General features: G+C 42.8%; 22 protein-coding genes, 12 long non-coding RNA genes, 3 other non-coding genes and 9 pseudogenes across 165 annotated transcripts; 19 read left to right on the top strand and 27 right to left on the bottom strand.

The window, feature by feature from the left end:
• Positions 1-21,489: 21,489 nt before the first annotated feature.
• LOC145546233 (uncharacterized) lies at positions 21,490-25,585 on the bottom strand. The gene is made up of 4 exons (XR_014082684.1): positions 25,414-25,585; positions 22,993-23,195; positions 22,178-22,393; positions 21,490-22,050 (listed from the first exon to the last, which is right to left on the bottom strand). It is a non-coding gene; the product is annotated as an uncharacterized LOC145546233 (long non-coding RNA).
• Positions 25,586-25,752: 167 nt separating this feature from the next.
• TMPRSS12 (transmembrane serine protease 12) lies at positions 25,753-52,973 on the top strand. Of its 2 annotated transcripts, none has more exons than XM_081592471.1 (5): positions 25,753-25,979; positions 26,677-26,872; positions 38,015-38,283; positions 46,575-46,717; positions 52,400-52,973. In XM_081592471.1, exons 1-5 carry the CDS (start codon positions 25,772-25,774, stop codon positions 52,649-52,651), a joined length of 1,068 nt encoding a protein of 355 aa, XP_081448597.1. In that variant the 5' UTR covers positions 25,753-25,771; the 3' UTR covers positions 52,652-52,973. The 2 variants fall into 2 exon arrangements, with proteins under 2 accessions (XP_081448597.1, XP_081448596.1); XM_081592470.1 differs by having other exon boundaries at positions 25,753-25,982.
• On the top strand, positions 25,753-103,928 carry LOC145546226 (thiol S-methyltransferase TMT1A). 3 transcript variants are annotated; one of them, XM_081592519.1, is made up of 8 exons: positions 25,753-25,982; positions 26,677-26,872; positions 38,015-38,283; positions 46,575-46,717; positions 52,400-52,561; positions 53,843-53,935; positions 94,500-94,999; positions 102,568-103,928. In XM_081592519.1, the coding sequence occupies exons 6-8, from the start codon at positions 53,869-53,871 to the stop codon at positions 102,802-102,804; spliced, it is 804 nt and encodes a 267-aa protein (XP_081448645.1). In that variant the 5' UTR covers positions 25,753-25,982; positions 26,677-26,872; positions 38,015-38,283; positions 46,575-46,717; positions 52,400-52,561; positions 53,843-53,868; the 3' UTR covers positions 102,805-103,928. The 3 variants fall into 3 exon arrangements, with proteins under 3 accessions (XP_081448645.1, XP_081448644.1, XP_081448646.1); XM_081592518.1 differs by lacking the exons at positions 25,753-25,982; positions 26,677-26,872; positions 38,015-38,283; ... (1 more) ...; positions 52,400-52,561; positions 53,843-53,935 and adding an exon at positions 94,150-94,175; XM_081592520.1 differs by lacking the exons at positions 25,753-25,982; positions 26,677-26,872; positions 38,015-38,283; ... (1 more) ...; positions 52,400-52,561; positions 53,843-53,935 and having other exon boundaries at positions 94,477-95,003; positions 102,572-103,928.
• On the bottom strand, positions 100,867-101,046 carry LOC145546231 (thymosin beta-10 pseudogene; annotated as a pseudogene).
• An 11,372-nt stretch (positions 103,929-115,300) lies between the features above and the next one.
• On the top strand, positions 115,301-129,776 carry HIGD1C (HIG1 hypoxia inducible domain family member 1C). The gene is made up of 4 exons (XM_081592521.1): positions 115,301-115,851; positions 116,579-116,687; positions 121,965-122,099; positions 128,887-129,776. The coding sequence occupies exons 1-4, from the start codon at positions 115,666-115,668 to the stop codon at positions 128,949-128,951; spliced, it is 495 nt and encodes a 164-aa protein (XP_081448647.1). The 5' UTR covers positions 115,301-115,665; the 3' UTR covers positions 128,952-129,776.
• A 2,529-nt stretch (positions 129,777-132,305) lies between these two features.
• LOC145546219 (natural resistance-associated macrophage protein 2-like) lies at positions 132,306-188,904 on the bottom strand. Of its 3 annotated transcripts, XM_081592441.1 has the most exons (18): positions 188,743-188,904; positions 188,117-188,271; positions 169,094-169,165; positions 167,829-167,977; positions 166,993-167,112; positions 158,228-158,347; positions 156,256-156,362; positions 155,430-155,500; positions 155,263-155,330; positions 152,401-152,556; positions 151,601-151,759; positions 150,704-150,790; positions 149,696-149,815; positions 149,395-149,544; positions 148,780-148,853; positions 147,805-147,958; positions 143,544-143,597; positions 139,734-142,043 (listed from the first exon to the last, which is right to left on the bottom strand). In XM_081592441.1, the coding sequence occupies exons 2-18, from the start codon at positions 188,241-188,243 to the stop codon at positions 141,777-141,779; spliced, it is 2,055 nt and encodes a 684-aa protein (XP_081448567.1). In that variant the 5' UTR covers positions 188,244-188,271; positions 188,743-188,904; the 3' UTR covers positions 139,734-141,776. The 3 variants fall into 3 exon arrangements, with proteins under 3 accessions (XP_081448569.1, XP_081448567.1, XP_081448568.1); XM_081592443.1 differs by lacking the exons at positions 139,734-142,043; positions 188,743-188,904 and adding an exon at positions 132,306-132,934; XM_081592442.1 differs by lacking the exons at positions 188,117-188,271; positions 188,743-188,904 and adding an exon at positions 178,420-178,514.
• Positions 187,917-192,907, top strand: LOC145546230 (thiol S-methyltransferase TMT1A pseudogene; annotated as a pseudogene). Of its 2 annotated transcripts, none has more exons than XR_014082681.1 (2): positions 187,917-188,990; positions 189,314-192,907. The product of XR_014082681.1 is annotated as a thiol S-methyltransferase TMT1A pseudogene, transcript variant X2 (transcript). The 2 variants fall into 2 exon arrangements; XR_014082680.1 differs by having other exon boundaries at positions 188,743-188,979; positions 189,298-192,907.
• Positions 192,908-206,121: 13,214 nt separating this feature from the next.
• On the bottom strand, positions 206,122-206,194 carry TRNAC-ACA (transfer RNA cysteine (anticodon ACA)). The gene has a single exon. It is a non-coding gene; the product is annotated as a tRNA-Cys (tRNA).
• Positions 206,195-216,370: 10,176 nt separating this feature from the next.
• Positions 216,371-303,164, bottom strand: LOC145546222 (natural resistance-associated macrophage protein 2-like). 22 transcript variants are annotated; one of them, XR_014082666.1, is made up of 19 exons: positions 246,502-247,263; positions 242,488-242,571; positions 240,474-240,622; positions 239,651-239,770; positions 239,080-239,199; positions 237,528-237,634; positions 236,153-236,223; positions 235,980-236,047; positions 234,768-234,923; positions 233,963-234,121; positions 233,196-233,282; positions 232,172-232,291; positions 231,868-232,017; positions 231,260-231,333; positions 230,235-230,388; positions 228,350-228,405; positions 226,854-226,942; positions 220,438-220,607; positions 216,371-216,610 (listed from the first exon to the last, which is right to left on the bottom strand). XR_014082666.1 is itself a non-coding variant. In XM_081592453.1 (18 exons), exons 2-18 carry the CDS (start codon positions 268,268-268,270, stop codon positions 220,592-220,594), a joined length of 1,752 nt encoding a protein of 583 aa, XP_081448579.1. In that variant the 5' UTR covers positions 268,271-268,281; positions 303,010-303,164; the 3' UTR covers positions 219,356-220,591. The 22 variants fall into 22 exon arrangements, 16 of the variants coding, with proteins under 16 accessions (XP_081448579.1, XP_081448584.1, XP_081448583.1 ...); XR_014082665.1 differs by lacking the exon at positions 216,371-216,610 and having other exon boundaries at positions 219,356-220,607; XR_014082664.1 differs by lacking the exon at positions 216,371-216,610 and having other exon boundaries at positions 219,356-220,607; positions 247,066-247,263.
• LOC145546236 (uncharacterized) lies at positions 262,227-266,222 on the bottom strand. The gene is made up of 3 exons (XR_014082687.1): positions 266,116-266,222; positions 265,281-265,351; positions 262,227-265,181 (listed from the first exon to the last, which is right to left on the bottom strand). It is a non-coding gene; the product is annotated as an uncharacterized LOC145546236 (long non-coding RNA).
• Positions 279,618-286,262, top strand: LOC145546227 (thiol S-methyltransferase TMT1A-like; annotated as a pseudogene). The gene is made up of 2 exons (XR_014082679.1): positions 279,618-280,115; positions 282,952-286,262. The product of XR_014082679.1 is annotated as a thiol S-methyltransferase TMT1A-like (transcript).
• Positions 289,055-304,520, top strand: LOC145546234 (uncharacterized). Its single transcript, XR_014082685.1, has 3 exons — positions 289,055-289,257; positions 291,822-294,041; positions 303,566-304,520. It is a non-coding gene; the product is annotated as an uncharacterized LOC145546234 (long non-coding RNA).
• LOC145546220 (natural resistance-associated macrophage protein 2) lies at positions 298,546-335,917 on the bottom strand. Of its 8 annotated transcripts, none has more exons than XM_081592445.1 (17): positions 335,850-335,917; positions 322,815-322,886; positions 320,963-321,114; positions 320,019-320,144; positions 319,107-319,226; positions 318,072-318,178; positions 317,468-317,538; positions 317,292-317,359; positions 315,882-316,037; positions 315,069-315,227; positions 314,133-314,219; positions 313,128-313,247; positions 312,829-312,978; positions 312,231-312,304; positions 311,250-311,403; positions 309,562-309,615; positions 298,546-303,173 (listed from the first exon to the last, which is right to left on the bottom strand). In XM_081592445.1, exons 1-17 carry the CDS (start codon positions 335,893-335,895, stop codon positions 303,096-303,098), a joined length of 1,794 nt encoding a protein of 597 aa, XP_081448571.1. In that variant the 5' UTR covers positions 335,896-335,917; the 3' UTR covers positions 298,546-303,095. The 8 variants fall into 8 exon arrangements, with proteins under 8 accessions (XP_081448571.1, XP_081448575.1, XP_081448573.1 ...); XM_081592449.1 differs by lacking the exon at positions 335,850-335,917 and adding an exon at positions 333,951-334,596 and having other exon boundaries at positions 320,959-321,114; XM_081592447.1 differs by lacking the exon at positions 335,850-335,917 and adding an exon at positions 333,951-334,596.
• Positions 335,918-344,232: 8,315 nt separating this feature from the next.
• On the bottom strand, positions 344,233-344,315 carry LOC145504156 (U4 spliceosomal RNA; annotated as a pseudogene).
• Positions 344,316-363,678: 19,363 nt separating this feature from the next.
• Positions 363,679-365,859, bottom strand: LOC145546216 (uncharacterized). The gene is made up of 2 exons (XR_014082662.1): positions 365,487-365,859; positions 363,679-365,298 (listed from the first exon to the last, which is right to left on the bottom strand). It is a non-coding gene; the product is annotated as an uncharacterized LOC145546216 (long non-coding RNA).
• Positions 365,860-366,034: 175 nt separating this feature from the next.
• On the top strand, positions 366,035-381,054 carry LETMD1 (LETM1 domain containing 1). 17 transcript variants are annotated; one of them, XM_081592415.1, is made up of 10 exons: positions 366,046-366,176; positions 366,734-366,885; positions 368,500-368,615; positions 369,223-369,305; positions 370,630-370,816; positions 370,940-371,041; positions 371,142-371,294; positions 371,730-371,826; positions 379,128-379,157; positions 379,501-381,054. In XM_081592415.1, the coding sequence occupies exons 1-9, from the start codon at positions 366,055-366,057 to the stop codon at positions 379,154-379,156; spliced, it is 1,041 nt and encodes a 346-aa protein (XP_081448541.1). In that variant the 5' UTR covers positions 366,046-366,054; the 3' UTR covers position 379,157; positions 379,501-381,054. The 17 variants fall into 17 exon arrangements, with proteins under 17 accessions (XP_081448546.1, XP_081448541.1, XP_081448540.1 ...); XM_081592420.1 differs by lacking the exons at positions 379,128-379,157; positions 379,501-381,054 and adding an exon at positions 372,722-373,732 and having other exon boundaries at positions 366,035-366,069; XM_081592414.1 differs by lacking the exons at positions 379,128-379,157; positions 379,501-381,054 and adding an exon at positions 374,338-375,293.
• CSRNP2 (cysteine and serine rich nuclear protein 2) lies at positions 376,684-389,775 on the bottom strand. Of its 5 annotated transcripts, XM_081592389.1 has the most exons (6): positions 389,461-389,717; positions 387,645-387,757; positions 384,237-384,474; positions 382,703-382,962; positions 379,414-379,710; positions 376,684-377,694 (listed from the first exon to the last, which is right to left on the bottom strand). In XM_081592389.1, exons 2-6 carry the CDS (start codon positions 387,723-387,725, stop codon positions 376,771-376,773), a joined length of 1,800 nt encoding a protein of 599 aa, XP_081448515.1. In that variant the 5' UTR covers positions 387,726-387,757; positions 389,461-389,717; the 3' UTR covers positions 376,684-376,770. The 5 variants fall into 5 exon arrangements, with proteins under 5 accessions (XP_081448515.1, XP_081448518.1, XP_081448517.1 ...); XM_081592392.1 differs by lacking the exons at positions 387,645-387,757; positions 389,461-389,717 and adding an exon at positions 389,741-389,775; XM_081592391.1 differs by lacking the exon at positions 387,645-387,757.
• Positions 389,776-396,527: 6,752 nt separating this feature from the next.
• TFCP2 (transcription factor CP2) lies at positions 396,528-441,526 on the bottom strand. 16 transcript variants are annotated; one of them, XM_081592409.1, is made up of 15 exons: positions 441,240-441,526; positions 412,865-413,016; positions 412,224-412,300; positions 411,228-411,333; positions 409,291-409,397; positions 408,120-408,272; positions 407,298-407,408; positions 405,589-405,677; positions 403,702-403,750; positions 403,254-403,347; positions 402,291-402,381; positions 400,649-400,770; positions 400,067-400,209; positions 398,357-398,408; positions 396,528-397,951 (listed from the first exon to the last, which is right to left on the bottom strand). In XM_081592409.1, the coding sequence occupies exons 3-15, from the start codon at positions 412,278-412,280 to the stop codon at positions 397,914-397,916; spliced, it is 1,212 nt and encodes a 403-aa protein (XP_081448535.1). In that variant the 5' UTR covers positions 412,281-412,300; positions 412,865-413,016; positions 441,240-441,526; the 3' UTR covers positions 396,528-397,913. The 16 variants fall into 16 exon arrangements, 15 of the variants coding, with proteins under 15 accessions (XP_081448535.1, XP_081448519.1, XP_081448520.1 ...); XM_081592393.1 differs by lacking the exon at positions 441,240-441,526 and adding an exon at positions 440,343-440,879; XM_081592394.1 differs by lacking the exon at positions 441,240-441,526 and adding an exon at positions 440,343-440,879 and having other exon boundaries at positions 396,528-397,948.
• On the bottom strand, positions 420,144-423,773 carry LOC145546217 (uncharacterized). Its single transcript, XR_014082663.1, has 2 exons — positions 423,017-423,773; positions 420,144-421,095 (listed from the first exon to the last, which is right to left on the bottom strand). It is a non-coding gene; the product is annotated as an uncharacterized LOC145546217 (long non-coding RNA).
• A 6,661-nt stretch (positions 441,527-448,187) lies between the features above and the next one.
• Positions 448,188-476,433, bottom strand: POU6F1 (POU class 6 homeobox 1). Of its 3 annotated transcripts, XM_081592386.1 has the most exons (12): positions 476,180-476,433; positions 470,930-471,398; positions 466,150-466,243; positions 464,380-464,575; positions 459,936-460,057; positions 458,837-459,062; positions 458,058-458,311; positions 457,240-457,368; positions 456,447-456,650; positions 453,431-453,572; positions 452,692-452,860; positions 448,188-451,706 (listed from the first exon to the last, which is right to left on the bottom strand). In XM_081592386.1, the coding sequence occupies exons 3-12, from the start codon at positions 466,195-466,197 to the stop codon at positions 451,361-451,363; spliced, it is 1,836 nt and encodes a 611-aa protein (XP_081448512.1). In that variant the 5' UTR covers positions 466,198-466,243; positions 470,930-471,398; positions 476,180-476,433; the 3' UTR covers positions 448,188-451,360. The 3 variants fall into 3 exon arrangements, with proteins under 3 accessions (XP_081448512.1, XP_081448510.1, XP_081448513.1); XM_081592384.1 differs by lacking the exon at positions 470,930-471,398 and having other exon boundaries at positions 476,180-476,392; XM_081592387.1 differs by lacking the exon at positions 470,930-471,398 and having other exon boundaries at positions 458,058-458,308; positions 476,180-476,391.
• LOC145545649 (swi5-dependent recombination DNA repair protein 1 homolog pseudogene) lies at positions 467,851-468,758 on the top strand (annotated as a pseudogene).
• A 17,919-nt stretch (positions 476,434-494,352) lies between the features above and the next one.
• Positions 494,353-500,370, top strand: DAZAP2 (DAZ associated protein 2). Of its 6 annotated transcripts, XM_081592380.1 has the most exons (5): positions 494,353-494,447; positions 495,441-495,559; positions 495,966-496,024; positions 496,091-496,211; positions 497,132-498,722. In XM_081592380.1, exons 1-5 carry the CDS (start codon positions 494,435-494,437, stop codon positions 497,258-497,260), a joined length of 441 nt encoding a protein of 146 aa, XP_081448506.1. In that variant the 5' UTR covers positions 494,353-494,434; the 3' UTR covers positions 497,261-498,722. The 6 variants fall into 6 exon arrangements, with proteins under 6 accessions (XP_081448506.1, XP_081448508.1, XP_081448507.1 ...); XM_081592382.1 differs by lacking the exon at positions 497,132-498,722 and adding an exon at positions 500,344-500,370 and having other exon boundaries at positions 495,966-496,211; XM_081592381.1 differs by lacking the exon at positions 495,966-496,024 and having other exon boundaries at positions 496,062-496,211.
• On the bottom strand, positions 499,078-516,657 carry SMAGP (small cell adhesion glycoprotein). Of its 13 annotated transcripts, none has more exons than XM_081592367.1 (4): positions 516,035-516,657; positions 515,429-515,516; positions 501,076-501,156; positions 499,078-500,402 (listed from the first exon to the last, which is right to left on the bottom strand). In XM_081592367.1, the coding sequence occupies exons 1-4, from the start codon at positions 516,632-516,634 to the stop codon at positions 500,224-500,226; spliced, it is 948 nt and encodes a 315-aa protein (XP_081448493.1). In that variant the 5' UTR covers positions 516,635-516,657; the 3' UTR covers positions 499,078-500,223. The 13 variants fall into 13 exon arrangements, with proteins under 13 accessions (XP_081448493.1, XP_081448500.1, XP_081448494.1 ...); XM_081592374.1 differs by having other exon boundaries at positions 501,076-501,153; XM_081592368.1 differs by having other exon boundaries at positions 515,429-515,498.
• Positions 516,658-522,825: 6,168 nt separating this feature from the next.
• BIN2 (bridging integrator 2) lies at positions 522,826-558,140 on the bottom strand. 6 transcript variants are annotated; one of them, XM_081592359.1, is made up of 12 exons: positions 558,014-558,140; positions 551,073-551,153; positions 538,397-538,504; positions 538,006-538,100; positions 537,347-537,442; positions 534,552-534,659; positions 534,004-534,089; positions 532,609-532,684; positions 531,496-531,578; positions 527,577-528,270; positions 524,317-524,391; positions 522,826-523,325 (listed from the first exon to the last, which is right to left on the bottom strand). In XM_081592359.1, exons 4-12 carry the CDS (start codon positions 538,096-538,098, stop codon positions 523,296-523,298), a joined length of 1,341 nt encoding a protein of 446 aa, XP_081448485.1. In that variant the 5' UTR covers positions 538,099-538,100; positions 538,397-538,504; positions 551,073-551,153; positions 558,014-558,140; the 3' UTR covers positions 522,826-523,295. The 6 variants fall into 6 exon arrangements, with proteins under 6 accessions (XP_081448485.1, XP_081448486.1, XP_081448480.1 ...); XM_081592360.1 differs by having other exon boundaries at positions 527,577-528,267; XM_081592354.1 differs by having other exon boundaries at positions 538,397-538,451.
• Positions 547,025-549,767, bottom strand: LOC145546204 (protein DBF4 homolog A pseudogene; annotated as a pseudogene). The gene is made up of 3 exons (XR_014082654.1): positions 549,153-549,767; positions 548,544-548,769; positions 547,025-548,428 (listed from the first exon to the last, which is right to left on the bottom strand). The product of XR_014082654.1 is annotated as a protein DBF4 homolog A pseudogene (transcript).
• Positions 549,770-551,155, bottom strand: LOC145544555 (protein DBF4 homolog A pseudogene; annotated as a pseudogene). The gene has a single exon (XR_014081475.1). The product of XR_014081475.1 is annotated as a protein DBF4 homolog A pseudogene (transcript).
• Positions 558,141-561,744: 3,604 nt separating the features above from the next.
• Positions 561,745-580,447, bottom strand: CELA1 (chymotrypsin like elastase 1). The gene is made up of 9 exons (XM_081592362.1): positions 577,616-580,447; positions 576,411-576,552; positions 575,731-575,813; positions 574,660-574,760; positions 573,635-573,760; positions 572,325-572,461; positions 570,993-571,138; positions 562,657-562,806; positions 561,745-561,900 (listed from the first exon to the last, which is right to left on the bottom strand). The coding sequence occupies exons 2-9, from the start codon at positions 576,448-576,450 to the stop codon at positions 561,883-561,885; spliced, it is 801 nt and encodes a 266-aa protein (XP_081448488.1). The 5' UTR covers positions 576,451-576,552; positions 577,616-580,447; the 3' UTR covers positions 561,745-561,882.
• A 2,454-nt stretch (positions 580,448-582,901) lies between these two features.
• On the bottom strand, positions 582,902-622,322 carry GALNT6 (polypeptide N-acetylgalactosaminyltransferase 6). Of its 2 annotated transcripts, XM_081592353.1 has the most exons (13): positions 622,255-622,322; positions 621,169-621,223; positions 613,980-614,205; positions 608,620-609,213; positions 606,232-606,404; positions 595,176-595,325; positions 593,889-594,123; positions 590,443-590,560; positions 588,709-588,909; positions 588,050-588,181; positions 587,339-587,440; positions 585,613-585,765; positions 582,902-584,551 (listed from the first exon to the last, which is right to left on the bottom strand). In XM_081592353.1, exons 4-13 carry the CDS (start codon positions 609,108-609,110, stop codon positions 584,438-584,440), a joined length of 1,869 nt encoding a protein of 622 aa, XP_081448479.1. In that variant the 5' UTR covers positions 609,111-609,213; positions 613,980-614,205; positions 621,169-621,223; positions 622,255-622,322; the 3' UTR covers positions 582,902-584,437. The 2 variants fall into 2 exon arrangements, with proteins under 2 accessions (XP_081448479.1, XP_081448478.1); XM_081592352.1 differs by lacking the exon at positions 621,169-621,223.
• TRNAG-CCC (transfer RNA glycine (anticodon CCC)) lies at positions 596,638-596,710 on the top strand. Its single transcript has one exon. It is a non-coding gene; the product is annotated as a tRNA-Gly (tRNA).
• LOC145545648 (uncharacterized) lies at positions 614,929-637,117 on the top strand. The gene is made up of 5 exons (XM_081590490.1): positions 614,929-614,932; positions 619,886-619,893; positions 622,269-622,756; positions 628,781-628,885; positions 637,009-637,117. Exons 1-5 carry the CDS (start codon positions 614,929-614,931, stop codon positions 637,115-637,117), a joined length of 714 nt encoding a protein of 237 aa, XP_081446616.1.
• A 2,773-nt stretch (positions 637,118-639,890) lies between these two features.
• Positions 639,891-650,624, top strand: LOC145546207 (uncharacterized). Its single transcript, XR_014082659.1, has 3 exons — positions 639,891-640,008; positions 640,491-640,655; positions 646,563-650,624. It is a non-coding gene; the product is annotated as an uncharacterized LOC145546207 (long non-coding RNA).
• Positions 650,625-652,192: 1,568 nt separating this feature from the next.
• On the top strand, positions 652,193-852,452 carry SLC4A8 (solute carrier family 4 member 8). 19 transcript variants are annotated; one of them, XR_014082642.1, is made up of 29 exons: positions 652,193-652,262; positions 668,083-668,164; positions 679,254-679,400; positions 680,246-680,381; positions 681,754-681,914; positions 684,427-684,615; positions 686,134-686,225; positions 687,199-687,356; positions 690,249-690,336; positions 691,263-691,409; positions 692,327-692,427; positions 699,360-699,534; positions 700,137-700,270; positions 701,371-701,616; positions 707,898-708,003; positions 708,612-708,773; positions 715,243-715,356; positions 717,885-718,046; positions 718,945-719,196; positions 721,922-721,990; positions 723,209-723,382; positions 725,660-725,797; positions 727,302-727,393; positions 729,413-729,508; positions 730,638-730,861; positions 736,259-736,352; positions 774,264-774,363; positions 780,327-780,430; positions 851,863-852,435. XR_014082642.1 is itself a non-coding variant. In XM_081592342.1 (27 exons), the coding sequence occupies exons 1-26, from the start codon at positions 652,218-652,220 to the stop codon at positions 747,414-747,416; spliced, it is 3,414 nt and encodes a 1,137-aa protein (XP_081448468.1). In that variant the 5' UTR covers positions 652,193-652,217; the 3' UTR covers positions 747,417-747,446; positions 748,566-750,703. The 19 variants fall into 19 exon arrangements, 7 of the variants coding, with proteins under 7 accessions (XP_081448468.1, XP_081448470.1, XP_081448471.1 ...); XR_014082644.1 differs by lacking the exon at positions 730,638-730,861 and having other exon boundaries at positions 718,806-719,196; positions 780,359-780,430; positions 851,863-852,452; XR_014082646.1 differs by lacking the exon at positions 730,638-730,861 and having other exon boundaries at positions 679,235-679,400; positions 718,806-719,196; positions 780,359-780,430.
• On the bottom strand, positions 729,520-740,547 carry LOC145546206 (uncharacterized). Of its 2 annotated transcripts, XR_014082657.1 has the most exons (4): positions 740,353-740,547; positions 739,591-739,669; positions 738,137-738,217; positions 734,469-735,630 (listed from the first exon to the last, which is right to left on the bottom strand). It is a non-coding gene; the product is annotated as an uncharacterized LOC145546206 (long non-coding RNA). The 2 variants fall into 2 exon arrangements; XR_014082658.1 differs by lacking the exons at positions 739,591-739,669; positions 740,353-740,547 and adding an exon at positions 739,406-739,508 and having other exon boundaries at positions 729,520-735,630; positions 738,011-738,217.
• Positions 762,315-763,183, top strand: LOC145544550 (high mobility group protein B1 pseudogene; annotated as a pseudogene).
• On the top strand, positions 762,813-762,905 carry LOC145504056 (U6 spliceosomal RNA; annotated as a pseudogene).
• Positions 780,654-977,301, top strand: SCN8A (sodium voltage-gated channel alpha subunit 8). 2 transcript variants are annotated; one of them, XM_081592339.1, is made up of 27 exons: positions 780,654-780,764; positions 851,863-852,192; positions 882,047-882,165; positions 884,165-884,254; positions 885,076-885,204; positions 887,016-887,107; positions 897,213-897,434; positions 898,929-898,992; positions 900,083-900,224; positions 901,768-901,974; positions 903,202-903,495; positions 915,133-915,528; positions 927,767-927,899; positions 932,708-932,946; positions 942,240-942,413; positions 944,316-944,672; positions 947,461-947,931; positions 948,679-948,796; positions 949,319-949,473; positions 950,257-950,430; positions 955,775-955,897; positions 961,656-961,940; positions 963,749-963,802; positions 964,307-964,444; positions 965,469-965,573; positions 968,178-968,448; positions 973,796-977,301. In XM_081592339.1, the coding sequence occupies exons 2-27, from the start codon at positions 851,917-851,919 to the stop codon at positions 974,941-974,943; spliced, it is 5,976 nt and encodes a 1,991-aa protein (XP_081448465.1). In that variant the 5' UTR covers positions 780,654-780,764; positions 851,863-851,916; the 3' UTR covers positions 974,944-977,301. The 2 variants fall into 2 exon arrangements, with proteins under 2 accessions (XP_081448465.1, XP_081448466.1); XM_081592340.1 differs by lacking the exon at positions 780,654-780,764 and having other exon boundaries at positions 851,917-852,192; positions 915,133-915,495.
• LOC145546208 (uncharacterized) lies at positions 800,281-809,999 on the bottom strand. The gene is made up of 2 exons (XR_014082660.1): positions 808,379-809,999; positions 800,281-801,241 (listed from the first exon to the last, which is right to left on the bottom strand). It is a non-coding gene; the product is annotated as an uncharacterized LOC145546208 (long non-coding RNA).
• TRNAW-CCA (transfer RNA tryptophan (anticodon CCA)) lies at positions 821,104-821,176 on the top strand. Its single transcript has one exon. It is a non-coding gene; the product is annotated as a tRNA-Trp (tRNA).
• On the bottom strand, positions 920,395-931,044 carry LOC145546205 (uncharacterized). 2 transcript variants are annotated; one of them, XR_014082655.1, is made up of 5 exons: positions 930,937-931,044; positions 930,172-930,382; positions 929,955-930,069; positions 926,420-926,500; positions 920,395-920,491 (listed from the first exon to the last, which is right to left on the bottom strand). It is a non-coding gene; the product is annotated as an uncharacterized LOC145546205 (long non-coding RNA). The 2 variants fall into 2 exon arrangements; XR_014082656.1 differs by lacking the exon at positions 920,395-920,491 and having other exon boundaries at positions 926,298-926,500.
• A 3,788-nt stretch (positions 977,302-981,089) lies between the features above and the next one.
• Positions 981,090-982,115, bottom strand: TMDD1 (transmembrane and death domain 1). Its single transcript, XM_081592361.1, has one exon. The coding sequence runs from the start codon at positions 982,082-982,084 to the stop codon at positions 981,164-981,166; it is 921 nt and encodes a 306-aa protein (XP_081448487.1). The 5' UTR covers positions 982,085-982,115; the 3' UTR covers positions 981,090-981,163.
• Positions 981,090-1,013,675, bottom strand: FIGNL2 (fidgetin like 2). 3 transcript variants are annotated; one of them, XR_014082652.1, is made up of 4 exons: positions 986,452-990,380; positions 983,730-983,796; positions 982,568-982,647; positions 981,090-982,204 (listed from the first exon to the last, which is right to left on the bottom strand). XR_014082652.1 is itself a non-coding variant. In XM_081592351.1 (2 exons), exon 2 carries the CDS (start codon positions 989,533-989,535, stop codon positions 987,565-987,567), a length of 1,971 nt encoding a protein of 656 aa, XP_081448477.1. In that variant the 5' UTR covers positions 989,536-989,546; positions 1,013,432-1,013,675; the 3' UTR covers positions 984,943-987,564. The 3 variants fall into 3 exon arrangements, 1 of the variants encoding a protein (XP_081448477.1); XR_014082653.1 differs by having other exon boundaries at positions 981,090-981,970; XM_081592351.1 differs by lacking the exons at positions 981,090-982,204; positions 982,568-982,647; positions 983,730-983,796 and adding an exon at positions 1,013,432-1,013,675 and having other exon boundaries at positions 984,943-989,546.
• A 7,983-nt stretch (positions 1,013,676-1,021,658) lies between these two features.
• LOC145544375 (uncharacterized) lies at positions 1,021,659-1,036,409 on the bottom strand. The gene is made up of 5 exons (XR_014081363.1): positions 1,036,278-1,036,409; positions 1,036,047-1,036,156; positions 1,035,270-1,035,437; positions 1,021,971-1,022,134; positions 1,021,659-1,021,854 (listed from the first exon to the last, which is right to left on the bottom strand). It is a non-coding gene; the product is annotated as an uncharacterized LOC145544375 (long non-coding RNA).
• Positions 1,036,410-1,036,526: 117 nt separating this feature from the next.
• LOC145544376 (uncharacterized) lies at positions 1,036,527-1,037,015 on the bottom strand. Its single transcript, XR_014081364.1, has 2 exons — positions 1,036,942-1,037,015; positions 1,036,527-1,036,851 (listed from the first exon to the last, which is right to left on the bottom strand). It is a non-coding gene; the product is annotated as an uncharacterized LOC145544376 (long non-coding RNA).
• Positions 1,037,016-1,037,786: 771 nt separating this feature from the next.
• On the bottom strand, positions 1,037,787-1,038,981 carry LOC145544374 (uncharacterized). The gene is made up of 2 exons (XR_014081362.1): positions 1,038,644-1,038,981; positions 1,037,787-1,038,174 (listed from the first exon to the last, which is right to left on the bottom strand). It is a non-coding gene; the product is annotated as an uncharacterized LOC145544374 (long non-coding RNA).
• Positions 1,038,982-1,047,236: 8,255 nt separating this feature from the next.
• Positions 1,047,237-1,050,567, top strand: ANKRD33 (ankyrin repeat domain 33). 3 transcript variants are annotated; one of them, XM_081587256.1, is made up of 5 exons: positions 1,047,237-1,047,355; positions 1,047,689-1,047,940; positions 1,048,150-1,048,279; positions 1,048,457-1,048,597; positions 1,049,695-1,050,567. In XM_081587256.1, the coding sequence occupies exons 2-5, from the start codon at positions 1,047,734-1,047,736 to the stop codon at positions 1,050,408-1,050,410; spliced, it is 1,194 nt and encodes a 397-aa protein (XP_081443382.1). In that variant the 5' UTR covers positions 1,047,237-1,047,355; positions 1,047,689-1,047,733; the 3' UTR covers positions 1,050,411-1,050,567. The 3 variants fall into 3 exon arrangements, with proteins under 3 accessions (XP_081443382.1, XP_081443384.1, XP_081443383.1); XM_081587258.1 differs by having other exon boundaries at positions 1,047,689-1,048,030; XM_081587257.1 differs by lacking the exon at positions 1,047,689-1,047,940.
• An 11,818-nt stretch (positions 1,050,568-1,062,385) lies between these two features.
• Positions 1,062,386-1,076,920, top strand: ACVRL1 (activin A receptor like type 1). 6 transcript variants are annotated; one of them, XM_081587250.1, is made up of 12 exons: positions 1,062,530-1,062,584; positions 1,063,068-1,063,259; positions 1,065,118-1,065,307; positions 1,067,964-1,068,032; positions 1,068,586-1,068,834; positions 1,069,021-1,069,232; positions 1,069,485-1,069,584; positions 1,069,943-1,070,089; positions 1,070,373-1,070,648; positions 1,071,357-1,071,554; positions 1,074,342-1,074,472; positions 1,075,740-1,076,920. In XM_081587250.1, exons 3-12 carry the CDS (start codon positions 1,065,274-1,065,276, stop codon positions 1,075,872-1,075,874), a joined length of 1,551 nt encoding a protein of 516 aa, XP_081443376.1. In that variant the 5' UTR covers positions 1,062,530-1,062,584; positions 1,063,068-1,063,259; positions 1,065,118-1,065,273; the 3' UTR covers positions 1,075,875-1,076,920. The 6 variants fall into 6 exon arrangements, 5 of the variants coding, with proteins under 5 accessions (XP_081443377.1, XP_081443376.1, XP_081443378.1 ...); XM_081587251.1 differs by lacking the exon at positions 1,065,118-1,065,307 and having other exon boundaries at positions 1,062,386-1,062,584; XM_081587252.1 differs by lacking the exons at positions 1,062,530-1,062,584; positions 1,065,118-1,065,307 and having other exon boundaries at positions 1,062,667-1,063,259.
• Positions 1,076,921-1,099,172: the final 22,252 nt, after the last annotated feature.

Genomic DNA, 1,099,172 nt, shown 5'->3' with positions numbered 1-1,099,172 from the left:
TGAAAAGAAAGAAAAGTCTGAACACCAGTGGAATTACTTCTATATATCACTGTCCTAAAGCCTGAGTCTCAAAACAGTGGCCCATCAGGCTAAAGATTAGGAGGTACGGGGTCATTGGGTTATATCGAGTGTTTTAAAAGTTAATTTATTGGGTGGATGTTACATTTGGCACCCGTAGCCTAGCTCTTCTTTTAGAGCCTTAACAACTGGACATACACAAAAATTGTAAACTCTCCACAACCTACACATTTCTGGTGTAGGGTCTTGCTCACTAGTTCACATTATGTAGTTAAGCTATTTGTAACAGGCATGGACAAGCCACTGAGGAGTCCATAAATGCATACCAATTTATGGGGCTTATGACACTTTTTAAAGGTGATTATACTACAAGCCTGAAATTAGATTTCGTAAGTTTGAGAGACCAATGAAATTATTTCCTTAGTTCAATTTACTATTGAATTTACAAATTTATCAACTTCTAATTTGTTACATTGATGGAAATAACATTACTGCCCACAAATGCATCCTTGAGCGTATAAAATTAAAAAAAAAATCCCTTTAATTTTATTGACTAGAGCATGAAGAATGGACATGTGTTAAAGCTTCAGAAATCTTACCATATTTGTTTTTTCATTCAGCAATTACTGTTTTAAAGTTACTGTTTTAAACCTGTGTTTTTCTCCAATTAAAACATATATTATGCCTTGGAATTATAAAGTTGTTTTAACTGCAATTCAGATTCCCAGATGCTGAAATGATACAAACTGAGTGAATTTGACTAAGTTAAAGGAAAAGTCATAGGTTATAGTGAAGCAAAATGTCAAAGTATATCACAGTCTAATTGCAGTAATCATATTATTTACTGTTACTCAAATTTGGTTTTTATTTTTTAATAAATACTGCCTTTTTCCCCCAAACTTTTTCCTATAAAGCAAGTAAAGGAACACTTAAGGTTGTAGAATTCAGAAGCCCACTCTAGGGAGTGTTGTGCAGAAGTATATTTTTTTGGCCATGCCATGCAGCGTGCAAAACAGCATGTGGAATCTTAGTTCCCTGACTAGGGACCAAACCGATGCCCCCTGCAGTGGAAGGGTGGAGTCTTAACCACTGGACCACCAGGGAAGTCCTTGGCAGAAATCTTTGAGTCAGTTGAAGGAGGTTTAGGCCATTTAAAACTTTTTTTTTTTTTTTTTAAGAAATTCTGGTAACAGTCCCCTTTTACTTGTGTACATTTCTTTACAGCAAACACAGACAAGGATTAGAGACCCAAGTCTTTGCCATTTCATGGTTGAGATCCTTTTCCTCAAAATTGATGGATATATGTGATAGTTTGCTGCCTTCAATAAGTATATGTTTTAACTTATATAAATATACATTTATTACAAAATTGAGTTACCTATATATATAACATGTACAGTTTTACCATTTCCTTAACATCTATTTATTAATTACTATGCATAAGAAACTATTAAAGTAGACATTCATTCAGAATATGCTTATTGAAGGCCTTTTATATGCCAAGCATTACAGGAAGAGTGACAAACAAGGCAGAGTTGTATCTTACAGAACTTAGATACTAATGTCATCCCGTGAGACTGGTACTTACCTAACTAAGGTTATATGAGTATTAATAACTAGGGATCTGGGATTTAAACCTAACCTCTAACCATTCAGTATAAAACAGCACACATACCCTTACCCCCAACAACACACACCTTTATTTTAAACTTGAAGGGGAGACTGTATCTTATGCTTTCCTGTACCCCTAGTTTAGGGCAGTGCGTACCTGGCTTAAAGGAGTGCTCTATTGTTGTGTTAGTCACTAAGTCGTGTCCGACTGCGACCCCCAAGGACTGTGAAAGTCACTCAGTTGTGTCTGACTCTGCAACCCCATGGACTATACAGTCCATGGAATTCTCCAGGCCAGAATACTGGAGTGAGTTGCCTTTCCCTTCTCCAGCCTTTACCCTCTCCAACCTAGGGATCGAAGCCAGGTCTACCTGCGAACTCTACCAGCTGAGCCACAAGGTTCCTCTGTCCATGGGATTCTCCAGGCAAGAAGACGAGTGGGTTGCCATTTCCTTCTCCAGGGGATCTTCCTGGCCCAAGGATCGAACCCAGGTCTCCTGCATTGCAGGCAGATTCTATACCTAATGTTACTCTACCCAGGGTTACATGGTAAATAGCAAAACTAGGGTTTGGACCTAAGTTTGATCAACTCCAAAGTCTGTGGTCTTAACCTAGAGTGTACTTTCTTTCTTAACATGTGCTGGAAAGTCTGAAAAGCTTCACTGAATCTCTGCATTCAAATAGCAAAGATTTTTAAAGTTCTATTTAAATATGTCCACTAGATGGCAACCTCCGTTTTAAAAATCACAGAAGTTTTACAAACTAAAAATTATATAGAAAACTACACAGGTTAACATATCAAATCCTTGTACATGCACCATTCAGAATTAATAAATGTTAACATTTTGTTGCCTTCAGCTCATTTTCTGAAGAGGAAAAAATGCACAGATAAACTCATCATTCTTTCCCTAGTCCAGTTTCCCTCCCTGAAGGAAACCACTATCATGAATTCAGTATGGAACTAGTCCATGTTTTTATATTTACTACATGAACCCATAAATAACATATCAGACTGTAGTATCTCTTTTAGAAATTTATAAATGGTACTTTAATCCCCCAAATGAAAGATCGAGCAGACCAAAGAAAATTTAGGATTTTAGCTATGATAAAGTAATACTTTCTTTTGGAAAAAACCTGAATATGAGAGCAATTTTTTTTTCTCAGCTGACAATTCTTAGAGTTTACTATCATCTCTGAAAAAAAAATTTGCCAAGAAAAAAAATTTTTTTAATTCATAAGATGTGCAAGAAAGCTTAGGCTTAGTTGATAAAACAGTAAACAAAAACAGACTTACAGTGAATTAAGGAAAAAAAAAGTAATTTCTTTCCCCACTACCCACTGCCATCATAAATAAGCAATCAAATAAAATTTCGGGCATTAACGGCTCAGTGAAGGATACTAATTAAACATGAAACATGGTCTTTCACAAGCTCAAACCACTTGGGGAAATGACAGAGGACATCGGAAGACCCCTCTACTTTTCACTACATCATTTGCATGTTGTAAGAAATCTAGAAATCTATACCCATTAAAAAAAACCTCATCAATCCAAATGAAACAGGCAGGACAAATTGCCCAAAATAAAATTATAGAAATCTATGCATATTAGTAATCATAATAAATGTAAATGCACTGAGCATTCTAGTTAAATATTAAAGATTGCCATGTTGGATTAGAAAACAAAATTCAGCTATATGTTGTTTATATCCCTAAAATACAAGGGTACAGCAAGGTTGAAAGTAAAAGCATAGAAAAGGTTATATCAGCCAATTATTAGCCAAAAGCAAGCACAAAGCATCAATATAGCACAGCTATATTTATGTTGAACATAAAAAATTATGATGGGACAAAATGGTCACTATAAAAAGATTTTAACTCACTTGGAAGATAAAAATAAATCTAAACTTATACGCACCTAATAATACAGGGCCAAAATGTTAAGCAAAATGCAGAAATAAGAGAAAAATTCATCATCTTAGTAGAATTTAATATACCTCTCTCACAATTGATAGAAAAAGCAGGAAAGTAATCAGTATAGAGACTTGAACAATGAAAAAACTTGACCTAACATACTGAATTTCATCATCTGTAAGCCATCACTAATTACAAGACAAGCTATTAAGTACCACTAAGAAGGAAAGGCCATTGCCAGTTAAACTATACCATGCCATTAATGGCCAGATGCATACTTGATTTCAGAGATGTTTCAATCTGGAAAACATACATCTTTTAATCAATGAAATTTGATGTAGAAAATGCAACTGTAAATAACACATAAGTATTATTTATGAAAGTAGAACCATATAATATGGGCAATAAAGTAAGTCTCAACAAATTGTGAGAGCTTCCCTTGTGGCTCACCTGGAAAAGAATCGCCTGCAATGCAGGAGACCTGGGTTCAATCCCTGGGTTGGGAAGATCCCCTGGAGAAGGGAAAGGCTACCCACTTCAGTATTCTAGCCTGGAGAATTCCATGGACTGTATAGTCCATGGGGTTGCAGAGAGTCAGACACAACTGAGTGACTTTCACTTTCAACAAATTTTCAAAGGGTTGGTTTGATACGGACTATGTTCCATTGGTCTATATGTGTCTATCCTTTCAATAAAACCACTGTCTTGATTACTGTGGCTTTATAATAAGTCTTAAAATCAGGTGGTATGAATTCAAGTTTTATTGGTTTTTTTTCCCCAAAATTATTTTAGCCATTCCAGTTCCTTTGCCTTCTATATGAATTTTAGAATCAGCTTGTTTGTATCTACAAAAGATCCTTCTGGGACTCTGACTGGGGTTGCATTAAAAATACACATAGATCAACTGGGGAAATACTGACAACTGAACAATATTAAGGCATCCAATCCATAAATACAATGTATCTCCACTTAGTGTTCTTTGATTTTTTTTTCTTCACTGTTTTGTACTTTTTGGCAGAGACCATGTACATATTTTGTTAGATTTATACCTAATTACTACTTTTTTTTTCTTATAGGTATTTTAAATGTTTAAATTGTTCTTGGCTAATATATGAAAAGAGAAATTTTGTCCTGGGATCAGACTAAATGCACTTAGTAATTCTAGGAGCTTTTAAAACAGATTTTCTTGGAGGATGGGGGCGGTTTCTATTTAGATAGTGACATTTGTGAATAGAGACAGTTTTATATCTTTCTTTAAAGTATGTCTTTATCTTGCTTTATTGTACTGCCTAGGATTTTTTGTACAGTATTAAATAGAACTGGTAAGAGTGGACTTTTTTTCCCCTTTCGCCATGCTCTGTGGCTTGTGGAATCTTAGTTCCCTTCCCAGGGACTGAATCTGGGCCCCGGCAGTGAAAGCACTGAGTCCTAACCATGGACCTCCAGGGAATTCCCACTAGTTTTCAACATCATACTGTTAAGACCTAATGCAATAAAACAAGAAAAGGAGATAAAAGGTATACAGATTGAGAGGGAAGAAATAAAATTTTCTTTACTCACAGATGATACGATAATCTACATAGAAACTCCTGTAATTAATAAGTGATTACAGCAGGGGTGCAGGATACAAGGTTAATATACAAAAGTCAATTGCTTTCAAATATAACAGCAATGAATAACTGGAATTTGAAATTAAAAACATAATACTATTTACATTAACACCACCCAAAGTGAAATACTTAGGTATAAATCTAACAAGATATGTACAAGATCTATATGAGGAAAACTACAAAACTTTGATAAAAGAAATCAAATAAGAACTAAATAAATGGACAGGTATTCCATGTCAATGGATAGAAAGACAACACTGTCAGGATAGGAGTTCTTCCAAACTTGTTCTACAGGTTCAAAACAAGCCCAATCAAAACCCCAGCAAATTATTTTGTGGATATTAACTGACTCTAAAAGTTATACAGAGAGGATAAAAGACTCAGAATAGACAACATAGTATTGAAGGAAAAGAACGAAGTTGAAGAGCTGCCAGTACCTGACTTAAAGATACACCATAGAGGTACAATAATCAAGATGATATTCACAAAAGGACAGACAAATAGATCAATCGAATAGAACAGAGAGCCCAGAGACAGACTCACATAGGTACAGTCAACTAATCTTCAACAAAGGAGCAAAGGCAATAAAATGGAGCAAAGACAGTATTTTTAATAAATGATGCTGGAACTACTGGAGATCCACATTAAGAAAAAAGTGAATCTAGATATAGACCTTGTATCCTCCACAAGAATTACCTCAAAATGGACCACAGACCTAAATGTAAAACACAAAAGTATAAAACTCTTAGAAGATAACATAGAAGAGGGCTTCCTTGGTGGTCCAAGGGCTAGGACCCCACGCTCCCAATTCAGGAGACCCAGGTTTAATCCCTGGTCAGGGAACTAGATCCCACATACTGCAACTAAGACCCAGCACAGTTAACTAAATAAATATCAAAAAAAAAAAAAAAACGGAGAAAATCTAGATGACCTTGGGTTTGGCAATATAGATAGCCTTGGGTTTAGCAATAATTCCAAAAGTATGATCCATGAAAGAAAGAACTGATAAACTAGACTTTATTAAAAGTAAAAGTTTCTGCTCTGTGAAAGACAATGAAAAGAAAAGCTACAGACAGAGAAAATATCTGCAAAAGACATACTAGAGGACTACATAATAGAGGACTAGGGGCTTCCCAGGTGATGCTAGTGGTAAAGAGCCCACCTGTCAATGCAGGAGACATAAGAGACACAGGTTCAATCCCTGGGTCAGGAAGATCCCCTGGAGGAGGGCATGGAAACCTACTCCAGTATTCTTGCTTAGAGAGTCTCATGGACAGATGAATGTGGTGGGCTACAGTCCATAGTGTGTCAAAGAGTCAGACATGACTGAAGCAACTTAGCACGAATACAGGACTGTTATCAAAAAGAGCTCTTAAAATTCAACAATGAGAACCTGATTGCAAAATGGGCTAAAGACCTTAACAGACATTGTACCAATAAGATACACACATGACAAATAAACATGTGAAAACATGCTCTACTTCATGTCATTGGGGAGATGCAAATTAAAACAATGAAATTCTGGGACTTCCCTGGTGGTCCAGTAGTTAAGAATCCACCTGCCAATGCAGGAGACATGAGTTCGATCACTGGTCCAGGAAGATCCCACATGCCGTAGAGCAACTAAGCCCATGTGCCACAACTACTGAAAACCACACACTTAGAGCCTGCTGCTGCTGCTGCTGCTGCTAAGTCGCTTCAGTCGTGTCCGACTCTGTGCGACCCCATAGATGGCAGCCCACCAGGCTCCCTCGTCCCTGGGATTCTCCAGGCAAGAATACTGGAGTGGGTTGCCATTTCCTTCTCCAGTGCATGAAAGGGAAAAGTGAAAGTCGCTCAGTCATGTCCGACTCTTAGCGACCCCATGGACTGTAGCCTACCAGGCTCCTCTGTCCATGGGATTTTCCAGGCAAGAGTACTGGAGTGGGGTGCCATTGCCTTCTCCCTTAGAGCCTGCACACCACAACAAAAAGTAGCCCCTGTTCTCCACAACTAGAGAAAGGCTACAGGCAGCAAAGAAGACCCACTGCAGCCAAAAACTAATTTTTAAGAAATGAGATTCCACTAACACACTCACTCGTTCAGTCGTTAAGACTCTGTGGCCCCATAGACTGCAGCACACCAGGCTCCTCTGTCCTCTACCATCTCCTGGAATTTGCTCAAACATGTCTATTGACTTGGTAATGCCATCTAACCATCTCATCCTCTGCCACTCCCTTCTCCTTTTGCCTTCAATCTTCCCCAGAATCACAGTCTTTTCCAGTGAGTTGGCTCTTCACATCAAGTGGCCAAAGTACACAATGGAGGTTCAGCATCAATTCCTCCAATGAATATTCAGGGTTAATTTCCTTTAATATTGACTGGCTTGATCGCCATGCTGCCCAAGGGACTCTCAAAAGTCTTCTCCAGCACAATTCAAAAGCATCAGTTCATTGGCACTCAGCCTTCTTTTTGGTCCAATTCTCACATCCGAACATGACTACTGGAAAAACCATAGATTTGACTATATGGACCTTTGTTCACAAAGTAATGGCTCTGCCTCTTTTTAAAAAAATTGTTTAACTGAAGCATAATTGCTTTACAGAATTTCACTGTTTCGTGTCAAACATCAACGTGAATCAGTCATAGGTGTATATATGTCTCCTCCCTCTGGAAACTCTCTCCCATCTCCCTCCCCACCCCACCCCTCAAAGTTGATACAGAGCCCCTGTTTGAGTTCCCTGAGACATATGGCAAATTCCCTTTGGCTATCTATTTTACATATGGTAATGTAAGTTTCCATGTTACTCTCTCCATACATCTCACCCTATCCTCCCCTCTCCCTGTGTCCATAAGTCTGTTCTCTATGTCTGTTTCTCCACTGCTGCCTTGAAAATAAATCCATCAGTACCAGCTTTCTAGATTCCATATATATGCATTAGTATACAATATTTATCTTTCTCTTTCTGACTTACTTCACTCTGTATAATAGGCTCTAGGTTCAGCCACCACATTAGAACTGACTCAAATGTGAATATTCCATTGTGTATATGTACCACAACTTCTTTATCCATTCCTCGGTCGAACATCTAGGTTGCTTCCATGTTCTAGCTGTTGTAAATAGTGCTGCAGTGAACACTGGGGTACATGTGTCTTTTTCAATTTTGGTTTCCTCAGGGTATATGCCTAGGAGTGGGATTGCTGGGTCATATGGTGGTTTTGTCCTTAGTTTTTTAAGGAATCTCCATACCGTCTTCCATAGTGGCTGTATCAACTTATATTCCCACCAACAGTGCAAGAGGGTTCCCTTTTCTCCATACCCTCTCCAGCATTTATTGTTTGTAGACTTTTTGATGATGGCCATTCTGACAGGTGTGAGATGATATCTCATTATAGTTTTGATTTACGTTTCTCTAATGATGAGCAATGTTGAGCATCTTTTCATGTGTTTGTTAGCTATCTGTATGTCTTCTTTGGAGAAATGTATGTTTAGGTCTTTTTCCCACTTTTTGATAGAGCTGTTTCTTTTTCTGGTATTGAGTTGTATGAGCTGTTTGTATATTTTGGAGTTTAATCCTTTGTCAGTTGTTTCATTTGCTATTATTTTCTCCCACTCTTAGAGTTGTCTTTTCACTGTGTTTATAGTTTCCTTTGCTATGCAAAAGTTTTTTAATTTAACTACATCCCACTGGTTTACTTTTGTTTTTATTTCCATTACTCTAGGAGGTGGGTCATAGAGGATCTTGCTTTATGTGATCAAGTGTTCTGCCTATGTTTTCCTCTATGAGTGTGATAGTTTCTGGTCTTATATTTAGGACTTTAATCCATTTTGAGTTTATATTTGTGTATGGTGTTAGGAAGCGTTCTAATTTCATTCTTTTACATGTAGCTGTCCAGTTTTCCTAGCACCACTTACTGAGGAGGCTGTCTTTGCCCCATTGTATATTCTTGCCTCCTTTGTCAAAAATAAGGTACCCATAGGTGCATGGGTTTATTTCTGGGCTTTCTATCTTGTTCTACTGGTCTATATTTCTGTTTCTGTGCCATTACCATACTGTCTTGATGACTGTAGCTTTAGTATAATCTGAAGTTGGAAGGTTAATTCCTCCAGCTCTATTCTTCTTTCTCAAGACTGCTTTGGCTATTCAGAGTCTTTTGTGTTTCTATATGAACTGTAAAATTTTTTGTTCTAGTTCTTTGAAGATGTGATTGGCAATTTGATAGGGATCACATTGAATCTGTAGACTGCATTTGGTGGCTTAGTCATTTTCATAATATGGATTCTTCCTACTCAGGAACGTGGAATATCTCTCCATTTGTTTATGTCATCTTTGATTTCTTTCATCAGTGTCTTATAATTTTCTGTATACAGTTCTTTTGTCTCCTTAGGTAGGTTTATTCCTAGATATTTTATTCTTTCTGTTGCAGTGGTGAGTAGGATTCATTCCTTAATTTCTCTTTCTGATTTTTCATTGTTAGTATATAGGAATGCAAGTGACTTCTGTGTAATGATTTTGTATTCTGCAACTTTGCTAAATTCACTGATTAGCTCTAGTAATTTTCTGATAATATCTTTAGGGTTTTATATGTATAGTATCATGTCATCTGCAAACAGGGAGCACTCTACTTTTCTGATCTGGATTCCTTTTTTTCCTTCTATGATTGCTGTAGTCTAGACTTCCAAAACTATGCTGAATAACAGTGGTGAGAATGGACACCCTTGTCTTGTTCCTGATCTTAGAAGAGATGCTTTCAGTTTTTCACCATTGAAAATAATGTTTGCTGTGGGCTTATCATATATGGCCTTTACTATATTGAGGTAGGTTCCTTCTATGCCCATTTTCTGAAGAATTTTAATCATAAATGGGTGCTGAATTTTGTCAAAGGCTTTTTCTGCATCTATTGAGATTATTATATGGTTTTTAACTTTCAATTTGTTAATATGGTATATCACATTGATTCGTTTGCATATATTGAAGAATCCTTGCATCCCTAGAATAAACTCAACTTGATCATGGTGTATGAGCTTTTTAATGTGTTGGTGAATTCTGTTTGCTAAAATTTTGTTGAGGACTTTTGCATCTTTGTTCATCAGTGATATTGGCCTGCAGTTTTCTTTTTTTGTGTTGTCTTTGCCTTGTTTTGGAATCAGGGAGATAGATGGTGGCCTCGTAGAATGAGTTTGGAAGTGCTCCTTCCTCTGCAATTTTTTGAAAGAGTTTTAGAAGGATATTAGCTCTTCTCTAAATGTTTGATATAATTCACCTGTGAAGCCATCTTGTCCTGGGCTTTTGTTTTCTGGGAGATTTTTTATCACAGTTGTGATATCAGTGCTTGTAATTTGGTTGTTCATAATTTCTATTTCTTCCTGGTTCAGTCTTGGGAGATTGAACTTTTCTAAGAATCTGTCCATTTCTTCCAGGTTATCCATTTTATTTCCATATAGTTCCTCATAATAGTCTCATAATCCTTTGTATTTCTGCATTGTCTGTTGTAACCTCTCCTTTTTCATTTCTAATTTTGTTGATTTGATTCTTCTCTCTTTTTTCCTTGATGAGTTTGGTGAAAGGTTTCTCAATTTTGTTTATTTTCTCAAAGAACCAGCTTCTGGTTTTATTGATCTTTACTATTGTTTCTTTCATTTTTTTTTGCTCTGAGTTTTGTGATTTCTTTCCTTCTGCTAATTTTGGGGGGTGGGGTGGTGGTGGTTGTTCTTCTTTACCCAGTTGTTTTAGGTGTAAAGTAAGCTTGTCTATTTGATGTTTTTCTTGTTTCTTGAGGTAGGATTGTATTGCTATAAACTTCCCTCTTAGAACTGCTTTTGCTGCATCCCACAGGTTTTGAGTTGTCATGTTTTCATTGTCATTTGTTTTTTGATTTCCCCTTTCATTTCTTCAGTAACCTGTTCCTTATTTAGAAATGTATTCTTTAATCTACACATGTTTGTGTTTTCTACAGTTTTTTTCTTGTAATTGATATCTAGTCTCCTACTGTTGTGGTCAGAAGAGATGCTTGATATGATTTCAATTTTCTTAAATTTACTGAGGTTTGATTTGTGACCCAAGATGTGGTCTATCCTGGAGAATGTTCCATGTGCACTTGAGAATAAGGTGGATTCTTCTGCATTTGGATGGAATGTCCTGAAGATATCAATGAAATCCATCTCATCTAATGTATCATTTAAGATTTGTGTTTCCGGATTAATTTTCTGTTTTGATGATCTGTCCACTGGTGTAAATAGGGGATTAAGGTCTCCTGCTATTATTGTTTACTGTCAACTCCTTATATGTTTGTTAGTGTTTGTCTTATGTATTGAGGTGCTCCTATGTTGAGTGCATAGATATTTACAATTGTTATGTCTTCCTCTTGGACTGTTCCCTTGATCATTATGTAGTGTCCTTCCTTATCTCTTGTCAGTTCTGTTCAGTTCAGTCGCTCAGTCATGTCCAACTCTTTGCAGCCCTATGAATTGCAGCATGCCAGGCCTCCCTGTCCATCACCAACTCCCGGAGTTTACCCAAACCCATGTCCATCGAGTCGGTGATGCCATCCAGCCATGTCATCCTCTGTCATCCCCTTCTCCTCCTGCCCCCAATCCTTCCCAGCATCAGGGTCGTTTCCAATGAGTCAACTCTTTGCATGAGGTGGCCAAAGTATTGGAGTTTCAGGTTCAACATCAGTCCTTCCAATGAACACCCAGGACTGATCTCCTTTAGGATGGACTGGTTGGAGCTCCTTGCAGTCAAAGGGACTCTGAAGAGTCTTCTGCAGCACCACAGTTTAAAAGCATCAATTATTCGGCACTCAGCTTTCTTCACAGTCCAACTCTCACATCCATACATGACTACTGGAAAAACCATAGCCTTGACCAGACGGACCTTTGTTGGCAAAGTAATGTCTCTGCTTTTTAATATGCTATCTAAGTTGGTCATACCTTTCTTTCCAAGGAGTAAGCGTTTTTTAATTTCATGGCTGCAATCACCATCTGCAGTGATTTTGGAGCCCCCAAAAATAATGTCTCTCACTGTTTCTACTGTTTCTCCATCCATTTCCCATGAAGTGATGGAACCAGAGGCCATGATCTTAGTTTTCTGAATGTTGAGCTTTAAGCCAACTTTTTCGCTCGCTTCTCTCCCTTTCATCAAGAGGCTTTTTAGTTCCTCTTCACTTTCTGCCATAAGGGTGATGTTATCTGCATATCCTGAGGTTATTGATATTTCTCCCGGCAATCTTGATTCCAGCTTGTGTTTCTTCCAGCCCAGCGTTTCTCATGATGTACTCTGCATAGAAGTTAAATAAGCAGGGTGACAATATACAGCCTTGACGTACTCCTTTTCCTATTTGGAACCAGTCTGTTGTTCCATGTCCTGTTCTAACTGTTGCTTCCTGACCTGAATACAGGTTTCTCAAGAGGCAGGTTAGGTGGTCTGGTATTCCCATCTCTTTCAGAATTTTCCACAGTTTATTGTGATCCACACAGTCAAAGGCTTTGGCATAGTCAATAAAGCAGAAATAGATGTTTTTCTGGAACTCGCTTGCTTTTTCGATGATCCAGCGGATATTGGCAATTTGATCTCTGGTTCCTCTGCCCTTTCTAAAACCAGCTTGAACATCTGCAAGTTCATGGTTCACATATTGATGAAGCCTGGCTTCGAGAATTTTGAGCATTACTTTACTAGAGTGTGAGATGAGTGCAATTGTGTGGTAGTTTGAGCATTCTTTGGCATTGCCTTTCTTTGGGGTTGGGATGAAAACTGACCTTTTCCAGTCCTGTGGCCACTGCTGAGTTTTCCAAATTTGCTGGCATAATGAGTGCAGCACTTTCACAGCATCATCTTTCAGGATTTGAAATAGCTCAACTGGAATTCCATCACCTCCACTAACTTTGTTCGTAGTGATGCTTTCTAAGGCCCACTTGACTTCACATTCCAGGATGTCTGGCTCTAGGTGAGTGATCACACCATTGTGATTAACTGTGTCGTGAAGATCTTTTTTGTACAGTTCTTCTGTATATTCTTGCCACCTCTTCTTAATATCTTCTGCTTCTGTTTATCTCTTGTAATCTTCTTTATTTTAAGGTCTACTTTGTCTGAGGATTGCTACTCCAGCTTTTTTTGGATTTCCATTTGCATGGAATATATTTTTCCGTCCTCTCACTTTCAGTCTATATGTATCTTTAGATCTGAAGTGGGTTTCTTGTAGAGAGCATATATATGGGTCTTGTTTTTGTATCCATTCATCCAGTCCGTGTCTTTTGGTTGGAGCATTTAATCCATTTACATTTAAAGTAATTATTGATATATATGTTTGTATTGCCATTTCCTTAATTGTTTGGGATTTGTTCTTTTAGATCTTTATCATTTCTTGTATTTCCTGACTATATAAGTCCCTTTAACATTTGCTGTAAAGCTGGTTTGGTGGTACTGAATTATCTTAACTTTTGCTTGTCTGTAAAGCTTTATTCTTTAATTCTTCTAGGTCTTTGTTAATTGATTCTTCCATTTTCTCCATTTTCAAGATTTTGGATCATTTTTACTATCATTATTCTGAATTCTTTTTCAGGTAGTTTGCTTATTTCCTCTTCATTTATTTGGACTTGTGTGTTTCTAGTTTGTTCCTTCATTTGTGCAGTATTTCTCTACCTTTTCATTATTTTTTTTAACTCACTGTGTTTGAGGTCTCCTTTTTCCATATTTAAACATTGAATTCTTTCTTTCTTTTGGTTTCTGCCCTTGTAAGTTTGGTGCAGTGGTTTGTATAAGCTTGGTGTAGGGTGTAACTTGTGATTGTGTTCTGGTGAAAGGAGGTGAGCTTTTTTTTTCCTCTGATGGGCACAGCTGAGTGAGGTGGTAATCCTGTCTGCTGATGACTGAGTTTGTGTCTTTGTTTTGTTTGTTGTTTGGATGAGGCATCCTGCATAGGGTGCTACTGATAGTTGGGTGATGCCGGATCTTATATACAAGTGGTTGCCTTTGTAGGAGTTCTCACTATTTAATATTCCCTAGGATGAGGAGTTCTCTGGTAGTCTAGGGTCTTGGAGTCAGTGCTCCCACTCCAAAGGCACAGGGCTTGATCTCTGGCCAGGAACAGAGATTCCACAAGTGGTCTGTTATGGCATTAAATGGGATTAAAATAAATACTCAAAAACGAGAAGCCAAAGACAACCCCAGACAAATGGCAATTACAAAATCAGGCAAATAATAATTAAAATAATGGACTATACACACATACATATACACCCATAAGCAAAATCAAAACAGTCCAACAAAAATAAAGTACAATAGACTGACCCAGTGAACAAAGGAAACCAAAAATGTTACCCACCAGTTAAAAATAAAACTAACTAAAGCACAAACTGGAAAACAAAACTGAAGCAAGGTACCAACTGGGGAATAAAGCAATGAAAGCAAAACTAACAAATATGGTGAGAAAAAGAAAGGAAAGAAAGAAAGAATAGAAATGCAAAGTTAAAGAGAAGTAGATAAAGAATATTTATATATATTAAAGATTAACAGCAAGGGGTAAAGAACAGTAGGAAAAGCAAACAAAGGAATAAATGTAGAAAAAAATAATAAGTTTTAAAAATTTAAATAAAGAGAGAGAAAAAAGGAAAACTCTACAGAACTACAGGCCAACATAGAGACAGAAGTTTATAACAGAAATAAAAAGTGTGATTGAAAAAAAAAAATCTCAAAAGCTTTAAATAGATTTCACAGTGCTAATAAAATCAACAACTACAACAGAGGGGAGGGGAAAAAAACCAAAAATAAACCCAAAGAAACTACAGAACAAGTCAAAATATAAGAATAATAAATGTTTTTCTTGAGCCTCTGCTGTCACCATCCTTTCCCTCACTGGGAGTCACAGTCCACCTCACCTCCCTAGGATACCCTCCAACACTGTGCTGGTCTCTGGACCTGCTGTGGGGGCAGCTCAGACTATAATCTGGTCCTACTCCTATGTGTTCTTGCCTCCAATGTCCACAGCTGTCAGAACTAGTGCATTTTCTTTTGTGGGAGCACTCAATGTCTTTTTATATATTCCATAGACAACAGGGTCTGACTAGCTGATCATGTGGATTTAATCTGCAGCTTGTACAGCTGGTGGTAAGGTTTTGGGTCCTCTTCCTTAGCCACACTGTCCCTGGGTTTCAACTGTGGTTTTATCTCCACCTCTGCACATGGGTCGTCCACTGGGGTTTGCTCCTGATGCTGCCCTGAAGAACTTAGGTCTGCCCCAGTGAGTGCCAGATATTGAGGTGGTGCAGCTGCTTGGGTTGTGGGGACCCTGGTGGCACCAAGTGTGCAGGGACACAGACTGCTTCAGCCGCAGGAGTTAAAGGAGCATGTCAGGCACTTAAAGGGGCACCCTGGGTGGAGTCCTACTCTACTGTTCCCCACATCAGGCATTTGATGGGCCAGCCTCTCTATTGTTCAGCTGCCGGTGCTGTGCAGGGAGAGAGAGGCTACGGTGATGGCTCCACCCCCCTGTGCATGACTCAGCAGCATCCCTTGCTTCCATGGCTGCCTGGCTTTCTTCTATACACACTTCCCACCACAATCTTCTCCCTCACGTCCTCTCAGTCCGTCTCCAAGCAGTCAACAGCAGCCCTTGCCCTGGGATTGTTCCACAATCTCTATGCTCCAGCTCCCAGCTGCTGCACCTTCTAGGGGACCTGTGTCCCTGACCAGGGTACGTTATGTCTGTGGCAAGGATTGTCTGATTCCCATTTCATTTAGGCTGTCACAGATCAGCTGCTTTACTCTCAGCCTCCGATGTTTCTCCTCTGATCCAGACAATTGCCCCGATGTGGGGATCAGATCCCTGCTTCAGTTCCCCCACCCACTGAAGGGAGGTCCAGTCCTACTAACACTCTCTGTTTTTCCCCTAGTTCCTTCATCCTACCGAGTTTTGCGTGGTTCTATATATTCTCTTCCAGTGGTCAGGTACTCCTGCCTGTTCTCAGTAGGTGTACTACAAGCGCTTCTGGGTCTGAAGGTGTAGTCTTGATGTATCCATGGAGAGAGATGTACACCATGTCCACCTACTCCTCTGCCATCTTGTTCTCTCTCGAAAACTTTTCTGCTTTTTAATACACTCTCTAGGTTGATCACAGCTTTTCTTCCAAGGAGCAAGTGTTTTTTAATTTCACGGATGCAGTTACCATCCACAGTGATTTTGGAGCCCAAGAAAATAAACTCTGTCATTGCTTCTACATTGCCCCCTTCTATTTGTCATGAAATGATGGAACTGGATGCCATGATCTTAATTTGTTGAATGTTGAGTTTCAAGTCAGCCTTTTGACTCTCCCCTTTCACCCTCAAGAGGTTCTTTACTTCCTCTTCACTCTGCCATTAGAGTGCTGGTGGAGGTTGTTCAGTCACTAGGTTATGTCCAACTCTTTGTGACCCCATGGACTGAAGCCAGGTTTCCCTGTCCTTCATCATCTCCCAGAGTTTACTCAGATCCATGTCCATTGAGTTGGTGACACTATCTAACTATCTCATCCTCTGCTGCCCTCTTTTCCTTTTGCCTTCAACCTTTCCCAGCATCAGGGTCCTTTCCAATGAGTTGGCTCTTCACATTAGGTGGCCAAAGTATTAGAGCTTCAGCATCAGTCCTTTCAGTGAATATTCAGGGTTGATTTCCTTTAGGATTAGAATGGTATCATCTGCATATCTGAGGCTGTTGGTATTTTTCCCAGCAATCTTGATCCAGCTTACGATTTATCCAGCCCAGCATTTCACAAGATATACTCTGTATATATGTTAAATAAGCAGGGTGACAATATACAGCCTTGACGTACTCTTTTCCCAATTTTGAACCAGTCTGTTGTTCCATATCTGGTTCTAACTGTTGCTTCTTGACCCACATACAGGATTCTCAGGAGACAGGTTAGGTGGTCTGGTATTTCCCTCTCTTTAAGAATTTTCCACAGTTTGTTGTGATCTACAGTCAAAGACTTGAGTGTAGTCAATGAAGCAGATGTTTTTCTAGAATTTCTTGCTTTCTCTATGACCCAATGGATGTTGGCAATTTGATCTCTGGTTCCTCTGCCTTTTCTAAATCCAGTTTGTATATCTTGAAGTTCTCAGTTCACGTACTGCTGCAGCCTAACTTGAAATATTTTGAGTATAACCTTACCAGTATGTGAAATGAGTGCAACTGTGCAGTAGTTTGAACATTCTTTGGCACTGCCCTTCTTTGGGACTGGAATGAAAACTGACCTTTTAGAATAGGCAAATCCAAGTCACCAAATGCTGGTAAGAATGTGGAATAACAGGAGCCTTCACTCGTTGCTAATGGAAATGCAAAAATGGTGCAGCAAGTTTGGAAGACCGTTTGGCCATTTCCTACAAAACTAAACATACTCTTATCATATGATCCAGCAATTGCACTGTTTGATATTTGCCCAAAAGAGCTTAGAACTTATGTTTATACAGAAATCTGCACACAGGTATTTATAGCAAATGTATTCCTAATTGCCAAAACTTGGAAGCAACTAATTTATTCAATAGGTGAATGGATAAACTATGGTATATCCAGATAACAGAATATTATTGACCACTAGAAAAAAATGAGATCTCAAGTCATGAAAAGATATAGAGAAATGTTAAATGCATATTGCTAAGTAAAAGAAACCAATCTGAAAAGGCTACATACTGTACATATGTATTATATGGTACTCTGAAAAAGGCAAAACTGTGGAAACAGTACAAAATGAGTGGCTGCATTAACGAAATCCTTAAGACAAACACATAAAAGACCTAAGCAGGTACTTAATATGACATAATTAATGTCCCTTAAATACATGAAAACATATTCAAATACTCAAATTCATTTAAAGTCAGGAAAATGCAGATTGAAACCATGAGTCCTCAATTCATACCCATAACACTGCTAAATTAAAAAGCAGCAGTAATAATATAAACAATGGGAACTTTTTTTTTTTACTAGTCAAAGCAGCTTCCATTTATTTACAGTTTTGAAACACATTTTTCATGACTTAGCTTCCTAATACAAAGAGCAAAATGGCAATGAAAGATAAACTTCATGAGATACTAAAATTATATAATTTGATCAGGAGAAAAATTAGATACTGGTTAAGTGAATTGACATATGTTTTCCTTTTCACCTTTGAAAGATTTTACTCAAAACCTGAAATAAAGTGGTTTATTTCAGATCACACAATCACGTTTCTTCTCATCCATGGATCTCAGAACTTTTTCATCCTGGTTTTGAGGAGGAGCAACCAGTCTTGAGTTGATGGGACCAGCATGATCCAGAAGGACCCCATGACAGCACAGCCACGCTTTTAGGACCAAATTCCCACAGCAGAGAAGCAGGGAGTACCTAGAGGATACCTCTGCTGCTGCTGCTGCTAAGTCGCTTCAGTTGTGTCTGACTCTGTGCAACCCCATAGACGGCAGCCCACCAGGCTCCCCCATCCCTGGGATTCTGCAGGCAAGAACACTGGAGTGGGTTGCCATTTCCTTCTCTAGTGCATGAAAGTGAAAAGTGAAAGTGAAGTTGCTCAGTCGTGTCCGACTCTTCGCGACCCCATGGACTGCAGCCTACCAGGCTCCTCCATCCATGGGATTTTCCAGGCAAGAGTACTGGAGTGGGGTGCCATTGCCTTCTCCCAATGGGAACTTTTACATGTTGTCATTGGAGAGTATATTGGTACACTTTAGAAAACTATCTGGCATTATTTAGAGAAGGTGATGGGCTTCCCTGGTGCCTCAGTGGTAAAGACTCTGCCTGCAACACAGGAGAGGTGAGCTCAATCCCTGGGTCAGGAAGATCCTCTGAAGGAGGGTATGGCAACCCACTCAAGTATTCTTGTCTGGAGAATCCTATGGACAGAGGAACCTGGAGGGCTACAGTCCATAGGGACTCAAAGAGTCAGACACGACTTAAGTGACAGAGCATACACACATGCAAAGAAGGTGATGGTGTATATTCACAGAAGGTGATGGTGTATATTCACAGAAGGTGATGGTGTATATTCACAGAAGGTGATGGTTGTATATTCACAGAAGGTGACGGGGTATATTCTGTATGACTCAGCAATCCCAATGTAGTGTATAATCCAAAGAAACTCAGAGTCATACTCTTAACAGTATCAGTTAAAAAAACAAAACTCTGGAAACAATTCAAATGTTCATCAATAATAGATTCCAATGTAGGTAAATACATTGTGGCATAGTCACATCATGTGTATGGTAAAAATGATGCTGTGATCACTCTCACCTAGAGACTCCAGAAAGTCTCTAGGTGAATGGTGAGAAAAAAAAAAAAGGTAAATGGTGGGGGAAAAAAAGACAAACAAAACAATATACCTAGAACCAGACATCCTGGAATGCAAAGTCAAGTGGGCTTTAGGAAGCATCACTATGAACAAAGCTAGTGGAGGTGATGGAATTCCAGTTGAGCTATTTCAAATCCTAAAAGATGATGCTGTGAAAGTGTTGCACTCAATATGCCAGCAAATTTGGAAAACTCAGCAGTGGCCATAGGAATAGAAAAGATTAGTTTTCATTCCTACCCCAAAGAAGGGCAATGCGAAATAATGTTCAAACTACCACATGCTAGCAAGGTAATGCTCAAAATCCTTCAGCTATGCTTCAACAGTACATGCACTAAGAACTTCCAGATGTAAAAGCTGTATATAGAAAAAACAGAGGAACCAGAGATCAAACTGCCATCATCTGTTGGATCACAGAAAAAGTAAGAATTCCAGAAAAAAACATTGACTTCTGCTTCACTGACTACACTAAAGCCTTTGACTGTGTGGATCACAATAAACTGTGGAAAATTCTTAGAGATGGGAATACCAGAACACCTTACCTGCCTCCTGAGAAACCTGTATGCAGTTCAAGAAGCAACAGTTAGAACCAGACATGGACCGATGGACTGGTTCAAAATTAGGAAAAGAATACATCAAGGTTCTTTATTGTCACCCTGCTTATTTAACTTATATGCAGAGTACATCATGTGAAATGCTGGGCTGGATGAAGCACAAGCTGGAATCAAGACTGCCCAGAGAAATATCAATAACCTCAGATATGCTGATGACACCACTCTAATGACAGAAAGCAAAAAGGAACTAAAGAGTCTCTTCATTAAAGTGAAAGAGGAGAGTGAAAAAGCTGGCTTAAAACTCAACATTCAAAAAATGAAGATCATGACATCTGGTCCCATCACTTCATGGCAAATAGATGGGGAAACAATGGAAACAGTGACAGACTTTATTTTCTTCGGCTCCAGAATCACGTGTGGACAATGACTGAAGCCACAAAGTTAAAAGATTCTTGCTCCTTGGAAGAAAAGCTATGACAAACCTAGACAGCATATTAAAAAGTAGAGATATTACTTTGCTGATTAAGGTCCATATAGTCAAAGCTATGGCTTTTCCAGTAGTCATGTACGGATGTGAGAGTTGGGCCATAAAGAAACCTAGTGCCAAAGAACTGATGCTTTCGAACTGTGGTGCTGGTGAAGATTCTTGAGAGTCCCTTGGACAGCAATGAGATCCTAGGAAATCAACCCTTAATATTCATTGGAAGGACTGATGTTGAAGCTGAAACTCCAATACTTTGGCCACCTTATGTGAAGAGCCGACTCACTAGAAAAGACCCTGATGCTGGGCAAGATAGAAGGCAGGAGGAGAAGGAGACAACAGAGGACGAGATGGTTGAATGGCATCATCAACTGAATGGACATGAGTTTGAGCAAGCTCCAGGAGATGATGAAGGACAGGGAAGCCTGGTATGCTGCAGTCTATGGTGTCGCAGAGTCAGACATGACTGAGCGACTGAAAGACAACAGTTACAGGTAACTACATGAATGAATGTTTGGAACCTAACACTGAAAGAAACAAAGCTAGCTACAAAAGAAAATGAACTATCTGATTCAATTGCTATAAAGTTTAAAAACATGCAAAACTAAAATTGTTTAGAGCACTGCTGTCCAACAGAACTTTGCAATGATGCAAATATTCTATAACTTGGCTGTTCAGTATGGTAACCACTAGCCACAAGACTAACATGATTGACAAACTGAATTTTAATTTAAATTTAACCTTAAATGGTCACCTGTTGTTAGTTTCTGCCATACTGTACAGTCAGGTATATAAAGAGAATCAATGGAATAGTAAGTATAAAATTTAGAATATTGGTTTTTTTCTAAGGGAAAGAGAAAGGGACAGAATCAGGGATGGGTACACAGGGGATTTCCAAAGTAACAATAATGTTCGTTTTCTTCAATAGGTGGCCTTATATTAATTCTTTAAGCTGTACCATAAATATTCTTTCAAAAGGATTAAATATTTCATAACAAGCAAAAATAGTGAATGAGGTGGTGGGTACACAGAAATTTATTTTGTTATTATTTATAGTCTACATAATAAAATATTCTTATTAAAAAGATTTCTAGCACTAGCTCACGTGGACAAGGGAAAACTAGGAAGAATAAAATCTCCCCTAACTCAAGACCCAGTCAACTCTACCATCCTATATCCCTGCATCCAACCCCAGGCCCAGCATTAATGCCCTCACCCTCTTTCAAAGACAGGAGAAACAAGATGCATTATCTGCTTTACAACAAATTATTCCAAAACTAAGCATCTTAAAACAAAAAATATTTGTTATCTCACAATTTCTGTGGGTCATGAATTTCGTTTCCAGAGTGGCTTAGGGGATGCCTCTGGCTTAAGGTTTCTCATAAGGTTGCATTTATTAGGGTCTTAGCCAGAACTGTAGCTTCATCTGCAGGTTTGATCTGGTAAAGTTCTGCTGCTTAGCTCACGCATGTGGTTTGCTTCTTTGTGGGCTGTTAGACTGACTACTACCAGAGGACACTCCATGGGGCCATAGGGCAGCTCACAACATGGCAGCCAACTTCCCTCAGAGCAAGAGAACTAGAGAAAAAGACAAGCCACAACCTTATTATAATCTAATCTTGGAAGTCATAGCCCATTCCCTCTGTCACTATTTGCTACAAGCGTGTCACTAAATCCAGCCAACTCTAAAGGGGAGGCGACTTACCAAGGGTGTGGACAGAGGCTATTTTTGAAGCTGCCTACCACTCCAGAGGATATTTGTCTGCTGACTGGAGTGATCCCACAAAGAAAGGAAGTAACAATGCAGGAGAAAAGAACCAAGACCTAGAGAAACCAAAGGCATTCCAGGGCTCGAACCTTTGCACGTATTGACTGGTCCACTGTACTTTTCATTGCCAGTTCATGACTTGGCTGCATGCACCTATTTTTGACCAGGATATTGAAAAGAAATCTGTCAAATCTCTATTATTTGCCACAGCAAGACCCATCGTCTTGCCCTGCTCACAATGCCATACCCAATCTGATCACATCTCTTCCCCAGAGAAACATACCCCAACTGTGTTTTCCCACTTTCAGGTATCACCTTCTACCAAACTATTTGAGGAACAGGAAATTTGTTTCCTTTTCTGCTCCTGGGTCGGGTCAGTTTGTGCTGCAATGTGTTTTGCCAATACCGCCTGCCTCCCTCCCAGTGAATTTCAGTTCACCCCTGAACTTCTGTTCTCTTTCCACTTCTTAAACCTGTAAGCCTCAACTAACAGTCTCCTTAGATTTAATGCTGCCAACCATGACAACCTCAGAGGTGACATGAGCTAGGCACTGTCCTTTTGCTGACCCTTACTTCCAATCCCCACCATGTGACTAGCCTCCCAGACTACCACAGCCCACACTGTGCCCTTGTTAACCGAAGTAGCTGGGTTAACAGAGGCAAACTTTAGTACAGTTCAATATAGCAATGATAAAACAATGTAAAACCAAACGTTACACATCATTGTTCATAAAAACCCTGGGTCAACCTACCACAGTGAAACTCTCACAGACATCTTTTTGGCTCAAGCCTGGCCTGCCATGTAGCTGGACAGCTCGCTTCTTTCTTCTCTCTCCTCCAGCTTCCTTTGTACACTGAAAAATTTCTCTTCATTATGCTGAGCATACTTACACCCTTAAGTACAAAGCAGGGTCCAAGGCTACTATTGCATATCCGAAACCAAAGTTTAATTGTTCTGTAAAGGGAAGAAGAGCCATACATGATCCTGAACTCCAAACAAAATCAAATCAAACGCAAAACCAGGAAGAAGCCTTCAACTTTGGTTTTTCTCTTATACACCCTGATTAAAATTTTTAAGACATAGTTTCCCTCTTTAGACTCTGTAAAACAACAGAAAACAGTAAAAAAAAAAAAAAAAGACTAAAGTTACAAACACACACTGTATTATCATTGTTGTTCAGTCACTCTTTGCAACTACATGGACTTCAGCACTCCAGGCTTCCCTGTCCATCATCTCCCAGAGCTTGCTCAAACTCACGTCCATTGAGTTGATGATGCCATTCAACCAGCTCATCCTCTGTCTCCCCCTTCTCATCTGCCCTCAATCTTTCCCAGCATCAAGGTCTTTTCTGATGAGTCAGCTCTTCGCATCAGGTAGCCAAAGTATTGGAGCTTCAGCTTCAGCATCAGTCCTTCCAATGAATATTCAGGACTGATTTCCTTTAGGATTGACTGGTTTCATCTCCTTGCTGTCCAAGGGACTCTCAAGAGTCTTCTCTAGCACCACAGTTCAAAAGCATCAATTCTTCAGCACTCAGCCTTCTTTATGGTCCAACTCCCACATCTGTACATGACTACTGGAAAAACCTTAGCTTTGACTATATGGACCTTTGTCAGCAAAATGATGTCTCTGCTTTTTAATACGCTGTCTAGGTATTATCATTACTGTGGTTAATTTTATGTGTCAATTTGATAGAGCTAAGAGACACCAAAGTCACTGGAAAAATATTATTTCTGGGTGTGTCTATAAGAGAGTTTCTGAAAGAGATTAACATCTGAACTGGTAGACTGAGTAAAAATCTGCCCTCACTAATGTGGATAGCTATCATCCAATCCAATTCATTAAGGGCCCAAACAGAACAAAAAGGTGTGGGAAGGGCAATGTCTACCTCTTTACTCTTGAGTAGGGACATCCATCTCTCCTGCCCTCCCACTTAACAGCTCCTGGTTCTGGTTCTCAGGCCTTTGGCTTGGGGCTGAATTATAATACTGGTTTTCCTAGTTTTCCAGCTTGCAGATGGCATATCATGGGACTTCTCAGCCTCCATGATTGTGTGAACCAATTCCCATAAAAAATCTCTTCTTATATCTCTCTATATATCTATTGGGCTTCCTTGGTGACTCAGTGGTACAGAATCAAATGTGGGTTCCATCCCTGGGTTGGGAAGATCCCCTGGAGAAGGAAATAGCAACCCAGTCCAGTATTCTTTTCTGGGAAATCCCAAGGACAGAGGAGCCTGGCAGGCTACAGTCCATGGAATCACAAAGGGGTCAGACATGACTTAGTGAGTAAAACAACACATCTGTATATCTTATCAGTTCTGTTTCTCTGGAGAAACACATAGATATACATATCCATGCCTTAGTCTGTCTTTACTACATCTCCCTCCTTGATCTTCCCCTTCTAAGTCCAGCTCACATCCTCCTCTTACAGGCAGCCTTCCCAGACTGCCACCACCGACACCAATTCCGTATCTGAATTCATACTAGGCTTGGGTGTCAGGACTTCCTTCTTCATTAACCTCAAGTGAATGACCCCTGATTTTCTCCACTTGACAAGGTATAATGTTCTCCGGTTTGGAGCGCCAGGTCTTAACATACCTCCCTTAATATGATACTTATTTTGGTGTATGGTACAAAATGTGAAGTTAGTATCTACTTGTTCAGTGGATCGATTAACTAAGGCCATTTATCTGCGCTCTCTTTCCATGATGTTGCAACCACAGCGTTTGCAATGTCGGTGTTCCAATGGGGCAAGGAATATTATCTCTCAGGCTGGAGCCTGAAGAGAGAGAGAGAGAGAAAGAGTGTGTGTGTGTTTGGGGTGAGGTACAGTGTGTGTGTGTGTGTGTGTGTGTGTGTGTGTGTGGTGAGGTACAATGATCTCCAGTCAGGCTTTGTCCTCACCTTTGTAGGTCCTTAAATTTGATTCTATCAGCTCACCCTAAGATGACCAGTTTAAGGTAAACTACTACAAAACTATAGTAAGATCAATGTGTACAACTGAAATTGGCCTCGGATCCCAACCTCCGTACTTGTCTGCCTTCTGCTTTACGTCTCCCTTCATCAGGTTACCCGCTTCAGTTTAGATGCTCTTCCTTCTGGAAGCCTTCCTGGCCCTGGAAATCTGAGCTAGCAGCGCCCTCCAGTGGTTCTAGCAGCTCCCTTCTTACCACAACAGTCTTACAGTACCGCCTAAGCGTGTAGATTTGGTTCAGAAAGGTCTCATCAGTTAGCGAATCCCCAGACCCTGGCTGAGGGCGAGATACTGCTTCTGTCCGGGAACTAGAACAAGGGGGAGGCCTGACTCATCCAGGTATCTCGGCAGCCTCCCAGCCCTCACGTATCGCTCCTAGTCTACTTCACGTGCACAGTCCTCCCCCGCCGCCCCGCGCGCCTCGCCACTGCCTTCCGCTCCCCTCTCTCCCACCTCGCAAACCACATTACCTAGGCCGCAGGCCCACGATCTCGCGGCGAGGCGGGAACCGGCAAGAAATGCCTGCCGCCATCTTGCCCACCGGGAGTTCGGACATGGCGCTGGGTCTCCTGAGCGCAGCGCTGTTGTTTCTGGCCAGCGCTCTCATATGCTCAGAACACTACTCGCTCTTCTCTGAAAGGAGTAGGCGCAGCTCCTCGCGGGAACAGGCTGGCGATCTGGGGTGGCCTGAGGCCGTGAGTAGGAGGCCCAGAGTACAGAAGGCGCGCGAGGCCCCGGAACAGGAAGAGTTGGACGCAAAGGGCAGTATCTGTTCTCTTTTTCAGACAGTCGCCCTTTCTTTTGTCCCACTTAAGTAGTGTTTGAATTTGGGGTCCTCCTTTTCTGTTTTTACCAACTGCCTTTACCTAAAAATGTACAGACCCTAGCAGTTCTATTTTAATGATGACTGTAATAGTAGTACTTACGGTAGAAATGCCATACACTTGTGCGTCTGTATATGCACCTTAAAATATTCTGGGGTGTCATTCCCATTTTACAGATTAATAGTTCATTGAAAGGGCTGTTAGGTGACTTTTTCATGCTACAATTGAGAAAAATTAACCCCACAAGTTAAACGGCAGGTATTAGAAATTGTAGCTCTTGGTTCACCAGTCCCAGGAGCTCTCAGTTGCCATTTCAGATAGGGAAAAATGTGTTACCTGACCAGAGAAACTTATCTCAATATTACACTTTTCAGAAGTAAAAGTTTTAAAATTCATGAATTGAGCTTATTTGATGTCTATTTGTAAGCAATCAGACATCAATTGTAAGCAATTAGACATGTTTGTTTTAACTCGCTAAGATTTTTTTGTCAAAATATGGGCATAGCTTAGGTATCCAGCTTGCTCTATCAGTTTTTTAAAATAGGAATTTAAAGATTATATTCATGTATTAAGATTAGAAACTAATACACATAATAATATGTTCAGTTCAAATAATATGTCGTTTTTATTTTTAGATTGTGGAATAGCACCACTTATGCGTATGTTCAAGGGGTCTCGGATTGTAGGGGGCACAGAGGCTCAAACTGGCGCATGGCCATGGCTAGTTAGCCTACAGATTCAGTCTGGCAGATATCTTGCTCATGTATGTGCAGGAAGCTTAGTGAAAAATAGATGGGTCCTCACGGCTGCCCACTGCACTAAGGACGCTAGGTATGTATTCAGACCATTCCTACTTTATTCTTTTAGGGGATATTTTGAAGCTCTTCTCACCTATTAAGTCCTGACATTGCACCTTTACTGGTCTGTTCCTTTGACACAGTGGGGAGACTAACACATTTGGAGAGGGGCAACCTGTATCCTAGTCCTCCTCTACACTTTGTGGTGCAGTGGTTTTAAGTAAGGTTCCAGAACCTACTAGATGTACCAACTTGATCAAATAATATAGCTGTGTTATACTGTCATAGAATCTTAGAGTTCAAAGAAGTATTTTAAGGATTTAGATCCATTCTCTGTCCTATATTTGAATCCTTCTTACAGTACTAAAATAAAGTGTTCTCTAGTCTGAAATAATTATTGCTTTAATGCATTGAGCCAGGCATTTTTTCATACACAGTTTCCACTTCTCCCCACAACCACTCTTTGCTAGAGGGAGACCCTGACTGGAAAGCAACAAAATCAGGGATCAAATCCAGGTGTGTCAGAATGAAAATCCACGCACATAACCATAACTATATCATTTGGCTTTCTACTTAAAATACCTTTTGTGATGATGAACCTTGGAAAGAACCTCATTTAAATTTTGTACAGCTTTAATTCTTAGAAAGCCTTTCCTTACGCTGAATAAGTGTCTTGATTTTCATTCTGCCTTTTGAAGCCATATGTATTAAATCTCATTCCTCTTCCAAGCATTTGAAGATAGTATTAATTTTCCACCTAACAGTTCTCAAGGCTAAATCTTATTGATATTTTTACCTTTTTACTCAACAAAAATTTACTAAATATATGTTATATACTAGGAATTGGGCAAGATGCTGAGGAAGTCAACATTATTGAGATACAGTCTATTTTTTAGGAGTTCCTCCTATTTCAGAAGACTCTGCCACTTCTATTCCTGTTCCCCTTCATTTTCTAAATCTTGCACCATCAGTTGTCCCTTATTCCTTCTTAAAACAACTATTTATCAAAGACCTGCTCTGAGATTTGGTACTATTTAAGGATGTTACATATAATTCTGTATTTAAATAAAATACCCTCCCAGTAGCCCTCTGAGATTGCTGTTATCTCCATTTCACACTAGAGGAATCCAGAGATCAGAGAGATTTGGTAACTTGCCCAAGATCACATTGCTATAAAGTAGCAACCTATTGATTTAAACCTATTCTCAAATCTATGCTGTTTCATTATATCTCACTGTCTCTTTAGTATTTTTCAATATTTTCCTCTTGTTTCTTCCCTACAGCTTTCAAACATGTTTAGGTCAACTCATCATTATTTAACAAACAAAAGAACCCTACCTGTTTCTGTTCTTCCTTTCACTACTAGATTCCTTGAAAAAAAAGACTCCTTTTGCTTCATCTGCATTGACTCATAAAATCCCAGTTGCAATCTGATTTCTGTGGCTAGAATACACTATTAAAGACCCACCTCCATGCCAAATCCAATGAGCTCCACTCAATCCCCATCCTATTTTATCTCTATAACATTTGGCAAAGTTGATTACTGTTCTCTTCTTTCTTTCTGCTGCACCACGTGGCTTGTAGGATCTTAATTCCCCGACCAGGGATCCAGCTCACACCCTCTGCATTGGAAGTGTGGGGTTTAACCACTGGACCACCAGGGAAGTCCTTGTCATCTTTTAAATGGCAGTATTTTCAAGAGTTCCACCTTCTGTCCTCTTGCCTTATCATATGAACTCTTTTGGAGAGATGTCTCATCTCAGAAATGAGATGAGACTCCTGTTTTAGGAGTCATCATGTGCTAGTAACTCCCAAGTCTCTCCAGCTGAGTCATGTTTCCAGCTCCCTCCTATACATATATATCGGAGTCACATTCTCAAGAAGTCTAAACATGAAATTTTAAAATCTTTCTTCTAATTCTTTCTCTTCTCTATTTTCTTAGATAATAGGTTCACCAACAGTTCCATTACCCAGAGAGTTAGTTGACTCTCTCTGTGCAGTATCTCTTAAATGTGTTTCTTTTTGTCCCCCAATACTACCCACTGATTAGAAGCAGATTCAGAATATCAGTCTCCACATCCCTAGTTCATTACTTACACTACTTATACTATTACTGTGGTAAATATTTGAATGAGTGTGAAGTGGTATCTCATTGTGGTTTTCATTCACATTTCTCTAATGATTAGTCATGTTGAGCATATTTCCATGTGCTTTCTGGCCATCATAATTCTTCTTCCTTTTTTTAAGGTTTGTTTTACTTTATTTTTGGCTGCACCATGCAGCATGTTCTGTATGCAGGTGAGGAAGCAACAGTCAGAACTGGACATGGAACAACAGACTGGTTCCAAATAGGAAAAGGAGTACGTCAAGCCTGTATATTGTCACCCTGCTTATTTAACTTATATGCAGAGTACATCATGAGAAATGCTGGGCTGGATGAAACACAAGCTGGAATCAAGATTACTGGGAGAAATACCAACAACCTCAGATATGCAGATGACACCACCCTTATGGCAGAAAGTGAAGAAGAACTAAAGAGCCTCTTGATGAAAGTGACAGAGGAGAGTGAAAAAGTTGGCTTAAAGCTCAACATTCAGAAAACAAAGATCATGGCATCCAGTCCCATCATTTCATGGCAAATAGATGGAGAAACAGTGGAAACAGTGACAGACTTTATTTTCGGGGGCTCCAACATCACTGCAGATGGTGACCGCAGCCATGAAATAAAAAGATGCTTACTCCTTGGAAGAAAAGTTATGACTAACCTAGACAGCATATTAAAAAGCAGAGACATTACTTTGCCAACAAAGGTCCGTCTGGTCAAGGCTATGGTTTTTCCAGTAGTCATGTATGGATGTGCGAGTTGGACTGTAAAGAAACCTGAGCACTGAAGAATTGATGCTTTTGACCTGTGGTGTTGGAGAAGACTCTTGAGAGTCCCTTGGACTGCAAGGAGATCCAACCAGTCCATCCTAAAGGAAATCAGCCCTGAATGTTCATTGGAAGGACTGATGTTGAAGCTGAAACTCCAATAATTTGGCCACCTGATGGGAAGAGCTGACTCATTGGAAAAGGCCCTGATGCTGGGAAAGATTGAGGGCAGGAGGAGATGGGGCTGACAGAGGATGAGACAGTTGGATGGCATCACCAACTCAATCGACATGAGTTTGAGTAAACTCCTGACAGAGGATGAGACAGTTGGATGGCATCACCAGCTCAATCGACATGAGTTTGAGTAAACTCCAGAAGTTGGTGATGGACAGGGAGGACTGGCATGCTGCAGTCCATGGGGTCGCAAAGAGTCGGACATGACTGAGCGACTGAACTGAACTGATGCAGCATGTGGGATCTTAGTTCTCGGACTAGCAATCAAACCTGGAAGCACAAACCACCAAGAAAGTCCTATATTCTTCTTTGGAGAACCATTTATTCAAGTCCTTTGTCCATTTTTGAACTGGGCTGTTTGGTTTTCTGTGGATATTGAGCTGTAGGAATGCTTTATATATTTTTAATATTAACCCCTTATTAAATATATATGATTTGCAAACATTTTCTTAAATTCTGTGAGTTGTCTTTTCACTCTCTTAATAGTGACCTTTGATGCAAAAGTTTTTAACTTTGACCAAATCCAATTTATTTTTTTCTTTGTTATTTATATTTTTGATGTCACATCTGAGAATCACTGCCAAATCCAATATCATGAAGCTTTTCTTCTGTGTTTTCTTCTAAGAGTTATATAGCTTTATTCTTACACTTAGGTCTTTGATCTGTGTTGACTTAACTTTTACATATGCTGAAAAGTAAGGATCCAATTTCATTCTTTTGTATATAGTTATCCAATTTTCCCAGCACCATTGCTGGAAAGTCTTTCCTTTCTCCATTGAATAGTCTTGGCACTCTTGTTGAAAATCAACTGACCACATATGCAAGAGTGTATTTCTGGGCTCTCTAGTCTTTTCATTGCCATATATGTCTGCCCTTATGCTAGTACCACACTGTTTTGATTACTGTAGCTTTTCACTAAGTTTTGAAAACTGGAGGTATGATCCTCCAACTTCATTCTTCTTTTTCAAGTTTATTTTGGCTACTTGGGGTCTTTTGATATTCCCTATGAATTTTAGGATTTTTTTTTAATTTCTGCAAAAACATTGATATTGGTATAGGTATTGCATTGATTCTATGGAGCATTCTGTATAGTACTGTCATTTTTAACAATATTAAGTCTTCCAATACATGAACAAGGGATGCCTTTCCATTTATTTACATCTTCTTTAATTTCTTTTAGCAAAGTTTTGTAGTTTTCAGTGTATATAACTTGCTTTCTTAATCTTATTGTCTGAATATAAATTGAAGTCAGTTCAGTTCAGTCGCTCAGTCATGTCCAACTCTTTGTGACCCCATGGACTGCAGCACTCCAGACTTCCCTGTCCAGCACCAACTCCTGGAGCTTGCTTAAACTCATGTTCACTGAGTTGGTGATGCCATCCAACCATCTCATCCTGTCATCCCCTTCTCCTTCTGCCTTCAATCTTTCCCAGCATCAGGGTCTTTTCCAATGAGTCAGTTGTTAGCATCAGGTGGCCAAAGTATTAGAGCTTCAGCTTCAGCATCAGTACTTCCATGAATATTCAGGACTGATTTCCTTTAGGATTGACTGGTTTGATCTTCTTGCAGTCCAAGGGACTCTCAAGAGTCTTCTCCAACACTACAGGTCAAAAGCATCAATTCTTTGGTGCTCAGCTTTCTTTATAGTCCAACTCTTACATCCATACATGACTACTGGAAAAACCATATCTTTTGACTATACACACCTTTGTTGGCAAAGTAATGTCTCTGTTTTTAATATGCTGTCTATGTTGGTCATAGCTTTTCTTCCAAGGAGCAAGCGTCTTTTAATTTCATGGCTGCAGTCACTATCTGCAATGATTTTAGAGCCCAAGAATATAAAGTCTGTCAACTGTTTCCATTGTTTCCCCATCCATCTGCCATGAAGTGATGGGACCAGACGCCATGATCTTAGTTTTCTGAATGTTGAGTTTTAAGCCAGCTTTTCACTCTCCTCTTTTGCCCTCATCAAGAGGCTCTTTAGTTCCTCTTCACTTTCTGCCATAAGGGTGGTGTCATCTGCATATCTGAAGTTATTGATATTTCTCCCATCAATCTTGATTCTAGCTTGTGCTTCATCCAGCCCAGCATTTTGCATGATGTACTCTGCATATAAGTTAAATAAGCATGGTGACAATATACAGCCTTGATGTACTCCTTTCCCAGTTTTGAACCAGTCAGGTTCCATGTCCAGTTCTAACTGTTGCTTCTTGACCTACATACTGGTTTCTCAGAAGGCAGGTAAAGTGGTCTGGTATTCCTGTCTCTAAGAATTTTCCAGGAAGGGGAACACATGTAAACCCATGGCTGATTCATGTCAATGTATGGCAAAAACTACTACAATATTGTAAAGTAATTAGCCCCCAACTAAAATAAATAAATTTATTTAAAAAAAAAAAAGAATTTTCCAGTTTGTGGTGATCCACGCAGTAAGTAATATAAACTGATTTAGCCATTCTTTGTCATTTGATGGAGGACTTAATCTGTTTACATTTAAAGTAATTATTGATAGGTAAGGACTTACTATTGCCATTTTGTTAATTGTTTTCTGGTTGTTTTCTAGATCCATTATTCCTTGTTTATTAGCCTGCTGTTTTGTGTGTGTGTGTGGTTTGATGTCTTTTGGTATCAGTATGTCTTTACTTCTTTTAAATTTATTTTTAATTGGAGAATAATTGTTTTACAAAGTTGTGCTGCTTTCTGCCATACAACAACGTGAATTAGCCCTAAGTGTACATATGTCCCCACGCTCTTGTCACAGAGCACAGGGTTCGGGTCCCTGTGTTATACAGCAACTTCCCACTATCTGTTTTACATATGCTAATATTGCTTTGACTTCTTTATCATGTCCTTTTGTGTAATTGCTACAGGTTTTTCCCTTGAGATTATCAAGAAGCCTACACAAACTATCTTAAAATTATAACACCATATTTTAAGCTGTTGCAACTTCAATAGAATTCCTAAACGTTACACTTTAGCTTCTCCTCCACCTCACATTTTAGGATACTGCTGTCATGATTTATGTATTTTTGTGTAACTGATGGATAATTATAGTTATGCTTATTTTTACTACATTAATTTAACTTTTAAAATAAAGTTGTAAGTAAATTATGTGCCACTATTACCAAATTACAGAATGTAAGTTTGACTGTATGTTTACCATTACCAATGAGTTTTTGCACTACCTTTTAATGTCTTTATGATGTTAATTAGTGTCCTTTTACTTTCACTCAAATAACTTCCTTTAGCACTTCTTGTAAGGCTGTTGTTGTTCAGTCGATCAGTTCTGTCTGACTCTTTGCAACCCCATGGACTGTAGCACACCAGTCTTCCCAGTCCTTCACCATCTTCCAGAGTTTGCTCAAATTCATGTCCATTGAGTCAGTGATGCCATCCAACCATTTTGTCCTCTGTTATCTCCTTCTCCTCCTGCCTTCAGTCTTTCCTAGTATCAGTAAGTGTGTTTTAGTCACTCGTCATGTCTGACTCTTTGCAATCCCATGGACTGTAGCCTGCCAGGCTCCTCTTTCCATGAAATTCTCCAGGCAAGAATACTGGAGTGAGTTTCCATTTCTTTCCCAGCATAGGGTCTTTTCCAGTAAGTCAGCTCTTCATATCAGGTGGCCAAAGGATTGGCACTTCAGCTTCGGCATCAGTCCTTCCAATGAATATTCAGGGTTGATTTTGTTTAGGATTGACTGGCTTGATCTCCTTGCTGTCCAAGGGACTCTCAAGAGTCTTCTCCAACACCACGATTCAAAAGCATAAATTCTTCAGCACTCAGTCTTCTTTATGGCCCAACTCTCGCATCTATACATGATACTGGAAAATCCACAGCTTTGACTATACAGACCTTCAGCAAAGTAATGTCTCTGCTTTTTAATACACTGTCTAGGTTTGTCATAGCTTTTCTTCCATGGAACTAATGTCTTTTAATTTCGTGGCTGCAGTCACCGTCCACAGTGATTCTGGAGCCCAAGAAAATAAAGTCTGTCACTGTTTCCATTGTTTCTCTATCTATTTGCCATGAAGTGATGGAACCAGATGCCATGATCTTAGTTTTCTGAATGTTGAGTTTTAAGCCAGCTTTTTCACTCTTCTCTTTCACCCCATCAAGAGGCTCTTTAGTTTCTCTTCACTTTCTGCCATTAGGGTGGTTATCATCTACATATCTGAGGTTGTTGATATTTCTCCCAGCAATCTTGATTCCAGCTTGTGATTCATCCAGCCCAGCATTTCACATGATGCACTCTGCATATGTTAAATAAGCAGGGTGACAATATACAGCCTTGATGTACTCTTTTCCCAATTTTGAACCAGTCCATTGTTCCATGTCCAGTTCTAACTGTTGCTTCTTTCCTGCATACAGGTTTCTCAGGAGGCAGGTAAGGTGGTCTGGTATTCCCATCCCTTTAAGTATTTTCCACAGTTTGTTGTGATCCACACAAAGGCTTTAACATAGTCAATGAAGCAAAAGATGTTTTCCTAGAATTCTCTTATAAGGCTAGCCTAGTAGTAATGAACTCCTTCAGCTTTTGTTTGTTCAGGAGGTCTTTATCCAACAATTTGCTGTCAACAAGGAACTCACTTTAGCTTTAAAGGCACACATAGGGGACTTCCCTGATGGTTCAGTGGTTAAGAGTTTGTCTTGCAATGCAGGGGGTGCAGTTTAATTCCAGGGAACTAAGATCTCATATGCCATGGAGCAACTGAGTCTGCATGCCCCAACCAGACAGCACACACATCACAGTGAAAGTTCCCACATGACACTATGAAGATCCCATGTGCAGCAACGAAGATCCGCAGCAGCCAAATAGATAAATTAAAAAAAAATTTTTTTAAAGGCACACATAGACTGAGAGTAAAGGGATGGAAAAAGATACTTCAAGAAATTGGTAACCTCCTAAAAAGCAAGGGTATTTATATTAGACAAAATAGACTTTAAGCATAAAATGGTAAAAGAGACAAGAAAAGATCAGCATACAATGGAAAAGACCCTGATGCTGGGAAAGATTGAAGGGAAAAGAAGAGGGTAGGAGAGGATGAAATGGTTAGATAGAATCACCCACTCAATGCACATGAATCTGTGCAAACTCCAGAAGATGGTGAAGGACAGGGAAGCCTGGCATGCTGTAGTCCATCAAAGAGTTGGACACAACTTAGCGACTGAACAACAACAATAATAAAGGGGTCAAACCAACAAGAATATATAATAACTGTAAATATTTATGCATCCAACATTGGAGCATTTAAATATATAAAGCAAGAACTAACAGAGTTAAAAGGAGAAATAAATAGCAACTCAGTAATAGTTGGGGACTTCAACAATTGACAGATCATCTAGAGAGAGAATCAATAAGGAAACAGCAGATTTAAACAATGCTATAGATCAAGAAGGACTTAACAGACATAGGCAGAACCTTCTAGCCAACAGTAGCAGATTATACATTCTTCTCAAGTACACATGGAACATTTTCTACAACAGACTATATGTTAGGCCACAAAACAAGTCAGCAAATTCAAGGAGACTGAAATCATACCAAGGATCTTCTCTGACCACAATCGCATGAAAGTAGAAATCAGTAAAAAGAGGAAAATTGGAAAATGCATGAATACATGGAAATTAAACAGTACTCTCCTAGGAAACCAATGGATCAAAGAAGAAACTAAAAGAGAAATTTAAAAAGTATTTTGAGACAAAAATGGAAGCACAACTTATACAGCAAAAGCAGTTCTAAGAGAAAAGTTCATGACAATAAATGCATATATTAAGAAGCAAGATGATACCAAATAAACAATCTACCTCTGTACCTGAAGGAACTAGAAAAAGAAGAAACTGAACCTAAAATTAGAAGGAAGGAAATAATAAAGATTGGCACAGTGTTAAATAGATAACCAAAAAATATATAAAACATTAACCAAACTAAGAGTTGGTTCTTTGAAAAGATAAACAGTACGGAGGGTTCTCAAAAAATTAAAAATAGTACTACAACATGATCCAGCAATTCTATCTCTGGGACTATATCCAAAAGGAATGAAATATTAACTTGAAAAGATATCTGCACCCCATGTTCACAGCAGAATTATTTACAACAGCTTCTAAGTGACAAGTGACGGATGAATGGATAAAAAAGTAAAGAAATGTGGTGTGTGTGTGTGTGTGTGTGTGTGTGTGTTTGTGTGTAATTTAGCCATATAATAATGAGGAAATCCTACCATTTGTGACACTGTGGATGGATCTTGGAGGCATCATGCTAAGTGAGATAAGTCTGACAGAAAGACAAATTCATACTGCATGTTCTCAGTTATAAATCGAATCCAAGAAAAACAAAAAATCCCCACCAAATTCAGAGAAAAAGAGATGAGATTTGTGGCTGGTTGCCAGAGGCAGGCTGTGGGGAGAAGGGATATTGGAGGAATGGTAGTCAAAGATACAAACTTCCATCATAAGATAAATAAGAACTAGGAATGTAACATACAACATGATGAGTATAGTTAAGACTGCTGTATGATACACAGGAAAATTGTTAAGAGAATATGTCCTAAGAGTTCTCATCACAAGGAGAATTTTTTTCTTTCCTTTTTATTGCATATAAATGAGATAATGGATGTAATTAAACCTGCTGTGGTAATCATTTTACAATATATGTAAATCAAACCAATATGCAGTACACATTAATCTTATACAATGATGTATGTCGATTATTTCTCAATAAAACTGAAAAAAATTTTAACTCAAGAAAGATAAATTAATTTTATCTTTATCATTAAAAGATAGTTTAATTCAAGAAAGAAAGAAACATTATTTAAAAGTAGCTTAAAGCATTTAAGCTATAATTTCTTTTTAAACACAATAGAACTAGGACTTTAAAATATTTTTACAAAGTTTTTAGAGGTTACCTAGTCCACTTTTAAGATAACTAAATATCTTCTACACCCTTGGAATAAATTCTAGAAAGCTGAATTGCAGTGTCAAATACAACACAGCTTTTATAGGTTACTGGTACATGCTGCCAAAGTACCCATATATTTATATTTTCCCCAATGAATAAGAGTAACTTTGTTCCTCTGACTCTTGTCTGTACTGAGCATAATCATCAAATATGCATACACATGATTTGCCAATTTGAAGGGTGAAAGGAACTTCAGCATTTGTAAACAACAGGATATAAAGTAAACAGTTCCTCCAAACCAAATTCAAATACAGTAACTATTAACCACTTGGGGCTTTAATTGTTGATTTTTGACCTACAAAAGATTTTTTGGTTTATTTTGATTTCTGCTTGCTTTTGCTTTTAAAGACTATCAAGATCCATTAGTTGTTTCTTTTACATTTAGTGTCTTGCTTTATAAAGACCTTTCTCACAGAGATACAGTCCAGTGGAATATATAAAGTCCTTCCCAACATCAAAATTATATATTCATCTATATTTTCTTTCTGGTTTAATTTTTAAACTTTTCATCCTAATTTAATATCTAAATGTTTTATTCAAGGATTTCAAAAATGTTAAAAAGTAAATAGTTTAGTGAATTCCCAATACATATTATGCAGCTTCAGTTCATCAGCTCATGCCTGATCTTATTTCATCTTTATTCTTGCCAACTCCCTGTCCAATTATTTTGAAAGAAATCTCAGATATACCACTTTGTGTATCTGAAAGGTAAGTCTTGATTTAAAAGGTTTGTGTATTTAAATATTTAATCCATTTGGAGTTTATTTTACTGTTTAATATTTTTCAGAGATTTAATTTTATTTCACTTTTCAAACTCATTTGTTATTTCCAATACCATTTATTGACTAATTCATCCATTTGTCCATTGGTAAGAACTGCTACCATATATTAAATTCTCGGGTATTTGAATCCGTTTGAGACTTTCTGTCCCACTGATCTTTTTCTCCTTTCTTACATCACAGTAGTTAGGTTTTTCCTTGATATGACTTTGTCAGATGAAAGTAGCATTAATTTTTTTTGGTTATTAATCTAACATGAGAAAAACAAAAACTAGTGGGAGAAAAAGAATATTTACTTAAATAACCATGCTTATAACAAAAACATTTACTTTCTTTCAGAAATCCTGTAATGTGGAGAGCTGTGATTGGAACTAATAATATACAAGGGAGTGAGCCATACAGCAAGAAGATCAAAGTTAATGCAATCATTATCCATCCAGACTACAACGTGGAATCTTATGATAATGATATTGCACTTTTTCACTTAAAAAAAGCAGTGCGTTATAATAATTACATTCAGCCTATTTGTCTACCTTTTGGTGTTTTCCAAAGACTAAACAAGAACACAACATGTTTTATAAGTGGCTGGGGAAGAACAAAAGAAGACGGTAATTATAATCTGAATTTTGCTGATAGATTTTCCTGATAATTGGCAGAGGGTGAACTCTTTTATGTATGTCTTTATATCTCTTTATATCATGAGTTTAAACAGTAGGTCTTTATAAACCAGTGAAAAGAAAATGTCTTTGAATATTCTATGTTTTTTTCTTCCTTGTGGGAGAGAGAAAGTTATCTTCCAAAGCAGAAATAGAGACTTCTTTTGTTATATATGCCTACATGCCAAGACATTTAAACTTTTAGACTTTCTCAGAGAGAATGATGGCTCCAAGTGTTTCTATAGTTTCTGAGACTCCTAGGTGATAAAGCAAGTTCTGCGGCAGATTTGCTTATCTTAAATAATAAGCTTCTAGCTATAAGGAATCAAATTTAGTATCTGTTTTTTATCTAGTGTACTGTTTAGTATCAAACAGGTTGATTGCCATGTATTTTCTATAGTGCACAAAGGGGCACAAAAAATTGACTATCTGAACTAATGGAAGGAATGAAAAAACATAGAAAACAGTCTCTGCAGACAATATTAAAGAAAAATAGAATTGTATGACAAACATTATAACTTCCCTATGATAGTAGTGAATTTTCACACAACTCTTTTATTATTGGCATATTAAGCAGATGAAAAATTAGTAAAGATTTATAATGTTTGCCTTTCCAGTAAGCGGCCTGAGGTGACCTCTAAAAATGGTGTGCTATTCACTTGACCCAGAAAACCCCACAAAACCATGCAAATCAGGAGGTTCAAATATTTGGGTTCACTTTAAGAACACCTGTGAAACTGCCCAGGCCATAAAGGGTATGCATATCCAAAAAGCCACCAAGTATCTGAAGGATGTCACTTTAAAGAAGCAATGTGTGCCATTCTGTCGTTACAATGGTGGAGCTGGTAGGTGTGCACAGGCCAAACAGTGGGGATGGATGCAGGGTCGGTGGCCCAAAAAGAGTGCTGAATTTTTACTGCACATGCTCAAAAATGCAGAGAGTAATGCTGATCTTAAGGGCTTAGATGTAGATTCTCTGATCACTGAGAACATCCAGGTGAACAAAGCCCCCAAGACGTGGCGCAGGACTTACAGAGCTCACAGTTGGATCAACCCCTACATGAGCTCTCCCTGTCATATTGAGATGATCCTTACTGAAAAAGAACAGATTGTTCCTAAACCAGAAAAGGAGGTTGCACAGAAGAAAAAGATATCCCAGAAGAAACTGAAGAAACAAAAACTTATGGCCAGGGAATAAATGCCACAAAAAATAAATGCAAATAAAAGTAAAAGTGTTGGTTGTAAAAAAAAAAATTATAATTGAATTAGCAAGATTGATTTAATAGCCAAATCAGAAAATTCTGCACCCCAAAATCAGACACTTTCATCTTTTCAAGTACAGGTAGAACCTTTATAAAAACTGACCACTTACTAGGCCATAAAGAAAACCTCCAAGTTTGAAGGACAGGTAATGTACAGACTATATACTCTGATTACAATTAATTTAGAAATAAGAGAGATGGGAATATGATGGAATAAGGAGGTCGGCAAATCCTCATCCCCCAACATAAGCATAAATTGGAAAAAACTCAAAAACTGTCAAAAGCAACCATTTCAGAGACCTGGAAATAAAAATGAACAATAAATTGAGGAGTATTTGTTTATTATAAGCATCTAGAAATTTGGGTAAATAGAAGAACTTGAGGTTTTCTTGCTGTGGCTGCTCCTAACTCCCTTTCAGATCAGTCAGTGTAATAGCTTTACCAAGATCATGAGGATCATGAGGAAAAAGGATCTTGCTACCAGAGGAATGGACTTGATTTCGAGTAGTAGTTGATAATCCAGGTCAGCAGCACTATCAAAAGTAATTAATCCAAAAGACTAAATAAAAATAAAAAAAAATAAATTTTAAAAAGTACTGGACTCAGCAAGAGATGAAGGGGGGAAACACACAGCTCTGCTGGTCTGGGATTGTGATCCAGATGCAGCCAGGAGTGGAAAAGTTCAGAAATTTGACAAGAAGAAGCTCAAAATGAGACAGCTACAGAATGGCTAGATAAGCTCTCCAAACATCCTTGGTTTACTGGGAAACATACATGTATACACATGCGGGGAAAAAAAAATCTGAACGAGCTTAGCATAAAGTGAAAACCAAGGCAGACTTGAAATCTGACTGAACTCTGAACACACTTCCCAAACCATACATAGATTCATCAGCAGAGGATGAAAGCCCAAATCATTAACTGATAAGTAAACTATGCAGACACATGGGTAAGCCCTGTGAAGGCAGGTTAAAAGGTAACACTCAGAATTAAAAAACTGAGCAGAGACATCAACAGTCACACAATGTGGGAGACACAGATTCTACAGTTTAAGTCCAGACAAGTTGTTTTTAAGAAAACACAACATTGTTGAGAAGAGAATCAAAGCCCAGAGTTGTTATAGTACATTAATCTGAAAATGCACAATTTTCAACAGAAATACTGTAAGACATCCAAAAAACTAAGAAAAAAAAAAAAAACCCACAGAAATGTTACCTATACTCAGGGGAGAAAAGTAGTCAATAGAAACTGACTCTGAACAGGTTTAGATGTTGAATACAGCAAAGACTTCAAAGAAGCTCTTTAAATATGTTTGACAAATTAAACAAATTATTGTTCAAAGAATTAAAAGTGTGATGACAATGATTTAACAAATAGGGAATGCCTGTGGAAAAATAATTTAAAAAAGAACCGAATGAAAATTCTAGAGATTTGGTATGGCACAAGAAAGCATCTGTGAACTTAAACTACAGAAACAGAAATAATCTAATCTGGGGAAAACAGAGAAAAAATTCTTGAAGAAAAATAAACACACTCAGAGAGGCCTGTGGCACAACATCAAGTATACCAGCATATGTATAGTGGGATTTCTGGAAAGGAAAGACAAAAAATGGGGACCAAAAAAATAGCTGAAGAAAATAATGGCCCCAAACTACCTGAATTTCATGAAGAAAAACCCCACAGAACTTTAATTTATAATAAAGAAGCTCAACGAATTCCATTTAAGATTTTAAAAAGACCAAATAAATGGAAAGACATACCACATTCATGGATTCAAAGACTCAATATTGTTAATATGGCTATTGTCCTCAGATTGACCCATATATTCAATGCAATCCCTATCAAAATCCCAGCAAGGTTTTTCATACAATTTGACAAGTTGATCCTAAAATGTATATGGAAAGGCAAAGAACCTAGAATAGTCAAAAATTTTTTTTGAAGAACAACGAAACTAAGTTACTCTAACTAATTTAAAAGTATACAAAAAAACTACAGCCATTAAGACAGTATGGTATTGATTTATTTTTTGGTAGCATGTTTAGAATTTTCTATGTATAGTATCATGTCATTTGCAGATAATGACAGTTTTACTTCTTCCTTTCCAATCTGGATTCTTTTTATTTCTTTTTTCCTCTTCAACTGCTGTGACTAGGACTTCCAAAACTATGTTCAATAAAAGTGGCAAGAGTGGGCATCCTTGTCTTGCTCCTCATCTTAGAAGGAATGCTTTTAGCTTTTCACCATTGAGTATGATGTTAGTTATGGCCTTTATTATATTGAGGTATGTTCCCTCTATGCCCGCTTTCTGGAGAGCTCTTATTGTAAACTGATGTTGAATTTTATAAAAATTCTTCTGTATCTATTGAGATGGTCATATTGTTTTTATTTTTCAATTTGTTAATACAGTGTATCACACTGATCAATTTATGGACCTTGGAAAATCCTTGCATCCCTCGGATGAATCCCACTTGGTCATGATATATGATCCTCCTAATGCATTTTTAGATTTTGTTTGCTAGTATTTGTTAAGGATTTTTGCATTTATGTTCATCAGTAATACTGCCCTGTAATTTTCTCCTTTTTGTGATATCTTTGTCTGGTCTTGGTATCAGGTGATGGGGTCTCATAGAATGAGTTTGGAAGTGTTCCCATGCAAGTTTTTGGAATAGTTTCAAAAAGATTTTAACTATTCTTTAAATGTTTGGTAGAATTCCACTGTGAAGCCGTCTGGTCCTGGGTATTTGTTTGTTTGCTGGGGGGTTTTAAATTACTGATTTACTTTCAGTAAGGTTTATTCAAATTTGGTTTCTTTTTGGTTCAGTCTTGAGAGACTGTACCTTTCTAAGAATTTGCCCATGTCTTCTAAGGTATCCATTTTATTGGTGTATATTTGCTTGTAGTAGTCTCTTATAATCCTTTGTATTTCTGCAGTGCTGGTTGGTTAAACATAGCAGAGATCAATGGAACACAATATATAGTCCAAAAAACCCCCCAAACAACCCAACTTATGTTTATGATCAACTGATTTATTTATACAAAATTCCTAGAAAAGGCAAACATAGAGAGACAGAAATTCTATCAGTCATTTCCTGGGTGTGAGGCTGGAGGTGAGAATGACTGCAATTGGGCATGGAGAGGACTCTTTGGAGTGGAAGTATCCTAAAACTGGATGTGGGCCTGGTATGAATTTACCAAAAATCATTGAACTGCTTTCTTACAGTGTGAGATTTGTTAGGTAAATTAAACATAAATAAAGCTTCTTTAAAAATGACCAAAAAAATTTAAGTCACACATTTGAAAAATTTAAAATATACTACTAAATAACTCATAAATCAAAGAAGAAATAATAATAATCTTAAATCCTTATAACTAGATAATAATGTATATCAGTTCATTCAGTCACTCAGTCGTGTCCAACTCTGGAGTCCAGACAGACCCCATAGGGTGCAGCATGCCAGGCTTCCCTATCCATCACCAACTCCTGGAGTTTACTCAAATTCATGTCCATTGAGTTGGTGATACCATCCAACCATCTCATCCTCTGTCATCCCCTTCTCCTCCCACCTTCAGTCTTTCCCAGCATCAGGGTCTGTTCCAGTGAGTCAGCTCTTTGCATCAGGTGGCCAAAGTATTGGCGTTTCAGCTTCAGCATCAGTCCTTCCAATGAATATTCAGGACTGATTTCCTTTAGGATGGACTGGTTGGAGCTCCTTGCAGTCCAAGGGACTCTCAAGAGTCTTCTCCAACACCACAGTTCAAAAGCACCACTTCTTCGGCACTCAGCTTTCTTTATAGTCCAACTCTCACATCCATACATGACTTCTAGAAAAACCATAGCTTTAACTAGATGGACCTTTGTTGGCAAAGTAATTAATGTCTCTGCTTTTTAATATGCTGTCTAGGTTGGTCATAACTTTCTTTCCAAGGAGCAAGCATCTTTTAATTTCATGGCTGTAGTCAGCATCTGCAGTGATTTTGGAGCCCCCCAAAATAAAGTCTCTCACTGTTTCCATTGTTTCCCTATCTTTTGCCATGAAATGTTGGGACCAGATGCCATGATCTTAGTTTTCTGAATGTTGAGCTTTAAGCCAACTTTTTCACTCTCCTCTTTCACTTTCATCAAGAGGCTCTTTAGTTCCTCTTCACTTTCTGCCATAAGGGTGGTGCCATATGCATATCTGAGGTTATTGATATTTCTCCCGGCAATCTTGATTCCAGCTTGTGCTTCCTCCAGCCCAGCGTTTCTCATGATGTACTCTGCATATAAGTTAATAAGCAGAATGACAATATACAGCCTTTCCCGGTTTGGAACCAGTCTGTTGTTCCATGTCCAGTTCCAACTGTTGCTTCCTGACCTGCACACAGATTTCTCAAGAGGTAGGTCAGGTGGTCTAGTATTCCCATCTCTTTCAGAATTTTCCACAGTTTGTTGTGATCCACACAGTCAAAGGCTTTAGTGTAGTCAACAAAGCAGAAATAGATGTTTTTCTGGACTCTCTTGCTTTTTCAATGATCCAGCAGATGTTGGCAATTTGATCTTTGGTTCCACTGCCTTTTCTAAATCCAGCTTGAACATCTGGAAGTTCATGGTTCACGTACTGTTGAAGCCTGGGTTGAGAATTTTGAGCATTACTTTGCTAGTGTGTGAGATGAGTGCAATTATGCGGTAGTTTGAACATTCTTTGGCATTGCCTTTCTTTGGGATTGGAATGAAAACTGACCCTTTCCAGTCCTGTGGCCACTGCTGAGTTTTCCAGATTTGCTGGCATATCGAGTGCAACACTTTCACAGCATCATCTTTTAGGGTTTGAAATAGTTCAACTGGAATTCCATCACCTCCACTAGCTTTGTTCGTAGTGATGCTTTCTAAGGCCCACTTGACTTCACATTCCAAGATGCCTGGCTCTAGGTGAGTGATCACAACATCATGGTTATCTGGGTCATGAAGATCTTTTTTGTATAGTTCTTCTGTATATTCTTGCCACCTCTTCTTAATATCTTCTGCTTCTGTTAGGCCCATACCATTTCTGTCCTTTATTGTGCCCATCTTTGCATGAAATGTTCCCTTGGTATCTCTAATTTTCTTGAAGAGATCTCTAGTCTTTCCTATTTTGTTGTTTTCCTCTATTTCTTTGCATTGATCACTGAGGAAGGCGTTCTTATCTCTCCTTGCTATTCTTTGGAACTCTGCATTCAAATGGGTATATCTTTCCTTTTCTCCTTTGTTTTTTGCTTCTCTTCTTTTCTCAGCTATTTGTAAGGCCTCCTCAAGACAACCATTTTGCCTTCTTGCATGTCTTTTTCTTGGGGATGGTCTTGATCACTGCCTCCTGTACAATGTCAAGAACCTCCATCCATAGTTCTTCAGGCACTCTGTCTATCAGATCTAATCCCTTGAATCTGTTTGTCACTTCTAGCGTATAATCATAAGGGATCTGATTTAGGTCATACCTGAATAGTCTAGTGGTTTTCCCTACTTTCTTCAATATTAGTCTGAATTTGGCAATAAGGTGTTCATGATCTGAGCCGCAGCCAGCTCCCGGTCTTGTTTTTGCTGACTCTTATAGAGTTTCTCCATCTTTGGCTGCAAAGAATATAATCCATCTGATTTCGGTATTGACCATCTGGTGGTATCCATGTGTAGAGTCTTCTCTTGCGTTGTTGAAAGAGGGTGTTTGTAATTGATCAGTATTGTATTTGTGCAAGAATATTCTAAGTGACCAGTGGAACAGAACAGAAAACACAGGCATCTATTTCTGGACTCTCTTTCTCCTATTCACTTCGAAAATCTCTAGTTATTTTGAATAACCACACACCAATACCACACTGGATTAGTATTGTTCATAAATCAGGTGGTAGGTTTACAGATGTTCATTATTATATCTGGTTAACTTCTATGTTACATATATTCTTTTATATACAGCCAGTATTACTTTAATTGTTTGAAAACAAAGGCTAGAAATGCGTCTTTCCTCTAGGAAGCCTTGATCCAGGAATTTGGATGTCATTAGATATACTTTATTTCTATTTCCTATTCTTATTGTCTATGCATGTTGACTTTACTTTCTCATGCTGCCTGTCCTCATAAGTGTGGAACTATGGCTGCAGGCTGATTGAACTTATATTAATAGCTAATCATGTGACTAGAGTGAAACAGATTCTTCTCTGGCAGCTCCAGTTAAAAAATGCTGCATAAGTATTCCAATTGACTAGGCTTATACCAAATATAGTCACCTCTAGACTAATTCCAAGAGAATGGAATTCTGTGAATGGAACAGTTTGGTCATTTCCCCACTGGCAGCAAAGGGGAAAATGTCTATTACTTGAAAAGCTAAGGAAGAATGTGGTGCACATAAAATGTTCAGCTTCCACATGTGACAGCTGCAATTCTGAGACAGCCTGATGGTATCAGATGCTGCTGTTACAGTAGCTTTTCTGTGGATAAATCTTAGAATAGTCTGAAGTGTTATCTTGTATCTTCCTATCTTTTCTGTAGCAAAGAATCATTTTATGTTCAAGAATAAGCAGAGACGTTAGGGGAGTACATGAATTAGAAATCTGATTTATTTTCACGTTCAACATTTTGCAAGACAGCATCATTAGAAAATTTAATTAAAATTATTCACAACTTGACTGACCTCAGCATTTACCTTTTTAGCCCTTGACAATTTTTACAGTTTTACTTTGTAACACTATAGATCCTTTTGTGAGACCTCCAAGAAACACAAGAGAGCAAAGATAAAAGAAAAGTAACCTGAAATTCCTACTATCTAGAGATAACTATCATTACAACTTAGTAGACTCTCTTTCACCTTATCTCCAGGCATACATACATGCATACATATCTGGATACAATTTTACATAATTGTTCAGTCAGTCACTATGGAAAGAAAACCTGTTGAACATGAACATTTTATACTGCTGTCAAAATGTCTGCTCTCCAAAATAATTTAACTGGTATTTTTTTGTTGTTGTTAATAGGTAATGCTACCAAACAGTTACATGAAGCAGAAGTGCATTATATTTCTCGAAGTTTCTGTAATTCTGAGAAGAGCTATGGGGGTATAGTTCCTAACACTTCATTTTGTGCAGGTGATGAAGATGGAATTTTTGATTCTTGCAGGGTAAGACCAAATAATTTTCCTTAGCAGTATTTTCTAAAGACAGAAAGGAACTTGAACAAGTCTTTGATCACTTTCTGGTGAAGTCTTAATTCTCAAGTCTAAATTGTTTTTCTCCTTTTTAACTATTCCAACAATCCAAATCATCATGCTTGCCTGATTCCTTGGTTTCTACAATCATGATCAACCTGAAGAAATATTTGCCTTGAATCTTTTTTTTTCATTACCACCTTTATTGAGATACAATTTACAATTCACCCATTTAAAGTATAAAATTCAGTGGGGGGTTTTATATTTAGAGTAGTGCAACCATTACCATAATCTAATTTTTAGAACACTTTTGTCACCCCCCTCAAAAAAAAGCTCTTCCCATTAAGGCAACCATTAGTCTGTAGAGATTTGCTTATTCTGGAAATCTCCTATTAACAGGATCATTCAATTTGTGGTCTTTTGTGACTGGGTTCTTTTACTTAGAATAATGTTTTCAAGGTTCGTCTCCATTATAGCATGTATTAATACCTTATTTATTTTATTGACAAATAATATACCATGGTTTGGATATGCCACATTTTATTCATCCATCCATTTGTAGATGGACATTTGAGCTATTTCTGCTTTTTTGGCTATTATGAATAACATGGCTATAAATATCTGTGTACATGTTTTTATGTGTATGTTTTTATGTCTTTTGGAAATTCCACCTAGGAATGGAACTGCTGAGTCAATGCTTACCATTTTAAAGAACTGTCACACTGTATTCCAAAGTGCCTACACCATTTTACATTCTTATGCAACAATATGAGAGTTCTTCTGTTTTTTATTGGAATGTAGTTGATTTACAATGTTGTGTTAGTTTCAGGTATAGAGCAAAGTGAATCAGTCACATATATATATGTATATTCACTTTTTCTAGGTTCTTTCCTCATATAGGTCATTACAGAACATTGAATAGAGTTCCCTGTGCTATACAGCAGGTGCTTATTAGTTATCTGCTTTAAATTTAGTCGTGTGTATATGTCAATCCCAATCTCCCAATTTACCCCTCCCCCCTTATCCCCTGTTAACCATAAATTTGTTTTCTACATCTGGGACTCTAATTCTGTTTTGTAACCAAGTTCATTTGTACTCATTTTTTTAGATTTCACATATAAGCAATATCATACACTTGTCTCTCTGTGTCTGACTTACTTCACTCAATATGACAATCTAGGTTCATCCATGTTGCTGCAAATGGCATTAATTTTTTATGGCTGAGTAATATTCCATTGTATATATGTATCACATATTCTTTATCCATTCCTCTGTTGATGAACATTTAGATTGTTTCTGTGTCCTGGCTATTATAAATAGTGATGCAATGAACGCTGCAGTACATGTAATCTTTTTGAAATATAGTTTTCTCTGGGCATATGCCCAGGAGTGGGATTGCTGGGTCATATGGTAGTTCTAGTTTTAGTTTTTAAAGGAACCTCTATACTGTTCTCCACAGTAGCTATACCAATTTACATTTCAACTAACAGTGTAGGACGATTCCCTTTTCTCCACACCTTCTCCAGTATTTACTGTGTGTAGATTTTCTGACGATGGCCATTGTGACTGGTGTGAGGTGATACCTCATTGTAGTTTTGATTTGCATTTCTCTAATACTGATAATTAGTGATGTCGAGCATCTTTTCATGTGCCTTTTGGCCATCTCAGCAATGTATCAGTTCAGTTCAGTCGGTCAGTCATGTCCAACTCTTTGCAACCCCATGGACTGCAGCACGCCAGGCCTCCCTGTCCATCATCAACTCCTGGAGTTTACTCAAATTCATGTCCATTGAGTTGGTGATGCCATCCAACCATCTCATCCTCTGTCGTCTGCTTCTCCTCCCGCCTTCAATCTTTCCCAGCATCAGGGTCTTTTCCAGTGAGTCAGCTCTTCGCATCAGGTGGCCAAAGAATTGGAGTTTCAGCTTCAATATCAGTCCTTCCAATGAATATTCAGGACTGATTTCCTTTAGGATGGACTGGTTGGAGCTCCTTGCAGTCCAAGGGACTCTCAAGAGTCTTCTCCAACACCACAATTCAAAAGCATCAATTCTTTGGCACTCAGCTTTCTTTACAGTCCAACTCTCACATCCATACATGACCACTGGAAAAACCATAGCCTTGACCAGACGGACCTTTGTTGGCAAAGTAATGTCTCTGCTTTTTAATATGCTGTCTAGGTTGGTCATAACTTTCCTTCCAAGGAGTAAGCGTCGTTTAATTTCATGGCTGCAATCATCATCTGTAGTGATTTTGGAGCCCCAAAAAATAAAGTCAGCCACCGTTTCCACTGTTTCCCCATCTATTTGCCATGAAATGATGGGACCAGATGCCATGATCTTAGTTTTCTGAATGTTGAGCTTTAAGCCAACTTCTTCACTCTCCTCTTTCACTTTCATCCAGAGGCTCTTTAGTGCTTCTTCACTTTCTTCCATATGGGTGGTGTCATCTGCATATCTGAGGTTATTGATATTTCTCCTGTCAATCTTGATTCCTGCTTGTGTTTCATCCAGCCCAGCATTTCTCATGATGTACTCTGCATATAAGTTAAATAAGAAGGGTGACAATTTACAGCCTTGACATACTCCTTTCCCTATTTGGAATCAGTCTGTTGTTCCATGTCCAGTTCCAACTGTTGCTTCCTGACCTGCATACAGATTTCTCAACAAGCAGGTCAGGTGGTCTGGTATTCCCACCTCTTTCAGAATTTTCCACAGTTTGTTGTGATCCACACAGTCGAAGGCTTTAGCATAGTCAATAAAGCAGAAATAGATGTTTTTCTGGAACTCTCTTGCTTTTTTGATGATCCATCGGACGTTGGCAATTTGATCTCTGGTTCCTCTGGCTTTTCTAAAACCAGCTTGAACATCTGGAAGTTCACAGTTCATGTATTGCTGAGGCCTGGCTTGGAGAATTTTGAGCATTACTTTACTAGCATGTGAGATGAGTGCAATTGTGCAGTAGTTTGAGCATTCTTTGCCATTGCCTTTCTTTGGGACTGGAAAGAAAACTGACCTTTTCCAGTCCTGTGGCCACTGCTGAGTCTTCCAAATTTGCTGGCATATTGAGTACAGCACTTTCACAGCATCGTCTTTTAGGATTTGAAATAGCTCAACTGGAATTCCATCACCTCCACTAGCTTTGTTCGTAGTGATGCTTCCTAAGGCCCACTTGACTTCACATTTCAGGATGCCTGGCTCTAGGTGAGTGATCAAACCATCGTAATTATCTGGGTTTCTAATTTCTCCACATCCTTGTCAGCACTTGTTATTGTCTCTCTTTTTTTGAATAGAAATACAATTGATTTTCAATATTGTATTAGTTTCAGGTGTACAGCAAATTGATTTAGTTATATGTATACTTTTGCAGATTATTTTCCATTATAGGTTATTACAAGATACTGAATATAGTCCCCTGTTCTATATAGTAAATCCTTGTTGCTTATCTATCTTATGTATAGTAGTTTGTATCTGTTAATCCCATACTTCTAAATAATTTATTCCTCTCTCTATCCCTTCCCCCTCTGGTAACCATAAGTTTATTTGCTATGTCTGTGAGTTTGTTTCTGTTTCATTGAACGATTTTTAAAACCAATTTTATTTATTTTTGGCCGTGCTGGGTCTTCATTGCTACGCAGGCTTTACTCTAGTTGTGGTGAGTAGGAGCTACTCTTTGTTGCAGTGTGCAGGCTTCCCATTGTGGTGGCTTCTCTTGTTGCACAGCAAGAGCTCTAGGCATGCAGGCTTCAGTAGTTGTGGCACACGGGCTCAGCAGTTGCGGCTCCCGGGCTCTAGAGCACAGGCTCAGTAGTTGTGGTACATGGGCTTAGTTGCTCCACAGCATGTGGGATCTTCCCTGACCAGGGATCAACCCGTGTCTCCTGCATTGGCAAGCAGATTCTTTACCACTGGGCCATCAAGGGAAGGACCATCTTTGATTTTTTTTTTTTTTTTTTAATATTTAGTTGGCTGCGCTAGGTCTTCATTGTGGCACTCGGGATCTTCAATCTTCACTGCAGGATCTTTAGTTGTGGCAACTGAACTCTCAGATCTGGGAAGTGGGATCTAGCTCCCTGACCAGGGATTGAACTCAGGCCCCCTGGACTGGGAGTACAGAGTCTAAGCCACTAGACCACCAGGGAAGTCCCATGGTGTTTTTTTATTTTTCTCACTTTTTTTTTTTTTTGGCTGCACTGTGTCTTCTTTCTGCACACGGGCTTTCTCCAGTTGCAGTGAGGGGGCATACTCTGTAGCTGCAGTGCACAGGCTTCCTATTGCAGTGGCTTCTGTTGTCGCTGAGCACTGGCTCTAGAGGGTGCAGGCTTCAGTAGTTGCAGCACGCAGGCTCTAGAGCAGGGGCTCAGCAGTTGTGGCACATGGGCTTAGTTGCCTTGCACCCTGTAATATTTTCCAGAACCAGGGATCAAACCCATGTCCCCTGTATCAGCAGGTGGATTCTCAACCATTGGACCACCAGGGAATTCCCATCTTTGATTTTTTTTTTTACAAAGTCCAATTTATCTGTTTTTTGTTTTGTCCCTTGTGCTTTTAAAATCTTTCTTTATTCCTCTTTTTTCTTCACTGCTTCTAAATCTACCAGCACGTCACTCCCAACCAATGTCCCATGCTCTGATCTTTTCCTACTCATTCTGATTTCTGCTATTCAGGGTTTATCTTTCCTGTATCCTTTTCCTTAAAAATCTTCCTGAGTAGAAGAATTCAATCTAATTTAATTGCATTCATAAGTGAAACATTCTCATCATCAAAAAATAGTTTTTTAATGCTTTCCTTATATAGAGAATTTGAAAACGCCTTAGAAACACAGTCCTTAAACTTTAAGCATTAAAACAGTTATCTCAGTGTCCTTATTGTTTTGAATGATTAATACTCTTCAGTAATGGTGTTTCAGTGTATTAACAGTCTAGTATAAACTATGACAGAGATTTGTCATTTGTAATACCATTAAATGTTAGCTGCTCAGTCATGTCGACTCTGTGACCCCATGAACTGTAACCCACCGGGCTCCTCTGTCCATGGAATTCTCCAGGCAAGAGTACTGGAGTGGGTTGCCATGCCCTTCTCCAGGGGATCTTCCTGACTCAGGGATCGAACCCCGGTCTCCTGCATTGCATGCTTAGCTAGTTATTCCTACGATCCTGCACCAGTCAATGTCAACACTTAGAAAGATGCCGTGTCTGGCAAGATGCCCGTTTACTTCTGTCCTCTAGTTAGCAAACCACACAAACACCTAAATGAATCCAGTATATATCTTAATTCTACCATTCTTACACAGCATTAATAGAAGTATTCTAATAGACAATATTTATAGTATTTTGCACACCTCCTAAATTATACTCCTCCTGAGTAACTACACTAAAAAATCCAAACAATTCAATTTATAGTATTTTGGTTCAAAACTATGCAGGTGGAAAATTTATCCACCAGCTATATGGTTCCTCAAAAATACCAGGCCAGACTTAATACCTGTTTCAGTTGGAATATAAAACTGAAAATCTATGCATCTTTATAAGTTGGAAGTAAGTTAAAAATGTATATTTATATAAATATATGATTAATGTGATTAATTTATTCCAGATTTATTGTTGTTTAAGGACTACTGGAAGTAACTAATACTATTTTGGGACTTCTTTAATAGGGTGATAGTGGTGGACCATTAATGTGCTACCTACCAGAACATAAACGATATTTTGTAATGGGAATTACCAGTTATGGATATGGCTGTGGTCGAAAAAATTTTCCTGGTGTCTATAGTGCACCATCCTTCAACCAAAAGTGGCTGACAGAGCAACTCTACCAGGCAAGCGATAAAGGCATATTTAATATAAATATTTTACTTGGACAGGTCCTTATAGCCTTAGGTTCTGTTGTCTTACTTGCAACTCCATAAAAAAATGCTGAAGAATCTTTATTTTGCATCGTATCCCTTTCCATGTTCTACATAATGAAAATCATTTATTCTTTTGACAAATAATTGTCCATTTTAGAGTTCTCATGTGAACATTTTTTGGAATAAAAGGATTGTGACATATTAGATAAGTGATTACAAATCTGGGACTCAATCACATTCTTCCTTGATGTATCTTGTTATACTTTATAATCATAATTTTGCATTTGGAATATTTTCCTAGAGCTTGTATAAAATATTCAGCTAAATATATACTTTATGCATATAAATGTCAAATAATAAAGAGTTAATAATTAAAAGAAAAGTTTTTGTTAAATTAATCAAAACTTTTAAGTTAGGTTTTATTTTATTCAAAAACATTTGGTTGTATGATAAATATGTTTTGAATTATCATCTTGTTTCTGAATCTCAAAGGATATTTGAAGAAGTAAGTATCTGCCTATTATTCAAATTCTAATTAGAACTATTTAATATTAATACTTCCTTTCCAATGCCAAGAGAGAACTGTGGTGCAAACATCTCCAAATAATTTGCTTTTTATTTAGAAATGTATACTAAGACTTTTTTTTTTTTTGCAATGTTATAACCTACTTTCTGAACATTATTTTCTTGAAGCTCATGCTAAAAGTCTATATTCCTTGGGCCCTTGAATTAACTGTGAGGAGAAGTGACTGAGAAGCCTGCTGGGAAAGGAAGAATACCAAGCTGGGATTAACTTTATGATGACTAATCTATAATATGAATTATTAAAACAAAAAAGACAGGATTAGGACTACTCACATCTCCCTTAAACTCTGGAGAACTCATGCATAAAGGAGAAACAATTATTTTCTCATCCTTCCTTTTAACATTCAACCAGTTAAAACCATGTATTTTTGTTGTTTTGTTTTGCTTAGCTTTAACCTAACTTTAGGATTTAAGTGAAAGTAAGCATGAGTTTTCCATCAATTAATTCCCTTGGGGATCATCAGCAGTTTAATGTTCAAGGGGTAGAAAACTGTTTTTTTATAGACATGTGAGCAACATTCAGGGGATACTGACTCTTCTTTTTTGAAGGAGATCCTAGTTTATCCACTGACTAGGTCTTTATAAGGAATTAGTGGGTGATGCTTCTGTAACATTCAGTATAATACATTAGTCATTTTCTGTTTATTCTACCTGACTATCATTCAGATTCACTTGATAAGCCCTGGATATTAATGTTAAGAAACTCTTCAAAATGTATTGACAGCACTGGAGGGAAAATCCTTGCTTTTCACTTCAAAGGTATGTCCTACTTACTGCTTAGGTCTGCCTATCTAATCAGGCAGCATCTGTCATCTGCAACCTCTTATCTTTTTGTCCAGTTTACTTCACTTATTTCAGCCAACCAGAATTCAGTTATATAACATTTCTCTCCCCCACAAGAGACTATTAGAGGATAGATTTTGGAACCTAAGACAGACTTTGTTTCAAATTTCATTCTGTTAACTTAGTATTTGTAAGAGTTGGGACGATTATTATTGATACCTACTTGGTGCCAGTGTTGTGATGATTAAACAAGTTGATTATACAAAGTTCTTGATATACTGAAGGTGCTCGGTTCCTATTATTATTATCCCAGGAGGCACTAGGGGTAAAGAACCCACCTGCCAATGCAGGAGATAAAAGTGATGCGGGTTTGATCCCTGGGTTGGGAAGATCCCCTGGAGGAGGAAATGGCAACCCACTCTGGTATTCTTGCCTGAAGAATCCTACGGACAGAGGAGCCTGGCAAGCTACTGTCCACATGGTTGCACAGAGTCAGACATGACTGATGCAACTTAGCATGCACATGATTCATACAGTCTTTTCATTATATAGATAGATATATATATATCAGATAGATACCTTATTTCTTTCAAAATCTGAAAAACTTACTAGAACAAAGGACTTGTTATTACTTATAAACTCAAATTTTAAAGTATATTATTTTTAACATAAAAGAAGCAGTCACAGATATCAGTTCAGTTCAGTCGCTCAGTCGTGTCCGACTCTTTGCGACCCCATGAATCACAGCACGCCAGGCCTCCCTGTCCATCACCAACTCTCAGAGTTTACCCAAACCCATGTCCATCAAGTTAGTGACGCCATCCAACCATTTCATCCTCTGTCATCCCCTTCTCCTCCTGCCCCCAATCCTTCCCAGCATCAGGGTCTTTTCCAATGAGTCAACTCTTCGCATGAGGTGGCCAAAGTATTGGAGTTTCAGCTTCAACACCAGTTTGGGTTGGGAACAATATAGAGGTGGGGAGTGGGAGGTACAAACTACTGGGTATAAGATAGGCTCAAGGATGTACTGTACAACTAGGGAATATAGCCAATATTTCATAATGGAAAGTAGAAAGTTACCTTTAAAAACTGTATAAAATAGGGAAATTCCCTGGTTGTTCAGTGGTTAGGACTCACTGCTATTACTGCTGTGGTCTGGATTTAATCCCTATCAGGGATAGGATCCCACAAGCTGTGTGGTGCAGCAAATAAAATATTTTATAAAATTTTAAAACTAAAACATTAAAGTATACTATTATAAATTTTAATTTATTTTTCCAATTCCTGAAATAGTCTATCCTCATATTATACTATCAAAATCTGAAGTACAGAAAATAAGTAGAGAAAAAATCATACATAGGCGTACTATGCAAAGGCAGCTACCATAAGTTCTGCCTATTTCATTTATAAGAAGGATTTTTACAGACTCTTAAGCATTTTATCCCAGCTATTTTCAAAATTTTCAATCTACAGAAAAGGTGAAAGATGAGTACTATTACTGTCTGCCTTTATTCCCCAAACATTAAACTCTTGCCCTGTTTGCACATCATTTTTTTCTCTCTCCACACACACACTTTTTTTTTTTTTTTTTGGTTTAACAATCTGAAAGCAAATACTACAACACATTATCTCCCAAGAACAAGAATCACAATACCATTATCCCACCAATGAAATTTAACAATGATTTATTAATACCATCTAATATAGGGTCTGTATTCCAATCTTCCTGTTTTAAAAATGTTGTTATAGTCTCTGCCCTACTCCAGTATATAATCCAAATTCCACACATTGCAATGTCCTTTAATTTAAAACAGTCTCCTCTGTCCTTAGTTTATATTCTTTTTTGTCTTTCATAACAGTGATAAGAGTCCAAATAAACTATCTTATAGAATCCCCTGCATTTGGGCTCACCACAGGGACGGGGACACTGGCAGCAGCAGTCCTGGAAGATCCCCCTAGGCATAAGCCCTCTTGGAGGTCACCAATAACCTCACCATAGAGCCCACAGACCCCAGGGCTGGGCTGCTTCAGGCCAAACGACAGGAAGGGAGCAAAACCCCAATTCAGTTCAGTTGCTCAGTCATGTCTGACTCTTTGTGTCCTCATGGACTGCAGCACACCAGGCCTCCCTGTCCATCACCAACTTGCAGAGCTTGCTCAAACTCATGTCCATCGACTTAGTGACGCCATCCAGACATCTCTTCCTCTGTCATCCCCTTCTCCTCCTGCCTTCAATCTTTCCCAGCATTGGAGTCTTTTCTAAGGAGTCAGTCCTTCACATCAGGGGGCCAAAGTATTGGAGTTTCAGTCTTTTCAATGAGTATTCAGGACTGATTTCATTTAGGATTGACTCATTTGATCTCCTTGCAGTCCAAGGGACTCTCAAGAGTCTTCTCCAACACCACAGTTCAAAAGCATCAATTCTTTGGCACTCAGCTTTCTTTATAGTCCAACTCTCACATCCATACATGACTACTAGAAAAACTGAGCAAGGCTCTGCCCACCAGAGCAAGACCCAGTTTTTCCTGGTCCTTCCCATTAGGAGGGACTTCCCTAATAGCTCAGTCGGTACAGAATCTACCTGCAATGGAGGAGGCCTGGGTTTGATTCCTGGATCAGGAAGATCCTCTGGAGAGAGAAATGGCAACCCGCTCTAGTATTCTTACTTGGAGAATCCCATGGACAGAGGAGCCTAGCAGGCTACAGTCCATGGGGTTGCAAGAATCGGACAAGACTTAGCAACTAAACCACAAGGTGGTAGTTCTATTGTTTTGTTTTTTTGGGGGGGGGGGTCAGTTGGTAAAGAATCTGTGTACAAAAAAGATCTTCACGACCCAGATAATCACGATGGTGTGATCACTCACCTAGAGCCAGGCATCCTGGAATGTGAAGTCAAGTGGGCCTTAGGAAGCATCACTACGAACAAAGCTAGTGGAGGTGATGGAATTCCAGTTGAGCTATTTCAAACTCTAAAAGATGATGCTGTGAAAATGCAGATGTTCAAGCTAGTTTTAGAAAAGGCAGAGGAACCAGAGATCAAATTGCCAACATACACTGAAAAGCAAGAGAGTTCCAGAAAAACATCTATTTCTGCTTTGTTGACTATGCTAAAGCCTTTGACTGTGTGGATCACAATAAACTGTGGAAAATTCTGAAAGAGATGGGAATACCAGATCACCTTACCTGCTGTCAAGACCAGCTCAACAAGCAGGATTTCCAAAAGTGCAATATGGCAAGAGAATGAGAAACGAGACACAAGAATTCAGAGAAAAGCGAGAATCAGGGGACCAACACCGCTCCAAGGAGAAGGTGCCAAAACTGAATCCAAGCCAGCTTTATTATACTTTCAGCCGTGAATGAAAGAAATGAAAGAATATGCAGGGAGTTAAACGATAACTCATGTGGCCTTCAGGGCCAAAGAACAAAATGATCATTAACCATTGAGCAATTAGGAAACAGTAATCAATAACAAATCAGTAACTAAGACTAACATTCTTATCTATAGATTTTCCACCAGATAAGTAAAACATGTGACTCTGAGACGCCAGTTGAGAAACAGTCTGGGGTCAGTTTTCCGACCCCAGGTTCATATCTTGTTTTCAAGATTATGAACTCTTCCCTCTGGACTTGTTCCAAGAGTCTCATGCCTTATAGCATCCAATTTATCAATAATTATAAATTTCTTTTGCAGCCCTTGCCGGGGCCTGCTTTTCTTTTATTCTTCCTGTCTCCTACAACCTGCCTCTTGAGAAACCTGTATGCAGGTCAGGAAGCAACAGTTAGAACTAGACATGGAACAACAGACTGGTTCCAAATAAGAAAAGGAGTACATCAAGGCTGTATATCGTCACCCTGCTTATTTAACTTATATGTAGAGTACACCATGGGAAATGCTGGGCTGGAGGAAGCACAAGCTGGAATCAAGATTGCTGGGAGGAATATCAATAACCTCAGATATGCAGATGACACCTCCCTTATGGCAGAAAGTGAAGAAGAACTAAAGAGCCTCTTGATGAAAGTGAAAGAGGAAAGTGAAAAAGTTGGCTTAAAGCTCAACATTCAGAAAAATAAGATCATGACATCTGGTCCCATCACTTCGTGGCAAATAGATGGGGAAATAGTGGAAACAGTGGCTGACTTTATTTTTCTGGGCTCCAAAATCACTGCAGATGGTGACTGTAGCCATGAAATTAAAAGACACTCACTCCTTGGAAGGAAAGTTATGATCCACCTAGACAGCATATTTAAAAGCAGAGACATTACTTTGCCCACAAAGGTCAATCTAGTCAAGGCTATGATTTTTCCAGTATTCATGTATGGATGTGAAAGTTGGATTATAAAGAAAGCTGAGCGCCAAAGGATTGATGCTTTTGAACTGTGGTGTTGGAGAAGACTCTTGAGAGTTCCTTGTACTGCAAAAAGATCCAACCAGTCCATCCTAAAGGAAATCAGTTCTGGGTGTTCACTGGTAGGACTGATGTTGAAGCTGAAACTCCAATACTTTGGCCACCTCATGCGAAGAGCTGACTCTTGAAAAGACCCTGATGCTGGGAAAGATTGAAGGTGGGAGGAGAAGGGGTCGACAGAGGATGAGATGGTTGGATGGCATCACTGACTCAATGGACATGAGTTTGGGTAAACTCTAGGAGTTGGTGATGGACAGGGAGGCCTGGTGTGCTGCGGTTCATGGGGTCACAAAGAGTCGGACACAACTGAGTGACTGAACTGAACTGGTAAAGAATCTGCCTTCAGTGAAGGAGACTCCAGTTCAATTCCTGGGTCAGGAGAAGGGATAGGCTACCCACTCCAGTATTTTTGGGCTTCCCTTGTGGCTCAGCTGGTAAAGAATCCATCTGCCATGAAGGAGACCTGGGTTCAATCCCGGGGTTGGGAAGATTCTCTGGAGAAGGGAAAGGCGACCCACTCCAGTATTCTGGCCTGGAGAATTCCATGGACTTTATATAAAGTCTATAGGGTTGCAAAGAGTTGGACATGACTGAGTGACTTTCACTTTCCCATTAGGAAGCTTACACGAGCCTCTTAGCTTCCTCCATCACAGGGCATACAGAAGAAGCAAGAAGAACCACAATGCCACAGCTGCTAGAACAAAAACCACATTACAGAAAGTTAATCAGGAGGAAAAAGCAGAAGTTATGTCCCAGTTGGAAGGACAAGATAAAACCCCAGAAAAACAACTAAATGAAATGGAGATAGACAACCTTCCAGAAAAAGAATTCAGAATAATGATAGTGAAGATGATCCAGGATCTCTAGAAAACAATGGAGAAGAGGCAAGAAATGTTTACCAAAGACCTACAAGAACTAAAGAACAAGCAAAGATGAATAATGCTCTAGAAGGAATCAATAGTAGACTAACTGAGGCAGAAGAACAGATAAATGACCTGGAGGACAGAATGGAGGAAATCACTACCACAGAACAGAATCTAGAAAAAAGAATGAAAAAAAAATGAAGACACCCTAAGAGACCTCTGGGACAACATGAAATGCACCAACATTCACATTATAGAGGTCTCAGAAAGAGAAGAAAGGACCTGAAAAAATATTTGAAGCGATAATAGCTCAAAAATTTCTGAACGTGGGAAAGGAAGTAGTCACCCAAGTCCAGGAAGCGCAGAGTTCCAGGCAAGATAAATCCAAGGAGGAACACACTCAGACACATAGTCATCCAACTGACAAAAATTAAAGACAAAGATAAAATATTAAAAGCAACAAGGGAAAAACAACATACAAGGGAACTCCCATCAAGTTATCAGCTGATTTCTTAACAGAAACTCTACAAGCCAGAAAGGAATGGCATGATATATTTAAAGTGATGAAAGGGAAGAACCTACAACCAAGAATATTCTACCTAGAAAGAGTCTCATTCAGATTTGATGGAGAAATTTAAAGCTTTCCAGATAAGCAAAAGTTAACAGAATTCAGCATCACCAAACCAGCATTACAACAAATGCTAAAGGAACTTCTCTAGGCAGGAAACCCAAGAGAAGGAAAAGATCTACAGAAAATAAACTCAAAACAATTAAGAAAATGGTAACAGGATCATACATATTGAAAATTACCTTAAATTTAATGGATTAAATGCATCAACCAAAAGACATAGGCTAGCTGGGTGGGTGAAAACATGTTCATCTATGCACTTCCACTTACCACATCACTCTGCTTGAACACCCCAAATTGTATGTCATTATTCTATATTGTTAGGTTAATCATGTTCCCATTATGGCTTACAGTTGTAATTATCTTTTATTTCCTGTCTGGCTATTGATTGTGAAAACTGATAAACATCTTTTACTATTCTGATTATGCAACTGTCACTCACTTAATACCATTATATCATGATTTGTCATTGGACAAATAATAGAAGTCTATATGATCAAAACTACCATTTAATAGGAAAATATGTAATCACTTTTTAAAATACAGATGCATATCAGAATTATCTTGGAATTTTTTTGAAAAATACAAATGTCCAGGTATTTTTTTTTCTCCAAAGCTCCAGATATGTTTCCAATGAGCAGCCATGTTTCAAAACAACTAGACTATATGATGACTGTTTATCTAGCTTGTTTCGCTTTTTCTATTTCATATTCAGTGCTCTCGTTTCATTTAGTTTATGTTTTCCAATTTCTCCATCTCTTTTTTTCTTTCTCAAGCCTTTATCAAGCACAGTTTTTGCATACTTGTAAACAGTATGTATATCAGAAAACTTACAAATTTTAGGCTAACTAAAAAATTTATAACATTTTGATTCCACTTGTTTGACTTAATATGAATAGAATGCTAGATTTCTAATAAAAAATAGATATGCAACAAGCAACAAAGGTTTACTGTATAGCACAGGGAACTACAGTCAGTATCTTGTAATAACCTATAATGGAAAATAATTTCAAAAATAATATTTGTGTATATGTATAACTGATCCACTTTGCTGTGAACCTGAAACACTGTAAGTCAACTACACTTCAATAAAATATATATATTAAGAAAAAAAGAATCAAAATAGACTTGAATAAATGAAATGCTTTAGTACTGTGAATTTTAATAAAATACTCTTTTAAACCTTGGACATTATTTAAGGATAATATATGATTTCAAGCATATTAACATTGATTTAAAAAAAAGAATCTTCTGCATTCTGAATTTATCTGCATTGCTCATGATAAGTCAGAGTAAAGGTTTTTTCACAAGTACTGTTGTTGTTGTTCAGTTGCCAAGTTGTGTCTGACTCTTCACCACCCCACACACTGCAGGACACAAGGCTTCCCTGTCTCTCATCATCTCCCAGAGTTTGCCCAAGTTCAAATCCATTGTATCAGGTAATGCCACCCAACAATTTCATCCTATGTCGCCCTCTTCTCCTCCTGCTTTCAATCCTTCCCAGCATTAGGGTCTTTTCCAATGAGTCAGCTGTTCGCATCAGGTTGCCAAAGTGTTGGAGCTTCAGCATCAATCCTTCAAAGAGTATTCAGGGTTGATTTCCTTTAAGGTTGACTAGTTTGAGCTCCTTGCTGTCGAAGAGACTCTCAAGAGTCTTCTCCAGCACCACAATTCTTAAGCATCAATTCTTCGGCACTTTGCCTTCTTAATTGTCCAGCTCTCACATCCATACATGACTACTGGAAAGACCATGGCTTTGACTATATAGACCTTTGTCAGCAAAGTGATGTCAGAATGATCTCTGTTTGTTTCCAAGGCAAACCATTCAGTATCATGGTAATCCAAGCCTATGCCCCAACCAGTAACGCTGAAGAAGCTGAAGTTGAACGGTTCTATGAAGACGTACAAGACCTTTTAGAACTAACACCCAAAAAAGATGTCCTTTTCATTATAGGGGACTGGAATGCAAAAGTAGGAAGTCAAGAAACACCTGGAGTAACAGGCAAATTTGGCCTTGGAGTACAAAATGAAGCAGGGCAAAGGCTAACAGAGTTTTGCCAAGAGAACACACTGGTCATAGCATGAATCCTCTTCCAACAACACAAGAGAAGACTCTACACATCGACATCACCAGATGGTCAATACCGAAATCAGATTGATTATATTCTTTGCAGCCAAAGATGGAGAAGCCCTATACAGTCAGCAAAAACAAGACCAGGAGCTGACTGTGGCTCAGATCATGAACTCCTTATTGCCAAATTCAGACTGAAATTGAAGAAAGCAGGGAAAACCACTAGACCATTCAGGTATGACCTAAATCAAATCCCCTATGATTATACAGTGGAAGTGAGAAATAGATTTAAGGGACTAGATCTGATAGACAGAGTGCCTGATGAACTATGGATGGAGGTTCATGACATTGTACAGGAGACAGGGAGCAAGACCATCCCCATGGAAAAGAAATGCAAAAAAGCAAAATGGCTGTCTGAGGAGGCCTGACAAATAGCTGTGAAAAGAAGGGGAGCGAAAAGCAAAGGAGAAAAGGAAAGATATTCCCATTTGAATGCAGAGTTCCAAAGAATAGCAAGGAGAGATAAGAAAAAAAATTTAAAAAAAAAAAAAAAAGAAGAAGAAAGAAAAAAAAAAAAAAGAAAGCCTTCTTCAGCAATCAATGCAAAGAAATAGAGGAAAACAATAGAATGGGAAAGACTAGAGATCTCTTCAAGAAAATTAGAGATACCAAGGAAACATTTCATGCAAAGATGGGCTCAATAAAGGACAGAAATGGTATGGACCTAACAGAAGCAGAAGATATTAAGAAGAGGTGGCAAGAATACACAGAAGAACTGTACAAAAAAAGATCTTCACGACCCAGATAATCACGATGGTGTGATCACTGACCTAGAGCCAGACATCCTAGAATGTGAAGTCAAGTGGGCCTTAGAACGCATCACTACAAACAAAGCTAGTGGAGGTGATGGAATTCCAGTTGAGCAATTTCAAATCCTCAAAGATGATGCTGTGAAAGTGTTGCACTCGATATGTCAACAAATCTGAAAACTCAGCAGTGGCCACGGGACTGGAAAAGGTCAGTTTTCATTCCAATCCCAAAGAAGGGCAATGCCAAAGAATGCTCAAACTACCACACAATTGCACTCATCTCACACGCTAGTAAAGTAATGCTTAAAATTCTCCAAGCCAGGCTTCAGCAATACGTGAACCGTGAACTTCCAGATGTTCAAGCTGGTTTTAGAAAAGGGAGAGGAACCAGAGATCAAATTGCCAACATCTGTTGGATCATCAAAAAAAGCAAGAGAGTTCCAGAAAAACATCTATTTCTGCTTTATTGACTATGCCAAAGCCTTTGACTGTGTGGATCACAATAAAGTGTGGAAAATTCTGAAAGAGATGGGAATACCAGACCACCTGACCTGCCTCTTGAGAAACCTGTATTCAGGTCAGGAAGCAACAGTTAGAACTGGACATGGAACAACAGACTGGTTCCAAATAGGAAAAGGAGTACGTCAAGGCTGTATATTGTCACCCTGCTTATTTAACTTCTATGCAGAGTACATCATGAGAAACGCTGGGCTGGAAGAAACACAAGCTGGAATCAAGACTGCCAGAAGAAATATCAATGACCTCAGATATGCAGATGACACCACCATTATGGCAGAAAGTGAAGAAGAACTAAAGAGCCTCTTGATGAAAGTGAAAGAGGAGAGTGAAAAAGTTGGTTTAAAGCTCAACGTTCAGAAAACTAAGATCATGGCATCTGGTCCCATCACTTCATGGGAAGTAGATGGGGAAACAGTGGAAACAGTGTCAGACTTTATTTTTGGGGTCCCCAAATCACTGTTGATGTTGATTGCAGCCATGAAATTAAAAGACGCTTACTCCTTGGAAGGAAGGTTATGACCAACCTAGACAGCATATTAAAAAGCAGAAACATTACTTTGCCAACAAAGGTCTGTCTGGTCAAGGCTATGGTTTTTCCAGTGGTCATTTGTGAATGTGAGAGTTGGACTGTGAAGAAAGCTGAGCGCCGAAGAATTGATGCTTTTTTTTGAGTTTATTTTCTAATTTTACAACATTGTATTTGTTCTGCCATACATTGATATGAATCCACCATGGGTATACATGCTTTCCCCCTCCAGAACCCCCCCTTCCACCTTCCTCCCCATCCCATCCCTCCAGGCCATCCCAGTGCACCAGCCCCAAGCACCCTGTATAATGCAGAATTGATGCTTTTGAACTGTGGTGTTGGAGAAGACTCTTGCGAGTCCCTTGGACTGCAAGAAGATCCAACCAGTCCATCCTAAAGGAGATCAGTCCTGGGTGTTCATTGGAAGGACAGATGTTGAAGCTGAAACTCCAATACTTTAGCCACCTCATGCAAAGAGTTGACTCATTGGAAAAGACCCTGATGCTGGGAAGGATTGGGGGCAGTGGGAGAAGGGGCCGACAGAGGATGAGATGGTTGGATGGCATCACCGACTCGATGGACATGGGTTTGGGTAAACTCTGGGAGTTGGTGATGGACAGGGAGGCCTGGCGTGCTGAGATTCATGGGGTCACAAAGAGTCGGACATGACTGAGTGACTGAACTGAACTGAACTGATGAACATTCTTTGGCATTGCCCTTCTTTGGGATTGGAATGAAAACTGACCTTTTCCAGTCCTGTGGCCAATGCTGAGTTTTCCAAATTTGCTGGCATATTGAGTGTAGCACTTTCACAGCATCATCTTTTAGGATTTGAAATAGCTCAGCTGGAATCCCATCACCTCTATTAGCTTTGTTCGTAGTGATGCTTCCTAAGGCTCACTTGACTTTGCACTCCAAGATGTCTAGCTCTAGGTGAGTGATCACACCATCATAGTTATCTTGCCACCACTTAATCTCTTCTGCTTCTGTTTGGTCCTTAGCATTTCTGTCCTTTTTTGCGCCAATCCTTGTGTGAAATGTTCCCTTGATATCTTCAATTTTCTTGAAGAGATCTCTAGTTTTTCCCATTCTGTTGTTTTCCTCTATTTCTTTGCATTGATCACTTAGGACGACTTTCTTATCTCTCCTTGCTATTCTTTGGAACTCTGCATTCAGATGGGTATATCTTTCCTTTTCTCTTTTGCCTTTTGCTTTTCTCAGCTATTTGAAAGGCCTCCTCAGACAACCATTCTGCCTTTTTGCATTTCTTTTTCTTGGTGATGGTTTTGATCACCGCCTCCTGTACGATGTCACAAACCTCCATCCATATTTCTTCAGGCACTCTATCACATCTAATCCTTTGAATCTATTTGTCACTTCCACTGTATAATTGTAAGGGATTTGATTTAGGTCAAACCTGAATGGTTGTAGTGGTTTTCCCTACTTTCTTCAATTTCAGTCTGAATTTGGCAATAAGGAGTTCATGATCTGATCCCCAGTCAGCTCCCAGTCTTGTTTTTGCTCACTGTGTAGAGCTTCTCCATCTTCAGCTGCAAAGAATATAATCCATCTGATTTTGGTATTGACTATCTGGTGACGTCCATGTGTAGAGTCTTCTCTTGTGTTGTTGGAAGAAAGTGCTTGCTATGACCAGTGTGTTGTCTTGGCAAAACTCTGTTAGCCTTTGCCCTGCTTCATTTTGTCCTCCAAGGCCAAACTTGCCTGTTACTCCAAGTATCTCCTGACTTCCTACTTTTGCATTCCAATGCCCAATGATGAATAGGACTTTGTCTTTTTTTTTTTTTTGATGTTAGTTCTAGGAGGTCTTTTAGGTCTTCATAAAACTGATCAACTTTAGTTTTTTCAGCATTGGTGTTTGGGGCACAGACTTGGATTACTACATTTATGACATAAATAATATACTTCTACTGTATTCCATCAAAACATACAATGTCAGTTTGTCCCATTATAGGTGATGCTGTTTGATCATCTTATCACTTTTATCTTGAATAAAGTGGTATTTGCCATATTTTCTTATTGCAAAGATATTCTTTTTTCTTTCATAATTAATTAATAACCTTTGAGAGGATACTTGGAGATCATATGAATATCCTTTTCCTCAAGAAATTTACACTCAATGGTTTTAGTTGAAATTCCTTGCTCAAATCAACTGCTACATTTAGGGTTGCAAAATGCTTATTTCTCATTCTTTTTATATTTATTAGCAAGTATTTTTCTGCAAAAGAACTTTCTTCTTCTCTCTTCTCCTTTTTTTCAACATCATAATGGGTCATAGGGCACTTTTTAAAATTTAGTGTGTAATCCAGTTACCATCGTTATTCTTTTGGTGCCCAAACTGTTGCAGATTTGGCCAATGAAATTCAAGGTGGCTTCTGTGTTCTTTTGACATTCCTCCATTAGCTTTTAAGGACTTCCTTTCTAGCACAACAAGATGTTCTAGGTTAAACTTTTAGTTTTCCTGACTCATATCTAAAACCACTCAATTCTCCAAGGAACCCTAATTTCTTTTAATGGGGAATGGTTTTAAAAACCAAGAATAAGGAATAGTCATTGCTACTGAGTTGTCATTAATTCTAGGTTCAGTGGACAGAAATAAGAAATACATTTTTTAAGGCATGACTTCATCCTGGTTGGACTTCTCTGGTGGCTCAGACGGTAAAGAATCTGCCTGCAATGCAGAAGACCTGGATTCCATCCCTGGGTCGAGAGTATTCTTGCCTGGAGAATCCCATGGACAGAGGAGCCTGGCGGGCTATAATCCATGGGGTTGCAAAGATTTGGACACCATTGAGTGACTAACACTTCATACTGATATTTCCAATTTAAATCCAACACAAAAGTGTTATTCAGTACCTTTCCCCAGTTCATATTTGCACCTCCCTTCTTTTGCAATAATTACCCACAACATAATTTACTAATTTGCTCTGTAACACACACAAAATAGTTTCACAATCACTACACTGAAATCTATACCAGTAGACACTTACTTGGTAAAATGCAAGACTTCACTGTATCTCTTTTTTCATTCTTAGAATATATCCCACTGTGAGGACAGAGTACTATATTGAAAGTTACATGAATTAATTTTCTGTGCAGTAATTTTATCCATTAATAATATTTACTTCCATCTGCATCTGATTTTAGGGTTTATTCTTTCCTTTTAACTTAAGATATAATTTTTATCAACTCGATTGAGATATCCTTTATAAACAAAATGCACACATTTTAAGTGTACAATATGAGTTTTAAAAAATGTATAAACCTAGGTAACCATCCTCATAATCAAGACATAGAATATTTTCCTCAGCTCAAAAAGTTCCCTTGTACCCCTTCCCATTAAATCCCACCTTGATCAGTTTTCTATCATGATATACTGTATTTGTCCTTTCTACAGTTTCATATTAGTGAAGTCATTAGTGCATACTTTTTTGAAGCTGGCTTCTTTCACTTAATATGATGTTTCCAAGACTCTTCCATGTTCTTTCACATTCCAGTAGTTCTTTCCTTTCACTGCTGAATAGAGGCAAATGTGAATATGACACAATTTGTTTTTCCATTTATGTATTGATGGACATTAAGAGGTATTCCTAGTTTGGGACTTTTATATATAAACCTGCTATGAACATTTATATACATCATGTGCACATAATTTTCCTTTCTCTTGTGCAAATACCCAGGAGTGAAATTGCTAAGGGCTAATACAGTTAAGTGTACGTTTAACTTTATTAATAACAGGCAATTTTCCAAAGTTATTATACCATTTACATTCCCACCAGTTAATATATGAGCGTTCCAGTTGCATTGGGTTGGCCAAAAAGTTTGTTTGGGTTTTTCTGTAACATGGGAAAAGTTAATAAATTTTTTTGCCAACCCAATACATTCATGCTAACATTTGGTATTGTTAGTCTTCAAAATTTTAGCCATTCAATTAGGTGTGTGGTGTTATCTATTTGTGGGTTGAATTTGCATTTCCCTGATGATTAATGATGTTGAAGATTATTATTAGCCAAAACAAGTTTGTTATTTAAATCTTCTACTCATTTATATTAGGCTGTCTTGTTACTGAACCAAGAGTTCTTTTTATATATTGAATATAAGTCCTTTCTCAGATATAAAAGATATTTTCTTCCATTCAGTGGCTTGCCTTTTAGTTTTAAGTGTCTTTTCAAAGAGCAGAGGTTTTCAATTTTAATGAAATACAACTCATTATATATGTGATATGCTTAATGTCATTTACATAACACACACATATATATACCCCATATTTATATATAATACACAGCTTATATGTATGATTTGTGCCTTTTATATCTATCCTAAAAATGTTTGCCTAAAAGAAAGTCATATAGATTTTCTAATTTTTTTTTTTAGAAGTTTTAAGTTTTTGCTTTTATATTTAGGTCTATGATCAACTCTGAGTTTTTGTATAAATGAGGTAAAGGTTGCAGTTTATTTTTCTATATAAGGATATTCAGTTGTCCCTGTCATTGTTTAAAAGATTACCCTTTTCTTCATCAAATTACCTTGGCAGTTTTGTCAAAAATCAATTGACCATATATGATGGGTGTAATTCTGGACTCTATTCTATTCATTGATTGATATATTTATATTTACACAAAAAACACACTGTCTTCATAACTGTAACTTTTTTTGTAACATAGTTTAAGTCCTCTAGCTTTATTTTTCTCTTTCAAAATTATTTTTGGCTCTCTAGCTCCTTTGTATTTTAATAGAAATTTTAGAAACAACTCCTAATCTTTACATAAAGCTTGCTGGGATATTTACTGAAGTTGAATTAAAGTTACAGATTAATTTGGGAAGAACTGACATCTTAATCATATTGAATCTTCTGATTCATAAACCTGGTGTATCTTTCCATTTATAGTCTTTAATTTCTCTCAGCAGTCTTTTGTGGTTGTTATTGTACACACATTTTTGCTAAGTTTATCTCCAATTATTTAATGTCTTTGATGCTATTTACATGACAATTTAAATTTAATTTACTTAAATTTCAATTTGCAATTGTTCCAGTTCAGTTCAGTTCAGTTCAGTCACTCAGTGGTGTCTGACTCTTTGCAACCCCATGAATTGCAGCACACCAGGCCTCCCTGTCCATCACCAACTCCCGGAGTTTACCCAAACTCATGTCCATCGAGTCGGTGATGCCATCCAGCCATCTCATCCTCTGTCATCCCCTTCTCCTCCTGCCCTGAATCCTTCCCAGCATCAGGGTCTTTTCCAATGAGTCAACTCTTCGCATGAGGTGGCCAAAGTATTGGAGTTTCAGCTTCAACATCAGTCCTTCCAATGAACACCCAGGACTGATCTCCTTTAGGATTGTTCCAACTGACATTATTAGTCTTACCTGTTTACCATGTATCTCATCACCATGCTAATAAACTCTCTGAATAATTTTAGTAGCCTGTAAATTCCTTAGGATTTTCCACATACACGATCATGTCTGTGAATAACAACTGCTTTACATTTTTCTTTCCATATGACTTTATTTCTTTTTCTTGCTTTTTGTACTGTCTAGGACTTCCAGTACAATGCTGACTAGAAGTGGTGAGGGTGGAGAGCTTTGCCTTATCCCAATCTTAGAAGCAAATACAACTATTTAAAACAATAGCAAGTATTTATTAGGATGTAGACAACCCTTGTGCACTCTTGGTAAAAAATGTAAAATGGTGCAACTGCTATGGAAAACAGTATAATGAAAAATTAAAAATGAATCGCCATATGATTCAGCAGTTCTACTCCTGGGCATATAACAAAAGAATTGGAAGCAGGCTCTCAAAGAAATATTTGAATAATCGTGTAGATGGCAGCATTATTCATAGTAGCCAAAATGTAGAAGCAACCCAAGTGTCCATCAACAGAATGGTATACATGTACAATGGAGCATTATTCAGCCTTAAAAAAGAAAGATATTGTGTCACTTACTACAACATGGATGCACCGTGAGGACACTATATTAACAGAAATAAGCCAGTCTCAAAAGGACAAATATTGTATGATTCCAATTATATGAGGCACTGAGAGTAGTCAAATTCAGAGACAAAAAGAATGGTGGTTATCAGATGCTGGGGAAAGGGGAGAAATGGAGAGTTATTGCTTAATTGGTAGAGTTTTGCATTATGAAAAGAGTCTGTGGATAGAAGGTAGTTAACAGTAGCACAACAATATGCATGTACTTAATGTTGCTGAACTAAATACTTAAAAATGGTTAAGATGGTACATTTCATATTATGTCTATTTTACCACAATTTAATATATTAAAAAAAATTTAAGGCAATAGTTACCAAACTAGGTAAAAAACAAGAACCAAGTGATCTCCAGGCAAGAATACTGGAGTGGGTAGCCAATCCCTTATCCAGGGGATCTTCCCAACCCACAGATCAAACCCGGGTCTCCTGCATTACAGGCAGATTCTTTACCATCTGAGCCACCAGGGAAGCCCAAAGATGTCCGTAAGATGCATTTAAAATATAAAGATACATATAGGTAAAAATTTAAAGTTGGAAAGAGGAAACATAAGAAAGCATAAGGAGTGGCTACATACACATCAGACAAAGTAGACTTTAGAACAAAACAAAGACTAAAAATAAAGAGGGACACTTCATATTCATAAAAAGGAAATATATCAGGCAGCTATGACTATTATATATGCATTTGTGCCTAATAATGGAATCTCAAAATACATGAAGCAAAAACTAAAGTAACTAAAGGGAGAAACAAATTCACAATCATAATTGTAGGGCTTCCCAGGTGGCTCAGTGGTAAAGGATATGCCTGCCAATGCAAGGAGACTCAAGAGACACAGGTTTAATCCCTTGGTCAGGAAGATCCCCTGGAGGAGGAAATGACAACCAATGCATTCCAGTATTCTTGCCTGGAAAACCCCGGAAACAGAGGAGCCTGGTGTACTACAGTCCATGGGGTCACAAAGAGTCAGACACAACTGAGCAACTGAGTACACAATACATCTTTCACTATAACTGATAGAGCAACTGATAGAGCAACAGAAGATCTGAATGACACTTTTAACTACCTTAGGTTAACTGACATTTATAGAACATTACACCTGATGACTTCAGAATACACATTCTTTTCAATGAACCTGGACCATTTTCCACGAAAGAATATATTCTGGGTGATAAAGCAAATTTCAGTAGACTTCAAAAGCCTGAAGCCCACACAGTATGTTCTGTGACAATATAATTATTGATAAATTAGAAATCAATATATGTAGATACCTATGAAAGCCCAAATATTTAAGCAACTTCTAAATAATCCACATGGTTAAAGAAAAAAAAAACACACACACAAGGAAAATTAGAAAATATTTTAAATTGAATGAAAATGAAAAGATGTACATCAAACTTTGTGCATCCACCTAAAATAGTGCTATAATAAAAATTTATAGCTTCAGATACTTATAGGAGAGGAAAAGGGGTTAATATCAATTATCAAGGCTTTCAACTTCAGAATTGAAAGATGATCAAATTAAACTCAATGTAAATAGAAGAAAAAAATACTAAAGTTCAGAAAATAATGAAACAAAAAACAAAGACTAGAGAAAAATTAACAAAACTAAAAGCTAATTTTATGAAAATATCAATAAAAGACATAAACTTTTGGATAAACTGACCAAAAAAAGGACACAGACTATGTTGGAGAAGGTCTTCAAGAGGACATGATCAGTGACTGACTGATGAGCTGGACTTGAGCAATCAGAGGCTCCTCATCCCCTCAACTGTCCCAGGAATGTCCATTTTCCCCTGCTCCCAGTGGAAGCTGTTCCAAAGACACAGCCTCGAGAGAGAAAGGTGCTGCTGAGACCAGCTGGATTGTGGAGGTGACAGATCCCAGTTAAGGGCTCTATTTAAACTTTCATGATTCTGGTGGTGGGTGTGGAGATCTACTCATCTCAGGGCCACCTAAGACAGGGGAGGCATGGTTGAATACCTAGTGATGGAAAACACTCTAAGGGTATATTTGTATGAAATTTCTATAAATCTAATATGTCCTGGTATAATATTATTTCAGTCATAAATTTTAAATGCATGTCACAGAAATAACTAAATTTCCTTGTCAGTTGCACTATATCAATGAACTCTCATCAGATCCTTAACCATGGCCATTTTTTAAGTCTTTTGTCATTTACAGACCATTACCGTTTTACCCTGATGCTTTCAAAAAAGTGTCCCTGCAAAAGTGCTTCATCCTTAAGGAGATTCATGGGGAAGACTTTAATAAGTGCGGGTTTCTGATAACTAAGATCAATCTGCCTTCATGTGGAGGGATAATAACGTACCTTTCAAGTAATTCCCCAAGGCTACGTGCACAGCCCTACAATATGTTGTAGAACTGTAGTGCAAGATTTGTTCCTGTTTCCACATTAGTAAAATGGACCCGTTACGTTGATGATATAATGCTAACATGTGAAGACCTGCCTCTGCTGCAGGGTGAGGAAAAGGAAGGGCGGTGAACCCACAGAAAATTCAAGGCCCAGGCACTGTTTTCAGGAGTTGTCTGGTCAAGAAAGTCATGAGTTGTCCCAGAAGCCGTAATTGATAAGGTGCAAGCCTAGTCAACTCCTACGAATATAAAAGAGGTGTGAGCCTTTGTAGGGATTTGTGGTTTTGGAGCACTCTTTACCCTCACCTGGAACAGTGCCTTGTCAAATAGACAGCAATTGGAAGTTTTGAAGGGAATGATGTGCAAGTCCAGGCAAAAGAACGTGACATTGAATGGAGGCTCCATTTCCCCTATAACCTGTGAGCAGTAGGGTTGGTAAAAAGGAAAAATGGAATATTGGAAGCAGTAGACTAAAGTACTAACAGGAAAAACCACCCTGGCTAAAGTACTGTCCCAAGTTTTAATACATCTGAATGATCAATCAGTAGGGCCAGTCACCCCACATGCAAAAAGGGGGATCCCTGCAAAGATATCCAACACCGTAAAGTCAAAGGAAAGAGCCACTGCCCTGACTTTCACCATGAATCAATGTGCTGTTCTGCTGAAAACACCAAGTCTCATCACACCTGGGAAACATGTTATCTCCTGGAATTTGTAGTAAGACATCCTACCAGGATGGGTGAGTTACCTCGTGCCCCTGGGTGAGTGGCAATCCATCTCCATTGGGATCCTATTTTCTTACTGCAAGTTGGACCTGCTGAAACACTATGCCTGAAATTGAACAAGCCACGTGGAGAAAGAGAAGGTGTGGGTCCTGATCTGGCATATCCCACCACCCAGCCCACCTCCTCACACCTGACAGTGCTGCCTCCCTCAGCCCCATGTATGGTACGCACAACCAGGTCAAGTTCCTAAAGTTGCCAACCTCCTTCTACTCAAGGCCAGGTGAGCACATTCTATTTTCCTCTGGGTTTATCATTTGGCTGCTGTCTTTGTTCCCTCCACTGGCCTGGAAGACAATACAGTTTACATAAAAGTCCTCACTAAATTTACCCAGCAAGCTTTAAATGACAGTCAGAAAAGCCTGTCCTTATCAAACACTGAAATGTCTCTAACAAGAAAAGCTGTCCTTAGACATTATTCCTGCCTCAAAAGGAGGCACTTGTGCCATCATCCTAACAGGATGTTGTGTGTTCATACCTGATGAGTCTGTTAAAGTGTCATCTCTATTAAATCAAATGAAGACACAAATGAATGCCCTCAGTGACCTGACCCCCAGCATAGGGGACTGAATAAATCAGTGGTGTGGATCATGGGGCTTAGTGGAAAAAGTTATTTATTTTGGGAATCACTGTCTTAATCTGTGTTTTCTCTTGCATGTGTCTATACTGTTGCTGTACCATCTGCTTCCAACACAGCTAGACAGTCACCAAATAAGCCACCTGCATGCCAATAAAACCCCTTGCTGACTGCTTCAGGCACACTGTGAAAGGGGGAATGTGTAAGATCATAAAAGTCAGTCACAAGGGGTGAAGTGCTGGAGGAGGTAATTCAGAGGACATCACAGCCAGCTGACCTGTGAGCTGGACCCAGGCAATCAAGCTCCTCACCTCCTCCTCTGTCCATGGAATGTACACTTTGCCTACCATTTCCACACTGAGAGCTGTTCCCAGGACTCATCCTTGAGTGAGTAAGGTGCTGCTGAGGCCATGAGTACACAGATGAATCCAGTTAAAGCCACTAGATAAATTTTTACAATTCTGATGGGCAGGTGTGGAGATGAACTTGTCTTGAGGCTGCCCAAGACAAGCTTTGTAAATAAGTTCCCTTGCTTATTAAAACCACCACCTACCAAGGAATGTAACTTGGTGCAGCCAGTACGGAAAACAGTACAGAGCTTCCACAAAAAAATTAAAAACAGAACTACCATATGATCTGGGTTTCCCAGGTGGTGCAGTGGTTAAAGAATCCGCCTGCCAATGCAGGAGATGTAAGAGATGCAGGTTCAATCTCTGGGTTGGGAAGGTCCCCTGGAGTAGGAAATAGCAACTCAGTCCAGTATTCTTGCCTGGAAAATTCCATGGACAGAGAAGCCTGGCAGCCTACAGTCCATAGGATCACACAGAGTCAGACACGACTGAGCAACTGAGCGATTGACTGACCATGCTGCTGCTGCTGCTGCTAAGTCGCTTCAGTCGTGTCCGACTCTGTGCGACCCCATAGACGGCAGCCCACCAGGCTCCTCTGTCCCTGGGATTCTCCAGGCAAAAATACTGGAGTGGGTTGCCATTTCCTTCTCCAACTGACTGACCATATGATCTAGCAATTCCACTTCTGGACATTTAATCAAAGAAAACAAAAACATTACTTAGAAAAGATATATGCACCTCTACGTTCATTGTAACATTATTCACAATAGTCAAGGTACGCTGCTGCTGCTGCTAAATCGCTTCAGTCGTGTCCGACTCTGTGCGATCCCATAGACGGCAGCCCACCAGGCTCTGCCATCCCTGGGATTCTCCAGGCAAGAATACTGGAGTGGGTTGCCATTTCCTTCTCCAATGCATGAAAGTGAAAAGTGAAAGTGAAGTCGCTCAGTCGTTTCCGTAGAAGTAACCTAAGTGATCGCTGATAGATGAAGGATAAAGAAGCTGTGGTATATATACACAACGGAATATTACTCAGTCATGAAGAAAGAATGACAAGATGATTGGACCAGAGGGAATTATGCTAAGTGGAATACAAATACAGACAGTGAAAGACAAATATCACATGATTTCACTTGTATGTGGAATATAAAAACCAAATAAAAAATATAACAAAACAGAAACAGAGTCATAGACACAGAGAAAAAATCAGTTACAGTCATAGATACAGAGAACAAACAGGCAGATGCCAGAGAAGAGAGGAGTAGGGAGATGAGTGAAATAGGTGAGGGAAATAAAGAGGTACAAACATCCAGCTACAAAATAAATGAGTGACAGGGATTAAATGTACAGTGTGAGAAACAAAGTCAATAATAGTATAATATCTTTGTATGGTAACTAGACTTACCATGGTCTAACATCTGGACTTAACATTTTGCTGTGTATAGATATATCAAATCATTATGTTTCACACCAGGAACCAAACATACTATTACAGATCAACGATACTTCAAAAACAAAACAAACTCATAGACAAAGAGATCAAATTTGAGGTTACCAGAGACGGAGAGTAGAGGGAAGGCGAAATGAATGAAGGTATTCAAAAGGTACAAACTTGCAGTTTTACAATAAATAACTACTAGGGATGTAATGTATAACATGCTTCATAAAATTAACACTGCAGTAAATAATATATGAAAGCTGTTAAGCGGGTAAATCCCAAGAGTTCTTATCAAAAGGAAGAGTTTTTTTTTTCTTTTTCTTTAATTTTGTATCTATATGAAATGATGGATGTTCACTGACTGTATTATAATAATCATTTCATGATGGATGTCAGTCAATTCATTATTGCTGTACACCTTAAACTTATACAGTACTGTATGTAATTATATCTCAATAAAACTGGAAGGCAAAAAATAATAAAAATGAATAAATAAAAGCACTACCTACCAGTCTGGAGTGGTCTGCCTCTTTATTTGATCTCTCCTTGCCTTATGTGTACAGGCACCAGTTTGCAAACTAACAACTATCAGTATCAGTACTGAAGAGAGGACACTTCTACAGTTCCTACAGGGATTAAAAAGAAAAGAGAATAATATGAACAACTCTATGCCAATAAATTCAACTTTGACTTAATAGGTGGCAAATTTTTGAAGCACAAGTTAACAAACAGACACAAGAAAAAATAGAAAATTTGAATATTCCTATATTTACTAAACAAATTAAGTTTATAATTAAAAACTTTCCCACAAAATAACTGTAGGCCTAGATGGCTATACTGGTTATTGAATATTTATTTAAGGAAGAGCTAATAGCAATCCTGCACAAATTCTTTCAGAAATTAGAGGAGGCTACACTTCTCAGCACATTTTTTTTTTGAGGCCAGCATTCCTGGTGGCTCACATGGTAAACTGTCTGCCTATAATGCAGGAGACCCGGGTTCAATCCCTGGGTTGGGAAGATCTCCTGGAGAAGGAAATGGCAACCCACTCCAGTATTCTTGCCTGGAAAATTCCATGGACGGAGGAGCCTGTTAGGCTACAGTCCATGGGGTCGCAAAGAGTCGGACACGACTGAGAGACTTCACTTTCACTTTACCCAGATACCAAAACCAAACCTTTAGAGGAAAACTACAGACCAGTATCTCTCATTAACATAGATGTAAAAATCCTTAACAAAATACCAACAATCAAATCTAACAATATACAGGACTTCCTTGGTGGCACAGTGGGTAAGAATCCACCTGCCAATGCAGGGAACACAGGTTCAATCCCTGGTCCAGGATTCCACATGCCATGGAGCAACTAAGCCCATGTGCCAAAACTACTGAGCCCATGACATAGAGCCTGTGAGCTGCAACTATTGAGCCTGTGTGCCACAACTACTGAAGCCCATATACCCTAGAGCCTGCATGCTGCAACTACTGAAGCCCACACACCTAGAGCCTGCGCTCCACAACTAGAGAAACCACCACAATGAGAAGCCCATGCACTGCAACAAAGAATAGTCCCCACCCGCTGCAACTAGAGAAAGCCCACACAAAGCAATGAAGACTCAGTGCAGCCAAAAAAAAAAAAAAAATTTAACAATATATAAAAAGTATAATACATCATTTGCAAGTAGTTCTATCAAAGGAAATATAGCATTGATTTAATAGTAAAAATTAATCAACTTTGTGAATATATACCACTGTACACTGAATTTTATAGTATGTGAATTTTGTCTTGATTTAAAAATCAATCATTACATTAACAGACTTCAGGGGAAAATTACATGACCATCCTAATACATATGTCTGTGTGTGTCACTCAGTCATGTCCGACTCTGCGACCTCACTGACTGTAGCCTACCAGGCTCCCCTGTCCATAGGATTTTTCAGGCAAGAATACTGCAGTGGGTTGGATGCAGAAAAACTTTAGATAAAATCCAAACACCCATTCACTATACACATTCTAAGAAAATAAGAACAGAAGGAAAATTAGGATAATAAAAAATATCAATCAAGATTGCCAGGAGAAATATCAATAACCTTAGATACGCAGATGACACCACCCTAATGGCAGAAAGCAAAGAGGAACTAAAGAGACTCTTGATGAAGGTGAAAGAGGAGAGTGAAAAAGCTAGCTTAAAACTCAACGTTCAAAAAACTAAGTTCGTGGCATCTGGCCTCATCACTTCATAGATAATCGGGAAATAGATAGGGAAAAAATGGAAACAGTGACAGACTTTATTTTCTTGGACTCCAAAATTACTGCAGATGGTGACTGAAATTAAAAGACACTTGCTCCTTGGAAGAAAATCAATGACAAACCTAGACAGCATGTTAAAAAGCAGCCATCTCTTTGTCACTGAATGTCCATCTAGTCAAAGCTATGGTTTTTCCAGTAATCATGTATGGGTGTGAGAATTGGACCAAAAAGAAGGCTGAGTACTGAAGAACTGATGCTTTTGAACTGTGGTGCTGGAGAAGACTCTTGAGAGTCCCTTGGACAGCAAGGAGATCACACCAATCAATCCTAAAAGAAATCAACCCTGAATATTCACTGGAAGGACTGATGCTGAAGCTGAAACTCCAATACTTTGGCCACCTGATGACAAAAAATGACTCACTGAAAAAGACCCTGATGCTGGGAAAGACTGAAGGCGGGAGAAGGGGACGACAGAGGATGAGAAGGTTGGATGGCATCACCAACTCAATGGACATGAGTTTGAGCAAATTCCAGGAGATAGTGAAGGACAGGGAAGCCTGGTTGTGCTGCAGGCCATTAGTTACAAGGAATCAGACACAACTGAGCAACTGAACAACAACAACAAAGGATGTCACAAAATAATCCTGTTATTATAAGGCAAGGATATCTGCTCTTACCACTTATATTCAACAGTGAACTGGAGGTTCTAACTTCTGCATTAAGGCAAGAAATTAAATTAAAGGTCATAGTAAAACTGTCTTTATTAAAAAAGCCAATATGATCATATGTATAGAAAACTCTGAGGAATCTATTTTAAAAAAACCTACTAGAGTTAATAAATGAATGTAGCAAAATCAAAAGATACAGGGTCAATAGTAAAAAACTATTTTTATGTACTAACAATAAACTAGAAAAATACTTTTAAAATTCCACTTACTATAGCATTTAAAGATATTAACTACTCAGGGATAAAGTTCACAAAATACATGCAAAATCTATGAACTGAAAGCTATAAAAGAAACCTGTAGAACCAGATGGGAGAAACTAAAGACCTAAACAAATGGAAAGATATACCATGTTTATGGACTGAAATACTCAATGTTATTAAGATTTAAGTTCTCTCCATACTGATTTACAGATTCAGTGCAATCCCAAGAAAAATTCTAGTTGGTTTTTTGTAGAGATCAGCTCTTTCTAAAATATATGTTAAAATGCAAAGTTTCTAGAATAATCAAGGCAATTTTGAAAAAGAAGGGTTGGAGGACTTAAATTATCTAATTTCAAGATTTGCTATAAGCTACCATCATCATCACCATGTGTACTGGCATATGTATGGACAATATAGATCAACAGAACAGAATCCTAGAAATAGATTCACATATATATAACCAATATGTGGTTATATTCAATATATATATATATATATATATAATTGACTTTCAACAGAGGTGCCAAGATAATTCTACGAGGAAAATAAAGCCTTTTTGATGAGTTGTGCTGGAATAACTATCGGTGGAAAAACTATCAACTTGCCCTTTTCTTTACCTCATACGCTATATACAAAATAACTTGAATCATAGACCTAAACATAAAAGCTAAAACTATAAAACATGTAGAAAGAAAATATAAAAGAAACTCTTTGCAGCCATGGAGTAGGCAAGGATTACCTAGGCAATCAATCAACCATGAGCTACAAAGTAAAACCATAGACTTCCCTGGTAGCTCAACTGGTGAAGAATATGCCTGCAATGCAGGAGACCCCAGTTCCATTCCTGGGTGAGGAAAATCTGCTGGAGAAAGGATAGGCTACCTAGGCTACCCACTCCAGTATTCTTGGGCTTCCCTGGTGGCTCATCTGGTAAAGAATCCGCTTGCAATGCGGGAGACCTGGGTTTGATCCCTGGGTTGGGAAGAGCCCCTGGAGAAGGGAACAGCCACTCAACTCCAGTATTCTGGCCTGGAGAATTCCACGGACTGTATGGTCCATGGGGTCGCAAGTCAGACACAACTGAGCGACTTTCACTTTCACAAAGTAAAAAAAGTAATAAATTGAAGTTACCAAAATAAAAGACACAGCTAAGAAAATGAAAAGGCATGGATCAGAAGCAAATATCTCACACATATTTATTTTCTTTTATATGCATTCTTTAGTATATTCTGTATGTAAGCCCCCTGTTAGATGACAAAGAAACAGCAGCTGTTTCTGCGCACAGAAAACTGGATTCAAAGTAAGTTATGGCTAACAAGCTGATACCTCAAATCCTTTATATTCACATAGTTTTTTTTTTAAATTTTATTGAAATATAGCTCATTTATAATGTTGTGCTAATTTCTGCTATACAGCAAGGTGATTTGGTTATTCATATATTCTTTTTCATATTCTTTTCCATTATGGTTTATCACAGGATAGTGAATATAGCTCCCTGTGCTATACAACAGACCTTGTGTTTATCCATCTTATATATAATAGTTTGCATCTACTAATCCCAAACTCCTAATCCTTTCCTCCTCCACCTACCCTTGGCAACCAAAAGTCTGTTCTCTATGTCTGTGAGTTTATTTCTATTCATAGATATGTTCATTTGTGTCATACTTTAGATAAGTGAAATCATATGATAACTTGTCTTTCTCTTTTTTAATTGAAGTATAGTTGATTTACAATGTTAATTTCTGCTGTAAAGCAGAGTGATTCAATTTTACATATATATACACATTCTCTTTTATATTCATTTCCATTATGATTTATCCCAAGATATTAAATATAGTTCCCTGTGCTATACAGTACTACTTTGTTGTTTATCCATCCTATACATAATAGTTTTACAACCCCAAACTCCCAGTCCATCCTTCTCCCAGCCTCCCTTTGGCAACCACAAGTCCATTCTTTATGTCTGCGAATCTGTTTCTGTTTCACAAAAACATTTGTATATTCATTTGTGCCATATTTTAGATTCCATATAAAAGTGATATCATATATTTGTCTTTCTCTTTCTGACTGACTTTGCATAGTATGATAATCTCTAGGTCCACCCATGTTGCTGCAAATGGCATTATTTCATCCTTTTTATGTCTGAGTAATATTCCACTGTGTATATATACCACATCTTCCTTATTCATCTGTTGATGGATATTTAGGTTGTTTCCATGTCTTGACTATTGTAAATAGTGCTGCTATGAACACAGGGGCACATGGATCTCTTTAAATTATATTTTGGTATGGGTACATGCCTAGGAGTGGGATTGCTAGATCATATGGAAACTACTACACTACTATACATAATTAAGTAAGTTCAGTTCAGTCACTCAGTCGTGTCCGACTCTTTGCGATCCCATGAATCGCAGCATTCCAGGCCTCCCTGTCCGTCACCAACTCCCGGAGTCTACCCAAACCCATGTCCATCGAGTCGGTGATGCCATCCAGCCATCTCATCCTCTGTCGTCCCCTTCTCCTCCTGCCCTCAATCCTTCCCAGCATTAGGGTCTTTCCCAATGAGTAAACTCTTTGCATGAGGTGGCCAAAGTATTGGAGTTTCAGCTTCAACATCCGTCCTTCCAACGAACAACCAGGACTGATCTCCTTTAGGATGGACTGGTTGGATCTCCTTGCAGTCCAAGGGACTCTCAAGAGTCTTCTCCAACACCACAGTTCAAAAACGTCAATTCTTTGGCGCTCAGGTTTCTTCACAGTCCAACTCTCACATCCATACATGACCACTGGAAAAACCATAGCCTTGACTAGACGGAGCTTTGTTGGCAAAGTAATGTCTCTGCTTTTAAATATGCTATCTAGGTTGGTCATAAATCTCCTTCCAAGGAGTAAGTGTCTTTTAATTTCATGGCTGCAATCACCATCTGCAGTGATTTTGGAGCCCAGAAAAATAAAGTCTGACACTGTTTCCACTGTTTCCCCATCTATTTGCCATGAAGTGATGGGACCGGATGCCATGATCTTAGTTTTCTGAATGTTGAGCTCTAAGCCAACTTTTAAACTTGTGCATAATTAATTCCAGTTAATATATTTTATATTTATTGGTAATTATAGCAAACATTTTTTATGCTCCAAAAGAAATGTCAGTCCAGCAAAAAAGTTGCATTTAATTTTCTTTAAAGACAGATAAGCTTTAAGGAAGAAACAGCCTCCCTTGTTATCTCATTTTCAAATTACTAATTCTTTACCAGAGAAATAACTACATATCTTGTCAAACATTAAATAGTCTACAAAAAAATTTTCAAGATACATCGTTTCAATTTCTAAAAAATAAATAAAGGCTCTCATGGGCCTCCCAGGTGGCGCTAGTGATAAAGAATCTGCTTGCCAATACAGGAGGCATAAGAGATGTGGGTTTGATCCCTGGGTTGGGAAGATCCCCTGAAGAAGGGCATGGCAACCCATTCCAGTATTCTTACCTGGAGAATCTGATGGACAGAGGAGCCTGGTGGGTCATAGGGTCTCACAGAGTTGGACACAAGTGAAGTGACTTAGCACACATCCACCCAAAAGCATTTACATTCATTCCTAAGCTAAGTAAATGTTAAAAAACAAAGTTTAAAATAAGATCTCTCCTCTTTGGATAGTCCACTTAGTTACATAAAGTATTTTCTGTCCAACACTTCGTCAAATTCAACGTGATTATTTCCTAAGAGCATGTTGATAAAGGTTGATAACACAACCATTTAGCTTGTGTTCTGGCAAAACCGCAAAATTTCTTGGCTACCACAAGTCACATTAGTTGACTGTGAAATTTCTCAATCTTTATTTTTTTAAATAGCAGTATATGGATTTTTAGTTGCAGCATACTAACTCCAGTTGTGGCATGTGGGATCTAGTTTCCTGACCAGGATACGAATCTGGGCCCCCTGCACTGGGAGCAGGGAATCTTAGATACTAGACCATCAGGGAAGTCCCTCATCATCTGTTATTTTAAGATACACATTCCCATCAGAATGTCTACACTGAGAACCATATGCACCTTCAGAGGGTTGGCAAGGTTAAGCCTTCTCAACTGCACAGCTGAACTTCTGCCAGGTCTGAAACTGTGGAATTACTTGCCAGGGGGAAAGGGAGAAGGGAAGGAAAAGCTGTGGGATAGGAGATGGTAAACCTGACCCACCAACCTGCCTCCCACAACTACCACAAGATTCAAATCAATGGAGAAATGACAAAGTAAAAGTAAACGATGTTGGGTCAACTGAGGAGCCAGCTGAGAATAAAGACGGATCCATAAGAATCACACAAGAATAACTTCCAAATTGCTGTCAAGGATTTAAATGTAAGAAACAAAACCGCACATTTTCTAGAAAAAGCCCTGAGAGAATTTCTATAGAACTTCAGAGTAGGGAAGGCCTTTCCAACTGTGACATAAAACCCAGGAGCCATAAGAGAGACTGATTCATTCTACTACTGACAGAGAGTCAGTTCCTAGGGTCAGGTTTTGGTGTTTAATAAGCTAGAGGGAGTTGTCCTCCCACAGTGGTAGGAAAGCTCCCAAGTATAGCTGTCACCAGTGTTTATATTCCCAAGGTGAGCTGCAGCCACCACCACCCCCACCTCTCCAGGAGACTTTCCAAGAACAGCAGGTGGGTCTGGCTCAGGTTCCTATCAAATTACTGCCTTTTCCCATATTTGGGTGCTGGCTCTAGTGGTAAAGAATCCACCTACCAATGCAGGTTAGACGTTAAGAGAAGCGGATTCGATTCCTGGGTAAGGAAGATCATGGAGGAAGGCACGGCAACCCCCTCCAGTATTCTTGCCTGGAGAATCCCATGGACAGAGGAGCCTGTCAGGCTGCAGTCCATAGGGTCGCACAGAGTCAGACATGACTGAAGTGACTTAGCATGCATGCACGGTACATTTGAGATTTTGAGTGTGCCCTTTAAGAGTAAGGTATATATTTACCCCCCGTCCTTTTGGACTCCCGAAATTAAGCCCCACTGGTCTTCAAAGCCAACTCTGAGGGCTCCTCTTCCCTTGCAGGATCCCTGGGCTGGGGAGCCCAAGGTGTGATTCAAAACTCTCACTCTTGGAGAACGCTTGCAATATAATTATTCTCCAGTTTGTGGATCTCCCACCTGGGGATACAAGGCTTGATTATATCATAAGTCTGCCTCTCCCAACCATCTTTTTGTGGTTCCTTATGTCTTCAATTGTAGATCTTTTCTGGCAGGTGCCAATCTTTTTCACTGATGGTTGTTCTGAAGATAGTTGTGACTTTGGTGAGCTCATCAGAGAAGGTGAGGTCAGAGTTTTCCTATTCTGTCATCTTGGCCAAACTCTAGAGTTATTTTTAACTCCTATCCTTCTCTCATATTCTACATCCAATACTGGCAAATCCTGTTAAATACATATTTCAAGTGCAACCATTTAAGACTGCTCTACCACACCATTTAGTCCAAGCCACTCGCAACTCTCTCTGAAATATAGTATAATAATAGTCACCTAACTGGTCTCTGATTCCATTCTTGTCTCCTTCAGTCTATTCTCTACATTACCACAGTGATTTATGTATTTAATACATAAATCAGATCATATCTTGATCTGATCCTGCTTGATCAATCTTGATCCTGCTCTCAATCTTCCAATGATTTGCCATCAAATTTAAAATAAAATCCAAGTCCGTATTATGTGATAGCCCTTGGCTATCTATCTCTGTGTCTTACTACTTTCACTCTGACTAACAGTGATAAGTGGTGTGGTGATGTAATGTGTGAGATATTGATAAGAGCAATAAAGAAAACGAAAGCAGAGTCAAGAGACAAAAAGCAATGAGGGTGCTATTTTACATAAGATATACCTTACACCTCCCTAAGGAGGTGACACTTGAGTAGAAGCATGAAAGGATATAAGGGAATGAACCATGCAAATGTCTGCTATAACAAACTTGGTAGCTTAAAACAAAACAAATGTATTATCTTACACTTCCATAGGTCAGAAGTCTGACACAGGTTTCCATCTTCTAAGCCAGCAATCTTACATTTCTCTGACTCTATCTTCACATATTTCTTTATGACAGCAGCTGGGAAAGGTTCTCCACTTTTAAGGATTCAAGTGATTAGATTGAGCCCACTTGGATATTCCAGCATAATTTTTTTATCTCAAAGTTTAGTTAGTTGCTCAGTTGTGTCCAACTCTTTGAGACTCCACCAACTGCAGCATGCCAGGCCTCCCTGTCCATCACCAACTCCCAGAGTTTATTCAAACTCATGTCCATTGAGTCGGTGATGGCATCCAACCATCTCATCCTCCTCTGTCGCCCCCTTCTGATCCCACCTTCAATCTTTCCCAGCACCAGGGTCTTTTCCAATGAGTCAGTTTTTCGCATCAGGTGGCTGAAGTACTGGAGTCTCAACTTCAGCATCAGTCCCTCCAATGAATATTCAGGACTGATTTAGTTTAGGATGGACTGGTTGGATCTTCTTGCAGTCCAAGGGACTCTCAAGAGTCTTCTCCAACACCACAGTTCAAAAGCATCAATTCTTCGGCGCTCAGCTTTCTTTATAGTCCAACTCTCACGTCCATACATGTCCACTGGAAAAACCATAGCCTTGACTAGACGGACCTTTGTGGACAAGTAATGTCTCTGCTTTTTAATATGCTGTCTAGGTTGGTCTAACTTTCTTTCCAAGGAGTAAGCGTCTTTTAACTTCATGGCTGCAATCACCATCTGTAGTGATTTTGGAGCCCAGAAAAATAAAGTCAGCCACTGTTTCCACTGTTTCCCCATCTATTTGCCATGAAGTGATAGGATCAGATGCCATGATCTTTGTTTTCTGAATATTAAGCTTTAAGCCAACTTTTTCACTCTCCTCTTTCACTTTCATCAAGAGGCTCTTTAGATCCTCTTCACTTTCTGCCATAAGGGTGGTGTCATCTGCATATCTGAGGTTATTGATATTCCCCCCAGCAATCTTGATTCCAGCTTGTGCTTCTTCCAGCCCAGTGTTTCCCATTACGTACTCTGCATGTAAGTCAAATAAGCAGGGTAACAATATACAGCCTTGACATACTCCTTTTCCTATTTGGAATCAGTCTGTTGTTCCATGTTCAGTTCCAACTGTTGCTTCCTGACCTGCATACAGATTTCTCAAGAGGCAGGTCAGGTGGTCTGGTATGCCTATCTCTCAGAATTTTCCACAGTTTGTTGTGATCCACACAGTCAAAGGCTTTGGCATAGTCAATAAAGCAGAAGGACATGTTTTTCTGGAACTCTCTTGCTTTTTTTCATGATCCAATGGATGCTGGCAATTTGATCTCTGGTTCCTCTGCCTTTTTTAAAACCAGCTTGAACATCTGGAAGTTCACGGTTCACGTATTGTTGAAGCCTGGCTTGGAAAATTTTGAGCATTACTTTACTAGCGTGTGAGATGAGTGCAACTGTGCAGTAGTTTGAGCACTCTTTGGCATTGCCTTTCTTTGGGATTGGAATGAAAACTGACCTTTTCCTATCCTGTGGCCACTGCTGAGTTTGCCAATTTGCTGGCATATTGAGTGCAGCACTTTCACAGAATCATCTTTGAGGATTTGAAATAGCTCAACTGGAATTCCATCACCTCCACTAGCTTTGTTCGTAGTGATGCTTCCTAAGGCCCACTTGACTTCATATTCCAGGATGTCTGGCTCTTGGTGCATGATCACACCATCGTGATTGTCTGGGTCATGAATATCTTTTTTGTACAGTTCTTTTGTGTATTCTTGCCAGCTCTTCTTAATATCTTCTGCTTTTGTTAGGTCCATACTATTTCTGCCCTTTATTGAGCCCATCTTTGCATGAAATATTCCCTTGGTATCTCTAATTTTCTTGAAGAGATCTCTAGTCTTTCCCAATCTGTTGTTTTCCTCTATTTCTTTGCACTGATCACTGAGGAAGGCTTTCTTATCTCTCCTTGCTATTCTTTGGAACTCTGCATTCAAATGGGTAGATCCTTCCTTTTCTCGTTTGTTTTTTGTTTCTCTTCTTTTCACAGCTATTTGTAAGGCCTCCTCAACAGCCATTTTGCTTTTTTGCATTTCTTTTTCTTGGGGATGGTCTTGCTCCCTGTCTCCTGTACAATGTCTCAAACCTCCATCCATAGTTCATCAGGCCCTCTGTCTATCAGATCTAGTCCCTTAAATCTCAAAGTATGTGCCATTAATCACATCTTTAAAGTCTGTTTTGCTGTGTGAGTTTCCAGTTATTAGAGCCTGGACATCTTTGGAAGCTATCATTTTACCTGCCATACCTGTCTTCTGCCCCAGAAACAGCATTTATTTTTAAGCTTATGCAAGTCTATTTTATATGTCTTAAACTATTTACAATTTTATTCTTGTAAAGGCTCATTTGTCTCAACAACAAGAACTAGTCTTACATATTTTGTTTTTCTTATTATTGCTATAACTGTTTCCATTATCTTTTCTAACTGGTTTTCATATCTATCTACTTTGTTATGAGTTTAACATTAATTCAAGGAGTTCTTCATTCTCCTGGGTTTTATGGTTCTAGAGTAATTGACAAAGATAATTTTGTCTAGTAGTTATACTTTATTTGGTCATACACACTTTATTTGGCTACAACTTCTAGAACTATAATTAAATATTAATGTTGACAGTGACAATTCTTGGAGATAGGCCTCGTAAGAGAAATTATTAAGTATCAACCTAGTATTCAGTGTAAGATATTTTTGTCAAATTACAGAAAAATCATAGTTTTTAAAGGGAACTAATACTAGCTTTTCTGGCATCCTTTTAAGTAATTGTTCATTTGATCACAGTTTCTATAGTTCTTACTGGCTGAAGGTATTCATTTTTTTCAAAAGTAAAGTAATTAAAGCAGGGCTCCACTCTGCCCTACTGAATTTTGAATTTTTTCAAAAACTTTTACATGTAAAATAAACACATACAGAAAAAGAATGCCTAAAGCATATGTATAGCTTAATGAATTTTGAGCATTATATATTATATATATTATAAGGTGACTATACATGTAACTAGTACTGCCTAGGACTAGACCTCTCCCAGAACTCTAGAAGCCTTCTGAGTTACCCTTCTACATCAAAACAACTTCTTTTACCCTGACTAATGGTAGTTATTGCCTTGTTTTTCTATATAATTTTATATTTTTCTAACATTATATTTACAATGTATGAATACTTACACACTATCGTTTCATTTTTTCTGTTTTTGAACTTTATATGAATGAAATCATTAATTATGTACTCTTTAGTTTCTGATTTTCTTCACTCAACACGGGAGGGAGGTTCAAAAAGGAGGGGATATATGTATACCTATGGCTGATTCATGTTGAGGTTTGACAGAAAACAACAAAATTCTATAAAGCAATTATCCTTCAATAAAAAAAAATTAAAAAGAAAAAATATGACATTGTTCACCTTTGTTATTTGTTAGGAGTCAACTCATTAGTCTGAAAATAGATAAAATATAGGGGAAAAAAATCAAGCATTTATCCTTCCTTTCCTGAACAAACTGTAGTTTTCAGAGTAACTAAATTGTTGGTAAGGTAAGTTTTTATTTATATAAGTATTTGGTTAATAAAGAGAATATTATTATTTGCTCTGTAATAAAATAATGGATCTAGACAATAATGACTGGTGACTGGTAAAACCATTAGGTGAAAAGTCAATAGAGAACTTTTTCATGGATAGATCAAGTTGACAATACCAGAACACACTGATCTTAGGATCAAGAAGAAAAGTGACACAACACCTAAATATACAAGGCAAATGTTAACATACCTAAATGAAGAAACAGACAATACCATAATAACAGCAGGACACTTTAACATCCATCTTTCATCAATGGACAGATCATCCAGACAGAAAATCAGTAAATAAACATAAACACATTGAACAAAATGTACTGAAGAAACATATACAGAAGATTCCATCCAAAAGCAACAAAATACCTATTTTTCTCAAAGGCATATGGAATATTCTCCAGGATACATTAAATGTTAGGCCACAAGACAAGTCTTAGTAAATTTAAGAAGACTGAAAGCATATCAAGTATCTTCTCTAGCCACAGTGGTATGAAACTAGATATTAATTTCAAGAAGACTGGAAAATTTGCAAATACATGGAGTTTAAAAAGCATGCTATTAAACAATCAAAAAGTCAATGAAGAAATCAAAAGAGAAATTGAAAGATACCTTGAGACAAAATGGAAATACAACATACTAAAACTTATAGGATGTAGCAAAAGCAATTCTAAGAGGCAAGTTTAAAATGATAGACGCCTGCCTCAAGAAACAAGAAAAATTTCAAATAACTTAATTTTATACCTCAAGAAACTAAAAAAAGAAGTACAAATAAAGATCAAAGTTAGCATAAGGAAGTGTCAGGGGAGTGTAATCTCGTTGGTTCTGTCTCATCTCAAAAAAAATTTGAAGCGACGGATGTTAAAGCCCTCTGCATGTCACAGCTCTCAGACAGACTGTGTTATAGCTCTTGGGTCTTGGACCGACCGTGTTATAGCTCTTAGACAGATCAGTGTTACAGCTCTGTGTTACAGCTCAGTTTTATTTAGAAAATAACAGGAAAATACATCCTCAAGGCCTGAGGGCATGCCGACCCAAAGACGCAAAGAGAAGAGAGGGCCCCGGCCCTTTCGCTCCTCTTTTTATGTTTTTTTCTTCCCCCTGGGCCTGCCCTATGTAAATTGGGCTAGCCAGGAGTGCTGTTTGTTCTACCTGAGGTCCTCACTCTGGTCCTCGGACCATCCTTTGTTCTATTTTCGTGGGCTTTTCCCTTGTCTTTTAGCCACTGCCATTCTGGACTTCTGTTTCCTATTCTAACTACCTAACAGAAGGTCTTTGTAAATAACAAAGATCAGAGTGGAAATAAATAAAACAGAGACTAAAAAGACAATAGAAAAGATCAATGAAACTAAGTACTGTTTTTTTAAAAAAACATTTAATAGACAAAACTTTAGCTACACTCATTAAGAAAAAAGAGAGGACCCAAATAAACAAAATCAGAAATGCAAGAGAAGACTTAACAATTGGTACCATGGAAATACAAAGAACTGTAAGACACTACTTTGAGCCAACAAACTGGTTAATAACCTAGAAATGAATAAATTCCTAGAAACATACCACCTACCAAGACTGAATCATGAAGAAATAGAAAATCTGAACAGATACTTTACTGTTGTTCAGTCGCTAAGTTGTGTCTGATTCTTTGAGACCCCATGACCTGCAGCACGTCAGGCTCCCCTGTCCTTTACTATATCCCAGAGTTTGCTCAAATTCATGTCCATTGAGTTAGTGTTGCTATCTAACCATCTCATCCTCTGCCACGGCCTTCTCCTTTTGCCTTCAATCCTTCCCAGCATCAGGGTCTTTTTCAGTGAGTCAGTTCTTCACATCAGGTGGCCAAAGGATTGGAGCTTCAGCATGAGTCCTTCCACTGAATGCTCAGGGTTGATTTCTTATAGGACTGACTAGTTTGATCCCATTGCAGTCCAAGGAACTTTCAAGAGTCTTCTCCAGCTCCACAATTCATGAGTATCAATTCTTTGGTGCTCAACCCACTTTATAGTCCAACTCTCACATCCATACATGACTACTGGAAAACCATAGCTTTGACTAGATGGATGTTTGGTGACAAAAAGATGTCTCTGCTTTTTAATATGCTGTCTAGGTTTGTCATAGCTTTTCTTTCAAGGAGCAAGCGTCTTTTAATTTCATGGCTGCAGTCACCATGTGCAGTGATTTAGGGGCTCAAGAAAATAAAATCTGTCACTGCTTCCACTTTTTCCCCTTCTATTTGCAACGAGGTGATGGAACCAGAGGCTATGACCTTAGTTTTCTGAATGATGAGTTTTAAGCCAGCTTTTTCACTCTCCTCTTTCACTTTCATCAAGAGGCTCTTTAGCTCCTCTTCACTTTCTGCCATTAGAGTGGTATCATTTGAATATCTGAGGTTATTGATATTTCCCCTGACAAACTTGATTCCAGTTTGTGATTCATCCAACCTGGCATTCTCAAGATGTACTGTGCCTATAAGTTAATAAGCAGAGTGACAATATACAGCCTTGGTGTATATTACTAGAAGGTTATGAGACAGATTACTGTAAGGAGATTAAATCAGTAATCAAAAATTATCCAACAAATAAAAGTGTAGGACTAGAGGACTTCACTACTGAACTCTATCAAATATGTAAAGTATTAATACCAAGAATTCTCAAACTCTCCCAAGAAATAGAAGGGGAAGAAATGTTTCCAAACTCATTTCACAAGGACAGCATTATTCTGATACCAAAACCAGATGAGGACGCCACAAGAAAGAATTTCTGCACTTCTGAAAACATCATTAGAAAGACAAGCTACAGAGTAGGAAAACATTTGCAAATCACATATTTGATACACGGCATGTACATACATATATGATTTGATACAAGAATTCTCAACACATAATAAGAAAATAACCCAATTTTAACATGTTCAGGGGATTCCTTGGCAGTCCAGTGGTTAGGATGCTGCACTTCCACTGCAGGGGGTGTAGCGTCAACCCCTAGCTGGGGAACTAAGATCCTGCATTCCATTCAGCATGGCCAAAAAAACAATAATAAAAAATAAAATGTTCAAAAGATTTGAACAGACACTGCAAATAAGATACACAGATGGCAAATAAGCCCATCAAAAGATGCTTGATGTCATTAATCATCTGGGAGATGCAAATTAAAACTACAATGAGGGACCACTAGATACATTTCAGGATGACTAAAATTAAAAGGACGACCACACCAGGTGTTGGTGAGGATGTGGAGCAACTAAATCTTTCATACACTGTTGGTGGTACAATCAGTTTGGAAAACAGTTTGGCATTTTTCTTTAAGAGGTAAACATATACCTACCATGTGACACTTACATTCTATTAAAGAAATTTATCCATGAGAAATGAAAGCGTATATCCATACAAAGGCTTGTACGCTAATGTTCACAGTAGCTTAATTTTTAAAAAAATATGTGTTTGACCATATTGGGTCTTAGTTGTGGCATGCAGGATCTTTGTTGCATCATTTGGGATCTTTCATTGAGGCACACAGACTCTCTAGCTGTGACTTGTGGGTTCCAGAGCGCTTGGGTTCAGTAGTTGTGGTGTAGGGGTGAGAGGGTAACAGTCAGGAAGGCTAGGGGTCTCCAAACAGAGGAAATAGGCTGCAAGTGTCAGACATTTTTTATCTCTCTCTTAAGCAGCAGGAGGAAACAAACTGTGTTAGATTTTTTTCCCTTTCTCTGGTGGTGGTGGTGGTTTAGTCACTAAGTCGTGTCCGACTCTTGCAACCCCATGGACTATAGCCTGCCAGGCTCCTCTGTCCATGGGATTCTCCAGGCTAGAATACTGGAGTGGGTTCCCATTTCCTTCTCCAGGGGATCTTCCTGACCCTGGAATTGAACTCAGGTCTCCTGCATTGCAAGCAGATGATTTACCAACTGAGCTATGAGGGAAGCCCTCCCCTTCTCTATATAAATTTAAAAAGAGGTTTCTTTTAAGATCTGTGTTGCCATGATGACACCTGGTTCCACCTGAACTTAACTTTTCTCAAACCTTGAGCTAACCAATGCATTTTTCTTATGGAAATATCTGTCTTAAGCTATGTTAATGAACTATGTATTTACCCTAGACTCTGTCTTCAAGTCAGTTCCGCTTAAGATTCAGAACAGACTTTGACAAACCAGTATGTTTTACTCATGCAAATGTTCTCCTAAGCTATGTTAATGAGACTGTATTTGCTTGGAAACCTGCCTTTCTTCAAAATTCATGTCAATCATTTTATGGCCTGGGACATCTCACCTTACGCCAATGTTATCTCAAAATGCATGTTGTGGGTGAGGGGCCTGGTGCCAGTCTCTGAGTTTTGAGACATTTCCTTTCTCTAATTAGCATACTGCTAGTAGCTATATAACATCCAGCTAAAGACTAGCAGGGGGGCACTCTTTCTGCCCCCTTCCGATATCTATGTCAGAAGCTTTCTCTATCTCTTCTATACTTTAATAAAACTTTATTACACAAAAGCTCTGAGCGATCAAGCCTCATCACTGGCCCCAGATTGAATTTCTCTCCTCCAGAGGCCAAGAATCTCATCATCTTTCATGGCTCAGCAACAACCTTTCAGGGGCTTAGATGCTCTGCGGCATGTGGGATCTTAGTTCCCCGACCAGGGATCGAACCTGAGTCCCCTGAATTGCAAGGAGGGTTCTTAACCACTGGACCACTGGAGAAGTCCCCATAGTAGCTTCATTTGTAATAAGCTATGAAAACTGTTAACAACTCAAATATCCATCAAATTCAGGTGAGTAGATAAACAAACTTATAGATCCATACAATGGAATACTACTCAGTGGAAAAACAATGGATACATACAACAGTATGAATGACTCTTAACTATGCTGAATGAAAGAAACCAGACAAAAAAAGTAGATATTGTATGACCCCAATTAACATAAAATTATAGGATGTATGTGCATGTGTATGTGCTTAGTGCGCTCAGTCATGTCCAACTCTTTGCGACCCATGGACTGTAGCCTGCCAGGACCTCTGTCCATGGGGATTCTCCAGGCAAGAATACTGGAGTGGGTTGCTATCCTCCTCCAGGGGATCTTCCCAACCCAGGGATCAAACCCAGGTCTCCCACACTGCAGGCGGATTCTTTACCATCTGAGCCCCTAGGGAAACCCAAGAATACTGGAGTGGGTACTCTATCCTTTCTCCAGAGGATCATCCTGGCCCAGGAATCAACCAGGAATCGAACTGGGGTCTTCTGCATTGCAGGTGGATTCTTATAACCCCAACTATAGGAAAGACAAACTAACCTCCAGTGACAGAAAACAGATCAGTGGTGGCCTGTGAGTGGGGAGGGCAGGAAAGAGGGATCACAAAGGGGCAAGAGGTATTTGGGAGGCGGGGAGTGTGACTGATATGTTCATTACCTTGACTGAAGCAATGATTTCATGTGTGTGTACATGTGCCAGAATTTAACCAAACGATACAGCTTAAATATGTGTAGTTCATTGTATGTTAATTCTACCTCAAGAAAGCTGTTAAGATAGAGCACATATTTATAAAATATGTATTGGGTATAACATATAATGAAACAAAACACTCCCTGTGTCCATCACATGGCTTTAAAATGTAAATATTACCATTATTTTTGATCATTTCTATGTTTCCTGAACACCCTAAGGCCCAGGCTTTCTTGTTAAAAACAGATGGATGTCTGAAAATATTTTCTTAACACTTTAGGTTTCCAAAAGTGAATATTCTGGGAAATATTTTTATGTAAGTTAATTCAGTAATGTAGTAATTTGGCACAGTTTGAAGGTGAAACTTGCCCTTTAAAAGATGGGCGGCCCAAAACAGTGACTTAAAAATAACCTCACTGTGCAGTCATGAACATCTTAAAACCTCTGCCTAGAATGCAAAAGAGAAAACTCTTGCTGTGACCAGACAGGCATGTGCTTTCACTTCTTTTTTTTTTAATGAGGCAGAAGTGGGCGGGATGGAACAGAAGTAGGACGGGCATGGAGTAACAAATGGGGTTTAGCAACAGCCTTCTGGTGTGTTTTAACCAGGCTCCACCCACAGATTCTGTTTTCTTAGGAGAGACTGGAGAACTGACAAGCTGTGAGTACACTCTGTATTTAAAACTGCAGCAGTAGTCTCCAAGCAGGAACAGGGGGTTGTAATCAGCTTTCCTTCTAAGGAAAAGCTGGGAACCTTCTCATTTCACTTCATGAAAAGTAAGCCATGAGGCAATTTCTGCCAAACATCTATTAATTGGATAGAATAGGTCTCTTGTCCGAGATCTGACTTCAGCTGTGTATTTCCAACACAGCCAGTTTTTCTTTCCTCTGCAGCTGATTGGCTCTGGAATGTGGCCAGAAACGTACTTCCCGCAATTAAAGGAGTCAGATCTCTAACCGTTGATCTGTTTTCTTCTCTTCTGAGTGATGGCGCTCACCATTTTTATCCTCCGGCTGGCCCTCTGCATCCTGGCATTTCCCATGTACCTGCTGGACTTTCTGGGCTTGTGGAACTGGATATGCAAACAGTGGTTCCCCTACTTCCTGGCGAGGTTCACTGTGATGTACAACGAACAGATGGCTAGCAAGAAGCAGGAGCTCTTCAGCAACCTGCGGGAGTTCGCGGGCCCCTCTGGGAAGCTCTCTCTGCTGGAGCTGGGCTGTGGCACGGGGGCCAACTTCAAGTTCTACCCCTCTGGATGCCAGGTGACCTGTGTTGATCCTAACCCCAACTTTGAGAAGTTCTTGATCAAGAGCATTGCCCAGAACCGACACCTGCAGTTTGAGCGCTTCATAGTGGCTGCCGGGGAGGACATGAACCAGGTGGCCACAGACTCCATGGATGTGGTGGTCTGCACCCTGGTGCTCTGCTCCGTGAAGAACCAGGAGCAGATCCTCCAGGAGGTGTGCCGAGTGCTGAGGCCGGTGAGTGCGGGCATGAGGAGGGTTGCTTAGTAGCAACCACATCACCAAGGGCAGTCCTCTCAATTTCAGTAGATCAAACACCCTAACATAAAAGTAAAGCTCCAAGAAAAGACACTATTCGATTTTTAAAAAATCTTTGAGTGCAGAAGAAGCTATGAGGGAAAAGATTGATAATACATGAATTAAAAAATTTTAGAACTCCTGCAGGAAAAAGGACTATAAACAAATTTGAAGTACAAAAATATTTTGTAAAAAATATTTGCCAAGGATGATAATGAGTTAACTTCTTTCATAAAGGCATTACAAATCAACAAGATCAACAGGATTCTTAAATAGTTTTTAAAAAGAGGAAAAAAAGCAAAGCACAGGAACAGAAATATGAATAAAAATAGCCAATATATGATTTAAATATCTAGTCTTATAATTAAAGAACAAATGAAAGCATGATATTTTATAGTGGAATATTTAAAATAAAACAAATGAATATAATAAAACAGAAACAAATTCATAGATATACAGAACAAACTAGTGGTTACCAGCTGGGAGAGGGAAAAAGGGAGGAGCAAGAGTGGTATGGGATTAAGAGATACAAACTAGTATGTATAAAATAAATAAGCAACAAGGATATATTCTACAGCACAGGGAAATATAGTCATTATTTTGTAATAACTTTAAATGAAGTATAAATTATAAAAATTTTGAATCACTTTGTTGTACATCTGAAACTAATATTATAATCAACCATATTTTAATTAAAAAGAAACTAAAGCAAGATCCTTTTTATCTACTATTCTGTCAGAGACTTTTAAGTTCAATATGGTATTGGGGTGGGTCTGGGGGTCTGGACACCCAAGCTGGAGGAAGTGTCCTCTTCAGAGGGCAATTTAATAATATCAAATTTTCAAGTAATTTACTTCTTCATCCAACAGGAATTTATCCTATAGCTATCCTGAAAAAATATGCAAAAACTCATTTAAAGGTAAAAATAGTCATTACAGTATTTTTAATATAATAGATTGGAAATAACATCCATCAATTGGAAGCTGTTAAGTAAATTGTCACATAGTATAAAGGATTTCTTTGCAGCTGTTAAAACAAGAAATTTTTACCTATGTCAATGAAAAAAATCCTCAAGAGATAGTGTTAATTTTAAAAGCAATGAAGACAGAATATTATGTAGAGTACTAATCCATTTGTGTGTGTGTGTGTGGGGGAGAATATACCTATATAAGTATTTATGTTAATGGGAATTATAAACATGTAATTATTAACAGTGGTTTCCTATTGGGAAGGGAATTGGATGAGGGGAAAGCATTTCTTTTCATTTTATACCTCTCTGTATAGTTTGAAATTCTTTATACCTGTATGTAATTTTCACATATTACCTTTATTGTTTACTTAAAACTAGTTCTAATAGAAGCTTGGTGTGCTGCAGTCCACAGGGTCGCAAAGAGTCAGACATGACTGAGAAAATGAACAACAATTCTAAACAAAGCTGAACATACATAAAATATGAATATTTTAACATTTGAATTTACTCTTCTAAGGGAAAAAGATGGTCTGTAATCCCCAGTTTTATTTTCTCCCATCCAAGTACTAACCAGGCCCAACCCTGCTTAGCTTCTGAGATCAGATGAGATGGCCATGTTTATGGTGACACAGCCGTAGACCTCAGTTTTATTTTCTAACAGAGGAAGTTCCTCAGGAAGAAAAGGACTTGAAGATAGTGTTTAGAGGCAATAATATACAGTTGTCCCTCAGAGTCCTCAGAGTCACTCCCCGGAATCTTCCAGGCAAGAGTATTGGAGTGGATTGCCATGGTTTCCAAATCTAAGTATCACGCTCAGATCTCTCTTCTAATCCCAAATCTTCACGCCCAGTTGGCTACACAAGTCACCTGAAAGGGTAAGAGGCTCTCTAGCCTAACCTGTGTAACCCAGAGGGCATCAGCAACCTCCTCAGACCTGGGTCTCTTCTCTCCTGTCCTCCTTCATGGAAAAAATTTTTTTCATCAGGAAATTTCAAGTTTTCCATTCCTGAATACATGTCTTGTACTTGCCCACAGAGGGGCAAGTAGAGGGTACTCCCTCTCTAAACTCTGCCTGGACAGCCAAGACTAGGGAAGCTAGAAGAGGCTAAGGAGAATGGGACAGTCATCATGGGTTTTGGAGGTACTCATTGGTCCCTTTCCTCCTTCTCCCCCCAGAGGCAAGTTAGGTAGAAAACTTCTGAAGACTCGTTAATAATGTGTACCCTCTACTGTGTCCAGACTTGATCTATATTTACAGGACAGTCCTAGATGAAACCAGCAGTTACTGCTATTTGACAGTTATTAACATACAGTATCCACTGATTGAAAAAAAATCAAATTACAAAATACTATCAAGAATTCAGTAACACTTTTAGATGGCTCAATATCTCTCTTTTTTAAAAAATATTTTTTAGTTGAAAGATCATTACTTTACAGAATTTTGTTTTCTGTCAAACTTCAACATGAATCAGCCATAGGTATACATATATCTACTTCCTCTTGAACCTCCCTCCCACCTCCCTCCCCATCCCACCCCTCCACATTGATACAGAGCCCCTATCTGAGTTTCCTGAGACATACAGAAAATTCCTATTGGCTATCTATTTTATATGTGGTAATCTAAGTTTCCATATTATTCTCTCCATACATCTCACCCTCTCTTCCTCTCTCTCCATGTCCATAAATTTGCTCTCTATATCTGTTTCTCCATTGCTGCCCTGCAAATAAATTCTTCAGTACCATCTTTCTAGATTCTGTATATATGTGTTAATATATGGTATTTCTCTTTCTGACTTACTTCATTGTATAATAGGCTCTAGGTTCATTCACCTCATTAGAACTCACTCAAATGTGTTCCTTTTTATGGCTGAGTAATATTCCACTGTGTATACGTACCACAACTTCTTTATCCATTCACATGTCGATGGATATCTAGGTTGCTTCCACGTTCTTGCTATTGTAAATAGTGCTGCAATGAACAATGGGGTACATGTGTCTTTTTCAGTTTTGGTTTCCTCAGGGTATATGCCTAGGAGTGGGATTGCTGGGTCATATGGTGGTTTTATTCCCAGTTTTTTAAGGACTCTCCATACTGTCTTCCATAGTGAGTGTATCAACTTACATTCCCACCAACAGTGCAAGAGGATTCCCTTTTCTCCACACCCTCTCCAGCATTTATTGTTTGTAGACTTTTTGATGATGGCCATTCTGACTCATGTGAGGTGGTATCTCATTGTAGTTTGATCTGCATTTTTCTAATAGTGAGTGATGTTGAGCATCTTTTCATGTGTTTTTTAGCCATCTATATGACTTCTTTGTAGAAATGTCTGTTTAGGTCTTTTTGCCACTTTTTGATTGGGTTGTTTGTTTTTCTGGTACTGAGTTGTATGAGCTGCTTGTGTATTTTGGAAATTAACCCTTGTTTCGTTTGCTATTATTTTCTCCAATTCTGAGAGCTGTCTGTTCACCTTGCTTATAGTTTCTTTAGTATGCAAAAGTTTTTTTAAGTTTAACTAGGTCCCACTTGTTTACTCTTGTTTTTATTTCCGTTACTCTAGGAGGTGGGTCATAGAGGATCTTGCTTTATGTCAACAAGTGTTCTGCCTATGTTTTCCTCTAAGAGTTTTACAGTTTCTGGTCTTATATTTAGGTCTTTAATCCATTTTGAGTTTATCTTTGTATACGGTGTTAGAAAGTGTCCTAATTTCATTCTTGTACATGTAGCTGTCCAGTTTTCCTAGCACCACTTACTGAAGAGGCTGTCTTTGCCCCATTGTATATTCTTGCCTCCTTTGTCAAAAATAAGGTTCCCACAGGTGCATGGGTTTATTTCTGGGTTTTCTATCTTGTTCCATTGGTCTTTATTTCTGTTTTTGTGCCAGTACCATACTGTCTTGATGACTGTAGCTTTGTAGTATAATCTGAAGTCAGGAAGGTTGAATCCTCCAGCTCCATTCTTCTTTCTCAAGACTGCTTTGGCTATTCGGGGTCTTTTGTATTTCCATATGAATTGTGAAATTTTTTGTTCTATTTCTATGAAAAATGCCATTGGTAATTTGATAGGGATCACATTGAATTTGTAGATTGCATTTGGTAGTATAGTCATTTTCACAACATGGATTCTTCTCACCCAAAAACACGGAATATCTCTCCATCTGTTTATGTTGTCTTTGATTTCTTTCATCAGTGTCTTATAATTTTCTGTATACAGTTCTTTTGTCTTAAGTAGGTTTATTTCTAAATATTTTATTCTTTTTGTTGCAATGGTGAATGGGACTGATTTCTTAATTTCTCTTTCTGATTTTTCATTGTTAGTATATAGGAATGCAAGTGACTTCTGTGTATTGATTTTGTATCCTGCAACTTTGCTAAATTCATTGATTAGCTCTAGTAATTTTCTGATAATATCTTTAGGATTTCTATGTATAGTATCATGTCATCTGCAAACAGTGAGAAATTTACTTCTTTTCTGATCTGGATTCCTTTTATTTATTTTTCTTCTCTGATTTCTGTAACTAGGACTTCCAAAACTATGTTGAATAATGGTGGTGAGAGTGGATACCCTTGTCTTGTTCCTGATCTTTGGGGGAATGCTTTCAGTTTTTCACCATTGAGAATAATGTTTGCTGTGGGCTTATCATATATGGCCTTTACCATGTTGAGGTAGGTTCCTTCCATGCCCATTTTTTGAACAGTTTAAATTATAAATGGGTGCTGAATTTTGTCAAAGGCTTTTGCTGCATCTATTGAGATTATCATACAGTTTTTATATTTCAATTTGTTAATATGGTATATCACATTGATTTGCATATATTGAAGAATCCTTGCATCCCTGGAGTAAACCCAACTTGATCATGGTGTATGAGTTTTTTAATGTATTGGTGAATTCTGTTTGCTAAAATTTTGTTGAGGACTTTTGCATCTATGTTCATCAGTGATATTGGCCTGTAGTTTTCTTTTTTTGTGTTGTCTTTATCTGGTTTTGGAATCACGGTGATGGTAGCCTCGTAGAATGAGTTTGGAAGTGTTTCTTCCTCTGCAATTTTTTGAAAGAATTTTAGAAGGATGGGTATTAGCTCTTCTCTAAATGTTTGACAGAATTCACCTGTGAAGCCATGGTCCTGGGTTTGTTTCTTGGGAAATTTTTGATCACAGTTTCAATTTCAGTGCTTGTAATTGGGTTGTTCATAATTTCTATATCTTCCTGGTTCAATCTTGGAAGATTGAACTTTTCTAAGAATTTGTCCATTTCTTCCAGGTTATCCATTTTATTGCCATATAGTTGCTCATAAGTCCCTTATAATCCTTTGTATTTCTGCACTGTCTATTGTAACCTCTCCTTTTTCATTTCTTATTTTGTTGATTTGATTCTTCGCTCTTTTTTTCTTGATGAGTCTAGCGAAAGGTTTGTCAATTTTGTTTATCTTCTCAAAGAACCAGCTTTTATTTTTATTAACCTTTACTATTGTTTCTTTCATTTATTTTTCAATTACTTCTGCTCTGATCTTTATGATTTGTTTCCTTCTGCTAATTTTGGGGGGTTTTTGTTCTTCTTTTTCCAGTTGTTTTAGGTATAAAGTTAGGTTGTCTGTTCAATGTTTTTGTTTCTGGAGGTAGGACTGTATTGCTATAAACTCCCCTCTTAGGACTGCTTTTGCTGCATCCCATAGGTTTTGAGTTGTTGTGTTTTCATTGTCATTTGTTTCTAGGAAATTTTTTAATTTCCCTTTTGATTTCTTCAGTAACCTGTTCATAATTTAGAAACATATTGTTTAATCTCACAGTGCAGCTTGTCACTTGTGTACATCTTGCAGGTGGACTTTCTTCCACCTCATGGATAGGGTCTCCAAGATGATGCGGTGGAGAATCCTCCAGGTTCACAGGAAATTTCACTTTGCTTGCTTCTTCTGCTCAATGATCTCTTTGGTCGAAAGGATGTTCTTCTCCTGCATCTCAGTCTTCTTCAGCTTGGCTTTATCAAAGCTGTTGATTTCCCCATGTTGGGCTTGTCTGCCATTTTCTTAAAACAATCGGAGAAGTTCCACTTCATGTCTCCTGTCCCAGTGCTCCCACTCATGTCACTGCTGAAAGAGACCTAGTGTTTCTTCTTTTAATTTCAACAAACCAAAAACTTGTGCTTTTACTTTTTCCCTATTTTTTAAAATTAATTTTTATTAAAGTATAGTTGCTTTACAATGTTGCATTAGTTTCTACCATACAGCAAAATGAATCCCTTTTGGACTTCCTTCCCATTCAGGTCACCACAGTGCATTAAGTAGAGTTCCCTGTGCTGTACAGTATGTTCTCATTTGTTAGATGATTTATTTTTTAAAATTAATCCTATCACTTACATTCTGTGACAATGGTACAAAAGTACAAGACATGGTTATTTAGCCTCAGACAGTGGTTGGTATGGATTCAGACTCCCACAGGCTTGCAAAGCAGAGCCTAAGAACAATTTTCAGATGAATTTAAAGGTTTTTTTTTTTTTAATAAAAAGAGAAGTTAAAAAAATTGTAATTAAAAGGCAAACAACAAGTGGGGTAAACATTTGTAGTGTATGTTGTTTACTTATACTAAAAGCCCTTACTAATCAGTAAGAAAAAAACAACAGCCTATTAGAAAACTGATAATGGACATTAACAGACAAATCAGAAAAATAGAAATCCAAACAGCCAATATTAGTAGTCAAAGTGTTAGTCACTCAGTCGTGTCAGACTCTTTACGACCCCATGGACTGTATAGCCCACCAGGCTCCTCTGTCCATGGAATTCTCTAGGAAAGAATACCAGAGTGGGTTGCCATTCCTTTCTACAGAGTATCTTTCCAACCCATAACATTTAGTAAAAGATGTTACCATTAAAAATACTAAAGATATGCATGTTATAAAAAATACCACATTACACATCAAATAGATTTAAAAAAAATACAGATGAGCATTTATTGAAAATGGGCACTCACATCTATTGCTGGTATGAATACAAACTGCTGCAACTCTTCCAAAGGGCAGTTTGACAACCAGGCTTCCGAGGTGGCTCGGTGGTAAAGAATCCACCTGCCAATGCAGGAGATGCAGGAGATGCAAGAGACATGGGTTCAGTCCCTGGGTTGGGTAAGATCCCTTGGAGGAGGGCATGGCAACCCACTCCAGTATTCTTGTCTAAAGAATCCCATGGACAGAGGAGCCTGGTGGGCTACAGTCCATGGGGTCTCAGAGTTGGAAGTGACTGAGCACGCAAGCACGCATGTGACAGGCATTAAGAATAGGCCCTTGAATGTTTTAAATTGCTTTAAATTTTAGCTATCATTATGTATTACCTTTATGAACAGACAATATAGATTGGCAGCTCTGTATACAATCTGACAGAAGATGACACTACTAATCACGATGGTGTTGTAGTAAGTTTGGATTTCTCCATGTCTTCTCGTGAAGTGGACCTGTGTGGCCACTGAAATCTGACATTTAAACATCTTATCAAATTGCTTGTCCCAAACTAAAATTCTTGGTGTGGTTTTCTTTCCCCCTTTTCTTTCTCAGGGAGGAGCTTTTTATTTCATGGAGCATGTAGCAGATAAGCCTTCAACCTGGAATTACTTCTGGCAACAGGTCCTGGATCCCGTCTGGTACCTTCTGTTTGATGGATGCAACCTGACCAGAGAGAGCTGGAAGGCCCTGGAGCAGGCCCGCTTCTCCAAGCTGAAGCTGCAGCACTTACAGGCCCCTCTGTCCTGGGAGCTAGTGCGCCCTCACATCTACGGATATGCTGTGAAATAGTGGAAGCAGGGAGCTGAGACCCAAAGGGCTCAAATAATTTAAGGTTTTGGCTTCACATTTAAAACAGTAACTGGAAGATGGGAACTCCCTTTTTTGGGTAAATTTGAATTTCATCCCTTAAAGTTTAGGTTATAACCTAGTTAGCCATTTTCTATCATCTCCCAAGAATCAAAAACAAAACAACTTTGAACTCTCTCTTGAAAGAAACAGTGGGCTTCCATAATTAAATTCTACCATTATCCTCAGATCTTACTTTATTCCATAACTTCACAATTTTTCTTATTTTAATTATGACCCAACAGATTTTAATTTCACCCTTTTTATGAGAGGCTGATGCTAATAAGAATTAAATCACACAATAGAAGATTCTGAAAAGGGAGATGGGAAAAGATCTTAATAATTCACAAACTGAATAAAGGGATACTAACTATTTGAAAAATCCAAACCTAAAAGCACAGATTTTTTTTTTTTTTTTTTAAGGAATCTGAATCTACTTGCTTTTCTTACTATCAGTGGGCTGGCTTTCAAAATTAATGTACCAGGACGCCACACCTGGTTCTGCCCAGCTCTGTTATGTTTTTTTATTCCGGTATTCCAACAGAGTTTGTTCTCCTGCATTCCAGTCTTTAATTCTTACAATGAAGATTGTACTTTAGTATATCCATAAAACTACATAAAGCAGAATTCTTGGGTTCACTTTGCCTATTATCTAGCATGTACTTGGCTGAATGTTTTAAACTGCAAGCAAAGAAAATGCCCACTGTAATGAGGGAAACACTGAATTTTGGGTATACTTTGTAAGAGCCCCCTCAAAATAGGCAACCTGTGAGTCTGTAAAGAGGTAGACAAATATTGTTTGTATTATTCTGATCAAATTTCTACTCTGGTCCCAAGATGATTTCTTTGTTCCTTGTAACCACAGAAACCTTGAAAAATCATCACAAGTGCATTGAAAACAAGTTGGTCAGTTAGAAGACTTAGAATTTTCAGCGATAGTTTATATGCATTTTAATAAATTTGGTATGTTTTCTGAGATGATTTTGCAAAAGGACTATTTTAAATATCAAATCAATAAATTCACATATATTTTAGGAATGGAAATAAAATGAATGATTTATATCTTTGCTGGCTTACTTTCATTTTTCTTAGCATCTCTGGGAGGGCTTTCCTTCATGGTGGAAAATTAAGCTATTTGAATGTACAGATTTTTCCTTCTATAGCCAGATAACTAAATATAGCTAGCAGATTTCAGAAAAAGCAATTTTGGGGACTTTCCTGGTTGTCCGATGGTTAAGACTTGCACTTCAAATGATAGAGGATGCTGGTTCAGTCCCTGGTCAGGAAACTAAGATCACATATGCCATGTAGCATGGCCAAAAAATAAAAATAAAAGGCAATTTTGGAAGGATCTGAATGGGTTTTGAAAACTCCAAGTCCAAAACTCCATTTGTGAAATCCATAGAGCAGAAAGAAAGGAAGTTTACTATTCTCTCCTGTGCATGAAAACAGTTACCGTTACGGTGAGGTTAGGACATGAGTCTACGGCCTCCTGAACTATGGAATGTGAATATCCTCCCTCCAGGGTCTCCCAAAAGTAGGGGCGTCCTTATTTGCCCAACTTACTACTGGTTAGGTCAGTCTAGGGATTGAGAAATCTGAAAAGCCACAGGTTGACCTGGTGAAGTATTACTGGCATGCTGGAAGGTGTGTAATACCAAAGTACAAAGTACTAGGCACATTCTTCTCAACTCCCTTTTGTTTAAATGGTGTAGCAAATAGTATCCTTACCCTCTACAGGTGGAGAAAAATAAATAAGTGAAGTTTCTCACATTCCACAAGTTACTGAGCTAGTCTTAGAGCCCTGATTCCTAAAACCACGACACCTGTTTTGACAAGCATTACTGCCGTACTGCCTTCTCAGGCCCAGAAAATACACATTTATGATCATTCCAAAAACCTAAGGACATGACTGAAGCCTATGCAAAATGGAAAAAGAAAAGAGGTAAAACATGTCGATGTTTTTTAGGTTCTGTGTTGGTTAGATTCCCTTGATTGCTGGTGACAGGACTCCCAACCCAAAAAGACTTGAGTAGAAAAAGAACTCTGACTCAAATTAGTGAAAGGTTTAGGAACAGAGAGCCTGAGGCACAGCCTGGACAAGGCTCAGATAATGTTATCAGTGGCCAGACAGTGTTTAGGGCCACATCTGCCCTCCTCTCTTTCAGGTTGTGAAGTCTTTGGAAATAATTCCAGTCTTCATCCTAAAAGAGATCAATCCTGGGTGTTCATTGGAAGGTCTGATGTTGAAGCTGAAGCTCCAATACTTTGGCCACCTCATGCAAAGGGTTGACTCATTGGAAAAGACCCTAATGCTGGGCAGGATTGGGGGCGGGAGGAGAAGGGGACGACAGAGGATGAGATGGTTGGATGGCATCACCGACTCGATGAACATGGGTTTGGGTAGACTCCGGGAGTTGGTGATGGACAGAGAGGCCTGGCGTGCTGCAATTCATGGGGTCGCAGAGAGTCGGACACGACTGAGCGACTGAACTGAACTGAACTGAACATGCTTCTAGGACCCGTGGCCAATTGAAAAGATCAAGACAACTTTTTGGAAACACTCCAGAGTTCTACGTTTGAGTCTCAATTGATTCTTCAATTGACAATACTAGGTCAGAAGTCCATCCCTGAGTCATTCATCCTATTTCAGTGGGATGGGTCATGCTGATGGGCACAGCACTTCATCCCAAGGGCTGAGGACACCCAAACCACAGGGACTGAGACAAGGAGAGCTGTGTATCCTCCAAATGAAAGCAGGACCTGTGATTAGGGAAAGCAGGAATGGATGGCGGGAAGGCACACTACAAATGTCCATTATAAGTACATCACTGCACTCTGATCAGACCCTCTGTTTGTCTTTCTAAGCATAGTGCCATGTTCAGAACACTGGCTTTTCCATGGGATAAGAGCATGCAATGAGAGAAACAAAAAAAGGACACTGGCTTTGCCATCAAAATGACATGAATCAAGTCTGGCTGTGTCATTCGTTGACTATATGACCTGGGGCAAGTTAATTCTCTCGTCCTCTGTTAATGGGGATAATAGCTACCTAAACGGTTACTGTGAGGAGTTAATGAAGTGAGGTACTTAGTGCTTAATAAATGCTGAGCTTCATTCCACATTTACTGCATGCCTACTGTGTATTCTGCTCTTGGTGCTTGGCTTAGAGCCCTGAATAAGCTAGACTTGTTCTCTGCCCTCAGGGATCATACAGTTGTGATCAGTTCTCTCTCTGAGGAAGACGTTCAGGAGAATGGAATCTGACCCTCCCAGGGAGAGGATCAGAGGCTTCCTTGAGGAAGTGACATCTGAGCTGAATTTCAGAGGATGAATAGAGTATTTCAGCCTAATGGAATAGCTTGTGCCATAAACAAACAAACAAAAAAAAGAAAAACAGTATCTTCAAGGAACTGAAAGACAGTAGGCAGGGCTGGGAACCTGAAGGGCAGATTTTGGGATGGCTAGTATTGCCATCAGCTTGTTTCTAATTTTGTTAAGAGGCTGGGTCCATGAGCTCAACACTTATTTTAATGGCTAACAACAACAAACACTTACTAAATTTTATTATATTTATATATTTATTATATCCTGTTTCTAACTGTTCTAATAATCCAGCTGCTTCCCCCGAATTCCTACATATTTCACACTTGAATAGAAAGTGAGGCAAACATTACATAATAGGTCCTTTTGTACTCTTGACCTTAATATAAGCCTTTCTCTTTGGTATTGCTTTAGAAAACACAGAACTTAACATAACTGAAATTCAATTCTTATTTATCTGTTAAGGAGTTCACGGTGTAATGAATCATAGCAGACTAATGTCAACAAAGGCAAAAAATAAAGCAATTCAATAAGTGTCACTTTAAATACCTCAATATTTAAAACCAAAAGCATTCAGGCTACATAAAGAATAACCAGGATTCCCTGAACCATGGCATCACCACAGAACTGAGGCAAATGTCATATTAACTGAAGGCCCAGAAATGAACATAAAGTGGCCAATGTTCCCAATTTCTAGTTCAGTTTTTAAAATAATAATAATAATATGCAGATGATGTATGACATTTATTTTGTTTCTAAAGGAAACTATTTGGGAACCTACAGAGAATTACATGGGAACAAGGAAAATTACCATTCAGAATTAACGTGTTTTTTTTGGCTGAATGGCATATGGAATCTTAGTTCCTTGACCAGAGATCGAACTCACACCCCCTGCATTGGAAGTATAGAGTCTTAACCGCTGGACAGCCAGGGAAGTTCCCAGAATTCACCATTTTTAAAGATAAAAATCTCTCACATCCCATAGTGCAACCCAGGCTGCATCCTTCATGGTCTTTAAAACGTATCTGAAGCTGATATCAACCTTCTCCTTGGAATGATTCATTTATTCCATGACTCTAACAGCAAATAATAAAATTTTTCATTTATTACCCACCTTCTTTATACTAGGGAGTTTTACTGAATTATTTCATATAGTACTCACAACTTCACCAGGCAGGTGTAATTATCTGCATCTGACAAAGAAGAAAGCAGACGAGTGGATGTTCTGTCACCTGCCCAAGGCCACAGAGTGAATGGCCATCCTGGTATTCCCACGTAGTTCAACTGACTCCAAAGCCCAGACTTCCTACAATGCTGCCCTGCCTTTCCAGCTCTTCTGAATTCTAGTCTCTATAACTGTTTGCCCCTTCCTCCACCAGTTCTCTTGAATCATCCCCTAAGACTCATTTGGTCTGTGTTCAGTCCCTTGAGAGTTTCTTATAAACTTAGGTTGTGAACCACCATCTATGTGAAGAAGATTCCTAAACCTCACAATGGCCATGACTTTGATATTTCGGATTTACCACATCAAAAAAGAGTTCACTCTCTTCTTCCCTAAATAAACAACATTTTCCAGCTTCCTCAATATCTGCAATGATTTCCTAAGGAACAGGTAAAGTGATGCCCTAGAAAGCATTTGCTGGCTGTTTCAAGAGGCTGGTTCTTTGAGAAATCTCTTGGCACTCATTAATAACCACCAGTCTCTTCGTCCTTTCTTCTATATGCCCAGTACAGTGTGTACTATATAGCAACTGCTCACTGTGAAGCCACTGGATTCATCATGAAGCCCTGCCTCTTCTAGATATCTCTCAACTGGTCCCTTCTACTGCACTTCCACAGCCACCATCTTAACCTCAGAATTAACGCCTGGATGACCACATGTATAGACTGAATGGGGATGGCTAGAGTGATAAACCATTTACGCTGGAACTTGCCAGGTGTCACCTGATTCAAGGGTATGACAGAGAAGTAGCTCTAAGGTAAGGAGGGGATAATACATCTCGATACAGTAGTAGAAAGACATTCCTTTTACAACTGACTTAACCTTCCTTTTCCTCTTTCACCCAATTCAACCCACAATAAAGTAGAAGTTCAGCAAACAACTTTCCTGGGGTACAAAGAAGTGGCTTCCTAAGGCAGGCACAGATATCTCACCCAAGTCCTGATCCCTCATACCAGAAAATGCTTCAAACAGGTCTCCATGCCTCCACTCCTTCATCGCCCCTTTCTGAGCACGAGCTCATAATTTCCAGAACAATTTAATTTGACCATTCCCACAACTCAAAATTCCAAAGATATCTATTCAACATTAAACCGAATTTAAGCTGCTCAACTCTGTATTTAAGGCCTCTGTCAACTGACACCTCAATGCTTTTCCCAGCATTGTGGTCCAGTGAAAAAAGCTTCCAGAATGTTTGTTTGTTTTTAAATATTTCTTTATTTTGGCTGTGCCAGGTGCAGGATCATTAGTTGCAGTATGTGGGATCTAGTCACCTGCTGCTCAGTTTTGTCCAATTCTCTGTGGCCCCATGGACTCCTGCCAGACTCCTCTGTCCATGGGATTTCCCAAGCAAGAATACTGGGGCAGGTTGCCATTTCCTACTCCAGGGAATCTTCCCAACCCAGTGACTGAACCCACATCTCTCGCGTTTCCTGCGTTGGCAGGCAGACTCTTTAACACTATGGCCACCAGGGAAGCTCCCTCATCTCCTGACCAGGGATCAAACTCAGGCCCCCTGCTTTAGAAGTTCAGAGTCTTAGCCACTGGACCACCAAGGAAGTCCCTGAAGTCAGAATATTTGAATCCAAATCTCACCATGTTTTACTAATATTTCACTCACTTAGCATAAGAGGGTAACAGTACCCATATCTCCTAGAATTTTTATGAGGATGAAACAATATATAAGATGGTTAGTAAGAGCACTGGAACTGCTCCACATGGCCCCTCACTGTGCTCAAGACCCTGCCTCCCTAAGTATTTGTGAGAGGAATAAAGACTATTTTCCTATCAGAAAAGATCCTTCATTTCTATAAATGTCTTAATTATTACACACTATAATGTTTTCTGAAGATTCCGTGTTTTTAAAATCTTTCGTGAGAACTTGGCAAAGCTCTCATTTTCATACCTGACAATAAAAAATTGGCAACTGCATGAAACGCATTTGCTTCAGCTGCTGAAAGTAACTTCTACAGGGAGTACTGTGGATCCTTACAGGATTTTCTTAGTCCCTCCAATATTGGCTTCCATTTCACCTGTTAAGCTAAGCAGGTAGTATTAAGCTTATAAAAGAAACAGCACTCCTTTCAAATTCTATCTCACCTCTCAGGTTGTGGGAACAGATTATTAACTCTGATCCCAGAGGAAGAGCTTTTTTTCCCACTTTATTGTCCACCAAAGCTTAGGAACAAAGAAATCTAAAAACCTTCTTTCTAAAAAACCAAAGGCTTACACAGTAAAGACATACATTTATTTATAAACATAAATGATGCCATATACCAAATTGCATGCCAATTCATACCCCTCATCTGCCCCAATATTAAAAGCGGGAGGAAACATTGGAGAGAACGGACACTATTAATAAATTGCTAACCTGTCAGCTACCTTTTTGCTATTGTGCCTTTATTTTCTTCCCTTCATATTCTGTAGGGCTCTTCTGAGTTAAATTTTATAAAGAAACATTTGCCTTCTGCTCATATAGCAACTGCGTGACAGGTATGTCTGAAAATATGAGAAATAGGTTACAATGGGGCTAATACCAATTCTTAATTTTTATAGGGTCCTAAGATTGCCTTGAGAGTCTGAGGAAAGAGACAGATCCTCTCCTTGGGAAAAAAAATGCTCCTACAAATAAACTTACCATTTCTAGAGGAAAATAGACATACTAAACATCTATCGAAGCACATCATCATCACCTCCAAAATGCCACATATAAAATTTTAAACTCTGAAGTTTCATTCTTGAAACCCAGCCTTCCAGCCTTTTACCTCTCCCACCCATTTTTCAGCTTAGAAACCTCAGATAAGTCTAATATGTCTTGGGCTACCAACCAAGATTGAGTCCCTTCTCTAACCAGGCTGGACTGCAGTATAAATCAATTCATCACCACTCTCCCATTCATGCCTCATTTTCCTATTGCCATAAAATCTGCCAATATCTGACTATGGGTCTCCTTTACCTCTGCTAAGTGCTAAGTCATCTCAGTCGTGTCCCATTCTGTGGGACCCCATAGATGGCAGCCCAGCAGGCTCCACCATCCCTGGGATTCTCCAGGCATCCTTTACCTCTAACCTGCTTCTTATTCTGTATTTGTTTAATCTCAGCAAATAGCAAAATCACTATTTGTCACTGTTATTCAAGCTGGGAACCCAAGACATCATCCTAGCTTTCTCTCTTTCTTCCTACAACCAGACACCAACTCTTCCTTTCTTCTTCCATTGCTTCTGCACACATCACTTCTTACTTCAATTAAGTAAGCCCCACCACAGCCCCACCTCTCCCAAACTGTTCTCTATGATGCTTCTAGAAGCTAAATAAAAAATCACTTCTTGCCTGAAATCCTTTGGTGGCTTCTCATGGCTTTCAGATCAAAGTTAAAAATCCTTAGCTTAAACTGCAAGATTCTGTAGTATAGTCTGAAGTCAGGAAGCCTGATTCCCCCAGCTTCGTTTTTCTATTTAAAGACTGTTTGGCTATTCGGGGTCTTTTGTGTTTCCATACAAATTTAAGACATTTTTGTTCTATTTCTATGACAACTGGTACTGGTAATTTGAGAGGGATTGCACTGAATCTGTAGATTGCCTCGGGTAGTATACTCATTTTTTAAAAATTTTAAATCAGCTTATTGATATATAATTTACGTATAACAAAATCAACCCATTTTAATTGTACAGTTTGATGAATTTTTGACAAACATGTATGATAGTATAGTCATATTGATCTTGGAGAGGCAGCAGTGAGTGGTGGTGTGAAGCAAGACCCTAATTCCCTGCCCAGGAAGTGAACCTGAGTAGCCTGGGCTTCCCTAGTGGCTCAGACGGTAAAGATTCTGCCTTCAATGTGGGAGACCTGGGTTCAGTCCCCAGGTTGGGAAGATCCCCTGGAGAAGGGAATGGCAACCTACTTCAGTATTCCTGCCTGGAAGAATTCCAGGGACAAAGAAGCCTGGCACGTTACAGTCCATGGGGTTGCAAAGCCTCGGACATGACTGAGCGACTAACACTTTCACTTTCACAGCCTGGATGAAAACCAGGAATCCTAGCCATCAGACCAACAAGTGCTAGAGGCTAGAAGCTATTTTTCCCTGGATCTTTGCCCCCAGGGAAAAATGCATTTCTCATGGTGGCAAAAACTGTAAATGCAGATACAAAATTTACTATTAGAGACATAGCACAACAGTAAGTGGGAGAAACCACAGAGACTGTTTAGTTAAGACAGAAGCAAGGCAGAGATGCACACCCAGAGAGAAAGGGTGTGGGCATCGCCCCTAGGGAGGAGGAGCACAGTAAAGAGATGGTTAAGTCGTTTACATAGGACAGTTCTTCTGAGTCTTTGTTTACCTTTAGCCAATTATCTGGTTTCTTTTTCCACACTTGACCTACCATAAGACTCTCCCCAACACACGTATGCAACTTTTTTTCCAAGATGGATTCCATCCCAGAGGCCAATGAGATCACATATTAGCATCACATATCATGGGAGTGGGGTCCCCTCCTTTTTGATCCCTAAGGAGCCTTGCCCCAAGGATGGGAAATATATGACTTCCTGATCCTTTCACTCAAACAAGGTTTAGCCCCTCTCTGCTCCTGCCATGACGGTCATTTTAAGGTATCCTCAGGAGACAAAGCCTGGCTGTTTACCCTGTTTCAGTTGTTACTTCCATGTGGAAGAGTAAACAGGAGGCTGGTTGTAAGTATCTAACCTACAGCTCACCTTTTTCTTGCCCCAAGAAATGTAAACAAGAGTATAGCTGAAATTGCCTAGCCTGGGGCCCAGGTATCTCCTGCCTCAATTTTGACAATACTGATTCTTCCAATCCAAGAACATGGTATTTCTTTGCAACTGTTTGTGTCATCTTTGATTTCTTTCATCAGCACCTTACAGTTTTCTGAGTACAGGTGTGGCACCAGCACAAAAGAAGAAATATAGATCAAAGGAACCGAACTGAAAATCCAGCAATAAATCTACACACCTGTGGTCAATCAATCATTGACAAAAGAAGCAAGAATATACATTGGAAAAGACAGTTTCCTCAATAAGTGATGCCAGGAAAATTGGACAGCTACATGTAAAAGAATGACATTAGAACACTCTCTAGCACTAGACACAAAAATATACTAGAAATGGACTAAAGACCTAAAACTCTTCGAGGAAAACATAGGCAGCACTCTGACATAAATTATAGCAATATCTTTTTTGATCCACCTTCTAGAGTAATGAAAATAAAAACAAAAATAAACAAATAGGACCTAATTAAACTTAAAAGCTTTTGCATAGCAAAAGAAAACATAAACAAAACGAAAAGACATCAACAGAATGAGAGGAAATATTTGCAAACAAAGAGACCAACAAGGTATTAATCACTAAAATATACAAACAGTTCATGCAGCTTGATACCAAAATAACAACCCAATCAAAAATGAGCAGAAGATCCAGAGATACTTCTCCAAAAAAGACAGATGGCCCAAAAGTACATGTAAAGATGCTCAACATCACTAATCATTAGAAAAATGCAATGATGAATCACCTCACACCAGTCAGAATGGCCATCATCAAACAGTCTAAAAACAAAAAATGCTGAAGAGGGTGTGGAGAAAGGGGAACCCTCCTACACGGTTGGTGGGAATTTAAAGTGGTACAACCATTATGGAGAACAATATGGAGGCTCCTTAAAAAACTAAATATCGAACTACCATATGATCCAGCAGTCTCAGTCCTTGGTATATGTTCACAAAAAAACATTATTCAAAAAAATACATGCACCCCAATGTTCATAGCAGCACAATTTACAATAGCCAAGACATAGAAGCAACCGAAATGTCCATCAGCAGATAAACGGATATAGAAAATATGGCACGTGTATACAATGGAATATTACTCAGCCATAAAAAAGAATGAAATAATGCCATTTGCAGCAACATGGATGGACCCAGAGTATTATACTAAGTGAAGTGAGTCAGAGAAAGACAAACATCACATGATATCACTTATATGTGTAATCTAATTTTAAAAATGACACAAGGAACTTATTTACAAATAGTAACAGACTCACCAATCTTGAAATCAAACTTACAATTACCAAAAGGAAAACGTAGGAGTAAGTGATAAATTAGGAGACTGGGATTAACATATACACACTACTATATATAAAATAGGTAACTAACAAAGACTTATACAGCACAGGGAACTCTACTCAATATTCTGTTAACAACTTATATAGGAAAAGAACCTAAAAAAAGAATGGATATTTATTTATGGAGAGAGAGAACTGATTCATTTTGCTACACACCTGAAACTAACACAATATTGTAAATCAACTATACTCCAATAAAAAAATTTTAATAAATAAAATGCAAGGGTCTCATGATCTGGCCCCATTGGTCACATAGCTCCATCCTCTACAAGCCACTCCCACCCAATTCTACACCTTGAACCACTTTTGCTGTTTGCCTCTGTGCCTTTCCACAAGCTGTACCCTTGGCCTGCAACATCCCTACCATCTCTTCACCTAAAATCTATAAGTTTTCTAAAAAAAAAATCCCATAAGTCACTTTCTCTAAGAGAATTCTTTAACTCTCCAGTTTGAATTTTAAGATCCCTTAGCTCCTATAAGCCCATACCTCTTCCTCCCATCATCTCAACAGGTTCTCATGTGACACTGCTTTACTCATCCATCTCCCCAACTTGATTCTAAGCTTCTTGAGGACAGGGCATTTGTCTTAAGACACCTTTCTGTCTACAGCACTCAATTAACCTTTGTTAAACAAACAATTGATCCCAGCCATTTTCTTCCTCTGCTGCTCTCAGGAGAAAGTACAAAATCTGAGTTAGACTTTCATTACTGCTAAGAAATCTCATAATTTGCCCTCAGTTGCCACAAAGGACAAACCTTCACCACACTCATTTCCACAATGTTCCTCTCGGCAGACAGCTTCACTATTCATTTCACAGAAGGGAAAAAAAAAGCCACTGAGTAGGATCAGAAATTTAAGAACCTGCAACTACTAAAGCCCACTGAGCTCTAGAGTTCGTGAGACAAAACTAGCGAGTCCATGGGTCACAATGAAGATCCAGTGCGCCGCAGCTAAGACCCAACACAGCCAAAGAAACAAATAAATATTAAAAAAAAAACCCCAAACCCTATCAGTTCTGTTTCTCTAAAGAATGTTGAGTAATACACCAACTAAGGAAATGTTCCAGATTAAAGGAGTCTAAAAGACACTTGACAACCAAATGTAATATATATGTAAATTTTTTTTTTTTTTTTTTGCTGTTAAGGATTATTGGGACCATTAGTGAAATGTGAATAAAATCTTGAGATTATCGTATTATAGCACTGTTAATTTCCTGATTTTGCTCTTTGTACGATGGTTATGTAAGAAAATGCCCCAAGTGCACACAAAGTATATAGGGGTACAGGCCTATCCGTGTGCAACTTTGTCTCAGGTGGCTCATAGGAAGGAAGAAACCATATCCAGAGGAAAATGATAAAGCAAATGCGACTAAATGTTAACAAAGGGGGATCTAAGTATCAGATATACAGTTTTTTTGTACTATTCTGGGATCTTTTCTGTAAATCTAAAATAATTAAAAACTTCAAACTTCTAAGGTAAAAGCACGGACTCTACCTGGTCCTCTGTCCTCAACCTGAGGCGTTCACGGCTGCAGTTGGGATACCTGAGTCAGAATTTCTCTGAGGCCTCAAGGCTGCACCCTCACAGAAGCAGCGAAGTCAGCGTCCACCATCACCCACAGGGAAAGACAAAGTAGCCTCGCGCAGCGCAGCTCACTCACACCACCTGTCTCCCGCCCCCGGGCCTTCGGATTGGCTGAGGGGGCAGTGATGTCACGTCCTTCCTGGCAGGGCGAGCGTGCAGCTCCCAGCTCCACGTGGAGCTCAGGTGGGAAGGCTTGGTGGTCAGATGAGCTGGGACAGGCTCGCGGCTCCTCAGCCTCAGATCTCCGTCACCGTGGGCGGCCATCTGGCAAGCACACTAAAAGACAATAAGAATCTTGGCCTCATAAGGCTAACCCCACTCCCACCTACAAAACCATTGTTGTAACCCTGCCTCCATTTTCCGTTCAATTTCTGGACTAGGAGTTGGGTAACAGGGACTCAACCACAGAGGAAATTGGGAGCGCCCTTTTGAAGGCAGAAGGAAAGGCCTTTTCTTGAAAAGCTTAATGTTTTCTTGAATGTTATCTTTGAAAACCTAACGTTTGTGGTCCAGGTCCTGCTACTAGTAAGTTTCCAGCTGGAGCTTATGAAATCTTGGCCAATACCAGCCGGCCACTCCCCCTTGCTGGGGCAAGGGTACTGGCTTTCCCATTATCAATTAGTTAGAAATTGCACCCAAACGTGTCGGGTCTTTACAAAGCTTGTTCTTATCCACGGCTTCCTGCTAAGCGAACACCAGAAAACAGGCTGCAGGTGGTGGAGTACGCTAAAGGTATTGTGCTTCTGCCATTTACCAGATTACATTTTCTGATGAAAGCTGATTGATATCAAAGAATGAAGCCATTGTATTTCAGATTTGAGGGTTAAAAATAGAGGGTTGCACGGATAACAAACAGATACTTCCAGATCATGTTGATTGTGGTTATATTTGCTCTTGCTAGCTTCCTCATTCATCCTGCAGACAAGGAAGATTATTTCCATTGACTAGCATAGCACCTGGTACATGGTAGGTGCTTGGTAAAAATCTCAATGACTTTATAGTACCCTACACATTCTGCAGAACTGGAGTGGTCATTCTCCCAGCAACTGTAAATCTGGAGTTATTTTTGCCTATGTTGGCTTTGCCATCATTCTTTAAAACTGTATTTTGTAAAAGAAACTCTGTTCTTACTCTTTGTGGAAGTTCTGAGATTCCCAATGATTACAAATGGCAAGCAGTGAAAGGGGACTGAATAACACTCCTATGATTTATGTTTTTACTCTGTATTCATGTAATCTGATTATTATTACCACTCTGTATATTTCTTTTTCCTCCACCCCTAAACAAAATGAAAGGATTCCACAATGCAGAGGGTGAAGGAAAGATAATTGTTTATTTCAGTTGAGCAGACAGTCATGTCAAGCAAATGAAGCAAATGAAGAACACATAACCAAGAGTATATTGAAGGAGGGAAACAGATTCTTTCTGATCATTCATAGCAACCACATTTATTCCCTAGTTATTAGAGAGAAAAATGTCTTCAGATAACCAGTGGTCAGCAGACGAAGATGAAGGCCAGTTATCCCGACTGATCAGAAAATCTAGAGACTCCCCGTTTGTCCCTGTAGGTAAGTACAAGCCTTGACTAGATACTGTAAAACTGTTTGTAATAACACAATAATACCTCGACCAGTATCTTTGAGTATTGAAATCTTTTATATAATTGAATACTTTCAGATAATTGAAGCTAACCCCTTCTATGCATGTATGAGTTAAACTTTCAGCATGGTTCCTAGTGTATGACAAATACTCAGTAAATGTTAGCTATTATTATTATGAAGCATCAAATTTTTATTCTGTTTAATTCATTTTCATTCACAGTCTATTTAAAAGTACTCATTGCCAAGTACTTCCCTGGCGGTCCACTGGTTAAGATTCTGCACGTCCAGTGCAGGGGGCATGGGTTCAATCCCTGTTTGGGGAACTAAGATACCACATGCCTCTTGGCACAGCCAATAAATAAATATAAAAAATAAAATTACAGCTTTATATAAAAAAAAATTAAAAAAAAAACCAACCTTCCCAACCAGTCTAAATAGAATTGATTGAATGGACTGTAACTTTTCTATAATGATTCAGAATCAGTAGCAGCCAATTCAGTTTATTAGACTGAGTCTGTTAGGAACTACTAAGATGTATACAGAGACTCTGTATACAGAGTTACAACTTTTTGACTTTGAGATGATGAGAAAGCAATGTACATTCAAGTAGAAATCATCCTTTGAATGTTGGTCTTTTCCTGGGCTAACAATATGTGGTACGATACTCTCATGATGGTGCTGGACAGCAGCAGCTCCCAGTCAGCCTCAACATCATGAAGGTAAACAACCAATACCCTTACAACCACTCTGTACCCAACATCCTGTTTTTCACTTTCAGTACAATATTCAATAAATTACATGAGATATATTCAACACTGTATTATAAAATAGGCTTTGTATTCAATGATTTTGCCTAACTACAGGCTAATGTAAGTACTCTGAGGATGTTTAAAGTAGGCTAGGCTAAGTTATGATGTTCAATAGGTGAGGTTGTATTAAATGAATTTTTGACTTACAATATTTTCAACTTATGATGGGTTTATCAAGATGTAATCCTATCACGAGTTAAAGAAGATCTACATATCTCTTTAAGTTCTTGTGTCCAATATTTATAGATTTTTCTCTTTCTTCCATTACTGTTGGGTACCATCAGAAACTTCTGCTTCTAATATTCTGTGTTGCCAGAAGCTGGATACCCAAGCTCAAAAGAACTGTGAGTCAATTCAGAGTTAAGAAGCTCTGAATGGAAGTCTGGGCCTACCTGTATACTTGAGAGCATGAACTTTGGTGTTCATTCTCTGAGGCTTGTTGTTGGCTTCCTGATGTGTTCCAGATGCTAAGATTGATGGTTAAATAAACTCTTGATGCAAGAAGTATCAATATTATTATAATTGTATCTGGAGTCTTGGCCTCTTTATCCTTTCCCAACACATATTTAATGTGTTTACATTTTTATCAAATACTATATATATATGTGGAGTTAAAAAAATCTAAGCACCAGTATTTTGTTTCAAAAGCTAAGCTTTCTCTTCCTTCTCTTTTGGATACTTTAGCTGCCCTAAGCATTATTATTGTATACTTCAGCCATCCCTCTTTCCTTGTGTTTAGTCTGGAAACTATTAAAAAAAAATCATATTTAAATCATACAAATATACAGGTAACTATACTCAATATAGTGTGATTAACTATAGATGGAAAAGAATATGAATAAGAAAATATATAAAACAGAATCACTTTGTTGTACAGCAGAAATTAACACAAGGTTGTATATCAATTATACTTCAATAAAATTTAAATATATATATATATACATCAGACAAACATAAGTTGTGATTAATTCCACAAAAGCTTCTAAATAGGTGTAAGTCATATGTTTCCATTAATGTCACTACAAATCTAGCAACTTTATGTGTCATTCATTATTCACGTATCAAAAAGAATCAAAATTTTACTTTAAAGTAGTATTCTGTGTTTAAAAGTTTCACTTAATTTGATTAAGGCTTGTAATAGCACGAGAAATGGAGGCAAATAATTTTATAGTGATTTATTTATAATCTTTAGCATTTTTAACTAGAAAAAAAATTTGAGAACTCAGTGTCACTTGAACAGATCACTATAATGAACAGATTAATCACTGTGTCTGTTGTAAATTAAATTGTTTTTCCAGAGACATTTAGGGTGATTAAAGTAGAAAGATAAAAGTGTTTCCAGCTAAACTCAATTATATACAAACTACAGAGATGCTGTATGGAAAACAGTAAAGGTTCTGACTTTAATCTATAAAAGAAGCAAAACAAATTTCAGTAAGAACAGAGTCTTGATTTGATAAGGGAAGAGAGCCAAGTTTTTGCTGGAAAACTAAATGATAAAATTTGTATATATATTATTAGTTTGTTTTATTTGTTTTATTAAGAATATCTACTAAGTATTTTCTGCCACAGGATGGAGTATCCTATGCAGATAACTTATAGTACATTTTAATTTCTTATCTTGACTTCTGTCGTTATAATTGATTTATATTATTTAAAATCTTATGGTCACTGCTAAGGTCTAAATAATGACACTTTAAATACATTACATGTATTTAAACTCTGTGTCAATAGATTATTTGTTTTTGCTTGTTTTACTTAACATTTCATAGTAGTATATTATACTATAATGTAAGTATAATTATATTTACAATTTTTTTTATAGCTCTGATAGTTTTTCCTCTGTTTGGGCCATTTGGGTTGTTTTGTTTTTCCTCACACATAGTGTAGCCATAAACATCTTTGTGTCAACTTCTTGACTTTTCTTTTGCTTACTTCCTTGGAATATTTTCCCCAAAGTAGAATTTTCAGGGCATGAAGCATGTTCAGTTTTTTTAAATTTTATTTTTAATTGGAGGGTAATTACTTTACAATATTGTGATGGTTTCTGTCATATTTCAACATGAATCAGTCATAGGTATACATATGTCCCTTCCCTCTTAAACTTCCCATATGTTCGGTTTAATATCAATTATTATATCTTTTTAGATTTCTTTCCAGAACGATTTGGCTAAATCTTTACAGAGCTTTCAGATTGTACCTATTTCTCAGTGTACCTGCCATCATTGTTTTACTGTAATTTGTTTTTTGCTGTTTTTGTTTGTCATTTTTATTTCAATTTCACTTATTGCTAATTAGCATACAAGATATTCATATAAATGTGATTATTTACTCTGATTCTTATTTCCACTTATTAAATGGATCTGAGAGAATAAATATATCCTCACCCACCCATAGAGACAAACACATGCCAACATAGTCAAAACTTGCTATTCTACTTAAGCATCAGTTGCATTTCCATATACTAACAACAAACACATGGAAGCCAAAATTAAAGACACGAGACCATTTACAGTCACTCTAAAGAAAATGAAATGATTAGGGCTTTCCTGGTGGCTCAGACAGTAAAGAATCCGTCTATAGTGCAGGAGACCTGGGTTCAATCCTTGAGTCAGGAAGATTCCCTAGAGAAGGGAATAGCTACCCACTTCAGTACTCTTGCCTGGAGAATTCCATGGACAGGGGACAGGGGAGCCTGGCAGGCTACAGTCCATGATGTTGCAAAGAGTCAGACATGACTGAGCGACTAACACTTTCACTTTCAAGCTTCAGAAAACATGTATAGAATCTGTATGGTGAAAAATACAAAATGCTAATGAAAGAAATCAAAAAAGACCTAAATGAATATAGAGACTGTTGTGTTCATGGATTGTATAACTCAATAAAGATGTCAGTTTTCCCCAAACTCATCTATGGGTTTAGTGTAATTCCTATCAAAATACCAGCAATGTTTTTTTTTTTTTTTTGTAGATATAAACAAGCTTATTCTAAAATTCATATAAGGGAGGTGGGAGGGGGGTCCAGGAAGGGGAACACATGTAAACCCATGGCTGATTCATGTCAATGCATGGCAAAAACTACTACAATATTGTAAAGTAATTAGCCCCCAACTAAAATAAATAAATTTATAAAATAAAAAAAATAAAATTCATATAAAGGCAAAAGTTCTAGAGTGGCTAAAATAATATTTTTTAAATCAATTTATTTTTTATTGAAGGATAATTGCTTTGCTGTAAAGCTCAGGAAATTCAAACAGGGGCTCTGTATCAAACTAGAGGGGTGGGATGGGGAGGGAGATGGGAAGGAGCTTCAAGAGGGGATACATGTATACCTACGGCTGATTCATGTTGAGGTTTGACATAAAGCAAACTTTTTTGACAAAAAGATTAAGCGGGAGGAATCATCCTTACCTGATATTAAGGCTAACTATACAGATATAGTAGTCAAGACAATGTAGTATTGATGAAAGTAGATGCATAAATCAGTAGAAGAGAGATTCCCCCAAAATAGAGCCACACTTTTACCATGCAGAAGTTTCCCTTATTCTGTCATCAAAATACATCATTTTTGTCCTCACTTTAAGTCTACCTTACCCCTTATTTAGATGTCATAAATATTCTGTTCTGTTTTCTTCTAGATTTTCTTGATAAATTTGTTTTTCCATACTTAACTCTAACCCATCCAGAGTTTTTTTTGTAGGGTCTAGTGTGAGATGTAAATTCAAACTAGTTCAGATAGTTATCCCCTTATTTGTTATATGGTTATTTTGATTAACTTCTCACACTGTTTCAAATCACTTACTAGAATTTTCCCTATTCAGTTGATTCCTATTCAATTTTCTGTTTTAGAGTCAACTGCATAGAATCTTGGTTGTCACAGCAGTATATTCAGTTCTTGACATATGTAAGGAATACAAAAATATTTGTATGGGCTTCTGGAATTTTTTAGAATCACAGTTCTTCCTAGAGTCATAGGCTTCTCGTGCAAATATTCATACCTTTTCACCTCTTATTAAAACTCAACATGTCATTTTCACATATTAAAGTTTCTTTCACTTCACTAGATTTACTCCTTATTTAATATTAATAAAAACTAGAGAGGAATAAAGCCAAACACCCAACAGCTATGAATGCTGAGATTTTGGTTGGTTCACTCACTGCTTAAGCAGCTTGCCCCAAATAAAAGTCTTACTGCTTACAAATTTGAAACCATGCCTCAGGAAAACTACTAGACAAGTGTCTACACTATACAATTCAATTTTTTCTGAAAGAGTCAAAACTGCAAATACTGAATTCATTAATGAAGTATTTTTTGGTGCTTTGCCTGCTTATCTTCCACGTACTGATCCCTTGGGCAGCCCTTTATTCAAATCTCTAAGTTCTTGGGAAATTTTAGCCTGCTATTTATATAATCTCTGCTTTTTTTTAATTTACAGGGATAGCAGGCTTTGTGACTGTGGTGTCCTATGGTCTTTACAAGTTAAAATACAGAAGAAATCAGAAAATGTCCATTCATCTTATTCACATGAGAGTTGCTGCCCAAGGATTTGTTGTAGGAGCTGTGACTCTAGGTAACCTACTTAATTTGTATATGATTCAACCATCTTTAAGAGTATTTTTATTACTCATTCATTCAGATTAGAGAGTATTTTTATTTATTCATTCATTCATATTCATTAATGAATATTGGATCAAGATGATTAATGGAGGAGGATTGGAAAGAAAGGCAGTGATCTTCACTTGGTTGAGGTTGCTGTCCAGATATAGGCTTAATGTCTTGGTATTTTAAGCACTGAAAAAAAACTCAGTAGGCAAAGGTACAAAATTCCAGTTATAAAATACATAAATCATGGGGATATAATATATAGCATGGTGACTATAGTTAATAATGCTGTATTGCATATTTGAAGGTTGCTAAGAGAGTAGATCTTAAAAGTTCTCATCAAAAGAAAAAATTCTGTAACTATATTTGGTGATAGATGTTAACTAGGCTTATTGTGATGATCATTTCACAATACATACAAATACAGAATCATTATGTTGTACACCATAATATTGTATGTGAAATATACCTCAATTTTAAAAGGGAAAAACCCAGTAGAGAACAGGGTTATAGTTTGTATTATCCTCTGTAATAAAAGGAGCAGTGAATAGTTTATATCCTATGTAACTCAGCTATTCAGCTTGAGCAACAGGAAATTATTTTTATTAGTCTGTAAATTAAGTGACATTTACACAGTCAAATCCAAAGAATGGTGTAAAATTATCTGGTTTATTCAGGTTTTATCAACAGCTAAATCAGATAGTTCAGATAGACAAAGAATCTACTTTGGGACCTAAATTATCTAAGGTTTTTTTGTCTACATTAATAAGAACAAGTCACAATGTTCTTAGCTCCCCTTCATTCTGTGCAAAGTAGATTCAGCCTGAGTAGATCTAGGATTATGAGGTGATGAGTGTGGGACTTGCAGAGAGGGATTTATATGGTAATTATCTTCTTACTATGAGCTGTGATATGTGATACTTGAACAAAATACAACAGGAAACATTACTACACAGTAATGTGTTCTCATTTTCGTCATTCAGCAAACACTGAGCATGTGCTATGTGCAAGGCACTGTGCTGGTCTAGAGATATAAAAAGTAACTCCCTACCCTCAAACAGTTAAGTCTCCTTAGGGAGAGAGACCAAGAGCAGGAGAAGACAATATAAAGTCAAATGTACTACAACAAAATAACACAGGTTGCTATGGAAGCACAAGCACAAAGGAGGGACATTTAGAGCTGAGAATTCAGGGGAGGCTTCTCTAAGGATGCAAACCATGTGATGAGCCAAGAATGTAGAGGAGATAACTAAGCAGAGAAGGAAGTCGGGACTTAAGGCAGAGGAAAAAGTCATAAAAGTATGGCATGTTAGTGAAACTCTACATAGCTTGGTATGGTAGGTGAGTCAGTCTGTGATTGATGAGACTGTAGAACTACTAGTAGTAATATAAAGTAAGAGATTTGTTATAGGTATTTGGATTTATGTAGTTGTAAGGCTCTTGCTTATGTATCAGGAACTGGGACCTGAAGTGGTCAGAGCAAGCAGTTATTAAGAAATGGTAGATGAAAAATGAGAAAAGCAAGGAAAATCCAGAACCTACAAGGATGACCTATAACACACTGGATATTCTGGAATCCTTGTGGATTTCTCACTATTTCTAAGCCTTCAAAGTAGATGCTGGGAATGACATAGAAAAAGCTGATGCCCCTCATCCTGGAACTAAACACAGACCTGGCCAAGGAGTCAGAGAAAGTGAATGAAGAAATTCAGCAGGAGCCATAGTAGCTGCACTCCTGATTGCTGCCCCATGCCAACAAGGTGGCCCAGCAGATAAGCAAAAACATGCTGCAGCAGTGCTTTGTTGGGTTAAAAGAACTTGGCTTTTGCTTTACTTCTGCCTTTTAGGCTCATGCTAAATGTCTCCTGTGCAGTTTTTCAGGGAATGAAACTGTCGACTTAAAAAAAATGCACAAAGTGACAGTTGCGAGTTGAAGTTTATTTGGGGCAAAATGAAGATTTCAGCCTGAGAGACAGCACCTCAGAAAGCTCTGAGAATCTACTCCAAAGAGGCAGGGGTGGGGTGGAGTGGGGGTAACGTCATTATGTATGTGATTTTGGTGAAGGGGGAATACATGGAGTCAAGCACATATTTTTCCAGAAGGTTTCTGCTAGTCTTGTGAAGCTTTCCGGTAGTCACAAAGAATAGTCATCACCATGAAGGATTTTAGTGCTTTTTCTAGATAGGAGATATAAGAATTGGGCTCATAAAGTCAGCTCCTGAAAATATCTAACTATCTGAAGACCTGTTTTCCCAGTTTTTCCCTGAGCACAGAGTGCCTCATTTCTGCTTTCTACCCTAAACTCCTTTCGGGGGGTGTTGAAAATCAAGAGCTGCAGCAGCAGCACATGATTGAATACTTATCGAGGTAGATGGCAAGTGCCAATTTGTAGTTAACAAAAGGAAAGGAATTCTGGAAAACCTAGTTACATTTTAGCTAAGTTGACACAATACAAATCCATCACCTTCTACTCCTTGTCCACCTGGCATCCATATATACGTCTCTTAATACACTTACCTTCAAGTAAAGACAAATGGCAAAATCAAACATGCCTTGTATAACCGAAAACAAGCTAACTCTCTCCCCAAGAGAATACAAAGTCCCTTTGGGTGATGTTGATTCATTTTTGAGCTGAGTCATGTTCCCTTTTGATATCCTGTGACTTAAATACTGAGATACAAGGTTAACTACTATTAACACTTTTTATGTTAGATGGTAGGTAAATAAAAGTGGCAAACAGTAAAAAAAAAAAAAAAAACAAAACTGGTGAATATACACAAGTGTATTCATATAAAAATAAGGAAGAAATATTCATAACCATCACAGTCTATGTTTCTGCAACTGGTCAGGTAAGCATGGCTCATATTATAACCATGTTTTTCCCCTAGGCATTTTATCCATCCTTTGCCTTCCAAAAGCACTTTGGCTAGTCATAGTTAGTTGACTGGGGTGTTAACCCAAACCTTCATTCTTATATGATGTGGGTCATTAATCATCCTTCCTGTATTGGGTGTAATTTCCACCTTCTTTAATCACGGGACATGGGAGTACTAAGAAATGCCCCAGAAGGTATACATTCCAGACACCCTTCTCCCTAGCCTAACAATATAGTAGCAATTTCCCCTTGATAGATCAGATCAATGTAATGGACTGATGTGATACCCTGTGGAATAGAGATGATCAAGGTCCTACAGACTAGATTGTGTCATAGGGCTGGAAGTTCACACAGTCCTGAGACTCAACACTGAAAATATGCCGCTGGCCCTGCCAGATGAAAGCAAACTGCTTCTGACAGTCTTTACTAAAAGGTATACAAAAAAAAGCAATCCATCAGATTAACAGCTGCAAATCAGATAGCAAAAATTATGTTGATTTGCTATAGCACTGAAACCACACCTGTACGGTAGCTGCAATTAGACTAATCACCTGATTAAGTTTTTATAAATCCATTATCATTCTCTAAGATCTCTCTGCCTTCTGGCAAAAGAGGCAAAATGAATAGAGATGTGGTAGAAATCACCACCTTGGCATCTTTTTTGCTGAGGACACTAAGCTGTACAATCCCCCTGGGAATACAGTATTACTTTGATAATAGATGCATATAGAATGGTTTACACTTAGCTTTCCCTACCATAAGAACCCTTACTCCACAGGTCAGAAGAATCACTGCTCTACCATGGAAGTATACTAAGGAAGTTCTGGTATTTCAGCTTCATTTAGTGGAGACTACTTTTTGGTCCAAGTTTCAGTCTTTCTCAGACAGATATAGAGGACTGTTTCTCCTGGCAAAGGAGTGTCAATAAGATATTGGGGCTCAAGGACCCACTTTCACTGAAATCTGACCGTATGTCCCCATTCCAGGTTTCAGAGTCCCATTCCTTCCAAAGCAATGCCCTAAACTTTAATATAAGAGGTGTTGTGAGGTTGGGAATTCATTTTGTGTTGTGATTAATCACTCACAAGATTAGACTCTGTGGATATTTTTCAAAAATAGCAATCTCATGGCCACAGGAATTGAGTTTCTTTTTGGAAAGTCATAAAGCTTTCAGTTACCTCATGCAAACCTGAGCTAGGAATTAAAAGCTATGAGCCCAGGGACTTCCCTGGAGGTCCAGTGGCTAAGACTCCAAGCTCCCAATTCAGGGGCTTGGGTTTGATCCCTGATTAGGGAATAGATCCCACATGCTGCAACTGAGACCTGGTGCATCTAAATAAAAAAATAAATTGCATCTTAAAAAAAAAAAAGCCATGAGCCCATCGTATAGTTTCCCCAAGTTTTCCAGTACACTTAGAAGTAACCAACTATATTATACTCCTTATTTCCACTAAATGTTCTATGGCAGTATATACTTGATCACCTAAAGCCTTGCTTTCTATAGGCACCTGATTAAGGGTATCTGCAAGGCGATAATTTTTTAAATATTTTGCTAATGTATGCCATGGACTGCCAGCATATTCTTAGCCACTGGAAGGGGGGAGAAAGGCCATTAATACCTTTCTATCTAATCAGATTAGAGAACCAACTCCAAATAACCCAGAATTAATTCACAGAACCAATCCTCTGGGTTATGTTATGTTATGTTATGTTATGTTATGTTGTTATGTTATGTTATGTTATGTTATGTTATGTTATGTTATGGTTATGTTCCTCTGGGAGCTTATAATACCAAATTCTGTATCATTCTGTTCAATTAGATAAGCAAAACTACTAGTTGTTTTTGTTGTTTAGTCACTAAGTCATGGACTGTAGCCAGACTCTTTCACAACCTCATGGACTGTAGCCAGGCTCCTCTCTCCATGGAATTTCCCAGGTAAGAATACTGGAGTGGGTTGCCATTTCCTTCTAAAAGTTCTAGTAGTGATACAGAAAAAGGGATTTATTATAGAGATATGACCTTAAGCAATTTGGGTAGCTGGTTAAACAGTCCATGTTAAGCTGTTGGTTATATTTCTAATCCTGGCACCTGAACAAGGCAGCAGTTGGGAAGGAAAAAGAAACTAGGATCTGCAAGGATGAACTGGAACCCACAAAGACAAGTGGAAACTTGAGTCATAATCTTGTTGACTCCAACCTAGATGGCATGACCTTTAAGAAAAGCTGGCACCCTCTATTATCCACATCTGGCCCAGGAGCCAGAAAAGCTAATAGAGGAGATTCACAAGGAACTGAAAGACCTGTGGGCCTGACTGCTGCCCACCGCAGTAGCAAAGAGAGCCAGCAGATAAACAACAACACACACAAACTATAATAGCACCTGGTCCTCTGTACCAAGCCTGACAAGTGCAAAAAGTATTTGGCAGCTGCTGCTTCACCTTCACCTTCAAATCTCAAGTAAAATATCGCTCATGGCCAAGCTAACTCAGAACTATGCAGAGAAGGAGGCTTCCCTGGTAGCTCAGTTGGTAAAGAATCTGCCTGCAGTGCAGGAGACCCGGGTTCGATCCCTGGGTTGGGGAAGATTCTCTGGAGAAGGAAATGGCAAACCACTCCAGTATTCTTGCCTAGAAAATCCCATGAACAGAGGATCCTAAAGGGGCTACAGTCCGTGGGATCGCAAGAATCAGACACAACTTAGTGACTAAACTACCACCACCACCATCCAGAGAAGGGAATCCTGGAAAACATAGTAACAGCTTAGCTAAATTGATATAAAACAGATTCCCCCTATAGATTTTCCTGGTTGCTAGTTGAGGAGTAACAAGATGAAGTAAACCAGTGAAGGGTTTAAGCAAGGGAGTAACATAGAATAACAGTTTAGAACAATGCCTGCGGGGGGACTTCCCTGGCAGTTCAGTAATTAAGACTCCACACTCCCAATTCAGGGGGCATGGGTCCTATTCCTGATGGAGGAATTAAGATCCTGCATGCCTTACTGGGCTTGCCGGGTGGTGCTAGTAGTAAAGAACTTGCCTGCCAATGCAAGAGATGTGGGTTCGATCCCTGGTTCAGGAAGATCCCCTGGAGGAGGGCATGGCAACCCACGCCAGTGTTCTTGCCTGGAGAATCCCATGGACAGAGGAGCCCAGTGCACTACAGTCCATAAGATCGTAAAGAGTCAGACACAGCCGAGATGATTTTGCACCCAAGCACACATGCCACACTGTGCAGCCAAAGCCAAAAACAAAACGAAAAAGATTTATCAGTATATTGACTGACTATAGTACATTTGTTTATAAATGCACATTTTGAGAGGCATGCTCAACATATTTGCTTATATACAAGTTTTGGAGACCATCTACATATGGGATGTAGAAATGTCACATTTAATATAGTCTATATATGGGTCTCACTCTCAGAAGAGAGATCTATTTGCTTACAAGTGAAACAACAGGTGTGAATGAGGTGAGAAAAGCATTGGGATCAGAACTCCTGGAAACACCTATCTTTAAGAGGTAGTGTGAAAAAAAAAAAAAGAGATAGTGTGCATGTGTGCTCATTAGCATCCAATTCTTTGTGACCCCACAGACTGTATAGTCCACCAGGCTTCTCTGTCTATGGGATTTTCTGGGCAAGAATACTGGGTTGGTTCAAGTGTGTTGCTATTTCCTACTCCGGGGATCTTCCCAACTCAGGGATCGAAGTTGAGTTTTGTTTTGTTTTTTCCTGGAGCCACTTGTATGATCTAAACCAAAAACTAATAAGATAGAGGGTGTTTGTTTTTAATTGTAGGTTAGTTTTAGAAAAAATACAAGTGAAGAAATGCAGTGTTTGTTTCCCATGAATACTCTATTGACATATGTATTTTGTTTCTAGGTGTTCTCTACTCTATGTACAAGGATTACATTAGACCTCGATTCTTCAATAGGTACAAAAAATGAAGTTACACACAAGAAAAATAAGAAGCCTTCTGAAAAGTACTTACGAAGAATGAATTTTCAATATGTAGCAAATTATACTGCAGAAGTTTCAGCCAGAATTCTCATAGCCTTCAGTTGTTTAAGATGTTGACTTCCAAATCAACAATCATAAATAGTCAACTCAAAAATGTATTTGTTGATGTCTTTTAGAACCTAGGACATGATTTTCTGACTTTTAAAATTTTTATTTTCTAGTTAGTGGCAGAAAATAATCCGCTGCTGCTGCTGCTGCTAAATCACTTCAGTCGTGTCCAAGTCTGTGCAACCCCATAGACAGCAGCCCACCAGGCTCCCCTGTCCCTGGGATTCTCCAGGCAAGAATACTGGAGTGGGTTGCCATTTCCTTCTCCAATGCATGAAAGTGAAAAGTGAAAGTGAAGTCACTCAGTAGTCTCTGACTCTTAGCGACCCCATGGACTGCAGCCCACCAGGCTCCTCCGTCCATGGGATTTTCCAGGCAAGAGTACTGGAGTGGAGTGCCATTGCCTTCTCCGAGAAAATAATCTATATTATGCCAAATCAATCTGAAAACTAGGAGTTATATAATGGCTACAGAAAAATTTTCTCCATATTAAATGTGATGCTGTATTCATCGCTTAATTCTCTCCAGACAGAGCAAGGTAATTAAGGCTTTCATAAAGTCCTTTTTAGAACAGGCAAAAATTACATCAGAGGCAAATGAATGGCCATGTTGTTATTTAAATTTGGTTCTGCCCTGAGGGCCCCTGTGGAGCAGCAGGGCTGTGCACTGCAAGGGGGGTGCGCAGTGAAATTAAAAAAAAAAAATTTGGTTTACCACTCTACACCTCACTCTCATATAGAAACTTGACTTATTTACCACAAACATAAATGTCTAACATGAAATACTTGTGTATTCATCTTTACACTTCTTGAAAGTATTTCTGGGAGTACAAAGGTAAATTGCTAAAACAATCCCTTTTCCGCTCAAATGGCAGTATTGTGGGAGTGGAAAGATTTAGTCCATTTAGTCCATTAGCTACTGCTAATCTGGTATGACATTGCAGAAAACACAAGAAACAAAGAAGATAATAAATGTGAAGTATACCTGAGGCCTCAAGCTCCTCTATAAGTCCTAGGGTTCTAAAAACTAGTTCCATCTTGTTGAAGTCATAACTGCTATGCCTCAGATTTATTCTGACTCCAGGCCTGGGAAAGAAAACCAAAGTGGGGGGGGGGAAAGTACCCACTGAGATAAAATCAAGAATGCACAGTAAAAAAACAAAAAATGCACTAAAATGCATGTAATATGATCTGTGGTGATGATTTCCTCTTCCTTGATATTTTCTGTAGTAGAGAAATACTCTGACTGGAAGATGAAGTCTAGCATTTGGGGAAGGGAAAAATGCAGGAATGTTTGAAAGTCTATCTGCAGTCTAGACACTAACTCACTGTTCTGTGTATTATATACACTTTTCTCTATTGGCTCAGGGTAATTATCTTTAAAGTTGCCATCTGTACCTACTATGAGGCTCTTCAAGTGCCACCAACAAACATACATGTTTCAGTCAACACTGTCCTCTTTAGAAAACAGGCGAGGAAAGAATCCAACTACTCTATTCACTAGAATAAACATTCCAGCAGTTGGCTCTAATATGTTCCATGAAATCAGGAAAATTTAAGACCTCTGGCATAGAAATGTCATCCTTCATGTTGATTACACAATGAACAGATACTTCTAATCAGGCTACCAGAAAGATCCCCCTCTCCCAAAACATGCTCAGCATTAAAAATAGATGAACTGAAGTATTTACTCAGAAATGGGCTCTTCTAACAAACTGATTCATCTAGAGTTGCTGTCGCTGTATAAAGAAACCAAAACACTGTAACTCATTTTTTGAGTTTCTTTTTCAAGTAAAAGCTGATAAATGGTGTTAACTCAGTTTTACTTTTAAGATGTCAATGTATGGCAAAAACCACTACAATATTGTAAAATAATTAGCCCCCAACTAAAATAAATAAATTTATTAAAAAAAAAAAAATCAGAAGGTCTATAACCTGTGTGGCAAGGCTGTTGCTCTTATGAGAAGTTTCAAGGGCCACAAAGTAGAAATGAGGGCATTTTAAAGAATCATCTTGGTAAAAAATCCCTGCCACTTAGAGAATCTAATTATAAATGAACAAAGGCAATATCTGGAAGGTGCCAAATTTTAAAATAAGGCAGTAAGGTTTATGCTGAAGGAGGAAAATGATGCTCAAACATACAAAGGCTGCAGGGTTTGTAAACTCAATGCCTTTAGTGCTAAAAGGAAATGAGAGAAGGCATGGAGTATATTCCATTAAAAAACGGATAGCTGCCATTCAGTGTAAGCCAACTACACTTCCATGAAGGGGTGTGAGTCTGGTGTTGAAAATCTTCTGACTTTTCGATCAGATCAATATGCAGAAACTTTCAAGTATAAGTGCTAAACGTTTTTTAATACAAATTTTATGGAGGCTGCTATGGGTGCCAATGTTCCTGCAGTGAGCCACTGCCAACCCATGCCACCATGGGAGAGTCTCCAACACTAGCAGACATGGGGTATTTTTTTTTGGTGGGTTCCAGCATCCTCCTGTCGATGGTTGTTCAACAGCTAGTTGCGATATTTTGCTCTCAAAGGAGGAGATGGGTGCGCATGTCCTTCTAATCCGCCATCTTGAACCTACACTGACTTTTAAAACACCAGCTGTTTAATTGTGTTGTCAAGTAAACAGTTTTGACTCCCTTCAAAAAAAAAAAAAGTTATGGAATAAAAAAAATTCTAGTTAAGAAGGAGCGTCAAAAAAAAGCTATAACCCACAGGCAGGCAGACAGTTTGTGACCTGTGGACTAATCTTCCAAGCCCCAGTCTAGTTCTAATCTCATATCACTTGCTATAAATAACTTAAAATGCTTAACATTCCCTAGGAGAGTCAGCATTAGAAATACTAGCCACTACAGAAATAGACTTTGACCTAGAAATTGTGTTTGGAGTATTAATGGGAAAAGTGGGAAGAAAAGACATGGTGAGACTATACATACATTAGGAAGAAAATTATCATTATCTTCTGTTGGGCCTTACAAAGTTCAATGTTAGAATTCTTTTTATACCTAAAATGCTAGAATGGGCTGAGTTACAATGTAGTATGGAAAACTGGTCACTGGTTAAAGTATAATTTCTGGATCCTGTTCCTAGGTATTAAGCTCTTTGAAAAATACCATCATATCTCAAAAAAATTCAAGAAAAACAAATAGAGAAACTAACAATCACCGAGCATGCTGACAACCAGGATGAAATATAATTGCCCAATAAAGAAAAGTCTTCTTTGAAAATGATGTGCCATTAGTTACCAAGGGTTGTTTAATTAAATCCAAGTCAAGTTTAACTGGCCATAGTCAAGTATCACTTTAAAAATAAGTCAATTTGACCAATTCATTCTGAAAAAGAACAGTGCTCTTTTTCCTTTGTCACTTGTGATTCAGACAAAATAAATATATGATTTATCTGAGCAACATTTGTTTTAAAAAATACAACATATGTATCACTTTTACATAAAACTCTACCCAAACTGATATGTTCAGGTTTACATAAACATACACACATATATTTTTAAAATTCCAGAAATCCAGCACAAGCCCATAGGGGTGTGTGGCCATCATAGGCTAATCATTTAACTCTGGCAGTTGTAGGACTATTGTGAGGTGGGTGGGTCTCTGACCTACACTTAACAGCTATCAGCCTTTCACACCCTTCCTATGAGGAAATCTTTACCTTTTGTTCAAAATGTTTGAACAAAACTCACCACCGAACAAACAGAGGTATGTTAACAGGACACTTGGCACAAAAGGACCAAGAGAAAGTGGGTCTTACAGCCCCTTAGGCTGTCAGTCATCTAGACACAAGTGAGTCGGCATCCACGGTGCTCAGAAGGTAGAGTTCCGGTTGAACTGTCAATTCCAGGTGGTACTGAGGGCAAAAAAATGGAAAAGGGTTAGACTGATTTGCTAGTATTTAAAATTGGAATTTAAGTACCTATAATCAGCATATAAAAGTAGCTCTTATTTCAGTTCTGCTATATTGATTTTCTTTCAGAAAATAGATGGCTTACAGACACACAAATGGTTTATTGTATGTAAAATCATCTGTATGAGCTAAAATCAAGATTGAGGTAATACCAAATGCAAAATTTTCACTTTAACTATTCTTATGACACTACCTCAGGATGGGTGTTTCTGATCAGGATCTTAAGAGCAAATGTACTGCGAGCTTTTATACTTTAATACCAGGTGTGTTAGAAATAAAATTTCAGGGAATTCTCTGGCAGTCCAGTAGTTAGGACTCTGAACTTTCCCTGCTGAGGGTTAGAGTCCAATCCCTGGTTAGGGAACTAAGATCCCATAAGCTGTACAGCAAGGCCAAAAAAGAGAAAAGAAGTTCACTTTCAAATGGTCTAAATCCTGAGCCCTATTATCTGGGCCTTAATATCCTTTGGCACCTGAGCAGAGAAAAGCCTTTCATTAAAAATAATAATAAAATGGCATGTGCTAAGAGAAAAGGAGATGACCAATGGTCCCAAATGTTTATCAGATTGAATAAGAATTACTTTAGCTGCTTTTAAAACACATTGCCAGAACTTCCTTGTGGTCTAATGGTTAAAAACCTTGCCAGGCAAGAGATATAGGTTTGAGCCCTGGTCTGAGAAGTATGATTCCACATGCCTGGAGGCAACTAAGCAAGCTCTGGCTCTGGAGCCCACAAGCAGTAACTAGAGAGAAGTCTGTGCACAGCAATGAAAGATCCTGAGAGACGCAACCAAGACCCAGTGTGGACAAAAAATAAATCTGAAAACAAAGCAAAAAAATATATTGCCAGACTCACTCCTAGAGACCTAATCCCAATGGTTTATACTGGCATTTGTGAAGTTGTATCTTACTCTTTTTCTCTCCTCTGCTTTCACCATGGGACAATCACTGAGTCTCCTTTTAGCCCACTGGTATTACCTGGGGTTTTAGGAATGTTGTTGCCGCTAGGTACCAACAGCCTCTTTTTGGCCTTTCAGTTACTTCATCTGTATAGAGGCTAATTCTTTAGTTGCAAGAATTAAAATGAGATCATATGAGTGCTCAGGACACCAAATGCACACTGTAAAATCATAGAAAACATTTCTAGTATAGTATAGTGGAAAATGAGATACCAAGATGGCAGAGTAGAAGAATGTGTGCCCATCATCTCCTGCAAGAACACCCAAAACGCAACTAGCTGCTGAGCAACCTTCGACAGGAGGATGTTGGAACCCATGAAGAAAGATTCCCCGTGTCTAAGGACCAAGGAGTAGCCACAGCAAGATGGGTAGGAGGGGTGCAATCACGTTTAAGTCAAATCCCATACTGGCCAGGTGGGCAACCCACAAACTGGAGAGCAGTAATACCAAAGTGTTGTAGCCATGCATTCCGGGAAACAAACTCACTCAGGAGGACAATGCAGGTAGTGGAGTGCAGTTTATCACACCGGCGGGCCCAAGGCAGAGTTTTCTCTTAGTCAAGGACCCCGACCAGCATTTGTGAAAATCTTTTATACCTCACGTGTACGTGTCTGAACCCACCACCCCAAATTCCTTGAGACTTACATAAACAAAGGAAGGGTAAATACAATCACAATAATCCCATCATTCATGTGTTATAAGACTAGGTAAACAGTGGACATTTATCAGTAGGCCTGTAGTCATATCCTGATAAACATAATGAAATTTATGACTTTGTTCTGTTACAGAGATAATTAGCATATTATTTTAGGCAAAGGAGAGTCCAAGTACAAGGACGTTTTACCGGAGCGGGGGGCGGGGGAGGTCTGGTTTTCCATTGGTATGCCATTTCTATAGACACCGGGCACAGAGTTCAGAGTCCATTAGGAGGGTGACCGTGCGTGTAGCCTAATGTTCGCAGCCTGGCCTAAGATGGAGTCCAGCTCCGTCTGTTTCCTCCTTCAAAAGATCTCTCATTATTGTGAAGGTTCTAGGCCCAACATCAGACTTTCCAACCTGGGGGTCCAGCAAAGGAACTGGGAATCCCCAGGGAATGTGACTTTGAAGGGCAGCGGGATTTGATTACAGAACTTCCACAGGACTTGGGGAAGCAGAAACTCTTGGAGGGAGCACAAACAAAACCTTGTGTGGACCAGGACCCAGGGAAAGGAGCAGTGACCCCGCAAGAGACTAAGCTAGACCTGTGACTGAGCGTCTCCTGTGAGGCACTGATCAGCAGTAGCCTGCCACAGGGACAGGGGCACTGGCAGCAGCAGTCCTGGGAGGCACCTATTGGCGTAAGTCCTTTTAAAGTTCACCTTTTTGCCCTACAATAGAGCCTGTAGACTCCAGGACTAGGCCTCCTCAGGCCAAACAACTAACAGGGAGGGAGCACAGGCCCACCCATCAGCAGAAAATTGGATTCAAGATTTACTGAGCATGGCCTCGCCTACCAGAGCAATACCAAGTTTACCCCACAGCCAGTCCCTCCCATCAAGAAGCTTGCACAAGCCTCTTATCCTCATCCATCAGAGGGCAGAAAGAAGAAGCAAGAACTACAATCCCACAGCCTCCAGGACAAAAATCACAATCACAGAGCTAACCAAAATGAACATATGGATTACAGCCTCGTGCAACCCAATGAAACTATGAGCCATGTTGTGCAGGGGCACCCAACGCAGACGGGTTGTGGTGGAGAGTTCTGACAAAATGTGGTCTACTGGAAAAGGGAATGCAAACCACTTCACACTGGTCATAGCAAACACTCTCTTCCAAAAACACAAAACTCTATGCATGAACATCACCAGATGGTCAATACGGAAATCAAATTGATTATATTCTTTGTAGCCAAAGATGGAGAAGCTCTATACAGTCACCAAAAACAAGACCTGGAGCTGACTGTGGCTCAGATCAGGAGCTCCTTATTACAAAACTCAGATTTAAATTGAAGATAGTAGGAGAAACCACTGGACCATTCAGGTATGACCTAAATCAAATCCCTTATGATTAGACAGTGGAAGTGATGAATAGATGCAAGGGACTAGATCTGGTAGACAGAGTGCTTAAAGAATTATGGACAGAGGTTTGTAACACTCTTCAGGAGGTGGTGACCAAAACCATCCCAAAGAAAAAGAAATGCAAGAAGGCAAAGTGGTTGCTTTAGGAGGCCTTACCAATAGCTGAGAAAAGAAGAGAAGCGAAAGGCAAAGGAGAAAAGGAAAGACATTTCCAACTGAATGCAGAGTTCCAGAACAGCAAGGAGAGGTAAGAAAGCCTTCTTAAGTGAACAGTGTGAAGAAATAGAAGAAAACAATAGAATGGGAAAGACTAGAGATCTCTTCAAGAAAATTGAAGATACCAAGGGAACATTTCACACAAGGATGGGCACGATAAAGGACAGAAATGGTAAGGACCAAACAGAAGCAGAAGAGATTAAGAAGAGGTGACAAGAACACACAGAAGAACTATACAAAAGAGTTCTTAATGACCCAGATAACCACAATGGTGTGGTCACTCACCTAGAGCCATACATCCTGCAGTGTGAAGTCAAATAGCTCAGCTGGAATTCTGTCACCTCCGCTAGCTTTGCTGGTAGTGATGCTTCCTAAGACCCACTTAACTTCACACTGCAGGATGTCCAGCTCTAGGTGAGTGACAACATCTTCGTGTTTATCTGGATCATTAAGACCTTTTTTGTATAATTCTTCTGTGTATTCTTGCCACTTCTTAATATCTTCTGCTTCTATTTGATATTTACCATTTCTGTCATTTACTGTGCCCATATTTGGATGAAATTCCTTTGATATTTCTAAATAAATATCAATAGATTGATATTTATATCAAATATCAATAACTGATAGATTCTTGAACAGATCTCTAGTCTTACCCTTTCTGTGGTTTTCCTCTATTTCTTTGTATTGTTCACTGAACAAAGTCTTCTTGTCTCTCCTTACTCATCTCTGGAACTCTGCATTTAGTTGGGTGTACCTTTCCTTTTCTCCCTCGCTTTCAATTCTCTTCTTTCCTCAGCTATTTGTAAGGCCTCCTAAGATAATCACTTTGCCTTCTTGCATTTCTTTTTCTTTGGGATAGTTTTGGCCACTGCCTCCTGTACAATGTTACAAAGCTCTGTCCATAGTTCTTCAGGCACTCTGTCTACCAGATCTAGTCCTGTGAATCTATTTATCACCTCCACTGTCTAATCATAAGGGATTTGATTTAGGTCATACATGAATGGCCTAGTGTTTTTCTCTGAAAGTGAAAGTGTTAGTTGCTCAGTTCAGTTCAGTTCATTCACTCAGTCGTGTCCGACTCTTTGCAACCCCATGAATTGCAGCACGCCAGGCCTCTCTGTCCATCACCAACTCCCGGAGTATACCCAAGCCCATGTCCATTGAGTCAATGATGCCATCCAACCATCTCATCCTCTGTCGTCCCCTTCTCTTCCTGCCCCAAATCCTACCCAGCATTAGGGTCTTTTCCAATGAGTCAACTCTTTGCATGAGGTGGCCAAAGTATTGGAGTTTCAGCTTCAACATCAGTCCTTCCAATGAACACCCAGGATTGATCTCCTTTAGGATGGATTGATTGGATCTCCTTGCAATCCAAGGGACTCTCAAGAGTCTTCTCCAACATCACAGTTCAAAAGCATCAAATCCTGTCTAATTCTTTGCGTCCCCATGAACTGTAGCCTGCCAAGTTCCTCTGTCCATGGAATTCTCTAGGGAAGAATACTGGAGTGGGTAGCCATACCCTTCTCCAGGGGATCTTCTTGACCCAGGGATTGAAGCCAGGACTTCTGCATTGCAGGCAATTCTTTACCATCTGAGTCACCAGGGAAGCCCCAGTGGTTTTCTCTACTTTCTTCATTTAAGCCTGAATTTTGCAATAAGGAGCTCATGATCTGAGCCACAGTCAGCTCCAGGTCTTGTTTTTGCTGACTGTATAGAGCTTCTCCATCTTCTGCTGCAAAGAATATAACAATCTGATTTCAGTGTTGACCATCTGATTTTAGTAACCAAGAGCAATTGTCAGATACATTGACAATTCACTGCAGCCTTTTCTCAAGTGAGCTAAGGTGGTGGGGTGGGCATGTAGTAAACAAGGGCTGCTTTTTTAGTCCCATGATCTCCAGGTTGTATCATTTGATGACTTATTAGAGAGAACTCCTTCATTGGAGAACTTTGCTGTATTTCTCACTGAGAAATGGGGCTAAATGGTAGAGGAATTGGCTAAAACTTTCAAAGGCAGAGCTGTGCTGTGCTTAGTTGCTCAGTTGTATCTGATTCTTTGCAACCCCATGGACTATAGCCCACCAGGCTCCTCTGTCTATGGGGACTCTCCAGGCAAGAATACTGGGGTGACCATGACCTCCTCCAGGGGATCTTCCCAACCCAGGGATTGAACCCAGGTCTCCTGCATTGCAGGAGGATTCTTTACTGTCTGAGCCACCAGAAAATGAATAAGCTATCAGTTCTTACTTATTGCTGGGATAGGATCATACAGGACCCTGCCATTTTCCAAATCTACCTGAAAAAGCATTCAGATACTTTGGAAAATGTAGGATAGTCCAAACAAAATTAGCCTATCAATTGGCAGCTTTTAACCTAAAACATATTTTAACCCTAATCAGAGTATTAAGCGAAGTATCTTCGATATGGTGCTGTTCTTGGTGCTGCTAAACACCAAAGTTTGGTGTCTTAAAGTATATACTATGAAGTATATACTATATATTGTATAGAATGATTGGTAATGGTAACATGGGCTCTGGAATTTAGCTAATCAGATTCAAATGCCAACTACACAGTTGTTAGCGATGTGTTATTCTACTTTTAGCCCTTCAGTTGCCTTATTTTTGTCCTTTTGTTGTAAGAATTACAAGAGATCTTATGAGTGTTAAGGGCTTCCCCAGTGGTGCAGTGGTAAAGAATCCTCCTGTCAATACAGGAGGCCCAAAGACATGGGTTTGATCCCTGGGTCAGGAAAATACCCTGGAGTAGGAAATGGCAACACACTCCAGTATTCTTGCCTGGAAAATTGCATGGACAGAGGAGCCTGGCGGGCTATAGTCCATGGAGTCACAAGGAGTTAGACATGACTGAGTGACTGAGCATACAAACACACACACGAGTGCTTAGACCCCAACTAGCATAGTAATGTGTGGTCATTTTTAACATTCCAAAGCTAAGATGTCAAAAGAAGGTGACACATCTGGACTCACTGGTCCTGTCCAAGGAAGGAACAGAAAGCACTGCAGAGGGCAGAGCTAAAGCTAAATCACGATCTTCAAATTGTTATGCATCCTATTTTAGTTCTGAAATTAAATCCAAATAAGGAGTTCCCTATGGCTTAATGGTTACAATTCCAGACTGTCACTGCCATTAGTCTGGGTTCAATCCCTGGGCAGGGAGCTAAGATCACATAAACCACATGGCACAGCCAAAAAAAAGATTAAAAGAAAAAAAGAGCTAAATGAGAAAGGACAACGTGGAGAACAAAATTCTCATAACTTCTATGGTGTTACTTACAGTATTCAGTTCTTGTTAAGACAGACAGGGGAAGCTTGCAACACAGAAAGGGAAAATGAAGTTCTAGTGACACTTCTGGAAGAAATTAAGCGCTGACTTAGCTTTTCCTGCCCCGTGTTTGGTGACAATCCTAGTAGTTTACTGTTTCTGAGCTTTGTTCTTGTATTTACATCTGGTCTCCCAAAATGCTTTCATTTCTAAGCTAAACAATTTTGGCTTTTCTTTTCAAATACACATACTTTTTATTGGCAGCATATACAGAATATAAAAGCCTATGTCAATGGTGAAATAAGACTACAGACAGAAAAATGTTCAGCTTAGAGTGGAGAAAGGCAGAAGGACAATTATCTTTCAACTTTAAATATGGTAATGATATAATCTTTAGCAATGGCAAAACTAACTAAATTGGTGATACAGATTAGTGTTTGGTGTCAACAATTCATCAAGTCTTCTGGGAACTAAACCTATGTTGAGCCTTGAACAACATGAATTTGAACTCTGTGAGTCTCCTCATACAGGGATTTTTTTCAATGGTAAACATGACAGAAATACATGATCCCAGACAGGGTGAGTCTCAGAATGCGGAACCACAGATTTGGATGAACACTGGACATGGAAGGCCGAGTATAAACATGAAGAGCTGACTATAAATTACATGCAGATTTTTTATTCACGGAAGGTCGGCACCCCTAACCCCTGCATGTCCAGATATCAACTGTATTCCTCTACACCTTCTAAAGAGAAAATCGCTAACAGTATGAGTCTAATGTATCAATCCAGGTGGTAATTGATGTTTCAGTATTTCAAAGTTGGTGTGTGTGTGTGTGCTCACTCAGTCGTGTCCAACTCTTTGTGACCCTTTGGACTGTAGCCCAGCAGGCTCCTCTGTCCATGGGCTTTTCCCAGCAAGAATACTGAAGTAGGTTGCCTTGCCCTCCTCCAGGAGATCTTCTCGACCAGGGATTAAACCCGAGTCTTCTGCGTCTCCTATGTTGCAGGAGGATTTTTTACTGCTGGGCCACCAGGTGAAAGTAGCTCGGTTGTGTCTGATTCTTTGTGACCCTGCCAGGCTCCTCTGTTCATGGAATTCTCCAGGCAAGAATACTGGAGTGGGTTGCCAGTTCCTTCTCCAGGGGATCTTCCTGACCCAGAGATCGAACCTGGGTCTCCCTCATTGCAGGCAGATTCTTTACCACCTGAGCCACCAGGGAATTCCCACAAACTGAGTTTACATATTATTAAATGTCACTAAAAGTTCGTTGTAACCACTCCTAAAACCACTAGCAGGACCTCACAGGAACCAAAATACAGCTCTTCCCCATCCCTGTTAATTCCCAGTACACTGTAGCAGCACAGTTATTTCATGACATATTTATGGAGAACAAGGACCAACTTACATAAAGTACAATTGTATATCCTTAAACATTTCACACAGACAGTGCACATGCTGGCACTGGAAGATTCCTGTTCTAAACATGGTTTACTGTACCCAAAGTAGTGGCTGAATAGAAAGTACACTTTCCATGTGAGAGCATCTGATGGAATATAGTATGGGAGTGTTGTTAACACTGTAAAATACTACACACATAGTGATATAAACTGCCATTTAACTGGGAAGAAATTTTCACCATCACAAGTCATATATATAACTTATAAAAGAAAACTAGCAGCTTTTACCTGGGCTTCTAAATATTGGTGAATCTGAGACTAACTGGACCCACTCAAACTCCCAGCAAAGGTAAATGTTAGTGTACTGCCTTTACAAAGAATTTTGTCAACATGGCCCTCACCTACTGAGGCCAGACGAGAGCTTAAGAGGTCAGTCCCCGATAGCTCCAGAGTGCCCTGACCAGTCTAGGGAACGATGGGAGGGGAGAGGGAGGGATGTGAGGAGGAATGGTTGGGGAATTTGTCTCCCATGATTCTGTGCTATGTCACTGGAGGGGCTGAGGTAAAAGTATGGTCAGTAGAACACAGAAGTTTACCCTTAAAGCCATGTAAAAGACAGTCCATTCAGTCTGTGCTTTAGACTGTGTACAAAGTATTGGAAACAATGTCTTTAGGAGCTCAGGCGAACAGAGAACATCAATCAACAGGCACTCCAGAAGGAAGACACCAAAAATGAAAAGTCCTTCATTTGCATTCCCATTACTGTTCTCAACAAGTCAGTGGCTATAAAAGACCTGATTATTTATCTCCACCGGACAATGTGATTTGGTTTGAGATAATCACATGGTGTCAGGCTCCACATGTAAAAATGTCAGAAGTGGCTGAAGAGCAGCAGCTCCATGCTGAAGGGACCCATTTCCTCTGACTCCAGAGCTCCACCATCTGGTCTCAAAGTTTTTCCCTCTGAGGGAATGGCTGAAGAGAGGTAGCCCAGTGCAAACCTGCAGAGAGAACTTGGCAACCATAGTGACACCAAAGGTCTCACTGAGAAGAAGTGAGCTTTGCAACGCTTACATCCAGAGCTCCTGAGATTGCCTGGCAAGTCGTCTTGGGTATGCTTCAGAAAAACATGACGATTCTGGAAGAAGTTGTATTTTAGGAATAAAACAGATGGTTCCTCTTCTTTCAAGTTTTTTCTCCTCACCCCAAAGTCTCTTGAGAACATCAATTCATAAATGCTACATCTTTTTCTATCACTACCCTCCTAGAGAAGGAAGGGGAAGGTTTCCCAACTCTAAGTGCTCAAGAATACCATCAGGAGAGCTCTATACTAACATGAGAGTTATTAAAATCGGGACTCCCAAGAACATTTCAGTAAGCTCTCAATCTCTGAGGGAAATCATCAGAGTGATTTTCAGAAGAGATTAGTATTAGTCACCATGACCACAAGTGAGTTTTACCATCTGTCCATTTATCATTTTCATGCTTTCTCACCCCTCTTAACTTCCACTGAGAAATTTAAAGTGAAAATAAGTTAAAAAGATCCTGAACCTGATAGATGAAGATTATCTCATAATTAAATATAATATGAATCAAACTATTCTAGTTGAGATTTTATTTTTTTATAATAAAAATAATTCAAAGGATATGTATAAGGAAAGTATTTCTCGGTCTTTTATTTTTTTGCTGTATACTTTTTACTTTTTTCAAACTTTAAACTTTTGGTTTTGTATTGGAATATAGCTGATTAACAATGTTGTGGTGTTTCAGGTGAACAGTGAAGGGACTCAGCCATACATATACATGTGTCCATTCTCCCCCAAGTCTCCCTCCCCACCAGGCTGGCACATAACATTGAGTAGAGTTCCATGTGCTATACAATAGATCCTTGTTGGGTATCCATTTTGAATATAGCAGTGTGTACATGACCATCCTAAACTCCCTAACAATCCCTTCCCCCCAGCAACCATAAATTTGGTTTCTAAACCTGTAAGTCTCTTTCTGTTTTGTAAGCAATACATTTGTATTAGTTCTTTTTAGATTCCACTTATAAGGGATATCATACAATATTTCTCCTTCTCTGTCTGACTTACTTCACTCGGTATGACACCCTCCACGTCGATCCATGTTGCTGCAGATGGCATTATTTCATTCTTTTTAATGGCTTCTCAGCCTTTTAAATCCATTATCTTTATCTTTATATAAACAAAACTTGCATACCTATTTTGTAAATTGTATTATGAAAAATGTATTGTATTTTCCAAATATGTTTTTTTAACATGTAGTCAGTCTTGTTAAGAATCAGGCATAGAGGATTATCTCTCATAAAGATAAAACAAGTTGACCCTGGGACAGTGAAAGTGTTCAGCATCGTTTGAGAACAGCATGTCAAGTTGTCAGAGATCCTACCTAATCCAATTCCCACGTTAGAAGCTTAGGAAGAAAAATAATGCTATCTTTCAAAAAATATATGAAACAAAGTCTTTCCCAACAAACAGCTGAATCCTAAATGTAGCCTTTGGCTATGTTCACACAGTAAACCATAGAAACACTGGCTCTGATGGCTACCTGTGAATAGCGTTTACTTAGTATAGCCACTCGTGGTTTCTCTGGTCAGCAGGACTTTAGAGACGCTTACCGTGTGCCCACAGTCCAGGAAGGACATGCCCAGTGCAATGAAACATTGCCAACCCTGGAAGAGAAAATACAGTTGGTCATCATTCACTGACCCCTCTGGAGAGCCCTCTTACACCCCTCACTGCCCACACTGCACTGCTCAGATGCAAAACTCTTTGTTGTACTAATTTCAATACTCAGCTCCCTCTGTTCCTACTGGTTTGCGTTTGTTTCTTTTATCTGATGGGGAGAGGTCCCTGAAGACCACTTTTTTTTCAGTCCTACACCATTCTTCACAATATGGGTAATGACTGACTGGCTAAGAACAACTGTGATAGACTTCTGAACAAAAGAGTAGGATAGTAATTCATTCTAGAATCAGTCCTCAGCCTTAAAACTGGATCTTCAACAATTTCTATAGCCTCAGGCTGACTGAGAACAACTGAGCACCTTCATAACCAATTTGCATACAGGAAGGATCCCCTTAACTTCTACAGAAACTTCTTTTTGGCCATGCTGCCTAGCTTGTAGGATAGGATCTTGGTTCCCTGACTAGGGACTGAACCTAGGACTTTGAAGCAAAAGTCCAAAATCCTAACCACTAACCCACCAGGAGATGTCCTACAGCAAACTGTTAAAACAATTTCTGTCAAGGCCATACTCAGTTATTTGAGTTTCATAGATTGAGGGCAGGAGGAGAAGGGGGTGACAGAGGATGAGATGGTTGGATGGTATCTTCAACTCAATGGACATGAATTTGATCAAACTCCAGGAGATAGCAAAGGACAGGGAAGCCTGGCATGCTGCAGTCCATGGGGTTGCAAAGAATAGGACACAACTTAGCAACCGAACAATAACAGTTCAGTTCAGTTCAGTCGCTCAGTCGTGTCCAACTCTCTGCGACCCCATGAACTGCAGCACGCCAGGCCTCTCTGTCCATCACCAACTCCCGGAGTCTACCCAAACCCATGTTCATCGAGTCGGTGATGCCATCCAACCATCTCATCCTCTGTCGTCCCCTTTCACCTTTGAGGATTTGAAATAGCTCAACTGGAATTCCATCACCTCCACTAGCTTTGTTCGTAGTGATGCTTTCTAAGGCCCACTTGATTTCACATTCCAGGATGTCTGGCTCTAGGTGAGTGATCACACCATCGTGATTATCTGGGTCGTGAAGATCTTTTTTGTACAGTTCTTCTGTGTATTCTTGCCACCTCTTCTTAATATCTTCTGCTTCTGTTAGGTCCATACCATTTCTGTCCTTTATCGAGCCTATCTTTGCATGAAATGTTCCTTTGGTATCTCTAATTTTCTTGAAGAGGTCTCTAGTCTTTCCCAATCTGTTGTTTTCCTATATTTGTTTGCACTGATCGCTGAGGAAGGCTTTCTTATCTCTCCTTGCTATTCTTTGGAACTCTGCATTCAGATGGTAATACCTTTCCTTTTCTCCTTTGCTTTTCGCTTCTCTTCTCTTCCCAGCTATCTGTAAGGCCTCCTCAGACAGCCATTTTGCTTTTTTGCATTTCTTTTCCATGGGGATTTTCTTGATCCCTGTTTCCTGTACAATGTCACGAACCTCTGTCCATAGTTCATCAGGCACTCTGTCTATCAGGTCTAGTCCCTTAAATCTATTTGTCACTTCCACTGTATACTCATAAGGGATCTGATCTAGGTCATACCTGAATGGGCTAGTGGTTTTCCCTACTTTCTTCAATTTAAGTCTGAATTTGGCAATAAGCAGTTCGTGATCCGAGCCACAGTCTGCTCCCGGTTTTGTTTTTGCTGACTGTATAGAGCTTCTCCATCTTTGGCTGCAAAGAATATAATCAATCTGATTTCGGTGTTGACCATCTGGTGATGTCCACGTGTAGAGTCTTCTCTTGTGTTGTTGGAATAAGGTGTTTGCTATTACCAGTGCGTTCTCGTGGCAAAACTCTATTAGCCTTTGCCCTGCTTCATTCTGTACTCCAAGGCCAAATTTGCCTGTTACGCCAGGTGTTTCTTGACTTCCTACTTTTGCATTCCACTCCCCTATAATGAAAAGGACGTCTTTTTTGAGTGTTAGTTCTAGAAGGTCTTGTAGGTCTTCATAGAACCGTTCAACTTCAGCTTCTTCGGCGTTATTGGTCGGGGCATAGACTTGGATTACCGTGATATTGAATGGTTTGCTTTGGAAACGAACAGAGATCATTCTGTCGTTTTTGAGATTGCATCCAAGTTCTGCATTTCGGACTCTTTTGTTGACCATGATGGCTACTCCATTTCTTCTAAGGGATTCTTGCCCACAGTAGTAGATATAATGGTCATCTGAGTTAAATTCACCCATTCCAGTCCATCTTAGTTCGCTGATTCCTAGAATGTCAACGTTCACTCTTGCCATCTCCTGTTTGACCACTTCCAGTTTGCCTTGATTCATGGACCTAACATTCCAGGTTCCTATGCAATATTGCTCTTTACAGCATCAGACTTTGCTTCTATCACCAGTCACATCCACAGTTGGGTATCGTTTTTGCTTTGGCTCCATCCCATCATTCTTTCTGGATTTATTTCTCCACTGATCTCCATTAGCATATTGGGCACCTACTGACCTGGGGAGTTCATCTTTCAGTGTCCTATCCTTTTGCCTTTTCATACTGTTCATGGGGTTCTCAAGGCAAGAATACTGAAGTGGTTTGCCATGCCCTTCTCCAGTGGACCACAATCTGTCAGACCTCTCCACCATGACCCATCCGTCTTGGGTGGCCCCACACGGCATGGCTTAGTTTCATTGAGATAGACAAGGCTGTGGTCCGTGTGATCAGATTAGCTAGTTTTCTGAAGCGAGGCGGCTGCGACGGCTCGGCGCAGAAGCGTGGCCGAGAGTAGCTAGGCCGGGCCGGGGGCCGGGGGCCGGGGGCCGGGGGCGGCAACCGAGAGGGGCTAGGCCGGGCCGGGGGCCGGGGGCCGGGGGCGGCGGCCGACAAGGGCTAGGCCGGGCCGGGGGCCGGGGGCCGGGGGCCGGGAGCCGGGGGCGGCAACTGAGAGGGGCTAGGCCGGGCCGGGGGCCGGGGGCGGCGGCCGAGAGGGACTAGGCCGGGCCGGGGGCCGGGAGCTGGGGGCGGCGGCCGACAGGGCCTAGGCCGGGCCGGGGGCCGAGAGCCGGGGGCCGGGGGCGGCAGCCGAGAGGGGCTAGGCCAGGCCGGGGGCTGGGGCTGGCGGCGGCGGTGGCGGCGGCAAGAGGAATTACCCAAGGCCCAAGGTAAGAGAAACCCAAGTAAGACAGTAAAGACGGTAAGTGTTGCGAGAGGGCATCAGAGGGCAGACACACTAAAATTAAAACTACAGAACAATAACAACTGTCCCTATATTATAGGGTCAGCTTGATCTAAGTGAACCCATGGTTTACTGGGCAAGAAAAAAGAAGAGATATATCTAAGACATAATTTCTCAATATTCACTAAAATGTTTTCCCAATCAAGACATTGTCTATGGCAGACAATGACATGGGGACTAGGTATGTGTTATAAAGATGAGCAGGGCATTTCCACCCTACTGCCTTGCCATTCTTTGTAGTAGTCCCTAATCCTCAACTCTGTGTTTTGTTAGAGAAACCTGCATAGAACAGGGAGGTGGATGTGTTGTTGCTATAGCTATTTTTCATTGATATAAATAATATTACAGAAGAATTGGAAAATAGAGAAAAGAATATTTCCATAATCCCACCATCAAAGGCAACTACTATTACTATTTTTATATAATTTACTCTAGACTTCTGATAATTTTTTTATTATCTAGGTATACATAATTCTCCATTCTTTTTCTATGGAGCACTATGTTTTACAACCACCATTTTTAATAATTCAGTGAGAGAGTATCACTATTTACTTGTGTCATCATTGGACAGCTATTAAGTAGTAGAGCTGGGCAGGGCTGTGAACCGACATGTGCTGCCCTCTGAAGATTTGAAATCACAAGACACAGCTCCATTCTCCAACCCCATCTTGTACCACTCTCTACTTTTACATGGCTGCTCTTCTTCGAGTTCTTCAACACATACTACACTCTCTGGTTAGGAATTATTAGAATGAAAATCAGACAGAGTGACAGAAATAGAAAAATGACAGCTCTTAGGAATCAGGGAAAATTTATGGCTAAAAATATTCTTCAGTCACAGCTGATTTAACAATTTCATGTAAATTGTGTCAATAACCTGAAGATAGATTGGTAAGTGTTCTTTGGGATCCTTTTTCTTCTGAGTGTTAGCCCCACCTCAACCACCCCAGCCTCCTCCCAACTGGACTTACCAAGTAAAACACAAAGCTCAGATAAGCTACGCTGACCACTGCAGCCACCACGTACAATGCCACATGCCCTAGATCCTGCACATAAACCACGACAAAGTACATGTTGATGGAACAGACGACAAGGACCACAATACCGCCTATGATCCTCCAGCCTCTGTCAAAAGAATCAGCACAATTATTGGTGGAATAGTCAAACCTATTCACAAACAGAAAAGGACACTGTGTCTTTTGAGGTCACAAGACAGGAGTAAGTGGCATTTCAAAATAAACTGAAAAGCACTTCTTTTGTCCCAGATTATATTAAACGAGCAAAAATTACACAATGATAGGGAGAAAGAGAAAAAAACAATACTATCAAATAATCCATATCATATAAGTCCCAAAAAAATGCAACAAGCCCTACAACTGAAAAGGTCATGAGTCCCTAGAGATACAACAAGTCATTTCAAATACCCCATGTCCTTTAGACATGTATATAAAAGGTATTAGCTTATGCTTCTCTCATCAACATCATTTTACATGGATTTAAGATGCTTTAACCTTCAGTGGCTGAAGTTAAAGAGTTAAAGCACTAAAAGCTGAAAAACTTCCCCGAGAAATAAAAAATGTGCTTGCCCTCCTTTGTTACATTTACCATCTCTATTTTCTTTAATTTTTTAAAACTGAAGTACAGTTGATTTACAATGTTGTGTTCATTTATTTTTAATTTTTGGCCACACCCTGTGGCATGTAGGACCTTAGTTCCTTGACCTGGGATCAAAACCTCACCCCCTGCACAGGAAGGCAGAGTCTCAACCACTGGACCATCAGGGAAGTCCCCAGCAGTCTCTCTTTTTTCAGTCAGAGATTGAGGGGACAGCTCTAGCAGCCACCTCTTAAAGCACATAGTCCCCTATGACTTATTTCCTAACTGGCCTGTTTGATGAAGATATCCTTATCCCACACATCCTGGGGAACAAAAAGAAGTACACTCACAATCCATTGGCAAATTCGCTCATCACAGGCCGCAAGCTCGTAAACGTGAGGATGGGTATGAGAGCAAAGGGAAGCTGCAAAAGAAAAAACTAAGATTAGATAGGGATACAGGGGGTCCTTGTAACACCCCAGAGAGCAGCACTGTTAGCAAAAGGGAACCACAGACCCTGCCTCATCTATTCTGTGAGAAATTATTCCTGTCATCAAAACATGCTGGAGAGTTATGCGGAAATCTGTAGCATGAACCCAGCACCAATTATGATCACAGTGTCTTTACAAAATTTGTATCTGCCTTGTCTTCTTTATGGAGAGAAAGCCCACAGTGTCCTATACATTATTTAATGTTTGTTTGGATTAACGAACAATAATTGTATTCTATGTGTAATTACTGTTTATAATTCCCATTCAACAGGCTTAAAAATAAAGCCATTTCTAAAAGCCTTTTAGATGCCAGAGATTTCATATGCTTTCACCATAGACCAAGACTGTGCCTCTTTCTTCCTCTGAATTTTCCCCACAACCACACTAGGCTTGTTATCTAAAGGCAATACAGAATAAACGTACAGAATCCCTCCTGACTTAGTGGGATGTGAGTTTCCCCAGCTCCCTTCTCACTTGTAAGCTCTGAAGAACATTCAGGATGTCATTCATCCCTGTTAGATGCTCCACATCTTGGAAGACGGCAATAAGCAGAGCGGGGATGATGGCAATAGAGCGGGTCAGACTCACTCGGGCAAAGCGTGACCACTTTAGGTTCAGGAATCCCTGGAAGAAAACACAGAAACAGGATGAATGTCTGGAAGGAAATAGAAAAAGGGTTGGGAGGTTTGGGAAGACCATAGAGGCATGGGATTAAGAGCGAACAAAAGGGCAATGTCCTCTTCCTCTCGTCTATCCCAGTCACAACAGCACGTACCTCCATGACAAACTGGCCGGAATAAGTCCCTGTCATGGTGGAGCTCTGTCCTGCAGCCAGGATCCCCACCGCCCAGATGTAGAGAGCGGCAGGCCCGAAGTAACACCCCAGCACAACACCCTGGAGAGGCAAGGGAGAAAAATCACCTGAGACAACACCCCAAAGTACTCCTCTGTGTCACCTCTCCGTCTTCCTGGCCACACACCCACCTCTACCAAGCACTGTGCTGGCACTGTCCCAGAAGCTAGACTTGGGTCCTGACCTCGTACTAGAGGCTTTCAACCTGAATTCTGCTGGATGGGCCCCCCTTCCTCCTCAGTCTAGTCCCTTCTCTTCTCTAGGCTCCTAAAGCCTTTATCCTCAACTTATATGTTAACTATTAAAAAAAAAGTCTACAACACATTTCCCAAATTGTATTCCTTAACACAGTATTCTGGAAAATGGTAATAGGAATGAAGAGAAAGAACAAATGAATTTTGGAGATGCTACGTATTCTACTCTTGGAAGTTCATAATGTAACCAGCATAAAGGGACAGACAGGCCCCAATAAAGATGACTTTACAGGGACTACCCTGGTATTCCATTGGTTTAAGACCCTGTACTCCCAATGCAGGGGGTATGGGTTCAATTGCTGGTTAGAGAACTAGGACCCACATGCCACACAGCACAGCCTAAATAAATATAGTCTCCAGCCACTGGGGCTAGGTAGGGAACAAGTCTAAAAAATAAATCACTTTTTACTAAGAACACTTTCTCTAGTCACCCCAATTAATGCCTACAGCAGCACAAGTTTGGGAATTGCTGATTCAATTAATTCATCTTTTCAGCAGATCTTCTATTCCCTTCTGCGTAATCCAAAAGTCTTACCTGGTAGCTGGACCTCTGGAGAAAAAAAAAAACACTTCAGAGAAAATATGCTGAGCTCTGAAGTGAACCCACGGAAAAGACCAGATATTATGCTGAGAATATTGATTCAGGAGCAAAGATCAGAAATCTGAACAGGTTTACCCCTTTGTAGATGTCCACAGTCAGTGTTGAGTTATCATTAGGGAAAAGGTGAGTATGGGCACTGCTGCTGTTTTTACAGACTGCAACCTGGAACCAAAGCAGTTTAGAAACAATTTTTAATTTTGAGTCCAGGACTCAGATAAGAAGACCTCTCCTATAGATCACACACAGGTCATCTAAGAGATGGATGCTGAAGGCAAGACACTGGACATGGATTGATGACAGCAGAGACTGGCAGCAGTGGCCTTGAGGTCTTCGTTGATAATTTTTCTACACTCCCAGGTAATCAAAAACTTTTCCTGAGTTATAGTATGCATGGTAATACATGAATGTTAGGTCAATTTAAATGGTGACATGAAGTGAGGGCCCTTAGAAGGCTTCAAATATGAGAAGACACCCAGAATAGAGAGTCCTTATTCCAAGCAGAGCCAGGAATCAGAGGTCTTATGATGGGAAACAAAGGAGTGATCAAAACTAGATTGGCAATTAGGAGTCAAGAGGACAGAGAATTCAGTGTCATAAAACAGTCTGTCTAGCCACAGATTCTATTTTCTGTGTGTTGACTCCTCCCAACCTGTCATCACCAAATGGCAGGACTGGAAAGCAGTCAGTAGTTGGAAGCAAAAGGGGATGAGAAAGAGAAAATAGACATGAAGCCATTAACCACAGCATGAGGCTGTCTTTATCTGAGGAATGCTGCCTTCCCAGTCCAAAGCTGAGAATGATGGGTCTGGACTTGGCCACAACCCTAGACTATAAACCTGACTAGTGCAGTGACTTAGGGGCAGCACTGAGATCTATTTCCCCTGAGCTCTAAGTCACTGTCATGTTTTCCTGCCCAATTAGCCTCCTCCTTACCCTCACATTCACTACTACCCAGGTCTCTGGCTTACTTACCACCTGCTCGTTGGTTTTCTCAAAAAATGCTTCGGCAAACACTGAGATGACAAAGATGTTGATGATAAAGGAAACAAAGAGAGCAATGCAGGAATCAATGAAGAAGTACTTATTGGCTTCTTGAACTTCCTGCTTATTGGCTCGGTCTACCTGTCTGGACTAGAGAGATAATAGCAACAGCCATTTTTTGACAAGTTGGAACAAATTTCCTTGTAATATTTCATGAGTTGGAGTCAGCTGAAAGGCCTAGAGGGCAAACAACTGACCACATGAAATGTGAGAGACCCCACATACCTCTTGATTCATTAAGAAATCATGACCCTTTGATGACATCACACACACCCAAACAGGGAAAAGTGACTGAGTGACTGATAAGCCCTCAGTTACTGTGGCTTGAAGAAGCGCTGACCTACAAAAACAACCTGATTTTAGACCTAACAGGGAGTTAGCCTTAATTACAAAGTTCTCTGAAATCTTCCAGCAAAAAATTGTGTTGGACTGACTGGTAAAAGCTAGGTTGGGCTACTTCCTCCTGACCTCCATGAGGCCATTGAGGCTTCTGAGATTTAAAGACAAGAGACACAGTGCCCCTTCAGATCTTTTAGGACTTTAGTCCCTTCTCTATGGGGTCAGTCATCTCTGGTCACCTTGGTGATACAAGAGTGTGGTGTCCAACTGTGGAAAAACACCGAGCTCCTTCAGGGCTCCAACAATTGTAAACTAAGTATGTAGTCCTTGCAATGAAAGAAAAAGATGCCATGAACTACATAAGTCACTGAGATAAGATAGGTCTTGCTCACCTTGACTAAGGCAGAATGCAGGTATATGTTGTGCGGTGTGATAACGGCGCCCACGATGGCCACAGCCTGCATGATCTGTGGGATATGACAACCTGAACAGGATGGTAGGAACATGCCTTGGAGGACCTGGGTCTGGCTGGGTTTCACTGTAACATACTACACACAAACAGAACAGCTATGAGCCTTTTCTGGAACTTGATACTAGGAGAGTAACGTGGTACTAGATAACATTGCATCCTTTACTCCTTAAACCCCTTCATCAACACTATTTAGGAAATGAGGAACATAGAACCATCCAAAAAAAAACCAAGCAGCTCAAGGTTAGAGAATTTATGACTGGGGTATCCAAACATTTCATATTGTATTTTATATATACTAAATAGATGTGTAAAGAATATAATTAATATTCTAAAGAAATAACATGGCTGCTAAGGGCTTTATTGATATTAGTGTCACCGTAACTACTGTGAGACACACCTTAGAGTACAGTCAATTCTTGATTACCCACACTAATCATGCTTCTGTGCCCAGTTCAGTTCAGTGGCTCAGTCATGTCTGACTCTTTGTGAACCCACGGACTGCAGCATGTCAGGCTTCCCTGTCCATCACCAACTCCAGGAGCTTACTCAAACTCATGTCCAATCAGTTGATGATGCCATTCAACCATCTTGTCCTCTGTTGTCCCCTTCTCTTCCTGCTTTCAATCTTTCCCAGCATCAGGGTCTTTTCCAATGAGTCAGTTCTTCGCACCAGGTAGCCAATGTATTGGCGATTCAGCTTCAGCATCAGTCCTTCCAGTGAATATTCAGGACTGATTTCCTTTAGGATGGACTGGTTGGATCTCCTTGCAGTCCAAGGCACTCTCAAGAGTTCTCCAACGCCACAGTTCAAAAGCATCAATTCTTCAGAGCTCAGCTTTCTTTATAGTCCAACTATCACATCCATACATGACTTCTGCGAAAACCATAGCTTTGACTAGATGGACCTTTGTCAGCAAAGTAATGTCTCTGCTTTTTAATGTACTGTCTAGGTTGGTCATAGCTTTTCTTCCAAGGACTAAGTGTCTTTTAATTTCATGGCTGTAGTCACCATCTGCAGTGATTTTGGAGCCCAAAAAAATAAAGTCTGTCACTGTTTCCTGCCAGGCTGTCCTGTGGATGCTTTCACTTGCCTTTTTCCTCCTCCTCTCCCAGCACACTATTTGGGAGATTTTACTATTTATTCAGACTCCTGGTTATTTATTGCAGATTGGCAAGTGTTTGTTTTGGGGATGAAGGGTAGGGCTCGGGAAGTGGAAATATGGTCTTCCTGACCTTTCAGGTCCACCAGCATCCTCTTGGAGAAGGCAATGGCACCCCACTCCAGTACTCTTGCCTGGAGAATCCCATGGATGGAGGAGCCTGGTAGGCTACAGTCCATGGGGTCGCTAACAGTTGGACACGACTGAGCGACTTCACTTTCACTTTTCCCTTTCATGCACTGGAGAAGGAAATGGCAACCCACTCCAGTATTCTTGCCTGGAGAATCCCAGGGACTGCGGAGCCCGGTGGGCTGCCGTCTATGGGGTCGCACAGAGTCGGACACAACTGAAGCGACTTAGCAGTAGCAGTAGCAGTCACTGTTTCCATTGTTTCCCCATCTATTTGCCAAGAAGTGATGGGACCAGATGCATGATCTTAGTTTTTTGAATGTTGAGTTTTAAACCTACTTTTTCACTCCCCTCTTTCACTTTCATCAAGAGACTCTTTAATTCTTCTTCGCTTTCTGCCATAAGGGTGGTGTCATCTGCATATCTGGGGTTATTGATATTTCTCTCAGAAATCTTGATTCCAGCTTGTGCCTCATCCAGCCTGCCATTTCACATGATGTACTCTGCATGTAAGTTAAATAAGCAGGGTGACAATGTACAGGCTTAATGTATTCCTTTCCCAATTTGGAACCAGTCTGTTGTTCCATGTCCAGTTCTAACTGTTGCTTCTTGACCTGCATACAGATTTCTCAGGAGGCAGGTAAGGTGGTCTGGTATGCCCATTTCTTTAAGAATTTTCCACAGTTTGCTGTGATCCAAAGTCAAAAGCTTTGGCTTAGTCAATAAAGCAGAAGTAGATGCTTTTCTGGAACTCTCTTGTTTTTTTGATGATCCAACATCTGTACTCACATATGTATATAAAAATCGCTTATGCTTGCCACTAGCATCTGCTAAGACTTACTCAGAAACACTTCTCATACATTCTTTTTCCTGGTTCAGCATTTCTCTTGGAAGCCTTAGATCAAGCTGTATCATCTACTCACAGAGTAGACATATTTTCAAAAGCTTAGCTAGTCCAATAAACAGAAATCAGTTTATAATAATTGGACATAGAAATGTGCTAGGTTTCACTTCACTGCATATAATGATAAGGTTAGGGTTAACTCAACACAGTGTTGGGGCTGGGGCACAAAACAGGGAACATGCACTGTATCCCCTATAGTTCATTAACTGTTACAATACAGAGAAAGTCCAAGCTGGAATTACTGTCAACCAGGATGAGCAAAAACAGAACCCTTAACAACCAAGAATAACCCTGCAACTCCTCTCCTAATACTCGCCAAAGCTGTTCTGTTGTTGAGATGGCTAACTGGGGACCAGGGAGTCTAGTCTGGAAAGTCCTAGAAATTCTAGTCATTTTTGACCTAGGAGTCCCTGCAGAACTTCCTGGACACTAGTCTTTCCTACATTCTTATCCCTTTAAAATTGGCCCAGTGCTGAATTTGGGTTTTGTTAACACACACTATCTTTTACAATAAAAGGACAGAAATTTTGTTTAAAAAGCTAATGAAAAAAAGACAAACAACAGCTAATGATCAGCCTGTAATACTTGCCTCATAGCCAAAGGTGAGGGCCATAATAGTGATGAGAAAACCAAAAAATGCTTCTAGCTTTCGCAAACCTGAAGGGGAAAATGTAGCAGTGAGTTCACAGAAGGCAGATTTCCCCATAAGCCACATGATGGAACTTTCAGTGACCCCTCTGTTCCCACTGTCCTTACCATATGTGTCCAAAAAGAGAAATATAAGGGTATCTGCAATGGTGATGAGAACTCCACCCCATAGAGGAATCCTAGGTCAGAGATTTAAAAAGGAGATTAAAGAAAAGAAAAGAAACATTAAGAAAAAGACTCTCTTCCCAATGACTCTCTAGATATATGACCCTTGGAGAACCAAGGACCTGGGGAAAAGGGAACAGTGGTAAGGAGGCCAGGCCTTGGGTGTTTTAGGATCACAGCACTAAGTAAAGTAATACATTCATTGAAACTTTATCTACTATTACAGACATTCAGGACACAAAGCTGTAAAGTATGGGTCTTATCTCTCAAGGAGTTCACTTGACAAGTGGGGTAAACTGACATACAAATTAATTATAATATACATTGCTGTACACTGGATAACACAGATATGCATGACCAAACATGAGAACATGGGCGATAAAGAGCCTACATCTGCCAGAAGAGAAGGTCGTTCCAGAGTGGTTACACAGAAAAAATAATACTTGAGTTGAATTTTGAAAGTTGAAAATGACTTGGGTTTTGTTTTTATGTTGTTGTTGTTTCATTGCTAGGTCATGTCCAACTCTTTTGCAACCCCCATGGACTATAGCCCACCAGGCTCCTCTGTCCATAGGATTCCCCAAGCAAGAATACAGGAGTGGGTTGCAATTTCCATCTCCAGGAGATTGTCCTGACCCAGGGATGAAATGTGCATCAAGTGCTTGGCAGGCAGACTCTACCACTGAGCCACCTGGGAAGGATTTTTGTTTTTATACTTGCTTTGAAATCCCACAAAACATCGATTACTTTCTAGAGAAAAACCCCTCACCTTCCTACAGACAGGAGATTGATGGCAATAGCTGAGCCAATAACTTCTTGCATATCTACACCAATGATAGCCAACTCCACCATCAGCCACAGAAGGATTCGTGGAACCTAAACACCAAACAGCAGAAAGACATGGTTCTAATTAATCATTTCTAAGAACTTCCCCCATAGTTTGGAATTCACATTTTGGCAGTGATCCAATAACAGTCCTTTATTAAGCCTTAGGTCTAGAGATGAAGGACCAGAACTCAGCTGCACTCAGCCCCGTGCAGGAGAGGGCCAGGCTGCTATTTGTGGCAGAGCCTGTGAGTCAGGGTCAGGTCAGCAGCTGATGTTAATTTCTTCTCCTTACGTTTCACTTGACAGAAGAATGGAATTTCCATTCATTATTTCCACTTAATTTTTGATCTAAAAACAATCCTGAAAGTTTTAGAGGAAAATGAGAATGCTAGGATGGTCAAAATATTGTTCAGGAGAGAATAAAAATACTACAGAAGAAAATGTCTATCCTGACCATAGCTGAAGAGACAAAACAAACATGAAAAAGTTGGAGTCATTCTTAGTGTAATAATGCACATGCAAGTAAAAAAGATGTGGAAAGGGACTCGGACTCGGGGCAAAGTGTTGGAATTGGGTGTCTTATAATAAAATCTGGAAACTAATCTGGTCAAATAATCAAACAGAAAGAAATTTAGTAGGGCTAGCTCACTGAGGCCAGGAAAAAAAACCTCCAAGTATCTGTCAGGGAATGTTTAACAGGAGGATTCCTGTGTGCTGTTTTCTGTCTCTCATAAATCCTCTATTCCTTATTAGTTCCTGGTAACAGGAATGAGTGGAGCAGCATGCTGCTCCCAGGACTGAGATAATGAGATGAATTGCACGCATGGATTTCCTTCAGTAAACTCTCTCCCTTTGGTAAATCTGCCTAGTTATGACCCTCCCTCTTGAGATATGGTTTGTCTTCTGACCTTATGACCATTGTTAATTCCTTGTTAAACAGTTACTATGCGTTTGGTTTTCTGATTTTATCATTGTCGAAAGAAATTCCTTAACAGCCTATATATGCCCACACAAAGATCATTAAAGCACCCTTGTTCCATCAGATCTTGGGTCCCCATGTCTTTCTTTCTCCCTCTCTATCTCTCTTTCCGTCAGGCTAATTCTCTGGAGCATGGAAACCTGCTGAGCTCACTTTCTTGCCCGGGCTTTTAAGACCTCCTCGAGAGGATGCCCTGTGCCTTTGTGAGTGGTACAAGCCCTGTGTCAAGAGCTTTATTGGTTCTCTGCATAAACCAGGGAATATCAGCCTCTTTTTCTCTTTTACTTTCTTATCATCGACTCTGGACCACCAGGTTCTGGTCCATTAAACGACTGCAACAGGTATCTACTACCTAAAAAATATGTCACAAAAAAACAACCACTAAGATACATGAAGAAAGAGAAGATAAAACAAACTATAAATTCCCAAGTTGTTTTTTTTTTTTAAGAGGCATATAAGATAAAAAGCAGGTAAGGATTCTCTCACAGCCAGGAAAGGAGATTGAACATTTAAGACAAATTGGAGGTAGATTAGTACTTATCTAAACATCAAGTCAGTTTAAACCTGTCTTCCAGACATTGTTGCTGTTGTTCAGTCGCTCAGTGGTGTCCGACTCTTTGTGGCCCCGTGGACTGCAGCATGCCAGGCTTCCCTGTCCTTCACCATTTCCTGGAGTTTGCTCAAACTCATGTCCATCGAGTCAGTGATGCCATCCAACCATGTCATCCTCTGTTGTCCCCTTCTCCTCCTGCCTTCAATCTTTCCCAGCATCAGGGAAACATGGTTTAGCAGCAAGAGGAGCTATAGAGTTTCCCTTGGGATCCCCAGCCCTCAGGGCCACGATCCCCACATCCTCCACTATTTTAGTATACTGGGGGCTAGCACAGATTGCCAGACACATAGTTACCTATGATATGAGACAAACATTGCTTACCTTGGGATACTGGTGGTAACACACTTCAGCAAGATGCAGCCCAGTGACCACTCCCAGTCGAGCTGCAAGGGTCTGCAGCAGGAGTCCCATGATGGTGGAAAACAGAACAACCCAGAGTAGCTAGAGAAAAACAAAATCCAACCATTGCACTCTTGAGATAACTGGGAGTTTTGGTTTGGTTTTTTGGCAGTGGGAATGGGAATCAGTACACTCAGGAAAGAGCCCCATTCAGGAATCCAATGACCTGAGTTCTGTATCACATTCTGCACAGAACTTGCAAGGTCACATTGCACCTTTCCGAGTTTTAGTTTTTCCCATCTGCTGTTTCACTTTTGTTCAAGGAAACTACCTTGGTAAATAAAATAAAACTAAAAATCAACTACGTGATAAAATAAAATTTAAAAACAGAGGGGAAAGTATTTTTCATTGAAGTGTCAGAGCCAATGAAGAATCAGCATGTAGCCACCAAGGTTCATATCCAACAGGCAGAGGAGAGGAAAAGGCTGTGGTGTGTTGTGTGTGTTTAAAAAGGAAAGAAGAAGATGGCAGAGGAATAGGAAGGGGAGACCTCTTTCTCCCCCACAAATTCATCAAAAGAACATTTGGACACCAAGCAAATTCCACAAAACAACTTCTGAATGCGGGCAGAGGACATCAGGCACCCAGAAAGGCAGCCCATTGTCTTTGAAAGGAGGTAGGACAAAAATATAAAAGTTAAAAAGAGAGCAAAAGAGGTAGGGATGGAGATCCGTCCCAGGAAGGGAGTCTTAAAAAGAGAGAAGTTTCCAAACACCAGGAAACACTCTCTCCGGCAGGTCTGTGGTGAGTCTTGAAATCTCAGAGGGCAAAATAACTGGGAAGAAAAATAAATAAATAATTAAAACCCACAGATCACGTACCTAACAGCAACTCCCAGCGGAGCAGCAGCCCAGACGCGCACAGTCCCCACTGGCAAGTGGGGGCTGGCCAGGGAGGGGTGGGCTGCATTGCTTTGGGTAAGGACTAGGTCTGAATGCCCCGAGGGCAATCTGAGGGAACTAGCTTGAGACAGCAACCCAGACTGTGGGATAGCTATCACGGGAAAAGCCTTAACCTAAGACACTGCCAGGCCTGCTCACAGAACAATGGAGTGAGCAGAGCTAGCTGGCTGTGCATCGGCCCATCCCCCACCAGAGAAGGGCAGGCGAGGGCAGCCAGAGGCTGAAGGGTGAAATCGTGGCCCCAGAGAGGCATCCTATACCAAACTGCAAGCAGACCTCGTTGCTAACCAAGACTTCTAGGGATTCTGGAAGGTCAACTCCCACCGGGAGGGTCGCAGCCAGAGATCAGCTTCCCCAGAAGAGGCACACAGCACACCCGAGAAGGCGCGCCCGTTGTACACCCAGAAAATCGAGCAGCTGGGACAGGGAGGGGGAAAGTCGCAGCCCCTGACTGCACTCCCAAACACCTGGTCACCTGAGCTGCTCGGACCTGGGAAGGGCACAAAACCCAGGCTCAACCAAGTCTGTGCCTTTGCAGAGCACCTGGGAACCTGAACCTGAGCAACTTAGACCTGGGAAGTACAGGCAACCCAGGGGCCCACCTCAGACAGTTCCCGGCAGAGCAACCTAGAGCCTAAGCAGTGTGGACCGGGAAAGCACACATGCCATGAGCGAGGGCAAACCCAATGTGGCTGAATCACTGTGAGCACACGCCAGTGATATTTGTTTGCAGGGTTCCTCCCTCCCCACAGCACGACTGAACAAGTGAGACTAAAAAAAGTGACCACCACGGCCCCCCTTGTGTCAGGGCGGAAATTAGACACTGAAGAGACCAGCAAACAGAAGAAGCTAAAATAAACAGAAGGAACCACTTTGGAAGTGACAGGTGCAATAGGTTAAAATCCTGTAGTTAGCACCGACTACATAGTAAGGGGCCTATAGACCTTGAGAAGTACAAGTCGGACCAAGGAACTATCTGAAAATGAACTGACCCCACACTGTCCGCAACAGCTCCAGAGAAAATCCTAGATATATTTTTACTATTATCATTTTTTAAATTTTTAAAACTTTTTATTATTATCATTTTTTTACTTTTTTTAATTTTAAGTCCCCTATTACTCCTTCAATTTTCATTTTTATTACCTACTATTACCTTGCAAAAAAAAAAGTTCTTATTTTTATAGCAAACTTCATATTTATATATTTTATAATTTTTGTGACTCAGGTTTGTTTGTTTGTTTTTTCTTTTTCTCTTTTTTTCCTTTTTCTCTTTTTCTTTTCTTTCTTTCTTTCTTTATTTTTTTTAATATTGTATTTTTGAGAATCTAACCTCTACTCTAGGTTTTAGATCTTTGCTTTTTGGTATTTGTTATCAACTTTGTATCTTTAAGAACCCAATCTTCAGTGCACATTTTTACTGGGGAGTGAGATCATTGGCTTGATTGCTCTCTCCCCCTTTTGACTCTCCTTTTTCTCCAGCAGGTCACCTCTATCTCCCCTGTCCCCCTTTTCTTCCCCACCCAACTCTGTGAATCTCTTTGTGTGTTCTGGCCTGTGGAGAACACTTAGGGAACTGATTACTGGCTGTATCTTTCTATCCCCTTTTGATTCCCTCTTTTCTCCTCCTGGCCACCTCTGTCTCCTTCCTCCCTCTTCTCTTCTCTATGTAACTCCGTGAACATCTCTGAGGGGTCTAGACTGTGGAGAGCACATAGGGAAGTGACTACTGGTTAGCTTGCTCTCTCCCCTTTTGATTTTCCTCTTCTCCTCCTGGTCATCTCTATCTCCCTCCTCCCTCTTCTCTTCTCCATGTAACTCTGTGTACCTCTCCAGGAGGAAAAACTTTTCATCATTAACCTAGATGTTTTATCATCAGTGCTGTATAGATGGAGAAGTCTTGAGCCTACTCTAAGAAGAAGACTGAAAACCAGAGGCAGGAGGCTTAAGTCCAAATCCTGAGAACACCAGAGAACTCCTGAATCCAGGAAGCACTAATCGATAGGAGCTCATCAAACACCTCCATACCTACACTGAAACCAAGCACCATCCAAGGGCCAACAAGTTCCAGAGTAAGATATACCATGCAAATTCTCCAGCAACACAGGAACATAGCCCTGAGCTTCAATATACAGGCTGCCCAAAGTCACACCAAACCCAATGACATCTCAAAACTCATTACTGGACACTTTATTGGACTCCAGAGAGAAGGAATCCAGCTCCACCCACCAGAACACCGACACAAGCTACCCCAACCAGGAAACCTTGACAAGCCACCCACCCAACCCCACCCACAGCGAGGAACCTCCACAATAAAGAGGAACCACAAACTGCCAAAATACAGAAAGACCACCCCAAACACAGCAATATAAACAAGACGAAATGGCAGAGAAATACCCAGCAGGTAAAGGAACAGGATAAATGCCCTCCAAACCAAACAAAAGAGGAAGAGATAGGGAATCTACCCAATAAAGAACTCCAAATAATGATAGTGAAAATGATCCAAAATCTTGAAAACAAATTGGAGTTACAGATAAATAACCTGGAGACAAGGATCGAGAAGATGCAAGAAAGGTTTCACAAGGACTTAGAAGAAATAAAAAAAGAGTCAATATATAATGAATAATGCAATAAATGAGATCAAAAACACTCTGGAGGGAACCAACAGTAGAATAACGGAGGCAGAAGATAGGATAAGTGAGGTAGAAGATAGAATGATAGAAATAAATGAAACAGAGAGGAAAGAAGAAAAAAGAATTAAAAGAAATGAGGACAACCTCAGAGACCTCTGGGACAATGTTAAACATACCAACATTCGAATCATAGGAGTCCCAGAAGAAGAAGACAAAAAGAAAGACCATGAGAAAATACTCAAGGAGATAATAGTTGAAAACCTCCCTAAAATGGGGAAGGAAATAATCACCCAAGTCCAAGAAACCCAGAGAGTCCAAAACAGGATAAACCCAAGGCGAAACACCCCAAGACACATAGTAATCAAATTAACAAAGATCAAACACAAAGAACAAATATTAAAAGCAGCAAGGGAAAAACAACAAATAACACACAAGGGGATTCCCATAAGGATAACAGCTGATCTTTAAATAGAAACTCTTCAGGCCAGAAGGGAATGGCAGGACATACTTAAAGTGATGAAAGAAAATAATCTACAGCCCAGATTACTGTACCCAGAATGGATCTCATTCAAACATGAAGGAGAAATCAAAAGCTTTACAGACAAGCAAAAGCTGAGAGAATTCAGCACCACCAAACCAGCTCTCCAACAAATGCTAAAGGATCTTCTCTAGACAGAAAACACAGAAAGAATGTATAATCTCGAACCCAAAACAATAAAGTAAATGGCAACGGGATCATACTTATCAATAATTACCTTAAATGTAAATGGGTTGAATGCCCCAACCAAAAGACAAAGACTGGCTGAATGGTTACAAAAACGAGACCTCTATATATGTTGTCTACAAGAGACCCACCTCGAAACAAGGGACACATACAGACTGAAAGTAAAGGGCTGAAAAAAGATATTCCATGCAAATAGAGACCAAAAGAAAGCAGGAGTCGCAATACTCATATCAGATAAAATAGACTTTAAAACAAAGGCTGTGAAAAGAGACAAAGATGGACACTACATAATGATCAAAGGATCAATCCAAGAAGAAGATATAACAATTATAAATATATATGCACCCAACATAGGAGCACCGCAATATGTAAGGCAATTGCTAACAAGCATGAAAGGGGAAATTAACAATAACACAATAATAGTGGGAGACTTTAATATCCCACTCACACCTATGGATAGATCAACTAAACAGAAAATTAACAAGGAAACACAAACTTTAAATGATACAATAGACCAGTTAGACCTAACTGATATCTATAGGACATTACACCCCAAAACAATGAATTTCACCTTTTTCTCAAGCACACACGGAACCTTCTCCAGAATAGATCACATCCTGGGCCATAAATCAAGCCTTGATAAATTCAAAAAAAATGAAATCATTCCAAGTATCTTATCTGACCACAATGCAGTAAGATTAGATGTCAATTACAGGAGAAAAACTATTAAAAATTCCAACATATGGAGGCTGAACAACACGCTGCTGAATAACTAACAAATCACAGAAGAAACCAAAAAAGAAATCAAAATATGCATAGAAACGAATGAAAATGAAAACACAACAACCCAAAACCTATGGGACACTGTAAAAGCAGTGCTAAGGGGAAGATTCATAGCAATACACACTCACCTCAAGAAACAAGAAAAAAGTCAAATAAATAACCTAACTCTACACCTAAAGCAACTAGAAAAGGAAAAAATGAAGAACCCCAGGGTTAGTAGAAGGACAGAAATCTTAAAAATTAGGACAGAAATAAATGCAAAAGAAACAAAAGAGACCATAGCAAAAATCAACAAAACTAAAAGCTGGTTCTTGAGAAGATATATAAAATTGACAAGCCATTAGCCAGACTTATCAAGAAACAAAGGGAGAAAAATCAAATCAACAAAATTAGAAATGAAAATGGAGAGATCACAACAGACTACACAGAAATACAAAGGATCATAAGAGACTACTACCAACAGCTATATGCCAATAAAATGGACAACTTGGAAGAAATGGACAAATTCTTAGAAGAGTATAACTTTCCAAAACTGAACCAGAAAGAAATAGAAGATCTTAACAGACCCATCACAAGCACAGAAATTGAAATTGTAATCAGAAATCTTCCAGCAAACAAAAGCCCAGGACCAGATGGCTTCACAGCTGAATTCTACCAAAAATTTAGAGAAGAGCTAACACCTATCTTACTCAAACTCTTCCAGAAAATTGCAGAAGGTAAACTTCCAAACTCATTCTATGAGGCCACCATCACCCTAATTCCAAAACCAGACAAAGATGCCACAAAAAAAGAAAACTACAGGCCAATATCACTGATAAACATAGATGCAAAAATCCTTAATAAAATTCTAGCAAACAGAATCCAACAACATATTAAAAAGATCATACATCATGACCAAGTGGGCTTTATCCCAGGAATGCAAGGATTCTTTAATATCCACAAATCAATCAATGTAATACACCACATTAACAAATTGAAAGATAAAAAACATATGATTATCTCAATAGATGCAGAAAAAGCCTTTGACAAAATTCAACATCCATTTATGATAAAAACCCTCCAGAAAGCAGGAATAGAAGGAACATACCTCAACATAATAAAAGCTATATATGACAAACCCACAGCAAACATTATCCTCAATGGTGAAAAATTGAAAGCATTTCCCCTAATGTTGGGAACAAGGCAAGGGTGCCCACTCTCACCACTACTATTCAACATAGTTTTGGAAGCTTTGGCCACAGCACTCAGAGCAGAAAAAGAAATAAAAGGAATCCAGATAGGAAAAGAAGAAGTAAAACTCTCACTGTTTGCAGATGACATGATCCTCTACATAGAAAACCCTAAAGATTCTACCAGAAAATTACTAGAGCTAATCAATGAATATAGTAAAGTTGCAGGATATAAAATCAACACACAGAAATCCCTTGCATTCCTATACACTAACAAGGAGAAAACAGAAAGAGAAATTAAGGAAACAATACCATTCACCATTGCAACAAAAAGAATAAAATACTTAGGAATATATCTACCTAAAGAAACAAAAGACCTATATATAGAAAACTATAAAACACTGATGAAAGAAATCAAAGAGGACACAAACAGATGGAGAAATATACCGTGTTCATGGATTGGAAGAATCAATATAGTGAAAATCAGTATATTAGCCAAAGCAATCTATAGATTCAATGCAATCCCTATCAAGCTACCAACGGTATTTTTCACAGAACTAGAACAAATCATTTCACAATTTGTATGGAAATACAAAAAACCTCGAATAGCCAAAGCAATCTTGAGAAAGAAGAATGGAACTGGAGGAATCAACCTGCCTGACTTCAGGCTCTACTACAAAGCCACAGTCATCAAGACAGTATGGTACTGGCACAAAGACAGAAATATAGATCAATGGAACAAAATAGAAAGCCCAGAGATAAATCCACGCACCTATGGACACCTTATGTTTGACAAAGGAGGCAAGAATATACAATGGAGAAAAGATAATCTTTTTAAGTGGTGCTGGGAAAACTGGTCAACCACTTGTAAAAGAATGAAACTAGAACACTTTCTAACACCATACACAAAAATAAACTCAAAATGGGTTAAAGATCTAAACATAAGACCAGAAACTATAAAACTCCTAGAGGAAAGCATAGGCAAAACACTCTCTGACATAAATCACAGCAGGATCCTCTATGACCCACCTCCCAGAATATTGGAAATAAAAGCAAAAATAAACGAATGGGACCTAATTAAAATTAAAAGCTTCTGCACAACGAAGGAAACTATAAGCAAGGTGAAAAGACAGCCTTCAGAATGGGAGAGAATAATAGCAAATGAAGCAACAGACAAACAATTAATCTCAAAAATATACAAGCAACACCTGCAACTCAATTCCAGAAAAATAAACGACCCAGTCAAAAAATGGGCCAAAGAACTAAACAGACATTTCTCCAAAGAAGACATACAGATGGCTAACAAACACATGAAAAGATGCTCAACATCACTCATTATTAGAGAAATGCAAATCAAAACCACAATGAGGTACCATTTCACGCCAGTCAGAATGGCTGCTATCCAAAAGTCTACAAGCAATAAATGCTGGAGAGGGTGTGGAGAAAAGGGAACCCTCTTACACTGTTGGTGGGAATGCAAACTAGTACAGCCACTATGGAGAACAATGTGGAGATTCCTCAAAAAACTGGGAACAGAACTGCCATATGACCCAGCAATCCCACTGCTGGGCATACACACCGAGGAAACCAGAATTGAAAGAGACACGTGTACCCCAATGTTCATCGCAGCACTGTTTATAATAGCCAGGACATGGAAGCAACCTAGATGTCCATCATCAGACGAATGGATAAGGAAGCTGTGGTACATACACACAATGGAATATTACTCAGCCATTAAAAAGAATACATTTGAATCAGTTCTAATGAGGTGGATGAAACTGGAGCCTATTATACAGAGTGAAGTAAGCCAGAAAGAAAAACACCAGTACAGTATATTAACGCATATATATGGAATTTAGCAAATCGATAAAGATAACCCTGAATGCGAGACAGCAAAAGAGACACAGATGTATAGAACAGTCTTTTGGACTCTGTGGGAGAGGGCGAGGGTGAGATGATTTGGGAGAATGGCATTGAAGCATGTAAATTATCATTTGTGAAATGAATCGCCAGTCCAGGTTCGATGCATGATACAGGGTGCTTGGGGCTGGTGCACCGGGAAGACCCAGAGGGATGGGATGGGGAGGGAGGCGGGAGGGGGGTTCAGGATGGGGAACACATGTACACCCATGGCAGATTCATGTCAATGTATGGCAAAACCAATACAATATTGTAAAGTAAAAAATAGATAAATAAATTAATTAATTTAAAAAAATAAAATGAAAAGGAAAGAAAAAGTCAAAGTGTTAGTCACTAAGTCTTGTCCGACTCTTTGCCACCCCATGGACTGTAGCCTGCCAGGCTCCGCTGTCCTGGGATTTCCTAGGCAAGGATAATGGAGTGGGTTCCCATTCCTTTCTCCAGGGGAACTTCCTGACCGAGGGATCAAACCCGTGTCTCCCGCATTGCAGGCAGATTCTTTACTATCTGAGCCACCAAGTAAACAAAAAAAAGGGATGAGGGAGGACTCTACGTTCACCTTAAATCCAGCCAGTGCTCCAGACTGCAAATCACATTCAATGTTTCCTGGATCCACAATGCTCATAAGAAATCCTGGTCCCGTGAAAGCCCAGAGTTTGCGAAAGCTAAAACAAGAGTGCTGTACAAGAGAGGAAAGCAGAGCAAAATGATTATCACCTCCAGGGGGAGAATAGATACATGCCTAGGTATGGCTGACTCCTTTTGCTGTCCACCTGAAACTAGCACAATATTGTTAATTGACTATACTCCAATATAGAAGAAAAAGTTTTAAAAAATAATAATAATAAAAGTGTCTCGGAGAAAAAAAAAGATTATCACCTCCAAACTGCTGATCTAATTTACCTATTATTTTATCACACAAAAAGCAACAATATCAGTTTCATAAGAACAAAGAGTTCGGAAGTTGGACATGGGTGGATCCAAGTTTCTCCTCCATCTTATCCATTCTTTATCAATAACCTGGTTAGCTTTCTGTACAAATAAGAGCCCTTCTCTTATCTGCCCCTCCAACGGCCTTTCAGTCTAAAACCCCAGTAATAATAGCAGTACCTCTGTGCTCAAACACTACCCAAATGGGACAAAAGGCATCATACAAAAGGGAACATGAAATTTCCCTTTCTGGGTCAAAAAATGCTCACTAGTACAAGTTGGCAATGGTTTTTCAAGGGCCTTAGTTTCCTTAAAAGTTTCTGTTTACTCTGACTACAAAAATTCAGTCTTCAGAGATTGCTTGCCAGAATTGACTCTGAGGTTGCTGATCTTGAGTTATCCAGTAGACATTATACATAGGTTTTCCCTAGATAATAACATTTTCTCCAAGGACCAGTCACTAACCTCCTCAGGAACGGCAATATTCTCATCAAAGTAGGTGGTAAAGAGCTCCTCTGTGTGTGCCCCAGGAGACTGCAGAATTGAGGAGTTTCTGGAGGCAGGGTTGATGGCACCAAGACTGACAGAGACCCCATGGTCTCCAGAAGCATTTTCTGAATTAACAGATTTGAGAAGAAATGAGTTAAAATTAACAAAATACACTAATATTAATAATCATCTTAGAAATACTGAAATTAAACCTTTTTAATACCTAAATGCACAAGATCAACCTGACTCTATATCAATTTCTGGTACTTTATTTTTATTTATATTTATAATAAATTAATTTTTGAATAGGCAACACATTCACATGGCTGAAAATTTGAGAAATACAAAATTGCTTATGGTAATAAAGCTCCCTCTCAACCTTCTTCCCCAGTCACTAAGCTCTACATCAGTTTGCAACACTAATCTCACAAATGGTCTCCCCCTACTTTCACACTTCTATTGTATTGCACTGTGAAAGTCACTCAGTCGTGTCTAACTCTTTGTGGTCCCATGGACTATACAGTCCATGGATTTTCCAGGCCAGAATACTGGAGTGGATAGCCATTCCCTTCTCCAGGGGATCTTTCCAACCCAGGGATCAAACCCAGGTCTCCCACATTGCCGGCAGATTCTTTACCAGATGAGCCACTGGGGAAGCCCTCACCCTTCTACAGCCACTTGCCAATTTTTAGAATCATTTTCTTCTAAAATCACTGATGTCTAGGCCTTAATGTATAATATCCCTAGACTAGCCGCACTGATAACCTAAAATCTTAACTTTTAGAAGGAAATTGTCAGGCTAATGGGACACTCCTCTCTCCACCCCTCACCTGTCTTTTAGTAGGATTTACTCAAAGCATCATCCTTGGACATTGTATCTCCATCAGGCTTCCCCAAAAATGGGTAACTGGCAAAATCTTGCCACATTTCAGGCTAAAATCTGAAGTTTCAGGGAAACCGCCAAACAGGAACCTTTTGCCACCTCACTAAGACCTGCAGTGAAGAGCTTGGGGAGGGGGAGGTGTCACCCTCCTGACAGGAGGGCTCATCACCAACTAATCACCAGTGTTTCCCTTGTCTGAATGGAGCAGGTCTCCATGATATTGATGGCTGGGGGACAGGAGATGGAGACAATTTTTGATGAAACAGAGGACAAGAAGGACAATATGGTAAATTTCTGTTACTGGCTTAAGCCTAATTCCAAACAAAAATGAGTCAATAACACAAAAGCTGTAAATTACCATCTGGCATCTTCTGTTCAGGACCCAACACCGTGGTGGATACCTGAGTGCCTGAGTTCATATAATAGGATTCTGGAAAGGAGAGAAGAGAGGGAGAGGAATTAGCAAGAACAAATTACAACAAGTTTCACAGTCAGCATTCTGTGACTCTATGACTGAACCCCTACTATGTGAAAAGAATAATTGTTCTACTGAATTAGATAACCTTGGAAATAATCACCATTTTCAGACTATGATTAAGAGATATTTAATAGAAAAAATATAAAAGTCTTAATCATATTTTTGCTGGCAAGACTTCAAGACAAAATTGAAGTAAAGGGTATTTCAGGAAAGTGGGCAAGTAGTTTTTAATAAGCATCCACAGAAAATAGTGAGGGACAGGGACACCTGGCGTGCTGCAGTCCATGGGGTCACAAAGAGTCAGACATGGATTAGTGACTGAACAAGACAACAAAAGCATCCACAGAATGGCTTCGAGGCAATCACCCAGTCTCTGCCTTTGCCTCCAGATTAACCCAAATATTTAAAAGACTGACTTCCCACCATTCTGATGGGTTTCTAAGGACAGAGATCTTTAACTCTCTTTGATCTAACAATTGAAGCTCATATTTCAAGATTCTGGGTAGGGGGAAGCAGCTCATGAGCACACTGGTAGAAGAGGGCCACTGTTTCACAGCCTCACCTTTCCCTGAACAGAGACTTCGGCTATAAGGTCTCATTCAGGTCTCATTTCCCAACACTTCAACAATTGAGAGAAAAATGAATGACCAGCCCCCCCTCCCCGCCCCCCCCCCCCCGAGGCACCAGGAGGACGAGGCACAGTCCACAGTCCACCTGCACTTCTCTCCATCGGCAACAAGCAGCCTGGGGAGGGAGAGCGTGAGGACGACTGGGGAAAGTTTAACTGGGGGTTAGAGCGAGGATATTGGTAAGTCCATTGGGTCACAGACCTATGGCCTATTCTCCAGTCAACCCCACCAATAAGGCTAATTTTTTCTTTTTTAATTTTGGTCTACTGATTAAGGAATCTACTTCTCAGTTACGTCCAAAATTTGAAAGGGAAAGGTAGGTAATATTGTTAACCACCTCCCCTTGAACCCCAATAACTCTCCTACTAAAAAACTGAGGAAGCCTCCCCTTCTCTATCCTTTAGTAGTCTTTTTCCACTCATGCACCATTATTGCTCCTGTGTGAACAGTGCTCTACTTTCTTTTTTAGATATTCCAGCGACATATTCTGGGGCTTCCCTAGTGGCTTAGCCGAAAAGAATTCTTTTGCCAACGCAAGAGACTTGGGTTTGAGCCCTGGTCGGGAAGATCCCCTGGAGAGGGAAATGGCAACCCACTCCAGTATTCTTGACTGGGAAATCCCATGGACAGAGGAGCCTGGTGGGCTACAGTCCATAGGGTCTCAAAAGAGTCGGACATGACTTAGTGACTAAAACAACAACAACATATTGACATATTCTATACCTATTTTGCAGAATTAAGACCTGAAAGGGGTGTTAGATTTCATCTATATTCTGGAGTGTAAAACATACCACCTCTTGCCAAGTTAGAAAACACAACCTTTCATCTCTATAGTCACCAATATCAAGAACTTTGTATAATTAACAATATCCATGTCCTTCCTATCAGAGTTTGAGATACCAGATGGTTTCGCCAGCAGACCTCAATACTGCTGACTAAAACTCACCCCTCTCTCAGCCAGCACCTCACCTAAATGGGACTTACACATCTGACCACTCAGTAGCAGTACCACTTGTATTCCAAACACAGCACAGCTCCTAGACCCCACTTAGAGCCTTTTTACTTTTATTTTACATTAATTCTAAGAAGCCAGGATAACACACAAGAAACTGGAAACCACAAATCCGATCTGGGACTGTGGCTCTTACACGGAAAATCGTGGGCTATTGATATGAGACAACTTCCCCGTATACTTCGATCACTCAGAAAGATTATTATGAAGATTATTGGGAATTCCCTGGTGGTCCAGAGGTTAGGACTCCACGCTTTCACTGCCAAGGGTGTGAATTTGTTCACTGGTCAGGCAACTAAGATCCCACAAGTCACACAAGACAGGCCCCCTCCAACCTACCTCCCAAAGAAGAATATTATTATGGGAGTTCCCTGGTGGCCTAGTGGTTAGGATTCTAGCCTTTCACTGCTGTGGCCCAGGTTCAATCCCTGGCTGGGAACTGAGATCTTGAAGCCATGCAGCATAGGCAAAAAATAAACTAAATAAATAAATAAAATAAAATAGAAAGAAGTCCCAAAATGTCTTGAATGATTTTTTTTAAGATTAGTATTATTAATATTATACTAGTAAGAATAACTAAGTTTCTAATTGCTTCTCTAATCAGGAAGGACCAATTCAATTAGATTACTTTTGTCTTGATGATTGATACCTGGTTTCAGAAGACACAGAAGTATTCAGTACATTTGGGGAAGATTCCTATTCAAAATAGGCCTTTAAAGGTTATATTTAAAAAGCAAACAATTGAGACAGTAGTGTGTTTTTCCCCAGGTATCATTTGTGAAAGAGTGATAGTTAAATAATTTTAAAAAGAAATGTCTCATCAAAAAATTGAATAATTGCAATTAGTATTCTAAGTGATTATTCCCATAATTACTTACAGAACTTTTAAACACAAGAGTCTGATCTTTTTTCCAAAATCTCTCTTCAAGAAAGAAAATGGATTCTAGATTTCAACTTCTTGCTTTTTTATTTTTTTTGCTGCACTGTGCAGCTTGTAGGATCTTAGTTTCCAGAACAAGGATGGAACCTGGGCCTGAAAGCAAAAACCCTGAGTTCCAACCACTGGACCATCAGGGTATGCCCTAGATTCCAACTTTCTCATCAAAACATTGAGTCAACAACTGTAACTTTCATTGTTTGCAGTGTCTAGAGAACATAACTAGGGCAAGGAATGGAGAGTCAATACACTCTGGGTGCTGCCCAGTGTTTAGGTCTCCACAAAAATTCAACACCCATATAGAAGCAGTAAGTTAATAATAAGACCACTTTGCTCTCTAGGACCATACCACCAGGTCATTTCAGTCATTAAATTATGTTAATAAAAAGATCAAGTGGAGATACAAGCAACAACAATCAACCCTGCAGTACTTGGAAAATTACGATTAACAATGTGCCTTGACATTCTAGGTCACCCCCAACCACTAAGTGTCACCTTCTCTTAAAGCCAGTAAGTTGCCTCCTATAAAATAGCCATCGACAGCAGGGGGAAAAAAAGGCACTCATGGGTCAATGTAATATAACTATTTTATCCCATTCCTTATCAAAAATGTTTTAAGTCTGTTTTACAAGATAATAATGCTAATTACATTTTCTATCTAAATGTCAAAAGTCTACATATCCTTTGACCCAGCAATTCCATTTCTAAGAATGCATATTAAAGAAACACTTGTATAGGAAGTATCAATATGTGCAAGAATATTTCCCACAGCACTGTTTGTAGTGTCAAAAGACAAAAACAACCTAGGACATTCATAGAATGGAATACCATAAACAAGGCAAATCTAAACAGATTGACAGGAAACAATCTCCAAGATACAGTGTGAAGTTAAAGATACTATAGAACAGTATGCTATCATTTATGTAGCGAAAGAAAGACACAGAATATACAATACACATACAAACGAAATCCAAAAGACATGCCAAAAACTGGTATTGCCATCTCCAAGAGGAAGGAGTGGAGGAGCACAAATGAGGTCAGGCAAAAGGACCTCTCATGAATATACACTGTATAACGTTTTGGAATTTTAAAAAATTTTGCCAAGTAAACGTATTGCTTATTTTTTAAAAACATAAGGAGCATGCAGATTTACTCAGTTTCCCAACAAACACCTCAGGAACCTTCCGTTTCTCAATGAACACTTCGGGGATATATCAGTTCTCTCTGATAAAGCTTCTGCAGTGGATAACCAGAGATCTGAAGCTGCCAGTGGGCAGGGATATGTGGCCTTAAGCTTAACTTACTGCTACTTTGACTTAGTGCGCAAACAGTCATGCTCTGAAATTGTGATTTGGGAGTTTCTCCTGTGTCAGGATACATTTAACAGGAGGCTTCCTGTGTGCTGTTTTCAGTCTTGCACGAATTCTGTGTTCCTTAACAGCACCTGAATACAGGTGCCAGAGAGCTGGCAAGCCGGCTTTCGGGGATAATAGAAATTCATGTATCTCATTCGTATGGAAATTCCATACGGTGAACAGCAGCCATTTACAACTCTCCTCCTTTCTGATATGTAAAGTAACTTTTACAACCCTCTCTCTTGAGAATCATTCTAGCCTCTGGCTTTCTAGATGACTTGTTAGATTTTTGATCCCTATCTCTGCTAAAAAGGGATATCTTGTAAGAGAGTATATATAAGCCCACAATATGTTAAATAAACGCATTTGTTCCATCAGAGCACTGGTCCTCGTGTCTTTCTCTCTCTCTCTCTCTCTCTCTCTCCTCTGTCCCCTTCATGCAGCTCAGCCTCTTTTTTTCCTTCTTTCACTTTCTTATCGGTCGACTCTGTACCTCCAAGTTCCAGTCCATTAAAGGACCACAACACTCCTGAATCCAAAGAAATAAAAAAATCTTCCTCAGCAAAGTGTTTCCTCCCTCCCTAACCTGGGTTAAATGGCCCTCTTTCATGTTCCCCCAAGGCATCTGCAGCTTACCATTATCACATCATGTTACCCTGAAAGCTTTCATTCCCTGATACTACTCTTGCAACTTTTCTGCAAGTTTTAAATTATATCAACATAAAAAGTTATATCCCCCAACACTTACTAGCTATCATAAATTCTGAATATTTAATTGACAATACTTGCAAGTGTTTTCTTAGCATTTACAAGAACTCTGAAGAGCAATTTGGATAGCCCAAACCTGGTTTAAAACTTGCCAAAAAGAAAGTGTGAAATACTGAGTATTAAAGTACATACAATTTCAACTTTTCCCCCCTATGGTTAAAAAAAATTGAATTTAAACTAATATTTATCTTATTAAACTCTCTTATAAAGAGCAAAGTCACCCAAAACCATTTCATTGATTTTAGAGCTGTGTTCAATGTTGCAAAGATCTCCCTAAAATTAATCTTAGTTTTGGAGAGGAATGATTTTTGAACAGTCTTCTAATTCTTCTCTTCTTCTTTCACTCCTTTATATGGATAAAACCTGAGACAGCATTAAGTAGGAAAAGAAGTTTCATAGGGGCAACCAGAAAAGTGTGCATGGAATCAGTTGATTAGATAAGTGTGAACAGGAATATTCAAGGCTGACTGGCAAAGCCACCTCTTCTCCCTCTTGATGTTTCCTCAGCCAATGTTCAGTGTTCAACATGCTGGTGACAAAATGGAAACTGCTGAAACAGGCCTTAAAAGTCATACCCAAGTTGTTTATTAGAGAATAAAAAGGAGTTGTGATTTAAAAAAAAAAAAAACACAGAATTCCATTTGTTTTGAAGAAAATGTAAAGATTTCCAGATCCTTCTAAAATTCCTTTTCCTCTCTAAAGGTCTACTTTAAGGCTAAAATACTTGATAATCCTACTAAACCATTATTTTTAGTATAGCTTTTATATTATATAAGATGCTCTTCATGAAAGTGAGTTCCTGCCCCTGTATGATTAGGAGTCAACAAACTGAAATATTCTGTGTTTCAAACAGAGCTAACTGCTGTCTGAACTTACGGATTTTAATAAGAAATATTACTGGCCATTTTTTAGAATGAGAAATGATAGCTTCCTCTGTTTTTCCATTCCAGACCAATAAAGAAGCATCAGTTTCTGAGTCTTTCCATTAGGATATTTATCTAATTGATTCTGAAACTCAATCTGCCCCCACTAGGGGTGATGAGAGAGAAACCATGTGAATTTCTAAATTATAATTGAGGATGGGAAGTTTGGAATTATTTTTTAAATTTGAATACAAAATAATCCCATTTTTCTTTCATAAAAATGATATTGGTATAAAATGACATAATAAAAAAAAAAAGGTTGGAGACAGATTACATCTACTTCCTGACAAGCTTCCCTGGTGGCTCAGATGATAAAGAATCTGTCTGCAATGCAGGAGACCTGGGTTTGATCCCTGGATCAGTAAGATCCCCTGGATAAGGGACTGGTTACCCACTCCAGTGTTCTTGCCTGGAGAATACAGGCAGAGGAGCCTGGTGGACTACAGGGGGTCTCAAAGAGTCAGAAACGACTGAGCAACTAACACTTTCAATGTTTTTCACCTGACAGAAGAACAAAGTGAAAAGCCCCTCTAGTGTTAGTTTAAGAAAAAAGCCTTGATGGAGCCCATTATACAGAGTGAAGTAAGCCAGAAAGAAAAACACCAATACAGTATACTAATGCATATATATGGAATTTGAAAGATGGTAACAATAACCCTATAAGCGAGACAGAATAAGAGACACAGATGCATAGAACAGTCTTATGGATTCTGAGGGAGAAGGTGAGGGTGGGACGTTCTGGGAGAATAGCATTGAAACATGTATATTATCATATGTGAAACAGAACACCATTCCATGTTCGATGCATGAGACAAGGGCTCAGGTCCAGGGCAATGGGATGACCCAGAGGGATGGGATGGGGAGGGAGGTGGGAGGGGGGTCCAGGAAGGGGAACACATGTAAACCCATGGCTGATTCATGTCAATGCATGGCAAAAACTACTACAATATTGTAAAGTAATTAGCCCCCAACTAAAATAAATAAATTTATTTAAAAAAAGAAAAAAGAAAAAGAAAAAAGCCTTGAAACTCTAACTTTCTCTACCCTAGTGGTTAATATTTCAGTAAGCTGAACGTCACACAAGCACGCCCAGTTCCTAAAGTACAGTGCTGCTACTGTACAACATGCTTAACTTGCTTCAGAGACTCTCTCTTACTCTCTCTCTCTCTCTCTCTCTGACATAATGGCCATTGAGAGGGACCATGTCACTGACTTGTTATGCCATGGTAATAATCTCAAAATTGGAGACATCTCAATTAGTCAATCGGAGAACCACAATTTCAACTCAGCACCAAGTTTGCTCTTTCCACTTGACTTAGACTTTTGAAAATCTGTTTTAAGGTTGAAAGGAAAATCTGACAGGCAGACTATCTAATGATTAAGAAAAAAGAGAAAGAGAAAATGTTAGGCAGCAAGAAGAGGAGAGAGGGGGTAAGACACAAGGAGGAAGAATACAGTTGAAAATAACATCAGCTGCCTTGGTGTCAAAGGCTGTAACAATGGGGAGAAATGTGGCCAGGCTGTCAAGAAGTACTGAGTTTTTAGACAAAATATCACTCATCAACCAGAGACTTCAGAACTAGAATGGCCCAATTAATACCTATTAAATAGGGCTCTTCACTTTCTCTGCTCAGCCCTCTGAGGCTTTGCCAGCTTCCAAACCTCCTTGCCTGCTTATATGTCAGGGCCACTAATACCTTACTTTCAGAAATTATAGCTTGGTCTTTGTTCCTCCCAACTCACACTGTAAGCTTCTCCTGATTTGCTCCCAACCCGAAGTTCACAGCAGTGTATTTCCCTTTGACAGGTCAACCTGGCCTCCTGTCCTGATACAACTATCTCAGAACACAACTCCAAACTCTGTAAAAATTTCAAAGGCTCCTTTACCCTAAGTAAGAAAGTCTATTAAACCAGTCTGTACCCACTTCTTACCTCAGAAAAAAATGTTTTGCCCTTATACTTAGTAGCTTTTCTCTCGCAAATGTGAGGAATGATTACCATTAGGTTACATTCAACTTACTTATTCCAGTGACAGATACTGGCTGCCCCCAGTGTAGACTGACCTTAACAATTTTTAGTACACATGTTCCTCAAAGTTTCTTTGCTTAAAGCAAAGAAAAATTGTCTGTAATGACAGACTATATATATATATATATATAAGATTCTCTAGTGTGTGTGCAAGCATGCTAAGTCACTTCAGTCGTGTCCAACTCTTTGCCACCCCATGGACTGTAGCCTGCCAGGCTCCTCTGTCCATGGAATTCTCCATGCACGAATACTGGAGGGGGTTTCCATGCCTTTCTCTAGGAGACCCTCCTAACCTAGGGAGCAAATCTGTATCTCCTGCATTTCAGGTGGATTCTTTACCATCTGAGCCACCAGGGAATCAAGACTCATACATTCCTCCTTCTACACTTTGGAATCTGCTGAAATTTCAATAGTTAACTTTCAGCCTCCTTTCATTACCTAGGAATTTTATAGACACTCTATTATTAGTGACAGATGGAACAAAAGAAAACAAAAATAACCCATACAAGATGACCTACTAGCAATAAGAACAAAGACAAGACTGAGAACCCTAATTTCCCAGTGTGAGTCTTTATTGGGAACTGATCCTTAAATTAGTTAAAAAATGTAAGTTACTCTGACCTTAAATTAAAAATGGAAGAGAAATTAGACAATAAATATATTTTTATTATTGGCCAACTCTTTTATATTCCATTCTGATGGTATTACAGTTTATAATTCATATTTATTGTTTTACTATGTCCATGATATTCCCGATGATACCTGTAGGGCTCTTCCTGTGTCTCCAGGGGCCAATAAATGTTAATTGTTCAATACATTCTTGTTAAATTATCAAAGACTAAACGGTATTGGATGGCTGAGACAGCAAGGGTCTAGTTCTTCTGACTCCTTATATTCTGCACATTCAAATGCTCCCTAACCAGAGAGACTCCCATGATAAAGATGATGACAATAATTAGGCATATAGCTTCCCTTTCTGCCTCAAACACTCCACTCTTTAAAGATGTCACTCCCTGTCTCTTCCTTATATAAACAGGATTCATAAAGACAATGTCCTCCACTCAAACCAAGCCAGTATCCAACTTTCAACACTATGCAAGTACTAAACTGTCTTTATCCAAAGCTAAATAACTAAGCTTATACTATGTGTGTGTACTCAAAGTCGCTCGGTCATGTCCAACTCTTTACGACCCCATGGACTGTAGCCCACCAGGCTCCTCTGTCCATGGAATTTTTCAGGCAAGAATACTGGAGTGGATTGCCATTTCCTCCTCCAGGGGATCTTCCAACCCAAAGATGGAACCTGAGTCTGCAGCGTCTCCTACATTGGCAGGTAGGTTCTTTACCACAAATTAGTTCTGAGAATCTCTCTGCAACATATATGGGGTATTTCAGAAAGGCTTGACGAAGTCCCTCCAGACCAAAACCTTTCCTTTGGGAACTTCTATTGCAACTAGAAAATAAAAATGCTGGAGCCTCCTTTTCGCATTCCAGGTCTGCTCCTTGGTGGATAGATTCCCTGGGCTGTTATATACTTACTTGCTGGCTACTTACTTAGCTCACAATGTGGGGCTGCCTCCTCCTTAAGCTGTCTCTTCATTGTGCACGCTCAGTCAGACTTTTCCCAGTGCCGCTCCTGTCTCTTGACTCTATATATGGATACGAGTGCACCTCCCCTTAATTAGACAAGGCCACTTACCCTGCTCTGGGCAACACATTGTTAAAGACACCACAGGGAATTTCAAGAAGCAAACCACACCCTTCAAAGCATAATCAAACTTCATCTTTGACCTGTTGTGAAAAGGAAAGCATCATATATCTGCGGGAGCTTCCAAGGAGGCTCATAGTAAAGAATCTGCCTATCAGTGCAGAAGACAGGAGATTTGGTTCGATCCCTGGGTTGGGAAGATCCCCTGGAGGAGAAAATGGCAAACCACTCCAGTATTCTTGCCTGGAGAATTCCACAGACAGTGGATCCTGGTGGGCTACCGTCCATATGGTTGCAAAGAGTTAGACAGGACTGAGCAACTGAGCGTGCCCATGTATATTTGCCACTCCTGGATATTAGCAAACAGTTAATTACATTGAAAAACTTTTATTCTAAAATTTCATCTCTGTCTCATTTTGCAGGAGCTAGACGCCACTTTGCAGCAGCAGCAGCAGAGGCCCAGAACAGCTGTAGCACCACAAGATGAAGAAGATCCCTTCATTTCAGAACTACAAGCCATCTCATTACAATTGACCTATCTCTTTGTCCTTGTTCTACAACAGACAAATTCCCTAAGGCAAAACTGCCTTAGCTTGGGTTGGGCTCAATTTGCCCCCCCTCATGGGAAATTAAAAGAAGAAATATGAAATCACCTAAGAACTAACCTGTTGCAGGAAAAGTCCCTGTTGTGGTTTAGGATTCCCAAAATAGGAATGCACTTTACAAGGAGACTCTATCATAGTATTCCTGTGGCCTTTACTCAGGAACTGCTCCCAACATACATGCTCCAATCCTGCCTGCTAGATCCCCAATGCGCTTACAGTAACTGACAACATTAATGGAATCCTTATTATGTATCAAATACCATATTTAGGACATTATAAACAAGAATTACTCTTCACAATAAATTTGTGAGGCAAGGACTATAATCTTTATTTTGCATATTAGGAACCTGAGTTTGAGGAAGGTTAAGTAATTAGTTCGGAGAAGGCAATGGCACCCCACTCCAGTACTCTTGCCTGGAAAATCCCATGGACAGAGGAGCCTGGTAGGCTACAGTCCATGGGGTCGCTAAGAGTCGGACACGACTGAGTGAATTCACTTCCACTTTTCCCTTTCATGCACTGGAGAAGGAAATGGCAACCTACTCCAGTGTTCTTGCCTGGAGAATCCCAGGGATGGCAGAGCCTGGTGGGCTGCCGTCTATGGGGTCGCACAGAGTCGGACACGACTGAAGCGACTTAGCAGCAAGTAATTAGTTACTTAAGGAGGTAAATTAATTAAAGTTAATTAATTTAACAGCATGTTAGTGGTAGAGTCAGGCTTTGAATAAAAATTTGTTAGATCAAAAGCCAGCACCCCAACTACCGTATCACAGTGCCTCATCTTACATACCTAAAACAGTTTCCTTCTATTCAAGTCTCTAGCTCAGAAATAATTTCTCTTATAAAATCCTATTCATGTAAATTCACTGAACATTTCACATTATCATAATAGCCAACTGATTTCTGTATAGACATTAATATGTATCTGTATCATGTGTGGTTTTATTTAAATAGGAGACTTTTTCTTCCATGCTCACTTCCCATCCACTCTCCCAATATTCTTTCTCACACTTTTTTTTCCCTGAACAACTGCTTGAAATTAACTCCTCCATGCATGCCTACTCAGAAGTTCAGTACTATCTGACTCTTTGCAACCCCATGGACTATAGCAGGCCAGACTCCTTGGTCCATGGGATTTTCCAGGCAAGAATATTGGACTGGGTTGCCATTTCGTCCTCCAGGCGATCTTCAAGACACAGGGATCAAACTCAAGATCCCAAGACCCCAAGATTGAACAAGAACCACATCTCCTGTGTCTCCTGCATTGACAGGCAGATTCTTTACCACTGAGTCACCCAGGAAGCGCCCCCCCATCAAGTCCTCCCACCCCTCCCTTTTCGTTGGAGGACAGAGGGAACAAAACGTACCCATCAAACTGAGATGGCATCTTGAGACAGGAAAGCAAGACAGGCAGTTCCATATAACCATGTTTCCGTTTATTATATGGTAACTTACTCACAGGATGGCTTTGGGTGAACAATGATCCAGAAGACTTTGAAACTACATTCCACATCAGTGTCCATTGGGACAATTTTATTGTTAAACTAGGGTATGAGAGTAGGTGCTCAAAACAAGACCTGTATTCCTAAGTCAAGATTTATGAATGGGTAACTAGTCTCACGGGAATACATCAGCAAAGGTTGTCATTGTTTGAGGATCAACAGCGCATAGGGGCCACCTGATCCTAATGATTATTAAACTATACCTATTAACTACAAAGCACTTGACAACAGAGAAGTGAGTCACAGCACAGTACAGTGCTGGGTTGGGTCAGGGTAAAGACAAGAGGAACTTGGGCATGATGGCATCAGTTATGCTAATAGTTATACACATTTCTTACCTGGAAAAAAAAAACTCGTTATTATTGTTGTTGTTTTTATTGTCATTATTATTAGTTCCATTAAAACACCCTCCTCTATAGAAGCATTTGCTGACTCCCTCCTCCAGGCAGCATTAGGTCTATATCCTGTCTGCTACACAAGCACTTCTTACTCAACTCTAACACCAACTCATTCTGGATACAGTCATTGAAAATCAATTACCTACCAGGCAGAAGATGGGTGGAACAGCACAATACAAATAACATAAGCACAGCCCCTTAGTAGGTTAATGTTTTTATGCTTTCTTCTCCCACAAAAATATAAACTTCTCAAAAGGGGAAATTATCTTTGTACACCCAGTGTTAACAAAGTCCAGATATATAAGAGGTGTTCCATAAATATGTATCATCCTGTTGTCTTAATATGTTATGGATCAAGCAATGAAGACTAATAATTAGGTTATATGTTTATATTTATGTATCTATTTCCAAAATTGAGTCTTTGTATGTGTGTTCAGTTGCCAGGTCACATCAGATTCTCTGTAACCCGATGGACTGTAGCCCACCAGACTCCTCTGTCCATGAATTTCCCAGGAAAGAATACTGGAATAGGTTGCCATTTCCTCCTCCAGGGAATCTTCCCAACCCAGGGACTGAAACCGAGTCTTGTGATATCTTTATCTATCCTAAAAGTATTCTGCCTTGGGATAATGCTGGAATGCACTAGAAGAATCCCCTGTGAGAATGAAGTACTTATTACCCCTGTTTCGAGTGGGAATACTGTTGGCCTCAGGCATGACCTCTTATGCCTCTCTCAGGCAGCCCACATCAAATAACTGTCCCAACCAGGAGCTCTGATGGTCGGCTCAACCTGTATCCTACATCACAGCTCAACTCCTGTGCAGACTGCTTCCTTCCCTTCCTTTAGTGTCTATCTTAAGATCACCTCCAAATAACTGACTGCCTCCATCTTGAAGTTGGTTTCCCTTTTTACTACTTCCTGCATCCAGAAATTAATGTATCTGAAAAAGTTATCTGCACTCCTCTCAACACTCTTTTCCATCCTTTTGTGATCCCCTCTAGAAATTACGTTCTCATTAGCTAAATGAGATCATCGCCAACTACAGTCAGAAAACCCACTCACTCTTCAACTTTCTCCATCTTTGAAATGTGATACCATTCCTCTTAGAACGCTTTCCTCGGCTTCCATCACGCTGTGCTGTTTGAGTCGTGGCTTCCATCACGCTGTGCTGTTTGAGTCGTTCTGTTTGAATTGTCTTTCTCTCCTCCCTCACTGGCACTTTCTTCCTCCTACTCCTCACATGCAGGCATTCCTTAGGCTCACTCCTTCGTCCTCTTCTAATTTTAAACATCCTGTCTGCAATTTCAGTGTAGTAATACTGAAGACCCAATCAGCATTAGAGACATTCGTGGGGCAGTGAGAGTAAAAACAGCCTCTTAAGGGTAAAACAGACGTGGACTCCAGGTCAAGCCAACTGAGAAACTGTGGGTAAATTATCAAATCTTTGTTTCGTTTCTTTATCTGAACTGAGTGTGATACCAGCCTCACAAGGATGCTTCCTATATTTTTTGCTCCCCAAATGCACCGATGTTCTCTTTTACCTCCCTGTCTTTTCGCATACTGTGCCTATGCTGCAGCATTCTGGCTCTGCCCATCCTCCATCTAGCTAATTCCTACTTACCACTGATGTCTCACTTTGCTTTTTAAAAAATAATTTTATTTATTTATTTTATTTTTGGCTGTGCTGCATATTCTTTGCTGCACAGGCTTTTCTCTAATTGCCGAGTTCGGGGACTGCTCTCCAGTTGCTATGTGCAGGCTTCTTATTAAGGTGGCTTCTCTTGCTGCAGAGCATGGGCTCTAGTGGACATGGGCTTCATTAGTTGCAGCACGTGGACTCTGTAGTTGCAGCTCCCCAGATCTAGAGTACAGGCTCAATAGTTGTGGTTTATGGACTTAGTTACTCAATGGCATGTGGGATCTATCCGGATCAGGGATCAAACCCGTGTTCCCTGCATTGGCAGGCGGATTCTTATCCACTGGATCACCACGGAAGTCCCTGATGTCTCACTTTAGATGTTCCTTCCTCTAGGGAGGACGTCCCTGGTGGTCCAGTGGCTGGACTCTGTGCTCCCAATGCAGGGGTCCTGGGTTGGATCCCTGGTTAGGAACTAGTTCCCACATGCCACAACAAGAAATCCTGCATGCTGCAGCTTAGACCTGGTGCAGACAAATAAATAAATAAATAGATGTGCTGTCCTCCAAAAAGCCCTTTGCGATTCCAGTCTCTGAGTAAGATGTCTTCTATGTCACCCTATACTGTATTCTTTCCTTTCCCATAGCAGGATCCCATGGAATTGCTTTGGCTGTTTCTTTGTCTACAATCCTCTTTCAGGACCAGGACTTTGTCCTGTGTGCTCTCATTGCCTCAAGGAGGATTCCAAGGCTGGCAGCATTTCTTCAAAGCCCTGGAAGCATTTCACCTTCCTGAGGATGATTCCTGAAGGCTACTCTCTGTAGCCTCTTCCCCCAAGCTACAACCACCTCTTTGTCTCTCTCCCTGGACATCCAATATGCTACTGGGAAAGAGTGGAGAAATACCTCCAGAAAGTGATCTGAGCTAAAGTGGAAACAACACTAAGTTGTAGATGTGTCTGGTGGTGAAAGTAAAGTCCGATGCTAAAAAACACAATACTGCATAGGAACCTGGAATGTTAGGTCCATGAATCCAGGTAAATTGGACATGATCAAGAAAGAGATGTTAAAAAGCTTCTCAGGAGGCACTAATGGTAAAGAACCTGACAGCCAGTGCAGGAGACATAAGAGACGCAGGTTCGATCCCTGGGTTAGAAAGATCCTCTAACTAGGAAATGGTCACGCACTTCAGATCCAAGCAAGTATTCTTGATCCATTCAGTATTCTTGCTTAGAAAATTCCATGGACAGAGAAGCCTGGCAGGCTACAGTCCATGGAATCCCAAAGTGTCAGACAAGACTAAAGCAACTTAGCAGGCATGCAAGCAGAAGACAACAGTGAACATCAACATTTTAGGAATCAGTGAACTAAAATGGACAGGAATGGGCAAATTTAATTCAGATGACCATTATATCTACTATTGTGGACAAGAATCCCTTAGAATAAATGGAGTAACCCTCATAGTCAACAAGAGTCTGAAATGCAGTACTTGGGTGCAATCTCAAAAATGACAGAACGCTCTTGATTCATTTCCAAGGCAAACCATTCAATATCATAGTAATCTAAGTCTATGCTCCAACCACTAATGCTGAAGAAGCTGAAGGTGAAAGGTTCTATAAAGACCTTCTAAAAATAACACCAAAAAAAGATGTCCTAACCAAGCATCCCACCCAGGCCCCAGGGCCCTAGTAGTGATAGCAGTGAGTGTTAACCACTGGACCACCAGGAAATTCCTTTGTTTTGGTTTTTGATTACCTGTGATAGAAACCCAATTCAGACTATACTCAAAGGGAAGTGAATCACACATATAACACAATGGTACAGTGAGTTTGGACAGGGCTTTATCTGGGAACTCAGATAATATCAACCAAGCCACTGTCCACTTATCTCTTTCTTTCCAACTCCCTCTTGCTCTAGGCTCTACTTCAGTCCCAGTGTGGTTTACTCTGAGACAGGTTCTGCCTGCATGGTGGGACGGCAGCCACCACCTGTTCTGGGCTGTTGGAATCCACACCACTAGCAGATAGACTATCTTTTCCCTTATTGTTCCAGCAAAAATCTCAGGGAGGGCTCTGTCTGACACCTAGCTTGGGTTATGAGTCAAGTCCCAAACCAAAAATAGTGGTCAGGGGTGCCTAGGACAAAAGCTGACCATTGGAGTTAGAGGGTGAGTCACCCGGAGTAAAAAGAGGTTGTGGAGGAGTCTTCTCAAGAGGTAGGGTCAGAGATTCAGAATGACCAAGTTTCCGAAGATGAATAGGTTTAGTTTAGAAAGACATCTCAGTCTCTTCTATTTAATGTCACCAACAACATTACAATGAGGACACACAAACACACATTTGTTCCATTTCATTTCATTCATATAATATAGCATTGAAGATCTACTCTGTGCCAGATACTATTTCAGACACTAGAAAATAGCAGTGGTTAAGACATATAGGGACTTCCCTGGCATTCCAGTGGTTAAGACTTCGTCTTCCAATACAGGCTGTGTGGGTTCAATCCCTGGTTGAGGAGCTAAGATCTCACATGCCGTATGGCCAAAAAACACAAAACATAAAATAGAAGCAAAAGGAGAAAACTGAAAGTATATCAAATATCTTCTTCAGCCACAGTGGTATGAAACTAGATATTAATTCAAGAAGACTGGAAAATTTACAGATATATGGTGGTTAAAAAAACATGCTGTTGAACAATCAAAGAGTCAATTAAGAAATCAAAAAAGAAATTGAAAGATACCTCGAGAAAAATAAAAATGGAAATACTACATACCAAAACTTACGGGATGCAGCAAAGACAATACTAAGAGGCAAGTTCGAAAAGATAGATGCCTGCCACAGGAGCAAGAAAAATTTCAAATAACCTAATTTTATACCTCAGTATTAAAAAGCAGAGACATTACTTTGTCAACAAAGGTCCGTCTAGTCAAGGCTATGGTTTTTCCAGTGGTCATGTATGGATGTGAGAGTTGGACTATAAAGAAAGCTGAGCACCGAAGAATTGATGCTTTTGAACTGTGGTGTTGGAGAAGACTCTTGAGAGTTCCTTGGACTGCAAGGAGATCCAACCAGTCCATCCTAAAGGAGATCAGTCCTGGGTGTTCATTGGAAGGACTGATGTTGAAGCTGAAACTCCAATACTTTGGCCACCTGATGGGAAGAGCTGACTCATTTGAAAAGACCCTGATGCTGGGAAAGATTGAGGGCAGGAGGAGAAGAGGGTGACAGAGGATGAGATGGTTGGATGGCATCACCAACTCAATGGACATGGGTTTGGGTGGACTCGGGGAGTTGGTGATGGACAGGGAGGCCTGGCGTGCTGAGATTCATGGGGTCTCAAAGAGTCGGACATGACTGAGTGACTGAACTGAACTGATACCTCAAGAAACTAAAAAAAAGAACAAATAAAGCCCAAGATTAGTAGAAGGAAGGAAATAACAAAGATCAGAGTGGCAATAAATAAAACAGAGCCTAAAAAGACAATAGAAAAGATCAGTGCAACTTAATATTGGCTTTTTACAAACATTTAATAGACAAATCTTTAGCTAGGCTCATCAAGAAAAAAAGAGATGACTCAAATAAATAAAATCAGAAATGGAGAGAGGAGACTTTACAGTTGATACCACAGAAATACAAAGAATCATAAGTGACTACTATGAGCCAACAAATTGGTTAACCTAGAAGAAATGAATAAATTCCTAGAAACATACCACTTACAAATACTGAATCATGAATGGAAAATCTGAAGAGATAGATTACTAGTAAGGAGACTAAATCAGTAATGGACAATCTCCCAACAAAGAAAAGTCTAGGACTAGAGGATTTCACTAGTGAATTCTATAAAATATGTAAAGTATTAGTACCAATCATTCTCAAACTCTTCCAAGAAACAGAAGAGAAAGAAACACTTCAGAATCCATTTTACAAGGACAGCATTATTCTGATACCAAAACCAGACAGAGATGCCCCAAGGATTTCTGCATTTCTTAGCATACCATTAAAAAGACAAGCCATGGAGTAGGAAAACATATTTGCAAATCACATATTTGATAATGACTTGCAAAGAATTTTCCACACTCAATAAGAAAATAACCTGATTTTAACATGTTCAGGGAAGGCCCTGGCAACCCAGTGGTTAGGGCTGCACTTCCACTTCAGGGGGCGCACATTCAGTCCTTAGTGGGGAAACTAAGATCCTGCACGCCACGCAGCACAGCCAAAAACAATAATAATAATAACTAATACAGTGTTCAAAAGATTTGAACAGACACTGCCAATAAGATACACAGATGGCAAATAAGCCCATTAAAAGATGCTTGATATCATTAATCATCTGGGAGATGCAGATTAAAACTACAATGAGGGACCACTAGACATTTTTTAGGATGGCTAAGATTAGAAGGATGACCACACCAGCTGTAGCTGAGGATGTGGAACAACTCAATCTCTCATACACTGCTGGTGGTACAACCACTTTGGGAAACAGTTTGTCATTTTCTTTAAAAGATAAACATGTACCTACCATGTGATTTACACATTCTACTCATAGGAATTTATCCAGAAGAAAGCATATGTACATATATAAGACTTGTACACTAATGTTCATAGTAGCTTAATTTTCTAAAAGTATATTTATTTATTTGACTGCATTGGGTCTTAATGAGGCACACAGGATCTTTGTTGTGTCATGCAGGATCTTTTGTTGCAACACAGTAGATCTTTCCTTGAGGTTCACGGATTCTTCAGTTTTGACTTGTGGGTTCCAGGCTCAGTAGTTGTGGCATGGGGGCTTAGTTGCTCCCCAGAACCTTAGTTCCTTGACCAAAGATCAAACTTGATTCCACTGCATTGCACAGTGGATTCTTAACCACTGGACCACCAGGGAAGTCCCCATAGTAGCGCCATTTGTAATAGCCAAAAACTGTTAACAACCAACCAACAGGTGGGTGGTTAAACCAATTGTTATAGATCCATACAAAGGAATACTACTCAGCAGGAAAATCAACGGATGCATGCAACAATATGGATGACTCTCAATTATGCTAAATGAAAGAAGCCAGAGGAAAAAAAGGAGATATTGTATGATTCCATTAACATTAAATTATAGGAAATGCAAACTAATCTCTAGCAACAGAAAACAGATCAGTAGTGGCCCAGGAGCAGGGAGGACAGGAAAGAGGGATCACAAAGGGACAAGAGGTATTTGGGGGAGGTGATAGGTATGTTCATTACTTTGACTGAAGCAATGATTTCATGGATGTGTACCTGCGTGAAAACTTAACCAAACTAGACAGTTTAAATGTGTGTAGCTTATTGTATGCCAATTCTACCTCAAGAAAGCTGTTAAGATGGAATATATATTTATAAAATATGTGTAGGGTATAATAAATAATAATGGCTTACCTGGTGGCTCGGTCTGTGAAGAATCTGCCTGCAAAGCTGGAGGCCCTGGTTCCATCCCAGGGTGGGGAAGATCCTCTGGAGAAGGAAATGGCAACCCACTGCAGTATTCTTGCTTGCTAAATCCCATGGACAAAGGAGCCTAGTGGACTACAGTCCTTGGGGTTGAAAGAATCAGACACAAATTAGCAACTAAACTATGGTAACAAGTAACGAAACAACAGAACATTCTTTGTATCCATCACCTGGTTTAAAAAAGCAAACATTATTTTTGAAAATTTCTATGTTCCCCAACCACCCTAAAACCCAGGCTTTCTTATTTAAAACAGATGGATGTCTGGAAACATTTTTTGATGTAAATAAGCTCAGTAATGTAGTACATGCATGGATGTGTGCTAAGTTGCTTCAGTAGTGTCCTACTCTTTGTGACTCTGTGGACTGTAGACCGCCAGGCTTCTCTGCCCACGAGATTCTCCAGGCAAGAATACTGGAATGGGATCTTCCTGACTCTGGGTTAGACCCCACATCTCTTACCTCTATCATTGTACTGCAAGCAGGTTCTTTACCCCTAGAGACCTGGGAAGCCCCAGTAATGAAGTAGTTTGGCACAGTTTGAAGGTGAAACTTACCCTTTAAAAGATGGGCGGCCAAAAATAGTGATTTAAAAATAATCTCATTTTCGGATTATAATAATAATAATAATAATCTCGGCAGAGAGCCTCTGACGAGAATGCAAAAGGGAAAAGTCTTGCTAACTGTGACCAGACAGGCATGTGCTTTCACTTCTTTTTTAAAAAACCGAGGCAGAGGGTGGAGAGATGGAACGGAAGTAGGAGGGGGCACGTAGTAATAGCTGGGCTTTGGCACTGGCTTGCTGGTGTGGGTTTTAGCCAGGCTCCACCCACAGATCGTTTTCTTAGGAGAGGTCACTCACAGACAAGCTGTGAGTACACACACTAGCATTTAAAACTGCGGCAGTAGTCTCCAGGCAGGAATAGGGGGTTGTAATCAGCTTTCCTTCTAAGGAAAAGCTGAGAACCTTCTCATTTCACTTCATGAAAAATAAGCATGAGGCAACTTCTGCCAAACATCTATTAATTGGTTGAAACAGGTCTCTTGCCCGAGATTTGTCTTCAGCTGTGTATTTCAGCACAGCCAGTTCTTTTCCTCTGCAGCTGATTGGCTCTGGAATGTGGCCAGAAACCTACTTCCCGCAATTAAAGGAGTCAGATCTCTAACCGTTGATCTGTTTTCTTCTCTTCTGAGTGATGGCGCTCACCATTTTTATCCTCCGGCTGGCCCTCTGCATCCTGGCATTTCCCATGTACCTGCTGGACTTTCTGGGTTTGGGAACTGGATAGGCAAACAGTGGTTCCCCTACTTCCTGGCGAGGTTCACTGTGATGTACAATGAACAGTTGGCGAGCAAGAAGCAGGAGCTCTTCAGCAACCTGCGGGAGTTCGCCGGCCCCTCTGGGAAGCTCTCCCTGCTGAAGCTGGGCTGTGGCACGGGGGCCAACTTCAAGTTCTACCCCTCTGGATGCCAGGTGACTTGTGTTGATCCCAACCCAAACTTTGAGAAGTTCTTGATCAAGAGCATTGCCCAGAACCGACACCTGCAGTTTGAGCGCTTCATAGTGGCTGCCGGGGAGGATATGCACCAGGTGGCCACAGACTCCATGGATGTGGTCGTCTGCACCCTGGTGCTCTGCTCGGTGAAGAACCAGGAGCAGATCGCCCAGGAGGTGCGCCGAGTGCTGAGGCCGGTGAGTGCCGGCTGAGAAGCGCTGCTTAGTAGCAACCACCATCACCAAGGGCAGCCCTCTCAATTTCACTAGATCAAACACCCTAACATAAAAGTAAAGCTACTAGAAAAAATACTGTTGAATTTTTTAAGAAAAAATCTTAGAGTGCAGAAGAAGGTTTAAAGAAATAGACTGACAATACATAAATAAATAAAATTTTTAGAACTCCTGCAGGGAAAAGAAATGGACTACAAGCAAACTTAAAGTACAAAAAAAATTGTAAAAATATTTGCCAAGGATGATAGACAACGGGTTAACTTCCTTCATTTAAAAGACATTACAAATCAACAATAGGATTCTTAAATCAATTGTTTTTAAAAAGAGAAAAAGAAGCAAAAAATAAGCAAATTACTGGAACAGAAATATGAAGATAGCCAATATGTGGTTTAAATGTTTAGTCATGCAATTAAAGGACAAATTAAAGCAAGATATTTTATAATGGAATCCTAAAAATAAAACTAACAAATGAATATAACAGAACAGAAACAAATTCACAGATATAGAGAACAAACTAGTGATTACCAGTTGGGAGAGGGTAGAGGGGAGGAGCAGGACAAGGGTATGGGATTAAGAGATACAAGCTACTATGTACAAAATAAATAAGCAACAAGGATATATCCTACAGCACAGGTAAATATAGCCATTATTTTGTAATAACTTTAAATGGAGTATGTTGTCGTTCAGTTGCTCTGCTGCTAAGTCACTTCAGTCGTGTCCGACTCTGTGCGACCCCATAGACGGCAGCCCACCAGGCTCCACCATCCCTGGGATTCTCCAGGCAAGAATACTGGAGTGGTTGCCATTTCCTTCTCCAGTGCATGAATGGGAAAACTGAAAGTGAAGTCGCTCAGTCATGTCCGACTCTTAGCGACCCCATGGACTGTAGCCTACCAGGCTCCTCCGTCCATGGGATTTTCCAGGCAAGAGTACTGGAGTGGGGTGCCATTGCCTTCTAAATAGGGCCCAAATCTTTGCAACCCCATGGGCTGCAACACGCCAGGCTTCCCTGTCTTTCACCATCTCCCAGAGCTTGCTCAAGCTCATGTCCATTGAGTCAGTGATACCATCCAACCATCTCATCCTCTGTTGTTCCCTTCTCCTTCAATCTTTCCCAGCATCAGGGTCTTTACTATTAAGTCAGCTCTTCACATCAGTTGGGTAAAGTTTTGGACTTTCAGCTTCAGCATAAATCCTTCCAATGTATATTCAGGGTTGATTTCCTTTAGGATTAACTGGTTTGATCACCTAGCAGTCCAAGGGACTCTCAAGAGTCTTCTCCCACACCACATTTCAAAACCATCAATTCTTTGGCATTCAGCCTTCTTTATGGTCCAACTCTCACATCCATACATGACTACTGGAAAAATTATAGCTTTGACTAGACAGACTTTTTTTTGGCAAAGTAATGTCTCTGCTTTTCAATATGCGGTCTAGGTTGGCCATAGCTTTTCTTCCAAGGAGCAACCATCTTTTAATTTTGTGGCTGTAGTCACCATCTGCAGTGATTTTGGAGTCCAAGAGAATAAAGTCTGTTACTGTTTTCATTGTTTCCCCACCTATTTGCCATGAAGTGATGGGACTAGATGCCATGATCTTAGTTTTCTGAAGGTTGAGTTTTAAGCCAGCTTTTTCACTCTCCTCTTTCACCTTCATCAAGAGGCTCTTTAGTTCCTCTTTGCTTTCTGCCATAACAGTGGTGTCATCTGCATATCTGAGGTTATTGGTATTTCTCCTGGCAATCTTGATTCCAGCTTGTGCTTTATCCACCTGGTATTTCTCATGATGTAATCTGCATATAAGTTAAATAAGCAGGGTGACAATATACAGCCTTGACGTACACCTTTCACAATTTTGAACCAGTCCGTTCTTCCATGCCTGGTTCTGTTGCTTCTTGACCTGCATACAGGTGTCTCAAGAGGCAGGTAAGGTGGTTCTGGTACTCCCATCTCTGTAAGAATTATCCACAGTTTGTTGTGATCCACACAGTCAAAGGCTTTAGCATAGTCAATGAAGCAGAAGTTTTTCTGGAATTTGCTTGCTTTTTCCACAGTGCAATAGATGTTGGCAATTTAATCTCGAGTTCCTCTGCCTTTTCTAAATCCAACTTAACATCTAGAAGTTCTTGGTTAATGTACTATTGAAGCCTCGCTTGGAGAATTTTCAGCATTACTTTGCTAGCATGTGAAATAAGTGCAATTGTTCAGTAGTTTGAATATTCTTTGGCATTGCCCTTCTTTGGGATTGGAATGAAAACTGACCTTTTCCAGTCCTGTGGCCACTGCTGAGTTTTCCAAATTTGCTGGCATATTGAGTGCAGTACTTTCACAGCATCATCTTTTAGGATTTGAAATAGCTCAACTGGAATTCTATCACCTCCATTAGCTTTGTTTGTAGTGATGCTTCCTAAGGCCCACTTGACTTTGCACTCCAAGATGTCTGGCTCTAGGTGAGTGATCACACCATCGTGGTTATCTGTGTCATTAAGATCTTTTTTGTATAGTTCTTCTGTGTATTCTTCCCACTTCTTCTCAATATCCTTTGCTTCTGTTAGGTCCATACCATTTCTGTCCTCTATTGTGCCCATCTTTGCATGAAATGTTCCCTTCATATCTCTAATTTTCTTGAAGATGAGAGAGTTAATTCTTAGGTAGGTTGATGAGGAGTCCAGGGCCCTTAAGGAGGAGAAAGGGACAAAGTTTTTTGTCTATATTCCTTCATCTTAGTCACATAAGACTTTTTTTTCTTTAAGCATACAGCTAATGATTACACAACAAAACAACTTATCTTGCTCAAGGGCTTGTTTTTCCTTAAACTCTGTTAGGTCAGTTCAGTTCAGTTGCTCAGTCGTGTCCGACTCTTTGCGACTCCATGAATCGCAGCATGCCAGGCCTCCCCGTCCATCACCAACTCCTGGAATTTACTCAAACTCATGTCCATCGAGTCAGTGATGCCATCCAGCCAACTCACCCTCTGTCACCCCCTTCTCCTCCTGCCCCCAATCTTTCCCAGCATCAGGGTCTTTTCCAATGAGTCAACTCTTCACATGAGATGGCCAAAGTATTGGAGTTTCAGCTTCAAAATCAGTCCTTCCAATGAACACCCAGGACTGATCTCCTTTAGGATGGACTGGTTGGATCTCCTTGCAGTCCAAGGAATTCTCAAGAATCTTCTCCAACACCACAGTTCAAAAGCATCAGTTCTTTGGTGCTCAGCTTTCTTTATAGGCCAACTCTAACATCCATACATGACTACTTGAAAAACCATAGCCTTGACTAGACGGACCTTTGTTGGCAAAGTAATGTCTCTGCTTTTTAATATGCTGTCCAGGTTGGTCATAACTTTCTTTCCAAGGACTAAGCGTCTTTGAATTTCATGGCTGCAATCACCATCTGCAGTGACCTTGGAGACTCTCCATGTGTAGAGTCTTCTCTTGTGTTGTTGGAAGAGGGTGTGTACTATGACCAGTGTGTTCTCTTGGCAAAACTCTGTTAGCCTTTGCTCTGCTTCATTTTGTCCTTCAAGGCCAAACTTGCCTGTTACTCCACGTATCTCTTGACTTCCTACTTTTGCATTCCAGTCCCCTATTATGAAAAGGACATCTTTTTTTGGTGTTCGTTCTAGCTAGAAGGTCTTGTAGGTTTTCCTAGAACTGTTCAACTTCACCTTCTTTGGCATTAGTGGTTGGGGCATAGACTTGGATTATTGTGATATTGAATGGTTTGCCTTGGAAACAGAGATCATTCTGTTGTTTTGAGATTGGACCCAAATACTGCATTTTGGACTCTTTCGTTGACTATGAGGGCTACTCCTTTTCTTCTAAGGGATTCTTGCCCACAGTAGTAGATATAATGGTTACCTGAATTAAATTCGCCCATTCCTGTGCATTTTAGTTCACTGATTCCTAAAATGTCGATGTTCACTCTTGCCATCTCCTGTTTGACCACTTCCAATTTACCTTGATTCATGGACCTAAGATTCCAGGTTCCTATGCAATATTGTTCTTTACAGCATCAGACTTTACTTTTACCACCAGACACACCCACAACTGGGCATCGTTTCCACTTTGGCTCAGCCTCTTCATTCCTTCTCGAGCTCTTTTTCCACTCTTCTCCAGTAGTATATTGGGTGCCTACCAACCTGGGGAGTTCATCTTTCAATGTTATATCTTTTTGACTTTTCATTCTGTTCATGGGGTTCTCAAGGCAAGAATGCTGAAGTAGGTTTGCCATTCTACTGAAGAAGGGTAGAGGCACAAGACAGGAGTGTGGGATGAAGATACAAACTACTATGTATAAAATAAATAAACAATAAGGATATATTCTACAGCACAGGGAAATATATTTTGTTATTACATTATTTTGTAATAACTTTAAATGGAGTATGCTGCTGCTGCTGCTGCTAAGTCACGTCAGTCATGTCCTACTATGTGCGACCCCATAGACGGCAGCCCACCAGGCTCCACCGTCCCTGGGATTCTCCAGACAAGAACACTGGAGTGGGTTGCCATTTCCTTCTACAATGCATGAAAGTGAAGAGTGAAAGTGAAGTCACTCAGTCATGTCCGACTCTTCGAGACCCCATGGACTGCAGCCTACCAGGCTCCTCCATCCATGGGATTTTCCAGGCAAGAGTACTGGAGTGGGCTGCCATTGTCTTCTCCATAAATGGAGTATAATCTATAAAAATTCTGAATCACTATGTTGTATACCTGAAACTAATATTATAAATCAACTATACTTTAATTAAAAGAAAGTAAAGCAAGATGCTATTTTACCTACTATTCTGTCAGAGACTTTCAAGTTCAATATAGTGTTGGGGTGGGTTTGGAGGACTGGATACCCCAGTTGGAAGAAGCGTCCTCTTTGGAGGGCAATTTAATAATATTAAATTTTCAAGTACACTTACTCCTTCATCCAATAGGAATTTATCCTATAGCTATACTGTATAAATGTGCAAAAACTCATTTATATGTGAAAATATTCATTACAGTATTTGCTGCTGCTGCTGCTGCTAAGTCGCTTCCAGTCATGTCCTACCCTGTGGGACCCCATAGATGGCAGCCCACCAGGAACAGTATTTGCAACACCACAAATTGAAAATAATTTAAATATCCATCAGTCACAGGCTGTTAAGTAAATTTTCACATAGTATAAAGATTTTCTGTGCATCTGTTAAAAAGAACAAGGAAGAGTTACCTATGTTGATATGAAAAAAATCTTCGACTTAGTGTTAATTTAAAAGGCAATGAAAACGGAATATTATGTAGAGTACAAGTCCATTTGTGTGGGGGGGGCAGGGACAATATACCTATATAAGTATTCATGTTAATGGGAATGATACACAAGAAACTATTAACAGTTAACTCTTGGGAAGGGAATTGGATGAGAGGAAAGAATTACCTTTCATTTTATACCTCTCTGTATAGTTTGAAATCTTTATACCTATATCTAATTTTCACATATTACCTTTATTGTTTATTTACAAATTAGTTTTACAGTATTTTCTAAATATAGGTGAACATACATTAAGTATGAATATCTTAACATTTGAATTTACTATTCTAGGGGAAAAGGATGTTCTGTAATCCCCAGTTTTATTTTCTAACAGAGGAAGTTCCTCAGGAAGAAAAGGACTTGAAGAAGGTGTTTTGAGACAATAATATACAGTCAAATCTAGTATCCCTGGGGTCCCCACAGATAACAAAATCTATACAAGTTCAAGTCACTTATATAAAATGGTGTACAATCTGCATATAAGTTATGCACATCCTCCTACATACTTTAAATCATCCCTAGATTACTTAGCATACCTAATATAATGTAAATAGTTGTAAATAGTTGCCAGCATGTGGCAAATTTAAGTTTGGCTTTTTTGTAACTTTCTGGATTTTTTCCAATATTTTCAATCTGTGGCTGCTTACATCTGAGGATACAGAACCTATGGATAGGTTTGTTGGGCTTAGTCGTTCAGTTGTGTCCTATTCTTTGCGACCCTATGCACTGTAGACCGCCAGTCTCCTCTGTCCATAGGGATTCTCCAGGCAAGAATACTGGAGTGGGTTGCCATGACCTCCTCCAATGTATCTTCCCAACCCAGGGATCAAACTCAGGTCTCCCACATTGCAGGCAGATTCTTTACTATTTGAGCCACCAGGGAAGCCCAAGAATACTGGAGTGGGAAGCCTATCCCTTCTCCAGGGGAACTTCCCAACATAGGAATCAAATAGGTGTCTCCTGAATTGCAGGTGGATTCTTTACCAGCTGAGCTCCCAGGGAAGCCCAAGGGCTGAGGGCCAACTGTAATTCTGTCTTTGGCTCAAGGATAGGCCAACATCAAAATAGTATCTGAAAAATGTCTGATTCTGATACTCACATCCTGGATCCTTATGTCCTAAGATTGGGCGTTAACTGGCACAGTTAGGAGACATTTTGCTTATAGTGTTACTAATCTCACAACGCCTCTGCAAAGCAAATAATGATCATCTCAGGTTTAAGCACTGATAATGCTCTTGCTGCTGTTGCTGCTAAGTCACTTTAGTCGTGTCCGACTCTGTGCGACCCCATAGACGGCAGCCCACCAGGCTCCGCCGTCCCTGGGATTCTCCAGGCAAGAATACTGGAGTGGGTTGCCATTTCCTTCTCCAGTGCATGAAAGGAAAAAAGTGAAAGTGAAGTTGCTCAGTCGTGTCTGACACTTAGTGACCCCATGGACTGTGGCCTACCAGGCTCCTCCATCCATGGGATTTTCCAGGCAAGAGTACTGGAGTGGAGTGCCATTGCCTTCTCCGGATAATGCTCTTAGGGGATCATATTCTTCCTTTAGCTCCTACAAAGCACCCACTCACTGCTGAATAGAACCAGAGGCTTTCCTGCATTCTCATTCACCCCATCACACAGTCCTTAACACAGGGACTATCTTCATGTTGGGTTGGGGAAACAGACCTAGAGAAGTTAAGAAACTTGCCCAACATTATACAGCCAGCAGATCTGACTCTAATGCACATATTCTTATCACTGCACCACAGTGCTTATCACTGGGGCTTTGTATTGCTCCAACTTCAACATTTCTACCACTTTTGCTAGCTATTCTTCCTCTGCCCATCCCCTAAACACTGGAGTTTCTATTTTGGCTCTAATTTTGCTTATATACACTCCTTTGCAATCTCGTGCCCCCCAAAGTTTTCAATTATCATGCACATAGATGGTTTCCAAATCTAAGTATCAAGCTCAGATCTCTCTTCTAACTCCAAATGTTCAAGTCCAGCTGTCTACACAGCAGTCACCTGAATGGGTAACAGGCATCTCTAGCTTAACCTGTATAACCCATAGCGCATCAGTAACCTCTCCAGGCACAGGTCTCCTCTTCTCTTCTTGCCTCTTCTATGCAGAAATTATTTTCCACCAGGAAATTTCAAGTTTTCCATTCCTAAACACAGGTCTCATACTTGCCCACAGAATTAGGGGAAACTCCCTCTCTAAACTCTGCCTCGGACAGTCAAGACTAGGGAAGCTAGAAGAGGCTAAGGAGAATGGGACAGTCACCATGGGTTTTAGAGGTACTCATTGGTCCCTTTCCTCCTTCTCCCCGCAAGATGTAGATAAGTAGAAAACTTCTGAAGACTCCTTAATAATGTGTAGCTACTACTGTGTCCAGACTTGACCTGGACTGTGCCAGATGAAAGCAGTAATTGCTGTTATATGCCAGTTATTTACACACAACATCCACAGATTGAATAAAATACCTAATGACAAAATATTATCATGAACTGCTTGTAAACAGCCAGTGGGAATTTGCTGTATGATGCAGGGAGCTCAGCCTGGTGCTCTGTGACAACCTAGAGAGGTGGGATGAGGTAGGAGATGGGAGGGAAGTTTCAGAGGGAGGTGACATACGTATACCTATGGCTGATTTATGTTGATGTATGGCAGAAACCAACACAATATTGTAAAGCAATTATTCTCCAGTTAAATAAATCAAAAGAAGAAAAATGTTGTCATGAATTCAGTAAGACTTTTAGATGGCTCCATATTTTTAAAAAAATTTCAACAAACCAAAAATTTATGCTTTTATTTTTAAATTTTTTCCCTATTTTTTAAATTAATTTGTATTGAACTATCGTTGCTTTACAATGTTGTATTAGTTTCTACTGTACAGCAAATTGAATGTCTTTTGGATTTCAGTCCCATTCAGATCACCACAGTACACTAAGTAGTGCTGTATGATATGTTCTCATGTGTTAGGTGATTCACTTTTTTTAATTACTCCTATCACTTACATTCTGTGACAATGGTACAAAATATAAAACATGGTTATTTAGCATCAGGCAGTACTTGGCGTGGATTCAGATCCCCACAGGTTTGCAAAGCAGAGCCTAAGAACAATTTTCAGATAAATTAAAAGTTTTTTAAAAAATGTAATTAAAAGGCAAACAACAAATGGGGAGAAAACAATACAATCATCTCCATAAATGCAGAAAAAGCTTTTGACAAAATTCAGCACCCATTTATGATAAAAACTCTCCAGAAAGTGGGCATAGAGTATACATACCTCAATGTTATAAAGGCCATATATGACAAAACTACAGCTAGCATCATACTCAATGATGAAAAGCTGAAAGCATTCCCTCTAAGATCAGGAATAAGACAAGGATGTCCACTCTCATCACTTTCATTCAACATAGTCTTGGAAGTCCTAGGTACAAAAATCAGGAAAGAAAAAGAAGTTAAAGGAAATCTAAATTGGAAAAGATGAAGTTAAACTATCACTATTTGCAGATAATATGATACTATACATACATACAAGATCCTAAAGATAGTACCAGAAAACTAGTAGAACTCATCAATGAATTTGGTAAAGTTGTAGGTTAAAAAATTAATACACAGAAATCTGTTGCATTTATATACACTAACAATTAAAGATCAGAAAAAGAAATTCAAGAAGCAATTCCACTTATCATCACATCAAAAAGAACAAAATACCTAGGAATAAACTTACCTAAGGACACAAAAGACCTATACTCTGAAAATGATAAGATGCTGATGAAAGAAATCAAAGACATAAACAGATGGAAAGATACACCATGTTTGTGGATTGGAAGAATCAATATTGTCAAAATGACTATACTGCCCAAGGCAGCAATCTACAGATTCAGTGCAATCCCTATCAAATTACCAATGGCATTTTTCATAGAACCAGAACAAAAAATCACAAAGTTTGTATAGAGACAGAAAAGACCCTGAATGGTCACGGCAATCTTGAAAAAGAAAAATGGAGCTGGAGGAATCAGGCTCCCTGACTTCAGACTATACTACAAAACTATAGTCATAAAAACAGTATGGTTCTGGCACAAAATTAGAAATAGAGATTAAAGGAACAGTGTAGAAAACTCAGCAATAAACCCATGCACTTATGGTCAATTAATCTATGACAAAGGAGGCAAGACTACACAATGCTGGAAAGACAGTCCCTTCAACAAATGGTGCTGGGAAACCTGGACATCCACATGTAAAAAGAAAAAATGTAGAAATCATCCTTTGAATGTTGATCTTTTCCTGGGCTAGCAATATTTGGTATGGGATGATGGACAGCAGCAGCTCCCAGTCAGCCTCGCCATCATGAAGGTAGACAACCAAAATACTTACAACCACTCTGTGTACCCAGCCATTCTGTTTTTCACTTTCAGTACAATATTCAATAAATTACATGAGATATTCAACACTGTATTATAAAATAGACTTTGTGTTCGATGATTTTGCCTATCTGCAAGCTATTGTAAGTATTCCAAGCATGTTTAAAGTGGCTAGGCTAAGCTGTAATAATCAATAGGTGCATGGGTGCATACTCAGTCATTTCATTTCTGTCCAACTCTTTGTGACCCTATGGACTGTAGCCAGGCAAGAATACTGAAGTGGGCTGCCATCCCCTTCTCCAGGGGACCTTTCTGACCCTGGCATGGAACCCGCATCTCCTGCATTTCCTGCATTGCAGGTGGATTCTTTACCACTGAGTCACTGGAGATGCCCGTTCAGTAAGTGAGGTAGTATTGAATGAATTTTTGACTTAAAGTATTTTCAACTTATGATGGGTTTATCAAGATGTAACCCAATCATGAGTTAAGGAAGATATACATGTCTCTTTGTCATCTAATCAACTCCAACGTTTAAGTTCTTGTGTCTGATGTTTATAGATTTTTTCTGTTTCTTCCATCACTGGGTATCGTCAGAAACTTCTGCTTCTAATATTGTGTGCTGACAGAAGCTAGATACCCAAGCTAAAAGAACTGTTGAGTCAATCCAGAGTTAAAAAGCTCTGAATGAAAGCCTGGGCCTACCTATATATTTGAGAGCATGAACTTTGTGGTGTTCATGCTCTGTGGCTTGCTGCTGGCTTCTTGATGTGTTCCAGATGCTAACATTGATGGTTAAGTAAACTCTAGGTTCAAGAAGTATCAATATTATTATAATTGTATCTGGAGTCTTGGCTTCTACATCCTTTCTCAACATATATTTAATACATTTACACTTTTAACAAATACTATATATATGTGAGCTTAAAAACACACACACATACAAAATCTAAGCACCAGTAATTTGTTTTAAAAGCTAAGCTTTCTCTTCCTTCTCTTTTAGATACTTTAGCTGCTCTAAGCATTATGATTGTATACTTCAGCCATGCCTCTTTCCTTGTGTGTATTTTGTCTGGGAACTATTAAAATAACTTATTTACCTCTGGGAGGCCAATTCTTTTCCTGCTAGAGAGGAAGAGGGGCACAGCTGGGATGGGGAGGACCTGATCCTACTCCCCTGCCCCTGGATAATTTATTATTATTATTTGGGGGTCTCTTTTGTAAATTAAATATAAAACAACTGCTAAAAAATAAAATAATTAATTCAGATAAATATATACAGGGAACTATACTCAATATCACAGAAGCGAGGCGGCTGCAACCATCCGCACAGAAGCGTGGCCGAGAGGAGCTAGGCTGGGCCAGGGGCTGAGGGCGGCTGAGGGGAGCTAGGCCGGGCCGGGGGCCGGGGGCCGGGGGTGGCGGCCAAGAGGAGCTAGGCCGGGCCGGGGGCAGCAGCCGAGAGGAGTTATCCCAGGCCCAAGGAGCAGCAGCTGCGTGGGCACAGGAGGGCCGAGAGGAGTTACTCCACATTCAAGGTCAGGAGGGGCCATCATGAGTAGATATCCCTTGTCCAAGGTAAGGAGCAACGGCTGCACTTTGCTGGAGCAGCCGTGAAGAAATACGCCACGTCCAAGGTAAGAGAAACCCAAGTAAGATTGTAGGTGTTGCGAGAGGGCATCAGAGGGCAGACACACTGAAACTAAAATTACAGAAAACTAGCTAATCTGATCACACTGATCACAGCCTTGTCTATCTCAATGAAACTAAGCCATGACGTGTGGGGCCACCCAAGACGGATGGGTCATGGTGGAGAGGTCTGACAGAATGTGGTCCACTGGAGAAGGGCATGGCAAACCACTTCAGTATTCTTGCCTTGAGAACCCCATAAACAGTATGAAAAGGCAAAAAGATAGGACACTGAAAGATGAACTCCCCAGGTCAGTAAGTGCCCAATATTCTACTGGAGATCAGTGGAGAAATAACTCCAGAAAAAATGATGGGATGGAGCCAAAGCAAAAACGATACCCAGCTGTGGATGTGACTGGTGATAGAGCAAAGTCCGATGCTATAAAGAGCAATATTGCATAGGAACCTGGAATGTTAGGTCCATGAATCAAGGCAATTTGGAAGTGGTCAAACAGGAGATGGCAAGAGTGAACATCGAAATTCTAGGAATCAGTGAACTAAGATGGACTAGAATGGGTGAATTTAACTCAGATGACCATTATATCTACTACTGTGGGCAAGATTCCCTTAGAAGAAATGGAGTAGCCATCATGGTCAACAAAAGAGTCTGAAATGCAGTACTTGGACGCAATCTCAAAAACGATAGAATGATCTCTGTTCGTTTCCAAGGCAAACCATTCAATATCACAGTAATCAAAGTCTATGCCCCGACCAGTAATGCCAAAGAAGCTGAAGGTGAACGGTTCTATGAAGACCTACAAGACCTTCTAGAACTAACACCCAAAAAAGATGCCCTTTTCATTATAGGGGACTGGAATGCAAAGGTAGGAAGTCAGGAAACACCTGGAATAACAGGCAAATTTGGCCTTGGAGTACAGAATGAAGCAGGGCAAAGGCTAATAGAGATTTGCCAAGAGAACGCACTGGTCATAGCAAACACCCTCTTCCAACAACACCAGAGAAGACTCTACACGTGGACATCACCAGATGGTCAACACTGAAATCAGATTGATTATATTCTTTGCAGCCAAAGATGGAGAAGCTCTATACAGTCAACAAAAACAAGCCTGGGAGCAGACTGTGGCTCAGATCATGAACTGCTTATTGCCAAATTCAGACTTAAATTGAAGAAAGTAGGGAAAACTACTAGCCCATTCAGGTATGACCTAGATCAAATCCCTTATGAGTATACAGTGGAAGTGACAAATAGATTTAAGGGACTAGATCTGATAGACAGAGTGCCTGATGAACTATGGGCAGAGGTTCGTGATATTGTACAGGAGACAGGGATCAAGACCATCCCCATGGAAAAGAAATGCAAAAAAGCAAAATGGCTGTCTGAGGAGGCCTTACAGATAGCTGGGAAGAGAAGAGAAGCGAAAAGCAAAGGAGAAAAGGAAAGGTATTACCATCTGAATGCAGAGTTCCAAAGAATAGCAAGGAGAGATAAGAAAGCCTTCCTCAGTGATCAGTGCAAAGAAATAGAGGAAAACAACAGATTAGGAAAGACTAGAGATCTCTTCAAGAAAATTAGAGATACCAAGGGAACATTTCATGCAAAGATGGGCTCGATAAAGGACAGAAATGGTATGGACCTAACAGAAGCAGAAGATATTAAGAAGAGGTGGCAAGAATACACAGAAGAACTGTACAAAAAAGATCTACATGACCCAGATAATCACGATGGTGTGATCACTCACCTAGAGCCAGACATCCTGGAATGTGAAGTCAAGTGGGCCTTAGAAAGCATCACTACGAACAAAGCTAGTGGAGGTGATGGAATTCCAGTGGAGCTATTTCAAATCCTAAAAGATGATGCTGTGAAAGTGCTTCACTCGATATGCCAGCAAATCTGGAAAACTCAGCAGTGGCCACAGGACTGGAAAAGGTCAGTTTTCATTCCAATCCCAAAGAAAGGCAATGCCAAAGAATGCTCAAACTACCGCACAATTGCACTCATCTCACATGCTAGTAAAGTAATGCTCAAAATTCTCCAAGCCAGGCTTCAGCAATACATGAACCGTGAACTTCCAGATGTTCAAGCTGGTTTTAGAAAAGGCAGAGGAACCAGAGATAAAATTGCCAATATCCACTGGATCATCGAAAAAGCAAGAGAGTTCCAGAAAAACATCTATTTCTGCTTTATTGACTATGCCAAAGCCTTTGACTGTGTGGATCACAATAAACTGGAAAATTCTGAAAGAGATGGGAATACCAGACCATCTGATTTGTCTCTTGAGAAACCTGTATGCAGGTCAGGAAGCAACAGTTAGAACTGGACAGCCTGTTAAGACTTAACTGGACAGCCTGGCGTGCTGCAGTTCATGGGGTCTCAAAGAGTCGGACATGACTGAGCGACTGAAGTGAAGTGAAGAAGTGAAGGAGGAGTATGTCTGGAATATATACCTTCTGGGGTATTTCTTAGTACTCCCATGTCCTGTGATTAAAGAAGGTAAAAAAGTACACCCAATTCAGGAAAGATGATTAATGACCCAGATCATTTAAGAATGAATGTTTGGGTTAACACCACAGTCAAATAAGCATGAATAGCCAAGATGCTTTCTGAAGGCAAAGATAGATAAAATGGCTAGTGGAAAAACATAGTTATAATACAAGTCATGATCATCTGACCAATTTCAGAAACAAAGACTGTGATAGTTATGATTATTTCTTCCTTATTTTGATATAAATACACTTGTGTATACATCTACCATTTTTTTTCTGTTTGCCACTTCCGTTTAGCTACCATCTAATATAACAAGTGTTAATAGTAGTTAACCTCATATCTCAGGATTTAAGTCATAGGATGTCAAAGGGGAACACGACTCAGCTCAACGATAAATCAACATCACCCAAAGATGGACAAAAGGACTTGTATCCCCCTTTGGGACAAAAACTTGTAACATGTTTTTGGTTATAAAAGGAAAGGGTGATTTTGCCATTGTCTTTGTTTAAAGTGAAAGTGAAGTCGCTCAGTCGTGTCCGACTCTTTGCTACCCCTTGGACTGTAGCCCACAGGGCTCCTTCGTCCATGGGATTTTCCAGGCAAGAATACTGGAGTGGGTTGCTATTTCCTTCTCCAAGAGATCTTCCCAACCCAGGGACTGAGCCCGGGTCTCCCGCATTGTAGGCAGATGCGTTACCATCTGAGCCACCAGCGACCCCAAAAGAGGTACATATGGATGCCAGGTCCACAAGGGGTAGAGAGTGACGGATTTGTACTGCATCAACTTAGCTAAACTGTAACTAGGTTTTCCAGAATTCGTCTCCTTTTGTCAACTACAGATTGGCACTTGCCATCTACCTCTACAGGAATTAAATCATGTGCTACTAGTTTTCATCACCCCCTGAAAGGAGTTTAGGGTGCAGAGCAGAAATGAGGCACTCTGTGCTTGGGGAAATACTGGCAAGACAGGTCTTCAGATTTTTCAGAAGCGGATTTTATGAGTCTAATTCTTGTATCTCCTCATCTAGAAAAGTACTAAAATCCTTTATGGTGACGACTGTTCCTTGTGACTAGCAGAAAGCTCATGAGACTAGCAGAAACCTTCTGGAAAAATATGTGTTGACTGCAGGTATTCCCCCTTCACCCAAATCAAATATATACCACCCTTCCCTCACCACGGGCTTCCCTTGTGGCTCAGCTGGTAAAGAATCCACCTGCAATGCGGGAGACCTGGGTTTAATCCCTGGGTTGGGAAGATCCCCTGGAGAAGGGAAAAGCTACCCACTCCAGTATTCTGGCCTGGAGAATTCCATGGACTATATAGTCCATGGGGTTGCAAAGAGTTGGACACGACTGAGCGACTTTCACTTCACTTCACTTCACTTCCCCCACCTCACCTGCAACCTCTCTGGAGCAGTTTCTCAAAGCTATCTAATGTGCTGTTTCCCAGTCTGCAGTCCTCATTTTGCCCCAAATAAACCTCAACTCTCATCTCTCACGTTGTGCGTTTTTTTAAGATCGACAGTTTCATTCCCTGAAAATCTGCATAGGTGACATTCTGCATGAGACTAGAAGGCAGAAGTAAAGCAGCAGCCAAGTTCTTTGAACCTGGGAAGACACTCTCACAGCCTGTTTTTGCTTATGTGCTGGCCCACCTTGTTGGAACGGGGCAGCAATCAGGACTGCAGCTACTATGGCTTCTGCTGAATTTCCTCTTTCACTTTCTCTGACTCCTTGTTCAGGTCCATGTTTAAGCTTCAGGATTAGGGAGGAGCATTAGCTTTTTCTATGTCACTCCCAGCATCTAATTTGGATGCTTACAGATGGTGAGAAATCCACAACGATTCCAATGTGTTCTAGTCACCCTTGTAGGTCCAGATTTTTCTTGCTGCTCTCACTTTTCATCTAGGATTTCTTTCTAACTGCTTGCTCTGACCACTTCAGGTCCCAGCTCCTAATACACAATAAGCAAGATCTTCACAATTACATAAATCCAAATATGTACAATATTTGTGCAATAGCTCTCTTACTCTATGTTGCTAATAATAGTTCTATAGTCTCATCAAACAGTGATTGATTTACCTACCATACCAAGCTATGTAGCATTCCACTAACATGCCATGCCTCTATGCCTTTGTTTTCTCTTCTACTGAGAGTCTTGACTTCCTTCTCTGCTTAGTTAATTCCTCTATATTCTTGGCGTATCACATGGTTCACATCCTTAGAGAAGCCTTCCCTGGATTCTCAGCCCTAGTTAAATGCCCCTCCTTTGTACTTGTGCTTCCATAGCAACCTGTGTTATCTTGTAGTGAAGTGAAGTGAAGTCGCTCAGTCGTGTCCGACTCTTCACGACCCCATGGACTGTAGCCTACCAGGCTCCTCCGTCCATGGGATTTTCCAGGCAAGAGTACTGGAGTGGGTTGCCATTTCCTTCTCCAGGGATCTTCCCCACCCAGGGATCGAACCCGGGTCTCCCGCGTTGTAGGCAGACGCTTTTACCATCTGAGCCACCAGGGAAGCTAGTATCTTGTGAGTTCAGTCGCTCAGTCGTGTCCGATTCTTTGCGACCCCATGAATTGCAGCACACCAGGCCTCCCTGTCCATCACCAACTCCCGGAGTCTACCCAAACCCATGTCCATCGAGTCAGTGATGCTATCCAGCCATCTCATTCTCTGTCGTCCCCTTCTCCTCCTGCCCTCAACCCTTCCCAGCATTAGGGTCTTTTCCAATGAGTCAACTCTTCGCATGAGGTGGCCAAAGTATTGGAGTTTCAGCTTCAACATCAGTCCTTCCAATGAACACCCAGGATGGATCTCCTTTAGAATGGACTGGTTGGATCTCCTTGAAGTCCAAGGGACTCTCAAGAGTCTTCTCCAACACCACAGTTCAAAAGCATCAATTCTGTGGCGCTCAGCTTTCTTCACCGTCCAACTCTCACATCCATACATGACCACTGGAAAAACCATAGCCTTGACTAGATGGACTTTTGTTGGCAAAGTAATGTCTCTGCTTTTAAATATGCTATCTAGGTTGGCCATAACCTTCCTTCCAAGGAGTAAGCATCTGTTAATTTCATGGCTGCAATCAACATCTGCAGTGATTTTGGAGCCCAGAAAAATAAAGTCTGACACTGTTTCCACTGTTTCCCCATCTATTTCCCATGAAGTGATGAGATCAGATGCCATGATCTTAGTTTTCTGAACGTTGAGCTTTAAGCCAACTTTTTCACTCTCCATTTTCACTTTCATCAAGAGGCTCTTTAGGTCTTCTTCACTTTCTGCCATAAGGGTGGTGTCATCTGCATATCTGAGGTTATTGATATTTCTCCCGGCAATCTTGATTCCAGCTTGTGTTTCTTCCAGCCCAGCATTTCTTATGATGTACTCTGCATATAAGTTAAATAAGCAGGGTGACAATATACAGCCTTGACGTACTCCTTTTCCTACTTGGAACCAGTCTGTTGTTCCATGTCCAGTTCTAACTGTTGCTTCCTGACCTGCATACAGGTTTCTCATGAGGCAGATCAGGTGGTCTGGTATGCCCATCTCTTTCAGAATTTTCCAAAATTATCTCAATAATTGTGTCTAATAACGACAGAAATGAGTCCTATAGTACTCTCTGAAACAGAGAATGTTATTTCCATAGATACCACAATGATGCAAGTTTAAACATTTTTTGGCTTGAATTTTATGCATCTTTGATAGTTACAGTACCATTTCATTAGAAAATTATGCAGATATCTGCCTCATTTTTCTATCTGATTGGGATGAGAAAATGAACTTACTGACCCTTTAGGCTCTGTTCACTCAGAAGGTATTAACAGAAAGGGTCATACATAAAGCAAAAGGAAAATGAAGTAAATGTTAAGTTTAGACAATCTACTAGATAGATGATGCCTTGACAACTGTTATGGAATGTAGTTTAAATCTGCCACTCCCTATCTTGCTTTGGGTATGAACATTTGCTGACGTCCCTGGAATTCACAGAATCAGCTCTTCCTCAGGCTATTCTCCCAGGCCCTTCCCCCTTTCTGCAGGGCTCTAGGACCTCATCCTTGGGGAAGATGTACACCTGTCTCATGTGTCTAAAGACAGCTAATTTATCCACTCAACAGTAAATTCCTAGAATCAGGGAATATGATCCATTCACCTTCTTTTTTATCAAAATACTGAATACAATACTGAGTACAGTACTGAATATAGAATACTGGGTACAATACTGAATATATGTCTTCTAAGTGCCTATTTTTTAAATCTCAAGATCTAGCCAATCTTCCCACTTTCCCTTCTCACCACTATTTTAAAATTCAAACTTCACAGTGGCACAGTAATATCATAAATTCAGATTTATACTGATCCTAAAGGGCTCTTAGATGTTGCGGTTTTTTTCCTCTAGAGTCACTTGTATGATCCAAGCCAAAAATTAATAAGATAAAGAGTGTTTGTTTTCAATTGTAGGTTAGTTTTAGAAAAAATACAAGTGATGAAATTCAGTGTTTGTTTCTTATGGATACTCTATTGATATAAATCTTTTTGTTTCTAGGTGTTCTCTACTCTATAAGGATTACCAAAAACTGAAGTTACACACAAGAAAAATAAGAAGCCTTCTGAAAAGTCCTTATGAAGAATGAATTTTCAATATGTAGCAAATTATACTGCAGAAGTTCCCGTCAGAATTCTCATAGCCTTCAATTGTTTAAGACATTGATTTCCAAATCAATAATCATAGTCAACTCAAAAATACCTTTGTTGATGTCTTTTAGAACCTAGGACATGATGTTCTCACTTTAAAAATTTTTATTTTCTAGTTAGTGGCAGAAAACAATCTATATTATGCCAAATCAATCTGAAAATTAGGAGTTATATAATGGCTACAGAAAAGTTTTCACTATCCATATTAAACGTGATGCTCTATTCATCACTTAATTCTCTCCAAACAGGGCAAGGTAATTAAGGCTTTCATAAGCTCCTTTTTAGAATGGGCAAAAATTACATCAGAGGAGAATGAATGGCCATGTTTTTATTTAAATTTGGTTCAGCCCAGAGGCCGCTAGTAGGAGTGCACATGGCTAGCACAGGACCTTGTGCTGGATAGCATCCTGTCCAGGGCTTGGTGCAATTAAAAAAAAAAAAACTTGGTTCACCACTGTGCACCTCACTCTTATGAAGAAACTTGACTCATTTAGCACAAACATAAATGTCTAAGATTTAAATATTTGTGTATTCATCCTTATACTTCTTGAAAGTATTTTGGGGAGTACTGTGGTCTTCTAGGGAGACTGAGACCAGGTGGACCAGAGTCGATGATAAGAAAGAGAGAGAGAGAAAGAAGGACGCGGGGGACCCAGGTCTCTAGTGGAGCAAGGGTATTTTATTAGCAGAAAGGCAGGCTTATATATCTTTGGTGAAATGATTACATGGGATGAAGTGCCGTTGACTGCAACAAAAATGGATGGTCTAATACATACAAGGTCGCTGATGCTGAAAGAAATCAAGGAAGGGAGTGACTGAAAGGAATCCAAGTAGATACCCTTTCTCATGATCTCAGTCCTGAGAGCTGCGTGCAGTTCTTCTCGTTCCTAATAAGGAACAGAGAATCCTTGAGAAATGGCACACAAAGGAAGAAAACTGCAACATATTGGATTCCTTAAAGCTAAACATCCCCCGACAATTCCCCGTTTTTTATTATTTTTGGGGGGTGACTGTTGATATTTTAGTGAAAAAGGCCCTGACCAAATGAGTTTGTTTAGTTTGATTAATCTTAGTTGAAAGGCATCGGTAAAGCACATATATAACAATTAGGACTATTATTAATGTTACAATTCTGGATCCAATACTATGCATAATACTCTGCAACCATCCTTGAGGGTCTAGCCCGGACAGTTGATCAGCTAGTTGTTCAGCTAGAGTTTCTAAATTATAAGAAGACGGTAAATTTTTAGAGAAGGCTTCAAAGATTTCTTTTTGTAATAAATGTACATTTAAGGAAGCATTATCATGTAAGTCTTGCAAATGAAATTTGATTTGTTTCCAATTATAGGCAGTATAGTTAAACCTGACAGGGGTGATACAAAATTGAGTAGAATTCCAAGCACATTTTAGCAACGTCTGTTTTTGTAAATCTATTAATTGATCCCCAATCCATTGAAGGACCATTTTCATATCCTGTATTTCATCTTGAATTTCTGAGCCTGAGTGGTCCACATAGTATGAGCATCTTTAGTCCAATTTTGGATAAAACTGTGTGTTTGAATTGAGGTTTGTAAAGCAATGCTGGCAACAGCAGCAGTCGTACAAATGGCTATTAATCCCAAAATGTTAAAAATTAGCCATCCAATGAATCATTTAGATCATCGAAGTAATATGGCAAGTAACTGGAAAGCTAGTCTGGCCATGGGACCTTCTTCCCAGGGTCGTTGGAGATCTATTGGTAACCATAGGTTACGTTGGGATCGAAGAATCAGAAGGGATTCAATTTTTATAGACATAGAGGAGTTAAGACAGGTATATAGTTTGCAGTTAACATAAGTTACAGAACGTAAAGTCTTATTAAATTGTTAAGTTTCCTATAGCTACAACAAAAGGAAGGGGAAGATAAGCTTGTATGAAATACGAATGATTATAATGAAAGGAATAATGACTAGAACCATGACTAGTCTCTGTGAAATATCCATTCCAAGTTATAAGTTCTTCAGTGCTCGCGGCAAGCTTCCAAATGTCCCATTGTTTAGGCCCAGTTAGTTTGCTGAAAATGATTCGAGGGCGAGAGGGTGCCATTCCACCATCATGCCAGCCAAGAAGTCCTTTGTCATGGTAATGTCCCATTGTAATACTGGTAGTCTTCCATGTTACTTGAGTAGCATAATTGCATTTAGTGCTGTTAATATCATCTGAACAGTCAGATAACCACATACCATGGGGTCCCCAATCGACAATGGTGTAATTGGCCACCAATATTAACTTTCCTGATTTGGCTTGACATCTGTCCCAATGAACAGGAATATATTCAAAGTTCTTATAAGTACACCCTTTGTATAATGTTTCTTGTCTTTTTCTTAGAGTTTCAGTAGTGTTGACATGTTTCTTATAAAAAGAAAGGGCAGTAAATAATCCAAGCAATGTCCAGAAAGTCCTTTTTTGGAGGCAGGACAAAAGCCCAGGTTTGTTGGCTAACGTTTATGCATAATTCTGCTGGGCCCATGCATAAAGGAAGGATTTCATAACCTAGAGAAATATTAATTAGTTTCTCTTCTTCCTCAGGGTGTGAGGGCCCCTCCAGGTTCCAAGGAGGAGGCATATGTATCGAGTCATTGGTAGATACGATTAGTCCTTTTTCTGTCCATTCTACAACCTGTAGTAAACGGGGATTATGTATATAAGCCCAGTAAGTGTGATTCATTAATTCAGCTTGAGCAGGGGAAGCACAAGCAAACAAAGCAAGCATAGCGACAAAAAGATTTTCTGGATTCCGAGGCATTTCCTGTTGAGAAACCAGATTTTCAGCTTGATTAGTGAGGGTTTTTATCTGTCCCCAAGTAGGGAGATCACAAGGTCGATGACGTCGAGGGTGGCATTTCCTGGAAATTTTTAAAGCCGCCATGGCTTGTATTGGAATCTCTTCCTCCTGAGGATTTTGTTCTTTTTTATCTTGAATGCCAGTGGCTCCCAGGGAGTAGATCTTCTGAAGAGGGAGCCAACTGATTGTAGCCAACTGATTGTAGCCGTCTGGAGAAATATAAGCACACCTTTTTTCCTGTAATATTAATTTTCTAGATTTCCATTGTTTAGTCACCCATCTTGATACCAAATGGGCAGAGGAAAAGTGTCTTTCAGTTACTTGAAATGTTTTTCTGTTTTTGTCAAAATATCTATTTGTTAAGTTTAAAAAATGTAAAACAAATAAAGCCGTATTAACAATAGTTATAGGATTAAAGAATATATTGCATTGGAATTTAGTAAAGTTTGCTCTGGATAAGGAAGATAGAAGTGTTCCTATGTATACCCCCCCCTTTTTTTTTGTAGTTTTAGTGTGTGATGTGTTTGGTTGATTATATCTTGTGTTTGTGGATTATAAGGAATATTTGTAATATGTGTAAGAGAAAATGATTGTAAAAATTGTTTGAAATGTTTAGAAATATAGGCAGGGTTATTGTTTGTGTTTATAGAACTAGGAGTTTCTATAGCAGAAAAACAAGCTAATAGATAAGTTATAATGTGTTGTGTAGTTTTATGTCGAAAAGGTGTGGCCTAGATAAAAGAAGAGTTTGTGTCATAGTAGACATGTAAAGAAGATGGAGAAAGTTTAGGGCAATGAGTCATATTTACTTGTCATAATTTATCAGGTTGTAATTTTTGAGGATTGGTACCTGTGTAACGGGTTGAAGGTGTAAGGGTTTATAAGTAGAGTATTTATTAATAATTTCTTTAGCTTGGTGGTATGGGATTTTCTATATTTGGTGAAGGAGCCAGCATTATTATGTAACAAGGCATGTTGTTTTTCAGGAGTAGCAAAAGAAATGAGTTTATCACCTTGTTTATTATCATAAGTAATAGGGTCAGGAAGTTATGAATGTGTTTGAATATGAGTCATCTATATAATGAACAACAAGAAAATTAGGAATTGTTTTCTTATAGGTTCTAGGGTTTTAGTTATATAATATTGACATATGGTGGGAGAATTCATCCTATCTCGAGGCAATATAGTCTATTGGTATCATTTATGAGGCCCAGTGTGATTAAGATAAGGAAGAGAGAAAGCAAATCTTTCTTGGTCTAGAGGATGTAAAGGTATATTAAAAAAGCAATCCTGTAAGTTGATAATAATAATATGTCAGTTTTGAGGGAAAACAGTAGGTGTTGGGATTTCTGGTTATGAGATACCCATAGGTTTCATGGATGCATTAATTTTTTTAAGATCTGTCAAGAGATGTCATTTGCTAGATTTCTTTTTTTATAAATGGGAGAGTTCCAGGGGGAATGAGATTCTTCAATATGTTTTAATTCTAATTGTGTGTTTATAAGTTCTTTAGCAGTTTGTAATTTCTCTTTTGTAAGGGGCCACTGCTCTGTCCAAATAGGCTTATCAGTATTCGAAGTTATTTTAATAGTTGTTTTGTTTGTTAAATGAGCAGTGGCCCCTAAGAAAAATATGGAATATGTATTTGAGTTTGCCATTGCATAAGTAAATCTCTTCATATTAAATTAAGGGGTGCATCTATTATATAAGGTTGTAATGTAGCAGGTTGGCCTTCTGGTCCTTCATGAGGATAAATTTGAATACTTTGATAAACTTCTTGTATGTTGGTTTGAGAAATTCCTGGAATTTGGCAAGAAATTTTTTGTATAGGCCAGGATTTGGGCCATAAGTGTTTGGAAATAATAGTGATGTCAGATCCAGTATCGAGGAGACTAGAAAATTTTTTATCATTAATTTTTATATTTGGTTGGGCATATTTAGATATCAATGATATCTGTAAGGATTGTTTTTGATTTGTATATCTTGATTTATTTGTCTATATATCATTAGAGGAGTTAATAGAAATACAAGGTAAAAGAAGTAATTGGGTAATTTTATTTCCCTTTTTAAATTGCCATAGTATCAGAGATGATATCATAATCTGAATATTTTTCTTTTATAATTTGAATCAATTATTTCAGGGTGAACAGTAATTCCCTTAGAAGTCAGGTTAGATTGGCCAAATAAAAGGCCAAAAGTTTGTGGAGGTAGGGGTTCAAAAAGTCTAGTAGGTACTTTAGAAGGGATTACTTGAGGGAAAAGATGTAGTTTGTCCCTGGTTTTTGTTCAAGGGGACCCGAGAAGTCTCCTTTTTGAAGTTTTCCGAAATAAGTTTTCCTTCAACATCACACTTAGAAAAGCAATCTTTAGCCCAATGTATCCCTTTATGGCAGGGAGAGCAAAGTTTTGGAGATTTTTATTAACCTTTTCTGCGTGTTTTTTAGGGCAATCTTTTTTCATATGGGTGTTCTCCCCATATGTAAAATATCTGTCATATCCTTTTTTAAAAGTAGTAGCCATTGTTTCAACTAATAGTTGCCTTCTCTGTGTTTCAGACCCAAGATTGTGGCAAGTCTTCAAATAATCAATAATAGTCTTAGTCTCATGAATTGAAGTGATAGCTCTTTGATATTTTCGATTTTCCTAAGACATATATTTTGAAATAACTTAGGCACAAGATTAGCCGGGGAGAACAGGTTCCAGATAATGTCTCTGGGTAAGATATATTGTTGGGGTGTAATCAGGGGTACAAGTCTTGAGATACAAGTTCCCAGGCAAGATTTGTTACAATTATAATCATTAACATCAGTTCAGTTCAGTCGCTCAGTCGTGTCCGACTCTTTGCGACCCCATGAATCGCAGCACGCCAGGCCTCCCTATCCATCACCAATTCCCGGAGTTGACCCAAAACCATGTCCATCGAGTCGGTGATGCCATCCAGCCATCTCATCCTCTGTCATCCCCTTCTCCTCCTGCCCACAATCCTTCCCAGCATTAGGGTCTTTTCCAATGAGTCAACTCTTCGCATGAGGTGGCCAAAGTATTGGAGTTTCAGCTTCAACATCAGTCCTTTCAATGAACACCCAGGATGGATCTCCTTTAGGATGGACTGGTTGGATCTTCTTGCAGTCCAAGGGACTCTCAAGAGTCTTCTCCAACACCACAGTTCAAAAGCATCAATTCTTCGGCACTCAGCTTTCTTCACCGTCCAACTCTCACATCCATACATGACCACTGGAAAAACCATAGCCTTGAGTAGACGGACCTTTGTTGGCAAAGTTATGTCTCTGCTTTTAAATATGCTATCTAGGTTGGTCATAACTTTCCTTCCAAAGTGTAAGCATCTTTTAATTTCATGGCTGCAATCACCATCTGCAGTGATTTTGGAGCCCCCAAAAATAGTCTGACACTGTTTCCCCATCTATTTCCCATGAAGTGGTGGGACCAGATGCCATGATCTTAGTTTTCTGAATGTGGAGCTTTAAGCCAACTTTTTCACTGTCCTCTTTCACTTTCATCAAGAGGCTCTTTAGTTCTTCGCTTTCTGCCATAAGGGTGGTGTCATCTGCATATCTGAGGTTATTGATATTTCTCCTGGCAATCTTGATTCCAGCTTGTATTTCTTCCACCCCAGCGTTTCTCATGATAGAGCCTAAGAAAAGCATTCCTATGAGTAAGACATTGTGTTGTGTAATCATTAGTTCTGGACTTAAAGAAAGGTCAGTTCTTTGGTAAGATACATTGTTGCATAAGGCTTAAGGAAAGCATGAGCGAGAATGTTTGTTTTCTCTTTACAGGGTTTTGTATTGTCTGTTAAATTTTTAACTCTTTCATTTCTTACTGCAGAATATAATTGCTAGGGAAAGGGGTGGAGAAGTCATTCTGTAACTTTTTCCTGTTGGAAAGGGGTATAGACCCTAACTTGTTGAGGCAATATATTTTCTTTATCTTCATATCAAGGATCTCTGACCTAGGAGCCCCAAGCAATAGCCGGAAGAGTCTGTGGCAATCATCAATCATAGGAGCTTGAATAATCATTTGTAACTTAAATGCCTCAAACCTCTTAGATAGAAAATTTATTATATAGTTATAGATATAAAAAAGCAAATAGCAAGAATAAGATGACTACAATATTACAGTCAAGAGAAGGCCGTACATAGTTATAGCCTTTTTCATTTGTTGCATATAAGAAAAATCAATGCCTACATATTGAGGTATTATTTGCCCCTGTGTGTTAGCATTTCTTAATACTGGAAAAGCAGAAAAATCATCTGTCTCAGAGACTCGAGATTGCAAAGCCAGCAATTCAGAGAGTCTTCGTTGTGAAGGAGAATGAGTAGATAGTTTTTTCTCATAAATGTGAGTACCAGCTGAAGGCTTATCCTTGTCATCCAAAAATAGTATTATTAGCTTTAATGGCAAAAAGGGCCTCAGAAGAGTCACCATTAGAGTTATTTTTTTTTCAAAATTGAAGGGATCTTTGGCTTCACATCTATTCCAAGAGGAGGAGCACTTAGAGTAATTGGAACAGGGTTAGAAGGAAAGTTCTGAAATATTTTATGTTGTTCTAATTGGGCCTTTTGAAAAGTTTCATCATCTAATTCATATTCATGTAATAAGTGTTCTGCTTGTTGTTGAATATTAGAAGGGCTAGGATTACTTTGAAATGGTAGAATTACAGCTTTAATGAGAGCCCACAGGGGCCAGAAATCTATTGGAACATTGTTTCCTTGTTTAGTGACTTGTTCAATATTCCTTTTAACCTGGTTCCAAATTTCTGTATCAAAAGTGCCCTCATCAGGGAACCAGGGATTATGTTCAACTACTGTGTGAAGGCATGCCTCTGTGCACTGACGCGAAACCGAAAGTCCCTGAACCTTAAATAAATGATAAAGTAAAGTAGAAAAATGGTGAGGCTTTCCAGCCTTTTGTCCCATAATCTTGCACAGTTATTTGACCTGAGTGGGTCTTAGGCTTTTCCAGCTTTTTGTCCGATAACCCCGCACTTACCTGACCTCTAGTGAATCAGAGTCACTCCATCCTGAAACACACCTTGAATTCCTGAGTCCCTGTATTCGGGTGCCACTTGTGGCCTTCTAGGGAGACTGAGACCAGGTGGACCGGAGTCGATGATAAGAAAGAGAGAGAGAGAAAGAAGGACGTGGGGGACCCAGGTCTCTAGTGGAGCAAGGGTATTTTATTAGCAGAAAGGCAGGCTTATATATCTTTGGTGAAATGATTACACAGGATGAAGTGCCGTTGACTGCAACAAAAAATGGATGGTCTAATACATACAAAGTCGCTGATGCTGAAAGAAATCAAGGAAGGGAGTGACTGGAAGGAATCCAAGTAGATACCCTTTCTCATGATCTCAGTCCTGAGAGCTGCCTGCAGTTCTTCTCCTTCCTGATAAGGAACTAATAAGGAACAGAGAATCCTTGAGAAATGGCACACAAAGGAAGAAAACTGCAACATATTGGATTCTTAAAAGCTAAACAAGTACAAAGGAAAATTGCTTAAAAAATCCCTTTTCCCTCATAGGGCAGTATTGTGGGAGATGTGGTATGACATTGCAGAAAACACAAGAAACAAAGATAATAAATGTTAAGTATACCTGAGGCCTCAAGCTCCTCTGTAAGCCTTAGGGTTCTAAAAACTAGCTCAATCTTGCTAAAGTCATAACTGCTATGCCTAAGACTTCTTCCAACTCCAGGCCTGGGGAAGAAAACCAAAGGGGAAAAAAAAAAGTACCCACTGAGGTAAAAACAAGAATGCACTATTAAAAAAAAAAGGCAGTATAATATGATCTGCGGTGCTGATTTCCTCTTCCTTGATGTTTTCTGTACTGGAGAAATTATTCTGACTGGAAAGTGAAGTCTAGTGTTTGGGGAAGCGAAAGATGCAGGAATACTGGATACTATATCTACATTCTAGACAACATTAACTCACTGTTCTGTGTATTATATACACTTTTCTCTATGGCACAGGGTAATTATTTTTAAAGTTGCCATCTGTACTCACCATGAAGCTCTTCAAGTGCCATCAACAGATATACATGTTTCAGTCAACACTGTCCTCTTTAGAAAACAGGCAAGGAAAGAATCCAGCTACTCTATTTCCCTAGAGTAACCATTCCAGCAGTTGGCTCCAAGGTGTTCCGTGAAAGTCAGGAAAATTTAAGACTGAGGGCCTAGAAATGTCACCCTTCATACTGATTACACAATGAAAAGATACTTCTAATCAGGCTACCACAAAGATCCCCTCTCCCAAAATATGCTCAGCATTAAAAATAGATGAACTGTTTAATCAAAAATAGGCTCTTCTCACAAAACCCAAGACTCCAGAATTTTGCAATAATCTTACTCTGGATATATTAAAGTAATGTAATTCTTGCTTGAAAAAAGCAGTGAAAAATATTAAGAGTAGTTATACATAAGAGCTCACCAATTATGCTTAAATTAAAATGTAAAATCAGGGGAGGGAGGTGGAAGGGGGGTTCTGGAAGGGGAAAACATGTACACCCATGGTGGACTCATGTCAATGTATGGCAAAAAAAATACAATATTGTAAAGCTAAAAAACAGAAAATAAAGTAATTTTAAAAAATGTAAAATCATTTATGGAGAAAAGCTAAGTATGCAGAATGCCCATTTACCCACATTAGCTTGGGCAAAGAGGGGAGGTCATGGAGAGAAGATATAAATAGATACAAACCTGAATGTGCACAATACTTCTGGGGCAAATGCTTGGTGCTTAATATCACAATGTTTAAAACTTGAGAAGGCTATTTTCATTGGCTGCTTTAACCTCTGATACCTCACTGACTAGTTAAACTATTGGGTATGCTCTGAATGCCTTTTTTATTAGGCCAGCACACAGTTATATAGCAGCAGCTGCTCAATTCAATACTGAGCAACTGCTCAGTATTGAATTGCATTTTTCTGAAACTGTGGGAATACACTGTCAGAGCATCCTTTTACAAATTGACTCCACAGTGTTAAACCTTAGGAATTGAGTGAGTATATACATCTAGGTTAATCTTAAGACTGAATATATTGGTTCCTCCCCTGTGATTAAGACTCTACTTTCACTGGAGGTGGACATCAGTTTGATTCCAGGTGGGGAATCCCATATGCCTCCCAGTAGGGTCAAAAGGGGGGAGATTGATTATATTATTGTCTATATAAGCACATATCATAGAAATCTATATTTGTAAATCATAAAGAATGATTAAATGCTCTTAACTTAGCAAAAATGTTTACCCACGACTCACTCTTTAAACATCAGTCTCCTCTACTGCTTTTGGCATGATCTGGTTTTTGCTTTATATCAAGTTTTCTGATTACAGGAGTTGTATGACCTGAGGGGTATACTTATAAATTTCTGCAAACTCCAGTCTGTTCCTAGTAACATATAATTAAAGAATGGAGATAAACTACAGAAATGCCCCCAAGAACTTAATCTCTGTTTAATCAACCACCTTATCTTTTTCATGAGTTGTATAACAGGATTCTTTTTGCTTGTTTTCTTTCCCCAAACATTCTCTGGTAATGCAACTACTGAGAAATGAACATCTGGACACTTGCCCAGGGAGGGAAGAAAAATCCAACAAACTGATTCATCTAGAGTTGCTGTCTCTGTATAAAGAAACCAAAACACTGAAATTCATTTTTTAAGTCTCTTTTTCAAATAAGAGCTGATAAATGATGTTAATTCAGTTTTACTTTTAAGATCACAAGCTCTCTAACCTGGGAAACAAGGCTGTTGCTCTTATCAGAAATTTCAAAGGCCATGAAGTAGAAACGAGGGAATTTTAAAGAATCATCTTGGAAAAAAAATCCCTGTCACTCAGAGGATCATTATAAATGAACAATGTCTGGATTTTTTTTTTTAAGTCTTACTGAAAGGTCCTAAGTTTTAAAATAAGGCAGCAAGGTTTATGCTGAAAGAGGAAAATGATGCTCAAACATACAAAGGCTGCAGGGCTTGCAAACTCAATGTCTTTGGGGCTAGAAGGAAAGGAGAGAAGGCACCGATCTTATTCCATTAAAAATGGATAGCTGCCACTCAGTGTAAGCCAACTGCAGTTCCATGAAGGGGTACGAGTCTGGTGCTGAAAATCTTCTGACTTTTCGAACAGATCAATATGCAGAAACTTTCAAGTTTTAAGTACAAAATAATTTATTATAAAAATTTTATGGAAAAAAAATCCTGGATAGGATGAGGAGTCAAAAAAAATCTATAATCCACATGTGGGCAGGCAGTTTGTGACATGCAGACTTATCTTCCAAGTCCCAGTCTAGTTCTAGTCTCATACTACTTGGTATAAATAACTTTAAATGCTTACCATTCCCTAGGAGAGTCAGTATTAGAAATATTAGCCACTCCAGGAAATAAGACTTTGGCCTAGAAATGGTATTTGAGTATTAACAGAAAAAGTGGGAAGAAAAGATGGGACTATACACACATTAGAAAGAAAACTAATACCCCCATTATCTTCTGTTGGGCCTTATAAAGTTCAATGTTAGAATTCTTTTTATACCTAAAGTGCTAGAATGGGCTGAGTTACAATGCAGCATGGAAAACTGATCATTGGTTAAAGAATGATTTCTGGATATTGTTATTAGGTGTTAAGCTCTTTGGAAAATACCATCATATATCTGAAGAAAAATTCAAGAAAAACAACAAGAAAGAAAATAATCACAGAGCATGCCAGCAACCAGGATGAAATACAACTGCCGAATAAAAGAAATGTTTTCTTTGAATTGATGTGCTAGTATCAGTAGTTACCAAGGATAGGTCAATTAAATCCAAGTCAAGTTTAACTGGCCATAGTCAAGTATCACTTTAAAAGTAAGTCAATTTAACCAGTTCATTCTGAAAAAGAACAGTGTTCTTATTCCTTTGTCACTTGTGATTCAGACAAAATATCTAGTTTATCTGAACAACATTCTTTAAAAAAAAAATACAAAATATCATTTTTATATAAAATTCTACCCAAACTAGTATGTTCAGGTTTACATAAACATACACACATATATACTTTTAAAATTCCAGAAGTCCAGACACAAGCCCATAGGGGTGTGTGGCCATCATAGGCTAATCATTTAACTCAGTTGTAGGACTATTGTGAGGTGGGTGGGTCTCTGACCTACACTTAACAACTGCCAGTTTCAACACTGTGAGGAAATCTACCCTATGAGGAAATCTTTACCTTTTGTTCAAAATATCTTAACAAAACTCACCACTGAACAAACAGAGATATGTTAACAGGACACTTGGCACAAAAGGACTAAGAGAAAGTGGGTCTCATAGCCCCTCAGGCTGTCAGTCATCTAGACACAAGTGAGTCGGCATCCACATCCACGGTGCTCAGCAAGTAGAGTTCTGGTTGAACTGTCAATCCCAGATGGTACTGAGGACAAAAAAGATGGAAAAGGATTAGACTGATTTATAAGTATTTAAAATTGGCATTTAGGTACCTATAATCAGCATATAAAAGTAGCTCTTATTTCAGTTCTGCTATACTGATTTTCTTTCAGAAAATAAATGGCTTACAGATATATGAATGGTTTACTGTATATAAAATAATTGATAGGAGTTGAAATAGTTAAGGATTTGCTAATGCCAAATACAAAATTTGCACTTTAACTATTCTTGTGACATACTCTACCTCAGGATGGGTGTTTCTGATCAGGATATTAAGAGCAAATGTACTGTGAGCTTTTATACCTTAATATCAAGTGTGTTAGAAATCAGATTTCAGGGAATTCCCTGGCGGTCCAGTGATTAAGGATGCTGTGCTTTCCCTGCTGAAGGTTCGGGTTCAATCCCAGGTCAGGGAACTAAGATCCCACAAGCTGCACAGTGCAGCCAAAAGAGAGAAAAGAAATCAAATTTGAAATAGTCTAAATCCCAAGCCCTATTATCTGGGCTCTATTCTCCTTTGGCACCTGAGCAGAGAAAAGTCTTCCATTTAAAAAAAGAAAGAAACATAAAATGGCATGTGCTAACAGAAAAGGAAACAATCTATGGGTCCCAAACATTTATCAGACCAAATAAGAATTACTTCAGCTGCTTTTACAACACATTGCCAGGGACCTCCCTGGTGGCCCAGGGGTTAAGAATTTGCCTTGCAAGGCAGAAGACGCAGTTTGATCCTTGGTCTGGGAACTGTGATCCCACATGCCTGGGAGCAACTAAGCAAGCTCTGGCTCTGGAGTCCACAAGCAGCAACTAGAGAGAAGCCTGCGCACGGCGACAAAAGATCCCTTGAGACACAACCAAGACCCAGTGCAGATCAAAAACAAATATGAAAACAAAGCAAAAAACATATTGCCAGACCCACTCCTGGAGACTTAATCCAGAAGGTTTATACTGGCATTTGTGAAGATGTAGCTTACTCTTTTTTTCTTCTCTACATTCATCATGGGACAATCACTGAGTATCCTTTTAGCCCTAATGGTATTACGTGAGGTTTTAGGAATGTTGTTGCCCCTTGGTAACAGCCTCTTTCGGCCCTTTCAGTTACCTCATCTGTAATTTAGAGGCTGATTTTTTGTTATAAGAATTAAATGAGACTATATGAATAGGCAGGATGCTGAATGCACACAATAGATTCACGGTATGCATGCGTGCTAAGTCACTTCAGTCGTGTCTGACTCTGTGACCCTATGGACTAGTACAGTATAGTGGAAAAGGCACTGGGGCTGGAATCAAGCTCCAACTCTGCCACCTCCTATGACCTTGAGCAAGTCATGTATCCTTCTGGAGCCTTATCCTACTCATTTGTAAAACCAGAAAAAATGGTACATTTGAAAATGCCAAGGACATTAATAAGCTATCACATTTTGTGTGTGTGTGTGTCTGTGCTCAGTCATGTCTGACTCTTTGTGACCCCATGGACTATAGCCCACCAGGCTCTTCTGTCCATGAGATTTTTCCAGGCAAGAATACTGGAATGGGTTGCCATTTCCTACTGTAGGGGATCTTCCCCAATCCAGGGATCGAACCCGCATCTCTTGTCTCTCCTACACTGGCAGGCAGATTCTTTACCACTGCACCACCTGGGAAGCCTAACTCATTTAGGTCTTCGATATTTTTTTAGACATTAAAAATGCCCATCAGAGGATTGTGATGACTATTAAGAAGATGAGACAAAATGGAGCCCATGACAAAAACTATTCTCAACTACCAGGCTAGGAATTACTGAAACACACTGGCCTTAGGGCAGAATAACAGCACTTCACCTTTCACATACACTTTAGGGTCTTAAGACTTAAGGTTGTAATAAACAAGAGCAATTATCAGATACCGGACAATTCACTGCAGCCTATTCTCAAGTGAGCTAAGGTGGTGGGGTGGGCTTGTAGCAAGCAAGGGCTGCATTTTTAGTCCTATGATCTCCAGATTGTATCACTTGATGACTTAGTAGAGAAAACTCCTTTGTTGGAGAAGTTTGTGGTATTGCTTGGGGACACTGAGAAATGGGGCTTAATGGCAGAGGAATTGGCTAAACCTTTCAAGGGCACAGGGGTATGGAAATGAATCAACTATCAGTTCTTAGCTATTGCTGGCCCTGCCCATTTTCTACACCTACCAGAAAAAGCATTCAGGTACTTGTGAAAATTTAGCACAGGCCAACAAAATTAGCCTATCAATTGTCAACTTTTGACCTAAAATGTATTATAGCACTCATCAGAGCATTAAGAAAAGTATCTTTGATATGGTGCTGTTCTGGGCGCTGCTAGACACCAAAGCTTGGTGTCTTAAAGTGTATACTACAAAGTGTATACTGTATATTGTATAGGATGATTGGTAATGATAACATGGGCTCTGGAATTAAGCTAGTCAGGTTCAAATGGCAACTGCCCACTTACTGGTGATATGTTGTTTTAACTTTTGGTCCTTCAGTTGCCCTATCTATATCCTCTTGTTATAAGAATTACATGAGATCATGTGAGTGCTTGGGATTCCTAGGTGGTGCAATGGTAAAGAATCCTCCTGCCAATGCAGGAGGTGCAAGAGACTCAAGTCTGATCCCTGGGTCCAGAAGAACCCTGGAGGAAGGCATGGCAACCTGCTTCAGTATTCCTGCCTGGAAAATCTCATGGACAGAGGAGCCTGGCGGACTATAGTCCATGGGGTCACAAAGAGTCAGACACGACTGAGCCCCGCCACCCCCCCCACACACAAACGTGAGTGCTTAGACACCCAACTAGCATGCATTAGTCATTTTTAACATTCCAAAGCTAAGATGTCAAAAGAAGGTGACACATCTGGACTAACTGGTCCTGTCCATGGAAGAAACAGAAAGCACTGCAGAGGGCAGAGCTAAAGGAAATGTCTCAAATCAGGACCTTCAAAGTGTTATGCATCTTATTTTAGTTCTGAAATTAAACCCCAATAAGGAGTTCCCCGGTGGCTTAGTGGTTATGATTCCAGACTGTCACTGCCACAGGCCCAGGTACAATCCCTGGTCAGGAAGCTAAGATTCTGTAAGCCACATGGCACAGTAAAAAAAAAAAACAAAACAAAGGAAGAAGGGAGGAAGGACAACATGTAGAACAAAATTCTGAGATAATTTCTATGGTGTATTCAATTCCTGAAAGACAGACAGGGGAAGAAGCTTGCAACAGAGAAAGGGAAAATGAAGTTCTAGTGACACTCCTGGGACAAATTAAGTGCTGACTTAGGTCTTCCTGCTGTGTGTTTGGTGACAAGCCTAGTAGTTTACTGGGTCTGAGCTTTGTCTTTGTATTTATATCTAGTCTGCCAAAATGCTTTCATATCTAAGCTAAACAATTTTCATTTCTCTTTTCAAATACACATAGTTTTTATTGGCAGCATATACAGAACATAAAAGCCTACCTCAATGGTGAAACAAGACAACAGACAGAAAAATATTCAGCTTAGAGCAGAGAAAGGCAAAATGACCATTCTTCTCAACTTTAAATATGGTAATGATGTAATCTTTAGCAACAGCAAAACTAAATTGGTAGTAGAAATTAGTGTTCAGTGTCTACAATTCACCAAGTCTTCCTGGAATTAAAAGTATGTTGAGGCTTGAACGATATAAATTTGAACCTCGAGGGTCTGCTCCCACACAGATTTTTTTTTTCAATATTAAATGCCACAGAAATACATGATCCCAAGTCGGGTGAATTTGAGAATGCAGAATCATAGATTCAGAGGAACACCGGACATGAACGGCTGAGTATAAACACGAAGAGCTGACTATAGATTACAGGCCAATATTTTTTATTCCACAGAGGGTCAGCATCCCTGGATATCCAGGTGTAAATTGTATTTCTCTAACTCTTATAAAGAGAAAAATCACTAACAGCGTGGGTCTAGTATGTTCTCCAGGTGGTAGTTAATGTTTCAGTATTTCAAAGTTGTTGAGACCCATTAACAGAGTATTTTCAAGGTTAAAAAAATACCTAGGAAACCTAACTGAAAAAAGAAAAAAAAACTTTAAAATTACAAACTAAGTGTACATATTGTTAAATGTCACTAAAAGCTTGTTTTAACAACTCCTAAAACCACTAACAGGACCTCACAGGAGCCAAACTGCAGCTCTTCCCCATCCCTGTTAATTCCCAGTATGCTGTAGCAGCATTATTTTATTCCACACAGAGTGCATATGCTGGCACTGTAAGATTTCAATTTTAAATGTTGTTTACTGTACCCAAAGTACTGGCTGAACAGAAAGTACACTTTACATGTGAGAGCATCTGATGGAATATAGCATGGGAGTGTTAACACTGTAAAATACTACACACATAGTGATATAAACTGCGGCTTAACTGGGAAGAAATTTTCCATCATTGCAAGTCATATATATAACTTTTAAAAGAAAACTACCAGCTTTTACCTGGGTTTTTAAACATTTGTAAACCTGAGACTGACCGGACCTACCCAGACCCTGGGAAAGGTAAATGTTAATGTACTGTCTTTACAAAGAACTTTGTCAACATGGCCCTCACCTACTGAGGCCAGACAAGAACTTAAGATGTCAGTCCCCAGTTATTTTCAGAGTGCCCTTGTGACCAGTTTAGGGAATGATATTAGGGAGAGAAAGGGATGTGAGAAATAATGGCTAAGGAATTTTCCTCTCATGATTTTGTTATGTCACTGGAGGGGTTGAGGTAAAGGTATGGTCAGTGGAACACATTAGTTTACCCTTAGTTAGTGAGTTAGTGTTAATCACTCAGTCGTGTCCAACTCTTTGCGACCCCAAGGAATGTAGCCCGCCAGGCTCCTCTAACCATGGGATTCTCCAGGCAAGAATACTGGAGTAGGTTGCCATTCCTTTCTCCAGGAGATCTTCCCAATCCTGGGATCAAACCTGGGTCTCTTGCACTGCAGATGGATTTTTCACGATCTGAGCCACCGGAGAAGCCCCCAGTTTACCCTTAATGAGATATAAAACAGTCCATTCAGTCTGTGCTTTAGACTGTGTACAAAGTATTGGAAACAATGCCTTTAGGGGTTCAGGTGAACAGAGCACACCAATCAACAGGCACTCCAGAAGGAAGACACCAAAAATGAAAAGTCCTTCAATTACATTCCCATTACTGTTCTCACCAAGTCAGTGGCTATAAAAGACCTGATTATTTATCTCCACCGGACAATGTGATTTGGTTTGAGATAATCACATGGTGTCAGGCTCCACATGTAAAAATGTCAGAAGTGGCTGAAGAGCAGCAGCTCCATGCTGAAGGGACCCATTTCCTCTGACTCCAGAGCTCCACCATCTGGTCTCAAAGTTTTTCCCTCTGAGGGAATGGCTGAAGAGAGGTAGCCCAGTGCAACCCTGCAGAGAGAACTTGGCAACCATAGTGACACCAAAGGACTCGCTGAGAGGCAGTGAGCTTTGCAACGCTTACATCCAGAGCTCCTGAGATTGCCTGGCAAGTCGTCTTGGGCATGCTTCTGAAAAACATGACGATTCTGGAAGAAGTTGTATTTTAGGAATAAAACAGATGGTTCCTCTTCTTTCAAGTTTTTTCTCCTCACCCCAATGTCTCTTGAGAACATCAGTTCATAAATACTACCATCTTTTTCTATCACTACCCTCCTAGAGGAGGAAGGGGGAGGCTTCCCAACTCTAGTGCTCAAGAAGAAATACCATCAGGAGAGCTCTGTACTAATATGAGAGTTATTAAAATCAGGACTCCAAAGAAAATTTTGATAAACTCTTTAATCTCTGCAGAAAATTGTTGAAGTGATTTTCTAACAGATTAGTTACCACCACCTACAAGTTAGTTTTACCATCTGTCTATTTATCATCTTTTTTATGCTTTCTTGTCCCTCTTAACTGCCACTGAGAAATTTAAAGTGAAAATAAAAGAATCCTGAACTTAATAGGGGTAGATTATCTCACGATTTTATATCAATATGGATCAAGCCACCCTAGTTGAGATTTAATCATTTACAATTAAAAATTTATAATTTTATAATTAAAATAATCCAGAGGACTGCTGGTGCCCATGCCCCAGTCCCTGCAGGGAGCCACTGCTGACCCACGCCTCTAGAGGAGACCCTCCAACACTAGCAGATTTCAACACTAAACCTGCACAATGGCTTTGAAACCAAGAGTAGTGGATTTTGATGTATCCTGAAACAAACCCTTTACAACAATCAAAGTTGTAGTCACTTTGGAGTACGGAGAGAGAGCAACGTGGAACAATCGCTTCTCGTATCCTTCAATGGCACTGACACCTCCATCCGAGACAGGTTCATAAGCTTGTTGAAAAATGAGAACAAGTTTAAGGTTTTCTAAGTGGAAGAACAGTCCAGTGTGACACTGTTCAAACATTTCTAAGTTCATTGCCCACATGTAGCAGTCAAAAATCTTTGCTAACCTTTTATGCAATAAACACTTTACTGAGCACTTAATATATCTCAGGCACTACTTAATTAAAACTAAATTGAAAATAAAATCAAATTTTATTATAATTTAAATAAATTAAATTAAATTGAAAATAAACTTGAAATTAAAAGACGCTTGCTCCTTGGAAGAAAAGCTATGACAAACCTAGACAGCATATTAAAAAGCAGAGACATTACTTTGCCAACAAAGGTCCATATAGTCAAAGCTAGGGTTTTTCTAGTACTTATTATGGATGTGAGAGTTGGACCATAAAAAGAACCGAGCACTGAAAGATTGATGCTTTTGAACTGTGATGTTGGAGAAGCCTCTTGAGAGCCCCTTGGACTGCAAAGAAATCAAACCAATCAATCCTAAAGGAAATCAACCCTGAATATTTATTGGAAGGACTGATGCTGAAGCTGAAACTCCAATACTTTGGCCACCTGATGCGAAGAGCTGACTCATTTGAAAAGACCTTGATGCTGGGAAAGATTGAAGGCAAGAGGAGAAGGGATGGGATGGTTGGATGGCATCACCAACTCGATGGACATGAGTTTGAATAAGCTCCAGGAGTTGGTGATGGACAAGGAAACCTGGTGTGCTGCAGTCCATGGGGTCGCAAAGAGTTGGACACGAACGAGCAACTGAACTGAACTGAACTAAGACACTACTTTAGGTTTTGGGAGTATTGCTACGAACAACACAAACTGCTTTCCCTTGATTCTACTAAAGGAGATAAGACATTAAATAGATGTAAAGAAAAAACAATTATTCAAAGAGTATGCATAAGGAAAGTATTTCTCAGCCTTTTAAATGCACTGTCATTTGATAAACTAAACTTGCACACGTATTCTGTACTTAGTATTATAAACAATTTATTGAATTATCTAAATATGCTTTTTTAACATACAGTCAAGTCTTTCTCAGAATCTTACACAGAGGATTATGCCTCAAAAAGATAAAAGAAGCTGGCCCTTGGGCAGCAAAAGAGTTCCGTGTTGTTTGAGAGAAGCAGATGTCAAATTGTTAAGGATCCTACCTAATCCAGTTCCCAGGTTAGAGTTCAGAAAGAAAAATAATGCCATCTTTCAAACATATGAAACAAAGTCTTTTCCAACAAACAGTTGAGTCCTAAATGCAGTCTGTGCAACACATATGTCTGGCTATGTTCACACAGTAAACCACAGAAACACATTGGCTCTGATGGTACCTGCAGACAGTGTTTACTTAGTGTAGCCATGGATAGCATCTTTGGTCAGCAGGACTTCAGAGATGCTTACCGTGTGTGTCCAGAGTCCAGGAAGGACATGCCCAGTGCAATGAAACACTGCCAACCCTGAAAGAGAAAATACAGTCATCATTCACCAAACTTGTGGAGAGCCCTTACCCCCCGCACCGCCCACACTGCTGCTCAGATGCAAACTTCTTTGTTGGACTAATTTCAATCCTCAGCTCCCTTTGTTCCTACTGCTTTGTGTTGGCTTCTTTTATCTGATTGGGAGAGTTCTGTGAATACCACTCTTTTTCAGGCTTATCACATTCCTTACAATACGGGGAATGACTGACTAATAAAATCGCGATAGTCTCCTGACTAAACAGTAGTACTTCACTCTAGAATCAGTGCTCGGCCTTAAAAGTAGGTCTTCAACAATTTCTATAGCATCAGGCTGACTGAGAACAATTCAGCACATCTGCATGAAGGAAAGATCCCCTTAACTTCAACAGCATTTTCTTTGGGCGGGTGTGTGTGTGTGTGTGTGTGTGTGTGTGTGTGTGTGTTTGTCTGGGACTTTGAAGTGTGTGTGTGTGTGTCTGGGACTTTGAAGTGTGTGTGTGTGTGTCTGGGACTTTGAAGTGTGTGTGTGTGTGTCTGGGACTTTGAAGTGTGTGTGTGTGTGTGTGTGTGTGTGTGTGTGTGTGTCTGGGACTTTGAAGTGTGTGTGTGTGTGTGTGTCTGGGACTTTGAAGTGTGTGTGTGTGTGTGTCTGGGACTTTGAAGTGTGTGTGTGTGTGTGTCTGGGACTTTGAAGTGTGTGTGTGGGGGGGGGGACTTTGGTGTGTGTGTGTGTCTGTCTGTCTGTCTGTCTGGGACTTTGAAGTGAAAGCCCGAAATCCTAATGACTATACCACCAGGGAATGCTTTGCTGTGAATTTTTAAAACAATTTCTGTCAAGACCATACTCAGTCAACTTGGGTTTCCTTGGAGTAAGTCCCTATAGGCTCTTCATAATCTTAAGTGTGCCCATGGTTCACTGAGGAGGAAAAAAGAAGAGATATATCTACTCAAGTCATAATTTTTCAATATTTACTAAAATGCTTTCCCAATCAAGTACCTACCCTGTGGCAGATACTGGCATGGGAACTAGGTCAGTGTTAGAAAGATGAGCAGGGGGTTTCCACCCTCCAGCCTTGCCATCCTCTGTAGCAGATATGGTATAAATTCTGCTATCCCTATTCCTGAACCCTGTGTTTTTTAGAGAAACCTGTGTAGAACAGGGAGGTGGATGTGTTGTAGCTATCACTGCTTTTCACTGATATAAGTAACATTATAGATCTGGAAAATAGAGAAAGAATATATCCATAATCCCACCATCCTAAGGCAACTACTCTTACCATTTTTACATAATTTACTCTAGGCTTTTGATAATTTTTTGATTATCTAGGTATACATAATTCTGCATTCCCTTTTTACAGAGCTATGTTTCATAACCATCATTTTTAGTAATTCAAAGAGAGACTTTCACTATTTACTAATTTCAACACTGGACAGCTATTAATTAGTAGAGCTGGGCAGGGCTGTGAACCCACATGTGCTGCCCTCCAAAGATCTGAAATCACATGACACAGCTCCCTTCTCCAGCCCCATCTTTTACCACTCTCTACTTTCTACACAGCTGATCTTCTTTGAGTTTTTCAAACATACTACACTCTCTTGTTAGGAATTATTAGGAATGGAAACCAGATGGAGTGACAGAAAAATGACAGCACTTAGGAACCAAGGGAAAATGTATGGCTAAACATATTCTTTAGTCACAGCTGGATTAATGATATCATGTAAATTGTGTCAATAACCTGAAGATAGATTGCTATGTGCTCTTTTGGGTTCTTCCTCTTCTGAGTGTTAGCCCCCCTTGACCACCCCTGCCCCCTCCCAACTGGACTTACCAAGTAAAACACAAAGCTCAGATAAGCTACGCTGACCACTGCAGCCACCACATACAATACCATATGTCCTACATCCTGGACATAAACCATGACAAAGTACATGTTGATGGAACAGATAATAAGGACCACGATACCGCCCACGATCCTCAAGCCTCTGTAAAAAGAATCAGCACAATTATTGGTGGAATAGTCCACCCTGTCCACAGATGAAAAAAGACACTGGATCTCCTTAGGCAGGAATAAAGAGCATTTCAAAATAAACTTAAAAGTAGATCTTATGTCCCAGATTAGGTTAAAAGGGTCAAAGTTACACAATGTTAGGGAGAAAGAAAGGCTTCCCTGGTGGTTCAGACAGCTAAGAATCTGCCTGCAATGCAGGAGGCCTGGGCTTGATCCCCGGGTCAGGAAGATCCCATGAAGAAGGGAATGGCTACCCACTCCAGTATTCTTGCCTGGAGAAGAGCTCCATGGTCACAAATTACAATGGGTCACAAAGAATCAGACATGACTGAGTGGCTGACACACACACAAACACACACACACACAGAAAGAGGAAAAAACAACACTATCAAATAATCCCTATTATTTAATTCCCTAAAAATGGAACAAGCCCTAAAACTGCAAAAAGTCACAAGTCCCTAGAGATGAAACAAGTCATTTCAAATACCGCATGTCCTTTACAGATGTATAGAAAAGTTATTAGAACAAAAAATGTGCTTTCCCTCCTTTGTTACATGCACGATTTCTATCTTCATTTTTTTTTACTTTTTTTAAAATTGAAGTAGAGTCAATATACAATGTTGTGCTTATTTTTTTTTTAAATTTTTGGCCATTCTCTGTGGTATGTGAGACCTTAGTTTCAGGGAAGTCCCCAATAGTCTCCATTTTCTAAGTCATTAAAGGGGCAGTTCTAGCAATCACGTCTTAAAGCATATAGCTCCCCTATAACCGATTTTCTGACTGGCCTATTTGATGAAGATACCCTTTCCCCACACATCTTTGGGAACTAAAAGAAATACACTCACAGTCCATTGGCAAATTCGCTCATGACCGGTCGCAAGCTCGTGTATGTTAGGATGGGTATGAGAGCAAAGGGAAGCTAGAAAAGAGAAAACTAAGATCAGACAAGGCTATGGAGGGTTCCTGTAACACCCTCAGAGAGCAGCACTCTTAGCAAAACAGAACCACAGACTCTGCCTTATCTACTGTGAGAAAGTATTCCTGTCATCACAACATGCTGGAGGGTTATGTGGAAATGTGTAGGATGAACTTGGCACCAATTAGGCTCATAGTGTCTTAACAAAATTTGTATCTGCTGAATTTTCTTAATCTCCATAAAACCAAGGAGTGTCTTATACATTATTTAATGTTTGCTTGTATTAACAAACAATAACGTTGCGTTCTTTGTGTAATTACAGCTTATAATTCCCATTCAACAGGCTTAGAAAAAAAAACAAGTCATTTCTAAAAGCCTTTGAGATGCCAGAGATCTCATATGCATTCACTGTAGACCAAGAATGTGTCTCTTTCTTCCTCTGAGTTTTCCCCACACCCACACTAGGCTTGGTACTAAGGGCAATACAGAATGCCTCCTGACTCAATGGGATGTGAGTTTCCCCAGCTCCCTTCTCACTTGTAAGCTCTGAAGAACATTCAAGATGTCATTCAACTCTGTTAGATGCTCCATGTCTTGGAAGACGGCAATAAGCAGAGCGGGGATGATGGCAATAGAGCGGGTCAGACTCACTCGGGCAAAGCGTGACCACTTTAGGTTCAGGAATCCCTGGAAGAAATCACAGAAGCAGGATGAATGTCTGGAAGAGGAAACAGAAAAAGGTCTGGGGAGGTACAGGGAGATCTTAGAGGCACGGAATTAAGAAAGGACAAAAGGGCAATGTCCTCTTCCTCTCGTCTATCCCAGTCACAACAGCACGTACCTCCATGACAAACTGGCCGGAATAGGTCCCTGTCATGGTGGAGCTCTGTCCTGCAGCCAGGATCCCCACCGCCCAGATGTAGAGAGCGGCAGGCCCAAAGTAACACCCCAGCACAACACCCTGGAGAGGCAAGGGAGAAAAGTCACCTGAGACAACACCCCATAGTGCTCCTCTGTGTCACCTCTCTCTCTTCCTGGCCACACACCCACCTATACCAAGCGCTGTGTTGGCACTGTCCCAGAAGCTGGACTCGGGTCCTGACCTCGTACTAGAGGCTTTCAACCTGAATTCTGCTGGATGGGCCCCCACTCCTCCTCAGCCTAGTCCCTTCTCTTCTCTAGGCTCCTAAAGCTTTTATCCCCAACTTATATGTCAACTATTAAAAAAAAGTCTACAACACATTTCCCAAATTATATTTCTTAACGCGGTATTCTGGAAGATGGTAATAGGAATGGAGAGAAAACGCAAATGAATTCTGGAGATGCTACATACTATTTATTCTACTCTTGGAGGTTCACAATGTAACTGGCATAAAAGAGACAGGTCCCAATAAAGACCACTTTCCTGGGACTTTCCTGGTAGTGCAGTGGTTAAGACTTCATGCTCCCAATGCAGGAGGCATGGGATGATCCCTGGTCAGGGAACTAGATCCCACATGCCACACAGCGTGGCCTAAATAAATAAAGTCTCTAGCCACAAGGGTGAGGGGTTGGGGAGGAGAACAAATTTACAAAAAAAAAGACCACTTTACTAAGAACACCTTCTTTGATGCCAATTAACGCCTATAGCACAAAATGCTATCAACACAAGTTTAAGAATCACGGATACAATTCATCTTTCCAGCTGATCTTATATTTCTTTCCACATAATTCAAAAGGCTTGTCTGGTATGGGACCTCTGAATAACAACACTCAACAATCCAGAGAAGATATGCTGAGCTCTGAGGTGAACCCTCAGAAAAGACCAGATACTATGCTAAGAATCTTGATTCAGGGGCAAAAATCAGAAATCTGAACAGGTTTACCCCTTTGTAGATGTCCACAGCCAATGTTGAGTTATCATCAGGGAAAAGGTGAGTATGGGGACTGCTGCTGTTTTTACAGACTGCAACCTGGAACCAAAGCAGTTTAGGAACAGCTTTTAATTTTGAGTCGAGGACTCAGAGAAGAAGACCTCTCCTACAGCTCACACACAGGTCATCTAAGAGACAGATGCTGAAGGCAAGAAACTGGACATAGATTCTGATGAGAGCAGAGACTAGCCACAAATATGAAAGGACACCCAGAATAGGGAGCCCTTAGTCAAAGCAGAGACAGGAGTCAGAAGTCCTATAATGGTAAACAAAGGAGTCATCAAAACTGACTGGCAATCAGGAGTCAAGAGGACAGAGAATTCAAAGTGACAAAACAGCCTGTCTAGCCACAGATCCTGTTTTCTGTGTGTTGATTCCTCCCAACCTGTCATTGCCAAATGGCAGGACTGGCAAGCAGCTGGTAGTTGGTAAACAGGAAGGGAAAGGGGATGAGAAAGAGCAAACAGACGTGAAGCCACTAACAACACCAAGAGGCAATCTCTGTCCGAGGAAAACTCCCTTCCCAGTCAAAAGCTGGGAAGGATGGGCTGAGCTTTACCACAGCCCCAGAGCGTAAACCACGACTGGAGCAATGATTTAGTGGGCAGCACTAAGATCTATTTCCCCTGAGCTCTAAGTCACTGTCATGTTTTCCTGCCCCAATCAGCTTTTCTCTTTACCCTCACATTCACTACTACCCAGGTCCCTGGCTTACTCACCACCTGCTCGTTGGTTTTCTCAAAAAATGCTTCGGCAAACACTGAGATGACACAGGTGTTGATGATAAAGGAAACAAAGAGAGCAATGCAGCAGTCAATGAAGAAGTACTTATTGGCTTCTCGAACTTCCTGCCTTTTGGCTCGGTCTATATGTCTGGACTAGAGAGGTAACAGCAAAAGTCATTTTTTTAAAACTGTTGGAACAAGTTACTTGCAATATTTCATGAGTATGGAGTCCAATGAAAGTCCTCGATGGCAAACAACTGATCACATGAAATGTGTGAGATTCCACTTACATCCTGGTTCGCTGAGTAAGAAGTCATGACCCTGTGATGATACCATACATCCCCAAATTGGAAAAAGTGACCAAGTGACTTCTGAGCCCTCAGTTACTGTGGCTGGAAGAACCGCTGACCTACAAAAACAACTTGATTTCAGACCTAAGCGGGAGACAACCTTAATTACAAAAGTCTCTGAAATCTCCCAGCTAATGATGGTGTTGGACTGACTGGTAAAAGCCAGGTTGGGCTTTTTTTCCCTGACCACTAGGAGGCCATTCAGGCTTCTGAGATTTAAAGATGGGAAACATGGTACACCTTCAGTATTTTTAAGAGGGACTTTAGTCTCTTCTCTATGGGGTCTGTTATGTCTGGTCACCTTTGTGATAAAAATGAGTCCAACTGTGGAAAAATAACGTGCTCCTTCAGGGCTCTAACAGTTGTAAACTAAATGTGTGTCCCTTGCAATTAAAGGAAAAGGTCCCATGAACTACACAGGCCACTGAGATAAGAAAGGTTTTGCTCACCTTGACTAAGGCAGAATGCAAGTAAATGTTGTGTGGCATGATAATGGCGCCCACAATGGCCACAGCCTGCATGATCTGTGGGGTATGACAGTCTGAACAGGATGGTAGGAACATGCCTTGGAGGACCTGGGTCTGGCTGGGTTTCACTGTAACATACTACACACAAACAGAACAGCTATTAGCCTTTACTGGAACATAAGACTGGGGAGTAACACAGTACTAGAGACACTGCATCCTTTACTCCTTAAGCCTCTTCATCAACAACTACATAGGAAAGGAGGAACACAGAACCATCCAAAAGAACCAAGCAGCACAGTTCAGAGAATTTAGCACTGGAATGTCCAGACATTTTCATACTGTATTTATGGATGTGTAAAGAATGTAATTAATATTCTTAAGAAATAAAACAGCTGCTAAGGGCCTTATTGATATTAGTTGTCACAATAACTCCTGTCAGACACACCTTAGAATAGTCAATTCTTGATTACCCACACTAACCATGCTTCTGTGCCCACCATGTATACAAAAATCACTTATGCTTGCCACTAGCATCTGCTGAAACTCACTCAGAAACACTTCTCATACACACTTTTTTCCTGGTTCAGCATTTCCCTTGGAAGCCTTAGACCAAGGTGCATCATCTACTCAGAGCAGATGCATTGTTAAAACCTTATTAGCTAGGGCAATAAATAGCAATCAGTTTATAATTGGACATAGAAAGGTGCTGGGTTTCAGTTCACTACATGTAATGGTAGAGTTAGCTTTAACCCAATGGAGTGTTGGGGCTGGGGCACAAACCAGGAAATATGCACCGTATCCCCTATAGTTCATTGCTACAATACAGAGACAGTCCAAGCTGCAATTACTGTCAACCAGGATGAGGAAAACCAGAATCTGTTTAGGTAGCAGCCAAGAATAACCCTGCAACCCCTTTCCTAACCCTCTCCAAGGCTGCTCTGTTATTGAGATGGCCAACCTGGGACCTAGGAGATTAGTTTGGAAAGTTCCAGAAATTCTAATCAATTGAACTAAGAGTCCCTACAGGCCTTCCTGGACACTAGTCTTTGCTACAATTCATTCCTTTAAAATTGGCATAAGGTTGAATTTGGCTTTTTGTTAAAACCTACTGTCTCTTATAATAAAAGAACAAAAATCTCGTTTTAAAAAGCTAATTAAAAAAAATAATGTTAATGAACAGCCTGTAATACTCACCTCATAGCCAAATGTGAGGGCCATAACAGTGATGATAAAACCAAAAAATGCTTCTAGCTTTTGTAAACCTGAAGAGGAAAATGTAGCAGTGAGTTCACAGAAGGCAGATTTCCCTGTAAATAACGATGGAAAGCAGCTCCTCTGACTGACCCCTCCATTCCCATGCTCCTTACCATAGTTGTCCAAAAAGAGAAATGCAAATGTATCTGCAATGGTGATGAGAACTCCACCCCATAGTGGAATCCTAGGTCAGAGATGAAAAACAGAGATTTAAGGGAAGGAAAGAAACATTGAGAATGACCCTCTTCCCAACAGTTCTCCAGATATGACACTTGGAGGAACAAGGACTTGGGAAAATGAATCCATGGTAAGCAGGCCAGGCCTTGGGTAGTTTAGGATCACAGCACTAAATGAAACAATTTGTTGTTGCTGTTCAGTCATCAAGTCGTATTCAACTCTTTGAGATCCCATGGACTGCAGCACGCCAGGCTTCCCTGTGCCTCACCATCTCATCTCCCAGAGTTTGCCCAAGTTCACGCCTATTGAATCAGTGATGCCATCCAACCACGTCGTCCTCTGTCGCCCTCTTCTCCTTCTGCCATAAATCTTTCCCAGCATCAGGGTCTTTTACCAATGAGTCTAGCTATTTGCATCAGGTGGCCAAAGTATTAGAGCTCAGCCTCACCATCAGTCTTTCCAATGAGTCTTCAGGGTTGATTTCTTTAAGATTGGCTAGTTTGATCTCCTTGCTGTCTAAGGGACTCAAGAGTCTTCTCCAGCACCACAGTTAAAAAGCAGCAATTCTTCGGTGCTCAGCCTTCTTTTGGGTCCAGCTCTCACATCCGTACGTGACTACTGGAAAGACCATAGCCTTGACTATAGGGACCTCTGTCACTAAAGTAATGTCTTTGTTTTTTAACACACTGTCTAGGTTTGTCAAAGTGAAACAATACATTCATTCAAACTTTGTCCAGTATTTCAGACATTCAAGACACAAAACTGAAAAGCATTGGTCTTATCTCTCAATGACCTCACTTGGGATAAACTGACATACAAATTAATTATAATACACACTGCCACATACTGGATAACACAGGTATGTAATACCCAACATGAGAACATGAAAGATATAGAGCCTACGTCTGCCAGGAGAAAGGAAGGTAGTTTCAGAAAGGTTCTACAGAAAAAATAATACTTGAGTATATTGGAAATTGAATGATAATACTTGAGTATATTGGAAATTGAAAATTACTTGTGTTTTTCTTTTTATGTTGCTGCTTAGTCTCTAAGTCGTGTGCAACTCTTTTTCGACCCCATGGATTGAGGTCCACCAGACTCCTCTATCCATAGGCTATCCCAAGCAAGAATACTGGAGTGGGGTGCAATTTCCTTCAGCAGGAAATCTTCCCAATTGAGCGATCAAACTTGTACCTACTGCTTCACAGGCTGATTCTTTTCCACTAAGCCACCTGGGAAGGACTTTTGTTTTTATATTTGCTTTGAAATCTCACAAAACATTGATTACTTTCTAGAAGAAAAACCTCTCACCTTCCTGAAGACAAGAGATTGATGGCAATAGCTGAGCCAATAACTTCTTGCATATCTACACCAATGATAGCCAACTCCACCATCAGCCACAGAAGGATTCGTGGAACCTAAACATCAAACAGCAGAAAGATATGGTTCTAATTAATCATTTCTAAGAACTTCCCCCATAGTTTAGAATTCACATTTTGGCAGTGATCCATAAACAGTCCTTTATTAAACCTTAGGTCTAGAGATGAAGGACCAGAACTCAGCTTTGGCCCCTTGCTGGAGAGGGCCAGGCTGCTCTTTGTGGCAGAGCCTGTGAGTCAGGTCAGGGAAGCAGCTGATGCCAATTTCTTCTCCTTCTGTTTCACTTGACAGAAGAATGGAATTTCCATTCATTATTTCCACTTAAATTTTTTTGCCTAAAAACAATCCTAAAATTCTTAGGGGGAAATGAGGACGCTAAGATGGTCAAAATATTGTTCAGGAGAGAACAGAAATACTATAGAAAAAATATCTATCCTGACTATAGCTGAAGAGACAAAACAAACATGAAAAGGTTGGAGTCATCCTTAATATAATAATGCACAAGCAAGTTAAAAAAGATAGATACGCAAAAGGGACTCAGAGCAAAGTGTTGGAATTGGGTGTCCAATAACAAAATCTGCAAGATAATCTTATCAAATAATTAAACAGAAAGAAATTTAGTAGTGCCAGCTCACTGAGGCGGCGCGGGGAGGGGGGCGCAGGGAAACCACTTCCGCATACCTACTACTGAAAAAAGTCACAAAAAAACAACAGCTAAGATACATGAAGAAAGAGAAGCTAAACTAACTATAAATTACCAAGTTTTTTCTTTTTTTTGAGATGCATATAAAGACAAACAAAAAAAAGGCAGGTAAAGATACTCTCTCATAGCCAGGAAAGGAGATTAAACTTTAAGAAAAAACTGGAGGTAGATCCTTATCTGAAGATCAAGTCAGTTTAAAGCAATCTTCCAGACCCTGCGTCTATCCATTCCTGACTTAAGCAGGAACAAGAAAGATCCTAATATACAGAAAGAAACTATGGAGGACAGTGTAAACTCCAGGGTCAAGGTAAAATGAAAAATCATCATTAACAAATTCAAAGATCCTGCAACACATGCCTGTAGTAAAAGAAAAAAACTCACTTCAGATTGACAGAAAAGACAAACAAAAAAGAAAATATGAATAATGCAAAGTAATGGAGTAATATGGATAAATGAAAAAAAAGCTTTAGAGAACAACCCCTGCTTTGTGAACTGGGCCCTGCTTGGTGCCAAAAGCCATAGTAAAAGGTAAGTGTTTACTCACACAGAATTTTTCTATGGAAACTTTCTGGTAAATGTGATCACGTTAGATTTTGAAGGAGTGCAGAAACATGGTTTAGCAGCAAGAGAAGCTACAGAATTTCCCTTGGGACTGCCAGTCCTCAGGGCCACAGATCCCCTCTTCCTCCACTATTTCAGTATGGGGTGGGGGACAGGTGGCGGACAGCACAGGTTGCCAGACACACAGCTACCTATGAGTAACAGACAAACACTGCTTACCCTAGGATACTGACGGTAACACACTTCAGCAAGATGAAGCCCAGTGACCACTCCCAGCCTAGCTGCAAGCGTTTGGAGCAGGACCCCGATGATGGTGGCCAACAGAAGAACCCAGAGCAGCTAGAGAAGAACAAAATCCCACCATTACACTCATGAGATAACTGGAAGTTATGGTTTGGTTGGTTGGCAATGGGAATGGGAAACAGTACACTCAGGAAAGAGCCCCGTTTAGCAATCAAATGACCTGAGTTCTGTATCACATTCTGCACAGAACTTGCTAGGTCACCTTGCACCTTTCTGAGTCTTATTTTTTCCCATCTGCTGTTTCACTTTTGTTCAAGGAAACTACCTGGGTAAATAAAATTAAAAACCAACCAGATGACAAAATAAAATTTAAAAACAGATGGAAAAGTACTTTTCACCTAAGTGTCAGAGCCAATGAAGTATCAGCAGAGCCAATGAAGTATCAGCAGGTAGCCACCAAGGCTGATATCTAGCAGGCAGAGGAGAGGAAAAGGCTGTGGTGTGCTGTGTGTGTTTAAAAAGGAAAGAGGAAGGACTCCATGTTCACCTTAAATCCAGCCAGTGCTCCAGACTGCAAATCACATTCAATGTTTCCTGGATCCACAATGCTTGTAAGAAGTCCTGGTCCTGTGAAGACCCAGAGTTTACGAAAGCTAAAACAAGAGTACTGTACGAGAGAGGAAAACAAAGCAAAATGATTATCACCTTCAGGGGGAGAATGGATGTACACGCATATGTATGGCTGACTCCCTTTGCTGTCCACCTGAAACTATCACAACATTGTTAATTGACTATAGTCCAATACAGAATAAAAAGTGAAAAAAAAATAATAATAATAATGAAGTGTCTCTTGGAGAAATAAATTATCACCTCCAAACTCCAAAAATAATTTATTTTATCACATACGCAGCAGCAATATCAGTTTCATAAACAAAGGATTTTGGAAGTTGGACATGAGTGTGTCCAAGTTTAACTGCCATCTTATCTCCTGCTTATCAATAAGCTGGTCAACTCTCTGTCCAAATAAAGAGTCCAACCCTTCTCTTACTTGCCCTTTCCAACAGCCTTTCATTCTAAAACCCCAGCAATAATATCAGTACTATCCAAATGGGACAAAAGGCACGGTAAAAAAGGGAACCTGAAATTCATGATTTCTGGGTCAAACAATACTTACTAGTACAACTTAGTAACTGTTTTTCAAGGACCTTAGTTTCCTTAACAGTTTCTGTTTACTCTGACTACAAAAATTCAGTCTTCAGAGATTGCCTGCTAGAACTGACTTTGAGGTTGTTGATTTTGAGTTGTCCAGCAGACTTTGAATTCATAGGTTTTCCCCAGATAATGTTTGCCTCCAAGGACCTGTCACTAACCTCCTCAGGAACGGCATGATTCTCATCCAGGTAGGTGGTGCAGGGCTCCTCTGAGAGCCCCCCGGGGTACTGCGGAATTGAGGAGTTACTGTAGGCAGGGTTGATGGCACCAAGACTGGCAGAGTCCCCATGGTCTCCAAAAGCATTTTCTGAATTAACAGATTTGAGAAGAAATGAGTTAAAATTAACAAAGTACTCTAATAATCATCTTACAAATACTGAAATTAAATCTTTTAATACCTAAACATGTAAGACTGATCGGACTCTATCTCAATTTATTTTTATTTATATTGTTAATAAATTAAGTTTTGAATACGCAATACATTCACATGGCTGAAAATTTGAGAAACAGAAAAATGGTTATGGTGATACAGCTCCCTCTCAGCCCTCTTCCCCGGTCACTCAGCTCTACATCAGTTTTCAATATTAATCTCACAAATAGTTTCCCCCTACACTTTATTGCCATTTGCCAATTTTTAGAATCATCTCATTTTCTTCTAAAATCACTGATGTCTAGGGCTCAATATATAACATCCCCAGACTAGCCTCACTGATAACCTAAAATCTTACCTTTTAGAGGGAAATAGTCAGGCTATTGGGACACTCCCCTCTCCACCCCCCATCGTTATTGGTAGGATTTACTCAAAGAATTTTCTCAAAGGATTACTCAAAATCCTTGGACATTACATCTCCATCAGGCTTCCCCCAAAATTGGTAACTTGCAAAATCCTGCCACATTTTGGGCTAAAATCTGAAGCTGCAGGGAAACCAGCAAGCAGGAACCCTTTGCCATCTCACTAAGACTTGCAGTGAAAAGCTTGGAGAGGGGGAAGTATCATCCTCGTGACAGAAGAACGGCTCATCGCAGACTAATCATCAGTGTTTCCCTTCCTCCTGCATTCTGCTGCTAATTTTAAATGCAGGGAGACAGAGGGTCTGGGAGAAAAGGGCTAACCAACAAGAAAGTTAGGAAACTCAGTGTGTGTAGCCATCAAATGGTTATTTTTAACCACAAAGCTCTAATCTCAGGGTTTCCAAGATACCTTTGCAGCTTGCTTTCTATAGGGAACTGACCCACTTCACCTTAAGTGTTACTGAACTGAGGAGGAAATTTACAGAAAAGGAATGGAAATTCTAAAGGAGAAATTTAGAAATCAGGAAGGATTAGTCAAAGCACAGTCTCATTAAATACTCTATAAGGCGTTAGTTCAGTATTTTCCTGCTGCATTCTCATCTGAAGCAGCCTAAGCACCCTAGAGGTTTTTATGCCAGGCTGCAAGTTAGACTGCCTTTACAAGTACTGAAAATGTTAGTCACTCAGTCGTGTCTGACTTTCTGTGACCCCATGGACTGTAGCATGCCAGGCTCCTCTGCCCATGGAACTCTCCAAGCAAGAATGCTGGAGTGGGCTGCCATTTCCTTCTCCAGGGGATCTTCCCAAGCCAGGGATCGAACCCAGGTCTCCCATACTGCAGGCAGATTCTTTACCATCTGAGCCACCAGGGAAGCCCTAGCTAAGCACTACTGCTATAAGAAACCAGACTTGAAGCTAATCTTAGCTCATCTCAGAACTGGAAATAAATTATGAGGGAGGTCTCTGTGATTATAAATCCATTTCATTTACAGCCTGTCACCAGGTGGTGACCCCTGAATGGAGCAGGTCTCCATATTGTTGGTTGGGGGACAATGGTGCTTTAGTCCGACTCTTGCAACCCCATGGAGCCCACCAGGCTCCTCTGTCCATGGATTTCCCAGGAAAGAATACTAGAGTGGGTTGCCATTTCCTTCTCCAGGGCATCTTCCCAACCCAGGAATCGAACCTGGGTCTCCTGCGTTGCAGGCGGACTCCTGCACTGCGGATTCTTTACCAACTGAGCTACAGGGAAGTCCTGGGGGACAGGAAATGCACACAATTTTTGATGGAACAGAGGACAAGGACAATATGGTAAATTTGTTACTGGCTTAAGCCTAATTCCAAACAAAAATGAGTCAATAGCACAAAGCAGTAAATTACCATCTGGAACAGGTATCTGAAGAGAAGATGCACGACCCAATACTATGGAGGATGCCTGAGTGTCTGAGTTCATAGAATAGGATTCTGGAAAGGAGAGAAGAGAGGGAGAGGAATTAGCAAGAACAAATAAAAACAAGTTCAAAACAAGCATTCTGTGACTCTGTATGACTGAATCCTTACTATATGAAATGAATAATTGTTCTACTGAATTAGATAACCTTGAAAATAATCGCAGTTTTCAGAATATGATTAAGAGATGTTTAATAGAAAAAATGTAAAAGTCTCAATCATGTTTTTGGTAGCAAGAATTCAAAACCAAACTGAAGTAAAAAGTATTTCAGGGAAGTGGGCAAACAGGTTTTAATCAGCATCCACAGAGAGGCCCGCAGGCAATCACTCAGTCTCTGCCTTTGCCTCCAGATTGATCCAAATATTTAAAAGACTGACTTCCCCTCATTTTGATGGGTTTTTAAGGATAGAATCTAGAACTCTTTTTGATCCAACAAACAACTCAAGTGAGCTCAAGTTTCAATTTTCTCAGAAGCTGGTGGTGGGGGTAGGGGTGTGGCGAGGTATCTTCTGGAGTGTAAAACATAGCACCTCATGCTAATTTAGAAAACATAGGAACTTCCCTGCCAAAAAATAAATTAATTAAATAAAATAAAATAGAAGTGTCCAAAAGTGTTAAGAGCAGTTATTTTTAAAAGATTATTATTAATATTGTTATTATTATTAAAAGCTTCTAATTTCTGACCTACTCATTAGGAACCAATTCAATTAACAGATTATTTTTGTTGTGATGACTGATATCCTGTTTCAGAAGGCACAGAAGTCTTCAATACAATTGAGGAAAATTCTTCTTCACGACAGGTCTTTAAAGCTTACCTTTAAAAAGTAAACCATTGAGATAGTAGTGTGCTTTTTCTCCAAGTATGGAGTGTGAAAAGGTGCTTGTAAAATAATTTTAAACAAAAGTATCTCAAGACAAAATTTTTAATAAATTAAAATTTAAATAAATTACTTACGGAGCTAATAAAACACAGTAAGTCTGATCTTTTCTGTGAAATCTCTGTCCAAGAGAGAAAATGGATTCTAGATTCCAATTTCTTTTTTTTTGCTACACCATGCAGCTTGTAGGATCTTAGTTCCCAGAACAAGGATGGAACCCCCGCCTGACAGTGAAAGCACTGAATCTTAACCACTGGGCCAACAGGGAACTCCCTAGATTCCAACTTTCTCATCAGAACATTGAGTCAGATTTCACAAAATTATATGCGTGTCCATTATTTGTTTTTATACCTTATTCAAGATTCCACACTGTATTTAACTGCCTTGAGCAGCTTCAGCTTCATGCAACAAATCTTGGCAAACAGTTTTTTTCATTTTTATTCTATTACAAATATTTTCTAATTTTCCTTGTTAAGGCTTCTCAGGTACACCCATCATTTAAAAGTGGATGTTTAATTTCCAAATACATGGGATTCTGTTTAAAGTATCTTTAATATTAATTTTTTATTTCGATACTAATTTCTCATTTAAATGTTTTTTTCTCTGCGATTACCTCCTCTGTTTTTTTCAGTCTAACTTTATTGAGACTTCCAATGGCTAAGTCGAAGATCTCTCTTGGTAAATGTCACACTGCACTTGAAAATATGTGGATTATTTGCAAATATCTTTCGATATTGATTTCTAACATGATTCCACAGTGATAAGAGAACAGACTCTGTATGATTTTAATACCTTTAGATCATGAAATTTTTGCACATTGCTTTATGTTCCTGGATATGTTTCAATGTCTTCTAGTTTACAGTCTATGGGAACATGAATAGAATTTGTATCCTACTGTTGTGCGAAAATTATATAAATCTTAATTATCTTGAATTGCTTTACAGTGCTTTTCAGGTCTACTGTATCCTTCTACTTTTCTATATATTCATTCTATTAATTGGGAGACTTTGATATTGAAACTCCAGCAAAAAATCTTAATTCATCTAGTAAAAAAAAATAATTGAATTTACACCACATGTACTTCAGTCAAATCAGGCCAGCATATTATGCACTAAACGATGTTCTTTTTTGTAAACTCAAAGTTTCTCATTTTGCGATTAGGTCCCAATTCTGCTACCTATATAAACAGCAGCTTTTTGGAAAGAGAGAACCTCAAGACAGAAGTCTTTCATTAGAGCCTTCCAGATAGTAGCAAGAGAACCTGAGAGAAACTTTTGAAAGTGAAAGTGAAGTCGCTCAGTCGTGTCCGACTCTTTGAGACCCCATGGACTGTTGCCCACTCAGGCTCCTCAGTCCATGAAATTTTCCAAGCAAGAGTACTGGAGTGGGTTGCCATTTCCTTCTCCAGGGATCCTCCCAACCCAGGGATTGAACCCGGGTCTCCCGCACTCCATCAGGGAAGCCCTAAAACTTTTAAGCTCACATAAAGAGCCTAAGTCTGTCAACAGACATTTCTGTTTACATACACAATAAGGAAATAGGGATAAAGGTATCTTTGATTTCACAGCTCCCACCCAAGCTCTTAGCATTAAAAGTCAAATATTACAAAAGATGCTGCTGTGTAACCTCTTAACCGTCACTTCACTGAGTCAAAACTGAACCAAGGACTTCCCTGATGGTCCAGTGGTTTGAAGAGTCCACTTTCCAACACAGGGGATGCAGGTTTGATCCCCAGTTGGGGAACTAAGATCCCACATGCAGAGAGGCAACTACTGAGCCAGCACCACAGAGACAAGCCAGGGCATCACAGCAGAGACTCGAAGCAGTCAAATAAATAAACAAAATAAGTAAACGTTTAAATAGAAAAAAATCAACCAAAGCTGCTTAGTATCTCTGTGTACATTCCAAGGGGTCACTGCTGATTTTCTAACGGTAGAGTAAGATTTACGTACAGCTTCCCCATTAACTAACAAGAAGTGCAGCCAGGCAGCCCAAAAATTCTCCACCCAAGCCACCCCGAAAACCGGAGGAACCAAGTATGCTGCAATCATGGTCATTTGGGCATTGACTTAAAAAAAAAAAAAAACTGGCTTAGGCCAAGACTATAAATGAAATATTATCCAATAAAAAACTAAACAGTCAAAGAAGTTTTCATTTACCCAACATAGCTATCATGGACAGACCCAGTACTGCATAGCTATAGTTTCCCATCTCAATGATAAAATAAACTCTGGCAGAAAGTCTTTTGTCGCAGGTAATCATACAATACCCTCAGGTAATGAATGACAAGGATGAAAAACAGGCCTAACGGTTTACGGGCAATAGGTTCAGGGGATCAGAATTCCTTTATTGTGGAATCTTTTAGGGGAAAGAAGGCACTCACAGGTAATAATAACAAAAATTCCTACATGCTAGGAAATGTTCTGAGCACTTTGCGTATTAATTCAATACTATCAGCTCTTTAAGACTGATATTCTCAATCCCTATTTTAAGTATGTGGAAAGAAAGAAACAAAGAGGCTAAGAATTTTGCTCAAAGGTTTACAGAGCCAAGACTAGTTGGGGTTCAGATTCCACAGGAATCAAGGGAGAAACACAAGGTCCCCTAGTTGCAGCAATATTCACTAGAACTATGGCTAGCAAAAGTTTCTGGAAACCTGTCTCCTCTTGCCTCGCATTCCATAGAATTTTTGCTTTTGATTTTCACTTTAAAGAGGTGTCACATTCCCTTAACTTCATAACAGTTCTTTTGAAAGCAGTCGACGGTATGAGAATATCTTTATACACAGGAAAACTCAAGTCCAGGTTACTCAACATCTCCTTCAATGATGCTCTTTGAAATAGTCTGATATATGAAGAGAATTGGGGGAAACCAATTGAAAACAAACAAGCAAAAAACAAAAGCAGAATATCCAAAAGTAAACATAGCTGTAACAGCAGGGACCTACGAAACCGAGCAGATGTCGAGCAGCCAGCCACCCTTCTCACACACGGAGTGCGACAACGCCGCTACAAAAGTTCCTGAGCCTGGAGGCAGCACAAACAGCCCTAAAACCGATCTACACACCAGGACTCAGCGGTCTGCCCAGGCCATTCACACGAAGAGGCGCTTCTTGGATGTCGCCTGTAGCAAAATGAATTCTTTTGCTGAAGTGCGGCGGCGGGAGACCCAGGGAGCGGACGGGGCACCAGGGCTCCGAAGATAAGGAGGAGGCCGAGGGGACCTTGCTCCGCGTCCGTCGGCCTCTCCCGTGGCGTGAAGCGGGGTTAGCAGACCTTCGACCACGGGTCCCCGGAGAGCGGCAGGTCCGCGCAGGGGTTCAGCCATTTTCTCTTTAGGTCTCTTCAGGCCGCGGCGGGGAAGGGGCGAGGCCCCTGCGACCTCTGGCCTTCGCTTCCCGCCCCCCGCTCCCGGCGCCGTCCTCTCGCTCTTCCTTTGAAGAATTCGGCTCCATTTGGAGCCCGCGTCCAGGCCCTCCCGGCCCGCGCCGCCCCTCGCAGCCCCGCCCGGCGCCCCGCCCGCCAAATACTGGCCGCGGCGCCTGCTCCCAGGCTGGCCCTCCAGCCGCCCGGAGCCCGGGGAAAGCGCGGCGCCCGCGTGACCTCTGACCTGGCCCGCTCCCCACCTTACCAGCTCCGCAACCACCTGACAATCGGTCCCCGCGCCAGCGGCTCCATATCCCTGGAGCCAGCGCCACGCTAGCCTACCCCCTACACGGCCTGCGGCTGACCCACAGGGTCGCAGCCGCACATTCCTATGGGCTGGACTCTCCATATTCGCCGTAGCGGCCAAGGCGCGTGGCAGGCTGACTTTGGATCCCGAGTCTCCGCCCACCCCTGGGCTCACTGGGGGCGGGGCCACGGAGGCCTGGGCGGGGGCTGTCTGCGGCTGAGCTAGTGCTGGAGCTGGACCAGCCCACACTGTGTTGTGGAGTCTCCCACCCCGCTAGCAACCTGCAGACGAGTAAGTTTCCTGCTGTAGTTCGCAGTGGCCTCGTTAGGCCCCGGAAGACAAGATCATTTCTTCTAAGACACGGCTCTGTGAGAGTTCCAGCTCCACCCTGCAAAGGGTAGCCACCTCTCGCCCTCAGAGCCACATCACAGTATCTGCTGCCCCACCAAGAGCGCCCCACACCTGGGAGAAACCGCGACGCGTCAGCTAGCACAGCCAGTTCGACTGCCTCAGGTGCCCTACTCCCGAGTCTCGGCAATGAATTGTCTTCCTCTCTCCTACTCGGCTGCCTCGCTTCTTCTCCCAAACTATTTTCCACCTACCCAAAAGCAGTCCCGCTCCATTCCCAGTTTCAATCGCACATCCCAGAATCTTTCTCTGAAGATAACGACCAGGCTAGTGGTGCTTCAGAAGGGAGAAAATAGTCTGACTAGCCACCCTAATTTTCTACAATGTCGTTTACAGCGACCAGAAACATTCTTAGACCCCTCTCTCTCCCGGCCCCCACATCGCTCCATAACCGCTTTCCTTAAAGGTAACCAAGCTTATCTAACCAAGTCATAGGGCTAGAGAAGAAAAGTATAAAACCCTCCAACATCTTTCTTCGTGTAAAAACTGCAAGGAGAAATTTTTATTAGTTGATAAAGGAGCCCAAGAGAAGAGGAAAGGAGAGTAAACTGCAAAAAGCAAAATCCAAATAAAATACAAAGTACAAGCAAATTCAGGGACCCAAAAAACTGGGCTGAGCATCATCAATCATCTGATACAAGCGGGTTTCTATACAGAATTTCTCCTAGAGAGAAAAGAAAATGCACAAATTAGTTCTGAGAATCTCTCTGCAACACATATGGGGAGTTTCAGAAAGGCTTAATGAAGTCCCTCCAGAACAGAACCTTTCCTTTGGGAACTTCTACTGCAACTAGAAAATAAAATGGCTGGAGCCATCCTTGTCATATTCCAGGTCTGCTCTGGTGGGTAGAGTCCCTGGGCTGTTATATATTTACTTGCTGGCTACTTACTTAGCTCACACTGTTGGGCTGCCTCCTTCTTACTCTGCTTCTTCATTGTGCAGGCTGGGTCTGACTTTCTCCAGTGCTGCTCCTGTTTCTTGCCTCTATATATGCAGAGGAGTGCACCTTCTCTTAGTTAGACAATGCCTCTTACGCTTCTCTGGGCAACACATTGTTAAAGATACCAGAGGAAATTTCAAGAAGCAAATAAATAACACTCTTAGAAGCATAATCAAATCTCATCTTTGACCTGCCCTGAAAAGAAAAATTTCATTTATCTGCCATTCCTGGATATTAATGAACAATTAATTGCATTTGAAAACTTTTATTCAAGATTTCATCTATGTCTCATTTCGCAGGAGCTAGAGTCACAGAACAGCATAGCATCACAAGACAAAGACGTCTTTATTCCAGGACTAGAAGTCATCCCACTACAACTGACCTATCTCTTTTCTCCTTGCTCTACAGCAGACAAGTTTCCTAAGGCAAAGCTGCCTTAGATTGGGTTGGGCTCAATGTATCTGCCTTCATGGGAAAATAGAAGAAAAAAAGAAATATGAAATCACCCAAGAACAAACCTGTTTAAGGAAAAGGCCCTGTTTTGGTTTGCTGCTGCTACTGCTGCTAAGTTGTTTCAGTCGTGTCCGACTCTGTGCGACCCCACACAGAGTGCCCCCCACAGACGGCAGCCCACCAGGCTCCCCCGTCCCTGGGATTCTCCAGGCAAGAACACTGGAGTGGGACGCCATTGCCTTCTCCAATGCATGAAAGTGAAAAGTGAAAGTGAAGTCACTCAGTAGTCTCCGACTCTTAGCGACTCCATGGACTGCAGCCCACCAGGCTCCTCCGTCCATGGGATTTTCCAGGCAAGAGTACTGGAGTGGGTTGCCGTTGCCTTCTCTGTATTTTAGTTTAGAACTCCCAAAATAGGAATGCATTTTACAAGGAGACTCTACCATAGCACCCCTGTCGCATTTACTCAGGAATTGCTCCCAATATACACACTCCAGTCTTGCCTACTGGGTCCCTACTATTCATTTATAGTAACTGACAACATTAATGGAATTCTTATTATGTATCAAACACTATATGTAAAATGTTATAAACAGGAATTAATCCTCACAATAAACTTGTGAGGCAAGAACTATGATCTTAATTTTGTATATCAGGAACCTAGGTCTGAGGGAGATTAAGTACTTTGCCTAAAGACCCACAACAAGTTAGTGATAGAGCCAGGCTTTGAATAAAGATTTGTTAGATCCAAGAACCAGCACCCCACTACCCTACCATAGTGCCTCCATCTAAAACAATTTCCTTCCATTCAAATCTCCAGCTTCAAAATGATCCTCTTTTATAAAATCCTATTCATGTAAATTCACTGAACATTTCACATTACCACAATAGCCAACTGATTTCTGTATAGATGCTAATATGTATCTGTATTGTATGTACTTTTTATTTGAATAGGAGACTTTTCCTTCCATGCTCACCTCCCATCCACTCTCTCAGTATTCTTTTTCAAGCTCTTGTTTTCCCTGAACTGCCTGAAATTAACTCCTCCTGTTTGTATCTGCTCAGAAGCTCAGTCCTGTCTGACTTTTTGCAAACCCATGGACTATATATAGCCCACGAAGCTCCACTGGTCTATGGGATTTACCAGACAAGAATACAAAGAGGTTTGCTATTTTATCCTCCAAGGGATCTTCCCGACCTAGGGATCTAACCTGCATCTCCTATGTCTCCTGCATTGGCAGGCGGATTCTTTACCAAGGAGCCACCTGGGAAGCTCCCCTAACTTCTCCCACCCCTCCCTTTTTGTTGGAGAACAGAAGAAACAAAAAGTGCCCATCAAAATGAAATGGCATCTTGAGACGGAAAAGAAAGACAGGCAGCTCCATATAATCATGTTTCAGTTTACTGTCAGCATTACTATGAACAAAGCTAGTGGAGGTGATAGAATTCCACCTGAGCTATTTCAAATCCTAAAAGTTGATGCTGTTAAACTTCGGCACTCAATATACCAGCAAATTTGGAAAACTCAGCAGTGGCCACAGGATGGGAAAAGGCCAGTTTTTATTCCAGTCCCAAAGAAGGGCAATGCCAAAGAGTGTTCAAACTGCCGCACAATTGCGTGCATTTCACATGCTAGCAAGATAATGCTCAAAATCTGTCAAGCTAGGCTTCAACAGTATGTGAATGAAAACTTCCAGATGTACAAGCTGGATTTAGAAAAGGCAGAGGAACCAGAAATTAAATTGCCAACATCCATTGATCATAGAGAAAGCAAGAGAACTCCAGAAAAAAAACTACTTCTGCTTCATTGACTATGATAAAGCCTTTGATTGTGCGGATCACAACAAACTGTGGAAAATTCTTCAAGTGATGGGAATACCAGACCACCTTTCCTGCCTCCTTCGAAATCTGTATGCAGGTCAAGAAGCAATAGTTAGAACCGGACATGGAACAACAGACTAGTTCCAAACTGGGAAAGGAGTACATCAAGGCTGTATATTGTCACCCTGCTTCTTTAACGTATATGCAGGCTATATCATGCAAAATGCCCAGCAGATGAAGCTCAAGCTGGAATCAAAATTTCCAGGAGAAGTATCAATAACCTCAAATGTGTAGATGACACCACCCTAATGGCAGAAAGTGAAGAGAAACAAAAGAGCCTCTTGATGAAGCTGAAAGAGGACAGCTATTAAAACTGGACATTAAAACAGCTACTAAAACAGCTAGTAAAAAGGACAGCTGGCTTAAAACTCAACATTCAAAAAACTAACATCATGACATCCTGTCCCATCATTTTATGGCACACAGATGGGGGAAATGTGGAAACAATGACAGAGTTTACTTTCCTGGGCTCCAAATTCACTATGAACAGTGACTGCAGCCATGAAATTAAAAGATGCTTGCTCCTTGGAAGAAAAGCTATGATGAACCAAGACAGTGTATTAAAAAGCACAGACATCACTTTGCTGACAAAAATCCATATGGTCAAAGCTACGGTTTTTCCAGTAGTCATGTATGGATGTGAGAGCTGGACCATAAAAAAGGGTGAGAGCCTAACAATTGATGCTTTAGAACTGTGGTGCTGTAGAGTCCCTTGGACAACAAGATCAAAGCAGTCAATCCTAAAGGAAATCAACCCTGAATATTCACTGGAAGGACTGATGCTGAAGCTGAAGCTCCAATACTGTGGCCACCTGATGGGAACAGCCGACTTACTGGAAAAGACTCTGATGCTGGGAAAGATTGAGGGCAGGAGGAGAAGGGAACAAGGGAGGATAAAATGGTTAGACATGAGTTTGAGCAAATTCCAGGAGATAATGAAAGACAAGGAAGCCTGGCATGTTGCAATTCATGGGGTTGCAAAGAATTAGACACTACTGAGTGGCTGAAAAACAACTTACAGAGTGAGATTGGACAATGGTCCAGAAGTATGGGTGACTGAATTCCACACCATCCAGGAGCCATTGGGACAATTATATTGTTAAAGCAGGGTATTAGATTAGGTGCTCAAAATAAGACCTGTGTTCCTAAGTCTAGATTTATGAGGAGTAACTACTTTCCTGGAATATGTCAGCAAAAGGGTGTCATTGTTTGAGGATCAGCAGAGCATGGGGGCTATAAGACCTTAAGGATTATTAAATGATACTTATTAACTACAAAGCTCTTGGTAACAGAGAAGTGATTCAACAGACAGTACAGTCCTGGGTCAGGTCAATGGAAAAACAAGAGGACCCATAGGGGCCCAAGATAGCATCAGTTATGCTAACAGTCATACACCTTCCTTACCTGAGAAACTCATTATTGTTGTTGTTTTTATTGTTACAACTACTAGTTTCATTACAATATCCATCTCTGTTGAAGCATTCCGGGACTCCTTCCTCCAGGCGGCATTATACATTCTGCCTGCTACCCAAATACTTCTTACTCTACCCTAGCACTAAATCATTCTGAATATACTTATTGAAAATCAACTACATACCAGACAGAAGATGGGTGGTATAGATACAACACAAATAAGATAAGCAGAATCCTTTCGTGGGTTAATGTTTTTGTGCTTTCTTCTTCCACTAAAAATGTGAGCTTCTCAATAGTGGCAGGTATCTTTGTATACCTGTAAAACAGAGCAGGAGCCTTACGTCCTTGATCCCTACCTCCTACCCAATGTCTTCTGCCTGCCTTTTGTCTGCAGAGAACTTTAGTCAAAGAATAAGTTTAATCCCAGAAGTGAGAAATGCAAAAACAACGGAAAACAGTCAAAGGACGCCTAATAATAATAATGTAGTCATTAAGCATAGTGAAGGACTTTTAATTCCTTCTCAAGGACTGTAGATAGTATTCTGAGCCATATCCTGTGAGCTGTCTTATAGATACTGAAACTCCAGGTGGAGAAGTTAACTACATGACGACCAGGTTGTACCCACAACATGAGCTGTGACAATTCCGAGAACTAGCCTTAAAGAAATGGGAACAAACAGACCTCGGAACTGAAGATTAACTATACCTAAAACAATCAAGAGACGCTGGTCAGACTACCAAATGACCAATTTGAAGATGACTGTCAGAGTGAACTGTGCTGTTTCTGTATGTAGTCCCCTCTTTCTGTCTATAAAATCTCTTACCTATTGGGATAGGGGGGGTCAACCTTTGGACAGACGAATACCCCTCAACTCCCAGTTGCCAGCATCTGAAATAAAGCATGCTTTTCTTTCCACCAACCTGGCTTGTTTATTGGCTTTGAGTTGTGAGCAGCCAGACCCCATGTCCTTCGGGAACACCTTGGGCTAACAAAGGCCAGATATATAGGAGGTGTTCCATAAATATATCATCCCATTTTTTAAATCTGTTGTGGCTGTCAGGCAATGAAGACTAATAATTAGACTATGTATGTTTATATTTATGTATATATTTCTAAAATTGAGTCTTTGTGTGTGTGCTCAGTCACTAAGTCATATCCGACTCTGTGTGACCCCATGGACTGTAGCCCACCAGCCTCCTCTGTCCATAGAATTTCCCAGGCAAGAATATTGGAGTGGATAGCCATTCCCTTCTCCAGGGGATCTTCCCATCCCAAGGGTCAAACCCACCTCTCCTATGTCTCTTGCATTGGCAAGTGGACTCTTTACCACTAAGCCAACTGGGAAGCCCCCTAACTCTTCCCTCCCCTCCCTCTTTGTTGGAGGACAGAGGGAACAAGAAGTGCCCATCAAACTGAGATGACATCTTGAGACAGGAAAGCAAGACAGGCAGCTCCATATAATCATGCTTCAGTTTATTATTAATACATGGTACTTACTCACAGGGTGGGATTGGGAGAAAAATAATCCAGAAGCTTGTACAACTGTACTCCACACAGCCAAGGGGCCAATGGGACAATTTTATTGTTAAACTAGGATATGGGGTAGGTGCTCAAAACAGGACATGCATTCCTAAGTCAAGATTTATTAATGGGTTACTAATATCATGGGCCAAGTGATTATCAAACAATACCTATGAACTACAAAGTACTTGGCAACAGAGAAGTGATTCAATGGACTGTACAGTCCTGGGTTGGGTCTGTGGAAAAACAAGAGGACCCCTAGGGGCCCAAGATAGTATCAGTTATGCTAACAGTCATACACCTTCCCTACCTGAGAAACTCATTATTGTTGTTGTTTTTATTGTTACTACTATTAGTTCCATTAAAATATCCCCCTCTGTTGAAGCATTCTGGGACCTCTTCCTCCAGGGAGCATTAGCCCTACATTCTGCCTGCTACCTGAATACTTCTTACTCTACCCTAGCACTAAATCATTCTGAATATACTTATTGAAAATCAACTACATACCAGGCAGAACCAACTTAGCGACTAAACTACCACTACCACCACCAGTCAGAAGATGGGTGGTACAGATACAACACAAATAAGATAAGCAGAATCCTTTAGTGGGTTAATGTTTTTGTGTTTTCTTCTCCCACTAAAATGTGAGCTTCTCATTAGGGGCAATTATCTTTGTACACCTGGTGCTAAAAAAGACCCAGTATATAGGAGGTGTTCCATAAACGTATCATCTCATTTTTAAAATGGCCGTCAGGCAATGAAGACTATTCATTAGAATATGTTTATATTAGCGACTGAACAACAACAACTGTTTATGTATATATTTCCAAAATTGAGTCTTTGGGTGTGTGCTCAGTTGCTAAGTCCTACCTGACTCTTTGCAAACCCATGGACTGTAGCCTGCCAGGCTCCTCTGTCCATGGGATTCTCCAGGTAAGAATACTGGAGTGGGTTGCCGTTTTCTCCTCTAGGGGTTATGACCCAGGGATCTTGACCCAGGGATCCAATCAGTGTCTCGGTCTTCTTTCCATCTCATCTGTTACCTCCCCACCATAGAAATCCTTCATTCCAGTTGAATTTCATATTCTCTTCATCCTAAACACATGCTGGGCTTGCCAGACCCTGCACCTTGGCTCCTACTGTTACTTCCACCTGCACTTCCAGTATTGAAATCCTGTCCATTTTTCAAGACGTAACTCAATGTCACACACCCCATAAACCCTTTTGTGATTCTCCCGGGATGTGAACATTAGCTTGGATGTGACTTTATATATTGTAGAGGACAGAGTAGCCTGGTGTGCTACAGTCCATTGGGTCTTCAAGAGTTGGACACAAAGACTTAACAAAACAGAAGCCATATTATAACAAATTCAATAAAGACTTTAAAATAGTCCACATCAAAAGAAATCTTTAAACAAACAACAAAAAATACAAAGTTCCTGCTCTCAGGGAACTTCTGTTGTGGGGGTGGGTGAAAATAATAAACAAATCACTAAGTATATATCAGGCAGTGATAAATTCTATTTTGGAAATAAACTTAAAGAGCACGGTAAGAAGCAGCTAGAGCCAGAGGAAGGAGATAAGGACTATTTTAGAGGGGCTGGTTAGGAAAGACCTCACTTTGAAGGATAAACCTGACTGAAGCGAGAGAGCAAGTCACAGGAATAGCTACCTAGACTAAAACTTCCAGGCAGAGAGAAAAGCAAGTGCAAGGACCCTGAGACACAGCCAATGCCTTCCTCCTGAGCAATGCATGTCCATTTAGTAACATATATATTCACATGTGTATGTGAACATATTAATCCTTTATTTTCTTACATTAGAATATTTGATAGTGATATTCTGAGAGAGAGATTAAACTGTAGAATGATTTAATATTGATTCAGCTAATTGAGACACTGATCAATCTTGCTGAACGTGCAGATATGCCTAGACTGAGAATACCCTGAAGCAGGGGCTTCCTTTTTTCTACAGAAATTGAATGCAGGAGAAGCTCAGTGAATGGGACAGGTGGAGTAATGAGCCACATGCCACAATGAATACTAAGGTCGATGGCAGAGATCCCAGGTGATCCTGCCAAAGCTGGGCGTGGAGACCTTCCCTCCAGGAGTGTCCTTACCTCTGTCCATTTGCTCTAATTGCTGTGGAAGAGTCTGGGAGCACAAAGTGGCTCCTGAGGGTGGTTTCTACCGATGCTGAGTAAAGGTCTCCTTATTCAGACCATTCACACCATCATGGTTATCCCAGTCTGTAACATCTTTTTGTACAGTTCTTCTGTGTATTCTTGCCACCTCTTAATATCCTCTTCTTTTGTTAGATCCATACCGTTTCTGTCCTTCATTGTGCCCATCTTTGCATGAAATGTTCCCTTGGTATCATTTATCTCCTATTCTTATATTTAATATGGATCAAAACCCCATAATTGAGATTAAGCAGAAGATATTAAGAAGAGGTGGCAAGAATACACGGAAAAGCTATAAAAAAAAAGATCTTAAATATCCGGATAACCGCAATGGTGTGGTCACTTACCTAGAGCCACACATCCTGAAGTGTGAAGTCAACTGGGCATTACTGCAAACAACACTAGTTGAGGTGATGGAATTTCAGCTGAACTATTTCAAATCATAAAAGATGATGCTGTTAAAGTGCTGCATTCAATATGCCAGCAAATTTGGAGTGCCCACAGGACTGGAAAACATCAGTTTTCAATCTCATCCCCCAAAAGAGCAATGCCAAAGAATATTCAAACCACCACACAACTGCACTCATTTCACATGCTAGCAAGGTAACGCTCAAAATCCTTCAAGCCAGGCCTCACAGTATGTGAATCAAGAACTTCCAGATGTACAAACTGGATTTATAAAATGCAGAGGAACCAGAGATCAAATTGCCAACATCAGCTGCATCATAGAAAAAGCAAGGGAATTCCAGAAAAACATCTATTTTTCTTCATTAACTATGCTGAAGCCTTTGACTGTGTGGACCACAACAAATCGGAAAATTCTTGAAGAGACGATAAAACCAGACCACCTTACCTGCTTCCTGAGAAACCTGTATGCAACATGCACCAGTTAGAACTACCCATGGAACAACAGACTGGTTCAAAATTGGGAAAGCAGTACCTCAAGGCTATATATTGTTACCTTGCTTATTTAACTTCCATGTAGAAAACATCACGTGAAATGCCAGGCTGAATGAATCACTGGAATTGAGCTAGAATTGAGACTGCTGGGAGAAATATCAATAACAAAGCTAGTGGAAGTGATGGAGTTCCAGTTGAGCTATTTAAAATCCTAAAAGATGATGCTGTGAAAGTGCTACACTCAATATGCCAGCAAATATGGAAAACTCAGCAGTGGCCACAAGACTGGAAAAGGTCAGTTTTCATTCCAATCCCAAAGAAAGGCAATGCCAAAGAATGCTCAAACTACTGCACAATTGCACTCATCTCACACGCTAGTAAAGTAATGCTTAAAATTCTCCAAAAGTCAGGCTTCAGCAATACGTGAACCGTGAACTTCCAGATGTTCAAGCTGGTTTTAGAAAAGGCAAAGGAAACAGAGATCAAATTGCCAACATCCGATGGATCATCAAAAAAGCAAGAGAGTACCAGAAAAACATCTATCTCTGCTTCATTGACTATGCCAAAGCCTTTGACTGTGTGGATCACAATAAACTGTGGGAAATTCTGAAGGAGATGGGAATACCAGACCATCTCACCTGTCTCTTGAGAAACCTGTATGCAGGTCAGGAAGCAACAGTTAGAACTGGACATGGAACAACAGACTGGTCCCAAACAGTAAAAGGAGTACGTCAAGGCTGTATATTGTCATCCTGCTTATTTAACTTATATGCAGAGTACATCACGAGAAACGCTGGGCTGGAGGAAGCACAAGCTGGAATCAAGATTGCCGGGAGAAATATCAACAACCTCAGATATGCAGATGACACCACCCTTATGGCAGAAAGTGAAGAACTAAAGAGCCTCTTGATGAAAGTGAAAGTGGAGAGTGAAAAAGCTGACTTAAAACTCAACATTCAAAAAACTAAGATTATGGGGTCCAGTCCCATCACTTCATGGCAAATAGATAGGGAAAACATGGAAACCACGACAGACTTTATTTCCTGGGCTCCAAAATCACTGTGGATGGTGACTGCAGTGATGAAATTAAAAGATGCTTGCTCCTTGAAGACAGCATATTAAAAAGCAGACACTTCACTTTGCCTACATAGGTCCGTATAGGCAAAGTATGCATTTTCCAGTAGTCATGTCTGGGTGTGAGAGTTGGACCATAAAGAAGGCTGAGCACCAAAGAATTGATGCTTTCGTACTCTGGTGCTAGAGAAGACTCTTGAGAGTCCCTTGGACTGCAAGGAGATCAAACCAGTCAATCCTAAAGGAAATCAACCCTGAATACTCACTGGAAGTGCTTATGCTGAAGTTGAAGCTCCAATACTTTGGCCACCTGATTCAAAGAGCCGACTCTTTGTAAAAGATCCTGATCTGCAAAAGACTGAGGGCAGGAGGAGAAGGTGGCAACAGAGGATGAGATTGTTGAATGGCATCATTGACTCAATGGACATGAGTTTGAGCAAACTTAGGAAGATAGTTAAGGACAGGAAAGCCTGGCATGCTGCAGTACAGGTTGCAAAGAGTCGGACATGACTGAGCAACTGAACAACAACAATTTAAATAATTCAAAGAATATGCATAAGTATTTCGCAGCCTTTTATTTATTTTTTGATGTATATTTTTATTTTATTTTTCAAACTTTAAACTTCTAATTTTGTATCAGGGTTTAGCCAATTAACAATGTTGTGGCATTTTCAGTTGAACAGTGAGGGGGCTCAGCCATACGTATATATGTATCCATTCTCCCCCAAACCCCTGTCTCATCCAGGCTGCCACGTAACATTGAGCAGGGTTCCATATGCTATACAGTAGGTCCTTGTCACTTATTAATTTTGAATAGAGCAGTGTGTACATCGGAGAAGGTAATGGCACCCCACTCCAGTACTCTTGCCTGGAAAATCCCATGGACGGAGGAGCCTGGTAGGCTACAGTCCATGGGGTCGCTGAGAGTCGGACATGACTGAGCGACTTCACTTTCACTTTTCCCTTTCATGCACTGGAGAAGGAAATGGCAACCCACTCCAGTATTCTTGCCTGGAGAATCCTGGGGACAGCAGAGCCTGCCGGGCTGCCGTCTATGGGGTCTCACAGAGTCGGACACAACTGAAGCGACTTAGCAGCAGCAGCAGCAGCAGCAGCAGCAGCAGCAGTAGTGTGTACACGGACCTTCCCAAACTCCCTTACTATCCCTTCCCCTGGCAATGACAGTTTTCTAAGTCTGTGAGTCTCTTTCTGTTTTGTAACTAAGTTCATTTGTATCATTTCTTTTTAGATTCCATATATAAGGGATGTCATAGATAGTCTCCTTCTCTGTCTGAAACTTACTTCACTCAGTATGACACTCTCTAGGTCCATCCATGTCTGCAAATGGAATTATCTCATTCTTTTTAATGGCTTTCTCAGCCTTTTAAATCCATTATCTTTTGATAAACAAAATTTACATACCTACTCTGTAAGTTGTATTATGAAACATTAATTGCATTTTCCAAATACTTTTAACCTGTAGTCAGTCTTGTTAAGAATCATGCATGAGGATTATCTCTACTAAAGATAAAACAAGCTGACCCTGGGACAGTGAAAGAGTTCAGTGTTGTTTGAGAGCAGCAGATGTCAAGTTATCAAAGATCCTACTTAAACCAGTTCCCAGGTTAGAAGTTTAGGAAGAAAAATAATGCCATCTTTCAAACAAATATGAAACAAAGTCTTTCCCAACAAACACCTGAGTGCTAAATGCAGCCTGTGCAATAGCACATATCTTTGGCTATGTTCACATAGTAAACCATAGAAACACACTGGCCTTGATGGCTACCTGTGGACAGTGTTGACTTAGTATAGCCATGGGTAGCTTCTTTGGTCTCCAGGACTTTGGAGCTGTTTACCATGCGCCCAGAGTCCAGGAAGGACACGCCCAGTGCAATGAAACATTATCAACCGTGAAAGAGAAAATACGGTCATCATTCACCAACCTCTCTTGAGAGTCCTCTTACCTCCCTCATCGCCCACGCTGCACTGCTCAGATGCAAACCTCTTTGTCGTATTAATTTCAATACTCAGCTCCCTCTGCTCCTACTGCTTTGTGTTTGTATCTTTTATCTGACTGGGGGAGGGCCTTGAAGACCACTTTTTTTCAGTCTTACACCATTCCTCACAATACGGGGAATGACTGACTGGCTATGACAACTGTGATAGTCTTCTGAACTAAAGAGTAGTAATTCATTCTAGAATCAGTCCTGGGCCTTAAAAATGGGTCTTCAACAAATTCTATGGCCTCAGGCTGACTGAGAACAACTCAGCACCTTCATAACCAATTTGCGTAAAGGAAGGGTCCCCTTAACTTCTACAGCAATTTTTTTTTTTTTGGCCATCCCACCTAACTTGTAGGATTTCAGTTCCCTGACCATGGACTGAACCTGGGACTTTGAAGCAAAAGTCTGAAATCCTAACCACTAGGCCACCAGAAGATGTCCTACAGAAAATTGTTAAAACAATTTCTGTCAAGGCCATACTCAGTTACTTGGGTTTCCTAAATTGAAGGCAGGAAGAGAAGGGGGTGACACAGGATGAGATGGTTGGATGGCATCATCAACTCAATGGACATGAGTCTGAGCAAACTCCAGGAGATAGCGAGGGCAGGGAAGACTGGCATGCTGCAGTCCATGGGATTCCAAAGAGCTGGACACAACCTAGCAAATGAACAACAGCAACTGTCTCTATATTATAGGGTCGGCTTAATCTAAGTGTACCCATGGTTTACTGGGCAAAAGAAAAGAAGAGATATATCTATCCAAGACATAATTTCTCAATATTCACTAAAATGTTTTCCCAATAAGTATCTACCCTGTGTCAGACACCGACATGGGGACTAGGTAAGTGTTATAAAGATGAGAAGGGGATTTCCACCCTCCAGCCTTGCCATTCTCTGTAGCAGATACAGTATAAATTCTGCTGTCCCTAATCCTTAACCCTATGTTTTTTAGAGAAACCTGTGTAGAATAGGGAGGTGGATGTGTTGTTGCTATCACTGCTCTTCACTGATACAAGTAATGTTACAGAACATCTGGAAAATAGAGAAAAGAATATCCACAATCCCACCATCAAAGGCAACTACTATTAATATTTTTACATAATTTACTCTAGACTTTTGATTATCTAGGTATACATAATTCTGTATTCCTTTTCTATGTAGCTTGTTTTATAACCATCATTCTTTAATAATTTTAGAATAATTCAACAAGAGATTATCACTATTTGCTTATGTCTTCTTTGGACAGCTATTAAGTAGTAAAGTTGGGCAGGGCTGTGAACCCACATGGGCTGCCCTCCAAAGATTTGAAATCACAAGACACAGCTCCATTCTCCAACCCCATCTCATAACACTCTCTACTTTTGACATGCTGATCTTCTTTGAGTTCTTCAAACATACTACACTCTCTTGTTAGGAATTATTAGGAATGGAAACCAGACAAAGCGACAGAAATAGAAAACTGACAGCTCTTGGGAACCAAGGGAAAATTTATGGCTGAAAATATTCTTTAGTCACAGCTGGTTTAACGATTTCATGTAAACTGTGTCAATAACCTGAAGATAGATTGCTATGTGCTCTTATGGGTCCTTTCTCTTCTGAGCATTAGCCCCACCTCACCACCCCTGTCCTCTCCCAACTGGACTTAACAAGTAAAACACAAAGCTCAGATAAGCTACGCTGACCACTGCAGCCACCACATACAATGCCACATGCCCTAGATCCTGGACATAAACCACGACAAAGTACATGCTGATGGAACAGATGATAAGGACCATAATACCACCTACAATTCTCAAGCCTCTGTCAAAGAATCAGCACAATTATTGGTGGACTAGTCTAACCTGTCCACAAACAGAAAAAGATACTGTGTCACTTGGGGTCACAGGACAGGAGTAAGCAGCATTTCAAAATAAAATGAAAAGTGCTTCTTATGTCCCAGATTAGATTAAGTGAGCAAAAATTACACAATGATAGGGAGAAAGAAGAAGAAGAAAAAAAAAAAAATCAAATAATCTGTATTATTTAAGTCCCTAAAAATGCAACAAGCCCTACAAGTGAAAAAATCATGAGTCCCTAGAGATGCAACAAGTCATTTCAAATACCCCATGTCCTTTAGAGATGTATATTGAAAGTATTGGCTTATGCCTCTCTCATCAAGATCATTTAACATGGATTTAAGATGCTTTAACCTTCAGTGGCTGAAGTTGAAGAGTTAAAGCACTAAAAGTTGAAAAAGTTTCCCCAGAAACAAAAAATGTGCTTGCCCTCCTTTGTTATACTCACCATCTCTATTTTTTTCTTTAATTTTTTAAAATTGACATATAGTTGATTTACAGTGTTGTGTTTATTTATTTTTAATTTTTGGTCACACCCTGTTGGTCCCTGTGGGACCTTAGTTCCCTGACCTGGGATTGAACCGGCACCCTCTGCACAGGAAGGCAGAGTCTCAACCACTGGACACCAGGGAAGTCCCCAGCAGTCTCTATATTCTAAGTCAGAGATTGAGGGGGCAGCTCTAGCAGTCACCTCCTAAAGCACATCGCTGTCCTATGACTTATTTTCTGACAGGCCTGTTTGTTGCAGACACCATTGCCCTACACTGTTGCAGACTGGCAGAGCAGAGACCAGAACCTGCCCCATGACTTGAGGGTTCGGCAAACTGCGCCCTCGTGACTGTCCTAAAAAGCACACGTAACAGACATACTTGGGGCTAGACTTGTTCTCTGTTCTGCTTCACTGCCTGCCCCTGTGTCCGTCCCCACAGAAACAAAACAAGATGTTCCTGATAAACAGCAGAGTCTTAACTTTACTCCCTCTTTATCAAATTCCCCAGTATAGCTATTCCTTAATGATCTCAATGATATTAAGAATGATCTTGATGATATTAAGAAGAGGTGGCAAGAATACACAGAAGAACTGTACAAAAAAGATCTTCATGACCCAGATAATCACGATGGTGTGAACACTCACCTAGAGCCAGACATCCTGGAACGTGAAGTCAAGTGGGCCTTAGGAACCATCACTACGAACAAAACTAGTGGAGGTGATGGAATTCCAGTTGCGCTATTTCAAATCCTAAAAGATGATTCTATGAAAGTGCTGCAGTCAATATGCCAGCAAATTTGGAAAACTCAGCAGTGGCCACAGGACTGGAAAAGGTCAGTTTTCATTCCAATCCCAAAGAAAGGCAATGCCAAAGAATGCTCAAACCACCGCACGGTTGCACTCACACGCTAGTAAAGTAATGCTCAAAATTCTCCAAGCCAGGCTTCAGCAGTACGTGAACCGTGAACTGCCTGACGTTCAAACTGGATTTAGAAAAGGCAGAGGAAGCAGAGATCAAATTGCCAATATCCGCTGGATCATCGAAAAAGCAAGAGAGTTCCAGAAAAACATCTATTTCTGCTTTATTGACTATGCCAAAGCCTTTGACTGTGTGGATCACAATAAACTGTGGAAAATTCTGAAAGAGATGGGAATACCAGACCATCTGACCTGTCTTTTGAGAAACCTGTATGCAGGTCAGGAAGCAACAGTTAGAACTGGACATGGAACAACAGACTGGTTCCAAATAGAACAAGGAGTACGTCAAGGCTGTATATTGTCATCCTGCTTATTTAACTTATATGCAGAGTACATCATGAGAAATGCTGGGCTGGAAGATGCACAAGCTGGAATCAAGATTGCTGGGAGAAATATCAATAACCTCAGATATGCAGATGATACCACCTTTATGGCAGAAAGTGAAGAAGAACTAAAGAGCCTCTTGATGAAAGTAAAAGAGGAGAGTGAAAAAGTTGGCTTAAAGCTCAACATTCAGAAAACTAAGATCATGGCATCTGGTCCCATTACTTCATGGGAAATAGATAGGGAAACAATGGAAACAATGACAGACTTTATTTTGGGGGGTTCCAAAATCACTGCAGATGGTGACTGCAGCCATGAAATTAAAAGACACTTGCTCCTTGGAAGAAAAGTTATGACCAACCTAGGCAGCATATTAAAAAGCAGAGACATTACTTTGCCAACAAAGGTCAGTCTAGTCAAAGCTATGGTTTTTCCAGTGGTCATGTATGGATGTGAGAGTTGGACTATAAAGAAAGCTGAGCGCTGAAGAATTGATGCTTTTGAACTGTGGTGTTGGAGAAGACTCTTGAGGGTCCCTTGGGCTGCAAGGAGATCCAACCAGTCCATCCTAAAGGAAATCAGTCCTGAATATTCATCGGAAGGACTGATGCTGAAGCTGAAACTCCAATATTTTGGCCACCTAATGCGAAGAACTGACTCATTTGAAAAGACCCTGATGCTGGGAAAGATTGAAGGCAGGAGGAGAAGGTGACAACAGAGGATGAGATGGTTGGATGGCACACATGGACATGTGTTTGAGTAAACTCCGGGAGTTGGTGATGTACAGGGAGGCCTGGCGTGCTGCAGTCCATGGGGTTGCAAAGAGTTGGGCACGATGAAGCAACTGAACTGAACAGAACTGAATGATCTCATGTGACTTCTGCCAATCAAAGTGCGGGCTGAAAGGAGCCATTTTGTCTTCCTGCCATGGAGAGCAGGAGGGCCCCCTGACTCCCAGCTTGCCAAATTATATGTGTCCCTCTTTTCATTATGCACTTGTCCCTGTTTCAGGTCTTTATCCCCAACTGTGCTGGACTCGGCACCACACATCTTAAGAAGTACACTCACAATCCATTGGCAAATTCGCTCATCACCAGCTGCAAGCTCGCAAACGTGAGGTCGGTTATGAGAGCAAGTGGAAGGGGCAAAAGAAAAAACTAAGATCAATTGGGCTATGGGGAATCCTTGTAACACCCCAGCGAGCAGGACTGTTAGCAAAAGGAAACCAGGGACCCTGCCTCATCTACTCTGTTGATGATAAAGGAAACAAAGAGAGCAATGCAGGATTCATCTGTTTTTACAGACTGCAACTCCTCTCCTAACCCTCACCAAGGCTGTTCTGTTGTTCTGATGGCCAACTTGGGACCAGGGAGTCTAGTCTGGAAAGTCCTAGAAAATCTAGTCACTTTTGAGCTAGGAATCCCTGCAGAACTTCCTTGGACACTAGTCTTTCCTACATCCTTATTTCTTTAAAATTGGCTCAGTACTGAATTTGGGTTTTGTAAACACACACTGTCTTTTATAAAAAAGGGACAAAAATTTTGTTTAAAACGCTAATGAAAAAAAGACAAACAGCTAATGATCAGCCTGTTGTAATACTTGCCTCTTGGCCAAACCTGAGGGCTGTAATAGTGATGAGAAAACCAAAAAATGCTTCTAGCTTCTGCAAACCTAAAGGGAAGAATGTAGCAGTGAGTTCACAGAAAGCAGATTTCCCTGTAAGTCACATGATGGAACTTTCAGTGACCCCTCCGTTCCCACTGTCCTTACCATATTTGTCCAAAGAGAGAAATATAAGGGTGTCTGCAATGGTGATAAGAACTCCATCTCATAGAGGATTTCTAGGTCAGAGATTAAAAAGGGAGAGTAAAGAAAAGAAAAGAAACATTAAGAAAAAGACTCTCTTCCCAACAGCTCTCTAGATATATGACCTTTGGAGGAGCAAGGACCTGAGGAAAAGGGAACAGTGGTAAGGAGGCCAGGCCTTGGGTGTTTTAGGATCACAGCAGTAAGTAAAGTAATAACATTCATTGAAACTTTATCTACTATTACAGACATTCAGGACACAAAGCTGAAAAGTATGTGTCGTATCTCTCAAGGAGTTCACTTGACAAGTGGGATAAACTGACATACAAATTAATTATAATATACATTGCTGTACACTGGATAACACAGATATGCATGACCAAACATGAGAACATGGGAGATAAAGAGCCTACGTCTGCCAGAAGGGAAGAAGGTGGCTCCAGAAAGGTTCCACAGAAAAAATAATACTTGAGTTGAATTTTGAAAATTGAAAATGACTTGGGTTTTTGTTTTTATGTTGTTGTTGTTGTTAGTTGCTAAGTCATGTCCAACTCTTTGGTGACCCAATGGACTAAAGCCCACCAGGCTCCTCTGTCCATAGGATTTTCCAGGCAGGAATACTGGAGTGGGTTGCAATTTCCATCTCCAGGAGATTGTCCTGACTCAGGGACTGAACCTGTATCTCCTGCTTGGCAGGCAGATTCTTTACCACTGAGCCAGCTGGGAAGGACTTTTGTTTTTATACTTGCTTTGAAATCTCGCAAAACACTGATTACTTTCTAGAGAAAAAGACCCTCACCTTCCTAAAGACAGGAGATTGATGGCAATAGCTGAGCCAATAACTTCTTGTATATCTACACCAATGATAGCCAGCTCCACCATCAGCCACAGAAGGATTCGTGGAACCTAAACATCCAACAGCAGAAAGACATGGTTCTAGTTAGTCATTTCTAAGAACTTCCCCCATAGCTTGGAATTCACATTTTGGCAGTGATCCAATCACAGTCTTTTATTAAGCCTTAGGTCTAGACATAAAGGACCAGAACTCAGCTGCACTTGGCCCCCTGCAGGACAGGGCAAGGCTGGTATTTGTGGCAGAGCCTGTGAGTCAGGGTCAGGGCACCAGCTGATGCCAATTTCTTCTCCTTCTGTTTTACTTGACAGAAGAATGTAATTTCCATTCATTATTTCCACTTAGTTTTTGGTCTGAAAACAATCCTGAAAGTGTTAGGGGAAAATGAGGATGCTAAGATGGTCAAAATATTGCTCAGGAGAGAATAAAAATACTACAGAAGAAAATATCTATCCTGACTATAGGTGAAGAGACAAAACAAACATGAAAAGGTTGGAGTCATCCTTAATGTAGTAATGCATAAGTAAGTAAAAAAAGACAGATATGCAAAGGGACTCGGGGCAAAGTGTTGGAATTGGGTGTCCTATAATAAAATCTGGGAACTAATCTGGTCAAATAATCGAACAGAAAGAAATTTAGTAGTGCTTGCTCACTGAGGCCAGGGGAGAAAAAAAAACAACCTTCAATTATCTACTACCCAAAAAATATATCACAAAAAACAACCACTAAGCTACATGAAGAAAGAGAAGATAAAACAAACTATAAATTACCAAGTTTTTTTGTTTTTAGAGGCATATAAGAAGAAAAGCAGGTAAGGATACTCTCTCTCACAGCCAGGAAAAGAGATTGAACATTTAGGACAAACTGGAGGTAGTTTAGTACCTATCTAAAGATTAAGTCAGTTTAAATCTGTCTTCCAGGCATTGTTGTCGTTGTTCAGCCCCTCAGTGGTGTCTGACTCTTTTGCGGCCCCATGGACTGCAGCACACCAGGCTTCCCTGTTCTTTACCAACTCCTGGAGCGTGCTCAAACTCATGTCCATCGAGTTGGTGATGCCATCCAACCATGTCATCCTCTGTCATCCCCTTCTTCTCCTGCCTTCAATCTTTCCCAGCATCGGGGAAACATGGTTTAGCAGCAAGAGGAGCTATAGAATTTCCCTTGGGATTCCCAGCCCTCAAGGCCATGATCCCCAGTCACTAAGCTCTACATCAGGTTTCAACACTAATCTCACAAATGGTCTCCCCCTACTTTCACGCTTCTATTGTATTGCCCTGTGAAAGTCACTCAGTCGTGTCTGACTCTTTGCGATCCCATGGACTATACAGTCCATGGAATTTTCCAGGCCAGAATACTGGAGTGGATAGCCGTTCCCTTCTCCAGGGGATCTTCCCAACCCAAGGATCAAACTCAGGACTCCCACATTGCCGGCAGATTCTTTACCAGATGAACCACCAGGGAAGCCCTCACACTTCTATTGCCACTTGCCAATTTTTAGAATCATCTTCTTCTAAAATTACTGGTGTCTACGGCTTAATATATAACATCCCTAGACTAGCCGGACTGATAACCTAAAATCTTAACTTTTAGAAGGAAATTGTCAGGCTAATGGGACACTCCTCTCTCCACCCCCCACCCATTATTTGTAGGATTTATGCAAAAGATCAACCTTGGATGTTATATCTCAATCAGATTCCCCTAAAAATGGGTAACTTGCAAAATCCTGCCATATTTCAGGCTAAAATCTGAAGTTTCAGGGAAACCACCAAACAGGAACCTTTTGCCACCTAAGACCTGCAGTGAAGAGCTTGGGGAGGGCGAGGTGTCATCTTCAAGACAGGAGGGCTCATCGCAGACTAATCACCAGTGTTTCCCTTGTCTGAATGGAGCAGGTCTCCATGGTATTGATGCTGGGAGACAGGAGATGGCGACAATTTTTGATGGAACAGAGGACAAGAAGGACAATATGGTAAATTTCTGTTACTGGCTTAAGCCTAATTCCAAACAAAAATGAGTCAATAACACAAAGCTGTAAATTACCATCTGGCATCTTCTGTTCAGGACCCAACACCATGGTGGATACCTGAGTGCCTGAGTTCATAGAATAGGATTCTGGAAAGGAGAGAAGAGAGGGAGAGGAATTAGCAAGAACAAATTAAAACAAGTTTCACAGTCAGCATTCTATGACTCTATGACTGAACCCCTACTATGTGAAAAGAATAATTGTTCTACTGAATTAGATAACCTTGGAAATAATCACAGTTTTCAGACTATGATTAGGAGATGTTTAAGAGAAAAAATATAAAAGTCTTAATCATATTTTTGCTGGCAAGACTTCAAAACAAAACTGAAATAAAAGGTATTTCAGGGAAGTGGGCAAGTAGTTTTTAATAAGCGTCGACGGGAGACAGTGAGGGCCAGTGACACCTGGCGTGCTGCAGTGCATGGGGTCACAAAGAGTCAGACATGGATTAGCAAGTGAACAACACAACAAAAGCATCCACACAGTGGCTTCGAGGCAATCCCCCAGTCTCTGCCTTTGCCTCCAGATTAACCCAAATATTTAAAAGACTGACTTCCCACCATTCTGATGGGTTTCTAAGGACAGAGATCTTTAACTCTCTTTGATCTAACAATTGAAGCTCATATTTCAAGATTCTGGGTGGGGGGGAAGCAGCTCATGAGCACACTGGTAGAAGAGGGCCACTGTTTCGCAGCCTCACCTTTCCCTGAACAGAGACTTCGGCTATAAGGTCTCATTCAGGTCTCATTTCCCAACACTTCAACAATTGAGAGAAAAATGAATGACCAGCCCCCCCTCCCCGCCCTCCCCCCCCCCCCCCGAGGCACCAGGAGGACGAGGCACAGTCCACAGTCCACCTGCACTTCTCTCCATCGGCAACAAGCAGCCTGGGGAGGGAGAGCGTGAGGACGACTGGGGAAAGTTTAACTGGGGGTTAGAGCGGGGATATTGGTAAGTCCATTGGGTCACAGACCTATGGCCTATTCTCCAGTCAACCCCACCAATAAGGCTAATTTTTTCTTTTTTAATTTTGGTCTACTGATTAAGGAATCTACTTCTCAGTTAAGTCCAAAATTTGAAGGGGAAAGGTAGGAATATTGTTAACCACCTCCCCTTGAACCCCAATAACTCTCCTACTAAAAAACTGAGGAAGCCTCCCCTTCTCTATCCTTTAGTAGTCTTTTTCCACTCATGCACCATTATTGCTCCTGTGTGAACAGTGCTCTACTTTCTTTTTTAGATATTCCAGCGACATATTCTGGGGCTTCCCTGGTGGCTTAGCCGAAAAGAATCCTTTTGTCAACGCAAGAGACTTGGGTTTGAGTCCTGGTCGGGAAGATCCCCTGGAGAGGGAAATGGCAACCCACTCCAGTATTCTTGACTGGGAAATCCCATGGACAGAGGAGTCTGGCAGGAAACAGTCCATGGGGTCTCAACTTGGACATGACTTAATGACTAAAACAACAACAACAAATTGACATATTTTATACCTATTTCCCATCACTCCATGGGAAATAGATGGGGAAACAGTGGAAACAGTGTCAGACTTTACTTTTTTGGGCTCCAGAATCACTGCTGATGGTGACTGCAGCCATGAAATTAAAAGACGCTTACTCCTTGGAAGGAAGGTTATGGCCAACCTAGATAGCATGTTTAAAAGCAGAGACATTACTTTGCCAACAAAAGTCCGTCTAGTCAAGGCTATGGTTTTTCCAGTGGTCATGTATGGATGTGAGAGTTGGACGGTGAAGAAAGCTGAGTGCCGCAGAATTGATGCTTTTGAACTGTGGTGTTGGAGAAGACTCTTGAGAGTCCCTTGGACTGCAAGGAGATCCAATCAATCCATCCTAAAAGAGATCAATCCTGGGTGTTCATTGGAAGGTCTGATGTTGAAGCTGAAACTCCAATACTTTGGCCACCTCATGCGAAGGGTTGACTCATTGGAAAAGACCCTAATGCTGGGTAGGATTGGGGGCGGGAGGAGAAGGGGACGACAGAGGATGAGATGGTTGGATGGCATCACCGACTCGATGAACATGGGTTTGGGTAGACTCCGGGAGTTGGTGATGGACAGAGAGGCCTGGCGTGCTGCAATTCATGGGGTCGCAGAGAGTCGGACATGACTGAGCGATTGAACTGAACTGATACCTATTTTGCAAAATTACAGAATTAAGACCTGAAGGGGGTGTTAGATTTCATCTATATTCTGGAGTGTAAAACATACCACCTCTTGCTAATTTAGAAAACATAACCTTTCATCTCTATACTCACCAATATCAAGAACTTTGTTATAATTAACAGTATCCATGTCCTTCCTATCAGAGTTTGAGCTACCAGATGGTTTCGCCAGCAGACCTCAATACTGCTGATTAAATCCCACCCCTCTCTCAGCCAGCACCTCACCTAAATGGGACTTACACATCTGACCACTCAGTAGCAGTACCACTTGGATTCCACTCACAGCACAGCTTCTAGACCCCACTCAGAACGTTTTTACTTTTATTTTACATTAATTCTAAGAAGCCAGGATAACACACAAGAAACTAGAAACCACAAATCCAATCTGGGACTACGGCTCTTTCACGGAAAATTGGGGGCTATTGATATGAGACAATTTCCGCATACTTTAATCACTCTGAAACATTATTATGAAGATTATCGGGAATTCCCTGGTGGCCCTGTGGTTAGGACACCACGCTTTCACTACCAAGGGTGTGAGTTTGATCTCTGGTCAGGCAACTAAGAGCCCACAAGTCACACAGCACAGGCTCCCTCCAATCCACCTCCCAAAGAAGAATATTATTATTGAGAGTTCCCTGGTGGCATGGTGGTCAAGATTCTAGCCTTTCACTGCTGTGGCCCAGGTTCAATCCCTGGCTGGGGAACTGAGATCCTGCAAGCCACGCAGCATAGCCAAAAAATAAACTAATTAAATAAATAAAATAAAATAGAAAGAAGTGCCAAAATGTGTTTAATGGTTATTTTTTTAAGACTAGTATTCAGTTCAGTTCAGTTGCTCAGTCATGTCTGACTCTTTGAGACCCCATGAACCGTAGCACACCAGGCCTCCCTGTCCATCACCAACTCCCCGAGTCCACCCAAACCCATGTCCATCGACTCGATGATGCCATCCAACCATCTCATCCTCTGTCGTCCCCTTCTCCTCCTGCCCTCAATCTTTCCCAGCATCAGGGTCTTTTCCAATGAGTCAGCTCTTTGCATGAGGTGGCCAAAGTATTGGAGTTTCAGCTTCAACATCAGTCCTTCCAATGAACACCCAGGACTGATCTCCTTTAGGATGGACTGGTTGGATCTCCTTGCAGTCCAAGGGACTCTCAAGAGTCTTCTCCATCACCACAGTTCAAAAGCATCAATTCTTCGGTGCTCAGCTTTCTTTATAGTCCAACTCTCACATCCATACATGACCACTGGAAAAACCATAGCCTTGACTAGACGGACCTTTGTTGACAAAGTAATGTCTCTGCTTTTTAATATGCTGTCTAGGTTGGTCATAACTTTCCTTCCAAGGAGTAAACGTCTTTTAATTTCATGGCTGCAGTCACCGTCTGCAGTGATTCTGGAACCCAGAAAAATAAAGCCAGCCACTGTTTCTACTGTTTCCCCATCTATTTGCCATGAAGTGATGGGACCGGATGCCATGATCTTAGTTTTCTGAATGCTGAGCTTTAAGCCAACTTTTTCACTCTCCTCTTTTACTTTCATCAAGAGGCTCTTTAGTTCTTCCTCACTTTCTGCCATAAGGGTGGTGTCATGTGCATATATGAGATTATTGATATTTCTCCCAGCAATCTTGATTCCAGCTTGTGAGTCATCCAGGCCAGCATTTCCCATGATGTACTCTGCATATAAGTTAAATAAGCAGGGTGACAATATACAGTCTTGATGTACTCCTTTTTCTATTTGGAACCAGTCTGTTGTTCCATGTCCAGTTCTAACTGTTGCTTCCTGACCTGCATACAGGTTTCTCAAGAGGCAGGTCAGGTGGTCTGGTATTCCCATCTCTTTCAGAATTTTCCACAGTTTATTGTGATCCACACAATCAAAGGCTTTGGCATAGTCAATAAAGCAAAAATAGATGTTTTTCTGGAACTCTCTTGCTTTTTTGTTATTAATATTATATTAGTAAGAATAACTCAAGTTTCTAATTGCTGCTCTACTCAGGAAGGACCAATTCAATTAGATTACTTTTGTCTTGATGATTGACATCTGGTTTCAGAAGGCACAGAAGTATTCAATACATTTGAGGAATATTCTTATTCAAAACAGGCCTTTAAAGGCTGTATCTAAAAAGCAAACAATTGAGACAGTAGTGTGTTTTTCCCAAGTATCATTTGTGAAAGGGTGATAGTTAAATAATTTTAAAAAGAAATGTCTCACCAAAAAATCAAATTATTGCAATTATTGCAACTCTAAGTGATTATTCCTATAATTACTTACAGAACTTTAAAACACAAGAGTCTGATCTTCTTTCTGAAATCTCTCTCCAAGAAAGAAAATGAATTCTAGATTTCAACTTCTTGCTTTTTTTTTTTTTTTTCTGCGCTGTGCAACTTGTAGGATCTTAGTTTTCAGACCAAGGATGGAACCTGGGCCTGGTAGCAAAAACCCCGAGTTCCAACCACTGGACCATCAGGGAATTCCCTAGATTCCAACTTTCTCATCAAAACATTGAGTCAACAACTGTAACTTTCATTGTTTGCAGTGTCTAGAGAACATAACTAGGGCAAGGAATGGAGAGTCAACACGCTCTGGGTGCTGCCCAGTGTTTAGGTCTCCACAAAAATTCAACACCCATATAGAAGCAGTAAGTTAATAATAAGACCACTTTGCTTTCTAGGACCATACCACCAGGTCATTTCAGTCATTAAATTATGTTAAGAAAAAGATCAAGTGGAGATACAAGCAACAACAATCAACCCTGCAGTACTTGGAAAATTATGATTAACAATGTGCCTTGACATTCTAGGTCACCCTCAACCACTAAGTGTCACCTTCTCTTAAAGCCAGTAAGTTTCCTCCTATCAAACAGCCATCAACAGCAAGGGAAAAAAAGGCAATGATGGGTCAATGTAATATAACTATTTTATCCCATTCCTTATCAAAAAAGTTGTGAGACTGTTTTACAAGAATGCTAATTAATTTTCTACCTAAATGTCAAAAGTCTACATAGTCTTTGACCTAGCAATTTCGTTTCTAAGAATGTATACTAAAGAAACACTTGTACAGGAAGTATTAGTATGTGCAAGAATATTTGCCACAGCACTGTTTGTAGTGTCAAAAGACTAAAACAACCTAGGATGTTCATAGAATGGAATACCATAAATAAGGCAGATCTAAACGGATTGATAGGAAACAATCTCCAAGTTACACTGTGAAGTTAAAGATACAGTTTATAGAACAGTATGCTATCATTTATGCAGCAAAAGAGAGAGAGAATATACATGTACAAACGAAATCCAAAGTACGTCCAAAACTGGTAATGCTGACTCCAAGAGGACAGAGTGGAGGAGCACAGACAAGGTCAAGCAAAAGAGGACCTCTCATGAATATACACTGTATATGGTTTTGCAATTTAAAATAATTTTGCCAAGTAAACGTATTGTTTATCTTTTAAAAACATAAAGTTCATGCAGATTTACTCAGATGCCCAACAAACACCTCAGGCACCTTCCATTTCTCAATGAACACTTTAGGGATATATCAGTTCTCTCTGATATAGCTTCTGCAGTGGATAACCAGAGGTCTGAAGCTGTCGGTGGGCAGGCATATGTGGCCTTAAGTTTAACTTACTACTATTTTGACCGAATACTGGAGTGGGTTGCCATGCCCTTCTCTAGGAGACCCTCTCAACCCAGGGATTGAAACTGGGACTCCTGCGTTTCAGGTGGATTCTTCACCATCTGAGCCAGCAGGGAATCAAACTCATACATTCCTCCTTCTACCCTTTGGAACCTGCTGAAATTTCAATAGTTAACTTTCAGCCTCCCTTCATTACCTAGGAATTTTATAGACACTCTTAGTGACAGATGAAACAAAAGAAAACAAAAATAACCCACACAAGCAATAAGAACAAAGACAGGATTGAGAACCCTAATTTCCCACTGTAGGTCTTTATTGGGAACTGATTCTTATGCTAAAAAATGTAAGTTACTCTGACCTTAAATTAAAAATGGAAGAGGAATTAGACAACAAATATATTTTTATCATTGGCCAACTCTTTTATATTCCATTCTGATGGTATTACAGTTTATAATTCATATTTGTTTTACTATGTCCATGATATTCCTGATGATACCTGGAGTACTCTTCATGTGTCTCCAGGGGCCAATAAATGTTAATTGTTTAATACATGCTTGTTAAATTATCAAAAGACTAAGTGGCATTGGATGGCTGAGACAACAAAGGTCTAGGTCTTCTAACTCCTTATATTCTGCACATTCAAATGCTCCCTAACCAGAGAGACTCCCATGATAAAGATGACAATAAGGCAAAAGGCTTCCCTTTCTGCCTCAAACACTCCACTCTTGAAAGATGTCACTCCCTGTCTTCCTTATAAACAGGATTCATGTCCTCCACTCAAACCAAGCCAGCATCCAACTTTCAACTCTATGCAAGTACTAAATTGTCTTTATCCAAAGCTAAATAACTAAGCTTATACCATGTGTGTGTGTACTCAAAGCTGCTCAGTCATGTCCAACTCTTTGCGACCCCATGGACTGTAGCCCACCAGGCTCCTCTGTCCATGGAATTTTTCAGGCAAGAATACTGGAATAGGTTGCCATTTCCTCCTCCTGGGCACATTCCCAACCCAGGGATTTAACCAGAGGCTCCAGCATTGGCAGCTGGATTCTTTACCACTGAGCCACTTGGGAAGATAAATATTATCTTCAGCTATTCTAAGAACATTCCTCCTTGTGATATCTTTATCTATCCTAAAAGTATTTCTCCTTGTGATAATGCTGGAATGCACTAGAAGTATCCCCTGTGAGAATGAAGGACTTATTACCCCTGTTTCGAGTGGGAATGCTGTTGGCCTCAGGCATGAACTCTTACCACTTTCTCAGGCAGCCCACATCAAATAACTGATCTAGGCAGGAAGGTGAAGTTTCACCCCTCTTACCTCAACTGAGGACAGCTCTGATGGTCAGCTCAGCCTGTATCCTACATCACAGCTCAACTTCTCCTGTGCAGACTGCTTCCTTCCCCTTCTTTAGTGTTTATCTCAAGATCACCTCCTAATAAGACTGCCTCCATCTCAAAGTTGGTTTCCCTTTTTACCCTTTCCTGCATCCAGTAATTAACATATCTGAAAAAGTGATCTGCACTCCTCTACTTACTACTCATTTTTTTTCATCCTTTTGTGATCCCCCCTAGAAATTACGTTCTCATTAGCTAAATGAGATCATCGCCAAGTAGAGACAGAAAACCCACTAACTCTTCAACTTTCTCCATCTTTGAAATGTGATACCATTCCTCTTAGAACGCTTTCCTCGGCTTCCATCATGCTGTGCTGTTTGAGTCGTTCTGTTTGAATTGTCTTTCTCTCCTACCTTCACTGGCACCTTCTTCCTCCTACTCCTCACATGCAGGCATTCCTTAGGGTCACTCCTCCGTCCTCTTCTAACTTTAAACAACCTGTCTGCAGTTTCAGCGTAGTAATACTGAGGACCTAATCAGCATTAGAGACATTCGTGGGGCAGTGAGAGTAAAAACAGCCTCTTAAGGGTAAAACAGACCTGGATTCCAGGTCAAGCCAACTGAGAAACTGTGGGTAAATTATCTAATCTTTGTTTCGTTTCTTTATCTGAACTGAGTATGATACCAGCCTCACAAGGATGCTCCCTATATTTTTTGTTCCCCAAATGCACCGATGTTCTCTTTTACCTCCCTGTCTTTTCATATGTTGTGCCTATGCTGCAGCATTCTGGCTCCGCCCATCCTCCATCTAGCTAACTCCTACTTACCACTGATGTCTCACTTTGCTTTTTTAAAAAATAATTTTATTTATTTATTTTATTTTTGGCTGTGCTGGGTCTTCTTTGCTGCACAGGCTTTTCTCTAGTTGCAGAGTTCGGGGACTACTCTCCAGTTGCAGTGTGCAGGCTTCTTATTGCGATGGCTTCTCTTGTTGCAGAGCACAGGCTCTAGTGCACACGGGCTTCAACAGTTGCAGCACATGGGCTCTGTAGTTGCAGCTCCCCAGATCTAGAGCACAGGCTCAATAGTTGTAGCTTATGGGCTTAGTTGCTTCATGGCACGTGGGATCTACCCAGATCAGGGGTCAAACCCATGTCCCCTGCATTGGCAGGCGGATTCTTATCCACTGTACCACCAGGGAAGTCCCTGATGTCTCACTTTGGATATTCCTTCCTCTAGGGGGGACTTCCTAGAGGAAGTCCAGAAGGCTGGATTCTGTGCTCCCAATGCAGGGGGCCCAGGTTGGATCCCTGGTCAGGAACTGGTTCCCACATGCCACAACTCAAAATCCTGCATGCTGCAACTAAGACCTGGTGCAGACAAATAAATAAATAGATGTTCCTTCCTCCAAAAAGCCCTTTGTGATTCCAGTCTCTGAGTGAGATGTGTCTTCTAAGACATCTATACTCTATACTATATTCTTCCCTTTCCCATAGCATGATCCCAAGGAATTCTGATACCAAAACCAGACAAAGACGACACAAGAATTTCTGCACTTTTTAGCATGCCATTAAAAAGACAAGCCATGGAGTAGGAAAACATATTTGCAAATCACATATTTAATAATGACTTGCAAAGAATTCTCCACACTCAATAAGAAAATAACCCAATTTTAACATGTTCACGGAAGGCCCTGGCAGCCGAGTAACCAGTGGGTGGTTACTGCACTTCCACTCCAGGGGGCGCATGTTCAGTCCTTGGTGGGGGAACTAAGATCCTGCATGCCACGCAACACAGCCAAAAACAATAATAATAATAATTAACACAATGTTCAAAAGATTTGAACAGACACTGCAAATAAGATACACAGATGGCAAATAAGCCCATTAAAAGATGCTTGATATCATTAATCATCTGGGAGATGCAGATTAAAACTACAATGAGGGACCACTAGACATTCTTTAGGATGGCTAGAATTAACAGGCTGACCACACCAAGTGTAGCTGAGGATGCAGAGCCACTAAATCTTTCAAACACTGCTGGTGGTACAACCACTTTGGAAAACAGTTTGGCGGTTTCTTTAAAAGGTAAACATATACCTACCATGTGACTTATACATTCTACTCATAGGAATTTATCCAGAAGAAAGCATATGTCCATACATAGATTTGTACACTAATGTTCACAGTAGCTTAATTTTTAAAAAACATATTTATTTTTTTGACTGCATTGGGTCTTAGCGTGGTGCGCAGGATCTTTGTTGCAGCACACTGGATCTTTCCTTGCGGTTCACGGACTCTAGTTGTGGTTTGTGGGTTCCAGGCTCAGTAGTTGTGGCATGGGGGCTTAGTTGCTCTGCAGCACATGGGATCTTAGTTCCCTGACCAAAGATCGAACCTGATTCCACTGCATTGCAAGGTGAATTCTTAACCACTGGACCACCAGGAAAGTTCCCAGAGTAGCATCATTTGTAATAGCCAAAAATTGTTAACAACCCAAATGTCCATCAACAGGTGAGTGGATAAACAAACTGTTTTAGATCCGTACAATGGAATACTACTCAGGAGGAAAATCAATGGATGCATGCAACTATATGGATGACTCTCAATTATGCTAAATGAAAGAAGCCAGAGGAAAAAAAAAGTAGATATTGTATGATTCCGTTAACATTAAATTATGGGAAATGCAAACTAATCTCTAGTGACAGAAAACAGATCAGTGGTGGCCCAGAAGCAGGGAGGACAGGAAACGGGATTACAAAGGGGCAAGAGGTATTTGGGGGAGGTGATAGGTATGTTCATTACCTTGACTGAAGCAATGATTTCATGGGTGTGTACCTGCATGAAAACTTAACCAAACTAAGACAGTTTAAGTGAGTACAGTTAATTGTATGTCAGTTCTACCTCAAGAAAGCTGTTAAGATGGAATATATATTTATAATATATGTATAGGGTATAACAAATAATAATGGCTTACCTGGTGGCTCAGTCTGAAAAGAATGCCTGTAAAGCTGGAGACCTTGGCTCCATCCCTGGGTGGGGAAGATCCTCTGGAGAAGGAAATGGCAACCCACTGCAGTATTCTTGCTTGCTAAATCCCATGGAGAGAGGAGCCTGGAAGGCTACAGTCCATGGGGTTGCAAGAGTCAGACACAGCTTAGCAACTAAACCATGGTAACAAATAATAAAACAACAGAATATTCTCTGTATCCATCACCTGGTTTAAAAAAGTAAATATCATTATTTTTGAAAATTTCTATGTTCCATGACCACCCAAAAACTCAGGCTTTCTTGTTTAAAATAGAAGGGTATCTGGAAACATTTTCTAAATACTCTAGGTTCCCAAAGGTGATTATTCTGGGGATTATTTTTTATGTAAATAAGCTCAGTAATGTAGTACAATGCATGTATGCGTGCTAAGTCACTTCAGTAGTGTCCTTCTCTTTGTGACCCTATGGACTGTAGCCTGCCAAGTTTCTCTGCCCACGGGATTCTCCAGGCAAGAATACAGTAATGGGATCTACCTGACCCAGGGATCAAACCCTCGTCTCTTAAGTCTATCTTGCATTAGCAGGCGGGTTCTTTACCACTAGCGCCACCTGGGGAGCCCCTGGACTGAAGCAGTTTGGCACAGTTTGAAGGTGAAACTTGCCCTTTAAAAGATAGGCGGCCCCAAACAGTGATTTAAAAATAACCCCATTGTGGAGTTATGGACATCTGAGAGCCTCTGCCAAGAATGCAAAAGGGAAAAGTCTTACCAACTGCGACCAGACGGGCAAGTGCTTTCACTTAAAAAAAAAAAACCGAGGCAGAGGGGGGCCGGATGGAATGGAAGTAGGAGGGGGGCATGTAGTAATAACTGAGCCTTGGCATGGGCTTGCTGGTATGGGTTTTAGCCAGGCTCCACCCACAGATCGTTTTCTTAGGAGAGGTCACTCACAGACAAGCTGTGAGCACACACACTCAGCATTTAAAACTGCAGCAGCAGTCTCTAAGCAGGAATAGGGGGTTGTAATCAGCTTTCCTTCTAAGGAAAAGCTGGAAACTTCTCATTTCACTTCATGAAAAATAAGCCATGAGGCAACTTCTGCCAAACATCTATTAATTGGATGAAACAGGTCTCTTGCCCGAGATTTGACTTCAGCTGTGTATTTCCAGCACAACCAGTTCTTCTTTCCTCTGCAGCTGATTGGCTCTGAAATGTGGCCAGATACCTACTTCCCCCAATTAAAGCAGTCAGATCTCCAACCATCGATCTGTTCTGAGTGATGGCGCTCACCATTTTTATCCTCCGGCTGGCCGTCTGCCTCCTGGCATTTTCCCATGTCCCTGCTGGGCTTTCTGGGCTTGTGGAACTGGATAGGCAAACAGTGGTTCCCTTACTTCCTTGCAAGGTTCACTGTGATGTGCAACGAACAGATGGCTAGCAAGAAGCGGGAGCTCTTCAGCAACCTGCGGGAGTTCGCGGGCCCCTCTGGGAAGCTCTCCCTGCTGGAGATGGGCTGTGGCACGGGGGTCAACTTCAAGTTCTACCTCCCCTGGATGCCAGATGACCTGTGTTGATGCCAACCCCAACTTTGAGAAGTTCTTGATCAAGAGCATTGCCCAGGCAAACACCTGCAGTTTGAGCCCTTATAGTGGCTGCTGGGGTGGACATGCAACAGGTAGCCGCAGGCTCCATAGATGTGGTGGTCTGCACCCTGGTGCTCTGCTCCCTGAAGAACCAGGAGCAGATCCTCCAGGAAGTGTGCAGAGTGCTCAGGCCAGTGAATGTGGGTTGAGGAGGGCTGCTTAGTAGCAATCTCTATCACCAAGGGCAGCCCTCCCAATTTCAGTAGATCAAACACCCTAACATAAAAGTAAAGCTTCTGGAAAAGATATTGTTGAGTTTTTCAAAAAAGTCTTAGCGTGCAGAAGAAGCTATAAAGGAAAAGGCTGATAATACATATATAAATACATAAATAAATAAAATTTTATAACTATAAACAAACTTAAAGTACAAAAATTTGTAAAAATATTTTCCAAGGATGATAGATAATGGGTTAACTTTCTTCATATTAAGACATTACAAATCAACAAGATCAACGGGATTCTTAAATCAATTGTTTTTAAAAAGAGAAAAAGAAGCAAATTACTTGAACAGAAATACAAATAAAGATAGCTAATATCTGATTTAAATGTTTACTCTTGCCATTAAAGAACAAATTAAAGCAAGATATTTTAAGGAATGAATATAACAAAACAGAAACATATTCACAGATACAGAAGACAAACTATTGGTTACCAGTTGGGAGAGGGTAGAGGGGCAAGACAGGAGGGTGGGATTAAGAGATACAAACTACTATGTACAGAATAAATAAGCAACTTTTCCAAAGGGCAGTTTGACAACTGGGTCTCCCAGGTGGCTCAGTGATCAAGACTCTGCCTGCCAATGCAGGAGACGTAGGAGACACCGATTGGATCCCTGGGTTGGGAAGATCCCTTGGAGAGGAAATGGCAACCCATTCCAGCATTCTTGCCTGTAAACCCCATAGACAGAGGAGCCTGGCGGGCTATCGTCCATGGGTTGGATGTGACTGGGCAACTGAGCACACACGCAATTTGACAACCTGTATCAACAGCTTTAAAAAGGCACATTTTCGGTTCAGCAATTCCACTTTTTAGCAAGTTATTTATTTGGAAACAATTTAGATGGTCACGAACACTTATGGATAAGGATGTTCACTGTAACCGTATTTACAGTAGTGAAAAACTGGAAATAGTCTAAATGAGAATGGTTAAATAGGAGATGGTAACTTTAGTGGTGTGAAATACTGTGTAGGGATTTTTTTGTTTGTTTGTTTGTTTGTTTGTTTGCGTGTGTGTGTGTGTAGGGATTTTTTCTTTTTTTGTGTAAAGATTTTTTAAACCATGTTTTAGAATAATACTCAAAATCATAAATAAAAGATTATAAAATAGAATGTATATTCCAATCCTAGTATTAGGGGGAAAATACACTTTTATATGGGCTTCCCTTGTAGCTCAGTTGCTAAAGAACCTGCCTACAATGCAGGAGACCCAGGTTTGATTCCTGGTTTGGGAAGATCCCCTGGAGGAGGAAATGGCAACCCACTCCAGTATTCCTGCCTGGAGAATCCCATGGACAGAGGAGCCTGGCAGGCTATATAGTCCATGGGGTTACAAGAGTCTGACAGGACTTAGCAAGTGAGCGGGTAACAAGCAGGAAGGCCAGAGGTCTCCAAATGGAGGAAATAGGCTGCAAGTGTCAGACATTCTCTCTCTTAAGCGGCAGGAGGACACAAACTAGTGTTATATTTTTTTCCCTTCCCTATACAAATTTAAAAAGGGGGTTTTCTTAAAATTCTGTGTTGCCATAATGAATGATATCTGGTTCCACTTGAACTTAACTTTTCTCAAACCTTGAGCTAACCAATGCATTTTTCTTATGGAAATGTTTGGCTATGTTAATATACTATGCATTTATCCTAAACTCTATCTTCAAGTTGGTTCCGCCTAAAGGCTCAGATTTAGGCTCAGAACCACTTAACAAACCAGTATGTTACACTCATACATCGTTCTCCTAACCTATGTTAATGAAACTATACATTTGTATGGAAATCTGCCTTTCTTCAAGATTCATGTCTATGGTTTTATGGCCTGGGATGACTCACCTGGTGCCAATGTTATCTCAAAATGCAAGTTGTGGGTGAGGGGCCTGGTGCCAGTCTCTGAGTTTTGAGACATTTCCATTCTTTAATTAGCAGACTGCTAGTAGCTATATAACATCTAGCTAAAGACTAGCAGAGGGGTACTCTTTCTGCCCCTTTCTGATGTCTATGTCAGAAGATTTCTCTATCTCTTTTATACTTTAATAAAACTTTATTACACAAAAGCTCTGAGGGATCAAGCCTCCTCTCTGGCCCTGGATTGAATTCTTCTCTGGACGCCAAGAATCCCGGCGTCTTTTGTAGTTTAGCAACAACCTTTCACAAGTAAACGACCACCACCACATTTTCATAAAAAAGTACACACAAAATCTTAACAGTAGTTATCTTGAGGTAATGACTATTTTTCTTTGTAAACTTTTTCTCTATTTTCTAAGTTTTCCAAAATAAACATACTGGTGGGACAGTATTACAAACCTCTGGAGTCAGACAACCCAAGTTAAAAACCTGATTCTGACATTTATAGGTTGTATGATGTTGGGCAAGTTGTTTACTTTCTATGTGACTCTGTTTCCTCATCTGTAAAAAATAGGAATGATAATAATATTTACCAAATAAGTGTATTGTGAGGATTAAGTGGGTTAACATGTGATAGACAGGCATTAAGGATAGGACCTTGAATACTTTAAATTGCTTTAAATTTTAGCTATTATTAGCCATTACTCTATGAACAGAAAATATGGATTGGCAGCTCTGTATACAATCTGACAGAAGATGACACTATTAACCACAATGTTATGGTAGTAAGTTTGGATTTCTCCACGTCTTCTCATGAAGTTGGCCTCTGGGGCCACTGAAATCTGACATTTAATCATCTTATCAATTTGTTTTTCTCAAACTAAAATCCTTGGTTTGTTTTTTTTCTTTTCTTTCTCAGGGAGAAGCTTTTTATTTCATGGAGCATGTATTAGTAAAAGTAATTTGGAGCAAAAGTAATTGTGGTTTTCCATTTTTGAAATTTGCCATTAGATACTGGAATACGTTCTTAAATAAATGTGGTTATGTTACACATCATTTTAATGTGCATTTCTCACTTTATGTTTTTTTGCTAATAATTTTTTTTCCAAACTTTAAATTTTTTATTTTGTATTGAGGTATAGCCAATAACAATGTTGTGGTGTTTCAGGTGAACAGTGAAGGGACTCAGCCATACATATACATGTATCCATTCTCCTCCAACCCCACTCCCATCCAGACTGGCACATAACATTAAGTAGAGTTCCACGTGCTATACAATATGTCCTAGTTGGTTATCCATTTTGAATATAGCAGTGTGTACATGACCTTCCCAAACTCCCTAACTACCCCTTCCTCCTAACAACTGTAAGTTCATTTTCTAAGTCTGTGAGTCTCTGTTTTGTAAGGAAATTCATGTGTATAATTTCTTTTTAGATTCCACTGTATAAGGGATGTCGTGCAGTATTTCTTCTTCTGTGTCTGACTTACTTCATTCAATATGACACCCTCTAGGTCCATCCATGTTGCTACAAATGGCATTATTTCATTCTTTTAAATGGCTGAGTAATATTCCATTGTATATACATACCATGTACCATCTGTTCCTCTCAGTGGACATTTAGGTTGCTTTTATGTCTTGGCTGTTGTAAACAGTGCTGCAGTGGACACAGCATGCATGTGACCTTTCAGATGTTTTCCTCCAGATATAGGCCCAGGAATGGGACTGCAGGGTCATATGGTAGCTCTACTTTTAGTTTTTTAAGGAATCTCCATACTGTTCTCCATTGTGGCTGTACCAATTTACATTACCACCAACAGTGTAAGGGGCTTTCCCAGTGGGTCAGAAGTAAAGAATCCACCTGCAATGCAGGAGATGCAGGTTTGATCCCTGGGTCAATAAGATCCCCTGGAGGAGAGCATGGCAACCCACTCCAGTATTCTTGACTGGAGAATCCCATGGAGAGAGAAGCCTGGTGGGCTACTATCCATATGTCATAAACAGTCAGACATGACTGAAGCGACTGAGCACACAACAGTGTTAAGAGGGTTCCCTTCTCTCCACACCCTTTCCAGCATTTGTTGTTTATGGATTTTCTGAAGATGCCCATTCTGAACAGTGTGAAATGATATCTCATTGTAGTTTTGATTAATAACTAGCTATGCTGAACATCTTTTCATATGTCTGTTGGCCATCTGTATGGCCTCTTTGAAGAAATGTCTATTCAGGTCTTCTGCTCACTTTTGCAGTGGGCTGTTTTGAAGCTGATAAGCATCATAAGCTGTTTGCAAATTTTGGAGACTAATCCCTTATCGGTCACTTCATTTGTAAATATTTTCTCTCAGTCTGTGGGTTGTCCTTTTGTTATATTGTTTCCTTTGCTATGCAAAAGCTTTTGAGTTTAAGTCGATTCCAGTTGTTTATTTTTGTTTTTATTTCCATTATTCTGGGAGATGGGCCAAAAAAGATGCTGTGATTTATTTCAGAGAGTGTTCTGCCTATGTTTTCCTCTAGGAGTTTGGTAGTGTCCGGTCTCACATTTAGGTCTTTATTCCATTTTGAGCTTATTTTTGTGTATAAAGTTAAAGAATACCATGATCAAATGGGATTCATCTCAGGGATGCAAGGACATTTCAACATTCACAAATCAATCAATGTGATAGACCACATCAACAAACTTAAGAATAAAAACCATATGATCATCTCAATAAATGCAGAAAAAGCTTTTAATAAAATTCAGAACCCATTTATGATAAAAACTATCCAGGAAGTGGACATAGAAGGCACAAACCTCAATATTATAAAGGCCATATACGACAAACCTACAGGTAGCATCAAACTCAACAGTGAAAAGCTGAAACCATTCCCTCTAAGATGAGCAATAAAGACAAGGATGTCCACTACCGTCACTTCTATTCAACATAGTTTTGGAAGTCCTAGGTACAGCAATCAGAGAAGAAAAAGAAGTAAAGGAAATCTAAATTGGAAAAGAAGTTAAACTGTCACTGTTTGTAGATGACATGATACTATACATACAAGATCCAAAAGATAATACCAGAAAACTACTAGAACTCATCAATGAATTTGGAAAAGTTTCAGGTTAAAAAATTAATACACAGAAATCTGTTGCATTTATATATACTAACAATGAAAGATCAGAAAGAGAAATGCAAGAAGCAATTCCATTTACCATCACATCAAAAAGAACAAAATACCTAGGAATAAACCTATGTAAGGACACAAAAGACCTATACTCTAAAAACAATAAAATGCTGATGAAAGAAATCAAAGACATAAAGAGATGGAAAGATATACCATGTTTGTGGATTGGAACAATTAACATTGTCAAAATAACTATGCTGCCCAAGAAAATCTACAGATTCAGTGCAATCCCTATCAAATTACCAATGGCATTTTTCACAGAACTAGAACAATCTCAAAATTTGTATAGAGACACAAAAGATCCTGAAATAGCCACAGTAATCTTGAAAAAGAAAAACGGGAGCTGGAAGAATCAAGCTTCCTGATTTCAGATTATACTACAAAGCTATAGTCATCAAAACAATATGGTTCAGGCACAAAAACAAAAATAGAGATCAACGGAAGAGGACAGAAAACCTATAAATAAGCCCATGCATCTCTGGTCAATTAATCTATGACAAAGGAGGCAAGACTACACAATGCTGGAAAGACAGACTCTTTAACAAATGGTGCTGGGAAAATTGTGGACAGCCACATGTTAAAAAAAAGAAAAACCAGAAATCATCCTTTGAATGTTGTTCTTTTCCTGGGCTGATGATATGTGGTACGATATTCTCATGATGATGGTAGACAGCAGCAGCTCCCAGTCAGCCTCACCATCATGAAGGTAAACAACCAATACGGTTACAACCACTTTGTACCCAACCATCCTGTTTTTCACTTTCAGTACAATATTCAATAAATTACATAAGCTATTCAACACTGCATTATAAAATGGGCTTTGTGTTTGATGAGTTTGCCTAATTACAGGCTAAGTATTCTGAGCACGTTTAAAACAGGCTAGTCTAATCTGTGATGTTCAATAGGTGTGTGGGAGTGTGCTCACTCTCTTCAGTTGTGTCCAACTCTTTGCTACCCTATGGACTATAGCCCGCCAAGCTCCTCTGTACATGGGATTCTCCAGGCAAGAATACTGGATTGGGTTGCCATGCCCTACTCCAGGAGATCTTCCTGATCCAGGGATTGAACCGGTATCTCCTGCATCTCCTGCATAGGATTCTTTACCATTAAGCCACCAAAAAAAAGCCCATTTAATAGATGAGGTTGTGTTAAATGAATTTTGACTTACAGTATTTTCAGCTTATGATGGGTCTATCAAGATGTAACCCCATCATGAGTTAAAGTAATGTTTCTTCGTCCTCTAATCAACTCCTTTAAGTTTTTGTGTCTGATGTTTATAGATTTTTCAGTTTCTTCCATTATTGTTGGGTATCACCAGAAACTTCTAATATTTTGTGCTGCCAGAAGCTAGATACCCAAGCTCAAAAGAACTGAGTTATTTAAGAGTTAAAGAGCTCTGAATGAAACCATCAGTTCAGTTCAGTCACTCAGTCGTGTCCAACTCTTTGCGATCCCATGAATCGCAGCATGCCAGGCCTCCCTGTCCATCAACAACTCCCGGAGTCTACCCAAACCCATGTCCATCGAGTCGGTGATGCCATCCAGCCATCTCATCCTCTGTCATCCCCTTCTCCTCCTGCCCACAATCCTTCCAGCATTAGGGTCTTTTCCAATGAGTCAACTGTTCACATGAGGTGGCCAAAGTATTGGAGTTTCAGCTTCAACATCAGTCCTTCCAATGAACACCCGGGACTGATCTCCTTTAGGATGGACTAGTTGGATCTTCTTGCAGTCCCAGGGACTCTCAAGAGTCTTCTCCAACACCACAGTTCAAAAGCATCAATTCTTCAGCGCTCAGCTTTCTTCACATCCAACTCTCACAACCATACATGACTACCGGAAAAAATGAAACCATGGGCTTACCTATATACTTGAGAGCATGAACTTTGCGGTGTTTATGCTCTGTGACCAGTTGCTGGCCTCCTGATGTGTTCCAGATGCTAACAATGATGGTTAAATAAACTCCAGTTCAAGAAGTATCAATATTATTATAGTTGTATCTGGAGTCTTGGCCTCTTTATCCTTTCCCAATAGATATTTAATACATTTATATTTTAACAAATACTGTAAGTATGTGGACTTAAAAAAAAACAAACCACAAAATCTAAACACCAGTATTTTGTTTCAAAAGCTAAGTTTTCTCTTCCTTCTCTTTTGGATACTTTAGCTGCCCTAAGAATTATTATTGTATACCTAAGCCATGCCTCTTTCCTTGTGTATATTTTGTCTGGAAACTATTAAAATAACTTATTTGAATCAGACATATATACAGGGAACTATACTCAACATCCTGTGATAAACTATAATGGAAAAGAATATGAAAAAGATATATATATAACAGAATCACTTTGCTGTATAGGAGAAATTAACACAAAATTGTAAATCAACTATACTTCAATAAAATTTAAATATATATATATATATAAATCAGATATACATAAATCTGTGATTAATTCCACAAAACCTTCTAAATAGGTATGCCATGTTTCCATTAAATGTCACTACAAATCTAGCAATTTCATAGGTGTCATTATTCACATATCAAAAAGAATCAAAATTTTATTTTATAGTAATATTCCATGTTTAAATGTTTCACTTAATTTTTTTAAATTTATTTTTTATTGAAGGATAATTGCTTTACAGAATTTTGCTGTTTTCTGTCAAACCTCAACATGAATCAGCCATAGGTATACATATTATCCCCTCCCTTTTGAACCTCACTCCCATCTCCTTCCCCATCCCACCCCAAATGTTCCACTTAACTTGATTCAGGCTTGGAATAGCAAGAAATGGTGGCAAACAATTTTATAGTGATTTCTTCATCTTCTTTAGCATTTTTAACTAGAAAAACAATTCAAGAACTCAGTGTCACTTGAACAGATCACTATAATGAACAGAGATTAATCACTGTGTCTGTTGTAAATTATACTGTTTTTCCAGAGACATTTAGGGTGACTAAAGTATAAAGATAGAAGTATTTCCAGCTAAACTCAATTATATACAAATTACAGAGAGGCTGTATGGAAAGCAATAAAGGTTCTGACTTTAATCTCAAAAAGAAAGAAAACAAATTTCAGTAAGAACAGAGTCTTGATTTGATAAGGGAAGAGAGCTAACTAAGCTTTTGCTAGAAAAATAAATGATAAAATTTATATATATATATTATTAAATAGTTTGTTTCACTTGTTTTATTAAGAATATCTACTTAGTATTTTCTGCTGCAGGATGGAGTAGCCTCTGCAGATAATTTACAGAATATATTTCTTATCTTAACTTGTCGTTATAATTGATTTATATTGTTTAAAATCTTATGATCACTGCTAAGATCTATGTGTACATTACATGTATTTAAACTCTGTGGCAATAGATTATTTGTTTTTGCTTCTTTCTCAACATTTGCTATACTTACAATTTTTTTTAAGGCTATGGTAGTTTTTCTTCTGTTTGGGCCATTTGGGTTGTTTTGTTTTACCTCATACATTATTGATGTTGTTCAGTCACTCAGTCGTGTCTGACTGTTTGTGACCCCATGGACTGCAGCATGCAAGGCTTCCCTGTCCTTCACTACCTCCTGGAGTTTGCTCAAATTCACTGAGTCGATGATGCCATTCAACCCTCTCATTCTCTTGTTGCGCCCTTCTCCTCATACATAGTGTAGCCATAAACATCTTTGTGTTAAGTTCTTGACTTTTCCTTTGCTTAGTTCCTTGGAGTATATTCTCCAAAGTAAAATTTCCAGGGCAGGAAGCATATTCAGCTTAGTATCACTTATTATATTCCTTCCAAAAAGATCTGGCTAAACTTACAGAGCTTTCAGCATTGTACCTGTTTCTCAGGTACAATGTACCTGCCATCATCATTTTACTGTTATTTATTTTTTGCTGTTTTTGTCATTTTTATTTCAATTTCATTTACTGAAGCTGTGATATGTGAAGGAAGTGAAAGTGTTAGTCTCTCAGTCATGTCCAACTCTGCAAACCCATGGACTACAGCCTGCCATACTCCTCTATCCATGGAATTCTCCAGACAAGAATACTGGAGTGGGTTGCCATTCCCTTCTCCAGGGTATCTTCCCAACCCAGGGATCAAACTCGCCTCTCCTGCACTGCAGGCTGTTTCCTGCACTGCAGGCTGTCTTTACCATCTGAGACACCAGGTCTTAAACAAAATACACCAAGAAACTACTGCAAAGTAATATGTTCTCATTTTTGTCATTCAGCAAATTCTTATTGAGCATGTGCTATGTGCAAGGCACTGTGCTGGTCTAGAGATATAAAGATAAAAGTAACTCCCTACCCTCATTGACTATGCCAAAGCCTTTGACCGTGTGGATCACTATAAACTGTGGAAAATTCTGAAAGAGATGGGAATACCAGACCACCTGACCTGCCTCTTGAGAAACCTGTATGCAGGTCAGGAAGCAACAGTTAGATCTGGACATGGAAAAACAGACTGGTTCCAAATAGGAAAAGGAACACGTCAAGGCTGTATATTGTCACCCTGCTTATTTAACTTATACGCAGAGTACATCATGAGAAACGCTGGGCTGGATGAAGCACAAGCTGGAATCAAGATTGCCAGCAGAAACATCAATAACCTCAGATATGCAGATGACACCCCTTTATGGCAGAAAGTGAAGAAGAACTAAAGAGCCTCTTGATGAAAGTGAAACAGAAAAGTGAAAAAATTGGCTTAAAAGCTCAACATTCAGAAAACTAAGATCATGCCATCCGGTCCCATCACTTCATGGCAAATAGATGGGGAAACAATGGAAACAATGGCTGACTTTATTTTGGGGGCTCCAAAATCACTGCAGATGGTGATTGCAGCCATGAAATTAAAAGACGCTTACTCCTTGGAAGGAAAGTTATGACCAACCTAGATAGCATATTAAAAAGCAGAGACGTTACTTTGTCAACAAAGGTCCGTCTAGTCAAGGCTATGGTTTTTCCAGTGGTCACGTATGGATGTGAGAGTTGGACTATAGAGAAAGCTGAGCGCCAAAGAATTGATGCTTTTGAACTGTGGTATTGGAGAAGACTCTTGAGAGTTCCTTGGACTGCAAGGAGATCCAACCAGTCCATCCCAAGAGATCAGTCCTGGGTGTTCATTGGAAGGACTGATGTTGAAGCTGAAACTCCAATACTCTGGCCACCTGATGCGAAAAGCTGACTCATTGGAAAGGACCCTGATGCTGGGAAAGATTGAGGGCAGGAGGAGAAGGGGACGACAGAGGATGAGATGGTTGGATGGTGTCACCAACTCAATGGACATGAGTTTGGGTGGACTCCGAGAGTCGGTGATGGACAGGGAGGCCTGGCGTACTGCAGTCCATGGAGTCGCAGTCGGACACAACTGAGCGACTAAACTGAACTGAACTGAACATAGCTTGGTATGAGAGGTGAATCAGTGTTTGATGAGACTATAGAACTACTAGTAATAACATAGAGTAAGAAGTTTGTTACAGGTATTTGGATTTATGTAATTGTAAGGCTGTTACTTATGTTTTAGGAGCTGGGACCTGAATTGGTCAGCGCAAGCAGTTAGAAAGAAGCGGTAGATGAAAAATGAGAGACGCAAGGAAAATCTGGAATCTACACGGATAACCTAGGACACACAGTACAGTCTGGAATGCTTGTGGATTTCTTACCATTTCTAAGCCTCCAAAGCAGATGCTGGGAGTGACATAGAAAAAGCTTATGCCCCTCATCCTGGAGCTAAACATGGACCTGGCCAAGGAATCAGAGAAGGTGAAAGAGGAAATTCAGCAGGAGCCATGGTAGCTGCACTCCTGATTGCTGCCCTATGCCAACAAGGTGGGACAACAGATAGGAAAAACATGCTGCACCGTGCCTTCCCAGGTTAAAAGAACTTGGCGGCTACTTTCCTTCTGCCTTCTAAATCTCATGCAAAAGCCCTATGTGCAGTTTTTCAGAGAATGAAAGAGTTGACTTAAAATGCTCAATGTGAGAGTGGCAAGTTGAGTTCTATTTGGGGCATAAGGAGGACTGCAGCCCAGAAGACAGCACCTCAGATAGCTATGAGAAACTGCTCCAAAGAGGTGGTGAGGGGCAAGGGGAGGGCAGCATATTGTTTTTGGTGAAGAGGGAATGCATGCAGTCAACACATATTTTTCCAGAAGGTTTCTGCTAGTCTCTTGAAGCTTTCTACTAGTCACAAGGAACAGTTACCACCATCAAGTATTTTATTGCTTTTCTAGATATAAGAATTGGACTCAGAAAGTCAGTTCCTGAAAATATCTAACTATCCGAAGACCTGTCTTGCCAGGATTTCCCCAAGCACAGTGTCTCATTTCTGCTCTCCACCCTAAACTCCTTTCATGGGGTACTGAAAATCAGCAGCTGCAGCAGTACATGCTTTAGGGTGCTACAGCACCTTGTAGAGGTAGATGGCAAGTGTCAATTTGTAGTTGACAAAAGGAAAGGAATTCTGGAAAACCTAGTTACAGTTTAGCTAAGCTGACACAATATAGATCCATCACTGTCTACCTCTTGTCGACCTGGTCTCCATATATACCTCTCTTAATACACTTACCTTCAAATAAACACAATGGGAAAATCAACCATTCCTTGTATAATCAAAAACAGGCTAACTCTCTCCCAAAAGAGGATACAAGTTCCCTTTGTACATCTTTGGATGATGTCGATTCATCTCGGAGCTGTCGTGTTCCCCTTTGCTATCTTGTAACTTAAATCCTGAGATATGAGGTTAACTACTATTAACACTTTTTATATTAGGTGGTAGGTAAATGGAGGTGGCAAACAGAAAAAAACTACTGGTGAATGTATACACAAGTATATTCATATCAAAATAAGGAAGAAATATACGTAACTATCAGTCTTGTTTCTGCAACTGGTCAGATGATCACGGCTTGTATTATAAATACATTTTTCCACTAGCTATTTAATCCATCCTTTGCCTTCTGAAAGCACAATGTTTATTTGACTGGGGTGTTGACCCAAACCTGGGTCCTTAATCATCCTGTTTTGAGTGTAATTTTCCACCTTCTTTAATCACAGGACATGGGAGTACTAAGAAATGCCCCAGAAGGTATATACATTCCAGACAAGCTCCTCCTTATTCTAACAATATAGCAGCAATTTCCCCTTGATAGATCAGATCAGTGTAATGGACTGATGTGATATCCTGTAGAATAGAGAGATGATCAAGGTCTTACAGACTCAATTGTGGCACAGGGCCGGAGAGTTCACACAGTCCTGAGACTGAACACTGAAAGTATACTGCTGGCCCTGCCAGATGAAAGCAAACTGCTTCTGACAGTCTTTACTAAAAGGTGTACAGAAAAAAAACAATCCATCAGATTAACAGCTGCAAACCAAATACCAAAAATTGTGTTGATTTGCTACAGGAATGAAACCACACCTGTACAGCAGTTCCAATTAGATTGATCACCTGATTACTTTTATAGAAATCCACTCTCACTCTGTAAGATCTATCTGCCTTCTGGCCAGAGGCAAAATGAATAAAGATGTTGTGGAAATCACCACCCTGGCATCTTGATAGTTATTGCTGATGACACTAAGCTCTACAGTCCCTCTGGGAATATAATATTGCTTTGGTAACAAAAGCATTTAGAATGGTTTATACTTCGCATTCCCTTCCGTAAGAGCCTTTACTCCACAGGTCAGAGAAGCAATATGAAGATTCTGATAGTTACTGATTATGTCTGTTCAAATACACATTCCATCGAAATAACATAAGGTAGGTTCAGGGACCCACCAGACCAACTGTAAAATAGACCCACAGCACACCTCCACTGATCTAACCATAAACTCCTAGTTTGCCTGGTAGAACACACTAGTTCTCCAGGCATTAGTGTCAATTCAGAGCCAGTATTTAACAGTGTCCCACAAATAGGATTATTCCCCTCTTCCCCTTACACAAGCACAGGTTCCTTGGGGAAGACTAGAAGGAGGACATGTAGTATTAGCAATTTGGGGCTGTGAAACAGGGTCTGTCCTTAAGATCTGACCTCTTTACTGCAGCAGCTTTGGGTCTGTGAGTTGGCTCAAATTTGGGAATTGGTTGAGGGGCCATGGCTCTCTACTGTGATGATTCAAGTCAAACTTTTGCTCACCAAACCTAGAGCTTTTCCACTTACATGCTGCTCACCATTTGCAACTCTAAGTACATGATAATGAATCAGCCAATATCAAAGATCATTTTGGCTTAGATTATGCTGATTATTGCCTAGGCTTTGCTGCCCATTACAGTAATCATACTTTCTTTGTCTTTGCCAAATAAATGCTGCCGCTTGACCCCTGCCAATCTACAATCTCATCATTCCCACTGAATTCAGGAAGCCCTGAAATTGCTACTGTCATTTCTGGCTTACAGAAAATCATTACCATAGATCTCTTCAAGGAGGCCAGGGCTCACTTCACAAATGTATTTCTCACAGCTTTGCAGAAGGAAGGAGGTATATTTATCAGGTGGATGAGCAGGATAAAGGTGGCTCTGGGGTAAAGAATCTGCCTGCCATTGCAGGAGACCCAGGTTTGATCCCTGGAGGAGGAAATGGCAGCCCACTCCACTATTATTGCCTGGGAAATCTCTTAAGACAGAGGACCCCAGCAGGTTATGTCTATAGGGTTGCAAAGAGTCGGTCACAACTGAGCACAAATGCACAGCACACATGAGCAGGATAAGTCAAATTTAACATTCCAATCTCCCTAAAGCTTTGGATACCTTCTTTTATGGCAAAGTTTCTCAATCTCAACACTATGACATTTTGGACTGGATTGTTTGTTTGGACTTCCCTGGTGGCTCAGAGGTTAAAGCGTCTGCCTCCAATGCGGGAAACCTGGGTTCGATCCCTGGATCGGGAAGATCCCCTGGAGAAGGAAATGGCAAACCACTCCAGTGTTCTTGCCTGAAGAATCCCATGGACGGAGGAGCCTGGCAGGCTACAGTCCACAGGGTCGCAAAGAGTCAGACACGACTGAGCGACTTTCCTTCCTTATTGTTTGTTGTGGAGGACTGTCTGTCCTGTGCATTTTAGTAAGTTCAGCAGTATCCCTGGCCTCTTCCCACTAGATTCCAATGGTACCCACCCCTGCCACTGTGATAATCAAATTATCTCCAGACACTGCCAGATTCCCCTGGGCAACAGAATGACGCCAGTAAAGAAGAATCACTGCTCTACCATGGAAGTATACTAAGTAAGTTCTGGTATTTCAGCTTCCTTAAGTGGAGACTACTTTTTGGTCCAAGTTGCAGTCATTATCAGGCAGAGATCAAAGGACTGTTTCTCCTGGCAAAGGAGTGTCTGTAAGATATTGGGGCTCAAGGATCCATTTTCACTGAAATCTGCCCATTTGTCCCCATCTCAATTTTCAGAGTATTACTCCTTCCAAAGCAATGCCCTAAACTTTAACACAAGAGGTTGTGAGGTTGGGAATTTAATTTGTGTTGTAATTAATCACTTACAAGATGAGCCTCTGTGTATATTTTTCAAAAATATCAATCTCATGGCTAAGGAGTTAATAGTTTCTTTTTGGAAAGTCATAAAACTTTCAGGTCCCTCACACAAACTTAAGCTAGGAATTAAGAGCCATGAACCCAGGGACTTCCTTGGTGGTCCAGTGGCTAAGACTCTGAGCTTCCAATGAAGGGGGCCTGGGTTTGATACCTGGTCAGGGAATTAGATCCCACATGGTACAACTAAGACCTTGTGCACCTTAATAAAGAAATAAAATTGTTTCTCAAAAACAAAAAAACAACCCATGAACCCATCACATAGTTTTCCCAAGGTCTGCAGCACACTTAGAAGTAACCAACTGTAGTATACTCCTTATTTCCACTAAATGTTCTATGGCAGTAAAAACTTGATCACCCGAAACCTTGCTTTCTATAGGCACTTGATTAAGGGTGTCTGCAAAGTGATAATTTTTTTAATGTTTTGCTAATGCATGCCATGGACTGCCAGCATACTCTTTGCCACTGGAGTGGGGGGAAAGGCCATTAACACCTTATATCAGATCAAGAGAACCAACCCCAAGTAACTCAGAACTGATCCTTGGAGTTATGTTCCTCTGGAACCTTCTAATACCAAATTCTGTTTCAGTCTGTTCAATCGGATAAGCAAAGCTACTAGTTGTTTTGGTTGTTGTTTAGTTGTTAAGTTGTATCCAATTCTTTTGCAGTCTCATGGGCTCCTCTCTTCATGGGATTTCCCAGGCAAGAATACTGAAGTGGGTTGCCATTTCCTTCTAAAACTACTAGTTCAGTTCAGTTCAGTTCAGTCGCTCAGTCGTGTCCAACTCTTTGAGACCCCATGAATCGCAGCACGCCAGGCCTCCCTGTCCATCACCAACTCCTGGAGTTTAACCAAACTCATGTCCATCAAGTCGGTGATGCCATCCACCCATCTCATCCTCTGTCATCCCCTTCTCCTCCTGCCCCCAATCCTTCCCAGCATCAGGGTCTTCCCCAATGAGTCAACTCTTCGCATGAGGTGGCCAAAGTATTGGAGTTTCAGCTTCAACATCAGTCCCTCCAATGAATACCCAGGACTGATCTCCTTTAGGATGGACTGGTTGGATCTCCTTTGCAGTCCAAGGGACTCTCAAGAGTCTTCTCCAACTCCACAGTTCAGCAGCATCAATTCTTCGGTGCTCAGCTTTCTTTATAGTCCAATTCAGTGATATATAAAAAGAGATTTATTATAAAGACATGACCTCAAGCAATTTGGGGAGCTGGTTAAACATTCCGTATTAGGCTGTTGGTTATATTTCTAATCCTAGCACCCGAAGTTAACAAGGCAGCAATTGAGAAGGAAAAAGAAACTAGACTCTGCAAAGAAGAACTAGAACCTACAAAGACAGGTGGAATCTTGAGTCAGTCTTGCTGACTCTAACCTTGATAGCATGACCTTTAGGAAAAGCTGGCAGCCTCTGTCATGGAGCTAATTCACAGCTGGCCCACGAGCCAGACAAGCTGGCTTGTGGAAGAGATCCACAAGCACCTGAAGGATCTGCGGGCCTGACTGCTGCCCAACAACAGCGAGGTGAGCCAGCAGATAAACAACACACTAAACTGTAATAGCACCGCTCCGTACCAAGCCTTCCAAGGGCAAAGACTTTGGTGGCTGCTGCTTCACCTTTCACCTTCAAATCTCAAGCAAAATGCCAAGCTAACCCATAACTCTGCAGAGAAGGCAATTCTGGAAAACATCGTAACAGGTTAGCTAAACTGATATAAAACAAATCCCCCAATAGATTAGCATGGTTGCTAGTTGAGGAGTAACAAGATGAAGTAAGCCACTGAAGGGTTTAAACAGGGGAGTGAAATAGAATAGCAGTTGAGAAAGATGCCTACTGGGGGATTTCCCTGGCAGTTCAGTGGTTAAACTCCCAATACAGGGGGCATGGGTTCAATCCCTGGTCAGTGGGAATTAAGATCCTGCATACCCCACTGCAGAGCCAAAACCAAATCTAAAAAGCTTTACCCGTAATAGACTGACTATAGTACATTTACGTGGTTTATAACTGCACATTCTGAGGGGCATGCTCAACACATTTATTTATTATTTATTTTTTAAATTTTAATTGGAGGCTAATTACTTTACAATATTGTGGTCGGTTTTGCCATACATTCACAAGAATCAGCCAGGGGTGTACATGTGTTCCCCATCCTGAACCTCCCTCCCACCTCCCATCCCTCAGGGTCATCCCAGTGCACCAGCCCTGAGCACCCTGTCTCATGCATCAAACCTGGACTGGCGATCTATTTCACATATGATAATATACATGTTTCAATGCTATTCTCTCAAATCATCCCACCCTCGCCTTCTCCCACAGAGTCCAAAAGTCTGTTCTTTACATTTGTGTCTCTTTTGCTGTCTCGCATATAGGGTCATAGTAACCATCTTTCTAAATTCCATATATATGAGTTGATATGCTGTATTGGTGTTTTTCTTTCTGACTTACTTCACTCTGTATAATAGGCTCCAGTTTCATCCACCTCATTAGAACTGATTCAAATGCATTCTTTTTAATAACTGAGTAATATTCCATTGTGTATATGTACCACAGCTTTCTTATCCATTTGTCTGTCGATGGACACCTAGGTTGCTTCCATGTTCTGGCTATTGTAAACAGCCAACACACTTATTTATATACACCTACTTATGGGAGGCAGAAGCGTCACATATAATATAATCCATATATAGGTCTCACACTCAGAAGACAGATCTAACTTGCTTACCAGTGAAGCAACAGGTGTGAACGAGGTGAGAAAAGGGTTGGGATCAGAGCTCTGGGGAACACCTACATTTAAGAAGTAGTGTGGCTGTGGAGTCAGTCGTGTCCAACTTTTTGCAACCCCTTGGACTATAGTCCACCAGTTTTCTGTCTGTGGAATTTTCCAGGCAAGAATACTGGGTTGGTCCAAGTGGGTTGCCATTTCCTCCTCCAGGGGATCTTCCCGAATTAGGGATTGAACCTGAGTCTCCTGTATCTCCTGCATTGGCAGGCAGATTCTTTACCACTGCACCACCTATAAAGCCTTAAGAGGTAGGCAAAAGGTTAATAACTATGTCTAATAAGCACAGGGAAACGGTTCATATAATTCTCTTTGAATCTGAGAATGTTATTTCCATAGATACCACAATGATTCAAGTTTAAACATTTTTTGGCTTGAATTTTATGCATCTTTGATAGTTACCGTACTGTTTCATTAGAAAATGATGCAGACATCTGCTTCATTTTGCTATCTGATTGGGATGAGAACAATGAACTTACTGACACTTTAGACTCTGTGTACTCTGTAGTTATTAACAAGAAGTGTTATAAATAAAGCAGAAGGAGAATGAAGCAAAGGTTTAGTTTAGACAACCTAAGATAGCTGATGCCTTGACAACCATTATGGAATGTAGTTTAAATCTGCTGCTCCCTACCTTGCTTTGGGTATGAACATTTGCTGACTTCCCTGGAATTCACTGAATCAGCTCTTCTTCATGCTATCTTTCCAGGCCCTTCCCCCCTTCTGCAGGGCCCTAGGACCTCATCCTTGGGGAAGATGTACACCTGTCTCATATGCCTAAACACAGCTAATTCATCCACTCAATCAATGGTAAATTCCCAGAAGCAGGGATTACAATCCATTCACTTTCCTTTTTATCAGAATACTTAGTACAATACTGAGAACAATACTGAATAGATGTTTGCTAAGTAGAAGTGCTTACTGTTTTCATCTCAAGATCTTGCCAAATCTTCCCACTTTCCCTTCTAATATTTTAAAATTCAAACTTTAGGGTGGCAGAGTAACATCATAAACTCAAATTTATATTTACCCTAAAGGACTCTTAGATTTTTCTTTTTTTTTCTCAGTTCTGGAGTCAGCTGTATGACCCAAGTCAAAAAATAATAGGACAGAGGGTGTTTGCTTTCAATTGTTTTAGAAAAAATACAAGTGATGAAATTCAGTGTTTGTTTCCTATCGATACTCTATTGATATACAACTTTTTGTTTACAGGTGTTCTCTACTCCATAAGGATTACAAAAAATGAAGCCACATACGAGAAAAATAAGAAGTCTTCTGAAAAGTACTTAGAAAAAATGAATTTTCAATATGTAGCAAATTATACTGCAGAAATTTCAGTCAGAATTCTCACAGCCTTCAATTTTTTAAGACGTTGATTTCCAAATCAACTATCATAAATAGTCAACTCAAAAATACCTTTGTTGATGTCCTTTAGAACCCAGGACATGATTTTCTGACTTTTAAAATTTTTATTTTCTAGTTAGTGGCAGAAAATAATCTATATTATGCCAAATCAATCTGAAAATTAGCAGTTATATAATGGCTACAGAAAAATTTTCACTATCCATATTAGACAGGATGCTCTATTCATCACTTAATTCTCTCCAAACAAGGCAAGGTAATTAAGGCTTTCATAAACTCCTTTTTAGAATGGGCAAAAATCACATCAGAGGCAAATGAATGGCCATGTTGTTATTTAAATTTGGTTCAGCCGGGAGGCCACGTGTGGGAGTGTACCAGACAAGCACAGGGACAAACGCAGGTTAGCACAGGTTAGCGTGCTGCCAGGGGCTCAAAAAAAATGGTTCACCACTGTGCACCTCACTCTTATACAGAAACCTGACTAATTTACCACAAACATAAATGTCCAACATTTAAATATTTGTGTATTCATCTTGATACTTCTCGAAAGTATTTCTGGGAGTACAAAGGTAAATTCCAAAAAACAAATCCCTTTTCCCTCAAATGGCAGTATTGTGGGAATGGAAAGATTTAGTCCATTTGTGCTACTGCTAATCTGGTATGATATTTCAGAAAACACAAGAAACAAAGAAGATAATAAATGTAAAGTATACCTGAGGCCTCAAGCTCCTCTGTAAGCCTAGGGTTCTAAAAACTAGTTCCACACTAGTTGTTGAAGTCACAACTGCTATGCCTCAGATTTATTCTGACTCCAGGCCTGGGAAAGAAATGTGCTTAGTCACTCAGTCGTGTTCAACTTGTTGCGACCCCATGGACTGTATAGCCTGCCAGGAACTTCTGGGAAAGAAAACCAAGGAAAAAAAAGTACCCACTGAGATAAAATCAAGAATGCCAGGTAAAAAAATAAAAAGTGCACTAAAATGTATGTAATATGATCTGTGGTGATGATTTCCTCTTCTTTATGTTTTCTGTAGTGGAGAAATGCTCTTGACTGGAAGGTCAAGTCTAGTATTTGGGGAAGGGATCAAGATGCAACAATATTGAAAACATATCTGCATTCTAGACATTAACTCATTGTTCTGTCTATTATATACACTATTCTCTACTGGCTCAGGGTAATTATTTTTAAAGTTGCCATCTGTACCTACTATGAGGCTCTTCAAGTGCCACCAACAAACAGACATGTTTCAGTCAACACTGTCCTCTTTAGAAAACAGGCAAGGAAAGAATCCAACTACTCTACTTCACTAGAGTAAACATTCCAGCAGTTGGCTCTAATATGTTCCATGAAATCAGGAAAATTTAAGACCTCTGGCATAGAAATGTCATCCTTCATGTTGATTACACAATGAAGACAATTCTAATCAGGCTACCAGAAAGATCCCCTTCTCCCAAAACATGCTCAGCATTAAAAATAGATAAACTGAAGTGTTAACTCAGAAATGGGCTCTTCTCAAAACCCAAAAGATTCCAGAATTTTGTGATAATCTTACTGTGAAAGTACTAATGCATTTATTGCTCGAAAAAAGCAAAGAAAAATATTAAAACTATACATAAGAGCTCAAAAATTGCTTAAATTAAAATGTAAAATCATTTATGGAGAAAAGTTAAGTATGCAGGAAGCCCATTTACCCACATTAGCTTGGACAAAGAGGGGAGGTCATTGAGGGAAGACCCTATAAACATATACAAACCTGAATTTGCACAATATTTCCGGGGCAAAGGCTTGGTGCTTAATATCATAATGTTTAAAATTGAGAAGGCTATTTTTATCGGCTGCTATAACCTCTGATGCCTCCCTGACTATTGGGTATGCTCCAATTACTTTTTTATTAGGCCAGCACAGTTATATAGCAGCAGCCATTCAGTAACAACTATTTAATTGCATTTTTCTGACATCCTGGATATATACTATCAGAGCATCCTTTTACAAATTGACTCCACAATGTTAAACCTCAGAAACTGAGTGAGTATATGAATCTAGGTTAATCTTAAGATTGAATATATTGGGACTTCCCCTTGTGGTCCAGTGGTTAAGACTCTGCACTTCCACTGCAGGGGGGTATGAGTTCAATCCCTGATGGGAATCCCACATTCCACACAGTGGGGTCAAAAAAAGGGGGGAGACTGATTATATTATTTTCTATATAAGCATGTATCATGAAATGCAGACTGTAAATCATAAGGAATGATTAAATATTATTAACTTAGGAAAAAGTTTGTCCAAGACTTACTGTTAGACATCAGTCTCCTCCACTGGTTTTAGCATGATTCAGCTTGCTTTATTATAAAGTTTTCTGATTACAGGAGTTGTATGACCTGAGAGGTATACTTATAAATTTTTGCTGTAAACTCTCGTCTGTTCCTAATAAGATACAATTTAAGAATGGAGAAAAGCTACAGAAACCCCTCGGGTACTTAATCTCTATTTAACCAACCACCTTATATTTTTATGAGTTGTAAAACAGAATTCTTTTCTGCTTTTTTTTTTCTTTTCCCAAACTTTCTCTGGTAATGAAACCACTGAGAAATGACACTGCCCAGGGAAAGAGAAAAATGCAACAAACTGATTCATATAGAGTTGCTGTCTCTGTATAAGGAAACCAAAACACTGAAACTCATTTTTTAAGTCTCTTTTTCAAATAAAAGCTGATAAACGATGTTAATTCAGTTTTACTTTTAAGATCAGAAGGTCTCTAACCTGGGTTGCAAGGCTATTGCTCTTATCAGAAGTTTCAAGGGTCACGAATTAGAAATGAGGGAATTTTAAGAATCATCTTAGAAAAAAATCCCTGCCACTTACATACAAGGGTGCAGGGTTTGCAAACTCAAAGCCTTTGGGGCTGGAAGGAAATGAGAGAAGGCACAGACTATATTCCATTAAAAATGGATAGCTGCCACTCAGTGTAAGTCAACTGCACTTTCATGAAGGGGTGTGAGCCTGGTGTTGAAAATGTTCTGACTTTTCAATCAGATCAATATGCAGAAACTTTCTGCAGAGAGTCTTAAGTATTAAATGTTTTATTATAAAAATGTTATGGAAAAAAATTCTGGTTAGGAAGAAGAGTCAAAAAAATCTATAACCCATAGGTGGGCAGGCAGTTTATGACATGTGGACCAATCTTCCAAGTCCCATTGTAGGTCTAATCTCATACTACTTGGTATAAATAAACTTAAAATGCATAGCATTCCGTAGGAGAGTCAGCATTAGAAACATCAGCCACTCTAGGAAATAAGACTTTGGCCTAGAAGTGGTATCTGGAGTATTAATGGGAAAAGTGGGATGACAAGACATGGTGGGACTATACACACATTAGAAAGAAAACTAATACCTCCATTATCTTATGTTGGGCTTTATAAAGTTCAATGTTAGAATTCTTTTTATACCTAAAATGCTAGAATGGGCTGACTTACAATGCAGCATGGAAAACTGATTATTGGTTAATTTCTGGATATTGTTACTAGTAGTAAGCTCTTTGGAAAATACCATCATATCTCTGAAAAAAAAATTCAAGAAAAACAACAATAGAGAAAAATAATCATCATAGAGCACACTGACAACCAGGATAGGAAATAAGAAATAAGACTGCCAAATAAAAGAAATGTCTTCTTTTGGAAATGATGTGCTAGTACCAGTAGTTGCCAAGGGTTGGTTGATTAAATCCAAGTCAAGTTTAACTGGCCACAGTCAAGTATCACTTTAAAAGTCAGTCTATTTGACCAGTTCATTCTGAAAAAGAGTAGTGCTCTTTTTCCTTTGTTACATGTGATTTAGACAAAATAAATATGATTTATCTGAACAAATTTGTTTAAAATATATAAAATATCATTTTTATATAAAACTCTACCCAAACCAGTAAGTTCAGGTTTACATAAACATACACACATATATATTTTTAAAAGTCCAGAAGTCCAGACACAAGCCCATAGGGGTGTGTGGCCAACGTAGGCTAATCATTTAACTCTGGCAGTTGTAGGACTGTTGTGAGGTGGGTGGGTCTCTGACCTACACGTAACAGCTGTCAGCTTTAACACCCTTCCCATGAGGAAATCTTTACCTTTTGTTCAAAACGTTTGAACAAAACTCACCACCGAACAAACAGAGATATGTTAACAGGACACTTGGCACAAAAGGACTAAGAGAAAGTGGGTCTTATAGCCCCTCAGGCTGTCAGTCATCTAGACACAAGTGAGTCGGCATCCACGGTGCTCAGAAGGTAGAGTTCCGGTTGAACTGTCAATCCCAGATGGTACTGAGGGCAAAAAAATGGAAAAGGATTAGACTGATTTATAAGTATTTAAAATTGGCATTTAGGTACCTACAATCAGCATATAAAAGTAGCTCTTATTTCAGTTCTGCTATACTGGTTTTCTTTCAGAAAATAAATGGCTTCCAGATATATGAATGGCTTACTGTATATAAAATAATTGATAGGAGTTGAAATAGTTAAGGATTTGTTAATGCCAAATACAAAATTTGCACTTTAACTATTCTTGTGACATACTCTACCACAGGATGGGTGTTTCTGATCAGGATATTAAGAGTAAATGTACTGCGAGCTTTTATACCTAAATACTAAGTGTGTTAGAAATCAGATTTCAGGGAATTCCCTGGTGGTCCAGTGGTTAGACCTCTGTGCTTCAGGTTCAATCCCTGGTCAGCAAACTAAGATCCCACAGGCTGCACAGCGCGGTCAAAAAAAAAAAAAAGAAATCAAATTTCAAATAGTCTAAATTCTGGGCCCTAATTATCCTTTGGCACCTGAGCAGAGACAAGCCTTTCATTAAACAAAAAAAAGAAACATAAAATGGCATGTGCTAAAAGAAAAGGAGATGACCTACGGATCCCAGGCGTTTATCAGACTTTGTAAGAATTGCTTGAGCTGCCTTTAAAACACATTGCCAGGAACTTCCCTGGTGTTCCAGTGGTTAAGAATCCGCCTTGCCAGGCAGTAGAAGGTTTGACCCCTGGTCAGGGACCTATGATGGCACGTTCCTGGAGGCAACTAAGCAAGCTCTGGCTCTGCAGCCCACAAGCAGCAACTAGAGAGAAGCCAGTGCACAGCAATGAAAGATCCAACGAGACCCAACCAAGACCCAAGGTGGACAAAAAATAAATACGAAAACAAAGCAAAAAAATATATTCCCAGACTCACTCCAGGAGGCCTAATCCAGATGATTTGTATCAGCATTTGTGAAGTTGTAGCTTACTCTTTTTCTCTCCTTTGCATTCACTGTGGGACAATCACTGAGTCTCCTTCTAGCCCTACTGGTATCACCTGGGGTTTTAGGAATGTTGTTGCCCCTTGGTACCAACAACCTCTTCTGGGCCTTTCAATCGTCTCATCTGTATAGAGACTGAATCTTCTGTTGTAAGAATCAAATGAGATCATATGAGTGCTCAGGATGCCAAATGCACACTATAAATTTATAGAAATATTTCTAGTAGAATATAGTGCAAAAGGCACTGGGGCTGGGATCAAGCTCCAACTCTGCCATTTCCTATGACCTTGAACAAGTTATGTATCCTTCTTGAGCCTTATCCAACTCATTTGTAAAACAGGAATAAATGCTGCACTTTAAAATGCCAAGGACATTAATAAACCATCTCATTTTGTGTGTGTGTGATGTCATGTCTGACTCTGTGATCCCATGGACTATAGCCTGCTAGGCTCTTCTGTCCATGGAATTTTCCAGGCAATACTGGAATGGGTTGCCATTTCCTAGTCCAGGGAATTTTCATGACCCAGGGATCACACCACGTCTCTTGTGTCTCCTGCAGTGGCAGGCTGCTTCTTGACCACTGTGCCACCTGGGAAACCTATCTCATTTTAGTTTTCAATAATTTAGACATTAAAAATGCCCATCAGAGGTTTATGATGACTGTATGGAGATGAGACAAAATGGGGCCCATGATAAAACTATTCTCAACTAGAAGGCTAGGAATTACTGAGTCACACTGACCTTAGGGCAGAATAACAGTACTTCAAATTTCAGCCTTTATACTCACTTCAGGGTTTTATGACTCAGGTTTTAGTAACCAAGACCAATTGTCAGAAACACTGACAATCCACTGCGGCCTTTTCTTAAGCGAACTAAGGTGGTGGGGTGGGCATGTAGTAAGCAAGGGCTGCATTTTTAGCCCCATGACCTCCAGGCTGTATCACTTGATGGCTTAGTAGAGAAAACTCCTTCATTGGAAAAGTTTGTTGTATTGCTCAGGGACACCGAGAAATGGAGCTGAATAGCAGAGGAACTGGCTAAACCTTTCAAGGGCAGAGAGGTACGCAAATGAATAAACTATCAGTTCTTACTTATTGCTGGCCCTGCCCATTTTCCACACCCACCAGAAAAAGCATTCAGGTACTTATGAAAATTAAGCACAGTACTTATGAAAATTTAGCACACACCAAACAAAATTAGTCTATGAATTGGCAACTTTTGACCTAAAACATATTCTAGCACTCATCAGAGTATTAAGAGAAGTATCTTTGATATGGTACTTGTTCTTGGTGCTGCTAAACAACAAAGCTTGGTCTCTAAAGTGTATTATTAAGTGTATACTGTGTATTGTATAGGATGATTAGTAAAAATAACATGGGTTCTGGAATTAAGCTAGTCAGGCACAAATGCCAAATGCCCACTGATTAGTGATGTGTTATTTTAGTTTCTGGCCCTTGTCACCTTATATATATATCCTTTTGCTGTAAGAATTGCATGAGATCATGCGAGTGCTGAGGGCTTCCCAGGTGGCTCAGAGGTAACAATTCTGCCTGTCGATGCAGGAGGTCCAAGAGATGTGGGTCCGATTCCTGGGTTGGGAAGATCTCCTGGAGTAGGAAATAGCAACCCACTTGCATATTCTTGCCTGTAAAATCTCATGGACATAGGAGCCTGGCGAGATATAGTTTATGGAGTTGAAAAGAGTCAGACACGACTAAACCTGCACACACACACACACATACACAGACACAGAGTGCTTAGATCCCAACTACCATAACGTGTTATTTTTAATGTTCCAAAGCTAAGGTGTCAAAAGAAGGTGACACATCTGGATTCACTGGTCCTTTCCAAGGAAGGAACACAAAGTACTGCAGAGGGGCAGAGCTAAAGGAAGTCTCAAATCAGGATCTTCAAATTGTGATGCATCCTATTTTAGCTATGAAATTACACCCAAATAAAGAGCTGCCTGGTGTCTTAGTGGTTAGAATTCTAAGCTTTTATGCCATGAGCCCAATCCCTGCCATGGGTTCAATCCCTGGGCAGGAGCTAAGATCCCAGAAGGCATATGGCAGAGCCAAAAAAAGATTTAAAAAAACAAAACAAAACAAAGGTAAGAAAGGTGAGTTAAATGAGGAAGGACAACATGGAAAAGAAAATTCTCAGATAACTTCTATGGTGTTATTTACAGTATTTAGTTCCTGTTAAGACAGAAAGGGAAAGCTTACAACAGAGAAAAGGAAAATGAAGTTCTAGTGACAATCTTGGAACAAATTAAGGGTTGACTTAGTTTTTCATGCCATGTGTTTGGTGACAAGCCTAGTAGTTTACTGTGTCTGAGTTTTGTATTTATATCCAGTCTTTGTATTTATATGCTTTTATTTCTAAGTTAAACAATTTTCCTTTCACCTTCCAAATACTCATACTTTTTATTGGCAGCATATACAGAATATAAACGCCTATCTCAATGGTGAAACAAGACTACAGACAGAAAAATGTTCAGCTTAGAGCAGAAAAAGGCAGAATGACAATTTTTTTCTCAATTTTAAATATTGTAATGATGTAACCTTTGGCAATGGCAAAACTAATTAAATCGGTGATAGAAATTAGTGCTTAGTGTCTATAATTCATCAAGTCTTCTGGAAACTAAACCTATGTTGAGCCTTGAACAAATTGAATTTGAACCTCAAGAGTCTCTTCATATACATTTTTTTTTTCAAAGGTAAATACAACAGAAATACATGATCCCAGGAAGGATGAATCTGAGAACATGAAACCACACATTCAGAGGAACACTGGGCATGAGAGGCTGAGTATAAACATGAAGAGCTGACTATAAATTACACGCAGAATTTTTATTCCATGGAGGGTCAGCACCCCTAACACCTAGATGTCCAGGGAGGTCAACTGTATTCCTCTATCCCTTCTAAAGAGAAAAATCACAAATAGTGTGAATCTAGTATGTCAATCCAGGTGGTAGTTGATGTTTCAGTATTTCAAAGTTGTTGAGATCCCACTCATAGAGTATTTTCAAGGTTTAAAAAAAAATATCCAGGAAACCAAATTGGAAAAAGGAAAAAAAAACTTTTTAATTATAAACCAAGTTTACATATTGTTAAATGGTCACTAAAAGCTCATTGTAACCACTCCTAAAACCACTAGCAGGACCTCACAGGAGCCAAACTGCAGTTCTTCCCCATTGCTGATAATTCCCAGTATGCTATAGCCGCAGTTATTTCATGTCACATTTATAAAGAACAAGGACCAATTTACATAAAGTACAATTGTATATCCTTAAACATTTCACACAGACAGTGCACATGCTGGCACTGGAAGATTCCTGTTCTAAACATTGTTTACTGTACCCAAAGTAGTGGCTGAATAGAAAGTACACTTTCTATCTGAAAGCATTAAGTGGAATACAGTATGGGAGTGTTTTTAACGCTGTAAGATACTACACACATAGTGACATAAACTGACATTTAACTGGGAAAAAAATTTTCATCATTGCAAGACATATATATGACTTTGAAAAGAAAACCAGCAGCTTTTACCTGGGCTTCTAAATATTTGTGAATCTGAGACTGACTGGACCCAGCGAGACTCCAGGCAAAGGTAAATGACGTTAGTGTATCATCTTTTACAAAGAATTTTGTCAACACGGCTCTCACCTACTGAGGCCAGAGAGCTTAAGAGGTCAGTCCCCGGTATCTACAGAGTGCCCTTGTAAACAGTTTTAGGGGATGATGGTAGGGGAGAGGGAGGGATGTGAGGAGGAATGGTTGGGGAATCTGTCTCTCATGATTCTGTGCTATGTCACTGGAGGGGCTGAGGTAAAGGTATGGTCAGTGGAACACAGCAGTTTACCCTTAAAGCCATGTAAAAGACAGTCCAGTCCATTCAGTCTGTGCTTTAGACTGTGTACAAAGTATTGGAAACAATGCCTTTAGGGGTTCAGGCGAACAGAGAACATCAATCAATAGGCACTCCAGAAGGAAGACACCAAAAATGCAGTCCTTCATTTGCATTCCCATTACTGTTCTCAACAAGTCAGTGGCTATAAAAGAATCGATTATTTATCACCGGACAATGTGATTTGGTTTGAGATGATCACATGGTGTCAGGCTCCACATGTAAAAATGTCAGAAGTGGCTGAAGAGCAGCAGCTCCATGCTGAAGGGACCCATTTCCTCTGACTCCAGAGCTCCACCATCTGGTCTCAAAGTTTTTCCCTCTGAGGGAATGGCTGAAGAGAGGTAGCCCAGTGCAACCCTGCAGAGAGAACTTGGCAACCATAGTGACACCAAAGGACTCACTGAGAGGCAGTGAGCTTTGCAACGCTTACATCCAGAGCTCCTGAGATTGCCTGGCAAGTCGTCTTGGTTGCTTCAGAAAAACATGATGATTCTGGTCGAAGGTGATTTTTAGGAATCAAACAGATGGTTCCTCTTCTTTCAAGTTTTTTCACCTCACCCCAAAGTCTCTTGAGAACATCAGTTCATAAATGCTACCATCTTTTTCTATCACTACCCTCCTGGAGGAGGAAGGGGAAGGTTTCTCAACTCTAAGTGCTCAAGAAGAAATACCATATGAGAACTCTGTACTAACATGAGAGTTTATATTAAAATTGGGACTTCCAAGAACATTTCAGTAAGCTCTCAATCTCTAAGGGAAATCATCAGAGTGATTTTCGGAAGAGATTAATATTAGTCACCATGACCACACGTGAGTTTTACCATCTGTCCTTTTATCATCTTCTTTACTGCTTTCTCACCCCTCTTAATTTACAATGAAATTAAAGTGAAAATAAGTTAAAAGAATCCTGAACCTGATGGAGGTAGATTATCTCATAATTTTATATTTAATATGAATCAACACGCTAATTGAGATTTTATTTTTTATAATTAATTCAAAGGGTATGCATAAGAAAAATATTTCTCAGACTTTTAAATCCATTATCTTTTGATAAATAAAACCTGCATACCTATTCTGTAATTTGTATTATGAAAAATGTATTGCATTTTCCAAATATGTTTTTTTTAACGTATAGTCAGTCTTGTTTAGAATCATGCATTGAGGACTATCTCACATAAACATAAAACAAGCTGACCCTGGGACAGTGAAAGAGTTCAGTGCTGTTTGAGAGCAGGTATCAAGCTGTCAAAGATCCTAGTTAATCCAGTTACCAGGTTAGGAGTTCAGGAGGAAAAATAATGCTATCTTTCAAACAAATATGCAACAATGTGTTTCCCAACAAACAGCTGAGTCCTAAATGCAGTCTGTGCAACAGCACATACCTTTGGCTATGTTCACACAGTAAACCATAGAAACACACTGGCTCTGATGGCTACCTGTGAACAGTGTTTACTTAGTATAGCCAGTGGTGGCTTCTTCGGTCAGCAGGACTTTAGAGATGCTTACCGTGTGCCCACAGTCCAGGAAGGACAGGCCCAGTGCAATCAAACATTGCCAACCCTAAAAGAGAAAATATGGTCATCATTTGCTGACCCCTCTGGAGAGCCCACTTACCCCTCTCACCGCCCACAATGCACTGCTCAGATGCAAACCTCTTTGCTATACTAATTTCAATACTCTGTTCCCTCTGTTCCTACTGCTTTGTATTTGTGGTGTGTTTCTTTTATCTGACTCTCAGGGAGAGTCTTCCTTGAAGACCACTACCCCATTTCAGTCCTACTGCATTCCTCACAATGCAGGGCAATGACTGACTGGCTAATACAACTGCCATAGTCTCCTGAACTAAATAGTAGTAATTCATCTAGATCAGTCCTCAGCCTTGAAAATGGGTCTTCAACATTTTCTATAGCCTCAGGGTGACTAAGAACGACTTGGCACTGTCATAACTGATCTGCATGAAGGAAAGATCCCTTTAAGTTCTACAGCACTCTTTTTTTTTGCGGGGGGGGGGGGGTCAGGTAGGGGGCATGCTTGCAGAGCTCAGTTCCCTGACCAGGGACTGAACCTGGGATTTTGAAGCGAAAGCCAGAAATCATAAACTATGTCACCAAGGGTCACCCTACAGTGAACTGTTAAAACAATTTCTGTCAAGGCCATACTGAGTTACTTGGGTTTCCTGGAGGTAAGTCCTTATATTGTAGGGTCAGCATAATCTTAGTGTGCCCATGGTTAACTGAGGAGGAAAAAAGCAGAGATATATCTATCCAAGACATAATTTCTCAACATTCATTAAAATGATTTTCCCAATCAAGTATCTATCCTCTGGCAGACACTGACATGGGGACTAGGTAAGTGTTATAAGATGAGCAGGGGCTTTCTATTATCCAGTCTTCCCATTCTCTGTAGCAGACATGGTATAAATTCGGCTGTCCCTAATCCTCAGCCCCTGTGATTTTTAGAGAAACCTGTGTAGAATAATGAGGGAGATGTGTTGTTGGCATAGCTGCTTTTCATTGATATAAGTAATGTTACAGAAGAAGTTGAAAACAGAGAAAAGAATATATCCATAATCCCACCATCCAAAGGCAATTACTATTACCATTTTACATAATTTACTCTAGACTCTTGACAGTTTTTTTTATTATCAAGGTATTTATAATTCTGCATTCCTTTTCTTTTATTATTTATTTTGCATTCCTTTTCTATGTAGCTTGTTTTATAACCATCATTCTTTAATAATTTTAGAATAATTCAACGAGAGATTATCACTATTTACTCGAGTTGTCATTGGACAGCTATTAAGTAGGAGAGCTGGGCAGGGCTGTGAACCCACGTGTGTTGCCCTCCAAAGATTTGAAATCACAAGACACAGCTCCATTCTCCAACCCCATCTCATACCACTCTACTTTCTACATGGCTGATCTTCTTTGAGTTCTTCAAACATACCACATTCTCTTGTTAGGAATTATTAGGAATGGAAACCAAACAGAGTGACAGATTTAGAAAAAGGATAGCTCTTAGGAACAGAGGGAAAATTTATGGCTAAAAATATTCTTTAGTCACAGCTGGTTTAATGATTTCACGTAAATTCTGTCAATAACCTGAAGAGAGATAACCATGTGCTCTTTTTGGTCCTTTCTCTTCTGAGTGTTAGCCCCCCTTGACCACCCCTGCCCCCTCCCAACTGGACTTACCAAGTAAAACACAAAGCTCAGATAAGCTACGCTGACCACTGCAGCCACCACGTACAATGCCACATGCCCTAGATCCTGCACATAAACCACGACAAAGTACATGTTGATGGAACAGACGATAAAGACCAAGATACCGCCTGCAATCCTCCAGCCTCTGTCAAAAGAAACAGCACAATTATTGGTAGAATAATCCAACCTGTCCGCAAACAGAAAAAGACACTAGTGTCTTTTGGGGTCATAGGAAAGGAGTAAGTGGCATTCCAAAATAAACCAAAAAGTGCTTATGTCCCAGATTAGGTTAAATGAGCCAAAGTTACACAATGATAAGGAGAAAGAGGAAGAAGAAAAAAAAACACTATCAAATAATCCCTATTACTTAAGCCCCTAAAAATGCAACAAGCCTTACAAGTGAAAAAGTCTTGAGTCCCTAGAAATGCAACAAGTCATTTAAATACCCCATGTACTTTAGAGATGTATATAAAAGGTATTAGCTTATGCCTCCCTCATTAAGATCATTTAACATGGATTTAAGATGCTTTAACCTTCAGTGGCTGAAGTTGAAGAGTTAAAGCCCTGAAAGCTAAAAAATTTCACCCCAGAAACAAAAAATGTGCTTGCCCTCCGTTGTTAAATTCATAGTCTCCATTTTCTTTAATTTTTTTTTAAATTGAAGTATAGTTGATTCACAATGTTGTGTTTATTTATTTTTAATTTTTGGCCACACCCTGTGGCATGTAGGACCTTAGTTCCCTGACGTGGGATGGAAATCCCACCTCCTACACTGGAAGGCAGAGTCTCAACCACTGGACCACCAGGGACGTCCCCAGCAGTCTCTATTTTCTAAGTCAGAGATTGAGGGGGCAGCTCTAGCAATCATGTCTTAAAGCACATAGTCCCCCTATGACTTAATTTCTGACTGGTCAGTTTAATGAAGATACCCTTCCCCCCCACATCTTGGGGAACTAACAGAAGTACACTCACAATCCATTGGCAAATTCGTTCATCACAGGCCGCAAGCTTGTAAACGTGAGGATGGGTATGAGAGCAAAAGGAAGCTGCAAAAGAAAAAAATATCAGATGGGGCTACGGGGGTTCCTATAACACACCAGAGAGCAGCACTGTTAGCAAAAGGGAACCACAGACCCCGCCTCACCTACTCTGTGAGAAATTATTCCTGTCATCACAACATGCTGGAGGGTTAGGTGGAAATCTGTAGCATGAACCTAGCATCAGTTATGCTCATAGTGTCTACAAAATTTGTATCTGCCTTGTCTTCTTAATCTCCATAATACTCAACAGTCTCCTTTACATTATTTAATGTTGCTTGGGTTAATGAATAATTTTGTGTTCTATGTGTAATTACAGCTTATAATTTCCATTCAACAGGCTTAGAAAAAAACAAGCCACTTCTAAAAATCTTTTAGATTCCAGAGATTTCATATTCATTCACCATAGACCAAGACTGTGCCTCTTTCTTCCTCTGAATTTTCCCCACACCCACACTAGGCTTGGTACCTAAGGGCAATACAGAATGCCTCCTGACTCAATGGGATGTGAGTTTCCCCAGCTCCCTCCTCACTTGTAAGCTCTGAAGAACGTTCAGGAAGTCATTCATTCCTGTTAGATGCTCCACGTCTTGGAAGACGGCCACAAGCAGAGTGGGGATGATGGCAATAGAGCGGGTCAGAATCACTCGGGCAAAGCGTGACCATTTTAGGTTCAGGAATCCCTGGAAGAAAACACAGAAGGAGGATGACATGTCTGGAAGAAGAAACAGAAAAAGGTCTGGGGAGGTTCGGGAAAACCGTAGAGGCACGGAATTAAGAAGAGACAAAAGGGCAATGTCCTCTAGTCTATCCCAGTCACAGCAGCACGTACCTCCATGACAAACTGGCCGGAATAGGTCCCTGTCATGGTGGAGCTCTGTCCTGCAGCCAGGATCCCCACCGCCCAGATGTAGAGAGCGGCAGCCCCGAAGTAACACCCCAGCACAACACCCTGGAGAGGCAAGGGAGAAAAATCACCTGAGACAACACCCCAAAGTACTCCTCTGTGTCACCTCTCCGTCTTCCTGGCCACACACCCGCCTCTACCAAGCGCTGTGCTGGCACTGTCCCAGAAGCTGGACTCAGGTCCTGACCTCGTACTAGAGGCTTTCAACCTAAATTCTGCTGGATGGGCCCCCATTCCTCCTCAGCCTAGTCCCTTCTCTTCTCTAGGCTCCTAAAGCTTTTATCCTCAACTCACATGTTAAGTATCAAAAAGAAAAATGTCTGTAACACACTTCCCAAATTATATTCCTGAACACACTATTCTGGAAGATGGTAATAGGAATGGAGAGAAACCTCCAATAAATTTCGAAAATATTAAATACTAGGTATTGTGTACTGCTGGAGGTTCACAATGTAATCAGCGTAAAAGGGACAGAGAGGCCCCAGTAAAGACCACTTTACTGGAACTTTCCTTGTAGTCCAGTAGTTAAGACTCTGTGATCCCATGAAGGGGCAGAAATTTCACCCCTGGTCCGGGAACTAAGATCCCGCATACCACACAGCGCAATCTAAATAAATAAACAGTCTTCAGCCATACACACAAAAAAGACCACTTTACCAGGGGTACTTCTTTAGTCTCCCCATTAACACCTAGAGAACAATATGCTATCAACGTAAGTTTGGGAATTGCTGATACAATTAAATCATTTTGTCAGCTGATCTCCTATTCCCTTCCGCGTAATCCAAAAGGCTTGTCTGACATCTGGCCCTCTGGAAAAAAGACACTCCACAGAAGATATGCTGAGCTCTGAAGTGAACCCACTGAAAACACCAGACACTATGCTGAGAATGTTGATTCAGGAGCAGAGATCAGAAATCCAAACATGTTTACCCCTTTGTAGATGTCCACAGCCAGTGTTGAGTTATCCTCAGGGAAAAGGTGAGTATGGGGACTGCTGCTGTTTCTACAGACTGCAACCTGAAACCAAAGCAATTTAGGAACAACTTTTAATTTTAAGTCCAGAACTCAGATAAGAAGACCTCTCCAACAGCTCACACAGATGGATCATCTAAGAAACGAATCCTGAAGGCGAGACACTGGACACAGATTGATGACAGAAGAGACTGGCGGCAATGTCCTTGAGGTTTTCCTCCTTCCTTTTTCTACACCCCCAGGTCACCAAAAACTTTTCCCTGAGTTCGAGTGTGCATGGTAATACATGAATGCTGGGTCATTTTAAATGATAATAGGAGGTGAAGGCCCCTAAGTAGACTTCAAATATGAGAGGACACCCAGAACAGGGTGGCCTTATTCAAAGCAGAGCCAGGAGTCAGAGGTTCTAGAGATGGGAAACAAAGGAGTGATCAAAACTAGATTGGCAAAAAAAAAAAAAAAACTAGATTGGCAATCAGGAGTTAAGAGGACAGAGAATTCAGTGTGATAAAATAGCCTGTCTAGCCACAGCTTCTACTTTCTGTTGGTTGACTCCTCCCACCTATAATCACCAAACGGCAGGACTGGCAAGCAGCCAGTAGTCGGTAAACAGGAAGCAAAAGGAGATGAGAAAGAGCCAAACAGACATGAAGCCACCAACAACAGCATGAGGCAACCTTGGTCTAAGGCACGCTTCCTTACCAGTTTAAAGCTATGAAGAAGGGTCTGGGCTTGGTCACAGCCCCAGACTGTAAACCTGAATAGTGCCATGACTTAGGGACAGCACTGAGATCTATTTCCCCTGAGCTTGAAGTCATTGTCACATTTTCCTACCCCAACGTGGCCTCCTCTTTACCCTGACATTTCTACTACCCAGGACCCGGGCTTACTTACCACCTGCTCGTTGGTTTTCCCAAAAAATGCTTCAGCAAACACTGAGACAACAAAGACGTTGATGATAAAGGAAACAAAGAGAGCAATGCAGGATTCAATGAAGAAGTACTTATTGGCTTCTCGAACTTCCTGCTTATTGGCTCGGTTTACCTGTCTGGACTAGAGAGATAACAGCAACAGTCACTTTTTGACAAGTTGGAACAAGTTTCCTTGTGATATTTCATAAGTCTATAGTCAGCTGAAAGGCCTAGAGGGCAAACAACTGACCACATGAAATGTGAGACTCCACTTACATCCTGGTTCACTGAGTGAGTAAGAAGTCATGACCCTTTGATGACATCACACATCCCAAAGAGGAAAAAGTGAACAAGTGACTGCTGAGCCCTCAGTTATATGGCTGGAAGAACTGCTGACCTACGAGAACAATCTGATTTCAGACCTAACGGGGACACAATCTTAATTACAAAGGTCTCTGAAATCTTCCAACAAACTATTGTGATGAATTAACTAGTAAAAGCCAGATTAGGCTCTTTCCTCCTGACCTCCATGAGGCCATTCAGGCTTTTGAGATTTAAAGACAAGAGACACGGTGCCCCTTCAGATCTTTTAAGAAGGACTCTAGTCCCTTCTCTATGTCATCTTGGTCCTATCTCTGGTCACCCAGTGATACAAGATTGTGGTGTCCAACTGTGGAAAAACACTGTGCTCCTTCAGGGCTCCAACAGTTGTGAACTAAGCGTGTGTCCCTTGCAACGAAAGGAAAAGATGCCATGAAACTACACAAGCCATTGAGATAAGAAAGGTCTTGCTCACCTTAACTAAGGCAGAATGCAGGTACATGTTGTGTGGCATGATAACAGCGCCCACGATGCCCACAGCCTGCTCAATCTGTGGGGTACGACAGCCTGAACAGGATGGTAGGAACATGCCTTTGAGGACCTGGGTCTGGCTGGGTTTCACTGTAACATACTACATACAAACAGAACAGCTGTTAGTCTTTTCTGGAACATGAGACTAGGGAGTAACACAGTACTAGAAAACACTGCATCCTTTACTCCTTGAAACTCCTTCATCAACAACTACATAGGAAATGAGGAACATAGAACCATCCAAAAAAATCCAGCAGCACAAGGTCAGTGAATTTAGGAATGGGGTATCCAGACATTTCACATTGTATTTTAGATATACGAAATCAATGTGTAGTACTGTTGTTCAGTCATGTCCGACTCTTTGCAATCCCCTGGACTGTAGCCCGCCAGGCTCCTCTGCCCATGGAATTTCCCAGGCAAGAATACTGTAGTGGGGTGCCATTTCCTCCTCCAGGGGATCTTCCCCACTCAAAGACAGAATCCAAGTCTCCTGTGTCTCCTGCATTGGCAGGCAGATTCTTTACCACCAGCACCACCTGGGAAGCCTGGATGTGTTGAGAATCTAATTACTATTCTAAAGAAATAAAACAGCTGCTAAGGGCCTTATTGATATTATTGTCACAATAACTCCTGAGAGACACACCTTAGAACAGTCAATTCTTGATTATCCACACTAATCATGCTTCCATGTTCACCTATGTATAGAAAAATCACTAACGCTTGCCACTAGCATCGGCTGAGACTCACTCAGGAACACTTTTTCCTGGTTCAGCACTTCTCTTGGAAGCCTTAGACCAAGCTCTATCATCTACTCATAGAGTAGACACATTTTCAAAAGCTTAGCTAGGTCAATAAGCAGAAATCAGTTTATAATAACTGGACACAGACAGGGGCATTACTGAATATAACGGTAGGGTTAGGGTTACTTTTAACCCAATGGAATGTCCATATTGGGGCACAAACTGGGAAACATGTACTGTATCCCCTATAGTTCCTTAACTGTTACAATACAGAGAAAATCCAAGCTGCAACTACTGTCAACTAGGATGAGCAAAAACAAAACCCCTCTAATGTTAACAGCCAAGAATTACCCTGTAACCCCTTTCCTAACCCTCTCCAACGCTGTTCTGTTGCTGAGAATAACTTGGGACCAGAAATTCTAGTACAGTTTTAAACTAGGAGTCCCTGCAGGTCTTCCTGGACACTAATCTCTGCCACATCCTTAAAACTGGCCAGTGCTGAATTTGGGTTTTTGTTAGCATGTACTGTCTTTCATAATAAAAGGACAAAAGCCTTGTTTTAAAAAGCTAATAATAATAATAATAAAACTAATGAATAAGCCTGTAATACTTGCCTCATAGCCAAATGTGAGGGCCATAATAGTGATGAGAAAACCAAAAAATGCTTCCAGCTTCCTCAGGCCTAAAGGGGAAAAATGCAGGAATGAGTTCACAGAAGGCAGATTACCCTGTAAATCACATGATGGAAAGCAGTTCCTTTGAGTGACCCCTCAATTCCCACTGTCCTTACCATATTTGTCCAAAAAGAGAAATACAAAAGTATCTGCAATGGTGATGAGAACTCCACCCCATAGAGGAATCCTAGGTCAGAGATTAAAAAGGGAGATTAAAGGAAAGAAACATTGAGAAAGACCCGTCTCCCAGTTTCCCAATAGCTCTCCAGATACATGACACTTGGAGGACTAAGAACTTGGGAAAAGGGAACAGCAGCAAGGAGGCCAGACCTTGGGTAGTTTAGGATCTCAGTACTAAGTGAAGTAATACATTCATTCAAACTTTGTCTACAATTTCAGACATTCAGGACACAAAGCTGAAAAGTATGGGTCTTATCTCTCAAGGGACTCACTTATCAAGTGGGATAAACTGAGATACAAATTAATTATAACACACACTGCCACACACTGGATAACAACAGGTGTGCATAACCTGACATGAGAACATGGAAGACAGCCTACATCTGGCAGGAGAGAAGAAGGTGGTTCCAGAAAGGTTCCAGAGAAAAAACAATACTTGAGCTGAATCTTGAAAATTAAAAATGACTTGGGATTTTCTTTTTACACTTACTTTGAAATCTGGCAAAACAATGATTATTTGCTAGAGGAAAAACCCCTCACCTTCCTAAAGACAGGAGATTGATAGCAATAGCTGAGCCAATAACTTCCTGCATGTCTGAGCCAATGATAGCCAACTCCACCATCAGCCACAGGATGATTCGCGGAACCTAAACATCAAACAGCAGAAAGATGTGGTTCTAATTAATCATTTCTAAGAACTTCCCCCATAGTTTGGAATTCATATTTTGGCAGTGATCCAACAACAGTCCTTTATTAAGCCTTAGGTCTAGAGATGAAGGACCAGAACTCAAACTTTACTTGGTCCCTTGCTGGAGAGGGCCAGGTTGCTCTTTGTGGCAGAGCCTGAGTCAAGGTTAGGGCAGCAGCTGATGCCAATTTCTTCTCCTTCTGTTTTACTTGACAGAAGAATGGAGTTTCCATTCATTATTTCCACTTAATTTTTTGCCTAAAAACAATCCTGAAAGTGTTAGGGGGAAATGAGGATGCTAAGATGGTCAAAATACTGTTCAGGAGAGAATAAAAATACTACAGAAGAAAATATCTATCCTGACCACAGCTGCAGAGACAAAACAAACATGAAAAGGTTGGAGTCATCCTTAATATAATAATGCACAAACAAGTAAAAAAAAGATAGATATACAAAGGGACTGGGGCAAAGTCTTGAAATTGGGTGTTCTATAAAATCTGGGAACTAATTTGGTCAAATAATCGAACAGAAAGAAATTTAGTAGTGCTAGCTCACTGAGGCCAGGAAAAAAAAACAAAATGCTAAGAAACATGAAGTGTAAGAAATGTAAGAAGAAAGAGAAGCTAAAACAAACTGCAAGTTACCAATTTTTTTTTTTGAGAAGCATATAAGAAAAAAAAGCAGGTAAGGATCCTCTCTCACAGCCAGGAAAGGAGATTAAACATTTAGGATGAGCCAGAGGTAGATTAGTATTTACTAAAAATCAAGTCAGTTTAAAGCTATCCTCCAGACACTGGGTCTCCCATTCCTGCCTTAAGCAGCAACAAGAAAGGCCCAAATGTCTAGACACACAGTTATCTATGATATGAGAAACCAACACTGCTTACCCTGGGATACTGGCGGTGACACACTTCAGCCAGATGCAGCCCAGTGACCACTCCCAGTCGAGCTGCAAGGCGCTGGAGCAGGAGCCCCACGATGGTGGCCAACAGAAGAACCCAGAGCAACTAGAGAAGAACAAAACCCCACCATTACACTCATGAGATAACTGGTGGTTTAAGTTTGGTTGTTTGGCAATGTCAGTGGGAAACAGTACACTCAGGAAAGAGCCCCACTCAGGAATCCAATGACCTGAGTTCTGTATCACATCCTGCACAGAACTTGCTAGGTCACCTTGCACCTTTCTGAGCCTTAGTTTTTCCCATCTGCAGTTGTGCTTTTGTTCAAGGAAACTACCTGGGTAAAACAAAACTAAAAACCAACTACATGATAAAATTTAAAAAACAGATGGAAAGGGCTTCCCTGGTGGCTCAGTGGTAAAAAATTCATCTGCTGATGCAGGAGAATGGGTTCAGTCTCTCATCCAGGAAAATCCCACATGCCACGGAGCGACTAAGCCCGCATGCCACAGCTCCTGGGCCTGTCCTCTGGAGCTTGGGAAACACAACTGTTGAAGCCTGCACATCTAGAGCCTCCGCTCTGTGACAAGAGAAGCCACTGCAATGGGAAGTCCATGCACCCCAATTAGAGAGTAGCCCCCACTCTCGCTGCAACTAGAGAAAAGCCTGCGCAAAGCAACAAAGACCCAGCACAGCCAAGAATAAATAAATAAGTAAATAAATAAATAAATTCTCATTCCTAGTTGGGATTAAAAAAAAAAAGATGGAAAAGCACTTTTCATCTAAGTGTGAGAGCCAATATAGAATCAGCACATAGCCCCCAAGGTTGATATCCAACAGGCAGAGCAGAGAAGTATGCTGAGTGTTTAAAAAGGAAAGGGGGGAAGACTCCATGTTCACCTTAAATCCAGCCACTGCTCCAGACTGCAAATCAGACTCTATGTTTCCTGGATCCAGGTAAGCAATGCTCATAAGAAATCCTGGTCCCGTGAAGGCCCAGAGTTTACGAAAGCTAAAACAAGAGTACTGTACAAGAGAGGAATACAGAACAAAATGATTATCACTTCCAGCGGAAGAATGGATACATGCATATGTATGGCTGACTCCCTTCACTATCCGCCTGAAACTAGCACAATATTGTTAACTGGCTGTACTCCAGAATAAAAAATTTAAAAAATAATAATAAAAAAATAAAATATATCTTGGAGAAAAAAAATAATTACCACCTCCAAACTGCTGGTCTAACTTATGTATTATTTTATCACATAAAAAGCAACAATATCAGCTTCTTAAGAACAAAGGATTTCAGAAGTTGGACATGGGTGTGTCCAAGTTTCTTTTCCATCTTAACCATTCCTTATCAGTAACCTGGTTAACTCTCTGTCCAAATAAGAGCCCTTCTCTTACCTGCCCTTCCAAACAGCCTTTCATTCTAAAACCCCAGCAATAGCAGCTGTACCTCTGTGCTCAGTTCAGTCGCTCAGTCGTGTCCGACTCTTTGCAACCCCATGAACCACAGCACGCCAGGCCTCCCTGTCCATCACCAACTCCCAGAGTCCACCCAAACCCACGTCCAAACACTACCCAAATGGGACAAAAGGCACCGTAAAAAAGGGAACATGAAAATCATGCTTTCTGGATCAAAAAATGCTCACCAGTAAAACTTGGCAATGGTTTTTCAAGGACCTTAATTTCTTTAACAGTTTCTCTGACTACAAAAATTCAGTCTTCAGAGATTGCTTGCCAGAATTGACTCTGAGGTTGCTGATCTTCAGTTGTCTAGCAGACACTGTACATAGGTTTTCCTAGATAATAATATTTTCCTCCAAGGACCTGTCACTAACCTCCTCCTCAGGAATGGCAATCTTCTCATCAAAGTAGGTGGTGAAGGGCTCCTCTGAGCCCGCCCCGGGGGACTGTGGAACTGAGGAGTTACTGTATGCAGGGTTGATGGCACCAAGACTGGCAGAGTCTCCATGGTCTCCAGAAGCATCTTCTGAGTTAAAAGAATTGAGAAGAAATGAATTAAAATGAACAAAATACACTAATATTAAGGTGCTCAGTCATGTCCGAGTCTTTGCAACCCCATGGACTGTAGTCTGCCAGGCTCCTCTGTCCATGGAATTTTCCAGGCAAAAATACTGGAGCAGGTTGCCATTTCCTACTCCAGGTGATCTTCCTGACCCAGGGATTGAACCCGCATCTCCTGTGTCTCCTGCACTGACAGGAAGATTCTTCACCACTGCACCACCTGGGAAGCCCAATGCAGTTGGTAATATCAATAATCATCCTTAGAAGTACTAAAATTAAATCTTTTTAATACCTAAATAAATGCACAAGATCTACCTAACTCCATCTCAATTTCCAGTACTATATTTTTAAATTAATTTTTGAATAGGCAATACATTCAAATGGCTGAAAATTTGAGAAACACAAAAATGCTTACAGTAAAAAAGCTCCCTCTCAACCCTCTTCTCCAGTCACTAAGCTCTATATCGGTTTTCAACACTAATGTCACAAATGGTCTCCCCCTAGTTTCACACTTCTATTGTCACTTGCCAATTTTTAGAATCATTTCATTTTCTTCCAAAATCACTGATGTCTAGGGCTCAATATGTAACATCCCCAGACTAGCCTCACTGATAACCTAAATCTCAACTTTTAGAAGGAAATAGGCTAACGGGACACTCCTCTCTCCACCCCCCACCCATTATTTGGTAGGATTTACTCAAAGGATCATCCTTGGACATTATATCTCCATCAGGCTTCTCCAGAAATGGCTAACTTACAAAACACTATCATATTTCAGGCTAAAATCTGAAGCTGCAGGGAAACAACCAAACAGGAACCCTTTGCCACCTAAGGCCTGCAGTGAAGAGCCTGGGGAGGGGGAGGTGCCACCCTTGTGACAGGAGGGCTCACCGCAGACTAATCACCAGTGTGATTAGTCTTCCTCCTGCATTTTGCTGCTAATTTTAAATCTGGCGGGGGGGGGCGGCCCAGAGGGTCTGGTAGAAAAGGGCTAATTCACCAGAAAGTTAGGAAACCCAGTCTGCTGAGACCATCAAATGGCTATTTTTAACCACAAAGCTCTAATCTCAGGGTTTCCAAGAACCCTTTGCAACCGCCAATTAGAAAAACAAAAGCTTTCTTTTTATAGGGAACTGATTCACTTCATCTTAAGTGACACTGAATTGAGGAGTAAATTTACAGAAAAGGAATGGAAATTCTAAAGGAGAAATTTAGAATCAGGAAGGATTAGTCAAAGCATAAAGTCTCATGAAATACTCTATAAGGTGCTAGCTCAGTATTTTCCTGTTCCACTCTTATCTGAAGTGCCTTCAGCAGCCAAAGCACCCCCAGAGGTTTTTACACCGGGTCTGTAAGTTAGACTGCCTTTACAAGCACTACTGCTATAGAAACCAGACTTGTAGCTAATCTTGGCTCATCTCAGAACTGGAAATAAAATTGAGGCAGGTCTCTGTAGTTATAAATCCATTTTCATTTACAGCCTAAGTCACCAGGTCACCTAAGTCACCTCCGAATGGAGCAGGTCTCCATACTGTTGGCTAGGGGACAGGAGATGGTGACAATTTTTGATGGAACAGAGGACAAGGACAATATGGTAAATTTCTGTTACTGGCTCAAGCCTAATTCGAAACAAAAATGAGTCAACAATACAAAGCTGTAAATTACCATCTGGTATCTTCTGTTCAGGACCCAACACCATGGTGGATACCTGAGTGCCAGAGTTCTTAGGAAAGGATTCTGGAAAGGAGAGAAGAAAGGGAGAGGAATTAGCAAGAACAAATTAAAACAAGTTCACAACCAGTATTCTGTGACGCTGTATGACTGAACCCTTACTATGCGAAAAGAATAATTGTTCTACTGAATTAGATAACCTTGGAAATAATCACAGTTTTCAGAATATGATTAAGATATATTTAAGGGAAAAAATGTAATACTGGCAACACTTCATAACCAAAGTGAAGCAAAAGGTATTTCAGGCAAGTGGGCAAGTAGTTTTTAATAAGTATCCACGGGAGATAGTGAAGGACAGGGAAACCTGCCGTGCTGCAGTCCAAGGGGTCACAAAGAATCGGACATGACTTAGCGGCTGAACAACACAAAAAAAGCATCCATACAGAGGCTTCCAGGCAATCAATCACCCAGTCTCCCACCCTTTACCTCCAATTAACCCAAATATTTAGAAGACTGACTTCCCACCATTTTGATGAGCTTTTAAGGACAAATATCTACAACTCTTTTTGATCTAACTAACAATTTAAGCTCATGTTTCAAGTTTCTGGAGGGCAGGGAGGAAGGGGGAAAGACCACACCAGCACACTGGTAGGAGAGGGCCACTATTTCCCAGTCTCACCTTTCCCTGAGAGAGACTTCGGCTTTAAGGTTTCAAGTTTCATTCCCCAACACTTCAACAACTGAGAGAAGAATGAATGACCATGCTCCCCTCAAGGAGAGTTGAGGCACCAGGAGAAAAAGGCACAGACAGCAGCCCGCCTGCCCTTCTCTCCATCAGCAATAAATAACCTTCGAGGCGGGGCGAGGAGTGAGGGAGACTGGGGGTGAAAGGGGGTGTGGTAGTGAGTGGGTATCCCAGATGTCCAGCCTCCTACTGGGTTAAGTTTAACTGGGCTAAGTTTAACAGCGGGTAGAGGGTATATTAGTTAAGCCCATTGGCCCACAGATCTATGGCATATTCTCCTTTAAAAATTTTGATCTACTGATTAAGGAATCTACTTCTCAGTTAATTCTAAACTTACAAATAATGGGAAAGGTAAATAATATTGTTAACCACCTCCCCTTGAATCCCAATAACAACTATCCTACTGAAAAACTGAGGAAGCCTCCCTTATCTATCCTTTACTAGTCTTTTTCTACTCTTGTACCATTATTGCTCTTATATGAACAGTGCTCTACTTTCTTTTTTAGATAATCTATCGACATATTCTAGGGCTTCCCTGGTAGCTCAGCAGTAAAAAATCCTCACGCCAATGCAGGAGACTTGGGTTCAAGCCCTGGTAGGGAAGATCCCCTGGAAAGAGAAATGGCAACCTACTCCAGTATCTTGCATGGAAAATCCCATGGACAGTGGAGCTTGATAGTCCATGCGGGTCGCACGAGTTGCACATGATTTAGCGACTAAAACAACAACAAATCGACATATTCTATACCTGTTTTGCCAAAGTACAGAATTAAGACCTGAAAGGGGTATTAGATTTCATCTATTTTCTGGAGTATAAAACAGCAACGTCTAAATCTTGCTAATTTAGAAAGTATAAACTTTCAACTCTTTAGTCACCAATAAGGAGACTCTGGTTATAATAAACAGTAGCCATGTCCTTCCTATTAGTTTGAGCTACCAGATGGTTTCGCCAGCAGACCTCAATACTGCTGACTAAATCCCACCCCTCTCTCAGCCAGCACCTCACCTAAACGGGACTTACACATCTGACCACTCAGCAGCGGTACCACTTGGATTCCAATCACAGCACAGCTCCTAGACCCCACTCAGAGCGTTTTTCCTTTTACTTAATTCTAAGAAGCCAGGATAACACACAATAAACTAGAAACCACAAATCCAATCTGAGACTACGGCTCTTACACGGGAAATCGTGGGCTATTTATATGAGACAACTTCCTTATACTTCAATCAGCTCTGAGAACATTATTATTAAGATTATCGGAAATTTCCTGGTGGTCCAGTGGTTAGGACTCCACGCTTTCCCAGCAAAGGGCAAGTTTAATCACTGGTCAGGGAACCAAGATCCCACAAGCCACACAGCACAGATCCCTTACCCCACTCCCCCAAAAAGAGTATTATTATTGGGAGTTCCCTGGTGGCATAGTGGTGAGGATTCTAGCCTTTCATTGCTATGGCCCGAGATTTAGTTCAATCCCTGAATGGGGAACTGAGATCCTGCAAGCTACACAGCACAGCCAAAAAATAAATCAAATAAATAAAATGGAAAGAAGTGCCAAAAAGTGTTGAGTGGTTATTTTTTAAAGAATATTATTATTAATATTATATTATTAAGAATAACTCAAGTTTCTAATTGCTGCCCTATTCATAAAGAATCCATAAAATTCGATTACTTTTGTATGATAACTGATACTCGGTTTCAGAAGGCACAGAAGTGTTCAGTACATTTGAGGAAGATTCCTATCCAAAAGAGGCCTTTAAATCTTGTATCTTTAAAAAGCAACCAGTTGAGATAGTAGTGTTTTTTCCCAATATGAAGTGTGAAAAGGTGACAGTTAAATAATTTTAAACAGAAATATCTCAAGATAAAAATTTTAATAATTACTGTTAGTATTCTAAGTGATTGCTCCCATAATTACTTACAGAACTTGTAAAACACAAGAAGTCTGATATTCTCTGTGAAATCTCTCTCCAAGAAAGAAAATAGATTCTAGATTCCAACCTGTTTGCTGGTTGTTGTTGTTGTTGTTTTTTCTGCACCATGCAGCTTGTAGGATCTTAGTTCCTGGACCAGGGATCAAACTGGGCCCCAGCAGTGAAAGCACTGAGTCCTAACCAGTGGACCATCAGGGAATTCCCTATTCCAAATTTCTCATCAAAACACTGAGTCAACAAACTATAAGCTCCATTGCTTGCAGTGTCTAGAGAACATAACCAGGGCAAGGGATGGAGAGTCAGTATGCCTGGTGTGCTGCCCAGTGTTTAGGTCTCCGTGAAAATCCAACACCCACATAGAAGCAGTAAGTTGATAATAAGACCACTTTGCTCTCTAGAACCATACCACCATGTCATCAGTCATTAAATTACACTAAGAAAAAGATCCAGTGGCGATACAAGCAACAAGAATCAACCCTGCAGTACTCTGATATTTATGATTAACAATGTGCCTTGACATTCTAGCTCACCCCCAACCACTAAGTGTCACCTTCTCTTAAAGCCAGTAAGTTTCCTCCTATCAAACAGCCATCAACAGCAGGGGGAAAAAAAGGCACTCACGGGTCAATGTATTATAACTATTTTATCCCATTCCTTATCAAAAAAGTTGAAAGACTGTTTTATAAAATAAGAATGCTAATTACATTTTCTGTCTAAATGTCAAAAGTCTACATAGCCTTTGACCCAGTAGTTCCATTTATAAGAATGCATACTAAAGAAACATTTGTACAGGAAGTATCGGTATATGCAAGAATATTTCCCACAGCACTGTCTGTAGTGTCAAAAGACTAAAACAACCTAGGACACTCATAGAATGGAATACCATAAATAAGGCAGATCTAAACGAATTGACAGGAAACAATCTCCAAGATACACTGTGAAGTTAAAGATAGAATTTATAGAACACTATGCTATCATTTATGTAACCAAAGAGAGAGATTGAGAAAATACATGTACGGAGGAAATCCAAAGGACATGCCAAAAACTGGTTATCCCGACTCCAAGAGGAAGGAGTGGAGGAGCACAAAGGAGGTCAAGCAAAAGGACCTCTCATGAATATACACTGCATGCAGTTTTGCAATTTAAAACAAAATTTTGCCAAGTAAATGTATCGTTTATTTTTTAAAAACATAAAGATCATACAGATTTACTCAGTTTCCCAACAAATACCTCAAGGCACCTTCCGAGTCTCAATGAACACTTCAGGGATCAATTCTCTCTGATTAAGCTTCTGCAGTGGATAACCAGAGATCTGAAGCCTCAAGCTTAACTTACTACTACTTGGACTTAGTGCACAAACAGCCATGCTCTGAAATTATGATTTGGAAGTTTCTCTTGAATCCAAAGAAATAAAAAAAAATCCTCCTCAGCAAAGTGTTTCTTCACTCCCTAATATGGGTTAAATGGCCCTCTTTCATGTTCCCCAAGGCATCTGCTGCTTACTACTATCATATCATGTTATTCTGAAAGCACTTATTCCCTGATACTACTCTTGCAACTTCTCTGCAAGTTTGAAATTACATCAAAATAAAAAGTCATATCCTCCAACACTTACTAGTTATAATAACTTATGAAAATTTAATTCACAGTAATTCCAGATGTTCTCTTGGCATTTACAAGAACTCTAGAAGAACAATTTGAATAGTCCAAAACTGGTTTAAAACTTCCCACCAAGGAAGTGTGAAATACTGAGTATTAAATATGTACAACTTCAACTTTTCCCCCCACGGCTAAAAAAATGCTTGAATTTAAACAATATTTTTCTTAGAAAAGTCTCTTATAGAGAGCAAGGGTACCCAAAACCATTTCATTGATCTTAGGAGCTGTTGCAAAAGTCTCCCTAAAATTAATTTTAGGTTTTGGAGAGGTATGTTTTTTGAACAGTCTTCTAATCTTCTCCCCTTCTTTCCCCCATTATATAAAAAAGATCAGAGACAGCATTAAGTAGGAAAAGAAGTTTCACAGAGGCAACCAGAAAAGTGTGCATGGAATCAGCTGATTAGATAAATATGAACAGGAATGTTTAAAGCTGCCTGGCAAAGCCACCTCTTCTCCCTCTTGATGTTTCCTCAGCCAATACCCAGTGTTCAACATGCTGGTGACAAAGTGGAAACTGCCAGAAACAGGGGTTAAAAGTCATACTCAAGTTGTTTATTAGAGAATAAAAAGGAGTTGTGATTAAAAAAAAATTTTTTAAGCCAAAGCAATCTTGAGGAAGAAGAATGGAACTGGAGGAATCAACCTGCCTGACTTCAGGCTCTACTACAAAGCCACAGTCATCAAGACAGTATGGTACTGGCACAAAGATAGAAATATAGATCAATGGAACAAAATAGAAAGCCCAGAGATAAACCCACGCACATATGGACACCTTATCTTCGACAAAGGAGGCAAGAGTATACAATGGAGAAAAGACAATCTCTTTAACAAGTGGTGCTGGGAAAACTGGTCAACCACTTGTAAAAGAATGAAACTAGAACACTTCCTAACACCGTACACAAAAATAAACTCAAAATGGATTAAAGATCTAAACGTAAGACCAGAAACTATAAAACTCCTAGAGGAAAACATAGGCAAAACACTCTCCGACATAAATCACAGCAGGATCCTCCATGACCCACCTCCCAGGATATTGGAAATAAAAGCAAAAATAAACAAATGGGACCTAATTAAAATTACAAGCTTTTGCACAACAAAGGAAACTATAAGCAAGGTGAAAAGACAGCCTTCAGAATGGGAGAAAATAATAGCAAATGAAGCAACAGACAAACAATTAATCTCAAAAATATACAAGCAACTTCTGCAGCTGAATTCCAGAAAAATAAACGACCCAATCAAAAAATGGGCCAAAGAACTAAACAGACATTTCTCCAAAGAAGACATACAGATGGCTAACAAACACATGAAAAGATGCTCAACATCACTCATTATTAGAGAAATGCAAATCAAAACCTCAATGAGGTATCATTTCACACCAGTCAGAATGGCTGCTATCCAAAAGTCTACAAGCAATAAATGCTGGAGAGGGTGTGGAGAAAAGGGAACCCTCTTACACTGTTGGTGGGAATGCAAACTAGTACAGCCACTATGGAGAACAGTGTGGAGATTCCTTAAAAAACTGGGACTAGAACTGCCATATGACCCAGCAATCCCACTGCTGGGCATATACACCGAGGAAACCAGAATTGAAAGAGACACGTGTACCCCAATGTTCATCGCAGCACTGTTTACAATAGCCAGGACATGGAAGCAACCAAGATGTCCATCAGCAGACGAGTGGATAAGGAAGCTGTGGTACATATACACAATGGAATATTACTCAGCCATTAAAAAAATACATTTGAATCGGTTCTACTGAGATGGATGAAACTAGAGCCCATTATACAGAGTGAAGTAAGCCAGAAAGAAAAACAACAATACATTATACTAATGCATATATATGGAATTTGAAAGATGGTAACGATAACCCTATATGCGAGTCAGAATAAGAGACACAGATGCATGGAACAATTTTATGGACTCTGAGGGAGAAGGTGAGGGTGGGACGTTCTGGGAGAATAGCATTGAAACATGTATATTATCGTATGTGAAACAGAACACCTTTCCATGTTTGATGCATGAGACAAGGGCTCAGGGCCGGGGCAATGGGATGACCCAGAGGGATGGGATGGGGAGGGAGGTGGGTGGGGGGTCCAGGAAGGGGAACACATGTAAACCCATGGCTGATTCATGTCAATGTATGGCAAAAACTATTACAATATTGTAAAGTAATTAGCCCCCAACTAAAATAAATAAATTTATTTTTAAAAAATAAATAAATAAATAAATAAATATACAAATCATAAATAAACAATGGACTTAATCAATAAAAAAAAAAAAAGAATTCATTTGCTTGAAGAAAACATAAAGATCTCTAGATCCTTCTACAATTTCCTTTTCTCTAAAGGTCTACTTTAAGGCTAAAGTACTTGATAATCTTACTAAACCATTATTATTAATCTAGCTTTTATATTATATAAGATGTTCTTCATGAAGGTGAGCTCCTGCCCCCATATGATTGGGAGTCAACAAAACTGAAATATTTTGTGGTTCAAACAGAGCTCACTGCTGTCTGAACCTATCTTTTTTTAAAAATATCTATTTACTTATTTGGCTGCTTTGGGTCTTAATTGAGGTGCAAGGGATCTTTAGTTGTGGCATGTGGCATCTAGTCCCCTGACCAGGGATCAAACCCTGCCCCCTGTATTGGGAGCACAGAGCCTTTGCCACTGGACCACCAAGGAAGTCCCTGAACCTATGGATTTTAATAAGGAATACTACTGGCCATTTTTCAAAATGAGAAATGGTAACTTCCTCTGTTTTTCCACTCCAGGTCAATAAAGCACCCATTTCTCAGTCTTTCCATCAGGATATCCATCTAATTGATTCCAAAAGTCTGCCCCCACAGTGGGGGATGGGAGAGAAAACAGCTTAGAAAAGTCATGTGAATTTCTAAATTATAATTGAGGATGTGAAGTTTGGAATTGCTTTTTAAATTTCGATAAAAAGTAATCCTATCTTTCTCTCATAAAAATGAACTTGATATAAAATCGGCATATTGAAAAAAAAGACAGGTTGGAAAGAGATTACATCTACTTCCTGACAGAATAACAAAGCGAAAAGCCCTCTGGTGTTAGCTTAACAAAAAGACCTTGAAACTCTAATCCTCTCTACCCTGGTGGGTAATATTTCAGTAAGCTCTAAGTCACACAAGCACACCCAGTTCATAAAGTACAAACAGTGCTTCACTTACATCAGAGCCTCTCTCTCTGGCACAAGGTCCACAGACTGTGTTATTTTTTTTTTCCCATGTTACTGACTTTTTATGTCATAGTAATGATCTGAAAATTGGACACATCTCATTCAGTCTATCAGAGGACCACAATTTCAACTCACCAAGTTTGCTGTTGCCACCTGACTTAAGACTTTTGAAAATCTGTTTTATGGTTGAAAGGAAAACCTAACATGGAGAACATCTAATGATTAAGAAAGAAGAGAAAGGTTAGGCAGCAAGAAGAGGAGAGAGGCGGTGAGATAGGGGGAGGAAGAGTACAGTTGATAACAACATCAGCTGCCTGGGTGTCAAAGGCGATAACAGAGGGGAGAAATGTGGCCAGGCTGTCAAGTACTGAGCTTTTAGACAAGAATATCACTCATCAACCAGAGACTTCAGAATTAGAAGGGCCCAATTAGTATCTGTTAAATAGGGCTCTTCACTTTCTCTGCTCAGCCCTCTGAGGCTTAGCCAGCTTCCAAACCTCCTCGCCTACTTACATGACAGGGCCACTAATATCTTACTTCCAGAAAACTACAGCTTGGTCTTTGTTCCTCCCAACTCTCGCTGTAAGCTTCCCCTGATTTCCTCCTGATCGACCGAAGTTTACAGCAGTATTTCCTTTTGACAGCCCAACCTGGCCTTCTGGGCCTGACACAACTATCTCAGAACACAACTCCAAGCACTAAAAATTTCAGAGACAGCTTTACCCTTAAGTAAGAAAGTCTATTAAACTAATCCATACCAACTTCTTGCCTCAAGAGAAAAAAAAAAAGTTTTGCCCTTATACTTAAGGTAGCTTTTCTCTGGCAAATGTGAGGAATGGTTACCATTAGATTACATTCAACTTATTTATTCCAATGAAAGATACCGGCTCCCTTGATGCACACTGACCTTAACAATATTGAGTACATATTTTCCTCAAAGTTTCTTTGCTTAAAGCAAAGAAAAATTATCTGTAAAAACAGACAATATATATAAGATTCTCCAGGCCTCCTTCTACTCTTTGGAACCTGCTGAAATTTCAATAGTTAACTTGCAGCCTCCTTTCATTACCTAGGAATTTTATAGACATCTATTATTAGAAATAAATGGAACCAAAGCAAACAAAAATACCCACACAGGATAACCTACTAGCAATAAGAACAAAGACAAGACTGAGAACCCTAATTTCCCAATCTAAGTTTTTACTGGGAACTGATCCTTACGTTAAAAAATGTAACTTAGTCTGATCTTAAATGTGGAAGAGGAATTAGACAATAAATATATTTTTATCATTCCTGGCCAACTCTTTTATGTTGCATTCTGATATTAGTTTATAATTCATATTTATTGTTTTACTATATCCATGATATTGCTGATGATACCTGGAGGGCTCTTCATGTGTCTCCAGGGGCCAAAAAATGTTAATTGTTCAATATACGTTTGTTAAATGGCACTGGATGGCTGACACAACGAGGATCTCAGTCTCCTAACTCCTCATATTCTACACATTCAAATGCTCCTGTCCTGTTTTCCAAAATATTTATTCAAACCAGACTCACATGATAAAGATGACAACAATATTAAAGAAAATGGCTTCCCTCTCTGCCTCAAGCACTCAACTCTTTAAAGATATCACTCCCTGTCCTCCTCATTAAAGCACAAAGGTTTCACAATGTTCTCCACTTGCACAAAGCCAACATCAAACTTTCAACACTATACAAATACTAAATTGCCTTAATACAAAGCTAAATAATTAAATTTACACCATGTGTACTTCAGTCAAATCAGGCTAGCATACAGGCCAGCATACTTTATGCAATAAGCCATGTTCTTTTTTGTAAACCCAGAGTTTCTCATTTAGCAATTAGTTCCCAATTCTGCAACCTATGTAAACAGTTTTCTTGGAAGCGGAGAACTGCAAGACAGAAATGTCTTCTATTAGAGCCTTCCAGATAGTATCAAGAGAACCTCAGAGAAACTTTTAAACTCACAGAAAGAGCCTAAGTCTGTCAGCAGACATTTCTACCTACATACACAATAAGAAGATAGGGGCTAAAGATGTCTTTGATTTCACAGCACTCACCCAAGTTCTTAGAACTAAAAGTCAATTATTAATAGAAAAGATGCTGCTTTGTAAATACCAGTGTGTAACCTCTAACCATCACTTCATTGAGTGGAAGCTGAACCAAGGACTTCCTGGGTGGTCCAGTGGTTAAGAGTTCACCCTCCAATGCAGGGAGTGTGGGTTTGATCCCTGGTTGGGTAACTAAGATCCCAAGTGCAGCGGGGCAACTACTGAGCCCCTGCCGCAGAGAGAAGTCAGCGCATCTCAGCTGAGACCCGATGTAGCCAAATAAATAATAAACAAAAGAAATAAATATATATTTAAAAAAATGAACCAAAGCTGCTTAGCTCTGTGGCGTATTCCAAGGGATCACCGCTGATTTCCTAACAGTACAGTAAGACTTGCGTCAAGCTTCTTCATTCACTAACAAGAAGTGCAGCCAGGCTGCTCAGAAATTCCCCGCCCAAGTCCCATAGCCATCCCGGAAACTTGAGGAACCAAATGTGCTGCAATCATGGCCTTTTTGGTATTGGGTCCAAAAAAAAGTCTGTAGGCCAAGACTGTAAATGAAATATTACTCAGCGAAAAACTAAACAGCCAAAGAAGTTTTCATTTACCCAACACAGCTATCATGGACAGACAGCACTGCATAGCTGGAGTTTCCAACCTTACTTAATGATGAACACCCAGCAGAGTCTACAGTCACAAAACGTGAATGGAAAACAGGCCTAAGGGTTCACTGGCAATAGGCTCAGGGGATTCTAAACAAAGAATAAGTAATAAGGTCAGAATTCTTTTAGTGTGGAATCTTTGAGGGGAAAGAAGGCACTTACAGGTAATATTAATAATATTAATAACGAAAGCTCCTACATGCTAGGAACTGCTCTAAGCACTTTATTAATTCATTTAGTACTCACCACCAACTCTTTAAGATACTATCAATTCCCATTTTAAGTATGTGGAAACAAAACAAAGAGGCTAAGAATCCTGTTCAAAGGTTTACAGAACCAAGAAGTGCTGCAAACTAGTTGGGGTTCAGATTCCACAAGAGTCAAGGGAGAAACACAAAGTGCCCTAGTTGCAGCAATATTCATTAGAACTATGGCCAGCAAAAGTTTCTGGAAACCTGTCTCCTCTTGCCTCGCATTCCACAGAATTTTTGCTTTTCGCTTTAAAGAGGTGTCACATTCCCTTAACTTCCTAACACTTCTTTTGAAAGCAGTGGACGGTTTGAGAATATCTTCACTTTACACACAGGAAAACTCAAGTTCAAGTTACTCAACTTCTTCAATGATGCTCTTTGAAATAGTCTGATATACGAAAAGAATTGGGGGAAACCAATTGAAAACAAAACAAACAAACAAAAGCAGAATATCCAAAAGTAAACATAGCTGTAACAGCAGGGACCTACGAAACGGAGCAGATGTCGAGCAGCCAGCCACCCTTCTCACACACGGAGTGCGACAACGCCGCTACAAAAGTTCCTGAGCCTGGAGGCCGCACAAACAGCCCTAAAACCGATCTACACACCAGGACTCAGCGGTCTGCCCAAGCCATTCACACGAAGAGGCGCTTCTTGGATGTTGCCTGTAGCAAAATGAATTCTTTTGCTGAAGTGCGGCGGCGGGAGGCCCAGGAAGCGGACGGGGCACCAGGGCTCCGAAGATAAGGAGGAGGCCGAGGGGACCTTGCCCCGCGTCCGTCGGCCTCTCCCGCGGCGTGAAGCGGGGTTAGCAGACCTTCGACCACGGGTCCCCGGACAGCGGCAGGTCCGCGTAGGGATTCAGCCATTTTCTCTTTAGGTCTCTTTAGGCCGCGGCGGGGAAGGGGCGAGGCCCCTGCGACCTCTGGCCTTCGCTTCCCGCCCCCCGCTCCCGGCACCCGGCGCCCTCCTCTAGCTCTTCCTTTGAAGAATGCGGCTGCATCTGGAACCCGCGTCCAGGGCCTCCCGGCCCGCACCGCCCCTCGCAGCCCCGCCCGGCGCCCCGCCCGCCAAATACTGGCCGCGGCGCCTGCTCCCAGGCTGGCCCTCCAGCCGCCCGGAGCCCGGGGAAAGCGGGGCGCCCGCGTGACCCCTGACCTGGCCCGCTCCCCACCTTACCAGCTCCGCAACCACCTGACAATCGGTCCCCGCGCCAGCGGCTCCATATCCCTGGAGCCAGCGCCACGCCAGCCTACCCCCTACACGGCCCGCGATTGGCCGACAGGATCGCAGCTGCACGTTCCTATTGGCTGGACTCTCCATATTCGCCGTAGCGGCCTAGGCGCGTGGCAGGCTGACTTTGGATCCCGAGTCTCCGCCCACCCCTGGGCTCACTGGGGGCGGGGCCACGGAGGCCTGGGCGGGGGCTGTCTGCGGCTGAGCTAGTGCTGGAGCTGGACCAGCCCACACTGTGTTGTGGGGTCTCCCATCCCGCTAGCAACCTGCAGACGAGTAAGTTTCCTGCTGTAGTTCGCAGTGGCCTCGTTAGGCCCCGGAAGACAAGATCATTTCTTCTAAGACACGGCTCTGTGAGAGTTCCAGCTCCACCCTGCAAAGGGTAGCCACCTCTCGCCCTCAGAGCCACATCACAGTATCTGCTGCCCCACCAAGAGCGCCCCACACCTGGGAGGAACCGCGACGCGTCAGCTAGCGCAGCCAGTTCGACTGCATCAGGTGCCCTACTCCCGAGTCTCGGCAATGAATTGTCTTCTCTCTCCTACTCGGCTGCCTCGCTTCTTCTCCCAAACTATTTTCCACCTACCCAAAAGCAGTCCCGCTCCATTCCCAGTTTCAATCGCATATCCCAGAGACTTTCTCTGAAGATGACGACCAGGCTAGTGGTGCTTCAGAAGGGAGAAAATAGTCTGACTAGCCACCCTGATTTTCTACAATGTCGTTTACAGAGACCAGAAACATTCTTAGACCCCTCTCTCTCCCGGCCCCCACATCGCCCCCATAACTGCTTTCCTTAAAGGTAACCAAGCTTATCAAGTCATAGGGCTAGAGAAGAAAAGCATAAAACCCTCCAACATCTTTCTTCGTGTAAAAACTGCTAGGAGAAATTTTTATTAGTTGATTAAAGAGTCCAAGAGAAGAGGAAACGAGAGTAAACTGCAAAAAGGAAAATCCAAGTAAAGTACAAACAAATTCAGGGACCCAAAAAACTGGGCTGGGCATCATCAATGATCCGATACAGGCTGGTTTCCATACAGAATTTCTCCTAGAGAGAAAAGAAAATGCACAAATTAGTTCTGAGAATCTCTCTGCAACACATATGGGGTGTGTTTCAGAAAGGCTTGATGAAGTCCCTCCAGACCAGAACCTTTCCTTTGGGAATTTCTACTGCAACTAGAAAATAAAATGTCTAGAGCCTCCTTATCGCGTTCCAGGTCTGCTCTGGTGGGTAGAGTCCCTGGGCTGTTATATACTTACTGCTGGCTACTTACTTAGCTCACACTGTGGGGCTGCCTCCTTCTTAAGCTGTTTCCTCATTGTGCAGGCTCGGTCTGACTTTCCCAGTGCCGCTCCTATTTCTTGCCTCTATATATAGAGACAAGTGCGCCTCCCCGTGGTTAGACAAGGCCCCTTACCCTGCTCTGGGCTAAACATTGTTAAAGACACCGCAGGGAATTTCAAGAAGCAAATCACACCCTTCAAAGCATAATCAAATTTCATCTTTGACCTGCCATGAAAAGGAAAGCATCATATATCTGCCACTCCTGGATATTAGGGAACAATTAATTGCATTTGAAAACTTTAATTCTAAGATTTCATCTCTGTCTTATTTCGCGGGGGCTGGAGGCAAGCCTGTGTGTGCCAGTGGCGGAAAGGGGCGGAGTAAGAGGAATTGCTTTCCTTCCCAGATGCCGCCCCCACTTGGAATGAAGCTGGTTTGGGCACTTGAACCAAGGTTGCATGTGCACTAGGACTCTGCACCCCTGAGACGTAAACTGAAACCACTTAACCCCAAGCCTGACAGTCTATGAGTATTTTCCACATAGGTACGTGCAGTACCAGTGTAATTATAGGGAGTCTCAGAGTATGGTTGAAAACGCCACCCAGTCCATCCCTTAAGATCTGAAGAACCCGCTGGCATCAGCCTGGTCAATCAGTGATAAACAGGTGGACAACAAAGCCACACAAACCTGAGACTCAGTGTCTGATGTCAAAGAAAAACAAAACAAAAAACACCTGAGGCTGCTAGATGTATGTGTGTGTGTGTGTATATATATATCCAGAGAAAGCCAGGATTGCTCAATCTGGGGGGAAAAAAAGGTGGAGGAACTTGCCTCGAGCAAATGTAGATTAGTCACCCAGCCGGAGGTAAAGCTGGAAAGGAGAGGCATTGGAAGGGAGTGAGGAGAATAAGGGGGTTACTGGAAGGAAGAACTGGCTGCCTTCAGGAAGTTTTCTGGCAGTTTTCTGGGAAATCTGCTTAGTACCATAAAAACATGCAATAAGTGTAAAAGATATAATTTTCCATAGAATGGAGAAGAAAGAAAAGAGCAATCAATTCATATCCATCTTCCAGCAAGAGGCTCTAGTTCCTACACAGAATAGCCATAGCCTCACAAGATGAAGATCCCTTCATTCCAGGACTAGAAGTCATCTCATTACAATTTGACCTATCTCTTTGTTCCTGTTTTACAGCAGACAAGTTTCCTAAGGCAAAACTACCTTGGGTAGTTTTGGGTTGGGCTCAATTTATCCCCCTTCATGGGAAAATAGAAGAAAAAAAGAAGAAATATGAAATCACCCAAGAACTAATATGTTGTAAGAAAAGACCCTGTTTTGGTTCAGAACTTCCAAAATAGGAATACATTTTACAAGGAGATTCTACCAGAGTCCTCCTGTGGCTCTTACTCAGGAAACTGCTCCCAATATACACACTCCAGTCTTGCCTGCTAGGTCCCCAATGCACTTATAGTAACTGACAACATTACGGAATTTTTACTCTGTCTCAAACAATATATTTGATATGCTATAAACAGGAATCAATCTTCACAATAAATTTGTGAGGCAAGAACTATATTTTATTTTGTGTATTAGGAACCTGAGTCAGGGAGGTAGAATAATTTGTTAGTTAAGGAGGTTAACTAATTAAAGTTAATTAAGCAATCAGGAGGTGGCAATAGAAGTAACACATTCCAAAACAAAGGGTAGAAGCAGAGTTTTAATAAAGAATTTGGACAGTAATTTGAAGTAGAGGATTTATTTGGCAAAAACAGAATATGTTCAGCAACATGGAACTGAACATTATTTTTCATACAAAGTTAAAAGCACATTATATTTCCTTCCTGACTACTTGCCAGTCCCCATCTCTTCTAGAGAGATAAGCTTCATCTAAATTATTTCATCTTATTGATGATTGTCATTTATAACTTTATCGCTACCTCTGTCTCCAGTATTCCTTTGGAAAAGGTGTATGGATTCACTACATGTTCTAATGTATTGTCTATAGATTATACGATAAAGTCAAGCATATATTTGCTGATAATAATTTGCTTAAGTTAACCTGTCTTTATACTTAGAAATGTGTCTTAATAGTAGGCTTCCCTGGTGGCTTAGATGGTAAAGAATCTGCCTGCAATATAGGAGACCTGTGTTTGATCCCTGGGTGTCAGGAAGATTCCCTGGAGAAGGAAATGGCAACCTACTCCAGTATACTTGCCTGGAGAATTCCATGGATAGAAGAGTGTGAAAGGCTACAGTCCATGGGGTTGCAAAGAGCCGGACAGGACTGAGTGACTGTAACTCACTCAATTTAACTTTAACAGCAAGTTAGTGGTAGATCCGGAGAAGGCAATGGCAACTCACTCCAGTACTGTTGCCTGGAAAATCCCATGGACGGAGGAGACTGGTAGGCTACAGTCCACTGGGTCTTGAAGAGTCGGACACGACTGAGCGACTTCACTTTCACGCATTGGAGAAGGAAATGGCAACCCACTCCAGTATTCTTGCCTGGAGAATCCCAGGGACGGCGGAGCCTGTTGGGCTGCCGTCTATGGGGTCGCACAGAGTCGAACACGACTGACGTGACTTAGCAGCAGCAGCAGCAGTGGTAGATCCAGGCTTTGAGTAAAAATTTGTTAGATCCAAGAGCCAGCATCCCAACTACCATACCATAATCCCTCCATCTTACACACCTAAAACAATTTCCTTCCATTCAAATCTCAATCTCAGAAATGATATCTTTTGTAAAATCCTATTCATGTAAATAGGAGAAGGCAATGGCACCCCACTCCAGTACTCTTGCCTAGAAAATCCCATGGATGGAGGAGCCTGGTAGGCTACAGTCCGTGGGGTCGCTACGAGTCGGACACGACTGAGCAACTTCACTTTCACTTTTCCCTTTCATGCACTGGAGAAGGAAATGGCAACCCACTCCAGTATTCTTGCCTGGAGAATCCTAGGGACGGCGGAGCCTGGTGAGCTGCCGTCCATGGGGTCGCACAGAGTCGGACACGACTGAAGCGACTTAGCAGCATTCACATAAATACATTGAACAATTCACATTACCACAATAGCCAACTGATTTCTGTGTAGATGTTAATCTGTATCCGTATCATGTGTGCTTTTTATTTGAATAGGAGACTTTTCCTTACATGCTCACCTCCCATCCACTCTCCCACTATTCTTTTTCATGCTTTTGTAGTCCCTGAACAACTGCCCGATATTAACTCCTCCCTTGCGTATTTGCTCAGTTGCCTAGTTGTGTCTGACTGTTTGGGACCCTGTGGACTATAGCCTGCCAAGCTTTTCTGTCCATGGAATTTTCCAGGCAAGAATATTGGAGTGGGTTGCCATTTCCTCCTCTCTCCGACCCAGGGATCGAACCCACATCTCCTGTGTCTCTTGCATTGACAGGCAGGTTCTTTACCACTGAGCTACCCACCCAGAAAGCCCCCTCCTAAGTCCTCCCACACCTCCCTTTTCATTGGAGGACAGAGGGAACAAAAAGCACCCATCAAACTAAGATGGCATCTTGAGACAGGAAAGCAAGACAGGCAACTCCATATAATCATGTTTCAGTTTATTATTAATATATGGTACTTATTAACAGGGTGGGATTGGTAAACAATGATCCAGAAGCCTTTAAAACTACATTCCACACCACAGTGTCCATAGGGACAATTATACCGTTAAACTAGAGCATGGGGGTAGGTGCTCAAACAGGACCTGCATTCCTAAGGCAAGATTTATGAATGGGTAACTAGTCTCATGGGAATACCTCAGCAAAGGTTGCATTGTTTGAGGATCAACAGAGCATAGGGGCCACCTGATCCTAACAATTATTAAACAGTACCTATTAACTACAAAACACTTGACAACAGAGAAGTGATTCACAGCACAGTACTGTCCTGGTTTGGGTCAGTGAAAGACAAAAGGAACTGATGCCATCTTGGGCATGATGGCGTCAGTTACGTTAACAGTCATACACCTTCCTTACCTAGAAAACTCATTATTGCTGTTGTTGTTTTTATTGTTACTATTATCGTGTATGTGTTAGGTCGCTTCAGTCGTGTCCAACTCTTTGTGACCCTATAGAGTGTAGCTTGCCAGTCTCCTCTGTCCATGGGATTTTCCAGGCAAGAATACTGGAGTGGACTGCCATGCCCTCCTCCAGGAGATCTTCCTAATCCAGGGATGGAACCAACGTCCCTTCTGTCTCCTGCATTGGCAGGTGGGTTCTTTACAACTAGTACCACCTGGGAAGCCCATTACTATTATTCCGTTAAAGATATCCCCCTCTGTTGAAGCATTCCCTGATGCCCTCCTCCAGGCAGCATTAGTCCTATATTCTGTCTGCTACCCAAACACTTCTTACTCTACTCTAGCACTAACTCATTCTGAATATATCTATTGAAAATAAACTATATATCAGGCAGAATATGGGTGGTAGAGATACAGTACAAATAAGATAAGCATAGCTCCTTATGGATTAATGTTTTTGTGCTTTCTTCTCCCACTAAAATGTAAGCTTCTCAATAGGGGCAATTATTTTATCTTGTACACCTGGTGCTAACAAAGGCCCGATATATAGGAGGTGTTCCATAAATGTATCATCCCATTGTTTTAATATGTTATGGCTGTCCGGCAATGAAGATGAATAATCATACTATATCTGTTTATATTTATGTTCAGTTCAGTTGCTCAGTTGTGTCCAATCTTTGTGACCCCATGAATCTCAGCACACCAGGCCTCCCTGTCCATCACCAACTCCTGGAGTTTATCCAAACTCATGTCCATCAAGTCAGTGATGCCATCCAGCCATCTCATCCTCTGTCGGCCCCTTCTCCTCCTGCCCCCAATCCTTCCCAGCATCAGGGTCTTTTCAAATGAGTCAACTCTTCGCATGAGGTGGCCAAAGGATTAGAGTTTCAGCTTCAACATCAGTCCTTCCAATGAACGCCCAGGACTGATCTTTAGGATGGACTGGTTGGATCTCCTTACAGTCCAAGGGACTCTCAAGAGTCTTCTCCAACACCACAGTTCAAAAGCATCAATTCTTTGGCACTCAGCTTTCTTCACAGTCCAACTCTCACATCCATACATGACTACTGGAAAAACCATAGCCTTGACTAGATGGACTTTTGTTGGCAAAGCAATGTCTCTGCTTTTTAATATGCTATCTAGGTTGGTCATAACTTTCCTTCCAAGGAGTAAGCATCTTTTAATTTCATGGCTGCAGTCACCATCTGCAGTGATTTTGGAGCCCAAAAAAATAAAGTCTGACACTGTTTCCACTGTTTCCCCATCTATTTGCCTTGAAGTGATGGGACCAGATGCCATGATCTTAATTTTCTGAATGTTGATCTTTAAGCCAACTTTTTCACTCTTCTCTCTTTCATCAAGAGGCTTTTTAGTTCCTCTTCACTTTCTGCTATAAAAGGTGGTGTCATCTGCATATCTGAGGTTATTGATATTTCTCCCAGCAATCTCGATTCCAGCTTGTGTTTCTTCCAGCACAGCATTTCTCATGATGTACAAGTTAAATAAGCAGGGTGACAATATACAGTCTTGACGTACTCCTTTTCCTATTTGGAACCAGTCTGTTGTTCCATGTCCAGTTCTAACTGTTGCTTCCTGACCTGCATACAGGTTTCTCAAAAGGCAGGTCAGGTGGTCTGGTATTCCCATCTCTTTCAGAATTTTCCACAGTTTATTGTGATCCACACAGTCAAAGGCTTTGGCATAGTCAATAAAGCAGAAATAGATGTTCTTCTGGAACTCTCTTGCTTTTTCAATGATCCAGCAGATTATCTGGTGAAGATCTTTTTTGTACAGTTCTTCTGTGTATTCTTGCCATCTCTTTTTAATATCTTCTGCTTCTGTTAGGTCCATACCATTTCTGTCCTTTATTGAGCCCATCTTTGCATGAAATGTTCCCTTGGTGCCTCTGATTTTCTTGAACAGATCTCTAGTCTTTCCCATTCTATTGTTTTCCTCTATTTCTTTGCACTGATCACTGAGGAAGGCTTTCTTATCTCTCCTTGCTATTCTGAGGAACTCTGCATTCAAATGGGAATATCTTTCCTTTTCTCCTTTGCCTTTCGCTTCTCTTCTTTTCACAGCTATTTGTAAGGCCTCCTCAGACAGCCATTTTGCTTTTTTGCATTTCTTTTCCATGGGGATGGTCTTGATCCCTTCTCCTGTACAATGTCATGAACCTCTGTCCATAGTTCATCAGGCACTCTGTCTATCAGATCTAGTCCCTTAAATCTATCTCTCACTTCCACTGTATAATCATAAGGAATTTGATTTAGGTCATACCTGAATGGTCTAGTGGTTTTCCCTACTTTCTTCAATTTAAGTCTGAATTTGGCAATAAGGAGTTCCTGATCCAAGCCACAGTCAGCTCCCGGTCTTGTTTTTGCTGACTGTATAGAGCTTCGCCATCTTTGGCTGCAAAGAATATAATCAGTCTGATTTCGGTGTTGACCATCTGGTGATGTCCATGTGTAGAGTCTTCTCTGGTGTTGTTGGAAGAGGGTGTTTGCTATGACCAGTGCATTCTCTTGGCAAAACTCTATTAGCCTTTGCCCTGCTTCATTCTATACTCCAAGGCCAAATTTGCCTGTTACTCCAGGTGTTTCTTGACTTCCTACTTTTGCATTCCAGTCTCCTATAATGAAAAGGACATCTTTTTTGTGTGTTAGTTCTAAAAGATCTGAGCTTCCCTGGTGGCTCAGAGGTTAAAGCGTCTGCCTCCAATGTGGGAGACCTGGGTTCAATCCCTGGGTCGGGAAGATCTCCTGGAGAAGGAAATGGCAACCCACTCCAGTATTCTTGCCTGGAGAATCCCATGGATGGAGGAGCCTGGTGGGCTACAGTCCATGGGGTCGCAAAGAGTCGGACATGACTGAGCAACTTCACTTCACTTCACTTCACTTCTAAAAGATCTTGTAGGTCTTCATAGAGCTGTTCAACTTCAGCTTCTTCAGCATTACTGCTTGGGGCATAGGCTTGGATTACTGTGATATTGAATGGTTTGCCTTGGAAACTAACAGAGATCATTCTGTCGTTTTTGAGATTGCATCCAAGTACTGCATTTAGGACTTTTTTGTTGACCATGATGGCTACTCCATTTCTTCTAAGGGATTTCTGCCCACAGTAATAGATATAATGGTCATCTGAGTTAAATTCACCCATTCCAGTCCATTTTAGTTCGCTGATTCCTAGAATGTCAACGTTCACTCTTGCCATCTCCTGGTTGACCACTTCCAAATTGCCTTGATTCATGGACCTAACATTCCAGGATCCTATACAATATTGCTCTTTACAGCATCAAACCTTGCTTCTATCACCAGTCACAATCACAACTGGGTATTGTTTTTGCTTTGGCTCCATCCCTTCATTCTTTCTGGAGTTATTTCTCCACTGATCTCTAGTAGCATATTGGGCACCTACCGACCTGGGGAGTTCCTCTTTCAGTATCCTATCATTTTGCCTTTTCATACTGTTCATGGGGTTCCAAGGCAAGAATACTGAAGTGATTTGCCATTCCCTTCTCCAGTGGACCACATTCTGTCAGACCTCTCCACCATGACCTGTCCATCTTGGGTGGCCCCACACGGCATGGCTTAGTTTCATAGAGTTAAACAAGGCTGTGGTCCGTGTGATCAGATTGGCTAGTTTTCTGTGATTGTGGTTTCAGTGTGTCTGCCCTCTTGTGCCCTCTCGAAACACCTACCGTCTTACTTGGGTTTCTCTCTTATGTTTATGTATCTATTTCCAAAATTGAGTTTTTGTGTGTATGCTCAATTGCTAAATCATGTCCAACTCTTTGAGATCCTGTAGACTGCAGCCTGCCAGGTTCCTCTGTCCATGGGATTTTCCAAGCAAGAATACTACAGTGGGTTGCCATTTCCTCCTCCAGGGGATCTTTCCAACCCAGGGATTGAACCTTTATCTCCTGCATTGGCTGGCAGATTCTTTACCACTGAGCCACCTGGGAAGAGAGATAAAATGAAGTCTTTATCCTAAAAATATTTCTCCTTGTGATGACACTGGAATGCACAGAAAGTGTCCACTTTGAGAATGAAGGGCTTAACACTTCTGTTTGGAATGAGAATGCTACTGGCCTCGGGAGTCACGTCTTACCCCTTTCTCAGGCAGCCCACATCAAATGACTGATCTATGTGGGAAGGTGAAGATTCACCCCTCTCACCCCAACCAGGGACAGCTCTGATGATCTACTCAGCCTTTATCCTACATCACAGCTCAACTTCTTCTGTGCAGACTGCTTCCTTCCCTTCCCTTAGTGTCTATCCCAAGATCACTTCCTAATAACAGACTGCCTCTATCTCGAAGTTGGCTTCCCTTCTTTTTAGTTATTTATTTTCTTCAATTAGTGATAATTGTGCCTCGGATCAACCTCATTGGCTACAATACTGCCACTGCAAAAAGCTTGGCTGTGCTTCTTAGGACTTCCTGTATCCAGAAATTAATGTATCTGCAAAAGTGGTCTGCACTCCTCTACTTCCTTAACACTCATTTTTTCCATCCTTTTGTAATTCCCCCCTAGAAATTATGTGCTCATTAGCTAAATGAGATCATTGCCAAGTAGGGTCAGAAACCACTAATTCTACAACTCTCTCCATCTTTGAAATGTGATACCATTCCTCTTAGAACGCTTTCCTCGGCTTCCATCACGCTGTGCTGTTTGAGTCGTGGCTTCCATCACGCTGTGCTGTTTGAGTCGTTCTGTTTGAATTGTCTTTCTCTCCTCCCTCACTGGCACTTTCTTCCTCCTACTCCTCACATGCAGGCATTCCTTAGGCTCACTCCTTCGTCCTCTTCTAATTTTAAACATCCTGTCTGCAATTTCAGTGTAGTAATACTGAAGACCCAATCAGCATTAGAGACATTCGTGGGGCAGTGAGAGTAAAAACAGCCTCTTAAGGGTGAAACAGACCTGGATTCCAGGTCAAGCCAACTGAGAAACTGTGGGTAAATTATCAAATCTTTGTTTTGTTTCTTTATCTGAACTGAGTGTGATACCATCCTCACAAGGATGCTCCCTATATTTTTTGCTTCCCAAATGCATCGATGTTCTCTTTTACCTCCCTGTCTTTTCACATACTGTGCCTATGCTACAGCATTCTGGCTCTGCCCATCCTCTGGCTAACTCCTACTCACCATTCATGTCTCATTTTACTTTTTAAAAAAATATTTTTATCTTTCTATTTGTTTTATTTTTAGCTGTGCTGGGTCTTCGGTCCTACACGGCCCTTTCTCTAGCTGTGGAGAGTTGGGGCTACCCTCTAGCTGCGGTGCACAGGCTTCTCATTGCTGTGGCTTCTCTTGTTGTAGAGCACAGTCTCTAGGGTTTGCGGCTCCTGGGATCCAGAGCTCAATAGTTGTGGCACACGGCCTTAGTTGCTCCATGGCATGTGGGATCTCCCCGGACCAGGGATCAAACCCATGCCTCCTGCATTGGCAGGCAGATTCTTTACCACTGAGCCACCAGGAAAGCCCATTTACTCTTTTTGTGTGTTTGTTTGCATGGATCTTCTTTACTGTGCATGGGCTTTCTCTAGCTGCGTTGAGCAGAGGCTACTCTTCATTGCAGTGCATAGGTTTCTTCTCATTGTGGTAACTTCTTTTGTTGCGGAGCACAGACTATAGGCCCACAGACTTCAGTAGTTGCATCACATGGGCTCAGTAGTTGTGGCTCTCTGGCTCTAGAGCTCGGTCTCAGTAGTTGTGCTACACGGACTTAGTTGCTCAGCAGCATGTAGAATCTTCCTGGACCAGGGCTCGAACCTGTGTCCCCTGCATTGACAGGTGGATTATTATTCACTGTACCACTAGGAAAGTTCCTGATGTCTCACATTAGATATTCCTTCCTCTAGCGGGGATTTCCCTGGTGGTCCAGTGGCTGGGCCTCTGTGCTGTCAATGCAGGGAACCCAGGTTCCATCTCTGGTCAGGGAACTAGTTTCCACATGCCACAGCTAAAGATCCCACATGCTGCAACTAAGACTTGGCACAGCCAAATAAATAAATAGATGTTCCTTCCTCCAAAACATCCTCTGTAATTTCAGTCTCTGAGTGAGGTGTGTCTTCTATGTCACCCTATACTGTATTCTTCCCTTTCCCATAGCATTAGCCCATGGAGTTGCTTTGGCTATTTCTTTATCTATAATCCTCTTTCAGGGCCAGGACTTTGTCCTGGACACTCTCATTGCCTTAGGGAAGACTCTAAGGCTGGCAGCATTGCTTCAAAGCCCCAGAAACATTTCACCTTCCTAAGGATGACTCCCGAGGGTTAGTCTCTGCAGCCTCCTCCCCCAAGCTACAGCCACCTCTGTCTCTTTCCCTGGAGATCCAGTGGAAAGTCAACGTTGCTGCATCCCAAGCTATCCTCCTCTCTCCTCACATCATCCAACAATTTCCCTGTATTTGCAGCTTCTGGAATTTTGACAATGAAAAGCTCTCTTGATTCCTCATCCTCTCTCTCATCACATGATGCTCATGACTATAGCGTATCTGCCCAAGTCAGGTGTTCCTGTCTTTCTATTTCAGCTGTCACCTTCCTGCTTAGGCCTCCACTGCTCTGACCTCAACGATCTCATATCCTCGTGGTCAATCTGATCATTTCTCTTCCCCACTTAGAAACTACTAAAGGCTCCCTACTGCCTACAGAGTAAAGGAGAAGGAAGGGGAAGGGAGCACAGATTGACTGAGTGCCTTGTGGAAGATGTTTTGCCCACATTATCAAATTTAAATAAAGAATAGACTTTTCATCTGACATTCAAGGTTTCCCATGCCATGGTTCCAGCCTTCTTTCCACCTCATCTCTCACCTCTCCATTGTGCAAACCTTTCATTCCAGTTGAATATCATATTCTGTCCACCCCGAACACACCCTGAGCTTGCCTGACCCTGCACCTTGGCGCCTGTTGTTACTTCTACCTGTGCTTCTAGTAGTGAAATCTTGTCCATTTTTCAAGATGTGACTCAAATACCACCCACCCTCTAAACCCTTTCCTGACTCTTACGGGATGTGAACTTTAGCTTGGATTTGACTTTACACGTATGTGACCTATAACAATGCTTTTCAAACTCAGTCTCAATACATTATTGGATTATGAAATCAATTTAGTGTGTCACAATTAGAATTTGTAAAAAAAAAATGGAATAGGAAATATCAGAGAATGTCACAAGCACTAAAGTAGGTATTATTTTGTGAAGCTTTATTTTAGTAATATGTGTGTGTGTACTGGGTTGATGTAAAATATTTTTCTTACTGTAGCAGTCAAAAAAAGTGGAAAAACACTACCGTGATCCATATGCATTATTTCAGCAGCCGATTACAAACTCTTTGATGAGAGAACAGACCTAGCAAACTCTACTCTTGCATTCAGTGAGAGAGAACCCTCCACTCTAAGCCCCACTCATTCCAGAGAGCTGCCCTAGGGATTATAAGACTCAAGGTGAAGAGCAAGGTCCTATCTCTAAGAGAGCTTCTCTTCTATTAAGAGAGACAAAAAAAAGGGGGATGTTCCCTGGTGGTCCATTGGTTAGGACTTGGGGCTTTCACTGCCACAGGTGTGGATTCAGTCCTTGGTTGGGGAGCTAAGATCCCACAAGCCATGCAATGTGGTTAAAAAAAAATTTTTTTTAATTTTTCAAAATAGAGAAACAAAAAAGAAATTCAGCAAGAAAGTCTACAGCTACTTAAGTAGCTGAGGAGCCATAGAATAGGCCTTGGATTTAGAGCCAAAGACCTACTTAGAGTTCTTGCTCTGACATTTATTAGCTGTTTGTTATTGGGTAAATTGCTTGATTTCTCTGAGCTTCAGTCTAGCCAACAAAAAGAATAATCTATACCCAACCTCACATACTTGTGGTAAAATTAAGTGATATATCTATACAAGATTACTTTGTAAGCTATAGAAATGTTCGAAAGTTTTAGGTAAAAACCTGCATGTACCATTTAGTAAACAAGTGAAAACTGATGTAATATAAATTATAGAGCTAAATGGGCATTAGATTTTTTTTTTTTTGGCTGCACCTCGAGTTTTGCAGAAATCTTAGTGTCCCGACCTGGCCCCAGTAGTGACAACACTGAGTCCTAACCACTGCACCACCGGGAAATTCCTTTGTTTTGGTTTCTGCTTACTCATGATAGAAACCCAGTTCAGACCATGCTCAAGGAGAAGTGAATCACACACATAACCCAATGGTACAGTGAATTTGGACAGGGCTTCATCTGGGGACTCAGGTAATATCAACCAAGCCACCATCTACTAGTCTCTTTCTTTCTAACTCCCTCTCACTCTGGGCTCTACTTCAGTCCCAGCATGGTTTATTTTCAGACAGTTTCTGCCTGCATGGTGGAAGGGCAGCCACCATTTGCTCTGGGCTGATGGAATCCTCACCACTAGCAGACAGATATCTTTTCCCTTATCGTTCCACCAAAAATCTCAGGGAGGGCTCTGTCTGACACCTAACTTGGGTTATGAGCCAAATCTCAAACCAAAAATAGTGGTCAGGGGTACCTAGGATATAAGCCGACCCTTGGAATTAGAGGGTGAGTCCCCTGTACTAAAAAGAGGTTGGGGAGGAGTCTTCTCAAGAGGTAGGGTCAGAGGTTCAGAATGACCAAGTTTCCAAAGCTGAATAGGATTAGTTTAGAAAGACATCTCAGTCCCTTCTATTTAATGTCACCAAACAACATTAGAATAAGGACACACAAACACATGTTTGTTCTATTTCATTTCATTCATATAATACAGCATTGAGGATCTATTCTGTGCCAGATACTGTTCTGGACACTGTAAAATAGCAGCAGTTAAGACATACAGGGACTTCCCTGGTGGTTCAGTGGTTAAGACTTTGTCTTCCAATGCAGGCTATGTGAATTCAATCCCTGGTCGAGGAGCTAAGATCCCACATGCCATATGGCCAAAAAAAACAAAACATAAAACAGAAGCAGAAGGAAAAGAGGGCATCAGAGGATGAAATGGTTAGATAGCATCACTGGACATGAATTTGAGCAAACTCTGGGAGATACTGGAGGACAGAGGAGCCTGGTGTGCTACCAGGCTCGCAAAGAGTTGGACAGGACTTAGTGACTGAACAGCAACAACAACAAAAACAGAAGCCATATTGTAACAAATTCAATAAAGACTTTAAAAATGGTCCACATCAAAAAAAATCTTTAGACAAACAAAAAAGACATACAAAATTCCTGCTCTCGGGGAACTTACATTCTGGGACAAGGGTGAAGATAATAAGTCAGTAAGTGTATATCAGGCAGTGATAAATTCTATTTCAGAAATAAATTGAAAGAGCACAGTAAGAAGCAGTAAGAACCAGAGGTGGGAGATAAGGACTATTTTAGAGGGACTGGTTAGGGAAGACCTCACTTTGAAGGATAAACCTGACTGAAGTGAAAGAGCAAGTCACAGGAATAACTATCTGGAGGAGAACTTCCAGGCAGAGGGAAAAGAAAGTGTGAAGACCCTGAGACAGAGCCAATGACTTCTGCCTGAGCAATGCATGTACATTTAATAACATGTATATTTGCACGTATATGTGAACATATTAGTCCTTTATTTTCCTACATTAGAACATTTGACAATGATATTCTTGAGTGATATTAAACTGCGAAATCCTTGGAGTCTTTCTAATATTGATTCAGCTACGTGAGACATTTACGAATCTTGCTGAATGTGCAGAGGTGCCTGCCCTGCGAGTACCTTGAAACAAGGGCTTCCATTTTCCCACAGAAACTGAAGGTAGGAGAAGCTCAGTGAATGGGGCAGGTGGAGTAATGAGCCATGTGCCATGGTGAATATCAAGGCCGATAGTAGAGATCCCAGGTGATCCTGCCAAAGCTGGGTGGGGAGACTTTCCCTCCAGGAGTGTCCTTACCTATGTCCTTTTGCTCTAATTGCTGTGGACGTGCCAGGGAGCACAAAGTGGCTCCTGAGGGTGGTTCCTACTGATGCTGGGTAAAGGTCCCTAATTCAGAATCAAAGACTAACACAAAGTAAAACTTCCTCTGATCTTGAGCCTTGGCAAGGGTTATGTTGCCTAGAATAGGAAAAGTTTGGGGGTGGGGCATGTGTGTGATGGGTAGAAGGGAGTGGAAGAAGTCAGAAGGCAAGAGACCTGCCCTCCCTAATTGTTCGGTAGTAGTTTCTTTGAACTTGAACTCCCATCACCTACCAGGCTCTGCTCTTCTCCCAGAAAGGTTCTTTTCCTTGAATTGCAGTGACTTCTGACATGCTTGATTTTAATACTTTACTGTCCATTGGTCCACCTCCTTTTTATTGTCATATAGATATGTCCTTTGCTTATCTGCTTATATTAATTTTCATAGAGTGTGAATTCTTAGACTGTGTTCATGAGCAATACGTTCTAAATTTATTTCAGTGTCTACCTTAATTGCTCATTGCAAGGAGGCCCCAATAAAGGCTTTTTGATGATTTTGACTGCCAAGATTACACTAGAAAACAGAGGTTACTTCTTGTAACTTTGGGATACTGCTCCTCTCTTACAAGTCTTCTCTTACAACTTGGTTTCAAGCTTGGCTTGCCTGAAACCTTCTAGTTTGATGATAGAAGACCTGGCTCTTCCTTAAATTCATTAAAAACTTCTATGTGACTCTATATGCTTCACTTTCACAGTCTTCTCAGTTCAGTTCAGTCGCTCAGTCGTGTCCCACTCTGCGACCCCATGAATCGCAGCATGCCAGGCCTCCCTGTCCATCACCAACTCCCGGAGTTTACCCAAACCCATGTCCATCGAGTCAGTGATGCCATCCAACCATCTCATCCTCTGTCGGCCCCTTCTTCTCCTGCCCCCAATCCTTCCCAGCAATTAGGGTCTTTTCCAATGAGTCACCTCTTCTCATGAGGTGGCCAAAGGATTGAAGTTTCAGCTTCAACATCAGTCCTTCCAATGAACGCCCAGGACTGATCTCCTTTAGGATGGACTGGTTGGATCTCCTTGCAGTCCAAGGGACTCTCAAGAGTCTTCTCCAACACCACAGTTCAAAAGCATCAGTTCTTCGGTGCCCAGCTTTCTTCACCGTCCAACTCTCACATCCATACATGACTACTGGAAAAACCATACAGTCTTCTAGTCCAAGTCAAAAAAACATCCCACAGGGTTTGAAGGTAGGGGAGAGAGATAAAATAAGAAAGTAGATGTAGAAGGACTTTAAAAGTAGGACATAACTGGAGGAGAATGGATATATATATATATATCTGAGTCCCTTTGTTGTTCACCTAAAACTATCACAACACTGTTAATCGGCTATGTGAAAGTCTCTCAATCCTGTCTGACTCTGCGACCCCATGGACTATACAGTCCATGGAATTCTCCAAGCCAGAATACTGGAGTGGGTAGCCTTTCCCTTCTCCAGGGGATCTTCCCAAACCAGAGAGAGAACCCAGGTCTCCCGCATTGCAAGCAGATTCTTTACCAGCTGAGCCACATGGAAAGCCTTTATTGGCTATATCCCAATACAAAACAAAAAGTTTTTTAAACAAATCATAGGACATAGGATCTTGTCTCAAGTATTCACATCCTTTCTTTCAGGGCCCACCCTCTGAAACACTTCTTTCTCCCCACAAGCATAATTCTTCTTCCAGGAATCTTGGATTCCTAGTCCTGGTGTGAAGGACGCAGAAGCTGCCCCCCAATGTAAGTCAGTGTATCATCTTTTGCAGAGATGCCTCTTGATGTCTCCTTTTACCTCAGCTTTGCCACTTCTTCTTTACAGGCTTTAAAAGAGCTAGTTTTCTAAACCTGGATCATACTTATGTTCCCATTCTGTTGTTTCTAAGAGAAAGACTCAGAGGGAGGAGGTAAGATGCCTAGAGTGTCAGAGACTTCACACTAGAGAGAAATGTGGTGAAGAATCAAATGGTGAGTGCTAAAAGTTTCAGAAGACAGAAAAATCACAGGCAAAATAAACTCTAGGTGAGTGAAAGACCTAAAGTTGTAAAACAAAACCATCAAAATTATCTGAAAAAAAAAGAATATCCTCATGATCTAATTTCTTAAATCAAATTATGAAAAATGGACAGTTTTGATAAAATTTATTATAACAAATTTAAAACCTCATACATAAAGGACATTTTAAGGTTAAAATATAAGTGACAGGGAAATGGAGAGAAGTTATCTGCAACATTCAAGTATATTAGAAAAAGATGGATATATGTAAAGGATTTCTACAAACCAGCAACAACAACAATAATAAAGATGATAAACAACTCAATAGAAAAATGGACAAAGGTATGAATAGATAATTTCCAGAAGAAGAATTCCAAATAACCAATAATATATATAAGAACCTACTCTACCTCTCTAGTAATCGGGAAAATGCAAAATCAACAGTGAGATTCATTTCACATCTATTGGATTCACAATAACCTAAAAGTCTGACCATTTTAAGTGTTGGTGATGATGTGAAGAAACTAGGAGTCTCATATTCTGTAAAACAGGCACATCACTTTGGAGAGAAATTTGACAATACACATTTACTGAAGTTGAAAATGCACATATCTTTGGAACCAGAAAATCTGCTGCCTTACAGCAGTATTTTTCAATCCATTAAAAGGTCATGAATAAATTTATTGGATACAGTCAGCATTTTACAAAAAAGGAATAGAACAGAAAATAGAGTGCATGTAGCAAAAGTAGGTATCATCTTATTAAACATTTTATTTCATACATGAGCAGGGTCTTGATATAAAAGATGTTTCTCACTATGAGTTACAGTTAAATAGAAAAACATTCTGAAAACACTGTTTAAGAGAAACTCTCATTAATAAAAACAAGAAGACATGTTAGAGCTTATTCCCTGTAATGTAGAGTTTGTAATAATGAAACATTGAAAATGAAGTACATGTCTATCAGCAGCAAATAAACAAACTGGAGTGTATTCATGTGATGGAACACCACACAGCAGCTACAATTAATGAACTTGGTCTATGTGGATGAATTTTGAAAACAGAACTGAGGGAAACAAAACAAAAATGTCACACTAACCAAATTATATGAATTTTACAAACATTTAAAAATACTATATAGTATATATCCACAAGTGTATATATATATATATATTATACACACACACACACACATACACCACAAGTAGTATATAGTACATGTATTTTTTTTTAAAGCATTAGAAGTAGACTGATATAAAAGAGATACCTAAAGGAAGGAAAAGAAGTGGGACTTGGGAGGAAAAAATAGATATGATACCATTTATTCATTTTGGGTGGTGGATATATTGATGAATATTATAATATTCTTTGTTCTTTTCCTTCAAAAATTTTTAACATATAAGAAAAAATAAATGGAATTATCAAGTTTTTAATCTTGCTCTGAGTATCATAAAGTTGCATTAACCACTGGTTATTAAAATTCTTTCATCCTGAGATTCTTTTTTCCAGTGCCTGAAGAAGAACAATCTGCCCCACATCAGCCTGTCTAACTCAATAAATTAGTATCTAGAGGCAGCAAATCACTGTGTCTATTATCTGTACTAGTGTTGCCAAAATATTGTCCCCTTGTCCACTGATGCTGAATAGAAATACAGAGGCAGAGTTTGGAGTTTGGAGACAGTGCCCCCTTCTCTTGGTAATAGGGAGAGGTTTTTTTATCCTCATGAAGGTCTTGCTTCTTCTTTTTTTTTTGGCAAAGTTTCAAAATGGCCACAGCTGGCATCCAGCAACTCAGCAGCTGGGGTCTGGTGTCACTAAAGCTACCAGCTCATGATCTTTTTTGAAATGTAGAATGCTACAAGAGGGGATAGGGGAGAGAAGAAAGCCAGGTGCAGAGTACAACTCATAGGTAGTCAAGAGAGCAATTAGCTTTGTTTAGCTTTTTAAAGGATAAGTCCAACTACAAGTGTTTGTTAGTAGTAATAGCTCAAAAATAACCAAGATTGCTTAACTCTTGCAGGCCACTTGGGCTGGTATTATGGAGTCCCATACCAGAGTCACACCAAGGGCACAGAAGCAAAGCCCAGTACTAAGGTCCCCGGAACTGACTGAGTCCCATTGTAACCATTGCCAAAAGTCCCCTTGCTTCTTACAGGTCAGCTTCCTGATCTCAAATTAGGCAAAAATACCCACCCCTGTACTCACCCTATAGCCCCCTAGCCAATCACCTAATGCTACCCTTCCTGCAGGAATTTTCTCTGTCTTGAAACTATAAAAATTGGCTACTAACCCACAAAAAGTGTCTGCTCTCCCTTGAGCTGGCCTGCTGTTCTAACAGTATCTCCCAGAAATGAACTCTGTTCTCCCTTGGGTCAGCTCTCCCTTGAGCTGACCCTCTGTTCTAACAGCATGCCATCGGCTCTTCCTGGCCTGTCAGGAGGTTGGCCTGCAGTGCTTGCAGCGGCCACATTATCTCTGCTCTTTGTTCTTAATAAACTCAGTCCTTTCTGCAATACTCTATGTCTGGAAATTCTTTTCCAACCCGAGTTTGGACTGCCACAACAGGTATGTGGTGCCAAAGGCCACTCATTCATTTCTGAGTGAGGCCACTCACTCATTCATTTTGTTGTAACACTAGCAAAAGAGATTTTTCTTTCCCTGAAGCTTCGGTCTTTGGTCTTCACACAATCTATTCCCTCTTCTCAGAAAGTCCTTCCTCCATTGTCTGCCAGTCAATCTCCAATCCTCCACTATGTAGTTCAAATCTTACTCTCTTCATGGTGAGACCAGAGAACAAGACCTATCTTTGGCTGTTGATGTCAGACCACACCACACACCTTCCCAGGCCTCTCCTGGATACTCTCAGAGTCCCCCAGGCCCCCAATCCCCAAGGCAGGAAAGTCTGAGTTGGGCACTGTATTGGATATCTTTGTGCAACAGGAGTTAAGCATTTTGGGACGTGGAGATTAACAGCTAGAATGGAAGGGGTGGGTCAGAGGCTAATGGTATTCACTATATATAGTTTGCAAAACTATTCTATAAATATATATGGTGGTGGTTTAGTTGCTAAGTCATGTCTGATTATTGCAACTCCATGGACTGTATCCTGCCAGGCTCATCTGTCCATGGGATTTCCCAGGCAGGAATGCTGGAATGGGTTGCCATTTCCTTCTCCAGGGGATCTTCCCAACCCAGGGATTGAACCTGGGTCTCCTGCTTGGCAGGCGGATTTTTTACCAACTGAGCCACCAGGGAAGTCCCATAAATACACATATACATATAAAATTTAGTAGATGCCTTTCTTTTCTCTTCTTCCCTTCATCAACCCCTGGGAATGAACTTCTCTTGTTCCCCAAAAAAGATAGTCTTCATGGATGACCTTGTCACCACCAGAATTTAGCAATTTACTACTCCTTCCTTTAATTTTCATTGTACCTTGACGTTTCTCTGTTACAGCATCTATTACATGAGATCATAATCATTTTTGAATGTCAATCATCTCTACTAATCCTGAGCTTTCTTACAAAAATTTTATTTATTCTTTTTTTTTTGGCTGGGTCTTTGTTGCTTTGCATGAGTTTTCTCTAGTTGCGGTAAATGGGGGTTTCTCTCTAGTTACAGTGCTTGGGCTTCTCACTGAAGTGGCTTCTCTTATTTGCAGAGCATGGGCTCTAGGGCACGTGGACTCAGTAGTTGCAACTTGCAGGCTTGAGGGCTTAGTTTCCCCATGGCATGTGGAATCTTCCCGGACCAGAGATTGAATGCATGTACTCTACATTGCCAAGTGGATTCTCAACCACTGGTCCAAAAGGGAAGTCCTGTTGCTTTTATTTCTTTCTGTTGTTTTCAAAGACTTACTAGCAACATCTAAAACTTTCAAACTGTGAGATCCTAACCCCAGGATTATTCATTAAATCTGTGTTAAATTTTTTGGCCTTTTTTTTTTTTTTTTTTTGGTCATACTGCCCCACTTGCAGCTTGCAGGAGTCTTAGTTCCCTGATTAGGAAACTGAACCCAGGCCACAGCAGTGAAAGTGCCACGTCCTAACCACTGGACCACCAGGGAACTCCCGCTCCTGTCTTTTTAAGTGATTCCATCCAATGACCTTTATAAGCTTGTAGAACTAGCACTGACTGAGGTTGTATCAGGCTGCATCCTCCCAAGCAATATTTTGATTCAAAACAAAATATCATATATATATATAAATTGGACATCATGGATCTATAATAGGACACTTTGTAAAAACAAAAAATACAAGGAAACTTCCTTTCAGAGGAATTATTATATTTTAAATTATTTATTTGTTTACATTTTTTACTACGCTGGGTCTGTGGACATGGAACAACAGACTGGTTCCAAATTGGGAAAGGAGTATGTCAAGGCTGTATATTGTCACCATGCTTATTCAACTTTTATGCAGAGTACATCATGCGAAATGCCAAGCTAGATGAAGCACAAGCTGGAATCAAGATTGCTGGGAGAAATATCAATAACCTCAGATATGCAGATGACACCACCCTTATGGAAGAAAGTGAAGAGGAACTAAAGAGCCTCTTGATGAAAGTGAAAGATGAGAGTGAAAAAGCTGGCTTAAAATTCAACATTCAGAAAACTAGGATCGAGGCATCTGGTCCCATCACTCCATGGAAAGTAGATGGAGAAACAATGGAAACCGTGACAAATTTTATTTTCTTGTGCTCCAAAATCACTGCAGATGATGACTACAGACATGAAATTAAAAGACATTTGCTCCTTGGGAAAAAAGGAGAGACATTACTTTGCTGACAAAGGTCCATCTAGTCAAAGCTATGTTTTTTCCAGTAGTCATGTGTGGATGTTCGAGTTGGAATATAAGGAAAGCTGAGCTCCAAAGAATTGATACTTTTGAACTGCAGTGTTGGAGAAGACTCTTGAGAGTCCCGTGGACTGCAAGGAGATCCAACCAGTCCATGCTAAAGGAAGTCAGTCGTGAATATTCATTGGAAGGACTGATGCAGAAGCTCCAAAACTTTTTCTGTCTGATGGGAAGAGCTGACTCATTGGAAAAGACCCTGATGCTGGGAAAGATTGAAGGCAGGAGGAGAAGGGGATGACAGAGAATGAGATGGTTGAATGGCATCATAGACTTGATGGACATGAGTTTGAGCAAGCTCCGAGGTTGGTGATGGACAGGGAGGCCTGGTGTGCTGCAGTCCATGGGGTTGCAGAGTTGGACATGACTGAGCAACTGAACTGAGCTGGGTCTTCGCTGCTTCTTGCATGGTTTCTCTATTTGCAGCAAGCGGGGGCTGCTTTCTTATTGCAGAGCACGGTCTCTAGGCATGCGGGCTTCAGCAGCTGTGGCTCAAGGGCACTAGAGTGCAAGATCAGCAAGGGCTTAGTTGCTCTGCGGCATGTGGGATCTGCCCAGACCAGGGATTGAACCGGTGTCCCTTGCCTTGCAAGGCAGTTTCTTAACCATTGGAAGACCAGGGAAGCCCCCTGAGGAATTATTCTGAGAGGAAAAATATTACCTTATATTCAGGTACTTGTTCAGTTGCTAAGTCACGTCCAACTCTTTGCGACCCCATCGGCTGCAGCGTGCCTGGCTTCCCTGTCCTTCACAATCTCCCTGAGTTTGCTCAAACTCATGTACATTGAGTCAGTCATGTCCTCCAGCCATCTCAACCTCTGTTGTCCCCTTCTCCTCTTGCCCTCAATCTTTCCCAGCATTGGGGTCATTTTCAATGAGTCAGCTCTTCCCATCAGATGGAAAAAGTATTAGAGCTTCAGCTTCAGCATCAGTTCTTCCAATGAATATTTAGGGTTGATTTCCTTTAGGATTGACTGGTTTGATCTCCTTGTTGTCCAAGGGACTCTCAAGAGTCTTCTCCAACACCACAGTTCAAAAGCATCAATTCTTCGGCACTCAGTCTTCTTTATGGCCCAACTCTCATATCCACACATGACTACTGGAAAAACCATAGCTTTGACTACACGGCCTTTTGTCCGCAAAGTGATGTCTCTGCTTTTGAATACACTGTCTAGGTTTGTCATAGCTTTTCTTCCAAGGAGCAAACATCTTTTAATATCATGGCTGCAGTCACCGTCTTCAGTGATTTTGGATCCTAAGAAAATAAAATCTGTCACTGTTTCCACATTTTCCTCATCTATTTGCCATGAAGTGACGGGACAAGGTGCCATGATCTTAGTTTTTTAAATGCTGGGTTTCAAACCAGCTTTTTCACTCTCCTCTTTCACCTTCATCAGAGGTTCTTTAGTTAAGGTATCTATTCATTTAATATTTAATGAGCACCGCTTGTATGTAAGGCACTGTGGTAGGAACTGGAAATATAGTGAGTTCAGAGTCTCACAGGGAGGAGTCATTAAATGTATAATAGCACCACTAATTAATTATGATTATTTAAGTACTATGAAGGATAAGTTTAGTTAGCTACAAGATGAATAACTGGGGAACCTAAGTCTGTGGGGTTAAAAGTCTCCTATAATCATGCTGCTTATGTACAGTGCAGCAGTAATTCATGTGTCCATTTGATCTGGGTTTAAATTTTAACTCAAACACTGAGTAGGTTATTTAACCTCTCATTCCTTATTTAAAAGGGGCTTCCCTGGTGGCTCAATGGTAAAGAATCTGCCTGCCAATGCAGGAGACAAGGGTTCTGTCCTTGGGTTGGGAAGATCCCCTGGAGAAGGAAATGGCAACCCACTTCAGTACTCTTGCCTGGGAAATCCCATGGACAGAGGATCCTGGTGGGCTATAGTTCATGGGGTGAGAAAAGAATCGGACACAACTTAGCAACTAACAACAACAACAATAGTATCTACCTTTTGAAGTTATAGTGAGGATTAAATGAGTTTATACACTAAGAACAATGACAACACACAGTACCTACTCAATAAATGTTATCTATTGTTACCATTCAGCTGAAACCTGAAAGACAAGCCAAGAGGAAAAAGGAAGAAAGAAATGCTAAGTAGAGAGCTACATTTGCAAATCCTAAATGAAATCAGTCCTGAATATTCACAGAAGGACTGATGCTGAAGCTCCAATACTTTGGCCACCTGATGCAAAGAACTGACTCTTTGGGAAAGACCCTGATGCTGGGAAAGACTGAAGGTGGTAGGAGGAGAAGAGGACAACAGAGGATGAGATGGTTGGATGGCATCACAAACTTGATGGACATTGACTTTGAGCAAGCTCCAGGAGTTCGTGATGGGCAGGGAAGACTGGCGTGCTGCAGTCCATGGGGTTGCAAAGAGTCGGACACCACTGAGGGATTGAACTGACTGAACCGATATGTGCAAAAGCCCAGAGGCATAAGGTTGTCCGGCCTATTCTAGAACTGCAAGGTCAATGGTTCTTAGCATAGAAAGCTAAGGGGAAAGACATACCATGAGATATGAGATGAGGCCAAGAAGGTAGGCTGAGCTCAGTAATGAAAGACCTTGTAGGCCAGGTTAAGGAGTCTGAACTTTATCCTTGGAGTCAGAGGAAACTTGAAAGGTTTTACAAAAGGGTGCAACAGTCTTAGATTTGCAACTTCAAAAGCATTCTCTGGCTACAGCATGGAGAACTAATTGGAAGCAGGCCAAAATAGATGAAAGAGAAACCGGTTAGGAGGCTACTCTGGCAATTTAGATTAGAGGCTTGTGGCTTAGACTAAGGTAGTGGCACAGAAGAGAGAAGGAAGCTGGATGACTGAAGAAAGAGAAGACGGAGCCAGCAAGACTTAGTGTGTGCATGTTAAGGTGAGGGGGCATGGAGGGAGAGGCACTATATAGTAAATAAATATATGAGAAAGGAATGAATGAATTCCTGTGTTCCTGTCATATTGTTTTACCACATGAAACACCTTTTCTCTAGCCCATCCTTCCAGGCAAAATTCCTTCTCATTTCCTTCACAAACCTGTCTCTGATTGATCTTAGCCCCATCTTTTTGGGATATTCTAGAATTTTAGAGCTGAACAATTTCTTTTTTTTTTTTGCCACAACACACGGCATGCAGAACTTCTGTGATCAGGGATCGAATACATGACCCCTGCATTGAAAGTGCAGAGTCTTAACCATTGGGCCACCAGGGAAGTCCTAGAGCTGAACATTCTTGAGAAATACATTGAGGGCTGTTGAGAGGACTTAGGAATTGTCTGAAGATGGAAATCATGCGTTAGTTAACTTTCTGCCCCACCCATCCCCATCTTACAGAAACACACTCATTTATAGAAATTTTCTTCTGATTACGTGAGTGGTTCAAGCACAAACAACCTATGCAACTATAAAACTCTGTGACCCATAAAGCAATACACGCTTGTGGGAACATTCACAACCGTCTTCTTCTTGGGTCTTCAAAGAAGTCTTACAAAAATAGGTGCCACTGTAGAGGAAATAAACTTATAACTAAAGTGACATGTCCAAGGTCACACACGCACTAAAGGAAACATCAGGGCTCAGATATGAACCTAGACCCATGGTCCAAATGGCATGGGCTTTCTACTACACTGCCAACCCTCCCATGGTAGGTGAATATTCATATGTAGTCAGGGGGATTATTAACTCTTGGAAGCAACTGAATGCCACTGTTAGGGGAACCACTGATCAAAACAGCTCAGTCAATGGCCACGGTGGCCACTGACTTTCAACAACCCCTGAAAGGAGTTCAGGGTGGAGACCAGGAATGAGGCACTCTGTGCTGTGAGAAAAACTGGCAGAACAGACCTTGAGATAACTATTTTCAGAAGATTCTATGAGCCCAACTTCTTGCATCTTCTACATCTAGAAAGGCACAGAGACTGTTAACAGTGACATCTGCTTTGGCCATTGAGGAGGGAAATGTTAATACATTCAAAAGTCAAAACAGAGTAACTGGTTCAGACATTCCAGGTAAAATTAGGTGATCGTTGTGGATTTCAGACACGTTCCTGTATTGCTGAGAACTCAAATTTTCTGAGCTATGTCAGACTAACTTGGAATGGCATTAGCCATTCTCAAATCAGTGTTCACTAGTAAGTAGCTGCAATCTTATGGTTTCAAGGTTATCTGTCAGGCAAGCGTAATCTCCTTGGTTCTGTCTCGTCTCAACAAAAATTTGAAGCGACGGACATTAAAGCCCTCAGAGCGTCACAACTCTTGGACAAACCGTGTTATAGCTCTCAGTTCTTGAACAGACCGTGTTTTGGCTCTTAGACAAATCAGTGTTACACAGCTCCATGTTACAGCTCAGTTTTATTTAGAAAATAGCAGGAAAATACATCTTCCAGGCGTGAGGGAATGCTGACCCAAAGATGCGAAGCAAAGAGAGAGCCCCAGCCCTTTGGCTCCTCTTTTTATATGTTTTTTCCTCCCCCCGGGCCTGCCCTATGTAAATTAGGCTAGCCAGGAGTGCTGTTTGTTCTACCTGAGGTCCTCACTCTGGTCCTCGGACCTTCCTTTGACCTTCCTTTGTTCTATTTTCAAGGGCTTTTCCCTTCCTTGTCTTTTCAGTTCAGTTCAGTTCAGTCGCTCAGTCATGTCCAACTCTTTGCGACCCCATGAATCGCAGCACGCCAGGCCTTCCTGTCCATCACCAACTCCCAGAGTTTACCCAAACTCATGTCCATCGAGTCAGTGATGCCATCCAGCCATCTCATCCTCTGTCGGCCCCTTCTCCTCCTGCCCCCAATCTTTCCCAGCATCAGGGTCTTTTCAAATGAGTCAACTCTTCGCATGAGGTGGCCAAAGTATTGGAGTTTCAGCTTCAACATCAGTCCTTCCAATGAACACCCAGGACTTATCTCCTTTAGGATGGACTGGTTGGATCTCCTTGCAGTCCAAGGTACTCTCAAGAGTCTTCTTCAACACCACAGTTCAAAAGCATCCTTGTCTTTTAGCCACCATCATTTTGGACTCCTGTTTCCTATTCTAACTACCTCACAGTATCCTCTTGTAACTATTAAATATTTTAGAGAATAAAATTGTTTTAGATCAGATATTAATCAAAAATGGGAGACATATGTAATGGCCAATAGCTCCTGTTATATATATATGTTAATACTACATCAGGAGTTAAAACTTAGATAAAATTAGACAACTGGCAGGACTTCCCTGGTGGCATAGTGGATAGGAGTCCAACTGCCAATGCAGGGGACACAGGTTTGATCCCTGGTCCAGGAAGATTCCACATGCCTCAGAGCTACTGGGCGCATGTACCACAACTAGAGCCCATGCTCCACAACTAGAGCCCATGCTCCACAACGAGAGGCCACTGTAACGAAAAGCCTGTGAACCACAATGAAGACTGGCCCCCACTTGCTGCAACTAGAGAGAGCACACACGCAGCAACAAACACCCAGTGTAACCAAAAATTAGAAAATAAACAACTGGCTATCTGGTTCCAAGTCTCCCTTGAAGTGCAAGTCCAGACTGAGTTTCAGGCTTAGTCTCCTAAATTCCCAAGGGATTGAGATCTTAATCATACTAAACTCAGACCCAGGACTTAGAACTCAGAAATACTTCCAATTCAGTGTCTTCTCCAAATTGAGGCAGACTATGCCTCATTTTAGCAGGAAATGGCCAGAGCCATCATCACCCAGTTTCCTAAATTAAAACTCAGCAGGACTCCCTGGGGCTCCAGAATACAAATCCTTTCTGTGTCCCCTGTTTCTTGTTTGTAGGATATAAACTTCATTCAGCCTCCTGGACCTTCCCTGAGCTTCAAAGGGCAAGTTCACACAGTTGCTAATCAGGGAAGAGAGGCACCAGGGAGGAACAGTCAAATAGTGGTATAGCCTTGGGACAAGGTCCTGGTTCTTCCTCAAGGAATATGCCTAACAATACCTCTGAGTTCTTCTGCAGAACTGGAGCCCCTACCCAGGCAGAGGATGATAATGTCAAGTTAAGCACAAGATTCTTGAAGCACTGCCTTGTTAACTGCACCACCAATAATCAGAGGAAAAGTCACACAACCTACAGCCCTCACCTCAAATTTTGCCTTCCTTTGGTTGGCCCAGAGATGACTATCCTATTAGACCTCATGCGTGGCCACTGTCTTCTTCAACTGTTTACACGGTTCATTTCTGACAGGGTCCAACAGTTTCAGGTTCAACTGTTATTATTAGGATAAATGCTAATTTCAGGCAGAGAATACCTTGATTTAGATCAGGTGGCAAGAGATTTCTACTAGGCAGGGCTATGCCCACTCTCAGCAGGAAGTAGTTTCAGAACAAAGAGACCCGTGCCCCAGTTCCCAAAGAATATCTTGAGACTGAAGTCTCAGCAGGGGGTTGTTAGGGGAACCACTGACCTGATCAGGCAAGATAGTAACCACTTGCATGAGTTATCTTACAACAGGAGGTCCTGGTAAGGAACGTGGAACTACAAGCTACTATCAACCAGAAGAATTCGGGAAAGGTGAAAGAGAGGAGATGCCAGTCTGTATGATTTTGGCAAGGCAGCAGTGGGTGGTGGTGAGATCTTAATTCCTTGCCCAGGAATTGAACCTGAGTAGCCCACTCCAGTACTCTTGCCTGGAAAATCCCATGGATGGAGGAGCCTGGTAGGCTACAGTCCATGGGGTCGCTAAGAGTCGGACACGACTGAGCGACTTCACTATCACTTTTCCCTTTCATGCACTGGAGAAGGAAATGGCAACCCACTCCAGTATTCTTGCCTGGAGAATCCCAGGGATGGCAGAGCCTGGTGGGCTGCCGTCTATGGGGTCGCACAGAGTTGGACACGACTGAAGCGACTTAGCAGCAGCAGCAGCAGCAGCCTGGATGAAACTCTGGAATCCTAGCCACCAGACCAGCAAGGGCTAGGGGTAGAGCAATTTTTCCCTGGAACTTTGCCCCCAATGAAAAAATGCATTTCTCACGGAGGCAAAAACTAAACGCAGGTACAAAGTTTATTTTTAGAGATATAGCACAATCACAAGTGGGAGAACACAGAGAGACACAGTTTAAGATAGAAGCAAGGCAGAGATGCATACCAGGAAAGAAAGGGTGTGGGGTGTCCTGAATGAGTGTAGTGAAGAGGTGGTCAAGTCATTGATATAGATCAGTTCTTCCAGGTCTTTGCTGCTGCTGCTGCTGCTGCTGCTGCTAAGTCGCTTCAGTCGTGTCCGACTCTGTGCGACCCCATAGATGGTAGCCCACCAGGCTCCCCCGTCCCTAGGATTCTCCAGGCAAGAACACTGGAGTGGGTTGCCATTTCCTTCTCCAATGCATGAAAGTGAAAAGTGAAAATGAAGTCACTCAGTCGCGTCTGACTCTGAGCGACCCCATGGACTGTACCCTACCAGGCTCCTCTGTCCATGGGATTTTCCAGGCAGGAGTACTGGAGTGGGCTGCCATTGCCTTCTCCGTCTAGGTCTTTATCTTTAGCCAATTATCTGGTTTCTTTCTCCATATCTGACCTGCTTTAGGACCCTCCTCACTATGAGTGCACAGCTTTTTTCCAAGATACATTTCAGTTCAGGAGCCTATGGTATCACATATTATGGAGGGGCGCCCCCCACCCCCGCCTCCTTTTGACCCCCAAGGAGACTTTCTGCACATGTGAAATGTCTCCTTTGCCCCAAGGATGGGATTTGTGTGATTATCTCTTATAGTCTTTTAATAGGGTTTAGTCCCACTCTGTCCCTGCCATAAAAATGCCTAATGTCTGGTTATTTACCCTATTCCTGTTGCTGAGATCTCAAAATATAGACAGGAGTCAGGTCATAAATACGTAGTCCTAGAGCCCATTTGTTTTTTGCTTCAGGAAATGTATAGGCGGCTAGTGATGAATGGTGCTCATCCCAGGAAGCGTGAACAGAAGCCCAGCTGTAAATGCCTAGACTGAAGCCCATCCATCTCCTGCCTCACATATGTCCTACCAACCTCCCCAAATCCTTCTCACAGGAATCCATCTTGGCTGGGTGATGCATGTGCCACCAGAACAGACCCTTAGAGTAATTTGCCAGAGACAACCAGAAAACTAACTCCATCATCATAAAACCTGAGGCTGAGCCAAGTGGCAGAGCAGTTCTCGGTTCCCTTACCCTGCTGCTCTCTGTCCAGATGCCCCTACCTAATAAGGTCTCTTGGTTTGTCAGCATATGTATCTCCTCATACAATTCATTTCTGATTATTAGATGAAAACCCACTCTCTGGCCTTAGCTAGGGTTCCCCCTTCCTGCAACATCACTTCTGGTAATCCTTCCCAGTTTCAGTATTAATGAATGTAGTGAAACATGTTTATTGGGCAACTACTAATACGGGAGACCCGGGTTCGATCCCTGTGTCGGGGAGATCCTCTGGAGAAGGAAATGGCAACCCACCCCAGTACTCTTGCCTGGAAAATCCCATGGACGGAGGTGACTGGTAGGCTACAGTCCAAGGGATTGCAGAGTCGGACACGACTGAGCGACTTCACTTCAGGCGACAGGCATGACACCTAGCGGTGGCGGTACTGTACAACAGTAACTAAGGCAAGAAGGTGCTTGCCCTCAGGCTGGTTCAGGGAGCTGGTCAAAACAAACAAACGTATAAACGATGTGGTTAAATGCTATAAAGAAAATACACGGGGGGTACTGGGAGAAAATGCATGTCCTTCTGGTCAGAGAGAACCTCTCACAAAACTGACATTAAGGTTGAGACCCAAGCTTTGTCTTCAGGAGGCACTTAATGAAAGACATTATTCCCACAGACCTACTTTGAAAAACGCCCACAAAAGGGAACGGCGAAAGTGCTCCACGCAGGGGCCGCTCCCAGACCGCCAATCTTCGCGGCCAGACCTTGACTGCCACTAGAGGGAGCCGGGGGTCCTCCCAGGACCAAAGAGGAGCCGTGGCCAGAGGCCCTAACTGACCTCTGGCAACTGCTGAGCCAACGCCCCAAAGCCTAGCGGCACACGGACAGAAAACAAGGGCGGCGGTGCCAGAAAACCTGGAGGCCCCAGAGCTTCTCGAGGGGTCACCAGACCCTCAAAAGAGCAAACTTCGCAGAACCACAACCCAACCAAGGGCAGATACTCCCTTGCTCTCTGGGAGAGCCGGGTTCCGACGCCTCTAAACCAGGAAGTGCTGGAGGCATCCAATCCTAAACCTCCTTCCGCTCTTAGCTTCCGCGTCCCCTGCTCGCCGCGGGGGCGCGCGAGGCCAGCGGACTATGGTTACCAATGAGCGCTCAGGAAAGGCGCATGTGTTGTCGAAGGAACGTAACGTACGGGAACTTTGACCTGAAGACGACTTTCCCCTGTCTGCCCCTCCCTCGCTGCGAAGATGGCGCTCTCCAGAGTGTGTTGGGCTCGGGCTGCTTTGTGGGGTTCGGAGGTGCCCCCTGGACTATATGTCGTCCGAAGGCTGCAGTTTGTTCGCTCTGGCCTGACCTGGGGGGCCCCTCGGTGAGGGACTTGGAGAGAGAAAAACATTTTTGACGTTCAGGCCCTACCAGTGTCTCAATATTGTTTGCATGCTGTCTTAATTCTCAGGGTTCCACGCCCTGGCCCCTGGATTTTTATTTTTCCGCTAAGAAGTCGCACCCATATCCCTGCTAGAGACCTGGCTTCCTGACCCTCTCAATTCTCAGCGCCGGGTGTTGTCTGAATTCTCCACGTGTCCTGAGCCTCCCTTTTTCGGCTCAAGATTTTACTGCTACTTACCTGGATCTCACCTCTCTGGCTTTAGCCTGCTGCTCAAATTGTCCCTCAGGCCTTCTGCTTTCTCCAAGCTCACCACTCCCCCGACATCCATTCTTGTCTGGCTTCTTATTTGCCTTATCTGTTTTTCTCAGTCTAATTGCTTATCTCTCCGTGATCTCAAGATCGTCCTTGGATTTCAGAAGTTTCAGGTCTTAGCATACATTCTCTGAAGCCTGTGTTTTACGTTTACCCCGTTTACCCCTGGGGAGAAGCGGCTTCCAGGTCTGGTTTCCAGATAGTCTCTTTCATCTTCCTTGTAGGTCTTCAAAGCTTCACCTTTCTCCAAAGGCAGATGTGAAGAGCTTAATCTCTTATGTGGTGACCAAGACAAAAGTGATTAATGGGAAATACCATCGTTTCTTGGGTCGTCATTTCCCCCGCTTCTATGTCCTGTATACAATCTTCATGAAAGGTAAAGACAAAACTAAAATAAAAATCCATTGGATCAGCTCTTGGGCAGTGTCAGAATAAGTAAGATCATTTCTGGCTCTGCATGGGGGTGTGAGCTGGTGTGTCTTGTGTTTCATAAATGCTTGAGCATTAAACTATTTCTTATAAGTTAGAGCTTCTTGAGGATGTTTCTAGAAGGGTAATTTGAGAAACAATTTCTCACAACACTTAGGAGGAATATAGGTATTTTTGCACTTTGCTTAACCACACATCTGCCTATAGTAGAAATTATTTGGCATGCACAGGGCAGAGATCCATAGCTGCACAGACCTGCCCTGTGATTTATCAGTTCACTTGGCTTGTAAGAAAATGTGGTTTAATGTTTGTCACAGATTTCTCCTTGGTGGCATGTTGTGAAAAGAGCACTATATGTACTTGGTTTCTGAATGCTTCAGTTAAAATCAAAACTCTGCTAGTTACTAAGAGATGGTATAATGTCAAGCATCCACTCTGGAGCCAGACTGCCTGGGTTCAAATTCCAGCTTGTCACTAGCTGTGTGATTGTTGCTTGTTACCCAACCTCTCTGTTCTTTGGTTTTCTCATCTGTAAAATGAGGGTAGTAATATGAACCTACCCATTGACTGCATGGTTATGAAGATTAAATAAATTATTACATGTAAGCTCTTTAGGATCTGATTCATAATAAGTACTCAGTAAGTGTAGCTATAACTATTATACTCTGTACTTCTATTGTAATACCAATTATAGTTAACTTTCACATTGTCAGCTCTGCATATTATCATAATTACTACTAGCTTCATGGACTTGTAAAAGCTGTACAGTGGAGATAAGAGTGGCTGCTTTGCTCCCCAGTTTATACTAGAGTCAAATGAAAAAAAAAAGTGAAAGCATTTTGGTCGTTTGTTTTTAAGCCTTATATTCTGGAAATTTTTAAACATACACAGAAGTAGAGTAATATAATGAACTTTCATATTCTCAACCTCACTTCCACAATTATTGACTCCTGGCCACCAGTCTTACTTATTTATACATTGGCTTTCTCCTGTATTACTTTGAAGCTAACCTAGATATTATACCATTTCATTTATAAATAGGAAAGCATTTTTAAAAACTAAAGTCCTAGATCAGTGTAAGGATTATCTTGGAGAGAAAATGCAATCTTAGAAGTGTGTTGAATTCTAGTAATTATAAAAGTGTTCTAGAGAGGAAATAAGTTAATATCTGGTTGAGAAATATACAAGATAAATTGAGCAAGACTTACTGAGGTTAAAGAGCATTGAATTTTTATTTTAAAAAGGGAGTGAGTAATGAACCAGAAGAGGGAGACCATTCCCTGGTAGATCACAGAACACCAGCTTGGCAGGAAGAGAGGTGATACTCTGGGGGCAGAGGTTGATAGGGAGCAGAGGTTGGCAGGAGGCAGAAGGGAGAAGGATAAGAAATGAAATATAGGTCAGCCTCACAAGAGTTTCAGGTGACCTAGTTTAAAGCTTTGATTTAGAGTAATGTTGGGGAGGGAGAGACAAGTGTGTCTTGTTGGTGAACGTGGAGCAAAAGTGTGTGGTAATCAAATTGGGATAACGTCACACTCTGTCCTCTCCTTTAATGAGGCAGGATTGCAGATGTTCTGGGCTGATGCCAAAAAAGCTAGAAGAATAAAGACAAATATGTGGAAGCATAATATAAAGTTTCATCAACTTCCATACCGGGAGATGGAGCATTTGAGACAGGTATGCACCAAGGACAGCTATCCAGAAGTTCATGGTGAGATAATTAAAGTTAACCCAGATCTCAAGTTTTTTCTTTCCTATTTTCTTTACTACTGACCAAGCTGTTGCCCCTTGCCAGAAAATCAGATCATTTGGCAGAATCAGTTCATTTGTGACCACCGCCCCCCGACCCCAAACACAGCTCCATAGAGTTTTTGGCACACTTTCTGGATAAAAGTTGTGAACAGTAAAATCCAGTTTGTTTCTGAACATACAAAAATCTGCACAGAAGGATCCAGAAGACAGCAGGAAAGTAGTATTTGGTGATGACTTGATGGTAGATTTGAAGCTGAGAATAACAATCTAGGACCTATTCTGTAGATCAGGAAGAATTTACTGAGGGATCTGGTCTAACGTCAGGCCCTGTACTAGACAGAGTTTGGAATACAAAAGTGAACAGACAGATCAGGGCTTTTGTCCTTAAGGAACTTGCCAACCAGAGGCAGATAGAAATAACCTTGATCTTTATCTGGGCTAAAATAGAAGTTTACCGCATAGTGGGGTGGAGGGATTGTCCATTGTATCAAACACTTGGGTTAAAACTGCATCTGTGTTTATTTCTGCTTAGTTTCGTCGAGACGTCACCAAGTGTCTTTTCCTAGGTATTCTTTCCATTCCACCCTTTGCCAACTACCTGGTCTTCTTGCTAATGTGAGTACAGAGTTCTGTCTCCCCAGCATGTTGAAGATATGTAGATTTTTTAAAAATTAGAAATTAAGAGCTTTCCATTTCAGAATCTAGGCAGAGGTTGTCAAACTTCTGCTCCAGTTTTCTCATTAGGCCAAAGTTCATAAAAGCCACCTAGGTTACTGGAAAGGCTGTAGGAGTAGGTGTCCTGGCCTCTTAGCTGTTCCTGTGTGATGTGAAATAAGATAATGATCTTTTCCATCATCCCTAGAGGCACAACCCACTCCCTGAGAGGCATAGCAACTTGGAACGTTTTTTTTTTTCCCTTCTGGAGAAAAGTGCATTTCTTATTCTGATAATATCAATCTTTACTACTTTACCTTATATCCAAAGATGACAGTTTTAAACCATGACCTTACATGATATGCTAGTTATCTATTGCTATATAACAAGCAACCTCAAAGCTTAAAAGCTTGAAACAGTCAGCATTTTCATGATTTTATGGGGCAGGAATTTGGGCAGGGCTCAGGTGGGTAAATGCTTTTTCTCCCATGTGGTGTTGACAGAGGTCCCTCGGTAACACCTAACTGGTGCATGGACTAGTCAGGACAGTCTAAGGTCACCCGTAGGCCTGGTGCTTTAGCAGAGATGGCTTTGGAAGACTGGGACTGTCAACTCAGGTGCCTACCTGTGGCCTCTGTAGTGTGGTGGCTTCAGGGTAGTGGGACTTCTGACGTGGCCGCTCAGGGCTCTGAGAATAACTGCTTCAGCAAATAAGAATCTGCATGACCTTTTATAACCTATCCTTGAAAGTCACAAAGACTGACTTCTGTTCTATTCTCTTGGTTGATGCAGTCACTTGGATTTTAAAAACCAGGGACACTGGACTTCACTTCTCAGTGAGAAGAGTGCCAGGGAATTTGTGACCATGTTTTAAAACCACCACCTTTGTAGAGAAATGAATTAAAGAAATTCCATTTTGTATACACAAAGGGACTGTGAACAGTTTGAAGTTGTCGGCATCACAAACAGTGTCCAGCTCTGAAGCTCTGTCCAAAATAATGTTCTTAACATGGTTTGGCTAAAAAGGAGTCGTTTGTCTGATTGCTGTGTGCAAGGCTAGTCCCTTGCACTGTTTCCTTTTACATAAACCTCAGTAATGTTGCTTGCAGTTGGGCTTCATTGTATCTTTAAACCTTGATCTGACTCATTTTCAGGAAAGAACAGTAAGGTAGGGAAAAAGTGTTTCCATCTCTTCCTCCTAGCATTCATATCTGCTAAATGCTCTTAGTTCACTTTGAAAGATGCTAGTTGCAGCAAGTGACTTTGTGATTCCTTTTCTTTTCAGGTACCTGTTTCCTAGGCAACTGCTGATCCAACATTTCTGGACCCCAAAGCAACAAATTGATTTCTTGGACATCTATCATTCTCTCCGGAAGCAGTCCCACCCAGAAATCCTTTGTTATTTAGAAAAAGTTGTCCCTCTCATTTCTGATGCAGGACTCCAGTGGCATATGACAGAGTTGTGCGCCAAGGTATTCCTCCAGTTAACCCTTCCTGCAAACCAAGAATCTTATTAGATGCAATGTGCACTAAAACTAGGTAAAAGGGCTAGTCAGGACCTTCCTAACATCTACCTATCTCTTACCTCTCCCAAGATGCAACATGGTACCCATCCAGCAGTACATGATATCCTGGCTCTGAGAGAGTGTTTTGCTAACCATCCTCTGGGCATGGACCAGCTTCGTGCTTTGCAGATGGTGAGCACTTTGATGCTTTCTCTCTTCCACGGCCTCACCTCGCTCCAGGTCTTGCAGTAACACCGAGTTGACTTTCTCCCCCTATATTGTTGTGTCACAGAAAGCCTTGAGCCGAGCCATGCTTCTCACACCTTATCTGCCTTCTGTCTTATTGAGACACCGTTTAAAGACTCACACCACTGTAATCCACCAGCTGGACAAGGCTTTGGTAAAGCTGGGGGTTGGCCAGCTGACCGCTCAGGAGGTGAAGTCGGTAAGTGCTTCATTGCAGTATCAACCTGCAGTCCTTGGTGGGCATTCAGGGGCTGGGAGTTGCCAGGGAGCTCCTGTCTCTCTTGTTACATCAGAGTCCAGGCTCTTCATTCTCTCATTTCATTTCTACATCTTTTTTCTTGACTGAACTTGACTCATGGGAAGGAACTCCCCACAGTAATTTTGGTTGATGTTTCTTTTCTTCTGGTCCTTCAAAAATCAAGAACGCTACATTTTAGATCTACTGATTTATTGTATAGGCCTTTCCACTTCTCATCTTGTCCATCAGAGTTCATATTGCTATGGTGAAAGGTTTCTTGTAGGGTTGAGGTTTTAACTTATTTAGAGGGGATTTGGGATTCTTTGTGGGTTCACACTTTCTTGGCATACTCGCCCTGTGATAGTTAAGGGTTGTTTTCTCTTCTGAGTGGTATAGGCTTGTTATCTTCGTGGCCTGAATTCCACCCATATTGCTGAAGAGAGGTGTCGAACTTGGCTGGGAGAATGGCTACAGATTTCCTGCAGCCTGAAAGGTAAGACAAATCCCTACAGTTAATGCAACAAAAAGCCAAGTCATTTTTGTATTCTATTCTAAGGTAATTTGGGAGTTAATTATTAAATAGTGTGAGACCCTTATCTAACTTGTGTGTCTGATTGAAAGGGCACAGTCACTTGCCTACAGGCAGCTAATGAAGTAGACTGTGCAAGACAAGAGGGAGGGCTGGGGACTGTGGGAGTCTGAGCGTGAAGCAGGGTTTCTCAACCCTGGCACTGTTGATGGCTTTGTTGTGGGGGGCTGTGCTGTGCACTCTAGGACAGCACAGCGATATCCCTGGCCTCTGTCCACTAGATGCCAGTAGCATCCCCTGACCCAGTGCTAACAACCAAAAATGTCTCCAAACGTTGCCACGTGACTTGGGGAGGGAGTACAGAGCAGAATTGTTCCAGGACAGCAGTACTAGTCCAAAGGCATTCAAATTCAAAACAAAGACACTCACCTAGCTAAATGAAAAGTATCCGCGGGTGGGTATTAGGCCTGTGGGTCTCCTGTTTGGAACCTTTGCCTAGTTATTTTCTAAGCCTCTGAACATCAGGGTAGGCCTCCTAATCTCCCTGTGGCTGAGAAATGTCCCTTGAGGACCAGCTTCTACCAGAAAAATTCTAAGGGTGACAGTGGTGTTAAGTACCATTACCATTAATGAATTTTCTACTGCCATCACATGAGAATCAAGTAAATACAGATATATTTGAAAGAAAGCAAACCTGCAGGGACTGGAACCACGCAGTGGGACTTTGAGGACAATGGCCTCTTAGTGTCACACCTCCCTGCACTTGGCTTCCCGCTTCTGGTATCACATTCTGCACAACATGGTAGCTGGAAGGCGAACTGTTCCCTGGCCAAACCATTAGTGTTGATGGTGTTTTCAGAAACTGAGCTGTCCCTCTTGCTACACAATGTGGTCCTGCTTTCCATCAACTACGTTGGGTCAAGGCGCTGAGTGGACATGAAGTGGCTGGCATCGTCCTGCAGTCACAGCCCAGCAGCGTGGGACCAAACAGCACTTGTCAGCGAAGTCTGTGTGCACTGTTAGGAGTGTGGGAGATAGAGGAACCTGTGCCATGGGCTTCACGGCGTGGTGCCCACGTGGGAGCTGGAACTGAAAGAAACCCTCTTAGTGGGGTGGCTCATGAGAGGTGTCATCCCAACTTCCTCAGAATTCGCTGGAGCTGGCAGTAGCGTCTCTACTGGTCTTAACTGTGGTGTTTTAAGTTCAGATCCTAGGAGGCCAAGCTTTTGCCCCAGGAGGGAATCCTCACTTGGCCTAGGACTTACTTGCTGCTCTAATCTTCACAGCTGTTTTTGTTCAAGACATGTCCTGGCTGGTGAGGGGAGGAGCACTGCTTATACTGGAGCCTTTACATCCACGCATGTACTTGGATGCCCCCCTCTACACTTTGATATGACCAAAAATAGGGATTTGTTACTTCTGTTGTTCCCCTCACTGGGACTGGAATAACCACTTCCCGTTTTTCAAATCCTTTCAGCACTTTTTTTTTTCTGTAAGCGAGTAACTTACGGGAACATTCTAATGGAAAAGATAAAAGGAAATACAAGTGCTTCTTGACTTTCTCCCCAAGTGTTTACAGCCTTCACTTCCCTTGTCTTAATTTCTGGGCTGTACTACAGCCCCTGTGGATCTTAAACTCTTTGCTACCTCCACTGTGTTGCAGCGATCCATCTGTAACTGACAGTGGCTGCCTTCTTTGGTCCATGGACCCGTCCTGTTAAGGTACTAATCACTGCCCAGCCCCTGAGGTCTACACTGAGATAGTTAAATTGGGTTCAGCTTTTCTCTGTGTATATCAGTGACCTGTAGTAACTTATTGTAAATGCATGAAGCACTGTTTTTAAACTCAAGTAAAGACTGCCTGAAACCAGTTGATGGAAATTACTTACGCATCCCCCAATTACTAATGCTCCTTTTACAGGACTGACTGACATAACCTAACTAATGGAGAGATAATTGGTTGGATTAGAACCTTCTGATGGGATGGAAATAACAAAGAAACTGATGTGAAGTTGATGCTCTTGCTGAATTTTAAGACAGTAAACAGGAATATATATATATATATATATATATAAAGTCATGAAATTGAAAAGTGGGCCCCAAGAGTAGGGACCGAGTCAGAAAAGCTCCAACAGGGCAGATGGAGACTTGCTTCAGCTGAAGAGGAGCCTAAGGGCAAATGATGCAAGTGAAGCTCTTGATGCTCCAGAGAATGTTCTATTTTTCCACCATAAAACATCCCTATTGTTAACATTAATCCTTAACTGACCTAATTGGTTTTATATATAGTATTAGAGAAGCATCTTTTCTCTAACAAGTAACTGAATTGTGGTCTGCGAAGATCAAGAAGGAAACACCATACTTTTGAATATTTCTTTAATATTACATTTAAATATTTTCTTTAAATACAGCATTATCACAATGTAAAGGACCTAAAAGGCAAAAAAAAAAAAAAAAAAATTTTTTTTTTTTCAGAGAACCAGACAAGCTTTGGATTCACATTGAAAATACTACCTGTGTACAGTATGTGAGAAAGGAAATTGGAAAATATTAAGAGTTGTAATGAGTGACTTACCTAGATTTCTTTTATCCCACCTAGTCTAAGCAGGACTGAAGCTCTGCTTTTGTGGTCAGCAGCCTAGCCTTTCTAGCAACCATGCGCTATAATTCTGTCTGTCCAGCTCAGGTAGCACCAGAAACGAGATGGACTAGGTTGCAGAAAAGGCCCTTTGCTTGACAAAATTGTTAATGTTAACATTTAGCATTTAAAATGTTGGGACAGTTGAGTCAGAACTATAGTTAATGAAAGGAGGGATTTATTATCTTGGCAGTTGGCAATGAGTTTAATTAGTTTGAGATTCTTGGTCTGATCCCAAATGTCTTATTAAACAGGTGAATCCACTTCCTAGCTTAGGCTGGAGCCCTCCTAAGGAGGGAAGATATAGCACTCACCTTCCCCTTCCAACACAAACGAAAGATTCATCTCCAGAGTCAAATTCCCAACTAAACTTCAGTCTTGTATCTGAGGGGACCAGTCTAAGGTGGCGGAGTGTAGCTCAGTTGAGGATAGAACCTATTTCACAGGTGCTTAGGACTCTCTACTCCGTTTTGTGAGCCTAGAGGAGGAGAGAGACAGGGCCTATGGCTTATTTATTCACCTTCAAATATAAAACCAGCAAGAACAGGAGAGGCAGAATAAGTTAAAAGGATGTATCCATGTTGAATATAAGGCCTTTCAGGCTCAGTTTAGATTTGATAGGTGAAATGCTACTGTGATATACATAAAGGTTGTTTTCAGATACTGGGGCCATTAAGATCCCACAAGAAAAGGCATTATAAGCTAGATAAGTAGGAACAGTTACCTCCTCCACCAAAAAAAAAAAAGTTTGTACTTTGTTTTTTCCTGGTTAATAAACCATACCAGTACTGAAGCATGGTGTGAAGGATGCTAGTGTTTTGCTCCCTACTGCTGCCTCCCTCTTCAAACAGAGGCAAAGAGCCATAAAAAAAAAAAGAATGAATTAAAACAGAGGCAGTGATAACTTCACTAGTGAAAAGAATTCAGTGTTCAGTGGAGCACATCCTAGAACATAAGCTGGACATAAGAGAACAGGAACCATATCCCCCACTAGTAAAGGTACAAATAGAATCTGAGTTCCACTCTATAGACCTCAAAAGGTTACAGTTAGAACTTGACTTCTTAGAACCTGGGAGCTGCAGGAAGCATTTAGGAACTGGTTTGGCTTCCAATCTTTATATATCAAGATGGAGGGAGCCAATAAGCATTTGCAGTTCTTGGGATCAGTATGTGAATATAGTATAAGAACTCTAATCCTGTATATCCAAGAGGGACCAGGAGGGTAGACCAGAAAAAGGGAAAAAACAAAAAAGGTAACACAAAAACACTAGTTGGTGAACTTGCCAGATCCTACATTCCTTTAAAGCTTAATTTTTTGGGGGGAGGGGTGGGGAACAGGGCGGGGAAGAACCTAGGTGAAAAAGCAAGCACAGCACAAAGAAAGTCATCTTTCCAGACAGCAGCCTGTTCCTGCTGCCTCCTTTGGACATAGGTTAATGCTCCACATAGGCCTCCCATGAGATGTGTGAGCCCCAGATTAAAGCTGCCTGACGGAGCTGCGGTTAGATACATAGGGAAGACTGGCTCTTGATGCCACATCCCCAGCCAATCTAGCTCTTTCCCTTAGAAGGAAAAAGGACAAAGCGGGGGCAGAGGGAAAGACAAGTTTAACTCTAGTACCTAAAAACGTGTGAAAGAAACACTTCAAGTTAAGACCAGGAATCCCCAGTGTGGGGAACAGGTCACAGAACAAAAATGTCAAATATTAACTTATTTACCAAATAAGGGGGGTCAGGGAAGGCAGGTTTAATTTTTATATAAGAGATTTTGTACAGAAGCAGACACTTTCACCCCCTCCTCTCTAAACTCAACCAGCTGACAATTCCAACTGGATTACTACGATACACCAAAGTGGGATATCAGAGTAACTGCTGAGGAAAGTGAGCTTAACCCTGCCTGGAGCTCAGGAGAGAGGAAGGGGCTTTGTCATGCTGTTCAAATTGTCATGTTCTGGTCCCTACGTGAATAGCTGCTTGAATTACCCAGTTCCTCCTGTGAGATCCTAGTTCTTTGTTCCGAAGGCCCAGAAAGCTCAGGATGCAGCCTGCTCTGCTCCAAGACTCTGTCCCCTGATCGAGCTGGGGCTGGTCTCCTTGGTTCTGTTGGCCTTTTAAAAAATATACAAACAATCCTTTCCCACCCTTTCCCCAAAGACCCCAATAAAATAACATAGGAGCAGCAGCTGCTTCTACAGTTTTGTTTTTGAAATGGTGTTAGATAAAATAAGGGAATAAATAGAGAACGGGTACGAGGCAGTCTCCGTCCCTGCGTCACACTGCCAGAGGGAGCTCTAGGGCAGGCTCCTCCGGGGGCCTGTCCTCACTCTGCGGCACGGTCTTCTCCACTGCACAGCCCTCCTCACTGTCCGTGCACATGGGGAGGTTTGAGGGGGACCAGGAGGGGCGAAAGTCTTTGCTCTCAGGCTCCTCGGGGTTACAATCTTCGGGCACTAGTGCTTCTAGAGTGGATGTTTTCCCAACCTCTGATTTACAGAGGGCAGCTGGGTCTGTGGGGCCACAAGCCACCAGTGAGGTAACAGGGAGAGAGAAGACATTCAGATCCTTCTCCTTGGGGAAGGAGGATGGGACTTCTTCCGTCCCAGGCTCTCCTTTCACCCCCAGGACTGGCCTCTGCTCCACCTGGTAGTAGACCAGGGGCCCACTGTTCAAGTAGGATGGGTTGTTCACAGCCGAGGCAGTTGGGTGGTCCGAGTTCTCGGCAAAACACAGCACGGAGGAGCCCGGAGGCAGCTGAGCCTGGATGAGAATGGGGGCAGTGAGGCCCGGGCACAGCTCTTCCGGGACAGCCAGGGGCTCCTCCAGGATACACACGCCCAGGCTCTCGATGCCGGAGTCCAGGCTGGCACTGGAGCCGCTGGAGTCCTCCTCCGCCTTGAGCCGCTCCAGTTCCTCTGCGCTCTGCAGGTGCATCACTGCCGTCTCGTTCTCGGCAATGAACTCCTGGAAGTCCTGTGTTTCCGCGCCCGGTGCAGCTGCCAGGCTGCAGCTGGTGGTGGGAGAGGGCTCTTCGTCTGGGGCTGGCGGGCGGCTCACCTGCCGCTTGCTCTCCAGCTCCAGCTTCATGATGGTGTGGAGGTAATGAGTCCGGACCCGGATTGGATTGAATTCAATGCGCCCGGCCATGTTGCCACAGCCATCCCGGGAGCAGCCACATGGAAAGGACATGCGATCCACCTGAGGAGAAGACAAGGTGGTTGAGGCCAGATGAGATAGGAGACGTTAGCTGGCAGACACAGGGAGTCAAGAGTTTGAGGTCGTCTTAGAAGAGAAACAGCTGATTCAAAACATAACCTCTTGGGGGAGAATGAATACATGTATACAATGGAAACACGTATATGTATGGCTGAGTTTCTTAGCTGTTAACCTGAAACTATCACAACATAGCTAATTGGCTATACCCCAATACAAAATAAAAAGTTTAAAAACCTTAAAAAAAAGTAAATAACCTGCCCAGTGAGCTACCACACCACCTGCCTTTTAATTCCAGCTCAGCCACTAATTAGTAAGTGTGACCTCAGAAAAGTCATCTCTCTCCTAGGGCTTTGTTTCTTCTGAACAAAAAATAGACAAAGATCATGTCAAAGAGCCCTTCCAGTTAGAGAAGTCCAGAGAGAACTCTCTGAAAGCTCACAATTCTCAGAGAAACGAAATGCAGGGACCCTGAGACTCTTCCATAACTTACCTACTTTATTGAGAAAACAAAAGGCCAGGGCCCAAGCCTGTTCTTTGACAACAGGGATGGGAAAGGACGTAGAAGACCTAGCCAGTCTAAGGCAATACATTCTTGGGAAACTAGGCAAAAGTGCCTCTGTTTGCTAAGATGCTAGAATGATAGTTCAAACAAAATAACAGCCAGATTTTCCTCCTTGCTTCATTTTCCCCTGATGGTTGGCCAGCTTGGTTTGCAAGCAGTCATCAAGACAATTAACTTACACACCAGGGATATCTGGAAAAGATGCTTTCTACCTCCTCATCTCCCCTTTGAATTCTCCAGATGGAAAAAACCCCACACATACCAAAAATAAAATTAAAAATGTGAATAGACAATAAGTATGTACAAATACACAGTGTCTTCCTATGATATCAACTTCTGGAACTCTCCAGTTTTGGGGAGCAGTCCATTTCTTAGAACTATCCTCAGCTCTGTGTGTAACAGACCAATTCGTTATGGCATTTAGTCTGAAAAGCATTATCTGGTCAGACCTGTTATAGTTATGATACCAACCTGAAAATAAGAAAAGGTTAGGATAAATTCTACCCCAAGGACTCAGGACTGATAGCCTCAGTATAAAGGTTCCAGATAAATATTCTTTGCCATTTTGCAGTTGAGGTTTGTCTTCCAAACTGTCGATCAGAGGCTCTCTGGGAAACAATGCTTTCTATCTTTCAGGATGCTGTGGATTTCAGCCCAAATCTGATCCCGAGTTACAGATTGTGAGGACTATTCTGATTTTTATAAAACTGGACTAGAGGTACTATGAGGAAGTGTTTGTAGGATAAAATCTAAAGCCTACCTCAGTTCTTTGTTTCTGTTTACCTCAAGGAATCAGTCAGTATTTAAGGACAGCTACTAAATGTGAAACTTACTAATAACCCTGTTCCTCCAGGTGCTGAAGCTGCTTCTTATCATCTCTGAGGTGAGAGACACAGAAAAAAAATAAATCATCCCTATCTCCACAGCCTAAGAATCCTGCCATACTTATTTTCTTTGTTGGTGGAGGAGGGCTGTAGAACGAGGAGCACTCCCCCCTGCACAGGGACCCCCCCCCCCACATTCACTGGCACCCACACCAAACAACACCCCTGACTCTAGGGTGCCAGGGGTCACAGGTCACCTGTGGTCAGGTGATCACACTATGGTCACTATGCCACCACAGGTCAGGGAGGACTGACCTGGCATTTAATCCCAGCCTGGCTGCAGGCACATGCTTCTGGGTCACAATACAGTCGACAGTCACAGCCACACTCTTCCCGTGACAGGCGGATGGCTCGAAGTTCTTGCTTCTCTTCAGCATCGATGCGGTGGACCCCAGAAGCCCGCAACAGGGCGCGTCGCCGCTTGGTGGGCAGAGGCTGCAGGAAGAAGTAGTCATCCACCTCCACATTTTCCACATCAATATCTTCATCTGAAACATCATCCAGCGTCAGGCCGTCGGCTTCCACCGACTCCACCGTCCCGTTCTTGGTCAGCTGCCAAGAGACAGGAAGCAAAGTCAGGTGCCAGAGCGGTATCAGCAGGAGCCTCCTCACTGGGCACAACTAGAGCAGGTCAGGCCAAGTGAACCTGCTGCCACAATGCAGACATCCATGCAGCCTGTCCCAGCGCACATGTGGCTCCTGAGCACAGTAAACGGAGCTAGTGCAACTGACAAACTGAACTTTAACCTTTACCTCATTTTAATTAAGTATAAATAGCCACTAGTGTGGCAAGTGCCTACCCTACTGGATAGAGTCGGTCGAGACAATCAATCTAGAGCAGGAAGACAGGAAGCCTGTGTAGCGCCAACACCAGCCCATCAACACAAGGGACATCACCTTTCTGGCTCAAAGTTTCTCCAAATCTGTCTCACCTTCCCCCCCAGAAGATAATTTTTTCCCACAGTTATACCCTCCATTTCCAGCCTTGTGCCCCTTAGCTTCAGCTAACCTGCCATCTAATACATGGACGAAGAGAAGGCACTTCAATGGATGGATATTCCTTGGACGTAAACAGCCTTGCAAAACACCTGTTAGTTTGCACTCCGAAGGACCCAAAACCACAATTCTGGGAAGTAGCCACCACTTCCATCAAGGCCACCTATCATGTCTTTGTCAATGAACCTGAATCCTCACAGTCTGAGTAATCATCTGAGCATACACAGAAGAGCTTCATTTTATGGGGAGGAGAAAAAAGTAAGCAAGTTATCAATGACTATCAAGAAAGCCCTCACTTCCCATGGCCTGAAAGAAATACATATTTTTTTTTTTTTTTGGCCATGCTGCATGGCTTCAGGAATCCTAGTTCCTGGACCAGGGATTGAACCTGGGCCCTCAGCAGTGAAAGCACTGAGTCCTAACCAGTGGACCACCAGGGAATTCCCTCTTTCTCCCTTCTAATCCTTTTTATTTGGTTTCAAAGGAAAGCTGCATGTGAGGTAGGGTGGCAAATATAATACCGTGTGTACTCTGCAGGCAGGAATCTGGGTTCTCTGGCTAAGAAGGACAAAGAGGCAGGAAGGGCGATCTGAGTGGAAGGACAGGCTGAAGACAATTTGTGGCTGAATGAGTTCTGAAAACCCACTCGAGAGTTCAGGTAAAGAAAATGAGGCCTCGTGATCCTCAGGGCTCTGGAAACTACTGGCAGGATGAAAGCCAAGCTACTGGTGGGTTTGGCTCATTTCATCAGCCAGTAAGAATGCTGGTAAAGGAATAACTCCTGGGAGAGATGTGATGCAACAGACCCGGCTAATAAGCTACAAACCTGTTTATTCTGTTTGTTTGTTTGTGGGGAGGTGAGAAGAGGAATGAGAGAAATAAAGTGGTGCTTCTGGGGAACCCCACGTCTATTATTTCTGTTGCAGGCAGGCCAACTACAAGGGGCCTTCCTGCAGACCTGAGCATTGCTCCTGCCCATTTCACCAGGGTTGGCCTCCTCTGAAGCACCTCCCTCCCCTCCTTGATATCCTATCAAAGGAAAGAGATTAGAAATGCAGTAGAAAGAAACCATATAGATAGATAGGAGAATTGAATATAGCCTAATAGAAGAACACTTCAAATCAGTGAGAAAGATTCTAGTCATTAAATGGTATTGGGACAACTGTCTATTCTTTTGGGAAAAAAAAAAATTAAGTTAGATTCCCAATTCATACTATTTGTTAATAATGAATTCCATATGGATAAAAGGCCAAAGAAAGTAATAAAAATGTTACAAAAATTATAGGTACTAATACTGATGCAAAGCACCAGTGTTTTTGTTTTTCTTGATGGAAGTCCAAAGGGAAAACAAATATTAGATGGCATATGGGAGAGGCAAAATGTATGATTTTTGAGAACAGCTGCCTCTTCTATAAAGTGCTCAAGATAGGAAAGATTTCTAAGAAAAGAGTAAACTGGTCCAAAGTAAGGGTGTTCTCTTGACACAGAAGGAAAGGGAAGAAAGCCTTCGTGGCAAATGATGACAAGTTTATTTGCTCAGCTGTTGCTATAGCAGCAGGAAGGCGATAGGTCAGTGATGGAATTCCTCAGAGAGAAGACAGGGAAGCCTAAATGTCACCGTAGTTAGAAAAACAGGTGTAAGGTTTGAGGCGTGGACTGCGGGCAACAGACACAGAGCTCTCAAAGGGACAGAGCACTGAGATCTAGTTCATACACAACCTCTGTCACTGGTTCTTCAACGTTCCTGCATTGTGTATTTCATCAGGATTTCACCCATGACCCTGGAAATAATGCAGCCACCTGTTTTAACATGGGTCTGCATACTTTGAGCCCACAAGAAACTTGGCCAGGCCTGGAGCGGTGTTCTCCAAGCTCGGAACTAGGAACTCTGGGGGCAATATTTTGCAGACTGGTGGAAACCACAGCTGTGGAGTGCCAGGTGGTGCAAAGAGCAAATGTGGAGCTATTAAAGAGAAATCTGAGGTGGGTCTTCCAGCCCTGCTCTCCTCCTAAACTTGAAGAGCAGCATCAGACTGCAGGTCCAGTACCATACAAATCAAAATAACTATTTGATAATGTTATTGTTTATACATGAAAACCTATCATATCTAGAAGCAACGGGAGGTACAGAATTGGCAGCATCCATCCTTTCAAAGGATCCAAAAGATCCAACACCTGTTCTGTGCATCAAGCCAATGGACAATCATTTGATGAGAAATGGAGACACTGTGCTTCCTAAGGGTCCAGGGGTGGCAGACCTGAATGTCTTCAGGTAGTCATTCAAACTTTAAACACTGATAGATGGGGGAAGGGTAGGGAAGTCTAGGGAGTCTCTGCTAGACTCCCCACCAGACAAGAATAGTGTCTGGTGGGGAGAGATTTGATTCCAAATCTGAGATTCTTCATTAGAAAAATATGGAATCTCTACATACCAAAGGCAACAGCCCAAAACCAAACCAAAACAAACAAGAAAAACACAATAGACCTAGATGGTTTTCTGCTTTTTCTTGGCACAGGGGAAGTACCAGACCCCAGACCCCTTAGGCACCTTCATCTTCTTGGCATGGAGTTTCTCCTCCTTCAGGTGTTCACGAAGAATCTCCCGATGGTTCACCTCCTGCTCCTGAGCAAACTCACAGAGTGTGTAGCTGCGTACAGAGTTATGGCGCTGGGCCATGCCCAGCGAGCTGCCGCCCTGGCTGGGCACGCTGGTAAAACCCTGGCGGCGAGCAAAGTAGTACACAGTCACCTGGTCAAATCGCACATTTTTCCTCCGCAGCTGCTTCTGCCGCTTCAGGATGGATGTGGCTGAGAAGGGAGCACAGAAAGTTTTATTAACCCAGAGAGAGCCTGTTGGAGGACCTCATTCTTTCTCATCCATTTAGGTTCTCAACTCTTCTCCAAAGGTGCTCCTTGTACCTCGAAACCTTTCAAATCTTCAAACCTTAAATGCACAGTTGGAAAGGACCTTGACCATCACCAGGTCCATACGACTGCCTCCCGGCTGACTTCTGCCAAACAGATGACCACAAAAGCTATTTTTAGAGATCAGTTAGGAAGAGAACTGTAGGTAATCTTTTTGGGATTTAACAATCTACACAACTTCACTGTCCAATACAGCAGCTACTAGCCACATGTGGCAACTTAATTAAAATGAAATAAAAACTTAAAATTCAGGTCTTCAGTTACACTAATCACACTTTAAGCATTCAATAGCCACATATGGCTAATACCTACCATACTGGACAATACAGATACAGAACACTATCATAACAGAAAATTCTTTTGGACCACATTTTTTTGTTTTGGCCATACCACACAGGTTGTAGTATGTTTGGCCTACATGGGTTGTAGGTCAGTTTCCTGACCAGGGATTGAGTCTGGGTCACAGCAGTCAAAGTGCCAAATCCTAACCACTAGATCAGCAGGGAACTCTTCCTGGACAGTGCTGATCTATAGCAGTAGATGGCAAACTTCTTCTGTAAAGGTCCAGGTAGTAAATATTTTAGGTTTTGCAGGCCACAAGGTCTCTGTTACAACTACTCAACTCTGCTGTTGTAGCATGAAAGCCACCGCAGACACTGGGTATTGTGGCTGTGTTCCAATAAAACTTTACTTACAAAAATGGACAGTGGGCCAGATTTAGCCCACAGATAACCCCTGATTTGTAGAATCAGAAGTTCCTTCCAAGAAACTAACTGAGCTGTAAGAATTAAGAAGCATTGAGATGCACCAGTTGTCCAGCCAGTAAGCATTTACTTCTTGCTAGAGAGCTATAGTTTTGTGGAACTATATGGGATTCTGGTGGGAAAGGGTAAACTGGACTCCTCCTTCTTCAGTTTAATTTGACCCATTTTGGGGACCCAAAAACCACAACCCAAGTAAAATTAGCTGGAATAAATCCCACTTAAGTCTATGATATTAGAGCAATGAGGTCCTCCAAAGAGCAAAATTGAGCTAAGAGTGGGAGAGATTATGACTAAGGACAAATCCCCAAGCTGGACAGAAGCTGTCGTGAGAGCTGCAAAGGGCTCCAATGCTTGGGGGACTTGGGTGCAGGCTGGGAGGAGTGGCTCACTCACGTGTGAAGCTGGCAGTTGTAGGAGGATTGAGGCTGTCACAACTGTCGGCACTGTCACTGCTGGAGATCTCATCATCGGAGTTGGAAACTGATGAGCCCACATCCACATCATCAAACTTCCTCTTGAGACCCGAGCCCGTGAATGCATCCATTGGTTTCAAAGGGGTTTCCTTGCGGGAGCCCACCACGTCGGCCCCAAAGCCCCTGCTCACCAGCAGGTAGCCAGGTGCATTAGGATTCTGCCCAGGGGAGAAGAGGAATCAGCACTCCTGTCCTGAAACAGATCGCTCCCAAGTCTATACACACGGCTCTCCAAGTGCAGAAAGTAGGCCCCTGACTCACTAGCACGGACATCTGCTCTCTCGAGACGAGGTCGTATCTTTACTTATTCCAGTCAGCACCCTCCTACTTCTGTTTCTCTCTAGCCCCTCCAGCCTCAATCACTCTTAGAATAATGAGATGAGTAACAGCAGCACCTTTCCCAATGGAGTGAAGGCCTTTGGTTCCAAGCCAGCTGGGCTCAAGGCTTCATTAGCCCTGGGATAACAGTAGTGCTCTTCTGCTCGCCCAGGAGAGCTCTCCATGGGGCCCACAGGAAGGACTGGGGATCCAAGAGAGAATTAGGCTATGCCTCAACCTATACTAGATCCAATTATTTTTCTGGACATATAGCCTGGCATTTCCCAAAGTGTATCCACTAAATAAACTAGTTCCACAGATATTAATTAATAGAGGCCTGGGGGGTGTGTGTGTGTGAGGCGGGGGTGTCAATGTGCCTCAGTTTCCTCCTCAGCAACAACTGAATTTTTATAGTATCTGAAAATTGGAGACAGGGTTGGGGTGGGGGGCTTCCCTGGTGCCCCCAGGTAAAGAATTTCAGACAGTAAAGAATTTGCTTGTATGCCCAGGTTCAGTCAGTTTCAGAGAAGCCCCTGGTGAGCTACAGTCCATCAAGACTGAGCGACTAACACACAGCCACCCACCCCACCCCCCAACACACACACGATATTAATATATCAATAGCTTTTACATGGAAATAGGGCTGCTGTGTCAAAATACTTAAGAAAACTGCTTTTACGAAGACCTTTTAGAGACTTTTATTATGTTAAAGAACCTGGTGAAGGGTGAGAGGAAACAGAATGCAGGGCTTCCATGCATCTGTAATCCTTTGTTTCTAGAGTATCTCACAGGGCAAAGGATTCGAACACACTTTGGGAAATACCGCTGTAGGCTTTCAATTTCAAAGTACACTGACAGGGAAATGCTTTACCCAGATCTTCACAAATGTAAAGTGTCTCACCAGGCTCCTGAAAAGGACAAATTAGATTCTAAAGAATGGACTGAAGGGGGGTTGGGGTGGTATGGGGGAAGGAATGGACTGAAGATTAGAAACTGCACTGGCTTCAAAACCCAGACTCTTTCCCAATTGCCTGCTGCTCCATAAAACTGGGCTTGGTTGACCTACCATCATCCTCTCTGCAAGGAAGACTTCCCTTTACAATCCTTGCCCTCTATAAAGAAACTGGCAAGGGCATGACAAATAGCAAAGAAGTGACGATTTACTCTGGTTACGTTATTACGGCAGGCAGTGTTTTCAACATGCTGCCACACACCAAGGAGTCTGGGATAGTCCATCTCTCAGGGACAAATCTTTCTCCTCCATCTTTGGACTTGAGTTCCCGAGGATACGAATCTGCTCAGCAGAAACGCTGTCAGAGCCAGGGCCACATGTGATGATGTGAAAGCTCCCTGCTCTGCCTCAGTAATGCCAGAATCTCCCCAGACTATGATCTCACTAGTTGCTAATTATGCAGCAGGAATAACAACACTGCCCAGAAAGCCAGGGCTGCATGACTGCAGAGCAGCTCCCCAGAATATACTGTGGTGTCAAGAGGTGCCTGCTACAGTGCTGATTTTCTAGACTGTGTTTTGGAAGCAATTTGCCTGCTCTTGGTTCAGCTCCACAGTTAACCAGACCTAATAAGTACTTTAGGTATTTCTTAATTTACCTAGCCAGATCTCATAAAAATTCAAGTCACAAGATGCACCTAAGAAACCTGTCCTTCACAGGTCTCAGACCAGCACATTCCTGAAATAAACTGGCCAGAAAGAAAAAAAAAAAAAATTAAGTACTAGATACAAATTGTAATGAAATTTAAAAATGAGCCCAAAGTATCAATTTTGTTCTTCAGGTTACTGATCTTAGGAGATCACATTCTTAGGACGTGATCTTGGGAGGTCACATTCCTAGGACGTGGGTAAGAATGGAGAGAGCCATGGACTTTTATTTAAGGTTAAGATTTCAGCTGGGCTTAAAGACGCCTATTAACTAACAAATCTCATCCCATTCTATTATTGAAGGAGGTGAGACCCTTGCTATGGAGTACTTATGGGGGAGGAATAAAAAAAGAAAAACAATGTTGACCACTGAACTCAATATTTCCTCTCCACCAAAAATCTTATTGACCACATAAAAAAGCTTACTTGAGCTCAAAATCCTTCTTAGAAAGGGCTGAAGTCCAGCTTCACTTTTAACTGAGAACCAGTTAATACTGCTACTAGGAAAGTGCCTTGTTCCTAAGCCTGAAGGTACTTATCAGTTCAGTCAGTCAGTCGTGTCCGACTCTTTGCGACCCCATGGACTGCAGCATGCCAGGCCTCCCTGTCCATCACCAACTTCCGGAGTTTACTCTAACTCATGTCCATTGAGTAATAGATTTGTTTTTAAATAAAGTTTTTAAACAAGTCTTATTTACTTATTTATATTTTCTTGGCGGCATCCTGTGGCATGTGGGATCTTAGTTCCCCAACCAGGGATTGAACCAATGCCCCCTGCATTGGAAGGCAGAGTCTTAGCCACTGGACCACCAGGGAAGCAAATGTGCACTCCTGCCCTCTGTTCTGGTGTCCCTTTGCTTCCAGTAGTGTGGGTTCCTTCTGAATGTTTCTCCTTAAGCCCTGCATGCGATTGAGTCTGGTCCAAGATGGTGTTTTAATATAATCCTCCACTGTCTTAACCAAGGTGCCCCCAGGGTATCTTTTCTCTTCAGGTCACTTTTTGTGCACTCTGGGCAGCTAGGATTGCTGGCTGCTTTCTCTATTCTCTTTTTTTCTACGTGTTCCTCACTCCCATTTCTGGAAAAGAGGTTTCTGGGCAATGATAGGAGGCTAGTGAGAAAGAAGAAAAAAAGATGCAAAACCTAGGAGGAAAAATATTTTCCTTAAAATCTGAGAATCATCTGAATGGCTATATATGTAAGTAATGTGCACACTGACTGAGCTCTCTTCACCCTACCCAGGATATTAGCATCACTTTTTCTGCCGTTAACCCATTCTTATCAAAAAAAGAAAAAGAAAAAAAAAATCCAACAATTCTGTCCTGGGAACCAATATAACTTAAAATTTCAACCCAGCTTTCCTTGTCCAGCTCTCTGGAGTGAACTTGACTTGTGAGATAAAGATGTCCACTGGGCACCAAGAAACCTCTCATCCACTTCCACTGTGGCCTGAAGAAATCCTTCTCTGAAATAGCAATAACAACAATGGGTTCCACTTTTCAATTTATCAATTCAACTTCCTTTCCAACCACAGTTAGAAATCAGTCATCCCCACCTCTCTCAACTATTTATTCTTTGGCAGAGGATCAATGCCTACGTTCAAGAAAAACACTTCTAACTTATATTCCAGCCACTTAACCCATATGGAAATAATCAAGGTGAGACTGGAAATGCAGGTCACAACTGACAGTTAACTGTCAAAATGACCAACTCAAAGAATAAATGCTTTTGGAGAAAATAATGCAAACCTCTATAAAAGCTTTTGTGCCATTAAAATGAAAGGTCAGCTGACACTTTCTAGCTGCATGCCTTACTGCCTTTTCTTAAGTATTTCTGCTAGTAGAACATTTCCCAAAGGTATACAAAATAATTCAGATCCACAGTATATCGAAGAGATTAGGCTAAGTATTAGGATCAACCTTAATAAGATGACCAGTGCTGTTTCTCCTTTTACAAAATATTGTGAGCTGCTCCTCAAATACTATGGATTTTGTGGCTCCATGTGTCCTTGTGATAACCAGGATCATGAACAAGGTGCTCAAGTGAAAACATCTTATTTGAACTAGGTATTTCAAGGAAGCTTTCCCCCTCCAACCCTCACTCTCTGGTTTCATCCCTTCACTGACACACGGTTAGAATCTGGCTTTCCATGTCTAAACCCCCATCCTATGAAGGACACGAGATCTTTGTGGGAGAACTGGAACGTGATGCTGCAGGACCCATGAACTCTCAAGGATATCCAGTCATTTATAACTCTGGCACACATCAACATCCTCCTGGCTCTGGACATTTGCAAAATGTAAAGTCGGTAAAAGAAAAGGAAAATATGAATTAACTATGGATTTACCTTGAACTGAAAACTCTAAGACAAGGGAACACTGTGTCTCTTGGGGTAACTTCTAACGTTTCATACTGAAGAACCGTGTATGTGTCACATTGCCACTCTAGTCCCTTTAAAAGGATGAATCAAGACCGTGGCACTAAAAGGAATGGATGGCAGTAGGCTGCGTGTTTGGGCCTGTGAAAAAAGACCCAACTAGCAACTAGGGCAACTGATGCTTTCGTTTTCCCACACAACGCCACAAAAAAATGGGAGACCTCAGGAACCTGGGTTGAAAAGACATGTCAAGTCACCAGTTCCCCTTCATGGACACCCCCGCTGAACCCTTCAGCGCTGGGGCACCTTTTCACTCTGACTCCTGCTAACCTTCCTGCTCATTCCAAGCGTCTTGCAGACCCTATCCAGCTTCCCATCCTTTCTTGCCTGCTACCCACAAATTCCCAACCACTCCTCCCACATTTTCTTCTATTTTCCCCCTCCCCTTCCTTCACTTCCCTCCGTCCTACATCATCTCCACTCCATTCCGAACTCAACCCGCAATCCGAATTCCTGCCGGCTTCTAAGCCGCCAGTCGGTCTCCCTTAAGCTGCCCCCGCAGTCCGGGCCCGCGTCCTCCGTGCCCCTCGCTCCCACGCCTCTCCCGACTCTTTCCCTTCCCGGCGGCGCTCTAGCTCCCCGCCCCCCGACCGCTGCCGTCCGTGCCTCCCTCATTTCTGACCCCTCCATCCGCGCGGCTCTGGGTTGACCACTCCTCCACAGTCGCCCGGGGGCCGATCCCGAGAAAGGACGAGGAGGCACCCTCCGCCCCCCAACACTAGGCCCATTACCGGCTCCGCCGCAGCTGCCTCCTCCCGTGATGGTCTCTCCCGCCCCCGCTGCCGCCGCCCTAGCCCAAGTGGGAAGGAGGGAGGAGAGAGCGAGTCCCGGGGCCGCACAGACGGTCTGGGAGTTCCCAGGGCGGCAGGGCGGGGAGGGACGGTGGGTGGGCAGGTCGGCCGGCAGGCGGCAGAGGGCGGGCGGCTCCGACAACTCGGGCGCCCCCCGGCAGCAGCCGCCCAGAACCGCCCCGGCTCCGGCTAACAATAGGCTCCGGCCGCAGCGCTCTACCTCTTATAGGCGCCGGCACGTCCGAACCGTGCCCCGGGGCATGCTGGGAAATGGAGTCTACGTGCTAGCCCTACGCCCAGCGGCATGCCGGGAGTTGGAGGCGGCTACCTGCGCAGAGCCGAAACTCGCCGGCCGACTCTGGAGGCGGCGATTCCGCTGCAGCCTGGGAAAGCGAGTTTGACGCCGCTGCAGCCTTTTGAAGTGGATGAGGGGAGACCCTCAGCTCTAGATCTTCGATGACTAAACAAATTCTGGTCTAAAACTCCCCTTTTCCTTTCATCAGGCCCACACTTACAGGTCTAAGGAACGTAATCCCCCCTTATCCTCGCTCAGGGGATCTGTCTTAAGCAGCGCGACGTGCTGCAGCCTGCCCAGGGTATAAAGAAAAAAGAAGCAATGCAGAGTAATCTTCAGTGTGTATTGATGGATTGTTTTCTTAACACAGTTTTCTTACGTGATTTCTGATCTTCACAATTTTGCAACTCATTTTTAAAACGGAGAACGGAGACTCAGAAATCGGAATGTTGTACGTCATTTGCCAAGGACACCCACTCTTGGTCTTGTCTCACTCAGAATGGAAGAACAGGTCTCTCCTTTGACCTGTAAGGCCCTATAAGATATAGGTGAATCCTCTCGCCTCACCAGCCACCATCCTGTATGTCAGCTTGTCTCTGACTTTTCCCCTCCCTTTCTCTGTTTTAACTGCCCTGGCCCACTAGATTCTTTGCAACAGGACAATCATGCTCTCATCTCAGGGCCTTTTCCCTTGAAACACTCTTTCACCAGCTAGACCCATACTTACTTCTTCACTTAATATTTGCTCAAACGTCCCCTTATCAAAGACACTTCCTTAACCATATTTCTAAAATGGGGCTTCCCAAAAGTATCTATCCCCTTGCCCTATATTTCTTAAGTATTTACCATTTGACATATATTTGTCCTTCAGTCTTTTATCAATTGAGTAAATTCCATGAGAGTAAGAAGTTGTTTTGTTTACTGTATCCTCAGCACCAAAAACAAAGCATGGTATTTGGCATTTAGGAGCTTTTTATTTATCAAATGGATGGATGGCAGGATTTAAACTCTGGTTAGGCTGGTTCCAAAGCTTGGTGCACTTACATTGCCACCAAGAACTATGAGCCAGATCTACTGGGTACCAAGCCATCTCAGTTTTAGAATTGAGAGGTTAAGTGACTTGGAAAAATGCCAAGAATTCCACTTCTATCCCCTAGGTGATATAAGAGACTCTGAGAGACCAAGAAACAATACTGCAAAATGAAAAAAAAAACCAGATCACAAAAATGTAATCCTTAGAGTACTGATCCTTAGACTTCCTTAGACTTCCCTGTAGCCCACCCAAATGGTAAAGAATCTGCCTGCAAGGTAGGAGACCAGGATTCAATCCCTGGTTGAGAAGTTCCTCTGGAGAAGGGAATGGCAATCCACTCCAGTATTCTTGCCTGCAGAATTCCATGGACAGAGAAGCCTGGCGGGCTACAGTCTGTGGGGTCGCAAAGAGTTGGACATGACTGAGTGACTAACACAGTCCTAGAGTACTGATCTTCCACCTATCTGCTGAAGTTAGGCATGATATAACATGTAACCAACAGCATGAGACCTGGAGCCTGACTACAAGCCCCAACTCCTCTTACTAATGGTGTGACCCTTGGCAAGGTAGGTAACTTCCCTGTGCCTTGGCTTCCTCATCTGCAAAACGGGGATAAAAGTATGTATCTCATAGGATTTTGTGGAGGTTAAATAGTGGTATAAACTGTTGACAACCTAGTGTGACATAAATGTTCATATGATTCTGTTTTTCCTGGACACACAGGAATCAAAAAGGAAGAGAAGACCCCAGAATGTTTAGAGTCAGTGGAATGAGTAACAAAAAATAGCCCAAAGGCCATGTTGAGTAGGCTAAAAGTGTTTCATATACCAACACATCTAGAATCTGAGCAGTCAGTCAGGGAAATTTGTCAGAGTACCATCAGCCTCAATACTCAAGCTTTCTTGGTTAATGACACCAAATTAGAAGACAGCCAAAGCAAAGGTAGCACATCCTTTGAGAAGACAGCAGAGTCCAGTTTGCCAGTAAGCTGTAGATCAGTCAAAAAGATCATCTGGATTGTTAGAACAAACATCACAACCACTTGTCACAGAGCCACTTATTCACCAAATTTCATTGTCTTGATAGAATCACTAGGTAAGTTACCACAATGGTGCCAGTTCACTCATAATAACTGCAATTCTGCTTCCAGCCCAAGCAGAACCTGTGGAGGTCAAATGACCAGGAGTGAAGTAGAGTAGAAGTTATAAGGAAAAGTAAAAAAGAAATGCTAATACTAATATGTAAATTATAACAATGGACATGACATCTAATTCTAAATGTGACTGTTTTATTCCAGACCATGCATAATTCATGGCTGGGTGGGTTTTAGGGGCAAAAAACTCAAGTAGGAAGCAAAGACAGATAATCAAGAACAGACAAAGACAAAAACCAAAGGTCAAATTTTATATCCTGGTCAGTGTTTATATGTCTCTCTTTTGGTCATATCTACATTAGAGGTGATCTTGCCTTCAGTAGTATCCTAAATTTATTAAGCAAGGGAATAAAGCTGCAACAAGATATAACTGTTTTATACTTAGTATCCTTTGTAAATCTCCTTAACAACCCTATGAATTAAGAATTATCTTCTTTTTAAGATGAGAAAGTTGGGGTTTAAGAGACTGTTTTGTCCAAGGTCACATCCAGGAAGAGCAAGATTTGAGATTTGAACAAGAGTTCATCTGACACCAAAGTATACATTTTATCAACCACTCTTTACCAAACACAAGATAAAAGAGTACACTCTCCTGGGAGGCTGAAAATGAGTAGATCAGAGAATATTATGTGCCGAGATGCTTAGAGAAAGAGTTAAGATAAAAACCCTAGCCACTGTTAACTTGTTTTCGATAGGGAATCTGTGGATTTAGCCCTGAGTCTGTATGTTACTTTACTTACATTTAATTAGAATCCAGATCTAGAGAGACAGGCACCTTTGTGACTAATTCCACACTAACCAAAAGAGATCAGTAGAGCAAATCTGGGAGAAAGAGAGGGCCATAGCAATTGAAAAGCACAAACAAGAACCTGTATGTATTGTCAAGGAAGGTTTCAAAAAAGACATTCACAAATTGATCTACATAAGTGTATAATACACACAAAAACCTGTTAATAAAGCAAAATAACAACCATTTTTGAGGAGCTGGAGTGCAAGGATGAATTTAGAGAAGTCAAGCTTAATAAACCTAAAAAAGGTGAATGAAAAGCTGAAGAAAAGTTATACAGATGTCTAAGGAAAGATATTAATTAAACCCTTAAATGAAAAATTAGACATTAAAATTCAGAAAGAGGGAATTCTTTGGCGATTCAGTGATTTAAAAAAAAAAAGAACTCAAAGAAAACAGCAGTCTGCAGTGATTAAAATGAGGAATGTGTATCTCACCTTACGCAAATACATGAAAACATAGATTCACAGAATAGAATAAACCTAGGTTATTACTCATGTCCCCAAAGATCCCACATAATACAAAATAGTACTGTTTTGGTGAGGTACACATTCCTCATTTTAATCACTGCAGATTGCTGTTTACCTCCTGAGGGCTTCCCTGGTGGCTCAGACGGTATAGAATCTGCCTGCAATGCAGGAGACCTGGGTTTGATCCTAGGTTGGGAAGAACCCCTAGAGGGCATGGCAACCCACCCCAGTATTCTTGCCTGGAGAATCCCATGGACAGAGGAGCCCGGCAGGCTACAGTCCATGGGGCTGCAAAGAGTTGGACATGACTGAGCCAGTAAGCACAGCATAACACATAGTAAGTAATACATTAGTATTTTTTAAATACGAAGTTCTCTTATAATTGATATTAATCCAACTGAAAACTGTAATTCACATACAACTTTTTTTTTTAAGTGGGCTGTGCTGGGTCTGGCTTTTCTCTAATTGTGGTGAGGGGAGGTTACTCTAGTTGCAGCGCACAGGCCTCTCATTGTGGCTTATCGTGCTATGGAGCACAAGCTCTAGAGCGAGTGGGCTCACCAGTTGCGTCTCCCCAGCTCTGGAGCACAGACTCTAGTTGTGGTGCAAGGGCTTAGTTGCTCCACAGCATGTGGGATCTTCCCAGATCAGGGGTCAAACCCACATCTCCTACATTGGTAGGCAGATTCTATACCACTGGGCCACTAGGGAAGCCCATAAACAACATTAAACCTCTGAATTTGAGAATGCAAATGCTAGATTTAGTTGCAATTTCCAAATTAATTTGTTGAACAGGCCAGTATTCATAAAGAAAAATATAGAAGAGATCTGGAAGTTAAGAGGAAAGATGAGGAAAAAGAGAGGAAGTAGAAATAGATGGGCATTTAAGGTCAAAGGTAAAATAAAAGGTCATTAAAAAAAGCAAGGAGAAATAAAGTATTAATAAAACAGAAAACAAGTACTGATGCCATTAACCTCACATCACATAGAGCATCTTTCTTCCTCATTTAAGTCTTGGAGTTTGTATAATGAAACAAAAATTTAGTCACAAATAAAAATAAATATATTTTAGCAGGAAAAACCTTAGCTTACAACTGAGGAAATATGAGCAGTTTTTAGGAGAAGCAGAAGAATGAAGCAGGACTATTTTATATTTCAGTAAAAAGATACAGCTAGATGGGAGCATTTGTGCCATTCCTGGTGAGACTGGAGTTCTCATAACAGACCAGCAGAGGCCATTACAGATCAGATTGCCATAGAGGAACCATCTGTAGCCAAGAAAGCCGACTAAAAATTCAGAAAAATGATACAAAGGCTCGGTTTGAGCTCTTGGGTCCCAAGTTACCTGGAATTATTAGGTATTGGCCGGAGAAAAAAGCTTCAGTGGAGAAGGAAGAACTCAGTCCTGACTTCAAAGATCTGCATCTGAAATTTGTGTTACTTTCAAAACTAAATGCTGAAGCTTCAGCCAATACTTCATGGAAGTTTGAAGATAGCCCAAATCTCTGCAGCAACCCTATACAAAAGACTTTCTCAGAACACTTGGGGATACAAAGGGTTTTAGAACACTCTTTCATTAGGCCTAAATGAGACATGGTTAGTTCCATTATGCCAACCCTTCTCCACTTGCCAAGCTTCCCCTTGCTCCTCCATCTCAGTGGTCAGATCATGCTCTACCCCTCACAACGTATCCAGTGCCTGACGGTGTCAGACTTCCAGGAATCACGTCCACCCCTTCATGAGGACCTCACTTTCTCAGGTCTCTCAGACTCTAGTTGTCTTGTATTTGTCATATTGTAATCTCTTTCCAGACAAAATGACAACCTCCATTTCCGCTCCCTTTAAATGGCTTCTTAAATAAATCATTTATGTGGGCAAACGTTATCATTGGGGCATAATATGGGACCTCATTACTTAGTAGTCACATTTTATTTCGTGACTGGTATTCAATCCTTAAGAGTTCTGCAATGATCCTTTTACTTTCCAATGTCTTCCTTTTAACTATCAAGTCTTTATACTATAGATTCTTCTAGATGGAACCTATTACACTTCAAGGGAACAGTACAGACAATGCTAAGTCAAATAGGATGCTACTACAGTTCTCAGGAGGGTCTAAAATCTAACCCTTCTCCTCATATAGCCTCACTCTAATGGAAATATTAAACCATCTTCTTTATTTTAAATACCAACTGTCACATTGTTAAAGAGGTAAAATCCAGCCAACTTTATTTCTAGGAAGGTATCTTAGAAACAAATGCAAAAAATTTTTAGAATATATGCTTAAATGGACTTAGCCTAAATGCCTTTCATAGGGAATGGCCATTTTTCAAAATGATGTCAAACTATAAATTTTAATATAGAAAGATGTTCAAGACATGTTAAACATAAAAAAGAAAACTGCAGACTATTAATACCACATGAGCCCATCTGCATATGTGTGTGTGTTTGAGAGAGAAACTTTTTGCAATGACTACCTCTATAGAGTGGGACTAGGATATGAGTAGAAAAAGTTTTACTTTACTATAAGTTATAATAGGTATTGTAAGTAGAAAAAGTTATTTCTTTATTGTTTATCACTTTGTGTATTACTTTCATTATGAAAAAGCTAGTTTAAAATTTTCATTTAATTGAAAAGATCGATAGTGAAGAAACGAAATTTTTTAAAGGAAACTGAATAATTACAATGGTCTATCACTATACCAATTCTTACCAGTTATATAGCATTGGCACTATAAATATTTTTTGGAGCTAAAGAAAGCCTAAGAGATGTTCTAGTTAATTTGAGGATCTATGATTATAAACATATAAATTCATCTCTATATAAATCTGAGAACTACTCTTAAAAAATCCTCTAACTCCAAGTAAACATTAGCAAGTATAAAATTTATAATAAATATATTAATAGAATTCTGTGTATCATTTACAGTAAACAAGAGTCACAGATTCAGATTTAGAAAGAACCTTACAAGTCCAACCCTCCCAGCCTAACATTCAGAGGACTGGAATAAATAAATAAATAAAAATAAAAATTAGCAACCCGCTGGGGAGACAGCTGACTCCCTTGAGGCTGAGAACCAGTCTTAGGAACATAATACAATTAGAAATGTACCCCCCCCAAAGAAAAATAGAGACATCCAGTAATCAGTCACTAAAAAAGTATTTTGGCCTAATATGTCAAGCTGTCCACATCAATTTTAAATAAAGTCATTTGACTTAATTTTCCAGTTTCAAAGTTTTCAATTTCTTTCAAATCAAAAGAAATAAGACCATTTTGCAGGTTGATTTTAATGAACAACAAAAAAAATCTCTGTATAAAAACATTTAAACTTTATCAAACAGTTAAAAATACACACACACACAGATCCAAGTCCAATACAGAATCTTTTGAACATTATCGTTTGTCACCCCAGCATAACGTGGAGATGGATTTCTGGATAAAACTTTACATGTGAAAAAATGACCCACAGTCTTACACATGCACACACACAAGCACACACAATTACAATCAGAAGAACTAAAGCATATGGTAAGAATGTGAATGGGATTGGAATGAATTGTAAAGCTTATATAAAAGAACACTACATGAGTAAAAGAGCTTCCTATCCCAAGAGAAGATGCAGAGACGGGAAAGAGAAAGCAGAGGTTAGTCTAACTCGTTAATAAATAGTTTGAGGTCATTCAAGAATAGTGAATTTGGGGAATAACAGATAATCCCTGGTTTTCACTGCCTTCTGTGAATCTGACACCTAATGATGCTTTGAAAGTGTCTGTGTTCTCATTTTTTGTAGCTCTTGATTGGTTCATCATTATTTAGGTGTGGTTTGTCCCTTTGGGTATTAATTCGTCAGTTCTTGCTCACTGTTATGTGCGATTCACCAGAAGAGTCACAGTAAGAAATGATGGCATGCACAGAGTACTGTGAGGGTGGCAGTCATGGATGGCAGTGAATAAGAGTCAGCCTGCCTGGGTTTGCACTTCATGTCACTGGCTACTAGCTGCCTGTTACTCAGCAAGCTCCTTAGCCACTCTGTGTTTCCATTTCCTCATCTTCAATTAGGGAGCATTATTACCTACTTCATACAGGGTTATTAAGAGGCTTTAAACAAGATAATCCATTTAAAGAATTTATCACACTGCCTTGGACAACTAAATGTGCAATAAATGTTAGCCAAAATTACTATTCGTCATCGAATTATGGGGGAATTAGAAGAATTTTGTTCTTTCTCCACATTTTTCTTCTTTGATGAAGTTTTCACAGGCAAAAAAGATTGAGGATCTAGTCTTATGAATATAGATGTTTGCTTTTATGTTAGAAAAAAAATTACATGGGCTGCATACCACAAAGTTTAACATCTTTCCATTAAACATCACACAATTCTCATCATTATACCCTACACACACACCCTAAATGATGTGGAGTTTCTATTGATATTCAACAACAATAGAATCCAGAAATGTTAACTAAGAAACAGTTGCAGAAATGCATGTCAGGCAGAAATCTGTGTGTGCCCCAACACAGATGGCTGGGGTTCTGCCTCTGCCTCTGACTCCCCTACACAGTCAGACAGGTCAGGTTCCTGTAGCCGTTCAAATCTCCATTTGTGATCCCCTCCAAGAGGAGAATTTCCGATAGGTGAAGGAAGCAGCAGCCACATCTACTTCAGTATGATATGATAGCTATCATTGGTTTCTGCTGTAAAAAAAAGAAAAAGAATCATCTTTAGTCACCTCTAAAACACAGAAGGAGAAAAATATATGTGCTAAGGTTATTTAGAGAAAGAAAAAACAGGAGGACAAAGTGTAGTATACTTATTAATTTTCACAGAATACGTGTAATAAATATACACTAGAAAATCAACATTTTGCCTCAGTTTCATCACTTGTCCATGGAAGGTAAAAGACGATGGCACAGAAAGTCACACTTTGTCTACTCTGACAACGGCAAGAAGCCAATTCATACAAAGACTCAATCTCCAATAATGTCACATTCTTTATCTCAAATATGGTGGTTAATATTTTCCCTCTCTCCTCAAAGAATTACTATTTAAAAAAACCCTCAGACTCCTTCGGAAAAGGCATTTATCTTACTTTTTATTACCTTTCATTGTGTCCAGAATAAAACAGGCTTCTTCCTGAAAGTTCTGTATCATCTGAAAAAAGCAGGAAATTTTGCTGATCATTAAAAACCTTGGTTTGCTGTATTTATTTTGCCTGTGTGGCTTTTTATTATATTAGATATAAATGAAAAACAATCCTTTGTTTTGTTTTCTGTCCTGTTTAGTTTTCAAAAGCTTTAAAAGCTAAACACTCTGAAACAGCTTTCTTAAAGTTCAAAGAATGCATTTTCCTCGGTTAACCCCCGGACTTTCCAAGGGGCACAGAGATCCAGACAGGCCCATATGGGAGGAATTAAACATCTATATCTGTTCTCTCCTAAAACTGCCTGAGAACCTCTTGTTTTCCTTTCCCACTTCCCTTTTCAAACTCCTTTTCCTCATTTTATAAAGTAAAGGCAAGAGTTTCACCCTCTTGAAATCTTATGGAGATGCACTGCCCTAAGCTATAAAAGCCTTCAGCATGCAGAAGTGTAATTGCAAATGAGAACTAGAATGACTGGGTGATACAGTCGTGGAGACGTGAAGTTTTCAATTCTTTCCTTTCACCAGACTTGAAGAGTGACCTAACCACAAATTGTCAAATGACAGATGATTCAAAATAATTTTTGATACCATCACTATGTAATTTTTGGCACATAACCCAAAAGTTAAAAAAAAAAAAATCCAGCAATGCTATTATAGCAAACTTCATCCATTCCTATCTATCAATTTATGTGAATCTGATTCCATAGTACTTCTTATCTAGGGGAAAAAAACAGGATGGAATTGATGTTGAACTCTATTTCATTCTAGCAATCAATAGGCAGTGTTTATCTATGAATTAATTGTGTCTGGGAGAGAGGGTAAGGAATCAGGTAATCTCATCCATCTCATTAAAATATGTACTTTCATTGTATTGTGTTTATTTATTTATTTTTGGCCAAGTTACATGACTTGTGGTTCCTGGACCAGGGATTGAACCAGGCCTTGGCAGTGAAAGCCCGGAATCCTAACCTTGAGGTCACCAGGGAACTTCCCAGATGTATTTTTAATAAATCTTTTCTTAATGTTTAACAATTACTTATCAAAATATCAAAATATATAATATATTTATGTTGTTTTAACCAACTGTATAATTATGTTGATAATTCTATCCAGAACAAATAATTTTAAATTTTTACTGAAACAAGTTTTTGTTTCAAAGAAATATGGTAGGAAAAACTAATAAAAGACATTCAAGCATAAAAGTAGATTATGGTAAGATGAAATTCTATGGGAGAAGTGAATGAAAATATCAGCTTAAGAAAACAAAAAAATGATATAAATATTCTGTTAAAAAGTATATTCATGTATTTTTTTAAACAGATGACAGTGGTATTAAATTAAATTACTCTTGTATTCAGGTTACATGAAATATAGTTAGAAAAGTGAAGCAATCATTTCATTTTTATATGTCCTATGATACGCCCCAAAATGGGCACATTTTTTGCCACTATTTAAACTTAAAACAAAAACTTTTAAGTCAACCTAAAAATGTGCAAGGGGATACACAGTTTTAAAAAAATTATCTTAGGAGGTAAACAAACAAAAATGTTTGAAAACGTCTTGTCTTGGAAAACAGAGCATACTGCCCCCATGGAACAGCTCCTGCTCCTATCATATGCCCAGACAGATCACTGTCATCTGGTGATTCAGCTGTACTAACAATCTACCTCATCGCTAATGAGCACATGGATGCCTGTTGGCCCCTGCTTGTAGATCTGGCTGATCTGGCAAGGGGAAATGCTGAAAAGCTGAGCAATTTTTTCTGTCAGTTCAACAGCTGTCAGTTCTTCTAGGTAGATGGCATGGTAAACTGCAAAAGGGAGAAAGCAAAGACAGTCAGCACCGAGTTTCTCTGCTCTTAAAGGCAATCTGGTCACTACAAATGCCCACTTTTTCTAAAGGACACAGAAGCAGACTGCCTGAATGGAAATCCCAGCTCAATCACTTGCTAGCTGTGCGACCTGGGACAAATTACTAAACATCCCTAAGCCTCATTTTCCTCATCTAAATGTTGGGGAAGAACAGTAAAATCTATTGCTATGAGGAGACACCAGTTGTAAAAATTAAAACCTGTAAAAATGCTGAGAATAGTGCCTGGTGTGTATTAGGAACTCAATAAACATTAGAGCAATTACCATTACTTTTAGCAAATCCTGATTCTGCTGCCTGATAAATTCCCATCACACATGCTCATAAGTCATCTCTTCGTTTTTCTTCATATCTGTCCTGGCCTGTCCAGAACGACCTACCGAAGAAAGTACCATTTGAGTCTCCATCCTCATGCTTCTGCTGATTCTGCTGCTGTTGCTGTTGTTCCCTTAGCTGCAAGGATTCCTGACAAACATAAATGGTTAGCCTTGGGCGCACCATCCTAAGGAGGAGAAAAAAAAAAAACTGTTAAGTCACATTTCTCATGGTGAGCACATTTTACCGAAGAACCTGTGTGTCTACATTAATACTATAGAGCACAGGTTGAAAACTGGCAGCCCTTGGACCAGTGCAGCTCATTTGCTATGAATTATTATTCCTCACTGGGGTGTGTGTGTGTCTAACTGAATTCATTCCAACAGAAGGCATCATCAACCTCTGAATCTTTGGTTTTCCCTGAAAAATCCAAGGTCCTCATTCTACAAAACAAAACCCAATCAGCTGTCCCACAGGCATGGTGCCCATGCATTCTTCAGTACACCCTAGACTTGACTGTCACTCATTTACACGTGGCCTCTGTAGTCATTGAGTTTGTAACCTTTGATGTAAAGGTTAGAAGGATTCAGTATGTGTGAGCCACTGTTTTGTAAGGTTCAAAGATATACCTTTTACTTAAGAGCACCAATGCCACAGACTAGAAAATCTCATTTCCCTCATTACTGTCTCTTAGTCAGCTTTAGCCTTTCTTCTGTTGTTTCTTCATAGACAACCATACTGAATTACCTCTTGCTCTGATCATCTTATTCATTCCTACTTCTAAATGCTCTGTAGATAATACATTTAAAAATGAATGATCTATTCTTTTATGATCTATTCCTAGTAAATGAATGATCTATTCCTAGTAATCAACCCTTGAATTTCACCTCTTTGCTTAAAAGTTTCCAACTTGATTTAATATCTCTAATAATAAACAAAAATACTTCATAATCTTATTTCATTATTTAGTCACTGATTTGGTTCTATGGCACTAACCTGTATTTTTTTCCATCAATATTACTACTACCTACTTTAAATTGTAAATCCCAAACAGAGACTTGAAATTAAGCAGACATTAATTATTCTGCTGAATTACTCTCAGGCATTACTCTTACTCTGTATTAAGCAGACATTCCATGAATTCCTGCCAAAACCTAAGAATGATCTCTTCTCTAGTAAAACTGAGTTTAGGACCTTTGTACCTACTGTTTCTTCTGCATAGAACCTTCTTCCCTCATGACTCCAAAGCTTCCATCCTTCTCATAACTCAGTTTAAATATCCCCTCTGCAGAAAGGTCTTCCCTGACTATATTCTGAGTACTCGACAAGCTATAACTTTGTTTTTGTTTATTTTTCTTTAAAACACTTATTACTTTTCAAAATACTTCTTGTATATCATCTTTATCTCTCTCTCTCCAGAAAGCTCATCAATGTATCACCAAAGCCTAATGGCTCATAATAGGGACAATGAATATTTAATTAAATGAAAAAAAAACTACCTGGAAATGAAAAATGAAATATCATGAGGAATTTCTTGGATCAAGTACAGGAAAAGATAATTTTCATCTTTATTTGGCACACAGCTGGCATTCAAATAGAATGTTCTGACAAGATGTATTCAGCCGCACAAAGAGTATTGTGAAGAATCCCTGAATCCAAATCCATTTGGAATCCAACCCCACTGATATTTTAACACTAATTACATACCGGCCTTTTAATGCATTAAAAAGTCTGATTCCATCTGCAGGGCCACAGATTTGAATCACATCATCTCTAGTTAGTTTCAATAAATCTGCTCCTGGAATAAATATAAGCAAATGGGTGATAAAGGCAAAGATTCTCTGTTAATGACTTTTAAAATGGACTCTTACAAGGACACCTCATTACCAGTAAGCTATAGTCATAATCTTTTGCATAGTATATAAAGCCTTCCATGACCTGGCCTCTGCATCCTCTCCCTTCTCAATTCCGACCCAATTAACTTACTCATTCAACCCTATGCTTTCATCATACTGATCATACCTAATAAGTAAGTTGTTCCTCCTGCCTAAAATATCTTTCCACTGTCTGACGAACAGACTCCTCCTCAGCCCTCAAGATTTACCTCATGCATCACACATGTTCCCTAACTGCAGACCCTTCTCCAAATGCTTCACTTGTCTACATTTATCTAATGCATCACAACTATTTGTTTTCCTTCTTTCAAGGTTTTATTTTGATTTGGATTTTCTTTGATACTAGATGGTGACTGAACAGGAACTATGCCTTATCTATTTATATATTCCTACCATTTCTGGTACACAGATGCTAAATAAAAGTGGAATGTGCAAAGAAAATATAATATAGTAATATCAGGGGGGAAATTTCAGATTACCTGCAATGCTCCTTGATAAGATACTGTATGGATAATATATTTTAAAGGTATAGAATAAATATTTTAAAATTAAAATGAGTTTAAGAGGGTTTTCTTTTTGAGTATTTCACAGCACAGTTGCAGCTGGTGAGAAAATCTGAAGAGTTCAATGAAATTCATTTAATCAGAAAAATGCATTAAGAGCTGCCCCTCCCTCCCCCAATACACACACACACACAATAACACAGGAATATCAGGAGTTTCTAGAGTATAAAAGAAATCCCATGCTGGCAAAACAAAGGACAAGCAAATTTAACCTGAGAAGTTTGTAAAAAGCCTCGTGAACGTAGAGAAACGGTTTCGATGCAACCACTGCTGAGCCTCCTGAGGTGTGGTTGTTGGCAAGAGGTTCTGAAAAAGGGAAAGTATTTTTTCTAGTAACTAAACAGACTCAAATTTAAAAAGGTAAACATTACAACAGCCAAATACACCCACATTCAGACAGAGTTTGCTCAGAAGCTGTTTATACATCAGGTCTTCTTTCTCTAACCATGCAAGATATCCATGAAATTCCATCTTTATCCTCCCCACTAGACCGAAAGTTCCTTAAATACAGCACAGTATCTGGTTCTTAGTCAAAATTTAATGTTTGCTTAATGAAAGAATGAATAATACTCTCTAGAAGTTGAGAATTTCTACTGAATTACACAGTCACCAAAGTATTATTAGACATCGCCAGTAACTGACATTTAACTTTGGACTTACATCTGTGACTGGAGGGGGTGGCTCTGGCTGGTGGTTTGGTGAACCATTTCTAAAGAAACATTTAAAATGAAAGGATGAGTCCATGAAACATAGTAGGGTTTGTCGTCTCACTCTGCATCATTGTAAGTCTTAAAGCTAGAGACTGAAAGGAATTTGTACTATCTCATAAAACATTCTTAACTCTTGGATCCAACACTTCTATTATCTGTTATTTTAGCATAAAGACTTTGGGGTGGGGAGCAGTAGAAACTATGTCATTTTTTATTATTGAAAAAATTGAAAAAAATATCAAAAATCCAGTAAGTTGGGACTGATTAAATTATGGCATAAACAATACTAACATAAGCTTTTTAGACTATAAAAATATCAAAATATAAAAGTAATCAATATATTACTACTATGTGAAACATATAAATATACACAAATAGATAAAAGAAAAATTAGAATAAAAAGTATACAATAAAATGTGATCACATACTTTTATAATAAAAAACACTTAATAATTATTTTTTAAAAAGCTTCAAAAATTAGTGCTAATTTGTGATCCAAGGCCTAGCTCCACACCCTTAAGTTTTCCCTACACTTCTTTTTACTCAGTAGTTTGTCCCTCTTCCCTAATGCTTATTTCTTTTATGGGAGAAAAATTAGAGCCTAATATTGAACTACATGACAAAGAGAACATTTTAGAACTCTTAAGTTTTGCATAATATTTTAAATTCTCTATAAGTAGACTGCATAATCCATCGGGTGGTAACAGATTTTTCTTTCAAAAAATATCTTTTTCTTTTTTAAAATTTTGGCCTTTGCTGCAAAATTCAAATTTAGTAATCAACTTATCTTAGAGCCTTAGTTGTCTGTCTACTCCTTCTGCAACTGCTATCTAGTTTTATTCTTAATTGTTAGTTACATTTTGAATATTTTAGCTAACTGGCCCCCCTTTTATTTGGCTGTGCTGCACAGCCTGCAGGATCCTAGTTCCCTGCCAGGGAGTGAACCTGTGCCCCCTGCAGTGGAAGTCTGGAGTCCCAACCACTGGACCACCAGGGAATTCTCTAAGCTACCGTAATTAAATACTTTCAGAAGCAGCATGAACATAGAGCCTAAATAAACTCAAAAGCAAACATTATAATCAAACTAGTCACACATTTCACAACCTATTTCAAATTTCAAAATGGCCTATGTAGAAAATGTGTTGAATGCTGGGACTATAAGACAACTTTTTTTTAACTGGAGTAGGCATCTATGCCAACTTTCAATTATCTCTAATAATAAAAGACAATAAGGCAAGACAAAATAAATCCCATAGATAATTCCAAAACTTCATTTGAGCTCTCACCTTTACGTTCTTCCCACAATTATCAAAGATTTATAATAAATTAGGTGTTAGGACCATTTTTTAATAAGTAACCAAACAGATTTTAGTGTCTATACAACTGTGTTTCAGTTCCCAGTGACCATGCTATAACCAGGAAGTGAAATAACCTCAAGATAAGCAGTAAGAGGAAGAAGGGAAAAGTCCAGAAAATCAGTCTGCAAATCACTAAACACTGACCATAATGCTATTTTCTAAGAGTGGAGAGAAGGGAATTCCCTGGAGGTCCAGAGGCCTGGGTTCAATCTCTGGTTGAGGAACTAAAATCCTGTAAGTCCTGTGGCATGACCAATAAATAAATAAATTAATTAATTAATTAATGGGGCGGGGGGGGGGAAAGGCTACATAAAACTGAGTCTCTTTGAAGATTATCCAACCCTCAGTTAATATATAAGTCCATCAAAGACTGACCAAATAGAAGTTCTTACTGATTTGCCAAGATTTTGCTTATGGAGAAATAATGAAATAATATATTTTTAGGACAAACACAAGCCAATTTCACTTTCTAGACTTACCCTTCACCAAGAGAAAAACTGCTATGGGAACTGTTGAAGCCAGGTGATGGGGAATTATTGACATATGTGATCTCAGGCCACGGAGAACACTAAAAACAGAGGGCAATTTAGATGCAGAAACCACATGACTCTGGAGTTCCACCAAAACACTGTTGCTTAAATAGCCCATCTTTTTTTTTTTTTTGGATTTCCAAGTGGTACAGTGGTAAAAAACACAGCTTTCAATGCAGGAGATGCAAGAGAGCACAGGTTCAATTCCTGGGTTGGGAAGATACTCTGGAATAGGAAATGGCAACCCACTCCAGTATTCTTGCCTGGAAAATTCTATGGACAGAGGAGCCTGGTGGGCTACAGTCCATGAGGTTGAAAAGAGTTGGATGCGACTAAGCACGTACACACACGCACGCACACACACACACACACACACAGAGTTGATTTACAATGTGGTGGTAGTTTCAGGTGTACAGCAAAGTGAATCAGTTATACATACACCATATATCTACTTTTTTTTTTAGATTCTTTTCCCATATAGGCCATTAAAGAGTATTGAGTAAGTTCCCTGTGCTATACAGGAGGTCCTTATCAGTTATCTATTTTATATATAGTAGTATGTACATGTCTGGAGGAGGGCATGGCAACCCACTCTGGTATTCTTGCCTGGAGAATCCCCACAGACAGAGGAGACTGGTGGGCTACAGTCCATGGGTCACAAAGAGTCAGACATGACTTAGCAACTAAGTATAGCACAGTGCAATGTGTATATGTCAATCCCAGTCTCCCAAATTATCCTTTCCTTCCTGATCCTGATCCCCTGGTAACCATAAGTTTGTTTTCTACATCTGTAACTCTATTTCTGTGTTGTAGATAAGTTCATTTGTCGAATAGCACACCTTTTTTTTTTTTTTGCCACACCGTGCGGCATGTAGGATCTTAGTTCTCTAATCAGGTATTGAACCTGTGACCCCTGAATTGGGAGCGTGAAGTCTTAACCACTGAATCGGCAGGGAAGTCCCTCAAAAAGCACATCTTGATTAGTAAATCTTAATTCTTCATAAGTCCTCGCAACAAAGAGGACAAATAAGTTTTGATCAGTCTAGAAGTGATGTTTCTTCTATTTTTTTTTAAGTTGAAATATAACTGACATATATTTATAATATTAGTTTTAGGTATACAACATAATGATAATATGTATATAGTTGACCCTTGAGCAACATAGGTGTCAGGGGCACCATCTCCTTCTCCACAGTCAAAAATCTGGGTGTAACTTGATAGTCAGTCCTCTGTATCTGCACCCCTGTATTCAATTGCAAACCATGCAGTACTGCAGTCCACAGTTGTGTGCGTATTCAGTCATGTTTGACTCTTCACAACCCGATGGACTGTAGCCTGCCAGGCTCCTCTGTCCATGGAATTTTCTAGGCAAGAATATTGGAGTGGGTAGTCATTTCCTCCTCCAGGGGAATCTTCCCGATGCAGGGATCGAACCCAAGTCTCTTGCAGCAGCCAGCGGATTCTTTACTATTAAGTCACCAGGGAAGCCCTAGTACTAATACATATTTAGCAGGGGGGAAAAAATCTATGTATAAATAGACCCATGCAGTTCAAACCTGTGTTGTTCAACGATCAATAGTATGTTACAAAATAATTGGATATTTCTTTTAAGAGTAAAAAATACTGATTGAAACTGTCACCCAAAGAAATCCTTTTACCTCTGTGAGTATAGTTGTCTCATAGGAAGGTTGATATTTCTCCTTTTCGTGAGGTGTTCGTTTCTCCATTTTCTCCCTATCTGTTTTTTGTTTTCTGTCTGCACCTTTGGGCTGAAAGGAGAAATATTGCATTTTAAACTCAAGTACTCACCCTTTGATTCAACATTACTTCTACAAACTTAGAATAATCACTTGTGAAACAAAAAGGTATATACAATGAGGTAAAGATAACATCCATCATTAAATCTAAGTCTGAAAATAGGATATTTAAATGTGTAATGGAATTGAAGGCAAGTAAGAGATCTATAGCTTCAGACATGGAAAAAATCTCTAAAGCACATAGTTAAGTTATGAAAAAAGCAAGCTTCAAAACAATTCATACAATTCTGTTTATGTTTCAAAGAAAGTAAAATACGTGAATATCTATGTACATGTGTACATAAGAGCACAGAAGTGAATTAGAATACATATGAAATTATTGACACTGGTTACCTCTGGGGAGAGGTTGGGGGGTCAGGGTAAGAGTGGTAAAGGGGGACTTCGTGTCGTGCTCCAAATACTTTCGTGTTAATGAATCTTGCAATGAGAAGATATTTATCCATATGATATCCCTACAATCCCTTTTCCAAGTTCCCCTTCTCCCACCATCCCTATTTAAACTTCTTTACTGGGCAGCTCAGTACTTATTCCACTAACTCTAATTTAGGCTGGGCTTTCATAGTTTTTGAAAAGAAACAAGCTGACTTTCTCACTTGGTGACTAATGTTGCAAATGAAAGACAAGGAAAAAAAGTCCAAGGACCAGCGCAAAGCCCAGGAATACCTTGAAGACTTTGATCTGGCAGCTGGCTGAGTGTAAGTGCTCAGTATACTCCCCGTTCTCATTCTCCTTGAAGGTATCAATTTGTACTCGAAATGGCACTCCCTTCTCACCACCATGTTTCCTCATGGTGAACTCTGTGCTAATACAATGCACCTGAAAAGAATATACCATCCAGCCAGGTTTCAGTACTATTAGGAGCCAAACCAGTCAGCAACATTTTAGGGCAACAGCAAAACCTTTAAACACCTACCAAAAAAAAACTTAGACTCTCTTTCTCATCATGAAGAATTTATACTCTCATGAGGAAACAAGGAAAACTTCAATGATTTACAAATGCAAACAAAGTAAATGTACAGGTCTAATGTTAACAAAAAGCTGCTCTGAGGAATTTATTAATTATTTCAGAAATGACAGAGTTAACATAAAAGAGAAATGGTTTCTGTTAATGAAACTTTCCTGAAATTTATGGTAGATTTTAGAAAACAGAGGCACTATCCATGCTGGGAGAATAGCAAATATGAAAGCTCATGAGCAATAGGAAGAAAACTTTTTGCTAGGCTGATGCATAAAGTCCAAGATCTTGATAAATCTTCAAAGTGGAGCCCTGGTTGACCAAATACTAGCCTGGGTAAGTTATTAACTTATCTAAGACTCAAGGAATATTCTTACTCCACAGGATTCTTGTTGAAAGTCTTAAAATCATGGGTAAAAAGTGTTAACACAGTGACTATCTGATGAGAAGAACTCAATAAACCACTGGCTATCATTATTATAAATAAGAGTTTTCAAGCAATCTACCCAAAGGACATAATCAGATATGCAAATCAAATTCTAATTATGAAGATGTTCAAAATAACTTCTTTGGTAGTACTGAAAAATGAGGACAATCTCAATGCTAGACAACTGTTAGGTAAGTTTATCTCAAGAATAAAATATTATGCAGGCATTAGCAAGTATTTTTGAGAGAAACAAATAAATAAATTGGGGAAATTAGAAGAGCAACTCAGAAACTCCTCTTTGCTTTCACATGTTGAGAAGTCTGCACTTGTTTAGAAGTTTACAGGTTACAACCCTGGAAAGATTTCAAATTCAATATGTTTTTATCCTTTAAGGACCAAACTGGTGGTAAGGTATCCTTTTAAAAACTGGAGCCCTGTCCACAATGTCTTACCTGAATAAACACAGACGTCCTTTTTGCAGGGTCCCACAGGAACTCCACTGTGTTTAGTTGGTTTGGGTTAGCCCTAGGATCGATTATACCCACAGACATTGGGATATCTGAGAAATAAATGGTGATCATTGAACAATTCTGGGTGCTACTGGGTTTAAATAAGAAAGCACCGATTCTTCTATCATTGGTCCCAAATTACCAAGATTTTTGTGTATCATACACTAAACCTCTTTTTTTTTTTTGCCAAAAAAGAGTTCGATTAGAGCTAAAATTGACCTAAGTACCTTCCTTCTGAGCATCTTTTTTCCACTTTAAAATGTTTTTAAAATAAGACAATTTATGAGTAGTTTCCTTTTAATTTGCCAGAATTCTACTTAAATTTAGTCTACGCACTGGCTCTAGTGTCATGAAAAATTTAATTTACAATCTGCCGCACTTATAGTTTTAAGGGTAGTGTTACTGCTAAAGAAAAATTAAGAGGATTGCTATAGAAGGATAAAGCGTAGTGTCCAAATAAAGACAGAAATCACTGCATCACAAATGTAAGTGGGTAAATTTAACATAACAGTTGATGCTGACTCATGAAGTCATCAAAGAATCCTATAACAGAATGTTACAACTTATACTCAAGAGGGGAGGAAAATGAACCGACTTTAGAACTTTACTTTCTGTTCCATATGGCATATATTTAAATATTATTCCATGACTGCTATTAATATTCAAATTGAAGGATAAGGCCAGCTAATATTTGTTATTGTAACTGTGCTATAACTTCTCTACTGTTTTAATATCAATGATTCAAACAAGAAAGCATTAAGTGGGTGCCACTCCACACTATTAGCTGTGTTGGATTTATCCTAAAGTCAGTTTATCAAATGGATATCAAGATATCTGTAGGAGAACCAGTGTTTTCTCAGATAAAATTAGTAATACTTAGGTCTGTTTAGCAACTATGTTTACCAATAGGAGATAATAACCAATAAGAGATCAAGGACAGATGCCAGAACTAAAAGTATATTCATGAAGAGAGGCTAACACTGTAGAGTTTGGATGTACATATGTGTGTGTATGTGTGTGTATCACATCTTCTTTATCCATTTAACTGTTGATGGACATTTAGGTTGCGCACACATCTTGGCAACTGTAAATAATACTGCTATGAAGTTGCAGTGCATGTATCATTTTGAATTGGTGTTTTTGTTTCTTTTGGATATATACCCAGGAGTGGAATTGTTAGGTCATATGATAGTTCTAGTTTTAGCTTTCTGACAAACCTCCATACTGTTTTCCATAGTGGCTATACCAACTTAATTTCCACAAGAGTGTATAAGGGTTCCCAAAGAGAAGGAAACTATAACACATGCTACTATATGTATGAATCTTGAGGGTTATGCTAACTGAAATAACCCAGTTACAAAAAGACAAATACTGAATGATTTCATTTATATGAGGCACCTACAGCAGTTAAATTCATACAGATAAAAAGTAAAATAGTGGTTACCAGGGGCTGGGGAGAGGAAGGAATGGGAAATTGTTGTTTCATGGGTACAGAGTTTCAGTTTTGCGAGATGAAAAAAATTCTAGAGATGGATGGTAGTGATGGTTTGGGCAACAATGTGCATGTACTTAATGCAACTGAACTGTATACTTAAAAATGGTTAAAATGGTAAATTTTATGTTACATATATTTTACCACAACTAAATTAAAAAACAAAAACAAAAATCACTCTTTAGTAATGGATGCAATTGTTAACAGAACTGAAGTGTCTACACTTTCAACTTGAATTTTGGAATCATTATACCAGTAATATTTTATGCTTAGTTTATGTTAATTGAGCCCTGGAGCATTTTGAGTCAGGGCAAATGTCAAGTAAAGAAAACCAATTCACAGACCATAGTTAAAGGCATTTCCTAAGCAATAGATTCTCTTAACTTACCTATGTCAAGAATTCTATCTCCAGGTCGGTTCCACCTCCAGCCCTCCAGCTGCTGATGTTCGGTGTACTGTAGCCGTCTGTCGTGGAACACAACACGGAATATACTCTAAAAGGAAGCAACAAAATCAAATGATAACAGGATCCCTTAAAAAATCAGTGCTGTCAAAGAAAACTACCAGGAGTCACCCCCAGTTGGCTTCCAGACACAACCTAAAATTATTTTTCTTGAGACCCGTTTTACTTTAAAATCCATACCATTCTAAATTTCCAGGCAAACTTTATAACTACTCAAATAAAATCCTCATAGTTAACTAGTACCATAATTAAAAGTTGGCTTAAACATCAGCCCTGATTGGTAACTAGGCATAAAGAACTCCCACTGGAAGCATTACTATATGTGTCTACTGTTACCATGTAACGTCTGGCTTAGTTCTTTAGATGTATATGAAATTCTCACCAAGTCCCTTGCTTGCTAACCCACCATACAACCTGTAAACATTGAGGGTAGGTAGGGGCTGCTTCCATCAACTTTCCTTTTGTTACTTTTACTTTGTGGAGGTGCCTGTTAACATCTCTCTCTTCATCATCTACAGCAGCTGACCAAACTCCTCCATCTCAATTATACTATGAATTCATTACTATCAGTCCAGGCTAAGAAAACTGCTATTCATCAACAGTAACTCCCGGTTTCCTTTCTACTAGACCAAGTATCCAAAGACACACTGGAACTTCTCTAAAGATCTCAAGGAGGCTACTTTATTCCACCCAAAAAGAACTTCACTGAGTCATGAGACTCTCCAGACCTGGTATGCTAAGTTTTCTCTTTCGGCAGCTCTGAAAAATCCAGGTGAATAGATGGGTTCATTCTGGCCCCTAAGAAATAACACAGCAGTTTACCACTCTGCCAACAAACTATAGTAGGTGAGAGATTACCACCAAGCCCCTTAGGAAAAAAAAATATTAATCCAAAAAGGGTCAGTACTTGTTTTCTTTTACCTTCACCAACTTGCCATTAATTTCTGGAAGTTCTCCAAGTTTCCTATTGTCTAGCATTCGGATTTCATAAGACTGTCCTAGAAAAAAAAAGTAACTATGTATTATATTTATCATATGTTAACTTCGCAAGATTCAAAAAGAATAAAATTCAGTTGTCTGAATACACAAGAGTGTAACATTATTAGTATTAGTAGCAACTATAATCCTTTACTATATGCTAGGCACAATGCTAAATGTTTTTCATAAATTATATCATTTAATTCATACAACTCTCTAAGGTATTATTGATTTGTTTCACATATAAGGAAACTGAAATGTAGAGTTTAATCAACTTGTCCACGGTCACACAACTGGTAAATAAAAGAGCTGGATACAGTAATACTTCTCAGACAGTAACAAACAGGGATGTTCAGGGAATAGGGATTAGAAAAGGGGAGATTGGAACTAAAAATGGGCAGGTAGAGGAAAGAAACCAATAATATTTATCAAATACAACACTGAAACTCAAATTTCTAAAGGAAATTTTTGACTTTAACAGGTCACACTAGAAAGGTATAGTTTTTACACATAAGTGTACCTAGTTAAATATCACAAATCCAGTAGGTCTATAAATAATACTAATGAGTAAGACCACATCTAACCTTGATTGAGATATGTCAGAGTTTCATCATGGAGTTTCACTGCTGGAGAGGTGGCAGCACAAAGCACATATTGAAAAGGGAGGATTTTATTCTCATTATCTGGAGGCAGACTTGATTCTTCTTGCTTAAAAATGGGCAGTGCAAGGACATCACTAAAATAAAACAAACGCCTTACTTTAACATCTGACAATGGTGTAAGAGCAGATTTATACTGAAAGTTTTAACTGCAGTTTGCTTTCAAAAACCATAAACATTACTTACCATGAAGTTTCTTCCTAACCATCTAGTTCAGGTTACCTGCTGGGATATCCCTCTGACCCCAACAATGTGGGCAGTGACAGACATTCATGGCTAAAAATCACTTAAGTGTCCAAAGAGCATTTCTAGGAATCACAGACAGGGGTTCCTACAACGGCTCTGAAAAGTGTATGCAGGGTTCCAAAATGTCAATTTAGGACGCTCAGTGATGTATTTGTTCTCAGAAAGGCACCAACTACAGTATTTTTATAACCACATCAGCTCATCTTCTGTAAGGATTTAAATAAGAATCAAAATTCCAAGAAACCAAATGAAAAGCACAAATCAATGACCAGTATATATTTCAAGGTCAGCCCACAATCTATGGAATACAACTAACATGGAGATATCCCTACCAGCAACCTCCTCCAAAAAAAAGCTTCCTGTATTTCCATCAGTTTATCTAAACTTGCAAACCAAACACACAGATCTGATGAATTCTAGTATGTTGCTCCTTCTGATGTCCTCATTAAACAGTACTGGACCAAGTTAGAAGTCCTGGGTTTCAGTCTCTAAAACTCTCGGGCAAATCTTAGGCAAGTTCTTTTGAGTGTTCATCACTTCATCTATAAAATGGGAACCACATCTGCTGTCAAGAATAAATATATGAGAAAGTATTTTGGAAATAATTAGGGGCTAAAATGGATGTAAAAGATTAGCAATAATTTTCCCTCAGAACCTATAGCCATGGTTAGTGAGAAAGAATATCCTGGGCCCTGGAGACCAACTGTTGTGATCAGCATTCAGTACAGATCAAACTTTAAAAGGATTTTAAGAGCTGTATCAAATTAAAGAGCATTTTCTATTATTTCAAGATATGCCACAAAATTCTCAAAATAAAATGTATTTTAATTTAAAGACTATGTACATATACTCACTAGGACAGCTAATATGAAGAGGAAGGAGAACGCCAAGTGTTGGCAAGGATGTGGAGCAACTAGAACTCTCATGCTTTGCCAACAGGAATGTAAAATGATGCAACCACTTTAGAAAAATGGTAGGCAGTCTCTTACAAGAGTAAACATGCATTGGCCCCTTGATCCAGCAATTCTGCTCGTAGGTATTTATCCAAGAGAAATGAAAGTATAAGACCAGCCAAAGACTTACACATACATATCCATAGCATACAAGCAAAAACTGGAAGAAATCCAAATGTTCATAATTAAGAAAATGGATATGTTAATACAAACTGCAGTATACTCATACAATGGAATACTACTACTCAGCAAAACAAGGAATTCACCAAAATGGCTGAATCTCACAGATGTGACACTGAACCAAAGAAATCAGAAAAAAGAATATATTAATATAACGCATGATATGTGATGTTCTAAAACAAGCAAAATTAAAAAGTACAGTGACTTCCTACCAGGGCAGGGATCAACTGTGAAGGTATACAAGGGAACTTTCTAGAATATAGAACTGTTCTATATTATGTTAGGTATATGGATTACATAGTTGTAAAGTACAGCTGAAATTCATCTTAATATATATAAATTTTACTGAAAAAAAGAAAGTAGTAAGTGGAGGATGAGAAATGGTAGGGGCTTCCCAGGTGGTGCTGGTAGTAAAGAATCTATAAAAGAGTTGTAACATGCAATATTTAAAGCTGGGGGATATGTACAAGAGGATATGTACAAAATCATTATTTTCTTAATATATGTTTTAAATTTTCTATAATAAAGTTTTTTTTAATAGAAAAAATATGTATAGGCCACAGTGTACTTGCACATATAAAAGAAAGGTAAAAGATACATGACATAAACAGTTGAAACTAAAAGGTTAGAGGTCAAGGATCCAGTGACTTATCAACATTCTCCATGTTCAAAATGAAATACACTCAAACTTTTACCTATAATTTAAATATCATGCTTACATTATAAAAGAGATCAATATCAACTTTACTAAGCGCAGATGGAAAGGCAATTCCTTATGTATACCTATATCCCTCAGCAGTCTACATTATTCCCAAACATTAGATTATAAAATTATTACATTCAGCCAAAAACAATCATTTATAGAAAATGACTATAATCATGCAAATCACATAAACATCACAATTCTTACTGGAATATAAAACAAGCAACAAATGTTCTGATTACTGGTCTAAGCATATACCTAGTATAATAAAAAGTTAATGGTATAAATGCTAAAGAAAAAAAAAGGAGGGTTAGAAAAGAAAGAAATTTCTCTTTCAACTGCCATCTAATGTTTAGCAAGGCTATATGCATGATGAGCTGAATCTAGGAAGCCGAGATGCAAACCAGTATTCATGAAACACAGGTTTCTTATAGCTAAAAAGAATTTCAAAGGCAAGAAAAACAAAAGTGTGCTATCCTTTTCCTCAGGTCTGGAGGTTTGTGTGCTTTGTTCACACCGTGGTGTTAAGGGTGGAAAAGGTAGGGAATCCTTTCTGTCCATATTAATTTGTCAGGTGAGATGTACTAAGGTACCTTTGAGATAATAATATAAAACGTAGAAGCACTGGGGTTTCTAGAAAAGTACTCTGTCCCAGTACTTCTTCTCAGGAAAATGAGGAAGCTACCACTGCTCCCACAGCAAAAAGTATGGAAAGTAAAGCAAAATTAAGAAACATGACATCAGTCTTCAGGAGACTTAGCTGCCTTACAATTCTCAAATGCATCATACCTGATGATTCCTTGAAAGATTACTGATGATTACCAAGAGTCAAGGTCAATCAGATTTTGCAACATAGTAACAGCTGAAACACTATGAATGTAGGGTGATTGTGTTGTGTTGTTCTTCTCAAGTTATCAGTGTCTAGTAAGGTTAATATATAACAATAGTTTTAGCCTTCTCAGTATAATGTGGCATTACACCTAGCCCCTCATGACTAAGCAAAGGGCTGTCAATTGAGGCTAGAATTCTAAAACTGATTCTACAAGTTACCCCTAAAATCAACTCAAAACAGTACAGCCAACCCAAGTACTCTCTCATTAGAGATTTTAAAGTCTAAAATCCTTGAATATAATCACTCCTGTTCTTGCCACACTGAGCTGCTTTTACTCTGCTGTGGGAGCAAGAATCCATTCAGCTCCACATTCTTAGAAGTGAAGGCTAAAGGTCACTGATAAACACAGCTCTAGGCCCCTGCTTATCCCACAACAATAACAATTCAGCAGGAAACAATTTTGAAATACAGAAGTCTGTTACTTTTCTGATGTAAACTGAGTGCAGCTTTGCAAAACCAACTCTAGTGAACTCTAAGTAGTTGTCACCAATTTAGCATTTTATTGTATTCTCTGCCTCATATACTTAATTAATTCCAGTGAAACCTGAGCTGTTTAAAGGAACAACTTCTTGGTGTGATGAAATACTTGTTGACATGATTTATATTTTTGTTTATTTGCTTGCATTCTCCAGAATATTCAGTCCTAATTGACTATGCCAAAGCCTTTGACTGTGTGGATCACAATAAACTGTGGAAAAATCTGAAAGAGATGGGAATACCAGACCACCTGACCTGCCTCTTGAGAAACCTGTATGCAGGTCAGGAAGCAACAGTTAGAACTAGACATGGAACAACAGAATGTTTCCAAATAGGAAAAGGAGTATGTCAAGGTTGTATATTGTCACCCTGCTTATTTAACTTTTATGCAGAGTACATCATGAGAAACGCAGGGCTGGAAGAAGCACAAGCTGGAATCAAGATTGCCGGGAGAAATATCAATAACCTCAGATATGCAGATGACACCACCTTTATAGCAGAAAGTGAAGAGGAACTAAAAAGCCTCTTGATGAAAGTGAAAGAGGAGAGTGAAAAAGTTGGCTTAAAGCTCAACATTCAGAAAACTAAGATCGTGGCATCTGGTCCCATCACTTCATGGCAAATAGATGGGGAAACAGTGGAAACAGTGGCTGACTTTATTTTTCTGGGCTCCAAAATCACTGCAGATGGTGATTGCAGCCATGAAATTAAAAGACGCTTGCTCCTTGGAAGGAAAGTTATGACCAACCTAGACAGCATATTAAAAAGCAGAGACATTACTTTGTCAACAAAGGTCCCTCTAGTCAAGGCTATGGTTTTTCCAGTAGTCATGTGTGGATGTGAGAGTTGGACTATAAAGAAAGCTGAGCGCCAAAGAATTGATGCTTTTGAACTGTGGTGTTGGAGAAGACTCTTGAGAGTCCCTTGGACTGCAAGGAGATCCAACCAGTCCATCCTAAAGGAGATCAGTCCTGGGTGATCATTGGAAGGACTGATGTTGAAGCTAAAACTCCAATACTTTGGCCACGTGATGCGAAGAGCTGACTCATTTGAAAAGATCCTGATGCTGGGAAAGATTGAAGGCAGGAGGAGAAGGGGACGATGGAGGATGAGATGGTTGGATGGCATCACCGACTCGATGGACATGGGTTTGGGTGGACTCCGGGAGTTGATGGTTGACAGGGAGGCCTGGCGGGCTGCGGTTCATGGGGTTGCAAGAGTCGGACACGACTGAGCGACTGAACTGAAATGTTGAGAATTCAAAAATGATCAAAATGTATTCATAAGGAGACTATCAAAAAGTGCCAGGAATGAAATTATATACCTGGATGAAACTGTATACCAGGAAAATTAAAGAATGAGAAGATGAGATCTGTCACTGACACTCAGTATGTAAACTCAGGCAAATCTCATGGTTCTGATAATGCCAAACATCACATTAGCTTTTTATGTCTGTAGTAGCAATTTTCAACGTGAAAAGAGACTATATTCTTCACACCTTACACTACAGTGATCTGATACGAAATCCAAGGCAAGACTGCAGAAACAGTTAAAAGAATGCCCAACTGTTCAGTCGTGTCCCACTCTTTGAGACCCCAGGGACTGCAGCCTGCCAGGCTCCTCTGTCCATGAGATTTTCCTGGCAAGAAAATTGGAGTGGGTTGCCATTTCCTCATCCAGTACATCTTTCAAACCCAAGGGCTCGAACCTGCGTCTCCTGCACTGCAAGTAGATTGTTTGCTGCTGAGCCACCAGGGAAGCCCATTAAAAGAATAGATTATGAGTATTCAGGCAGGGCATCAAGGCTAACTAGAAACCATAACCAAACTATCTCATCTTCCTTTTTAAATGTGGTTGGACAAGGGAATGCTATAAACATCTGGATTTCAGCAATGTATAAAATAGTCTCTCTTGAGATCTCTGTTGAAGGTGAAAAATATGAATTTTGTAAGTTAAGTGGTTAAGATAACTACTATATGCAAACTGCACCTACAGTGAGGGTTAAGTCTGGAAGAAGGTTTAGTGATATTCCACAGGACCTCAGGGAAACCTGTCTTCTGCAACATTTTTTATAAATAAATGACTTGGATGAAGACACTTAACAGGATGATGAGCAAATACGCATGACAGGAATCTGGGGTGGGAAAGCAATATCGTATATGATACAATCAACTTTTAAAGTAATCCTAAGTGATTGGAATAGAAGGCTAAATCTAACAGGATAAACTTTAATAAGGATAAATATAAAGTCATGCACTTAGAATTAACATCAACAAAATGGCCCAATATATGTGAGAAAGACTAGGACTTAAAAAAATCTATTTCTGTGAGACAAAATGTGCTATGGCTGCCCAAAATGCTGATAATCAGGTTTCATTAAAAGGAAAGTCTGAGGAGAGAAATGGCATTCTTCTCTATGCAAACTAGCCTACACTTAAGAACTGTGCTTAGCTCTGAATGTGGAACTTTAAAAAGACTTTAAAAATCTAAGGAAATAGATGAGAATAAATGAGGGGATCTAACATCATGCTCCCCTCATTTATTCTCATGGACTGGCAAGAAGATTCAACCAGTCCATCCTAAAGATCAGTCCTGGGTGTTCATTGGAAGGACTGATGTTGAAGCTGAAACTCCAATACTTTGGCCACCTCATGCGAAGAGTTGACTCATTAGAAAAGACCCTAATGCTAGGAAGGATTGGGGGCAGGAGGAGAAGGGGACGACAGAGGATGAGATGGTTGGATGGCATCACTGACTCGATGGACATGGGTTTGGGTAAACTCCAGGATTTGGTGATGGACACAGAGGCCTGGCGTGCTGCGATTCAGGGGGTCGCAAAGAGTCGGACACGACTGAGCGACTGAACTGAACATCACGCTGTTTAAAGAGTAAGTGAAGGCAATGATGTTTGAAGCAAAGAAGTCTTGTTAGGTCTACTAAGAGATTCAATGACCAGTTTAGGATTGATCAGCTCAGAGTTGGCCTCATTTTAAACATTAAATTAAGCCAATCAAAAATAAATCACGAAATCAATTAAATGGGTTTATTATTCTAAAAGGATGAAATGTCTTGAGCCTGCTCAAGTTTTAGAAGCTGATTGGGATAGGCCTAGAAAGCCTAGGTGTTATTAGAAAAGACTATATAGCATATAGTGCCCTCTAGAAGAAGAAATACCACAAGTTCACTGCTATTAGAGTCCAAAGCATATTACTCTGTATCATCTGCTACAGAAAGCAATGACCAAATAGTAACTATAAAGCCTGTACACTGGCTAGACCAACTGGCTTATAAATCTTCCTACATATTTTTACAATTTTTCATTTTTACCTTTGTGTATTTTCCATGACAAAACAAGTACTACACAAATCATAATAAAAGCACAGATAACATCAAGGCATGCTAAATTTTCTTTATAACAAATCCAAAGACTCATCAGTATAGTTTTTTCTAACACAGATGATTCCTAAAAATTATATTCTTGATAAAAGACATAAAAAGGGTTTCAATTATTAAAGAAAATCTACACTTTCTTTTGGCCAAAAATGATTCTAATGAATTCTACTTGGAACATACTCTTCTACTGCTAAACTATGTATGAACTAGCTAGCAAGTAGAACATGTTTCCTGAAGTATTGATAACTCCCTCTTTAAAAATAAAACTTCAATCATTCATTCAAATATTTATTAAGTATCTACTAGTGTCAGACTATTCTAAGTACTAAAAACTATGCATCAACTCTTAAAATAAAATTATTTTTCTTCTTTCCTATTTTTTTCTTTCTTTTGGCCTTTTATGTTTCAGTGCTAAGTCGCTTCAGTCTGACTCTGCAACCCTGTGGACTGTAGCCCACCAGGCTCCTCTGTCCATGGGATTCTCCAAGTAAGCAAACTGGAGTGGGTTGCCATGCCCTCCTCTGGGGGATCTTCCTGACCCAGGGATCGAACATACACCTCTTTTGTCTCTCGCATTGGTAGGTGGGCTCTTTACCACTAGTGCCACCTGGGAAGCCCAATAGCAGTCAATAAATGGTATCTCTTTTGTTGTTGTTGTACAGATGTTAAGCCGTGTCCAACTCTTTGTCACCCCATGAACTACAGCATGCCAGGCTTCCTTGTCCTTCACTATCTCCCTGAGTTTGCACAAACTCATGTCCATGCCATCTAACCAACTCTTCCTCTGTTGCCCCCTCTCTCCTTTTGCCCTCAATCTTTCCCAGCATTAGGGTCTTTTCCAATGAGCTGGTTCTTCGCATCAGGCGGCCAAAGTATTGGGCTTCAGCTTTAGCATCAGTCCTTTCAGTGAATATTCAAGACTGATTTCCTTTAGGATTGACTGGTTTGATCTCCTTGCGGTACAAGGGACTCTTTCAAGAGTCTTCTCCAGCACCACAGTTCGAAAGCAGCAATTCTTCAGCACTCAGCCTTCTTTATGGTACAACTCTCACATCCATACATCACTAATGGAAAAACTATAGTTTTGACTATATGGACCTTTGTTGATAAAGTGATATCTCTGCTTTTTAATATACTATCTAGGTTTGTCATCGCTTTTCTTCCAAGGAGGAAAGAGAAAGCGAAAGTGTTAGTTGCTCAGTCGTGTCCAAGTCTTTGTGACCCCATGGACTGTGGCCTGCCAGGCTGATCTGTCCATGGGATTTTCCAGGCAAGCATACTGGAGTAGGCTGTCATTCCTTCTCCAGGGGATCTTCCCGACCCAGGGATCGAACCTGGGTCTCCCACACTGCAGGCAGATTCTTTACCATCTGAGCCACCAGGGAAGCTCAGGAGGAAGGGCCTTTTAATCTCCCTGGCTGCAGTAACCATTCGCAGTGATTTTGGAGCCCAAGAAAATGAAATCTGACAGTTTCCACTTTTCCCCATCTCTTTGCCATGAAGTGACAGGACCGGATGCCATGATCTTAGTTTTTTCAATGTTGAGTTTTAAGCCAGTTTTTTCACTCTCCTCTCTCACCTTCATCAAGAGGCTCTTTAGTTCCTCTGCACTTTCTGCCATTAAAGTGGTATCTGCTTATCTGAGGTTGTTGATATTTCTCCTGGCAATACTGATTCCAGCTTGTGACTCATCTAGCCCAGCATTCTGAATGGTGTACTCTGCAAATAAGTTAAATACACAGGATGACAATATACAGCCTTGATGAGTAATACTCCTTTCCCAATTTTGAACCAGTCTGTTGTTCCATGTCCAGTTCTAACTATTGCTTCTTGTCCTGCATACATGTTCTCAGGAGGCAGGTAAGGTGGTCTGGTATTCCCACCTCTTCAAGAATATTCCAGAGTTTGTTGTAATCCACACAGTCAAAATCTTCAGCATAGTCAATGAAGCAGAAGTAGAGTTTTTTTGGAATTGCTTTGCTTTTTCTCTGATCCAGTAGATGCTGGCAATTTGATCTCTGGTTCCTCTACCTTTTCTAAATCCAGCTTGTACATCTGGAAGTTCTCAGTTCAAGTACTGCTGAAGCCTAGCTTGAAGGATTTTGAGCATAATCTTGCTAGCATGTGAAATGAGTGCAATTGTACAGTAATTTGAACTTTCTTTGGGACTGGAATGAAAACTGACTTTTTCCAGTACCATGGCCACTGCTGAGTTTTCCAAATTTGCTGGAAAACTAATCATTAATTTTTCTAACATAAAATTTATGACATTATTCCCCATTCTGTACTCACTTTTCCCTAATCAGTCTACAACTTACTAAGTTCTTTTCATTTATATCTCACTTTTAGCTAAACAACGGCTAGACAGTTCCTATCTAACTGTAACAGGGCAATTGCTGAAACAGAGTTTTGTGAAAAAAATGAAAATAAGTAAAATCTAAATAACCCAAGTGTAGCCTTAAGTTTTATAAACCAGTAAAATTGCCTGAGATCTCATAACTAGGCTGCTAAATGTCCCTTTGGTAACTAATCTCCCAAAATGGTCACTGATGATGGGTATCTCCTGGTATTCACACCCTTCAGTGGCTTCCTTACACCTTGAATCTGGGCTAGTAATTTGCTCTAACATAGGCAATGTATAGGAAATAGTTGTGTGCCTGCTCTGGCTTAGGAGCCAATTTTTAAGAAAGACTTGTCAGCTTTCATTTTTGTGCTTTGGGGAACCCTGAATTGCCAGGTAAGAAGTCTACTAGACTTCCCTGGTGGTACAGTGGGTAAGAATCCGCCTGCCAATGGAGGAGATACAGGTTCAATCCCTGGTCCAGGAAGATTCCACACGCCATGGAACAACTATTAATAAGCCCGTGTGCCACAACTACTGAGTCCGTGCTCTAGAGCCCTGGAGCCTCAACTAAGGAGCACACCTGCCCTAGAGCCCGTGCTCTGCCACAAGAGAAGCCCGTTTATGACAACGAAGAGTAGCCCCCATTCACCACAACTAGAGAAAGACCGCAGCAATGTAGACCTAGTACAACCAATAAATAAATAAGAAGTCTGCCTACCTTGCTTTTATTTATTTATTTATTGGTTATACTAGGTCTACATAAGAAGTTTGCCTACCCTTGGCAAGGGAAGTTTGGACTTCCCTTGTAGCTCAGTCGCTAAAGAATCTACTTCCAATGCAGGAGACCCAGGTTCAATTCCTGGGTCGGGAAGATCCCCTGGAGGAGGACATCACAACCCACTTCAGTTTTCTTGCATGGAGAATCCCATGGACAGAGGTACCTGGCTGGCTACAGTCCACTGGGTCGCAAGAGTCGGACACAACTTAGTGACTAAACCATCACCACCATCCTGCTGGAGAGATCACAGGGAGTGGCTAGTGGAGAGAGAGAACCTGAGGCTATGGGGTAGGTAGGTATGGGGTAGGGGCGGGGATGTAGGATGTGGTAGTGGTGGTGGTAATGCAGCCATCCCAGGGTCCCACAGAATCTAGCATTAGACTGTGATGTTCCAGCCCAGGCCACTAGAAGACCGTAGAACCTCAGCTGACACCACACGAGGCAGACCTGCACAATCAATCCTCAGATCCATGAGAAGTCATAAATTGTTGTTTCAAATCACTACATTTGGGGACTGGTTTGTTAAGCAATAAGATAAAGAAAGGAACAGGCCGTTGTTCCAATGCTTCTAAAGAATTCTTTACAATAAAACTTAATAATAGTGGTGGTTATATACAGGAAGATATTAAATCAACCTTTCTTAGAATAGTTCTATTTAAAAAACAACTCTCATCTAACTGCTTGGGAGTAAACCAAAAATACTACATTATCTACTTTAATAAACAAATTAAAGCTAATTTGTTTCGTTAAACAAATACCCACAGAGAGTAAACAGATCATACTCAACAGAAAAATCATTCTTCTTTCAACTCACCCTTATTGGGTCACTTGTGGCTCTCTCACTCTCTCTCATTTTTTAACTCATATAGTACATAACTCTCCAATGTAAAGCAACTAAGGATGCTGCTAAATCTAACAGCCAACATGTTCACACTGAAGATATCTTAAAAACTGTAGTCGAAATCTTGCTTTGTTAAGTCAGAAAAAAATATTTGGAAATATAAGATAGTTTTCAAATCATCTTCTTGTCACATTTGTAGACTGCATTGCTAAATTAAAGGTCTGTACGGAAGGCATATGACATTACTAGCTCTCAACCTTAGCTCAATATTAAGAATCTCCTGGGGAGCTTTTAAACCTCCCTTCCAGGCCATATCCCATGCCAGCTAAATCCGAACTAGTGGGGGAGAGTTTGGTGAGTTTAACTACTTAGTGCCAAGTCTAAGCCAAAGTAAGGGTTTGATCTCAGTGTATCTAGGATGACCACCTTTCTGCACCAAGACATGACTTTACAGAGGACACCAGCAAGCATCTTGAAACATCACCACTAAGGGTAAGGGAGTTTGTTCAGACTTGTGCAAATCCATCACCACTACTGGAGAGAAAGCACTCACCTTGACACTGAATTAGTAAATTTCTTTAAAACTTTTTTTTTTCCTTCATTTATTCAGCCAATAGTCTTTGACTCAGCTGGTAAAGAATCTGCCTGCAATGCGGGAGACCTGGGTTCAATCCCTAGGTTGAGAAAATCCCCTGGAGAAGGGAAAGGCTACTCACTCCAGTATTCTGGCCTGGAGAATCCCACGGATTGTATAGTCCATGGGGTCACAAAGAGTCTGACACGACTGAGTGACTTTCACTAGTATTTGAGCACCTACTATGTTCTGGGCCCTCTTTTAGGTGAAAGAGATAGAAACATGAGAGAATAAACATGGTATAGATAAGATCCTCCTAAAGAGCAAAAAGCATCATTATCATCTAAATTTCTCTTTCTGCACATCAACAAACCTTACTATTCTACAAGCACCTACTGTTTTTCTACATTCCAATTCATTGCCCTTAAAGTATGACTAATACTTGAGGAAGCATAAAGGAATTATTTAAAAATAAAGACTATGTAACTCAAAAGGGCCTACTATGTTTACAGTAGGTGTTTTATATACAACTCTGCCCTCAGTAGCTTAACTCTACACCTCTGGAACTTCAAATCTGAACTTCAAACCTGGAACAGGGACTGTTCGGTGTGACCCCAAAACACAAGTGAGCTAGATAAAACCACCACATGTGGATTTTATGCTGATGCTGTCTGTGAAAGAGATACTGATCATCCAACAGTCTTTCTTCAGGAATAGTGTTTCTAGAACTTTTTTTCCAGATCTAAGTACTGGGCTTAAGGTTCTTTAAGCACTTTAAGAATTGCTTCTGGGAATAGATCAGAAGTTTGAATTGATCTCTCTTCTGGGAGAGATCAGAGGTTTGAATTGTTGTCATTTATCAAGTACATCTCACTCAAAGTTTCCCCCAAAATGAAGTTAATTTCTTTCCTCCCTCCAAATCTTTGAATTTCCCTCATTTCTACTTTGCGGAATAATTTGCCAATTACCACTTATTTCCTTCTACAAGCAATGTGTTATTTTCTTTTAACTTAGAAAGTCACTAAAAACTTCTCATTTCAAATCTGTTTAAAAGCTACTCATTTTTGGAAGCTGAAAAGAATCTGACCAATATCAGAATCAAATTTACTTCCAGGGAGCTTGTAAGATATTAAAAGTTTAATCAAAGAAATCAGAATCAGCAAAGCCCTATCTCAGGAGATTTGCCAGATATAGGCCTGTTTTCTCAGTTTTTTTCCTACATTACAGGATTAGCTCTTACAGCCTACAAATCTCATTAAAACACTGCTAATTGAAAACATCACCTGTGGCATCATTAGTACCAGGCTCTTTTATTAAATTTCTGAAATCACTGACTCTTCCCATTTAGGTGATGAATGACAACCATGGGTTATATATTCCAGAGAATCTGGCAGTTTTGACATAAAAAATAGAGCTCCACTTTCAGTACTCAAAGATCTGATATCTAGCATTATATTATGACCTATCTGTGAAAACAACAATTTTTGTCCGTTTTCCTGTGACTAAAGGAAACCAAACTTAGCCCCTTATATTGCCAAACTTCAAAGCTTCTTTTCAGGTCCAAAATGACTCCCAGTTCTTTTGATTTTGTTTGTTTGCAGTTAGACTTCCCTCCCTTTTCATTAGCAAGCATCACTCACCACTTCTGGGGTTCTTATTCCTTGCCCATTCCATTCCCACTACCAAGCCTAGCTAGTCCCCCATTCCTCTCTGCCGTGAAAGACACACATTTTCCTGTCTGTTAACGCTTTAACCACTAATAATTTTGAGGAAATCCTAAAAGTAGCGGAATACTTATCCTATGAAATGGCCAAAAGACTTTAGCTACCTCTCTCCCCTTTATGCTTACAGTGGCAGGACTTATGAAAAGTTCTCTGCCTTCTCCTTCAGACCACACCTTTGATGAAGGTCTTTTCCTCTAAAAGGGCCATATACTCCCTGGAAATGTCCCAAGTTAGGCCTGATGATGCAATCAAGGCAGAACTGCTTTTGCTCCCTTTTTTTTATAGATAGACAGCAGATAGGTAGGTATGTAGATAGATGGTACACAGATAATAGAGAATTAAATTGCAGTTCTAAGGATATGCGGAACAGAAGACACCCAGTTCACTAAGCTTAAATCCTTTTCAGGAATGATACCTAGCTTTTTATCATTATCCCCCAATCTACAGTCAAGAGTAACCTTTAAAAATATAAATCTAAAATGTCACTACTCTGTTTACAATGCTTCAGAAGCTTCCCAATGAAATGCTGATGAAACACTAGCTCCTCAACAGGGCACCCAAGGCCCTTCCAAACTGGATCCAGTTTCATCTCTCATTATATTTCTCATCTCTCTTTTCCTTCTTCTAACAGTTCCAGCTGACAAAATATAGCTCCTTTCCCTTGCTCTCTCTAACTCAACTACCACCACTGATTTTTCACATGTCAATTAGCATTTAATTCACACAAGGAGCAACTGTGTCCCTCTCCTTATCTGCCAGTTGAAGAAACTGATCAAGTAATTTGAAGTGTTAAAAAATTTGCCCATGGTTCAATGGCTAGAAAATAGCAAATATAAATCTAAGTCTATTCATCCATTCATTCAATATTTTGTGAGCATTTTAGGCCTGGCACCATTTCAGGCAGCAAAGAAACAGTAAACAAATTTTATCCAAGTTTTATACTTCTTTATTATTACTCAATGCCTGGCATAAAGTTGCATTTGTTTAAAACATTCCTGAGAAAAATGTAATCAAGAGTTCCTATTCAGTGTTCCAAAGATATTCTCAAGGTGATGCACACCAGCACTCTACACATGGCTATTTGTGCAAGTCATACTAATAGAATGATAGTATCAATGAACTGATTTCACTAAAAGGACTCAGAGCTTTTGCAACAGTTGATTCCTCTGTCCACAAACTAAACTTCCAGATTGTTTTGCATAATTCAGGTCTCTGTTATACTGTCACGTCTACAGAGAAATATTCCTGGTCACTCTACGTAAATAGATTCTACGCATTTTCATCAGGGCACTTCCTTGTCTATCTGTCTATCTATCTACTTACCTACTATATACCTACCTATTTACTACTCCTCCCATAAGAATGCAAGCTCCAAGAGTGCAAAGACCTCATTTGTTTTGTCACTCTAGTATTAACAAGGCCTGGCCACAGTAGGTACTCAACAAATAGTTTAAATGAGTACTACAACAATAATAATAGGAATAGTAATAATCCCATTAGAAAATCCAGGTCTTTATAATTTAGGCTACTCAGCAAACATGACTGGGTTATACTTGTGGATGAATAGTCCAGAAAATGCTTCTATCATTTATTATCAAATCTCTATTGACAGGCTTCCCTGGTGGCTCAGCAGTAAGAATCTACCTGCTGAGGCAGGAGACACAGGTTTGATCCCAGGTCCAGGAAGATCCCTCACGCTGTAGAGTAAACTAAACCACAACTACTGAGTCTGTGCTCTAGAGCTCTGGAACTGCAACTACTGAGCCCTCGAGCTGCAGCTACTGAAGCCCATGTGTCCTAGAGCCTGTGCTCAGCAACTAGAGAAAAGCCCGCATAGCAACAAAGACCCAGCACAGCCTATAAATACATACAAATTAAAAAAAAAAAAAAATCTATTGAGCACTTGGCTATCTATCACTCCTGTAAAGAGTTTCTGAGTATTTCCATGTTACTTACAATTGCCTCTCCACATACAATTTTACTAATTAAATCTCTCACACAATATTTCTAAGCATCTTTAACAACCAAACCTACAAACCTACTTTACTCTGGAAACCATCTTCTCTTTTGCTCCTGATACAATGAAGGCAAAATTCTTTCTGTTGAGAAAGGCTAATCCTTACCTATGGAGTTAGAATCCATGTGTTCTTAATTCCCAAGAACTTTATTCCCTTGACTGTCCCCATGCAGGTACCATCAATCTCCTTTTACTGGATTATAACCATTAGCATATATTCATGTTTGACTATCTCTCATTCATAAAAACAGAGAAGGCAATGGCACCCCACTCCAGTACTCTTGCCTGGAAAATCCCATGGACGGAGGAGCCTGGTAGGTTATAATCCATGGGGTCGCTAAGAGTCAGACACGACTGAGCAACTTCACTTTCACTTTTCCCATTCATGCACTGGAGAAGGAAACGGCAACCCACTCCAGTATTCTTGCCTGGAGAACCCCAGGGATGGCGGAGCCTGGTGGGCTGCCGTCTATGGGGTCGCACAGAGTCGGACACGACTGAAGCGACTTAGCAGCAGCAGCAGCAGCAGCATTCATAAAAAAAATCTTCCCACATCTCCCTTCAACTACTACTACACTTCTCTGTACCTTTCACAACTAAAATTATCTAGGTATATTCAGTGTCCATTTTCTCATCTCTGATTCTTTCCTCAAACCACCACAGTTAGGCTTTCACTCCTCATAAAAAGTGATTGTCGTGGTCACCAATGACTTCCATGTAGCCAAACTCAACTGTCACTTCTCTGGGCTCATTTTACTTCAACCTTCAGCAGCATTCAACAGAGCTCTAACTCCTATAGTGGCTACTCTCCTCTCTGGCCTCCTAAATCCTCTCCTAATTTTCTTCCTACCTCACCAGCAATGCCTCCTCAACTGCCTTGTAACAACCCTTCTTCCTCCATAAAACCTGAGGATGTGATTTTGGCTCTTCTGTTTCTACACTCCCAGATGATCTCATTAATTCCCATGTATTTAAATATCACCATAATCTGATGACTCCAAAACACACCTAGGTCCAGACTTCTGTTTTGAACTCCAGATCCCATATTTAAATACCTATCTAATATGGCCTCTTTGATGTCTCTCAGGGATATCAAATGAACCAGGTCCAAATTCGAACTTTCGATCTTCCTCTAAACCTTCCCAGCCTACCACCCCACCCCCATTGCTCCTTGTACCAGTTGGCAAATGAGTCATCAAAATGCTCAGACTAGAACACTTGAAGGCATCCTAGATTGATACTTTTCCCCTTATCTTCATGCCCATTAAGAAGTCCTATGAATTTTTCTCTGTAAAACCTATCTTAATGTTCATCTTCTCTCAGTAGAGTACAAGAATTAAGAAGATAGGCTCTGAAGTTAAGACACTAGCATTTAAAACAATAATAACAGTTAGCATTTATTGAGCATTTACTGCTTGCCTAACATTGTCTTAATTATTTGACATGGATTAATTCTTTTAATGTTCATAAGAACCTCATGAGGTAGGTACTATTATTATTATTTCTATTTTAAATTATAGCAACAGAGGTTAAGTAATTTGTCCAATCCTGAGAGACCCAGAATTCAAACTCCTAAATCTAATTCCAGATCTCACTGTGGTAGGCTGTCTCTTGGTAAAAAGAGACTAGAGATAAGGCGGTTAGGAGGACTTCCCTGGAGGTCTAGTAGTTAAACTCCGAGCTTCTACTACAGGTGGCTTAGGTTTGATCCCTGGTTGGGTAACTAAGATCCTGCATGCCACACAACGTGGCCAAAAAAAAAAAGATAGGGAGATCAGTTCAAAGCTAAGGCAACAGTCTGGGTAAATTTTAATAATGAAAGTCTAAACCAGTAATGAAAGTAGAAACATTTCAAATTTATGAAATGTTCAAGTAAGACCCAAACAGAGAGTTATATCATGTTCAAGGACTGAAAGACTGAATATTAAAGATGCCACTCTTTCCCAAACTGATCTACAGATTCAATCTCATTCAATATCCCAACAGATTCAACTTGACAAATTGATTCTAAAATTTGTATCAATTAGCAAAAGCGAGAATAGCCAAGATACTCCTTAAGAAGAAAAAACATAAAGAGATTTACTCTGTCAGATATCAAATATTATTTCAAAGCTTTAGTAATTAAGATAGTATGGTGTTGATTCAGATGGACAAATTAACGTAACAGAATACAGAACCCATAAACTGACTCCACATATTCAAAAATCTACTTTATGACAGAGCTGGTATCACTGATGAGTGAAGAAAGGATGAACCTTTTAATGAACAATGTTGGAAAAATTGGATATCTACATGGGAAAAAATGAAATTGGATCAACACCCAATACAAAATTTGATTTTTAAAAAACCAATTCTGGGAGTTCCCTGGCAGCGCAGTGGTTAGGAGTTGGCATTTTCACTATTATGGCCTGTGTTCAATCCCTAGCTGGGGAACTAAGGTCCTGAAAGCCACGTGGTGTGGCTAAAAAAAAAACAAACCAACAATTATCTAAGTGGAATAAAGATTTAAGTGTAAAAAGCAAACATGTAAAACATTTAGAAGACAATAAAAAGGAATAACTATGGGTTTCCCTGGTGGCTCAGTAGTAGAGAATCTGCCTGCCAATTCAGGAGACATGGGTTTGATTCCTGGTCCGGGAAGATCCCACATGCCTTGGAGCAACCAAGCTCATGTGCCACAACTACCAAGCCTGTGCTTTTGAGCCATGGAACCGCAACTACTAAAGCCCGCATGCCCAAGAGACTGTGCTCCACAATAAGAGAAGCCTTGGCAATGAGAACCCCATGCAACTAGAGAGCAGCCACTGCTCTCCAAAACTAGAGAAAAGTTCATGTAGCAACAAAGACCCAGCACAGCCAGAACAAAAAAAAAGAAAAACTCCATGGCCTTAGACTAGGGAAGAATTTCTTAGACATTAAAACCATATACCAAAAAGGAAAGGATTGATAAACTATAATACACCAAATTAAAAACTTTGGAACCAGTCAGTGACACATAAAATGAAATTACAAGCCATAAACTGGGAGAAGATACCAGCTATACAAATAAAAGATGATGATCAAAATATATTTTAAATTACTATAAATTAAAGACTAGTGATGAAAGGAAAATCAGAACACCAATTTGTGTATCCAAAGTCTGAGTAATATTCCATTGTGCACATAAATACCACATCTTCTTTATCCATTCATCTGTCAGACATTTAAGTTGTGTCCATGTCTTGGCTATTGTAAGTAGTGCTTCTATGAACACAGGGGTACGTGTATATGGAAAAGCTCTTTCAATGAGTGCAAAGCCAACGAACAAATTTAGAAGGCACAGTTAGAAAATAATCTATTAGCAACCATCATAATGATAGCTGATTAAGGCAAGAATAAACACTAAAATTGATAGGTAAAAGTTTGAAAAGTAACAGGATATTTACATAGTCTCAATTATCTCCCTACAAGGTATTCATCAATTACAAAAGACAATAAATTTCCAAAAAAGAAAATTGGTATACGTCACCTTCACGAGATGGCCAAAGTTGACCCTGCCAGTAACAGAATCAATCAAGCATGTGCTATGTAATATGATGGGGCTTCCCAGGTGGGGCTCAGTGGTAAAGAATCTGCCTGCCAATGCAGGAGACACGGATTTGATCCCTGGGAAGATCCCCTGGAGAAGGAAATGACAACCCACTCCAGTATTCTTGCCTGGGAAACTCCATGAACAGAGGAGCCTGGTGGGCTATAGTCCATGGGGTCATAAAAGAGTCAAACACAACTTCGCAACTAAAAAACAACAATGTAACGTGATACACAGAGAACTCAGCATCACTTCTTAGGTATTACTACCAAAAGTGCATAAACTGAGGGCTTCCCTGGTGGCTCAGTGGTAAAGAATCTGCTTTCCAATGCAGGGGAGACTCAAATTCAAACCCTGGGTCGGGAAGATCCCCTGGAGGAGGAAATGGCAACTCACTCCAGTATTCTTGCCTGCAAAATCCCATGGACAGAGGAGCCTGGCAGGCTACAGTCCATGGGGTTACAAAAGAGTCAGACATGACTCAGCAACTAAACAACAAAGTGTATAAACTGAATTTAATCATAAGGAAACAACAAACCTAAATTGAGGAATATTCTATAAATAACTGGCTTGTACTCATCAAATTGTCAGTGCCATGAAAATACAATGAAAGACTCTGGAGCCATTCTAGATTAAATGAGACAAGAAAGACAAGTCAACTGAATCAACACATAATCTTGGATGTTTCTCTGTTATAAAGGACATTACGAGACAACTGGCAAAATGTGAAAAAGTTTCATAGGTAGATAATAGCATTGTGTCAGAGTCAGGGTCCTGATTTTGATCACTGTACTGTGGTTATGTAAGAGAATTTGTTTCAAAAGATGACACTGACACATTGAAGTATTCAGGTGCTAAGGGGCATCATATCTGCAACTTAAACAGTTCAGAAAAAAATAACTGTAGGTGTATAAAGAGGGATGGAGAAAGATAAAGCAAACTTAGTAAATGTTAACATTTAAGAAATCTGGGTGAAGGGTATGCACAAATTCTTGGACTGTTTTTGCAAATCTTTCACAAGTCTGAAATTATTTTTTATTTAAATGAACAAAATACCCACACACTTACAAAGGTTTCAGTGTAGAGAACAGATTAAGTGGGGGGATGGTGGTGAGTGTAGAGTTAGAAACAGAGTTGAACCAATTAAAAGGCTATTGTAGATTAAGGACAGGGGTCATGGAAGACAGCAGAGTAGGAAGCTCTAGGAATTGGTCTTTCACCAAAAGAACTATTGAGCTGGCAAGAAATGCCTGAAGCAATTATTTTGAAACTCTGGAATCTTGTCAACACTTCCAGCATCCAAGGGAGTGCTTGATGAAGAAAGAGGCTGGTAAATTTTAGTTAATTTCAGCATTTGGCATGGCACCTATCATTTCTCAGCTCCCAGTCCCATGGCAGGAAGCAGTGGGAACAATAAATAGCCCAAGATTCTACTGTAGCTTGCTGGTGCTAGGATGTACAATATGGATCTTGTCTCCAGAAATCAAGGTTATGTGTCTTTTTTTTCCCCTTTTTGCCACACTGCTCAGCTTGCAAGATCTTATTTCACCAGTCAGGGATTGAACCTGGGCCATGGCAGAGAAACCTCAGAATCCTAACCACTAGGCCACAAGGGAACTCCCAGAGTTTTGTGTCTTGATCACTGTTTTTGATTGCTGAGGAGCTGGCAAAAAGGCTCACCACTGTTTCAGCCCCCATGGCTGAAGTGGCTTCCCTAGCAAAATGAGACAAAGAGATTTAAAGAAAGAAAACATTCTCCCCCCCCCCCCTTTTCTCTTCTTATTGGATCCAGGCATTTAAGGAAATCTTTGTCAAGTCACTGACAGGGTGGACTTAATGACATAACAGAAGAGACTTCAGTGACTATATATAGCAATGAATATACTCTTTACAAAAAAAGTTTAGAAAAGTCACTAAACAAATAGACAATTGCAGCTTTCATTCAGTAGCAACAGTAATCTCTAGGGAGGGAGCAGAATCTGATTTCCATAGTTACCACATTATAATACTCAAAATGTCCAGTTCTCAACAAAAAATTACAAAGCATATAGGCTCATGAAAAAATGCTCAACATTGCTAGTTATGAGAAATATGAAAATCAAAACCATAAGGAGGTATCACCACACACCAGTCAGAATGGCTGTCATCAAAAAGTCTATAAACAATAAATGCTGGAGAGGGTATAGAGAAAAAGGAACCCTCCTACACTGTTGGTGGGAATGTAAATTGGTGCAGCCACTATGAAAAAGAGCATGGAGGTTTCTCAAAAAACTAAAACTAGAACTATCAGAAGATCCAGCAATCCCACTCCTGGACGTACATCCAGAAAAGAAAAAAAACTTTAATTCAAAAAAGCACATGTACCTCAATTTTCATAGCAGCACTGTTTACAAAAGCCAAGACATGGTAAGAACTCAAGTACCAATCAACAGATGACTGATTTGTTTGAGAGGATGTGATATATATATCACATATATATATATATCAAATATATATATAAAATAATGGAATATTATATATATATATATATAGTAATGGAATATTACTCAGCCATACAAAAGAATGAAATACTGCCACTTGCAGCAACATGGATGAACCTGTAGAATATTATACTAAGTGAAATAAGTCAAAGACAAATATTATATGATATCACTTATCTGTGGAATCTAAAAAATAATACAAATAAATATATATACAAAATAGACTCACTAAGAAAACAAACTTTAGTTACCAAAGGGGAAAGGGAGGAAGGAGGGATAAATTAGGAGTATGCAATTAACAGATACAAACTCTACATAAAATAGATAAGCAACAAAGATTTACTGTATTACACAGGGAACTATATTCAATACATTATAATAACCTTTAATAGAAAATAATCTGAAAAAAATATAACTGAATCATTTTGATGCACACCAGAAACAAACACAATATTATAAATCAACTGCACTTCCATTGTTTTAAATTACAAAGCATACAAAGACACAGTTGCAGTGAGTAGGGGCTACTCTTTCTAGAGATGAATAGGCTTCTCACTGCAGTGGCTTCTCTTGTTGGGGAGCACAGCCTCTAGGTGTGCAGGCTTCAGTATTGATAGTTGCAGCTTGTGAGCTCTAGAACATGGGCTCAGTAGATGTGGCGCATAGGCTTAGTTGCTCCATGGCTTGTGAAACCGTCCCAGACCAGGGATCCAACCCATGTCCCCTGCACTGGCAGGTGATTTTTATCCACTGTACCAACAGGAAAGTCCCTAACATCATTGTAACTCAAACTCTTCCCAAAAAGGGGGAGGAACACTTCCTAACATTCTATGATACCAAAAGCCAGAAAAAGATACAAGAACAGTACAGACCAATATCCCTTATGAATAAAGACACAAAAATCCCCAACAAAATACTACCAAACTGAATCCAATAGTACATTAAAATGAGTCTAAACTATGACCATGTGAGATTTATCTCAGAAATGTAAGGATAGTTCAGATAAGGAAATCACAATGTAATATCCCATATGATCATTTTGATAGAAAAGGCACAGGACAAAATTCAACATCCTTTCATGAAACATTGAAAAAACCTTGAAGTCACTATGCTAAGTGAAAAAAACGCAGTCCCAATAACGTCCAGTGCTTCCCAGGTGGCGCTAGTGGCAAAGAATCTGCCTGCCAGTGTAGGAGATGCAAGGGATGTGGGTTTGATTCGCTGAGTCAGGAAGATCCCCTGGAGTAGGAAATGCTCCAGTATTCTTGCCTGGAAAATTCCATGGACAGAGGAGTCTGGTGGGCTACAGTCCATAGGGCCACAGAGAGTCAGATACAGCTGAGCAACTAAGCACATAATAACCTCCAAAATAATAAAATATGCAGGAAGAAATTTAACCAAGGATGTGAAAGACTTGTACATTGAAAACTACAAAATACTCCTTAAAGAATTAAAGATCACCTAAATAAACGGAAAGACGCCCCATGTTCATGAACTGATAAATTTGGTATTATTAAGACGGCAATACTCCCAAAGCTATCTACAGATTTAATGAAATCCCTATCAAAATTTCAATGGCCTGTTTTGCAGAAACAGAAAGGCTTACCTTCAAATTTGTATGGAACTACAAGGGGCCCTGAATAGCAAAAAGACAATAATGGAAAAGAAAAACAAAATAAGAGGAATCACACTTCCTAATTTCAGAGCTTTTTTACAAAGCTACAGTAATCAAAATAGTGTGGTACTGGCAAAAAGATATATCAACCAATGGAACAGAATCGAGTCCACAAATAAATCCTTACAAGTATGGCCACTTGATTTTCAATGGGACTACAAAGAACATTCAATGGAAACAAATAGCTGGGACAACTGGCTATCCAAATACAAACAAATTAAGCTGGACCCCTATCTCACTTTAAATTAAAAGATTAACTCAAAACAGATCAACGACCTAAACATAAGAGCTTAAACTATAAACTCTCAGAAGAAACCACAGGGTAAATGGCCACAACTTGAATTTAGCAACAGATTCTTAAGAGCTGACATCAAAAGCACAAAGCAACAAAATGAATAAATTGGACTTCATAAAAATTAAACACTGTTGGGGACTTCCCTGGTGGTTCAATGACTAACAACCTGGATTCCCAATGCAGGGTTTCAGGTTCAATCCCTGGTCAGGGAACTAGATCCCACTCCCTACAACTAAGAGTTTGCATACTGCAAGTAAGACTCAGCACAGTCAAATAAAATAATAAATAAAAATAAGTATTTTTAAAAAATTAAACACTTTTGTGAATCAAAGGACATTGTCAAGAATGTGAAAGACAACATGCAGAATTGGAGAAAGTATCTACAAACCACACATCTGATAATGATCATGTTGTTGTTGCTATTTAGTCCCTAAATCATGCCCAACTCTCCTGTGACCCCAGCAAGTGTAGACTGCCAGGTTCTTCTGCCCATGGAATTTTCCAGACAAGAATACTGGAGTGAGTTGCCATTTCCTTCTCCAAGGCATCTTCCCCACCCAGGGATCAAACCCACATCTCCTGCAATAGGAGGCGGATTCTTTACCGCTGAGCCACCTGGGAAGCCTAATGATCTAGTAATCGGAATACATAAAGAACTCTTTGACTCAACAATGTCAAAACAACCCAATTTAAAACTGGGCAAAGGACTCAAATGGGCTTCCCTTGTGGCTCAGCTGGTAAAGAATCCGCCTGCAATGCGGGAGACCTGGGTTCGATCCCTGGGTTGAGAAGATCCCCTGTAGAAGGGAAAGGCTACCCACTCCAGTATTCTAGCCTGGAGAATTCCACAGTCTGAATAGCGCATGGGGTTGCAAAGAGTCGGACACAACTGAGTGACTTTCACTTTCACAAAGGACTCAAATAGACCCTTTCCCAAAGAAGACACATGAATGGCCAACAAGTGCATGAAAAGATATTCAACAACATGCTCACCTAGGGAACGTAGAATAAATAATATCAGATCCTAGTTCACACTCACTGGGATGACTTTAATTTAAAACACAGAAAACAAGTATTGATGAGGATGCAGAGAAATATGACCCCTTGTAGATTGTTGGTGAGAATGCAAAATGGTTCGGCTGTTGTGTAAACAAATTGGCAGATCTTGAAAAAGTTAAATATACACTACACACCTTTTAGGATGGCCAAAATCCAGAACAATGACACCACCAAATTCTGACAAGTTGTGGAGTAATCCCAGAACTCTCTCATTGCTGGTAGGAATTGAAATGGTACAACCACTTTGGAGGATGGTTTGGCAGTTTTTTACAAAACTAAACATATTCATACCATATGATCCAGCAATGGCATTCCTTGGTATCTGCCCAAAGATGAAAACCATCTGCACACAAAAATCTGCACACAGATGTTTATAACAGCTTTACTTATAATGCCTAAGCTTGGAAGCAACCAAGATGCCCTTCAGTAGTTGAATGGATAAGTAAACTGATACAAAGATATATTATTCAGGGCGATCCCCTGGACACCAGGCTTCCCTGTCCTTCACTATCTAGTCAACCACCAATCTACTTTCTGTCCCTATAGATTTGCCAATCCTGGACATTCCCAAGAAATAGAATCATACGTAGTCTTTTGTGATTGGCTTCTTTTATTCAGCATGTTTTCAGCAAATTTCCTTTATTTTAATTATAAAATGTGTGCCATATATTAAGATGTAAGGAAAAAATATGGAGACTATTAAAGGACTACTTATGAAAATAATACAGTTGATAAATGCAGTGGCAGATGAAGAATCAAAACATCCAACTAAGGTAAATCATTTATAAAATATAAACCAACAGACGTATAAATGAAACCATTTTAAGATGCAGTAGAAATAAGCAAATCAGGGTAAAACAAATATGTTAGGAAAATATTTTACAAAACAAACTGCTGTTGGGACTTCCCTGGTGGTACAGTGGTTGGCAGTCCACCTGGCAGTGCAGGGGACACAGATTAGATTCCTGGTCCAGGAGAATCCCACATGCCTTGGGGTAGCAGGGACCATGGGCCACAACTACTGGGCCTGCCTCTAAACTACTGAGGTCTGCAACGCCCTAGGGCCCAAGTTCTGCATCAAGAGAAGCCACCATAAACAGGTGCCAGCGCACTGCTACTAGAGAGTAGGCCCTGCTCACCCCAACTATAATACAAAAAGCCCTCACACAGCAACAAAGACCCAGAGCAGCCAAAATAAATAAACACATAAAAATTCTCTTAAAAATTGCTGTCAGGAAGAACATTTCCCTAACAATAGGTTTAGGAAAAGCAATCACAGGTTTAGTTAAAAGAAGAAAAAAGGAGAGCAAAGAATCATTGCCTTTGAGTATAAAACCTCCTCCAATCGGTGTTTCTCAAAATGTGGTCCATGGACTATGTGCATCAAAATCACCGAAGAACTTGCTTTTAAAAAATCAGATTTTTAGCCTGTGCCCCAGACAATCACCAAAGATGGGATGCTGGAAACTATTTTTTATGTTTCCAGATGACTCTCATAAATACTACAGTTTGAGAACAAATATCTATTTAACACAAATTAATACAAATGATTAAATATGTGTAAGAGACAAGAGAATCATGACAATAGCAAAGTGCATGAAAAAGAGGAAGGTGAAAGAGAACAAAGAAAAAATACTTGAAAAAAATTTTTTACACATTGTGCTATTGAGAAAAAATTAAGTGATATTTGAAAACTATTGTGGATTTGATGTTGGAAAGAAATTCCAAACGTGTAAATATACAAGGCATTCTACTAACACATGTGAGGACCACTCAGGGTATGAATAGTAAAGCATTCATAAATGTAAGGTAAGGTCACACGGTAGAGAGAGCACACAGTTGATACCCAAATGTTTGCTAATGATGTTAAACTATTTTTATACCAAGTACAGCTATATTCAATTATCTCCATTCTTAACTGTGATAACCTAGACAAAACTTAACTTTTAGTGGTAGTAATCTTTATACGAACCCCACCATAAATTGTTAAATATTATGTCAGTACTGACGCACAAGCTCAGGGTCAGGACATTTACTTTCAGACCAGGTTAATCTCTATTTTTATGGTAAGACTTATTTAAACAAGAACAGACAAAATTAAAGTTAAATTTTTCAAGGCTAAGAGCACTGCGTGATAGAACTCAAATTTCCCTGAAAAGTACTAAAATATGTATTCAAGGATGGCCTTTACTATTCTAACTGTAAGCAAGGATTCCTGAAAATGAAGTATTAAGTTCTAACTCATAATTTTACTTCAGTGAGGAAAGTTCACTTTGGCTTAGCAGGGTTAAAGAAAGGAAGTTCACTTTTATAACTCTCAACGACGCTCACTAACAATAAAAAATTTGCCCACTTTCACCATAAAAGGCATCCTCCCATTATAAACTCATAAACCTAATTAAAAGTGCTAAATTCTAAAGTCTCTTTGACTCACTTATTTAGATTAAGCCTTATTATCCATTTGGAAACCCAGTTATATTCCATCAAACATTAAGAAGCAGATGTTTCAACATTTCCAGATATGGCTCTTGCACATTTTTTAAATGAAAACAAACTATATTGGGGGAATGAAGTAGCTAAGGTATGCAAATAAATTACATGGCAGGTTATGTTGCTTTCACAGGAGATTTTTATTTATTATCAACATTTGACTTGATACATGAAGGTCTAGAAGCATCTAAAAGTTCTTGTTGACACTTTTTCATTTCACAGCTTATGTTTCAAAAGTCAGAAACCCCAGAATTGAGTAAGGCCTGAAAGCTGGTTAAGATATAGATGTGTGGACTTAGGATCTCACATTTCTTCCCCCAAAGCAGTCAACCAATATTGATCATTAAGTCCTAACTTCCTAAACATCTCACATGTTCAACGTGGCCTCTTACTCACACAAGGCCAGTGCAACCCTCCCACACGTACGTGTACATACACACACACACACCCCCCAACAGTCTCCAAATCACCCACACTGGCACAACAGCCTCTCAACATTCACTTGGTTGCTAATCGAAAGCCATTCTTCTTGCCACTGTCCATAATCTCTTTTTCAGTTTCTACCACAATACTCACCACTCAAAAAAGACACAAGTTCCTTTCCTCTAACCGCGGAGAGCTTCTCTGACTCAACACATATCTCTTCCTCCCCCGTTATTCTCTCTCCTGCCTTTGTTACTCAGAAGGTGCAGGGTCTGGGAAAATCTCACTCACCTCATGCTATAGGCACCAGCACCCAGTTCCTGGCCGATCCCGGACAGACTAGCATCAAAGTCCTGCACCAGCCCGGATTCAATCACCTCATCGGCCAGAGGCAGCTTCAGAGCCCAGGCCATTCTGGCTCCTTCCTTGCCCCAGGAGACAGTTTCTTGTACAAAGGCGAGTAGCGTGATTCTACCCAACCGGGGCAAGACTGCAAGACTGTAGAAAACTCCAAACCAAGATCTCCCACGCAGCACCCACCAAGCCACCCCCAAGCCCCACCCACACTGCCCACACAACTAATCTCCCGTACCCTTGGCTCCTCGCTCTCTGCTGCCCCGACTTGCAAAATCCCTCCCCCGCACCCAGGTCTCTGGAGCCGCGCGAGGGCCCTTTGGCTTAACTCTTCCAGACTGTCCAGAGGCAACCCTGGAGTCCTCGCACTGTCTTTGGAATCTCCCCTTGAGTTCGTGGTGGTAACTCGCTATTTTCTAAACAGACCAGCAGCAGCAACCCACTGCCTAGCCGGCACTCCCACGCCGCTTTCGCACCTTTCCCCCGCCCCTTTCCGCTGGAAATCCCCTCCCTCCCGGGAACCACTCTCCCTTTTCCCCTCCAGGCCTCGCTTCCGGTCAGTCCCAAGATCACTTCCGGTCACTTCTTCTCAATTCCACGGCTCTTAGAACCAAATCCAGGTTTCCACTGAGCCGACTCCCCGCCCTCCGCAGCCCCCCACGGCCTCAAAACATGGATGGAGAAAGCCCAGAACCGGTTTGAAAACCAGACTAGCCAGGCTCCTCCACCGCCCGCCGTCCCAGCGCCAACCAATCATGGCGTCCTCTTCCTTCGCCGGAGCGGCGAGTGTGACGTCACCCTAACATTAGCCAATTAAGAATCGACTCCGCTGACCTCGGCAATGATGATAGGCGAGCGACGCCACGGCTCTCCGCCTGCTGAGATGGACTGGGCGATCTGGGAATGACTGGGCGTGCGTCAGGTGGCCGGGTTTAAACGTGTTTCCTAGTCGTTCCCAGGCTTCTGGCGTCCGCTAAGTAGCTAGTCAAAACCCTAAGGCGTGGGTGGAGCTCTAACTCTACTCTTACTGAACCTGCACCCACCCCTGTCTGACTCTTGGTTGATACCCAAACGCTCCTAACAAGTGCTTGTATCCTTCTAAATACTCTCTCCTTAAACTCACCTCTCCTGGGGTCAAGAACCTACTTAAGTTCCACTTACCCGGATAGTCTTTTTATCTTCCGAATTCGCCTTTAATGCTTTTCAACAAGAAAGCATGAGATGGGTGAAAGTGTTGCGGTTTTTAAAAGGTGGTTATCTGAAAATGAGGATTTGTGCTGGCGTCTTCATTTACTGGCTTGGTGACCAGAATAGTCAGTCGTTTAATCTTACCGAGATACAGCTTTTTTATATTTGAAAAATGGGGATAAAACCATACGTGCTCCACCTTCTTCCACGTGCTCCATCTTCCTCCTTTGTGGTTTAAAAATGTCCATTGTTTATTGAGCATCAACTATATATAAGGAACTTTTTTACATTATCAATAATCCTGAAAACAATTGTAGCTAGATTTACAATTCTAAATATAAGTATTAATGACCTTCATTTTTCCAATAAGGAGAGGAGGCTGAAGCCTTAAATTCACCAGAACTAAATTGGGGTGCCAATCTCAGAGTGGATTATAAAATTATGTGATAATTTTATTATAAAGTTATAAGGATGATTTTCACTACATTGCCTGTATGAAAGCATTGGTTCGTTACTGTATTTAAGTATTTAATTGGTACAATGTCTTGAGATAGATAGATACAAGTAGATAGATGCCTTTATCACTAGACTATGACCTCTTAAAAGAGAATACTTATTTTTCAGGTTTGTGTTCTAAATATCTCCTAGTATAGTTCCTACATTCCATAGGGCTTTTTTTAAAAATGCTTATTGAATTTAAAAAAGAAAAGATAGAAAAGAGGTTGATATGAAGTGGACAGCATGCTCCCAATTTCAACTAGTCTTCTATCTTTGAGGGCTCTGTCTTACCCATCTTCTTACTTCAATAAGCCTGGCATCCAAGTCTTGGTTCATTCTCAAGACATTTAATACCTCTTCAAGGCATTTTTTTTCTTCCCTTGAGCCAGTTGTATCTCAAAATATGTGTTTGTGTGTAAAGGAAGGAGTCTTGAACTCAGAGAGGTGTCACAATCAAAATCCTTTATAAACAGGGCTTTATAATTTTTTTGGCTGCATGGCGTGTGGGATCTTAGTTTCCCCACTAGGGATGGAACCTGTGTTCTCTGCAGACTACAACCTCTTTAGAAATTGTCCTGAAAATTATTCTGTGATTCAGCAACTCCACTCTTCATATATACATTAGAGAACTCTTACACACACATGCCAGGAAACTTGTATGAGAATGTTCATGGCAGCATTATTTATAGCAGCAAAACAGAACAAATGTCTGCCAACAAGAGAAAGGATGAGTTGGAGTGCAACAGATTATTATACAGCAGTGAACATGATTACAGCTACATGCAAATACGGGAATAAATTAGTCTTAGAATTGTGGGGAAAATGCAGAAATGCTCATACAGTATAACATTACTTTATAAAGCTCAAAACCCAGCAAAATTAAATGATATATCATTTAGGGGATTATACATACATACATGTTCCTTTTAAAAGGAATGAAATGATAAACACAACTCTATTAATCAGTTCAGTCATTCAGTCGTGTCTTACTCTTTGCCACACCATGGACTGCAGCACGCCAGGCTTCCCTGTCTATTACCAACTCCCAGAGCCTACTCAAATTCATGTCCATTGTGTCAGTGATGCCATCCAAGCATCTCATCCTCCATCGTACCCTTCTCCTCCTGCCTTCAATCTTTCCCAGCATCAGGGTCTTTTCCAATGAGTCATTTCTTCACATCAGGTGGCCAAAGTAATGGAGTTTCAACTTCAGTATCAGTCCTTCCAATGAATATTCAGGACTGATTTCCTTTAGGATGGACTGGTTGGATCTCCTTGCAGTCCAAGGGACTCTCAAGAGTCTTCTCCAACACCACAGTTCAAACGCATCAATTCTTCAGTGCTCAGCTTTCTTTCTATTAATAGGTGGTCACATCTAAGACAGAGAAGGCAATGACAACCCACTCCAGTACTCTTGCCTGGAAAATCCCAGGGACAGAGGAGCCCGGTAGGCTACAGTCCATGGAGTTGTAAAGAGTCGGACACGACTGAGCCACTTCACTTCACTCACTTCATTCACTTCATACTTTATCACTGGAGACGGAAATGGCAACCCACTCCAGTATTCTTGCCTGTAGAATCCCATGGACAGAGGAGCCTGGCAGGCTGTGGTCTATGGGGTCGCAGAGAGACACGACTGAAGTGACTGAGCACAGGCATATCTAAGAAGAGGCAATGAGGTGGGCTAGGCGAGGAACTCAAAAGTAGCTTTAACACATGGTAGTAGTTTACTCAAGTTGAATGGTAGATCCATGGGGTATTATTTCATCATTACTTTTCATAACTTACCAAAAAATGTATTCTTGAATATGTAACAAATATTACATAAATTAGCATCTGAGCCAGGGACTACAGTCCAGGTCCCTAATTCTCTCAGCTGGCCTTTGCCTACAGTGATGCCTCCCTGCTGGTGGTACAGTCCTGGGAACTGTACAGATACAGAGCAAATGATAGCTAATAATATTGACAGGCTACTATTTACTGAGCCCTTGCTAGGTACCAAGCCCTGACTAGATGCTGCATGTAGATTATCTCATTTCATCCTCCCAACATCACCCCTGTAAAGAAGGTACTACTTTTAGATTCATTTCATAGATAAAGAAACTGAGGCTTAGAAAAACAAATTGACTTGTCCAGGATCACCCAGTGGTAAAGTCTGACTGACTGACCTTACACTCTGGGCATCTAACCATGGTGCCACACCCCTGTGGATGGTTATAACCTAAAAAAAAAAATCTTTCCATCCTTTCTTCCTTTCAGAGATGAAGCTTGAAGCTGTGGAGAGGAGAATATCGAATTTTCAAAAAATTGTTCCCATGAAAGAACATTGGATGAAGTATGATTTTTCGTCAACAGTGAAATAGCTCAAAGGGAATAGATTGAATAATAGATTGAATAAAACAAAGAGGGACCTCCCTGGTGGTTCAGAGGATAAGAATCCGTGTGCCAATGCAGGGGACATGGGTTCAATCCCTGGTCTGGGAAGATTCCACATGACATGGAGTAACTAAGCCTGTGTTCCACAACTATCAAGCCAGCGCTCTTGCGCCTTCAAGCTCCAACTACCGAAGCCTATATGCCTAGAGCCTGTGCTCCAGAACAAGAGAGGCCACTGTAATGAGAAGCCTGTGCACGGCAAGGAAAAGTAGCTCCCACTCGCCATAACTAGAGAAAGCCTGGCACGGCAACGAAGACCCAGTGCAGCCAAATAAATAAAACCCCACACGCCTAAATAAATAAATATTAAAAGAAAATAAAACAAGAAATATTTATATTAATATTTGGAAGAGAACCATATTAGATATTTGGAAGACATAGCCATATCCAGAAATCCCATGGAGCCCTGTTCTCTGGGAAATACTTAGGAAAAAGAAATACACATATTTCTTGGAAAGGTTTGAGGTTAAGCTTTAACTCTGAACCAAAACAAAGACTTCACAAAGGTCCTCCTTGCCATTCTAAAACAAACAGAGATGAAATGAAAAGTGAGTCCTAAAGCTTGGCCCCTCTCCCAGCTGGAGTACAGATTAGTATTGAGACTTAGGTCCTTGAGCCTAGGTCTACCTGAGGGGAGAAGACATCAGACAGTGTTTACCCCTGGAATTCTGTGACTTTCAGAAAGTGAAAGAAATTAAAAGTTGCTCAGTCGTGTCCGACTCTTTGTGACCCCATGGACTATATAGTCCATGGACTTCTCCAGGCCAGAAAACTGGAGTGGGTAAGCCTTTCCTTTCTCCAGGGGGTCTTCCCAACCCAGGGATCAAACCCAGGTCTCCCACATTACAGGTGGATTCTTTACCAGCTGAGCCACATTTCAGGGGTAAACACTTTTACCCTAAGGAGTGGACTTTCCCCATTTTCTCCTTCTCCAATGTAGCTACTCATGAAGTTGGAATGCCAGGCCTGGAAACAGGAATTCCAGGAGCAGTCCTGGGAGCTCTGCCTTCAAGAAAAGATCATCAGCTGTTCCCCTGGACATCCAGCAGCATCCATCAAGAAATCAAAATTTTGTACCCATAACAAAAACAATTTTGTACCCATAACATGGTTCCTATTAGACCATTACTCATAATAAATTTGAGTGATTAACCAGAACACCTGTGGCCCAGAGCTCCAAATTCGGTATTCTGAACCATTGGGCTCATTGTAAAGGGTTCATTTCCCTAGACTGGGTCCTGAAACTAGACACTGTTTAGATGAAACACAGCAAGACCTACCCTGGAGGGTGGAAACATGTGGAAATCCTACCCAAAAGATCGGGACAGATAGCACGCCCCAGGTCCCACCTGTATGGGACAAAGTTAAGCACACAGGCTTTAGAGACAGCATATCTTGATTTAAGACCGAGTTCTGTTGCTCACAAACAAAGCAACCCTAAGTAGATTCCTTATATTTTCTGCACCTCAATTCCTTGTGTTAGTTCCTTAGTCGTGTCTGACTCTGCGACCCCATGGACTGTAGCTCGCCAGGCTCCTCTGTCCGTGGAATTCTCCAGGCAAGAATACTGGAGTGGGTTGCTATTTCCTTCTCCAGGGGATCCTCCTGACCCAGGAATCGAACACAGGTCTCCCACATTGCAGGCAGATTCTTTACGATCTGAGCCACCAGGGGTCAGAGGCTTGAGGGCTCAAGCTCTCTGGAGGATCCGCACCTATCCATCCCGTGGGCTTTCTTTCTCATTCATTTAAGAGTCAGTCACTGTTGCTGAGGTCCCAAGTCAATCACCAGGCATTTTCCTCCAGGTACATGAAGAGATCATTATCTAGGCAGGCCTTTTTCAGGGACTGTCTAGTTTTAACTCTTCACGTCTTCCTACATTCCAGACGAAGAAACTTTGAGGCCCAGTCTGGCTTTGATGGACCCTGCAGTTGAGAGAAAAGGCATATGAAGTGAAGGGACAGAGTCCTTTAGCTGTGGAATCTGATGCCATTTCTAGGTAGATAATATCAGAATTGAGTTGAGTTTTTGGATACACTGCTAGTATCCAAGAATTGCTTGCTGATGTGGGGAAGCCTACACACACACACACACACACACATACACACACGTTCAGGAACCCAGAGGAACATCCCAGACTCGACAATAGAAACTGCAGTCCCTCCACACACACACCTCTCTTCCTTTAAAGCCTTCTGGGGCCAGTTGCCAGGAAATACCCTCAACTGGTCTGAGCCGGAGATAACAGCTTGCACTGATGCTTCTGCCAGGAGCTGTTGGGAGATGCCTGTCTGCATTCAGGGCAAGTTGCTGCCCGGGTTCCAATCACTCCCATGTGTCACAGTCTAAACCTTGCAGTGCCACTACGGAAGACTCTGAACCTGCTTTCTCCCAGTAGCTTGAAGTCAGGGACTCAGCTCTTAGGATTTCCTTGAAAAAGTGGGTAGAAAATGCCTTCAGTTATCTGACTGCTATTTGTCAAGCACCTGTTTTGTGCCCTTGGCCTGGGTCCTGAGTCACAGCCTAGTGTGGACAGTCAATATTAGGATCCTGAGAGCTATGCAGAGACAAGTGCTGGCTTCTATGTCATTCTGGCTTCATTATTTCAAAGTCCTGTAAAGCACCTCTGATCCCTAAACCTAACATCAGTATCTTAGACATCTCTTGTCCCTTGGGTGGGGAAGGGATGGTAGAGCATGATTTAGAACCCAACACAGTGCCTGACTCAGGAACTCTGGTTGGGTGGAATCAAAGGTGATGCCTTGTTCTCACCAGTTTAGATTATGTAGCCCAGACCTCATCAATACCAAAAAGATGGGGCAGGGGAATGGGGGGAGGGAGAGTTCCAAGGAGGTATGGCATGAACCCTACTCCTAGGAGGGAGACCCTTTTTACAGCCATACTTTCCCAGTTCTGAACTTGAGTGGCGGGCCTGCTCATAATATTTGCTGGCCTGGGAAACAGTACAAAGGAAGATCCTCTTATCTATATCTGAATGTTTATAAAGCATGTGGGTGCATGCTAAGTTGCTTCAGTCAGGGCTGATTCTGTGTGACCCTATGGAATGTAGCCTGCTGGGCTCTCTATCCACGGGATTCTCCAGTCATGAATACTGGAGTGGGTTGCCATGCCCTTCTCCAGGGAAAGCATAAATCAACCTAATTGTGACTCTTCTAGCCTCTCATCACGCTAAGTATACCTTCATAATGACCCAGAAGGCCAGGTTTGAATTTGGACTTCTAGGACTCCCTGAAGTTCTATGCTAGAATGTGCCTCAGTCCTGGCCCCCAGCCTGCCTCCTCTTCCCCTCGCAGCTCCACCTCACACTATAAAGGGCTTTGTGCATATGTAGAGGGATCCAGCCTGCACAGCCAAGCTCTGTCCACCCAGCTTTCTGACAAACAGCTGCCCCTTGGCAGGGAATTCTGGGGTCCTAGGTATCAGGGGTGGTCTGGAAAGAGAAAGGTCACATCCCCTTGACCCTGTACCCCATAGGGAGATCATGGCAGGGAAGTAGGAGTCCAGGGCACTGATCCTCCTCCTCTTGCAATGGGATTTTCCAGGCCACAAGCTCTGCCAGCAAAGGCAGCTCATCCCCTGGTCTCTGACCCTGATTTTCTTACACCACTCTGAGAGGTAACAGAGAAACAAGCAGACCAGTACAAAAGAAAAAATACTGTTTATTCCACACAACTACACCAAGTGCTTGCCCCCTCCCCCCATTCTCCCCGCCCCACCCCTCACTCCAGCTCTCAGCAGACTTTGTCCATGTCCCGGAACAGTTAGAACCGCGGTGTCAGAGCCTGGCTTGTGAGACAGGAAGGGAATCTAGGCATAGGAAGGTGATTGGATTTCCAAGGACACACAAACACGCCAGGGCCTCTCATTCCAAATTCAAACAGGTTCCTTAATCCACTTGGCTGAGTTCTCTCCCTGAACCCCACTTGGATAAAATGCCATGATTAGTGCAGGGTCAAAGGCCCCAGCCAATTCATTAAGCCATAGAACATTTTGGTCTCTGAAACAAAAACAAAACCACATGCAAACAGTGAAGCTTTTTCTGCCCTTTCGCCTGCCTTTCCATGGCAAAGGAGCCACTGAGCTCTGGCTGGTAACCAGAAAGGTGCTTTTAAAACAAAATCAGTATCAACTCCCTTCAGAGTCTGATGCTGCTCGTAACAAGGATATAAACAAAACAAAACCCCACCTCAGGGCCATAGCTGCTTCCAGGGGGCCCTACGGTGGGGCAGTAAGAGCAGAGATCAGGTTGGTGAGCTCTGCTGAGCGCGTACTTCAGGGACACCCTGTAGCCCCTGCCTGGGGAATTCAGCTTGCAAACACTCTGGCCCCCCTCCCCGTGGGCTTGTTTCTCTGAAAGACCAACCCATCATTCCAGCAGAAGAAAAGCTTTCGTTCTAGCCCAGCCTTGGGAAGACAGATTTAGATGGGGGAGGAGCTAAGGAAGCATGGCCAGGCTTAATTTAGAGCAGCTTTTTCCTGCCGTGACACAGGACAGATGGTGTCCTCCTGCATATCCACTGCCATGGACACACCCTGGATCACATGCTACTCCTGTATGCACCAGCCATGGCCCACTTGTCTCTCCCAAGAAAGAAAGCATATCTGAATGCGAAGGCTTGAGGGTAAAAATCTGTTCTCTCTCTAATTTATTGAACTGTAAGTCACTGACTCCTTCACAAACTCTGGTACTTGATTCTCACTGAAAACTTGTTTACAACACCCCTCTCAAGTGCCCCTGTCACCTCATTGAGTTGGGTGGATAACTTGAGTGTGCAGCCTTACCCTTGGAGACGTATTCTCTGCTGGGAGGCTGCAGCAAGCAAGGTGCCCACCTGCTTCCTCATCCCCCACCACACTTGAGCAAGTCTGGTTGGTCAGAATGCAGTGGTGTGGTGTGTGTGTGTGCGTGCGTATGTGGCAACTTGACACACAACTGCCCTCTCACTGGCAGGGCCACCAAGACGATGGCCACAGTGGCACTGAAAGGCCTGGGACGCACCAGCTTCAGGTAGGAAAGGAAACCCAGTCTGCCAGAGGAAGCAAGGCTGGGCTCTGCACCAGTGTCCCACAGAGGTGGTGACATGCCCTCACCTGGCAGTCACTTCTTCAGGGTTTATCGTGTGAGGGGTGTTTGAGGGCAGCTGCTAGAGACCGGGTTCTGTAAGGACAGGAGTTGTGAAAGGTGGGGGCGGTTGACCCCTGTGACTTGTGTGTGACCTTTAAGTCCAGTCTACATAGCAAGTCTGGGCTCCTCTATCAAACCTCCCAGTGCCCTCCTGACCTCCTGGAGTCACATACTGAGTTCCAGGGGACGCCCAGCCACAAGGAGGCTGGGAAACTCACTGAACATCTTGCATGAGATGCCAAGCTCCAGTGTACCACAGATACCCTCTCTGAAGGCAAAATCTAGCCTGCTCTAGGGGTATTCTTAACTCAGAAGCACTCTGGGGGGCTTGTTCACACAAACACATGGTCTAAGTTTCTGGAAAAAATTAGATTTCTCCTCTGGTATCCAAGACTGTAAGTTACAAAGAAAATTAGTTAAGTCACCTTCCACAAAGGACCTTCCCAGGCTGCTGTCAGCTCTTTCTGGATGTGGGCTTTTCTAAGGACCTTCCCATGTGGTGTCATTTCATTTGCTGCTTCTGAGAAGACCCCAGGATTGGGTGGGAGGTGAATGTGAGGGCAAGAGAAACTTAGCGTTTCTTTCCTCATTTTTTTTCCCCCGAATGCCTGCTTATCTGGGAAGGGGGATTTTCCAGGCTGCAAGTTCTCTTAACCACATCATTCTGATGTGGAGATGGCCATGGACAGAAATCAGATTAAAATCTGGGAGAGATACCTTATTTATCAAGTTCCCAACCTGCTGGCTTAGCTGGTAAAGAATCCGTCTGCAATGCAGGAGACCTGGGTTCGATCCTTGGGTTGGGAAGATCCCCTGGAGAAGGGAAAGGCTACTCACTCCAGTATTCTGGCCTGGAGAATCCCATGGACTATATAGTCCATGGTTCACAAAGAGTCGGACACAAGAGAGTGACTTTCACTTCACAACCTGCTATAGACCCAGGTCAACTCCAGGACAGCTAGAGTTTACTGCTGATTTCTTCCAACATGATGTATAAAAGAAAAAGTTCTGCTTTAGTGCAATTTTCCCTACATAGGAGCCAAGGAGAGACAGGAGTGATCATGTGTTCTGGCCCCAGGTCTGTGGAAACCTTCTGACCTTGAGGTCGAGGCATACATGGAATCTGATTTTCTGAGCTGCACATCACACTTTTCAGAACTAGATCTCTTGGATCTTTTGTCGGGGGACAGTGTGCCTGCAGGCAGAGGGCAGGTGGGTGAGGCTCTAGTTCCACTGGACAAGCCACTGCACCTGCCACGCTCACACAGAGGAACAGAGAAGAGACAGTGGAGAGAGTGCCATTGAAAATGAGCTAATGGCCAGTGGTCCTAGAGGCTATTACAGCCCCATCCCAAAGATGGGGAGCCTCTGGTTCCCAACCAGAATTCACTGTTCAAAAACCCACATCAGCAAAGTGCTTCTTTAAGTGACACAACAAATCCCTTCCTTCGGCATGACCAGCCCCAAACCTGGAGGTCTCAGGTGGGCCCCACTGCCCTCCCTGGGATGCGGAGATGACACGGGGAAGAGGAGGGAGGCAGCTGACACACAGGTGCACAGTGGAGTCTCACAACCCAGGACAAACACAGCCACAGACGGCAGAATGACAGATGCCGCAGGGTGGCAGCCAGAGCCAGATGCCAAGGGGAGGTACAAAGTGCTGGAACACAGGGCTAGGGGCTGAGCCCTAAGGGATCTGAAAGACATTCAGCTTGCTGGTGTTCTTGAGCGTCTGGCGCCGGTTGCAGAACCAGACCCGCACAACCTCCCGGTCATAGTTGAGCTCCTTTGCAATCTCGGTGATCTCCTGGCCTGTGGGCAGCGGGTTCTTCTCGAAGTAGGCATTGAGAGCCTCTATGGCCTGGGGGGTGAAGGAGGTGCGGCGCTTACGTTTCTTGGAGGGCTCGCCTCCCACAAACTCCATCAGGTTCTGCTGGCCTTCCTGGTTCCGGAGTTCAGCTTCATGCAGCCACTTCTCCAGCACCGGCTTCAGCTTCTGGGCGCTCTTGGGCGTGATGTCCAGCTTCTCAAACCTGTGGGTGACCCAGGCCCAGGAAGGGACAGTGACAGTGTCTTACTCCCCACCCCGGGCATGAGTAGTGGCCACAGGGGGCTGTTCCTCCTGGGGCTGGCAGATCTGTGCTCCCCTCACAACCCCCACTAAGATCCCCTGGCTCAGCCCAGCCCAGACTCCTCAGATTGTCCTGTCTCCCAGGTCATAACAGGGAGACCATTCCCATGGCCTCAGTTCACAGTGCAATGATAACAGGGGAGCTGCTTTACAAACACCTTTCCAAAACTTTCACACCCAAATGGGTGAGGTCCTTTGAGGAATCATGTTGAGAGGCCTCCAAAGATGGCAAATAGATGTCCTAAGTGCTGTCTTCCTCCAACTGCAGCATCACTAAGTCAGAATACTCTTTCTGGCTGAGCCCAGATGAGACTACAGAATTCCCAACACGACACTGTAGCTTAATAGTCACTCTAGTCTAATTTATAGAGTTGGCAAGCAGATGAAACCTTTTGGCCATCCCTAACCCATGTGCTTTTTGCACATGGGTTAGGGATGTGCATTTTATTTTATCTTTCTTTTCACCATTTAAAAAAATTGAAGTATAGTTGATTTACAACTTTACAATCAACTATAATACAGGCACCAGAACCAGTCTGTACACTGCACACAGAAAAGTTAGTTACATCACTTCGGAGTCATGTCTCATAAGAGGGGGAGGTAGAAGCATGATAGAGGTGATGGTGGGTTATAGTTGAGAACCAAGCCAGAACTGAAGTTCCCACTCTTGTGATTAATTTCATAAGCTATACTCCTGTCCCTCTAGGATTCCTAACTGGATTAGGATCTTGGATTCCTCCTAAATAGACAATATAAATGCTCAGGATTGGAGGATAAACTTCAGAGGGCCCCCAGAAAGACTTTGACTATTCTCGGTGCTCATGTCTAAGCGCCAGATACCTGAGCCCCTGTGAGTGTCCTGACCTTGTCCAGGCAGTCTTACTCACCGGCAGATGGCTGACTGGCTGTAGGCTGGGCCTTCTGTTGCAGTCAGAGCCTGACCCACCTGGGTCTGTGTGAGGCCCAGGGATAGCCGCCGGATCTTAAAGTTCTTGGCAAACTCCCGGATCTCTTCTAAGTTGATCCCATCCTCATCCAGACTGGGGGTATGTGGCTCTAGGCCAGAGGAAGGGGGCAAGGGTGAGTGTGTAAGACAGACAATCATCACTGCTTACCCAGCCCATTGGCCTAGCCTAGTGAGTAGTGAGGGATCAGGACGTTTGACAAAAGGCCTGTGTACCCCTAAGACCCTCATCACTCCTGTCCCCGAGACAAATAAGACTTGGGAGCAATGGGCCAGGACCAAGGTGTCTGGAGATAGAAGTCTATTTTAAGTTCTTCCAGCTCTAACTGTTGACCCTCCCTGATTCTCCCCAGGCTGGCCTCACGCACACCTGTTAGCTATCCACATTCTTCAAATACTGGTGAGAGACCATAGGAGAGACAGCCAATGGTTTGGCTTCTCAGAGAAGCAGCCAGACAGCAGGCTAAGCAGACTCCACCATGGTCATGCACAGAATCCAGCTCCATAGAATGAGAATAAGAAAGTCAGTTCCTGGCAATGGGCCTGTGCTCTTCCCTTTTGGACTCCCAAAAGTTTACTAAGGGGAGCATCATCTAATGTGGTCAGGGTGTCCAAATAAATGCTTCACCCCTTCGCCATACCCTTCTCTTGGAGCCACTTACTGGACACCAGCTGGCTGACCGTAGGGGTCTCTGAGCAGGTGATCGGGACGGGAGCAGAGGCAGCAGGCTTGGCCGCTGGGGCTGGGCTGGCGATGACCACGGCCGGCTGGGGCATGGCTGGTGTGGGCTGGATGGGCTGCACCTGTGAGAAGAAGAGCCAACAAACCCCCGCTGCCCGTCTGCCTGGCTCAGCGGGGTGGAGTCTCTGGGCAGTCCAGAGGCAGAGCAAAAGCGGGCATGGAATCCTCCTTCACCCAGCACACTTTTACCTGTGCCCCATCAAAAGGCAAGATTAGAAGCTATGCATTAGCACCCACTCAATGATGATGACCTCCAAAATAAGCATAGGATGTGCCCCACTGAGCCGAGGCCTTGTAGGTGTCTATGACCGGGGCAGGTCAGAGGCTCAGAAAGGTTCAGCATACTTGGTCAAAGCTCCAAGTATCCGCCCTTGAGATAACTGCTCTCAAGTCTCTGCCCTCAAAGGAGAAACCTAAACCTGATTCTAGAGCCACTACACCCCAAATATCCATTAATGCGTGCAAGCATGTGTGCTAAGTTGCTTCAGTCATTTCCAAATCTGTGCAACCATATAGACTGTAGCCTACCAGGCTCCTCTCTCCATGGGACAGTCCAGGCAAGAATACTGGAGTGGCTTGCCATGCCCTTCTCCAGGGGATCTTCCCCACCCAGGAACTGAACCAGTATCTCCTGCATCTCCTGCATTGGAGGCGGATTCTTTACCTCTGAGCCACTGGGAAAACTCCATATCCATTAATAGGTAACTGGCAAATGACTTTTGGGACCTCACTACAGTAAGACACTGTGCAGCCATGAAAAAGAATATCTCTTAATAACTGCCATGGGAAGACCTCTGAGTCACAGTGCTAAGTGAAAGAAAAAAAAAAAGTAAGGTGAAAAACAATTTTTATGGAATATTTCCTTTAAAAAAAATATGAATTTTCAAGAAAAAATATTCTGGAGTCATATAAAGCAAAATGTCAACAGAATTTATCTCTGGAAGTGGAGTTAGAAGGGATTTTTACTTTTTAACATCATACATAATATTGGAATTTTAATAAACAGCTTATATCATATTTACAATCAGGATAAATGATAAATATATGAAATCAGTATTTGAAGTATGTTTTTTTTAAGCTTCCTGAAAGTGCAGATTTCTCTAGGATGGGCCTTGTTCCCTGAATTCTGCTTCCTGGTAGCTTAAAGTCATTCCCTCGTCATCCCCAGGGTCTTGTTTGGAGCTCCTTGTCTCTGGCTAGAATTCTTTAAGCTGTCTCCTAATAGCTGAGGGCCAAAGAATTGATGCCTTTGAATTGTGCTGGAGAAGACTCTTGAGAGTCCCCTGGACAGCAAGGAGATCAAACCAGTCAATCTTAAAGGAAATCGACCCTGAATATTCACTGGAAGGACTGATGCTGGAGCTGAAGCCCTGATATTTTGGCTCCCTAATGTGAAGAGCCGACTCATTGGAAAAGATCCTGATGCTGAGAAAGATTGAGGGCAGAAGGATAAGGGGGAGACAGAGGATGAGATGGTTGGATGACATCACCGACTCAATGGACGTGAGTTAGAGCAAACTTTGGGAGATGGTGAAGGACAGGGAAGCCTGGCATGCTGCAGTCCCTGGGGTCGCAAAAAGTTGGACCCGACTGAGTGACTGAACAACAACAAATAGGACTCAACTCTCACCACAGTCCAATTCTTGGCTCCACCTGGATAACAAAGGGAATTTTTAAAATACACATCTAACTAGCCACTTCCCTGCTAAAAACTCTCCGGTGACTCCCCATTACCTAATAATAGTGATAATGATAAAAGCACCATTTTTTTACACATTTTACACACATTTCACTTTGTGTACCAACCTTCCGTGTAATGTACCCTTTAACATTCATAACTTAAGTTGGTACTCTTATCATTCCCATTCTATAAATGAGGCTGAGGTTATTCAATGAAGCTGGGAAGCAGCATATCACATTTGAGAACCACAAGCCTCAACATCACCTAGGAACTTGTTAGAGATGTGAATCCTTCAGCCCCACTCCAGACCAGTTACTATATGAGACTCCAAGGTGGGCCCTGGAAATCTGCATCCTAGCAAGCCCTCCAGGTGGTTCTTCGGCACACTCGAGTTTGAGAACCCCTGCTCTGGCACACTGTACTTTCTGCAGTTCTGTCGAAGTAGAAGAATCTCTCATCCAACCCATCCCTTTAGATTAGTTTAACGTCGTACTCTGTGAAGCCTTGTCAAACTCCTTAGTCAGCAGACTGGGTTCCTAAAGCACCTTATCCTGCCCCATCAGAGCCTTTGCCACACTGACTTTAATTGTCTCTGATGCTGGGCTACCTAAGGCAAGGAAGGGCATCTTATTCATCTCTATATCTTCAGCACTGGAATATAGCAGGCACTCAAAAACTGCTCCTAGAATGAACATGTGAGGGAATAATCGATGCCACAGTGCAGAGTGGAGGAGGGGTGTAGGGATGAAGGGGTGAAGAGGAGGAGGGTGCAGAACGAACCTCCCAGGGCCTTTCCAGCAATTTGTTCACCCTGGAGTTGATTGAGCCTCAATTAACATTTTTTTTTTTTTGGCCTCACCCTGCAGCATGTGGGATCTTAGTTCTCCTACCAAGGATCGAACCTGTATCCCCTGCACTGGAAGTACAGGGTCTTAAGCACTGAACCACCAGGGAAGTCCCAAGGCCCAGTTTACTTTGACCACCCTTCTCTGGCCTTCTCAGAGTGGCACTGGCCTCTGAGGGCACATATACACGTTTGGTGTGTGAGGGTAAGGGGTAGGGCTGGTGGTGGTGTTTTTCCAGGCAGAGCACATGTGAACCAAAGGGACCTTCTACCTTGAGCCTCCCTCCACTTTGGGGAGGTATCCTGCTTTCCCAGGGGCTTTGGAAAATAATGTCCTGCCCACCCTCTGGAGGGAGGCCGCTCATGTCTGACAGCACTGCCTGCCACCCTCCCCCAACCCAGCCCGTGTACCTCACTCTTAGCAGGGGACTCAGGAGTGCTTGGCTTCCGGACAGCCACAGGAGGAGGCAGGGGGCTGCTGGCCAGGGTCGCGATCACCTGGCCCTGGGCGTTCAGCAACAGCTGGGGGGTCACAGCCTGGACCTGCAGGCTTTGGGCCGGTGCTGGTGCCGCCACGCTAGCCGAGTTCACTACCCAAGGAAGTGTTCCAATAACCTGGGAGGAAACACAGGGACCCCAAGTGTGAGGGTAGCGTCCAGCTCCACCCCCAACCCAAATCCCCACACTGGCAGGAAGGGACTTAGACAAGTCACCTAACCCTTCTGGGCCTCAGTTTCTTCACAGTAAAGTGAAGGATTCACACTCTAGGGGCTGCTTCTCTATTCTCTCCAGAGCCATGAGGGAGCAGGAATGGGTCCACATGTGAAGCTCTGCTCTGCCATACTTTAACTAGCTTAATTTCTCCGCACCTCAGCCTTCTCCCCTGTAAAATGGGAACAAAAATCTCCACCCAGCAGGTTGTACTCAGAATGAAGTGGGATAATGTATGAGAAAGCACCTAGCACAGAACCTGGCCACAAAGCGAGGGCTCCCTAAATGAAAACCCCCAACTAGAGTGAGCACCGCCAGGGCTGGGGTGGGGGCTATGCCCCCGCCTGGCCTCAGTGTCAGCAGAGAGCTTCACACAGGCAGTAATGAACAGCAACTTCTCACCCTGGTTGAGTTTCTATGACCCAGTCCTGCCCCTCCCCCACAGCCAGCATCTCCACCGTCCCCACCCCTCCGCCTGGCTTTGACCACTTGCCTGACCCTGAGCGTTGGTGAGAATCTGACTGCTGATCCCTGGCATGCTGGGAATGGCGTTGGCAATGACTGGAGTTGTGGTGAGGGAGCCCAGGATCTGGGTCTGTCCCCCGAGGGAGGCAGCACTGATCTGTGGGTGGAGGAAGAGCCTTGCTCAGAGGCAATGGGGCAAGAAAGAGCCCAAGGCAGAAGGAAGAGGGCTGAGGGTATTGGGGTAGGGGTGGGGAGTAACCGATGCTGGGCAGATGTGAATGTGGGCTGCAAGCCCAAGTCTACCAACTGAATGGTATCCAGGGCCAGGGGCTACAGGAGGTGAGCAGGGAAGGGTGGGGCCACAGTCATGGAGCTAATCTTTCAGGCCAGCCCTGGGAGAGTAGAAGGGCTGGGCTGGAGAGGCTGATGTGCCTCTAGCTACATCTAACTAAAGGCCATCTACTCATGCCTAACAGCTCCACTACCAAACCAGGAGCCACACTGGACAGAGACACTGGCACGGGGCTGCGAGCCTCCAGCGCCACTTTAGCGACAGCTCACAAGTTTGCAATCCCCAGACATCATCCCACCCTCCAAGGCTGGTCCATGGTTCAGGTTCTGGAAGGTTGGGCCAGCCCTCTTGGCAGAGGTTGTCTGCTCTTGGCTGGGATGCATGGGCTAGCAGCTGCCTCGGAAGGAGCCCATCTCTGTCGAAGTGTTGGAAAAGAGCCGCATTCAGGGGGCTGGTCCTCCACCTCTATCCTCCCCCATGGGAAGGGTCAGGTTCACCCTTGGCCAGAGATCCGGTCCATCCCCGCTGAGCCTTGGGTGAGGGCAGCAGCTTACGATTCCTGGACTGAAAGCGAAGCCTGCAGGCTGAACGGTGATCTGTGTGGGGGTGTCCACAGACTTGGGGGTGGGGGCAGTGGCGGTGGCAGCAGTGGGCTGCGGTAGAATGGCTGGTGAGGTCTGCAGCAGTGGCTGGGGCTGGAACAGCGTCTGGGGCTGGGCCGGTGGTCGGGGCTGGGCGGGCGAGGAGGCCTGGGCTGGTGGGGCGGCTTGTACAGGCGCCGGGAGAGCGGTGTTCAGCACAGCAGCTGCTATGGAGCAAGGCAGAGACAGAGGCGCTCAAATGCCTAGCCGCAGGCCAGAGCAGCTCCAATCCCAAGGGATCTGGTACAAGAACGAGACGGGGGTCAGGGCACTGGGGTGGGGGCACAGGCTGCTGTGATTCCCTTGATCCTTGCAGGGGTGGCACATGCCAACATCTCTCATCCCCCCTCCCTAGGGCCTGGAGATGTGTAGGTTCAGAACCAGAAGTGGAATCTTCTTGCAGTCCTTCTCAGGAGGCTGGTCACAGGGTGAGGTCTGGCGTAGGGGGAAGGGCAGTCCCAGACAGTTGGCTGGAGGAAGACAGGCCTGCTGGGCCAGCGTGGTGTCGTGGCCTAGAGTCCTGATGTGGTGCAGCAGCTCTGTGGCTGGGGGCCTGGGACACCAGATCCAGACTCCAGGGCTCTTGCCCTGGGAGGGCCGCGGGGTTCAGAGTCCAACATGGCAAACACGAGCAGGGAAGGTAGTGGAAGGTGGCGGGGGCCTGGTGCAGTCCTGGGGAGAGTTGCCGTTACCTTGGAGACTGGCTAAAGGTGGCTTGAAAATTCCCCCCGTGGGAGAAGCAGCGGTCAGTCCTGGGAGGGCAGCCACGGTTGCAGTAGGAATTGTCCACACGGCCAGCCCCTGTTGACCAGCCACTTGACCTGCAATACTGATGGGGATAAGAAGAGGTTGAGTAACTGCCCCTGCTGGAACCATAACTCCTGTCAGAACTGTGGCTAAGTTTTCCTGAGTCAAGACCTGCAAAAGCAAACAAGATTTCAAAAAAGAAAAGAAAAAATAAAAAATCAACATCAACAGCGCAAACGCTGGGTCTCTTAGACCCAGCTGAGCACACACAAAGCATTCTGAGGGGAGGGGGTAAAAGGCTGCATGAGGTTAGGGAAGAGATGAGCCCTAGCTGGAGGCCCATCCCTGAGGAGGGACCTGGACTGGACTATCCAATCTTTGGAGAAGCAGCCCACATCAGGGCCCAGCCCTGCACAAGGATCAGAAAGGGTCACAGGTCTCTCCCACCATGGTTGGCTGCCTCCTAAGCCTTCCCTGGGTCTTTGCCCACGGGACCAATGCTTTGTGATCAGGAAGCAGGGGCAGGGGCTGGTGGAACTGAGTCATCAAGGCCCACAGAGGCCTCTGGGAAGCTATAATGGAGGACACTCCTGATGGACACCTTGGATATCTGTGTGTGCAGTGAAAGATGTCACAGGGTGCTCAGTCTGCCTGGAGGCCCCTGGAGCAGCTTCTTGCTGTGCTGGGGCTGCCCTCTGCTCTAAATGAGGAGCTATTAACTCTTCCAGGCACCCTCTAGAGGGGCTGACACGGGTATTCATGCATTCAATCATTAGATGACTTGAAGGAGTCACTGTAATCTTATAATCCTTGCTGGACCCGAGGGGATTACCTGACAAATGCAGATTTACTTTTCCCAGGGGGCCTGCTCTGGGACAGGGGAAAGGCCAGGGGTCCCTAGTAGGAGATTCCCTCCCTCAAGCCACAGCCCCTTCCCTGTTCTGCCTCCTGAAATTCCCAGACCCCATGGCCAGCCCATGTTGGCTATCCCATGCCTTGCTCTTGCCCACTGCCCTCTGTCTAGCTCCCTGGGGTGGCCCTTACCTGGGGGGCAGCTTGTACAGCCAGTGACGTCAGGGTCTGTGATGCCTGAGGCTGGCATGGAGCTTGGCTGAAGGTGGCAACGGCAGGGGCAGGGCTCGAAGGCATCCCCGGAAGCGACTTCACTTCATGCAGCATTGGGAGAGAGAGGGACAAGGAGTGAGCCTGCTGTGAGTGGGACAACTCTCAGTCCCACATTGTGTTTCTGCACAACCAAGGGTGATCTCTGGTCTTCCCTGGCCCAAAGAGGGAGTTGCCCCAAAGTTACTGGTAGTGAGCATGGGAGGCTGGAGAGCCCTGTGCCAGACCTGGAAGGTAGACCACCCTCGTCCCACATGTAGATGAAGAAAATGCAGACCCAGGCACAGCTGGGTATCAGCCTCATGTCTCCTGGCTTGGTAGGATGCTAGGACCTATCACATAACCAGCAGTAGAAATGAACACGTGTCAGGGAGAGAGAAGCCAGAATCAATGGGATTGATTGGCTCATCCAGCAACTGGATCAACGGTCACTCTACCTGCAGGCTACTTTGGGGATGCAGTGCTGACTCAGGGAAGGGGTAAGATTTCTGCAGGGTGAAGCCTAGGAAGTGACATGTCATGGCCACACTCAGGATCCCAGGGGCTCTCCAGGCCAGATAACTTTTCTCTGCCATTCCCTGAGGTCTGAAGTCTGATGAGCAGCTTTTAGGAGGCTCTAAAGGAGCTTCCCATGAATTGTAGCTTTTCAACCAAGTGAGAGCTTCCTTTCCCTACCTGGAGTTAGTCAGGTAGGGACCCCTACCAGAAAAACTCTTCAAAGTCACATAACAATATGGAGAAGGGTTATTTAATATATAGTGAGACATTACAGGGAGTCTAGGTGTTGGGTGTTAGACCAGATGAGTGGCTTCTTAATGATGGCTGGGCATAGGTTTCCAAACTCTATTCTAGGCCAACTGAGTCAGAATGTCCAGGAGTGGAGGCCGACAACCTCACATCTCTCTCTCTTTCTTTTAAGCTCCCTTGTGGTACACCACATGGACAAAATGGGAACCACTGAACTAGAGATCCTTCCAAGCATGCATTCCCAGCTCCTGTTTTAATCTGGAAAGGCACCAACCTAAGCCAGGACTATTCACAGTATACAATTTAAAAATCCAGATTGCTTCAAGGATGAAAGAGACAAGCAACCACAAAAACCATATAAAATACCAAAGAAAACCAAACAGCAGATTTATGTCCACTGTGAAGGGGAAATATATTTCTAACTATTGAAAAAAAAAAAAGAGAAGATAAGGATAATCTGAACCTCTGAGAATTTAAAAAATATTTTACTTGACAAAGTGTCATGAAACCGGGACTTCCCTGGTGGTCCAGTGGTTAAGAGTCTGCTTTGCAATGCAGAGGACGCAGGTTCAATCCCTGGTTGGGAAACTAAGATTCCAAGTGTTGTGGAGCAACTAAGCCCAGGCATTGCAATTACTGAACCCGTGTGCCATAACTAGAGAGTCCATGCGCCACAGTGAAGGACCAACAAAGACCCAATGTCCTGCAACTAAGACCCGACACAACCAAATAAATAAATAAAAACAAGCAACAATATCAGCTATTGTTTATTTTTTTTTAAAGTGTGATGAAACCTATAAAGGAAACTGAGGAAATGTAACAAGCATGAGTGATGAAAGCTTACCATCTGAAGAAATAAGTCATTCCATTAGGATACATTTCCAGAGTAAGACTATGGGATCTAGGATTCGCCTACATTCAGGTTTTGTTTTTGTTTTTGTTTTTTTTGCTTCCTGCTAGACTGCTTTTCAGGAAGAATGAACCAATTTGTGGAATCACCAACAATGTACCTGTTTCTCCACAGCATAATCCAGTTTAGATTTTATCATGATTTCTTTTTCTGGCTTCAGAGGCATAGTGGTACCTCTTGGCCGACTACTTTTCCTCTCATTGATAGCAAGGTTTTGTGTGTTTTCCCATGTAATGATTTCCTACTGTGTAAACAATTCATTTCTCTTCAAAAGGAATTTTAGTGGACTACACCTCAAAGAAAACTAGAACAAAAGGGCCATTCAAAGCAGCTGTTTATGACAATGAAAAAACCAGGGAGTTTGATAATAGCCAAAGCCAAAATCAGTGAGTGAATCTGTTAATAAAGGACACAGAATATGAAATAGTATGGTGGTAAGTGTCATACTATTTAGCCTGCCCTCAGGGGCCACACCTATAAAAATACATATGTGTGACAAGGTCTGGGTAATAGAGTGACACAAATCACTAGATTCATTTTTCATCTGGAAAAAGTTTTCTATTACTTAGTTTTAAGAGGAAACTCTTCTCAATATTTCATATGCAGAAACGTTCTATCAAAGCTACAATTTAAGCTGGCAACTTCTTAGGAATTACTACTAACATACCTCCCCTACCTGCTTGACCATGACTAAAATTCCTTTACAAAGAAGACTTTAATGAAAAGCTTCATTATATAAACTTCTGGAATAAGATGCACACGACCATGAACACTCATGCTAAGGTGTAAATTACTGGTTTTGGATCCATTTCTGAGAGTAAGTTTGGGGTAAGGAATAGAATTAAGGCACTAGAAGAAATGAGATATGGAACGTGGATAAAAGGGTAAAAAAAAAGGTAAGCACTGTAGGGGGCTTCCCTGATGGTTCAGATGGTAAAGAATCTACCTGCAGTGCAGGAGCCGCAGGAGATCCCAGGTTCAATCCCTGGGTTGGGAAGATCCCCTGGAGGAGGGCATGGCAACCCACTCCAGTATTCTTGCCTGGACAATCCCATGGACAGAGGAGCCTGGCGGGCTACAGTCCATGGGGTCACAAAGAGTTGGACATGACTAAAGCAACTTAACACACATACACACACACACAAGAACTGTGGGCAAACCTGGAAAACCTCCCAGATTTCCTGAAAAGGGGCTCCATCCCCACAACGGAGAGGAATGGAAAGGGTGGCCGAGATGGAGAATCCTTGTTTTTCCTGCCTACTCACCAGGACACTGGGCCCGGACCCTTCCTCAACAAGGAAGCAGAACATTGCCAGGCTAAGGAAAAATGTGTCTTGTCATTCCTTTACTCAAAAGGAGAAAAAAATAAAATACCAGCATCCCAGATGGATCTATATACTGATTTGCAAGTACAGTAAGGGAGGTGAGATCTTGAAGTGTTTTCGCCTGTTTTCTGTTCTCTTTGCTCCTTCATGGCTCTTCCTCTTGGCCCACCCCTTCTCCCCCAACCAGATCACCAATCTAGGGAAGTGGTGAAGTTCAGCAGAAGGCAAAGTGAGATGAACCATGGCTTTCTGGGGGAACTGGCAAAGGAGGCCCCAGGCTTTCTGCAAAAAGAGATGTCTATTCTCAAGGTGTTACTGAGGAAAGTCAATGAAAGGGTGCCCTGTGCCCAGAAAGCAGTGCCTACAACCAGTGCCAGCTTTTAGAACAGCCTGGCCATCTCACAGCTGTATGTACTGTAGGGTCATTAGGGGAGACAGTGTGAGTCAATCAGCCACATCCATTCCCCATGCAGGAGAATCAAACTCATGCCCTAAAGTCACCTTTGGAGAAAAACAGCCCAGATAAGCCCACCAGGCTAGGCACGTGTCAGTCCAGCCAGGAGTGAGGAGCTGTGATTCTACAAGGCCCTCCCTAACACACATTCTTAGCCCAGTGTGGGTAAGATGCCCTTCCATCCCCAGCTCCTGGCACCTCCCAGCTCCACCATAAAAGGTACTGATTTGCAAGGGCTGGCAGTATCCTAAAGGTTAGGTCCTCTCCGCCTTGAGCCTGAGGGTCTGGTTTAGACCTGGGAGTCCTCTCTGAGGTTAATTCAATCCCGTTGGTGTGCATGTGCAGTTACGGCAAATTCTGAACAAAAGATACAAAGAGATCAAAAAACCCAACGGCCACTTTTGAAGAGCTTAGAGCAAAAGCAGAGGACTGCGCATGCCCCCTGCACACACCACCTAAGGGGTGGGCAAAATACCTAAGCCACCCTTTCAGCCTGACCCCTGGACACATCCCTACCTTCACCCCATATAAGGAACAAGCTGGTCCTCCCTCAGGGAGCGATCAAGCAAGGGAACCTGTTGCTTGTTCTCACTTCCCTCTGCTGCAGCAGGGGCCCCAGGAAAGCCTTGTCTGAAAATAAAGAAAATTCAATCCCCTCAGCTGGGCCCCACCACTCTCCTCCCACCTCAACCTGACCTGTCCCAGTTTAGGTCGGTAAATAACAGAAAACAGTCCCTCATTCCAGGGATTGAGGAGTGGCGTAGGAGCTGAACAGCAGTACAGGCTGTGACCAGAGGCCTGCCCAGTGGACAGGAAGACAACACACCCCTAAAGCCACCTAGCCCCCCTGGGATTCATGCTGGCTCCCCAGGGGGAACACAGGAAGGGACTCAGGTGGAGCAATGGGCCCTGGGAGCAGTGGCCTCGTACCAGTTGCCTCCACAGAGGAGTCTGGGTTGTCTGGGCCAGCTTCACCAGCAGCTTCACCAGCTTCAGCACGGCCTCCACTCTGGGAGCCCTCGGTGGCCACAGCCTCCAGTGCTTTGCCCTCCTCCTCAGCAGGGATCTGGGCATCCACTCCAACCTCCAGAACTCGGATGGTCTCATGGCCTGACATCACGATGACCTGTGAACAGAGGAGAGGGACACTGCTAGGGGAAGAGGCTGATATAGCCTCTGGGGAGCTAGAGCTCTAGGTGTGACTGAGGCAGAGAGGACAGAGTATCTCAGACTGCAGACCTCCTGTCCTGAGAACTGTGTGCTCTGTGAGAATTCCCAGAGCCTAGAGCTCCCTGATTCCAGGGAAGGAAGTGCTAGGAGAGAGCAGGCCCTGGTGACAGGGGGAAGGGTCTGACACAAGCTAGAAAAAGTCCCACCGAGAGAAACCACTTGAAGACATTTTTATTTGCTCTCTCTTTAGCTCTCAGTTCAGGGACTGGTAAATGGCCTCACCCACAGCCTTGCCAGGATGTCTTCTTGGCTGGTAGGATACTGGAGTGTGGTTACAATGACCCCTAACACAGGACCCACAGCTTCAGCTGGGACAAGACAGGAATCCCTCTGCATGTCCCTCCAAACATTACAGGAGTGGAAAATGAATGCTCCAGGATGCTGTGGAACTTTTGAAGTTCATGGTTCCTTAATGTCCAAAACCCTGAGGTTAGAGGCCATGATTTCCTTGCAAGCTAACTTCTTGAAGTGAGGGTCAGGAATTCTGAAGGCACGGCCTCTTGCTGGTCCTCCTGGACTGGAGCTTTGTACCCTGTAGACCTGCTGCTCCAGCGTGCCATCTGGTGTGTGCGTGCTCTAACCTGGCACCTCCTCGAGGGGAGCCCCCATGCCCAGTGATGCAGGTGGCCCCTGGGCCTCCTTGGAACACTGGCTCTTCCCTCCTGCTCAGACAGCCAGCACTTAGTGCTTTACCTCCAGCACTGACATGCTTCCCCCCTGGGTCATTCAAGAATCAGGGACATTAAAAAGCTCTGCCTCAGGCCTTCCCTGCGATTCTCCTGGGCCCAAAGCCACTCCCACCACACACTCCTTGGGACTGAAAATTGGATCCAGCCAGAGACTCTGCTGGAAAAAAGCAACTATGTGACCCATCAGGGGAGTATGAGTGAAATAACCTTCCCAAGCAGTTCCCTTTCTGACTCAAACCTGACTATGAGAAACTTTACTCCAATTACATTTTAATAGTTGTTAATCTTTTTTTCTCCTTTAAAAAATACAGAAGTATTTTTACATAAAAAATACATAAGGGAATCCCCTGGTGGTCCAGTTGTTAGGACTTGGTACTCTCGCTGTCAGGGGCCTGGGTTCGATTCCTGGTTGGGAAACTAAGATCCTGAAAGCTACAAGGTATGGCCAATTAAAAAAAAATTTACATAAGTAATAAAAGGTCATTGAAGGAAAAATTAGAAAATGATATATAACCAAGAAAAATAAATAAGTTCCCTGATAGCCAAATCTTTCCCCATATTAACTTATACATATTTCACTTTTTAAAGTCAAAACTAAAGTCCCCAAACCCAGCCCCTGAAAAATCCTAGCTGGCAACCACATCTGGATGGGTCAAGTGATCATGAACGTTGGTAAGAAACAGACAACAAGGGGCTCTATGGAGTTTTCCTCCTTGCCCACAGCCCTCAATCCATCACCCTCCCCCTCCCCACCCCCACCTCTTCCTGCTAGAAAAGATACCTGCTCATTGACAGTCAGAGATGAGTCTGGCCCGGCTCCAGGATCCATGGTCACTTGTCAGGGTGGGGTGGGGGCTGGCCCACACCTACACATTCTGCAGGGTGAGATGAGATGGGAAAAGCAAAGGCTGATGTGACAACGTAAGACAATTTCCATATCATCTCAGAAAGTCAGAAGTAGAATGGTAGGCAGAGAGAGAAGCTAGGTTCTCTCAGGTATGTGTAGAAGTGAAGGAAATAGGAGTCTAAGGATTTTAAAATTAAAATGTCTGACTTCCTGCAGCATCCTAGGACAACCTACACTCAGGAGGAGCCAGGGTAACAAGAAGAATGGGGGTGGGGAAGCAGACGTCTGTCCCCGGGAGTTCCCCAGTCCAATGGGAAAGAGCAGACCCAGCAAAACCAAAGTGACTCTGACCCAGACACTCAGAACCAGACACAAGTAAGGAGCACTCTGGGTATCACAGCGATTCTCAGGGGAGTGGTCTGAGCAGACTTCCCCAGAAGAGATGGCAAAGATAGGAATAAATTGAAACAGTTGTCTCAGACTTTAATGTGCCTGGAACACATTAAAACTGCAGACTCCCCACCCCAATTTTCCCAGACCAAACATCTCCAGGGAGTCTGATTCAGTAGGTGGGTCCCTCAGGGGTTTCTGCGGCAGTGGCCCAAGAACCACACTGGCCTTTAACATGGGAGGCAGGACAACATACCAGATGGTGGAGCAGCGGCCACATGCAGTGAGTGAGAGAAGACCGTGTGAAAACAAACGGTCTGGCTGGAGCCACTAACCACAGTCACAAGAAATAAAGGTAATAACTAGGACAATTGGTTTTAGACACTGAAATAGAGAAGAAGCAACTAACATTTTTATTCGGAGTGCTCACTGTGCTAAGCATTTTATGGAATACTAATTCACGTACTACTCATCCCTGCTCATGCTGGGGTATGGGAGCATTAGCATCATCATGTTATAGATGAAGACACTCAGCTTGGAGAAGTGTTCTAGATGCCTCACCTTTCTCTTCCTCCTCCTCTTCTACCCCTGGGTTTGTTTCATTGGGCTTCATTTTGTTGTTGTTATTTGATTAATTGAGGTAAAATTCACATGACATCAAGTTAAATGTACAACTCAATGGAATTCAGTACATTTATAGTACGTTTACAGTGTTATGCAACCATCACCACTATTTAGATCCAGAACATTTTCATCCTCCAAAAGGAAATTCCATGCCCATTAGCAGTTACTCTCTTTTCTTGCCCTTGGCAACCACGAATCTGCTTTCTCTCTTTGGATTTGCCTGTTCTCAGTATTTCACATGGGCTTTCCTGATGACTCAGATGGTAAAGAATCTGCCTACAATGCAGAGACCTGGGTTCAATCCCTGGGTTGGGAAGATCCCCTGGAGAAAGGAATGGCTACCCACTCCAGTATTCTTCCTTGGAGAATTCTATGGACAGAGGAGCCTAGCAGGCTACAGTCCATAGTCATAATGACTCAGACACGACTGAGAGACTAACACTATTATTTCATATATTAATAAATGGAATCATTTGATATAGGGACTTTTTGTGTCTGGCTTCTTTTACTTTGCAGAATATTTTCAAGGTTTATCCATAGCACGTATCGGCGCTTCATTTCTTTACACGGCTGGATAAAATTTCATTGTATAGGCTCTTTCACTCTCCAGGGAAGGCAGAGGCACAGGTAAACCAAGACTTCGTTTCCAAGATGAAAAGTCCATCAGACTCAGCTGTGACTTTACCCAGCACTCTGTAGGTCTATGCTAATCCACCACCTCCCCATACAAATAGTTCAAGAAAACAACCTATGAGTGCAACATTTAAAGGGCAATTAAGGAAAACAAGATCTTCATTTAATTCTCATAAATAAATGGAGTGGTAAAGCATCTCAAAGTCGAGAATGAAAAAAACAATCAGATCTTTTCAGAGAAGACAGGATCCTTAGCAAAAGAAAAACTGGAATTTCCAGAAAATTTTAAACACACAGTGAGTTAGAAGAGTTTATATTTGAAAAATACTTTAAAGAATATTGATGCAGGACTTCCCTGGTCTTCCAGTGATTAAGACTCTGCACTTCCAGTCTAGGGAGGCAGGGGGAGACAGATGCAGGTTGGATCCCTGGTCAGGGAACTAAGATCCCACATGCCACGTGGCGCAACCAAAAACAAACAAACAAAAAATGATGCATATGAATCTAAATCACTGGATACTGGGTCATGCAAGGTCCTCCAAAACGATTTTGTGAATGAGAATCTTTCCAAACAAGGATTAAATGAAGAAAAAGCCAAATTGGCCAAATCAGTGAAGGAGATTCCAGAGAAAGATCTTCAGAGGTTAAAACTAGTCAAAATGCATCACTCAAAGGATGACCTGTCCCAGTTACGGTTGTTAATAAGGAAGCAAAGACACTGTAGCTAGATGTTGCTCTGTGAGGGGCAGTCAACTAAGTTCCAAAAGGACAAGAAACTGAACCTCACCCAGTTGATAGATCACTGTGGGTAAGATGATAAATTGCTCCACTGTAACAGAAATGAAGATGAATTCATAAGAGTTTCATTCATAATTTTTTCTCCAGAGAATCTCTGAGAATGACAACATAATAAAAAAGATACTTGCACATTTTAAAGAGAAGGTATAAACCACTAGAGCTTAGAGGAAGGTATCCTGATGAACACCAATTTATGAAGTTTGTTATTATCCAAATATAAACCAAGTTCTAAAATAAGGTTTCAGTATTTTGGAGAAATCTGCCAAAGGAAATATTTAAATAAATATGTGAAAATTTTAAATAGTGATTAAAAAATAATTTGGACAATTTTGGAAGTCAGTTTTAATACACTGTTCTGTATATTGTGGCAAAAAAAAAAAGTTTTACTGTAAATGTTAAAAAGCAGTCCAACCTGATAAATGTCTAAACCTAAATGAGTCTAAAAATGCTGGCCTCTCTTATTTTATGACTCTTGTTTCCATCCATTTATCATATATTTCCATCTGGATAGTCTAGCACATAATTAAACTCATATGTCAAAAAAAAAAAAATCCCACGGTATGGATATGCCATATTTTGTTTATTCAATCATCCACTGATTGATATTTTGGTTGTTTCTACCTTTCTGCTACTGCGAATAGTGCATCTATGAATCTTTGTATACGAGTTTTTGTTGGAACACCTGTTTTCAATATGGGGGTATTTATCTAGGAGTGCCACTGCTGGCTGATCCCAGGGGTTTTAGGGGTTTCACTCCAGTGACTGTAGTAAATAGTACATCTGGATGGCCTGCCTCATTTGAGCTCATGATGTCATGCAGTGTCCACAGCCTGACAGCAATGAAGAGAGATGATCACCTGTCAGTTTTGAGAGAAGGGGCTCCCATGACTACCCCAGAAGTAGAACCTCAGTGCATACATAGATCACAGCAGAGCTGCTTTGGTTAAAGCTGGGACAGGAGCCAGTGCCCAGCCACAGCATGCCCCTTTGCCTTCTTTCTCCAGTGAGTTGAGTTTGAAAAATACCTGAATCAAACCTGGCAAGGCTAACAGATGGCTCACTTGTCCCTGGCTCTCCTGTGCTAGCATCTAAAAACACAGGCAGCCTCGGAGGGAGGATAAACAGCAGGTACTGAGGCATTTGTCTCCAACCCAAAAATCCAGAGGTCCAGGACCATCCAGGACTCTCAGTGGCAGAAACGGAGTTAGAGGACCTGGTTCTATTCATCATTCTCCTTTGGGAACTGCTTTGGGCTTAGGTAATCTTCCAAGACAACCAGGAGGAGCAATGAAGTCTAAAACAAATCAGAACCCCCTAGAATAGCCTGAGATCCTATAAGAAAAATCCTGAAATGCTTTGTCCTTTGTTTATTCAACAAATACTTCAGTGGCCACTATGTGCTGGGCATTGGGAATACAGTGGGGAAAAAGCATGTTCCCCAGCTTTGTCACGGAGAAGGCAATGGCACCCCACTCCAGTACTCTTGCCTGGAAAATCCCATGGACGGAGGAGCCTGGTAGGCTACAGTCCATGGGGTCGCTAAGAGTCGGACATGACTGAGCGACTTCACTTTCACTTTTCTCTTTAATACACTGGAGAAGGAAACAGCAACCCACTCCAGTATTCTTGCCTGGAGAATCCCAGGGACGGGGGAGCCTGGTGGGTTACCGTCTATGGGGTCACACAGAGTCGGACACGATTGAAGCGACTTAGCAGCAGCAGCAGCTTTGTCAAGAAGTCAACAGTCTAATACGGGCATCAAGGAAATAAAAAGATAACGACAATATAGTATGTTTAAGTGTCATGGTGGATGAATAGAGGGTGGCAGAAGATACACTAAAGGGATATCTAATGCACTTTTATGTGGTCCTTTGCCCCTTGTTCCAGGGTGGCATGTGTTTCAGACATAAAATTTGATAGTACATGAAGCATCTTGTGACATGTAGAGGAAAATGGAATTTGTTGTATGAGATTCAGACTTTTAATGCAGACTCATCTCTGTGATTTTAATCACCTTACACTTAATGTGGTTGAGGTTTCCAAGAGGTAAAGTACCTCTCACTATAGTCATTTTGGGGGGTGGAGAGTATTCCACGTGGATTAAACGAATGAATGGAATGAGTTTAACTGGTGTTTAATTGAAAGTCACATTTGTTATGGGAAATTACCTTTCAAATTTTTGACATAATTCTCTCACATGAGATTGTTTGTTGACATCAGCATCTCCAGCTCTACATCACTTCTACATTTAAATTGTGCACCAACTTACCTCCTGCAGGGCTGCCATCTAAAAAGATCACAAGGACAGGAAGCAGGAAGCAGGAGATTAGTACAGACTGGTAGTTGGAGTTGAGCCGGATTATCCAGACAAGGATGGTTTCCTGAGGTGGTCTCACCCAGCCTGACAGCCACCAGCTGAGATCTCACCTGGGAACTTCAGACTCATATAATCCAACTACCTACTGATTGCTTACAAGATCTTATCCTTAACATATTCAAAATCAAACTCCTGATTTGCACCCCAAACCTGCTCCACCAGCCTGCAGCCTTCCCCATCTCAGCAAATGGCAGCTTCATCCTTCCATAGATGCTCAGGTTGAAAACCTTGCTGTCATCCTTGCCTTTGCTCTTATATTTCCATCTATATTGATTTCTTCAAATCCTGTTGGCTCTCCCTTCCAGGGCACCCAGAATCCCTCCACTTCTTATGACTTCCATCATGGTCCATGCAGCTGTACCTGATGCAAAGGAACACAAGATGACATCCCCTCTTGCATGCAAGCATCATCTGCTCTGTTCTTAAACCATCAATCTTCAGGTGGGTTGCTACATCTTTCAAGTTTTCATTTGCTTGATGGATTTTCTGTATGTTCTCCCACCCGTCTCCATTTCTGGCCCCAGGACATAGATTTCCCTTCCCATCTGCTGAAAAGTAATCATTATTAATGATTAATAAAAATACTATTAATGATTAATAAAAAACTGTTAATCATTATTACTAGTTTGTTGGTCCTGGGATAAATGATATTGGAAAAGAAGATTAAAAAAAAAGTATGTGTGTGTATAACTGAGTCACTTTGCTGTACAGCAGAAATTAATACATTGTAAATCAACTATACTTCAATTTAAAAATAAATTTTAAAAACAGTTTATTGGGACCCAGCCCCTTTATGCATAGTACTACACTCTCTTTGGAGACAGACTTTTGGGTTCACAATCTCAGCTTTGATATTCCCTAGCTGTGGGACTTCAGGCAAATTATTTAACCTCTCTGCCTCAGTTTCCTCATCTCTAAAAATGAGAGTAATAGCATTTACTTCATAGGGCTATTATGAAGACTGAATAAATTAATCCACATAAAATGTTTAGATCAACATAGTAAGTGCTCAGAAGATGGTAGCTATTATAAAAATTCACATATTCTCCAGGCAAGAACACTGGAGTGGGTAGCCACTCCCTTCTCCAGGGAATCTTCCTGGCTCGGATATTGAACCTGGGTCTCCTACATGGTAGGCATATTCTTTACCATCTCAGCCACCAAGGAAGCCCTTACATATATTGTCTCATTTAAATTTAGTACAGCAGTTAGGAACCTAAGTTTGGTAACTGAGGTCTTTATGCCTCACTCACCATGTTTGAAACGGGAATAACTAAGCGTTGTAGTAAATTGTGTAAGGGTTCAATAAATATGAACTGTTAACTATTATCCAATTTTGACACCAGTCCCATGAAGCCACAGAGCAAACACATAGTAAAGCTTGACCACCTGTGTGACAAGTGGGCAGATTACTTCCGTTTTTTTCAGGGATAAATAATAAGAGAGCTTATCTTGGAATTACTGTATAAAGCAAAAATAACAATTAGCTATTACAATCCCCATTTTTATTGAAGAGAAAGTTGATGATCAAAGAGAGATAATCAAATAGGCTTAGGAGAAAAACCTAGATCAAATCCCAGCTTGGTCATGAAATAGCTGTGCCATCCTGGGCAAATGACTGAATCTCTTTGAAGTTTAAGTTCCTTATCTTTAAAATGCTGATTAAATGGGCAAGCCTTATGGGGTTGTTATAATGGTGATATGAGATTAGGGCTTCCCTGGTGGCTCAGACAGTAAAGAATCAGCCAGCAATGTGGGAGACCCAGGTTCAATCCCTGGATCAGGAAGATCCCCTGGAGAAGGGCATGGCAACCCACTCCAGTATTCTGGCCTAAAGAATTCTATGGACAGAGGAGCCTGGCGGACTACAGTCCATGGGGTAGCAAAGGGTAGGACACGGCTGAGTGATTAGCACTTTCACTTTTTCATGAGATCATGCAAGTAAAATACTTAACATTGTATTCTTACAATGATCCCCATCTTTATCTATAGGAAAATGGAGATGGAGAGAGGTCAGGTGACTTGCCCAAGGGCACAGTCCACGGCAGATTCAAACTTCAAGGTCACATCACCTTGATTTCTATTCTCCTGACACCACACTAAGCCTTCATTCAGGAAATGGGAGGAAGGCTGATGGGGGCTGCTCTGGCCCCCAAAGACCAGGACACACTGGAAAGCGGAAGCTCTCAATTCTGCTCCAAATCGTTCCAGTGGTTAAGACTCCGAGCTTCCAACACAGGGAGTGTAGGTTCAATCCCTGTTCAGGGAACTAAGATCCCACATGCCTTGCAGTGTGGCCAAGAAATAAAAACGGGCTTCCCTGGTGGCTTAGATGGTAAAGAATTTGCCTGCAATGTAGGAGACCTTGATCCCTGGGTCAGGAAGGTCCCCTGGAGAAGGGAATGGCTACCCACTCCAGTATTCTTGCCTGCAGAATTCCATGGACAGAGAAGCCTGGCGGGCTACAGTCCATGGGGTTACAAAGAGTCGGACATGACTGAGCAACTAACACTTTCACTTTGGGGCTTCCCTGGTGGCTCAGATGGTAAAGAATCTGCCTGCAATATAGGAGACCCAGATTTGATCCCTGGATTGGGCAGATACCCTGGAGAAGGGAATGGCAACCCACTCCAGTATTCTTGCCTGGGAAATCCTATGGATAGAGGAGCCTCGTGGGCTACAGTCCATGGGGTCACAAAGAGTTGGACATGACTGAGCAACTAACAGTAATCAATTTACCTTCCCCAACCCCAATTCACGGACAGAGATAAATGACTTGCCAAGCTACTGGTAGACTAGCTAGCCACATACATGGGCCAGAAGGAGAGGAAAGGGCAAAAGACAGGACAGTAGTGAACAAACTTACTTCTTTACCAACCAACCATTTGTAAATTTTAGACATATATAGTCAAACAGTAAAGACTTGTTTTTAAAGACACCTTTAGATTTAGTTTCTCCTCCTGCACCCCCCACCATCCCCTTATGCCCAAACTTGATTCATTCCAGGCAGGGTGAATAGAGGGGGTAAACGTGAAAAATAACAAGAAGTATGTTCCCCTACTAGACTTTAAGGACCAAGAAAGCATATCCACTTACCATCATATCCCAGAGCCTCATAAAATTCCTGGTACACAACAGAGGTTAATGAATATGAGCTGAAAACATAAATTATGATATCAGATCATACCCTTTAGTCTCCTCATATTTCCTACCTTTTCCTCAAAATACACAGCCTATTTCAAATTTCATGCCCTCATTTTCAATACTAGGGCTACTTAAAAATGATTTCCAAGAAGTAGTATTAAGTTCTTAAGAAACCCGGTCACACTCAACCCTTCCTAATGTGCCAGTTCAGCTCTGCATTCCCAAGTCTTCCTTCATTTGGCCAGTTTCTCCGAGCCCCATTCTCTCTGTGGCCTCACTGACCCTCATTTTGACACAGAAAGAGCTTGGGGTTTAAAGGCAGAAGTCTCAGACTGAGTATTGCTTCTGTTTAAGGTAACACCTCACAGCCTGTTTCCTTATCTGTGAAATGGGGCTAAATTACAGTGTCCACCTCATGGGCTATTGTTAAATCATTAACATTTATGTAAAGCTTTTGGAACAGGGCCTGGCACACAGCAAACACTACGTAATTGCTTTAAGTTGAAGTAAAGCACTGTTCTTAATGGTAAAGTGTTATAAAAATGTGTAAGATTACTACTACGACTTTACAGTGAGCAAATCTTGGGGAGGGGGGATATGATCTTGTCCCATGTTCCTCCATAATGCAAAGACTCCTTAGAAAAGCAAATTTCTTCTGAGTCATCTCTTAATTGCTAGGTAGTACTTCCAAGAAGAGAATAACCCATCTCCTTCTCTCTCTCTCTCTCACACACACACAAAATCACTCTATATTATCTTGTTTTTTTCATGTTTATGATCTGCCTGTCCCCATCCTCATCCCACCCATCAAACTGGAATTAAAACTCCAAGACAAGGCAAATTCTGTCTATATTGTTCAGAGTTGGCACAGAGTGGATATTTTTGTTGCCCTAATGAACAAATAAATGAAGGTCTACAGCAGATATGCAAAGAAATACCAGATCACAGAAATAACACCCTGAGAAGCTGGACTTCAATCAAAACGAAATACATGGAATTATTCCTCAGAAGGCCCTGCTGGTCAACGGTGTTACCAAGAAAAGGGAGGTGGGAAATATGTTCATGAACAATTGAAGACCAGCCTTCTACTTTGGGATCAAGGAATTTGAAAGAGCAGATCCCAGCTCTCCGCAAAGAGCTTCTTTCCATTAGCCCAGGCAGGCTTCACAACCGCGTTTTATTTTCCCCCACAGCCGGCTGCGGAGGCTGTTTTGCGAAGATTTGGGGCTTCCAATGACAAATGAGTAGGGGACCTCAACGCGAAAGTGGAGGTTGCAAGGCGCCCTGCGGCTCCCTTGGCCTTGCCAGGTGAGGATGCCCAGGGAGCACATAGCGGGTCCATTATGATGACTATTTATTAATAATAATATTGTTATTAAATATTTATGAAGTGCTTGTGCTCGGCTAGACAGTGACCCTCCCACCACTCTCCCACCCTTCCAGCAGCACCTGGTCCCTAACCCCGAGTCCCACCAGTCCTCCCGGTGGATGGTGGTTGGAGAGAATTGTGACAGGTGGCTCTGGCCGCCTCATTTGACCTTGACTGCTGGGAACCCAGGCGTCCGGGTTCTCCAGTGGGGCGACAACCTTTCGCGGTCGCCACGGGGGCTGGGTAAAGAACGTCCTCGTGGTCCGTACCCAACCTGGGCTCCGGGAGCAGAAATGGGGAGGGGCCAGGTCCAAGCTCCCCACGGGATCCACCTGGCGGCCGCCCCCTCCTCCCCTCGGTCCCCGCGGGCCGGCAGGAAGGCTAGGGCGCGGTCCCCGGGGTCTCCGGCCTCCGGCGAGCGGCCACACGCCATTCAGCTCCCGGAGCTCCCCGCCGCCCCGGCCCAGCATCCCGGCGCCCCGGCCCCGGGGCATTTTTTTTCTCTTTATCATAAATATATAAATTATGCTAATTACGGGCATTGCATATTAACCAAACCCGAAACCTCCCCTGCCCGGCCCCCTCCCCCTCTGTGCAAACCCCTCCCCGCCCCGGACCCCGCTACTTACCGGAGCCCGAGCCCGAGCTGCCTTCGCCCCGGGTGCCCGGCGGCCACCGATTAGAGATTCATCTCATAGCTCGGGCCAGGGGGCCGGGGGCCGGGGCCCGGGGGCCGGGGCAGCCGCCACCCGCAGACAAAGAAGCCAGTGCGGCTTGGCTGGGCTCGGCTCGGCCCGGGAGCCGGTCGGGACCCGCCGCCGCCCCCCGGGCCCCCAGCCCCGGCTGGCCAGAGCCGAAAGGGACTCGGCGGGCTGCGCTGGGCGGAGGGGGGACGGCTGGGAAGCGAGAAGGGGAAGCGGGGGGGGGGCCGGTCAGGTATATATATATATATTTTTTTCTTCCTTTCCCCCCCTTCCACGGCCCCCCCTTTTCCCTCCCCCCCCTCGTTTTTTTTTCCCTCCTTCTGCTACTTGGATTTTTTTAGCTGCTGCGTCATGAGCATAATTTATGCAAAGAGCTTTGCCGCATGCTGCACCGCGCGCGCCAGCCGCCGGGGGCGGCGGGCTGGGCGGGCAGGCAGGGAAGGGAGGGGATCTGGGGAACCGAGAACGAGCGATGGTGGGGGCACCCTAGCCCCTTGTCACTCCCGCTCCCAGAAGCCCCACGGGCTAGCTCCCCGGACTGGAGTGGAAAGTCGATGGGGCGGGTCACGCAGCCTCGCTCCGAGGAGCATCCTGAGGTCGTTTCATTTTGGAAGGTGCGAGAGTGGGGAGCACAGAAGTCCAAACTGGGGACCCTATGCCACATTCCCGTCAGCCTATGGTTGGGGCGGTAACTCCCAGCGGCCGCCCTATCCTCTCTAGCTTGGTCAGTTGCCCTGCTCAACGTTGAAAGTCAAGTTCGTGTCCATTCCCAAGTCCCAGGCCGGGCCCCCACTGTGAGAAATGGGAGGGAACTCAGCCAGACCAAAACCAGCGCCCAACCAACCTCCGGAGCAGCTGTGCCCGAGCTCCATCTCACCCTGCGGGGAGCGAGGGGCGGGGGGAGGCGTGGGGCCTGCGCCCGAAAGCCCCCATTTACACACCTCAATAGCAGCTGTCTAGAGACTAGCTTGCCTGCTTTCTTGACCAAGTAGATGAGGAAATGTAAAAAATTGACAAAAGTTCTGTGGCATGGAGCAAAAAAAAACCCCAACGTTCTGCTTTGGTGGTGGTGATGTCGGGGAGGGTTTGGTTTAAGAGGATCCTGAAGGTAGGGGAAGGGATAGAAAGAGGCACTGTTTGAGGCTGAGGGAAAACGGACCGAGACGTTGGCAAATGAAAGAGGAAGGAGTTGGAAGAACAAAGGGGAAGAGAAAGAATGAGGGAAGAAGAATTGGGGAGGAGGGAGGATGTGTAAATCCAGTGACTGTGGGTCCCAGCTTAGAGACCTAGAGACAGCCTGCCGTCAGCCTGGGCTGCTTCCCCTCTGCCCCACCATCTACTGCCCGCCTCCCCCTACCCCCACCCCCAGGTTTGGTGGCTTATCTTTTGATGAGGTAAGCATAGACGAGTTAGAGGTAATGTGAGGAGAATGGAAGTGGAGCCCTCAGCCCACCCCACCCCACCCCACCTCCATGGAAGGACACTGAAAGGGAGGGGAGAGGAGGAGAGCATAGCAGCACCAAGTGGTAGATCACCTCTACACACTTTTCCAGAACCTTACCCGCATCTGGCAGATCTATGAGTAACCCATGGATTCCAAGTTAGAATATTTAGGGCTTAGCCCCTACCTTTCCACTAACAGTTCAGGCAGGTAATTTAACTTCATTACTTACTTTTCTATTATCATTACTTCATGGGGGTCAAGAAGTTTAACTGTGTGAGCTTGTATGTGAAAGAATCTTGAAAAACTCTAACTGATATACAATTGTAAGGTATCATTACCTGTCCCGGAGAAGGCAATGGCACCCCACTCCAGTACTCTTGCCTGGAGAATTCCATGGACGGAGGAGTCTGGTGGGCTGCAGTCCATGGGGTCCTGAAGAATTGGACACAACTGAGCGACTTCACTTTCACTTTTCACTTTCATGCATTGGAGAAGGAAATGGCAACCCACTCCAGTATTCTTGCCTGGAGAATCCCAGGGTTGGAGGAGCCTGGTGGGCTGCTGTCTATGGGGTCGCACAGAGTCAGACACGACTGAAGTGATTTAGCAGCAGCAGCAGCAGCATTACCTGTACAGTAGTTTTAATCTGTTTTAACTGGACTTGTGAAGCTAATACATGACAGTATTACAGTTCTTGGAGGTTTTGTTTGGTCTTTTGTCCCTATGGTCCCTCCTCTTAGGCTGTAAATTTCTTGAGAGCACAGATGGTGACAACTCATTTTTGTATTTCCTACTGCTGTTTATGTGAAGAAGAGGCTCAGTATTGCTATTGAATGTTGTCACATGAAGACAAAAACTCTTAGTCTATGTGATGCGGTTTGATGCTACACAGAGATAAATCAAATGCATGATATCAGGGACAGTATGAAGAAAGAAATGGATGTGATCAAAGGGGTTCAGGGAGACATACATGAGAATGGTAATTGTGGTTTGCTTTGGAAAAAGGAAGCCTTAAATTTATATTGTATACGCTTCTGCCTGAATTTTTGATGCTGAACATATATTACTTTTTTGTTGGTCTAAATTTTTTATTTATTGGTTATAACATGCACACAGTAAAGTACACAAACCTTAAATGTACATATTGATGAATTATTTATATACATACATAAAATATTTATCATTACACATTACATTATTTACACATATTATTTACATATAAAATAGATTATGGTATTTATATATAATATTTTTTGTAACAATTGGGGCTTCCCTGGTAGCTCAAATGATAATGAATCTGCCTGCAATGAGGGAACCCTGGGCATAATTATAATAATTACATTTTATTATATATCACACATATATATTTTATAAACATATATAAAATCACCACCCACAATATGATATAGAGCATTTCCAACACCCAAGAAGACTCCTCTGTGTTCCTTGATAAGTAAACTTCCAATTATCACTATAGATTAATTTTACTGGTTCTTGAACTTCATCTAAATGGAGTCAGACAGTATGTGTATTCTTTTGTGTCTCGTTTCTGTTACACAACACATGTTTTTGAGATTCACCCATGTTGTTGTGTTTAACAGTATTACTTGTCCTTTTATACTGCTGTATACATTCCATTGTATAATTATACCACAATTTATCCATTCTACTATTGATCGGTATTTGAGTAGTTGCTCTTTTTGTCTTTTATGCATAAAAGCTGCTCTAAACATGCTTGTATAAGTCTCTTAATGAATACATGCACTTATTTTTCCTAGGTGAATACTGAGGAGTGGAATTGCTAAGTTTGGGGTATATGTTCAACTTTTTATTGGGTTGGCCAATAAAAAACTTTGGGTTTGGGTCTTCCGTAACATCTTACAGAAACTCGAATGAACTTTTTGGCTAACCCCATAGATACTGATCCTCTGGTGGCTCAGACATTAAAGTGTCTGCCTGCAATGCAGGAGACCCGGGTTTGATCCTTGGGTTGGGAAGATCACCCTGGAGAAGGAAATGACTATCCACTCCAGTATTCTTGAGAAATTCCATGGACAGAGGAGTCTGGCAGGCTACAGTCCATGGGGTCACAAAGAATAGACACAATTGAGCCACTAACACTTTCAACACAGGTACTGCTAAATATTTTCCCAAAATGTCTGAACCAATTTATATCTTTACTAGTAATGTATGAGAGTTCTAGTTGTTTCATCCTCACTGATGCTTGAAATACAGTTTTTTTTTTAATATTGCAATATATGATTTTTGGAATAAGTATACATTTTATGCTATGTTATGCTATGCTATGCTAAGTCGCTTCAGTCGTGTCCGACTCTGTGCGACCCCATAGACGGCAGCTCACCAGGCTCCGCCGTCCCTAGGATTCTTCAGGCAAGAATACTGGAGTGGGTTGCCATTTCTTTCTTCAGTGCATGAAAGGGAAAAGTGAAAGTGAAGTCGCTCAGTCGTGTCCGACTCTTAGCGACCCCATGGACTGTAGCCTACCAGGCTCCTCCGTCCATGGGATTTTCCAGGCAAGAGTACTGGAGTGGGGTGCCATTGCCTTCTCCAATACATTTTATAGTCAGAAAAAAAGCCAACAATACAAATATTTCCATGAGTAAGTAGGGAGAAGCTGTCACCAGTAACATGCTGTGCCAAAGAAAACTCGTCAATAGTATCCTCAGCCCAGCACATTTTCTTTTCTCCTTTGCTCCCACTTCCTATGCCTCTGAGCCTACATTTATTCAAAAAATATTATTGTCTACTAGATTGGATGCTAAGTGTCCAGTGGAAAACAAAACAGCTTTCTTGAAATTTATAGTCTTCTGGGGAAACACATGTTAAACAAAAAATAAGCACATAAATATATCATTACATGTGACGATGAAGGAAACCGGAAGGTGATATGAGAAAGAATCACATTGAGGGGCAGGGAAGGCCTCCCTAAGGAAGTCACATATAAGGCGAAGTTTAAAAGATGGAATAGGGACTTTCCTAATTTTCCAGTGGCTAAGACTGCACTCCCATTGCAGAGGGCCTGAGTTCGATTCCTGGTCAAGGAACTAGATCCCACATGCCATAACTAAAGATTCTGCATGCTGCAACTAAGACCCAGTGCAGTCAAATAAATAAATAAAAATAAATATTTTTTAAAAGTGAAATAGGCAGGAGACCAAAGGAACAGCAGAGATGATAAGACAGGAAAGAACCTGGTGTTCAAGAAACTGGAGCACAGCAAGTGACGGGAAGAATTTCACAAAATCAACTTAGAAAGATAGGCAGGGCCCAAATCAGGAAGGCCTGGCCATATGTACCTCTAATCTTCCCATTCAGCTGGGGCTGTTCTTTCCTTGTAAACTCTCCTCAGGATTTACCCCCTCTAAGTAGCCTTCTTGAATAATACTGAATTGTTCAAATTAATATTATTTTAATTATATCATTGTTTCAAAAACCTCATAATTTGTAGTAAATAGCCCTTTCTTTCTGTTTCCTGAGAATATATTGGTTTACCCAACAGATGTAGGACATGGCCTTGTGTTTCCTCTTTTACCTGAGTCTCCTCCAAGCATCAGGGATGCTCTGTTGACGTAAGAGTCTTCCTTGGCCCTGCATTCTATTTCTAGCAAGCTCTGGAATCTAAGCAGATAATTCTTAGAATCCTGTTTTGCCTGGTTTGAGAACTGACTCAGTTTCAGATCTTCAAAAGTTGCCCTGGAGCAACCAAATTTCCCCAGGATCCACATATATTTTCCCAGACACCTTCCTTAACTGTCGAGTTAATCTTGCCCTTCCTACTGCCAATCATCAGTTAAAGGCATCTTTGCTGTTGCTAAGAGGAGGCTTGGGCAGGTGGGAGTGAGTTGAAGGATGATACAGCAGGGAGTAAGGCTGGTCAGCAAGGGAAAAAACCTCTCAGGTGTGAGGGAAGACAGCAATGCAAATACATTTTTCAAGTGCTTCTGGGCCAGGTTTTTTTTTTTTTCCCCCACTGTGTTTACCTGCTTGTTCTCTGAAAGCTTTTAGGATTTTCTTTTAAAAAAATCTCTGATGTCTTAAATTTTACATCATGGCTTGTAGCTGGCCAGCTTTCATAAAACAAGGAAGCTATTGTTCACCTTGACTGGTTATATTGAAGTCTTTGTGAGGGGAAAAGGACCATCAAAGAGAAGGTCCCTGAGTGCTGGTAACAATGCAGGGCTATTTAAAGGTGAGAAGTCAGAGTTCTGGAATACTTGCTTGGCAAGGAGTGTGGTTGGGTATGCTCCATTTTTTATAGACTTCCCACCCTAAAATGTGTATATTTTATCTATTTACTTTAATTTTAGCAATGATGTAAAATTATTGCTGGGCTGCTGTCACTCTGACAGATCACCTTACCAGCTCAAAGGGTAAATATGGATTTTTTTCCCCATAATTTTTGTACAGTAACAAGGTGAGGAACATTTTAGCTCATAAATTATTCACCAAACCTCACAGGCATAATAGGCTGTGTGCATATTCATCAGGTTATCATCCATTATTCATAAGAAGTTCACTTCAACTGTTAGAAGAAAATGAGGTTGTTGATTGAAATGCTGAAGAAATGTGGGCTTTTGTTCCCCCCTTCTTCTTTCTCCCATCTAAGTCTGGAAGTTTCCATCAAAAAAATCATATCATAGGGGAAAAAATTTATTCCTGACATGCAAATGTGTAGATAAGAGGAAAAGAAAACTTGGGAGTAGGAAATAAGTTGGCAGAATCAACCATCATTCATTTAACTTGGCTAAAGGCCTCTGACTCCTGCTTCCACAGAAATTGTGTCCAGGAAGTGTCCAAAAGGAGTCCCCTTTCTTGCAACAAAGGAGCAGCTTTAGTAAATCTGATAGATTTTTTTTAGACTTCATACTTACATTAAGATACAGATTGCATTCTGCAGCCCAAGAAGTATTACCATTTATGTTATTATTTGACCTTCATACCATGTCTATGAGATAGGAATAATTTCAAGATGAGACAACTGAGGCTCAGAGAGGTTAAGTGATTTGTCTAAAGCCAAATAGCTGGTGAGCAGAGCAGGACTGGGATCTACGTTTTCTTCCATATTCCATGTTCTTTATACTCTGTCTTCCTAAATCCTCTGGAATAATGAAACCTACCACTTCCAGAGGCATTTCACATTGTTTTCTAAGAACCACTGATTTTATTATTTTCTCTTTTTAGTATCTTTATTATTTCTGTGAACTTCAGAAGCAATACAGGCTTGAAAGCATCAAATAACCCAAAGTTCTACAGAATAAAGAATAACAAATGGACAGGCAGTTGACTGCCACTATCGCCAAACCCCTCTGCCACAGGAGCCAGGAGGGGATATTATAATTCAGCCAGATCTACAGATCTGGGTTCAGATCTGATGGTGGTCACTGACTAGCTGTTTCACTTGGGGCAAGATAGCCTCTTTAGGCTGTAGTTTCTCATTTGTAAAATGGGGATGACACTTCTAGAGTTTTTTAAGAATTAAATGAGATGATGTATATGAAACCCAAGTGTCAGTACTTTCCTCTATTTTAAAGGCCCCCTCTCTCTAGCACAGCTGGCCATCCAGTATCCATGGGTTCTGCATCAGAGGATTTAATCCACCAAGGATTGAAAATATATGGAAAATAAATTCCAGAAAGTCACCAAAAGCAAAAGGTGAATTTGCTGCAAATCAAACTTTGTACATAGTATCTACAACTACATAGTATTTAAAATTATGCAATTTACATAGAATTTACATTGTATGAAGAAAGGAATGGCAACCAACTCCAGTATTCTTGCCTGGCAAATCCCATGGATGGAGGAGCCTGGTGGGCTACGGTCCATAGAGTTGCAAAGAGTCGGACACAAGTGAGCAACTGAACTGAGGTGTTATAAGTAATCTAGAGATGATTTCAAGTTATACAGGAGAATGTGCAGAGGTTTTATGCAAATACCATTCTATATAAGGGACCTGAGCAGCCTTGGATTTTGCTATCTGTGAAAAGGGGGGAGTGGATCCTAGAACAAAATACCCTGTGGGAACTGTATATTTATTTGGAGAAATGGAATGGAAGGCAAGGCTTGTCACTTGCCTGTACCCCAAGTCTTTCACTTGATCCTCTGTTTCCTTCTGTCCTGGGTCACTCACCTGGCTGCTAGTCGCCTGGTGTGGTTCCTCTGGATGAAATGCAGCTGTAGTCACAGTGGGACATAGCTGTGAGTTCTCCCCAGCATGACTAAATACGGTTGTTCTTTCTTTAAAGAAAATCATTTATTTGGCTGTGTCAGATCTTAGTTGTGCCCAGAGGGATCTTTAGTTGGGGGATGTGGGATCTAGTTCCCTGACCAGGGATCGAACCTGGGCCCCCTGCATTGGGAGTGTAGAGTCTTAGCCACTGGATCACCAGGGAAGTCCCTCAAGGTTGTTCTTTATTGGAGAGTTGGGAAAAAAGCTAAAGAGAATTCCAATGAATAAGAGAAAGCATTAAATTTTTTATTTTAACTTTCTATGTAATTCAAATGAAAACCAGATCAGTAGTTCAGTTTTTATGAGCGGGTCAGATTTTGCATGCCTGGACCCCAAACCCTAATCTGACTCCCTGCCCTCAGGTCAGTTTTCCTCCCCAGGAACTCCTCCTTCAAACCTCCACTCCTTTCTGGGAGGGCCCAGGCCCTTCCTCCCTCTGCTTCCTCACCTGTACTCAGAAGTGTGTGTGTGCACAGTCATTTAGTGGTGTCCAACTCTGTGCGACCCTATGGACTGTAGCTCGTCAGGCTCCTCTATCCATGGGTTTTCCTAAACAAGAATACTGGAGCGGGTTGCCATTTTCTCCTCCAGGGGATCTTCCCAACCCAGGGATTGAACCCGAGTGTCCTGCATTACAGGTGGATTCTTAACCACTAGCACCACCTGGGAGCCCTGTATTCTGAAGTACATTTCCCTAAATCTGACATACTCAGTCTGGAAGAGGTGAGTGTGTGGCAGAGGGTGAGGGATGGAGTGGGTGCTATGAGCTCTAGCACACAATCCACCCCGAAAATTTGTCCAAGGAGGGCTGGCACCTCAGTCTCTTGGCCAGATGGAGATGTAGATGAGGCTCTTTTATTCTGAGTGCCCTTTGGAAAAAAACTTTTGGAGCACACACACACAACACACACACATACCTTGAAGAATAAAATGAAAGCTTAACCCTCAAACCAGCAAATGTCATGTGGTAGAATCACCCTATTATGCTGCATTTTTAATAAACACTAAGTGATTCTGATACAAGTGATTTGGGATTTCACAGGGATAAAAATTGCTCAGAACCCCAAAAGAAGAGAAGCTGCCCCAGGATTTACTAGGCTCCCCAGCTACAGTGGAGTTAGGTCTTGACATTATTATGCAGAGCAGTGTTATTGCCTCTCTTACAAAGGCTTGCCAGCAATAAGAAAAGAGGATCCATTTCTGAGTCATATATCTTGTAATCTTTGTTCCCTTAGTTACACAAAGACCAGCCAAAGCTCTGAAGAGGTTGCTTCAGAGCCTGACTGGATTCTTCCACAAACCTCTACCCTCCCTCTTTGGGCTGGGAAATAGGAGGTGTTTTTGTTTTCTGTTAATAGAAGTGAAGAGTCCAACACAGAGTAGGTGTTCAATAAAGGTACATTAAAAAGCTCTAATCAGGGACTTCCCTGGTGGCACAGAGGATAAGAATCTGCCTGAAGGTGCAGGGAAAACTGGTTCGATCTCTGGTCCATGAAGATCGCACATGTCTTGGAGCAGCTAAGCCTTTGCACCACAACTACTGAGCCCACATTCCAGAGCCAATGTGCTGCAACTACTGAAGCCTGCATGCCTGGAGCCTGTGCTCCACAAGAGAAGCTTCTGCAATGAGAAACCCACACATCACAAGGAAGAGCAGTACCCACCCGCTTGCTGCAACCAGAGAAAGCCTGAGCAAAAGCAATGAAGTCCCAGCATAGCCCAAAAAAGCTCTAATCAGCCTAATTAACTAGGACTAGGAGAATCTTCGGGGCTTCCCTGGTGGCTCAGTGGTAAAGAACCCACCTGCAATGCAGGAGCCAAAAGAGACCAGGGTTCGAACCCTGGGTCGGAAAGATCCCCTGGAGGAGGGCACGGCAACCCACTCCAGTAATCTTGCCTGGAGAATCCCATGAGCAGAGGAGCCTGGCGGGCTGCAGTCCATGGGGTCACAAAGAGTCGGACAGGTGAGCGACTGAGCATGCACACACAACATACAATAAACTGGATATACTTAAAATGTACAAGCTGATAAATTTTGACACACCCAAGGAGACTATCACCACAATCAAAATAGTCAACGTATCCATCACCCCTCAAAGCTTCCCTAAGTCCACCTCTTCTCTCCTGTCCCTCCCTTTCCCTTTATACTGGCAATCAATGATCTGTTTTTTATCACTATGGTTTGTGGTCTCCAATATTTTATACAAATGGCATCCTTTAGTGTGCACTCTTGTCTGGTTTCTTTCCTTCAACATAATTGGAGTTATCCATGTTGCATGGATACACAGTTCATTCCTTAACACCACAACGTATTTATCCATTGACCTGTTGATGGATATTTGTGTTGTTTCCAGTTTTTGGCTTTTACAAATAAAGCTGTAATAGTCAAGGGCAAGCCTTTGTGTGCCCATATTCTTTCATTTCTCTTGGGTTAATAGGAGTGAAAGGACTGATCACACAGTAAGTATAACTTTTAAAATCCTGCCATACTGTTTTCAAAGTGGTTGTACCGTTTTACACTCTTATCAGCAGTGTGTGAGAATTCTAATAGCTCCACATACTCTCCAAGGCTTGAAATAGTCAGTCTTTTTTGATTATTAAGTTATTTTATTTTTGGTTATGATGGATCTTCATTGCTGCGCAAGGGCTTTCTCTAGTTATGGACAGTGGAGGCTACTTTTTAGTTGCGGTGCCTGGGCTTCTCACTGCAGTGGCTTCTCTCGCTGCGGAACGCAGGCTGTAGGGGCACAGGTTTCAGTAGTTGCAGCATGAGAGCTCAGTAGTTGTGGCTCCAGGACCCTAGAGCACGCAGGCTTCAGTATTTGTGGCACACAGGCTTAGCAGCTCTGTGGCATGTGGGGACCAGGGATTGAACCCGTGTCCCCTGCATTGTCAGGCAGCTTCTTATCCACTGTACCATCAGGGAAGTCCAGTCAGTCTTTTTAATGTTAACCATTTTAATAGGTGTGCCAACATTGTTTTAAGTTTTTGAATTGGTAAGCATTCACATGTTTCAAAATTTTTAGAAATGTTTTTTAAGGTATACAGTGAAAAGTCACTCCTATCTCTGTCCCCAACCTGACTCAGTAACCACTTTTATAGGTATCATGTGTAATCTTCCAGAATTTCTTTACTCAAATACTAATGAATATTGTTTTCCTGCTCTTTTACACAGAAGATTCCATGCTAAGCACATGATTCTGAATCTAGCCTTTTCATTTAAAAAATATTTTGGAGAGTTTTCTCATTCTTTGTTGCAGCCATGTAGTATTTAATTATATGGATGTACTAAGATTTATTTTACATTTCCCTACTGATGGACATATATAGGTTATTTCTAATCTTTTGCTTTACAAACAATGCTGCAGTAAACAGCCTTATATACACAGTGTTTCTCATGAATGCAAATGTATCCATAGGAATCATTCTTAGAAGTGGGGATTATAAAATTTGACATTTGCCAAATTAACCCTATAAGAATTATACTCCCACCATCAATAAATTAAAAGAGTGTCTGCCTATCCACAGCCTCACAATTAAAGTTTGTAAATGTTTGGATTTTGCCAGTCTGATAGTGGTATCTGTATGGTTTTAATCTGCCTTCTTAAGAATGAGGCTGAACATCTTTTCATATATTTAGAAGCCATTCATCGAAAAAGCAAGAGAGTTCCAGAAAAACATCTATTTCTTCTTTATTGACTATGCTGAAGCCTTTGGCTGTGTGGATCACAATAAACTGTGGAAAATTCTGAAAGAGATGGGAATACCAGACTACCTGACCTGCCTCTTGAGAAATGTGTATGCAGGTCAGGAAGCAACAGTTAGAACTGGACATGGAACAACAGACTGGTTCCAAATAGAAAAAGGAGTACATCAAGGCTGTATATTGTCACCCTGCTTATTTAACTTATATGCAGAGTACATCATGAGCAACGCCAGGCTGGATGAAGCACAAGCTGGAATCATGATTGCCAGGAGAAATATCAATAACCTCAGATATGCAGATGATACCACCCTTATGGCAGAAAGTGAAGAAGAACTAAAGAGCTTCTTGATGAAAGTGAAAGAGGAGAGTGAAAAAGTTGGCTTAAAGCTCAACATTCAGAAAACTAAGATCATGGCATCCAGTCCCATCACTTCATGGCGAATAGATGGGGAAACAGTGGCTGACTTTATTTTTGGGGGCTCCCAAATCACTGCAGATGGTGCCTGCAGCCATGAAATTAAAAGATGCCTACTCCTTGGAAGGAAAGTCATGACCAACCTAGATAGCATATTAAAAAGCAGAGACATTACTTTGCCAACAAAGGTCCGTCTAGTCAAGGCTGTGGTTTTTCCAGTGGTCATGTATGGATGTGAGAGTTCGACTATAAAGAAAGCTGAGTGCAAAAGAATTGATGCTTTTGAACTGTGGTGTTGGACAAGATCCTTGAGAGTCTGTTGGACTTCGAGGGGATCCAACCAGTCCATCCTAAAGGAAATCAGTCCTGAACGTTCACTGGAAGGACTGATGCTGATGCTCAAACTCCCATACTTTGGCCACCTGATGCAAAGAGCTGACTTGTTTGAAAAGACCCTGATGCTGTCAAAGACTGAAGGTGAGAGAAGGGGACGACAGAGGATGAGATGGTTGGATGGCATCACCAACTCAATGGACATGAGTTTCAGTAAACTCCGGGAGTTGGTGATGGACAGGGAGGCCTGGCGTGCTGCAGTCCATGGGGTCACACAGAGTTGGACACGACTGAGTGACTGAACTGAACTGAGAAGCCATTCGTATTTCCTTTTCTGTGGACTGTCTGTAAATATCACTTGTTATTTAAAAAATTTTTTAAATTTGTTTAAAATGTTTTTCCAGTTTTATGGAGACATAACTGACATACAGCACTATGTAAGTTTAGGCTTTTCTGGTGGCTCAGTGGTAAAGAATCTGCCTGCCAATGAAGGAGATTTGAGTTCGATCTCTGGTCCAGGAAGATCCCCTGGAGAAGGAAATGGCAACCCACTTCAGTATTCTTGCCTGGGAAATACCATGGACAGAGGAACCTGGTGGGCTACATCCATAGGGTCACAATGAGTCAGACATGACTTAGTGACTAAACAACAACAACTATGTAAATTCAAGGTATACAACAAAATGATTCAACTTACAAACATCATGAAATGATCATCACAATAAGTTTAGTTAGTGAAATCCATCTCACGTAGATATAAAATTAAAGAAATAGAAAAAAAATTTTAATTGTGATAACTCAGGATTTATTGTCTTAAGAACTTTCATTTACAATTACAGTAGTGTTAATTATCTGTATCGTGTTGTATGTTACATCCTTGTACATTTTGACTACCTTCATCTAACTCTTCCTGCTCCCAGCTACTTTTTCTAATGGTTGGTCATATACTTATTGATCTCTAGAAGTTATTAATATTTAGGGGGATTAGCTCTTTGCGATGCAAATTGCAATTTTTTCCCCTAATTTGTCATTTTTCTTTTGACTTTATGGAGTTTTTATCCCTGACATTAATCTTGTTAATTAATCCAGGACATTAATCTCAGTATTAGTCCAGTTGTTTTTTTTATATATAATTTTATTTATCTATTTATGGCTGTGCTGGGTCTTTGTTGCTGTGTGGGCTTTCTCTTGTTGCTGTGAGTGAGGGCTACTCTCTAGTTGGAGTGCTCAGGCTTCTCAGTGCAGTGGCTCTTTTGTTGCTGAGCAAGGGCTCTAGGGCACAAGGGCTTCAGTAGTTGTGGCTCCCGGGCTCTAGAGCACAGGCTCAATAGTTGTGGCACATGAGCTTAGTTGCTCTGCAGCACATGAGATCTTCCTGGATCACGGATTGAACCTGTGTCTCCTGTATTGCAGGCAGAGCCACCAGGGGAGGTCCCATACCGTCCTTATGACAGCACTAATCACACTATACTTTGACTTTCTGTTTACTTTTCTCTCTCTCATTAGGTAGACTAAGTTCCATGAGGACAGGGACTAAGTGTGCTTCTTCATTACTGTTTCCTGGAGTCTATTACAGGGCCTGGCATATAACAGGTGCTTGATAAATAGGGTTTACTTATTTATTTTTTAATTTAAAAAATTTATTTATTTTTGGCTGGGCTGGGTCTTTGCTGCTGCTCACACCCTCCTCCAGCCACAGTGAGTGGGAGCCACTCTCCTGCCTATGTGTGTGGGCCCTCACTGTGGTGGCCTCTCCTGTTGCAGAGTACAAGCTCTAGGCACATGGGCTTCAGTAGCTGTGGTGCATGGGCCCAGCTGTCCCACAGCATGTGGAATCCTCCTAGACCAGTGATAGAACCTGTGTCCCCTGCATTGGCAGGCGGACTCCCAACCACTGAACCATTAGGGAAGTCCATCGATAAACAGTTGTTAAATTAATTCAGGAAAGGATGTTTGATGACTGAATGGTATCTTTGTCTCCTTGGGGGACCCAGGAGAATGAAGAAAATAGAAAAGCTTTTGATGCCTGTCCAAGAAAGTAGCCATATGCCCCTTAATCCCACCTGCCAAAGAAAACAACAGTTTGCAGCTCCCTCTTTTCGGTGGTAATCTCATTTGGCTCTGCCCTGGCTTTCAGGAGACCAAGGTCCCTGAAAGCGTTAGGCAAAATACCTAACATCCTGTAGAGGAGGATGAAGACTGACCGTCTGAAGGCAGTTAGCCTTAGCTGGAGCTAGGTCCTGCAGGCTTCCTGGATGTCAAGAGTTAACCCTTTAGTCACTAGACTATGGAAAGGTCTGCGGAGGAGGGGTTTCAGTGAAGGGCTGGAGTAGAGGAGGGTATTTGGGGAGAAGGCTTGGGGCAGTGGCTGATTATCATCCAGTAGAACTATTTGTATTTATACTTTTAACACCTGATAGGGCCTGACTGGGCTTCCCTGGTGGCTCAGATGGTAAAGAATCTGCCTGCGCTGCAAGAGACCTGGGTTCGATCCCTGGGTTGCAAAGATCTCTTGGAGAAGGGAATGGCTACCCACCCCAGTATTCTTGCCTAGAGAATTCCATGGAGAGAGGAGCCTGGTGGGCTACAAATCATAGAGTCGCAAAGCGTTGGACACGACTCAGCGATTAACACACACAGGGCCTGACCAGAATTTACAATCTGATTATCAGCTTGGCCCACTTCCCCTCTGCCTTCTCAGACGCCTCTTTGCTTTTTTCCTTCCTCAAAACAGAGTTTAGAGTTAGAGCAGGAGGTGACACAAGAATCATGTGAATTTTTTCACAGATGATGAAACTGAGACCCTTGGGAGAGTTAAACAGATTAAAAACAAGGTAAACAGATTAAACAATGTATTAATAAACATTATAAACAAGGCTTGTAAAATCAAGCAAAGCTGAGACTGAACACTGGCTCTGTAGCATTGTAACTTAGTTCAGCTATTTAACCTCTCTGAAATACAGTCCCCTTGCCTGAATGTTTCCTCTGTCTGTTATGGACACAAAGTGCACAGCATCTGCAAGGACACTGGTATAGATTCTGACTCCTATATGACAAGGAACAAGTGGAAGCAGAGAGGATGAGGACCAAAGTCAGTTAGCTGGTGACGCAGTGATGACCAGAACTAGCATCCCTCTCCTACACTCTCATTGACATGGGTTCCTATAGTCAACACAATTTCAGGGTTCCTAACTGAGGGTCCAGAAAGAGAAATAAAGGCAGTTCCTTTCTTAGGTTCATTCCTGTATTGTCTGAGGCCCTGGGCACAGGGTAGGATGGGTATAGATTAGTGACTTCTCCAGTTTCAGGCTTTTGGGTGGAATAGGTTTAGGATCTAACTTGTAAAAGTTAGGTTACAAGGAAGAAGATTGACTGATCTGAACTCCAAGGACTTATTCTTTCAAATTTACCAATTACTGACTGCAAATTTCATGCTAAGAAAAATGCAAGACCCTGAGAGTAAAAGTCCACTTAAACAAACCAACCCCAAAACAATGTTTTTCAAAGTGTGAGTCCTGACTTGTTAGTAGGATGTGAAATCACAACCAGAATTGAAAAAAGGAAATAGGAGAGATTAGAAAATATGACAGTGCATTGTACACAGAAGGATAGGTTCAGTTCAGTCGCTCAGTCGTGTCCGACTCTTTGCGACCCCATGAATTGCAGCACGCCAGGCCTCTCTGTCCATCACCAACTCCTGGAGTCTACCCAAACCCATGTCCATCGAGTCGGTGATGCCATCCAACCATCTCATCCTCTGTCGTCCCCTTCTCCTCCTTCCCCCAATCCTACCCAGCATTAGGGTCTTTTCCAATGAGTCAACTCTTCACATGAGGTGGCCAAAGTATTGGAGTTTCAGCTTCAACATCAGTCCTTCCAATGAACACCCAGGATTGATCTCTTTTAGGATGGATTGATTGCATCTCCTTGCAGTCCAAGGGACTCTCAAGAGTCTTCTCCAACACCACAATTCAAAAGCATCAATTCTGCGGCGCTCAGCTTTCTTCACCGTCCAAATCTCACATCCATACATGACCACTGGAAAAACCATAGCCTTGACTAGACGGACTTTTGTTGGCAAAGTAATGTCTCTGCTTTTAAATATGCTATCTAGGTTGGCCATAACCTTCCTTCCAAGGAGTAAGCGTCTTTTAATTTCATGGCTGCATAGGTATCAGGTCATAAAATTTCCAGTTACATATAGTTACACATATTTATATATGTGAGTGAACTGGGTCATGATTTAAAGTATATTACTTTAAATTACTGTGAATTTTGGTCAAAAAACTTTGCAAGCCCCTTTACCAGAAGGTGAATTCAGGAGAGCAAGAGCTTTGTTTTGTTTTAGAACAGTGCTTGGCATTCTTAAGTGTTCTCCAAATAACTGCTGAATGAGTGACTATCTAACACTGTGCCTGCCTTCAAGAAGATGAGAGTCAGAAATACAGGAAAAGGTAAGTATCAGAGGCTTTATCATACTAATACCAGCCTGAACCAAATAAATAATATGAATTTAATGAAAGGGAAAAAACCTAAAAGAACTCCAAATAGACTCTTTGATATTGCACTTTTAGGGCATTTTAGTCGTGATAGGCAGAGTGAAGGGATAAGAACAAAACAAAACAAAAACACTGATTTGGGAAGGGGGAACCAAGATAACACACTTGACTTTGTAACCTGTTCACTGTGTGACTTACAGCAAATCTCTTTAATCAATTCTCTCATTTGAAAAACAGAAATGCTCAAACAAGCCCTGCCTGCCACACAGGGCTGTTGTGAAGATCTGTGGTGACTCCATAAAATCATGCGTATTAATGGTGTTCTGCAAACTGTAATATGATACTGGAGAGAAAAACAACGGATTGCTGATGAAGTGAGTACTGGTCTTTTCAGTGGCTTAAGTCATTCAACAGCAAATATTTATCAGGTTTCTAATGTTTACCGAGGGTTTTTCTTTTCAAAGCTTTCTTTTCAGATGCTTTTCTAATGTTCTTCCTACACTACAGACTGTAAACCATGAGAAAATAGCCTTGGGCTGTCTTGTTCAGCTCCATCTCTGTACCTGAACACAGCAAGCATTCAGCAGGTATCTCAAAATGAAGGATGGAAGCAATTGTTGCCTTAAAGGGATGGCATCTTTGCCCTTAAGAACGATTAAGTTAGAAGTGATACACAGAGAAAATACACATCAGGTACCATACAGGTGTCTGTGACAGGTATCAAAGTAAGGGCCAGGGCATGGGTACCAAGAGCATGCGTTTTAGTGCTAGCCGTTGCGGGGGTGTGGGGCGGGCACAGCACAGCATACCCTTCCTGTTGGTGAGAAAGCGACACAGAAATAAAATACCGACAGCCTATGGTAGAATAGAAAGGCAGCGAAGACTTGAGTGAGGGGAACGAGTGCTAGATCAAGGGTTGCGGAGCATCTCAGGCAGTTAGATAAGATTGTAGGAATCTACGCCCCGTGTGTATGTGTGTTAGTTGCCGGTTCGATCCATGGGAAATGGCAACCCACTCCAGTATTCTTGCCTGGAGAATCTCAAGGACAGAGGAAGCCTGGCGGGCTACAGTCCACAGAGTCACACAGGGTCGGACTCGACCGAAGCGACTTAGCAAGCATGCATGCCCCTTGTAGAAAGGCTGTCAAGGTGAGGTGACCTTGAGGTGCTGAACGTAGGTGGAAAAAGGTTCCAGAGAATAGTTTAATGTTACTGCCTCCGAGCGTCCAAGAGAGAAAAGATCTCGTTTTGAGACAATACCTGTATTTGGTTTTCCTTCAGCCGAGGGACAAGGGTAGCGGTTGGAGGACAAAACCCGGTGGGCGGGGCCTACGCGAGAGGACGGGATCACGCGGGCCCTTCCTCCAGCAACCGGAGGCCGGGCGAAGGGGCGGGGTTTCCGGTGGCAGCGGCACTCGGTCGTCGGGTGACGCTAGGCGGACAGATCGTCACGTGACACGGAAGTGACTACGAACAGGAAGAGGACGAAAAAAATAACCGTCCGCGACGCCGAGCCGAGCCGGACCCGCAGCCACCATGAACAGCAAAGGCAAGGACAGAGGGTGGCTGAGGCCGTCGGGGGGAGTAGTGCTGGCCCGGAACGAGCGGGCCCGGAGCCCAGGGTCACCGAACGCCAGGCCTGGGGCGAGGTGCGCCGCGCTCCTGGGCCAGCAGCAGTGCCCGAGGCTGCGCCAAACACCTTCGTCATCCCCGAACTACGGCCGTTCGCTCCCTCACGGCCCTTTCTCCGTTAAACTCTGTGGCGCAGTTTGGAGCTGCGGGCTCGGGTTGGGGGGGGGCTGTTGGGTTGGGGGGGTGGTAAAGAAGGTTTGTCGTGATGGGCGTCTGTAGGAGCAAATGGGGAGCTGGAGGCGAGATTTGGGTAGGCCAATGGAGAACTGACAGAGGCGGGGCGCCATGCTCCGGAACCACAGGCAGGTCTCCGGGCTTAACTAGTGAAGTACCGCGCTGGTGGGCGGGCCAGTCGGGCCCGAACGGGGTCTGTTTCCCCTTACTCTCGCTGGCGGCGAGAACGTCTCCCAGTTTCTGTATCAGAACATTCCCCTCAGCCCCATCCCCAATCTCAGTGTTAACTTCCACCACTCACTTTCCATTTGGAAGTCGACCTTGAGTAGGAACCTGTGAGGTCGATGACCACAACCACCGTTACTCACGAGGTCTTGGTCAGTTACAACCAGACCTTTGGAGACCACGCAGAGCAGGGAAACAGGACACACCGTTGAAATACCGGCCAGAGGGGGTGCCCAGAACTGCCCTGCGTTCTGAAAGGATCTTGGGCCCAGCTAGACTTGCCCCTTACAGCAGTCTGCTACTAGATGTCCAGTAGGGATCCAGCTTCTTCAGCTTTAAGGGTGCAAAGAGAATGCTTATTTTCTTGGCTCCAGGAATCAGGCCCTCTAGGGCATTCTGTTTGGAAATCTTTTTTTGCTTATCCCGGCTAGGTTAGGTACCCAATATGTCCTGCTTTGTTTTGGTGACTATGGTAGACAACATGCTTTTTTTTTTCCCCCTTGTCTTCCAGGTCAATATCCAACGCAGCCAACTTACCCCGTGCAGCCTCCTGGGAACCCTGTGTACCCTCAGACCTTGCATCTTCCTCAGGCTCCACCCTATACTGATGCTCCACCTGCCTACTCAGAGGTGCTTCCAGTTAACTAGAGTTAAATAATGGAATACTCTTGGATCATGTTTTCAGTCCTTAGCCAAGTCTGGCTCCATACATTTATTTACAGGAGAGAGTGCTCACATGAATCATCTTAAAACGTGACATAGTTCAGCCATTTCTGTTGGGTTTGAGAAGGCATTATCTGATTTTTTTGTTATTTGGCACCGGCTGAAGTTAAGAAGATGAGTTTGCATTCCCTTAGCCTAACATTAGCTATAGCAGGAAGTGATCCAGGAGAATATTGAGTGGCAGTGGAAAGGCAACTTGTGTAACTCAAGAGTGTAATCTGTACAAGGAGAATTAAGACTTGACTCATTAAAATGAGATCTGAAATAGGAATGTCATAAAGTAACTTGTTGCCTTCTCTTCTGCCTCTTCTAGCTCTATCGTCCGAGCTTTGTGCACCCGGGGGCTGCCACCGTCCCCACCATGTCAGCTGCATTTCCTGGCGCCTCACTGTATCTTCCCATGGCCCAGTCTGTGGCTGTTGGACCTTTAGGTTCCACAATCCCCATGGCTTATTATCCAGTTGGTCCCATCTATCCACCTGGTTCAACAGTGCTGGTGGAAGGAGGGTATGATGCAGGGGCCAGATTTGGAGCTGGCGCTACTGCTGGAAACATTCCTGTGAGTATGACTTGGTCACAAAAAAGCTCAACCCTTGTGTATTTTAACTTTCTGAAATGACTGGTCATCCTTTCATCATCCCTGGGTAATAGTTGCTGGTATTGGTGTAATCTCTGACGTCCAGTAGTCAGGCAGAAAGCACTCAAGGGGGCAGGAGAACCATGGCTAGTCAGTAGCATCTGGCGTACTCCCTGATGTCAGAATTTATCAGATTCCTTTGTTTTCCTGTCTTAGGAGTCCTGCCTGCTGCTTTTCCAGTTCACTTTGATACTAGTCTAGTAACACTCCTCATTCATTCCATAAGCATTTATTTAGTAGGTGCCATCAGCATGGCATTATATTAGGAACCATGATGATTAAAAAAACAGAATGCATAATCCCTATTAATTGCATTTAGAGAGATACTAGGGATTTTAGCTATGTCTCTTGATTAGTTCCCCTATGTATGGCAATTAGAGCCCAAATGGTCCTTGCTAGGACCATCTACTCAATAACCATAGGCTAGGGATGAAATGAAAATGCTGTCATCAGGTAGAGCCTTCAGATTATCCAGGGCCATTTGAAAACTGTCAGACCCTGTGATATAGGTCCCTGGACCTGGTACCCCCACTGTGTTTTGGGATGCGAATAGGAGTGATTTTCTACACTGAAAATGCCTATGGGTCTGGACTTCCCACGCTCAGAAGGTATCCATAGGCTTTACTTTGGACCCAGAACCCTTTAAATGAGTGGGTTTCCTGTTTACATCTTTAGGTTCACAAAGAATGTAGACCTGCTGGACTCAGATTGGTGACCCAGATAGCTCTTTGAGATGCCACTGGTTAGCACACTGCTGTCTTCCTGATTGGTCCTCTTTCACCTTTGTCCACTTCCCTCCCACAGCTGCCCTCTGCCCAATCAACCTTGTCTTTTCCTTTCAGCCTCCTCCCCCTGGATGCCCTCCCAATGCTGCTCAGCTGGCAGTCATGCAGGGAGCCAATGTCCTCGTAACTCAGCGGAAGGGAAACTTCTTCATGGGTGGCTCAGATGGTGGCTACACCATCTGGTGAAGAACCAAGGCCATCTCTATGCCGGGAAAGACATCACATACCTTCAGCACTTCTCACAATGTAACTGCTTTAGTCATATTAACCTGAAGTTGCAGTTTAGACACATGTTGTTGGGGTGTCTTTCTGGTGCCCAAACTTTCAGGCACTTTTCAAACTTAATAAGGAACCATGTAATGGTAGCAGTACCTCCCTAAAGCATTTTGAGGTAGGGGAGGTATCCATTCATAAAATGAATGTGGGTGAAGCAGCCCTAAGGATCTTCCTTTAATTCCTCTGGAGTAATACTGTACCATACTGGTCTTTGCTTTTAGTAATAAAACATCAAATTAGGTTTGGAGGGAACTTTGATCTTCCTAAGAATTAAAGTTGCCAAATTACTCTGATTGGTCTTTAATCTCCTTTAAGTCTTTGATTTATATTACTTGTTATAAACGAACCGCATTAGTTGTCTGCCTTTTCCTTTCCATCCTTTGCCCCTGGTCCTACCCTCTATCCTTGTCTTCCACTCCTTCCCACCAATCTCCATTGAATCAATGGTGCAGGACAGAAAGCCAGTCAGACTAATTTCCTTCTCTCCTTGCACTTCCCCCCACTTGTCATCTTTTAACTAGTCTTTCACAAAGGATCCTCTGAAACCCCCTCTGTGACCCAAGCACACGACCCATTACTTCTGCTTTTGCATCTCCTCAAGCAAAAGCGGAGGGTGCCTTTTGGACCCTCCTCATAGATTTTCTCTTCAGACATGAACCAAACCCAAATTTGTTTTGGTGCCAGAAAAACAACCTTGTTTTAACAAAGGATATCAGTGCAAACTGTACCATAAACAGCAGATTGTTTATAATTTTGAGGGGCAAGGAGGAGGATGCATTTAAAAGCCTGATGACTCTGGAGCCAAATTAAGGGGAGTTTGCAGATCAGAAATTGGTTACCATTTCTTGTCAGTGTCTGATGTAGCCACTCATGGCTCCCAAGAATTCCTCAGCTGGGTTAATGGGGTCATATTGTGAATGCCTCACTACTAAATGACTTGAGTCCAGTGAAATCTCATTAGGGTTAAGAATATTTCAGGGATCCTTAATATTTTGATTTTTGTTTTCTAAAATTGGATTTTATTTTATAATTTCAGTTCATCTAAATTTGTGTTCTGTACATGTGATGTTTGACTGTACCATTGACTGTTATGGAAGTTCAGCGTTGTATGTCTCTCTCTACACTGTGGTGCACTTAACTTGTGGATTTTTTATACTAAAAATGTAGAATAAAGACTATTTTGAAGATTTGAATAAAGTGATGAAGTTGCATTACACCTCACTTCAAGGATTCTTTACTCAACTTGTTTTTAGATCTCTTCTGTATATAATGTTTTTTATATCCCACCTGTAATTCAGATAAGTGCTGCTGTCATTGTTTTGTTTTTTCTTTTAATGAAGTCTTTGAAATAAATGCAGGAGTACAAGGCTAAGACTTGACCATTTTCATGAGTTCCATTCTAGATGTTTAGCTTTTTTTCATTTCCTAAGCGCTTTCAGATTCTTAAAAGCCTATTAGGCCAGAGGAAGTCAGAACATAAACTTAGAAATAAGGGAACAATTGAGTCTCCTCATTTGGAGGAGTCTCCTCCTGCCCTTAAGTTTGACTTGAAAATGTTTTTTAGTTTGACAACTTGTTAAGTTGTAAGTTGAGGGTGATCTTCGGTTTTTCCAAAATTCTGTTTGGAGAAATGCTGAAAACTGGAATATAAGTTGCTAAGATGAATTTCTTAACTCTTGGGTCTTAACCTTGGGTGGACTTGAGCTTGAAAAATGAAGACAATATAGTTAAGACCTTGAAGGAGGTTTAGTTTAATTCCAAAGTAAACAATGCATGGACAGTTAATGATTTCTACCAAAACACTGTACCTTTTAAATATGCCTCATTTTGAGATGGACGAAGTGAGATCCAGGAAGCCTCTCTGGGCTTGATAGAAAGGGCACTGGTGGGAAAAGTCACAGGTTGTTCCTGGTTCCCTCTGTGTGCACACACAATGGATCAGGGACATACTGGCCCTTGCCAGGATGGAGGCTAAAAACTCATCTCCCAGGGTCTGTTTCTAATGACCCTCTTCTAGGACAAACTTCCAGGACCATCTCTGTTGCAAACCCCTGAGATTGTTCTGGGAACTTCTGAAACTTCCCTGGGGCCCCCTATGCTTGGGAGAGAACACAGGTAAGAGTTGAGTAAGCAAACAATGGACATGAACTTGAGCAAACTCTGGGAGATAAGAGGACAGGGAAGCCTGGCATGCTGCAGTTCGTGGGGTCACAAAGAGTCGGACATGACTGAACAACAACAGAGCAAACTGTCAAAAAAGTTTCAGCAAAGATAAAAGTATAAAGATGGTGATTTCTTGCACATGAGAATCTGATTTCTGTATCAATAAACTATTTTAATTCCGATAAAAATAGCATATGTCTGGATTGTTGGGGGATAAGGAAAGGAAGGGCTCAGATTAAGGGACGTGGCATGTTCATCAGGAGGGAGTCTCCAGTCTCCTGGCCCTCCTGGCCTGGCCTTTCCCTGTGGTTTCCCGCCTCTGGGAAGAACTAAGGATACTACTGCCACTCGGGTTGTCACTAGGTGACCAGGTAAGGGACAGAGGAGCATCCAGTGACCCCCAACTCTTCTTCCCTTCATCCTGTGAAAAAAGTGAAGATGACTGCGCATATACTCCAGTGTTGCCCACTACAGCTCCATCTCACTCATCAGTCAGAAGCTGTGTGACAGAGGCCTGGCTAGAGACATGAGCAGCTTTGTGTCCCCGGTCCATGGTGTCCGTGATGCTGGCATTTAGGCCTGTGTCCTGGAAGGAGCTCAGGTCTACCCATATCAATTGATGCTTCTCACCGGTTTCAGGTAAAACTTTCACCTAATAAATAGTGTGTTAGCACTGGAACCTGGATAAGCTCCTTGGGGCCTGGGAACCATTAGATGAAATATTCTTCCTTTTCCTTGCCCTTGGCTGAGTCATTCTCCACCAGGACAACAGCACCGGGCTCGCCATCTGCGGGTTCGTAGGTGACGTAGCTGCCTTTGTTCTTGTACAGGTAAAAGAAGATCAAGATCACGACTGAGAGCAGGGTGAGGAAGACCACGGTGATAACAACTTGGAAAGGAGAGGGAAAATGCAGACATGTTTCAGGATTGGGGCATCTCAGTAACTCACGGGGTCCCCTGCTTTAGACGATTCCCTCACTCTTAATGAGGATCCTCCTGCTGTTAACTAGCGTCCACGTCCAAGTCCATATTCTCCCACCATGCCCAACTTCCTTAGTACATGATATCCGGAGTCTCCTTGGGCTTAAGGACTTTTGATTTCTGTCAAAATGAACTCTCTCTCAACTAGTTCCTGATGATTATGATAGAAACAGGAAGGAGGGAAACAGGAAATCACTTATCCCAACAGGAAGAGTTTTTAAATCCATAGCCTCCTGTAGGGGTTTCTGATCCCTCCCATCCTCTTTCCCACCACTCAACAAACCGCACACATCCTCATCCCTACCCCCACACCCAACTGCAGCCCCCACAGGCAGCTCATCTATTGTGGCCACTTCCCAGCCTCTCATTTACTGGCAGTGCCTCTGATGTGAAGCCTCTATGTGTGTGTAACATAACTTACATGCCAAAGTGAACCCATCAATGGATTTGGTCTCTAGTTTGTGATGCTGTTCTGTATAGGGAGAATCTTAGTCCATTACATCGGTTTCTTGGCTGTCTGTGGAGCAATAGGGCTCCTGAGCTCAGAAGGCCCCTTGGGTTTGACTCAGAGTCTTTGTTACCTGCAATGAGGGCTGTGCTGGCTTCAGCTTCCGGGGACAGGGCCTCAGTGGCCTGTAGAATTGTGGTAGCCATCAGTTCTTCTGGAAAATTTAACAAAGTGGAAAAGGAAATAGGGTGGATTCTTTTGTTCTAAAACACATATTTGTCCTTCAATTTCACCACACCCCCTTCTTCCCTACTCAAATTTTTATCATTTAACTCTTACAGGACATTTGTATAGAAAAACCTGGAGAACAGAGGAGAAAACAAATCACCACAATGAACATTTTGATAGATTCCTCTCTAACATAGTAGTTAAGAATATGGGCTCTAGAATCTTCTTCAGTGGTTAGGAGTGGTACAGTGGTTAGGACAGTGGTACAGTGGTTAGGACTCTGCACTTGTACTGCTGAGGGCCCGGAGTTTGATCCCTGGTCAGGGAACTAAGACTCTATAAATAGCACTGCCTGGCAAAAAAATATACACATACACAAACACACATATATACATATACACACACAGGCTCTAGATCCTGACCCGCGAGGTTCAAATTTGAGCTCTATCTTTCACTAGCTGTGTCATTTTTGGAAAATTACCTAACCCATCTGTGCATCTGCAAACTGGCGATAACAGTACCTACTTTATAGGGTTGTTGTGACATGTAGTAATTCAATAAGGGTATGTTATTGTTAGGAATATACATTTTTGCATAAATGAGATAAAAAAGTGAATGCATATATGTGTACATGTATTTATATTACACAGCACATGCATTTCTTTAATGTTCTTACAAACTCTTTGTAAACATTATTTAAAAATAATGAAACATTTCTCCTTCCCTTATTAAAACCCTTTTCTACACTTTCAGAGTAGGCCTTGCAATTTGAAAGTTTCTGAAATAAGGCCTCTCCTATCCTACAATATATCCCATACCTCCTCCTGTTATATTGGTCTATCTGTCCTTCAGAGCCTGGAAGTCCCACTTCTAAAAAGTCACTACCCAGGCTTCCATTTCCATAAGAAGACAGGAAGCCTTTCAGTTTTCTCCTAGTCAGCATTTTACTGTAGGGGTTCCCCAGGTGGCGCTAGTGCTAAAGAACTCGCCTGCCAATGCAAGAGACTTCAGAGACTCTGGCTTGATCCCTGGGTTGGAAAGATCCTCTGGAGGAGGGCATGGCAACCCACTCCAGTATTCTTGCCTGGAGAACCCCATGGACAGAGGAGCCTCGTGGGCTACAGCCCATGGGGTTGCAAGGAGTCAGACATGACTGAAGTGACTTAGTATGTAGGGGTTTGAAAGGTAACAGTTAAGGAAATATTACTGGGGACTCCCCTGGTGGTCCAGTGCTTAGGAATCCACCTGCCAATGCAGGAGACATGTGTTTGATCCCTGGTTCCAGAAGATTCCACATGCCTCGGGGCCACTAAGCCTTTGTGCTGTTAATTACTGAAGCCCACATGCCCTAGAGCCTGTGCTCCACAAGAGAAGCCACTGCACTGCAACTAGAGAGGAGCCCCCACTTACTGCAACTGGGGAAAGCCTGCCCACAGCAGTGAAGACCCACCACAGCCAAAACAAATTAAAGGCAGTAAAAAATAAATAAACAAAAATTTCCACTCCTGCTGACAACAGACATTTCTTTCAATGTCTATTTAAAAAAAAAAGTAAATGTTACTGTGGAACAGAGATATACCAGGGAAAACAGCCTGACTGACCCTGGAAGCACCCACAAGAGGCATCTCAACATGCACTCAATAATAATTGTTTAGTTGCTAAGTTGTGTCTGACTCTTTCCCACCCCATGGACTGTAGCCCACCAGACTCCTCTGTCCATGGAATTCTCCAAGAAGACTGGAGTGGGTTGCCATTTCCTCCTCCACGGGGTCTTTCCGACCCAGGAATTGAACCTGGGTCTCCTGCATCGGCAGGCTGATTCTTTACCGCTGAGCCACCAAGGAAGCCCAAATAGTAAGAGTAGCACTCATTAACTCTCACCTTCTGCCAGGTATGTGCCAGGTACACTGGGGGTGAGCAAAACAGACACCATCTACCTTCACAGAGCTCAGCCTCCACCACACCAAGTTCACAGTTAAGAACTGCGATACAGGTGGCAAAGGCAACATGCAGGTGAGCATGTGGCAGAGGGGCTGAGATAGTCTTCCGGCAAGAACAGCCTCCCCAGGGAGCAGGATTTGAGTTGCAAGCTGAAGCAGGGGTAGGAGTTTCCAGGGTGATAGGGGTGCGATAAGGAGTACATTCTAGGCAGAAAGAAGAGCCTGCTCAAAGCTCTGAGACAAGAGGACTTGAAGGCCAGTGTGGCTGGAGCACAGGGAGTGAGCCTGATTACTATCTTGTCTGACACCTTTGGGATTCCACCCAGGACAAGGGAAATGAAGTCCCTAGCGACAGTCTGGTGGGGCTGGGAGCAGTGCAAAGAGAGGTCAATGGTGATGAAAGATTTTTTCACACAGGCCACAAGGAAAGCAGACGTGGGCTGCCTGGATCGCCTCCCCCTCTCAGGGCCACACCAAACCCTTCTCCATCCATTCTCATTTGTAACCAATGGGAACTATATTAACCAACTCTGCAGGGCTACTGGGAAGGCTAAATGAGAAAACATATAGGCAAGCATATATAGTAGCTACTACTTAAAATATTATTTAAGGACTTCCCTGGTGGTTCAGTGGTTAAGAATTTGCCTGCCAACGCAGGGGACACATGTTCATCCCTGGTCTGGGAAGACTCCATTAAGCCTGTGCCATATCTAATGAAGCCCATGCGTAGCAACAAGAGAAGCCACCTCAATGAAAAGCCTGTGCACTGCAACAAAGAGTAGCCCCTGCTTGCCACAACCAGAGAAAGTCTGTGCAGCAATGAAGATCCAGCACAGCCAAAAATAAAATAAATAACACTAAAAAAAATCTTTACAAATATTATTTAAGGTGACCTTGTTTATATGCTCAGTGATTAAAAAGGAAAGCTGCTCTGTGTTTGCATCCTGCCCCAGCAAAGTCCTAGATAACCTTGGGGAAGTTACTAAACCTCTCTGAGCCTGTATCTTTTGCATTTGTAAAATAAGAGTGTGGTAGGCAGTCTCTAAAATGAATCCCAATGATCCACCCCCTCCCAGTGTTCACATCTTTGTGTAAGCCCCTCTCTCTGTGTGTCGGCCAGATCCAGTGACTTGCTTCTAACAAACAATGCAGCAAAAGTGATGGGCTGCCACTTCTGAGATTCCATCCAATTATCCACCCGGTCACTGCCTCAGACTGCTGCTCCTCCCCTATATGTCCCGGGACTGCATGCCACCCTCCCACAATTGATCTCGAGTGCTCTCAGTTTTGTCTTCCTTAAACATGTGAGAACTTAACATACACGAAGCACCGAGAAGAATAATGTATGTACAGAAGCTTCAATATAAAGATGAATAGGATTCAATTCAATAGATCAACAATTCACTTTGCACCTACCATGTGCCAGAGGCACTGTCATAGATGCCAAGAAAGCAGCAGTGATGAGGTCCACCAGGGATCTGACCATGGAGCTGAGTGAGGGTTCAGAGAACAGATATATAAGAGTACTGGGAAAGAAAATCCAGGAGGGAAGGTGATTCCTAGTTGGGAAATTGTGCAGATGATCCCAGTTGTAACAGCTGCCATTTGCTAAGTCCCTACTCTGTGCTGGGTACTTCCTACACATAATTATTAATCCTTAGAATACCAATCATTTCACAGCAGGTGTTTTTATTTGCTAATGTGGACTCCAAAGCTCCAGGGAGAGTTAAGTGACGTGCCCTGTATTACTCATGAAGGAACAGTGGATGGAGTCAAGATCTGAATCCAGGACTACCCCTCTCAAAGCCCAAGCAAGGTACTTTTTGTTTTTTTAATACTTTTTTGGCCACACCACACAGCATGTGGGATCTTAGTTCCCTGACCAGGGACCGAACCCACATCCCCTGCATTGGAAGTACAGAGTCTTAACCACTGGACCGCTGGTAAGTCCCCCAAGCAAGCTATTTATACTAAACCTTCCTACCACTAGGGAACATCTTTTTTCCAACAGGGAAAAAAAGGAAACAGTAGCAAAAGATAACTATGAGGTAGCACAAGATTTCCAAAAGTGCAAGGTTTTAAAAGATACGGACAATGCAGGAAAAACAAAAACAGAGGACCACAACCAAATACAGACTGTTGTGCTACAAAGATTGCTCCTCTAATGTGCACTTGCTCACGGGCGACTGGCGAACAGGGAATGATATCAGAATGATACCTGTCACGCTGGTTCATGTACAACTTCAAGCTTTCTACGACTCAAGAGTGAAAAGTGAAAGTGTCAGTTGCTCAGTCGTGTTCCACTCTTTGTAACCCACAGACTGTAGCCCGGTAGGTTCCTCTGTCCATGGGATTCTCCAGGCAAGAATACTGGAGTGGGTTGCCATGCCTTCTTCCAGGAGATCTACCTGACTCAGGGATCAAACCCAAGTCTCCTATGGCTCCTGCATTGGCAGGCAGGTTCTTTTCCACTAGCGCCACGAACTAAAGAGTACATTTTAGCAATAGAGAAAGATCTTAAGAAACATAAAATTTACTATAAGTACCTTCCTTGGATGCAGGTATCAGTTGGTTTCCACTTAGATTAAGCCATCTGGTGAAGCAATAAATGGAAACAAAGGTGGTACAAAAAATTTTCCCTCTATACAACACATCAGATGAAGGGAGAAACTTATACGAAATTTACCTCTGTATAAAATTTATCTCTATGCAAAAAACACTAGAAGAAGGCAGATCCTACACCAGATTTTTAATTTTGATGAAACAGTCTTTCTTGGAAGTGACACCTCTCTGGAATCTACCTCTAATCTAGGAGGAAGCACACTCCCCAGGGCACAGGGGGTCTAGGATGGACATGGATTTGAGGTTCGACTGTTAGCAGAGGTTTGACTGCTAATATTTTAATTCAGATTGTTGTAGTTTTAGGGTTCTTGTTACAAAGTTACATAAGTTTTGAGTGTTCTGTCCCAATTCTGTATTTCTTGTAAGCCCATTTCCAGTAACATGATTTCAGAAGGTGAGTCTTTAAAAAAATGCACATAAAAGCTAATAGCAGAAACTTAGAGAACCGTGTCAGGAAACTCTACACAGCTCCAGCTGGCAAAGGACACTGGAAGGACAATTTAAAAAGTGTTATATTTGGAGCAAAAACAAGGAAATGGGACAGGTCTGCTGTCTGGCACTGAAGCTAAGAGGTTGGAGGTAACAGAGAGACTAGAACTCTCTCAGCTCCTTTTGCCTCTGTCTCCTATCAAAGCGAATGATTTTTGCACTAAAAGAGTAGCAGGAGCCTTGGTAACATGGGGAAGTGAGCTCAAGAGAAGGGAAGCAAAAAGCACCAGGCTAATCTAAAAGGGATTCAGTTAAGTGACAGTCAAGGGCACTGAAAGATTATGTAAATGGGAGAGTTATTGGTGACATAGGAGCTTTTGAGAAAGATAGAGGGGCCAGAAGCCTGAAGGGCCACAGAATGGGGTGGGTTCTATAAACAACTGGTGAAACTGATATCCTTCCCAGCAAAACTGTAGTACAAGTTTGGGGGTCTTGAACTTGAAACCACAAGCAATAAGTTAGTGTGAGACCACTAGGAGCAAGCTAGGTCAGACAAGTCACACAGCCTTTTTAGACTGTCCAGAGAAAGAGAAATTAAAAAGTTAATTCAACAAGTATTTATGGAGTGTGTACTTGGTACCAGCCTCTGTTTGATTATAGATTAGTTTGGTTATAGAATAGTGAACACAACAGGCAAAAACTCTTGTGTTCATAGTTCCTTAAAAAAATTAAATAGAATTACCACATGACCCAGCAATTCCACTTCTGGGTGTTTATCCAAAAGAAATGAAAGCAGGAACTGGGACTGCTATTTGTACACCAATGTTCACAGCAGCATCATTCACATTAATAACTAAAGAGTGAAACAACTCAAATGTCCATCAACAGATGAACAGATAAACAAAAGAGACTTAGGATAACCATAAATAAAAAAAAACTGGAATCTGGGGAAGAGGTCTGGACTGGAGATTTAAAAAGTCAGCACAGGGTTTCCTTGGTGGTTTAGTAGTAAAGAATCTGCCTGCCAATGCAGGAGTTACAGGTTCGATCCCTGGCCTGGAAAAATCCCGCATGCTGCAGAAAACAACTCAGAGTCTGTGTTCTAGAGCCCAGGAGTCACAAGTACTGAAGCCTGCATACTCTCGAGCCCATGCTCTGCAACAAGAGAAGCCACTGAAAGAGAAGCCCGAGCACTGCAACGAAGAGTAGTGCCTGCTCGGCACAACTAGAGAAAAGCCGTCACAGCAACAAAGACCTAGCACAGCCATAAGTAAATAATTTTTTTAAAATAAATAAAAAGTCAGCACATTTACAAACATGAGACTGAATGAGATCACCAAGGGAGTAAGTATAGATTAAGAGGACCAAGGACTGAGCCCAGGGAGGGTTAGGAGGCTGAGGAATAGCAGCCAGACAGACCAAGTACAAGGACTACCGGGTTTTGCCATGCAGAGGTCATGAGTAACTTTGACAAGAGAAGTTTGCTGAAGTGCTAAGTATAAATCCCTGGTTTATAGTGGGTTCAAGAAAAAAAGAGAAGGCAACCTAAATGTCACTTGACAGATGAATGGATCAGAAGATGTGGTACGTACGAGACACACACACACACACACACACACACACACACACACAGAGTGGAATATTACTCAGCCATAAAAAGACAACCTAAATGTCACTTGACAGATGAATGGATCAGAAGATGTGGTACGTACGCGCGCGCGCACACACACACACACACACACAGTGGAATATTACTCAGCCATAAAAAGAATGAAATAATGCCATTTGCAGCAACATGGATGGACCTAGAGATCGTCACACTAAGTAAGCCAGACAAAGACAAACATGAGATGATATTGCTTATACGTGGAATCTAAAAAAAATAAGTGAACTTATTTATAAAACAGAAATAAAGCCAGACACAGAAAACAAATTTATGGTCATCAAAGGGGAAAGGGGGAAATTAGGAGCTTGGGATTAACATATACGTGCTACTATCTATAAAATAATTAACCAACAAGGGCCTATTGTATAACACAGGGCACTATATTCAATATTTTTTAATAACCTATAAGGGAAAAGAACCTGAAAAAGAATAGATATATATGTATCTATTGAATAACTGAATCACTTTGCTGTACACCTGAAACTAACACAATGTGTAAGTCAATAATTACACTTCAGTAAAAAAGAAAAAAGGGGAAGGAAAGGCACTGAAGGCAGAATATAAACTCTTTTTTTTTTCTTGCAAAGATAAGCAGGGAAATAGAGCTATAGCTGGAGGAGGGGAAGAGAGTTCAAGTTTTTCGTTTTCGCTTTTTGGATGGGAGAAATGACAGTATGTTTATGTGTGGATACGAATGACTCAGATGAGAGGGAACAATTGACGGCTGGAGCCATGTCCTTGAAGGGATGGGGTCCAGCGCACAGATGGAGGGACTGGCTGCAGACAGCAGAGCTCACTCATGATTAATGTGCACGTGGGCATGGAGGTGGGTCGTATATAGATGGGGGCAGGGGAGCCTTCGGTAGTTCTGAGAACTCTAATTTGCTCCGGAAAATAGCAGGTCATGTCATCAACTTAAGAGTAAGGATGGGGAGGGGGTGGGTTAGGAGAGTTGAAGGTGCTGCCTGAGTAGCTAGCATCTCATCCCAGAACACATGATAGAGTATTTATAATATCTCTGTGGACTAACACAGCCTGGCTTTATTGAAGAATAAGTGGGGTAGTAATTGGCCATCAAGGAATGGAGTGATGCCAGTCTAATCAGAGCTTCTTCCGCTGGGATTTGACCTTAGTTCTTTTTGAATTGATATTATTATGACAAGACCATGCCAGGGCCAAATTAAGGCCTTTATGTAATTCAAAATAAAAATGTTAAATCACAAGACAGATATAACAAAGTCCAATAATACATTTTCCCCTTGTGGTAACAACTCTTAGCTGTTTTGCTAGTTTAAAAAATAGTGATGGGGACTTCCCTGGTGGTCCAGTGGCTGGGACGCCACACTCCCAATGCAGGGGGCCTGGGTTTGATCCTTGGTCAGGGAACTAGATCCCACATGCCACAACTAAGACCCAGCAGAGCCAAATAAATAAAAATAAATAAATATTTTAAAAATATACATAAATGAGGGAACTCTCTGGTAGTCCAGTGGCTAGGACTCTGTGCTCTTGCTGCTGAGGGCCCAGGTTCAATCCCTGCTCAGGGAATTAAGAGCCCACAAGTCGCGCAGCATGGCCCCCCAAAAAGTAAATATCAAATTCTTTGCAAGAGCTTTTGTTTTAGTGTTCTGGCTTATTGGTGCCTTCCACACAGGCTTAGTGTGGAAGGGTTTAGTGTCCTTCGGGTAAATACAGACCCCAGTAGACCCAGGGAAGTTTTGGCAAATTTGTGAAAGACTCAAAGTTAAAGGAGCCACTGATAAGTTGATAAACAGAGATTAAAAATGACTGGAAAATGGGCCAGATATAACAAGATGACAATTCAACAGACTCATTGCTCTTAGGTCCAGGAAATCAACTACTCACAAATAAAGCAGAGGGAAGCCACAGCTTAGTGGCAGCATCTATAAAAGACTTACAGTGGGATCACTAGAAACTCACTGACGCTGGAAGCACAGACTTCAAAACAGCAGTGAAAGCGACAGGGAGGTGGTAGGATTTTGGACGCTTTTTAGTTTCTTCTATATCTTTTCCTTTATCTTTCAAATTTCTTACGATCGTAATGACTTTTATAATCCTAAAATATTTAAAACTTGCTCTTATTTTAGGCACTGTGAATATAAATACGGCCTCTAATAGTGGTATCAGCAGTGCAGTCCCACTCTGTGCTACTCCTAGGCTGCTGAGTTGCGTCTGGGTGTCTTTGAGGTGAGCAGCCAACACAGTGAATGGCTTGGAACCCATATCAGATAAGGAAAGCTTGCAAGAGAAAGCTCAGAGTGAAAACCTGGTCAGGAAGCAAGGACTAGGACTTGAGTGCTGTCTCCGAATACATCAACTTGTACAGAGGGCTAATGGCAGAAACTAATGGGAGATGGGTGTCTCCCCCAGAGAATGAAGGGCAAAGCTGGACAGATGCCTCATGGGGAACGGGAAAGAGAATTCCAGCTCAGAAAGGATAGCTGAACTAGCTGACCCTTCAAGACTTTCCTCAGTCTTAATGTTAGAATTTTTGAAAATTTGAAGTGTTTCATCAGAATTCTCTTCAAAATCAAATTTTCAAACTGGTGACATCTCAGTGAAATCTGTCATTTGTTAACAGTATCGTGTCAGTGTTAATTTCTTGGTCTTCACAAATGTACTGTGGTCCTCTGTATCGATGTCAAACGTACCAAATGATATTTGAGGTAACTAAAGGGTACTGTATTATTTTTTCAACTTTTCTATAAATTTAAAATTGTTCCAAAATAAAATATCTATTAAAAACATAAAATATTTTAAAGAATCTAAAAAAGACTGGGTATATGTTTATGTATATAACTGGTTCACTTTACTGTACAGCAGAAACTAACACAACATTGTAAATCAACTATACTTCAATTAAAAAAAAAAAAAAAATCAGGGACTTTCCTGGCGTGGTTAAAACTTTTGAGCTTCCACTGCATGGGGCAGAGGTTGGATCCCTTGTCAGGGAACTAAGATTCCACACATCATGTGGTGTAGACAAAATAAAAAAAAAACAAATAAGAATTTGAACTCAACTCTGTGCAGAAGAATTTTCCTCAGACTACAGGTCACAGGGTGTTTGAGTGAATGAGCTGGGGCCTTTGGGCCGACACAAGACTTGAACCCGTGTCTCTTATGTCTCCTGCATGGGCAGTCGGGTTCTTTACCACTAGCGCTACTTGGGAAGCCCAAGTATCACAGTGGTAATCTACAGTTGTGACTTAAAGTTCACAAAACATACGCTATTTTATCCCCACCCCAAGAATGTGATGTAACTAGGGTTGGTGTTATCATTACACACAAGCCAAAAAACTGAGGCAGCTCAGCAAGCTTCATCCGCCAGCCCCCAGTCACTCAGAGGTTGGCTGGGCCAGGCTATAAATCTGTCTCCTCACTTCAAGGTTCTCTCCAAAGTCTGGAACTATCCCTGTTCACTTCAGCCTGAACATTTTGTTGAACTGTCCACTGGGTTTGGTTCTCACAGCTTGACTGCAGGCTGGAAAGGGTGTCCACTGAAATACTGTTTGCAAGAGTGACACTTATCTGAATGTCTATCAGCAGAGGAATGATTAAATAAATGACAGGCCATTCATTCTGGAAATAGTACACAGTTGTTAAAAAGAATGTGGTAGATCTGCAATTACTGGAACAGGATACATGGTTAGACAAAAAAAGCAAATTGCTAGGGTAGTATGTGTAATATGATTACATGTTTGTAAAGAAAAAATAAGTTAAAATAAAACTATAAACACACACACATATATATACACACAGAGAGAGAAGTCTAGAAGGCTATTCCCTGAGGGGGATGTAATAGCTTTGTAATGAAAAAACAACAACAATGAAATAAACTAAGTTCAGGAAACCTGGCATGAAGTGGAAGGAACAGTTTCCTTGATCTCTCTTCTATGATTTCCCTTTCCTATCCCATTTCTCTCCTGTCTCCTCTTCCAAACAAAGGAATAGGAATGCTACTTTGTCCCTTCCTTCTTAGACATGGAAAGAGTGCAGCACTGATTTTCTTTAAGGAGGGAGGCCTGGGGCTGAGGACCACAAGATTTGACATTTGAGGCTCCACCCAAATCCTAACCTACAGTAAATGAACTTCAAGATCTATTTGGCTCACTAACCTTTTTTGTTGTTGTTGTTATAGTTAACCTAGATACTGGTTGGTTTCTTTGTGGCCCTTGTTCCTGGGCTAAATCTCTTATCACTGAGACATCAGATCCTTTGCCACCTGAGTCTGCCAACCTACTTATTTGCTCTAGCCCTGCCCAGCACAGGGCGGCTCCCCCAGTTCTCATTTCCATGGGAACCCGCCCTGGAATTCTGCTTCCTTTCTTCTTCCTTCTTTTTCATGTGCCCCAGCCACGGGGTGGAGTGGCTGACAGCAGTACACTGTGATGGAAAGAATACAGGCTTTAGAATAAATCAGACTTGGTACAATATCCTGCCTCTGCCATTATCAGTTGCTTAACCTTAGAAGAATTTCTTAACCTCTGAACATTTAACTTCTCTGAACCTCAGTTTTTGCTTCTTTAAAATGAGAATGAAACATTCTCATTTTAAACAGGACTTTCCTGGTGGTCCAGTGGTTGAGAATCTGCCTGCCAATGCAGGGGACACAGGATTGATCCCTAGTCTAGGAAGATCCCACATGCTTCAGGGCCACTAAGTCCGTGCGCCACAGTTATTGAAGCCCACTCACACTAGAGCCCATGTTCTTCAACAAGAGAAGTCATCGCAAAGAGAAGCCTGTGCATGGCAACAAGGAGTGGCACCCACTTGCTGCAACTAGAGAAAGCCTGTGCACAGCAATGAGCCCCCAGTGTAGCCAAAAATAAATAAATAATTTTTTAATAAGCTAAGGGCCTATGAAAGTTACAATGTGGCCCTCACTTTCAACCCTCTTAAAGTCCTCCTTGGGGAGGACTTTACAGATTGACTGAGGAAAGGGGATGTGAGAGAGCATAGGTAGGGAGGTGGGGAAGAGACATGCAAGGCCCTCAGTGATCACATTCTTCCCAGTGCAAGCTCTCACCCTGTGGGATTTTTTCCATTTCTGTCCTGGGAACTTATTAATACATTTGCTTGGACCCACTGGGTAGGGGACTATATGGTATGTTCTAAAATACCACTCCACTCAAGTCATTGGGTGGATCAAAAATGTAAATATACAACTCAACAACAAAAAAACCAGACAATTAAAAAATGGGCAAGGACTTGAATAGACATTTCTCCAAAGAAGATATACAGATGCCAGTAAAGACATGAAAAGAGGTTCAACGTCACTAGTCATTAGGGAAATGTAAATCAAAACCACGGTGAGATACCATTCACACCCATTCGGATAACCACTATCAAAAACCAAAAAATAACAAGTGTTGTAGAGATGTAGAGAAATTGGAACCCTATGCATTGCCAGTAAGAACGTAAAGTGTACAGCTACCCTGGAAAACAGTATGACAGGTCTTCAAAAAATTAAACATACATTCTTGCAATTCCACTTCTGGGTATAAATCCAAAAGAATTGAAAGCAGGGACTCAAAGAGATATTTGTAAAACCATGTTCACAGCAGCAGTATTCACAACAGCCAAAAGGTGGGAAGTAAGCCAAGTATCTACTGATGAATGAATGGATAAAAAAGAGATATACTTATATACATATATATGTATATAATATTATTCAGCCTTAAAAAGGAAATTCTGACACATGCTACAAAATGGATGTGTCTCGGAAATGTCATGCTAACTGAAATAAGCCAGACACAAAAGGACAAATTTTGTATGATTCTACTTATACTAGGTATAGTCAAATACAAACAGATCAAAAGTATAATGGTGGTAGCCAGGGGCTGTGGGAGAAGTGGAATGAAGAGTTATTATTTAATGGATACAGAGGTTCAGTTCGGGAAGGTGAAAATTTCTGGAGATGGATGGTGGTGATAATTGCAGAGCAACGTGAATGTCAATCAATACTTAACAGCACTGAACAACATGCCAAAAAATAATCAAAATGGTAACATTTATATTATGTTTATCTTGCTGCTACTGCTAAGTTGCTTCAGTCGTGTCCGACTCTGTGCGACCCCATAGACGGCAGCCCACCAGGCTCCGCCATCCCTGGGATTCTCCAGGCAAGAACACTGGAGTGGGTTGCCATTTCCTTCTCCAGTGCATGAAAGGGAAAAGTGAAAGTGAAGTCGCTCAGTCGTGTCCGACTCCTAGTGACCCCATGGACTGTAGCCTACCAGGCTCCTCCATCCATGGGATTTTCCAGGCAAGAGTACTGGAGTGGGGTGCCATTGCAAACTTAAAAAAAAAAGAATGTATATAGTTCTCCTTTTGCCCAAGTCCTAATTCCTTAGCTGCCAGGCAAGCATCACTTTTCTTCCCTACAGGCAGGTATACTCTGGAGGCCCTCTGTCCTCTCCCTCAGGATACCCTCCAGGGTAAGCACAGGATCTGCAGCTCACAAGAGCTGGCACTGCCTTTGTCTGGAATCCCTGCTGCACCTCTCTTGGCCTACATAAACCTCACCTATCCTTCAAGCACTAGCGGTTCATCCTCTTCCCCACTCATGAAGCCTGTATTGACTAATCTAGCTGGCTACCCATTTCTCCCTTTGCTTATCTCTCAGCAGACAACTAAAAGATCTGAACTGTGTTCATCACCAGTCATACAGGACAGCTCCTTCAACTTCCCCTGGGGTTCTCACTCACTTGTTTCCACAACAGAAAAAGCAGAGAATGTCTGTCCTAACAACAGATGAGACCGTATATGAAAACAAAAGTATATAGACTAACCAAGGTTTCATTCTTCCCTCATCCTAATTAACATGCAATGAAAACAAGCTTAGTTTGTCCAGCCAAGCTTGGTTATGAAATGAAAGGTGGGACTCCATTCTCAATGTGAAGCGAAGAAGAGGCAATACTGGCCTGAGGAACAAGTGATAACAATAGTTTCAGGGAACAAGTGGTTTTTGATGCTGAAGTGAATCATCAGAGGAATGGAATTAGAAAGCAGGCAGAGGGACTTCCCCGTTGGTCCTGTGGTTAAGAATCCGCGCCTCCATTTAGGGGGCCAGGTTCAATCCCTGGTGAGGGAACTAAGACATGGCAGAGATTTGGGGAATCCCCCACAACCAGGGCCCAGGGGGGAAAAAACAAGCAGAATTCCTTCCCAGGAATAGATGGACTTTTCTAACAAGCACCCAGTAATAATAACCCATGTTTTTGAGCACTTACTAGATATCAGACACTGTCCTCAGTGTTTTACACGGATTATCTTATTTCACCCTCACAGATAATCTCTTAAGGTACTATTTCCCCCCTCCAAGCGCCAGGAGACTGGCGCTTGGAGGGTAGATAACTCACTCAAGGTCACAAAGCTAAGTGGTACCAGGAATGGGCCCAGGTCCATGAAACTCCAGATTGCAACTATACTGAAGCGTACAGTCAGGTTGCCTTTGGCTTCCTCCCGGGTTTTGTGGTGTCAGGCAGGTGGAAGAGTCTTCCCTTCTGGGCTGAGGCCTCAGGGAATTCCGGAACTGGCCTGAGGGTGAGGGACTTGAACCGGGAGAGGCGCTCACCTACCTGCTGGAGGAGGCGTGGTTGGGAAGCTAGTCATCGCGGTGTGGACGGGCACCTGTAGGGAGGTGCGGGTCTGTAGGAAGGTGCGGGTCTGTAGGAAGAGAGACAAAGCCCAGCATGAGGTGGGTGGGCCCTGCCTGGGGCTGAAAACGACCGGAAATCCCAAGAAAGCCTCTGGTGCCAGGTTTTCCTGAATCCCTTCCCCTCCCCCCACCCACCCTTTCCCCTTTGAGCGTCTATCCCGAGATCCTTTCACTAGGCCACCGCATTTACCTAGGTTTATCAAGGCCTGAGAAAGTTAGGTAAAAGTCTGCAAATTAGCAACGGACTCGGGTTCGCCCAGGCGCCGGGAACCAGAGGGAGGGTCCTCAATCGTCCCCCGGCCCGTCCGAGCCGGCCGGTTGTCGGGGCTCGGCTCGCCGCCCCCCAGCGCCCCTCGGTCGTCCGCTGCGCCGTCCGCGCGGTCTACAGACCCCCGCTGGCCGGGCTCCCGGGCCCGCCCTCCACCTGGCCCAGCAGAGACTGGGACACCCTGCGGCCCTCGCCGCGTCCACGATCGTCGGGGCTCGCGCCCCCCGCCCCGCCCCGCCCCGCCCCGGCCCTCTTTACCGCGCCAGGCAGGGCTCGCTGCGCTCCGAGGGCGGCCCGTCCCGGGCACCGGTTCCGAGCCGCCGCGACGGGAGCCTCCAGCCGAGGCCCAAGCTCGGCCGCTCTGGGTTTCAGTTCCTCCGCGGCAGCGGTGGCTGCGGTGTGAGTTTGGGCGCCCGGCGCGCCCGGCCCTCCCGCCCTGCGCAGTCCCCTCCCCCGCGTGCTCACCTTACCAGTCGGACGGGCGGCGGGGACGGGCGGGCGCCGCGCGTCCCTCTCAACTCGACGGGGGCGGGCACCGCAGGCACCACTGGGACCCGCCGGGGACTCGGAGCTGAGGAAGCGCGCAGGGACGCGCAGAGTTAGCTGCCGAGGCCGGCGGGAGTAGGGGTGGGGGTGGGGTGGGGGCGGCCGACTGGGTGGGACAGGAAAAGAGAAGAGAAACCGCCCTCTGCAGGTTCCCTCTGCCCGCCGGGCCGCCTCTGCTCCCCCGGGAGGAAAGGCTGCTTTTCCTTCTCCGATTGTCACTTTACTCTCCATCCGGAGCCGCTTCCTCCCCCGCCTGCCTCGAGGCTCCAGAGGGCACGGGATCTGATGAGCCCCGAGGTTAGTGCGATCCATCCGCTTTCCCCGCCACCGACGTTATTTGAATTTTCAGCAGATGTGGAAAGTTACATTTAACTTGCGTTTGCATGTCATTTACGTAAATAGGTCTGTGTGCAGAAGCTTGGAACCTAAGCTAACGTAGTGGGCACACCTCTGGCCGGGGAGCAGGGGGATGCGGTGGGGAGAGGAACGATGCCCGAATTCTTTTGAGGCGATGTAGTGCAGAGGTTAAGAGCCTCGTGGACTTTGGACTCAAACAGTCCCAGCTCCACTGATTCTTAGCCGTGTGACTTTGGGCAGATTAGTTAACATCTCTAAAATCTGATCCCTCATCCTTGAAATGGGGGACTGAAAAATCATGCCATTTCAATGTGGTTCTAGCACCTGAGAAACACCTCCATTTGAGACTAATTAATGCCAAACTTTAGTCACCTCTTGACTCACTTCTTTGTGGCAGGAAATGTTCCCAATTAATGAGGAGCTCGATGAGTAAGGCTGTAATGTTAGTGTTAACACAAGCTCTGGAATCTGCCCTGCTGTTTGATCTTGGACAGTTCTGTTTCATTTCTCTTATCTGGAGTAGTACCTGTCTCACAGAATTACTGTGGGGATGGAATGAGTTCATACATTTAAAGCATTAGAAGCTTACCTGGCACAATAGTAAGTGCTCAGTAAATGTTATCTTGCCTTCTTACTTAGAGTTAGAACTCTTACTGTTACTCCTCTTCCCTCTCAGTGTACTTCTATGCTTGCTTCTTATTCCTGGAAGGAGTTCTCTAGCTTTGGGAGTCAATATTTATATAAATCAGATAGAGACAGGAATTGTACTTGTTCATTTGGGAAACAAGGACTGAAAGACAGAGTCTCAGAGAATAGGGGCATAGAGTGAGGGAAAAAAGCAAAGAATACTCTGTTACAATCTAGAGGGGTGGGAATGGGTGGGAGGTGAGGGGGAGATTAAAGAGGGAGGGGACGCATGTATACCTATGACTGATTCATGTTGATGTATGGCAGAAGCCAACACGATATTGTGAAGCAATTTTCCTTAAGTTAAAAATAAATAAGTTTGGGGGGAAGAAAGCAAAGAATTAATAAAATAATAAAGTAAGCAAAGATTGTTGCTTTTATTCCTAAAGATACTATTTGATTGGTTAGAAAAGGGAAAAACAAAACAAGTTGATTAAATTCATCTACTTAAATATATATTCAAGGATATAGCAGTTGTCAGTGAGGAAGAAGAAAGTCCACGTGTAAGAAAACTACCAATCCAACCAAGAAAGGCAAAGAAAGTAACACGTAGGCAAGATGTATGTAAGTTAATGAAAAGGTAAGCCTGGCCAGTCCTCAGATAAAAGAATAGAAGAGAAAAGGAAACTCAAATCCTAAGGGTTAAATTGCAGAGGTGGACAACTGCTTGCATTTATTGACAAACTGACCATGAATTACAGGAAAAGTTGAGATTTTTCTTGTATCTGGGTCAGTCTCCCCCATGGCATATTCCATTATGTTTTTTTTCCTAATACTTTAAAAAATTATTTTTATTTTTTTATTCATTTATTTTTGGCTGTGCTGTGTCTTCATGGCTTAGCATGCATGGTCTTTCTCTAATTGCAGCAAGTGGAGACTACCCTTCCTTGCGCTGTGCGGGCTTCTCATTGCGGGGCTTCTCTTGTGGGGCACGGGCTCAGCAGTTGTGGCACATGGGCTTAGTTGCCTCAAGGCATGTGGATCTTCCTAGACCAGGGATTGAACTCATGGTGGCAGGCGGTTTCTTAACCACTGGACCACCAAGGAAGTCCCTCCACTATGTTTGAAGATTGTTAGAACCACAGACTCTCAGAAGCCATCTGATTTGCTGTTACTTTTACAATTTAATGTGAAGGTTCATAGTCTCTCAGAAGCATCTTTTTTTCTGTTTAAAATGTAACCTTAAAAGGTTTGCTGGTACATGATTTTATCCATGTAGGCACATGCCATTCATTTTGAAAGTGTAAACATGCAGAAAAATAGGATCCATATGCATGCACAGACTGGTTTCAAATTGGGAAAGGAGTATGTCAAGGCTGTATATTGTCACCTGCTTATTTAACTTACATAGAGAGTACATCGTGCAAAATGCAGGGCTGGGTGAAGCACAAGCTGGAATCAAGATTGCCAGGAGAAATATCAATAACTTCAGATATGCAGATGACACCACCCTTATGGCAGAAAGCAAAGAAGAATTTAAGGAATTAAAGAGCCTCTTGATGAAGGTGAAAGAGGAGAGTGAAAAAGTTGGCTTAAAACTCAACATCCAGAAAACTAAGATCAGGGCATCTGGCCCCATCACTTCATGGCAAATAGATGGGGAAACAATGGAAACAATGACAGACTTTATTTTCTTGGACTCCAAAATCACCATGGAAGGTGATTGCAACCATGAAATTAAAAGACGCTTGCTCCTTGAAAGAAAAGCAATGATAAGCCTAGACAGCATATTAAAAAGCAGAGACATTACTTAGCCTACAGATGTCCGTCTAGTTAAAGCTATGGTTTTTCCAGTTGTCATGTATGGATGTGAGAGCTGGACAATAAAAAAAGCTGAGCACCTAAGAACTGATGCCTTTGAACTGTGGTGCTGGATAAGACTCTTGAGAGTCCCTTGGACAGCAAAGTGATCAAACCAGTCAGTCCTAAAGGAAATCAACCCTGAATATTCATTGGAGGGATTGATGCTGAAGCTGAAGCTCCAATACTTTGGCCACCTGGTGCAAAGAGCTCAGTCACTGGAAAAGACTCTGATGCTGGGAAAGATTGAAGGCAGGTGGAGAAGGGGATGACAGAAGATGAGATGGTTGGATGGCATCACCGACTCGATGGACACAAATTTGAGAAAACTCCAGGAGACGGTGAAGGACAGGAAAGCCTGGTGTGCTGCAGTGTATGGGGTCTCAAAAAGTCAGACACAATTGAGTGACTGAACAACATGCACGCACATGCTCAGCACCCACTTTAGCATAAAATAAACAATACTGTAAGCAGTGTGTCCTCTGCTCTCTGGTGTATCCCATATATCCTGGATGTGTCTTGTTTCTAGTATTTTCTGGATATTTTACCTGGTCTGTCAATAGTCTCCTTCACATTGCTGGAAGTTGGGGATTGGGTGATGGTCTTGCAATTAATTCTAGATGCATACAGATAGGTAATGAATGATGCTTCAGGTGGTGGTGAGCTACCAGCATTCTCCAAGTATTAAATGCCAGACTTCAGAAGCTGGAGCAGCCATCCTTATGGCAACAGACCTCCAGGGGCCTTAGGGTAGAGGGTAAGATATACTCATCTCTTCCCAGTTTGATCAGCTTTCAGCCCCTTCTTGTGCTGCTGCCAGGATGGCAGTCTTCTAAGTCCTAGTCTAATAAGTTCTGTCAACCCATTACCATTGGACCAGCCCCAACTTCCCCATTTTTCAAATTAGGGTAAATAATTTGATTCCTAACTGGGACCATCTGCCCTAGATAAGGAAAATGACTACTCATACCCAGCTTACTAGCCCTCTCCCCAATCTTCCTGGAGCCTCCGGGAGGGCCAAATGCAAATAGAGTCAGTCTCACACAGTAAAGGTTTCCACTTAATTTGTGCCTCTTTTGTGGAAGTTACCTTGAGTGTTTATCTCCCCACCAATAGACCAAGGACCCCAGAAGTCCTCTCTGGCACACTCTCCAAAGAGGATCAGTTTCCTAGGAGATGAGGGTCAGGGAAAGCCCGGTAGAGAAAAGGCTTGAACTGGGGTTTTGCCTTGGGAAGAGCATTCTAAGCAGGTCCTGGAGGGCCTTGGACAGCCAGGAGGCCTGTATTCCTAGCATTCCTCCACCCCTTCCATTCGTCCTGAAGTATCACCCGCAGCAGTAACTGAGTGCCAGGGGAGCGGGATGCCTTCTAGGAGAGGAATTAAAATACAGGCAGGAGGACTTTTATAGAGGGATATGCAACCTCCACTCCGTTAGAGATCCTTTTAAGTTTTTTTTAAATGGAAGAGTAACAGGATTAGATCTTAGAAAAATGACTCCTAAGTACGAATATGCATTTTCAGCTCCCTGAGTGACATGTCTACTGAAAAGTCCTGCAAGTTCTCAAGCTCTTTGTATCAATGTTTGTATGGGACATCCAATAAACTGTACATAAAGGGTACAATTTGATCAGTTTTGACAAATGGATACACATTAAATTATCACCACCATCCCAATCAAATCACCCCAAAGCTTCTTTGCCCTTCTTTGTAATCCACCCTCCTTACTACTCCCACCCTCTACCACCACCACCACGGGTCTTCCTGTCATTGTAGACACTAACACGCCTCCTCCCAAACTGGGCCAGTCAGTCTTTCTCCAGGGAAAGAACACAGTGGCAGGAGGCAGCTGAAGCTGAGTCTTCCAATGACAGCAGCCATGCATTCCTGCTACAGACATCCGTAGACTGGTTCTTTCTGCAGCCTGGTTGTCTTTCACTTCTGTGAGCTGCATAATATCCTTCCATCATATCCTTTAGTGCTGCATTGTGTCAGTTTGTTGCCTGAAACTCAGTTCAGTTCAGTTCAGTCACTCAGTCGTGTCCGACTCTTTGCGACCCCATGAACTGCAGCACGCCAGGCCTCTCTGTCCATCACCAACTCCCGGAGTCTACCCAAACCCATGTTCATCGAGTTGGTGTTGCCATCCAACCATCTCATCCTCTGTCGTCCACTTCTCCTCCCACCCCCAATCCTACCCAGCATTAGGGTCTTTTCCAATGAGTCAACCCTTCGCATGAGGTGCCGAAAGTATTGGAGTTTCCGCTTCAACATCAGACCTTCCAATGAACACCCAGGATTGATCTCTTTTAGGATGGATTGATTGGATCTCCTTGCAGTCCAAGGGACTCTCGAGAGTCTTCTCCAACACCACAGTTCAAAAGCATCAATTCTGCGGCGCTCAGCTTTCTTCACCGTCCAAATCTCACATCCATACATGACCACTGGAAAAACCATAGCCTTGACTAGACGGACTTTTGTTGGCAAAGTAATGTCTCTGCTTTTAAATATGCTATCTAGGTTGGCCATAACCTTCCTTCCAAGGAGTAAGCGTCTTTTAATTTCATGGCTGCAAAACTCATATATAATGCACTTCCTCCTGTAGTCACCATTTCAGGAAATGTTACCCCCAACTCTACTCTCTCAAGCCTAATCTAAAATAATTCCTTAAAACTTCGGTCTTCATCACATGTCTCCTCTCACTCATTGCTAAATCCTGCCTATTCTGCTCCCTGCTGAGTATTCTGTCTCTTATAAAGTTCTTACTCCCCCTGCTCCTCATCATTGTTTCTCTAGTACTCACTGCAGTGCTTGGCAGACAACTCAATAAATTCTTGCTGAATGACTGAACGAATAGTGATATCATCCATCACCCCCAGAAACAAAAGCAAAATGGATGAGGGCTTGTATATGTATGCATATTTATCATGACTTCAAAGTGAAATTTTTTAAAAAATTTATTATTTATTTAATTACTTTTGGCTGCACTGGGTTTTCTCTAGTTGTATGCAGGCTTGTCATTGTGGTGGCTTCTCTTGTTGCAGAGCATAGGCTAGGGTGCTTCGGCTCAGCAGTTGCGGCTTGAGGGTTTAGTTGCCCCTTGGCATGTGGAATGTTCCCAGACCAGGGATCAAACCCATGTCCCAAGCATTGGCAGGCGTATTCTCAACTAGTGGACCATCTGGGAAGTGCTCAAAGTTAGTTTTTAATGTTTTCACAGAAGCAAATGATAGGACTTGAATCCAAGACTTCTGATTCCAAATTCCATACCATTTCCATTACACTTTGTATCTATACCGTGTATCCTTTCCCTTCACTGGGAATTGTTTCTTCTTCCATCCTGGTCAGAGCCTTACTTACATCAAATACCAATCTGTAGACACTAGACACAGCTCTAAAATAAAACCCCTTTCCAAGGATATTTGCTTATTAACCAAAGGGCAGAGGAGGTAGGCAATAATGCATCTAGACTGAGGAGAGGAACCTGTGGCTCCAGGCATCAGCAAAGTGTTATAGCCAGGAGGTAGGGGGAGCTGGAGGTCAGGGATGTGACTAAAGCTTTCTGAACCTGGGGTACAGTCAATAAACTTGCCTAAGTGGAGAACAGTATGCTGGCCTGGAACAACTTCCTGTGTCCAAAAAAAAAAAAAAAAAAAATCCATACACATCAGAATAATACTTTATTTAACAATCTGAAAATCTGTTCTTTTGGTTTTAAGTCCTGCAAAATGGGTGGTAAATCAAAGATCTGTGTCTGAGTCTCCGAGTATATGTGGTTATATGTCTGTATGAGGACAGATGTCTATGTCTACAGATGCTTTTGCTTTTTATAGTCTCACTATAATTTTAGCCCCAATTAATTAGTATATAAGGTCTTATTACTCTAACAATGCTAAAACCTGAATTAAATATTCCGAGTCCAACAGTCTCTTCTCCCAAGCCTGCCTGCCTCCCTCCCTCCCCTAAGTCTGCTCCTCAGCCTCCATTAATGCTAGGTCTTTAGAGACAGCCAGGATTCACAGTTTGAGAAACCAGAAATGAATGTTGGATCTTTAGTCCCTCTGACCTACATCCTCTAGCTGAGGAGTTTCTCTGGTGAAGTGTGTGTGGGGAGGTCCTGGCAGTTCCTCTTCAGAGTTGTGCATTTTGAACGGTAGACACCTAGAAAGTAAATATGATTGCATTAGATGTGGACCTGCCCTCCCACCAACCCCTCAAGGGAAGTAAAAAAATCAATCTTCCTCTCCTGAAATATATTTAGTGTAACGCACTGGCCTTTATTGGGTGGGGGGAGGGAAGGATGTGAAACTGGCTGTTGGGATTATTGTAAAGTCTTATTGCAGAGACTGTTCACTATCTCATTCACCATCTCTTTATGAGGATTTGCAGAGAAGCTTTCTTTCTTTTTTAAAAAATTACTTATTTATTTCTAGCTGTGTTGGGTCTTGGTTGTGGTGGTCAGGCTTAGTTGACCCTCAGCGTGTGGGATCTTAATTTCCTGACCAGGGATTGAACCTATGTCCCCAGCAATGGAACGCAAATTTTTAATTTTCCACTGGACCACCAGGGAAATCCCAGCAGAGATTTCTTTTCATCTTAGTAGCAGGAGTTGTTCTCTTAAGGAAGGAGCATCATAAAGTGTATGAATTGATCAGGTTTTCCCTCTTCTTCTTGGGTGTTAGGAAGTCTGGAACCAATTTTGTGGTCTATCGTTAGTAAGTCTATTTTACAGAATGCATTTTTGTACTTGCCTAATTCATGGCTCCATTTTATGTCACTATCACTAATGTACTTCTGCGTTACTTTACTACATTTTGTGTGTGTGCGTGTATTTACCTTTTGTATGCCTTTTGTGTCTCTTAACTCCTTTTTGAAATAAGTTTAGGCATAACTAAATACATTCTTAGGAGATGGCTATGAGAAGGGATCAGGAGATCCAAGGCCAGTTGGGAAATGGGAAGAAAGGAGCCACAAAACCTCATACTCTTGATTCTTCTGGCTCCTACCTGCTTGACTTTGCCCTAAGGAATCTGTTCACTGCTGGGTTCCCCTCACAGCCTACAGTGAGGATTCCAGCCTGCAGCCAAGCCTTGGTCCATCCCCAATCCCAGTCTCACCAACACCGTGTTCTCTGAGCATCTGGCCTCCTTACCTCTTCTTCAGGCTCGGGTGCTATGACATTGCTGTCTTCTGGAACTGCAGAGCCATGAAGCTGAAGACTTTGGTTCTACAAAAAGAAGAGTTCTACTGGTGAGATGTGGCTCAACCTCCCAGCCCGTCGGCTTAGAATGGTCTTTCATGCCTTACACTTTATAAGGGTCACAGGTAATACTAAGGGCAAACATATAAAGTTGTTTCACTGCAGCCTGAAAGCATCAGGGAAGGCTTTATGTCATCCTCTCTTGGATTAGGAAAACAAGATTCAAAGGCTGAAATGACTTGCTGGGACAGGCAACCAGGCCTTTGAATTCCAGAACTGTTTCCATGATTTGTGTGACATGCATCTGTACAGATATATTTATGTGATGGTCTGTAAGGATACAAATATAGGTCTTAAAACCACTAGCTACCACTTTTAGACTAATTCTCCTCAAGAATGCACACACTTAGATGATCCTAACCCCTGGCAGTTAGGAGAGCCAAGTGGCATGATGTCTTCTTTTGGAAAAGGTCTAGGTTCTGAGATGGGAGCCTGAGGCGTGGAACTGCCAAGACAGGGGAAGACATTGGCACTCTAAGGTTTAAAAAGAATTTTTAAAAATTTAAATTTAATTTACACACTATGAAAGTCATCCTTTTAAAGTAAAACCTAACCGTATGATAGTCACATGAAATTCTGTGATTTCTGCTTTCAGGAAAATTTCTTTATTCTTAGTCCCTCTGCTGATTCTAGGCCATGAATTACCTGAAAGGTAATACTAACTCTGGGCTTCCATGGTAGCTCATTGGTAAAGAATCTGCCTGCAAGGCAGGTGACGCGGGTTCGATCCCTGGATTGGGAAGATCCCCTGGAGAAGGAAATGGCAACCCACTCCAGTATTCATGCTTGGAGAATCCCATGGACAGAGGAGCCTGGCAGGCTGCAGTTCATGGGGTCGCAAAGAATTGGACATGACTTAGTGACTAAACAACAATACTACCTCCAAGTAAGTAAGTGCTACCTCCAAGGAAGTTATCAAAATCTTCATGTTCTCTCAGGTGATTCAAATGCTGGGCAAGAACAGATTTTCTCACAGTTATCTTTTTATTTACCCACTTTTATATGTGATAGGTCCATAGTTCTGCTTGAGAGAACACATGATTTATGATGTATCCATGAGGGAGGTGAACAAATTTTATAGGGACACAAGCTTCAGAGGACTGATGATACTGACAGGCCAGGATCTAAGATGCTCTATTGCTTAATTCCACAGGAAAAATATGTCTCATTAGCCACTGACTAAAGCAGTCCCACAGTAGAGGCTGGGAGTAAGGAAAGACTATATAAATCTCAAATGTAAGGAGGTTGTGTCCTGTACCTCTTTGCCTAGGAAGATAGTGTTACTAGCCTGTTCCTCAAAATAGTCAAACAGCATCATGGCCCCCAGACTTTCCCCTTCAGTAAAATTAATCCAAGAATGCAAACTTATTCACCTGAGCCAAACAGATCATTCTATTGCTGCCTCTATACTAAAATCATACATTACAAAGTAAAATTTAATTTTGGATTTTCCATACAGTTGAGTTTTTCAGTGCAGAAAAGTGGCTCTACTCTTCACTACACAAAACCCCACACTGACCTTGTGCTTATTCACTATCCACATGTCCTGCATATCTCTCTCACACAGAATGGCAACCTCAGACCCGAAACCAGCCAAGGGCAAGTTTTATGTCCTATGTGTTAGGATTTTCAATATCTCAATATCTCACATGAATCAGGTGAATATCCTTCCCAGGCAAGGATATAACACCCTGATGACTCAGATTTTAGTACTTCAGGGGAGTCAGCTGAGATAAGCTTATTGTCCTCATGTCTCCTATCTTCCTTGTCTTGCCAGGCATCACAGCCTTTTGCCCTTTGTCCATGCTAGCTCCTCTCAGACAGCAGGGAGCTCCCAAGATGCCAACCTTCAGGTAGGCATATTCAGTAGTAGGGTGCTATGATCTGAGGTGTAGCAGATACCCACATGGTTCATGCCCTGGCCTCCTTCACGGCCCAAGTGTCACCTTTTTTGACCACCGTTTAAAACTGCAATTCAGCACCCCCTGCTGGTGCCTTCCCCTACTTAGTTTTTCTCTGTAACTCTTATTAACATAAACTATAATTTTACTTACTTATTCTGTTTCTTGTCTCTTTCCTCTCCACTAAAAGGTAAGATGGAGGAAGGCAGAGAATTTTGTGTCTGGCTTCACTCTAATAACCCCACTTCCTAGAAGAGTGTTTGGCACACAGAAGGGGTTTGATTGTGGAATGAATGAATGAATCTGGATGCCATCCAGTCAGATGCTGCACCATAATACTCTTCACAGTGCACCTGACAGGTAGGTGACCATATAGCCTGAGCTTCTAACATCAAGGAAGGGGAACGATTTTTCAAGGTGGCTCATCCTTTGGGTTTTGGATGCCCCTGGTGCCCCCTTTCCCTGTATTAAAAAAAGATTTTTCCCATGCCATTTTTTAACAGAGCTAATCACTGAAAGTTCCTCTATATTGATTCAAAGTGTACCTTAAAAAAAAAAACAAACTACTTTACACATAGGGCCTTTTTCTGTCCTCAGGAGTCTTGAAGAACAAGTCAAATCTCTCTTCTATATGGTAGACTTTCCATGTAATTTGAATAGAATATGACTTGATTTCCAGATCTTTCACAGAGGATCTGTGTCTCTATTTTATCACAATCCTTTTCTCATCAAAATTTTCACTTTTCAAAAGACCATCCTTTTCCTTTACTGTCCTCTGTGAGTTCCTTCTAGGCCTCTCTCATCAAAGACGATGCCTTGGAAATTTGCTGATGCCATTTTGCTTGGGGTCTATTTACCATAGTTACAAGTATGACAAAGTGAAATGAGACCTTCCTCTCTACCCCACATTAAAAGTAACGATCAGGATGTCAGTTGTAGGTACTTTATATCGGGAACTCCCAGAACTTGGAGCAAAAGAAAAAAAGAAAGAATTAGTAACAATCTGGTTATACTAATATTAGAGATAAGCCCTTTGCAGAAGTCAATTACCCTAGCAGTACAGATCATTAAATTAGTTGCTATGATGATGTGAAAGAAATCCCAGAACCAAAAAAGGTGTCCAAGACTATTCTTGAAACTGTAGTATAATGACGTAAAATCCTATCTACTGTGGGGCAACCTGAGCATAACAAAAATGATCCACGTGGAGATTATAAAAGGGAATAAAGACTCAGCCCGATCTGTTCTCACCTGAGAGATCGCCAAAGTAGGGGAAGTACAAAGTTCTTCTGGCTTCAGATGGTCGGTATTTTCCTTTTCTCTTACTGGCTTCTCTGGTGGCTGTGGGTCAGGACAGGCCTCTGAGGAGGCCCGAGGGCTGGTGGGTGAGGCTGGAGGGCTGGAGGGCGTGTTCCCTAAGGAGGCCCTGGGACTGGGAGTGGCTCTGGGTGGCGGAGGCCTATTAGGTGGTGCTGAAGCCCTCTGCACAGAGACTCTCTTCTTTAGCTCTTCAGATCCTTCGCTTGAGGTGCGACTTCGGAGGACTACTGCGGAGGCAGATGAAGCCTGCTCTGAAGGGGTCAGATCTCTGCCTGGTGATGGAGCTGGGGAGCAAGGGAAAACTTCCTCCTGGGACTCTCTATCCTCAGTGAGGGGTGAGGGCTGGGACTGGGTGGGGCCATTACAGGCTAGCAGAGGCTCTTCTTCCTCAGAGGAGCTTGTCTCAGCCTCCTCCTCTGTTTCCTTGTCTTTTAAGGGCTCTTCTTTAATCTCAGAGTTGTCTTCTTCCTGGGCTGAATCAGATGCCAGCTCTTCTTCACTTGCTGAGCTGGAGTCCTTCTCACTCTTCAAGGAAAGTGCAGAAGGACTGGTAGGTGAGGTTAGAGGGCTGGAGACTGTAGATGTTCGAACTGGGGGAGAGATGACTAAAGAGCGTCTGTTGCTGCTAAAAGAAGGAAGGGCATTTAGATTCAGAAGAGCTAAAAACTGGAAGTAACCCCAATACCCCAAATGTATAATGGTACATTCATAATAAAACAGAAAAAAGCAATTTAAAATGGCATCAGAAAGTTTGTGTAATTTGCAATAGTGCTTAAATTATAAAGTGGAAAAAGGCTATAGAATTTTTATCCATATCACAACCTTGATTATCTAAAACTATATAAAGAAAAAGAGACTGGAAAAAAACTCAGCAATATATTAACAAAGTATTTTCCTAGGGGAAAAACAGTATGAGTGAAATACAGTTGCTCCTCATGGATTCTGTATTTGCAAATTCATCTACCCTCTGAAATTTATTTAAACCTCAAGATCGACACTTGTGATACTTTCAGAATCACTCTTGGACACATGCCAGCTGTGAAGAATGACTGCCTGACCAGTACTCTCCCAACTGAAGTCTAACAAGGCAAGCTCTGCCTTCCTGTTTTAGCTCTCTTAGTGTAAATATGTCCTGTTTGCCAAGTTTTTACACATTGTTGTGCTTTTCATTGGTAATTTTGCTACTTAAAATGGCCAAGTACAGTGCCAAAGTGCTGTTTGAGAGCAGAAAGTCTGTGATGTGCCTTCCAGAGAAAATACATGTGTTAGATAAGCTTCATTCAGGCATGAGTTATAGTACTGGTGGCTGTGGGTTCAATATGAATGAATCAACAATGTATATTAACCAAGATGTCTTTAAACAAATATACAAGAAAGCTTCTGTATGGATCACTTGATGAAAATGTTGGGACCAGGGGCTCCTAGGAACTTAACCCCATGTTTCCGCTAGGAGCAGTGGGTCAGTATTCACTAATTCACTGCTCATGGGGATTTCTAGAACAAAACTACCATGAACAATGAAAACTGACTACAACATTTATTGAGTATCCTGGATGCTGTGCTGAGTGCTTCTACAGCCAACATCAGCTTAACTCCTACTCACCTCCTTAAGTGCCTCCTGGGTACCAGCCACTACCTGACTAAGCAACCCACAAATATTTCCTTGACGTGTAGCAACTACATGCTGTATCCTGGGTTCAAGGGTGGGAGAGAGTGATAGGAAGAGAAAGAGAATAATTTAGTTCCAGCCCTGTGGGAGTTTCTGATGTAAGATAAGCTAAATGACATAAGGTTCTTTCTAGCACTAGCATTTTATGGGTCAGCAGGTTTAGAAGACCCAGGATACAGCAAGAAAAGATCAGATTTCTCCGCAAGGTTCTAGGACATCTTGGTGTAACTGATAGTTAATTTCAGATGAATGGACACTTTGAGAGAACTCTGGTTTTCAATGCTGGGAAGAGAAGAAATAGAATTTTTGGAAAAGGGAAGTCTATATTGGCCCGTTAGTGATTCCTTTTAACAGTCTGTAACTGACTGCTAAATGAGTAGTACAAACATCAAATACAAACAACATACTGAGCCCCATTCTTTCTTCAAATCTCAAGCTCAGTTTCAGCACCTCCTCAAAGTCTTCCCTGACCATCTATCTGCATATTGCAATCAGTTAACTCTTGGAATTCCTAACCACGGTCTCCTTAGGTGCTTAGTATGTGCAATCTTATATTGTTCCTTGTTTTCTTAGGCACATTTTGTGTCCTTCCAACTTTTGTAAGTCACTTCAGGGAAAAGACAAGTCACCTATGTCTCTGGATCCCTAACTCTCAGCATAAAACCTTGTGCATAGAAAGAACTTAATAAAACCTAAAAGGCTTTAGAATAAGAAAGTGATCACATAATGAAGGTAACAGACATACCACATTGACATTCACAGGAAAGCAAGTCATGGCAGGTTAAGAAAAGGTACCTGCAATGCATATCACTAAAGGATTAATATCCAGAATATACAAAAAATCCACCTCATATAAATCAATTTTTTTTAAAAAGTAAACAATCTACATGAAAAATGTGAATAAAGGATAAACATGAAAGTCACAGAACAGGAACCTTAAAAGGTCAATAACATGAATAGATATTCAAGCTAACCAGCCACTGTGAAGATGTAATTAAAACTGCAAAAAATTCCATTTCATACCCATTTCCTTGGAAAAATTAAGAAGTCTGACAATGTCACATGTAGCAAGAATATGGAGCAATGAGGGCTTTAATTCACTGCTGGTGGGCTATAAACTGGGACAATAGCTTTGGAGAGCAATTTGGCAATGGTAATATCTTGTAAGGCTGAAGGAACCCAAATGTACAGATTCTATGAATCAGCAATTCCACTCCCAGTACATCCTAAAGAAACTCTTAATAATATTCATACAAGGAGAAATGTAAAACACATTCATTGCACCATTATTTGTAATAGCATAAAACTGGAAGGCAATGTCAATGTCTACTAGCAGTTCCGATAAATAGATTGTGAACTAGCCATACAGTAACATCCATAACAATTATGAAAAGGAAAGATCAGAGCTAACAACATGTAGCAACAAGGATAAGTAAATCTCAAAAACAATACTAAAAGAACAGAAGAATATATACAGTATAATTATATTTAAATAAAATTTTAAAACATGCAAAATAGTATTTTTGTGTATTCATATATGTGTATAATCAAAGTAAAAAAAACATGCATGTGGATAATAAATACTAAAATTTAAGACAGTGGTTACCCTTGGTGGAGGATAGGAAGAGAAAGTGAGTGGGGAAGGGACACTGGGAGATTTAACTATATATATTGATTCTTTTTTTCCTTTAAAAAGTTTTTATTTATTTATCTATTTAGTTTTGGTTGCACTCAGTCTTTGCTGCAGCACACAGGCTTTCTCTAGTTGTGAAGAAGTGGGGGCTACTCGTCGTTGTGGTTTGTGGGCTTCAGTAGTTGTGGCACGTGGGCTTACTTGCTCTGCAGCATATGGGATCTTCCCGGACCAGGGATCAAACCTGTGTCCCCTTAATTGGCAGGCGGATTCCTATCCACTGAGCCACCAGGGAAATCCATTAGTTGATTTCTTAAATTTGGTGATGGGTATATGGCTATTTGTTGTACTATTCTTTGTATCTTTAGTTATCATTGAAGTATTTCATAAAAGAAAAATAATTTATTTAGGGGTGTAGCACAAACAAAAAACAATATTATGTACTTGGACACAAAGGAAAGGTCAGGATTTGGGATCAGAGATGAGAGTGCTGAATGTGTTCACACACAGGACAAACCAAACAGAAAAGAGTCTCAGAAGCAGCTCACCTTGAGAGTCCCTTTACCACAAAGACTTTGTCAGAATGTTGCTTCTCCAGTTTGCTCATCACCTCGTAGAGATTGTGGTTCAGCTGGAGCAAGCAAGAGAGGAGATATGAGCCACGTGGGAAGCTGGGATCAACAAATTCCTTCTCTCCCCAAAATAAAACATTCCTACCCTAAATGATAAAATTCCTCATCTCTTTTGCATTAGTGTCTCAGTTGTGTCTTAATTTCTGTCTTTTCCATCAGACTGGCAGCTCTCTCAAGGCTAGGTCCTTGATATCTGATGTTGATTTGAGGTTCTAGCTTCTCTCAGGTGACCCAGGGAACAAAAAGTCATTGTAATATCAACTAGGCAAACCATAATTTAGCCAAAGAAACTGTGGAGAGGAACATGTGTAGATATGGATGTGAATATAATTAATACTGTAACAGCAAAGTGTCTTGGAATTGCAGGACTAGAAAAGATCCCATGAGGTCATGTTCCATGGCTGCCCATCACTAAATAGGACTGGCCCTTTCCAAGACCAATGACCTGAGAAACTGAGCTACGTTTAAACATCGCCTCTGCTCCCCAGCAATAGAAGACAAAGATTGAACAATTTAGTTCCCCATTTCAGCTGTTCCTTCTATAGTCCTAATCTCCTTGGTGCATCTGAAACTCATTTGGAGACCATTCAGTTGTTAATGGAGCTGGAGAGGGCCCTCTAACATTATGTAAACATGTGCTTTATTACCATTCAGCACAGTCCATCAAGTGCTGTTATTTCACCATGAGAGAAAAGTAAACATCTGTGATGCCAATATGGATATTTAATGAGGTTATGTAAATTAAAGCGACCTTCATACTTATTAGAAAAACCCTCCTAGGTGTCTAAACGGGCTTCTCTGGTGGCTCAGAGGGTAAAGAATCTGCCTGCAATGCAGGAGACCTGAATTCAATCTCTGGGTTGGAAAGATCCTTGGGAGAAGGGAATGGCAACCCACTCCAGTATTCCTGCCTGGAGAATTCCATGGACAGAGGAGCCTGGCAGGCTACAGCCCATGGAGCTGCAAAGAGTTGGACATGACTGAGCGACTAACACTTTCAGGTGTCTAAATTGGCCAGATGTTTCTCACCTTGCTCATTTCCCTGTAGAAGACATCCCTCAGGTTGGAAATGTTTTGGAAGATGGTCACATAACAGCCAATACGACTATCAGGAAGCAAAAGAACAAACACGTACAGGTAAGTGCTGGTAAAGGAAGTATCCCTTGGAAGTACAAGGTAGATGCATAAGCCAAAGCCAGCCACTGCCGGGCTCCTCACAGAAAAGCACTCCATGGCCTAGACTCAGGATGCTGGGATCTGGATTCATCAGAGCCAGGCCAGGAGTACATTAGACTCTCAGGAGTGGGAAGGCTAGGGGAGACATGACACCAAAGTATAACAGATCTCTATGAATGAAGTTTCCCGGTGGCTCAGAGGTAAAGAATCTGCCTGCAATTCAGGAGCCACAGGAGACGTGGGTTCAATTCCTGGGTTGGGAAGAGCCCCTGGGATGGGCATGGCAACCCACTCCAGTATCCTTGCCTGGAGAATCCCATGGACAGAGAAGCCTGGAGGGTTACAATCCATAGGGTTGCAAAGAGTTGGACATGACTGAAGTGACTTAGCATGAGTGAATGAAGTTATCTGATTCAGGCTCTTCAGATACTGAAGTAGATGTGAAAGTGCTTTGAAGAATTTTAAAAGTGATGTATAAGGCCATACAGCTATAATTATAATAAGTATTCTTTCTCAGTATGTGGTACTTGGATGTCTATGCAGCTATATGTATATTAATGAAATTCTACTGTAAATGAACTGTGGAAGTTTACATTTAAAGCAACTATTAAATTTCAATTATTTAAATTAGGAATCACATAATTAATACTTCAGAATACATGTAGTCATTATAAAGGATTCTTCATTCATAGACAATATAAAATAGTGACAATATAAAATACTCTGACTTCAACTGCATTAAAGCATATCTTGTACAATGACAAGAAAATAGGATACAAATAGAACTTCTGATCAGATTCCTCTTCCAATGTGGGAAATTTATATCTAAAACATTTTTACCTACTGTGAAGCAAAAAATCTTCATTAATGGAAACACTCATCCCATGGTTTATCTTCTATGTGAATCTAGATGTTCACGAACCAAGCTTGTTTAAAACAATACACACTCAAGCATAAAACCAGATACTCCTAGCAGGCATGATGACAGCACTTTACTTGCCAAGATCTCTCCTACCTAGGAGACATCTTGTCTTTAAACCCGGAAAAGCTGGTAAGGCAAAGAATCTCTGAATTGCAGATGAAGAAATCAAGGTCCAGAGATAAGGCGGTGAGCCTAATAACCCACAGCAAGTTAGGAGCAGGGCTGAAGCTACATTCCATTCTTGGACCAGGGCTCTTTTCAAGAGGCAACATGTTTGGGCTGCCCAGGGCCTGGGATCCAGCCCTTTCCTGAAACTCAGTCATTACCTGTTATAAAGGACAGGCAGCTCCTCTAGTAGTTCCTGGTTCAGATCTTCAAACACAACCTGGGCTTTGTTGAACTCTTCCTCTGCCTAGGTAGTAAGAGAGACAGACCAATTCCCCTTATTCCTGAACCCAAAGCTAGAGATTGCTTCCTCTCTCTTCTGCATTTTTTTCAGGGACTAGGCTTACTAGGAAACATGCCTTTCCTTCCCCAGACCTGTGTCCTCCCCAGCCTTGAGTTTGACTATCCTGAGAGCATTGGTGTCAGAGGAAACAGGATTTCCTTCAAGACTCTGGAGGCTGAATTTATCATTTCCTAAACTGAACTTGCGGAGAAGGCAATGGCACCCCACTCCAGTACTCTTGCCGGGAAAATCCCATGGACGGAGGAGCCTGGTGGGCTGCTGTCTATGGGGTCGCTGAGAGTCGGACACGACTGAAGCGACTTAGCAGCAGCAGCAGCAGCAAACTGAACTTGGCTCAACCACCTGCCACCATTGTGGGGAAAGGGAGGGCAGGAAGGTTTTACCAGGGTTGTTTTTTTTTTTTACCTTGGCTGTCTTGGCCTCATCTTTCTTCTTGGCATTCTGTACCGCCTCCAGGTGATGTCGGGCACTGTCGTAGTCCACGAGCTTCCGGCCCCGCTTGGCGATTCTTTCCTAACCCAGAGTCAAGAGAGAGGACCTTGATACTCACTTTTAAGTGGCTAGGATGTTGGTTACAGAGTATCAGAGAGGTAACATTCCTGTCCTATTATCAAATTTTATTGTACTTTCTAACAGGGTTTTGTGCTCAGGGATCTCCTTCATTATCTGGAAAGAATGGGGAATTCTCAGGGGGAGAGAGTAGAGGGCAATCCCTCAGAGCACCTGGAAGCCTACACTGAACTGCAACATATCCTACGACCCTATTAGAAATTGGTTTAGCACCCAGAAGAAATGGCCTTGGGAAACCTACTAAATTGAAAGTCAGGAGTTTTTGGGTTTTACTCCCAACACTACCATTTATTAGCCTTGTCACCCAGAGCATGGCATGCCTCTTTTGCAGCCTCAGTAGCCTCATCCCGTGTTGTTGTTTAGTTGCTCAGTTGTGTCCGACTTTTCTGACCCCATGGACTGTCGCCCGCCAGGCTCCTCTGTCCATAGCACTTCACAGGCAAGAATACCGGAGTGGGTTGCCATTTCCTCTTCCAGGGGATCCTCCAGACCCAGGGATCGGACTCATGTCTTCTGCACTGGCAGGTGAATTCTTTACCACTGAGCCTTTAGGATGGACTGGTTGGATCTCCTTGCAGTCCAAGGGACTCTCAAGAGTCCTCTCCAACACCACAGTTCAAAAGCATCAATTCTTCAGTGCTCAGCTCTCTTTATAGTCCAACTCTCACATCCATACGTGACTACTGGAAAAACCACAGCTTTGACTAGATGGACCTTCGTTGGCAAAGTAATGTCTCTGCTTTTTAATATGCTGTCTAGGTTGGTCATAATTTTTCTTCCAAGCAGCAAGCGTCTTTTAATTTCATGGCTCCAGTCACCATCTGCAGTGATTCTGGAGCCCCCAAAAATAAAGTCTGCCACTGTTTTCACTGTTTCCCCATCTATTTGCCATGAAGTGATGGGACCAGATGCCATGATCTTAGTTTTCTGAATGTTGAGTTTTAAGCCAACTTTTTCACTCTCCTCTTTCACTTTCATCAAGAGGCTCTTTAGTTTTTCTTCACTTTCTGCCATAAGGGTGGTGTCATATGCATATCTGAGGTTATTGATATATCTCCCAGCAATCTTGATTCCAGCTTGTATTTCATCCAGCCCAGCGTTTCTCATGATGTACTCTGCATATAAGTTAAATAAGTAGGGTGACAATATATAGCCCTGACGTACTTCTTTCCCAATTTGGAACCAGTTTGCTGTTCCACATCCAGTTCTAACTGTTACTTCCTGACCTGCATACAGATTTCTCAGGAGGCAGGTCAGGTGGTCTGGTATTCCCACTTCTTTAAGAATCCTAAAGGATATCAGTCCTGAATATTCATTGGAAGGACTGACGCTGAAGCTGAAACGCCAATACTTTGGCCACCTGATGTGAAGAACTGACTCATTTGAAAAGACCCTGATGCTGGGAAAGATTGAAGGCAGGAGGAAAAGGGGATGACAGAGGATGAGATGGTTGGATGGCATCACTGACTCAATGGACATGAGTTTGAGTAAACTCCGGGAGTTGGTGATGGACAGGGAGGCCTGGCATGCTGCAGTCCATGGGGTCGCAAAGAATCAGACATGACTGAGTGACTGAACTGAACTGAACTGACACATCAGGGAAGCCCAGCTGCCCCATAATGTTATTTTAAAGATCGAATGCTGAATATAAAGTAGTTTGAAAATCCTAAAGCATAATAATGAAAATGGCAAACTATTATGAGCTCTGAGAGAACATCTACTCAATCTCATCCCAACTACAAATTACACCAGGGAGAGGCAAACCATGGTAATGGCTTTGTCTTGTTCTCTCAACCACAGAACTTGGTAATTATCTGATCCAACTTCCTATTCAATTCACAAAGCTTATCTACAATATCCAAGATAAGAAGTAGTTAGACTTCTGCTTGAACAAAGAATAGACAACTCACTATCTCTCAGTAGATTTCATTTCTTTTTTGGAAAGCTTTAGCTATGAGAAATTTAAGTGAAGCTTCCTTTAATTTCTTCCTATATTAATCTAAAACCAGCAAATGCTCAGCAGAGTAGATATTTAATAAATATGAGTAGAATGAATTAATGAATTCTAATTCTACTTTCTGGAACAGTTTAGAACAGGCTGAAGTCCTCTTTTACCTAACAGGCTTTCAAAGATTTGAAGATAATTATTATGCCTCCTCTTAAGTTTCTTCTCTACAATAAATATCTTTAGTCCCACCAGCTGTCTCTCACAACAAAAAGGGATGCTCTGACCTGGATCTAATTCAAAACCAGCCCAAATCTAGTTCACTGAAATCTAAATCTAAATGTAACATTTACACTGTCTCTAACCCTCCACCCTAACCTCTTGTGTAAACCCTCAACTTTCAGTCTTTTTCCTAACCTACCCAACTTCATTCCTAACCATGGGCTCTAACTCTACTTGTACTTTTATCCAAGTGAAAGTGAAAGAGACAGTTACTCAGTCATGTCCGACTCTTTGTTGACTCCATAGACCGGAGCCTACCAGGCTCCTCTGTCCATGAAATTCTCCAGGCAAGAATACTGGAGTGGATTGCCATTCTTTTCTCCAGGGGATCTTCCCTGGAGATCATGTCTTCTAACTTACATGGGCCACCCATAACCCATCCTTGATGCTGTAAACTGATTACCTTAATCTCACTGAACTGGGCCACATAGTTTTCCATGGTCCTCAAAGCCTGGTCAGCTAGTTTCTCTTCATAGTCTTCCCAAAGGAGATCATTATTCTGTAGGATAGAGGCAGAGGGGAGTGGTAAGGGCCCTGCTTCTCAACAGCAATTTCATTCCAGGGAAATATCCCAATTCCTCCTGCAATAAACTTCCTTTGGGAGCACCAATATTTTTAAAAGATCATTTTGAACTCTGGGGAAAAGTCAGATGAAGAAACAGCTCTTCCTTAGGGAACTGCCCTGTAAGAGACTGGACATACATTCTAGGGATTAAGAACAGTCTTGGACTCTAGAGTTTGAAGGATAGGGAAGTTTGGGAGCAAATGACTGCATAAGGTTAGTTTTCAAAAAAAAACCAACTGGGTTTTGTGTAAGTAAAACTTTCTAAGGTTTTCAAGAGAGGAAGAGGATAAAAAAGAGAGGAATCCACAGATTAGGGAAAACTTGCTTTTACCTTCATAGTTACAGCTCTTTCCTACCACCTGTGACCACAGCTATACAAATGAACAGTGTGAACTGGCTCCTTTGTTTTCCTGTTTGCTTGGACAGAGAAGCTGGGATGAGGCTGAGATGAGGGTAGGTTGACTGTTGAAGAGCTGCAAAGCCCAGAATCCTCTTACCGCCACAATGGCCTTCAGCTCCTCATGACCGTCCCACTTGCTGCTGTAGATCTCCTGCAGGGTTTCTGACACTCTCTTTGAACTTTCATGCATCACTGAAAGGAGAGAACTCAGTGCTACCATAAAGTAGTCTGCAATAATCATATAGGTGACAGGTGAATCAATGGGGCTAATCCAAAAGGGCAAACTCAGTAGGTTTGGACTATCAGTGAGGTAAGCTGGGTGGGGTTGGATAGGAAAAGTTACTCTTCCTTGGTCCACAAAGTTCCAGGGGTCAGGCACAGGCAAGTGATGAAAAGCCTAAGTATGGGTGGGTTTTTTTTCCATCCCCTAGACCTCTTAGTAGCTGCATTAACACCATCTGGGTCCCCCTGTGCTCCCCGATGCTCACCTTTGACTGCACTGAGGAAGTTCTTCAGGTCCTTGTATAGCTTATGACCTTCTGCCTGAAAGGGAGAAGTGCCTCTGATGACTAAAGAGATATATCTGGAAAGATGCTCTAGGGGTCAAGGTTGAAAAGTAAGTTAAAAGCAGAAATCAATCCTGGAATTTCTTCAAACATTTGAAAATGTTATATATCAGCTTCTATTCTCTTTACCAAGAAGTTGTCGGTTGTCTGCTTTGGGACAAATTTTAAGTTGCGAAATTGCTCCCACTGCACTGGCATGTCTTTTTTCCTCAGTTTATTCTCCCCAGTGAACAAGAACCTCCACCCAAGTTCCTCTCTTGGAATTTAAGGGTCCTGTGTGACACTATCTATGTGACCCTCTGGCTGACTCTTCTCTCTGGGTAGATAAACTGCTACCACTTTCTGCAGACACCAGGCTCCCTTCTTTCTTTGTACTCTCTCACACAGGCCACTCCTGTCCTTCCCTGCACTTCCTTTTTTCTTTTGGTATTTATGTTTTAATCAAAACACTCTTTACCAGGCGTAATTATGTGTAGGTCTTATGAAAATTTAGGTTCACTGTCATGAGACTAAATTGTGTCACCTCCAGGAAGATTCTGACCAATGTATGTGCATGTGTGCTCAGTTGCTCAGTCGTGTTCGACTCTTTGCGACCCCATGGACTATAGCCCACCAGGCTCCTCTGTCCATGGGATTTCCCAGGCAAGAATACTGGAGTGGGCTGCCATTTCCTTCTCCAGGGGATCTTCTCTACCCAGAGATCAAACTCGCATCCCGTACAACTCCTGCACTGGCAGGCGGACTGTTTACCACTGACCAATGTATAGGTTTTTTTTTTAATTAATTTTTTTTGGAGTAAGGTTGATTTACAAGGTTGTGTTTTCACTTATTTTTTAATAGCTCTCTTACAACTTCTGCCCACTGGACCTAGGTTGGCCTTCTGTATTCAGAGTAGACTAGTCTCTCTTGTACACAGCTGTGAAGACATATTTCACATGGACTTCTTTTTCATAGGCTTCCTCAATTGTTCCTCATGGTGTTGTCTGAGACCCGTTCTATCTGGACTCCTTCCTCTGTGTGAATTCTAGTTTCTAGGAATTGAGTGAGGAGGAGTTTTGACCCCAGGCCATCAGCATTTTGGAGACTGACACTCCCAACATTGGGAGTGTGGGACTGGATGGACAGCCTATGTCAAGGGTATCCAACAGGGCCAGGCCTGCAGACCCGGGCAGTGATCCTCCATTCAGATGATCTGAGCTAAGAGGCATTTTGCAGTACATCATGAAAATACTTGTGAACATGTTTGCTTGTTTTATTCACTTATGCTCATTATAGGTAGGCTGTTGAGTATACCAAGAGTGTAAAAAATTAATGAGAAAAAAGGTGAAAACTCACAAAACTTTATCTCATAATTTAAAAGTTTAAACTGTGGAACTGTTTGTGGGAAAAATCATTACTACTTAATTCCAGCAGCAGAAAAACTAGGTCTACTTGGTCAAGTAAACAAAGGAAGCTAGATGATTAGCATCCATCTTCTTGCCTCCAGAGCTCACCTCTAAGCCAGTTCAAACTCTTGACCATACCTCAGGCTAAAACTCTTTTTCAAGGGGCTGCATGCCGGGGCTCAAGGGACACAAAGACACAGATAGTCTCAAGGGAATCTGAGGCGCCATCAGATGGGTGGGAGAAGAACCGGGATCCTATGTGTGGCACACCAAACAAGGATCAAGGGAACATCCTGACAGAAGGGTAAGATGCAACAGAGAGGTTAGAATGCATGAAGAATCAGTAAATCATTGAACCTGGTAATTGGAGGTCATGGGTGACCTTGAGAAAGTGCTTTTAATAGCGTGATAGAGACAGATTCAGTTAACAAAATTCAGAAACAGCATTCACTAGGAAAGATGTCTCACTTTCTCTTTGCTTTGTCATTCACAGAAAAAAGTTTAAACAGTCTAAGATGTACATAATATGTTTTAAACATGGATATGGTGGGTGAGTATAACTTTGAGAGTTTTGAAAACGTGATAACCATGATTTGAAAGAGTTTGGGGGATTATATAAGTTAACAGGGATTTTAATTTCTTTTTTGAAACGAAACAACATGGACTCAACTTTTTACTTCACCATGAAGATTTGGTCTCCAGAATACAAATGTGAGTAATAAAAACTGTTAACCTATCTTGCATAATTTCTACAAATGAAATTCTTAATTTTTTATCCCATTAGATATTATATGGCCTGAAAAATCAGATCAGTAATCAAGGCTACCATGTATGATGATGCAGGTTATATGTACACTGTTCAAAACTAAGGGTACTATTTATACCATTGTCCTTAAGGCGGGAATGCTTCTGCCCTCCACTGCACCTCACAAAAGCCCAACTCCATTTCTGTGTTTTCGATCAAGTGTCTTGGTCAAAGTTCTTCCTGTATGCTCCTGCTCTTTCTTTTGGGGAGATGAAGAAAGAGACAGATAGACAGTGTGTACGGTGGTGGTAGTGGGTGCTAGAGATGCGGGACAGGACCGGTGTCATTTTATTTCTTTGACCTGAAATAATGTCTCCAGGCTGAATAATCCCAGCATCTTTTTTCTCTCCGGACAGATGGGGCTCTGACAGTCTTAGCCTCCCACTTGTCTGGAAGTCAAAAACTTGTTTCTGCCACCAACTAGCAAGTTATTCTACTTCTCTGGCTTCAATTTCCTCATCTATAAATATCAACTAAACCTAGCTCTAAATGTTAATTCTGGCTCTAAATATTATAATTTTATCACTTCTGCTCTCTCAGTTCAGTTCAATTGCTCAGTCGTGTCAGACTCTTTGGGACTCCATGGACTGCAGCACGCCTCCCTGTCCATCACCAACTCCTGGAGTTTACTCAAACTCATGTTCACTGAGTTGGTGATGCCATCCAACCATTTCATCCTCTGTTGTCCCCTTCTCCTCCTGCCTTCAATCTTTCCCAGCCTCTAAATCCTTGCAGAATTCTTGATGGCATCATAATGAGTCTGAGTTCATCCTTCCCATCCCTTAAACAAACAGTCCCAACCCTCAGTTAATGAATCACTCACTCTGGAAGCTTGTGCTAAGCACTCACATAGACAGAGCTGTGTCCTAACAGACCGGGGTTCTGAGGATGGAGAAGTCCCTGTCCTGGGGTTCACAACTTGCTAGAGAAAAATGGACTCAGAGAAATGCAAACACTCAGCAAAATAAGCTGCTGAGTGTTTGGTGAACCCTGAGCAAGTGTTGACAGTTATTGATCTAATAGAGGTCCAGGAGGGAAAGATGAAGCTAGACTGTTAGATGTGATTTTAAATTTATTTATTTATTTTTGTCTGGGTCTTCGTTGCTGTGTGTGGGCTTCCTCTAGTTGTGATGAGCAGGGACTACTCTCTGGATGTGTTGCTCGGGCTTCTCAATGCAGTGGCTTCTCTTCTTGTGGAACATGGACTTTAGGCATGTGGGCTCAGTAGCTGTGCTGCATGGGCTTAGTTGCCTGGCGGCATGTGGGATCTTCCTGGAAAAGGAATCAAACCTATGTCCCCTGCATTGGCAGGTGGATTCTTAACTATTGGACCACCAGGGAAGTCCCTAGATGTGATTTTAAAGGCAATGAATTGGAAGCAGCTATCGCTACCAGATATAAGAGATGAAAATGCTGCTTGAGGAAAATAATTCTTCCTATGTAATACATTTTGAGGAAAGGGAAAGGAGGAAACAAGCAGAGTCCTCAAAGAAAAATTACTTATGAAAATTTGCTTAAGCACCTAGGCAAGTGTCAAAGCCTTTAAATCTGGCTGGGTAGTTTGGGAGTAATATTTATTTATTAATAAAAAAGTTCACCTATAAACTGGTTGCAGGTGAAAGGTAGGGCACATGACCAGCTGGTTCAACTTCTGGAAAACTTCACTCACTTTCAATTTCCTTGAAAGTGAAAGTGCAAGTCGCTCAGTCGTGTCCGACTCTTTGCGACCCCATGGACTATACAGTCCATGGAATTTTCCAGGCCAGAATACTGGAGTGGGTAGCCTTTCCCTTCTGCAAGGGATCTTCCCAACCCAGGGACTGAACCCAGGTCTCCCGCATTGCAGGCAGATTCTTTACCAACTGAGCTATCAGGGAAGGCCAACTGCCTTAACCTTGTCCTGTTTCCTCCTGTTCATTTTAGACACCCAAGTCCAGCATCAGATCTGACTGTATATTCTGTTTTTCTCCCTAAACTGTGAAAGCCTTGAGAACAGGCATGCTGTATTGTTCGTATATAGCAAGTACCTATGAAATGGTTGTTAATTAAACTTTCCAAGCATATTCAAACACCAGTTACTGTAGGTGCATCATTCTCTCAGGAGAAATGTTTTCCCTTATTCCTAATCTAACTCCATTTCATTTCTCAAATGTATTTCCTCGCTCAAGTGAGTTAGTTGGTGGGCTCACACAGGAAATACTGAGGGGGTTGTCCCATCTGATCCTCTTATTCTTCTTGATAGCTCTTCCTTCATCTCCTACCTTTTCTACCCACACATCTGCCATTCCAGATCCACCCTATAAGGCAGAGAAAGAACTGAGGGCCACATGGGCCAAGAGTCAGAAACCTTTCAAAGTATGCTTCCTATCTTGGAGTTGGAAGCAGAGCAGCAGCTGGAGTTGAGAAGAGGCCCAGGGAGACCTCCATGTGAGGTAAGGGGGAAAAAAGCAAAGGCTTTAAGTTTGAATCCTAGCTCTGCAGCTCTTAAGTTATGTTACCTTGATTAAATTACTTCCCTGTCAATCAGATCCTATTTCCCCTTGATGGAGTTAAGACTAGATCAGTGGTGGCCAAATGCTGTTCTCCCACTGCTATGTCATAATTACTTAGGAAGCTTAATGTAAAACAGACACTCTAGTTAATGATAACCTGTGGCCAGTAATATCACACAAAAAAGGAGACAATCACACACTATGTGTTTCCAATGGAAGAATGTAACACCTATAATAACAAGTATTCTTGCTTCCAAAACAAACAAAAACAAAAATCTGAATCTCATCAACTCTCTAAATCTAACCATTAATTTACAGAAAATACAAGAGAGTAACATGTTAAACAGTATCAGGGAGATTCAATCAGCAAAATTTAGAAACTGCAGGAAAAACAACTTAGTATCATCCATAAACAAACTGCAAAAAGGAGAGATAAGAAACCTACAGATTAAGAGATTTATTAAATATGTCAACAAATTGCTGATTTAAATAAATTATTTTTAAAAAATGACACAAATCGAGGAGTGTGAACATTGTATATTTTATGATATTAAGAAATTACTGCTAATTTTTTAGATATTTTTAAGATACTGCTAAAATATGTTTTAAGCCAGATACTTAACCCGAAATATCTTGAAGGATATTTGTATTGTATTGTTAAGTGAAAAAGGCAAGTTATAAAACCATATGAATGGAATAGTAACACTTTTGTAGACCTATTTATTTGTTGTGGATATATTTAGAGATCATACACATATACAGCAAAGTAATTGTAAGTATAAAAAAACAGTAGTTGTAGCATGGGACGGTGTGAAACCATTATTTTTTCTTTTTTTTTTCTTAATATACTTTTTTTCTGGCCATGTGGTTTGTGGGATTTTAGCTCCCCAGCTAGGGCTTGAACCTGAGCCTTTGGCTCTGAGAACACTGGACCATCAGGGAATTTCCTCTTGATATTTATAATTTAAATATCTCAAAAAAAATTTTAAAAGCTCATTGTTCTAATGAGTAAATGTTTTGTAAAAAATATTTTTAGGTGTGATAATGATTTTGTAGTGAAATTTTAAGAGTCCTTATCTTTAGAGACTGATAATAAAATTTTTATAGAGAAAATATCTAGAATCTGCTTCATAATGATCAAGGATGGGGAAAGTGGGTGGATATACAGATGAAACAAGATTTCATCTGTATCAAGATGAAACAAGAAACAGGTTTTTCTTAGTATATATTTGAAATCTTCCATTAAAACAAGTTTAAAAATACAGATTCCCAAGCTCTACTACTAGAGATGTTGTATTTAAAAACATTTCTCAAATGATTCTGACACAGTCAACTACTGAATTAGATTATAGCTAATATGCTTTTAAATTAATTTTAAAGAATTACTTTCCATATAATTCAGTTAACTGATTAGGAAAATAAAGAATTTGACTGGTCTTTGGCCCTAGTTTCTGAGAAGTAACTTCTAAATTCTTGGGATTTTCCAAGTTATTTCCAAGATATTCACAGTGGATCTCTCAGATCATACCTGAGTTTATGCTAAATAAATGACTCAGGATGGTGGCTGGTCGGGCCAGAAATGTGAACCATGTGATTAGGGGGGTGGGGCTTTCAGGTAGGTGCTATCAGCATGACTTCCAGGGGAAAGGAGAGGAGGAAAGTTAGAGATCAAGTTCAATCACATGGCCTATGATTCACTATGTAATGAAATCACAATAAAAATTCTAGACATCTGAAGTTTAGGTAAGCTTCCCTGGTTGGTAATCCTATATCAACATGCTGGGAAAGTAACATGTCTTGAGAACATAGATGCTTCATGCTTGGGACCCTCCCAGACCTCCCCTTGTATGTCTCTTCATTCAGCTGGTCCTGGTTTGTACCCTTTATAATAAAACTGTAACTGTAAGTACAGCACTTTCCTGAGTTCTGTGAGTCATTCTAGTGAATTATGGAAGCTGAGTGGCCAGTCAGTCAGTTCAGTCGCTCAGTCACGTCCAACTCTTTGACCCCATGGACTGTAGCACGCCAGGCATCCCTGTCCGTCGCCAACTCCCAGAGCTTACTCAAACTCATGTCCATCGAGTTGGTGATGCCATCCAACCATCTCATTCTCTGTCGTCCCCTTCTCCTCCTGCCGTCAATCTTTCCCAGCATCAGGGTCTTTTCAAATGAGTCAGCTCTTCGAATCAGGTGGCCAAAGGATTGGAGTTTCAGCTTCAGCACTAGTCCTTCCAATGAATATTCGGGACTGATTTCCTTTAGGATGAACTGGTTGGATCTCCTTGAAGTCCAAGGGACTCTCAAGAATCTTCTCCAACACCACAGTTCAAAAGGATCAATTCTTTGGCGCTCAGCTTTCATTATAGTCCAACTCTCATAACAATACATGACTACTGGAAAAACCATAGCTTTGACTAGATGGACCTTTGTTGGCAAAGTAATGTCTCTGCTTTTGAATATGCTGTCTAGGTTGGTCATAGCTTTTCTTCCAAGGAGCAAGGGTCTTTTAATTTAATGGCTGCAGTCACCATCTGCAGTGATTTTGGAGCCCCCAAAAATAAAGTCTCTCACTGTTTCCATTATTTCCCTATCTGTCTGCCATGAAGTGATGGGACCGGATGCCATGATATTAGTTTTCTGAATGTTGAGCTTTAAGCCAACTTTTTCACTCTCCTCTTTCACTTTCATCAAGAGGCTCTTTAGTTCTTCTTCACTTTCTGCCATAAGGGTGGTGTCATCTCCATATCTCAGGTTATTGATATTTCTCCCGGCAATCTTGATTCCAGCTGTGCTTCATCCAGCCCAGCATTTTGCACGATATACTCTGCATATAAGTTAAATAAGCAGGGTGACAATATACAGCCTTGACGTACTCCTTTCCCAATTTGGAACCAGTCTGTTGTTTCATGTCCAGTTCTAACTGTTGCTTCTTGACCTGCATACAGATTTCTCAGGAGACAGATCAGGTGGTCTGGTGGTCCCATCTCTTTAAGAATTTTCCATAGTTTGTTGTGATCCACACAGTTAAAGGATTTGGCATAGTCAATAAAGCAGAAGTAGATGTTTTTCTGGAACTCTCGTGCTTTTTCAATGATCCAACGGACGTTGGCAATTTGATCTCTGGTTCCTCTGCCTTTTCTAAATCCAGCTTGAACATCTGGAAGTTCACAGTTCATGTACTGTTGAAGCCTGGCTTGGAGAATTTTGAGCATTACTTTGCTAGCGTGTGAGATGAGTGCAATTGTGCAGTAGTTTGAACATTCTTTGGCATTGCCTTTCTTTGAGATTGGAATGAAAACTGACCTTTTCCAGTCCTGTGGCCACTACTGAGTTTTCCAAATTTGCTGGCATATTGAGTGCAGCACTTTCACAGCATCATCTTTTAGGGTTTGAAATAACTCAACTGGAATTTCATCACCTCCACTAGCTTTGTTCGTAGTGATGCTTCCTAAGGCCCACTTGACTTCGTATTCCAGCATGTCTGGCTCTAGGTGAGCGATCACACCATCATGGTTATCTGGGTCACGAAGATCTTTTTTGTATACTTCTTCTGTGTATTCTTGCCACCTCTTCTTAATATCTTCTGCTTCTGTTAGGTACATACTATTTCTGTCCTTAGTTGTGCCCATCTTTGCATGAAATGTTCCCCTGGTATCTCTAATCTTGAAGAGATCTCTAGTCTTTCCCATTCTATTGCTTTCCTCTATTTCTTTGCATTGATCTCTGAGGAAGGCTTTCTTATCTCTCCTTGCTATTCTTTGGAACTCTGCATTCAAATGGGTATATCTTTCCTTTTCTCCTTTGCCTTGAGCTTCTCTTTTCTCAGCTATTTTTAAGGCTCCTCAGACAACCATTTTGCCTTTTTGCATTTCTTTTTCTTGGGGATGGTCTTGATCATTGCCTCCTGTACAGTGTCACGAACCTCCATCCATAATTCTTCAGGCACTCTGTCTATCAGATCTAATCCCTTGAATCTATTTCTCACTTCCACTGTATAATAGTAAGGGATTTGATTTAGGTCATACCCGAATGGTCTAGTGGTTTTCCCTACTTTCTTCAATTTCAGTCTGAATTTGGCAATAAGGATTTCATGATCTGAGGCACAGTCAGCTCCCAGTCTTGTTTTTGCTGACTGTATAGAGTTCTTCATCTTTGGCTGCAAAGAATATAATCAGTCTAATTTTGGTATTGGCCATCTGGTGATGTGCATGTGTAGCGTCTTCTCTTGTTATGTTGGAAGAGGGTGTTTGCTATGACCAGTGCATTCTCTTGGCAAAACTCTGTTAGCCTTTAACCTGCTTCATTTTGTATTCCAAGGCCACATTTGCCTGTTACTCCAGTTATCTCTTGACTTCTTACTTTTGCACTCCAGTCCCCTATAATGAAAAGGATATCTTTTTTTGGTGTTAGTTCTAGAAAGTCTTGTAGGTCTTCATAGAACTGTTCAACTTCAGCTTCTTCAGCATTACTGGCTGGGGCATAGACTTGGATTACTGTAATACTGAATGGTTTGCCTTGGAAACGAACAGAGAGTGGCCAGTAAGAACCCCCAAATTTGTAACCAGTTGGTCAAAAATGCAAGTGGCCTGGGAACTCTGGAGCTTTGTGACTGGTGCCTGAAATGAGGTGGTTTGGTGGGGAACTACGCCCTCAACCTGTGATGTTTGGACTAACTCTGGGTATTTAGTGTCAGAATTGCATTGCAATTGGATATTCATTTAAGTTAATAATTCCCTTCTATTATAAAAAGAAGATCACACACTCCAGGACTGATGTCAGAATTAAATGAGATAAATGTGAGGCCTGGTACACAGAGATAGAAAGTCAATATCCCATAGAAGATTAAATCTCTGTACACACTTCTCTCTCTCTCCTTTTTAATAAGATGAACCACATATTTATTCTATAATTTTTCTATAATAGGTATTCAATTCTGCAGAAAAATGCAAACAAAATATTGTTAGTATTTACATTTGGTTCTGTAAACAAACTTGGGGGGAGAAAGAAAACCTTAAGAATTTTTACACAAATTTATAAAAATTTCAAGAATTTGGTTTTCATCACTCCTGAAAGCTATTTTTTTAAATCTAAAAGCCACTAAATATAGAGATCAAAAGAGAAGAGAAAAACAGTAACAACAGATTATTTTAATTTTCCTCTTCCCAAATATCTAAAACATTACATATACCATTGTTTTCAGTGTAACCTGTGTAACCTAAAAATTCTGACTTCTCTTCACTAGTCTGGAATAAGTTCAGAAGAGATTGTACTGTTGTTCAGTCACTAAATCGTGTCTGATTCATTGTGACCCCATGGACTGCAGCAAGCCAGGCTCCTCTGTCCTCCACTATCTCCCAGAGCTTGCTCAAATTCATGAGACTGTATTTGTGAACTACAAATTCTGTTTTCTTCTTGCATAGTAAGACGTTTAGTATTCTTATAAAACTCCACATTTGGTTTCAGATTTTTAAAAAAATTTCTTCCTTATACTATTTTCACTCTCCAGTGGATTTTACCAGATGGTAAGCTCTCTGTATTCTTGACATCACATTCATTGGATTCCTAGAACTTTGGGATGGAGCCTTTGCCTGAATTGTTAGGTGCTCCTCTGAACTAAGGTGGTGCTAGTGGTAAAGAAAAGAAAGAAAGAGAGAAAGTGAAGTTGCTCAGTTGTGTCTGACTCTTTGCAATCCCATCGACTGAGCCTACCAGCTCCTCCACCCATGAAATTGTCCAGGCAAGAGTAGTACTGGAGTGGGTTGCCATTTCCTTCTCCAGGGGATCTTCCTGACTCAGGGATCGAACTCGAACCTACCTGATAATGCAGGAGACCTAAGAGATGTAGGTTCAATCCTTGGGTCAAGAAGCTCTCCTAGAGAAGTAAATGGCAACCCACTACACTATTCTTGTCTGGAGAATTCCATGGACAAAGGAGCCTGGTGGGCCATGTCCATAGGGTCACAAAGAGTCAGACACAACTGAGCGACTGAGCACACATCCCTGAACTATTTACTGATAACAAATAAGAGTCTCGACCAAATACAGAATGAAGGTCCTTTTCCTTCAGATCCTATGCTGGAAAGTGCACAGCATCTAACTTTTGTTTTGGTTGAGATGTAGTTTTTTCTATATTGAAATTAGAAACTTGTATACATGTGTGTATCCTACACAGACAGTGATCTACCCTTAGTTCTTCATTTTCATCTATAATTGATTTCCATTCAGAAATGTCAGAATGCATTTTTGTTCATTTTTATGGAGCAGTAGATATGTAAAATTTTATGTCATTTTCATAAATGGAATCTTTATCAGATTTTTCTCATCAAGTCCTTTCAATTCAATAGAAGAAGGGTAGAGAAATACGTTCTGAAAAAAACCCAAAGTTTTGTTCGGGTTATTGGGTTTCTTTATATAGGAAACTCTGGTCAAGCACCTGTACATTATTTTCCCTGATGTCTTTCTGAGGCATATGTTGCAGTTCCAGCTTTTCTTTATATTCAGACTTTTTCGGGACATTTGCAGTTTTTATAGTCAAAAACTAACTTAGATACAGTATCATCAACAACTTGATAGTGATTACTCTGTGCAAAGTTTCTGTGTTGTTCACTTACAAGATGTGCCTCATGTCGTTTACCTTTATAAAAGGCTTTTTGAGTCTACTTGTTCTTGCTTTTTGTGGGCCAGTTCCTACTCTTTTCCCTACATCTCTTACAGAAGTGCTTGATTTCTTGAGTAAATACTTTTTTTTTCTTTTGTTCCATGTAGTATCTTATGTCATCAGTATGAAGAATTTTTACTCCCCATGACATTTGGTAATCTATTTGAAGGAATAAAATCAGTCATTACTAGTTTTTTCAACTACCAAAAGGAGAAATCTGTACTTTTTCTTTGAAATTAGGTAACTGAAATCTTTACTGAGAAATTCTTCAACTCATTCTCCCAGATCCTGTCCTTTTGCAATTTTTCAGATATAGTGACAGAAAGTAAGTCAGTGTAAAATACTTTTCACCACTTTTCTGGTTTGTTATCAGTTTTCAGAGAGTTCAAAGATGGTTGTTCTTTTTTTCATTTTTGACCTGGACTCCACCCTGGAAATGTGAATTGCTGTGGATACTCATGGCTCTGTAGTTCATGGCAGTCACCTGGCACTCACATGCTGGCTCTGGAGAAGGTGTCACATCCAGCAGCTCTGGAAGCACGGCTCCCTGAGGCCTGCTGACTGGTCAGGTGCCTTCCCCATCCATAGGCCACCAAGTGTTACCCACTTTCTCTTATTTTTTTTAATGTTACTATATATCAATTATATTTTTTCTTGTTCTAATCACATATGCACTATAGAATTTTCAGAGTTGGTTGCAGTGCCTTCTTTTCCACTTCTTAATGTAAGATTTTTACATAAAATTACCCATAGCATCCAATGAAGACAGATGCAACAGTGAGAACAGGAGTTTTGCTGGTGAGAATGACAGGTAAAAGATGGAGGTATTATTTTAGAATAAAAGGCTTTGGTGAGGTAGATGTAATGGACAAAGAGGCAAGACACAGGGCCACTGAGACCAGAAGATGCTAGGGTAGAAGAGAGGCAGTCTGAGGAAAAGAATATGCCAGAAGCTGAAGTGGAAGGCACTTGTTTTGATTTTTGTCCAAGGACCTGGTAATGTCACTATACCCTGGGGGAATGAGAAAAGAACACTCTCTGTCCCCTACAAACTAGGGTGAGCAGGAACAGGAAAGGTAATTTTCTGTGGTTCCCAGGGGAAGGATAAGCAGCAGGTAGGTACCCTGTGGCCCTGACCCCTGGGGTTAGATGGGTTAGAAGGGATGCTTGCGAATCTGCGGAACCTGCTGTTGTTCTGCCACTCACCCCGCACGTCTTCTTTCTTCCTCCAAGCTTCCCTGTCCCACCCTCCGATTACCTGTTGTTGGTGGAAGTTACTGGCACTTTGTTCAAACCGTTCATCTTTGGTCTCCACAGTTTTCCCCAACTTCTGCAGGACCTGAGAATGTAAATCAGAGAGGTTCACACGGTTATAGTCAAGTCTCTCTTATCTGTTGGCCTCATTTGACCCTGGCTTCTCTCAGAGTCTCAGATTCAACTAAAGGGATGTACATATATCAGCCCAACAGAATTAGAAATACAGCATGCTGCTGAAAAGTCAATTATGTTTTATGGTTCTTCTCAATTTGGGGTATTCAGCAATGTGCTAGAGTATATATAAAGCCCAGAATAAATAAGGTATGAAATTGTTATTTAGAGTAGTTTTCTGTGGGGATAGGGGGAGAGTATTATATTAAAATAAGGATTAATTAGAAGAATGCAAAATGTGCATGGCTAAAAACATGAGCTTTGAAGACATTTTTTCACATGAGATACCCTCTTCCAGCCATATCAGCAGATTCCCCTAGATAGATGAAGTCAGAGAGGTAGGTAGGAGACTCTTTTCTCTGAAGGTCCTTGTAGGAAAACTGAGAAGCTCTGACATTATGCATTTGAAACTCAGCTAGAAGTGAATGCTATCGATAGCTATCTCCTCTCTCCTGGGACCCAGAGAACCAGCCATCATAGTCATCTCAGTGCTGATGCAAAGGACACAGAAATGAGAAAGATACAGTTTCTCTTCTCCTAGAGGACACTCACTTATAACAAGTAAGAAAGCCCTGACTCTTCTACCTGTAACCCCCAGTTTGGAAAGGGGCACCACCATCCCCCAGGCCTAAGTCAGAATCAGAAGTTGCCCTCAACTACTTCTCTCTCACCTCACTTCCTTCATGGAATCCCTCACCATGTCCACCTCTGGTAACCATCCCATGTTTTCTAGTCTCACTGCCATGGCTTTAGTCCAGGGCCTCGTTGTTTTTTTTTGGCCTGTGACAACAGGCCTATCTTGTTGCTGCTTAAAACCTTCTAATGATTCTCCATTCATCTGCTCAACAAATTTTTAAATTAAATGTCCATTATGTATCTACAAGTTATAGCTGTAACTCTAGATACATATGGGTCTCTAGGATCTGACCCTTCATTAAGCCTTGGCTCTCACTATTCCTTTTTCCTACAGGTCTCTCTCTTACTCATGATTTTAGTTTTCTAATAAGCTATACTGTTGCTTGTTGTAGATGCTATTCCCTCTTTCTGGAATGTTCTTTCTTACCTTATCATCAGGCAACTATCTAAAATGATCAAATTCATACTCTATATTCTTTGTGACACTTAATCATATCTATTGTATCTCATTAATCAAGCTAAATCAGTCCCTCCTAAGCACTTACAACTTCTGCACCTGTATACACTTCTATTACTGTTTTGTTTTTTTTGTCACTCTGTGTGGTTTGTGGGATCTTAGTTCCCCAACCAGGGATCAAACCCAAGCTCCTTTCAGTGGAAGCATGGAGTCTTAACTTGCTTAACTTGCCTGCTGATTTGCAGAACCTGCTGTTGTTCTACCATTCAGCCCTCATGCCTTCTTTTTTTCTCCAAGCTTCCCTTTCCCACCCTCCAGATTACCTGTTGTTGATGGAAGTTATTGGCACTCTGTTCAAACCGTTCATCTTTTGTTGCCAGTTTTCCCTGGATCACCAGGGAATTCCTCTCTTACTGTTTTATTATTTGCATTTATCTTTGTCTCTTTCTAAACTGTGAGCTCCTTGAGGATTGGACACTTGCCTTACTTATCTATATTTCTCAGTATCCAGCAAATAGATACCTAATACTTATAACAGGAAGGAGAGCAAGACTGATACAAGAGGGGACCAAAAGGTTGGGCCTTGAATTTAAGATTTTGCTAGACTGGAATAAAGTAAAAAGGGTGAGGGTAGAAAGAGGATTTCAGGCAAAGACAACATCAGCAAAGTCACAGAAGTGTGCAGATTCACAGCAGTTTTCATGAAATGGTTCAGCATGACTGGTTTAGAGTGTGTTACAGGGAGTGATGTGTAAGGAAACTAGAAAGGGAGATTGGAGTCTCATTGTGAAGAACTCTGAATCACATGAAGGAGTGCCCATATCTTGGGCATGAGGCCACTCTATGCAGACTCTGACTCAGGTGTCTCCATTCTTAATCCTGGGATTCTGGAGCTTTCTCTATGGCAGTTAAGCTCAAGGTCTCTGGAGCCGAACTTGATACATGCCCAAATCGTGGCTTTTCTACTTATTGGCTATAAGCCTTTGGGCAAATCACTTAAACTCTAGAGCCTCAGTTTGTAGAACTCCCTTTCCTCCACTAAGATAATAATATCTCCTGGAGTTGTTGGGAGAATTAAATGATATTATACACATAAATTGCTTTCACAGTGGTGCCCTATAGTGAGTAGTTAATACAAATCCACTATCATTGTGCTGAGTTCCACTCTATTCCCTATAAATACCTGTCTTTACTTCCTTTTCAGGGCAGCCATCTGTGTTTGTGTCTCTATTCTGCCTCACTTAACACGGAGCCCTGGGTGTGCAGAGTCACTCATCTTCCCAAGCTCCACCCTCTCTCCTCAACCAAACAGTGTCTTCTACCAGAAAGTTGCAAAACCACCTTGCTTAGTGGTAATCGCAGCTCTCACTTCCTTCCTGCCACCCCTCCCTTCCTCTGCCTGGGGCTTGGTTCTTGGGGGAGGTTGGGGGCTGAAAGAAGAGAGGAGTCGATTCAGTAGAGTCAATGTGACACACCTGAGGGGAAGACCAATATCCCCAAACCTCAAAAAGCTCAAGGCAAAAAAGCTTGGAGGGTGTGGGAGTGTGTTTGTTGAAGGAATACACCGACCTTCAGTTCTGAAACTGAAAAGATGAGTATGATCACTGTGAAAACATAACCCAGTGTCTTGGGGCCAAAGTATCTGTTGTCTTAAGCAATAGGGCCGTGTCTCAGGGCACTTAAACTACGCTATAGATGTTCCTCCTCAACTTGAGTTCCTTGAGGAAGGATGATGTATGGGTGCTCCAAAAATGTTTGTTGAAAGAATTAATAATTTTACCTTTGGATCACTTACTAATGAAAGCCCATATAATGCTAATCCCTAAAGTCCTGCACTGAGAATTCTGCCCCAATTTGCCTGGCCTAGCAGCTGAGAAGTTGGAATACAGATATTTAAAGAGAAAAAGAGCAGGGACAAGAAAAAAAGTAAATGTGGCAAAATGTTAACACTTGGTGAAACAGGTGAAGAATATTCCAATGTTCATTCACCTGTTTTACCTTTTATGTAAATTGAGTTACAAGTATAAAGCTTAAAAAAAAAAGCCACTGCAGACATGTTTGGTAGCTATAGTTCCTCACTATGACCCCTCCCTATAATCATTTATTATATTTTAGTTAATTCTGTCAATTGGAGTAATTTGAAGAGGCCTTGGATATTAGATATTATGGAATCCTTATTGTCAAGATATATTCTAAAGTAGGCTCTCCTTTATCCCCTCATATATTTTCCAGCTTTTTCTCCCACCAATCCCTGAGCTCCAGCTCAGCAGCATTTCTCCCTAGTTTGCCTAAAAGAATTTCCAGATTCTATGCTTTGCTCATGCTGGCATTCCTCAGCTGGAATGCGCTCTCACTACTTGCCTGAGGAACTATTAATCAGACATAATTCTTATCTCAAATTCAGCCTTCACTACAAAACCCCACTCTGTTCTCAAGTCTTCTGAATTCCCATGGATTTATCTCTTAGGTCACTTATTTTACTTAAAAAAACAAAAAAACAAAACCTAGATTGTAAGCTTCCAGCAGGCAAGAATGCCTCTTACTCAACTCATCTCGAAGTTCCAGAGATGAGTTGTCCAGCCCATATTGTGGACAAAGGGATTTTTCTGTAAATATTGCTGACTGAACCCTCACAAGTTGACTGAAAGTCAACAGAGAAAAAGACCAACAGAGGAGTGGTAAACAGTGAATGCCCTTTCTTGGGGGGAGATCTGAGAGGCTTGCCACAGAGAAATCACAAACAGATGGTGAAAGCATTCGTGTGAAATGTGAAGATGTAAAACACTGTAAAAACACAATAAAGCCAGACTCATCTTGAATCTGAGAAGGAACTGGAAAATAAAACAAGATGATGCTTCATCTCCACTGGTTTAACAGTCACCAGACCTTCACTCCCAGCTTTACTCCTGCAAGAAGATCAGCAGGAAGTGGGCCGGCACAGCAGGAAGTGGGGAGACACAGATGTTAGAGCGGTTTTTCAGGAACCTTATAGAGAGCAGCCTGAGATTGGGATCCTAAGGCAGGACACCTGAGTTTCAGTGATAATTCTGTCACTTGCCAATCTCTTTTGAGCCTTATTTCCTCATTTCTAAATTTGGGATACTAACACCAAGCTTAAAGCGTTGAAAAGATGAAGTGAGATCATATCGCGAGAATGTGGGCTCCATAAAGGGAGAGATCATGTCCTTCTTATATTCCTGTGTTTTGTCTATCTATAGCAGGCACTTGATATTTGACACATTAGTTGTTACATATTAGAGTCAACCACATATAGTAAAATTGTAGTGTCCCAGGGAATCCTTTCTTTTGACTGTAAATTTCTCCGTCTTTATTTTGCCTTCAATAACTTCCCAAGACTCAAAAACTCTGACTGGCTGAGCTGAACTCTCTCCTAACCCAGGTCATTTCCATCCTATCCAGACAACACCCACTGCCTCTAGGGTACCAGCTGTACTGCTTGAAGTTCAATGTCTTTTTGCCTTTGTGTCTAAGTCTGGGTTCAGAGTGTCTCCTTGTTTTCTGCAACAGCCTGGGACTTTCTCAGGGCAGGTTCAAGTTTGTTCCTCTCTCTGCCTTCTAGGGGCTCAGACTAAGAAGAACAGGGTGTACCTGGGCAGTTGGGAAGTATTTGACTCTGAGGTTCAAGGAGCCCTCTCCCCTTCTCACTTCAGTGTCCTTACCAAATTGAGTCTCCAAATCACTGAATATCAACTGCGTTTTACAGATGCAGAATCTGAAGCCTAGAGCAGTTGTTATTTACCTGAGGCTTCAAGTTCATGCTTTAAAAAAAAAAAAAAAAAGAGAGAGAAATCTTAAAGCAAGGGCATAGTGATGGGGCTTCCTAGGTGGCACTAGTGGTAAAGAACCCACCTGCCAATGCATGAGATGTAAGAGACGCGAGTTCGATCCCTGGGTCAGGAAGACCTGCTGGAGGAGGGCATGGCAACCCATTCCAGTATTCTTGCCTGGAGAATCCCAGAGGAATCTGGCAGGCTACGTCCCTAGGGTCACAAAGACATGACTAAAGTGGCTTAGCATGCACGCATGCATAGTGTTGATAGGTCGGATGATGATAGAAGGTGAGAGAGGGAGGTAAAACATAACTATTGTCCAAAAATTTTTTTGGCCTTTGGCGATTTCTTTTTGTTTTTTCAACCCATAGAGTAACCAGCCTTCTCTTCTCTAGTACCTCCTTTTCCTCCACAATGACTTTTAACTAGACCTTTCCATAGGCTTTGTAACCTTTGGAGAGATTGAAACCATAATCAAGGTGAAGTTAGGTGAAGGTGAAGTAACAAAATCTAGCCACACAAAAATCTTTCCCTTTCCCTCTGCTCTTTCACATGACCTAGCTTCCTCAGACAAAGACAAGGGAAACACACACATATTCCCCCTACCCTTCCATTGTGAGCCTCTTAAAGATAAAGACTAAATCTATATTCCATCAATTCTCCATTAATAATCCCACTTTGGAGAGCTGGTTGCCTTTAATCCTTCCCAGCACCCAAGCTAGTGCTCTGCTTTTAGAAGATGATACAAATATTTAAATTCTTAAACATATGGTGTTCATTCAAATGCTTCTAAGACCATGAAGTCTTAGAAAACCAAGATTCTCACTCAGGTCCTGATTATCTCTCTCCCTCCCATTCTCCTTCTAGCCTATTCATTTCTCCTTACCATCTTACCCACCAGTGTGTTGATGGGTGAAGAGCAGGGATTCAGATTAGAAGCAAAGAAAATATTCTGGACACATAGAAACAAAAATGCCAGTGAAATGTGTAGAGAAATGTTCACACCATCTAGGTAAGTGGGCAAGGTACAGATAGACAGTCTACCTTGATGGAGCCGTGCTGTGCTTAGTCGCTCAGTCTCAGTCCTGTCCGACTCTTTGCGACCCCATGGACTGCAGCCCACCAGGCTCCTCTGTCCATGGGGATTTTCCAGGCAAGAATATTGGAGTGGGTTGCCTTGCCCTCCCTCCAGGGGATCTTCCCAACCCAGGGATTCAACCCAGGTTTCCCACATAGCAGGGGGATTATTTACCGTCTGAGCCACCAGGGAAGCCTAATGGAGCAGGGCCACCCAAAGCTAATCCAGGACACAGTGCAAAAAGAGGTGCTCCTTGCCCACTCTGAACCAAGTACTCTCCAACGGCAAACAGAGGCACAGGAAGCAGATATGAGTTTCTGCTTACATTAGCTAAAGCAATAGCCTGCGGCCAGGCTGGGTCAGGCATGGAGAGAATCCATCAGAATTACTCCAGTCCTCGTGGACTCCAGGTCCCACCTAACGGGTGGTACTCGCTGCCAGCCCAGCTAGTGAGTGCTGTCTTATGACTGTGGGAAACGACCCTCTTTGAACCTCCAGTTTCATCATCTGTAAAAAATACCACTCTCGCTGGGTGGCGAGGACAAAATCTGCTACAGAGTAGTCCCCAACGTTTAGTTCCTTTCTTTTCCCTTTTCTGGGTCAGCTTGGGCGTTGTTTAGGTTCCAAGAGAGACAGACGGTGGGAACTGTCTCTCAGCTTCCCCCATCCCTGTCCGAGACTGGGCGAGGCTCTGTCTCCTCTCAAATCTGCCTGTTTTCACGGGAACCCCCGCTCGCCTTTCCCGAGGTCAGCCTCTGTGTCCAGCCTGCGGCAGCGTCGAGCCTCGCCCTCGGCTCCCATCCACCTACCTTCTCTTGCGCCCTGCTGAACTTCTTCTGCACCTGCTTGGCGAAGAGTCCGGCAGCGCCGCCTGCCCGGCCCTCGGCCATCCTGCCGGCTCCCCTGGGGGCGGCCTGCCCTGGCCCGGCGCCCTGTGGTTTTCTCGAGGCCCCCAGAGGAGGAAGTGCGGTTCCCGTCATGCCTCGCATCCGGCCAGGCGGGTCTCGCGCAGTTCACCCCGCCCAGTTGCCGCCTGGGAATCACCCTGGACCGCCTGAGGCCCAGGGCCCCTGAGGCTCAGGGCCCTGTCCGGAGACCTGCGCGACACAGGCCCAGGGCGGCGGCCTAGCCCACGGGGGGCCCAGCTGGCCGCTCCCCTGCGTCCTCCAGGGCGGGGACATGGCTGTTTGGCCCGGGACATGGCCCGGGACATGGCCCGGGACATGGCCCGGGACATGGCCCAGGGCGTGGGCGAGGGGCCTGCGGACACTTGTGGGGCTCAGGCTGGGGTTGGGTCTGTTCCCAGGAGCCCGGAGACGCAGGTCTGCTTTCAGGCGGCGCTTCCTCCAGGCCAGCTTCAAATCCTCTACCCCTGAGGTAGAGGAACACCAGCCGCGAAGAGTTTTAAAATCTGGGCCAAGACTCAATGTTCCCTGAGAGCTAACCAGCTGTAACGATCAGCAGGGGAAAATAACCAGAACAGGAGGGGAGAAAATTTTGTGATTTCCACTCAGCGAGAGTGTTGAATGGGGTGTTTATGGATAGGTGTGCAGGAGCAACGTACTCCAGTATTCTTGCCTGGGAAAGCCCATGGACAGAGGAGCCTGGTGGGATACGGTTCATGGAGAGACAGAGACAGGACTTAGTGACTAAATAACAACTGGATGACCAAGTAAAATGGACTTTCTGCTTCAGGGTGCAGTTTTTAAAGAGGAAGCCCTCTCCGGGAGAGGTTGGCTCTGTCAACTGAGAAAAAAAAAGCACAGTCTAAAAGTTGAGAATTACGTTTTATTTAGCAGATAAAACTGAGGACTTGAGCCTGGGACGCAGCATCTCAGCTCTGAGAAACTGCTCAGAAGAGTTAAGGGAAGAGCCAATAGGTAATCATCAAAAGATTATAGTTAATTAAAACCAGGTATCTCAAGGAATTTGGCACTTTTCTATTTAGGGGAAGATGCAAGAGTCTGGGCTCACTGAAATCATTCCTTGGATATGTACCTCAACTATCTGGGGCCAGTATCCTGCATTTTCTCATCCCAAGTCTCCTCAGGGTACAACACTGAGGGGTGGCTGCAGAGGCTGATGGCCTGAGGGCCAGCATCCTATCTCTCTCTTGAGCTCTCTCAGGGCTCACCATGGGGAGGATGGGGCTGTAATGTGATGACTTTGACTTGATGACTGCAACATCCTTTGTTTACTGATAAGTCAGGCAACATTTTTTCACTCATGACTCTAAACCTAAACTGGTAGGAGGGGTAAGTTGAGCAAAGAGGACAGGAGTCCAAATCTGGACTTGAAAGAGAGGAGCAGCTGAGCTAGAAGTAGAAATGAAGATGCTTAGAAAGGGAGAGGACCTTATAGAAAAAAGGCCAAAGAGTTGGATATGGAAGCCTGTGCTGGGCATGGGGAGCAAATTTTTCTAGCTGGAGGAACTAGTATAGTATACTAGATGGAGGCAGAAAATACATTGTGTAAGTTGGGATGGGACTGCTGAGATTATAACAGTTGCTTCTCTAGGTAGAAGGTTTCCAAATGGAAGTTGTTTCCTGACTTGATTGAGAAGATAGCTGGAAATTAGAACACTAGGTTTGGAGGAACCATTTACTCAAGGATTTTGCAAGTGAAATCTCCCAAAAGGAGGAAAGAGGTCAAGATAAACTTCCTAAGGACTGGAGAAGGAAGCTGAACGCCTGAGACAAAATCAGAAGGCCGTCTCTGCTATCATTTTCCAGATCACTCCCCCAAACAGCCATATTGCACTCAGAATCAACCATGTGACAGGCAATGCTGGGTGTTGGGAAGCCAAGAATGAATTTTTAAAAAGTGATTCTTGACTTAAAAATGCTTAAAGTCTGGAAGTGGAGATAGGTTGTTAATCAGATGATTTTAGAGATGGATACAAATATTTTGGGTAATAGGTCATTAGGGTTTATTCTGTTATAATGCTAGCTGTGGGGATGATCTAGAAGGGGCATAGTGAAAAAATAGACAGACTTGATGTTGGATAGGAAGAAGTAGGGGGAAGTGGGAGGACAATGGTGCTGTGGGAACACTGAGAGAGATGGTGATCACCACAGATGTGTCAATAGCAGAAGGAGGCCAATACCTGGGTCATTCTCTGGAATTCACAGCATCCTCAGCAATGCAGCCCATCCACTGCTTCCTAAAAACCCCCTTCAGTACCAATCCCTTGGTAACTGAAATTGATAGTCACCAAATCATGTAGTATTAGAGCAGGAAAAATCTTTGGAAAGTAACTAGGTTGGGAATCTGAGTAACAGAAAGGGTGACTTCCCCAAGGTTATCCAGTTCTTCTGGCGGGCTACAGTGCATAGGGTTGCACAGAGTCAGACACAACTGAAGCGACTTAGCAAAAGCACACACACCCAGTTTGTCAGTAGTAGAACAGAGATGGGAATACAGGTGTCCTGTCAAGCCCAGCTTCTTTTAAAAAAAAAAAAAAAAATTTATTTAAGTAATTGATTTATCTAGATGCACAAGGTCTTCATTGTGGCATGCAGGATCTTTTAGTTGCTGCATATGAACTCTTATTAATAGTGGTATGTGGGATCTAGTTCCCTGACCAGAGATTGAACCCAGGCCCTCTGCATTGGGAGCACAACGTCTTAGCCACTGGACCACCAGGGAAATCCCTTGCCCTGCTTCTTTTGCTGTACACACTGTTCTAGAAGCCTCTGCCGACAAAGTAGCCTATAAATTGTGAGATCGGTCTTAGACAGTTTCTTCTAATGTAATGTTAACTATCCAGATCTCTCTTGTCTGATCCTCAGCAAGTGCTATGAAAAACTGTTTCTCATCCCCTTAGCGTTCTCCTTTCAGTTCCCTCTTCGCTTTATCATAGGCCACTCTAACAGACTGAGCCCCGGCCAGGATAGGGAAGATTTATCAGCTTCCCAGTTCTGTGTTTTTTATAGAACCCCGGATCCAGTTGCTTGTTTTAGTCCAATCTTGAAGTGCTGACTCATACTTAGCTTGAGGCCCCATGTTATTTTCCTCTCAATCCTTTCCTTTCTTTGTTTCACATCTTTTCTCGTTTTTTCAATTCTTTCCTCTCTAGCTCCTTTCTAATTTGTCACTTTCATTGTCTGCTGGCATCTGACCTACTACCTAATCTTATACTCCTATCTCTAATGTATCCCCACAGTTGTCATGACTCAGAACTTTGGGGTGAGCACTGTTCTAGGCACTGAAGGGAGAACCAAAAGAAGGATGGGCCCCCAATCTACCTGGGAGAGTCAGGGCACATTTTGTCATTCCGGAACATTTTTAAAGCCCTCTGTGCCTCTGAATATAGCAAATATGCGTGGGAGGAGGGGCAGACAGGCAGATTAACAGATGGGTAGATTCTAACATAATCTAAAAAGGATAATGTAAGGCCATTTTCACTTGGCTTAGTTTGTGAACTGATAGAGATGGCAGCAAATGGAAGAACCAGCCCAGAAATCTGGTGAAATCCAACCCAGGCCCTTATAACTGCCTTTCCCCTAGAAGGCTTAATTACAAATAAAAAGACACAGGGTGATATGTATATTCAATTTTATTTACTTTTCTGCATCTGGCTCAATAGTCTCTTAGAATGTTTTTTTCCTTGATGGCCTCAAGTTCTGCTGTCAATCCCAGAATCATCCTGGGAAGGCCGCTGGACTCAGGAAGATGTTCAGTTGCTGGCAATGGCCTGAAGAAAAAACCGGTTATATCCAGTCAGCAACTTCTGCTCACCTCCTTTCTTTTTTCTTCAGGGCTCCTAGTTGAGTATGGCCCTGTACTGGGTTTATGGGGAGTTGTGAGGGTGGGAGGCAGGAAGCAGTTCTTAACTGGGCCAGGACAATTCAATGCTATAGGCACATACTCTGAACTTAGTGGCAGACCTTGAACCGGTTGTAAGTCAAGGTTCATGCCACAAGACTCCAGAATGTGTTTGAAGGCTGGAGGGCACAGGTGGGATGGTGTGAGGCTCTACCACCAGGTCAGTGTATGTACATTCTCACTTAGCCCTCAAGCATTGTTTAAGGTGGTAAAACCTCTTGCCAAAGGGTAGAGCAAATTCTCATGATGCCCTTAGAAAGAACTGGTGGGGGAGAATGTTAGTGCCTCTTCCCTTGCCTGGAGTGTGCAGGCCTTTCTGAAGCTGTTTTCCCCTTGGCCTTGACTTGGACAGCCCTGATAGGCACCTGGTTCAGGTCTGCTGTTGCCACCCCCTTACTCTAAGTAGTAAACAATATGGTGAAGCCTGCTTAGTAGGTATGTGAAGAGAAACTCAGGATGGCAACACTATCAGGGGAAAGTTCACTAGAGAGGAAGGGAAAGGGGTAAATATTTGAAAGTGATGAGGAAGATGATGGCTTCTCCTGCCCAACTTTTGCTCCCCATCCCAGTCAATGCGTGAATCTCCAGGTGATTGTATTTCATCCCATCATTTGAGAGGACTCACATTATTTATCCAAGAGATGTAAGCAGAGACCCGGGTGAAGACTGTGGGCTTCTTGGCAACATTACAGCCCAGGCTGGACACAAAGCTGGTCACACCGTGGACAGCATACTGGCCGTTCACCAAGCAGTGAAGGGGGCCCCCAGAGTCACCCTGTGGGGAAGAGAAGCAGAGTCCTAAACTCCAGACCTTTGGATCTTTGTGCCTTTGTTTCTGCTTACACCCTACCCACCCACATCTCTGTTTATAAACCCTGTACTGTATAAAAGCTCCAATTGAAATCCCTACTTCCTTCGCATCCTCAGTTTCTAAACAATTATAGTACTTCTTCCTTTCTTCTACAGCACGTATGTCATGTTCTGCCTTGTGTTTTGGTTTCATAATTTGTTTCTAACTCCCACGCTTATCTGTGAGCTTCTTGAGACAGGAACTACATCTTGCTGATATTTTCTGCTCTACAATGCTAGCATAGAACTTTGAATGTCTTAAGCTCAATAGCTATTACTGACTTAAATTGAACCTACGGTGGGGGAAATAGGGTGTTCTAATGATTTATCTACACCCAGCATTCAGACCAATGGGTCTAATTAGACAGCATTTAGATAACAGGGTAGGTAGTCAAAACATGTTAAACTAAACTGAGGTAAAGAGAAGAGAAAGTGATGTATTGGGTAGTGGTTATGTGCTTGGGCTTAGAATTGGAAGAATCTGAGTTTACAGATTATGACCTTGATACTCTTTTCCTTACTCAGCTCCCAGATGTCATAAAATTCCAGACATAAAATTGGAAGCTATTTGACTGAAGAATTTGACCATCACAAGAGGGAAGACTTTGCAGTACTATCATTAGAAGTCCTCCAATGAAACAGCCTAGCCAGATCACCTGACAAAGCAGTTCCCTACAGATGAACCCCACCTATGGCTCAAAGGTACCTATCAGCTTGCCACTGTCCTACTCTGAAATAAGAGCAGATGGTCAAGGATGGCCAAACATCTGAAGAAAATGTTAGTTAGTTGCTCAGTCGTGTCTGACTCTTTGCGGCCCCATGGACTGTAGCCCTCCAGGCTCCTCTGTTCATGAGATTCTCCAGGCAAGAATACTGGAGTGGGTTGCCATTTCCTTCTCCAGGAGATCTTCCCGACACAGGCATCGAACTCGGGTTTCCTGCATTGCAGGCAGACTCTTTACCATCTGAGTCACCAGGGAAGAAAGCCTCAATATAAAAATAAAGATCCTGAGTGAAGTAAGTCATACACAGAAAGACAAATATCATATGATATCACTTATATGTGGAATCTAAAACAGAAGTAGAGTCACAGATGTAGAAAACAAACTTATGATTATCAGGGGACAGAGAAATGGGAGGGGAGGGAAAATAGGGAGATTGGGATTGACGTACATACAGCACTATATGTAAAATAGGTAACTGATAAGAACCTACTATACAGCACAGGGAACTTCTACTCAATATTCTGTAATGGCCCATGTGGGAAAAGAATGAAAAAAAAAGTGAATATATGTATATGTATAACTGATTCTACTTTGTGTATACCTGAAACTCACACAACATTGTAAATTACCTATACTCCAATAAAATTTTTTTAAAAATTTAAAAAAATAAAGATCAATATAAAGAGAAAGAAATAAACCAAAAATGAAGACAACCAAGATTATGCAGGGAGAAGACTATAAACAATAAAACTATATTAGTATTATATCCATGATATAAGAAGAGCAAGCTATTAGAGCATTCAGAAAACAAAAAGCCTTTGGAAATATGAATATGATAGTAGAAATGAAATATTAGGCTAGGAGATAAAGTAGACAAACTATATAGAGAGAAAATAAGAAAATAGGAGAACCAGTTTAGGAGGTGGATTGTGAGTAACAGGAATTCTAGAAACAAAAAATGAAAATGGAGGGTAGGAAATCATCAATAAATAAACATTTTCAGAACCAAAGGTCTGGAGTTTCCAGGATGAAAAAACTCACTAAGTATCCCTCAGAATGAATGCAAATAGACCAATACCAAGACACAGAACACTAGGGTCAACAGAAAATAAAATAGGTCAGTTATAAACTAGTGGAGAGTTTAAGGCTGAACTGGTGATGAGTTGAGTACGTTGTTGGTTGTTGTTCAGTCAGTAAGTCTTGTCCAACTCCTTGTGACCCCATGGACTGCAGCACGCCAGACTTCCCTGTCCTTCACTATCTCCCAAAGTTTGCTCCAACTCATGTCAATTGAGTTGGTGATGTCATCCAACCATCTCATCCTCTGTCGTCTCCTCTTTCTGCCCTCAATCTTTCCCAGCGTCAGGGTCTTTTCCATTGAGTCGGCTCTTCTCATCAGGTGGCCAAAGTATGGGAGTTTCAGCTTCAGTATCAGTCCTTCCAATGAATATTCAGGGTTGATTTCCTTTAGGACTGACTGGTTTGATCTCCTTGCTGTCCAAGGGACTCTCAAGTCTTCTCCAGCACCACAATTTGAAAGCATCATTTCTTCGGCACTCAGCCTTCTTTATTGTCCAAGTTTCACATCTATACATGACTATGGGAAAAGCCACAGCTTTGACTATATGGACTTTTGTCAGCAAAGTAATGCCTCTGCTTTTTAATATGCCGTCTAGGTTTGTCATAGCTTTTCTTCCAAGGAGCAAGTGTCTTTTGATTTCATGGCTGCAGTCACCGTCTGCAGTGATTTTTTAAGCACAAGAAAATAAAATCTGCCAGTTTCCATTGTTTCCCCATCTATTTGCCGTGAGTATATATTATGCAAATTTTAAAAAACAATTATTAACTCCAGGGAAAACAAAATTATCCAGGGAATAGCATTTTACACAATTATAATAAATACTAAATGTTAATTTAACAAATTATTTAGGGAGGTTGGGGTGGGGATCAGAAAAATTCATGCTTATGGGGCAAGTATAAATGTGTAAAGGAAGAGAAGTTCTTGCATAATGCCTGAAGTGAAAAATTAAGTAGCAATATAAGTATATGCTTTTAGAGAGCTGGAGGTAGACATAAAAGAAATCAACTCAAGAGTTAAAAGTAGTCCCCTCTAGGGAGGGAGAACTCAAGGTCATAGAAGAAACACAATGACTGTTCTTTCCCACTATCAAGCCTCACAGTTTTATTTGCCACCTTAAACAAAGTAATCATTCAATGAAAATTAAAACTTAAAAAAAGAGGAACTAGGGAAAGAGACCAAAAGTTCAAATTGGGGCTAATTTTTTTTTTAAAGGAAGTAGCTGTACCCAACTCTAACTATGTTTGGGAAAAGAAGATGGTTATTCTTTTTATAAAAAGAAAGATATATATTCCTTTAGGTTATTGTACTCAATACAAAACAGTTTAAATATCTTCCACCTAAATTCTAATAGGGATTTGAGAGTATTTCTAAACTAGAGGAATGGAAGGTAATTGAATTGTGTACCATATTACTGTCTTATGCTAATTGACCTGAAAAGAAACAAAAGCTCTGTAGTGAAGGAGGATATGGCTGAGGATTTTAGGGCAGAAGGAAGAGCTGGGAGAAAGCTCAGTGGGAGTGGGTGGATTGAGGTGAGAGGCGTTTAGTGAATCCCCTCTGAGGAGATTGGCTGGGGACACAGAAATCTGAAAGCCCCCAAACCAAGACACAATATTTGGGAAATTCCAGTGGGAAGAGACCGTGGAGAAACAATGGCCTCAGAGAATATCTGATTTGCAGTGTCAGCCAGAAGGAAAGTACTCTAGTTTCTCAGACTAGTTCAAAATCTGGTTCAAAGTCTTGAACCAGAGTCAAGACTTCAAGAGAGAGAGCAGGGGAAAGTGAATTAAACTCAGAAAGGTTAAACCTTAAGAGGTTATAGGTGAGGCTGGCTGGTGAGGACCTGGAAGAATTTGACTTAGGTGGATTTATTCATTTGGCTGCACTGGGTCTTAGTTGTGACATGTGGAATCTAGTTCTCTGACCAAGGATTGAACCCAGAGACCCCTGTATTCAGAGCGCTGAGCCTTAGCCACTAAACCACCAGGGAAGTCCCGCATCATTTTTTTTTTTTTTTTTTTGCCCTAACTTGCAGGTAGGGTTCCCAGGATACAGGACTTCAAGATGTGGACAAAAAAATGTCGCCTGCTTTGTCAGTAAACAAAGTGTTGCCTGCTATTCTGGGAAACAATGAATGTTGCCCACTATCAAGCCACCTGCCCCTGCAGCCGCTCTCCACATCCTGAAGGGATTTCAGGATGGAGAAAAATGATACTGACCCTAGATAGTTAAAATGAATATCAAAGGGCTAATTTCTATGAGCCCAGACTCTTGCATTTTCCCATACAGAGAAAAGCACTGAAACCATTCACTTGAGATGTCTGTTTCTTGTTATTAGCAGTAATCTTTGATGGCTGACTCTTTGTTTTTTTTTTTCCTAGCAAAAATTCTAACATCCCCTGGCTCCTCTCTTACCTCTCTGAAACTATTCCTCTGAGCTGTCTGAGAGGGTGTCTTTCAGGCTATAGTCCTCAGTAAGTTCATCGAATAAAACAAAACTCTTAACTTTTAGGTTGCGTGGTTTCGGGTTTTTTTCAGCTGACCCTGGGGAAGTCCTGGGAAAACTGGGATGAGTTGGTCACCTTACTTTCATAGTACTAAGTGCTCACCAAAAAAACCTTTAATTTTTGATTCTATTATTTCAGCCAGCCTACCAGTCTCCTTCTGGCTTCTCTTCCTCCTCCACCTAGCTTAGAGCTTGCATTTGATCTGCAATACTGTCTTTATGTTTCAATAATGCATGAAAACTCAGCCCTGAACCAATCCATTCCCTACAACTAGATCTTTGAATGGAGTGAATCATTTACCCATATGATTATTGCATAATCTCTAACCTCAGCCTATCAGCAACATCATGGAGGCTAGTCTTTCTCCATTCATCTTAATTAATCCAAATCCGTACAACCCTTTTACCCCTTCGTTTTCCCTGTTTAATTTGACTCCTAGTTCATGAGTAAATAGAAGCAATTACAGAACGAACACCCACCAACTTTCAGCTACTCAGCCTGCACATTCTTTCATGTCCATGCATGTTTCTGTGTCCCTCTTCTATTCAAAGCCAGCTCCACCTGTGTTCTTGGTTCATCTCTTCCTTCCCCTCTGGGATCTTGCTGTGCTGTGCTGTGCTTAGTCACTCAGTCGTGTCCGACTCTTTGAAACTCCATGGACGGTAGCCTGCCAGGCTCCTCTGTCCATGGGGATTCTCCAGGCAAGAATACTAGAGCGGGTTGCCGTGCCCTCCTCTAGGGTATCTTCCCGACCCAGGGATCGAACCCATGTCTCCTGCATTGCAGGCAGATTCTTTACCAGCTAGGCTACCCCTGGGGTAGCCCCTGGGGTCTTGCATCATCCATTTATTCCTTCTCTCTGACTCTACAGGATCCTTTCCTCTCTGCCCAGAAATACACTCAATTTTCTTCAATCTTAAAAGATCCACCCGCTCCATGACTTTCATCCTCCTGAAAGCCACCAGACTTTTAAATTCCTCTTTCATCCAAGATTCTTGAAAGAGTATTCTATGTTTCTTGCTATTTCTTATTGCCTCTTCATTCCTTACCTTTCAATCAAGCTTCTATCCTCATCACTCCACTGAAACTGTTCTGGCCATAGTTACCAGTGATCTGCCAACTGCCGAAGAAGCTACTTTCAGTTATGCACTGTGGCTCCTGGCTTCACTGTATGCTATGTAATGACCTGTCAGTATTGCCTGAGAGTTTGTAAAACCCTTATTACTATGGTTTTCTCTTACCTCTTAGATCCTTATGGATCCTTTGTCCTCCACCTATCCCTGAAGCACTCAAATATTTCTGTTATCACAGTTCTTCCCCAACTCACTGTTTTGTTTTTTCCTCATTCTACCACTTTTCCCTGAGGGAAGTGGGGAGTAGGGGGTGGGGAAGTTTGAGGGATCTCATTTCCTGTTGAGCTTCTCTCTAGCCCACTTTTCTCCTCCAGGCTCTACTCTCTTTATATGTGCTTTATTACCAGTTAAACTACAGCTGAATGTCCCACTGAGATCTCAGACTCAATTTGTCCAGAACCATATTCATCACTTTCCCTCCCAAATCCTAGAAATCTTGTCTCATAGGAGGCTGCAAACCCTTCCCCCAAATCACTTTACTGAGATGCCTGGAAGTCACTTCTGCTCCTCTGCCTCCCTCCTCTCCACTGCGCTAACTCGGACACTCAGATTTCTTGCCTAGATAATTGAAACAGTCTCCTAAGCAGTCTCCCTGCTAATTTTGCCCTCTTCAAATACATGCTTACCTTGTCATCAGAGAGTGCTTTTAAAAGGCAAACCTGCTCATGCTGTTCTCCTGTTTAAAACTCTTGAGGGGTTTCCCAGTGCCTAAGATAAAGTGCATGTCCCAAGCATGCTATTTGAATGAAGGCTCAAGTCCTGTGGCTCCTACCTGTCTCTAGTGTCATCTCCTGACATTCCCTAGAATGGTAATAGTTTATGTTGTAGCCCAGAGGTCAGCACATTTTTTTTTTTTGTAAAGAGCCAAAGAGTAAGTATCTCAGGCTTTGCAGGTCATACAGTCTCTCTCGCAACTGTTCAACCCCATGAATGCAGCCATAAACAATGTCATGAACAAGTATAACTGCATTCCAGGGAAACCTTTTTTTTAAAATGAACATTGAAATTTTATATTTTTCATGTGTCATAACATATTTTCCTTCTTAAATTTTTTCCCAACCATTAAAAAAATAAAAAAGACATTCTTAGCTCACAGGCCACACAAAAAACAGAGGCAGCAATGTTGGGTGCTGGAGGCTGTGAGCCCTGACCTCTGCTCTAGCTCTAGGGAATGCCTTATAATTTTCTGTGTGTTCTAGGTTCTTAGCCCATGTCTTTCTTCATGTTCTCTCTCTCTGAACATTTTTTCCTCTTTTTTCTTGCTTGGCTTTCTGTTTAACCTTCATGACTCACTATGAACTCTAGCTTCTCAGGAAAGGCAAGTCTTTTCTGACACCAACAGGTAGAGAAGGGAGTACCTGTTTTTTGGATTCCTGTATCACCTTAGGTATGTCTTTATTATAACACTTAGCCACATTGTAGACGTTCTGTCCTATGTCTGCTCTTTCCATTCCTCCACTGCTGCTAAGTCACTTCAGTCGTGTCCGACTCTGTGCGACCCCACAGACGGCAGCCCACCAGGCTCCCCCGTCCCTGGGATTCTCCAGGCAAGAACACTGGAGTGGGTTGCCATTTCCTTCTCCAATGCATGAAAGTGAAAAGTGAAAGTGAAGTCGCTCAGTCATGTCCAACCCTTAGCGAACCCATGGACTGCAGCCTACCAGGCTCCTCTGTCCATAGGATTTTCCAGGCAAGAGTACTGGAGTGGGTTGCCATTTCCTTCTCCGCCATTCCTCCACTAGACTATGTTTATATTCATCTTTGTATCTTTTGTATTTTTGATACAAAGATGAATCAAACACAGTGCCTAGCATTTAGCAGATAATCAAGAACTTTTATTGGACTGCATTACCAAATCTGTAAGATGGTGTATTGCTGATTGATCTTGTGTAAATAGAAGATGATTTATACATATATATAATTTTATAATAGTTTATATATATACACTATTATAAAGCTATTTAGTGTACTTTCCCCTACCGTATTCACCTGTATATATGTTGCGATCAATACTACTGGGTCAAAAAGGTGGTGGTAGAGGAGCTATAAGAAAAATTAGGGTCAGGAGTTCCCTGGTGGTCCAGTGGCTAAGACTCTGTGCTCCCAATGTAGGGGGCCTGGGTTTGATCCCTGGTCAGGGAACTAGATCCCACATATTGCAACTGAGAGTTCACATGCCACAACTAAAGATCCCAGACGGAAGATCTCACATGTTACAACTAAGAACTGGCTCAGTCAAATAAATAAACTGAATATTTAAAAAAAGAAAGAAAAATTTGGGTTGATGGGAGGGAAGCTACCTTATACACAGTCACAACCACCACTCTAGGCCTAGCCCTACTGCAGCCATTAAAAATCTAAGGCACAAATAACTTTTAAAGAACACTCACATATACCAACACAAATGTTAGGTCACATAGAAACTTTTGAGGTGTGGGCATCAGGCAGGCAAGATGAATTTTAAGGTTCCTTTCAATTTTGAGATTCCTTGAATACAGACTTACCAGCACAGAATAATTCTCATCCAGACACTAGACTAGAAAGTTGAGTCAGTATATAAGGGTGGGAGTAGGTGTGGAATAGGAGGTGGGGAAAAGGTAGGGGGTGAGAGGCAGAGAAGAGAGGGAGCTGGGGTGAGACTTCTGACACTCTGAGCCTGTGTTCACCTGGCATCCAGCACGAACTCCGTCTCCTCCAGCGCACACCATGGTGGTCTTCACGGTGGAGCCCCAGTAGGAGGAGCTGGAGCAGGTGGCGTAGTCCACGGAGGGCAGGTAAGCCTGCTGCAGGGTCTGGGCCAGCTGCCCATTGGCTGAACAGCACACACAACTTTAGAGGTCAGCTCCAGATGCTGTGGAGGGAAAACCTTCCACACCTGGCCTAACTTTCCCAAGCTCTGATGAAAGCTGAAGTCAGGGCAAGCTCCTTTTCTCTGCCATGTCATAGACTGTCCTCTTGTTTCTCTTTAGGTGAAAGGTAGAGGCACCTTCCTTGACTAGGATGCCCAGATTCCAAACCACTAACTCATGACTACTTTAGTTAAGTAACTAGAATGGTCTTATTGTTAATAACTTATCTGTCTGTTCTGCTTCCTTACACCATAAACCCCATGGAGTAGAACTGGATCTGTGCAGCCTTCTTTCTTAGGAGCTTAGTGCAGTTTTCCTTTATCTGATGTTTTTTCGGATCCTTACAACAACCCTTTCATGTTATATACAGAGCAGGAAATTGAACCACAATGACATTAAGTGAACTGAGAGCAGAGCTGGATTAGAAGCATGACTGTCTCAGCCCCAGGTTTTCCCAGGAGACTGCTGCTCACAGCAAGACCTCGCCTCTCCTGCAGAGCTCAGATCCTGCCCAGTGGCTCTCAGCCTTCTGCACCAGGCCTGCTGTCTCTACCCTTGTTAACCATCTCTGCTCATAGCCTCTCCTACCTTTCCATGTCATCCAGTGACTTTCCCTTCTAGTAATCCTCCCATGATTGACCAGAAGAGGGCTGAGGCCTCCTCTACCTTGACTTCTTTGGACCTGCAACCACCCCTGGCTCATTCACCCCAACTCACAGCCTGGTGATTTGTCTATGGAGGTAGCATGATGGTGTAGTGACCACCAAAGTGGGAGCCAAGATACCTGCGTTCTGGCCCCAGCTAACCAGGTACTAACTAGTCACTAACTAGTCATGTGATCTTGAACAAGGTCTTTATTTTCTTTGGGCCTCAGTTTCCTCATGTATAAAATGAGAGGCTAGTGAAAAATACTCTCTGAGGTAAGGCCTTATTTTTTTGTTGCTAAGAGTCTGTGAATCTCTGAATTGACTGTTCCCATGGCTTGTTCTTAGGTTGATTTCACGCACCAGTTATTTCATCTCTGGTGGTTCCTCTGGTTCCTGGCCTCCAGCTCTGAACACTTAGGACCACAAAACAAGGGCTGCAGAAGCTCAGCTACCTAATCAGTATCCATGTGGGGGATGGATGGTGCCAGTTCAGGCGACTTACTCGTAGTCCTGCCCCAGCCTGTGATGTAGCAGGGTGTGTTGTTAGCCAGGATGGTTCCCGACTGTGGCAGAACACCCAGCTGGACATAGCTGTTGAGGGTAGCGCTCTGGGCCAGGCGCAGCACGGCGATGTCGTAACTGCGGGTGGAATGGAGACTGCTTGCTCGCGGGACCGGAACTACTTCCTTCAGCTCAGCATAGGGACAGGCCCTCCCTAAGCCTTGTATTCCCACAGGATCGGAAACCAGTGACTTCGAAGAAGGAGGGGACTCGCCAAGCTTCAAACTTGAGGAATTGCGCATTTGGAGTCTAGGATATTCTATGTGTAACAGCAGCCTCTGCTGGTGAGGTCTTGGCATGGTCGCTAGCTCTGATTTGCAGCCCGGGGGAGTGAAGCTTAGAAAGGAGTGGAGGGCTGTGATCTTGGTAGCGGAGAAGAGTTCTCAAATGAGAAAGACATAAAATGCTCTGCAGATATACCCCAGTTACTGGAGCCCATCCCCACGCCCACACTCTATAGACTGGCCACCCTTTTAACTACTTCCTTTCCAAAAGTTTACAGCTCAGTCTTGCAGAAATGTTCTTACTGTAAGATTCATTTTAGGAAATCTGTTTTTGCTAATGGTGGTGGTATAGTGGCTAAGTCGTGTCTGACTCTCACGACCCCATGGACTGTAGCCTGCCAGGGTCCTCTGTCCATGGAATTCTCCAGGCAAGAATACTGGAGTGGGTTGCCATTTCCTCCTCCAGGGGATCTTCCTGACCCAGGGATGGAACCCAGGTCTCCTGCATTGCAGGCAGATTTTTCACCAACTGAGCTACAAGGAAAGCCCTTTACTAATGGAGTCTGTGCCATAAAATGAATAATAAATAACAATAGAAACAGGAACATTAAACTCTGCAGAGAAGGAGCTTCAGGGGATCCAATGATGCAGACCAGCCTAGATCAAACAAATCAAAGACCTTCAAATGTTCTCAAGCCCTAGTGTGTGCTCAGTTGTGTCCGACCCTTTGCAACCCCATGGACTGTAGCCCGTCAGGGTCCTCTGTCCATGGGATTTTCCAGGCAAGAATACTGGAGTGGGTTGCCATTTCCTCTTCCAGGGGATCTTGCTGACCCAGGGATCGAACCCACATCTCCTGTGTCTCCTGTATTGCTGGCAGATTCTTTACCATTTGAGCCATTGGGGAAGCCCCCTAACATCTTAATTCTCAAAGTGCTCCTGGATGAATGTGAAGGAAGCCCAGACCCTGTGGCTGGGCAGCTAGCCCTCCACCTCCCATCCCCGGGCCAGCCCCACCTTGCCCTACCCTGCAGCCACGTTATTGCTGTTCCAAGATGGGTGCACCACGATCTCCTGCACGCTTATGTACTGCTCGGTGCCATCGTTCTGGCTCAGGTTGTGGTCTCCCAGCACCACACGGAAGGTCATTTGGCTGAAGGGAGAGAGGGAACCCCTGAGTGATCCTTCTCTTTCTCCTCTCAGAGAAAAGTTGCGAACGCATCTTCCATCTCATTTTTAGGACAGGAACTTATCTTTTCTGGCCCAGGCACGGCGAATATGGAAGACCCTGGGAGATGAAGAAGTAACCAGCCCTCTCATCCCCAATTTGCTAACTTGTGGAGGTGACAAAAACTACCGTCAACTTCATTTCCCCAATATGCTAAGTTAAACATCAGAGGCTGAATATCTCATAACTTTGGAGAAGTGTGGTGGGCATAAATGAAAGAATGTCTTTTAGACCACAGAGGGATGTTGAGAGGTACATAAACTTCTAGACCAAGAGTTCTTAAAACATGGTCCCTGGACCAGCAGCATCATTAGAACCTGGAAACTTGCTAGAAACGCCGATTATCAGGACTCAGCCTGGAGTTCCCTATCAGAAACTCTACTGGGTGGGGCCCAGCAATCCGTGCCTTGTAGGTGATTCTGATACATGCTCAAATTTAAGAACCATTGCTCAAGATAAATATGAAAAAACGGTTACCCGTCAGGCATTGACTAGGTACTTAAATATTTATCTACTTAATCCTTACAATAATTCTACAAAGTAGGTATTATTATCCCATTTTAGAGATAAGAGTATGAGAGCTTAGGGAGCTAGGTAAGCCAAGTTCACATAGCTAGAAGAAGGTGGGACTGGATTTGAACGTGAACTTGTCTGATACCATGCTTTGAAAGTACATAGTTTGTACTTTTCATCTTACTACCTCCCTGCAGGCCCCCAAACACCTTCGGAAGTCTTGTCCTAAGTGGTCCAGGATACATATTCCTCTAGAAGGACCAGATTCTTACCCTCCCAGGGGCTCAGAAAAGCTAATTTGTTTTTCTCACCTATCCACACAGTGAGCAGCTGTCATTACCCAGTTCTGTTTGATGAGGGTGCCTCCACAGGTGTGATACCAGGAACTTCCAGACTTGTACTGGAGGGAAATCTAGATGGGGAGAGAAGAAAAGAGGGATAGGTTGGTGTTTTTAAAAGACTTTGTCCCAAACCAAGATCTCCTTAGATTCCTGCCATCCCTCAAAACATCCGCCAACTATCTGGGCTACACATATAGTGCATTTGGCGTCGTTACGCTAGGTTGTTGCAAAGGGCCAAGAACCTAGATGCTTCTACCTCCATTGCGTCTTGGGAAGGAAATGTAGCCATGGAATTGCTCTATCACCTAATTCACAAACCAAGTTCCCCAGAACTCCCCTCCAGTGTTTTCAAGATACACCCTGGCCCTTCATTCAGCAGATGCTTAGAAACACCACTGGAGCGTTCATTTTCATCAGTTCACGCCCCCTCCTTCAGTGGCTCTTATCACACAATAGCTCTACTCCTAAAAATGGAGGCGCAAACTTTTGTAAATTTGGTTTAATTCAGAATTAATTGCAGTGATTCCTCTCAAAGTATGGCTATTCACCAGTCAATTTGCCAGTTTTACACAATTAGAATTGCTTAAATCAAAGCCTGGCTGCCGTATTTTGAAAGTGGAAGCTCTTTAAATACAAGGGGCTCTATTTGGGGGCAGAGTGTGTTCAAATGTGTGATACACACTGCATGGAGAGGGCTGTGTGTGTGTGTGTGTGTGAAGGTGTGTTGGATCTATGTGAGTCTGGCATACAGTCTTGCTAGTGTGGTCAAAGTGGTATTGCTGGGAGTGTACATGAGGTTTGTGTTTGGGTGTGTGCCTGGGAAAGTGAGTGTGGTTGGTGTTTTTTGCATTTAGAGAAAAACTACTTTTGCATTTAGAAAAAAACTCCTAAGCCTGGTCCCATTCATCTTCAACATCTAGAATCCAAGCAGTTGGAGAATTTCCTGTTGATAAGGATATACACAAATATACATAACATTGTATATCAGGGCACAGACAACTCTTATTTCATTGGCAGTCGGGGCTGTGAAGGAACACCCACCTGAGAGGGCCAAGAATTCTTCGAGACCGCAGTCCCTCCAACTACCCGGGCGTTGGTTTCTGGAAAGTCCTGGGTGCTGTGTCCTTTGTGGAGCAGAAGAAAAGTGAGTGATGACTAAGCGTGGGGTCAGCTCAGGGTGGGAGGGCGGGTGGCAGTTGTGCTTTGTCTGCAAACTCACAGTTCCTCCCTAGCAAATGAGGGGCCCAGCTGTGAGTTCTCTGGGTCCCTTTTGAAAGCAGGGAAGACCAAGTGCCTTCTTCTTCCCCTACGTGTCCCCAGAACTCTGACCCATTTCACACAGCCGCCAGGACCCAGTGGTCTCAGCCTCGCTCAGGGTCTCTACCCCTCACCTCACCCCCACCTGCCCGCACATAGAGCTTTAGCTGGATTCCCCAGGGGGCAAGGACAGCAGTGCCCATGCAGGCACCTGCTGAGGATGTCTTCCTGTCATCTGGGATGCTGGGGAAGCCTGGGGCCTGAAAGAGGCTCCTCTCTGCTTCAAGAACCTGTCAGCCAGGGGTTCCTAACCTTTTCTATCAGGAGCTCCAGGAGAGTAAAGTTTTTGCTAGACACACAGAGTCTCCTGCTTGCCCCAGGTAAGACCTGGGCTTAGTGAAAGCTTTCAGACCCTCCTGCTCTATCTCCCTCCCTACAGATCTCTGGCCAGAAGACCCACTTACCATAAAGGACGAGGGAGGCGAACACCAGCAAGCGCAGCATGTTGCCAGCGAGTAGACCGCTGCCCCCTTGCCATGAACCAAGCCCTCTATATACTCCTCTTATCAGCAGCTTTGCTGACCTTCTTCCTGCCAACTGGCAGGGCTGTGGGTGAAAGGCAGGGAAAATCACAGGTGACATGGAAACACAAATGAAAAGATTTCTTTTCAGGTAAACTAATTTATCTATGATCAAAGACAGAACAAGGCCAGGGCTTGTTGAAAAGCATCCAACAAACTCTTTACCAGAAATAAGATGGAGAGACAGGACTGGCTTTTTCTTTGGGGTGCTCCCCTCCTAGCCTGCCACTGCCTCACTGCCCTCAGGGGCACTGTAAGTGCAGAGACCCACCCTGTGCACCAGGAGATAGAGGCAAACAGGGCTGGAGGGTCAGCAGAAAGAAGGAAGAGACAGCAGCATCTCCCTGCCTAAAGAGGGAGATGGGTCGTGCCCCCAGGACGCAGACAGAGGTATAAATGCAGGGAGACAAAAGCAGAGTAGATGCAGTGGAGAGAATTTTTTTTTTTTTTAAGAACAATGTAAATTTCCAAATGTTTATTATTCTTTTTTTTTTGTTTTAAGGTGTGATTGTGGTGGTGATGGTATCAAATTGCTAATGGTATTTAGTTTCCATTAGGTGTATTTTACTTTATGCATTTATTTTTCTCTTTGGCTGCCCCTTGGCATATGGCACTTCCTCAACCAGGGATGGAATCTGTGCTTGCTCCAGTGGAGCAAGGCGTCTTAACCACTGGATCACCAGGGAAATTCAGTGGAGAGACTTCTGATGAAGGATGGTATTAGGAAGCAGGTTAGGGGAGACTCATATGGAGAGCAGATGAAAGAGCCCTCAGAGAAGGAGAGTATGGGGTGGGTGAGAAGAGAGAGCCTTCAGGATAGGAAGCTAGTCTTCCAGCTATGAGGGTGGAGGGCAGAGGAGTGGGAGTTTCAGGGCAGATGTGTCCTGCAGGAGATGAGAGGCTCTGCCCATCAGAGTCAGGAGAGGAAGAAGGAGGGAGGTGCAGAGTGCCTGGTGGTGGGTGGCAAACTTTGGGTTGGGAGGTACCTCAGTGAGCACTGTGGGTGGAGCTGTGAGTTAGCAGAGAGAAGCTAGGAATGGTGCATAATGATGTGGCACAGAGGAAGCCACAATGGTGTGATCACTCACCTAGAGCCAGGCATCCTGGAATGCGAAGTCAGGTGGGCCTTAGGAAGCATCACTAGGAACAAACCTAGTGGAGGTGACGGAATTCCAGCTGAACTATTTCAAACTCTAAAAGATTATGCTGTGAAAGTGCTGCACTCAATATGCCAGCAAATTTGGAAAACTCAGCAGTGGCCACAGGACTGGAAAAGGTCAGTTTTCACTCCAATCCCAAAGAAAGGCAATACCAAAGAATGTTCAAACTACCGCACAATTGCACTCATCTCACACGCTAGCAAAGTAATGCTCAAAATTCTCCAAGCCAGGCTTCAACAGTACACGAATTGTGAACTTCCAGATGTTCAAGCTGGATTTAGAAAAGGCAGAGGAACCAGAGATCAAATTGCCAACGTCCGTTGGATCATTGAAAAAGCACGAGAGTTCCAGAAAAACATCTACTTCTGCTTTATTGACTATGCCAAAGCCTTTCACTGTGTGGATCACAACAAACTGTGGAAAATTCTGAAAGAGATGGGACCACCAGACCACCTGATCTGTCTCCTGAGAAATCTGTATGCAGGCCAAGAAGCAACAGTTAGAACTGGACATGGAACAACAGACTGGTTCCAAATTGGGAAAGGAGTACATCAAGGCTGTATATTGTCACCCTGTTTATTTAACTTATATGCAGAGTATATCATGCAAAATGCTGGACTGGATGAAGCACAGCTGGAATCAAGATTGCCGGGAGAAATATCAATAACCTGAGATATGGAGATGACACCACCCTTATGGCAGAAAGTGAAGAAGAACTAAAGAGCCTCTTGATGAAAGTGAAAGAGGAGAGTGAAAAAGTTGGCTTAAAGCTCAACATTCAGAAAACTAATATCATGGCATCCGGTTCCATCACTTCATGGCAGATAGATGAGGAAACAATGGAAATAGTGAGAGACTTTATTTTGGGGGACTCCAAAATCACTGCAGACATGAAATTAAAAGACACTTGCTCCTTGGAAGAAAAGCTATGACAAACCTAGACAGCATATTAAAAAGCAGAGACATTACTTTGCCAACAAAGATCCATCTAGTCAAAGCTATGGTTTTTCCAGTAGTCATGCATGGATGTGAGAGTTGGACCATAAAGAAAGCTGAGTGCTGAAGAATTGATGTTTTTGAACTGTGGTGTTGGAGAAGACTCTTGAGAGTCCCTTGGACTGCAAGGAGATCCAACCAGTCAATCCTAAAGGAAATCGGTCCTGAATATTCATTGGAATGACTGATGCTAAAGCTGAAACTCCAATACTTTGGCCACCTGATGCGAAGAACTGACTCACTGGAAAAGACCCTGATGCTGGGAAAGATTGAAGGCAGGAGGAAAAGGGGATGACAGAGGATGAGATGGTTGGATGGCATCACTGACTCAATGGACATGAGTTTGAGCAAGCTCAGAGAGTTGGTGATGGACAGGGAAGTCTGGCATGCTGCAGTCCACGGGGTCGCGAAGAGTCAGACACGACTGAGAGATTGAAGTGAACTGAACTGAACTGAAGCCAGGAAGGGGAGGGGGGATTGCACTAAGGGCTGCTTCTCCAGCCCATTCCCCCAGGATTCTGACCTACAGCAGACCTGGACCCGGGGAAGAGGACTGAGCTGGCTGGGAAGCCCTGGCCTCCTTTGTCATTCTCCTCCCACCTCCCTGCCTCCTCTGGAGAGTAGGGAGATGGGCTTTAGCCTCAGGATGAGGAGTCCAAGAGGAGGCTCGGGCCTCCTGAAGGTTATGAACTCCAAAGTGAGCCTTTGAGGGTAGGGTCAGTATCACATCCATCTTTGTATTCTTCGGGAAGCTTAATATGTATTTGCTTAAAAATTGGACTGTTAAGCACTGCATTTGATACCCTCAATGCCGTTGCCTAATCTACACACAGCTTCATCTCTCACGCTGGTCAGACTTTTCATCCTGACTCTGAGGGTGATGTGTGGAGGAAGGCTTGGCTTTCATTCTGAGGCACTGCATTTTTTCTGAGCAATGCTAGTTCCTTTTGAAATAAACACAGGCACACAAATACATGTATAAAGATGTGGGTTCTAGTATGTGCTGTACTTAGTCGGTCAGTCATGTCCGGCTCTTTGTGACCCCATGGACTGTAGCCCACCAGGTTCCTCTGTCCAGGGGGATTCTCCAGATAAGAATACTGGAGTGGGTTGCCATGCTCTCCTCCAGGGGATCTTCCCAACCCAGGGATCGAATCTAGGTCTCGAATTCCAGGCAGATTCTTTACATCTGAGCCTACCAGGGAAGCCTGGGTTCTAGTACAGTTGTCGCCATATTTTGTGTAGTTTGTCATAAATTTTGTCACAAAATTGGGGAAAACCTAAGTATTCATCAATAGAGGAAAGTTAGATAAATTAGGTTTAATCATATTAAGGAATACTATCCAGCTTTTACAAAGAATGAGTTAGGAACTTGCCAGTGGTCCAGTGGCTAAGACTGTGCTCCCAGTGGAGAGGGCCTGGGCTTGATCCCTGGTTGGGGAACTAGATCCCACATGCCACAACTAAAGTTCCTGCATGCTGCAAGGAAGATGGAAGATCCTGTGTGCTACAACTAAGACCCAGCACAGCCAAATAAATATTTTAAAAAATGAAATAAAAAGAATGTTAGACTTAAATGACATATGAAAAAATGTCTTTGGTATATTAAATGAAGATAACAAATTTCAAACAATATGGTACTCTGTGTGCATATATATTTATTGTTGTTGTTTTTTGTTAAGTTGTGTCCTACTCTTTGCAACCCCATGGAATGCAGCATACCAGGCTCCTTTGTCCTTCACTATCTCCCAGGGTTTGCTCAAATTCATGTCCATTGAGTTGGTGATGCTATCTAACCATCTCATCCTCTGCTGCCCCTTCTCCTTTTTAAAATATATACATATATTATTTATATATATTTGTATTATATAATGGGCTTCCTTGGTGTCTCAGATGGTAAAGAATCTGCCTGCAATGCAGGAGATCCAGGTTCAATCCCTGGGTTAGGAAAAGCCCCTGGAGAAAGGAATGGCTAAAGAGCCTCTTGATGAAAGTGAAAGAGGAGGGTGAAAAAGTTGGCTTAAAGCTCAACATTCAGAAAACTAAGATCATGGCATCCGGTCCCATCACTTCATGGCAAATAGATGGGCAAACAGTGAAAACAGTGGATGACTTTATTTTTCTGGGCTCCAAAATCACTGCAGATGGTGACTGCAGCAACGAAATTAAAAGACGCTTACTCCTTGGAAGGAAAGTTATGACCAACCCGCTGCTGCTGCTGCTAAGTCGCTTCAGTCGTGTCCGACTCTGTGCGACCCCATGGACGGCAGCTCACCAGGCTCCGCCGTCCCTAGGATTCTCCAGGCAAGAATACTGGAGTCGGTTGCCATTTCCTTCTCCAGTGCATGAAAGGGAAAAGTGAAAGTGAAGTCGCTCAGTCGTGTCCAACTCTTAGCGACCCCATGGACTGTAGCCTACCAGGCTCCTCCATCCATGGGATTTTCCAGGCAAGAGTACTGGAGTGGGGTGCCATTGCCTTCTCCGGTATGACCAACCTAGACAGCATATTAAAAAGCAGAAACATTACTTTGCCAACAAAGGCCTGTCTAGTCAAGGCTATGGTTTTTCCAGTGGTCATGTATGGATGTGAGTGTTGGACTAGAAAGAAAACCGAGTGCCGAAGAATTGATGCTTTTGAACTGTGGTGTTGGAGAAGACTCTTGAGAGTCCCTTGGATTGCAAGGAGATCCAACCAGTCCATCCTAAAGGAGATCAGTCCTGGGTGTTCACTGGAAGGACTGATGTTGAAGCTGAAACTCCAATACTTTGGCCACCTGATGCAAAGAGCTGACTCATTGGAAAAGACCCTGATGCTGGGCAAGATTTGAGGGCAGGAGGAGAAGGGGACAACGGAGGATGAGATGGTTGGATGGCATCACCGACTCAATGGATATGAGTTTGGGTAAACTCTGGGAGTTAGTGATGGACAGGGAGGCCTGGCGTGCTGCAGTCCATGGGGTCGCAGAGTCAGACACGACTGAGCGACTGAACTGAACTGAACTGAGAATGGTCAGAGGGGTGGATTTTAATAGCACAGATGTGAGGATAGGTCAAGGGCAGCCTGGGCTAAGAGCAGGCCACGAAGCTGGTTTCTGAGCCCTTCCACCACCTCATTAGTGCCCTTTCTCTCTTCTTGAGCACCTCTCTTCCTTGGTCTTCCCTTCACCCCCAACCCTGCTGCATCTCTCACTCCTGTGGGTTATCCTTAGCTGACTGCTCATGGATGAGGCTCTCCTGCTGTGGGGTCGGGGTAAGGAAACTGAGTACCATGACAGGGCACCTCGATTGGGCATGCATCGTAAGATTGGGCTGCAGAGCTGTTGGCTGATGCTATAGAGAATATGAGGGATATCAAGATGAACGGCAGACAGTCAGTGCCTGATAAATGTCTGGATGCTTAATGCAGCCGAGAGTAGGGCTAAGATTGGAGTTAAGGACTAAGGCTCCCTAGAGCTTACCGAACTTATTAGCACGGCAGTCAAAGTCTTCTCAATGGGGCCCCCACCCACTGTTCTACAGGGCTGACTCCCCCAGTAAACACAGCAGGCACAGTGCCCGAGGCCCGTAATACTTCTTAGGCCCACAAACGTGTCTCAGTCTCTACAATCACCCTGGACTATATTCATCTTAATACCAATGCAGTTGTAAGAAATATAATTTAATATTTTTTAATGATGGTTCAAGTACCTAGGGCTCATGAAAGCCAAAGTGTGGTCCTGACCTGGCTTCTACTATCCACTGCGCCCTTACCCTGAGGTCTTCCTGGTTCCCATGTCCACTTGTACTGCTGTTCCTCTGCGACTTTTCTGACACGTGAGATCTTTCCTTACTGAGCTTTCCTACCTGAGGATTCATCCTTTGAGGTCTAAGGTCAAATGTCACCCTATGTGAGGCTTCCCTGATTTCCCTAAATGAAAGGAACTGTTCTAACTCACCTAGTCCAGCTCTGAAAATCTCTAGTTTTGGTATGACTTGTTTACAGCTTTTTTCCTAGCTCGAGCGGGAGTTCCTCAGGGGCAAGAGCCTCATATCTCCTCATGTCTGCCCGTGCAGTTGTGTAGGCTAGATTGAAAGCTAGAGGCTATCTACAGACAAGAGATAGTGGCTGTGAGAGAACTTTTCAGATGTGTGTGATTCTTCACAACTTGAAGCAGCGGATCCTCCAAACAGATCAGCTAAGGGACAAGCCAGGAGAAGAGGAACCCAATGCCAGCCTCCTTTACCCATGCCATAAAACCTTTATTTCCACTGGGATCTATGTGCCATTCTTTTCTCTTGCTGGGAAAGAACTTTTCCCTTTCCCCACTGCTGGGCACTCTTCTTTCTCTTTGGCTGGGCTACCCCGTGGGACCTAGACTTCCTGAGTGGGAAGGAGAGGCAGCTGTGGTCCCATGGTGGTCCCTCATGTGGTGATGCCCAAGATGACAACCCGCTACTCAAAGTAGGAATCCCTCTTGGAAGCAATGAGTCCTCCTTCGGGCAGCTGGGGTTCTCTACTTCAAGCAAAGCAGCCATGTGTGGTGGGGTCCAACTTGCTTGGAGAAGAGCTGACATGCACAGCAGGTCTGCTCCACGTGGGGAGTTCATGTGAGAACAGCAGACCAGGCCAGTCACACAGTCATGCTCCAGGCCACCCGTGAGTCCTGCTTCCTCAGACTTCCCAGGGATCTTGTTAGCCTTATCTGGGTCCTAGCCTCTGGGCTGCCAATACCTCCTTGTGTGGCCTAGGGCAAGTAACTTCTCTTATCTGGCTTTGGTTTCATAATATGAAAATGATAGGGTTGGATTAAAACAAAGATTTTCAAATTGTGCTTGCAGACCTTTGGAAAATCAGGGCCTGGTGGGCACTGCCCTCATCCCGCCTTCATTTTCATCCATGGCTAATTTGCTCTGGAACTACATTATACAAGGAGTATTGAAAAAAGGCTCTGGGACGTAAACCTGAGAAATCACTAGCTGGCTCCACAAGGTTTCCTTCAAAATGAACATCACAGGATTCCCAAATGTGGTCTCCCTCATGGTTACCTGGCTCCACTGTTCTAGGCTTTATGGAGACCAGTCAGCCAGAAAGGATCAGACTGGAGTGAAAAGAGAGTGGAGAGTTAATGGCTAGTTGCCTAGTGTTCTCGTGGTGTGGTGGGAGGAGCCTGGGTTCAAGGTTCAAATTTGAGCCTCAGTTTCAGCTCCAGCCACGCACCAGCTGCGGAATAGAGACCAGCTCCTTTACTTCTCTCTGCCTCAGTTTTCTTGTCTATACAATGGGCACAATGATTCTTGTCTTTCTCACAGGACTATTGTGTACCTGTCAAGCACTGTCAAGGTGCTTCAGGTAATAACAGCAAGGGGACACTTAGACCTCCCATTCCTCTGATAGATTCTGTGGTTCACTGGAAGCTGCAGGTGTCCAGGGATCCAGGACGTGGCTGCAGAGGCACTTTCCTTGAATTCGTCATTGCTGCCCCGGGTCCTTTCCCAGCTGCCTCCTCTGCTTTGGAGGTCTGTTTCTAGAACAGAAGGAAAGCTCTAGTCCCCGTCTTATGTGTTCTAATGGTCTTGTCCACCAAAGTGGAGGAAAGAAAACAGGCCCAATGTTGTTGCAAGGAGTAGGAAGGCTCTGCCTTGACTTCCATTGGGTTTGAAATCCATCTTTAAGGCTGACAGGGAAGCTGCTGGTCAGGTTCTTAAACATCAGGTTTCCCCCAAATTCTGTTTCCTGAGAGGCTTGTGGGAACTCCCACGAGGGTGATCCGGGGCCTAAATGAAGAGCCAGTGCTGGTGGGGATCACTGGGGTTGCAGGTGGCCATGACTGGCTTTTTGTCTTTGGATGTCAGGCAGGTACCAGATCCTGAGTTCCTGATGAGTTGATCCTAAAAGACGACACAGCAAAACAAAGGGTCAACTTAGGCCTCAGACTTCTGACAGTACTACTAAGGGGAATGAGATGAGGACAACAAACAAAACGGAAGGAAAATCCAGCAAGGCACGGGGGGATACTTCCACATTCCTTTCCTTGGATGCCAGATACTCTGATGGGATGCATTCCTGAGTTTCCACAGGAATTGGCATTCCTGTGCTGGGTGCCAATTCCCCACCTCCAGCTTTAGCATGAATAACTGCAACACGGGAAGGCACGATCAGCGGCTAACTAAAAAATGCTTTCAGGATGAAATGAAAATGAAAACTGCCTCCAGATGGCCAGTCTCAAAGACCTGGGCCACTGCAGTCTACCCGCACTTTCTGCCTTTGAGCATATTCAGACTACTCCCTTCCCTGTAGCCCCAAGGTTAGGCTCCTCTTTTCCTAAGCCCAGGGATTGGGGTGGAGTGGGTGTGGAGGCTCACTGGAGGCTGCTAGTTTGAGCCCGATCCTGTAGAAGTTACATCATTCATCCCAAGGCACGGCGGTGTAATGGAAAGAACCTGTGCTTTTGAGTCAGACTTATCTAGGTCCGAACCCCAGGTCTACCATTCACTAGCGAAGGATCTTGGGCCCAACACAAACTTGCTGAGCTGCTGCTGGCCCATCTCTAGTCATGGGGACACCACCTACTTGGGAAGAGCCTCTGGAAGATTAACCAAACCAAAGTACGTGAGTGTACAGCCTTGTGCTTGGCACACAGAGGCCAGGCGGGAACCACGAGTGACTCTTCAACTTCATCTACTGGGGTTCAGCCTAAAAATATTTGAACTATGACAGAGCTGGCCCTAGACCATAACCCTACCGCCATCTTTATATCAACCAGAATCAGCCATCACCAAATATTACTTAAGTCCCGTGAACCCTGCCTGTGACCAAGCTCACATTCTCCATACTTTCTACATTGTCTGGATCCATCCCATAGTATCTCAGGAAGAAGATGCAGAAGGAAGGGAGGGGGCAGTTGTGGCCTCAGGTTCTTGATTCTGAGCTTTCGGGACAGCTAACTCACCTGGGTGAATTCCCATTCCTCATCCTCGGGCACTTGGCTATTCTTGCCAGTGAAGTGGCAGCTCCTAAGGCCCAGGGTGCTGGCACTGGCATGTAGACACAGCTGCTTTGCAATGTTGTGGCGAAGGTCTCTCTGGGTTGTGTACTCAAAGTACTAGAACGCAAGACAAGAGAAGGTTCTGAGGGACAGGTGGAGAGTTTGCCCGCCACCTCCCAATGCCAACAGCCCAGAGATACCAATCACAGATGGCCTTTTGGGGAGGAAGTGAGTGGGTGCCAAGATTTCAGTAATTCATGTGCCACCGTATCTGGGTTATACTGGAATAATAGATAATAGTTACTAAATATTTTTTCTTTAGGTAAAAATTTAACTTAGGGAATTCCCTGGAAGTCCAGGGAACTTCTACTGCAGAGGGTATGGGTTTGATCCCTGGTCAGAGAACTAAGATCTTGCAAGCCGCAAGGGTCAACCGAAAAAAAAAAAAGTAAAAAAAATTCCTTCGCCTCATTTAAAGCGTTATCTGTGAAATCATGTGTTTGATATGCTGGTTCTTTTTTTGTTAATAGGTTACTATAGAAAAAATGTTCACCAGTATACCACCTAAAATCACTGTGCAGGCCAGTGGTACAGGAAATGGCTTCAGAATGACTTTGTCTTCACTCAAATACATTGGCATCCTATTCAGTGTCCCCTGCCACTTTTTCCTTCTTTCAGCTCTGCTTCAAGTGCCTCTTACGTATCAAACACTGGGCATTCAGGGTAGATTGAGGAACTGGGGCCAGGGAGGTTACTAGTTATTCCTCAGGAAAGAGCTGGACATTGTAGCACAGGGGGAAATGGGCCCTTACAGTGGATGCAGGTAACTGTGAGATGTCAGTAGGGAGTTGTTTTGGGGTCACTGATGGGTGGTAGGATCAGAGTGGTAGCTTCTGGGCAGGGGAGGCATTGAAGATAGTTGAATGTAAGGGCTTCCCTGGTGGTCCAGTGATTAAGAATACACTCTGCAATGCAGGGGACACCGGTTTGATCTTTGATCCGGAAAGATCCCACATGCCTTGGGACACTAAGCCCCTGTGCCACAACTACTGAGCCTGCGTTCTAGAGCCCATGAGTCACAATTATTGAGCCCATGTGTCTCAACTACTGAAGCTTGAGCACCCTAGAGCCTGTGCTCTGCAGTAAGAGAAGCCACTGAAATGAAAAGCCCAAGCACTGTAACTAGAGAAAGACTGTGTGCAGCAATGAAGACCCAGAACAGCCAAAAATAAATAAATTTCAAAAGCCAAGTCACAAGTTTGTCACTTAAAAAAAATACAATAAAAGGGCCTCCTGGAACTAGCAAAAAAAAAAAAAAAATGTTGAGTGTAGGTCAGGGAAAGAAATCAAAAAATTTTCACGGTCAGCCTAAAACATCACTCAGCAGCTCACATCCTCCAGCAAGCTTCCTGTGATGAACAGTCCTCCCTTCTCAGCCCCTCTCTTCCAGCCATCACTGCTGCCCACTCCTCTCTGGATGCCCTTGATCCACACTTAGGACCTTATCTGTCTGTATCATGCGTTTCCCCTCAGATTGAGGGCTTCCTGAGGGCAGGACTGGTATCTCCTCCTCTTTCTGGACCTTTCCTGCCCTAGTCCTCAGGAAAGGACTGTTCTGTGTGGAGAAAGGGGATGTGTGCAGAGAGGAGATGCCCTGGGAGACAGGCCAGTCAGGGGCTGGGCTGCGTACCTGGTTGCCACCGAGGCCGTGGCAGGTGTACAGGATGAGGGGCTTTCCCCCGTTGTTGTTCTCTCCCACGTCCAGGCAGTGATCCACACCGAGGTTCTTGAGCTGCAGGATGGTGAGCAGAGAGGGAACCCAGGGGAACACAGTGAGGCGTTTTTTTGGTTTGTGGTGTGGGGTCCATCTGGAATAAATCTGCATGGCTGCACTCCCCCTCTATGACCTTCCTCCCCCACTCATTAACCCAGATGCCTGGAGTGAATAGCAAATGAGGTGCAGAACCCAGGGGCTGGGCAAGGGCAGGGTGGGCAACCAGTCAGGTCTCTGGGAGAAGCCCTCAGCCTGTGGGAATGTCCTTCTGAGCAGTGGTTCTCAAAGTGTGATCCCCCGACCCTCAGCATCACCTGAGGGGTGGTTAGAAATGCAAATTGTCAGGCCCCATCCCAGTCCTCCTGAATCAACACACAGTGTCTTAACAAGCCTTTCTGGTGACTGATGCAAGTGAGTGTTTGAGAACCACTGCTTACAGGTTGTTTCCTCCTTATGAGGTTTTTAGCTAACTCTAGAAGCCCGGTGGCCTCCAGGTCCCCCTCCCGGATAAACGACTGTGGAGAGTAAAAAGCGATTGTTTCTCATCCAGCTATGGGCTCAGTGGTCCTGAAACTTCTCCCGGGGCTTCTGGGATGATGGGTAGGCATATTTGCTCTCAAGACTCACAGCTCCAAAGAAGGTGGGCTTCAGGTCAGGGACAAACATCTCTGGGTAAATGTTGTCCAGGAACCAGGAAAAGTTGCGACAGTTTAGTTGTTCCCTCAGCTGCAGTCGTTCCGAAATGTCACCAAAGGATTTCTGTCAATTAAGCCAGCCCCCGAAGGGTCAGTTTCATCAGCCTTGACCTTCCTGTCTGGGCAGATGGAGCCTAGGGTTTCTGGCAACACTTTCTCCCAGAATGGGTCTCATGCTCATTCCCAATCAGTTGGGGTCCCTGGCTCGGCTCCACATCTAATCCCAAACCCCTTGCCTTGGCTTTGGGATCCCCACCCCTAGCACTCCCCATCTCCTGTGAACTCTCAGTTTTCCTCCAGTCTTCAATTCCTGGTTTCTCAGAGCAAAGCCATTCTTCCTGTAAGAGGTCTTCCTCCAAATCTCATCTCCCTCCCCTTCTAAAAGATGCTGGGGCTCGCCAGGCAGGGACAACAAAGCCTGCCCTTCCTCATTCTCTAGAGGAGCCTGGGCTCTAGCTCCCAAGGTCTGAGGGGTAAAGGCACTGGGTGGCAGAGCTGAGTGGGCCTCCATCATCATGAACCCCTGGATCAGAGTCTGTGGTTAAGCCCTTCCCTTCATCCGAACATCTCCTGAGCATCCTCCCCTCTCACCTCTCGGGCTATCTGTGCTGCCTGCAGATTTCTCCTGTAGAAAATCTCCTTGTAGCCATCCATCCAGACCTCAGCCAGGCGCACTTGGTTGCGAGCAATGACATTGATGCCCTTGGGGAAGGTGTGGGGGCTCTTGGTACGGAACACGTGGCCGACCACAGAGCAGGGGATAATCTCTAGCTGGCCGCCACACTGCCACACCTGCCGTAAGAGGAGACGGGATGGGGTTTTCAGCGGGTGGGTGGGACAACCTACCCCAAGCAACTCAGTTCCACTCCCAGGATGCCAGACCCCAGGTCCACGCAATCAGGGAAATGCCACTCTCTCCCCCTGGAAAAAAGACACTGACTGGGCTTCTTCACAGGCCGTAACTACACAATCCCTGGCTCTCTGATGTGGTTCACTTTTGATTTAAGCAAGTGGAAATTTGCAGGGTCCTGAGGGTTACCAGGGCCCATTTTGAAGAAGAGACAGACGGCCAAGTTTACATCCATCTACCTACTCTGAGCTCTGGCACCACCTGGCTTTTTGACCAGGAAAGGTGATTTTATCAGCTTACTCAAGTGTTACTGGAAACTCAGGAACTCAAGTTCCTTCAAATGGAGACGGACTTGTGACCCAATCAAAGCATCAATTCACTAACTAAAAGCCACCATCAAGTGGTTTATGGCAATCACCTGACCTTTAGCATAGTAGCTTCCTTACAGAAAGACTGAACAGAGGTCAGAGGCTCATGGACAAGCCCAGAATCAGAACCCTGGGAATTATGGTGCTGAGTTGGTGACCATTCTCTGTCAGAGGGCTGGTTTAGGACATCCCTTCCACTTGCATCTTCTCTTTCTTAGGTTTTCGATTGGGAGGTATGTTGTTATTCATTTTAATACAGCAGCAACAGAAATGCATAATCATAGCCATAGTAACAGCAATGATGTCAATGAAGTGCTTATACGTGCTAGGCATTGTGATAAGTGACTTCACTGTTGTTAGTCGTTCAGTCGTGTCTGATTCTCTGCAACCCTATGGACTGCAGCACACTCAGCTTCCCTGTCCTTCACTATCTCCCAGAGTTTGCTCAAACTCATGTCCATTGAGTTGATGATGCCATCCAAGTGACTTCATAAGTAAGCTCATTTCCTTGTGAATTACTTTCCCCTGGATGGAGATTTGTGTTGATTTCATGGCAAGGAAGCCTTTCTTGCTAACCTAATCCTGATTTGCTTTATTCCTGGAATCCCTCAGAATTCTGGGGTCCACCAGAATTTGGGCCATCATCTTCTCTTACAGTTATGAAGTGTAACTTCATAGGGGAAGTGTAAATCCAAAGGCTACCAAGACATGTGTCCTCTGACCTGGAAAGTGGAGCCTGGTTTTTCCAGAAAAAGGATAGTGACTGCCTACTGACCTGTCTCACCTTCACCCTACTTCTGTTCCCACAGACATCATGAAAGATGTCACCGGTCCCCAGATGTCCGGTCCCTGTTACCCCACTATCCCTTCCCTCTGAGGGGTTCTGACCAGTCATCTGTTCCCATATGTCCAATCTGAGTTCCATGGCCCTACTGCCATGGACAGGGAGGAGGGCGCAGAGGAAAGGTGGAGCCATGACGGGAAAGAGCCACCCTTCTAAGTTCAGCTCCAGATATGCCAACCCTGCTGCTGCCTAAGAGACAGGGTCTCAGGTCATCCGTACCCCAGGACGTTGTGGTTCCCCCACGAAGCCCTCTTCGCTCTCACCCGGAAGGACATTTCCACGTTCTCCCCTCCCCAGATCTCCATCTGATTATCATAGGTACCGATGTGCTCAAAGTAGGACTTGGAGATGGAGAAGAGGCCACCAGCAAATGTTGGGGATCTGGAGAGACAAAGGGAAAAGCATGTGCATCTTCTGGGGGAAGGGGGGCTGGAGCCCAGAGTGGAAAGGAGCGGACTCACCGCGGATGCTTCTAACACTCCCTCCCTCCTCCTTTCTTCTTGTCTAGGATGTGCAGCCACTAACTCATTCACTTAGCAAATGTTTATTGACCATTTATTCTTTGCCTTCTAGGATTAGGTCCAAGAGAGATGTAAAGATCATGAGTGTCTTCTAAACGGTACTCATGGACTTCCCTGGTATATATCCCCAACCTCTGCTTCCCCCCACCCCTGGTATATGTTTGGTTGACCCTTCAGGGTAGGAAGTGAGGTGAAATTAAACTCAATTTGGACTAAAGGGAGCATTTGGAGATTACAAAAATATTCTGGCTTTCAGACAAAGGCAGGGAGGCACGGGCCCACATTTAGATAAACTGACAAAACATCAAGAACTTAGATACCATGTTGCTCACAACAGGGGCTGAGCTAAGGGTTGAAGGCAGGGGTGGGAGCTGGGGAGACAGGAGTGCACACATATCACTCACTGTTGGTCTCTGTGCCAGGCCAGGCTGGCTCAGATGGGGCTTTGCTGCCCTCACTGGGCGGCTCCATGTGGCACAGCTAAGCAGAAACCTTCTCTGTAAGCCCAGGACCAGTCAAGGTGTTTCAGACACAGCAGGGCCTCAATCAGTATTCACTGGCTGACTGGTCAAGGCAACTACACAGGAGCCTGAAGCTGGTGTTACCCTACCGCTATTCTCATTGCCCTGAGGTTGGCTCATGTAGCCACCTTCTGGAAGGAATTTCAGTTGGGAAACCCTCAAGCTCAGGCAGGCTCTTTGTCCCTGGCTTTGGCTTCTCCTAGGGGTTCTAACGGAGAAGGCAATGGCAACCCACTCCAGTACTCTTGCCTTGAAAATCCCATGGATGGAGGAGCCTGGTAGGCTGGAGTCCATGGGGTCATGAAGAGTTGGACACGACTGAGCGACTTCGCTTTCATGCATTGGAGAAGGAAATGGCAACACACTCCAGTGTTCTTGCCTGGAGAATCCCAGGGACAGGGGAGCCTGGTGGGCTGCCGTCTATGGGGTCACAGAGAGTCAGACATGACTGAAGCCACTTAGCAGCAGCAGCAGCAGCAGCAGCAGCAGCAGCAGGGGTTCTGAGCCAGCCCAAGTAAGGCCAAGGAAGGCTCAGAGAGTCCTGGGACCCTAGATGAGCATTTTGGAACTAAGCAGCTACTTCTTGAGGGTCTCCTGGATCTAAGCCTGTCTCTTGGCTTTTTTCTTTTTAATATTTATTTACTTATTTTGGCTGCACCAGATCTTAGTTGCAGCACACAGGATCTTAGTGCGGCATATGGGAGCTAGTTCCCTGACCAGGGATCAAACTCAGGTCCCCTGCGTTGGGAGCTCAGAATCTTAACCATTGGACCACCAGGGAAGTCCCTGTCTCTTGGCTTTGGGAGGTCCCTCTGACTAAGAAGTCACTGACAAATTATCTCTGAGGATAAACTACACAGGGAATGTCACTACAGACCCACAACCAATAGGCAACCTCTGGAAACTCTTTGTATTTCCTGGCCTGCTTCCTGGGGTCCCTGGGGTCCTCAGCTCTCCTCTTAGTCTCCTGTTAACTTTGGGAATGGAAGAAGGGAGGGTGCTGCCTGCAGGTCTCCTGGCGGGTACCAGGCAAAGTGCCTGAGGCAAGCAAGCACACCACCAGGGCATTCGGACCAGGGAGCAAACTCATTCCTCAAACACTGGAGCTTTGTCCTCCAGCTGTATGGTCCTTGGACATCGGAGCAGGGGACGTCAGTGATGGGTGGGGGCAAGGTGCCCCATTCCTGACTGTGTCACACTGTGTGCCTGGCCCCCTAGCTTGGGGGGAGGTGCTTTATTGTTGTACAATCCAAACAAAAGACATCTATGAATCAAGCAGAGAGTCAATAGGGAGTTCCAACTTCTTCTCTCTCTCTCCTGTCTTCTTTCCTTTCTGCCCCTGCTGCTGCTGCTTCTCTTCCTTCCAAAGGAGACAGAGCAGCAGGCTGTTCCAGATCCATGGGATTCTTTCCTGCAGCCTCTCTACTGAGGCTCTGGGCAGTATTTTTAGGATCTAGGGACGTGGAAGGGGAGAAAACCTTCCCTCCCAACTCTGCTCACTATATCCCCAATCTCTGCTTCCCCCCACCCCTGGTATATGTTTGGCTGACCCTTCAGTTTCCTGACCAGTATAGAAAAACAGTGGCAGAGATAATCCAGAAGCAATGGATACTCTAAAAGTCACTCCTCAACTCAGTCTGGTTGAGACGTCTGTGGTCTCTAACAGCACCCACAGGCAGTCTGAGAGGGAGGAGCAGGGTGGGTGTGTTGGGAGAAGGCAAAGCCAGCTGGGCATCAAACAATGGATAAACTTTAAGCACCTGCCTTCTAGCTCAGGGGTTGGCAGACTGTGGCCTGTGGGTCAAAGCTGGCCTGACTTTCTAAGGTTCTGGCATAGAATAGTTTTTACATTTTGAAAAGATTCTTTTTTGTAGCTGCATGTATGTATGTGTGTGGGTGCTCAGCTGTGTCCAACTCTTTGCAACCCCCACGGACTGCAGCCCACCAGGCTCCCCTCTCCATGGGGTTTTCCAGGCAAGAATACTGGAGTAGGTTGCCATTTCCTACTCCAGGGGATCGAACCTGCATTTCTTGCATCTCCTGCACTGGCAGGCAGATTCTTTACCACTGCGCCACCTGGGAAGCCCTAGCTGGCAAAACCTAAAATATCTGCTATCTGGCCCTTTCCTGAAAAAGTTCAAGACAACTGCAACACAAGACGTTCTCAGTCTTTTCAAAGATGGCTACTTGGCTGCACACATCACCCCCTCTTATTATAATGGCTGTTTTACAATGGTCTCTACCCACTATCTCTCTGCAAGCAGCAGTCATGTCCTTTCTACCTGCAGGGAAGAATTAATGAGACAAAGTACAGAAAGCCCTGAACCCAGGGCCTGGCACAAGGAAGATGGAGAGTGAGACCCAACTGTTGTGGTACTAGGCAGGACAGCACCTTGGTGGGGGGACAGGCTTGTGGCCAAACTGGTGGGATGGGCATTCTTGCTCCCCCAGTTTCCAGGGTGGTATAGTCTGGGGCCAACTGTTAACCACCAGGAACCTCAGTGTTCTCATCTGCAAAACAGGCTAATCATAATACCTACCTCAAGGGGATGATGATTAAATATGCTAAGGACTTCACACAACACCTAATAAATGCTGAACTGAGATGGCCCAGGTCCCTGTGACTGCAGAGGCCAGGCTGAGGGCCCACCAGGCTATGGTACTTACTTGATGGGGTAGGTCTCATCCTTGCGCCTCTGCTTCTCTTGTGCAGGTAGAAACTCCCAGCCGAAGGTTAGGCTCCAGTCAAAGTTGCCCCGACTCTGGACTCGGCCCCTCTGGACGGGCTTGGAGAACTCAAAAGTGTTCAGGTCAATGGTGACGATGTTTGGGCTCACCACCACCGTCTCGTCCTCAGCGATGCGAGCCAGGAGGGGCTCTAGCCAGCCATGGAAGCACTCACCTGCAGGCCGGGGCCAGGAGACAGCAGTCAGGGTCCTGTCCCCTGGCCAGCCTGCACCCCCGGCCAGTGGGGAGCCCCAGGAAGACAAGTGCCTGCTCCCCAGTTGTAGGCAGGAAAACACGTGCAAGCTCCACAGCCACAGACCGGACAGAGATCTCCCAGGACCCGCCTACACCTGCCCCTCCTCCCAGAGAGGTGGAAATGGCTTTCGAGGGGACAATAGAGGTATCAGGGGAGTAACATGGAGGCTCCAAAGGCACAGGGAGGCCGTAGAGGACTGTCTTCAGGGTCTGCAGGCTAGCCACTCAGGCGACTATCCCCACCCGAGTGTGGGTCTCATGCGGGGGTGCCCCTCTCCCCAGGGTCTCTGCACCTCATGCTTCAGCTCTAGCTGCAGAATAATCACCCCTTGGGGATTTCTGATGAACCACAGAGATGATTTGGCCCCTGGAGTGATGATTTTGTTGGTGTATATGGCTGGCATCCTTATCCCACTTGATAAAGGAGAAGACTGAGGCTCAGTGAGTGGCAGGGTCAGAACACAAATCCAGGTCTTCTGACTCCAAGTCTACAGGTTCTCAGAATATGTGTCAGTGCTTTCAGGGAACACTTTTTTCACCCTGACAACAGCAAGGGAAGTGTGTTGTTTGGGGGCAAAAAGCAGGCCTTCCTGGCTCCATATGGAAAGGGCCACACTGAACAGTGCCCAGAGGTACCGGAGCCTGTCCGAGGGGCTGAGCTCAGAATGAGGTACAAATCGGGGGAGCGGGGAGAGGAGTAGGAGTGTCTGGGCTCTAGAACATATTCCCAGCAACTGTGGGGTCACCATAGTTTTAGGTTTTAGTTTTAGTGGTTTTAGGGCTGTGTGTGCCTCCTGATAACCATCCTAGGGAATGGGGTGAGAAAAGGGTAGAAGAATCTGGGGGAGTCCCAAGGCTGCTTCGCTCCTGGGAAAGCAGAGCAGGCAGGGGCCTGGGTGAGGCGGGAGTTCCAGCTTTTCCTTCTGCCAGGGAGGGAAGGGGGGCAGAGCTGGGCCAGCCCCCTTTACTCACAGTGGGCATCCAGGAAGGTGAGCACCTCCGCCTGGGCCACGCTGGCTCCCAGCAGCCGGGCGGTGATCAGTCCCTTCCGCTCCTGCTGCCGGATCACCCGCACCAGCTGCAGCTGTTTCACATACCGCTCCAGGGGCTCCTTCAAGTACTCTGGAAGGCACAGGGTCATTGCCACCCGCTCAGCACTCTGTCACAAACCTAATTCTCCATTGCACTTCCCAGGTGGCATGAGTGGTAAAGAACTCGCCTGCCAATGCAGGAGATGTAAGAAACGTGGGTTCGATCCCTGGGTCGGGAAGATCCCCTGGCGGAGAGCATGGCAACCCACTCCAGTATGCTTGCCTGGAGAATCCCATGGACAGAGGAGCCTGGCGGGCTACAGTCCATGGGGTCGCAGAGAACCGGACACAACAGAAACGACTTGGTGGTGGTTTAGTCGCTAAGTCATGTCCAACTCTTGTAACACCATGGACTGTAGCCTGCCAGGCTCCTCTGTCCATGGGATTCTCCAGGCAAGAATACTGGAATGGGTTGCCATTTCCTTCTCCAGGGGATCTTCCCGACCCAGGAACTGAACTAACTACTAACTGAGCTACAAGGGAAGCACACAAAATCTTCTGTGGGCACCAAGTCCGGGCACTCTCAGGCCTCCAGCAGGCCTGCATTGTAACCCTCTCTCACACCTACTGTGCTGAGCAACTTCACCGAAGCCCAAGGTGGGGGTGGGGGGGTGGAGGAGGTCCCCACAGCCCATGGCCACCTTGCCAGGACACTCCACTGGCTCCACAGTGCCCACCTTGTGTCTGTGTACCGGGGCGACTTCTCTGATGTCGGAGACAGGACCTCAGAGCTGTGTTTCTTTGGTTTCAAATCAAGTATAAACTTCTGTTGACGGCTCTTGGATGCCTCTTTTGGCCTCAGCTCCCTCTCAGCTCCTGATTTTCAGAGCTGTGTCTCAGGCCTCCCCTCCTTTCCACACCCAGGGTTTGACAGTCATTTCTCTGTGTCTGAGTCCCTGTCTCCCAGGCTCTTCAGAACAAGTCTGACACACAAGTGCTCATTTCTGGCTTCTGGGGCAGCAGCAAGAAGTCTTACTCTAATCCTCTTTATTACCTCCTCTGCATGTGGAATTCTTTAGGAAGATGAAATGATGCAGAACAGCTTTTCAATTAAATTTAAAAACCAGGTACCCAGTGCCTGCATAGCCAGGCATATCAGTGAGCCTGTCTGCCCAAGGAGGGGGTGACTGCAGGGTAGGTGATGAAGGAACCACCAGAGGTGATGCAGGGCTGGGGGAGACTGCAGGAGGGGCCAACGCCCGAATTGGAGAGAGGGTGTGGAAAGCTCTTTGAAGGGTGGGGTATCTGATGAGATCTCCAGTTCATTCTGAGAGGGGGCTCACTTCAGGACCCTTGTTAATAAGTTGGAAACCCTCTGAGCATTAAAAATAGCCCTAGGGAGTTCTCTGGTGGTCCAGTGGCTAAGATTCTGCACTCCCAATGCAGGGAGCCCAGGTTCAATTCCTGGTCAGGGAACTAGACCCCACATGCCGCAAGAAGATCGATCTTGTGTGCCACAACTAAGACCCCGTGCAGCCAAATAAACAAATAATAAAAAATAAAATAAAATACACTTACTCAAGATTTAAAATATATACATGGTTTTAAAAAATAACCCTATTCTGAAGCAATCCATCTTGGAACATAGTCCAAATCGTAGTGATGATTCACTAACTGCTGTTTCGGTTTATCTGTGCCGCTGCTCTGTTCCCCACTGTGCAGAATGGATGGTCTGTGGTTTCAGAAGCGGTGGTGTGGGGCAGGAGTGAAGGCTGACTGTGTCCTTTCTGTCTCGAGGGGTGTGGGGTCAGCCCAGTGCTTAGGCCTCGCTCCCACTGTCGCATCATACAAACTGGGGGCTGTTTTTGTGCAGGTGCAATTGATCTCTCCCTCTCTATTTCTTATTTTTTGCCGTGCCACGTGGCATGTGGGATCTTGGTTCTCTGACCAGGGACTGAACCAGGGTCCTTGGCAGTGGAAGCATGAAGTCTTAACCACTGGACCACTTGGGAAGTCCCGATCTCTACTTTGAAACACACACACACACACACACACACACACACACACACACACACACACACACACACACACACACACACACACACACACACACACACACACACACACACACACACACACACACACACACACACACACACACACACACACACACACACACACACACACACACACACACACACACACACACACACACACACACACACACATTGTGTCCAAATACTTGAGCACCTACTACATGCCAGTCATGGAACTAGGTGCTTCCATGCTGACTTTCTTATTTAATCTTCTCTGTGAAGATTAAAGAGCTTCCCACGGAGCTCAGTGGTAAAGAATTCACCTGCCAATGCAGGAGCCCCAGGTTTGACTCCTGGGTTGGGACGATCCCCTGGAGAAGGAAATGACAATTCACTCTAGTATTCTTGCCTGGAGAATCCTCGTGGACAGAGAAGCCTGCTGGGCGACAGTAAATGGGGTCACCAAGAGTCCGACATGACTGAGCGACTGAGCACCCACATGAAGATTAAAATGCTATGAAATTGAGAGTATTGTCCCTGGGGTTTATGAGTCAAAATTAGCCTCATTTGGCAGCTTCCGCCCAGCACTCACTTGGGTACACCTGTGAACACGTTGCCAGGTGCCAGCCACTGTCCCGGGCAGGGAGGGGCCAGGTCTGGGTCCTGCCTGCTCAGAGCTCCTAAGCTCATCCTCCAAGCACAGCCCCCAGCGTGGGCTCTAACAGGGAGGTGGGAGGAACTCTGCACGGGAGCCTTGCTTTCTCAGCGTGGCTGACGTTTCCCCTGAGAACACAACTGTGCTCACAGGAAGTTCATAGTGATGGAGAGAACCCAGAGACAGAACATCAGAGGAAGTGGGTTTTGTGGTAAGGGCCTGCCACGCACTGAGCCATGAATGTCAGGGGCGCCTGAATGCTACAGAGCCCTTCTCCCACTCCTTCTCTCCAATCCCGGTGGCTAGGCGGGACCTGGGAATTCTGAGCTTGAGCCTCAGGCCCTCTGAAAGGGGTAAGACAACACCCCTGAGTGATGCCCCTCCTTGGACCCACTGGACAGACACCCCAGAGCAGAGTGCAGCAGAGCTGAGCACGGAGACACAGACGGGCCCATCCATTCTCTCTTATGGTCCCCAGGTGAGAGCCTCCTCATTTAGGTTCATTCCTCACAATCAAAGTCTATAAGACTCCTGTGACCTCCCCTACACATGCCTTACTCAGTCCCATGTGCAGAATACCATTTACATGCAGATGCCCCTGGGCCTTTTTTCCTGGCCTTAAATCTTCACTTGGATGTCTAACAAGCCACAAAACTGGATTTCTCTGGCGGTCCAGTGGTTAAGACTCTGCGCTTCCACTGAAGGAGACACACGGGTTTGATCCCTGGTTGGGGAAGATCATGCATGCCTCGTGGCCAAATAAATTAAACAAAACAAAAACCCCCACAAACCTAACATGCCTGAAATGGAACCCCGATTTCTTCCCCACCTGCCCTCCCAGCCTCCCCTGTGTACCATTATCCCAACAGCTGCTCTAACCTAGGAACTGTGCTAAACTTTCCCCCTCTTCCCACTCTCCACAATCAGTCCATCAGCAAGTAAGGCCAGTTTTCCATCCCCATTGCACGTCAGCAACTGTCAGGATACATTTAACAGGAGGCTTCTTATGTGCTGTTTTTAGTCTTGCATGAATTTTATGTTCCTTAACAGCACCTGAATACAGGTGCCAGAGAGCTGGCAAGCCAGCTTTCGGGAATAATAGAAATTCATGTATCTCATTCGTATGGAAATTCCATATGGTGAACAGCAACCATTTACAACTCTTCCCTTCCTATATGTAAAGTAACTTTTACAATCCCCTCTATTGAGAATGATTCTAGCCTCTGGCTTTCTGGATGACTTGTTAGATTTTTGATCCCTGTCTCTGCTAAAAAGGGCTATCTTATAGGAGAGTATATATATGCCCACAATATGTTAAATAAACGCCTTTGTTCCATCAGAGCACTGGTCCCCAAGTCTTTCCTCATTTTCTCTCTCTCTCTCTCTCTCTCTCTCTCTCGCTCTCACTCTCTCTTTCCCTCTCTCCCTCTCTCCCTTTCAGGCTGCTTCCACGGAGCACAGGTGTCCACCGTGTCTACTTATTTGCCTGGGCTTTCAAGACCTCTTCAAGAGGGTGCCCTGAGCCTACGTAGACGGCGCTAGCTCTTTATCCTAGAGTTATATTGGCACACTGTGTAAATCAGGGAATATCGGCCTCTTTTCTTCCTTCTTTCACTTTCTTATCGGTCGACTCTGTACCCCCAAGTTCCGGTCCATTAAAGGTCCACAACAAGCCACGATGTCTTAACTTATCTCTTGACCTCTATTCTATACCCCTCCTCTTCCCAATCTACTCTTTTTTTTTGTTTTTTTCAACTTTGATTTTTTTTGTTCATCACGGATTTTTTTTTGCGTCAGTTTTTATTTTTATTTATTCTTTGGCCATGCTGAGAGGCATGTGGTATCTTAGTTTCCCAATCAGGGACTGAACCCATGCTCCCTGCAGTGGAAGCACGGAGTCTTAACCACTGGACCACCAGGGAAGTGGCCCTAGTCTCCTCCTGACACAGCACCTACAGTGAATTCTCTTAAACCCACAAATCAGATCATGTCACTATAATGGTTTAAAATTTCACTTAAAAAAAGTGAATCCAAGACTTCACTGGTGATTCAGTGGTAAAGAAACCACCTGCCATTGCAGGAGAAACAGGTTTGATCCCTGATCCTGGAAGATCCCACATGCCTTGAAGCAACTAAGCCCATGGGCCACAACTACTGATCCTGTGCTTTAGACCCTGGGAACTGCAGCTACTGAGTCCATGTGCTGCAGCTACTGAAGCCTGAGTGCCCTAGAGCCTGTGCTCTGCAGCAAGAAAAGCCATGGCAATGATAAGCCTGTGCACCACAACCAGAGTGTAGCCTCCTACTCTCCACAACCAGAGAAAAGCCTGTGCAGCAATGGAAACCCAGCACAGCCATAAAAATTAAAAAAAAAAAAAAATGAATCCAGAGACTTCCCTGGTGGTCCAGTAGTTAAGACTCCATCTCCCAGTGCAGGGGTCATGGGTTCAACCCCTGGTTGGGGAACTAAGGTCCCACATGCTTCACGATGCCACCAAAAATTAAAAAAAAAAATCTAAACAATATGAAGAAGAACAAGCTGGAATCAAGATTGCCAGGAGAAATATCAATAACCTCAGATATGCAGATGACATCACTCTTATATCAGAAAGTGAAGAAGAACTAAAGAGCTTCTTGATGAAAGTGAAAGAGGAGAGTGAAAGAGTTGGCTTAAAGCTCAACATTCAGAAAACTAAGATCATGGCATCCGGTCCCATCACTTCATGGCAAATAGATGGGGAAACAGTGGAAACAGTGGCTGATTTAATTTTTCTGGGCTCCAAAATCACTGCAGATGGTGATTGCAGCCATGAAATTAAAAGATGCTTACTCCTTGGAAGGAAAGTTATGACCAACCTAGACAGCATATTAAAAAGCAGAGACATTACTTTGTCAACAAAGGTCCCTCTAATCAAGGCTATGGATTTTCCAGTGGTCATGTATGGATGTGAGAGTTGGACTATTAAGAAAGCTGAGCATCGAAGAATTGATGTTTTTGAACTGTGGTGTTGGAGAAGACTCTCGAGAGTCCCTTGGACTGCAAGGAGATCCAACCAGTCCATCCTAAAGGAGATGAGTCCTGGGTGTTCATTGGAAGGACTGATGTTGAAGCTGAAACTCCAATACCTTGGCCACCTGATGCGAAGAGCTGACTTATTAGAAAAGACTCTGATGCTGGGAAAAATTGAGGGCAGGAGGAGAAGGGGACGACAGAGGATGAGATGGTTGGATGGCATCACTGACTCAATGGACATGGGTTTGGGTGGACTCCGGGAGTTGGTGATGGACAGGGAGGCCTGGTGTGCTGCGGTTCATGGGGTGGCAAAGAGTCAGACACAACTGAGCGACTGAACTGAAATAGTATGATTGCTCCTCAAAAAATTAAACAAAGAACTACCATATGATACAGCAACTCCATTTCTGGGTATTTAATAAAATAATAGAGATCAGGGACTCAAACAAATGTTTGTACACCGATGTGGATAGCAATATTTTGGCTATTATTCACAATAGCCAAAAATGTGGCAACAATCCAAATCTCCATGGGTGAATGAATGAATAAAAAATGTCAACTGTATTAACAATGATATGCGTGTGTGCTCCGTGTGTGCTCAGCCGCTTCAGTCGTGTCTGACTCTTTGAGACCCCATGGACTGTAGCCCACCAGGCTCCTCTGTCCATGGCATTCTCCAGGCGAGAATACTGGAATGGATTTGTCGTGCCCTTCTCCATCTTAAAAAGGAAGCAAATTCTGACACATCACAACATGGATGAACCTTGAAGATGTTATGCTTAGTGAAATAAGCCAGACGCAAAAGGTCACAAACTGCATGATTCCACTTATACAAGATATCAGTTCAGTTCAGTCACTCAGTCATGTCCGATTCTTTGCCACCCCATGAACTGCAGCATGCCAGGCCTCCCTGTCCATCACCAACTCCTAGAGTCCACCCAAACCCAAGTCCACTGAGTCGGTGATGCCATCCAACCATCTCATCCTCTGTCGTCCCCTTCTCCTCCTGCCCTCAATCTTTCCCAGCGTCGGGGTCTTTTCCAGTGAGTCAGCTCTTTGCATCAGGTGGCAAAAGTACTGGAGTTTCAGCTTCAACATCAGTCCTTCCAGTGAACACCCAGGATTGATCTCCTTTAGGATGGACTGGTTGGATCTCCTTGCAGTCCAAGGGACTCTCGAGATTCTTCTCCAACACCACAGTTCAAAAGCATCAATTCTTCGGCGCTCAGCTTTCTTCACCATCCAACTCTCACATCCATACATGACCACTGGAAAAACCATAGCCTTGAGTAGACAGACCTTTGTTGACAAAGTGACGTCTCTGCTTTTTGATATTCTGTCTAGGTTGGTCATAACTTTCCTTCCAAGGAGTAAACGTCTTTTAATTTCATGGCTGCAATCACCATCTGCATTATCGAGAGTAGTCAAATTCCTAGACTGAAAGTGGAATGGGGGTTGCCAACAGCTGGGGTGCTGGGAATAGGGGGTTATTATTTAATGGGCACAGATTTTCAGTTTGGGAAGATGAAAGAGTTCTGGCGATGGTTTTACAATGAGAATGTATTTAATGCCACTGAATGGCACACTTAAAAATGGTTAAGATGGTAAATTTTATGTATATTTTACCCCACCCCCCAAAAAATCCAAACACTGACTACTAAGCAGTAGGTCTTTTGATTCAGCTCTGTTCACCTTTGTAAACTCAGTTTGCACCAGTGCTGTTTCTGCCTCCTTGCTCACATCTCTGCAGTCATCCTGGTCTTATTTCTGCTCAGCTCTCTGGGTCCCTGGTAGCTCTCTGAATTCCTCCCCATCATTTAGTGAATTCCCACAGGAGGGCAGCATAGGTTCTCTGCCTCAGCCACCCCACCTGGGGCAGGGCAGGGCTTTGGACAAGGGGAGGCCCTGTTGGGAGCACGGTAGACTGACAGACTTGGGAAGGCCAGTTTTTGGGAGCTCGTGAAACATGCCAGATCAAGGGTGGACCTCAGGTGCTGACCTGGCCATGCAGGAGGGAAGCCTGTGCCTGGGAAAGGACTGTGAGGTAGGAAAAGAGAAAGTTCTTCAGCCTGGCTCCAGACCTCTTTCTGATACCTGCCCCCCAGTATCAAATGCCTGTACACTTGTGCTCAAACCATGCTGCTGGGCACCGGGACAGGAGGACAGAGAGCCTGGACATCGAATTTCAGCACAGACACAGCCCTCGTGTGTGTGTAATGAGAGCCAGTTAATCTGATCAAACGGTCAGTGGGGGACTTTACCCCGCCATAGCTGCAGATATTACCGTGGTTCTGTGGATATTTTTCTTTCTTTGCCGAAAGTCTCTCTAAAGTCTCAAAGCCCTCAAGGAAGGGTGGTTTATCCTGGGGCCCACAAATTCCCTGAAATCACATGCACAAATGTGGGTGGGTGGACACTTGTGGCAGCTGTGAGCTATTCTAGGGAGTGCCTGCGTCCTTAGTTGCTTTAGTCGTGTCTGACTCTTTGGGACCCCATGGACTGCAGCCCTTCAGGCTCCGTTGTTCATGGAATTTACCAGGCAAGAATACTAGAGTCAGTTGCCATGCCCTCCTCCATAGGATTTTCCGAACCCAGGGATCAAACCCGTATCCCCTGTGACTCTTGCATGGCAGGAAGATTTCTTACCCACTGAGCCACCTGGAGAGCCCTTTAGAGAGAAGGGCATAGCTTTTAACAGATTGTCAAAGGAGGCCAGGACCCAGGAAAATAAGAACGGCTGGTTCTGGTTTTTCAGACAGGTGATTCCGAGATGCTGGACTCAGCTCTATGAGACAGTCCAGGGCAACAAGGGAGAGGCTACCAGAAGGAATGGGAACATGTCTGGTGGCCTGAGAGGGACAGGCTCTTTGGAGAGGCTACTGCCAAGCCTCCTAATAGGCACAGTCCACTCTGTCCTTTTGAAACTGCCCATGCCAGCCTGGCACTATGTCACTGGCTGGCCTGGTCCGAGGAGTCACCCAGCTGGGCAGTGTGCCTTTTACTTACACAATTCTGAGTGACAAGCTGAGACAGTTTAGAAAACTCCATCCACCACATGGGATTCAAGGGGAGACACTTCTGTAGGACGGGCCACTCAGGGTTGTGGGAATAAGGGTTACAAGAGAGCCCAGTTTGAGCTGGAGGGCGACGGATACACTGGTTCCCATTCCTTACAACCATTCTATTGCTCCTAAGATTCCCCGGAGGCCACTCCCAAGTCCCAACCCTCTCTGCCAGACTCTCTGCCCCTCCCCTTCCACAAGCTCATCTCTCTGCTCCCTGTCCATCAGACCCTTTCACGCATCTCTGATACTTGTCTGCCCTTCCCAGGAAAGTGGGAGCTCCCAGGGGAAATGGGCTCACAGAGCCCATACTCAGCGTCTCCTCCCTCTGTCCTCCCTGGCCCTGGTCCTCTTTCCCAAAGGGCAGGGGGGGCTGGGAGAGGGGAAGGGGCCGTCAGCAACTGGACCGCCGGAGGAACCCCTATGGTTCCTGCCCTCAATATGGGAGCACGGGCACAGGAAGCCAAACTGGGAGAGCCCAGACCCCACTTGCCGCCTGGGAGGAGGGCGCAGCTCCTAGAGGACCCCAGTTTACTGCTGCAGGGGTCCTACAGTGCTTTTCTAGTTCTGGCCCCGGCATTCCATGCTTGAGTGACTGTACGAACTTCCTCTCTGGACTTAGGTCCTTTGCTTCTCTTCCTCCCCAAAGCTGCCACCTTTCTGAGATGAGGTCACTCTCCAGCTTAAGCACCTTCAGTGATTCACTTTTTTCCCCCCAAATAAATACTTTTAGCATGGTGTGGATTTCATTCAGGCTTCCCAGGAGGCGCTAGTGGTAAAGAACCTGCCTGCCAATGCCGGAGACATAGGAGACACAAGTTCGATCCCTGGGTTGGGTAGATCCCCTGGAGGAGGGCATGGCAACCCACTCCAGCATTCCTGCCTGGAGTATCCCACGGACAGAGAAGCCTGGCGGGCTACAGTCCATGAGGTCGCAAAGAGCTGGACATGACCGAAGTGACTTAGCGTGCATGCAAGGATTTCATTCAACATCTCTTTAATGTCATTTCCCACAGCACACACACCAATGTCTCTCGAGCTCTGCTGATGCTGTTCTCTCTTCTGGGGCTGCCCTGCAACACCTCTTCTCTCCCTGGACACTCAGGCTTTCAGGTGCAGCTCTAATCCAATGTGGACGTCTCAGCCAGGCCACACAGAAATAACATCTCCCACAGCGCACTCCTCCCATACAAAGAATAAAATGAAACTGATGCATATGGAGCTCTTACTGGAGATTAAGTACTCCACAGCACATGAACGATCTCGTTTACCATCTATCTCTGATCCCTCGTCCACCTTGCAAGGGAGTCAGTTATCTTCATTTTTAGAAGAAGGGACTGAAGGGCTTCCCTTGTGGTCCAGTGGTTAAGACTCCATACTCCAAATGCAGGGGTCCTAGGTTTGATCCCTGGTCAGGGAACTAGATCCCACATGCTGCAACTAAAGATCCGCACGCCTCAACTAAGAGCCGGCACAGGCAAATAAAAAAATATTTGAAAAAAACCCCAAAAACTGAGGACGGAAGTTCAGAGAGGCTACGTATCTTGCTCAAGGTCACAGAGCTAGGAAAAGTCAGAGCTAGGATTTGAGTTCCTGGGTGTCGGACTCTCAAGTTCACGTCCTCCCACGTCTGCCAGGGTGTGTTCCAGGTCACACCACTGCGGCTGGTGCTGTAAGCAGTCATCTGATTATGAGGGTTGTTAGCCTACTCGGGGCGAGATCTGTATAATTTGTCATTTGTCACATCATCTCCTATGCCTAAGGCAGTACCCTGACATGCACAAATAACTCAGTAGATGTTTGTGGAAATGCTCTGAACTGTGGAAGTTTGGTGAGCAAACTCACTTGCCTATTACCAACTACAGCAAAGGGCTTCTCAGATGGAATCTTCAAGAGCAAAAGAATGGTCCAGTAGGTGGGAAACAGAGGGGAGGGCCTGTCCCCACCTTCTGCATTTCTGAATTGAGGTTGGGTTTGGCGGCTCTAAGGGAAGCCTTGAGGCCAGAACAGCTAAGCTTTTGGGGTCAAATGCAAATCAAGTTCAGGAATGTGGCTTACCCCCTCCCTAGCACCCACCTGCCTTCTTCCTGCTCCCGACCTTTAAGATGAGCTGTGATGCCACACAATAGGCCATGAGGCAGTGTCTGCTCCCTTGGGAGCACCGGCAGGCCCTCTTTCCCAGAGTACCAGGGGAGACCCCAGGCCCCTCCTCGGGGGCCCCCTAGCCTCACCGTCTGTGCTGGCATCATCCACCAGAATGATCTCCTTCAGCAGGATGGCAGGGGTAGTGTGTAGGACGCTGTACACCGTCCGCAGCAGTGTGGACCAGGCCTCATTGTGGAACACAATAATGACACTGGTGGCAGGCAGTGGGGGGCAGCGCCGGAACTTCTGGTCGACACACCTGAGCGGAGGAAAGTGCAGATACAGTTCTCCGGGTTCCCGGTAGTTCCAGGGTCGGGGAGGGCTCTGTCCACAGATTCCTATAAGCATCTTCTGCTCCTCGGAACCCCCAGCCTACATTCCCCTTTGGAGCTGGGAATATCAGCATGCTTTTTCCAGCTTATCCACTATTTGCCACCTACTCTGAGCCTCTGCACAGGTGCTAACCAACCCACTCCAAAACCTGTCTTCCAGGACTTCTCTGGTGGTCTGGTGGCTAAGACTCTGTACTCCCAGTGCAGGGGGCCTGGGTTCGATCCCTGGTTGGGGAACTAGCCTGCACATGCGGCAGCTAAGAGTTTGCATGCCATAAATGAAATATCCCTCATGCCACAACTAAGATCAAAGATCCTGTATATAGCAACTAAGACCCAGCACCACAAAAAACAAACAATACCCCCCCAAAAAACCCCAAAACCTATTTCCCCCACCTGAGGTCCCACAGGGAAAGTAACAAAGGGCAACTCTGACATCTGGAAAAAGTGACTACAAATTCCATATTCAGTGAGAGGGAAAGGCTTTACGCTTTACAATGAACGGTTCCACTCGAACCCATTTCCTCACGAATTCCCTGTAATCTGATACTGTTATCACAAACACTTTCCTGTGACTTTTCTCTATCCTCATCCACTCCAACCACTCTGGGGCACTAGGCCGCACTGCCAGCCTCCCCGACACATTACCTCAGGTGGGGGTGGGAATGTGTCAATGCTGGATCTCAAGGAATTGTGCAGCCTAATGCCTTTTCTTTCTTTCTTTTAAAAAAGTACTTATTTATTTATTTGGCTGCACTGGGTTTAAGGTGCAACATGCAGGATCTTTAACCTTAGTTGTGGAAAGTGGGATCAGTTCCCTGACCAGGGATTGAACCCAGTCCCCCTACATTGGGAGCAGGGAGTCTCAGCCACCAGACCACCAGGGAAGTCTCTAAAGGTCCTTTTAAAACTCCTTCTGCTGGTCAGAGAGATTTCTCAGGGGCCCTCCAGAGAAGACTCCCAGACCTCCTCCACTGGTTGCCCTCATGCCCACTGCCCTTCCCTGTGAGGAATCCTGGTAACTCAAGGTGGCTCCATGTTCTAGGCCTCTAACACTTGGTCCAAGCCTGAGGAACTCCAGGTTCACAGCCCTAAAGAATCATGAACCTGAGAATGGGAACTGCCATGTGTGGGCAGGCACACTCAGTCGCATCCTAGTCATTGCAACCCCATGGACTGTAGCCCACCTCTGTCTATGGGATTCTCCAGGCAAGAATACTGGAGTGGGTTTCCATCTCCTCCTCCAGCAGATCTTCCTGAACCAAGGATGGAACCTGGGCCTCCTACATCTCTTGCATTGCAAACAGATTCTTTATTGCTGAGCCACTGGGGAAGTCCCTAACTGCCATATGAGAAAAGGCCAAAAATAGTATTCTTCTTGAGCTGGGAATGACAAAGTCTACATGAGAGACACAAAACCTTTGACGGGAGGCCAGTAAGAACATAGACTGAAGTGGCTACAGCTCAAAGATCTAAGAGCTGGTTCACTGCCCAGGATTGAAAGTACAAACAGGTTCAAATAATTGACTGGAATGAGTTCATGGCCCAATGAGTCTTCACTGAAAGAAACCAGGAGGTGAGCAGCAATCCTGACCACCAGGGCCGCTTTTGGGAAATGTCCTTTGTTAGGACCTCAGCGGCAGAGTCCTGCAGTCTCCAGCCTCTCTGCCGAGGGCAAGGCCCCCAAATCTGTGGGCTGCAGTCAGGCACTCCTAGTCACCCCTTGGTCCGCTGTGGTCCCCGTCAGGAGTTCCTTTTTCTGTATCCTGTCACCTTCACAATTGTTTTTCACTCTCACAGGTCTCCTTGAGACTCTGGCCTGACCATGATGCCCTTGAATCCCAACCCCTGGGATAATGACAACGGATCAGGAAAAGAAATGAGGGCTTAGAGGAAACCCTTGCCTACATTCTAAAATCCCTGTCAGGGATATCCCTGGTGGTCCAGTGGTTAAGAATTTACCTTCCAATGCAGAGGATGCAGGTTTGATCTCTGGTTGGGGAACTAAGATCCCACGTGCCTTGGGGCAACCAAATATTGATATAAAATAAAATCCATGTCAGCCCTTTACATTGGCTATGGACATACCAGCCACGCCTTTGGCAGAACCCTGGCCTCACCCTGGGATGCGGTGCCACTTACTCAGGGGGTCGGGTGTCCGGCCCCAGGGCCCTCTGCAGGGAGATGCGGTCACTGGCAAAGGCATTGAAGCAGTGCTTCTTATAGCCCTCTTCCTTTTCCTGGGTCTCCTGGGGCGTCCACTCTTTCTTCTGAAATGCTTTCCCATCCGCCCCGGGGCCATTGGGGTCCTGTGGTGGCCGTTCCCAGAATGGCTTCAGCTCGGCTGGGGTGTAGAACCCTGGGAGGCAGGACTGGTTGGTGGAGGCCAGTGTCTGCTGGGGCTCCGGAGCCCTGATCTGGAACTTGGGCATCGAGTCCCTGAGGTTGTGCACGGCCCCCAGCATGAGGTCCAGGACGTGGTCCTTCTGGCTCACCAAGGACCTCAGCCATGGCTTCTCTGTGGCCTGCTCCCTGCCACTTACGTCCCTCTGCAGGATGAAGACAAAGAGCACGAAGGCACTGCCCACCATGACCAGGCGCACGGCCATGTGGCGTCTGCGGAGCAGCCTCATCCTTTGGAACTGACGGGGACCCCGGCTGAGTCAGCTCCGACTGCTGTGCCTGGCCCTGGAAACAGTGTGAGGTGTCGTGGTGGCCACACCCTGGGGCCTCGGTCTGAGAAGGGATGAGAGAGAGAAGTGAGCAAAGGCAGGTGGAGGAAGGGAGTCAGGGGATTTGCGGGTTCTCATCCAGGCTCTGCTGCTGAACGGTGACATCACCTTAGTCCAATCACGTTACTTGCCTGCACCTAAATTGTCTCCATCCAGATAATAAGGAAAATGGACCCTGTTTCTTTTCTGCCCTAAGATTCTGACATTCATGGACCTAGAAAACTGGAACACTGAAACACTACATGAATAGATTTAATCAACGTAACCACTTTTTGAAACAATTTGGCATTTTCTAGAAAAATTTAAAATGTTCACACTTTATGACTCCGGCAATTCCTCTCTTTTATATCTCAGATAAACATATGCCCAAAGGCATGCACAAGAACATTTCTAGTAGTACCCACAAAAAAGGCAAAAATTAGAAATAATCCAAATGTCTATCAGCGTTACAATGAATAAATAGTGTGAAATATACACAGCACATGGACTGCACAACTGTGACAAAGAATGAACCATTTCTACACGCCACAACACAGATGCAAGGTTGAGTTAAAAAAAAAAACAAGTTTCTGAAGAGGGAGGAAAGACACGGGAATAAAGACACATGGGGGACTTCAAAATAAGCCTTTTTTTTTTTTAAAGTGAATGGTGACGCGTGTACCCCAATGTTCATCGCAGCACTGTTTACAATAGCCAGGACATGGAAGCAACCTAGATGTCCATCAGCAGACGAATGGATAAGGAAGCTTTGGTACATATACACAATGGAATATTACTCAGCCATTAAAAAAAAAATACATTTGAATCGGTTCTACTGAGATGGATGAAACTGGAGCCCATTATACAGAGTGAAGTAAGCCAGAAAGAAAAACAACAATACAGTATACTAATGCATATATATGGAATTTGAAAGATGGTAACGATAACCCTATATGCGAGACAGAATAAGAGACACAGATGCATGGAACAATTTTATGGACTCTGAGGGAGAAGGTGAGGGTGGGACGTTCTGGGAGAATAGCATTGAAACATGTATATTATCATATGTGAAACAGAACACCATTCCATGTTCGATGCATGTGACAAGGGCTCAGGGCCGGGGCAATGGGATGACCCAGAGGGATGGGATGGGGAGGGAGGTGGGTGGGGGGTCCAGGAAGGGGAACACATGTAAACCCATGGCTGATTCATGTCAATGTATGGCAAAAACTATTACAATATTGTAAAGTAATTAGCCCCCAACTAAAATAAATAAATTTATAAAATAAAAAAAAAAATAAAATAAAGAGATGGTAGAAAACAAACAAAAAATAATAAAGTGAATGGTGGCTGCTGGCAGTACTGCTATTCTTTATACCCCTATGCATATTTTATCAATATTTTCTGTATCTACTCATATTTAATAAAAAAATTAAAAACAATTTTTAAATCTAAGATTCTAATGACAGCACCTTCCAGGCAGGACCATGGCCTTGAGCATCTACCCTCATGTATGTGGTACCAGGCTCAGAGGAACAGTGTTTGCAAAACTTTCTGTAGACAGTTCTGCAAGTATAAGGCTCATGGGATAAGCATTAGATGTTGGTGGCAACAGACCTGCACACAAATTCTAGATCTGCAGCTTCTTACAATAACACCACCTACCTCCTAGAGTTGTTTGTTGTAAGGATTAAGTTCAATAAAATAATTCCTGGAAAAAGCTTAGCAGTCTCTGCACCCAGTCAATGCTCAAAAAGTGTTAGTTTTTATCAGTAGCAGCTGTGTGACCCTCGGGCACATGACTTAATCTCTCTAAGCCTCAACTTCCTCATCTATAAAGTGGGTGTAACTAATAACTAACCCACAGCGGGTGTGAGGATTAAATCAGAAATAATGTATATAAAATACTCAGCCGAGTGTCTGGCACAGACTGAGCCCTCAATTATTTCTATGACTGTCGTTAATAAATCACTGCTCAGTTTTCCAGCAATCATCCTAAGGCACCTGGTCTTTGGCCAAAGCCACACTCATTACTCTGTCTTACTTAAAGAACTTCAGTTGAGCTGTGTTGTTAAATACGCAAGCTGCTGCCTATGGAGAAGTCTGGTGTTTGGAGTCACTTGGATCCACTTGGGGCACATATGGCTGTTATGATGTCAAGTGGGAACAGGGGTCACTTTGGGCAGGGGGGGAGATGTTCTCTTTGAAAACCTCAGATTCATGCATATAGCAAACAGACACCAAGTATCTGCTGTGCATAGGAAGCTGAAATTGTGCACCTACTGTAAACAGCAAGCATGAAGCAAGCACCTTTGTGTGTAGAAAGCACATTGAATTTCTGCCTTTACACAGCCACATACTGAATGCCTACCATATACATAGCAAGCATGTGCTAGTGCCTACTGTATACAGCAAATATACCTAAGCACCTACTTCTCACAAATATGTTGAGTATCTACTTGTATAGAGAAACATTTTAAGTGCTTGTTGTATATAAACGTGTTGAGTGCTTTTTGTAAAAAAAAAAAAAGATTCAGCAGCAGCATCAAAAATCGAATAAGATTAAATCTTTTTGAGCATCTACTTTATATTAGGTATTGTCTGGGAGATAGAGGAGATTTGTTGATTCTGCCAGTATTGAGTGAATTCCTGCTTTATGCCAGGTACTCTGCCAGACGGTGGCCAGCCAGAAGGTGAGCGAGCTACACTGCGAGGAGGACCATGTGAAGCCCTGCTCTTGACAAAGGACTGTGTGCAATAGGAGTTGTTTCTCCCCCAAGTCTGGTGACCTCCCCGACCTTGCCATCCACACTTCTGGTAATCGTCTCCTACGCGGAGAGCCCAGCCTTCAAGAAGAGTACAGTCAATTGCGGGTGTCAAATTTTAAGCAGAGAGGCACCCAGCCTGAGAAAGGCACCCTCGGGGGCAGAGGGAGAGAGGATGCAGTAAACTCATTGAGTGGGGGAGGGTGATGTTTGTGAAGTCCCTCTAGAGAGAAACTTGGGCTGAGCCCTAACCCACAAGTAGGAGTTGGCTGGTGACGTGAGCACGTTTCAGGCAGAGGGAACAATACATCGAAGGCCCTAGATGCAGGAGACAGCATGATCCATCAGAGAACTCCAAGGAATTTGGTTTGGTTGGGAGTATGAAGCCTGATGGGAGCAGCAGGTGATGGGCCTGGAGAGGTGGCTTGAAACCAAGTTATCAAAGCAAAGAGTTTGCCCTTGACCCAAGGTATGGGGAGCAGTAAAGATTAGTGGGAGCCCAACATTACAAGAAGAGTAGTCTGACAGCTGGTGGAGGGTGTCTAGGAAATGAACCTGACTGTCAGCTGAATGGCCAGTTAAGAGGAACTAGGGGGGTCTGACCCAAGATAGCAGCAGTGTGGATGAGGAGGGAGGCTGTGGTGCTAGGGGATCTCCTTTGGGTGATGAGGTGGGACAATTCACCCCACCTGGGACACAGAGGGACACAGAAAGGTGTGAGACCACCTCTTTCCCCACCAGATTTTAAAATCTAGTTGGAGAAAAAGAACTGGTAGCACTGGGTTCAGGGAGCACCGGTCCCAGGAGGGAATAGGAGCAGGAAAAAAATCTATCTCTGAATACCCTTTCACACTTTGAACCCTGACAACATTATCTATTCAAGTGAGTGAGTGAAGTCGCTCAGTCGTGTCTGACTCTTTGTGACCCCATGAACTACCAGGCTCCTCTGTCCATGGGATTCTCCAGGCAAGAATACTGGAGTGGGTTGCCATTTCCTTCTCCAGGGGATCTTCCCGACCCAGGGATTGAACGCGGGTCTCCCGCATTGCGGGCAGATGCTTTACCCTCTGAGCCACCAGGGATATCTATTCAAAAAGTAATACAATTTGAACTGAGTAAGAGTACAGACAAGGAGAGTACCCTGTGGACTTGAAGAAGGCTTCAAGGAGGAAATGGAGATTCTATGTAGAGGCGGTGTCCTGTCTAGGGGTTGCTGGGCTGGTTGATGCCTGACCTGGCTACTGCTGCTGCTGCTAAGTCGCTTCAGTTGTGTCCGACTCTGTGCGACCCCCTTGATGGCAGTCCACCAGGCTCCTCTGTCCCTGGGATTCTCCAGGCAAGAATACTGGAGTGGGCTGCCATTTCCTTCTCCAATGCATGAAAGTGAAAAGTAAAAGTCGCTCAGCCGTGTCCGACTCTTTGAGACCCCATGGACTGTAGCCCACCGGGCTCCTCCATCCATGGGGTTTTCCAGGCAAGAGTACTGGAGTGGGTTGCCGTCGCCACATCTCATCAATTCTGTAATTGCCCCAGCTAAGCACAGACCAAGGGCCGCAGAATGGGGAAGTGTTTGCTACAACAGTGTTGAACCATCTGAACGTGGCATCTCCCCTGACACTTTGTCTACCTTCCGGTCCAACAAGAAAGAGGGAGCACAGTTAGAAACGAAGGCATGGTACAGGCATAACCTGGGAGTTACTGTGCAGTCAGTTCCAGACCATGGCAAGAAAGTGGGTCACACAATTTTTTGGTTTCCCAGGACATAGAAAAGTTATGTTTATACCATACTGTAGTCTACTAAGTGTGCAATAGCATTATGTCAAAAAAAAAAAGTACATACTTTAATTAAAAAATAACATTTCTGGGAAAATTTTAGCGATAGATTTGCTGGATATAGGGTTGCCACAAACCTTCAATTTGTAAAAAACGCAGTATCTGTGAAGCAAGACAAAGTAAAGCACAATAAAACGACATATGCCTCCTACAAAGCTTAGTTATCAGCTGCTGCCAAGTGCTTAAGACTCACCTCCTCCAGGAAGGCCTCCCTGACTGACTCACTCAGAATCAGCCAGGTCACTCCAACTCCCTTGTCTTGGCATCTCAGTGTGATTCACCTTTGTTCCTTTGTTCCCTCCTAAAGAGAGACTTGGGGTTAAACTGAGCTCTTCCCAGGCATCTGCTCTCTCGATCCAGCCTGGCTCTCTAAGGCTTTCTCTCTGGTGCTTGCAGTTCCTCAAGGTACTAACCACATCCTGAAATGAAACAAGACACCTGTGATTAGCCTTGGCAGTAAGGGACTCTGGTTTGTTTGCTTGGCATGCGGGCGATAGGAAAAAGCCTCTTCGAAGGGACACAAAAACCAGTGTAAGTCAGAAGATTTTGGCTTTAAGAATTCCTGCTCTCTGTGTAGGAGACGATTACCAGAAGTGTGGCTGGAAAGGTCAGGGAGGTCACCAGACTTGGGGGAGAAACAGCCCCTATTGCACACAGTCCTTTGTCAAGAGCAGGGCTTCACATGGTCCTCCCTGCAGTGTAGCTTGCTCACCTTCTGGCCAAGAGGTCTACTGGCAAGATTGCCCAAGGTCCTCAACCACTCATTCCCTCCTGCTGCTGCTAAACTTTCATTCCCAACTCTTTTTCCTCCAGCCACCCTTGGGATTGCAAAACATCAGACCATCTTGATTTTAGTACTAAGATGATACCAGAAATCCTCTTATTCTGGGGAACATTTCCTTAGACTCAACAAATTGGACCTGTTTTCCTGGCCTCACCAGTCAGAATACAAATTCACCTTCTGTCACTGGTATAAGGGAAGTGAAGCTTCACCCAGTCCAATGTCTATCAAACCGTTGATTGCAACTCATTACAGGATTGTGAAATACATTTAAAGTGTTGCAAATCAGCATGGAAAAAAATTATTTAAAAGATCAGACTAGATTAGAGCAAAAAAAAAAAAGAGCTACATCACAGGTAATATGGGTAAGTATTGTTTTGTTACAATTTCATTTTGGTTATTACACATACATATATAGAGTAAGTGTACCAAAAGTCCTAGTACAGTCTTATGCTTTAATAACTTTGGAAGTATAAATGCCACAGACTTACGAAGAACATCATTTAAAAGTTTAAACTTCTTTCACCTCGTTTCCATGAATTTTGAATAATAAATTATTATTTTAATGCCTGTCTCCGTCCATTGAAGATGATAAACATTTCCTGATACAAAATTACAAGGAAAAGTTGTTATTCAAAATTCACATAGGTGAAAGGAATCACATTCTCAAATGATGTTTTTTGTTAGTTTGTAGAATTCATACCTCTTAGGCGATTAAAGTGTAAAATTTTCCTTAAGGGAATTCCTTGGTGGTCCAGTGGTTAGGACTCAGCGTTTTCACTGCTGTGGCCAGGGTTCAATCCCTGGTCGGAGAACTAAGATTCCACACAACAAAGCTTTCCTGAGACTTCTGAGATACCCTGTCACATATACGAGGATAAAATGCCCCCCTTCCAACCTCTACCCATCCTCCCATCCCCTCCCCTCTCTTCCCACCACCTTCCCTAGGTCCAGTCAAAAACCAGTGATACAGTCTAATTCCTCCATTTTACATCCTAGTTTCCTCCAAGAAACCTTCCTAGGTCTCCTGCAGAATTTATATCTCTAGTCTTACCCCCCTTGCGTGTGTGCTAAGTCGCTCCAGTCCTGTCTGACTCTGTGCGACCCCATGGACTGTAGCCCGCCAGGCTCCTCTGCCCATGGAATTCTCCAGGCAAGAATACTGTAGTGAGTTGCTGTGTCCTCCTCCAGGGGATCTTCCCGACCCAGGGATTGAACCCGATTCTCTTATGTTTCACATCTTATGAACCCACGTTTCTCAGGTCTCCTGCATTGGCAGGTGGGTTCTTTACCACTAGTGCCATCTGGGAAGCCCCTCATCCCCTTAGCAAACTGTTTATACTTCTACTCTGATCTTTTCACAGTCTCTCCTCTCTCACACCTTTGTGAATTAGACCAGAGAGGGCACGTTGTTTTCAGCTTTTTGTCGCTTGCAAAGTTCTAGCACAAAGTTTACATGTAGCAGGTACTCCAAAAACTCGTTAGATGAGATGAGGCCAATGGGGTTAACATGACCCATTTAAAGCCACAAAGGTGAGCACTGGCTTCACTAAATGATGTTTTGAATGCGTTTGTGCATGTGAGTTACACGATAGTCTGTTGCTACACACCAATGAGCCACTTAGACTAGATCCATCTGAGTCCAGTACTCTTATTTGACAGCAAGGCCAGTTTGTCTAGGTGACTTCTCTCGTGTCGCACAGCTCATGGCTCCTGGGAGCAGATGCCCATCTCTCAACTCCCAGGCACTGTTCTGTTCCCACCGTTTTACCTTCCCCTTGGAGGTCACCTGGGGAGTTTGGGGACTAGGTATGGGTCTCCTGAGCCTGGAGCAGGGCTATTTTCCAGAAACTCCCTATTTCACTCATAGGCGCCCCGCTTCCAACCTCTACCCATCCCCCGCATCCCCTCCCCTCCCCTCCCACCACCTTCCCCAGGCTTGCCCTCCTCCAATTCTCACCTAGGACCACAAATGCTTTAAAGATGCCACAAAATTAGTTCCCAGGTAAAGTTTTGGCTTTAGTGAGAACCAGGGTCAGCTACTCGAACACGCCCTTCCTGGCCAGGTGGTCTATTTATAACAAAGTTTCTTCCTGTTTATCTAGGGAGCTGCTCACCTCCTAGAGACGTGGCAGCCAGGAAGTTAGCAGTGGCAACACCACCAACAGGGATGTTTGCTCAAGTTAGTCAGGCTATCGCTCAATTACAGGTTTCTTGAAAAGTGATGACTGTCACCACTCTCACTAGGAGCTAACACCACGGTGGGGAGGGGACAGGTCCATTTCAAGCTACTGGTTGTGGGGAGGGGGCCAAGAGGCTGTTTTGGACAAATGATTCTCCCTTTTTTCTCCCGGGCAGCACTTTCTCAGTTATCAAAACCAACCCAACCTGCATTTCACTTCCTCTGCTCTCATGCTGTGAACAAAGTAGCAAATTATCTCCTCCAAACCCCTCCTCCCACCTCTGACCTTTTTGATTACAGAATGCTGGTAGGTTTTCACTTTTCCCCATAATTACATCTTCAAAACACTTCAGCTTTCCCCCTCAACACTAGAGCTGCAGTATGTGGCTTTATTTTCCCAGAAAGACCCACTGAAAGTTATTTCAGTAGCAAGTCTTATCAAGTTTTCTCCTGGGCTGATGTAGGTTCATCTTTTATTTGCATAAAATTTTAAGCTTTAGTTGCCCAAACACAGATTTTTCTGTTGAAAAAAACCCAATTGAACTTGACTCACACTGTGTACCTAGAATAGGCTTGGCACATAGCAGGTGCTCAGCAAATGCTTCTTGATTTAGTCCAAGTTTGTAAAGTTATTGAAAAATCAAAATAATACGTGACCAAGCAGGAAGTTCACCAGCTCACAGGTTTTTGTTACTAGAGGATCTCCAGGTCCTGCCAGGTTGGGCAGGGATATGTAACCGTTTCAAAGTGAGCCTTGAGAGTCCTCAGAACCTAGGGATGAAGAAGAACTCTAGGTGGGCATGGGCTGGGATTCCCTAATCACTTAGGAACCCTGGTGACAATTAGGTTGGGTTTGAGAGAAAGCCAGGGTGGGGGGCGGGGGAGAAAAAAAATGTGAACTGATTCTTATCATCTATCAACTGGCAGGGGGAGAGAGATGGATGGGGGTGTTTAACAGAAGGAGTATTCCTGAAGGCTTGCACTCATCTTCAGATTGGGGGGCAGGTGATGCGAGAGGACAGAACTGAAGCTTTCCCTTCTCTCTTCAGTGTATGGTGCGCTCCTGGCTGTAGGACTTCTACCCAGGGCCACAGGATACTCGACGTGCCACACCCTGAACTCAGGGTCTGTGGCCTGCCCCCTAAGCTAGCCAGCCTTCCCAATTTCCCCATTGTGGCCAGTAGCGTCAAAACCCTGGCAACTACTCTTGCCCCTACTCTATTCCCAGGCATGGAGTTTCTAAATGGGTTTCAACGTCAGGTTCACTCCATGCATGCTCCTGAGTACTGCTGATTCATTCTCTGCCTCTTGGATCCTCCTCTTCTTCTGCCTTTTCAAAACCATTCTCTGAGACTGTGCTCTTATGACCCAATATCTGGAGGATCAGCAGAAGCTGCCTGACAGCTTCTTCTGCCTCAGGCCTCTCTCTCCTTTTCACAGTCTAGAAGGGCCATATTCATATTCCTTTTGCGCCATTTGACTGTAGCAGAAACATGGCCTTGGCAGTCTGCTTCCTGTTTGCTCCTCACCCTCATTGGCTGCCTTTTCCTCTACAAAGCATTTGCTTGTGTTCTTGCTAAGCAGATCAAATAGCCAACATCCACTGGATCATCGAAAAAGCAAGAGAGTTCCAGAAAAACATCTACTTCTGCTTTATTGACTATGCCTAAGCCTTTGACTGTGTGGATCACAGCAAACTGTGGAAAATTCTTAAAGAGATGGGAATACCAGACCACCTGACCTGCCTCCTGAGAAATCTGTATGCAGGTCAAGAAGAAACAGTTAGAACTGGACATGGAACAACAGACTGGTTCCAAATTGGGAAAGGGGTACATCAAGGTTGTATATTGTCACCCTGTTTATTTAACTTATATGCAGAATACATCATCCAAAATGTCAGGCTGGATGAAGCACAAGCTGGAATCAAGATTGCTGGGAGAAATATCAATAACCTTGATATGCAGATGACACCACCCTTATGGCAGAAATCGAAGAACTAAAGAGCCTCTTGATGAAAGTGAAAAATGAGACTGAAAATTTTGGCTTAAAGCTCAACATTCAGAAAACTAAGATCATGGGACCCAGTCTCATCACTTCATGGCAAATAGATGGGTAAACAATGGAAACAGTGAGAAACTTTATTTTCTTGGGCTCCAAAATCACTGCAGATGGTGACTGCAGCCATGAAATTAAAAGACGCTTGCTCCTTGGAAGAAAAGCTATGGCCAACCTAGACCACATATTAAAAAGCAGAGACATTACTTTGCCAACAAAGGTCCATCCATTCAAAGCTATGTTTTTTTCCAGTAGTCATGTGTGGATGTGAGAGTTGGACTATAAAGAAAGCTGAGTGCTGAAGAATTGATGCTTTTGAACTGTGGTGTTGGAGATGACTTTTGAGAGTCTCTTGGACTGCAAGGAGATCCAACCAGTCCATCCTAAAGGAAATCAGTCCTGAATATTCATTGGAAGGCCTGATGCTAAAGCTGAAACTCCAATACTTTGGCTACTTGATGCGAAGAACTGACTCACTGGAAAAGACCCTGATGCTGGGAAAGATTGAAGGCGGGAGGAGAAGGGAACAACAGAGAATGAGAAAGTTGGATGGCATCACCAACATGAGTTGAGTAAGCTCAACTCATGAGTTGAGTTTGAGTAAGCTCAGGGAGTTGGTGACGGACAGGGAAGTCTGATCCATGGGGTCTCAAAGAGTCAGACATGACTGAGTGACTGAACTGAACTGAACTGAAAGCAAATTATGTTTCTTTTCTCTAATTCTTACCTGAAACTCCCCTCTTCCAAGAAGCCTTCTCAGACTGAAGTGCATCTTAATGCCATTAGTATCGGGCATATTTGTTTCCAAGTTTCATGGCCCATCTTTCTTCATGTAGGACTTCCCCACTAGATTTTATGGGTGAGGGAGAACCAACAGGTCTAGACATTGGGCTGCCTAGGTTCCCTTTTCTTTCATCTTCTCAAATCTTTAAATCCTGGTCCCCAATCTTCTGCCTCTAGTATGCTTTTCCCAACTAGTTCACCTAACCTTCCTATTCCTGCAGCATCCCTCCATCCTGAGGTATCTGGTTGTTAATTCCACGCCCTGATCTGTCTGTTCCTTGTTTTCTGCTATCCGCAGAGCTGAGGGTGAGGATTGAGTTTCTTTCTTTCTTCAAATCTCTACCCAGGGCTGAGGACTAGGCGGTACAGGAGACCGGAGAATAACCTGACCTCCAAGGGCTTTCAGGTGCCATAAAAGAGTCTTGTAACAGTCCTTCTTCTCCCCAGACTGAGGCCATCCTTGTTCGCTGGGCAAGCCTTGTACACAGCACAATTACAGCTTTGAGCTCGACACAGAGACAGGCACTGCCCTGCACTTGACCTCTCATTCATTCAAACCCTCACTCTCATTCCCATCAAATGAGAAAGGGTATGTTGGGCTTTCCCAGAGAGAGACAGAGGGCTGTATGATGAGCCAAGTTCACCCAAATCTTTGGCACAGCCACTGGGTCCCTCCAGGACAGAGAAACCCACTTTGGACCTCAGCTTCACTTCTAGGGCTGGAGATGTCAGAACATGTCCATGAAGCCAGAGGAGGTTCAGGACAATATCAGAGCCTTTTAAAATATCACTGCTTACCATACCAAAGCAAGACATACTTGTCTTTTTCCATTTTACAAATAAGGAAACTGAAGCCCACGTAAGTCTAGTAACCTGACCAAGGACACACAGCTATGAAATGGCAGAAGCAGAATTTGCTCCCAAGCCCACTATCTTAACCATAGCACTATATTGCCTTGCACTTGGCTGGTGCTTGGAGCTTTGACAAAGTATTTGCATATACACCTTCTCATTTGTTCCCCACCCAGGGAGTGTTTATGTGATTTGGCCAAGGTTAGACAGCTAATTTAGTGACAGAGCTGAGCCAGTTCTCTGTCTCCATTATACCCACTGCCTTGGCCCTAGGGTTAGTTGTCCCTTTGATTTCTGATTTCTGTTCTAGCTAATGGCTATATGGGCTAAGCCCAAGGTCGTATCTCCTGTTCAGGTTTCTCCCAACTGAATTTGGGGCTGAGATGTTTCTGATCTCAGACAGTTTTTGACATGCCTCAGGGCTTCCCTTTTCAGGCCTGAGTTCATCCATGTGGTTAGGAGTCAGCTGTTCTGCTAACTATGGGCAGTCATTACCAAGGATGAAGGCTTTCCAGGCAGCCCAGTATTCTTCGTGGTTCCACCAGCTCTAGACTACCTTCCCATTGACAGGCCTGCTCTGCTAACTGCTCTGGTGCCCCTGAAAGTTGTTTTGTTACCTCTGGGTGCCTAAAGTGAATGGCATTATTAAGGAACAGGGTCAGGAAGTACCTGCAAGGATACTGGCTTCTGCTGGATAACTTGAACTAAAGTAAATTTCAAACCCCTCACCTTAGATTGCACTGTTGATCACATGCATTTGCCTGTCTCATCCTTTTCGCTCTTCCTGTAATGGGCAGAGAGACAGTTCATTCACGGAGAGAAAGGGGCGTGGGCAGTGTACACATATCTCTGGCAAAATGAGCACAAGCCCCAGGTTCTTTGGTGTGTCCAGAGTTGTTAACCTCCTGCAGTGTCTGCAAACTGCATTTGCAGGTCTGGCAGTACACTGAGAGTGCAGTGTTAGAACCCTCCTTGTGAATGTTGCAATGGGGTGGTTGGCTAATAGAGGGGTCTGTTTTATGCTGTGCTGGCAAATTGACACCTCACCATCCCCATACACATAGATGAGCCCTGTCCTAACCTCTGCAGAGGTCAGTGTCTGGAATGACAGCCTCTGGGGGCAAGTAACAAACTATTTCTCCTTTTGGTTGGCCTGGGGTTTGGAACAAGTGACAGGAAATCAGGAAGTCAGTGACAGTCACAGTCATGAACACCCATCAGACTCCCTGGCAACGAAACTGAGCACAGTCCCTGCCCCTTAAAGGCCCAAGTCTCCACAGGGAGGATGTCTGAGACCCTGCCCTCACCAGGGAGGTTCCTCTGGCCCGCTCACCCCTTCTGCTCAGGAGCCGCGCCGCCGGGGCAGGAGGGAACCTCTCTGAAAGGTTTTCTGCAGCTGAGCACAGGGGGTAGCCCAGCATGGGGGCACAGAAGGGATGCCAGGGCATGGGTGAAAGGCAGAGGTTGCAGAGTCCCGGAGGCAGTGCTGCTCGCACCTCTCCCACCCCACCCCTCCAGGACCCAGAGACCCCAGATTTTCTTTCAACCTTTAAGGAAGGCGTGAAGGGTAGGGAATCCTACTGAGGGAGGAGCTAGAGGCCACCACGACTGATGGCCCAGCCCGGCCCTGACCCTTCGTGTCACTGTCCGGGGTGGCGAGGAAGAAGAGGAGGAGTACAAGATCGGCGGATGGGGGAGTTGGATAGGGGACAAGGACTTGGGAGAAGCGAGCTCGACCGGCAGGAAGTCCCAAGAAGCAGGGGGGCTCTGGGTTCTAAGTCCAGAGAAGGGTGGCGGGCTGCTTCTGCCGCTTACCTGTGGTGCCCGAGCGGAGCCGCAGCCGCGCGGCCGTGCAGCTCACCGGTTTCCAGACGGGACGTCCTGGAGGGCGGGGCCGGGGCGGGCCCTGCACGGCCGCTGGGGCGCGTCCTCCCCGCCCCTCCCGGGTCAGGTGCCGGGGGCAGAGCTCCCCAGCGTTGCTCGGCGCCGCGGAACGCCGGTTTGCTGCGGGGCCGCCCCGGACGCATGCACCCCGCCCTCGCCGCCGCAGCTGGGAGCCCAGCTGCTGCGGCTTCTCCAGATCTCAGCAAGTTCCGGGGGCCAGTCTCCGCGGCCAGGCTGTCGGCGTCGATAAAGATTGGAGGGTGCTGGCCACCACAACGACGACAGGCGTGAGCCGCCGGCGTGTGCTTGGAACCGCAGCGTGCGGCGCGCGGGCTCAGTGGCCGTGTGGCCGCAGCGCTCAGAGCCTGGAGAAAGAGGCTCGGGAACAGAGAAACGCCGCCGGACAGAGAGGCGCCCCGGGGCTCCGTCCCAGGTTTGCTTCTCATCGGGAGAAGTGGTCTTGACCAAATGATTCCTCCCCTTCATCCAACAATAAGAGCAGGGAATTTGCTGTGTGCCACGAACAATGCTAAGGTCTTCATGTGCCAGGTCTCAGGTAAACACTAGCCCCAGCAAATAACTACGATTATTGTCCGGAATATACACGGAAGGCGGCTGACCACACTGCTGGAGAGTGCGGCTCAAAGTAGACCAGCGGCTTCAGCATCATCTGATAAACTGTTAGAAATGTAGATTCTCGGGTCCCACCTCAGACCTAAATAATATGAAACTTGGGGGATGGGGCCCAGTAATTTGTATCTTTATAAGCCCTCCAGGTAATTCTGGTGCATTCTCAACTTTGAGAATCACTGAGCGAGTAGTGTCAGGGCTGGAATTAAAATCCAAATAAGTAAGTTCAGTTCCTAAACCCACGCTCTGACTCATTACCACCCCCACCCTCAGGCTGCTCACTGGGGTTCTGTGATGTAATCTTTTGGGTCCTTGTCTCAGTAATAGAGAAGGACCACTCCAAATAGCTGATAATTTGGAAATGATCTATGGCAGAAAATTCAACCACCAATTCTGTTTTTCTTTTGTCTTGATGTTTAAATGAGTTTGTATTTCTAAGTTCATAAGACCCTGGGGGCAGGGGTGTGGGTGGGTAGATCTGAGCAAGAAAGCAGTTGTGACATGAACTGGAAGAGCAGGGGAAGCCACTGAGGATTAACAGTTGGATGAGAGAAGTAACCTTGTTTTCTAATCTGGAACCCCACAGTAGAACTGAGCTATTCAGAAGGAGGTTAGAGCTTCTCTAGTGATGGATTCTAGAGAGTGGAGGCCAGTGGAGCAGGGAGAAGACCTTGCCCCCCTACACTAGATCAGGAAGTAGGTGAAGGATGGATGTTACTAAAGGAGTAGAAAAGGGAGGTATACACTCAGTCTTGGCCTGCTCACCTGTCTCCTCCCCTAATACCAACCAAGTGGCTGAGTAACCCCTGCCCTCAATTCCCTTCTTTTTAGAAGAGAATTAGAGACTCTGGGGTTTAAAGGGACTTCCCAGGTGGCTCAATGGTGAAGAATCCATCATCTCAATGCAGGAGACATGGGTTCGATCCCTGGGTCGGGAAGATCCCCTGGAGGAGGAAATGACAACCCAGTCCAGTATTCTTGCTGGGATAATAACCCCATGGACAGAGGAGCCTGGTGGACTATTCTTCATGTGGTCACAAAGAGTCGGACATGACTGAGTATGCACACACGCTGGGGTTTAAATTTCTAAAGAGAGACTTTATACAGTGTTTGCGTTGATCATCTGTTTTGTTTGCTTTACAGACCCCCTGGGTTCATTCTAACCTCACTGCTCCAGCTGCCACCACTGTCACTTGCCTGATTCCACAGCTACCTTTCTCAGAATAAGGACATTTCTTGTTGAAGACTGTGGGATGCTGCCTCTCATTTCTCTTTCTGGATGCTCGACACTCCTGTGCAGGTCTGATCCTGTGGTCTTTGCTCTGCTCTTCCTCTGACTCTGCTCTGTAACCCTCGGGGGTTGAGTCTTATTCAGGACCCAACCTGACCTGAGGGTGATGGGCTAGACTGGACTTACCGCCTCAGTTCTCCCCCAGGACAGAGTCATGACCACTAACCCCATCCCAGAGTCCCTGAGAGGGTGCTGCCCAAGGAAGAAGCATCGGTCTGTGCTGTATGCTCCACATTCCGGAAGCAAATTTCTCTTCCAGTTTTACTTTAGCTGACTCTGATTTTAAACGTGACTTTGAGTCCTCAGAACAATGAGTTGCATGATTTGGAGGCATATGTAGTACACCGGATGTGTGACCCCACCCCTAATGTGTCATGCCCTGACTGAGCTGTTCTCTTCTCACAGGAAGGTGAGCCACACAGAATAGTAGTGACTGCCTGGCAGGCCACTTTAAAATAGTTTTCTGTAATTGAAGATGTTATAAAGCCACCTGGTTAAAAAAAATTCAAGCACTAGAGAAAAATAGACAGTGAAAGATTCGTTTCCTTCACTCCTCTCCAGAAATCATCTCTGCCTGCTCATGACGAAAACGTCCCATCATTGAGCTCTTCTGCAGAACAGGCCTGGATTTCCCACGCCTCAGGAAGCCTTGTGAATATCTTCTCTTTTTTTTTCTCTCTCAGATTCTTATTCTTTGGCCAATTTAGATTCTGTTTTGGGGTATTCTGGAGTTTTGCTTTTCACAGCAGTGTGCTTCAGGGGGTTCCCCCCAGCAGGGCAGGAAGCGTGGTGTGGTGCACAGTGACAGGAAGCCGGCAGACAAGAACAGCTCTGGGAGGCTATTGACTTCAGCCTTGGCCCCTAGCTAGTCTCTTGCACACGTGGTCCCTAGCGAGGGGATGCCCACTTCTGGGTGGGGCAGAATGAGGGAGACTTGCCCACAAGGAGGATGTGGTGCCGGGCCACCTGGGAGGGAAAGATTGTGGAGAAGCTGTCAGGAAACTGCCAGGGAGGCCAGGAGGGAGGGCAGACCACCCCTCCCCCACCCTCTGCAGGTACCGCAGTGGAAGGAACCTAACAGTCCCTTGAGCTTCTTCTGTCTCAGTTTCTTATCTGTAAGGACTAATGATGCCTTGGAGGTGGTTGTGCAGGTGGAGTAGATAACTGACGTGAAAATGAGATAGTTTGATTCTTCTGTTTACATCCATTTATCTCTTGTCTCTTCCTGTTTCCACTTCCTCTTTTTCATCTCATTCCCCTGGATATGAAGAGAAACCATCAGCAATGGAGAAACAGACATAGAGAACAGACCTATGGACATGGAAGGAGGAGAGGAGGGAGAAGGGGAGATGTATGGAGAGAGTAACAGAACTTTACAATACCGTGTGTAAAATAGGTAGCCAATGGGAATTTGCTGTATGACTCAGGGAACTCAAACAGGGGCTCTGTGACAGACTGAAGGGTCAGATGGGGAGGGAGATGGGAGAAAGGTCCGGGAGGGAGGGGACGTGGGTGTACTATGGCTGATTCTTATTGATGTATGACAGAAACCCACAAAATTCTGTAAAGCAATTATCTTTCAATTAAAAAAATTATATATATAAAAAAAGAATCCCCCTTCCAATGCAGGAGACCTGGGTTCCGTCCCTGGCTGGAGAACTAAGATGCCATCTGTGGCAGACCAAGACCATGAGCTGCAAGGAAAGATCCCAATTGTCACAACTAAGACCTGACACAGCCAATAAATAAATACTTAAAAGCAAGAAATGTTTTAGGAACCCAAACAGAGCTGTTCCAAGTTCTGCCATAATCACTCATGCATGACAGTTCACTCCTCTGTGGGCTTCAACTTCCTCATCTCTAAAAAGGTACAATATTAATTATGGTTGCATTGTTAGATTAAATAAGTAAAATGTTTAACCCAGTGCCCAGTATACAGTAAGCACTCAATAAACGTTAGAAAGCAAAGAGGATCTAAAGAGCCTCTTGATGAAGGTGAAAGAGGAGCGTGAAAAAGCTTGCTTAAAACTCAACACTCAAAAAACTAAGATCATGGCATCTGGTCCCATCACTCTCCTCTTTTACCCTCATCAAGAGGCTCTTTAGTTCCTCTTTATTTTCTGCCATTAAAGTGGTATCATCTGAATATAGGAGGTTATTGATATTTCCCCTGGCAATTTTAATTCCAGCTGGTGAGTCATCCAGCCCAGGATTTCACATGTTGTACTCTACATATAAGTTAAATAAGCAGGGTGGCAATATACAGCCTTGACGTACTCTTTCCCAATTTTGAACCAGTCCATTGTTCCATGTTTTGTTCTAACTGTTGCTTCTTGACCTGCATACAGATTTCTCAGGAGACAGGTAAGGTGATCTGGTATTCCCATATCTTTAAAAATTTTCCAAGTTTGTTGTGATCCACACAGTCAAAGGCTTTCATGTAGTAAATGAAGCAAGGTGGATGTTTTTCTGAAATTCTCTTGCTTTTTCGACGATCCAGTGGATGTTGGCAGTTTGATTTCTGGTTCCTCTGCCTTTTCTAAATCCAGCTTGTACATCTGAAAGTTCTTGGTTCACTTACTGTTGAAGTCTAGCTTAAGGGATTTTGAGCATTACCTTGCTAGCATGTGAAGTGAGTGCAATTGTATGGTATTTTGAACATTCTTTGGGATTGTAATGAAAACTGACCTTTTCTAGTCACTTCCATCACTTCCACTAGATTTATTCATAGTGATGCTTCGTAAGGCCCACTTGACTTCACACTCTAGGATGTCTGGCTCTAAGTAAGTGACTACACCATTGTGGTTATCTGGGTCATTAAGATCTTTTTTGTACAGTTCTGTGTATTCTTGCCACCTCTTCTTAATCTCTTCTGCTTCTGTTAGATCCTTATCGTTTCTGTCCTTTATTGTGCCCATCTTTGTATGAAAGGTTCCCTTGGTGTCTCTAATTTTCTTGAAGACATCTCTAGTCTTTCCCATTCCATTGTTTTCCTCTATTTCTTTGCATTGTTCACTTAAGAAGGCTTTCTTATCTCTCCTTGCTGTTCTTTGGAACTCTGCGTTCAAATAGGTATATCTTTTCCTTTCTTCTTTACCTTTTGCTTCTCTTCTTTTCTTAGCTATTTGTAAGGCTGCTTCAGACAACCATTTTGCCTTCTTGCATTTCTTTTTCTTTGGCATGGTTTTGGTCACTGCCTCTGCCTCCTGTACAATGTTATGAACCTCCATCCGTAGTTCTTCAGGCACTCTGTCTATCAGATCTAATCCCTTGAATCTATTTCTCACTTCCACTATATAATCATAAGGGATTTGATTTAGGTCATACCTGAATGGTTTAGTGGTTTCCCCTACTTTCTTCAATTTCAGTCTGAATTTTGCAATAAGGAGCTCATGATCTGAACCACAGTCAGGTCCCAGACTTGTTTTTGCTGACTGTATAGAGCTTCTCCATTTTTGGCTGCAAAGAATATCATCAGTCTGATTTTGGTATTGACCATCAGGTGATGTGCATGTGTAGAGTCATCTCTTGTGTTGTTGGAAGAGGGTTTTGCTATGACCAGTGCGTTCTCTTGGTATATACAATGTATTATTTAAAACATCAAGGCACTTACATGGTGATGAAGTGGCTAAGACTCAGTCCTCCCAATGCAGGGTGCCTGGGTTCAAACCCAGGTCAGGGAACTAGATCCCACATTCTGCAACTAAAGACTTCTCATGCCTCAACAAAGATGGAAGATCCCACGTGCTGCAACTGAGACCCAGTGCAGTTGAAATAAATAAATAAATAAATTTTTTTAAGTAAAAAAAGAATCAAAATTAATCAAAAAATATCTATGATGAACAAAATACGAACAATTTAAAATAAAGAGTAGTGCTCTGCTGAGCCACGTTGGAGCCTGAGGTAAAAGAAGAAAATGCGCACATTCTATATCCATGGGCTTTTTTTCCTATTAATTTTTTTTGGTTGCACCATTAGGCTTGTGAGATCTTAGTTCCCTGACCAGGGATCAAACCTGGGTCCTTAGCAGTGAGAGTGCCGAGTCCTAACCACTGGGCTGCTACGTAATTCCCTATCCATGCTTGTCTGTATTTTAAAAATGGTTATTTTTTATAGCATGTTAAATTAACTGAAAAAATATTGAAAAGAATGAAAGGTATATTAAAATTCACAATATTATTTTAGTATTAAATATTTTCTTTATACCAACACAGAATTTGCTATGATTTTACTTCAGTTCAGTTCAGTCGCTCAGGCGTGTCCCACTCTTTGCGACCCCATGGACTGCAGCACGCCAGGTTTCCTGGTCCATCGCCAACTCCCGGAGCTTGCTCAAACTCCTGTCCATTGAGTTGGTGATGCTGATTTTACTTCAGCTTAAGTTAATTAAAATGTATTTAAGATCATCACTTGACCAAGAGAAATTGTTAAACATGGCAGTCTCAACTGAAAATGAAGCAAGTAAGTGAAGAATTAAATTTGGAAAGTATCATTGATGAGTCTGCTTGCATTAAAGCCAATTTCCTTTCTCCTCAGGCTCCAGTATGGCTCAGCATGGCACTGCTCCAGGGTCTGGATGAAGAACCTGAAGAGAATAGAAGAGGGAACAAGAAAAAGGAGGAGGGTTAGAAGAGTGAGAGGGTGAGTAACATTTATTTATTGTTTTTCTAATTGCCAAATATCCTATTTATAAAAAGCACAGAAAATCACAAGAAAATAAACTGCCCATTATTTGACACCTAGAGATAACCACTGTTATTAACTTGGTATAATATGTTCTATTTTTCTCTATGCAAATATAATCATACACATATATGTATTTTATCAACTCTAAGAAGCATTTTTTTCACCCTTTGGCATTTTTGAGATCAAGATGTATCTTCATGGTGTCATAATTTAATTAGCAGTGTTATTCCAGTTACTGGTCTATAAAATAATGATTTGTCTTACACTTTGTGTAGATGACTATATACATAGTCATGAAATTATATATACATACAGGTGAAATTATTTATGTATGTAATTACATATATATGTTTGTTGCTGCTGCTGCTGCTAAGTCGCTTCAGTTGTGCCCGACTCTGTGCGACCCCATAGACGGCAGCCCACCAGGCTCCCCTGTCCCTGGGATTCTCCAGGCAAGAACACTGGAGTGGGTTGCCGTTTCCTTCTCCAATGCATGAAAGGGAAAAGTGAAAGTGAAGTCGCTCAGTCATGTCCAACTCTTCGCGACCCCATGGACTGTAGCCTACCAGGCTCCTCCGTCCATGGGATTGTCCAGGCAAGAGTACTGGAGTGGCGTGCCATTGCCTTCTCCGATATGTGTTTGTATATTATATTATATGTTATATGTATATTACAAAACTGGGATCATATTGAATATACTACTTTGTAACCTAATTTTTTCATTTACTATATTATGAATCTAGGTGAAGAAATAATCTCACACAAGATCATTAATTACTGTATAGTGCTCTCTTACATCAGTCAGTCAGTTCAATCACTTGGTCCTGTCTGACTCTTTGCAGCCCCATAGACTGCAGCACACCAGGCTTCCCTGTCCATCACCAGCTCCCGGAGCCTGCTCAAACTCATGTCCATCAAGTCGGTGATGCCATCCAACCATCTAATCCTCTGTTGTCCCCTTCTCCTTCCACCTTCAATCTTTTCAAGCATCAGGGTCTTTTCCAGTGAGTCAGTTCTTCGCATCAGGTGGCCAAATTATTGGAGTTTCAGCTTCAGCTTCAGTGTCTCCAATGAATATTTAGGACTGATTTCCTTTAGAATTGACTGGTTTCATCTCCTTGTAGTCTAAAGGACTCTCAAGAATCTTCTCCAACACCACAGTTCAAAAGCATCAATTCTTTGACACTCAGCTTTCTTTACGGTCCAACTCTCAAATCCATAAATGGCTACTGGAAAAACCATAGCTTTGACTATATGGACCTTTGTTGGCAAATAATGTCTCTGCTCTTTAGTACACTGTCTAGTTTTGTCATAGCTTTTCTTCTAAGGAGCAAGCATCTTTTAATTTCATGTCTGCATTTCAGGTGTCACTAACATCTTCTCTTGTTGTTTAATCTCTAAGTCATGTCCAATTCTGTGCAACTGTAGCCCACCAGGCTTCTTTGTCTGTGGGATTTCCCAGGCAACAATACTGGAATGAGTTGCCGTTTCCTTCTCCAGGGGATCTTCTTGACCCAGGGATCAAACTGAAGTCTCCTGCATTGGCAGATGGATTCTTTACCACTGAGCCACCACTGGGAAAAACATCTCTAGTGATGTTCAGTTAAATGACTTTAATGAAAGCAGATGACCCTCCACGATGTGAGTGGGCTGCATCCAGTCACTCGCAGGCCTTAAGAGCACAGCCCGAGGTTTCCCTGGAAGAATCAGTTCTGCCTCAAAACTTCAGCATCGAAGTTCCACCTGAGTTTGCAGCCTGCTGGCCTGCCCTACAGATTTCAGACATGCCGGCCTTCAGAGTCATGTGACCCAGTTCTTTAAAATGAATCTCTCTCTGTGCATGTCTGGTTCTGTTTCTCTAGAAAACCCTGACCTAGTCCAGCAGCCAAGTATGAGATAAGACTGTGGACATGGGATGAGTACTCATGGTGGAGACTTGATAAGAAAATACAGTTCATCACAAGTTTAGGCCCAGCTTGTCCAGCCCCATTTGCTGCAGAAAATGCTGGCATCTTTATCCTTCGTGAAGACAGGTATAATGTATCACAGGAAGCAGCCTCCCTTCTCCAGGAAGGAGTAGGAATCTCCTTATTGGTGTCTTCTGGAGTGGGTGCTGTCAGTGCTATCCCCATTTTCACGTGAGCAGTTTATAAACACAGCAGATCCCTAGATCACAGTGACCCCTGGGTCTGAGCACTTTGCCATGGCTTTCTGCGATTCTCTCCATTTATTCAGGTCCTTGTTTTATAGTCCTCAGAAAAGTTTTCTGATTTTCTCCCTCCCCTTCCCTCCAACCTGCACAGTTCTTGTTAAAACTATTCCTTGGTGGTTTTTTTTTTTTTTTTTTGGTTGCTGTTGTAAATATTATCTACACTAAGTGACTCTTGGTCCATCTTTTCTTTTTCCTTTTCTTTTTGGCCATGCTGCATGGCTTTTGGGATCTTAGTTCCCTGACCAGGGATTGAACCCAGGCCCTCAGCAGTGAAATTGTTGGGTCCTAACCATTGGACCACAGGGAACTCCCCCATTTTTCTATAACTGAAGCCTCATTATGTCATACAGTGAATAAAGTTTCTTCCCCTGGGAAACACAAAGGGTTGGCACACTATGACTAAGGACACTTCTACTTAAATCACACATGATTTTCTTCTCAAAAGCACTGGAGATGCCCAAAATCTGTGTGTACCTTTTGCAAAAGAGAAATTTAGTAATTGTGGAGAATTGAACATCTAAATGCTTGCAAGATTTTGCTATGAGAACTCTTTCTGCCACACATTATATCTTATTATTTAATAGTTCTTTTTCTTAAAATAGAAAGAGGGGCTTCCCTGGTGGTCCAGTGACTAAGAATCTGCCTTGCAATGCAGGTGACATGAATTCAATACCTAGTCCAGGGAAGATCCCACATGTGGCAGACTAAACCCATGCACCACAACTACTGAAGCCTACACATCTAGAGCCTGTGCTCCAAAATGAGAAACTGCTACAACAGGAAGCCTGCACACTGCAACTAGAGAGGAGCCCCCGCTCGCCACAGCTAGAGAAAAGGCTGCGTGCAGAACGAAGACCAAGCACAGCCAAAAATAAAATAACATATAAACAAATAGAAAGAGATATGTACATCGAACCTTCTGAAACTGAAGTAATTAGATCTCAACCTGAAAAAATATAGCAATAAACTCTCCACCAGAGCAAATTCTCCCCCAGTTCAGTTCAGTCGCTCAGATGTGTCTGACTCTTTGCGACCCCATGGACTGCAGCACACCAGACTTCCCTGTCCATCACCAACTCTCAGAGCTTGCTCAAACTCATATCCATCGAGTCAGTGATGCCATCCAACCATCTTATCCTCTGTCGTCCCCTTCTCCTCCCAGCTTCAGTCTTTCCCAGCATCAGGGTCTTCTCCAATGAGTCAGTTCTTTGCATTAGGTGGCTCAAGTATTGGAGTTTCAGCTTCAGTCCTTCCAATGAATATTCAGGACTGATTTCCTTTAGGACTGACTGGTTGGATCTTCTTGCAGTCCAAGGGACTCTCAGGAGTCTTCTCCAACACCACAGTTCAAAAGCATCAATTCTTTGGCGCTCAACTTTCTTTATAGTCCAACTCTCACATCCATACATGACTACTGGAAAAAACATAGCTTTGACTAGATGGACCTTTGTTGACATAGTAATGTCTCTGCTTTTTAATATGCTGTCAGAACATATTAAAGCTATGACAGGTCATAGCTTTTCTTCCAAGGAGCAAGTCTCTTTTACTTTCATGGCTGCAGTCATCATCTGCAGTGATTTTGGAGTCCAAGAAAATCAAGTCTCTCACTGTTTCCATTGTTTCTCCACCTGTTATTTATCCCTAAAAAATAGAGGAGGTTCCTATCTTCTAAGACATTTGAGGAAACAGTAGATTTCGTTAGAAAGGGTTGAAATCTATCAGATAGCACTGGAATATTGTTTAATATTGTTTCATGTAGAAAGTAAGGGAGAAGTGATAGAATAACTCAATGGTATTTCTTAATGTTCAGATTTTTTTAATGTCGTCTTAGTGTCCTGAAGTTTTTGCCCCTCTGCTTATTAATTCACATGGAAACTTATTTATTTTCTGTAGCTAACATGCATGTTACCTATTGGCACAACGATCAAAAGTTCACAAATATAGTGAACTACTCCTATTCCTGGTCACCTAGTTTTCCTCCCAGGAGCAGCCACTGTTACTAGCTTCTTTTGATTTCTTTCTAGAAACCTGGCACAGAGAAGGAGTCATCCTGATTTTAGCAAGTACCATAAATAGTAACTTTTTCATTCTATTATCTGAAGAGGTTAAAGTTATTTTAAGAGCAATCAACTTGTTGAGCTTTCTCTGTGGTTCTGATAGATTTCCAGTGGACTCTCTTGGGTTTTCTAGGTAGATAGAATATCAACAGCATAGGATTTTTGCAAAGTGAAAACAGTTTTGGAGTGAGACCTTGGATTGAATCTTGGCTCTGTTTGATTTAAATCCAGCCTTTAAAAAATGTTGGCACTCTGCAGAGGCAGCTCCTAAGTACAGAGTGGGCCTTCCCTCCAGGTGCGGTGAGTAGAGTGGGCAGAGGCCACACCCTGCCAAGTACTGCTCCTCTGCCCTCTCCTGGGTTTGTTTTACCTGAATCTGCAGATACATCTGGAGGGCTTTGGTCTCAGGGATTTCTAAACACTCAGCCATCAGAAGAGACTAAAGAGGAATCATCTTTTCTTTCTCCCTACTTTGCTGAGAGCAGATTAAAATAGATTTTACTGTTTGAAATCATGGATTTGTAGTTTTTAAAGAGCTGCTGATTATCAGCAAAGTCTACAACCCCACCCCACCTGCAATGTACCAGTGGGAAAAAACAGTCCAGTGCAGTGGGAATGTGTAAATGTTTTCTCACACATGGGACCTACTGCCAGACAGGAAGAGGGTGGTATTTGGTAAGGAGTAATACTAAGAAACACCTATAGTTGGTGAGGAAAAAACCCACATTCTTACTTACTCATAGAATTTTATCAATTTGAAGGGATGCCCCAGAACATCTCTGATCCCTTTTTGTATTCCATGGAAAAGATGAATGGGGAGGTGGATTATCTAGTTTATTTACATCACATAATTTTTTCAGCAGGACCTTCGAGGAGCCTGAATGTGCTCCTTTATATCTTACACAACTAGGAAAAGACAGACCTGAGTGCGTGCCTTGATTGAAGTGCAGTCCTCCAGACTGCAGTAAGATGGGGCAGCATTCTATTGTCCTAACAAGGGGTGAGCTCAAACTTTGAAAGGATATTGGCTCTGCTTTTTATCAGCTTTCCAGGTGACTCGGTGGTAAAGACTCTGCCTGCCAATGTAGGAGACCCTGGAGATGTAGTAGACTCTGGGTTGGGAAGATGCCCTCGAGGAGAAAATGGCAACTCACTCCAGTATTCTTGCCCGGGAAGTCCCATGGACTGAAGGGCCTGGTAGGCTCCATGCATGGACATGACTGAGCAGATGAGCATATACATGCACACATTCATTATCAAGACTTACAATCTCCTGGGGTTCAGCTGTTACAGGAGGTTTATGGAAAATCGTTCCAGGCTTGCCGAACTACCGAGTGACTTAGCAGGTACAAAACAAGGATGCCTCAAGAATAGAAAGAGGAGAAGCCCCACCGGAGCACTCTAGACACACTTTTAGGACCCTGATGGGCTCTGTAAAGTGTTATCCTGCCCTGGCTTTAGTACCTTGAGGAGCCCACAGGTACTAAATTTGAAGGCTATAGTAGTCAGGGTATTTGACCTCCTGGCATTTTCCATCTCTTGGCCATTAGTTAAGTTCAATATGGTGATTTCCTTGCCAGTGATGGGCAAATAAAGGTGTTTGCTGGGGGCCTCCAAGAGAGCTTTCATTCCTTTGAAAGAATAAGACACCCCCTCGAAAGCCTATCTGAGAACAAAGCACACAGTGACAGGGTGGAGCAGAATTTGGACAACAGAACCTGGGCCACCACCGACACTGTTGAGCTAGAGCTTATATTGCTCATGGGGTCCTTCCCACCCTGGCATCTGTTATGTGAGATAGCTCAGTGGACTGTTCTGGAGCCAAGGGGAAAGTGTGGGGAACCAGTCCAAAGGGATCCAGACCTCCTCTTAAGGGCATTCAGATTTTGCTTTGAGTGTAGAAAAAGTAGAATTTTCTGCAGAACCTGGAAAGCAACAGTGAAAACAATCCTACCTGGGGAGTCAGAGAACGTCAAGAGCCAATCTGATCCTCATCTTTTAACTCCCATGGTTGAGAAATTTATGTCTGAATGGGAGCCTTAGCCTGCTGCCCCATGAGCAGCTCCTCTGAGACCTCACAGAGGAAAACCCTGGATCTGGGGCTCATGCACTTCTTGCCTTTGGGACCGGAGAGTAGGAGTCCAGGGAATGTTCTGGAGGTGCCGGGTCACCTCACCCGTTCTTCACATGGTTACCCCACAACCAGACGCTATGAGGATGGCACATTTCAGCCTATGGCCTGGGAGGCCCTGATAGAACGCCCCATAATCAAAGGAGAGGCTTGGAGAGTAACGGCAGAGGGTCCCTCAGTTGGCTGCTGGTCTGTAATCATAGGCAAATTGTTCAACCTCGGTTTTCTTTCTCTGTTTTTTCTGGCCATGACTTACTGCTTGTGGGATCTTAGTTCCCCAACCAGGGATCGAACCTGTGCCCCCTGCAGTGGAAGCACAGAGTCCTAAACACTGGACTGCCAGGGAAGTCCCTCAGTTTTCTCATTTTAAAAAGAAGATATTGGAGTGAGTCTGTTGTGGAGTTTGATGAGATAAAGTATGTAAATCATTCACACTCAGAATATAATATTAATAAATGACTTTCCTGATGGGCTTCTTGGATGGCGCTATAGGTAAAGAACCCGCCTGCCAATACAGGAGACATAAGAAATGCAGGTTCCATCCCTGGGTTGGGAAGCTCCCATGGAGGAGAGCATGGCAACCCGTTCCAGTATTCTTGCCTGGAGAATCCCATGGACAGAGGAACCTGGTGGGCTACAGTCCATGGGGTCGCAAAGAGTCAGACACGACTGAAGCGACTTCACACACACGTACAAATGGCTTTAACTCCTCTGGAAGCTTTGCTTAGTCGTTTTCAGCCTTTGGTCAGGGGCCTCACTGCTGGTTGGTGGGCTTGGGTGACTGATGTTTGGTCTGGGTTTCAAGGCTGGGCAAGAATGACTCCTTGGCTCCTGCTCAAAGTTCTTTCATTTTGGTTTGGTCCTCGAGCAGCTGCAAGCAGTGCAAGGGATAGAAATGAGAAAAGGACACATTCAGGTGGCTGGTTGCTGCTCACGTGTCTTCCTGTGTTAGTTCCCAGCGTTTGGTGATGTTGGCAGCTTTGGGGAGAAGGAAGTGTGCTGGCAAGGAGGACTGCGGAATTGCAGGTTGGCTGCCTCTAACTCCAGCTGTGTCACACCCAGAAACAATAAAAATACTGCATGAGACACTCATTCTGTTACTCAAGCCAGGTGTCCGGATCTAAAGTCCACGCCTTGAAATTCTCCCTGGATCAGGCTTGGGAAAGTCTGTCTCCCCTTATCTGTCCACGAGCTGCAGGCAGGCGATTGTGTGTGTTAGTCGTTTCAGTCGTGTCCGACTCTTTGTGACCCCATGGACTGTAGTCTGCCAGGCTCCTCTGTTCATGGGATTCTCCAGGCAAGGATACTGGAGTGGGTTGTTATTTCCTTCTCCAAGGGATCTTCCCAAACCAGGGATCGAACCTGGGTCTCCTGTATTGCAGGCAGATTCTTTACTGTCTGAGCAAGTGGTTGTTAGCCTATAAGAGCCTGATGAGTTGTGAGCAGGTCCCCCTTGGCTCGGGGTAGATGCAGACCTGTGTCAGGGCCCGACTTGGCCAGCTAAGGTTGAGCAGGGCACAAGCTGCACAGCCAGCCGGGCAGCCATGGGGCTCCTGCCTCTGTCCAGAGCCTGCCTCAGTGATCGCTCCTAGAGGCAGGTGGAGGGACTTCACTGTGGATGAAGCCAGACTCAGGCAAACTCTAAATCTCCCCCGTAGCAGCCGTTGCTGGGTCCAAGAGTAGACCCAGCTCTGACATCGGGAGCAGCATGGAGGAACCTGACGACCACCTCGGACTGGGGCTACCTGCTGAACATGCACTTGTCAGTCTGTGAGGCTGACTCCTGACCAAATGCAGGGGAGGCTGGGGAGCCTGACTATGGACGGGGACAGATGGTGATTGGGACAGGGCCGGTCAAGCGGAAAGGACTGGCTTTCTTCTTTGTCTAGCATGTCTTCAGGGGACCACCTTTGGTTCTTAGTCCCATGGAGTTCAGATGAGGCCCACCTCACTCCCCAGCATCAAAGGTGGACCTATGATGTGCATATTTATGTATATGTATGTCATACCCATGTGCAAAGATCCTCTGGCCACTGTGATTGGTTTAGGGTTCAGCACATTACCCAAGCCAGGCTACCCAGATCCTTCCCTGATATATTTCCTGGAACCAGCAAAAAAGATAGGGCAGAGATGGGCTGCCCCAGCTCCACACTTCTGATCCCCCACCCCACATGATCACTGATGGAATCATTAGTTGGGAAGTTGATGTAAGTTCAGAGCAGCTAGTGGCCATTTTTGCTGTTACACGAGGATGGACAGGCGAAATGAACATGAAGCCAACACTCAGAAAGCAGGCAGTGAAAGTAAAGCACGGAGGAAACAGTTTATTCCTAGATTTCTTCCTACTTCCACGTTTTTCCCCCTTTTCTTCTCTGTTTTTCCTTTGCTTTCTTTCCCTCCATCCCTCTCTTCCTTCCTTCCTACTTTTCTTCCTTCTTTCTTATTTTGGTTGAAAAATGTATTTTAAAAAAACAATGTTATTTATTTATTTTTGGCTGTGCTAAGTCTTCGTTGCTGCACAGGCTTGTCTCTAGTTGTAGAGAGCTGAGGCTACTCCCTAGTTGCAGTGCGTGGGCTTCTCATTGCAGTGGCTTCTCTTGTTGTGGAGCTCAGGCTCTAGGGTGCTTGGGCTTCAGTAGTTGCAGCTTGTGGGCTCAGTATTTGCGGCTCCCGGGCTCTAGAGCACAGGCTCAAAAGTTGCGGTGCACGGGCATAGTTGCTCTGCTGGATGTGGGATCCTCCCGAATCAGGGACTGACACCATGTCTCCTGCATTGGCAGGTGGATTCTTTACTGCTGAGCCCCAGGGAAGCCCTGGTTGAAAATTCTTTGAGTATGTTTTTGTTACTTGCAACCCAAAGAATCTGACCAATAAGCCATATGACATACTAAATTAACTTACTGCTATAGGGGAGCAGTAAAAGGGCTGTCTGTGTTTGTTTAAATGCAGGCCTGGCAGAGAGAACTTCTAAGAACAACTTAGGAGATGACACTTTTGATTCTCCAAAGAGCAGAGGAACAAAGCTGAGTGGTAACTCATAGGGTGATGGGGTTAGGGTGAGCGGGCATTTATTGGATTGTGAGGGATGGACCACCCTCTAGGTTTTATCCCGTGAGCTACCCTTTGAACCGGACAATTTCCCAGATAGGACATGGAGATAGCTGGAAGACCAGGGAACTGGAGGACTTCTCCTTGGGAGACCTCCCCGAGACTGGAGAGACAAGGGGCTGTTGCAGTCTGGCTTATCTCCCAGGCCCTCGGGGCATGGCATGCCTCAGGACCTGTTAGAGCTTAGTGAGTTGGAGAGGTCGCCGTTTCTCCACGTCATTACAAACTTAGGTCCAGGCCTGTTGATGCCCTGTGGCCAACTGTGTCCCCCATGTTTGCTTTGGAGAAATTATACCAAATTCCCTAGTGAGGTGTTCCCTTCTGAATATAAAGAGTGCCCCTGTAACCTTCCTTTGTGCAAATCTTAGGCCATTTTCCTAGGGTTACCTACTGGAAGTGGAATTGCTGAGTCAAAGGCTATGAATATTATTAAGGTTTTTGATTCTTATTCCGGGAGGCACTATTATCCATTACTAGAAAAAGAGATGTAAAAGTCCCCACCCTTGTCGGCTAGGAGACAGCTGATGGCTAAGTAACTAGTGTAAGAGGTGACCTGTTTTTCAGAGAAGCAGAGCCATATCATAATGTCTATAATAAATTGAATTAGATCATAAAATGTGATGTGAGTGCAGCAGATCACATAGCATTAAACAAATTGGACTGCCTGGTTCCCTGGAGATACTCAGGTCAGAAAGCGCCAGACAGATGTAATGGGGTTATCAATGTGCTTCCCTGAGAGTAGGAAGTGTGGGGGCAGCAAAAGCTGACGTTGCATTTACTAAAGGTAACTTCTGTGTAATTGGGATTAGGACCATCGGAGGGCAAAGAACTAGCATTTCTCTCTTAGGGAGCTCTTTGTTTAATGAGAGAGATCACCAGCTACAAATCAAATTATCCCAGGAAGGAGATTTTGCCCTGGAATAAGCAGTAATGTTCTAACATTCGGTCCACAGTTGGGATGGTTAATGCACATGGAAGCTGTAAAGCTTCACTGGTGTGGGGTGCAGTGCTGGGCCCTAGGGAGTCGGAGATGAAAGACTCAGTCCCTATCTTAAGGAGGTCACGGTCCACCGAACGAATCTTGTAGAATGAGCTGTAGTGTAATAGAGGAATGTGTGGAGGAGGTCCAGGATGGCACAAAGGAGGGAGTGATTAACTTACCTGCTGGAGGAGGAGGTGAGGTGAACTGGTTTGCAAAGAATGAGTAGAGGATTGCCAAGTGGGCAAGTCGGGGGAGGCACAGGTAGAGGGAGGGGTATCCGTGTGACCTGGGTGGCCCCACAATTTGGACTGCAAATACGCCCCAGCTCATCCCCAGAATTTAGTGCTCTAGATCCTGCCAGAGCAGATTTAAAGCTTAGCCTGGGGCTCTCTGAGGCTCCTCTCTCTCCCCAGCATCCCTGCGATCACTGGTGTTGAGTAACAGCAGAGCCATTGTGATCCTGGCTCAGTGGCCACCTTGTTGCAAAGGGGGCCAAAGTTAATGAGGAGCCAGCCCAGGGCAGCCGGTCCTCAAGGCAAAATTGGAGGTGTGAGAAAGGGTGCTGGAGTGATGTCTTGCCCTGAGAAGGTATCATCCTTGCACTCCTGGGTGGACCAGTCAGAATTTCCCATTTAAAACTCTTGGTTTTTCCACCTGGCCCTTTCCAACTGGCATGCAGCCTCCTGCCCTGGTAATGTAGAGTGCACAGATTCTAATCCTAGATGTCTGTATTTGTTTCCTACAGCTGCTATGACAAAGTACCATACACTGAGTGGCTTAAAACAGAAATTTATTGTCGTATGATTCTGGAGAAATCTGCAGGGCCATGCTCCCTCTAAAACCTGTAGGGGACCCTTCCTTGCCTCTTCTTAGCTTCTGATGGTTTATCATCCTTCTTTGACATTCCCTGGACCAGAGACACATCACTCCAGTCCTCCATCCTCACATGGAGTTCTCCCTGTGCCCTTCTGTGTCTTTACATGGTTGTCACTTTATTTATTTTTTAAAAATCTTCAATTAATTTGCTACAATATTGCTTCTGTTTTATGTTTTGGTTTTTTGGCCACCAGGTATGTGGGAACTTAGTTCCTCCAGCAGGAACTGAAACCGCACCCACTGCAATGGAAGGCAAAGTCTTAACCACTGGATTATCAGGGAAGTCCTGGCTGTCACTTTATAAGGACACCGGTCATACTGGATTAGGTGCCTGCTCTACTCCAGGGTGGGCTTCTCAGGTGACTTTAGTGGTAAAGAACCCGCCTGCTATTACAGGAGACGTTAAGAGATGTGGGTTTGATCCCTGGGTCGGGAAGATCCCCTGGAGGAGGGCATAGCAACCCACTCCAGTAGTCTTGCTTGGAGAATTCCTTGGACAGAGGAGCCTGGCAGGCTACAGTCCGTAGGGTTGCACAGAGTCAGACACGACTGAAATGTCTTAAGCCAGACACGCGCGCTACTCCAGTAGCACTTTCTTGGTGGCTCAGTGGTAAAGAATCCACCTCCAATACAGGAGACACAGGTTTGATCCCTGGGTCAGGAAGATCTCCTGGAGAAGGAAATGGCAATCCACCCCAGTATTCTTGCCTGGGAAATCTCATGGACAGAGGAGCTTGGTGGGCTAGAGTCTACGTGGTTGCAAAAGAGTGGGACATGACTTAGCCACTACACAGCTATTGCAGTGTAACCTCATCTTAATTAATTACACCTGTAGTGACCATCGATTTCCAAATGAAGTCACTTTCTGAGGTACTAAGGCTTAGGACTTCAATATAGCTTTTTGGTGCTCTTAGGGTGGGGGCATAATTTAATCTGTAACAGCATCTCTGAGACACATCAGAAAGCCTGCAGAGGGCAAGGAAGGCCTGCCACCTCCCAGGGCACTGAAGTGCCTCCCACTCAGGGGTGATACTCCGGGAACACAGTGTTCACATCTTTCTGCTTAAAGATCCAAGGCTGCCCGGGGTTGTGGCTACAGGTGTGGGTTCCCAGAAGCTGGGGCTCTGCCACACTGCAATGATGTTGGGTCTGGAGAAGCTTGTATAGTTGAGTCCCTGTCAAGGGAGCCACTTTGGGGCTTGTTCACAGCCATTCTTCAGGAAAAGAGGCTCCCAGTGTAATGTCCAGACCTTTTCCCTTCCAGGACAGGTTAAGATGTGAGGAAGGGATCTAATTATGACCCAGTGTTTTTTTTTCTCCAGAATTTTCCTGGATATTTTTGTTTTCTCATTAAAGAAATAAACCTTGTTGGTAGTTTTATTATGATATCCTGAAACTTACAGATGAATAAAAAGGATTAATAGTTTTAATAAAATTGAGTTTTTTCTACAAGATGCAGCGTGTGCCTTTCAGTTTACTCAAGACCTCTTTCGTGCCGCTCAGTAGTAGTTTTCATGTTATTCTTGCGTGTTACTTGTCTGCTCAGTTTTTTCATCTCTACTTATTACTGTAATGGGAATCTATTCTCTCATTCTGTTACCTAATCAGCTGTGCGTAGTGTTATAGGAAAGCTATTGATTTTTGCATGGTAATCTTGTACCAAGACACATTTCTGGTGTCTTTTAAAAAAGTATTTATTTATTCGGCTGTGCCGGGTCTCAATTGTGAAGCCCAGGTTTAGTTGCTTCATGGCATGTGGGATCTTCCCAGACCAGGAATTGAACTGGTGTCCCTTGAATTTCAAGGCAGATTCTTAACCACTGGACCATCAGGGAAGCCCTTCATAGAATTTTAGATGATGGCCATTCTGACTGGTGTGAGCTGATACCTCATTGTAGCCTTGATTTGCATTTCTCCAATAATTAGCAGTATGGAACATCTTTTCACATACCTGTTGGACTGGCTTCTTTGAAGAAATGTCTGTTCATTTCCAAGGCAAACCATACAATATCACAGTAATCCTAGTCTATGCCCTGACCAGTAATGCTGAAGAAGCTGAAGTTGAATGCTTCTATGAAGAACTATAAGACCTTCTAGAACTAATACCCAAAAAAGATGTCCTTTTCATTATAGGGGACTGGAATGCAAAAGTAGGAAGTCAAGAGATACCTGGAGTAACAGACAAATTTGGCCTTGGAGTACAAAATGAAGCAGGTCAAAGGCTAACAGAATTTTGCCAAGAGAATGCACTGGTCATAGCAAACACTCTTTCAACAACACAAGAGAAGACTCTACACATGGACATCACCTGATGGTCAACACTGAAATCAGATTGATTATATTCTTTGCAGCCGAAGATGGAGAAGCTCTATACAGTCAGCAAAAACAAGACTGGGAGCTGACTGTGGCTCAGATCATGAACTCCTTATTGCCAAATTCAGACTTAAATTGAAGATAGTAAGGAAAACCACTAGACCATTCAGGTATGACCTAAATCAAATGTCTTAAGGTTATGCAGTGGAAGTGACAAATAGATTCAAGGGATTAGATCTGATAGAGTGCCTGAAGAACTATGGATGGAGGTTCATGACATTGTACAAGAGACAGGGATCAAGACCATCCCCAAGAAAAAGAAATGCAAAAAGGCAAAATGGTTGTCTGAGGAGGCCTTACAAATAGCTGAGAAAAGAGAAGCTCAAGGCAAAGGAGAAAAGGAAAGATATACCCATTTGAATGCAGAGTTCCAAAGCATAGCAAGGAGAGATAAGAAAGCCTTCCTCAGTGATCAGTCCAAAGAAATAGAGGAAAACAATAGAATGGGAAAGACTAGAGATCTCTTCAAGAAAATTAGAGATACCAAGGGAACATTTCATGCAAAGATGGGCTCAATAAAGGACAGAAGTGGTATGGACCTAACAGAAGCAGAAGATATTAAGAAGAGGTGGCAAGAATACACAGAACTATACAAAAAAGATCTTAATGACCCAGATAACCATGATGGTGTGATCACTCACCTAGAGCCAGGCATCCTGGAATGCGAAATCAAGTGGGTCTTAGGAGGCATCATTATGAACAAAGCTAGTGGAGGTGATGGAATTCCAGCTGAACTATTTCAAACCCTAAAAGATGATGCTGTGAAAGTGCCGCACTCAATATGCCAGCAAATTTGGAAAACTCAGCAGTGGCCACAGGACTGAAAAAGGTCAGTTTTCATTCCAACCGCAAAGAAAGGCAATGCCAAAGAATGCTCAAACTACTGCACAATTGCACTCATCTCACATGCTAGCAAATAATGCTCAAAATTCTTCAAGCCAGGCTTCAACAGTATGTGAACCGTGAGCTTCCAGATGTTCAAGCTGGATTTAGAAAAGACAGAAAATAGAGATCTGAACCAGAGATCAAATTGCCAACATCCGTTGGATTGTTAAAAAAGCAAGAGAGTTCCAGAAAAAAGTCTACTTCTGCTTTATTGACTGCGTCAAAACCTTTGACTGTGTGGATCACAGCAAACTGTGGAAAATTCTTCAAGAGATGGGAATACCAGACCACCTGTCCTGCCTTCTGAGAAATTTGTATACAGGACAAGAAGCAACAGAACTGGACATGGAACAACAGAATGGTTCCAAATCGGGAAAGGAGTACATCAAGGCTGTATATTGACACCCTGCTTATTTAACTTATATGCAGAGTATATCATGCGAAATGCTGGGCTGAATGAAGCACAAGCTGGAATCAAGATTGCCAGGAGAAATATCAATAACCTCAGATATGCAGATGACACCACCCTTATGTCAGAAAGTGAAGAACCTAAGGGCCTCTTGATGAAAGTGAAAGAGGAGAGTGAAAAAGTTGACTTAAAACTCAACATTCAGAAAACTAACATCATGGCATCTGGTCCCATCACTTCATGGCAAATAGATGGGGAAACAGTGGAAACAGTGACAGATTTTATTTTTGGGGGCTCCCAAATCACTGCAGATGGTGACTGCAGCCGTGAAATTAAAAGACGTTTGCTCCTTGGAAGAAAAGCTATGTCCAACCTAGACAGCATATTAAAAAGCAGAGACATTACTTTGGCAACATTACTTTGCCATCTAGTCAAAGCTATGGTTTTTCTAGTAGTCATGTATGGATATGAGAGTTGGACTATAAAGAAAGCTGGGCGCCGAAGAATTGATGTTTTTGAACTGTCGTGTTGGAGAAGACTCTTGAGAGTCCCTTGGACTGCAAAGAGATCCAACCAGTCAATCCTAAAGGAAATCAGTCCTGGGTGTTCATTGGAAGGACTGATGCTGAAGCTGAAACTCCAATGCTTTGGCCACCTGATGCGAAGAAGTGACTTATTGGAAAAGACCCTGATGCTGGGAAACATTGAAGGCAGGAGGAGAAGGGGACGACAGAGGATGAGGTGGTTGGATGGCATAAGCAACTCAATGGATGGACATGAGTTTGAGTAAGCTCAGGGAGTTGGTGATGGACAGGGAAGCCTGGTGTGTTGCAGTCCATGGGGTCCCAAAGAGTCGGACAGGACTGAGCGACTGAACTATTTAAGTCTTCTACCCATTTTTTTTTTTTTTAATATTGAGCTGTATGAACTCTTTGTAATATTTTGGAAATCAATCCCTTCTTGGTCACATTGTTTGTAAATATTTTCTCCCATTCTTTAGGTTGTATTTTCGTTTTGTTTATGGTTTTCTTTGTCGTGCAAAAGCTTTTAAGTTTAATTTGGTCCTATTTATTTTTGCTTTTATTTTCATTACTCTAGGAGATCAAAAATATATTGCTGTGGTTTATGTTAAAGAGTGTTCTATGTTTTCCTCTAGGAGTTTAATAGTATCCAGTCTTAACACTTAGGTCTTTTGTCTATTTTGAGTTTATTTTTGTATATGGTGTTGGAATATAGGCCTTTTAAGTCTCTTCCAACAATTCTTAGAGGGCAGGAGCAAGAAGTTCTAGAGAAATCTCAACAGATATATAGGTTGTAATCAAATTGTGATGGCCCTGGTTCATTTTGCCTACCCCAGACAAAGCTGAGTGCTTCTATATCTGCTTCAGGGCTGAATTTTTTTCTCTGCTATTCATTGACTGCCCATCTCACAGTTCTAGCTGTTCTTGGTAAATCTAGCAAATACTCTTTCTTGTATTTTATAAGAAAGGACCAGAGAAACTCTACCTTCTTTAAAAAAGGAGGGTAGTCGTTTCAATTTGGCAAAAGATTAGAGGTGGAAAAAGATAAATTCATGAGATACATTCAGATTCTATGTCTATTCCCTTTTGCCCCAGCCCAGAAGTCTGAATCGGTCTCCCACTTTTTTTTTTAAAAAATTAACTGCAAAATAAAAGGCCCCAAGAGGTGTTTTAGTGGGAGTAAGAGTATCTTGGATTGAATTTATATCTATGTCAGATAATGTGTTTCTAGAGATAAGCAGTAATAGTTATTTTCAGAACCTCATGAGAGTTTGTTCAGTAAACTAATGAATGGGTATTACTGACAAGCTTTCCAAAGTAGAAACTATATGAAACTGTAATCAGATGGTAAAAGGTAATAGAGGAGAAGCCCTTGGTTTCTGCTATGGGGAGTTCATGTCATTTCTAAAGAAGATTCACAATTTACTGTTCAATTGAAGGCAATTCAATTTTATGCAGGAAGGGGCTGCATGGAATTGTATTTCTAGGAATCCACACAAACCATGAAAAGCATGAGGAGTTCTTCACCGAGCTCTGTTGTTAACTGGCTTGGGCAAGTCCCTGTTCCAGGCTTATTTCAGCTTTCTAGTCTGTGAAATATTCTGTGTACATTTACAGTCCCATTTGAGAGAAATGAGGTAAGGTGATAAAAACGTTGAGTATATAGAATTATACAGATGTGAAGCACTGAATCTGCAGCAACCTTAAGGATATCCCAGGCCTACTGGTTAAAAGTGAAATATGAACTTCTCTATGGGCTCAAGAGATCTTATCCCCAAGAAGATAAGACAGGGAGTGAAACCACTGTAAACACACTTGATTTCTAAGCAGGGCAAGGTTTGGTTAGAAACAGATAAGATAAATGTATTTAATGAATACAAATGTGCTCAAATCTGATAGCAAGGACTTGGCAAGTGGTCCTTGGTTAACACCTACTTCTCCCAAATTCCTGAATGACTTCCTATGTGGATCTGGAAGTCCCAAAGCTTCTTTCTTCAAAGCTTGCTTTTCTGTTTTGTTCTAATCTGTTTCTGTTTCTAATCTAATCTGTTTCTGTTTTGTTCTAATCCCTGTATTAGTCGTTTCCTTCTGCTTCTGTCCAACGGAGAAAGCAATGGCAACCCACTCCAGTACTCTTGCCTGGAGAATCCTAGGGACGGCGGAGCCTGGTGGGCTGCCGTCTATGGGGTCGCACAGAATTGGACACGACTGAAGACTGAAGCGACTCAGCAGCAGCAGCAGCAGCTGTCCAAATATCTCAGTTGTGATCCCAGAGAAAGGAGGAAGGAGGTTTGTGCCAGTTTAAATGGGTTCTGTCTACCAGAGCCTTACTGAGGCTGGAGCAAGGTGTAAATGAGTACAGTATAGGCAATTCCTTTTCTTTCACCTATCATTTTATTTCATATTTATTTACTTTTGGCGCGCGGGCTTTTGCCACGAGTGGGGGCTATTCTGTAGTTGTGTTGCTCAAGCTTCTCATTTCGGCGGCTTCTCTTGTTTCGAGCAGGGGTTCTAGGTGCTCCGGTTTCAGCAGTTCGCCTGGGCTTAGTTGCCCTGAGGCATGCGGAATCTTCCTGAACCAGGGATTGAACCTGTGTCCCCTGCATTGGCAGGCAGATTCTTATCCATTGGACCACCAGGGAAGTCCTCTTTTTAAATATAAAATTTATTGTTTATTTAATTTTAGTTGTTCTGCACCTTCCTGCTTTGTCTGGGCTTTCTCTAGTTATCGCTAGCAGGAGCTACTCTTTGTTGTGGTACTCAGGCTTCTCATTGCTGTGACTTTTCTTGTTGTGGAGCATAGACTCTAAGTGCTCAGCCTTCAGTAGCTGTGGCACTCGGGCTCTAGAGCACTGACTCAGTAGTTGTGGTGCCTGGGCTTAGTTGCTCCACGGTATGTGGCATCTTCCTGGACCAGGGATCAAACTTGCGTCCCCTGCGCTGGCAGGTGGATTCTTAGCCACTGTACCACCAAGGAGGTCCAGCGCTCTTTTCAAAAACTTTTTTGGCCATGCTGCACAGCTAGTGTGATCTTAGTTCCTCAACCAGGGATTGAACCCCAGGTCCGTGGTTGTGAACGTGCCAAGTCCTAACCACTGAACCCACCAGGGAATTCCCCAGTCTAGGCGATTTCTGTGGATGATGCTGATGATGACGAATGGAAGGAGAGTGATTTTCGCAGGCAAGAGTCAGTTTGTGTAGCATTTTGTTGTTTTTCTGTATGATGTGTAGTGTCCCAGGCTGGCAGCCTGCTGTGAACAAAGAAAACTGTATTCTGTAGTCTCTCTAGATATGCTGTGACTTGGCAAGGGCTGACTGCATATCATGCACCTGCGTAACCTTTTCAGCTTGACAAAGAATACTGTCTCTCTCTGGCTACCCACTCCCTTCGCAGGAAATGCTCCCAGACAACCGCACAGCAAGCCCTAATTAAGTCTTTCCTCGAATCCTGGAGTCTTTTCCTCCAACGTTTCCTTGGTTTTTGATGTATAATTAAGAGGAATGTGGAGAAACCAAATCAGGTATAAGATGCAGCTGGGATGGGGCACTACCTAATAGCAAGTAAAGACTAAAACCTCTGCCCTAGCAGCTCTTCTGACAGTTTAAACTGGGCAAGAAACGTGGTACATAGACGGAGAAATTAAGATGCTTTTGATGGAAAAACGGTTGCAATTATGTGAGAACATTTCCTCAGACCTTTTGAGTTCCTTGTGTTTCGTGCCTTTTTGTCTCTAAATAAGAGAATCTCAATGTTTTCCAGCCAATATTTAAAAATAATACAGGTAAGGTGCTTAGTGCTTCCCTAGGCAGGCTGTGAACACATCCTTACAATGAGATGCAAAATTTGGGTCTTTGTCTACTTACCTGAAAAGAGAGTCCCACAGATTTTATCATGTTCCCAGAGGTTCAAGACCTAACCTCTCCCCACCAAAGTTTAAGAACACTAGTATTAGAGGAAGGAAAGATCTAGAGACAAAGATGGGAAAACAGCGACATTTGGAAGTCACACAGAGAGAGTGGAGCTTCTAAAGTTAGGGAAGGACTAAAGTCCAGGCAGCCCCATGGGAGGCAGTAGGTGGTTAAGTGTGTGTTCTCTGTAATGAGGTACTTCTGAGCTCAGACTCAGGGTCTCCATTTATAAACTGTGCTTGCTGTGTGAACTGGGGTAGCTTACATCTCCAAGCCTCAGTCTTCAGTATTCTCATCTGTAAAATGATGGAGGAGATAGAACCTACCTCACAGAGTTGTTGCAAGCCTCCTTGCTTCCCTGTGAGATATGTGTGTGTATGTATGTGTGTGTGTGTGTGGTCTCTGTCTCTACCCATATTTTGCATTTTCCTGTCTATTTTATGTCTCCTCCTCCAAGAATTCTGTGCAGGCCTCAGAAGTTTCTGAGTTCTGTTTTGCTGGGTTCTCCGCACGCCCCACCCCCAATCCCTGCTTTCTTTAGAAGAATAATCAGTGTGAGGTGGTGTCCTTGGCTGAATATCTTCCTCCTCCCAGCTGCTTCCGCACCTCTTTGCTGACCAGGCTGAGAGCAGCATATTTGCTCCTTTCCAAGCTGTGTAGAGAGCTGAAGGTGCCGGCAGCCTAGTGCCTGGGGCCTGGAGCCAACGAGCTCACCTTCTTTGGGAAAGAGAGCACAAAACAGCTCTAGGAAGGGACAGCCTGTCTCTGCAGACAGACAGCTGCCCCAGGGCAGTCTCGCGGCCGCCTCTGCAGCCAATTCCTTTTGTAATTTGCAGAATAGACCAGAAGATGGGGCTCTTGACCCTGGAGTCAAGAGCCAGAGGCACTGACTTTTTCTACATTTGAAATGGAGTCAAATCAGACTTGCAGAGCTCCTAGTAATCCTCTCCCTCTTGCTTCTTCTCTGTGCCCTGACAACTCGTGCCCACTCTCATGAGAGCAACATGGGAGCTGGCTCTTTAGGGAGTGGCAAATGGAGGGCACATCTTTCTTCTGGTCACCATCCTTGTCCCCTCCAGAACTGCCATGTTGCCAGTCAGCCTAAATGACCCCCTGCCTCAGCTTCCCCCCTCTAACCCACCTTACCCCCAGTGGCAGATTTCGCCAGTGGTACCACGTACATAGGACAGTGTCGTATAGTGGCCAGGGACTCTAAAATCAGACAGATCCATCCTTGACTCATCAAATGAGACTCTCCTCACCTCCTCAGAAAAGCCCTCCCGGACCATCCCATCTTCAGGAGCTCTCTCCACCCCCCTGGCCATTACTCTATCGCATAACTTTGCAGTTTACTTTATAGCAGCTCTCATAATCTGTAATTGTGTTCATTTTTATTTGTTTACTGTTTCTCCACTAGATTGCAAGGCTCAAGAGGTGATCATATCCCAGCCTAATATCTACTTAAACTTGAGAAAGTTGCTAAACTTCTAAGCCTCAGTTTTCTTACCAGTGAAATGGATGAACTATGAAGTGTTAGGAATATTAAATGACATAGTGCATTTACACCACTAAACCCAGGTCCTGGTGTGTGGACAAATTCTTTAAAATTTGCAACAGTATCCTATTTCCTATCATATGAGAAAAGAAAGTCTGAACTGATTAGCTGGTTCTCTATAACTTGGTCATTATTTTTCTTTACCACAATTTTTTATTTCCTACTGCTCTTCCCTATACCTTTCTGCTTTGGTCCAAATTGTGGCTATCCTGAATGAGTCTTATGCTTTCCTTGTTGCTAAGTCGTTCCTCAAGAACTAAGATGCTTGTTCTTCTTACTTTGGCTTGACTATTTCTGGGTTTAACCCAAGCCAATGTCCTCTGTGTCATGTTCCAAGTCAAAAAAAATTATTTTCTCTTGGAAATTTTTATAGTCTTTGTTGTCTATATAACTTATATGGCTCTTGTTTTATGTTCTATTATCTTGTCATCATATTAACATTTTCTCTTCTGAATTTTTATAACCTTTGTTGTCTGCATTACTCAAATGGCTCTTGTTTTATATTGTTATCTTGCCATCATATTAACATATATCCTGTCCCCCTGATTAGACCGTAAGCCCTCTGGAGATACGTGTTTTATTTTAGATTTTTCTGCATCTTCAGTGCCATTTGGGCCTGTACTTTTGGGTTTAATATGTTTTTGGTTAGACTAAATTAAAAGTACATATATTCACTTATATATTTATAAGTTATAATTTATTTCTATATACTTATATAACTTATATATTTATAATTATGTTCTATGTGCCCAGCATTCTTTGAGGCTTTGTGGAGTATACAAAAGGTCATAAGAAAAATAATTATTGCCTTCAAAAAATGACAGTGTTACATAAGCTAAAGTTAACATTTAATTAAAGTACTTGACCATAGCATGGTAACTGCTATAAGGAAGGTATGAAGTGCTATGAAGATTCAAAGGGCAGTGATGACATCTCTTAGGGGTATTGAGGAGAGTAGAATAAAGTTTCTTGGAAGAGGTGGCCTTTGAGGCTGACTTTGAAGGATGATTAAGGTTTTGATGGGCAAAAATGGGGGTGAATTACAGATTCAAGGGACAGAATTAGTGAAGAGGTCAACAGAGACTGGGGAAATGAACACTAAGACTCAGAAATGGTCCCAAGACCTTAAATCGAAGACTGGAAATATGGTTCTGCCTCAGGGACACTGAAGTACAAACTTGGTTCAAATTTCAGAGCCAGTGCAAGGAATGATATGCAAGGATTGAACGTTTAATCTGCACCAGCCAGGCTATGCTCCCCGAGTATAGTTTCTTCGGAGGCTGAGAATGATTTGCAACTGTTCTTTTTCTTTTAATAATGTGGACTCTCCTACTATCTGATGTGACAGTGGACATAAAGGAAAAGACCCCTTTCCTCCTCTTGAGGACAGAGGATTGATTAGATTATGGCCAGTCTCTCCTCTCTTGTTTTAAACCCAAAACAAATTGAATGTGTTACTCATGGGTTTCTAACTTTGCCTTAAAACAGTAGTTATTCTTTTGTTAAATAATTTGCCTTAGATTATTTCTCAGAAAAGTTGGAAGCATTTTTGTGAATTGTTTCAGCCATCATCCTTAGCTCAACCCTGTGCTTTTCACTGCCAACCTGAGGCCCAGGGAGAAGACCTGTATCATAGCGAGTCTGTGGAGGGGGTTGGATCCCTGCCTGCCTGCTTCTCCCTGATACTATTTAATGTGGCCACTAGCTCAAGGATTAACAAGTAATTTGAGAAGGCCCTTCCCTCTCATTCTCAGTTACTTCCTTCTACAAGCTCAAGGGATGGTTCCCCAGAATTTAAAAATCATTATTACCAGGCAATAAAATCACGATAGACAAACCCGACACTTTCTCAGTTTTCAAGGGTCAGGTGCATCCTCAAATAGAACCACGAGATCTTCAATTTCTAGCAAGCATTTGGGAGGACCTTCAAGCCCAGAGGCCCCTGAAGGGAGGGAGGCGGTTTCCATGGCAACCGGGCCCCGGAGCGGTTGGCTCCCCCGGCTCCCTCCTCCACCTCCTGGTAGCCCAGGGTACCGCCGGACAGCGTCCTCCCGTGCTCCGCGCCCTGATTGGCCGTACAGGCCGCGCGCTGATTGGCTGCGGCGAAGCCTCGCGGGCCGGTGGCTATGGAGGCGGCGGCGGTTGATGGTTGACCGTTGGCACCCGGGTAGGGGTCGCCGCTCGGGCGATCTGCTCAAACCCGACCGGAGTGCGTGGCCTGCTGACGTTCGGCCTGGACCTCGCGGGCGAGACCTAGTTGGGCTCCGCCATGCCGGCCGGGAGTAACGATCCGGATGGCGTCCTCAGCTATCAGGTAGGGCCCCGCCTCCCGCCCCTCCCAGGGGCTCAGCCTCCTCATCCTCTGCCCATCCTCCTTTCTCTGCCCCCGAGCCGGGGCTTCGCAGGCCACTCCCTGAGGGCGAGGGGAGGCCAGCCCGCGACACCAGGGGGCGCTCCGGGCGGTTGGGGATTGGGCCCGGGCTGTGAGAGGGTGACCTTGGGCCAACTGGGGAGCCGCATCCTTTGCGTGGCCAGCTGAGGAGCCCTGACGGCCCGCGGCCGGTGACCTCTGTTCTGCTCAGGTCCTCCTTGCTGGGAAAGAGGCTGGCTTCTGGCCTTGCCGCGTCCTGCTGGAACGTGGGAGAAAGGATAGCCAGGGACCTTGCTCTGGTGGGGCAGGTCTCCTCTTTGTGTTTTATTCATAGGGCTTTCTGGTTCCTTACTGGCTCAGAGGACGAGCTGGAAAAGACTGGAGGCTGGGACCAAACGCTCAGCCTTGTTCATGTGCATAAAACTCCCTTCATTCCATGGCACAGACGGGCTGACAAGTTCTGGATAGCGGAGTGGAAAAATGCTGAGGGGTCAGGAACAGATGTTTACTTAAAGAAATGAAGAAACAGGTTTAAGAAACTGATATGTGTTGGGGTGGTTAATGTAAGCTAAAGCATTGGACTGGGCGTCAGAGACTGTAGGTTCAAATCTACATCTGCCTCACATGGGCTTCGTGACCTTGAGTAAGTCACTTGCCTCTTTGAATCACATTTCCCCATCTAGTAAAATAGGGATAAGAATACCTGCTTTGCTTACTTCACAGGGTGGTTTTGAGAACTAAATGAGCAGCTGTTTGGGAAGGGGCTTTGTGAAACGATGTGGCAACCAGTATAGGAGAGAGAACTCAATGAATTCTCACTCCCCCCTTTCCTGTGCCCATCAGGTGATGATATGGTTATTGCTCTGCAAAGAGATATTGAAGGGAGGTCAGATATGGAGTGGAGGGCTGTGAAGAGAATGATGGACCTACTCAGAAGGATGACAGGTCTTGAAACAAGGGCCACGTTGATGTCAGGATGGTTTTTGTAAAGAGACAGAGAAAACTCTTTTTTGAGTTTGTAGCAAAATGGGTATCACTGACTCACTCCTCTTCTTCTGGCAATAGTTTGATACTAGGTGATCCATAATTCCTTTTGCTTGCTCCATCAAACAAGGAACAGCATCTACGATTTTGGAAAATCCTTCCATATCTAATTCTCCTAAGGTCTACGAAGAATATTCAGCTTATGTTTGTGATACAGTGATGGGCAAAAACAGGCAATGTTCTTGCCCTGCTGGAGTTTCCCATTTAGTGTGTGTGTATAATCATTTTAATCAAGCAGTCACACAAATAAATGTATTATTATAATCTGTGATGAGAGCTTAGAAAGAAAGATATGCGGTGCTGTGAATGTGTATCACAATGGTTCCAGCTTTGGTCTAAAATCAGAGATTTTGCTAAGGAAGAAAATTTGGGCAAAGATCTAAAGAATAAATGTCAACTGAGGGAAGGAGATCAAAGGGCTTTCCAAAGCCCTTTGACAAAGAGAACAGCAGAGGGGGCCCATCGGGTTCAAAGATCTGAAAGAAGGCCAGAGTGGCTGGAGCCACAGAGAGCAAAGAGGTGAATGGTGTGAGATGTACTCCAGGGTAATAGCATACAGAGAGAGGGAGAGAGAGGAGCCAGAGAGAGAATGAGAGCCAATGAGATTATGATCAGATTCTCCTCCTGAAAGATTTTCTGGCCACAGTGGGGAGAACAGGCTGGAACGAATGTGGGGAGACAGTGTCCTTAATGTGCAGAATGTGTTCCAGTTGTATTGTCAGGATCATAATAACCCCCATGCTTCTGTTGGTGCTCTGTGAAACTGATAATTCCTGAGTGCTTCTGGGGTAGGACAGAAAGTGTATCTTTTACAACTAGTTCATGAAACTCGTGGGTGGTGGGGTGAGGAGAGAGAAAAGAACAGGGTGGGAACAGCAAGACCTTGTAAAGGCTGAGTCAGGTGATGGGCAAATGGGTACTTGAGATAAGATACGTGGGGGGAAAGAAATGAGGATAGAAAGAGGAAAGGAAATGGGGGTAATTTGGGGGAGACAAGTCAACCAATTGAAAATTACCAACAAACCTCCTGTATGTCAACTGGGCTGTGTGGAGGGGAGATGGACCTTGCAAAGTGAGCTGGTTGTGTACTTGATGTAAACAGAGATTCCAGGCATCACATCTACATACTCTGTGCCTGGGCTGTTTCCTCTGGTTTGGACTACTGTGCTGACCCCTGACAGTTCCCTCCGCTTTCTCTCCTGCTTTTCCTTCTACAGTCTACTTGTCCTGTGGCAGCTAGAGAGAGCTTTTAAAAACACAAATCAGATGATGTCATATCCTATCCTGAAACCCTTCAGTGGCTTCCCAGTACATTTTAGAATAAAATCCAAACACCTTATCACGGCCTCCCAAGTTTCATCATGACCAGGGCCTTGCCCACCCTCCCTGATAGCCTTTCCAGCTCTCTCACCATGCACCCCTGCATTGGCTCTCTTTCGTACAACCAGCTCCTCATTCTATAAGAGCTTTGTTCTTGTTGTTCCTGTGGATATTCTTCTACCCAAGTCTTCTCGTGACTCAACTCAGATGTCACCTCTTCAGAGTAGCTGTCCTTGGTTTCCACTCACAGTTACTCTCTTTCATATGATTCTGCTTTAGTTTTTATTCATTTATTTTTGTCACACCATGCAGCATATGGGATCTTAATTTCCTAACCAGGGATTAGAACCCGTGACTCTTGCATTGGGAGTGTGGAGTCTTAACCACTGGACCACCAGGGAAGCCCCTGATTCTGCTTTACTTTCTTAATAGCATATATGACTTATATGATATGGTCTTGTTTATTATCTTTTTAAATAGAAGCATTATGACGGGATGGACTGGGCAGAAAATCTTTTTGTCTACACAGTGCCTGGAATAAAATTGATGTTCTGAGTGAGTGAATAACTTTCCTGTATCCACAGCCAGTGTGCCTCTCCTTAAGGAGCTCATGGTCTTGTCAGTATTAGCCCCGAGTCTGAGATGACCATTGCTTTATTACACTCCCCATTTAAAAGTCTCGCATTTCTGCTATTGTGTCTTTGCTCAGGGGTTCTAGCTGGAAAACTTTCCCCCTCCTATCTACCTAGAATATTCCATTTTAATCTTTAAGGTCTGGCTCTGTATCAGTGGGCTTCCCATGTGGCTCAGTGGGTATGGAATCTGCCTGCAGTGCAGGAGATGCAGAAGACTTGGGTTTGATCCCTGGGTCAGGAAGATCCTCTGGAGGAGAGCATGGCAACCCACTCCAGTATTCTTTCCTGGAGAATCCCATGGCCGGAGGAGCCTGGTGGGCTACAGTCCACAGGGTCACAAAGAGTTGGCACGACTGATCACTCATGAGCACTGTATCACTATCAGAATTTCACTTAGTCTTTTCTGCTCACAATACTCACGAAGTCCTATTACTTCTTCCACCCCTTACTTGTGAAATCTACATGTTCATCTCTGCTGCTAACCTGCCAGCTCCTTGTGATGTTGTTTCTGTAAGTTAACTTGCATGAGTGCGTGCCATGTGCCAGATACTGTGCCTAGTGCTTTCCATGCATTGTTTCAAGTCTCTCGATAACCATGAGATTTACATGCCCTTCTTATCCTTATTTTCCAAATGAGGAAACCAAGAAGTTAAGTAACTTCTAATAAGTGGCAGAGCTGACCCTCTCCAAAGAATGTGCCCTTAGTCTAGATGATCATAACTTGTGCCTCTGGCACCTAGACTGGTGCCTGGTTCAGAGTGAGCACTTTAACATGTTTGGGAAGATATGTGTGGCAAGGTGTACAAAGGATATATTAGAGTGGGAAGAGCTGGGATGATGGAGGACAGCTAGTTGGCTGTTGGTGGAATTTAGAATGAGTTAACGAAGGCCTGCGTTATTGAATTTTGATGAGATCTCTGAAGGTGGTGGGTTCTTAAAGGGCATGATAAGAGTGGAAGAAGATCAGAAAGCTTGAGGGAGAACCTGTAGTTTGGACTGGAACAAGGGACATCCGTAGCTTCAAATTCTTCTGATCAGCACTTTCAGAATCGAGCAGAATTTCTGGAAGAGAAGGCTGCAGAGGTTGAAACTGTCAGCACTTGAGCCAAGTGGTGCTGGGCACTTCAGGGAGGCTCAGAGAGGGCACAGATGATAAAGGGAGATGCAAGTGAATTAGGGCAATTACCAAGGCTTTTATGTGAATCAGGCTGGCTCAGACTGGGAAATTTTGTAGAAATCTTCAGAATAACAAATCCTGGTGAATGGGTGATAATTGGGAAACTTGGCGGATGGGAAGAGAGGCACACTTCATGTTTAAAGTGGACCTGGAAAAACTCTCGGATGCTAGTGCCCAGTGGCCCTGGCCCATGTTGGTGCATGTCTACTGAATGAATGTGTGCTTGTCTCTGTAGAGAGCTGGTGACTTCGAGTGTCATGGTCAGTTCATGGGAAGCAGTCAGTATGTATTGACTGAATGTTATTTAACAGAAGTATCAACCATAGCAGCTTCTCCTCTCACTGCCTTGCAGTGTACAGTCCGCACGCCTCCAGCCTCTCCCACCTCAGCTAGGTGTTCCTTTCCTGTGTGGGAATTGAGGGACACATGAGCATTCTCTTTACCTGGTGCTGTCAGCTCTACTGGAGAACTTCAGTAGGAGAGGTGTGGGCTTTCCTGCCAAGCAGAGAATTGAGGTAGGCTGGGGATACAATTCAGTTTGCAAATTTACTTCCTTCTGAACTTGTAGATAATTGTCTTTGCTCATGGTTTGCCTTGGCAGGGTGGACAGGGCTCTCAATTAAGCCTATCACAATGGTAATCAGAACACAGAAAAGTAACATGTTTATTCTAAATCTGCTGCTAGGTAACAGCAACAAATCCGAGATAATGGAGAGGTTGGTTGTTTCCCATAAGGTAGTGACAGGTTTACTCTGATCTTGCTAGTTAGGAAGCCATGATGTATGTATGGAGAAGGCAATGGCACCCCACTCCAGTACTCTTGCCTGGAAAATCCCATGGATGGAGGAGCCTGGTAGACTGCAGTCCATGGGGTCACTAAGAGTCGAACACTACTGAGTGACTTCACTTTCACTTTTCACTTTCATGCATTGGAGAAGGAAATGGCAACCCACTCCAGTGTTCTTGCCTGGAGAATCCCAGGGACGGCGGAGCCTCGTGGGCTGACATCAATGGGGTCGCACATAGTCGAACACGACTGAGGTGACTTAGCAGTAGCAGTAGATGTATGTATTAGTGTCTATTGCTGCCCTAACAAACGACCACACATTTATTGGCTTAGAACAACGCAAACTGAGTATCTTACAGTTCTGTACTTCAGATTTCCATCATGAGTCTCACTGGGCTAAAATCAAAGTGTTGGCGAGGCTATGTTTCTTTCTGGAGGCTCTGTGGGAGAATCTGTCTCTTTAACTTCAGCTTTGTGAGGCTGCCTGCATTCCTTAGCTCACAGTTCCCTCCCTCAGCAGTCAAAACCAGCAACAGAGCATCTCTCAGGCCCTGCTTTTGTCATCAACCTCATTCTCTGGCTCAACTCTCCTACCTCCTCCTTCCATTTTTAGGGATCCTTGTGATTACATTGAACCAATGGATAATCTAGATAACGTCCTTATTTTAAGATCTACTGATTAGCGACCCTACTTCCATCTGCAACCTTAATTCCCCATTGCTATATAAAGCAATGTATTCTTGGATTCCAGGGATTAAGATGTGCAAATCCTCTGGGAGCCATTATTCTGCAAACTGCAATGTGCTTACTAGTAAATTGTACTAAACAGGAGTGACTCCAAGTGGGGTTCAATAAAAAAGAAAAATCACTGAGAAACCAGAGTCACTTTGCAATTTTAGGCCCCTAGCAGCCTGCTGAAGAGTCAGATTAGGAAATTTGTGGGTGTTCAGGAGCTCATGGCCCCTGAGAGGAAGACCAGAACAGCTGCACACAACCTCATGGAACCCCCTTTTCTTACTGTCCATTGTCTGCATCCAGTGAGGCAGTCAAATTGAGGGCATTAGAGAGTTGAAGATCTCTGGATCAGATTCAGTGATGGTGTCTACAAGGGGTCAGAATTCATGAGCTTTCTGGATAAAAAGGCAGTTGAGAGTGAAGAGATGGAGAACTATATTGGAACTCTGGTCAGTAAAGACAGTGTGAATTACAGGATTTAAGTAGGTAACAATGTGACAATCTTGAGCTTCTACACTGTGGACATTAATCCATGATTAGGTGACCTAAGCTCTCTAAAATGACCAGGTTCTTTGCTTTTGGCGATGTGAGTGTATGATGTTAATACGTGATAGTATATAATGTTAATACAGAGAGACTCGAGCTGGAGTTCCTCCTGTCTCAGCCCTTTTGAGATCTAACTTAGCCTTGATTTAGGACTGTTGTGAGGGTTGAGATGATATATGTAAAGCACAATGCTAGGTATACAGTCAGTGTTCTGTAAATATTTGTTCCCAATATTAATTATAGAAACTCAGCTTGCTGATTCAGTTCAGTTCAGTCACTCAGTCATGTCCGACTCTTTGTGACCCCATGAACCGCAGCAAACCAGGCCTCCCTGTCCATCACCAACTCCCGGAGTCCACCCAAACCCATGTCCATCGAGTTGATGATGCCATCCAACCATCTCATCCTCTGTCGTCCCCTTCTCCTCCTGCCCTCAATCTTGCCCAGCATCAGGGTCTTTTCCAATGAGTCAGCCCTTCGCATCAGGTGGCCAAAGATTGGAGTTTTAGCTTCAACATCAGTCCTTCCAATGAACACCCAGGACTGATCTCCTTTAGGATGGACTGGTTGGATCTCCTTGCAGTCCAAGGAACTCTCAAGAGTCTTCTCCAACACTACAGTTCTAAAGCATCAATTCTTCGGCGCTCAGCTTTCTTCACAGTCCAACTCTCACATCCATACATGACCACTGGAAAAACCATAGCTTTGACTAGACGGAACTTTACTGACAACATAATGTCTCTGCTTTTTAATATGCTGTCTAGGTTGGTCATAACTTTCCTTCCAAGGAGTAAGCGTCTTATAATTTCATGGCTGCAGTCACATCTGCAGTGATTTTGGAGTGCAGAAAAATCAAGTCAGCCACTGTTTACACTGTTTGCCCATCTATCTGCCGTGAAGTGATGGGACCAGATGCCGTGATCTTAGTTTTCTGAATGTTGAGCTCTAAGCCAACGTTTTCACTCTCCTCTTTCACTTTCATCAAGAAGCTCTTTAGTTCTTCTTCACTTTGTGCCATAAGGGTGGTGTCATCTGCATGTATGAGGTTATTGATATTTCTTCTGGCAATCTTGATTCCAGCTTGTGCTTCCTCCAGCCCAGCATTTCTCGTGATGTACTCTGCATAGAAGTTAAATAAGCAGGGTGACAATATACAGCCTTGATGTACTCCTTTTCTTATTAGAAACCCTGAAGTCACTTCTGTGTTTGATTTAAAAATGGTTGTGTATCAGAACTCAATCAACACTTGACTCTGATTGTTGTTGGGTGGGTGAGGTAGGAGGCTGTCATCTGAAAACATTGGATAAAAGATGAAAGGGGTTTTTGGAGGTGAAAGCGTCTGAGGCTGACTGCAGGAGAGGAAGCAGAGCTGAGTTTGGCAGGACTGCCACCTCGCAGGACCAGAGTGGAGCCACAGGGAGGGGTCAGGGAGAGGGCTCAAGGTGGGCTCCACTGCCTGCTGCAGCCTTTGTGGTTGCTTCAAGGGTCTGGGGCCATTATGTACGACTCAGCCCCACCTCTGCGTTTTAATTTGTCCATTAACTATAAGTGAGAAGCTGGTCTGCTACTCAGCTATAATTCATTCATTTTTCAAGGCTCATAACAATGCTTTCTTTCTCACAATGTGCCTTGCAATTTCAATGTTTTAATGTGTATTTAACCCTCTTAGTTCTTTTTATCTTACTTAATCCTTTGGGTAGGCACTCACATCAATTCACATTTATATTGTGAGTCATGGTCATGAGTCAGGAAGATGTACAGAAACCGGGTCGTTTCTCCAGTTCACCCTTCTTTCCCTCCTCCTCCTTTCCTTTTTTTTCCTAAACTTATACAATGTGGTTCTCATGATGCTAATATTTTCTGAGTCACAAGCACCCCTGAAAATCTAATGAAAGCTATGGAATCTCTCCTAAGAAAAATGCACACTCTCACATAATCCTCTGAAGCCCATTCATAGGAATCCTGGAAATTCATGGTTAAGAAATACTCTCTGCCATAAATAAGGACAGTATAGAGGTCCATGCTAATCAAATGGTGAGGAATCTGCAGTAAGCACAGACAACTGAGACTTGATGTTCCTTTATTTTCATGTTTTATGATTTTAAGCAAAGCTGAATATGTTTGAAATTTATCCAGCATTTTAAGGATATTCCAAAGTAGAGAGACTTGAAAAATGAATCATCGTGTATCCCATGACCTGGCTTCAACAATGAACAGACAGCCTATCTTATTTCATCTATGTCTCTACCCAGTCTCCAAATCCCAGACATTGTATCATTTCATCAGTAAAAGCTCAAATATGTGTTACTAAAGATTAAGGATCCTTTGTCTTTTTTTTTATGACATGACCACCATATCAGAATACGGGCATACCTTGGAGATACTGCTGGTTCAATTCTAAACCACCACAATAAAGTAACTACTGTAAAGCAAGTTGCACAAATTTTCTGGTTTCTTAGTGCATATAAAAGCTATGTGTATATTCTCCTGTAATCTATTAAATGTGCAATAACATTATATCTACAAAATGTATATACCTTAATTAAAAAATACTTTATTGCTGAAAAATGCTAACCGTCATCTGAGCCTTTAGCAAGTTATAATGTTTTCGCTGGCAGAGAGTCTTGCCTTGATGTGGATGGCTGCTTATGGGTCAGGGCAGTGGTTGCTGAAGGTTGGGATGACTGTTGCAGTTGCTTAAAATAAGACAACAGTGAGGTTTGCCATATCATTGATTCTTTCTTCCAGGAACAATTTCTCTGTAGCATGAAATGCAGTTTGATAGCATTTTACCCACAGTAGAACTTCTTTCAAAATTGGAGCCAGTCCTCTCAAGCCCTGCTACTGCTTTATCAACTAAGTTTATGTAATATTCTAAATTCTTTGTTGTCATTTCAACAGCATCTTCCCAGCATCTTTACCAGGAGTAGATTCCATTTCAAGAAGCCACTTTCTTTGCTAATTCATAAGCAACTCGTTATCTGTTCAAGTTTCATTGTGAGGTTCCAGCAATCCAGTCCCATCTTCAGGCTCCACTTCTGATTCCAGTTTTCTTGCTATTTCCACCACATCCGCAATTACTTCCTCCTCTGAAGTCTTGAACCCCTCAAGGCTTCATCCGTGAGGGTTGAGATCAACCTCCTTCAAACTCCTGTTCATATTGATATTTTGACCTCTTCCCATGAATCATGAATGTTCTTAATGGCATCTAGGATGGTGACTCCTTTCCAGAAGATTTTCAGTTTACTTTGCCCATACCCATCAGAGAAATCACTCTCCATAGGCACTATGTACATTATGAAATGTATTCTTAAGTAATATGACTTGAAAATTGAAATGACTCCTTGATCCATGAGCTACAGAATGGGTGTTGTATTGTTAGCAGGCATGAAAGCAACATGTCATTGTACATCTTCATTAGAGCTCTTGGGTGACCAAGGGCATTGTCAGTGAGCAGTAATATTTTGAAAGGAATGTTTTTTTCTGAGCAATAGATCTCAACAGTGTTTGGCTGATGGTGTTTGACAGTAGTTCTCTTTTCTTTGGTAAGACACGGAAGGTGCATGAACATTTATTCAGTGACTTTAGACTGTGATTAACCAAGCTAAATTAAAGTAACAAACAAGTTGATTTTCAACCTGAATTTTTCAGCTGATTGACCTTGCTCTATACAGTTTGCTTTTATAGTCTTAGAGTCAAGAAATCAATCACCCCTCCCTCCCCTACTTCCTCCAGATTCTGTGTTCTATGCTGTGTCAGGTGTCTGTGGACAGTATTAAGCATTATAATTAGTTGGCCCCTGTCTTCTGGATATTACAAACCTGTGGGGAAGCCAACATGAAAAATTATTCATATATATCTATATAGGTATACATATATGTGAAGTTTTATGAGGAAATCTATGATCATATGAGAAAGTTTGTAAAACTAACAAATATTCATTCATCAAAATATACTGGATACTATAATTGAAAAAGACACATGTACCCCAATGTTCATTGCAGCACTATTTACAATAGTTAGGACATGGAAGCAACTTAGATGTCCACTGACAGATGACTAGATAAAAAAGTGGTACATATATACAGTGGAAAATTACTTAGCCATAAAAAGGAACCCACTTGAGTCAGTTCTAGTGGATAAACTTAAAGCCTGTTACACAGAGTGAAGTAAGTCAGAAAGAGAAAAATGAATATTGTGTATTAATGCACATTATGGAATCTAGAAAAATGGTACTGATGAACCTATTTGCAGGGGAGGAATAGAGAAGCAGAAATAGAGAACAGACTTGTAAACACAGTGGGGGAAGGAGAGAGAGGGTGGGACAAATTGAGAGTAGCAATGAAACATATAGATTACCATATGTAAAATAGATAGCTAATGAGAACTTGCTGTATAACACAGGGTGCCCAACCTGGTACTTTATGACAATTTAGAGGGGTAGAATGGGGTGGGGGGTGGGAGGGAGGTTCAAGAGGGAGGGGATGATTCATGTTGTTGTATGGCAGAAACCAGCACAACATTGTATAGCAAGTATCCTCCAATTAAAAATAAATTTTAAAAATGTATTGGATACTTACCACATACTGGACATGGTACTAGGTGCTAGGTACATGGTGGTCAACAAAAGACACAGTACCTACCCTCTTGGAACTTACAGGAGTGCAGGCTACTTACAGTGGTAAACTACTGTGTTAGGCTCTGGGAGAATACATGGCCCCTGCTATCAGGAAATTCACAAATAATAAATAATAATAATAAATAAATTCACAAATAATAAATAATAAATTCACAAATAATAAATAAGTCTAAAATAAAGGTGAGTTTTTTTCCAACAAGAAGTTATTCTTCAGAAAGGACTTGACTTTTTATGAGAGCCTTTACCACTTAGGTAGAAATGAAACTGACATGCTATGGAAAATTGACTGAAAGCATTTATGATATTGAGGAAGACATTGATGTTAAAGATGTATTGAGGGTTGTGAATAAAATTATTTTACAAAATGTGAGAAAAATAGTGTTTCTAAGTTAACTTATTTTATATATCTGTAATTGCTCAATTTTGTTGGTAAATATTTCAGTATGAGTACTAAAAGATTAAGATTCTTTAAAAAATAACCATAGTGCCACCTAAAAGAAAAAATAACAATTTGCAAAAATAACTCTTTGTGACCCTGTGGACTGTATGGACTATAGTCTGCCAGGCTCCTCTGTTCATGGGATTCTCCAGGCAAGAATACTGGAGTGGGTTGCCGTTTCCTTCTCCAAGGATCTTCCAGATCCAGGGATGGAACCCAGCTCTCTTGCATTGTAAGCAGATTCTTTACTGTCTGAACCACCAGAGAAGTCCCAAAAGGTAAAGATTCTTTAAAAAATAAGCATAGTGCCACTTAAAGAGAAAATAATAATTTCTTTAATGTCATGAATGAAAAACTTCCAGTTGTCTCAAATGTCATATCCTTAAAAATTATTTTATCAATAACTAAAAAATTATTTTGGTTAGTTTGTTTAAATCAAGATTCAAATTAAGTCCACACATTGTGATTGGTTTGTTGTCTCTTTTGACCTATTGGTTTTAGGTTCCTCTGTCTCGATCTCTTTGTCTTCTTGCAATTATTTATTTAAAAAAAGATGGTGGGGAGAGGATTTATTCTATAGCTATAGAGTTTCCCACAGCCTGGATTTTGCTGATTATATTCCTGTAGTGGTGTTTTTCCATGAAACTGTGTTTCTTTGTATTTTTGGGAAATTGGGTTTTGGGTTTAGAGTCTTGATCAGATTCAGGGACAATTTATTTGGTAAAATTACCTCATGTATGGTGATAAGGTCTCCCATTAGGAGGCATAATGTCTGGTTGTCTCTCTTTTTGTGGTGTTAGTGGCTTTGAAAATCAATGCAGTTCATTAGGGATTGTAAAATGGCTATGTCCTAATGCTAACATTCTTTTTTCATTTATTCTTTTCTTTCTTTTTTTTTTTTTTTAATAAATTTATTTATTTTAGTTGGGGGCTAATTACTTTACAATATTGTAATAGTTTTTGCCATACATTGACATGAATCAGCCATGGGTTTACATGTGTTCCCCTTCCTGGACCCCCCACCCACCTCCCTCCCCATCCCATCCCTCTGGGTCATCCCATTGCCCCGGCCCTGAGCCCTTGTCTCATGCATCGAACATGGAATGGTGTTCTGTTTCACATGTGATAATATACATGTTTCAATGCTATTCTCCCAGAACGTCCCACCCTCACCTTCTCCCTCAGAGTCCATAAAATTGTTCTATGCATCTGTGTCTCTTATTCTGTCTCGCATAATAGGAATCTTCTCTCATCTACTCTATGGTATCACTCTAAGGTACAATTTATATAGGAAAGCCAGGATGAATTTTTACCAGTTTGCAAAATAATGAATTGGTTTGCTAGTATTGGGGCTTTCCTCGTGGCTCAGCTGGTAAAGAATCTGCCTGCAATGCAGGAGCCCTGGGTTCGATCCCTGGGTTGGGAAGATTCCCTGGAGAAGGAAATGGCTATCCTCTCGAGTATTCTGACCTGGAGAATTCCATGGACTGCATAGTCCCTGGGGTCTCAAAGAGTCAGACACGACTGAGCGACTTTCACTCGCTAGTATTGCACTTCCCTAGTGGCTCAGATGATAAAAGAGTCTGCCTGCAGTGCAGGAGACCTGGGTTGGATCCCTGGGTCGGGAAGATTCCCTGGAGGAGGGAATGGCAACCCACTCCATTATTCTTGCCTGGAAAATCTCTTGGACAGAGAAGCCTGGCAGGCTACAGTCCGTGGCGTCGCAGAGTCAGAATGAGTGACTAACACTTTCACTTCAGTTTTTCACTTGCTAGTATTATCCTCCAATGTTGACCAGTTAACTAATTTTTAAAGTGACATGGTGAACTTATGGATTCAAACATATTTGATATATTCCATCTGTTACAGTTATCACCCTTACTGATACTCAGATTGTCCTGTGTTAGTAAGGGCCCTCTCTAAGTTGGACCTTGAGTCCTTTTGACATAAACGTAGTTATCTTTGAGTGCCTTTTAGCAGAAAATGGTATTTTAAGAGACCACAATCTAGGTGCTAATGATACTTATTGCTACTGACTGATAATTTTTTCTAGACATTTTGTCTGAACAGAGCTAGGAAATATAAATTTAGAAATTTAGAAATATTTAAAGTTACAAATATATATATATATTATTGTTGATACTTCCAATTAAAATTCAGGACTATATAGTTTTTACTTAACTTCTGCCTTACAACTGTATCTCCTTTCACCCCTGCTGAGAACCCCAGGTCTCAGTCACACTGAGAGTGCAAGGGTAAGTTCACATAATCATTTACTGTATTTCGCAGTACAAAACAGTCTCCAAAAAATAACACCAACACTGTAACCAACAATATGACAACTAAAAAGCAGTTTCAGATCTTTCCAAATTCTTTTTGTCCTTAGGGTATATGTCACTAAGGATGTTCAGTCAGTGTATTATGTTTTAAATTTATTTGGAATAATTTCTCTTAGAATAGTTATGCCGTTGATTTGGCATTTATTTTCATTTTCTGGGAATTGTTTTTTAAAATTTTGGTTTTTTTAAATAAATTAATTTTGTTTTAAAATTTTCAATATAAGTCATCTTCAAAGAAGTTTAGTTTCTATCCTTGTCATCTTTACCCCATTGCTTCCCTCCTCTGTAGGTAATTACTTAAAAATATCCCTTATGGCTTATTCTTCCTTTATATGTTTTTAAGTATAAGCAGATGTTTTGGTTGCAACACCCTTTCTTAGCTAAAAGTTAGCAAATTAAACAGTTTTCTCTACCTTTCTTTTTATTTTTTAAAACATAGGGGACATAGATGATAAGTATAAAATAGTAAAATTGAACCTAAAGCTGAGACATTGAGCAGGATGGAAGGATGGTGAGGATTTGGTGTGCTGGAGAGTTGGGGAAGGGCCTGTTAGATAGTGTGAGCAAAAGTGTGAAGAAAGGAATGTGTGTGCTTCCCATGGGGTTAGAGAGCCTGGCTGGAGTTGCAGGTTTGGTAGAAGAAATTGATTGGCAGGGAAATTAGCTAAGATCTTTTTTGAAATAATTCCAGATCTGGTGAGGGTCTTGATAAGGTGTAGATGCCATTATATTTATTCTTTTAAGAAAAATTTACTGAGCACCTCCTATGCGAAAAATCCTTCGGGTATTGGGGAAACCATGGTGAGGAAGACAGATATGGTCCCTCCCTAAGGAGCAGAGAGATTTCATTTCTAAGGAGAAATATAGTGTACTTTGGGGGCATATAAATGGGGAGTAGTCAGGAAGGCTTCTAAGGAAGTACTTTTAGGCTGAGATTGGGATGATGTATAAATGTTAGCTGCTGGTGGTGGAGGTGGGCATAGCAGGGAGAGGGTGATAGTTCTAGGCTGAGGGAACAGTGTTCAGGGAAGAATATGAGTGTGATTCCAGAACTGAAAAAAATGTCCACTATGACTGAAAGGGCAGGAGAGTGGGTGATAGAGAGGATGAGAGTTGAGAGTGAACCTGAGAGAATTGCGAAGGAGGACTTGATAAGAAAAGGGAACTGTTGGAAGGTATACGATGGGTACTCAATACATGAAATGGATGTATAAGTTTGAAATTTCAAACATGGACTAAGAAATCATGGAGCCGTGGAGCCATGGGTAGAAGTAAGTAAATGAGCACAGGATGTTAGTTTGGAAGGAAGATTCATTGGGTTTTAGACACATGGATCTTGAGGCATGGCATCCCAGTGGCTTGTCAAATACTGAACTTCATAGCTTCAGTATGCTGTTGAAATTGCAAGACTCAAGCATGGGAAACAAAAGAGAGAGTGCTCATCCTTGGGAATTATGGCTGGAGGAAGGAGATGAGCCTTAGAATGGGCCAGAGGAGCAGGATGGAGTATTTCAAGGACAGAGTGGTAAATAGGCTTCATGCTGCAGAGAGGTCAAGGAAACCAACACTTTCTTTTTGGCCATGCCATGCAGCTTGTGGGATGTTAGTTCCTCAACCAGGGATTGAACCTGAGCCCTTGGCAGTGAGCGTACAAAGTCCTAACCACTGGACTACCAGGGAAATCCCCTCAAAGAGACCAGCTTATACCAAATGAGGCAATGTGGTTGACACCACTTGCAAAATTCCAATACGTTATCCAGACTTATGGGTAAAGTATGGAGGTGGGAAAGACATGGGACCAATAGTTACAAGACCTCGGCTCAATCCTACTTCTGCCTTTTACCATGTTTCTGACCTTGGGCAATAATTACTTAAAGTTTTCTGAGTCTCAGGCTGTTTATTTATGAAATGAGAAAAAATGGCCGCCACGTTTGCACCTCAGAGTTATTGTGAGGTTCAAATTGAAAATATCTGTAAACCACTGGGTTTTCCCCTTCAGTGTTGCATAAAGGGTAAGGCAAGTAAGGCAAGGGTAAGTACTTGAATGAAAGTTTGAATGAATGTATGAATATTACTGTGGCTACTAATTTATGTTTTAACAGAGACCAGATGAAGAAGCTGTGGTGGATCAGGGTGGGACCAGCACAATTCTCAACATCCACTATGAGAAGGAAGAGTTGGAAGGTAAGCTCCTCTGTTGTGTGTACTGAGGGAAATCAGTGAGAGGCAGCCTGGTGGGGGAGGAGCAGCTTTGCTCTCAGGAGACCCAGGCTGGAGTCCTAACTGACTCACTAGCTGTGAAACCTTGGGGAAAAATCACTTAATTTCCCTCAGCCTCAATTTCCTTATCTCTTAAACAAAAGTAGACATAATACTACCTGTCTTACTGTTAGAATCTAGTAGACAGCTGGTGAGACAGTGCTTTAAGTACAGTAAAGTCCAATGTAAGTATTAATAAATGACCTATTCCTTGAGAATGTGAAGCACTCAGATCGCTTATTGATTCTTGATAATTGCTTAGAATCACTAAGCAAAAATTATAGATCTGTATAAAATACAAACACAAATCTATACAAAAGAGATAAAATACAAAGAGTTTTAAAAACTCGGTTTAAACATAAAACCTTATTTTTACCCCATTTCCAATATTTGCTTTTCCCCTTAATACCCATTTCTGTGTAGTGTTTTCATCTAAACAAGAAAAGGGAAAACACGCACACACCTGTAGCATGTTTGCTGAGGGTCCACAGCACAGAGTTGTATAAAAACCCACTGCAGTGGAAGGGAAGGAAGAGGCATTTTAATTGATCTGCTCTGTCCATCTGTCTCTCTGTCAAGGTTCTTCTCCCCTCCGCACCCCTAACTCCCCACATGACCATCGTGTGCTGTCCTTCTGCTTTCCTTTTTCCCACAGAGCCTAGTGTCCTGATAATGCTGGTGATGCTCAGTTCGTGATAACTTAAACAGGAACCCACATTTGGCTCAAAAGCCTGTGTGAAATCTCTATAGCATCTCCTGCAACGTTGAAGGCTATGATACAGCAACTTTCTAATGATTGAGACAGCATGTGAAATGTTCTCTCGTACTGCTTGTTCCCGTGCTATTTTTTTTTTTTTCATCAAAGTTGTACAATCCCCAGAGAAAACTTGTCCTTTAGTTGGGAGAGTCAAAGCTGTAGAGGCTGACTCAGCCTCTGGGTCTGTTACCATGAGAATTTATGTGGGTGGTTCAGTGGAGGTCAGTGGCGTTTGGATGTATCAAGATCAAGCTTCCCAAGTTATTTTGACCAGATGGAAGAGGAGCCAGTGTGGCTTTCAGAAAGAGCAAGAAAGAAGGGTGTGGAGGTGGGAGGTGAACAATTTGTTGAATACCCCTTGTGTGATAAGCATTTGATTAGGCACTTCTTTGTCTTTTTAATCTTCACAGCAATCAAGGCAGGTAGGTATGTCCCTAGATTACATGGTGGGAAAACTTCTCAGGGTCTAAGCAGGTAAGACTGGGATGGAATTCTGCTCTTTCCACTCTATCATACTACCTGCAAAGGAGGACCGTACCCAGAGTTAACCACCCAATCTCAACATCTTGCTCCATCATGTGAACATTTTTATGTATTGCCCCACCCCTTCTTCTGCCTTGTTAATCCTATTACCTCTCTATCCTCTCACTGTACTGTGGGAGTACTGTTACTTTTAGTTTAGTTGTCTGAGCCCACTAGACCTTTGCCCTCAGCTAGAAGTTAACCATTTATGAACACTCTTCTCTACTTGGGAGTAGAATAATTAGCCTGGACAAACTCTCTTGGGTCCCAAGGACTGAGTTCCATCACAGAGATCAGCTGAGTAACTGGCAGTAGGAGCATCTTCTCAAGATGACATCGTCTGTTCCTTACGCAGTCTCCATATTTTCCTGTAAAAGAAGGCCATGTATGATGATGGCATTGCTAGAGGATAGTGTACAAGGAAACAGTCTTTTACACATAGACCATTTTGAAAACTAGAATATTATTTACATTGGAACTTAAGAAAAAAGCACTACAGCCAAATGGAGGACAAATAGTGCCCCTCCTCAGGCCTGATATGGTTCTTGAGTAGCTCTGGAGAGGAGGAGAGGAAGCTGTAAGGTGCTGTAGGATTGACCATGCTGTGGGCTCCCAGGGCATCCCAGCTCAGTGAGGCTGTGCTCAGGCAGGTACTGTCTCTAGAAGACATGGAATAAATCAGTTCCACTCTGATGGAAGACAAGTAAACTGTTCTAATTGTCCTCTAGTTCACTATGTGTGTCATGCTACGAGGTTCTGTGGCTGCAGATAAATCTCTGGGTCTTCCTTCCCTTTTGTTCTACACCCTTGACACCACCTTACATGAACCATGTTCATAACTACTACTGAGATGTAATCTCTGGACATTGTTAGAGACTTTCGTAAATGTGAGGGTTGTTTTTTTCTTTTTTTGCATAAATTAACTCCATCAGCAAGAGAAGGTGCGCTAAACCATTACATTGTGTGTGTGCTCAGTTGTGTCCAACTCTTTGCGACCCTATGGACTGTAGCCCACCAGACTCCTCTGTCCATGGACTATTCCTGAAAAGAATACTGGAGTGGGTTGCCATTTCCTCCTCCAGGGGATCTTCCTGACCCAGGGACAGAATTCATGTCTCTTGTGTCTCCTGCATTGGCAGGCAGATTTCTTTTTTTTTTTTTTTTTTACCACTGTGCCACCTGGGAAGCCTTTGCTTTATATTTATATATATATGAAGAGTCAAAAGCAAACATTAGGACAGATTTCCAAAGAGAAACTCAAAAAGAGCAATAGTGCATGATTTCTTCAGTGGACTCTCCCAGTCCCAGAGGAACATAGAGCAGTGGCTTTATTTAGAGGAATGGCTTTTTCCATCTTTTCTGGCAGATCATTATTCCTGATTAGGTACTAGACTAATGAATCCTAGAGTGAGTTTGGTACCGTCTAATAAGTTTTTAACAGAGGTAAGAGCCATTTGGGGGAAAGGGGGGGCTTGCAAATGCTCCACGTGTTATACTTTCCCTGCCATAATTGACTTTGACTCAACCTGAAGCCTAGGAAATACGGCACCCATCAGTGTGTGCGAAGGCGTTCTGTGTTCTGTGCGCATGCTCCATGCTCCAGCGTTCTCAGAATGCATTCAGCTTCCGCAAGTCCAGACTCCATCCGCAGGGTGGGCTCGCTCTGTGATTCCTATCATGCTCTGCAAGATTCAGTTCCAGTTCACTAATGATTGCTCTCTGTATGTGTGTACGTACTTATTTAAAAAGTAAACTCTACAATTACATCTCCTAGTAAGTTTTATTAAATGAATACTTGTATTTGCACACAGTCCCTAGAGAGTAGGTTTGACAATAACTGGAAGAAAGACTGGGAAAAAGGCGGAATTTGGGTGAGTAAGTATGTAGATGAGGGGGACGAAGATGGTGTGGGTAGGAGAGCAGTTGAGAGGCCAGTGAAATGACCACAGGATTAGTTTAGGTTTAGTAAACTCCCTGGGCTGCAGAATCCCATTAGATGGACTGGATTTTGTTGGTGCTGCATTCGTTTCCCAGTGTCCATTTGTTTGTCATCTTTTCTGATTTCACTCAGAATATCTGAGTCCCTGTTTTCTGAGTCTCCAGCCTAGAAACTGATGTCTGGTTTTCTGATAGCCATTTGGTTGTTCTTAGCTCTGACCTCTGCTGGGTTTAGTTTTCATTTTTGCCTGTCTCTCTGGTGTTTTCAAAAGCACGTGCTGTGGTTGGCTAATATTTATGGGAACTGATTGGACCAAAAATACTTCTTAGAGAAGGACAAGTCTTCCTTAGTAACTCTTTGCAAAAGTCCCTTATATAGGAACTCTTCCTGGATTGAGCTTTCCATTCCTAGGTTGGTTAGGACCTTCTCAATCATCTCATGCCCTGGTGAGTATTTCATCCACTCTAAGCACATTCACTTTGGTTGCATGTTCCTTTTGTGGCCTTTTTCAGATACTGTGTTTTGTTATATAAGGAATTCTGAGAGGAAGAAGGGCTGATCTGGGACTTTTTTTTTTTTGCTTCTTTTTAAAATTTTTTAAATTATGAAACTATGGTAACACATTTATAGTAGACTTAGAAAATATAGAACAAGGCTACCTATAGTTCCACTATATATTATTTTTTTAGTAGATAAATTAAGATTTTTAGTTGGAGTTTCAATATCAAACTCTCAAAAGTTAATAGAATCAATATACAGAGAAGTAGAAGGAGAGAGTAGACCTGAAAAGCACTGTGAACCAATTCAACGTAGTTCAGATTTATACAATTTCCACACAACAGTAGGATACAAAGTCTTTTCAAATTCCCATAGACTATAAACTAGGAGAGACTACTAGAACATATCCAGGGACATAAAACCAAGTGCAAAAATTTGATGGCATAAAGGTAATGCAATAATACAGAGTCTGTTCTCTTATCACTGTGGAAGTATGTTAGAGGTCAATATCAAAATATATTTGAAAATAGTATCCTAACATGAAATACCAGGTCACTACAGGTGTCTGCCCCCAACCAATGTTGATTCCTGCGCCCTGGCCAAAGTCAGGCCACAGGGAACTTTCTTCAGTGGAACTCGTGCCAATGGTATCTCAAGGGAAAGGGATAAGTAGGAGCCATTGTTCACTCGCCAGCTTGCTTATGGTTTTACTAATACCTGTGCCCTTGTGGCAAGTTCTCTATTGTCAGTTAGAGAAGGGAATACAGCCACAAGCCTTGTTTACAGATGGTTTCAGTTGCTATGCTGGTGTCACCAGTCTTGGCAAGTGGAGATGTACTGTTCCTCTCATGTTAGAGAGGAACAAAGAAATTTGTGAATTACGTAATATTCTTTTCAATAAAATGTTAATGTTGGAAAAGCAAAAAAAAAAAGATATTGGAAAATAACCCACATATTTTCAAGTACAATGTGATATTTACCAGAGATCTTTGACTTAGTCATTGAAAGGTTCAATACAGTTTAGAAGACTGGAAAAACAGAGGGTGATTACAGAGAAGAAAGCATTTAAAAGAGAAATTAATATCAAAATGAGAAATTAACATCAAAGATACTTTTAAAATACCATGTATTTGGAAATTATATGTCTACTTTTAAATGATGAGTGTATCTAAGGAGCCATAACAAGGAAATAGCAAATATTTGTAATAGAATAAAAATGAAAAGAGAATTTACCAGAATTTGTTGCATGCTGCTGAAGCTGCTCAATACAATCAAATACAATGTGGAGTCTTGAATAAGTTATGAAAACAAATAATGGACACTAGCATAAATTTTTTTGAAATTTGAACAAAATCTGTACTTTAGTTAATAATATTGTATCACATGTTAATTTCCTATTTTTTAACAACATAGTATTTCTTTATATTCTCAAAATTGGATTAGCAGTTTCAAACTTCATTCAAATTTTTTTAAAAAGATCACTAAGATAATAAATTTTCTAGACTTTTAGCAGTAATACTAGATGCCAAAATACTTGGAACTATATCAAAGTTTTGAGTGAATATAAGTTAAAAATCTAGTATTCTATTCATACTAAGTCAAACAAGTGGAATCAAAATGTCATAAATTTTTTTAGCTAGGGAAAAATTCCCAAGTTTTCTAAAATATATATATATATTATACATACTATATATGTATATATACAAAAGATTTTGTATTACATTTGATAAAAGCTTGAGAGAAAACATTAAAAAAAAAGAAGAGATGGAGAAATTGGAAAACAAACTAAATGAAGTGGGAACACTGAATGAATATGAAATAGAAAAAGTTAAACAATCTAGACAAAAATGAAAGGTAATCATATAGTCCAATTGTTTTTTTTCTTCTTTTTAAAAATTAATTAATTTATTTTAATTGGAGGCTAATTACTTTACAATATTGTAGTGGTTTTTGCCATACATTGACATGAATCAGCCTTGGGTGTACATGTGTCCCCGATCCTGAACCCCCCTCCCGCCTCCCTCCCCATCCCATCCCTTAGGGTTGTCCCAGTGCACCGGCTTCGAGTGCCCTGTTTCATGCATTGAACTTGGACTGGTGATCTATTTCGCATATGGTAATGTACATGTTTCAATGCTATTCTCTCAAATCATCCTACCCTCACCTTCTCCCACAGAGTCCAAAAGTCTGTTCTTTATATCTGTGTCTCTTTTGCTGTCTCACATATAGGGTCATCATTACCATCTTTTTAAATTCCATATATATGCGTTAATATACTGTATTGGTGTTTTTCTTTTGGACTTACTTCACTCTGTATAATAGTCTCCAGTTTTCTCCACCTCATTAGAACTGATTCAAATGAATTATTTTTAATAGCTGAGTACCACAGCTTTCTTATCTATTCATCTACTGATTGCAGACATCTAGATTGCTTCCATGTCCTAGCTATTGTAAACAGTGCTACGATGAACATTGGCGTCCAGATGTTTTTAAACATGGCTGCTCATTAGAAACGCACCTGGAGCTTTGGAGAAAAAAAGTGATACCTGGGTATTTGTATTCTTCAAAAAATTCCAAGATAATTCTGATATGCATCTGGATTTTAAAAAGTGATTACAGGTTTTTCTTTTAAATGGTAGCATTAGTGATATAGAATTCTATTATTTTCTGTTGACCAGTCATGATAAAACAGTATTAAGTGAATAATAGTTACATAATCACAATAGTAAAAGATGTTTCACATCTTTTTTTTCACAATAAATAGTCAGATAAAAGATAACTGTAATTGCAAGTCATAATGAAAACATGATTAACCTAACAATATAAAATAATTACATACAATTTGAGAGGCTAAGCAGCATGATGTGGTAAGTGGAAGTGGATGCATGGACATGTTTTCATCCACCCAGCCAGTTTATGTCTTTTGGTTGGTGCATTTAATCCATTTACATTTAAGGTAATTATTAATATGTGATCCTATTACCAATTTAATTGTTTTGGGTTTATTTTCTGTAGGTCTTTTCTTTCTCTTGTGTTTCCTGCCTAGAGAAGTTCCTTTAGCATATGTCGTAAAGCTAGTTTGGTGGTGCTGAATTCTCTTAACTTTCGCTTGTCTGGAAAGCTTTTGATTTCTCCATCAAATCTGAATGAGAGTCTTCCTGCGTAGAGTATTCTTGGTTGTAGGTTCTTCTCTTTCATCACTTTAAATACATCGTGCCATTCCCTTCTGGCTTGTAGAGTTTCTGTTGAGAAATCAGCTGATAGCCTTATGAGAGTTCCCTTGTATGTTATTTGTCATTTTTCCCTTGTTGCTTTTAATATTTTATCTTTGTTTTTAATTTTTGTCAGTTTTATTACTATGTGTCTCGGTATATTCCTCCTTGGATTTATCCTGCTTGGGACTCTTCTCTGCACTTCCTGGACTTGGTTGACTTTTTCTTTCCCATTCAGGGAAGTTTTCAGTGATTATCTCTTCAGATATTTTCTTGGGTCCTTTCTCTCTCTCTCTGCTCTTTCTGCATGCTAAAGTTGCTCAGTTGTGTCCAACTCTTTGTGACCTTATGGACTGTAGCCCACCAGGCTCCTCTGTACATGGGATTCTCCAGGCAAGAATACTGGAGTGGGTTGTCATGCCCTCCTCCAGGGGATCTTCCTGACCCACGGACTGAACCCATGTCTCTTATGTCTCTTGCATTGGCAGGCGTGTTCTTTACCACAGTACCACTGGGGAAGCCTGGGACCCCCATAATGTGAGTCTTTTTTTATTGGTTGATTGATTGATTTTTGACTGTGCTGTGTGGGCTTTTCTCTGGTAGTGGCGACTGGGGGCTACTCTCTAGCTGCTGTGTGTAGGCTTCTCACTGCAGTGGCTTCTCTTATTGTGGAGCATAGGCACAGGCTTCAGTAGTTGCAGTTCCTGGGCTCTTGAGCATGGGCTCAATAGTTGTGGCACATGGATCTAGTTGCTCTGAGGCATGAGAGATCTTCCTGACCCAGGGATTGAAGCCATGTCCCCTGCATTGGTAGGCAGATTTTTTTTACCACTGAGCCACCAGGGAAGCCCTACCCTGGGACTTTGAAGAGCTTGCTGATGAATAGTGGGAGAAAAACTGATAAATACCTAACTTTAATGCAATGTGCAAAATAAGTGCATAAGGAAATGCTAGCCAAGGACTTTGGGGATTTACAGGAAGGAGGCAGCACATCTGATCGAGAGGATCAACAAAAATACCAAGAAGGAAGGTGTATTTGCAATGAATCTTGAAGGAATGAGCCAAGTCAGTGTCTGGAAGGCATTGGCACATTTTTGGAATAACAATTTAGTTTAGGTGGAGACCAGTTTGAGGTGAGGGTGAGAGTATCAGCTGAGGCCGTGAGAGTCAAAACCAGGCTGTTCTGTTGTTGGGGTAAATGCAGAAGGTATACCTCTCTAGATTTTTTCCCCAAGAACATTTATTCAGTGCGGGCATGTGTGGGATTTCCATTTTGATTTCTCTTGAGCTGATCACTCAGTTCTTTTAGAGAGCTTTCCCTTTCTTTCCCTACTGAATGTATAATTTGTTCTAAAGAAAGAAAAGACTAGAAAGGAGGCTGGGGCCCCTGTGTGCTGGTGCATGAAGGGTCCTGATTGTAGGAGTGAGCCAGGATCAGAGCAGTGCTTCAGGAGGGCTTGTTTGTAGGATTGAATTGATAGGGGAGACAGGAAGGAGGCCCCTGCTGTTGTCAAAATGGGAGGAGAAAAGACTTGATCAAATCTGTGGATGATCATAATCTGTGGGATGGAGCGCTCAGAGGCAAGGTGGAAATACAAGGTAACACTGAGGTTTCCAGCCTGGAAAGTTGAGAGAATGGCAGTGCCATGGACAGAAAAATATAAGAAATGAGTATGAGCCTGATTTGAGATGGAGGAGAGTGAGTTTGCTTTGGAACATGTTGACTCACCAGAGATAAACATTTGGGGGTTGTTTGTAGAAGGAAACTTTGAAATCATGAGAGTAAATAATATCACTAAAAAGAGAGAAGAAAGGGACAGAAACCTGGAGAACCTTCCTTTGGTGGATTGTGGAAGGGCTGGAGAAGCAGTCAGAGGAGTGAAAGTGAGCCAGAGCCAGGGAGGGCCGTGGTACAGGTGTTGGGGGAGCCCAGACCACTAAGGAGAGGAAGTCATTAGGGACTGGGATGATGTCTGGAGTCCGGTGGGCTCTCCAGGAAGTCTTTTAAAATGAATTGAGAGAGACATAATATGATAGACTTAGTGGTTTAGTGGACTTTAGTGTCCCTAATGAAGGCAATCAGTGGAGAACAGCCACATGCAGAGGCTATGGAGCAAGGAGATGGTGAGGAAAGGGAGCTAGATCAATAGACTGTTCTTGAATGTGACCTGATGGAGGAACTTGGAAGAGTAGCACTTCACTGGGAACATTTCTTTTTTAAATTTATTTTTATTTTAAAACTTTATTTTTATTGAATGAAAGAATCTTTAAATTCTATAGTGCTTTACAGTTTTCAAAACTTTCACACACATCATTTCATATAATCCCATAATAACCCCTTTTCCCCCTACTCCTATATTGCTTCCCTCCCACCACCCCCACTGGTAACTACTTGTTTGTTCTTTATATCTGTGAGCTGCTTCTTTTTTGTTTTATTCACTAGTTTGTTGTATTTTTTAGATTGTACATGGAAGTATTGTACAGTATTTGTCTTTCTCTGTCTGACTCATTTCACTTTGCATAATGTTCTCCAAGTTCATCCATGTTGCTGCAAATGGCAAAATGCCATTCTTTTTTATGGCTGAGTAGTATTCCATTGTATGTATATACACCGCGTCTTCTTTATCCATTCATCATATGATGGACACTTAGGTTGCATCCATACCTTGGTAATTGTAAATAATGCTGCTATGAATGTTGGGACACATGTTTCTTTTCAAATGAGTGTTTTGTGGGTTTTTTATATATATATATATATATATATATATATATACCCAGGAGTAGAATTGTTGGATCATATGGTGGCAGGAACATTTCTTTATTAGGTAAGAGAGACTTGAGAGGCCCAGGGAAAGGATGGATGGAAAGGAGAGACTGAGGATAACAACCCAGGAGGATGGGAGGTGATACTCATTAGCCTGCAAAGAGGGGGAGCTGGGGGAGGAAAGTGAGCCAGGCTGAGAAGGTGAGAGTTCACAGGACAGAAACTGTCTTTTCAGTACTGCATGAAGTGAGGTCACCTGCTCAGAGGGAGGAAGTGTGGGTAAGCTTGTGGATGTGAAGACAGTGACAAAAGCTCCTGTGGTGGAAGATGTGCAGAGGCAGCCTGAGATCAAGAGTCAAGCAGCAGTAACTGGGCAGAGATGGGGCAAGGTCACAGCTCTGTGTGTCAGGTATATAGCATCCTTACAGTTGCTGATTCTGGGCCCCAGGCTGGGCAGGAAGGCCAGGGAAATCAGGTGGAGGTGAAAGAGGCCTGGAAGTCAGGAACAAAACAAAATTAGGTTAATGGATGGAATGAGAGAGTAGAAAGGAGGAACTAGAGAGGAATGCTATGGGATCACTTACTTTCTCGTATTCCTCTCTTTTTGTAAAATACGTAATATCTCTCCTTTATGCTCCCAGCCTTACACCCCTTATGATTTGTAACTAGCCTCTCACTGCTATTCTAGATGGTATATTCTATAGCGCAGAAAAAATAAAATGGAAACTGATCCTAGAACGTACTGGCTGCTAAAATTGATTCCAGGCATTGTGTTAAGCATTTTACATACATTATCTTGTTTACTGCTCACAAAAATCCTCTGAGTTTAAAGAATAAGCTTCAGTATTCCTTGTTAAAGACAGTCACAGAGAGATTAGACAACTTGTTCAGGGTCACATGGCAAGTGAAGAGTGAAATCAAGTTTTGGACCCAGACAGGTTGACTTGAGCACTTAACCACTTTCCCAAATGGCCTCCATGCCAAGACTTGCTGTAGGTGTCCTGGTGTGACCATATCACGTTTTATCAATTGCTCAAATTGTCTTGTAGTGGCAACTACTAACTTTTGTTTTTGTCACTATAGTTTGCAAATCATGTTCACGCACATAATTTCCTTTGATCTTCACAGCCCTCCTGTGAGGTTTCAGCCACGAACAGGATGGAGACCTTCAACTTGCCCATCTCTACAGATTTAGTCCTGGAGGTCTTTGAAGTTTTGTCATTACAGAGTTGTGACTTTTTCTTTTTCTTCCCCCCCTCTTAAATACACTAGCCTCCTTTTCTTAAAGGAATTCTCTCTTCAGACCTTCTGCTTCTTTTCAGGCCATAGGACTCTGTACGTGGGGGTCCGGATGCCATTGGGCCGGCAGAGCCATCGGCACCACCGAACACATGGTCAGAAGCATCGGAGACGAACACGGGGCAAGGGAGCCAGCCAGGGGGAGGAAGGCCAGGAGGCCCTGGCCCACGGTAACATCTCAGGAGGGCGGGCGGGTGGGTGTCCACAGCTGGGAGGCCCCATGAGACTGAGGGGATGTGTGGGATGGACATCCAGCAGGTAGTGGTTTTCATTCTCTAGACTTTCCAGCTTGCTTCAAAGAAGAAGAAATGCCTCTGAGAATCAAAAATATCTGCCTGAAAATGTCACCGTTCAGGCCCCCCAAATCAATACCATAGAAGGTGAAATCATTTGCTAGAGAATTAGCTATTCCTTTTGATCAAATTTCTCAGATTTCTAGTTTCTTATGGGTTTTCTTCAAATGGTCTTACTTAATTTTTTTCTTTTCATGAAACTGCTTCCAAAGAATGAAAATGAAAGTGAAAGTCACTTGGTTGTGTCTGACTTTTTGCAACCCCATGGACTATACAGTCCATGGAATTCTCCAGGCCAGAATACTGGAGTGGGTAGCCTTTCCCTTCTGCAGGGGATCTTCCCAACCCAGAGATCGAACCCAGGTTTCCCACACTGCAGGTGGATTCTTTACCAGCTGAGCCACCAGGGAAGCCCAAGAATACTGGAGTGGGTAGTCTATCCCTTCTCCAGTGGATCTTGCCAACCCAGAAATTGAACCAGGGTCTCCTGCATTGCAGGTGGATTCCTTACCAACTGAGCTGTCAGGGAAACTCCAAAGAATAGTTTTTTGTTTTTTTTTTTTAAATTCTGGGAATAAAGAAATCTTTTTGATCTGAATTCAGGATTGTCTTTGTATGTTTCACAAGCTGGAAGCCCCCCAGGTGCACTGAGTGTGGCAGGATGCTATTTCTGTCCCAAGTGGAGGTTGGGAGCAGACCTTTCTCTGTGGTTGCTTTTCCAGACACACCATCTCAGCGTGTTCAGTTCATTCTTGGCACTGAGGAGGATGAAGAACATGTGCCTCATGACCTCTTCACGGAGCTGGATGAGATCTGTCTGAAAGAGGGAGAAGATGCTGAGTGGAAGGAGACAGCCAGGTGAGGCCCTGAATATCCTGGGTCAAGGTTTGCTGGGGCAGGCAAATGTGTACCTTTCTGTGAGTGACAAGTCTGCCTGCCTTTTATCTCTTCATGGGAGACGTGATGACTGACATGAGCACTGTTGTTCTAGAGTCTTGCGTGGGAAGTCTTGATGTTGGCCTCTTTGTCACGTCTGTGGTAACACCTGTTCCAGTTGACCTTGAGCTAGGGATTGGTGACAGAAATGTGGAACAGGGGGTCCTCTCTTACTTGTTCCTGGGCTCTTAATATTGTATATCTGACTTAGAAGATGCCTGAGGGGGCCACCTTGGCCTAAACCTAGCCTAGCAGACATAGCCTTTTCCTGTGGGTGAGCCATAGCATCATTTTTTTTTTTAATTTCTTTAATTTATTTGGCTCTGCCAGGTCTTCGTTGCATCATTGGAGCTCTTAGTTGCAGCACTTAGTAACTAGTTCCCCAACCAGGGATCAAACCCAGGCCGCCTGCATTAGGAACATGAAGTCTTAGCCTCTGGACCACCAGGGAAATCCCAATCATTTGGGGTTTAATTCACTGGAGATTCTGGAATTTTTGAGACATCCTATGGGACAATCCAACTTCATAGAGACCTCTGGGATAATAGCCAGCCTGATGGTAGGCTTCCCTTGATTAGAGAGTGAGTATGCTTGTCTAAGGCTCAAACCCAAGAATAACTGACAAGTGAGCCTTCTGGGTGATACAAAGCCAGCATGCCTGAGCCTCAGGGAAGAAGATGAGGTGGATAACCAGCAAAGCATGGCTCAAGGTCTCATTGAAACAGCTCTTCCTGGATACCTGCTATATCCGTAGATGTGTTCAATGAGTAGAGAGGATTAAACAAACCAATTAACCTGATACCAGGCAAGAAAGCAATTAGCTTTAACATCCTGTCTTTGCAAACTTCTGAAGGTCACACAGACTTTTTAAAAAAGAAAAATATGATCACTTTATTAATGTGATTTGTCAGTGTATCCAAATGATATAGATTAGATGTGTTTTTTTAGTTGCACAAGTAATGCATGCTCACTATACAAAATGAGACAATAAGGATAAGCAAAAAGAAAATAAAAATTAATACCCCAGGGATAATGAGGAATATAACATTTGGTGTCTTATATATGTGTGTTGTATTTTAAGATTTTCCTTTAATAAAAATGAAATCAAGCTATACTCAATTTTGCAGTGGTTTGTAACCTACTTATTTCACTTGCCAATGCATGCTGAACATATAGACTAGATTACAGGGTTCAGTGTGATTATTCAGATACCTTTCTTTGTGACATATATTAAAAACCCTCTCCTGAAAATTCTTCATTTTCTGTCTTTGGCATCTCTTTGCCATGCTTTCAGGTGGCTGAAGTTTGAAGAAGATGTTGAGGATGGGGGAGAACGATGGAGCAAGCCTTATGTGGCCACCCTTTCACTGCACAGTCTCTTTGAGTTAAGAAGCTGTCTTATTAATGGAACGGTCCTTCTGGATATGCGTGCAAATAGCATAGAAGAAATCTCAGGTAAGGTTAGGGGAGAGAAAGCAGAGGATCGTTTGTGGTGTGGTGTGGTGTGGAGGAAAGAAAGAAGAAAGTGGCTGTTTGTGCTTGGGCAAGTCACTTACCTTCCTGACCTTTGGTTCTGGGATGGGTTTCAAACTAAGAAACTTCCCTGCCTATTTATTGCACAGGCTTGTTCTGGGATGCAAATGACATGGCGTGTGGTTTTCCATTTGCCTGTTTGTTTAGCAAACATTTGTTTTCTATCTGTGCTTGATTATATACAAGGCACAGGATATGATACAGTTTCTACCCTCAAGGAGCTCACCTTCTAGTGGGGAAAATGTGTGTTGTGTGTTAGACACTCAGTTGTGTCCAACTCTTTGCAACCCCGTGGACTGTAGCCCGCCAGGCTCCTCTGTACATGGAATTCTCCAGGCAAGAATACTGGAGTGGGCTGCCATTTCCTTCTCCAGGGGATCTTCCCAACCCAGGGACTGAACCCACGTCTCCTGCATCGCAGGTGGATTCTTTATCGTCTGAGTCATCAGGGAAGCCCCAGTGAGGGAAATAGCCATAGGGCAATTAAAATAAGTGCAACAAACAAGCTCTGGTTTGGTAATAAGTGTGACTGGGAGCTCTGCAGAGAAAAGTGGGTTCAAGTGAAAGAAAGATTTTTCAATATGGCAACTAGGAAAAACTGTATGAAATTGAGCCAAAGGACCCCCCCACTTCTTCAGCATGATGTGAAGGGGAGATGTCTGATGGAGTTTCCTAGTACAGGTGAGTGTAAGTTATTGTTTTTGGGGAATGGAGTTTGAGAAACACCTGGGTGCATGTAAGGCTCTTCTTCGGCTTGGCTCTGTTTGGACAGATTTTTAAATTTCTCCCAGCTTGTCTTCATTACAAATATCCAAGTCATTCTGCCTGTCTGGGATCACACGGGGACCTGGGGAGAGGTCAGTACCGATGGGATCTTGTGTTAGCACCTTAGTTACATCTGTGAGATCATGCTCGTAGGTTCTGGGGAGTTAGTATATAGTACACAGCATCTTTGGAAGGGGTGCCATTCAACCCACAACAAAAGAAGAGAGGAGTTGAGTTCATCAGTGTCAGATGCTGCAGAGAGGTCCGATGAAGTAAGAACTAGAAGCATTGACCAGATTTAGCAACTGGAAGGTTGTTGATGCTTTTATCAAAAGCAGTTTCATTGAGGCAGCCACATTACAGTGGGTGAAAAATTTTTCTTTTGAGAAGAATTAGAGAGCGAGTGCATGTGCAAGAAAGGGAGGGCAACAGATAAAGGGAGACCTGGGATGGACGTTCTTCTGCTGTTTTTTCTTTCCCAAGATGAAGGAGCCTGAAGCATGTTTATATTGTGGGACAAGGAACCAATCAATGTAAAAGTTAAAGAGAGAGAAACTTGAATCTTTGGGTTGAGTATTTGAAATATATTTTCTTTTATTTATTGCTTCTAACGCTTGGATAGTCATGGATGGAGCTGGAGTTGAGAATAGGTTGGAGTTTGGGAGAGGCGGTGGCGGCGGGGGTGGATATGTAGGGTTTAAGTAAAACGGCTGTGATTCTTCACATTAGGGACCTGAGGTATTCATGTTAGTGATAAGGGTAGGTAAATGGTCTCACTTGTAGTGAATCAGTGCTTTATGTATCTCGTTAATTTTTCACAACAACCTTCTAAGGTTGGTGATCATATTAACTTCATGTTACAGATGAGGAAATGGAGGTACAGAGAGGTTATCACACAGAAAGTGGTACAAGTGGGTGGTAGAGATGTGGACATTTAGCTCTAGAACATTTGCTGTTAACTTCTATGCCAGCTGCCTTTCAGTAGCAGGTGTTGGGATTTTTTTCCCCCTCAGTTCTGCTGGACTTGGCAGGTCAAGATTGATGCTTGATGTTAATTGTCTGGAGGGCTTAATCAAGAACAAATTAATTATTTTTATGGATTCTACCTTCAAACAGTCATGTGGCCTTCTACAGTTATAGTTCCTCTTGACAACCACAGCAATGTTAAAATCTCAGAGGAAGAGAACCTAGAGGAACTTTGGCAAATGATAGAACAGAATGGCAATAATGTGGACATTTGAGTCAGACAGCCTGGGATTTGAATCCCATCTCTGCAACTCACCAGATGTGAGATCATGGAGATTTTGTAATTTGGGGGCCTCAGTTTGCTGATCTGTAAAACTTGTTATAATACCATGTACTTTTCAGAGGTTTTATAAGGATCAGATTAGATCATTATGTAAGAAGTTCAGAGTGTAGTTCCTGGCACATGTTAAGTGCTCAATAGTTTCCATTTATAAAAATAATGATTTGTTACATGAATAACGTGTAATGTGTCACAGCTGCTATCAGCAGTTAGCTCTTTCAGGCACTGATACAGAGACTGTAACCTCAGTGACCCTGGTAGAACTGCTTCCCCCTACTCCATGTCCCTCACCTCACCTGACCTTGCCTTCTTTGGAATCATTGACCATCAGTTTGAGTGTTCATGTTAGCACCTGCCTTCCAGACCTGATCCTGGACCAGCAGGAGCTGTTCAGTGACCTGAATGACAGCATGAGGGTTAAAGTCCGGCAAGCCCTTCTCAAAAAGCATCATCATCAGAATGAAAAGAAGAGAAATAACCTCATCCCCATTGTTCGCTCCTTTGCTGAGGTTGGCAAGAAGCAGTCTGATCCACATTCAATGGATAAACATGGTAAGATTATTAGAAATAACTGCTTTCTCTTTAGATTAATAAGACATTTAGGCACTAGTTGGAGATGCTGAGTTACTAGAGGGTAGGAACAGCATTTCTCTAATACGCTTTCATGCTCACTTAGACACAGTCCTTTCTGAGGATCGGCAAGATGGGTGGCTGGGACTGGTGACCATCATCTCTTGTGGCACTAAGGATGCATGCCTCAGATGCGTTTTAGTGGACCTCGGGGGAAAGGCTTGTGCCCCAGAATGGCCTCAGAACTGATGGGACTTGGGGAGTGTAGGGAAAGAGCAAATTAGCCAAGATGGCCTGGTCAGGCTCTCTCCCCCCATGCCCTCTCACTCTTGCCCCACATTTTATAATAATGATTATATATCAGCTGAGATCACTTATAGCACTGCAGATGCACGTTCCGAGATACTCGCTTGTCTGCAGCCCGCTTTTGTTCCGTAAGCATATAAAAGCTTCACTTGGCATGCCAGAGAGAGCGAGAGAGTTGGCTGTGCTGCAGTGGCCTACGTTATGGCTGCATTATGGTGGTGAGGCTGCGTTAAGGCTGTGTCTGCTGGGTCAGCCACGAGAGGAAAGAATATAGCATGTCCGTTGCTACAGCTGCTGTGCTATTCAGGAGAGAATAAATGTGTTTGCGGTTCCTATGACTCCTTGAGTTTTCTTCCAGCTTCCTTGCTTGCACCTTGCCTACCCTGGGCTCAGTGAACAGTGTACACAGTGAGATACAGCAAGACAGTTGGTGTAGTCAGCAGGATCAGTGAGACAGGGAGATATCCACACTGGGGATAATTTGGCTCCAGAGAAGGTCAACTGGAGCTTTTTAGAAGTAAACAAATGTCTTAGATTGGGGAGGCAAAATGCAGTAGTGTAGACTCTTGAGTCAGATTTCCAGGCTTGAAATTCTGGCTTCACCTCTTGCAAAGATCTTGACAACCTCCTAAACCTCTGTAAGCCCACTTTGTAGAGTAAGGATAATGATAAGATCTACTCCATCAGTCTGTTGTGAGGCTTCAATAAGTTAATCTGTGTAAATCCCTGAGCCAGGTGTGGTGGGTTGTAAACATTGGATGAATTTCAGCTGCTGACTGCTTTCCATTTCTGTGGCCAGGCTGGGGCCTAATCTATACTGGTCTGCTTGTCCCCACATTTACCGAAACACAGTGTATAGGGAATATGCCTGGGGATCCATGTATTTGAAAAGTTCTCCATAGGAGTTTATGGTGTGCACTCCTGGTTGAGGATTACTGCCTTTAATAAAGGAAGAAGAGAACATCATAAATGGTTCAGGAAGAGGGGTCAGGGGTAGTAAGATATCTTGCCCCTTTTATTGCTAGCGGATAGGTAAGGAGACAGGTGTGTGTGGGTCCTCGCTTCCTAGTCACCTGAACCTTTTCTCTCTGTGGGCTTTGTGGAAGAGAGCCATGACCAGCCAACAATGGATGGGGTGTGTCAAAGAGGGAAAGGGCAAGACTCAGAGAATTTTATTTGATTTTCTCCAAACAGGTCAAACTGTGTCTCCTCAGTCCATTCCAACCACAAGTCTTGAAGTAAAGAATGGAGTGAATTGTGAACACAGTCCATTGGATTTAAGCAAGGTGAGCAGAGATGTGGAAGTTGGCTCACAGGCCTAAGCATATCTCTTGTGGAGCCCAGAGTCCCGTTGCTGGAAGCTGGTAAGCTTTGGCATTTCAATATCCTTTCTCCAGGACCAGAGCCCCTACTGCAGACAAGGAGGCCCATCTGCTCAAGTCTTCCTCCTTCTCCATCCCAGAGAGGGCTGACTCATCAGTTTTTCCCCCAGATTCAACCTGCTGAAACCCACTAGCCACTGATAAACCACCCCGATGCACACCTCCTGCTGTTTCAGAATTATTTTCTGGTACCTGCTCTCTAGGAGCACCTTATTACCTCCAAGATTTTGTTTTTCAATTATTCTTATTTATTTACCTCCAAGGGTTTTGTGAAAACAATATTTTTGCCACTATCCCACAACTACTTTGTGGTTAAGCTCTTCTTGGGAACTGTGACTTTGGTGTCCAAGGCCTCTCCCACAGGATCCAAGTCCCCCTGCAGCTCTTGGCTCAATCCTTGATCTCCCGGCTGCCAGCCTTTCCTTGCTCTGGTCTCCCTGACACTGTCTTTCCAAAACACAGATAGTATATGTCACTTCTCAGCTCATGAGCCTCCCTGAAACCTCAGACAAAGCATTCAGGTATTTTAAAATGGAAACAATTTGACCTGGAGTTTCCAAAACATTTTCTTTGAGGATGCATGGTGTAATGGAATTCAAATCAGAACCTTAGATTTAAATTCTCTCTCTTAGAAGCTCTGTTGTCATGGGCAAGTCAACTTCATCTCTCTGGGTCTCCGTGGCTTCATTTTTTTAAATAAAGAATGAGGCTGATTGGCCAATCTTATCCCCCATACAGAGTTATTGTAAGGATTAAGTGAAGTAGTGTGAGAAAAATGTGCTAAATCATAAAATGATGCATGAATGTAAGTTGTGAGGAGGGTGATGGATGTGTAGGTGATGGCTCCCACACTGTCGGGGTGCTTTTAAATTTTCAGGTGGATCTTCATTTTATGAAGAAAATTCCCACTGGAGCAGAGGCCTCGAATGTCCTGGTTGGAGAGGTGGACTCTCTGGACCGCCCCATTGTCGCCTTTGTGAGGCTGTCTCCGGCTGTCCTTCTCTCAGGCCTGACGGAAGTGCCCATCCCAACAAGGTAAAGATGAGGACCACAAAGCACAGTGCCTTCTGTCTAATGTACAGATTTATATGAGCTCTAGTGGAAGAAACCAGCTAATGCTAAAAGGTAGGATTAATTAATTTGGAGATTGCTGTTTAAAATTCAGCAGTGATCTCAGAAAACTGGGGTGTATTTGATTAACCTCTGTGCAGAAGAATTGTAAGACTTTTAAGGCTGTGACTGTGCAGTTTCTAAGACCTGGGAAATTGAGACACAAAGAGCATTCTCAAGACGTAGCAAGAACCACTTACTTGGGATAGGGAGCCTGTCTTGATCTCCGCGTTCTGCAGAGCTTTATCCCAAGGAGATATCTCTGAGCAGAGGTATCGACGTCGCTTTCCATAGTTCTGGCAGGATTTGTATGGTTTGCAAATATGTCCACATTTGTTCCAAAGCCTATTCATGCACTCTGAAGGTGGTGATTCAGATGATTCAGAACCCCATTAATTATGGAGTATTCAGATGTCCGGGACACAATTTAGACTCCTCTGCAGGGCTTGATCATTTCAATTGCCTTATCCTTCTCCTTCGTGACACTGTACAGAAGACAAGAATCAAGACCATCCCCAAGAAAAAGAAATGCGAAAAGCAAAACGGCTGTCTGAGGAGGCCTTAAAAATAGCTGTGAAAAGACAGGAAGCGAAAAGCAAAAGAGAAAAGGAAAGATATACCCATTTGAATGCAGAGTTCCAAAGAATAGCAAGGAAAGATAAGAAAGGCTTCCTCAGCGATCAATGCAAAGAAATAGAGTAAAACAACAGAATGGGAAAGACTAGAGATCTCTTCAAGAAAATTAGAGATACCAAGGGAACATTTCATGCAAAGATGGGCTCAATAAAGGACAGAAATGGTAGGGACCTAACAGAAGCAGAAGATATTAAGAAGAGGTGGCAAGAATACACAGAAGAACTATACAAAAAAGATCTTCACGACCCAGATAATCACAATGGTGTGATCACTCACCTAGAGCCAGACATCCTGGAATGTGAAGTCAAGTGGGCCTTAGGAAGCATCACTATGACCAAAGCTATTGGAGGTGATGGAATTCCAGTTGAGCTATTTCAAATCCTGAAAGATGATGCTGTGAAAGTGCAGCACTCAATATGCCAGCAAATCTGGAAAACTCAGCAGTGGCCACAGGACTGAAAAGGTCAGTTTTCATTCCAATCCCAAAGAAAGGCAATGCCAAAGAATGCTCAAACTACTGCACAATTGCACTCATCTCACACGCTAGTAAAGTAATGCTCAAAATTCTCCAAGCCAGGCTTCAGCAATACGTGAACATGTGAACTTTCAGATGTTCAAGCTGGATTTAGAAAAGGCAGAGGAACCAGAGATCAAATTGCCAACATCCGCTGGATCATGGAAAAAGCAAGAGAGTTCCAGAAAAACTACTTCTGCTTTATTGACTATGCTAAAGCCTTTGACTGTGTGGATCACAATAAACTGTGGAAAATTCTGAAAGAGATGGGCATACCAGACCACCTGACCACCTGACCTGCCTCTTGAGAAACCTGTATGCAGGTCAGGAAGCAACAGTTAGAACTGGACATGAAACAACAGACTGGTTCCAGATAGGACAAGGAGTACATCAAGGCTGTATATTGTCACCCTGCTTATTTAACTTATATGCAGAGTACATCATGAGAAACGCTGGGCTGGAGGAAGCACAAGCTGGAATCAAGATTGTCGGGGGAAATATCAATAACCTCAGATATGCAGATGACACCACCCTTATGGCAGAAAGTGAAGAAGAACTAAAGAGCCTCTTGATGAAAGTGAAAGAGGAGAGTGAAAAAGTCAGCTTAAAACTCAATGTTCAGAAAACTAAGATCATGGCATCCGGTCCTGTCACTTCATGGCAGATAGATGGGGAAACAGTAGAAACAGTGGCTGGCTTTATTTTTCTGGGCTCCAAAATCATTGCAGATGGTGATTGCAGCCATGAAATTAAAAGACGCTTACTCCTTGGAAGGAAAGTTATGACCAACATATACAGCATATTAAAAAGCAGAGACATTACTTTGTCAACAAAGGTCCGTCTAATCCAGGCTATGGTTTTTCTAGTGGTCATGTACGGATGTGAGAGTTGGACTATAAGAAAGCTGAGTGCTGAAGAATTGATGCTTTTGAACTGTGGTGTTGGAGAAGACTCTTGAGAGTCCCTTGGACTGCAAGGAGATCCAACCAGTCCATCCTAAAGGAGATGAGTCCTGGGTGTTCATTGGAAGGACTGATGTTGAAGCTGAGACTCCAATACTTTGGCCACCTCATGCAAAGAGCTGACTCATTGGAAAAGACTCTGATGCTGGGAAAGATTGAGGGCAGGGGGAGAAGGGGACGACAGAAGATGAGATGGTTGGATGGCATCATCGACTCGATGGACATGGGTTTGGGTGGACTCCGGGAGTTGGTGATGGACAGGGGGGCCTGGCATGCTGCGATTCATGGGGTCGCAAAGAGTTGGACACAACTGAGTGACTGAACTGACTGACTGACTGATCCTTCTCCTCTCCCCATCATTTTCTTATTAGAGCAATGAATGAGATTCAGATAACCTTGAATTTGCTCTACAATGCCATGTTTTGAAAAAGCATCCTTTCTAGAGCAAGGAATTGTGTCTATGGAAACCCTGAGAATTATAACCACATTATTGAATTGAGTCATACACATAGCTTCCAATGACTATAGTAGAACTATTAGATCAAAGCTACTCAGATTGCTCCATCATTAGTTTGTCTCCTTTTTTTGAAGTTACTGTGATAAATTCTGTTTGATAGAAAAGAGAAATGTTCTGTTGTTTAGAGAAGAAAGATGCAACTTCCTTATATTTACTTACATAATTTCATCTTTTTTGTGTGTTGCCAGGTTTTTGTTTATCCTTTTGGGTCCAGTAGGGAAAGGTCAGCAGTATCATGAGATTGGCAGATCCATGGCCACCATCATGACAGATGAGGTATGCACACCACTTCTGCTCTTCATGTGTTCATCACATAAATATTTATTTAGTGTTTACTCTGTGCCAGGCATTGTGCTAGTTGTTGGGAGTAAAATAATTATTGCTGGAAAGCAATGCTGGTCATGTTTTTGAGAACCAAGCCCTCTTGGATTTTTCTTCCTCTGTCATCTCTCCCTTTTGGAATAATCAAGGATGCAGAGAAATCTTTTTCTGGGAAAACTATTGCCAAGTAGGATACCAAGTAGGAAAGATATTAAGGCTGACTTAACTTTCTAGAGAAGGTAGTTAATGAAGTGTATCCAAGCTATTTGCATAAAGAAACCTCACTCCCATTTCACTGGTAAATGAGACCAGTTTGTCAGGGGGATGCTCTTGGGCATTGTCATGTGAATGTACTAGGGTTACTAGACATTTCAACTGCCCCTGCTGCATCCCTGGTGAGGACTGTGCTGCTCAGGTAAGTTGCAAAGTAGGGCCTTGAAAAGGCATATATCTTAGAGGCAAAGGGAGATTGGGCTGTGTTTTATCAGCTGTCTTTGGTTGGAAGGCATATTTCATGGAGGACCTTTATTAGTAATTATTCCATCCAGTTTTTCTACCCACCGTGATCAGGAAGATTTCTCATGCATCTTGGCTTTTGTTCTGTTCTTTGAGGAGATAACAGAATTACAAAACTTTATAGAGTCGTGTCTTATCTCTTTCTATACTAATAGACATATATGTAGTTTTTTTTGACTCATCTTTAGATTCATTTTAAAAACTCTTTTATCCTTGTACTTCTTTAAGTGCTAAACTTATCTACATTTCAGAGCCCTGTGACAAAGATAAAGTCCAAGAGGTTTTATCTATCTTTTACCATATCCATTGGCTATTGTTTAAGTCAAGTGACTTTCAGCTTTCCTGAGGATTTTTTCTTCTCTTAGATTTTTCATGATGTGGCTTATAAGGCAAAAGAGCGAGATGACCTCCTGGCAGGGATTGATGAGTTCCTAGACCAGGTGACGGTGCTTCCTCCAGGGGAGTGGGACCCCTCCATTCGAATTGAGCCACCCAAAAATGTCCCTTCCCAGGTAATGTATGCACATGAGCCAGTGGTGGCTTAGTGTCACTTACTGAGGGCCCACCATGGACACAGCAAAGACCATGTTGGTGTATGATAGATAAACTGAGATGCGGTTCTGTTATGGAGTGCCTAGAATGTCAGAAGAGTAATAAAATATGAATATGCAGTAACATTGATTGGCCAGGATTACCTTGGGATGAATTTTAAGCCAACTTTTGAAGGATTGATGTGAAATGGCAGAGAGGAGAGGTGGCCAGGATTACCCTGGGATGAATTTTAAGCCAACTTTTGGAGGATTGGTGTGAAGTGGCAGAGAGGAGAGGAGGGGGCATTTCTTGGGAGTCTATTAAGGATGAAGCCACTAAATGAAAAGAGCTCAGTGCATAGAGAGTGCAAATAGAGTTCCCCATACTTTTTTTTGAGAGATTAAAGATGGAAGAAAACTTCTACTGTACACTGGTCCCTGGACCAGGTGCTTTACATATGCTAATTAAATCTCTCAGCAACATCTCCAAGTAGGTGTTATTATTCTTTATTTATGACGAATAAAAATACTATCTTCAAGGTTTTAAGGTAATGATTACACATAGACAGATTTGCAACTTGAACTTAGGTCGTATCTGATGCCAAAGCCTTCATGTTTCTGTTTCTGGGCAAGACAGAGGAGTCAGGTACCAGTGGAGAGGAAGAGAAATTATTTGTTGTCTTTTGTGTTTTTCAGGAAAGTCAATAAACTGTCCCAAATCAGTAGATGCATCTGAAAGCTATAAGAAACACTTGGGTATTTGGGGGGCTGCTTTTGGATTCTCTCATGCCACCCTGTCCCCTTCCATCTCCCACCCTCCCACCCCACCTACCCCCATCATAGCAGGAAAGACAGAATAGGTGGTTGACTTTGCTAATTGTGTGGTCCTCTATTAAAAGGAGAAAAGGAAAATGCCTGGAGTTCCAAATGGAAACATTTGCCACATAGAACCGGAGCCACATGGGGGCCACAGCGGGCCAGAACTTCAGCGCACCGGGCGGTAAGTTCTGGAATATTTCACAGCTAATACTGCTTACTGGACAGAAGCTGTATAAAGAAATGGGTCATCTTTGCTTTCAGCCTTCTTCTCTATAGTATCTTTATTGGCTTGTGAATGACTTTTCAAATGGGACCACTGACAATAAGTATTACAATTCTATCAAATACTGTATCATTCATTCAAGTTTCTCAAACCACCTACCGTGTTCTGTCTCACCTCCTATCCTTCCCACACATTGTTCTCCCTGATTTGAACATTCCTCCCTATCTTCATTTCCAGGCTAACTGCTACTTATCCTTTGATTCAGCTTAGGTGTCCCTTTGGAGAGTCTTCCAAGACACTCTTTAGAGGAGGTTAGGTTATTCCTGCCATGTGATGTCACAGCTTGGAGCCCTGTCCCCTGCCCAGCTACTACCCTCAGCCCAGTCCCCGGTTATAGCCCTGATCACATTTTATTATTATTTCTTGATTTGATGTCTTTCCTGCCAGAATGTTTGCTCCCTAAGGGCGGGGACCCCATTATATTCCTAAAACCCAGTTCAGTGCCCTGCATAGAGTGGGTACACAATTATTATCTGATGAATGAATACTATTAGAATGATGTCTGTTCTTTAGCACGAGTGGACACGGCATGCATAAATATTAAATGGTTATTTTAAGTTGAGACATGGATAAATATTAAATGGTTTTTTTAAGTTAAGAAACCCCTTGAGGTAGGGAAATAAGTACTACTTTAGGTGTGTCTGAGAATAGGCAACTTACTCTTCTGGGCCCAGATTTTAAGGACAGATGTCCAATTAGGAGGTTCTCTGTGGTAGATGAGGCAAGAGGGTCCCCAGGCTGGGATGCTTTATATTCCAGGTAGGAAGGTAGTAAAAGAGAATGAGATTTGGGGTTGGAGTGGCATCCAGAGGTGTCCCCCACGTTGTGGGAGAAGGTTGGGACTATGGTTCTGGCATTGTAAGTTGTGCTTGTGTCTCAAAGGGTCTGCTGGGCAGAGATTCTCAGCACAGGACTCAGATGATGGAAAGGAGCTTTAATGTCTACTCTAGTGCTTTCACCTATTTTTTTTTTTCTTTCTTCCTTGAAGTTGCTTTCCTTATTTCTTTATCTTCAGTACTCTATCCAATGGAAACCCAACATTTGTTTGTTTTTTTGAATTGCAGAGTGTTAATTTTTCCACTCTTGGAAATTCAGGGACAGATAGGAGAGGAGACTGAGAAGCTGACAGAATAGCATGTAACTAGCAGTGTTGATAGGGAGAATTCATCCTGGCTGGAGGAATGTATCTGAGGGTGGAAGGATAACTGGGCTCTGGGAGGGATTACTGGAGGAAAGGAGGAACCCTTTGATGGACGGGATCACTGAAAAGAGAGATCAAGTTCCAGGAGTAAAGTTCATATTTTCTTTAAAGTTGGAAGAGCTCTGAGTTGTGGCGGAGGAGTCCTGGTGTTGAGAAGCATTTCAAAGGATACATTTGTCTTTAGAATAGTTTCCAGGATTCAGACTATCTTAAAGGAGGTGGTGCTTTTTTAAGGGGAAGAGTCTTGGGTATGGATTTGATAGAATTTCAAAGCTATGATTTATCCTTTTGAATTCAAAGGGTGTTCACAACTCAGGACTGAGAGTTTGAAAGTAGTAGAAATGAGGCCAACAACTTTCCTTCAAACACATGATCTTTGCAGAGATGAGAGCTCAGCTTTCTTTTGGTTTCAAGAAGCAAATAAACTAGGGTCCCATGCTTTTGTAGTGGAGGGTCACTTAAAATCAATTCTACATGGAGGTTTGGGAGTATAGATTGGATCTATATCTAGACCTGATACAGAATCTGGGAAATGGTGCCTGACATCCCCAAAGAAAAACCCATATAGCCAGGACCATCACACACTTAATCACCAGCCCCTAGTACCTTTACTCACAAGTTCAAATGGGGCTTGAGGACATTCTTCCATAATGTCGAGTGAGGAACTACTGGAATTGACAAAGCTGAAAGGAAGGGTCATCTAGATTCAGAGCCTCACTCTATTTGGTGTGCCTCTTCCTGAGCTCCAGAAGTTTCCCTCATAGCCCTTAGGAAAAGACCTCAAGACACGTGACTTTCCTCCTCTTGTAGCTTTTTCAGTTGGTATCAGGGATCACAGTTCATGCCAACTCTGGCTCCTTTCCCAGTCTTAAAGTATGTAGGGGTGAATATGAACCTTCCTCTACAGATGAACATCCTAGAGTTTTCTGGACCTTCCTGGACTTTACAGACTAAAACTATATTAACCTGGACTCTGTATTCTTTGTACCTTTAGCTGTGTTTCTTTGAGGTGGTGCACAACCTGGGGATGCCATCCTAGTTGGATGGAGAGGTACTTAAGATGTGGTAGTATAGGCTCTAAGAAGGTGGGAGAGGAGGCAAAGTTGAGAACAGTCTGAGTTGTATGTGATCTGACCTGCCAAGCCAGGGCTGACACAGTGTCTTGGGCCTCCCTCATGTTGATGGTAGGCCATGACACCGAGGCATTCCCATGCCGAGCGAAGAGCAAAGTCTGACTAGAGTTCCTAGGCTGGAAGCTTCACAGCACCGAGGATGTTCTGCTGAGGGGTTTTTCCAAGTAGATTGGTGTACCTTGTTGGAGAAGCCACTTTGGGGAAGGGTTGATGAAAAAAAGAATTGGGAGTTATTGTCTTGATGATCCCAGCCCCACTTGAAACAGGTTTCTTCCCAGGCACAGCAGACAATTGGATGGCTGGTGTGTCCCTAAAGCCCTCCTCAGAGGGCTTCCTGAGTTAATACTCTAGAGCCTAGTGGCCCTCTCCACAGGTAAGTCCTTTCTGGCTTCAAGCTTAAATTTGTGGCCCTGTGTGCTTCCTGCCACCCCAAACTTGAACATCAAGGATAGTATTGAAAGCGAAAGGAAGTCTCAAATGTGTGGAGGAAAGCATCCATGCCTGATTATTGTGTGTGCCAGATACTCGATTAGGGTCTGTATGAGTGGGGAATGAGACAGATTCCAAAACAGGATTTGAAATCATTTTGTTATTTATGTTATACCATCAATAGGAGCCTCAGATCTTTTCTCTCCTCTTTCAATCACTGCCAGGCAGACAGATGTCCTTCCTTTCTATGGCTTCTTATAAATCCATGTCACATAAATCTCTTGCCTGTTGCTCATAGACACTCCTCCTGAATGATGAGCCTCGCACATCCAGGAGGACCAATCATGGCAGCATCATAGGGTGAGGCTCACTGCTGCAGAAGGTTATTCTCCCAGAACAATACCCATCAGAGGAAGGTCATTGGTGTTTGGGAGGTAATGCTATGTTGGCTAAGGACCTGGAAAATCTTGAATGTTGCCCCGGACTAATTGTGGCTGCCAATAAGGTCCTTGAGGGGCTATCTCCTCAGAGAGGAAAGCAAGACCATGTGACATTTTATTACAAACTGTAACCTGGGTCCCAAACCCTGAGGTAGAACTCCCATGCTCTAGGTTAGACCCTGTAGATAGCTCCTTACCTCAGCTAGGTCTGCCAGACAGGCTAAAACCAAAGCAGGTCACAAGGCTGACTTTGCCTCTCTCCTGTAAACCCAGGCCCAGACTGTGATGTTACTGCTGTAGGTTGAGGAAGAGTAAATCCCAACTGTGCCCGGCAAACCAGAAGAGCAAGTGGGTCAGATGAAAGAGTGTGTGCCCTGTGTCCATCTGCATACCCATTTGACCTGGCTAGATGAGAGAGGGAGCTTTTGAATGGATAAAGAGAGCTGGCTCAGCCTTCTCCCCTGGCGTACAGATCCTAGGCCTCATAGGACACCTCTAGGCTCCTGAGCAGAGAGAAAGAAAGAGCTAGCTAAGCCTCCTTTCATGAGAGAGTAGACTGGTGTGTTTTCAGTTTTTGGTATAGAACATTTCAAACATAAACGAGAAGAAAGGACACTGTAATGAACCCCCATGTGCCCATCAATAGTTACCAACATTTTGCCAATCTTGTTTCATCTATTTCTTCACTACTTAATTGTTTTATGTTTTCTAGATTATTTTAAGCCAAATCACCAGTAACATGTCATTTCACCTGTAACTACTTGAGCAGGTATCTCTGTTCCACAAGGACATTTTGAAAAACAGCTATCATTCCATTATGAAATCTAATAAAATTAACAATAATTCTTTACATTGTCTCATGCTTAGCCCATATTCACCTTTCTGTGATTGTCCTGGCAACATCCTTTTAGAGTTTGTTTGATGCAGGATCCAGTGGAGGTTTGCATTTCATTATTATGTTCCTGTTCTATAACAGGCCTCCTCCTCTTTTTTTTTTTTTTAATGCCATTCATGTGTAGAAGAAAGTAGGTAGTTTGCCCTGTAGAATGCTGAATGACTCTCTTCAATGACTCCACTCTTTAAAAATTGCCGCTGTCTAGACATAGTCCTCCTTCTTGGTGTAGGACATCTCACTCTTGATCTTTCTCGTCCTTGGGATGTGGAGAGGGATCTTGAAGTCCTGCCACCAAGTCCTGTTGATTCTGCCTCCTAATTGGCACTCAATTCTCTTTCTAACCCATGGCCTCCAGCCTTGCCCCATGTTCCATTTATGACACTCTCACCAGAGTGATCCTTTCAGAATGCCTGCTTACTTATGCTGCTTCCCTGTATAAAGTCCTTCACTGCATCACACACTGTTGGGATAAATTTCTGATTCCTTTTTATAAAGCCCTTTGTGACTTAGCTTTTCCAACATCTCTAGCCTTGTCTATTGATATTTACCCCTCACATTGCCTTATCCTGTGAAAGTGCTGCACTCATTATGCCAGCAAATTTGGAAAACTCAGCAGTGGCCACAGGACTGGAAAAGGTCAGTTTTCGTTCCAATCCCAAAGAAAGGCAATGCCAAAGAATGCTCAAACTACCGCACAATTGCACTCATCTCACATGCTAGTAAAGTAATGCTCAAAATTCTCCAAGCCAGGCTTCAGCAATACGTGAACCATGAACTTCCAGATGTTCAAGCTGGTTTTAGAAAAGGCAGAGGAACCAGAGATCAAATTGCCAATATCCGCTGGATCATGGAAAAAGCAAGAGAGTTCCAAAAAAACATCTATTTCTGCTTTATTGACTATGCCAAAGCCTTTGACTGTGTGGATCACAATAAACTGTGGAAAATTCTGAAAGAGATGGGAATACCAGACCACCTGACCTGTCTCTTGAGAAACCTGTATGCAGGTCAGGAAGCAACAGTTAGAACTGGACATGGAACAACAGACTGGTTCCAAATAGGAAAAGGAGTCCGTCAAGGCTGTATATTGTCACCCTGCTTATTTAACTTCTATGCAGAGTACATCATGAGAAACGCTGGGCTGGAAGAAACACAAGCCGGAATCAAGATTGCCGGGAGAAATATCAATAACCTCAGATATGCGGATGACACCACCCTTATGGCAGAAAGTGAAGAAGAACTAAAGAGCCTCTTGATGAAGGTGAAGGAGGAGAGTGAAAAAGTTGGCTTAAAGCTCAACGTTCAGAAAACTAAGATCATGGCATCTGGTCCCATCACTTCATGGGAAATAGATGGGGAAACAGTGGAAACAGTGTCAGACTTTATTTTGGGGGGCTCCAGAATCACTACTGATGGTGACTGCAGCCATGAAATTAAAAGACGCTTACTCCTTGGAAGGAAGGTTATGGCCAACCTAGATAGCATATTTACTATTACTTTGCCAACAAAAGTCCGTCTAGTCAAGGCTATGGTTTTTCCAGTGATCATGTATGGATGTGAGAGTTGGACAGTGAAGAAAGCTGGGCGCCGCAGAATTGATGCTTTTGAACTGTGGTGTTGGAGAAGACTCTTGAGAGTCCCTTGGACTGCAATGAGATCCAATCAATCCATCCTAAAAGAGATCAATCCTGGGTGTTCATTGGAAGGTCTGATGTTGAAGCTGAAACTCCAATACTTTGGCCACCTCATGCGAAGGGTTGACTCATTGGAAAAGACCCTAATGCTGGGTGGGATTGGGGGCGGAAGGAGAAGGGGACGACAGAGGGTGAGATGGTTGGATGCCATCACCAACTCGATGGACATGGGTTTGGGTAGACTCCGGGAGTTGGTGATGGACAGGGAGGCCTGGCGTGCTGCAATTCATGGGGTCGCAGAGAGTCGGACACGACTGAGCGACTGAACTGAACTTGCCTTATCCAGTCATAACTCTTTCAGCACCTTGAACGTGCCAAGCAGTCTCACCTCTAGGTGGCATCCATGCCAGCCCCTCTGCCTCATCTGGCTAACTCCTGGTCCATTCTCGAGTCCCAGCTGAAATGCCCCTCCCTGTTCTTTGCTGCCATGGTGCCCTCACAACCCTGTCTGTCCCCTGTACTAGACTTTTCATCCTAGAGAGAAAGGGCTGTGTTTGCCTTGCTACTGTCGCGTCTCCAGTACCTGGCACAGTGCTTGGCGTGAAGTATCTGTTACTACTTGGCAACTGCATGAATGATTATGCTGATTTCTCAAGTAAGGTGGGTAGTTCAGAGTAAGAATATACATGTGATAGGGGCTTTTTATCTAGAAAACATTTAATAAAACTAACAGTTTTAATACCATGATAGTTTTGTTCATTGCTTCCTAACAGCTCAGAATTTGAAGTTTGAAGCTAATACTTAATTTCATGTTAAATTTTGGGAACTTTTTATTGAATGGGTGTTATGCATAGCAAATTAATTTTTTTTATGCTTGGGATAATCATTCAAATTCATGCCTTTGGTTGCAATTAGAATTCATGTTGGAACATGGCCAGAATCCATGCTGGCCCCGGAGAGATCTCTTGTGCTTAGGGTCAAATTGAAGCCAAATATTAACCTCCATACAGAGCGCATTTGAAGTGCTTTCAGATGTGCTCTGTTGACTTGCTTTAGTGGGAGAGGGACTGCATTAGACACCTGTCTGCCGTGTTTCTGCAGGCTGTTTGGGGGCTTGGTGCTGGACATCAAGCGGAAGGCCCCCTGGTACTGGAGCGACTACCGGGATGCCCTCAGCTTACAGTGTTTGGCCTCCTTTCTGTTCCTGTACTGTGCCTGCATGTCACCTGTCATCACCTTTGGGGGATTGCTTGGAGAAGCCACCGAGGGGCGCATAGTAAGAACTTTTGCCACTTCTAATGGTCCCAAATGAAAGTAAAAATATTATGAAGGCAGCCACATCTACTGGGAGGAAAATTCCCTGGACGTGGACTGAAGAGATTGGTTTCTTCCTGCTGAATTACATAGTCTTCTGACTTCATGCCAACGAGCAACACCGCTCCCCCTTTAGAACAGACCCTCTTCTGCCTGCATATCAATTTAGGTAGCCGATTGCCCTGTTGTATTGCCCGTTGCTCCAAGGATAGAAAATTATATATTGATGTCATCTGAAAATAAGGTTTAAGGTGACTCTGTATGACAGCCCATAGTGTGAATGGTATCATTGTGCTTTCTATATATATTTATAAATAATGAATTGAGTCGTGCATAATAGGACTTGTTAAGGAATCATACGTAGATAGATTTGGGGACCTAAATTATTGAAGCAGTATCCATTTACAAGAGGATTAGACTATGTACACATCTCTCTTGCTGAGACAAAATACAAACAAGTGGCTTGTCAGGTGCATTGGAGAGCTAAGTTGGGAGTGTATATAAGCCTGTGTCACTCATTTCAGATGGGCTGTGGACTCAGTGATGATTTTTTTCCCTCTTTAGAGTGCGATTGAATCCTTGTTTGGAGCCTCCATGACTGGGATCGCCTATTCCTTGTTTGCTGGCCAGGCCCTCACCATCCTGGGAAGTACTGGGCCAGTGCTTGTGTTTGAAAAGATTTTGTTCAAATTCTGCAAGTAAGATATTTGTTTTTCTGAAAACTCTATCTGGATATGTTAGTGTGCTACTAGGTTTGAATATTAGGGTCCTAGTAGAGTGTAAGCAGGCAAAAGCATCCTGTGGCCTGTCACCCTGCCCCCAGGTAGGACCATATATAAAATAGCAGATCTCCTGGCCCTAAGAGCTTTATTAATGTCCCTCAGCTCTTGACTTTTTATCTTTAAAAACACTTTCCCTAGCTAATCCAAACTCCTAATGGAAGTTTCCTAATGGAAACTCAATTTCCAGTCAATTTTTCTTTTTAAAAAATTTAACTTTTTAATTGTATGGATTTTTAAAAATTTTAAATTGGAGTGTAGTTGAATTACAATATTGTGTTAGTTTCAGTTGTAAACAAAGTGATTCAGTTACATATATACCTATATTCATTTTTTTTCAGTTTCTTTTCTTATATAGGTTATCATGGAATATTGAGTAGAGTTCCCTGTGCTATATAGTAGGTCCTTGTTGATTATCTATTATATATATATATATATATATATATATATATAGTAATGTGTATATGTTCATCCCAAATTTCTGATTTATCTCTTCCTCTTCATGTTTCCCCTTAGGTAGCCATAAGTTTGTTTTTGATATCTCTAAGTCTGTTCCAGTCAATTTTTAATTTGAGTTAATACTCCCCCTTTATATTCTGATTGTTGGTGGGGAGTCAGCAATGCCCTCATTTTCCTACTTTTCCTATAAAATCTTTCATTGTGTATTAGAAGTAGGAGCACATGGAATAAGGACCAGCTCTTTCTCCTTAACTGCAGAAAGAGGATCTTAACCATGTCGGGCAGGAATGGCAGAAGTGGATAGTGGACAGTTTGCACCTTTTCCTCTGTCCTTGTCCTTGCTGTGGGAAATATGATCTGTAAAGCGAATCTTTGTCACAGCTGTCCCAGGACAGCCTTCAGGAGTGAAGTGCAGTCAGAATTAGGGACAAATTAGCTTGCAGTACTGGAACTGATAATAGCAGGTGAATTAACCACATTTCTGACCCTTTGCCTGTAATGCAGTGGGTCAGAATGTAAAGCCATTCACTGACTTTTGATGAACTTTGGTCTTGTTTCAGAGACTACGCTCTTTCATACCTCTCCCTGCGAGCTTGTATTGGACTGTGGACTGCCTTCCTTTGTATTGTCCTTGTGGCAACTGATGCCAGTTCCCTTGTCTGCTACATTACTCGCTTCACTGAAGAAGCGTTTGCCTCCCTGATTTGCATTATTTTCATCTATGAAGCAATAGAAAAGCTGATTCACCTGGCAGAGACCTACCCCATCCACATGCATAGCCAGCTGGACCACCTTAGCCTGTATTAGTGAGTATGCTTCTGCTTCTTTTATTTTTTTAAAAATAAAGTGAAGGGCCTGAGTATAATGGCTGAGGTAGCATGCCATGCAGTACTTGTAGCTTCTGTTAAGGAAGTGTGTTGGCCCTCTGGGAAACAGAGCTTAGACATTAATGTGGAGACCTGGGGGTCTGCCAGAGCAGAACAATCAAAAGTGATGAAGGGGGAACTTCCTTGGTGGACCATTGGTCAAAACTCTGCCTTCCAAAACACAGGGTGTGGGTTCAATCCCTGGCCCGGGAGCTAAGATCCCACATGCCTCACAGCCAAAAATCCGAAACATAGAAGAATATTGTAATAAATTCAACAAAGACTTTAAAAATTACCCACATAAATTTTTTTTTAAGATGATGATGGGGAAGATAGGTTAAGATTAAGAATCAGAGAGGACTTGAGAAATGCTCTCCAGAGTATGTCTTTTGGGTCCAGGTACTGAGACAAGAATAGACTGCAAGTGTAGCAAGGAGAATTCAAGGTAGTTGTTGGGAAGAACTTCTTTTTGCAAAAACTTGTGAGGCTTTGGACCACATCACATTCTCTGTGAGTATATGTAGGCTACTCTTAGGAATCATTAGGTAGAAAATATAATAATTCCTTATAGATCCATAGGTCTCTTACTCTGTGTCCAGAAGGTCTAGAAATCTACTTTGTTGCTCAGTTGCCAGGTTGTGTTCAACTCTTTGCAGCCCCATGGACTGCAGCATACCAGGCTCCCGTGTCCTCCGCTATCTCCCAGAATTTGCTCAAAATTCATGTCCACTGAGACAGTGATACTACCTAACAATCTCATCCTCTGTCGTACCTTCTCCTCCTGCCTTCAGTCTTTCCGAACATCAGAGTCTTTTCCAATGAGTCAGCTCTTCGCATCAGATGGCCAAAATATTGGAGCTTCAGTATCAGCACCAGTCTTTCTATGGAATATTCAGGATTGATTTCCTTTAGGATTGACTGGTTTCATCTCCTTACTGTCCAAGGGACTCTCAAGAGTCTTCTCCAGCACCACAATTTGAAAGCATCAATTCTTCAGCGCTCAGTCTTCTTTAAGGTCCACCTCTCACATCTGTACATGACTACTGGAAAAACCATAGCTTTGACTATACAGACCTTTGTCAGCAAAGTGATGTCTTTGCTTTTTAATATACTGTCTAGGTTTGTCATAGCTTTCCTTCCAAGGAGCAAGCATCTTTTAATTTCATGGCTGCAGTCATCATCTGCAGTGATCTTGGAACCCAAGAAAATAAGATCTGTCATTGCTTCCACTTTTTCCCTTTCTATTTGCCATGAAGTGGTGGGACTGGATCTTCGTTTTTTGAATGTTGAGTTTTAAGCCAGCTTTTTTACTTTCATCAAGAGGCTCTTTAGTTCCTCTTCACTTTCTGCCATTAGAGTGGTATCATATGCATATATGAGGTTGTTAATATTTCTCCTGGCAGTCTTGATTCCAGCTTGTGATTCATGCAGCCCAGCATTTCACATGATGTACTCTGCATAGAAGTTAAATAAGCAGGGTGACAATATATAGCCTTGATGTACTCCTTTCCTAACTGGGAACCAGTCAGTTGTTCCATGTAAGGTTCTAACTGTTGCTTTTTGACTCACAGGTTACTCAGGAGATAGGTAAGGTGGTCTGGCATTTCCACCTCTAAGAATTTTCCACAGTTTGTCGTGATCCGCATAGTCAAGGGCTTTCACATAGTCAGTGAAGCAAGTAGATGCTTTTCTGGAATTCCTTTGCTTTCTCCATGATTCAGTAAACGTTGACAGTTTGATCTGATTCCTCTGCCTTTTCTAAACCCAGCTTGTACATCTGGAAATTCTCAGTTCATGTACTGTTGAAACCTAACTTGAAGGGTTTTGAGCATAACCTTACTAACATGTGAAATGAGGGCAATTGTCCAGTAGTTTGAACTGGACACTTTCTTTGGCACTGCCCTTCTTTGGGACTGGAATTAAAACTGACCTTTTCCAGTCCTGTGGCCACTGCTGGGTTTTCCAAATTTCCTGACATTGAATGCAGTACTTTAACAGTATCATCTTTTAGGATTTGAAATAACTCAACTGGAATTTCATCACTCTACTAGCTTTCTTTGTAGTAATGCTTCCTAAGGCCCACTTGACTTCACACTCCAGGATGTCTGGCTCTACATGAGTGACCACACCATCGTCGTTATCCTGGTCATTAAGACCTTTTTTGGTATAGTTCTGTGTTTTCTTGCCGCCTCTTCTTAATCTCTTCTGCTTCTGTTAGGTCCTTACTTTTTCTGTCCATTATTGTGCCCATCCTTGTATGAAATATTCCGTTGATATCTCCAATTTTCTTGAAGAGATCTCTAGTCTTTCCACTCTATTATTTTCCTCTCTTTTTTTGCACTATTCATTTAAGAAGGCTTCTTATCTCTCCCTGCTATTCTCTGGAACTCTGCATTCAGTTGGGTATATCTTTCCCTTTCTCCTTTGCTTTTTCCTTGTTTTCTTTCCTCAGCTATTTGTAAAGCCTCCTCAGACAACCACTTTGCCTTCCTGCATTCTTCTTAAGGATGGTTTTGGTCACTGTCTCCTGTACAGTGTTAAGAACCTCTGTCCATAGTTCTTTAGGCACTCTGTCTACCAGATCTAATCCCTTGAATCTATTTATCACCTCCTCTGTATAATCATAAGGGATTTGATTTAGAGCATACCTGAATGGCCTTGTGGTTTTCCCTACTTTATTCAATATAAGACTGAATTTTACAATAAGAAGCTAATGATCTGAGCCATATTCAGCTCCAGGTCTTGTTTTTACTGACTGTATAGGACTTCTCCATCTTTTGCTGCAAAGAATATAATCATTCTGATTTCAGTATTGAACATATGGTGATGTCCATGTGCTGAGTCATCTCTTGTGTTGTTGGAAAGAGGATGTTTGCTATGTCCAGTGTGTTCTCTTGACATAACTCTGTTAGCCTTTGCCCTGTTTCATTTTGTACTCCAAGGCCAAACTTGCCTGTAACTCCAGGTATCTCTTGATTTTCTCCTTTTGTATTCCAGTCCCCTATGATGAAAAGGACACTCCAGTATTCTTGCCACGAGAACCCCATGAGCAGTATGAAAAGGCAAAAAGATATGACACTGGAAAATGAGCCCCCCCCCCCAGGTCAGAAGGTGTCCAGTTTGCTACTGGGGAAGAGTGGATGGCATTAACTAATGACTCCAGACAGAATGATGCAGCTGGGCCAAAGCAAAAACGACACTCAGTTGTGGATATGTCTGATGGTGAAAGTAAAGTCTGATTCTGTAAAGAACAATATTGCGTAGGGACCTAGAATATTAGGTCCATGAATCAAAGCAAATTGGATGTGTGGTTAAGCAGGAGATGGCAATCTTAGAATCAGTGAGCTAAAATGGACAGGAATGAGTGAATTAATTCAGATGACCATTATATGTACTACTGTGGGCAAGAATCCCTTAGAAGAAATGGAGTAGCCCTCGCAGTCAACGAAAGAGTCTGAAATGCAGTACTTGAGTGCAAACTCAAAAATGACAGAATGATCTTGGTTCATTTCCAAGGCAGACTAGTCAGCATCATAGTGATCCAAGTTTATGCCCCAAACAATAATGCTGAAGAAGCTGATGTTGAGTGGTTTTCTGAAGACCTACATGACTTTCTAGAACTAACACCAAAAAAAAAAAGCTACTTACTTACCTATATTTCAACTTTTTTTTCACTTATTCAATATAGTTTGGCTAAGTTGAAAAAAAGACAGTTTCACTGTGTCTTCATCCTTCTAGGAGAGTCTGGTCCTGTAAACATTTCTTCTCGGAAATGGTGTTCTCTGAATTATGACTAAAGAGAATTCTCCCCATCCCTTAGCTTTGTACATCAAGTTCCCTCCCTTCTGGTTGTACCATTCTGATGTGGAAGGTCTGGTTGTGAAGTGAACAATATCAATCTGAAACTGCCTGAGCAGAAGGCATACTGTGTGGAGATGCCTGCCAACCAGCTTCGATACACTTTTCTAGATTCTAGTTATCCCTTTATTCACACTTTAAAAATAACTCCTTAAACATGTATTAGAATTTAAAAATTATTTTATTACAAAATAATCACCATCAGGGAATATAATCTTTGAAACCTAGTGGATTTCTGATTGGCATTGGAGGAAGGTTCATTCTTTGACCTTTTTTAATCATTCATTTATTCATTTAACAAATATTCGTTGAGCACCTACTATGTGCCCAGCGCTGTTTAGACCCTGGAAACATAGCGGTGAACGTGACAGACAAAAGTTCTACCCTCATGAGGTTTATGTCCGAGTGGGAGAAGACAAACAGAAGTGACCAGCTCTGGATTGTGTAGACTTTGGATTTGGATACTGAAATTCTTTGTTAATAAAGCTCAAGACAGTATTTTCTTTAAAAAATAATTTTATTTATTTTTGGCTGTTTTGGGCCTTTGTTGCTGCTTGGGCTTTCTCTATTGTGGAGGCCTGGGGTTACTCTCTAAATGTGGTGTGCAGGCTTCTCGTTGTGGTGACTTCTTTTGTTGTGGAGCACAGGCTCCAGTCCAAGTGGGCTTCAGTAGTTGTGGCATACAGTAGTTGTGGTTCCTGGGCTCTAGAGCACAGGGTCAATAGTTGTGGCACACAGGCTTAGTTGCTCCATGGCATGTGGGATCTCACATGAACCAGTGTCTCCTGCATTGGCAGGCAATTCTTTACCACTGAGTCACCAGGGAAGCACCAAGGTGGTATTTTTTTTTAACATTTCAGTTACATTCCACTGTTGATTCATATTGCAAGCAGATTCTTTACATCTGAACCACCAGGGAAGCCCGTTATAAAGCTAGAACTCCCTAATTCTTTAAGTGATTTTATGGTAATAGGTGTGTAACTGATTTTTTAAATAGAGTTAATTTTTTGAGAGCAAATTTTAGGATAACAGCAGAATTGAGCACAAAGTACAGACAGTTCTCGTATACCTCCTGGCCCCCACCATGCAGTCTCCCCCACTATCAACATCCATCACCAGAGTGACATATTTGTTACAGTCAAAGACACATCATGATTACCCATAATCCAGAGTTTACATTAGGAATGTAAATCTTGGAATTGTATATTCTGTGGGTTTTGACACACATATAGTGACATATCTGCCGTTATAGCATCCTACTGAATAGTTTCTCTGCCCTAAAAATCCTCTGTGCCCTGCCTGTTCATCCCTCCCCCTCAACCCAACCTCTGGCAACCACTGATCTTCTTACTCCATAGTTTTGCCTTTCCTACAGTGTCACATGGTTGTAATCATACAGTACATAGGCTTTTCAGATTGGCTTCATTCACTTCATAATGTGCGCTTAAATGTCTTCTTTCTCTTCTCATGGCTTGGTAGCTCATTTCATTTTAGCAATGAATAATAGTCCATTGTCTAGATATACTACCATACATACATTCACTACTAAAGGACATTTTTGTTGTTTCCAAGTTTGGAACTGATTTTCTTAATACCTAAATATAGCACTTTATGACTTTCTCTATTTTTGTTTTGTTGATTTCCTTCTATTGTTATTACCTATTGAGATCTTTTTGAATTTTAATCCTGTCATGCTACATCCTTAGAAGGTATGCTTGGCAGAATCAGAGGTGAAACCAAGTTACTGGGAATGGCCATGTCAGTTGAGTATGCTGGCAGCCAGTACAGGCATGAAGTATGCTGGGATTGGGAAGCAACATGGTGGCCAGTGGGACATGTCTGGTCTGCTCTGGTTTGGATGCAAGATGAGGCCTTTGGAAGCCAGGGAATGACCAGGAGAGTGGATATTACCAGGGAGAATGTTGTAGTTTCCATCATGATTCCAGGAGGCTCTGATTTTAGAACAAGAATGTGATAGGGGTTTAAGGTACAAAATATTTAGGCTTGGGGAGGCTATTGAGAGCTGAATAGGATATCCGGTCCTCCTTGCTATGTAGAATGAATTTTGTAGGAAAAGCCCAAGAGATAGAAACTAAGCAAAGGGAACTACCACATCAGATGCCTAACTTGTCAGCACAATATCTGAAGACCCACATGCTGATTTGAGCCCAATTTTAGTAATGACTGGCTGAAAAATCGGGGTATAGTTGGGTCTCAATGAATAGGACCAACCTCAAGGATCTGAAGTGGGCAAAGGAGAAATAGCATGGGCTTTGGCAATGCCTTTGGCCCTGTCATGGCTCAAAAGATTTACTTGAATACTTGGCTGCTTCTCTCAGGAATGTTTTTTCTTTTCCCCTCAGTTGCAGGTGTACCCTCCCAGAGAATCCAAACAATCACACTTTACAGTACTGGAAGGACCACAACATCGTGACAACAGAAGTCCACTGGGCCAACCTGACTGTTAGTGTAAGTCTGGGCGCTGCCAGGCAGCTCAACCTTGTGACCACTTGGCTTAAAGGGTCCTTCTAGGTAGAAGTGGGGAAGCCCTTCAATAAACTCTGGTGTTGATAGAAATAAAGTTTTTTGGTTTTGTTTTTTTAGAACACAATTCTTAACTGACTTTCCTTTTCCTTCAAAACTCTCTTGTACACAAAGGGAAAGGAAGATGACCTCGCACTTCTTTCCCACACACGTCCTGCCCGGTGACCCTGCACTGAGGATGTGTGGGAATGAAATCAGGGAGGATCAGGGGGCAGATCCAGGTTTTGGTGGGTCTTGAAGAACATTCAAATTTGGAAGTTCTCTATAATAAAAACAATGCAATAGCTGGGGCCATCCCAGAACCTCGTGTTTTCTCAGGACAGTTCTGATTTCATTTACAAAAGTGTCTTAGTTAGGACCATAAGTAGTCACCCAAAATGCAAACAAGAGCCCACAGCTGCACTTAGAGCAGGTGGAGGATACAGGCAGCCTGCATGTCCCAGCAACCCTGGGATGACAGTGACAGTCAGGAGACAGCAGCTGTTTCCTCCCTCATGCCTGCCTTTCATCACCCAGAATGTCTATTCCTCCAGGAGTGCCAGGAGATGCACGGAGAGTTCACAGGCTCTGCGTGCGGCCACCATGGACCCTATACCCCTGACGTGCTCTTTTGGTCCTGCATTCTCTTCTTCACCACCTTCATCCTTTCCAGCACCTTGAAGACTTTCAAGACGAGTCGCTATTTCCCAACCAGAGTAGGTAGCACACTCTTGGATTTCTTTTGTGTTAGACTTCTAATATCACAGAACCCATTCTCAGCCTCCATGCTGCTTGTGAGTACATTGACAGGTGCAGAGCTCCAAAAGACCTGACTCTGGAGGCCGTGGCCTTCTCTTCTTCCTGTGTCCAGCAGCCTCTTTCATAGATGTGTGGTGTAGGATGAGGGGTTAATACCTAAGAGTTTTTAATTGAAAAGTGTCAGGTGAGTTTAAGGTGGTCATTGTGTTCAATTACATCTCATTTCCAGAATGCTGGGGTATGTCGCGAGTAGTAGCTGGAACTGGCACCTGAAGACAGTACATTGGGATGATTGCCTGGGATGTGTAGGGGACCCCAGAGTCTTCTCTTGGGCAAGACTGGTAATAGCTTGTGAAATCACTGGGCACATTGACTGCAGCAGCCAAAACGCTCCTGACTTGATTTGCATGAGGTTTGAAGCCTCAACCGCCTCTCCCTGACGCAGATGGCACTGTTTGTATCATGACTGGTTTTGGCGGGGTGGAATTAGAGGCCAAGCATAGAGGGACTAAAGGTATTTTGCTTTGAGGAGGAGCTAGGATCAGGAGGAAATGGTGGTTTTCCTGTGTGTGAGGCTTTTATCAGTCAGATATGCAAAGCAGGATGTGTGAATGGGTGGGGGTCTCAGTTGATGAGACATCTTCTGTGTATACATTCAGGACAACAGCACATTCTCAGATGTCAGTCAGTCTACACAGTGGTTAAGGGAAGCTGCATGGAGGGCAGGTGGAGGCTGCAGTTCTAAATAAGTTGTTGTTTCCGGTCTGGACAAATAATGAACAGGTGGCAGTTGTGTACTGAGTACTTGCTACTTGCTCAAGCCTGGCTTAAGTGAAATAGGGGATGCAAAAGAAGCTTAAAATGTGGTCTCTGTAACAGATACACACACTACTATATATAAAATAGATAAACAAGGACCTGCTGTATTGCATAGGGAACTCTACTCAGTATCCTGTAATTAACCTATAATGGAAAAGAACCTGAAGAATAATATATATATGAAATTGAATCACTTTGTTGTACACCTGAAACACTGTAAATCAACTATCAGTTCAGTTCAGTTCAGTCGCTCAGTCGTGTCCGACTCTCTGCGACCCCATGAATTGCAGCACGCCAGGCCTCTCTGTCCATCACCAACTCCCGGAGTCTACCCAAACCCATGTTCATCGAGTCGGTGATGCCATCCAACCATCTCATCCTCTGTCGTCCCCTTCTCCTCCCGCCCCCAATCCTACCCAGCATTAGGATCTTTTCCAATGAGTCAACCCTTCACATGAGGTGGCCAAAGTATTGGAGTTTCAGCTTCAACATCAGACCTTCCAATGAACACCCAGGATTGATCTCTTTTAGGATGGATTGATTGGATCTCCTTGCAGTCCAAGAAACTCTCAAGAGTCTTCTCCAACACCACAGTTCAAAAGCATCAATTCTGCGGCGCTCAGCTTTCTTCACCGTCCAACTCTCACATCCATACATGACCACTGGAAAAACCATAGTCTTGACTAGACGGACTTTTGTTGGCAAAGTAATGTCTCTGCTTTTAAACATGCTATCTAGGTTGGCCATAACCTTCCTTCCAAGTAGTAAGCGTCTTTTAATTTCATGGCTGCAGTCACCATCAGCAGTGATTCTGGAGCCCAAAAAAGTAAAGTCTGACACTGTTTCCACTGTTTCCCCATCTATTTCCCATGGAGTGATGGGACCAGATGCCATGATCTTAGTTTTCTGAACGTTGAGCTTTAAGCCAACTTTTTCACTCTCCTCCTTCACCTTCATCAAGAGGCTCTTTAGTTCTTCTTCACTTTCTGCCATAAGGGTGGTGTCATCCGCATATCTGAGGTTATTGATATTTCTCCTGGCAATCTTGATTCCAGCTTGTGTTTCTTCCAGCCCAGCGTTTCTCATGATATACTCTGCATAGAAGTTAAATAAGCAGGGTGACAATATACAGCCTTGACGTACTCCTTTTCCTATCTGGAACCAGTCTGTTGTTCCATGTCCAGTTCTAACTGTTGCTTCCTGACCTGCATACAGGTTTCTCAAGAGACAAGTCAGGTGGTCTGGTATTCCCATCTCTTTCAGAATTTTCCACAGTTTATTGTGATCCACACAGTCAAAGGCTTTGGCATAGTCAATAAAGCAGAAATAGATGTTTTTCTGGAACTCTCTTGCTTTTTCGATGATCCAGCGGATATTGACAATTTGATCTCTGGTTCCTCTGCCTTTTCTAAAACCAGCTTGAACATCTGGAAGTTCACGGTTCACGTATTGCTGAAGCCTGGCTTGGAGAATTTTGAGCATTACTTTACTAGCATGTGAGATGAGTGCAATTGTGCGGTAGTTTGAGCATTCTTTGGCATTGCCTTTCTTTGGGATTGGAACGAAGACTGACTTCAATTATACTTCAATCAACTATACTTCAATTTAAAAATAATAAACTGCAAAACATGTGAATTATATCTCAGTAAAATTACTATATAATTTTAAAATATATATGTCTGTGTCTCCTTTGCTGCTCTGCAAGTGGGATCATCAGTACCATCTTTCCAGAGTCCATACATATGCACTAATATATGATATTTAACTTTCTCTTTCTGACTTCACTCTGTAATAAGCTCTAGGTTCATCCACCTTTTTAGAACTGACTCAAATGCGTTCCTTTTTATAGCTGGGTAATATTCTATTGTGTACGTGTACCACAACTTCCTTATATACTCATCTGTCAATGGACATCTAGGTTGCTTCCATGTCCTAGCTATTGTAAACAGTGCTGCAATGAACATTGGGGTACATGTGTCTTTTTCAATTATTGTTTCCTCAGGGTATATGCCCAGGATTGCTGGGTCATCAGCTCAGCTCAGTCGCTCAGTCATGTCTGACTCTGCGACCCCATGGACTGCAGCATGACAGGCTTCCCTGTTCATCACCAACTCCCAATGGACACAAACTCATGTCCATCAAGTCAGTGATGCCATCCAGCCATCTGTCGTCCCCTTCTCCTCCCACCTTCAATCTTTCCCAGCATCAGGGTCTTTTCTAATGAGTCAGTTCTTTGTATCAGGTGGCCAAATATTGGAATTTCAGCTTCAGCATCAGTCCTTCCAGTGAATATTCAGGACTGATTTCCTTTAGGATTGACTGGTTGTATCTCCTTGCTGTCCCAGGGACTCTCAAGAATCTTCTCCAACACCACAGTTCAAGAGCATCAATTCTTTGGTGCTCAACTTCTTTATAGTCCAACTCTCACATCCATACATGACTACTGGAAAAACCATAGCTTTGACTAGATGGACCTTTGTTGGCATCTCTGCTTTTGAATATGCTGTCTAGATTGGTCGTAGCTTTTTCTGCCAAGGAACAAGCATCTTTTAATTTCATGGCTGCAGTCACTATCTACAGTGATTCTGGAGTCCCCAAAAATAAAGTCGCTCACTGTTTCCATTGTTGCCCCATCTATTTGCAACTGGATGCCATGATCTTCATTTTTTGAATGTTGAATTTTAAGCCAGCTTTTTCACTTTCCTCTTTTACTTTCATCAGGCTCTTCGCTTTATGCCTTAAGGGTGGTATCATCTACATATCTGAGTTTACTGATACTTCTCCTGGCAATCTTGATTCCAGCTTGTGCTTGATCAAGCCCGGCATTTCACATGATGTGCTCTGCATATAAGTTAAATAAGCAGGGTGACAATATACAGCCTTGACATACACCTTTCCCAGTTTGGAACCAGTCTGTTGTTCCATGTCTGATTCTAGCTGTTGCTTCTTGACCTACATACAGATTTCTCAGGAGGCAGGTCAGGTGGTCTGGTGTTCCCATCTCTTTCAGAATTTTCCACAGTTTGTTGTGATCTACAGTCAAAAGCTTTGGCACAATCAATAAAGCAAAAGTAGATGTTTTTCTGGAACTCTGTTGCTTTTTCAGTGATCCAACAGATGTTGGCAATTTGATCTCTGGTTCCTCTGCCTTTTCTAAATCCAGCTTGAACATCTGGAAGTTCATGGTTCATGTGCTGTTGAAGCCTGGCTTGGAGAATTTTGAGCATTACTTTACTAGCGTGTGAGATGAGTGCAATTGTGCAGTAGTTTGAGCATTCTTTGGCATTGCCTTTGGGATTGGAATGAAGACTTACCTTTTCCAGTCCTGTAGCCACTGCTGAGTTTTCCAATTTTGCTGGCATATTGAGTGCAACACTTTCACAGCATCATCTTTTAGGATTTGAAATAGTTCAGCTGGAATTCTGTCACCTCCACTAGCTTTGTTTGTAGTGACTCTTCCTAAGGCCCACTTGACTTCACATTCCAGGATGTCTGGCTCTAGGTGAGTGATCGCACCATCGTGGTTATCTGTGTCATTAAGATCTTTTTTGTATAATTCTTCTGTGTATCCTTGCCACCTCTTCTTAATATCTTCTGCTTCTGTTAGGTCCATACCATTTCTGTCCTTTATTTTGCCCATCTTTGCACAAAATGTTCCCATGGTATCTCTAATTTTTTTTGAAGAGATCTCTAGTCTTTCCCACTCTATTGTTTTCCGCTATTTTTTTTGCATTGTTCACTTAGGAAGGCTTTCTTATCTCTCCTTACTGTTTGGAACTCTGCATTCAAATGGGTATATCTTTCCTTTTCTTCTCATATGGTAGTTTTATTCCTACTTGCAGGGCAGCAAAGGCAACACAAACATGAACAGACTTTTGAACACAGTGGGGGAAGGAGAGGGTGGGATGATGTGAAGAGAATAGCCTTGAAACATATATATTATCATATGTAAAATAGATAGTCAGTGGAAGTTTGCTGTATGATGCAGGGAACCCAAAGCCGGTGCTCTGTTACAACCTAAAGGAGTGGGATGGGGAGGGAGGTGGGAAAGGGGTTTGAGAGGGAGGGGACATATGTGTACCTATGGCTGATTTGTGTTGATATATGGCAGAAACCTTCCAATATTGTAATTACCCTCTAATTTATGCGTGTGTGTATACATATATATGTATATATATATATAGAGAGAGAGAGAGAGAGTCCCTGCCATCAATAGGAAGGGAAAACCCATGAAACAACCAGGCCCATAGGAGACCGCAGTTGTTAGATGGATGCCATACTGGGATATAAGTGCCACAGGAGTTCAGAGGAGAGAAGGACCCTGGGCCCCAGGATAGGCTTCTTGGTAGGGCAGCTACATGTTCAGAGAATTTATGTAACATTCAGAGGAGAACTAAAAAAAAACCAGGGAAGGGGAGCTAGGAACCTCAAGTTTCAAAAGAAAGCAAAGTCAGATTAAGGTGTCGGTGATGTTACATGTGGCCAAGACATATCTGGCTCTGTCTTGTTGGAAGCTCAGATTAAGGTGGGCATACAGTAGGCACTAGACACTGAGGGGGGACTGTGTTTTATTAAAGCCACAAAACTATAAAGTTTGTTAGTCAGTCCTCTTAGGGGCAAAATGGTGATGAAGGGGCTTTGGAGGAAAAAAAATGTAAGAAAGGCATACAGGAAGGCCCAGGATGGAGGGTGGTGACCATCAGAGACGATTAAGTGGAAATTGTGATACTTGAGTGGATGCAAAGAAGGGAGCTGCCCATGGGGTCGGTCACCTGTAGGAAAAGCTGCTGAGGCAGCGAGATGAGCAAGTGCAAAGCCCCTGAGGTGGGAGAGAGTCTGGTGTGAGTAAGAAACAGCAAGGAGGGCCGTGTGGCTGGGACAGGCAGAGTGAGTTGGGGAGCATTAGGACCTGGGTCAGAGCAGTAATGAAATCAGATGTGTGTGGGCCTCACTGGCCAAGGAGGTCTCTGGGCTTTTTAGCTCCATGAAATGAAGAGCCATTTCAGGGTTTTGGTAGAAGAGTGACATGATCTGATTTGTGTTTTGAATGCTCATTCCAGCAGCTTTACATAAGGACAGAGGCAGGGTTAGGAGTCTGCTGCAGCTACAGAGACAAGAGCTGCCGGTACCTCTGATCTGGTTGGAAGCTGTGGGGTGGTGAGAAAGGGTCAGACTGTGGGCCTGAGCTGAACGCAGAGCCAACAGGACTTGCAGATGGATTCAATGTTGGGGCTGAGAGCAAAGAGGAGTTGGTGCTGCTGCGAGGTTTTGGTGCAGCTGGATCTTGTTGGTCCCAGGAAATCTTATCCCGAGTTCTCAGAGCTATTCCCTAAATGCTGGGCCCAGATTGTCTAAACAGAACTCCTCAGAGTTTGGAGTAGGTTCTGGCAGATTTTGTCCAAGGATTCATTCTCCCTTATGATACCCACACTTTGGTGGTATTAATTTGGGCATGTTAACATAGTCCTGTTGTTTAAATATGCTTGTATTAATTGACCGATAAAATTAAAGCGTTCTTCTGAGCATGTTTAAGCATTTTACAATAGCTGAGTCTTTTCTACTGTGTTTAATCTACTGTAACACATCTCCAATCCTTTTTCGTGCCAGGTCCGCTCCATGGTGAGTGACTTTGCTGTTTTCCTCAGTATCTTCACAATGGTGATTATTGATTTTTTGATTGGAGTCCCATCACCCAAGCTTCAGGTTCCCAGTGTGTTCAAGGTAAACAGATCTTAGGGTACTTGGTGCCCTTATGTAGTTCATAGAATCTGATCCCGAGTTATTTCAGGGGCCTCTCCTTATCCTAATCATGTATTTTGCAGTCCTCTAAATCTGAGTTGTGCTGCTCATGCCATACCATTCAGAAAAGCAAACTCTTCAGGCTTGACTGAGTTCAAATCAGAAAACTTAATGTTGTTTAATGAATGAATTATTTTCTTAATGCCATTTATTGTTTTTAATATGTGAAGATTTATAACAATGAAATGTGGGAACTTGCCTGGTAGTCCAGTGGCTAGGACTCCATACTCCCAATGCAGGGAGCCAGGTTCGATCCCTGGTCAGGGAACTAGATCCCACATGGCTCAACCAAGAGTTTCCATGCCACAGCTATTAATAAGATCCAGTGCAGCCAAATAAATATTTAAAAAATGAAACAATGGAATATTCATATTTACATAAACATATACCAAAGACTGTGGGAATGTGGGTCTCTGGAACAAGTTCTGGTTCACAGCACTTCACTGAGCATCAGCTGTCTTAGGAAATCAGGAAGGGTAAAAAGGCTCTTTGCAGGCCTCAGTCCTGCTCCTCAAGTATCTTGCCCCATGAGGAGGTGAGGTGGTGGAGGAGCTTCACCCTCAGTCTAGGGTCCCCACCAGAGTAATCATGACCTCTCTTCAACCCTAATTCATTGTTTGTATATCTCTCTATAATCAATACTGTTGATCCAAAAACCTATACAAAAAGTAAAACAGATGATCTAAACATGGGGACTCCAAATCTGTTTCAGTTTGAGGGCAACTACTGGGGAAACTGAGAAGATAGAACAGCCAAGCTCAGTTCCACAGATCCCCACAGGGTGGAGAGACGAGGAAACCTGGGTGTCCTTGGGGACTGGAGAGGAGCCAGGAGAGGAGGGAATGGGAGAGGCTGGGGAGGAGGAGGAAGCCGGGAACGCAGGACCGTGGTGACTTGTAAACACCCGGCACAGTCGGCCTTCGTCTTCCCTTTCTCTGTCCCTGAAGCAGGCCTGGTTAAAAATATCTTTTTCCATATTGCTTGAAAAAGTTTTATTTCGTTTTATTAAATTCAACTGAAATGCCACCCAGTTAGAAATTGATGGATTAAAAAAACATCCTTTTTAAAAGTATATACCTCCTAGAATATATATCATTCTCACCCTGTGTGAATGAGTGTGATCAGCTTTTTCTCTAATAGCTGGCTGAGGTCAACACTGCAGGAGGAATGGATTTTGTGTAAAAATAAGTAATCTCGGAGCATTAAGCAATTCTTGGAAAGGTTCCCTGATGGGTAGGCTTAAGATAGTCAGAAGGCACTGAATTTCTGAGACATCTGGGAAGAAGGCCTCTGGAAGATGGGGGAGATGTCAGAGAAAATGGGAGAATGTCAAAAGCAGTGCTGCTCATTGGCAGGCCTCCTTTTCAGGAAGCAGAGAAAACATTTTCTTCTTTCTTCTCTTCCCTATTACACCACATGACCCCCAGTGACCAAGACCCAGTCTGAAGGCTAGTACTATTATTGATGGGTTAATGTCAGTCAGGGATTAATAAGTTTTTGTGTTGACCTAACAATTTAACTACCATTTAGAACATTATTACTAAGGAAACACAGATTCTGTAAACTTTCAGAACCTAACCTATTCATAATTTGGGACTTGGTGACATTATTGAAGAGTCTTTGAATCCTAGAATGATAACCAGTGTGGAACCAAATACTTTGGATTAAAGTCTTTGCTTTGTTCATGAGTTTGGGGCCAGTTTGTATCCCTGGCCTTTTATCTTCCATCCCTACTTGCCAATCAAAGTGAACTTTTCTTCCCCAGAGTACCCTGGCATTTTTTTTGAGATATAGGAGAGTTTAGCTAGTTTATAAGATTTATGAACAGTGGCTTACAGGGGCAATTGGAGAGGGTCCCAGATCATGCGAGTCTCCAGATTCAGTGTTTTGGGCTCCTCTCTCAGGTCTCTAGGGCCTGGACCTTGTTTCATTGCTGATGGGAGGTGGGTCATGGACCAGGCCCCTGAGATTCCATGTAACTGGCTCTATGTTGCCTTTATTTGTGCTGTAAACATACATGATATGGCTTCTGGTGGGGAGAGTAGTGAGGAGGATAATCAAAGTTATTTACATTGTCTTTGGAAGTCATAAATTCTTCTTTAAACAACAGATTTTGTTATTAGTTAATATATTTTATCTGGGTCAATGCGGAGATAAAGTCACTTTTTCTGTACACAAGAGTTTGGAGAGCCAGGGAAGGAAGTGAAGGATTAATGAATATTCCATAAGAAATTGACAATTGAGGACTGACTCTTTCAAAGGGGATTTGGAACAAGGTCATAGGTTTTCTAAGGAATTGCTGTATTTCACGCCTTTTTTTTTTTTTTTTTGAGAATTTTCATTCAAGAATAAAAAGAAATGTGGTTGTTGTGATTCAGTTTGATCTGTTTTGCCCTAATGACTAAAGTTAACTTAAAATACAAAGATAAAACCTTGCTTTTTCCCTTTAGCCAACACGGGATGACCGAGGGTGGATTATTAGTCCTATTGGCCCCAATCCCTGGTGGACTGTGATTGCTGCAGTTATCCCAGCACTACTTTGCACTATCTTAATATTCATGGACCAGCAGATCACAGCCGTCATCATTAACAGGAAGGAACACAAACTCAAGGTAAGAAAAATTTCTGACCTAGAATAATGGCATAATAATAATGGCAACCTATTACATCTTTAAAAAATTTTAGGGAAAGCCAATTTAGACCAGGAACTGTAGAACCTGGGTAAAAGCAGTCATGGAAGGAGCTCATTCAGAGTTTCCAGGGTTTCTGACTCCTTCATTAATGACAGAGATTGGTGTGGAGATGAAACTAGAGTAGAGCATGATTGTACAATGTGAAGGATGCTTGGAATCCATTACTCTCCTCTCAGACCTGTAGGGGAGGCTGGTGGGCAGAATTCTTGGTGGTCCCTGTATGGTCACATGCTCTGGTCCAGTATTATCTTCCTGAGGTTCAGGTTAGGGCTTGGACCACTGTTTCCTGGAGACAACTGTTCTCCCATTGGTGTCCATTACTGAGGTTTCCAGACTGAACCTTGAGCCCAAGAATCCTAGGAGGTAGGGTTGGTGCCAATACATTTATTAGTGAGAGGCTTCATGACTTGTCTCTATTCCTTCATTCCCTAGAGTAGGCAACATTCATATTCGGCAAGGAATGGGGAGTGTTTATAGGAACCTATTTATCTCCAACTCCTGTAGGGTCGACCCTCTAGAATGATCAAGATGTGTCTCTGGCTACTCTGCCAAGAAAGGATGAATCTTTGAATATGTGATACTCAGGGTGAGATCTGGGGACACATGGATAAAAATTGGATATTGGCATGTGTAGGACACGCTAAGGTTTCTCTTTCTTCTCTGTTCCCTCCAAACCAGGAGGGGCTGCAAGACTCTTCTGGAATCCCTGGACCCCTTCCTTATCCTTCCTGCTTTGGGCCTGAGACTCTTAGCTCACTGTCCTATGTCCCACTACAGCCAGCCCACTGATGGTGATGGAGACTCTGTTTCCCCACAGAAAGGATGTGGCTACCACCTGGACCTGCTGATGGTGGCCGTCATGCTGGGTGTCTGCTCCATCATGGGCCTGCCCTGGTTTGTGGCTGCAACTGTCCTATCCATCACACACGTGAATAGCCTCAAACTGGAATCTGAGTGCTCTGCCCCAGGAGAACAGCCCAAATTCTTGGGCATCCGAGAACAGAGAGTGACAGGCCTTATGATCTTTGTGTTGATGGGCTGCTCAGTCTTCATGACAGCTATATTAAAGGTAAAACCATTCATTCATTCTTTAGTTAAATATTAAGTGCCTGATTTGTGCTGGGAATGCAGTGGTATGACAAATAGATACACGTACAAATACCTGCCCTGAGGAGTTTATTCTGAGTGGAGCAAGACAGATAAGATGTAGTTAAGGAAGTTAGTTAAGAAAATAAACAGGGTAATTACAGAATGTAATATGTGATCAAAGGAAATATACAGTGTTGTATGATTCTATAGAGAATTAAAGGGATGTGTTCTGTTAGTGTGGTCAGAGAAGGCCTCTCTAAGGAAATGGTGTTTAAGATGAGATGGAGCCAGCCCTGCCATGAGTGGTGGGAGAGGACATGGAGGGAAGGGAGAAAAGCAGTCTAGACGAGTCCTGAGGCGGGAAATAATGATACATACATGTTCTAGGAGCTACCAGGGCCGTGTGGCTCAGGGATGTTAAGGCAAAAGCGCTGTGAGATGAGATTGAAGAGGGCAAGGGCAGATCATGTAGGGCTTGTTGACACTGGTAAAGGTAACCTTCAAAGGGTTTTAACAGTAGAGGGACATTATCCATTTAGTATTTTTTAAAAAGATCTCTCTGGCTCATATCTAGAGAATAAGTATTTAAGGTTGAGGAAAAATAGAGGTGAGACTATTACAGGTGAGAGAGGATGGTGGTTGGATAAGGAAGGAAGGAATGCATAAAAGGAATGTATAGTAAGGAATGCATAAAAGGCATGACTTCTGTATATCTTGGAGGAGATCAGGTCTTGCTGGTTGACTGGATATGGAATGGGAAAATGGAAAAGTCAAAATGACTGCTAGGTTTTTAGCTTGACCATCTGGGTGGAGAGTGATGGCATTTAAGGTGGAGAAGACTGTATGAAGGAGGAAGTGATTTTGTAAGGGGTTGGCTGTGATCAGATTTGAGTGAGATGTTTGGTAGGCATCTGAGTGAAGAGGCTAGGGGAGGTTACTAGGCTAAAAATATAAATGAGGGAGTCAGCAGCACATCGGTGGTAGTGAAAGCCAGGGGCATAGATGAGCTCACTCAGGGGGAAGGGTAGCTATAAAAGAGGAGGAGTGGAGAGATGAGCAGAGTCCACGCAGGTCCAATATTTAGAAGGTCGGTAGAGGAAGAGACAGCAACAGAGACTCAGAGGAGCTGCCAGAGGGGGATGGGGAGAACCAGGAGCATATGATGTCAGGGAATTCAAGCGAGGGGAATGATTGGTTGGAAACTGTCTAGAAAAATGAAGACCAAACCAAGATCATTGGGTTTGGCAACATGGAAGCCTAATGAGACTTGCCAAGAGCAGATTCATTGGAACAATACAGTAGAAGCCGAGGGATGGGGACCTGAAGAGTAGATAGGTGGTGAAGTAAAGAGAGTGTGGGCAGACAACTCTATCAAGAAGTTTTTTCTATTGAAGTAGAACAGCAAAATGGGCAGGGGCTGGTATGAGACATGGGGTGAGAAGAGGATTTTTGAAAAGATGGAAGCTACCTTGAACATGAGGAAAAAAATTTTTTGTGGGTGAAAGGCCTGCCTGTGGGGAAAAACAGGATAAAAAAGAAAGTTCAAGCCTCAGCCATTGTGGAGCACTTACTTACCTCCCTTGCCTCCTTCTCCCACTTTTTAGTGACTTGTCAACCACTTCGGCCTGCAATGCAGATGCTGTTTAAATGTGCAAATTGGCAGAGGTGGGACAGGATTCTGAACCCTCCTCCTGCCCCCTTACTTCCACTTGATCTTGCTACCTCTCCTCATGCCCCTTCCCCCTTCTACTCTCTGTCCCTGGCCCACTTCCACCCCCACCTCTGATTTAGGTGCCATCTGAAGGAGCCCAAAGGTGTCTGCTCCTTTGGGAACATAACCATGAAGTCATGGTGATGGGCATTGCCTGGCCTTCCTAGAACAGTCTCAGGAGGATTCTTTTAGGAAATCATTCAGTACTTCTTTTAACAAGTTTAGCACCAAATTGAGATGTCTACTCACTCTAGAGCCAGAACAACATAAAATCCATGGGGATTTTCTAGTTCAAAGAAGAATTATGTTTAGAAATGTTCTTTAGCCCCAGAATAAAAGCAAGTTGAGTGTAGTCTTTGCAGTGATATTTTCCTTGCCTTAATTCCATGGGCCTCATTACCTTGTAAAGTTGCTCTGAAAATTACCTAGATTGGTATAATGTGGGAAGTGTGCATGTGTATTCAAGTGCAATAGAATCATGTTGCCATTTCTCCCTAAATTATTCTTTATCTGACAAGATACCTCCCTACCCCTGCCCTCAAGTCTCTGATTAATAAAAAGCAAATGCTTTTAGCCTATGTTAAAATACACCAAATCCCTGAGGAGACAATTATGTGATTACAAAAGATTTAAAAGATTGCAGTTCTGTAAAAGAGATGGGTGAGTGTGTGTATGCATGTGTGTGTGTGTGCACCTGCCCATTTCCCTGGAGGAGGAAGAACCAGATGGGGAGAAGATGTGAGGCCTATGGTTTAACCAGGACCATATTACACTTACATGTAATCATTTCATTTCAGAACAAAATGATTTGTATCATTGTCAGCTTCTGTTTTTGCTTCTGTGTCTTAATCGTGTAAAGACAGCAGAAATGAATGCAGCATTTCTGCAGTGATTTTGTGAGTTTGCTTCCTTCTTGGAGGTTTGGCAGTTTATATAATCTTGAGTGTGCTATGATACCACATTGAATTTCTGGTCTCTGCCCTTTCATCTTCAGTTTATCCCGATGCCGGTCCTGTATGGAGTCTTCCTCTACATGGGAGTGTCTTCCCTGCAGGGAATTCAGGTACTATGGGGTTCAGCCAGGCAGCGTCTTCCTTCTGTGAGCTCACCTTCCTGACCAGGGAGAGCAGCTTCCCTAGGGAACCATAAACCAGTTCTTGAGGAACTATTTCCTAGTCTTGCTGCATAAGCTCTTTTAGACATTCCCTTGGACACTGGGCAAAATACAGTCATGTTGGCATGAGGGCACAGAGACTTCCAGGGTGGCCTGACTCAGCGCCATGGTTCCGGTCCTTCGTCAGTTTTATTCAACAGACAGTTATCAGACATGTATTAAACACTAGGTATTTTATCAGATGCTAGTAAACTTAGATCTGAAAGGTTGGTCAAAAGCCAAACGGGCTTCTACACCTGCATATGTACATGTCAAGTTGCTTCAATTGTGTCCTACTCTTTGCGACCCTGTGGACCATAGCCCTCCAGGCTCCTTTGTCCATGGGATTTTCCAGACAAGAATACTGGAGTGAATTGCCATGGATGACACTAGTTTTGGTGCCAGGCTAAAGTGTGTGGGGGGTGTAACTGGGGGTGCATTGGTGAAGAGATTGGGAAGTCATGGGAGCTGCCCCAGGTAAGCAGGTATTACTTCCTGTCACACGTTTTCTTTCTCCATGTATCAACTCATTCCTCTGAGCTAGCTTGTGTTAGCTCATTTTATCACAGATACAATGATAATTTAGCTGCTGCTTCTATTGGTGGCTTGTTCCTCTTTGTTGTTTTGGAATGTCCAGTAGTCATTTTTATACACTGAGTTCTTTGAGCAGGTTATTTAATCTCTCTGAGTCTCTGTTTTCCTTTTTATAATATAAGGATATTTTCTATATCCAGAATGTTGTGAGGTTTCATTTTATCTTTTTACTTTACATAATTTGTGAAAAGCTCCAAACTCCTCCAAGGACAAATAGATTTGGGCTTTTAAGCAGAAGAATGCCATTGGCCTATTTTGTTTGCAATACTCCCCAAGAAAGAGCTCTCTCAGGAGCTACAGTATGGATAGAAGAGAGAAAGTTGAACTGAAAATGAGAAGAGATAGATTTACATGTGATGCTGTCACTTACCAACCTTGGCCAAATGACCTGTTCTCTTTGAGACTCAGTTTCTACTTCTGTCAGGTAGAAATGGTATTAGCTACCTTTCGGAGCCTATGATATAACAGACATGAATGGGCCCGACAAGCCCCAGGAAAACCACCGAAAGATAAGTGCTGATTCCCTTTTTTCAGTTCTTTGATCGTCTGAAGCTCTTTGGGATGCCTGCGAAGCACCAGCCGGACTTCATTTACCTCCGGCATGTGCCGCTGCGCAAAGTGCACCTTTTCACCCTCATCCAGCTGACCTGCCTCGTCCTGCTCTGGGTCATCAAGGCATCTCCAGCTGCCATTGTCTTTCCTATGATGGTGAGTTTTAAAAGGTGTTGTTCTTTATTTTAAAAAATAGTGATAAAATAGACATAACAGAAAACTTACCATCTTCACTATGTTTAACTGTACAGTTCAGTGGCATTAAGTACGTTCACCTTGTACAGCCATCACCACCATCTTTCTCCAGAACCTTCTTCATCTTGCAAAACTTAAAACTCTATACCTATGAACCAAAACCCCCCTCAGTCCCTGGCAACCACCATTCTAATTTCTGTCTTTATGAATTTGACTCCTCTCAGGACCTCATGTGAATGGAATCACAGTATTTATCCTTTTGTGACTGGCTTGCTTCACTTAGCATAATGTCTTCAAGGTTAGTCCATGTTGTGTCAGGGTGGGTTTTTTGGAGAACATCCATCCTAATGGGTGTGAGTTAGTATCTCATTGTGGTTTTGATTTGGTTTTAATGTCCCCAGTGATAAGTTATGTTGAGCATCTTTTCATGTGTTTATTGGCTATTGGTATATCTTCTTTGGAGAAGTGTCTGTTCAAGTCCTCTGCCCATTTTGAGATAAGGTGGTTTGTTTTTCTGTTGTTGAGTTTTAGGAGTTCTTTCTGTATTCTGGATATTAGTCCTTTATTGATGGTGAGTTCCTGTTTTTTTGGTTGGTCTTCACAGACCAAGCATTATTTGGGAGACCTTGAGGTGTGGATGCATGTGTGTAGTAGTTTGCCATGTTTTTTTCAAGACTATCCATCTGCCTTTCTGCATGTCTGTATTTCTTTCTATTTATTAATATTTCTCTTTTTTTCATGAATCTGATATGGAGAGAGGACTCTTCATGTTTGTGATAATTTGCATATTATCTGAAGGCAATATGATTCCAGTTTAGAATTCATTGCAATCAGAAGTGTCTATAATGGTGGAAAAGTACTGTTTCAAGTCATTGGGAGAGAAGAAAGAGGTGTCTAGCACTGATAAGTGGCTGGGACACCCTTAACTCCTTTCAAACTGAAGGGCTTTGGAAAGGAGACCAGGAAAGCTGAACTGTGTGGTGTAACAGGTGACAATCTGTTTCCTAAAACCAGGCTGATGATGAAATACATACCACCTGACCACCTCACTGTTTCATCTTGTCCTCTTGATGCCTTCCTTTCTCTGGCTTACTCTATGTCATGAGAATGCTGAGCATTCAGTGGGCTGTTTGAAAGTTATCCAAAGGATGGGCCTCCAGAGGGAAAAGGCAATGAGGGTAATATCGAGTATTCATTTACATACTTTTGAAGTCTGTCTTACTGGGAGAATATTCAAGGATAAGGAAACTTCAGGGTTCTTTTCCCCTAATCTCCTAGATATATATCTTCCTGATGGGATTCTCAATTTTGTCAGAGTACATGTAGGGTTCTGCATTGGGGTGCTATGTTCAGGGCTTGAGTGTGTGGTTAAAGAAATAGCAAATTCCCAGCAACTCCTGGAAGGGATACTTTCAATTTTGGATTTATTGTGAATATAGTTGTTGAAATTAAGGGGAAATGAATGCAGTTAGCCAGATTTGCCCCATTTCTGGTCCAGTCACCGGATTTAGCTGGTGAACACCAGTCAGTCCAGGCAGGGCTTTCTGGGTTATTGGTTCTCCTTTGGCTGAAATGGCCCTTATGGGAAGAAAGTGGAGAAGTAGTTGAGAACTCTGGTCATTTCTATTGAGTCAATTAACTGTCATATTTTAGGCAAGTTACCTTCTCTCCCTGGGCCTCAGTTTCCTCATTTATAAAATGAGTGCCAAACCACGTCAGAGGCCAGAGACAGAAACCACTCGAGATCCATGCTGTGGACATAAAGCAAGGCTTTGCGAGTAAATGTACAGGCAGAGGACCAGAGGAAATCCAGATGGCCCTTCAAGGTGCCCTAACCCTATGGTGGCCCATGCTTGGGTTGGGTATAACTGGCCCCACCAAAACCATCTTCTAGAGAGGCTTGCCACCCTATCCTGCCCTCTAGCCCTTCCTACTGGCCTTGAGCCAGAAGACAGCTCTTAGGGCAATCTGATGATGAGAGTTTCTCTTTTCAGTGAAGAAATTAAATTAGTTCAAGTAGGGAATTAATAAGTTGTAGAGTTGTTTTGATGATAGTTAAATAAAATATTGTATATAAAACAGTATCTGGTACAGAGAGACTCAATAAAAGGCAACTATGATGATTATTATGAGTTTGATTCTGCCTGACATGTCCTAGTCTGCTGTGAATATAAGACTTGGTTTTTTACTCCAGAAGGAAACAAGCCCCTTTAATTCATTTTCTTTATATGTCTTCAGGTTTTGGCCTTGGTCTTTGTCAGGAAAGTCATGGATCTCTGTTTCTCTAAGCGGGAACTGAGCTGGTTGGATGATCTCATGCCTGAGAGCAAAAAGAAGAAGTTGGATGATGCCAAGAAGAAGGCCAAGGAGGAAGAGGTCATAGTTCTTGCACCAACTGTACGCTTTGGGGCAGCTTCAAATTACAGAACATAGGAAGGGCCACATGAAAAGTCAGCATGTCTGGAATCCCAAGGGTTATATTTAGGATCGGGGAAGATTACTCTGAAGATATTCTCAGCTGATGCCTGTCCTTCATCTTCAAATTTGATAACCAGTTGTTTTTTCCTCTGTCTACAGCCTACTTACCAGGTTTACACTTAGAATATGAATGTGAATCTGCTTTTATTATCAGATTGAATAGTTTATGTTTTCCCAAAGGTCTAATTTGATAATTATTCAAAATCTATTATTTTCTGAGAGTGTTTGTTACATACTTAATTGCAGATGGTGTTGTGGTTCATAGAGATAACTTGAATAGGACTTTCTGTCCTTTCTCATTTTCCTGAGCACTTGGCATCTGCCATCCACACAATGGACCTTCAGTCAGTGGCTTATAATATGTGCAAAGAATGGATGTGTAGCGAAGTGAAAATACCAGTCCAAGAATGAGCCTGAAAGAGTTTCCACATCCAGTTAGTGCCTGAAACAGGCACTTTGATATTCATTTTAGAGGAATTTTTTCCTAAAATCTTGAATTTTGAAAATCTTGTGTTATTTTTTTGAGATATAATTGACACATAATATGGTGTAAGTTTAAGGTGTACAGTGCAATGATCTTATATAAGGATAAGCCAAAAATTCAATCCCTAGGTCAGGAAGATTCCCTGGAGAAGGAAGTGGTAACCCACTCCAATATTCTTGCATGGGAAATCCCATGGACAGAGGAGCCTGGTGGGCTACAGACTATGAGGTCGCAAGAGTCAGACACGACTTAGTGACTAAACAACAACAACAAGCCTAAAGTAAGTTAAACCAAAAGTAGGATAGTCCACAAGTCCACAGGCTAACAAACACAGAGGGTATGTTATTGTGGGGGATTTCACATTGGTTGCAGAGGAAAGGAAGACTAGAGTGAGTAATGTCCTCCACATCACCAATATTTCTATAGGGCTTGCCAGTGTGGGAATTAGGAGTAATCTCAGAGATAAAATCTCCAGACTGGAGTCTGGTGGCATCACAGAACACTAAGGGATAGGGCTGTCATAGGTAAAGGTGGTCAATGAGATGAGTAAGTTCTGGGATTATAGTATCCAGCCTCGTGACTATAGTTAACAATATTGTTGTTCAGTCGCTAAATAATTTACAATGCCATTGACTGTAGCCTGTCGGGCTCCTCTTTCCAGTAAATTGGTAGTTGTATCTAAAGATTTACTCAGATTCAGGTTCTTTTTTTTTTTTTTTTTTAAGTACTGTTCAATAGGTGCAGATGTTGGCTTGTCTCTCATTTTATGGTGAGTCAAAATTATGAAAGAACATAGCTACACTCTCTTATAATAAGTGTGAGGGAAAATTAGGTAGAAATTATAGGGATTGAAAAATGCGCTGGTGTAGACTACTGGTTTCACTTGATCCAAGATGAAATAATGTCTCTTTCTTGCAGGAGGCGGAAAAAATGTTAGAAATCGGGGGAGACAAGTTCCCCTTAGAGAGCAGAAAGTTACTAAGTAGTCCTGGAAAGAACAACAGTTTCAGGTAAAGCTCCCAAAACACAGAGGAGTTGATTTATTTTGGTGGTTCTGTAAACATTCTGGCTTTGTGTGAGGGTTGGGGCATGAATGCAGCTGCTGGTATAAAAAGCTAAACATTCAACTTCTCCATTGCAACCTGTGAAAACACCCTTCCTTTCATGGTTTCCTGAGGGCCTGCCATGCATCAGGCACTGTGCCAGTTATGGGAGTCATGGGAGGACGCTGCTTCCAAAGTTCATGCTCTCCTCAAACCAGTGCTCTTTCTGCCTATCTCTGCCGCCTTCCAAAAGAGAATAGGATATAGGCTATGCTTGTCCCTGGTGGCTCAGACTGTAAAGCATCTGCCTATAATGCTGGAGACCCAGGTTGAATCCCTGGGTCAGGAAGATCTCCTGGAGAAGGAAATGGCAACCCACTCTAGTATTCTTGCCTGGAAAATCCCATGGATGGAGAAGCCTGATAGGCTACAGTCCATGGGGTCGCAAAGAGTCGAACACGACTGAGCGACTTCACTTTATGCTTGTCATCCTAGTGGGCATGAAGTTCCCATGCTTAGGCAAGCCTTTGGGGGATGGGCAGGGACATCCCCTTCCAGCTTGGCTCATGGCAGCTGCAGTCCTGGAAGCCAAGGGGAAACTGAACTGGGATTCCTCCAAATCCTTACTTCTGCCAGTGATCTTAGCCTTTTGGTCTGTTCAACCCTGGCATTTTGTTTCCACTTTGAGAGAGGAATACACAAACTGAAAGAAGCCCAGAGGTGGAGACGGAACAGAAAAGGGAGAGAGAGGGGATCTGGGCCATCGAGATGCTGGATAATTTACTGCTGACTTATTGAATTGATTGTGGTTTATACTGAGGGAGAGAAGAGGAAAAGCTTTTCTTTGGCTATTTATTCATAACAACTGGAAGTAGTATATATTTAAGGTATGCAGCATTATATATATATATAGTAAAAGAATTACTTTAATCAAATTGACAGCATATTCATCACTTCCCATACTTAACATTCCTTTTTTATGGGTGGAGAGAACATGTGAGATCTACTTTCTTAGCAAATTTCAAGTATATAGTACATTCTTATTACTAACTATAGCCACCATGCTCTATATTAAGTCTTCAGAACTTACTCATCTTTTATTGGGAAGTTTGTACCCTTTGATCAATATCTCCCTTTGTCCCCCACCCCTCAGCCTCTGGTAACCATCATTCTACTCTGTTACTGTGAATATTTAACTTAAAAAAAAAACACTGACCACAAAGAAATGGAATCTTTGGTCCTTAATAAACTTTCTGTAAGTTGCCATGCAAGGAGCCAGAGACTTTGTATTCTCTGTGGTGAAGTGGGAGCCATGTTCCTTTTCTAGCAGGTGTTGCCTCCTCTCTTGGCCTTTTAGAAGGGAACAGTCTGGCATGTGGAAAACTTCAGAGTATTGGGGGGATAGAGGTTTCTAGGAGACCAAGGACAGGATGCAAGGTCTTGATTTTCCACTTATGCACATTTGACCTTGGACGGTCTCTTAACCCTACAAGCTTTGGTTTCTACATATTCAGAATGAGGATGTTAATCTTCTCTGATGCTATAATTGTTAAGACACCACATTGTGACAGACCTTTGTAAACTACAAATGGAAAAGATCTGGCCATGTAAATGAGACAAGGAACAAAGAGTGCTTAGCCCCATGCCTGGCATGCAGTGAGCGCTCAGTCAGTCGTAGCTCCTGATGCTGCCACTATGGGCGTCACAGTGCTGTCACCAGCATCGCCAGAGGGGCCCTTCAGAGGAGAGCAGAACTGTGCAGGCAGGGCTGGCCGCTTGCCAGCACCCCAGCCCAGCCCTCAGCTCTGACTCACGGGCCACCTTGCCTTTCGAATTCCAACCATCTGGTTCCTAGTGCTGTGAGAGCTCTGAGACGAGCCCCCTCAGACTTCATCTTTTCCCTTCCGGTGGGTGGCAGGCATCACAGACTGAGGTATATGTCTTATTTGTATGTCTGACACTGACTGTCCTAAGCATTGATTTCAGATGTGACCCCTCTGAGATTAATATATCTGATGAAATGCCTAAAACCACGGTCTGGAAAGCTCTCAGTATGAATTCCGGAAACACAAAGGAAAAGAGGTAAAGAGAACTATAATTGCTGATTTTTATTTATTTATGGCTTTTAAAAATAGAAATCATGTTGAAAGTAAACTGTATTTTAGGTGTAAAATTGAATTTATCTGTTAAATAACCCATCTAGGACTGCCGCTAACCTCACAGAATTGTTATAAGCCTAAGAGAAGCAAAAATGTTTTCCAACTATTTGAGCAGATACATTGTTTTGAGCTTCCCATTTACACAAGCCCAAAGTCAGGATGGAATTATTTTGGAACGTAAATTTGCTTTATCTGTTTCATTCCCTTTATCCTCTTTCTAGTTCCCATTTCAAAATTGGTAGAGCATCTCTCTGGTGATTGCAGCCATACAAACTGGAAAATCCTTACAATATTTGGATAGTGTTGATAATATTGATACAGACTTTAACCTATTTAACTTGTTCCATAATGAGAATTATTGTCTCATAAAAATTTTGAAATATTAAATTGTAACTGTTTTCTTATTTTGAAAACCAAATTCTGAATATTGTTTGTCGGTAGCATAGGTCAATCTTAATCTGGTTCATGAAGAAAAGGGAAAGACTTGAGGCATTTTTGCCTACATTGAGGTAGACTGTGTACTCAAATTACATAAATAATTTGGTCCAAACACTAAGTCATCAGATAATTGAAGGTGAAATCTTAGGTCTTACTAAAGGCAATTTTTCTAGCTTAAAAAAAAAATCAGTAGGCTAGGTTAGGAGACTTGGCCTAGCTATTAATTTCATGTGTAACCTAGCAGACCACTGTTTCTGGCACTTAGTTTATTCAGCCATGAGATGGGGGTAATAACTGTCTCATTCATAAGGCTGCTCTGGAAAGTCACAGCCACCAGTGGGTGGTAGTGGTGGGTTATTTCTTCATCGAATGGGTTAAAATAAATCTGTGCTGAATGTGAGTGAAATATAGAATCTTGTTTCCTTCAGAGGAAAATCCAGGCAGCTGTCGAAAGTATAACGCACATGATTATTTTTAGTTGAGAACTAGTCTACTTGTAAATGAACTTAAAATATAGCCAGATCCAAATTGTGGTGACATCTTCAAAGTATTGTGTTAAAAGCAGGAATGAATCATGTGTTCCCTTTTTGTCTAATTGTAACACTTTTGTTCAGTCTCTTCAACTAAAAGTCTTTGCTGGGCTGGAGGCTGTGGGCCATGAGGTGCCACAGGGAAGCTCTGGTTACAGAGAAGATGGCGAGGGTCTCAGAGAAGAAGCGAGCCCCAGCCTGGCCCTGTCCTTGGTCCTGGCCAAGCCATGCGAGATTCAGTTATTGGTGGTGTGCATCAGAGGGCATCGCCAGGCGTGAGCATGGAAACAGAAGACCACCTCCTGCTGGTACTTCTCCTCTTCCTTCTCTTTCTCTTCAGAACTGCCACCGTTGAAGACCCAGCTTCCCACTTGCCAGACATTTCCTCTTCAGGTGGCTGGCCTGCTGAGCCATCTAAATCCATTCTGCCACTGAGGATTTTCCTCAGTGAGGTCCCTCTTGCTGAAGGACGGGGTATGGGAGTGGGAGGAGAGCAGAGAGCAAAGGGAAGCCTCTCCGGTTGCATAGTGACTGCAGGCTCCTGGGCAGCCCTGGGCCTTGGTTTGGTTGTCTCCTCTGGGGGATGCTGGTCAGACCCAGAGGCTGCCAGAAGGTCTGCTCCTAGGAGGGTCAGCACCCTGAGCATTTGGCAGTGCCAACCACAACAGCCAAAAGATGCCTCTGACCCAGTGCGTCTTCCTCGCTCCCTAGCAGCAGCCTGCATAACTCAGCAAGAACCTTGGATGATGAAAAGGCCAAGAGACACACACACACTGGACTTGCTTAGCTCAGATGGGAAAAGGCTCAGGGGAAAATCAGTGATGATGAGTGAGGATGAGCAGCTTTGCTTGGTTTCATTGATAGAGTAAGAGAATGAGCTTTAGTGGCTACAGAAGGAATTAGTTTAGACATCAGGAAGGACTTCCTAGCCTGAAGATTTGTCATACTGTCTGCCCTCTAGATTTCTGGCGAAAGTTTGATTATAGTTGTTTGTGAATAGAAAAAGAGATAAGGGGTTTTTTATTGGGCATGTTGAGGAAACATCCGTGTCTTGCTGCTGTCTCTTGAGGACATATTCTGATTCCATTCCCGGAGAGATCCAAATACTTACATAATGTCTCCTTAGCTGCCTTAGTCGCAAACCATCGTCAACTCAATGGACCAAACCACTTTCATCATCCTGGATTTTTTTTGTTGACACATGTTTTGACTTTCAGATGTAAAAAGCCACAATGGGGAAATGAACTGTAAGTGGTGAAATTAATTCTGGTATTCAGTTTAACAGTATATTTCTACTTTTGTCTCCTCTTCTCTGTTGCAGTGAGGGTTTGGGCTCCATTGTGTATAGACTTTCCCTTCCTTTGTGCACAGAATGTGACTAACAAGCATGTTGGTACCCAGGGGATCTGATCAGTTTCCATCCTGGAAAATATTTGTACAGAGGGGCGGCCCCTCAGTATGCTCTCTTTCATAGGTGAAGAGTTGGTTGCATAATCTTATTGAAGTTTACATTCCTTAGACTCCAAAAATATGTTGATGCTATTCTAGTCTTACTCTAGGGATTTTGATATTGAAGGAATCCTGCATTTTCCTATCTCCCTATCTCCTAGAGCCACAATTATTTTAATACACAGATGATTTTCAAAATATTTAACAACTGGTACAAGATAGATACCCACCACTCAGAAAGGATGCCTGCTGTAAACAAGCAGTATGTATAGCCATACCAGTACCTACTGGCTGAACATCACCCTGCTTTCAAATATTAAAGTGATATCCCTTTGAATTATGGGTATTGTTTCTGCTTGTCTAATTTCTATTCACAAGGCTGTTTCAGGGACAGCCTCAGCTTCCTTTCCTATGGTGCAGACAGGATCAGGCATGCTTTTTTGAACTCTATGGGCATTAAAATCTTTGAGAGCCAAAGCTTCACATTTTATCACTTTAGGATAAATGTAATCATTGTACCTGTTTACCTACATGGTTTAGAAAAATCATAAGGCAACCCATCATTGGGAAAAGCTTTCTTGCTGGCTTTCCCTGTCCCTCTCTGACTGCTTCCTTGAACTTGCCCCCTTTCTTCTCTGTTCCCTGAGAACATCCCTCCTCTCTTCCCCCATCTTGCCCCTCCCATCTTTTCCTGCCACCTCTGTATAGGGAAGGTGGTGACTGCGTCCCCTGTTCCCTTGGCCTCAGCATGGCTACAAGGAATATAGCAGAGAAGTCTCCATCATGCAGCAGAACTGAGTGACAGTGTCGCTCCGAACATCTGTTTCTGCACACACTGATGTCCCATGATACTCTGTCCTGTGGGCTTCCTGTCTTTGTTACCCTCCAGGTTCCTGGCGCAGCCTACTTTGGGAGGCTATGCCAGTCTTTTTGGGTGATTAAACTTTCCTCAAACAACAGCTAGCTTCATTTGTGCTACATCTCAGTGGTAGGAACCACTCCGTACTCTTCCTCTCTCATCTTTCCCAAATCCCACCCAGCACTCAACCCCAGTCCTGGCTGCTTCCCAGCTCAGGTCTGTGGCTGGTGACTATGGGTGGCAGAGTCAAGTTGGGACAGTGTTTAGGATAGGAAACTGAGAGTGATAGTGAACAGAGGCCTCGTGTTTTTATGTGTGTGTCTGTGTGTGCATGTGTGCTTACCGACAAATAAAGCGTATATCCAGGAGATTTCATTGCTGCTACTGAACAGCCTCGGGCATCTAAGCTGTGGGGACATCAAGAGAATATGGTCATTCCCCCATCTACGACTTCCCCTCTCCAGCCTGATAGAATGGCCTGAGGGCAAATACAGGTAGCTTAGTCTTAGAAAAAGGTGTTTAAGCTCAACGTTAAGGAGAAACTGATTTAGGGGTAGAAAGCAAGGCAGGTAGTTAGGTAATCCCCATGCTCAGGCTTGCTTGGGCCAGAGAAGTAGTCCAACTTTTTTCTGACAAGGGGAAGTTTCAGGAGTAGTTTAAGTGTTGACAGTCAGTGTCCTGATAGGCTGGTATTGTAGAGTAGGAAGGGTTGGAGGCCAGGGATTAAGAAAGTGATGGTGAGTGGAATCTTGGTTCTAAGCAGAAGAAGTGGCATCTTAGTGGCATCACTAAGTGGGTGGGTTTCTTCCTAATCTATGACTTAGGGAAGGGTTGGTCTAGGGAGAAGGTGAAGGTCAGCAGAAATGTGTTGTGAAATTGCCCAAAGTGTTGCTTACATAAAATGCAGGCTAATTCTTTGTAGCTGTTTATTTCAACTTCTGATGATGGGACTATCAGGAGAGCTGGTCTTTACTGCACTCAGCTCCTGTCCCCTCTCCTTGTTCTTATATTAAATTTGCCTTTGGGGTAGAGAGGTAGAGAACCATTCATTTCCAAAACAAGTTATAAATAGTTGTTCTTTCTATTTGTCTGGGATGTGGCTGGCTTTTAAATTAGTCATAGATATTTGATCAAAATCTGGTATGCTAAGTCTTAGGTTTGGTTAACATCTTAGGTTGACATCTGTGACCTTTAAGAGGTCTCTGCTTTGGGGTATCTGGTTTTTGGTCATCCAAAAAAGACAGTTCCCTGTTTGACTATTTTCTACCTATTCTGTATTCTAGACTTTCCTCCTAATTAAGGAATCAGTAATTCTCCCTGCAGCTTCTCTGTTGATTTCAACGTCCATGTTCAGCATGTCCAGGTTTTCCTGATGCATAAGAGAAGGCTTGAGCCAAGGGCCTGTGGCTTTCATTCTAACTATCATCAGACATACTCTCCAGTACTTTCTTTCTACTACTTTGTCAGCTTCTCTAAATGTCTGCTTTTGTAGGAGAGTTAGCACCTCCTCCGAGGATTTTTAAGCACTCTTTGCTAGTTCGTTACTGCATTTTCCTTAGACTTCTCAGGTTCCCAGGCCACGTCCCAGCAGGACAGTCAACATGCATCAGATATTCTCAGCCTTCTTGACTTTCTTTTGGTTGTAGCTGCCAGGCCTCCTAAGGTAGAAATTGTTCCTGCTGGTCCTAACGGGCCAAATGAGACATCATCTCAGTTCTGCCCCCTTTTGCTGACTTAGCTTTTTCAAGCTCTCTTTCCCCTCCTTTCTGCCTTTTCCTCGTCTTTCAAGTTCTTCTTGGAGGGAAGGAGTTTTTGGTCAGACGTCCTAACAACTTCCGCCAGTGGGGGCTGGGAAGAAAGAGGAGGAGGTTGGATGGTTCTGGGGCTGCTCCAAAAGGGAATTTGATGGTTATTTGCCTTATTTAGGATGAGGGACTATGAATTCTCAAGCCCTCAGGCTCATCCATATTTCAGTGTAAATAGAGAAAGACATTCCAAAACCAAATAGAAGGGATTTTTCTACCAAACCTACTCTTTATCATTCTTGGTGCCCCTGGGGTCTTGTATTAATTGTAGAGAATGAGATAGTTGACTCAATTCACGTTTCTTTAGTTTCTTTATGGGAAAGGAGGCTGACTTTCACAACCAAAGAGGTGTGAAGTAACTCTATCAAAAGAGGAAAGGGGTGTCACATGAATCTTTTCAATAGGAAACTTCAGAAAGTGGAGCAATTCAACTACAGGCATAATTCTTTTAAGAGATTCTGTGCTCAAAGGGAATGGAATGGTTTCTGATCCTTCTGAAAAGAAAAGGAACAGCATTTTCTGAAACCTAACTCACTTTCAGCATTGGAGAATACAGAATTTTTCTTCTAGCTGATGGCGTTAATATTTCTGAGCGGGAGAGAGCCCACCCACGGCCCTTTCCCAAGCCCAGCAGGAATCAGCAGAGCTTGGGTTCTCTTAGGAGGTCTCAAGTCGATTTCAACTTGCAGGTTTTTCACACGTGCAATAAACTGAATGTGCAATTATTCCTTTTGCAAAAGAGGCCAAAATCCTCCTCCCCACACCTCTCCTCCATATCACTCCTCCAAGATGATAAGCCTCCCTCTCGTTTATCTGTGTCTGTCTATTCGATTGGTTAGATACAGCTGCCCTCCCAAGCACATGGTGTCAGGTGGAGAGCAGAGCGACCTTCCCACGGAAGGGGACAGCTTGAGGTGCTGGTACATTTCCCTCGTTTTCTATGTTCTTTTTTCTAGTAGGTCTCCTGTAGAGATAGAGATATTTTTGTTTTAGAGATTCCAAAGTATATATTTTTAGTGTAAGAAATGTACCCTCTCCACACTCCATGGTGTAAATAGAACCGAGAACACGTGTCGTTGTGATAATCCCCTAGCGATCTGCGGTAGCAACAGGACCCCTGTCCCTCACCACCAAGTCTCACGGTCTGTGTCTGTGAACTGAGGGGGTGATGGTGACACCTATGCCTGCCCAGACCTTCTGTGCTCAATGGGTGAAAAATAAAGTCTGTGTAACTGTTAATACTTATGGTGTTCTTTGAGCTCGAAACGCGGGAGCTGAGCCAAGGTGACTACCTTCCAGACTTGGGAAGAAGAGTTATGAAGATGAGGGGGTGGGCCTGAAGAGGGGCCTATACACTTTCCTGGGTGCAGATCCTGAGCATCCCTGGCTGGAGCCACGGAAGAGGCTAGGCTGCCCTTTCTTTGGGGACCACTTAGACTTATTTTTGGATAATAAGGATAGCATGAAAAGAAAGCCCACTTTGGAGCTACAACTAGGCTGATGAGACCAATTGCTAATATTTAAGGACTTGCCACTGTCTAGAAATCCAGATTTTAAAGATCTACAGTCATTCCAGATATTTTTGGTTTTAGGGGATGTGTGGCTCCATTTCTCTTCCTCTCAAATCCAGTCATTGGAGGGATCGAGGAAAGGGGAAGAAGGAAGGATTGGAGTAAGAGTAAAGAGGTGAGTGAGGGGGTAGAAGGCAAGGGTGAGGGGAGAGCCAGTCAGCCAGCCTTGTGGAATGTGACTAGAAGGGCATCAGCTGGAAGCCTCCTGGACACCAGCCCTCTGTGGGTCTTCCAGTAAAGAGAACCAAGACAAGTGGGTGTGGGACACAGGACAAGCCAGGGTTAAGTCACAGGGGGTGTATGGGAAGGATCCTGTGCAGGAACTGAAGCCAGTTTTCACCCATTAAATTACACATGAAAAGTGCTCAAGATGGTACCTGGCACACAGTAAACAGAGTAAGTAACAAGAAACCGGGAGAAAGGTAGTTCCTGGGTTGGTTAATGGCAGCAGTCACATCAGGGCTCTGGTTAGATTTTTTGCAGTCCTCTTGGTTTTCCCAGTCGTAGTCACAGGATGGCTCCAGAAGCTCTGGTCATCACATCAGGCAGCATAACTCTTCAGTACAACAAAGGGTAAAGGGGCCTTTCTCCAGCTTCTCTCTCTCTCTCTCTTTTAAAGGGGAAAACTTCTCCCAGAAGCCCCCTGCCCCCAACATGTCATTGGTCAGAATTGGGTCACATACCCATCTCTAAGATGGGAGAAGGGGATGGGATGATCTTGTTTGGCTTGGACAAATTGTCTTCATCCTCCAGGGTTGGGCCCATCTTCCTTGACCATATTGCTGCTCTAATACTTGTACAAACTTCTGTTAGCAAGGAATAAGGCAGGAGCTGTAAGCGACTGAATATCCAAAAGAATCTGCCAAAGGACCCAGGGGAACCTGAACCACAGGGCCTCCAGCAGAGCAGGAGCCGGGCTGCAAAAACAGGAGACAGGAGGCTGGGGAGCTTCCCAGCAGGTTGGGGGTGTTCCACCTGCCTCTACCTGAGGACATTTGTAATCTACTGATGCCTGGCCCCCACTCCACACTGATTACACAGACTCCCTTGGAATAAGCACAGACACTGGTATTTGTTAGATTCTCTCCAGATGATACTTATGTGCAGGCAGATCAAACGTCAACTGCTATCACGCTTCACCTTCATCTTGGCCTGACTCAGCTCGTCTGTGCCTGCTTCACTTCCAACCAGCTTATTTTCACCCTCCGCTGTGTATGTTTTCCTACCTTACAGCTCTTCTGCAGTGTGTCTCTGCCCAAGCTATCACAGCCTTAACCACCTCCAGATTATTTCAGCTTCAGTCCCCATGGCGCACAGCTTTCACTGTCTCTGTATTTGTAGAATCCTATTCCCAAGGTTGAGAATGTGATTGGGCCAGCTCATTATTTCTTAGCCATGTTGTAGGTCCCTGACCAGCCTGTGAATCAGGGGCCTTTGGGTCTGGGACCTTTCAGGGCCAACTGGGATAGAATGAGGATCAAGCGGTAACAGATACAGCAATTGAGGGATGTTCCTTCAGCAGAGGCTATGACTTGTTAGTTTCCCTTAGAAGGAGATAGAGCAATTGATGTGCCTAGTTATCTTAGTGATGTCCAAGGCTGATCCAAGGGTTACAGACCTGGTCACAAGTTCACCCCTTTTACCTCTTGGTTGTGTTTAATTGCTGGGACTCACAGTTACAAGCTTGCAAAATAATGTACAAGAATCACATTGCTCCCTCCTTCAACCATTGCTCCAAAGGTCCCTAGCAGAGCACACCCCCCGTAATCTCACCTGTCTGGTTGATGTCAGTGCTCACAAGTGGAGGGAAGCACTGAGCTTCCCTGTCAGGAGACTAAGTGGGTGTGATTGAGGCTCTCAGCAAGTGGCAAGTAAATGAGAGGGAAACCAGGAACAAACCTGCCAGGCTTCAAGTTCCAGCTCTGCCTCATAGCTGTGTGACCTGGGGCAGCTTGCTTCATCCGAGCCTCAGTTTCTTCCCTGAAAAATGGGAGTGATAATACCGCCTTCTTTATAGGTGTATGGGAGAGACTAAATTAATTAAGCAGGTAAGGCCAACCCCTCTCTGCCTTCCCTTCCTCCAGGAGCAGGCCTGCCCTTCTCCTGCCCTCCTGGTCCTTGGACTTGCAGCTGTGTGGTGGAGTGGACCCCCTAGAGTCAAGGGGAGAGGGATCGTGGTCATTGTAACCTTTGTCTGTGTGGTTCATAGTATTGAATCAGCCCCTTGCTGGGGCTTCTGGGCCTCAGCCATGCTCTCCAGCTCAGCTTCCATTTGGGGTTGTGGGGTGCTAGCTCAGCGTAAGACCGTCAGTTCCTCGTTCAGCCACTGATCTTTGGCGGTGTAGTCCCTAGGTCCCAAGGGGAGAGGAAGGATGACTGGGGGATTCCCAATCCTCGAAACGGTAATGGTCATTTCTCTATTCTTACCATAGTCCCCAAAGCCCCTTTCCACTCTCAGAAATTACTAAATGAGTTATCACCTGATTTCCCTAAGAAACACAGTGGGTAAAGGGGTAAAGAAAAGATGCTCAAGCCTTGACTGCTCTAAAGAGTGGTAAGTTTTCTACTAATTTTGGGCTATGTGATTCTAGCTCTAATTTTGAGTCAGAAGGGCCTCCATGGACTCTTTTAACAGTTCTGTCTTTACTGTCATCACCATCAAAGGCCTTCCTTGGGCACCTCATAATCTGCCATGCAGGGCTGAAGCCCTCACTGGGGAATCCCTGGCAACAGTAGCCAACATCTGGTCTGTGTGTGTAACGTGCCTGGCTAAGCACATCAGATGCACCCTCACGAGACACGGAACGGGTACTTGATGCTCCTCCAGATGAAAACTGAAGCTCACAAAGGTTATCGTTTAAGTGTAAACAGCTGATACAGCAGAGACTTGAGTGAGCCTATGTTTGTGTGTTTGGAATCTATGCCCTCAGCTGTCCCACTCTCTAGTGGCTTCATAAGGTTCCTAACTATGGGGTCATGTTTGGATGTATACAGAAAAGGAAAAGGGCAGACTGAAAAGTCATTATAGAAATGTATAACTAGAGAATGTACGAGTTATATGACTTATAAACAGCAGGCAAAGTTGAGAAAACAAACATAAATTCAGTGGCCAGAAAGAGCGCCTACAGTATGGAAGGTTTTTTAAACAATTAGAAAACAAAAAGAAACCTGAATGGCCAAGGAAAGTGGTCACTTCTGAGCAATCCTGGAAATGTTTTCTCAAGATGAGGAACTTTAGGATGCATTGTTAAGATGTGAAGAACTCAAGTACAGATCCAAGATTTGGGGAACTTGGTAAATCGTGGTTGGTGACCAAATTGTTGCATCATAATCAACTGCATGCTCCTCCCTACCTTGGCTCAGGGGAGCTGTGGTTTCATTGCACGTGACAGTGGTCAGACCCCACAGAGACTCCTGTGTCCTCTTCAGAGCCTGCTGGAAAAACAGAGAAGGAGGAACATGTGAAGAAGGTGGAAGAGGACTCAGGGAGTCTTGGCAACAGGGTTGATCTCATCTTTGTCCTCAAACTCAGGTGTTTAGTGCCTACCTAGGAAGGGGGTGGGGGAATAAAACTTCTCAGAGAACCTGCAGTGGGACTCATATCAAAAATAAGATCACATATGAGACACACAGTGGTGAGGACTGTGGGTTTCTCTGGGATGTGGAGGGGATCCTGTCAGAGCCTCAGTCAGGGAGGCCTCCAAAGATGATACAGGAGAGAAAGAAGGAGACAAGAAAAGATAGTATATAGGTCAGGTCCCAGAGGCAAGAGCGCTAATGGAATGTTCTGATGACAGTGAATTTGACTGGTTTGCTTGCAGTTGGCTTCCCTGGTGGCTCAGTGGTAAAGAATCCTCCTGCCAATGCAAGAGATGAGGGTTCAGTCCCTGTGATGGGAAGATCCCCTGGAGGAGGAAATGGCAGCCCACCCCAGTATTCTTGCCTGGGAAATGGCGTAGATGGAGGAACCTGGTGGTTTACAGTCCATGGAATCAGAAAAGAGTCGGACACAACTAGCAACTAAACAACAACAAAGGGTTTTGTGTCAGAAAGCAATTGGGCATGAACTTGGGAGACAGAGGAAAGGAGACCTTGAATGCCAGATTAAGGAGGACTTTCCTAGGTTCCAGGCCATGTCACAAAGGAAATGTATGTTTGTTGATGTTTTGGAAAAATTCATCTTGTGGCCCTGAGGAAGAAGACTTGGAAGAGGAGAAAGGAGGTGGGTGGGCCAGCACGAGGTGGTGAGGCTCTGGGGAAGGAAGGGGAAGCACCGATGGAGAGAAAGGCAGATGAGAGAGACGAAGGCAAAAAGCAACTGGGTGTGGGAGATCCAAGCAGAGTGGACATCACTCTGATGTCACACATCTGAGCAAAAGTCCATTGCGTAGAATAAAGAGCAAACTCGCTTGACAGAGCTCCAGAGGACATAACCCAGACCAGCTTCTCTTCTAAGGAGACAGGTTTAGGTTCAAGGTTGGAACTTAGAGCCAAAGCTGACCAAGAACAGAATCAGCTGTTCAGAATCACCCTCAGGAGCCAGGGTGTGTCCAGCTCACAGGGGTGCAGGGTGGATGCTGGCTGGGAACCTAAACGTGTGTGAAGATGGACGGGTGGGCCCCTGACTCCATGGCAGAGATAGGGAGGGTGCTGCAGACAGACTGCATGGCCCAGGAGGAGATGAGAGATGGGAGGGTTGTGATGGAGTGGGTGGGGAACAGATGTCTGAGTCGAGTGGAGGGAGGAAACAGTGCAGGGAAGACAGTGTGGGGGATGCAGTTGTTTGCTTCTGAGGCCGAGCAGGAGGGTGAGGGCCTCTGCGCTTTGAATCCCCACCATCCTGGGGCAGGGCCTTTGGTTATGCAGGTCCCAGATCACATGAGTCTAGGTTAAAACATTAGGGTTCCATAAGAAAACATAAGAGTATTTTCCTGCTTGCCTCCTGCCTCTCAGCTGCTAGTGTAGGACCTCCAGGTCCTCTCAATACCCCTCAGAGCTAACTTATATCTGTTCACAAATGTGGTGACCTCAGTGACAACCTCACATCTGTGTTCCATGTCCAACGCTGAATGAGACTCTACTGCCATTGCCACCTCCGTTGTCACTCCTGCAGGCACACTTAGTGCCAATCCACTCTGCACTGGGCCAACACCATCATGCATTGATGGCATTGGCTCACTGGGGCCCTCAAGGCAGCATCACCTAGCTGCTCCCCGGATCCAGGTATGAAGAGCCTTTTCTCCCAGCATGAAGGCACCCTCCCCTCTCCCAGTGGCTACCCAAAGCTAAATTGCCTTGGTTCCTCCAGTGGCCAAAGGAAGAGCATCCATTACAAGATGGGATGGCAACTGCCTGGAAGGTCCCACGAAGAGGGGGACTGAACAAGTTAACCCCTATTAACGCCCTACCCTGGTCCAGTCGGCCATGTCCAAGGTTAATGTCACGTGGGCAGCAGAGATCATGAGTAGCGGTTGCTCCTAGAAGGTAGTATGGGTAGGCATTGCTCATGCAGCATCTCTAATATAAAAAGTTTCCATGCATTAAGGGCTCAGAATGTGTCAAACACTGAGCCAAATATTTTTAAATACATAATTCATTTAACTCTCACAACAATTATTTGAGGTACACATTGTTACTCCTTTTTTATGGATGTGAGAACTGAGGTTAAGAGGTGTACAGCCAGTAGATGGCAGAGCTACGATTCAAACCCAAATCTTCCAGAGTCCAAAGCACATTCATGCTCAAAACCATATCACTGTTCATTGTTCTGACGACATGGGTTCAGCTCATCCAGTTCCTAGGCCCAAATGACCACTTTGAGAGCTGAGTAAATTGGTTTGGCCATATCTACACTGACCTGCTTTTTGAGTCAAGAAATAATGATGGTGTACTTACTCTGAGCCAGGCACTACCGCTAGGGCTTGGGACACAATGGTGAACAAACTCAAGGGGCTTCCAGTCTAGGAGGGGGTGGCGTAAATGAGCACATTACGTACATCCAGGGGGAGGCTGATCTCACCAACAGGGTGGGCAGTTTGGAAAACTTTTCTGAGACCCCTAGTCTCATGATCACTACATGGCTCTGGGAAAGTGGATGTCAGGAGATAAGGTTCTGGTCCTGACTCTGTTGTTTGCCCGTTTCTACTTCCTTCTCTGGGCCTTACTTTCTTAGTGTAAATGAGAGGTCATGTTTAGACGGTTTCTTTTTAAAAATTTCTTATTAAAATATAGTTGATTTGCAATGTCGTGCTAGTTTCAAATGTACAGCAAAATGATTCAGTTATATATATATATATATACACATATATACATACATACATATACGTATATATGTGTATATATATAGATAGATAGATAGATATAATTTGTGGCTCAATTGGTAAAGAATCCGCCTGCAATGCAGGAGACCTGGGTTTAGTCCCTGGGTTGGGGAGATCCTCTGGAGAAGGGAAAGGCTACCCACTCCAGTATTCTGACCTGGAGAATTCCATGGACTGTATAATCCATGGGGTCACAAAGAGTCTGACACAACTGAGTGACTTTCACTTTCATAATTTGTGTATATATTTTACATATATAATATTCTTTTTGATTCTTTTTCATTATAGGTTATTATAAGGTATTGAGTATAGTTCCCTGTGCTCTACAGTTGCTCCTTGTTATCAATTTTATATATAGTTGTATGTATATTTTAATCTCAAACTCCTAATTTATCCCTCCCCCCTTCCACCTTTGGTAACCATGCTTGTTTTCTATGTCTGTGAGCTTATTTCTGTTTTGTAAGTAAGTTCATTTGTATCATTTTTTTTTTAAGATTCCACATGTAAATGATATGATTTTGTCTTTGGCTTACTTCACTTAGTATGATGGTTTAATTATCTCTGGGTCCATCTGTGTTGCTGAAAATGGGATTATTTCATTCTTTTTTATGGCTGATTAGTATTCCATTGTGTTTGCAAACCACACCGTCCTTATTCCTTCATCTGTCAGTGGACACTGAGGTTGCTTCCATGTCTTAGCTATCATAAATAGTGCTGCTTGTGAACACTGGGGTGCATGTATCTTTTCAAATTAGAGTTTTCTCCAGATATATGCCCAAGAGTGTGATCTCTGGATCATATGGTTAGATGGTTTCTTAACTTCCAAGTTCTCTGTGCCCTGAGTCTATAATGAGGACAGGAATTGCTTGGCAGGATCAACTCTGTGGTGAACTAGGAGCCACAGAGGTGGGAAAATCCCAGAAGACTGATCAGGTGCGAGGGCAGAGAATCCTGTTTCGAGGACCAGAGACATTAAGGAGGGTCCAAGCACGTTGGAGTCTGGAAGCCAGTGGGTAAAAGTTTGAGGCAGCAGCACAAGGGGGAGGAAGTCCCATGCAGGACCTAGAACCTCAGGGATCCTGTTGGGGCAGCTGGGTGCCTATGTCCACGTGTGGTCTCCTGAACTGGGTATACTAACTGTGATGAGTGTCCAAAGAAGGGATTTTATGGCCTCTGATCTGACTGCCTGCTGAAGGGAGCACAGATCCACTCATATGATCACAGGGTAACAGACTCAGCTTTGTGTGGCCTTTAATGAGTTATTGGAAAAACTCTAACCAGAGGGAACCTGAGTATGTACTGTTGTGATAATTACACTCCCAGACATTGTGACCTTGCAGATCAAGTCCCTGAAACTGAGATCTTCATCTCACTGGCAATATCCCAACCAGGAAGGGTGAAAATGAACACCCGTCGAGGAAGAAGGGTCCTGTCTAGCCCTCCACATCAGCCTCCCACCGTCCTCCTACTGAATATCTCGTTACTGACTGTGTCTCCAGCTTCCCTGGGGATGTGATGGAAGCTGATCACCCACTGACACCTGGGTCCTGTCCTTCCTGCCTCCTTCTCCTCTAACACAGCTCCTCCCCACTTCTCCATCCTTATTCTCCCCGCTGGTTCCTTCTCATCCATATCTCCCTTTGCACAGGACAAACATACCAAAAACGACATATCTCAGAGGACACTATGGGGCCTTGTTCTCCTCTTCAACCTCCAGCTCTGGGTCCTTCCTGCTCACATCACCTCTCCACAACACGTGTCCAGGAAAGCCCTCTTCTGCCTCCAGATACTTTCCCATCTACCTACTACTCTCAGCCTCACCAGAGAACTGGAATTGACTGAAGTATATGGATGCTGTTGGGCTATACATAGTTTCAAATAAGACAACCCTTTTGTAGAACACTGTATAGAAGGTATAATTGTTCCTATGTTATAGATTGGACTGGTTCCAAATCGGGAAAGGAGTACATCAAAGCTGTATATTGTCACCGTGCTTATTTAACTTCTATGCAGGGTACATCATGAGAAATGCCAGGCTGGATGAAGCACAAGCTGAAATCAAGATTGCTGGGAGAAATATCAATAACCTCAGATACACAGATGACACCATCCTTAGGGCAGAAAGCGAAGAAGAACTAAAGAGCCTCTTGATGAAAGTGAAAAAGAAGAGTGAAAAAGTTGGTTTAAAACTCAACATTCAAAAACTAAGATCATGGCATCCAGCCCCATCTCTTCATGGCAAATAGATGGGGCAACAATGGAAACAGTGAGAGACTTTATTTTGGGGGCTCCAAAATCACTGCAGATGGTGACTGCAACCATGAAATTAAAGACGCTTGCTGCTTGGAAGAAAAAGCCATGACCAACCTAGACAATGTATTAAAAAGCAGAGACATTAGTTTGCCAATCAAAGTCCATTTAGTCAAAGCTATGGTTTGGATGTGAGAGTAGTCATGTATGGATGTGAGAATTGGACCATAAAGAAAGCTGAGTGCTGAAGAATTGATGCTTTTGAACTGTGTTTGGAGAAGACTCTTGAGAGTCTCTTGGACAGCAAAAAGATAAAACCAGTCAATCCTAAAGGAAATCAGTCCTGAATATTCATTGGAAGGACTGATGCTGAAGCTGAAACTCCAATACTTTGGCCACCTGATGCGAAGAACTGACTCACTAGAAAAGACCCTGATGCTGGGGAAGATTGAAGGCAGGAGCAGAAGGGGATGACAGAGAGGATGAGATGGTTGGATGGCATTACTGACTTGATGGACATGAGTTTGGGCAAGCTCCGGGAGTTGGTGATGGACAGGGAAGCCTGGTGTGCTGCGGTTCATGGGATCTCAGAGTCGGACATGACTGAGTGACTGAACTGAACTGAACTATAGATCAGAGATGCAAAGTAATTTTCCTGAAATCACACTGCTATTAGGTGGCAGATATTCCTGCAAAGTCCTCCCTCTTTCTACTAGATTAATTTACCTCCCAGTGTCTGCAGAGGAAGTTGTTTTTTTGTTTGTTTGTTTGCACTGCACAACTTGTGGGATCTTAGTTCCCCCACCAGGGATCAAACCCATCCCCCTGCAATGGAAATGCACAGTCCTAACCATAGGGGAATCCTCAGGGGAAGTTTTCTTAAGCCTTTTAACCTGATGTTCATGTCAACTTAAAAAAATACACAATGTGAGAGTTGTGAGTTAAATTTTATTTGGGGCAAAATGAGGACTGTAGCCTGGGAGACAGTACCTCAGATAGCTCTGAGAAACTGCTCCAAAGAGGAGGAGGGGAAGGACAGTATATATGTGATTTTGGTCAAGGGGGAATACATGCAATCAAGCACACATGTTTCCAGAAGGTTTCTGCTAGTCACGAGGAACATTCATCACTGTGAAGGATTTTAGTGCTTTTCTAAATATAAGGAACTACAAGAATTGGGCTCATAAATTGGCTCCTTAAAATATCTAACTACCTGAAGACCTGTTCTGTCAGTTTTCCAGAGCACAGAGTACTTCATTTCCGCTTTCCACCTTGAACTCCCCTCAGGAGTGTTGAAGGTCAGCAGCTGTAGCAGCACATGATTTATTAATGATCCTTGTAGAGATAGATGGCAAGTGCCCATGGCAAGTGCCAATTTGTAGTTGACACTATCCAAATATAAAATTACTTAATAATACTAAGCATGCCTTTTCCTACTCTATATTCTGCTCCCTCCCTGCTCCCCAGAGAGCCTGCTGTGCACTCCAGCTCCTAGGGGCCATGAGCAGCCATGAACAGCTTTAGAGTCCTGTGATTCTATTTGCGGGCAGCCAGAATCCCCCTATACTGAGCTAGAAGAGTGTGTCCAAAAGAAAGCCATCTGCAGTGACTTAGAATGGGCCTCACGAATGACTCGGAGCCAGAATCAGTCAAAGTGCGAAAGAACAGGTCTTTTGGGTCCTAGGATGGGAACAGGAGCCTGTCCTTTCTCTCTCCTTTGCCTGGGTCGTCTGGGTTGGAACGTGCTCAAGTTCCCCAGAAAGCAGCTCTTTTTCTGTTTAGTTTGTCCTAAACTGGAGAAGGGGAGTAAGCGGGCCTGATAGTCCAACTGACATTCCCCAGCAGGGGTGAGCAGCCCATTTCAGTGCAGTGGTTCATGGTGTGGGACACTACGTTTGGACTGAGTTGAGATGGTTGAGCTTCCCTGAACAGGATCACAGGATCTCCAGCTTGGTCTCCCCAACAGACTGAGCACCTCCCGGCAACAGGTAGGGCTAGTTCAGATCTTCATCAGCCCCCAGGGCTTGAACAGAACCCTTGCAAGAAGCATAGCTTTTCTCTGGTCCAGAGAAACTGACAGATGAGGGGCTGGGCAAGTCTCCTCCAGACCTCTCAACTCGAAGAAAAGGAAGAATCGGTTCCCTACCGTCAGGGTTTTATCTGCAGTTTGAGCACAATACAGGTGCACTTCAAAGGAAATAGGCGCTTCAAGAAATATTTTAAAATGTAGAAAGTCTGTGCTCAGATTCTGGGAGACTTTTTCATTTTTTAGGGAAAACCCTTCCACATATACCACCAGTTTATTAGAGAGAAACTTCCCCCTTTCCTGTTGAGATTCACCTCGTGAAAACAAGAGATTTTCTATTCAGTACTGAGCATGCTCAATGAATAGGGAAAAGCTCTGTTCTTTCTCAACCCAAATGCACAACACTGCTGACACCAGATGTATGGGTTTTCCATACCATGCAATTCTGACACTAAATGCCTTGTCTTAGCATAGACTGCACAGGTTAAGGGTTCATTCCCACAAAGCTGCCTCTTCTCCCCCATTTCAGGTATCAATTGCAAGTGGTGGGGTCCTCAGGTTGCCAACAACCTCCGTCTACTGATGATTTATTTCAAAGGATACTTTCTGAGATGTGAGTGAACAGCCATATGAAGAGATACAGAGGGTGAGGTGTGGGGGTCTCCAAGATGGGACCTTCTATTCCCATGGAGTTGAGGTGCCATCGTAGAAATGCGCTCAGCAACCCTGAAGCCCTACTAACCCTGTACTTTGGGGGTTTTATGGAGGTTACATCATTTAGGAGTATCAATTATTTGACTCACCTTCCAGCCCCACTCCCCTTTCCAGAGAATGGGGTGGGGTGGGCCTGGAAGTTCCAGGCTTCTATTCATGACTTGGTCTTTCTAGTGATCAGACCCCATCTAGGAGTCCAAGCAAAGCTGCCTCATTAGAACAAAAGATGGTGGCATCACCTGGGGAATTTCAAGGGTTTAGGAGCTCTATGTCCCCTCCTGTAACTCAGGAAATTGTAAGGGTTTTAAGAGCTCTGTGCCAGGAACTTAGAACAGAGACCAACCTACACTTCTTCAATGATTTCACTCTCAGGTTTTCCCTTTCTGCTTTGGCCACATGGGTCAGGAGCAAAAGCAAGGTCCAAGACCTCAACAACTAGCAAGCCTTTTCCCTGCATGCTGGGCCCAAACTCCACTTCCCATCTAACTGTTCTTTCAGCTCCTCATCCCAGCTCTGCCACTCACCAACTGGGGGGCTCTGGATAAGACACTTCTCTATGTTGGATATCAGTTTCCTTCTCTGTAAAGAGAGGATGTTGAATTTCAATAAGTTGAAGATTGCTTCCATCCCTATCACTTTATGATGCTTTTGTAATTTCTCTGCTACAACACAATGTACATATCACATATTTAGTGTTTGTTTTACGGTACATAAATACCATACAAATGATGGTCACAGAAAGAATGGGTCTCTATGTTTAATCCACAAGCATTTGCTGCAGCTAAACCGAGCTGATGCTGAGCTGAGAGATATGGAAATAATGTATAGAGTAACAAAATCTGAGATGCTGGTATTGATGTGGGACTTAAGTGTCTTAGGGAGGGTGGTGTGAGGGCCAGGACAAGAAGTAATGACATGGAGCTCTGCTTGCCTGGCTCCCTTGTTTTTGTGGCCCAGCAGTCACAGGGCCCCAGCATTATTCCCCTTCCTTATTATATCCCTTCCTTGCTCCTACTAGTTCTGGGATGACTTTCCAAGGTCTTTCTTTCCTGGTAGAGCCCTTCCAGATGGCCGCCAGAGTCTGAAAACCACGGCACCCAAATTCCACAGCTGTGTCTGCCCTGCTCCTTGGACTAGGATGTTTGGAGTGGAGAAATTTGCCAAACTGCCTTCGGGCTGGCCCGCTGATCTGGGGAGGAGAACAGAGTCCGGGCTGCCTCTTCTGGCCTGAGTTTCCCAAGGTTACTCTGTGTGTTCATGCACAGGCTGCACTAAAAGGTGCCCAGGTCAAAGAGGGAATGGGCGCCAGAACCTAACGCTCACTCCCCACACTCTGTCCCCCAACATGGTTGCATTTGGGTGGGGGAAGGAGAACTTTTGTCAAATTTGCACAAAAGCACCCTATGGGCTACTGGCAGCTCTGGGTTTCCTTAAGCTCCTGCCATTTCATCTGTCACTGCCTTTGTCCGTCATCCCCACATGTCTTAGAGCTCCTCACCTCTTCTATACACTGAAATGTGACTCTGGGACCTTCAGCTCTGCCCTTGGGTGTTTCTTCTTGAACTCCTGTTTCCATCCTCATTACTGCCTTAGCTGGCTTCTCAGACTGCAAACTGATTCTGTCACTACTTCATTGATTACCTGAGCTGAGAATCAATATATCTGGGGAAAGCCAGACTTCAGTGAAAGCAAAGTACCAGAAGCATTAGCAGAAAGTACAATATAGGGAGTATGTTCCTATAAGAAAGGGCTTCCTAAGAAGATAAGGAAAGGGGCTGGCTAGGGAGAGGCTAAGGAAGACATGAATCTGGGATCAGGAGGGCTAAGCTGATGAACATTCGAGAGTAGGAAAGTGCTGGGTTCAGAAGGGGCTCCAGGGGCAGAGCTAGTGATTTCTACTGCCCTCCTAGCACACACAGCCTGCATCAGGAGCATGGGGGGCCTTATCTGCATCAGGCTGCAGATAAGGGCACAGCGTGGCAGTGGGTTAACATAAATGAAGTGTCTATCATAGTAGCTGCCATATAAGTGATAAACATGAACACAAAATTGGTATTCTCTGACTGCCCTTAATCTCAGAAGACAGCCTAGCTTTTAGCAAATCTCCAGGCTCAGACAAGCCACAGGAGAATCCCCAAGATCTGCAGCAGCAATTCCAAAGAGCTGACCATGTGGTAGGAACTTTCTTACTCACATCTTTATCTTTTTATTTTTACATCTTTATTATATTTATTCCATGGTCCCTTTTCCGTGCCTACCTTTGAAATTGATCATCTCAGAATAATCCTTTACATGGCAAAGTCCAAAAACTGTCTTTATAGGCCTAAAAACTCTAAACTTCTTGAAGACAGAGACGAGGTCTATTGTGTTCATTTTTGCATCCTCAGTGAGGAACTGTACCTAGCACATGGTAGATCCTTGGTAACTCTTTGTTAAATGAACATTCAGTCCAATTCTGAGGCAGAATTAGTCTGTAAGTATATGCTAATTAGGTACAATTGTGTTTAAGGAGAAGTCAGATCAATACCAAATAGTTTAATTACAGAACAACCTCAGTTGTGTCCATGCTGAAGGCATGATTTTGATGTCTGTGTAGAAAGTTAACTCAGCAGGCCTGGGTTGCTCAAACCCTGCACATTTCAAAGAAAGGCCCCTTCTGAACTGGCCCTTGACTTGGCTCCTAGGAAATAACCTTTGAGCCCTTGGAATATCCTGCTTGACAAAAAAACAAATTTTTTTTCAGTACCTGAGACCTTGGGCCACACTGTACCAGTTTGACCAGATACTTAATGCCAACAATGTAACTTTTGGCTAATACTTGTTTTTGCATGTTGAAGGCCTTGAAACCACGTGTATCAGTTTGACCTCTAGGAGGCAGAGAGCTAAAGACTGGGCAGTTAAGGTCAGCCACTGGGCACTGCATGCCTACCTTACTGGCCCCCAATAAAACCCCTAGAAGCAAGGCTTGGATATGCTCCTGACTTGGCAGTACTTTGCATGTGTTGTCACACACAGTTTCTCATCCTCATGTAACTCCAGTGGGAGGGGACACCTGAAGATTGAGCCCAGTTTCTCCTGGACTTAAACTCAGATTCTTTTCCCCTTTGCTGACCTTAATCTGTATCCTTTTGGAGTAATAAACCATAACTGTAAGTATGAGAGCTTTTCTGAGTCCTCTGGTTCCTTCCAGTGAATCATTGAGCCTGAGGGTGGCCTTGGGGACTCCCAACATAATGTCTGTGATGAAAGAAGATTCAGTTCAGTTCAGTCGCTCAGTCGTGTCCGACTCTTTGCGACCCCATGAATTGCAGCACGCCAGGCCTCTCTGTCCATCACCAACTCCTGGAGATTAGAAGTGGAATAATCTTTGTCTTCAGCTGCACTGATGCCTCTCCACAGAAATGCTTCATTCATTCATGCAACAAATATTCCCTGAACACCTGCAGTTGTAGATGCTGCCTTCCAGGCACTGGAGTACCCCGGTCAGGGAGACACAGATCTTTGCCCTCATGAAGCTTATTAGTTCTAATGAGAACAGGGGAGAGACTAGAAGCAACAGGCAAAACAAATAAGGTAATCAGTGCTATTGTTTTATACCTGCTTGAGAAAGTCAAGCAGATATAAGGGACAGAGTGCTGGGTGGGGTGGTGAAAGTGGAAAAGTGTTGGTCGCTCAGTCGTGTCTGCTTCTGTGCGACCCCATGGACTATAGCCTGGCAGGCTCCTCTGTCCATGGGATTCTCCAAGAAAAAATACTGGAGTGGGTTGCCATGCCCTTTTTAAGGGAATCTTCCCAACCCAGGAACTGAACCCCGGTCTCCTGCATTGCAGGCAGATTCTTTACCATCTGAGCCACTGAGGGAGTCAGCCACCTATGAAAATTCTATGGAGAACCCCACCTTGCCCCTGGATGCTCAGCAGTGGTTCTCATTCTTTAATGAGCAGCAGTCACATAGGGAACTTGTGAAAAAACAGATTCCCTGATTTCTTCATTGTATGTGGAGGGAAAGGAGGGTTAATGTTTTTACATGCACTTCCTGTTTGATGCTAGAGGTCTATGAACCACAGGGGGAGACTCCATAGTAAGCTGCCTGAATGGTGATTGGACTCAGCCCTGCCCTCAAAGAACTTATTCTTCAACGAAACAGAGGATCATTAGGATAAAATGTAGGTGTCTTGGAGCATTCTCTGCCATCCATACACACACGGGGCTTTTTTCTTTTTTTAAAAATTATTTTTGTTTACGCTGGGTTTCTGCTGCTGTGTGTGGGCATTCTCTAGTTGTAACGAGCAGGTGCTACTCTCTAGTTGCAGTGCTCAGGCTTCTTTTGAGATGGCTTCTTATGTTGCAAAGCATGGGCTCCAAGCACGCGGGCTTCAGTAGTTGCAGCGAGTGGGTTCAGTAGCTGCCGTTTGCAGGTTCTAGAGTGCTAGGTCAGTAGTTGTGGGATCTTCCCGGACTGGGAATCGAACCCATGTACCCTGCATTGGCAGGCAGATTCCTGTCAACTGTACCACCAGAAAAGTCCAACAGGGGGTTTCTGAAGTGACAATTGCTGGGAGTAGAGAACTCTGGCGGGATAAGTTTCGAGGAGCTGGGCAAGGAGGGATTTGGAGATGGTGAAGAGAACCCTGCAATGAAAATCTACGGTCCTGAGAGCAAAAAAAGCAGTGCTGAGATTCTGGGAAATGCCTCCTAAGGAAGGGTTTGAAACCTTCATTGGTTTCCCAGAGGTTCTCCCTGAGGGGGGGACAAAGTCCTCAGTCATGGGGAGCCTGATAAACAGAAGGGGCCTTGCAGAGAGTAGCAGATGCTGGGAGTGCTGCCACTGGCCCCCTCAGATCCCCCTCACCAGCTCCCTGTCCACCCCTGGCTGCTTGTGTTCACTCCTAAGGGTTCCTGCCAACAAGGAAGAGTCTGCAGAGTGTAACACAAGTGTTCCAGATACTACCTCACCTAGAGGCACCAAGAAGCTGGAAGTGCCTGTGAGTTTACTATGTCCCCTGGGGCAGTGGAAACCAGTGACTGATGGGTGTGGGAATAGCAAGGAACAGTCCCTTTGCCCCAAGATAGCTAGCAGTTATACTCCTGAGCTCGCCACAAGATCAGACTGAGGTTGGGACTTCAGCTGAAGTCAGACACTAGCTTCTCCTTCCCTATTCTGCTTTCCACAGCTCCTTACAGAAGTGGGAATGTTTCCTTAGTAAACCACTTGACCTAAGACAGCAGAAAGTTCAAGCACCAAAGCAATCTTCAATTCTTTATAGAGAAGGGACAACATAACGGGTGGTGTGGAAAGCTGAACCTCTTTCCATGGCAACCTAGAGAAGCATTCCTCTCACCTTGCCCAGCCTGGACCACTGAAATCTGCCTGGCTTGACTTCTCTAGAAAGGACATCATCAGTACCCAAGGAGAGGTGGTACCAGACTTCTGACTGCCCTAACCTACAGGAAACTGATAGAAAATGCAAACTCAGTGTATCAATTTCAGGCGAAGCCAAAGGTGTAAATATGGAGCACACACTTGAGTCTGATAACTCCAAAACAAGTATAGTGAGGACTCACTATTTTTAGCAAGCCTGGGAAACTGTCCAGACAGTTCAGGGAGTGCTGAGACCAACCTGAGAGACTTGACTAAAAGATAGGACTTTCTAGCCCATCTTGGCACCCCACTCCAGTACTCTTGCCTGGAAAATCCCATAGACGGAGGAGCCTGGTGGGCTGCAGTCCATGGGGTCGCGAAGAGTCGGACACGAGTAAGCGACTTCACTTTCACTTTTCACTTTCATGCATTGGAGAAGGAAATGGCAACTCACTCCAGTGTTCTTGGCTGGAGAATCCCAGGGACAGGGGAGCCTGGTGGGCTGCTGTCTATGGGGTCACAGAGAGTCAGAAATGACTGAAGTGACTTAGCAGCAGCAGCAGCAGTAGCAGCTCATCTTTGTTCAGCCTGCCCTCTGCTGGAAAGACAAATGAACAGCAGCTAGTCCTGGGGACTAGAGCCAATGGAGAAAGGACTCCAGAATCCTATTCAAATCCTAGTCAGCTTTTGGAGTCCAATTTAAATGTCACCTCCTCCATGAAGCCTTCCCAGATTCCTGCAGCTAGAAGCAAATCTTTTCACTGAGTTCTCATAGACCTTCATTTACACTTCCCTAAATGGTGCTATCTACCTATGTCATGGTTATGCAGTAGATAATGTTAGTTATCTCCCAGACTAAATTGTGAGATCCCAGGAGAAAAGAATTTCCTCTTTCTTTCTTTTTTTTTTTATAAATTTATTTATTTTAGTTGGGGGCTAATTACTTTACAATATTGTAGTGGTTTTTGCCATACATTGACATGAATCAGCCATGGGTTTACATGTGTTCCCCATCCTGAACCCCCCTCCCACCTCCCTCCCCATCCCATCCCTCTGGGTCATCCCATTGCCCCAGCCCTGAGCATTTGTCTCATGCATCGAACCTGGAATGGTGTTCTGTTTCACATATGATAATATACATGTTTCAATGCTATTCTCTCAGAATGTCCCACCCTCACCTTCTCCCTCATAGTCCATAATACTGTTCTATGCATCTGTGTCTCTTATTCTGTCTCGCATATAGGGTTATTGTTACCGTCTTTCAAATTCCATGTATATGCATTAGTACACTGTATTGGTGTTTTTCTTTCTGGCTTACTTCACTCTGTATAGTGGGCTCCAGTTTCATCCATCTCAATAGAACTGATTCAAATGTATTCTTTTTAATGGCTGAGTAATATTCCATCGTGTATATGTACCACAGCTTCCTTATCCATTCGTCTGCTGATGGACATCTAGGTTGCTTCCATGTCCTGGCTATTGTAAACAGTGCTGCGATGAACATTGGGTTACACACGTCTCTTTCAATTCTGGTTTCCTCGGTGTGTATGCCCAGCAGTGGGATTGCTGGGTCATATGGCAGTTCTATTCCCAGTTTTTTAAGGAATCTCCACACTGTTCTCCATAGTGGCTGTACTAGTTTGCATTCCCACCAACAGTGTAAGAGGGTTCCCTTTTCTCCACACCCTCTCCAGCATTTATTGCTTGTAGACTTTTGGATAGCAGCCATTCTGACTGGTGTGAAATGGTACCTCATTGTGGTTTTGGTTTGCATTTCTCTAATAATGAGTGATGTTGAGCATCTTTTCATGGGTTTGTTAGCCAGAATTTCCTCTTTCTTGAGAGACTAGACTGCCAGAGAAGTCCCTTAATTGAGTCTTTTTGAAGATCCATCTGAATTAAAAGAATTCCCTATAATGATGTAAATTTAGAACTTAGTTTTAGGAGGAATTTCTAGTCAGGTACAAAATCCTTTGGGGATTTATTTCAAGAGTCAGACACAACTTAGTGACTCAACAATAACAACAACAAAATGTACCTATACACATATAATAATCGATTTTTTACTTTGAAATAATTTTAGACTTTATAGAAACATTGTAAAGATAAAATATAGAGAGTTCCCATATACCCCCACCCAGTTTCCCCTAACTTTAGCATCTTACAATACAATAGTACTTTGTTAAAACTTTGTAAAAATGGTACTTTGTGAAAAGAAATGGACATTGGTATATTATTTTTTAAAAAATTTTATTGAATTTGTTACAGTGTTGCTTCAACTTTCTGTCTTGGTTTTTTGGCCATGAGGCATATGGGATCTTAGCTTCCCCACCAGAAATCAAACCCACAACCTCTGCATTGGAAGGCAAAGTCTTAACCACTGGACCTCCAGGGAAGTCCCAGTATATTATTTTTAACTAAGTTCTAGGCTCTATGTGGATTCCAGCTATTTTTACAGTGTTTAGTTCCAGGATCCAAACCAGGACACCGTCTTGCACTTAGTTACCATGTCTCCTTAACCATCTCTGGTCTGTGATAGTTTCTCTTTCCTTGTTTGTCATGACCTTGGCTATTTTGAGGAGTATTGGTATAAGATATTTTACAGAATGTCCCCGAATCCACAAACCAGCCAAAGGTAGGATATTTCTGGTGTTTTTCTCATGGTCAGAGTGGGGTTATGAGCTTTTAGGAAGAGCCTGAAGAGATGAAGGGCCTCCTATCACATCCTGTTAGGGTAAAAGATATTGACCTGACTCATCACTAGTGATGTTAACCTTGATCACTTGGTTAAGGTAGTGTTTGCCAGGTTTCTCCACTGTAAAATGACTGTTTCCCTCCTTTCCATTCTGTATTCGCTAGGTTCAGCCCGCAAGAGGCAAGAATTAAGCTCCACCTACTAAGGGTGTAGTGTCTACTTATATTATTTGGAATTCTTCTGTAAGGGACATTTGCCTTTTGTCCCCTATCCATATAAGGGTTTCCCTGTGGCTCAGCTGTAAAGAATCTGCCTGCAATGCAGGAGATGAAGTTTTGATCACTGAGTGGGGAAGGTCCCCTGGAGAAGGAAATGGCAATCCACTCCAGTATTCTTGCCCGGGGAATCCCATGGACAGAGAAGCCTGGTGGGCTATAGTCCTTGGAGTTGCAAAAGAGTCAGACATGACTTAGCGACTAAACAACAAGAATCCATATGCTGAATCATTAATTTATGCAAAGATGTCATGCATATTCTATGCTTTGGGTTATAATCCATACCACACTACTAATTTCTTCACCCAAATTGTCCCAGCTTTAGCCACTGGGTGTTCTTTCAAGCTAGTTCCTCGGTCTGACATCTTTTTGATTTTTGAGCACTTCCTTGCTCTCCGGCACCACAAGTTGCTGATCTTTATATTCTTAAAGTTCTGCTGCTCTAAGTGTATCACTTTGTTATTGTGTTTTTCCTTGCAAAAATGTGCATATTTATACTACTGTGTTAGACACCAACTGGAGGGTGAGAGTGGGTGGAGAATCCTGCTGTCCCCCAGTACCTAGTCTCCTCTTCTTCCAAAATTAGAGAGGTGCTAGCCTTCTTAAAGCCAGGTGCGTCTCTTGCCTGAGATCTGGCCAAGGGTTTTGAAGTGAAACACGAAGGTGATGCAGAGCACTCCTCAGCTCTTGCTCTTACAAAGAGGGAGCATGAATGAGCTGGGTCCCTGCTCCTCCCTCCCGCTGGCTGACATATGGTGAGATCCATAGCCGTCCTTTCCCATTAGCTGCAGCAGCAAGAGCCCAGACCCCATGTTGGGAAATAGTTTTCTGGCAGCTGAACAGAGGGAGTCCCCAAGCCTGTTCTCTACCCCCAGAAGTCTTCATAACTCCAAACTGGCAAGACTTACAGACAACCACCAGCAAGCAGAACGCACACTGAAACAGCACAGGGTTGAGCAGCTTGCTAAAACCAGGTCTCTGGCAAACATGCTCCAGAGGAGATGCAGGAGCTGCCTTGCCACAGCCCACCTCCTGCTAAACTAAGCAGGAAGGAGAGACAGCCTTGCCTTCTGTGGATGCAGCGTAGTGAGAGAAGATGGCACGCTGAGGTGGAAAAATCTTCAAACACCGGAAGAAAGAGATCTCACTCAGCTTAGGATTTCCCTGGTGGCTCAGTGGTAAAGAATCCGCCTGCCAATGCAGGAAACACGGGTTCAATCCCTGGTCTGGGAAGATTCTACATGCTGCGAAGCAACTGAGCCCATACGCCACAACTATTGAACCTGTGCTCTCAAGCCCAGGAACCACAACTACTGAGCCCATGTGCTGCAACTACTGAAGCCTGAGCACCCTACAGCCTGTGCTCTGCAACAAGAGAAGCCACTGCAACGAGAAGCCTGTGCACCACACTTACAGTGTAGCCCCCACTCGCTGCAACTAAAGAAAAGCCCGCATGCAGCAATGAAAACCCAGCACAGCCAAAAATAAATAAGTTAAACAGAAAGAATCTGCCTTCCAATGCAAGGGACTTAGTTTCCATTCCTGGTTGGGGAACTAAGATCCCACATGCCATGGGGCAACTAAACTCATGCACCACAACTACTGAGCCCGCAGACAATAGAGAGAGGTCCTCGCACCACAATTGGAGAAACCCAAAGGCTGCAACAAAAAGATCCTGCATGCCACAACTAAGATCCAGCCCAGCCAAATAAATAATTAAAAATAAAGGAGTCAATGTTTGCTGTTGTCTCTGGGCCACAAGAAACACATCCATCCCAGACAGGGTAAGATGGATCATTTTCACCTCCTGGAAAACATCAGAAGGAAATCTCAGAACAATAGCAAACTGAAGGAGCAAAACTGTCAGAGAACTTCAGGAAGGATGGGTGCAGGCCTGTGCCACCCAGCTGTCACTTGAGGGTTTGCAGAGCTCAGGGAACCAGTGGCAGCATAGAGGCTCTGGAAACTGCCCAGGGAACTAGCAGTTGGGTAATGCCCATATCATAGAGGACCCACGGTAACAATAGAAGGGAGTGACATCATCAAATCTCAAAGTTGAGAGGAATCCCAGAGGTCCCACCAGATGCATGAATAACTCCTACTTTCTAGAACAGTGGTCACCAACATTTGCTTCCACACCACAATGGAGAGTGGTTCACTATCTCTTGTGGTGAAAAAGTCAAAGTGTTAGTCACTCAGTTGGGTCCAACTCTTTGTGACCCCATGAACTAGCCCACCAGGCTCCTATGTCCTTGGAATTTTCTAGCTAAGAATACTGGAGTGGGTAGCCGTTCCCTTCTCCAGGGGATCTTCCCCACCCAGGGATTGAACCCGGGTCTCCTGTGTTGCAGGCAAATTGTTTACCATCTGAGCCACCAGGGAACCCCATCTCTTGTGGTAGTTCATCTCATTTATGTACGTCTCTGATTGTTAGTTCTCACTTAAATTGAGGAAAATCTGCTTCCCTGAAATGTCCACCTCCTGGTTCTAGTTCTGCTTTCTGGTGGCACACAAACAAGCCTCCTAATACATACTAGTCTTCTAGACATTTGGAATCAGTTCCCCATCTCCTCTGAGGCTTTTCATTGCCAGGACAAACAGCTCTAACTCCTTCTATTGTGTCTTGGTGATCTGAACTCTCTCCACCACCCTCACAATTCTTCTCTTGACGTTTTCTTTCTAGAAATAAAACAAAATAACCCAGATACCCCACAGACAGAAAAACAAAAACAAGTTTTAGTTCCCTTGTGTTCCCTATCCACACTTCAGCTCTGTTCTGACCCTTTTTTATATATTTGGTCTCATAGCACTTGGAGTATGCTACTATTTTCAGATCATGTGGTGGATTAAAATGGCCACAAGTTCTTTGCTGCTCTTCCTACCAAGAGATGGAGTCTAATTCTCTACCCCTTGAATCTGGGCTGGCCTTTTGATTGGCTTTGGCCAATAGAACATAGCAGAGGTTATGTATGACTTCCAAGCAAGTCTCAAGAGACCTAGCAGCTCCTATTTTGGTCCTCTTGAGATTTTGGCCTGAAACCACTATGCTGAGAAGTCTCGGATATGAGAGCCAGTGGAGAGAGAGGCCCATTTCTTTCAAACATTCCAGCCATTGCACCCAAGGCCCCAGACACACAAGTGAGGTCATTCTGTTCCATTAAGTCCAGGATGCAGCTGCATGAGTGGGGTCAGGCGAGACCAACATAAGAACTGCCCTTTCAACTCACAGAATGGGTAAATAATTAATTGTTGATGTTTTGAAAGTGTTAGTTGCTCTGTTGTGTCCAACCCTTTACAACCCCATGGACTTTAGCCCTCCAGTCTCCTCTGTCTATGGGGATTTCCAATGTTTTAAGCTACTAAATTTTGAGAGGTTTATTATGCAGCAATAGATAACTGATATGTTTACAGAAGAAATCATTGAGTGCTTTTACTTTCCACTTACCCAAAGGGTCGTCCCCTTTGCAATAGTGAAATATTTACCTACCAACCTTCTCCCCCTGCCCTGGGAGGAGAAAGTCCAGCTATCTTGTTGTGCCAATCAGCTATATCACTGCTAAGAATGCATGCCCAGCATGGGAATAAGCTGCTCAAGCCAGGAAACTAGACCTCTATTTCAAGTGACGATTGTCATAGAAAAACAGGATGTCTGAAACTGACACCCGGAATAATGTGTTCTTCAGTGGCTGGTGTCTTACTGCCTGATCCTAGGAGGAAGTTACAAGCCAAAGGGAAACACAATGGCCGATGAAAGAGGCCAGGTGGTGGACTGTCTATGGAGGCAACAGAGGAACAAAATACTAACATCCATTGCCAAGAAGTTCTTTCTGTTTTCAATATCTTTTCTTGGGTCTTTGGATTTCTAGGTGCGTGCACATGTGCTTAGTTTTTTCAGTCGTGTCCGACTCTGTGACGCGGTGGACAGTAGCCCACCAGGCTCCTCTGTCCATGGGATTCTCCAGGCAAGAATATTGGAGTGGGTAGCCATTCCCTTCTCCAGGGGATCTTTCTGACCCAGGGATGGAACCTGTGGATTTCCAGGTAGTAAGACATTAACAGAACTACAGAAATCAATTCATTCCAACAAACCATTGTGAGCATCCATTAAGTGCCACACCCTGGGCACGGGAAGCAACAACAACAACAAAAAAATACAATTTTTGGCCTCCAGGAGGTCAGTTCAGAGTGGTTCAAATCCAGAAGCCCTGGTTGCAAGTAGCAAGGTGTGTATATATGTCAAGGAATCTGCTGCAGCTATGATGTTTCAGCTCTGGAATGAGCAATTTCTCCATGAAGTGCTGATATACTAGTGGCCAATAATCACATAAAAAAGATGCTCCAGAACATTTATCATCAGGAAATTCATATTAAAACCGCAATGATATACCATTACACTCACTAGAATGGCTAAAATTAAGAGAAGGACAATAACATCATTGACAAAGATGTGGATGACTAAAATGCTCATATATTGCTATTGGAACCGCTTTGGGGGAAATTGGCAGTTTTTAAAATAAATCTGTATTATAAAGTTTTATATTTACCATGTGACCTAGAAACTTTACTTGCATGTATTAGCCTAAGAGAAATGAGAATCTGCATCCACACAAAGGCTTGTGTATGAATTTTCATAGTCACTTTATTCATAATAGTAAAAAACCTGGAAACAATGCAGATGTCCATCACTGGATGACTGGATCAAGAAACTGTGGTATACCCATATAGTGGGCCACTATTCTGTAATAAATAGAAATGAACTATGATACACATGACAACACAGACTAATCTCAAAAAACCTTGAATCAAAGAAGCCAGACACAAGGAATATACACAGACAGAAAGGAATATTCCAGTATTTTGCAGTTGTAACTTAACCCATAATGCTGTAATAAATAACCCTGTGCCTATGTAGTTTTGTATTGTTCAAGATGTCTTTTGAGCTTAAATTCTTAGAAATGGGATTTCTGGCTCACAAGGTACGTGATAGGTATTACCAACTTCCTCTCCACAGGGCTGTACTCATTTGTATTATTACCTGCAATATATGAGAGTCCCTGTATCATCACCACCTTGCCAACCATATATGTTGCTACACTTTTGAATTTTCGCTAATTTGATGGGTACAGAATGGCTTTTCACTGTAGTTTCAATTTGTATGTCTCTTACAGTGAGTGAATTTGAACTTCTTTCCATGTAAAAGTATGCGGTGCAGACTTTTGCCCTCTACCCTATAAAATCTTTCATTTGTAGGCCCCCCTTCTTGTCTGATCAAGTCTTAGCATCTTATTTCAAGTCACTGAGAGCGAATCTGATTGGCTCACCTATCTGTGATTTGGTTGCTACCCCCAGGTGCATTCAGCTCTGATCAGCTGTCTATTCATGTCCTACATGAGGGGCCTGTTGGGAATTTTAAGAAGGCAGCGAGCAGTCATTGTATGTAAGATATTGGGTGAATAGCAGTACTGAAAATGGCTGTTGGAGCCCAGATGACCCTTTCTGCTAAAGCTGATGCAGTCTGACAATTCGGTACATATTTTTCATAGAGTACCTGCTATGTGTAAATGCTGATCTAGGCACCATGAAGGAGGCAATTTTTTGTATTAAAAAGATATTATGGAGAATTTCAAGCAAAAATAAAAGTAGAGAAAATATATAATAAAACTCCATGTACCCATCACCCAGCTATAACTATCAACTCATTTGTATTTTTTTCACCTATACACCCCTCCCCCATGGCTTTATGTTATTTAATCTGTAAATATTTCAACTTGAATCTCCAAAAGATAAGAACTCCTAACAAGGGACATAACCATAATATCATTATTGGCCCTTAAAAATTAACAATAATTGCTTCATATCAAATATTCACTCAGTTCAGGTTTGCATGTTTGGTTATTTCATAGTTTGTTTAAACCAAGATCTAAATAAGGCCCACATGTTGCAAGTGATTGATGCACCTTTCGAGTTTCTTGTAATCTATAGGTTTTTCGCTTTTGTCTTTCTCTTTTTTTCCTTTCAACTTACATATTGAAGAAACCAGGTCATTTGTCCTTTAGAGATTCCCACCTATGGTATTATTTAAAATATCCCCCCCTCCTCTATATTTCTTTTAAATTCAGATTTTATTTTTCCATCTGTACCTTAAGACATGTGGGATCTTAGTTCCCTGCTAGGGATCGAACCCATGCCTCCTGCAATGGAAGTTTGAAATCTTAACTGGACTGCCAGGGAAGTCCCCAGATTATCTATTTTTGCAAGACCCTGTCAGACAGACACAAAATGTACGGTTGTTGACAGATTGGAGAGAGTGAGGAGGCTGTGTCTGGCTCACACTCTCACAGCCATTGCAGTATGTTGAGTTTCTCAGAGATGGCGCCAGGGCAAGTGAGAGCCGGGTAGCACTGGGTGACCCTGTGCATGGCTGAGGAAAAATAACTAAACGTGGGCCAAGGAGGTCCTAAGAAGCCAAGAGAAAAATGTCATCATATGCATTTTCTGTGCGAACTTGCTGGGAGGAGCCCAAGAAGAAGCACCCAGATGCTCAGTCAGCATCTCAGAGTTTTCTAAGAGGTGTGCAGAGAGGTGGAGGACCACGTTTGCTCAAGAGAAACGGACATTCATAGACAAGGCAAAGGCAGACAAGGCCCTTCATGAAGAAGAAATTAAAATTTATATCCCTCCTAAAGAGGAAACAAAAAAAAAGTTCAAAGATCCCAATGCACCCAAGAGGCCTCCTTCAGCCTTTTCCTGGTTTTGTTCTGAGTGTCATCCAAAAATCAAAGGAGAACACGCTGGCCTCTTCACTGGTGAAGCTGCAAAGAAACTGGGAGAGATGTGGACTAACACTGTGAGAAGAGGACTGCTCAGCTGGAGGAAAAGTACGGAAAGAGTCTTGCTGCATGCCAGGCTAAAGGGAAACCTAATGCAGCAACAGTGAGCACATATACTAAAACTGAAACAATACAGAAGGTTAGCATGGCCCTGCACAAGGATGACATGCAAGTTCATGAAGCTCCCATATTTTTATAGATCATAAGATAAAGTCAAGCATTTATCTGCTGATACTTTTTAAGTTGACCTGTCTTTATACTTAGAAATATCTCTTAATAGTAGGCTGCCCTGGTGGCTCAGAGTCGGGATTTGCAAAGAATCAGACATGATTGAGTGACTATCGCGATGCAGCAACCAAAGGAGTCGTCAAGGCTGAAAAAAGCGAGAATAAGAAGGAATATGAGGAGAGCCCGCGAGCCGCAACTACTGAGTCCCCTGAGCCTAGAGCCCTGCAACAAGAGAAGCTACCATAATGAGAAGTCTGTGTACTGCAACTAGAGAGTAGCCCCCACTCACCATAAATAGAGAAAAGCCTGCATCAGTGAAGACCCAGTGTAGCCAGAAATAAATAAATCAACATTTTTTTAAAAAAGAATATGAAAAGGAAGAAGATAATGAATAAGTTGCTTCTAGCCCAGTTTTTTTCTCTTGTCTATAAAGAATTTACCCCCCATGTGGACAACTCACTCCTTTCAAAGAAAAAAAACTGGAATGTAAGGCTGTGTAAGATTTGTTTTTAAACTGCGCAGAGTCTTTTTTTAATATATTTAACACACTACCGAATGTGTCTTTAGATGGCCCTGTCCTGGTGGTATTTTCAACAGCTACTAACCCTGCCTGGTACAATATGGGGGTTGCAAATTTGCCTGGAAATTTAAAGCATGTTCTTGTTGGTGCTTACCACAAGTTAGTTATATATGGAAATGGAAGTTTTTTTTATCTTCAGTTGTCTCTGATGAAGCTTATATGAAATAATTGTTATTCTGTTAACTAAACACCACTCTGTAATTGCAAAAAAATAAAAATAGTTGCAGCTGTTTTGTCGACATTCTGAATGCTTCTAAACAAATACAACTTTTTATTAGTATTGGTGTCCTTTCCATAGGTCTGAAAATTTTCTCCTTGAGCAGAAGCTAGTCTTTTCCTTTTGCCCATTGTGGATCGCATGAATTATTACAGTGTTTATCTTTCATATAGTTAGCTGATAAAAAGCTTTTGTCTACATACCTTGCATACTCATGATGAGGGTAATAAAAGTTGAATTGAGACAGTTTTCCTTCATAACTGAGGCTCAAATCTTGATCAGCTGATATCAGAGTTCACAGAGCCCAGTTACATTTACAAAGTGGAGAGTAAACCATCTACTCACAGGATCGGATTATTGAAATCAAGCATTTTGAAAGTCTGTCCCTGAGGGACTAGTAAAACAGTCCATGCACTGGGCAGTTATACTTGCAGTTTCCTTGTTAAAACCTGAGAATGTAGCCCCAGAAGTGTGAGCTTAAAATACAAGACTGACATATTAAGTTTTTTGTTGACATTGACAGAGGCTATGGGAGAAAAGTGCTGGCTGTAAATATCTTTTCCTTTTTATCTAAATATGGATTATTTAGGAAACTTGAGATGTTCCATGAAAGATACTTAATTAATTGGGTCAACTTTTAGAATTGTTTACCACACTTTAAATCAGGTATATTTTCCTATATTATGGTTTGCCCCTTTATAATCAAAGACATGAGGGAAGAAGACACATAAACTTTGTATCTCAGTGTGAATTATCTGATTTATTTGAATTTGACTTTTTAAAAATTCAAGCTCATTCGTTAGGGTCATATGTTTATCTGCTTAGCAGTTTAGAGAACAATTTGGCAATTTTGTGGTTTTCAAGACTATCATTTTCTTAAAGTACCAGTGTTTTAAAATAACACTCTTACAATTTAACATGCTTTTGTGATGGAGTGCTGTTTTGTTACATAATTTTGACTTGGATTCTTTCCATTTGCATTTGTTTATGTAATTTCAGGAGGAATACTGAACATCTGAGTCCTGGATGATACTATTAAACTAATAATTATGTGTGTACGTGCTTGGTCATGTCCAACTCTTTGTGACCCCATGAACTGTAGCCTACCAGTCTCCTTTGTTCATGGAATTTTCCAGGCAAGATACTGGAGTGGGTTGCCATTTCCTCCGCCAGGGGATCTTCCTGACCCAGGGACTGAACCCCCATCTCTCACGTGTCTTGCATTGGTAGGTGGATTCTTTACCAACTTTACCTGGGAAGCCCCCAAATTGCAGAGGTTTAAAAATGTGTAGGGTTCAGCATCGAAACATGTATATTACCATATGTGAAACAGAACACCATTCCAGGTTCGATGCATAAGACAAATGCTCAGGGCTGGGGCAATGGGATGACCCAGAGGGATGGGATGGGGAGGGAGGTGGGAGGGGGGTTCAGGATAGGGAGCACATGTAAACCCATGGCTGATTCATGTCAATGTATGACAAAAACCACTACAATATTGTAATTAGCCCCCAACTAAAATAAATAAATTTATTAAAAAATAAAAAAAAATAAAAATGTGTAGGGTTGTCTTTCCTTTTGAGGTGTCAGCAGTCATGTTCAATCCATTATTATTTCTTTAGGAATTATGAAGTGGTGATATTTTAATCCTATCATTTCTTCTTTATATATTAGCTGGAATATTTCTATAAAAGGAAATTTCTCCTTACCTGTTTGGTTATCCCTATTTATAGTTCCCACAGAAAGGCAGGATAAATACTTGAACCAATTTCAATGCAAGAGTTGCTTCCTAGCATGGAAAATGCAAACTGAATCCAACTTGGATCCTGCCCTTAAGGAGATTTCCACTTGGTAGGGGGATAAGACATGTGCACAGAAGTGATGAGAGAATCCAAGACGTACAAAGGGTTCTGAGCATGTTTTGAGGAGCATCATTGCTAAGAGGCAGAGCTGCTGGGATTCAGTGCTTCTGGATACTGGGGGATTCAGCAGGGGGACCTAGTAAAAGTGTTGGCATTTCAGTTGGCATTAACTCCAAAGATGGGGTGGCAGGGAGTGCCAGTTGCTCTCCAACATTAGCTCTCCCCTTCTTTTAAGCCTGGGCTCATGGTCTTCCAGAAATAAGATAGCTATTTATTCTTCCTTGCAGTTCAATGTGGCCATATGACAAAGTTCTGGCTTATGGGCTGTTATGAGAAAAGGTAACCTGTGCAATTTTCAGATTGTACCCTTAAAGAGAGGAACAGGCCTTTCTCTCCCCCCTCCCTATCTTACTGCTCACAAGGTCAATGTTGTGGTGCCTTATCTTGGAACATCATGAAGATGGCAGAGCAACAAGGTAGAAGGAAACTCCTGGGTTTCTGGATGCCCTCCTGTGAGGCACTATACCAGCCCTGGGTACTGGCCAACTATGACAAGAGCAAGGAATAAGCCTCTTCTCCTGATGGGGAGGCTGGGGAGATGGGAGTGCTGTCTGGGGTCCCACTGGAAGCATCTAGTATCTGCTGGTGCTGGTAAGTGGTGAGAAAGGGAATCCAGCTCAAAAAAATATAGGGAAAGGAAAAAGTGTAAGGCAAGGTCAATGTTTTCACATTGAGGAAGAGAAGAGAGCAATTAAAATATCCAAATGTCTCTTGCATGGGTGTGTGGTTAAGTTGCGTCTGACTCTTTGTGACCCTATGGACTGTAGTCTGCTAGTCATTGGATTTTCCAGGCAAGAATACTAGAGTGGGTTGCCATGCCCTCCTCCAGGGGATCTTCTTGACCCAGGGATCAAACCCACATCTCTTATGTCTCCTGCATTGGCAGGTGGGTTCTTTACCACTAGCACCACCTGGGAAGCCCAAAGCCTCTTAAGAGTAGGGTTATCAATATTTTTGAAAAGCATTGACTCTCCCTTCTCACTCTTGAAGTTTTATTCAGTGTGAGAATAGGGCTAATGATAAATTTCACAAACATGTTATTGAGTGAAAGAAATAAAAGTAAAACAATGTAAACTATCTCATTCTATTTATATAAAGTTTAAAAATGGGCAAAATGAATCTATATTGTTAGAGGTTATCTTTGGGGAAGAGAGTAGAGTTAGTAACTGGGGGTACCTGTCTTGGATACTATTAATGTTCTATTTCTTAACCTGTATGGTGGTTACTTTGTAGTAATTCTTTGAAGCATCTCTGCAAACCTTTACAATGTTTGCATTTTTTGCGTGTGCATTATGCATCAATCTAAAAGTTATTTGAAAAAAGCAGTTGGTTGCTGTTATATTCTAAAGGAAGGAAGACGGAAAGAGAGGCATATAGAGTTCGGACAGATCCTATGTGGAGATGGCCTTCTTTTGGTTTCAAAGTAGCTGTTCTATTTCTCTAGTTAAATACCAAAACATGTAAGATATTTGAGATACATGCAAAGCAATGTTTGATGATATATATCCGTGAATTGAAGAGGAAAATAAAACTAGTAATCAGATTTCAGCAAATCTCAAATTTTATTTATTCCTAGAGATTTGGCAATTTTTCCTCCCTTTATTTGCCGTATTTGCTTGGTGCATGATATTCTGATTGACATTGCTTTTGCATATATGTATGTCAGATACAAAATGGAACACAACTTCATCTAGTTGTGGGCCTCTTCCTTTCTTCGGTCTTATAAAGCTCTTGGCTGGTCTTTACAAGAGGATCAGCATTTTGGCCATTCCTCCAAAGTGAAATGTTTGGTTTATTTCTACAAGTTTGTCTCTGTTGCTCTGTTTCTGTGCCGTTCTGTGACTACAGTAACCTTTTATTTTGGCTAGCAGTCTTTTAAAGGACGTTTTAGACATCAGTTAAGCTCATCTGCAATGATGCCAATAGAAGAGGTATGGCCAAGGCTATAGCCAAGTTCACACACAGGAAGGAGTGACACAGCTGCTGCCGGGCCAACAGTGACTATAAGAGGATTCTCAATTTCAGAGATGTTAAAATGTGAAAAAAAAATTGTGCATCTTAGAACTGATGAATCAGTATGTTGAAGGAAAAGGCAGAGTCAGAAAATTACTATTTACAGAATTAGAGGAAGTCTTACATACTTGCATAATTTGGGCTGAAAATAAGAAGTGATGTATTTCAAGGACCTAGAATAAAATCAGGGAAAAGGTTAAAAGAAAATAGCACAGTTTGCCTAAAATAAGTACACTATGTTTGATGGAGGCTGGTATTCACTAACTTGATCTAGAGAAGCATGGCTGGTCTCCCTCTCCCCTTGGGAGGCAAGGTGATATGATAACTTAGAGCACTGAAGGGTTGATAAATGTTTAGCAACTGGCTTTCTAGAAAAATGTGCATATATATGTTTATTATAAATTTTACTGATAGAAAGGATAGGTAGCACACAGCTTACAAATACTGTTAAATATACTACTCTTTGTTGTAAATGACCATATAGCAGGAAGCAAAGAAGAACTAAAGTGACTCTTGATGAGGGTGAAAGAGGAGAGTTAAAAAGCTGGTTTAAAGCTCAACATTCAAAAAACTAAGATCATGGCATCAGTCTCATCACTTCACGGCAAATAAATGGGGAAAAAATGAAAATAGTGATAGACTTTTTCTTGGGCTCCAAAATCACTGTGGACTGTGACTGCAGCCATGAAATTAAAAGACGCTTGCTCTTTGGAAGAAAAGCTGTGACAAACCTAGAGAGAGTATTAAAAAGCAGAGACATCACTTTGCGGACAAAGGTCCATTTAGTCAAAGCTATGGTTTTTCCAGTAGTCATGTAGGGATGTGATAGTTGGGCCATAAAGAAGGCTGAGAGCTGAAGAATTGATGCTTTTGAACTGTGGTGTTGGAGAAGACTCTTGAGAGTCACATGGATAGCAAGGAGATCAAACCAGTCAATCCTAAAGGAAATCAACCCTGAATATTCATTGGAAGGACTGGATGCTGAAGCTGACGCTCCAACACTTTGACCACCTGATGGGAAGAGCTGACTCATTAGAAAAGACCCTGATGCTGGGAAAGATTGAGGGCAGGAAGAGAAGAGAGTGACAGAGAATGAGATGGTTGGATGGCATCACTGACTCAGTGGACATGCGTTTGAGCAAGCTCCAGAAGATGGTGAAGGGCAGGGAAGCCTGGTGTGCTGCAGTACATGGGGTCGCAAAGAGTTGGACACGACTTAGTGACTGAACAACAACAACCATATAGCCAATTAGCCGACGCATTCTCACAGAAAGCTCTTGTTGGTTTTTCCCTAACTCTGTATCCATAGCCAACCTATGGTTGCAGTTGACAAAAGAGTACAGTTTTGTCATGAATGTTGGTTGATGTTTTTGTTTACATTAATGAATAAGAGCAAAATGAACCGCAAAGACATATGTTGAAACTTCGCTGGTTTGTCAATGACGTAAGTGACTTCCTTGCTGAATCAGATAATAGTCTTCCAATACTGAAAGAATCGTTCCTCAATGTTTTTGTGTTTTGAAAAATGTGGTAGGTATAGACACAACACACTTTTAAATTTAGTCTACATTTCTAACATTTTCCCACCACCTTCTTAAATCTAGACAATTGGCAAAATGATAAATCAAGTCCTGAATTGTAATGTGTCCCATTTGTTATGTTGTAAATACTCCAATCACGGTCAATTTCAAGCTATCAACATGATCTTACTGACTGTAGTTAGGAAGAGATTCAGAGTAGCACAACATTATTTAGTATTTCCACTCTACAGATCCAAAAGATGTAAATAACCTTAAAAGCACAGACACTATCACAGGTAGTGATAGTATTTAGGAAGTGATGAATTTTTAGTATTTATTCTCTTGTTTTAAATATAATTTGAGTGTAAGTTTTGCCTCACTTAAGTTTGTATCACTTAACTGCTTGACAAATGCTCACAAAATTCCTGAAATTTTGCCTATCAGTTCTTGCAAGGCTGTATGTGTCAGTCCTGGCACACCTCTGCTTTGAAGTCAGACAAGTTCAGGTTCTGCTTAACTTTGCTGCTGCTTTGCTCTCCAGCTGTGGACAGCACAGCCTCTTCAAGTCAGGCCGTTTCTGCAACAGGGCTAATGATACCTTCATCACAGAGCTGAGTGAGAACAAAATGAGATTAAGTTTATGAAGTGCCAAAATCTACACAAAGTAGGAACATGATGTTAATTTTTTTATCAATGCATTTGGCTAGTCAGGAAAATCAAAGTTAAAATTGACCTATGACACTGTCAATTCCAGGTGCACAACACATTGATTTGATGTTTTGAAACACTGAAATGATCATCACACAGTATTAATTTTTCTCTTTCACTTATCTTTCTGATCTATCCTGAACACTGCTTATTAAAATTATCTTCCTGAAACAGAGCTATGCAATGTCATCTCTCTGACTTACACTGGTATTAATCACAAATTTCAATTTGCTGTCAGAGGCTACATCTCACCAATCTCATTTTTTCATTACTCCTCAGGAAGCTGTCTGTGTTCCAAATACAAATCTGTTGACATCCCCCACAGGGTCGTTAGGGATCCTATGGCTACACCTTTGCTCCCGGCATTCCTTCCTGTTGAGACCTTTGTATTATTTGTAACACCCTCCTCCTTTCCCATCAAAACACACCTCCATGAGCCTGCCTCTGTTAGCCCCATCTCATCTGAGATGATGTCTAACCTGTACTGAGCGCTGGGGATATGCCAGGAATGGTGCAAAGTTTTAATGTGTATTTTCCCATTTAGTTAGTCCAACTGAAAGGTGAAGAAATGGAGGCACAGTGAGAGTAAATCATTTGCCCAAGGTTGTATACTTAGTGAATGGTAGAGTCACATTGCAACTCAGGTGGTCTGAACGTGAGCTCAGAACATGGGCTCTTAGACATCATGTCCCACTTGAATAATTACCTTTAAAATAAATTACCTCTGCTTGTTTAATGCGTCGAGTATAATGTTATATAATATACCATGTTCTTGGCCTTCTTCATGTCTAGGTTTATATGCTTTATTATACTACCATCTTCTTGAGGGCAGAGTTATTCATTTTCAAACATTTATAAAGTACCCTCCCTATGTATCAGGTGCTATATTAGGCACTAGGGGTATAGGACCTGTCCCTGCTTAAAGACATGACAAAGCATCCATATGGTGGGATACTATGCAGTTATAACAAAGAATGAGGAGGCTCTTTATGTAAAGGCATTGGAAATGTCCCAAGATATACTGTTAAGTGATAAAAGCAAGATGCAGAACACTTTGTACACTATGTCAACTTTTATGTAAAATAGGAGGAGGGGGTTAGACTTTTTCTGTGTGCTCTTACCTGTTAACATGAAAGAGTCATTTCTTTTTTCTTTGATGATTATCTTTTTTAAAAATTTATTTATTTATTATTGAAGGATAATCGCTTTACAGAATTTTGCTGTTTTCCGTCATGGCTGATTCATGTTGAGGTTTGACTGAAAGACTCATTTCTTATCAATATGAAGTTTACAGTTTAGACAACATACTATAACAATGCTGTAGTTGATGTACAGTGGAAGCTTGAGGGTCAAAAAATATATATTCTGAAATTTTCAAAAATATATAAAATAATGAATACCACTATGGCAGTGAAGTCCAGCTATTTCATGGAGTCTCATGTTCCCCTCGCACAATATAGAGCTGCTGCTAACAAGTGGCTTCTAGCAAAGATCTTTGTTTTCCATCATTCCTTGCATGTCGGACCACGTGATTAGACTCTGGCCAATGGAATGTGGGCAGAAATGATGTAACCATAAAACTTTCTGTGGGGTCTGCAAGCTGATTGTTGACATCCAGGAAGTTCCTGAATGACTGCGGAGCAAAACTACTTTACTCCTCCTCCCTGCTGCCCATTAGGCTGCATATGAAAAATGAAATTGTACTGTGCTTAGCCAGTGGGATTACAGTGTACATCTGTTGTTGTAGTTTGTATTGACTTTAGTAATACACCACACTAGTATACAATTTTCAAGTATAACTGAAAATTTTAAATGACTGTTTCAGACTCTTGTTACTTTATCTCAGATGATGAGAATATTTCTGTACACTGGCTAGAATACCTGCTGAAACTGTTTTACAAATTGATTTTTCTTATTTTTACCTAGTACTTATGGTGGGATCATCCAAAACACAAAGCTATGCCACAGGCATATGTGACATCTCACTCTTTAATTGATCCAATATTTCCATTTTCTTAACAGGACTATATTTTCTTAGATGTTTTAACTTCTGTCTCTAGTGTTTACAGCTGCAAGCTTTCTTCTTCTTTTTCCACATTTAAAAATTTTATTATGAAATGCATCATACATACAGCAGAGGGCATGAAGACATACATACAACAGAGAGTATATTTCCAAGACAAATCAGAAAACAAAGACCTGTAAAATGCCATCCAAGTTGAGAAACAGAACATTGTTGGCCCCCAAGAAGCCCTTCAGTTGTCCCTTCTCGATTATAATTTCCTTCCTTCCCCCACAGAGGCAATCACTGTCCTGACCTTGGTGATAACCATTTTCTTGCCTTTCTTTATATTTTACCACCTATATCTGATCCCTAATTTATGTAATGTAGTTGATCTGTTTTTGAACTTTATATAAAGAGTAATCAGCTCTATCTACTTTGTGTCTTGCTTCTGTGTCCAACACGATGTTTGTGAGAGTCATCCATGTTGTTTCATGTGGGGCTGCTGCTGCTGCTGCTAAGTCGCTTCAGTCGTGTCCGACTCTGCGCAACCCCATAGACGGCAGCCCACCAGGCTCTGCCGTCCCTGGGATTCTCCAGGCAAGAACACTGGAGTGGGTTGCCATTTTCTTCTCCAGTGTGTGAAAGTGAAAACTGAAAAGTGAAAGTGAAGTCGCTCAGTCATCTCCGACTCCTAGCCACCCCATGGACTGCAGCCCACCAGGCTCCTCCATCCATGGGATTTTCCAGGCAAGAGTACCGGAGTGGGGTGCCATTAGTTCATTTTTATTGTTGTCGTCTTTTCTGTGACTGTACTGCATTTAACTTATTCATTCTAGGGTTGAAGGGCATTTGACCATGGTAAGCATTGCTTTTATGAAAATTTTCTCCCCATGTATCCTGGTGCACATGAGCCTGAGTTTCTCTAAGGTACACACATGAGCGTGAACTTGCCAGGATATAGAATATGCTTGTCTTCAATTTGACTGGATAATTCCATTCTGTCTCACAAGGGTGCCCATTAGTGGTATATGAAAGATCTCCCTGTCCCACATCTATGCCAACACACTGGCACTGTCAGATTTGGAATTTTTCTGTTAATCTGGTAGGCACTTCATTGAGGGTTTAATTTGATTTTTCACTGTTAATAAAGTTGAACACCTCTTTATGTGCTTATTGATCATTTAGATTTCTCTTCATGTGAAGCGCTTAAGTCTTGTGCCTAGTTTCTAATGGTGGTTTGATTGCAAGAGTTCTTAATCTTAGCCTTGTGCCAGTTATATGTGTTTCAGATATTTTCCCTATCCCACGCCTTGTCTTTCCACTTTCTTTATGGTAACTTTTGGAAAATAAAGATTCAATTTGATCAGGACTGGATTTATCTTCTCCTTTACAGATAGTGCTTTTTGTGTCTTGTTTAAGAACTCCTTCTTTTGCCTGAGGCCATGTAGTTATTCTTCAGTATTAGAGTCAAAGCTTTTATAGTTCTATATTTCACATTGAGATCTTTATTTCACATGGAAGTAGTATAATTTCATTATTTTCCATGTGGTTATCCAATTTTAGCACCATTTATTGAAAAGTCTGTCATTTCCCCATTGGTCTGCAATATCAACTATGGTCAAACATCAAGGATTTATATACATGGGGATCTGTTTCTGGGATTTCCATTCAGTTCCATGGATCTGTTCATCTAACCCTGTGCTAACACCTTATTTTTTTTTCCATTTTAGTTTCCTTCTGTCATTCATTCAATATATTTATTTTGAGTGCTCGATAGATCTTCTTCTAGGTATTGAGGATAAAGCAGTGAATAAAGCAGACTTAAAATCCCTGCCCTACCAGAGTTTATGTTCTAGTGGGAGAGTCAGACAATAGACAAGACAAATAAATACAATAGACAGTATGCTAAATAATGATATTTGCTAAAGAGAAAAATAAAGCAGGGAAGGGGGATTGGAAACATTGGGGGTAGAACTGAAATTTTGGATAGGATGACCAGGGAAGGCATCACTGCAAAAGAGATATCTGAGTTTATATTTAAAGGGAGTAAGGGAACACCCTGTGGCTGTCTGGAGGAAGAGAGAAGAAGGCTGATCCAGACAGAAGGATCAGCAAGTGCAAAAGCCCTGGCTGGTGTCTCTGAGTAATGAGGGAGGCCAGTGAGTGTGTGTGGTATGGGTACAGATAGGAGATGAAGTCAGAGACTGTTGGCCTAACAAGGGCCAATCTTGGGAGGGGGCTTCCCTGGTGACTCAGTGGTTAAAGAATCTGCTGGCCAGTGCAGGAGATGTGGGTTCGATCCCTGGGTCAGGAAGATCCCTGGAGAAAGAAACAGCAACCCACTCCAGTATTCTTTCCTAGGAACTCCCATGGACAGAGGAGCCTGGTGGGCTATAATGGGGTCTCAAAGAAGCATACATAACTTAGTGACTAAACAACAGGCAACAACTACAAGCCAAAAGTAAGTTCAACCAAAAGTAGGATAGTCCAAAAGTCCACAAGCCTACATAGTGTATATTATTGTGGGGGATTTCACACTGGTTGCAGAGAAAAGGAAGACTAGAGTGAATAATGTCCTCCACACCACCAATATTTCTGTGTGGGAGATTAGGAGTAATCTCAGAGATAAAATCTCCAGACTGGAGTCTGGTGGCATCACAGAAAGCTAAGGTATTAAATCCTGTTACCATTGAAGGGAACAGTAAATTTAGAGGAAGCAGTAATGTCTGGAATGAGGGATAGAAGATTAAGTAAATTATTATTGGGTCAAAAGGTAGAGATGAAAAGCCAGGCAGAACATTCAAAGAGGGAAAGTACTTCTGCTGCATTTCCATCAGGAAACCCTAGGTGACCTCTAAAAGTAGTGGGTAAGGATGGAGACAGAACAAGAGGGTCACAGGCTCTCAGGGTGGGAAGGGACATGTCCCACTTCACACTTTAAACATACGTGTACATCAGTCATCCTTAACCTGGGGTCAAGGATGAGTTTCACAAGAGAATGTAAAGCTGTGTGTTAGTATATGTGCATGTGTGTGCATGGATCTGTGAATTTATCTGGGAAGAAAAAGAAGTTCATAGCTTTCATCAGATTTTCGGATGGGTCCTTGATCCTAAAAATGTCGAGAACGACTGATCTAACGGTTTCTCCTTGAGCAAATGCTTTTGCCTCTTTTCTTTGGGGTAGTCTGATTTGCTGCCGATCAGCTCTATTAGAACATCCTTCCTCATACTGAGCTGGCACTTATCTTCTAGAAACTCCCAACCCTGGTCTTAGCTTTGCCCCTGGAGCAACCCTGGGTAAGTCTCATCCCTCGTTCATTTTTCTAAATGTAAACTCATTTCTAGGTGTATTAAAATTTTTTCAGACATGAGCTTATTTGTTAAAGGAAATCCTTGACATTTTTGATGCCTTCAAAGATTCTCATGAAGTCAGCAAAAATTCTTAAATTTTGAAAAGTTTGTATGGAGCTTAAAAGTAACAAATTCTATTACATGAACCCCATGTAATCCCATGAGGCTGAATTTCCAAGTTTGTTAAAATATTGGAGAAAGGATATAGAACTCTGTTCTCTCTCACTCTTTGGCAAATAATGTCTAATGATAGCTCCAAAGGGTCTGGTTTTCAGAAAAAGCCAGTTTAGTATCAAGGACATACATCCTTACTATAACAATCATAGAGTTTCAAAAATGCAAAATAAAAACTATTTACAAAGGCAAGGAAGAAGAATGAGTTTCTCCATGTCATGAGATTGAATTTTTTAAAAATCTATAACCTCAAAATTCTAACTTATTTACACGTTGGCTTTCTTATAAATTATACTACATAAAGCTTTTAGTAATTCTGCTTAGCCATTTTTGTGGATTTCATTTCCATTCCTTCTCTTTATAATTACCTCATAAAATAAATACCCATTAATCAATATAAGGCATAAAAAGAGGAGAAACAAAGAATAGAAAGATAAACAGGAAATAAACAGCACAATGTTAGATTTAACCCCAACCATATTAATAACCACATGAACTGTAAATTGTCTAACCACCCCAATTGAAAAACATAACTTGTTAGATGGCAGGTGTGGGGGACTGGGGAACAAGGCTCAACCAGATGTTGCCCAAAAGAAACCCATTTTAAATAAAAAGATATAAATTATCTTTATAATTTAAAAAATTATAATTAAATTATAATTAAACTAAAAAATTTTAAATATGAAAAGAAATACCATGCCAGTATTTGTCTATATTAGACAAAGTAAATTTCAGAGCAAAAAATATTACCAGGGATGAAGAAGGTCATTTTGTAACAATAAAGAAGTTAATTCATCAATAGGACATAACAATCCTAAACACTAATGTGCCTAAAAACAGAATTTCAAAATATATGAGGCAAACACTTCTAGAACTGCACTAATCTACAATTATATTCAGAGATTTCAACATCCTTCTCTCAATAACTGATAAACAAGTAGAAAGAAAATCAATAAAGATATAGAACAATATAGTACACTTGAACATTACTATTAATCAACTCAACCTAATTAATGTTTATAGAACAGCAGAGAATACAATGGAATATTTACCAAGATAACTCATATTCTGGGCTATTAAAAACAGTCTCAAAAATGTTTAAAGGATTCAAGTCATACAATTCATGTTCTCTGACCAAACTGCAATAAAATTAGAAATTGATAACAGAAAGATAGATGGAAAATCCTTAAATATTTGAAAATTAGATAATATACTTCTAAATAATCCATGAAACACTGAAAAAATCAAAAGGGAAATTAGAAAGTTTCTTTGACTTAATTAAAATGAAAATCTAACATATCAAAGTTTGTGGTTTGCTGCTAAAGCAGTACTTAGAGAGAAATGTATAACAATAAATGCCTGTTTTGTAAAAGGAGAAGGTCTCATATCAATGACCTCAGTTTCTACTTTAAGAATCTAGGGGGAAAAAGAACAAATGAAATAAAGTAAGCAGAATAATAACGATCAGAGTGGAAATCAATGACAGAAAACAAAGAAAATCAGTAGAGAAAAATCAGTGAAACCAAAAAGTGGTTCTTTGGGAAAGTCAGTAAAAATTATAAAATTTTAGCCAGACTAATCAGAAAAAAAAAGAGAGAGAGAGAAAAGTCATAAATTACCAATCTCAGGAATGAGAGAGTTGGCATCACTACTGATTCTATAGGTAGTAAATGAAAAATATGGGATTATTATGAACAACCCTATGACTATAAATCCAACAACTTAGATAAAATGGAAATTCCTTGAAAGACACAACTATCAAAGTTCACTCAAGAAGAAATAAAAAACCTGAATGGCCCTAATCTATTAAAGACATTTAATTTGTAGTTAAAACTTTCCTTCAAAGAAAACTCTGGGCCAAATGATTTTATTTGGGCAATTCTATCAAACATTTAAGGAAGAAATAATACAAATTCTACACAAACTCTTCCAGAAAACTGAAGAGGAAGGGCTACCTCCTAACCTATTCTATGAGGCCAGGATTACTGTAATACCAGAAATAGGGCATTACAAGAAAATTGTAGACCAAAACACCTCATGAACACAGATGCAACAATTTTTAACAAAATGTTAGTAAATCAAATCCAACAATATATGAAAAGGATAATACACCGTGACCAGTTCACTACCCTAGGTTGGTTTAACATTTGAAAATCAATCAGTGTAATTCACCGTATTAACAAACTAAAAAGAAAAACCATATGCAGAAAAAGGATTGAGAAAGTTCAATATTCATTCCTGATTAAAAAACTCTCAGGAAAGCAGAAAAAGAGGAGACACTCCTCTCAACATGATAGAGTATCTAGGAAAAACCTACAGTTAACATCATATTTAGTGGTAAAGACTAAATGTATTCCCCCTAAGGTGAGGAAGACTTTTTGCTCTTACCACTTTTATTCAATATTGTACTAGAGATTCTAGCTATTGCAATAAGGTAAGAAAAAGGAATAATAGGCATTCAGATTGGAAAGGAAGAAACAAAACTGTGTTTATTTGCCAGTGACACAATCATCTCTGAAGAAAATCTGATAGAATCTACAAAAAATCTAGTAGAGCTAGTAAGTGAATTTAGCAAAGTTGCAGGACATAAGATCAATATATAAAAGTTAATTGTACTTTATATACTACCAATAAATAATCAGAAGTTAAAATATAAAAGCACTGGGACTTCCCTGATGGTCCAGTAGTTGGGACTTTGAGCTTCCACTGCAGGGGGCACAGGTTTGATTCCTGGTCGGGGAACTAGGATTCCACATGCCATGTGGAGTGGCTAAAAGACAAAAACACTTTTTAATAGCATCAAAAATATGAAATATTTAGGAATAAATCCCAGGAAGGTGAACAAGACCTGTATCCTGAAAACTACAGAACATTGTTGAAAGAAATTAAAGAGAACAGAAATAAATGGAATCATACATCATGTTGTTATAATAATGTCAATTCTCCCCAAATAGATCTGTAGATTCAATGCAATCTTGATCAAAATCCCAAGGGCCTTTTTTGCAGTATTTGACAAGCTGATTCTAAAATTCATATAGAAATGCAAAGGAACTAGAATAGCTAAATCAATATTAAAAAAGAAAAGCAAAGTCAGAGGGCTTATATTATCTGACTTCAAGATTTATTAAAAAGCTAAAGCAATCAAGACAATGTGGTCTTAGAGTCAAGATAGACAAAAAGATCAATGAAATAAAATAGAGAGGCCAGAATTAGACCCTTAACATACTTGATTAACTGATTTTTGACAAATGTGTATGGGTAATCAGATAGTGCAGGAAAAACTAGATATCCATGTCAAAGAAAAAAAACATATATGACTCCAAAAGCAAGATCCATAAACGAGGAGAAAATAAGTCAGACTTCATAAAAATCAAGAATTTTTGCACTTTGAAAAACTTTAAGAGAATTAAGTTACGCCCAGACTGAGAGACAATATGTACAACTCTCATATCTCAAAAAAGACTTGTATCCAGAATATATAAACACCCCTCAAAACTCATTAATGAGAAACAAACACTCCAACTGAAAAAAATAGGCAAAAGACTTGAATAGAAACTTCACCCAAGAGCACTTACTGATGACAAATAAACCCATGAAAAGATGCTCAGTATCTTTAGTCATTAAGGAAATGCCAATCAAAACTGCACTAAGGTAACACTTCTCACCTGTCAGAAAGGCTAAAATGAAAAAGACTGACCACACCTAATATTGTCAAGGATGGGGAGCAACTGAAACTCTCATTTACCACTAGTAAGAATGGAAAATGACACACCTTTGAAAAGTAGTTTGGCCCTTCCTTAATATGCTTAATATACATGTACAATAGGACTCAGTTGTTCCATTCTTAGAAATTTAAACCCAAGAGAAATAAAAGCACATGTTCATACAAGGATGTGCACACAGGTACTCATGACAGCTTTATTTATAATGAGACAAAACTGGAAATAACCTATATGTCATCACCACGTGATTAGATAAACAAATTGTGGTATATCTCTATAATGAATATTACTCAGCAATAAAAGGGAAAGAACTATTGATAGACGACTGAATAATCAACAACAGAATAATTTCAAAATTATTATGCTGAGTAGAAGAAGCCATACAAAGAAAGTATATACGGTACGATCCCATTTGTTTAAAATTCTGGAAAACGCAAACTAATATACAGTAATAGAAGACTGTGGCTGCCTGGAGAGGGAGTGAGTGCCGGAGAGTGATATATGGAGGGATTACACAGAGGCCCGGGGAAACTTTTGGAGGTGATGGGTATGTTCATTACCTTGATGGTTGTTGATAGTTCCATGTATACATACATCACAACTGTTCACTCTAGACATGCAGTTTATTCTATATCAAATATACTTCCATAAAGCTATTTTAAAAGCTATTTTAAAATGTATATAGTGGGCACACTATGTGTGCCAGATAAGTGTTTTAAGTGTGTAAAATGTAACCTCCTCTTTAATTATCACAACAAACCTACAGGCTGGTCGTATGATTGTACTCTTTTACAGATGACACTGAAGCTCAGAGTTATTCACGTCCAAGGCTACCCAGTTACTAAGTGGCAGCCTGACCACACTCTCACTCTTAGCTGTGAACTTGCTGTAGAAAGAAATATCTATGAGAGGCACAATAAAGTGCTAAGAGTCCACACATTCATTATCTAGATCCTTCCTAAGAGAGTGTGGAGTAAGCAATTCAAATGATTGTGCCTACTTTACAGATGGACAAACTGAGGTTCAAAAAGATTAAGGTGAATTTTAGTTTCAGGTCTGGGGGAAGGGATGTCTCCCTCCTCCTCCTACCAGGGCTCCCTGTCTACTGAATCACAAGGCTCCAAATGCTGTTGATTGACTTCTGCGTTTTGTTTTGTTTTTTCTCCGATGGCCAAAGATCGGATAAATTGAATTCCTGGTTGTTTACAGATGTCAGAAATTCCAACTGAGCACTGCAATATTGCTGGACATTTTTTTCTGCGACTGTCGTTCAGGAAAAAGGTAAGGCTTGGCATTTACAAGGGTCACAGGACCCTCGAGTCCACATAGCACCTTTCGGGTTTCAACGCCCGCGCGCTGGCTGACAGCCCGCCAGCGTTCCGCGGCCGCGTCCCGGCGCTCTGCCCGGGTGCCCCTCCCGCGCGGCTCGGTGGGGGCGTCGGGGAGGCGGGCCCGGGGACGCTCGCGAGGCGCTCCGGCGCGGCGCCCCCTACCGGCGCCCTGCTCCCTCGCCCCGGATCCGGTCCGGGCGGCGCGGGGACGCCGGCCTGACAGCCAGCGAGCGGACGGGCGAACGGCGCGGAGCGCCGCGAGCGAACGGGCGCGCCCTGCAGGGGTAGGTGGGCCTCGGGACGCAGGCAGGAGGGCGGGCGGGGGCGGCGTGCGCGGGCCGGGGCCGGGGGCAGGCTGGGGTCGCGCGCCGGGGGTCGGCGCGGGGGCGGGGTGGGCGGGGGGCCCGGCGGCGGTGGCGCGCGCGGTGGCGCGCGGCGGGCGCGAGTCATCAATTATGCAAGGACTCGGGCGGCGCGGGGGGCGGGCGCGGGGAGCGCTCCAAGATGGCGCCCACCGCAGTCCCGCCCGCCGCATCCTGGGCGCCTCTGCAGTCCGGCCGCGCCTCCCGGGCCCCGCGCTAGGGCCGCCGCTGCCTCCCTCGCCGCCGCTGCCGTAAGTCGCCCCAGAACCTCTGCCCCGGCGCCGCTCCTCGTCCGCCGGGTTCCGTTTCTCGCCTCGGGACCCTGGAGCGGGGCTCGCCCATCTCCAGTCAGGGGCTTTGCCGCAGAGTGCGCGGCGGGGCTCTAGGGGCTATAGAGCGGGGTTTCTGCCCTCCCGGTTTTGTACAGGTGCTTGGAAGTCTTGCTTCCTTCTAACGTGTTTATCGGGGATCCCTGAGGAGAATTGAGGACCACTGGCCCCCATCCCCATACAGCCTCTCTCTCCTCCGCTCTTGGCTGCACAAGGGGACGCTGGCTGCCCTCGGCGCCCCTTCCGTGGTGCAGCACCCCCTCCTCCCTGTATCCCAGAGCCTGGACAGAGTCGGGGCCCCTTGCCCGGTTGCATTGGAAGGGCAGCGCTGTCCGGATCTTCCAGAGCAGCTCCTTAGCTCTACCCCCTCCCCCATGTCTTACTGCATCCTTCTCCCCCATCCAGCTCCAGATTGTTACCAACTGCAGAAGCCAGGGGCTCGTGGGTTCTTAGGGTAGCCGGGACTCCCCTGTCCTTTACTCGGATGCGTCCGTCCCCCTCCCGACAGGGTGCTCTGGGGCTGTGTTGGGGGCCCCCGGGACCTTCCTCGGCAGGCTAGGATTCCTGCATTAGGGAGTACATCACTTTGAGAATATCCCCTTCCCCCACCCCCACCCCTACGCCACCCGATGCAGAGCCTGTTCCTCTCCTCTCTCCTGCCCTCCCCCACCGTGCCACCGGCAGCGAGCACCCTGGGCTGCTGCTAGCTTTGGGCTTACAGGACTGCCCAGCTGCACAGGCTTGGACCCCTGCTCTGTAGTTCTCTCTTGATACTCGGGGGACTGCAAAACCTCTGCATTTTTCCTGAGAGCTCAGCTCCATCTTCTCCGTGCCAGCAGCAACCACCAGTGGAGACTTGGCAGTTAACTTTCGGGGGGCTCAGCCAGGGCTTTCAGACCCCTTCAAGGGCCCCAGTTTCGAAGTGGTATGGAGTAGGAATCATTTTTCAGTCTGATAAATATGATTTTTCAAACCATGCATTCCTTCCAGGTACCCCACCCTGTGCCCTCTTCCTCACTTACACTGCAGTTTTTGAAACATGGGGGAATACATTTTACATCCGGAGACTCCAAGGTTCAGTATCAGTATCCATAATAAAAGGATGTCATCTGTTTGGGAAGTGGGGGAGGGTTGGAGAAGAAACTTTGCATTGCATCTGGCTATTCAGGGGGAGGGAGAAATAATTAACATGGAGCAAACGCTACCAAACAGGGAAAATTGGTTTTAATGCATGCACAGTGGGCACCAGAGAAGTCGGAATGGAGGCAGGAAGTGTGGGTGAGGGCTCTGGGGGCCAAGGGGGAAGGCACTTTTTGTAACTGTTTCTCAAGTTTGAACCTGGAGAGCCTTCGGAGAGGTAGGGGTGTGCTAAGGCTGGGGGTGTTTTAGTTTTCCAAGGGAGATTTCGGGTGTGGTAGGTTTTCACTGCCTTTCTGTACTTCTCTTTTCTCCACGTGCATTAGAAGATAATGGTGGTTGGGAGACTTTTTTTTTTTTTTAAGAAAAAAATTTTTATTTTTGATGTGTAATGCAAATGGCTGGGTAACATTACCATCCGGTACCCTCCTGGTAGAAATCTTGGGGGAATCAGACTTAAAATGCTGAAAGCTTTGTAATATATTGCCTTTAACCTGGCTCTTGAAATACTGCAGCATTTTTTCTTTGGAGCCCATGACCCACAAGGCCTTCATTTCTTCCTGAAAGAGAATTTGATTGCTTGGAAGGGGGGTGGTAGTGATGGCTCGGCACTCAGTGAACATTGTCTGTCCTAGAAATTGAGGCTGTCCCTGGAGAGGGCTCTAAGCATGTTCTGTGTTCTGTGGACATCTGATACAGTGTATGTGTAAATGTGTTGTTTCTTAGTAGTGCTGCTGGTGGGTACTGCAGCGCAGTTCTTGACAGTGCAGGCCAGTTACTGGTTTTTTGGGTTCAGTTTGAGAGGCTGACTTAATACATCTTCGGTTTTCTTTTGGGGTTTTGTCAACTTTTATCAAAATATTTGAAGGATTTTATTTTAAATTAATAAAGGATTATGAAATGGCAGATAGTGTATTGAAAACAAACAACCATACTGTCTCTTGTTGCTTTCTTTGCAGGGTCTCTAACAAACGTTTCTCAGGGCCCAGCTTGCCCAGCTTTGGTTGACTGTATCAAGGTTTACGCCAGGGTTTCTTGCCATGGTGCTGAAAGGACAGTTCCCTGGCAGGCCTGCTAGTGCAGTGCATACATGCTGGACATGGTTTGGGTTTTTCTTGCTTTTAGATCAGCAGGCTCTCCTGTAGATGTGTGCGCGTGTGTGCATGCGCAGCTTGGTTTATACTTGAAGTTGCAGACCTAGTTATCATATTTTATTACTCCCACATAACTCTTCATTTTGGCTGTCCCTCATGGAGACAGTGTTTTTACAGGCTGCAACAGATCCATATGTAAGTCACACAGTGACATTTTGCTGACTGCATTATTTCAGCACATTTTGATAATTTCAAGTAGCAAGAAACTATTAATGTTATGAGATTTTGGTCTCCCAAACTAATCACCTGGCTTGCTAAGTTAAGCTGGATCAGAAGGGCATGTTATTTGGGTTGGTTTGAACAGTGAGCTAGGAAAAGGACTTGACACAGCAGAGGCTGGTATGTGATTCATTGTTTCACCAAAGTAATTTGTCAAAAAAATATTTTAAAATCCTAAAATAGTGAAGAGGACCATAAAATTCAGCTTGTATGGATCTCCCACCTAGCACAGTTCAGTTCCGTTCAGTCGCTCAGTCGTGTCTGACTCTTTGCGACCCCATGAATCGCAGCACGCCAGGCCTCCCTGTCCATCACCAACTCCCAGAGTTTACCCAAACCCATGTCCATCGAGTTGGGAATGCCATCCAACCAGCACAGGGATCCCCTTATATGAGACCTCACATAAAGCAGCTCATTCCACTGGGATTCCACTGTGACTGAAGTATTTCTGTGTCATTGCAAAGTTAAAGGACATATAAATTGGGCGTGATCAGGGGCAGATGTCATTCTTGTGCTTCTTACTAAGACAAGACTGACATTCAGTGTTCTATAGAGATTATATAAGAAACCTGCACCTGCTTGAAAAGAATACAAAGATAAAGACATATCCACCTAAAGCAAGGAAAACATTCTTGAATGGAAAGAAAAATAATTATCTTTAATGTGCTGATAGTATATAACAAGTTGTTCTAGAGCCACATGCATGAATTAATGAATACTTAATTCCTAGATTATATCTGAGAAGGAAAATAAAACCACACTGTTTAGAAAGTGTTAAAAATGCAATTTATTCAGCAGTTGCTTAAAGTAGGGTGTGGGCAGCAGCTGGCCCACCCCAGCAGACCCATGGCCCCCAAGCCTAGTGCTGGGTGCTCCAGCCCAGCCATGGTGCAGGGTTCCCCCAGAACAGATACTCATCACCCAGTGTCGTGGGAAGGCCCAGTTGCCACAGGTTATACGCCCATCATGCAGACCTCTGTGCCATGCTCCCCTAGCTTCAGCAGTGCCTGGAGGTCACACCCCCTGCTCTCTCCACACCTAGCCTTTGTTCTGGAAACCTCAGAGAGGACTGGGGCTTGACTTGTCTCAGGGAATGTTGCCCCTGGGCCCTGGCTTAAGCCTATACTCCTGACCTCTCTGCTCGCCCTAAGGGCTGCCTCCTCTGCAGCTCCTCAGAGGTACCATTCTTTCCACTCTGAGTCTTGCCTTTTCCTAGCAGTGTCCCAGCTCCTGGCAGCCTGGGGACAACTCTACATAGAGTGACCTGGGACCAGGCACAGGGAAACTTGTATAGCTCAAGCAGCGTCTAACTGTATAAACAGTAATGTCTGAGTAGAGTGCTCTGGGGTGTAGGTGGTTCCTGCAGTTGGCAAAAAACAAAACAAAACAAAAACAAGAAACAGTTTATTCAGAGATGAGTTGCCATAATTATAAAAATAAAGTATACTTATTACAGAAATATTTTAATATGTGAAAAATGGGGGAAAAGTCATTGTTAGTGAAACAATTGTGTTTTATGGTTATTTCAGTTTTGTTTTGGTTTTTCTGTAAAGAGGGAAAGGAGCACTTGCAAAAGTTATTCAGGATAATAAAAATAAGTATTTTAAAACCAAACCTTTTAAACTCTTAAGTTCACAGTCTACTAGTTAGTCATTTAGAGACTTAACTGCTAGACTGTTAGATTTCAATTTTCCTTTTTTTTTTGGAGTCATTTTTTAAAAATTTCAAGAAATTATTTTTAATGTAAAAGAATTTATTCTTAGAATTGGGCTCAAATATAGCCAGTTAACTAGAAGAATAAAGAAAACTTCCAATCAGGGACTCCGTACACATTCTCTCTCTGCATCTACTGTGTGTAAAGCATTGTACTAAGCACTAACACTCTTTAAATGGCAAGAACCAGCTTAGAAAATGATAACATGCTCAAAAACTATGACTACTAAAGTGTTAAAAGAAGGGAACAGAACTTTCACCCTTCATGTATATTAATTGCTGAAATATTGAATGGTAGCATATTAGATCTAGCCCAGTGAGTCAACCTAAAAAGAATAATTTTGTGCAGAAACATGAAGTAAATGTATGTAAAGAAAAGGCAAAGAAGAAATCTGGAAAAATTTTCTTTGTCCCTTTGTGCAGTTATAGATACACAACCAGGACTCTCAGTTAAGTACATATCAGGAATTAAGGTGAAATGAAGACCCAAGAAGGTTGTCCTGGTTACACCATTGAGAGGAAAAAGTCAGAAGCAGTGTGGTCTTTGGGGATAGGCAACACTAAAGTTCAAGTCTCCACTCTTCTACCTACTAGCTTTGTCACCTTGGATAGGTTATTTAATCTATCTGAGCTTTGGTGTTCTCATCTGTAAAAATAGGAATAATAATACCTACGTGGCATGGTTTTTGTGGGGATTAAATGAAATCTCTGTTTCCTTATGGTTTCTGACACGTAGAGCTCAGTGTATATTAGTTCCTTTTCCTCTCGGGATTTAGCAGCTTAGTGTGTATTTATATGTGTATTTGATATAGTATATATGTACTATATTAAATTTCAGTAGTCTGAAAAGCAGACGGTTGCTTTAACTTCAGTCTGGCAGAGGATAGAGTCAAGAGGTATCCTGACTTTGGATGGACATTGCTAATGTAAACGGAGAAAAGTTTTACTGTACAGTTGCAGTGCTGACCGCCACCACCTCTGTGCAACTACAGTTACTAAAGTAATTCTTTCCGCATTCATTCCCAAACTATTCTAGAATAGGACTTTTTACCAAATAGGAATGCTCTGGCACTCACCAGTTGGCAGGCAGCTGAGCTGGTTTTAGCCATGGCTTGAGATCTGAAGATGGAATGGACTCAAAGGCTGAGGTTCCCCTTTATTCTCGAGTTGGATGTCTTAATTGTGCTAAGTGATTATACAGGTTTGGAGTTGCTTTTGTCTTCAGCACTATTCTGGGTTTTCCCACTGTGTAGTCATTTTTGCGGGGAGGGGGTGGGCAGGGAGTGCAGCATGTGGGGTCTTAATTCCCTGGCCAGGGATCAAACCCATGGCCCTGCATTGGGAGTGTGGAGTCTTAACCACTCGACCACCAGGGAAGTCCTCAATTATATAGTCTTCTAACTGCTTTCTTTGAATGAGTGTCTTACATTTAGGTCTCATGGTTAACCATCTACCTAATTATTACTCTATGTTTATAAAAACTGTAAAAATCTTTTGATGAGTTGATTGTTTGAGTTAGGTAAGACAGATATTATTCTACACATTTTCAAGCTGAGGATATTGAGTATCCTAGCTTGAGTTGTCCAGGACTATGGGACCATTAAATGATGGAGTAGAGACAGGGACCCAGGTTGGTTAATTCATGCTTAAAGATTTTTTTTCTATTAAATGGTGTTATATTCTGATATTCATATAATCAAGTAATGTGAACAATTTTGGAAATTATTTTAGGAAATTATCATTATCCTAGGTAGCTAAACATATCTTAGTGAGTGGGCATAATGAAAGACTCTGGGATAGGCAGAGGGAGGGCAAGAGTACCTTTGAAGGAGAGCATTCTGGAAGCAGGAAGGATGAGGGAAAATGAGCAGAAGATGTATCTTATCAATAAATAGAGTATAGATGAAAAGAGGAGGCATTGAAGTAACATGCTTGTTTCGTTTCTGCAGCTATCCTAGCTACTTTTTTTAAAAAGTCATCATGTCTTGGGGTTTGCTTGTCTTTCTTAATTTCTCTTGCACATAAACACATGCTTGGCTCCTCATAAATGCTCCCACATGGCCAACATAAGTTATAACCAGGACCATAGGGGAATTATGGCCATTATCACCTGGACTTTTTTGCTTATGCAAGGCTGAAATTGGTGTAGGGCTCAGAGAAAAATTGCTGCTGAGGGGTGAGGGTAACCTAGTTGAAGTAGAAAAAGTTCTGGGAGGCTCTTAGTCTAAAAGAACAAAGGTGAAAGTAGATAATAGTTCTGATTTCCCCTAGGTATATGGAAATGTGTAGTACTGAGCAGAGCGGAACAGGGAAAAGCTGGGACTCTGAGCATCTGAGATGTGCTCTTAGTTTGGAACTGAAGCACTCCTGATCCTGGAAGGAGTGGATTGGGTTAGGATAACTAAAATGTTGTCTGCAGAGGTTTTATAGTCACTGTTTGCGGTAGTGAGAGGCTTCCTGCGTTCACTGGGCTTGTCCCAGGATCTGGAAATGGAAAGCACTGAAATCCCTCAAAAGACACATTAACAGGCTCCTTTCATGTTCAGTTGATTAGTGTGATTTTTATGCTGTAAAATCTTTTGAGTTCCTGGGGAGTAAGAACATCAGAGAAATACAGTGAATGCTTATTTATCCAGGGATGAGTTATCTAGACTATGAATTATACATGCCATTTATTTTCCTCCCTTTTTCTACATTTTGAGTATTTAACTGATCATTAGCATTTCCATCAGAGTGAACTTGGGAAAGGAGAAAAAGTCAAAATTAAAATGTTACTGTAAATTTTTAGATAGTGATTGATAAAGGAAGAAATCAATAAAAAAAGTAGCTCATTTTTCATCTATTCTTACTCTCTCCTTATTTTAAAGTACAGACAGTTGAAAGCTGAGCCTCCAAAAGCTTAATGCTCACCAGAAGCCAGTATGAAATAGCATTTTTCCTTCATTTTACTGAGTGACAGCCCTGTAAATAAGTAGGTCTTAATTTATTACATGGTTAGTTTCACAAGGAATTTTTCTTCAATTAAGGATAAATGCAGCAGGCTTTTGCTTCACATTCACTAGTATCTTTTTGTTTTAGCAAGCAGCTGAATAAAAATGCTTTTAAATGAAAGTAAATTGATGCATTATTATTAAATTGCAGAGAAGGATTGAGCAGGTTTCAAAAGAGACTGGTAGTGCTTTCTTGGAGGTCAGAATACCCAGAAATCTCATTTGCTACAGAATTCCCAATTGGATAGCCAGAGATTTTGGTGAAAATTAAAAGGAGAAATGTCTTGTTTCTAGGAATGATACCTTGAAGAAAATAAAGCATTTAAAATAGATTTATACTGTGACAAGGAAGAAACCATTGGGAATGTGAGAAATTATCAACGTGGAGAGTGAGAGATAGTGAAAAGAATGATTGCAGTATGTGTGTACCTATGGCTGATTCATGTTGGTGTTTGACAGAAGGCAACAAAATTCTGTAAAGCAATTATCCTTCAATTAAGAAAAAGAATGACTGCAGTGAAAATGGACAAGGGAATTTGGATGTGAACTTGGGGAGAGTTCTCTCTCCTCTGCAGACTCCTTTGGATACAGGTCTGTTCTATTCCCTGAGCTAGAGTGATTCTGAACTTCTGGATCTAGCACAGACTTTTAGGAGGATGTTTTGTGTTTTAAATGTTATTTTACCCCTTCCTCTGCTAGAACTTTGTTGCAGATTGCTTACTTTTCCTGATCTCTGCTTTGGAAAAGATGGAGAATATTTTCTTGCTTTGTAATAAAACAAACAAACAAAAAATGATAATATTCTTAAATGTGTTTTTAATTAACTTTTTTTAAAAAAGGATTTTAAGTCATTTAATATAAAAACATTTTATCAAAAGGCACTGTTGCAGGTATCTCTCCATTCTATACATAAAATTTATCTTTAACATTTATTTGTTTGAATAGTTAACAGAGGCAAAGGGTTAAAAAAATCAGAAGCTTCAAAGTTAAGTCTTCTTATACTGTCACCTTCACTCAGTGTACATTCTATAAAGATAACTACTGTTACCAGCTTCTTTGTATCCTTTCTACATGATATGCTTATAAATACTTTCTCTTTCCTGCCCCCCACACAATTATATCCATTGTCTTTTGAGAAAGACTGTTAAAATAGTTTGAGGATTTGAATTCTCAGTCTGGGTCATTTTAGATCAATTAATTCCCCCTTAGCAAAAAAATTTAGTGACATTCTTAAATGTATTTTTTTTTAATTTCTTCTTTTTTTTTTTTAAGGGATATTAAGTCATTTAATATGAAAACATTTTCTCAGGAGGCACCATTGAAGGTATCTCTTCCATTCTGTGTTATAAATTTAGGGATTTGAATATAATTAGAGTACAATTAGAATTATATTCAAATTAGAATAGAAATTTCACCAAGAACAAATCAGTAGGACTAGGGTAGGATACCCCAGTGGCAGATAAGCCTGCAAAGATGGGGGAGAGTTAGCTAAACATTATGAATTTGTTGACGTTGCAGTTATCCTTGGAGACAATGGAGAACATAGAAGGTTGTTGTTGTTGTTGTTTTTTAAGGCATGCAGAATGACACATCATCAAAGTTGATAATATTTTAGGAGGATTGGGCAGCAGTGAATGTACAGTAGGATGAAATAGAACAAGGAATGGACTTCCAGTTAATTGGCTGTTTGATTTGGCCTAGTTGTGTGGTGACAAAGGCTTGGACTTGGATAGTAGTGATGAAGATGGAAAGGAAAGAACATTAATATAATTTTTATATGTGTGTCACATGGATGTGTGTGTTTAAGCAACATTTTTTAATGTAAGAAGTAGTTTCTAAGATGGCCCAATAAAACTTGGTGAATAACTTTCCTTGAGGGGAAGGAAGGAGGAGGAGTTAAAAGATTATTTTGCTCTTTTAAAGTTGAGAGACAGAGAATCTTCTCTTTAGAAAATCTGAGAAAATAAGTTCTGTAATATACGTTGGCAGTCTAGTCCAGAGCATCTTGGTTAGCAGGCTACTGATTTCTCATTTTTAATCTTTTCTCTGCAGAGGGTTTTTCCCCTGAGCTTCTCAGGCTTTCTTTAAGGAAAACCCAAGTCTTCCAACTTTTTTATTCTGTGTGTTCTCTCACTGATAAAGATTACTTAATCTTTGTGGGTTTCTATCCTTTGCTTATTTTGTGGTCTTTCATTCTGTCCGCATATAGACACTTAGCTCACTTGATATTCTCAACTTTTTCCTTGATACTCTCGACTAACCTTTGGTTTAGTGTATAAAGAAACAAGAATTATGCGCCTTTTCATAGGACTGTTTTGTCCTTACTGAAACTCAGTGACTTTCTCTCTTTGATCATTTGCTTATATTCTCTGTGCTTTTTGGAAGCCATAGTAGTAAGTGAGTGAAATTACAGGCTGAATTAAAGGTAGCAACTGAGAGGATTTTAATAGGTGAAAGCAGAGGGAAAATGTTAGGCTTTATGAGCCAGTAATGTTGCTTGTCATTTCTGGTATTGATCTTGGACTGTCGATACAAATGTCAGACTTGACTTGCATAAACTTCCTTGGTGTAGCTGGGGTACAGAACAGTGGTGAGTGGGCCCTGATGTGTCACTTCAGTATACAGTGATAGTTCAGAGTGAAGGGTGAGCTCAAGGATGTGGGGTTCTAGCATTTTGCAGGAGGTAAAGATCTTTAAATAAGAAAAAGGATGATCAGAACATCAGAACACACACATGCAAAATAACAGACTGCATCTAGAGAAAAGCAATTTGTTGAATTTTTTCATTTAATTTTCCTTCTCCCCTCCGAAGTTACTGAGTTCTTGCAAATTCAATTAACGTTTGCTGCAATTTGCACGCAGACTGTTGGCAAGACATCTCCATGGTTTGTGTGGAACCAGTGGACCAAGCAGAGTTCATGTACAAGATGTTAGTAAATTTAGCACTCTATTTAGGGACGTAAAGGACTTCCCATGCAGCGCAGTGGTGCTGAGCACGATGTCGTTTAGGGATATAAAACATCTTTACAATAATCCCATCAGGAGGTTCTCTGTGCAATCATATTGTAAGTTTGTACCTGTTTCCTAGTTTGAATGCTCAAAGTAATAGTGTTTAAGAACAGTTAAACAGCAACCTCTTGGGAAGCCATTCTTAAAATAGTTTGGGTTGAGGAAAGTCCATAAAGACCACTTAGCTGAATGATGGCAATCTGTTTTATTAATCTATATGTTCTAGTACAAGTAATATTTTAGTAGGTTTATGTTGTTGTTGTTGTTGTTGTTGTTGTTGTTGTTCAGTCGCTCAGTTGTGTCTGACTCTTTGTGACCCCATGAACTGCTACATGCCAGGCTTCCCTGTCCTTCCCCATCTCCTGGACCTTACTCAAACTCATGTCCATCGAGTCAGTGATGCCATCCAACCATCTCATCCTCTGTCATCCCCTTTCCTCCTGCCTTCAATCTTTCCCAGCATCAGAGTCTTTTCTAATGAGTCGGCCCTTTGCATCACTCAAAAGTATCGGAGCTTCAGCTTCAGTATCAATTCTTCCAATGAAGATTCAGGTTTGATTTTGTTCAGGATTAACTGGTTTGATCTCCTTGCAGTCCAAGGGAATCTCAAGAGTCTTCTCCAGCACCACAGTTCAAGAGCATCAATTCTTTGGTGCTCAGGTTTCTTTATGGTCCAACTCATATCCATACATGACTAATGGAAAAACCATAGCTTTGACTATATGGACCTTTGTTGGCAAAGTAATGTCTCTGCTTTTTAATATGCTGTCTGGGTTTGTCATAGCTCTTCTTCCAAGGAGCAAGTATCTTTTAATTTCATGACTGCAGTCACCATCTGCAGTGATTTTGGAGCCCAAGAAAATAAAGTCTGCCACTGTTTCCATTGTTTCCCCATCTATTTGCCATGAAGTCATGGGATCGGATGCCATGATCTTTGTTTTTTGAATGTTGAGTTGTAAACCAGCCTTTTCACTCTCCCCTTTCATCTTCATCAAGAGGCTGTTTAGTTCCTCTTTGCTTTCTGCCATAAGGGTGGTGTCATCTACATATCTGAGGTTGTTGATATTTCTCCCTGCAATCTTGATTCTAGCTAGTGCTTCATTCAGCCCAGCATTTCAAATGATGTACTCTGCATAGAAGTTAAATAAGTAGGGTAACAATATACAGCCTTGATGTACTCTTTTCTCAATTTGGAACCAGTCCGTTGTTCCATGTCCGGTTCTAACTGTTGCTTCTTGACTTGCATACAGGTTTCTCAGGAGGCAGGTAAGGTAGTCTGGTATTCCCAGCTCTTGAAGAATTTTCCACAGTTTATTGTGATCCACACAGTCACAGGCTTTTGTATAGTCAATGAATCAGAAGTAGATGTTTTTCTGGAATTCTCTTGCTTTCTCTATGATCCAGTGAATGTTGGCTATTTGATCTCTGATTCCTTTGCCTTTTCTAAATCCAGCTTGAACATCTGGAAGTTCTCAACTCATATACTATTGAGGCCTAGCTTGGAGAATTTTGAGCATTACTTTGCTAGCTTGCGAGATGAGTACACTTGTGCAGTAGTTTGAACATTCTTTGGCATTGCCTTTCTTTCAGATTGGAATGAAAACTGACCTTTTTCAGTCCTGTGGCCACTGCTGAATTTTCCAAATTTGCTGGCATATTGAGTGCAGTACTTTAACGGCATAATCTTTTAGGATTTGAAGTAGCTCAGCTGTAGTTCCATCACCTCCATTAGCTTTGTTCGTAGTGATGCTTCCTAAGATCTACTTGACTTTGCATTCCAGGATGTCTGGCTCTAGGTGAGTGATCATACCATCTTGGTTATCCTGGTCATTAAGATATTTTTGTATAGTTTTTCGGTGTATTGTTGCCACCTCTTCTTAATATCTTCTGCTTCTGTTAGGTCCATACCATTTCTGTCCTTATTGTGCCCATTTTTGCATGAAATGTTCCCTTGGTATCTCTAATTTTCTTGAAGAGATCTCTAGTCTTTCCCATTCTATTATTTTCCTCTATTTCTTTGCATTGTTCACTTAGGAAAGCTTTTTTATCTCTCCATGCTATTCTTTGGAATTGCCTTCAGACAGGTATATCTTCCCTTTTCTCCTTTGCCTTTTGCTTCTCTTCTTTTCTCAGCCATTTGTAAGGCCTCCTCAGACAACTGTTTTGCCTTTTTGCATTTCTTTTTCTTGGGGATGGTCTTGATCACCGCCTCCTATACAATGTTATGAACCTCTGTTCATAATTCTTCAGGCACTCTATCAGATCTAATCCCTTGAATCTATTTGTCGCTTCCAGTGTATAATTGTAAAGGATTTGATTTAGGTCCTACCTGAATGGCCTAGTGGTTTTCCCTACTTTCTTCAATTTAAGTCTGAATTTGGCAATAAGGAGTTCATGACCTGAGCCACAGTCAGCTCCAGGTCTTGTTTTGCTGACTGTATAGAGCTTCTCCATCTTTGGTTGCAAAGAATATAACCAATCTGATTTTGGTTTTGACCATCTGGTGATGTCCATGTGTAGAGTCGTCTCTTGTGTTGTTGGAAGAGGGTGTGTACTGTGACCAGTGCGTTCTCTTGGCAAAACTCTGTTAGCCTTTGCCCTGCTTCAGTTTTGTACTCCCAAGGCCAAACTTGCCTGTTATTCCAGGTATGTCTTGACTTCCTACTTTTGCATTCCAATCTCCTATGATGAAAAGGACATCTTTTTTTGGTAGGTTTTTAGGCTTTTATTTTTTCACTTTCCTTTCATTTGTAATATTTCTTCTTCCTTGTCTCTAGAAAAGGGAGTGGTGAAAGGCACAGATTGAGTGATGAATTGAGTGATTAAGTGGAGTGGGGAAACAAAATAGAACGAGCCTGTATTTCACTCACCCCACAAGGCTTTTTTTTTTTTCTTTCTCTGACTCATACAGGAAAACTTAAGCCATAAGTGCCAAAGGGGTAAAAGTTCTTTCATTTTGGGATCTAAATGTAGATTCTTTGCATTAGAAATTGCTCCAAAGCTTTATGGGTCAAAGAAAATAAGTCCGTTTGTGTCATGAGTGGGTATCAAAGACTTGTTGTTAATTAGATCCGAATGTTTTCCATCTTTCATTTTGGTAAGCTAATATGCAGCTGGACCCTTGGGGCTAACGTGCTATGTTCCTAGCCACACACTCCTTCCTGACCATTAGGAAGTCTCTGGTCTGTATTGTCCTTTGCAGCTTGTAGGAGGTGGGCATTTTCCACTTCCCTCTCCTCAGCAGGCTGCCTAGGTTCCCAGGGCTGAGGTAAGCCATCATCACCCAGGGGTGTGTGACTCCTGTGTCCTGCTTGGGCTCTGCTCTGCAGCCCTGCCTTTAAAGGCCCAGGCTAGTGCTCAGAGAAAGGTTTTTTTAAAGAGCAATGCATTTATCACTCAGTGCAATCTACTGCAAAATCTGAAGGAGAAAAAAATCCTCCCAGGAAGCAATGCCACTTTTCTAGCCAGGTTTCCAGAACCATTAGCTCCTTATAGACACTGCTTCTGTTTATAGATGTCGAGTTGTTAAGGGTTTACCAGTTGTTTTTTCCTTCCATGGTTTAATCACAGAACCTAGTTGAGAACTCTTCCTTGTGAGAACTGAATGCTGACTTTTGCGGATGTTATAAAAATCTAGTCTGTAGAGTTCGAAGTATGGATGCTAGTCTGTATTTTAAGCAAGAGAGTATTAGATGTTCTTTTGGTAGAAACTGAGGCATCATAACTCCTGCAGTCTAGTTGTAGCCTTGGGCCAAGACACAGTGCCCCTGGGACACACGGGGTCCTTTTTCCTATTTGGAAATTTATTCCTATTAGGGTACTATAACCAAACAGAGGACTATTTCCTTCACAAGAATAAGTTCAATATTACTAATATTTGAAAAGGTTTTGAAGTTCTAGCTTATGTTTGGCAAATATGTATTTTTCCCTTTTTAACATTTTTAACAGCTTTGGTTATTTTTTATTGTTGTTTAAAAAATTTACAAGAGGACAGCTGAAAAAAATTTTGGACTAGAGTTCTATGAGTTTTAATACATGTATAAATATATGTAACCAGGACTACAGTCAGGATACAAAACAGTTCCATCACCTCGAAAAGCCCTCTGCTGCCCATTTGTAGTCAAACTCTCTCATGTGTGATCTCTGCCAACTCCCAAATGGCTCTCTGTTCCTGTGGTTTTGGTTTTTTATAATGTCATTTAAATAGAATCATGCTATAGAATAGAATCTTTTGAAATTACCTTCTTTCACTCAGCATGGTACCTTGGAGATTTATCTATGTCGTTATCTTTATCAATAGTTTGTTCTTTTTTTTTGCACAGTAGTATCCCATTGTATGGTTATATATCAGTTTGTTTATCCATTCATTTGTTGAAGGATATTTAAGATATGTCCAGTTTCAAGTGATTATTAATACTGCTGCTATAAATGTATAGGTTTTGGTATGAATCTGAATGTACAGTATTCAAAGATATCTGTAAGGGTGAATTGCTGAGTAATAAAGTAAGTATATGTTTACCTTTATAAGAAACTACTGAACCATTTTTTTCTGAGTGATTATACCATTTTGCTTTTCCATCAATAGTGTATGAGAGTTGTCGTTAATATCTTCATTTGCACTTGGTATTGTCAGAATTTTTGTTTGTTTTTTAGTTTTATTGTGGTAAGAACACCACAGAGGTCTTTCCTCTTAACAAAATTTTAAGTGTACATTGTTATTGACTATAGGTCCAATGTTTTACAGTGGATTTCTAGAGCTTATTCATCTTGCTTAATTGAAACTTTCTGTTCAGTGATAAGTAACTTCCTATTTCCCTCTTCCCCCAGCCCTGGCAAACATCATTCTACTTGGATTCTATGAATGTGCCGATTTTGTATATCTTGTATAAGTGTAATTATGTGGTATTTCTCTTTCCATGACTGGCTTATTACACTTAGTATGATGTCCTCAAGGTTCACCATGTTATAGCATATGTCAGAATTTTTCTTTTTAAAAAAAGCTGAATAGTGTTCCTGTGTATGTGTATACCACATTTTCTTTGTATGTTCATCTCTAGATGGACATTTAGGTTGTATCCCTATCTTTATTACTATTGAATGGTGCTGCAGTGAACATGGTATAGCTAACATTTCTTCAAGATCCTGATTTTAATTCTTTAGGGTAACTACCCAGAAGTGAGATTGCTGGATTGTATGGTAGGTCTAGTTTTCATTTTGTGAAGAATTTCCATACTGTCTTCCATAGCAGCTGCACCATTTTGCATTCCCACCAACAATGTGCCAGCGGCTCCAGTTTCTCTGCATCCTTTCTAACACTTGTTATCTTGTATTTTCTTTTGGTAATAGCTGTCTGACAGCAGTGAGGTGATTGTTAACTATAGTTTTTTTTAATTTAATATTTCATTGGAAGACAATTGCTTTGCAATCCTGCGTTAGTTTCTGCTGTGCAACAGTGTGAGTCAGCTATAAGTATACATATATCCCCTTCCTCTTGTACCTCCCGCCCTCCCATCCCCTCCCACACCTCTAGGTCCTCACAGAGCACCAAGCTGTGTTCCCTGTGCTATACAGCAGCTTCATACTAGCTGTCTGTTCTCACTGTAGTTTTGATTTCACATTCTCTTAATGATTAGTGATATTGAGCATTCAGATTTTTTATTTTGGCAATTTTAACAGGCATGTAGTGGTATCTCATTATGGTTTCAATTTGCTTTTCCCTAAGAGCTAATGATCTTGAGCATTTTTCACATATATATTGTCATCCATATGTCTTTGGTTAAGTGTCTTATCCAAATCTTTTATTCAAATCTTTTGCCCATGGTTTAAACTGAGTTATTTGTTTTATTACTGTGAGTTTTGAGAGCCTTTTTAAAAAAACATGTATCCTGGATATCAATCATCAAGTAAATTACTTGAACATGTTTTGCCTTAGTGTGTAGCTTTTCTTTTTCTTCTCTTTACAGTGTCCTTTATAGTAAGTTTAATTTGTCAGTTTCTTTCTTTGATGGGTCATGTTTTTGATGTAAGTAAGAATTCTTTATATAATCCAAGCTTGCAAATATGTTCTTTGCTTTCCTCTAAGAGTTTTATGGTTTTGCATTTTACACTTAGATGTATAATTCGAGTTAATTTTTACATTGGATATGAAATTTAGGTGAAAGTTCATTTTTTTTTTTATGCCCCTCACTTTATTTTTTTATTTTTTATTTTTTTAAATAAATTTATTTATTTTAGTTGGGGGCTAATTACTTTACAATATTGTAATAGTTTTTGCCATACATTGACATGAATCAGCCATGGGTTTACATGTGTTCCCCTTCCTGGACCCCCCACCCACCTCCCTCCCCATCCCATCCCTCTGGGTCATCCCATTGCCCCGGCCCATATATTTATTTTGCAGATAGATGTGTGATTGTTCTAGCACTATTACTATTACAAAGACTATCCTTTTCCCCTTGAATTGACTTTGCACTCTTATCAAAACTCAATTGGCAATATTTGTTTTGGCCTTTTTCTAGATTATTCTGTTTCATTGTCATATATATCTGTCCTGTCACCAGTACCACACTGATCTGATTATGGATATGTAACTTTACAATAAGGCTTAAAATTATGTATTGTGAGTCTTCCAACTTTATTTTTCTTTCTTCAAAATTGTTTGGCTATTAATAGTTCTTTTGCTTCTCTATTGAATTTCATAGTCAGCTTGTCTATGTCTGCAAAAAACACTGGAGGAAGTAGTGGTAAACCACTCTCATATTCTTGCCACAAGAACCCCATAAACAGTATGAAAAGATAAAAAGATATGACACCACAAGATGAGCCCTCCGGGTTACAAGGTGTCCAGTATGCTTCTGGTGAAGAGCAGAGGATAATTACTAGTAGCTTCAGAAAGAATGAAGTGGTTAGGCCAAAGCAGAAATGAAACTCAGTTGTGAATGTGTCTGGTGGTGAAAATAAAGTCTGACGCTGTAAAAAACAGTATTGCATAGGAATCTGGAATGTTAGGTTCATGAATCAAGGTAAATTGGATGTGGTCCAGTAGGAGATGGCAAAAGTGAACATTGACATCTTAGGAATCAGTGAAATAAAATGGACCAGAATGGGCGAATTTAATTCAGATGACCATTATATCTACTACTGTGGGCAGGAATCCCTTGGAAGAAATGGAGTAGCCCTCATAGTCAACTGAAAAGTCCAAAATGCAGTACTTGTACAGTCTCAAAAAAGACAGAATGATCTTGGTTCATTTCCAAGGCAAACCATTCAACATCACAGTTCAAGTTATGCCCCTACCACTGATGCTGAAGAAGCTGAAGTTGAACAGTTCTATGAAGACCTATAAGACCTTCTAGAACTAACACTAAAAGAAGATGTCCTTTTCATCATAGGGAATTGGAATGCAAAAGGAGGAAGTCAAGAGACACCTGGAGTAACAAGCAAGTTTGGCCTTGGAGTACAGAATGAAGCAGGGCAAAGGCTAACACATTGGTCCTAACAAATACCCTTTTCCAACAACACAAGAGATGACTCTACACATGGACATCACCAAACGGTCAATACAGAAATTAGATTGATTCTATTGTTTGTGACCAAAGATGGAGAAACTATACAGTCAGCAAAAACAAGATCTGGAGCTGACTGTGGCTCAGATCATCAGCTCCTTATTGCAAAATTCAGACTTAAATTGAATAAAGTAGTGAAAACCACTAGGCCATTCAGGTATGACCTAAATCAAATTCTGTATGATTATCACAGTGGAGGTGATGATTAGATTCAAGGGATTAGATCTGATAGACAGAGTGCCTGAAGAACTATGGATGGAAGTTCGTAACATAGGAGGTGGTGACCAAAATTATTCCCAAGAAAAATAAATACAAGAAGGCAAAGTGATAGTCTGAGTAGGCTTTACAAATAGCTGAGAAAGAAGAGAAATGAAAAGCAATGGAGAAAAGGCAAGATATACCCAACTGAATGCAGAGTTCCAGAGAATAGCAAGGAAAGATAAGAAGGCCTTCTTCAATGAACATTGCAGAGAAGTAGAGGAAAACAATAGAATGGGAAAGACTAGAGATCTCTTCAAGAAAATTAGCGATATCAAGGGAACATTTCATTCAAGGATGGGCATGATAAAGGACAGAAATGGTATGGACCTAACAGAGGCAGAAGAAATTAAGAAGAGGTGGCAAGAATACACAGAAGAACTACACAGAAAAGGTCTTAATGACCAGTATAACCATGATGGTGTGGTCACTCACCTAGAACCAGACATCTTGGAGTGTGAAGTCAAATGGGCCTTAGGAAGATTACTACAAATAAAACTAGTGGAGGCGATGGAATTCCAGCTGAGCTATTTCAAATCCTAAAAAATGATGCTGTTAAAGTGTGGCACCCAGTGTGACCAGCAAATTTGGAAAACCCAGCTGTGACCACAGGACTGGAAAAGATCAGTTTTCATTCCAGTCCCAAAGAAGGGCAGTGCCAGTGAATGTTCAAACTACCATACAATTGTGCTCATTTACCATGTTCATATGTCAGTAAGGTTATACTCAAAATCCTTCAAGTTAGGCTTCATCAGTACATGAACTGAAAACTTCCATATGTAGAAGCTGGGTTTAGAAAAGGCAAAGGAACCAGAGATCAAATTGCCAACATTCATTGGATCATAGAGAAAGAAGGGAATTTCAGAAAAACATCTTCTTCTCCTTCATTAACTACGTGAAATCCTTTGTGTGGATCACAACAAACTGGAAAATTCTTAAAGAGATACCAGACCACCTTATGTGTCTCCTGAGAGACCTTTATGGGGGTCTGGAAGCAACAGTTAGAACCTTACATGGAACAACTGATTGGTTCCCAGTTGGGAAAGGAGTACAACAAGGCTGTATATTGTCACCCTGTTTATTTAACTTCTATGTAGGGTACATCATGTGAAATGCTGGCCTGAATGAATCACAAGCTGGAATCAAGATTGCAGGGAGAAATATCAACTTCAGATATGCAGATAATACCACTCTAATGACAAAGTGAAGAGGAACTAAAGAGCCTCTTGATGAAAGTGAAAGAGGAGAGTGAAAAAACTGCTTAAAACTCAGTAATGAAAAAACTGCTAGCCATCTGTATGTCTTCTTTGGAGAAATGTCTGTTTAGTTCTTTGGCCCATTTTTTGATTGGGTCGTTTATTTTTCTGGAATTCAGCTGCAGGAGTTGCTTGTATATTTTTGAGATTAATTGTTTGTCTGTTGCTTCGTTTGCTATTTATTTTCTCCCATTCTGAAGGCTGTCGTTTCACCTTGCTTATAGTTTCCTTTGTTGTGGGAAAGCTTTTAATTTTAATTAGGTCCCATTTGTTTATTTTTGCTTTTATTTCCAATATTCTGGGAGGTGGGTCATGGAGGATCCTGCTGTTATTTATGTTGGAGAATGTTTTGCCTATGTTTTCCTCTAAGAGTTTTATAGTTTCTGGTCTTACGTTTAGATCTTTAATCCATTTTGAGTTTATTTTTGTATATGGTGTTAGAAAGTGTTCTAGTTTCATTCTTTTACAAGTGGTTGACCAGTTTTCCCAGCACCACTTGTTAAAGAGATTGTCTTTTCTCCATTGTATATTCTTGCCTCCTTTGTCGAAGATAAGGTGTCCATAGGTGCGTGGATTTATCTCTGGGCTTTCTATTTTGTTCCACTGATCTATATTTCTATCTTTATGCCAGTACCATACTGTCTTGATGACTGTGGCTTTGTAGTAGAGCCTGAAGTCAGGCAGGTTGATTCCTCCAGTTCCATTCTTCTTTCTCAAGATTACTTTGGCTCTTCAAGGTTTTTTATATTTCCACTGCTGGGCATACACACTGAGGAAACCAGAATTGAAAGAGACATGTGTACCCCGATGTTCATCGCAGCACTGTTTATAATAGCCAGGACATGAAAGCAACCTAGATGTCCATCAGCAGACGAATGGATAAGGAAGCTCTGGTACATATACACAATGGAATATTACTCAGCCATTAAAAAGAATACATTTGAATCAGTTCTATTGAGATGGATGAAACTGGAGCCCATTATACAGAGTGAAGTAAGCCAGAAAGAAAAACACCAATACAGTGTACTAATGCACATACATGGAATTTGAAAGATGGTAACGATAACCCTATATGCGAGACAGAGTAAGAGACACAGATGCATAGAACAGTATTATGGACTCTGAGGGAGAAGGTGAGGATGGGACATTCTGAGAGAATAGCATTGAAACATGTATATTATCATATGTGAAACAGAACACCATTCCAGGTTCGATGCATGAGACAAATGCTCAGGGCTGGGGCAATGGGATGACCCAGAGGGATGGGATAGGGAGGTGGGAGGGGGGTTCAGGATGGGGAACACATGTAAACCCATGGCTGATTCATGTCAATGTATGGCAAAAACCACTACAATATTGTAAAGTAATTAGCCCCCAACTAAAAAAATAAATTTATTAAAAAAATAAAAAAAAGAAAAAACTGCTAAAACTCAGTATTGAAAAAACTGCTTAAAACTCAGTATTAAAAAAATCTAAGGTCATGGCATCCGGTCCCATCACTTCATGGCAATTAGAAGGGGAAAAAATGGAAGCAGTGACAGATTTTATTTTCTTGGGCTCCAAAATCACTGCAGATGGTGGCTGCAGCCATGAAATTAAAAGATGCATACTCCTTGGAAGGAAAGCTATAACAAACCTAGACAGTGTATTAAAAAGCAAAGACATCACCTAGCCGACAAAGGTCCGTATAGTTAAAGTTATGGTTTTTCCAGTAGTCATGTACAGACAGATGTGAGAGTTTGACCATAAAGAAGGCTGAGTGCCAAAGAATTGATGCTTTTGAACTGTGGTGAGGAGAAGACTCTTGAGAGTCCCTTGGACCGCAATGAGATCAAACCAGTCCATCCTAGAGGAAATCAACCCTGAATATTCATTGGAAGGACTGCTGCTGAAGCTGAAGCTCCAGTACTTTGGCCTCCTGATGCAAAGAGCCAACTGATTGGAAAAGACTCCGATGCTGGGAAAGATTGAAGGCAAAAGAATAGGGCAGCAGAGGATGAGATAGCATTACTGACTCAATGGACATGAATTTGAGCAAACCCTGGGAGACAGTGAAGGACACGGTAGCCTGGTGTGCTGTAGTCCATGGGGTTGCAAAGAGTCAGATATGATTTAGCAACTGAGCAGCATTATAGTTCTTTTGTCTTTCCATTGAATTCCATAGCTTGTCTATGTCTGCAAAAACTCCAGCTAGCATTTTGCTTGTGTGTGTGCTTTGTCTCTCAGTCATGTCTGACTCTCTGCAGCTCCATGGACTGTAACCCACCAGGTTCCTCTGTCCATGGAATTTTCCAGGCAAGACTGCTTGAGTGGGATGCCATTTCCTATTCCAGGGGATCTTCCTGGCCCAGGGATCAAATGTATGTCTCTTTTGTCTCCTGCATTGGCAGGTGGATTCTTTACCACCGAGCCTCCTGTGAAGCCCTGTTTTTCTTGGGACTGCATTAAATCTGGAGATGAGTTTGAGAATTGAGAATTGTGTCTTCCAGTCAATGAATATGATAAATGTCTTCATCATTTGTTTAGGTAGTATTTTATTTCTTTTATCATTTTATATGGTTTTTCCAGTAGTCGTGTACAGATATAAGAGTTGGACCGTAAAGAAGGCTGAATGCTGAAGAACTGATGATTGGATGTGACTTAGTGACAGAACAACAACAATCATTTTATAGTTTTCAGCATATAGGTTGTCATATATTGTTAGATTTATACCTACTTTTAAGCTATGGTAGATTTTTAAAATTAAGTTTCAGTTTCTAATTCATTCCCAGGATATAGAAATAGGATGGATTTTTTCGTGTTGAAGTTGTGTCTTACAGCCTTATTCAACTCTTTAATTCTAGGAGCTTTGTTATAGTTTTTGGGCTTTTTGTTTTGTTTTGTTTTTTTTACCGTGATGTATGGTATGTGGGATTTCAAATTCCCCAACCAGGGTTAAACCTGTGCCCCCTGTAGTAGAAGGAAGCATGGAGTCTTAACCACAGGACCGCCAGGGAAGTCCCTGGATTTTCTATATGGATAGTTATATCGTCTCTAAAAAATGAGTTTTATATCTTTCTAGTCTTTGTCCTTTTTATTTCTTTACCTCCTCCACCGTTAGTATAGCCTTCTAGTAAGATACCGCATGAAAGTGGTGAAAGTGGATATTCTTGCTTTCTTCCTGATCTTAGGGAAAAAGCATTTAGCTTCTTACCATTAAGTATGATGGTAGCTGTTAGTTTTTGTAGATACTCTTTCTCAGGTTGAATAAATTCCCTTCTGTTCCCAATTTGTTGACAGTTTTTTCAGGAATGGATGTTGAATTTTGTCAGATGCTTTTTTGTATTAGTTGATACAATTATGTGATTTTTTCAAATTATTTAATCTGTTAATATAATGAATTATACTGATTGATTTTCAAATTATGACCTACCCTTACATTCTTGCGATAAACACCAATTGGTTGTGATGTGTTCTTCTGTATTGTTGGATATGATTTGCTAATATTTGTTGAGGAGTTTTGTATCTGTGTTCATGAAGATATTAGTCTATAGTTATTTTTTTCTTGTCATAATGCTGGTCTTATAAAATAAGTTTAAAAGTGTTCATTTTGGGGAAGAGAAAATGTAGAATTCCTTTTTAAAATATTTGGTAGAATTCTTCAATGAACTGTGCCTAGGGTTTTCTTTGTGTGGGAGTTTTTAACTACAAATTAAACTTCTTTAATAGATACAGAACAATACAAGTTGTCTATTACTTTTTGGGTGAGTTCTGATACTTTGTGGCTTTTAAGGAGTTGGCCCATTCATCTAAGTTGTCAACCTTATGTACATAGATTTACTCATGGTATTTTCTTAGTATCCTTTTAGTGTCTGGGTCTATATTAATATTCTTTCATTCTTAATGTAGATAATTTGTGCATGCACTCTTTTCTTTTTGTTTGGCTAGAAGTTTATCAATTTTATTCATCTTTTCAAAGAACCTGTTTCTGATTTTAATGATTTTTCCTCTACTTTTTTTCTGTTTTCAATATAATTGATTTCTACTCTTTTTATTTTTTCCCTTCTGCTTACTTTGAATTAATTTACTCTTTTTTTAAGGTGAAGAACTATGTTTCTTTAGATCATTGATTTGAAACCTTTCCTTTTTTTAAATACAAGCTTTTAATACTATAAATTTCCCTATAAGCACTGCTGTGGTTGCATTTTTACAAATTTTAATATGTTGAAACTTCTTCTTGACCAATGAATTCTTTAAAAGTGTGTTGTTTTGAGTGTTTGGAGTATTGGGAGATTTTCCAAAGTCTTATTGATTTCTAGTTTAATTCCATTATGGTCAGAGAACATACTTTGTATGATTTCAACATGTTTAAATTTGTTGAGGTTTGTTTTATAACCCAAGATACGGTCTATCTTGGTGAAGGTCCTATGTGCACTTGAGTAGAACGAATATTCTGCTGTTAGATGGAATGTTCTATAAATGTTCATTATAGGCAATTGGTTGTTCAGTTCCTTGGTATCCCTGATTTTTTTTCCTCCCAGTTTTACTCAGATATAATTGATGTGGAATACTGCCTAAGTTTAGGGTGTATAGTGTAGTAATTTGACTTATATACATCATGAAATGATTATTGTAAAAAGTTTAGTGAGCATCTATCATCTTATGTAGGTATAAAATTAAAGAAATAGAAAAAATTGTTTTTGTTGTAATGAGAACTCTTAGGATTTACTTTCTTAACAGCTTTCATATATAATATATAGCAGTGTTCATTATATTTATCATGTTGTACATTCTATCTCAAATACTTATTTCTTTTATAACTGGAAGTTTCTTCCTTTTGACTGCCTTCATCCAGTTCCCCCTCCTTCCACCTCCTGCCTCTGATAACCACAAACTGGATCTTTTTTTCTGTGTTGGTTTGTTTTTGAAGAATAATTGACCTACCACACTATGTTCCTATTACACAACATAGTGATATACTTCTGTACATTTCAAAATGATCATCATGGTAAGTCTAGTTACAATATGTCACCATAAAAAGATATTACATAGTTATTGACTATATTCCCCACATCATACATGTCATACCCATGACTCATTTATATAGCAACTGAAAGTTTGTACTTCTTAATCTCTTTTACTTCTTTCTTTCCTCCCCTCACTCCCCTATAGCCTTGATTTTTTTCCTTCTCCTTCTTAAAAAAATTAAAATGTGATTTATTTATTATTCAATTGCAACATTATATCCTACCTCTTCTTTATTTTTTGAGACTTATTGAGGTATTATTGAAAAATAGGAATTATACATATTTAACATGTACATGTTTTGATGTGCTTGATAGTTTTCTGTTTATTTGTTCTATTGAGAACTGAGAAAGGATGACTGAAATCTCTATAATTGTAGATTTGTATGTTTCTTCTCTTAGTTCTGTCAGTTGTTGCTTCATATATTTTGAAGCTCTTTTCTTAGATGCATACACATTTAAGATTGTTTTTTATTTTAGTGAATTGACCCTTTTATCGTTATTTACTATCCTTTTTATCCGTGATAATTTTCCTTGTTTTGATGTCTGCTTTATCTGATATTAATATAGCCTATTAACATATAGTTAATATAGTTCTGATAACTCTCATTTTCATAGTATATTCTTACCTCCTCCTTATACTTACACTTTTTATAATAATTTCACATTTATAAATGAGTTGCAAAAATAGTACATAGAGTTCCTATATGCCCTTTACTTAGCTTTCCCTAATGTTAACATATTAAAGGCAGAGGAACATAGAAAAGGCAGAGGAACCAGAGATCAAATTGCCAATATCTGCTGGATCATCGAAAAAGCAAGAGTTCCAGAAAAACATCTATTTCTGCTTTATGGACTATGCCAAAGCCTTTGACTGTGTGGATCACAATAAACTGTGGAAAATTTTGAAAGAGATGGGAATACCAGACCATCTGACCTGTCTCTTGAGAGACCTGTATGCAGGTCAGGAAGCAACAGTTAGAACAGGACATGGAACAACAGACTGGTTCCAAATAGGAAAAGGAGTCCGTCAAGGCTATATATTGTCACCCTGCTTATTTAACTTATATGCAGAGTACATCATGAGAAATGCTGGGCTGGAAGAAACACAAGCTGGAATCAAGATTGCCGGGAGAAATATCAAGAACCTCAGATATGCAGATGATACCACCCTTATGGCAGAAAGTGAAGAAGAACTAAAGAGCCTCTTGATGAAAGTGAAAGAGGAGAGTGAAAAAGTTGGCTTAAAGCTCAACATTCAGAAAACTAAGATCATGGCATCTGGTCCCATCACTTCATGGGAAATAGATGGGGAAACAGTGGAAACAGTGTCAGACTTTATTTTTTTGGGCTCCAGAATCACTGCTGATGGTGACTGCAGCCATGAAATTAAAAGACGCTTACTCCTTGGAAGGAAGGTTATGGCCAACCTATATAGCATGTTTAAAAGCAGAGACATTACTTTGCCAACAAAAGTCCGTCTAGTCAAGGCTATGGTTTTTCCAGTGGTCATGTATGGATGTGAGAGTTGGACGGTGAAGAAAGCTGAGTGCTGCAGAATTGATGCTTTTGAACTGTGGTGTTGGAGAAGACTCTTGAGAGTCCCTTGGACTGCAAGGAGATCCAACCAGTCCATCCTAAAGGAGATCAGTCATGGGTGTTCATTGGAAGGACTGATGTTGAAGCTGAAACTCCAATACTTTGGCCACCTCATGTGAAGAGTTGACTCATGGGAAAAGACCCTAATGCTGGGTAAGATTGGGGGCAGGAGGAGAAGGGGACGACAGAGGATGAGATGGTTGGATGGCATCACTGACTCGATGGACATGGGTTTGGGTAAACTCCGGGAGTTGGTGATGGACAGGGAGGCCTGGCGTGCTGCAATTCATGGGGTCACAAAGAGTCAGACACGACTGAGTGACTGAACTGAATGTTAACATATTACATAAAACCATAGTACATTCATCAAAAATAAGAAATTAACATTGGTATATTACTCTATTAAGTAAGCTACAGAATTTCATAGATTTTACCAGTTTGTTTACTAATGTGTTGTTTTTTTTTTCTTTTCTATAATTCAGTCCAGGCAGCCATAATAGCATTTAGTACCCTTTCATTTTTTTAACCTATGTATATCATTGTGTTTAGCAGGTTTCTGGTAGACTACATACAGTGTGTCTTTTTTGTAAATCCATCCTGATAATTTCTCTTTTAATTGATGTGTTTAGACCATTTACATTTAATCTAATTATTGATGTTTTAGATTTAGGTCTGCCATTTTATTGTATTTTTCTGTTCTATTTTGTGTTTCTTTGTTTCCCTTTCCATCCTTCTTTTCAATTATTTGAATTATTTTAGTATTCTATTTAGATTTCCCTATTGAGTTTTTGGAGTTTCCCTGGTGGCTCAGATTGTAAAGAATCTGCCTGCAATGTGGGATACCTGGGTTTGATTCCTGAGTTGGGAAGATCCCCTGGAGAAGAGAATGGCAGCCCACTCCAGTATTCTTGCCTGGAGAATTCTATGGATAGAGGAGCTTGGTGGGCTACAGTTCATGGGATCACAAAGAATCAGACATAACTGAGCGGCTGACACACACACACACATTGAATTTTTACTGCTTTTTCGTTTGTATAGTTACTTTAGTGTTTACTAGGAATTACAGTACACATATTCAAGTATTCTACTTAAAATTAATATTTATCACTTCAAGTAGAATATAGAAACTTTAGTACCATAAAGATTAGTTTGCCCTCTTCCTTTTTATCTTTTGGTCATATGCGTAAGATCTATATTCATTGAAAACCCCATCAGACATTGTTATAATTTTTGCTTTCAATCATCTTTCATGTTTTAAGGAACTTAGAAGTAAAATAGACTGTTTCATTTACTCAGATATTTACCATTTCTAGTGTTCTTCCTTCTTTCCTGAAATTCTGTTTCCCTGTTGTATCATTTCCTTCCATCCGAAGAATTTTCTTTAGCATCTTTGGCAAGTCTGTTAGTGATGACTCCTCTTGGTTTTCTTTGAGAATTTATTTCATCATTTTTGAAAGCTATTTCACTGGATATGTAGAATTCTGGGTTTGGCCATTGTTTTCCAGCACTTGAAATTGTTTTTCCACTGTCATCTTTTCTCTGTGGTTTCTGATAAGACATTCACAGTCATTTGAATTATTTTTCCCCTATATGTAATGCATTATTTTTCTCTGACTGCTTCCAAGATTTTTTTTTTCCCTTTGCTTTAGATTTTACTGGGCAGGAAATTTCTTTGAGATTATCCTGATTGGTATTCACTGAGTTTCTTGAATCTATAAGTTTATGTCTTTTACTAAAGTTGGGAAGTATTGAGCTATTATTTCTTCAAATATTTTTCTTTTTGACTGCACCATGCATCTTTTGGGATCTTAGTTCCCCGACCACGGATTGAACCTGGGCTGACCTGTGAAAGTGCCAAGTCCTAACCACTGGACCACCAGGGAATTCCCTCAAATATTATTTCTGTACCACACTCTTTCTCCTTTACTGATCGGCCTTTGATGATACAAATGTTAGGCCTTTTGATATTGTCCAGTGGGTCCTCAAGGCTCTGTTCATTTTTGTATTCCAGTCTTTTTTTCTCAGTTGTTCAGCTTGGATAATTCTGTTGATTCATTTTCAAATTCACTGACCTGTCATTTCAGTTACACTGTAGATCCCATCTAGTGAATTTTTAAATTTCTGTCATTATGTTTTCTAGTTTAGATTTTTTTATTTGGTTCTTCTTCTTCTTCTTCATCTATTCTTTGTCAAGACTGTCTACTTTTCCTTTTACTTCAAGATCATTTGTCTGTATTTCTTTGAGCATGATTATAATACATGCTTTTAGGTCAGTTCAGTTGCTCAGTCATGTCCGGCTCTGAGATCCCATGGACTACAGCACACCAGGGTTCCCTATCCATCACCAACTCCTGGATCTTGTTCAAACTCATGCCTATTGAGCCGGAGATGCCACCCAACCATCTCATCCTCTGTTGTCCCCTTCTCCTCCTGCCTTCAGTCTTTCCCAACATCAGGGCCTTTTCTAGTGAGTCAGTTCTTCACATCAGGTGGCCAAAGTATTGGAGCTTCAGCTTTAATATCAGTTCTTCCAATGAATATTCAGGACTGATTTCCTTTAGGATTGACTGGTTTGATCTCCTTGCAATCCAGTTCGGTTCAGTTCAGTTCAGTCGCTCAGTCATGTCTGACTCTTTGTGACTCCATGGACTGCAGCATGCCAGGCCTCCCTGACCATCACCAACTCCCGGAGTTTACTCAATTCATGTCCATTGAGTCAGTGATGCCATCCAACCATCTCATCCTCTGTTGTCCCCTTCTCCTCCTGCCTTCAATCTTTCCCAACATCAGGGCCTTTTCTAGTGAGTCAGTTCTTCACATCAGGTGGCCAAAATATTGGAGCTTCAGCTTTAATATGAGTTCTTCCAATGAATATTCAGGACTGATTTCTGTTAAGATTGAGTGGTTTGATCTCCCTGCAGTCCAGTTCGGTTCAGTTCAGTTCAGTCACTCAGTCATGTCTGACTCTTTGTGACTTCATAGATTGCAGCATGCCAGGCCTCCCTGTCCATCACCAACTCTCAGAGTTTACTCAAACTCATGTCCATTGAGTCGGTGTTGCCATCCAACCATCTCATCTTCTGTCGTCCCCTTCTCCCCCAGCTTTCAACTTTCCCAGCATCAGGGTCTTTTCAAATGAGTCAGTTCTTTGCATCAGGTGGCCAAAGGATTAGAGTTTCAGCTTCAGCATCAGTCCTTCCAATGAATATTTAGGACTAATTTCCTTTAGGTTGTACTGGTTGGATCTCCTTGCAGTCCAAGGGACTCTCAAGAGTCTTCTCCAACACCACAGTTCAAAAACGTCAATTCTTTGGCACTCAGCTTTCCTTATAGTCCAACTCTCACATCCATACATGACTGCTGGAAAAACCATAGCTTTGACTAGACTGACCTTTGTTGGCAACATAATGTCTCTGCTTTTTCATATGCTGTCTAGATTTGTCATAGCTTTTCTTCTAAGGAGCAAGTGTCTTTTAATTTTGTGGCTGCAGTCACCATCTGCAGTGATTTTGGAGCCTCCCCAAAATAAAGTCTCTCACTGTTTCCATTGTTTCCCCATCTATTTGTCATGAAGTGATGGGACCATAAGCCATGACCTTAGTTTTCTGAATGTTGAGTTTTAAGCCACTCTCTTCTTTCACTTTCATCAAGAGGCTCTTCAGTTACTTTTCACTTTCTGCCATAAGGTTGCTGTCATCTGAGGTTATATAATTCTAACATCTTGAAGTTGGTATCTGTTGATTATCTTTTCCCTTGTGAGATGTTGAAATTTTCAAGTCTTTTTGTACAGGTTGACCCTTGAACAGTGTGGAGGTTATGGACACCAACCCCCATGCAGTCAAAAATCCACATTTAACTTTGTCATTGGCCCTCCATATCAGCAGTTCCATATCTGTGGGTTTAGCCAGCTGGAGATTGTGTAGTATTATTGAAAACAATTTGAGTATAAGTGGATCCACGCAGTTCAAACCCATGTTGTTTAAGTGAAGAAGTGAATGTCGCTTGGTCATGTCCAACCGTTTGTGACTCCATGGACTGTAGCCTGCCAGGCTACCCTGGCATGGACTTGTCCAGGCAAGAATACTGGAGTGGGTTGCCATTCCCTTCTCCAGGGGTCTTCCTAACCCAGGGGTCGAACCTGGATCTCCTGCATTGCAGGCAGATTTTCACCATCTGAGCCACAAGGGAAGCATGTTAACGAGTCATCTGTATATCAGTTTGGATTTATATTCTGACATTGTGAATATTGTATGAGACTTTGGATCTTGTGCAAATCCTGTAGATTTGTTTGTTTATGTGATCAGGCAGTCAGTCTAGTTAGGTTCAGGCTGCAACTAGATACTTAGTTAGGTATCTGCCTTTGGGCTGGAGTTCAGTATCAGTTTAGTTTTCAAAGGGCTATTTGCTGTGTTATTTGTATCTGTTCATGTACATACCGGCCAGTGGCTAGTCTCCGACTTGGGCAGTGGTGTACCTCATAGATCAATTGTCAAAATCTTCAGTGTGTTGTTTAGGTTCAGATACTTTCATGTGCAGCCTGGGGGTGATTCCTGGAGTTCACATACAGCTTCACTGAGCTCCCTTTTCTTCCTGTTACTAACCCAGACTTTCCAGTTCCAAAAGATTCTCCTTGTTGCTCCACTTGCTAGAAAGCTGAGACTTGAATTTCTCTGCTCTGCCTTGCACATCCTGTGATTACCTTTCCCTTGAGAACCAAGTGGCAGGAGGCTCAGGAAAGGAAACAAAGCAATGGAGTTTCCTTCAAGGCTCCTGGGATCACAGTTCCTCTGGTCAGAGAAAAGGTTTTCCTTTCTAACTGCTGTTGTCATTGCCACTGCTGCCTAGTTGCCTTGAAGGTAGGGCAAGAGAGAACAGAAGGGAAACAAACAGACAAAATCAGGGGATTGCCTCTACTCCCTTTGACCTTTAGGGTCTCCCTTTACTGTTTCTTGGGCCAAAAATGGAGGTCTTTTAGAACTTTTTCTTTCTGTACCTGGTGCACAGTTCTGGGTTTGGGGTGCCTTTGAGTCCAGGCCAGGAGATATTAGAAGAAGGAAAAAGGGAAACTCTGTAGGTTTCATGATATTTTGAGCCATGGTTTGTTTTCTCATTCCACCTGCTATCAGTTATTTTTTAGTCTTTAGATAATGCATGGAGCAGCTCTGTCTATCCGTGGATTTTAGCTGAATTCCCTGGGAGAGACACTGTGGAATAAACTTACTCCATCTTAATTGGAACCAGAAACTTTGACTATTTATTAGACACATTTTAAGAGAGGACCAAGATAGGGGCAAAAAAGGCGGTGGCTTCAAGGCAGGTTATCAGTCCTGAAAGATCAAGTGACTGGACTGACAGGCCTTAGGGTCCCTAATGGAGAAGACACCCCAAGGAAGGACTCCAGTGTTTTTGGTTCAGGGTGCTCTTTCTTCCTTCTTTTTAATTTTTGAATTTAAATTAAAATTTAAAAAGAGATTGTATTTGTACTCGGTACAAAATCTGTAAGTTATAAAGGGAACAAAGTTAGAGAGGTACTCTACTTACTTATCCACTAGCTACCCAGTTCCTTCCCCTGGAGGCACCCATGTACCAGTTTCTTATGTATCCTTACAGAGATATTCCACACAATACCATATATAAAATGGGAATAAGTGTGCGTATAGTAACAAAAACAGTAGTGTGCTATGCACACTGCTCTGTGCTTTGCTTTCTCCTTAATATGTCCTGGAGACTTTCCATAGCAGTGTCTACAGAAGGCCTCATTCTTCTCAGCAGCTGTATAGAATGCCATGTAAAGAATATGTTATGATTCATTTAATAAATCCTTTATTGATGGACTTTATTCCACCAATACATGTTTATTCAGTCCTTTGTTATTACAGGAAAGTTGCATTGACTATCCTTGTATACCTATTTAACATATGTGGGGCAGTATCTATAGAATAAATGCCTGGAAGTGACATTGCTGGGCAGGAAAGGATGTGTGTTCACTGAAAGTTACCAAGTTGTTAATAGCATATTGATATCTTATTTCATGCAACTGCAAATAATCCGTCAGTTTTTTAAACCTTGGTAAGGAGAGGACTATTAGATGACGTAATAGAAACCTTCATATAATCTTAAGTCTGTCTCTGTCTCTGGCTGATATCTAACTGGTTGTGCCTGGTCTTTTACCAACATGATGTGGAAGAAAAGGAAAATGTGCTAATTGGCATTTTTCTTCTTTCTTCTCCCTTGTTACTCTAGTAAGAGACATGCCAACAAGCTGTGAAAAAAAAATATTGTAAAATTACTAAATAGGAAATACCCAAAAGGAAGGCTGTGACTATCAAGAGAATGTGGATGACCAACTGATGGGACAATCAGTTCCAAATCCTCAGATGTTGGTTTGCATTAAAGCCTTTCTTCTGAGGAACGTTTTGTCCATCATGTGTGCTTACGTATGTAACCATGCCTGTAGAGGTAGGTAGAGAGGGCAGGAGAAACCTGTTATCACTCACTGTACTGATGGTGAAACAAAGGCCCTACAAATATAATGATTTTTTTCTGACCCCTGGACCACCACATTTGATGTGAAAAAGTTGAATGTGAGGCAGTCTTGGAGACATATTTAGTATAGATACCAAAGAGTTGTCACTTCAGGTTTTTTTTGACGGTTTATGGTGTTTATTTGAAAGCAAGGCTTTATGAGAAAATCTGTATGTCAAGTTTTCCAATTTGATGGAGTATTTTGTTAGTAACCTTCCTTTTGATCCTTTTGACATGACACCTGAGACTAGAAATCAGATCAGTGAGGTGCTCAAAAATCTTCATAATTACTTGGCTTTGACTGTATCATTATCTGCTTCAATTAATTTTAATAAATAAGAAATAAAATTAGCTATAAAATTGATTTGGAGAAAAAAAGATTTTTAAAAAAATCTTTTTTGGGGTTTTTTTTGTTTTGGCATCTGGACAGGGATTTGAAAAGACTATTTTTAAAGTGAATGGTGTGTGGCTTTCCAAGTGAGAATTCTAATTGGGTAGATTATTAAGTGATAAAACTGGTTTGGGTGGCTCTTCAAATAGTCATCTTGTTTTTAATTTTTTTACCTTTAACCCTATATTGTTTGAAAATTTTGGATGGGCATGTATAACTTTTTAAAAGAATGTAATATAGTAGAAAACAAAGGAAAACAGCTATTTTGGAAGGCTGTGTGTTTAATACAGTGAAACAGTTGTTACATAAAACATTATTGGCGTTTCTTGTTTGAAATTGCCCTTCAAACCTATTCTACATCAGTCAAAAAAAAAAAAGGCTGTAGAATCAGATAGCACTGTGGGGCAAACTGGGAAAGTAAAGTGTGACAGTTCTTACAATGACTTGAGTAGAGCAGACTTACTGGAAGTTGCTGAGGATGGCTCATGGCATATCCTTGGTCTTTCCTCAGTTAGTGGCTTTCTAGAGTAATGCAGTAGAGGAAAGACTCAAGAAACTTGTGATTGTTTAAATGCTTTATCTTTTACTTTTTATCATCATAAAGTTTTGTGACCTTCTCTGCTTATCATATGAAGCAAGTTTATCAAGAGTGCTTAGCATAAACTTACCATGTCTGTTTGGGTCTAAAAATTCTCTTTTGAACATTACTAAATTTGGATTTAGAGATCAGAATCAGTATGCATCTTTCTGAGAAGGCAGCCTATGAATTCTCTGAATTTTAAATCATTACCCTAAATAGTGCTGATTTTCACTTAGGAATGCAAAGTACATTATAATGATGACCTGGTAGATAGTGAGCTCTCAAAATTGTGATAGTAGGGGTGGATGTCAGGTGTTGCACATCAGTTCAGATACTTTATGCAGAAGCTATGCAGTTATTTGACTACAGACTAGGACATTGCTACTATAAATTTATGTACACAGTGATGCTTCTGGGAATAATTTAATCTGGACACAGAGAAACTGGGATAGTTCAGCTTTCTTTAGTTCTGTGTCAGAGGCAATAGTGAATAAGAAGGAAGGGGCAGAGTCTTAGTCACAGCTCTAGGCCTCTTATAGCAAGCCGGGGTCCAGACCAGACTAGGTAAGAGTCCCAAAAGAGGCCAGAGTTCTGCTACATGGGCAGAAATGGCCAGAGAGACCTACTTACTCTCATCGGAGGTATGGGGGAGAAGGAAGGCGTTCTTAATCAAAGATAGAACTTGTAGTCCTATGTGTGCTGTGCTTAGTCGCTCAGTCGTGTCCGACTCTTTGTGACTCCATGGACTGTAACCTTCCAGACTCCTCTGTCCATGGGGATTCTCCAGGCAAGAATACTGGAGTGGGTTGCCATGCCCTCTTCCAAAGAATCTTCTCAACCCAGGGATTGAACCCAGGTCTCCTGCATTGCTGGCGGATTCTTTACTGACTGAGCCACCAGGGAAGCCCATGTAGTCCTATACCAGGAGGATTATTTCTACCTCTGGTAGAGAAGCACCAAACCGTGAATGTCCTGTGGGAATGCATTTTCTTCATTAACAGAAGTATCATTACAGTAGATTCAGTTTATAAGATAACACGTCAGGGGCACTTCATTTCCTCTCCGTAAAAAGATATGCCGAATAATGTGACCCTATATTTCTGTTATATAGAAATCTTGCAAATAAAAATTTAATTAGTAAGTTTTTCCTCACTAATTTGACCCTACATTAGCACTGCTGTTGTTGTTTCGTTGCTCAGTCATGTCTGACTCTTTGCAACTCCATGGACTGTAGCTGCCAGGCTTCTCTGTCCATGGGATTTCCCAGGCAAGAATACTGAAATGGGTTGGCATTTCTTTCTCAAAGGGATCTTCCCAACCCGAGGATTGAACCCAAGTCTTGTGCATTGGCAGCAAATTCTTTACCACTGACCCAAGTCTTGTGCATTGGCAGCAAATTCTTTACCACTGAGCTACTAGGGAAGCCCTATTAGATTATTTTAAAAAATCAATTTTTAATTTTGGAATAACTTTGGATTTACAGAAAAGTTGCAAAGATAATTCAGAGAGTTCTTGCATGTGTCACTCACGTTTCCCCCAATGTTCACATCTTACATTACCGTCATGTATTTGTCAAAACTAAGAAACAAACATTGGTGCATTACTGTTAAATTCAACACTTTGTTTGGATTTTACCCAATTTTACACTAATATTCTTTTTCTATTCCAAGGTTCAGTTCAGTGTACCTCATTGCATTTAGTCATTGTGTCTCTGTCCTTAGGCTCCTCTGGTTTGTGCCAGTTTCTCAGACTTTCCACGTTTTTTATGACTTTGGCAATTTTGAGGAGTGAGTAATTTTGTAGACTGCCTCTCAGTTGGGGTTTGTCTGAAGTCTTTCTCAGGATTAGACTTGGGTTGTGGTTTTTGAGGAAGAATACCTTAGAGATGAAATGCCCTCTTCAGCATATCCTGTTTGGGGATGTGACACTAACATGACCTATTGCTGGTGGTGTTAACCTTGATCGCTTGGCTAAGGTGGTGTTTGCCAGGTTTCTCCACCATAAAGTGACTGTTTTCCTGTTTGCTTACCGTATTCTTTGGAAATGAGTCAGTTAAGTCCAGCCCACACTTGGGGCAGGAGGAGGGAGGATTAAGCTCCACCTCCTGGAGGAGGTACTATCTGCATATATTATTTGAAATTTTTCTGTAAAGGAAGACTTACTCTTTTTACCCATGTGTTTATTAATTGTCATTAATTTATATCAGTATGAACTCGTATACTTTAGGTTATCATTCAGTACCATGCTATTTATTTTATTGCTCAGATTGTTCCAGTTTTAGCTCCTGGGAACTATTCCAGGTTGGGTTCTCTATCCCTCTGACATGCCCACGTCCTTTTGCCACTTGAGCACTTCCTTACTTTCTGAAACTAGGAGATGTTCCAAGCTCGTCTTGTATTTTCCCTGCCCTTGCTCTTGAATCAGCATTTTCTTCAGGAGCCCTGGTTCTTTTCTTTGGAGAAACCAAGATCTGAGCATTGGGTGTGTACATTGCTGGTAAGCCCTCAGCAGAGAGAGCTAGGAAATACACATATGTGGACTAACTCATGTGTATATACATATGTAAAATTATTCCTGTATATCCATCTGGATACACATTGAAGTAAACATGGATCCACACTCTTGTCTCTGACTCTAATGCAATACCACAGAGTTTATTCTACCTTTCCCCCCTTACTTATCTGCAGTTCCTTCTCTGACAGTGAGAAACCTGCCTGTCACCATCCACCCTAATAGATGGTGGATTTCCTTATTTATTTAATTCTGTATACATGTGAAACACTTTCAGAATTGTTAATCCATATTTCTCTGAGTAACAGATTTACTAACCAGGGTGCAGTGTTTATGTATAGTTCCTTTTGTCTTTAGCCTTATAGTTTCCTATTGAAACATTTTCCAGGGTTACTTTGGTTTCACCTCACTTCCTTCAGTGAGTTTATGTCAAACATTTATATTAAGTTCATTTGTGACAGTCTACGTTCTATCTTGGGATCCCTTGACATCCTTTTTGATTTAAAAAAAAAATTACGTATATTTAGGTTCAGTCTTTGTAAGGTATGTTCAGATGGTAAAGAATCTGCCTGCAATTCAGGAGACCTGGGTTCAATTCCTGGGTCAGGAAGATCCCCTGGAAAAGGGAATGGCAACCCACTCCAGTATTCTTGCCTGGAGAATCCCATGGATAGAGGAGTCTGGTGGGCTACAGTCCATGGGGTCACAAAGAGTCGGGCACAACTGAGCAACTAACACACACAAGATACAGTTTTTTGGGTTTTGTCAAATATAGAAGTCCTATATTTACCACCCTTGGACCATGTAGAACAGTTCCATCACCCTAAAAATTTCCATGTGCCTTCCCTTGTAGTCAGTCACCTCCCGTCACATTGTCTAATCTGTTTAATGCCACTTATCTGTTTTCTACACCTGTAGTTTTGCCTTTTCCAGAATGTCACGTGAATGGAATCTTACAATTTATGGTTGTTCACTTAGCCAAAATGCATTTAAGATTCATCCATATTGTTTCATGATCAGTAGCTTGTTTCTTTTTGTCACTGAATAATACTCCATTCTGTGGGTACATCAAAATTGGTTTATCCATTCACCTGTTGAAAGACATCTTGGTTGCTTCCAGTTTGAAGTCACCGGACCTTTATAGATAAAGCTGCTGTAAACACTTAAGGCAATTGCCACGCTGTGCAGCATTAGAGAATGGTCACCCATTTGAGGGCAGAGGGGATCATTAATAATTGATAAAGATTTGGGCTGAAAAAAGTCAACTAATTATTTACTTATCTTTGTAACATTCACCTTACAATGTGGCTGCTGTGTCTATAGTGTTAAATTTGGTGAGTATGTGATATAAGAGACAATCTTGTCTAAAAGGAGTTTGCCATCTAATAGGGAAGGTAAGATTTTTGTGAGCCGGCCTATAGTTTTAATCTGGGTTAGGTTCTGGTTTGTTGTGTCTGGTGGGATAGTAATAATAGTATCCAACTGATTAGTGTCTAAGTCTTAATAAAGTCTTTATAGAGGCAACTGAGTGACAGCTTGGAGAGGTCAATGCCATTAAAAGAAGAATTTATCATTTACATTTCCCAAGAGAAGGGGACATGCCCACATCACATGGGGCCCGGGAGAAGCACCAGCTTTGGTCAGGAGAGCAGCGCAAGGAGGAAGCATGGCCCAGAGCCTTTATGTTTTCCTTTGCTCTGCTCTGGGAAAGGCAAGGCAGGGCAGGGGAAGCGGCTTAGGATTAGCTAGTTTGAATAACTGCTTGGGTCTTAGGGCTCAGGGACTGTTCCTTGTGGTCTGGTACAGACATCTGTTGTCTGTCGATTGATTTAGGGCCTGGGAAATACTAGCCTTGTGTGTGAGAGTTAAAGGAGACAGTCTAGAACAGGGGGTCTTGCTGGCAGGGGAGGTATAAACAGTGCTGGCCGTTAGTCCGGCCCTGTGATTAATGAATGCCAAATAGACAAATACAAGCTCTAAGAGATCACAATACTAACACAGCCTTCCTACATGGTGCTCTCTCTACCCACCAGTCGAACAATCTAATTCAAGTGTGTTGTTGACTGACGACTTTGAAACAGGAATATAGAAGTGTATGAGATGAGGTCTTTGCCCCAAGGAGCTCATGATATATCAAGAAAAACAGATGCATTCAGTCACACTACCATGTGCCAGGCACTTGCTAGTCTCTGAAGACACAGGGCTTAATCTAAGAGATGGAAAACTCATAACCAAATAGAGTACATCTCTCTCCTCTATCAACATTAATATTTCATAAAAAAATACATCCTCTCATTTTGCTCTATGTCTCCAAACCCCTTCTACTACCCCCTATACTCCACTTGTTTTCTGAATATCCTTTAGAGGAGCTTATTTTATGGATTTGAGTTTTCACTTTCATGACAAATACAAGGATAGGCGTATGACTGACAGATTTTCTTTTAAGGATCTGGAGCAGATCTTTAAAAAACTCAGAGCTATGTTTAGGTAGTTGTCTTTATACCATTGCATCTAAAAAAGCAGTGATGGGGGAAGGAGTATAGTCATATGTGTGTGGCTGGATCAGGGAAGAAGGCGCTGTGGGGGGCTGTTTGGGACTGTGAGGACTAGGGTTCAGGAGACTTGTTCCATTGTTGGTTTTGTTGTTAACATGAGCACAGGGGGCAGATGTCTTCCTCTTTCTAAGCCTCATTTCCTCATTTACAGAATGGGGTTGATGATTACCACTTTGTCTACCTATTTTATATTGTTGTTAAAGATGAAATGAGATAATAAGTATAAGACTTAAAGTACAGTATAAATGTTAGGTATATTATAATGTCTTATACATAAAAAGCCTCAGAAAATATTGAGGGAATGAATGCTGCTGCTGCTGCTAAGTGTCTTCAGTCTAGTCCGACTCTGTGCGACCCCATAGATGGCAGCCCACCAGGCTCCCCCGTCCCTGGGATTCCTCAGGCAAGAACACTGGAGTGGGTTGCTATTTCCTTCTCCAATGCATGAAAGTGAAAAGTGAAAGTGAAGTCACTCAGTTGTTCCAACTCTTTGCGACCCCATGGACTGCAGCCTACCAGACTCCTCCGTCCATGGGATTTTCAAGGCAAGAGTACTGGAGTGGGTTACCCTTGCCTTCTCCAGAGGGAATGAATGAATATATTTCTTTTTCGTTTTGTTTCTGACGTTAACTCCAAGGAATGAGAACTGAGCGACCTTGATCTTATTTTCTGAACGTCAGTAGTATTTATCATCTATAGCTGTAATTTAGTAATTATGTTCTTTCTTATATTTAGTGATTGTTTTGCGTCAGTTTTGGTGCTTTAATGAGAGTGGGTAAAGAGTATATGTATATGTTTCCTATCTCCTACAGAACCTAGAGTGAAAAGTACATTATAGGTACTTAATAAATATTTGTTGATTCATTGATACTGGTTCAGCGTTTAGGGTATCTATTATAAATAAACCCTTTGGGGACTAATTCTAAAGAAGAGTATATGTACATGAGGGACAAGTTGGTGTACAGCCTGGGGGGCATCATCATGGAAACAATAAAACAGACTTGGTAGACGGTCTGAGGGAGATCCTGATACAGAACTTAAAGACATTGTAGGTTTAATTTGGGAAACAAAAGAAGAAGGGCCTGCCTGATGGAGGTTAGAGGTCAGAATGAGAATGGTGTTCTAGTAGGTGCATGCACTGGTGGAACAGTAATAAAGGCCAAGTTGCTGAGATTTTAAGAGTCTTTTTAAAATTGCAGTTATTCACTGTAGCTATACCTCTGTCTTAGTCAAACAAGCAACCTTAAAACTTTGTTCAGAGGTGAGTCCTTGTCATTGTATAGAGTAGCTCTTCAAGGTTGAGGCTTAATGCTTACGAAGCCTCTTGCTTCTGCAGAGCCAATCTCTTAGACTGATGATGTCATTAATAGTATAATCCATGTAGAGTGTCAGAGGTTTTTAGCAGTTTTGTAGCTCAGCTAAGCAGATAGGCCAGGAATTAGCAGCCTTTTATGGAGATGTTAGACTTCCCTGGTGGCTCAGAGGTTAAAGCGTCTGCCTCCAATGCGGGAGACCTGGGTTCAATCCCTGGGTCAGGGAAGATCCTCTGGGGAAGGAAATGGCAAACCACTCCAGTATTCTTGCCTAGAGAATCCCATGGATGGAGGAGCCTGGTAGGCTACAGTCCACGGGGTCGCAAAGAGTCGGACACAACTGAGCGACTTCCCTCCCTCCCTCCCCTTCTATGGAGATGTTTGGTTTACTTTCCTTCTGGAGGATGAAGAGGATTCCTGCTGTGTAGAGATTCTCACAGGCTGGGGGATGTGTGTGTGTGTGTCTTGCTGGCCTGAATGGTAGAGACTGTTTAAAGTGGAAAGAAGAGTCAGGTCTTGGTATCAATAGACCTATTCTTGTGTGTGTTAGTGATGTCATGTCTCCCCTAAAATAGGGTACCTGTCTGATCTAGAGGGCTTCCCAGGTGGCGCAAGTGGTAAAGAACCCACTTGCCAATGCAGGAGAGGCCAAAGACTCAGGTTTGATCCCTGGGTTGGAAAGATCCCCTGGAGAAGGAAATGACAACCCACTCCAGTATTCTTGCCTGGAGAATCCCATGGACAGAGGAGCCTCGTGAGCTACAGTCCATAGGGTCTCAAAGAGTCAGACACGACTGAAGTGATTTAGCACGCAGCACGTCCGATCCAGGAATTATATCTGGTTGGCATGTTTCCTTCATGTTTACCATGTTTACTAAACCTTCATGTTTAGTTAGTGAGTACTAGTTATATACTATTAAGTACTGGTCTGGATATTTTTACTGGCAAGCTGGGAAACACAATGCAGGTATGTTACCTGCTCTTGGGAATTTCATTGCAGGACTCTTACACCTAACTAAGCATAAAAGCAGGTGTAGACAATTATATAAATGTCCATCGACTGTGTTTATAAGATGTGGTAACTGTCTTCTGACTTTGAAGGACTGTCATGTAAATCAGAGACCTGACTACTCAAGAATTAGCGTTAAGGCTGATAGGTGAAAGCTGGCAGGGGCAAATTCTGATGGATTGTGTGGAATGGGCTTATTTGTTCACAGATGAACTGCCTCAGGTCAAAACTCTCTGTTCCTCTGAACAGCAGAGCTGTTTTTTGTCTCTTGGCAGTTTGTAAAGGCAGTGAATGTGGCATGGACTGGCTGGGCTGTCAGTGCATCTCCAACTTGGCACTTTCATTGAGAAAATTGGGAGAATTCTCTGTTGTAGTGGTGGGCTATTCTGTGCACTGTAGGATGGTTAGCTGCAACCCCAGCCTGCTGCTAGATGCCAGTAGCACCCGCTTTACCCCCAGTTGTGGCACTCAAAAATATGTGTGTGTGTGTGCGCGCGCGCACGCATGCTTAATTGCTCAGTCGTGTCTGACTCTTTGCAACCCCACAGACTGTAGCCCACCCGTCCATGGGATTTTCCAGGCAAGAGTACTAGAGTGTGTAGCCCTTCCCTTCTCCAGGGGAATCTTCCCGACCCAGGGATCGAACCCGGGTCTACTGCATTGCAGGAAGATTCGTTACTGCTAGCCACAGAGAAGCCTCCCAAAATGTCTCTAGACAATGCCAAAATTTCCGTGAAAGGCGAAACCTCCCCAGTGTAGAACCTCTGGGTCAGGTAAAGAAGTTAAGGTGCTTCAGAACTCTAGCGGTTTAAACTTTCTTTTGCTTTGCAAGTGAATTCTGCAGCATAATTTTTTCAGCAAGTAAGAACTGGTTAGAGGACCTGCATAACTGGAGTTGTGATATTCAGTTACTTTCCAATTCAGGGAGTCTTTTTAGGTTGGAAGGTTGTCAGAATCTGCTGAGTGGTGATGGTGAGCTTGGAATATACAAGATGTTCCCTAACCAGGGTATACTCCTGGGAGAAGGCTATGAGATGAAAGGAGAAGTTTAGACAAGGTTGTAGTAAAGACACCTGAATGAGGGACCAGTGAGTGGGGAGGGAGCGATGTGGATTAGCCATTACAGCTTAGTCAGCTGTGGTCAAGCAAGGTTCTCTTCCTGACCCTTTTCCTTCCCTCTGAGAGCCTGGACTGTTCTGTTAAGGAGGAAAGAGTGCCCATGCAACTTACAAGCTTGAATCTTGGTTCCTTCATTTACTAGTTTTGACCTGACACTTTTCTTAGCTTTGTTTCCTATTACATGTTTATTTCATTTTTTAAAAATTATGGTAAAATATGCATAACATAAAGTTTACCACTTTAACCAATTTTTCCGCTGCTACTTATTTATAACTGGGAGTTTGAACCTTTTGACTGCCTTCATCCAGCTTCCCCCTCCTCCCACCCTTTTGCCTGTGATAACCGCAGATATGATCTCTTTTTATATGAATTTGTCTGCTTTTGAAGTATAATTGACCTGCAACTCTAGGTTAGTTCTTGTTACACAACACAGTGATTCAGTATCTCTATACATTTCAAAATAATCATTGTGAGAAGTCTAGTTGCGATATGTCACCATACAAAGATACCACATGGTTATTGACTCTGTTCCCCACATTGTACATTTCATATCCATGACCCCTATATTTTGCAACTGGAAGTTTGTACTTCTTAATCTCCCTCACTGATTTCTCTCCTCCCTCCACCCCCACCCCTCTGGCAATAAAATGTTTGTGCTCTGTGACTCTGTTTCTTTTTTATTATGTTCATTCTTTTTTGGTTTTTTAGATTCCACATTTAAGTGAAGTCATACAGTATTTGTCTTTCTCTGTCTGATTTATTTCATTTGGCACAACAGCCTCTAGGTGCATCTGTCTTATTGCAAATGGCAAGAGTTCGTTCTTTTTAATGACTGAATGATATTCCACTGTATGTATGTGCCACATCTTCATTATTCATTCATCTATTGTTAGACACTTAAGTTGCCATTTTAGCTATTTTTAAGTGTACAGTGTGGTGGCATTAAGTGCATTCACATTGTTGTACAGCTATCGCCACCATTCACCTCCAGAACTTTTTCATCTGGCAGGACTGAAACTCTACCCATTGAAAAATAACTCCCCGTTTCCCCTCCCCCTTATCTCCTGGTAACCACCATTCTGCTTTCTGTCTGTGAACTTGACTACTCTTGGTACCTTGTATAAGGGAAATCACATAGTATTTGTCCTTTTGTGATGAGCTTATTTCACTCAGCATAATATTTTCAAGCTTCCTCCATGTTGTAGCTTGTGTCAGAATTTCCATTTTAAGGCTTTACAATATTCCATTATATGTGTATGCCACATTTTCTTTATCCATTTATCTGTCAGTAGACATTTAGGTTGCTTCCACTTTTCTGCTACTGTGAATAATGCTGCCTTTTTTTTTTTTTCCATTTAAAAATGTCAACAAATAATGCTTCTTTCGTACTGTGTGTAAAGGCTCCTTGTGGAGTGCTGGGCATTGGCACATGATAAGTGACACTTCCTTTTTTCACCTATTTTTATGCCAGCTTCTCCACTTCTGCTTCTTTTAGGTCTCCCACCTAGTACTGGTAATCCAACCAAAGCAGGGGCTAATGGATTTTTTTTTTTTTTGCCAGTTAAAGTCCCTTGCAAGACTGACATTTGCAATCACTGTCCTCTGAACTCTCTGTGTTATTTCAAGACTAGTCAGTCTCTGAAAATTGGAGTTGATTTTGAGGTTGCCTTAAGTGCTGAGGTTCTCTTTAATGGCTCTGAGAATCCTTCACTAAGCTCCTTGTCACATTTTTTCTCCCCAAGATAATTTGTTCTAAAACCTTGCTAGTGGCAGCTTGTTGTACCTAGGGTCCTGAGGTCCCTTCATCAAAGGTTTTGATTCATTTGTCATTCAAAAGACTATTGATAGCCTGAGGGTGAGTTTTAGATACACTTGGTGAGTTTCATTGCTTTGTTCCTTTGACTCCTTTCTTTAAACACACAGGCTCCCTCCCTGTGTGGGAAGAAATATTTTTGGCTGGCCCTTTTCTGTCTGTACTATGCCATCTGTCACAGGGGTCATTGCTCAGAGGCTCACTTCTTCCCTGCTGGGAGCAGGTGGTCAAAACCAATGGCTATTGACAGGGTCAGGTTGGAGCAGCTTACCGGTGTGCCCCCAAAGCTGTGTGTATGGTTGTTATCTTCAGAGGACTATAAGAAGGCCTTACTTTGGAGTCTTTTTTGCATTAAAGAGGAAGAAAGGCAGATATGATCCTAAATTGTTAGTTAATTCCTGTAGTCTAGCCGCTTATCCACTGTCCTGTCTGTGCTCCTGCCTCTCTCCACCTCAACTGGTCTTGAGTTCTAAGACTGCTACCTGAGTCCACCTACAGCGTACAGAGAAAGTACAGCCATGAAAATTGTGGACAATATAATTAAACTGATTCACACCTTAAATGTAAGAGGTGACATCCTGATCCATGTTCAAACAAAATAAAATACCCCTGAAATCTTCCAGTGCTCCTGGGTGGTAAAGACCTTAGTTTTAAAGTCTTATTTAAAGAGTGTGTGCTTCCAACTGTTCAAGATTCTGGGCCTGACTCACGGGAGAGCCAGCCCAGTGCTGAGTCACTTAGCCAACTTCATTCATTGATCATGTGCTTATGCACAGCTTGGTTGCAAGGTGGGAGAGAACTACTATTTTCAAATGTTCCTTCCTGAGGTAGCATGGTCCAGAAGTGAATTGAGAGACAGGATGCTAGGGTTCTATTCTTGGCTCAGCTATGCACCTTCAGCAAGAGACAGCCCTGTCCCGACCCCCACCCCACTGTGTTAATGTAGGAAGATCAGGGAAATAGGTAAAACCAGCAAGACAGATGAGATGGAAGACTTTTTTTATATAAAATGGTTTTCCCAGCAAGATTATGAGGCAGTATGGCCCCCTACCCCGTGACTCCTGGTTCACCAAGCTTTGCTCAAGTTACTTACCGTAGCCTCCACTTTTTTTTTTAATAAATTTATTTATTTTAGTTGGGGGCTAATTATTTTACAATATTGTGGTGGGTTTTGCCATACATTGACATGAATCAGCCATGGGTTTACATATGTTCCCCATCCTGAACCCCCTTCCCACCTCCCTCCCCATCCCATCGCCCCAGCCCTGAGCATTTGTAAGGAGGAATTTCTCCTCCAAGATAAACCCCAGCATTCTTGGTCTCCGTTCTTTTTCCAACCGGTCATGCTTCTTTCCCACAGGACTCACTGGATTGTGCTTCAGTGCATTCAGCTGTTTTAAAAGCCACAAACAATTTTTTCTATTAAGTGGGGGAAATTCAGAAGAGTTTCCAGAGTAAGTTCGTCTTAGGTGTGTGGGCTCAGGTTACGGAAATCATCTTGAACCAGTGTAATGTATTGCCGGCTTCTTTGGAGACTCCCTGGTTCCCCTCTAAATCTACTGTTTGCATAACTATGCTCTCTAGCTTGTGTCCTCTTATGTCAATCTCAATCCTAGACTTAGTTATACCTTTCACCTCTTCTGATCCCTGGAAAAGTAAAACCTTTTCTACCTCGGCCTTAGGTACTATGTACTCCTTGTCATCCTAACCTCGATATAATAGTATCTCTGAACTTTGCCCACAGAATTCTTTTGTTTTTAATAGAAATTGTTTAAGGATACAGAAAAGCATAGAAAATAATTTAATATTTGCTTTACGCCTTTTTTTGAATGTAAGAAATCATGGGTTCATTTGAAGCCCAGAGTCACTGTGTGCAGCCCCCAACTCTTTTGAACAGACCGTCTTTGCAGAGTGCGTCGCCTCCCTGCAGATTTGCCTCCCATGACCTGTATTCATTATTCTGTTTCCTCAAGTGCTTTCACAGCTCCCTCCCCATCCCTTGCTGTGACCTTGGGCAAATTGCTTTACCTCTCTGAGCTTTATCTTTCTCTTCTGTAAAATGAGAATAATAGCAGCACCTGCCTTTGCCAAGTTATTTTGAGAATCAAATGCAGTAATATATGTGGAAGTAGTTTGTATAGCTCTGTGTTACGTGTTGCATCAGTCATCATTATAGAGAACCCACAGCAATGTTTTCCAGGGCTGTGGGTGAGGGAGCCATGAGAAGGGAGATGCCAAAGGAAATGGTGTATCGGAATCTCAAGGGGCTTTTTCAAACTATAACCTATCTACCTTACCCTTGGATGTGTTTACATACATATGTACATATACATAGATAATAGTTAGAAATACATTGAAGGTACAGGCCAATGGGAAATCATTTCTATATTCCCTATCATTTTCAAGGTTCTCAGCTATTTTCTAACCCGTTGTTTTGCCGTGGAATGTCTGTTTAAGAAAATCAATTTCTTAATCTCTCTTTTCTTAAAAATCATATTTTCAATAAGAATCTTCATCAACTGTTTGGCTAAGGAGGTTTGCATTTACCAATATGCTTTGCAAAATTTCTGTTACTGATTCTTGATAACCCCAGAATACATCCTTCTTCTCCTTTGTTTTTTATCTCTCCTGCTGAATGTAGTCTGAAGAGAGTTCTGGTAAGAGTTAAGGATGCCTCAGCAGTTCCTTGATAGCACATTATCTGAAGATAATCAGGTGTAATTACTGTTTAATCATTTCTATAACACTGTGTAGGTTCTCTATGTAGATCCTGGTTGCTGCTCGTTGTCTCTTAGCCTTCCACATTTACTCGTTTGATTTTATTTAATTATGGTACCCTGACCCAAACTAGAGAAGGGATATTTGGATGAATATATTCCTTATAACTGTTTTGAAGAACTACTCAGTTTTATTATTTAAAATATTTAATGTTCAAGTGTAGAAATTAAAAATGCTTATACTCTGCTGCTGCTGCTGCTAAGTCGCTTCAGTCATGTCCGACTCTGGGCGACCCCATAGATGGCAGCCCACCAGGCTCCTCTGTCCTTGGGACTCTCCAGGCAAGAGGACCGGAGTGGGTTGCCATTTCCTTCTCCAATGCATGCATGCATGCTAAGTCGCTTCAGTCTTGTCCGGCCCCGTGCGACCCTATGGACAGCAGCCCACCAGGCTCCTCCATCCACAGGATTCTCTAGGCAAGAATACTGGAGTGGGTTGCCATTTCCTTCTCCATGCTTATACCCTAGAACCTAGTATTTGAACTCCTAAGTATATACACCCAAGAGACTTTCTCATTTGAGTGCATGGCAGCCGCGACAAGAATGTTTATGGTTGTTGATAATAGTGTGACATTTTTGGAAACAGAGTTTCATCAGTAGAAGAGTAGATAAATTGTGGTATAGTCAACAATGAGCCACTGCTATGACACTGAGAATATACATGAATTAGAGGAAAATATATCAAAAGGAGGGCTTCCTTGGTGGCTCAGTGGTAAAGAATGCACCGGCAATGTAGGAGAAGCAGGTTCTTTCCTTGGGTTGGGAAGATCCCCTGAGGAAGGAAATGGCAACCCCTTCCAGTATTCTTGCCTGGAAAATCCCATGGACAGAGGAGCCTAGCTGGCTACAGTCCACGGGGTTGCAAAAGACTCAGACATGACTTAGCAACTAAGCAACAATGTCAGGAGGAATAAATGTCAGCCTTAATAGGAAATGGGATAATGCAAGTTTCAGATTATGGTCAGTATTTTGCATTTATACAAAGTTTCAGAACATACACAACAATCCTTTATGTTATATTGGATATGTGTTACATTGGATACTTTGTGGTAATAGTACAAAAATAATGTAAAATAATAAATTTTAGAACAGTGCAGAACAATCCTTTATAATGGATACATTGTTTATGTGGTAATAATATAAAATAATATAAAGTAGAAGAATTTGAGAAACACCTAATTCAAGATAGTGGTTGCCTTTGAGAAGGAAAGAGAGGAATTATATCGGAAAAATTACACATGGAGCTTCTGTTGTATCTGTAAAGTTCTATTACTATCTGTGTGGTTTTTAAAAAAATATTTACTTATTTATGTATGTCTGTGCTGGGTCTTTGTTGCTGCACAAGGGCTTTCTTTAGTTGCGGTGACCAGGGGCTTCTCTCTAGTTGTGGTGTGTGGCCTACTCCTTCCTGGTGGTAACTTCTCTTGTTGCAGAGCTCAAGAGAGCTCTAGAGTATGGGCTCAGTGGTTGCGGCACATGGGCTTAGCTGCCCCGAGGCATGTGGAATCTTCCTGGACCAGGGATCGAACCTGTGTCTCAAGGGTTCTTAACCACTGTACCATCAGGGAAGTCCATATCTTTTTTTTTTTTAATACCTGAAATAAGTCAACTGTAATAAGAATTCAAAATGTACGTTTTAGTTTATTTAGGTTGTTGTAACAAAAGTATCATGGTCTAGGTGACTTGTAAACAACCAATACTTATTTCTCAGTTCTGGAGTTTAGGAAGTACAAGGTCAAGTTGCTTGCAGATTCAGGTCTGCCCCTGCTTCCTGGTTCATAGAAGGTTGTCTCTTCACTGTCACTTCGTATGGCAGGAGGGGCAAGGGAGCTTTCTGGGGTTTCTTTTATAAGGGACTCTATCTTTTGTAATTCAACATACAAATTTTGGGAAGACATAAATATTCTATAGAAATGTATATAGAATATGACCCCCAACTTTGTAAAATTATGGGCAAAGGAAAGAACATTTAAGGATTTAACAGTCATTCATATCTAGATGATTTTCATTTTTAATATTTTTCTGTACTTTTCAAGTTTTCCACAGGGAAAAATGATGATAAATACTATTTATTTAATATTTATTTATGAGATCACAGAATATCAAAATAAGACAGTAAGGTAGTATTGACAGCCATTCAGAGTTTTTTCTCCAGTCGACCTGAGAGTATTTTTCAGTTACCTTAACTAGCTTTAATTTTCAAACACTTTAATTTGATGAGTGCTTTACTGTTCTCTTTGTTTTATATTTTTCTTTACAATAAAAGTTAAGTTTACAGGAAAAAACTAGGATTTTTAAAGACAAAGGATGCTATTTAGTATGACGTAAAATCATGTTAAGGCAAATAATGATTTTCAAAGACTGACAGCATAATTAACAAATTGACTACTTCCTAGTTAAAATTCTCATGGGATTGAAGATGGGCTGGATCAGACTACAGAGAAATAAACTTAATTTTAACTTTTTATTCTTCTTTTCTCTGTCTTGTCCCTAGGACTTCATATTTCACATTCATAGAACAAACTTCTTTTTCTTCTCAACTTAGATATTACTTTTATAGGAAATCCTGCATCTACCCCACCCACACCCATCTGCGCCTCATTCTGGGTTAGATGGATCCCTAGTACCTTATCCTTAATACTGTTGTCACTGCATTGTAATTGGCTGATAATCTGTCTCTACTGGAATTTAAACTCCATAAGGATAGGATACAGATATTTTGTTCATTATTCAATTAATCCCTAGTATCTAGCACAATGTCCAGCATATAGAAAGCACTGGTAATTAAAGAGTAAACTGAATGAACCAGTTAATGCAAAGGTCACAGCTGAAGGGAACATTCTGGAAACTGAACCATTTGATAAACTATATTTTCTGCTCATAGGTACAAGAGAAGTCATTAGATTGAGTAATAAGAATTCCAGAATTTTCTCTGGAACTTTTAAGTGGAGAAGTGAAAAGCTACAGTTTTAAGTGCTGGTGCCTTACTTGAACTAATGAATGAGAAAGTACTGAAATGAAGAAAGTATACCTGAGATCGAAATAAATAAATGAGTTTTTAAAGTTTTAATTCGTTCCTCCTTCATCTTATCTGATTTTAAATGTTATTTTCAGACCTTGTTTTAAGCAGTATGCTTTCTTAATATTAGTTACGTTCTTTAGTCATCATTCGTTTTATAAAAACTTATTGAAAATATAGCATGCATATAGAAAATGGTAGAAACCATGACTATGCACTTGATAAGTTTTCAGTGAACATACCTGTGAAACTAGCAAGTCAAGTCTCCATCTGCCTCTTCTACCTTTCCACAGTGGAACTAATGTCCTAAGTATTCATCTTTTTAATAATACAGTTTTTATAGACTGCCTCAACCTATCATATTTCTATTAATATCAGGAGTCAGTCAGCCTGTTGGGCCCAATGATTCAAAGCTGTTACCATCTTCCACCTTCTAGTCTGAATGAAAGCACAGCCACTTCAGCCCAAAGGCGATGCTTCATCTTATTAACAAGTGCCACATTTCCAAACCGTCACTTCCTTTTATCGCAGAACTCTTGAACTATGGGTATATGGAAAGATAGTTAATAGAAAGTTAACTTATATGCAGAGTACATCATGAGAAACGCTGGGCTGGAAGAAACACAAGCTGGAATCAAGATTGCCGGGAGAAATATCAATAACCTCAGATATGCAGATGACACCACCCTTATGGCAGAGAGTGAAGAAGAACTAAAGAGCCTCTTGATGAAAGTGAAGGAGGAGAGTGAAAAAGTTGGCTTAAAGCTCAATGTTCAGAAAACTAAGATCATGGCATCTGGTCCCATCACTCCATGGGAAATAGATGGGGAAATAGTGGAAAACAGTGTCAGACTTTATTTTTTTGGGCTCCAGAATCACTGCTGATGGTGACTGCAGCCATGAAATTAAAAGACGCTTACTCCTTGGAAGGAAGGTTATGGCCAACCTAGATAGCATATTTAAAAGCAGAGACATTACTTTGCCAACAAAAGTCCGTCTAGTCAAGGCTATGGTTTTTCCAGTGGTCATGTATGGATGTGAGAGTTGGACGGTGAAGAAAGCTGAGTGCTGCAGAATTGATGCTTTTGAACTGTGGTGTTGGAGAAGACTCTTGAGAGTCCCTTGGACTGCAAGGAGATCCAATCAATCCATCCTAAAAGAGATCAATCCTGAGTGTTCATTGGAAGGTCTGATGTTGAAGCTGAAACTCCAATACTTTGGCCACCTCATGCGAAGGGTTGACTCATTGGAAAAGACCCTAATGCTGGGTAGGATTGGGGGCGGGAGGAGAAGGGGACGACAGAGGATGAGATGGTTGGATGGCATCACCGACTCGATGAACATGGGTTTGGGTAGACTCCGGGAGTTGGTGATGGACAGAGAGGCCTGGCGTGCTGCAATTCATGGGGTCTCAGAGAGTCGGACACGACTGAGCGACTGAACTGAACTGAACTGAAGTTATACAGTTGGTTTGAGCCCTAGTTCTCTTGAATATTGACAGTCTTAAGACATATGGATGCATTATTTTAAAGGTATTAGAATCAATTTGCTTTGCAGTATGGCTGTTGTCTTACTATAAGACAAAAAAACTGGAGGTTAGTCTCTCATAAATGCCATAATTATCTGATGTCCTACTGTATTCCTCTTCATGGGCAAAGCACAAGGCAAAGCGTTCGGAGGATGCAGTGATTAATAAGCGTCATCTTTGTGCTTGAGGCACTTATGATCAGGTAGGGGAAAAGAAATAGAAATATAAAACTTAAAATTGTATTTTAGGAGTAATATGCTGAGGGGGAGAGTGGAACTGTTTTTGGCTACAGGGAATATGCCTGGCAAAAGGAGTGGCACAGCCACAGGTGTGGGAATGGAAAAATACAGGAGTGAAGAGTGGTTTATGAGCATCGGATGCAAGCAGAGAATGTCTATTAATAGGCTATCAAGGGCCCTGAGTGCTTATTTAAGGATTTGAAATTTTAAGCAGTGGAGAGTCTGAAAAGCAGTGGAGAGTGAGAGTCTGAAGGTTTCTGAGCAGAAGACCATCAAACCTAAACTTCATACCAGTTTCAGAGTGTATCCACCAGTTTAGAATTACCATACTGTCCAGAGGTTGTATAGGTCATGCTTTAAGGGTTAGTCAGATTAATTTGTCTTCCGTGAGGTGATTAACAAGACATCAGGCACCATAACAGCCATGAACAGTTTTCTACTTTAATTTTTCTACAGGATTTTTGCTAGTCTCATCATCTCTGAGTAGATGAGAGGGAGAACTTTGAACATCTTAGGGAAAAGCATAAGATTAATTTTTGTTAATGCATTACAAATGAGATTAGAAATACAGTTCTTATTTTGTTATCATTGTGCTTGTCCCATTGTAACATTCTTTTCCTGAACGAGAAGCATCAACCTACAGAAAAGCACACTGAATGATGAGTTACATCCTGGCTCTGCTCCCTGCTCTCTTTGTGACCCTGAAGGTGTCATTTAACTTCTGTGAGCCCATCTTGGGGTGTAGTTGTAGGATTTCAGTTGAAAAAGTAGTTACGAAAGCATTACTAACAGTATTGGGATACATGTTGCTGTGCTATATATTCGGAGATGATATTTACAAATACTTCTGAAAAGACTGTCCACATCAGGTCCACAGTGCTTAAAGGCAGTGTGTGGTCATAGAGAAGCGCTGGGGTAGAAAGTGGAAGCACGGAGTCCCAGCCCACACCCTGCCACTTGCCGTTGTAACTCAGATGTAACTGCTTTTGTAAGCTACCCTGCTTTTGTCTTAAGGCACCATCAAAACAAAACAGAACAGCAGCAAAGCCAGCGGGAACAAAACACACTCAAATTCAACTCTAAAAGACTTAAATGAGTAATGTATGTCTTCACTGCATGCTTCTTGAAGAGGTTATCAAAGTGTGTGTTGGCCATTAAACTGCTAGACTTCCTAAAGAGTATTCTTTAGCCACTCAATATAGTAGGTGCTGTCTCCTCTTTTTCTTTCTGTCGCCAAACTTCCCATCTGCATTGAGAGCTGTCTCCAGTAGCAGCCACGTTCTCAGGGTTTTCCTTCGTGACCTCTTTACCATCACCATCAAGATCATCATCATCATCATTATTATTTAAAGAGTTTTCCCCTTTCCCTTCTTACCCATTGTTCTCTTCAGCATACAGAAGATAGCTAGTTTTAACAGGTAAGGAATTCTCCCTCTTTTGAAAATGGATGTGTGTGTGTGTGTGTGTGTGTGTGTGTGTGTGTGTGTGTGTGCGCACATGCTGTCGTGTCTGACTCTTTTGTGACCATGGAATTTTCCAAGCAAGAATATGGAGTGGGTTGCCATTTCCTACTCCAGAAGACCTTCTTGTCCCAGGGATTGAATATGCATCTCTTGCATCTCCTGCATTGGCAAACAGATTCTAGAATACCTTCTCCCTGTGACACTGGCTGTTTGAATCAAGGCAAGTCAGTTGGTCTCTCTAACCTCAAATACCTTTTCTGTGAAATTTGATCTAGCAATATTTGCTCCTTTAACCTCACTGGAGAGGCTGAGATGAGGTAAAGGAAAGAAGATGCTCTGTAAATGTTACAGCCCATACAAATATGAGGTTGCATTAATTTGTAGCCTCCGCAACTGTTTGCAGAGATTGGCCCTCTGTCAGCTCAGTCTCCTAGGATTCTTGACAAGTCTAAAATCTTGTTCAGGAAAGATCTATCCTGGTTTTAATTGTGGCTGACCACACTGGATTGTTTGCTGCAACGACCTCCTAGCAGTTCACAGGCAGGCGACTGTGTATTGGTGTATTTACATTTGTATAACACTTCTAGAGCTCTTGGCAGACACCCTCCCATCTGCTCTTCATGGTAACCCTGTGAGGAGGGTTTCGTTACCCCGTGGTTGAAGCTGTGTCTCAGACCCTTCTGTTGGGTGTGTGTCTCCCTGCTTGTAGTCACCGTGTCTGAGAGCCACAGCAGCTACTTGGGTGACCTGTCTTCCCTTCCCCCGTAGAACCTCATGGAAGTGTGAGCCTTGCTTCTGACTTTGGTAAGTAGGTGATCTTCTAGTAACCATGTAATGGGTCTCCCTGGGTATTATTGATTTTTTTTTTTAATTTATGTTTTATTTTTAAGTGTAGGATAATTACGATATTGCGATGGTTTTTTACCATATGTTAACATGAATTGGCCATCGGCATACATATGTCCCTCCCTCTTGTGCCTCTCTCCCACCCTCCTCCTCCTCTCACCCCTCTAGGCTGTCACAGAGCACTGGCTTTGGGTTCCCTACGTCATACAGCAAACTCCCACTGGCTTTCTATTTCACATGTGGTAATGTGTATGTTAGTGATTGATTCTGCAAGTGAAGAGCAAAAACCATAGGTGCTCAGTGAGACCTTTGTGGTACCCGTGTGTCGACCTCTTAGCAAGGCTTTGGTGTTCAGTGTTGCTTGAATGCCCTAGGTCTGACCCAGTTGAGGTGTTAACCTTTTTTGACCAGTGAAACAACATGTGAGTTGCCTGTGTAGCTGTTTGTTCTTGTGTTGCCATTAAAAGTCTTCCTCCTGTTTGTAGAACTTCTTTGGAGTAGGCAAGTACTTGACCTTAGTCTACAGGAGAAACCCTGTGGGCTTTGGAAGGGGGCTCTTCCCATATGACCTTGGGAATTCATATTTTTTATATAAGTCTTACTTTCTTCACTTGTGAAATGAAACTGTCAATACCTGCTTAATTTGGTGTTGTGAGAATTAAAGGTAATGTTTATAAAATGCCTGACAATGTTATAATAATCTCTATAGACACTGCACCAACCTTACATATAGGCACATATCCACGTTCATATATTTCTGCGTGTCCATATCAAGTGAACTTTATTAGTAAACAATCACTGTCCATTGCTGTTAGAGATGTCCATTGAATTCTGGAGTTGATAGAGACTCAATCACTGTTTTGTTTAATAGCTTTAGAGCCATCTTGACACTCTGCAGAAATGTCTTTAAGGTGACATGGGTGGAGCGAGGGTGGACTCCAGGCTCACTACATTCTTCAACCAGAACAGAGATGCTTTTGTCTGTATTATATATTGACATTTCATCTAAGATTTCATTTGAGAAAGACCTCTACTGCCTGAAAACAAACATGCTTTAAAGTTTTCATCCAGCTTTCTACCATCCAGTGTGGAAATTTACTTTGCAATATGGCTGCCAGATAATGACTTAGGAGAATGTGTTCTGGTGTCAGTTTTCTAAGCTGTAAGCTTTCCAGTACTTGCCATATAGTAGATATCCAAGAAGTGCTTATTGAATGAATGAATTCCTGGTCATGGTTATGGTAAGGATCAGCCAAATAGTACTTGACCTCTTTTTAGTCTCTGTGTTCATTCCTTTATTCGACACATAATTATTTGAAGATAGGTATTGAATCAGGACACAGTTCTTTCTGATTTAAGCCTCCGTACATTTAGAATTTTTGTAATTCTCTCAGAGAAGCCAACTTTGCTTAGCCTGTCAGAGTCCAGGGTAGCTAATTAGTCTATTTTTATGAAAGCAGAGCTGAAAGGGATCTCAGAAGAGGTGCAGAGAAGGGGAAAAAGTGCTGATAACGAGAAGTAATATCGTGAAATGATTAAGAACACAGACCCTGAAGCCAGACAGCTTGGATTTGAAAACCATTCTGTGATCTTAGGCAAATTACTTAATCTCTGTGCTTCAGTAATATGGGATAGTAATAATACCTACCTCACAGGATTATAGGAAAAATCAAAAGAATTATTATAAAAGCTTAGAGCTGTGCCTAGAGCATATAGAAATACTCCATATTAACTATTATTATTGTTAATATTATGATTATCATTTCTTTATTGAGACTTACTTCACACTTATCATCTCATTTAATTCTGAAATGAGGAAATGAAGGCTCCATAATATTATGTAATTTTCCCAAGGTCAGTTAGCTGGCAAATTGCAGAGCCAGCTCTAGAAATCATTTCACTCATCTCCCTTCTTTTATAAATTAAGACCAAAGCTTGGGTAGATGAATTGATTTATTAGGGACCACATAGGTGAGAGGGGAGTCTCAATATTACTGCGAAAAAATTCATAGGATACTGAAGGTAAAATCTAATGTGCATGTTGGAATTGAGGCAAAAAGAAGTAGAGAACCACAGATCACCGAAACCTTTTTCGGTTATAAAGCAATAGGCAAGAAAAATTGTTTGCCTTGAGTAACTTGAATCAGGAGACTTGTGAAGAGGATGGCAATAGATGAGAAGGTGACAACCACAGTCTACAAAAGGATGGAAAGGGGAAGGCTCCCGTACCTTGTGGAATAAATTAGAGGAACAGGGAAGGACAGTTAAATTTGAAAAAAGGAAGCTGGTGTTGGGGAATAGGTGATAAAATTGAGGAAAAATGTGACCTCTAGTGTCTGCAGAGCCAGGGAGATGGAAGTCTAATGACCTCTTGCTTGGGCTATTTATTGAGAAGCAGATAGAAGGCTAGGCTTGATAGTTGTATGGCTACATAGACAAGGAGGAAATCTGTCTTCATTTTGGGCTGATGGGACCTGCTCAGAGGAACTTTTGGTTCCATTTAAAATCATTATAATTATTGGTTTTGACTGCATTTAAAAGCATTTTTAGATCAAAATATTCAAGTACTCAAAGTCTAAGTGCTTCATATGTACCTCCTGATAGAGTTACTTACTTATGATGGTTAATCTTAAGTTTATATCCATATTAGGCCTCTTTTAAAATATTCTATAAACAAGATCTTGGGTGTCTGCGGGAAGACAGATGTAAATCAGCCAAGAGTGACTCTCCTACGAGGATTAGGAAGAGACCACTTATTGAGAATCATATTCAAGTAGCTCAGCTTTGAGAAAGTTGAGTGGGTGTGAGGCTTAAGAAGAACAAACTTTGAAGTGGCTTCACAAGGTAGAAAACCTTGAGACAGAAGAATGCACAGGGCAGCTGTCAGTTAGCATGGGTGCTGACATTCATCGGGGGTGGGATGGGTTAGAAGATATTTCAGGAGGGAGAGCCAGATTTTGATGTTATCAGGAAAGGCCTAGGACTGTAATGTTTTCTGTTTCAAATGAGTAAAATTAAGATTTGACAAAATTGCTTTTATTTCAATGTCTAGAATTGTTATAGGATTTTCCAAAATGAAATCTGTAAGTGACAAAGTAGAAAATTGGCCGCCTAGCATCTAGTTGTCATTGGAGGAAGGGGGGGGGTCCAGGGAGTGGGGACAATGTAAACTCTGTCCATCTGGCTGCTTTTCTCTCTTCTCCTGTGATAAGAGCCGCCCACCTTCCTCCTAGTGCAGAGCTGCTCCTCTGGCGCATTCCAAGTGAGCTATATATCAACTTACAAAGACTGGCTGGCAGTCCTCAGAGTCTAGCTTTAGTTCTGTCCCAAGCTTCTTCTCTCCTTTCAGCTCTTGTCCCTAAGTCTTTCCCTTGAACTTCAAAACCACATATCTACTGGCTCTTCAGAGCTTCCATGTGGATGTACCAAAGCAACTGAAACTTCTCATGTTGAAAAATGAAGTCATAATCTTAAGCCCAGAGCTGTGCATCACATCTTATTCCCTGTCTCTGAATTTTACTACCTTGCATCCATTGCCCATGGCAAAAACCTGGGCCTCTCTCTTAATTTTCCTTCTGCCTTACCTCCCGCTTCGGTTAGTTGACATTCCATTCTGTGCATAACCCCTATTGCTGCTGCCTGGTTCAGACCTTCCTTTTCTCTCAGCTGAATTACTTCAGCAGTCTTCTACCTGGTCATCTTCACTCTGATCTTGCCCCTCCTTCACCTCTTCTCCCCCCTGCCTGCCTCATTCTTTGCATTGTAGCTGGAATAATCTTCCTAAAGTGTAACTTTGATCAAGTCATTTAACCTTCAGGATCTTCATATTGCCTTTGGGATAAAATCAAAACCATTTCCCATGATCATGGTTTTGCCTCCCCGATAGACACCCGTTTACCTGTTGTTAGTTTTCTAAAGTCCAGTTACACTGAACGCTTACGCAGTACCTAAGGGGCCTGATCTCCCTTGTCTGTGGTCTGTATATGCTGTTTTTCTTCCTGCAAAGCTGTAACCATTTTCCTGCCATCTTCTACTTCACCAGCTTTGGGCTTTAGCTAAGATGTCGCTCACTGCAGGAAACCTTCCCTGATCTCTCTGAACTAGATTAGGTGTCTTGCTTGTGTATGTCTATGGAAGCCTGTTGGATTTATCTTAGTGTACTTTGCTGTTTACTTGTCTTCTGCCTCTGAACTCTTTAAGGGTCCCTGAAGACAAGGAGCTATATTGATCAGTAGTACAGTTTCTGGCATATAATAGGGGTATAGTAAATGTTTCAGTTTTTTCTCTTTAAAAATGGTAAAATATACAAAATATAAAACTTTCCTTTTTAACCATTTAAGCGTACAATTCAGTAGACTTGAGTTTATTCACTTTGTTGTGCAACTATCACTTCTATCCATCTTCAGAACTTTTTTGTCATCCCAAACTGAAACTCTCACCCATTAAACAATAACCCCCTTGCTTCCTCCCCTCAGCTCCTAGTAACCACTATTCTACTTTTTGTCTCTATGCATTTGATTATAGGTACCGAATATTCAGTGGAATCATACAATATTTCATGTCTAGTTTATTTTACTTAGGACACTGGCGTCAAGGTTCATTCTTGTTGTAGCATATGTCAGAATTTCCTTCCTTTTTAAGGCTGAATAATATGCCATTGTACATCTATAGCCCATTTTGTTTATCCATTCATCTGCCTATTGATATTTGTGTTGATTCCACCTTTTGGCTATTGTGAATACTGCTGCTGTTAACATGAGCCTATAAATATTTGTTTGAATCTCTGCTTCCAGTTCTTTTGGATACGTACCTAAAAGTAGGATTGCTGAATCTTATGGCAATTTTGTGTTTAATTTTTTGAGGATGCACCATACTGTTTCCATAACTGCACAAGAGTTCCAATTTCTCCATATTTTCCAACTCTTGTTATTTTCTGTTTTGTTGCCTTTTGTAATATCCATCTTAATGAGTTTGAAGTGGTATCTCATTGGGGTTTTGATTTGCATTTCCCTAATGATTAGTGATGAGCATCTTTTCATGTGGTTATTGTCCATTTGTATATCTTCTTTGGAGAAATGTCTATTCAAGTCATCTGTCCCCATTTTTTAATTAGTTTGATTTTTCATTGTTTTTGAGTTATAGGAACTCTTCATATATGCTGAGTATTAATCCCTTATGAAATACATGATTTGCAGATATTTTCTCTCATTCCATGTGTTGCCTTTTCCCTCTTAATTGTGTCCTTTGATGCAGAAAGGTTTTTAATTTCAATGATACACAATAAATCCGTTTTTTCTTTTGTTGCTCTGCTTTTGGTGTCATAGGCAAGAAATCATTGACAAATTCAATTTTATGAAGATTTTCCCCTGTGTTTCCTTCTAAAGAGTTTTATACTTTTAGCTCTTACATTTTGATATTTCATCCATTTTGAGTTAATTTTTGTATATGGTATAATAAGGTGAGAGTCCAGCTTTATTCTTTTGCATTGGGTATTGGATTTTCCCAGCACCGTTTGTTGTCTGTCCTTTCCCCCACTGAATGATCTTGGCACTCTTTTTGAACATCATTTGACCATATGTGTGAGGATTTGCTTCTAGGCTCTCTAATGTATTCCATTGGTTTATATGTCTATCTTTATGCCAGCACCACACTGCTTTGGTTCTGTAACTTTGTAATAATTTTTGATATCAAAAAGTATGAGCCCTCTGATTTGTTCCTTTTTAAGTCTGAGAAAGTTTTTTAAAGATTTTTTTTTTGTTTTTTTGCCTGTTCTGTGTCTTCGTTGCTCCACATGGGCTTTCTCTAGTTGCTGCGAGGTGAGGGAGTGGGCAGGCTTCTCATTGCGGTGGCTTCTCTTGTTGGGGAGCACAGGCTCTAGGCACGTGGGCTTCAGTAGTTGCGGTGCATGGGCTTAGTTGCCCCACTGCATGTGGGATCTTCCCTGACCAGGGGTCGAACCCACGTCCCGTGGGTTGGCAGGCGGATTCTTGACCGCTATACCACCAGGAAGCCCTGAGACAAGTTTTTAATACTACTTGCTATTTGATCCTCCTCGTGACATTTGTTGTGTACCCATGCCTATAGTGTTTCCCCTAGCAACTCCTCCTAGGTGACTTCTCTTCCTTCATCTATGGCATAGCCTAACTCCAGTGCCAGTTTTCTTTCCCTTTTCTACCCCCTTTTCCTCAGAGTCATCTTTATTTGTGTGTGTTCGGGCTACAACTGATGTTTTAAGGTCTTCATACTCCTGGATGACCAACAGAAGGGAGCCCTAATCATTGATCTCTACCAACTTTGAATCTGGTTCAGTCTCTTTCAGAGCTCTCAGGGCTAAAACTTGCACTTATTTTTATGATACGTGAGGTGCATTGCCTCAGAGACTGTGTGGTATAGTGAAAAGAGCCTTACACTGGAGGCCAGGAGACCTGTGCTCTGCATCTGTCACCAATTGATTAGCAGTTACATAACTTACTGTTATATTTTTTTATCTGTAAAGTTTAGGAAAGTTGGGCTAAATGGTCTCCAATTTCCTTCTAAATCTAAAAAGTTCATTTTTATTTTTATTCCTCAGGAGGAGGAATTTAAGCTGGTTTTATAGATGAACAGAATTTAGATGAGAAGGAAAGAAAGAGTCCAGGAGATTTAAAATAAGAAAATGAAAGTGTGTTTAGCAGTCAATGAAAACAACAGTAACGAGACAATTAAGTGATGCTGAGTCAGTTGGATATCCATGTAGGAAAAAAAAATGAACCTTGACCTCTATCTCACACAATATACAAAAGTCAATTCCAAATTATATGAAGTCTGAATAAGAAGGTAAAACAATAAAGCTTCTAGAAGAAATTTTAAGCTCATTGCTGCATGACCTTGGGATAAAAAAAGATTTCTTGTAACAACAATAGCATCAAACACACACACACACACACACACACGAGTGGGAAGATTGATAGATTGAATTTCAGTAAAATTAAGAACTACTTTTTATCAAAAGACACCATTAAGAAAATAAAAACAAGAAAAATATTTGAAATATATCTGACAAGAGACCTGTATGCAGGATGTACAGAGAACTCCCACAAGTAAATAGAAAAATGAAATAAATAGAAAAATGCAGATGACTCAATAGAAGAAAATGGGCAAAGACTTAAACTGTTATTCCACAAAGGAGGATATCTAAATGGTCAATAAACATATGAAAAGGTGTTCAGTATCATCATAGAAAAGCAAGTCAAAACTCCAGTGAGCTAACAAACACATGAAAAACTGCTCAACATCATTAGTCATTAGGAAAATGCAAATCAAAACCACTTCATATCCACTAAGATGGCTGTTAAAAAAAAAAAAGAAAATATGTGTTGGCTAAGATGTAAAGAAATTGGAACCTTGCTGGGTGAGAGTGCAAAATGGTTTCGCCTCTGTGGAAAAACGGTTTGGTATTTCCTCAAAAAGTAAAATACAGAGTTACCATATGACCCTGCACTTCCACTCCTAGGTATATACTTAAAAGAACTAAAAACAGGGATTAAAATAAGTACATGTGCATGTACTGTTCACAATAGTCAAGAAGTGGAAAGAACTCCACCCTAGTTGTTGCTCAGTGGATGGATGAATAAATAAATTGTGATACATGCATGTAATAAAGCATTATTCATCCATAGAAAGGAGTGAAGTACTGGTACATGCTAAGAGTGGATGAAAGAAGCCAGACACAAAAGGTTACATATTGTATGATTACATTTATATGAATTTACAGAATAGATCGATCAGTAGATTATAAAGACAGAACACCATGGTTGCCAAAAGCTGGGGAGGTGGGGTTGGGTGGGTATAGGGAAGAGGGATGGAGGGAAATTGATTAACGGATAAAGGGCTTTACTTTGAAGTGATGGAAATGTTTTAGAACTAGATAGAGGTGGGAGTTTGGGGTTCCCAGGTGGTGCTAGTGGTAAAGAACCCACCTGCCAGTGGTGCTGGGAAAACTGGTCAACCACATATAAAAGAATGAAACTAGAACACTTTCTAACACCATACACAAAAATAAATTGAAAATGGATTAAAGATCTAAATGTAAGACCAGAAACTATAAAACTCTTAGAGGAAAACATAGGCAGAACACTCTCTGACATAAATCACAGCAAGATCCTCTATGACCCACGTCCCAGAGTAATGAAAATTAAAACAAAAATAAACAAATGGGACCTAATTAAACTTAAAAGCTTTTGCACAATGAAGGAAACTATAAGCAAGGTGAACAGGCAGCCTTCAGAATGGGAGAAAATAATAACAAATGAAACAACTGACAAAGAATTAGTCTTCAAAGTATACAAGCACTTCATATAGCGTAATACTAGAAAAACGAACAACCCAATCAAAAAGTGGGCAAAAGAACTAAATAGACATTTCTCCAAAGAAGACATGCAGATGGCTAATAAACACATGAAAAGATGCTCAACATCACTCATTATTAGAGAAATACAAATCAAAACCACAATGAGGTATTAACTCATGCTGGTCAGAATGGCCACCATCAAAAAGTCTACAAACAATAAATGCTGGAGAGAGTGTGGAGAAAAGGGAACCCTCTTACACTGTTGGTGGGAATGCAAACTGGTACAGCCACTATGGAGAACAGTGTGGAGATTCCTTAAAAAACTGAAAATAGAACTGCCATACAACCCAGCAATCCTACTGCTGGGCATACACACTGAGGAAACCAGAATTAAAAGAGACACATGTACCTCAGTGTTTATTGCAGCACTGTTTGCAATAGCTAGGACATAGAAACAACCTAAATGTCCATCAGCAGACCAATAGATAAGGAAGTTGTGATACATATACACAATGGAGTATTACTGAGCTATTAAAAGGAACACATTTGAGTCAGTTCTAATGAGGTGGATGAAACTGGAGCCTATTATATGGAGTGAATTAAGTCAGAGAAACACCAATACTGTATATTAATGTGTATATATGGAATTTAGAAAGATGGTAACGAGATCCTAAATGCAAGGCAGCAAAAGAGACACAGATGTCTTGAGAAAGAAGAATGGAACTGGAGGAATTAACCTTCCTGACTTCAGATTATACTGCAAAGCTACAGTCATCAAGACAGTATGGTACTGGCACAAAAACAGAAATATAGACCAATGGAACAAAATAGAAAGCCCAGAAATAAACACTTGCACTATGGGTACCTTATTTTTGACAAAGGAGGCAAGAATATACAATGGGGCAAAGACAGCCTCTTCAATAAATGGTGCTGGGAAAACTGGACAGCAACATGTGAAAGCATGAAGTTAGAACACTTCCTCACACCATACACAAAGATAAACTCAAAATGGATTAAAGCCCTAAATGTAAGACCAGAAACTATAAAACTCTTAGAGGAAAACATAGGCAGGAAAACATAGGCAGAACACTTGAAGACATAAATCAAAGCAAGATCCTCTATGACCCACCTCCTAGAGTAACAGAAATAAAAACAAAAGTAAACAAGTGGGACCTGATTAAACTTAAAAGTTTTGCACAGCAAAGGAAACTGTAAGCAAGGTGAAAAGACAACCCTCAGAATGGGAGAAAATAATAGCAAATGAAACAATTGACAAAGGATTAATTTCCAAAATATACAAGCAGCTCATACAACTCAATACCAGAAAAACAAACAACCTAATCAAAAAGTGGGGAAAAGACCTAAACAGACTTTTCTCCAAAGAAGATGTACAGATGGCTAACAAACACATGAAAAGATGCTCAACATTGCTCATTATTAGAGAAATGCCAATCAAAACCACAATGAGATACCACCTCACACCGGTCAGAATGGCCATCATCGAAAAGTCTACAAACAATAAATGGTGAAAAGGGTGTGGAGAAAAGGGAACACTCTGGCACTGTTGGTGGGAATGTAAATTGATACAGTGACTATGGAAGATGGTATGGAGATTCCTTACAAAACTAGAAATAAAACCACCATATGACCCAGCAATCCCACTCCTAGGCATATGCCCTGAGGAAACCAAAATTGAAAAAGACACATGTATCCCATTGTTCACTGCAGCACTATTTACAATAGTTAGAACATGGAAGCAACCTAGATGTCCATTGACAGATGAATGGATAAAGAAGTTGTGGTACAAGTACACAATGGAATATTACTCAGCCATAAAAAGGAACACATTTGAGTCAGTTCTAATGAGGTAGATGAACCTAGAACCTATTATACAGAGTGAAGTGAGTCACAAAGAGGTAAATATTGTATTCTAATGCACATATACGGAATCTAGAAAAATGGTACTGAAGAATTTATTTACAGGGCAGCAACAGACATACGGAATAGATTTATGGACATGGGGAAAGGGGAGGAGAGGGTGAGATGTATGGAAAGAGTAACATGGAAACTTACATTACCATGTGTAAAATAGATAGGCAACGAGAATTTGCTGTATGGTTCAGGAAATTCAAACAGGGGCTCTGTATCAACCTAGAGGGGTAGAATGGAGAGGGAGATGGGAAGGAGGTTCAAAAGGGAAGGGATATATGTTTACCTATGGCTGATTCATGTTGAGATTTGACAGAAAGCAACAAAATTCTGTAAAGCAGTTATCCTTCAATAAAAAATGAAAAAAAGAAAGCAACACAGATGTAAAGAACAGACTTTTGGACCACGTGGGAGAAAGCGAGGGTGGGATGATTTGAGAGAATAGCATTGAAACATGTATATTACCATATGTAAAGTAAATGACCAGTGCAAATTCAGTGCATGAAGCAGGGCACTCAAAGCTGGTGCTTTGGGACAACCCAGAGGAATGGGGTGGGGAGGGAGGTGGGTGGGGGGTTCAGGATGGGGGAACAAATGTGCACCTGTAGCTGATTCATGTCAATGTATGCAAAAACCATCACAATATTGTAAAGTAATTATCTTCCAATTAAAATAATTTTAAAAAAAAGAACCAGCCTGCCAATGCAAGGGACATAAGAGACACAGGTTTGATCCCTGGGTCAGGAAGATCCCCTGGAGAAGGGCATGGCAACCCACTCCAGTATTCTTGCCTGGAGAATCCCATGGACAGAGGAGCCTGGTGGGCTACAGTCCATAAGGTCACAAAGAGTCGGACACGACTGAAGTGACTTAGCACGCACACAGAGGTGGTGGTTGCACTATATTGTGCGTGTATTAATTGCCACTGAGTTGTTCCCTTTAAAATGGTTAATTTCACCTCATTAAGTTTTTTTTAAAAAAAACTGAGATATCATTATATATATGTTCACTAGAACTGGATAAAATTAAGGGGACTGTCATTTCTCAGGGTTGGTGAGGATGTGGAGCAACTGGAACTCTCTTGTCTTGCTGGTTGAAGTGTCACTAAAGCTAAATAAACACATGCCCAGCGTTCCACTCCCACCTATATGCTGGAAAGAGAGGAGCACATATGGCCACCAAGAGGCATGCCCAAAAAGGTTCTGAGCAGCTTTTACTTATGATAGACTAAAACCATAAACAACATAAATGTCTATCATAGTAGAATGGATGAATAAATTGTGCAGTATTCTTAGGTGGGATACTATAGACCAATAAAAAGAATGAACACTGCTATACCACAATAAAGGTAAATTTCACAGAAACAGTGTTGGATGAAAGAAACCTGAGTTTGAAGAGTATATTATATTCTACTAAAGTCAAACTAATCTATGATGATAGATGTCAGAATAGCTTCTGCTGGGCAGGGATGGGCACAGAGGTTATTCATAGGGGAGCACAAGAGAGCCATTTAGGGAGCTGGGAATAAATCTGTATCTTGATCTGAATGGTGGTTACACAGATATTATATTATTATGCGGTGTACACATATTAATACATAATGTACATGTTACCAAATAACCAACCTGTGCACTTAAGATTTGTACACTTTATTGTCCTACCTTAAAAAAAAAGCTAGAAAATTAAAACAAAAATGAGTCACCAGTGTAGGGAAGCAGTATAAAAGATGTTTGAGAAGTATAAGGTTGTAGGTGAGTATTTGAGAAGCGTAAGATTGTAGAAACCTTGAATGGCAGTGAAATGGCAGGAGTTTGGATTCTGTTCTGTAACTCCAGTAGATTCAAGGGAGGGAAATGACATAATGGAAGCAGAGTTGTAGGGAAACAGGTCTTTGGAGATGTGCCCAGTGGGCTGAGGACTGGTCCCCAGATGGGAAGGTATTGCAGTAGGACCTGAATTAGGTTGAAAATGGAAACTCTGAAGGAAGAAGACTTAGTGAGGCTGGTGACTGATCGGTCAAGGACAACAAGGATGACAGGGCAAAGAGGACTGAGGTTCCACACTAGGTGGCTGGAAAAATGATGGTCCAGTAACAGAATTAAGAAAGCCAGGTGTAGGAATCTGTTTTGGAAGTAAAAGGATGAGTGGTTTCAAATGCTTTAATTGTAAAGTGGTGACAGGCAGTTGTGGGGCTCAGAAGAGCAAACAGGGCTGGTGATAGAAATCTGAAAATCAGATTTCACTCAGAAATCTGAAAAGAGATTATTTTGAGTAGATGAGATCCCTAAAAGAAGGAGGGATGCAGGGAGATTGTAGAAAGCCAGCCCTTAGAGAAGAAAAATGTGGTAGAGGAAGAAGAGACTGCAGTTTTGGATAGAACCCGGGTATCAGAAGAGAACCAGGATCATGTAAGCCAAATGAAGGTGGTGGGTGGGTGGGTGTGTGTGAAGATATAAAGGGAGAACATAGAGAAGTAGGAGAGGAAAAGTAAAGATTGAGAATGTGATGGAGAGCAGCGATCATTGAGGGAAACTGGTCTTGGAGAAGGCAGGGGTAAACAAAGGCAAAGTCAGAGGACTTCTTGTAGGATGGCATTACCTGTGAAGAACCCAGGTGTGTGCAGTCAGGTAACAAGAATTTGTCAGCATCTGCAGTGACTTCCTTTTGCGGTATTCCTTGCCCTCTAAGAGAAACTGAGGGTGACCCAGAGTTGAGAATGAGTGTGGCTATGGAAGCCAAGGAGTTCCAGGTATTGGACCAATTATGGGTTCCAGGCATAATCTTATTCTCTGTGAAAAGGATACAAAAGAAGTTTAAGATACCCCTCAAGCCCTCTGAGGTTTTATACAGTGCAGTGCAGTTCAGTTCAGTTCAGTCGCTCAGTCGTGTCTGACTCTTTGTGACCCCATGAACGACAGCATGCCAGGCCTCCCTGTCCATCAGCAACTCCCTAAGTCCACCCAAACCATGTCCATCGAGTTGGTGATGCCAGCCAGCCATCTCACCCTCTGTCATCCCCTTCTCCTCCTGCCCTCAATCTTTCACAGCATCAGGGTCTTTTCCAATGAGTCAGCTCTTCGCATCAGGTGGCCAAAGTATTGGAGTTTCAGCTTCAACCTCAGTCCTTTCAATGAACACCCAGGACTGATCTCCTTTAGGATGGACTGGTTGGATCTCCTTGCAGTCCAAGGGACTCTCAAGAGTCTTCTCCAACACCACAGTTCAAAAGCATCAATTCTTCAGCGCTCAGCTTTCTTTGTAGTCCAACTCTCACATCCATACATGACCACTGGAAAAACCATAGCCTTGACTAGACAGACCTTTGTTGGCAAAGTGATGTCTCTGGTTTTTAATATGCTGTCTAGGTTGGTCATAACTTTCCTTCCAAGGAGTAAGACTCTTTTAATTTCATGGCTGCAATCACCATCTGCAGTGATTTTGGAGCCCAGAAAAATAAAGTCAGCCACTGTTTCCACTGTTTCCCCATCTATCTGCCATGAAGTGATGGGACCAGATGCCATGATCTTAGTTTTCTGAATGTTGAGCTTTAAGCCAAATTTTTCACTCTCCTCTTTCACTTTCATCAAGAGGCTCTTTAGTTCTTCTTCACTTTCTGCCATAAGGGTGGTGTCATCTGCATATCTGAGGTTATTGATATTTCTCCCGGCAATCTTGATTCCAGCTTGTGTTTCCTCCAGCCCAGCGTTTCTCATGATGTACTCTGCATATAAGTTAAATAAGCAGAGTGACAATATACAGCCTTGACGTACTCCTTTTCCTATTTGGAACCAGTCTGTTGTTCCATGTCCAGTTCTAACTGTTGCTTCCTGACCTGCATACACGTTTCTCAAGAGGCAGGTCAGGTGGTCTGGTATTCCCATCTCTTTCAGAATTTTCCACAGTTTATTGTGATCCACACAGTCAAAGGCTTTGGCATAGTCCATAAAACAGAAATAGATGTTTTTCTGGAACTCCCTTGCTTTTTCGATGACCCATCGGATGTGCAAGTGATTAATAATGGAGAGCCAAAACAAGTGTGAATAGGATGTCTTGAATCCTGACTTTGTTGTTTTTCAGCTGTGTAACTTTGGACAAGCTATGTTAGGTCTCTGCCTCTTTTTCCTCATCTGTTAAATGGGGACAATAATAATATCTACCTTAGAGTTTGTTCTGGAGATTAAATGAGTTAATACAAGCAAGGTGCTTGGAACAATACCTGAACATAGCAAACATGTGATGAATGTTAGCTAAGATCATGACAAAGCTGTAGGAGTTCACACATGGAAAAAAATTAGAAAAGGCTGGAGCTGATGAGAAGGTTCTCTGGAGGAGTAACATTTTATTGGAGGCAATTCAGGGACTGATAAGAGGAAAGGAATTTTAGGTTTGGGGAAAACAATATGAGTAAAGTCTTAGATCAGTAGAACCATTGGCATTAGCCTATAATTTGCTTGAACCAGATTATTCTTGTTGAGGAGTAGTGGGAGTCAGAGTAGGATCGGAAGATGGGCAGCTGATACTTGTCATAATAAAAGAAGTATGAGTAGGAGGAGTTAGAGTTCTTTGTGATTTTTTTTCCCCCGGCCATGTGACTTTGGGCAAGTTGTTTCATCTCTTTTGACTGCAAATTTCCTAATTCTTGAAATTGTCTGGATATATAAAATCCCTCACAGCTCTAAAATCCCATGCCTCATACGTGAAATGATTTCTTTGACCCCACCATCTGTGGGACGGCGTTTTGTGTGTGTGCAGTGGGAGCGAACTTGTGGTTCTGGCCTCCATGGTGCCAGTCTGTAGCCCAGTGAGCCAGTCAGCCTGCGTGGATACCGTGCACTGCGTTTAGAACATGTCGCCACCACCTCGCCACTGTTGGAGAATTGGGGCTCTCTGCAGGTATATTTGTGATATGAAAAGAGCCCTTGGGTATTTCACTACCGAATTATTTAGAGTTAACTCTACTACTGTTCTCTTGAGGAGCCTCAAGTTTTATGGATACTTGCTGTGAAGAGGACCCTAAGGGCTAAGTGGGAGGGAAGGAACAGTCTTTAGCCTTTTAAGATAATTTCCTGGATGGTCTTTGTAGAGCTCACACGATGAAAGAGAGAAGCAGCACCACCGCACCGCTAGAGCTTTCACGGGGAGACTCACCTGCCTGTGGCCTTTGTAACACTGTGGCTTTGACATTAGGGAGCCTCTTGTTCTCGAATGTGTATTTCAGTAACCTAGGACTCTGTACAAACATACATGAAAATGGGCTTTTCAGATACCTGGCTCAGAAATCGTTGGCTCTAGTGTGGCACTCCTTCAGGTTCTCTGTTGAGAAGGGAGTTTGATTTGTGATTCGGTTCTCACTTCCTGCCCTTCTGGCGTGAGCCCCGCTCAGGGGCCTTTCTGCTGTCATTCACCCTGCAAGGCTGTTGCCTGAGAGGAAAGTGTCTTAAGATTCCGCCTCCACTTGCTTTCCTGTTGCTGAGTGGGAGGTACGTGGAACAATGTCTGCCCTCTCCTTGAAGAAAATTGCTTTGTGATTTTCTCTGGCATGAACTTGGTCATCAGCTTGGTCTGGACTTTTATCCCAGACCGATCTTTACAAAATTTTGTGAATTGAAAAAGAACTTGAAACAGAAGAGCCAAAGCCCATGGAAGTGCTTTTATGCTATATGTTGTGCCTCTAGAGTTTTGAAGGGTTTAGTGTTTTCAGAAGCTGAAATGTGAAAAGAGTGACAATTTGCCCTTGTGTGGTCCTAGGAAGAAAGAGTATGTCTTTAGGGAGTAGAGTTCTAGGAGAGGAAGATGACTTGAGCATAGAAGATTTCCAGAGTGGATGTGCGCCTCTGGGTAGTGTTAAATATCCTCATTTACTTAGAATAGACATTCCTTGAGAGTATGGAATTTATATTTTTTTAATGTTGTCTATAAGAAAGTCTCTTTTATTTTTTTATTATAGTTGCTGTACAATATTATATAAGTTACAGGTGTATAATTTTGTGATTCACAATTTTTAAAGGTTATATTCCACTTATAGTTATTATAAATTTTGGCTACATTCCCTGTGTTGTCCTTTATATCTTTGTAGCTTATTTTATACCTAATAGTTTGTACCTCTTAATCCCTCTATTACCCCCCCTTTCCTCCGCTTTCCTCACTGGTAACCACTAGTTTGAGCTTCCCTGGTGGCTCAGTGGTAAAGAATCCACTTGCAAAAAAAAAAAAAAGAATCCACTTGCCAATGCAGGAGGCTTGGTTCAATCCATGGGTCGGAAAGATTCCCTGGAGAAGGAAATGACAACCACTCCCAATATTCTTGCCTGGGAAATCGCATGGACAGAGGTGCCTGGCAGGCTACATTCCATGGGGTTGCAAAAGAGTTGGACACAAATTAGCAACTAAACAACAAGCCAGTGATTTCTTCTCTGTAGCTGTGAGTCTGCTTCTTTTTTGTTATATTCACTAGTTTCTTGTCATTTTTAGATTCCACATATAGTGATAGCATATAGCATTTGTATTTGTCTGACTCTTTTCACTTAAACATAGAGGGTATGGAACATATCTTTGGAGTTGGTCCCTGATGGTGAGTTATGTCTAAGTCAGTAATAAAAACTAGCAATTCAGAAGACTCCCATGTTTTGATCTCCTTGGCTGCTCATTGCCCTGAGGGGGTGGTTATGAACATCACCTTGTCCATTTGTGCCACAGATTTTCTGAAGAGAAAAATAACCATGTCATGGAAGAAATTACATGTTGCGAAGACTGTGAATAGAGGTTGAGCGTGAGATGGTTTGGTCTGGCCTCCTTTTAGAGTAGTGATTGATTAATGCTGTCTGTGTTGCTGTTTCTTCCAGAGCTGACCTGTCCTGGACGCAGCATAACTAACGAAGCTGCTGCAGGATGAGAAGATGGCAGCACGGCTGCTCGCACCACCAGGCCCTGATAGTTTCAAGCCTTTCACCCCTGAGTCACTGGCAAACATCGAGAGGCGCATTGCCGAGAGCAAGCTCAAGAAACCGCCCAAGGCTGATGGCAGTCATCGCGAGGACGATGAGGACAGCAAGCCCAAGCCAAACAGTGACCTGGAGGCAGGGAAGAGTTTGCCTTTCATCTATGGGGACATCCCACAAGGCTTGGTCGCGGTTCCCCTGGAGGACTTTGACCCATACTATTTGACGCAGAAAGTGAGTTGGAGGAGAAGCAGCAGCAGCTTCAGATGCCCCTTTCCTAAGGGGCTTAGGGGAGAGAGGAGAAAGAGTTGTGTCTCTTTGCCAGAGTTTGGATAAGTAGTTAAACTTTTGTTTCAGTTACAGTTTATGGGGGTTCTTTTTTGGTTTAATTGATACCAAGAGTCATTTTTGGGTCTTGGGACTTCTCAGTCTGTTAATAAGACTTTTGTTTTGGGCTCCATGTTAAATCAGAAAAAAGATTTATTAAAAAAAAAGAGGGGGTACATAAATGAAATGGGGACTGCTTGATATAGTGCAAGAAAAGATGGCATAGTGAGAGATGGTACAGCCCTGTAGAATCTTGCTCACACACACATTCAGAATCCTATCTTTAACTATAAAAATGATATTGTTATTGCAGTATCAACAGAGCCTGTTGTTAATATAATGGAGATGAATTTGTACTCTAACCTAGCCTCCTTTGTGACATTAGATCATAACCACTGGGGACAGGAATAGAATAGAGTAAACCAAACTGGACCAGTGAGAAGACCAGGTCTTTGGCCTTGTTACACAGTTGTCCGAGTTCCGCCAGCACTGATTCTTACATGAGAGTCAGTTCTGTTATTCCTGCTAGTGGGGAGTGTGAGTGAAGGAAATACTAATCTTCATTTGGCCAAGAGTTACAAATTTCTCTAACATATTTGACCAGACTTTGGGTTTCTTTCTCATGATTATCTTTTGAAACTAAGCAACAAGTGAAGAAGCAAAGCCCCCAGTTAATCCAATAGCCAAGTAGTTAGCCATAAATGCTAAAGGCTGACATCAGATAGCATTTTAGAGATCCCTCATTTGGCAGATGTCATTGAAAGAATTAAATCCATAGGTGTTTCCAGATGAAGGGGGAAAGGACTTTGTGTAATTATATATTTGCAAATATAAAGCTTAACTGAACTGCCTTTATTAACCAAACTGCCTTCTAAACTGACCTTAACTAAAATTGCCTTTCAGTCTCAGTTTGGGAAGAAATTTCTGTTTCTTTGTCTTAACAGTGGGGCAGAAGTAGGACTTGAGGCGAACAGATCTCTTGATTAAGCTATAGTTGTGGAGACATCTTAGTTCTGAGTGGCAAAAACAGTTGAGTAATTGTCTCCACAAAATGGCCCTTTACCTGCGTACTTCTCTTTCAGCTCAGAACAGCTGTCTGCTAGGAGCAAAGCAGGATCAGTAGCCTATAACTTCCACTGGGAAATTTAGAAAGTTTAAGGAACAAAACATCATATGATATAAAAAGTACTATACTAGAAGAAATCCTTGCTCTATCATAATTCACCATGTTTATTATTTGTAGTTATCTTTTTAGTATGTGTGTTTTTTAAGCTGCCACAAATAGTTCAAGGGGGGTAAAAGTAGTAAATAAAGAAAAAATCTTCTCAAAACTAGTTCATGGTAAGTCACTTCACCACTCTGTGCCTAAATGTCTCATCTAGAAACTGAGAAGTTGAGCAAGACTTCTAAGGACTTTGTCAAGTGTCAAATTCTAGGGCTAAGTTTTCATAAACTGTCTTTGATTTCCTTATTTACTCATCCCTCTTTTAAAATCTAAATTTTTAATCTGGGCCTTTGCTGAATTAGGGGTAGGTGGATGAGGAAGGAGACAAGGTTTAAATGTCTGGGTTAGTGAATAAGGAAACATGGAATCTTAGGCTGTTTTTAGAAGAATATTTCATTGATTGTAAAATTTTGAAATATTTTAAGATATATTTCCCTCCACTTTCCTGCTCTTGCATCCATAGTCTTAGTAGAACTTTTTCAGAAAATACTCTTATGGCAATAAAGTGAAAGTGAAGTCTCTCAGTCGTGTCCAACTCTTTGCGACCCCATGGACTGTAGCCAACCTGACTCCTCTGACTGGGATTTTCCAGGCAAGAGTACTGGAATGGGTTGCCATTTCCTTCTCCAGGGGATCTTGTCGACCCAGGGATCGAACCTGGGTCTCCCACATTGCAGGCAGACTCTTTACCGTCTGAGCCACCAGAGAAGCCTTATGGCAATAAACCGATAGGTAAAGCCCTTTGGACTCTGGCCTTTCAGGTGGCTAAAACCTCTTTGCTTTTATTTGAACTGTTTTTTTTTCCAACTCAGATACAAATTAAATTTCGTTCTCCTAAAACTGGCTGAAAATACAGAGAACTAGATTCATTGTCAGAACCTAGTTTTCCTTTGCATGCCTTTCCCCCTGGTTCCTGCCCTGTAGACAGCCTCTTTTCATTCCCAGTGCCTTAGACTTCAGTGGTGCTCACTTGGAAGTGAGGACCCAAAGACAGTGGGTCTCTGGCCCTAATGGCTACCCTTTTTTGGGTAGGCCAGATGTTAATGGCACTCCAGTAGGGGACTGACTCTTCATGATAGGAAATCTGATTTCGGCCTTTGGCCTCACCACAGGGTAAATAGTTTATGGAAAGGATAACTTTAATTGTATTTTTAAAATTTCTTTAAAAAAAAAAACCTGAAATATACCACCATGTGGAAAAATTCTTAAAATATAAATGCTTTTATATATATATAAAATATAAATGCTTAGTTTAATGATTATTATAAAGCAAATAAACACCTATGACAAGAGAGAGCATTAGTAGCACTTCAGAGGTATTAATTTTTTTTTTAAATAAGAACTTTTTCAGTTGATTAAAGAAATAGGCTTGTTCAAAGTCACTTGCATATCTTCACCAGCATTACTAATACTTCTTACTAAATAGGCCTTTCATTGGGCCAAATTAGCAAGGTCTCCCCTACAAGGAAGCACACTGGGAATCAACCCACAAACCAAAACATCCTGAGAGGAGAAATGACTTTAAGAGGACATTCCTTTCTGTTTGTTTCTCAAGGGGTGCCTTAAGTAATTCTTGCAAAGTAAAATCTCTTTTCTTTGCTTAATGCTACAAATGGATTTCTTAATTTTTTCTTTTTGGTTCTCGTTTTCTACGTCATTGATCATTTTTAGGACTTATGGAAACTGGTTTCTCATTTCCTTCTCTCTTTGTTTTAGAGGATGAAAGAAAACTGGTTCCCTGTTAGTAAAGTTCTGGTTTCATCCCACTGTAGGCTTTACAGTGTCCAGGGACACAGGGCCATAAGACATGTGTATCCTATTTTCAAGATACCGATGTACAAGCTGGTACTGGTGTGAGCTGTCATGAGTTGCTTGGGGCCCTGAACAGCGGTGTTCATTCAACATTTCACCTGACTTCCCCAGATGGTCCTCCACAATCCAAATCATCCTTTCTTTGGATTGTCTCAGACCTCCTAGTGCTACATGTTCTTCGCCTCTTGGTACTTTGTTTGGATGTCTCTGTTCTTTGACTTTCTTGTTTTTCAAGTGTTACCTGCAAATAATTGAATTTAAAGGACATTTAAACTTTTAAATGTATTTAATATTAAAAATAGGTAATATAAGGACTTCCCTGGTGATCCAGTGGTTAAGACTCCCTTCCACTGCAGGGGGTGTGGGTTTGATCCTTGGCTGAGGAACTAAGATCCCACAAGCTGTGTGGTATAGCCAAAAAATAAAAATAAAATAGGTAATATATTTCTATGGTTAAAAAGTCAGTAAAAGCTATTCAGTAAAGAAGACCTCAGTAAAAAGTCTTCCCTTTAAACCTGTCTCTCATCTGTGCATGCCCTGCCTCCCTGAACAGGTAAGCACTGTTAGTAGGATCTTCCAGAGTTTCTTTACACAATATGGTGGTGGTGGTTTAGTCACTAAATTGTGTCCAACTCTTGTGACCCCATGGATTGTATGTAGCCTGCTAGGCTCCTCTGTCCATGGGATTCTCCAGGCAAAAATACTGGAATGGGTTGCCATTTCCTTCTCCAGGGGATCTTCCTGACCCAGGAATTGAACCCAGGTCTCCTGCATTGCAGGCAGATTCTTTACCGATTGAGCTATGAGGGAAGCTATTTATACAGTATATGTACAAGCAAAAACAAACAAGTATTTTTAGGAACTTGAACTGACCTGAGTGCCTTTGTTCTTGGTTTTTTTTCTGTTATTTTTTAAAGTCAATTAAAGTCTTAATTTTGTTGTTTGTTTTCCCTTCTTTCATACTGTGGAATCTCAAGTTTTATCAGGGTAAATTTTCAGTTCATTTCTCCCCTTCCACACTTTCTTTAGTGAATCAAACCAAGCACTTTTTCTCTGTTGCTCAGAGTCTTTCTGTCTTCACTACAAACTATACTCTCCAATTCTTAATAATAACTTGTTGAATTTTTAAAAATTACTTATTATCTGTATATAAGTGGTTAAATGACTCTTGATTTTTTTGTTTTATGAAATACTATGCAAAGTTAAAAAGAATGGGCCATGTTTGTTTATAGCAATTTGTTGAATTTTAAATGGCCGTGTATATTTCTAAGATCTGTCTTAAGATGGCAGCAAGAAAAGCTATGGATTAAGTTGAAAGAAGGCCTTCAGAGTTAGCTTCTACTATTTCTCCTGTTCCTTAAAACCAATGACTGTTACATGTATCCTTTTTGTTCAGTGGATATACCCTCTTGTAAGAAGGTCCTATAGACAAAAATCCAAATTATAGGATTGATTATGTGCTTTTAAATAGGGCACATACCTATTGCATTAAAAAATTACATATGGTTTCCCAAAGTTCAGTTTACCATCAAATTTTCATGTCTGTCTTTTCCTGCAAATTGGAGTCAACCTAGAATCATAGAAAACTAGAATATGGTGGCCTTAGACATCATCTAGTTCAGCCTGCTCATTTCATAAGTTTAATAATGTAAAATAACTTTGTCAAAAGCCAATGCCTCCTGTCAATTTGTTACAACAAGTTTCTAGTTTTCCACTTTTCTAATTTTTCATTAATTGACCTTCTGTCTCAGTTGGTTCAGTTCTTCTGAAGCTAGGCATGCAAATATGGAGACAGGGGAAAAAAAACAAAATCTGCTTTTTCATTCACATCCCTGATAATTCCTGTGTTGTAATAACCCTTCTTAGCATGGGTCCTAAGAAATGCCATGCTTCTCAGGGAAAGGAAAGTCTTTGTGTTAGCTCCAGTATTTTACCTTCTCAAGTGAAGGAGCTCTAAGTAGTCTGGTAGCCCTGGACAATTTTTTTGAGAGGCTTGGGCTCAGTATCAGTACTGCTACCACTGTTCAGCTATACCTATAATTTGGAGGGAATTTATTTAACCAGAACTTCCCTGATGGCTCAGACCATAAAGAATCTGCCTGCAATGCAGGAGATCCAGGTTCAATCCCTGGGTCAGGAAGATCGCCTGGAGAAGGGAATGGCTACCCATTCCTGTATTCTTGCCTGAAGAAATCCCTGGACAGAGGAGCCTGGCAGGCTACAGTCTGTAGAGTCAGACACGACTGAGCAACTAACACTCAACACTTTTACTTAACCTGAGTCTTCACATTTTTTTACTTTTAAAGGAAATTATCTTTCCTTTCAATTATCAGTCCCCCAGCTTACCAGCAGAATGGTACAGTGAAAAGAGCACCTACTGGGAATATAAAAACCTTCATTTTAGTTCTGCCTTTGCCCCTTGTCTGCCCTTGGCCAAATCACTTAAATTCTCTGGGCTTCAATTTCCTTATCTGTAATATCTGCAAAGTAAGAGTTGGGCTTATATCTAGTTGTATTTTGCATGTATGCCTATCACATGTGTTTTAGCTGTAGCAAGCTATTCTGTTTCTCTAATGTCCCCCCTGCCTTCTGGTCTTCATTTCCTCCTCTTGGAATATACTCTGTCCTTTAACTTCACCTAGTGACACTCTCCCGATTCATCCAGGCCTAGCCCTGAGGCCTCTTCTTCTTTATAGCCTAACTTGATTCTTTACATTGGAACTGATTTCTCCTCTTAAATTTCTTTAACACATTCAGATCTCAACCCTACCTTTGATAAGAAGTGGGTTTTAGGTTTAACCTCCAATACTTTGGCCACCTGATGCAAAGAGCCAACTCACTGAAAAAGACCCTGATGCTGGGAAAGATTGAGGGCAGGAGACGAAAGGGACAAGAGGATGATATGGTTGGATGGTATCACTGACTCAATGGACATGAGTTTGAGCAAACTCCAGGAGATAGTGAAGGACAGGGAAGCCTGGTGTGCTGTAGTCCATGGAGTCTCAAAGAGTCAGACATGACTGAGCGACTGAACAACAACAGGTTAGGTATGGCAGGGCCCCTTGTTCCCAGCGATGTTGACAATTTTCTCCTTACCTCACTAGTATTATTAGTGCCATCAGCTTCCTCAAATGAAGAACTGTTAAGGCTCTCTCACAAACACAGACCCATGAGCTCCTGGCAGAAAATCCTTGCTGAATCTAGTTTCACACACTTTCAACAGGTGTGCAGAGCAGAGATAGTTAAAGGAGAGTATGTTCATTAGGTGTGATTTGAAATATTGCTAATACAGTAATACATTGCCTATTTTTGCATAATAAGCCTAGATGCTGCTTTCCGTTTTAAATAAAAATTATGTGTTTTAAAACTTTGTTTTAAAAAACTGTTTTGCAACAATATAAAAAAACAAAATGTTTCCATTATTTTATTCATCAAATCAAATTGAGGCAAATACTTGTGAGCCAGTGGCTGGAAGGTAATTATAAGGTTGATGGGTTAATGACATTCATATACAGGGTTCTTTTCTATTCCCTGAGTATCATTATCTAGACGGAAAGGAACTTAAGCATTCTTAAATCACATTCCTCTTTTATAGCTTTAGTGATAGCCCAGAAGTTAGGAAACCTTGTTTCTAAGCCCATTTCCACCTGATTCTGGAGAATCTCCGGCATGTCACTTAACCATTCACCATCTCAGTCTCCCTAATCTGGAAAATTAAAATTATGCTAATAACTGAGCTCCCAGGTATCCTACAGTGCTTTTGTGAAGAATATTTCTTGCCTAAAAAATACGAAACAAAACAGCCTATTGTACCAGCCCTGCTTCATTTTTCTCCATTATACACCTAGTATATGATATATTTGTTTGTTTATCCTCTTGTATACTCATTAGCCAGAGCAGTGTGTTCATGCCCTGTAGTAAGTGTTCCACCCATATCTGTTAAATGAATAAGTTAGTCTTATGAAATAATGCATATGAAAACACAATGTACTTTTCTAAGTGCTTTGAACATGAAAGGGTACATCATGGTTTTTTTTTTCCCCAAATGAAAAGTTTTCCCATCTACCAAACTGAATGGAACTCTCCGGGGGAAAAGACTGATTACCAGTGTATGGTTTCCTTTCCTGAAGAATTAGTTTCCTTTAGAGGCTGAGCAAGTAGATCAGGAAATAGGTGTCCTGATATTTTGGAGATTTTGGAGGACTGAGCCACTGTTAAGTGCCACCAGTCTGATCTCTCCTCTTGCAGAGCCTTAGAATTAGGAGCGATGTCATCAAAAGACCATTAGGTGATAGCCTCTACCTAGTGCTCTTCTTGATTTATTGGTCTCAAGTCTTTATTATACAAAGGATGTAATTTCCTGAATATTCTAAGTTGTTCTGTCATGTCTTCTTTTATTGTTTTGCTGCTTTCTTGGCTGTGGGAGTTGTGTTACCCTCCCAGTATTAACTGACTATAAAGGAAATGAGAGAAGCTGACATGGGATATATATTAGTTTGGGTTGTCTTGTATAAAATATGATCTGTTTATTCAATCAGTACTTCTTGAGTACTTCGTCTGTGTGAGGCCTTTAGGGTATTGGGTTCGCTTGTGGGAAACAAAGATTAATAAAGTCAGTTTTTTACCCTTATGTAGCTTACAACATAATAGTGTGTAGTGTGATATCACTTTTGATAAGGGGCCTCAGGACAGGCCTTATTTACTTCATAATAGGAATAATGTTTGGATTAGGATTTGGATTTTAGAAATGAGGGATAGACTGTAACATTATAGGCAGAGAGAAGAATATGAACAAAGACTCAGAAACCAGGGCATAGGACAGGGTAAGAGAAAACTGAATCGTCTCATTTGATTGGAATTTGGAGAGTGGGCAATGAGTCTGGGAAGGGAGTGCTGGAACCAAGTCACGGAGAACTTGTAATATTAGACTGAGAAGTCTGGTCTTCACTTGTTAAGTAATAGAGAACTACTGAAGAGTTTTGAATGGGGGTAAGGATATGTGATTAAAGTTGTGCTTTCAGGAGGTGAATGTGACAGTGATGTGTGGTATGGACCAGAGGGAAAGAGAACTTGGACAGAGCAGCCAGCTATGAAGTAGTGATAGTGAGGGTCTAAACAAACTATAGCGGTGGAAGTGAAAAGTGAGGGGACTTGGTGACATCAAAAGTGAGTATAAATTGATAGGAATTTGTGATTGATTGTAGAGGCTTGAGGACATTCAGTCCTTTATCTGACAATTTGATAAATTGTAATTGAGCAATTTCTACATACCTAGGTTCTGTTCCTGGAGAAGGCAATGGCAACCCATTCCAGTACTCTTGCCTGGAAAATCCCATGGACGGAGAAGCCTGGTAGGCTGCAGTCCATGGGGTCGCGAAAAGTTGGACACAACTGAGCGGCTTCACTTTCACTTTTCACTTTCATGCATTGGAGAAGGAAATGGCAGCCTACTCCAGTGTTCTTGCCTGGAGAATCCCAGGGATGGCGGAGCCTGGTGGGCTGCCATCTATGGGGTCGCACAGAGTTGGACACAACTGAAGCGACTTAGCGGCAGCAACAGCAGCAGGTTCTGTTCCATGCCCTTGAGAACAAAGCAGGCAAGTTCTATATATTATGTTTGGAAGTTAGTTTTTGTTGGGGAGACAGATAATAAACTATTAAAGAAATAAAATTATTGCAGGTAGCGATAGGTACATTAATAAAGTTAATAGAGTCCAAGTACTTTAAAGACTGTGGTACTCTAACCTTGGTACAGAGACCTAAACTTGGAGAATCCAGAAGAATCTAGGGCTACAATGCTGTCTTAAATATTCAGTGTCTTAAATAGACTTTTAGCAAGCACTAAATTATAATCTTTGAAAGGACCCATACCACAGATATTCTGAGTTGTGTAAAAGCCAGTATTGTCACTGTGTTGAGTTTGCCAGTCTCAGATTTTTACATAGGTAGGAGTTCAGTAGGTTTCAGCATTCATGTGAGCTATAGGGGCACCTATAGATAAACCTAGCATTTTCCCCAGAAAAGAACCTCAGGTCCTCCCTAGACCTTGTACAAGTTCTGAGTTGCAGCTCCAAAGTTCTGAGCCACATTGTGGTATAACAACTTTTACCTGAATTCTTGGATGTGTATTATTATTATTAGCAAATCACGTGAACCATAAAATCCCAGTGACTGGTAATTTTAGGAATTGGTCTCTGCTAGTTTCTCCAGAGTATAGGTCATGAAATAATTTTATTCTATTAAGAATTAACCTGTTGAATGGGGTATTTAATAATGACCATTTAAATGTTGAAGAGTGTCTCAAGATTGCAGTGATATTGATCATCTTCTCTAATTTATTAGATCTATAATTTACCATATTTTAAATCCCTTCTAGGTCAAGGAGAGTAAGACTGTGACATCATTATACAGCGGGATGCTTCTCTTACTGATTGATTCTAAATTCACATGAGCTGTAAATTCTTTATGTATGACTCTGTTTGGCAGAATTCAAGATTAAGATTTCCCCATGAAATGAAATTTCTGTCAACTCTGATTCTAGCAGCATGTTTGATACTTGCTCTGAAGAAGCAGTCATATTCCAGACACTGTGAGTCTACAAACTTTGGCCTGTGAAATTAAGTTTGAATAAAAGAGTCCCCCAATTTCAGAGGATCAGGTACCCAACCCATCTACTTCTCAAGGTCAGTCCTTCTCCTTGTGCCTTTGATCCTGCCTTTCAACCTTCTCTAGCACTTTACTCTCTCAGTTATCCCCTCTCTTTCCTCCTGTGCTTTCAGTCTTTCCCTTTCAGAGTGGTTCTTCCCCTCAGCCTATAAACATACTCAAAGCCTTCTCATCTTCATCAACCCACAGTTGACCCCATACCCCCAGGAGGCATAATCTCTCTTTCCATGCCACTGAAGCTTTTAAAGAGTAGCCTTTTCCATGCCCTCACCACCCATGCATCTCCCACCCACTCCTCCATCCTTGCAGCCTGACTCTCCTCCTCCCCTCTTGACCGCATTCTCAGTATAAGATCCTCCATGATCGCAAATTGCCAAATCTAATGGACATTTTTTTCAGTTCTTATCTCACTGAACCTCTTTGCTGTATTTGGCACTATTTATGACTCCCTGATTCTTGCAGCTCTTGATTCTTTACTTCCCTGGCCTAATTCACCTTACATCTCAGACTATTCTTTCTGTTCTTTCTCCTTCATTTCTTCCACCTTTCCCTTAAGTGTTGACATTCCCGTGGGTTCATTCCTTGGCCCGTGTTCCTCTCACTTGGCACACTCTTCCTGACTGATCTCATCCATTCTCTCACTACTCTTGAGTCTATAGCTCCAGCCTAGAACACTCCTTAAATATTCAGTGTCTTGCCAGGCATCTCTATCTGGACTTCCCGTAGGCAACTCAGTGTATTCAAAATTGAACTAATTTTCTTCCCTCAAACCTACTTATCTTATTTCATCTGCTGTTTTAGTTGATGATACCACCCAAATTCTAGGTATTATTAATGCCTCTCCAATTTTCTATATTACTGAGGATCACCAATATTAGGGAACTGTCACATTTTTGCACATTTTTACAAGTGAGAAAAAGTTTTGGCTCAGAAACATTAATGTACTGCTGAAATTCCCTCACCTAGTGTGTGGAAGAGGCAGGTTTCAGTTCCTGGGATCTGTAAATTTAATACTCATCTTTCTACCATGCCATGCTGTCTCTAGAGAGTGTATTGCAAGTTTTATTTTCTACTGTCATTTTTAGATAATTTCTGTCATTTTGCACTGCCTCAATATGAGGCCCTGCCTATGAGGCCTTGCACTGCCTCAATCTAAGATATAGAAAAGATAAGAAAACTTTTCAAACTAAAATTAATGAATTTTTATGAGTGGATGAGCTACAGAGTGGAAAAGGTCAATTAGACACCTTGCATAAAGTTGGATATAGTAATAAGTTGGTTAATTTTAGCTACATCATTTCCTCATGATTAAGAGATTCATTCATACAGTCAGCAAATATGTATGAACTGTCTACCTTGTCCCAGACAGGTATTATATGACATCTTCTGCATGCTAACATAAGAAAGTCACAGTTGTTGTTGTTCAGTCAGTTGCTCAGTCGTGCCTGACTCTTTGTGACCCCATGGACTGCAGCACGCCAGGCTTCCCTATCCTTCACCATCTCTCGGAGCTTGCTCAAACTCACATCCATTGAGTCGGTGATGCCCTCCAACCATCTCGTCCTCTGTCGTCCTCTTCTTATCCCGCCTTTAATCTTTCCCCGCATCAGTCTTTTCTAACAAGTTGGCTTTTCGTATCAGGTGGCCAAAGTATTCAAGCTTCAGCATCAGTCCTTCTAATGAATATTCAGGATTGATTTCCTTTAGGATTGACTGGTTTGATCTCCTTGCAGTCCAAGGGACTCTCAAGAGTCTGCTCCGACACCACAGCTAAAAAGCATCAATTCTTTGGCACTCAGCCTTCTTTATGGTCCAACTGTCACATCCATACATGACTACTGGAAAAACCATAGCTTTGACTAGACGGACCTTTGTCAGCAAAGTAATGTTTCTGCTTTTTAATATGCTGTCTAGGTTTGTTATAGCTTTTCTTCCAAGGGGCAAGTGTCTTTTAATTTTGTGGCTGCAGTCACCATCTGCAGTGATTTTGAAGCCCAAGAAAATAAAGTCTCTCTGTTTCCATTGTTTCCCCATCTATTTGCCATGAAGTGATGGGGCCAGATGCCGTGATCTTCGTTTTTTGAATGTTGAGTTTTAAGCCAGCTTTTTCACTCTCCTCTTTCATCTTCATCAAGAGGCATTTTATGTTCCTCTTTGCTTTCCTCTTTTGCTTTCTGGGTGGTATCATCTGTGTATCTGAGGTTGTTGATAATTCTCCCAGCAATCTTGATTCCAGTTTGTGATTCAGCCTGGCATTTCACATGATGTACTCTGCATAGAAGTTAAATAAGCAGGGTGACAATATACAGCCTTGATGTACTCCTTTCCCAGTTTGGAACCATGTTTGTTGTTCCATGTTTGGTTCTAACTGTTGCTTCTTGACCTGCATATAGATTTCTCAGGAGGCAGGTAAGGTGGTCTGGTATTCCCATCTCTTTAAGAATTTTCCACAGTTTGTTGTGATCCACACAGTCAAAGGCTTTAATGCAGTCAATGAAACAGAAGTAGATGTTTTTCTGGAATTCCCTTGCTTTTTCTATGATCCAGTGGATGTTGGCAATTTGATCTCTGGTTCCTCTGCCTTTTCTAAATCCAGCTTGAACATCTGGAAGTTCTCAGTTCACATACTGTTGAAGCCTGGCTTGGAGAATTTTGAGCATTACTTTGCTGGCATGTGAAATGAGTGCAGTTGTGTGTAGTTTGAACATTCTTTGGCATTGCCTTTCTTTCGTATTGGAATGAAAACTGACCTTTTTCAGTCCTGTGACCACTGCTGAGTTTTCCATATTTGCTGGCATACCGAGTGCAGCACTTTAAAAGCCTGTAAGGATCTCGGGGTCCAATGAGGGAGATCAGTGTGTAAACAAAATGACAATACTGTATTAAGTGCTGTAACAGAAGTAAGTACAAAGTGTAGTGGGAACACACTGGAAGGAAGGGTAATTCTGTGTGAGAAAGTTGAATGTTGAAAAGGTGATATTTGAACTGTACCTTGAAGTATTAAAGTATGTTTAATAAACATTTCACTTGCTGGAGAAGAGAAGAAAGAGTAGTTTGGGTCTAAAGAACAGTACATGAAAAGACAGAGAGGTATGTGCAACATTAAAGTGTTTAGAACCATGAGTTCACTGTGACTGGAGCGTGGGGTGTGGTCTGGTGAGACAGGAGATAAAGGAGAGAGGCAGGTTGGACCCCACTGTGTACATACTCAGCAGTTTTAATTTTCTCCTGCTACTGGAGTTCTCAGTGTGAAATAACCTCTGGGGCCCATTTTGAACCAGTGCAGTGTCCTGTGACTTTGGCCCTAGTGACTGTAGACTCTTGGTCTAGCTTATGCACAAGGGTCCTACTGGCTTGTGCCACGTGTGTGAACACTAAATAAGTTGAATATTAGCCCTGAGAGTCTCCTCCTGCCACCCTGCCAAGGGACAGAGGGAGCAGCAATGGTCTGTGTGACAGCAACAGCATCATCGTAATTCCATTTGTTTTGAGTCCTTATTCTGGGCCAGGCACTGTAGTCAGGACTTTTTGTGAATTTTCATTTAACCCACATAATCTGATAAAATAGGTACTGTCAGTCATTATCTGTATTTCATCCATAAGAAAATGGAGCCATGGCAACCTGAGTTAGTTGCCTAAAATCATAACGGCTAATAAGTAACAAAGCTGGATCTTGAATCAAGGTGGCCCCAAAGCCTCCAAACCTTTCTACTCTCCTGCTTTCTAAGAAAGAGGAGAGTGGGAAGAAATTCTAGGGTATGAGCACAGTGCAATGAAGAAAGGCATTAGTATGCTTTACATACTAAATCCACCTTCTTCTTTACCCTAGAGCAGCTGCAGGCTGGGGAACCCAAGAGCGTAAGGGAGAAGGAAATCAACAGCAAATTTGATTGAAGGATGGTGAGGAAGGGAGGCCAGGTAGAGCCGCCCTGCCTCGGGGAGCAGGAGCATTCTGGCTCAGCGCTGAAGCAGCTACTGTTCTGCCAGTATGTCTTCCTGTGATCAGGATGTAGGCAGGAATCAGTGTCACCTGATCCAGATGTGGGTTGGAGGACATGGGGGTCACAAGGTCAAAGCAAATGAGAAAGTATATGCAGAAGCACTGGGAACCAACAAAGCCACAGAGAGATGGGATGCTGGCATCATCTTCATCGAGCTTAACTTGGGAATATACCATACACAGCTGCTGTGATGTCTCTGGCATGTGCAGGGGGCTTTCTTTTTTGTCAGAGCTTAAAGTATTTAGTAAAAATGATTTCTTCATTGGTCTGAGATTTGAATCAGATGACTCAGCTTGAGCAGAGCACACTGTGTTTGATTTCTTTCTCTCTTTTTTTTTTAATTTTTTATTTTTTTAAAATTTATTTTTGGCTATGCTGGGTCTTCGTTGCTGCGTGCAGGCTTTCTCAAGTTGCGGTGCAAGGGCTTCTCATTGCGGTGGCTTCTCTTGTTTCAGAGCATGGCTTCTAGACACATGAGCTCAGTAGTTGTGGCTCACAGGCTTAGTTGCTCTGCAGTATGTGGGATCTTCCCAGACCAGGGGTCAAACTGGTGTCTCCTGCATTGGAAGGTGGGTTCTTCACCACTGGACCACCAGGGAAATCCTTGTGCTTGGTTTCTTGTCTATAAAGTGAGGAGTTAGAGTTGATAAGTAGTTTTGAAGTTTTTAAAAAATTGCAGTATGATGTGATAATTAAGAGAATAGGCTTTGGCGTTAGATTGCCTTGGTTCAGTTCTAAGTTCTACCACGAAATAACGGTGGTCTTGGGCAAGTTGACCTTTGTGTTGCAATTTCATTATTAGTAAAATATACCTTCTTTATCAAGTGGTTGCTGTGAGACAGGTATTGTAAAAGGCATCTCAGTAGGGTTCCTTCTGCATAGTAAATGCTTAATACAAGCTAAATGTTATTTCTTCAAATAGACTCACAGGTGCAGTTATTAATAAGTAAGGGAAGTAAAAATATAAACATGGAATTTAAAGGCCTCTCGCTCTGTTCTCAGTATAGTGAAATAGCCTTGGAGGAGGAAGGCTACAAATATTCATGTAGTTCAAACAGAAGTATAAGCCTAAAGGAAAAAAAAATTGCCTGTGTCCTAATGTCCTGCTTTTCGGTTCAGTATTTCTAAGCTGGGTATCAGGGCACAGGTACTCTGTAAATTCAGGCCAGTTGTGCCTTTGCTGGAGCCTTTCCTAGGGCACGTTGGGACTATAATTGTCATTTTACTTGAGGGACCCACTGAGCAGATTAGCATTAAGAAAGGCATCAGGGAAGTTCCCTGGTGGCCTAGTGGTTAGGATTTGGTGCTTTAACTGCAGAAGCCTGGGTTCAGTCACTGGTTGAGCAACTTAGATTCTGCAAGCCATGTGGTGCAGCCCACCCCCATCCCCACCCCCCAAAAAGTACAGTATATAATTTGGGATTTCTAGCAGTCCAGTGGTTATAACTCCATGCTTCCACTGCAGGGGGCATGGGTTCAATTCCTGGTCAGGGAGCTAGATCACATAGGCCATGTGGTGTGGCAAAAAAAAATTTCCAAAATATAATAAATATATAAGTAAATAAAAGACACCAGGACTCCCTGTAACATGGTATAGTCATTTTGACAGTACAGGTCATTTATGTCTGAACAGCTTCCTAGTCTGAGGTAGAATCTGTTTAGATTTAGCATCATGCTTCTCTTTATTAAAACAGGGAAATTTTGAAAGGACATTTATTTGTTGCCTGCTAATTCTGAGTAATTACTCAGAAGCGAATGCCAAATAGCTGTTGATTAGTGGACAATTGGCTACTACTGGTCACTACTTCTCTTATCACTGTTATAGCTGTTTTTCTAATCAGCTGTATTTGTATTATTGGTAGAAGAGTACCTCTGTGTGCATGCACACTCTGAAACCATTAGGCAGAGAGGATTTGCTGTTAGAAGTTACCAGAATAAAAAATTTATACTTAGGAAGGAAAGAACTAACAACTACTAAAAGTCTAATCAGCTAGTTACCTGGTTCAGAAGAGGTACATAGATCTGGGAGAATAAGGTGTGTATATATATATATATATATATATATATATATATTAGGGTAGCAGGCAAGAATTTAAGGCTAGAGAAGTCATTTAAAGATGAGAGGATTAGGCAGCTCCAGAAGTCAAAACAGTTAGGATCTAGGGTCCAAACTCTGGGAGACTGTCATAAAGCAGTGTGGATAACAGTTATAGCAGATGGAGCCAAAGGGTATTGATTCCCACCTCCCCCTTTGTAGATTAGCTCCATCCCTGAGCCCCTGGATGTTCATTAGACCCAGAAGGCCCTCAGGTGCCTACAGGTCCCCTTTGCCCTGGTGGAAATGATGACCTCTTAGGGGCGAAAGAATCTGGTTGGGTGGAGAACTGCCCTCCTGGGCCTTGTGACCCACAGCAAACCCGGACTGGATAATAAACCTCTCTCTAGGAAGCTTTCTGTTTGTGATGTACTGCAGCCATACACTGAGTTCTCTGTAATGTTCTTTCCAATTTATGCACACTTTATTATTTTAATGTGTACATTTTGAATGGCTAAAGAAATTAACCCAGTCACAGGGTGAGGGTGGGGGATAGCTCATGAGTTGGCTACATGCAGTACTTTGGTAACTGTGTGCATTTATTGCATTGTGTTCACCATGTGCTAGGATTTGTTTGGCATGAATATGAATGAGCTCGTACTTGGCCTTGCACAATGTCGCTGCTCCTTATGTAGACCCTGAAGGGAATGCCTCTTACCTGGTGTTAGCAGTGGCAAAGCTTCTTCAATGTGTGCTTCAAGCCCCACATAGCTAATTAGAAATGAAAAGCCTGCACTTTTCAGAAGGCTCATCTTATGCCAGCATGACACATTTATTAATACTCTATGCCATAACTCGTTAAGAGCTGTTCCACCGCTGCTAATGGGCCTTGTACTCACACACATTCAGTGGTTATTGTTATAAACTGATATTTTCCCCTGGGCCATAAACCACAATTCAATAGCAATTTCCCTTTTAACTCATTTACTTCAGTTCAGTTCAGTTCAGTCGCTCAGTCGTGTCTGACTCTTTGCTACCCCATGAATTGCAGCACGCCAGGCCTCTCTGTCCATCACCAACTCCCGGAGTCTACCCAAGCCCATGTCCATCGAGTCGGCGATGCCATCCAACCGTCTCATCCTCTGTCGTCCCCTTCTCCTCCCGCCCCCAATCCTACCCAGCATTAGGGTCTTTTCCAATGAGTCAACCCTTCGCATGAGGTGGCCAAAGTATTGGAGTTTCAGCTTCAACATCAGACCTTCCAATGAACACCCAGGATTGATCTCTTTTAGGATGGATTGATTGGATCTCCTTGCAGTCCAAGGGACTCTCAAGAGTCTTCTCCAACACCACAGTTCAAAAGCATCAATTCTGCGGCGCTCAGCTTTCTTCACCGTCCAACTCTCACATCCATACATGACCACTGGAAAAACCATAGCCTTGACTAGATGGACTTCTGTTGGCAAAGTAATGTCTCTGCTTTTAAATATGCTATCTAGGTTGGCCATAACCTTCCTTCCAAGGAGTAAGCGTCTTTTAATTTCATGGCTGCAGTCACCATCAGCAGTGATTCTGGAGCCCAAAACAATAAAGTCTGACACTGTTTCCACTATTTCCCCATCTATTTCCCATGAAGTGATGGGACCAGATGCCATGATCTTAGTTTTCTGAATGTTGAGCTTTGAGCCAACTTTTTCACTCTCCTCTTTCACCTTCATCAAGAGGCTCTTTAGTTCTTCTTCACTTTCTGCCATAAGGGTGGTGTCATCTCCCTATCTGAGGTTATTGGTATTTCTCCCAGCAATCTTGATTCCAGCTTGTGTTGCTTCCAGCCCAGCGTTTCTCATGATGTACTCTGCATATAAGTTAAATAAGCAGGGTGACAATATACAACCTTGACGTACTCCTTTTCCTATTTTGAACCAGTCTGTTGTTCCATGTCCAGTTCTAACTGTTGCTTCCTGACCTGCATACAGGTCTCTCAAGAGACAGGTCAGATGGTCTGGTATTCCCATCTCTTTCAGAATTTTCCACAGTTTATTGTGATCCACACAGTCAAAGGCTTTGGCATAGTCAATAAAGCAGAAATAGATGCTTTTCTGGAACTCTCTTGCTTTTTCGATGATCCAGCAGATATTCACAAAGATCTAATTTAAGATAGATTAGGTAAAATATTATTGGACTTCATGGGTACCAAATGACTGTTGCTTAAGAAATATTCTTGTAAGAATCCAAAGCTAGCTGTCCTTTGCTCTCCTCCTGGGCTTTAAAGGATCTGGTGTTGGAGCACAGGATTGAACAAAGGGTGACTCTCCTTTTCTGGGTTCTTACCAGCAGTTTAACGATGATTCAGTTCAGTTCAGTTCAGTCACTCAGTTGTATCTGACTCTTTGCGACCAATGGACTGCAGCACGCCAGGCCTCCCTGTCTATCACCAACTCCCAGAGTTTACTCAAACTCATGTCCATTGAGTCGGTGATGCCATCCAACCATCTCATCCTCTGTTGTCCCCTATGTCCCCTACTGAGATTTAACTCAACTATGCATATGACTTTAAAATGCTTTTGTGTATATATATATTTTAAATTAATTAAATTAAGCCCATCACCAATCCTCCTTATTCATTCTCTTTTGCATAGTCACTGTTCTGCCCAGGAAAGGTGATAAAAGTAGAGGATCTAGAATGGGAAAAAGCAGCCCATGGTATGATACTGCCATGGGACTGCCCCATGCTGCCTGCTGCTCACATAAGTACAATTGTCAGGATAATGTTAAGCACTGTTGACCCCAGCCTTGACAGTTTCACTCAAAAGAGCAAAATAACTAACTCAGGAGAGTTCCACCAGATAGAATGTGAGGGAATGAATAGAAAGTAGGCTTTCTCCTCAAAACTATGGTTTACCCCTTTGTTGCACTTAATTTTGGAAGGTGAAAGTGAAAGTCACTCAGTCATGTCTGACTCTTTGTGACCTCATGGACTGTATAGTCCCTGGAATTCTCCAGGCCAGAATAATGGAGTGGTTAGCCTTTCCTTCCTTCAGGGGATCTTCCCAACCCGGGGATTGAACCCAGGTCTCCCACATTGCGGGCGGATTCTTTACCAGCTGAGCCACAAGGGAAGCCCAGGAATACTGAAGTGGGTAGCGTGTCCCTTCTCCAGGGGATCTTCCCGACCCAGGAATGGAACCGGCGTTTCCTGCATTGTGGGTGGATTCTTTTACCAACTGAGCTCCTAGGGAAGCCCTTTTACAATACTGGTTGCTTCTATATATTTTCTAAATTGTAGGCTCATAGATGTCAGAGCTGGAAAGGAGCTGGGCGCACCCATCAGGCAGTCCCCTTTCTTAAGTTAGAGTTGAGGAAAATGAGATCCGGGAGCTGTAGGGGCTCCCCCAGGCCGTACTGCCAGGTAGAGACAGGTGAAGAAGGACAACCTATGTGTTTTAATACCTGAGAGGTGATGTGGCACTTCTCAAATCCTGGTGAGCATAGGTTCCTCTGCAGCTTGTTTATCAGAATCTCTGAGGTGGGACTTATGAATCTGTGGGTTTGTTTTTTTTTTAAGCTAATCAGATTATTCTTAAGCAACCAGTCTGTCTTATGTCAGAACTGGTATTCATACAAAACAGGGATTTACCAGCCTTGACCCCTGGCCCAGATCAGCTCTGCCATTTGCTTTTGTATGGCCCATGAGTTAAGATGGGTTTTCACAAGACTTCCGGAGTGGTCCAGTGGTTAGGAGGTTAGGACACTGCACTTCACTGTGCAGAGGCACAGGTTCGATCCCTGGTTGGGGAACTAAGATCCCACAAGAAGCATGGCACAGCCAAAAAAAAAAAAACAGAGAAGGGTTTTCACATTTTTAAGTGATTGTGCTTAGTCTGTGCTTAGTCTCTCAGTTGTGTCCTACTCTCTGTGACCCCATAGCCTGTCAGGCTCCTCTGTCCATGGGGATTCTCCAGGCATGAATAATGGAGTGTTTCCCTTCTCCAGGGGATCGTCCCAACCCAGGGATCGAACCCAGGTCTCCCACATTGCAGGCAGATTCTTTACCATCTGAGCCACCAGGGAAGCCCTTTAAGTAATTGGGGAAAAGTTAAAAAAAAAACAAAAAACAATATTCTGTGATGTATGACAATTTTATGAAATTAAAATTTCCTTGTCTGTAAATAAAGTTTTATTGAAGCATATATTGTCTATGGTTACTTTTGCAACTGCAGTGGCAGGGTTGAGTTGCTGCACCAGGGACTGTATGGCCCATAGAGCCTGTAATATTTGCTATCTGACCCTTTACCAAAGAGATTTGCTGACCCCTGATATATATTATTCTCTCAGATAAGCACTACAAGTCCCAGTGTAAGAAGAAATTCTTAAGCTTTGAGACCTTGTGTTGGTCTAAACACCATTTTGCTTTTTGCAAAAGATGATATTTGAAAAACTGCATATAAGTTAAGCATATGTAAATCTAATTATTTAACAATAAAGTATGCTTCATTGTAATACAGCTTGCTACTTTGAAGTATGGAGGATTCACCTTCATTTCTGGACATTTAGTGTAAACTAGAGGTTTATTCCTCTTTGAGCTGAAAAAAAGATCTCCTGTTTTTATACTTGATAAAGATAGAGGATTTAAATTCTTAGAAAGGAGTGATGGTTAAACTATTCTATATGCAGTATTCAGTATCCAAATTAATTATGAAATTTCTACTTCACACATAAAATATCCTTAAGGAAACCTTTACTCCTGCAAAACCATCTTTTTAAAATTCACTGTAGAGACCTAGCTTCCCTCAGGATCATCAGTATCATCCTTGCCAACGCATCACTGTACTCATTTAGAATCCTAGCTCCCTCCTGGTTTTCCTTCAGCCAAGCCCTGACACTGTCAGCTTCCTGATGCCTTCCTTTTCTTTTCCTTCACCTCAGCCATGCAAGCATTGGTTCAGTCCTCAGGTAGCATTTACTGAGCACCTGCTCTGTGCCTGCCATGCAGGCTCTGATCCTGAGATAGGAAATACCCTCAGCGGTTCCTCTGGACCTGTCTTGCCATCATGGCCAGGCTAAATGATGAGAGACTGGGGAGGTGCAGAGTTTGTTACTTTAAAAAACTCTGATACCTATCTTCTTCTAAGGCAGGTAGGAGGTTTTGTACAGGCCCAGCCTGGTGGTTTTAGATCCTGGGACGTAGGCCAGCGCTTCTTTCGTTGTTGCTGAGGCTTCATGCAGTGTACCTCAGGGGCTCAGGTTTCTCCTCCACCAGAGACTCCATCCCCTCACTCCCTGTCGTACTGTCACTGAATTACTTCTCCATCTGGCAAATAGAAGCTGTAAAGAGACTCTAAACCTGGCATCTTATGTTGCTCCTTGCAGCCTAACCTTTGATAGGTGGTATCATGAGAAACGCTGGGCTGGAAGAAACACAAGCTGGAATCAAGATTGCCAGGAGAAGTATCAATAACCTCAGATATGCGGATGACACCACCCTTATGGCAGAAAGTGAAGAAGAACTAAAGAGCCTCTTGATGAAGGTGAAGGAGGAGAGTGAAAAAGTTGGCTTAAAGCTCAACGTTCAGAAAACTAAGATCATGGCATCTGGTCCCATCACTCCATGGGAAATAGATGGGGAAACAGTGGAAACAGTGTCAGACTTTACTTTTTTGGGCTCCAGAATCACTGCTGATGGTGACTGCAGCCATGAAATTAAAAGACACTTACTCCTTGGAAGGAAGGTTATGGCCAACCTAGATAGCATGTTTAAAAGCAGAGACATTACTTTGCCAACAAAAGTCCGTCTAGTCAAGGCTATGGTTTTTCCAGTGGTCATGTATGGATGTGAGAGTTGGACGGTGAAGAAAGCTGAGCGCCGCAGAATTGATGCTTTTGAACTGTGGTGTTGGAGAAGACTCTTGAGAGTTTCTTGGACTGCAAGGAGATCCAATCAATCCATCCTAAAAGAGATCAATCCTGGGTGTTCATTGGAAGGTCTGATGTTGAAGCTGAAACTCCAATACTTTGGCCACCTCATGCGAAGGGTTGACTCATTGGAAAAGACCCTAATGCTGGGTAGGATTGGGGGCGGGAGGAGAAGGGGACGACAGAGGATGAGATGGTTGGATGGCATCAGCGACTCGATGAACATGGACTTGGGTAGACTCCGGGAGTTGGTGATGGACAGAGAGGCCTGGCGTGCTGCAATTCATGGGGTCGCAGAGAGTCGGACACGACTGAGCGACTGAACTGAACTGAACTGAACTGATCCCTCTCCTGAGCTTTTGTGAAATGCACAGAGGGTAATAATCCCTCCTTCACACATACTTCGTGGGAATATTATGAGGTTGAATGAGGAGGTTATTTAAAAGGCTTGACATTTTCTTGGAGGGGGTTGCTATAGAAACACAGAGGAATACAAGTACTTCAGAGAAGAGATTTCAGGGAAGTCCAGGGCTCTTTAGTTTTTATTTTTTTGAATTATGAAGTATGATAACACATTTACAAGAGACTTGGAAAATACAGAACAAAGTTACATATAGTTCCACTGTACAATTATTTTTTAAGTAGGTAAATTAAGATTTTAAGTTGGAGTTTCAATATGAAACTCTCAAAAATTAATAGAATGAATATACAGAGAAGTAGAAAGATACAGTAGACCTGAAAAACACTGTGAACCAACTCAACATAATTAAGATTTATACAATTTTCACTCAACAGTAGGATACAAATTCATTCAAGGTCCCATAGACTGTAAATTAGGAGACACTGGAATATATTCAGGGATATAAAATAAGATACAAAAACTTCATGGTCTAAAGGTATTGAAATCATACAGAGTCTGTTCTCTTATCATTGTAGAATTATGTTAGAAATCAATATCAAAAGAAATCTGAAAATAACCCACATATGTCAAGTGCAGTGTGACATTTACCAAAAGAGATCTTTGACTTAGCCATCAAAAGTCTCAATAAAGTTGACTGAAAAAAACAGAGTGATTGCAGAGAAGGAAGCATCTAAATGAGAAATTAGTATCAAAATGAGAAATTAGTATTAAACATACTTTAAACAAAATCCCATGTATTTGGAAATTGAATGTCCACTTTTAAATGATGGTATATCTAAGAAGCCATAATAAAGAAAATTAGAAAAAAAATTGTAATAGAATAAAAATGAAAAGAGAATTTACCAGAATTTGTTGTATGCTGCTGAAGCCGCTTAATGCAATTAAACACGATGTGGAGTCTTGAATAGGTATGAAAACAAATAACGGGCACTAGCATAAAATTTTGTGAAATTAGAACAAAATGTGTACTATTGTTAATAATTCTATATCACTTGTTAATTTCCTGTGTGTGTCTGTGTTGGTTTTTTTTTACAACATAGTATTTCTTTATATTCTCAGAATTGGATTAGACGTTTCAAGCAGGGCTCTTTGTTCTTTCAAGAGGCCAAAATATGGAAGAGCCAGGGCTCGGCCCTTGACCTCTTTCAGCCTAACCCCAAGCCTATTACTTCCTCTTTCTTTTAGGATTAAGTTTTCCCTGCAGTTATGCACCCCCCCACCCGCCCGACCACCGCCGGCCCAGGGCCAGTACCTTCTAGTACAGGAAGAATATGATCTCAGTGCAATCTCTCCACTGGGGATGCTTCATCGAGCATTTCCAGAAGGCATATGGCTCAACACCAGCACTGCTTTTCTATCGTGGAGAAAATGGCGTGACTCTGCCAGGAACGGAAAGAATAGAAGATGAGAGGACAGGAACTTTTAAAAAATCTGCCAGCCACTGTGTATTGGGAGTACTTGGGTGGAACATTATATTGAAACTGTGGGAGAAAGTGTGAGGTTGTTTCCTGCTCTGCAAGAGCTTGAAACCTAGTAGGGGTGGCGGGTGGAGGGGAGGGTACAAAAAGAGCTTGGAGAATAACGAAAGACACAAACTCTGAGTGTAACAGGAGTTCAGGAAAGGGGGAGGTCAGAGTAATTGCAAGTTTATCATAAAAAAGTGGGACCTTGGGCTTCCCTGGTGGTCTAGTGATTAAGAATCTGCCTGCCAGTGCAAGGGACACGGGTTTGATCCCTGGTCTGGGAAGATCCCATATGCAGCAGAGCAGTTAAGCCCATGTGCCACAGGCACTGAGCCTGTGAGCTGCAGCTGCAGAAGCCTGTGTGCCATGGAGCCCATGCTCTGCAACAAGAGCAGTGAGAAGCCTGCTCACCACAACGACGAGTAGCCCCTACTTGCCACAACTGGAGAGCACCTGTGTGCAGCAAAGAAGACCCAGCGCAGCCAAAACTAAACAAACGTCTTTTTTTAAAAAAAAGTGGGACCTCAGTACCAAATTCAAAGTAACACTGACCTCTGTGGAGGAGGGGGAGTTGGAAAGGGCTGCAGAAAGAAACCGTATTAAGGTGTTATTTCCTAGGTTAACTGATGGATATAGAGGTGTTTGTGGTATCATTCTGTAGACTTTTTAATATGTCTTATGCCTCTCATATGGTTCATTTTTGTGATATTTTTGTTTTCATTGAGATACAGTTCACATGCTAAAAAATCCACCATTTTAACATGTACAATTCATTGGCTTTTTATTCACTAGTTTGTGAAGCCATCATCACTTTCTAATTTCAGAACATTTTCATCATCCTAAAGAGACCCACTGGCTTCCCTGGTGGCTCAGTGGTAAAAAAACCCACCTGCCAATGCAGGTGACGTGGGTTTGATCTTGAGTCACAAGATCCTGTGCAGAAGGCAATGGCAACCCACTCCAGTATTCTTGCCTGGAGAATCCCATGGACAAGAGGAGCTGGTGGGCTATACAGTCCATAGGGTCACAACAACTCAGACATGACTTGTCTACTAAACAACCACAACAAAGAGACCCATTAGCAAGGAGTTCCTAATCCCCTCTCCATCCAATCATAGGCTAACCAACTTTCTATCAGGATCTGCCTATTCTAGACATTCCATGTAAATGGAATCCTACAGTATGTGGCCTTTTGTGTTTGAACTCTTTACAAGGTTTTTCAAGTTTCACTCATGATGTAGCATGTATAAATACTTAACTTCTCTTCCTTTCTTTTTTTCTTGGCCCAGATGTCTTTATTTTTCAAAAAGGTCCTTAAATCTTTCTGAAGTTCCAAATGGGTTAGGAAACACTTTTAGCTATTACTATTCTTGATTCTATTATTTGGTTTGGAATAAAACTGATTTTTAAAAATTTATCAATAACACCTTACTGGTCGCTTTTCAGGTAATAATATACCGTTAACCCTTGAACAACACAGGCATGAAGGGCCCAGTCGAAAATCCACCTGTAACTATAGGCAGCCCTCTGCATGTGTGGTGCCCTCACGCCTCAGTCCCTTAGAGCTTGTGGTTCGTTTGTATCTGTGCTTCCGCAGTGGCAGATTCCACTGACTGTGGGTCATGTAGTACTGCAGGATTTCCTCTTGAAAAAAAATCCATGTACAGGTGGACCTGCGCCATTCAAACTTATGTTGTTCAAGGGTCAACTGTATATATTTTTATTGTGGTAAACTATATATAACTCAAAATTTACCATTTTAACCTTTCTTAAGGGCACAATTCAATGGTATTAAATATATCCACCATGTTGTACAACCTTCACCGCCATCCATTTCCACAACTTTTTCATCATCTCAAACAGAAACTTATACCTATTAAAAAATAACTCTCCATTCCTCCTGCCTAAAGCCCCTTATAAACTCTCTTCTACTTTCTGTCCCTATGTATTTGCTAATTCTAGGTACCTCATGTAAGTGGAATCATATAATATTTGTCCTTTGGTGTCTGGCTTATTTCACTTAGCCTAATGTCTTCTAGGTTCATCAGTGTTTAGCTTATGTCAGAATTTCAACCCTTTTAAGACTAGATACTACCCCATCATATGGATACATACCACATTTTGTTTATGTTTTTGTCCATTGATGGGTTGTTTCCACTTTTGCAGTATTTTGATGCTTTTATGACATCCATGTATATATTTTTGTGTGAACCTGTTTTCAGTTCTCCTGGGTGTATAGCTAGGAGTGAAATTGCCAGGTCGTATGGTATCTCAGTGTTTAACTTTTGAGGAACTGTCAGCTGTTTTCCAAAGTGGCTGAACCATTTTTCATTCCTACCAATAATATATGAGAGTTCCAGTTTCTTTATATTCTTGCCAACATTTGTTGTTTTCCATGTTCTTTTAAAAAATTATTACCATTCTAATGGGTGTAAAGTGGTATCTCATTGTGGTTTTATTTGCATTTCTCTAATGACTAATAATATTGAATGTCTTTTCATGTGCTTATTAGCTGATTGTATATCTGCTTTGTAGAAATGTCTATTCAGATCCTTGCCCATTTTTAACTTGGATTGTTTGTCTCCTTACTGAGTTGTAGGTGTTTTTGTAATCTAGTCTGGCTCTAAAACCCTTATTAGATACACAATTTGCAAATATTTTCACCCATTCTTTGGGCTGTCTTTTCATTTTCTTAATAGTGTCATTTGTTGCACAGAAGTTTTCAATTTTGATGAAGTTCAATTTAATCTGTTTTTTCCTTGGTTGCTTGTGCTTTCGGTGTCCCATCTATGACACCGTTGCCTAATCCAAAAGTAAAGATTTACACCTATGTTTTCTTCACTGAGTTTTATAGTTTTAACCTTTACATTTGGGTTTTTTATCCATTTTGAGTTAATTTTCACATCGGGTGTGAGATAGAGGTTCAGATTCATTCTTTTGCATCTGTTTGTCCCACCACCATTTATTGAAGACTGTTCTTTCCCCTTTGGATTGTCTTGGCACGCTTGTCAAAAATCAGTTGACTGTAGGTGTGTGGGTTTATTTCTGGACTCTCAGTTCTATCCTATTGATGTGTTTGGCTATTCTTATGTTAGTACCAGTTTTGATTATTATAGTTTTGTCGTAAGTTTTAAAATGCAGAAGTGTGAGTCCTCAACTTTGTTCTTATTTTTCAAGATTGTAATTTGGTTCCCTTAAATTTCTATACAGATCTTAGGATCATCTTGTTAATTTCTGCCAAAAAAGGCAGTTGAAATTTTGAGAGATTGCACTGAACCATAGTGATATTAAGCCTTGTAGTCAGTGAGCATCAGATGTCTTTCCATTTATTTACTTTTTCCCCCGTTTCTTTTACTGATGTTTTATAGTTTTCAGTGTATAACTCTTATACTTCTTTTGTTAAATTTATCCCTATGTGTTTTATTGTTTTGGATGCTCTTGTAAATGGCATATTCTTAATTTCATTTTCAGATTGTTTTCTGCTAGTGTATAGAAATGTAACTGATATTTATATGTTGCTTTTATGTCTTAGAACCTTGCTGAACTTGTTAATGAGCTCTGTTTTGTGTTTATGTCTTCCTTAGGGCTTTCCATATAAGCTTATTTTATCTGCAATTAGAAATAGTTTTACTTGCTTAATTGCCTTGTCTAGAACATCTAGTACAATGTTGAATGAAAGTGGTGAGAGTGGAATCTTTGTCTTATTCCTGGTCTTAAGGAGAAAGTTTTTAGTCTTTTAACATTAAATATGATGTTAGCTGTGGATTTTTCATAGATGCCCTTTATCAGATAAAGGACATTCTGTTCTATTACTAGTTTGCTGTGTATTTTATTATGAAAGAATTTTGGATTTTGTCAAGTGCTTTTTATGCATCTTTTGTGATGATCATGCAGTAATTGTCCTTTATTTTATTAATATGTTGTATTACATTGATTGGCTTTCATATGTTAAATTATCTTTATATTTCTGGGATAAATCCCATTTGGTGGTGTGTAATCCTTTTTTTATATGCTGCCAGATACTGTTTGCTGGTATTTTGTTGAGATTTTTGTGTCTATATTCATAAGGAATATTAGTCTATAGTTTTCTTTTCTTTAAATGTCTCTGTCTGGTTTTGTATCAAGGCAATACTGGCCTTACAGAATGAGTTGGGAAGTTTGCCCTTTTCTCTTATTTTTTGGAAGAATTTATGAAGGACTGATATTAATTCTTTAAATGTTTGATGGAACTCATCAGAGAAGCCATCTGGCCCTGAGTTTTTCTTTGTGGGGGTTCATTTTTTTAATGCAAGGTGCAGAAGAGTATTTATAGTACAATTGAGGGTAGGGTAAGGGAGGGAGAGAAGAGTCTTTTTAAAGCTGTATCTGTGTGTTTTGAAAAGATATATAAGAAAAGATGATACACAAGCAAAGGTTATCATTGAGTAATGAAATGGAACTTGTTTTCTGTTCCTTTTTTTATGATTATGACCATGTACTACTTTAAATTAAAAAACAAAACGAAAACAAAAGCCTACTTAAAAGGGCCAGCATTTGACCATGTGCTTTTTCACCTGCATGGTTAGATACTAGGTCTGTGTACTTGCCACTGGCCTATGTCCTTAGTACCTCAGTCTAGTAGACCCAGCATCTCCAGCTCCACAGTTTGCTGCTCCCCCTCTCTTTAAACCTCCAGCAACACTGAATTACTTACCAATTCCCTGAAAACACCCCCAGTTCCGTGCTACTGTGCCTTTGTAATCATATGCTGTTCCCTTTCCTTGCTAACCCTTCCCCCTTTATCTGCCCAATTAATCTCTCCTAATTGGCACTTATCCTTTAAAACCCCTTCCAAATATTTAGTAACCTGCCTTTGTGAACACCTCCCACCTCCCAGCTCACTCCCCTCCCTTGAATTGCCCATCCCATGGGAAAGTAAAAAACTCTCTTCTGCTGCCTCTCATACGTTACGTATATTTTTGTTATTGAATTTTATGTTTATTATTACTGGTTCACGTATATGTCTTCCCTAAAAGTACAATTTTATTCAGTCTCGTATCCAAGAAGCTTAGCACAATGCTTGGCACAAAACAGACACTCCAAAATATTTGAATTGAATTCATGCAACATGGGGTCGCACAGAGTCGGACACAACTGAAGCGACTTAGCAGCAGCAGCAGCAGCAGCAGCAGCAGCATGCAACAGGAAAAGGCATCTGAGTAGAATGGGCAATGAGAGCCAAGGCCAAAGTTTGAATTACTATAACCTGTTCTGGTTTGGCACGACAGGAGGATTCATGCTAGGAATATAGTTGAATGAATTTGGCAGGGCTGGTAATGGAGGTTCTTAAAAGCTAAATAGAGTAGACTTGGTAGGTAAATATCGACAAGGTGAATAACTCCTCTCACCTCCTTGAGTCTTTGCTCTAATCTCTCTCCTCAGTAGGCTTACCCTGATCACCTGAGAGTGATGGACCGAGAGGTTGGGGTTGGTAGGTGCAAACTATTACATTTAGAATGGACGAACAACAAGGTCCTAATGTATAGCACAGGGAACAACATCGAATCTCCTGGGATAAACCATAATGGAAAAGAATGTATATATGTATATAATTGAGTCACCTTGCTGTTACAGCAGAGATTGGCATAACATTTCAACTAAAAAATGAAACATTCACCCATCCTCTGACCCCTGCACTCTTGAGTTGCCTTTCCCTGATCTTCCTCCTTTTCCCATAGCACTTATCACATTTGATATAATTTACTTACTCATTAGGTTTTTTATTTATTGTCTGTCGCCCCTCTTAGAACATAAGCTCCTCTCACTAGGGTGGCCTTGTTCACCGATCCTTCCCAAGCACCTGGAACATTGCCTGGCACATAGTTGGCACTCAGTAATTATTTGTTGAGTGAATGAATCCTAAATTAATAAACTTCAGAATCTTGTCCAGAGCAGGCACAGATAGCTTAGGTATAGTTGACATGGCTTGTTTCTGAAAAGTCTGGTCTTTAAAACTGCTAAGATAGTGTCATCTATTTAATGTAATCTGGAGCAGTGCAGGGGAGGGAGGTGAGGGAAAGCGGTTTCTCTTGCCTTAGTTTATTGCCTTAAGGTTTCTTGCCTTAGACACCAAATTGGGAAGTAAAACATGAGTCCATTTGAGTTTATTTCTTGCCTAAAAAAATGTTATTTCATGTGGTGATTAATTCCTGTGCTTTAATAATTTCTCTCTTTCTTTCTCCACAGACCTTTGTAGTATTAAACAGAGGGAAAACTCTCTTCAGATTTAGTGCCACGCCTGCCTTGTACATTTTAAGTCCTTTTAACCTGATAAGAAGAATAGCTATTAAAATTTTGATACATTCATATCCTTTTCTGCAAATGTGGGGTGAGTGCAGCCGTTGTGTGGTTGCTGGTATGTGTTTCTGAATGTCCACCACCTAATTGTATATTAACTATTTTATCAGTGGTGTAGCTGACTATTCCTCCAGTCAGAACTTCTGCTAAAGCCTTAGCTGAGCTTCAGCGGATTCTTGTTTCTTAGGATGATATCACGGGAATCTGGAATTTTCTGGGTATCATTAAGAGGGACAAGTTAAGATGGTAACTTTACTGAAGTCTTAATTTTTAAAGCACTCAGACTTTAGTAACTTCATAACAAGTTATATTATTTGGCTTTTTACATATTAAAGCCCATATTAGAATTTTTGAAAAGCTACTATAAATAATTGAGCGAGTGTTTTAGAGATCTGCTTTGATTTCTTAAACCACAAGCTTAGGAAGTAAGATAATCTCTCAGATTAAATGGCCTCTTTGGTGCACAGGTTTAGATCTAGATTGCAGGATTGATATGAATTTTTTATATATATATTTTTGCCCCCATTAAAAGAAAATGCCAATTTACTCATGCAGCTTGACTTTGTATCTCATTAATATAGTAGAGCATATGACAGATGAAAAATTACGTGATGGGTTTAGCAACTTCACTTAGTAACTTTAAACCTTCATGGTTGATATTTAATTTGATGGTACTTAGTCCCATGCTTCAGAGTTTTGTATCCTCCAAGTAGGATGAAGAAACCAGCAGTTGCTGCTTCATAAACAGGTTTGTTAAGCTTTTGTTCTTTTTATTTTTGTTAAGAATTTAGCAGCCTTATCTGGAATTTGTGGGTTTTACAAGCAACATAGTTCTGAAATCTAAAGGTTTATAAGAAAACAAATAATTCACAATGGAGTCCTTCCTTTCTTGTTGGATCAGAGGATGATGTTTTTTTTCTATTCTAACCAGAACATGTTATTATTCCCAGAAGGAAAAATCCAGCTGTGGGAAGAAAAAAATGCAGCTGTAAGAAGTGTTCTCCACTAATGGAATGAAGGTAGTGAATGCCATTAGCAAGAGAGAGTGAATTAGTAACAAATGAGATATGACTTCTGTGCAGTTTAAGTAACTTGTATTGATCTAAAGCAGTTTAATTCTTCTCAGTAGACAAGAACATGGAGAAGGAAATGGCAACCCACTCCAGTATTCTTGCCTGGAAAATCCCATGGACAGAGGAGCCTGGCAGACTACAGTCCATGGGGTCACAAGAGTCGGACACGACTTAGTGACCAAGCCAGACAAGAACAAGAAGGGCTGAGCAAGTCTTGGATGGAATTGAAATGGCGGCAAAATGATTTGCTACCCATAAATGTTCCTGGACACTCTCAGAAAGATCAAATGAATTTGCCTCGTTACCTAATTCTTAGGAGTACGATGGTATAGATGTCCTTAAAATCCTTACCCAGTCCTTACCACAACTGGTTTCCCAAATTTGACAGATTCAGCAGACATTAACTGTTGCCTTGCCCTGCAAGGTCACAGCCCTTTAAAGGGCTATGGAAAAAAAGTAAACTGTTAAATACATGAACATTTCCAAATAATTGGTAGTGCAAAATAAATAACAATAAATGACTCCTCAGTAACACAGATGAGATTTAATTTGTTTTTCTCATCCGATGACTTTGGCATGTGACAGACTGCAAGATTTCTGGTTATTGGGCAAAAAGGTATTTAGAGGCATAAATGGTAAGAAGGAAAAATGTTTATCCAAAAAGAGAACAGTGATAGCCCTTTTGAAAAAAAGAGTGGCCATCCTGCTGTGTCCACGCACATTCTCTGGCCGGGTGTGGATACATATGGTGGCACTCATATGGTTCATGGTGGTGGCCACAGTTTTCATTATCACCTTGCCTTTTCCTCCTCTGTGCTTTGTCTCCTTTCAGGTTACTGATTTTAATTCTCATGATACTTAATGTGAAATGTATTTGCTTCCTGAGGATAAAAGCAGGCCAGAGTTTGTATATTCTCCCTTGACTCTTTTCTACAGTATTTAGCATGATCATTATGTGCACTATTTTGACCAACTGTGTATTCATGACTTTTAGTAACCCTCCTGAGTGGTCGAAGAATGTGGAGTAAGTAGCTCATGTATTTATTTTTTGCTCGCTTGTTTTAAATATTTCTAGTCACTGCATCTTGCACTGCACGGCTTATCCATCAAGGAAGAAAATCATTTGCCCACTTTTCATGTGACAGAGATGGATGAGGATTCATGTGGAATTTAGGAAATATCCTTAAACATCAACTCTGGAAATTATTATTTCTAGGTTATTACCCATTTTTTATTTCACAGAGTGGGTGAGGGTACATCTGCAATTTAAGAAGTAAGTATCCTTAGAAATCAACTCTAGAAATTATTGTTTCTGGATTATTGCCCACGTTTTATTTCACGGAGTGGGTGAAGACACATGTGGAATTGAAGAAATATCCTTAGAAATCAACTCTAGAAAGAGAAAGCCTGCCATGGAAGTGACGACTCACCACCTATGCCCTTTCCTGTGGTAGCCTGTGTTAGCCAAAGCTTTGACTGGCCCATTACCATCTTCTACCCTCAATTCCTGATGATCCTTTTCCTGTTGTTTCAAGTAAAAATTAACTCTGGGGCCTCCTTTCCTGGTTCAAAATGATCACGTGCTAGATGGCAGTACCCAACTATTCCTTTGTGATGCACTTCAGGACCCAGTGCCACATTCCAACTTTCTTGGTTTGGGCATTTCAGTAATTTTCATTAAATGCATCCCTTTCTCTTCCTCACTCCCTTTCTGCTGCATCAGTTGTGTCCTTTCTGTTTTGTCTCTGTTACTGAGGCTGCTTGTCAGCAAGTGCTCTCTTAGAAGGTTCATTTAAAGTTCCTTTCTGTTTGGAAATTGCCTCAAGCTATCCATTTCTTCGACAGGTACACGTTCACAGGGATTTATACATTTGAATCACTAGTGAAAATCATTGCAAGAGGTTTCTGCATAGATGGCTTTACCTTTTTACGGGATCCATGGAACTGGTTAGATTTCAGTGTCATCATGATGGCGTAAGTTCTCTGCTTACTTTATTGGTGTTCGGGGTGTGATTATGTGTGTGTGGTTGTACTCTTGGGTGTGTTTGTATGACAGTGTAAGTGTGAGTTTATGGGCTTAGTTGTGTGAGGAATTAAAGGATAACCATGTAAAGTGGGTATGGACATGTGTCTGATTCTTTCTTATGAAGGCCTCTATGGGTTCAGGCAGTGACAGTGTGTGCATAATGGGAGAGGATGAGCAGATGGGAGCAAAATTAGGAAGTGATTTTCTATTGCAACTCCCTTATATTTTGTTTCTCCCTATAACATTGACCAGGGTGCACACAGTTATCACTAGGAGGCCTTGGTGAAGACTTCATATTTTTTAGGTGTAAACCTTAGGCTGGAACTCAGTTTCCTCAGTGTATTATGTTACATGTAATTTCTTGAGGCTGTCCAGATGTTGCAGAATTCAGGGCACATTTTAGAGTCAAAACATAAGCCAAGTATCCAATCTGCTTACTTCCTAAAGAATTGCTGACCAGAGCTTCAAACTATTGTTACTTGGGAGCAGTGTAACCCCACATTGGCATGCTAGCTGCTCTGTGTAATTAGTGTTGTTTTAACAACGAAAATGTATCTCTTTGGGAAACTTAGATGGTGATAGAAGAGGTGTAGCAGACTTTATTTGTATTTTCATGTTGGGGAAAGTGTTTTGTGGGTTGATAGGGGGTGAAAGTGTAGTGTAGATTGTGTGTGTGTTTGTATGTGTGCACGCAGATGTGTAAGAGATTGAGTGCATTTGTGTATGTTTGGGTCTGAGCATCTGATACAAAGATGTATTTCAACTATAAAGTGTGAATAAATGATATACACTGAACATTTGAAACTGGAACTTTGACTTTCTGTTATGTTAAGAAAATTTCTAGCTTTCCAGCATTATGAATACACACTGGTGTTCATTTAAAATGTAAGTGTCCTTGCTAGGCACAGAGCTGGTGATTAAATGAACACTTTAACAGAATATTGGCTCTGATCCCATGATCTGGATTTTTCCTGTATATCACAAGCTAAAACTTCATATGTAGGCATGACTGCAATGATATGCAGACAACTCTTGGATAAATCGTATATGCAGAGATTTAGGCATTTTTTTCCATTGTCAACTAGGAAGTTATTTTAATGTAGATTTGTTTATATGGGGCTCCTGCTGCAGAAATCTGTCTCCTTTTCCTAAGAAACTGTTCACAAAACTTGGAGACATAAGCCTTTGAATACCTCCTGGCCTTCCTTTTAACTGGAAAAAGAGAATGGACTAAGAGTAGTCATTCTGATTGGGATCTGCACATCATGATGCTTCGTGAGAAAGCCCCAGGAGCCTTTTGGTGGTATCACTTCTTTCAAATACACTTTGGATTTCTCCTTGCCCAACTGAAAAAAATAAAATGTGTTCCTTAAATGCTTGTATTTGAAACTTTTCTTTTTCAAGGAAAAAAATGAAATCATATCTTGCTTATAAGACCCTTTCTTACCCCTATTCTCAAACCCTCGCCCAGTGGTACCATTACAAGTTAACTTTGGTTTGATTCTGCAGGTATATAACAGAGTTTGTAAACCTAGGCAATGTTTCAGCTCTACGCACTTTCAGGGTTCTGAGGGCTTTGAAAACTATTTCGGTAATCCCAGGTAAGATGGCCCGGGGTTGGTGTTAGGTGTTGGGTTAGGGCCCTGACGTGACGTATTGTACTTTTTGTTTTGTTGTGGTTTCGTTTTTTTTTCCTTTGGTGTTTGTGTTTGTGTCTGTGTTTGTCATTTGTGTCTGTGCGTGACCTCCCTTACTACAGATATGTGACAGAGTTTGTGGACCTGGGCAATGTCTCAGCGCTGAGAACATTCAGGGTTCTCCGAGCTTTGAAAACTATCTCTGTAATTCCAGGTGAGAAAATTTAAACACCAAACTGACTTTGCCTCATCTCCTCTTATCTCCTCCATTTGCTCTGTCCACCACATCCTGAAGCAGCGTCAGCACAGCTGAGATGGCCTTGCATTTCGCATGTTTTTCCCAGGAGATGTTCTCTGGAATGGCTCTTTGGTCCTTAAGCCAAAGTTGCTCTGGCAGTGCTTGCAAGGCATGCAGCTCCCATTCCATCCATGCTCTGAAAAAGCACGTGCTTAAGAGTCACTTGGATCTTAAGATACCTGAAAAAATTGTCACGGAGCTACCTGTCTGTTTGAATATGAATCATTTGCTTCCTGGCCTCATGGAATTACAGTAATTTTAACATTCGCCGTCATTCCATTGCTTGTGATTTCTAGGCTTCCTGTCGCATGGTTTGCTGATGGGATGTTATTTGAAGAATTGCACTTTTACTGTAACTGTGTTAATGGAGTTATTTAATCACAGAAAAGCCCTTACCCCATTGACTAGTCCAGTGTTCCAGACAATTTTAAGAGCCTTGGTGTTAGTGACCTGAACTTTAATAATCACTGTATATTACATACTGTTGCTGCCTAATTCACTAGAATAAGAACCAGTAGATATCTACTACATATATATTCAGAGGCCATTCTCAGACATAAATCCCAATGAAAGCTTATGTGGGTGCCATTGAAAAAAAAAAAAGTCAAAGGTAAGATAAGATACATCTAAGCACATGGGCAAACAAAAAAATACAGAAACTTTACAAGGAAGAAAAAAGTAATCAGTGACTAGTTGAGAGGTAGTTGATTGACAGTCTTTACATTTTTTGCCTCTTTTTTCTTGATTCTGGTTGAGCTGCCTAATGATTCTTAACCTTTTGAAGGTTTTGTATCCATTTGAGAACCAGGTGAAATTTCACAGGCACCGCCTCCCCAGCAAAGCCCATCGATGGCCCCCCGAGGTTGAGATCTATTAATTTAATTCAAATCCTTGCTGCCTGGTAATAACTATCTTTTGGAAGACCAGTCTTGAAATCTGAAAGGAAAGATATTTTAGTTAGTAGACAAACTAACATGGCAGAAACATGGCAGAAGTCTAGACTGTGTTGTCGCTGGTTGGACTTTGGTTGTATTCAGGAGTTTTTAGGGAAGGAAGACTCCCAAGAGGCCAGGCTTTCCAATGCAGTTTTGTAGAAACAGGGACATGAAGAACAGAGGCATCCTATTCCTGACATCACATGGCTTTTCTTGTGGCTGCACCAAAAATACTCTTCTTTTCTCCTTTTCAATGGTATCTAGATATCAAATGCAGAGAGAGGAAAATACAGAGGTAGAATTCTGCTGACTGAGAACCTCAGGGTGGTAAATCTCAGTTTCTCCATTTACAAACTTGGGCCATGAAGTGGGCCCATAAATTATGGCCCTATTGAGAATGAATTACTTTATTTTTAGCAATGGTAGCTTACTCCTTGTTAACCAGAGGCTAGATGTCAGTGGATATATTCTTTTTTTTTTTAAGATTTTTTTTTATATGAATCATCTTCAAGGCCTTTATTGTATTTGTTAAAATATTGCCTCTGTTTTATGGGTTGATTTTTTTGGCAGCCAGGCATATAGGATCTTAGCTCCTTGACCAGGGATCGAACTCACACCCCACACACAGAAAGGCAAAGTCCCAACCACTGGATCATCAGGGAAGTCCCCTAGAGTATATTCTTATTGGCAAAAAACTATAACCGTGACTTATCAAAGTTTAGTTCTTAGCCATTTTATTAATAAATCCATTTGACAGAAAATCTAGCTTATTCTCTAGGCACCTTTATGAAGCTTGTTGATGGCAGCCTAACCCTTAAGCAGACCTTGTCTTTTTTTTTTTTTCTTTTTGTAAGACATCTGTACCACCAAGTCTTTACTGTCATTTTTCTTTTGGTCTCTTTCCTCCTCTGGCCTCTTTTAAATGTGATGCCATGTTTTCTGCTCACTTCCCCCAGTGTACTCCGCAAGGCATCTGTCCCTTTATGTTCTTGTGATCACAAAACTTCTCTTCCAGAACTAAATTGGAAAGCTGTGCTCTCCTCACTAACTAGGGCAGCAGATGCTATCTCTGCTCCAGCTCTTAGCCTCTGTCTCTGTCTGTGCTGTATGATTAACTTCTGACCACAGCATTTCTACAAGATAACTCTGACTGATGTCACGTTATTTATCCTTAATGGTCTAGTTTTATAGGTATATATTAATGTCTAGTTTTATATTCTATATTGTAAATATATATCTATAAACACAGTTCAGTTCAGTTCAGTCGCTCAGTCGTGTCTGACTCTTTGTGACCCCATGAATTGCAGCACACCAGGCCTCCCTGTCCATCACCAACTCCCGGAGTTTACCCAAACCCATGTCCATCGAGTCAGTGATGCCATCCAACCATCTCATCCTCTGTCATCCCCTTCTCCTCCTGCCTCCAATCCTACCCAGCATTAGGGTCTTTTCCAATGAGTCAACTCTTCGCATGAAGTGGCCAAAGTATTGGAGTTTCAGCTTCAACATCAGTCCTTCCAATGAACACCCAGGATTGATCTCCTTTGGGATGGATTGATTGGATCTCCTTGCAGTCCAAGGGACTCTCAAGAGTCTTCTCCAACACCACAGTTCAAAAGCATCAATTCTTCGGCGCTCAGCTTTCTTCACCGTCCAACTCTCACATCCATACATGACCACTGGAAAAACCATAGCCTTGACTAGATGGACTTTTGTTGGCAAAGTAATGTCTCTGCTTTTAAATATGCTATCTAGGTTGGCTATAACCTTCCTTCCAAGGAGTAAGCATCTTTTAATTTCATGGCTGCAATCACCATCAGCAGTGATTTTGGAGCCCCCCAAAATAAAATCTGACACTGTTTCCACTGTTTCCCCATCTATTTCCCATGAAGTGATGGGACCAGATGCCATGATCTTAGTTTTCTGAACGTTGAGCTTTAAGCCAACTTTTTCACTCTCCTCTTTCACTTTCATCAAGAGGCTCTTTAGTTCTTCTTCACTCTCTGCCATAAGGGTGGTGTCATCTGCATATCCGTAATAGTCCTCTATAAATGATTTTAGCAGTAGCAATTATAAAGAAGAAACTTAAATGCAAAGAAAGTTCATGTGAAGATTTAGACCCCAACTTCACAGTTTAAAATAAATTCTTGGATTCCTATTTCTAGAAGCACCTCCTAATTGAGCTGGCTTTGGGAGGTTTTTGAAATAACTTTAAGGGATAATAAAGGCAATGATATAGTCAATTCTTAAAGTGTGACTTTTTATCCCAAGTTCTTTTGCTCCCCTTCTACTTGTGGAGGGCTGTTGCCCTGTGCCTACCTGCCTGTTACCCAGGTCTCTTTCCATGGTGGGAACACCAGTCTGAGTCAGTGGACCTGAGCATCTCTTAATGGAAATCTGAGTCATTTTGACTCCACTGTCATAGAGCGGGGCCATAGTTCCCTCTGAATAAAAGCCATTGCTTTGCGTACCAAGTTTTCTCATAGGCCACTTGTGGAATTGTCCCTTTCTTTGCCTTCTCCTGCTCCCAGTTTGATTGTTAGGCTTTTGCCGAAGCTGCCAAAAACAGAAGCGAGATCTACCACAGAATGGACAAGGGACCTGTAAAATCTCACAGAATTCTCAACTTCCTTTTTGAGAGTTTTTCTTTTCCTAGAGCACTTACCCTTCTCACCTGGGCTGATGTTGTCCTCCCTCTTAGCATCTTTGTTAGATAGTCTGGATCTGTCAGGGCAGTCAGGACTTCCTGAAGATTGGAGAGTACAGTGTATCAGTTAGCCCCAGCCTTTTATACAAGATGCTTCAATTTAGACCCTTCTTGTGGCTTAGAAAAGAGTAAACTCACATTCTGATCCTCTTTATTTGCTAACTCAAGACTTGGATACCTATCATTCATGATTTCCCTTTGCTTCAGAGCACTCGACTTGAAGAACAGTGCTACTCAAACTGTGCTAAAGGGATCAGTTACAGGAAAAGACCCTTTTAAAATTTCTTTTGGTCTGGAACCTGCCAGATTCAACTTGACATTGAAGTATTCTGTATAGAAAGTTGTATGTCTTAAAACTTTGTTTTTACGTTGTATGTATCTAGGTACAAAAAGGAACTTCTAAGTGACTGTCAGAAGTTTCATCCTCTGAGTGCTTTGGCCATGTGCCACAGGACTGACATGCCCCCAAGATAAGGTGGACATCTTAAAGCATGTGTCTCAGAGTTTCCTTAGAGAGTAGCACTTACTGGTGTAAATAAAACTGGTTGGGAGGGCCTCGCTGTTGGTCCATTTTCATTTCCATCATCATTGAAATGCCCTCTGAAAGCACTCCTTCTGTTCACCATTTTGCTCTCTTTAGAGCTGTAATTTCTTGATTATTTTTCTCTTGGGTTTGATATTTCTCTTCTTTCATTTCTGTTACCTTCTCTCTCTCTTTACCTGTGGTATCAGATACAAAGCAGGGAAAATGAGAGATCCTTCTCCCTCCCACCCCAGTATTCACAAAGAAAGCATTTTTTAAAAATGTCCCCATTATGAATGTAGCAATTTCTACTGCATAGTAAAGGGGATAGTGTATTCGGACTCATTGTTTCTTTTAAAATACTCTGGTTATTAATCCAGTTGCTTTTGTATTTCTCCTTTTTCCACATTGTTTTTCTGGGTAGACAGCTGAAGTTTACCACCATGGTCCTGAGTGGAACACTGAGGGCTCATGCAATCTCCCCGCCTCACCACTGGGAGCTAGTTTCATTGTGGTCAGACTTTGTGATACGAATCTGGTCTTGAGTAAAGAAATCTAGGGCCCCTACATCTCTCCCACATTACTCTTGATCTAAAGAACCTCTAAGAACTATCATTGTGAGGACTGGATCTGCAGCAGAGAAGGTGTCTGGGCTCAACTGTACCCCAGGACTTGTCTGGACGAGCCAGACTGTGGGACTGAGGAGCCATTCCTTCACTCTTGTGAGGGCTGGATGTTAACAGCTGTTGAGGCCTGTTCCGGTGTTCATTTTGTAGGAGGAATAGCTCATGTGGCTTCAAACCCATTAGATTTCTCAACCTGAGTCACAAACCAGAAAAGATAAATTGACTATTTATAATCTGGCATCAGCCTGTTGGAAAATCTTGAGCCCAGTATGCACAGCTGATTTCTCTGGATTCAGCACGTAAGCAGGCTTTGTTCATTTATTCATGGGATTGCTGGGCATCAGGAAATGTGACAGGAAGTTCAGAGGTGCCTTTGGACATAGGGTGGAATAAAATTCTTTGGTAACAGCTTCACTTGCTTCTCAGAGTTCTTTAAGTGTCCCACTTCCTGTCTGGTAGCTGACCTTTCTGTACGTTGGGTCCAGCTGCCTTTCCCTGTTCTATAGTAAATATATGAACTGCTTCTGCTCAGACACATCCCAGTGCTAGTTAATGTTAGCCTTTTCCAAGAGTTCTCGCTGTCCAACTTGCCCCCACGTGGCTTCTGTTGCACACTCTGTTGTGTAGGAGTCATATGAAGGAGCATTCTGCTCTGTTTTGGATAGTTGGTTTTCTTGCTTGTTCTGGTATGTGGTATTGTGAACCAGCAGAGGAAGTAGACAGCTTATCCTTACAGCCAGAGCAGTGGCATTCTCCAGTCCTGCATGCTTCGGGTCAAGAATTCTGCCAGCAACTTCTTACTTTTTTTGGCCTGTGTTGCTTGGCTGCATTAACTAATATGTGGCAGCCACTGCTGGCCAGACTATGAAGGTTAAGCTTAAGAAAAGCATTGAGGGCATCATCTCCATAAATTGGCATTGATGTCTGCAGATATGGTTGTTTGCAGTTATCAACTCTTATGGAAGGAAGAAGAGTCTTGGCTGATGCCTGAGTGAATACAGTGACTGTTTACACTGAATGTTGCTGAGTCATTGTGTGCTTACCTTCACTACAAACATCAAGCTAATCACCTTTCTTCTTCCTCAGCCTCCCTCTGATTTTCTCCTAACAATCTGGATGAGAATCTTAGAGAGTAAACTTTTTGGATGGCCATTCTGTTATTTAGTGATCAGTTTTGTTTAATTAAGATTTGTTCCTTTGTGGCCCTGTGAAGTGTAAGTGACTGAATACCATTTCCAACTTAACTTTCTATTTTAAACTTCTTGAAAGCTGAAAGAACTTCACCAAGGTGTTGATCAGACCTCAAAGCAGAATACTTGAAAAATGTTTTTTAGCCTTCTGGACTCACTGTTTACAGATTTCATCAGCAATGGCCTCTGGTTTATGGAGAAGAGATGTTGAACCAGCTGATTGTGAGTGTTCAGGTCCATCCCTGGAAAAACGAGGAGTTCCATGTAGGGTTGGTGTCTTAGTTGAACATCTCTGGCTGCAAGTAGAAAGATACAGGGATCCTTCAAGGACATTGAAGGCTGGAATGTTTTGGGGCTTCTGGAAGTCAGTGAAACCAGAGCACAGAGCCAGAAAGCCCCAGACACCAAGAACTACCTTGTCTTCATATTTCTCTTCTCCTTGCATCTGTTTCCTTTTTCTGTGTCTAGGCATACTGCCTTCACTTCTCAGACATATCCTAATATAACGATAGAATATGGCTACCACCTAGCTCCCACATTTATTTATTATCATTCCTACCACATGAAAGGCTACTGGACTCTCTCTTGCCCCATTCCGAATTCCTGGAATTCAGGATCTAGATTTAGGTCAGATGTCCACCCTGACATCTAACTACTAAGAGAAGGTCATTTCCTACAAACAAGGCTGCTGGGAGCCTGGCCTTATGGAATAGAAGACGGTTTGAGCTCATTGCCTGAAATTTCCTGTTGTATGGGGCTTGGAACTGTCCAGAAAGTTTCCAGCCAAGGAAAATCAGATTAGACTTGTGCTCAAATTGTATGTTTTTAAAAATGAATCAATGTCACAAATGCATTGGTTTGACTGTTTTAAAGTTTTATCCTCTTGTTAACTGATACAGATGACAGCTAACAACTCAGTTCATGAAAATAGAAATAAAAAGTGGCTTGAAACTGTCATCAAGTGTTCAGATAGGTGATTGTCTGAGCCATTCAAAAGAGACTGCTGTATGAGCTCTTCATAAAGAAGTCCAAGAAAAGAAACTTTACAGCCATTCTTCAGTGACCTATCAACTACTCTTTTTTTTTAATTTATTTTTTATTGATGTAGAGTTGAATTACAACATCGTGTTAATTACTGATGTAAAGCAAAAGTGACTCAGGTATACATATGTATACTTTCTTTTTATATTCTCTTCCATTCTGATTTATCACCTACTCTTTAAAATAAAAATCACTCTTTTTGAAAACATAACTATGTCATTTTAGGGACCTAGAATTGAGTTATTGACCCAATATACACCTGCTTCAACTCAACCAAATGTAGCGAAGGACTTCTCTGTTCCTTAGCAACTTATTGAAATAAGTTCCATAACACGGGGACAATTTTTCCTTCTCTATAGCTGACTTTTATTTTATACCACCAATACCTTCTTACCTAGCTGCATGATAATGATACACAGTTTCCCAGAACTTTAGGAATAAAAGATTGAAACTCCAACCACTTAATCGTGAACATATATCTCTACCCTACTTTTAAAGGCTTTTAGCTTCTCCTCCACTGCCCACTGCCAGGTGCTCTTGTGCTTATCCATGTTTGGTGTATGAGAAAGTGAGACTGGGAGGTGACCTTAAGTTTGTTCTGAAACACAGTGCATCCTAAATAGAGGCTGAGCCAGGACCAGAATTCCTGCTTTCTGATTCCTGCCTTGTGCTCTTTCTGCTCAGTCCTGTGAGCAGAAAGAATCAGGCTTGAAATGCCTTATGTCCTGGAGCCCGGGCAAGCTCTTCCTAATCCCTTTGGTGGCCACAGCCTCCAGGAAAGGCTCACTCTGTGAGAAAGTACAGGCCTTTGCACACTGTCAGGTGTCTACTGTCTAACTCTTGGCTCTTTTTACTTTAATTTCTCTTCCATGTCTTTCAGGATATCTGTGTAAGAGAAAAGAAAATTTCATATTCATTTGCCCTTTCAATAACGAACTTAAAAATATATTAGTTGTATGCCCAAGACCACCGCAACATTGTAAAGCGATTGTCCTCCAATTAAATACACACACACACACACACACACACACACACACACACACACATACACATACACACAGTAAGTGCCTGCTTTGTGCCAGGTCTTGTGCTAAATAAGCACAGCATCTATTACCTCTCTTGGGCTTAACTTTGAAAATTCTAGGTGGTTACTTGCAAAATACAGCAAAAGAAGAGTCATGTCCACATCTCCCATTAGATCACCATCATACAAGGTTAGCCATGCAGTGATATTGTCCCAGTAATATCTCTTGGAGGAGGGCAACATGTGAATAACAGTGATAACTAACAAGATACAAGTACCTGGCAGTGCACTTGGTATTTAATATTCATTATCTTATTTAAACCTCACAACAAGCCAACGAGATTGGTATTGTCAATACCTTTCTACAGATGTGTAAACTGAGGTTCAGACAAAAGTGGTTAACATTTGAGTTATTTACTGTGTGCCAGGTACTGTGCTAAGGGTTTATATGCTGCTGCTGCTAAGTCGCTTCAGTCATGTCCGACCCTGTGCGACCCCATAGACGGCAGCCCACCAGGCTCCTCTGTCCCTGGGATTCTCCAGGCAAGAACACTGGAGTGGGTTGCCATTTCTTTCTCCATATGAGTCACACTTAATTAACCCTCACAACAGCCCTATGATATTTAACTATAAGTATCCCCATTTTAGAGATGAAAACACAGATCCAAAGAGGTTAGGTATATTGCTCAGGCCACACAAGTAAGTGGTGTAATTTGATTAAGATTAGTAATTATCTACCCAGACTCATGCTTTAGAGCCAGGATTAGGATTTCTGTAGAATTTCACTGGATAGTCTTGCTTTCAGAAGTAACTTAGGGATAAGATCCCTCTTGAGACCTGTATGCCAAGGCTCTGTGTCTGCCTCTGTCCGTCCTGGTGTTTCGGCCCCCTGGGAGTGCTCAGTGCTCCCTTGGCCATGTCTTACAGGTAGCTGATGTGTGGGCATGCCCAGGAGAACCACGTGTAGACTCAGTCTTGATCCAAACATCGTGAACCCACAACCATACTTTTCTTTGTCTCCTGTCACTGATCTCTCCCTGTGCAGTTAAGAAATCTGCCTGCAGATTTACGTTTGAAACAGTGGCTTGCCTTTAAGCCACCATTTCAAGTGGGTTATATGTTTTTTTAAAATCTAGGACAGAAAAAAGGTCAGTTGTAGCGAACAGGACATATATATGTGATGCAGAAAACATGTATTTTTTTAGTGAAAAGACGAACCACAAATACTGAATTGATAATAATTAACCTTTTCAATACACTGACATTTGCAGAGCTCTTGGGAAAATATTATTGTACCTTCTCACTTATTGTTGGCTTTGAAACTTCCCTGTAGTTCTCTTTCCAACCTGGACGCCTCCTCTATTCCTGATTTTCCATTTGTTTGTTCAGCTAATATTTACTGAGTACCTGCTGTGGGCTAAGCCATACAAATACAGCTCTGAACAAGACAGATATAATTAATGATAACCATGATAAATGCTACAGAGGAAACTAATAGGTGCTATTAAAATAGTAACGGTAGGGGAGGGAGAAGAGTTGTGACGTCAGAGAAGGCTTTCTGGGGGAATTGCTATTCAGCTGAGACTGGAGGATGAGTAGGGTACAGGCAGGAGGGACAAGAGAATGGAGGACGCATTCCAGGCAAAGGGAACAGCAATTGAGACACCCGGGCAAGTAAGAGCTTGACTCATTTGAGTCGCTGAGAAGCAGAGACAAGAAAGTACTTCCAGGAAGAAAAGAGCCACATACTGGAGAAGGGACTTTCTTTTTCAGAAGTATTGACTGAAAGGTTGATGCTCCTGGGAAAATTGATAATATTGCTGACCCGTTGTTATTCCCGTGGTATAAAAGATGAGGTGGCCGTGTTTCAGGGGCGGTGCTGTGGGGAAGAGTGGGAGCCAGGGCTGAGAGGGAGGCTGGGGGAGGTGGGGAGGGCTGTGGGGCGACTCTCACTCTGCGGATTCTCTCCCCTCAGGCCTGAAGACCATCGTGGGCGCCCTGATTCAGTCCGTGAAGAAGCTGTCAGACGTGATGATCCTGACAGTGTTCTGCCTGAGTGTCTTTGCCTTGATCGGACTGCAGCTCTTCATGGGGAACCTGAGAAACAAGTGTGTGGTGTGGCCCATCAACTTCAATGAGAGCTATCTTGAGAACGGCACCAAGGGCTTTGATTGGGAAGAGTACATCAACAACAAAAGTAGGTAGCCCTTTCTCTGCAACAATGGGGAGAAAGTCTGTCTCCAGTGCGAATGACGGAGCTACCCCTGGGCTGTACAAAAGTGCCTGGGCCAGAAAGAAAGGCCAGGACTGCTGGGAGGAGCTTTGTGAACTTTCTGCCATTCCTTGAGGTCAGATTATCTTCAGAAGCTTGCAAATATCAGCCCTCTCACCCCTTCTCTCTTTTCTCTCCATTTAAAAGGGAGAGAACTTTATATTTTGTTCACATGTACCCCTAAACTTTTGCTTTGAAAAATCGAGCTTAGAAACTTGATGAAAAATCCTTTTTTTCCCCTGAGATATTTAAACATTTAGAGTATACCTGGGCTTCCCTGGTAGCTCAGACGGTAAAGAATCCACCTACAATGCAGGAGACCGGAGTTCGATCCCAGGGTTGGGAAGATCCCCTGGAGAAGGGAAAGGCTACCCACTCCAATATTCTTGCCTGGAGAATTCCATAGACAGAGGAGCCTGACGGGTACAGTCCATGGGGTCGCAAAGAGTAGGACACGACTGAGCAACTTTCACTTTCACTGTTCACTTAGGTTTCTTAATATTACTAAGACCTTAGCAATCATTCTGGTCTAGGGAGTCAAGTAATCTCCAAATAACTGTTTGATCCTATCACAGCTTAGGAGTTTTAACAAGTTCATTTCAGGAACCAGAGCATTTGGGTGTTACTCTTAGGAATATTTGGTGTAATAGTGTGCATGTGTGCGCAGTCGCTTCAGTCATGTCCGATTCTTTGCGACCCTATAGGCCGTAGCCCACCAGGCTCCTCTGTCCATGGGATTCTCTGGGCAAGAGTAATGGAGCGGATTGCCATACCCTCCCCCAGGGGATCTTTCTGACCCAGGGATAGAACTCGCGTCTCTTAAAGACACATTGGCAGGGGGATTCTTTACCACTAGCGCCACCTGTACTTCTATGAAACTAGGGGGGAAAGTTAGCAGTATCACTATTAGTCACTCTTGAGGAAATAAAGGCAGTTAAGTACCCACAAGAAAGTGTTCAAAGAGGATTTCAGGGACACAAACAGGAAAGGGAAACGTGTCTTATAATTTAAAATAGGACATGGTTACTAGTGATCAGTTTATCTTTGGTAAAGAGAAGTTATAAGGATAGAAGGGTAGAGCTGTGTAAAGGGCTAAAGAACTCAGAAACCTCTCTTTTAGGCCCTTTGATTCGAATACTAGAACGTGGCATATAGATCTGAAGTATTAATACAAGTAGACATTGGATGTCTGAAAACATTGCGTTAAAGCCCACATGGCAGCACTTTTCATTGTTAAATATATACAGGAAAATAGTTAATGAGAAGGAATTCTTATCAGGTTTCGCTGCTGTCAGAAAAGATTTATATGAGCTAAAATCGATAACTGTTTCTGCTGGGCTAGTTAGGAACAGTGTAACCTTATTCTCTCATTCTCTTAAATCTGCCTTATTCATTTCCTGCCTCTTCAAACTTTTCTAGCAAATTTCTACATAGTTCCTGGTATGCTGGAACCTTTGCTCTGTGGGAACAGTTCTGATGCTGGGTAAGTAGCTCACTTAATTTTATTCTCCTCCCATAAAATAATGTGTCAGACAAAAATGAACAATATTTTCATTTTCTTGGTGCTCATGTAGTGTGTCCAATAAATTGGTTGACTCAGATTTTCTTTCTGTTTTATATTTGTCCATCCAAAGTTGACATTTGACTAGTAGGTGAAGGTGGCTATTAGTCTTAAGCCTAAATCAAAGATATAAAAGGCTAAAGATAGGATCTATAACACCAGATATCTTGCCTGTTTCTTGTAGACTCCCCTCATTCTGTCTTAACACAATTAATAAGTTATCAAGTAAGGGCACTGTTTTCATGATAGGTTAGCACCCAAGGTTGACCCAAAATATGCCAGGCCTGACAGCATGTGGGAGGGAAAAGAGTTGCAATGTATTATCTTCCCTCCCACCTTTTTTTCATTGTGGCAAAATATATATAACATAAAATTTGGTCTCTTAACCATTTTTACATATATAGTTCAGTGATATTAACTAGAAGTCCATTTAATTTCTATACTGAAGTATTGATAGATACTAGAAATTACATTGGAATAAATATCAGGTGAGTCTTAAAGCAGAAGAACTATTATAACTGAGATCACTGAAATCCCAGTATGATGCAGTTTGTCCCAGTGAGTGTTAAGAGAATAGAGATGATTAAGAGAAATGTCTAGGCATTTGTCATTTAGGTTAGTAACTAAGTTAAATTTGGTTGAATTGCACATTGATATGAATCTAGGACAGTGATTCTCAAATTTTGGCATGCCTAAGAATCATCTGACATGCCCCTTAAAAATGCAAATTCATGGATCCCATATGCAGAGTTTTTATTCCTAGGTCTTGTCTAGGACATAGGTATCCGCATTTTTAAGGTGATTCTGATCCTAGTGTCCCCAGGACATCATTTTTTGAAAAATTCGCCTGGCTACTTTGTTTCTTTCCTCTTTTCTTTTTTAAAAATTCCTGTTTGTTGGCATAGCCTCTATAGATGGCTATTTATTATCTGCAAGGTCATAGAGATGACTTCCAGCTGATGACCGGGTAGGATTACGCTGAAAAGCCCGGTGCTTCCTTTTCTTTCCTCAGGCAATGTCCAGAGGGATACCAGTGTATGAAGGCAGGAAGGAACCCCAACTATGGTTACACGAGCTTTGACACTTTCAGCTGGGCCTTCTTGGCATTATTTCGCCTTATGACCCAGGACTACTGGGAAAACTTGTATCAATTAGTAAGTAATACCACGTTTTCTGGTGATGGAATTTACATAACAATATGGGGGGTTGGGGACATTCTGTGTAAGAGACCTTTGGTGAAGACATTATACAGAATCTTAGGGTGGTATTTCTCAGAGTCAGCTGGTTTACAAAATTAAGTGAATTCTCTCAGCTCTCGGCCCTGTTTCTTTAATGCTCATCATGTATATAGCTGTAGAGGCTCACAGACTTGAGAGCCTCTTGCCTGGCCTGGGAATCTGCTATCTCTGTCCTTCCTATTTCAGCAGACCATCTTCAGTATTTCTCCTTTTGGATGCTTGAGCTTAGGGCCTCTTTAAACATGTTGTGTAAGGCACTTTGCTAGACATTATAAAGATGAGTTTTTTTGTTTTTTTTTTAAAGATGAGATTTTATCCACAAGGATCTTGGAGCCTAAATATGTCAACATTTTGAGATTTATGACACAATTGTATTTGTTCAAGAACATTGTGACAATTTTTTTTTTTAAAGGTCACTGCCATTCTGTTGGCCTGCTTTGGTGACTCTGGACAAGTCATTTAATTTTGCAGGGTGTGATGGAGAAGTTAGTCTAGATGACTGCTGAAGGTCTTCCAATTTAGAAATTCTCTGATAATCCGTTGTTTTACATTTGACTGTAAGCCTTTGATAATGCTAGTTAGTTTGATAATAAGAATTGTGAACCCCTCAGGCATGAAGGAGAAACCCTTTAATTGAACTTTTTTTTTTCCAATGGAAGTTTCTTATTAGGAGTTCCTGGAATTCTTCCTTCCTGTTGTACAGCCTAGTATTCTCATGAAATATTTGTAACGGATGCCAAGTTCCATGAAATATTTGTGGCTGAGAAGAATAAAAGTGAAAACTAAGCGATAATGGGTCCTGTGTATATGCATATAACCTAAAACCCAGTTGTTCTATGATGTCTATTTGTTTGGTGCTAGTGAAAGGAATACTCTTAGGATCCTCTTTCCTTTTTCTCCCCTACCCCACCCCTGCATCCTTTACATTGTATCCCTCTTTAAAAACTCATCCTATTGCAAAAGGCTAAGGAAGGATGTCACTCAAGATAGGAACTTCTTATGAGTTGGGCCTGATTCCAAAGATGAGATTTGTCTGTAAATGCTCTTTGAAGGCCAGTATATAAATGACCTGAGATCTTGTTTTCATTTCTTCACACTTGTTTTAAAACCAGCTGACAAAGTCAAACGTAATTCTTAGCTCAGAGCAATTTTTCCTTTTAAAAAAGTAAGCATTTTTCTATGGAAGGAGTGTATTAGGAGTATTTGGAATGGAAGAGGATTTTTTTTTTGTCACAGTAAATAGGAGGTACTACTGACATTTCCTGTGAGTCTGGGATAGGGGAGGCCGTTTGGCAGCTGGGGATGCTGAGTGTCTGCAATGTGAAGAAGTTCCACACAACAAAGGATGGTCCTGTTCAAAGTGCAGTACTGCCTCTGCAGAGGAACATCAGCCCATGCGTTGTTTTCAGCCTGATTCGTTTGATGCAGGCAACTTAGGAAGTGGTCTTTGTCTTTACAGACCTTACGAGCAGCTGGGAAAACGTACATGATCTTCTTCGTCTTGGTCATCTTTGTGGGTTCTTTCTATCTGGTGAACTTGATCCTGGCTGTGGTAGCCATGGCTTATGAAGAGCAGAACCAGGCAACACTGGAGGAGGCAGAGCAGAAAGAGGCTGAATTCAAAGCAATGTTAGAGCAACTTAAGAAGCAACAGGAAGAAGCACAGGTTGGTGATCAACTCTTTACCATAATCCTTCCTGCCAGATTGTGGTAACTAAGGCCCCATCGGATTGCCACTCCAGTTGATCTTTTTAGGCATACTGTCTAATAGAAGTCATTGATCTGACTGAAATAACCCAAATAACAACTGCAGATGGTCAGTCCAATTATTACATTTGTCTTAATGGCCAAATCTCAACCGTTCAGGGCACAACTGCTGTGATAGCTGGAGAGAGGAAAAAAAAAGAAAAAGTGACCAGAGCAGTTTATATAATGCATCATGTAAGCATAGGTTTTTTTGTTGGGGGAAACATGAGGATCTCCTTCAGAGATTCTCTGTGTTCATAATGAGTCTTGAAAGGAAGATGCAAGTAAAATATTGAAGTAAAACTTAAAAAACAAACTTGTGATTCCGCTAACACCCTAACATCTTAGTTTTTTTACAAAAAATTGTGAAAGTATGGTGATATTTACAGGAAACTTGGAAAATACCTAACAAAGTTACATATAGTTGCACTGTACAATTATTTTTAAATAGATAAATTAAGATTTTTAGTTGGAGTTTCAACATCAAACTTTCAAAAATTAATAGAACAAATAGATAGGAAAGTAGAAAGATATAGTAGACCTGGAAAGCACTGTGAACTAATTCAACATAATTAAGGTTTATATAATTTTCACTCAACAGCAGGATTCAAATTCTATTCAAATTCCCATGGACTATAAACTGGGAGACATGGGACTGTATCCTGGGTCATAAACCAAAGTGCAAAAATTTCATGGTCTAAAGGTGTTGAAATCATACAGAGTCTGTTTTTTTTTATTACTGATAATACTTTACTTTTTAATTTTTATCCAAATATACATGTATTTGTTACATTGTTGGGGCCATAATATGTAGTATTGATTTTCAGAGTTGCCCAAAAAAAGATCATTTGGTATCAAGGTGGCAGCCAAGTTCTTGTCTGAGATACTAAACAGAGTAAGTCCCAAAGCTCTCACCGTGAAGTTCCGCTCTGATTATGCAGGGCTGTGCGCCACCATACCAATGTAGCTAGGAAATGGAGATACCAGGCCCCCACCACAGTGTCCTCTGACAGACTGGTTTCCCTTCCTCCGTTTTTCCCTGTCTTTGGGAAAGGAAGGAAGTGATCTCCACCACTCTCTTAGCTTTGTGTGGCTCCAGTTAATTGTTTCCGATCTGGTCTGTTGCTGTGAAATTTTACTTTCCTAGGCGGCGGCGATGGCCACTTCAGCAGGAACTGTCTCAGAAGATGCCATAGAGGAAGAAGGTGAAGAAGGGGCAGGCTCTCCCCGGAGCTCATCTGAAATCTCTAAACTGAGTTCCAAGAGTGCCAAAGAGAGACGGAACCGGAGAAAGAAGAAGAAGCAAAAGGAGCTCTCCGAAGGAGAGGAGAAAGGGGATCCTGAGAAGGTGTTCAAGTCAGAATCAGAAGATGGTATGAGAAGGAAGGGCTTTCGGCTCCCAGACAACAGAATAGGGAGGAAGTTTTCCATCATGAATCAGGTAAACTGTTTGTGCTGGGTCACAGAAGCCTAAGAAATTCTAGGTTTCCTAATCTTACTTGATTCTCCTATTCCCCTTCAGGTTTACATTTTCCAGTCCCATCCCTGCATCCTCAGGCCACCTCCACACTCCACTTTGTTTTCCTCTAGGAAAAAGTGTTACTTGCATATAAAGGCTGCCTGTGCTCTAATACCACCCTCCCTTCTCTGCTCTAAATCTCACCCAGGACAACCTGGTCACCTTTGGCAAACTTACTGCAGCAGGAAAGTCTGTGTCACTCCAGCAAGCCTTGTATTCTAAAACACAGGTCCCCAGCCTCTGGGACCTAATGCCTGATGATCTGAGGTGGAGCTGATGTAATAACAATAGAAATAAAGTATACAGTAAATGTAAAATGCTTGAATCATCCTGAAACCCACCCCTACCCCTATCTGTGGAAAATTGTCTTGCATGATACTGGTCCCTGGTGCCAAAAATGTTGGAGACTGCTGCTCTAAAACATCACGAAGAACTTTTCTTGGGGTCTGAACTTCAGAATTTAGATCAGATACCTTTGTTTAAGAGTTGTATATAATTTTAGGTTTAAAAAAAAGTCATGAAACTCTTTAGGTCACCTTATTTGAGTGTGGCAAGTTGTGGTAATTAATTATTCTAGATTTATAATGTCATGCTGATAAATTAGCCTATGGTAGATTACAAACCTCCAGTTTTACCCAACTTTGATAAATTGGGAAGCTAAAAGAGAGAGAAGGGAGAGGACTTATGGATAATTATTGAGCATTGTGTTACTATACATTTCATTATATAATAGATATTTTTGGACTTCAAAGAACGCCACCAAAATCCAATTCTTAAGCTACTTAATACCGCATTTTAAAGAAAGTTTGTAAGGTATAGAATAGATCGCAGTTCCTGATTATGGCAGTGCAGCCAGAGTCTTTTCTTGTTTCCCAGAGATGATTCATGGTGCCTCTCCCTTACCTCCCTCACCTCCCAGTTCAGTCCTTTGCTAGTCCAGTTCGTTTTATCACAGCAGAATCTTTCATGTCCACCCTCTTCTTTTTGTTCCTATTAATCCTACTTTAGTTCAGACTTTATGTTACTTTGTTCTACTGAAGTTATCCAGTACAGCTTCATTCCCTCTGGTCTGTCTCTCTCTCTTTCATGTTTTATCTACTGTCAGCCAATCACTTCCTAAAACATATCTCTGGTTATTCATTACCAAGCATTTATAGAGTGCCTACCATGTATCAAGGATTGTGCTAGGTCCTAGAGATTGAAAGGTGGTTAGAACACCATGTCTGCCCTAGGAAGCTTACAATATAGTGGGGTAGCTAGATAACACTAAAAAAATTATTTTCGTGATACCATTGATGGTATTTTACCATAGTTGAAATACACAGAGGTGTTTTAGAAGGCACAAATCTATCTCAGCCTGGAGGTTCAGCAAAGATTTTCTGGGGAAGATCGATAAGGATAAACAGGGGTTAGTCAGGTAATGAGCGTGTGTGTTGGTGAGGGAGCAGGAAGACAGAAGAAAGAACATTTCAGGTTTGGAAGAAAAGTATGTTCCAGTTTGGACATCCCAAGTATGAATTATTTGTTGGGAAACCAATTTAGACACATGGATAGTCAAACGATAGCTCAGGGAAGAGGTCTTGAGCTAAGAGATAGTGGCTGAAACCAAGAGACTGGCTGAGACAACTTGGAGAGATTGTGTCAGGTGAAAGGACAGTGACATGCAACATGACACTGATGTTCATGGGCTTCGGAGATGGACCTCATAGAGGAAAACAAGTGAATATTGGTCATGAGGGCTGCTAAGAGAACCAAGAGTGCATGAGGGCTGGAGAGCACAAGGGTGGGAGAGGGAGGGAAGCGATCAGTGGATTGAAGCTTAACAGAGATGCATCATGAGATCAGAACTGGAAATGTCTATTAGATTTGACAGTAGAAGTCCTTAAGAACTTGAAAGACAGATTTCAGTCCAGGGTAAGGGTGGATGCCATAATGAATGGGAAGAGACTTCCCATTCAAACTTTTTTAAAGAATGTGGGTGAAAATAAGCATTTTTATAATCTATTATGTGGGGAGACCCAGAAGAAGGAGAGACGGAAGTAGAAAATGGAGTAGAGTAGAATAGAAAAGGCAATGGCAACCCACTCCAGTACTCTTGCCTGGAGAATCCCATGGACGGAGGAGCCTGGTAGGCTGCAATCCATGGGGTCGCGAAGAGTTGGACATGACTGAGCGACTTCACTTTCACTTTTCACTTTCATGCATTGGAGAAGGAAATGGCAACCCACTCCAGCGTTCTTGCCTGGAGAATCCCAGGGACAGTGAAGCCTGGTGGGCTGCCGTCTGTGGGATCGCACAGAGTCGGACACGACTGAAGCGACTTAGCAGCAGCAGCAGCAGCAGAATAGAAAAGAAAATAGAACAGTCTTGGGAGATGTGAGAATAGATGTAGTCTTGAACAGGAAAGGGGCACCTTGTCCTCCCCCCCAAAAAAAACACATAGGGCAATAAGGGTGTGTGTGTGTGTGTGTGTGTGTGTGGATAAGTTTGTAGATGGGGAGTAGGAAATGGAGAAAGATGACCCCTGACAGTGTCATTTTCAATAATGCAGGAAATTTAAAATCTTATCGAAGGGAATGAGAGGTTGAGTCAGGAGGTTGAAGAAAATAGTGACAGCTTAAAGAAGAGTTGGAGAGGGAATTCCCCCTATCAGGTTCAGTGTGTTTGCTAAAGAAGTCCCAACCCTTCAGCATGGAATTCACAGCACCCTGCTTCCCAGGACTCGGCTCCCCTTTTATGGTCTCCAGTCCCTATGCCCCATCAAGCACCCTGTACTTACACCAGAGAGAACTGTTAGATGCTTCTCATACATGATGCTTCTTTTCTACTCTCTGTTTTGCTCCAGAAACAGCCTCTCTAAGAAGCCCTGTTTTTTCCATTTCTGAATGTCCACATTATACTTAATCTTCACATCCTTCTCCCAAGAAACCTTCCCTGACCCTCCCTCATCCTACACCCAGTTAGAAATTATCATTTCATCTTCCCATTATGTTTTATATGTCCCTCTTTGTGTGTTGCTTTTTACTCTATGTGGTTTTATATTTACTAATGTTCATATCCTCTCCTCTCTCACATAAAGTCCTAAAATTAAGGCCTACTTCTGTGTACATTCAGACATTTGTTGGAAAAATGAATGAAGTACTTTTGTAAAACTGATTTAACCCCTTCTGGAACTTCTTTATGGCCTGGAACCATCTCTGTCTCACCTTTCTCCTAGTTCAGCCTCTTTTGAGGGAAATTGTGATTGTAGCTTTGTTGTAATCCAGCCCTTGCCTTGAGAGCCATCCTAAGCTTGTTAATAAATACCTTAGTGCCGTTAACACTTCGCTATTGAATGGGCTCTGATTAATCTATAGGCTTCAGCACACAGTTGCACTGATTGCCCCCTAGCTCAACAAATAAAGCTGGGCTTCTGAGATGTTCTGCTTTGCATGAAAATGGTCACTTCTCATTGCCCCACGGCAGGGGGGGGGGGGGCGGGACCGTGGATTCCTTGAGGCCACAGCTGACTGCCAAGACTTCCTTAGAAACTGCATGGTAGTGATATTCTTTGTCCTAGGACTCTCCTGCAGTTTCTCTGATTTTATCTGGAAAAATGGTTGAGGAAACTGAGGCCTAGAGAGATAAACTCTTTTATCTAAGGTTATATAGCTAGTAGGTGTTGGAGTCAAGATTTGAACCAGGTCCTTCTGACTATAAGCCTTGTACCGCGGCCTCTAGCCATCCCCTCCCCACTCACCTCCACACACACATGGTCATCTGTTGGGCTGGCTTAACAGTGGAGGTGACTGGTTTTCCCACCACACGGTTCAGGTGAAGAACATCGGTGGCCTGTACTGCAGATCAGCTGAGAGTGGTTTTTTTTTTTTTTTTTTAATTTTGCTGGAGTACAGTTGATTTCCAGTGTTAGTTTGAGATCCTCTTGAGACATAAAATTATTGCTGTGTTTTTAGGGTTTAGGTGAATTTATAAAGTCCCTTTTTGCAAAGTATTTTAATTATTTGGCTGCAGCAGTTCTCAGACATTTTGGTCTTCATATCTTTAAAAATTATTGAGGACCCCGAAGAGATTTTTTAATTTATTGTTTTAGAAATAATAATTGAGAAATTTTATAATGTTCATTTACTGATTTATTGAAAAAATGGTAGTGATAAACCTACTATGTTTAACACAAATCATACATATTTTTGAAAAAATTAACTTTTCCAGATCAAAAAAATTTAATAGAAAAAAATGGTACTGTTTACGTCTTTGCAAATCTCTTTAATCTGTGGTTTAATGGGAGATGGCTGGAATAGCATACCTGCATTTAGTCTGTTGCAATATTCCTTTTGGTTGAAGTATTTAAAGAAAATCTGTTTTCATACAGAAAAAGGAGGAATATTTTAACAACCTTTTCAGATAATTGTGAATATTCTTCTTTGATGCTATTCCAAAATTGGATAACGGTAGGTTTCTAAATGGTTAGTTGCAATGTGGAAGCTGAAACTATATCAATAACTTGGTACTGTTACATTAAAATCCTTTGTTGTATTTTACACCGTAGATATTTAATTCTTGAATGATTTGTAGCATCCTACATTGATCATTTGGGAAATACTGCTTCACTGAGTTATGCAGCTCTTCCAAGTACTAACACAGAATATTAAAAAATCACATACATTCTCGCTCAAGCTCATAAGAAAAGTCTTTAAATTCTGGGAAACTGTCAGGCTTGCAGTCTGTACCTCTGAGAAATGAGAGTGATAAAGGCAGACATCTTCTTAATATTATTATGAAGTAGTTTAATCTTGTGACCCACCCCCCGTAAAAAGGGCACAAGGACCTAGGAGGTCCCAGACCACATTTTAAGAACCACTGTTGTATTGGAAAGAAAAAGTGAAATGAAGAAAAGATGAACTATGGCATGGAAATAGGACATTTAAATCATCAGTTTCTTAAATTCCAAACATCTTAGTCATTGTTAAGCTTCATTCCAGTGGACAGCTGACATGGATGCCCTGAAATTCCCAGTTAATTTTTCTGTGTAATCTGAGGCCATGCCCTCAAATCAAGAACATCTCAGAGCTATTCTCCCAAGCAGAAACTTAGATCTAAAGTAATATTTTTAGTTAGCTGTGATGTGACTGCCTGAAAAGGACCAGAAGCTTCTTCCTGGTTTGTTGACAGGAGAGATTTTGAAAACAGGACCCATCTCATAAACTAGCTGAATCCCAGGAGTTAATAGAGCCACAGGTCCCGAGTCATCAATGAAACCCTTCAATCCAGGAAAATTAAGATTGGGAAGGAGCCAGGGTGGCTACTCTGAGGATGTGTCTCCTTAGGGAATTGGCCAGATCAGGGTTGGATACAAGAGCTACAAGGAGAAATGGGACAAGTTCATCTTTTCCCTTCTATGTTGATTGCAGTGGACTCTTTTACCAAGAATGGAACAAAGAATTAAAGAATAATAGATACACTGTTTACTTTTAGATTGTATTTTTTTCAGGATCCTGATTCCTGAGTGTCCCTGGGTCACCGAATTTGTCATTATCTTTCCATCACTTCCTATCACTTTCCTATCAGTTAAGAATAGTCAGGTATTATTATATACTATATGAGGTCTAATATAGTATATAATATTTCCTCATACAGTCCATAGTATTTTCTACTAGGCTGTAGCTTTTGAGAGGGCAGGGACCATGTTATATATCTTATTCACCACTGTATCCGTATCACTTAGCACACAATAAGTATTTGATGATCTTTTGTCAAATAAAAATCAGACCGCTTTCCTAACATGTAGACCTAATATACTAGGCAGTGTCAGCACCTAACATTTTGCTAATAAAAATCACGGATCCAGTGCACGGGTGCTTGCTGTGAGAAGGGAGGCAGATTTTATTTTCTGTATTTTATGATGCTTTGACATGCTAGGAGCCTTGCTGGGTGGAGAGAGCTGCCCCTCCCAGTGCTAGTTTAATTCCTGGAGATAGCGAACAACTTGCCCTTTGATGTGCAGATTAACCAATCCAAGACCTTTATCCCCAGCCTCCTTTCATCTAATTCACACACCAGCCAATATTTCCCCAGCCCTAAATCCACTGTGTGGATCACAGCAAACTGGAAAATTCTGAAAGAGATGGGAATACCAGACCACCTGACCTGCCTCCTGAGAAATCTGTATGCAGGTCAAGAAGCAACAATTAGAACTGGGCGTGGAACAACAGACTGGTTCCAAGTAGGAAAAGGAGTATGTCAAGGCTGTATATTGTCATCCTGGTTATTTAACTTACATGCAGAGTACATCATGCAAAAGGCCGGGCTGGATGAAGCACAAGCTGGAATCAAGATTGCTGGGAGAAATATCAATAACCTCAGATAGGGAGATGACACCACCCTTATGGCAGAAAGTGAAGAAGAACTAAAGAGCCTCTTGATGAAAGTGAAAGAGGAGAGTGAAAAAGTTGGCTTAAAGCTCAACATTCAGAAAACTGAGATCATGGCATCCAGTCCCATCACTTCATGGCAAATAGATGGGAAAATAACGGAAACAGTGAGGGTCTTTATCTTTGGGGCTCCAAAATCACTGCAGATGGTGACCGCAGCCATGAAATTAAAAGGCACTTGCTCCTTGGAAGAAAAGCTATGACCAACCTAGACAGCATATTAAAAAGCAGAGACATTAGTTTGCCAACAAAAGTCGGTCTAGTCAAAGCTATGGTTTTTCCAGTAGTCGTGTATGGATGTGAGATTTGGACTATAGAGAAAGCTGAGCACCGAAGAATTGATGCTTTTGAACTGTGGTGTTGGAGAAGACTCTTGAGAGTCCCTTGGACTGCAAGGAGGTCCAACCAGTCCATCCTAAAGGAAATCAGTCCTGAATATTCATTGGAAGGACTGATGCTGAAGCTGAAACTCCAATACTTTGGCCACCTGAAGAACTGACTCATTGGAAAAGCCCCTGATGCTGGAAAAGATTGAAGGCAGGAGAAGAAGGGGACGACAGAGGATAGATAGTTGGATGGCATCACCAACTCGATGGACACGAGTTTGGGTAAACTCTGGGAGCTGGTGATGGACAGGGAGGCCGGGCTTGCTGCAGTCCATGGGGTCGCAAGGAGTTGGACACGACTGAGCAACTGAACTGAAATCACTCCAGAGCCAGAACTTACAGGACCATTTCTATAGCCCAAAGCCTGTCTGAAATTATTCAAACTGTCCAATTTTAAACTTGTTCCAGTGTGCCTGCTCTGCTTCACCATCCCTATCTGAGGAAACCACAGCAAAGGCTCTGGGCCCGGCTTACCATACCTGATTAAAACAAAATCATAGGTACATTCCAAGACACTTGTAAGTCTTCTGGCCAGTGACATTGTTTAGAGAAGTGCTTCTCAACCTATCTGTAGTGAAGATCAGTTTTTATTTTTCCCAATTCTTCATGAACTGATAGATACTCTTATAAAATATAATAACAGTAAATTTCTAGAGAAAATTGTCCCATTCTTGGTGTTGTGAAAATGCCTAATTGCTATTAAAATTTCTAAATGCTTCTCTCAGCTTTTTACTGTCTCATTGCAAACCAGTAATGGATCATATACTAGCAGTGATCTGTAAATGGCACTTTGAGAACTGGTTGAAGAGAATGAATCAGTGAGGGTGCCCAAACATATATGTGAGATGAGGAATAGCAAGCGATAAGCTAGAGGAGGCACTGATCTGCCAACCCAACAGCATGAAGAAGGAAGTAAAAAAGTTGGCCATATGTTATTTATTTATTTTTGGTCATTTTGGGTCTTCGACACCACATGTGGGCTTGCTCTAGTTGCGATGAGCAGGGACTACTCTTCCTTGCAGTGGGCAGGCTTCTTGTGGTGGCTTCTCTTGTTGCAGAGCACAAGCTCTAGGGTGCACAGGCTCAGTAGTTGTGGCACTCAGGCTGAGTTGCCCACAAAGAACTTCCACAGTGGAATCATTTTAAAAGAAGGTTAAGGCCTAAACTCTAAGGGAAACATCTTACATAGTTAAAAGTTACTTTGAAATTTCTTTAGAGTCATAATTGGGGAAACTAATTATCTCAGGGTAGCAAGGAGGGTTATCTGAGGTCAGCTGTTTGTCAGGTTTTGTTCTCTTAGAGCAACTGTCCTCAAACTGGGATTGTATCCTTTCAGGGGACTTGAAGATTTTTCAAGCACAGTTTTAAGGAACTTGATTTTCAGATCTTTAAGTTACATATCCTATACCTAGGGTGAATCCTGTGATCTAAAGTCACACCATTTCTCCTTTTCCATTTTTCTTTTCACAGTCAGCCTTCTCCCACTTTACAAAAGGAGGGCGTGCCTTTCTGTCATCCCAAATCCTGAAGATCTTTGGGGTGCCAGACAAAGGGACAGTTCAAAATATTAGTGTCTACAGAGTTTTCTTTAAGCTGTTGTTGTTCAATCATTCAGTCATGTCCGACTCTTTGCGACACCATGGACTGCAGCATGCCAGGCTTCCCTGTCCTTCACTATTTCCCAGAGTTTGCTCAGATTCATGTCCATTGAGTCGGTGATGCTGTCTAACAATCTCATCCTCTGCCACCCCTTCTCCTGTTGCCTTCAACCTTTCCCAGCATCAGAATCTTCCAGTGAGTCAGCTCTTCACATCAGGTAACCAAAATATTGAAGCTTCAGCTTTAGCATCAGTCCTTCCAATGAATATTCCGGGTTGATTTCCTTTAGGATTGATTGGTTTGATCTTGCAGTCCAAGGGACTCTCAAGAGTCTTCTCCAGCACCACAATTCAAAAGCATCAATTCTTCAGTGCTCAGCCTTCTTTATGGTCCAACTCTCACATCCCTACATGACTACTGGGAAAAAAACCATAGCTCTGGCTATATGAACCTTTATCAGCAAAGTCATGTCTCTGGTTTTTAATAAGCTGTCTGGTTTGTCATAGCTTTCCTTCCAAGGAGCAAGTGTCTTTTAATTTCATGGCTACAATCACTGTCAGCAGTGGTTTTAGAGCCCAAGAAAATATAATCTGTCACTGTTTCCACTTTTTCCCCTTCTCTTTGCCAAAAAGTGATGGGGCTGGATACCATGATCTTAGTTTTTTTAATGTTGAGTTTTAAGCTAGTTTTTTCACCCTTCTCTTTCATGCTCATCAAGAGGCTCTTTAGTTCCTCTTTGTTTCTGCCGTTAGAGTGGTATCATCTGCATATCTGAGGTTGTTGATATTTTCCTGTCAGTCTTGAATCTAGCTTGTGATTCATCCAGCCCAGCATTTCGTATGATATACCCTGCACAGAAGTTAAATAAGCAGAGTGACAATATACATCCATGTCAGTATACACCCTTGACAATATACTCCTTTCCCAATTTTGAAGTAGTCCATTGTTCCACGTCCAGTCCTAACTGTTGCTTCTTGACCTGCATACAGGTTTCTCAGGAGATAGGTAAGATGGTCTGATTCCCATCTCTTTAAAAATTTTCCACAGTTTGTTGTGATCCACACGGTCAAAGGCTTTAGCATAGTCTCTTAGTAAAGCAGAAGTAGATGTTTTTCTGGAATTCTCTTGCTTTCTCTATGATCCAACGAATGTTGGCAATTTGATCTCTGGTTCCTCTGCCTTTTTTAAACCCAGCTTGTACGTCTGGAAGTTCTTGGCTCACATACTGTTGAAATCTAGCTTGAAGGATTTTGTGCATAACCTTGCTAGCATGTGAAATAAGTGTATTTGTATGGTAGTTTGAACATTCTTTGGCATTTCTTTAATCTGGGAAACTTAAATCCATTGTAAGGCTTTCTGAATTTACCTCTCTTACATACTTCTAATAAGAATGAAATATAGAATTATAATCAGGGGCATTCAGATGTTTTAAGTTCAGGAGCAGGATGGAAATCACTGGGATACATAGTCATACATTCATTTAAAATGAAAAATGAGGTCGTACTTTTTCCAGTGAAAATAAGCCTGATTTGGCCAATTGCTTTGATAGTGGGGACTGGCTTTACTAATTAGATCATATAGTGGGCATTTTTTAAATTAAATGAGCTAAATCTGTGGCTTTAAAGTTGTAATGAAAACATCTCTAAAGCATGTGGTAAGATCATTTTATTACACAATTAATGTTGGCATTGATGTAGAGAAATTGACAATGCTTTGATTATTCTAACCTTTTCTATTAGGTCAAGTAAAGTTCCTTTAAAAGAATAACCCCTTTAAGAGGTACTGATATAATTATTAGTAAATAATAAATAAAGCCTTTTTGATACCATCAGAAATCAGGAAATGGAACATTCTAACAACTGGGTAACAAGTCCCTTGGGAGGTTGGGTGGTTTTCAATTCTTTGCTTTCAACAATATTGAAAGAGGACTTGATTTAATTGTCAGCTGATAGATCATTAAGATAAATTTTGCTGATAGCTTGCTATGTAATTTTGGCATATAACTTGGAAGAAGTTCAAAGAATTGAGTAACATTACTATAACAGTGTTCTTCTGTTCCAAGATACCATTTATATGAATAAGGTTTCTCAGCACTGAAAATCTAATCTTAGAAAGGGAAGGGGGGCTTCTGTTGAGCCGTGTATGATTCTAATAATAAGTTATACTATCTACAAGTATTTAAACACCAAAACACCAATTGGGGGAAAGAAAAGCTCATTCATCTCATTGAGATACATTTTAATAAAAAAAAATTTAAGCTTAGTAATTACTTATAAAACAGAATATTTGTGATCAGTTGTATTAATGAGAATTGTAATAAAAGCACAATCCAGGAGAATTTTTTAAATTTCTTGGAGGCTCATGGTCATGGGAAATTGGTTTTAAGTACAGTTTACACTTTCTTGTTGCAGAAAAGTATTGAAATCAGGGGTCGATGCGATGCATTAAAGCATAAAGATACACATTAGCACAAAATTCTCTAGGGAATGTGGAATGGAAGTATGAGCTGAAAGAGAAAAATGAAAATTTTCTAAGTGATAGATATGAGTTTGACTTGAAAATGTCAATTCTGGAAACTTACAAATAGTTAAACTTCTGATGAAAAAAAAAGTTGAAAAAAAATGGAGTAGAAGGGGACAGATACCATGTTCAGCAGAACTGAAAAACCACTATTGGCATAGTTCTTAACCTGCATTGAAAGAGTAGTAAGTGACTGGGCACTTCTAAATCTCTCCTTTTGCCAAGTGTGGCACAGAAGCTAACCTGGTAGCACACTCCACTTGAGCTCATAGTAATGAAAAATAGACACCCAGTGTCTGTTTCCCAGTGGATTTGCTACACAGAGCATGAAAACATCGTTTCATTGCCTAGGTGAACAGCGCATAGAACTTGTGAATGGTTAACAGGTCAAAGACAGGTGTACCTCAAGGTTATGGGGCAAGGAGAAGTGAGTGGTGATGGGTGTTGAAGGGCGGTAGAAATTCAACATCCGAAAGTGCTTTCTGGAAACACCTGTGTTCTGATTAATAGGAATGCAAGGATGAGGCCAGACTGGGGAAGCTAACAGCCTTTGTTCAGCTTCTATGGGGTCCCTTCCTGTCTCATGCCTGCCTCTCTTGTCTTTCTCTCTCCTCCTGCCCCTACAGTCACTCCTCAGCATTCCGGGCTCCCCATTCCTCTCCCGCCACAACAGCAAGAGCAGCATCTTCAGCTTCAGGGGGCCCGGGCGGTTCCGGGACCCGGGCTCGGAGAATGAGTTTGCGGACGACGAGCACAGCACGGTGGAGGAGAGCGAGGGCCGCCGGGACTCGCTCTTCATCCCCATCCGGGCGCGCGAGCGCCGCAGCAGCTACAGCGGCTACAGCGGCTACAGCCAGGGCAGCCGCTCGTCGCGCATCTTCCCCAGCCTGCGGCGCAGCGTCAAGCGCAACAGCACAGTGGACTGCAACGGCGTGGTGTCCCTCATCGGCGGCCCCGGCTCCCACATCAGCGGGCGTCTCCTGCCAGAGGTGAAAATAGATAAGGCAGCTACTGATGACAGTGTAAGGAAGAAAACCGGTAGACCGCGGCTAGGCATGGCAGTCTCTCCCGCTCCCTTCCTCTCTTCTCTCCTTTGCTCCGCCCATCCCACTCCGTCCCATTTGCTCTCCAGCTCCTGTCTGGACTCACAGTCTCTACCGCCTTCCGCTTCTGTTTTCTCCCTTCTGATTTGTTTGTATTTCTTTCTTCGGCCCTCCTCCTTCACTCACTCTCTTTTCTCTTGTACTTTATTCCTTGCTCCATTCCCCATCCCCACCCCACCCTCATCTTCCTTTCTTGTTTCTGACTCTTGCCCTTCCCCCATCAACCCTTTATTTTATCGATTTTTCTTTCTCTCCATCTTTGCACGTTTCTGTCTGCCTCTCTCCCCCACCCCACCCCCACCTGCTTTGACTGAATGCCTCTGGCCAGCGGATCCTGCCCAGATGGAATGAGAAGGGCCTCTGCCATCACCAATGACCAAGTCTAAGCGGGGTTTGAAACTACCATTGCTTCTCTTCCCTCACGTCCTGCCTCCTCGTAGGGAAACAGCTTGGAATTTAAAGCTCTTATCTTTCTATTAAAAAAAAGTTCAAACATATCTTTGAACAATTTTCTTAGTCTCCTCTACAAGAATGAGATGTGATTTTTCCAAAGAGGCATGTGCATGTGTAATGCTGAGGGTAGAAAGTGGGCACTGAGAGAGCCAGGCAAAGAAAGATGAAGGAAACTGGTGGGGAGCTGGACCTAGACATTTAATAAGGGAATTGAGATAAATCAAAGGAGGGGAAGGTAGGTGGTTGGGGCAAGAACACATGGTACCTGAGGGAGGAAGGAACAGGAAAGGGAAAGATGAATTTTAAATGTGATCAAATGTCAGGCTCTGGAGAAGTGGCATATAATAGCTTCACTTCACAAAATCACTCGGCTAGCGGTTAGGATAATGGCACCCCTCTTTGGGAAAAGCCATCTCTTAACATTTCTTTAGATTCTAAGCTGTTTATACCTTTTTTCAAGCTTTAAATTCTTATAACCTTAATGATCCTGATCTTCCTACCTCCGATTCCTTAACTTTCCTCAGTCCCTCCTTAGCTGGTCTGAGCTTCTTAAGACAGCATGTCGGTCCGTTTTGTTCTAACACTTCAGTGTCCTCTAACACAGCATGAAGACAGCCAACCCTTTAATTAGCATGATGCATGTGTGGAGGAAAACTGGACGATCGAGGGTGGAATTATTCAGAATGACCTGTTATTTAACACTTAGGACAGTTGTTGACTGTCCTAAATTCAAAAGACAGTCAGGATGTTTGATGTTGTCCTTTCTCTTCCTACCCTTTTATTTAAAAGCAAAATATTTTCCCCCTTACATTTAGATGGTTCTTTACAAGCTACAGTTTACTTCTACATGCCTTATTTGTTCTAAGTAAAAATCCCATAAGGCTGATAAGGTGGAGCTGATATTCCTGTTTTTGAGATGGGGAAACAGGCTCAGTGAATTTGTACTCCTTGGGGTTACACAACTCATCATTGACAAACCTTTCAGAAACCTGAGTCTTCGATTTCTCAGTTAATTTTGGTGTCTTCTCTACCTGGTCACATGACCGTCGCTCTTCTTGAGAACTGTTTGTTTCCGATCAGGTGTAATAGGAACAATAATAATAACAAATATGATTCCAAAGTCCCCTGCTAAACCAGATAGTTGGCCAAAATATATGTTATGAATGACTATCTTTACTTTAAATATAACTTTTGATTTTCACTAATTCTATGTCTAGATATAAATTTTGGGCTCCACAATTAGATAGAAAATGATATTCTCTGAAAAAATAAGAGATGAAATCAATGGAGAATGACAGGTGGATCAGCATGGACAGTACAGTTGGGACAGTTCAAATGTTGAGAACCAAAGTAAAATTTGATATCCTACCAGTTTTAAAAAATATTTGAGTCAAATAATATATCTTGCTTTTTCTTTGAAGAGAAAGTATTAGAAAAGGTGTCCAGGAAGAAGGAGCTTGAACTTCAGCTTAAAGGCAGATAAGCAGGTTTGCAGGTTTTGTTTTTGTTTTTTTAGCAGCTTCTGTTATATTGTGTGGGAGAAAAATGAGAGAGGCAGCTGAGCAGATGGCTGTGGAATGTAAGGCTGTCTGCACTGCCTTACCCTGTGGCCGATGGAAAGCTACCTTTGGGATTTTGGGGGGTCCTGCATGCTCAGCACCCTGTAAGCATTTAGGAGATTTCTTTGCAGTGGTCCTGAGTGATGATACTGACAGACGTGAGCATTCCCAAGGTCAGGAGCTCAGATCCCAAAGTGGCAGGAAGATGAGGAAGGCAGGACTGTATTCTCAAGGGCTTTATAACTAGGAAAAACTGTTTTGTTGGAAGCCATAGGGAAGCACCTCCTAGTAGTTAATAGTGTGGAAAAATACCTAAGTTACACGAATAAGCTAAAAAGACCAAAACAAAAACAGAATACATATAATTTGTGTGGTATATCATCTATGTAAAGACAAACTGCATAGGGAACAGGATGACTGACTACAAGTTCACAGTGTTGGGAGGGGAAATTACTAGCAATTTTTTTTTTCATTTCTTACACTTTGTTGTTCTTTCTAATTTGCTACAGTGGGCCTAATCCTTATAGCTACCATATATTGAGTTCTGACTACACTATGCTCAGCAGTTTATACATATGTTCTTATTTAACCTCCTCATTCGGTAGGTAGTTTTATCCAATTAACAGAGATTGGTAACTTGTGGAAATGGTACCAAGGTTTTTCTGATGCCAAGAGACCTTCCTGACTGCTTATTTTGAAAGTAAGAAAACAGTCATTTATCTTAGAAGGAATTAATATATTCATGATGTTACATGCAGCCTGGGCCAAATGAGCAATTATTATACCCTTTGAGCTAGAAGATAGTGATTCTCACTGTCAAAACATTTAGGATGCATCTGCAGCTACGGATTCGGAGAAGGCAATGGCAACCCACTCCAGTACTCTTGCCTGGAAAATCCCATGGATGGAGGAGCCTGGTAGGCTGCAGTCTATGGGGTTGCTCAGAGTCGGACATGACTGAGCGACTTCACTTTCACTTTTCCCTTTCATGCATTGGAAAAGGAAATGGCAACCCACTCCAGTGTCCTTGCCTGGAGAATCCCAGGGACGGGGGAGCCTGGTGGGCTGCCGTCTATGGGGTCGCACAGAGTCGGACACGACTGAAGCAGTTTAGCAGCAGCAGCAGCAGCAGCAGGTACAGATTAACTTGTCTTCACCTGAACCATCAGAGTTCTTCCAGTTACGTACTCATGCTTTATGGACTGATATATAGGAACCATTGATAGTCCACGATTGGTCTCACACAGCATGAGTGCTTGAGCTATGCCACATATGTAGTTTTTATTTAGGCTCAAATGAAGGAATACAATATTCTTACTGAAAAAAAGACATCCAGACATCACCTCATTAGAATCTCATTAAAATTATTTCACATCTTCATTCATTATTCAGTTGTGGTTGTGTGGTGATGATTTCTTGATAGTTTGAGAATGTTTGCTTTTGCTTTTTGCTGAAACAGAGGATAAGAGGACTTTTCCCATGTCTTTGGCTCTGAGCTGGAGAGTCATTGCTCTTCACTTGTAAAGGAAGCGGGTGCTCCTGACTATCCAAAATATACGTGACTCAGAAGCCGTGTTGCAGATGTAGAAGTATTATCTCATTTCATGCTCACAGCACCTGCCCTCTGAGTTAGATCCTACTACTGTGTGCATTTTACGAGGAGGAAACCAAGGCTTAGAGAAATAAAGTCACTTGTCCAAGATTGCACAGTAAGCAGTATAGTTAAGATTTGAATCCAGACAATCTAACTACACGGTGTTAACCACTAGCCATTATGCTATGCTAACTTTGAAGCCTGGGTTCTTCATGATCCTGAAAAATTAGCATCTCTAAGCCCATATCCTTATCTGTAAAAAAAAAGTGAGATAAAAGGACCTTTATTAGACAGCTATTTGAAGATTAAATGTAATAACATTTATAAAATGTGAAGCATATTACTTGGCCCATTCTTGGTATTCAGAAATCCAATTTCTATTCCTTCCTGTGTTCATTTTTGGTCTTTTTAACTGGAAAAGTAGACAGTGGGATTTCTGCTGAATTGCTTGACTTGGAGAGAGTCAGATTTCTTCTAAGATTCTAAAAATCCTTTGAGAAGGGGAAATTTTTGTACAGTTGTTTTGAAGCAGAATACATACCACAAAATTTTAGCAGGCTTGAACTGGAGATAAATGACTAAATTCTAAGGCTCCTTCTAAAATGCTCTAAATTTTAGTCCCAAGAAAGGTGACTGGCTGATAAATTTCCAGTTATGTATTTCCATGTGAAATCAGTTTAGAATCAATAACAAGTTGAGATTCCTTGGGTAGATCTGTGGAAATGTGGTCAAAACCTGACATCGGCAGATATGGTAGAATATCTCTTTGAGAAGGGCAGCTACAATTTAGGAGGTTGGAAGTCCGTGGCTAAATGCTTAATAAACTTTGCACTTGAGTTAAGAGAAATGGAACAAATTTGTACTGGGTTTAAAGTAATTAAGGTTCTCAATTGCTTCCTCTATTACTCCTTAGGGGCTGAATTTTTAAAAGGCAGAGGCTCCTGACTTTTAAAAGTTGTTTGTTTTTCTCCTCTCTCCCCAACAAAATGAAACAAAAATACACACCTTCATCTGCCTCCCACCCCAAAATGACCTAAAAATAATCAGGCACAGGAGAAAATGAGTATGTGATCTTTCCTCTAGTCCCTGGGTCTCAGCACTCTTGGAGGAAGACGCCTTCACAGCTCCTCCCAGGTGATGAGAATTGGGCAGCTGAACCAATAGCAGAGACATACTCACTGAATCCTAAGCAGGTTCTAGATGGAAGGTGACGATGAAGCTGCTGTACCTGGGGAAAAGTCTGCTCCAGCTTTTCTTCCCTTCAATTGGCCATAGTCTGACACAAGAAACAACAGCCAACATTACTGTTAGGGAAGTAAAATGGTGCAGATACTTAGAAAGACAGTTTGGCAGCTCCTCCAAAAGGTAAACATAGAGTTACCATATGACCCAGGAATTCTACTCCTAGATGTATACCCAGGAAAATTTCAAACGTGTTCACACAAAAATTTATACATAAGTATTCTTTAAAATCTTTGTTCATAATAGCCAAAAAGTAGAAACAGTTCAAGTACCTACTAGATGATGAATGGCAAACAAAATGTGATACAATGGAATCCCTATAATGGAATCTCATTCAGCCCACATGAATTGATACACTCTACAGTATGAATAAACCTTGAAAAATTATGCTAGGTGAGAGGAGCTAGGCACATACCATATTATTCCATTTATGTGAAATGTCTGGAAAAGGCAGATCCATACAGACAGAAAGCAGATTGTTGGTTCCTAGAGGCTGGATTGGGATTGACTGCTGACAGGTGTTGTTCTTTCATATAATGAAAATGTCCTGGTATTAAATAGTAGTAACAGCCGTGTGAGTCCACCCGTGTGTGCTGAGTCTCCTCAGTCGTGTTTGACTCTTTGCGACCTTATGAACTGTAGCCCATCAGGCTCCCCTATCCATGAAATTCTCCAGGCAGTAATACTGGAGTGAGTTGCTATGCCCTCCTCCAGGGAACCTTCCCGACCCAGGAATCGAACCCATATCTCTTATGTCTCCTGCATTGGCAGACAGGTTCTTTACCCTAGCGCCACCTGGGAACCCCATCTGCATTGTAAAATATACTAAAAGCTACTGAGTCATATACTTTATAATGGTTCAAATGGTGAGTTTTATGTTATATACATTTTATCTCAATTTTTTCTAATTGGGAAAAAAAAAAAACAGAAACACTGGCCAAGTATCTGGACTTTCAGTCCCAGCTTTCATAACCTCACCTAGGGAGGAGGGACTGCTGGAGGTACCCACCCATCTTGGTATATCCTATGTACCCTGATTTCAGTGGATTAAATTTTCTTAGTAGTAGAGATGCATTTTTCTCTGGATACCATCTTAGCTTCCGACTGGTGCTTAGCACTCTTAAAAGAGTAGTGTTCCTCATAGGCTTTTTTAGATTATGTCATTTTAGGCAGTTAACAGTGATGAATATGTTTGCTCTGTCTCTCCATTAATCAGTCTGATCTGCTGAGTACTGAGAAATGCATACACAAATGGACAGTGAACAGACTATATATAAAAATAGAATTTTCATCTGCACCTTGCCCAGGGTCTATTTATCTACAGTAATTAACCTATTTGTCTACAATAAACAGGGGCTTCCCAGGTGGCACAGTGCTTAAGAATCTGCCTGCCAATGCAAGGGATGCAGGAGACACCGGTAGGATCCCTGGGTCGGGAAGATCCCCTGGAGGAGGAAATGGCAACCCACTCGAGTATTCTTACCTGGAGAGTTCCGTTGACAAAGGAGTTGGAGGGCCATAGTCCACGAAGTCTCAAAGAGGCATACACGACACACACTACAATAAATAACCAAGAAACCAGCCTGCTATAAACCAAACTTTAAGAAAGCCAGATTGCTATCTCTGGTGACAGTCCAGGGAGCTAAACAGTAACTTCTGTGACAATCAGCCCAAAGCAGCCAGGGCTCGATTACTAGATTAATGACTGACAACTTCCCTAATTTTTGTCCCTGTTTCCAATTTAGGACTGCCCAGAGAAAGCCAAATAGGGACCCCTAGCCAACCATGTAGGCTGCCTTGCTGCTACTTAGCTTGCCTGCAGCTTCCCACCAGCAGCCTTGAATTAGGCACACCTAAAGCCTTTGGTTTTTTCCTACTCCTATTCAAGACTTTGCTACTCTTCTGCCTGCCTTTGAATTTCCGCCAAAACATGCATGATGTGACTTGACTCCCTCACTACATCAAACTCAGAATAAATAGCCTTTGATTTTCTTATTTAGTTGATCTTTGTTTATTTCCGCAATACAGATAACATCTTATACAAATTTATGCACTCTGCATTCCATCTTCCTTCTCAAAGGAATTCCACTACATAATCAGTATTTCTGTAGCACATTGGGTAATTGGCACCCAAGAATTACCAAAGATGTAGGTAAAAGGGAGGTGGAGGAGGTACTCTCTGATCAGTTGAGAATTGTTCCAGATACTCCTCTTTACCATAAAACTCTCCCAAAAAGTACACTCATACCTCTTTCTAGTCAAGCTCTCTTCCCCCAAACCACCATTTCTGATTTGTATCATCACAGGTTAGTTTTCTTGCATTTTTGCAGGCCTGTTATGGGAATGCAATATGTAGCTTTTATTTGCCTTGTTTCACTCAACAGAATGTTTGGATGTACATTCATGTTGTTTTGTGTATCAGTAGTTCATTCTTTGTTGTTGATGAGTGGTATTTTATTGTATAAATACACCCCAATTTGTTTATCCGTTTTCCTGTTGTTGGACATTCAGATTACTTCCAGTTTGTGGTAGTATGACTAGCTGAGAGCATTTTTATGCAGCTCTTTTTGTAGATAAGTGTTTTTGTCTATATTGAATAAATACCTCAGAATGAAATTCCTGGGTCATATGGTAAATATATGTTTAACTTTATTTATATTAGAAACTACCAAACAAGTGTTCCAAAATAGTTATACCATTTTTTGTACTCCCACCAACAATGTGTTAGAGTTCCAGTTGCTCCATATTCCTAGCCCATAATTAGTGTTGATTTTAGAATTTTAGTGGATATAAAATGTTATTATGATTTTTAAAATTATTTATTTATTTTTGACTGTGCTGGGTCTTTGTTGCTACACACAGGCTTTCTTTAGTTGTGACGAGTGGTGGCTTCTCTTGTTGCAGTGCATGGTCTCTAGGCATGTGGACTTCAGTAGTTGTGTCACATGGGCTCAGTAGTTGCAGCTCATAGGCTTAGCTTTTCTGCAGCATGTGGGATCTTCCTGGACCAGGGATCGAACCCGTGTTCCCTGCATTAGCAGGCAGATTCTTAATCACTGGACCACCAGGGAAGTCCCTTTTTAAAACTTTATTTATTTATTTATTATGATTTTAATTTACATTTCTTTGATGAAAATGATGAGGTTATCTCTTCATATGCTTATTGGCTTCACATTTATCTTTTCTTGTTAATTATTTATTCAGATCTTTTGCCCATTTTCAACTGCACTGTTTATCTTTTGTGGATTTTTTTAGTTTTTTGTATGTTGGGGATGCAGGACCTTTATTAGGTAGGTAAATTTTTAATTTTAACGAAGTGCAGTGTATCAGTTTTATTCTACGATTTTTTTTTGCATCCTATCCAAGAAATCTTTGTTGATCCCCAATATCATGAAGATGTTTTTCTTCTATAAGCTGACTTTTACATTTTGGTCTTCAATTCAACTCAAATTAATTAATTTCAAGTTACTATTGATACTGTTGTAAAAGGTATAATTAAAATTTGTATTTTCAATTATTTCTTTCCAGAATATAGAGATACAGTTGATTTTTGCATATTGACCTTACATCTCATGACCTTGATAAATTAGTGTATTGGTTCTATTAGCCTTGGAGGGTTTTTTGTTTTAGGGGTTTGGTTTTTGGGTTTGTTTGTTTGTTAAATTCCATAGATTTTCCTACCTGCACAATATTTTCTGTGAATAGAAGCAACTGCAATCTTTATGCTTTTAATTTATTTTTCTTGCTTTATTGCACTAGCTAAGACTTTAGATACAAAATTGAATAGAATTGATAAAAGCATACATCCTTCCTTGTTTCCAGTATTAGAGGAAAAGTATTTAATGTTTTACTGAGAAGTGTAATGTTGGCTATAATTTCATAAATGTTGTTTGTCAGATTGGAACTGCTACATTGTTATTCATGGCTTGCTAAGAAATTTTATTTTTATGCAGAAGTGTTGAATTTTGTTAAGTGTTCTTTTTTCTGCATCAGTAAGATGATCATATGGTTTTTCTCCTTTATTCTGTTAATGTGATGAATAACACTGACTTTTCCTAGTATTGAGTTAACTTTGCTTTCCTGGAATAAGCCCTGATGGTCATTATATAGTATCCTTTGTATATATTGCTGGATTCTATTTATTCATATTTGTTAAGAATTTCACATTTTGGTTTATGGGAGATTTTGGTCTCTAATTCTCTTTTCTTGTAATGTTCTTGTCAGATTTAATATCAGGATTATGTGAGCTTTATAAAACAAGTTGACAAGCATTCTCTTAACCTTTGTTTTCTGAAAGAATTTGTGTAAAATTGGTATTATTTCTTCCATCCGTAACATTTGATGGAATTCACTTGTGGAGGCCTGTCTGGGTCTAGAGTTCTCTTAGTGATAAGATTTTTTATTATTATTTTGTAAATTAATATGGGCTATTTAGATTTTCTATTTCTTCTTATGTCAGTTTTTAAAAGTTGTGTTTGGATTTCATTTAAGATGAAAGAGCATAAAATTGTTCATAATGTATCCTTTTTATTTTAATAATTCCTATAGGATTTGTAGTAATATCCCCTTTTTTCATCCCTAAAGATTATAATTTGCGTTTCTCTATTTTTTTCTTGATCAGTCTTGCCAGGGGAATCATCAGTTTTATTAATCTTTTTAAAGAACCAATATTTGACCTTTTTTTAATTGTCTGTTGTTTGTCCATTTATTAATTCATTGATTTCCATTCTTACTGTTATTTCCTTTCATCTACTAACCTAGATGAAAGGTAAATAAGATGAAACCCTACTTACCTAGGGTTTAATTTGATCTTCTTTTACTAGTTTCTTAAGGTGGAAACTTAGAGCATTGATTTTATATCTTTTTTATTTTTTAATATAAATATTTAAAGCTGAAAATTTTTCTCTTAACAGTTTCATTAACTTTATCCCATAAATCTTGATGTATTATGTTTTCATTATCATCAATTAAAACATTTTTTTAGTTTCCCTGTGATCATCTCTTTGATTCATGGATCTTTAGAAGACTGTTGTTTAATTTGCAAATATGTGGGGATTTTTCTGGATATCTTATTGTTACCAAGATTTTTGGTGGAGCCATTTATTTGGATCTATGCTAAATACTCTTGCCTTTGTAAAAAAATAATGAAAGAATTTCTCTTTTGACCCTCTAAAGTTTCTTAAATATGGGCTTTGAGGTGTTCGTTTCTTGACATCTTCTTTCATTTGTTTCTTTTTTGAAACTTAAGTGATGTACAGTATGTATTATAGTTCTATAACACATTATGGATTATGGGACAAATTTTAATATTTCGAAGTTGTCTCCACATAGTCCTGCTGTAGTTTACTTTTATTTTACATAGAAAGATATAAATAATACTTGTCCCATCTTAATATTAAGTTTAGAGATTAATTTTTCTTTAATTTTTGTGGATATTTTTAACCCAAGCTAAAAATTGTTTTCTTTTGGATAGGTATCAACAAATGATAACCTAATAATTTGACCCAGGTCTTTTTAGATAGCATTTTCACTGTTTGTTTTTTAGAGTTGGTGTTATTAAAGTCTGAAGAATTTATATATTCTCATATCCAGTGTGCCCAGAAAACAGTAAGCTGCATTAGTACTAAAGCCATATTAAATGCAGTTTCATCACCTTTGATGAACCAGCCAGTCCACTAGATATTACAGTACCTTGGAGGTCAGCATTATGAAATCTATCTACTGTAGATTTGCACAAAGGCAGTTCAGTAAAAATCTAGAGTCAATAGATGTTAGAAATAAGAATGTCCATTGTATTGGGACTTTCTGTGTTCATTTTTAGATGATTATCACTCTTAAAATGTGGTAGTTTAATCTCATTTATTAAGTGTCATGAATATCAGGTTGGGAATTGTAGCAAAAAGTGATTTCTCAAAGAAATATACATTATCATGAACTGAGGTAATAGTTAAGTCATTCTTACAAATGCAGATGTTTGAATAGTGTTACATGTAGGAATTCCCAAGGAGACCAGTTCTTTTTCTTTTCCATTTCTTCTGTAGCTCTGCCAAACAAACAAAATAGAACAAATAAAACCCTAAGGTGAACCAAATCTCTGAATCTGAAACTGTCTGATAAAATACTACAATGGGATAAATATAAAGTATAGTCTGCCAGGAGCTTTCTTCAGTATGGTTCTTAAAATCTAAATATATATAAGAATAAAAAGACTTTCTGATGTAGCTCTCCAAAGACACTTGTTTTCTTTTCAGAACACTCTGGCACTGATTAGACAAATACTTCTCTAGCTTCATACAAACACATGTCTTCCCTGTCCTGTGAGGGACGGTGACTGTCTCTGCCCTCTTACCTTCACATGGAAGGAGCCCCTGGGTTTATATGGATGACATGTTACAGTGGACAACATGGTTACTAGAAAGTTGGGTTTTAAGCCACCCTATTAAGCCTAATCTGATGTAGTATATTCAGGTTGGCACAAAGAACGCAAGCGAGAGACATTAAGAAACCCTTTGCTGTAATCTGCTGTACCAGCATTGCCCAGGGTGGAGTGTGTGGAAAATACTTTAGCAGTCTGATGGTATTTTCTGCCCTTTTTATTTGGTTGGGAATCTGAACATAGCAGGTTAACTCATAAAATAAAAATGTAAAAAGGCAAGGTACACCTATATGAGGCAATGTCTTTCATTAAGATAGCAAAACCTACCATACTTGTTTATAGTGGCTTGGAGGATATTTGGGATAGACCTTCAACTTGCTAATGTTCAGTGAGGCCCAGGTTTGACATTTGAAAGTGACAGTCTGGTAGAGTGATGGTGTTCCTATACGTGGAGGAGACAACATCTGTAATATTCAGTGTGCTCAGGGACTTGGCCCTTCATGAAATTTCAAGTACAGGTGAATTTGACTTATTTTACCATATGGTCCAATTCTACCCAAATGCTGTGGGTAAGAGATGAGGGCAGGAAAACCTCAGGGTCTACTTCTGATGGCATTGCCCCAGGGAATCTGGTCTTTCTACTCCAGGCTTAGATTGAGCAGGTGAAGTATGTGGGTCCCAGCCAGGCTCTTGAGTTCATTGTAGATTTTATACACACCTAAACAACTTGGTCTTGTCATCTCTGGAACTAAGGATGACCTATGGCCAATTTGTTTCATTCTACCTCTTGAAGTGAATAGGACTGTAGGATTAGAATAAAAAGATCTAATGAAGAGCATATGTTCTTGCTCCTCTGGACTATGTCCAGTAAGGCATAGCCTTAACATTTATAAGACTTCACTCACCCAACTTCCTGTTTGTTTGTTTTTTCAGGCTACAACTGAGGTGGAAATTAAGAAGAAAGGCCCTGGATCTCTCTTAGTTTCTATGGACCAACTGGCTTCCTATGGACGAAAGGACAGGATCAACAGTATATTGAGCGTTGTTACAAATACACTGGTAGAAGGTATGTGCCCTGTGATGTTGGTCCAAGCTGCTGGGATATAAATATGTAGTGTGCGTAATATGAATATAGTCCCTTGGTCTGAGTTTTGCTTGCAAAAACTGTCTCTGAGCTTTAGGAATAGAGTCTGTTGGTTATAGAAACCAGCATCCCAAATCTGCGTGCAGAGAATCCAGTAAGGACTTCAAAGCTGCTGCCAGCACTGTGCACAGATAGGTAAGAAGTACAAAGGAATAACGTAAGAATGAGCCAGAGGATTTTGGGAAGGCTCTGTAATCATCACAGGTGAGGAACAAGTGAGATGATGTGAGACAGAGGGGAGCGTAGACTGAAGAACTGTCATGATATAAAATGACAGAGCCCCCTCATGCCCCCGACCACCAGACGTACCTTCCCCTTTTCCTTTTTAGCTACTTACAAAGCTTTTGGTTTTCCCTTAAGGACAAATGCACTGTGCATTTTAATTATACCTAATTCTGCCTCTCTTTAAACACCCCCACATATCCATAAATACACTGGGCATGTGGACAGGTAAGCCAAAACCCCTCTTACGTCGACACTCGGTGCCCCGGGGAAGAGCGGCCACTGTTGAACCATAGCGTGTCTGCAGCAGTGTGGCTGTCAGAGCCTGGCTCCATATCAGGGGCTCCTCCACACCACAGCCTGACTTACTGAGAGGCAACTGAGCATTTCCCATTACCCCGAAGTCCCCCAGCACAGGTCCCCTTTCAGTCCGATCATGGTCTGTATGCCAGTCTCTTCGGGATTTCTTTGGTGGTAGATTCAGTGACTAGATTTTTTTCTCACAGGATTCTGGTTGACTCCAAATGCTGCTTCTTCATTTGATTCATGTTAATTTAGCTGATTTGTCACTTGATAGACCCACACTGTTCCTGACTGCGGTTCATCAGAGTCCACACTCCCAGGCTACCCCATAATACTTAGAGCCCCTGAGATAAGGAGACTCAAATTATTCTGGTGTTCCTGGAACAAGTTTTTTTTTTTTAGTCATTTAAGTGAAATACCACTTCTGGTCTGTGCATGTTTGGGGGAGGGTATGTGGGTGGGTGTGTTGGACAGGAGCAGGCATCTGTGGTGCAAGGAGAATCCCTAGAAACGAACCTCAAGCTCCACTGGACTGCTCACATCTGCACACGTAGGCAAGGAGTTAGACTAAATCCAGACTGGTCTTGAGAGTGTATCAAGTAAAAGGAACACTGAACTAACTGCTTTCAGCTCCTGATTTCTTTAATTCTCGTTGAGGTCATTGTCTGATAGAACATCTTTAAACTTTATACTTTGAGATAACAGGTAAATAATTGCAAATCATAAGAATTCCAAGATAAGATATATTATTAATAGCTTAAGAACCTTGGCTAATTTTATTCTTCATTTGGAGAGCAAGATAAGGTTTCTCTGACTATCTATGGCAGTTGAGAAAGAAAAGCTAACAACCTCCACCAGGCATATTTTACTCCTGGTAAAAACATCAGAGCAGGATAACTATCCATGCAGTACAACAGTGATTTATTGATTACCTCAGGGGCCTAGCACAGGGTGTGGCAAAAACTGATGCTCAAAAGATGTGTACTGAACTGAATTTTGTTGTGCTTGAAACTGGGGAGGAGCACTGGGGCTGCAGGAGTCCTTTTGGGGGCCTTAGGGCCTGTGCCACCTTTCCCTCCCATCCCCTCTGCTAGTATTTGATTTTCTTTGCTAAAGCTGATGAGACAGAGCTGCTGTAAGCAAAGAACAGTGGTTGGCTGGAGCTGAACCATGTGAGAAAGAATTAATGGACATTAAGAAAGATCCATTCCTATTTAACCAGCGCTCCCTCTGTATTTCGTGATTGCTGCAACAAGGAAAGCCAGCATTGAATGAATAATTGTTTCTTCTTTTCAGGCCTTCAGTTAGGAAACTGACATCATTTTAGTCCAAAGAAGCAGACCTCTTATCTAATGATTTAGAAACCACAGTGGAGAATTCCAGAATACTGTAAATAATGGGATAATCCTGCCTGCTCTATCTCCCCCCCTATCCTATTGCAAACATGCTCACCAGGATCCAGTAAACTCAGTGGAATTCACTGTCAGCAGAGCCATAACTTTGGGGGATAACAAGGCATGGGATATTGACGGAGAGTGATACAGTCTTACTTCTCAAAGCAGTAGAGCTGCGGGAGAGAGTTGAAGTAAGAATGAGGAAGCAGTGATGGTGCTTAGCATTATTGATTCTCAGGTTAAGCAGTTTCAAAAGTGTCAGTGCAATTGCTTACCTGGTATCTGCCTTTCCAACTGTGGCTGTCAGCTCTGTGAGGGTGGCGACTCTTGTTCACCAGATGTATTCCCAGTGAAGTGAGCTGGGAGAGGCCCTTGCCTCCAGAAACAGCCTGGTCTGCTGAGGCTGCCATCTTGGAGGAATCCTGAGGCCTCTCTCTACAAACAGTCCCCGGTGCCCTCGAGATTGAGAAGACTACAGTCACCTCTCTGAAAATGTTCAGGAACAAACTAAGAGAAGCTCCACAAACTTTTGGACATCTCTCCCCATAGGTTAACACATTTCCCCAGACCACATTCTTCCACCGTTCCAGGCATGTGGGGCCAATAACAGTTTGCAGAGTTGTGAGTCTCTTCGTAAACCCCCTTATTCGCCTAGTCGATCTTTTCTAGCTCCTAGAGCTCCACAGCTTTACTTAGTCTCTGTGAAACAGAAAAGATTATCCTGAGGATCTTCCCATCTCTGTAAATGGGGGGAGGAGATGCCTAGTATCCCTTTCTGGTGCCCCATAGGGTAAGGAAGCCCTTTGCTGTCTGGGGAGGACTTGGAGCCTAGTTCATTGTAAAACATTACAATTGTATCAACTGTTAGAAACGTGAACAGTCACCACTTCAACCTCCACGTGCCCGTGGACAGCAGACATTTGGAGAAAGGAGGAGATTAAAAAAAGGAACGGAACCAAATTTCCAAATATGTACTATAAGAATTTATGGAAATAAGAGAACCTTTTCAATTTTCTTTTTTGGGAGAAAACTAAATTTACCTTGGGAAGGGAGGGAGTTCTGTGAGGAAGAAGCCAAAGCAAATTTTCTTCACAGACTTCCTTTCCCACGCAGACTCCCACGTGGCGCTTACTGTGGCCCTTAAATCTGAAAAACCAAGGCAACCTATTTTCTTAGCAACCAAGGAGCCAATCAGAAGCCCAACCAAAGCACCCCATCTAAAATAAAGCCATCACCATGGGCACCATCCAGCTGGTTGGAAAGGGGGGGAAGTAGACTGATACAAAGCAGCCATCTTGTTCTTGGTGAAATGTTGGGAAATTTTTTTCTGTTCCCCGAATGATATGATTTCATTAGTGGATTTGAGTAGGGCCAGGGCAGTAGGTGACACAGTTGTATCCAACCCCACAAAACCAAGACCTGGACTCTAAGGATTGTCATGCTGCTAAGTTTTCAGAGTTATACCTCTTAAAGAACATCCTTCCAGATCAAGGTTCTTGAACTTTAGTGATGCTATCTATTATATTTTATGTTTAATTTGAAGGGATCTCACACCTAGATTGTTGTAGCGGAATGGCTGTCTGTGTTTGATCATCCTTTCCCATCCTCGCTTTGTAAAACTACCTTTGAGCTCATTGCATCCAGTGACTCTCAGTCTGGTTTTATCAGAGTTCTAGGACCCTGAGGCAGTACCTCATGGAAGGAAGACTTGGATTACACTGAACTCCAAGCTCCTCTTCCTGCCTCAGCTAGAGCAGCTCCTGGTTTGTCTGTTTTATGTATTGGAGGTCAAACAAGAACTTGTTTGAAAAAACGGGTTCTGCTTTTAAAAGAGTAACAGACTAAAGAGGCAGAGAGGAGAAGACAAAAGAAGAGAGTAAGAAAAAGGAAAAAAGAAAGAGGTCAAGGGAAGGGAAGAGGAAGAAGATAGAGAAGGGAAGAGTGAGAGTGGGGATGGGTGAAAGAGCAAGAGAAGGAGAGAGAGGAGAGATGACAAAGAGGAGGGAAGGAGCAGAGAGGAACGGACATGGTTTCTGCTCCTGACGGCACTGCGAACTCCTGCATCGTCAAGAGCAGAAGAGAGAGTCCACATGGTGGCTTGATGGACGATGCAGATTCTGCTGTAAAGAAAATGTATAACAGTAGCAAATACTTCCATAGCACTTGCTATACACTAAGGTGTTCTGAGGTACTTTATATGTATTTTAGCTCATTTAATTCCCACAGAAAATTGAAGTAATTTACTCAAGGCCCACAGTTAGCAATTATCTGAGCTGATTGCACCCACATATGTCTGGCTTCAGTGTTCTGCTTCTCTGATAATAGTTTAATGATACAATGTGTATCCACCGTTTCTTGAGGAGTTACCTTATGCCAGGCCCTGTGCTGTCTGTTGTCAGCCGCTTAGTGTGTAAGTGATGGAGGAGAAGTAAGGACTCCTTTAGTCCTTTAGCCTAAAAGTCAGTGCCCTTTCAGATGAGGCAACAGAGGCGTAGAGAAGTCAGCACTACCTTGCCAGAGATCATACAGTTTGTGCATGTTAAAGGCAGTTGAACCAGGGCTGCCATGCTCCCCAAAAGGGTGTGTTGAGTTTTGTTTATAACTAGATCATTGTTAACAGGGACGTGACCTGGCGCTGATCATGCCTCCTTTTTGCCTTCAAGAGAAGGAAAACTGAGGGAAACTCTCAGGAGAGTCAGCACTCCCTGGCCACCTTCCTTCTCGTGTCAGTAACAGTGAGACCAGCCAAGCCTAACCCTTTCATTTCCTTCCCAAGACTGAGGGGCTCCCTTTGCTCTTGACTCACTACAGAGCTGGAAGAGTCTCAGAGGAAGTGCCCGCCATGCTGGTATAAGTTTGCCAACACTTTCCTCATCTGGGAGTGTCACCCCTACTGGATAAAGCTGAAGGAGATTGTGAACTTGATTGTTATGGACCCTTTCGTGGACCTGGCCATCACCATCTGCATCGTCCTGAACACCCTGTTTATGGCAATGGAGCACCATCCTATGACGCCACAGTTTGAACACGTCTTGGCTGTAGGAAATCTGGTAAGATGGAGCACAGCCTCCGGATTTCACCATCTGAACAGGTTTTGCCTGTGGGTAATATTTTTTTTCTGATACTGAGAGCTGGAGTTTAGTCAAAAAGAAAGTAATAGTTAATTGGAAGACAAATGCTCCCACATATGCCACAGCCCCAGCCGCTTCTGCTAGCTCTTGTGATCCCTTGGCTGTTTTCTCTTTCTGCAGAACTTTGAAGACGTCATTTAGGAGCTCTTGGCAGGCAACCAAACCTGGTGACAGAATGGGAGGCATGGTGCAGTGGGTTGGTTTCAGCAATCTCAGCCAAGAACTTGTGGATGTCTTTCTCTTTCTGCTTCTCACTTTAATTCTGTGTGACTCCAGCAAATCACTACCCCTTTCACCTTCAGTAATAACCACCACAAAATAGGGGAGGTCTTTTAGTGTGTTACATGTAATGATAAATTTTCCCACACTGTCAGATCTTCATTATTCATATAGGGACTATCTACAGGAAATTTTAAATTCTATGCTGGTCTCCCCACCCAGTCCAACTTCTGAGCTATCATCCAGTTTCTAACCATTAGTTGATCTGTGCCAAATTTATTTTAATGTTGGCTCAAGTCATAAATTTAATTTATATTATTTAGACGATAAGTATGCAGTTTTTTAAAAAAGATTGTACAGTGTATTCAGAAGTCAAGTAGTTGTGATTTGGGGATTATCTTTAGTATAAAAATCAGGAGTTGATTAAATTTTGATAGTAAAAAATTAGTTGGAAAGAATCCTCTAGGTCATCTGGCCTCATTATTCCTTAGAAATTGCACCATAGGCATACCATTCTAGTCGTTACCATGTAATTTGTGCATGATCACTGCCTGGTAATTGTTTTTCTCTTTCTGTCATACACACACAGAGTTTCTGCCTTAAGTCTTAATACTCTATCAGTGTGTTATAATAGTGATATCATCTTGACTTCTAATTCTGAAAACACATGGCAAAAGGGATCCCTTATCTGGTTAGTTGTCATAGCTGATTGTATTCCCTAGTACATATCCAAGATGCTGCTATAATCTTTCCGACCTCCATGTCTGAGTCAGTGATGTACTTCCAGCCCGCCACTGTGATGGGCAGTTCCATGAAACAGTCTTGAAACAGGACACCCCCATAGACTATCCAGGAAATCTGTTAAACTGCTCTGAAAGGTGCCTGAGGGTCAGCTCGCTATATGATTGACTGACCTCCGGGGCTTGGCCATCAGGCAGCATTTTTGAGCCAATCAACAACATCATATAGATATACTCTTTATGTTATTGCCCAATGGTTATGTAATGAGAAATATTACTTGATCAGCTTTGTTGTTGATAGTGGTGGTATATTTTCTACAGTTTTTTTTTTCTAAAGTCTTTACTTTTACTTGCTTTTGGCAGAATCAGTCCTTGATTTTCAAGGGATTTTGAGAGGCCTTTTCACATACTACCAACAGAATTGCCTCAGACTGGGCCAGCAAATAACATCATTTTTTCCTTCTTTAAAACCTACAGATTTAGGGTCACACCGAAATTAGAGTCGTGAGCATTCAGACAGCTTTGTTCAGAATCATCAATGAAGGAAAGGGAGAAAGAAGAAGGTCAGCAGCTGATGTTCAGGGAGCCAAGCCAACCAGTCCAAGCTCTAAAATGGGAAAGCACTCCAGGGGCAGAGTCTTCAAGGGAGAAGTAATATACAAGGAGCAGTGGGGGCAGAGAGCAGTGAATGGTCCAGGATACTCTGGACTCAGGGAGGGAGAGATATCAGGAGGGTACCTAGACTGGGGGCATTGGGTAACTGAGGAGAAAATGGGGATGACTGAGCAAGGAACTTGGTGGAGTTTAAAATCAGGAGCTCTGTTTTGGACATATTCAGTCAGTTCAGTCACTCAGTTGTGTCCGACTCTTTGCGACCCCATGAACCACAGCACACGAGGCCTCCCTGTCCATCACCGACTCCCAGAGTTTACCCCAACTCATGTCCATCGAGTTGGTGATGCCATCCAACCATCTCATCCTCTATCGTCCCCTTCTTCTCCTGCCCTCAATCTTTCCCAGCATCAGGGTCTTTTCCAATGAGTCAGCTCTTCGCATCAGGTGGCCAGAGTATTGGAGTTTCAGCTTCAACATCAGTCCTTCCAATGAACACCCAGGACTGATCTCCTTTAGGATGGACTGGTTGGTTGGATCTCCTTGCAGTCCAAGGGACTCTCAAGAGTCTTCTCCAACACCACAGTTCAAAAGCATCAATTCTTCGGCACTCAGCTTTCTTTATAGTCCAACTCTCACATCCATACATGACTACTGGAAAAACCATAGCCTTAACTAGACAGACCTTTGTTGACAAAGTAATGTCTCTGCTTTTTAATATGCTGTCTAGGTTGGTCATAACTTTCCTTCCAAGGAGTAAGCATCTTTTAATTTCATGGCTGCAATCACCATCTGCAGTGATTTTGGAGCCCAAAAAAATAAAGTCAACCACTGTTTCCACTGTTTCCCCATCTATTTCCCATGAAGTGATGGGACCAGATGCCATGATCTTAGTTTTCTGAATGTTGAGCTTTACGCCAACTTTTTCACTCTCCACTTTCACTTTCATCAAGAGGCTCTTTAGTTCTTCTTCACTTTCTGCCATAAGAGTGGTATTATCTGCATACCTGAGATTATTGATATTTCTCCTGGCAATCTTGATTCCAGCTTGTGCTTCATCAGCCCAGCGTTTCTCATGATGTACTCTGTATATAAGTTAAATAAGCAGGGTGACAATATACAGCCTTGACGTACTCCTTTTCCTATTTGGAACCAGTCTGTTGTCCCATGTCCAGTTCTAACTGTTGCTTCCTGACCTGCATACAAGTTTCTCAAGAGACAGGTCAGGTCGTCTGGTATTCCCATCTCTTTCAGAATTTTCCACAGTTTATTGTGATCCACACAGTCAATGGCTTTGGCATAGTCAATAAAGCAGAAATAGATGTTTTTCTGGAACTCTCTTGCTTTTTCGATGATCCAGCAGATATTGGCAATTTGATCACTGGTTCCTCTGCCTTTTCTAAAACCAGCTTGGACATCTGGAAGTTCACAGTTCATGTATTGCTGAAGCCTGGCTTGGAGAATTTTGAGCATTACTTTACTAGTTTGGACATATTAGCTGTGAATAAGCCATTGATTTCTGTCCAGAAATGTTTTGCATCTATAAAATGAGAGTAATACCATGTCATCAGTATTTGAGAGGATCAAACAAGAACCTGTACAGAAGTTTTGGAAATAGTGAAAAGTACTGTTCATACCTAGGAACTGTGTAAGTGTAGTTCAGTAGGAGAATTTTCAAAGACTTGGAGATGTGGATACAGCCTTTGACTGCACCTGAGAGTAAGAGAACAACAACAACAAAAAGATGGATGAATTAGCTCATGAAATAGACTAGACCTTCTCTTGTGGTTGGACAGAGAGGCTTTTTCCACAGCTGGGACAGTGAATTGGGTTGTGTTTGTACACAGATGTACACTGTTGTGTTTGTCGTTGGATGTTTTTGAGGGAAGATAAGAACAGTATTCTATAAATTAGCAATCCCTGTCTCTTCCAGCCTGTTCGTAGTAGGAGGAAGCATAAAGATAGTTCCATCCAGCCCCTGTGTTTATAGAGGGAATTGAAGCCACGGAAGCTTTTGTATTGTTTAGTAGATAAATGTAATCATTCTTTTCCTGCCTTTTTGTTGTTGTTGTTTTGGTAACCATTTGAACACAATAGTGAGTTTATAAGGTAGTTTTTTAAACAGTCTCAGTCTTCCAGAAAAGTTTCAGGTGCAGTGTAAAAAGCTATCTTTTGAGAGTAAGTTGCTGATGTAGCCTGTCCATCCCTGAATACTATAATGTGTGGGGTTTTTTTTAATTATTTATTTATTTTTATTTATTTATCTGTTGTGTATTTGGCTGGGCCAGGTCTTAGTTGCAGCACCCAAGATCGTCAGTCTGTGTTGCAGCATACGGGATCTTTTTTTTTTTTTTCTTCAGTTGAGGCATGTGGGGCCTAGTTCCCTGACCAGGGGTCAAACCTGGGCCCCCTGCACTGGGAGCACAGAGTCTTAGCCACTGGACTAGTGGGGAAGTCCCTGTAGTGTACATTTTTATAAACAAGTACATTCTCCTACAGAACCATGATATATAACTGCCAAAATGAGGAAATCACCATGTACATTACCATCAAATTCTCAGGCCCATTCAAATTTTGCTGGTAAGCCCAATAATGTCTTTATACCAAAAAAAAATAACATTCCAGAGTTACTCTTGAGTTTAGTTATCATATCTCTTTAACCTTCTTCACCCTGAGAGAGCTCCTCAGTCTTTCTCTAACTTCTATGACCTTGATACCTGTGAAGATGACTGTCCAGTTATTTTGTAGAATTCCCTCAATCTGGCTTTGTCTGATGCCTCCTCCTGATTAGACTCAGGTCATGCATTTGGCAAGACTGTGGCCCAGGTGAGGCTGTTGTTTTCTCATTGCGTCTACCAGGTGGCACATGATTTCCAGGTGTCTCATTTCTGCCCATGGTCCCTTGGTCACTTGATTGAGGAGGTTCTGCCCGTCTTCTCCCATGTACAGTTACTCTTTTTCTGTTTATAATTAGTAAGTGTTCATGAGAAAGACACTTTGAGACTATCTAAATTTCCTGCTTTTCATTAAACTTTTGATTTATTCCTTTATTATATCTGTATGGACTCCCAGTTTTCAGTTTTATTCAATGGGTTTTAATCTATTATTATCCTGTACGTAGATGTTTAAACCATTCCTGATTTGGCAGTGGGAGTCCCTTCAAGGTAGCTTTCATGTCCTTTCAACATGTCCTCATTGCCTCCTTGTTTTCTCAGAAATATTCCAGGCTAACTTTATATATTTTTTTCCTGTCTCAGGCCTGGAATCTGCCATTTCTCAAGCAGCTCTGATTGTTTTAGTGGAAATTGACATTTAGAAGTCAACATCTGTTGGAGCAATACACACAGCTGGGCCCTCTCTGTACGGGGCTCACCACTTACTCTAACCTAGCATACAGGACTCATTCTATTTTTCTTCTTTCTGTGTTTATAACCCCTTCTCCAACAAAAAGAAGCCTGGTTGCCACTATCCTTAGTATATTATTTCATTAAGAAAAAGCCACTGTTAGCTCTTGCAACATGGGGTCCCCTCCCCCTGGTCAGACCCTCAGTCCCCGTGCCAGGCCCTCCAGCATCGCCATCCAAGTGTCCTCTGCTTGGACCCCTCCTCACACTTCTCAGGCCCCATCCTCCCTGGCCAGGCGGCCCCCACACAGCCTTATTTCCCCTGCCCCACTTAAACTCAGACACCTCAGAGTGGGCCTTCCCCTGCAAGGACTCCTCCTCACCCCAGCCCAGGCTTCCACACCCAGAAGCTGTCTACATCCTGCTTGGGCTCGGACACCCCACGCCGGGGCACCATTCCTTGCCCTGCTCAGGCGCTGCCTGTCCGCTCTGTGCTGCCCGTCTGCAGGGACACTTCCCACCCCCCCACCGCACCCCCCCACACACACGCACTCACTCACTCCCAGGCTGTCCTTCCACCCAGTTCTCCTCGCCCAGCTCTGTAGCTGGCTGCAGACACTCACACACGATTACACACACACATACATGCTGTCCTTCCTCCCCAGAAGTTCTTCTCACTCAGCACTCACACTCACACTCACACACACACACACACACACCTCTGTGGCTGGCTCTAGATTCCAGGCCACATCCCCCTCAGCTTGCTTGGCCTCGCACTCTTCACTGGGCCACCTCTCTGAATGGCTGGATGCCATCTTCAACCCACTCGGGCTCTGACACCCCTCACCAGGCTAGCCTCCCCCTGGGGATCCCGTGTCCACCTGCTTAAGCGCTCACCCTCTCTGCCAGGTCTCCCACCCACTCCATGGGGGATGCCCTCCCATCGCCCTTAGGTTTCAATACCCTGTGCTAGGTAGCTATGAAACACAAATACTCTCCTTATCCTGCTCAGACACGGGACTGTCCCCCCAGAGTGGACACTCTCCTTGGCTTGCATCGGCTCTGACAGCCCACACTAAGCCGCTCTCCTGCACAGATGTCCTGCTTGGGCCCCAGCACCTGACACCAAGCCCCCCTCCATGTGGACAGGGCTTTAGGACCGAATCTTTTGAGGGGAAGGCATATGGAAGGAAGGGCAAAAGGGTAACCTGACACGTACGTTTAATTTCTGAGATTCTGAGAAAAAAAGGAAAAACAAGAAGTTGTTTTTTCCTCCTTCACCAAATACACGTGAAAGTTATGGTTTCTGAACTACAGCTTAAACTAAGTTTTCAGCCGAAAGGAATCCTTTTCATATTGTCATTTTTCTTCCTCCTCTGTGTCCCTGTAGTCCCTTATGTATACCTCTTTTTAAAGGGAAAGAGGACTCCATGCCCCTTGGAAGGGTCTTAGGGACCCCAGGGATCCCCAGCTATACCTATAGCAGCTGCACTAGAACATAAATTCTGAGGTGAATATTGGATGACATTCACAAGAGTGACATTTATATACAGTTGTTGATGGCATCAAAGGGATAGCCTTGAATCTGCTCTTCTCCATTTTTCAAAAAAGTAATTCCTTCATACAGCCACCAGCTACAAATTTATATTTATCCAAACAAGGGCAGCCCATGAAGGCATGAAGCAACATGCCTCTGTCACAGGCATTTCTTTTTTTTTTTTTAATATTTATTTATTTATTTGGCTGTGTCAGATCTTAGTTGCAGCACGCAGGGTATCTTTTTTCTTTTTTTAGTTGTGGCATACAGAATCTAGTTCACTGCCTGACTAAAGGATTGTACCAGAGCTCCCTGCATTGGGAGTGTAAAGTCTTAGCCACAGAACCACCAGGGAAGTCCCTATCATAGGTGTTTCTACCAGGCATCTGGAGGCCCAGCTTCCCATTAAAAGGCAGCACCACAGAACTGCATCTTCTCTCAGGAACCAGAATTCCCACAGGATAGCTCTTCTGAGGTTCGTAACCCTGTGCTGTTACTGAGCACTTTCTGTGTGTTCACCAGAACCAACGGGACAACAGATTCAGTTTCTACTTAGTGTGCGTTAAGTGGGTTAATGTTTCTAAGCAGAGAAACCTTTGATGGGCTGACGCTAAGGGCAAAATGTGTGTCAAGAGTTGATTTGATTAGCCACCCCTACTTGACTGACCTCATAAACAGTGATATTCCATCTGTACACACTTAGCTTGCACTATGAACTTTTGATTTAAGTTAACCAGATCTCTTCAGGGAGTATTTTCTTTCAATTTTAGAATACTGCATCTTCAGTTTAAAAAAGTGCATGTGAGTGTGCTCAGTCGTTCAACTGTGTGCAACTCTTTGCAACCCTATGGACTGTATCCCACCAGGCTCCTCTGTCCATGGGATTCTCCAGGCAAGAATACTGGAATGGGTTGCCATTTCCTTCTCCAAGGGATTTTTTCCAACCCAGGGATTGAACCTGCGTTTCTTGCATTGGCGGGCAGGTTCTTTACCACTGAGCCACCTGAGAAGTGAAAGTCACTCAGTCATGTCTGACTCTTTGTGACCCCATGGACTATACAGTCCATGGAATTCTCTAGGCCAAAATACTGGAGTGAGTAGCCTTTCCCTCCTGCAGGGGATCTTCCCAACCCAGGGATCGAACCCAAGTCTTCCGCATCGCAGGCGGATTCTTTACCAGCTGAGCCACAAGAGAAGCCCAAGAATACTGGAGTGGGTAGCCTATCCCTTCTCTAGTGGATCTTCCCAACCCAGGATGGGGGAAGCTTAGAAATGTATATGGAAACCAAAAATTTCCAAACCACTTATCCATTTTGTTTTATTTTCATCAAGTCATTCTGTTTTGTTTTTGCTATACATTAATTCAGTGTATTTCCAAACAACAAGTATAATCTAAGTATTTTTCACTATTTTTAATTCTGACCTCAGACCATATCTCTGAAGTTTTTCTCAAGCCCCTTCATATGTAAACTTGCTAACCAAGTGGTTACAATTATTAACTTATTATGAATTTTAAATCTGATGCATATAAAGTCCTCTCCTCTAAAAACAGGATATTCAGTAATAGTCAGATATTACATGGTTAGCCTAGAATGAGAGTATTGATCTTGTCAAAACTGGTGTTCATGGGATTTTGCTTTCTGCCTACATGTTATGTTACTAAGGCCCTCAGGATACAGAAGGCATTGGGGAAACACACGGTGCTCTGAAAGGCAGAAAGGTGGGAGTGAGTCAGGTAACAGAGAGACCAAATCATTCTCGTACCCAATAAGCTCCAAATCTAGAACAATGATTACGTCCTTGATTATTATATTGAAAAAATCAAAAGGAAGCACCAGAGTCTCCAACAATGAGAAAATTCTTTGAGGATGTATTTACCCAATAGAATATTATACAAGCAATGAAAGTGGGAAGTAGGAAGACTGTGTTGCAATATGAATGGAGTCATGATAAGTGAAAAATATGTGTTAAGTGAAAAGAGTCATGATAAATCAAGATAAGTGAAAAACCAAGATATTATGTAGTCTGTGGTTTTAAACTCTGACAAAATATTTTTAAGCATTTGAAAAAAAAGGAGTACATTAAAATAATTGTATGCAAGGCAGTGAGACTATTTCTCTAATATTTTGCACGCTTTAAGCAATGTTCTGTTGCTTTCACCATTTAAAATAAGAAGCTCTGCAGTATATGTCTGCATTCAAAAAGACACATAATGTTAAATCAGGAATAATGCTGTATTTTTCTAATATAATTAGAACAAAGTGAGTGATTTTTTTTTTTTTTTTTTTTTGGTCAATATCCCAGTGTTGTTGCCTGGAGAACCCCAGGGATGGTGGAGCCTGGTGGGCTGCCATCTGTGGGGTCGCACAGAGTCAGACATGACTCAAGCGACTTAGCAGCAGCAGCAGCAGCAGCAGCAAATGTGGCATACACATTCAAATGACTGCTGACTCTTTAGGAGTCACCTGTGTGATATTCCTGATTGCTTAGAATAATTTTTTAACTGCCCTCTTGAGCAATATGAATTGGGTAGTTCTGGCAACAAAGATGGGAACATTTCCTCTTCATTCAAGAGGAAAATAAGACTTTCCTGCATCGTGTGGAGTTGTCAGGGGACATCCAGGTATTGATGTCCTCAGAGGCAGAATTTAGTGAAGGCTGATGCTTGTGGCTTCTTGGACATGCCATATTCAAAGATAATGACAGAGGCATTTTCTTTCTATTATTTCTTTTTCTTACCCCTGCCTTCCCTCTCTTTAGGTTTTCACTGGAATTTTCACAGCGGAAATGTTCCTGAAGCTCATAGCCATGGATCCCTACTATTATTTCCAAGAAGGTTGGAACATTTTTGATGGATTTATTGTCTCCCTCAGTTTAATGGAACTGAGTCTAGCAGACGTGGAGGGGCTTTCGGTGCTGCGATCTTTCCGATTGGTATTCCATATTTCTCCAATTTCTTTTTTACATTTCCTGTCTTGTAGCTACTAGGAAGTATTTTGTATAAGTTAATCTGATGATTTTACAAAATTCTTAGCTGTATCCTGCTCCCAGTTTCAGTTGACTGTTTATTGGTTTATCAACTAAAATATTGAAAAACTTTTCTGCTAATTACCTAATATAGAAAGTAGTTTTTTTTAAATCAGTCAATAAACATAAATCAATTTTATGAAGTTCCTCAGAAAATAGTGGTTAATCTAAAAGATGAAGAAGGATTCACAAGAGCTATTCTGAGGTCTGATTTGAATTTGCTGGTGAGCCCATTTCTTTATCTGAACATCTCCCTGAAATGGCAAAAATTTCTCCCTTTTCCAAAGATGGCTCATTTCTTCTATCATGGTGACCCCTTCCAGAAAATGAGAATAAAATAATGTTTTTTAAAGTTATATTGAAATTAGTTGTTGAACACAGATCTTTAGCTAAGAAGGATTTTTTTTTAATGTATTTGAAGAAATTAGTGTTCAAATTACTAAAATGCCTCTGAAAGTATTAATAGTTAACAGTATCCTCAGAATAGCTTCCTATGAAACATGGGCATGAGTGATGTCCTGATTGAGTTCCTTGAGAAGCTGAGTTACCTTGAGGGTATCCCACTCAGACAGAGCATCAGAAATGGCTCAGATTTGTTTCTCTTACTGGGAAAATACCTAAGCACTCACAACTGAAAGGATTTAAGGATATTCAGCTTATCTAAGAAAGAATTGGATTAGAGTGAAACTGTTTGTAAAACAGAAATCTCATTCAATCCAAGTCACAAATAACATCTGTCACATTTCTGAAACCTCTGCTTACTGGTCTTTGGTTAGGATCCAGCCAACAGTAGACTTTTTGAGAGTAGTTCTTGTTATTTAGAAGATAAGACGAAGAATTAAGTGATAGAAGCGTTATCACTAATACTCTGAATAAATTAACAGCCAGTCAGAATGGTGAAAAACTGTGAGAGACCCAGATTACATACAGAGCATCACCTGGTAAATCTTGAACTCGCAGATTAAACTCAAATTTTCAGTAGGGGAAAAAATGTCCAAATCAACATGATTGCCTTCTACCAGAATTCCTGTTACATCCTATTACACGTACTACTACATGTGTAGTTATTCACTTAAGGCATATGATGGTGATCTCTCTTCATGGGCTTTATTCATAATTCTCAGCTGGTTAGCCAAGACCTTATAATCATTCATCACACAGTACAGAAATTTTCTGATTAACAGATACCAGAAGTTCTGTCCTCTGAATTAATATTAGTGTAGTCCCTTTTCATAAGGTTTTTGGTATATTGGAACTGCCCCTTGGAAACTGTGCTTTTCCTCCCAGTTAGTCCAAGCATATCACAAAGTTTCGTATCAGCTATTTCATATCACCTATTTATTGGCAGGCAAAAAGAGAGATATGTAGAATCTTTAAATTCTTGCTTTTTTAAAGACACAGATGATTTATTCTCACTGTCCTTACCAAGTTGATCTTTTGGTTCACTACAAATCACATTTTCCTTAATGTGACTGCTGAGAAGTCAAGGGAAAATCAGTAGGAAAATGATATGTTCATGTATAGATTTTTAAAAGGTGGATTGACCTAGAGACTAATTCAGGAGCTAGAAAAAGTATTCTTGGTTCTTAGTTCTAAATCTTTCACTTATTTTGCAGTTAATTAGTTTTCCTTCATCTGTGCCTCAGTTTCTCTCAGTTTTAAGATACTGTTAGAAAACCCTGAGAATTTTCCAAGGGTGCTCAGTAAATGTAATGATCTTACTAATTTTGTATGTTTTTATTGTAGCCATGTGATAAGAATAAATTAATTGAATTTCATTTGGGTTTTGTTTGGGTTTCTTTTCCGTAGCTCCGAGTCTTCAAATTGGCCAAATCCTGGCCCACCCTGAACATGCTGATCAAGATTATTGGAAATTCAGTGGGTGCCCTGGGCAACCTGACCCTTGTGCTGGCCATTATTGTCTTCATCTTTGCTGTGGTGGGGATGCAGCTCTTTGGAAAGAGCTACAAAGAATGTGTCTGCAAGATCAACCAGGACTGTGAACTCCCTCGCTGGCACATGCATGACTTTTTCCATTCTTTCCTCATTGTCTTTCGAGTGTTGTGCGGGGAGTGGATCGAGACCATGTGGGACTGCATGGAGGTGGCTGGCCAGGCCATGTGCCTCATTGTCTTCATGATGGTCATGGTCATTGGCAACTTGGTGGTTAGTACTTACTTGTACATCTTTTTGTTCTTTGCTCTGAACATTTTACCCTTGACCCAGAAGCCCCGTCTACTTAGTCCTTCCATGTCTGTGTTGGTCTTTATTCTTTCTTGGCCCAAGAACCTTAAGGTACAAAGGAAAAGAGACTGCTGTTTTCAGAGGCCTACTGAGTCATGAGCCTCACAACCTGTCAACCTTTTCATAATTGTGGAAACAAAATTCAGCAAAGTTAAGGCACTTTTCCAAAGTCCCACAGCTAATAAACGTCAGGGCTTGTATTAGATCCTTGACTTCAAAGTCTGTGGTCTTTCTACTATTAAAAAAAACCTCAGAACTTCTCAGCCTGATCTTTTGGGCTGGATAATTATTTGTTGTGGAACTGTCCTGTGTATTGTAAGGTGTTTGCAGTATCCCTGACATCTACTCTTTACTGGCCAGTAGTGACCCCCAGCCCAAGTTGTGAAAACTAAAGATGTCTCCAGACATTACCAACTGTCCTCAGGGGGCAAAATTACCCTCCTTTGAGAACCATGGATCTAAGCCATCCTAGGATTTCATCTGATGTTTATAAATTTCAAATCACTTCCTTGCTTCACTCTGTCTACCTGCTGTCTCTTGCCTCTGTAGATAGAATGTTCACCAACAGAAATTAACACCTTGTTTCTCAAAGTGTCATCCAAGGACTAGCAGCAATGAGAACGTTCAAGGGTGTACTAGAGATTCAGAATCTTAGCCCACTCCGCACAATCAGTATCTGCATTTTTAACAAGATCCCCAGGTGATCCACATGCATGTTATAGTTTGAGAATCACTCATCTTTCAAATCAGGCCAAAGCCCGCCTGCAAGTGTACAACAAGGAGGGCTGGAAGAAGACACACTCAGATGACCCCTTATAAGCTCATCCAGAGTGGTTCTCTTCCTTTTTCTGCCATAGAGAAGCATATGCCAGTAGGGCATTCCTACTCATCAACCTCTGAACCAGCCATGCCCACCCTAGTCTTTCATTGGGCCTATAAAAACAGGCAATGGAATGTTTCTTAGTCACTCCCATTCTCCATTCCCAGCCATCTTCCCCTCAGTCCTGATCCCTCCAGTCTTCCCACTCCTTCAGTGAAGACAGCTACTGCCTACAGCTACTGTCCATTGTAGAGTCAACATCACCAGCCCTGACCTCCCATTTCTCTAGTCTCCTGTCCTCAGTTGTCTCAGGGGAGATGTCCCTGGCTGGCTACAGACACCTGAGCACATGAAAAAATACACTGTAATTTCTGTCTGTGATGACACTTTTCCCAGTTACCCCTTGGCTCAGTCCTTCTGCCCATGTCATCTCTAGGAATTTGGAAGTCTCTTCTGACTTTTCTCTCCATTCCAGGTAAATATCTGATATCTTTCATATCTTTTTTCTTAGCATTTCTATATATGCATCTTTCTTTGTAGTATTTCTGAGATCTGCCCCTTCCTTTCCATTTCTACAACCCATCTGGTATTTCTAAAAGTCCAAGGAAGACCACCTTTGTTACAGTCACCTTGAGTTTCACTCATTAAAAAAGGCCAAGTCCCAGGACCTACACCAGATCTACTGAATCAGAATCTTTCTGGTGAGACCAAGGAGATGCTTGTTTTTAACAAGCATCCCACTCCAGAAGATTCTTCTGCTTGCTAAGGTTTGAGATTTCTATAGCCTGATCCAGACCCTTATCAACTCATGGAAGTAACAGCCTCCTAACTCCTAACCCCTCCTTCCAGCCCACCACATGTGTACCTAGTAGGAATGACTCTCAAATCTCTGTCATCATCTGTGACTCCTTTACTGAAGGGCCGATAGTGAATCCAATTAAAATTCAAATATTTCAGCCTGGCCTTCAAAGCCCTCATCAGCCGACCCCCATTTAACCGACTGTATTCCTCTGTAATGCTGCGACTGGCCAAGGTAACCCAGCTACGTAGAGTTCATATATTGTTTCTGTTTCTCCCACCTTGCACATATGATTATTTCCACCTAAAATGTATGCCTTACTCTTCTTCAGAAGTATGACAAAGTAAGGGCCAAGTGTAAATCAAGAAGTGAACATCTCTCCCACTTTTCAAAAGTAAGTCCTAATAAAAAATAAATTAATCTTAATGCCCAATGCGGTTAAAAAGATAAATAAATGAAGCTTGTTTCTAATGGCCTGACACTTAGATGTAGAACCCAAAAGTCACCATCACCCTCTTGCTAGAGCTACTTAATTTTCATAAATGTTAGGAAAACAAAGAAAATCAATTCTCAAAATAGGATAACATGGAATATATTTCATTTCCACCTTCTAGATTTGTTATATGAAAGTCTGGTTCTCCAAGCCTAATTTTTTTCTAACCTGGGTCCTCCAGGACACCTGCTGCTCAAGAACACATGGCATCTAGGCATTCTTTGATCCTTCTCAATAATCCATGCCTGCCTTTTTGTTTGTATTTTTGGAGAATTTTCTCCCAAAATGGATACAACCTTTGCTTTTTCTGATTATAAGAAAAGCAGTATGTTTTGAAGTACATATATATGTGAATAGCACTACAAAAGAACCAAAAGAAGGAGTACTAAACTCATTGTATTACAACCAAAACCAAACAAAATGTACACATAGTGACACGAGCACTTAAAACACTATGTGAGTCGAACAGTACACAGTAGACACTCTCGAGTCTTTTACGTAAGCCTGTGAGCTTGTAGTTACAGCCCTAGTGTAGTGGATAACTATACCCAACACCATTCTCCATTCACTCGCCATTTTCCTGATGCTCCTGGTGCAGGTACTGAACCTGTTTCTGGCCTTGCTTCTGAGCTCCTTCAGCGCTGACAACCTGGCAGCCACAGACGATGATGGAGAAATGAACAACCTGCAAATCTCCGTGATCCGGATCAAGAAGGGCGTGGCGTGGATCAAACTGAAAGTGCGTGCCTTCATGCAGGCCCATTTCAAGCAGCGCGAGGCCGACGAAGTGAAACCTCTGGATGAGCTGTACGAGAAGAAAGCCAACTGCATCGCCAACCACACTGGCGCCGACATCCACCGGAACGGTGACTTCCAGAAGAATGGCAATGGCACCACCAGCGGCATCGGCAGCAGCGTGGAGAAGTACATCATTGACGAGGACCACATGTCCTTCATCAACAATCCCAACCTGACCGTGCGAGTGCCCATCGCCGTTGGCGAGTCCGATTTTGAGAACCTAAACACTGAGGACGTCAGCAGCGAGTCGGATCCTGAAGGCAGCAAAGATGTAAGGTCCCAGCCGAGAAACCTGTCTTGATCCCTGTGTAAGAACAAATGATCAGCCTTGGAACTGGTCCAGCCGTGAGCCTGGCAGAGAGATTCTGGAATAGCCAACTCTCAACTTTGAACTTTTGGGCTTCCCTGATGGCTCAGACAGTAAAGAATCCGCCTGCAATGCAGGAGAACTGGATTCAATCCCTGGGTCAGGAAGATCCCCTGGAGAAGGGAATGGCCACCCACTCCAGTATTCTGGCCGGGAGAATTCTGTAGACAGAGGAGCCAGGCAGGCTACAGTCCATGGGGTCGCAAAGAGTTGGACAAGACTGAGCGACTTTCACTTTCACTTCACTTTCAACTTTGAGAACCAATTTTACCCACCCCCAGACAAGCTAGATTCCTGAAATGTTCCCAGATCTGCCTCTCTTGCTTCTGAGTCATCTGGATCAGAGGCTGGAGGAAACCCTCGAGTACTTGCCTGCCATCAGTCTGTCTGAGCTGTACCACTGAGACCAGCTATAGGTACCTTCTGCTTAGGGTGGATCCCTGTCATCCGTGAGCAGGCTGTGATGTTGTACCCCCTCCTGACAGTTTCTGAAGGCCCCGTGGTAATTGTTGGCCCATGGTGAATTGGATGATGATGAGTTTCTAGCCTGAATTGTAGCTGCTGCATCATCAGTACCAAAGGCAGCATAGTCAGCATAGAGTGGATGTGCTGCTGTAGCATTGCTTCTCTCCTTTCTCCTTATGTATCTAGAAACTGGACGACACCAGCTCCTCTGAAGGAAGCACCATTGACATCAAACCAGAAGTAGAAGAAGTCCCTGTGGAGCAGCCTGAGGAGTACTTGGATCCAGATGCCTGCTTCACGGAAGGTGAAAGGGGGCCAGGAGAGCGGATGGCATGTAGCACTTGCATGGCTTGCAGACACGTTTATGCTAGGGTCAGTGGTTGGCTGGGGAGAAGGGGGCTCTGTGGGTATCTGCAGGAACTATGTTCCCTGCCTCATCAATTTCAAGGAGGTTGATACCATTTTCCCCATTTGATTCTCAGCTGTAACAGGTTTTTATTCTCAAACTTTTCTTTGTTCATTTTTCTCGACATCAGTCCCAAGACTTCCACCATGTCTGCCTCCTGACTACCCTCTTCTCCTCCCTCTCACTGCTTCTTTATAGGATATCTTCCCATCACCAGAGGGCCCTGCCCTGGCTGCCTGGCAGCATAGCCTCAGCCCCACCACCCTCTCCACTTCTGAGTCAAAGATTCTGAGTCAGCCGCTGAACTCCTGTTGTGCTGTGTGGTGGGGCAGCACCTGGGGGGCCCTGGGAGAAGAAGGGGAGGGCGCATCTGGGTGAGGTGCGTCCCACAATCTGATCTGCCTCTCCCACTGGTGCCAGGTTGTGTGCAGAGATTTAAGTGCTGCCAGGTCAACATTGAGGAAGGACTGGGCAAGTCTTGGTGGATTCTGCGGAAAACCTGCTTCCTCATCGTGGAGCACAACTGGTTCGAGACCTTCATCATCTTCATGATTCTGCTCAGCAGTGGTGCCCTGGTGAGATCCGGGGGAAAATCTGCTGGGTGATTGACTAGGCAGGGGTATAGGGACTAATAGGAAAGACTGCATGGGCCTGAGCCCAGTTTCTCTAGCAACACTTGGCTGTAGACCAAGAGTAATGATCTACTCCAGTGCTTTGGGCTAGTGTTTTGAGCCCTGGGGATTAGAATTCACACTTATCTGTATCTTCATCCTAGACCTCAGCATGATCCCTCTTGAGCCCAAGGCCCCCTTTTCATCAGGATAAGAATACAAAGGACCAAGTATCTTCACTGCTTAGCTTGCCCCATGCGAAACAATTTCCCTTTCTCCCCTAATACCCCTGATTCACAAAGGACCGTGTGTTATATGATTCAGTTTATACAAAATGTCCAGAAGGAGCAGGTCTGTAGAGACAGAAAGCAGATTGGTGGTTGCCAGGACTAGGAGGAGATCGGGAGACTAGAGGGTGACAGCTGGACGGTGTGGGGTTTCTTTGGAGGGTAATGAAAATATTCTAAAATCGACTGTGGTGATGAATATATGACTCTGAATGCATTAAGAGCTATTGCACTGTAAACTTTAAATAGCTGAATTATGAGGTATGAAAATTACTTCTCAAGAAAACTTTTTTACAAAGAAAAGCCACGTGTAGCAAGGGATAGAGTGAAGGAAGATGGGGAGCTGATGACCGGCCATCACAGGTGGGAAGGCTGCTGGGGGTTGCGGGGGTGGGGGGTGGTACTTCCGTGTTGCTTGTTTCCCTGTAGGCGCTATAGGCAGCTGCTGCCTCTCTTCCAGGCCTTTGAGGACATCTACATTGAGCAGAGGAAGACCATCCGCACCATCCTGGAGTACGCTGATAAAGTCTTCACCTACATCTTCATCCTGGAGATGCTGCTCAAGTGGACAGCCTACGGCTTCGTCAAGTTCTTCACTAATGCCTGGTGCTGGCTGGACTTCCTCATCGTGGCTGTACGTGTCCTGCTTTCTACTTTCCTCCGCTGCCAGCAGGAAAACAAAAACAGGGACTGTCCTTCCTCTAATGGCCGGAGTTGCCTGGGGCCCAGGGGAGAGGCCAATAGGAGGTTTGGGTAGAGTTCCCTTCAGAGCACTCAGGTGGTTACTTGGGAAGCGACTCTGAAGTCCCCGCATTTGCTCCAGGGCCTAAGTCACCAGTTCATTAGTGGTTTGACCTAGAAATTTCTGAGATAAGGAATGGGAAGAGGAATCATTGGTGTCCAAGCTTTGTTATTAGACTGGGAACAGGAAGGTTCGGGCCCCAAACCAGCAGCGTTGTCCTCCTTCTGCTGCCAGGAGAGGGCTGAGAGGACGGGGTGGGTGGTGGTGGGAACTAAGTAGACTCCGCTGCTGACCATCCCCAGGTATACTCCCATCCATCTCAAGTTTTCATACCAGACTCATCCGAACAAATCTGTCAAGGAGAGGAAAGAACCCAAAAGAAACCCTCCCCCGATTCCCACTCCTTCCCACACATGGCTATTTCCACAGTGGTGATCAAACTTAAAGAATCCTTTTTTCCTCCAGGTTTTGAGACCATCTCCATGGCTCAGTGGTCTTTACCTGCTGTGCTATTTTTCAGAGTGGAGCCACATCACCTATAACTATTTCTTGCCCCACCAGGAACTGTTCCTTATTGGGCTTTCTAACCATGATGAGTGCTTCTTATTCTGTCTGATCACTGATGCTTTTTTCTTCTAGTCAAATCAGCATTTGAATGAGAACGAATGGGAATTTCTAGAGCAGGGCCGAAGGTGACTTCACTTCCTTCTGAGGGCGGAGAAGGGGAGTGTTTGGCAGCTGGGTTGGTCCATTTAAAATAGGTTTCATTGGTGAACTGTCTATGGAGCTCCTCTGGGCTGGCACGAAGCAGCACAGAAGTCAGAGGCACCTGGCACTCCACACCAGGGTGATCTCTGCTGGGTTAATGCACTCCTTTCCCAACACAGCATGCTCGACTCCTTCCAAGAGCTGTCACTGTGCTCCAATGAGATGAAGAGGTCTTGCCCCCGGGTGGCCAGCATGAGCGCCTCCTAGCCAGAGGTGGCAGCCCTTTGTGACGGAAGGGGCTCTACCTCCTCCCACAGATGGGAAGCATGAGTTCTAGGAGGTAAGGAATGGGTTTGAGATCAGACCCAGAGAACTGAGGTGACACAGGCCAGTTCTTTTTCTACAGAACAGCGGAAGTATCCTGGAGCCTTTATTTCACTGTGACTCCTCAGGACCGCTTAGAGTCAGGTGGACACCCATGGGAGACCTAGGGGCCCCTTCTCTTCTAGACGTTCCAGGAACTCAGATAGGTACGTCCACTCCCACACTTCCAGCAGCCCTAGGGAAGCTGTGATTCAGCACAAACCTTCCCCACCTTGACCTGCCTCCTGTTCACCCTAACCTGTGCCACTCTCCTCCTCTTCCCTCTGGGTGGCCAATCAAGTATCCCACATTCTGCTGCTATTATAAAAGAATTAACAGTTCTGCATGTTACTATGTATTTAACAAATACTTTCAGCACTCTTTATACTAAGTGACAGGAAAGCAAAAAACACATGAGAAAGACATGGAGCCCGCTGACAATAATCCTTAAATCCCCCTAACTTTGGGGAGTTGCTGGATTCTTACATTGCCATGAGACCTGACTCTGGTTCCTGAAACACTTCTGGACCAGTAACTAGTAAACAGAAATAAACGAAATACCATTCTCCATGTAGAATTGTCCCAGGAGCCATAGGGAGTCACAGGGGACAGGGAAGTATGGCCCTGGCCCTTGGGAAGCTCACCTTAGCTGTCCAGGCCACTCTTACCTGGTTCCAGCCTTGTGGAAATCCAGCATCCTGGGAACAGGCCTCTCCTAGGACTCTCAGGCAGAGCGGTGCATTTATTCTTCATGTATCAAATGTTTATTCAACACCCACAGCACAAAACCTCCTGCCAGGTGTTGTGGGGAATACAGAGAGTAGAAGACAAGATTACTTCTCTCAAAGGGCTGAAAAGATGAGACACAGACACACATAACCAGTGTGAAGCAGAGTGTGCCGGAGTGGGGGTAGGGGTGGCAGCCCCAGTCCATGCCCTGGCTGCACTGTTTGAGATGGAGAATAAGGCTTAGACTGACACCTGGACAGCTGGAACCATCAGAGGTTTTGCTGTCCTTTTAAATAAAATGTATGGTCCCTTTGGCATTTTAGAACATCCAGCAGGTATAAATTTTCGGTCCTAATTTAGCAGCCTCTCTGAGAAACTCTCTTTCCTCCCATTTCATCCACCAGTGACTCGATGCCGGACCTGTTATTCATCACCATGTTTGTTCCTCTAATGGATTTTCATTCTTCCTCATTGCCTCTTAGAACCGCTAAGAATACTTTTTAGAATCATGGAGATGATCTAGACAACTTCCAAGATTAACTTTGTTTGTTTATAAGCCACATGAGTTCCCAGAGACAACATTTTCTTCTGCCCAGGTCCTTGGCTGCCCTGGAGATTGTGTCCTGGAAAAGAATTTCATCATCTTTTCCCAGGGAAATTTACCCCCAGCAGATCCAGAGATTAGCCAGCATATCTGTTCCAGGGATGGGAACTTTCAGAGACCATTCATCTCATCCTGAATTCACTACTAAAAACACTCTCCGTTTGGAAATGTTCATATCATTTTTAAAAAGTCACCCAGTGTCTCCCTTTTCTTCTATGCCTGCAGCCACAGATAGCCTGGATTTTCACTTGCCCTCAATTCCTTTTCTTTTTCAGGTTTTATTCTTTCCTTAATTCTTTTAAGCAATGTTCTGATTATGTCCAGTGAGTGTTTAACATGGAGACTCAGCAGATTATAAAATTACCACTAACTACTCAGATAGGATGCTTGCCGATGCTGTCTTGGGAGAAGATCTTGGTTAGATTGGTCAGTTGAATAGCAGACTATCTCAGCAGCATTTACAGCCAGCCTCTGAATTGGCATCTGTACCTCCGCCACCCTTCTCCCCACTTTGGGCGTATTTATTATCAGATAAATCACACCCCCCGCCCCACCAAGAACCAGAATCTTCTTGCCTTGTATGAAGCTTGGCTTTCTGTAATCTTTACCTGGCATAATTACGCAGAATTGATTTGGGTATTTTGACCTCAAGCATTTGGTTGAAGTAGCTTACCTTCAGAAGTACCCATTCAGGTCTCACTTAAGAATATGACAGTTTTAGATGCTTCAGGGTTAAGAGTTGGCCGCACCTGGCAGTCGCAGACAAAAGACACCTCCGTGTAGATTCTTACTGTCAGTGATGGATGGAGGAAAATGATTGGTTGGTACTGCTGTGTTCTAGATAAAGCTTTTGAGGCTGTTGTTTTGAACAGAAATTACACTCTCAGCCATCTACCCTTCAGAGAACCTGAGTAGCCGAATAGGGCAGCAGTTCATTCCAGATTTGCTTTGGCTACCACCTGGGCCTCCAGGAAAGAGATCTCCACTCATGGATTATTAGGACAGGCGTAGCCGAAGGTTCACACTGCTTTAAACACTGAAACCTCTGAGCCTGCTCATCCCTGACCCTCACTAGGCCATTGACCTGCTACTTCTACCCCTGCCAGCCTGCTGCTTAATTATAAATATCTTTGTTTTTTAAAAAAAAAAAACAAACTTTCTGTACAGTTCAGAGATACAGAACCTTAAGAAGTAAATCCCTCAGCTAGAGATAAAAGGCATCAAATGAAACCAAGAACCAAGTTGTGGATTGTTTCTCTTTTTTTGCCTCTAAATTTGCCTTAAAATATCATCAGTTTAGGCTAAGCCAACCTATAATCATTACTTCCCAGTACAGGGAATTTAAGAATTGTTGATGAAAGCATCTTAACCTATCCCAGACTTGTGGTGCAGTATAAGGTAAATACTTCTCTAAGAAACCCAGAGCCCAAACAGTCTAACTAAAGGTATTTCAGGTCTTCTTCCCCCTGAAGAGCTCTGTGCCTCTCTCAAGTTAGGCCCAGGCAGCCCTCCGTTTAGTTAAGGGATCTGTGGAATAGCCACTCTGAGAGCTCTGGTAGGCTGAAGCGACTTAGCAGCAGCAGCCTCTGTAAAAGCAGGAAAGCATTTGACTGTGACTCCAGGCCTAGACACCAGACTACTTCTCCCCAGTATTGCAATATATCCAGCTCCAAATTGTGCAGATACCGTAATCCTTTATTGGAATTTTGTCATCCAGCCTGTCAGTGGCGGCATTGACCTGTCCATGGAAGAAATTCTGCCTGGGAATCAAGAGTTTGGGAAGGATTCTGTCTGGGAATCAGGAGTTTGGGCCTTTAATCCTGGCTGCAGAACTGCCAGTGTTGACACTGGGCAAATTCTTGTGTATGGGTCTCAGTTCCCTTATCTGTAAATAAAAAATTCATCCAAGAAGGCTTGCAGCCGTTATCCTGATAATAAGAATAAGAGAAGATTTTCCTAGAAAGGTTAGACCTGAGGCCAATTCTTTTGAGGCTTTTGTGGAGAGAAAGTATGGAAATTATAAGGGAAAATATGGATTCAGTTGTCCAGACCCACCCAAGTTCTCGTGACCATGAAGGAGCCATGATTACAGTTAAAAAGATGGAAGGATTGTTGCAGTTAAAAGTGAGAGTCACTTGAGTTCCCATGGAGCCAAAGTTCTGTAAAGAAGTTTCTTCATTTGGTCCTTTTCTTGTTGGGAACTGCGAAGTCTACTGTGGGACTCATTGAATCCGTTTCCTTGTTGATGTAGTAACTCATCCAATTCTCAAACAAATGGTTTCTTGTCAACCAGGAGTAAGAGAGCTTGTCCTTGTTGGAAGTCCGTGGTGAATGAGCTGAGGAGGGGGCAGCCTGTGTGGAGTGTGTGTATTTATCTGTATTCTTTTCCATAGGTACCATTAAATTTGTCTGGCTTAATTTAATGGGAACTTCTGGGACCTGCAGAGACTGTAAAGGGCGAGGGTAAGGTTTTTGTCATCTGTTCAGGCTCCTCTCCTTCCAATGGAACTTCCTCATTCTCCCTATCCTGTCAGCCTCTTCCCTTTGCCAACTTGTATGTTTGTTCTACTGCCCTCTCTCGACGTTCTCTTCCCTTTGTGTTTTTTCTTCTGCCTCAACCACCTTTCCTTCCAGGTCGTTTGAGTCCAAGTTGAAGTAGGCAGCTGGTGTAACACGCTTCCTCTTGGGGGGGGCGGGGCCCAGTCTGTATAATCAGTGCTAGGGGTTTTATTCTAACACTCTGGATCCTCTGTTTCTTTTTTGTTGTTGTTGCTGTTTTATCTTTTATTTCCTTTTTTTTTGTTTTTGTTTTTCTCTTCTGTTTCCATGTAGGTCTCTTTAGTCAGCCTTATAGCTAATGCCCTGGGCTACTCGGAACTAGGTGCCATAAAGTCCCTTAGGACCCTAAGAGCTTTGAGACCCTTAAGAGCCTTATCACGATTTGAAGGGATGAGGGTAAGATACTAAGAGCAGCTGATCCTTCTGCATGCCAGTGGAAACTGTTTAAGCATGCTAGAACTGATCACACGGTGGGAAGATCATTCAAACACGAATTCTGTGATGCAGCTGCTGTCTTGATCCTCCACTCTCTCTCCCCCGCACCTGCCCCGTGCGAAGGGGACTCACATTAAGCTGCCTCATCATATTAATACTGGCCCCACCCCCAACAACATGCCATCGCAGACCATGTTAACATTGGCTATTCTCATTTGGCCTGGCTTACCTGTAGCACTTGGGGCGGCTTTCTGGGCTGTTGATTTAATAGGGAGAATCACCAGGTGCAAAGAAGGGGAATTGTCACCCATAGACTCACTGAAAAGCAGAGGCCACAGACAGGGAGAGTGCTGGATAGGGGCGTGAGCCAGGTGGGGACTGTGGCCTTGGAGTCACTGAGAAAGCAGCTGAGAAGGGCCTAGAAGCTGGGACGGTAGGCTTGGAAATGGGGACAGAACAGAATTTGGCATGACCCTGGGAAAAGAAATGCTTTTCTTTCTATTCTGATTCCTCTTATTGCACCTTGTTGTTCTCAGCCCAGTCCCATAAGGACTGGCAGCCTCTGTCTGATAGCAAAGCTTTCCTCCTCATCCCCTACCCTTTTGCCCATGCTCTCTGGTCCCCTATCATAACACTGCTAAAATAATAACCAGGTTCAATGATAGATGACTATCAGCTAGTGCTTCTGAAATTTCTCAACCCCTGCTGTTACCTGCTTGGGGGATACTCCACCCAAATCCAGACAGTGCAAGGTGCTGTCACCCTGCCAACTGAGAACTAAGGCTCCCTCTTTTGGTGCCTTTTTGCTGTCTCTCTTGGTTTAAAAAAACTTTGCGTGTGGGCACATGTGTGTGCATGAGCACACACATAGTCAGTTTCCCAAAATCAAATGGACAACTGGCTTTTGGTGGTAATAGTTGTCCCATGGTAATCAGAGAGGTCTGTTATACTTAACGAGACCAAGAAAACTCACTTAGTAACTCAGATGTTGAATACATGCAGGAGAGCAAACCAGAGGATATTTTTTAAATGTGCAGAGATCAAACATTAAACTGTCGCAGTGGCCCACACAGAGCAAGACTGCTCAGGGAAACTAGGTACCAGGACGGTACTGCCTCACTCAGTTCTCATCTGTGGGTTCCTGGCCACTGTTCCATGAAGCCACCCACATCTGCCCAGAAAGATGAACATCTCCCTGGGACTTGGGGATTTTATTATTTTAGTTTATCCAGACAAATGCTTTCTATAAAACATTTGCATTGCTGCTGTAGCACAGTCACAGTTTGGTTTACTAAATATAACCTTTCTGCAGCCCACCTGAAACCATCTGCAGGAAGGTCCATTCCACAGCAGCATACATTTATTTGAATTTAAGGAACAAAAGTCGGGATTCTAAGTCTTTCTCCCACAGATAAGAGCTTTCAGAATTGTGCAATTAGGTCATTGCTATGCTCAGGCTAAATGTAAGTGGGCAGAGAGTCTATTGAAGAGGGCTTAGCATTTTAGGGGGCTCTGGTGTCATTGAAAATAGGGTTAAAATGCTCTTCCCTCCTCCCCAACCTCCCTACTATTTTCAGAAGAGGTTAGTTAAATATTTTAAAGAAGTTGTACTAGTTTTGTTATAGAGCTGATCATCCATTTTGTTGACTGAAGGCAATAATTGCAACATTGTACCTAGACTCAGTAGCCTGTGATCCTCCAACATGCCCCAGGATGGGTCCCAGATCTCCTAAAAGGAAACCAGTAATACCCAAAGAAAGCCTGAAAAAAGATGCCCAGTTGACACTTGCTACAACCTTTCTCCATCTGGGTGCCCATTACTGCCAGTCCCACCGTGTGGCCGAGATAGCCCTCATTGACCAGCCATGGCCAGTTGACTCACAAGGACCTTGTGTGAATAGTCTGAAGGACCTTGTGTGAATAGTCTGAACACCAGGGCCCTTCTGGTGGCCACACCTCTTCCCTTTAGCTCCTCCTCCTTTCCTCTCCTTTCCTGGACTCCCAGTTTCATTCCCTCAAAACTTGTCAACTTTCAAGCAGTTTAGGAACCTAGAGATCTAGAATGGGTGACCTTAGAACAGAAAGTTTTATTTGAAAAGCATTAGCAAAGGTTTTTTCAGATGAGATAATCAGGGCAGGCACAGGTTTGAACCCAAAATCAGGCTTTCAAACAATAGACATTCAGTAAGGAAAGTTCTGGTAACGGATGTCCCCACCTTTGGTTGACTCCAGTCAGCGACAGCATGGCCGTTTCTGGCTGGGCCGGAGGTGAGGGCTCATGACCCATTCCTGGGCAGCAGTCCCCCAGCCCTCTTGTGTAAGAACTGCAAGAAGGGAAGAGTAAATTTGCCTGAGCTTATCGTAAGTCCCCCAGTAATAAGCAGAGTTAGGGACTGACGTTTCGTTTGAACGTTGGTCTTCCACGGGGATGTGTTTTCCACTTCTTGGTTTGGGTCCTTGGGGGTGCCACCACTTGAGAGACTACCCCTAGAAAATGTTAAACAAGAACTAAATAACCATCAACGCAGATGGACTCAACTGTCACTGTGCTGCTCCAGTGAGAGGCTCAGACCTTCACTTGCGAGGGAACATAAGGCCCTAGCTTGTCCTGGGACCCTGACTTCAGTCTCTTCCTCAAACCAAAGACCAGAACACTGAAATACTCATGCTATTGGCAAAGGAATACTTAATGTAGTTCTTTGCTTTTCTCTCCTCCATAGTAATCTTCATTTAAGGATTTTGCTGTGCTATTAAATTTTTTGAGGGTACACAATAGTAATGCTATGAAACATGCATGCATTTTTGTTGATTGTCAGTACATAGTTGTCCATTAAAGCCATGTTCCCTCTGCCATGTATTAAAAGCTATTTGACAGGTTTTATAGTATTTAATGAGCAATAATGTTCCAGGCATTCTAGAGAAGACAAAAATACTGAAAGAATTAGTACATATTGGAATTTTTCATCAATTAAATGAGATTTGTATCAATTGCTAAATATAAACTTATATTGAAAAAAGTAGCTTTATAGATTGCTAGATCCTAGCTTTAAGTAATATTTGTATACCTAATCTTTAAAAATAATGAATTTCATCATAATCAAAAACAATATAGAGTAACTTGAGCTATTAGAGGGCAGAAGAGGAGATCCAATTTATTATGTAACTATCCTTGGAAACTTGTTATCATTTATATATATATATATATCTGTAGTGTAAGAGTCAAAATAAGAAAGCATATTTTCTTGCTCTTTGGTTGCTGAGAATATTAGCTAATGTTCACAAGGAAGAATTATTAGAAATTTCATCAACTCTCTTTACTGTTTTATTCATGAAATGAAGCTAAGTTCTTCTTTGATTATAATGAAAGTACATTTCATTATAAGTGAAAGCACATTTACATCTTTAAGTACACATTGGACTTTATGGGATTTCTGTGTCCTACGTATCACAGAACACCCAGTAAATACTTTTGTGTATTGATTCCTTTGTGCAGATCCGTGAGTATAAAAGTGAAAGTAGCTGATTATTCTTCCCTGCTGTAAATATTACCCCATACTTGACTGTCAGACACAGACACCATGTAGGACAGGTTAGACTAGGTTAAGGTAGCCAGGAGAGTTCCTGGAGTAGGTATATTCTAAATTGATATGAAAAGCAAGATTTCTAGGTTTCAGATCTTTGGGGACCAACTTCCATATTGCAGACCTGTGATGGTCTAATAGAAGGTCATCATCTCTCATCCAAGCTCTGCTGCAAAATGCTGTCACATAGACTGGAGCTTTTGAAACTTTACATAACCTACTCTCTTACTTTTGAGAAATAATTATTTCATTTGTGGGTCATCTTCCTTTTGCCTGTTCTTTTGCACATTTCATTGCCTTGTAGTGCTCCCATCAAAGGGTGAACAGCTATAGAAAGAGAAGATTAAGTCTGATCACCTGACAAATTTGGTAACATAAGTAAATATGAGTATCATTCTCAAAAATAACCTTGGGGAGTTTCCAGATTTCAGATATCTTGGCTCTCCTTGCTCAAAGTGATGAACAATGGAAGTATAATTATTTTATTATAAGGACAAAACTATTAGATCTAAAAGAGATTTCTTGGTCTAAGAATTAAGAAATAACTGCCTCTCAGTCTAAAGGCCTTCATACATGAATTGGAGAAACACAAAACTAATATTTTAATTTAAGGGAGAGTGACTCCTTAGCAGAATATCATTGCCTTTCTGATAGAGGACAGAAGAGACAGCTCTTCTCAGCCACAAGTTCCAATGAGTGGCATTACAATCTAAGGCACAACAGAAGGAAAATCGGATCCCGATCAGGCTCAAACTAAAGCCCAGAGCTGCCCCCTGGTGTTCCTTGGGCAGCACGGCCCTTTTAGCCCTTTTGGTCCTGTGCCGGTTGGCAGTGGATCCTATCTTCCTTCCCTACACTGAAAAACGGATGCAGGAGCGTGGTGATACTTGTCACCTCCTTCTAACAAAACATGAGAAGATTTTGTTTATATCCAGGATCTCTATTTTAACTCCACTTATCCTCTGAGGATGCTAGAAAAGAAAAGAAACATGCTTCCCATTTCAGGGTCACCTTTCTGGGCCTTAGTAGTCCTGCTTAAGACAACAGCAAGTAAGAATCAGGGCAGGAATGATCGCCAGCATTGTTTTCTGTCCCACTACCTGAAATGCTATTTTTGTAAGCACTTTGAACTCCTCTAGTGAAAATTGCTACAACAGTGGAAGTACTGTCTAGCTCTTCTCATCTATAGTATGAAGCAAAGTTAAAAACAACCCAGAAACTGATTCCTAATGGGACTTCTTTTCCTTTTTTTTTTTTCATTCCTGAGTCTACTGTAGTCAGTGATTTTTAACAATATGCCAGATTGGGGGGTTTCAAGAGCAGTGATCGAACCCAAAACTCTCCAAAAACCCTAAGTCACTCCTTTTTCCAATAGTACATTGTGAAGAGTCAAGTCAAACCCGGGATTGACCAGAGAGATATCAGCATTAGCCAGGCAGGGGCCAACTCAGACTGAGAAGCCTGCAAAGTCAGAAAAATAAAAAGACTGAAGAAGAATAATGAACCTTGAGTGAAAAACACAACTGTTCAGATTTTATTTTATACTGTTTGGTAGAGGGAATATAGCTTTTTTTTTTTCTTGAGCCTGCAAAATGATGCATGCTCAGCTCTTGCCTGAAATAAGATAACTGGCCTTGCATAGTCATAAAAGAGACTTTATGTACTGTTGAGTGATTCACTGCTAACCCCACCGGGTAGTTCTCTGTGATTTTGAACAATCTCACCTTGATTTGCAGAGGGGAAATGTCTGTGGAAAGGCAACTAGTGAGCTTGAAATCACTCAGATTGTCCTATGGGGGCCATATTTCATGAGTGGTAAGAAGGAAGACTAGACAATGAAATGATTTTTTTCAGTCCCAGATTGGTGCCTAGGAGAGAGACCTAGGTCAACTTGGGCAGGGGAATTTGTGTTCAGTGAAATAAATAAGTAATTTTTAGAATTCCCCTAAGTATATTTCAGAGATATACAAAATTTTGGTCCTGTTTATGGATCTGTCTGATTACCCTAATTCCAACGGGAACATAATGTTTCCATAGTCATAACAAGCCACACAGTGTCATTCCCCTCCTGGAAATCAAAAGAGTGTGCGTGCCTGTACTTCTTCCTGACACTCAGCAACCTCCCCCTTCCAATGCAGGTGGTGGTGAATGCCTTGGTGGGCGCCATCCCCTCCATCATGAATGTGCTGCTGGTGTGTCTCATCTTCTGGCTGATTTTCAGCATCATGGGAGTTAACCTGTTTGCGGGAAAGTACCACTATTGCTTTAATGAGTCTTCTGAGATCCGATTTGAAATTGAAGATGTCAACAATAAAACAGAGTGTGAAAAGCTCATGGAGGGGAACAACACAGAAATCAGATGGAAGAACGTGAAGATCAACTTTGACAATGTTGGGGCAGGATATCTGGCGCTTCTTCAAGTGGTAAGGTTGTTTTCCGTCCTGTGAGAATTAGACGGCTAGCAGAAATCTCATTTCATTCTTTTTCAACCCTATGTCCAGAATCAGGGTTGCTCTTAAGTCGGGAGTCACTGTCATTTCCCAAAGCAGTTCCAGGGAAACACCTCTCCTGAGTACTGTGAGGTCTCCAAGACCTCAGTCAAGGGAATCTGTCATTGTGCTCAGAAGTTGAGTTCTGCTTAGCAACAAGTAAGGATTTCTGCAATGCAGTAAGGTTGCAGAGAGATCACCTTCTCTCTCCAGGACATAAGTATGTAGTTAAAGAGAAAGTAGGTAAGTCACAGACCAAAAAGAAAAAAGGGGGGCAATTTTGATGGAGCAGAACAGTCCCGCATTACTGCTATGCTAGAGTTAACTGAAGACAATATGATGACAATAACTATGACAATATGATGGTGCTATGATGCTGCCACTATGTCATCTCAACCACAGAGAAAGATCTAATGTATCACAGCAAGAAATGAAGCATTTCATCACGTCTAGTTTTCTCTATCTCTCTGGCCAATTTTTTTGGAGTGTTTGACAAGATAGTATGATGCAATGAAAACTCCCGGGCTTTGAAATCAGATGTAGGTTTGAGCCACACTCTGACGTTTATTGGATATGTAACCTTGGACAAATTACTCAACCTCCCTGAGTCTTTTTCTTCATCTGTTAAATTTGAATAGTAATACCTTGCATGGTGGTTAAGAGGATTCATGGTGATTTGTTAACGTTCCCTAGCACAATGCCTGGCACACAGCAGGCACATGCTTAATTAATAGTGTTGCTATTATGTTTCTTTGTTACTATTACAACTGTTTCTATATCATATAGTTTCTGGGAGTATTAAATGTGATAGTGCAGGTGAAGCACTCAACTCAGCCTTGAGTATAGTAAACTCTTAACTGGTAGCTAGTAGAAGGAGGCGGAGTTAATGGGATGAGCAGTGGTTTATCCCATTCCACAGCTCTTTAGTTGTTCTGTCCCAGTTCAAAAATTGGACCCACAAATGGAACCAGAATTGGAGCAGCTTCAAGAAACCAGTGCCCATCAGCTGGCCAAACGTTGTATTGAGTCCCCACCATATGCCAGGTACTGTGCTTTGGCATTACCAGGGCCATCAGATGAATAAAGAACTGCCCAAGCCCTGAGAAAACTTAGAATCTGGTTGAGTTAATAAAACATAAAATAAATGATAAACATGGAGGCTGTTAAATTGGTTACCCATATTAGTTTCCGAAATCAGGTTAGGCACAATGGGAGAATTGGGTAGGGGCTGCCTAGGATAAAGCCGGTATTGCCACTACAGTAGGGTAAATGTGTGTTACTTAAGAGGAAAAGTTCTGATTGAGGTTTTTTCTTGATGCAACTATGAATTTTTCAAACCCCCACTACTTAGTTTAACACTGTTTTTAAAAATGACTCCTTCATGGAGGAGGGGTAAGTTCTAAGTAACCTCAGTAGATCCCTGCCATTCATAAATATGAGTTTGCCCTTGCTTTAGGCAACCTTCTTAGACTCATTCTGAAGAACTTTTGTAAAAGTATTGACCCAGCTACCGTTGTCTTCATGTTCCTCTGCCAGTCCTTGATGTTATACTCAGGGACTTAGACAAAGCTCCCTTGGGACCTGTATTAACAAACAGAAATTTTCTGTGTCCACATGAGGCTGCACCCGAACTCCCTGACTCGTGTTCTCATAGAACCTAAGCCTGCCTTTTCGACCCTACCTAGACTCCCACCCACCCACCCCCTAACAGGCACAGTCTAATGACCGACTCTGTTTGCCAGGCAACCTTCAAAGGCTGGATGGACATCATGTATGCAGCTGTAGATTCCCGAAAGGTAAGGATATACCTGGTGAGATCACAGCCTTCTTAAATGATTAGAAAGCTCATGGCATGGTGAAGCTCAGTCAAGAAAGAGAGAAAGGGTTAGAACAGTTACTGCTTGTCTTACTGATTATAGATCACTTTCCTCCTCTCAGTGAGTTATCGATCACTCTCTTGCAGTGGCTCCAGATGGTTAGGCTGTTGGCTTTCACCTGACCCTCATGGAGTGGTCTACTCTTCAGTGCTGATTTGAGCTAAGTGTGGCTCCTAGCAGATAGCTCTCCCTTCTCTTTCCCCTCACAATTTGCATATTCTCCACCTATGTCCTGGCAGGAATAACACCTCAGGGCAGGACCTGCCAGTGTGGAGAAGCAGACAGACAGAATCTAGGGCTCCCACCCCAGCCTGCTCAGCGGCTCAAGTGGTTGATGTAGCTGATGGCCTTGGCATGTCAAAATCTCCTACCTGATCCCCCAAGCTAGGAGCTGACTCTCTTTTCTCTCCTATCCTTTGACAGCCTGATGAGCAGCCTAAGTATGAGGACAACATCTACATGTACATCTACTTTGTCATCTTCATCATCTTCGGCTCCTTCTTCACCCTGAACCTGTTCATTGGTGTCATCATTGATAACTTCAATCAACAAAAGAAAAAGATAGGTCTCCTCCCCGCATTGCCAGTGGCCAGAGGTCAACCCAGACGAGAGGCACTTCTGTCTCTCTCTCTGGAGAAAAACTCCTGTCTTTAGAATCCACATCATGACGTCACTGTGGCACAGCCCCACAGTACATTAGCCCCAGCCAGCTCGTCGTCTTCTGTTGGATTTTGCAGTGCGAGATTTTCCACACTTATTAGACCAAACCAGCAATTTACTGGTACCAAATTTACTAGCAATTCTTGAGGCTCTTTACTGGGTTTGACCTCCCACCAGAGGGAGGTTGGGTCCCAGAGGGTCTAGCAACAGCTGAAAAGGACAGCAGCAGATGAACAGCTTTAGTGAGAAGTAGAAACTGTCTGGACTTGTCATTATCTTTGTTACTCCCTGGACCACCAGCACATTGGGATTTGAGAGATCAACCTTGGAAAGCTCACTTCCTCACTTGTCCCAGATGGTTAACACTTTTTCTAAAGCAAATTGAAAAGATTACTCTTGTTGTTCATTTTCTAAATCAAGTCTGTCCCAACAAACTCCAAGAAACTTCCCAAATTGCTCCCCCCAAGATTTCTAAATTTTTAATATTGTCAGAAATGGGCCACTAGCTAGGACTTGAAAGTCCTTTCATTTTAAAATGTCTTTTTCAAGAATTGTATTAGGAAAGCAGGCCCCCCCGCCAAAATTTATGAAGATGTGTTTAGAATCATGGCTCTCAAATTTACCCTTCCCTGAGGGTCTGTCAGTCTATTTCCTTCCTTCTTTCCTTCCTTCCTTCCTTCCCATCTCCTAGCAGGTCTCAGAAATCTCAAGCTGAAAACAAAGACAGGTATATTTTTGAGTCAGAATAGTTGTCAGGTCTTCCTCACTCTGGGACAGCCATTAGCTAAACTGACCTTTGGCTTATATTGAAGAGGGTGACCCCTGGTTTACAGTGAAGGGCGTAAGGCCCTCCGGGTTCTCAGGGCTGCACCTGCAGCATGTAAGAGCCAGTAGTAATTGCGCTTTCTTTTTTTCCCTCCTTTACTTTGGAGGTCAGGACATCTTCATGACTGAAGAACAGAAGAAGTACTACAATGCCATGAAAAAGCTGGGCTCAAAGAAACCACAGAAACCCATCCCCCGCCCTCTGGTGAGTTCACTGTGCTGGCCCAGGGCAGGGTGAGACTCCATATGAAGAAAGACACGGCAGAGTTACTGCAGGGAAAGGAGGGGGCAAATGAGGGGCGGCCTGTGCCCTCCAGTCCGCCCCTCGCTGTCCATCCACAAGATCTGAGGAAGGGAATTCCCTGGCGGTCCAGTGGTTAGGACTCTCTGCTTTCACTGTCAAGGGCATGGGTTCAGTCCCTGGTCAGGGAACTAAGATCCTGTGAGTTGTGCGGAGCGGCCAAAAACAAAAAGATCTGAGGAAGAAGGGAGGACAGGGGTTAAGGAATGGGGTGGCTTTTGCATTTGCACCCAGCCTTTTCTCTGAGCCTTCCTTGGGTGGCAACAGAGAATCGACATGTTGACCACATTGGCTCTCGCCCTGGTAGAGAGATGTTTGTTTTAAGAGACCACCTAAAAATTAACAGCAGAATGTGAAGTGAAAGCTAATCTCTTTCCTATAAGTACAAGATAGAATTTGGTCATTATTTTCACCATGCTCTCCTTAACAAGTAAGTCTTTGCAGATGTGCCTGAAAGTGAAAATAATGCTTCTTTTTAGTTATTTGTGAGAGCAGAAGAGGGTGAAACTAGGGAAGTCAGATGGCCTAATTTCCTCCCTTGAACTGAGCCTTTTGTAAAACAGACTTGGGGACAGGGATTCTGCATGGCCCTTGTGTTGGGGATTGTCCTCTTGCTTCAGAGAAGGAGATACTATGTTCCTGAAGCCATACACCCTGCTAGGTGGGATGTGACCCCCCAAAAGCCAGGCTCAAAGTTCCATCTTCTGTAGCTTTTACTTAAAGTAACTTTTTATTTAAAATAAAATTTTAAAAACCTACAGCAGAACTTTTAAAAGCATACCTAACAACCTAATTTGTAAAATAAAAGTGGAGCTATTTTGTTTGAGTCAAGAATGGGAGTCCCAGGTTCGGGCCAGTCTTCTGAGAAGAGCAAAAAACAAGAATGGGTGTCTGAGAGCCTTTTCCTGACTTAGCCCCACATCCGGTTTCTGGCGACCTTCTCTCCCCAATTTCTGAGGGAGAGGAAAGCCCTTCCTCATTGCAGAACAGTTTGAAAACCACCAAGTTAAGTAATCCTAAAAACAAGCATATGCTTAAGTGCCTAGGTACCCGAAAAAATCAGGGAGCTCTTAAGAAAGAGAATGTTTTTTTATATTTCTTTGATGTTAGTTTCCACATTGTGATAGAAGTGTGGCCAAAGGGAATGGAAGAGGGCTGACATTTCTAAAGCTCTGTTCAGTACTTTGTACATGGGACCCTGCATATATTTTCTCCCCCACTAACATAGAAATGCTCAGTGTGGTAGGAACTGTTAATAGTTATTCCATAAATAGTTACAGATCTCCTACTGTGTACCAAGCACTATGCAAAAAGTGATAAAAGTTTAGACACCACTATCGGAGCTTACAGTATAGTGGGGCTATAGATAATAAAAAAGTAACCAACAGTAATTATAAAATGTAGAATGTTGTGAGGAAAAAAAAATGCACTGAAGGGCCATGATAGAAAATAATGGAAGCATGGCATGGAGAATCTCTTCCAACAGAGTCGGGTCTATTTGAGCAGATGAGAAGGAGTCAGAATGCTGGGGAAGGAGATCCTGGAAAAGCAAATGAGGCCCTAAAAGTGGGAAATATTAGTGTGGCCAGGTGGTGATGAAGTAGAGGAGGGGGTGTGAGGTGAGCAAGACCAGACTGTGGAAGGCCCTTTTAAACCAGGTTAACCACAGGAATTTTGTTGCAAGCCTGATGGGAAACCAGTGAGAGGTTTTAAGTAGGAGAGTGATGTGATCCATTTCTGTTTTTAAGTAATCAACACTTGTTACTTTGTGGAGACTGTGTTGGATAAGGGCAAGAGAAGAAGCAAGAAGACCAGTTAGGAGACCCTTCTAGAGGTCCAGAGGGAAGACTGTGGTGGCTTAGGCTAGAGTAGGGCAACAGAAATGGAATGAAGTGGATGAATTCAAGGAAGAATCAACAGGGCCTGCAGTGCGTTGGGTGAGGGATGAGGGAAAGGGAAGAGCAAGAATGACCCTTAGATTTCTGGCTTAGATACTGGATGAATAATTGCAGTGAGAAAGGAGCAAGTTGGGGGATGGTGGGAGAAAGGACTTGTTGAGCTTGAGATGCTTATGATTCATCCAGGAGCAATGCCAAGCAAACAGCCCAGGAGTTCGGAGGAAAGATACAAGGTGGAAGAGAAAACACTTGGGAAACTAAGTATAGAGATAATGTGTGAGCAGTAGGAAAAGATAGTACATGAGCTCTCTAGGGAAGAAAGAAGAGATGAAGGGAGAGAAGAAATGGCCAGCAAATGAGACCAAAAGGGGACAGCTGGAGAGGTAGGAAGGCACACAGAAGCATGTGATGGCATAAAAGAAAGAGTGGTGATTTTAAAGAGCTCTTGATGAGGGGACGTTGACAGTGGTCTTTGTCCAACTCCTGCTGCTGGCCAGCACTGCAACTGAGAAAGCAGAGAGAACTTTTGATTCACAGGGTGGCAGCTCCCACAGTCTGCTGGGGAAGGTTTTCAAGAAGCCTTTTCTGTCTTTCCTCCCTCTCCACCCAGAACAAAATCCAAGGGATCATCTTTGATTTTGTCACTCAACAAGCCTTCGACATTGTTATCATGATGCTCATTTGCCTTAACATGGTGACGATGATGGTGGAGACAGATACTCAGAGCAAGCAGATGGAGAACATTCTCTACTGGATCAACCTGGTCTTCGTCATCTTCTTCACCTGTGAGTGTGTGCTCAAAATGTTTGCCCTGCGGCACTACTACTTCACCATTGGCTGGAACATCTTCGACTTTGTGGTGGTCATCCTCTCCATTGTGGGTGAGTGGGGCAGGAGGGGTGGGGGAAGGGACCCGGCTGACCCTGAGGATGGGATTCCTGGGAGTGCAGCGAATGACACAGGGCTGAGGGGCCTGCAGGGTTTCACCCATGGTGCCCTCAGTCATCTTGTGGGTCTGCCCCACATCGCTGACATGGGTCAGCAAGTTTCTGTGAATGTTCACGGTAGTCTTGGATTATAAACTCTGTGGTTGAAGAGAGGGGAAAGATTAGATGTGGTTTTTGCTTTCAAAGAGCTTACATTCTAACAGGGACAGTGTAAAAAAAATTCTGTTTTAAGATCTGCCTATCAATAGCAGTATAACATGGAAAAAGTCATGGTAAGAGATTGTTACATTGGATATTAATGAGAATTCTGGTGATGATGGCCATGTTAACACTTCTGCTGTTGCCAACACCCATTTGCTACAATTTTATGGTGCCAAGTAGTTTGGGAGTTTCTTCACTTGTGTTATCTCATTATGACAGCCCAGGAATCAAGGTATTTTATTATCTTTGCTGTGAAGATGTCCAGAGTCACTCAACTCAGAGGTGGCAGAGACAGAACTCAAGTTGGTTTTTAACAGTGACTTTGTGGCATTTGTTTTAACCAACAAAGGGCCTGGAAGGGCTGGTGTCCTGGCAGGCAGCGGAAATGCTGTCCTATTGACCACCCTCCTCAAAATTTCCCTGCCTTCCTCACGGGCTTCTCGAATGATGCCACACTGCCTTGGTCCCAGGTGGGTGTGACTCGAGCCAGAGTGCCCGAGACAGGGAACCTGTCCCAGAGCTGAGGTGGTGGTGACTGTGGGCACCAGAAGGCAACTGTCCTCCCACTGTCTGGTTCTGTCCTCCAGAGCACCATGTCCGAAAATGTGTTGAATCATCTCACATATGTCTCCTCAAGGAAAGAATCCCAGAATGAAGCTACTTTGGGCAACACTGTACATTGCATTTCCCGTCAGAGGTCACAGGGCACCTTAGCCCACAGGAGGCTCTTGGAAGTCTTGGAGTAAAGAATTCTGTTTAAAACACCATCCCACCTTTATCCAATCACAACACCCTGTTTTCAAGTAATAATAATGTTTCTCAGACTTAATGGAATATACTCTGTGCTGGTCATCATTCTAAGTGCTTTACATGTTTTAATTCATGTAGTCATCACAACACCCCTGTAAATATCCTGAGGAGCCAAGGCACAGAGCAATTACTGAGACATGCAGCTGATGAGCGAGCAAGCCCAGCCCCTGGCCTCAGCTCCGCACTGGAAACCTCCCACCAAACACACTTTGGATATTGCTGCCCTTGACCATTGTTCTTAAACTGTTTCTGCCCACCCATCACTGAGTGGGATGGAAAACCCACAGATCAAACCATGCCCCCCATTTTCAGATGGTACTTGAAAATAAGTAGGAAGAAGTGTTTCTCTTGATGCTTAGGATTTTTTTTTTTTTAATTTGTCCAGAAACAAAAGTGTAGGAAAAAATCTTTTTAAATTAAGAGGCATTGGGGTAAAACTTAGCCTGGCACCTCTAGAAAGTGAAAAATGAAAGTGTTAGTCACTCAATTGTGTCCGACTATTTGCGACCCATGGACTGTAGCCTATCAGGCTCCTCTGTCCATGGAATTCTCCAGGCAAAAATACTGGAGTAGGTAGCCATTCTCTTCTCCAAAGGATCTTTCCAACCCAGGGATTGAACCAGGTCTCCTGTGTTACAGTGGAAGTGAGAAATAGATTTAAGGGACTAGATCTGATAGACAGAGTGCCTGATGAACTATGGACGGAGATTCGTGACATTGTACAGGAGACAGAGATCAAGATCATCCCCATGGAAAAGAAATGCAAAAAAGCAAAATGGCTGTCTGAGGAGGCCTTACAAATAGCTGTGAAAAGAAGAGAAGCGAAAAGCAAAGGAGAAAAGGAAAGATATTCCCATTTGAATGCAGAGTTCCAAAGAATAGCAAGGAGAGATAAGAAAGCCTTCCTCAGTGATCAGTGCAAAGAAATAGAGGAAAACAACAGAATGGGAAAGACTAGAGATCTCTTCAAGAAAATTAGAGATACCAAGGGAACATTTCATGCAAAGATGGGCTCGATAAAGGACAGAAGAATGGTATGTACCTAACAGAAGCAGAAGATATTAAGAAGAGGTGGCAAGAATACACAGAAGAACTGTACAAAAAAGATCTTCACAACTCAGATAATCATGACGGTGTGATCACTCACCTAGAGCCAGACATCCTGGAATGTGAAGTCAAGTGGGCCTTAGAAAGCATCACTACAAACAAAGCTAGTGGAGGTGATGGAATTCCAGTTGAGCTATTTCAAATCCTGGAAGATGATGCTATGAAAGTACTTCACTCAATATGCCAGCAAATTTGGAAAACTCAGCATTGGCCACAGGACTGGAAAAGGTCAGTTTTCATTCCAATCCCAAAGAAAGGTAATGCCAAAGAATGCTCAAACTACCGCACAGTTGCACTCATCTCATATGCTAGTAAAGTAATGCTCAAAATTCTCCACGCCAGGCTTTAGTAATATGTGAACCGTGAACTTCCAGATGTTCAAACTGGTTTTAGAAAAGGCAGAGGAACCAGAGATCAAATTGCCAACATCCACTGGATCATCGAAAAAGCAAGAGAGTTCCAGAAAAACATCTGTTTCTGCTTTATTGACTATGCCTTTGACTGTGTGGATCACAATAAACTGTGGAAAATTCTGAAAGAGATGGGAATACCAGACCACCTGACCTGTCTCTTGAGAAACCTGTATGCAGGTCAGGAAGCAACAGTTAGAACTGGACATGGGACAACAGACTGGTTCCAAATAGGAAAAGGAGTACGTCAAGGCTGTATATTGTCACCCTGCTTATTTAACTTATATACAGAGTACATCATGAGAAACGCTGGGCTGGAAGAAGCACAAACTGGAATCAAGATTGCCGGGAGAAATATCAGTATCCTCAGATATACAGATGACACCACCCTTATGGCAGAAAGCGAAGAGGAACTAAAAAGCCTCTTGATAAAAGTGAAAGAGGAGAGTGAAAACGTTGGCTTAAAGCTCAACATTCAGAAAACTAAGATCATGGCATCTGGTCCCATCACTTCATGAGGAATAGATGGGGAAACAGTGTCAGACTTTGTTTTTGGGGGCTCCAAGATCACTGCAGATGGTAATTGCAGCCATGAAATTAAAAGACACTTACTCCTTAGAAGGAAAGTTATGACCAACCTAGATAGCATATTTAAAAGCAGAGACATTACTTTGCCAACAAAGGTCCGTCTAGTCAAGGCTATGGTTTTTCCAGTAGTCATGTATGGATGTGAGAGTTGAACTGTGAAGAAAGCTGAGCACCGAAGAATTGATGCTTTTGAACTGTGGTGTTGGAAAAGACTCTTGAGAGTCCCTTGGACTGCAGGGAGATCCAACCAGTCCATCCTAAAGGAGTTTGGTCCTGGGTATTCATTGGAAGAACTGATTTTGAAGCTGAAGCTCCAATACATTGGCCACCTCATGCGAAGAGTTGATTCACTGGAAAAGACCCTGATGTTGGGAAGGATTGGGGGCAGGAGGAGAAGGGGATGACAGAGGATGAGATGGCTGGATGACATCACCAACTCGATGGACATGAGTTTGGGTAGACTCCGGGAGTTGGTGATGGACAGGGAGGCCTGTCGTGCTGCGATTCATGGGGTTGCAAAGAGTCGGACATGACTGAGCGACTGAACTGAACTGAACTGTGTTACAGGCAGATTCTTTACCGTCTGAAGCCCAGCACTGGGTCTTGTAGGCACCTCCTAGCAAATCCCTTAAAAGTTGACTCCACTTCCTAGATAGCTGTCTGCCTATCTCTCCCCACCTTTCTCTGGCACAATAAAACAATCATCCTAGAAAACCTTACTCAAGCATCGTCTCCTCTCTGAAGCCTCCTCTCCATCAGATATGGAATGCAAACATCACCTGCATTACCTGACTTCTTAAGGTCGCTAGTTATGACTTAATTGAGAGGTAAAAAGAGGAGAGCTAAGAAAGTCCTCTCGGGTCCCAGCTGAGGTAGATTTTCTTGAAAGTTCAAATGCCTCCCGAAATTCTAGCTCCAGAAGAGACCCCAACACGTTGTCTGCCTACTCTGCACTTCCTGCACCTTGTCCCTTCCTGAAAGTTAAGATTCTTTCCTAGCATAAAACCTTCAAATAAGTCTTCTGCAGTTCACTGCCCCAGTGTTTAGGAATCCCTAGGATTGGAGGATATTTCTTTATTTAAATGAAGTCTCTTGTGGGCTGAAGCTCACACTGTCTCATGGGGGGCTTCACAGCAGGAGAGGACACTGAAGGAAGAGCACGTGGTGTCACAGCTGCCCTTCAGTTGTCATTTCCCAGCCATTTCATTGCCTCTTCCTTCTGTGACCCTCCCATTATCGCTCTGTAGTTTTAAAGGCAAGTAGTCTGGTGGAGGTGGACCCCTGGAGGAATGTGAACAGAAACAGACCCTTTGATATGTGTGTTTCACCCCCTACTTTCATATCCTATTAATGCCTTGATATTTTTATCTGCTGATACTGGTTTCTGATTTATGACTTTAAACACAAAATCTAGAAGCTCTGAGTTAAAAACCACTCCTGAGAAGTCCCTTTACTTTGCAGGCTAGTTTGGTAGGGTAGGGACGTGGGGCCATGAGAAACCAAAAATGTCTTTCCAGAGCCAGGAAGAAAATACCCTGAGAATTGGTGACCTTAGCGGACTAACTAAGATTCTGCAACCACAGGGTAGAGCCGGGACTTCTCATTCAGTGTTTGTGAATGTGGCAATTTGACAGCATTTTGGAGAAGAATCCGTAACATCTCCGGAAGTCATGCACAGACAAATCTGAAAAAAAAACCCAAATTTAACACCAGAGATCAATCTCACAAACATAATGTTAGGTTTCAAAAGCAAATTAGAGATCCAGAAGGAAAAAGAAAAATTTTTAAAGGCAAATTAGAGATCTAGAAAGATGGATATGGTATAATTCCTTAAACCTTGTAGGCTGCTACCTATATATTTCATACATAGCAAAATTATGAAGACACTGAGATGATGCATGCCATCTACAGGATAGTGGTTGCTTCTGGGGGTGATGAATGGAAGCAGACTTGGTCTCTGGGTACTGTTGTTTTCTCTGCTTTTCTATATGTTTGAAACATGTGATTTTCTTTTGAGAAAATTTTTTTTATTATGAGAGTTCAGATTGACTAGTAAGGCACTCACTCTATAAAGTCCTTTGAAGTTAAGGGTTCCATAGTGCCAGGTGACATAAGAGAAAGGGCATCTCCAATCTCAGTAACATATCTCCCGTTCCCCTTCTTAGGAATGTTCCTGGCTGATATCATTGAGAAATACTTTGTCTCCCCAACCCTGTTCCGAGTCATCCGATTGGCCCGTATTGGGCGCATCCTGCGTCTGATCAAAGGCGCCAAGGGAATTCGTACCCTGCTCTTTGCCTTAATGATGTCCTTGCCTGCTCTGTTCAACATCGGCCTTCTGCTCTTCCTGGTCATGTTCATCTTCTCCATCTTTGGGATGTCTAATTTTGCATACGTGAAGCACGAGGCTGGCATTGATGACATGTTCAACTTTGAGACCTTTGGCAACAGCATGATCTGCCTCTTTCAGATCACCACGTCGGCTGGTTGGGATGGCCTCCTGCTGCCCATCCTAAACCGCCCCCCTGACTGCAATTTGGATAAGGAACACCCAGGGAGTGGCTTTAAAGGAGACTGCGGGAACCCTTCAGTGGGCATCTTCTTCTTTGTGAGCTACATCATCATCTCCTTCCTGATCGTGGTGAACATGTACATTGCCATCATCTTGGAAAACTTCAGCGTAGCCACAGAGGAAAGTGCAGACCCTCTGAGCGAGGATGACTTTGAGACCTTCTATGAGATCTGGGAGAAGTTCGACCCCGATGCCACCCAGTTCATCGAGTACTGTAAACTGGCAGACTTTGCAGATGCCCTGGAGCATCCTCTCCGCGTGCCCAAGCCCAACACCATTGAGCTCATCGCCATGGATCTGCCAATGGTTAGCGGGGATCGCATCCACTGCTTGGACATCCTTTTTGCCTTCACCAAGCGGGTCCTGGGAGATAGTGGGGAGTTGGACATCCTTCGGCAACAGATGGAGGAGAGGTTCGTTGCGTCCAATCCTTCCAAAGTGTCTTATGAGCCAATCACGACCACGCTGCGGCGCAAGCAGGAAGAAGTATCGGCAGTGGTCCTGCAGCGTGCCTACCGGGGACATTTAGCCAGGCGGGGCTTCATCTGCAAAAAGACAACTTCCAATAAGCTGGAGAATGGAGGCACACACCGGGAGAAAAAAGAGAGCACCCCATCCACAGCCTCCCTCCCCTCCTATGACAGTGTGACTAAACCCGAGAAGGAGAAACAGCAACGGGCGGAGGAAGGACGAAGGGAAAGAGCCAAAAGACAAAAAGAGGTCAGAGAATCCAAGTGTTAGAGGAAAGCAAAAATTCCACATTGTACAGACTTAAAACTTGCAAGTGAAAGATTGTTTACAAACTTCCTGAATATTATCAATGCAGAACAGCTGTGGAGACACTTTATCCCGAAGATCTATACCAAACGTAGTCTGCTTACCACGTACCACGGTTGCATCTTGAGCAGTGACCTGCCAAGGGCAAAGGACCCTGCTCCCTGGACTCACAGATTTTCTAATGCTTGGGCAGGTGGTTACTGCATGTTCCACATCAGTCAATGCAACTTAGGACAAAACTAACAGGATACATAAAACAGAGGTGAGGCTGCCAGGACCAGTGTATTTCCGTTGCAGCCAGATGGATTTTTTTTGTTTGTTTTTCATTTTGTTGATTCTCAGAAGCAGAAAGCATCACTTTAAAAGTTTGTTTGTTCATGCAAACTCTATTTGCATTCTTACATTAGTTAAGCTAAGCAGCAAAAAGAAAACACACACACTCACATTTAGCCCATGTCATTTACTTGTCAGTTTCTTTGACATAAAGCCGCATCTTCTCCACATGGGCTTCACGTGGTTTGGAGATGGGTGGGGGAAAACAATCAGGTTTCTTCAGGCTGAGGAGAACTTGCTCAGGCCGATTCCAAACATTGTGTTCGTTCAATGCGTAGAAATGATTTGCATGATGGCATGCTGTGATCAGGAGTCATGCATGAGAACCATACACCACAGGACACTACTGATCCTGTCCCCTGCACTGGGTCAGCCTTTGGACAGGACCCAGCCCTGCACCGTTCACTGTATTTGGAGAAAAAATGGTAAGCATTCCATACCCGCTGCAATTCTTTCTGAATTCTTAGAAGTCTTTCGTACACCTTCTGGGTAGGGAAATATAACCAACCAATTGACCACCACCAACAACAACAAAAAAACAAACCCAGTCCAACAAGCAGATGGATCCGTTGTGTGTATATGTTTAACAGACATCTCTAACATACAGCCATTGTTGCACATTTTGAAAGATGAACTCTTTAATGCTGCTCTGTGTCCCGTACGTGGGGAAACTTTGATCTCGAATGGCTTGTATTAATGTCACTGTAAAACCAAATCTTAGGGCTAGAAACAAAAATCAAAAAAATTTTTTTCATTTATATCTTGCAATATTTATGATGATTGTTTCGCCTTCATACTGGAGAACTAACACTTTTTTGGGGTAGAGATAAAAGTGCTATTCAAAGTAGCATGTTATCTCTAGAAGGTCATTTGGGGAACTTAAAACAACCTTTCGTTGGGGGTAAAGGGGTGCTCACTTCATCAGTATCATGTCCTTCTGCATTGTGGCTTTCTCCAGGCTGGGGTCCACATGGAGAGGGGTTCAGATATTCCGAACGGGCCTCTCTCGTCTATGGAGTGGTTGTCACAAGCTCAGCTGCTACACAGTTCCTCTTGCCTCCATCACATTCTTCTACCATGCAGGGCTTCCTTTACCCATAGAGGTGGGTGAGGGCAGCAGCACTGAGCTACAGCTATGGTTTCTTTCATTTCTTATTAGAATAGATGGTCACTGGTGGGACCTCAGGAGAGATGGAGCCGCCCAGTTGATTTCTTTATTGCACTGGTTCTCATGATAAAGCGATTTAATATGAATCCTTAAGAACTTCCAGCTTCCCCCAGCACATTCCCTTTCGGCCAGTTTCTCCACCTGCTTAGCGACCTGCACGTTGTCATTGGAGGGTGGCTTTGGCGGGGAGCATCATAGCTTCCGTTCTATCTCCCACTTCTGGGAAGAGAGTTCTTAGTCCAGGGGTTTCTCATCCGATGACTAGATTTCAGAGCTAAGATGCTGCAGGTGAATGTGTCAGGAAGTCGATTCAAAGAATGAGGAGAGACTTCAGCATGCAAACCAAATCAAAATGAATTCTTCCTGAACCATACGGTAGAGGGGGAAAAACAACCCATAGTCAGACACACCAATCGGCCTTGCAGTAGGAGCACTTTGGATGTAATTTCGCAGTCCACCTGACTAGTTTTGTGTAGAACAAACCACAGCCAGTCAGTAAGCAGAGCTCTCTATCTTGCTGGACCATTAGAAACTCTGTCCAGTTCTTAGAAGCCTGCTTCTGTGACATCATCCATAGAACTTTTTGTACTACACCCGATTCCAGGTTGGGAAGGCATTTTCTTCAGTGACCCTGCTAACTGCTAGGATGAATGTATAGTAACATGTACAGGCTACATTGAAAACAGCACAAAACAAGCTGATGTGTGGTTATTCTTTTTAAGAGAATTATAAATACTGTAATATATCATTTTATTTTATTGGCATGCCTTTTTGTAAATACAAAGTGTTAACTTATTAAATAGGAAATGGCTTCTGGCTTATGCCATTGTCATGTTTATTTTTATTTTTTATACTTTTCTTTCTTCTTAGAACTTAGATGCTGTCAGCCAATGTACATCCCCAAACCAGACAGACAGACAAAAAATTTTTTATTGTTAATGGTCTTTTCCAAAACAACAAAAAAATATATATATTTTTGTTCCAATGTGCAATAAATTCTAACCACTTCTATGCAAGATTTGGCTAAACTTCATAATTGTTCTTGTTCTTAGGTCTTGAGTTGGGCCACAGAGCTATAAGATCCCGCTCCATCCTCCAAGTGCTCATGCTAGTGATGTCATTAAGCTACTAGAGCATATTAATGAGATTTTTTGAGCTCTGACTTTTTTCCTCCCCCAGGCCCCGGTCTCCCCACCCAGCAGGCTATCTCCTCAGTGACACACACAGGCCTTGGTATCTGACACCCATCAGCCAGCTTCATAGGAAAGAAGCCACCTCCACTCTATTTGAAGTTTCACTTTTTTTGTTTGTTTCAAAAAACTTTTCCCACCTTCTTTCTCCTTACCTGATCACCCTCCACCCACCCACTCGTTCATGCACTCTTGCACTCACCTGCCCTGCTCCACACTTCTTTGGTAGTAAGTGACACCATCACCAGCAGTTTACACCCGCAGTTAACAGGCATTGAACTGAAAGAGTCAGTGAAGGCGTTCTCATACGTCTTCACTCAGTGAATAAGTGGCAACGCTTTGCCAAATATTAACGAAGCCAATCAAAAAGCAGCAGCAGCCACAGTATCACTGCACATATATATATATAGATATATAAATACGATATAAATATTTATTTTTTGTAGCCAGGTCCTTGGTGCAGTATTTATACTCCAGAATCCACCTTTAAAAAAAGGACAAAAAGCAAAAAGACGTGTGATGCTGTTAATTTAAAATGCAGAGCCAAAGCCACCGAGCAGCAGCTGACATGGTTGCTGGTTTGTGTGTGAAAAACACTTTCCCCTCTTCTTTTCTTTAACCTCCTTGTTGCTTAGGATGAGGAGACTCCATCATTTAAAGCCGAGGGCGAGAGCAGGAGACACTTCCCAAGTCAGCTGCCTTGCACCCACCCCTCTGAATGAGCCACTCTTGGCATCAGAAGTTGACTGAGGAGAGATTAACAGAAACTCCCGGTCAAAGCCCCTGGAACAGCAATGCCCAGAGTTCTCTCATTTTTTGCTGCAACCAACGTAAGCTTGTAAAAGACCAATAGTAAAGACTAGTGTATTAGTGAATGCATGGAGGCCAGCACTGCTCTAACCAAGACGTGATGAAAAGTACATCACCTCTATAAGCCAAAAGGAAACAAAATGAAAACGACCCTTTTTACCCTACAAGGGAAGCCTGTCTTGGTGTGCATTTGTTGCTTGACTCTCCCAATATTTTTTATTCCTGGGAAGTGGGACTTTAGCGCATTTGGGGAAAGGAGGGGAACGAAAGGGAGAGAAATGAGAATTTCTCACAAGGTTCTGGCTAAAAAGCCAAGATTGGAGAGAAAAGCGAAGTCCTGATCTCCCCAGGTCCCCACTCACCCACTGCGTGTGGCATTCCTCCCCCTGCTGGGCCGCTGCTTCCAGGCCCATGATACCTATTCCACACCGGTCCCCCAGCAGAGTCCCCAGAGATGTCAGCCAACCCAGCTGGGCTGGCCTTACTCCTGCCTTTTTCACTAGTATATTAAGAAGAAAACCATTCCAATGCCCCACAGCTCGGGCGAGCACAATGCCCAACAGCCTCCACTCTGCTAGCTACTGCTGGGCCCTGCCCTCCATCTCCCCCACCTACAAACCAGCAGACTTGGCTGGTCTCATTGGCACCACCCCGCCCCGCTTTGGGGACACCCCTCTCTAGGCCACGTCTCCCAGTCCAGGAACACTCAGGAGGATTTTGAAGTGCCCACTCTAGTCCGCTCCAGCAGCTCCGCTCTGGAGAGAGATGGCTGGTAGGTCAGTCCCCATCCTCCCCTCTCGGCCCCCAGCCTCCAGGCCTGCTGTGGAGGTTAGATGGCCATGGTTGTGACTTAGTGACTGAGTCCTGGGCATCTGTAATGATGCCTCTTTCTTTTCTCAGATGTTGCCCAAAGTTTTGCAAAAAGCTTCGTTTATTTTCAGGTACCCCCACCCCCTAAAGAATTGGCTGCAGCTAGCCAGCCAGGGGGACATCAGGAGAGAAGAGGAGTCTGGGTGGGGAGGGGCCCAAGTTTTGCCATCTGGGCTGTGGCTCAGCATTGTGCTTTCTTGGATTCCCCTTCCAAGAGCACCAAGATTTCCTGTCAAAACGCTCCTGAGGCACCCCCTGCCCCTGCCCCCCACTGCTGTTTGCTGTACATAGAGGCTAAGTGGGGTGGGGTGGGCGGGTGTGCACGTGTGGTGTGTGTGTGTGTGAAGAATGTATATAGGTAAAGGGGAGCGTGGTCCAGTGGTTCCAGAAAAGGGACAGGACTCCTGTGTTCCATCCCTAGCTTGACCACTGACTCGCTGTGTGGCCTTGGGCAAGTCACTTAACCTCTCTGTGCCTCAGTTTCCCCATCTGTAAAATGGGGATAATAATACTGACCTACCTCACAGGGGTGTTGTGAGGCTTTAACTAAATGTTTTGTAAAGTGTTTTTTGAGATACAGAGGCAAAGGCACTAGGGAAGGGCAAAGTATTTATTTGGATTTCTGGAAGATGAAATGGTACCATAAATGCTGCTATTCTGAGAGCCATTTTAAACTGCACTGCTCCAACCACCCCCGCTTCTCATCACCAGGACAGCAGGTCGAGACAATGTCTTTCCTTTCACTTGCTTCTGGGGTTTGTGAATGTTCTAGACACAATTCTTTTACCCTTACTGTATCTCCTTCCCTCACCCCCTCGACTTGTTCCCTGTTCCGTTTATGCGGAAATGGCAGAAATGCTTTGAGAAATGAGAATGTATAAGTGGATTGGAAGTTTATAGTCTGAAATTTCAATTTTACTTTGTACTGTACATCTTTTTACTTTAGAATTTGCAATAAAGGGTTACGTCAATCTTGTTTTCAACTCTCCTCTTGGACTGGCCTGTCATTCTGTCAATACTCTCACACCAGAGCCCCTCGGCCCAGGGACACCCACCCAGCAGGACCCCAGGGCGTCTGCTGTCCTTCCCCCTGGTGGGAGCACAGTCTGAGTGAAGTTGGTGTGGGGGCTTACCAGGCTCAGCTCCCTCAGTGGGGCTGGCAGTGCCCCACCCACTCAGGTGGGTAGGCAGAGTTTGGGACTCCAGGGAGAGCTTCAGGAGGCCTTGCCTGAGTGGAGAGAGCAGCTTGGGGGCAGCAACCCCTGGAAGTGGGCGCAGCTCCAGGAGGGCCTCAGAGTAAACTGAAGCTCTGCATCTCTCTGTGTCCTCCTTTTTCCCCAGCTCCATTGCTGCTCACAGATCATTCCCTCTGGAGCTCAAACTTTTGGTTCAGGCAGCTCTGTATTCAAACACCTGACTATGCCACTAACTAGTTGTGACCAGTTTCCTTATGTGTAATGTAGATAATACCTTCCTTTTGGGGTTTTTAAAGAGGGTAACAAATAATGTATGTAACTGCTTAGCCTAGGGCCTGGCACACAGTTAGTGCTCAATAAATGGTAGCTCTTAGTGGAAGAGTAAGTGCAAGATGAAGAAGGAACTAAAGCTGACACGAATTGGGAGGGCCTGCCTCCCCTACCCTAGCCGGCACACTGGCACCTGAGCCCCTCCTCTTCCACTGGCAGCCCCACTGGCTATGCAGTCATTTCCAACCAACTGATAAACTGATCGTTCCCACCTTTACCTATTTGGTAACTTTTATATGTCAAAAGCGGCACGCCACCAGGTCTGTGCTCGCATTTCACAGCTGGGGTCACAGAGGCAAGGAGGTATGGGGCCCGCCTGCAGCCCAGGCCTCATGGGATGCCAGCGGCTCTGCAGTCAAGAGCGGTTCCGTATCCCCGCAGCCAGGAGCCCCGGCGGACCGAAGCAGGGGCGGAGTGGGCGGCCGGGGGCTGCCCAGCCGCACCCAGTCGCCATCGCCGCCGGTGATCCACGGAATGAGCAGGATGAGCAGCGCCCCGGCGCCCAGCGCCCCCCCGAAGCCGGTGAGGAAACCGAGAGCCAGCGGCCCGGCCCAGCCCGCGGGGCTCCGCTGATACGGCGCCTGGGGCAGTCGCTCCACGATCAGCTCCAGCTCGTCCCAGTTGGGCTCGGGGACCGAGGAGCGGCGGGAACGCAGAGGCGGGGCAGGGGCCGGGGCCGGGATGGGGGCAGCGGGGGCGCCGGCTGTGGGCATGTAGCGCTGCCCGAACTTGCGCAGCTGTAGCGTTGCCTGCTGGTGGAGGTTTTTGCCCAGCTCCCGGGCCACGTCTGGGCGGCCACTGCGCCGCAGGGCCCGGGCCACGCGGTCCCACGACAAGGACGGGGCCTCGGCAGCCAGCCAGGCCGCCAGCCCCTCCCGGCAGCCGTCGGACACATCGGCAGTCTCGGCCGCCGGGCCCGCCGGGCCCCCCGCTGCCTCGCGCCTCCACCGCCGTCGGCCTGGCATAGCCGACGTGGGCACAGGCTTGGGCTGCGCCAGCCGGTCCTCCGAAAGCCTGGCCAGCTCAGCCTCGACGTCCAGCTCCGGCGCCTTCAGCAGCGACTGGAAGTGGCTGCACTCCTCCGGGGTCAGCAGCTGGGCCAGGCGGACGGCCGCGTGAGGCCCCATGGCGTCCACGGCCCCCGCCGGAGCCAAAGCCCAGCCCCAGAGGGCCAGCGCCAGGGCCCCCACCGGAGCCCCTGCAGCCATCGTTGGGCGGTGACTGTGATCCACCGACAGTGGGGGGAGGAGCTCCGAATGCCCGCGGGTGGGGGAGGGGCGCCAACATCCACGTATGGGTGGCAGGAACGAGGTTCCCACATCCAGGGACTAGGGGCGGGGGGAACATCCAGGGATGAGAAGGGGGGTCCTCCACCACAACTTGTAGAAGGAGGATCTCCTAACACCCAGAAACGAGGAGTTAGTTACAAGGGGAGGATCTCACAAAACCCCAGGGGCTGAAGTGAGTTTTCAATACCCAGGGATCGGGTAGGGGGACTGGAGGCTAGGATCCTGGGCCCTTATATTGAAATGCCTGCTGGAGGCCTCCCGGCTGGCCCATTTCTGTCAAACTTAGCAGGTCTCCAACATCTCATGTATCCCATTTACTGCCCCTCACCCTCCACCAGAAGCCTTAGACCCCTTACTCTCCTTATTTCCTATATCCAATCAATTGCCAAATTTTCTTATTACCTTCGTGCTGTTGCTTCAGTGGTGTCTGACTCTGCAGCTCCATGGACTGTAACCCACCAGGCTCCTCTGTCCATGGTATTCTCCAAGCAAAAATACTGGAATGGTTGTCCTGCCTTCCTCCAGGGGATCTTCCCAACCCAGGGGTCGAACCCAAGTCTCTTACATCTACTTTGGCAGGCGGGTTCTTTACCACTAGCCCACATTGGAAGCCTTCTTATTACCTACTGAGTATGTACAGACTCCACCCTTTCCTGTTCTCCTGCAGGTGCATCCAAACCCTCATGCTCAGTTTGGATAAGGTAAGTGATCCTCAAGTCCCCACGCCGCCTCCACACACACGGACTGAACTCGCTTCCCTTCCCCAAGTAAGCTCAACTCAGGTGGTGCTTTAGATCTTGGACTGCACTCTCTGCTCTGCCTCAGTCACTCCTCAGCTGACAAGTCCTTTCTGGGATGCCTTCCCTGCTTCTCACCCATACCTCTGGCCCTGGGTCTTCTCTAGGCACCCCTATCTGCTCCCACAGCACCCTACAGGTCTGTCCTCATACTGTCTCCCCCATTTGACTGTGTGTGTGTGCTGAGTCACGTCCGACTCCTTGTGACCCCATGGACTGTAGCCCACCAGGCTTCTCTGTCCATGGGATCCTCCAGGCAATACTGGAGTAGGTTGACATTTCCTCCTTCACGGGATCTTCCTGACCCACAGATTGAACCTGTCTTGTGTCCCCTGCATTGGCAGGTGGATTCTTTACCACTGGGCCTGGGAAGTGGCCTCATTTGACTGTAAGGTCTACCTCTTGTCCCTGTAGCAACTAGTGCATAACAGGTGTTCAGTTAAAGATTTGTTGAATTGGTGTGTGAACTCTTGCAAATCAGTCCCTGTCCACCAGCAACTAACCCCCTCCCCACCCACCCCCCACAGGCTTCATGGAGGAGCCTCAGCTCTTCAGGGGCATGAAAGAGCCCCCTGGTGCAACCTTATGGTCCCATTGTTCCTCTCCCTTCCCCTCACTCTTGCCCTCACTTTATGCTCTTGTAACTATAGTCACAGGTATGGTACCATTTCCAGCTTCCATAGCTTTGCCGAGCTGAACCCACCCAATCCCGTCCAGGAAGTTGTTCTGACCCAGCGCCAGAACCACCACCACCATCGCCCCCCTACCTCCAGGAGTCAGGGTCTTTTCTGGGCATTCTCAAAATAACCTGTGCATCCTCCATCAGGACACTTCCTGGAAATGAATTCAAGGATTTAGTCAACCTTTATTCAGTGTCTCCTATGTGCACCAAATACTGTGCCAGATGTGAGAATATAAAATTTTTGATAAGGTCCCTCCTCGAGCAGCTTTATCTAGCTGTATTTTCAAATGACCTATTGTTGAGCTTTTCCCATCCTGTAATGTGGGCTCTCCAGAACTGAGGCTGTACTTAACCACTTCTGTATCCTGAGTGCTGTCTACACAGAGTAGGTATGCAATAAACCAACTAGAGGGCGAGGGGGGTCTGGACCTCCAAGGGCCAAGAGGGTTGGGGTCGCTGAGCCTTAGTTCATTGCGCTGGAGCCCTAATACCCAGGCACACCAGTTGTTTCTCTCGGAGCAGAAACTGCTTCATAGAATCTGGCCATGGGCGGGCTTTGACTCTTGAAAGCCCTGGATAGGCTAAGCCTGGGCCAGTGGAAGCCAGGGGGTCTGCTTCTGTGCCCTTCTGTGCATTTTTGATCATTTTGCTGATCACATTCAAGTCCTCAGGAAGTTGTGGGTCCAAACCTCTCATGGGCATCTCCATATAGCCTTTTTAACAAGATGTTCCTCCCCAGTTTTTTGTGTTCCAGTTTATGATGAGTTGTCAGAGTCTGCGGATTGACAGATGGTGGTGAATGAAGGATCCCAAGTGACCTGAAAGACCGGAACACACTGTGTCCCCGCCCTGCCCTCTGTCCCCTTTCCCTCCGTTCAAGGATGGAGTACAAATATGATCCTAGCTCTGGCCAACAAGGGCTGCTGTCCAGGTTCTAAGTGAAACTTCCTCTTCAGCATTCACCTATTCATTCACCCACTCACTCACTCAGCAAACATATGAGCCCTTCTTCATCCCTCATGCTTCAGAGGTCTGGGGCTGTTAAGTCAGCCCCTACACTGAGCCTTTAGCAGCTCAGAATTGCAGGCAGGCCTTGCCTATTGAGGGGTTTTTCCCCCTGGTGGTCTCACTTGTGTGGTAGGCACTCACAGTGCCAGAGTAACAGGAATGGTCATGTTTTGCTGAAGGAACAAACACCCCCAGGGAGCCACATCCGTGGCACCAGCAGACCTGGAAGCCCAAGCATTCCCCAGAGGGCTCCCCACATCCTGCTGCCCCCAAGAAATCCTCTGGAAACCACGTGTCATCGCTTTAATACTGTGTCATACTTTCTTTTAAAATACAGTCTCTTCTGAGGTAGACAGACCAAACTGCAGAGCATCATCAGACAGGAGATAAATACATCCATGTACAACACGCATCAAAATGAGGTAGAAATGGTTACAGCTGGAGGGGAGGACCCCAACCCTAACGTGGGTAAAGGAAGGGGAGAGCCAGCCTGCCCTCCCCCCATCCCTGCCCCTGGATTCTTTGGTATGCCCCCCCAACACTGCCAGAGCTGGACCTGCCCTTCTCCCACTCGCCCCAATGCCCATGAGGTAGGTGCTAGTAGACTGGGGGCTGTCTCCTTGTGCAAAGCTCCCCAAGGCCAGTAGAGGAGGCGGTGGGGGCCCTGGGTCTCCGTCAGTGAGCTCTTCCCCCAACCCCCAGAGCTGTCTGCCTCTTGAAGGGATGGCTGAGATCCCAAACCGCCTCCCCAATGCCCTCCACCCACCCACTCCCCTTATACATACACACACCTGAGAGAACCTGCTCACTCCCTGCTCCCCCCATGGGCTTTTCACAGCCAAGACCCTGCACCCACTGCTTCTGAGGCACCATAACCCTTCAGTCAGCCAGCTCCAAGGAGCAGAAGGAAGGTCAGGGACCAAGGCAGGGAAGGAGAAGAGAAAATAGAGCAGCTTCCTATTAGCACTCCTAGGCCAGCACAGGCCCTCACCACCTTGGCACCTGAAACATCCCCTTGGACTTCCTTCCAGCTGGGAGTGGGAGGTGGTAGAGACTGCAGGAGCTGTCAAGATGGTGGGAAACAAGGGAGGCTAGGGTGGTGGGAGAGAGAAGTGGGGTGGTGGCTTTTCCCCCCACCTCTGGAACAAAGGTCAGAGTTGTGAAATGGGCTCCCCAACAGAAGGGGGGGGCAAAATACCCCAAAGCCCCATCATAGGAAAGTTGGTGGGAAGAAGAATACAGTTCTCACAAGGAAGGGTGCCCAAGCCTGGGCTTCCGGTGGAGAGTCTGGGTGGGACTGAGAATAAAACTCCAATGTTTATTCAGGAGAACACAGCTGCCCATCTCCTTCACTCTCTCATAGCCCCTGGAGCTCTAGACCTAAGACCCTAAGAGAATAGGAGAGGTAATAAGAGTCCCCTCAGAACCTTCTCCTGCAATGGACGGAGACTCCCTCACCGCTCCTCGGAGCCTCCCGGCAGATCATGGAGACTGAGTCTGCAATGAACTTTGTGCCCAATCAGACCTGTGGCCAGACTACCTTCCCTCCAGAGGAAATCTTCTTAGCATAAGTTACAGGAGACCTCTGCCTAGACAGGGACCAGTTGGGATGACCTCCCTGGGGACTTTCCACCTGGGTCATCTTCCCATTTGGGCCCTCTCACCCTACCTGCTAGGTCTGGGGCAGGCAGTGGGCAAGGGCATCCCAACTCTGGGTAACCAACCCTCCACACAAAACACCCCACTCAGCTGAGGGGTGGGGCCTACAGGAAGAGCAGCAGGAAGGGAGCAAGACCTACCTCCTTCCAAATGCCACAACTTAGTCCTCTTCACCTCTGCCTACAACCTTGGCCCTGAGGAGGAGGCTCCTGCAATACATTCTGCTTCTGTTCCAAGAAGCGCAGGGGTTGGAGTGTGGCCTCTGTCTTCCTCTCCCCTTCCCCTCAGGTCTCACTTTCTGAGTCTTCTGAGAGAATCTGCTTCCCTAGGGCTGAAGGGGTTGAAGGGCTGGGGGTGGGGGGAACACACAAAGGAAAGCAGCCAAAATCTAACATTCTTTCTGAGGTCAGTTTCTTCCTGAGTCGTCAAAAGAAAAACAGCAAATTCTACACATCTTACAAAAATAAGAGGCCTAAAATATTAAACAAGCTACATTTCTGGAATTTTCCTCCTCAAAAACAACAACAACAACAAATACCCCTTCTTTGGGTGTTTTTCTTTTTTGCTTGACTCCCACAGACCTAAGGTTTTAGCTGGATGAGGGATAAGGGGTGAAGGGAACCCCCTCCTCCTCAGCCCCTTAACCTCCAGATCTTCTGCAAAGGGAGACTACAGTCTTTGAATGTGAGGGACAGAAGGCAGGGAGAGGGACCAAGACACAAGAGAGGCTGGAGAGCAAGGGACAGAAACAGAAGCACTGAAGGTGATAGATGGAGAGAGAGGGCGGGGAGGAGCAAAAGGGAAACAGGTCCGGATGGGGAGGGGGGGAGCGAGAGAAGGGTGTATGGTCAGTGACAAAGCGACGAAAAAGAAAACTACCAGAAGCAGAGAAAGGGAGACGTGGAGAAGGGGGAGGGAGCCATTCAGACAGCGAGGAGACAAAAGGATTGTGGCGAGAGAGCAGGAGTTCCTTAGGCCCCGGGGCCAGTCTTCCGCGGGGCAGAGATGGCGAGCTTCCCGTCCACAATAAATAGGAAAAAACCTGAGTACACAGCGCATATGGCATCTCTCTGCCTAGCACAAGCATTTTCCTTCCCACGGAAAAAAAAAAAAAATCCACCGGCAGCCCCCTCCGCTCCCCCACCCCACACCCCTCACTCCGGCACGCCCCAGCCCGGTGGGGTTAAAGAAGACCCTTCGCAAACAGAGGGGCGGGGAGTGGGCGGCAGCTCCCTCGGCCTCTCGGTGCGCCATCAGTGTCCAAAACCGTACATTTTGTCCCACTCCACGAACGAGTCCAAGTCCTTGGGTGAGGCCCTAGGGCCCACCTTGGCCAGCGCTGCCTCCATGTCCTTATAGGAGATGGGGCGCTGCAAACCCGGGAGGCCCGCCCCGGCCGCCGCCTGCTGGCACAGCTGCCCCAGCTCGCCCCCAGAGAAGCCCTGGGTGCCCTGCACCAAGGCGGCTAGCTCCCGCTCGCTCAGCGCGCAGCCCTGCTGGGCCAGCGCCCGCTGCAGGATCTGCCCGCGGGCAGGGCCGTCGGGCAGCGTCACGTAGAAGCGGAGAGCGAAGCGCCGGCGGGTCGCCTCGTCCAGGGCCGCGGGCCGAGAAGTGGTGCCCACGACCAGCACGCCGTCGGCCCCCGCACCGCAGCCGCCGTCCAGGCAAGCCAGGAGCGGCGCCTGCAGGGCGCCTGCGGCGGCCGTGCCGTCGTCCCGGGCGGACAGCAGCGCGTCAAGCTCGCTGATGAGAAGCACCGCGGGCGGGCGGCAGCGCGCAGCCGCGAAGGCTGCCTGAAGGAGGCGCGCGCCTTCGGCAGCGCCCGGCGCTACCAGCGTGCCTCCGCGCAGGCGCAGTAGTGTGGCACCCAGTTGCGTCGCCAGGCAGCGGCCCAGCAGCGCTTTGCCAGCGCCCCGCGGTCCGAAGAGCAGCACGGTCCGCGGCGGGCGCGGGCTCCCGGGGTAGGCGGGCGGCCTCAGCAGGGGCCACACCAGCTCCTCCTCCAGCGCCGCCTTGAGCGCGCCCTGACCCGCCACGTCCGCCCACTGCACCGGCGGGCCGCAGTCCACCATCTTGCTGGTCGCCAGCTCCAGAGCCCCCTGGTCCACACCTTTAGGAGGCTCTCCCGACGGCACCGCGAAGCCCCCGCGGGGAGCCGGCGCCGGGGCCCGCTCCGGGAACTTCTCAAAGGGCTCAAGTTGCGGGCCGTAGACGGGGGAGCCCAGGACTTTGAGGGGAACGCCACCAGCGTACTTGCCTGACGCCTCCTCCGCCGCTCCTGGCGGCTTCGCCCGGAACCCATTGCCCCGACACTCGCCGTTGTCCGCGGCGGGGTAGGAGGCGCCGTCGGCCGCCGGGGCTTTGGCAGGCTCGAAGGCGTACTTGCGGTAGCGGCCTTCGGCTCCCTCGTCTGTAGCTTTGCGCTTCAGCGACACCCCGGCCTCCGCTACCCCCTGGAAACCGTAGGAGGCAGGTGATGGCCGGGGTGGGGCGGGCGTAGGCAGGGGCGTGGGCGCCGCCAGACCGGAGGTCAGGTAGGGGGCCGGGGGCGGAGCAGGCGGCGGCGGGAGGGCCCCGTAACCCGGCTGCGCGGCGTAGCCCCCCGCGGGGTAGTTGTACAGAGACCCAGAGGGGCCATAGCCTGGCGGGGGCGGGGCCTGCAGGAGCGCGGCCGGGGGTGGCGGGGGCAGCGCGGCGCCGCTCTGCGCGCAGTAACCCGGCGCCAGGTACCCCCCGCCGTAGCCCGCCGCGTACTCTGGTGCCGCCGACGGGCCCCCGCACGCGTTGCCGGCGTAGAGGGGTTCAGGCAGGTTTCCGGCTAAAACCGGGGAACCGCCGAGACCCCCGGAGCCGCCCCCACTGCCCGACTTGGTTCCCGGGAGGCCCTCGTGGAGCGAGGCCAAGGGGTAAGGAGTCTCTGGCCCCGGCCAGGGTTCGGGGTCCCCCTTGGCGCCGTTGAGGAAGGCGGCGTCGCCGTAGCCGCCCAGGGTGGGGCGCTCGTAGGGTGAGTCCAGGACCCCCGAGTACTTCTCGGCGTAGCGCTTGAGAAGGTTGGAGGCAGTGAGGGCAGAGATGTCGTCGTGTGCCCAAGCATAGTGGCAGCGTTGGCGACCCCCAGGGGGCAACTCCAACTTGTGGGCCGGCGACGGGGTGGTGGAGGAGACGTCCAGGTGCTGCTCTGGCCACTGGTTGAGGGGCTGGGCGTGTTCCGGTGTCCAGTGCATCTTCGACAGAGCTGCAGGCAAGAGAAGCGGCTAGTGAGATCCTGAAGAGCCTCTAAGGACCCACCGACTGCCAGCCGCAGGTGGACCTTGTTAAACCATAACTTGGGACAGGCTGGTTTCCCCACATCCACCCACAGCGTTCCACCCTACCCGGGCCATCTTCAGGCACCAAAATCACCGTATTTGTCTTGTCCCACAATTAAAGTTGTCTGAAAATACTTTCCTCAGAACCAAGATGCATCTGAAAATGATGGGTTTGGGGGTCCTAACCTCACCTACTAGGCAGTGACTATTGTTTTGTCCTGATGCCTCCAGCCATGCTCTCTAGGACACAGGGTCCTCACTTTCAGACCTACTGTAGTGAAGGATGGTGTCTGTGGCAGAGTCTTACTGTTCCCGGGAAACCCCAGAGGCTGACCCAGAAGCATCACTTCCTTTCCACGTGGTTTCTTGTAGTATCTGCCTGATGGAGTCAGAGCACCTGGGTTCCAGACCCAACTCTGCCCGTGATGGTTGCATACCCAGAGCAGATGCTGCCACCTGCCTCATTGCCAAAATGTTTCACCACAATAGGAAAAGGTTGTTTCCAATAGACATAAATGTTTTCTGGAGAAGATGGGACAAAGTTAGTGCACATCATAGAAATGGGATTTCCCTGGTGGTACAGTGGCTAAGACTCGCAATGCAGGGGGCCCGAGTTCAGTCCCTGGTCAGGGAACTAGGTCCCACGTGTCCCACCCAAGAGATCGCATGCTTCAACAAAAGATCCCACTTGTGGCAACGAAGATCCTGTGTGTCACAACTAAGACCCAGAACAGCCAAATAAATAAAAATGAATATTACAAAACAAAGTTGGTCACAAGTTTATCTGAGCTTCCCAGGAACCTAATAACTCTGCAAAGTAAAACACACCATTATACTCAAAACAAGCAAAAATATTCCTGGCATAGAGATCATAGAACTTTTTTTCATGGACCTCAGGAAATGGCCTCTTAGGTGGTCATGATATAAACACTGCAGAAGTATTTATTTCATACACTGTCCCTCAGCACCAGTCCAGGCTTGAGCCCAACTGGTAAAAGGGATTCAAGGCCTGGGGAACGGCACTCTCCAACTGTATGGCTCCAGTTCGTTTGCCTGATCTGAGAATAACAGGTCAAAGACTAAATGGGCCCATGACATGCCAGAGACAGTTTTTGGTAATGATTATTTCTCAGTCCTAAGCTTTTGATAAGCTTACTGGTCAATATTCTTGCTTCAACAGAATTTTACTAAGCACATACTAAAAGCTGTGCCAGGCATGGGAGCAGATTGAAAAGTAAATATGTTTCAGCCAGGAGGAAGAGACAACATCCTTTATGAGGTGGAAAAACAGAGGTGTGTGCCCAGAGCTCTAAGGCTCGGGGGGCATACTGTGCCTAGTCGAGAAGGCCTCGCCAGGGAGGGGCGTCTTGACTGGAAGTTGAAGGGTGAGAGGCCAAGTTTACCTGACAGGCTAGAGGACTCCAGCAATTCAAAGACTTGGAGCACAGTGCATTGAGAAAGCTAGGGCTAGAATAGCTCATATGCCCTCTTCCCCACCTCAAGATGCCCTACTGCCACCTTCTGAGAAATTGTGATAATCAAAACAAATCTGTGTCTATGATGAGACCTGTGACCCTTTAGAAGTAGGACTTATGTGCAGTGCACAACCTATATAACCATACACTGCAAGCCTGGGGGGAGTATCAAGAACTGCTGGGTCACCAGAACCCTGGAAGTGGGTATATGTGGGGCCAGTGGTACAAGAAGAGTTTGAAATTATCAGGTTGCTTCTCAGGCAGTTGCCCTTATTGTAGTAGCTTGACTGCGCCACCTCTTATGATTGACCTGACATCAGTGAGGTGAGGTCAGTCTTTGAAAATAAACTGGTTTACCCTCATCCCTGCTGCCCTAGGGAAGGCGTGAGCCACATATACTAGAGCTTTAAAAGAGGAATTCTTTTTTGTTTGTTTTGGCTGCGCTGCACAGCATGTGGGATCTTAGTTCCCCAACAGGGATTGAGCCCACGCCCCTTGCATTGGAAGCGCCCAGTCTTAACCACTGGACCACCAGTTAAGTCCCAAAAGGGGAGTTCTTAAGAGTTGTTTCATCTCCTTCTGAGAGGTGATCCTGGCCACCAATGGCAAGAGAACAAGTAGAGACAGCAGAACTGAGGGGGAGGTGTGAGGGAGGCATATGTGCAGCTCCTGAGAGGTCTCCAAAGAACAGAGGCTTTACCTGTTGTCAAAGGAGATAATTTCCTGGGACATCAGAAATTTCAAGTGTTTCCTGTTGCAGGGTCATATGTGGTAACATCAGAATTGTATAGATTGTGTTATGACATGGGCCCTAAACCTGTTTTTTGTTGTTGTTCTTTTTCTTTTTGTTGTTTCTTTTTCATTCATTATTATGTATTCTTTGGCTCCTTAACATAGAGAAAAGAGATTTGACCTGATGAGAGCACTCTCTCTGAACTTATTAACTGGGCATACTGGAAGGAAAGGTGGTCCCTCCCAGAAGGACAGACACAGCAAAGAAGACTCTGGGTCTGGACTTGTTCACACACATTTCCTTCACCACCTGCCAGATCTGCTGCTCCTCCTCGTCGGCTTCATGGGGTATCTTCCCAGCCCCTCTCACCAGCTCCTGCCCTGGCTGGCAGTGGTCTTCACTCAGGTCCGCACTCTCCAGACCAAGCACTCAGGCCATGGTCCACACTGAAATCACTCCCATCTCAGCCCTGTGGACTCCAGAAACCCACTACCTCTGGCCCTCTAAACCTGTCCTGCCAGTTCCACACCCGTCCATCTCATCTGCTCTGGACTCAGCCCCTTCTGGGGTTTCACAGCCCTTGCAGCTCATCCTAACCACTTGATCTCTACCCTCAATCTGCTCAGACACAGAACTTCTGCTCCAGGCAGTTCCCTTCCATTGTAGCTGGGGGCACATCTCCATCACCTCTGGCCTTCTGTTTTCACCTTTATCTACATCTGCATCCATTTTAGAGACCAGGAGGCCTGAGGGTCTCTCAAGCTCAACCTCCCCAGCCTAGGCTGGGACCTTGCTCCGTTAATTGACTATCCTTCCCCACTACCATGCCCTGGCTCTGCCCCCACAGCAAGCTTAATTCTTTCCCAGCTTCAAAAAGACTTCCTTGACCCTAAGTCCTCCACTGACTACCAGCCCATCTCTCTTATCCTCCTCCTTCATTCTTCCCTGAAGCATCACCATCTACCTGCATGATATTATCTGCAGTGAGAGCAGGCAGAGCATGCTGTCTCCCTGTCCCTGCCCTCAGGCCAATTACAGCCCTCTCCTCTCACACAGAGATGTGGGGGCCTTCCTGTGGTCTGCTTCCTACAGGAGCAGGAGGGAGCTCCTCTGAAGAGGCACCCCCCCCCCAGGTTCATATGGCATGCTCCAGACCCTATATCAGCTGAGCTAGGCATTAAGACAGGCCCCAGGGACTTGAGGGAAAATATGGGTTTCGAATCAGAGAATTGGATTTGAATCGAGGCTCTGACCCTTACAGTGTTAGGCTGGGCCGGTTGTCGGATGTCACTGAAGCTCAATTTCTCTATCTGTTAAAAAACAGCATAACATTTGCCCTGCACAGTGGCCATGAGGATTTAAAAAGATTTAAAAGGATTTCCCTGGTGGGCCAGTGGTTAAAGAATCTGCCTAGCAATGGGTTCGATCCCTGGTCAGGGAACTAAGATCCCACATGCCTTGGGGCAACTAAGCCCACACGGGGCAACTACTGAGCCCAAGCACCACACAACTGGAGAGCCCAGATCTGACGTGGCCAAATAAATAACTACAGAATCCTGGGTCAGGTACAAAGTAGTATGATAAATATACAGTTAGAAACCTGAGCAGTGGCCCAACCTTGCTGAGTGAATCCAATCAAGTCACTTCCCCTTGAGGTTGGGGGAATGTGGAGAATGCTCTGTGAGTGAGGTTCCTTCCAGCTCTAATATACAGACTGGTCCTTAACGCTGGTTCCCCACTGTCCCCACTGGGGGAGAGCCAGCCCCCACTCTGCTTTATGCACTATCTGGCGGAGCCCTCCAAAGAGCCTCGTGAGAAATACTATTGTCTCGATCCCGTTTGGCAGGTGAAGCAACTGAGGTACAGAGAGATTGATACATCCTAAGGTCACCCAGCTTTTACCAAGGGGAGCAGGATTCAGACCCCAGCAGTGTTAAGTACAGACCCCAGGCCCATACCTCTTGGTTGCACTGGCTCCCTGGTCCAGTCCTTGGTACTCACAGCCAGAGAAGAGCCTGAGGCCGTGACACAGCCTCCAAGGCCCACTCCCTTGGCCCTACGGAAGCATTTCTGTGTTTGCTCGGAAATGTGGCTACACCTCAAGAGCTGCATGTTTACACTTCAAACCTGCAATCTTCCCCTGGGGGAGCCCCAGTCACCAGTGCCCCTACAGACAGGAGAATGTGTGTCCTCTCACTGTAAAGCAGCCCAAGGAAAGCTGTCCTTTCCCAGCAAACTCGCCATCTGATAAGCACCCACACCCCTAGGCTGTGCAGACAGTTCCTTATTTGAGTCTCCGGCCTTCACTGGAGGTGGCTGGGGCTCTGTGGAGAAAATGTCACTTAAGCTCTTTGTCTGTGGACCCTTGGAGGCTGGAACTCTGTGGGACTCCACACAGAGTCCAGTCCTTCTAACTCACAGGTGATCAATAAATAGTAACAGAAAGGACTGCTGGATGAAAGAGGAGAAAAGAATTCCATAAACCCTCCCCCTCATTTGCAAGAAGTCTTCCAGGATCAAAGAGGGAGTGTCTGGGCCTTTACAAATGGCCAAGGCACTCAGTGCACTGATCTCAGCCCTCATGGGCCTCTCCCATCCCTGTGGACCAGGCCCAGGACACTGCATCGGGCCTGACACAGACTGTGGTAGTGTGATTTACAATAAGAAATATATATTTAGGGTTTCCCTGGTGGCTCAGTGGTAAAGAATCCACCTGCCAGTGCAAGGGACACAGGTTCAATCCCTGATCCAGGAGGATCCCACATGCCGCGGAGCAGCTAGGCCCATGTGTCACAACTATTGAGCCTGTGCTCTGGAGCCCTCGAGCCACAACTACTGAGCCTGCATGCTGCAACTACTGAAGCCTGCAAGCTCTAGGGCCTGTGCTCTGCAACAAGAGAAGCTACCAAAGTGAGAGACCCAGGCACTGCAGCTGGAAGGTGGCCCCTGCTCGCTGAACTAGAGAAAAGCCCACGCAACAGTAAAGACCCAGCAGAGCCAAAAATAAATAAATATTTTTTGAAAAGAAGTATATATTTAGTCTTCATCCACTCCTCCTGGCTCACAGCTCCCCAAACCCTTAAATTTCCTAAGCATAAGCGTGACAGGAGCATCCTTCATAATAATATTTGGTCTCTTGTCCTCAGTTCCTAAAATAGCTTCAGAGCAATAAAGATGAAATGACTGTCTTGTTATTCATAACAAGCCCCCTTCAACCACACTTGAGTTTATATTAATGAGGGTTTTTGGAAAGCTCCTAGGAAACCTAAGGATGAAGGCTGGTGGCAAGAGGAACAGGCCATGATTAGAGGGTTGGACCCTTCAGCTCCCCCACACACACACACACTACCCCCCCACCTCCTGGGAAAAGGAGAGGGGCTGGAGATTGAGTTCAATCACCAGAGGCCAACGGTTTAGTCACTAGATGGGGTTAGGAGAGCTTCTGGGAAGGAATGGTTGGGTGGCTGCTGGGAGAGGGCATGGAAGCTCTGGGCATCTTCTCACATGCCTGCCCTGTGCATCTCTTCCATCTGGCTGCTTCTGACTTACATCCTTTTGTAATAAGCTGATAATCTAGTAAGCAAACTGGTTTCGTGAGATCTGTGAGCAACTCTAGCAAATTCATCAATCCGAGAAGAGGGTCGTGGGAACCTCTGATTTACCCCCCATCAGTCAGAAGCACAGGTAACAGCCTGGATGTGTGACTGGCACCTGAAGGGGGCAATCTTGTGGGACCACCCTTAACCCTTGGGATCTGCCACTACCACCAGGCCAGTTGTGTCAGGATTGAGTTAAATGTGTAGGACACCCAGCTGGTGTCCCAGAACGGGTTGGTGTGTGGAAAACCCTCACATCTGGTGTCAGAAGGGGAGCACCGAGGTAGAGGTGTGTGAGAGAAAGGGGGCACATGCAGGAGGAATGTGTTTCTCCCTCACACAAGCCTCAGACACTCCTCCACCCCCACTGTGGCATCAAGAGGCAGCAGATACCTGAGCAGTCCCTGTGTGTCCTGCGGCAAGACACCTCACCTCTCCAAGCCTCACTTTCTTCAGCTGTCAAGTGAGACAGTATAGACAGTGGACAGCAAACTTTCTCTCACTAGGAACTTTTAAGTTTTATACAGGCTGAGGTGTGGAAGGGACCCCAATACACCCCTCCAACTCCCTAAGAAGGCCTGTAACATCCCTTCCCTACTCATAGAATTTCTCTGGTTCAGAGTTCCCTCACCCACGGAGCTGGGGCAGGGTGGAAGGAGGGGCAGCTGTGCTGGGGCTCCAGGCCGTGAGGACAAAGGAGGGCGACATCCACACGGGCCCTTGTCCCCGTGTGGATGTCGCCCTCCTGGGCCAGCTCCTCTGGGCTCCATTATCTCAGCCTGGGACAAAGGGGCTGGAGTAGAGAATCCTATTGTCGGGCCTCTTATGGAAATCTCATTAATCTATTCACCACGGCTCCCACAGGCCTTTTGTCCTGGCTTTTTGTCTCCTGCTCACAACTGGTGCCCCGGGTGGTGGTGGTTGGGGTGGCAGGGGGGTGCGGTGGTTCTCTAGCTGCCTGGCAGAGCTTGAAGGGGACTGTTCCCCCATCCACTGGGCCCTGACCCCACCTCGTGCCAACCCCCAGTTACTGCAAGAGGAGAAGACAGGGAGGACACGCAGGGGACTCTGGAGGACAGGACGGGTCGCCTGCCTCAGCTCTTGTGCCCACCTCAGGAAGCTGTTCCCCCCAGTCTGGTCAGAGAGCAGCCCCAGCACAGCTGGGCCCCCAGCACCCTACCTTAGACACAAGGTAGGGCTCAAGAAGTGCTTAGGGGGTGAACCAAAGGAGGCCTGAAAGGCAGCTACAGAACTCTGCGGTCCACAGGCTGGAGCCCATTTTCTGCAGGTTCACTGTCTTGCTCGCATCCAGCCAGAAAACACTTCCATATATTAATACCTTCAGAGTGCTGGCCACTGAGCAGCAGTTGTCAGAGGGGCAAAATGGATCAGACTATGACCCTTCCTCATGACTCTATCATCTAACAGGGAAGATAAGGTGAGAGTGATCATGTCCATAGAAAGGAAGAGAAAAGAAAAGGAAGAAGGAAAAAAAAGAGGGATGAAGAGAAAGGAAAAGAAAGAAGGAAGGAAGGAAAGAAGGGAAGGAAGAGAAAGAAAGGGGGAGGGACTTCCCAGTAGTTAAGACTGTGCTTTCAATGCAGTGGGTGTACATTCCATCCCTTTTGGGGAACTAAGATCCCACATGCCTCGGGGCCAAAAAACCAAAACATAAAACAGAAACAATACTGTAACAAATTCAATAAAGACTTTAAAAGCGATTCACATACCAAAAAAAAAAAAAAAACCATAAAAAGAAAAAAAGAGAGGGAAAAATCTAAAGAGCAAGAAAGAAAAGAATCAATTCTGGAAGCTGGGAGGCAGTAGAGCCTATTTTCGGTGGCAGTGAGGGATCAGAGCAGCACCTAAAATGGGTCTCTGCAGGCAGAGAGCACTGGGGTGTGTCCTCGGCCGGCTGGGCTGAGCAGGGAGTGCTGGCATGTCCCTGTCATCACTTGCCGCACAACACCCCACCCACTGTGCTTAGTTGCTCAGTCGTGTCCGACTCTTTGTGACCCCATGGACTGTAGCCCCCGCAGGCTCCTCTGTCCATGGGATTCTCCAGGCCAAGAACACTACAGTGGGTAGCCATGCCCTCCTCCAGGGGATCTTCCCAACCCAGGCATCAAACCCAGGTCTCCCGTACGGCAGGCCAAGCCACCAGGAAAGCCCAACACCCCACTCAGGTAGATATTATAAAACTGAGTCCCAGGGAGGAGGTCCTACTTGCCCAAGCTCAGAAAGAGGGCCTCCTCCTTCTGGCCGTTGGTTTCCACCTCCACAGGCTGTGGGAAGGCAAGCAGACTCCAGGGGAGCAGGAGTCCAGCCAGTCGATTTGAACACTCTCTTCCCGATCCCTAAATTTGCTCCTTGGCTGGAGAATGGTGGAGAACTTGGAGCTGGGGAAGGGAGACGGGATGGCCTAGGGAGATGAGGAAGGGGATGCATGCCAGGAGGTGACAATGGTTGGAGCCAAAAGAAACCTGGAAAACAGCCCTGCTTGCTCATTCTGGCCTACAGGGCCTTGCTTACCCAAGGCCACCCACTGGAAAGTCCTCCCTCTGCCAACCATTGCTTTCCCATCTTTCAGGGCCCACGGCAGTCCCTTCCTCCTTCATGCATCCTCCTTGGCCACTCCAGTGCTAACTGACCCCTTGCCTTTTGGGGGAGCCAGAGAAAGTCCCTCCTGGCAACAAGAACAGAGATTGTTCTTCCTCTTGCTCCTGGTTCCCATCCCCTTTGAAAGCTCAGGGACTGTGTTCCCTCAAGTCTCCCCTCTTCTGTGTGATCCATCTCCCCCTCTACCGGTCATCCTCTTCAGCCCACAAACAGGCTGCTCCTTCTCCCATCTCGGGGTCAAGGGAGCTCAAAAGAATCTTGATCCTCTTCCAACTACATCCTGTTGCTCTCTGCTTGCTTTTTACCAAAATAAAAAACAAAACAAAGAATTTAAAAGATGCCTATACTACAATTTCTGATTCCTCCCCTCCCATTCTCACTTGAACCCCCTCCAACCATGTTTTCATACCCAGCACTCCAGCTGCCTGCGTGCGTGTTGTTAAATCTGACAGTCAGTCTGAGGGCCAGTCCTCAACTCAGTGGCACTGGACTCAGCTAATCACCCTTCCTTCCTGAAGCTTCTTCACTGGGTGCCCCACCCCCTCTCCTCCTTTATTTCTTTCATGCCCTCCTTTCACCCCTTCCCTTTTGAGCCTTGCTGAGCCCAGGGTTGTCTTGGATCCTTCTCTCCACATTAATTTCTTGGAGACCCCATCCAGGCTCATGGCCGTGACCTGTACATTGAGGATTCTCCAGCCTAGTTTTCCCTCACATACACCCTACTGGCACAGTCAAACTTCTCCCAGACCCTCCCACTTAAATGTTAAATGGGCATAACTGATATGTCCCAATCAAACTTCTGAGATTCTCACTCCCTCACCCCAAGTCTTCCCCATCTTAGGAACTGGCAGCCTCATCGTTTCTAAGAGCTCAGGTCAAAAACTGTGGGGTTATCTCTAACCACTCTCTTTCACACCTCAGACCAGCAGATCAGGCTGGCCCTGGCTTCCAAATCTATCCAAACTGCAACTACCTCTCACCCAGAGGACGGCAGCAGCCTGCCACCTCTCCTCCCACATCCACCCTTGTCCCCCACTTTCCAGTCTCAACACGCAGCCACAGGACCTTTGAAAACATGTCTGAGCATGTCATTCTTCCACCTGGAAACTTCCAGAGTCTCCTATGTCACAGAGAATAAAAGGCAGAGTCCTCCCAGTGGCCAACCTCGTCCTTCCGATCTGCTTCCCTTCACCTCCAGTCCTCCCCTCCGGCCACTCTCCCTAGGGCCTCCCCTCCAGACACAGTGGCTTCCTCACTGCTCCCTCCACTCTGGCTTTGCTCCCACTCAGAGGCCCTGGCCTTGTTGCGCTTGGTGCTTGCGATACTATTTCCTCAGATCTCCACACAACTCACCCTCCCTCACTCTAGGCCTCTGCTCAGCTGTCATCGCAGCAAACCCAGACCTCCCAACTTGATGTTCTCTGTAGCACTCATCATAATCTGACCTACTTGTTGCTTTATTGTCTTGTACCCACTGGAAAGTTGCATGAAAGCAGGTACTTGGTTTTGTTCACTTCATTTCCCAAGAACCTAGGTCAGTGCCAAGCACACAATAAGTTCTTAATAGACTCTCTAGAGTGGATGAATGGATGCCTGGATAAATAGATGGATGGATGGGTAGATGGATAAATGAATGGATGGATGGATGGATAAATGACCAAAGAGGCTTGAAAGTACCTCTGTGTCCAAATAAAGAAAAAAATCCAGGTGACTAAATTTGACCCCACACCAGCTGTTGAGTGGCAAGAGGCAAAGCCAGGGAACTTCTTCAGGAGTGGACAGGGGAATTCGTGTCTGTGAACACCAGAGGAAATACCCAGCCCTGATCTGACTGGAGCTGAAGGGCACTCAGCCCAGCCCCCAGGGACCCCACCTGGCCTTTTTTTTTTTTTTCCAAAAAAAACCATCTTCCTCCTTCTCTCTTCCCCCAGCCAGGCCTCTGAGAGGGGACAAAAGGGGCAATGGAATTCCCATCAAAGGCCACTGGACACATGGTAAAGAGATCAGGGCCCTTGGGATCCTGCTTCCTTGAGGTAGTAAGGCCTCCCCGCCAGTCTGGCTCCTCTCTGGGATGGGGGTGGCTGGGGTAGGGGGTGTGCTCTGGCCCTGGACTCCTCATATGTCAAATGCCAAACAGCAGGAGGCTAGCCAAGTGGCCCCCATCTGGGTTGTGTGTGTGCACATGCGCTGGGGGGAGGGGAGAGTGCAGAAATCCCTGCCTGTGTCCGCGGTCAGGGCCACAGACGAGCTATGACCATCTGTTGTGATCTTGAGAGGCCAGGCCAGGGGCCCAGTACCCTTGAGGGTAAACCTTCCCTTTCTGCCAGCCTTTTAGTGTTTGCAAAGAATTTTTAATAACTGCCATTCAGTTTTATCCTCACAGCTTCCCTGCTAGATAGGCGCATTCTCCCCATTTTACAGAAGACAAAATGAAGGCTCAGAGAAGGGGGAGTGATTCTCCCAAGGTCACAACAGCTAGTAAGCAGGGAAGCTGGGACTCTCAGCCTATGCTGCTAGCCCCCCTCCCTCTCCCAGCCTTGGCCAAGGTGTCTGGGCACCAAACACAGGGCTAGGCTCTGAGGCACAACCCCCAGCCCACTCCCCACTCTCTCTTCCAGGAAGCCTTCTAGGACTGACACCCCCAACGAAGTTCTAAGATGCCTCAAAGTGTAGAGCTCCAGAAGCCACTCCTTTCTCATTCTGGGCTGTTAGTGTGTCCCTGGGTATTGGGCCCTCTCATGGGCCAGGACCTCCTAAGGGCCGCTCAGCTACCCACAGGAGCAGATGATCCGCCCGGGGACTGAGGTGCTCTGACAGACTGGGGAGAGGGCACTGCACACTGGGAAGAACCCCGCTTAAGGTCCACACAGGCAGGAAGGGCTCTGCACCCAAGAGCCTGGCTTCTATCTCTGAACACAGCCTCTAATTCTGTGCAGTCCACATCACAGCTGTTAGTCATGGGGAACTATTTAAATGTAAATTTATTAAAATGTATTAATTATTTTAAATGAAATCATTTATTATTACTTACTATTATTTAAAAATAAAAATATATTATTAAAGTGAAATTCAATTAAAAATTCGGTTCCTCAATAGCACTCGCCACACCCCAAGAACTCACTAGTCACATGGGGTGGTGGTACCCCATGTGACTAGAGCATCCCACGAGCGTCCCCACCACCGCAGAAAGTTCCTCGGGACAGCACTGCTTTCATCCCAGCCAAGATCGGTTCCGCAGCTGGAGTGCTTCCCGCTATAGCTGGAGCCTCCACCGGCTTCTCTTGAACTTGAATGGAGTTTCATTTCTTAGGGTCTCCAGGTAAGACATCCCTAGGACTTGGGACTCTGTTGCTCAGGACTCCAGCTTCCCCAGGAGCCAGGGAGGAAGGGCAGACAACTAACTGGACCAAGCACTCCTCGCCAGCTCAGCTGTCCCGCCTGCCACCGGAGAGGAGGGGCAGGCTGAAGAGGAGGAGAGGACAGTAGGACAGGGCAGTTTGTCATCTGGCCCTTCGGGCTGTGCCTCCTTCCCTCCCCCATCAGCTGCTCGACACCCATCCCCCTTCCCCTACCATCCTCATCCTCATCAAATGCCATGGACAGATGGGGGCTGGCAGGGGAAAACCAGCAGCAAAAGCACTCTCCAGTGGCAACAGAGTCTGGGGGTCACAGCTGTGTCCCCAGGGGCCTGGTCAGTCCTTCAGGCCCGGCCTTGTGTCAGCAGTGAGAGGAAGGAGGGATACTTAGGAATCCTAGGGGGAGATTTAGGAATCTGTAGATGCTGAATTATTCGAGCACATACAACCCCAGTTAAAAATGCAGTCCATTTTGTGGTCACTCAACCATCCATCCATTCAGTGCATACTGAGTAAGTCCCACCATGTCAAGATGTAATAAGAGGATGTAAAGACAGACAGGTGAGCTCCCTAACCAGCTTGACCAGGTAGGCATGTGGCTTGTTCTGGACTTAATCCTCATTGCAGGTTAGATGAAGATCCTTTGTCTCTGCCCAGTGGTCTGAGCAGGATGGACACCCCCCAAGCCCCTCCCCTCAAACAGGCACACAGCAAGCATGTGTGAGTGCACACACACACACACAAACACACACACACACACACTCCCAGCTGCTTCCATGAACCTCCCTCCCATGGTCTCTCTGGCTAATCACAGCACTGAAGGGTAAGTCCCACCGTCCAGGGATCCCCAGGGAGTGTATTAGCACATTTGAACCGCTCAACCTGCAATGACAAAGCCTGGGGCCTTGGGAGGAGACACAGCAGGAGGGGAGGGGGCCTGAGGGGAGCTGTCCTCTGTCCTCTCCCCGGGGAAAGCTCAGAACTAAATTAAGCATTCTGGGGCTCAGAGGAATTTGGGGGCCCCAGCTCCAGCCGTGAATAAGCGATCCATAAAATCCCAATTTACACACTCACTGATCAAACAGCCCATCTACTCCCCTAGCAGTTTCGGCATGGCTCCCAGGCTTGCCTCGCTCCTACAGAAGGTCCTGGGGTGCAGGACCAGGGACATGGGCAGCCAGTGCTTTATCTGAGTAGCAGACTTAGTCCTACTCCCAGCTCCATGAAGGGCATCTGTCCCCAGGGCTTGGGGACCACCTTGTACTCCCTGGGATCTGGCTGCCTTTGGGGGAGCTCCTCAGGACTGCCCTCCATGAATGACAGCTCTTTTTCTCTCCTGAGCTGCCCTGGAGCCGCTGGGGCTGATTTCAGCCTCATCACAGAGCTGCTAATCACTTTTCCAGCTCTACTCTGCTGCCCACCCCTTTCTGACAGCGCCTCCATCATGTTTTCTCTTACCCTCCTGACGGCTGGAGCTGCTGGGAGATGCTCAGAGCCCTTTCCTTCCAGCCACATAATCTCACCTCTTCTCCGGGCTGGGAGATATCCAGAAACACGGGGCAGGGGATATTGGTTTCCTGTTACCAATTCATCTCCCTGGAGACACCAGGTAGGGAGAACTGGCCTAGTTATCACCCTTGCCCCTTCCTCTAAAGAAAACCCAGTTTGTCTCTACCTGCCTCAATTTTGTTTGCTTCACTTAGGCTGCCTGAAACTTCAGCAACAGAAAATCGTTCTGGTTAATAGGCATCCTCTTTTAAACCACTTACAGCTCTGGGAGGTTCCAGGGTATCAGTTGCTCACCCCTCAGTGAAGGTCAGCAAAGCCAATGGGCTTCTTCTCAGGTCTGTGTGAGCCACCGTATTGAGCAAATAGTTTTCATGGAGGCCAAAGAAAGCAAATCTTTGGGGCTGGTAACTACTTTAAAGACAGCACAGTCCACCCCACCACATGCCCTTCTCACTACTTGAGCTGCTCTGGAGCAGGTTAGGGTGGACTTCAACTCCTGGGCCCTGGGGCAGGACAGAAAGGAAAGAAGGGCCCACCCTATGTCTGTGTTTTCCAGGGCTGGAGGGTCAGTCTGTTATCTTGCAGAGGTCATTGCATCCTGGGCCGGGGTCTTGATCTTCATGACATCATTGAGTACCCCCAACAGACTGCTAGGAGGGGATTATGGTGCAAGCCCACTGGACAGCAGAACACACTCCTTCCCTTCTTTCTCCTTTTCTCACCTTCACTGGCTGCTTCCAGGGACCCTCAAATGCAGCCTGGTCTCACTAGTGACTTGAGTTATTCACGTATCTGAAGACTGATCTGGGATGAGGGGTGGTCTCTGAGCCCAGGGGTGCATCTGTAGGTCACAGTCCCACCTCCTTCGGGGCTCAGATGATGCGGGGAGTGGGTCAGCTTCTGAGATGTGGGGTAGGTGTCTAAACCTCTCTGTTTCCTCCAGTGTGAAATGGAGGACCCAGCATGTCCCAGCATGCCCCCAGGCCGGTGTGAAGGCAGTGGAAAAAGAGTGGTACTTCCAAGACTACCTGGAAGAGGTCCAGGGATGGGGGTGACACACCAGGTACTCCTCGGACTTGGATCCCAAGGGGGCTGGCCAAGTACTTCAGCCTGGAAAAGGCGGGGTGGGGGAGGATCTCTGGCACCAAAAGGAGTGGAACAAGGGACCCCTTGGAGAGAAGTGCAGCCTCCCAGCTGGGCCCCCTGAGACAGAGGGGCTCTGCCCTGTGGTGAGAGGCCTCTTGGCTCTCCGCTCTTGGGTATGACTGTGGGGTGGGGTGACTGAGTCCCAGACCAGAGCTTCCCTGGATGTCCTAGCCTCACCCCTGGCCCTGCTGCCCTGTGTCCTGGGGTACCTCTCACCTGCTCCTCCTCTGCCAATAAAGGGGGGAGCCCCAAGGCCCTGCCCTCTCTTCTGCCCTTTGTGCTACTTAGAAATTGCCTAGATAAGCCACATGCCCCTTCAGGTCCCTCTTGAGAGCCCTCCGTGCCAGATCCAACTTCATCTTGAGCCATACTTTTCCTGTCCCTAGGCAGGCCTCTTGACCAGCTTTCAGTCATAGGCCCCTTGTGCAGCCTAGTAAACCCATGGCCTATTCTCAAAATTACTTGTCAATGCATAAGATAAAAATACACAAGAGAAAAAAAGGTGTAACTATGTATGGTGACAGATGTTAGCTAGACTTATTGTGGTGACCATTTCTTCATATACACAAACATCAAATCATTATGCTGTATACCTGAAACTAATACAGTGATCTATGTCGATTACGCTTCAATTTTTAAAAAATGATACACGGGACTACTGCCAATTACACCTTAATAAAGCTGTAGGGGGTAGAACTTTTAAAAACATGGAGCTACAAAGGGAACTAATAACATTGGAATACAGCTCCATTCATGAACGTCTCAAGGATCGTGGACCATAGGTCTCAGCCCAGCAGAAAAAGACCCCCTCTCAAACCCCACCTCCTCCCCATAGCCTGGTTTAGGAACCAAGGTTGATTTGAGTCAGTTTGGGTGGCACTTGATCTCCAAAAGGCTTAAGCTTTAAAGCCTGGGTGACCCTACTTTCCAGGGCCCCATATATAACCCCCCCATCCCTGCATAGGGGTGGGTGAGAGCAGATGCGCCCACCGGCCTGGCCAGCAGTGGTAAGGGGGCAGGCCCAGGCAGCCCACCCTGGATTCCCCAGCGGCTGCCTCTGCCTGCTCCTTCTCCCTTCCCAGCCCTGGGGGAGCCGAGCTGAGTAACTCCAGCTATGCAGCCTGGCCGGTCTACCTGGGTGTGAGTGGGCAGGGCTGTCCTCAAGGGGGTGGCCCCCACACCTGCAGGGCCACAGGAACAGAGAAAGAAAGAGGAATTGGGGTGGGGGGACGGTGCTAGGCAAAGACCAGACAACCACGGCAACTCCTGTCTGTGCCAGTTTGAGATCCCAACACAAGAGCCAAGCGCTGCCGGAAGCACATGAGCTGGTGTAATCCTCACAACAACTCCCAGAGGAGGAAACTGAGGCACAGTTAACTTGTCGAGGTCACCAAGCTAGGACTTGGTGCCATCCTCCAGGACAGTCTGGCTCCAGAGGCTGTTCTGCCTCTCACTTGAGCAGCCAATGTTATTCCCATCTAACAGCTAAGGAAACAGTATGTTGATTCCCACCACCCTCATCAGACTCCCCTGCCCTTCTTTAGCCCCTCTTCCCTTGATCGCCCCCCCAGACTCAGCCACAAACCCACACTTTATCCATAATTTACTTTGGCACCAAGTAAGTCCTTGCAGGTCTGAGACCCCAGACCCTGGTTATAGTCACAGCCCTAAGGGGAGGGATCAGAGAGGTAGGCAGCAAGCTGCAGCAGACTGGGAATGGGGAGTGTTTACTTGGAGGGAGAGAGACTTCTGGGGATCAAATATTTCTGAATACCTGAGCCACCTCTGGGTGGCAGCTCTGTGCAGCCCCTCCCCTCCTGTCCCCATTCCCACCATCCTCAAACGAGTTGAATTTGCCATGAAAGATTTGGGGCTTAATGTTAGCTGTCTGATAACATGTGGGTTCTCTAAAAGTGATGAGCTCCCCATCAGTAGAGGCATTCAACATGAGAGATTGTCTATTGGGAGGGGTACTCCCGGGCAGGTTGATGGGCTCCTCTGCAGTTTTTCTGGGTCATCTCCACTTACATGTCTAATAGACCCTGCAAACCCAGCAAGTCCAAAAACTGAACTCCTGGCCACCCTACCCCTATGAGACAGTTCCTACTCTCCCAACACGGGGTTGAGGCCCCGAGACTCTGGCCTGAAGAGGGCTACAGTGTGGAAGACAGAGATAGGAGAATGGCCATCCTACATGGGACAAAGTCCACTTGGAAAAAGAGCCCCTTCCTAGAGGGATGAGTGTCATTGGCCACCAGTGGCTACTGTCTCTCTGAGGAGATGGATGGGAGGGGTGATACCTCCTGATGGCCAGAGTTCCCTGGAGCCCTTCTGCCCTGACAGAAACCTTCGGGCAGACCGGGTAGGTGTGGAAGAACATGATGAGGTGGGGAGATGTCATTATTCAGTATAACCCAAATCTCACTAGTTTCTTTCCCCTGCAGGCCTGAAAGAACAACAAACACCCCAGACTCTCAAGCATTCCAGGGCCCAATAGGCCAGTCAGCAGCAGGTGGACTCTCCCAGTTTCTTAATTCCCACTAAATTAGCACCTGTGTCACGTATGAAAGGACCCCTTGGGGAAAAGAAGTCTCTTTGGGAGTCTCCCGATGATGCTAGGCCCTGCTGTGAAGGACTTCCCAAGAGACTTGGGAAGTCGTTTGCCCAAGTCTCCCCTCAGCCCACCCTGAGGCCCGTCCACCGTTCCCAGCTCAACCAAACCACCCTCAGCAGCTCCGTTCTATGTGGGGAAAACCAGGAGTGTGGCTCTCAAAGCTCAGCCTGTCCTTTGGCCTGTCCGCTGGTCCCTGACTGTCTTGTAACCTCCTTGAAAGTGGGACCATGTTAGAAATAATGCTCATTGGATGAAAGACTGAGTGAGTGACAGTCACTCAGTCATGTCTGACTCTTTGCAACCCCATGGGCCAACCATAGCCCACCAGGCTCCTCTGTCCATGGAATTCTCCAGGCAAGAATACTGGAGTGGGTTAACACTCCCTTCTCCAGGGAATCTTCCTGACCCAGGGATCGAACATGAGTCTGCTGCATTGCAGGCCGATTCTTTACCGTCTGAGCCACCAGGGAAGCCCTGGATGAATGGCTACCCGGATAAAGTATTCAGGCCTGGCTCAGGGCCCTGCAGAGTGTGTGGCGAGTGTGGCCAGGCTTCATGCAGGGGCCTGCAGAAAAGCGAACAGGGCCAGGGCTTCCTGCAGACGACGTGCTCTGCTCCTCCCAGGCCACACAGGAAGTGGAGGGTGGCTCCGGGAGATTTGAGGCATGACAGCCACACTCAGGTGCACGGCGAGTGTGTGTGGAGTCTCAGGGGCCCAGGAATCCTGGCCCTGGCTGCGCACCCTTGGGAGCCTGGCCGAGATACACCCAGGACCTGGCACAGTGCCATGACCCAGCAGGTGTTTGTTCGACATGGGTTTGTCAGAGTGAAATGCAGTCTCTCTGTCACATCTTCCCCTCCATCCCCGATTGATTAATCCCAGCACTGGGCTGGGGTCAGGTAGCCTGGGTCTTCCAGACAGCAAGGGGAACTGGAGGGACTTCAGAGGTAGTAGCCAACCTGCTTCTCCTCTCACCCACTCCTGAGCCCCCTACTGCCTGGACTCAGCTTTGGAGAGAACTTCAAAGATGGCCAGGGCAAGCCCTGCCCTGGGCCAGAACTTTCACAAACATGTCCTTTTTTCTCCTTCCTCCTACGCTGGGAGGAGGTTCCCTGCATGGGTTCCAAGTCACTGAAAAGGTCACCAGAGGTAGGCATGTACTTCAGAGAAAAAGAGCACACTATGTGAAACCAAGCGCTCTATTACCTATAAACTCATTCACCAGTGTTCTTATCCCCCTTCTGCAAATGAAGATGCTGAGACACAGAGTATGTGACTTGTCCAGGCAATTAGACCTGTTTAGCAGCAGGGTCTAGTCAAAGCTCTAGTTTTGCCAATAGTCACATATGGATGTGAGAGTTGGGCCATAAAGAAGGCTGAGCACAGAAGAATTGATGCTTTTGAATGGTGGTGTTGGAGAAGACTCTTGAGGGTCCCTTGGACAGCAAGGAGATCAAACCAGTCAATCCTAAGGGAAATCAGTCCTGAATATTCATTGGAAGGACTGATGCTGAAGCTGAAACTCCAATACTTTGGCCACCTGAAGAACTGACTCATTGGGAAAGACCCTGATGCTGGGAAAGATTGAAGGTAGGAGGAGAAGGGGACAACAGAGGATGAGATAGTTGGATGGTATCACTGACTCGATGGACATGAGTTTGAGCAAGCTCTGGGAGCTGGCAAAAAGCTCAGGGAAGCCTGGCGTGCTGCAGTCCATGGAGTCGCAAAGAGTCGGACATGGCTGGCAGGATCACTGCAGCCCAGGGGTTGGTCCCTTGGATGGGAGGCAAGAATGATCATCATAAATTGGGGATGGGGCCTACGGAGGCTGGATTGAAGCCACTGACTAATGCTCTCATTCACTGAGAACTGTCCACCCCACCACCAGTCCCCAAGGTGAACTGCAAAGGCTGACTGACCATGCCTCCTCAGTACTAAAGGAAAAGAGAGCAAGGCACCTGGGTGGCTCCATTGCAGTCCCTTCTCCTTGATTGGTTCAAGCAGGAAAATGTCAACATCAGTAGTAATCAAAGACGGTCCCAACCCATGATGGTTTGACTTTAAACTTTTTGACTTTACAATGCTGTGATATTCATCCAGTAGAAACCATACTTCGATTTGTGGATGCCGATATTTTCCCAGACTAGGGATATGCAGTAGGATCCTCTCTTGTGATGCCAGACAGTGGCAATGAAGTGCAGCTCCCAGTCAGTCATGCCATCACAAGGGTAAACAAATGATACACTCACAACCATATTGCACCCATTAAGCCATTCTGTTTTTCCCTTTCAGTACAGTCTTCAATAACTAATATGAGAGACTGAACACTACTATAAAATATGTTTTGTGTTAGACGATTTTGCCCAACTTTAGGCTAACGTAAGTATTCCTGATCACCTGTAAGGTAGGCTAAGCTAAGCTATGATGTTCAGTAGGTTGTGCTGTGCTATGCTGTCACTCAGTCATGTCCAACTCTTCGTGACATCATGGACTGTAGCCCACCAGGCTCGTCTGTCCATGGGATTCTCCAGGCAAGGAGGGTTGTCATGCCCTCCTCAAAGGGATCTTCCCAACCCAGGGATCGAATCTAGGTCTCCCATGTTGCAGGTGGATTCTTTACCATCTGAGCTACCAGGGAAGCCTGTTCAGTAGGTTAAGTGTATTAAATGTGTTTCTGACCTAAAAATATTTTCAACTTACGATGCATTTATCAGGGCATAACCCTATCATAAGTCAAGGAAGATCTGTATAGCCCTAAGCACTGTCCCCTGCATTTCTGACCAGACCCTCACAGGCCCATAGTCCTTCAAGACTGGAGCTCAGGGCTTGTGGCTCCTACCTCATTTAATTGTCACGAAAATGCTTACGAGGAGGGTGCCATAATTAGTTGCAATTCACAGATGAGATATAGAATAAGATATACACATAAGTTCTAAGTGTTAGCTATGATTCATCAAGACACTTAAGAGAATGCTCAGAGAAGAGCCAGACTCTCTTGTCACTCATCCTTGGGATGAGTGGGTTCTGAAACAAAATAACCCCTGGACCTCCTCACTCCAGGTGACACACTCAGAGATGAGATGACTGGCCCATAGCCTGACCCAGGCAGGGTGAACCTTTCCCACTCAAAGTTGGGCCCAGCAGTTCTATCCGATACCCCTGGTCTCTTGGCTCATCCTGTCCTCCTGCCATGCAGAAAGCACAGAGTGGAGGGCAAGAATGCTGGGCTGTAGGCCTCACTCTGCTCTCAGCCCTCCAGGGGGGTCTGGACTAGGGCAAAGGGTTCTTGATGCACAGACCCCATGGGGTTCAGAGGGTCCAAGAGGCCTTTAAAGCAGAATGCAAAGTCTGGTGTCAACTGATAAAAGTGGATTTTTCTGGGGATGGCTTGTCGGTCCTTCTGAGGGGGTCTGTAAATCAAAAAAAGTTATGAACCCAGGCCTGGTTGGGGTGGCCTGGTAATCTTGAAGATCCCTTCCATTCCTTCTTGGGCTATATGCATTTAAACAGAAACTCCATTCCTCATCCTTCAAGGCTAACTCAGCAGCCACTCTGGAACTTCTTGATTCTTCGACTGAAACACAAGGTGGGGACCCACACAGTCTCGCAGGGTCTCTCCTGCCTTCATCTTCCTTGCTAGCCTGCCAGCTCCCTGCCAGCCCAGGGATGAGATGACAGAATACACCAGTATACCCCATGGTCAGTCCTGTGGGGCCTACTGCAGCCCACAGCCTCTGTCCACTGGAAGGCAGAAGCTCTCGGTGTTTTGGACCACAGGTGTATCTGAACTCAGGTCCACCCCTCTCCTCAGCAACCCTGTAACTTCACTGAGCCATGCTCCCATGGGGAAAGTAGTTTTCATTAAATCGGGTAGAGGAGCCAGCCAAGTCAAGAAGAAGCAAATTTCTGCTATTAAATAGAAGGCATAGGGAGGGTAAGAGAGATCAGCCTGTCCCCTGCAATCCCTGGCTGACCAATGGTGGGGGAGGGGAAAGCTGGGTTCCTAAGGGTCTAGCAACTGCAGCAGTAGGAGCTGGGGTGGAGAGTAGGGGCAGTGCTGGCCCAGATAATAAGCAATTGTTAATGTGATCCATATGGATCCTGACTGGCCTCTCTGTTTAACAGGATGATAATGGCAGAGAAAGAATGCTGGTCTGTGGGGAAAGGAAGGGGCAAAGTCCTCCCGGACTTGGGGGTGGGGGAGGGTCGGCCTTGAGGAGGAGGAAGAGACCCACCCAGAGACCTCCACCCACTCAGGAGCACAGAGCTATTTGCCTGGAAGTGTCCAGAGGCCATGGTTTGCAGGCTGCCCTTACAAAAACCCTTTTATTCAACCAACAAATATTTATGGAGCACCTACAAAGTGCCAAGCCCAGTGGGGATGGGGTGCAGGGAAGTATATGGCCTCCTGGAGGCAAAGCCTAGTGCCAACATAGCCTCGGAGGCTGAGGGGAGGCACAGGTACAGGGCTAGGAGAACATGCAGGAAGGAGTGAGTGACTAGAGCTGGGGGCTCTGGGGGAGGCTGCATGGGGGAAGTGTGGCATCCGAGTCGGGCCTTGAAGAATGAGGAGGCTGTGGAGAGACAGGGACAATGGGAAGGCATTTGGCTGAGGGAACAGCAAGAGCAAAGGCAGAGAGGCGTGAAATTGCGTGGAGAGAGTCTGAGGTCTCTGCAATAAAGCGGCAGCCCAGGCAGGGGAGGGGAGGGGATTCTTGCTCCATAAAAAGCTGCGGCCATGGATGACCGAGAGCAAGGCACTGAGAACACCACACTCGGGTCGGGTCCCTCTCCTGCCCCGTTCCAGGCGGAGCACTGGACTTGTCCATTCACCCCATCCTCAGCCCAGCCCACCCCTACACCACGGCCAGAAAACCCCGCAGGCCCTCGGAGACCAAACTCATCCATGTGTCTTTCAGCCCTCCTCTTCCCCTGAGGAGATGGGGGTCCCCCTGAAAAGTGGAGGTCACTGGGCCTCCCCTAGGAGCCACTCCACTGTCCCCACAGAGCTAATTCCCTTTGGCCCAAGAGGACTTTCCTCAAGAAGACATTACAGGGAGGGCACAAGGGTCGTTCCTTACAGCAGTGGTTGCTGCGGACTCCCAAGGAATCGAGTGGAAATAAATGAAATGGCGTTAAATATGGGCGAGGGGGATTTACGAGGCCTGTCACCCAGCGGAGCGACGCCGGCAGGCAAGCCCCGCCCCTTTCTCGCCCACCCCAGGAAGTCCGCCCCGCCCCCTGTCCCGCGGCTCAGGCGGCCGCCGGGTACCCGCGCGCGCCTAGGTCCCGCTGCGCTCAACCTCAAGCCGCCCGGCGCGTCCGTCCTCCCCGCCTACCGAGCAGCGGAGGACGGCGTTTGCTCCCGGCTAGGAGCTCCGGGAGGGGGGCTCTGAGGAACCCCAGCCCGGCCGTTTCCAGGAGGATACACCGGGGTTCAGGTTGGACTCGGGGAAGGTCTGGGGCTCCCTGTGCACGGTCAGAGTTCTTTGGACCACCGCACCACCTGGCCCACTCCAGCAACTCCGCAGGGAAGGCTCTGGGCCCCTAGACCGGAAAGTTCTCCAGCCCCGCCGCAGCCCAGAGTGGGGTTCGAACCGGGTCCCCATTCCTTGCCGCCTGGCCGAGGGCTGGAGTCCGCTTAGCCTCTGCAGCCCTGGCGGACGACAACGCAAACATTCTTCCGTCCTCTATTCTCCAAATTAGGTATCCATGGAGACAGGGCCTGGCAGCCTGACAGCCCCACGGCCTAATCCTGATTTAGTGACCGTCCCTTTAACAGCCCACCCACCCCTCCGCTCCGGGCTCCTGGCTGCCGCTGGGCGCAGGCTCCAGGCCGCTTACACTCGCCCCCGCGCAGACCCCTTCCCAGGCCTCCTCCGCCCAAGAGGCCACCGGGACTGGAGGGGCCCGAGGAGGAGGCCTACATTTGCTGCGCACCTACTGTGTGCCCAGCCCTAGCGGAGGACCCTCTACAGAGCAGGGTCCTTAGCAAGGGAATCTGTGTATAGACCAAGAGAGGGCTCTCGGAGTTGGGAAGTTTAAAGGGCTCTAGAGAGAGCCGGGAGCTTAGAGGGTCTCCCTAGCAGCCTGTAGCCCATGGGTAAAGGTAAGTGAGGAGACTCGGAGACGGGGGCTATGCTCTCCCGGGCCAGAAGAGAAGAAAGGCAGGGGGTGGGCGTGAGAGACGCAGGGCCCCAAGTGGCCTCAGTCTCCTGTCACTGCCCCGTCACGATGCTGGGGAATCTCCGGGCCTGGAACCCAGTCCCCACCCCCCTCCCTCACACACAGGGGCCGCTGGACAAAGACCTGATGGAGTGGGAGGGGCCTCGGGCCGGCCCTCGGGCTCCGGACACTGGATCCTTCTGGGACCCGAACCCCCAAATTCTGGGTCCCCACCCCCCAATCCCGCAGGCTCCCCCCAGAGCCTGCCGCTAGCTACTGCTGCAGCCTCCGCACCAAAGGGGGCGGCGAAGAGGGTGCCCGTCGGCGACGGAGAGGAGAGCCCCTTCCCTGCCCGCCCCCTACCCCCGGGAAGTGACCCTCAGCTCCCACGCACCCGCCTGGGTCTCTCGCTGGCCTTGCCCTTCGACCCCCGCCTCGTTGAACCCCGCGACCCGCAGCCCCCGCCCTCTCCGGCTCTCGCACTGCCCTGCGCCCGCGGACAAAGCTCCGGACACCCCGACCGAACGGTCACCACCCCCTGACCTCGGCCCGCCCGCGCGCTCCCGTGCCTGCCCCCGCCGGGCCCGCGGCCTCGTACCTCGGCATCCCGGCCGGGTCCTAGGTGAGTGTGCGCGGCCTGAGGGGGCGTCCGGCCCCGGGACCGGGGCGCGGGCCGGGGGCGACAGGCCGGGGCTGGGGGGCAGCGGCGCTCACCATCCTGGAGCCGCTACTGCTGCGGCTGCTGCGGCCGCGGCGGGCGGGAGCAGGACTGGGCAGTGGGGGTGGCCGGACAAGGGGCCGCCCCGGCTCCCCCCGCAGGCAGGACCCCCACCCCCACCCCCGCCTCCCCTCGCCCGCCCCCAGCGCCCTCCCTCGCAGGCCTTTGCTCCCCTCCCCTTTCCCTGCTCCTCCCATCCCCTAGTGCCCCTCCCTTCCCCCAACTCCCGCCCCTTCCCCGGCCCTCTCCACCCCCGGCCACTTCCCCGCCCTCCCCTCCTCGCCCCCGCCCCGCCCCCATCTCCCCTAGGCTCGCTGGGCCCCTCCCCTCCACCAGCCCGGCCTGGCCCCGCCCCTCTCCTCCCCTAGCTCTAAAATAAATTAGCCACAGAGGGGAAAAAAGAGCAAATGACCCTTGGTGTGGAGTGTCCTTGCGCCACTCTCAGGCCCGCCCCCGCCTCTCTTGGGCCGCTGGAGCGGGAAGTTGGGGTGGGGGTGGAGGCCGGGCCGGGTGGGGAATGGTCCCCGAAGAGGGAGGCCGGGATTGAGCAGTAGGGCGGCCGAGCGTGTCCGCCGGGTGTGAGCGGCTTCCTGGGTCGAAGGGCAAAGGGGAAAACAGCAGGCCCGGCCCGCCCTGTCCGCTAGCTGCCTTCGACCCCCACTCCCTGGACTGCCTCGGCCTCTCGGCCAAAGCCTGGTGGACTCAGTCTTTCATTCCCACCCTCCCACCTGCCCTAGGTGAACTGTTGGCTTTGCCAGCCCGTGATGCATAGAATGGGTGGGATACACGCAGCTCAGCAAGTCCACTGCTCTGCGCGGACTCCAAGTGGGGTGGGTTCGGGGGGAAGACCGAGAGCCCAGGAGGTGGGCAATGGAGGATGGGATGTGACGTCTAAACCGTGGGCTTCACTGGAGGGCTTTCCCCCAGCCACACTGAGCCAAGCAGGATGAATCCCGCACCTGTGATCTGCTTGCTACTGCTACTGCTATTGCTAAGTCACCTCAGTCGTGTCCGACTCTGTGCGACCCCATAGACGGCAGCCCACCAGGCTCCGCCGTCCCTGGGATTCTCCAGGCAAGAACACTGGAGTAGGTTGCCATTGATGAGTGTATTCATTCAACACATTGCGAGCGTCCACTCTGTGCCGGGAACACCCTAGCGTCCCGAAGGCACATCCTTCTCCCGGGGCAGCACCTCCAAGGGTAGAATTCTGTTAGACACAGTGACGCAAGGCTTCAGCAGCGATCCAGACAGGAAAGGAAACCTGCAGAGCGAGCAGCCCGCAGAACCCACTTTGCCCCAGGAGGTTGTAGGAGAGAGATCTGAGCTTAGGTTGGAAATTCCAAATACATTTCCTCCTTAGGAAATGTTGAGCACCACGGGTCCCAAGGTCATCTATGCTCCCATGCAAGGGCAGTGCTTGAGGGTCGGGTCTTCTGAGATGTTTTCTGTTTCTTTCCGGTGCTGCTCAACCTCTCTGAGCACTAGCCGGACAAGGTTACCCTTGGGCTCTCTTTCCAACTGCCCGGTAGTGTTCTGGCCTCAGTGTTTTGTAGAATTCTAAACTCTCCCCTTCCCTTCTGCTAGTGGTGGCTCCTCTGGAGTCTCACCAGCCCTCTCTGGTAGCTCTGGGTTTGATCTCCCAGAGTACCCTTAAGGGAAACCAGGAGGCTCCTATATTTTTCCCAATCCACAGAAGGAAGCAAGACTAGAACCCAGGCAGTTTCTGGAATTCACCAAAGTCAGGATCTTCTCTGACCCTAGAACTCGCTCTTCCTCTCTATTCTACATCCCTAGGACCACACCTTGGCACAGGGTCAGAATGGTCGGGCATTTGAAACTTCTGGCTTCAAAATCAGAAAGGCAGACGAAATGGACCCATAGCTGCTGTAGGAAAACTGAACCCCAAGTTGAAGGGACAATCCCAAGACAACACAGGGAGAAGGAATTTGTTGAGAATTTCTTTACTGATGGGGTATCTGAGGACCAGAGAGAAGAGACACGCTTGGGGTCAGACAGCAAAGTTGGATGTAGAATCGACTGTACTCTTGCCACCCTATCTGTCAGGGTCCCCAAGGGTCAAGGGCAGGAATAAGGGGAATGTCCACATGAGCTGAGTGACCCCAGCCAGTAGCTCTGGTGCCTGGAGGCCAAGCCTGACACTGCTAGGGCAGTGTGGCTAGGTGTCAGTGGAGGCCATGCTCCTCCAGACTCCAGGGTGGGGTGGATGACAGGAGTGAGGGTGGAAGAAGGAGTTGATAAGGTGCTCCCCTGGAGCAGGGATGGGGTTCTCCTTCACACACACCCCTCCTGCATTCCTCCAGAGCTGGTATGGAGGTGCTCAGGTGAGGTTAGACCTCAGGAAGGCCTCCCAGTAAGATAGCATACAGAGAGGCCTTTACCAGACTTCACAAGGGAAAAGGGCTGCAACTTGGAGGCACTGAATTGTTTCTGATGGGCAAACAGGCATAGGTTGACTTATGTTAGTAGATGGGGGTGAGGTTGGTCTGGTCACTCCTCTGCCCACCAGGCTCAGGCAGTGAAGTGTGTCTCCTCCTCCCCAAGCTCATTAAAGTCCTGTTAATACATCATCCAGCCTCCTGGGCTGACAAATACTCAATCCTGGCAAATGGCCCTTCATCCTGTCTGCCCTCCTGTGCGGGGCCTTGGGAGAGGGTCTGTTCTCTGAGGACTCCTGACTGTCCCCAGTCAAGGGATCTGTGCCCTAAGAGCCCCCTGCTGAGGACAGAGTTCTGGCTGGTCTTGTGATCATCCCGGGGTAGGTCAAGTGCCTGGCGATGGATTGGATAATGATAGTGGTAGCGTTGACGGTAATGCTCTGCTTGGCCTCTGCCGAGAGCCCTCCATTCTTTCCCAGCCCTTTTGCTCATGTGACATCCAAGGTGGAGGCAGATACTATGCTTGGGTGTGCTGCTGAGCACCTGTGCACGTGTGTGTGTGGGTGTGGGACGTGGGTATGTGTGCAAAGGTGTGTTTGTGTCATCTTCCTGGCCCAGAGACTTGCAGCAAGGCCTTTCTGAAAACATCAAGGAAAATAACCCCTGCTGGCCCAGGGAAAATCAGCATGCAGGGTTTTGAAGGGAGAAAGAAGAAAGTTATGGAAGATGCAGAAGCCAGAGAGGGAGGGAGGAGCAGGTGGGGTGAGGAGGAAGGAAAGAAAAGAGCCTGGGGAAGGATGGGAGTAGGGGGAGGAAGGGAGAAAGAAATGGAAGAGAGGAAGAGGAAAGGGCAGGGCGGAGAGACCTCTCTTTGTAGTCCTCTGGATCGGCCACTCAGGAGTCATTAAGAAGCAAGAAAGGAAGGAAATGTGTCCAGGCTGGGGGACTAGGGTGTGTGCCCAGAGCATACCACACCCGCTGGCTACTGCACCCCCCACTCACCCTGGGCTCAGGCTATTCCCCTACAAGTGGAGCCTTAGCCCTTCTCTTTCTGGGTGTTTGGACTTCAAGGCCCAGTTCCCAGTGCCTCCCCAACCCTGCTTATGCCTCACTTACTCTTGGTGTGCTTATACCAACTTTGCCTTCCTAGTGAGCTACAGTCTGTGTCTGGGTCCAATCCCCACCTCACAGCTAGCCAAGGGCTCTTAAGAGCTTCCATGAAAATTAGAAAAAGCACCCCTTCCTCTGGGCAGACACAGCTCTGTGCCTGACCACTTAAGTCTTGGGGGAGGAGCTGGGGCTGGCTATTAGTCCCCTCCTTTCCTCCAGAGGCTCAACACTTGGGGACCCTGGGACCCACTTCCAAAATCCTCATACCTCCTCTGGCTCTGCCATTTGGTCTGTGAGCAGTAGCGTACCCATCCCACTCCCATCCTGGCCTTTGGGCCAGCATCCCAAACTGAACTGTCATCCCACCACATACCCCTATGATACAGCCCCACAGAACCTCTCGCTAAGCACCCACACCATTTTAAAACCACAGAGCCTTTCTCCCTGGAATATCATTTCCCCTATTTTGCTTGGGCAACTCCTATTCATCCTTCAGAACCCCAACTTAGATATGTCCTCTTCTGTAAACTTTCCCTAGCTATCCCCTACTCCTAGCAGATCTGGTAACTCCTACCCCAAGGCTCTCCTAATCCTTTTTTCTAGGTTCCAGGGATTGAGCCCAATAAATATCCTGCTTCCTGCAAGAGCCCTTCCCTTCCTATAACCTATCCAAAGGCAGAAGACTCCACCCAAGCCTGCCTGGCTCACTCTCTCACATGCCAGCTCCTCTGGAACTCCACTGCCTTCTCCCTTCCTTAAAGCTTACAGATCCAGTGCAGAATGGAGAACTGGAAATCCAAGTGGTTCAGAGATCTCCCCCACCCCCACTCTGCCCTCACTGGGGCTGGGCCTGACAGGAGATTCCCAGCACATCTGGTTGTACTTAAATCATCCAGCGCCCAACTGCTCAGGCATGTTCCCTGCTTTTCTCCCCTCTGCCCTGGCCTCTCCCCTTCCTAAACCAGCCTCCCAGGTCTCTCCTCCAGGATGCCTTCCCTGATTGGCCCAGCCTCTGTAACCACAACCCTCTCTCCAACGAAAGATTGTCCACCACTCTGGGTCTGGGGTCTGGAAGGGTCTGTACTCAAAGTGAGGAGCCCCATCCTTTCCAAGCACTGGTCCTGGATAGAAACCCTCCCCCCAGGCAGGGAGGAGAGCTCACCTAGGGCTTCTCTCTCCTCTGTGCCCGTGGCCTCTAGGGTGGCTGCCTCCAGTTACTGTTGCGTAGTGGGTAGTGGGAGCCTTTCTAAAGCTTTGGTTCAGATCCAGACGAAGAGCTGTTCCCACACACTCCCTGTCAGCCATTTTGCAAAAGGCTTTGCAAGTATTAAAAACCAAAAAGGAAATAAATACAGAACAGCAAGTATAAAGAGACATAGGCTACAAAGAACTGGTTTGGGAACTACTAAGACGTGCTTCACCAGGGCTCCAGGTTTGAATGTTTGTTTGTTCATTCATTTGTTCATTCAATAGCATGTAGTGGTGCCTACCATGTATTAAGTCCTGGGAACAGAGCTTGAATAACACTCTTAAGTGCACCAGAGAAACTCACAGTCAGAGGAGGAGAGAGACAGGTGGAAGAACAAATGCAGATGCTGAAGTGGACATGCATGGGGAGGCAGTGGGATGTGGTGACTGGAGATCTGAGACCCTGGATTCAATCCTAGCTCCCCTACTTGCCTGTCGCTGCCAGGGGCAGAGGAGGAGCTCTTAGCTGCTGGAGCCTGGCTCCTCACTTGTAAAAGGTGAATGACGTGTCCAGAGAGGGTTGTGGTAGAATTCAAATAAGATCGTGTGTGTGGAAGCACTGTGTGAAGTGCTAAGCGAGTTGTTGCTATTATTACTGGGCTCAGACACATTGCCTGTCTGATGCTCACTGTTCATTTTTTCTGATGCTTGAACAGCTGTCCCTGCCTACCGTTGAGAACCGGAGAAACTTCTCCTGTGGGGGACTCCCAGCCTAAGCAGCAGGCAGTTATCACACACACACACACACACACACAATACTTTAGTTAAACAAAACATCTTTTTACATTATGTTTTAGAATTAGAAAATACAGACAAACACAAAACAAAAATTTGTTTTCAAAATCAAACACTCTTAATCCTACCACTCAGAGAAAACCACTAGTAAGATTTTGGAATAAGATTATTTTTCTAGATATGTATATATATAGAGAGAATGCCACACTATTTTATAATCTGCTTTTCTCAATAAACAAGTATTTTGAGTATTTTTTCCTGTCTGTACATATATTTATATCACATAATTTTTTATTGAAGTATGGCTGATTTACAATATTGTGATAGTTTCAGGTATACCGCAAAGTGATTCTGTAATACATATATATGTATATATCCATATTCTTATTTCTGATTCTTTTCCATTATAGTTTATTACAAGATATTGAATATAGTTCCCTGTGCTATATGACTAATCCTTGTTGTTTATATCACATAATTTTAATGACAGTTTAATATTCCATCATCTGGACATGCAAGAATTAATTTAACAATTTCCTTTGCTGTCGATTTTTTCCCCCCCAGAAATAAAAGCGTGATGAACTGACTTGTAACACCCATCTTTGCGCATGTGTCCGATTAGGATCAAATTCTAGTAATAAGATACTGGGAATGCAAATTTTTAGCTTTGAGGAGCAACTAACCCAGGTCTCTGGGTGATGTCCTCACATCTCCTCCAGGCAGCCCTCCCAGACTGGCGTTTCAGGGCCCAGTGCCTCTCCCAAGGCCCAGGCATTCTCCAATAGCTTCCTCCTTTAGCCACCCGGCCTGGAAGCCCTGAAAAATACTGGGAAGGCGAGGAGGGGCCTTCAGCGGAGAGCACAAAGCAAGCTTGTCTAGGGCATGCAGAGAGGCCCCGCCCCCCTCGGGGCTGCCGGCCGAACATTCCTCCCGGACAATGGCTCCCTCAGGGAATCCTGAGAATGAAGGAAGCCGGGTGGCTTTCCGAGACCACCTCCACCCCCCTCCCACCAAGTAAAACGCGTTCCCAAAATGGAAAGATGGGGCGCTTTGCACTGGGGGCGAGGTGGGGAGGGGCAGTGCTTTCGGGTGCCTACAGCCCCCTCCTCCGCCCCCTTCTTTTACCAGCTCTAATCCAGAGCGCCCTAGCCGGGGTCCCGCCCAGCCACGCTTCAGCGTGAATCTTGGGCAAGACTTGTACCCTGTGTGAAACCGCTGCTTCCTCAACTGTAAAATCAGGGGTTTGGATCAGGGACTGCTAAATTTCCCGCAGATCTAAAGTGCCCTAAGGCAGTGACTGAGACAGGTACAGGCTCTGGAGCCAGATTTCCTGAATTCAAATCTTGGTTTGTCCTTCACCCTGTAAATTTAACAGTCTCCCCTCAGCTTCCCAATCTGTAAAGTGGGTTGATGATAGATGCCCAGCCCTCACGCGGCTCTCCCGAGGAAGGATGAGATGTTCATGAAACAAACGATTGAGTCGTCAAGAATGTAGGAATCGCCATTCACACCTAACTCTAAAGCTATCTAGATCCCTAGCCCCAGTCTCCTCTCTTGCCTAGTTGAGATTCTGGCCTCTGGACATTTTCCCAACAACTAGCCGCTGCTCTGGGAGATGAGGGGCAACCTATGTCCCAGGGAAGCCTCTGTCTGGCATGTTTCCACTTGCCCTTGTATGAGCCATAAAGCTGTAAAACTAAAAGCATGGCGTTGGGTGGGGGAGGGGGTACGGGTGGGTTAAAAAATTTAAAATACAGGAAAACTCCTGTGTCAGGTCACATGTCTTTACTTTTGTTTGGGAAATGCAAGTATTTCCAACGCAGCCAGCAATTGCTAGGACCTTAATTACGCACTGGAGGCTTAGGACTAATGCACTTAAAAACAGTGAGCAACATGGGTTTCCCGTAAATACTTTTGAGCTGTTGACCACAGACCCCTGCCCAACCTCCCCTAGTCTCCCTCACACACTCTTCTCTCCTTCTCCTCACTCACTTCCTCCTCACCCCTCTCCTCTACAGCTGAATTAGAATCCTCAACTCCAAGTACCAGAAAACTGGCCTCACAATGGCTTGTACAATAAGCAAAACACGTGATCATATTTCATCCAACTTAGATGCCACTGATATTAAGAAGCACTGTTACTTTATGTACCATTAGAAAGAAAAAGCACTGCCAATTAAACTGACATAATGATTTCTTAGGGCTTCCTGGGTTGCTCCCTAGTAGCTCAGCTGGTAAAGAATTCACCTGCGATGTGAGAGACCTGGGTTCGATCCCTGGGTTGGGAAGATCCCCTGGAGAAGGGGAAGGCTACCCACTCCAGTATTCTGGCCTGGAGAATTTCATGGACTGTATAGTCCACGGAGTCGCAAAGAGTCAGACACGACTGAACCACTTTCACTCCCAGGTTGCTCAGACAGTAAAGAATCTGCCTGCAGTGTGGGAGACCCAGGTTCAATCCCTGAGATAGGAGGAGGGAAATGGCTACCCACTCCAGTATTCTTGCCTGGAGAATTCCATGGGTGGACAGAGGAGCCCGGTGAACTATAGTCCATGGGGTCGCAAAGAGTCGGACACGACTGAGCGACTAACACACACATACTCACACACAATGATTTTTTATCACTTAGAATTTTTATTTTACATTTATTTAAAATGTCCTTTTGAACTTACATGGAAATACACTTTTTTTTCTTTTGACTGCACTGGGTCTTTGCTGCTGTGCATGGGATTTCTCTAGATGTGACTCCTGGGCTTGCCCCGTGGCATGTGGGATCTTAGTTCCCTGATCAGGGATCAAACCTGCATCCCCTACATTGAAAGGCACATTCTTAACCACTGGACCACCAGGGAAGTCCCTACTGTTAAACATAAATTACTTTTGCACCTATAGAACAAGGAAAACACGGGTGAAATAAATTACTTACGAATTTCTTTCAGTTTATTACATCCAGAGTCTGATTCTTGGAATCATTTTTCAACTCTGAGCTGCCAGCGTTTTTCCACGTGGACTCTTCATCAGGGTAGATTTAAGGACTGGTGAGACAATATTTCTTAAAAGACTGCTCCACTGAATTAATTGTTCATTGCTCTGTAAAAAAAAAAATTACTCCAAATCTCAGCAGTTAAAAGAAACAAACATTTATTATGTTATCATTTTTATAGGTCAGGAATCTGGGAGTGGTTTAGCTGGATGTTTCTGGAGCAGAGTCTCTTACGAGCTAGCCCTCAAGCTGTGGGCAGCAGAATCTACTTCCTGCTCAGTCAGTCATCCAAGACAGAAGCCACAGCCTTTTTATATCCTAATACTGAAAGTGACATAGTGTCCTGATTTCTGCCCTATGCTAACCGGTCACAAAGACCAAACCAGAACGTTGTGGGAAGGGGCTACACAAGGGTGTGACTAGCAGAGGGTGATGACCATTGGGGACTGTTTTGCAGGTTGTCTACCATATCCGCTATTAACCTTGAGGTTTCCTTTTAAGCCACTAATATTCATTCTGGAAATCTTGATGCTGGCAGATGATCTTGACAGATAGTTGATAAAAATTTCTAGATATCAGTCAGAACCCAGAGAGTCCTTATATGGTTTATGGACTGAAACATCATTGGGTTGCAACTGTCCAATCATGACACCAGGAAAGTCACCAAAATGTGTACATGTGCAGCAAGGATACATGTACAACACACGTACAACTGTAAAGCACAACTGCTATGTGGCTGACAGCAGGTTAAGGCACTGCTGATAGTAGGATGTATACTGATTTTAGAAATGTTACAATGTGACCAAATGTGCATTTCTGAATTGACCAAATACAATATTTTACATAAGAATGAGAAATGGTAACTCCAGAGCTGATTAATTCAGAGACTCAGCACCTTCTTCAGGGACCCAGGTTCCTTCCATCTTCATATACAACACCCTCACCATCTCTGTTGTGTCCCTAGATGGTTCCCTTCAAGTCATTAAATGCCTGAATGTAGTTCTAATCATCCCTCATGGGCCCACCTATTCCTCTCGGGTGCCTCCTTTTGAGAACAAAGAAACGTCTCCCAGAGACATCCAGAAGATTTTCCCTCTTGTCTCTTTGACCAGAAATCATTATTGCCTGTGTTCATCAGTTGTAGATGTTGGCAAAATTCAGAGTGATTCAAACAATACTGAAGTTTATTCTTTTTCATATAAAAGAAGCCTGGCCGCACTCGACCTCTATGATGGCCCATGCTCTGGCTAGAGTGTGCTTCTCTCCGAATCTGAATCTGAATAAATCCACTTCTTACCTAATAAATAAATAAAAGAAGTCTGAAAATAGACGGTGCTGGTGTGCTGGCTCTGTAGTTTCAGTGTCACTGGAGGCCCAATATATCTCACATGACTTCATTCTCAAATTCACTTCATGTTCCAAAATAGCTGCTGGAGTTCCATGTTGCAGATCATGTTGGATCCATGTTGTAGACCAAAAGTAAGTAGCAAAAATGAAGGGCCAGAGGTTGTTCCTCAGCAGAATCAGCTCTCGTAAGCAACCTTCTCAGATGTTCCACCAGCATTTCTATTTATATCATATTGGTCAGAACTTGGCCACATGGCCATATGTAGCTACAAGAAAAACTAAAAACATTTTTTTCAGCAGAGCACTGTGTCACCCTAAATAAAATGCAGCTCTTTATTATTAAGAAAGAAGACAGAAGAATGGATGTTAGGTGGCTACGATCAGCGTCTTCCACAGTTCTCATACTTAAACCAATCTCTGGTTGGGTTGGGGCAGGGGGTGGGCAGGATTACTAGGACTGGCATAGACATATCAGGATTTACTCCATCAGGGTTTACTCCTTTGTTGGAAATGGGTTACATTTCTTGAGAGATGGATCCCTGAACAAAACCTGAATTGTTAACATTGAAGAATCAGATAAAGCAGAGAATACTGATTATTGACCAACAATCATTGCCCCCCCATTTCTTGCTAACAGAGCCTTGGTTTTTCTTTTCAGAGACTGGGCTGCCAGGTTCTTTATGGGAGGCCAAGCCCCTTCCCAGCCCCAGGGGTGAGTCTGGATTAGTCTGAGACACCTGTGGGAATTCTATTCTCTGCCAGTGTTTGGTTTAAGAATGGACGTGTAAGGAATTCCCTGGTGATTTAATGGTTAAGAATCCACCTTCTGGGCTTCCCTGCTGGCTCAGTGGTAAGAATCTGCCTGCCAATGCAGGAGACACAGGTTCAATCCCAGGTCCAGGAAGATCCCACATGCCAGAGAGCAACTAAGCCTGTGTACCACAACGATGAGCCTGTGTGCCTAGAGCCTGTGCTCGGTAACAAGAGAAGCTACAGCACTTAGAAGCCCGAGCACTGCAACTAGAGAGTAGCCCCCACTCACCACAAGTAGAGAAAAGCCCATGCAGCATCAAAGACCCAGCACAGCCAAAATACCCACATAAATAAAATAAAATAAAAAAAGAATCCACCTTCCAATGCAGGGGACATGGGTTCCGTCCTTGATTGAGGAACTAGATCCCATATTCCCTGGGGCAACTAAGTTACCCTTGCACCACAATGAAAGATCCTATGTGCTGCAACTAAGACCCGAGGCAGACAAATAAATTAAATAATTTTTAAAAAGAATGGCCATGTAATATGACTTACATGATTTTGGCCTATAATGCATGAGGGGATGTTCTTTGGGAGAATTCTGGAAAGACTTCTCAGAAGCCAAAGGAGAAACAGCTTTTCTTGTACTCTGAATATTGTTGTCTGTACGTGGCATCTAGTATTGCAGAGCCATCTTGTGGTTTTAAGAAAAGTTAAGAATGTAAACCAACATGATAAAAATGGCAAAGAAAAAAGAACGCAATACAGTCGAGTATTCAGAGGATGGAATCCTACCCAGCAATAAAAATGAACTAGTGATACATACAACTAAATGGATGAGTCTCAGAAACACTCTCTGAAGCAAAAGGGTCAGACACAAAAGAGTATATATAATATAATTCCATTCATAGGAAGGTCTAGAACATATAAGACTGATCTATGGAGGTAGAAATCAGATCAAGGGTTACCTATGAGGATAAGGGAGGAAGGGCCTACATGTGGACACAAGAGAACTTTCTGGCATGATATCAGTGTTCTATATCTTGATTGGAATGGTGGCTACCAGGTATATATTTGTCAAAACTCATCAAACTGTATTTTTAAAATGTGCATTCTACTGCATATAATTTCAGTAAAGTTAATAAAAGAAGTAAAGAATGAAAAAAGAAACAAACAAGGAAGGAAGGAAGTAAACCTAGCTCCTTGACAACATTGCTGTGTCACTAAATTAGCCAACAGCCCCATATATTAAGTCTAGCTTTGCAACAAAATAAACAAACATCCTACTGGTTAGGGCATATTTAAGTTGGGTCTTCTGTCACTTGAAGCCCAATTCCTCTGTCAAAGCGGGGAGAAGCACCCTGAGGGCAGGACACAGAGCCAGGCTAGGAAACCGTGAACTCCTATGAACAGCCGAAAAGGGCAAGAGATTTTGGAGCTCTGGGTCATTTGGTGGGGTCTCCTCCCCACCCCAGCATCATAGTGAGCCCAGTACAACTGAGGGTTTCTTCTGACATTTCCTGACTTTCTTCACCTCATTTGTAACATGGTGACCTAGCAATCAAAAGACCCACTCTCAGACTTCTGGTGAGGATTAATTAAGAGAAAATGCAGGAATGCTCTTAGCACGAGGCCTGGCACATAGTAAGGGCTCCATAAGGGCTCCTGTCTTACCTCACCTGGCCTGAGAATTACCTGGGCCTGAACCAAGGGGAAGAGGTGGGAACAGAATTCAGAAATCTTTAGGAAGTAGTTCCCAGAATTGTAAATTATTGATGACACCAAGGACTCAGGCTTGGGTGACAGTGTAGACGGGATTGTTTCTCAGGATTCTGGCAAAGATTTACCTGCAGTATCTGTTTTTACCACCAGTTAGAGGGAAGTTAAGAAACATGGGAGAGGGGACTTCCTGGCCGTCCAATGGGTAAGAGTCTGTGCTTCCCTGCAGGGGGCCCAGGTTCTAGCCATTGTCAGGGAACTAGGATCCTGGGCAGCACAGCCAAAAAAAAAATGGGATAAGAAATAGATTTGGAAAGTATAAGAAAGAATTATAAGTTGAATTTGCGATGCCTTTGAGCAGGATGGAGTGGGGGACAAGAGCCAAGACTCTGCCAACAAGTAGCTATGTGATCATGGGCAAGTTACCCCTTCTCTTGGAGCTTCAGAGTCCTCATCTGTAAATTGGGAGTTCTAAGAAAACTTGTTGTTCAGTCATTAAGTCGTGTCTGACTCTTTGGGACACCAATGACTGCAGTGAGACAGGCTTCTCTGTCCTCCACCATCTCCTGGAGTTTGCTCAAATTCATGTCCATTGAGTCAGTGACACTATCTAACCATCTCATCCTCTGCCAACCCCTTATCCTTTTGCCTTCAATCTTTCCCAGCATCAGGGTCTTTTCCAGTGAGTTGGCTCTTCGCATCAGGTGGCCGAAGTATTGGAACTTCAGCTTCAGCATCAGTCCTGCCAATGAATATTCAGGGTTGATTTCCTTTAGGACTGACTGGTTTGATCTTGCAGTCCAAGGGACTCTTAAGAGTCTTCTGCAGCACCACAATTGGAAAGCATCAGTTCTTCGGCACTCAGCCTTCTTTATGGTCCAACTCTAATAACTGCATACAACTCCTGGAAAAACCATAGCTTTGACTAGACAAACCTTTGTCAGCAAAGTGATGTCTGCTTTTTAACACGCTGTCTAGGTTTGTCATAGCTTTCCTTCCAAGGAGTGTCTTTTAATTTCATGGCTGTCCACAGTGATTTTGGAGCCCAAGAAAATAAAATCTGTCACTGCTTCCACTTTTTCCCCTTCTATTTGCCCTAAAGTGATGGGATTGGATGCCATAATCTTAGTTTGTTTTTTTTTTAAGGTTGAGTTTCAAGCCAGTTTTTTCACCCTCCTACTGAGAATGCTATAAAGATTAGATGAAACAATATATTTAAAGTGCTCAGCGCAGTGCCTGGCACACAGTAGTGATACGAATTTTCATTTTCTCTTCATACTCTGCCTCACCTGCCTAGGCAGGCAGGCTCATACTGATGGGGATGGACAGTTTTGAGCTTACATTTCACCTTCTCCTGATTCCAACAGGGTGTTCCCCTGCAGTTGATTTCCTCTCCTTTTCTTTTTCTTTGACCCGTCCCTCCCTTCCTTCCAGGCACTACTCTTCCCTCCCTCTTCCAGGAAGACATCCTTGACTAATGATGCCCCCCTCTCCCTGCCAGCCTCTCTACAAGCCTCCCTGTAGGAACTGGCTTCTCAGCCCAGAGCTCTTTCCATTCCCTTCCATTGCCCTTCCCTCAGTAAAGATCACTCCAGCTCAGATAAGGCCTGGACCCCAGGAGAAGGATTCTGCTTTCCACCACATTCTCAGTGGTTGAAGGCTCAGACAGGGGTGGGGGTTGGTGAGGAGGAGGCCACCTGCCAGAGTGGCAGCCGACAGGCCAGCTAAATCCTTGACCTGCGATTTAAGGGGTCGGGCATAGTTCAATAGAGCACTCCAGGCTGAGTCCCAGCTCATTCACACAGGTCAGGGGGATGAGGGGGTAGCGAGAGGAGGAGGGTCATCTCCTCCAAGAGCCCCTTGAATTCATTCCCAGGCCTCGGAGGCATAATTCAGTCCTATGAAAACCCACAACTCTCATCCACATCAGTGCAGAACCTCCTGAGAAGCAAAGGGGGTACCCGGAACCCTCAGGGGCAGTGGCTCAGGGAGGTGGGAGAGCCATGGAACACATAGAGTCACAGTTAGGACTCCTGTCTGTTTTAACCCAGAGTCCTTTGTTAGGTCCCCAGGCCCCTCAGCTTTGCCCAGAGTGCCCAGGTCAGCCCTGCTCTCTGCCCCCCCCCCCGCTCCTCCTTTGGAATTTTCCCCCCAAACTGGGCCCTACCAAGATATGAGTGTTGCGGGGGAGAGGTCCTTTGAATAATGAAATTCCACGTGCAAAACACAGCGTAGTTTTCCTTGACATAAATGCCAGAGGGCCAAGCCTGGGTCCAGTTCTCAGACAGACGCCCCTACCCTTGGGTGTCCTCACCACCCAGGTTTGCCTACTGGGAGTGCTATGCAAATGAAATGCAAACCAAGCCAAGACAGCCGTAGGGATTGGCTGACCCCCCAGAGATTTTGTCCGCCCAATCCAGGGCCTCCTCGCAGCTTGGGCTCCCCCACCACCCTCCATCAGTCCCGCCCATAAATCAGCTCCGTCAGCAGTTAATGGCTCCTGACTAATTGCCTGAACTCGGCTGGAGCTCTCGGGTCGCCAGCATTAAAATTCAATCAGGCCCAGCGCTGAGCTATTAAATATTCATTGGGAGAGCTTCCCGAAACCTGGTTGGGGGATGGGGGTGGATTGGGTTGGAGGGACTACCCGAACCTACAGTTCCGGAGGAGGTTCCTTGTTCCTCCCCTGCACTCTTTATCATCTCCTACAACAGCTGTCTGATTACCATTCTGCTGGGCCTGATTTCTCTCTGCAAGTCCCTAAGTTCTCACGCCCTGGAGATGGAGCTGCCTTGCAGGAGTGTGGTGCTAAGTTATGCCAAGGAGTTGCCCTATCCCTCTGCCCTGCATTCCCTCCGTCTCACCCCGTGGGCCTCTTACCCAGTGCCCACTGTGGGTCATTATCAATGCTGGAAAACCTTAGGTTCCCTCAGGGGTGGAATAGCTCCAAGTACAGATGGCTTCCTCCTCAGCAGAGCCCAGGAGAAGCTTCTAGGTTCCTGGCATTGCTGCCTTTACCAGGAGCTTTGCCGGCACTGCTCTGGCCATCTTCAGCAGGCTGGAGAAGAGAGCTCCAGGCTGGGCAGCCTGGGATCTGCATTGGAAGGGAGGAGGGGGTTCTGTGCAGTCCTGCTCTCTTCTCCCCTTCCCCCAGGAATGCAGCCTGTCCAAGCTCCTGGGCCCCTGGCCTGATGCTGAGCAGGCTGCCTGGAACTTCTCAAGGAGGACACCCAGGAGGAAGGGGGCTGGGCCTGTAGGGGATCACTGAGAGGGTCCTGCCTTGAGCAGGAAGTGAACCCCTCACCCCCACCCCCACATACATACACACCATTGGTAGAGGGTTATGAAGAGGGTTTAGCAGGTATGATGACAGCCATGGCCAAAAGGCTGGAGCGACCCACTCGAATAAGGACTGGGAGTTTTCCTAGACCTGCTATGTTGTGTTAAGACATCGTGAGACACAGCTCCATACCTGGGCCAGGAGGTGTTTGAGTTAGGGGGAAAAGAGAGCACAAGGAAGTATACTAGGAGACACCTGTTCCCCTAACCTGTTTTTACAGGGAATCCTCAGGAGCAAACCATCTGCTCACAAGGCTCTTGCCCTGCCCTTTGGATTGCTCCCTGCCCCGGGTGTCTGAGGTCCTGCAGGAAATGATCCCTGTGGGAGCCACCGAGAGCCCCACAGATGCTACAGGGGCAGGATGAAGGCCGAGGGCACCAGTTTCTACAATGCCAGCAGCAGGTCAGGGCTCCAGGAGGGGTGTGAAGTTCAGGACACATTGTTTTGGGGGACACTGGAATGGACTTCTGATTCTGATATTCTGAGAGCATCAACCCTTGGCCAAGCAGGAAACCTAGGATTCTGATCTGAGAATCCATACTTCTCCAGAGCTTAAGTTCTCTCCCAGCAGGAAATTGGGGAGGGGGGCGGTACTGGGAAGCACCTCCTCTCCAGGACCCAGGCAGGCCCCTGAGCTGGGTGCAGGGCAGAATGTGTCTGGCAGCGATTAGGAAGGGAGCTGGGGAGGCCTCAGACTTGAGCTGGTCAGGAGTGACCTGAGCCAAGTGTCCGATTCCAAAGCCAGACGTCACAGGCAATCCAGGATTTCAGCTCACCCCACGTGTGGTTCCCATTAGGACTGGCTGGGGTCTTCCTGAAGGCCAGGCGGATTCCTGAGCCCCTCCTCCAGCACAGCCCCTCCCTCATGGGGCTGTTTGGAATGTTTTACCCAGTTCTTCCAAGAGGCCTGCCTACCAAAGTGCAACCTTGGGGATTTTCTGGGGCATCGCACTCCAGAGAGGCCTCCCCACCCACTATATGATGTTTTTGCAATGTCTTAAAGGGGAGGCTAATTCCTGAAGACCCATACGCTGTGCCCAGCGCCTTCCCTCCTTTCCAGGTCAGCTGCTTGTGTTCAGGCCTCAGCTCTTCTGGTTCTAACACTTGCAACTGCCCCTACTGGCCAGGACTTTCCTCCATAATGCCCCTGAGTGGGCCTAAAACTCAGACCTGTTATAAAGATCATTTCCCTTTTATAAAACTTCCAACAGTTTTCCAGCATCTCCATAGCTGTCACTATTTGCATCCTCAGATATATCTGTGCTACATGTGTTTTAGACACACACACAATTTTAAAGTTTTAAAAGAGAGTTGTCAACATTTAAAAACCAGGAAGTAACCCGTAAAACTCTACATTTCTAATTTTTCTTGAAAGTAGCTGACAAAACTGAGCTCAGAAGCTGGCATGGCAACAACTGGCCAGAGGTGAGTAGCAACTATGGTCTTCAGAAGGGATCCCTGGGGCTGACATGAGAGCCACAGTCCCACTAGTCCCTATTGTCTGCTAGGTCTGAGGCCCAGATGAATGAATGGCCTTTTTAATCACTGGGCTAGTACCCACCTTTTAATCTTGAAAAAAAGTGAAAGTGTTAGTCACTCAGTCCCGTCTGACTCTTTGTGACCCCATGGACCGTAGCCCTCCAGGCTCCTCTGTCCATGGAATTCTTCAGGCAAGAATATTGGAGTTGGTAGATATTCCCTTCTCCAGAGGATCTTCCTGACCCAGGGATCACACCCAGGTCTCCTGCACTGCAGGCCGATTCTTTACCTTCTGAGCCACCAGCAAGCCCACCTTTTAATCTTACTTTCTGTCAGTTTCACTTCTTCTAGCCTCTTATGTTCCTGTCTGTCCCTCCCTGTGCTGACATGTCAGTTTGCTACAACAAACCCAAGTCTAACGTATATGCCTCTTCAGCCTCCTTTCACACACCTCTCTGCTCCTTATCCCAGTCAGTTCCTCCCCTCCAGCACTCCTGCTCCAGACACATCACTACCTCCACACTCCCGAGTCTTAGCACATGCTGTTCTTCCTGACCTTGATAACCATGATGGTGTGGTCACTCACCTAGACCCAGACATCCTGGAGTGCTAAGTCAAGTGGGCCTTACTACAAACAAAGCTAGTGGAAAGGACGGAATTCCAACTGAGCTAGTTCAAATCCTAAAAGATGATGCTGTGAAAGTGCTCCATTCAATACACCAGCAAATTTGGAAAACTCACAAGGGCCACAGGACTGGAAACAGTCAGTTTTCATTCCAATCCCAGAGAAAGGCAATGCCAAAAAATGTTTAAACTACCCTACAATTGTGCTCATTTCACATACTAGTTAGATAATGCTCAAAATCCTTCAAGCTAGGCTTCAACAGTATATGAACCGAGAACTTCCAGATGTACAGGCTGGGTTTAGAAGGCAGAAGAACCAGAGATCAAATTGCCAACATCCGTTGGGTCCATAGAGAAAACAAGAGAATGCCAAAAAAACATCTACCTCTGCTTCATTGACTACATATAAGCCTTTGACTGTGTGGATCACAACAAACTGTGGAAAATTCTTAAAGAAATGGAAATACCAGACCACCTTACCTGCCTCCTGAGAAACCTATATGCAGGTCAAGAAGCCACAGTTAGAACTGGACATGGGACAACATACTGGTTCAAAATTGGGAAAGGAGTATGTCAAGGCTGTATATTGTCACCCTGCTTATTTAACTTCTATGCAGAGTACATCATGTGAAATGCCAGGCCGAATCACAAACTGGAATCAAGATTGCTGGGAGAAATATCAACAACCTCAGATATGCAGATAATACCACTCTAATGGTAGAAAATGAAGAGGGACTAAAGAGTTTCTTGATGAGGGCAAAAGAGGAGAGTGAAAAAGCTGGCTTAAAATTCAACATTCAGAAAACTAATATCATGTCATCTAGTCTCATCACTTTAGGGCAAATAGATGGGGAAAAAATGGAAACAGTGACAGTTTTTTTTCTTGGGCTCCAAAATCACTGTGGACAGTGACCGTGGCCATGAAATTAAAAGACTTTTGCTCCTTAGAAGAAAAGCTATGACAAACTTAGCATATTAAAAAGCAGAGACATTACTTTGCCAACAAAGGTCCATCTAGTCAAAGCTATGGTTTTTCCAGTAGTCATGCATGGATGTGAGAGCTGGACTCTAAAGAAGGCTGAGGGCTGAAGAACTGATGCTTTGAAATGTGGTGTTGGAGAAGACTCTTGACAGTACCTTGGACAGCAAGGAAATCAACCCAGTCAATCCTAAAGGAAATCAACCCTGAATATTCACTGGAAGGACTGATGCTGAAGCTGAAACTGCAATACTTCGGCCACTTGATGTGAAGAACTGACTCATTTGAAAAGGCCCCGATGTTGGGAAAGACTGAGGGCAGGAGGCAAAGCGGACGACAGAGGATGAGATGGCTGGATGGCATCACTGACTCAATAGACATGAGTTTGAGCAAACTCCAGGAGATAATGAAGGACAGGGAAACCTGGTGTACTGCAGTCCATGGGGTCTCAAAGCATTGGACATGACTTATTGACTGAACAAATCTCACACGGGATCATTACCTGTGCTTCTGCACCTGTGTGGTTGTTTAGACCCTGAGGGTGGGTGTGAAGATGTGTAAGCATTTGGGCAGTGGCTCCCTGTGCCAGGGCAGTGGGGGTACTCTGCCCTGTGAACATCCCCAGTGCTCAGAGCTGTCATCAGTACAGGGATAGAGGTCAAGTGAACAATATCCAAATGACCTGAATTTGCAGAGACACCAGGAGATGGGCGTGAAACCAGCAAAGGGAAGGGAAGTCGCTCAGTTGTGTCCGACTCTTTGCGACCCTGTGGACTGTAGCCTACCAAGCTCCTCCGTCCATGGGATTCTCCAGGCAAGAATACTGGAGTGGTTTGCCATTTCCTTCTCCAGGGGATCTTCCCGACCCAGGGATCGAACCCAGGTCTCCCGCATTGGAGGCAGACGCTTTAACCTCTGAGCCACCAGGGAAGTCCGAAACCAGCAAAGCTCCTCCCATAATCTGTTCCTCAACCTCTATTCCCTAGCCCACCCTCCCTCTTCCCCAGCAGAGTCCCTACCTCCTCAGGGTCCCCAGATGTCACAGCACCTTCCCCAGGGCCCAGTCAACTCCTGTTATCACTCCCCTGCCCAGGGCCTCCCCATGCCCAGGGGCAGGCCTGATGCTCCTAGTCTAGCAAGTAGCCCTGGGTGGAATCACCCAAGAAGTAGATACTGGGGTATCCCCATTTCACAGAGGTGGAACCTATTCAGGATGAGCCACCCTTGAGGAGCAACCCTTTGAGAATTTCAGCCCAGCGGGAGGGAGGAGTCTAAGAGCCAAGTTCAGTCTCCAGCCGCCTTGCTTCCAGACCCAGCCTAGAGTTCCACACCCTCCCCTCCCCCCAACACCAGTCACAGCCCTCCAGTTCAGAGACGGACGCGTCAGTATCCTAAAACAAGCCTCAACCACAGACCAGAGCCTGCGATAGTGAGTTGAGGTAGGACAGCTCCCAGGATGCTTCCTAAGTCCCTATCCCAGAGGAGCAGAACCTGAACTCTGGGCTTCTGGGTGATTCCAGCAGGGCATCCCTCGTCCGCTGCCAGAGAGAAGGGTGGGGGCGCTCTCGTGGCCCCCCTGCATTCGCCCGAAGGCGCGTTCGCGGGTCACCCCTGAACTCCGCCTGCCGGGGGTGCGCGTAAGAGGCGAGTGTTTGACACGCCTCAGCCCCTCCCCCAGGCTTGGGGGCAGGGGAGGGGAGGAGGGAGCAGATGGCAGCAATTACCGCTCGGACCCTCCCCCGCCCGTAGCCCGAGGTCGGAAGATCGGCTTCTCGAGCTTTCGCGGGCGGGAGGGGCAGCGGCCTCCGCGGCGGGGAGAGGGGTCGGGGGCGCAGGTCCGGGAGGGGACTTCCTTCCCCCGGGAGAGGGGCCGGGAGATTCCCATAGGAAAAGCCAAGCCCTCCCTTCCCGCTCCTGCCCTGAGTCGTCCCAGGCCGGTGTCCTTACAAGCCCGTCGCCTGTAGGTCTGAGATCCGAGGATATTTCAGGCCTGGCCAGTGGTCCAGGCTGGGGACCGGGGAGCTGTGCGCTTGTGCGGGTTGTGGTCTAAACAATGGCTGGGAGTGAGTGGTCTGAAATCCAAGCTTCACCTTGGCAGGTGTTGACTCTGGAGTAAGGCATGGGGCACCTTTTCTCACCGAGGGATGGAAAGAGCGAGCCTGGACTGCCCCTGCTTTAGGGCAGACGACTGTGTGAAGGAGAGCAGATGACCTCAATGGGGCAGGGCCAGAGAGAGCAGAAGGGCTCTCAAGATCCAGGGCCCAGACAGCTTTGCAAACCCGGCTTCTCTAGCTCTTTGTCTCCTCCCCGAATTTCTCTCCCGTCCTTCCCTTGTCCAGTCCTCTAGCAAAGATTTTTCTACCTCCAAGATACTATCTTGCCACACCGCTGCGTTTGTGGGATTTCAGTTCTCCAAGCAGGAACTGAACCAAGCCATTGGCAGTGAGAGCGTGGAGTCCTAACCACTGGACCAGCAGGGAATTCTCTCCAAGATGTATCTTGGATCAGCCCCTGCTTGCCACTCTCTCCAGGATGCAAACCCCTGTTACTCCTACTTCCTTGCACAACTATAGAAGCTCCTTTCTGCTCTCTTGGCTCCTCAACAGTTAGCTCACCCAGCTGCCAGGGGCCCATTAAAGATACAAATCAGATAACAAATCAGAGCATGTCACTCCTGCTAAACAACCTTCATGACTTCCCTCGGAAGAGAGCCCCAACTTCTCACCCGGGCCCCTGCCTGTGCCGACCTCTCCTCCATCATTCCCTGTTCTGCCTGGGCTCTGCTCCCACCGGCTGCCTTTCTGCTCCTTGAACTTGACAAGCTTTTCCACGTCTCTGGCCTTGACTACGAGGATCCCTTTGCTAGGAACGCTCTGTCCACGTTCTTCACAGGGATGTCACTTCCCCATCAGCCCTGACCTCAATACTGAAGCAACCCCACACGCCATCTGCCCGATGTACTGTGTCACTTAACCTTATCTGTTTCTTCCACAGGACTTACCACTTTCTGTAACTGTCTTCTTCATTCACTTGGTTTGTGGTCTGTTTCATCTACCAGAAGGCCAGCTCCATGAATTTGGGGATGTTTCTTGTTGTCTGCTAGCGTGACACCCAGCACAAACCTAGAAAGTGCTCAACATCTCCATTCATTTCAGGAATGCGGGAGTCCCTGGGAAATGAGAACTGGACTCTGGGCCATCTGCTCACCTCTCAGGGGCTACTCTTTGCGAGGGACCTGCTGCAAACCCCTGTGTTCACCCAAATGCCTCATTCATGTGGGCTAGCCTGTGGTTTCCAGTAACAGAAATCTTAGCAACGACATTTACTGAACACTTACTATGTGCCAGGCATTAAGTGCTTCACACGGCTTGATTAATTTGTATGACGAAGTACATACTAATATCCCCCGTTTACAAGTAGACACACAACAGGACACACAGGATGTGTGCTTGTTCAGCAAACATACACATGCATCATAAGCATTGGATTCACTAATTATTATCATACAATGGATGGGTGAGATGAGTAAATATACGGTTGAGCCTGGGGCATTTAGTAACTACTGCATGAAGGTGGAACAGAACAGAAGAAGAGAAAACTGAAGAAAGGTCAGTATGGTGGCTCAGGGCTAGTTTGGGCAAGTGAATACAAGAGGACATTTAGGCCACAGCCCATGCCCTTGCTCTGGGTCCCCACAGCACTCAAAGGTGCACTTGTGATGCGGAGGTAAGGGCCTGGGTCCTGCTGTGCTGTCCCCTGCCAGAGGGCAACCACTTACCTTCTCAGGGCCATATTAGCAAAGTGTCCGGGGCACTTACATAATCCCTAACTCCCAGAGCCCTTGGCAGGATTACATTAAAAATGCTCTAACCTATAAGGGAAAAGAATCTGAAAAAAATAAAGATACATGTGTAACTGAATTGCTTTGCTGTATACCTGAAACTAACACAACATTGTAAATCAACTATGCTTCTATCAAAAAAAAAAAATGCCGACGGAAGTACATCACCTGCAGAGGACCTGCTGAGGAAAGAGAGGAGGGTGAAGGTTGCCAGCCTGAAAAACTAAGGTTAGAGCTACACTTCGGCCCCTCTGAGCCACAGCTCTACGCTGTGTGCTCCTCCAGGGCCGGCCAGGGTCTGCCCATTGTGACCTCCATCCTTGGCCTGGACACTTAGTACTCAGTGAGTGTTTGTTGAGTGAATAATGCCCGGGTGAGGGAATGACTAGGGGATGAGGACGAGAGGGAGAATAAATAAATACAGTGATGCATTGACACCCAAACCCAAAGACGGAGTGAACGAAGCAGGGACCAGAGACACCCTCCGCCTGGGAGACTCAGCTTGTTGTCTGTCAAAGGCAGAGGGAAGGCTTGGCCCCACCTTTCTCTCTGGGCCTGTGTGGAACAGTTGAGCTGAGCAGCGGCAGGTCCATGAAGATGAAGGCTCCCCCTCTTTGCTGTCTATGCTGAGCCGAAGTGACCGGTGCTCCCCTCCCCCACGTCCCTGTCTCCCGGAATTTATAGATTCCTCATTGTCCTGCACAAAGGCCTTCTTGGGGAGGAGGCGGGGTGGGTGAGGAGGCTGCGGAATTAAAAAGTCAGAGGCTGAGTAACAGCCGGCCACACCCGAGGCCCCATAAATCTGCCTCAGCTCCCTGTAAGATGGACTTACTTTGCCTTCACCCTGAGAGCGTCTGGCAGGGCTCTGGTGGCTGTGGTCAACTCACGCTCCCCACAGTTCCAGAGCCTCACCAAGGTGAAGGTGTGAGGGGCCTGAAGACAAGCCCCTGAGAGTAGGGGGCGGGGGACTGCTATTGTTGTATCCCTCCAATGTCAGAAAATCCTTTCTCCCCTCTCGCTCCACTCCCTGACACGCCCTGTAGTTCTAGGCCACTGCTGTTGGTTCTGAGCAGAAAAATGAGTTTTCTGTGGGTATTCTGAGTCCAGACCCCAGGAAAACGCCTCCTCCCCCACTCAAGCCACTCAGAGAGAGAGGGTCGGGGCTGAGAGTAGAATTGGCAGATGGTGCAGGGTTAACAGATGACATGGAAAACAGAATTACTCAGCTGTTCTGTCCCTCCATCTTCCCCTTGGAAGGGATGGCCTTCAAACTGGAAAGAGACAAAGATATCAACGGGGAGGGTTGAGGAGGGACGCCACAGTGTGTGGGGGGACCACAAACCCACCCTGCCCAGGGAAGACCTGTCTTGGAAGCCCATCTCTGTCACGCACCAGCTGGGTGATCTCAAGCAGGTCCATTAACCTCTCAGAGTCTGTGTTTCTTCATCTATAAAATGGGTCAATGAGAGAACCCTGCCTGACCTTCTCACCGGCTTTTATGAAGATGATTCGGATTTTTCCGTTTGTAAAATGGGCGTTACAGCTTGTGAAGGTGTAAAAAAATGTAAGAAGTTACTTATAAACTGTCAGCCCCTTAGTTGTTCGTAAAAATATTTTTTTAAATATTTCTTACCACAAAATAAAATGGAGTAGAAAACATCACAGTGCAGCACACGGTTTTCTTACACTTTGCTTTTATTTATTTAATTATTTATGTATTGGTGGGTGCACTGGGTCGTCATTGCTGCGCACAGGCTTTCTTTAATTTTCAGAGAGTGGGGGGCTCCTCTTTGTCGCAGTGAACAGGCTTCTCATTTCGATGGTTTCTGTTGTCGCGGAACATGGGCTCTAGGTGCATGGGCTTCAGTCATTGCAGGAGATGGGCTCTAGAGCACAAGACTTCAGGAGCTGTGGCTCACAGACTTAGTCGCTCTGCAGCACAGGGGATCTTTCCAGACCAGGGATTGAACTCGTGTCCCTTGCTTTCGCAGCCGCCTAGACCTAACCACTGGACCGCCAGGGAAGTCCCACACTTTGCTTTTAGGTGTATGCATATTCATGTGTCCTAGGGCCAGAGGTAGATGTATTTACTGTTAGTTGCTCAGTCGTGTCTCTTTGTGACCCCATAGACTGTAGCCTGCCAAGCTCTTCTTGTCCATGGGATTCTCCAAGCAAGAATATTGGAGTGGGTTGCCATTTCCTTCTCCAGGGGATCTTCCCGACCCAGGTCTCCTGCATTGGCAGGCAGATTTTTCACCATCTGAGTCACCAGGGAAGCCCATTATTTACTGTAGATGATGGTCAAAAAAGTTGGCAACATTCCAAGTGGAGGAGATTCTTTAGTGATTATCTCCAGAAATGTATAGTGGATGGATGGAAACTAACAACATGAAATGCACCAGGTGAAACATACATGTTGTCCACCATACAATCGACGGTGGACTGTGGAACCCTAGACTGGGAAGATTCGCCCTGAGCCCAGCAGTACACATGAGGTTTGTGGTGACTGGTGGAGGGGCTTATTTAGGACTCACCTGGCTACTCCCTTGGTGGGTAAGGATGCTCTCTTTGCTTTGTAAGATGCCAGGGACCTGAATCCTGAGGACGCTGACCCTGCAAACCTAATAAGCCATGGATGCTGTTCCCTCAGTATGGCCCTGGGCTGAGCCAGTGAGGATGGGCTGCTGGGTGAGAAACTTGAATTCCTGTGCCTGGATCCCTTCCCCCACAAATCCACTAAGAGTGCAACAGGTATGATGTAGTCCTCGGCCAGGATACCCCTTCCTGAACTTCACCCATGACCCTCATCCCCACCCCCACCCCAAGGGCCACAGTCTAGTGAGGGTAAACTGATCAGAGGGGGCCCTAAATCAATCCCAGACTTCCCTGGTTGGCAGTGAGTTACGAGCTGTGGGTTTTGTGATGTAGATTGTGGTTGGGGAGGAGGGGCCATGACCTATGGCAGGTCACACAGGACCCCCAGAAGGGGCCAGAGCTGGGGTCAGAGGCCACCTCCTCCATTCTCCGCCCCAGCCTGCTGAGTCTCATTCCATGTCTAGTCTTTAAGCAGGGTTGGCCCATTTCCCTACTGACCTCTGGCCCGAGCTGTACCTGCCAGTAGGCATGTAGAGTGGGAGTAGGAGGGCTCGTGCTGGAGAAAGATTCTGGAAGAAAGGAAGAGGAGGAGCTGACAAGACATTTGACTCCCAACAGGTGACTGATCTGTGCTCCAGATTGGACCCAAGAGTTTGCTGAGCTCTTTCTCTGCAAATTTGCGACTGCGCTCTCCCTAAAGCTCCCCCATTTTTATTTTTTTTTTCTGATTGAATTCCACAAGTCAAAACTCCTGAAAACCCCAGCCCAGAGGATTAGATGGCTGGAGATATGGCATGACAGTCAGAGAGCGAGATAGAGAGAGAATCAAGCTTGTGTTCTAAACAATGTATATTATCAGGACTTAAGAGAGAGAGTTAGAAGGATAAAAAGAAGGATTCAGATAATAAGATGGGAAAGATAAAAAGCTGAAAGGATGGATAAAAAGTGAAGCCAGACAAAAAGACAGACAGACAGAAGGCAGTGAAGAGAGCCAGGCTGAAGGGAAACCGGAGCGGCAAGAAAAGAGCATTCTGGCGAACTCTTGTCAGACCTCAGCAGCTCAGAGATAATAGCAGGATAACCTGCACAGTTTCTTCACTGTTAATCCTTAAGTCTGCCACATGAAGCCTCCAGAAGGAAATGTACCTGACAGAGGGTCCCTGTATCACCCAGGATGTTATCCTTATTTTACACATTAACCAGCAACCTCCATTCTGCCATCGCCACAATCATCTCTATCAGCAAAGACATATACAGGCAGGAAGAGCCAAGACCCAGGCCAGAATGCTGAGCAGGGGTTGGGGAGGGACAGAGAGTCCTCCTGAGGACAAAGCCTGGAGAGGACACCTCCAAACGGGGTACTGCTGCAGATGGAAGGTGAAAGAAACCTCACAAACCTGGGTACCCAGACCAGTTGGTTAATGTTGATCTACAAAAATAATTCTCTTGTCCTTTGTACTTTGTGCCAAAAATGGAACCCCACCCCTCTCCCCCTTTGCACTTGTCCTGCCAAGACCTGCCCCTGCGCTTCACCCTAGTACCCTCTGCTAAAGCCTCCATTCTTTTGGGCGGGGTGTGTGTAGGGGCGGGTGCTCTCCCAATTCCTGCACAGGGCTGCCACCTGCTGGCTGAGAGTGGCCTTGCAGAAACAGGACCCTTGAAGAGGCTGAGGGTGGTGTGTCCTGGACTGGTTAGACTTTCTCTAGCAAGGAAGAGAATTGAAAAAGCAAAATGTGAAAGCCCCTTTCACCTAGCTAGATGTTTTAGCTATGGGACTCTCAGAACAGGTTAAAGGCTCCTAGCCCTCTACAGTCACTCCTGAGGGGTGCTGAGGGGTTCAGACCAAAGAAGAGACTCAGGAAATTCACATGAATGTGAATTTTCTGAGTGGTGGACACTGTGCCACATGCAGGAGACAGAAAGGACCCAGGTGCAGGAAACAGTCAAGTACAAGAGTAATGATAACTAGTCTGATAACTAGTGTGAAAAGCGCCAGAGCCAAAATGTGTGCCTGACACAAAGCAGGGTTTAATGAATAGTTATTGAATGAATGAATGCGTGAGTAAATGAAGAACACAGCACTGAGGAATGATGAACTCTGTATAGGAAAGGTTGGGGAAGAAGAGGAGGAAATATTTCTGCTTCTTTTCTTTCCCCTTTTTGTTATCAAGAAATAATTATCCTGGTGGAAGTTTCAAACATTCAGAACCAAAATATGAAGATCCCCTTTCACTTCATTCCTATCCCCCTCCTTAAGTTAATTACTGCCAACATTTTTTTTTTTTTGATTGTGTGGTATGTTCCCTGACCAAGGATCAAACCCACCTTCCCTGCATTGGAAGTGTGGTGTCTTAACCACTGGACCACCGGGATGTTCCTTACCACCAACATTTTAATGAGCTTCATTCTTTACAGTAGTTCTCAACTTTGGCTGCACACTAGGATCACATGGGGAGATTTTTTAAATCCCATTGCCCGAGTTGTGCCCCAGACCAATTACCTCAGAATCTCTGGGGTGGTTCCAGGTATCACTATTTTTAAAAGTCCCCAAGCAATTACACTGTGCAGCCAATGTTGAGAACTACTGTTTCAGGCCTTTACATACATGTAAGCAGCCAACTGTGCATGTGCATGCACACACATACCACATATATATTCCCTTGGGTTTTTCTTCTTAATTAACACATCTAAGAGATGTTTTCAGAGCAGTCCATATGGATCTATCTTATTATTTTTTAATGAAAGAAAAATTTGCATATGCATATTTTTTCAAGACCTTCTTCTACTGATGAACATTTAAAAGTTGTTTCTAAATTTTTTAAAATTAATATGAATAATCTGCCTGCAATGCAAGAGACCCGGTTCAATCCCTGGGTCGGGAAGATCTGGAGAAGAGAATGGCTACCCACTCCAGTTTTCTTTCCTGGGAAACCCCATGGACAGAGGAACCTGGCAGGCTACAGTTCATGGGGTCACAAAGAGTTGGACATGACTGAGTGACTAACATTTTCAATACAAATAATGCTGCAAAGTATATCCCGTACACCTTTGTTCACAAATGGCAAGTGCTGTTTTGGGAAGGCATTTTCCCAAAGTGCTGTGTTAATGTGTACGTACATTTGTTATTTTGATAGACACTGTCAAAATACTTTCCAAAAATACTCTGCTAATTTACATTCTTCCAACAGTGTAAGCATTTAATATTATTAATGTTTCATTTTTGCTGAAATGATGGTCCAAAGTAATATTTCATTATTGCTTTAATTTGCCTTTTCCTGCTTACTGGTGAAGTGAAGCATCTTTTCATATACTTATTTTGGCCATTTGTATTTCTTCTATGAATTAATTACCATGTCTTTTGCCCATCTTCCTATTAGACTGATTTTTTAATTAGGATTAGAGGAAATTCTATTTCCAATAATATGACTGGCTGGACTCGGGGCTAATCTTTCTGAGTAAAACAGTAAAAATGCTAGTTAAAATGCAAGTGCAAATTATTTAAAAGCCAGAAGAACTGGCCAGAGAGCAAGAATTTATTAGGTTAAAATCTAAGGGAAGGTAGAAACTCAGGGAAACAGCAAGGAATGTACTTTAGTCTGAGGACAGTTGTTGAATTAGGCAAACTTAAGCACAATTTATAGTAGCAGAAACTTGGAAACACCCCAAATATCCATCAATAAGGCAGTAGGATAGCTGTGGTATATTCAGACAGTAGAGTATCACATAGCAACCAAGATAAATGGACTGTAGCACCACACAACAGTATGAGTGAGTCTTAGCAAATGTTATTCAATGATAAAAGCAGACAGCAAATGACTACCACAGCATTTACATCCTGTAAACTAAAATACTAGAATTATACATGTGTAATATACATAATGTATGTACTTTGAAGGAATATCTAAAGATGTAATAAAACAGTATATCCAGGAAAGCAGCAAAATAATGGATATGAAATTCAGGATTATAGCTGCCTTGAGTGGGGAGAGGCAGAGGGTAATTGAGGAAATCATGTAGTGTGATGTCAAGTTCTAGCTTTTGCTTGGAGATGTTATTCTGGGTGCTTATTGCCTTATAAAAAATAATTAACTAAGTAATAAACAAAATAAAAGCAGACTATACAGGCATCAATAAGGAGAATATGTCATTAACTGGGGATTGTGCTTAATCTGATTCAGCGTACGTGAGGGCTAAGAAAAAGTTGCATCTACATCAACAATAAGCAAAACAAAAACATGAGACTTTAATTATGATAGCAAGAAAAACTAGAAAGAATCTAGGAATCCCCCTGACAGTGAATGTACAAGACTGTGCTGGAGAAGAAAAAAAGTTAACACTATTGAAGGACATAAAGAAAAACCTGGAAAATGAATAAATATACCATGTTCTGTGGAGGAGAAAATTTAACATTGTGAAGCAGTCAAGTGTCTTCAAATTAATCTATAAATTCAATGCAATCCCTATCAGAATGCTGGCAAATTCTTTTCTAAAGAATTCAGCAAACTGATTTGTAATTTTATATGAAAAGATAAAAATCAATTTTGAAAAAGAAATGAAAGATGGAGAGCTCACCCCATTAGGTAGTCAAACACACTGCAAAACTGATGTAGTAAAATCAGTGTTGCATCAGCAGAGGAAGGCTCTAATAAAATGATAAAAGAGAACTCAAACACAACAGGAAACATTAAAGAGAACTCGCAGTTTATAGATGGTAAAGATGATGCTACAAATCAGGGGAAAGAGCATTGCCTAATAGATGGGGTTATTCACTAGTTGCAGAAAAGGCTGGATTTTATATTCGTCTGTTTGAGCTGCCATAACAAAGTACCACAGAATAGGAGGCTTAAGCCATAGAAATGAATTTCCTCACAGTTCAGGAGGCTGGAAGTCCAAGATCACAATGTCGGCAGGGTTGGGTTCCTGTAAGAGGTCTCTCCTTAGCTTGTAGATGGCTGTCTTCTCACTGTATCTTCTTATGGCCTTTCCACCGTCCTTACACAGGGGCTGGCGTGGCAGGGGGAGCAAGGAGAGGAAGAAAGAGGGAGTGTGCTCTGATGTCTCTTCCTTCCTTCCTTTTCTTAAAAGGATAGCAGTCCTAGGGCTTCCCTGGTGGTCTAGTGGTTGAGAACCCACCTTCCAATGCAGGGGACGTGGATTTGATCCTTGGTTGGGGAACTAAGATTGCATGTGCCACAGGGCAACTTAGCCTGCGCACCGCAAGGAGCAGCCCCTGTGGTACAACAGGAGAAGGCCACGAGCACCCTATCTAGAGACACCCGGTGCACCACAACGAAGACCCCGCGCAGACAAAAATTTTTTTTAATTAAAAAAATAAAAGGACAGCAGGCCCCTGTTGGATTGGGGCCTTACCCTATGACCTCATTTAATCTTAATTACCTCCAATATGTCCCTATCTCCAAATATAGTCACAGTAAGGGGTCAAGGCTTCAACATATGAATTTTAGGGGGACCCCATTCAGTTCATAACAGAGTCTTCCTCATACCATATATACAAGTAAATTCCAGATGGATTAAAGACTAAATACTAAAAAAATTGCAAGATTAATAAAAGAAGTGAAGATCCTTGTGATCTGGAATGGGAAATTCTTCTCAAGCAAGACTCAAAAGCACCAAGTATAAGGAGAAATTTTTATGAATTTAACCACATCAAAATTTAGGATTTCTAGCAGTAAAGTTCACAACAGATAAAGCTAACAGAAAGTTTTATATACAGTTGCCACATCCAAAACCCGTCTAACAATGGGTTTATTATCTAAAATATTAAAAGGAATTCTTGAAAATTCAATAAGAAAAACACAGGAAAATCCAATAGGACACTGGACCAACACTATCAATAGGTGATTCCCAGGAGGGGAAACAAGAATGACTATCAGGTATGTAGAGAGATGCTCAACTTGTTGATAATCAGAAAAATCCAATGTAAAATAGCCGTATCCCTTTATAGTTCTGTACTATCAGATTGACAAAAATTAGAAGTCTAAGGGGACTTCCCTGGTAGTCCAATGGCTAAGACTCTGTGCTCCTAATGAAAGAGGCCCGGGTTTCATCCCTGGGCGGGGAACATGTGGCAACTAAGAGTTTGCATGCTGCAACTAAAGATCCTGTGTGCCACAACTAAGACCTGGCATAGCCAAATAAACAAATAAATATATATATATTTTTAAATTATAAGGCCAAATAAGTACAAGGGTTGGTAAGGATTTGGGATACTTCAATGCATTGTTGGTGGGTACACTGCAAAATAGGGAGCAATCTGACAGGACCTGGTCAATAAGTATATGTATGACCTATGACCTAGCAGTCTCAGAGAAGCTCTTTTTTTCAGGTCTACAACTAGAGATGTACAAGGATGTTCACTGCAGCATTATTTGCAGTGGCATGAAGTTGGAGGCAGCATACGTATCCAACACTGGAACAGTAGATAAGTAAAATGTAATGGATGCACTCTATAGAATTCTATGCAGCAGGAATAAGAGGGGAGAAAGAAAGGTTAAAAGGTACACTGCACATATTTTATCAAGGGAACAAAGATTTTTCCAGGAGCCTCACCCATCAGAGTGCTGCTTGCATTTCATTGGCCAAAATTGTGTTACTTTGCCTTACCTAACTAAAAGGTGACTAGAGAGAATGGGGAGTTATGGATAGGGACTGCATCATCTAACCAGTGTCTAACAGATAATCTAGTAGATTTCTTCCAACTGCTGCACAAAATCCATAGTGTGCATTCACCACATTTTGCTGTGATGGCTAGAGGTATAGCAGCCATCTTGTGACCATGAGGGAAAGTCAAGCGACTCCTAGAGAAGACCTCGACATCTTAAGTTACTAAGTCAACACCAACAGCTTCTTATCCTTGAACTTTTTATCTTGTATAAAGAATAAATCTCTATTTGTTTAAGCCACATGTGTCAGAGTGTCTGTTCAATTACAGACAACAGAAATAAATCTGGCTAGTTTAAATGGAGAAGCAGGCTTTAGGTCCAGGAACAACTCCCAGCTTTGAGAGGCACATGACCTCTGCCTGTGATGGGGAAAACAACAGTCACCACTACAGGAAGCCGATGAATCAGGAAGCAACTCACCAGAATCCCCCTGCATCTATCATGATCTGTGACAGCAAAACGGATGTCCCATGCTACTTAGCTGTATTCCAAATTTATGTCTCACACAAGAGCAGAACATAAATCATAGATTCCTAGCTCATAAGAATCTGGGAGGTGTCATTTTAGCTTTCCAGCATCTGTAGTTTTGGATGGATGTTGAACAGTTAGTCTGTGGCAGCCACCACACTGCTGAGGTCAGCCTTTGATTACTTAACAACCAAAGGCACTCCTGACCGATACATTGCAAGGAATGCAACAAGGACAGAACCTGAAATCATAGCGCTGAGTGAAGAGAACAAACACAATGAGTTTAGCACAATCTAAGGTGTTAGTTAAAGTGAAAGTGAAGTGAAAGTGAAAGTTGCTCAGTCCTGTCCAACTCTTTGCGACCCCATGGACTATACAGTCCATGGAATTCTCCAGGCCAGAATATTGGAGTGGGTAGCCTTTCTGTTCTCCAGGGGATCTTCCCAACCCAGGGATCGAGCCCAGGTCTCCTGCATTGCAGGCAGATTCTTTACCAGCTGAGCCACAAGGGAAGCAAGCTGTTAGTTAAAATGTACACAAATCAACACTATCTTTCTCAATGAAATGTACATTTTCAAGGATATTTGTGTCAATTGGTAAAGGAAAGGAGAATGGGCTCTGGGGATTAGGGATGAAAGAGATAAACCAAATAAAGTAAAACAAGAGAGAGATCTTATACAGTCTTATAACTGGACTGATATAAGCAGAGGAATATGACTCGCTCCATTTTCTACACCCGAGGTCCAAAAACAATTCATTAAACTTGATATTTAATAGTAATTTAACTTAAAGAATGGCTTAACAATACTTCATTACTAATTTAATAAATAATTATAAATAAATGGCTTACATAATCAAATGAATTCATTTAGATATCAACACAATTTAAATATTTCATATTTAATTTACCACAACAAACTAATCCAGTAAACTTTCTATATCATAATTATTGTACCCTTAATTAAGCAATTCTTTATACTTTAGTTGCTCCAGAACCTCAAAAAATAGATCCGGATGATCCCTGGAGCCCCCATCTCCGCTCCAGTCCCTGTTTAGTGAGATGTCATCACTAGCACCCTCTTCCACCACCACCCTCTCACCAAGACCCCGCTCCACCAAGGAAGAAGGGACTTCAGTTTTTGAGACTGAGTTTGGGGACGTCGTAGCCCTTCCACCATCGAAGGATCGGTTTCTGAGACAGCCAGTCTCCCCTAAAGGCGTAAGGTGAGCGCGTCGGCGGAGATGGGGTGCTTACTCTCAGAACCGCCTCCGCGGGGGACGAGCTGCCCTGACTCGGGCCCCGCCCACTCTGGGCAGGCTTTTGGGGCGGGTCTCTGTCATCTTGGAGAGGAGAGCGCCGGCCCCGCCCGCCAACTAACCCGGCTTGATCCAGCTCAGCTCCGAGGTGTTTGAGGCAGCTTTTCCCGTTAAGTCGAGCCATCTGTTACCTGCGTTGCTTCCTGGGGCGGATAGTCCACCTCGAGACACTCCAGAGACTCGGTGAGTGTGCTCCCAGGAGTCTGGGGGATGCTGTGGGCTCCAGGCTGGGCCCCAGCAGTGACTGCCTGCTAGGGACCCTGCGAACCCCAGGTAAGGTCCCATGGGAAAGAGAAGACCGTCCCTCTCCTTGAATCTCACTAGGATCCTCACTTAATAGTGAAGGACTTCTGTCCTCTTAAGACTCTTGCAGCTGTCTGCCAGGGGTTGTCTTCTCTCCAAGGTGGATGGGACAGGAGACTCCAGCAAGAAAAAGCTCTCCCCAGGGCCAGTTGGGCAGTCACAATTGCTGGGATCCCTCCTGGGAGATACTGTTCCTCTCATCCTGTGTTATAGATGCCAACTGCGTGAGAAGGAGCCAATTGCCTTCTTGGCTCTAAGATGGAAGACCAGGAGCCAACCTGGCAGAAGGGAGGGCTGGATGCGTCTGAGGCCCCCTCCTGCCCGGACAGTGAGGCCTCTACCCCAAGCTGCACACTGGGGGCCCTGTACTGGGCCTGTGTCCACAATGACCCTGCCCAGCTGCAAGCCATGCTGGATGATGGGGTCTCCCCAGAGGAAGCCACCCATGTGGATGGCAATGGAAGGGTGAGCCACTCCAGGGAGCTTTGCAGGGCAGCAAGGGCACTGTGAGCTTCAGGGTCAGCACCCATCGCCTGGGTCCTCAGGAGGGAGTGGGTAAGAGTGGGTCTTCCCAGGGCCTGGGACATCTCTGAGACAGTTGTGGGTTTAGAGGACACAGGGCCCCCAAGGAGCTCCTGGAGGAAACCACAGGTGCTGAGCTGCCCCTCCTCCAGACAGGCCTCATGGTCGCCTGCTACCATGGTTTCCAAAGTGTGGTGGCCCTGCTCAGCCGCTGTCCTTTCCTGGATGTGAACCAGCAGGACAAAGAAGGGGACACAGCTCTCATGCTGGCTGCCCAAGCAGGTGAGAGGCTGCTAACCCCATCCTTATCAGTTCCCCCGCTCCAGACCTGACCATAGCCCCACACTGTCTGCAATGACGTTCTTCCACCCCAGACACAGCCTTGTTGGGTGGAGGGTGGGTTTGGGGCTTTGTCATCCCTTTCTTGAGTAGCTAAGCTCCGCCCTTGGTGCCTTGTAGGCCACGTGTCTCTGGTGAGTCACCTGATCAACTACTATGCAGGCCTTGACCTGGAGCGCCGGGACCAGCGGGGACTGACTGCGCTGATGAAGGCCGCCATGCGGGATCGCTCGGAATGTGTCTCTGCCCTCCTCATGGCAGGTGCATGGGGCCGGGACCAGGATCTGTGGCCTCGAGTCCCTCCCCCACCCCTCCCCACCAGCACTGCCTGCTATCATAGTTGCAATGAGGAGAGAGATGGAGAAGGAAGATCAATCCAGGCTGACCTCCTGGAGTGGGGGAAGGGTGCTGGGGCTTCTGACAAAGGATCCAGCTATTGAGAGCTCTGTTTACATGGTGAATGATGGTCCCAGAAAAGAAAGCTTGGGAAGATAACTGGACCAGCTGGATAACCTAATACCAAAAAAAGCTGGAGTCTGGAACCAGATTCTTGAATTCGCATCCTGGCTCTGCCACCAGCTGAATGACTGTGGGCAAACAGTTTCCCTCTCTGAGCCCACCCAGTGTAATGAGAGTGATGGCCTTCTCTGGGCTGATTTCCAGCTCTGAGGAGCCAGAGTTCCAGGGATGCAGTGATGGACGGTTGAGACGTAGGGGCAGTGTAGAGTTGTTCTGGGGTGAAATCCACATTGTCTGTGGAGTCTCAGACCCTCATTACTCCATGAGGTGGGTCTACCCTCTGTTGTTCACTCTGGGGACCCCCAGCCTCCAGCTTTTCCCTTTCCCATTGCATCAGACTGGGTTTGGGGTGAGAAGGGAGGAAGGTCTGCACCCTCTCTTTTGTTTCAAAGTGACAGCCACTCCCTGCTTCCCAGGATTAGGGGGATGTGGTGGTGAAGGGAGGAACTAGGAGTGGGAACCAGCAGGATCCCTGCCACCTGCTCCAGGGGGTGCATCCTGGGCAACCTGCATACCATCCCTCTGGTCAGTGCCTTAGCTCAGGGGGTCTCTGTTCTACGCCAGGTTTGGAGACACCCCCCCAGTAGGTCTCTCTGAAGTCTTTTCCCCTCGCTGGACTCCAATTTCTTCATCAGTCCTAAACCAGAAGTTGAATCTGGGGCTGGTACTGACCCTGGGCTGTAGCCACTGAGGATCTTCAGCTTCCAGCTGCCAACAGGATGAGACACTATGGTTTTGCATCTAACCCAAATCAGTCCTACTGCTAAAGACTCTGTCCTTCTGCAAGTCAGCAATTCCCTGTCCCACCCCATGACACCCCTGTGCCCCCTACCCCCCAGGTGCCGACCTGACAGCGGTGGATCCCGTCCGGGGCAAGACTGCCCTGGAGTGGGCGTTTCTGACAGACAGCTTCGACACGGTGCAGAGGATCCGGCAGCTGCTGCGGCGGCCCCAAGTGGAGCAGCTCAGCCGGCGTTATCAGCCTGAGTGGCCAGCCTTGCCCGGGCTCGTGGCCCAGGCTCAGGCTTCCCCGTCTCTCCTAGAGCGACTGCAGGCCACCTTGACCCTCCCCTTTGCCCAATCTCCTCAGGAAGGGGGTGTCCTGGACCACCTTGTGACCGTCACGACCAGCCTGGCCAGTCCTTTCCTCACCACCGCCTGCCACACCCTATGCCCTGACCACCCCCCTGCACTGGGAACCCGAAGGAAGTCTGTACCAGAGCTGCTAGGCACTGCCCCGCCCCCTCCCCCAGCCCCCCACCCCCCTCAGGAAGTCCCCGGCCCCCGGGACTTCATCCCCTACCAGAGCCCTCAAGGTGTGTTGAGCATGTGCCCTCAGTGGCTCCAGCCCAGGGATAGTACCAGCCCCAGGCCCCGAGCCCCCAAGATCCTCCTCTCCAAGGCACCCTCCGCTGGCTTTCAGTGGAAGCTAGAGCCCAGGTCTTCAGGGAACCGAAGGCTGTCCCTTCCTGTCTGGAGATACCAGGAGCTCAGGATGGAGAGGAGGAGACAAGAGGAGGCCGGATTGGCACAGAGCCAGGGGAAGACTGGCTAGGCTGGGCTGGGAGCAGGTAACCAGACCCCTCCCTTAGGCTCCTTTGCCCTCTAGAGGCCCTTCAGCCTTCCCATCCGCTTCTAAGTGGTTCTACTCTCAGGCTGTGTACAGGGTTATTCATACAGCATTGTTTGCAGCAATAAAAGAGTGGAAACAACCTAAGTGTTCATCAATAGGGGGCTGGCTAAATTGATTCTGAGTATAAATACTGCATAACCATATGATGTATTCTATACAGTGGCAAAACAAGAGTAAGGAAGCTCTTTATATTCTGATGTGAAACTACCTTCAAGATGTATTAAGTGAAAAAAACCAAAGGGTAGGACAGTGTATATGGCATGGTACTATTTGTCAAAGCAAAATTTGCACCAAGGTAAACTTGACTAATACAAGTATGTAGTGAGAACCAAGATTTATTTAACTACTTAATGAGTAAACCAGCAGGATGGATCAAAGGAAGAAATGAGGACTTCCCTTGTGGTCCAGTGGTTAAGGGTCTGCATTACCAATTTAAAAGGCCCAGGTTTGATCCCTGGTCAGGGAACAGATTCCATGTGCTGGGACAGCCAAACAAATAATGCTAAAAAAATAAATTTAGAAAACAGAAAGAAATGAAAAATTGTTATTGACATTCAGGGGGAAAAAGAATGCTTGAATAAGATCGCAAAGTTAGATACAAAGAAATTAATTCCTACTTAGCAATAAAACCATAACTTTTTTTTTTCTACCAGGCAAAAAAAAATTGCTATTCATCAATCTACAAGTTAACCTCTCTATAGTCTGCACACTAATCAATCAATCGCAAATCATATAGCAGTTACTTCCCCTGGCTGACCCATAGGTGGGGTTATTAGCCAATGATCTAAAATAACTCTGAAAGGACACTTAGTGATTTTTTGATGTGCCTTATTTGCAAGTTTTGGATATTTTTTATTAACATATTTGTTGCATAAATATATTTGCTTACTTATATGCAATAATAAAAACAAACACTTATAAGACACTTACTATATACATTAATACATTTAACACTCCCAATAATTTTATGAGGATTTTAGCTTTGAGGGCACAAGGCACAGAGAGGGTAAGGAACTGCCAGGGTCACACAGCTAGAAACCAACAGAGATCAAGACTGAGGGCCAGTTATTCCAGTTGTGGGGGCCAGACTCTTAACACCAAACCATGCTGCCTCACTGGAACCCTCCTGGAGAGAGGCATGGCGGTTTGGAGGGGAAGAAAACTGAGCAGATGATCAAGGGTAGAAGGGAGACTTTTCACTGAGTATTTTTTTTTTTTTTTTGAAACTTCAGGCTTCTTTAAAAAGTAAAGTTAATTTTTTTCTAGCAGTTTTAGATTTACAGAAAAATTGTGAAGATTGTGCAGAAAGTTTCCATATACCTCACACCCACTGTCTTCTTTTATTGACACAAGTATAGTATATTTGTTAATTAATGGGCGAATATTAATACATTACTATTAGTAAAGCCCATTCTTAATTCAGGTTTCCTTAGTTTTTTCCTAACATCCTTTGTCTGTCTAGAATTCCTTCCATTTAGCCATCATGTTTCCAGAGATTCCTCTTGACTGTGACAGTTTCTCAGATTTTCCTTGTTTCTGATAACCTTGACAGTCTTGAGGATGCTTGGTCAGTATTTTGTAGGTGGTCCCTTAACTGAGATTTGTCTGATGTTATTCTGAATAGACCGGGTTGTGGGTTTTTGGGAAGAAGACCGCAGAGGTTATGTGCCATTCTCTTTACATTATGTCCAGGGTACATATCCTATTATAAACATGACTTGATCACCTGGCTGAGGTGGTGTCTGTTTCAGGTTTCTCCACTGTACCGTTACTCTGCCCCGCCTTTCTATATTGTACTGTCATTATCTGAAGCCCACACTTAAGGAGTGGGGAATTATACTCCATTCTCTTGGGGGTGGAATATCTACATAAATTACTTGGAATTCTTCTGCACAAAATGTTTTGACTTTTTAGTCATGTATTACCAAATTTTGAAAGACTTAAAAATAAATCTGCTCTTGTGTCCATCAAAAAATGAATGAATAAAAATATTTATGTATATATACATACCCACACAATGGAACACCACTACAAAAAAAGAACAAAATTTTGCCATTTACAACAACATGAATGGACTTGGAGGGTATTATGCTAAGTGAAATAAGTCAGAGAAAGACAAATGCTGTGTGAAAAATAAAAAAATAAAACCAAAATAAATTAGTGAGCATAACAAATAAGAAATAGACTCACAGATAAAGAGGATAAACTAGTGGCAACCCAAGGGAAGAGGGAAGTGGGAGGGGAAAGATAAGGTTAGGCAATTAAGAGGTACAAACTACCAGGTATAAAATACAACTACAAGGAAATACTGTATAGCACAGGGAATATAGCCAATACTTTATAATAACTATAAATGGAATATAACCTTTAAAATTGTAAATTACTATATTATACAACTGAAATTTATGTAATACTGTAGTCAATTATACCTCAATTTATTTATTTTTTAATTTATTTTAATTGGAGGCTAATTACAATATTGTAGTGGTTTTTGCCATACATTGACATGAATCAGCCATGGGTGTACATGTGTATACCTCAATTTAAAATAAATAAAACAAATTTGTTCTTTGAACAGAGGAAAACACACACAGATGCTGAGGTGACAGCAACTCTTAGATAGTGTGTGATTTCTCCTAGAAACTGTGGTGGACCAGAGTGGATTCAAGGCTAACTTTGCCACACCCTACCTGTGTGATCTTGAATAAGACACTTAGGTTTCTTTTACCTCTCTTTTTCTCATCTACTAATTGCGGGCAAACAGGATTATTAGAAAGATGCATTGGCTAATAAAGGTAAAGAGGATCTGTATACTGTAAAGTGTTCCCAAGATCTGAAGTGCTATGGAAGGGCCTTGGAGAACCGAGTTCGATTGAGTTGCTTCCAAACTTCCAGAATGGAGCTAGTGCTGTTTCCTCCTCAACCACTGCTGAAATCTAAGCCCAAGAAGCCAGCCCTGGCACTGGGCATTGCAGCCAGGAAAGGAACCACATGACAGGCTTGGAACAGCATGGGGGTTACCTGCTTCAGCCTAGGAGCTCACCTTTGGGCTCTGGTAAGTTATAGGAACTTTCTAAGCCTCAAGACTCTCATATGTAGAGTGGAGGTAACATTAGCATGTAGGGCTGTTGTGAGAATTAGATGAACAAATGCAGCTGTCTGCACCATGCACTAAGTTGCTTTAGTCGTGTCTGATTCATTGCAACCCCAGGCTTCTCTGTCCATGGGATTCTCAAGGCAAGAACACTAGAGTGGGTTGCAAAATTTTCTCTTCCAGGGGATCTTCCTCACCCAGGAGTCTCTTATGGCACCTTCATTGGCAGGTAGGTTCTTTACCACTAGTGCGACCTGGAAAGCCTGTGCCTGGCCTAATTCTTGCAACCTTCCTCTTTTACAGTTGAGAAAATTGAGGCAATGTGAAGGTTAAGCTACTTGCCCAAGGTCACCAGCTGGTAAGTGGCTAAATGGTACTTGGAGTTCAAGTCTGTGGGCTCTGGATCCCATGTCCCTTCCACTGCAGCACATGGCCCCCACCCACTGCTCAGGCTCCCTGGGTCTCTGAGACTCTCCTTCCCACTTCTAACTGGCTTGAGTTTTACGAGTGTGCAGGGGTGACCATGGCATCCTCAGGGCCAGAGAACTACCCCCTGTGGCTCTCCCTCCTGGCTGGCTGGCCTGGGGTAGATCTGGGCTGGGAGGTTCCATGAGCAGGCAGTCACACCTGGGCCACAGGTCGTGCAATATTTTCCAGCAGAGGGAGCTTTTCCACCTTGGAGAATACCCACCTCTCCATCCCTGGCCATCTCCAGGGCAGCCAGAGTCCCAGGTCAAGCCATTTCTCTCTAATCCTCTAGCAGCTCCTGACAGCCCTTCAGGTCACCAGCGAGGAAAGAAGCCTAGAGGGCCGTTCTACTTGTGCCGCCCTGAGTCAAGCCCTCCACTAGCATCCCAGCTTCTCCACACCCTAGCCCGGCCCCTGACGCTTCCCAACTGAGTCCCCGTCAGCAGAGGCCAAGGAGCCCAGGACAAGGCCCCTGGCAATAAAGAACACAGGCCACGTCAGAGCCGCCCTTCTGAGGCCCACAGACCTGGGCTTGACTCCTGGCCCGGCCTCTTATCTCTGTGACCAGGTCCTCTCCAGCCTCGGTCTCCTCCTTTGTAACATCCAATGGTGATAATATCCAATCGCTACTTCCCAGGGTTGCTGTGCAGCCTAAACAGTGGGAGGCATGACAGGCATAGAGCGTGGCCTGGCTCACAGTCAGCACCTGGTAGACAGCAGCTTTTGTTACTGTGCTGGGCGGCAATGGGTAAGGAAATGGCCGAGGGGGCAGTTCCGTGGAGGAGGCCAGTGGATGTGTCCTTGGAACCCCATGGCCTCCCCTGCGAGTCTTGGATACTATTCTGGTGGCCCTTGAATGAGAACACACACTTCTCCCAGATGACCTTCTCAGACCTGCTCTCCCACACGCAGCTCTGCAGCCTAAGCCCATTCCCAACACCGCAGGGGGCATGGCCCGCCAGCCTGGCAGACGGGCTCCTCCAGAGAGGACTGCAGGTTGACTGTCCTCACTGGGATGTCAGCCAGGCTCTGGGGACTCCTGGGAAACCCTCCCCTCACTCCTGTGAAGGCAGAAACCATGTCTGTCTTCCTCACCCCTGGCTCTGTGCCTGACCCATAGAGGCTCAATGAATGTGTATAGAAAAGAACAAGTTCAGGTTCCACCAAGGTCTGGGATGCTTGTTCAGTTGCTAAGTTGTCTCTGATCCTTCTCTGGGATGCTCAGAGGGGCCGTTATCATCTCCCTCTTTTTTTCAGGGGCTGCCCTGGTTCCAGGAGTGGCAGTGTCCCTGGTTATTCCAAGACACGGCCCAGGAGACCCCTGTTAGGCCAAGAGAAGGCAAGCGAGTGCATATATGTGGGGAGGACGGAAAGACAAGTTGGGGCTCATTGGTTTCTGTCCCACTTTTCCCCACCTGGGGCACCTGGGCAGGATTCCCTCCTCTCCAGCTGTCCTATTTTCCAAATGGTTGAAAACATCTTCTATGTATCATCCACCCCACCAGTCACCAGCCAGTCATGCCTCTCTCTGCCTCAGAGGGGCCATGGCTTCCCGTGTTTAAGGAAGATGCCACACCTGAAGGGAATACTTGCGTGCAAGGCGTGTGGTTGGATAGACTCTGCATCACTCATAGTCACACATGCAATGTCACATGCAGACACACCGTCCGCCGGGGCCCACGGAGGCCTATGGGCACACAGGCACAGAAATACACACAGGCTCATTGGTCCACAAACTCCTAGTCACACACAGAGAAGCCACCCACACAAGCACACATAAACACCCCATCACACAGCTGCACAAACACATCTGCTCACTGACAAAGGAAGAGATAAAGGCAGGGTCTCCCCACTCCCTGAGGTTCCTGGCCCACCCCTCCCCTTCTGCTCCCCACTGCTCCCCAACACTTTGTGGTCCCCCAGCCACCTGGCTCCACATATGGCCTGTGTGACTGTGGTAGAGGCTGCAGAGTCTGTCTAACCATGGGGAGCGGGAGTTGGGGGGTGAGGGAGGTCCAAGCCTGACCCTCGAGTCCTCTCCACAGACCTGGGTACCTTCCTCAACTGTGAAATCCGTGATCCTCTCACGGAGAGGAGAGAGGTGGGCAGCTGAAGCCTAAATCCAGCTGTATGGTTATTTCCTTCACACCAGTCTTGGCTACCCACCCTCCCTTCGTCCTACATCTGGGATCTGCCCTGGGGAACAAGGGGCAGAGCCTGCAGATGGGGGAGTCTTGGAGACAAGAGGTTGCTGGGAACTCTCAGTGCCAGGCCCCCTGGCGCTGGGAAGGGCAGTGTCTGGGCACAGATGCTGGAAGGGGTAGGAAAGGGGCAGGATTTGTGGCATTTCCCCTCCAGCTGGAAACAAAGGCAGATTCCTGTGTCCTGCTCCAACAATCCGGTCCCACCCACCTGAGTGGCGGGAGCTGAAGGAAATCCCGCTGGCCTCTGGCCTCACCCAGCCACTCGGCGTCTCTTTCAAACAATCTCTCTCCCAGCCTCCTTGTACAAGGAGGACCCCCCTTCTCCTAAAGACACCCCCCTCCTTGTACAAATACCAAGCCCTCCCCATTGGGAATGGTTAGCCCCTCAGACTCTCTCTTCCAGCAGCAAGGATCCCCTTAGTACCACTCAAGAGCCTGGCAGGCGCATTTCCCCTTGCTGGGCAACTCTGCCCACCCTCACTCCAGCAAACTCAGGCCCTGCTTCTGTTTAGAGTGGGCAAAAGCCTTGACACCCTGGGAACTCCTATGGCATACAAAATGCTCAACCAGACCTTCAGGGCATCTTCATGTCCTGAGCTTCAATGAAACATCCTCCCAAACCAAAATCAGTGGACCCATCTTCCCTTTTTTTTCTTTGCCACGCTATGCAGCATGTGAGATCACTGACTAGGGATCGATCCTGCGTCCTCTGTGTTGGAAGCACAGAGTCTTAACCACTGGACCACCAAAGAAGTCCCCACATCTTCCTTTATTGTGGCAAAATTGCAGCTCCACTCTCCTGACTTATTGAAGAGTCAAGAGACACTGTGATACAAATAGAACAGGAGCTAAAGGTATATTGGGCTTCCCTTGTGGCTCAGATGGAAAAAAATCCACCTCTAATGTGGGAGACTTATGTTCGATCCCTGGAGGAGGGCATGGCAACCTCTCAGTATTCTTGCCTGGAGAATCTCCATGGACAGAGGAGTCTGGTGAGCTGCAGTCCATGGGGTCGCAAAGAGTCGGACACGACTGAGCACGAAGTACAAAGGTATATTATTAAATTTACAAAAAGAATAACATGATCAATAATTAGAAGGAAGAGAACCTAAGTGACCTAATTGTGAAGCTTTAAAATCTAGAGAGACACAAATACTGCATGGGATCCCTTACATGTGGAATCTAAAAGCAAGTCAAACTCATAAAAACTGAGAATGGAAAAGTGCTTGCCAGAGGCAGAGGAGTGGAGAAATGGAGAGAGGTTGGTAAAGGATACACACTTTCAGCTCTAAGGTGAATAAGGTCTGAGGATCTAATGTATAAGATGGCAACCGTGACACTGAAGCCCCCTAAAACAGAGTTCCCTTACCAAGTTTATGATCAATCTCTTTATCCAAAACTTGCTCCCTTTCTTGTTCCCTCTGACCTCAATCCTGTGCTAACTGAACACCAATCAACCAGAGTCAGATGACTAAAATTGCTGTTGCTGATAACATCGTTCATGACTAAAATTGCTAATATAAATATCACCATTAATGTACAAACTCAGGTTGTTTCTCCAGGGCAAGATGAACTAATAGACCCCAAAGCCAGGAACCACCTGGCCAGAGAATCATAAACCAGAGATATCCTGATTCTCGAAACTACGATTAAGAAATGTCACAGAACTGTCACAAGACAAGGATTAATCCCAGCCTCTTTGTTCTTCCCCTTAAAAACCCCCTAACTCAAAGACCAAGTGGGAGTGGATGGGAGGCTTGTCTTCCAGTCCCTTGCTTGGTGCCCTGCAATAATTTCTTACTTTGCTGCAAACTCCTGCTGTCAGAGTTGGGTTTTCTGCACAGTGGGCACAGGAACCCTTCACTCAGTGACAACTGTAGCTCATAATACTGTGTTGGATAATTGAAATTAGCTGAGAGAATAGAACTTAAATTTTACTTACCCAAAAAACTTCTCACCAAAAGAAAATAAAAGATAAATATGTGAGGTGATGGATGTGTTGATTAACTAGATGGAAAGAATCCTTTCACAGTGAATATGTATATCAAATCATCATGATGTACACTTTAAATATCTTTTTAAAAAATATTGCATCTTTTAAAACATTGAAGTATAGTTGATTTACAGTGTTTATACTTTAAATATCTTACAATTGTGTTTGTCAGTTATATCTCAATAAACTTGAAAAAAAAATCTAGAGATACCAGTGTAAGCATATTATTTAGAGTGATTGAAGTAAATGTCAGAGAAATAAATAGCTTTGGGAAGGGGTTGGCCCCAGCAAGAGGGTCTGGGGATGGGAGTCGCTTCTCATGGTAAACTCTTCTGCAAAATTAAAAAAAAACATATTTATTTGGTGCTTATTTGGGATTTCCTGAGTTATTTTCAGAATGGCTGCCTCATCCCTCAAAGTCCTCTGCAGTGGCTCTACACTCATCTACACAACAACCCCTCAGAGTGCTATTCATAGAGGAGGCAACATTTAGCCCTGGTATTTGAACAGGTAAGGAAATTCACCTCCCTGCCACACACCCAAGCCTCCGCACTCCTGACTGTCCGTTCATGCTGTTTATCTTGCCCCACAGCTCGGCCTCCCTCTCTTACCAGTTGTCTGTGAGGGTTTTACATCTGGAAAAGGAAGCTTGCAGGCCTTTTTTTTTTTTTTTTAATTAATTAATTTGCCTGCACTGGATCTTAGTTGCACCATGTGGGATCTAGTTCCCTGACCAAGGATCGAACCTAGGCCCCTTTCATTGGGAGAATGGAGTCTTAGCCACTGGACCACAAGGGAAGTCCTGGGTCTTTTGCTTTTATTTGGAGAATGTGGTAGAGACAGAGTTTGTATCCCCTTCATACAAATGCATCATGCATCATGCATCCCCTTCCATGTCTCAGATATGGAACCTAAGACTCACACACAGGGCCTCCAACTCCGAGCTGGATGCTGTCCTCCAACACGGGCAGTTGGGTGGAGGAGAGTCATCCTCAAGGAGGCTCATGGGAAGTGGCAATCCACAGGTTGCTGGACTGCCAAGAGATGGTGCGGGGACAGCCTCTCAACAGAGCCCAGGTCCCCCAGGCATCGTGCGGGCACCATCTTGTTGCAAACTCCTGCCCTGATGTGCTATCATTTCTTAAGAGATTCTCTCCTGAGATGAGTCATCTTTGGGGCTCTGGCTCTGGGTGTGCAAAGAGTGGACAAAGCCATCCTGAGGACATCCTGGAGGAGCTGGAGAGGAAGAGGAAGGTGACTCAGTGACTCAAATTGTGGTCCCTGTCTGCCAGCCTCTTCCTGAGGTGCCGGGCAGAGCTCTGGCTGCTACACCCTCCTCGAACTTAGCACTGGCCAAATTGCCTTTTCACCTGAACTGTGGTGTCAGATCCTGGGAGCATGTGGTTTTCTGAATCTTAGAGTCAAAGAAAACAGCACACAGCTGGGAAGAGCCTTTGGGGGTATCCAGTCTAAGTCAGGCTGGTACTGAGGCCCCACGTCCCCAGGGTTACTGCTCTTGCCAGGACTCCATGGTGCCTCTGGCCTCAGCGGAGGAGACCCAGAGAGGGAACGTCCTCTCCTTGAAGCCCACAGAGCTGAGATTCTCTCCTATGTGTTGAGTAGATGGATAAATGGAATTCACAGGAATCCACCCCGCTTCTGTGAGGAGACCCACAGTTCTTCCTTCTCTGGTACCCTGTTCTAATGTTTCCATGTCTCTCACATTTGAAAAATCCTTAGGTTGTCTGACTTTAATTTCCCACTCTACAATTAAAATGAAACCAAACCCACCTTACCCTCTGCTAACTCCCCACACACCCACCCCTACCTCCTATGCCTGGCTTTTCTTTCCTACTCATCCTGGTGTAGAACCGGCTACATAATTTGTAAGGCCCAGTACAAAATGAAAATGCTAGGCTTTCTGTTCAAACATGAGTAAGAATTCCCAAGATGGCAACAGCAGAGCATTAAACCCAGTGTAGGGCGCTGTGGGTCTGCACAGGCCAAACACCCACAAAGTCGACCCTGCCCTAGTGTCAGAAGTGATGCTTGAACTCAGTACTCAGCTGCTGATCCTGAAAGATCAGGTTGTTCGATGCCCTGCCTTCATGCCAGGCCCACATCTCCTGCCTTCCATAGGTGAGAATCTCCTTGAGAGGTCACCCCCACCTACCCTTCCCAGGATCTCTGGGCCTCAGCTTTACACACTGCTGGGAAATCCTTCTAAATGTCTAAATATAATTCTTAGCCCTTCAGGCCTGTTTCCTTTTGTTCTGTCCTCACTAAATATAAGGAACAGCTGGTCCTTTTGAGTAATTAATTCTTGTAGACTTGGACACAGTCTGTAATTCCTTTTCTCTTTCCTCATTGGGTTGAGTCTCCAGTGCTTTTTCCAACTCTGCATCCCTCCTCTGATGTCTTCCCCAGGGAGGGGAAGCACAGAGTCCCCAAGAAGCACCAAAGGGCACAAAGTCCAGAAGGCTCCATGCTCTGGAGAGGCGGAGAGACTCCAGCACTGAGGAACAGCCATTCCCACCCCGCCATCGGGCCCTGACTTCTTCCTCCAAAGCCTGTTTCATGAGCTCTTCCTAGATAAAGTCCCCCATCCCCCAACTCTCCCCAGCAGTGCTCAGTTCTTGTTCATCTCTATGTTTCTGTTCTCAGTGTGTGTTTCAGACTGAATGCTTCCCTTGGGGGAGCCCCCACTTCCATCTCCCAGGACAGACATCGCTGGGTTGGGATTGAGAAGGGTTTATCAGAAGCCATAGCAAGGCATGGGTGAGAGTGTGTATGAAGGATGGACACCAGCCACACTCCCAGTTCTCTAGCTAATAGAGTGCCGAAGCAGCCACTATAATCTGAAAGAGCAGATACTGTAATCCCATAGTACTTCCTATTGGCTGCAGGACACAGTTCTGCTCTGACACTGAAGTTTGGGTGTGCCTTGCTTCTGGAATTCACAATGCTCGCAAGTTGTGAAGCTGCTGTGGGTGGGGGCTGGGGAGGGTTTCAGCGCAGGAAGTGAGGTCAGTCAACAATTGATGCCTGTCTGAGCCTTTAGTCATTGTCTCCCCTAGCCTCTATTCCTGTCAAAGGGTGTGGAGGGGGTGGCTGGAGGAGATGTCCTGGCCCATCTTACAGAATCCCCATATTAGAGCAAGACGCCTTAGAAGTCTATTCTGCTTCTAACACCCATATCTTTCCACTTGGCTCTGAGGCCACCTTCTCCCCAGCCTTTTCATTCATTAATTTAATTATACTCTCTGATGGAGGGCTTAGCCAGCCTGTATCAGTCTCCGTCAGCTAGCGTCTTTGCTACGAGCCAAGATAAGCATCACGTCCCTTCATTCTCCCAGCAACCCTGTGAGACCAGAACTGTTTATTATGCCCATTTAGCAGACAGGAGACTGAGGGTTAGAATTAGGAGAGGTGTCACTTGTCTAGGGTTACACAACTAGTCCAGATTCAGACTTCAGAGTCTTTGTGGATAATCTAGAGGCTAGGGATAAAGTGGGCTTCCCTGGTAGCTCAGACACTAAAAAATCTGCCTGCAATGCTGGAGACCTGGGTTCAATCCCTGGGTTGGGAAGATTCCCTGGAGGAGGGCATGGCAGCCCACTCCATTATTCTTGCCTGGAGAATCCCCATGGACAGAGGAGGCTGGTGGGCTGCAGTCTAGGGGGTGGCGAAGAATCAGACATGACTGAGCAACTAAGTACAGCACAGGGATAAAGTGGAGTGCTGCCTTTAAGGTGCTCACAGTGGTTGGAGCAAAGCAAGACAACAGTGTCACTGCTCTGATCCCTGGGAAGGCCATTAGGAGGAAGGGTTTGCTTCTCTCTCTGGGAGAAGCCATTCTACTCCCCTCCCCAAACGCATCTTTTCCACCTTGTCCCAGCTATGTCCCCAGGGAGCTAGGGCTCCCCACATCTAGAGGTCCATTTGGTGGGGTGAAGGGCCAGCCTCGAAGGGGGCAGTCCAAGGCCTCTCACTCCATTCTGGCCGCCCATAGTGGGAAGAGGCATCCCTGTCACTGAGCTGCGCTGCGGCCGAAAGGATTCAGACCTGTCACCACTGACCCACAGCTGCCGCTTCTGGGCCTGTTAGCCCTGCGCTGAGCGCAGCGCAGATAGAGGCTGCAGAAGAAGGGAGGGAACAAGAGGGGGTGAAGGGGCCCCCGGGAGGAGACTGAAGGAGCTGGACGATGTAGGGAATCTCTGAGGGAGGGGGGCAGAGGGCGGAGCCAAAATATTTCAGGCTGCTAGCCCCAAAGTCTGCCCTTGCTGCTCAGCCTCGTAGACAGGCAGAGGATCCCGAGTTGTGGGTTGGGAAGACAGGTAACTTCTCTCCGTCTGCCCTCCCCCCATGTGCTTCCCTCGGTGCCCCCTTCTCGTCAGGGGTTCCTCGGCATCCCTCAGCGGCTCCGGACCGAGGGACGCCTCCACCTCCACCCCTCCCCCGGCCGGTCCACGGAGTGTGCGTCGCATCCCGGCTGTGGCCCCTATGGCTCTGGGCCTGGACCCCACGAGACCCCCCGCAGCCCAAGGCCAAGGCCCGCCCCCTCGGGGAGGCGGATGTGGGAGGCTGGAGGCGGGGGCGCGGCCTTGATCCCGGGGCAGGGGCAGCCAAGGAGGAGGCCGCCCTAGGGGTCTGCTGCCTGGCGCAGGGGAGGGTCCGGCCCTGAGCCCTGGCTAGGGGCGAGCGGGCGGCCGTCGGCTAGCTGGGCAATAGGAAACGGTTTATTAGGAGGGAGTGGTGGAGCCGGGCCAGGCAGGAAGACGCTGGAATAAGAAACATTTTTGCTCCGGCCCCTTTCCCAGTCCCCGGAGGCCGCTGCGCCAGCCGCGCCGAGCGAGCCCCTCCCCGGCCCCAGCCCCGCCTGGGGCCGCGCCCGGACCCCGGACCCCGGCCCGCTGTCCAGCGCCCGTCGTGTGACCGCGGCCGCCGCCGGGGAGGGGAGGAGGCCGCCTGCTGCACGTCCGCGCCCCGCCGACCGCAAGGCAGGCCCAGAGGTGAGTCGAAGTCCGCTGAGGGGGACAGCTGACCCCCACCCCAATGGGCCCTTTCCCACGGCAGATCCCAGAGAGACCCTCAGAGAGGTGGCCGTAGGGTCAGTCCCAGCTCCTCGTAGGGTAAGCTGCCCCTCGCCCTCCGCGAACATTTGCCCATCACCCCACCTAAAACTGCAGCGGGTTGGATCGAACCTGAACTGGGATTCAGAAAACTTTGTTCCTGTTTGGCCACTTAGCTTCGCTGTTTTCCCATCCTCATCCATAAAATGGGCAGAAGGATACCCACCCTGCTTCACTTACGGAGAAGGGGGTCACATGTCCTTCCAGGCTCCTGGCTTGACATGGGGGTGGGTGTCCACTTCCAGCGCTGTTGAGCCTCTCCTTGAAGTCCATCTTTCCCAGAGCAGCCCTTGCAGGTCTTGTTACAGGAATCTGACACTCTGGCCCCTTCCTCCAAACCTCACCTCCAGACCTGTATGGTCACATAGCTCCCATGCCATGGACTTCTTTCAGGATACAAGTCAAAGGGGATCCCACTCTTCCTCCAGCCTGGGACCCCAGATTTTCAGTCTGCCCCGGAGGCCAGTGCTGTTATGACCATCTCTGAACTGGTCACCCACCCTCTCTTTTCTTTTCTAAGGAAAGGGGCATAGTGGACAATAGCTCTCACCCTCTCTATATGGGCAGCTTCTGGCTAAGTCAAGGTCTGTCTGACATCCCTGATCCCTGACTGTTTATTTGTCCTGGTACCTGTCCTTTCATCCTATCAGGTGGTTAAAAACAGCCTCTATTTATTGAGTACTTACTATGTGGACACTTAGGTATAATACATTTTTGTTAAGTAATCCTGGCCACAACCTAGGACAAGAGGTGTTATTATGTCCATCCTACAGAAGAGGAAAGAGATTCAGATGTGAGTCATTTGTCCAAAGCTCCATGGATGGTTGGGTTTTTAGTAACTTTTGTGCTTATGGTGTACCACTTAGTACACTTATACCTATGAAATGAGCCCTATTATAATTTTTTTTATTATTTCTTTGCCTATGTTGGGTCTTAATTGTGGCACATGGGATCTTTTTGTTGAGGCATGTGAACTCGTTGTGGTGGGCTCTAGAGCCCATGGGCTCAGTAGTTGTGGTGAGTGGACTTAGTTGTTCAGAGGCATGTGGGATCTTAGTTCCCGGACCAGGGATTGAATCTGTGTCCCCTCCATTGCAAGGCAGATTCTTAACTGCAGGACCACCAGGAAAGTCTTGAAATGAGCACTGTTATTATTCTCATTTTTCATAGGGGATCTTAAGCTTTAGAAAGTTTAAGTAACTTGCCCTAACTCTCGTAGCCCGAAGTGGTAGAAGCAGGATTTGAACCTGGGTCTATATGATCCAGAGACGACAACCTGACCCCTGTGCTACACTGTGCTGCCTTTGCATTCCGTCTGAGATCCTAAACTCCCTACTTGATGCTACATCCCAGTCCAGTACTGTGAAGGGTTAATGAAGTGATGCAGAGGAAAGTGCTTTGTGATGGTTAGGGGCCACCCAGCATGAGCAGTTCAGTCTGGTCCTCTGCTGTGTGGGTAAGACCTGTTGATGTATAGAGCAAGGCACTTGCAGCCCCAGGACAGTACTGCTGTGCTGAGAACTGCTACTCATGAGAGCTCATGAAATCAATCCCTCAGGTGTGCTGGGGAGAAGGAAACTGACCTCCACTTTCTGAGCACACCTCTACTCTGGTTCTCCCCACCTAAGACTAAGGCTATAGCACATAGATGATTTCTAGACAAACACATTTGGGTACCAGGCGATGACAGTTGCAGTCTGTTAATGCAACCCCTGCTTGCTCTTTTTCCTCCTTTGAGGGACCTATCTAACACCAAACAACTGCAGAAATTAAATGACCAAGTGAGGATGTATTACGAGCAATTTAAGTCGATCAAGACGCACATGGTGTTTCTGGGCAAGAAACCTAACATCCCCCAGCTTCCGTTTCCCTATTGGATTGTTGTGAGGATTAAATGAGATCATCCATCAAAGTTCAGTGCTTAGCACGTAAGTAGTAGTCAGAGAAGGCTAACTCATTACTAAGAATTTCACAGTGGTTAAGTTAATGTTTGAAATTAGTTTAGCATTTGTGATTTCTGGCTAAAAACTGTGATGCTTCTGTCAGCAGGAGATCATTCAAGAAGTTTTGTTAGGTGGGAAAGGAGTCCACCAGTCCCCAGGACTCTGTTTGTGCTGGAGTCAGGTGTAAGGGTGCGTTATTCAGGGTCAGCTCTGAGTTGGGACTGATCTGGACTCAGCACCCTCCTGTACTGAATCTTACTCTGAGCCCAGTAAAAAATTGGACTGTCACAGCTTTCCTTCACTTCATTCCCAGTTTTAGACCAGAGGCAGATTCTGCAAATGCTGCCAGGCCCTCCCTGCACTGTTCTTGGGCCCCAGAGGCTGGAGATGGCTTGAACAAAGTCCACCCTCTCTCTGCAGCATCTCCAAGTCCTTGGTTCCAGTGTTTAGCCTTGTCTTTCCCTTCTCCCGTAGAAGCAGGCGGGGGAGAGGTCCCCGAATGGGAATCAGAATCCCTGCCCTCTGTACTCCACTCTATCATGGAGTTGTATAGGACCCAGTTCTCAAAGTGTGGTACCCACATAAACTGATCCGAATTCCCTGGGGAAATCTTAAAAAATGCACGTTTCTTACTGGTCCCAATGGACTGAACTAGAATCTGGAGCAGGAGTGAGACCAAAGAGTGTGCATTTCTAATGACACACTTGAGATGATTCTGCTGCTTAATAGTGGTAGTGAGAGGGTGCACCAGAGCACAGAGAAGGAAAAGCATGGGGAGAGGATTCTAGAAGGATGCCAGCTATCATCCTTATTGTTACCCACTTTTTCCTTCTTGCTTCATCCCCTCTCCTTTAGTTGCTTTCTGAGCAAAGACTGCCAAGGATGGATTCCCGCTCTTACCCCAGTGGGCAAAGCCAGCTTGTCTGGGGTTCCTTCTCCGGCCACCAGTCCCACTACAGAGTGCTTGCCAGAGTCCCCACTGTATTGCAGGAGGGGCATGAGACAGGAGGTCAGGCAGAGGCTGGGGACACAGCTGCAGCAGATCAGGGCTCCTGTTTCCTCCCCCAGCCCTGGGCCTCTGGGGCAGAGGAAGCCCAGGCAGGAAGACCAGAGCTGCCACCAGCCAGCGAGGCCCATGAAGCACCCCCCACCCCCTAGTCATCCTGCCCTCAGAGTCTCAGCATCATGGATCTTCTTTTGGCATCATTCTTAGCCTGGGGGCCTTCTGCAGCCTATATGGCCCTATGCCCAGCCCTCCAGCCTTACTATGTCATGCCAGAAGACAGTTCTCTTCCCTCATGTCTGCTGCCCTTACCTGGGCATTCTATCCCCAGGCACACACCTACTACTCTCCACCATTCAGAAAGTTCTTCTTGCTGTCTGACCTCAGTCCTTCTTGCTGCAGCCTCAGCCCTAATCTTTTCATTCTAAGCCTTTGAGAGATGAAGATGGGGGTCACTTCTGAAGCACTAGCTGGTCTGGGACTTGAGATGGGACTATCATAGACCAGAATTACTTCCCTAACAATCCCCACCAAACTTTTGGAAAAGTTCAGTCTTAACCAACCACAGAAGGTCAAACACTCAGTGTCTAAGTATGTTTCACTTCCCTTCCACATCACTGGCCCTACCCCCACTCTTTCGCAGGACAGCAAGGACAGAGAGAAGGGGGCTGGGGAGTGGCTCAAAGAGGACATCTTATAGTCTGATGAGGGCTCAGGGAGGTTCCTTAGAGACAATGCAGCCTAGCACTGTCCAGGCTTGGTATGGCTGATACAACCCCACAGGCTCAGACAGGGGCTGTCATCCCAGATTGGGATATCGAGTAGAAGCAGCACTGGGCTGGGAGTCTGGACACCTGGGTAGTACTCCTAGCACTGCCACTGAACCCCATTTGACCTTGGACAAGCCTCCTCTCCTGGCTGAGCCTTGATCCCCATCTTCTCTGAAATAAGGAACTGGGCTCTGTGATTCACAGGGTGTACGAGGATTCCATCACGGGGGTGTCCCAGCCCCAGGTGGCTTCTGCAGACCCTGTAGCGACTCCAGCCTGTCCTGAGACCATGTCCTGAGCTCCCTGCTGTGCGTGACTCCAGCCTGTTCTATCCAGACCCCAATCTAAACAATCTTGATTCCTGTTCCCAGCTTGGCGGGACCCTGAATGGCAGGAAGTGAAGACAGGAGCCTGTTTATGTTTGAGGCAGCCAGGCCTGAGGGGGGGGCCACTGGGAAAGGGGTGGGCAGGGGTGGAGGCTGGGAAGGGGTGGGCAAGGGACAGGGGACAGACAGGGGTGGGGGACTGCTGAAGAGATGCTCCCTCCACCCCAGCCCCATGCCCGCTGCGCCCTCCAGTCTGCACTCAGCAGCAGGACAGCTGGGAGTCCCCCAAGCTCTCAGTCACTTAAACATGGCTCCCCACCCTTTACCCCTAACAGGATGGTTTCCATGGGGAAGTGAACCAGGACTTCCCCTGCAGGCCCCGCCCCAAAGCCAGACGCAGGGAGGAGGCCTCCCTGCCCCCCCCACAAAAAAAAAAAAACTCCCAGCAATTTCCTCCGGGTGGGAGGGACCCACAGTCAGTGGCTGAAAACACTGAGGGGATCACATTTCATAGATGTTATTGCACCCCTTCTCCTCTCCAGGGATCATGACCTTGAACCTTCCCAGGAGAAGGCTTCTGATGCTACTGATGGCCTTGGGTCTGACCCAGGGTGAGTACTTGGGAAACAGGTAGGGAACAGGGGCCTGAGGGGATAAAGAAAGGGCTGTCTGGGCTCAGCTCTTGTTGGACTGAGTCTGAGGAGCTGGGAGGAGGGGGACTGGGGAGACAGGGCTCAGTGAGACTGAGCTCTCAGCTACCCCAACCCTCCTGTGCCGGCCTCTTGATCCAAACCAACAGGCTGGAGCTCTTTCAGATTTCAGAGTGGGAACATGTGTATGGGGATTCAGACAGTGGGGCTGTTGGCAGGGGTGGGGGGCCCTGGGAGAGCTCTCAGCATTGGGGCCGGGAGGCCTGCTGTGCCTGGAACTGGGAGGGGAGGTCCAAGGATCAGGGAAGGGAGAGAAGCCTGGTTCTCACGGTGGCAGCTGCCCCTGGTGGGGATAAGTCCCTGGATGGAGGGCTGAGGATGGACCTAAAGGACTGGGACCTCACAGGGCTGGTTTGAGACCTCAGAAGGGAGGGGGCAGTCGGGCAGACTTGGGGGTTAGGCTCCTCCTGGAGAGCTGGGCCCAGAGTGGCTGAGCTTCCAGTGTGTCCCTCAGGTGACCCCTTGAAACCTTCTTGGGGCCCGCTGGTGACCTGCACGTGTGCGAACCCACACTGCAAGGGGCCTACCTGCCAGGGGTCCTGGTGCACAGTCGTGCTGGTCTGGGAGGACGGACATCTCCAGGAATACCGGGGCTGCGGGAACATGCACCCGGAGGTCTGCAGGGCACGCCCCACGGAGTTCGTCAACCACTACTGCTGCTACAGCCCCCTGTGCAACCACAACGTGTCCCTGGTGCTAGAGGGTACGTCTGGCTGCCCCGGAAACCCCTCCCCGGCTTCTCCAACTCTGCCCACCCTGCCCAGCTTGCCTCTCACGCTCTGGCCTGGAGGGTGGGGGAGGCAGGGCCCTGGGGTCTGATTGGCAGAGTGGCAAGGTGGGGGGCATCTGGCCTGGTGGAAGCTGGGCCTCAGTATCCCTCTTCCACCAGCCACCCAGACTCCTCCGGAGCAGCCACAAGGAGACGGCCAGCTGCCTCTGATCTTGGGCCCTGTGCTGGCCTTGCTGGCACTCGTGGCCCTGGGTGCCCTGGGCCTGTGGCATGTCCGGCGGAGGAAGGAGAAGCAGCGGGGCCTGAACAGTGAGCTGGGCGAGTCCAGCCTCATCCTGAAGCCATCTGAGCAGGGGGACAGCATGCTGGGGGTATGGGCCTGGGGGAACCTGGGACACAGGGTGGTGGGGGGTAGACAGGAGCCACAGAGTCAGAGGGGGCACAGAGTGGCAGGTAGCTGAGAAAGGCACATGGCAGGCACTCAGAGGTTTGGCTGGGCACTGGGCAGGTGGGGTTTGTGAGTGAGAAGTGTGGTGAGATGAGACAGTGGGGCCCAGGTTGAGGAGGGAGAAATGGGTTTGGTGTGTGGGGGCTGCCCCTCAGTGGCCTCTCGGTACTCCCAGGACCTCCTGGACAGTGACTGTACCACGGGCAGTGGCTCAGGGCTCCCGTTCCTGGTGCAGAGGACAGTGGCTCGACAGGTCGCCCTGGTGGAGTGTGTGGGTGAGCAGTGGGTGAGCTTAGGGGATGGGGACCAAGAGCTCCCAGTGAGCTTGGAGGGGTGAGGGAGTCACAGGTGGGGCCAGGCCTGGGTCAGAACAGGAATTCTGCTAGTCAGGGAGGGGGTTGGAGATGGGGCAGTGCCTGATCCTTGGGCAGGAGCTGGGGTGGAACAAGAGGCAAATGGAGGTGGCCTGCCAGAGGCGTGTGGGTCTGAATTCAGTTAAACAGAATCTTCAGAGGTTCTGCGGTCGGAGCCAGGACAACAGTGTGAGGGGGGCCACTTCTGAGGGTGACTGTGCCCAAGGGTCCTGTGTGTCCAATATGTGACCCCCTCCCTCCTCTCCGGTTGCTGGATCAGGAAAGGGCCGCTATGGCGAGGTGTGGCGGGGCCTGTGGCATGGTGAGAGCGTAGCTGTCAAGATCTTCTCCTCCAGAGATGAACAGTCCTGGTTCCGGGAGACTGAGATCTACAACACAGTGCTGCTCAGACACGACAACATCCTAGGCAAGCAGGGGTGGGGTGGGGATCGCTGAACTAGAACCCGGGCTCTCATCGCCGTGCCCCACCACCTCGCCTCTGGACATTGACCTAACCTTGAAGGACTCCCAGCGGCCCTCGGCCCCAGCTTCTGACTCCAGCTTCCTCTCTGCCCTAAGCCAGACCAGCCTCCACCCCATTCCCAGCTTTGCCCTGACCTTGTCCATCCTGTCTCCCCAGCCCCGACCCTGACCGGTCCAGCCTCCTTTATCCCTAGCCCCGCGTGAGCCACCTGATCCTCCACCCACAGGCTTTATCGCCTCGGACATGACTTCGCGCAACTCGAGCACGCAGCTGTGGCTCATCACACACTACCATGAGCACGGCTCGCTCTACGACTTTCTGCAGAGGCAGACGCTGGAGCCTCAGCTGGCCCTGAAGCTGGCCGTGTCCGCGGCCTGCGGCCTGGCACACCTGCACGTGGAGATCTTTGGCACGCAGGGCAAACCGGCCATCGCCCACCGCGACCTCAAGAGCCGCAACGTGCTGGTCAAGAGCAACCTGCAGTGCTGCATCGCTGACCTGGGTGAGTGCGGAGGGGCGGGCCCTTGGCGGGGGGTGGGGGGGGTGGGGGATAGAATTCGTACGCCCTCCCTCTCCACGTGGTTCTGCCTTAGCCTGTTTGGATGCCTGGCTTCAATGGCCTGATTTGGCACGCGCGCACGCGCGTGTGTGTGTGTGTGTGCGCGTGTGTGTGCTCTGCCTTCCCCTGTTTGGATGCCTGGCTTCAGTGGCCTGATTTGTGTGTGTGTGTGTACACTGGCGCTTTGAAACTTACAGAACGTGTGTATGTTCTCATCTCACCTCCTGTGTGTGTGTGTGTGTATGTGTGTGTTCTCGTCTCACCTCCACAAGAACCCCACACTCCACAAGCGGCCTTAACACTATTTTCAAGCCAGACTCCTTCCACCACTTCAGCCAGGCTCCAGGCGTGGGGAGAAAGGGGCAGGGAGCCAGCAACCTGGGTTCTCATCCTGGCTTTGCGGCCACATCGCTCCCTGACACCATGCATTGGGTTCAGTTCTGAAATATATGCCTGCCTTGCCTACTCACATCTCACTGGATTCCTACACCTAGAGAGCGCCACACAAGTCAACTATGACAGGGACAGTGATTCTTCCTGTGTCCTGCCATCTCTTGCCCTCTCACCTCTTGCCGGGGTTCCAGCCTCCCCAGGGCCACCCTGTCTGTGGGCTTGGGTGAGCAGCAGGAGTGACGGGCCCGGTACCCACAGGCCTGGCTGTGATGCACTCCCAGGGCAGTGATTACCTGGACATTGGCAACAACCCACGAGTGGGCACCAAGCGGTACATGGCCCCCGAGGTGCTGGAAGAACAGATCCGAACCGACTGCTTCGAATCCTACAAGTGGACGGACATCTGGGCCTTTGGCCTGGTGCTGTGGGAGATCACCCGCCGGACCATCGTCAATGGTGAGCCTCCGGTGCCCCCCTGCACAGGGTTGGGGGGGGACAGGGCAGGTGGACACCCAGGCAGACAGGTGGGAGATGGGACTTCCTGTCACCGGCTGGTACCCGTGGCCTGAGGGGCCTGTGGTTAGACCTTCCAAATTCCCTTTACTGTCACTCACCGGCTGGTTCAGCTGAGTGACCTTTTAAGGTTCATCTGAGTCTGATTCTGGCTGTGAAATCTTGGGTAATTGATAATAACAAATAATAATAGCAGCTAACATTTATTGAGTTTCAGTATGTGCCAGATGCCATGCTGTATACATGTATTATCTTATTGAATTGTCCTGTGTTGGCAGGGAGGTGGTATGCTTAGTAGTTAAGAGTATGGGTGGGAAATCAGACCAAGTTCAGTTCCTGATTTTTGCCATATGCAAGGTACTTTACTTTTCTGTGCCTCAGTTTCCTCATTTGTGAAATGAGAAGAAAAATAATTTCCAGTTGTTGAGATAATCCAAATAAGGTAATCAGGGCAGTATCTGGAACTGTTGTGGAGTTCAGTAAATATTGGTGGCAATTATTGTTTTAATGACAAATACTTGACACAGCAGCATCCCCATTTTACAGATGAGGGGACTGAGGCACAGAATTACAACTGGCTAGAGGCAGCACTGGGGTATGAAACCAGGCAATTTGACTCTCAGGACCAGTGCTCTTTATTACTGTTCTACTTCCACCTCTTTGGTCCTTGTTTCCACAGAAATGCCGGATGTAATAGTGCCTGCACTGCCTGCTTATTGATGCCTTACTATTATTATTATTATTATTTTTGGCTGCACTGTGAGGCATGCAGTATCTTAGTTCCCTGACCAGAGATCGAACGAGTGCCCCCTGTACTGGGAGTGGAGTCTTAACCATTGGACCACCAAGGAAGTCCCTACTGCCTCATTATTACCATGGGTGCTACAGAGAACTGAAATGTGGAGGGGAGCAGGCACAGGGACCTCATTCTTCATATAGAGGGCCTGCCCTGTGACTGATGCCCTCCTAGTCCTGGGGTGGATGGGTGCTGGGTGGTGGTCTGGACCAGGTAGGGAGGCTGGTCAGTCTTTGTGGAGGCTGTCCACGGAGAGGGGCTGCCAGGAGTCTTGACAGGTTGGGGACCACCCTCTTGCTGGGCTCAGCTTCAGACACAAACTCCAGAGGCTGGGGCTTGTAAAGGGTGCACCTGGAAGGAACCGAGGCCCCTTGGACCCAGCCACAGGCAGGAAAGGAAGGCTGGACCAGTCTGGGCTGAAGAGGAGGCTGATTGCAGACTCCTGGGGGAGGAGGAAAGCTCTGTCAGCTCCACACAGATTCACGGCGCATTATAAACACTGTAATCTGGTGTCAGCCCCGGCACTGATTAAAGGCCCATTAGACACGCTCAGGCCTCTGTGCAGCACTGATTAGGCCTCAAGCAGCACAGGGCCTGGCCTGGACGCCCGCCACGGAGAGCGCAGCTGGCTCGGGCTCTCCCAAGGCTGTGGCTGTGCTGTATGGCTGCAGCCCCCAGCCTCAGGCTGGAAGCAGGGTGGGGCCTAAGGTGCTTTTCTGGGGTCTGGCCTCTTCTGCCCCAGTGACTGCTGCTCCACCAGCATCATCTTCAGAAAGATCCTGCTCAGGATGGCACATTTGGGATGATGAGGGGAGGGAGTGCTGCTGGCTGAGGGGGTCAGCAGAGGCCTGTGCCACCCCTGAGAGTGGGTGGATGTGATCTGGACCTGGGTAAATCTCCTTCCCTTAGAAGATGTGTTTTCTTCCCCTTCTCCTCATTCTACCTCCTCACCCAGCAGTCAGTCTGCCTCCCTCCCTTAAGTGTAGCTTGGAGGTCAAGAGCATGGGCTTTGGTTAGACTTCCTGGGCTTAACTCCTAGCTCTGTTTCTTACTATCTGTGTGATTTTAGACAAGTTTCTTAACCTCTCTGGCCTGAATCTGGCTGAATTTCATTGTCTGTGTGTGTGTGTGTGTGCGCGCGCTAAGTTGCTTCAGTCCTGTCCGACTCTTTGCGACTCCATGGACTGTAGCCTGCCAGGCTCCTCTGTCCGTAGGATTTTCCAGGTAAGAATACTGAAGTGGGTTGCCATGCCCTTCTCCAGCAGATCGTCCTGACCTAGGGATCGAACCCAAGTCTCTTATGTCTCCTGCATTGGCAGATGTGTTCTTTACCACTAGTGCGACTTGGGAGCCCCTTCATTGCTTATAAAGTGGAGCTAATAGTCTTCCTCATCTGATAGGGTTGTTTTGTGAGGATCTAATACCATGCAGTTAGGACAGTGCCTGCCACATAGTAATTGCTCAGTAAACATTAGATATTTGGGGGCATCTCTGATAGTTGGGGCCTGGAAGCAGTACCCAGACCCTGGGTGAGAGGCAGCTGTGGAAAGACTGGAACAAGATCTGTCCTGGGAATGCAATGTGTTTAAGTCTTAACTCTGCCATTATGAGCTGTGTAACCTTGGGCTCAACTTCTCTGAGCATCAGTTTCTTCATCTGTAAAATGGGTGGTCAGGTTGCAGTGAAGACTAACAGGATAATGCATGTTCAGTGTTTATAACACAATGCCTGGCATATATGGTAAATGTAAGATAAATGGCAGTAATTATTGTTTATAAATATATTTATTATATTATGATGTCCCTCTCAGAGGTAGCATGGGCAGGCAACTGGTTTCCTGGACCCTGGGACTGAGTGTGGGCAAGGCTCACTTCTGGGTGGTATGGGACCTGCTTGTGGTCCCAAGTGACTGTCCCATTGTCCTTCATCCCTAGGCATAGTGGAGGACTATAGGCCACCCTTCTATGATGTGGTGCCCAATGACCCCAGCTTTGAGGACATGAAGAAGGTGGTGTGTGTTGACCAGCAGACCCCCACCATCCCCAACCGGCTCGCTGCAGACCCGGTGAGGCTCCTGGGGGTGCTGGGATGGTGTGGGGTGGTGGCTCAGCACTGGGGCTTCTGGGCTGAGGAACTCGTGTCTGGCCTCTGCTTCCCCTGGGTAGGCTCTAGGGGGCAGATCCCAGGGGACCTCTCTGGGTACTCCCTCCCACATTCCTGCCTGTGGACCTCCAGAGATCCTCTGGTTATTCTGGGATATTTTAGAATGTTTCACCTTGCCTGCAAAGACAGAGGTTCTCTGCTATTTTTTTTGCTGTGAAGTTACTGTTGTTGTTGTTCTTTTTTCTCAAAACACTCCACATACTTTATAGAGAATGCACACATACATATATATAGGCAAATATAGGCATATACACACTTCTGTACAAACATACACACATGTACATATTCACAGGGACACGTACATGCACACACATGCACACACTCATAGGTACACGCACATGCACACACAGGTACACACACATGCACATATATACCAGACTGGTGGCCCCACGAAGACAGAGAAAAAGGCCTTTTGTCTCTGTCTTGGCACTTCTCTCCTTGTTCCCTGTCACAGTGCCTGGCACACACTGGGTACTCAACCAATGTTTATGGAATGAATGACTGAACACTGACATAAATATATACATATATATACACAAACATATGTACATTTCTGCACAACATGACAGAGCCACAAAAAGCCACTCCTATGCACACACACATACACTCCCTCCCAGGAACTGGCTTGAGTTCCGAGGCAGAGGTGAGGCTGGCTCACTCTGCGACCACTGAGCTTCCTGGACACATGCATTTTGAGGGCAGCACCCACCACCCAATCTCCCAGTGTCCACTGGACCAGACCAGGGTTGGTGGAGGTACTGGGAGCCACTGCCTTCTGCAGTGGGGTCTGGCCTCAGAGGGGCATGTGAGAGCCCCAAGGCCTGCAGGTCTCCCCTTTCTTGGGTCTTGGTGGAGTGAGGGTGGGGGTACTCACCAGAGGGTGTCCGTGAAGGCCTGACTTACATCTCTCTTCCCATCCTGCCTACCTTTCTCCATCCCCTTCTCACTCCACTCCCTTCCTCTTCCATTGTTGCCTTTCTTTTCTCATCCTTGCCCTGTTCCCACTATCTCCCTTTCACCACTGCTGTCTCTCCTCTCCTTTTCGACACTCTCGTTTCCCTCTTCTCAACTTTTCTGTCCTCTTGGGCATCCTCCTGGCCTCTTCCTTTCCACGGTCCCTGACCCATGTCTCTGCTTCCTCTCCTCTCCTTCACTCTCCCTCCCCCCAGGTCCTCTCAGGCCTGGCTCAGATGATGCGGGAGTGCTGGTACCCCAACCCCTCTGCCCGCCTCACAGCACTGCGGATCAAGAAGACACTACAGAAACTCAGCAACGGTCTCCAGAAGCCCAAAGTTATTCCCTAGCCATGGGGCTGAAGCCTGACTCCCCTCTGCCTGCAGTGTCTGTGGGGTGGCTGGTGGATAGCAGCCTGCCTGGGGAGCCGTTCTGTGAGTGTGTGTGCCGGGGAGGGGGGTGCCCCTCTATGGGCAGCTGTGCCTGTCCGACTGGGCCCCCAGCCCATCCAGCCAAAAATACAGCTGGGCTGAAACCCGATCCTCCCACCGGCTGGCCTGCTCCAGGCAGCAGGCTCTCTGACGCCTGGCTCCCTCCCTACCCGCCATACCCTGGACACACCCCCTACCACCCTCCGGACAGGAGGTGAGAGATCCCAGAGCCACAGTGGTCAAGCCAGGGAACCGTCCTGGGCCCAGAGCCTGGACCTGCACTTTACCCCCTGCCCTCTGTCAACCCCACTGCCCCACTGGAGCTGCCAGGGTGGCACAGAGCCCTGTCCAGCCTTCAGCAGACACCCTGCCCTGCCAGGCTTCAGCCTCTGGCCCAAGCCCCAGACACCCAGGGCGCATCAGCTTTTCTCTGTGGGTTTGTATTTCAGCTTCAGGCCACCTTGGGCCCCTGTCTCCTAGACATGACCCCCCTGCCCCCGTTGCCCCGCAGAGGTGGAGCCTGATCCTCGGCCCCTCTCCCACCTCTTCCTAGCTGACTTATTGTGACATGAAACCCAAGGAGTCTTGCTGTGAGTGTGGCCAGTGGAGAAGTGGCAGGTCAGATGGGTAAGGCCTGGGACTTCCAGAATAAACGAGAGGATGTTGGGGCCAAGCGTGGCCAGGGAAAGGCCCATCTGGGAGTCAGGAGACCCAGAGTCTGGTCTGGGTGCTTGCTCTCTGTGACATAAAGGAGGCCTTCCCTGTACTGGGACCTTTGTTTCTTCATCTCTATATCGAAAGGTTTTGTTCTGATGTCCTTTGAAGTTTTTTCAGCTCTAAAGTTCTTCGAAATTTCAGCCTGTGTCAGAACTCTGTTCATCAGTGCCTTGTACTCCTTATGCCCCAGCCCCTGGCAATTTGCCTCAAGATGGAAATTTGAAAATAACTTTATCTGAGGCCAAGAGTATCTGAAATGTTTCCTAGTCTAATTCTACAAGCTCCAGTTCCTGTCTTAACCCATGCCTCTGGCCATCCTTGGGCTCAGACAACCCTGGGTCGTCTGGCAGGCAAATCAGCCACTCACCTGCTCGTGGCTTCACCATGGCTTCACCTTCTCTCCCCAGGGCTGAGAGGGTCCGAGGGAGCTTCCTGCAGGGCATCCAAGGCTCAGAAGAAATCTGGCTCCAGCCAACAAGCCTCCAGCACCCAGATTCTTCCCCCATGGGCCCCTGTGTGGCCTTCCTAGTCCTATACGTTTGGCCAGACCCCAGAGTGTATGTGTCTAGGAAGAACCCGATGGCTGTAGAGAAACACATGGAAAGTTCAGCATTTGGAAATATCAAATTTTTGGTGTTCCAGGGTGTATGTCCATGCGCTGAGGAGGTTACCTGAGCCCTCAGTGGGTGGATGGGCTGGAGGGCAGTTGGGTTGGAGGTAGGGCCTGAGGGTTGGGTGGTGAGGTGCGGGGCTCAGGTTAGGGACATGACAGCCCCAAACTTGGGAAGACCTGGTCTCGCATCCCTTGGCCCTGGGACAGCATGGAGAAGGACCCGCAGTTCTCCACAGGAGGTGAAGGAAACAGCCTCCTCCCCTCCTGCTGGAAATGCCCCAGCACAGCCTCCCTGGTCAGCTTCTCGAGTGTTCCTTCCACCATCAGAGCAGCACTTTCCCAGGCTGCCTCCCAGCATTGTGCAAGGCCCAGAGGAGAAGCAGGAAGTGAAACTGGGTGAAAGAGAAAGCTGCATGAACCTGCCAGGTTCCCACAACATCGCAGGGCACTTTGCTTCCTGGCAGTGTCATATCTTCTGGGTCACTGGAACCCACCTCCACCAGGAATCCCCCTGAAGGATTTTATCTCTACTGGATTTTGGGGGCAAAAAGTCTCCTTAGGTTCCAAGCCAGAGACTGAAGGCAGCAGCTCCCCAAAGGCTGGAAAATCCCTAAGAAGAGAAAGTCTGAGGCAGGAGGCCAAATGATGGGGGAGGGTTGAGAGAAGGGGCCAGAGTTGGGAGAACAGCTATGGCCAGAGTAGGAGACATTGGTGAGAGAAGTCTGCATAATGATGCTGAGTTCAGGATGGTGTTCCAGGCCCAATATTACAGTCTCTTAGCCTGGAGGTACTGTTTGTGGGAGCGCTTAACTCCTGCTTAGCACGTGAGTGAGTGAAAGTCGCTCAGTCATGTCCGACTGTTTGTGACCCCATGGACTCTATAGTCCATGGAATTCTCCAGGCCAGAATACTGCCCACCAGGCTCCTCCGTCCCTGGGATTCTCCAGGCAAGAATACTGGAGTGGGTTGCCATTTCCTTCTCCAACTGGAGTGGGTAGCCGTTCCCTTCTCCAAGAGATCTTCCCAACCCAGGGATGGAACCAGGTCTCCCGCATTGCAGGCGGATTCTTGATTAGCTGAAGCCCAAGAATACTGGAGTGGGTAGCCTGTACCTTCTCCAGCAGATCTTCCCGACCCAGGAATCGAACTGGGGTCTCCTGCATTGCAGACAGATTCTTTACCAACTGAGCTATCAGGGAAGCCGCTTGGCACATAGTAGGTCCTCAATAAAGCATGGTTGAGTCCGGAGCTCTGGCTAAGTCTTCCCAGGTCGGTGCCTCTGGTTCTCTCTGGTTCGCTGAGGGAACAACAGGGGATGCGGGAGGAGATGGTCCCAGAGTATCCTGCCTGGCCTCTGCCCAGCAGAGAAAAGTCACAGTTGGTGGAGGAGCGTGCTTGGACCCTAAGCGGCCGCCCAAATGTCAATTCCCACTGCCGGCTGGGAGCAGCCGTCTCGCGGCGCCTCCTCACGCCCTCTGCTGGCCAAAGGGCGACCCAGCAGCCGCCTCCCGCCCCGCCTGGCGCGTGGGGCCGCAAGCCCTTCCCTGCCTGGGATCTTCTTACGCCGCGCCCAGGCGGCAGTGTGCGTGCGCTTACCCATGCTCCTGTTCTGTAGGGACTGTCCCCCGAAAACCACATCTAGAAAGGAGCTGCGTCCTCACTCACAGGCAGCTTGGACACGCCCGCCTGAATTCGCTGTTCTCAATTCCCTCTTTAAATGCCCACCCCTCCTTTGCCAGGAGTCACTCCTCATCCCCAGGATGGGAAAGTGACCGCCATCCTCCGAACCCACCTTGGCGTCCAGGGAGGACTCAGAAAGCACCTCTCCCCCTTCCCCCCCGAAATTGGGGGCGGGGACATGCCATAGGGGAGGCAGGTACTGAAAGAAGCCAAGAGGTGACTCTTCCATTTGACTGCCCAGCCTAGGAAATCTGTGCCTTTGCAGTAGAGGCTCCCTTAGGGAATCACAGTACTAGGGTACCCTTACCAAAGGATGACCTCCCTTTTACCACGGAGGGCCTCCCCTCCTCCCAGCAGCCCACAAGGTGGCTCATGCCTGGAGCCTACTACTGACTCCAGAAGCCTTTGTCCATGGACCCCCCACAACGGACAGTGCCCTCTTTCCCAGAGGACCTTTTAAACCAGCTTTGGGAAAATGAGAAAATGAGAGTGTTGAGAGCGTTTGTTTCCCCTCCTGTTACTGCCGGACCCTGATCCTTACATCCCACCGTGATGTCCACATAACGTTGACTATGGGCAGAAATGCAGTGAGTACATTGCGGAAAAGAAATCACAAGACAGGCTGCGATCTGGGAAAGAACTGGCCCATTGCCCTCCAGGGTTAGAAGGTCATGGCATCCAAGCCCCTACCTCCATGTAGAGCCTCAGGGAAACTGCCTGCCTTTGGAAGAAAAAAAATCCATCAACTTTTTCTTAGTTTTGTTTTGCTTTCCTGGGGGGACCCCAGGCTCTAATTTCCTTACCTATATAAAGAGGGAGGGGATCATCCAAATGTTAAGGATGCTCCCTCAGGGGTGATGAGTGTCTATAACATGCCCAAATGAGAGTGAAGCTTGTTTCCTGGAGCATGTGCTTTGATGACCACGACTTCCTTTGCCAAGCCCTTGTGGTACCCAGTTCTCCCTACTCTCGAAGTCACCATTCTCCCTCAGTCCTGCCTACATCTGCCCTCACAGAGGGTGGCTCTTCTTCCTCTAGAGCTTCACTCACATCAAGATTAACAGCCCAAGAGGTAGCAAATCTCCATGTCTATTCAGCCCTGGGGGGTGGTGTGGAGGGGTGCACGTCCAGAGGGGGGACGGATGCTGACTGTGCAGTCGTCACTGTGGGTGGGCGACTTGGAACGAGCTGCTTCCACCAGGACCACATTCAGTTTGCTAGAAATAGAGACAGAGGGCTTCTTGACTTTGCATACGATTTGCATAATGTCATAGACACAGTCTATTTTCAGGCAGCTTTCAGGTTAAAGTGTTGTCACTGCTGCCCTGCGGGGTGTCACGTCTGGATGAGTCTCTTCTCTGTTCTTTCTCACCCACCCACTCTTACTGACCTAGATCCCCGACTGCAGGAGCCAGTGGCAGGGTGGGGGGCAGAGTGGGGTTGTCCGGGGAGACACGGGGGCAGGGCAAAAGGCACGCTGGCATTTCCTTTGTTGCCACCACCACCCAAAGCAGTGTGGAGCTGTTCAAGGGCAACTGATAGGCAGAGGCAAGGAACGAGAAGCAAGGTGGCTGGCTCATGCTCTGTTCTGCACAAACTGCTCCCGCCTCTTCTACCAGAACAGCCAGTTCCCATACCCTCGATTTAGTCTTCTGCCAGTTTGAAGGAAGACATCTAGATAAACCTGTTCCTCTCAGCCACCATAAAGCTTGGCTTGGCCCAGCTATCCCTCTTGGGCATTTATTTTCAGCAGTAAGATTTGATCTTAGCCTCCTGTGAAATCTGACCCTCATTCTGTCCCTCTCCTGGGAGCCCCATCTAGGAGACCAGTAAGCTAGTCTGATGATCAGTGTCTGCAAAACACCTGGCACATAGTAGGAGGTCACTCAGTGCTAGAGTCCTCTTCCTCTCCTTCCTCTAGAAGTCTGTGCCAAGCACCTAATTGTCCCAGGCCTAGATGCCCAGAACAGGCACCATTCTCTGAGGGCTCAAGGCAAACAGAATAGAAGGGCCAGTTGGGGTGACTTACTAAGACGTCTATTGACCTTGGCAGGTCCCTTGGCCTCTCAGCTAGAAAAGAGGGGGGTTGGTGGGTTTTAAGTGCAAGGGCAATTCTCATGTCACAGAGCGCTAGGGCTGAAGCCCCACCTAGGCTATGATCAGGGCCTGTCTGCTGTGCTGTCTTACTGTGGACACCCAAGGATTCACCAGATGCTAAGGCAATGAGCCTGGGAGACTTGCTAGGTCTTGGGAGTCATGAGGTTGCTCAGTCAGGCTGGACAGCAGCACCATACCACCCAGAATTCCCGGCCCCTGGCGCCCAGTCCCCCTGGACCTGCCCCGTCCCCTTAGGCAGGCGTTTCCTGTTGATAAGAAGCTCAGTCAACAAACACTGATAAAGAGATGAAAAAAGGAAATTGACAGGGCTTGGGTATAATGGGCATTTTTGTCTGCCTTTTCTACCCTTCCTCCTTCTTCCAGCACTCCTCCCCCACTGCTTCCCAGAACTGAGGCGAAAACAGGCCCCCCACCTCCACTATGGGCCCTGATTTGCAGTTTCCAGGAATTTAGCCTTACAGAGCCCTTAGAAGCAGGGCCTCGTTTGACCTGGGGGGATGGATTGGAGGGAGGCGGTAGGAGCTCAGAGGCAGGAAGCTCTGGGTGCTGCAAGGCCCCCAAGTCCAGGGAAAAGGGCAGTGGCAGCAGGAAGGAAGGACTGTCAGGCACAGGTTGCATCTACGACCTTCAGTCTTCCCTTCTCCTCCTCCCCCCCAGAGGCCTGGATCCAAGCCGTGCTTAGGTGGCCGCATAGTCTATAATTAGTGGATTTTCCATCATTTTAGTCTCGGGCTCATTACTGGAAAATCTCATTAATTTTGACTCTACTAATTTGGAATCTATGATCCTTCGGGACAAGAAGCTGGACTGGTGTTTAGAAAAAGAAAACAAACAAGTTTGCAAAGTGGGTCCGACTGCCCTTCCTGGGTTTGGATTTGTAAGCTCAGCTCAACAAAGGCCCTTTTCTCAAGCAGTCAGCCTGCAGTTAACATGACCTGCCACCAGGTGGTTGATGAGGCTTTGTCCTCACTAATGCAAGTAGTCATGGATCATGGACAAGGGTGTTTTAAAGATTTGTACTCCATACTTCTTCCTTTTCCCCCAGAGAGATCATTTCTTGATACAACAGTTAGGCCAAAGTAAAAGGGTGAAATATATGGCTCTAAATGGCCAGTGTTTGAAAGAAAACCAACAGCCATCTACAACCTGAGGTCCTTCTCCTGAATTCGGAATTGTTTCCAGTCCTGGTTACACCTGATCAGGGCTTTCTCTTCTTGGCTTCAGGCCCTCAAAGCTGTCAGTGTAATTCTGACCCGTGAGGGGAGGAACAGTGTGGTGCCAAGGGTTTTATCCAAGTCCAGACTCTGGTTGGAAATTTTTTTAGCAATTCAATAAATGTATTCTAAATTTTATATGAAAAAATATAAACTCATAAAGAGCTAAGTCAGTATTCCCTTATTTTAGGTTACTTTTTGCATAGGTTATATATTCACATTATTAGGAAACAAAAGTGTCAAAAGGCAGACAGTGAAATGTCTCCCTCTCATCCTTGTTGCCCATCTGCCCAAGTTCCTTGAACCCCAAAGAAATGACTGGTTTTAGTTTCTTATGCTTCTGTCTCTCCAAAGTTTCTTTATATGGATTTAAGTGAATTTGAATGTGGATCAAAGATGGAGAAGCTCTATACAGTCAGCAAAAACAAGACCAGGAGCTGACTGTGGCTCGGATCATGAAATTCTTATTGCCAAATTCAGACTGAAATTGAAGAAAGTAGAGAAAACTACTAGACCATTCAGGTATGACCTAAATCAAATCCCTTATGATTATACAGTGGAAGTGAGAAATAGATTTAAGGGACTAGATCTGATAGACAGAGTGCCTAATGAACTATGGACAGAGGTTTGTGACATTGTACAGAAGACAGGAATCAAGACATCCCCAAGAAAAAGAAATGCAAAAAAGCAAAATGGCTGTCTGAGGAGGTCTTACAAATAGCTGTGAAAAGACAGGAAGCAAAAAGCAAAGGAGAAAAGGAAAGATATTCCCATTTGAATGCAGAGTTCCAAAGAATAGCAAGGAGAGATAAGAAAGCCTTCCTCAGTGATCAGTGCAAAGAAATAGAGGAAAACAACAGAATGGGAAAGACTAGAGATCTCTTCAAGAAAATGTGAGATACCAAGGGAACATTTCATGCAAAGATGGGCTTGATAAAGGACAGAAATGGTATGGACCTAACAGAAGCAGGAGATATTAAGAAGAGGTGGCAAGAATACACAGAAGAACATACAAAAAAGATCTTCACGACCCAGATAATCATGACGGTGTGATCACTCACCTAGAGCCAGACATCCTGGAATGTGAAGTCAAGTGGGCCTTAGGAAGCATCACTATGAACAAAGCTAGTGGAGGTGATAGAATTCCAGTTGAGCTATTTCAAATCCTGAAAGATGACACTGTGAAAGTGCTGCACTCAATATGTCAGCAAATCTGGAAAACTCAGCAGTGGCCACAGGACTGGAAAAGGTCAGTTTTCATTCCATTCCCAAAGAAAGGCAATGCCAAAGAATGTTCAAACTACCGCACAATTGCACTCATCTCACACGCTAGTAGAGCTATGCCCAAAATTCTCCAAGCCAGGCTTCAGCAATACGTGAACCGTGAACTTGCAGATGTTCAAGCTGGTTTTAGAAAAGGCAGAGGAACCAGAGATCAAATTGCCAACATCCAATGGATCATCGAAAAAGCAAGAGAGTTCCAGAAAAACATCTATTTCTGCATTATTGACTATGCCAAAGCCTTTGGCTGTGTGGATCACAATAAACTGTGGAAAATTCTGAAAGAGATGGGAATACCAGACCGCCTGACCTGCCTCTTGAGAAACCTGTATGCAGGTCAGGAAGCAACAGTTAGTACTGGACATGGGACAACAGACTGGTTCCAAATAGGAAAAGGAGTACGTCAAGGCTGTATATTGTCACCCTGCTTATTTAACTTATATGCAGAGTACATCATGAGAAACGCTGGGCTGGAGGAAGCACAAGCTGGAATCAAGATTGCCAGGAGAAATATCAATAACCTCAGATATGCAGGTGACACCACCCTTATGGCAGAAATCGAAGAAGAACTAAAGAGTCTCTTGATGAAAGTGAAAGAGGAGAGTGAAAAAGTTGGCTTAAAGCTCAACATTCAGAAAACTAATTTCATGGCATCTGGTCCCATCACTTCATGGCAGACAGTTGGGGAAACAGTAGAAACAGTGGCTGACTTTATTTTTCTGGGCTCCAAAATCACTGCAGATGGTGATTGCAGCCATGAAATTAAAAGACGCTTACTCCTTGGAAGGGAAGTTATGACCAACCTAGACATCATATTAAAAAGCAGAGACATCACTTTGCCAACAAAGGTCCATCTAGTCAAGGCTATGGTTTTTCCAGTGGTCATGTATGGATGTGAGAGTTGGATGGTGAAGAAAGCTGAGCGCCGAAGAATTGATGCTTTTGAACTGTGGTGTTGGAGAAGACTCTTGAGAGTCCCTTGGACTCCAAGTCCCTTGGAGATACAACCAGTCCATCCTAAAGGAGATCAATCCTGGGTGTTCATTGGAAGGACTGATATTGAAGCTGAAACTCCAATACTTTGGCCACCTGATGCAAAGAACTGACTCATTGGAAAAGACCCTGATACTGGGAAAGATTGAGGGCAGGAGGAGAAGGGTACGACAGAGGATGAGATGGTTGGACGGCATCATCGACTTGATGGACGTGGGTTTGGGTGGACTCCAGGAGTTGGTGATGGACAGGGAGGCCTGGCATGCTGCAGTTCATGGGGTCGCAAAGAGTGAGACATGACTGAGCAGCTGAGCTGAACTGAACTGAATATGGATCCTTGTCCCTTCCCATCTTTATACAAAAGTAACATTATATACACTATGCAACGCATTATTTTTTTCACTTAATAATATGTCTTGGAGATCTTTCCATATCCATCAGAGAGCTTTAAGATTCTTTCTTCATTTTTCTCCTTCTTCTCCTTCTTTTTCCTCTTCTCCTTCATCTTCTTTTTAAAAACAGCATGGTATTCTGCTGTTTGAATGTGCCATAATTAAACCAGTCCCCCATACTGGAAGTTTTGGTTGTTTCCAATTTAGGGCTACAGCAAACAAAGCTGCAATGACTAAACTTGTATGTGTATCATTTTGCTTCATTCAAACATATGCATAGGATAAATTCTAAAAAGTGAAATGCCTAGGTCAAACGATATATGAATTTGGCCAAGGTGGTTTTAAAATAGTGTGAAGAGTGAAGACTTGCTGTAGCAGATAATAAAACATGACAATCCATAGAAATAGAAATAGAATAGTACCAGACAATGGACACACAGACAAATGGACAAGTAGAACATAATTAAGGGCTCAGAAAAGATCCATATACACTTGAGAACTGATATGTGATAAAGATGTCATCAAAATTTGGTGAAGATGATAACTAAAGGGTATAGTGGGTTTTTTTTCCTGGGGGAGTGATGAAAATGTTCTAAATTAATTATGATAACTGTTATACAATTCTGTGAATATACTAAAAGCCACTTTAAAAGGGTGAATTGAAAAAAATAAATAAATAAAAATAAAAAAAAATAAAAGGGTGAATTGTATGGTTATATCTCAATAAAGCTGTTGAAATATTAGTGAAGACAAACATGGACTCCAAATGGATTAAGGGCCAAAATGTGAAAGTCAAAACCATGAGGCTAATAAAAGAAAATGTAAGAGGACATCCTTGTGACCCAGGTATGGGGAAAGATTTAAACAAGACTCTTAAAAGACAAACTACAAAATGAAGAACTACGGATATGATGACATCAGTATATTTTCAGAGATACACCATAAATTTAACATTAATGAATTAATAAAATTAATAAATAAATGGCAGACCAAAAGAGATATTTACAATCCCTGAAAAACTCTACAAAATATGAGAATGATATCTACAGTATATGAGAAACTCCTGCAAATTAACAAATGTCAATTTAAAAAATGAGCAAAATACATGAAGAGTTTATTCACAGAAAAGGAAACCCAAATTAAAAAAAAATTCTAAAACTCACTAGTGGTCAGAGAAATGCATATTCAAATGACATAAAACTAATATCTACCAAAATGGTAAAATCAGAAAAGTGAGTAATGTCAAGTATTAGCAAGGATATGGGGAAATAAGAATTCTTATTCACTTCTACATAGAAGTCTAAACTGGTGTAGCCTTTTTAGCATTGCTTAGTGAAAGTGACCTGTATGCAGGTCAGGAAGCAACAGTTAGAACTGGACATGGAACAACAGACTGGTTCCAAATAGGAAAAGGAGTACGTCAAGGCTGTATATTGTCACCCTGCTTATTTAACTTATATGCAGAGTACATCATGAGAAACGCTGGGCTGGAAGAAACACAAGCTGGAATCAAGATTGCCGGGAGAAATATCAATAACCTCAGATATGCAGATGACACCACCCTTATGGCAGAAAGTGAAGAAGAACTAAAGAGTCTCTTGATGAAAGTGAAAGAGGAAAGTGAAAAAGTTGGCTTGAAGCTCAACGTTCAGAAAACTAAGATCATGGCATCTGGTCCCATCACTTCATGGGAAATAGATGGGGAAACAGTGGAAACAGTGTCAGATTTTATTTTTTTGGGCTCCAAAATCACTGCTGATGGTGATTGCAGCCATGAAATTAAAAGACGCTTACTCCTTGGAAGGAGGGTTATGGCCAACCTAGATAGCATACTTAAAAGCAGAGACATGACTTTGCCAACAAAAGTCCGTCTAGTCAAGGCTATGGTTTTTCCAGTGGTCATGTATGGATGTGAGAGTTGGACGGTGAAGAAAGCTGAGCGCCGAAGAATTGATGCTTTTGAACTGTGGTGTTGGAGAAGACTCTTGAGAGTCCCTTGGACAGCAAGGAGATCCAATCAATCCATCCTAAAGGAGATCAATCCTGAGTGTTCATTGGAAGGACTGATGTTGAAGCTGAAACTCCAATACTTTGGCCACCTCATGCGAAGAGTTGACTCATTGGAAAAGACCCTAATGCTGGGTAGGATTGGGGGCAAGAGGAGTAGGGGACGACAGAGGATGAGATGGTTGGATGGCATCACTGACTCGATGAACATGGGTTTGGGTAGACTCTGGGAGTTGGTGATGGACAGAGAGGCCTAGCGTGCTGCAATTCATGGGGTCGCAAAGAGTCGGACACGACTGAGCGACTGAACTGAACTGAGTGAAAGTGGGTGTGTCCATGCGATTTAACCTTGTGATACCATCTTTGGGCCATCAGTTCAGTTCAGTTCAGTTCAGTAGCTCAGTCGTGTCCGACTCTTTGCGACCCCATGAATTGCAGCATGCCAGGCCTCTCTGTCCATCACCAACTCCCGGAGTCTACCCAAACTCATGTCCATCGAGTCAGTGATGCCATCCAACCATCTCATCCTCTGTCGTCCCCTTCTCCTCCCGCCCCCAATCCTACCCAGCATTAGGGTCTTTTCCAATGAGTCAACCCTTCGCATGAGGTGGCCAAAGTATTGGAGTTTCAGCTTCAACATCAGATCTTCCAATGAACACCCAGGATTGATCTCTTTTAGGATGGATTGATTGGATCTCCTTGCAGTCCAAGGGACTCTCAAGAGTCTTCTCCAACACCACAGTTCAAAAGCATCAATTCTTCGGCGCTCAGCTTTCTTCACCATCCAACTCTCACATCCATACATGACCACTGGAAAAACCATAGCCTTGACTAGACGGACTTTTGTTGGCAAAGTCATGTCTCTGCTTTTAAGTATGCTATCTAGGTTGGCCATAACCTTCCTTCCAAGGAGTAAGTGTCTTTTAATTTCATGGCTGCAATCACCATCAGCAGTGATTTTGGAGCCCAAAAAAATAAAATCTGACACTGTTTCCACTGTTTCCCCATCTATTTCCCATGAAGTGATGGGACCAGATGCCATGATCTTAGTTTTAGACATAGCTCAGAGAAATTCTCATACAAGCCCACAAGGGGACATGCACAAGGATGTTTAACACTGTGGGGCTTGTGGTAGCGGGGAGCTGGAGCCAACCTCGGTGTCCATTGCTGGAGGAACAGATAAGTAAAATGTTGTGGATGAATGCGTGTGTGCTAAGTCGCTTCAGTCCTGCCCAACTCTGTGCAACCCTATGGACTGTAGCCAACCAGGCTCCTCTGTCCATAGGATTCTCTAGGCAAGAATACTGGAGTGGGTTGCCATGCCCTCCTCCAGGGGATCTTCCCGATGCAGGGATCAAATAGTTCAGAGTATTATGTCATTCATCAGAGGCGAGGAACCAGATATACATACAGCAATATGGATAGATCTTTAAAATATAGAACTGATTGGCAGAAGAGAATGAAGGCTAGATCACAGTGCCTTTTATATAAATTTAGAATGCATAATAGAACTATCCTGTGATCCTGCAATCTCACTTCTAGGTATATATCCAAAGGAACTGAAATCAGAATTCCAAAGAGACCTCTGCATTTCCGTGTTCATTGCAGCATTACTCACAATAGCCAAGGCATGGAGCAAACTAAATGTCCGTTGACAGATAAATGGACAAAGAAAACGTAGTATATACATACAAAGGAATATTATCCAGCCATTAATTCATTTTAATATTAATATTTAAAGAGAAGGAAATCCTGCCATGTGCAACAACGTAGATGAACACAGAGGACGGCATGCTAAGTGAAATAAGCCAGACACAGAAGGACAAATACTGCAGGACACCACTTATATGAGGACCCTAAAACAGTTAGACTCAGGACTTCCCTGGTGGTCCAGTGGCTAAGACTCCATGCTCCCTATGCAGGGGGCTGGGGTTCAATTCCTGGTTAGGGAACTAGATCCCACGTGCCACAACTAAAGATCCCACATGCTACAACTGAGACCCAGTGCAGCAAAATGAAAACAAAATCAGCATGTAGAATGGTGGTTCCCAGGGCTGGGCTGAGGTAGAAATGGGGTGGCAGTCGTTGGAAGGGCACAACGTTTCATTTATGCAAGAAGAACAAGACCTAGAACTCTACTGTACAGCAGAGAGCCTCTAGTTAACAATACAGTATTGTAATCTTAAAAATACATGAAGAGGGGAGAGCTTATGTCAAGTGTTCTTAACACACACACAATAATAATAGAATTCATACATATTCAAAACAGTACTGCGTTCTTAACAAGGATATGCATGTACTTAAGGACATGAGCTCACTAGAATGCTTGTGTGGAGAGGGAGCAAGGTGGACAGAGATTGAAAAGGGGATTGGAAAAAGAGGTGGAAGATACAATCTGAGAGAAGACTTGCTGCTTTGCACAGGCCAGTGATAATAACACGCTACCATGTGATTAACCTGAGGCCCACACATACAGGGGGAGAAGACAAAACCACAGAGTCTGAGTCTTCACTCAGCAGTTCAGGAGTCTGTGACTTGGGCATGAAACAGCACATAATACTGGGTTTCCTCATCTTGAAATGGAAATACTCTGAGGAATCGCAATCATGTTGGATAAGGGGCCTGGCCAGAACTGTTGTTCAATAATTAATAATAATACCATTGAGAGTGCTCTGCTCTCACCAGTAGTGTTCATGGCTTCGGTTCTGCAGAGCTACAGGCTAGCTCGAGGTCAATACCTCTTACTGGGAATTCCCAGGTGGTCCAGTGCTTAGGACTCCTTGCTTCCACTGCAGGGGGCATGGGATCAATCCCTAGTCAGAGAACTAAGATCAAAGGCAGTCCCTCTCCCCAGGCCCTGGCTGGCTCTCAAATCTCCCCAGCCTCCTCATGTGGGAAGCAGCTAAAGAGGAGAGATTTCCAGGGAGATTTGAAATGTAATTGCAGATATATGTGTATATGTGTATAAGCCATATACATATATAGGTAAATGTGTATGGATATTTATGTGTACTTATTTCAATGAGAAAAAGATTCTTCATCCTGTACTTACTGGCTGCTCCTTTTGGATCAATACTTTGGTTAGGTCTTTTGTGAAATGAAATTTATATTCACGCCCACCGTTCCCTTAGTAACAATCTCTGGCAATCAGATCAGCTCTCTGGTGGAAATGGCCTTTGGAAAGTGCTATGCGGTGCACAGTTGCACAATCTTACCTTCGCCAGAAACTGTTTTCTGATGTAGCTGGTATCTTTTCCAGAAAAAAAAATTAACTACATTTAAGCAGACTTAACAAGGTTTTAAAATAGATATAAAGTGGTTTCACCCCACAAGGGGAATTCTTAAAATACTAAAGTACTGTTTTTAAGCACAGTCAAGTACTTCAGAAAAACGAATTTACATTCCAAACAATTTCTATGCTAATTGCAAATGATTCTTTTCCAACTACTAGGTAATATCTTGTGTTACTGTATGTACCTGAAATGAATAAAATTCTTTCTTTTTTTTTAAGCCAATATTCACTCATTCAAACTGGCCTTTCCACAATTCTACTGGATTTGCATTTTCCTCCCATTTCAATAAAAATTTGATTTTTTTTTGAATTTGAGAATTTTATTCCATGGTATTGAGGTAAAAACACAAAAATGGACATATCACAGATGTGTAAATGAGACGGTTGCAACTCTCAGATCTCCATCAGTTTTGCCTTTTCCTTCATAGAAAATGGAAGCGCCAAGATGCTCTCAACTGAAGACACCAAACCCATAAACTTGTTGCATCCGAATCTCTCCCTCCTTAGGTTCCCTCTCAGGTCCTCACTCTTACTTTTCAAAATGAATCCTTGACTTGCCCTTCTCTGTGGAGTCCTTCCCACCGGAGTGTGAACTTGCTGCAAACAAAATATTCTCACCCCCACCTCCCTTCCAATCATCCCGATCTCTCTCCCTTCCCTTCATGGTCAAATTTGTTGGTGAAGTCTCTGCTTCCATAGTTCCCACTCACTCCTCAGCCCACCACCTTCTGGCTCCGTCATGGAAACAGCTCCTGGAGGTTACCACTGGCCTCCTTGTTGCAAAATCCAGTGCACCCTTATCAGTCTTTCCTTTTTTAACTCGACCTCTCGGCAACATTTGACCACTGACTGCTCCCGCCTCTTGGCTTTTCCTGCCACAAGTTGCTGGTCCCTCTCCAGCTTCTCTGGTGGCTCCTTTTCAGATGTCTTTGAAGATACCTCTTTGCCTCTCTTGAAAATGCTGGTGTTGCCGGTATTCTGTCTGAGATCATCTTCTTTATGAACACATGCCCCCGTGTGAGCTCATGACACCTCTAAGGCTCTCCAATGATGACTTTCAAATCTGTGTCTCCAGCCCCCACCTCCACCCTGCGCTCTAGACCTCAAGATCCAGCTGTTTCTGAACAGCTCCTTGGATGTCTCCCAGACATTTCAAATTCATCATGTTCAAAACATAATTCCTTATCTGTCACCCCAAACCTGCTCTGCCCCTGATATTCAGAGAATAGTATTACAATCCAAGCCAACACAGGAGATTCACTCATGACCACCTTCTCCCTATCACCCTTCCCACCAATGAAACACAAGCTCTTGTCCATCCTACCTCCCAGTTACTTTACCAACTCCATCCACCTCTTTCTGTCCCCATTTCTCCTCTAGTTTAGTGGGACATCCGCCTGCTCTCCTGCATCCATCTAGCCCCTCCAGCTCATACTTCACACTGAAACTGGAGAACTTTCTCTAAAATACAAATGGACACCCCATAATGCTCTCTTCTGAATGTTGCTGCCCTCAGGTTAAAGTCTAAGCTCCTTATTAACAGGCCCCTATTGCTCGATCTGACCCAGCACACAATTCTGGCCATGTCTCTTTCCACAGCTTTCCTCCAACTGCACGTTCCAGTAACACTAGACTTCAACTCCTTAGACCCATAGTTCCCCTTTTCTGTGGGCCTTTGCACATGCTCGCCCCTCTGTCTAAGACACTTCTGGTCTGACTACTTGCGTTTGTCAGTAAATGGGTATGGTGGTGTGATGAAGTGGACTTCAGAGAGAGGCAGACGTGGGTTTCAAATTCCAGCTCTGTTGTTTTCAAGCTTTATTTATGACCTTGAGCCTGTCGACTAACTTCTCTGAGCCTATGTGTCCTCATCTGTATAAAGAAGAAGGATACCTAGCATATATAGATTTTTCTTTTCAACTACCTGGCTCACCCCACCTCTCCACTTTCACCCACTTTTTCAGGTACTACCCTTTCTTCCCTATTTCTATAAGAACAGTGGTGGTCCCTGGCAGCCGTGTTTGTACAACATGACCAAATCCCCTCCCCACAGGTTTTTGGACCAGAGGTTGACACCTGACCCAACCTGGATCATCAGTCCCTACCTCCTGAATGAGGAGTAAGGACCCATAGAGCGTCATACCAGAATCTTCCCTGAGAGTATAGACCTGATGACTTCAGGAGCCATATGTTCCTTGTGGATGGGACGCAAAGAACACTGGTCTACATCAGGGAAGATGGAAGCACAGGCATAGATGAAGCAAATCCGGGAGGGGAAGAGGGTGGAAACGGAGAGTCTTGTCCATTCGACCCCTGCTGCCAGGCACAGCCTGAGACCAGCTTCACTGAGTCTGTGAGAAACTAAAGGAAAAAAATTCTTTTTTCTTAAATAGCTAGACTGAATTTCTATTATTTAGAATCAACAAAGTCCGAAGTCATCTATCTTACAGAATTATTGTGAAAGTTAGAAATGAGGTATGTACACATAAGGTAGGTGATCAAGAAACAATGATGATAATATTATTTTTACATTCAAAGGATAAATGATTGAGGAAGGGATGTCGGAACTCTCTGCACCCATTTCTCTAGAACAGTCTCAGAAATAGGGCCTAGTGCTTAGCACTGTATCAACCCATGGGTATTTTCTTTTTAATTGAAAAGGCAAAGTATCATATTTTTGTATTTCTTGAAAAAAAGGAAAAAAATTACACCTTATCTCATCCTACCAAATTGAAGCAAATATTTGCATACATACTTTAAATGATTATAATCATGTGGCATATTCTATTTTGTGGCCAGTATGTTTCACTTTTATCATAAACATTTAAATATTTCTGTATAGAATTCATAATCATTTTAATAATTGTATAATGTTTAATAACATTCCAAAAATACATATTTTTATTTATTAAGCCATTCCAAAAATATATATATTTTCTGTTTTTTTCTGTAGTAAATCATGCTGCAATATGTATCTTTGTGGAAATGCTACTTTATTACGTAATTTATTTCTATAAGAACAGTGGTGGTCTTAAGTAATTTATTAAGCCATTAATTTATTAAGCCATTCCAAAATACTGTAATTATTAAGCCATTCCAAAAATATATTTATTTCCTGTTTTTTTCTGTTGTAAATCATGCTGCAATATATATCTTTGTGGAAATGCTCTTCAAATCAGCTTACATTGATTTTTTTTTTAGTTGAAGCATAATTGATTTACAATTTTATACTAATTTCAGGTGAGCAACATAGTGATTTGATATTTTTATAGGTTTTATTCCATTTAAAGTTCTAAAATGATTGTTTTAGTTATAAAAGTAATATATAGTCATCTTTGAACATGTTGATAATATAGTCAAGAGGAAAATATTTGTAGCTTCACCACCCAGAGATAACTCTTGTAAACATTTTGCTAAATATCCTTCCAGATCTTTTTTATAATAATTAAAAAGTAAATATTAGATTATACTATACTGCATATTTTAGAACCTTCTTTTCCCCATTTTAACTGTAGATCATAAACATCTTTAAATTTTCTACAATCCTTTATATAGATGTACCTTACACGAACAATTCTCTTTTTGAACACTTATTGTTGTTGTTGTTCATTTACGAAGTCATGTCCGACTCTTTGTGACCCCATAGACTTGTAGCACACCAGGCTCCTCTGTCCTCCACTGTCTCCTGAAGTTCACTCAAATTCATGTCCATCGAGTAGGTGATGCTATCTAACTATCTCATCTTCCACTCTCGTCTTCTCCTTTTGCCTTCAGTCTTTCCCAGCCTCAGGGTCTTTTCCAATGAGTCAGCTCTTCACATCAGGTGGCTGAAGTATTGGAGCTTCAGCTTCAAAAATAGTCTTTCCAATGAATATTCAGGGTTGATTTCCTTTAGGATTGACTGGTTTGATCTCCTTGCAGTCCAAAGGACTCTCAAGAGTCTTCTCCAGCACTACAATTTGAAAGCATCAATTTTTCAGTGCTCAGCCCTCTTTATGGCCCAACTCTTACATCTGTACATGACTACTGGAAAAACCATAGCTTTGACCATAGGGTCCTTTGTTGGCAAAGTGATGCTTATTAATGAGCTATCTAGGTTTGTCATAGCTTTCATTTGTTACCAATATTTTACTATTTCAGCTGAAGCTGTGATGACATTCCTGATTTTCAAATCATTATGCAGGTATCTGAATACAATATTTCTTTAGGATGAATTCCTACAAATGGAATTGTAGGATCAAGAAGTATATGGATATGCTGCTTGGGATAATTTCCAGGAGTGGAATTATGAGGTTCAAATATAGAAATTCTTAGGACTCAAAAAAAAAAAAAAGGCTGCCTTAATTGTTGAGTGGAATTTTAGTGGGACAGGAGAGAGGGTTTTTGTCCTCTCTGAATCACCTCCCAGAGGAGAGGCAGGTGGCAAGCACTGGGTTGTGGGACCAGCTCTTGGTCCTCCTCCCTCCTCCCCTGCTCTCTCTGGGGCAAACTCCCCTCCAGTCCCAGTCACTTCCAGGCAATGGCAAAGATCAAAAGGCTTGGGTTCCACGTGCATGTTCCAAATTTTTACTGGCTAAATGATTCAGGCAAATTACTTAAGTGTTGTGAGGACTCACCAGTTATCCCATCTGTAAAGTAAGGTTAATTATACCTACTCTGGAGCCCTGTAGTTTGTCTTGAAGGTGGAGGAGTAATATATCAATTATAAATCCCTATTCTAAGCTGTGCATTTGTTCAGCCTCAGAAAGAAACACTTGTGTTTAGTGTCAGAATCCACTCCTGACAATAGGATGGAGATGTGATGGTGGAGCATGTTGAATCATGGGATTTCACCCTCGTGACCTGCGGCAAGCCGGGGCAGGAGTAAGTCCCCATAAACCCTACCCTCTGGCACTGCCAGGATCTATTTTGGGGGGCTAGAATGGTGGCCAGCCTACTGCTGTAGTGGCTGCAACAGCAGCGGTGGGATTCTTTGGCTTTCATCCACAACCCTTTCCTCCCCCAAACCCAGGCGGCCCCTGTAGGTTCCCATGACAACGGCACGCCTGGGAAGGACCAGTTTGAGGAAAAAACAGATTTTACTGTAAGAAAAACTGATCAGAAGCCACAGGCAAGGCAAGCTGGGACAGGGGCTCTGTGGTGAGGCCAGGTCCTGAGACAAAGACCACAGAGGTGTGAGCCCAGGCTCAGTGCTAGGCAATCTATGGAACAATATCTGACATGTTTGGAGTACTTCTCATGGCCGGACACCATTAAATGTGCTTCTGTATATGTATTGACTTGTCTGATCCTCAGGACAAACCTGCAAGGTAGGGCCATTCTTTTACCTGTTTTACAGGTGAGAAGACCAGATTGTTGTTGTTCAGTCGCTCAGTCGTGTCTGACTCTTCGCAACCCCATAAACTGCAGCACGCCAGGCTTCCCTGCCCTTCATTATCTCCCAGAAGTTGCTCAAACTCATGTCCATTGAGTTGGTGATGCCATCCAACTATCTCATCCTCTGTTGTCCCCTTCTCCTCCTGCCTTCAATCTTTCCCTGTATCAGGGTCTTTTCTAATGAGTTGGTTCTTTGCATCAGGTGGCAAGAGTATTGGAGTTTCAGTTTCAGCATCAGTCCTTCCAATGAATATTCAGAGTTGATTTCCTTTAGGATTGACTGGTTTGATCTCCTTGCAGTCCAAGGGGCTCTCAAGAGTCTTCGCCAATACCACAGTTCAAAAGCATCAATTCTTTTGGTGCTCAGCCTTCTTTCTGGTCCAAATCTCAAATCCGTACATGACTACTGGAAAAACCATAGCTTTGACTAGACAGACTTTGTTGGCAAAGTAATGTCTCTGCTTTTTAATATGCTGTCTAGGTTTGTCATAGCTTTTCTTTCAAGGAGCAAGCGTCTTTTAAGAGACTAGCACGGTAAGGTTTAAAGACTGGCAGTCTGACTTCAGTGTCTGCATCAGAGACCTCTTGGAAGTCATAACTCTCCTGTCTTCAGCCTTTGGCAAGTGATAAAGGATAGCTTCATTCTATCCTCACCAAATTTTTTAAGATAAAACTCATTATTCCCATAATACAGGTGAGGAACCCAAAGGTCAGAGAGGTTAAATGATGGGTCCCAAATCACACATTTAGTAAGTAGCAGAGCTAGGATTTGAACTCAGATCTGTCTGAACCCAGAGCCCATGGTCCTTTTTACTCTTAAGGAAATCAGTCTGGACCTTCACATCTTCACCTGGGTCCATTTGTCCATAAGCCTGGAGAGACAGGTTATGATTGCTTACTATAGCTTTAGGGGTATGTGTGGTTGGCCTGTGTGTGGCCTTTCTGTGCCTTTAGCACTGTGTCAACACACACACACACATGCATACACACATATACACACATGCACACAGGCCCTGGCAGGCTGATGACGCTGCCCTCCTCCCAGCCAGGAATGGGCCCGCCCACTCACAACAGTCTTCCCAGGGGTGAGCCTGCCCACACCTGCTTGCCTCAGCTGGGAGAGGCTGCTGGAAGGCACGTCTCTCCACCCCAGCTCATGCTGCGTAACCAGGCTGGGGCTTCCCAACGGAGGGAGAAACTTCCGGAAGTCTGTGAGGCTGCTGGGACTTTTGGGGATTTTCTTTTTTCTCCTAAAGAGAGTGGGGAGCCTAAACTTCAGAGCTTGGAGCCTGGGCTCCTTAAAGAAGGGGAGGTTCTGTTATCCCTAAAAGACATCGTTCCTGTTGTTCTTCCAGTGTCCCTTTTTTACTTAATATATTTAATTACTTCTCCCCTGATTTAATTATTTTCTGGGTAGTGGTCTTTGATTTTTAAAAGTCCTGCAATCCCCGCAGTAAGTGTGGTGGCCTTCTGTCTGTCCTTCTGTCTCATCTCTGTCAGACCATGCCATAGTTTTACCTGGGAGATTACCTTCAAGGTCTTGAAGTAAAACCACAACATTTGCATTAGATCAGTCATTGAACAAATATTGATCCTATAACTTTCCCCCGAAAGGTAGAGTTTGCACCGAAAACTAAAGACACATTTAGACCCACCTGTTCCCACCTCTACAGAGTCAAGGGTGGGTGGCAACAGAACCTCACATTCTGTCAAGTTCCTCTCAGGTGGTGGGCTAGATAAGGGGCAGAGACTTCAAACTTATCTTATTTTATTATTTAAAAAACTTTTTAAATTGAAGTATCATTGATTTATGTTTCAGGTGTATGGCAAAGTTATTCAATTATATATTTTCCTTTTCAGGTTCTTTTCCATTAAAAGTTATTACAGGATATTAAATATAGTTCCCTGCACTATACAGTGTTTTTATATATACTATACAAACAAACTATACCATAAGTTTGTTTTCTTTGTCTGTGAGTCTATTTCTTAAATATAGATGATTTCGTTTCTTAGTTTATTCTCTATGATCTGTATTCTAAACTCTCAGGCTTATAAGTGATTTTAGAGATCACTCAGTAAAGCCAACTAGGTAAATTGTGGCTGGAGCTGAATGAACAAGGGAGAGAGTTGCAGGAGATGGGGTCTAAGGGTCAAAGGAGGGGTATATATCATGCAAACTTATAAGTCATATATTAGTTATCAATTGCTGTGCAACAAATTACCCCGCACTGTAGCAGCTTTCAATAGTAATAAACACTTATTATCTCACATAATGTCTGTGGCTCTAGAATTTGGGAGTGGCTTACTGGTGGTTCTGGCCCAGGGTTTTTCATGAGGTTGCAGCTATAATACTGATTGGGGCTTCAGTCATCAGAAGGTTTGACTGGGGCTGGAAGACCTACTGAAGCCTGTCTGGAGCAGGAAGATTCTGCAGTCTTTTCTGCTAGAAGCAGAATTAAGGCTCTCTCCCCAACTCCATCAGCCTGACCATCTGCCTCCATCCAGTTTCTCTCTGAAACTCCCATGGCATGTCCAAGGGGAACAACTTGGAAGCCATCCTAGGAGGCCTGGACACCCCAGCTTTCTCCAGCAGCTGGCAGACCCTGCCAGGCCTGTGCCTAGACCCTGTTTCTATTCCCTGCCAAACTGCCAGGGATCAGAGAAGAATGATGTGGGGATGGGAACACACGACAGGTAGCTCCCAGCTTCTCACCTGTGGAGAAACCAGCCATGAAGCCTGTCTTTAGAGGATGCAGATGTACAACCACAGGGCAGCACAGACTCCATAGGGGAGTGGGCAAGGGGGAGAGAGGCTGCAGGCTCAGGGAGAAAGAGAGCCAGAAAGTGAGGAAACAGGGGGCGGTGGAAGAGAGAGCAGAGGCAGGGACCACGGCCAAAATATGTCAATATCATGCTTGTTTTTTCCTCTTGAGGGAATGGTGGGCAGGGCATCTCTGCTGCCTTGAGAATGGGGCACCTGTGCATGCTCCCCGCCCCCACCAGCCTGGCCCAGGCTCGCAGTGGGCACTTAGTAAGAGCACACCAGAGCCGCTGGTTATGTTGATGAGATGACAGGCACAGCACTCAGTCTGCAAAGTCCAGACTTCTGTCTCTCCCACCCCCTGGGAATTTCATAAATAAATACCTGGAACTGTTCCAAGAAGAATTTCAAGGCTTCTCTGCGCGTGCGTGCCTCTGTGTGTGTGTGTGTGTGTGTGTGTGTGTGTTTCCAGGAGCACAAACAATTTTACATGCTGCCTGATGTGCAAACTCCAAAGCAACTCCTGGGGATGGATGAGGACTCGACATGACAAAGAGAAGGTAGAAGAAGGGTCAGGCTGGGCCGGATCGGGCCAGGCAGCCAGCAGTCCACAGCGGAGCCTCTGCAGCTGGCTCCAGGATAACCGGGCTCACAGACACCCAGCCGCCTGGGGCTCAGGTTGCTTATCCTCCCCTCCCCCACCTCTAGCTTTAGCTATAATCTCCACCAGGTTTTTGAAAAGGGCTGGGGTCTTAAAATAGCGGGAAGGCACA

The sequence above is a fragment of the Giraffa tippelskirchi genome, chromosome 4 (assembly GCF_054371585.1).
Source record: "Giraffa tippelskirchi isolate mGirTip1 chromosome 4, T2T-mGirTip1v1.2.pri, whole genome shotgun sequence".
In the NCBI taxonomy this organism is placed as follows: Eukaryota; Metazoa; Chordata; class Mammalia; order Artiodactyla; family Giraffidae; genus Giraffa; species Giraffa tippelskirchi.
The sequence above is the reverse complement of the archived record's forward strand: the minus strand, read 5'-3'. Positions and strand labels throughout refer to the sequence as shown.

What these genes read in the sequence shown, in the direction of transcription:
- TMPRSS12 (XM_081592470.1), top strand. Translation starts at nt 25,772, where the DNA reads ATGGCGCTGGGTCTCCTGAGCGCAGCGCTGTTGTTTCTGGCCAGCGCT. An exon ending in CACTGCACTAAGGACGCTAG is followed by an intron (nt 26,873 to 38,014) that starts GTATGTATTCAG and finishes ACTTTCTTTCAG; the next exon opens with AAATCCTGTAATGTGGAGAG. An exon ending in GGGAAGAACAAAAGAAGACG is followed by an intron (nt 38,284 to 46,574) that starts GTAATTATAATC and finishes TGTTGTTAATAG; the next exon opens with GTAATGCTACCAAACAGTTA.
- LOC145546226 (XM_081592519.1), top strand. Translation starts at nt 53,869, where the DNA reads ATGTTAAGAAACTCTTCAAAATGTATTGACAGCACTGGAGGGAAAATC. An exon ending in CCTTGCTTTTCACTTCAAAG is followed by an intron (nt 53,936 to 94,499) that starts GTATGTCCTACT and finishes TTCTCTTCTGAG; the next exon opens with TGATGGCGCTCACCATTTTT. An exon ending in TGTGCCGAGTGCTGAGGCCG is followed by an intron (nt 95,000 to 102,567) that starts GTGAGTGCGGGC and finishes TTTCTTTCTCAG; the next exon opens with GGAGGAGCTTTTTATTTCAT.
- HIGD1C (XM_081592521.1), top strand. Translation starts at nt 115,666, where the DNA reads ATGAAATCTTGGCCAATACCAGCCGGCCACTCCCCCTTGCTGGGGCAA. An exon ending in GGTGGTGGAGTACGCTAAAG is followed by an intron (nt 115,852 to 116,578) that starts GTATTGTGCTTC and finishes TTTATTCCCTAG; the next exon opens with TTATTAGAGAGAAAAATGTC. An exon ending in TGTAGGAGCTGTGACTCTAG is followed by an intron (nt 122,100 to 128,886) that starts GTAACCTACTTA and finishes TTTTGTTTCTAG; the next exon opens with GTGTTCTCTACTCTATGTAC.
- LOC145546219 (XM_081592441.1), bottom strand. Translation starts at nt 188,243, where the DNA reads ATGGGATTTAGCAAGCAAGAATACTGCAGTGGGTTGCCATTTCCTTCT. An exon ending in TCTCTTTTTGGACACATATG is followed by an intron (nt 155,331 to 155,429) that starts GTAAGGACAGTG and finishes TTTCCCCTTCAG; the next exon opens with GTTTGCGAAAGCTAGAAGCA. An exon ending in CCCTCACCTTTGGCTATGAG is followed by an intron (nt 152,557 to 155,262) that starts GCAAGTATTACA and finishes GTTTGTGTGTAG; the next exon opens with TATGTTACAGTGAAACCCAG.
- LOC145546222 (XM_081592453.1), bottom strand. Translation starts at nt 268,270, where the DNA reads ATGAACTCAGGCACTCAGGTATCCACCATGGTGTTGGGTCCTGAACAG. An exon ending in GTTACCGTCAGTATCCTAGG is followed by an intron (nt 237,635 to 239,079) that starts GTAAGCAGTGTT and finishes TTTGATGTTTAG; the next exon opens with GTTCCACGAATCCTTCTGTG. An exon ending in AGCGAATTTGCCAATGGACT is followed by an intron (nt 230,389 to 231,259) that starts GTGAGTGTATTT and finishes TTCTTTTTACAG; the next exon opens with AGGCTTGAGGATCGTGGGCG.
- LOC145546220 (XM_081592445.1), bottom strand. Translation starts at nt 335,895, where the DNA reads ATGAGGAAACAGCTTAAGAAGGAGGCAGCCCCACAGTGTGAGCTAA. An exon ending in TGCATTCTGCCTTAGTTAAG is followed by an intron (nt 315,228 to 315,881) that starts GTGAGCAAGACC and finishes TTATCTCTCTAG; the next exon opens with TCCAGACAGGTAAACCGAGC. An exon ending in TCCTGGACTGTGGGCACACG is followed by an intron (nt 303,174 to 309,561) that starts GTAAGCATCTCT and finishes TTTTGCCCTCAG; the next exon opens with TACCATCTGGGATTGACAGT.
- LETMD1 (XM_081592411.1), top strand. Translation starts at nt 366,055, where the DNA reads ATGGCGCTCTCCAGAGTGTGTTGGGCTCGGGCTGCTTTGTGGGGTTCG. An exon ending in AGCTTCGTGCTTTGCAGATG is followed by an intron (nt 371,042 to 371,141) that starts GTGAGCACTTTG and finishes GTTGTGTCACAG; the next exon opens with AAAGCCTTGAGCCGAGCCAT. An exon ending in GATTTCCTGCAGCCTGAAAG is followed by an intron (nt 371,827 to 372,721) that starts GTAAGACAAATC and finishes TGGTGTTTTCAG; the next exon opens with AAACTGAGCTGTCCCTCTTG.
- CSRNP2 (XM_081592388.1), bottom strand. Translation starts at nt 384,819, where the DNA reads ATGGAGAGCTCTCCTGGGCGAGCAGAAGAGCACTACTGTTATCCCAGG. An exon ending in CCTTCACTCCATTGGGAAAG is followed by an intron (nt 384,475 to 384,711) that starts GTGCTGCTGTTA and finishes TCCCCTGGGCAG; the next exon opens with AATCCTAATGCACCTGGCTA. An exon ending in AGGCTGGGATTAAATGCCAG is followed by an intron (nt 377,695 to 379,413) that starts GTCAGTCCTCCC and finishes TCTTCTCCTCAG; the next exon opens with GTGGATCGCATGTCCTTTCC.
- TFCP2 (XM_081592393.1), bottom strand. Translation starts at nt 440,464, where the DNA reads ATGGCCTGGGCTCTGAAGCTGCCTCTGGCCGATGAGGTGATTGAATCC. An exon ending in TTTAATGCATTAAAAGGCCG is followed by an intron (nt 400,771 to 402,290) that starts GTATGTAATTAG and finishes TCTCCTCCTTAG; the next exon opens with GATGGTGCGCCCAAGGCTAA. An exon ending in CTCAAATGGTACTTTCTTCG is followed by an intron (nt 400,210 to 400,648) that starts GTAGGTCGTTCT and finishes TCCCTTTTGCAG; the next exon opens with TTTACCATGCCATCTACCTA.
- POU6F1 (XM_081592386.1), bottom strand. Translation starts at nt 466,197, where the DNA reads ATGGATCCTGGAGCCGGGCCAGACTCATCTCTGACTGTCAATGAGCAG. An exon ending in CTCCTCTGTGGAGGCAACTG is followed by an intron (nt 460,058 to 464,379) that starts GTACGAGGCCAC and finishes TGCTGCATGAAG; the next exon opens with TGAAGTCGCTTCCGGGGATG. An exon ending in AGCCAGTCAGCCATCTGCCG is followed by an intron (nt 451,707 to 452,691) that starts GTGAGTAAGACT and finishes GGTCACCCACAG; the next exon opens with GTTTGAGAAGCTGGACATCA.
- DAZAP2 (XM_081592378.1), top strand. An exon ending in CTCCACCTGCCTACTCAGAG is followed by an intron (nt 495,560 to 495,965) that starts GTGCTTCCAGTT and finishes TGCCTCTTCTAG; the next exon opens with CTCTATCGTCCGAGCTTTGT. An exon ending in TGGTCCCATCTATCCACCTG is followed by an intron (nt 496,135 to 497,131) that starts GTTCAACAGTGC and finishes TTTTCCTTTCAG; the next exon opens with CCTCCTCCCCCTGGATGCCC.
- SMAGP (XM_081592367.1), bottom strand. Translation starts at nt 516,634, where the DNA reads ATGGATCGCACTAACCTCGGGGCTCATCAGATCCCGTGCCCTCTGGAG. An exon ending in AGCGAGCCCTGCCTGGCGCG is followed by an intron (nt 515,517 to 516,034) that starts GTAAAGAGGGCC and finishes CTCTTCCTACAG; the next exon opens with ACCCGCACCTTCCTACAGAC. An exon ending in AACCACGCCTCCTCCAGCAG is followed by an intron (nt 501,157 to 515,428) that starts GTAGGTGAGCGC and finishes TAAATTTTCCAG; the next exon opens with AAGAACTGATGGCTACCACA.
- BIN2 (XM_081592354.1), bottom strand. Translation starts at nt 558,094, where the DNA reads ATGGCCGAGGGCCGGGCAGGCGGCGCTGCCGGACTCTTCGCCAAGCAG. An exon ending in TCAGCAGGGCGCAAGAGAAG is followed by an intron (nt 551,154 to 558,013) that starts GTAGGTGGATGG and finishes TTACATTCTCAG; the next exon opens with GTCCTGCAGAAGTTGGGGAA. An exon ending in GTAACTTCCACCAACAACAG is followed by an intron (nt 538,452 to 551,072) that starts GTAATCGGAGGG and finishes TCTCCCTTTCAG; the next exon opens with GCAGAAGGTCATAAGCTATA.
- CELA1 (XM_081592362.1), bottom strand. Translation starts at nt 576,450, where the DNA reads ATGCTGCGCTTGCTGGTGTTCGCCTCCCTCGTCCTTTATG. An exon ending in AGAATTCTTGGCCCTCTCAG is followed by an intron (nt 574,761 to 575,730) that starts GTGGGTGTTCCT and finishes CTCCCCATCTAG; the next exon opens with ATTTCCCTCCAGTACAAGTC. An exon ending in GCTGCTCACTGTGTGGATAG is followed by an intron (nt 573,761 to 574,659) that starts GTGAGAAAAACA and finishes CTCTCCCTTCAG; the next exon opens with CCAAATGACCTTCCGTGTGG.
- GALNT6 (XM_081592353.1), bottom strand. Translation starts at nt 609,110, where the DNA reads ATGAGGCTGCTCCGCAGACGCCACATGGCCGTGCGCCTGGTCATGGTG. An exon ending in GGATGATGCCAGCACAGACG is followed by an intron (nt 595,326 to 606,231) that starts GTGAGGCTAGGG and finishes TGTGCCTTCCAG; the next exon opens with AGTACTTGAAGGAGCCCCTG. An exon ending in ACGTGGAAATGTCCTTCCGG is followed by an intron (nt 588,910 to 590,442) that starts GTGAGAGCGAAG and finishes CTCTTACGGCAG; the next exon opens with GTGTGGCAGTGTGGCGGCCA.
- LOC145545648 (XM_081590490.1), top strand. An exon ending in GCCCCGGGGCTCCGTCCCAG is followed by an intron (nt 622,757 to 628,780) that starts GTTTGCTTCTCA and finishes CTTTCTCCTCAG; the next exon opens with GCTCCAGTATGGCTCAGCAT. An exon ending in AGGGTTAGAAGAGTGAGAGG is followed by an intron (nt 628,886 to 637,008) that starts GTGAGTAACATT and finishes GCTGGGTCCAAG; the next exon opens with AGTAGACCCAGCTCTGACAT.
- SLC4A8 (XM_081592342.1), top strand. Translation starts at nt 652,218, where the DNA reads ATGCCGGCCGGGAGTAACGATCCGGATGGCGTCCTCAGCTATCAG. An exon ending in ATTTTGTTCAAATTCTGCAA is followed by an intron (nt 700,271 to 701,370) that starts GTAAGATATTTG and finishes GTCTTGTTTCAG; the next exon opens with AGACTACGCTCTTTCATACC. An exon ending in ATTGGAGTAAGAGTAAAGAG is followed by an intron (nt 736,353 to 747,362) that starts GTGAGTGAGGGG and finishes CCCCCATTTCAG; the next exon opens with GTATCAATTGCAAGTGGTGG.
- SCN8A (XM_081592339.1), top strand. Translation starts at nt 851,917, where the DNA reads ATGGCAGCACGGCTGCTCGCACCACCAGGCCCTGATAGTTTCAAGCCT. An exon ending in GAGTGGTCGAAGAATGTGGA is followed by an intron (nt 884,255 to 885,075) that starts GTAAGTAGCTCA and finishes TTTCTTCGACAG; the next exon opens with GTACACGTTCACAGGGATTT. An exon ending in TCTTGGCTGTAGGAAATCTG is followed by an intron (nt 932,947 to 942,239) that starts GTAAGATGGAGC and finishes CCCTCTCTTTAG; the next exon opens with GTTTTCACTGGAATTTTCAC.
- TMDD1 (XM_081592361.1), bottom strand. Translation starts at nt 982,084, where the DNA reads ATGGCTGCAGGGGCTCCGGTGGGGGCCCTGGCGCTGGCCCTCTGGGGC.
- FIGNL2 (XM_081592351.1), bottom strand. Translation starts at nt 989,535, where the DNA reads ATGCACTGGACACCGGAACACGCCCAGCCCCTCAACCAGTGGCCAGAG.
- ANKRD33 (XM_081587256.1), top strand. Translation starts at nt 1,047,734, where the DNA reads ATGGAAGACCAGGAGCCAACCTGGCAGAAGGGAGGGCTGGATGCGTCT. An exon ending in ATGTGGATGGCAATGGAAGG is followed by an intron (nt 1,047,941 to 1,048,149) that starts GTGAGCCACTCC and finishes CCCCTCCTCCAG; the next exon opens with ACAGGCCTCATGGTCGCCTG. An exon ending in CATGCTGGCTGCCCAAGCAG is followed by an intron (nt 1,048,280 to 1,048,456) that starts GTGAGAGGCTGC and finishes GGTGCCTTGTAG; the next exon opens with GCCACGTGTCTCTGGTGAGT.
- ACVRL1 (XM_081587250.1), top strand. Translation starts at nt 1,065,274, where the DNA reads ATGAGATCATCCATCAAAGTTCAGTGCTTAGCAC. An exon ending in CAAAGTTCAGTGCTTAGCAC is followed by an intron (nt 1,065,308 to 1,067,963) that starts GTAAGTAGTAGT and finishes TCTCCTCTCCAG; the next exon opens with GGATCATGACCTTGAACCTT. An exon ending in CCGCCGGACCATCGTCAATG is followed by an intron (nt 1,071,555 to 1,074,341) that starts GTGAGCCTCCGG and finishes CTTCATCCCTAG; the next exon opens with GCATAGTGGAGGACTATAGG.